Source organism: Desmodus rotundus, chromosome 6, assembly GCF_022682495.2.
Source record: "Desmodus rotundus isolate HL8 chromosome 6, HLdesRot8A.1, whole genome shotgun sequence".
In the NCBI taxonomy this organism is placed as follows: domain Eukaryota; kingdom Metazoa; phylum Chordata; class Mammalia; order Chiroptera; family Phyllostomidae; genus Desmodus; species Desmodus rotundus.
In genome coordinates, this window is record NC_071392.1 from 21,462,407 (window position 1) to 22,615,839 (window position 1,153,433).

At 36.0% G+C, this 1,153,433-nt stretch overlaps 2 protein-coding genes and 1 long non-coding RNA gene across 8 annotated transcripts; all 3 read left to right on the top strand.

The window, feature by feature from the left end:
* Positions 1 to 43,443: 43,443 nt before the first annotated feature.
* Positions 43,444 to 575,953, top strand: DGKB (diacylglycerol kinase beta). 4 transcript variants are annotated; one of them, XM_053927066.1, is made up of 25 exons: positions 43,450 to 43,704; positions 108,960 to 109,036; positions 112,759 to 112,779; positions 123,165 to 123,318; positions 137,953 to 138,093; positions 148,281 to 148,330; positions 152,275 to 152,349; positions 155,375 to 155,494; positions 163,559 to 163,676; positions 166,014 to 166,102; positions 166,184 to 166,300; positions 173,788 to 173,886; positions 199,983 to 200,015; positions 206,481 to 206,597; positions 213,571 to 213,644; positions 218,140 to 218,214; positions 232,266 to 232,351; positions 234,829 to 234,918; positions 242,230 to 242,390; positions 318,422 to 318,486; positions 415,242 to 415,332; positions 424,059 to 424,254; positions 545,141 to 545,261; positions 545,999 to 546,059; positions 574,316 to 575,953. In XM_053927066.1, the coding sequence occupies exons 1-25, from the start codon at positions 43,635 to 43,637 to the stop codon at positions 574,421 to 574,423; spliced, it is 2,409 nt and encodes an 802-aa protein (XP_053783041.1). In that variant the 5' UTR covers positions 43,450 to 43,634; the 3' UTR covers positions 574,424 to 575,953. The 4 variants fall into 4 exon arrangements, with proteins under 4 accessions (XP_053783043.1, XP_053783041.1, XP_053783042.1 ...); XM_053927067.1 differs by lacking the exon at positions 199,983 to 200,015; XM_045185303.2 differs by lacking the exon at positions 112,759 to 112,779.
* A 114,212-nt stretch (positions 575,954 to 690,165) lies between these two features.
* On the top strand, positions 690,166 to 779,283 carry ETV1 (ETS variant transcription factor 1). 3 transcript variants are annotated; one of them, XM_053926666.2, is made up of 13 exons: positions 690,166 to 690,590; positions 690,994 to 691,152; positions 691,937 to 692,024; positions 693,383 to 693,430; positions 702,426 to 702,479; positions 737,112 to 737,241; positions 739,797 to 739,985; positions 743,898 to 744,145; positions 761,020 to 761,086; positions 762,794 to 762,864; positions 765,940 to 766,109; positions 771,427 to 771,528; positions 776,573 to 779,283. In XM_053926666.2, exons 2-13 carry the CDS (start codon positions 691,108 to 691,110, stop codon positions 776,792 to 776,794), a joined length of 1,434 nt encoding a protein of 477 aa, XP_053782641.1. In that variant the 5' UTR covers positions 690,166 to 690,590; positions 690,994 to 691,107; the 3' UTR covers positions 776,795 to 779,283. The 3 variants fall into 3 exon arrangements, with proteins under 3 accessions (XP_053782641.1, XP_053782642.1, XP_053782643.1); XM_053926667.2 differs by having other exon boundaries at positions 691,021 to 691,152; XM_053926668.2 differs by lacking the exons at positions 690,166 to 690,590; positions 690,994 to 691,152; positions 691,937 to 692,024; positions 693,383 to 693,430 and adding an exon at positions 693,645 to 693,955.
* Positions 779,284 to 940,759: 161,476 nt separating this feature from the next.
* Positions 940,760 to 956,338, top strand: LOC123478382 (uncharacterized). The gene is made up of 4 exons (XR_006653572.2): positions 940,760 to 940,980; positions 944,894 to 944,995; positions 954,969 to 955,067; positions 956,089 to 956,338. It is a non-coding gene; the product is annotated as an uncharacterized lncRNA (long non-coding RNA).
* Positions 956,339 to 1,153,433: the final 197,095 nt, after the last annotated feature.

Below are 1,153,433 nucleotides of genomic sequence, written 5' to 3' on the forward strand. Positions count from 1 at the left end.
ACCCTAGAGCACAGTTTACTGGTCTGTTGGCATTCAATTATCCATTTAAAAATTTTTGAGCACTTACTATACTTCAGAGTATTAGGTTCTGGGAAAAAAATTATGGTTAGAATGTGGCCCTGACCAGTTTTAGTCGTAAATTAGGGGTTGGAGGGTGCAGAAATTTAACACCATGGGCTATGTGCAGCGATAGAAATAGGTACATACAAGGTACATAAGAGGATGCTATGGAAAATGAAGAGAGTAGTAGACTTAAGAAATGAGCTACAGATAATTTAGGATTTGAATTGGGTCTGGAGGGAAAGGAATTTACCAAACAAAGACATTAAATTACTTACAGAGATAGGCCTAGAGATCATTATTCTTTTACCCTATTATGAAAACCAGTAGTCCTTTCCTCCATCCAAGTACAACTCTTGAATAAACAGATGGCTGTGTGACTAAAAAGATGAGAGCAGCAAACTGGGGAAGATATATATACATATATATATATAAACTTTGATGATACAGATAGTAATTGATTCCTTTGAAGTAGATAAGAATCTCTGGGAAAGAACAGAATGAAAAAGGAGATGATTTTAAGAACAAATCTTGATGAAATCTAATATTTTTAGAGTATATTGGAGTAGATGGATTGTAAACAAGGGAAATAAATTGCCTCAGAGGAGGAAAACGATAACAGAAATCTGTGTGTTTCAAAGACCAGGGAAAAGCATAAGACAACACAATCATCACTGCCAGATGCTGCTGAGAGATTAATTGAGATGAGGAATAAAATATACCCATAGGATTTCAACACAACGTCATCATTGGTGATCTTAGCTAAGGATGCATTAAGCTAAGGATGCTGTAGTGATTGGGGTGAGACCTAGATGAAAATGTGTTAAGAAGAGAGTAGGAGCTCAAGAAATGAAGAGAAAATAGTTTGTCATTGAAATAGTTTGGCTGGGAAGGTTTGAAATGGGGTAGAGTTGATTCTGGAGAATAATAGAAGTTTGAAGGAGTTTTAACTTTTCTAAGATGGATTTTTTCAGCATGTTTACACGATCTATGATTAGTTAACATAATTAGAATGATAGAAAAGAGCCACATCATGGATACTTCAGAATGTGGAATTGAATAGGATCAAAGACATACGAGGCATGAGTTGATTTTGACCAGAAGTAACATCTGTAAAGGAAGAGTGGAGGGGGGAAAGGAGCTATATGAATAGGTGTTCAGGTGTCGTAGTGCTAAACTGAGGATCTTTCTGGAATTCAAATTTTCTGTGTAGAATTTGAATAAAGTGGAGAAAATTTGAACTTTTGGACAAGTTTGGAGATGTTATGAAGCAGAGGCACCTGCTAGGATCTGGAGGATATTGGGGAGCCACTTGAGTGGACTTTAACAATGTACCTCAATGTGTGACTCCATTCAGCTGCTTGGGATATAACAGAAAACATAGAATTTATTCAAGATGTAGTGTTTTATTTTTCTTTGCCTTTTTAAATAGCATCACCTACCCCTTCAATGTCATCTGTCATCTTATTATTCCTTCAAATTTAGAAATTTGGATGACAATTTTTCTTATCTGCTGTCATAATTATAATTGGTTACAGTATATAGTTGACAAGGCAACTAATACCCCACGGAAATTGTACTCCTTTCCATGTTAGCCAGTAACTCCATTCTGAATCTTGGTGTGTCCTGAAACTTCTCACCTTTGAAGTCCTGAAGTGCAAAGCAGAAATCACTTGTTCTCTCTGCCTCCCGCCAGTCTCCAGTACCCTGAGGCCCCTTTTCTTCCAGGACGCTTTTCTCCTTCACCATCTCCTTATCCAGGCACCCAGGCAAGGAGAGCTAGAGTGCAATGTCACTTTTGCCAGAATCTCCATTTCTTTGTCCTCTTTTCCTTCCATTTCACATCTGGCAAAATCCTTACCATTTCTGAATTGAGCAACCTGGCTTTGCCTTTTTCCTTGGGGTACTGAATGCTATTGAAAATCACAAAACCATGAAAACTGGTGTCATAATAAATTTGTGATCTCCTGTCTCAGTCTGACCCTGGTATGTTTCTAAATACTCATGTTTTCTTTTCCTTTCCATTCTCCACCGTAGCTGTTCACAGAGCCTTGCCACATGCGCTTCATAATTCCTGAAGGAAAGAAAAACTTGAGTGTCTTTAACCTCTTCCTCTGTGTATCATTTATTTTTGGTATTGGTTTAACAAATTTAATTAAATGTGGGTTTTCATTAAAAAATGATTAATATCCAAAATTACTTCAACCCTACTCCCCACCCCCTCACCTTCTCTATACCTTTGCTTTTAGACAACACTTTATAACATGGACCCTTTTTATCTCTTTTAAGAATGTCTGTAGTCACTCTGTTCTCTTCCAATCTAATATTTCTTTCACTTAAGCTGTTTCAAATACCCTTTCTGTCCGCACTTCTTTCTCACCTTTCTTGTACTCCCATTTTGTCTTTTTTTAAAAAAAAATTTCCAGTGCTTAGAACAGTACCTGACAGAAAATAAATATCTAAAAGAAATCCTAAATAAATAAGTGAAATTTGAAAATGCCTCTTTTTTGATTGGGGAGTGATGAGTTGTCTCATACAGCACCTTTCTGGGTCAGAAATGCTATCCTTCAATCTACTCTGTTAGAGAGGTGAGTGGCCATCTCTCTCATTGTCTACAATACACTGTTTCTTACCTCTTCCCTGTCCATTTTCCAGTGTGCTCTGTGCTGATTCTGAACAAGTGCCTGTCTTTCAGCAGAGGTTTTCCCCTTTGTGCATAGTAGTAATAAATATGTATGCTCATTCTGGAGGTAATGTTCAACCTCTGAGTTGAGAGAATAAGTTTATTCTTAATTTGACCAAGTATACTAATTGGAACTGTATCTCTCCAATATCAGCAGCTTGAGTTAAATTGACGCATTTGTTTTATTTCTGACACATCCTATGAATTGATCATTGGCATTCAGGGGTGAAGCCGGATGTAAAGACGTGGAAGAATCAGGGTGATGCTCAGTATTGGACAGGAGCAAACATGTAGTGTGGACTTTGAGGGATTCTAGGAAGGAAGCAGAAAGCCAGGAGGTTGCACACGTGGGGAGAGTAGAAAATAATCCAGTCTGTTCCCCCCAGTGCTGTGTCACTTTCTCCGAGTCTCATTGAAAGGATGATGTGCCAGTGACAACACAAAGAAAATATTTTTCTCAACCACATCAAACAGTTATCAAAAGAAAAGTGAAACAAATGCTTATAGAAGGTTTCTCATGATTTTCACATGTAATTCATGAGTGGTTGGTCAGGTGCTTAGATTTTTGTTTTCCCATAGCTTTATCTTTCCTCCATTCTTCCCATATCAGCACATGTCAACTAATGAGACATATGAAAGCATTTTTAGAGGGAAAACATGATTTATACTAAACTTTAACTACAAGTGGACTCATCTGAGCTGGTTTACTAGCCTGCCCTGTAAGTGTGCTTTTCTTTCTCAGGAGTAGCTTCAGAAATCACAGAATGAGGTTGTTCCTGGAATAGCTTTTTCAAAAATTCGCAATACTTGTTGTCTATGTAATTTTACCTTAGTAATATAAAAAAGGTTAACTCTGACCTAGAAATAAAATACTCTGTCATTTTGCTGACAACACAGTGTAGTCTGTGCCCTCATTAATTTTATTTGTCATATTTTAAAAAGTACAGCCTCACAAGGAAATGAGAACTGTGGAGAGAGAAAGCTTTCAGGTTAGGACACTACTAGATTTTACAACTAGCTAATTCCAATAAGCAGATATATTTAATGCATGTGTTTGATTTTTTTCTCATTTTTATTGTTTTTAGACAGAACTGAAAGAAAATGATGTCTGCCTGTATGACATTTATTCCAGGCCAAAGAGTTAAAAAGATTGCAAGAATAATTTTCAGTATTGAGAAGAAGGTCAAGGTTCTTTCTGTTTTATATTGTCTAGAGTCCACTCAGTTCCACAGTTTTTGTTTTTGCAGGTCGGGGGTGGGATTTCATGTTCTTATTTTAGTAATCTCTTTCATTCACTATCTACTTCAGATTGCCAGGAGATTAAGACCAGCTATTGGTCAATTCCCGTGAAGACTTGTTCTTTCTTACAGGATGAGCAAAATATTGACCATCTTTACTACCTAAGGAAGGTTCGTTCCGTTAGCTGATAGTTCTGTTTCTTAAGCTGAGTACTTGACCTGAGAGATGAGTTTCTTCCTCTCTCATAACTTTGGGGGACTAGGGGTGATTTTCCAAGTGGTATGTGTGGTAAGCCATAGCCAAGCCAGCTGCACTGGAAATTTGATTAGCCTGGTGAAACACAAGAAATAGAACACAGAAGTATGTATCTTTGGTGCAGCAAGAATGTCACTGCAAGAAGAGGGCTGGCCCTTTAGTGCTGGCATGGCCCCTGCCCAGATGGATATAAAAGACTAGAACCCCACGTCTTGCCCTTGGTGCTGACTGGGAGGATTTCTCCCTTTGCATGGAACTCTGGTAGTATTGAACTTTGGCCAAGCCCTTGTGTGTGGAATGAAACAAAGCCTCAGGGACCATCTACTCAATTGTATTCTTAATTCTGTGTTTATTCTTTGCAAGGGTGATTTGCTAGTATAATTGTACATCAAAGTGGAAGTGAGTCACGGTGCTTATTCTTGCCAATGCTAGAACCTGAACTAACCTTTTGGTTCTGACCAGCTCAGAGTCAGGGATAAAAAAGATCTTTGTTGGACTGGTTCATCAATTTCCTGCCACTTCCTGAATAACATTAGCGCTTTCTGGCTCATGCAGTTCCATGGTGCTCCTCTTTATCATGCCCATATTGTCTTGTTAATGTTTTAAAAGTCATTAAGCTTAGAAAATTCTGGCAGGGAAGGGAACATCATAGTTACTAGGCCTTATTTACTTATACTTCCCAATTTCCATATTTAAATAAGAAGGCCCACACACTACCTATATCTAGGCAACTTTGACACTTCATAGCAATGATTTGCATTCTGAGCAGTGACCTATCCTCCTGACTTTTGCATGTCTGGCTCCCTATTCCCAAAATAGGGACGTGAAAAGGAAGCAGGCCAGCACGTTGGGAGTTAAGATACCCAAAGACGAGGGGTCTTTAGTGCAGGGCAGAGAGATACTAGAGTTCTGGTTTACAAAATAGTCCAGGAAACTTCAAAACTGGCATGTGAAATGAAGGGAAGCCAGGTGTTAGGAATCACATCTACTGAGTCACGCTTACTCTTTGGGCCTCCCACTAATTCTTTAGCCAAATATAATTTGCCATCATTATGTACCTATAATTAAATTAGCCTTAAATGCTATATCAGTGTCCATATTTATCAAACGCATTTACCTTCCGTCAGCCCTTGTGATCTTCAGCTTTACCAGCATTTGCGGTTTTTGATAGCTTCACTCATCGTTGAGACTAGTCTTCTCTGCCGTGTGTGAGACTGCACTACGATAACACTGATTTTACTCAAGCAGTCCAAAAGCATTTGATGACCACCATAGGCACGCAGAAAACAATGCTAATCAAACACATGAATAGCTTCCATCCCCAGTGGTTTTATAATTCAGTTAGAGTGATTGACATTAAGGATCTATTGTTTAATAAAGATATGTATTTTGAGCACCTACTTGGTGCCAGGTTCTGTGTAAAAATAGTACTTTAAAAAACTTACAATATCTTGGAGCAGATACAAAGTAACAATTACATGTTTATGTATGAGTTCCATGAAGAAAAGTCAGGGCAAAAGGATAGTAACAGAGTGGGTGTTATTTTAGATAACACTATTGTAGAATTATTTTTAAAATATGGCCCATTTTTCTGTGCGCATACTACATTTGCAATGCCTTCAAGACATCCAGGGGGTGCTGTGAAGTAGGCAGTTGATTACGTGAGACTGAAATTAAGGAAAGTAGTTGGAGAAGAAAAAAGTGAGAGTTGTGTATGTACCTGGAAACAGGAGAGATCACCTGGAAATTGGGTGTAGACAGAGAAGGAGTTTCAATGCTGAGCCGTGGGGCAAACCAGCATTTTGTGGGATAGAGAGAATGTGAAGAATCTGCAAAGGTAAGCGAAAAGGAGCACAGCAAGAAAAATCCAGGACAATGTTATTTCCGCGGATGCCAAGTAACAAAGTGTTTGAATAGGAAAGGGCAGTTCGGCTGTGTCGGGTACAATTGGGAGAGCCAGCCAGATGTCTTCAGAGTGGCTACAGGATTGGGAAAGATATGTCCTTTTGACCTTCAAAAGGTCAATTTCATTGAAGTGGTGGAGCAAATGTCAGACAGAAGCAGATTAAAGTATCAATTTCTGGTGTTAAAACAAATAAATAATAATACAAATAAATTGGAAATTGTACCTGAAATGAATGCTCCAAATATAATAGTATTTGACTTAGTTAAGTGGTTTGAAAGGCATATATGAAGTGATTATAAACTGAGGTCTGAAAGATGAGTTGGTATAACAAGATAATACAGAAGCAAAGGTAGCCCTGGCCAGGTAGCTCGGTTAGAGAATCATCCTGATAGGCCAAGGTTGTGGGTTTGAACCTGGGTCAGGGCACATACAATAATCAACCTGTTACCAGGAAGACCTGAGTCAGGGGCTTCCCCTCCTCTGTTCTTGCCTTGCTCACAAGAGAAGAATTCAGTTGAGAGACAGACACATATTGTGGAATAAGATAACGAGTTTATTTATGAAAACACAGGAGCACGAAGCTGCAAGCAGGCACCCAGCTAATCTGAGTGCCCTGCATAGAGAGGAGATAAAGTTGTTAGTAAATTTGTTCTATACACTTGAGCACCTCATTACAAGTGGGCACTCAGCTAATCTGAGTTTGGGGTTTAGGGGTTATATAATTTAGTAAGTTTCCAGGTTTTCTCCCTCTCCTCCCCTCTCCAGACCTTGGGATTAATACATTGTTTCAAAGGTTTTCTTTCCCAGCTAGTGGAGGCTATCCATACAGGACCTTAAAAGCTCCCCTCCTCCTGAATTATCAGAGTTTTGCTTGTGGTGTTCAGAATGCCTAGCAATCTTACCAGAGCCGGCTCAGGACTGCTGAATCAACAGGTGAGACACGTTGCCCCTTAGTTTCCAGCCTTCTGTTTTGAGTTTTTTATTATTCAATAGATTGCACTGGGCAGGGGCCCTGCTTTCTTTCCCCTCTGGCCTGGTTGCTCATTCCAGGTTCCTAGCTGCTACTTAAAAGAAAAATAAATGCATGAGTGGAACAGCAAGTTGATGTCTCTCTCCCCCTTTCCACTTCCCCTCTCCCTTCTTCTCTCTCTGAAGTCAATTTAAATATATATATATATATAATATAATATATATATATATATATATATATGAAGCAAAGGTAGAAAAGCACATAGACTTTATTGCAAGGCAAACTTGAAAACTGCGAGTTTGGAGTGGGTATGTGTGAGTTTAAAGAAAAGTCAGTCGGCACAAGGCTGTTTGTCTTGAACCTTAGAGCACTGGGCATAAGTGATGATTTAAGGGAGGTGGGGATATGTGGACATTATGTTTTAATGAGATAACTCTAACTTCCATGTGTATAGGATGAATTGTAGAGTTGGCTAGATGGAAGTTGGGGTACCCATTAGCAAGGGCGAGTGATTATTTTAGCCTGGACTACAGTAGGAACGATGTAAGTAGCGAAGAAGAGAAACATGAGTGATATTGATGAAGTAGAATTGATAGCGCAGATGACAGTGTGGCTAAAAGTGTATGAGGAAATGGGGCAGAAGTGTCAAGCCTGATCTCTAAGTGTCTGACATCACAGCTGTACAGAGGCCATGCCTGGGCCAGCGGAGAGAATCAGAACGGGATTGGTTTGCTGTTACTTTGGGGACCTTAATGAATTTAGATTAAATGTATTGAATTTCGGGGACTTTTGAGCCATTCTAATCAGCCTACTCGACTTTTCTGTCTAAACATCCACTCAATCCTGAAGAATATTGTGAAAACTGAGTTTATCTTCATCGCTCCAAACATTCTTCTTCCCATGATCCCAGACCCAGTCATCTTGAAATGTCCCCTCTTCCTAGTACCTCAGTTCCCATGTTAGCTGACTCAAATTTCATCTCCTAATCTTTCCTGTCTCTGTTGTCTCTCACCCTTTTACTCCTGCAAGGCAGTTTCCCTCTGAAATTTCACTTGACTGTGCTCTTAACTTGCTGTGTGGTCTCCTCATTTTCAGTCTATTGTTTGCTTGATACTTTTTGTAAAAAAGCCTTCAGTGTCAATTTTCCTTTATAAAAGCCTGATTGTTTTCCATGTCCTTACTCAAAATGATTCAGTATCTCCCCTTTTTCCTTCTAAATAAGCTATAGATTCACCTTGGCCTGGCACTCAGAAGAAAACAAAAAATCTGTAGATTTTCCTTAACTTGCCACACTGTATAACAAGGTGACCAGGAACTACCTGGTTTAAATTCTGATTAGTGCTTACTAGTTGTGTGATTTTAGTTGTTATTTAATCACTAGTTTCTATTTTATTTTTTAAAGATTTATTTATTTTTAGAGAGAAGGGAAGGAAGGGAAAAAAACATCGATTGTGAGAGAGATGCATTGATCATCCATCAGTTGCCTCTGGCACACCCCCAAGTGGGGACCTGGCACATAATCCAGGCATGTGCCTTGATGGGGAGTCGAACTGGGGACATTTTGGTTCACAGGCTGGCACTCAATCTCCTGAGCCACAGCAGCCAGGGCTTTTAAATGGGATTAATAATAGCAACTCATTTACATGGTTATTTTAAAGTCTTAATTGATAAAATTCAGTCCCTGACACAAAGCTAGCAGCACTCACTTAATGCAGGTTCTATTAACCTTTTGTTAGCCTTCTGCCACACCTCTCTGTGCATGCAGACACATTGAACCCTTTCATTTCTCTTGGGTACCAGTTTCTACTCCTTGACTTCTTCTAAGAGGCTTTCTCCCTCCTCTCTTGATAAACCCTCCCCATAACACACAACACAATTTCTTCCTGTGTAAATTCTTTCATCTCAGGAACCCATGTGATTCTCACTCTGTCCAGGAAACATTCATTTCCTCCCCAGCCCATCTTCTTCCTTAATCCCAGTGAACATATGTATGTTCCCAGTATGTATGTTCCCAGTGTGTTCCCAGTATATATGTGAACATGTATCTTGTCAGCTCCTTGTATATGGATACATTTGTAACTGTCTTAGGCTTACTGTGTGATGGTCCTTGAGTATAGGATATTAATTTATATAATGTCCATATTTCAATATTTGTGAACAAATGATTTATTTACGTAGGCAATTCTTTCAGTTACCTGTAGATATTCTCTTTTTCTTCCCACACAGACTAGTTTGGGTGCTACTCCCTGTGAAGATAACATCAAATTACCTGGACCAGATATTTTTCTTTAGGGACAGGAGCTTTCAAGCCAAAATATTCTAAACCAATCAAGGATAATGTGCTTTTCTGTGCTCTCAGGATTTCTAAGTTCATTGGATTAAGTCCTGGCAATAATGGCCCTGGTTTAATGTTCCAAAGTTACCATTTTCTGCCCCCCCCCAGGTATATACAATTTGAAGGAAGCAGTTTTAGGAGAGGTAGCCAAGCACCATCTTAATACTGTTCCACTCAGATCTTCAATAATTGTCTTATTTAAAACAAATTAGCATCAAAAGAGTGCATCCTGAATATCTTTTCTGTTTCCTGATTTCCTGTGGTCCGCGTTCTGCCGAGCAGTGGCCTTCGGTGTAGCATGAGCTGACGTTTTTTAGGATGCTCCAAAAGCATGAATCAGGGCTGATTCTCGTGGTGATAATTTACACAGCCAGAGATGAGGATTTAATTTTCCCCTCTGAAGGTTTCAGGGATGTTTTTGTCAGGTTGTGGAAAGTGAGCCTGAGGGGCAGAGATGAATTGAGAGCTGACTCAGAGAAGCCAGGCTGTCAGAGAACACATTTACCCCACGTTTGAGGAGCAGAGCAGAAACAGTATAGATCTTCTAAAAACCCATGTGAAAACTTTTTAAGGTGAGGGAGAAGGTCAGTATGACGTGCCTTTATATCCCTGTTATTTATACCTTATGGGCTGCCTTGGCATAGAGAATAATAGTCTGAAATTCATGATCATTCCAAGAAGAACATCTTTTCACCTGTAGTAATATAGTATTGAGGAAAACTCGATTATTAAATGGTTCTGTTTCAAAAATAGATACCGTGACATCAGGGAAATAATTACATGAAAAATATTCTCCCAGGTTTGTCTAAAGTAGAGGTCTACCTGTTTTTGTAAATAAAACGTTATTGCAGTATAGCTGAATGTATTTGTTTACGTGTTGCTGGTGGCTGCTTTTGCATTACGACAACAAAGTAGTTCCAACAGAAGTTTAAAATAGTCCTTATCTGGTCTTTGAAGGAAAAGTTTGTTGTCCCCTGGTCTAGAAGGAAATTCTGTCATAAAGGGACGTTTCCACTCTGTTTTCTATAATGACGTTAAGAAGCTAGCTCTGGTGGAGGGAAAGGGAGAAAAGGCATACAACTGTAATTGAATAACAATAAAATTTTTTTTAAAAAGTGAAAAGAAAAAGAAAGAAGCTAGCTCTAACTGTAATAGATGCAGAATTGTGATGGGAGTGTCTATTTATTAGTTGGTAGTCTTATTCTACTGATTCATTTGTTTTTTTGGATACAATTGGGTTTAGAATAGAGCTAAAAATGAAAAGAAAATAAATTACTATCTTCTTCCAACAAAGCATTTATGAGTGGCTATTTAGATATGTATCACAGAGTTACATATTGTTTGCACACCCCTGAGGCTATCTATGTGAGCAAGATGTTAATTAAACCTCTAGGTTCAGGTCCTCTCTCCTAGGAGGTTTCCAAAAAGTGGCTCTCCTCACAATTTCTTCAAAAGTATGAATGATCACAGCGGTTAATATAAAACTATATGGCTTTGAGTATGGACTCCTAGTAAAAATCTGGTAGATTCCTACTCTCTCTCCCCTACCCCATCCCTACCCAACCCCCATCAAACATCTGTATTTCTTTGTAAATATGTGTTTGTATTCTTCCATCCGAAATATTTATTTAAAAAACTAGAAAATTTGAATTTATTAAACATTTCATGTATCTCCATACCTTGTGTTCTAGTTAAACATTTGTTTGCTGTTCACTAGCACTCATTAATATTCATAAAACTAAATATTAGCAATTTGCCAGGTGCTAAAGGGGAGCAAGAAGGCATGGCTCCTAATGTCACCTTCATGTTTGGGGAGTTTAGACATTGAGTATCTTGTGAATAAATTATATGCACGCTTCTATTCTTACCTTTTTATCTGAGAGGAAAGGCACAAATCGTAAGGGTATGGCTCTATGAAATCTTCACAAGCTTACACACCCAGGTGATCAGCCCAGATCAAGTTACAAAGTATTTCTGGTAGTTCCCCTGGTGTCCCGTCCCCTCCTGATTGTTTCTATCCTTCAATCCAAACCACAGCCTGACTTCTAACCTCAGAGTTTCAAACCTGCAGTTTCTAACCACCTGGAGTCTCTGACATTTCTGAATCAGGAAATCTGCATTTCTGCCATCCTTTGAGAAATCAGTTCGGGCAATCCTGGGGTGTGCATTCTCCCAGGCAGCGATTTGCTGAAGCTGGACCAGCTGTTCCTTAAGGACAGTGTTAAAGAAATGAAGACATTAATTCACCAAAAGATACAAAAGTGATTAAAGTCATATGAGGAAATATTTGGGTTGTAGGATAGAAGTCCTTAAAATTTATTTTGACAAAAAAAAATCATTTAAAAGTTTCTCAGAGAAGAAGCATTGTCCTTTCAATCAGTTCTAAAATTTAACCTTTATTCATATTGCAGTGTAGCCTGAGCAATAGTAGACAGGAAGTAAAACAAAGTTACATAGCCCTAAAAATCAGAAAAACTGAAATGACACCTAGCAATCATTTTGTCTATTCTGAAATACAGACATGTGTTTTTGACTTATATTTCTGCATAGCCTCTGACCTCCTAGTATAATCTCTAGAAAACTGCAAGAATGTTCTTATAACAGTTTTAGTACATAAAAATTTGAAATACCTTTCTGGAAAAGGTATCTTAATTAAAATCAAAAGTGAGTGATTTGCTATAAGAAAATAGTTTTTATTGATATAATAGACAAAGGGTTAATTTCTTTGGTGTTCAAAGATGCACAAAAAGCAATTTAAGAAAGGTGACAGAGTCATAGAAATTTATAGAAGTGATCCTAATGGCCAAGCCTGTGAAAAAATAGGAAATCTCAATTGTCATAGAAATGAAATGTTGACCATAGCATCAGCAGCAGCAGCAGCAGCAATCCAAATTTTACCCACTAGATAAGAAAGCTTTAAAGCATTTAGTCACATTTAGTATGACAAGAATGTGAAAAAATTGCTCTCTTGTAAATAATCAGCAGTTCCATAAATTCTGTGGAATGTTTGGAAAATATTTTGCTGTAACTTATTTAAATTCAAATTTCCCATCCTTTTTGACCTAATAGCTTTGTTATTGTTTGCTTATTCAATAAAGTTAAGAGACTAGAATGTAAAGGCATATGGCTGGATGCTTCACTGCAGCATTACTTATTATAGCATCCAACTGCAAATAAGATCAAATAAACATCAGTATGGATGTAGTTGAGTAAATTATACTTTCTTACTTTATAATGCTCTTTCGCTATCATAAAGAATGAGTTAGAATTGATATTTTTAAAGTAAAAATAGTATGTTATAGAATGTATAGCATATGATCATGCCTTAAAAAATAAAAACAAGTAGTGGCAAAGCAGTATTCTTCATATATAATGAGTTGTAGAAGCAAAGTAAAGTTACACAGAAAGCTTTATCAGTGGTTAGATTAAGGTTAGGAGATCGGTATGAGGCTCCTAAAAACATTGTTAATTTTGACACTTTAACATTTTGTTTGAAATAACTTGACATTTATTACTATGCATGTCATGCTCCCCTTTTTATTATTTCATGTGTAACGCTGCCCCCATGCTCAAAATCCCAATAGGGAATAAGACGCAAGCCTGTTACCCGAACCTGTAAGACCCTGTGATTCACTTTTCTCCAATGTGATCTTGAGCAATTCTAGCACTTCTTAGCTGCATCTAAAACTATCTAATTTTCAGTTGATTTTGAAAAATTGCATTACTGAAATTGAGAACAGGCCGACAGTGACCAGAGGGGAGGGAATTTCAGGGGGGAAAAGGGTTAAGGGTTTGTAGGAACAGTTATAAAGGACACATGGACATTTCTTTCTTACCTTTACATCTTCCTGCTCTCTACCATTCCCTCTGGCCGGGAACACTGTTCCTAAACTTTGTTCGGCTGATTCAGTTTAAATGTCACTTTGATCCTTTAATAGAAATTATGTTCCCCATTGTGAATTCTCATAAGGGTTCTGAGGAATGTAGGTTTTATAAAAAAATATGTATTTATTTTTAGAGTAAGGGGAAGGAAGGAAGAAAGAGAAACATCAACCAGTTGTTTATATGCACCAGACTGAGCCCCAAACCCACAACTCAGGCATATGCCCTGACCGGGAATCGAACCAGCAACACTTTGTTTTGCAGGACGATGCCTAACTAACTGAGCCACACGGGTCAGGACTGAGTAATTTTTAAATAGAAACCAAATTGACATCTTATGAAACTTAGACTTTCTAATATGAAGACCTTGAGTTATGCTGTGCAAGGTGAACTAAACAAACATTCATCAAATACAATTAAAAAAAATTAGAATCCTATTATGAAAACAAAACAAGGACCACACATATGATTGTTATTTATTACTCATATTGACAGCATCTGGATTATTTCACTTAAAAAGAATTTCACCTATGTGGGGGGGGCTCTGCCCACAGGTCCCACCCCCCACCCCCCCATCTGCCACAGATGAGAATAAGTCATGATCTGCTTGGGGAGGAAAGGTGGCTGATCTCTCAAAGGAGAAGGGCTAAGAAGCTTTTCCTTAATGGGCTTTTATTGGGGTCAGTTTGCACAGGAATACAGGTAAAGCTCATCAGTCATTGTCAGGCAGTAAGGATCAAACAATAGATAACATACAAAGAACTCTGAGGGCTTATTCTGAGTCAGGGTCAGTTAGCTAAAGGGCTATGAAACTTTGGGAAACAAATTCATTTCATGCTTGGACCCTTATCAGAGAATTGAGGGCATTCTTAGCAAAGCAGGTTTCACAAGATTTTATGCATTCTTTCTTAGTCCTGATTGCCCCGGGGAATCTGCCCTTTCCAGCACAGGGCTGCACCACCCTCTGTCATTGTTTCAGGCTTAAGTCAGGCAGGGGAAGTAAGGCAGCCAAGAGATTAGGAAACTTCTTGCAGACAGAATGAGGACTCAGGCTCTGTCAAAGCCGGGGGGCGAGGGTCCATCACCCCCTTTTTCTATAGCCCCCCCAAGTCCTTCCCTGAGGAACTCTTCATGACCATGCCTGTCTTACGTCATCCCTCCCTTGAGGAATCTTACCCGTCATTGGCTAACTGGTCATGCAGTGGGGGCCAAGCAAGGTGAGGTAAAGTGGGCAGAGGTGGTGCCCCTGCCAGGGAGATAAGCTTTGTCTCCTTAGTGGCTTATGGTCCCAAGGTGTCTCACTCAGCCTTAGCCATGGTGGGGATTTACAGCTTCTGAAACCAGGCAGGGTGGTTCCCAACACAACCTGTCATACAAAAATTTTATATGGCAGGATTATTTCAACATAGGTTTAATTTACCATGGAGATGAGTGAGTGACCTTCTTGGAGTTTTCTTTCCAGCTATAGTGACTGTTACTACGGACATTTTTGTTGGATAAAAGGACTTTCCAGGTTTGTTTACTGACATAAATATTTGGGATCATAGACATATTCTTTGGGCTTCACAGCCCTAGATTATTTCAGATAGTAAAAGAAAGTTTGGCCACTTGGATTAGAACCTTCTAAAGACATAAACATTTAGCTAAAATGCAATTATTAATTTGAGAAGTTATGACAAGATCATGTATGAAATATCCAAATAACTTGGAAGAAGAGTTAAGTGTCTTATATTTAGGGTCCAACTCTCATCTGAAATAGCAGAAACAGTCTATCTCTGTCCAGTGGTATAGGTGACTGCATTCAATTAGCGGCTGCAAAGAGTGGGTGTTTACCGTATTAAATTGTCTCATTAGATAGATTTCGCTAGCTAACAAGACCAATCAGGCATCCAAATAGGGTGTCCTTCACCGCAGGTCACAAATATTTCAAAATACATTAATATAGATCATTTTTGTTTGTAATTCTTTGGAAAGATTTATATTACTTTGAACCCTGAGCCCTGAGCCCTTGTCTTGATACATAGTACTTCTTTAACAAAACAAATACATTAGAAATCTGTATGACATTTAGTTCTGTTGGGTGACATGAAGCCATGAATATATCATTTATTAATTTCAAATAAAAGTGTGGATTTTGAGCACTAAAATATAATGCTATAGCAGAGATTTTCAACCTTTTTCATCTCATTGCACATGTAAACTAATTACTAAATTTCTGTGGCAGACCAAACTATATCATATTTTTTTGCCAATCTGACAAAAAGGTATAATTTTGATTCATTCACACTGAATGGCCTTTGTTCTGTTGGCTGTAGTCATTTTTGTATTTGACAGTCTGAGGGGAAAGAGGTCAGTGCCCCTGACTAAATAGTCAGGTATTGCATGTTTTAAAAATGTTTGCGGCCCAGCAGTTAAATATTGTTGCTGTAGTGCTATAATATTTATTTGGGTGATGGTTTTTAAATAGGTGTTGCTGGCTTTTGGTACCTCATTGAATGTCCTGGAGCATCGTATGACCCTCAGCCCATACGCTAAAACATATGGAAGATACCTAATGAATTCAATGGAAAAGCAAATTCAAATGGTTTTTAAGGTACTTTGATAGATCACATGATATAAGTAATAAATATCTATCTGTGAAATTTTTATACCCAACCACATGTAGTTGATAAGGACTTTTCACCAACCTACAAATTATGCAGTATAGTCATATTCTACCCTAGTATGGAGAGTCTTAATGCCTCAATGCAGGAATGTTAAAGCAATTGAAAACCAGAAAGATAAAGCAATTGGTAAAAGTTTTATTCTACCTTACCATTTATGAGTGAACGTAAAATGAAGAAAAAGGTGGAAGTGTTAACATCCGGCTTATTATTGGCATGACATTTTTCTGGTTCGCTTGAATTATAGATTCATACGTGTAAATAGCAGACTTGAAGAATTTTTGTTAACACTTTATTTGTATGTGCGTAGTTCACTGTTAAAATATTATTGGCCTTTCCTCCTCTTATTGAGAAATCTCCAAGCCACCACAAGTTACACAAAATGGAAACTCTATTTTTACTCTTCTGTAAGAATTGTCACGATAGGAATTCTTTTTTGAACACATATCCATATAAACTGGGTGCTGGAGGTGCAAATGTCATAAAACAATAAAAATAATAATCAATCTCTCAAAGCAGGGATTTGACTTAATTCCCCTATATATGATTTTAGCCCCTAACAAATTAACATATTTTCAAAAGGTTCAAGGGCCTATTGTTTGTAGACTCTGCACTGAGCAAAGTTAATTATCTTTTGGGAAAAGTTTAATATTTAATGTTATCTCAGTAAATCAACATTTTGAAGCATCGCAACCTTGGTTTTCTGGAGAACATTGCAAAACAAAAGAAGTTATACACAAGTTACCACCACTGACAAAACAGCACAAGCTATGCACAAGGGTGAGAAATGCATTGCCAGCCATTGCCCGAAACAGAATTTTTCGAACACGTATTTCAGGAGGGATTGAACCAAAAAGAAAAACAAGAAATAAACTTATGGACACAGATAATAGTGTGGTGATTGCTGGTGGTTGAGGGGATAGGGGAGGTGGAGGAGGGTGAAGGGGGGATAAGTATTGATGGATGGAATCTTGACTTGGGGTGGCGAACACACAATACAGTGTACAGATGACATGTTATAGAATTGTGCCCCTGAAACCTGTACAATATTGTTAACCAGTGTCGCCCCAGTAAATTCAATAAACAGGAAATGAAAGAATTAGCCCAAAATATTGGATGAATTTCAGAATAATATTATAGAGAGTAAATCACATATGTGAATTCTCAGACACTTTAGTGGCAAAGTGCAGTACATATTTATGAAACTTCCCCTAGCATCCCAGCATGTTTTTTGAAAGATTTTTTAAATTTATTTTATTTTTAGAGAGAGGGGAAGGGAGGAAGAAAGAGAGGGAAAGAAATATCAATGTGTGGTGGCCTCTCACATGCTCTCTTTTGGGGGCCTGGCCCCCAACCCAGGCTTGTGCCCTGACTGGGAATCGAACCAGCGACCCTTTGGTTCACAGGCCAGCTCTCAATCCACTGAACCACACTAGCCAGCATATCCAAGCATTTTTATGTAAGAAAAAAAAAAAAAATTCTTAGTTGTTGTCATATAAATCCTATTATTTTACATGCAAGCCTAAAAATATTTACGTCTCCCTAATTATCTTCTCAACACTAAGCAAAGTGCTTGACATACAAAAAGCATAGAGACATTGAAATTGCAGACAGTAATTTTCCTTTTTGGCAAACGGAATTTGGTGGATGTGACTAATCTTAGCTAAACAACATACAGTATATAAGAAAACTAGTTTGAAATATGTGCTAACTTTTTATTTATGATTTGATTCAGTTGATTACAAATATTTACATTGAATGTATTAAAGTAGTGCTAGGCATGGAGGATTTTTAAAAAAGTATAAAATATAGAGTCTGGCTGGTTGAGGAGACATGTCTATGTCATTAAATGACAATGTAGAGATCATGTGATTCAGTTCAAATATTAGTTGTGCCGAAAAAATAAGTCCAAAAAGGCAGTTAAGTTATATGGAAATGAAGGCTTGCAACTTATGATAAAAACAACAATGTAGGGTTCCCTCTTGGCTCTCCTGACTGGTCCAGGCAAAGACATAGACGTGATAGTTATGAAGATCTTTTTATTTACTTACATGTATGATGCTTATGATTGCATTAGGAAAAATAACCTCTTTTTACCTTAATACTGGTACCTGGAGAGAAGAACATTACATGTACACAAACACACAAACACATACACCCCTAACATTTAACATGCATGCACATATTAATTCACATCAATTATAATTATCTTTTTTGACAATTATTGAGCGACAAAATCGATGGTGGTCTTGATAGTTTTGCCTTACTGAATTTTACAAATTAAGTAAATTTGAAAACAAGACATTATATAAACGTATAGTAGGCAAATCATTTTTTACTCTACAGAGCAGTGTAAGTTGATATATTTCAGTTATGTAGTGTTATCTGTGTGGCTTACTACAAAAAAACATGACGACTCCTAAAAAGTGAACGGTTAAAGTATTCCTCAGTTTTAAGCAATAAGCAGATACAAGAAGCAGAATTTCCCTTCTGAAATGAAAGGTATAGTCTTTGGCATTCAATAAAGACGTTTTTTAAAAATGGAAGGTCCTAGATGACAAATAGCTTTAGGGGAATGAAACTCAACTTTTCCAAGCCTTGTAGAGACAGCTTCCCTTCTTCCTACAAACTTCTTTTACATAATGTTGACCAAACTGTTGTAGTTAATTATCTTATTCTTTATATGCTGTGCGCAGCTTTGAGAGAAATTCACATTAAATCCATCACATCTGCTTAACTTCTTACTTGCACACCAAACTCCTTTTAGAAAATTGGTATTATTTGCTAACACAGAAGAAAAATCTGTATTTTCCTTAAGCTAACAAGATGAGAAAAGAGTGTGAGAAGGGAAGATATTGCAAAGATATTTTTCCTCCTACTTATTTTGGAAAAACAATTTGAAAATTTACATGCAGGAGACTGTGTGATCTAAACACTTTATATTGTATCTAATAGTAAATCTCCGTGGGGGGGTTACTTTTGAATAATGCCTTGAAGCTGAGGGTACAATGAATTTTGTTGCAGTTGTTAACTTGTTCTCAGTTATGGTAACAACTGGAAAAAAAGCAGTATTTCAGATGACTTTAATCTTTTGTAGCAATACTACCCCGCTTTTATCATATGTACGTAGACTATTATATACTAAAATTTAGTAGTATATGTTAAAGGTACTATAAAATAGCATAGCATTTTGTTTTTTTTAACACTAAGTCTATATAACGGCTTGTGTCACGGAGGAGAGAGCGCTGGAATAGGTTAGACTCTGTTGCTATAGCAAGCTCAACGGCATCGCATATTTCCTCATTACAATCTCATGGTGAGCTTTTTTAGATAAAAAAATTGGGATTCTCATACATTAAGCATATCATATCTATTAATATAAATAAGTGTAAATGGTGTGTTTATATTATTTACCTTAATGGGCTTAATTTGAAATGTGGAAAATATATTCCAGTGTTAAGCAATACCAACTAACTTGTCTCCAGAAACATTGGGTTGCGGTGCAGGCAGGTCTCGGGAAGCGATCACGAGTTCAGTTGTGGCTGAACCTCAGTGTGAGACACCGGCTGTGCCAGAGAAGTTCATTCAAGGAAAGAATGCTGCTATTAAAAAGCTTTTTAAATTACTACTGTATATTTGCATTTCATTCTTAATCATGACATTCTACTTTATTACTAGTTTCAGAGACAAATGAACAATTCCATATTTTTGTACTGTCTATACAGTAATTTACAAATAAATTACTTAATGTAAATGCCACTACTGAATTCCACGGATTATATTTGTTTTAAGCAAATGATTTTAAATAGTTTTCACTCAATTCAGAGATCTTTAGTAATCATGAATCTATAGTTTTGGACTGTAAGGGTCACTTTGACTAGAAATAGTGGGCCTCAAAATTCACTATGAGTTACTGTTGATGTGCATGTACATGTCATTGAAAAGCATGTCATTGCATTTGTGTGTGCATTTAAAGAATGTACACATAAGAAGTTAATTGGGACAGTTTATCTAGTATCTACCCTAAATCAGGAGCTGTGCTAGGCATTTGGAATGCAGTACAATATCAGACAAACACTATGAGCAGCTACTTCCTGTAAATTCTCTGATTTTGGAGCAGGTGAGACAAAGGTGTCATTCCAGGTGCCTACATTAATCAGCTGGTAGTATTTGACTGTAGTGTAGGGTAGAGACCCATTCTGTCTGCATCATCCACTGACGACTGGCTGTTTGAGTACTGGGGTGGGGAATGCTTAGTGGTTGTAGGTATATATTTGATACCTGCGTCATATATTTGTTAGTCCTGTTCTACCATTTTCTTATTTAGAACCAGCAGCTCATTGGAAAAATAGGTGCACTTTCCAGGCAGAAAAATAGGTGCACTTTCCAGTTTATTAATATAATGCAAAATATGAGTAGATTAATAGATGATAGGTTCTTACATTGAACTGCAGAAATGACTTGCGACGCTCCATTTCTCCTTGTTTATGAACTCATGTTTATTTTTAGATCAGTGAATCACCGATTTGCCCTTTGCTTCACAAAGAACGTCAGGAGGTTAATGTTCTTAAGAAAGCCAGTCCTTCTGGACAATAGCATTATTTTGGGCAAAGTGCCATATGGATGACTGAAATTTCAGCAAAAAGCATTAGAGAACACTTACATTTCAAACTTTTAAAGGTTGTTGAAGATAAAAGTACAAATACTATTGGGTAAACAGTAAAATTCATTTCATAATGATCAGCTGTCTGCCCCATGTCTCCCCATCCACAACACTAACATCATAAAGGAGTTAATATATTTACAAAATCTAAACAGTGCCGGTTAGTTAATCAAGTCTCCCTAAATGCTTGTTAATTATTTGATAGGAGAGTGGTCTGTCTGTTCTAAGCGTTTTTTTTTTCCCCCCTCCAGAAACATTGTTATGCAGGTCTTATAAGAAGCAACAGTCCTGGTCTCTCCCAGTCCAAATTCTAGACAATATTAGCACACCAAACATCTAGGCATGCTAATGTTACCAAAACCAGAAAATGTGTTTTATAAATAAGTGGTGAGGTATATGGGGCTGACCACAAGGATAGTAAGTCAGTAGGATGGATAGGATGGATCGTGATAGCTAGAGACACATTTTCTCAAGGAAGTCAGACTTCAGTCAGCCTTCACCAGGCTTTCTGTAACTAGAGAAAATACAAAGTGTTTTTCAAAGACAGTAGGGAAAGTATCCTGAGCAGAAGGCCAAGGTATTTTCTAAAGAATTATTAGCTCATTAATTGATGTGTTTATTTCATTTTACTCATTTATTCAATGTCAATGCAGAATTGAATGACCCGCTTGTGCACCTGCAGTGCAGGTTATAGGAAGCTACCAGGTAGGTTAACAAAGATGTGGAGCACCCTGGTCAAGGTGGCTCAGTAGGTTGGGGGTTGCCCCACAAAGCAAAAGGTCGCTGGTTCGATTCCCTGTCAGGGCACATGGCTGGGTTGCAGGTTGGGTCTCAGGTTGGGGAGTGTATGAGAGGCAACCAATGATGTTTCTCTTTCACATTGATGTTTCTCTTCCTCTTTTCTCCCTCTCTTCCCCCTCTCTCTAAAAATAAATAAATAAAATCTTTAAAAAATATGTGGAGAGAATTCTTCATTTAAGGTATCTGTAAGATACCTAGATGAACATCCCTAGTTAATATATGACACTGGGAGCTTGGATGTCAGGTGAAAGTTATGGGCTGAGATAAGCTTAGAAGGCTTTTCATTTGGGTATTAGTGGAATCTAAAGAGGTGAGTGAAATCACTGAGGAAAAACATGCCCCAAATACAGCTCTAGGTCAAGGTGTTAAATAAAGAAAAAAAATGATAAAGGAAATTAGAAAATAGTCTGAGAGGACTATTTTCTGAGAGGAGCATAGTTAAGAGAGAGTGTAAGTAAAACAATGTGTTGGACTACAACACATTATTTAATATGGTGCTCCAGATCATAAAGTGCATCTTCTGGTATATTAACCTTAGTAGTCAATCCCTGGTTTGTTTATTTTTGTGTCAGGATCCATTCAGACTGACTAAATAATGATAAATTGTTGTAAATGCAAAGCAGAATTAATTAAAAGTGTGAATATGTATTGTGTATATGATTGTTTCAAGTGATAAGTTAGGTGTAGAACAGAGAAATACCCATGCACAGTAAATGCTTTTATTTTTCTCTATTAAGGAACTATTTTTATATAATTCAATAAGAGTAAGCTTTTAGAAAAGCTTTTTGTTAAGATAAGAAAGATTGTATTTCTTTTTAGAAATAACGTGTTTCATTGTTTGATAATAGTTAATTTATTGAAGGCAAGGCAGTAATAATACAAGATGGCACTTGCACATTTTTCTAAAGATGGAAGGACTATTCCATTTTTGGAGGTGTGTATGCTCACTTACAAAGTTGCAATAAAATGCATTAGTAAAGCAAAAAAAGGAAACCTTTGTACCTTAAAATGCAGAGCGAATTATGGACCCAGTTAATCTTAAGGGTTTAATCCTGTCAAAATGCAATAGAGTCTCAAAGTCTCCACCGTGGACCCAGCGTGAAGTAGAAACCAGTGCTAAATTCTCAATCCAATGTCATTTTCCAACAATTACATAGGCTGTTTTTAGTTATTTGTTACTCATTTTGGTGCATAACATGCCTTTTTTTTCCTTGTATATAATAATCGCCTTGGCAAGATGCCATTGCACACGTCTGTGGGCTTTGTTATTTTAGTGATTGCCATCCCAAAGTAGGATTTATAACATTTAGTTAAGAAGAATTCTGACAATGTTTAGATTTCAATATCTAGAGGGACTGTCCTTGCAGTTTGCTAAAAATGTTCTATCTTTACCTCTGCGACAAACAATCATGAGGATTTCTTTTTTCAAATGTCTTCATGGAGCTGCTCTATGTAGTCATCTTCCCTGAGGAATTTGGGATTTATATTTATGCAAGGAAGCAAGGACCTAATAATTTACTAATACTGAGTGAGTGCCTAAATACACAACGGAGACAATGTTGGGCGCTTACGTGTTTCATTTTACAGCAGCCCCATGAAATAGGTACTGTTTTTTCATATTTATGAGAGGAAGTTCCCCGTGTTTCAACTTTTTGTTTCCTCTTTTATTGAATTTATCGGCGTGACACTGCTTAACAAAAATATACATTTTCAGGTGCATAATCCTGCAGCACCTCTTCTGTCGACTGTACTGTGTGTTCTCCCGCCCAGTCCCCTTTCGTCACCATTCATCCCCTTACACCCATGCACCCCTCCTCCGGCAGTCGCCACACTGTTGTCATTTGTCCCCTTGTAAAGAGAGGGAGTCTAGCAAATGGAGAATTAGAGAAACTAGAAGGGAGGTTGTTCATTAAAGGTAAAATGGTGGGAAGGGTTAAAGGAAGAAGGTGAGAAGGCGCATGAAGGGGAGCACAGCCTGAGCTACTGTGCATAGATAGTTCTGAAATGAGAACGCACAGAAAGGGGAGGAGTGGTGGGTGGGAGGGACAGCTGCGAGCGGGAGCCCTGATCAAGGGGCTGATCAAGGGGATGTTTTGCTTTGAAAAGTGTGTTCAGTTGCTCCTTCTGTTTTTCACCACAAAACCTTCCAGATAAGCCTCCCTATTGACAACCAGACTGACTGCAGGGAGGGTCTTGGTCTGATCAGACCCAGAATAAGGCCCAGTTACTCAGAGATTACATGTTAACGATGAAATAGAGAAACAAAGATGTTAATTCAGATTAAAGGTGGAATTCAATCCAGGTCTGAGGGATTCCAAATTTCATATTTTTGTTACTAAGTCACTTTTGCACGTAATCTGAAATCAACTACAAACCCAAGAGGAAACACTCCAAGAACACCATTGGGTCCTTTGCTGCGATACCCTAGTATACTGTTAAGGGTGTCTCAGTGGACAGCTGATTTGATTGTTTTGGCAGGTATCTCAGAATTCAGATGTCGGCCAGGGCATTAGTGCCTAGTTGTTCTTTCACACAAGTCCTAAGCAACAAATCCCTCCACTCTGCTGGTACGATTTATGAAGACAATTCTCAAAGGAGTAAACAGCGTAAGTTAGTTTCACATTCTATTAAAAGGAAAGAAGAAAATAAGCTTCATTCAAGATATATTAATTACATTTGCATTTAATAATTTATAAATATTTAGAGCTTTATTATTGCTTCTCACACTGTTAAGCAAATGAGCTTAAAAAATTAGTGTTCCAATTTCAGTAAATACCAAAGTCAGTTTTTAAATTTAAAGGGTAAATTAACAAGTGCCACCTCAGGAAAAGGAAATGAAACCTTCCAAGAATCTATTATTATAAAAACATGCAAATGAATAAAAATATGAGGCTTAATATATTTTCTATGCTGCATTTAAGAAATTAGTTGAGAAAGCACTTGAAACACAAAAAAATATATTGACAGTTCAAAAAAGCAGTTTAATTAGTGGGTATGTTCTAAAACATTACCTAGTAATGTATGTGACTGTTTTCAGGAACAGGGCTGCAATTTCAGATAATTAAATGACCTACGAAATAGTCACCAGTGTCATGAAAATATTACCCACCTAACACTCATTGTTTTGAAAAGTCTGTGCTTCTCTAAGTCAGGACTCTTCAGTTGGGGAAGTAGACTTTCTTCACCGCCACCTCCCGACCCTTCCATCGCTGTCTGTATTATTGTTTTCAGGTCTGTGCTTTTTTGCTTTCACAATTTGTGTCACCAGGAATGCCTTATTTTCAACCTTAACTCATGAAAACTGTAGTGATTCTAAGTGCTCTCTTGACATTTCACGTTCTCGTGACTTCATTTCGAATTATTCTGAGCCATACTGTGTTTTTTCCCATTCTCTTCCCTCCCATTCCAGTTTAGCTCAATCCTGGACCACTTGTCATCCGACACTTCTCTTTAAGTAGTTTCTTCTTTCTTGATACAGTTTCCTGGTCATGTGGCTGTTCACTGAAATCACCAAAATGATTGGTATTACGCCTTTGTTACAGCTTTGGCTATATGCCGCGTGTAATCAGGTATCCTTGCTGTGCATTTGAAGTGACATAACATGGGTGGGATAAATCTAATGCAGCAGTTGTGAGGTGTGTGTGTATGCATTCCAGGTGTTTGCATTTCGTCAGGAAAAAAGGTGAGGGGAAAAAGGAAAATACTTATTAACCAATAGGTAAATCCCACAATGAAAGGACCGAGGTCATTCTTGCATCAAGAAAATGTAGCAGTCATCTTCAGTGCTTTGTTAGGAGAAAAATGGAGAGGAGAATTTGTGAACTATTACAATAATAATTTTTTAAAACCCTAGAAAATGTCTTTTGTACCATTCTATTCTACTAGTTATCTCTTTCTCCACTCTTGGACAATTAAAAGAACCTTTGGTCCCTGTACTTCAGCTCTCCTTTAAATATATATATGTGTATATATATGTATATGTATATGTATATGTACACTTACATATATATATATTTTTAAAGGTGGGGAAGAGAGGGAGAGAAACACTGATTGGTTGCCTTTCCCTGGCCCCCCAAACTGGGACCCACCTGAAACCCAGGCATGTGCCCTGACTGGGAATCCAACAGGCAACCCTTCAGTTCGCAGGCTGGTACTCAATCCACTGAGCCGCACCAGTCAGGGATAGGCTTTCCTTTTCAATTGAAGCTTCCCTGTCTTCTTTCTGACACACTTATCTAGTCCGTTTCTGATTCCAAGTCAATATACAGGGTCCAGCATGAATAATGCCCCTTTATTATAGTTTTTATTATTATTATTTTAAATATTTTATTTATTTATTTTTAGAGAGGGGAAGGAAGGGAGAAAGAAAGGGAAAGAAACATCAATGTGTGGTTGCCTCTTGTGAACCCCCTACTGGGGACCTGGCCCACAGCCCAGTCATGTGCCCTGACTGGGAATTTAACTGGTGACCCCTTGGTTCTCAGGCCAGCATTCAATCCACTGAGCCATACGAGCCAGGGCAATACCAACCCTTTTTCATTAAAAAATCATAAGCATGTGATTCTGTAACATAACAATATCATACTCAAGCACACCATATGACATTTTAAGTGAAATATTCAAATTAAAACTATAAATTATTACACCCACATTATTACCCTACCAACCACACTCAAGCAGGCGTTGCTTCTGTCGAACCCTCTATATTTAATGAAGTCAGTAACAGTATATTATATTTTTACATGTGACCCAGGAATCCAGTGTCATTACCAAGACTAACCAGGAGACTGGACTCTGACCCTCTCTCCCCTTACCTTCCTCTTCCTGTGATACTCACATCTCTTGTCTAGATACCAACCTCTTTCTGCCCAGAATTTGGTTTCTGTTCCTGACATCCACCCATAACCCTTACTCTCAGCCTGAATCATTGGATTGCTGATCACAATGTTGCTGCTGCTTGGAAGGCCCTGTCTCAGAAACCTGGAATAGTGTGTACACCGTCTCTTTTTAGCTTTCCCTTATCTTCCCATGCGGAAGCACTCTTTACCTCTGTGCTTCCGAAGCCCTCTGTGTTCACCAAGATGCCTCCTATAAAGATGAATGTGTTTAAGTCTGCTTCTCCGAATACACTGAGAGATCTTTGAGATCCTCGGCCGCTGCCTACTCATGTTTTGTTTTGTTCCCCAGCACACTTGTCAACGATAACTTTGCTTTGACTGTCTGTACCTTAACTACCATGGCTCGTTTCTGTCAACAGCTGATGTACTTTGTCTCTGTATCTTGGTCCATTACTAAGATTCCTGTCCATATCTTGTGACTTTATGTCTTTCTAGTGGTTCTTTCTCTTTCCCATTATTCCTCGATCTGTTGCCGTTTTACACCACGACAACTTAATATTCCTCGCAGTGCTCTGCCACCTAAGGATAAAAAACATTTTCCCGGCCAAGTAATTACACTCCCTTCAGAGATGCCACCTCATTTAACAAATCTGCTGCACATGGCAGGATCTTAATCTAATGCAGACTTTGTTGTTTCCTTTTATATGTGTCTTCCATTGCCTTTACATATATTCCTATCTCTATACATACTTTCTATATTTGTTTTTCTCAGAGGAAATCTATTCATATGCTAAGATGAATATGAGAGAATATACTCCTGCTGGTTCTTTGATGTATATTACTGTTGGTCTTCAAAATCCTTTTAACTAGTCAGTTTTGAACATAAAGATCTGGTGTGAACAATCTGATGGGGAAAAGTAGACTCGAGAACATAAACATACTGAATTACTGGCCATTTTCGGTGTAGTAGCACATGACTGAGGCAATTGGAAACAAAAGGTGAACTCTAAAGCATGGTTGTGGCTATGTTTCTGAAGCGCTTGCTATAGGCTAATGTTAGCAAAACAATTTTACCTTCACAAGCTTCTCTTTCACCAGAATCTTGAATATTCATTCGCATTACATCAAAAAATACCGTCACTAGGTGACTAGAGTTGAAGCTTAATTACAGCTGAGAACTAGTATCCTTTGAGTATTAATTCTAAAAGTCACAGGTCAAGTAAGAAATTATCCATATAGCAGAGGATTTATTCACTTTGGGCACTTACGTTTTCATTTTCTAGACTTTCTCCTGAGATATTTAGAATTTCATGTACTGTTAAAAATGTATGATAAATTAGAAATTAAAAATTGGTACATTTAAACAGTAAAATTTAAAATCCCAACAACAAAAATATCATTATTAACTGCAGTAGGCTTAAAGCAATAGATTTATATGCAAAAACCTCATATATGCGAAAGGAAAAAAATAACCCAGTAGAAACCTGGTAAAAGGAAACAAACAGGCAGTGTGTTGGCAAGGATTTCTGAATGGCCGAAGGACACATGAGAATGTGCTCAGTGTCCTAGCGTGTGAACTATTCAAATGAAAACAAAAATAACGTGCTGTTGTATTTGCTTTCTATACCTCTTCAATAAATGTTTAAGAAAACCACAAATGTTGGAGCTTCAAACAACATTCATTTACTATCTTTAGTTTCTGTAGATTCAGCTGATGGCCTAGCTGAATTCTCTGCTCAGAGTCTCACAAGGCTGAAATCAAGGTGTCTGCCAGGCTTCCTTCTCATGTGGAGGTTGACTAGGGGAGCACCTATTTGCTTTTGAGCTACCTCAATTTGTTGGCAGAATTTATTTCTCTGAGGCTGTAGAATTCATACAAGCTTGCTTATTCAGAGGCTGGGGTTAGGGGTGGGGGGCTCAAGTCTCTGATTTCTACATTTTCTTTTAAAGTGCTGGATCACCTGTCTAGATCAAGTCCACCCAGGATGCTCTTCTTTTTGATGAATTTAAAGCCATTTTCTTTACCTGAAAATCCCCTTATCTTTGCCATATAACGTAATCTAATCAAAGAAGTGACCCTTGGTATTTGTTAAAAGAAAGTCACAGGTTCTACCCACATTCAAGGTGTGACTCATTGAGTTTCACCCTAGAGTGTGTCTCCCACACTCATCTTATGGGCAAAAGCTTGAGAATCTGACTAAAATAAGTCTCCTGTGGCAAAGAAGTTGGCAGCATATAATAAAGCATATGTACTCTCAAACCCAGCAATTCAATACATAGATGGATCCATGCCCAGCAGACATATGCAGAAGTGTTGATTGCATTATTATTTTTAATAATGAAGAATTATGTAAAACCTATGAATAGACTAGATGAATAAATTTGATATTTCATAAAAGGAATTCTTTTACTCCTCAGCAGTGATTATGAATGATTCAGAGTCACATATGGTAATCTGTGTACATCTGAAAAGGCTGGGTGAAAAATGCAAGGGGCAGAAAAATAGTCTGATACAACTTACACAGAGTTTTAAAACATATGAAAAAGCATTATACAGTGTTCATTTTACACATATATGCATATATACGACAAGCAGTGAAAGAATCAAGGGAACATAGAAATAACAAATAGCAGAGTTAACATCTGGGTTTTAAAAGGTGTGAGTTTGTGTGAGTGAAAACAATTACGTGCTTACCAATTGGAAAAAGATCAATTGCACATATACTTTACATTTGTATTTCTATGAGAATCTTTTTAAAAGAATAGCTTGAGATCCTTGAATTATGTTCCTCTGAGACAGTTTTCAAATATGGCATTTTTAATCTGTAACTTTTCAGCATTTAGAAATAAGCCTTGGAGGCTAATAAGGAAAAGTTTATAAATTGAAAGCTGTTCACTTAAGAGTTCCTTTATAATAAGTACCTTTAATGCTACCAGATTTTGGATAAAACTTATAGAAATATGTGCTTCAGAGAATCAAGTACACTATAAATTTAAGAAAATGTTAATTATTAGATTTCATATATTTCATCTAAACTAGTATATTGACAGTAAACACCGTTAGTATCACTATGAAAATGATACTTCTATATATTGTCTTCAGCATATTTTACATTAAATTTTATGTTTTTATTACTTTATGCCTTATTATCAGGATAAAAAATATCTTTTAAAGCACACATAAGCTGCTCGTCAAAAAAAAAGGGAAACATCAAAAGTCATAGTTAATCAATATCAAACGGTGTTAATATTTAGAAACAAAAATGAGAACAACAAATTAAATATGGAAAGAATCTGAGCTTTCTACAAACATTGTATTAAAATTGTTTTGTTTCATTTTGGTAAATATCCATGACTTTATTTAAAAAGCCTAATCACTTGTAACCTAGAAAGACAAAGCATGTGCATGCGTGTGTCTGTGTGGACGTGGATATGTATATACATGTGAGCACGTTAATTTGCATTGGGAGTCAGTTATGCCTGTTGGTCAGTGGAAATACAGATTTACGTAATCAAATTTCAGTTATTTTTCCTTTTCCAATATGTCATAGACAGATATTTGTAACAGATATCCAAGACTAAAATGAAATACCTTAGTGGAAGGGATATATATATTCTCCTATATTCTGTCTCTGAAAGAACCTGGAATAAGGGATCTGTTGGTTGAAAGTAATCTCCCTGGTGATTTAGGTTCTCCCTGGATTTCCAAGGGCTGCCAAACTTAGGCTATTCTAACCTGGGAGGTCTGAGGTGTGCTTATTTCTCCACTCATCTCCATACAGCTGCTGCTGTGTACCAATTGTTTTTTTTTGTTATTGTTGTTTCTTGTTTGTTGTTTAAAGGATTTATTTATTTACCCTGAGAGACAGGGGAAGAGAGAGAGAAAAAGGGAGAGACACATTGGTTGGTTGCCTCTCACACGCTTCCAGTTGGGGATCAGGCCCGCAATCCAGGCATATGCCCTGACAGGAAATCGAGCCGAGGACCTTGCAGTTTGCAGGCCAGCACTCCATCCACTGAGCCACACCAGCCAGGGCACTGATCATGTTTTGAAGTAGACCTGATTTATAATATTACAACCTTGTTTCACACACTGGATCCCTCTCAAAAAGAGTTATTTAATTTCAATACTTTTTTGAAGAAACCTATGTTAAAACCCTTGTAACAGGGTTCAGTTTGTCAGCGTTGCTGGTTATTTAAGGATGTTCTGCAAGCTCTCTTCAATGCGATTTCTCCATCATGCTTCCACCCAGCAATTATTCCAGTTCAAAATTTGATTCATTTTTTAATCTTTGGTTATAAAAATCTTCTAATGATTTTTTTCATTAGGCCAAGTAATGTGCATAGTAGACTAATTTCCTTAGTCAATTTATTCTTTTGTAATTCTTTAAATACATTTCGATGGGTTAAGAATTTTAAAAAAAGAAAAGAAAACCTTCTTTCTGTTCAGCCATGGACTGTAATAAACATGGACTGTGTGACAGGCACTAGGAGCCTTACACAATAGACTTAGTCTTTCCACGATTGTTTGTTATCATTTTGCCCGAGATATGAATAGGACATGAAGAAGTTAAATATTGTTTAAGTGATGGTCCTAGGATTGATAGAGCTCCAAAGTTACCTTACTAAAGTTGCATATTCTTAACTAACTTAAAGTTTATGGTTGAACTGCTTAGGTTTAACTGTGCGATTTGGACATAATCCCATAGGTAATAAAGAATTATTAAATGATGTCAGAGGTGGAAGTCACATATACAGATGGACCTTAGAGAGAGTACTTGATTAAAGTGCCAGTAATGGAATAAAAAGAGAGATTACTTCTAATGAGGGAGGGAAGATTATGGTAAAGGTACTTAATAATATAATGACCTGAAGAATGGAGCCGATGTATATTTTAATGGTAGAATGTCATGGAAAATTTAAACGAATCATGATTTTAAAGGTAAATTTGAAAGAAAAATTGTTATATTCCAAAGGCTTATAGAGTTTATCTCTAAAAGTTTTTGCAGTTTATGGTGAAAGCATCACCAATCTGATCTCTAGGTAATTAAAAGTTTAATATTTTATAAAGCAGGGAAAGGCAACATTTTATGTACAAATAAAAACAACAAAAGCGTAATCAAATGAGAAAATGTTTTTTAAAGAAAATGTTTTATTTGTTTATTTTTAGAGAGTGGGGAAGGGAGAGAGAAAGAGAGGTGAGAAAAATCCATGTGCGAGAGTAACATCGATTGGTTGCCTCACACACCCCCGCAGCTGGGGACCTGGCCCCCAACCCGGGCATGTGCCCCGAACAGGAATCAAACCGGTGACCTTTTGCTTTGCAAAACTATGCTCAACCCAATGAGCCATGCCAGTCAGGACTCATTGTGTTTTTAATGGTGTTTTTGGTGAACCATGATGTACATGGAAAGTTAAAGATAATGCTTTTTAGAAGAAAACAAGCCTATATATGGCAAAATATGTGTTTTTTAAAAAATTGCTGACATCTATCTCTGTGTCTGTAGATTAAATACAGCTCTCTGTTTTTGTACTGTGGACTTACTGAAAGCATTACTTGTTTCCCAGGGCAGACATCAAATTGCATTTGGTAAAAAGGTCCCCAGCGTACTTCAATAATGATTTTCCTTAGGCTGTTTTGTACTCTAACTTGGAGTTGAATAACACCATTAGAGTTGATTATTTTCTGAGGATTAAAGGTTTGAAAGCTATTAGTTCCTTACCAGCAGTCATTAATTTCCAGGAAGTACATGGGACTGAATTTATTATTTTTTTAATTAATAGAAGAACATTATAAGCACATGCATTCTCAATTCAACACAAAGCCTGGGTGTATTTTATCAGAGACCCTTCTGGAAAGGGATTAATGATTGGGTAATTATTTTTAGTGAATTTCTGCTTTTTTAAGGTGGGCATGGAAAAAAGTAAGGAGAAATTTATCAATTTAGAATAATCAACATTCTAGGAAATAAGTTTCTTTTGAAAAAGTCCCAGGTATTAGATAAAAACCATTCAGTTGCGTCTTAATCAGCATTCCTTTTTGAGGGTAGAAGAAAGGGGTTAACATTTATTCCTTTTTGTTTTCTCTTCTTTAGTTGGGATTATATTTATATTTGGAAAATCTTTATAAAAAACACAAACAGACCTTGTTTCCTGATAAAACATGACAACCAAAAAAGAAAAAAAAAAGGCTTAAAAATGAATCTTCTATTTGGGGGCACAAGATCTTTCTTTTTTTTCTATTGTTTTCTGCCAAGTTCTTACATTTATTCCGTGATTCTCAGCCTTTCAGCAATCCGGTGCTGTAAATCCAGTGGAAAACTTAGGTTAAATATGCATATTCAACTCCCAAACACTTTATTCCTCACTTGAGAGGGAAATGGAAAGTCGATAGCAATATTAACTTGACCTTAAAATGGAAGAGTGGTAAATGAAGATTAAACACACATACATATGCTTATTCGGCATATGAAAAACTATAATGATATTATTAAAATAATGATAATTTTGGTACTTTTCATGTGTTTGATATGGCCCTAAGCCACTGGTTCTGATGACCATTGCAGAACAAACCACCAAATACTTAGTGTTGTATAACAACCATGTAGATGGTCATGGACTCAGTAGGTCAGGTTTTACAGTGGATGTAATGTATTGGCTTATCTCCGTTCTGCTCTATCTGGGGTCTCATTAGGGAAGACATGCAGCTTGGAGAAAGGGACTACTAGACAGCTTGGGCTGGAATCATCTGAAGGCATCTTTCCTCACATATTTGGGAGTTGATACTGGTTGTTGCCTGGGACTTCAGCTGGGCTACTGACTGGTGCACCTATGCATGGCGTCGCCAAGTGGTCTCTTCACATGGGCTCCTTCAGGCTCTCTTAAAATAAATTCATTAGATTCACGCCCCAAGAAAGAAAGCAAGCCTAAGGTGTGTGATATTTTTGTGATCTAGTCACAGAAGTCACATAACATCACTTCTGCTGTCATCTGTTGGTGAAGGTTGTCACAAAGGTACCTGCCAGGTCAAGGGGAGGAAACATCATCTGTTGAAGGGGTTAAGTGGAGGTGTGGAAGGGTATGTGGGATGAGAGTTATTTTTGTGATCATTCTTGAAAAATAAAAGCTACCAGAGCACTTTACATTCATTATTTCATGTTGATAAAGGTTCTAAATCATACCTCATCACTATTTTTACCCAACTCTTCAATTTCTATTCCAAGAGTTGTTCTTTAAGCCATATGTAAAAAGAAAGAATTGAAAATTTACTTAATTTGCCTAAAAAGAATAAAATAATTCAAGTTCAAAACTATGTTTCCAAATGCAGACAGTGTAAAACGATATATATCCCTGTTTTGCATCACTAAAGATTTCCCTTCAATTTATTCTTTTAGATTTTTTTATGTGTCAGCAGAGTTCAAAAATATCACAATTATGAGTCTTGTATTAAGATACCCACATAAATCTTCTCAAAACTTTGTAGACTTCCAATCTATTTCCCTTATATCTATCGTGTATATACGTTCAGATTTAATAATGCAAATATATTTTAAATCCTTAGTTACAAAAGCAAGGAGAAAGCCTTTATTGAGAATATTTTCTGCACTGTACACATGTTACTTTGTTAATGCTAATACCCCTAGGAGGTGGGTGGTATTTCCCACTTTTCATGAGACAGGAATTAGAACTCATGAGTCACTTTACGTAGGGAAGACAGACAGCTCAGAACTTGAATGAGAATACAGATGCACCTGATTCAACAGTGGTAGGATAAGAATATGACTAGGGTCCTTTGATGCCTTGTCTATGAATCAATACTTTAAAATTAGGTGGTTATAGCCCTAAATTAATATATAGCAATATCCCTTTATATGTTCAAGTTTAATGATGCAAAATATCTTAAATCCTCAGTTACAAAAGTAAGAAGAAAGCCTTTAATGAGAATATTTTATGCACTGTACACATGTTATTTTCTTAAATGCTAATACCTCTAGGAGGTGGGTGGTATTTTCCACTTTTCATGAGACAGGAACTGAAACTCAGATAGGTTAAGTGATTCATTTTACCTAGGAAAGACAGCTCAGAACTCTGCTGTTTTAACTCTGCTGTTCTTACTGCATGCTTTTAGTGAGCTCACTTTACCACATCTGTATATAATTTTTCCACATCTTCTCCCTGTTACTTTCCCATCATTGCTTACCCAAACTGTCAGCTAATAACTGAGATTTATATTTGTATCATTGAGAAAACAGAAGCTATCAACCAGAAATCTTCCATTTTCTAAGCACCAAACCTAAAAAAACACTTGCATCCATACTCATTGAGAGGGTAAATTCTGGCCCTCCCATGTTCTGGACCTGTCCTTCTTTTAAAGTCTTTTTAAAGGTCTTTTTAATGTTCTTTTTAAGGACTTTAAAACACTAATCAGTATCTTTCTCTTCAGAAACTTGAACCATTCTCATTATAAACCCTTCTCTTCAATTTTAAAATGTGTTCCAGTGATTCCTACAAACAACAAAATTTTCTCTTTTTTCTTTTATCATTATTTTTTATCCTCACCCAAGGAAATTTTTTCATTGCTTTTCATTGCTTTTAGAGAGAGGAAGGGAGAGAGAAAAACATTGATGTGAGAGAGGAGCATCAGTTGTTTCCCTCCCATATGTGCCTGGACCAAGGATCATACCTGCCCAGATCGGGATTGATCCTACAACCTAGGTGTGTGCCCTGACCAGGAATCGAGCCCTCAACCTTTCATTGAAGGATGGTGCTCCGGCCAATTAAGCCACACCAGCTAGGGCAACAAAATTTTCTTGATTTCACATTTATCTCAATGTAGCTACAGTTAGTTCTCAACTGCTCCTCAGAATCACACTTCTCACAAAGTTGATGACATTTACAGTCTTCCCAAACACAGTTCTGTAATGCAGCCCATTCTGATTTGATTTGCTCAACCTCAGAGAAATTGTCACTCTAGGGTCCCTGGTGCCATCACGTCGATATTGGATGCTTCCATTTTCATCTCATTTAACTGCTCGGCAACTTTTGAAAAGTGCTTTATATCCTCCCTTTGAAGGATTCTTTTCTTCCTTTTCTGTTGTCTCTTTGATTCCACATTCTTCTAGGTTTTTTTTTTCTCCTTTTGTTTGGTTGGGTATTGTTTTGGGGGGGTCCTTTTCCACATATAATCTCTAATTGTGGGAACTCCTTGGAGCCTTGTCCTGGGCCCACTTTCTCACACTGTACTCCCCATGTGTACTTGATATTTCATATTTGCCCCTTTAGGTTCCCCCTTCATCCTCTTCGCATTTTGTTCTGGGTCTCATGAGGCTCTTTTACAGACCCCGCACCAATGGTCAGCTTTGCCCTGTGACTTTTGACTGGGTTTGGTCAATGTGAGGCACTGGAGGAGATTGGAGAGTTAGAAAGTTGGAGGATCACAAGGTCAGGGGAATTATTTCCCCACTTCCTACCCAGTTAAGTCAATTGAAAGAGGCTGTGCCCTGATATCTATGTCCATGGCTTCTATCAGGTGATTCTGTATGTATAGCCACTCTGGGGTTTCTTAGTTGCAACGGCCCTATTCCCTTCAGGCTTAGGGTCAATAAGTTCCCAACCTTTGCTGGACCAGAATAGTGTACCAGCTTCTGTTATTTTTTCTAAGCCCTGTGTACACTTCCTAAATAGTACTTTTATTTAATTTCTACTTACCTATTGTAAGTGCACCGTCTGTTTGCCGTGGGATCCTGAAACATGGGATTCTTCACCAGGAAACAAACACTGATATGGATATACAGTTAGGGATATAAAAGCATATAAGGAAATTACTCCTGTGAAAGATAAAAAGGAAGAAAAACTGATTGGGCAGAAAGAGTCTTCAAACAATGATACTCAAGATCTAATAGCTGGGAACAGAAAGGAGGTGGGGGAAGTAGGGTTGGTCGTGAATAGGTTCAGATTGCGATGTAGGTCTGACGAACTCTTAGCTAGTCCAATGGGGAGTTCTGGAGCAAATTTAGATTATTAAAGCAGCTCCTTCACTGGACAAAAATGGCATGGTCCTAGACATCCAATATCTTTAGTCATTGCTCCCTGACTGTGACCTTGGTTCAAAAGCTGATTGGATTCTGAAGACCATAAGAACGAAGCTAACTGCAGTCTCTGCTGCTAAACACAAGTTTTTTTCTTGAAGGCAGTGGTTAGCAGTGCAGCTATATAGTTGCCACATTAGGCAAATGTATGCCTTCCTATACCTTCAAATGGCATCTCTATCAGCCTACTCACAGTATCATACTGTTATCTCTCTATTTTAATCCTTAGGCTTATCTTACTATCTACCAATCCTTCCAATTTAGAGGTCTTCTCAGAAGGGAGGGAGAAAGAGAGGGAGAAGTACATTGATGTGTGAGAGAAACATTGATTGGTTGCCTCTTGCATGCCCCTAGCTGGGGATAGGACCTGGCCCACAACCCAGGCATGTGCCCTGACTGGGAATTGAGCCGGCGACTTTTGGTTTGTGGGATAATGCTCAACCCACTGAGCTACACCAGTCAGGGCACAAAAATTGATTTTTGTCTTGATCTCAATCCTAATATTATTCCAGTATTTGGAATTATTTAAACTCCATCCTTTTGTACCCTGCTCAAGCCCAAACCATAGGAGTCATTCTCGATCACCTCATCCTGCACACGCTATGTCCTGTCTATTATCAAAGCCCACCGCAAAGACACATCTTGCGTTTGGCCTTTTACCTCCATTTGTACTACCATCTCCACTACCCGCTCTCATCCAATACTCACTGAAACGGCCCCCTCACAGTCTGTCCTCCCACGTCCGTTCTTGTCCTTTCTGATGCACTGGTCAGAATGACCTTCTAAAATAGAAGTGTGGATCGTGTGTATCCCCTGCTCCAAGTACTTCAGTGGCTCCAGAATTAACTTATGATCCTTAATATGGCCTTAATATGATCCTTAATATGATCCAAATCCTTAATATGGCCCCCGAGAATCTTCATGTTATAGCTTTTACATGTTTTTCCAGTTTAATCTTGTGCCACTTCTCTTCTTGCTCACCAGGCTTCAGTCACCCTTCCCTTCTTTAGAGATCCTGTAGTATTTCTATTTTCTCTCTCTCATGTTCAGGATTCTGCTCACAATGTTCTTCTCACTCGAGTTTACAGCTGTTATTCAACTTTCATCATTTAGTTTAATTGAAATTTTATGAGTTGCTCTCTGAAACTCTTTTTTAAAAAAAGATTTTATTTATTTAACCCTGGCTGGTGTGGCTCAGTGGATTGAGTGCCGGCCTGTGAACAAAAGGGTTGCCAATTCAATTCCCAGTCAGGGCACATGCCTGGGTTGCAGGCTAGGTCCCCTGTTGGGGGCATTCGAGAGGCAACCACACACTGATGTTTCTCTCCCTCTTCCTCCCTCCCTTCCTCTCTCTGTAAAAATAAATAAAATAAAAAATAAAAAGACCCATCCTTTAAAAAAAATTTTTTTTTGTTTATTTTTAGAGGGGGGGAAGTGAGGGAGAAAAAAAGGGAGAGAAACATCAACATGTGGTTGCCTCTCACACAGCCCCTACTGGAGACCTGACCTGCAACCCAGACATGTGCCCTGACTGGGAATCCGAATAGTGACCCTTTGGTTTGCAGGCCGGTGCTCAGTCCACTAAGCCACACCAGCCTGGGCAGATTCTCTGAATTTCTTAATATACATTAAGCAAGGGCTCCTATTATACTCTCTTACAGGATTCCATTGCCTGTTTATTTTCTATATAACTTATTACAGTCCATAATTGTTTATTTGTGTAGTTGGTTTGTTTAATGTAAGATCTGCTTAAACAAGATCCAGGAGGTCAAATACCATATCTGTTTTACTTATACCTGTACCCCCAGCATCTGGCATAGTGCCCAGCATGCCATTGCGTCTTACTTTAGACCTGTTTTTTCATGGATAAATGAACAAATAATTATAAATCAAGTGATAGTGTCAATATCCCATTTAATTTTATCCTACTTTTCTTTCAGAAATTCTATGATTGATATTTTGTCCCTCTTCCTTTCTCACTCCTAAGATTTTTGCATTACTTACCTTATACTTTGGGGTTCATTACCCTTGAGACTCAGTAAATATTTTCAGTCCTCAAACTACCTAACATTTATGTTCAGTGTGCCTTAATGTATATTAACCTTATTCAGTGATTGGAGTCATGACATGCTTACTTTTAATAATTATTTAGAAACCCACACTTAATGTGACTAACAGATATGCTTTCAACATACCAGAGTCATTTATCAAGACACTGTCTGTGTCTTATTCATGGGGAGATTGATTTCCTTTCCTAATTATAGAGAATGTGTTTTAGCCAAAGTACAATAGGCTAAAGACCCTACTTTAACTCTTCCATCATAATTATTTTCTGTCACTAACCAAGCAAAGTAGCACAGCCAGTGACCAGATGAGAATGCCAGAACTACACTGCTTTCCAGCATCCGATCCTTCCTGGTACAAATTTTCTGTGCCCAAAGAAAGCTGCTTGGTGGGCAATAGGAAGTCTGTGAATGCACCATAGGGAATCCCAGCTGAATATTGTCATTCTCTTTCTACACACTTACAAAGGGGCAGAAACGATGAGAAACGCTGTCATCGTTCCCATCTCTCTCTGAGTCATGAAGAGTAGCTCTACCTCTTGCTTTAATGTTACACATGCAACATTTCTCTACACACAGACTTCTGATATGTCAGTTTAGCTAGTTTAAAAGATTTGGCTAGGAAAACCTTCTCCATCTGTACCCCAAGTGTGCGTGTGTGTATTTGGATACATGTTGCTTCACATAATGAGACTTGGAACTACCCAAATTGTGAGAAACTGAAGGCTTTCGCTGGAAGAAGGATGAGAGGATAGGTTTTATTCTAAGCATGTCAGTGGTAAAATAAACCAAATGAAAATCCAAAGAGAACTGCCCCGGCCAAGTAGCTTGGTTGGTTAGAGCATGGTCCTGATGCGCCAGGGTTGCGGGTTTGATCCCTGGTTAGGGCACACACCAGGATCAACCAATGAATGCATAGATAGGTGGGAAAACAAATCTATGTTTCTCTCTCTCCCTCTCTCTCTCAAATCAATAAATAAAACATAATTTACAATATCCAAAGAGAAGACCATGCTAGAGAAAATAAAGCTAAGTAATTATTTTAGATTGAAAAAATATTTTCAATATCTAAAAAGATAGTTTTGATGCTCGTATGTAATTGTTCTTTTTATAAATTGGTTAACTTACATCTTAAGGCATTCCTTGGGAATGATGCTTGTTTATATGGAGTTATAGTGAACAAAAAAGGAAATACTTACAAATAATGTGACGGAAAGTCTTTATATTTCAACTTTCTACCGCAAAGTATGACTGCTTTTGTTTATGTCCATTTAGTTTAAGGAAAAGGGTGTGGCCCCTAGGAAAAGTGAAACCCATGGTGACTTCTGTTTCTGATGCCTTCCTTTTTTTCTTTTTTAAGATTTTATTTATTTATTTTTAGAGAGAGGGGAAGGGAGGAAGAAAGAGAGGGAGAAAAAACATTGAAGTGAGAAACATCCGTAGGTGGCCTCTCATAGACGCCCGATCTGGAGACCAAACCCGCAACCCAGGCGTGTGCCCTGACCCGTCAGCTGAGCCACACTCGTCAGGGCTCTGATGCCTTCTTTTCGCACCATTTTCTTTCCTGATTTCAGGGGCTCCTTCCAACTCTCTCACTCTAGTTCTTCTTTACGAAAAAGAATATAAGTGAATTCATTCTACAAATATTTATTGACCAACTATTATATACCAACCAGTCTTCTAAGCACTTAGAAAATAGCAATGAAGAAACAGACAAAAATCTCTCCTTTGTTAGGACTTATATTTTAGCACATGTGAGAGGATGGTGATACAGAATATAATAAATACATCTAAATGATTATCAAGGGCAAGTGCAATAAATATTTTTAGTTGCTTTGTCCTTTTTGTGGAATTCCATCAGGACTAAAAATCCCTTACGCTGCCAGTAATTCTTGTGCAAAGAGACAAATACTGAATAATATAAATAAGTTAAATATTTGATAATATGAAATTATGTTCAAAACAACAAAAACATAAAGGAGAGATGATATATATGAGTTTACAACTTTAAATTTCCTGACCAGGTGAGACTTTGCTGGAAAACGGCATTCATGTAAAAATCTGAATTATGTTAAGTTATTTTAAATTTGAGTTTCTTTTACTTAAATTAACTGTAAAATGTTAATAAATGTCAGAGCTGCCCTGGCTGGTGTAGCTCAGAGGTTGAGTGCCAGCCTGCAAATCAAAGGGTCGCTGGTTCGATTCTCAGTCTAGGGCATGTGCCTGGGTTGTGGGCCAGGTCCCCAGTAGGTGGTATGCAAGAGGCAACCACACATTGATGTTTCTCTCCCTCTCTTTGTCCCTCCCTTCCCCTATCTCTAAAGATAACATAAATACAATCTTAAAAAAGTAAATTTCAGAGCTGGTGTAAAGCTATGACTAACTAATTAATTACTATTCTAATTTGTTGATTAACTTACTGTTGGTAATTTGTCAGGAGGCATCTGGAATCAACTTTGTTTATGACTGCTCCTGGCCTTCAAGGAATAAGCCACCTTAAAGCATGGAGAGAGCCAAGGGGGCAGGTAGCCATCACAACAATGTGAGAAAGAAAGAAAGTCCATGAAGTCATTGACATTTTTCCAAAGCGATCAGGCCTCTGGCCTGTTTTGTTGGGTTTTCACTGCTCCTTACTGCCTTCAGGATAATGCCCAAGCCTCTTTACTTTCCATTACTCCCCTTTCAAAAGATTGGCCTCTTGCTGGATTCTCCAAGAGGTGCATCTGTGTAAAATAAAACTTTATTTACAAAAAAAAGTTGTTGGCCAAATGTCTGCAGTCAGCTGTTTGCCTACCCCTGGTTTATTTTATGGAACTCTACCATTCTTAGCAAATGGCTTGCATTCTAAAAGTCATCTCAGTAGCACAAGGAACTGCTTCATTTGCCATCAACATGTCCATATTTCAGGTAGGAAGTTGGAGGAGAAGAAAAATGGTTAAAAGGGTTTCTCGCCAGCTGTTTACTCAAATAGAACTTTTCTATATTCCTCACTGAATCTCATTAGCCACTTCTCCATGCAAAGAACCTAAGGAATGTAGTTGTTAGGATGGACCTATTTTCATTCAATAACATTAGGGTTCTGTAACCAAGGAAGTTAGAAAGACTGGATAGTGGGTGGGCTTCTGGTTTCTGCCGTAAGTACCAGATTCCCATCCCTGAGAGTCCTTTTGTGAAGGTGGAATGCTCTAACATGCAGTTGCTGTTGGGAGGGTGCCGTGCATGCTGTAAACTCTTAATAAAGCCGACACATTGTTGGAATAAGCATTATTTTTCTTTTGTGTGTTTTGATCTTTGTTGTGTTTCCAGTGCCTAGAATGTTTTCTGGCATACCTTTTGGCTCAGTAACAACATTTGAATAAATAAATGAGCCGTCATTATCATCAGTTGAGATGTTTGTGTTGTAAGAAGCAGAAACTATCATTTATTAAAAGAATATCACTTGCTTCCAGAATTGACAAGATAGCTGGAGAGCCAGCCTCAGACAGGGACAGGTATCCAATTATTGCTGTAATTATTTAGCTACAACTATTTTTACTCTGCTCTTGAATCACTCCACTCAACATTTAAAGCTTCATGAGGCGAAGGCTAATGTGCCAAATGTGACTGAATCATCTGTCTCCCTTTGGATGGAGAGAACAGGACACCTTGTTTTATAGTCCCACCACAACTACATGTAACCAGTGAGAAGCAAAACATTAGGATGAAATCAATGTGAAGGATGAAGTCAGCAGGAAGATGCTAGGCAGAAGACATAAGGAAATGTCCATCACACATTCCTGTTTCTTTTTGTTTGCATTGCTTCCACAAATGCATGATTGTATGAAACAGTGTCCCCGTGGAGGGGAAGGAGGTCTAGCAATTTGGCCTGTGTGAGCACAACTGTGTCTTCATTTTTACCGATTAAATAGAAAACTATCACCTTGTAAAACCCTGCACAGATGACATCAACAAGAACAGTTGTCTAAGGTAAAGATGACAATGACAAGGACATGACAATGGGCTGGGCCTGATCATGGAGAACGGTAAAAAGATGGAGAGGAAAGGTCAGAGACGATGACCCCAAAAAGGGGCTGTGGATTTAGGTAATGATGCCTGAAGAAACTTTCTTCTAATCATACAATGGCGTAAACTCTCTTATTGTTTCTAAATACCTAATTTTCTATAACAATTATATTGCAGTCTGGATGATTGCTGAGCAATTGGTTATCATCTCGGATAAAAAGTTGAGCCCCCAAGGTTTTTCATGAGCCCCCAAGGTTTTTCACGTTGTTTTCCCTTATCAGTGCCCCACTGAATATGGATCTGTGACAACCCGGGGCTTTATTGTTAAGCATGAGTCACGACAGGATCATCGACTATCAAGCAAGTCTGTCATGCATTGGGAATTTGCTTTAATTTGGTAAATTTTATTGGGATTAAAAAAATTATAAAATAAAATTGTTCTCTCTATTTTATTGCTACAGACAAAATAGTTTATATGCTCCCCCAAATTTTGATTTGCTTGATTGTGAATATTTGTGCTGGTACTGGGCAACATTCCATGCCACTGCTGGAAGTGTTGTATGTTAGTGAGTTGTAAGTGCAGGGGAGCTATAGAGCTATGCAACCTCCTTTAACAACTTGGATCTAGAATTTTTTTATATTATGTTTATTTAGATATTAAAGAATTGATAAAATCAGATTGATAAAAGTGATACCCTTTCAACTCTTTAAATGTGGGGTTTATAAAGTCTAGCAAAACAACCTTTTTATGAATCTAGACTTAAATGTTTTTTATATCTTATAGCCTTAATCATATTTATTTCTATGAATTCACATGAGTAAATGTATATAAATGCCATGAAAGAGTGAACAAGTAATTAAAAATTGAGCATAATGCAACAAAGAAAAACTTTAAAATACATTATTTAAAGACTAAAAATCCTTACCATTGTATAACTTGTCCTTGCTTTCCTTTGAATAATAAAGCTAATCTCTTTACGTTTCTCTTTTCGCAGTGCTTTAACACGTTATTGACACCACAGACACAGAGCCACAGAGGTTTCATGTTGACAGACCGCATATTTTGAAAGCTTGAGGTATTTTATCATAAAACATGCCTGGTGGAAAATTTGAAGCATAGGACTCTGCCAAACACCTGGATAAAGAACTCCTCACCTGCTATGGTAGAGAACTCAACACCATCACCATGACAAACCAGGAAAAGTGGGCCCACCTGAGCCCCTCAGAATTTTCCCAACTTCAGAAATATGCTGAGTGTAAGTATTCATGTGAATAATATCATTTTACTTGGCATTTTACTTGTTTTGTGCTAAACAAGGTACGATAATTTACAGGAACAGGTTACAGATTATGATCAGTATCGGGGTAGATGTAGGCATGTCTTCTGTGTTAGTAGCAAGTCGGTCGACTGCTGACTACCCTTTTGGCATGAGGAGGAGTAAACTTAAATCAAACATCAACTCTAGAAGGAAAGGAACTAGGGTGCTAGGTGCAAAACTAAACTTGGAAACACTTTACCTGTAATAGAAGTGACACAAAGCATAAGACAGCCTGGGGGAATGGAGACTGGCAAGATGGGAGCCAAGAAGAAGAAGGAGAAGACAGTAGTAAGGAAGTAAAAGGAGAAAAATAAATGGTGTTATTCTTGAGTCAACAGGATCTGATTCATAGACATTGGGAGGGAAGGGAAATCGGAGATGTTTTTCCTGTTTCTCAGCCTAGTATTTCCAAAAGGACTGGGAGTAGGGAGTCATAGATACATTGTGGAGTTGGCTTTAGAGGTTGTAAAAAAAAAAAAGAAAAAGAAAAAAAAGAAGAGCTGCCAGGACCTTAGGACAACTTGTTTAGTGTGTGTATTTATAGAAAAGATAGACTGTGGTAATGCGCTTTATAGTGGCGTATTTTTAAATATTAAATTTCTTTATAGATACACAATAAGATTTTGTTTACAAGACATTTGTTTTTATCATAGATTTCCAGGAATATGTTTGTTTCATGAAATGAGTTTCAGCTATTTATACACACACACACACACACACACACACACACATATATATATATATGTATGTATGTATATAACAACTGGGTCAAGGTATTGAAGAGAAAAAAGGGAGCAACTAATAAATAGGAGGCACTGAAAGTTTTGGAAGATGATAGTCAAGAAGAAATAACCCATAGAGAACATAATAAAAATGGTGAGAGTAAAGGGAATAACATGCTACTAGGAGAATAAGATGTAAGAAATGGAAAGAGGAAAAACAATGGCTCATAATAATTAAAAAAGCAAAACCTGAAGTAGCTGGTGACGGTAAGGCACAGAGGAGTTATGGTCTGTAGAAGACAAGTGTTGGGAATAATGTAAATAACATGACGGAGAGGGAGAGAAAATGGTTAAACACAGAAGAGGGATTGGGAATAATAAATAAATGTGATGATAATAATGAATAATAACATATTTACATGCTACATATTATAAGTCAGGAATATTAATAAACAATGCACATTATTGAAAAATCCAAGCTTACAGGTTTTCTAGAGCTTTCCTAACTTGAAGGCTGCAGTACTCTGGGTGAGGGTTTAAGAATGCTGCTGAGTATTTACCAGGAAGTCACAAATCCATAAGAACGTGTGCACATTTTTTAGTCAATAATAATAAAAATACAATTACCATATGGAAGAGGTGGGTGTAATATTTAAAAAACACACACATATTTATTTATTTTTGGAGAGGGGGAGGGAGGGAGAAAGAGAGGGAGAGAAATATCAATGTGAGAGCGAATCATCCAACCATTATCTCTTGCATGTGCCCAGACAGGGGACTGACCCCACAACCCTGGCAACCCTTCAAGCTGTGGGACTACACCCAGCTGAGCCACACTGGACAGGGCGTGTGTCATAAATTTTTGACGTCAAAATGTGCTCCTCATACTCAAAAATTGTTTTGAACCACTGAAACTACAATTCATTCATTTATCACACAAAGAAAATTTAGTCCAGGATGGTTCAATTCTTGTCTATATCCTTATAATCAATAACTTCTAAATGGTCTACAAATGATTTACCTATGGTTTCCAATTTCTATATTCTCTTTGCATTATATCCAAAAATTAAGTAAGTATTTCTGACCATCTTCTTTTGGGGCCGTATTCTGCTTGATGTCTCAGGAAATGCAAATATGAACAGATACGGACCATGCCTTCAAGGAATTTACATTTTAATGAAGGCTAAAACTGATGGACTGTTATTTCTAGGAAGAATATTGTAAGGGCCACAAACAAATTTGGGGGTTCTCTGAGGCTTATGTATTCCATTTGAGATGGAGAAAGGGAAGTATTCATGGGAGAAGTAGGACTCGAGATAAATCTTGAAATATAGTTTTAAGATAAGTGAAGAAGAAAATGATACAGATGTAAAAGGATATTCAGCATATTTTTAAGGAAGAGAGATGAGCCACACCACAAATTGAAGGAGGATGTATATTTAAGATTGTAGAAATGACCTGGAATCAATAGAACACAATATTAAACTTGAGTTAGTCAGTAAGGAGGAATCGTAAGGTGTTAGGGGAAGAGTGACTTACACAATGTTGTACTTCAGAAAGTTTAATTGGAGAACTCTGAGAATAAATGGAAAGAGACTAGAGTTGGGCCAGTGGGCTATTGGAGTAAACTAAATAATGTGGATGGATGATGAGAAAAGACCAGAAAAGTAGAGGTTCAGATGAAAACTAACAGAGAACTTGGCAAATAATAAAATATGAGAATTGAGAGCTAAAGATGGATGGGGGATTTTAGTGACATAATCCCCCAAGTAAAGAGAACAATGAATTTGATTTAGGTTTGTTGAACTTGGCTTGATTATTTAAATATATTTCCCAGTGTTTAGGTGCTTATAGGAAAAAATCCTTGTATGAAACATGAATATAAAGTAGGTAAATTATTGCCATGACAGCTAAAATATCATTTATAACGGCTGTTAATTAAATATTTCAAATTTCCTTTGAATTGGTAAACAGAATTTAATACTAAAGCATGAAATATATCACAGGCTGCTATTTTTATTGAATATAAGGGGTATATTTAATTATGATGTAAGAAAGCTTGATTTAATAATCAGTTTTGTAAATGCCTAAGTAATAAAAACGATCATAAATGTAAAAGTTATAACATTGAAACAAAGATGAATGAAAATGCAATAAATTGGTAGCAAGAAGTAACATGGTAAGTGTAAGAACATTATTCAAATGGATTTTATGAGAAGATGAATTGATCGATTAACATTGAATGAAAATCATAGTGCTACTTCCGTAATCAGTTGACTTGCTATTTTTTTTTAAAATAAGAAAGACTACATAAAAAGTGTGAGACTTAATCCTCCGTGACAGCAATTTTCAATTACTGCACCACAAGAATTTTTAAAAACATGCAATACCTGACTATTAAGTCAGGGACACTGACCTTAAACTGTCAAATAAAAAAAATGACAACCACCAACGCAGCAATAGCCATCTGATGTGAGCGAGTCAAGATTATACCTACTTTTTCTAAGCTTGACCAAAAAATCGAATGTATTTTTTGGTGTACTGAAGAATTTCAGCAATAGGTTTGTGTGCCATGAGATGAAAATGGTTGAAAATTGCTGCTCTATGAAGTTTCCTGTGTAATTAAGAAGCAGAGACTATCATGATTAGAATGTATCCTCACGTCATAAATTTCCATTGTCAAAACGTAACTGGAAACACACTTATCATCCCGAAGACGATAAAAGTAGTGTCCTTCCCCTTGCTATTCAGCACCTATGATCTGTTTATCTGTGGTGTTTAAGGACCGGATTTTTCATGCTGCTGTGCAGTACTGGTGAAGTGGCCTCCGTCCATACTCTGTCATAAAAGTGGTCTGTCGGATGTGCTCTTTAGATGTCATTTTGTATCTCTTAATAAGAAATTGTTTACATGTATTAGATAATTAAGTTATGACATGTTATTGATTTAAGTATTCACTTGCAACATAGTAAGATTATTTCAAGTAAGTGTTGTGTATACTTTTAGGGGGTGCGGGGGGGTATGGAACTCTAGGTCAAGTTAAATGAGTTCATGGAACCCTTACCCCAGCAAAACTAAATTATTCAAGTTTAACCCAGCAAATACCATTTTCTCACATTATCTGATTTGGGATCTTCTCTACAATTGCCACGATATCCCCCAAGCATGCTGCTATAAGGAAGTGCCATAGACTGGGCTACTTAAATACACAACAGAAATTTATTTCTCACAGTTCTGGAGGCTGAAGTCTGGGATCAGGTGCCAGCATGGCTGGGTACTGATAAGGGCCTTCTTTGGGGTTGCAAGAGGTCAAGTTCTTTTTGTACCCTCACATGGTGGGAGGAGCAAAAGGGGGGCTGCGAGCTCTCTGGGAACTCCTAAAAGGGCACTGACCCAGTCACCGCATCCGAACTCCACCCTCATGACCTCTAATCCCAAAGACCCTCCTCACTGGGGGGCGGGTTTTAACATTTTCATTTAACATGTAGTGAACATTATACCCTGCGACTACAATTGATTCTCAACTTCTAGGCTGCTTTCATGATGAATTGGGGTACACAGAGTGATTTTGGCACAGCATTCCTTGTTAGGCAGCTGGCATATCAGACAGCTTGTGTCCAAATCCTGGGCCTCCCGTATTTTAGATTTCTGACTTTGGAAAAGTTACATCACATCTCTGTGTCCCATTTTTTGCACTTGTGAAATGGGGAAAACAATAAAAACGTCGAGTGTTGTAAGTATTAAATGACTTAATATCTGCCAAGTAATAAGAACATCGCCTGGCAAATTATTTGTGATGTAACCGTTCATTATTTTACTAGAGGGGGAAGTGAGTTCGTTATGTTGGCTGTTGGAACATATTGTTGATAGTCAAACAGAAAAGTGCCACATTTTGGAGTTTGGGTCGGTGTCTCATTTTCTGTTACAAGACTAGATTCTTTCCACAAGGTAGAAGCTGCTGCTGGTGCTGTTGGCAGCCTGGGTTCCGTGTCGTTCCCACAAATGGTGCAGACGGCTAACGTGGAGCCTGCTGTGGCTGCCGGCAGCATGCTGAGACCCTGCTCCCGTTTAGGCTTTCAGGCTGAGTCACTCCATGGGAAAGATGTCCACTGATATGTGGGAGAGGAGTATAATTTTCATTTCCACTCTGTATAGGAAGTCATCAAACCGTAGTGATAAGATAGCTCTCACTCCCATCATGTAGAGAATGGAGCTTATCACATTATCAATTTGTCAGTGCTCCCTGCTGTGGTTTTATGGCACAGTGAAGGGTTAAGAAACTCCAAATCTTTTCGTGGACTATTTTCTATGTGAAACCTACACAGTATTTCTAAACAATCCATTATCTGCCCACATATTGTTACTTAGGATTAGCTTTTTATCTGCTATATATAAAGTGTATTGTATAGCATGCAAATTATTTTTGAAAAATACTGTGCTGTTATGGAGGGAACACTTTCAAACGCTCATAAATTTCATACCGTTTGTAGCAGCTGGCATTGTACAGAGGTGCAAAATTATGATGAACTGTTATTTTCAATAAGGACCAGTGTGCCTAATTTTGGATGTATTATACATTTTTTTTTTCCATTGGAGAGAAGCATGCAGCCTGGCTTAGCAGAAACAGCACAGGCTTTGTGCGGAAACTAGTGTTTGACAATGTTGCACAGCAACCCTGCCTTCTACTCAGTAGTGGTGAGGTCTCGACAATGTTACATAAATGCCCTTGAGCCTCAGCTTTCTTACTGGGAAGAGCTCAAAGTATTGTAGGATTTAGTGAGACAGTAATCACCATCATAATAAATCAAAGACTTTTAGCACCATACTCTAAACAATATACAAGTATCATTTATTTCTCACAATAAGCCTTGGAGGGAGGCAAATGACTTCCTTCAGGCAGATTACCTGGCCCATTGCCATGGCAAAATAAGTGGTAACAAAGATAAAAACAGTAATTCATTTATGTTTCTTAATGAAGATCACAACATCATGCTTTCAAAATAGAGAAATCTGGAATTCGGGAGTCAGGTCCTTACGTCTCCCACAGAATAGCCGTCTCTCAAGAGTTTTCGCAAATAAGGCAAAGCAAAGGAGCAAAGCGGCTAACTATGGTTTTGGCCTCAAAATGTCTTTCTAATCTCTCATCCCGGTAGATTGGACCTGATTATTAACTTCAGCGATGCTCTGCCTAAAGGAGAGGCATGTTCCTGATTCTACCCACATGCACTCCTCCTGTGCCTGGAACTTCCCTCACGCTTCCTTTATGAAAACAGGGAAGGGGAAAGGGAGATGAGGAGAAAATCATGAAGCAACTATAATAAAAATATGGGAAAGTTCATTTCCATTTTCAGGAGACTTACTCTCTCAAGAAATCCCACCCTCTAGGGGGATGATCCCATTGTGTCTTTGAGAGATGTTTTGTGCCGATTCATACCAGATGGGACAAGGAGAGCAGAGGGAGAGAGGCTTGACCTCCTCCTGTGTGTGCACCTCCTTCAATGGATTTTTAGGTGTGTTTAGATTATTTGCTAGTCCTCTCTCTAATCTGTTGTGCAGGAATTGACTTTTCCTTTTGGCCCCTGCTCTGTGATACACTGATTCTATTTTGGGAGGCCATGCCACTTACTGATAATGACTCTCGTTGCACAGGGTCATTTGGTGTAGTGGCTGTGAACGCATTATTAGGTCAGATAGAACTGGGTGTGAGTTCTGGTGCTGCGCCGTGCACCTTCGCTTCCTCACCTGTGTCCTAGGGTGCAGTATCGATTAAGTGTGAAGATGCAGGCAAAGTGACCAGGGACCCATATATTATTGTTATGAGGAGGATGGTGATGGTGGTGGTGACCGAGGTAGTTTAATAGCAAATGAGGACTTTTCCCCCCGCCTCTGATTATACTACTGAGGTGAAATGTGTTGACTTTGCCCTGACACTTGGTCTGAATCTGGAATCTGCAACTCTATTTTAGGTAGTACGTGTCTCTCATTTCCGACCCTGTTTCTTCCGATTCACACTGATTAACTAAGCAGTTCCTGGCTCTGACCCAGATGTTATTTCTGGGATGTAAGTTGGCTGCATGATCTTTTTTGCCTCATCTTTGGCTGTGGTTTCTATTTGTTGTACTGCTTCAGACTGACTATTCCGTTGGTGGCTTCTCTGGGTCTACATATCCTAAATTTTTCAATACTAAGTCTTGCAATAGTAAAGAAAATAATAATTATGAATGTCTAAATTTTCATTATTTTAGTATCCTAAAGAGACCTAATTTTCAATGATTTTAAACATATATTTTTTTCATTGTTGGACACTTGGCACAAACACAATTTTATTAAGATTTGTGATTGAGCAAACTTGCATATTGAAGTTAGGATTCCTATGAAGTATTGGTTGAGGCGAGCAAAATTAGGCTATGGTTGAAAAATTCACAAAATCTCGGTGGCTTAACAACATAGACGTTTCTTGCTCATATTATATTTCCAAATCTGAGTCAGTAAATGGTTCAATTTTACATTATCCTCAGTCAAGTCCCAGACAGCTGGAGCAGTCATCAGCTTTAAACACTGGCAGACATTGTGGCAGTGAGAAACGGAGGGCTTGTGAATTGGGTGCTGGCTCTGAAGGCTTTTCTGCCTGGTAGTGAGTGATGTGCTTACGTTTCTTTGGCCCATGCGATCCACGTGACCACATCTAGCTTCCATGGAGTAGAGAAATGCATTCCTTCTGTCAGCTCAGTGTCAGGAGAGAAGTGAAATATTCGGTGAAAACTGCTAATGTGGCCAGTATCACACGAGTGAAATATAACCTGTCATTTACCTTGGAACATTAAGCAAGTCATCACAATCTCTTTAAGCTTCTGTTTCTTCATCTACAAAATGAGGATAACACTCCCTACTTATAAATAATAACTCTTGTTTTATCACTGATATGAGTAGGAGAAATTATAACAAGTTACCACTATACTCACACACATTGAATGATATTCTTTACTCAGTTATAGGTTAAAGGTTGTTATTCAGTGGACGATTCCTTCGTCCCCCCAGCCTGCATTGTAGCTGGAAGAGCCGCCCCCGCCCCCAGTATGCAGACTAGGGAAATGTGACTTTACTCATTGGTCATTACTTCACTAACAGTATTTAGCATCTTTTACTCTTAGGCATTGATTGGCTCTGGGTAGTACAGAAATGCATATTTTGATGCTTTTAATCAAAGGTCGTAGTCTATTGAGAGAAACAAACAAGGCAGCAAATGATAAAGCAATGAAATACATTCTGTGAATGTAATATATGCAAGAATGTTTTTTAATTGAGGTATAGTTGAAATAACATTGTATTAGTTTTAGGTGTCCAGCATAATAATTTAATGTTTCGTGAAATGATTAGCACAATAAATGTAGTTAACATTCATTACCACACAGTTACAGTTTGCGTGTGTGTGGAGAGAACTTTTATGACATTCTCTTAGCAACTTTCAAATATACGGTATAGTACTGTTAACTATAGTCACATTACCACATATTACATCCCCAGGACTCACTCATCTTAGAAGTGGAAGTTTGTACCTTTGGACCATCTTTATCCCATTTCGCCCCCCTTCTCCCGTACTCCTAACTGCAGCCGTGGGCAGCCACCAATCTGGGCTCCGCGTGTGCAACTTTTTAATTTCCCGTTCCACGTGTAGGTGAGGTCTTACAGTATTTGCCTTTGTCTTTCTGACTTACTTACTTAGCCTAATACATTCACGGTCCATCCAGGTTTTTTTAAATGGCAGGATGTCCTTTCTCATGGCTGGATACGTAAAGTGAACAGGGAAAAAGAGGGATTTTGTTCTTTCACCTCGGAGAAAAAGACATGTTTGTTATCAGGCAATAGGCAAATAACTTGTGCTGAAAGATTCTGAGCTTATGGCCCAATGTGATTTTTTTTGTTGTTGTTTTGGTTTTTGTTCAATTGTCTTAAGTTCCTCTCTAATGTCTATCTTCCTAGTGTCTTAGCTTTATCCTTTAGCAAGTTACATAAACTTCTAAACTTTAATTTTCTCAGCTGTGTAATTAAGAAAATAATAAAGCCCATCTCATTGCTTTGTACTGCTAACCACCGTACGTAAGTTAATTATTGCTTTCTTTGTTATTTTCCGTAGATTGTTCAGAGTTATCCTTCTATTTCTTTTATTTTTATGCAGTTCAATATCTCTGCTTCTCCTAAACACACATTTCTAATTTCATCATGTGCTGAATTTTACAGTTCACTCCTTTGGGACTATGTAAGAAATACCCTCCTGCTCTTGTGGCCCAATCTTCTTCTTTAACCTCTTAAATTACAGTTTATCTTCAAATCCTATAGCCTCTTTCAAAGCATTCCCAAGGCATCTCCAGGTGCAAGGCTGATTTCCTCATATCTAGAAATGTATTCTATAAGGAAGAACATTGCCACAACTGCAGTGGGTGTTAGATTTTATCCTACTCATCATGTAACAAGTTAGCTTGCTACACAGTCATGATGCTAGAGGTCATGGGTCAGAGATAAAGAACTTTACCGATCATGCCATAGCAAACTGCAAGTAGCTTGTTTTTACTGGCCACCCTACTTCAGTTCCCACCTGGTCCAGAGGGTCAGGTGACCTCTGCACAAGCAGTGGCTTAGGTTATTGGAGAGGAACCCCAAGTTTTGGGAACCGGAATCTTTTATAATGGATAGTGAACAAATGTCCATTTTGCTGAAGAAAGGCTTGCAATCTCCCTCTCTCTCCCATGGTGTTTCACTGTGAAAGCATTCTTGAAATGATAGACTGGAATAAAAATAGCCTGTATTGCTGCTTGTGAAGCCTGCAGAAACATGAGACATTGAGAATTGTTTCCCGATAAACAGAAGTTTATAATAGTTATTACCACCTTAATCAGCAGTCCAGAGGTTGAAGAAAATACGTGTTTTCCCAGCAGGATGCTCTTTAGTCCATATAAAGGTAGCCTCAGACTTGTGCCTGGAAGTCTCTTGTCTTGGTCTCTCGCCCCATTTCTTACCTTTTGACCTACCACTGGCCGTTCAAGCCTCCTATTTGTGCTCTATACTTTCAAGGTAGAAGGAGACTCACTTACTTTATTTTTATTCATGCAATGAAGATGAAAGAAAACTCATTTAGTTGCTGCTATTTTTGAGACTACTCATAAAAAAATAGGCTTAATTTTTAAATTTTATTCAAGGAAATACATCTCTTAAAACACAGACATTTACACACATACCTCTTGAAAGTAACAGTTACCGTGAACTTAATTTTCAGTGTTTTATTATAGAATAAACACAGAAGGAAGAATTTGGGAGAAGGGAACAAGCAGCCTCAATCCAGGCAGAGTACCTCCCATGCCCCGACCCCCGCCAAATGCTTTGAGAATTCCATGCAACTTAATGGATGGTGAGGATGCTGTTGGCTTTCTGTCCAATGTCATAAGTATCTTTGGAGCAGAATGTGTTGCTCTTTGAACTGCTAGAGCTACCAAATGATGGATGACTCCTGTACCTTTTTCATCTTAGTTTCTTACTAGGTTAGGATAATACATTGTCCCTTGAAACCTACTCCACCACTGAAGTCAGTGGGAAACCAAAGTTCTTATGTGAAAAAATCAAGAAAAGAGTAAAATGCTTTGACTTGGACAGGAAAGTCTCCCAGATGTTTACAAAATTCTGCCAAATAGTTTTGGTTTATAGTTTCCCTATGTATATCACAGATTAGTCATGGTATGTTTTTAAATTTCTGCCATATGAGAGTTTTTCTTTAGAAATTGGCTCTTAAAAGCTCTTTGTTGAAAGTTATTTAAGGAGGTAGTATGTAATGAAAAGCATCCCGCAGCATTTATGGAACAGGAGGTACATTCTGATTATTGCATCAATATAGTTTGATGTGACTACTGATACAGTCTATTACCGATATCAGATTAGGTGGTTATGACGGGAACAAAAATCAGTGAGTACAATTTTTTTTCAAACTTATGAGCCAGAATTATTCTAAATAACCCTTCTAGACCAGCACATTTTGCCTTTCACTTGTCTTATATTCACTTCACAAATGCCAGAATTAAAAAACAACATTTTAAACATTTTGGGCTCTTTTGGGTCAGAGAAAATGCACTCTAACGATCTTCAGCCTCTTCTCTCCTTCTTGCTGTCAGTGGCATAGGCATTGCTGTATGAATCTCGGGGAAGCCCTTCCGAAGCAGCAATAACTGCTCCACAGGCCATTTAGGAGGCACCACTGTATGGTGTCCTTTCATGTAATGATCATTTCTGCCATTTTCAAAGTCGCTTTCTGCTGAAGGCACCTTGCAAACCTCTTCCTTCTCCTTCTACTACTGGCTGCCATCATTGTTACATTCAGTTCTGTGTAAGTTTGCCTTTTGCCACCTTATCCCCCAGCATGATCCAAAGAGAATAGAGTTGAGAAGTAAAAAACAATACCATTAATTTAACAGTTTCTCAAATAATTCATCTTAAAGAAATAGATGTTCCTAAAATCATCACTGACCAAATTCCATGTGCCCTGTGATCACACATTGCTCCAGTACTCCCGAGTCCCCATTCCACATAAAGTAAGAGAACTCTTCCTCCCCCCTTGTGGCTTCCCTTTCATCCACTCTTTGAGATCCTTGAGCATCTGAAAATTGCAGTGTCAAAAAAAATTTATACTTTGTGTTTAGCTCCTTTTTACTATAGTCTGTAGGCTGAGGCATTTGGGAATGTTGTCATGATACGTTTAACTTTTATTTCACCATGCAGGTTGGCCAAAGGGCACATAGGGGAACAAATAAGATGCCAGTTGATGTCTCCTGGAAGAAATAAAGAATAGGTTCCTACCTGGAAAAAAACAGCAATTAAGACTACTTAACAACAGTAGTGTTGCAACAAAGTGCTGGGTCCATACGCACCGTTTCTCTGACCTCATTCTCTTCTGGCAACCTTGGAACTCCTCACTCCAGCCAGCACAGGAAGAGATCACTTTCAGATCCCAGAGACTTTTGTCCATAGTCTCTCAAGGAAATGTGGACAGTAACGCCCAGGGATGAACTCGCTAATAATGGTCCCCTGAGACTCTGTGCAGAATTCTTCTTCCTGTTCGTTCAGGCACTTTAGACTGCTTATACTTTTCTCAGGATATTGTAAGGTAGGAGCTGCAGCGGGTCTCTCTTGTATAGGCCAACTCAATCTAATAAAATGGTATTTTGTCCCAGCTCCAGGAAAGAAACATAATTTCCCAGCTTGCGCTGCACATTCGGGGTATCCCATCCCTTGCTCGTGTCACCACCTCTGCTCATCAACGTGGGGACTGAAGTTCTCATTTCAACTATGCAAAGTGTCCACCAACATCTCAGTGTTCAATCAGACATATCTTTTCAGTTGACATGTGATCCTTGACTCGTTAACTATTTCTTTTTTAAAAAGATTTTATTTATTTATTTTTTGAGAGAAGAGGGGGAGGGAGAAAGAAAGGGAGAGAAACACCAGTGTGAGAGAGATACATTGCTTGGTTGCCTCTCGAGTGCCCTCAACTAGAGACCTGGCTCACAACCCAGGCATGTGCCCTGACTGAGAATTGAACCAGCGACCTATTTGTTCATGGGCCAGCACTCAATCCACTGAGCCACACCAGCCAAGGCTATTTGTAATTTTTCCTGGTTCTCCATAACTGCTGTCTGATCCACTTACATTAACGAAAACCACAGGGATATGCAGATGTCTTGGGGAGACTGATGGCTGGCAGAGCTTGGCACTGGGCCATATATTAGAGTCTCAACTGGCTTTCTTTTCCTAAGTCCTCCTCTGTAGAATCCTTCTAAAAACTCTCTAGTGTATCACAAAATTGCATGTATTTTAACTTCTCTTGTTCAAGTGGTCAAGATCTCAGCATCACTCGCTATCCTGGCATTCCCTAACTTGATGGAGATTTGCTGTTTAAACTATTAATAGCATAGCACTCAGCACACGGAGATATTGCCACTTTCTCCAGGTTCTCTTCTATGAGGCACCTTGAAGATGGCATTCTAACCTCATACTTCACTTATATTCATAGTCCCATTTTGGTCATATACCTATGACTTCTTCAATATATAGTTCAAATTATCCTTCCTTAGAATTTACACAACAACCTTCATGGGTCTTTTTTCTCCATGAAGGATCCCCAACTTTCTTTATAAACATTGTATAATGAATAGGAATAAGTCATCCTATGGCAGGTTTCTTTACCCAGTATTTTCTGCAAGGAACTTCTTTGAGGAATCATCTTGATAATCGTACAGAATACAACTTGGTCCTATAGAAATAGCTTTGGAATAGAAATAGAATTTGCAAAGCATATGTTCCTTTTGCAGGTCTACTGCAGAGTCTAAGATGTCTCCTTGTCATGGATTCTCAGAATGCTCTACACCTCTCTGCTGTCAATTTGAAGGCCAGTGTAGAAGCTTCTGGAACTTTCTATGGTATTCTTGGATTTAGGCGTGGCAATTCCACAGGTCAAAAATCCTATGTAATGCTTCTCTAACTCTCCCCATGTAATTGCTCCATATAGAGTTTTAAAGGGTGATCATGTAGTCTCTGTTTCACAAAGAGCGGAGTGCTGTGAGTGCCTGATCTGAGACATGCCCAGGGTACAAATAATGGGCAAAGCACTTGTTCATTTTTCCCTCTGCCCTTTCTTCTCTTGTCTCCTTTCCATTGTGTTTTTGTAGCTCTTTGCAGTGTCTTGGCTGTTTCCCACCTGAGTCCAGCAAGGTCACAGCGGGCGAGACCATTATTTTGGTGTCCTGGGTAGTCAGGTTTGGCTATTATTCATGACTTCATCCCATGAGGGTAAGAGATGGCTCAGTGCAGACCGTGGGTCTATTTTAGAGTCTTAAAAGTAGCACACTTTTAAGGCAAGCCAAATGTTTGCAGGCTGATATTTATTATCACCCAGAGCATATCTGGGTGGCAAATATAGTATCTAACACTTACAAAGATTTTATGAGTTTATTATAGGTCACATTTCTCTAGATACCTATGCTTTACCTATGCTGACCTATGTAATCTCCATAGCATCCCTGTGAGGCCAGCAAATTTTATTATTATTGCCATTTTACAGATGAGGAAATTTAAGCTCAGGAAAGTTAAATAAGTTACCTAAGGTCATACAGATATTAAATTAGAGAGCCATGGTTCCAATCAGGTAGACTGTGTCTAGAATCCATTCAGGTAATCACTGCTACACTAACTCTTTATATCTCGTCTCTTGGGTGATCGTTAGCTTAAAAAGAAAGCACAAACAAGCAAAATTGCTCCTTCATGAGAATGAGACTAAAAAGGAAGAACATGAATAAAGGGACCAGGAAACTCCTTTGCACCATAAATTCAAATTACTCATAAAGGATAAAAATGTTTGCTATGATTAAGAAGACAACATAGAGAGTATATTAATTTTTTAGAAGCTGCCGGAGTGAGAAATGGATAATTTTTCAAGTGTTTTCAGTATATCCTTTAAAACAGCCTTGAGATAGTTCTGATGGGCAGGGAGTTTGGAGTCACTTTGAAAGTACTGAGGGACTCATACAAAAATAAACGATTATGGACAGAAGGTTTGATGAAGAGATAAAATGCCTCCCAGGCAGAGTCCATTGCAAAGCTTTAGTGGGAAGAAGCCTGATGAGGTCAGCCAAGCTGAGTAGCATTTAAAGGCTTGTCTCATTATTCTGCAAGTCTCACACTGCTGTGCTGGGTGAGTTCCTGAGCAGTGGAGTCAAAATCAAATAGGCTGCCTCAGGCAGCAGCAGTAGCAAGAAACGCTGAAGGTATAATCCAGAAAGTAGACAGAGGGAAGTTTGCCTTTGGAGAGTTAATGCAGCTGGCAAACATGCAATTGGTTGGTCAGAAAGCCTAAGATATGTCTGCATTTGTTTTCCTTCAGCCCTTCAACTCACAGTGTATCTTTTGTTGATATAATATAGAGGTAAGTGTTCAGCTATGTTTTTGTTTTCAATAGGTAGCAATTCGGTTATACTTTTGTTTTGAACAGAGAGTTAATTTTAAGGAAAGGGGAAATTGCCCAAGTCATTTGTTTAAATTATGAGTCTCTTAAAATGTATTTTAAGAGAGTGACAGCATTGCCTTGTTAGCCAGTAGCTGGCTGAACACGCTAGTCCATCTGAAGGACAATCTTGTTCTAGGAAGTAGCTCCTCGGTTCAGCCCATAGGGGGCACCACACATTTCACACAACCCAGAACACATACCGAACAGTAGCTACTAAAGGCCCTATAATATGTCTTCTTACCTTGCATGTGATTTTCTTTGTTTGCCTCCAATTTATACGGCCACAAACAAGCTGTTTCAATTGGACTTGTCAGTATGGAATGGGTCATTTAAAATGATCATCAAAAAGTCTGAAATGAGATGATTTTATAAGCAATAAAAGAGACCCCTAAATGATGTTTCATATAACTTTGTCAATTCAGTAATTTAAAAAATAATAAGTATAAATAAACTTAATGCAAAAAAGATATTTTGCTACTAATGTCCTTGTCCAAAATAAACAAGTTTGATTCATCTTCCTCTTTCCCTATTTCTTAATCTGTATCTTTCTCTTTATTCTGTTTCTCTCCTAGTTTGCTCTCTCAAGCCCTTTATTTCCTTTTATTATTGTGGAGAAGGGAGAAAATTTTCTCCTTTCCTCACTTAGTTTTGTTGGGTGGTCAAATAATTAAAATAACATAAGACAGAATAACAGAGGAAAAACTAGTTCAATACATATTTACAAGGAATCCACACAAATACATAAATTTACTTAAATTGTTAGTGAATTCAGATGAAAAGTAGATTAAAATTTCTATCTGTACTTAACATACTTAACATATTGAGGAGAAAAATATTATAGTTGAAGAAATTCCTGACTTCTGAGATTTAAAAAAAGAAATGTTCCTAGAAATACGGGTTTCATAATTAGAACTTCAAGTCTTTTATGTTGTGGTTTTGTGCTTGGAACAGTTGTGGAAGGATCTAACACTTTTATCTGTTATTTGGTGGTTTAGACTTATCCTTCCATAAGTTTGCCAGACTGCAATACTTGGGTCCATCTGCCTGTGTGCACCAGCTAAAAAGTGCACCAACAGGAGTTTGCAGTTTAGAAAAGAAAATAACTTAATATTGAATTGGCTGTTCTGGAGTATCAATAGTGGGTGGAGCGCTAATGTTCTAAAGACCCGACTTTCTGATGGCAAGTAGGTGTCAGATCACACAGGACAAAAATCACAAGCCAGTATGGGTTAGAGGTCCGGAGCTGTGAAGGAGGGTGATTGGTTGGAGGTATGGTAAGGGTAATAAATCATGTCTTCAGTCCTTGAGGGCAGCGCTGAGGTCTGCTCCGAGTCCTTCTGTCCGGTTTCACAGAAAAGGAGCTAGGCGATATCCTACTTTAGGGATCCGGAGCTGAAACGGAACTAGAATTCAAAGCTAAACATAGTCAAAGTCATAAGGCCCCTTGGACTGATAAGCCACCGACACCCTTGTTCATTGATCTCAAGGACTGCGCCCCTTCTGTAGTCATTCATCTACTTAATTCTTTACTCACAAGGGGAGCAGAATTTCCCACTGCAAAATGTGCCTTCTGGCAGAAGGAGGATCTTGAGCTGGTTATTATTATTATTTTTAAAATGCAGACACAAGAGAAGCTTTGAAAACAGACTAAGGGTTACCTTTTGTAGGAAACATACGTTTTTAAAGGAAATCTCCATTTGTAAGGGTGTCTGCCTCTCTGTAGAAGAGGGAGGAGGATGACTCAATCTGTGGAAACTCTTAGCACTGGGAAAGGCACCTAATAAATAAATCTGTATAATAACCCTGCCCTTGTTTACTGTGAGTTTCCCGGTAACCTCCCCAAACCAGGCTCCCGCAGCTCCCAACATCTTTCCTTTGTCTTTATCTGGGAACGATATTTAAGGTGTTGGCTTGGTCATTTGCAGTTACTCGATTTTCTGGACCAACTCCCATATATACAGGAAGTACACTGGGTGGGGCAAAAGTAGCTTTACAGGTATGAGTACACAAAACAGTTTATTCCTGTATTATTATTTATTAATTATTGTATTATTTCCCATACAAAAAAACTGTAAACCTACTTTTCCCCACCTTATACATATTGTTAAACTTCTGTTTGTTTTTCTGTAGTCAGCTGTCTTTTATTACAGGGAATCTTAGCCAAAAAACCCTAGAAAAGTAGAGGGAAAATAATTTTCCCTTGCCTACAACTCTATCTTGCTCTCAACCTACAGATGTTCTCTAGAATGCCTGATTCTTGAAGATCTCTCTGCTTCCTGTTCCATTCATCTACCTGGTTTCTGCTCTCAGCAATTTGGGAAACCATTAAAGTTTAGGTATTCATAGTCAATATTCATTGTTTATTTTGCCCGAACACTTTAAATTAATTGAATTAGATAATAAATTCTTTCTAAAACACTCATGTCTCTTGCTTGCAGATCCATAATTTCTACTTTCTTAGCCAATCTTTGGACTATCTGTCTCAACCGCCTTTGCAGACTCTTCTCCTGACTATTTCCTGCTTTATGTTCCCTTCTAAAACTCAACTTTCGCTTCCTTCGTGATCCTCTGTTCTAAGGCTTTAAATGCCGTGTATGTGACAATGACTTTCAAATGTATCTTTCTAACTCAATCCTCTCCTCTCAACTTCAGCTCTGAATGTGCGGCTGCCTAGTTGACATCTTCAATTGGATGTCTCATTGACATTTCACATTTAACAGATTCACAGCTGAATTCTCGACTCCCTTCTCCATCAAAATAAAAGAAGAAATAAAATACCACTCTGTCCCTTAGGTTATTGCAGTTTGAATTTTTGATATTACCATTTCATAACTTTGGAAGAAAATTTAAGACTCAATAATGGATGATCAGTGAATATGGATCTGATAACCATTGAAGTTTATGGTAAATAGGGAAAACGGCTCTAGTCTGTTAGAGAAAGGGTCATGATAGGGTGTTCAAGAGGCTTTGAGACAAAAATTAAGTTTTCAACTTCAAGATTTCATTCTTCCTAGTCATTGATATGTTGTTGATTTAGAGGTGAATAGACCTTTTTTTTCTGGTAAATTTCTAATAATTAAGTAACTATAGAGCAGAGACATAGACCTTCCTGGAATCTGGTTGAACAGGTTCACAAAGGTGACAGACAGCTTAACATATTTCCTGTTAATGTTGAGCTGGTTCTGAAAAGCCTCATCTGAGATTGTAACTATGGAAGTTGGGTCAAAAGTATCCAGCTGATTGGTTGGAGGTGCAGTACCCCAGTTCTCTAGGCTGATTTTATTAGAGCCAAACTTTGCTCCAGACTTTTCCAAGTTCTAGCTCTGAGATCAATCTCTGATGACCTGTTTTAACTAACTTTGTTAGAGTTTCTTGAATTAAATTCAATAGAAACATCATGTCAAGGAAGAAGCACTATCTTCCATAGCATTTTATACACAGCCCACTTCCGGCCAGCCATCCAAGGACCAACAGTAAGTTTATTAAGAACATTTCTTTTGGTACTTATCATTGTTAACTTAAAATAATCTGAAACTTTAACAAGCTTATTTAATATAAGATTTAGGTTAATTGAAAACCATAAATGATAAACACCATTTTTTATTATACACACACTTTAAAATTTTTTGAAATACTCTGAAATACCCAACCCAAGGGAATCTTTGCAAGTGTTGCAATATCAGGTGTTGCAGAACACCATTGCCAAGGTTGTGTGTGGGGTTTATTTTGGATTTCATCATTTACTGAACTAGACTATAGAAGTATTCAACGTTATATTGAAATGAAGTATGTTATAAGCAATTTGAAAAGGAATAAAAAGTGTCAAGGAGGAAAAAATTTTTCTCTACCATTCTAGGTTCTTCGGTCTGATCTACTAAAATGAACATAAGACAGATTGACAAGAGAAACCAAATTTAACTTGGTATATACAGGGACTCAATAAGAATAGGGGCACCCACAGGTGGTCAGGCAATTTGGGCATGCATGCGTTCTGAACCAAAGGGGAGGAGGAGGAGTCTGTGACTTTGGCAGAGAGGAAGGCAATTCACATGGAGATGGAAAGACAAATGTTTGGTAAACCGGTGTTTGCTAGGTAATTCAGTGACAAGGGTACAAAAGTCTTTGGTCTCCAGGCCCTCCCTGCTGAATTCCACCTACCACACCTAGCACGTGTTTTTTGTAATCTCTGGTAATAGTGCTTTTTCTGGACCAGGCTCTTGGTGTAAATTCTTTTAGGCAGTTAAGAGGGATGTAAAAAGCTCTCCCTGAGTCTTTTGTTTTTCAGATGTAAATGTCATGCCAAAAACATATTTCGGGGTAACAAAATCCTGTTCCCCTACAAAACACTACTATATGCCAATGTGATATAAAACAAGATTGCCTAAAAATGATTATAGTAAAGGAGTAGGATTTTCCATATGATGTTTTACAAATATGAATTTAACTTGGGTTTAGAAGTTTTCTTGTTGATCAAGAGTCTCTGTTGTTTATATGGTCAAGCATGCCTTAAAGAATAGAGAATCATTAAATGGTTGAAAATTTAATATTACTATGTAATTTCTACAGTGAACTGATATCAGACAATGTATTGAAAGAGTAAAACAAAAACAGAAACCCTTTAGTAACTTCTACCTTTTTTTCCTGCCTTCTTTTTCTTCATGAGTATTTCTCACCCACAAGATTCCAAAACAGTATATAGGGTGAAGGTGAGGTTGTTGTAAAGAACTCACTGAATATTTCAACTCATTTCCAACTTTTCAGAATTTATTACATTTATTGATTATACCATCCATTTGATTCTTCATTTACTTTTATGGCTTCGCCTAGTGTACTGAGTTCATTTACTTTGATAATACTTAAGGTATCCTGCACTGTGGTTAAGAACATGGGCGTAGAATTAAACTGCTTAGGTTTGAATGTCAACTCTTGCAAATTTACAAATTTGGGCAAGTTACTTCATCTCCGTTCCTCAGTTTTCTCACCTGTAAAATTTGAATGATTATAGTATATGTGTCATTAGGATGTAGTGCTAGTAATTATTATTTCCACTTACTGATTTATTTCAATGGAATACATATAACCTGAAGACAGGGCCTCTGTGTCCATGTATCTTTAGTATCATACATACTAGGTTCTCTGTGTTTATTAGAAAGATGAAAGACATCAGGAAAGATAAATTGAATACAAAAAGGGAATGAATCCTTGGCATCTGGAAATGATGGGACATAGGCTGAAGGAAACCAAGAAGAAGAGAAAGATGGACTGAGTTGTAGCCTAATGAAAAGAGCAAATAGCCTAAAAATTAGATGTAATCTATTCTTTTAATGTATAATTAATATTTGCTAGTTTATATTCATTTTCAAATCACAGAACTATGACTATTTTTGTAATAGATGCTTGTCTTTGTTTCTTGTACTTCCCCCAAATACCATCTTCTCTAGTTGTTTTCTTTTCCCCTCAAATATTCTTAATGTATAGATTTTGAGCATGCAGTAGTCCAAATACAGTTTCAGCAATAATTGATGTTATGTCTTTGTCAAAAATTCCCTTCTCACTTGCAAACTGGAAACTTCCACTGGACAGCTAAAAGGTGGATTTAGAATCCTGACTGATAAAATAATTTGACTAGAGGCATATGTCTCCTTTAGTTCTTTTTCTTCTCCGAAGAACTATTGCCTCTGCTTTTGTTTCCCTTATGTTATAGCTATTTTATAGTTCCTTTCTCCATGTCCTCTACTTAGCCCTCACCCAGCAGTTATCTGATGCTGGCAAGGTGGCAGGGGGCAGAGGGAAAGAGGTGCCCACAGGAGTCTAACAGGCTGTTTTTCCACACAGCTGGGGACACAGCGGGCCACCCTGCCTTCCCATTTATTGTTCTTCTTTTATTTGTGCAGGTTGGCATTCTCGTCATAGCCTTCTAGTTGCAGATTCTAGAACAGCATGCATTTGAGGGGGCAGAATTAAATGTTTGAACTAATAAAGAATAAAAATTAGACGACCTCTGCTTTAGCCATTTTTATTTATATTTCTGGAAAATACCTTTCAACTACTTTCAATAGTTCCTTGTAGGAGGATTGTGACAATGGCCTAATTTTCCTTGATATTTTTGGAACAAATGTGCTCAGTAGTTAAGCCTCCGCTACTACCCCCCCCCTTTCAAAGAGCCCGTGGAGGTTTAAGGCTCTTAAGAATTCATGTTCTAATATTCTGGAACATTGGTATTATCACAGTTTCCTAGCAGAAGTCACGATTTGTGTACCCAAGAGAAAATCTGGAGTTTTTCCCAGTTGGTATCTGGGTTGCTTTCTCTCATATTAGTACATAGTAGAAATTCAGAATTAGACTTGGCAAGATACATGAGACGCCTACTGATTTTTATTGTTACCAGAAGTGATTCTTGCGATCAGCATTGTACCATAATTTTGTGCTGTGCATGCACATGTACATTTGTATTATTGCATTTCACTGGGAGGTGCTAAAAATAGACTTGACTTTGTACTGTATCATTATTGTTAATATCTGTGGCAAGGATATGTGAGAAGACACTAAGTAGGCCATTGGTTTTGACAGTGTAATCTAAACATTGTGTCATGTGTGCTTATTTTAGATGAAAACATATTTTCCCCCTGGTAGGAAGGAAAGATGTATGTTCATTAAAATATATAACTCTGTTTCAAACTCTAAGAATAGGTAAATTACTGCAGAAACATATTATCCACCTCAAAAAAAATCAAAATCTTTGCAACTCAGAAATCCAATGTTTATTCAGTTTTTATTAGTGTTTATCATCTTCTTGATTATCTTTTAATCCCTTAGAAGCTTTTCTATTTGGTTTTTTGTTTAATTTTTTCTCTATATTCTGAGAATATAATATCTGACAAGATTTTATATTTTCAAACTAAACCCACATTTGTAACATGGGTTTTTTTTTGTAATTTAACTCTTATTCTGGTTTAACTAGACATCTATTACGATTGACAAATTAAAACTTGCAACAGTTAACAGGCTATAAGATACATCCTAAGTGGGGCAAATAACTTAAAATATCCCGATGGCATTTAGTCACATGTGTGTGGTAGATGCAGCCATAAACCAATATCATCAAAAGTGAAGGTCAAGATCCCTGAGAAAGATTATAATCAAATTAAATTAAATTGGAGATGAACTTCTAAAATACTCTTAGCCCTTAGTTATTTCCTGAAATCACAAAAATTAGAACTGGCTCTGAACTTTAGCAGGGATTTGAAATGAGGAAAATAAAAGGATAAACATTGATTCATATTATTAAAAAGAACATCTTACCAAAAGAAAGCTATCAAAAGTCTGTGGGTTTTTATGTATTAAGTGCATCCCATCAGTAGCAGCATAGGTTGTAAAGTCAAATTTCCTACCAGAAGTCTATCTCTGAACGACATTTGTGTAAATATGTTGGGTACCTAAAGGAAGTTGTTGCTAATTTCTGTGCATGTTGGTTCAGAGTTTTTGTCATTGTTGTTTTGCTTGCTTGCTTGTTTGTTTTTGCTATTACAATAAAAGCAATGGCAAAAAAATGTAAGTATCATCTTACAATAATATATATATATATATTTATATAAATGCAAAGCATTGTACTCTGGCCTTTGCTTGCATTACCGTATTTAATCTTTACATCAAACTTATGAGATAGTATTCTTTTTTAGACTTCTAAAACCATGCCTCGAAGAGGTGACCCAGCTATAACATGTAGTCAAATGGAACTTGGTTAGGTCTGATTCCATACACCATGTTCTTTACTCACTTGCTGTTCTCACAAGTGGCCATAATTCCTCTGTGTATAACAACTAGAGACTGAAAACAATGATCCATGATTGTTTCAGTAACTTCCAATCATTGATATGGATAAGAGCTCACAAAAACTTGGGGCAAAATGACAATCTGGTGAAGAAAGAAAAGGAACATAAAGATACTTCCCCACTAAGCATGTGAAGGGATTTTGTGGCTATCTTATACAGATACACAATATAAATATATATATATACATATATATATATGTATATATATATATTTAAATAAATAAATATATACTAATAGTCTGTAACTTAATGCCTTTGATATTTAAAATTTGCATCTTCTTTCTTAAGTTTAACCTGAGGTTACATTTTATTCATTCCCTGGTGCCCAACTAGTCTGGTACATGAATTTTATTTCACAATATGTTCTCAACAGCTTCCTTCCTTTTCATGATTGTATATAGTCTGCGATCTCATGACCCCTTTTTATGCGGTCAATCATGTAAGGTAGTAACTAAGGAGAGGAAGAGGGAGTGTCAGCTTCTCTGGGGGGTAGTTCTCTGGTTTGAAGTTCTCCATCCTGGAACACCAGAGCCAGGATATTGGGCCTCCAAGAGAACCACTCATAGAGGTCAGGTTGGCTAGTAGAAGAAAGCAAGACATGTCTGTCCTGTTGGGATCTTGGGTCAGGCAGCAGATGTGGTAATGCATGGCATACCTACCTAAGCAAGTAAAAACAATCTTGAGAAAGGCGTGGCTGGGAAAAGTGGCAGACGTGGGGCAACTGATACCTTATCTTTTGGCACGGCAAGGGCCTGTGAGTGCCACATGGTAAAATGGGTTATGAGAAGTGGCGAGCCTTCAGCTATTTCTGCCAGAGGGAGGCCTGCTGGTAAGGGGACCTTGGAGCAAGCACTTGAGTAGCTTGTGGTGAGGAAGAGAGACTGGGTGAGAGGCACCTTTCCAGTGGCCCAGAAATACACATTGAGACCCTGAATGAAGGCCTCTTACCTGCCCCCTGACACTGTGGCATTGGATGCCTGCCCCACAGGGAACAGTGAAAGCCTGCACTCTGAGTCAGCTATGCAGCCATGATCGAGATGGAAAGAAGAAAACAGCAAGGCAGCAAACAAGGAAAATAAAACACATTTTATCTCTTCTTTCCTCATTCCTTCATTTTCTGTTTATGTCCCTTTGTATTCATTGGAAGTTCATGGCATTTCATCATTCATAATGCTCTATTCATAATAATATAGAAAATAGGAAAATGAATAGGAAAGAAAAAATGGTAAATATGAAAATTTAAAAAATCTATAAAATACTGTAATTAGAATGCTAGAGGAAAAGAGCAGAAGAAATTAAACAATTACATTTAGAAGAAGCCTTTGGGAACAAAATAGAAAGCTAAGCCCACTGAGCAAAGGGGTTACCTAAATAGAGTTAACAAAATGAAACACCTACAACACTTACATAATAATTTTAAATTTGAAGGATAAAGAAAACATTTACAAGCACTTAAGAGAATCTCTAAAGGTAAGACAATTTGTTCCAGTTTCTGAATTTAGCTCTTCATAACCAATTTTCAGAAGAAAGTGAAGTTAGGTTAGTTAAAGGTTGAGTGAAAAATGACTTTAAATTTCAAATCCAGCCCTGCCTGGTGTGGCTCAGTGGATTGAGTGCTGGCCTGTGAACCAAAGTGTTGCTGGTTCAATTCCCAGTCAGGGCACAAGCATGAGTTGCAGGCCAGGTCCCTGGTGGGGGCTACATGAGAGACAACCACATGTTGATGTTTCTCTCCCTCTCTTTCCCTCTCCCTTTCCCCCTCTCTAAATATAGATAAAGTCTTTAAAAAATTCAAAGCAAAATTAAAAAACACAGAAAAAATTCAAACCCAACCACTTTTCCATTCATAAATGAGTACAACAGACACCAGTAACCAAACATTTACATAAGATTTTGTGACCTCAAAAATCACTGAGTTTTTATTAATAAAAATATTACTCAAAGAATTTCTTCCTTTAGAGAGTAATTTCAGTCTCTATAATAGAAATCCTGACTCACAGTGACTATAATGCATATATGTCTACATTTTTTCCAGTGTCATCTCTCTCCCTTACTGTTGTTTATTTATGTGATAGCTTGATGTTCCCAAGAGTGCTCCTGGTTGGGGAAGGTTGGAAAGTATGCTTGATGAGAGTATACTAAAATGAGACTAGTTCCTCTGTTGCACTTGAAGCAAAATGTGTATTTGCATTGTATACAATGGCTCATCTGTATTTCTCTTCCTTTCCTGTTAAGACTTGCTAAAGGAAATAGCTGGAAGTAAGGAACACAGAATGCATTAGAAACTCAGACAGCGAAGATCCTTGGAATACTTCTGACTTAATAAAATTATCACATGCTTCTCACAAGTCTTTGAACAGTAAATATGGCATTGAAAAAGTTAGAGAACAGTTGACTTTTGCTAGGAGCATCAGCTCTCAAGATTTCATGAGTTTTGTGTTCTTATTTTTAGACCATATTTTGTACATCACTGGGTTGGATTTTCTCCTTGGTTTGGATCATGGGTCCTCAAAACCATATTTACTAGAGGGGAAAAGACTACAATAGAATGTGTTTGGGGATTGGGGATGAAAAGAACTGGAGATAGGGGAAGCTCTTACTGATGCTGCAAAATTGCTCAGGTGCAATTTCACAAGGCTAAATTTAACCTACCCGAGCACATGTTATTTTAGTTGGTGAAACTGTATTGCTTTAAAAATGAGTTTTTAATACCCAGAATAGTTCACATGTGGGAGCTGAAGGAAGAACTAATAGAGTGAAGAGGATTGAAAGATTGAAGTATGTGACAAGAAAAATTCCAAGAAAAATATGAAACTGGGATAATTTATCTGGGACCCAGAACCTGTAACTTAGACAATTCTACAGATATTTTTAGTTTTAATAATTTAGTATGCTCACATTTCTACATGTAAAAGGATTTAGTATTAGAATGATTACCTTAGAAGAATATAGTGGATGAAAACTAGGAAATAAGGAGCAGGAAAAAATTAAAGTGCTCAGTGGAGTGAATTATCTGTCCTATTAGGAAGTAAGACTGTTATATATACCAGTACAAAAAGGAAATAATTACTTTATTTTATTTACTTCATTTTAATGTGAAAGAATATTCTACCACTATTTTAATGGAACAAAAATACAGGAAAGATAAGTAGTCCTTACATTCAGGGCAGGTAATGAAAATGAAAACCCATGACTCCGATCTTTGTACACTGATGCATGTTCACAGCAGCATTAGTTACAGTAGCCAAGAGGTAAAAGCAACCCAAGTGTCCATCAAAGGATGTATATATAAGCAAACTGTAGTTTATAGATAGAAAGAAATGTTAGCCTTAAAAAGGAAGTTCTTAACCCATGCTACTACTTGGATGAACCTTAAGACATTATGCTAAGTGAAACAAGCCAGTCTCAAAGGACAAGTATTACTGTATGAGTGCATTTATCTGAGGTCCCTGGAGTAGTCCATTTAATAGGGCCAGGGAGCAGAATGGTAGTTGCCAGGGGAAATGGTAATTGGTCAAGGGGGATGGGGAGCTGATATTTGATGGATATAATGTGTCAGTGGGATGAGTGGAAAAGTTCTGGAGATGGATGATGGTGATGGTTCCACAACGATGTAAATGTACTTAATGCCACAGAACTGTTCTCTTAAAAATGGCTTAAACGTGCCTTGACCAGTGTGGCTCAGTTGCTGGGGCATCATCCTGTAAAGCAAAGGGTCGCTGATTTGGTTCCCTGTCTGGACACGTGTCTGGGTTGTGTGTTCGGGCCATACTTGATGTGTATTTGAGAGTCAACTGATCGATGTTTCTCTCCCTGTCTTTGTCCCTCCCTTCTCTTCTCTCTAAAAATAAATAAATATAATCTTAAAAATGGTGAAAACAGTAAATAGTACCACAGTAAAAAAAAAAAAAATTGAAGGACCAATTTTAGAAACCATAGAGAAAGAATAAAAATGATCAACTCACAGAGTTCTGATTTTATGGTGTTTCAATCACTTACATAAGTGATTTTAATATTCTTTTACTCAAAAGTAGATATGATTTCTTTATTTTCCATTTCTACTATTACACATTATGGATAAATGAGAAAACTATTAAAAGGACTTCATATTTCCTGCTTCATAAGCAATGTTTAAAAGTATGTACTCTCCCTAATTTTATGTCCTAGTTATAATTGTTTATAATTAAACACTGAGAACAATTTAAATGTTCTTAAAATTGTCCTTATTTTAGGTTTTGAAGCACCATGACCTCACAAGGATTGTGTTGTCAGAGCTGAGAAATCTGATGCATTTCTATTAGATCTCTTCTAAACCTCCAGATTCACCTTTTACTTACACCATTACAACCAAATGCCATTTTAGATATCTTCACACTCATGGTACTCTGCTTGGTACCACTTAAAGTATTTAAAAGCATCACATTCTAGAACAACATTGTCTAACATGGTAGCCAGTAGCCACATGCGGCCATTGAGTCTGTGAGATGTGTCTACTCCATATCGGGATGGTCCATAAATATAAAATGAACAAAGACTTAGTAAGATATACATATTTATCAGTATTTAAAAAAATCAATTACACAATGCAATGTTAGTATTTTGAAAACATTGGATTACACAAAGTAAATTATTAAAATTAAATTTAGTTATTTCATTTTACTTTTATTAATGGAGATACTATGACTTTCTGTTGTTTTGTAGCACATATTTGCGGCTTGCATTATATTTAAATGACAGCAAGTACTATCCCAGAATGTTGTAACCTAAACACAGCTGAGCCTAACAAAGAGAATATAAATTGAGGATGGGATATATTCACTCAGGTTACAGATTAATGGCCAGTGGTGACCCGGCTTTACTAGAGTAGCAGAAACTATACCGTAACTCACGTGCTTTGCTCCCACATTACTGAAGTCTCTGGGGGGTGGCAACGTCATGCACATCAGCACTGACCTCATCTCGTCAATGGGATGTGACACCACAGCAGATGACTGTTTTTCTAATCCAGCATTCCAGTTCTTCATAATGATCTCCCCTGGGGCAGAGTACAAGGGAAATAATATTCACTCATCAATTCAAGATATTCAACACAGAATTATAGGCAAAATTATTCACCAATTAATTTACATTACTAATAACTAAAGTAATACAACTATGAAGATTAGTACTCATTTGTTCGTTCCTTTTAAGTTCAATATTTGAGTTGGGCACTTGTGATGGTAACTAAACACAAAGTGGTTAACAGGACATGATCTCTGTTCTCAAGGAAACATAGTAGATGATAGGGGAAAGCAGGAAATTATAATACGTGATCTGTGAGGTAAAACTTCTGCAGTTAGAGAAACTAGACTCTAATTGAATCCTGAGAGAGAGGAGGGTGGGTGGTGGGGAGAGAAACAGAAAGACAGAGAGAGACAGACAGACAGAGAAAGAGAGAGAAATGGAATGAATTTATGGACAACTGAAAGTTTCCAGGATGGTTTTAGCTTTAGGCAGAGCTACATGCCCTCAGGAATTTGTCTCCATGTCTCAGCTCTGACTTTTTTCCCCCAGGAGCTTCATTGTCCTTCCTTCTGGTCAGACTCCAGCAGTGATAGATGATTACCTTACTAGTAATAGCTGTTACTGTTTCACAGTATCCAGGGAAAACCCTTGAGCTGATGATACTTAATGGTGTCTCGGATTCCTTGCTCATCCATTGCACAAATACCTGGCTCTCATTGTCTGGGCTTAGATTATATTGTCATTCCTTTAGCCCTGGAATAGGGAGAACCTTTGAAAAACTGCGGTCAGAGAGGAGGAGTACAGTGAATACTTAAAGGACATTGGTGTGTTATCAGAAAACAGAGGGCAGCTTATGGATACCAAGTAGGCAAATATAACAGATACTCATTATGGAAAATAGGATGTGACAGTTGCAAGGTACTGTGGGAAAATTTGGGGGGGACACTATACACTGAAAAAGGAGATGCCATGTGAATTAAGAACATGAGCACAGTACCATATTTTAAAGTTTTCACTTTACCAACTATAGCAATACAGGTGCCATTCACATGTTTTTATAAAGCAGAGAACAATTATTAATTGCACATTTGTTTTCACTACCCCCTTGATTTGGAATGAGGCATTTACATAACTAGCAATAACAAACGAGGTACTGTGGCATGATCTTATCTGCATTTTAATTTACACATGTTCTAGACCCACATTATTTTCAGGAACTCCAGTGTAGGACCTATTACCATTTTATCAGTACATGAGCACAATGCTGGGCAAAAGCCCTTTATATATACATGAAATAATATTAGTGAAATTATCCAAATATAAATTGGGTGAAGAATATTATTTGATCTTTTGAACCTCACACTATAGCACTTTGAATTAAAGTTAGCTCTTCAAGAAAACTAAAAATAAGCTAGAGTTATAAAAAGAATGGAACCTAAAAGCTGCCATGCAAACGTATGAAACAGGAAGCAGGATACCACGCCATTTTGTAATGTAAATTTGTAGAAGCAATATTTCAGCTAGTTTTAGAGTGAAATAGGAAGAACTGTTAATGTCTTAGCTTATATAAAAATAATAATGAAGTTATTACATGAAAATAAAGAAGACTAAGTTTCAATAGATTGAAATGCTTTGAATTACCATAAACATAGATTCTAAAACATAAGTACAAGCATATGATGTATTTTAATTAAAAAGATGTGCTGACCTTTCACCCCCAGAAAAAAATCCCACTTGATCATGGTATATGATCTTTTTTTTTTAATCTTCTCCTGAGGACATTTTCTTCATTGGTTTGACAGAGGAGGAGGTGGTGGGTACAGGGGAGAAGGAGAGAAAAACATTGTTGTGAGAGAAACATCAGTTGGTTGCCTTCTGAATACGCCTCAGCTGGGGATTGAACCTACCTCCTAGGTATGTTCCCTGTCTGGTAATTGAACCTGCAACATTTAGGTTTATGGGACAAGGCTCCAGCAAACTGTGTCACACTGACCAGGGCAGTGCATGATCTTTTAAATGTATTACTGGGTCTGGTTTGCTAATATTTTGCTGAGGATTTTAGTATCTATTTTCATCAGGGATATTGGTCTATAATTTTCTTTCTTTGTAGTGTCTTTAAGTTAATGAATTAAGTTAATGCTGGCCTGTTAAAATGAGCTTGGAAATCATATCTTCTCTTGTCATTTTTTGTAATATTTGAGGATAGGTGTTTGTTGTTTTTTGAATGAATGTATGGTAAAATTCACCTGTGAAGCCATCTAGTCCAAGACTTTTGTTTCTTGGGATTTTTTTTTAATTAGTCCCATGAAACATGTTTTGTATTATGTTTATTGATTTGTGAGGTTGGTAAAATATTTGTAAATCAATAAATGTAATACATCCCATAAACAAAATGAAGAATAAAAATCACATGATCATATCAAGAGCTGCTGCAAAAGGCATTTGATAAAATTCAGCACCATTTATGATAACAACCCTCAGCAAAATGGGAATAGAGGGAACATACCTCAACATAATAAAAGCCATATATGACAAACCCACAGCCAACATCATACTTAATGGGTAAAAACTGGAATTATTTCCCTTAAGATCAGGAACGAGACACTCTTACTCAACATAGGATTGGAAGTTCTAGCCACAGCAACCCTACAAGAGCAAGAAATAAAAGGCATCCAAATTGGAAAAGAAGAAATAATGCTGTCAGTATTTGCAGATGACATGATACTGTATATAGAAAGCTTTAAAGACTCCACCACAAAACCTACTAGAACTGACAATTAATTCAGCAAAGTAGCAGGATACAAAAATAATATTCAGAGATCTGGCACTTTTATACACTAGTGATGAACAATCAGAAAGAGAAGCTAAGAAAACAATCCAATTTATTATTGCGACAAAATAAATATGGCACCTAGGAATACATTTAACCAATGAAGTAAAAGACCTGTCCTCAGAAAACTATAAGACACTGAAGAAAGAAATCGAGGAAGATACAAATAAGTGGTAGAACATACGGTGTTCATGGATTGGAAGTATCAACATCATTAAAATGTCCATACTACTATAGACTATACTTTCAGGGATCATTTCTATAGTTTGTTAAAATGTCCGTACTACCCAAAGCAATCTATAGTTCATTGCAATTCCTATTAAAATACCAATGGCATATCTCAGATAACTAGAAAAAATATTCTAAAACTGTATATGGGTCTACAAAAGTCCCTGAATTGCCACAGCAATCTTGAGGTAGAAGAACAACATTGGAGGACTTATGCTATCTGTTACCAAACTATACTACAGAGTGATAGTAATCAAAACAGCTTGGTACTGGCGTAAAAACAGACAAATAGATCAATGGAACAGAAGAGAGGGCACAGAAATGAACCCATGTCTATATGGTCAATTAATATTTGACAAAAAATAAAGGGAAAAACATACAATTGGATAAAGACAGTCTATTCAGTGGATGGTGCTTGGAAAATTGAACAGGTATATGCCCCCCACCCAAAGAAGAGAAAGAAACTAGATGACCTCCTTACACCATGCACAAGAATAAACTCCAAGTGGATTAAAGACTTAAATATGAGAATTGAAACTATAAGAATCCTGGAAGAAATCATATGAAGTAAAACCTTGGACGTTTCACGTAGCAACATTTTTTTTTTGACATACTGCCTTGGGCAAGAGAAACAAACAAACAAAACAAATAGAGGTGCATCAAACTAAAAAGTTTTTGCACAGCAAAGGAAACTATCAAAATAATAGAAAGACAACTCACTGAATGGGAGAATATATTCACTGATACATCTGATAAGGGCTTAATATCCAGAATTGATAAGTAACTTATAAAACTCAACAACAAAAACCCTAAACAATTCAATTAAGAAATGGGCAAAGGTCCTAAATAGATACTGCTCCAAAGAAGACATACAGATGGCCAATAGACATATAAAAAGATGCTCAATGTCACTAATCATCAGAGAAATGCAAATTAAAACCACAATGAGATATCATCCTAGAATAGCTATCATCAGTAAGTCAACAAACAAGTGCTGGCAAGAATGTGGAGAAAAGGGAACCCTAGTGCACTGTTGGTGGGAACGCAGACTGGTGCAGCCACTGTGGAAAGCAATATGAAGTTACCTCAAAATTTAAAAATATAACTGCCTTATGATGTTGGGATTCCACTTATGGCAATATATCCGAAGAAATCTGAAACATGAATTTGAAAGAATATATGCACCCCTATGTCACTGCAACATTATTTACAATAACCAAGATTATAAATTGGGAAGCAGTCCAGGTGCCCACCAGTAGATGAGTGGGGGAAAAAAAGATGTGGTACATTTACACAATGGAATACTACTGGCTGGAAAAGAGAAGGAAATTCTATCTTTTGTGACAACATGGATGTGTGTGGAGATTACTAAGCTAAGTGAAATTAGCCATTCAAGAAAGAAAAATACCATGATTACACTTACTTAAGAATCAAATGAACAAAATACACTAACAAGCAAAATAGAAATAGACTCATAGATACATAGAATGGACTGACATCTGTCAAAGGGGAGGGTTTTGGGAGGTTGGCTGAAAAAGGTGAGGGGAATAAGAAAAAACTCAGACACAGAGAGCATGGTGATTACCAGAAGGAAAGAGGGATGAGGAGGTAGAAGAGGGTAAGAGGAGAATGCACGGTGATGGAAGGAGACTTGACTTAGAGTGGTGAACACACAATGACATATGTAGATGATTTATTATAGAATTATACACCTGAATACTATATAATTTATTAATAAATTTAATAAAAAGGAAATAAAAGACCAGGGGCAGACATCTCTGCAAAAAGAGATATTAGAGAACAATGAAAAAAATAATCCAAAATGCCCAAGAAAATTAAGTGTAAAGTATAATTCTATAAATTGATAATAATTGGTTTAAGAGTGGAGGCAAATAAGATATGCAGTCTCAGATTTTAGCACAAAAACTTCCCTAAGTAAAAGAATTTTAAAAATTTATGAAAGAGAACTCAATGTAAAGAAACTATACAAGGAACAACATGATAATGCATTATTAAGAGGAGTAAATAAGAGTAAGTGATTTTTTTGTTTCAAAAGAAAGTAATAAAATTCTAGACAGTTGTTACATGGAAAGTGGGAGACATGTTCACTTGTGGCTAAAACATGCTAAGATTCTTTTGAAGTAATAGTAGCAACATTGACAGTTTTAGACATTATTAAAAAATATATTGATTATTTAGATTCAACATATAAACATGTTTAAACAGTGGTATCCATAGGTTTCAAAGATCATAGTAGGTGATAAAAAAATGTAAGTATACTAGAAGCCAGAAGGAACACTTAAATGAGTGAAGAAAAATCATGTTAGACAAAACACGCAGAGTGAGCTAGTAGAGCAGTATTAGATAACAGGATTAAAGCAAACACGTAAGGGTAAAGAGGGCTTCACCCTGGTATTGAGAGGCAACCAATGTAATAATGGATGTAATAATAACAATGTAATGCTAGATAGAATAATAATGATGTAATAATAATAGAAGAGAACAAATCCTTCTTCCTAAAATGTTTGCCTCAATACCACCTTCTTCAAGAGGCCTATATTTATTGTTCTGTTTAGATAACAACCTGTGTGCAACTGGCACACTCAGCCCTCCTTGTCTGCTGACTGGTTTTTAACACTATCACTGCCACAATCATTTTCCATTGTATTTACAGTTTACTTTTTATTTTATGAATGAAGGTAAATTATGGAAAACTTAGAAGAAACTGGAAACTTTTATGCAAATGTAAAAATAATCTCTTTATGTGCATATGGGCACATATATATGCAGCAGATGTATATAAAATCAGGATGGTTAAGATCCACTCCAGCTTTATGATTGTGGTTATTTGCAGGTGGGATTGAAAGTAATGTGCATACAGATTTTAATGAATGAATCTGTAAATTTAATGTTGATTTTTATAAATGAATGAAGAAAAATACATTTTTACATTAGCTAAATCTGTGTGGCAGATGCATGTGTTTATGATTTTATTTTCTAAACTTCTGCACAGTTGAACTATTTCTAATAGAATGATAATTTTACTCATCATAATTTGGTAAAATTTTAACATTTAATAAATAGTTATATTAAGAATAAGTACATATTTTTAAAATATTCAGGGAAATTCACAGAAATTAAAAATATTTTGCAAAATCTTCACAAAATAGGCAGAGAGAAGCCAAGTGCATAAATTGACCATACAAAGCTGGCTGGAACTTAATGTGTCTACCTACTTAAATGCTATAGCCTTTCATTCCTACCTGTTGCAGGGGACATTTGCAGAAAAATAATTGCATCTGTAAAATTAATAACCCAAGAGGAAGGCAAAAATGTATTTGAAAATTGATCCTTTAAAATGATGTGGCAGTTATCAGGGTGGCAGTGATTTCATCAATTGGATATTAAATTAAGTATAGAAATGATTAAAATGATCTTAATGGTCTTTAATTTGTAATACAATAGCAAACTCTTGATTTAAAAGAATCATAATTTAGTGGTGATATTGCAGGCTTTGATTGTAATCGTAACATACATGTAATACCAGAATTTCTCATGGAAATAGTTAATTTTATCATTTTTCATTTAAAATTAACTTATAAAAAGAAAATAAAATCAACATACACATACTTGTTGTAAAAACAGAGTCTGTACATCTCTCTGTTACGTCTTCATAAAAACTCTTAAGCATTAAGTACACAAAATATTTGAGTGACTTAGAAAGCTTATGGTCTTCCATGATTTCTCAAAGCTGAATATCCTAAAGAGGTTCAGAAACCCAGAGAGAGAAGGCGAAGCAGGCCAGTGCATCTGGGAAACAGAAAAGGGGAAATAGTATGTGAGTATCATAGGTCATATTTAGGGAGGAAGGGTAAGAATGTTTTCTTGGGACAATAGTGGTGAAATGCCATCACCAATGAGGCAGGAGAGGAATCCCTTCTAATAGTTCTGTCTTCTGAATCTAAGCAATTTCATGGAACATTTCTTGTAGAATGTATTTCCAATACCCCTTTGGCAGAATGACTATCATTACTTTTCTTAATGTTCACCATAATATTTATGTAGACTAACCAATGGATCTTTTTCCTCTATGAATTCAAGGAAGTTTTCCTAGCTTGTCTCCTATATTTTCACCTTCTTCTTTCCTCTAACATGTATATTATATTAAGTATGGTTGGTATGTGCAGTCTTTTTTAAAGAATTTTGCCCTGCCTGGTGTGGCTCAGTAGATTGAGCATAGCCCTGCAAACCAAAGTGTCACCTGTTCAATTCACAGTCAGGGCACATGCCTGGGTTGCAGGCCAGGTCCCCAGTAGGGGGCCCTTGAGAGGCAACCACACATTGATCTTTCTCTCCCTCTCTTTCTCCCTCCATTCCCCTCTGTAAAAATAAATAAATAAAATCTTTAAAAAAGAGAATTTCAGTTGATGATTTTGTATCAGATGACTTCTTGTTTTTGTGTATATTTCCACATACCTGTTTTTTTTTTTCAGTTTCTCCTTAATTAGAATGTTGGTGCTTCTGCTAAAAGAACATTTTTCTTTAGAGTTAATTTGTATATTCTTTTTTCTTGATTGAATTTTTCAACTAGTAATAGTGACATGCATAAAAAAATAAAACATGAAACATCAACACAGATATAATCACCATTTTGTAGTACGGCTAGAAGTTTGTGTTCTTCAACACAGAAATTCTGATATATGTCCATTTAACAAAACTCTCATCAACAATAAAAATAATGTAGGGTACATCTGAGTTTCATAAAATTCATTGCTGAGGATATTTATGATAGGTACAATGTCCATTTCGACTGACTGTTGATGTTAATTGAATCCTCCATTTACAAATTTAAACAGCTGATGACTGAAAAGATTTTGTTTTTTAAAGTAAAAAAAAATCTCAATTACAGTTAAATTCAGTAAAGTAGCAGGATGCAAAGTAAATATTCAGAAATCTATTGCATTTTTTTACACCAATAATGAACTATCAGAAAGGGAAACTAAAAAAAATCCCAGTTATAAGTTCATCCAAATATGTTTTGTATCCTCTTAATTGATAATTTCAAGAAATTTAGCTTACTGTGGAACTAATTTCCTATACAATTTATTTTTATAAGATATCTGACATATTTCCATGGGGGAAATTTCTCTAGTTGATTGAATCAAAAGTATTTAAATAAAAATTTATGAAGGGATTAATGATAATAATATAGATATTGCGCCTTTTCCTTAAAGCTGCCTACAAAAAAGATGGGATATAACTTTATTAAACAAACCAAAAACATTTAACTGTCGCATTTACAAAGTAACTTTCAAAAATTTACTCAACAGAGTTTTTTGATTTGTTTGTTTGGGTTAGTATTTACCTTTGGCTTGAGTCCACCAACTATTTTTATTGTAAATATTAAGATTTCTCAATCTACCAGTAGAAACATCAGAAAAACAGGTTGATTTTGCTAAACATATGAAATCCTTCCTTTAGTTCTGCCAATGATTGCCCAGCTACTTGAGACTTTCCCAGTACAAGTCCTTTGGGTGGTTCTAAGAGGTACTTTCTATGTCCTTTCTACTTCTACGATGAGAAAAATGCTTATAATGATTCTTAACGCTAATCAAACACTTTCTAAGTGCCAGGATCTTACATTCATTGTTTTATTTTTGCATTACACCCTTTGGAAATTGATGCTGTTATTGTTAGGAATAATTCAGTTGAAACTCAAGAGATATTAAATAATCTGCAGAGATCATGTAGCTAGCCAGCAAGAAAGCTGGTATTTAAACTTGGTATTGTTTGACCTGGGGCCCAAGTTTATGCCATCTGAGGTTTCATCTCAGCCTTCTGACCGCATTTCTTAAATGGAACAGTCAATTGTTGAGACTGTATGCTAGACACCCCTTAACCAACTACTGACAACTCTTCTGACTATTCAAGTATGTCGTTAACATTGTTCTTCTTAGTTATTTTGATGAGGTTAAACATGTGCATGATTTAAAGTTAAAGCCATTAGAATGGGAATGATCTGTAGTCTCAGCTCTGTAACAATGAGGGACTCTTCCCGTTCACCTCATTCCTCATCTCTGGTTCTCTGTTGGTCGTTCTTTTCATTAGTTTCTTATTTACCTTTCCTGTGTTTCTTTTCAAATGCAAGCAAAATCTAATACATATTATTATCCTTCTTTCTTATTAAACAAAATATCTCTAAGATATATAAATTCTAGTGCACTCTGCTCTTTTTACTTAAATTCTGGAACTATTTTCATAGTAGTATATAGAGACCCAGCTCATTGTTTCTTAAGAGCCTATATTGTATTCTTTATTACTTAATGAAATTTCTTTTCTAATAGTCCTCTGTCAACCAACATCAAAGCTAAATATGTTTGTTTTATTAATTGGGCACTATCCTTCTTTCAATCCAGGCAGTTATTAAATTCATCTCTTATACATATTTACATATATATATATTTACATACATATTATATACATATATACATATGTATACACATTACACATATGTATACATAGTGTACATATTTATATGAAGCCACTTCAAATAGATACCTCAAAGATATAACAAGGTGATTTAAAAACTGTAGTTATTGAAAAGCAAGAGGGTTAACTGATAAATTGGAAAATGGAATTATATAATGATAGATTTTAATGACAAAAAAAATTTCCCAAAATATAGCTTGGCCGTGAGGTTCAAAGAGACCTGGATTTGAAGTCTCCTCTGGATCCACACAAGTGGAAAGGTGTTTAGCACCTGTGGTCTTCCCTTAAACCTCCTTGGAAAAATGGGAAAAATAACATGTACCTTGGGAAATCAGTGTGAGGAGTAATTATGTAGTGAATGCAAATATGAAAAGTATGTGGCATACAGTGTCCACAATAATTATGTTCTCATTCTTCTCTATATTGTGTTGTTCATATTAATATTGTAATGATATGAGTATCATCTGGTTTTCCGTCTTCCTCACCTAGTCTTGTCAATGGATGGTTTAAGATGAAACTGCTTTCTTGGCATTTGTTAATGCGGTTTTCTTTTGGACTATTATGTAGTTTCTGTCTTCCTGTTGGGCCTCATTCTTTCACCGCCAAGCTCCCAATGATTTTATAAGCAGCATCTTAAGTGATCAAGGCCACCCACTGTTTTTAATCAGAGCTGCAGAACTGCATGTTGCTGAGAAAGCATTAGATGGGTCGCTACATGACAAAGCTGGATGCTAATTGGATATGGGGATTAGATTTGAGTGAATAAGCCAGAATACCGCCTCAATTTCTCATATTTGGTGACTGTTAAAACATTTTGCTCTGGGAAGGCAAAGGAAGGTAAATGATGGTGCAGCTATCAATCAGAATTCTGGCAAGGCTTCCAGCCTTTTGTAATCAAACCTATTCCTTAGAATAGTAATAACAATGCCACTCACCTACTTGGCTATTTTAAGTAGTACAGTACTGAAAGCTGTCAGAATATTCTTTAGACAATTTCAGCTGGCAAGGTGCCCTCTGATCTGTGATGCATCTTACTGTCTGTTTCTGATTGCTTTGGAACATTTGACAAAGCCATAGCCAACAAGACAGGTGTGCTCATATTTAATTTCTAAGGGAAAGCATTTGATGCTTTACGTTAACACAGAAAACAACCTGCACGAACCTTTGAGAAAAGCAGATTGAAGACTTAATTTTCAAGATGCACCAAATAGTTTTTCTATTTCTTTAAAATATATTTATGAATATCAGCAAAACACTGATTATGCTGCCTTAACTGTGTGTGCTTCCATTGTCTCTCTTCAGGACTGGTTTGCAACTTATTAGGCCCCGCAGTGTTATTCGGACACCCTCTTGCTCCCATAACCATCCCTGCAAAGGTCATCCTTTAAAACATACTGTTGGATTTTTTAAAAACTTGCATTAATATCTACTCTACTTGAGGTATAATGTTTTAAAAATCATATACTAATGTAGCATAGCATAACATAGTGTAAGGAATATAGCAAGTGACATACAGAAAACCTATAGTCAGTCTAATAGCTACTTTGCTGCTTCTACTATTTTTTCCATGAGGCTTTGGGAAAACTTTGGGTTCTCAGTCTCATTAAGTTTAAATCACAAGGATGGGATGAGCTACAGAGAAGAGTCGAAATGGAAATTAAAAGAGATAATATGTGAAAGCATCTGCAAAGGACTTTAGACATGTAGTAAAGTATTGTTTTAAATGCTTTAAAATTTTAATTTGCAATTTTCATCACACCAAAGAGCTCTTTGTAGCCTATATTAAGCCAATTCATTCCTATCCAACCAGCTCCAGGCAACCAATGATTTGATTTTGGTTATTACAGTTTTATGTCTTCAAGAATATCATAAAAATGGAGTCATAAAGTGAATTTGTAAATTTTGTTTTGCTGTTTCATGTTTTTTTCTGTTTTCTGTCTCCTTTCACATAGCACAGTGCTTTTGAATGCATCATTGATACATGTGTCAGTAGTTTGGATTTCTGGACTGTGAAACTAGGGTAAAAAAGGGAAATAAAAATCATAGAGATCAGAAATGTCACTGTTTGCAGATAGCCTAACAGTCTATGTTGAAAATCCCCAAGAATCTATAAAAATCATCCTCTTTGAATTATTAAAGGAGTATATAACGTTGTCAGGATCCAAGATAAGCAACCCAATGTCAATATATTCCTATATATTGGCAATGAGCACATAGACACTGAAATTTCAAATAATATCACTTATAATTTCTCAAAAATTTACTCATATAAATATCATAAAATGTGTACAACACTTTTCTGCTGAAAACTAAAAAAATATGCTGAAATAGATCAAGTAAAATCTAAATAAACAAATATGCTTATAGTATAGAAGATTCAACATAGAAAAAATGAAAATTCTCCATAAAGTAACAGAGATTTAACACAACTACTATCAAGACTCTAGTAAGATTTTATTAGCAGATAAAGACAAGGTCATTCTAAAATTTATGACAAAAGGTACAAGAATAGCCAAAACAATTTAGGAGACAAAAAGAATAATTTTGGAGAAATTAGCTTAATTTCTTGAAATTACTTAATTTCAAAACACTATTATATAGTCACAGTAATCGAGACTGTCAAATTTCCAGGACAGAGACGTAAGTCAGTGGAGTCATAGAGACCTCAGATATAAGCCCACAAAAGTACCCCACTTAATTTTTGACAGAAAGGGCAAAAGCTCAATGGAGCAAAGATAAGTTGTAAGCACATGATACTTGAGCAATAGGACATCCATTCAGTACAACAAACCAATAACCAAATGAGTCTAAATTTTACACTTTATAAAAATTAACTCAAAATGGATCACAGCATTGCATTTTAAACAGAAATCCATAAAATTTAGTACAGCAACATTTCAGAAAATCTTTGGGTTTGAGTGTTAGGCAAAGATTTCCTAGCCTTGATACCAAGAGCACAAACCATAAAAGGAAAATGAGATAAATTGGACCATCCAGACAAACTGTGGACCATAGACCTTCTTGGAAGGAAGAAAGGACAAGCTACACACTGGGAGGAGATGTGTGCCAAACAGAGATTCTATCTATCCATTCACTGTACAGAACCAAAATGTTTTACTTAAAAATAAGTTAAATGGTAAGGCAAGGAAATTAGGAAAGAAAGACTGAAACTATTTGCTAGAATTAGTGCTAGAATTGGTGAGAATTAGTGAGTTTGCTATTATTGCTCTGACTGATGTGCTCAGTGAGTTGGGCATCATCCCACAAAACAGAAATGCCGCTGGTTAGGTTCCCTGTTGGGGCACATGCCTGGGTTTTTGGCTCAGCTGGGGGTGTGGGAGAAGCAAATGATGGTGTTTCCCTCTCTTTCTCCCTCCCTTCCCTCTCTCTAAAAATAAATAAATAAAATCTTTAAAAAACCCCAGCCATTATCTATACTTTTTTTTTCAAATACCGATAGTAAACTACCTGGAAATTACTTTAAAAAGCCAGTTAGCTTTTACTAAATCTTTGAAGTGTCATATTTTTATATCATATGACTTTTTATATTCTATTTTTCTGAGATTATGAAAGTAATGATAAAATAAGTATCAACTACCAAGGGAAAAATGGAAATGCATAAATGGAAGTCACTCTAAATATTTAGCTGACTTTTTCTTACTCTTTTTTTTCCCATAGAAAGTGTACATTGTTACCTCCAACAGCCCTTGGGGATAGAGGGCGTGTCAGAACTTTAGTTTATGATAGCTGTGTTCAAGGAAAAGCATGAGACTTTCTTTTCCAGAAGTGTGTAGACTAGCCCTATTGGAAAGGCTTTTTAGCGATAAACCTACATTAAAGTATGTTGCTGTGGAATTCACAAGAAGTATAAAAAGTTCTCAAAGACCAAATAAGACAAAAGATGCTGAGAATGAAGGAATTAGGTTGCCCTGGAGAAAGGGCTAATATCAGGAAATTAAAGTGATCCTAAGAATAGAAATAATTGTAATAATTACTTGTGCACACTAAAAAAAATTAAAATCCTAATCAAAAGATACATATAATTTGGAAAGGAGGTGAACATGGTTAAAATATTTACTGCCTCTTTAGTGCTTAGATTTTATTAAAACTAGACTTTACTAGTATAAATATGTATAGACTGATCTATAGTTTAAACACTCAAAAAATAGATTTCAGAACACAATATGCAAAACAGTAGAGTATAAAAAAGAACATGGGTTGAGGGGAACATGAATGGGTGGTGATAATTGAAAACTGTACGGTATACTCTAATCTTATCGCATTGACTCTAAAAATGAGTTTTTAACACTAAAAAATGCAATTAATGCAATTTATAATAACAGAATCATGCTGGAAAAGAAACATGAAAAGTATTAAGAAAATTCAACCTATATTTATAGCTAAAAATTCTTTGTAAACCAAGAACATAAGAAATCATCAATTTGATGAAAAGTGTTTTACCGAAAAGTATAACACCTGTCATTTTCAATGACAAAACAGTACAAGTATTTCCTCTAAAATCTGCTACTCAGGGATGCCCTTTGTCACTACTTCTATTGGACATTGTAATGAAGGTTCTTGATAGTAAAAATAAGACAAGAAACAAAAGATATGATTGGAATAGAAAGAGCAAATTAAAATAGTCCATGGAGCATATGGTTGTTTGTTTGTTTGTTTGTTTATGTATTTATTTATAAATCAAGAGGCTAAGTTAGAAGCCCAAGAGAACTGGGAAACCCATCGTTACTTTTTCTGTATTTAATTTAGATCAGTTTTTATTGTGTTTTTTCCATTACCAGTTATCCCTCCTCACCCCCCCGCCATAATTACCACAGTGTTGTTCATGTCCATGAGTCCTTTTTCCTCTTCATTCAATCCCTCCACCTCCTAACCCCTATCCTCAGAGCTGTCAGCCTGCTCTCTATGAGTCTATTATGATTGATCTTATGAATATATTTTGAGAATTTTTAATTAATCAGTTGCTAGATGTCAGATAAATACAGGAAAAGTTCTATATTCCAAAACAACTAGAAAATGTAAAAATAAATTGTTCAAAATAGCAACAAATATATCCTCTACCTAAAAATAAATCTGGCAAACTATTTACAAAAACCTAATCAAGAAAGTTATAAAATATTGTGAAAATTTATTAAAGGTGACATAAATAAAAGGAACAACTTATTTGTTAATAACCAGATGATCTGTTTTGAAAAAAAATATCAATTCTGCACAAATTAAGCTATAAGCTGAGTTATACTAAAATAAAAAAGTATCTATATGTATCACTTTTAATGAGGTTTAAGAGAATGCTCCCTCATATAACAAGAAAATTCTACGAAGAAATAGGAATAAAGATAAGCAACACTTCTCTAAAACTAAAAGTATGATGCCAACATAAATAATGTTGAGTAATGTAATCTATATAGCTAAGTAAAATTTAAATATGACTGTAAATGATAGATCAATTTTGAACATTGGACAAAATAAATAATAGAGAGCTATAACATCTTACATTTATTTAGTAAATATCTTAGAAAGAATAAAGAAAGGCATTTGGGAATTTTGAAAAAAATCTAAAAAGAATTTAATGCTCAAAGTACTATGCAAACTAAAATATGACATGGTTTGAATAATGATTGAATATAAGGAAATGAGATATACTTGATGCTTGAACCATTATTTTTCAAATAACAGGATTAATGTAGGTTTATAGTCCTTCTCCTGGGGACCAGTCACACTATTTAGTTAAGAAATAAATTATACTATTATATGCCTATTGTTATAAATGTCACTAAGTAGTTTTGAAATTTTAGAATCAACAAATCGGCAAAATATTGAAGCGTGTTTGTTAAGGTGGGCAAAGGTGCTGAAACAGAGGAAACAAAATTCCTGAGATTTCTTTTTTTTTAAATTTTTATTGTTATTCAGTTATAGCTGTGTGCCTTTTCTCCCCATCCCTCCACCCCACCCCACCTGAACCCACCTCCCTCCCCCACCTCCACCCTCCCCCTTGATTTTGTCCATGTGTCCTTTATAGTAGTTCCTGTAATCCCCTCTCCTCACTGTCCCCTCCCACTCCCCCCTGACTATTGTTAGATTGTTCTTAACTTCAGTGTGTCTGGTTATATTTTGTTTCCTTTTTTCTTCTGTTGATTATTTTCCAGTTAAAGGTGAGATCATATGGTATTTGTCCCTCACCGTCTGGCTTATTTCACTTAGCATAATGCTTTCCAGTTCCATCCATGCTGTTGCAAAGGGTATAAGCTCCTTCTTTCTCTCTGCTGTGTAGAATTTCATTGTGTAAATATACCATAGTTTTTGGATCCACTCATTTGCTGATGGGCACTTCGGTTGCTTCCAGTACTTGGCTATTGTAAATTGTGCTGTATGGCTAAAGAAAACAGCATTAAAATACAAAGAGAACCAACAGTATGGGAAAACATATTTGCCAATGATTCCTGAGATTTCAAGAACAGAGAAGTTTGTATTTTTCCCAGGAAATAGTCAATCGGGGAATGTTCCAGTTGGGTGGATGGCTCTACATCCCAGGGTCCCTGATGGCCTCGTGGCCCTGCTGTTTCTTGCACTCCTGGCTGGTGGGTGCAGGTCCTGTTCATTTTCCAGCTGGTGAAAGCCGGGGAGAGAAAGAATGAAGGAGGCGCATTAAGTGTCTCAACTTAGAATTAACAAAGCTCACTTCCTTCCATCCCATGCCTTGTTTTTACATCTAAGTTGTTCACATGCCAAGCTACAGCATTAACTATAGAAGAAAAAGAATCTCTGTCTCACAGTACGAATGTGCAAGGAAAGGTGTAGTTAAGAAAAGTTGGAAAGAGGGTGGTGAAGTGTCAACAATGTTCCCATTCTCCAAAGAGAACAGAGAACCGACACTCGGAAGTCAAAGGATCAAGCATAGAGTTTTTAGTGAAATCTTTAGTATAAAATGTCAATCAGGAACACTAAAACTAGCAAAATAACCTGTATAATGTTTAATATCTCTCTGTGTTGGTGGAAGATATAGATATAACATATTTTTCTTCTTATATTTATATCAGGTGATATAAATAGATATTGTGATTCAAAACAGATCACTACACGCAGCAGGAATGGCTAAAATAGTCAATTCGGAGGTTTGTGGGAGCCTTTATTTTTATTTTTTTCATTTTTTTTGGTATTGGATGGATATTTTAATAATTACTTTAGTCATAGTACTCTGAAATGGTGGCTATAACCACAGTACTTTTATAATTTAAAGTAATGTTACACAGAACAACTAGTTCTCTTAGATGACAAATCTTTCAAAATTTCCCTTTGTTAATTTAGACACCTGGAATAAAAATATGAACACATGTTTTCTTCTTTCTACTAAGTAACTAGTATTTTATTAAAATTTACAAAAATGAACGCATACATTTAAAATGCATAGCTATCTATAACAGTGAAAGTTAAAATTCATCTCCTTCAATTCTCTTGGCTGAAGCCAAGAAATATAAAAAAAAATCAAGCTCTCTTAGCCGACTGAATATTTTGAGTTTGTACATGTTGCATGAGACCACAGTTTTTTCCTTACTTTCTGAAATCATCAAGCAACTTGAACAATAGTTCCATCTGCAAAACTTAGAGTAATTAATGCTGGAAAATAGATTTTTACTTTATTTTTATACAGTTCTCTGCAATGAGATCTAGTTAATAAACAGCTAGCAAACTCACTTAAAAATAGATTGTAGATTATGTTCCAGTTAAAGGTGAGATCATATGGTATTTGTCCCTCACCGCCTGGCTTATTTCACGTAGCAAAATGCTCTCCAGTTCCATCCATGCCATTGCAAAGGGTATAAGCTCCTTCTTTCTCTCTGCTGCGTAGAATTCCATTGTGTAAATGTACCATAGTTTTTGGATCCACTCATTTGCTGATGGGCACTTAGGCTGCAACATAATCAACAAAAGAAAAAAGCAAACAAAATATAACCAGAGACATTGAAATTAAGAACAATGTAACAATAGCCAGAGGGGAGTAGGGAGGGGATAGTGGGGAGAGGGGTCTATAGGAACTACTATAAAGGACACAAGGACAAAATCAAGGGGGAGGGTAGAGGTGGGGGGGAGGTGGGACTGGCTGGGGTGGGGTGGAGGGATGGGGAGAAAATGCAGACAATTGTAACTGAATAAAAAAATTAAATAAAAATAAATAAATAAATACAAATAAAAATAGATTGTAACATGGTCTTCATGCCACATAAAAATGACAATTTTATGCCAAGTACTTTATGCTAGGTGCTATAGGGGAAAAAACTAAGAAACTAAGTCACAGTTATTAGCTTAATGGAGCTTGAAGTATAGCATAAATAGAAAGTTTTATAACCGGAAAAGGCAGAGAAATTGCCCAATTTATCATCTTTATCTCCAGATAAGAAAAATTAGGCCCGAGGAATATGTTTGCCCTCTGAACCCTGTGCTCCTTCCCCTTGAAAGCACTGCTGTCTTTCCATCGCCTAATCCTGATATCCTTCATTGGCATGACGGTCAGTAATGGCTCTGCTCCAAGGCTAAAAACCAAAACAGAATTTACTAGTGATACCTATGTCGACTAGTGTATGCATCGGGATATGACATCTGAATTAATGTGGCATTTCACTTGAGCCTATGATTATTGTAGCTGGAATGCAAGTTGGTTTGCATCAAATATGAATTGTGTTCAGATTCTGTACACACTTTACACTTACACTGTTATTACACACTAAGTTGATTCAAAATTGCTAAAGAGAAAAATAGCATGATGTAAAAAAAGGTTAAGAATGTCTAGGAATTTTGTGCCCATTCATGCTGTCTTTTAGGAATTTATCCTAAGAACAGAAGCAAATATGTTCCAAAGAAATGGTACTCACACTCACACATCTCACAACTATTGGACTTTTAATATTAATATAAATTTACAGCAGTTTAAGTGCTCCAATATGAGAGACTAGTAAATGAAATTGTGGTACAGCCACACAAGGATACACTGACCAATATTAATGATAGTGAGATGTATCCTTATATTAACATAAAAATATTTAAAATATATTAAATGTAAAAGCAGCTGTAAAATGCCATGTAATCTTTATTCCCATTTCCATAATTTTCAATCCTAGTTTTATAAAGATGTATTTTAGACACATTGAAAACACTTCAGAAGGTAGCACTCCAATGGTAATAGTCATTTTCAAGTAAAGGAACTATCAATGGTTATATCTTTTTATATTTAAGTGCTTCCCGGTTTCCTTTTTTAATGGGTATTGTTAACACTATAATCATAAAATATACAATAATCTTGCTTTTGAACATTAAAATTACTTCCATCTGAACAGCCAGGGGACACACACCACCTAACAGGATGGCAATCTAGACAGTGAGGCCCAAGGCGTATAAAGCCATCTGTGATGGAAAGAAGGCTCAGGAGAAGGAGGAAAGACATTGGAGAATTCTAAGACAATAACAAATTATTTTGGAAAAATCTCATAAATTTGGATAAATTTGATGTCAGTTTTGCTTAGTTGGCCATCTGTCTTTATTAACGTGGACTTTCATTAAAAAACTAATTAATTTGAAGAAGATTGCTGCACATGACTACATAGATTTTTAAATTGAAGAAAAGGGTGATTGATACCCAATTATAATCTGATTAAAACTTAAATAACATTTGCAAAGGGCCAGTTGTTAAAAGCCATTAATCCGATAACCTCATTCAGAGAAACATTTAGGCAAAACCAGTATCAAAATAACAATGATGATAATATATGAATAAGAGGAAACATAAGATCTTTGACACTTTCCATTTACACGACCTCTTCTTGGCTTTTTTGTAATTTCAGATTTTAAGTAGAACAATTTCGAATCATCTTTATAACTTTATATGTGTTTGGATAATGTGCTTTACACAAAGCTCTTGCAGGGTAATAATCGGAAGTTTAATTTCTTGAATGTCTCTAATTTAAATGGCTTTTCTCCAGACCAACTTAAACTTTGGAAGAGATCATTTTCCCCACTCTTTCTCAGGTCTTTCTATCACAAAACAACGTCCAGATAATTTCTCCATGGCTTCTGAAACTTTTCTGCCCAGTCATTCCGACAGACTTTTAACTCATCCTTGTAATCCTTCCAATTCTGTAGGTGAGAGCAAATAACACCAATGCAAGTAAGGGCCCAAAACCAAACCAGACAGCTGGCTGCCACACATTCTAGTAATTCTAGCCAATTTACAAATGTCACACCATCGGAATAATGAGCTGATTGTCTGTTTTTTCCCCCTTTGCGGTGGACACTATAAAAACGTGTGAGGCTATATGTACTCATAAAAATGTAATTATCTAATATTAATATGCTTTTATCATGATATTTGACAGTTTGCAATACAAAAGAACTTTCCACAAATGTGAGCCAATACAATCATTTTTATTTATGGTCCCTTGACATCGCCTGGTGATCTCATCTTTGTCCACGGCAAAAGCCCCTCCGTAATCCTTTCCAGAACTTCGTGTAGGTAGTCTGATTACATTTTTCTGTGCCCCTCATTATTGATTACTCTATATTTTTTTATTGTAAACCTAAAGATAGGACCCCTTGTTCTGAGCAGCCGACATTGGGGATTATACTTTCAGATTATTTGGACCTTTCAATCTACTTGGTTAAACTTCCTTGCTGTTGTTAGCTTTTCTCACTTTTCTGGTCTCTTCTTTGTTACTGCCTTTGTTATTTAATTAGTTTGACTTAACTCACTTCCTGTATACATTCTATTTCTACTTAATAAGTGTAACACATGCATGTCTCTTTATCTGAATCTAATCCATTATTGAAAATGTATTGACTATTGATTTTTAATAGTGGATGCCTCTATGCCATTATCATTTAATATGGAAAACAAGAATGCATTTTCAACCTATGAAAATACCCATCCACTTATTTTCAAGTTATAATAAATACTGAAACATGGATACAAAACTCAGCAAAGACTTTTGCATAAAACAAAACACTAAAGTATTAATTATTCAATCATTTAACACTTGTTAAATGTTAGACTAGTTGTCTAACACTTTATGGGTTTATCAGTGAACATGTGTGCAGTACACAATGATACTGCTGTATAAAAATTAGATATAAATTACCTAAATCGTTAGGTATAAATCACCTTAGAAGTTTCCTCAATCTGAACCTTCTGTTCAAAAGTCGTATAAGAATTAAAGGAAGTAACAATTAGAGCAGAAACTTGAATTATGAACAATGTGTTAAAGATACAATGAATAAAAATAACTATTAAAACAAAGAAGCAAGGTGATTTTTAAAATCAAACTCTTGCATACTTCCTGATTAAAGTTTAGTGGTGAAAAGAGAGTTGGAAGATGTAGTGAAAACTGTTGCTTGCTGAAGGAGAAGGATGAGTAGGAAGCAGCTGGCGAAGGGGTGGGAGAGGGAAGATGTAAGGCCTGAGGTTTGGATGCGTTCAAGTACAAGGCCATGTCCAGTACATGGAACCAGTGGCCAGTTTTCTCCTGTCAGCTCTTTTGACTCTGGGAACAAACGTCTGTGAACTATCAACTGATGTCACAGAGAGCAGCAAAACTCAAATTCCACATCTGTTTCCATTCATTTGGTTCACACCAATGTAATTGGTGACAGTGAGAGAATATGTGATGCTCATATTCATGTCATCATCCCATACACTTGCCCAATTATTTTTACATGCATGATCTAATTTTTTAAAGATTTGCATCCAGTATTTATGCCTTTTCTTCTTCCAATCCACAGTCATAATTAAGTTGAACAAATTCCTTGCTGTAATTCCTCACTATTTGCATATGAACTATTCTCAAGCATTTTCACTGTCCACAGCAGGAAATCTGACCTTTTGACTGGATCTGAGACTGTGCTTGCCTCCATCTATTCATAAGAATTTTGGACATTTAGCAGAAAAGTATAAACAATGTCATTTTTTTCATACTTTACCATTAAGGCAGGAGATCTATTCTGCAGCACAGTTGACCAATTTGAGTATCTTCTTGCTATCGGAACCATTTATTTAATCCTTCATCAGAGCAAAGAAATCTGCATCAGTACCCCGCCTCAGATACATCACTAACCTTCTGTAATAACCTTGCAAGGTTGCCAGCACCCTTTTGTAATAACAGTGGTTTTGGAAGATGTAAAGATCACTTATACATTATCTCATAATCAATAACCCTGGAATAATGTCCCCAAGCAGCACATGCCCTAGAGATATCAAAAGAGCTATATTTGCCAAATGTTCCTTCTTCTTAAATTCTTCTTGGAACTTTGATGAAATGGGACAGAAGGCTTTTTGCCTGAACTTTGACCACCTTCTCATCATTTAGCCCCTACACTTTGAAATTCCTGCAGTATTGATGCTGAGGCCACGCCCTCCTTGGGCTGCTCCCAGGCAGTGACTAAGCATGGTGGTGGTGATAATTTCAGGTTACAATAAGCACACTCTGTGATGGTCAGCTTGGGCTCAGGAGCTCCTCATTGGCCTGGTGGAGACTTTCTCAGGGCAGCATCACGGCTGAGGCCCTGCTACCCAATCTTCCCCCTTCTTGTCCCCTTTCCCAAGGGTTAGACCCGCTTCACAGTCTGAAGGTTCTCCCTGCCTACACCTGTTCCCCTTTTAATCTTCAGAGATGTCTCTAGAAGTTCTTGTATGTGTTTCTCAGAGGACCTGATTCAACCTACTATTTAACAAAAAATACACTACAAAATTCCATTAAGATCCCGGAGATTTTCAGAGCAATGTCCTCATAGAAGTTTTGGTTGACATCATTTTAAAGTTTCTAACAAAAACTAGTGTGTAGTGTGCTGAATAGTACTCATCCCCCCCACATATGTCTGAGTCCTAACCTCTGAAACCTCTGAAGGTGACCTTACTTGGGAAAAGAGTCTTTGCAAATATAATTAAGGATCTCAAGAAGAGCTCCTAATGGATTTACGGTGGGCTGTAAGTGGAACATTCTTAGAAAAGACGAAGGGAAAGACACAAAGAGGAACAGGAGAGGGCACCATGTGACCACATAATCAGAGATTAACGTGGTTGGTGGACAAGACAAGGTGGTCAAAGATTTCTAACAGCCATAGAAACGAAGGAAGATGCATGAAATGGATCCTTCCTCAGAGCTTCCAAAAGGAACTACTCTTAAGAAAACTTTAATTTTTGGCCTCTCTCCTCTAGATTTACACAGGTGGCACACACAAGGCCCACAGGCCGAATCTGGCCCTCCACCTTGTTTTATCTGGCCCGGCACCTTGTTTCTACCTGGCGGCAGTGCCAAGCTCTCGCTTAACTGTTAAGAAGTAGTGACATTTATACAGTCCTAAAATTACATTCGGCCCTTTGGAGGCAACCTTCTGCTGATGTGGCCCTGGTGAAAATGAGTTTGACATCCTTGTTAGAACTACGAGAAAATAAATGTCTGTTGTGTTTAGCCACCAAAGTGGTGGTAATTTTTTACAAGTTTTGAGAAACTAATAAATGGTGTTATTTATCTTTGGGAGCATTTATTTTCCTGGATGTTTTTTTCCCTCTTCAAACATGACTGAGACTTTTCTCTGCAGTGGAAGCACGCTGATTGGTGGGTCCTCAGTTCACTGGAGAGGCTGGCGGGGCCTTTCTCACGGCGATCTTCTCATTCTTGATTTTTAAGTTCTGCAGTGTGCACAGTCCTTAAATCTCTGAAGCCATCTCAGGCTTGATTTATAACTAAACTTTGTTATTTGTTTCTTTTCTTTATATTTTCTTTTTTACACAAAATCCTCACGTTTAGTCATTTACTTCTTTTTTAGACCTTAAAAATATTTAAAGAATGTGGAACTACCTTTATCCTATTAGATGAATGGCTGACATATACAGCTAAGGTGTGAGAAATCCTCTCACTCAGAATGGCCAATATATTTATTTAGCATTTTAGCAGATTTTTTAAAAAATTGATAAATCATGGCAGTCTTCTGGAGGTTGTTATAGTGACTCTGCCAATGTGCTAATGTGGATTGTGAAAAAGGCCATTTCATGAAAACTCTGCCCTGGCCGGTGCAGCTCAGTGGATTGAGTGTGGGCCTGAGAACCAAAGGGTCGCTGGTCCGACTCCCAGTCAGGGCACGTGCCTGAGTTGCAGGCCAGGACCCCAGGAGGGGGAGTGCAAGAGGCAACCACACATTGATGTTTCTCTCCCCTCCCCTCTCTCTAAAAATAAATAAATAAAATCTGTAAAAATAAAACAGCATGAAGCAAGAGGGTCGAAGCGAGATGTAAACAACAACAAACCTCCCTGGACTCCCTCTGAGCACTTGCAGGGTGGGATGTGCAGAAGAACCAAGTCACAATGTCCCTGCACACAGTGTCCTTGTCACGTTGTAGGTGAAGTTCTTAGTTTAAAATGACCGATTGTGGCTTAAAGGGAACTTGATCAGAGCTGATTACTTATCACAATTAGCATAATTTTAAATGGATTTCTCATATAATACTGGCATTAATATTACTAGAGTTTCTAATATCACCAGGGGATTTGATATGTGAGAAACACATTATTTTATTTTGTTTTTAGCAATGTCCTCATCTGAAGACATTTTATCATTTAGAGAGCTAGGAAGGGAGAGAGGAAGAAACATTGATTTGAGAGAAAAGCATTGATTGGTTGCCTCATGTACACACCCAGGTTTGGGATCTTTGTGTCTGGACCACAGACTAATCCCTTAACCCAGGCACCTGCTCTGACCGGGAGTCGGAGCAGCCTTATATAGGACAACATTCCAATCAAACAAGCCACACCAGCCAGGGAAGAAAAACATATTTTTAATGCACTGAAATCTTTGCTTCTCTCTCTTTTTTTCATCTTATTTGGTAGTGGGATTACAAATTTCCAAGTTCCTCAAACTGAACCTTCTGTTCAAAAGTCAGATAAGAATTAAGGGAAGTAACAATTAGAGATGAGAACATTAGGAGGGGAATATTTAGGTGGTTGGGACTGAGTATCCTTCTAGGGTATCTTTAGCATTAATTACAGAGTGATGTGGCTGGAAGAGTCCTTAAGTCTTGTTTCTTCTAGTTTCCCCAGTATTAGAGGAGGAAAACGGGGGTCACTCTGACACTAGAGAGGGGCTTGCTACTAATATTCACAGTATTTATAGTGCTTTTAATAGTATGAGAGGATCATATAGGTCATCCAAGACCCATGGTCTGGAAGCAAATCTCTCAGCTACTTCTAATTCCATGTATAGTTATAACCCTCCTTTTCACATTGAAGCTTTTACAGTCTCCAGGGCATGGTAAAGATGAGTAGATACATAAAACCACAACATAAATATGGTACATTTCCCTGAGTTTGGCTTTGCATTTAAAACTTGGGGAACACATTTTGGGGTTTATGTTCTTTAAAATTTGAATGTGAGCAAATTACATTTTTTTTGAAATATAGATGCCAAAAAAATAAATAGATTTTGACTTTTCCAGATCTCCAAATATTGTGTTTGTTGGTAAATGTACAGAGAGCTGAAAATTTTATGGTCAGTAACTGATTGGAAACTTTGGTTATCTTGTATTGTCTTAAAACAGGATGTTATTAGCATCGTGACTAGAGAGTACACCATTGTTGCCAAGATGTCTGGTTTCTCGGTGTTTTTCAGCCCACATAAGAACTTTAAAAATGAATAACACGAAACTTTCATCTTCTGAACTAGTGTGGGTTTAAAATTTTTTAATAAGGTACAGATTCAAAATTGTAACTCATCGTTGCATTTAATTAAATACCTTTATTGAAAGGCATATTATGATGGTACTTAATTCTGTTGCCTATGAAAGTACACTTCCCATAACAAAAAATTGATCACTTAAATATAACTTTAATTTAAAACATTTTATCCTATATCCTGGTTGTTGGTAGTAGGAAGTTTGAAGCATCTAAGTGAAAATGCAAAAGAAATGAAGAAATTTGAGAATAACCTGAAATCAAGGTTATAAAAACAGTAACCCCAGACCTCCGTGTAAACCTGACAATGCAGACGATGGTAAGGGCCGAGCTGATGAACACTGATCATGTGTCAGGCACTCATCCCAGCAGAAGCACAAGAGGATATTTTTTATCCCCACTTACCAAGAGCAGTCGTCACCACAAGTAGTGAATGGTAGTTAAGCAGCACTCATCGATGTAAAAATCCAAATATCGAGTTGAAAACGGGCTCATTACTTTGGATATTTCACATGGTATTTTTGAAGAAAGTATTTGAACAATAGTGCATGAAATGATGATTTCTTGCAATTATATCTATTTTAAAATGTAGCCTGTCTTTCTGGGGGAAATAGAATGAATGCAATTTGTAAAAAAAGACCTAAAATCATTCTGAAATTGATAGAAAAAAATAGAGGATAAATGAGCATACTTTAAGCAAAGAATATGGGAAAATAAACACATAACTTCAACCTTACAAGTTGGAAAGTGTCATCAAAGGGCAGAAGGTCTCCAGAATTATCTTACTGTTATTATTCAACCTCTCTTAAATGAATCAGGCAAGTGCATGCTGGGAAGGTTACAGCATCATCAGACGGGAAGGGAGGAGCCCAGGCAGTGAAGTGGGGACACCAGACTTTCAGTGTCTCTCTAGAGAACTATGCTTTTGTTCACCAGTAATAATGATGGTTCCACCTATAGCTGAACTATTCAGGCTCCCTATTTTATCAGCTTCTGGCCAAGAAAGAAGGCTGAAAAGACAGTTATTAGACAGAATTTAATACATCCAAGAATAAGTAGCTACTTAACAGAATAGAGAGAAAAATGAAGGAAAAGGAAAAATAGAGAAGACCCTTAGAGGTATTGTAAACTGTTGAGAAACACTCAAAGCGACCTGAATTAAAAAATCTCTCTTTTTCACATCCCGTTATGGCTGGTACAGACAAGGTTCGCCTTTAAGTAGAGGGTGTGAAGCTCTAAAAGGCACAGAAATGTCAGAAACTGTCCTGTCTCAACCTGAAGAGGGTGACCAGCAAGGCACACAGTGGACTCTTCCTGAACTGGAGCAATAATGGAAAACTCCAATGCAGTCCCTCGTGAGAAGGCATTAAAATCGTCTCCTCACTTCCTTCCTTAACTTCCTTGCCCTTCCACTCCATTCCACCACCCTTAGATGGATAAGCCATAAACCTAGTTAATATCAACTTTCTGCCCGTTTTATAGCAGAGTGGCCTTCCGCGTGGCCTGGTTATCATACCACATTTCTCTTGTCCGTTCACTTTTGCTATCTCCTGGATGATTTTCATCAAGGCTTCCCAGTACTTGCCTCAAGTTTCCTCAAACCATGCCTTCTCCTCTTCTCTCAGTTGGTGGTCTTTATTTCTCTCTCATCTACTAAAGTAAAGTGGTCCCCACAGAACTTTACATTCACCAACTGGACATCTACATCCTCCCAGCTTGTAAACCCGTATACTCTGCCTTCTCCATTAGGTGAATTGCTTTTTTTCTTACTCACTTAAAGTTACCATTCTATGCTATGGTTTTTCCCTTCTTTTTCCACATGTTCAGTTTTGATCATTTTTATCAGCATGCTGTTTTCTTTTCCTTCTTCTTTAAAAAATTATCTTAAATCCACTTCCTGTAGTTCAGCTACTGCTCAAATCTTTGCTTCTGTTGGAGCCAGTCTATTTGAAGGAGTTGCCTATATTTGCTGCATTCCATTCCTCCCATCTTATTTGTTCTCAGTGCAAACTGCTTGGGCTTTTGTCCTGACCACTAAATTGAAATGGTTTTAAACGGGGACATGAATGACTTTCTTCTTATTAAATCCAATGATCAGGTTCTGCCTCTCATCTCACTTGATATTATGTGACACTTTGCTTTCATGACACATTGCTGCTCCTGCTCTTCTTGCTGGTTCACCAGATACTTACTTATTCTTAGTCTCCTTGCGGATTCCTCCTCTTTTCCTGACATTTGAACCTCCGAGTGCTCTAAGTCTCAGTTCTTGGTGTCTTTTCTAAAGTCCCTCTCCGTGTGATATCATACAGTTCTATGATATTACGTGGAGTGTGAACTTGGAGAGTGAACTTACAAATAACGCTCAAATTTAGTTCTTTAGCCCAGATCCTCTCCTGAATTCCACATTTATGTATAATTGCTTTCTCAGTGGCTAAATTTGGATGTCTAATGGATTTCTCAGATATGAAATGCCTAAAATGGTCAGTGAAACTCTCCATCCCAAACTTGCTCGGTCTGCACTGTTCCCTGCCCCTCTCTAACTGATCAAACATACAATTTTGGGGATCATTCTGGACACTTCACTTTGACAAACCATATTCAATTGTTGGGAAAGCCTTTGGCTCCACTTTCATAATAGTCCATCTTTCCTTACCACCACTAATATCTTTAGGCAAAGTAATCTGATCTCTAGACTAAATTAATGTAATGATTCCATAATTATTTCCCTGCTTTTACTCTTGTACAAGTTTATGTTAAATACAATAGTCAGAGTGCTCCTTTAAAAATGATTTAAAATAATGATAGATTCACAGGAAATTATTTTTTAAAAATCATGGCAAGGAGACCCTATGTATTAGTTACAGTTGTTTACATCTTATATAACCACAGTTTATAAAATACTTTTGAAACTAGAACATGGACATTAGTATAATTCACAGAACATTCAGATTTCATTCACTTTACATGAACAAAGTGCTTCTTTTAAAACATAATCAGATTCAAATTTTGCCCAAATATCACCTTTTTACAGAAGTGTCCTCTAAACTTGCTATTTAAAATTGCAAACTGTTCTGCAAGCTTATAATCCCCTTTACCTTGTGCTATTTTTTCATAGCAGTTGAAATCTTCTATTATACTACATTTATTTATTATGTTTACTTTCTGTTTTCCTGCACTAGACTACAAAATATATGAGCAAGAATATCTTGTTTTGTGCAATAATATATTCCAAGTGTGTGGAACAGTAGTTGTTCTAAACTCAATACATGCCACTGAAATATTTGAAATTTTGCTTTTTGTCTCTGTTTTGAAAGACCTGTTTATTCTCCTTAAAGGATACACAATTACACATTGATGAATGCAGTAATTAGTGCTCATGTGAGTTGAATGCTAGCATCCCTTCCCAGCTCCGTGTTCATGATGTCATACTGGAACCTGGAAATGGCCATGGTGGTAATGTTTACAACAGGCCAGTTAGCAAACTCTACAGGTGAATCCTGAGCACCTTCAACAGTTAAACCTTTACCAGCACACCACTGAATCACACCAGTCAATTTAATCACCACTTATAACTCTCCATTAAAATTATGTTTTCAGAATTAGTTTTTGGTTATTGTGTAGATGAGTAGCTCAAACACATGCCTATTTTCTTAAAATAATTTTCTACACAGTAAAATCTGATCTAAGTATCTTATGGGCTTCTAGCATAGTGTCCAGCTGGCCTAGGTCTGTTAGCAAAGTTATCTAATATTTTGTCTCCCCAAAGAACCACTCTTACAAATATGTTGCCCAAGATATTGGACTAGATGCACCATTGAAAAGTTAAATATAGGTAGATGAAGGGAAAAATAATAATAGCAAATGCAGGAAAGAACTCTAAGGAATGCTTGTTTAAGAAGACTATTAGCAAATAATGAATATCAAAAGGGAAAGGGAAATTTCATTCAGAGTCTCAAATCAACAGTTACTCTAGAATTAAATAGTTGTCATTCCAGATAAATAGAAACAGTTACTGCTGTGCGCATTTCTATACACATTTCTCTAAGATGTCATGCCCAGCATCGTTTCAAGTAGCACTGATCCCAAGAGCTTAGCAGGAACGTGCAGAGAGAAAGTTGCACTCAGAACATCTCCAGAGCTTTTTGCTTCATAGCTCTTCCAAGTCTAGCTGTGTCATTAGAATATTCTTTTTAGGATACTTAAAAGTCCAGGTTTATAGATTTCATTTAGCACATAAGCTGCTACAACATGACTCATTACTTTTTACAAGAGTTCTGTATTTCTTATTCAATCTCTCTGTACTTTTATTGTAATTCTCACACAAGTAGATATGAACTTCTGACTCTCAGTGACTAGTTCTCCAAATACCTTATTCAATAGTGCTGTGGGTGTTTCTTTTCAGCTGCTGACTACAATTTAAAGAGAACATCTTTTGTATCACTTGGGGAGTTGCAATAATAACAGTATCAATATCTGGGTCTTCTGGATTTCCAAAATACTGTATTTTTGCACTTGTGACATGAAGTCAAGATAAACTTTTGAATAAAATGTTCTCATAAGTTATGTTTCTGCATAAAGCCTCTTGAACAACAACCAGGAAAAAATATATATGTATATATACATACATACACACACATATATAGGAAAATATAGCAGGAAAGATTGCTTATTTACTCTCAGCTTCTTTGTGCATCTTTTAAAGGATCAGAGCAATGCCAAATTCAACCCTTGCTGCATGTAAGACCCTGTGAACAGCTTTTTAAAAACCCGTATGTCTGGATCCACTGTAGTCCAATGCCATGTTCAACATTGTGTTTCGTGCCTGGGCATGCATGTATTTTATTTTTTGATTTAATATTTATTGTATTCTTTTCTATTACCATTTAGTCCCCTTGTAACCCCTCCCCTGAGCAATCACACTGTTGTGCATGTCCATGAGTCATTTGTCCTTCTTGCTCAGTCTCTCCATCAACTAACCCCCACCCCCGCCACTAGCTGTCTGAACTAACAAGGAAAACGGGGACACACTCATAGATGGAGAGCTGGTGATGACATCCGTGTATTTTAAAAGCGAGCTGTATGATCCTAAGGTGGACCCAGGTTTGAGGACCCCTGGGCTAGACACAAAGCTGTCTGAGTCGGACAACAATAAAGCTCTTTTGCTGTTTTAAATCCTGTGTTGCTAAGGGGACCTTGAATGATCAAATTTAACTTTGTTCTCAATACTAATATGTTACATGCACATGCATGCTAGCTCACTATTTAGAGTAGGAAAGACTTCTCTTAAACAGCAAAAGCTATGCAACCCTATTTACTACAGGGTTCAAAAAGCCACTGCAAAGGTGCTTTGGGCTGCACACAGGAAAACATTATGGAGCTGCAAATATCCTTTGGGACAGGGGCGAACACTGCAGAGAAGCCTAGATTGTGAGGAGACTTTGGAAAGCACTGGGTTGAAAGAACCGAAAGATGGCTTTTCCATAGCCCTGTGTGAGTGTGAGACTGAAGGTGCTGGCAGGCAGAGCCTTCGCTTTTCCCTGGAAACCCATATGTCCTCACCGAAACAGGGCACTGTCAACTTTGGCAAACACAGGATGGCATTATTAACCTACGACCAGTTCTTTAAAAACGTGTTTTTTACACAGATGACAGAAGCATTGTATAAGTTGGATCGTCTTGGTGCTAACAGTGGAATGTGATCATCTTTTCGCCGCAGCTGTGACTATTATTTGGATAGTAAAACTATTGGCTTTGACATTAAAGTATGTTTACTTTGGAACAACCAAAAAATAAAAAGGTTTTGTCATGAGGCATAATGAGACCATGCTATTTGCAGAGTATTTTTTTGACTTCTCTTCAATAGTCCTGTCTTTTCTATATGCTTTCCCCTTATAATGCAACATACATAATTTTAATGATTATTGAAGATACATTCTTATAACTACATGAAGTATATATGCAAAATCTACATATATGTTAAAATTTTTCAGAAGAACAACACACACATATTCTAATCTTATTATCAAAAATAAATGTAATCCTGAACAAAAGTAAAATAAAATGCATTGAAAAAACTTTAATTTTAAAAATGTCCATGTGATTTGGGTTACATTTCTTGTATATGTAAAAGATATATTCTTCATCTGTTAAGTTTGTAAAAAGACATAGAATGTTTCTGTGTACTAGAGAAATAGGTAATAAAGCTCCCTGAACTACATTGGCAAAAGTCATGCAATCCAGAGTAGATGCCTTCACTGTAATGGAAGCTGCTATTGTTTTGTTTCGTTTTTTCCGAGGTAGAGAGAACAGGTTTGCGTCATGTGCAAGAGTTTGGATCACTAGTTCAAGCCCTTTTAGTTGTGTGATTTTGGAATAAGTAATGATTTCTTTGACTCTGATTTCTTAACGTGTTAGTGAATTGGAGATATAGTTTGATACAGTCATGAGGTGATTGTGAGTTTTCAGAGAAATAATAAGGGAAAACAGTTGCCAATATAAAGCACTATACATGTAAAGTTTTATCAATAGTGTTAACAGTATATGTAATGCATAAAGCAGATGTGGATTCTAAGAAAATTATTATGGGGAGTTCTATAGAGGGTACGTTGCTGTCTCCTGTCCTTGAAGGAGGTCCTGAGAGAGTCTGTCTACAAGGTGGCAGGTAAACTATGGCACACATCATACTTGAACTTCATTTGACATTGAAGGGAATCTTGGGCAAAAGAAACATCATGAAGCAAGAAAGGACTCTAAAATCATGGGATACTTGGTAATTGGATGGCTGGGCATTGAATTATAAATAAGGAAAGCATATAAAATAATTATTGGTTGGTAGTTTAGAGTCATATTCTGACACACTTATGATGCTGAGAACAGGGGTTTGTGCTTCAACCCAAAGACAACAGGAAACCGTTGAGTGACTGTCATGTGTGTGAAGTCATGTTTAGGATGGAGTGAATGAGCAGGGACTTGTTGGGCACCAGACACTTTGCAAGCCACAGTTGCGTGGTCCATATCATTATTCCAACTTCGAGTATTGGAAAGCTGAGCCACAAAGAGGTTAAAAATATGCCCAAGGACATTCGGCCAAGAACTCTGGAGCCAGGACTTAAATCCAAATCTGTCTGGCTTTAAATCTTTCCATTACTCCATGGGCCCTTTGTGATTAATCTGACAAGTGCATGCAGAGAGGCAGTCAAACCACAAAGGAAGCTCATTCAGGATGAAACAGACACCTACAAGGATATGAGGTGAACTAAAAGTGGTTCATATTTCATGTAGCATTTTTAGGACACATTAATTTGTTTGATTCTTCCATTTTCTAAACATTGCTAAATGCACTTGTTGATTTATTTTTATTTTAGAATTATGTTGGAGGAATTAAATTTTCTTTGAAAATCATGTAAAAAATCAGAACATTTCTAACTGTACATTCCTAGAATGTAGCACGTTTAACTCTCATGGCATTGTATATTCCGCGAGTCAGCCAGACGGGCGAGGATTCCCAGGAGAACAGATGCACTAGAGCAGGTGTGGGGAAGACAAGCTGTAAGAAGACCTACTCTATGGGTCCCCATGCACACATCTGTCCCAGCATGCAAAGGTGTTCGCCCAACAAAATCACTCCCACTTTTAGGCTCAGTCCCACCTTAGTTCTTGGATGATATTGATGATGATGGAAAAGACCATCTAAAATGACCCCATTCTCCCCAGGCAGGGGTTAGTTAGGGGACAGAGGGATGGAGCAAAAAGGAAAAAGGACTCATGGACAGCAGGGTGGTGACTGCCAGAGGGGGTGAGGAGAGTAATAAATGGTAATGGCAAAAATACAATAAAATATAAATTTAAGTAAACAGATGAATAAGACTACGGGAAAAAATTCTCCTTATTGTGGTTGTTATTATTAACTACTTCCTGGTAATACCAATGTACTAGTGAAAAAGCAACAGTTATATCCTGTGTTCTCCAAGTGCTCTGTCCTGTTAGCCAAGCCAAACATCAGTGTCTCTGGAATTAGCCCTGGTTTTCAGAATTGCCTCAAATCACAACCTTCCTTTGATTTCTAGGGGATCCAATATTTTGTGCTGAGCATCTGTACTGATCCATTATCCCAAGTATTCAGCTAGCAGCCCAGCACCTCAGTTGTCAGTCTTCTTGGTTGCCAAGCCTTTGTTCTGTTGCAGATATGTATTAACTGTGAATTGATCTCCCAGCTTACAGCTGCCTGGCTGGCTGGCTGCTTGCCTGGATTCCTCAGCCTTGGTCAGCCCAGAATCTGTCACTGTGCTCTTGTACTTGAAGCTCCAATGTTAGCTGAAATATGGCTGAGCCCGTGTCTTTCACTTGCCTACTATCTATTCACCCAGGCGGCATTTCCTTAGTATCTGTCTTGTAACAGAGGGTAGGTCGGATCTAGTCGTGCATTCTCTCTCCTCCCCTCTGCCCCATTGTTGTTGAGAACAGACGGGATTTAGAGTTGGCATAATCATCAAAATGACAGGAATATTTATGGTGATAGGTAATAAGAACAAACCCAGAAAAGCACCTGAGTTATAAAATAAATAAATGTGTGTTCTCCGATGAAGGTGGGTAGAACACAACGGAAAGATTTTCACAGTGTAGTACAATTGGGAAAGCTAAGCAGATTTTTAGACAGTTCACATACGGGGTTCTGTTTAAAGGTTATGGGGTCCAGGCAGGGTATGTGGGACTCCCTGTTGTTCTCCACCCAAATCCTCATCTACAGAATACTGGCCAGGCAAGATAAGATCTCAGCCTTAGAGAGAATAGGCCCCAGACAGGTGTTGGAGCAGGAACAGAACAGCAAGATAATGTTCTCCTTTCTAAACTGTACTGTGAAGGAGGGACTGGATTATGGGTAAACTTCAGATATCAACATATTAAAAATATGACGAGGTTGGAAAAAGAGCAAGATGAGTTGATAGTGATTCATCTTAATATGAATTAGAGCTCCTTATATTGTCTCACATCAAGATCAGCCTTGAGGCTCATTCAGTTCATAGAAGCGGCAGTCACGGATTTTGGTTCTTATTTATTAACTTATTCCAGGTAGTTACCCCAATAAGAATATTCTAATATAAATGACTAATGAACTACTAAAAATGACATGAATGACTTTTAGGGTTGTTATCTTCTCTGGGCATATATAAATGATTACTGAATGTGGTTTTGCTTATATGGAAACCTGAAATGAAAAGCCCATCTTTGAGTAGTTCTGTGGAAGGCCTGTGTGTAAGAAACCAAAATTTTTCTTCCCCTTTAATTCTGTCACGGGGCTAAAATATGCTTAAAATATGCATAGTCTAATGGGATATGTTATCCTAGAATTTATGTATCTGTATATGTGTATATCTCTGTAAGGTATATACAGAAAGGTCTACATCTATTTCCATAAACAAGAGGAAGTAAAAGGTATTCTGCTAACTTATACTAGTGCCTAACCATTCACAATGAATCCGGGTGTAGGGTGTTGGCTTCGTGTCTCTTTTAGATGTACAAGCCGGTCTTTAAAGTAATGCACATTTCTAAGACATATGTTGAAGCTATGACTGTCGTTTTTGTCATGTAGCAATACCTCTGATCCATTGGATCATAACATTTGTTATAGTTCTGTTGTTTCGGTTTTGGAATAAGTTTGAGTGCTGTGCAAAAAATTAAAATGTACCTTTTCTTCCCTAGGGCAACCTATAGTGTGCAGCCAGGGACATGGCATAATCTATTAACTCTGATCACAGTACTGAAAGTGCTGGCGAAATATGTGCTGAAAAAGAAATATATAGGGACCTGCACAGGTTTCAGGCATCTTGTAGCACACAAGTACACACACACACACCAGAAGATCTCAATAACACACACACAAACAAACAAGTTAATGTAAAAAATGTTCAAGACACTCCAACGAACATTTCTCCAAAGAAGATATGCAAATGACCACAAGCATCTGAAAAGATATTGAACATCCTTTGTCATTAGCAAATGACTGATCAAATGGAAATCAGAACCATTCATAACCACTAAGATGGCTCTAATAAAAAAGTAGCAAATAAATGTCCCCCAAACTGTTGAAAAATTGAAATCCCCATACATTGCTAGCAGGAATGTAAACTAGTATAGTTCTATGCAGATTTGTTTGGCAGTTCCTCAAATTGTTAAACATTGAGTTTCCATATGACACAGCAGTTGTCTTAGGTATATACCTAAGGGAACTGAAACATTTTTGCATGGAAATATACCTACTTGAATGTTCATAGCAGCACTATTCATAAAAGCCAAAATATGGAAACAAGTCACTGATGCCAACTGGTGAATAGGTGAATGAAAAGTGGTATATCCAGAAAATGAAATGTTTTTAACTATAAAAGGGATGGAATAATAATACATGCTACACACATGAACAGGAATCTCTTGCTTTTCAAAAGTTCTCTTTATGACACTTGGCTTTCGCAAAAGACCTACATTAGTACCTGCTTTCTCTAACCTAAAAAGAACATCCAAAGAGAATTTTTGCTTTTAAGAAATAGTAATTGCTTCTTCACTATTCAGCCAATTTGGTTTATGAAATGTGCTATAGGAACACTCTCCTTTCATACAGTGGGGGAAAGCGGAGCCTTGACGACATTGTACTAAGTGAAAGAAGCCAAATCACAAAGACAATGTACTGTATGATGTTGTGTATGTGACATGTTAAGACTATGGTTTTTATTGTGGGGTGATGGTTGCAAAGCCTGGTGAGCATACCAAAAAAATGTTGAACTGTATACTTTAAAATAGTTAAAGTGCACATTTGTGTTATATGAATTTTATTGCAGTAAAAAACACAGTCACACAAATAAAAAACCCTGTAGAATTTATATTATAAAGGAACACAATTGTACATTCTAAATGAAAGTACATATCACCAAATATAGGTAGGCATGATGTCCTCCAAGGCATCTAAGAGTAGATTTTCCAATATGGTGTTTGAAAAGTTTATTTGTAAATTAGATTTTTGGGACTGGGAAATGTATTATAGTGGTTCAAATATCATGGAATCGTGGGGAAAGGCCAGAAGGCTTACATTCAAATTCTAGGAAACAATTTGTATGCCCTGTTCCCTAATGGAAAACTAAGAATCTTCTGCTTAGTTTTTACATTTTAATTTCAAGCTTTTTTTAAATGTTATTCAACTATGATTGGGTTAGATGACTTATTTGTTAATTATTGTTTTCTTCTACCTTAAATGTATTATAATTCTGATATTGCTTGGTCAAAAAGTTATATTTTGATAATTATGAGAGAGCATTGTTTTAGTAGATTAAATAGATGTATTTATAATATAGTTATATATAATTTTAAAGTTTAATAACATTTATTCTTTTATGATGTTATTTCCCAACATTCTTTTGTCACTATTTTAATATGATGAAAGTCCTAAAATTTATTTTAAAATATTAGAAAAGTAATTTAAAGTACTTTTGGTAACACATCTAAATTTGTTTCTTAATTGAATTAAAATAAGCTTTAGTGTTGAGCTTCATGTATATTTAAAAAATTCTCCCTGAAAATGCCTACAAAATACTGAAATCTATAGCTTGCCTCTGGATGGATTCCCCACTGAAGTCTAGACACACATTTTATTTTTCTTGTTTATTCAGCAGGGTTTTTATTTAGTTAATGTAATATGTGAAAAGTGCATGGTATAAATGATAAAAATTTAATGAATACCTATGTTTTCTTTTTCTTTTAAACTAAACTTATTTTAGCCCTGATTGGTGTGGCCCCTGGGTTGGATGTCATCCCATAAACCAGAAGTTCACCAGTTAAATTCCTGGTCAGGGCATGCACCTGGGTTATGGGCCAGGTCCTAGGTTGGGGGCCAATGAGAGGCAACAGATCGATGTTTCTCTTGCACATTGTTGTTTTTCTCCCTGTCTTTCTCCTTTCCTTCCCCTCTCTCTAAAAATTTTATTAAAAAGGACTAAACTTATTTCATTCATCTAGATATTATGGTATCAAAATAAAATAAAAACATTTTACCTATTCATTTATTTGTTTGTCAATTCATATAATATTCAATCCATAGTCAGTGACTCCATTCTTGGCCAATACACTTGGGCAAAACATACTTTTTTCTGTTTTTCCTTTATGTGATTGCCTTTTCCAATTAAGTAGCCATTCAATAATGGTTAATAACACTTTATATGTCTACTTTAAAATTATTATCTATTGGTGATAACTTACATTTTAAGGGGTCTTTGTTTCACTACTAGGTTTCATAACCACACTAGACAAGTGTAACATTTGTGTGCTTTCTGTTTCTTACAGATTCTACAAAGAAATTAAAGGATGTTCTTGAAGAATTCCATGGTAATGGTGTGCTTGCAAAGTATAATCCTGAAGGGGTAAAACTTTTTTCTTTTTTAAATTTGATATTATTACTTGGAGGAGGGATATCTTAGTGAATAGTTCTTAAAAATATATATGCTGTGTACCATATACCATAATGTAAACAAAATGAAATTTCTAATAAAATGCTATACAGGGAGTTATATTAAATGTTGTACTTACTACCTTTTTAATCCAAAATTATTTTGCTAATGAAAATAATATTTTTATGGTCTGTGCATGAAAGAGTATATAGATCATCTAAAATACAGTTTTTGGTTCTTTTCCTGGAATCAGGAAACAGAATTAGATAGAAGAGGACAAAAAAAGTGCCTGATTCTTACTCTATGACCTAGAAATTTAAACCTCAAATGAACATTGATGTAGAACAGGGGAGTTACTCTTTTCAGGGAATTGTTCTCTTTCCTGGAAAAAGATTTTGTGATGGATATAACTGATCTATGACTTTAAAGAGCCAGCTTGGACAAAAAGAGTGGAAAATTTTCCTCCTATCTTGTTTTTACCTATTATCAGTTCCTGAAATTCTTTCCTTATTATAACTTCATGTCCTGTCTATTGCTTTTGAACACCATGCTTGAATGGATGCATTCCCTTCCTAATTGTTTGTTAAATAACCTTGCATTTAATGTTAGCTGAGAGATATTACATTTTAAATGTTTGATCATCATTTCTAAGTTCTTCTGTGGCTTCACCAAGTCATAGTTGGGTTTATGGGAGTTCAAACAGATTGAGCTTTGCAAAAGACTGTTTTTTCCTAGATGTATTATCTAGCTATCTAGATTTTATTTTGCTGATTAAAGTATGACTTGTTATTATTGTCATTGTGCTTTTGAATGTTAGGAAGAGCAGAGTTGTTGGTTACCCTTCAATCTGGTACTGCTCTGGGATTTATAGAATTTATATTTTAATCAAAACCCAATCTTTAAATTCCAATCATAAAACGTTCATATTGTTTTATAATTTTCTTTCAGTATTTCTTTAAAAAATTAGCTCTTTTGCATGCCTTATTTTCTTCTGTCTACATTCTGACACATTACTGTACTTTTTAAAACTGTTTAACCTAAGATTTCTTTTTTAAAACAATTGATACTTAGTGCCCACAAATTATGGGGAAATGAGGTAATTTTAAGCCACTCCTACTTTCCTATTTTTGGGAAAGAAGGAGACATCTGACATACATTTCCTCACATTGTTTCTTCCTAGAATCTATAGAGTAAGAGAAAAAATGTTGGCAGATAAAATTGTTGAACTGAAAAATCTAAAAGACAAAAAAGGGGAGAGGGAAAGTTAAAGATGTCAAATTTACTGAATTAATATCAGTCCTAAAAATGTCATTAATAACCAACCATATTTGAAAATACGCATATTATCTAATCTATATACAGAAGTAAAACTAGTTTTTTCTCTCTCTAAAGATAGCTTCTGGCTATAAATTCAGTTGAAATGTGATGTTATTTGCATAGTAGCCTTTTTTACTACAGTGATTTCCTATTTAAAGGACTCAGAAGACTTAGCTGTACTGATATTATATATTTAATGAGTATTATTAGTCACTGCTGGATTTATTGAAGTAATTGCTAGATTAATTATTAGACACACATATGATGTCAGCCTTTTCAATAATGTAACACCTCTTCATGAATGCATGGATCTGCTCTTGAAGTGCATTATTAAAATAATGAACAGTTAAAAAATAAGAAAGTTAGATCTCATTATAATCCAAAAATAATTCTAATTTAAGAGTGAAACCACTTTCTAATGTTAACACTAGTACGTATTTTTCCCTTTGGGAGAATAATTTAAAGTTTATATGACTTTTAAAACACTAATATGTATTTCACCAGGAAATAATTAGGAATATTCAATGTTGAAGAGGAAATCTTTAAGGCCTAAGGTTCTCTTTAGTACTTGACTCTGCCCAGTTTATAAAATATTACACTAATCATATGAAAGAATTCAGAAAGAATTTGTGAAGAATGCATACTGTCAATTCACATGAGAAGTTCTCTTTCTCTGTTGACTGGTCAAGTTGAGCTCAAAGTTGTTTGGCATAGACAATAATTAATGCTCAATTATACAAGAAAAATTAGAAAAGTGATTAATCTAGTTTGGCATTAGAATAAATAACTAGTCCTTTGTTTTCTAAAATGAACATGACTTTTATCATCTACATAAAATGTATTTATAGAGAGAGATTTGACTAAATGTCTCCAAAATAATTTTTTCCTTACAAAGTAAAACTGCTTATGTGTTAAATTTATTATTTTTATTTTCACTCACTTGAATTACTGTATTATAATTATATAAAAGATAATTATATGTAAAAGAATTATATGTAAAAACTTAATACAGTGAAAATATGGCCAGTTTATAACTATTTTAATAGAGAAGAAATATTAAATGTAATATATGAGTAATTTATCTATTTTAATTACTATCTTTTAAAGATTGATAATCATTCTTTGAAGTAATAAATGAAATAATAATGAAATAGAAAATCTAAGCAATTGCTTTGAAGACTAAGTGCAGAAGGTATTAAAAGGTATCGAGATTCCCAAATACAATTGTAGAGGTTTTAAGAAACTCATTGTAAGAAAAGGGAAATGACTTTCCCATAGTTAACTAGCTAAGTTTATGACAATAACCATATTAAAACCTAATTACCTGAAAATGTAATTTAAGACTGTTGCCCTTCCCTCTTCACTTCATTGATTAACCTGTAGAAGGAAAGGGAGGGCCTTGAGAGATGAGAAGGATAAGGGGGTATGGAAGGTTTCTCACATAAGCACTGTCATTGGGTGTGTGTGAAATAAGAGTACATTGAATGGCCATTTGGTATGTAATGAGTGGCGTTTTCCAGTGCACATAATTATTACTAAGTCAGGCCTATCAGTCTCCCCCTAATCTTATGTAAATAATATAATGTTAAGGGTATGTTTGCAGCTACTTAGTAGTAGCCAGGCAATCTTAGTGAAAATGTTTACAGTAAAACGGAGTCAGGACATAAATTAATTTATGAGAGCATTAGAATTTGATGCAGAGAAAACAAATTTGGCATTGAATGCATCTATTATCTATCTATCTATCTATCATTGCCCTCTATTTGAAATTTAATTTTAAATTGTTTCATTGATATCTAAAGTGATGGGAAGAAATGAAGTAGTATCATATGAATGAAAAGACATTGATCTTTAAAGGCATGGAGAGAGGCTAGGAATGTTATTGCAATAAAAGGAAACATTAAGAGTGGGGAATAAGCAATCATTAATATATTTTTACATGTGCTGTTATATTTCATAATCTTCTCTAGAAAGTTTTAATTATGCTCTATGTGTTATTCATTATATTTATCACATGGCCATTAGAACTATTTGCTTATTACATCAAACATTGATCCAGGTAGTGATTCTCAAACTTTAGCTTGCATCAGAATCACATGGAGGTCTCAGTTAGGCACAGATTTTCACCTGCGTGCTCAACCCTCCCCTTGGTTTCTGTGTTCTGGGTGTGGGGCTCAAAAATTTGTATTTCTATCAGTCTCCCAGTTGACTCTGGTGCTGCTGCTTAGGAACCACATTTTGAGACCCATGGATAAAGGGTATGTTTTAAAATCAATCTGTAATCTTGACCTATCAGTTAAATTATTAATGATAATGAGATAATAAATATAAATTATCTTACATTAATATATGTATTCTTTCTTTCCTTGCACGCACAGAAACAAGACATTCTTAACCAAGTAAGACATTTTCTTTTCTATTCATATTTATCTTTCTTTACTCTGATGTGAGCTATGCATTTCTCTTCTATGTCACTGAGCTGTACTTCTGTATCAATAATACTTAAATAATATGCAAGATTATCTATGATACTTAGAAAGTTATTATGTAATGATGTTTGTTAAATCAGAGTTTCAAATAGAGAAACTGATGCATCAAACCTGGGATCTAAAAGTGTCCAGAGTACAGGCTTTAATTTTGTAGATGTTTGAATTCAATTTTCTAATTTGGTTGAATATAACCAGGCTTTGATAAAATAATTTATTTAATGAAGACTTTATTAATTTATTAATGGGAGGTTTAAAAGTTACATTTAAGTATAATTGATAAGGATTTTTAAAATTTGGTTACTAGTGCTGTTAGATTCTGTGAGGAAAATATAACTAAAAACCTATTAATTTTTGCTCTTCTGGGAAAAAGAGCAACCTAGTTGTTGCTCTGCCACTCTCGTCTAGTAAAATCCATTTGGCAAAGCAAGTTTAAGGTCCATAGTTCAGTTGGGTATAGAGAATTACAATATATTTTTTTGAATTCTCTAAATGGATTTTTCTATCACACTAGGAATATATGTTACTAACATACATACATTGTCTCAAATCATCATATTGTGTCCTTGGACAATATTGGATATGTATGTATTAGCAGGTTCTTATTCACAAGGTTCCCTATAATTTTAATGACAACACCACCAAAATTGCATCTCAACCATGTTACGGTACAGTTGATTGCATCAGATGATCTTGGCTGATTTGGAGGTCTTACATATGACATTCTCCTAGAATAAGGCACTACTGAAATGGCAACTTGTTGGCTGTAATGACTTTCACTAGCCTCTTTCAGAGCATGGCCTTTCCTGATCTCATTCCTGAACTTTGTGCAAACCTACCAGCTCCCCCGAAGACGGACTATATGTATGAGCTTTATGGTATTGGGAAGCAACCCCTCAGGGTAACTAGCTGCTTTCATGAAGCAGGCTATTAAAGGGCATTCGCTGAGCATCTTAGTCCACAAACACACTTTTCTGCACAACTCGAACATCCACTAGAGTCAGAATGAAAATTGGTGTCAAAATTAGCTCTGTCTCTTTTTGGGGTCAGCCAGATGAATTTCTTTCTTATTTTCCTCCTTGCTCAGCCTTTGTTCCACATACAATGACTCAGTAGGCTGGCAATTCCAGCTACAGAGCAGAGAGAACATGAGAAGAGGAGGGAATCCAAAAGAGAATAGAGAATGAGGGCATGCATATTTGTCACTCTGTTTTCTTGACCTATCAGTATCCTGTGAGTGTAGGATTTCCTCTTTACATTTTCTGTCAGTATGTGATCCTTGGCTGAAAGCTGAGTTATGTTTTCATAATTCCCTGGGCTTCCCTTATCTTTGTACTTGGTGTTCTGTACTATAGTTTTGTTCGTGTATATAGCTTTTACATTCAGACAAGTAAGTTGCTTCAATCCCATAATAAGTAACCTGGGAATTCAGGACCTACATTTTATATAGCTGCTGCCTATTGTAATATCTTCAATGTCTTTAACAAGGATATTGACACTGATATAATTATTAGCAATAATATAAACACTCTTTTATTGTAAGCTGTAATTGTCCTTCCAGAACCAAAACAACCTTTCCCATTAAAGAAAGCATCTGGAAAGTATAACAGAAAATGGGGTCTTAAGAATCCAACTGAACTTACTTCAAGTTCCACATCTGCCACATATTAGCAGGTCTTGGATGAGTTACTTAGTCTTTCCTAGCCTCAGTTTGCTTACTTATAAAAAGAAGAGAGTGTCTGCCTTATTGATTTGTTAAAAGGGTTAAAATCTATGAAAAATAATTAACTTCATGTCTGACATATAGGTATTCCATTGATATTTAAAGACAGTGTCTCTTGGTCATACATTAGCGATCAACTTGATTTCATACAAAGGTTCTGTAGTATGTACGCAAGGTGAAAGTGAGAATATCTAAGATATACCCCCTTACAATCCTGTCACTTTGATTTTCTCAGAGTCTCACTTTTCTCAGCTGTAAAGTGAATATAACTCTGATGCCTTCCCCAACTCTAATTTCCTTCTGCAGTAAGGTTTGAGTGGAAGACATGACATGTGATTTGCTTCCCCGCCAAGCCTGACCACTCTCCAGAATGCTGTCCTGGTGGTAGAGTTATGGTGTCTGTCGTATTTGCTCCTCCTACCATACCTGCATAAATGCCAGCGTGATCAGTTAGCAAGGAATGGAGGTAGTGTTAGCCAGTGCTTCTGTTTCTCCTCCCTATTGCTATCAAAACAATTTCAGTCATCTTCCTCTTATCAAACCTACAACCGGATCACAGTTTTGAAAACACAACCAACAAATTGAGTAATCAGATGCCTACTACAATTCTGTTACTAACTTGATATTGACTGTGTACTAATTATTGTTGAAATACATGGTAGCTTTCATTTCAATATTCAACTTTGAGAAGATATTTATATAAATACATGAGATTAACTAGTTATATCATTAAACATATTAATTTGAATAGGTTCTTGCAGGTTTTTAATAATTGTACAGATAAACAAATCTCAACATTTATAAAAATACAGTATCTTTTATCTATGGAAACAGAATTTGAGAATGGGTCATCTATTACATTTTATGCTAAATCGAAAGCTTAAATTAATAATTTGACTGCCTCATGTGGCTAGGAAATATTGATAACAATTGATCTGTTTCTCCCCTAAACTTCTGTACTGAACGTAGAGAAATTTAAAAATAAGTATTTAAGGTAATGCTTCCAACTATTTTCTCTACAAATTAGTTTTACAAACAAGCTTAAATAATGCAGAAATAAATTAACTCCATAGTTTTAATAGTAACAGCCCACTTTGATATGTGGAATTTAAATACTCTATGTATAGTGTTCTTTGAGAAAATGTATTAAATAATTTATATAGGGGTTAAAATAGAGTTTAGAGAAAAAAGTGATGCTGGGATGTTCAGGTAATCTTTTTGCATTTTTTAAAGGCCAAGTACAACAAACACCCTATGTGTTTGCTACCCCTGGAGTTTATTTTTAGGGTTTGTCTATTGTTTTTGTTTGTGTATTTTCATTATCAGAAATAGCTGTTTTGAGTAGGGCAGTAAAAAGATACTAGGGGAAAATAAATTTAGAGATTTGGATAGAAAAATCTTAGAATGTCTAAGAGTTTTAAGGTTTTTTAATAGATAAAATAAATTAGAAATAATGTTTTTAAGATCAACAGGTTAAATTTTCCATTTAGAAAAATACGTGCAAAAGCAGTGTGAACAGTGGAGAAGTCGAAGAGCAGAGCAGGTACGAGTCAACAAAGCAGCACAGCGAGGCGAGGAGACCCGGGACAGCCTCGAGATTATAAAGGAGGCTGTGGCAGAGTTAGAACACATTTCCGATATATGTTTAAAAATAGTAAGTTCCACTTGGACTGTCAAAGGGTAGGAAAAGAACAATAGTCAACTCAGATTTTTAAAGACTCGGTAAATAAGTACATGATAATAGCATCACTTTTACTTATTTATTTATTATTTTCTAAAGGTTAATTTATATATGTGTGTATTTATATTTTTTTCATTTATTTTCCAATCACAGTTGACCTCCTATATTATACCGCAGGTGTACAACGTACTGATTAGATATTTACATGCCTTATAAAGTGATCATCACTTCTAGTTTTATACTTTACTATGTATCATTTTTTTCTGAAATGGCAAGATCATTGATAGTCTAGTTGATGCATTGATAGTGAGAAATCAAGGCAAACTGTGTCATGCTATGTGTGAATATTGGCAAACCTGTCCATAAAATTATACTTTGGTCATCTGTATTATAGTAAACTTTGAAGTTAGAATATTTATGTCCTAAGAGTTTTTAGACCTTGCCAATTTATTTAACTTTCTGATCCTCACTTATAAGCAGTGATGACAGCGTCTACTTAATAGGTTATTGTGAGGATTAGGTAGAGTGCGCATATAACAAAGTTAGCGTAGTTGCTAGAACACAGGAACCTCTGGTATTTTCACTACATGCAAGAGATACTTTAATCAAATGTCTAGTGTCCCCTTTCCAGTTAAGGATAGTAGAATGTATCACAGGCTATAAAGATTGTAAGGAGAGATGGGAAGCTGAGGAGGAGTTTGGCATAAAACAACCACCCATGAAAGATAAACGTACAGAAAGTGAGAAAAGCATTTGGAACAGCAAGAAGCGATTGGACTGCATCCCAAATGCATTTATTGCATCTGTAGTATCCATTGGATAATGTGTTTGGTCCTGTGGGAGAAACACAAATGGTCAGGGCGATCTTTGCTATCAGAGAGTGTCAAACTAATACATCTATTCCACAGACTGCTGACAGAATGCTTCAACTCAGGGAGTTCTTATGCCTCGGAAATAGGTTCCTTGACCCGGTTGTAAAATCTTAGTCCCTCACTCTTAACATGTTGACTGAGTATTTCCCGGTCTTCTGTGCCTTTTCAACTTGATGTTTTTCACAGTTCTAACCCTGAGATATGTGGGCCTTGATAGATTAAAAAGAACAGAGGTTGTGGGATAGCATATTATTTGAGATCCTTTCCAAGTTTTGGTTATTATTAGTTTTTTTTTGTTTTAGTCTGCTTCAATATTAAATATAAAGCCATACACTACTACACTTTAAAATAATCTCATTTGAGATTGTATTTATTCTATTATACAACTTCTTATCATCCCACCTAAATCAATTTTTTTCATGCTAGATTGCCTAAAAAGAGGTATTTGAACAAAATTTTATTTTTGCTATTTCAGAGTCCATACCTCAAATACATAATGAGGTGCTACAATGTAAAAGGCATGCTATTGAAACTGTGATGCAAAGTCATGTTGGACCTTGTGGTCCAGCAGAAGAGAAGATACAATTGTAAATTTGCCTGCACGCATATCTGCGTTAAGAGAGCTCCCTTTCGAACTTTTCTTTAAAGGTGAACATACAAGTAAGCAATGATTAAAAACTAACGTTATTCTGTATACATAGTTGTTCAAGAGACTCTTACGGGTTCTTTTTTTTGAGGAGAAAAATTACTTTAAATTACTTTAGAGTATAAGTATGTGTGTGCCTCAGTAAGCGCTCACACCTGTGCTAGTGACACCCCCGAACATAGTGAAGATAGTGTCCCACTAGAGTGGATTCCAACGGAAGTGCAAAACCTGGTTGGATACAGACCCTTGATTACAAGATATATTGAAAATCGTGGTAAACACATCACATTCTGCTTAAAGTTTTTCTAATCCATTAGTTGCATCTTGTAGTTACACACTAAAATAATTTGGACTAGCATTGTTTGTTATTCTTGCTATTTGCTGTCTTTTACTAAAAAATACACTTCTTTCTACTGAGTCTTAGTAAATGTGAGTCTTAGGTAAAGCTACAATGAATGGATTATGTGCCTCTGAGGTGGTAAGAATGTTTTCTCTTGCCAGAATTAATTTTAAAAATCCCAGGTGTCCACACTTTTCACTCTTTCTCTATAAAGGAAGTCTCTCCACAGCAGTTTTAGGGGACTATCAAGCAGCTCTCTGATATTTCAAGTAATGAATAATCAATTGTAGTACCTAATAAGCATAAGAAATGAGACATTTAAAATGCATCTTTTTGTGAAAAAGTATTTTAATACCAAAAATGTGCACTTGAAATCTCAGGAAGTTTGCTATGTTACATATTAATTTATATACTTTGGCTCCATGGCCTTTAAGTTTTTAAATTTAACATAATTAGTTAACTATATAAATTGTATAGCCACATTGAAGTGGAAAAGGTGAAAGAAAACCACTGGGTAAGTTAAGTTATTGCCTACCTCACTCGCTCAGAGATCTTTTTCCCAGTAGCTAACATAGTATGGTACACATAGTAGGCCCTCAATCAACACTTGTTGAAAAATGAGTTAAAGTCATTTCTTTGTTCATGGTGTTTGTTAGTTACTTAATCTATAATTGTTAAATGATTCCTTTTTGTCTTTTAAAGATCACTTACTAATTAATATGATCATACGACCATGATAGCACTCCTTGTATCAGACAAAAGATAGTCCATATTCAGTTTCCACATTTTCAGACAAACTTGTATTCATAGCTAATTAATAAGTATGTCAGATCATGTGATTTCCTGCTGCAAATGCTCCAATCACTGTTCCTCTCACTCTACCTTAAAGTCATGAGGTTGATGGGCTGACATCTTTCATGATCTGCCCCAGTCCACACGTCACCAAAGATCGTATCGTTAACCTTATCTCCCACTCCTCTAGATAATGTGTTTGGTCCTGTGGGAGAAACATAAATGATCAGGTACCTCCCTCCTCATTCACCCTCCTGCTCCTCCTCACTGCTTCCTGTGGAAATTCCTGTACGCAGGAGCACCTTCACACCTCTCACGGCATTTGTACCACCTGTTTTGTCTATCTGGAATGTTCTTTCTCCAAATATGTGCAAAGCTCTGTCTCATACCACCTTTACATCTTTATTCAAAGAACAAATTCTCACTTCCTGATCATCAGATTTAAAACTGCAAGCAGCCCCCTCTGGAATTTGTAAACCTTTGTCGTCTTTATTTTTTCCACAAAACTTAATGTCATCAGACATTGTACATTTAGCCGATGTATTTTGTTATTTTCTTGTTCCATTCATAAGAAGATAATCCCTCGATGGAAGGATTTTTACATATCCCAGTAACAGCTTGTCCCAATTCCTAGAGCAGAGTCCAGTGCAAAGCGGATGCACAGGTGCACAGAGAGCATGTGCTGAATATGAGAAAATCTTCATCCTGGAGCTGCCAAGATAAAGTAATGATAGAATGACGACATTTATTTTCATTCACTTTGAATCTACTTGGATGAGCACTAGTGGCATTTCTTTAGTATTAACAGGGATTTAACAACAAAGGATCCAGATGGTCAGATATACAATAATAATGAAAGGCATATAGAAGTGTGTTTTAAATTTGTGCCAAGTTGGCAGCAACATCTGAGCCGCTTCATCAGTCTGTATTCTTTACCGGTTCTCCATATCATCTCCCTAAATAGTCTGGATGCTCCTTAGGGGGGAAAATAAAGAATAGTTCCAAATTTTAAGCTTTGTTTGGTGTGTGTGTCTGTGAGCTTACAGCCAATTCAATCAAGTGTGCCCTGATGTTTTTTCATTAGTGTTTCCTTTGATACACGTTTAAATGATCTCATTCATTTAAACATCACCGTCTTCAATAACAAATTTTAATTCTGCTACATGACAGCAGTAAATACACATACTTCACTTTGAAAATGTTCTGCTAGGTCATGAGATAAAAAATATCTATAGATCGAGGACAGTATCTATCCACATACAGAAGTCGTTGACATTTTGGACAACATACGATTTTAGGAGAGATTTGAAAATCTTTTTACTGAGCGAAGAAGAATATGGGTTGACCAGGAAAGAATAATTCCTCAATTAGTAGGAAATACTGAAGCAGCTAATATTATTCGCTTTGAAGAAGTTTTGGTTTTGCAACGTTGTAAGTTGTGTGTAATGACAGGAAATATGAGAGGAAGGAAATTTGCTCCCTTCAGCACTGTAAAGATTTTGAAGGAAGAAGTTTACATCATCAGTAACACTTCAGAAATAAATAGAATTACATCATCGCATAGAAATCATTTATGAAATGAAGAAATTCATATTCCATTCTTATGTCTATAATAGGCTTTTATTTTTTAAAGTAAGACAATCTGTTTTTAAATTCTTGCTTTCTGAAAGCAGTAATTTGCCAATATTGTGTATTCAGAATAATTTTAGTAAATACTGCAGGCTTGATGTGGGAAGATACAGTGAATTTTCCAGTTTTCTTGAACAATATAGAGGAGGGCCAATTAAGATAATAAAAACCTCTATCTAACCATACACTAATGCTTTCTTTTATATATTCATTTTATTTATTTTATTTTTCATATTATGGGCCCAAAGGTGCATTAAATACCCTTTACATCAATTTACATTGATTTATTACATTCAGGCAACCCTGAATGGTTGATTTTATCTGCAGAAAACTAAGGCTCAGAGCTGTCAAAGAATTAAACTAAGAAGCTACTTTTTTGCTTGCTGAGCAAGGGAGAGCTGCAGCATGTGAGAACATTTAGAAAGGTTTCCTGGTAGCTGAGGAAAGTACTAGGAAGTAATGTGTTGCTTATTAAGAGAGGTGCCATACATGCCCACTATCATCAGCTCGAGAGCATTGGATCCAAGCATCGATGCAGGTAACCTGACTTCAAACCAACACATGGCTGACTACAAAAGACTTAGGGCATAGAAGGAATTGGAACTGTAAACATGTTGCTTCTAACCACCATGCCCGTGAATATGTTCATCATACAAACTTCCTATAACTTTGCAATAAAATGAACTCTTGGTTTCCCATGGGTCTTCATACATGTTGAGGGTTATGTTCCCTCTTACTGTTGGTCACTCGTCCATCTGAAAGTGGATTACTTCTCTTTCCATGGGCTACCTCTAAGCAACCCTATTAGTAATAATAAGGAACCCTATCAGTAATAATAGGTGCCCCTCCCCAACAGAATGTATTTGTAAGCAGCAGTCTGGAAATTGACTTCATCTGTGTATTTCAAAATGTTGGCTTCATTCATTCTGGCAAATTGCTTTTTGAAAATATTTCTGGTATATGAAGCTCTTATATTTTTATATTATTCATAGTTTTTAGTTATTTGGTCAGGCTGCTAGTAGAATTTACAAAAATGTATGGTAGTGATGATTTATTAAAAATGGAAGAAAATGAAGTCTTTTTACTACCACTACTATAAATGTCTGAAGTGCCCTTCTGAGGATGAATAATCAAAGCAGACTAAACTAACTAAAAATGCCATATTAATGTGTAGACAGTCTTAGAACCACGTAAACAAAGTGAAGATTCTGACTTTGTTTTTTATTGGCTTGAGATTGTATTAGGGACAAAATCATACATAGTATATATACTAAATTTGTGCATGTTCAAATGAAAAAAAGTTACTTTCTCTAATGATAGCCCTTATGTCATATTCCATTTAAGGTTTATTCAAACTAATATAATAAAATTGGTCATTCTCTATGACCTTACCTCAGTATTATTACATAGGAAAAATAGACTTCTCCTATCCAAAATACCAGTTTAAGGAATTACTTTTATTATCATCTGCCAGGAATTTGCACAAAAATTATGAGCATCAGTCTGCCCAATTTTATTCCTGCCTTATTTTTAGTTTCATTTCAGTTACATTAAATAGGCCAAGGAAAAAATGTCCTTCATGGGCTTCCCATGAGGCCTCTGGTCCTTGCACTCTCTTGATCTGGTAGAAGTGGCTTGTGTTCTTGCTTCATCTCTGTAGGTCTCCTTGTCTTTCCCACTGACCTACTGATGGGACCCAGCACAGCTTCCCTGCTCTTCAGTTCCATGGGGTTTACATCCCTTTCAAAGGAAACAGTTACTCGTTGTTGCCCCTGTGGTCACAGGGAGGGCTGGCTAAGCCTATTTGGTGCCGTTTACTTGCCTTTGCCCTCAGTTTCCCAGGCAGGAGTCAGATCTTGGCTCTTGGAGAAAGCAAGCTCTCTAGGTAGCTCCTGTGAAATTCTCTTACTGACTCGAGAAGAGAAGGTAGCTTCCGTCACCATTTCCCTAAGTAGGCATGGAGATTCTCAAGGCAGCCGTGGTTGTCTCCAAAAGAAATGTCTGCTCTTTTATAGCCCTCCAGTGAGTAACGGTGAGCAACGATCTTGAAATAGGTTTCTTGGAAAGCCTGCAATAGGAAGTATTAAAATTTCACTTTGGAATTTTGTATCTATTGACCTTGATGTCAGGGTGAAACTTTACTGTTAACAACTTTTTTCCTAGTCGTTGAAAACAATATTCACCATTATAGACAAAAAAAGAGATAAGAAAAATCCCCCCTTTTTTGGAGTGCTCAGGAACTTGCATTGGCGTGTTTGCTCTGTGGCCTGAGTTAATTTTGCAACAACTCTGTAAAATTGGGACGATTAATCCCAGTTTACAGAGGAGGAAACCAGGATTCATAGAGTAAATGTTTAAGGTTGTACAGACACTGTGGAAATGCCTGACGGAAAGTCCCTCCTCTTCCTGCTCCCCGGCCACAGGTAAGACATGCACATTTAATTTACACGCCAGTGTTAGTACCCCGGGACTGTCTGCTCTGGTTCTCAAATGGTTGGCTTCCTTTTGTAGATTTGGATGTCGAAATGAGGTCATTTCTATTACTAATGATTTTGAGCATAGCATAAAATCTTAACATTGTCTGAGTCTTAAAATATATATTTAATTTTTTTCAGACAATAGATTTTGAAGGGTTCAAGCTATTTATGAAGACATTCCTAGAAGCCGAGCTTCCCGATGATTTCACAGCACACCTTTTCATGTCGTTCAGCAACCGATTTCCTCATTCCAGTCCCAATGTCAAAAGTAAGCCTGCTCTGCTTTCAGGTGGTAAGTTTAATTATCTACTTTAACAGTTTATGTACAGTAAAAGAAAACTTTGAGGGGAAATCAGTATCAAGTTGTCTGTGACACAAGAAATGAGTTGCCTAAAAATTACCTTTGTTGCAGGATTTATACTTTCATACTAAGGTTGTGCAAAGTAGTTAAAATATCTCGGAAATAATAGCTAAGCTTTGAAAAAATATACTTTATATCACTTGTCATTCAATGTTGTAGAAGTCTTTGTTTAGGAAATAATTTTAAGAGATACTTTCATCAAATATGGAAAAGTTCTCTTTTAAATGATTGGATAATATACATATATATGTATATTTATACATACACATATATAAATGTAGTAACAAAACATTTATATCTAGAAAACATAATATTTAACATACATCTTACAAAGTACCAATATACTTTTCAATTGTTACACTTGTAATTTCAGATGAGTTGATTTTTCTCTTAGATAATTAATTTTGTCACCATAGGGATGAATTGTTCTATATTATGCATAGCTTTTCAGAGATGTGTAACACATTAATTCCATTTGCTAATTATGTCATTCTCCATCCAGTCAGGAAAACCAAAATCTCACCATATAACCCCAGAGCATGTGAAATAGGGAATTAGTTAAAACAGTGTTGGAGAGTTGAAAGAACGAAGTGGAACCCTGAGGAAATGCAGAAGCAGAACCACAAGCTGTCCCTAGGTTGGGGTAATAACAACCCACATGCTGGAAGAAAGGACCTCTGAGCTGGCATGCAAAGTTCTGAGCAGAGGGTGTGGTCTGGCAGGTCTTGCTTCCGACTTCCGTGGAAGGGATATGTTCTGGCTGGCTTTGGTAGCTCAGGAGCCGGCAGCCCTGGATGTCAGACCGCTTAGGAGCATCACCACAGTCTGTTCAGGGCCTTTAGTGGCATGGAAATAAGCAGACACCAGAGCCTATTGCTACTGGAAACAGTGCTGCAAGGGTGGAATGCTGGAGAGATCTAACAGCAAGTGCAGGTAGACCAGCAGGAACTAGCCTCTTCCCTTTCCTGCCTTCTAATCTCTGGAGTGCACCCTGTGAACCTAGCTGGTTTCTCACCATCGGCGGAGAAATGTAGTCTACTGCAGTGTTTCCCACACTCTGATCTTAGGGCTCTTTCCTGCCCTTAAAATTATCGAGAATCCCAAAGGGCGTTTATTTGTGAGGGTGATATCTATTGTTATTTACCACATTAAAGATGAGATGTTCTAAAAATAACCATGAGCAGCCCATTACATGCTAACAAAAATTACATATCTTTTTGAAAAGTGACTTAAAAATATTGAGGAGTGGCATTGGTTTACATTGTTGTGATATCTTTAATATTAGGCCTCATTGAAGACAAGGAAATAACCATACTTGCTTCTCTGTTGCCATATCATATGTAATATAGCCTCTTGGAAATGCCACTGTCCCTCATGAGAGAATGAGAGTGAGAAAAGCAAATGATACCTCAGAATCATCATTGAAATTATTTTGACCTTATAAACCCCATGAAAGGGGCCTAGGGAACCCCAAGGGAGCTGCTGAGCATCATAAAATAGAAGATGGAAGTGTAAGTAAGGGGACAAGGAGAAGTTGAATAGCTGGCACTAAATAAATGAAAATTTTAAAACCTAAATTTAAAAACCTATCATTAAAACATCGATGCTTCAGCCATACAGCGAACTGGGGCAAACTGACGAGGAGTCCACACTATTAAACCTTGTTGTGCTCTGTCCCCTTCTGTTAACAAAGTTCATCTATTTTTCCTAGAGCCATTTTGGTCCAAGCTTTTAAAAACAAGCATACACCTTCCACATAGTGTATTTTGATCCCTTCACCATATATAAAAATAATGTTTATCCTAGCCTACTCTTCAACTATGCAAACATAACACATTTTCAGTCTCTAAAATAATTCTTCTGGTATCACGAATTGAGAGACTCACACTTGCTGCTTTTCTCTGAGTCAGTTACATCTAGTCTGTCCTTGGAAGACAGTGCCAACGCCTTCCAGCATTCTGGGCTGGACATTTTTAAATGGGGCAATTGCTTACTTTGATCTGGAAATTAATATTTCCCACTTCTCCATTGCATGCTTTGAATGGATTTCTTGTACCTTAGACACAATGAAATAACAATGTTTCCCTTATTTAATCTTACATGAAGCAATGCTGTCCTTGGCTTTAAGAAAGGAGAAGGGGGAACATTTTTTAATATGTTGTCTTTCTGAGTAAATGTGTCAGACAGGATGGAGAGCATAAAGTCCTTAGGCAGTGTTGCCAGATAGTCGAATCTCAAGCCCTCTTTTGTGAAATAGCATATAGTTATTACTACACAGAAGATGGCAGATTTACAAGGAATAGAAATCAAATCAGGTCAGAAAAATGGAAAAAAATTAAGAAATAATAACTTGTACTTTATTTGGGGCATTCAGACCTACTTGAAAGGAATTGAAAGAGAGGCTGTGTAATCCTCATGCATCAGTAATGAACTAAGCTGTGATTCATTTTCTAACCTTGGCCTCCACCTTTAAAACGTAAGTGCAACGTGTCCATTGTGAGACTTTTCTAACCCTACACGCTGGGGGGTAGGGACCACAAGACAACAGTAAAGTTGTCAAGGCCTTGGTGTCCTTGATCGGAAGCTGAAAAACAAATGTCTTTCTATTCCTAGAACCTTGCTTTCCAATAATCTAAGTTGTCTACCCAAGATGTATTTCTGGCTGATGAAAATCACGAGTTACTTGTGAATAGAGAAGTGCTGTAAACTACTTTGTATATCCTCTCTTAGAGGTCACCATATTTTATTTGTGATGGCTATTCCTGACTATCTATCCACTGAACAGTCAGCTCTTCTCAATAAAAGGAAACCAGAATTTATTCTTTCTTTTCTATTTTTTAAAATAAAATGTTATTCTCATTCATGAATAAAAGTCAGTTATAGGAGATAGGTAAAATGAAAAATAGCTTTTATATAATAAAATTTAAAAATTGCAAATAGATGTTGGGAACCGCCCTGCCTGGTTTCAGAGGCTGTAACCCCCGTGGTTAAGGCTGAGTCAGAGTTGGGACCATAAGCCACTAAGGAGACAAAGCTTGTCTCCCTGGCAGGTGTGCCACCTTTGCCCACTTCACCCTTCTTGGCCCCAAGCTTGGCCAGTTAGCCAATGACGGGTAAGAATCCTCAAGGGAGGATCAACCTAAGACAGGTTCTGGTCACGGAAGAGGCCCGCAGGGAAGGACTCGGGGGGCTGTGGAAAAGGAGGGTGATGGACCTTCTCCTCTCGGCTTTGAAATAGCCTGAGTCCTCATTCTGTCTGCAAGAAGTCTCCTAATCTCTTGGCTGCCTTACTTCCCTTGCCTGACTTAAGCCTGAAGCAATAACAGAGGGCAGTGCAGTCCTGTGCTGGGAGGGGCGGATTCCCTGGGGAATCAGGCCTAAGAAAAATACATACATTCCTGTGAAACCTACTTAATTTGTACCCTCAGTTTAAGAGATAAGGGTCCAGACCTGGGATGAGTCTGGCGCCTAAAGTTTTATGGCCCTCTAACTAATTGGCTGTAACTCAGAATAAGCCCTCAGAGTTCTCTGTAAATCTTGTATTGTTTAACCCTTACTGGCTGACAATGATTGATGAGCTTTATCCGTATTCCTATGCTAATGAACCTAATAAAAGCCCCTGGAGAGAGAGGCTCTGGGCCCTTCTCCCCTTGAGAGAAAGGGCCACCCTTCCTCCCCAAGCAGATCATGTCTTGGTAGTCTTTTTCTTCATCCGTGGGGGAACCGGGGGGCTGCGTTAAAGCCCCCCGACATCTGGCACCCAAACAGGGACTTTCAGGACCTGCACGGACCAGAGGCTTCGAGCCACCACCGCCACGGCTTCATCCATGGCGGACCTGGGGGGCTGCGTTAAAGCCCCCCGACAAATAGATATAAAGTTTGTGTTTTATTGAACTTGTTTTTGGAAACATTATTGCAATATGACTGCTTCTTATCACCAATTTAAATTTATAAGATGATTACTTCTGCTTCCATGCTTAATTTCTAACTTTTTAAGTATTTTTATTTTTAGAGAGAGGGGAAGGGAGGGAGAAAGAGAGGGAGAAAAACATTGATGTATGAGAGAAATATCACTCAGCTGCCTCTTGCATACCCCCAAATGGAGACCTGGCCTGCAACCCAGACGTGTGCCCTAACCTGTGGAATCGAATTGGTGACCTTTCAGTTCACAGGCCATTACTCAGTCCACAGAGCCACACCAGCCAGGGCTGGACTTTTAATTTGTCAAGATATCCCTACTGCATTCTCTTTTCAACGTGGTCATAGCCTCTTCTTCATTGTAGCTCTTCCATAGCTTCACTGTAAATGCCAGGTCCCTGATCCCTCACCTCTTTGCTCGTCCAATGACCAACTTGTGATCATAACTTCATCCTTAAATTCTATCACTTGAACTGTTCTCTCTACAGGATTGTTCAAGCATGTGGAACCTTTGATTTTCTGAATGTGGCTCATAAACCTTTAGCTATGGATCAATATTATGATCTCATATTTCAGTTCCTACAACTTGACCACTGACAAAAACCAGAGGGGAATTTCAAAAATTTGCTGATTGTTGCCACCACAAGTTCCTAACACCCAGTATTAACATGTCTTAATACCTCTTCAGTTTTTTAAAAAATCTTTTGTAAAATGTATTTACTCTTGATATTTTCTGCTAGATCTAATAGGTAAAACTTTGCAAACCTTTTTTAGTGTACTCAAATCTCTCCTTCTCAACAGATGACATTTTTCCCTTCACATCATACAAAAATATTCACTAATGTAAAATACCTCAGTTGTTCCCTATCTAACCCAGGACTTTCTTCAGCTCACAGTGAATATATTCTAATTAGCTGTATTCCAGATGGACTCAAACAAGGTATGTCAGAAAGTGAAATAATTATATTCGATTCAACCTTGCTTCTAATCCTGTCTTCTCTCTTACTGATGGAAACCCAATTATCCATCAATTTTCAACCCTAAAAATCTTTGATTCTTCCTCCCTGCACTGCCTCGTGTTGAGTTAATTCCAAATGCTTTGTATTACTCGTGGTAACTACTTCTCAGACCTTCTGCCAGTGTCAGTTTGACTCACCATGGTCTGGGCTATAGTCGGCCACACTCGTCACCCCAGTGAGCCTGACTTCCCATCTGCAAAGTGTACTTTCTAACACGGAAGCCTGATTATATTACTCCTGGTTTTCCAAGTGTTAGGCCTTCACTGTCACCTCATGGAATGTGTTTTTGTTTTGTTTTGTTTTTTTAACTTTAATTTTCCAAGAAAATTTAAATCCTTGATACTTAAAGCCCATTTAAGCAGAATTGCTTTGGTGAAGGGAGGCAGTGCAGGAGAGATTTTGTAACAGGGATTCCTCGTCACTTAGCCTTCTCCCCACGTTTTGGGATACCTGTCCCTGAAGTACCCTTAATGAGCCCCCAGGGCCTGGGCAAAGCCATTAATTAAGAAGGGGATAGAATCTGAGTTCCACAGCATTAAGCACCATGCCATGCAGCTTGTAGACTCTGCCTACAGGCCAAAATTGTCTTTGTGCTCCACGCACTGTGGACTCTTCCCGTGTCCAATTGTTTGCTGACTTAAAAATGCTCCGCTTACTTGAGACTCTGTACTTTTTGCCCATATGTCACAGCAAAACCTAGCTTTTTCAAGCCCCAGATAATACTTCACTCTAATTCAATAGCACATGCTAGAAATGCAATAATCGATAAGATGGGTTACTTAGAGAGTGCAACCTTAAACCAGCCTGGAACCCTTGTAGAAGTCACCACATCTGCATCTCGTACACTAGCTGGTGCATCCTTGACCCTCTCCAGTTCTCACCTCTGCCAAACTGGCAAAAACTCTGGGTATTAACTACCTTCACTAAATCATTGTTCTTTTTGTATAGGATAGTAATTAATAGCAGTAATTGGTAACTTATTTTATCTAAGAACACAGTAATTAAAAGGGGGTGTAATATGATTTATTAACTGGTTCAGACACTCATACTATACATTTCTATTGAGCTCCATATTTTCAAAACATCGACTCTAAAATAGTGAATGTCCTTTATTATCCCTGGGACAGTGTGAAAGTTTTTGTTAAAGTTTCTGATTAGTTGCTTTATAGGGAAGAATGAGAGAAGATTTTCCTATCACCCTTTAAATGAGATCATGTAGTGAATTGACTGGTTTTGGATATAATTATTCATTTTATTAATTCATTAATTCATCCATCCATCCATCTCTTTTTTTAAAACACTTTTTGTGCCAGGAATTCCATAGGAAAGCTGAGGGTCTTTTAGAGTAAAGCAGAAAGACAGACGATTAGGTGGTCAAATGCATTATAGTGAAATAAATGCTGTGATCTCTTTATTAGGATCATATGACTGAGATTTTAGTCATCAATGAAAATTATCATGGTTAAGTAAAGGTAGGTGCGGGTGTGGGTGGGAGAGGAGGGGAAGGGAGTGCCAAGAACAGAAGGTACCTTGCACATTTCTATTCAAATATAAAGAACATTTCCCATCAACGAACAATACACAAACTGTGTAAGACATTTAGTATTTTTTCATTCAAAAATATTTATTGATAACTTAAGCTTGTCACACATGATTCAGATTGCTGGGGATATATCAGTGAGTGAAATAAAGCACTCTTACCCCATAGCGTTACATTCCAGTGGGGAGAGAAAGACTAATCAATAAGTAAAAATATTTAGCATGTCAGGTAGTAATGAGTGCTATCAGCAAAAATGATTCATATAGAAAGCATGGGTCAGAGCTGAGGGCGACTGGTTGAAACTGGAATAAGGGTCATATAGAGGTGGTCCCTGAGCAGATGGTAGTGATGACCTTGGGCATTTTGGAGACAATCGGTGGTGGGTTTCGGGGAGTAACCCTAGAAGAATCAGAATCCTCATGGCCTTAGAGGGTTGGAGGAAGGTAAGGGAGTGGGCACATTGAGAGATATGGTCTGTGCCTCAGGTCATCTGGACTGAGATAAGGTCAAGTGACTGGAGGAGAATAGCTGGAGAAGGGGCCAGGGAGGTCGCCAAGGCCATGTGACAAAGAGTTTGGTTTGTCATGCTAAGTTTGGAATTTTATCTAGAAGAAGTTGGAAAGCCATTATAAAGTTTTAAGCCAGAAAATAATCACATGGCCAGTAGTGTGATGGCTTCCATGATGGGAATTGAGGATGAAGGCATATATATCCAGAAGATACTTAGGATTGAGAAGAATAGCTGTCTCTGAAAAAGTTAGGGCGCCTTTTCTTTGGTCCCTTCACATTTGGTCCCATGCAGTGTGGCAATGCACTCTTGGTTTGTGCTGTGAGGCTGAAGTATCAGTGGTAGAATTCAGCATTTTTCATGTTTTCTCTACAACCAGAGAGTCACAACACCAAGCCCTTCTTTTGTGCAGAAAAGTAGAAACAATTCCTTTTTGTCCATATGGAAGTTAATCAAATTAAGAACAGAAAATTACCCAGTGAAAATGAGGTACTTCATCCTTTTGGAAATATTCTTTTGCCAAATGACTTTAGTGAATGTTCTTGCCAAAAGACACACTTCATTAATTGTGCTGAGAAGAAACCATTCCTCTTATCAGAGCTGTCTTGAGGTTATTAAAAATTGTGTGTGTGTTTGCGTGTGTGTACATTTTTATTGTAGGTAACTTTATGGGTCTTCTGTGTCTAATGAGCTACTTCAGTGTCCACAATGCAAAGAAGGGCAGACAAGGTCCTGAGAGACACGAAGTGTGCAGAATACAAGGCTTCTGTGACTGCCAGATAGGGAGGTTCTCAGCACACTGTAGGCATGAAAAGTAGTTTCACATTCAGTAATGTTGGTGTCCTTTTCCTGCTCATAATAATGATTCTATGTGGTCTGCACAGCTTACGTACCTCCATACAAATGCTCTAAAAATAAAAAGAAAAGAATTTCTATTCAGTGGCAAATTAGCATTTATTTATATCAACCATTGCATTTCTTATGCTCCTACAATACCAAATTGACACTTATAATTATTATTAGTAGTAGTTCAAAAATTTAGTTCCAATAAATCTTCTATTATGAAACCCTGAAAACCCTTCACTGAAACCAGAGAAAAACCCCACAATACCAAGTGCCAATTTTTGCTAAAATTACTGTCAGTAAAGGAAAAGTTGCCCCATAATCTCCCCTTTAATTATTAGATGGTTTGAACTTCATTATTCAGATTGATTTGTTATTCTTTCTGAATGTTTCAAATAAAAGTTTGGTGTTCAAATTTCTTATCTTTAGTTTTAGATCTACTCACCCAGGACAAAGATGGAGTTAAGCTACATCTTAATACTTGCATATTACACCATAGTGTTTTTTTAAGATTATTGTACTGTCCTGTTCACGAATACTTTTTACAGTTTTTGAGATCCTAATAAGGGCAAACACAATTTTCAGTACCTTGCAGAGTCCCAAAGCAATTATAACATTTTAAATTTGTGATATGCTCTAAAAATGCCCAGTAATGGCCAGAAAATATTGTGTTACTGAGCACTAACTTTGATTGGCTAGAATGAGAGCTCTGTGCAAATGGGACTTCTCTGCTGTGTTTGATGCTGTATCCCCAGTGCCTAAAACCTGGTTTTTCATGACTAACATTGAAGGTCCCTAATATTTATTTTGGTTCATGTTTATAAAGGGCATGCTAGTTATACACCTCTCAGAAAACACAGATAGCCATCAGAGAATTATTCTTAATCTCTAAGGTAAATATGTATGTATGTGTATGTGTGTTTATACACGGAAACGTGCATGCACACACACTTCTCCCAAACATGTATTATAATGGAAGCCTCAAGGAACGATGTGGATAGAAGAGGAACATTTAGAGCTCTCAGCCATGTCTAGGATTTCCAATTTTCCTTCCAAAAGTTTATGAAATAATCGGTATGTTCACTTTCAGTAGCCATGAAAACCAGGTCCTAAAACAAAAGGTCATTTACTGAGTAGACAGATTCCTTTGATTTATTTTTTCCTTTCTGGCCCCACGAAATTGTACCTACAGCACCAAATCCCAGTTTAGACTGCCTTTCGAATGTGCCTGCACCCCCTGTCTTTGCCCGTTTGGCTGGATGTGGAATGGAAATAGTAACTGCATCTCACTTACTTGATATTGGGACTCAGAACCATAATGTGTTAGGTACGTTGTAAGTGTTCAATGAATGCCAGCTACTCCATTATTCATTAAAAAGATTATTTCTCAATGTTTTAATTTTGTAGACATAGGATAAAGGTCAAGTTCAGTATACTCTTTTTTTCTAAGATGTCATACATTCTGAAAGAATACAGTAAAATTTCAGTAGTATTAGTGGGATTTCTTTATAATGTGGAAAAAATAGAAATGTTGGCGTTATGACCTCTTTTAATATGTGGTGGTTTTATTCCCACACTTAGGTATATTCAAGGAACTCAGTAATTCAAATAACTTGAATTCTTTAACTACAGACTGTGTATCACCTGCACTGCCCAGCATGGTAGCCGCTAGCCTAATTTACATTGAAGTAAAACAAAAATCAAATACCCCATTCACACCAGCCTCCTTTCACGTGCTTAGCAGTCACAGGCGGTTACCCTACACTGAACAGGACACATATATTACACTGCTGTAGGAGCAGAATATTCTACTGGAAAGGACTGATGTGGACAGATACTGTTTTAACTGCTTTTGAAAAGAGCCTAATGTTCAGAGTTAGATGACACATGTTCACCTCTCGGCTCCCCTGTTGCTACCACACCATCAGCTACTTACTTCCTAACTTTTCACCCTCCTGTCTATAAAACACACTGGGTCAAATAAAACCGCTATGTGCAGGTGTTGTTGACTCACAGCCAGAAGTGTTGTGATTGCTGTTCCTTCAGTAATAATGACTCAAGACAGGGCTCTCCAACCTTTGGCATCTCTGGGCCACACTGGAAGAAGAAGAGTTGTCTTGGGCCACACATTAAATACATTGCAACATGTAATCACAAAAACGTCTCATAATGTTTTAAGAGAATTTCTATTTTGTGTTGGACCACGTTCATAGCCATCCTGGGCCACACGTGGCCCGTGGGCCGTGGGTTGGACACCCCTGCTAGAACAGAGTTCTATCCACAGAGTTCTGTTCCTTATAGTTGCTTGTTTGGGGGTTTTTGCCAAACATGAATCACAGTATGTTCTTAGAGGGGTGTTGCTGACCTCAGCTTCTTGTCAGGCACTATATCCCAATGCCTGCCCTCTCTTTATGAGGGATCACAGTGGATTTTACATTCCTTGTTCATTTGCAACCTACTCTTATCTCATTTTGCTTCCGGTTTGCATAAAAACAAAAAATAAAAAAGTAATTATAATATTATATTAAGACCAACATAGTTGGAAGGACAACTCTAAAAATCATGAATTGTATAATAATACTAAACAACTGTTTTACTCTCGATTATCTGTGCTGCTCATCATGACTAGTAATATGCATATGGGAAGTAGGATTATAATTTGTGACAAATAACTTCATAAACTTGATAAATTTCTGCGGATTGAACCAGTATTTAAGAAAATGGAAAATTCAAATTGCCAGACTGTTTTATTGCCTTAGAAGTTTAGACATGTAATTTATGTTGTAAGTTTTGAATATTTCATTTTAGTAGATGAAGGAAAACTGGATAAGATGCTAGTGTTTTCATTATCTGAAATGCTAGTGTTTGAAAAGAAAACTGGAACAGAGGCAGTAATTGAACTGTACCCAAAACTTATTCACTAATAATTGAACCTTGAGACTGGAATTAAGAGTATCTCTTAGAAGAAATCTTTCCAGGTTATAGTTTCCAGAAATAGATTGTGTGGATTGGGATAAAACAAAACGCATGTGCTTGAAGGATATAATAGTAGGTAGTGTTCAAATGGACTACTTTTATAGTTAAACTTTGAAAAGAATAGAATGTTTATATGTATGAATGTTTATATATAAGTATATATTTTAGTGTATGTACTAAAATCATCATAAAAACAGAAAAAACTCAAAGCCCAAGATAATTTTTCTGAATAAAACATGCACTCTAAATACAATGCTTATTTTTTGCTTTCTTTAGTACTTTGTTGTACACTGCAAATACATGAAAATATGTATTCACATGTGGATATGTGGATGTAAATGGTGTGGGTATGTGTATACTTGCCTCGCTTTTGTTAAAAATGTTTAAAAGAGCATAACCTCATGCAGGTCAGAGAACATGCAAAGTGGGTGGCGGTCACTTGCATGATCTTCGGAGGTGAATATTGACCACTTGAGGCAAAAGAAACACGCTTTTTGTGCTGCCTGGCTTCGCGTTCAGTTCCAAATGGAAGGAGAGAGTTTCACCCACAACTGGAGGGGTTAAAATGGCGTTTGTTAATGGGGGGTGGATTTTTGAGCCTCTCCCCTTTGCTGCTGAAGAGGAGTGTAGGATCCATTTACCGTCTCACTGAAGAGCTCCAGGCAGGGAACCAGGCTTTCAATGTCTTGTTTGCTGTGTGTTGTTTCCTGTGTGTTCCAGAGAATCTTTAGCACAATCTGCTTAAAAGGAAAATGACTTTTCCTCAGGGCGCTGGAGTGTCAAAGACGTGGATAGGACATAAGTAGTGGAAACGACCTCCAGCCAGGTTTAGGGAATGGGAAGAAATGATAAATGGTAGAGTGGGGGGTGTAAAAAAACATTCTCTACGAAGACAGATTGAGACCCAGGGCATGCTTTTAGAAAATTCTGTGACAGTATTTAGAAACATCTTCACCACATAAGAGAAGGTGGGCTGCTCTTGGAGAGCGGGTGGGAGCAGGGCAAACCAGTGAGCTTTTTCATCTGTTCCGTGCCTCGAGATGCAGCACAGTCCAGAGCTACAAACCACTTGGTTGTACAGTAGTTGTGAAGAAGGTCCAAGACAGTGCATCTTTTTTCTTGATTGCACCCCATAATTCATTGCAAAAAGTATATATTTTACCTCTCAAATTTGGCTATAATTGGAGTTCACAAAGATTCGATTAGTTCTTCAGCTTGTATTTTTGTATAAGCTCATAATTTTGTTTATATACTTTTTAAAATGTAAAATTATGACAATTAAATACATAATGCAGCTTTTAGTTTACAGGATGTCATGAACAGAAAATGGGAAGTATTTACTCATTTCGTCAAAATGAATTTTAGTACAGGGACAGGTTTCTTCAAAAGGTTGGGGCTAAATGTAAATTATATATGTATGTTCATGTTCAATAGGTATATAAATTACATAGAGGAAAGGCAAACAGAAAAATCACGGAGTCCTCACCCTCCAATTGTTTATATTCAGTATTATGAAAGCTCATAATGGAATACCATGCACCTTCATTTTATAAGGACAAACAAATGCTTATCAAGTGTTCTAAATAAGTGAAACGTATAATACATTTGCCATTCTTTCAAATGGACATTGCGTGTTCCTTTTATTCTTTCTAGATTTATTCTGACTTTTTATATAAAAGATTTAAAACAAGCTGATTAAATCATGTCAGTACCATAAGGGGGAAGCTAGGAAGAGAGGATTAGCTCATCAGGCAGGGCGAGTTAGGTCATGGTTTATCCGACCATAATTCAAGGGCTCTGTTCTCCAAGGCTGGAAGTCATAGTCATGTCTATGGTCAGCACTGAATTGTCTTTTATCATAAGTAGAAACTGCTTGTTCCTGCAGCTGGCGAAGCTTTAGTTTGTCAATTAGAAATAGTAAGGTGATTTTTTTTTTAAGCTCAGGATTGTCTTCAACTCTTTGCCTTTTTTTTTTGGCTTATAAAATAACTATATTACTTTATATTGGATATACTGTGACACTTCTGTTAAGAAAGAAAATCAATTTCTTAAATATTCATATATATTTCAATAACTATAAAAAGAAGTAGAATAAATATAGACCATAGAGATGCTTTTGAAATAAATAAGACTTCAGTAAAGAAAATGAAGGAAAGATATAAAGCAGTATATTTCAAACTGTGGGTAGGGGTACATTAGTGGATAATGCATTCAATTTAGAGAGTCTTTGATAGAATTTTAAGGATGAAATAGAATAGAAGAAAAGAGAATAGGATACTGTAGAAAGGAAAATATTGGGTCAGTTATGAAAACTAATTAATGATGTGTGTGTTTGTATAAAAGGATCATCCTGGATAAAAGTGCATTTTTTTTTCTTCCTCTTACTATCGCCATTAAATAAACAATAGTCTTTAAACCGTTACTGTAGAGAAAAGAAGGATGGATTTCTAGCTCTGAATCCCTTGGAAATTAGTCCCTGTAAGCTTGTTTCTCACCTGTGAAAGGGGAGTCACAGTGTCTACTTTGCAGGGTTAGTTAAGTGAGAGGACACCTGTTAAAGCCCTCAGCATGTCCTGCTGCGTATCACCCATTCAGTAAGTGGTACCTTTTCTCAGCAATAGCATTGCCAATGATAAAACTAATGTGTAACTGTTAGTAATGCATTAAGTAATCTGCTGGCTATCTTGAGATGAATGGAGGATGCAATAGTCATTGGATCAGAGATATACATCAAAGGGAGTAGACTAGAGCAAGGGTGTGATCAGGTAGACACGCACTAAGGAATGGCCAGCTTGTAGAACTGTATTTGGTTGGGATCATTCCCTCTATTCAAGTGACTCCTGATTGATTAAGAACAGAGTAGCCATTCAGCCCTTCAGCAATCTCACCCAAACACCTGTGAGGTTGCCAGATACACCCCGAAGGGTAATTGGGGTTTACCTTCAGGTCTTATCGGGTACATGTGATCTGGTTTCAGAGGCTTCTGTGTAAGATGCAAGTAACCACTTATTGTGAACCAGCTTCAGTGTGGTTATCACCAGCCAGATAATCTGCAATCGTCAGCTGTTGTGAACGTTAACGTTCTCGACCCTTGTCTTGGAATGGGCACAGTGAATGGGTTTCAGAAATTAAGTGTGGACCGTACAAAAATAAACTTCAGTCGTGTGTTATTAGCTCTCTACTGGAGTGCCTGCCTTGTGTATCCAGATTTTTGTTTCTGTCCCTTTCTGTCTTGCTTATGGGCAGATTCCTTGATGGCAAAAAGGATGTCTTCTTCATGGTGCTGGCAAATGTTTGGCAAAGATGTTTTTAGGAATGAATGGGTCCTGAATAAATCATGTTGTCACAGACCCAAATTTCTTCTTCAGTTTTTCTTCTTTTTTTAATAAACAGCCAATTTTGTGTATCTTCCCAGCTGATTTATAGCTGTGGCTGCCTAAAGCAGAGACAAGTGGAATAGGGAAGTGGTTCCTGTTATGTTCAAATCTGCCTACCAACTCACCCTGTGCAAGAGGGCCCTGACCCTAAACCTCTGCATTAGGCAGCCAGAGCGGTCCTGTGTCATCGAATGCCAAGAAACTGCGTTGTTCACAACAGTGGTACAGGATGTCTGACTCCGCTGTACTGGGGCTCCGAGAGTTTGGTTATCCTATTGAAATATCCAGCTCTCTGCATGGTCTGTGCTTTAACTCCCTATTTGTTGTTTGAAAAAAGTGCTGTGAATGTTTTTCAGAATCTAAAGGCAAATATTTTCGTTTCAGGTCTGAGGATGAACAAAGGTGCCATCACGCCCCCTCGTACTTCCCCTGCAAATACGTGTTCCCCAGAAGTAATCCACCTGAAGGACATCGTCTGTTACCTGTCCCTCCTGGAAAGAGGACGACCTGAGGACAAACTGGAGTGTATGTGTCTCTTTGTTTAGTTTACTTGTCACAGTCGGGGGTTAGAAAGGGACGGAAAATTGATTGACTTAAAACTATGTCTACTATGATTATCTCAATTTTTGTTAAATAAAGGGATCTCGATGCATAATAAAAATTTCTGCAATTGAAAAAAACTGTGCTTTAATTCAGAAGAGCTTTATATTTCAGAATAAAAATTAGACATGAAAAAAAATCAAAGTATATTAATAATACTGATTGATTTCAGGCTATTTATCAAATTTAATTTATTATCCAGTGTTTCTTGAACAGGTTTGTCTAATAAATGACTTTTTAAAAAAATGTTGCTCAGCTTGGTAACAAGATGATGTTGGAAAGTATACTTTGAGTTATTTTGAAAAAGAAAACAAAATTTATTTCTAGGACATGAGGAGGTCTTTCTGTTAGTCAGCAAGAGGGTTCGCGTGACAGTACAAGACTTTCTCCCTTGGAAATCTTTCTTAAAAGCCTTAGCCCTAACACTTTCTCTTTTTTTAAAAAATAATCTATATTGCATTTTTTTTCATTACTATTTAGTCCCCTAGTGCCTCCCTCCCTCCAGCAATCACCACTATAGTTTACATCCATGAGTCCTTTTTCCACTTTCTTTGACAGGAACAAATGATTTCTTAAATGCCAAACATGAGTTTAATTTCTAGAAGCTGACTCTGGATATTATCAATAATTAAACAATAGCTACTGTTTGCTTCTTCTATGGCGTAGCAGGTATTTCCTAGAGAGGATTTCTGTCTAATTGAAAGGAAAAACAAATTGCTCTCACTTATAAAATATAGTCATTGAGCTCTCTCTGGTGGCAAACGGCCTCATTGCAATGCAAGAAAATGGTTTTTAAAACATTAACTCGGAAGCTGAGATGATCATTTACTTAGCAATCTATTCTGTCTCTGAAGCCCTTGCTGACTCTAGAACTGGTGGTTTGTTCAAAATCTGATTAACTTGATTATATTAGATATTATTAAAATGAATTTAAAAATTTGGCTACTGAAATCATAGTGAAGATAATGAATCCTGAATGTGAAATTTCTCAAGCCAATACATTGTCATGTCTCAGAATTATGATAAAGAAGTGTGTTTAATTAAACTTAATAGTAAACTCTTGGTGAAATTTTTCTTATTAGTAAAGAATTTTCTATAATATGATTATTTGAGTCACATCTGCTTATGAATAGGATATATTAACATTACTCTTTAAGTAAATATTTATCATTCTTAAATGTTGAATATTTGCATTTCAAGATTTATTTGTATTCCTAAGAACTTAACAGAAATCTCTCTTCTTCCAAAATAAATATTAATGTTCAGTGAATTTCTATTGAAGTTACAGCCAGAGAAAAAGTTTGCTCAGGTGTTATCAGCACCGTGTTAGTGATGATTTTAGAAATACAAAGACTTTTTTTTCCAGCTCTGAGACTGAATGAAGGCACCATCCTGCCTCCCCAATGTGGTCTTTGTGTTGCAGCTTCATTATTTTAGGTCAGTGAGAAGTATCTTTTTAAAGGCAGAATTCCTAAGAGGCGTGCTTTCAAGTTCTCAATTTTTGTCTAAGAATCAACCGTCTTTGTCCGCAATTACAGACAGAACGCTCACCCACAAGTCATTCAAAACCACTTGATGAATCAGGTCCAACCTGACCTCCTACTTACCTGCCTCAAGTGTTACCAACCCCCTTCCCTCTGTTCCATCTGTGTATTTTCGAGCTCTTTTTTAAGCTTTCACAAGATTTAGTTGTATTCCTTTTTTTTCTTAAACATTTCTTTAGACTCTTCTCATAGGCAGACTTGTTATGGTCTGGCACTATTACTGTGATTTTCACCAGAATCTTCAAAGTAAATGAATTACAACCTCAGAAGTACATTAAGGAATACCTGTGTTCCAGCTATCTCTTCTCTACTCTCCTCTACTTTGGAGGACCTTAACATAGCCCTTAATTACCTGGAACTTATATTTAGCTTTAAAGGCCAATGCCTGGCCCTTTCCTACATCAATTAAATCAGAATCCATTCCCCTCACCCACTTTCTTACAATGTTCAGTTCTATACATTTTAATCTTGCTACAGTTGCAGATTTATACATTTCTAACATTCATGCATTCTTTTATAATTACAGATTTAAAAAAATTAGTAAGACTTTAAAGAAATTAAATGGTTCTCAGCATAATAGATACTTATCTCCAAAATAGTTATGAGTTATTAAACACAATATAAACTAGTGGAAAGAAAAGAAGAAAAATAATTAAAATTAACACAGGAATAGATATGATGAAGCACCTACAATAATTAACTTCTGCAGGTCAGGGCTCAATGTGGGCCTTGATTTCCCTGATCACATGCGTCCTAGCTTTGACACTTCCTATCCGAGTGGCACGGGCATATTAAAAAACAAACAGACAAAAACAACACATTACACCTCAGTTTCCCCATCTGTAAAATTGCAATCAAAATGTCTCTCATATGTTTGCTGTGAGAATTAGATGAACTAATATTTGCTCACTTAAATTTCTTCACATATTTTAGTCTACGTAATTGTCTGTGAAGTGAAATAAAAGTTTAGAATTCTTATCTTGTAATCATTTCACTTTCTCCTGAATTTACCTGTGGCTTGTCGGCCTCCTGTCCCTTCAAATAGAGACTGACCCCATAACCCATGGGCCAGCCCCTCTTTCCTGCTTAGTTTCAGGCATGTGATATATTTGCTCCTATACTGAGGTTGCAGAGATTTATAAAACTATTTAAATATAATTCTATAGATTAACCTCAGCTGGTCTTCAGTGTTCCTCTGGTCATCAACTTCTTTTAGTTAAAAGTTAATTCAGATGCTTTGTTTTTTCAAACACCTCCCTGTTTAATCATCTTCTCACATATAAAGTTTAAATTCTTATGACTTCCTCTCATGTTACCTAAAATTTGTCAATGGTTAGATGTATTCTTTCCTATTTCTCTTCTGACTTGGGATAAGTGTTCTTCTGATAGCTCCCTACTGAGTAATGTACAAAATTAAACCCTTAACTTGGCATCCGTAAACTGATCTGGCTCCACAGTTCGACCCCACCCTAGCTCGGCAGGGTTGCATTCAGCTTTGACTTGCCCATGCAGCACGAATGGATTAATTTTTCAGTCATCAGACAGACCTTGAACCTTTCCACCTTCATGCCTTTGCTTACAAAGGGTATTTGTTGTGGGTGTTCATTCTCGGTATCCATCAGATCCAGGGCAGGCTCATATCGTGGTTCGTATTCCCCATGTCTGCACTGTATTTATGTGGCTCTCTCTACTTGTACCCTTCATGGTGTGTAAATTCCCACCCTAGCGACTACCATTTGTGTGTATGTGTGTCTGTGTGTTTGTGTGTTTGTATGTGCATGTGTATGTTTCAACAGATAGATGCTCAGAAATGATGGTTTAATGGAATTGTATCAAAGTGAATGGGTACATGAGAAGATGATGTAAATATTTACATCAAGATGAAAAAGTGATGTAAATATTTAAGGCATGAGAGAATACTACATTATTTATACTGAGACTTAAAAATATATGATATTTACATTTGGATGAGTGTTTATATATTGTCAATGACTTAACTATAATAACAATTCGGTTAGCTTACATTCACTGAAACTATATCACCAAAGAGAAAGCAATAGGAAAATAACCAGAAACTAGATAATTGGTATGAACTAATGAAGACTGTCCGGTATGTTAGTTAGTATTATGAGAAGTATTAATCTCAGAATTACCAAAATTTAACATTGAGGAGAACTTAAAGACCATCTAGTCAACTTCCCCATAATGTCAAAAACAAGTGCAGCGAGACTGGGTGTTAATTATACCAACAGTTTATCTAGCTGTGACCAAAACCCATGATTTCTGACGTACTGTGTAAGTTCTATTTTAATTTTGTTAATGAAAGCTTTGATTCATTATTTTTTATTATTTTCTCTCATGAAAAAAGAAGAAAATACTACTCCATTGCTTCATATATCACAAACTTCAACCAGCTAATTATTTCGCCTCTGCCCTTAAAGTTTAAGTAGATCTTGAAACATACAAAATGATAAAAAAAAATTGTGAATTAAAGAATTTCCAGTGAAAATGCTTTTTAAAGTATATATTTTCTAATATTTAATAATAAATTCCAAATTAATCTTTTCATGTCAATAACAAATGCAAATTATAAAAACCAGAGTATATTAAAATCATATTCAAGGAAAAAATTGATAGAAAGCTGCTAATCTTTGGAAGAGAAAAAATTCTAGAGATAAAGAATTACCCTTATATTGTATAATATGCCTTTGCTCTGATCTTTTAACCAAATTCATGTGTGGGCACATAATTGTTTCTATATAAAGTATAATTACATGAGCATAAAAATAGGAAAAAAGTGGGTTAAGTAGCTTGTAACTCTGTAACGTGTACTCACCTTAGGAAGCTATCATGTTGACAGACTAATTTTAATATTGGGCTTAAATTAGTTTTGCACCTAAAAATCTATATCCTTATCATGTTGGTTTTCAAAATAAGATCTATTTATTCAGTGATTCACTTGACTGTGGACCTAACTTTCCTTTTAAATATTAAGAAGAAATAGTCTTATTATAACGTTTGATGATATTAAGTTTATCAATATTATTGAAATAATAGTTTTAAAAGGGAAAGTTTCTCTATGCTTATTAAAACCGATCTTTATTTTCCATAATGTTAATAATTGCCTTTTTCCTTATATAGTTAATTTCTCTGTTTTTACGTAGCTAAGTAATTCCCAAATCCTCCCTCATGAACTTTTGTTTTGAAACCTGTGCTCTGTATCTGTTCTTTAATCAGGCGCAAGGTGTGACACATAGTATTTGAGGGTCTAACTTCCTTTCGTGAAGATTATCAAACAGATTTTCAGCTCACTGCCCTTTCTGTGCAAACCTGTGCCTCTTCTGCACTGCCAGCTGATGTGCATGTTGCTCAGGCTTAGTCAGTTTCCACTTTTATCCAGCATCTGAAATTTGGTTGTTCTTTTCTCCTTTCACACTCTTTGTGTTTGTGGATTTATGCCTCTTCAATGCCCATCTCTAGTGGCAATTCCATAGAGAACCAAGGGAAGTATGTGTATTCAAAACTTCCTATTTTTCTTGACCCCAGCACAATTTTAATTTAGGAAAGTAGACTTACTCTGAAAATTAAAATTCTAGAATTTTTCTCTCTTATCCAGAACCAAAGAAAACATTTATCCTTGATTTGGACTTGGTGAGCTTTAGAGTATTATGATACTTAGTGCTCTATATATATGTATACATTTTTATTATTGCTATTATTATTGATGAAAATGTAAAGTTCTCCAAGTTTTTTCCTTCATGAATTAGACAGGGTTCATAGACAGTGGTGACCCCCTATTAATGTGTTTAGAAAATAATTATGTAAAACACAGCAGGGCTTCTCCTTCAGACAGTAGTGAACTAAGCGTTCTTAGACCAGGTTTCTTCCTGGATACAAGTAGAAAATGTGGACACGAGCTTTTTTGTTTTTTTACATCTGAAAATTTTCAGGGAATTATCAGGACAAGTTAGGTTTATGGGTCAAATTTCTGGGAGAGAGGAGGTTGGCTTTTGCCACTGTTTTTATTTTATTTTATATGTTTTTAAAGATTCTATTTATTAATTTTAGAGAGGGGAAGGGAGGGACAAAGAGAGGGAGAGAAACAACAATGCGTGGTTGCCTCTCACACGCCCCCATCTGGAGACCTGGTCTGAAACCCAAGCGTGTGCCCTGACTGGGAATCTAAACGGCCACCCTTTGGTTCTCAGGCCAGCACTCAATCCACTGAGCATACCAGCCAGGGCACCATTTTTAAATTGTAAATTCTTACAATTACAACTGAGAGGCTGAACAACTGAGCAGTTTTGGTGGACTTGCCTTGGAGGGAAAGACTAAAATTCCAGATTTGTTTTAGTAGCTATATGGTGGTCTCTCTAATTGTGGTTTGAATTTTCATTTTCTTTATTTGATGATTTTGAACACTTTGTTATGATTGGTCATTCATATATCTTCCCTTTTTGAAGTATCTGGTCAATTTTTTTGCCTCTATCTTAATTAAGTTGTTGGTTATTTTATTACAGAGCTTTAGAATGTTTTCCTATATTCTGAAAACAAGTTCTTTGTCAGATATATGTGCTTCAAGTGTGTGGCTGGCTTATTTATTTTCTCATTTTTGGTGAACAGAAGTTTTAATTTTGATAAAGTTTAATTTACCTATTATTAATTTTTTTGTCATTGTTGGTTCATGTAAGATGGTTAAGGTTGTGAAGGTATTTTCCTATATTTTCTTCTAGAATCTTTGTAGTTTAGCTTTAATATTAAAATTAGAGTTTATTTTTTCAAAAGTTAAAGTTCAAAATCATTTGATATAATGTTTATGTTGAATGTGAAGAAAGAATCAGGGTTCTTTTTTATGAATATCTATCTAGTTGTTCCTTTGTCAACTTTTGAAAAGATTTTCTTTTTTTTTCCCATCATTTGCTAGTTTGCATTCTTACACTTACTTTTTTTTAAGTACAGTTTTCTGCCTTTTCCCCCCACCCCACCCCACCACCCCAGCCCTCCCTCCCCTGTTTCCACACCCCTTATTATTGTGCATGTGTCCTTCATAGTTGTTCCTGCAAACCCTCCACCCTTTCCCCCATAGGTGATGTAGGTGAAAAGATTTTCTTTCTCACTGAACTATGTCGGTATCTTGTTCCCCGTAGGTGTGTGGCTCTATATCTTGACTTTGTGTTCTTGCATTATTTTCTCTGTTTATCCCTTAGCCAGAACTTCATTGGCCTGACTACCCTTGGTTATTAGAAACTCTTGAACTCAGGAAATGCAAATCTTCCAAATTTGTTCTCCCTTTTTATGGTTGTTTTTGGCATCCTTAATCTTTCTTTATTTTGATATAAATTTTCAAATCAGCATCTGAATTTCTAAAACAAAGCTGTAGTTGAACAGAGTTAGAAATGGAGAATCTAGAAACTCACCCAAACTTGCATGGACACATTAAGGATGACAATGTTGGCGCAGCAGAGCAGGCAAAGATTCTTTTCCAGTACTACTACGTACATAATCGGATCTCCATATTGTTTCTTCTTCTACTGTAATGTATTGCCCCATTTTGTGTCTGGAAAACACTTACTTGGCAGTTCTGACAGTAGGTCTTATGTAAATTGCATCCAGACAGGGCAGAACCAGAATGGTAGGAGTCTAGAATAGCCTGGGATAGTCCAAGTCTCTCTGGAAAATGAGTGTATGAAAATTAGCTGACTGTCACTAGTAATCAGGGAAGTGGGCGTTAAAACCTCAGCGGCATACCGCTCACTGTGCTTCACCAGAATGTGTTAAACTAGGGTGGCAAACCCAGTGCTGGTGAGGGCGTAGAGCGACTCCAACTCTTATAGACTGCTGCTTAGAATCTAGTTCGGTCAAGTCACTTTGGAAATGTTTGGCAATGTTATTAAAGGTAAACACTTGCAAATCCTATGATCAAAACATTCCTTTTACTGATTTGTAAACAAAGGGCAAATGTTCACCTAAGCAGAAATGCTTTTTAGAAGAAGGTTTATATCAGAATTTTTTGAAATAACATCAGTATTACTAGAAATATCAAACTGGACACAACCTAAATAAAATGAATAAACTGTTATGCTTTTATACATTGGATTAATAGGTAGAAAAGAAAGTGAATGAGTTAGTGCTACACATAACAATAGAGATGAAGATCAGAAACATAATATTTAGTAAATGATGCTGAAATCAAAAGAATGCATATAAAATCCAAGATAGTGTTTAACTTTGTAAATGGATGGAGAAGTAACAGTGGGGGAGCAGAAGAGGATTTCTGCTGTTAGTAATATTCTATTCCTTGACCTGACTACCTAGATACATTGGTGTGTTTACTTTGATAGTTTATTAAATATATTTCTCTACAAGTTATACTTCAATGATACATTTATTTTTAAAACCAAACTTTATAGGATCATGGAGGGAGACAGTGAAACAGATTAGTTTTTAATTAAGTTTGCTTAATAAAGCATATTAATACTCTAAAAATGCTATTGAGGGACACATAGAATCATTAGGAGAAGCGAAAACTAGGTTTGGAGGCGACTTCTCTAGGAACAAGGACCACACTAACTATGCACTGGGGGGAAACCCATCGCTGCCTCCTGAGCTCAGACAGCGCCCCTTTCAATGACAGCACCCCTGACACATCCAGGACCCTGGGCGCTCTCTCTTTAGACACTGCTGCTGATGACCCCCATCACCAGAATGGGTTGAGCAGCTCCTTTTTTCCTGGGTTGCTAGCATCTGACCATCTGGGCCTGGGCTTCTGATTGGTAGAGCCTAGGTCACGTGTAAAGTCAACCTTCACTTCCAGCTAGTGAAGAGTATGTATCTGGTGTTTCAGCTGTGATTGTGGTTTGTATTTAAACTGTGGCTTTCAGAACACAGAAGTGTCAGATGCTGCCAAAGTGAATGACGGTTACCCACCAGTGCACCCCATTTGTGGGTTACGTCTTTGGGTTCACGTTTCCAACAAGGTTTGCCAGCACAGGGTTCCGTGTGTCTGAGCTGTATAAAGACATTTCCGTCAATAAGGATTACCAGAGCTACAAGTGTCTTTCTTTCTAAAGTATAGCGAGACTTTTCTAACTTCCCACCTTGGGCCTGGTAACTCACCCCTTCTCTGAGTGGTGTGAGAAATCTTGCCATTTGCGAAGATATTTTTACCATTTTCTGCTGTACTTGAAAATCTTGAAATGTTTAATATCCACGTGGTGCTGGGGGGGTTTCTTTCTGAATTTTATTCTCACGTAATGAGAGAACAATTGTCCTGGTTTGCAGATAAAGACATTTAGGTCTTTGAGCCAGCCTATTATTTCCCTTTATTCAGTCTGCGCACATTTCCCCCTTGCATTGTTACGTCTTTAAAGACTGCTTGCATTTAACCGTCCATAGAATATGACAGATTGGCAGCACTTTTTCCTTTTAGTGATGTGCAGACTAGTTTCGCATCCTATAAGTAATCGTACCTTAGAGTTGGTGAGCTGTAATCATGATTTTAGATACAAAAATAAAATGGTGTTGCAAATATATGATTAAGGTCTGTATAATTATGCCTCCTCGTGACCAGTGTCCTTATTTAATATTATAGACCTCAGACATCAAGATTCTCCCAGAAATTATGCAAAGCCAACACAAACCTTCCCTTCCAGCTGTCTGTTTTTACAGCTGTGTGATTCTTCCGTGTGTGTCTCAGTGTGGCGCCTGCAGCGGCTTCCGCAGTCCCCTGGTGGTGTGGGAATCACACAGGGCATCCTCAGGCCAGCCGTGGACCCTGCCTGCCACCCCGCTTCCCCGAGTTCACCGCCACAAAGCCAGCACTCTTCTTTCCCTTCCTTCGTTAGTTCAAAGAGTGGCTACCCCATAAAACAGCATCTCAGATTTAAATAAATATACATTATAGACATGGCAGTAACACATTTTATGTCTTGTCACCCTCCATCAGAAAAATCCCCTTATTCTGCACTAATCCTTCCTTTCCCACGGTACTGGGGGGGGGTCAATCAAAACCACGGCTTACGTTTGTGTCGTGACCTACGGCTCTTGATAGACACTTGTATGTATCACTGCACTTGACTTTCACAGCAAATGTGTGTCTTATGACAAAGTGACTGTTCTCATTTTACAGATAGTGGAAAGTGTTTTAGTAAGCTCTGTTAACTCATATAATAGTGCAGGGTAAATCCCAAATTATAATTCATTTCCAGTCCTCCAAATCAGCTGATTTTTATTACCTACTCCCATTTAATATTTATTCAGACTCTGAATGTCTAAATTCCTTTCCTTCTGTTATTTTTGAGTTTTCATTTAATAATCTTGTAATAAAGAATTTGAGCAAATAATAATGTTGTCTAGATACATAACAAAATTGATAGATACTATATCTGATTGCTGGTATTTTTATTAATTGATTAATTCAATTAACAAAATGTTCTCACAAATCAATTGCCTTGTGTATGGGTAGGACTTAGTGTTTGTTTTTATTAGAAGATATACTTTTGAAGAATATGCCTTATAAGCATTCATCTCACTAGCCTAATCTTTTTTCAATATATCTTTTATTTCTAGTTATGTTTCGCCTCTACGACACGGATGGGAATGGCTTCCTGGACAGCTCGGTAATTTTTTTCCTCAAATATTCTGTGAAAATTTTGGAGTAGTTTGTTCTGAAAAAATGCAATGAATAAATTTATAGCTATTATCATAGAAGACACACTTAATACAATTTTCATGCACTCACATAGCGTTTTTATCATCTGACTTTATGAAAAGGAGTAGTCTGAGGAAACTGTTAGGATTGCAATTGTTCTATTGAATAATTTTACCACATAAAAGTGACTTTTTATGCACTGGAAGGTAAAAAAGGCTCCAGCTTTATTTGAATAAAACATCAGAAAATTGAGAGGCATTGATCTAGAAAGCAAAAAAAAATAGTTGTTAGATTTGACACTATGGGAAATATTGAGAATACAAGCAGAATTTAAAGGAATTGTAGTCATTTTAATTATTTTATCATTTTCCCACTTTTAAGAAGTATTCTTAATTATTTATGCTGTATAATTATTTATAGCTAAATATATTTACAAGTTGCTTTGACAAACTTCCCTTTTTAAAATGTCTCACCCAATTTCAAATGCACATGCTTGCACATGCTATAGCTTTAGTTATAAAAAGCAATTGAAGGAAAACACCATATATGTATGATTTAACTGAAAGGAATGGTTACATGTTTATTTTATTTTTAACATGCAAATCACTATAGTTTTCAGAAGAGAAGTTACACTTCTAGTTCTTCTGCACAATTAGTGCCTCATAAGTATATCTGTCTCAGGTTCCATCCAATAATATACTTTATATTTGCTAATAATATAGTTTACATGTTACATTATTTCCTGTTCTGTAAAGGCAATGTTAAGAATAGAGGAGGGGGTGGAAGCTTGTAAAGGGGGGATAAATGATGATGGATGGAAACTTGGGGTGGTGAACACACAATACAGTGTACAGATGAAGTGCTATAGAATTGTACCCCTGAAACCTGTACAATTTTGTTAACCAGTGTCACCCCCATAAATTTAACTAAATATTAGTAAAAGAATATGGGTCAGATTATAGAACTTTTGGAGTGCACAGCTACCTCCAAAAAACCCAAATGTTTTGAAATATTTAATATTTATTAAAATAAACATCACTTCTGAAATGAGTTTCTCTCATCGTCTGGTGTCCCTCCCAATGCCAGACCTCAAACAGACTTGCACAGGCCAATGGGTGAAGTTGGAGACATACTTCTGTAACACCGAGTAGGATAATGGTACATTAGTTTCTCCAGAGAGCAATAAAAATACAAAGTTTCACTCTAGAAAATGAGCACCAATCTGAATTGCTGTTACAACTGTGGGATTTCTTATGTATAAGTCTCTATTTTCACATGCTATTACTTTTATGTGTCTAGTGTTCATTTTTTTATTTAGGAATATAAAGCTACATGAACCATTTGCTCCTTTTCTGGTGGCATTTCACAACTAGAAGTTTACACTTTTTTCTAGATATTTCAATATGGTTATTGTAGCACTTCTGACTGTACTAATGCAGATTATATTTTTACTTGATTTGTTTTATTTAATGTTTCATTTTCAATAAATTATAAGGATGTTTCTTTGCTAGACTTTGAGCCATGGGTTGGCAGCTGATTTGAAAATTTAATCAAATTCTTTTTTTGATCTCCATCTTTTTGTTAACATATAGTAAATTACTAGTAATATTTGTGACTATGTTTACAATATCAAAGAATGAGTTGGAGATAAACATGTTTGTTTATGATTAAACTAGTCTGTATGACTTTCCCCACAAGAATTACTGTCCCTGTATATTTCCTTCAATATGAGGATGAAATTGTACCTTCTGATATCATTGGTCTTAGAAATTTAAATGTATGGCATATCACATATTGAAGGCAAAAATAGAGGAAAATTGATATTTTGAAAAATGACTAGTATGTCTAATACTATTAATAAATGTTTACTAATCATTTGCAATATGGCAGACAAAATAAATGCTTTTTATATGGTATAATAGCATGTTTAATTTTTGTAGCAACTCTGCAAACTAGGTAATATTAGAACATTAAAAATAATATTTTTGCTGATAAAAAACTGAGCCTAAGAGAGGTTAAATTACTTAGCTAATGTTATACACCTATATAATAGTTTGCCAAAAATAGTTTCTATTTTAAAAATCATACCCAGGGACATTAACCATTCCAAACCATTAGGGCTTATATCAGCAAAAGTATTGTTGGCGAGAGATTAGTAATACACACACAACCTATGTTTGTGTGTTCCTAACACATGCTAACCTATGATTCCAAGGGATTTGTGTTTAAAAGTTTTCCTATCTATAATAAATAAACACACACATTTGCATTATTTCTGGGGCAACCTCTGTTATATAAATAACATTTTCCTGATTACATCTTTTCTGCAGAGAGGGATCCATGACCCCCCAATACAAAACCTCTCTACCATATTTCCATATTAATTCTATGAATATTAACCACATATGTTAGATGAGAGATTTGAATAGAATAATTGTTTATTGATATGTGAGGTCTGCCCAGGAAAAGTCCAGCCATTGTTAATATAACAGTAACAGTTTGCATGGCAAAGATGTAACCTGGCAGCCAAGGAGAGTATACTAGAATGTGCATGCGTGAACAATGATGACTTCACTGTACTAGTCAGTGGGGGCAGTAGACGCCTTTGAGTGAGCATGTGTACTGTGTGGCCGTCCCATTCAAAATGACTGAGCAAGCAGACCAATGGATCTGCTTCAGACTTTGCGTTAAGCTTGAATATTCCTCTGCAAAAACTACTCGGGTGATACAGAAGGCCACAGCTATGGGCAACTGGTGATTAGCAGCTTCATCACAATGATGTGCCTGCTCATGCATCACATCTTTTACAGAGTTTTTTGGTGAAACATCAGATCACCCAGGTGACTCAGACCCTCTACAGCCAAGATTTGGCACCCTGTGACTTCTGGCTTTTCCCCAAACTAAAATCACCTTTGAAGGTGAAGAGGTTTCAGACTGTCAATGAGATTCAGGAAAATACATCCAGGCAGCTGATGGAGATTTGAACTGTGTGAGGTCTCAAGATACCTGCTTTGAAGGGGACCAAGGCATCATTGTCCTATGTACAGTGTTTCTTGTATCTTGTATCTTCTTCAATAAATGTTTCTATTTTTCACATTACATGGTTGGATACCTTCTGGACAGACCTCATACATACAAGCTTATTCTTATATACTTATATTTTAAATTATCACACTATATAATACCAGTTTTAATTATGTCATTGACTACATTTAAATTAGTAGCACTTACAGAATATCTTTAGTGTTTTTTAGAGATGGGAATAAATTAAAACATTAAATAAATAGGTCTGAAAATGCTTTATTTTTTTAGCAAAGCCATATGTATTCCTCAAAGAGTTGACATTTGAGTAGAATAACGTGAGAATTCAAACTAAAATTCCATGCCCTCATAAAATAAACTCTACATGTGCTTAGCCTTCCAGTCTGGACCCCGACGGCTCCTCCAGCAGCGCACATTTTCCTAGTAAGTGGCACCAACAGTCAGAATACATTCTCATTTTTATCAGAATACAAATAAACCTCTTAGTTGCCCTCAGACACTTCCTTCCACACCTGATTTCAAGCCAAAAGGTCAGGATATTTATTCAGTGACTTAAAAATCACACCTTGTGAAAATATGCCTGCTTCTACTTTCATCAGACTCTCTTTTGGAGTTTCTTTGTTAATGATTTTCTGCTGGAAGAAACTCTTCTTTTGTATAGTGGCGCCGTCTCCTGGTGAAGGTACAAAATGAATTCACACTTTTTTAGGTATAGTTAATCAGACCTTTTAAAGAGATATTAATCATATAACTTTTAAGTTTGGGGGCAACATGTTGAACAAACAATACCTGCAAGTCAAAGTTAAAGACTTTACAAAGTCTTTGTATTGATTGTCCTTATCTTCCTTTCTCTCTCTCTTTCTGCTCCAGGAACTAGAAAACATCATTAGTCAGATGATGCATGTTGCCGAGTACCTTGAATGGGATGTCACTGAACTGAATCCAGTATGTACATCATGATTTAACTGTTGGCTAAATCTAGAAGGTGCCTTTCTCTTTTTGGAACCCTAATCCATTACCGTCATTTGATTTTTGTGATAACTCTAAGATATTATTTCTAAACAGTAGTCAAAATGGATCTTTAATAAGGAAGAGCATATGAAATTCTTAGCAGTGCCTTTTGCTTTCCTTCCTTATGGAAATCAATTTGAGCAGTGGTCGCATACCCGTGGAGATAAATAGTAGGAGCTGACCCACGCTGCCACTGTCCTGCCATGCCGTGCAAAAGTCAGGATCCATAGGTGCTCTTGAGCTCTGTGATTGTCCTTCGGTGAGAACTGGGAAAGTAGTTGTAAGAAGCAGAAGGTGATTAAGAAGATGGTGATAGTTCACTGTGCTCAGTGTATTGTGCTGTCGTTTGTGTGTGTGCTTTCTAATCCTCGCAACTCTCCGAGGTACACACTGCCGTTCCATTCATTGTACAGTGAAAGACTTGAGGTCCCAAAAGGTTAAAGTTACTTATCCAAGGTTCTGAAGCTAGTTAATCAAATCACTGAAAGAAATAGTATCTAATAATGCTTCTAAAGACATAAAAAACTACTTATTTTTCATAGGTTTATTCAAGTTACAAAATACATGATTAGAAACTGACTTTACCTACAAGTGATATTTTGGGGAGAGTTAATTAGTTTTACTTATATTTTTTCTTTTTGAAACTAGCAAATTGTACATGAGATAAGCAAATACAAATCAATTTCATTTAAATGGTTTATATTTTATTGGAATTCAAAAGCTTGATGTTCAAACGCCATTCCCATTTATGCAGTTAACAGCATGATGATGGCGTGATTATGGGAAAGGAGCGCTCTGATGGCATTTCCCTGGCTTCACAAGCTCTTGCCAGTGAACTACAATGAAGTCACACACAACGTCATGTACTAAAGCGGACACTGTTCTTACGGGGCCTGGCCTTTCAAGTTTTAACTGATTTTTTGGGGGGAATGTGGAAATGCACGTGCTGTGTCTAATGAGTTCAGATATCATGACAATGTTGTAGATTTTACATGGAATAATAAAGTTATGGTAACGTGTTTAATTTTAGGAATGCTGCTTGATTCATCCTAACACTATTTGCCCTGACATCAAGGGACATCTGATAAATTCTGTTGTCCATTTTGCTGATGTTAATCTAACACGACTTTCTCCATCCTACTTAGTACCTCAATACTTGTGAATACTCTTTATCTACCCATCGAGGCTCTTGTCCTCACTGGGGTGATGGAGGAAAGGAGGGTCCTTTTCCATTAGCTTTCAAAGCAGAAGTGGGCTCCACCACTTCCCAAAAAGAGATTCGTTGGGGTGGGGATGGATTTGAGAAAAGGTGATCCAGATGCTCTAAGGAAGGAAAGAATTGGTGGGTAGGCTAATTGTGATAAACACCTATTGGTACTCACAATAATAAACGAGATAGCATTATCTGTCTTGGTGGCACACACCCAGATAAGCCTGCTATTTCTGTGAGTAGTACAGGTACTAGAAAGTCAAGATAAAAGTCTTACCCTGTGCATTGCTGTTTGCTGTCACAGCAACAGCCTCATCCTCCTGCCCGGGGATTCAAAGGTGCTCTCGCTTTCAAACAAGTGTGTGCATTTCTTCCTGTTGTCAGAACCCTGGTGTGTGTGTGTGTGTGTGTGTGTGTGTGTGTGAATCAAGAGGACTGAAAATTTGAGGTTGATAGCAGGCAGTAGGGGAAGACTGAGATGTCCTTGGAAAGAATTAAAAAAAAAAATTACCGAAGCTATAACATTCGATTTATTAGGTACAGAATGAAAGCCTCAGCCATCTGAATTAAATGCTCTGTATTTTAGTTCACTTCCCATTTATTCATTTTGTACTAGTCTACCAGAGCCTTGATCTGATGCCATTTGTCAAATTGTAAATAATTTCCCCATGCTTCATTTTGAGAATAAGGAAATACTTAGTTTACTATCATTTTGTTTCCAAAAAATCTCTTTCTTTCCAATATCTGTTAGTTTCTTCTGAAGGAAAATAATCTGATTTTCATGTACCTTCTGAGGGAAGACACCAATAAATCAAGTTCAGGAATTTTAGGCAAACAACACTTCTATCAAACTTTTATTTTAATCCTCTGTGTGTTTCTTTTTCCAAATTGATGAAATTTCTGTATTAAAGGTGCTGAGTTACTCTTTTTTATTGGAACTCTGCCATATCTGCCATTGTGGTGCAGTTAGGTGGGAAGTACTTCGCCTCCCAGAGCCAATGGTGATATATTTGGAACTCGTATGTAATTTCTGCTAACATAACACTAACAACACCTATGTCACACTTACTGTGCTCTCATAGGCTAGATGCTCTTCAAAGATACTTAAATTAACATATTTAACCCTCACAACAAAACTTAGAATCAAATATTATTATTACTGCACTATACTCAAGGGTGGTAACCAACACAGACTGTGGACGACATTTTGGGACACTTTGCAAGTCATCTTTAGGAGAAGAAACTATTCAAAAATGACTTGGTTATTTAACTTCCTGGATCTCTTAAGTTCTGGTAGGCAATTAAAAACAATTTAATTCCCCCGCCTCTTACCACCTTGCAGAGAAGTATTTCAGCTCTTTGCCATGAAGTTAATTTGTTCAGACATTATCTGGCATATATTTGAATTTAAAAAGTAATCTAGAGAAAGCAATTAAAGGCCATTTTTACTCTTAAATTAAAGACACCTTCTTGTTTTAGCTATACCATTCAGTGATGACGTATTACGGAGTTAAGCCGTTATTTTTAAAAGAGGATCAGTGAAAGTAGTCAAGCTCTGGAAATCAGAACAAAGCCACTATACACTCAGTAATAAGATTACAGTTGGACAAAGTTACCTAGATACTTACCTCAACTCTCCACTTAGCAGCTTGTCACAGTCTGAACCAACCCAATGCACTGCTTCCTTGCATCCGATGAAGTGTGTGTTACTCATTTACTGCAAGGTTGCCCTCTGCTGCTCTGCTTCAGATCCTTCACGAAATGATGGAAGAAATCGACTACGATCACGACGGGACGGTCTCTCTGGAGGAGTGGATCCAAGGAGGAATGACAACGATCCCACTTCTCGTGCTCCTGGGCTTGGAAAACGTAAGCGTTGACAGAGGGCGGGTGCCTGGTCGTCGTCAGTGGGGCTCTCCACTGTACACTTTTTAAGTCGAGCTGGCCGTGTTCTACCAGTGAGCATGTAGTGAGTGCTGGACCTTTTAATGAGTATGCGCAGTACGATTTAACAGTAGCTGCTTGTGTAGCAGTACTTGTCATAACATACTCTTTCTTTTTTTCCTCTATTTGAAGCGTAATCTAGGTTAAAAAACATTAATGACTATCTCATTTATCTAAAGCAAGAAACCACAATATTATTGTATTCTGTGGTTTTTCAACCCATACCGTAGGTCCCCTCCCTATGAAGATATTCTTACTGATATTTAACTGATAAGTAATTCTTGGAGGAGCCAATTATATATGACAATGCGGTTAAGTAGACACAAACACACACATACACAGCTGTGTCTTACACTTGAGCAGATCAGCCAGACCTTTGCTCCAAGGTTGTCAAAAGTTTCCTAATATCAGTGCCTCCACTGGTAACGGAATACTGGTTTAGGGGAATGAAGTAGATCAACCCCAATTCAGAATGGGGTATGATAGTGCCTTTGAAAGCAAATCTTATTCCCCAGCCTTGATATGAATTTTAATAATAGTTAATTTAAAAACCCAAGCCAATACTAGATTTTTGTTCTTAGCATTAACAGGCAAACTTAAATTAGCAATAAAATGCATATTGCAAAATGTACAATTAGATTCAAGAACATTACTGAGAGTGCCACGATACATAAGTATTTAGAGATTGAGACACACGGACACGGTGTCCACTGCTTCCCTGCTGACCTTAGCACATTTCACACTTCCTATTCCCAGCCACGCCAGTTTCTCAGATTCAAGGCTGCGCCACAGTTATTCAGGAAACCAACAGGTGAAGTCAGTCTCAAGAACTCTTACAGGCTGTGTCCGTGAAGCCTGCGGCAGTACTTACAAATGCGTTTGTACACATTCACTCACGGGCTTGGGAACAGGTAAACGGGCTTCAGGACGGTAGCGTTTGTCTCTTTTGCATGAGGATCTTCAAATTCTTACACATTCAGATTAACCTTACCCTTCATGAGGTCCATGGGGTTTTAGACATGGTCAGGGAGGAAAAGAAAAATTACTAATGGATGATATATAGGTAATTACACTTAGAGTAGATAGTTTATTTAAACAGTAATAATAAGTATAAATCTTAGTAGATATTATTTCTGCAGTTTGAAAATTAACATTGCAATCTTTCCTTGTATATGATTTTATTTTACTATACATAACCTAGTTCTTTTTCTAATAAGTTATTATGTTTATCTGTATTATACATATTTGTTTAATTGTTTGATATGCCTTTTGACAGACATACATGAAACCAGACTTGGGAGAAAACAAAAAGAAAATTGATAGAATATTAACATTTTAAGGTTTAGGGTTTACGAATAGTAAAAATAGTTGTTCAATGACTAGTCAATAAGTTCTAATAATAATGGCTCCTGAGAGAAGGTTTTATATTTTTAAAGCTAAAATTTTGTTTGTCTCGGAAATGTATGGAAATTCTAACATAGAGAATGAGGTAAGATGCAGGAATGAGTAGATGAACCATCTGGTAGCTGGGGATTAGACAGGAAAGTGCATAAATGAAGACTAAGTCATCTGTATCTTAAATATCACAGGAAGATTTTGAAATGGTGTTTTTCTTTGAAAACTACTTTTTACAATATGATTTAAAATCATAGACATTTGTGAAGTTATGAAAATAGCATGGTTTAGTATAGTTCCTTATACGGCTTTAACTGACAATATTTTAACCAAGTAAATACCCCCTCAGTTTCTAGTGCAGGAGTAACTTTGTGCCACCTTTACGAATGACAGCTCTTTGCCATTAGTGCACACGAGGCTCATGACTTATCATTTATCTTATAATCATGTGACAAAGTCTATGGTTTATGTTTTTAGTAAAAAGCTAATGTTTTAGGTGCTTAGTAGGAGCAATCAATTCAGGGTTTTAAAGGTAAGTAACCTGATGTGCTCCAAAGCTGTGATCCCAGGGATGGACACTAGATGGCAGGACTGCATTGTTTAAAATTTGGAAGTCAACAACCAAGATTAGATTTTCCCTTGTACCAAAGAAGTCTAAGAGCAATATCCTTTTTCCTTTACTCAAAAATAAAAAAGCCAATAATATTTAAATTACCATTTAACAAAAAGTGTAAGCCATGTAATAATGATCACAAAACATAGTATCTATTAGAAACAGCTTTTTCATGGACAGGGTGTTTTCACAAAGCAGGAATGAGGCATTGACAACTGTGTGCTGAGGGCCTTTTTTTTTTTTTTTTTTTTTTGGTAATTGAGATTTATTTCCTTTTCTGTAGGCAGTTAATGTGTTATGTTATTACCTGTAGAGAATTTGATTCATAGTGTTATTTCCCTCCAGGCCACTCTTCCCCTCTCTCCCCCCACATACACTGTTGCTTATCAAATTGGAATTCTAGAAGCTTTAGGTTGCGTTCAGCCATTTATTGTGGGGCCAGTCTTGTTATGCTGTCCTATATATTCCTGTCTGTTGTCGATTAGGAGCTCGGGGAGTAGACACTAATTGACAGCGCATGTTAAATCCCAGAGTGTGTGTGAGAGTGGTGTGTGAGCCCGGCTGCGTGTTCCAGCCAAATTACACAGAGAAGAACGTGGTCCTGGGAGAGCAATCCAAGCTTCTAATATAAGGCAGAGCAGCTGTGATTTTATTGTAGCTTATCTTTCTCCATTAACGGAATTCTAAAAGCTACCCTGTTTAAAAAAATTAAAAATCTGTTTTAGTTCCAAAATTAGAAATGTAGTTTATCAGAACGTCTATATCAAATAACAGAAAGAGCCATTTCCTCTTTCTTGCATGACGTCTGTCAGACTCTAAGATACCCAATATGAAGCGGTACAGACTCTTACACCGATGGAAAATAGTGTCTTTGGGTGGTATATGAGATTTTGATTACCTGAGACTCATTCTTGCTTTGGTATTCATCTCATTGGAAACTTATTTTTTTAAATGTCTCAGTTTTGAATGACTTAAAAAAAAAATAACTCTACCTGGTGAAAACTGTGCCCCGGTAAGCAAACGTTGTAAAGGGCAGTTAGTACATAATTCAGGCTTGGTGGGCCACGGGTCTTTGTTGGGGCTGTCAGCTCTCCAGCGAAGAGCGAAATCAGTCCCAGGCACTAGGTGAACGGAGCAGCAGGGCTGTGCTCCAGGCAGACTTTACCCACAGAAATGGGCTGCTGGCTCGATCGCTCCCCGTGGGCCATAGTGCCCTGACCCCTGATTTATTCCATGTCTAATCTCTCATGTTACAAACACAAAGGTTTGTAATGTACTTTTAGTCGTTTAGGAGACAGACCTCTAACAACTTTTAGCTCAACTAGAAAACCCCAGCAAGACATGAGGACTAATGAAGAGAGAGCATAGTAACAGTGAACTTCATCAAATTGGTCTTCACCCTGGCTCTGTTATTAATTAACTAGCTCATTTTTTTTGCCTGTCAGTCTTTCTTTCTGGACATACAAAGTGTTAATCAAGAATATCCCTTTCCTTCTAATATTCTTTCAGCACAGATATTCCTTTTCCTAGAAAAACAAAATAAATAATAACGCTTAAGATCCTGGTATCTGTAGTCTTGGATCTTTACTAGCTTTTTCAAGGAAAATTCCTAAATTCATATTATTATATACAGAGGAATACACATTTAAGTAGAAGCCTCGCTTGAAATGATGCTATCTTGACTTCTTCGTTTTGAATTTTTGTGGCCACATCTGACCTGTATGATTTTAGAAGGGGATACATATTTTGATTTCACTGTATGTGCTCACAGAATCCTGGTCTTTAACCCTATAGGCAGTTCAAACTTGGCCATTGGGTGTGAAATGTTTCAGGACACATTTTTTATGCCTGACTCATTAGAGTAAAAATAATCATTTGGTTTGCCTCCCGATTGCTGATGAAATGTGATCCCTGATAAAATTTTTGAGTATGATGGAGAGTAGAAGATGACATATTCTTGATAGACTGAGCGATATTTGAAAAACTAATGTTCCCTACTTTATTTTGTAAGATTTAATTTGGTTGACTTGTTCTTCTGTTTATATATATGGCTTAGTCTAGAAAGGAGTTACCAAGCTGGATACACTCAACAGTTCTACTGTTTCAAGCTGGATACACTCAACAGTTCTTGAGATCCCGGATTAAAGCATTCACGGAGCATGACTGTTGAGTTTGCCTTTGAACCTCAAGAAAGGCAGGCTCTGAGCCTGACTTCTGAAAGCTGGAGATAAATGGTTGAATGCTGCTCCAGTCACAATTTTAAAACTTCTTTCTGCGTTATATTTTTGTCTAAACGGGGATTTTCTTTCATCTAGATAGAAAAGTAAGGTAATTTAGTGGTGCTTATTACTTAATGAGCTGGAGTTCATTTGTGACATCAGCTCTTCTATATGTTAGAACTGAAGTCAGTTGGAACGGAGATATGGCTTGCTGTGGGAGTAGAGGCATTTTGGCTGTGGGATCAGTGAAATTTCTCCTTGAGGTCTTTTGAAGACGTGATATTATTTATAATAGTCCTAGTTCAGTTGCACACGATATGTGATCTTGAGTGTAGGTATTCAGGGGAAAAAACTATAACTTTAGAAGTGTCACTATTGATAATGAAATAGGTTTCAAAAGTTCCAAAGGGCATTTTTCCCTTTGAAACCTCCTTTCGACATCTGGGGGGTTAAAAGGAGCGGAAGAAGAACCTGGAGCTTCTCTGTGGGAACTTGCCCAGGATTCATTAAACATTTCTCTATCATAAACACATGACTAAACTGCTTTATTATAAGATGCAATGTTTGCTAAATATCAGGAATATGTTTCTATGAAAAACCATGTGAACTTTTAAAAATGAAATATGCTAAACTTATAAACATCCTTCTAATATCTTTTGGGTAAAAAGGTGGAATGTTATACAACTCAACCTGATGATGTTAATAATATTTGCTGTTTATGTAACACCAGCCTTCTGAGGAGCTAAATTGACTTCACAGATATTATATAATGAAAGCTCACATCACGGCCCCAGAGAGGAAAGTGGGTACTTTCATTTTATTAGAGAGGAAAATAAGAAGAGGGATGACATGGCTTATCTACATTTTCAGAGGAGGCCAAGAATCAAGCTGTCTACATTTCCTCTGCATTTCTTTCTTATAAAAATGAATTCCTTTCTATGACAATAAATATTTATTTGCAACAGAAGTACTAATCGGAACACACTCAACTGGAGGATAGAGTATAGCAGGGGGGCAGATCCTTCTCCTCCCCCACCAAGTTTACGATCTAAATTAGACAAACAAGACAGGACATGAAAATACAGAGAGTTGGAGTAGAATTTGCACTGCTGAGAAGTAGCTGGCTCTTGGTTTCAATTTCTTCTCTTGAAGTCACATACATATTTCATCTTTTGCATATTTTGGCAATGTATCCGGCTAAGAGCTATAAAGCCATTTAATTTGTTTTTTGGTAAAGCCGTTTATGTCTGGGTAATGGATTCATACATCACTTGCAGCCTGTAACGTGGCTAAGTGTTCTGATTGACAGAACACCCACGCTCAGACTTGTTTATTTTTGATAAGGAAATGCCAGCTAACTTGGTCCATATGTACTCCTCAACAGGATGAGGCTTATTCACATGGAATGGCCAATCATTTAACAACAAAATGACAAGGATTATAAGAACACTGATACATATGAAAATTGGATTTTTCCATTCTCCTTTTCACTTAAAAATATTTTCTAAGCATTAAACTGTTTGTTTCATCAATATGTTTAAAAACAATTAACAACCTCATTACTTAAACTTTTCACATCAGGGTGTTTTATTCTTATTTGAAGGAATAGAAATTTAAAAATATAGACAGTTTGGAAAATACAGCAAAGTTAACAGTTATATAAAGCATTCTATTCATGTAATCAACATACTAAAATATTTATGACCAAAGCAAGTCAGAGCTGAATCCAGAAATGACTACAAAGCCCATTTCATAAGTTTTGGGAGAAAATTAAAACGCTTATGTCTTCTGAAGTCCTCTCCATGATACCTTCTGTGTTACTGCTTTTGTTGAGAACTTGTTACTCTTTTATCAGACATCTGAGCTTTTCAAGGACTGTGAAGGGTCTGAAATTTAGCCTACTTAGCAGTTAACAAGTTAACTTGCCAGTTTCACTCTGGATGCTGGCAGAGGACAGGAGACTCCTGGGTCAGAGACCAAGGACTTTTTAGCTCACAGCAAAGCAAGCAGGAGCTTCACGCCTGAGCCAGTTCTCTGGGCTCATGCAGTCTCAGAAGGATGGTACAGAGTGTGGCCCAAGTAATTCCCGTGCAGACCGTCAGAGCTTGGAACCCCTGGCTTAGGGAAACTCCTTTTTATACAATGTGAAGTAAACAGACCTGCTTAACCTTTGCTGAGGTGGGAAGGAAAGATTTATATTTTATTTTATCCACTCTCTGCTGTGGAGGGACACATGGCTCTATTGTCGAAAGCTGTTTGTTATTTAAACATCTTTGAAACGATAGCCTGGAAAGAAAGACTGCTTCTGCTTACAAAATGTGCAGAAATTTGAGACCCATGGAAAATTAGCTCCCAGGAAGCACTGCCACTAATGTTTCATATTATGATGCAAATTTGACATTTCTGGGTCTAATGTAAGAATTAGTTATTATGGATCTAGTCTGGTTCTACAAATCTGGAGAGTTATGTCTTGGCTGAGAATAAGAAATAGTGGTTCAGAAACACTGATGTTTTTTAATCGTGAGAAACGATGATCTGGACAAGTTTGTATTGTTCCACTCCAGGAGAATTAGTATTACAGTGTGGCCCCCAGCACATAACAGGTGCTCAAAAAGTCAGGGTGAATGCATTCTAAGAAATACGACCACTTGGCTAATTATGACCTATAATGGTTTTGACAGAAAACCAATAAATGATGTCTAAAATTAATTGAATTTGATGCAATCTGATGAATGATAGGTAAGGACTAGATGTTAACGTGAAAATAATGCTAACAAAAGTAATACTATGTAATAACTTCATTTAATACATTTATAAACTTCTCACGAGGAGTTTAGGACATTCATAATGTTGTTATTCCATTGTACTTTAATCTTGAACGGCGCACATGTGATTAAATACCTATTGGTGAAGTTGCTATTATGACATTATGTATAGTTTTCCTTAGAAGAATAAATAAACATTACAGTTGTTTTCCTAAAATGTAAATTCAAACAAGGTTTTATTGTGGCAAATAACTATGATTTGTATAAATATAGTAAGACAATTTTAATATTTTACCCCCTTTTGTTAGATTAAAATTATTCATTTTTTTAAAAGGAGAAAGCAAAATGATTATGTCATTTAGGTCTTTAAAAAAGTCTATTCTTTGAAATTTACTATTTGAGACCCATAGAAATGTATTAATATAAACTTTTAACATATAGGCAACTCTCAACTGAAGCCTTAGAATATCACCAATAACTGACCTTTTAGTATTATTCCTTGTTAGTACTATTCCTTGTTGTCCCATTCTTCAGCTTTCTTATGAGACTTAACCACCATCATAAAACTCGCACATTCCGACTACTTAGCAAGGGTTAACGTTTTCTTTCCAAGTTTTCATTTGTACGACTCTTCCCCTCATTTTCTCTTTCTTTATTCATTTATTGTTTATAGAATTGTGCTTAGGATAAAATACTCAAGGTCAGACACGTCCCTCAGTTTGGGCAGGTCGTTATGATGGTTCGGGACACGCTGTTGGACTGCTGACATTGGGCGAAAATTTGTGGGTTGCTATCGCCTCCGAGATTTGTTAGCAGGATCTCATTCCACTAAGAGCACATGTGTTTTTCTAGACTCTGTGGCGACCTTGGAGAAAGTCGGGGATGAAATAACAGATTGTCTTCAAATGCTTCAGTCCAGCTCTGAATTTTATTGGCACTTACATATTCCACTGTTTATTTCATTAAGTGCAATCTGTTTCTCTTACGTCCCGTGCAGAACGTGAAAGATGATGGACAGCATGTGTGGAGACTCAAGCACTTTAACAAACCTGCCTACTGCAATCTCTGCCTGAACATGCTGATCGGGGTGGGGAAGCAGGGCCTCTGCTGCTCCTGTGAGTATGTGTGTCCCTCCAGGAATCAGCACCTCCGGTGAGGACAGGCTGATGTTTATGGGACAGTCTTGTCTGTTGATGGAGACCCAGGAATGATCCTCGCCATTCCTATATCTGTGATTTATACTTCCCTGGGGTGCGTTTCTGAACAATTGGGTCTGTCTCTTTTTAACTTTCCTCAGTTTTGGAAAACCCTCACTTAGGAAAGAGTGAAGGACATTTTCCAGTCTGTTAGCCATTTTCTTTCCACTGTAGTTTAATTTATCATGTTCCCATTTCTATGGAGATTATTATAAAATTTTTACTAGTTTCTCTTTTTTATATCTAACTCATATTTATCTTATTTTTTTTTCCTTTCCAAGTTAGCCACCTTATTCACATGGACTTCCGATAATGAGTCAGTTCCTCAGGTCTTTTAGAAAACAGTTAATTGACTGTCAATTTGCATTCAAATTAAGAAATCAGAAGAAACACAAACTAGCCTTACACCATAGGCACATTATTTTTAATGCTGTTATGAAGAAACTCCCCCATGTGATTAATGGGTACGGGAGCCCGAAGCCTTGCCAGTTCACGAGTTGGGGCCGTTATTTTCCCTTCAGTACATTCATTTTCTCAATTTCCATTGTATTAAGTGCATGCTGTCCAGCAGAAGTTTCTAATAGTGTACTTCACAGTTCATTTATAAGTCTCCTACGTGTTTTTGAATCTATACCAGACATGCCTGAGACGTTTTTTCATCCCCTGATGCCCGTGGGAAAGCAGAGGGTATGTCCTATCCTCCTCACTCAAGCGTGAGGTTGTCTTGGTCCAGCAGTTTGTCCATCTGATCCCCTCTTCTGCTGTGGAACTGTCAGGTTTATTAAACACATCCCGTTCTGGTGTGTTTGTATTAAGTCTAATTTCTTACTTGGCTTCCATGCCATGCAGCATTTTCAGATACTGTTTTTAGGTAGCCACTTCTTGGAGTGTATTTGGGAACTGATTCCCTCTCAGATGTATTATTTGACTTTTAAAACCATGTTTCAGTGCCACCTTTCAGGATTTTAATAAAGTTACATGATATTTCCCCGTGCTGACTTTAGAGGGTAGTTTCTGGTGGTTTCATTTGAAGAGCTAGTTACAGTAGAACCTTCTCCGTGTACCAGGAAAGTACTTTGTTTTTAAAGTTCTAGTATTTTTAAGGAAAATAATTTTTCATGGTAGATTTTATTGATGGAAGCATAAGAAACATAATAACTCTTCAAAAGGTGAGATGTTACATAGACAGTGAGAATTTTTGCTCACAAATTGTAAGTGATTCGTGTGGCAAATGCGGTACCTTTACTGTTATTGTCAATATGGAAGAGAAGAAAAAGTATGTTTTCTTCCTTACTGTTATGAAAGGAAATTTGAAGTGTGGAAAATATGGAAAAATTTACTATATAAATATTATGTGGATATAGTACTTTTCATTCTAATCTTATGCAGTGGTTTAGTATTTGTTTTATTAGGAGGGCTACATGGTTGTTTCTGATTTAATTTTGTCTCTATATTTATGTATTTAGAACTCTTAATTTTGTTCTTTTATTAAAAGAACATCTGTATAGGACCCTAAGTCACTTCCAAAATCAAGCTACGCAATAAATAATTTGAATATGCCAATGAAATGTGTCACACTTTATATGTATACACACATGTATATGTATGTGTGTATGTAGATACGCATTGCATATAAACATAAATATTTGGACTGGTGTCTATGTATATATCACGTGTTGCCTGGCAAAAGTTGCTCCCTTTGGGAAACACTGCCATGAAGACAAATGAGGGAGGAACAGTTACTAAAGGCCTGGCGAGTATGATGAAATCTCTTCTCTGGAAATAGACTAATCAGCCATTTAAGGTTTAGATAAATCAATAGACAAAATGGCATAAACTCATGGTCTTTTATTCCCATGCCCGCCAGCTGCTCTCATGCCTATACTTTGTAAAATATGGATCTCTTTTTCTAGCAAATGACACCGAGCCATTTGGCAGTCATCAATTTGTCTTTAATATTTTTGTCATCTGGAAGTTATTGTGAAAAATTTGAGGGCGGTCTGATTTAATTAAGCATTTCCTGCTATGCCATGACAGAGGCGTCTTGGTTTTTCACATGCATAATATTTCCTGTGCTAATCGGTCTCTTGTATTCCATGGTGAAAACAGTCGACTTAGACTTTTTCTTGATGTGGCTGATTGGATTGATTAGGGAGCAGTGGACATGAAATGAGATTCTGTTAATGTCATTCTTTCCTATGAAACTGCACGCGGGCCCAGGATTAGCTCTGAATCTGTGCCCGCGTTTCCTTACAGTTTGCAAGTACACAGTGCACGAGCGCTGTGTGGCCAGAGCACCTCCTTCTTGCATCAAGACCTACGTGAAGTCCAAGAAGAACACTGACGTAAGTGCGTGGCCCTGCGGGCTTTCCGAGGGTGGCCTGTGAGGATGCCTCCTCTCACCGCCATGCTCTGCTCTGTCCTAGGTCATGCACCATTACTGGGTGGAAGGCAACTGCCCAACCAAGTGCGATAAGTGCCATAAAACCGTCAAATGTTACCAGGGCCTCACAGGACTGCATTGTGTTTGGTGTCACATCACAGTGAGTAACACTGGACAAGTCTCTAGAAATCTCTCACTTTGAAGACTGTGCATCTCACACTCTTTTTGTAAGAGTCCTACCCCTGCCAGACCACCCTGAATTCAGACCAAGCATAAAACCATGGAAGTTTCTGATTTCATTTGGCTTTCAAAGGGATAAGGGATGGAGTCATAGAATCCAAAATTTTAGAGCTAGTGACAACTTTAGACATGATACCATCTTATAATTTTCATCTGTGCTCCATGGAGCCTTAGGAGTTACCGGGAAGGTGACCAGCAATCAATCACAGCAAGGTTTGGGCAATGAGCATGGATACTGATTTAATAGAGTTCATCTCTTCCTCTACTCCCCAACCCTATTTTGGTAGAGTTTTTTTGTTTGTTTGTTTTGCAGATGTAAATTTATTTTAATCACAGAATCTCTGGGTGTAAAAAAGGTAGAAGAATGAATAGGGTGCAAAGACTTAATTATATAGTAAAGATACTAAGACCAAAGAAAACTAACCAAAATGACCTTGACCATAAGGCTAGGTAGAGGCAAGTGGGTTCACATTTAGTTCTTGATGCTTCTATGAACTCACTTGTCCTTTCTTTACATGTTGTTACTTTGTTCCTCCAGTCCAGTCATAAGTTGAGGGATAAGAACTAGAGAGCTAAACTCATTCTTGGCATTGGCAGTTGAAAAAAAAGAGGTAAATTGGTCTCTCTGGGGAAACTTTAGGACTCCATCTGGTTTGCATGATTGTTAAAGCCAACTCCAAATAACCTCTGGAATAAATGCAGTTGTTAGATGATACTTCCAGTGTTTCATGTTTAATTTCTGGAGATTAATTAGAATGCACATTTTCAAGAATAGGTATTTTTGACAACATAGTAATAAATCATTTAAGGATTGGGCTTTTTGCCGTTGCTGTTTTTTTCTCAACTGGTTTTTCTAGCTAGTGTTTGAATCCTCTTGTTATAAGACAAATTGCTCTTGCTTTTGTGGGGATAGAACCATAGAGAGCACTGTTCAAGTTAAGCAAATGAGTTTCTCTGTGGTGTCCTTCACCCTGCCTACCCCTCCCCCCAAGCTCACACACAGACACACAGGATAATGGGAAAAACAAACTGTGACTAGCATTTCAAAAATAAATGTAAGTACTTTTTAAAGTGAATACATTTTCTTCAATTGTTTTTAGGTATTAAATTGTATTTACATTTGAAATTTCCTCAATTATGAAAAACAGTTATTTTGTGAATCATTTAGTTATTACAATAAATTGTCTAACAATGATTTAAATTGCACATATGAATTACTCAAACATAATGAGTTCTCAGTTTTAAGAAAAGCATGACTATTTTATTTTAAGAAAATTCATACACATTAAATATAGTCATTTTTAGCTACATATCTATGATAATATATACTTTTTATTTCTGATATTTTAGGAGCCAGCTCCTCTTATTTTCCTTATATAGTGTATCTTTCACTAGTTCTATTTTCTGTACAAACTGAAATTAGAGACTATCAGAATTTATTTTTTCTTTGTGTTTCAAGTTATTTTCTCATTCTTCATAAATTTCAAATGTAATGTCTTAAATTATTATTTTTCTCTACTTTTTATTTCTTGAGAAAAATCCATGTGTTTTAAATGCATACTCAGCTTGAACACTCTAAAAATATTCATTGGTGCCTCTCCTAATATAAAAGCTTTTAGAATTTTATCTATTTGATTCCTCTCTTACTTTTCCCATTTAACCTTTATGAAGTATTGTATATGCTCCACTCTCTCCATTCTATGGAATCCACTGTCCTCAAAGTTACCATTACTAGTGGTCTCTTGCTGTTATAGCATCTTGAAATTATTTTTGTTTAATATTCTGCTTTGTTTTTTCTCAATTTCTTTATTCATGAGTTATACATTTATATTTGGTCTTGATCCTGGCCCTAATTTTGCAAGAAAGTAGGCCCTTCCTTTGAAAATAAAAAGAGATATACCTCAGAATAAGCTATATTTTAAAAATTATATGTATTTTTTAATGTTTAAATCAGTTCAGACAATAGGGCTTTCCATCTTGTTCTTAACTAAAGGTCTGTGTGTACAGGAAGGTGATTCTACTGTTCATTACAGAAGAACACAGTACAAACGGCAAATGTCCTTACATCCCCGAGTTCTGCTGGGGAAACGAGCCCACCATGGACACTGTAGTGTAAGGCGGAGTCAGAAAATAAATGGCTGTCCTCTTACTAAGTGGCCTCAGTGTCTGAGGCTCCCACCCCACCTCAAGCTTATTTGCTGTAAACCTTGATGTCTGGGGGTCCCATGGGTATTTGGTTCATGAAACAAGACGAGCAATAATAGAGTTCTCATATTGAAAAAAATGTATAGCCTTCTCAAAAGTAACTTTAGCTTCTGTGCACATTTTAAAAAAATTTAAGCAATTATAAGGACTCATTAATATATTGATTTTTTACCTAAGGTAAACAGAATAATTTACCTTTGACCACTTATGTATTTAGTATAATTTGTAGTTTCTTCTTTAATCACTGTATGAAAATGTTAGTATAAAGTTGACTTGCTCTTGACTGATGCTTTTAAACAAGCTAAATCTACTTCCTTATGTTCTTCTACTTTCCAAAAAGCGCTATTATTTTAGCAAAGGGCAAAGGGCTAACAGAAGTGAAATTGGTGGGATATGGAACCATCAATGTGAAGCTTTACATTATGTCCAGGAAGAGGCCTAGCTAAATGAAGTCCAGGAGGAATAGATTGCATGAGAGAAGCACAGAGGATGAAAGTGGACTTCATGTCAGGGTTTTCAAATGCTGTTACTTCCGTTTACATATTGCTTTTGGAATGGCCTTCATCTCAGAAGCCAGACTGAGCAGATTCTTAAGATGGTCTGTCTCCAACAACTAAGATGGTAGTTGTGTAGCCTGGGGCCAGCTGTGGAAAGGCTTTGGGCAGTTTTCTAATCTGTGAAATAGAGTTAATGCTACCTGTATTGTAGGATTGTTAATAATAATTAAATGAGTAGATGTGTCTAGGGCAGAACCTCATCCATAGTAAGTGCTCAGTAATTGACTATTGCCATTGCAGTGAAAGCTGGGTGAAATATTATGGGGGGGCCACAAAACCCAACTCCAGGCTCCCAGAGGGCCCTCCATGAATATCACTCATGCCTTTTCTCTTCACCTCCGGAGGGATCTGCAGTTGCCCAGTTGAAGGCAGAGCAGCATTTACATGTGCTGAAAACATCCAGAACCATGTGGTCCTGAATCTCACTAAATCCTAGACTAAGCTGAATGTTTTATAATTCACAAACAGCAACTATTCCAACTCTCTTTTCTATCAGCATGTACCATCATGCTTGTAGTCACTGAAAATAGAGTTAGAAGTCAATTCATTTTATTCTTGTCTTTCACCTTTATCTCTTATAGTCAACCTATCACCGAGACTTAAAATTTCCTCCTTAAAATAGATTTCTCAGATTTGAGTTTTCGTCCCCAGCCCAAGTGCAAGCTCTTAGCACCTCTTAACTAGATTAGATCAGAATCTCTTGGCTTGTCTCCCTAACAGAAGGTACTTTTCCTATAATTCAGGCTGCTATCCACCTCCAGAACCATCTTTGAAAAATACTAGTTTGTTATCATGTGCCACCTTCAGCAACCCATAATAGTTCTGTGATAATAAATGCAGCTCTCACCTTCTCCTACCCCGACCTGGTTTTCAGTTCCTCAAATATCAGACCGTTAGGCACATGGCTTATATAACGTTCCCCTCTACACACAGCCTCCTATGCAACTGTGCATGTTTGTTGACTTTCTCTTGGGGAGGCCATGCTCTCCCTCCCCCCACCTGCTACTTTGCTTACTGTATTCCCTTCAGTGCACCCACTTTGATTTTTACTAAACCTCAAGGACCAAATAAAATTCCATATCTTCCTTGAAATTTTCCTTGGCACTGGTATTTTTTCTGAATAACTTACATATATTTTTTAAATAACTTTCTCTTTCCTTCTTTCTTTCTTTCTTTCTTTCTTTCTTTCTTTCTTTCTTTCTTTCTTTCTCTCTCTCTCTCTCTCTCTGCCTCTCTCTCTCTCTCTCTTTTTCTTTCCTTCTTTCTTTCTGGAAGGGAGGGAGAAAGAGAGGGAGAGAAACAGTGATGTGAGAGAGAAACATGTATCTGTTGCCTCTTGTGTGAGCCCCACCAGGGAACCGAACCCACAACCCAGGCATGGGCCCTAACTGAGAATCAAACTGGTGACCTTTCAGTTTGTAGGATGACGCCCAACTAACTTAGCCACGCTAGCAAGGGCCCTTCTGTATTTTTAACCCACACAGAAAGGGAAGGCTGAGTTGCTCTCCAGAGGTTGTATGTCTGCGTATTGTAACATCAACTGCACTGCTAGTCTAGGGTCCGACCCAGCTTTGGTCCAATATCACATTTTTTCCAGTCACCCACAGTTCCTGAGGAAATGCTGAGTTTGCAGGAGGTCCTCAGTGAGTTCAGTTTACTGTCTGGTGTACTATCCTTCTTACTGTTATTGTGTATTTTACATGTGTGACTTAAATTCGTTTTTTTAAAAACTCCTGCAATCCTGTAACATAAAATCTGCTTCAGATATACTGGGTGAGTTCAGACAAATTCTTAAAGACATAAACCTACTTTAACACCCCTTTTTTTAAAAAAAGTCAGGACCTTAGGTTTCTTCATATTATAATATTTTGCCATCTTGTAGTTATAAAGATAGGCTCTTAGAACTGCAGTCTTTCTTCAGCAAATCTAACGAGCTAAGAACATAAAAACAGAAACATTGTAAGTTATAACAATGTTAACTATCTTCTAACCTTGAGGCGACCATTTTCCTGAGCTTTATAATTCAATCAGCTGGGCTAAATGTCTCTATTCCTTCTCCTGCTCACTTCTCCTGATCCTTCACATCCCACTGTTTATACCTGCTCATTTCTTCTCCGAGGGTGTTTCCTTGACTTTCTATTTAAAACATGTTGTGATTTGCTCCTGGTTGTAGTAAAATGTCATTCCTCAGGCAGGTCTCACCAGAGTAGGAGGGGGCGACATTTTACTTCAATTTAACAAAATAAACCTATATTACAGCTATGATTTATTTACTTTGGTATCATGTGGGGCTACTACTTTTGTGAAAATATTAAGCTGGAAGCAATAATGTTTAAAGGTTTTCATTGTCTTTCCAATAGAAAGGTTTATGCTTTACTAAATTCCGGAAATAATCCAGCACCCTGAAATTTCAAAATGTAAGAGACATAAGAATGTATAATCTAACAAATGTTCCTTTAACTTAGGTCATTTAGGGTTTTTTTTCTTTTCCCTGGAAACTTGACTTATTTCTCTTAATTTTCCCCTCAAAATTCTTAGGAACATTTGTTTTCTATTTTTTTCCTCCTTCATTCTTAGGTTCTACTGCTTCCTTCTCAGTACAATACCCCCAGTTTCCTTCTCACTTCCATTCAGTAAATACAGACACACACACACACACACTTTTTCTTTTCTTGAGACAGCTTTCTCCAATAAACATAGACCTGGCTCTAAATTAGGGGGCTTTAGAAGTTGCCGTAAACTCTGAGATTATTTCCAAGTGTTTGTTTCACTTCCAGGAAAGGCTGGTGTATACTTTATGTGTTTCCTAGATGTGGGACTGATTCCCTTAACATAGATGGGAAGTTTTATGCATAAAATAATGACCTGAGGACTTCTATGTCTTACTCTGAGAAAATGCAAAGATAACCGAACAACTGGACAACCTTTTTAAAGAGATAACAGTTCCTTTGCTCTGGGGCTCCACCGGCAATTTTATAGAAGAGGCAGGACCCATCCACGCTGTGGTTTGAAACCTGTCTGTCGCATGGCTATCTGCCCTCCGTGTCTGTCTCTCTGTCCAGATTTCTCTCTATAAAGAACCAGTCATTGGATTTGGGTGCAAACTAATTCCATGTAACTTCACCTGAACTTGAATGTATTTACAAATAAGCTCACATTTATGTGTACCAGGGGTGAGGACTTCAACGTATCTTTCGAGGGACCCAATTCAGCCCACAACACTTGGTAATCCGTTATCTCTGAATCGAAAGTCCAGGGCCATGACATATTCTAAGAAAAATGATTAAGTTCAGTAAGTTAATAATATAGTTAAACCAGTCACTAATTTTATTTTGAAGAAAATACGCAGTTGCCTTTGACAATTCAGAGTATTCATATAATTAGTTTTGTTTTTCATGTGGCTTCAACTGCTTCTTTATCTTCAACACCTCTTGATAAAGATCAATAGTCCCTTATTAAATGAAACCACCTTTTTAAAGGAGTTTACATGCCTATGACAAGCAGAGCTGCTAATTATGAATGAACATGTAAAAGTACTTGTATTTCATATAATGTACTCTAATGTGAATAGTTACGATACAAGTAGCCGTAACTCCAAGGCAGGGAGTTAGCATGGTGGGTGTTTTAGACTGAAGGACAACAAAAATGCCCCTGCAGTAGAGTTCTGTCTCCAACTATAAATCAACTCTCACTGGACTCCTCTCCTTGGTCGCTAACTAACTGTTACATAGGTAAGTTTGTTGTGAAGTTTAATGTAACCATGACTTAAATGGGGTGGCTTTTGGCTCACAACTGAAAAATGATATAGTTCCTTTTTTGTTTTGAACTAGAAGCTATTTTATTAACAAGGATAATTTTTCTAAAGCATTTAAACAACTGTAACTTTAGCATATCTGTATGATTCCAATACAAACTAATACCTCGATTTTTTAAAAAATCACCATTTAATATACTATATTATAACACCTCAATTTAAACTTTTGACCAACGTTGATAAAAATATTGGTTTAGGTTCATATATGTTGAAAAGTAAATAACACATTGTATGATTATGCACTAAAGTAATTTAGGGCTGATAAATACAATGTAAAGATACATTTTTATAATGATAATCATCTTATATTTATATCCTGCTCCTACTGAGATGAATCTCTGGTTACATTTACATATTGAATTACAAAGTTAAAACTAATGATGGGATCAATTATGCCCCATACTGAGCTGTGCACTTTGGAATGACTTTGAGAAAACAGGAGGGTCAAAAAGAAAAAAAAGCATCCACAGTGCACAGTGGTTTCAAGATTTTGCTAAGGAAAGACTGTAATGGACCATAATGTGTATTTGTTAAAGAAACCAGGCTTTTTTTTTTTTTTTTGCTGTAAAACCTAAAGTATATTTTTAGTATAAACATTTCTGAGAATTAGAAAATACATAGACTGGGTCACAAAAGTTGCTAAATGTTTTATTTAAGGTAGATATATAAGGGCAAATGTAATATGAATCGCTTTATGGTCCTCTTTGTTTGTTCTTCTAATTATTTTTATGTACCTTTAAGGTACTGGCTATCTCCGAGTTCAAATATAATCTGTCCTGTGTTTGCTCTTGTCAGGCAACATTTGATAGTGTCCTCTTTCTCCTTTCCTAGCTGCATAATAAATGTGCTTCTCATCTAAAACCCGAATGCGACTGCGGGCCCTTGAAGGACCATATTTTACCACCCACGACAATCTGTCCAGTGGTACTGGTGAGTTTCCCCTTCTCGTCCTCCTGCTGTACAACTTGGGGTTTCTATGACTAACTGGTAGACTACACCACTAAACGCTTCCAGAGCTAATTGTGCATTGATCAAGGCAGAGCTGCATGGATATAAAACACCTCATTACTTCGGAGGAGACACCTTTGCCCACCGTATTTCCTATTTCCTTCATGGTACACTAAACATTCAGTAAGGTGTGCTCTAACTGGAGCTGACTCAGGTTTTATCACTTAGTCATGCTGGACTTACCAGAAATTGTATAGGCAGAACTCCTCTACGTTTTACATGTTTTATAGATCTAGCTTCCCAGAATAATGAATTTATTCTTATGGGCAGTTTTGCTGGGGATGCACATTATATATCTGCAGTGGTGAGGTCTCTCATCTAGGTCAGAGGCTACCTAGATTGAAGACACCTTGCAGAAAGCTCTGCACTGCCATGAGGAGTATTTTATTTCTTATAGTGAACAATAAATTAAATTATCAGAAAAGTAATTACTTAATTCATTCAATACACAGGTGAAAAATACATAAGGAAGATAAGGTAACACTGAAAAGAATAAACCTTGGTAGAAAGAGAAGCAGATATTCAAAGATGTTCAGATATTCAAATGTATGTTCATAATACATTTCAAAATCCAAATTGTTTCTAAAATGAAACAGTTATTTTACAAAACAAACTATTTTATATCCATAATGCAGTTTTCAATTTTAAAAACAATATGAAAATTACATAGCTGGAACTTCAGTTGGATGTAATAAAAATACAACTAAGAAATATTAGACAAATACTTTTCTAAAGGTCAACTTAGAAATTAGTCAAATTACTCAATTTGCACCCACTTATGGTTCATTTTTTAATTACCTGTAAAATACTGGTTGCATTTTAAATGTCCTTATTTAAAAATTACTAAAAACACTTCATTTTCTCAAACTGCAAATATAGAAAGGAAAATACCTTCACATTGCTGAGGCTAGCAATAACTAATTCTAACTTTCCTTTCTTCATCTAAAATTTATTAGACATCCTATAGTAAATAAGATTAATTAAAATTAATGAGAGCCATGTAAAAACAGTTTTATTTTAGATGAATTTTGGTGTCATTTTTATGCTTCTACAGTATCTTCTTAAAGAGAAAGGACTTGCAGAAATTTTACATATTTTTATTTTTAAAAAAATTGAAGTCATTTTACTAGTTTAGATACATTCTCAAGCTTAGATTTTAACTCTGAGAGCTAAACCAATATGTCACTCTATCATCCCGTTTTCTTTGTAAGTTCTGCTCAGTTCTGCCAGACAGAGGTGAGACAGAGGACTACTTCTTTGGCCCACCTGTGTCAACTTCTGGTCACACAAAGTCAATCATGAGATGGATTCCTTTTGTTCTATTCTGTTCTGTTCTTTCTTTCTTTGCGCGAATCTTTCTGTCAATCTTGCCAACCCTTTTATTGCTTTTTTTAGACAATTTTGATTCTAAAGATTTGTTTTCAATCACTAAATCTTATCGTCATTTCAATCATGATATGTATCTCATTGTTTGCTATTTTTTAAATGTTCTTGGTACTACATACTCTGAAGTATTAGGCACTACTGGCCATCTCATTCTAAACCTTCTACCTTTCACTGACTTCCGTGGTGCCATACTCTCCTGGTCCTTCTTCCGTTTCTCAGATCTCTTCCTTTCAGTATCTCTCCTGGCTTTCATGCTTCAACCTGCCCTGTGCTGATACATCCCTGTGCATGCCACAGCTGTCCACGCTTACTTCTTCCTGCCTTTACCTCTTCCCAGCAGGATCCTGTTTATTTAGTTGATTCCTTACCCTATCAATTTCTATTTCTATTTATTTATATTTATATTTAGTTTATCCTCTTCTGAATCTCAAACGTGTAAAGTTGCAACCCATGTTGTTTTACATGGCCAATATATTAGTATTGCTTAATATAATCATAATAACTTATCTCCTGAGTACAGATACTACATCAGCTACTCTGCTAAAACATTCAGTCATTCATTTGATAAATATTTATTGAGAATTATAGATAATATTATCAATAAGGGAAATAGTAAAATTTAAATAAAATCTTTGTTTTCATAGAGTTTCACTCCACTAAGGTGAAATAGAAAGTAAACAATGCAGTAAGTAATTATTTAGTACCAAATTACATTAAAACGCTGGTTGTATTTTAAACATAAAGAAAAAAAGTAAAGCGAGGGAAGAAGAGAAGAAACGTTAGGGCTGTGATAGAAGATGTGGTCGACAAAGAGTCCATCAAGGAGACAGTTGAGTGGAGAGTTGAGAAATGTGAGGGAGTCACTCGTGGAAATCTGGGGAGAGAATTTCACAGATAGCAGATCCTCCCAGGAAAGACTAGGAAGGACACAGAGGTAAGAAAAACCTGACATATCTGAAGGGCATCAGGGAAATTAGGGCCTCCGTGGGCAGAGGAAGGAACAGTGGAGGAGAAAGTCAAAGATGTCATAAGATTTTTGTGTTCTGTAGAGAAATTTAGGCCATAGTAAAGTTATTAGCATTTACTCAGAATGAAGGTGGAAGTCATTAGAAGACTTTAACTTACATTGAAAATGAATAATCTACCTCCATGTTGAGGGAGCAGCAGTGGGGAAAATACGAGATTTCAGTTTTCTCAGAGCGATAGGACCTGGGCCATTGCTGAGGGCAAGGGTGGTATAAGGCAGGAAAGCTTGGAGAATTGGGAAGAAGGTACACAACACTCAGCTAGGAAAATGGGGGCAGAATGGACCAAGGAAATATCATTGATTGGTGGGGAGTAACGATAAGTCATTTGTTATTAATAATTATAAATTTAGAACAAGATCGGTAAGCTTAGATGAGCATATTTTTCATCATATACAGTTATATTTCTCCAATTACATTCCAGGTCCAGGAGCAGAATAAGCAGCCTTAACAGGCTGTGTTTCATCAAATATGATAAAAGGAGAGTGTATGCGTGAGAGTGATGTAGGAACTGACCGTGGAATTGAAACTGTGACATGAGGGAATTAGGACAGAAGAGTGAGGCACAGTAATGGATGTGAGGACCAATACATTGTACATTACAGTTGAATCAAAGATTGTTGGGATTAAGGTTATTGGTGTCAGATTAGGAGAGTGAGGTAGCCATTGACATTATGAAGGGTTTGCAGTTTTGATAATGATATGTATGAGTTTATTTAATCCTCACAGTGACATCATGAGATGAGTACTGTAACTATTCTCATTTCGCAAATGAGGAAACAGAGACACAGAGGTGTATATACATTTCCTGTGTCACGTGGCTATGAAGTAGCAACTCAGGATTGCAGCCCACCGAGCATCTCTCCAGAACCTGGGCACTGAGCTCACCAGGCTCACCCTTCATAGAACCTTAATATCTCAACTAGAAACTTAAGACTCATCATCACCTGCTTCATCTTCAATATCAAATTAGTCATTAGGCAGCCCACTTTAATTTTCTTAATTGTTTTTCCTTCAGCCCAAATGTAACTGCCTCATAGGCCACCCGCAGAAATTGTTCCCCAGGATTGTCCTCGAATCAGGCTTACTAAATTGCCTCCTTTCCATGGACCCCCCCATTCTGACTCCAAAAAGACAACAAAATATTTTTCTGCTTAAATACATTGATATGTTATAATGTTTTCAGTGATTTCTTATTCGAATTCCAAACTCTCTAGCATGTTAAACAAGGGTTTGACTAGATCAACCTACCGAATCCTAACATATCATCTTACGTACTAGGTATCAGGAATAATTTGAACTTCTTGTAATTCTCTAAGTACAGACGTTCTGTAAAGCCTTTGAGATTTTGTATATATGTTAGTAAATGAGCGTACACTTTGCTTTAAAAGTTGTTCTGCCTGGATAAGTAGAAATAAAAGGTTACTTTCTTATCATGAAATAGGTACATTGAATGTTAAACCCATTATCTGTTTAAATACTAATATTTTAAACAAATTAATAAAGTTGTTCTGTCCAGAAAATTGCTTAATCTACTCTATGGCCTCTGAGACTTTTCAATTTGTAAACTCTCAATAATATTCCAGGAATGATTCATACCTCATCACTGCTGTTATTTTTCATCTTTTGTTTAAAGAAAATTGTTAGTACACACAAATAATATAGCTTGTTTTGGTTTTTATTCTTTAATAACAGTTTTCTTCCTTAAAAATTATAAGTCCAGTTTCTCAAAGTAAAGTAGGTGAGGTTCAGACTCAGTTGTTGCAAAATATCATATCTGTTACATTAAAGATATAAAATATGGACTTAGGATATGTAGTTTTATTGAGGTTTTTCTTTTCCCTTGCTTTGATTCTGTGGTCAGGATTGGTTATTGGATGAGTGATATAAGCTCAGTATATATCCCAAATTCCTACCTGAGGCATCCTACTGATATGTACTACAAGGTCAAGCAGCCTTCTGGTATGTGAGAATATCTTTTCAGGTGTTATATATATTTTCAACATTTCTATAATATCTTTCTTAGCCTTTCCATCTCTCCCTAACACTTCTTATTAACTTTAAGTGAATAATTCAATAGTTATATGTTCAACTGATATGGAGATTATTAAAGTAAGCATCCTTTTTGCCTGATGATGTGCTTTTATAAGCATTCACTACAAATGGCTTCCACAGGCAGTGGCTCTTACTAGTGCCTGTTGCCATAGAAATGGACTAAAACCAACTACTCTGAAATTAAAATCAATATGTAATTATCAATGATTCCATACATCAGATATAATCACTGTTTTCTTGGATTGCAATTGGTATCTAGCATATTTTAAGGATACTGTCATAAAAATACATTGCTTAAAATTTATGTAGTGTAAGGGATTTTACCAAGACTTTTTATGACTTTTTTAATGTGTGTAGGAACTTATAATGCTTTCTTTGAAAAATTTTCTAGCAAAAATGTTTACAAGCACAGTCCAATGATGAAAGTGACTTCAGAACTGTATACAAATGTAAATTTCTTGGTCTTCCCTCATCCCACCTCCAAACAACTATAAAGTGAATCCACGGTATTCAGTTGGACTCTTCATAAGCAACTTAAATTCTATAAAAGGCCACTAACCCTTACCAATTGATTGTCAAAACAGATGTCCCCTCTTTCATCAACTTCATTTAAGAAGGCATGTTTTATTCTAGTTATAGATCACGTTTGGAAACCTGTCCCATGCTAATCAATGTGACAATACATATGGAGCATGGCCTGACTGGCATGCAATCCACTCACGCTTCATGATCTAAATTTTACCCCTAACACAAGGCAGACTCAAGTTGTTTTAGTTCCATACAGATTTGCTTTCGTTAAATTTGTACTTACCATTATGTCATTAACCTGCATTGAATGCTATTTTAGAAAATCACATGAAACACCCCATGGTAACAAAGAAATGTTGTTGGAGATGCCATCATTATCTAACATACCCCTTTTGGCTGTTTATCATGGTTAATTGTCTTTTGACCCTACAATTCTTATTACTGTCGTGTTTTATCTTCTATCCATAGAAAGCATAGAGTTAAATTTATACCCACAGTAGACTATGATGTTGGTATAAATGCTATTTACTTCTCTGTACTAATCTATAACTTTATTGCTATCCTATTCATAAATATTCCTTCACTATAATGGTCTCATTTAGCAGTTTAAAAGATAGCATATAAATGTTAGGTCACGGAAATCAGTGGAATTGGCTGAAGTCCCATTGATTCTTAGAATAATTTCATGGAGAAAGCTTTAAATTTGATCAGCTTCTATAGAATGATGGTATAGTCTTATATTCTTGCCAAGTTTTTTATATATATATATATATATATATATATATATATATACCTTTTATGATAAGGCAAACTGGGTATCCAGGAGTACATGCTTTTATAATGATTCTTCAGTTTGAAGGAGACTTTTATTCATTTTCTTCTGCCCCTACCAGTAAAAGAAGACTTGAGGCATCTCATGAGGAGTGGCATTTAAACTATGTTTGAACAGTAATATGAAGCAGATTATCATGAAAATCATTTTATTATATTTAGCCCCTTGTTAGTTTTCTCTATACATAAAAGGGTTTCTGTACATTATTATGTAAAAGCTAGGTTCTTGTTCTCTAAGCAAGGGGTTGATTTTTTATTTTAAATTTTTTATTTTATTTTCTTCATTTACAGCTGACATACAATATTATATTGGATTAATGTATACAGCATAGTTGTGTCATATATATACACACACATTTATACACAGACATACACACATATACATACACACATATATTATGTAGTTATCATCTAAAATCTAGTATCTATCTATTATCTACCTGACCATAAAAAGTTATTACAATATTATTGACTATATACCCTATGCTGTACTTTAAGGGGTTAATTATTTGGTCCTTTTTGATATCAGTATGTCTTATTAAAGCTCATAAATTAAAATATAGGACTATGTTTGATTACCTAATACTTTAGTTTTTATTATAGAAAAATATCCACTCTTTATATACTGTTATTCTATTTGAAAGTAATTTTAGAATCATTACTGATCATATATATATTACTTTTATATACAAAACCTCTAGTTTAGATTCTTTCTATTTTTTGTCTCTCTTCTCTCCTTCTTTCTTCTTTTCATTACCTTTTATTAAAGTCAATGGAGCTATCCTGGTTGGTGTGGCTCAGTTGGTTGGAGTGTCCTCCAGTAGACAAAAAGGTGGAGGGTTCAGTTCCTGGTCAGGGCATACACCTAAGTTGTTGGTTTGATCCCCAGTTGGGGTGCGTAGGACAAGGCAACCAATCAATGTTTCTCTCTCACATCAATGAATATTTCTCTCTGTCTCTCTGTGTCTCTGCCTCTGCCTCTGCCTCTCCTTCTCTCTCTGAGAGCAATGAAAAAATGCCCTTGGGTAAGGATAAAAAAATTAAATCAAAGTCAATGGGACTAAAAATTGAAATAGAACAGTTCTTTATTTTTTATAAACTAGATTCTGTTGGTGTACTAAATATTCACATACAGGGGCTCTACAGGAGAAACCACCTTAATTCATCCTGCAGCTAATTCAAAGAGTAAATGAAAACTCTATTGAAGAAATGATGTCTGAGCTAAGTCTTAGAGAATAAATAGGGATTTAGCTGTTAAATGCAGAGTGCGATCTACATAAATAGTCTCAGCATCAAAAGAGTAGGTTGGGAACTTGGGACCACAAAATGTTTGTTAAGAGTTCCCAGTACAGGTGATGTTTGGAGAGATAAACAAGACAAGGTCTGAGATTGTGAAAAATCTGGCCTGTCTTGTCAAGGAGTTGGGCTTATCCAATATGAATAGGAGAGTACATAATTAGGTTTGTGTTTTAGAAAGATGATTCTGCTAGCTATGTGATTTAAAATACATTTAAAGTAGGGAACAGGATGTATGACAGTGCGATTATAGGATTGAGATGTGAATAGTTAAAAGCCATTAACAGAGTGAGAAATTGAGGGAATCAGGAGAGAAGACTGTAGCAGCAAATAGGATATGAAGTTTGATTTTAGAGTAGGTTAGTTTCAGAGGATGCTCAGGTTCAGTGTACAGCCACATATCAGGATCACTGAACTGTGTGTAGAGAAGTTTCACTAGATGTTAGAGGGCAAGGGACTCAGGATAGTTGACTGTACATTCTCCTTAAAACAACCCAGGATAATCATAGGGTCTTGATGCAATACTTGCTGTATGACAGTAATGGATAATGTAGATAGGAGAACAATTAAATTTCATGAACCTCAAATGATAAGAGATTCTGCTGTGGGGCTGGAGAAATGTCAATTTTGATGGAAGGCCAAGAGATTCTCATAAAAACTGCAGGACCAATAATGGTTGAAACAATGAGCAACCTCTTTTCAGAAGTGTTATAGGGAAAGTGGCTGACTTAGAAAAGAAAATAATTTGTTTATTTTAAGCAAAGATTCCAGAGAGCCCATTGAAAAGTTTTCAAATGAGGTGAGGTATGAAAGATAATTGATGAGAAATAAGCATAGAGTAGTGAAAACCAAAAAGGATAGAGTCCTAGAACTTAAGCTTCTAACATGAACTGTGGATCTGTGGGCAAGTTGTTTCCTTCAAATCATTACAGAAAGGTGACCAATGACTTGTGTCCAGAACACAGAAAGAATTTATATAAATCAATAATAAGCAACCAAAAATCTAATTCAAATGGCCAAAAGACTTAAATAGGCATTTGAACAATATGAGGTCTGTCCATAAAATATTCAACCACATAGTATGAAAAATAGAGACATTTATTGAAGAAGATACAAGATACAAGGAACATTGTACATAGGACAGTGACACTTTGGTCCCCTTCAAAGTAGGCACCTCACACAGTTTTCCCAATCACCATCAGCTGCCCTGATGTATTTTCCTGAATCTCATCAATGGTCTGAAACCTCTTCACCTTCAAAGGTGACTTCAGTTTTGGGAAAAGCCAGAAGTTGCAGGGTGCCAAATCTGGGTTGTAGGTGGACTGAGTCACCTGGGTGATTTGAGGTTTCATCAAAAACCTCTGCATAAGACATGATACATGAACAGGTGTGTTGTTGAGATGAAGCTGCCAATCACCAGTTGCCCACAGCTGCAATCTTCTGAATCATCCAAATAGCCTCCACAGAGGAATGTTCAAGCTTAACGCAAAATGTGATGCAGATTCGTTGCTCTGCTTGCTCAGTCATTTTGAATGTGACAGCCACACAGTACTCATGCTCACTTAACAGTGTCTACCGCCCCCACTAATGCAGTAAAGTCATCATTGTTCATGAATGCGCATTCCAGTCCACTCTCCTTGCGTCCACGTTACATCGACGACGCACAAAGCATTCTCATTATATTAACAATGGCTGGACGTTCCCCAGACAGACCTTGTATATATCCATATACATATCACTGGTAAACATATTTGGACATGTGCTTACTATTATTACTCATCTGGAAAATGCATATTTAAATCTCAATAAATAACACTACACACCTGTCATAATGATTACGACAATTAAAAATCCTAAGCTTCAGAGAAGCTGTAAAGCAACTGGATTTTTCACACATGTGGGAGAGTAAATTGGTTCAACTGCAGTAGGACAATATTTGGCAGTATACTATCTGTATTAGATCCTGGGTTTTTTTTTTTTGCTAACATTGTGACATGAGGCAAACCGTTAATAATTTGTCCTCCTGAATGGAATTAGATAAATTAATGTATGAGTATGGTTTAGAAGTATACCTAGTAAATACTAAGTGCTCAGTTAATATCATCTAGTATTACTCTTATTTTAAGTATTATGTTGGAAATCAAGAAGTGAATTTTAATCTTACAAAATAACTTTAATAAAATTTATAAAAATAATATCAAATAACAAAAAATAGAAATCTGTAATCTGTTATATAAGGATGCTTATTGGTATATTAATAGAATCACTATTAAAAATTTCCTCTTGATTTTTAGGTGCACTTTTAAAATATTTTTGTAATTAAATTTATTATATCATGTGACTTCGTAGTTTTACACTTAAGCTAATATAATTAAATGTTTATTTCCATATAGTATGGAACATCAGTATTAGTGGCTGTATAATATCTCATGTGAAAATATCATAATTTAGTTCAAACAGTAGAAATATCTAGAACATTATTTTTTTATTATAAGTAGCATCTTTGTGAACATCTTTATGAAGAGTGGCTGCTCCTGGTTACTCTCTAATCAGCATTACAAAGCATCATTTCTCCAGCACTGTATTATTTTGCCCTACAGGTGAATCAGATGTCACAGTTTAGTTCTTTCAGTAGGGTAAATGCATTTTCCAATCAGGAACATAGTGATTGGACTGTTTTCTAGACCCAAAACTTAGTTTTAGAATAAACTATTAATTAGTTAAACATTTAAAAATTAACTGTTGGTAATTACTTTATCCCACTGTTAAACACACATAATATTATTAAAATGTGCAGTAAAAGTGATATTTGTTGACAGGAAGTGATGTGACATAAAGAAAGAACACGGCCATTCTGCCCCTTGGACTGATTGTGGGGTGTGCTTCCTGGAATATGCTCTCTTGTTATGATATCCTATATCACTTAAAATGAACCTTTATGAATGCCAAGAAGATAAATAGCAAGGCTTGTGGGCTCAGACAAAGAAAAACAAAACTATTTGGAAAAGAGCAATTTTGAACACGCTCTTTAGATTTAAATCAAATGGCTCCAGTTCTACCTCTGTTTTATCTCCGTTGTGACTCTGAACTTGTCTGCGTCATGGTGTTGCTGAAGCAGCAATCTCTTTATCTCTGCACATAAAGCCCTCAGAGCTGTATGGCTGTATTAAATTCTCTTCTGATCTTGCTTGCGCTTCCACAATGATAAGAATTCCACTAAAGTATGCACTGTGGATGTGGTGACTAAGGCTTAAATAGCAAGAGTATATTAAACCTTTTCTTAGAACATGCGTTTATCCAAGTCATTGCAACTCAGCAATGTCAAAAGGTCTGTTAGGGTCTGGAAGTTTACTATGCGTTTCTACCTCGCAGTCCAAGTGTTGTGGGCTCTTTCTGTTTTGTCACTCTTTTTTAAGTGGCAACAAATGACTGAGCACAGTGAAACGTCATCCAGTGAAAGGAGGGAGGGGTATATTGGTGTTCTCTGTGACTTGGAAGTTTGAACTTTGAGCTCTCGGTAACCTAATTTCTTATACTAGTTCAGAGTATCAGAGTCTGGTGGAAAGGTGTGCACGCTGGGATATGGATGTGACTTGCTGTGCTGCGCTTCAGTTTTTATTATCACCACTTCGGCTGCTTTCCCCTTCTTTTCCATTTACCTCTTTAACCCTTAACCAGTTACTGAAGTCATCAATTTTCTTGAAATTCTTTAATGTACCATGGATTTGTGCCTTGCAATTTTCTTTTTTGTCTAAAGAGTGGGATAAAGCACATTGGCAGTGCTCAATAAATGTTTCATCAATGTCATTTCTTAATATTCATTTAATTAATATTCATTATAGATCAATTCATAATTGTCATCTTAGTAATGATAGGAAAAAGGGAATCTCCTTTTTTCATATTTTGAAACTCTAACTCAGACTCAATTTTATGGTATTGTTCACAATGGAGAGCTGCATTGAATTTTTGTGTTTTCTAAAATGTGTAGAAATAAATTCCGTATGTTCCTTTTTTTCCCTAATGGTTTTCTGATTTAAATTCTAATACGAAACACATTAAGCACTAGAGAGCCTTCATGTACATAAACTTGAGCACACTTATTTTGGTGGGACACTTCTTCATGTACATATACTTTAAAGGGGCACAGGATAAGACCTGGGAAAAGGAGCCATCATCACCCAGTGATGATTCTATCATACCCTTGCGAGGTGAACCATTTATCGGTTACATTGTTTTAGGTAGACTCATTTTATTGCTTTCTGAATAAACCATCTTTATGTCAGCCTAGGTAGGCTCTGTTATGTGGACCGTATGTACTTATAAGTAGGGTCTAATCTAGAAAAAATTTTCTATGTTATGGCTAATTATATTTGTTTCTACCTAAATAAATATGATGGAGTTCTATTTTTAGAACTCTAAAATATTAATTTTAGTTTATTTTAAAATAAGACAGCAAAAAGTACTGCTAACAATTCGTATGATAATTTATGCCTAAAATATAGCTGTATCTAGAGCAAGTTATAATTTTTTCATGGAAAAACTTGTACCTTGTTGGTTTAGTCTGAGGTTAGAGAATATAAAAAAAGAAGTTGATACAATATGATAGAAAGTTCAAATAGTTTAAAATCATGAAAATCTAAAATATATAGCCAAAAATAAGCATTATTTGAAAGACAGACTAAAATATTCAAAAATCTAAAGTCTATGAAATAGATTCAAAGTAAACAAAGAATATTATATAGGTGTTTCATTCAAGAGAGGATATGGGTTTATGTTTTAATGAATTAAGTTATTCTATGACCTATTAACAATTATATTCAAGGCCATTTATATAAATATATAGTCAGCAGTAATAGAAAACATAATCATTTTGTGCCAAAATTGTTAGACTTAGAAATTCATGTCACAACAATCTAAAAAGCTGATAGAATTAATATGCAAATTTGTCCCTGAGTTTCTTCTTAGCATCAGGAAAAAGAGGGAAATGTAGGCTTGACAATAATTACAGCATAAAAACCATTTACTTACAGTAACACTTTTTATTGTTACTGCTGTTAATGAGATCTGAGATGAAATTCTTCCATATAAGATTGTGTTGGCTGGGGACTATGCCTTGACAGTAATGCTGTACTCAATGTGTTAGTGTTTCCAATGATTCTGGTATTGGTAGCAACTGTCAGTGCAGACTACTGGCTTCTGGCCAAAGTGCATATTAGAGTAAATAAGTGTACCTGTTGCCAAAATAAAATAGTAATATGGATAATTTTGCAATAAGAAAACAAACAAGCATAGTAGTTTAAAGTTAGGTGGATGTTATGCGTGAAGATTTATTGCATGGTGTAGAAGAAAATGTTAATAGCAATTGCTTTACATGATCAAGAATAGATGTCTACTTTACAATATACTGACTTAAAAGGTAAAACTAGAAGGTTTAGAAAAGATGAAGAGAAAAAGTAATACCTATCAAAAACTAAAATATGTCAGTATCTGCACAGGGAAAAAAAATCAACCTTGAGGACAATCGAATCAGAAACGTTCAAGAAAGGATTAAGGAAATCTGTCGTCAAAAGAAGAATTTCAACAAAGTGGAAAGAGATCATGCTGTCCCTAAACCAAAAAAAAAATAATTAAAACTAAAATATGAAGTCTAATTATAGGGAAGGAATCAAATTAAGCTAAAAAGACTATATTTTTTCAAATTTACTCATTTACTTAAGGTAATTTTCATGAAATATTTTTTGCTGGACACAATGATTCCAAAGTTTGCTGGGAAGAATAAATGTTACACAAACACATTACATATTCTGGATAGAAGAGTAATAAGACCTATTTTAACAAATCTTAAGCATATGTTTATTCAAGTTACAGTGATCAAAATAATGTAATAGTGTCTCTAGAAGATATAAAAAACTGGTAGAAAGTCTAAAACATTGAACTATATGTGACAATGTATTTAATGAAGGTTGCATATCCAACCTGCCAAGGGGCAGTGGGGAGTAGAAGTGTTGAGGTTATTGTATAATCATATGGAAAACTAAATAAAGATAAATTCTACTTTACACTCATTGCAAAACAAATCATCCATGGATTTAAAGGTTGAATTTGCTTCGTAGAATGCCCTTTTACCTTTTCCTGAAAAGAAAAAAGAAAATGTTGACAGACTTGAACAGTCAAAAATTTATTTAAAAAATGATAAAGATTAAAACTCACAATCAAGGTAAAAAGGCATTGTAACAAAAAACCCCATCTTGTCAAATTAATAAAATAATTTAAAAAAATTTTTATTGTTATTCAATTACAGTTGTATGCCTTTTCTCCCCATCCTTCCACCCCACCCCAGCCGAGCCTACCTCCCCCACCTCCACCCTCCCCCTTGGTTTTGTCCATGTGTCCTTTATAGTAGTTCCTGTAATCCCCTCTCCTCACTGTCCCCTCCCCACTCCCCCCTGCCCATTGTTAGATTGTTCTTAACTTCCATGTCTCTGTTATATTTTGTTTGCTTTTTTCTTCTGTTGATTATGTTCCAGTTAAAGGTGAGATCATATGCTATTTGTCCCTCACCATCTGGCTTATTTCACTTAGCATAATGCTCTCCAATTCCATCCATGCTGTTGCAAAGGGTATAAGCTCCTTCTTTCTCTCTGATGCATAGAATTCCATTGTGTAAATATACCATAGGTTTTTGATCCACTCATTTGCTTTGACCCAGCAATTCTGCTGCTGGTATTATACCCTAAGAACCCTGAAACACCAATCCAAAAGAACCTGTGCACCCCAATGTTCATAGCAGCACAATTTACAATAGTCAAGTACTAGAAGCAACCTAAGTGCCCATCAGCAAATGAGTGGATCAAAAAACTATGGTATATTTATACAATGGAATTCTATGCAGCAGAAATTAATTAAATAATTTATTAAATTTAAAAAGTTGAACCCTGTAAATAATCAACAAAGCAAATTAAAACAATGAGATACAGTTTTAAAATTCTTTTTGGTAAGTATTTTTAAAAAGCTACTACTCAGTGTTGTCAAGAATGTGCAAAACTGACGCTTCCCATTAAACATTGGTTAGACGGATTTGCTACAAACTGTGGTCAGGGAGCTCCCAAATACACGAACCTCTGTGTTGGTATTTCTACTCATGCCCTCTGTAGGAAGATTTGGGTTAGGGCAGGCAAAATATCCAGGTCTAATTTCAGTATAGTGGAAAGAAATGATCATTTCCATCTTCTAAATTTTAAATTTTAAGTGCAATAAAAATCAGGATCCCTTTACCACCAGACATTTAAGGATAAATTTTACTTTGCAGAGGTAACCTGTGGTTTTGACGATTCCAGATGAAGTAGGAGTGGTAGCGGTTGTAAAATATTTATATACCTGCTTTCCTCTGTTTTATTAGTCGCTAAAACTCATCTATTCTCAGCCTTTACTTGAAACCAAAGCAAAGTGATTCACACATAAATTTTGGTTTGTACAGTCATACCTCAGGCATATAGTGGGTTTGGCTCCAGACCACGGTGATAAAGGGAGTCACAGGCATACCTTGGGGATATTGTGGTTTTGGTTCCCTATTACTGTAATAAAGCAAGTAAGCAAAACCTAGTCTTTTCTCTATTGGAGGGCCTTGGCTTCCATTTGTCAAAAACATAACACCTGTAAAGCTCAATTAAGATTAGCACAATAAAATGAGGTCTGCTGTGTGTCAATTTTACGCATACATGCAATGAGGTTTGGCTCACTTCTTTGTTCCTCAGTTAAATCTGTGTGCCCTGTTTTTGTGGGATAAGTGTAGTTTAGTTCTGTTGAGACCACCATGCCCACTCCTTGCTGCCCAATGTGATGACAAAATCAGTCAATTCCCATTCTGTTGCCGATACCCATGGGAGCTTTGATGAACCCACTTGTACAAGGACGCCCAAGTCCCGGCAGAATGCAGCATGCCACCTGTGTTCAGTTGCTTATTTCCTTACTCCTGTGTCATCCCAACCACAAATATATTCAGACATCTTCATTTGGTTACCATTTCTTCAACATCCTTGAGTCATCTGCTACCCACATTCCACCAATTCCTTCTAGCATTTTTTGCCTCTCTTCCAACTAATTTTTGTCCTTTCATGACATTTGTCATAACCTGTAATAACACTATTGATATGCTAATTCACAAAGGAAAAACTCAAACAAGGTATAATCTAATATAATATGTTAGGTAGCACTTGAAAGCAGTAGGATTTGAGTCCAGTACTTGAACTTCTCATTTTTTTTTATCGTAGTTGTGTGTCTGCCCTAGAACCCAAACCAGAGAAAGAGCTGTTCTTCACCTGTGCAATGTTACTTTCTATATTTGTATGTGGATGTGACCTTTGTCTGCCTTTTATTGTAGCCATGGTCATAGGCAGGTGTGAGATATCCTCACTGTGTCCGATTCCCCTCCTCCTTCCTCCTCAACCCACATAATTCAAATTTCTGACTGTTCCATAGCGTAAAACTGCTGTTGCCATTGATCTTAAATCTAGTGGTACTTTCTGGTTGGATTCCCAAGGAGCAGAGCATGGACCAATGATTTAGTTGTGTGTCATTTATTAAAAAATCTTTAAGGGAGGGAGGAAACAGCAGAGGGAAAGTCATATTTTGAGCAATGAATTTTCATAGGGAGAATTTAAGCTTTGCTTTGAATCTTAGATATGCTGGGAAACAATCCTACCATAGGATTGATTGTTCTTCAATGCAAATGGCCTCGCTTTCCTAACCCATGTCTTGACTTAAGGCAAAAGGGTGGCTTTTTCTAACCCACATCAATCTTTCATTAGCTGTGGTCTTCTCCAGATAGGAGATTCCTTTAGGAGGCCCTGCTCCTAGGAGCAAAGAGTAATTCTTCAGAAAATGGGATGGCTGGGAGGTCTCAGCATTCAGCACTGAGAGCAGCTGGGAATAGGTGTTCTGGCCAGGAAATGGGTCAGCTTTGCGCCACCAACAGGATTACTAGATTCCCTTTGCAAGAAGGATCACTTTTGAATTCCCTCCAGCATTTGAGAGTACTTGGAGTGCTGCTCTGTTCTCATAAACTGTAACACTCATTGCCCTGTACTGTGGGCTCTGTTGGTTGGAACATCCTAATATACACCACAAGGTTGAAAGTTCAATTCCCCATCAGGGCACATATCTAGGTTGTGGGTTTGATTTCCATTTGGGGTGCCTATGGGTAGCAACTGATCAATGTTACTCTTTCACTTTTGATGTCTGTCTTTCTCTCTCTCTCTCTCTCTGTCTCTCCCCCCCATCCCTGATATCAATAAACATGTCCTTGGGTATGGATTTAAAAGTTTATATGTAACATTGGTCTAACATACTTCTACTATCTCTCTAGACACACTTTATACTGCTAAATTCCTCATTCTTTTATTCTGATATATATATGTATGCTTCCATTTTAAATTATGTTCTTATGTTATTATGCTCTCTGTAAGGGATCTCATCCAATTTCATGACTGAAACTACTGTTTTTGAATATGTCTGTGAAAGTCTGTTGTCCTTTACCCCTTTAAATCCAAATATTCATCTTCATGTTATAAATTTCCCCTTAGATGTCCCACAGAAGCCTCGAAGTCCACGTGCGAGGACATGAACTTCAGTTGTTTCTTGTGAAACTCTCCCCTATGCTCACTGAACAGCACCATCATCCTTCCTCATGCTCTCACTGAAAGGATTTAATCTCTTTATCTCTAGTGCCTAATTCAATTTGACGTGTACTAGATGCTCAGCAAATATTTACGGTATTAATGAATAACATTGTCAGCTCTTGTTAATTCCATCAGTTATCACTTTTTTCTGTGCTGAGAAGAAAAACATCAGACAGTAACAAATATCAAATAATGATTACAATGAATAAGTGACTGAGGTTTATTTTTTAACATTCAATCCCATGAAGTTGAATTTAATTGTAAGCTAATAAAAATCAGTTTAAAGTATGTGATGATGAAGTAACATTAGTGGATGTGAACTTATTATTGTGCTTAGTTTCTGGAGTGGCACTTGAAGTATTTTATAGTTATTGCTAAACTTTGAAAGACTAGTGATTGCAACATTGTTGTAGTTATATAAAGTATCCGATAGATGGTACTGTGAAATGCCTGATATTTCAAATAAGGTAGTAGAGAGCTTAGAGAGAGTATTTCAGAATTCCAAGTAGAATCAAGACATTTTTCCCTGGATATTAAATTATATATAAAATCTATTTTTTTTAAAAAACACAGCTTAAACAATGAAGCAGTCCATGTAAAAATATCATAAATGTTCACTCAGTGTTCAGAAAATGAAAATTGGTGTTTACTACTAAATGGAGCTTGAAAATTGTTTATATTCTATTAGTAAGATTTTATTGTTCTTTTTTGTGTCAGCTACCCTTAGTTTATATGACCTTTTAGTTAATGTTATTCAAATCATAGCATTTTCAGTTAGCAATTGTAGCTGCATGTCTTTGTTACATAATTATAGAAACTTTTCTGCTAAAAATTAAGCAAACCTGTGTGACATAATCTCCCTTCTCACTGAGCAAAAGTGGGTCCATTATTCCTTTCAACTTTTGGTCTAAATCAAGACCAGTCTGATGTCTGAGTAAAACATTATACAATTTTTGTAAATATAACAAACATATAAAACATAAACACTTTCCAAACATACAGAAATATATACTACCGAGTTAAAATTTCTTAGAAAAAAAAGCAACAGTTTAGGAATTGGTTACAGTTTGCTCCCAAAGAGCATGTGAGAACTGGCAGTTTGTAGATGGCCTCATTCATCTTAGCGCTCACTTGAAATTTCCCTTATAAAGTGGCGCATGTCTATTTGTGATTACCAGAAATAAGTTTTAGAAAAGCTATTAATAAAGCTAAAAACGTCAAGAATTATTTGATAACATAGGAAGCTTGAAAACTTGAAGTATCTTACTTGAAACATACATACAGCTTTTAAAATTTTTGCTACTGTTTATGATATTCTTGAAAAATGCTGAATATTCCTTTGTATTAGGATTATTTATTTATTAATTTATTCAGTAAACTTTTATTTTGTATAACAATATGCCACATACTAGACACACCGAGACAAACAGCTTTTAGAAAGTATTTTTGCATGAATTCACAGTGTCTTCTGGGATATGCATCCGATGTCCCTCAGCTGCTTTATACTTTTACTATTTTGTCCATGTTTTATGCAATCTGAGTGTGTGGCACATTATGCATCCTCTTTTAAAGAACATCTTATTGGTGCACATGAATGTTCTGCTTGAAGAAAAATGCTGTCAAAATAACTTGAGCTACCTTAAGTAATCGAGGCTATTTTCTTTATTTAAAACAATAATAATTAGTGCTTTGGTAAGTCTAGGCCATTCAGACCATTATCTCCTGACCCATATCGGAATACATAGGTCAAATTTGTAATAGCAAGGTGTGAAATGAACAACTAATTCCCTGGGGACTTTGAGTTAAAAGTGATTTCTGCCCACTGCTGTGTGATGATAACACCCCTTTGGATTCATCAGGAAATAGTGGGGCCTCTAAAAGCCCATGTGAATTCTTCAGATGTCACACACATTGTGTACTATGTTCCTTTCAAAACGATGATACACAACATTTCATTTACTCAGATTTGTTAAGTATACTGCATGTGTGTAACATTACATGATAAAGTTCCTACTTGAGCCCGATGGGTTTAAATATAAACTGTGCATGCAGTTCCAAAGTGATAGTCTCTTAATAGATGTCAGATACTTTTTATTGCTGCCCTCTTTTATTTCAGTAACATTTTAATTAATTCACACTGATTGAATAAATGTACATTGAGACTTGTTTCCTAATGAGGGCACATTTAGAGGAAAGGTTTTGCATCATTCTGATATCCTGTGGGTAATTATATTCTAATTATATGGTCGGGGGAAAAGTCTATAACACAGGACTGTTATTGTTCGTCAGACCCAATTAATTACATGCACATAATGAAAGTTCATGATAAGGTTGACTGGCAGTGAGTGTAAAATTTGAAGTCAATGGAATCTTAGCCTAATGTGAGTGCAGAATTTGACTTTAACCTGGTTAGAAAATGCTTTGGTGTGAGATCAGTGGATATTTAGAGGGGCACAGGATGAGAACAAATTTCATCATAACTTATTTGTTCTTTAGTTTAAGGTATTTTCCAAGATTGATGAAAAGGAAAACCTAACAGCCTAAAGACTTAAATATTATTATCAATATTCTTTCATTGCCTACAGTGATTTTCTGTCTTTTGGAAAGCAGCAGTACACTAACAATACAATTGACACGTTGCTAGAATGGGTTCTATTTGTGTTTCTTGAGGGCAAGTATAGCCCTAACAGCAAGTGTTGTTAATCTATTATATTAGGCTCTTTTTCCAGAGTGTTTTTTTTTAGATTTTAAACCACCCACTGTACTCAGACCTCTGTCCCAAACATTCACATATTCATTTTTATGTACACAGAATCATAAATAGGCATCTATTAATTATATGTAAAGTAAAAATGCTAAAGAATAATTTGAAAAAAATAATAAGCCATGTACATTTCAATTTGAAATGTACTTTAAAGATGGATGAATCTGATGTTTAAGAATTTTGCAATGTACATTAAACAAAAAACTCAAGCTGTGGTCTAAATATCAGCTCCGTCCCTTTTTTGCTCAACTTCATTGTTTTCTTTGCCGAGGTTTTGGAAAGGATGGTATTCAGGGTTGAAGACAATAGTAGGGAGGGCTTTCTTTTTCTTCTCTTCTTCTAAGCCATCTCTCCTCTTTTCCTCCATTGCTTTCTCTCTTTGGTCTCTTCTCTCCTGTCTTGCATCTTTCCTTTTTTAAAAAAAATATTTTATTCATTTATTTTTAGAGAGAGGGGGAGGGAGAAAGAGAGGGAGGTAAGCATGTGTGGTTGCCTCTCGCATGTCCCCTACCGGGGACTGGGCCTGCAATCCAGGCATGGGCCTTGACTGGGAATCGAACAGGAGATGCTTTGGTTAGCAGTCTGGCACTCAGTCCACTGAGCTACACTAGCCAGGGCACATCTTTCCTTCTTTATCTCTATTGTGATAGTCCTAGCATAGATATTTCACTTTAAAAAATGTCTGTTGGTTCCCATCTACTTAACAATAAAAAATCATTTCAGATGAAGAAAGTGCACTCTGTCCTTTCTTGTTGAGCTCTAAGCAGGCGGTGAAAACTAAGGATATCATTTAGGTTCTAAAATTAGTAAGTTACCATTTATTGAGAATTTAAATTTGCCAGACCTCCTTTTAATCCTAAAGGTAGGTGTAATTATGATATCCATGGTACACTTAAGGAAAGTGAAGCTTAGAGTTATTAAGAAATTTATCTAAAGTCACACAACATGCAAGTGGCAGAAGCAATATCTGCCTTGCCCAAAATCTCTTGTTCTAAACCTATTTTTAATGTTCATGCTGCAGTCCCCCAAAATTGGTTGAAATAAATTCAGGATTTAGGGGATCTAAATTTCAAAACCAGCATTTCAAAAAAGAATGGAACGAAAAACAATGGAGAAAAGTAGATTAGAATAGAAGTGAAGAGAGAGGAGAATAATAGAATATATATCACAGAGTGGGGCACACAGGGTACAAGTTCTTTGTGAAATTATTTTAGAAATGTGTAAATATACAAATATTCATATTGTAGATTAAAGCTAAAAAAAATCCTCAAAGAACCTTTCTTCAACCATACTGGCTTCTGATGATGTTATGAGACCTAACCAAGAAGGATAATATTTCTTAGGGTTTTATTTCACCAGCTAATCAGTAGGCAAGATAATAACAGCAATATTAGGCAGTTTTAGTTATTCTTGCCACTTGCTTTTATGTGCAAAAATCTATGTTTGAAATAACCTAGCTATCTTTATAAAAATATAGTTTAGCATTTTCACTGAAAACATTTGGTGCTCCCTAAGTGTCCAAATATCTATTGTGCTAGGTGTACTTTCCCGAAAGTTCAGGAAATTCCTTTCTGGACACAGACATGCACAGGTATTAAGGCATCTGTTCAGGAGGGAACCTCACACTCCCCTCGCTTCAATATCTCCTGACCAAAGCTCTGCAAATACACATAAATGATTACATTTACAGAAGTAAGAATAGAATATTTTTGTGAGTGATTACAAAGTTAGTTGAATCATCTTGGTAAAAATATTTTTACTATTAAATTTATGTTGATGTAAGAAGCTTAATTTGGCTCAGGTGAGAAGTGCTTAAGCAAAGGACCCTGTTTAAGATTATAACATGTCTATCTTCTAAACTTTTATTTTTGCTAGTTATATTTTATTAGATGTATCAAAGTGCCACTGGGAGAGAAAACAAACCCAGTTTATATTTTTTATACTTGACCTCCTTGTCATACATTGAAATGATCTTTGATTAAAGATGTTGATAAAGACCACAGTAGTATTAAAATTATTTCGATCTCACTTACGTTTGAAATTGGTACTGTGTTCATATGTGTGAGTGCGCACACCCATGGACCTGCAAAGTCATAAAAGGTTAAGCAAATTATGAAGCTTGAACGTGAGAATAAAATCCATGGCAACCAAAAACATGTTTAGTTTCTGTATCTGAGAGGTGTGGTCGATGCATTTTATCGTCATGGGTGAGGGAAGAACGACTTGAGCTCCGAAGCTGAGGCAGCAGCGTGCCATGTCAGGAAGACAATTAATTGTTCTCGTCCCAAACCTGCTTTTCTCCTGTCTCTCACTTCTACTTTGATGCCAGTGATACCGAATTGTATGTTAGGAAAATAAGCCGTTGAAAACAGTTTTATTTGGCCTCTTTAATTTGCCACTGCAGTAGAAGTTATTCTCAGTTCAATTAATCCATACTGATGTCCACGCCAGTTCTTTCAGGCAGAATGGATATATATCGAGGTTAGTACATACTTGGTTGTGTTTTAAAAATTATTTGGTTTCCAAATCACTTCAAAAATAGAGACATAGCTAAAAAAGAAATTTTGTTGTTGTTGTTGAATCTCCTGTTGTTTGAATTAAGTAAAGCCTGAGACAAAAAAAGCACTGTATTTGGATTCTGTCACTCACTGTATTTTCTTAGGCTAGTTAGCTAATCTTTCTGATTTTCAGCTTCCCACTCCGAGAAATGGAGTATGCATCCCAGTTTAGTGGAAGGATTACATGAAATAATAAACATGAAAGCAATATTTCAAAAATAGGAACATTCTTATATAGGTATGATATATAATTCTATTAATTTTACTTTAGTCTTGAAATAACTGATGGCCCTTTTAATGTGAGTAGTATTCTCTTATTATATTTTTAACTAAGTCCAAGCTTAATAATCTCTCCAGCAAAGATTTTTCTTTGTCCTATGACAATTTGGATTAAATTGTCAATTTAAAATGATTCCATTTTAGGAAATATGAAGACAAGAGATATCTCAATACTTTAGAATAATAGGTTTTTAAAAAATTCTTTGATATTAGGTTGAACTTAACAAGTGCCCTGAAGGCAAATGCATCCTTTAAACTAATTATCTGTACTGTGTATTCTATTTAATATTAAAATGATACTGATTAAATAAAATCAATCACATTCCTCTGTAGTCACACCTCACATATGATTAAATACAAATACACAGTTCCTGTATTAATTCTAATTAAAAATATATTACATTTAGAATTATACACTCATGATAATTTTAAAGAAACTAAAACATTTACTCTGCTCGTCCTGGATATTTGACAATTATATACAGGAGAATAAAAATGAAGTAGTATAATATCTGAATTTGTTTTCTAACAAGTTGCTTCTTTTTCATTTACACAGATATCATGGTTTACTCACTGTAACTCAGGGACAAGATGATGCTAGGCATGGTAATTTAATATACGCGCGTTGCCTATACATCTTAATTGTAAGTGAGCTCAAATACAGTCTCATCACCCTTATTCTTGGAGTGAATTTGTAGTGCTGCTCTCAGATGTCTGAGTGTTGCTAGGAACAATTCTCAATGCTGGTGGCTCTCTGTCTTACATATTTATGACTTCTAGCCCAGCTGAGGGCTCAGTTTTGTTTGATCCTGTTGTTCAGTCTTAGTCAACTGCTTTCCCATCCTCAGAGATGTAGTGACAAAATCTCGACTATTTCCTTACTTTCTTCATGTCACTTTCTCTCTACCAACCTCATTTGCTCTCAGTAGATAACCCGTATGCCCTCTGCTCTGAGAAGGAGGAAGCCTGCTAACACGAATATCTGTAAATTACAATTCCCTACACAAGTGCTAACAGAGTGCCTGCTAGGGTTCAGTTTCATCCTATAGTGTGTCGGGGGGATGCCTTCAAATGGGATTTTTATTATCTGACAAGATGTAGTCTTTGCTTTTCGTGGCATTGGGCTGCATGAATACTGTAAATCCCTAACCTATATTCATCAATTGTTTATATATATATGAATATATGTGTGCTTATATACACATATTTACAACAATATAGACATAATAAATATTTTATTAAGTTGAATCTTTGAAAGGCAAATTGTGGGTAGTATGACACTAAATCTCCAAATATTCTACCAGTCATTTTCTAAGATTAAAGAAAAATTTCTATGCAATTACAATATTATTATGACACTGTAGAATAGCAACAATGATTCCTGTTTATATTCAAATGCCCACAATTATCTTTAAAATGTCTTTGGTGGTTTTATGGAGGGATTGTTATAGAGGTGGTGTGGATAGAATCTATTTGAATTTTTTTTTAACTATTGTTGTTTAATTACAATTGTCTGCGTTTACCACCTATCACTTCTCCCCACCCCAGCCAAACCCACCTCCCTCCCTTGCTTCCACCCCTTCTTGGTTGTGTCCATGTATCCTTTATAGTTGTTCCTGAAAACCCTTCTCCCCTTCCCCCCATTATGCCCTCCCACCTACCCTCTGGTTAATGTCAGATTGTTCTTAGTTTCAATGTCCCTGGTTATATTTTGCTTGCTTTTTCTTTTGTTGATTAGGTTCCCATTAAAGGTAAGATTGCACTTGGTTGTTGTTCTGAAACTTGGACAACTATAATCTTTTTACTTGGCTTTTCATTGACTTGTTTTGTGAAGACTTATGCATAGTTAACATAAACTCTTTCTGAGGTAGAAGGGATCTGTGACTTCTGCTCTAGAGGCTGCCTGATGGGTGTCTCAGTTTGGTCACTTGAGAGTCTCTGGGTGTCCCTGGGACCATGACACCTAGATAGGTAAGGAATCATAGTATAGGTCACTTAACTCTGGATTTGAGGGAGAATAAACATTTATATATTATAATAGAGATTGAAATACATATTCATGTCTTAAAAGTGTTTATTCAGATCTGAGCTTCAACCAAAAGCTGAGAAAGATGAAGAAAAGTAGGATGACAAGAGGCTTTGAGGAGGCCAGAAGCCTAAATTGAAACTAGCACAAATATTTTCCCCACCACCCATTGCCTGAAGGGCTATGTAGGTGGACTTAGACTGAAAAAGTCAAGAATATTACTGAAATCTGAAAGCTTTCAATGAAAGTTCTTCTAAACCTTTTGTCAATTTATCTGAGAAACAACAGCAATTATTTCCACAGGGTTCTTCTGTAAATGGGATAGTATAATCAAGGTTATTTTAATAGGCTTCATTAATTCTTTTGACTAAAAATCTACACCTGACATTTATTTTTACTTATAAAAATATCTTCTAAACAAAGTTGTATCCCTGGACACCTTCATTTTTTTCTGGGGCCGTCCTAGACTTCTCTTCCTAGTGGTCCACTTTTGGGTGTGTGGATCCTTCTCACCCATCTCCATGCCAAGCATCTGTGAAGCTGTGTGAGGCCTCATTTACGTCAGAAGTGGCTATTTATTCTTTTTCTTCTTGCTGCCTTCCCAAACTTCTATCTGGTAAGGATGTCAGCTAAGACCTGTGTTCTCAGATGTCGCATACCCATCTTGGGGGTCCTCCCAGAATCCTCCTCACAAAGCCTGGTCCTGGGGAGGAAACTGGAATATACCCCCTCTCCTTCTTTTTTAAGGACACACAAATATCTAACAGCTCCTAGCTACTTATCCAATTTTCTTACTTTCCTTCCTCCCGCCCCCACCTTGGGAAACCTTTATCAGGTATTATGAGTGTTGAAAACTCTTCCAAATTTGTTCTAAGTCTCATAAGACACAGGATTTGGGAATTACCTTTCCAGTGTGACTCAGAAAAGGAGGAGTGGTGGGTTATTGAAGATACAGTCTCATGAAATCTAGCTTCAGTATATTTAACCTCATTTAAAAAATTTACTTTCAAGTAAAATCTTGCTTCTTATTTAGTTATATTTTTTATATTTTTGTTTTTTACTAATATTAATACATTTTTAGAGAATGACAAAATAAAATCAACACCATAAGCTATATCTACATTAAAAAGACACTGAGTATTTTTAGGAAGGAATGAGAGTTGGTATGGAAAATGGATAAATGGGCTGGGTAAACAGGTGACTTCAAAAATTAGTAAGGATTATCTATGAAAGATAATGGAACTTGGAGATGGGTTCATATTTCAAAATATAAGTGTAATATGTCAGTGTTGTTGTAGAGAAGTTTGCGCAGCTTGCCAAAGGTGTCGTTCAGTCTGTTGTGGGTGGATGAAATTGTATTTTGGATAAGCCATTCCGCATTACCGACTAACCAACTCTGCATTAGAGCATTCCTTACTTTGTGAAAAGATATTTATTCCATGAGTGAATGTAAGCAAAAAATTATGACAAGAAATGCATTGGATGTTTATTCATTTATTTCACAGGAGAACAGTGATATAAGAACCTTCACTGATATTTGTTTTCAGTTTGACCATTTTTTCAGCTTTAATATGAACTTCTCTTTTCCAACAGACTCTGCCCACTTCAGGAGGTTCAGTCCCTGAGGTGCGTAAGCAAAAAAGGTTTTCACAATTGCAATTATAGGTCATTATACATCGTGTGTGGTTATAAAGAACATTTTGGGTTGTCTTAGTGACCATTACCATTAATTTTAATATTTTATTTTTTCTCATGTCCTTAGGGATCTTTAGATTTTCATGATGGGATAGACTTGAAGCCTTTCCAACCTACATTTGTGACAAACTTTAGAAAAACAAGAAGTCACATGAAACAAAGTATATAGAGCTAAATAAAAGTCACTTTGCAAAGAGTTTTGACCAAGACCAGCATACAAGGATAGCATCATTTCCACTTGTCAAGTTAAAACATAAATACGTTAAACCTAAAACAGATCCTCTAAGCCACTAAAATATAGTTTTTGGTGATAGAGTGTTAAGAAACTCTTGCTCCTTTTCAAGTGTCCATCACTGTAAAAAACAGTACACCTGCATTAATTAATCATTCAGCATATGACGTCATATAGAAAGTCATGCCAATCAAATACGGTCACAGGATAAATGGCTTGTTTTGCAAATAAATGTAGACATTGTCATATTTTTCTTTTTAAAAAAAATTGAGAGAGAAAGATGGTGAGAAACATTGATTTGCTGTTCCACTTATTTATGTATTCTCTGGGTGATTCTTACATGTACCCTAGCCGAGGATCGAACCCACACCTTTGGCATACTGGGGTGATGCTCTAACCAACTGAGCCACCCAGGGAGGGCTCTCCATTTAATTTCAGTGAAGTATTAGCTTTACCATGCATTAATGAAGCAAAGCCTCCACAGTATTCTGTGACAAAATTCAATTGTTACTGTCTCTAAAGGATTATGCTCAAGTGGCATCATTTCCTTTCAGTGATCATTTGAATCTGCTTCTTATGAAAATTATTATTTATAATATGTGAATAACCATATAAGTATGAATTTATTTAGAGGATAAAATAATTCCACAAAAAAGGTGATTCCCCTTCAGGGCACATACTTGGGTTGCTGGCCAGGTCCCCAGTTGGGGGCCTGCAAGAGGCAACCAACCCATATTTCTTTCCCTCTCTTTCTCCCTCCCTTCCCTTCTCTCTGAAAATAAATAAATAAAATCTTTAAAAAATGTGTTGTTATCCTCTGACATCATTGTGTAAGTTTCTTTCCACTATATTTTTCCGGAATTTTTCTTCAGCCCATGTATAGGAATATAAACAAGTGTGTGAATATATACACGCGCAGAGACACACAGACAGAGACAGACCCGAATGTCCCGCCATCAGGAACAATTGCTTGCTGGTTAACTGAAAATGTGGTTAAAGTGTATGCAAGGAAACTTACAGAAAGATGTGTGCATACCTTAAACATTATACTCATAATATGTAAATGCATATTAATTGGCTACACTTTTGACAGGATAAAGGGCTTTTCTAAGAGGACGCAGCTACTATTTGGGAATAGCATATAGTTTTTCTTGCATTTAGCACCATTTTCTCACCCATAAATTTCGATTATCAGTTGTTTTAAAGTAAAACAAAAACACTCCTATTTGGTCTAAAGGTATTCGTATACCAATGAAAGCAATTGTTTCCAATTCCATTTACTTTTTTTTTTAAGCTTTTAATTTATCTTTTAGAGAGAGGGGAAAGGAGGGAGAGAAAGAGGGAGAGAGATATTGAGGATGTGCCAGACATACTTAGATGGGTTGCCTCTTGCACGCTCCCAACTGGGGACCTGGCCCACGACCCAGGCATGTGCCCTGACCGGGAATTGAACCCACAACCCTTCAGTTCATAGGCCAGTGCTCAATCCACTGAGCCACATCAGCCAGGACCCATTCAGTCGTTTTAAAGTATAACCAAAACTCAAGGATATCTGTGGAGCAATTTGTATTTAAAAACCTTTAATTTTTATTACTAATTCTCCATGCTTTTATAGTCAATTGTGTCCAAACCCAACTTGACCAGTCCTCCTACACACACATGCACACTCATGCACCTGATATTAGTCTCTCTTTCCAAAGCATGCAAGAAATTTAGAGAAATAACTAATTTTATACACATACACATTACCCAATGGCATGAGTAATAATTAACTTACCTGGTTACAAAAACAAGATAAATCCTACTTGGAACTGGCATGAACAGATCAGGTACTGCACAGAAATTACCAGGCCGATTATTTAACATAACACAAGGAAAGAAAGGATGAATGTGCACATACAAGAAAGCTGCCTCCTTGCTTCTGACCTCAGGCTTCCTGTGGCATTAGTTAGTATGGTTTTATAAAGGGAACGGAGCAGGAGTGAAGCTGAGGCACATACACATACACACAACTTAATAATGGCACTACCATCTGCCAGTAAGCAGCCCAAATTAAAGGGTTTTCTCGTGGGCCTTCAGGGCACCCATATTTAACTCCTTTAAAAGTTTACATTTACTTTAATGTATAGTATACTTTTTTAGCTTTAGTTTTATTGTTGACACTATTACAGATGTCCTCATTTTCCTCCCTCTGCCCACCTCCACCCGCCTCCTCCCACCCCATTTCCCTCTGGCTATCACCAAACTGTTGTCTGTGCCTATTAAGTATGCATATATGTTCTTTCAGCATCTTACTTGTTTTAAACTTAATGGTAAACTATAACAAATTTTTTATTTTAAAACTTACTGCCTTTACTGCCAATTTTATGCCAGTATTTCACATTTTTTCAATATATCATCACATGAGCCTTTCATTTTATAGATAAGTTCAAGGGTGAGTTAGAGATAGTACATCACTTGCCCAAAGACATAGAGTCTTTGCCATTTTTGAAATGAATGAGTTTCTCTGGGCAGAGAGATGTTCAATTCCCACAGAAAGGTCACAATTATCAAAGGTATAGTTTTGCAGCTGTCAATCAATTGGTTTCTCAGAGCTGATAACCTTATAAGTCCCAATGATGTGGTGACACTTTTACTTCAGGGAGATTTTTATATTAACAATATCCAAGTGTTACCTTGGGTCAAAATTCTAGAGTTTCTGGGAAATTCTTGTGGCCTAGCCCTGAGGACCAAAAGGGCTATGTCTTCATTCAGACAATTGGTGAAATAGCAGAGAAAGCAAGTGGCAGGATTCCTTTGAAAGATGCTGGTGGCCATGGAGCATCCCCCTCCCCTTCTTTGTGGCTTTGTACCAATGGTGGTGCTTTGATGCTGCCTGTATCTCATGCTGAGATTGGACAAAAAGAAGAAAACCCTGTGCTTGAGGTAATCATCACTTGCTGCTTGTAGTTTGTGAATGATCGATAACAGCAGGCTTAAGGTGTGTGGTAAACATCCCTTTTGTGAAAGCAGTTTTCAGCCATGTACAAATACTAAAAACATCTGAGAATCAGCATGATACAGAAACATATTTTTTAGAGCACATATTTAAAGTGAGGTCTTTTTATTTCATTTATTTCATCTTTCTGTGTTCTGTGAATGGTCTGTTCAGCTTTTCTTCTGCATTCATTATGGTGATTATTCTTTGGAATTGTAATACAATATATTCCTCAGTTAAAATCTGTTTGCTACTTGTGGAGTCCAAGGATCACCAGACATTGAATTCTATATTTAAAATGTCTGTCTAGCAAATACAAATGATTGATATTTGAAAATGCCTAAATATCAATAACTGTGTTTTATATTTTATAGTTATATGTTCTGTATTCTTTCATGGTTTTCTTAAAGTAGCTCTTTTCAGTGTTTGAATAATTTCTATTGATTAAAGCAATAATTTTCCAACTCTTTTTATATCTGGGATAATTTACCTGGCACAACAAAATTTTCTTAATTATAACAAATTTATTTTGTGATTTAGAGCCCAAACCTAAAAAAAAGTACTGAAGGTGAAGTTGTTCAAATACTCACCAACTTTATTTCATTTTTGAACTTTTAATACAAGCTGTGTGTTTTCATATGTACACACTGAGCATGGTCTTCACTTATTTAAATATGTTAATGTAACTAGTGCTATATATATATATATGTACATATGTATATATGCATATATGTATGCATTTGTAAATATAAAAACACTTTTCATAAAGGTAATATTAATGAACCCCCCTATGGTAGAACCAATTCATTTTATATTATTCCCAATAAATTTCATTTATTCAGCACATACTCTAATATAGGCACAATGTTAGGAGTTCATACATTTTTTATTAAACTTGAAACACTTAGAGAAATAGGTATTAATTACTGTCTTCACTTTGAGAAAGAATAAGTCTCTGAGGTTACATAATATTTAAGTAGCAGAGTTGGGATTCATTTCAGGATCTTTTATTCCAAACCTCATCCTATAATTCATTCTTTCTATGCAGTATACTCAGTTTTTATGGACAAAATTATAATGTGTAATCTTATAAAGAATGATTAATCTTTTAAAATGTTGATTTTTTAACAGAAATTATGTTTATCTGTAAATACATCATTTTCCAAAGAATTTGAATTTCAGAAATCCTATTGTACCATCTGTTTTCAGTCACATACACAAATATATATATATATAATATGTGTATATATGTATATATAATATGTACCCATTTTCAGCCACACCAATGTATATATATGTATATATGTATGTATGTGTGTGTGTATATTTATTTATTTATTTTTTGCACCTGAAACTGCAAATGGACTGTCCTGATTAACATTTATTTTGGTTCAAGAAGTTTTCTCATTCATCTCTCCCTGATATATTTTTAATAAGGTTTTACTTTTAAGTCCACTTAAAAATATTTTCCTAAATTACAGGGAGTTAAATTGTACTCTAAAAAGACAAATACAGAAACTAAGACACAATATCTGAATCAGTGATAAGAAAGTGGCACTGGAGCATTTAAGCACACATAGAAAATATTCCTAATTGATCAGGACAATTTTTCATACCCAGCCTAGACAAGGTCAAAACTAGTTCTCAAAATAATGCTCAAGGCACTTCCTCTTTTTGTTATTATAATGTTAAAATTTATATATTTCTCTATCCTTTCTCTTCTGAAGCTTTGATTAAAGTAGAGGAAGATCAGCATTAAACAAATTAAATACACATTTCAGGTTGTATTAAATTACATACACACAAAAGAAGGCCACAGTGAATAGACCAGAAACCTGAAGAAAGTGAGGAGCAGTCCCAAAGGACATACAAATGGGAGCTTTCCAGTAGAGTGCAGGGTGACTGGAAGAGCCCAAATGGACAGCATGATGTGATTAGGGCCCAATGAGGAGGGGGTGCCACTGGAAGGGAGTGAAGGGAGGAGTGTGGCTGCTGTTGTACAGAGAACTGAGTGTAGGGAGCCAAAGTTGGAACCAAAAGGACCAATTCAGTGACGGTTATATTAGTCAGTCAGATAACATAATGGTGGCTCATATCATATAATGATAGAGGTGGTGAGTTACTGTCTATAATACAATTTATTTTCAAGAGGGGTGGGCTGAAAATTAAAATAATTTTGGGTAATTTTGAGATTCATATGCATTTTAGATACTCATGTGGACTGACAGAAAGGGCATTTGTATGTGAAGGGTATTAAGGTTCAAGGGAGCAATCTGAACAGGAAGTATTTAGAAGTCTTCATCCTAGAACTGAAATTGAAAGCCTTGGATTAAATGAAGTCACTTAGGGTATGAGTGTGGTTGGTAAAGGTGAGAGGTACGTGGCAGAGGTTAAGTGTTAAAGACCATGAAGCTGAAGGGGGAACCAACAAAAGAGACCATGAGGGCACAGCTGGTGAAATAAGAAGAGAGCTAAGAGAAAGCTATGTCCTGGATGCCCAGTGCGGCAAACTTTCAAGAGGGAAGAAGACATTAGTTATGTCCAGTGCTGCTTAAAAGTTGAGATGAGGAAGACTGAGCAACAAGCGTGATGATGAGGTCATTGGTGATTTTAATATACGCTGGTTTGTGAATTAATGATGATAGCATTTATCAAGTGGAGTTGAAGAGAGAGAGAAGAGAACATAGAAACAGGGAGCAGACAATTATAACCAACTTTGTTTATTATGGGGAGCAAAGGGATTGGCTGGGATGGAATTCGAGGTTTAAGGTTCATGTCATTCTTGATAGTCACTTTATGGTAGCTTAAAGCTCCAACACGTATTCATTTTCAAGTGGCCTGTATATGTAAGCATTAATTTTAGGACTCTACCAAATATTTAATTTGTAATCTTATATTACTTATGCATTTTTATGAAAAATGAGCTTTAGTGATTCTGAATAACTTTTGATAGAGTCATAATTGGGCCCATAAGGAAAGTACAAGTTGGTTTTCTTTCACGCCCTTTCTTTAATGGATGTTTGGATTGTGCATCTCTCATGTGTATATAACGAACCAGTTGAAAGCAACAGCTTTCACATTAGTCATTAGTCAAATTAGGAATTTGGGCCCAAATTTGCCATGAGACTCTTTTAGTAAAACGATTCAACATTTTTATAAAAGTTTTTTGGGGTCTTTTTCCTTACAGGAAAGACAAACAACCGTGAAAAAGGAAAAGGGTGGCTCCCAGCAGCCAAACAAAGGGACCGACAAGAACAAAATGCAAAGAGCCAACTCAGTTACTATGGATGGGCAAGGACTGCAGGTATGGTTATTTTACATGTAAATTTTAGTAGCTTTCCTATTTATTACTCCTGTGCTCTTAGAGGGGGCATATGCCAAGGTGTCAACACATTTATTTAATGTGAAGAGTAGCTCAGCAGATTACTTCAGAAAAACCTTTATTACTTTATTAAGACATTAGTATTGTAGTTGATTGGCAGAGTGACATTCTGGTTAGATCAATCATTTATGAAGTTGTGTTCATTTAAATTCACATTGGAAAGGGGTCTGCCAATCCTGTGTTTGAAAATTATTATTACTTATCACTAAACACACATTTATTATTTATATATGTATTTTTTGTTCCCAAGTATATGTTCTTTATATTATTGTATACATTTGGAAGAGTCATTTTCATGGCAAAATATGTCTTCGGGAAGAATAAAATGAGCTCTACTTATGTGGATATTTTGGTTTCTAAATAAATAATAAAAATAACGAACTTATTATCATATTTATTTTCCAAAGTTTTAAGTCAAAATTGAAATCACAAAGATATTTCTAATATAAGTACAAAGAGGTAACTCAATATCATGTTTTTAGTACTTTAAAACCTTCTAAGTTACCCTCAGGGTCTCTGACCTCAGAAATAAGATAGTATCTTTCCATCCGATTTTTAGAATATTCTGTAGATTGAATTAAACACATTTTATTTTACCTCTGTTTCTCACTCCAATACGAAAACAGTCAATGAAGGCTTACTCTGTGAAACTGTGAAGGTATTATTTTTGTTTTCCTACCCACATGTTTCTCTCCACCGATTTTCGATTCCTCTCCTTAAGAATATGCTTCGAGTTGCATGTTCTCCAGGCAAACGTTCCAACCATCCACCCCACAAAGAGATTGTCACACACTTGCACTCAATGTACATTATATTATATCTTTCTGTTTCATTTATTATTTTATCTGTGATACTACAGAATGTATCTTTCATAGTCCATCATTTGAAAACACAGTTCAGAGCACACAGTAGTTGCCTAAATGCTAGTTTTTTTATTATTTTGAATCTCACTGAAAATGTAATAATTTAAAAAATATTGATATCCAAGTTATTGCTTTGTTTTAATCTAATAAAACATTGTAAATGGAAAATGAATTATGAATTAATAAATTCAAATAAAAAGGAAATTCTGAATGATAAAATTATTACATTGGAGAGAGAGTATGAAAGTTAATTATCATAAGAGGAAAACAGAATGTACACTTTGTGGAAGTCATCTGTGTGTTTAGAAATTTTATTTGAAGTCCCACATATAACATCTATTTAAAATTTGATAGCAAATAAAATGTAATTAATTGATCCTATAAAAACTGTGGTAGAAAAACATTTGTAAGTGTAGTATGTCAATTGAAAATATTTATTAATTTGTATCTTTACTCTGAGTTCTTGCAATAAAAATAGTGGCAGGGAAACTGAATTTTAAAATTTAAGTATGTTTCACACTTGGCTAGGCACTTACTTCTCAGTGTAAAAGGGAAACATGCTTTGTTTGTTAAATAGTTTATGCTAGGCACTATAATAATATTTTATGCATAGTAAGCAAATTTGCCCTATAAACATATGAGATAAATATTAGTTCTTAGTTATCCTCAATATTCATACGATAAATATCATCATTATTATTTATTATGTTCCAAATGAGCACGTCGGTGTTCAAAAGTAAAATTATTTTCAGGGCCTGGCAGTTAGTCATTGGCAAAGCTAAGGTTAGAATGAGGATCATCAGACTCAGAGTTTCTGCGTTTTACCTTTAAGGTGCACTATCTCCTTTGCCAAGAAATTTTAACAGGTATATAAATGCTAAATTTCTGACTACCTTTTTCATTTTATTTGCTTTTATATTGTTGCAGATTTAAAAATAAAAATCATGTATGTACTAGAATTATAAACTTTTTCCTCTCAGTTACTTAAGGTTTGAATAATCAGACCTCACTTTACTCAGACTTTAAAGCAAAATTAAACGTGCATGCATAGTATTTTAAACTGTGTCGTATATAAGTTGAATTTTCCTTTTTGTTTAAAAAAATTAAGAATATTCCACCTTATCCCAACTAAATCAACCACATTCAAAACAGTAGGTTATTAACCTTTTATGTGGGTGAGTTTCATCTCTCCCCCCACGGTAACTTTCGTGTTTTCTGTGGCGCATGAAAGTGTCAGGGAAAGTTGCCAGGGAGCAAAGGACAGACATCAGCTCTTACTGAACAGTGCTGAATAAACATCACTTCATGTGATCATCATCATTGTAACTTTGAATTTTAAATATTTGCTATATAATCACTGAAGTAGTCTGTTTCACCTCAGCAGAATGGAATGAAATATGATACACATAGGTGTTTACAGAATTTTGGAGAAAATATGTAAAAAGGTGAAAGATTAAATTCTTGTTTATCTTTTTCATGCAAAATGAAAAAATAACCAATTTTTGTTGTGGTAATTTTAAAATAATACAATTTTTTTTAGATCAGAAAGGTATAAAAAGCTGCCAGAAAATTAATTTTTGGAGTATTAAAATAAATATCATAAAAAAGCAGAGTTGCTTCCCAGTTTGCATATAACTCAGTGACAGAAGAGATCTACACTGCTTAAAGGAGACTATTAATCATAGTTAAGCACATTCATCTTACTTCTTTCCAGCTAACCAGCATAATGATCAGGATTATTATTTCTAATTAGAGGAAGTAATAGATCATGTATAACCTTAGGATGAGTCTCATTAATTAACCCGAGTCCTAGGGGACTTCAAATAGAGGTGGTTAGGCACTTTGTCTTTGTCATTGCTCACACCCTAGGTTTACACTTAACATATACGATCAGATGTAATTGAAGCTACGCTATCTTAGCATGAGGGAGATGTAAAAATACAGATGACTACCCACATGTGAACAAGTAAATAGAAAATGAGAGCAATTGTTTAAAATATGTTAAACTAAAGTTACTTTGTCCCTAGTTATTCTTTGAGAAAACTTTTCGAATAAAAGGATGACTTAAGAACCAAAAAGTCTAGTTTGCAATATTCTTAACACAAGGCAAAGAGGAATCTTTACACTGAAATACCTAAAAGTAAACCAATGTTTCCCCACCTCAACTGTTTCTCCCCATCCCTAGTCTTTGTTATTTGCAGTATTTCATTCTTACAATCGACAAGATAAACGACATCACATATGTGCTATACACAACTATACGGTGTATGTATAAAAATGAATCCCCTTTCTTTGGTGTGTGTGTGTGTGTGTGTGTGTGTGTGTCCATCATCATTTGTCCACTTCGGGCCCCTCAAACCTGTAGATTCTTTCATAATCAGTTCTCCATTGTCATTTTAGTTCCCTGGCTATGCCCAGAATTATTACTCTATACTTTGAGTATTGCAACAAGCTTTGAAGTGAGTCCTGTCTCCATACATCTAAAGTGCTAGCTTATAAGTGACATGGGAAAATTGAGATGAAAATGCAGTGTCAGAACAGAGCGGCGTAGCTGTCTGTATTTTATGTAAGATGGCCAGATGAGAAGTGGGAAGTCAGGGACACCTCAAAGATGCTTGACCTAGTCACTGAAAAGAAGAAGAAGGATCTGGGTGAAAGAGGTTTGAGGAGGAATTTCTGACGTTGTTTGATATTGAATGAAATGTCAAGTAGGCAGACAGATACGTGAATCTACAGTTTAGGGCAGCAGACAGATAAGAATTTGGATGTGAAAGGCATTTTAATGAAAATTAAAGCTGTCATTTAAAATGAGATCATTAAGGGAAATGGTATATGTAGAGAGGAAAGGTTGAACAGGGATTCAAAATCAGGCTGGCCCTAAAGTCATGTTCTTTAATATTTTCTATACGAAATTGCCTCTTTATGTGAGTAAGATTTCATCTGATTAGCTCTATTCTCTATAGAGAATAATCTAGTATGAACTCTCTCCTTCAGGAATGCCCTTCCCACCTAATTTATAATTATTCTTCGAGAGTTTTAAGTACCACACATGCTATGAAATCTTTCTTGAATACTGTACCCTGTTATTAATATTTTCTAGATTATACTATATTACTTTATCTTAATGTGTCTTCAAAGCTGTTTTGAGAAGCCCAGGGGTCTATAGAGATGCCTCAAGTCCAGTGGTGGGCGATGGGAGACTGAAAACAGGTTCAGGGTAATTTTTTACAATGTAAACACAGCAACTTAACTTTCACATGTTTTATATACTGTTCCACCATAAAATATTTCAAGGGATATATAAATATTTACTTCCAGTAACAAATAGTTTTAAAATAACCAGTTTTTATGTATTCACATTTGTGCCTTCCCCTATCAAACTCTTTAACAAAATGAATATGATATTTTAGGATGGCAGTAAATCAGTTTTCAAAATAACTGAGCTGTACATCTTATTTCAGAATTATTGAGCATAAAAGAAAAAGGGGGAGAAACCTCATGGACACAGACAACGGTGTGATTTCTAGGAAGAGGGGTTTGGGAAGGTAGAAGAGTGTGAAGGGCGGGTAAATGGTGATGGAAGGAGACTTGACTTGGGGTGGTAAAAACAAAATACAGTGTACAGATGATGAGTTGTAAAACTGTGCACCTGAAACCTGTATAATTTTGTTAACCAGTGTCGCCCCAATAAATTCAATAAAAAGAAAAAAAGATAAATATGTTAAAAAATTCTTAAAGAAAAAAAGAAATTATTGTATGAACATAAAATTCAAAAGTTTTCATTTTAAGAACTATTTGATGTAGTGGGTTCAAAACAGAATTAGTGAACTTGAATATAAATTTGATATACTAGTGCTATCTAATCCTGATTCCATTCAAGTTTCAACAATTGTCTTGACACTGGCTATTGTAACAAAAGAAGTCTAGAATCATGTTATTCTCATTTTTGGGGTTTTTTTTTAAATATGTTATTCTCATTTTGAAGTGTTATATTTACATAGGAAAATGTTGTTGTGAATTGGCAATGCTAATGTAAACCAAAGAGATGAAATATCATTTTGGCAACTTTGAAATTGTTCAGGAAAAAAAAGTTCTACAGTGTTTGCAACTTTTCCATATATTCGAAATTGCTTTTAAATATACAAATAAAAATATCAATCAAATAAAAAGATTATTTTTTATTTCCATAAAATGTTATTCAGGGAAATCAGATACACTGAGTTTCAGAATCTAAGAAAATGTTTGTATCTCTTTAATCTACTTAAATTCCTTTAAGTGTATGTGATTTGTAATACAATGCAAATTAGTTCCCTTTGACTCAATTCTGAATTGTAGAAGTTAGTTCTCACCTGATTTAGACAGCTCTGGAGAATAAGATCTGGAAACAGAGGTACTGAATATACTAATTGAAATATCACATCGAATAATACCTACATTTTTCCTTACCTCAGACTATTACGTTACAAAAGGATTAACATCATTTTGAAAATGATGATGCCCATGTTCAATAATGGGAATTACAATATAAGATGAAATGAAATATAGGAACTATTCATAGACTTTGATATCAAGTTTCTGTTGTTCTTCATTCAGGGATTGGAAATATTTACAAGTTTGGTGAAAGATAAAGTTTCTATGCTTACTTACATCTGTATCCAAATCTTTTCCCCTATGAATCTGTTTTTTTTTCCTTTTTTCCCCAAATCCATTACAGTTAGATTATGCAGATTTAAACAGGGAAATAGCCAAGAAGAAGGAACAAACAAAATATAACAGTGGTTCAGACAAGGTAACCATAATTTTTTCTCTCATGTAAATGAAGTACAGAAGTAGGATCTCCAGAAGAAGGGCTAGTAAGGTAGCTCCACATTTTCATCAGGACTAGTACTATCTTTTCCATCCTCCGTCTGTGCGTGTTCAAGGTCAGCTCAGATCACTGATGGATGCTGGTCCTCATGATATCAAATTCCATGCTGGTATCTTTAAAAAGATGACTAGAAGCTCTCACTCTTCATTTTTAAAGAACAATTCTTGAGTTTCTATAGGATACTTCTGTATTAATCAGCTTGGGCAGCTATAACAAAATACCATTGAGTGGGTGGCTTAAACAACAGACATTTGTTTCTCTCAGTTCAAGGTCAAGGTGCTGGCAAGTTAGGTTACCTTCTGCGATCTCCTTTGGATTATAGACATTTATTGAAGAAGATACCAGATATAAGAAACATTGTACATAGGGCAATGGCACCTCAGTCTCCTTCAAAGTGGGCACCTTGGGACCTCACACAGTTCTCCCAATCACTGTCAGCTGCCCCATCGTATTTTCCTGAATCTCATCCATGGTCTGCAATCTCTTCCCTTTCAAGGTGATTTTAGTTTGGGAAAAGCCAGAAGTTGCAGGGTGTCGAATCTGAGCTGTAAGGGTGCTGAGTCACTTGGGTGATTTGATGTTTTGCCAAAAACTCTGCACGAGACGTGATGTGTGAATGGGCGCATTGTCATATTGAAGCTGCCAATCACCAGTTGCCCATAGTTGTGGCCTTCTAAATCATCCGGATAGTTTCTGCAGAGGAATGTTCAAGCTTAACACAAAATTTGATGCAGATTCATTGCTCTACTCACTCAGTCATTTTGTGTGATGGCCACGCAGTACACATGCTCTCTCATTGGCGTCTACCATCCCCACTGACTAGTACAGTGAAGTCATCATTGTTCATGCATGTGCATTCCAGTCCACTCTCCTTGGCTGCCAGGGTACATCAATGTCACTCAAACTGTTCTTGTAACATTAACAATGGTTGGGCTTTTTCCAGACAGACCTTGACTTTTATACATACACACACACACACATACACACACACGTATATCCATGTTTAACAGAGTTACTATGTAGATCTATGTATGTAAATATCCACATTTAACAACAAAGAGCCATATTCTTGAATTTGCTAATTGGTATTTAAGGATGTAGAAATAACAAGGGGTCTTTGTCATATACATGAGTAACTTGTCTACATAACCACCTTTTCTTTTAGATCACTCCTGTTCCTGGTACCCATCCGCTTTTAGTTTTTGTAAACCCCAAAAGTGGTGGGAAGCAAGGAGAAAGGTATGTTTTTTTTCAAGTCATGTTTATTTTCTATGCCATATCTATGTGAAAAGATTCACTAAAATTGTGTATAACTACTTGCAAACATTATTTCTCATGGTTTACTAATTTTAATGTGAGATAAATAATGCTAGCATGTGTATATAATATATTGGTTTAATCTCTCCTTATTTTTATAATTGAAATTTCAGTATAATAATGCCCTTTTATAAACATTTTTATCATAAATCAGTTATTTGAGTTCTCTCTACCCTACCTATTATCCCTAGCCCTTATCAAAGTGCTTTGCCTACAGCATCCTCCATAAATAATGTTGAAATAAAATTGGTTCTCTAAATAGTCAACAGGGTGACTTCAGGTAAATCATTAACCAGCAATGAGGAATAGAATTAGAACATGATGCCTTATTTCCCAAAGAAAACAACACATTTAATTTGAGTAATAATGAGGCATTACCAGGCATCTCAATATTCTCATGGACAACATAAAATTTTCATTTTTAGAAGGAGTTCATGATGAAATCATAATATTTAATAAAAGTCTGAAAATCACATTGGAAAATAAATCTTACACCCTCCTAAAGAGGACAGTCATAAAGAAAATGTGGCTGTCCCTGCCTTCATCATTTCTAGAGGTCTTTCCTAGTCCTAACCAAAAATCAGCAATCAAATAGAAGCACGACCACAAACATCATGATAATAAACAAGAAATTAGCTTTTTGGTTTACCAATAATGTAGTTGAAATGTTTCCATGAATGAAATTTCTTTCTTACCATTTTAACTTCTAGCTGCATTTAAGTGAAATAAAGAATGTTCTTTATTTTTCAATTAAAAAGATAATATTTCTGATGAAAAGTTTTTCCCTTTTATCAGTATACAGTTGTATTTTAACTCTATTAAACATGACCAAAATTATTTTCAATAAGTAGTGGCTTCATAATTAAAAGTATTTATGATGCTTTATTAGAGATAGTTGCCTCACTTACAGAGATCAAAATAGTAATTAAATAATAATGCTAAAATTATTTCCCCCATTATAATTCATGGTCTGTCTGCTGTGTATATTATGTTTATCTTCATAAAACATGCATTCTTTAAAAAAATTCAGAAGTCTTAAATTGATGTTGAGAATTTGACACAAGTTGAGTCTCAAAATAAAATATAAAAAAAAGTATTTCAAAGGAACAAACCATTTCCCTAAAACTGAAATAACACTGATCATGTACAGTACCCTTCACTGAATATCTGCCTTTCCCTTTTCTTGTACATAAAAATTGTTTCTTTAAATTAAAAAAGTATAGATACAATATAGTAATGTAATTAAGGTAATTGAACTTAATAGGGGTATGGGAGGATATTTGAATGCTCCTCTACCCACAGTCACTTACGTTTTGTACTTTATACACTAACAGGGATCATTCAAATTCAAAAAAATGTAAATATGTTTTTAAAATGACCTATTTTGAATACATAGATAAGCATCTTTTATGAAAAAAGGTAGATTCTGTTCAGGGTTTTCTTTTCTTTTTTTTTTAAAGATTTTATTTATTTTTAGAGAAAGGGGAAGGGAAAGAGAAAGAGAGGGATAGAAACACCAATGTGTGGTTATGTCTCACATGTCCCCCAACTGGGGACCTGACCTGCAACCCAGCATGTGCCCTAGACTGGGAATCGAACTGGCGACTCTCTGAATTGCAGGCCCACATTCACTCCACTGAGCTATGCCAACCTGGGCAGGGTTTTCCTTCAAAATACTTCTGTTGTTTATTTTATTATGTTAGATAAGTAGAAAAAGGTCACAGAATTATATACTCATACAAAGTGCCCTGTACCCGTCAACAATTGAGAGAGTGCTCATGTATCATCATTCAGGTAATGCCTGTGTGAATTCAAAGTCCACTCTGTACGAGGAATCAAAGACCTAAACAAGTGCTGCGAGGAAGCAGGGAAGCAGGCTCATAGGCAGATATATTGCAATGCCACACGATAAATGCCAAGCTGGAAATGTTTTCATAACTATTTTATTTATTTAAAATGTTTTATTGTATTTTTCCCATTATCATTTAGTCCCTTATGCCTCCCTCCCCCCTGCAGTCACCCCACTGTTGTCCATGTCCATGAGTCCTTTTACCTTTTTGCTCAGTCCCTCCACCCCCTAACCTCCCTCAACCCCAGGTGTCATCCTGTTCCTTAGATATGAGTCTGTCTCTATTTTGTTGGTTAGTTCAGTTTGTTCATTAGATTCCACATATGTATGAAATCATATGGTACTGGTCTTTCTCTGATTGGCTTAGTTCACTTAGCAAAATGTTTTCCAGGTCCATCCATACTGTCAGAAAGGGTAAAACTTTCATCTTTTTTCAGCCAAGTCATGTTCCATTGTGTAAACGTCCCATAATTGTTTTATACACTCATCTATGGATGGACACTTGGGCTGCTTCTGTATCTCGGAGATTGTAAATAACGCTGTGATGAACATAGGGGTGTTTCTGTCCTTTCGAATTAGTGTTTTAGGTGCCCTCAGATATATTCTCAGAAGTGGAATTGCTGGGTCAAAAGACAGATCCATTTTTAATTTTTTGTGGTATCTCCATACTGCTTTTCACAGTGGCTGCACCAGTCTGCATTCCCACCAGCAATGCAAAAGGGTTCCCTCTCTCTACATCCCCTTAGCACTTGCTGTTTTTTGATTTAGTGATATAGCCATTCTAACAGGTGTGAGATATTTCATTGTGATTTTAATTTGCATTTCTGTGATGATTAGTGATGTCGAGCATCTTTCCATATGTGTGTTGGCCATCTGTATGTCCTCTTTGTCTATTTAGGTCATTTTTTAATTGGGTTGTCTGGTTTTTTGGCATTGAGTTTTATAAGTTCTTTATAAATTTTGGATATTAAGCCCTTATCAGATGTATTGGTGAATATGTTCTTCCATTCTGTGGGTTGTCTTTTTATTTTGTTGATGGTTTCCTTTGCTGTGCAAAATCTTTTTAGTTTGATGTAGTCTTTTTCTCTTGCCTGAGGAGATATATCTGATAAAATATTGTTATGAACTATGTCTGAGATTTTGCTCCTTATTTCTTAACACTGAAATAGCTTTAGAGAAGAACAAGCTTTTGAGTTGGTTCTGATATAAGTAAGTGTTTCCCAGGGAAAGAAGAAAGATTTGTGAAATGGTGTGTCGTATTTGTTGAGACCGGAAGATAATCACCGAGGTTAAAATTTAAGTGGAAGGAAGAGAAGATGAGACATATAAAATATTTTATATTACAAATAAATTGACTCTAACAGGAACTTCCCATCATGCTCACCACATCTCGATACTAAAGTAGCAGTATAGAAAAGGGCTAGATAGGCATGATTTTTATAGAACTGGTGAGAGAACATAAAACCTTAGATTAAAGCAGTGAAATGCCCTAGCTAGATGGACATTACTCAGAAGGCTTGTCCACAATCAGGGTCAGATGCTGCAAAAAGGAGAATGACTCTAGTGTCTTTCTTGATGTACTAGTTAATCTGATTAATCAAGATTTAGAATGTGAAATTTATTGTAGATATGGGAGTGGGGAGGATATAAACAGATATTACATAGTTAATTTAGACAGTTTCTATTAGTAAACATTATAGGAATGTGTTTGTAAAATACAGGGGTTTGGCAAAAGTAGGTTTACAGTTGTGAGTACACCAGTTTATTCTTGTATTATTATTTATTAATTTTGTATTCTCCATATGAACATCTTTGAACCCACTTTGGCCCATCCAAGGATATATATATATATAATCATATTTTACATGTGTATGAAATTAATGTAAAAAGTCTAAACATATTCTTTCACTTTTATTTTGTCTAAGGCTTCCAGCCCTGTAGGCTTTGTATGTGCTTGAAAAATTTCTGTTGCATTTGTTGTACAAAACTTGATTTCAGAAAAAAAAGTAAATTATTTAATATGTGGTATTGAAAGAGCTTAGCAGTTTCATGACCTGACTGATCAAGATGGTTGCTTGTGTGAAATAATTAGGCAGATGAGGTTATTTTCTCTGTTTGCATATGTACAAAGTGCACAATCTGATTTTGTATGTGGGATAGTTTTCAACTCTATTAGGTTGGTTCAATATGTTATAAATTTCACAAAGATCTGTTCAGAAAAGATATTTAAGTATGTATAATGATATTTTCAAATTATTTATTTGAAATCTAATTAGCTAAATAATATTTAAAAGCAGAATAATATTCTAAATGCATAATATGCTTATTTAGAAGGCAAATATCATTATTTCTCATTTATAAGCTATATTGCTTTTATAATAACTAGTAAGCCTCTTAAAGGAAACATTAGTTCCTATTAAGTTTTTATATTTCTAATATTATTAATGTAAAATGTATCAAACACATATAATTATAACCATATATATAATTAAAATATTAAGGGGTGCTATTTATTTTAAAATGTTCCTCTATCACTAAATTTTTTCTTCCATATTTTTATCTATCTAGAATTTACAGAAAATTCCAATATCTACTAAATCCTCGTCAGGTTTACAGTCTTGCTGTAAATGGACCAATGCCAGGGTAAGTCCAAGGACAATATTATTGCCATTAATTAACATTAATTAACTAAGCAAGCCTGACCTACCTAAAATAATGTTATTTGAGTATAGCAGGCAACAGAACATAGAATATGAACTACATGAGAGAAATCAATGCAGATGCTGTTTTTCAAAATAGCCTGTTTCAAGCAGATTTTCCTCTCTTGTAAAGTAATATTAATACAAATGCTGATAATAATAATTATACACACATATAAAACACACACTAGCTGGGTGCTTAAATTTTTAAACCATCTGTTTGAAAAATTAATCTCCTTGCTAAATATAGAATATAAATCTACAGAGTAAATAAAAGGCTAGTTAACAAAGAATCAGAATTATACTATGATTTTTTACTTACTGCTTACAAAATATAATGAGTATCAATTCTTATTGTTAATAGGTAAAGTGTAGTAAAAGTTTTTTAACATAAATTGTATACTTTTGATGTGACGAGAATGCACTGAAATAAACTGTCATTAATTTGCCTACTTAACTAATTAATATCTTCTTCCACTGACCTGTTCTTCTCTCCCTCAACATGAGAATAAACATTAGACCAGAAGAGTGGAGAGAAGCTCTGTAATCTTATAAAAGCTTCTTTTTTAAAAAAGTTAGTATGATTAAAATAAGTCTCCTAGGTTATGTTAGAAACTAGAAACCAAATATTGAAATTGTACTGTTTTAAATGCTCAGAATAAAATTTCTACCAGTGTATCTGTATTAAATAAATATAAGTAGAATTATTAGTACAGATCTCCATAGTTACATTCAACTTTCTTTCATTCCCTGCTACCTCCTGCCCAAGGCCAGTTTCCAAATACAGCGCAGTGATGTGTTCAAACTACTTGCTATAAAAGGCAGGCTTGCCACAGGAGTTTAGTTCAGAACAATGCCTTTGTCAACCTCCAGACTCCGGAGTCTAAAGGATCCTGATCAGATTACTGGGTAGGTGAGCCACACGTAGGAAACCCCTATTCAGTAAAAGCCAACCTAAAGTCAAGTCTTGATTTTAACACACAAGCTCAGGCAGGATGGCTCTTTTTCTTCTTTCTTAATAGTCTCTAAACTTAGAAGTAGGTCTCACTCTGCAGGATTAAGAAATTCTGCATTGAAAAGTTTAGCCCCTCCAAGACCTGAGTAGCTCCACCCAGAGTAAATCAATCCAGGGCGCAGCCTGGGTATCCTTGTTAAATGTGATGCCTACTGACTCTACTAATTACAGGCCTTATGACTTAACCTCTCTGTGCCTTTGTTTTGTTTGGTGTAAGAGAAAAATAGCTCTCTTATAGGCTAGTTAAGTTAAATGGGATAATGCCTATACATGGGGTAAAGGGGATAAAGCATATAAAAATGTGATTATCACATGATATGTCCTCAAAGTTATTTATTATCAGCACTATTTATAGCTGTTATTAATAATTACTAATAACATGACCACTTTCTAGGTTTATGTAAATATACTCCGATAACATTGGTTTTAGTCATTTCTCATTTTGTTTTGTACTTACTCTAATACATACTACATGTTTCCTTTCACTCTTTTAATTTTAGGCTTCCTATCATCCTCTAGTTTATTTTAATTTACTGAAAAAATGAAAGTATTATATATACTTGTAAAAATCCATGGACTTTTAGTATGGATTTTAATTAGAGGCTCTACCAATCTGCAGGGTTTCCCACTGCAAATTATTTGTATGTATACTCTCAGAACTTTTTCTATAAACATGACATGTATATATGTAATGTATATACATGTATAATGTACATATATATAACATATACATATGTTATATAGATAGATTTTTAATATTACTCACAGTACTTCTTTTACTACAGTCAAAAGCTTATGATAAATATTGAGTTCAGAACCTATCGATCAGTTTCGTTATTTTTAGAGCTGAACAATATTCCATAGTTTTGTTAGGTAATGCATTATCGATAAACATGAAGAATGCTTGCACTTTTAAATTACTTCCAACTATGCTAAGTTAATATCTAAATTTATGTATGTTTTTTAAAAGCACATATCAATATTTTCATTGAATAAATTAACATAGGTAGAATTGCTTGGTTGAGAATATTTTCATTTTTAACTGTGTAACTTTCTGCCAAAGTTCTATAAAAAGTGTATACTAAGTTACAATCCCAGCAGCAGGCTATAATGCTTATTTTCCATAATCTCCTTTAAATTGGCTATCTTTAGCATTTTCTATTTTTGTACAACATGACAGATGAAAACATATTCTTATCATTTTTATTTGCATATCTCTGATCATTTATAAAGTTGAATATGTTATTAATTATATTTACTTTTCTATAAACAACAGAAATGTATCCTGACTTATTATTCAAAATAAAGGTTACTGAAGAATTAGGAGGTTGCTGATAGAATTAATGAAAAAATGAATTGGTTGTGGTATACACATCAATCATAATTGCATCCAAAATACCCTTAATATTCTACTAATTAAAAACCTTAATTGTCAAGTTGTATGCATGAGCACATATGCACAAACAAATTATTCAGTTATTCTTCTAATGATTCTCCAGTTACCAGGAAAAAAGTAAGTCTCAAATCTTGGGTCACTAAATAACATAGTCCATAGAGTGTCTCTGGATAACTCACCTTCCACAGGTCTTTTCCAAATTACACCCTTCTCTTTCATTTAAAACTCTACCATTTAAGAAGCAGGAAAGTTTAAGGTAGTTTAACATAGAAATCTACAATTTGGCCTCATCTTTTCATAAAAAACATACTCAAATTTTTTGTCATAGGACAATTCAATCAAATTTTTAAAAACTTAAAAGTATATCAGGCAGTTAATTAATGAAATTTGTTATTATTCTAGATCTTACGTAGTTGCTGTGAGCTATCTTAAATTTGTTGTCAGAGTGATTTCTTATTATATAACTTACATAAACCTGAATTTCTATATATTTTTATTTATTTTACCTTATAGAGGGCCTAAAATTTTTAAATATCATACCCCAGCAAGTCAGTATTCACCCCTGCTCCTAGTTTATTGATCAGTGATTATGGGGAGGAAATTACCTCAACTTTCTTTGCTCCTAATCTTATGAATATGTTGATATTCAAACCCATTTTGACTTCCTTCCATAGTCTCTCAGTGGAGGAGGCATCTCTCCTCCCAAGTAAGATTTATTCGTCCTCTTCTCTGGGTCCCTCCCTGCTGCTCTTGTGTCTTTGAGACATCACTTGCTATGAACGCTCTCTCGTTTTACATCTTGACCTGTTGCTGTTTTACTGAGTTTTTATCTGTAGTATGTAAGCCCCCTTAATATACACTTTACTTTACTTGTATTAAGTGATTTGTATTAGTTTATGAAATCATGTATAATCATTAAAGTGTTATAATATTCACAAATTACAATAGAAATCGATAGAATTATTGTAAGAGTTCAAGCCCAAGGGGAATACAAACCAAGAATTCTCAGGTCATTATGGAATTAACAGAAAACGAGCAAATGTAAAACTGACAAAGCTCTCATTTTTAATTTGAAAACTCTATGCAAATGAGTTACCTTCTAAGATCTTTTTCTTCACTACTAGATTCTTAATAAATCAGGCTATTCTTCCACCTTTTATCTTCTTCAGTGTAGTTTAGGGTTTTGACTTTACATTTAGGGTGCTATTGTCACTAATGAACTTACAGGTGTCTTATGAAATAGTCTTGGCTGTTTTAGCCTTTCTTAAAGTCTTTTCTCCCTTGGACATTAGGAAATCAAAGTTTCCTGTCCTTAGGTGCTGCTTCTTATATATCTGGATATACTTTCTTTAGTGCATTCCTTTAATGTCACTTTTTCTTAGAATTTAATACTCAGAACCTTATTAATTTCATGTGCCTATGCTCCCTGAATTTTATGATAATAAAACCATAAATAGTTTGGTAGAGGAGAGGGAAAATGTGGAATGTAACAGCTTCATGGGGAGTCAGGTGTTTCCTCCATTTCCTGATGAGGAAACATGACCAGAGTGCTTCCGTGACTAGCTTTAGGTTTTAGTGTCAGGAAGGAGCAAATCTATGTCTGTTGTTTTCCAACACGGTTCTTTTAGCCTCTGTTGTATGGCCCCTCTTCCTATTCCATTTCATTATTTTGATCATCCAGTGTACATGGATGGCTTGTGACCATCTCCTTTCATTTCAGATTCCTCCCTGCAGCCCCACGTAAATTTATTTAACTATTGTCAACATTTCCATCCTAATGTTCCATTCGTATCTTAAATTTTTCATGTCTAGTACTAAACTCACTTTCTCATCCTTTCCCAAATTGTTCACTGACTTTTTTCTCTAATTTGATTAATGGAAATACCAGTCAGTTTTATATCCCTTCTTACAATACATTCTTTCACTCTGTCCAGTATTTCTCATCTAATCACTCTCTTAGTATTCTACTCCCCTCTTCTTATGTATTAACTCTTCACTCAATTTCTTCTCCTACCTGCCCTCCAATTCATTAGCAAATTAACCTTTACAGAAACTTCAAAATTCAACTCAGTATCTCCACTTTTATTAAGCCCACGCTGATATCCTTTGCTACCTCACTGGCATTAACTACCTTAAGGGGACATCCCACACTGAGTAGAACCCTGTGTGTTCTTGTCTGCCTTCTAAATTAAGCCACTGAGGTACTTGAAGGCACTACTCTTCCTCTTGTTTTGGAATCTCTGGAATCCAATGAAGTTTCTGGTACACAGTTGTTGATTTTCAATGCATATTAATTGATGTAAGTGATATACAATTTATAAAGTTAGATTTCTAGGTTCAGTTATCTCCCAATTTCCAAAAGTTTATTTTATACCACTTTGCTTTTAGAAAGACCTACATTAGTTACCTGGTTCACCAATTGAAACTCAAAGAGGACTTTCACTTTTACAAAAAATGCTATTAACAGACTAAGTTGGTAAATTTTTAGAAAGTGGAAACACTCTTTATTTTATGCCATTTCAGCTTATGAAAGGTTTTATTGGAACATGGGGGGAACCTGCATATGGATTTTCCATGAAATGGATATTTCTTAGGCATTTATAACTATTCTTTTGTATTTGATCCTGGTCAAAGTAACATTTTTTTTTTCCTTTTGGACTTCTTGAGTTATTCCCTAATCCATAAAACCTTCTTACCTCACATTCTAAAGTTAACTTGATGGAATTATCTAGGGCATATAAAGTAAAAACTTATCCTAATTTTTAATAATACAAGCATTCGGATGACAGAATAGATGTGCATAGATTTGCCAATCAGAGCCAAGCAAACCACTCACGTCTGCTGCTATATCGTAGGGGTTTATTTTAGACTGTGCTTTGGACCACAGACAATATCTCTATGCTTTTCAGTCGGATGTGTTACGAATGAGTTCTTCCAAGTTAACTTCTTTGAAAGATCAGGAAATCTGTGTAATTATAGTTAGATTAAATACTTTATCATATTTTTACTTAATTCTCTTCGAAACTGTAGGTCTGTTTTGCTGTGTGGTAGTTGTGTAACTTTCAACCTTCATAGAAATATTTTAATTATATATTTACATATATACATATATTAGTAGACATAGTGGATACATATACATTATACTTTGAGGGATAGAGGCATATGTATGTACATGACCATAAACCTGAATTCATATTTGCAGCACTAAATATGTAAATAGTATATGAAGTATATGTAAATACTGAGTTGATTTAAGTCCCTTCTAATCTAATGAAGAAAACTTTTACATTTATAAATGAGAGAAAATAACAAAAAAAAGAAAATTGTTTTCTTTAGTTACTTGGCTCTTAAATATTAATTTATATTCATATATATTTAAAACATCCTAAAAGGATTACTATTTTCCATGTACCAGAATAAATCAATATTTTCATTTAAAGGAAGATCTTTATATATAGAAGTATTTTATACTTCTATATTAATGAAATCATAAGTAGTTTCAATAAAAGATCAATGGTAGTTTATCTAATTATTACTTTGTTTTTATTCATTCCAAATGGTTTGAGAGAATTTAATATTCCTTTTATATGTTAATTTTCCAAAAATAATGTGCACCGGTTAAAAAAGGACCAGGTGTTTGAACCACCTTCCAGAACCTATTGTTTACTGACTTCTCCTTTCTCACTTGTATTACACTGGGGAGAGCATCAGAGTGGTTTAGTGAGATAGCAGCATAGGTCTCCCAGGAATAAGAATCCCGATTTTCTGTCTCTCATTTTCTCTGTCATTTCTCTCTGCCTCTCCCTCTCCCCTCTTCTCTTCTAAAATATGCATGTGCCTAGAAGATGTTTTTGAGATTTCTAGAGATAATGACATTAATGTTTCAATTATGTAGAGTTCTGTGAGATCTATTTTTTTTCGAATACTCTGAAAGTTATTTCTAGCTGTGATGGTAACAGCATTATATTGTACTACATGAAATGACCCCCTCTCCAAGTATAAACTCACCTTTCGTAAAAGATCCTCAAAAACTAGCTGAATTTGTTGAAACAGGTACATTTCCTAGTTTTCCTAAACTTTATGCTTTATTGGTAAAATAGAGGATACAAGATAGGAGATGGGAGGACATGGTTATAATTATTTTTGTTTTAAGCTGAAATGATGCAGGAGGCACGTGACAGTTGTTAAGTAATCACTTTGAAGCTGACGCTATCATATCCAAAGAAAAAGATGCTATCTAACCCCTCCCCATTTCATACTATATAGTACAGAGGAAAGACTTTTCATAACTGCTTCATGCATAACTTTTGCAAATTGACTATAGCAACTATAATCCATCAATGATACCAAGATATGTACAGATGCACTCTGGGTATTAGAAACAAGTGAAAGGGATTAAGCATTGGTTTTTTTAGAATATAAATATAGTTTCAAAAACAATAGCAATATCACAAACCAGAAAAGACAGCCTTATTTCAGTGAGGCAATTGTGAATCCACCTGATCTGTAACTGTGAGAATAATGTGTAATAGTGTACATGCATGTATGAATGTGAATTGAGCTGAATAATAAGAGACACTTATTCATGTTTCTGGCCCAGAATGCTTAAATAAGGCAAGCTCTTGCAGTAAACTTTTTTTTTCTAAAAAAAGAAGAAAAGGAAAAGGAGGAGATTTATTGATATACGATAAAGCCATTTATGATCCTTTAACTTGTGCTTCTTTAATACAAAGGAATATAAATATGCAAGATTAAATAACCATTCCTCTGCATTATTATGCTAACAATATTTGTCAATCTCACACTAGTTTCATTTAAGTATCGGCAAATGTAATTTTATAATGTGTATTGTATCATATGTATAATCTTTAATACCCATATAAGTATTTATTTTTCTATGTTCAATTTCATTTCTAAATAATGCATCCAAATTATTTATATATATAGCATATGTATGGCAGTAATTTTTATTTTCTTAAGATACAAAATTTGAGATTAGAACAAAAAGAAATTCCTACATATTGAACTTTAAGAAATCTGATTATAAGACACTTTCCAAGATTATGTAATCTGTACTGCAGTTTCTCTTCTTTCTTAAAATAGTTTTCATGTCATGCTTTTAAAAATACAATTGTCAGGAACAAATAAAGACTTCCTACATTTTCTTTACTTTTCTTTTTTTAATCCTCACCCAAGGACATTTTTGTCATTGCTTTTAGAGAGAAGGGGAAGGGTGTGGGGAGAGAAAGAGTGAGAGACAGGGGAATATTAATTGTTTGCCCTCTTGCATGTACCCAGACAAGGGATCAAACTCACAACTGGATATGTGCCCTGAGCAGGAATCGAACCCATGAACTTTTGGTCCACAAAATAACACTCCAACCAACTGAGCCACACTGGCCAGTGCTTTCCTACATTTTCTATAACAGTTTTATCTTAATACCTATTAAAAATGGAATGTAGGCTTCTGAATCTCAGATGAAATATCTTGATTGGCATTGTCACATCATTATATAATATCGCCATCCTTTATAATAGCATTGTAACATCACCATCCTTTTTTTTTTTTTTTTTCTGTAGGGTGTGCTATAGTGTTGCCTGTTGAACAAATATGATTAGGATGATTTCATTTATATGTGGAATCTCAATAACAAAATAAACTGATGAACAAAATAGAAACAAAGGCATAGACACGTGGAACAGACTGGCAGCTGTCGGAGGGGAGGGAGAAGGGGAGGAGTGGATGAAAGAAGGTGAAGGGCTCAGCCAAAGACCATATGTGCATGACCCACTGACACAGACAACAGTGTGGTGGTGGCCGGAGGGCAGGGAAGGCGGGCTGGATGGAGGCAGGCAGAGCCAGTAAAATGGGGACATCTGTAATAGTGTCAACAATAAAAAAATAAGGGAAAAATAGTGATAAAAAGCCTCTGACACAGAGCTACTAAACCCATGCATTAACATAGTATCTCTTCCAAATATAGCTGTTTTGAATAAATAGTAAATGCTCTAGAACCAGCAATGAAAAACTTAAAAAAAATCATTAATTCTCTTCGTAAAGTACTTTAAGTTTGTCTCAATAAAATTCCATGACAAGAGATAGGAAAAATAAATTCCTGACCATGTGTGATTACCTCATTGCAAAACATTTATACTTACTAATTCTGCAGTGAACCTGTCAAGTTGGCCTCTTTCCGAACACTCCTCACTCCCTCATCCTCAGCATCGTTAAGATTCTGTATGAAGTGGGAACCTTCTCTCTTCTGGTCTTTACAGCTTAACACGTGGCAAGTGAATGCCTACGGAGAGCCCAGCATTTTGGCTCTTACCAAGTATCAGGTTTGCTTGTTCTCAATCAGAGGCATTTTCCAGTGCACTTTTTGTCCCCAAGGTCGTAAGCAGGTCTCTCAGTAGTTCCCTGGCTGCAGTTTCAGATTGGAGGTAGGAGAACTCTCCTTACTGTCTGTCCATCAACGTGTGCTTTTTAGAAAGTTCTCTTTGTGACTATTTTGCCAGATCACTGGGGGTGGGGGAGTTGGGGACATGGAGGAGTAGCAATGTATAAAACATATATATTACTTTTAATAAAGAAAAATAATAGTTACTTTAATAATACAGGGTATGGCAAAAGGTGGTTTGTAGTTATTCATATAGAAAATAATACAAAACTTCACATATAATAATGCAAGAAAAAAGCTTTCGCATATTCATAATAGTAAATCTACTTTTGCCTCACCCTGTAATCTGTGAATGGTACTATGTAATTTATTTATGTGTATTTTTTACATGTGCATTGGGCTTAAATCAACCTAAAGAAGGAGGCTTTAATTGCATTTTAAAGCAAGGGAACTGATCCTTAGGATGATTAAATAACTTTCCAAGGCTACTTTTCAGTGACTGAATGAAATAAGGAATGAATCTCCAGGGAAAACAGCATGGAATGAGTGGGTTAAGAGGGTGAGATAGAGAGGTCAACTTTTCAACCCATTTAGCAATCAATTTACAGAGCATGAATTGACAGTCCCGTGGGGTTCATGTTTAGGGTAGGATGCTGCTGAAGGACCAGTGGTGAGAATTTTTAAAGAAAACAATTATGTATAAGAGATGAAACATCATCAAGTTATAGAACAACGGTGAGTCAAATGGATGGTCAGCTGTTCATCAGAAACAGTGAGCTCTATGACATCATTGGTGTATTTTTAAAAGATTTTTGAAGCTTCAATGACAAAATATTTGAAAACATAGGAGATAGCCAAATAGATGCAGAAATATAGCTGGCTAAAACTGATTTAAGAAGAATTAGGGAATAGAATTTTTTCAACAATTATTAAAGGAATTAAAACAAGAAATAAAAAAAGGAAATCAAAGACTCACCAGGATAGTTCAAATGCAAGTGCTACTATTTTAAGGAATTTTCAAATTTATACAAATGCTTCCCAAAATAGCAAATGAAGGCATGTGCTGTAATACAGTTTATGAGATAATAATTTTGATAAAAAATTAGAGATGGTATCAGGAAGGAAAATAGTGAGTCAATTGTATTCATGAAATTAGATGCAAAACTTCTAAGCAAATTTTCAAACCAAATCCAATTCCCTGTACACAATATTAATAAACAATGTCCAATTTAAGTATATAAAAGGATTATGAGGATGGCTTCATAATGCAGAATATATAACATTACTGATTAAATGCGATCAACCATATCAACATCTCAAAATATGCAGAAAAATATTTATATTGGGTCATAATAAAAATTACTATAACAAGAATGGAAAGAAACTTTCGTAACTTACAGAATGTGTCACTCAGAAAAGGAAAAGAAAATCCCTACCAAAAATATCACCCTAAACAGGGAAATTCTGGAAGTATTCAATTTAAATTCAGGAACGGGATATGAGGTTCTGTATGAACACATCTATTGAGCAATGTATTGGTGCTACAGCCAGCACAATACGAGGATAGAAATATAAACTATAAGAGTTAGAGACGGCTAATAGGGCCATGGTTATCGGCACATGGCCCAGTTTACGTAGAAACCCAGATGAGTTTATAAACGAAATATAGGCAATGCACAAAACAGGAGTGATACGTTCATTTAAAGCATGAAGTTATAAAAGTGAAATATATCTATATATATAAGCAGCAAAGCCATTAAAATCAGTAATTTAAAAAATACTAACACAAACTATAAAATAACCACGAATAAGTCTAATAAAATGTGTGCAAGACCTATATGTGAGAAATGAAAAACTTTATTGAAAATCATTAAAGAATATCTAAATAAATTGAACAGTCCTATACTCATGAAAAGATAAATTTAATTTACATTATATAGGTGTTATTTCTCCCAAAATTAATCTATAGGCTTAATGTACCTGCACTCAAAATTATGATTGATTTTACTTTTTATTTTGTGGAGTATGATAAGTTAATTTTAAAATGCATATAGACAAGCAAAGAAGGAATAATATCTTAGATTCTACATGGTCTATAAGACTAGACCTACTATGTAGCTATAGCAATTGTAAGATTGTGGTACTTGTGCAGAGATGGGCAAATTCATGAATAAAGTAGAATAGACAATCTGAAGGGAAGTGTACTTACATATGGAGATTTCACTCATGATGGAGCTTGCATGGTAGAAAGTTGAATTATCCACCAATGAAGAGATGGAGTAAAAATTTGTGCACAACATCATAAAGGAAGGAAGTGGAGAAAGCAAGAGAAGAGAAGGAAGAAAAAGTGAGCAGAGGGCAGGGGCTAAGAGAATAAAGGGATCCATACCTCACAATACCACAATAAAATTTTGTAAATATTTTTATATATATAGTATTTTATATAACATATGTAATGCAATATATATTATGTAATTTTATGTGATGGTATAGATAGGGATTATGGTTATTTTTATATATATTTGTATATCAGTATATGATAATATACTATATTTCCTATTTCATACCACCACACAGAATTTCTGTTAAAAGTAAAACCGAAGTTTTAGAAAAGAGTATATATGAATTTTTTCTGACCTTTGAGTAAACAGTTTTCTTACACACAAAACAGACTAAAGTGCTAGCCACTTACAAAAGTTGATAAATTTGAACATAATAAAACTAAATGTTCATTAAAATGCATATTAATTAAACATAACAAATCTTGCAACTTTTAGTAAATATTTCCAAAAATGGGTTACAATTAATAACAAATAAAGAATTTTTACAAACCAACAAGAAGAAAAGTTGAGAAAAACAGACAAAAGACATAAGCAGGGATTTCCCAAAAGAGGAAACACAGGGAATGAAGAGGGTCTTAGTGAAGAGAACGAATATTACACGTCAGGGAGTGTAAGGTCCGCCAGGTCTCAACTATGTGGCTGATGAACATGTGCATTGGTGCAGCGTCTTTGGGAAGCAAAAGTTGTGTGCAAGTAATTCTCCTCCGAAAGTAAGCCACTGCCCATGACGCTAGAAAACTTGGCCAATAATGCGGTTATTTTTAAGAACATAAAACTAACCATTCCAAATGTCTATTGGCGTGGATTAAATGTCATGGATTAAAAAAGCATGTTCACTTAATAACTGGCATTTAGCAGTAGAAATCAAATAATTTGAACTACTCATAGACAGAACATCTTCCACATGAATAGATTTTAGTAAAAACACTTAATGAAAAAAGCAAAATGTAATCAATATGTTGTTTATAGCATATGCATGATAACCCATAATTCAGAGAGAGCATAGAGGAAAATATGTTTTAGAAATGTTCTGTCCTTGGGGTATACAATTGGTGTTTATATTATACTTTATACAGGTGTTTATATTATACATAATATAATATACAGACACAAAGCAATTGGTAATAGACCAGAAGAAAATACTGCAACATATTTAACAAAAGTTAAATTATTCACAGTGTATTACATAAGGATATACATGAACATTTCATCTTCTAAATATTACTGGTTCTTATTACACTATTGGGTTTTAGTGAACTTTTATACATTTCTATTTTAGTTACGCACTATTTGTATTACTTTAACAAGATGTTTTTTTTATTAATGCTAATTTAAGTGAAAATATCACTCATAATATGTAAAGAGTTTGTGAAATAATGCAAGAGAACTAAATGGAAAAGGGGCAAGACTTTGCAGGTAAAGTTCACAGAAGAGGTTACACATCTATTAAACCTACAAAAAATGTACTCAATCCACTAGTAAACAGGGATGTGTGATTTTACAATAGTAGCAATAGCAACATGCTGTTTCCCACCATTAATGAAGAAATGTCATCAAGTTTTTATGTGTTGCAAGAAATGGGTACTTACATCTTCTACAATGGGGGCCATTTAAAGGGTAATATGGTGGTAGAGTGGAAAAGGTTAGTCTTCAACACATGTGCATTTTCATATAACTGTACTTGAAATAATGTTAAATACAGTATTTACTTTTTGTAATAATGAAACAGTAGAGATAGTTTAAAAATAAATAAAGAAAAATGATTTCAATCATGGAATATACAACCTATGTAATACACTCTCTTGCTATAAATCACGAGGCAACCCTGTTTGCTGACACAGAAGGACATCTTAGAAGCAATTTTTAACAAATAAGTTAACAGGATGTATAGCATAATTCCATTCATGTTAAAAATAAGTGTGTAAGAAAATGTATGTGTATGTTCATGTGCATATATAAATATACAGGGAAAACCTTGGCTAATTGCATATTATATATCATATCGTATCATATCATATCATATCATATCATATTAAATTTCCAGTGGCTATCTCTGGGGTAAAGGAGGTAAAGAGTTACATTCCAAACACTTCCGTCCTGTTTCAATTCTCTTACTGCAAGAAAACAGGCATGTGTGAGTGTATAACTGCCGGCGTTACTTGCCTTGGTGACTCCCCCAGAGTAGGCTGCGTTAACCTGCGCGCCGCCTGCAGAACAGCCGCAGCAGCGGGCATTGTTACCGCTGACCAGCAGCTAGGCTTGGGTGTTCCTGGTTACCAACCATGGCGGGCCAGGGCAACGGACAACAGGACGCTTGCCTCCTGTTTGCAGATTGTCAGTCAGAAGGCGCAAACACTGAAATAGTTGGCTACAAAATCATCCTGTTCAATTTCTCCCAGTAATTAAGAAGGCAGAATCCTCTCAAAGACATATTTATTGACAAAATAATCACACATTTATATAATTATTCAAAAGAGAATTTTGATCCATAAAAATTATGAAATGAAATACTGTAGCATATATGATTGGATTATGTGAACTCCAGGTCATATCTGGGTGAACATCATAATAAAATTATTGGAATTTATGAATTTTTTGAGTTGATAAAAGAAAAATAAAGAGTATATATTATAGAATCTAGTGTATATAATTAAAATGTTTAAGTTAAGACATGTTAATACTTTTAGTATTATAGTCTAGGTCAGAATTTAATATTTTCTCAATGAAATCATCAAGGTTTTATAGTTTTCACAAACTAAAAATACTTTTATTAGATGAAATTCAAAGAATATCAAACTAAAAATGTCCTAACTTGAAGGTATCAATCGTGTGCTTATTTTCCAGGTTAAACTTTTTCCGTGATGTTTCTGACTTCAGAGTGCTAGCCTGTGGAGGGGACGGAACCGTGGGGTGGATTTTGGACTGCATAGGTAATGAAGACACATATTTAACGTGGCTGGGGTGAGAGTGGCAACCTTAAATTCTGTCTATTTTATTTATTAGTAAATGCATTGATATGTTCGGATGTTACAGTGCTGTAACTGACATTCAGCATGTTTGCACACTATTTACTGGTTTAATTTATTCTATATCTAAAATTTTTAATTTACAGCATAATTTAAAGTATCTAGAATCCTTCTTTTCTCCTGTATTGCTCATGGAATTTGCTAAGTCCTCAGAGGTGTCTGTAGATCAGGCACCATTTGTTTCCTTGCAGAGGGAGCCCGAGAAGATGTCAGAGTTTGCTGTCGAGTCTGTCAGATAGATGTGCTTTAAGCGTGGAACCTGAGAACTTGCCCCTATGTGTATGTTCACGTCATCTCCCTCGATCATTATTATCGAAATTACAGCTAATTTTTATTTATCATGGACTATCTAACAGGCCTTGTGCTAAGATTTTGACCTCAATCCTCTTAACTGTCACAATGCTATAATATGGTTTTGATAAACCAGTTTTTGAGATGAGGAAATTAAGGCTTGAAGAAGTCAAAAACATGAACAAAGTTTTGTAGCTGTGAACGGACAGAACTGGGATTAGAACCCACACTTCAATCTTATTTTATATTGCTTCTCAGTTTAAATTTTAAAAACTTGATTTTCATAAGCAAACAAAACACGTATATGACTGAGGATAAAAGGTAGACATAAATTACAAGAAAATCTTGATATAATCAGAAAGATTGTTTTTTTTTTAAAGACAACTGTTAGAACTGATTACTGCACAGTAAAATAGATCATAACTTCACCTATATGGGGAGATAAATCCAATACAAATATTCACTTCTTATTTCTCATTTCAGTTACTGCATAACTAATTAGTTTTAAAAAAACAAGCCCTTTCACAAAAAGGGAGGAATTGACTCAAAATAAACTTTACTATCTATATGAATTGAAGGAAACTTTCATATAATCAATGCAGGTGAAAATGTTCTGTCTTTTCATATATGTTGAAATACTGAAATTAAAAATAAATACAAGCTGCCAGTACACTTTTGATAAACATCTAACTCTAATCTACTAACATTAAAACAAAAAGGCAGTAAAAATTGTGCTCTCTGGCCTCCTGGTAAAGGATGTAAATAGTGTTAATATGTCATACTTAAGGAGAAAACCAGAATTCAATAAGTATAAAAATTAAAGAGTTGCTTGTACACTCTCTGAGGACTTGTGAGAATTTCAGAGTGTAAACATCAGGATATTATTAGTTTGTTTTAACCCCCAAAATGTAAGCCTTGGCCCTCAGCTGTGGCACATCCCTAAATAATCAATTAGCTCTTTATTTTTATACACAAACATGTACTGACTTTGAGCATCTGAGAGAAAAAATAAAGTAATATTTGGTTGTGAGATTCATTCAAGACGTGGAAGGATTCAGTCAGCGGCAGAGACCTGCCCGGCTCTGAACTCAAGGCACTGTTTTATGTGACCGCGAATCTCACAGAAAACCCGCTGATCTCATGCTTAAATGTTTATTCTGACACGAAGGAGCACCGTGGGTGGAAACAATGCAAGGACATTGTTCGCACTTTACTAGCTTTTAGAATTCAACTGTTTAAAAAAGTATTTTATTCCTTAATGTAAAATGTATTTAGAGTTGATGTTGCAAAAGGACTTTATATAGGAACCTAACCCTACACTCTGGCTGTGCTCTTGTATGCGTATCCCTATGTTATATACACCTATATCCCTGAGAATTTTATTAAAGATTGAAATCTTTTATTAAATTGTTCAGTTATAACTGACATTCAGTAGTATTTTGTATTAGTTTTAGGTGTACAGCATAGCGGTTAGACATTTATATAATTTGTGAAGCGATCACCCCAATAGGTCTAGTATCCGCCTCCCACCATAAGTAGCAACTACAATATTGACTGTACTTCCTGTGCTGTATTTTACCCCCTGTGACTAGTCTGTAAGTGCCAATTTGTACTTCTTAATCCTTTAAACTTTTTCACCCAGCTCCCCAAAGCCCCTTCTCTCTGAGAGCTTCTAGTTTATTCTCTGTATCTATGAGTCTTCTTCTGTTTTGTTAGTTTACTTGGTTTATTAGGTTCCACATGTAAGTGAAATCATATGGTATTTGCTTTTTTCTGTCTGATTTATTTCAGTGGAGTTAAATCCAACTTAAACCACAATTTTTAAATGGGCTAGAATTGTTACAAGGCTTAACTTGTGCATGAGACTTGAATGTTCCTGTGACTTTGTCCATAATGTTATTTGTATTTTATAAATTGCTACAAATGCACAGAGATTAATCCTAATTTATAGTTGTGTATACCTATAAAATATAACTTTTTTCTTTATCAACATCTAGTAGAATGCTTTCATTTCATGCCAAACTATCATTTTTTACTGCTGTTCTATCTGTGATCAGAATTTTATTTTGTTTTACTTTTCATATTCACAGAAAAGGCTAATGTAGTCAAGCATCCTCCAGTTGCCATTCTGCCTCTTGGGACCGGTAATGATCTAGCAAGATGCCTGCGATGGGGAGGAGGTAAAACAGCTTTAACAAGAATGAAAATCCTAGTAAAATATAAACAGTACAGACCACACACCGCTCCATGAATCCAGCATTTATTTACAACTCCCATGTGATTTTACCAAATATAATTGCTGTCAGATATGTAGTTTATGATTTTGAACAATAATCTGGGTTAGAGAAACAAAGTGGACCAAGAGTTAGACAGTGAGTGTTGAGCTTTAAAGTGAGACTAACTATAGATGTCATGGGGCAGGCAGACTTCCAGACCTCTCTGATATCAGGGCTTCTCATGTGAGAGTGAGATTAACTCTAAAAGTAACATGAAGGTTTGTAATTTCTGAGTTGTGTGTTACAAGAACAATCTAAGGAAAAAATGTAAAGGCTAATGAATGACTTGTCTAGGAATGAACACACGTTTTAAAATTCACTTTACACCAAGCAGTGTGTTCTGCCCTTGGGATACAGAGTTAAGAGTCAAAAATAAAGGCTGTATTCAAAATAGTCTTAAATTCTAGTGGCACTTTGAGTCCTATGTAAATCATGAGGCCTCCTTCTAACAAGTACACAGATAACCAGCATAATGGAAGGCCTCATCATTGCAAGGACAAGATGACACAGTGAGAATTGTATGGGGAGATGACAGAACCATGTAGACCTAGCAGTGGACTTTATCGTGAAAGGGAACATCAACTTCACAAGACCAGAGAGAGGTAGCCACTTGACATATTCAAGGATATCAAAGTAAAATAGTGTGTATGGAATAGTGTGAATAAGGGGAGAATATTTCAAGTTGAGGTCTTAAAGTATTTTGAAGTGTCATTACTAGGCTATACCTGACTGAAGGTACCAAAGTAAACTAGATTTTGCCAAAGCAGGGAGAATTGGATCATAAGTATTTTTAGCAGCTAACCTCCCTTAGAGATGTTTGAAAAGTGTCTACTGAGACAGTGTGAATCAGAAGCCCCGGGGGATCTTGTTAAAAATACAGTGACCTGTCCTCACCTCAAATATGCTGAATAGAAATTTCTGGGGTCGAGAACTGGGCAGATGATTTTCTTTTTGAACAAGCTCTCTCAGTAACTGATATACAACAGAACTTGAGAGTCATTCCATGAGCGTCTGGCCAAAGGGGGAATCAAAGTTGTGGGCAGGTGTACGTGTACGTGACAGACAGAGTTGGGAACTGAAGTACAAACTTTGCTTATGATTTATTTTTCACTTTCCTTATGGACATAATTTAGTAAAATAATATAAAATACTACGGTAAGTCTCATAGAACCTAAATATAAATAGATTATAGATAGGTAGATAGAATGAACCATTGCTTATGAGATGATTGCATTCTGCCAGTGCTTATATATGTGTATTGATTACAAGGACATAAAGCATGTGTACGGCTTCTAGTTGTATTTCTCTGCAAAATATGTTTGATATTTAAAAATTAACAATTTCATTTTTGGTTCCAAACTAATAAAAGGCTTAAGTCTCAAAATCGATATATAAGTTCCATTTTTATGTGTTAATGCTTTTCTTATAAAGCTCTTTTAAAGATATTATCAGTGGCCAAAGACTCTTGAATTGCAGTGTACATCAGAGTATAGATCATGATAAACTCTCCGTGAGTTCCTGGCCTGTATCGGCACTGTTCTAGGTGCTATATATTGAGTGAGAAAATAAAGAAGTGGCTCCTACCCCTTGAGCCCACAGGCATAAGTCAATGAACAATGAAATGCGTAGTTACAAAATAAGGTCAAGGCTATGAAAGAAGCAAACAGAGTGTAGTTTTAGAGAAAAAACATGAGGGAAACTTTTTTTGCTGGATGTCCAGAAGGCATCTCTGATGAAGCAATATTTAAACTGGATTGAACATAGAAGGAGGGAGAAATAGCTTCTGCATTGAAAGGACCAAATGAAAGCTGATGTGCCCCTCGGGGCTGTCATGGAGAGGCTGACAGGTATGGATTGAGGGGAGTGATTAGTATGAGACTGAGGAGATAATCACTAGGCAGATAATGCAGGGGCTTGGTAGTTATGATAAAATTTTTATCTGATTGAACCTGAAGCACAAACCAAAACTTTGAAAGGGTAGCAAAAGCAGTGTGACACAGTCACATTTGTTTTCAAAAGTAGATTGAATAGAGGATGTAAAATTAACTGTTAAGAAAATGTGGAGAATTAATGGTTTTCCAAATGAGAAATGTATAGTTATCATAATTAAAGAATACAAAGATTGGACTAGGGTGGTGGTAATGCAAAAGAGACAACTAGACAAACTCCAATTACGTTTTCAGGATTGATGGATAGAGTTTGCCAGTGGGTTAAATAGGGGCTTCGGGGAAAATGAGGTATTAAAAAGGGCTGAAAGATGTCAACTTGAGCAAATAAAGAAATGGAAATGCCATTGGCTAGAGTTTACTAATAAAAAAAACATGCACTAGAGAGAGACTTTTTCTTGCCAGGGGTGTAATTGAGCAAGTTGCTTAATAACTGTGTACTTCAGATTTATCATCAGAATTTGAAGAAAATAACAGTACCTGGTTCCCAGGTTCTTACACTACACTATTTAATTTTATCTGTGTCTGTGCTTATTATTTTATGCAGTTATCATTATGCTAACATTTAGAAGAGAAAGGTATATTATTCAACCAGTAAACATTTGATTCTCTTAGGGTCAATGGAATTTATTGACTTGAAACTTTTTTCTCAATAATATATTTAACATCTTTGGAAATGTAATACTTGTAAGAACATAGGATATTCTATGGCATTTGAAAAATATGCAATTTACTTTCCCTTTGCAATTTTTATAGCAATAATTAGTCCAATGAAAATTTGAATATTATTGCAAAAAACAGTTTGTAAAGAGTAAGGGGGCAAGAGAGAGTTTCAGATGGATCATACTTAAAAATACTTGTTTTTGCTTTTCTTTACATGATTTTTATTTGTAAAAATTTCTCTGACTATTGAGATAGATTTGGGCATTATTATAACATATTGTTAAATAGAAAATAAATATTAATTATGATTTCACTTCATTTCTTAGCCTAGAGTGATTATAGGCTTTAAATAAAAATAAGGGAAGCAAAATAGCATTATTCTTTTCTGGAAGTAAGCGTTCACTTGCAATGTTAGCAAGTTTGTGTTTTTTTAAAATATGCTCTTCTTGAGTTCAGGAATCCTATTTTTAGTTATGGATCATTATTTAACAAGCCCAGGCATAGATTAATACAAAAAAGTAGGGTGTAGATGTATGTTAAATTTGGGACTACAGTTTGAAAATTTTTACCCTTGTGAATTAGTTCTGAAATATAGATCTGTTTCTCAAAATAGGTTTATTTACTGCGTATCTTTTCACATTTTTACTTACTTATAAGGCTGAATTCATGCTAGCAGTTTTCATACATAGCCATAAACATGTTGAGAACTAATATAGTTATAATGATTTTAAGTTGAGTGACCCTGGTAGAATCTATCTTTGGTAATTAATTTTCACTCAGTCCATTTCTATTATATTCCCTACTGGTCAGTTACTATTCACACATTTTTCTGGTGTTATGTTGAACTTTGTTGTAATTAACATAAAACGTACCCAAGGACAAACTCAATATTTTACCTAAATCATTATTATTTACTCATATTTCTGCTGTGTTTGTGTACATGTGTATATATATTTATGTGTATATTGTACTATACTTTCATAGTGTATTATACTGTATTATATTTATATATAAAATTATATTTGAAAACTATCATATATTTTCAGAAAAGTAGAGTTTAGAAAATAGGTGAATATATTTAACTGGTTATTATTTAATTCAATAGGGAATATATATATATATATACATATATATACACACACACATATATATATAGACATAATTTATTTGGAAGGCTATTATTTATTCTGTTTAAAAATAAAAAAATAAGAGAATAGATGTTGAACTATTAAGAAACATCTGAGATACTTCCAGACAAGATGGAGGCACAGATAGATATGCTTTGCTTCATCACACAACAAAAGGAAGAACAATAAACAATATAAATACAAAAAAACAACCAGAACTGCCGGAAAATCAAACTGTATGGAAGTTCTCCGACAACCAAGGAGTTATAGAAGAAACATGTGTCCACCTGGTAGGAGGGGCAGAGACAGGACCCAGGTCAGGGAGGATGCGTGGCAAGGTGGTGGCTGGCAGACCAGGTGGTCCCACATTCATGTTCCAAAAAACTGGGAGGAACAACTGGGGACTGAGACCAACCCAGCAACTCAGGGTTCCAGCACGGGGAAACCTCTGGCCTCAAACCTCAAACCTCTGGCTGTAAAACCTGTGGGAGTTGTAGTAGTAGCAGGAGATACTCCCAGTCTCACAGGAGAGTTCATTGAAGGGACCCATGTGTTCCTAGTAAATACACAGACCCACCCAACCAGGAATCAGCCCAAATCACTTGTGGGTAGCAGAGGAAGTGACTGAGAGCAGGGCAACAGCTGAGCAAATGACACTGTTCCTTCTCTGACCCCTCCCCCATGTACAGAGCCACACCACAGAAAAGAGGATTTCCCCCACCAGGCTAATACTGAAAGCCCCACTTCTTACAACCTAACAGGTGAGCCAAGACAAAGAAATATGGCCCAAATGAAAGAACAGATGAAAACCTCAGAAAAAGAACTGATCATTGAGGAGATAGCCAACCTATCAGATGCAGAGTTGAAAACACTGGTAATCAGGAAGCTCACAGAAGTGATCAAGTACAAATGCAAAATAAAGGAAGAAGTGATAGGTATACCAAGTGAAATAAAGAAAAATGCACAGGGAACCAACAGTGAAAAGAAGGGAACCAGGACTCAAATCAATGATTTGTATCAGAATGAAGAAAAACATTCAACTGGAACAGAATGAAGAAAAAGTAATTCAAAAAAATGAAGAGAGGCTCAGGAACCTCTGAAACAATGTTAAATGCTCCAACATGTGAGTCATAGGGGTTCCAAAGGGAGAAGAGGAAGTGCAAGAAATTGAAAACTTTTGAAAAAATAATGAAGGAAAACTTTCCCAATCTGGCAAAGGAACTAGGCATGCAAGTCCGAGAAGCTCAGAGAGTGCCAAAGAAGTTGGACCCGAGGAGGAACACACTATGACACATCATAATGAAAATGTCAAAGATTAAAGATAAGGAGAGAATCCTAAAAGCAGCAAGAGAAAAGGAGACAGTTACCTACAAAGGAGTTCCCATAAGACTATCGGCTCATTTCTCAATAGAAACTTTGCAGGCAAGAAGGGGCTGGAAAAAAGTATTCAAGTCATGAAAGACAAGGACCTACAACCTAGATTACTCTATCCAGAAAAGCTATCATTTAGAATGGAAGGGCAGATAAAGTGCTTCCCAGATAAGTTAAATTAAAGGAGTTCATCATCACCAAGTCCTTATTATATGAAATGTTAAAGAGACTTATCTAAGAAAAAGAAGATCCAAATTATAAACAGTAAAATGACAACAACTCACAACTATCAACAACTAAACCTAAAAAACAAAAACAAAAACAAACTAAGCAAACAACTAGAACAGAAACAGAATCACAGAAATGGAGATCACATGGAGGGTTATCAATGGGGATGTGGAGGGGGAGAGAGGGGGAAAAGGTACAGGGAATAATAAGCATAATTGGTAGGTACAAAATTGACAGGGGGAGGTTAAGAATAGTATAGGAAATAGAGAAGCCAAAGAAGTTACATGTACAACCCACGGGCATGAACTAAGTTGGGGGAATACTGGAGGAAAAGGGGTACAGGGTGGAGGGGAGATAAAGGGGAGGAAAAATGGGACAACTATGATATCATAATCAATAAAATATACTTAAAAAAGGAACATTTGAAGTATAAGTAACTTGAGTTATCATTGTATCATGGTTTAAACAGTTCAATGTTTTTCCATTGAATACAATTATATTTTATTATGTGGGTTCATAGTTTTTGAATTATGCTATAAATAATCTGATTTATTCATCATTAGAGAATTTTGGCATATTACTTTGCTTATTATGTGTTCTTTTAACCCAATTAGTTTTCCCAATGTTATGAGTGCTAACACATCTAATGAGACTCATAGCCTCTGGCATTTACTTGCTCAGCAAAAAATTATTAAAATGAAAGCACACAGAACAAAATTTATGAAAGTATTGTTCCAACTCAAAATATAATCTCAAGAATGTCTATCTGTATGTGTAGAATTATAGAAATATATTATTTAACTTAGTAAAATATTTGAAATTCTGACATTAGCATCATCAGTATTCTCATATGTTAAGATCTTTCTATTCTTATACCTCATGAACTAAGACATTTTATGTACTTTCTTATTTTTTTCTCATTTAATTCTCACAAAAAACCTAAATTTTAAAGAGAACTATTGCAGGGCATTAAAAGCAAGTGATTAAGAAAGTAGCACTTCCAGGATTAGGCTAAAGTTTAAGCTATAATTTTATATACCTGTAGATACTTTCAATAGAAAAAATAGTATTTGAAAAATATCTTTTCAGGCCATGTTGACTATTGGTAGTAGATTCATTAAAAAGTGGATTTACTGAGCACTGACTCTAGGGTAGACCTGGTAAAAAAAATTGTTGTAGTCAGAAAGATGCAAATAACTATATGGTGTACTAAGGTAGGGCTAGTGTTGAAAACTTTTGTGACACTGCATAGAATCCATTATTTTGAGAGGGCGTCTTCCTGAATTAAGTGCTACGAAGTATCCATATTGCAGAGGGAATTGACGCCAGCCAGCCAAAAGAAAGGGGATATCCTGGGTATGTAGAATAAGAGACGATGTGGCACCTAGTTTAAAAGAGAAGGACTTGCTATTTAAGTTGAAAGTAGGTGTGCATAACTAGGAGGAAAGGGTGAGGATAAGGGAGCTATGGAAGACACTAGTCTAGAATATTTCCGGGTTACTTACCTCAGCACCTGGGTGGAGGGTGTTGTCTTTCTGAGAGAGAGTTTACAGGAGAAAGATATGGAAGGAGATAGTTAACTTCATTTTGAGTATGTTGATATTACGTTTTCTGGGGGTATTCAGTGTAGATGTTCATTTGGCAGTTGGCTGCATTAAAAATTTTCACCACAGGAGAGAAATAAGAGTTGCAAATTAAAGCTAAAAATAAAATATTGGTATAAGTAAAATAAGAGTATAATTGATTCTACTTCTATTAGAATTGCTTTAAAAATGCATTACTTAACTGAAGAAAGATACACACTCAAACACAAGCTCAAACACGTAAATATAGCCTGTGAATTTTTTTCTCAAGATAATGTTGGTTTTTTTTTAAATTAGGTTATGAAGGTGAAAATCTGATGAAAATCCTAAAAGACATTGAAAACAGCACAGAAATCATGTTGGACAGGTGGATGTTTGAAGTCATCCCTAATGATAAAGACGAGAAGGGAGACCCAGTGCCTTACAGTATCATCAATAATTACTTTTCCATTGGCGTGGTAAGATTTTTCACTAAATGTGCTTTTTTTTTTTTTTTTTTTTTTACCAGTCCTGGATAATCACTGTCTGTACACTATGAAGATTGACTAATTATAAATAATTTATTTAATGTTAGTGTCAGCAAAACCCCTCCTCTAATGGGCAATAATAAAGCTGATGAATTTATTTAAAGTTAGAGTATGACAATAAAGTTTCATGTGTTAAAGAAAACTATAATTTTTGCAATTGGTTTGATCATTTGTATTATTAAAATATAGACTAGAATTATTTATAATAAGGGTTAGGTTATAAGTTTTAGAGTAGAAGCTAAAGTTCTACATTAGTGAAGATGTGAAAACAATGGATGAAATTTCACCTTAATTTCAGATATATATTATAGTAGCATCATAACCTACTATAGACATTATGTTTAAATTTATGGTTAAGTCCAAGTCAAAAAAAATGTTGCTACTATTCCCAAGTGTTTGGTAAGTTAAAAGGCTAACTTTTTATTTTGATTTCTTAAAAACCTTATACTGGAAATAAAATTTCATTTGGCTATTTAAATTTTAATCTTGAAGGAATATAAAAGTGATTACATATACATATATATGTGTACATACACATGTATGTGTATATGTGTTTATATGTATGGAACAATTATGAAGTCTAAAATATATACTGTTTATAGCATTACATTCCATTTAATAGGCAACTCGGTACTACCTGATGTCATATGCAGGCCCATGCACGCACACACACCACTAGGAGACTGTAAAAAGCATTGGTTGAGTTTATGAACTTAGGAGTGAAGCTACCTGGGTAAGAGAACTTTAGCAAATATTTTTATTCTGGGTGTCCATCATTTATCTGTATCACGATGCTTATTATTTTCTTTCTCATAATTGTACATAATGTGATTATACATTTTAAAAGACTCTAATGATGATTAATACAGGCTAAATATATAATCATTACTAATGCTGTAATGATTCTTATTATTTGTGAGAAGAATGTAATGCACCTTGATCCATAAAAGTCCTAATACTTATATTTGATATCAATATGAAAAAAATATTTTATCTGCATTATTGGCATATAATTTATAACATAATTCATCCATTTTAAGTAAACCTTTTATTTTTAATAAATCTATCCAATTTAGAGCATTTTTATCATGAAAACAAGAATTTTTATGCTTATTTACAGTCAATTCTGGTTCTTTTTCCCAGCTTGAAGCAATAGCCATTCTTTCTTCCTCTAAGATTTGCCTTATATGGATATTTATAGTGAAAAAATGTACAATATATCGACTTTTACATCTGGCATCTTTCACTTTATATTTTTGAGGTTCGCCGATACACATTCCTTTTTATTGCTGAGTACTGACCCATTGTATGGCAGTGTCACATATGGTTTATCCACTTACCAGCTGATGAGTATTTAAAATGTTTCCACTCTTTGGATATTATGAATAATGCCACTATTTGAGTCCTTTCAGTGAATGTTTTGCTTTGGTTATTGTACTTTTTTAAGTCCAGCATTTTCATTTGACTTTTTAAATAATTTCTCTATCTTTAGGGTATATTTTTTATTTGAGGAGTTGTTGTTATGTTTTCCTTTATTCTTTAAACTTGGGTTATTTTAGTTCTTTTAGTCTTTGTCTGGCAAGTCCAGTATTTGGAGACCATCAGAGAATTTGGTAGCATTTGGGACCCATGAGTGACATCATTTGTTCTTTCCAAAGGTCGTGCCATATTTTGCTGTTCCTCTGCATGTCTGACAATTTTTTTTTTGGAAGCTAGCAATTTTATGTTACATGCGGTATCATGCAACTCTGGATTGGGATCCTCCCTTTGAGGTTATAGTTGTCTGTGTGTTTGTTGAGGGACTGGCCTGCACCACTCATGTAGAGCCTTTCTCTCTTGTGGTGTATGGATACAGATGCCTCATTTGTGTGTGTTTTGTTGTTGTTTAATTTTTGTTTTTATGTTAATCCTCGCTTCCTAGGGATCAGTCCTGTCTCCACATGATTGACCAGAGTTTGTTTGCAAACCTAGAGCCAGTAAGTCTTTGTCACTTGGCCATTGGATCTGTGTGTTCATTAGGAAGCACATACAATCTTCAGGCATTTATTGACCTGATTCAGCTTTTGACATCCGCGAGCCCTTCTTTAGTCTCTTCTGTTCATGCCCAAGCCCTCTCATTTAGCCAAAGGTATGTAAACAACGAGGGCCCTCTTTCATCTTTCCCGAACATTTATGCTGCTATACGTGCATATGGTCTTCTAGACAACCAAGGATATGAGGGAATTTATCAAGGCCTATTATGGCTGTCTCATTCTGAGATCTCCTACTAAATTTCTGGCTAGTTGGCTGGTTAGTTGCTTGCTCTAATCAGTTTTGCAAACACAGGTGAGCTCTGACATTAATCTTCCTTGTTCATGGTCTGCAGGGATCATTACAGTTTTACATCACTGTCGGGGTCATGGAATTTTTCTTGCTCCCACTCTAAATCAAGTCAATTTCACTGAGTAATTTGTTATACAACTTCAGTTAATTTCCAAATTTCTGTTATGGTCCTCAAAAGAGGATAATTTCTCCCCCTTCACAAGAGGCGTTTGGCAATATATAGAAGTTGCACATTTGATTATCATGATGAAGAGGGGATCAGTAGTGGCAATTAATGAGTAGAGGGTAGGGAGCTACTAAATAATAGAACAAGCCCCCGACACACGAGAAAGAATTATACAGATCAACACGTCAATGGTGCTGCGGCTGGGAAACCCTGACATCCATAGACCCATATTAAATGGGAAAGTCAGCATGCTGAAAAGGAGAAACAGCAAAACCCCAAAGAAACGTGAAGGAAAGCTATACTAAAAATAAAACAGGAAATACAGCAAAGGATAGCAACAAAATTGAGAATGGCAGTGAAACCTAAAGCTGACTTATTGAAAAGAGTTAATCTGATGTTTTACAAAATGAATTTTATAAAAATATTGCACAGAGAATTGTAAGTAAATGATAAAGAGTAAAAAACAAAAACCCATAAACATAAAAAAGTAATATCTTAACTGAAAATAGATGAGGACTAAATGTGGGAGTGTAGCAAAGTTGAGAAAAATAAAATGAACTTAAATACTCAATACTCAATTATATCAATAAAAATAAATTAATTTATTTAAAAAACAACAAAAATTAAAAGTATACAGGAAAAATAAACAATATATAAGACCTACATATAGGAAATGTTAAACTTTTCTACAGAGACATAAAATATTAGAATAGATGGAGACATCTTCTAATTTTAAATGGGATAGTTTACTACAATATGCAAATTAATTTATACACTTAATCTATAATTAATCAAGATTAGAGATGACTTTTGTGACAAACTGGAAAAACCTACTCCAAAAACTATATGCTAAAATATATCAGTTGATTTTATTAAAGGAAAAGGAGAATTGTTTTACCAAATTAGAATGCTACCAGTGGAGAAAGAGAGAAACACAAATTGAAAGGACCCATGGACAAAGACAATGAGGGTGGGGAGGATTGAAGGGGGGAACTAGGGGTGGGTAGGGCAGGGGAGAGTAATGGGGGGAAATGGGACAACTGTGATTGAACAATACGAAAAAGAAAGAAACTCAGTATAGGAGTAACCTGGAAAGTAGGAGTGTTAGGAGAGAAGAGCATATTTCTCTGAAATCATCACCTGTGTCAGCCACAAAGGCTCAACACTGAAGGTCACAATCAGAGCAATAGACCTTATAGAAATTCCAAGCTTTGTCTGTCACTTAGGGAGGCCATCTTTAAATCAGCAACTTATACTCCTCTGACCTGGTCAGGGAATCCAAAAAAAAACCCCAGAAATAAAATGAATCATTTCTATCAAAACATTTCTGGACATATAAGAAGTAGTAGAGTTGGGGCCCTAAAAGAACAGGGAGAACATTTCAACATTTTGCTGTCAGCAGCCTGAGAAAGCTTCACATGGCACATAGATGGCACTTGAAATGGTCTCCAGGAATCCATTACCACCTTCTACAATATAGTCTCAAAGTTTGATGCTATCAGGAGGGTTTTTATTATTTCAACTATTGCCCTTCATATAGTGACTATGAGTGATTTACACTTTCTATAGAACCTTCAAAATTTTAGAAAACCTGCGATGGTCGGAGATGCAGAGATAAATGTCATCTTCATGTGTTGTGCACTATGATACACCCCTTGTATTGATCAGAGTCTGCTGACCGCTGGCACAAACAAACCCAATGCAGCGGTGGTGTGACAACTAGAGGTTAGTTCTTCCCTCACATGGCAGGACAGCCTGCGTTCTCACGGGGAGGGCTGCTCCATTGGACCAGTCAGTGACCCAGGATCCTTCCTTCTGTGGCTCCACCCTCCTCTAGTTTCACAGAACCCCCTCTATTCACAATCAGGTGACCAAAAGAGAGTGGAATATTAGGGTGGTTTCTTTTTAAACAAGTGAATGTATAGGCCATTGGCCATATCTTAATCAATTGGCTGGGAAAGGAATTCTATCTTCCCAGGAAGGAAAGGAAAATTGGTAAATAACTAGCAAGTTTCTGATAATTCCTTCTTTATAATACTTTTTTTCCCCAATTTTAGTCACAACAATCAGAAACGATCCTGAAATCATAATTAGCTCTGCAAATAGATTCTCTCACACAGCGGCTGTCCCTCAGTGAAAGCATATTTACTAGCAGCTACCGTGTGTGGCTCATAGTGTTTGAGGTCCATCGGGGAGGAGTGCAGGAGAAGCCTGTGCGATCGCGCAGCCCGCATTATAGTGAGGTGAGAGAATTGTCACAGTGCCTGAACAGCAGGACCTTAGAAATTAATTTTATAAACTGCTGTGTGCTGCCTTGCATTCTGACTTTGAACTTTAAAATAGCTATAATCTCCAAAATCCCAGGAAGAAAACTGTCTAACCACTGTATCACCATCACCTATACCACTAAGGTTTTCCCAATAGTTGATTATTCACTCATTTGTTTAATAAACACACAAAAATACTGAACACTTTGAAGAGATACATCACCTTATTATTAGAACTTGGAGTTTCATGGGAGAGAGAAGCATTAACAACATGCGCAAATTCAAATTTTTTGAAAATTTTGATAAATTATGTGAAAGAAAACAAAAGTTACCATGAGCTAGAATAAGAGACAACAGCTTCAGTTCTCATACTCAGGAATGGCCCGTGTAAAGAAGATGCATTTAAGAAAAACATCTAGGAAATACACATAAGTGAGCTGGATACCACAGGGATGGAGAGAACATGCCCAGCCGGTACAAAGCTCGAGGAGGAAAAAAGCTTGGTGTGTTCGAAGACTTGCTGGGTCAGTGTGTGTGGAACATAAAGGGAGAAGGTGGGAGTGAATGACAAAAAGGCAGTTGCTCAGGTGGCTGTTGCCATGTCTTAAAGAGGCTTGGAAGCCAAGGTGGGGTGCTTGTTTTTTAGGAAGCAATTGAATGTATCAATGATTATAGTCAAGAAATGAAGTGGTCCAATTTATGTGCAGTGGGAGTCCTTCTATCAGATATGATAGCTGGACATTAATTGAAGATAAAACATCTGTTGTGAAATATCACACATTCGACTTTGAATATTTTATTTTATCTTAAAACCTGTAACTATAATGGAATTGGCCAACCTTTGCTTTTAGGCCCAGCCAATGCCATTTCTCTGCATATGGGTCACTGACTGGGGTTCTACAAGTCTAGTGTAAATCACATTCCATCATAAGCCATCTCTGATTTCCATTTTTAGGTTCTTTTAAGTGGAATAAAAACTCAAAAGACACTTGTAAGCAACCTGAATATAAAATTCTCTTTTACAATAGTTTAAAAAAGTACTTTTATAATGATCTCTCTTCCATCTAATTCTATAGCAAAGAATGTATAATTCTATAGCAGTTTCAGCATTGCATTTATAGCAAATATTCCCAAATATTACTTGTTTCCACACAACACAAAGACTATTTCTGCAATCATATCTCTCCATTTATATATGTAATTAAGTTATATAACTATAATATACACTAAAAGCAGCCTAAACAGTGTGGGAAACAATAGAAATGATTCTAGGTAAGTGTAACCGCAAAATGTGAAAATACAAATGTGTAGGTTTACTACACGACAGTAGTTGAGAGATGCTGGAACTGAGTTTCAAGGCTGCTTCTGTATCCACAGTCTGGACATCAACGGGCCTCCTGCAAGGGTAGGATGGGCCTATCTCCCTCTGGTCCTGAGCAGGTAGGACCGCTCCTGGACCTTTGCTGAGACGGACTGGAGCCAGATTACAGGGCCACGTCGAAAGCCACAGCTGGAATGCACCTGAAGCAGCTCTCACCTCCTCCAGGCCTCAGTGACTGCCTTCAGTAGGACTCTGAGGCTCTCTTCAGAATTTTTCTGTAGGTGTACCCACTCCACACCTCTTGGGGTGTTTGTGTAGGGGAGGGAGTTCAGAGAAGTAATTAAGATTGTATTCCTTCTCTAGATCCTGCAAAGCCTGGCTGGGTGCCGATCGTTTCCTCAGTGTTTTGCCCAAGCTAGTGCCCGAAATGCTTACATTTGTGTGCCTGCCTCCACCCCTGCAGAGTTGAGTCTGCTACTGCACGTGCGCACGAGCTGTCAGCAAAGGGTTGCGTGCCCACTCAGGAGGGCATGCAGAGGCATGCACGGGGGAGGGGGGGCAGGTAGCAGGAGCCTGACATGGTGGGGAACCTCTTGGATCAGTTGGGGCAGGGTCCTAGGTGAGGCATCCCAAGCAGCTTGTGGGTGAACCTCCCGATGCAGTCGGTGGTGTGGTGCGCAGGATGCACCCCGCCTTCAAAGAGTGCGGAGCCTTAGTCCTGAGAGTCCCGACCTCCCCCAGCTGCTCCCAGTCTCTCCTAAACCTCACAGCTGTGTGCAAGCCGCCCACAGTATTCTGGCTGAGGCTAGAAAGAAGCTGCCTCTTTGGCACATCCTGCAAGGCGTGGGGAGCTAATCTCTCACTCAGTACACTCTGGTTCCCTTGCGCTGCGGAAATCTCAGGCTGAGAGGGTCGGTCCCTTTTGGCACTGAGCTGTGCCACCTTGGGGAAGGGGTGCTGCATGCAAAATGGAAGTGACCTCTTACCCTCTTCAGTGTTTTCCTCGGATATTTTTTGTTGTGCCTACTGTATCCTGGGACTTCTCTGCTGGACTCTGTCTCCCACAGATACTGTCATGGGTGAGTGGTTGTCAAAACCCATATTCTGTTGCAAGGGATTATGGCTGAAAACTCCTATTCCGTCATCTTGCTGGCGTCACTTTCCAAGAATATTTTATAACAAATAAATACACAGGTAGTAAGTTTGAAGATATAACCACAGGTATAGAAAATGTTTAAATAATTATGAGTGTATCATTTGCATCGTTGTGCTAATTAACTTTATCATGTAGAATAAACGGACTACTTTTTAATCCAAATATATATATATATATATATATATATATATATATATATATATATATATATATATATCTGACATTTGCCCAAGAGAAAGCTCGCAGTTCTCAAACTTGTGCCGTGTGTCACAATTACCTGAAGGGCTCGTTAAACTGCAGATCATTGATTCTCAGAGCCAAGCTTTCTACTTCAGTAGTTTGACATAGAGGCTAAAGATTCGGCATCCTAACAAGCTCCCAGGTGATCCCAGTATTGCTGCTATGGGATCACAGTTTGAGAAACCATATTCTAAGCATATAGCCAGAGAAGAAAAAGTAAAATTATAGGAATAGAATTATTAAAATGGTTGTCATTGACATGATTTTTCTCAGCACAATTAATTCTAATTTTGAAAATTATTGCACTATATAGATTAAAATGGAAAATCTTTCCATTCATTTTACATAGCTGGAAACCTCAGTAACAATACCTCATAAGCATTACTCAACAACAACAAAAAATACACATGTGAATGTAAATGAACAGGTGCAAACAATAAAATTAGCAAGTAAATTCAAATAATATAATTTGAAACCTCAGTTCTCCAATGTCTTGGTTCTTGAGCAATTCGGGTTTTGACCAAGTTGTTCATGGAAAAGATGTCTTGGTTGTCTGACGAAATTTCGAGCCTTGATTCTCTGCCCTACAGGCCTTCCGTTCTGATACTTGTGTGATCAGTAATGCATCTCTCAGGCAGCAAGGAGACTGGTTTTCAAACACACTGTGTTTTGTGGTTCAGTACGCCAGAACAAATTAAGTTCAAGAACCGAGGTTTCACAGCGTTTAAGTCCTCGTATCTATTGACCAAATAGAGTATATTTCAAAAACACCAAAGTGGGTCAATATTAGCATAATCCTTTAATTTAAATAAAAAGTAGATTTTTCATTTTTTATAATTAAAAATTAAAAATATGTAAAACATTTAAAATATCAAATCAGTAGTTAACAACAGAATAATACTGGCATGCTAGAGGCATTTCAAATAAAATGAGGAAGGATACAGGGTTTTTTATATAACCACCTCCGTTAACACTTTTAAAAGAGTGAGGTAATTTAAAAATAAAAATTTTAATGAGTCATATAAACATTTAAATGCTATAAGATTATTATATGAAGGTGATATGAACACATATAAACTAAAAATAAAACTATTAAATCAACATATAATGCCAAATTTGGCCCTGTCACTTTTAATTTTAATTTATAAAATTACCAGTTAATATGTTGACATGAATATAATTTAGTTAACAATATCAGAAAACTATAAATACCAAGGTTTATGTTCAATAAGAAATATACTCAGAGTCTATATGGAGGAAATAAAATTTTATGCCCTGTTATAAGATATGAATAAGTCATTTCATGTTTCTGTATTGAATATTTAATAGTATTAAAAGAATCAGTCTCCTCAAATTAATTTGTACATGTAGTCCATTTCTATTGAGAATTTTAATACAATTACTGGTAGTTGTTTTGATAAATGCTAATTTACAGTTGGACAAACAAGACTTTATAATTTTTTGAAGTAAGTAACATCTTGTAATGGTCGATTTCCGTGCCATGGTCACTAAAATACGGTGGCACAAAAGTAGATTAATAGAACAGATTATAAAATTAGACCAAAAGATACACTGCCAGAGAATTTAATATTTGCTAAATTTTAAAAGTGTCGGGTAAGGACAAAGCACATGATAAATTAGGTGACAGAATTGGTTACTTATTTGAGTTAAAACTTATATTTTCATTCACACTCATTTGAAAATAGATTAAAAATGCAAAATGAAGTAATCCAATTATAAGAGATTAGAAAAAAATGTAGAAGTGTATTGCTTAGGTAAGAGAAACCTGTCTGAAGCAAACAGGAAACCTAGAACCCATAAAGAAAAATAAGATTTTAATTACTTTTCAAAGTCTTTAATTTTTAAAAAAGTATGTTCAAACTCTAACAGTTAAAAGTCAAAGAAAATATTTTCAATACAAATAATAAACATGGAGTTAATGAACTAAAACATGGAATTCTTAATAATAAATAATATCTAATAGAAAAATAGACTAAGACTATGAGAAAGAATTATATGAATAGCCAGATGAAAAGATTTCTCATGTTATTAATTTACAAGGAAATGCAAAATTATGCAGTGGGATACCATTGTTTACTTTTTATTAAAAATAAAAAGACTGATATTATCTAATGTCAATATGTTTATACAAAAATTAATAATTGTGTGATGGACCCATTAATTAAAATATTCTTTGGGGGAATAATTGGATGGTATCTGTTAAAGTTTAAAATGTGAATATCCTTGGAGCCATGTGTCTCATTTCTAAGAATCAATTCTACATAAATAAATAATATAGGATCCTAAGCTGCACCAACTATATTTAATTATACACAGTTGGGAACAACCTACACCTAAATGTTTAACAATTTGAAAATGATATACAGCAGGAGAAGAGTTTCCAATACTATAATGTGAAATCACAAAGGCAAATTATCCATAAGTAAGCACTTTTTCTCTTTTCTGTGTGTGAGAGAAAGAAATTCAGGGGGGTGGGGAGGGAGAGAGAGAGGATGGGAAGAGAATGGAGATAACATAGAATCTATCTTGAAGTTATGGGGGTTGAGTTCAGAAATCCCAAAGCCCTTACAGTACCTACCACTAGTGCTTAATAAATGTTAGGATTATAATGGTGATAAAATACAATGGTTTCCCATAGCTCTGTCTCTGAGAAGGCATACAAGAGTCAGAAAATATATATACCAAAATACTAACAATATTAACTTACGATGTGCAGGAGTATGGAAAAGGAAATGAAACTCTCTCAATGTTAATACGAAAATGTTGTAGGATCATGGATAATCTTTTAAAAATTTCACAGGATTATTCAAATGTGTTTGAATACATTGAAACTTACTACTATGATGCTTAAATTCTCATTTAAATGTTAACTTTTAACCTGTGCTATATCCCTGCTTCTTATAAAATTGTTTTAATAATGAATTGAGAAATGATGTAGTTTTATCGGCTTAGATCACATTTTAAGTGGATAGACTATAATAATCTGTAGTTGCTGTGCTGTTGATTTTCTGTTTCATATATTCTTGTGTTTTTCCTTTTATTCATTCATATAACAATTTTATTTTGTTTATGTGAGTGGCCATTGTGTGCTGGACCCTCTTCTAAACAATGGAAATCAGTATTGAGTAATATAGACAGACAAAATTCCAGTTCTTAAGTGACATTTTCATGGGGGTAAGACATTAAAAATCAAGTGAATTTTAAATAACGATAAACATCCTGAAGGGAAAGATGTATGTAGGGGAGAGTAGTCTCCCCTTCTCCATGGTTTTGCTTTCCACGGTTGGAGTTACCCATTTTTCAAATGTGATTTCAAAATGTTAAGGGAGAAATTTCAGAAATTTACTTCTTAAAACACTTTCTCTTTGTGTGTGTGTATCTCTGCTTTGGGAAGTAGGCTTTATGTGTCCTCAGTCTCAGATTTCTGGTTTTGGAGAGCTGCCACTTTCCAAATTCATAACGATACTGATCCCGCTGTGTCACGTTTTTGTCCTTGTGGCTTTGAACTGAAGAGTCAATTTCTGGATAAAATGCTGATAGGAAGCTCACACATCTGGGCAAAATAGAATCTTCATCCATGATAGCTCCCTTCAAAAACTCACTTTTTACAACAGCACAGAAAGGAGAAAGTTTACATGCTCAGTATACAAAGGTGTAGTTCAAATTAATGACAGCTGTCTCATACAGGAAAATCCTGTCCCTTTAAACATTATTTTTCTTTTCTGTGACATAGTCACTGAAGTAACACATGCCCTAGTATAATATTGAGAGTATTTCATACACCATCAGGGGAGGAGGGGAGTTTTGGTACACAGAGCTCTTCCTACTGGAGGATCCAGTTAAACAAGTCAGCAAAATATCTTTTTATGGGCCTTTTACTAATATTTATAAATGGCAGTGTTGGATAACATCTTTAACTTTTTCTTGTGGTTTATGCTATATTTCTATTAGTATAAAAATCTAAAATACTGAGTTATCACAGTTATTGCCCTCATGCTGATTAGTATTTTAGTCTCAAAGGAGTCTGTTTACTAATTCATTCCACAAATACTCATTGAGTGCTGCTTCCAATTCCTGGGATCAGTACTCTGGTGGATAGAAGGATGAACACTACCAAAAAGTAATGTGAATTCCAGTATGTTGGAGTTGAAACAGCACTCTTTGCTGAATCTTTTCCTGAATGTGATGGGAAGAGGTACAAATGAGTAATGATTCAGGGAATTAATTTATTTCCTTTTAAACTGTTAGCATATTTATTTTGTTATTATAAAGTTGTTATAATAAGTTATCATAAAGTATATAATAAGTTATTGTAAAGGATATGTAATCCTCTAGGAATAGTTATAAGGAATTTTTAGGGCATATGCCAGCAACTAACTTTGTGTTGTGTAATTGGCATCAGAGTATAAAAAGCAAATACACAAACATCTCTATTACCTTTCAGTTTAATTTGTGGGAAAAAAATTTCAGACTCTTTTAGAGGCAGATTGTAGTAACAATAATAGTGTGACATAGTGTTTCAACTATAATGAATGTTAAAATAATGAAAGATTTAAGCAAACCCTTTTTGTACTAAGTGTAAGAGTTATCTTTGCAACTGAGAGTATGCATAATTATGCATAATTAACACCTATGAATTATCTTCCCCACTGCTAGGTCTTTGAGGCCGAATCTGAAAATCCCATGGATTATATTCATGGAAATGCTTCCACCAACATAAATTATGTCGGGCTTGCTGACATCAAATGATATGCAGCCACAGAATAGTGCTCATGTAAGACCATCTTTGCCCAATTCTGTTTTCTCTACCCAGAGTATTGATTTTGTAGCAGCTGTTAATCATCCCAGTAAGTTCCAATTTGGACACTCTTCAACACAGAAGTAAGCACTGTGAACAGAAACAAGCAAGGGAATAAGAATTTCAAAGGCTCCTGGAAAGGTCCTCCAGTTTTTGTAGAACATATCCAGAAACAAATTAGTATCACACGCTGTGTAAAAGCGAAAGCCAATGTGAAAATGAAAACCTCATCCACGTTAGCATTTCTGAAATTGGACCTGGGCCTTGCTCACTGTAGCGTTACTCTCCCAGTCTGGAAGAGCTCTGACAAAGACAAGTGGACTTCTAGTGCACCGTGTATATTAGCGCCCAAATGTCCCATCAAATAGATATTTGCATGGTTATGATTTAATATCCAGCCTTAGTCAGTCATGAAGAGCCTCTTATTCCACCAGTGTAGGAAAAATATGACTACTTAATTCTCATAACCATCAATTTCAAGTTATTGGAATAGTTACCAATAATTACCAGTAAGGATTCCTTCAGTCATCAGCCGCTTTTTACCTTACACATTTTCCTATGCCTTTACTAAAAATACAAAGGAAATATCTTAACTAGAAATTTAGTTATCCCGGACTAATTAAGAATGTAGAATTTTGGTTTTGGTTTGGCCCTTTAGGTCAAAAATATTGGGCTCTTAACATGATCAAAATCTCATTTTCTCTGGTTTGTCTACTTCATCTGTTTATTATAAATATTATATAAGCTTAAGCTACTACCTTTTTGTTACTTAAGTTTATTTTGGCCAGATTCTATTGGTTTAACTATAAATCTGTTATAAAACTGACAATAATTTTTATGTAATTCTATATGAGGAACAGTGGTTATACATTTGAGAAATTAAAAAAGATAATCAAAGAAAATCTAATTATCATCATAGAAAACATTGCTTTTTAAAAAATTTATTCTTTCTTGTATTTTTTCGTTACCATTTAGTCCCTTATACTCTGTTCCCCCAGCAATCACCACACTGTTGTCCATGTGCACGAGTCCTTTTTCCTTTTTGCTCAATCCCTCCATTTGCAACCTCATCCCGTTCCTCCCCCTCCCCAGGCCAACTATTGAAATGTATTTTTTTTCATTTTATAACAAGAAGAAATATATAATGACATTAATGCTATGGTGGTATAATATGTTCTTGGAAAGTTGACTTCTTTTTGTTGGAAGATATTCTTTCATAGAACATTTGCTTCTGAAATGGTTATTTATCTCAAGATTTATGTTTGAGTAAATTGCAAAAAAGATCACTAATCTCAAATACTTGACAATTTTGTCTCAAAGTTGTTTATTTTACATATGAAATTTTATTACAAATTTAATTCAAATCACTTTGTTATAATTATATACTGTTGTTTTGGGGGTTTTTTGACAAGGTCACATTATACCCTTGAAAATTAGTTTTAGAAAAGTGAGGAAGTGATTTATTCTTTACTAAATGATAAATAATTTATTTTTTAAGTATCAGAATATAATGGGTGTCTTCCAAAACAATCCCAAAATATAAAAACAAATAATGGTACAATAATTTAATTTCAGCACCAAAACTAAAACCCCAACTAGAAGAGTGTATCAGAAGGTTGAAACAAACTTTGTTCATATATCATTAGAGAGATTGTGAAAATTGCTCTTTCATTAAGCAGCTGATTGATATATTTTTAGTTTTTTCTTTTCAACCAGAGAAATATTTCATTTAAAAATAATATTCAGACTTAAATGTGGGGGAGCTCCACCCGCAGAGCCCCTCCCATCTGCCATGGATGAGAATAAGTCTACCAAGACATGATCTGCTTGGGGAGGAAAGGTGGCTGATCTCTCAAAGGAGAAAGGCCAAGAGCCTTTTCCTCAATGGGCTTTTATTGGGTTTAATTTGCATAGGAATACAGGTAAAGCTCATTAGTCATTGTCAGGCAGTAAGGATCAAACAATAGATAACATACAAAGAACACCGGGGGCTTATTCTGAGTCAGGGTCAGATAGCTAAAGGGCCATAAAACTTTGGGAAACAAACTCATTTCATGCACATACCTTTATCATTTAAATTGAGAGTATTCTTAGCAAAGCAGGTTTCACAGGATTTTATGCATTCTTTCTTAGGCCTTATCACCCTAGGGAACCCGCCCTTTCCAGCACAGAGCCACGCCCACCTCTGGCATTGTTTCAGGCTTCTGTTGGGCAGGGGAAGTAAGGCATCCAAGAGATTAGGAGACTTCTTGAAGACAGAATGAGGACTCAGGCTATGTCAAAGCCGAGGGGTGAGGGTCCACCACCCCCTTTTTCTGTAGCCCCCCCCCCACCGTGTCCTTCCCTGAGGGCACCTTAGTGATCTCGCCTGTCTTAGGTCATCCCTCCCTTGAGGAATCATACCCGTCATTGGCTAACCAGACATCCACCCTGGGGCCAAGCAGGTTGAAGTGAAAGAAGGCAGAGGCCATGCCTCTGCCAGGGAGATAAGCTTTGTCTCCTTAATGGCTTATGGTCACAAGGTCTTTTTACTCAGCCTTAGACATGGGGGGTTACAGTTTCTGAAACCAGGCAGGGTGGCTCCAACACTTAAATATATTTTTTTCTCTTGGGGGGGGGATGCAGACTTAATTATTTTTTGAATTATTTTTTCTACATTTTCTTTATCACCCAAGGAACAGTGTTTTGATTATTGACAAACAATTCTGATGTCTGAAGAAGATAAAATGCAGTAAATCATAATACTTCAGTCTATAAAATATTTCAGAAAAGAAGAAAATGAGGGGGAAAAAAACATGCACTTTAATGAGGGATATCTTTATTCCTAGGTAATTTAGAAGTCTAACACAACTATTTTTAGTTGCCACCACTGCATCATCCATTTGCTGAATGAATACAAACTGGCTCTGCTCTCTTTACTCTCCCATGCCACTTTTATAAAACTTCTCTGGCTCTTTTCATCCTTGATGTCCAAATGTACAAGTCCAGTAGCAGTGTCCTTCTCAATATTTTGCTGCACTTAACCTTCAGGTCCTTTTTTTTTCCCCCTTGAAATTCGTTTCTTACTTCCTTGGGCCTCCCTAAACCTATACCTTCTTGAGTGTTATAATTCTTCTCCATCTGCTTTGCTGGATCTGTGTCACCTTTAATGGGCTTTAATTAACAAGTTCATCTGCCCATTCATTGCTGCTGATGATCTGAATTGTTTTTCTCTTCTGCTCTTTCCTCTCCATGTCTACCTGGGTTGTTTCATTTCTTCTCATGGCCCAATTGTTGTCTGTGCAGATGAGAGCAGTCTCTATTTTCACCCATCTAGAGCTCTTCTTGTAGTTTCATGAACCCCTACACGGAATCAATGAATTCTATTGATTCTCTCTGATTATTCTCTAACTATCTTGTATTTTTCCTAGCCCCTACCAGCTCAGGCTCTCATCCCCTCTTATTTTTACTGTTGCAATATCTCCCATTGCTCTCTTTGTTGCTTAGATCCATGCTTCACCTAGCCAGCCATGCCTTTAGTGGTCACTGTTGCAAACAGCCTCACCTCCATTGGGGGAATTGCCTGTAGTTTCCAAAATGTTTTTTCTTGGTTCTGTTGGCTTTGCTCATGTTATCAACCCTGTCTGGATGGAACTGACCACTCTCCTCCCTCTCCTTTATTATCCCCCCCAAAACCCTCTCTTTTCTCATTTGTAAGTAATAAAGTTAGCTCCTGTCCATTTTTGAAACATTATGTCAAAGCTCTTCTTCCCTCAAACATCTTTCCTGAGCTCCAAGATTGGGTTTTCCACTCCTTTTTGGTATTGCATGTTATTTTTCACATATCTTTAACATTAATTGCATTCCCATGTTGTTTTACAGTCATCTTTTTTTCTTTTTCCTCCTGGAATCTGAGCTCCTTGGGATCGGGAATGTAAGTTATTCAAGGATACTTCCTTTTTGCACATATATTATCAAAGAGAAATTTTCAGTATATACTAAATAATCAGTTAGCAATAAATGAAGAAATGTTCTACTCTATTTCAAGCTACAGCAGAACCCTTTGTTTCTTTCTCTTGCTCATATTTAAGAACATTCTCATTGTTAGTGGAAAGCAAATAGTATACAATACCCATCAGAAGTGAAACAAAACTGTGCGTATGTGTGTGTACATGTATGTATGTGTATATAATGCTTTTGAGTATTTCTAACAATTACAGGTAATGAGATTATTAAAAAGCTGCCTGACATGCAAAAAGGAATTGATAATATGCAACACATTTTTATATACATTTATTTCAAAGCATGGGATCTCCTAAAGTATATATGTAATGTAGGAGAGAGGCCTTTGTCTGAATTGAGTGATTTTAGCAGAATTTTGATTTCCTTACAATCATTTAATTTTTGGGACATGAACTTTCCTAATGTTCCATAGCTAATTTAATCTTACCTGGGTTTAGCTGTCATATGTGCTTAATGGCTAAGCTTGTAAAATGTATCACAGCTAAGGAATTTTTTTAACATTAAAAAAAAAAAAACCCTACACTTTTGCCAAGAGCTATAATGCTGCAAGTGACAATGATAAATGAGAGTGTATTCCTGAAGATGTAATTAATCTGCAACAGGGTAGGAACAGCTCCTTAGGTAAATGAAACTGAATCAGCTCTGTAGTCTGTAATTAACTTACTACCATAATAGTCCAAGTGTAATATTATTCATTATATATGTACGTTATTATTTTCTCCATAGGAAAGTTGTAATTTGCTAAGTAATGATTAACAATTCATGTTAATATTTTAGTCACATTATCATAATATAATTGTCGTACATTTCATTTTATTCCATTTAACATTTCTGTTTGAAAAGCAAAAGTAAATGTGCATTCTTTTCATTGAATGTACAGAAATGAGTAATTTAATGAATAAAGTCTGATTTTGTTGCGATGAGATTAGTTCTTACTGCACTTGATGAAGCAGGTTTATTTTCAATTGTTTCAGATGGTAGAGTTGCTATGATAAATTTTAATGCAAAGAGAAGTATAACGTTCAATGTGCACTGAGTATCTATTAGTAAGAAAAATTCAAAGAAATAGAGAAATGGATTTTTAATCTTTGAAACTCATAATCAGATTTTTATTCCATGCTGATCATTCCTTTTTGAGCAGTGAGTCTATAGTAAGTTCAGACATTCAGTGATCACTATAGGTATTAGTTAACCAGGAAAGAGGTTGTTATATGCCAAATATGGTGTTTTTCTTTACAGATTCAAGAGTATTTGGGAAAAGTAGAAAAAGAAATGAGACTCAGCACAAAAAATCATGGTTTGTTTAGCATTGTTTGGAATTCACTTGACCAAATACTCCATGTATGTGAGTTTAAGCTAAAATGGAAATGTACTGACTTGCATTACTAACCCAGGAGTGTATCAGGCTTGATGCCGGTGTAGAGGCTCACCATCACCCCCAGTGCCGTCACACTACCCATTCTATCTCTTGGTTCAGTCAGTCTTTGACTTCTTCTATAGCTGGGTCCAAACAGTATAGTTTGTATTCAGTTTCACTCTCCACTGTTGGTTCTGCTTACCTCAGAATTGCCCCCATCAACTGGAAACAACTCGCTGCTTGAAATTCTAGATCCATAGTGGGAAGATGCAGTTTTAACTCACAATTCCAGCAGTAAACCAAGGGATATTATTTGACTGCAAAAATTTGCACATGCACTTGGGATAGGCCACATAAATTGCAGGACCTTGTACAACATGGAAATAAAGAGCCTCTTGTCTAAAAGTTATTAGAAATGTCAAGACTGTAGCAGTAGAAAATGAACCAATTGAAAAGCACTCCTGAGGGTGGAGGCCTCTTTGACTACACAAGTCCTGTGCCCTGAAGCTAGCCCTGCCGGGACTCATTCCTGAGGCAGTCACTGGGCCCTGAATTACTCTTATAGCACAGAATGGTAGTGTGGGTTGTGATGAGTTTATTTCTACTTGAGTCACATGGAATGTGGTTTCCCTTGTAAAGAGAGGTTCTATTATGAGAGAGAAGAAAGAGTGCTTGACAGGCAGAGCAAAAAAAAAAAGTTGCCTATCAGAAGTCATTTAAAAACTTGGGAAGTCACTTAAGTAATAAACTGAAAAATTAACTGAAGAAAAATTTAATTCAAATGGTTGGGTTCCATGAATATGCAAATAATTTTCCTTGGTGTATTACCTACCATAATCAATGATATTTCTTCTAAAGAAGCTTGCAGTGTAGCTGAGATTGGAGAAACTATGAAAAACGTTATTTTTGACTTGTTAATATTTTATAGATATAATTACTAAGTAAAAAGCAGAGTTATAAGTTAAATAAAAGTAATTTGTATAAATACCAAGATAGCTAGTTCAGGTGGTAAATAAATGGACCCTCAAAATCTTAGTACTCAAAAAAAAAAAGTTTGTTTCTCGTTAATGTTATGCATCTGTCACCATCCAGAAGAGACTGTATCACAGTTATACTAATTCAGGGACTCAGGCTGATGGAGCCTCCCCATCTGGAACAATTTTTAATGTGGCAAGGGGTTGGGGATATTAAAAGCTTTTACCCAAAATTGACACAAATCAGTTCTACTTAACATTTTAATACCAATGGGAGTTTGCATCCTCAGACAACTCCAGGGGGGCAGGAAAGTTCATTTTTATCAAATACCAATTAGAAAAACCACTGTACTGGGGGACATGTGCGATGATTGTCAGAATCAACACTCTTGGTTAGAAAATGTTCAATTAAAGTTCTATGTCACACCCAGGATATTCACACCCCGATCAAGTAGGTTAGCCCTATAGTCCCAGCCAACCACATCTGGAGAGGACAGGGTCCAAACTCTTCCTTCCTCATTCATGTCTCTTCTGGAGGAGGTGATGAAAGTAGCACTCAGTTCTGTAAGTGGCCGCTCTTGAGCTAGAGATCTAGACTTTAAAATAACAAAGTTTCTGCCTTCTTTTTCTCCCTGTATGTGATGATGGATTAAGAACAGGATAACCACAATGCATGCCCTTAGAAAGGGGAAGAATAGGAGTCTGCCAGCTGACTCCATTTTGCTATTAACCATTCTGAAATGCTACTGAGCATATACTGTAAGGCAGTGGTCCCCAACCTTTTTGATAACTGGTGCCGGTTCACTCATCTGCCCTCTATTTGCCTGCTGCTCACCTCCTGCTGTGCGGCCAGGTTCCTAACAAGCCACAGACCAGTACCCATCCATGGCCCTGGAGTTTGGGACCCTGTTGTAAGAGTTCCAGCTCTGGGAATGTGCAATGGAAGTGAATTAAGTTGTTCTTCTGCTTTACAGAGGCCCCGTTGTCCATTGTTTTCCATAGTTCCTTTGTTCTAGTCATTTTATTATCCTCTCTGACAATGTCTGATGTAGGCATTTGGCAATGTGTCTTCTTTAAGAGCTACTAAGTTTTCTCAGGGCATTGTCTGTTCATAGATTGTTGGGATCACCTCAGGTCTTGTAGACTCATTGTGTTTAGTCCATGCTTTGGATGATTATTTCAGCTACTTAGTTGGCTTGCTAACTGTTGGATTCCAGTCCACAACATGATTCCATACCTACATCTACAATTCCTCTTAATCCAGAAGAGTTTAATTGTATTTTCTTCAGTGGGAGACACTGACCCTTAATTTTTCCCTTGAACCATCTTTTGCAATTGAAAGAGTTCACTCTTTGCCACACACGTTAGCCTGACTTTTTCTCAGTGCATCTGAAACTTTCAGATTCCTTCAATGGGCATGAAGGCCATGACCTGAGTCGCATCCTTGCTGTGAGGCAGTTTAAGAAATTGAATGGTTTTAAGAATAGATATAACTTCACTTCTTTTTCCTTTTTACAAAAGTGGAGTGTTAATCTATATTTGTTCTCTAAAGCTATCTTAATTTTCTCTGTACTAGATGGGATGAAGAGAAGCTTCCTTTTCGAATCCTAATAAATTCTCTCTCTATATTATTTTATTTCTTATCACAAACTCTCCAGTTCTTGTCTGTGTTCAACCTCTTTCTTGTAATACCACCAATAGCAGCCAATGCACATTATTTACTCTTTTTTCTTTAACAATTTTTTAATGTATTTTTCCATTACTATTTATCACCCTTATATCCTCTTCTGCCTCCACCTACTCCTTCCCCCTGCAATATACTTACACTTTAACAAATATTTTCTCTTATAGCTCAAAATATTTAAGTACACCATCTGCTTGTTTCACCAGAGCACACCGTGGCTCATCACCTTTCCTGCTACCTCGGATAGCAGTTTCTTTCCCATGCACCATCCTAGGCCTACGTACTAAGCCAATATCTATGTTCTTCTTTTTAAAAATCATAACAACATTCTCTGGAATGTATCACCTTCTATAACAACATAAAAAAACATTACAAATCTTTCAAAAACAGTTTCAGTTTTTACTCATGCTCTGTGTTGCCAGGAGTCTTTGATCCATGTTGTCCTCCATGTAACCACACCCGAGTGTTGTTTGCACGACTTGGAAAGTCCATGGTGCTTTGGCAGCAGAGACATTAGAGGGAATCACACACTGACTCTTCAAGGCACTTGACTGACAGGTTCACTTCTTTTCCCCCTAAAAGCAAGTCTCAAGGCTACTCCTAATTTCTGCCAGTGTCCAGAAAGTGGAACATTGAAATATGGCAAAACAGCCATAATGACTACCCTAGCCTTGAGCATGGGGAGGAGTAGAAAAACAAAATTTTCTAAAAATCTGACAGAGAGCTGAAACTTTTAGCAGTAGCTGTAGGTTGGAAATGATGGTGATAGAAAAGATGAAATAATAGCAGGTATAAAGGAAATGGGAGAATTTTCAAAAGTTGAATTTTTTAAAAAAACACATATTTTGGCATTGACATGAAGAAGCATCTGACAGCAGAAATACAAGTGGGAGTGATTGAAAGGGAAAACTGACACTTGGGAGGAAGCCTAGAAAGCAGAGCAAGAGGAAAGAACTGACTTATAGGGGAAAAACCAGTGTGATAGGCCTGAAAAGCAAAAATAAATTTCTGTATAAAAAAAAAAAAACTCTACTAAGGAATTTAATAGCCTGTACTAGAAGAATTTTCCTGTCAAAAAACCAGAATTTGAATTTTTTATTGTTACTATTATTCAGGCCCCAGAATTTTTGACTACCTGTATAATCTATATAATAAATGTGACTGATTTAATATTGTTTCCTTTGACAAATAATAACCTAAATTCTTTTCCATTAGACACTAAATTTTGAAATGCATGTCAGAAATGTTAGAGACCCCAGAGAGTAAAAAATGTTATTGACATTTTTATATGCAAATATGAGTGAATTTCCAAATGTATGTTAATAATTTTAAAATTCCTCTTATTCACATTTTCTATTACTTTAATGATTCTGTATTTTAGATGTATTCACTTTGTTCCGTATACATATGAGGTCTGTCCAGAAAGTATCCAGCCACATGCTATGAAAAATAGAGGCATTTATGGAAGAAGATACAAGAAACATTGTACATAAGACAATAATGCCTCAGTCCCCTTCAAAGTAGGCAGCTTAGGACCTCACACATCTTTCCAGCCATCAGCTGCCCCATTGTATTTTTCTGAGTTTCATCTGAAATCTCTTACCTTTCAAAGGTGATTTTAGTTTTTGGAAAAGTGAGTCACAGGGCACCAAATCTGGGCTGTAGTGGGGCTGAGTCACCTGGGTGATTTGATGTTTCTCCAAAAAACTGCACAAGACGTGATGCATGAGTGGGTGTATTGTGATGAAGTGGCCAATCACCAGTTGCCTGTAGCTGTGGCCATTTTCATCATATTGCATCTCTCAACTGTAAATAATATTGAGGTAGCACTCCTTATTAATTGTTTGGCCTGGAGGGGTGTAGTCATGATGGACAACACCTTTCCAATTAAAAAACACAGTTAACATGGTCTTTATCTTGCTGTGACTTTGCTGTCCCTTCTTCGGGGATGGAGAACCAAATGACTTCCATTGGGAAGTCAAAATCAGACACAGTAGTCTTTGGAATACCCAGGTCAGCTTCTAGTTCTCGCACTGTCCGTTGCCAGTCTTGGTTGATTGCAGCCCATACATGTTTGACATCCTCAGGTGTTCTGCTTGTTGCAGGCCTTCCAGAATATGTATCTCTTTCAACAGATTCTTGACCATCTTTGAAGCATTTGTTTCACACTTTTATTTGCATTGCACTCGTTGCGTGTTTCCCAAAAGCCTTGTGAATCACCCGGATAGTTTCTGTGGAGGAATGTTCAAGCTTAATGCAAAATTTGATGCAGATTCGTTGGTCTACTTGCTCAGTCATTTTGTATGTGACAGCCACACAGCACACATGGTCACTCAACTGGTGTGTACCACCCCCACTGCCTAGTGCAGTGAAGTCATCATTGGTCACACATGCGCATTCCAGTCCACTCTCCTTGGCTGCCAGGTCACATCGATGTTGCACAAACCATTCTCTTTCTATTAACAATAGCTGTATTTTTTTCTGGACAGACTTTATATATTTTTTGATAATTAGGTTCAACTGTAATGATACCCACTGCTATTCTCCTAAACATTTATATATGCAAACTCATTAATTTTTTTTCAGTTTTATTAAATACAAATTGGCATATAACATTTCATTAGTTTAAGGTGTACAGTGTTGATTTGATACACACATATACCAAAACGATTACCACCATAGCATTAACTATACTTGCACGTGTCACATAATTACTCTCTCTTTTTTGTAATGATAACATCTGAGATCTATACTTTTAGCAACTTTTAATTACATATATATTGCATCATTATTAACTATAGACACAATGCTGTCTCTAAGATCCCCAGAATTCATTCATCTGATAGCTATAAGTTTGCTGTCTTTGACAAATATCTCCCAATTTTCCATACCTCCGGGCCGCTGGTAATGACTATGCTAGTCTCTGTTTCTATAACTTCACCTCTTTGTAGTCTACGTGTAAGTGATATCATACAATACTTTGCCTTGCTTTGACTTGTTTCACTTAGTTTTATACTCTCGAGGTCCCATCGTGTCCTCATACAAACAGCAGGGCGTCCTTATTTCTCATGACTCAATAATATCCTGTGAGATATGTCTATATACACCCCCCCCCACATACCACATCTTCTTTATCCATCCATCTGTAAATGGACGTTTAGGTTGTTTTGTATCTTACTTTTTAATGCTGCAATGAACATGGGACTGCACTTGTCTCTTCAAGATCCCATTTTTATGTCCTTTGAATATGTACCCAAAAGTGGGATTTCTTGATCATATAGTAGTTCTATTTCTAATTTCTTAGAAATCTCCATTTTGTTTTCTATAGTGTCTGCACTAATTTATATTTCTACCAACTACACATTTACAAATACATAATTATTATATTGTGTAGTTTTTCCATGACTTTAGTCAATTAATAGTTTCAGTGATGGCACCTAGCTCAGCTTGAAGTAACTGAAATAAAGAGAAATTTTTGTTTATTTTTATGACATGCAACATCTCAAGCTTTCTTCTGATGTTCTGCTCAAAGTTCCTAAATATACAAAGTGGGACCCCCCAAACCATGGGATTTATTTATAAAAATTGTGTATTTATTCTTACGTGTTTAAACTTTTGTGACCTTCAAATGGAGAAGTCCATTTGATGCAATGCACCTATCCAGACATTTTTTCCACTGCTCAACACAGTTTTTGAAGTCATTGATTTTGGTGTCTTTTTAGTGTTTCTGTCATTTTTTGTTTCACCTCTTACACATCAGCAAAACGTTTCTGTTTAAGGACTTTTTTCATCTGGGCATGAAAAAAAAAAGCCATTCAGGGTGAGATTGGGTACATACATGGGTGTGTGGGGCGTGAGGGTCATGTTATTTTTGGTAGAAAACTGGTGAACTCTCATTGCCAGCATGGGCAGGCATGCTTGTCAATCACCCATCATGAATGGGCAAACATGTTGAGTCTTCAGAAAAGTTCACTGAAGTCAAACATAGCCTCTCACAACACCACCATCTGGCACACTGATACAGATGGGTTCCTAGAACGCTCACCTACTGGGGGAAACCTGTACTACAAGGGGCCTGCCCTCCAGAAGATAATTCTGTGTTTGTTCTCTTTTTTTAGGTCCCCTTGAGTATGTGACTTTTACATACCTGTTATGTTATAATTGTAACTAGAGGGATATTTTTAATTACATAAAGATAATTTGAAATTTTATTATTAATGACCAAATTACAGAGAAAAATAAAAAGTATATCTCAAAACCTATATAATATCTTTAATAATACATGAAAAAATTTTAGTCAATGTAATTCATTTTTATCAAAATAAAATTATTTTTAAATGCATATGATATTCTAAACTTGTTTTTCTTTTTTAAATTTTATCAATATTTATTTACTTATTTTAATCTTTATTATATATTTTTATTACCATTTAGTCCCCTTACAGCCCCCTCCCCCCTGCAATCACCACACTGTTGTCCATGTCCATGAGTCCTTTTTCCTTTTTGCTCAGTCCCTCAACCCCTAACCTGCCCCTGCCCTCACTACCTATCACCTGTACTTTAAAAGTTTCCCTTCTATTCTCTTGAAATCCCTGAGGCTTATGTAGATGTCCAGAAAGGATCTGTGGGGCTTCCTGTCTAGCCCCACAGATTTTTTATAACCAATCTGTTCTTTCTGAGCTAGAAGTGTCTTCATTTTAACTTTATTGTCATAACAACGAGCTACTATTTATTGAGATTCTACTGTGAGGTGTATTTTGTACTAGTTGCTTTAAAAATGTTATGTCAACTAATTATCATCACATCACTGTGAACTGGGTGTTCTTGTGTTTTTGTCATTCCACTGATGGGAAAATGAGGTTCACACAGGTTAATTTTCCCATTTTCATTATCTTATGGAGGGTAATATCAAAATTCCGGGGTTTTTTCATACTTTCACCTAACTATATTATAATTAGTTATTTCCTTATAAATATTTATTTCATATGCTTTAGCATTGATAAAATGGAAATCTGTCCATCTTGGTGTATTTAGAAATTATTTTTATTTCTAATATTTTAAGACAATAAAACATGACATAGATTAGTAAGATGTTACAGCCCATAATGTATAACTGCTATAAATTTTTATCACAAAGTCCTTAAATGGTCCCATTACACTTATCCACTATTTTCAAAGCCATTACAGCAATGTGAGCTAAAACAAGTCTCTAGGGTCTCTGTAAACAGATTTGTGAGCGTTGTGGCAACAGAGATGGGGCATTTTCTTTGTGCACCAAAATACCCTGAAGTTCTCTTGCCACAGTGGTAGTCGAGCTGGCAATCTGCTGGGGGAGGGGAGGCATGGTTAAAGAATTAGAAAAATATTCCCATGCAGAACCGACCCCAGCACAGAACTCTGAAATTTTGTACTTGGACCACTGGTAGGCAGAAGTGTTGCATCCATGTTTGAATGTCTGAATCATTTGCCTCTGCAAAGAGAGAGGCAGCTACAGGTTGGTTCGGATGACCAAGGAAACTAGTGAAATGCAAAACCGGTAAAATTATACAGAAAATCTTTTTCTCCGGGATCACTTAAGGAGCATAGGACAATAAATTACCCAGGTGTTTTGTAGACAAAAGGATGAAGGATGATGAGGATGAAGTTAGGAAATGGAGAATCCAGGTAGTACAAACCATGTTACAGAAGAGTGACCAGTGTGGCACGACAGAGGCCCTTGTATGGGAGAAGCAGATGACCCTAAGGGTTCGAAAACACCAGCACGGTGCACCTTGAAAAAATGAATAAGGACTTTGGAGGTTAAGATGTAGTTTGTAAAGAACCATTGGAAGATTTTTGCAAAACAATCAACCCTTTGAAAGGAATGGTGTTTCAGGTAGAATAATCTGACTGCAGCCAAGAAAGTGTATTTAAAAATGGAGGGAGGGAGGGTAGCACAGTTTCTAGGGTGTAGATAGATGATATAATGAAATAGAATAGGATTACTAGGATAGGAATATTAGAATCAAAATGTACTAAGGACAAAATAACAATTAACATAATTTGGTAATATGAATAGAATTGTATTGAAGTTCACATGCCTATGAAAAATGTTATGATTTCAAAAAATTCTCTGATATATTGACATCATGCTAGAAATTGCAGTCCGCAGCACAGAAGAGAGGATGTGGGGGTAAAAACAGAGTAGACTGATGTCAAAGTGATTGCTGGGAAAATCCTTTAGACTGGAAAAGAAAGTAGGCTAACACTGAGTTAGAGAATAAATCATTTACCATCTTTGGGGAATATGAAAATGTTTAGATTATGTTGCTTCTGTATAGCTTTCTACAAATATCTATCAATCTATTGTTTCTTTTAAAAGACCTCCAAAACACAAATAGTTACTTGAAAACATGTGATTCTGTATTTGTGGGGGCATCTCTGTGATATTTTATTTTTTACTTGTTTATCCTCAGTGGGATCAGTATATACATTCCTGTGGCATTTTTCATGTTTAACAAGTAGCAGGACATACTGCCCACAGTACTGCTTTTCCCTTTGGGCTCTAAGGCATTACCACGTTTACATCCAGGTTAGTAGCACTTCTGTGTGCCTCACAGGCGAAGTGGTAGTATAACCCATCTATGTGAAAGAGTTTCATTTTCATTTTTATTAGCATAGAATCATGGTTATAATCATAGTGTTACAGCTGACATTTAATTGAGTTCTCTGCTCCCATGAGTGAAGGAATCTCACAGATATTTGAACAAGGAATCACTTTTTGTCCTAGTGTGTCAAGGAAAAATATTTTCAAAACAGGGAATAACACTTTAAATACGGTATTTCTGAAGGCACCAACCATGAACCACGGGTGGTTCTTTGTAGTTAGTCAAATGTCAACAGGCTGTCTGGTGGCTTTAGCAGAAAATACAGTGACATAGTGTTGTTCCCATACATTGCACAAATTACAAAAGTAAAGTTCATAGATACTCTATTATACTATTAATAATCCTTGCATTTGAAAGGTTATATCCATGGTAAAAAAGACAACAGCAATCAGTTAGTCTCAAAATATGTTTAGAAAACAGGCTAAATTTCCTCTCTCTTAATATGTTCAGATTTTTCCTGTTATTGCTTGTGTGTTTTAAATGTGCACTTGCCATTGTTACTGTTGAGTTTGAACCACAATTTAATTGAAATAAACCAAAGCCTTGAAACAAACCAAAGCCTTGAAATATAATGATAAAAATCAGTCATGAAGTTGTAACCCAATTTGTGAGCCATACTATATTATAAGTGCAGAAGGTAAAACTATATATTCCCAGAGGAGCAGATTAATAAGTGTGATGACTTTGTATAAGCAGGCAAAACAGAAAATGATATGATAGGAATTAGGAAGATAAAAATCTTTTAAAATTAGATTTTCTTGGGTTGGTGATTTTTTTACCTTACCCTAGAGCTTTATAGGTTAGATACGTCTGCCAATTTGGGGCATGAACTGCTTAATTTTCAAACAAAGCAAATTAACCTCTCTGGTAAACCATCTCAGTTATTTCAGAACAATCATACTGTTTACAAAATTGATTACTATTATTTTTGCCAATGGCAAGGAAGAGACCAGTGCTTCAAAGGCAACATTAAAGTCACATTTTCATAGTAAATATGTCACATGGTTTCTGAGAGTGTTATAACGACTGTAAATTTATCATAAATATTGTACCCGAAATTGATATATGAGAAAATTCGTTAACCAAATGATACTGTTGATTCTGGCATACTATCATTAGCGTGCACCTTGGGTGAGCAAGTAGAGGCTCTACATAATCTAACTTATATTTTACTTACGAAAAACCACTGATGTGATATAATTCCCACAAATACGTGGTCCATATATGAGGAATACAGGCTTGGTAACTCTTGTTCTGCTTATCACATGAAAATGTGTGCTCAGGAGATTAGTCAAAATTATTTTGCAGATTACTCTGTAGAATTAAAAAGGTATATTGAAATCAGTGTTGATAAGCCTGAGTACTGCGCCCTGACGTAGTTACCCCTGGAAGACAACCCATATACTGCAACTATTTAGTTAGTGGTCAGATATACACCCCTGGGTGTGAATTAAGTAATGAAGCAAATCAATAATAAGAGGGTGACCAAAGGACATGTACTCAGCAGAAACGTTTTTAGGATGCTGTTTGAGGAACTGGGTAGTAACTCTGGGGTTGGGCTTTTTATCACTGAATTACCATGGCTGTCAGGAAGACTATGAGTATTTGAAATTCAAAGTTACAATTAAAAAAATTCTTGCAGATAAAAGCTGTACCTAACTTGCTGAAGTTTTACATCTCAGCAATGTTTTTACATACCATAGAATTAACCCATTATAAGGATAAACTTCAATATTAGTAAAGTACGAATTATGCATCCCTCTAAATAGTGCAGCTTTAGAACACATCTGTCATCTCCCAAAGTTCCCTCGTGTTCTTTCCCTGTCAGCCCCTGCTCTTACTGCCAACATCAGGCAGCCAACAGACCTTTTCCATAGTTTTCATTTTCTTGCCCAATGCCACTGGCTACTTAACCATAGGCAGGTGTACTTTCCTTTTTCCCAGTCTTATAGAAAAGGCAGTTAATCTTTCAGCATTCATTTTGAAGTTAGATTTTCATGGGTGTTCTTTGTAGCGTTGGGGAAGTTTCTGTTTAAAGCTAGATTTGTTGGCGTTTTTTAATCATGATGAGTTTTATTGGATCTCATCACATGATTTTGTTGTATCTACTAAAAGGATCACATTTTAAAGACAACAGTGTTCCTCTGTGCACTGCTGTAACTGCGGCCCGTACATATTGTTTATTATATGCATTCATTTCAGAAAATTTCTAGTTCCCTTCATGATGTACTCTGATTAACAGGTATTTAGATTTGTGGTACTTATACAAATACTTGGGGATATGTCAGGGATTTTTACTTCCTGTGGTTGATTTCCAGTTTTATTTTGTTGTGGTTGAAGGACATCCTAGGAACGGTTACAGTACATTTAAGCTTAATTGATATCTTTTAATTTTCTGGTGGTCTTTCCTGGGTAATACTTCATGTGCATTTAAAATGAGTGTGTAGCTTCTGTTGCTGGATGGAGTGTTCAGGAAATACCAGTTTTGTCCATTTGGTTGATAGTGTTGTTTTAGTCATCTATGTTTTTACTAACTTTCTAATTGTTTTATCAAATATTTGTAGCAGGGTATATAAATCTAAAAATATAATCATTAAATTGTGTTTTTTCTTTCAATTTTGTTACTTTTTACTTTATGCATTTTGAAATCCATTGTTATGTTTATGCATTTATGATTCTATCTTTATTATATACTGGCATTAATATCAATTATAACATTTCTGTCTCTAATAATATTTCATATCTTGAAGTTTATTTCCTTATATCTCATTGTATCCACTCCAGCTCTCTAATGGTTACCATTTAATGGTATAGCTGTTTTTCATTGATTACTTTTATTCTATTTGTGTCTTTGAATCTAAATCTTCTTTCTTATAGACAGAATACATTGGATATTATTTTGTGTCCAGGATGACAATCTCTTTGATACAAGTAGTAATTCTTTCATGTTTCTGTAATTCTCGATATGGTTGTTTCAAACCTGCCATTTTGTCTGTATTATCTGAAGGTCTTATGAATTTTTATTTGTTTTATTTGCTTTTTTGGGGTGCTTAACAAATTGTTGTTCTGTGTTACTTTTTCCACTGCTTTTTAAATAATAGTTGAGGTATAATTTACATATTCTATACTTCAGGTTCATAATTCAATGGTGTCTTAATGTTTGTTTACAATTAATACCAACTCCCATCTTTAGTTGCAGACACTGATACAATTTCTGTCTTATCAATTTGTCTTTTCTAGAGATTTCATATGAATGGAATCATACAATGTGCAGTCTTGCATGAGTTTTTTCACTTACCATGTCGTTTCAAGTTCATTAATACTATAGCCTACATCAGTAGTTCATTTAAAAACAGTGTTAAATGATTTTCCACTTAATGACTACATAAAATATTTTTTTAAATTGTATTTATTCATTTTTAGACAGAGGGGGAGGGTGGGAGAAAGAGAGGAAGAGGAACATCAATGTGTGGTTGCCCCCCACATGGCCCCCACCAGGGACCTGGCCCACAACCCAGGCATGTGCCCTGACTGGGAATCAAATCAACGACCCTCTGGTTCACAGCATACGCTCAATCCACTGAGCTACACCGGCTGGGGCTACATAAAATACTTTATGTCCTTTCATTAATTGATGTGTATTTGGGTTATTCCCAGTTTGGACTGTTATAAACAATCTTGTATTCACATACATTTATTTGTGTCAACATACATCTTCATTTCTCTTGTATAGACTCCTAAGACTAGAATTGTTCCATTGTTTGGAAAGTATCTGTTTAACAATTGAAGAAACTGCAAAACTCATTTTCAAAGAGATTGTACCATTTTACATTCCCTTCAGCACGGTGTGAACATTTCCACTCCTCCACATTGTCACTAACTCTTGATGTAGTCTGTCTTTTTCATTATGTTCATTGTAGTAGGTCTGGACTAGTATCCCATTATAATTTTAATTTATATTTCCTTAATGACTAACCTTGGTGGTTATTGATTCTCATGCATATTAGCTATTGAGATATCTTCTTTGATGAAATATCTATTCAAATCTTTGGTCCATTAAAAAATTGTGTCTTTTGTCTTATTGTTGATTATGAGTTATTTATATATCTGGTTATATATTATCCTATTATCAGATGTAAATTTGCAAACATTTTCCTCCAGGCTGTTATTTGTCTTTTCTATTTGTTACTTTTTAAATGTACAATAGTTATAACTTCAATGAAGTCTATTTTATTAATTGGTTATAGATTATTTTTCTGGTGTTATATCTAAAAACCCTTTGTCCAACCCAAAGGTCAGAAGATTTTCTCCTACAGTGTCCTAGAAGCTCTATAGTTTTAACCCATCTATTTAGGAGTGGGATTCATTTGAATTAATTTGTGTGTGTGGTTTGAAAGGTCTAAGATCTTTTTTTATTTACACACTGATATCTAATGATCTCACTGCCATTTGCTAAAAATTCGATCCTCTTCCCCATTGAATTAATTTGATGTCTTTGTGAAAAATCAATTGACCATAAATGTAAGGATTTATTTTGGGACACTTAAATTTGTTCTTTTGGTCAACACACCTATGCTTATGACAATACCACACTCCAAATTATTATTGACATATATTAAGTTTTGAAATCATATGGTGTAAATCCTCCAAATTAGTTCCTCTTTTTCAGAATTGTTTTGACTATTCTGGGTCTGTTCTATTACCACATATATTATAGATCATCTTTTCAACTTCTCCAAAATATCCTGCTGGCATTTTGGTGTGGATTGTATTAAATCTGTAGGCAATTTCTGAATAATTGCTATCACGACAATACTTATTTTTTAATCCATGACCATAAAATGTCTCACTTTATATATAACTTCTTCAGTTTTCTCAGCAATGTTTTATAGTTTTCATTGTATGTCTTTCACTTTTTAAAATATATTTCTAATTATTTTAGTCTTGGAAATAATATAAAGAGTTTTATTGATGTTAATTTAAAATTGTTAATTCCTCATATATAGAAATACAACTGGTTTTCTAGATTGTTTCATGTCACTACAGGAAACTCATTGCTTAGTAAATTTTTTGTTGGGCTTGTTGGATTGGGATTTTCTATGTAACAGGATCAAGTTGCCTGTAAATAAAACATAGTTTTCCTTCCTTCTTTCTAATTTGGACATTTTAAATTTATTTTTGTTTTTCTTTATTGTTCTAGTTATAACTTCCATTGAAATGTTGAATGTAAGTGGTCAAAGTGGGTATTTCATTTGGTGTGACAATTTTTCACGATATAGACTCAAGTATATTTGGGAACAAGCTTCTCTTTATATGTGTGTGCCAATATAGAGAGATATAGAGATGTAGAGATAACTGTAAAATATCTGTGACAATATTTATTAATGAGATTAAACAGACTAAAATCACTTTCTTTTTACTCCATATGGTGTAACAGCTTTTTATATGTTTTGCTTTGGATTTAGATTATTTAGCTATATTATATACTTTCTTAAGTTACTTTATAGAGAAACCAGCCTAGATAAAATGAACTGAGAAACTTGGTTTGCGTCCATTTGTGAAATTTTCTGCTCGCTTGTTTATTTTATGACCAATGTCATTCTGTATGAGAGTGATGAATCAGTAGGGGGAAGGGAGACAAAGGAATGATTTAGTCTAATGGTAAATTACACAAATGCTTCCTGATGAGAATATTAAGAAGTCAGTTTGAACCACCTTTCTAAATCTTGTATGAAGGCCTACTTCTTACAAACTTAATATAATGGATAGTTTTCACGGGGAACACAATATTGTATGATAAACTCACTTAAAGTATCTTTCCATGTTTTATATATGCCGTTCACTTCTCAACTCTCACCCCTGCATAAATGAATTCAAATTGTAGTCTATGTGGAATAGGAAGTGATCCAGGGAGTGGGCAAGCCGAGATGAGTTATTATAAGTACAAAATGGCAAGCAATGTTACTTACTAATTCCTTTCCAAAGGCTGACCAAAGGCATTATTCAACAAACGATCTTTGTTTATTACCTCTAAATTTTATGCTTCATAAAACAGTGTACAGTAATTTATCCTAAAAAATAAAGATGTAAAGATTCACTTTTGAAAAAAACAATTGTAAATAATTTTTAGTTTCTATGCCAGAAAATATAGCCTTAATAAAATAGCATTTCTGTCTGAAGATGATTGACATTTTTATATAAGGTAGAGACTTTTAATGAGATCTCAATCAAAGGAAATAGTTCAGTAATGATACATGAATTAATCGATGCTGATCAACTACATCTACTCTAGTCCATTTTGAATTTCACTTTATGAGTAGCTGTTCAGGTCAAAAGATTAACAAGTTCATAAGTGACTACTAATAGCATTTCACTCAACTATGCATTTCTATTTAGCTAATTGTATAAGACAATATTACAAGTATTTCAGGTTGCAATTTATTGTAGTGTAGAATTCCTTGGAGAAGGAACATTGCGGGCAAAACAATATAAATCAAGGCTTAATCAAAATAAACCATGCTACAATACTTAAAAGTATATTGTTTTTCATGGAACTATGGGAGAAAATAGACAAACACTAATAATGACTACATTAAGATTACGTTGAAATAGACAACAAAACATTTTTAAAGTAACCAAGTTCTATTTTGATTGCTTTATCATTTCTCTATATGCTGTCAAATAACCCTTATCCCTTAGGTAAAGAATTTTTATCTATTTCTCAGTTATTTTTTTTTCATGGAGAGGGCTAATATTTAATTTTACTTAATTTTCAGAGCACCATGCCAACATGACATAGAAAATATCATTGTAATTACTTTGTGATGGGATCATTTTGATCTTTATTTGAGGAGTCATATTATTGTTTTCAATCACCTTACCAACAGAGAAATAGTCACTTAAATAGACTTTACAGATGATTAATTTTCAGCACTGTTGATCAACAACAACAAAAAAAATAGTTGATCTTCAGATTTTATAACAAACGTGTATAAACCATAGTCCCCCGTATCCTCCTTTCGGTGCCCAGCTTCACCAGTCCGCCATTTCTGTATTTGCTTAGGAGGTTTATACCTTCAGCCTACATCAGATGAACTTTTAGGAGGGAATATTTAATTATCCCCTTTCAAGCTTAAAGTACTAGAAGCTTTGAAAATAAATTTAAGTGAATGTCTTTAGTGTGTTTCAGCATCATTGTAAATAGTTATCCAGGCAGTTCTCACATCACATTAATTTCAGGACAAAGACTGGGAGGTTGTGTAAATGACTCCAACTTGGAATGCACCAGTTAGTAATGAAGTCAAGCTGCCCTCTTGGTCTGGATTCAGCCACTAATTCCAGTTCAGCTGATCACTTCCTGAATCCATTTCATTTTACCTTAGCATATTATTTCTACTTCTCAGGCATTCCATCTCAGTTATTCACCCTATCACAGCTTTTTAAGGAGTATGCAAGGAAAATTAGGAAGCTATTAAGAGATACAGTAGCACTTTTGTATTTTACAGTAAACCATAGCAATATTTATTTCTGATACTGATTACTTGTCTTGCAAAATATAGGTCCCCATTCATATTTTTGAATGAATTGTATAATATTTTTAGTTAATGTGTTTACATTCTATTAATATAATGCATTGATGATTTTTTCCTGTTATCCCTTCATAGAATGTGTTTTACAATATACTTCCCTGCAGTTATTGTTCAGAACCACAATACAAATACAATTTCTACAGATTACTACATAATTATACTTCAGGTTACCATGTAGTTCAATGACTAATCACCATGTTACTTGCAATTTTTATATCTTGTAAGCCTGCAGTTTAAAAGACAGAAATAATCAGATAATTAGTCTTTGATTACATAGTACTCACCCTGTTCTTAAATGTACTTAAATGGTCAATAATTACCATGTAATTACAGAGCAATTACTGCGGTGCATTCACACCACCATATGTAAGGCACTGTCAGTGATTTCATCCCCTCTGTTTAGGGATTTATGACTCAGGCAGAGAAAGGTCACTGCAGGCGGTACTGGGTGTAAACTGCCTGAGTGATCGGGGCCACTTGGTAAAGGTGAAAGCAATGCCTTGGAAAGGCCTAGCAAAAGCAGTTGGTGGTGACTACTGTTGACGATTTTTGGCCTGGCTAATAAATACAAAATATCCCCAGAAAGAGGACATCCTGAGTATAAACTTATTGTTGAAATTTTTTGAAGTTCCTTAAGCCAAGCCTTTTTCACTAAGGTATCTCTTTCACTTTACCCAAAGATGCCTCCCTCCCTCCCTCCCTTCCTTCCTTCCTTCCTTCTTCCTTCCTTCCTTTCTACCTTCCTTCCTTCTTTTCGCTACTAATAGACAATTTTAAATTATATAGTGCAAGGTTCACAAACTAAAAATTTCCATCTCACTTCAGTTTAGCAAGAAGTTTTAAGTGCCAGCACCTGGCATCTCAGCAGAAGATCATACTTAGCACATTTTCTTTTTATTGAGTTGCTGCATGGCAAGAATTGATAATTTCCAACTCTGAGAGTTGAAAAAGTGCTGCTTTGAAAAGAGTTTAAAATAGTTTTATTTTCCTAGTAAAGTATCTAATTCATTTAATTCTATAATGTTTTAATTTCTTCATGTTTACTTTCACTACAATTAGGTTTCATTAAAAGAAACTGGCTTTATCTGTGTTTCCAGGCAAAATATGTATCTTAATGCAAACAAACATATAACACTTTATGGTAACATTGTCCTACACTTTCTTTGAAACTTCCAAAATCATTTAGACATAGTTAAGCATATAAGAGAATATAAGAAAAAATTGAGTTGAAATTGATTTTAACTTTAATTCTCTCAGTGCATCCTTTAGTGCCAAAATTTGCAATGTTGCTAGTTTACCAGTAATTTACCTGTTTACTTTCACAATTTTTAAATTTTGTCTTACCCATGATAGGGATGCTAAAAGCTATGATCACTAAATTAAAATAATCTCAGTTTAAGCCTTCAATTATTTATTCAGGTTTTCTTTTATTCCCAATGCTTTTCTGTTTACAAGGGGCAATGTGAAGCAAAGGAGCTTTCTATGTGTTTGCAGAGATGAAATAAATGAACCCAGAGATCAATTCAAGCAAATTCAAGGTAGTTCAAGATCATCTTTGAACATAAAGGACACTTAGAATAAGATAAAAATCCTTGAAAACTAAATAAGTCATTTGACTACAGGGTCAGATCAAAGTAGATTTATAGTTGTGAGTATGCAAAACAGAGTTTATTCTTGTATTATTATCTATTAATTACTGTATTATTTCCATATGAGAACTGCAAAACCTACTTTTGCCCAGCCTGTGGAATACTAATTAAGCAACCATATTTAACATTATCATTTGTTTTTTTTAAAGGAGTTTGGGGAAAAATAGGTGAAACATTAAATAGGTAAAAAATAGTGTTTACTCACACCAAAGTGTGTGTGTGTGTGTGTACACCTCTTCATCTGACCAGTTTTGGTTTGCATGTATGAAGGTTTAAAACTCCTCTTTCTATGATGAATGAATACATATGAGGGAATTTCCAAGCAATTTGATGACAAATGCATGCCTTGCCATCCTACCGGTTCTCTGGCCTTTATAAGCAACTTGAGTTTTTAAAGAGCTGCTCATTGTGGTACTCTTAAAAGTCCTCACATTCAGCACATATTACTTGAAATTATTTAGTTTAAAAATGTTTTTTATTGAAAAGTTATTTCTTATAACAATGCTTCCCTCAAATCCATAATTTCTTTTTTGTTTGACTCTTCTCATTGTTTGAGTTACAACCTTTTGAGAGTGGTCAGAATTCAAAAGTAAAACTCACTTGATAGTGTCGGTTCTCAAAAGGGATAATTTTCCTTCTTTAGTGACACCTGGCAATGTCTGGAAATATTTTTGATTGTCACAACATGGTGGGGATGGTATTACTGGTTCTGTTAAGTAGAGACCAGGAATGTTGCTAGATATCCTATGACACACCGTCCAGCCTTCCACCTAATTGCACAGCCCAGATGCCGCAGTACAGAGATTGGAAAATTCCTCTTTGAAGGAATGAGTATACATTGACCTCAATAGTTTATATAAAATCATATGGCATTTTGGCAAAATATTTGTTTTTCCTCCAAATTATTTAAAATATACACAAATGAAAATAAAATATTTACATGTAATTGGTTTTGAAAATAATAGTACATAAAACAAAATAAAATTTAGTCTGCCTAACTTTTTGGAAATGAACACGCAATTTTCAACATGGGTAAAAAGCCATACTAAATCATTATTCTTAATGACTTAAATTTTTTTTCAAAAATTTCCTCTTTAATACTATTTTTTCTTGTTTTTTTTTTTTTTTTTTTTACTTCATAAGTTACCCATGGACCTAATTGTTATGATGCTAATTAATACAAGTTAATAAGTCCTGGGAAGTGTATTGAGATTGGTAGTTAAATTATTAAACAATAAAAACCACTAAAGTATTTTCCTTGTTGCACAAATAGAGCTGTTTCACTCTGCCTACTCATTATTTCTTTTGAATTGTCGGTGTCTCCACTCCCATAACGGCAATTGGATCATCACATTGTGCCTACTGTCAGCTCTGCTGTGACTCTTAATTTAAAGGCCACCAGACCAAGTCACTTAAGTGACCTGCCAAGGACATGCACCCAATCATTAGCCAAGTGAGAGAAAACTCCTTGTTGGGCACAATGATTTTTCCTCCGCTGCTTAATGGAGACAACTTGATAACACTTTTCAGGACATGGTATAAATGTAGCAAAAGAGTATAATTTTCAGAACAGTAGTTCTTGTTACCAGACGTGTCTTAACTTAAAACACTCAGAATGTCTTTTTCATCAGGGACTGCGGTCACATAGGCACCTCAGAGCTGCCCTGGAGCAAATGAGGTTTAGGATTATGTATAAAGAAGATTTATCTGGAGTGGGAGAATGTTACCAAGGTCAGGCCTACAGAATAGACAAAAGAAAATACCTATTTATCTTAGAAATGGTGGTTCTTTTTGTATTCATAGCAGAGCCTCCAAACCAGAGATTATAATTAAAAATAACAAAGTGGTACAAGGTAGCAATTGCAAAAAATATATAATTTTTTACTGTAGAAACCTTCAACCATTCCACAAAGTGGAGAGAAGGGTATAGTGAAGGTGAGGGTACTTATCACACAGCTTCAGTAAGTATCAACATCTTGCCAATATTCATTTTACCAATAAACATTTTTGTAAATGCCTCTAGCTGCTAAATACTCTTTACTATATAGCTACTCGGCTTTTATCATATCAATAAAATTAACAATAGTTCCTTAATATTTTCATAATTTCAATAGGAAAGAGATGGCACATTCAGGCTGGAATCATTTTTAATAGATTTTAATAAATGAACTATTTTGAAAAAGTAGGTAGGGTTTGGCAATAACATAAATAACAAGGGATAGGTCAGTAGCCCTGCTCGGATCTGGGGAAAGAGTGTAGCTCCTGCTGTTCCCTCTTTCCGACTTCAACAAGCAGAGCGGTGCTCAAACTCAGAGAAAGGAACTATACTCGATTCACCGGCAATAAATTTCCAAAACTTTGGATATTTTTGAAGTTTAAATTTAAACCACTAGAGTATCTCCTAAAAAACTTTTAGAACATGAAATATTTCTTGTAGTTTATGTATAACAATAAATATAAAAGTTTAGTTGATACCCTGTTTCTCAGCTCTCTCATTAAATAGACATTACACAAACATGTCTGAACTGGCTGGTGGGGAGCTACAGAACTACCTGTTTATTCACGCCTCCACCCAGTGCTGGGGAAAGCAGAGATGGGTGGTTATTAGCACTGGTCTGTATGACATACTGCAATAAAATAACATATTATTTAATTATTACAGCAACACAGTACAGAAGATAATGTAATCCTCATTAATCAAATGAGGAATCTAAAATGGAGAAAGACTAAATTCCACTAAATCACAGAGCTAGCAAGTGGTGGAATTAGAATTCAGACACTGATGTGTCTGATGACAAAAACTTAAGCTCTTTCTAGTATAATATGCAATGTTTGATAGGAAACATACTCAATAGTAGCTCAATACCTTATGAATTATCATTATTTACATAGACTTTGTATATAATAATTGTATTGGAGTAAGATGCCATGACAATTTTATTAATAGTCACATTATACTATAACAATATAAAAACATAAGTAGCCTTGATGTTAAGTATAATTGTAACATATTTTCAGACATCCTAGGCTTAGTATAAATAAGGCTATTGTGTAGGTTGACTGAACTATATGAAGGAAAAGTTCATAATATAAAAATAATATTGGGATTCTCTAAAGCAGTGTTTAGAGGAGAATTTAAAGATTTAAGTGTCTGTGTTGGAAAGGCCAGAAATAGAATAGTAAACTAAATCCAATCAAACAAAAAGGATCAAATAATAAATATTAGAGCAAACATTAATGAAACGTAAAATACAAAAGTAATAGATAAAATCAACCAATCAAAGATTTGTGCTCTGATAAGACAAACAAAACTGAAAAACCTTCTTAGACCAAGAAAATATGATGAAACATACAAATCACCAAAATTCAGAGTAATAATTACTAAAAATATAACCTCATAGAAGAAAACTGGTGAACGTCTTCCTGATTTGGGATAAGGCAAAATGTGCTTAGACACAATACTGAAAGCATGACCCATAAATTAGAAATTGATAAAGTGAACTCCAATAAGACTTAAATTGACTACTCTTCAGAAGACACCATTAGATAAAGAAAAGAGAAGCTAGAGTGGAAAAAATATTTGCAAATCATATTATCTGTTAAATGAGTTTTTCTGGATTTTATTAATAAATTTTATGAACAAAGAATAATAAAACAACCAAATTTTAAAAATGAACAAATGACTCAAACAGACATTTTACCAAAGAAGATATTTTTAAAATGTTAATAAGGGTACAAAGAACATCAACATTATTAATCATTAGGGAACACAAATTAAAATTATGACGCAATACCATTATAAACCCACTTGGAATGCTATAATCACAGGCCAGATGATAATAAATATTGGGGAAGATGGGAAAAACCTAGGATCCTTATTAATTGCTGGGAGTTACAGTGAAACAGCCACTTTAGAATACAATTTGGTTGGTAGTTTTCCAAAAAGTTAATTCCACACCTAGAAATATACTCAAGAGAAATAAAAATTTGTATCTGTGCAAATATTTGTACATATATTATACTTCAGTAACATTTAATAAATTAATGGAGGCTCATGATTCATTCCTTTTCATTAAAACGAAAGACCCAATATATAGGTCACTGGAGCAGAAGCAGCAGCTGCACCTGGGACTTTGTTGGGAATGCAATTTCTAAGACCCGACCCCAGACCCACTGAGTCAGAAACGCTAGGCAAGCAGTCTGATACCACCATCTGTGTGCTAACAGGCTTCGAGGGGATTCTGGTACATGCTTAAATTTGTCAGCCACATACCTTCAGATTTTGTATAGTAACATGGTTCTCTCTCTTTTTGAGAAAAAGCTTCTTGATCTTCAGTGTGACCCTAAACTACTTGAGTGCAAATTACAGGTTTTGGAAAGTCCATTAAATTTTTCAAGAGTGCGAGAAAGTATTTAAAAATATATTTTTTTATTGTTGACCCTATTATAGATGCCATCCATTTCTCCCCCATTTCCCCCCTCTGCCCAACCTCCCCACCCTGGGCCTTCACCACATTGTTGTCTGTGCCCATGGGCCATGCATACACGCATGTATGTCCTCTGGCTAATCTCTTCCAGTCCCCCTTACCCCCACCCGCCTGAGTTCTGTCAGTCTGTCCATGCGTCCATGCCTCTGATTGTATTTTGTTCATCAGTTTATTTTCATTAGATTTCACAAATGAGTGAGATCATGTGGTATTGCCTAAGAAAGTATTTTTTTTAAAGATAGTATCACTATGATAGTTCTGGGAAAGAGCGTGCAAAGTTTGATTTTATAGCCATATTTTTAATTAGTTCAGTGACCTTATTCAAATTATGTATTTATTTTTAACTTACTTTTCTGTTTCATGTGGGAATTCCAACAATAGTTTAACCATGCTGGAGCAATAGATTATTGTGCTTACTTGTGTTGTGAAACCGTTGTTTTCTTCTTATATTAAAAATAAAACAAAACAAAAACTAGTCATGTACACCAAAAGGTTGAGAGTTGGATTCCTGGTCAGGGTGCATGCCTAGGTCTCAGGTTTGATCCCCTGTCAGTGTGCATGAGGGAGACAACTGATCGATGTTTCTTTTTCACATCCGTGTCTCCTCCCCCGCGCTCTCTCTCTCTCTCTCAAATCAATAAACATGTCCTCCAGTGAGGATTTAAAAAAAATTCTAACTTATACCCCAGCAATTTGGAATGAGTGGTCTTCTTACATGGCTGTAATTTCACTTATTTATAATCCAAGTAGCTGTAGGAAAAATGGGCAGAGGTTATTCAAATAATTTAGTGACAAAGTCCTTATTTCCAGATTAAAGGCCATTAGTTGAGTGTACTGACCAGATTGTAGCAATGCTCTGTGAGTTCTTTGATACTAGGCACCTGAAATGGGGTGCTTATTTTTTCCCTCTCCCTCATTCATGCATTTTTGGAAGAAGTGCCTAAATTCTTTTTACAACCAGTTGATATGCAAGTTAATAGATAAATGAAAAGATAGTTTAATAAATTTTAATTATTAAATATATTATATTGTTTGAATCAGTTTCTGATTTCTTCATAGTAACAGGGGAGTGAAGTGTTTAGTCTATCAGGAACACCTAGGAGACAATCTGTCTCAAAACGACTTCCTTCTGTGTTGTGGGACTGTGGACACCAGCATCACTGATTGTATTATTTTCCTGGCAAATAATCTCATAATCTGTCATAACCAGTTTTTTTTAAAAAGATCTTGAGTAATTTTTCTGCAGTTGCTGATGGAATAGAAATAATGAACAATATGTCATGATAAGTTTTTCCATTTTAATTTTTATTTGGCTTTAATATTTCTTACTGACTTTCATAATACTTGAAACATGAGAATTGTTACTTAAGAAATACTGGGTTGGCTGAAAAGTTCACTGTTTTTTTTCTATAACACAGCTCTAGTAGCGCTTAGTTGTCTTTAAGTTCATTTGAAACAATTTTATTAGAGTGTATTGTGACAGCTGTCTTATCAGCATGCATTTAAAAAAAACATCAACATTGGTGAATTTTTGTGTAGCCATTTTAATAATAAAGATGGAAGAAAATATGCAAAATTTTCAGCGAATTGTGCTATATTATTTCAAGAAAGGTAAAAAACACAACTGAAAGGCAAATAAAGATTTGTACAGTGTATGGAGAAGGTGCTGGGACTGGTCAAATGTGTCAAAAGTGGTTTGTGAAGCTTCTTGCTGGAGATTTCTCACTGGACGATGTTCCATGGTCAGGTAGACCATGAAGCTAATAGCATTCAAATCAAGACATTAATTTTGAACAGTCAATGTTATAGCATGTGGGAGATGGCCAGGATACTCAAAATATCCAAATCAATAAAGTTATTGGTGAAAATGAAAAATGCCTTTTATTTTACAGAAAAAAATGTAATGGACTTTTTGGCCAACCCAATATTTATTGTTGAGGGGATGTCCCAGTGCTGAATGGGGGATCTTGAGATCACTAATTCCTTCATCTGTTTCTCTTTAAAATGGGAAATTAGTGGTACCTTTTTCATAAAGTTAGATAAAAATTGAAAACATTCATTTCGTTGCTATATTTGATACAGGATAAAGATTAAAAATATGTTCATGTGTTACAAAATAAGATCTCAATATGTGTTAATACCTTTGTGATTCTGATGAGCATCTGTTTGACTAATAATAAATATTTGATCACTTGCTTGTTTTATAATTATCTTATCAATCCTTAATAATTTTAACATACACATATTTAAGAAAAAAGATATTTTGAAGTTATAATCAAATACTATAGAGTGCAAGTAATAGTTGTAAAAGGCCACACATCATCTGAATAATGAAGTTGATAGCTCTAGTGCTCTACTTATATGTAGTTCTTAAGAAAGTCAAGTTAATATTCTATTTTTGAAAGCTTATTCTGAGGTGGGAATATGATGGTCATTTTCCATTTTTGAACTAAAATTTTTTAAAGTTTTGGAAAATAAGTTTTATTCATTGCTTTGTACATAGAGGGAGGTTAGTTACCTGCATGATTCAATGAGAAAATTGAAATTTGATTTATTATTTACATCATAATTTAAAAAGATATAGAAAGAGTTTCATGGGCCAGAACTATAAGAACCTTGTGCTTTAAACAGTACTACAAATACAATCAGTTCAGTTAATTAGTAGGAATTTTATAGGCATTTTATACATATTTAATATTTATCATATATTTCATGGACTTAAAGATTTTAATTTGCATTGAAAAAAATAGAACTTTAAAAAGCGATTCAGATTACTTTTCTGATAATTAATTGCTTAGAAATATCTGAAGACCAAAAGCAATACTATTATATTTTGGTATAAAATAGTAAGTAGAACATTTTAGGTACTAGCAACAAGTATAACAAATTATCTACATGGAAGATTTTATATCTCAAAAACCATCTATATGCTCATTTCAATTTCATTCTAATACCATTTCATTAAATGAAATATTATGCTAGGTCCTTGGGACTGTACAAAGATGAGAAACATATAGCTCTACCTGTACAACATTTATAGTCTAGTAAAATATTATACAGTTTACCCTTGAACGACCTGATTGTTAGGGCAGCCAAACCCCTACGTGTAGTCAAAAATACATGTGTGACTTCTGACTCCTCAAAAACTTAACTACTAGTAGCCTGCTGTTGACTAGAAGTCTGACCAGTAGCATAAATAGTACAGTAACACTTTTTGTATTTTATATGTAGCATATACATATCTTTACAATAAAGTAAGCTAAAAAACCCTAAAATGTTATTAAGAAAATCATAAGTAAGATAAAATACATTTAGAGTGTTTACTGAAAAATATCCACATGTAAGTGGACCTGCACAAACAAACCCGTGTTATTCAAGGGTCAACTGTAGTTAATTTGTATTTCAATATAAAATTTTGAAAACATTCCTAATAAAAAATTGACCTTCAACCATACCGCTTAACTTCACTAAGTGTACTGAAAAGATATTGTTTTAATAAAATCACTGTGTTTGTAAAATATGAAAATATAAGTACTAATTATCTAAGTCTTGATTGCTCCCAGAATTAGACTGAGTTTGACTATCTTTTAGCCAAGTGAATAAACTCTCAAATATCCTCCCCTCATTTGCTCATATATCTAATTCATTTTGATCTATTTACCTTTTTGTAAGAAAGTGGAAATTACATGACAAATTTGCATTTGATAAAACCAGAATAAGCTGTTGCCATAAGTATAATTGCTTTAAATAGATACACCCATATACTACATCCCATATAGATTTTTAAAAAACTTTTAGTTTTATTTTTAATTATGGGTAATACCCCCAAATGTAGTCAAACCTACTTAATACGTGTAGAAGATAGAATAATAAAGTATGGATTCTGTCTTAATCACTCTGCTCTATTAAATATTAAAGGGCTGTTATTAATAGCACTTTTATAATGGATGTCATTTTCTACCTTGAATGAAAACCTCATCTCCTTTCGTGTAGTCATTGCAGAAGTTCAATAATCTTTTCTCTTTGCAATCTTGTACCATAGAATTTTCTTTTGACTACATGTCATATCTTCTTTGTATCTGCCCCGTTTCTTGACTTGTAGTAAATGCTCAACAATTACTGAGGGAATGAATAAATGACCATGAGAGTGAATGAAGGATGGAATAAAAAGAGAATATGTGAATCGTCACAAAGCAGAATCTCTTTGTTTAGTTTAAGCGGGTTGTTTCACTTTGGGTGTGTGGACTTTTACTGTCAGGGAGATTTTATTTTGTGGCGTTTCAAAACTAATGATGTTATAATTTAGTTCTATAATAGACAGCTTCTTAATTACTTTTAGTAGGGGAAAATTGATGAAACTAAGTTTTTATCTTAATTATATTATGAAAGAAATAAAACCTATAGGTCTATACTAGCCTCTTTGTTTGGGGAATGGCGTGAAGACAGTCCCTAATAACCTGAGCTGTCTATAGGGATGTTTTAAGATAAATTAAAAGTAAATTGTAGACTGAGTTTTCAGGATGAGGCTTTAGAAGGAAAGTTCAAGTAAGCATTCTAATACTATTTCACGTCCAAGTTAAACTTTAAGGGTAAACCTATTTCTTAACATTTTAATATCATTTAAAAAATAGAATTGTGATAGACAAAACTTTATGATTTATCTTTGAATATACATTACTTATTAAATTCCTGCTTGGTAATCAAATAAAGTAAAATATTTGCATGTTGTAAGAAAATAAGGACAAAATGGACTTCTTAAACGCCAGTTGCTGTGGCAATGTTTGATGTTCTGGGATCATGATTATGTTATCCAAGAGGCGGGCATTCCACCTTCGGTAAACAAGATACACATGTAGCTGATGGACATGGAGTGACCAGGACCTAAAACTAAAGTGGTAGTGTGCTGTCTTATCCTAGAACTGACTAAACATTTGTATGCGCTCTCTCCTATGGAACTTAAGTAAATGACAGAAATGTAACAGGATTTAGCCACCCACAAAGGACAAGTTATTTCCATCATACTAGATTGAATCCCAAGCTTACATGTCAGTGGTTATATAAGACACACTCCCTTGAAAACTGAACATAACATTCCTACTTACAGCTTAAACTGTATATGTTATGTAAATGAACTAGTTCCACTCTGTAAAATGGCAGGTGATCTGATAACAATAGCACTGGCCTTGGGATCAAGAGACCTGGGTTAAATATATGACTCATTGAACCCTGGCTGGTGTGGCTCAGTGGTTGAGTGCCAGCCTGCAAATCAAAGGGTCACTGGTTGGAATCCCAGGCTAGGGCACATGCGGAGTTGCAGGCCAGGTCCTTAGTAGGGGGTAGGAGGCGGGCAAGAGGCAACCACACATTGATGTTTCTCTCCCTCTCTTTCTCCCGCCCTTCCCCTCTCTAAAAAAAATAATAAATAAAATCCTTATATATATATATATGACTCTGAGTCACTATGAACATTTTGAATAGATTTTCTGTGTTCCAAATTACTCTTCTAAGTGTTTTCAGCCTCAAAAATTTTACTGTCAACTTCTCTAACAGATGTTATTTCTAAAACCAATTTTGGAAGGAATTGTCCTTAGTAAAGCTTATGAGTAAGGTAAGAGATTCTGGGTTTTCTCATAAAAGATCCCTAATAAAAATATGTTCCTTTCAATAGGAACCTGCAGGAGATACAGTAGCTTAAGCTAAGTGACAGTGATTTAAGAAATTTCAGGCAAACTGCCGAAATAGCAGGTAAGGGTTTCGTAAGTGGGTGATCCATTCAAGGATCCTCAAATCTTGTACTGTCTATTTTATGTCCTTACAGACTAATCCTGAAAATAAATTTTACTAGTTTATAAAACCATACATTTTTGATCACACAGACAGATGGGTCAACGATGAATATTTAATAGAGCCACAATTTGAAACCTACAGTATAGAACAACCTTTGGTCCTAGTGTATACTTAATTGGTATTTGTCTTCTGTTTTCATTTTACAGTTTTTACGAATAAACCAAGATAAACTTTTTCCCCTTATTATAACTGTTCTATGAGAAATAATTTTTTTAAATGTGCTGCCTGATTGTCTTTTGAAGAGGCACCTGGGTAGAGACTAAAGACCAAACACAAGCCTTGTAGCTATCCTCAGCAGCCAAAGGTGGCTTAATTTTTTTAAATTAATCTGTCAGTGCTAGATCATTGTTGACAAATCTGTGTATCTGTAAGTATGTACTATAAGCTTAGGATGGACAAGTGTTTGGACCTCCATGTCTGGGAAATATGCCATCAATACCCACAGTTGATTCACATGTTTTTTCTGGCTCTTTCCCCTCATGCCATCTGTGTGTTTGGCATTGTGCCTTCTCGCAAGTTGGTCAGACCTGTGCCAACATAATGGAATGTCGATGGATGGTACATAGGATGCTGCAAAGTGTAACATTTTAAACAGGAAAACCTGCTTCAGGGGGCACCACATTGGTTCAACATATGGCCTTTCGTGGATACCTGAGGAGAAAGGGTGAACAAAGACATGGAATCCACAGATACTTCCAAATGGCAAAAAAAAAAAAAAAAAAAAAGAAAAAGAAAAAGAAAAAAACTAATAACACTGTGAAAACCTCTGTGCAAAGTACACAAATGAAATCACCCTCACACACCTTGTAGCTTGACATATTTACCATTAAGTCACGTGTGGATTACTCATGAAACTTTTGATTAGTGAGGATCATGAGGATTATTTACATGGCACATGTAATACTTCAGAAGCATTCCTGATGGTGTGCTCAGGGAAGTTAAGCAGTTCATTAAAACTGGCAATTTTCCTTGGAGAAAATATCAGCGATTGAATACTACTCTTAAGATTTGAGGGTCACAGAATGACATGCTGGGTTTTGTAATTGTTAAGAAAAGCATTGAAAAATAGATTGGTCTTAATGTATTATGTCAATAGGTGAGCTTTATATCGTTGTTTGAATTAAGCACACTATGCTGGGTCATGCTGCAACAGGTTATGTCTTGTTCCAGGGTCCAAAAGCTGTCCCTTAAATACTCCAGGCACCAGGCACTTGCAGCTAGTACCTCTGCCACATTTTCAGTACAGGACGATGTTCCCGTGACATCATCCAGCCTATAGGTGGAATGGGAAAGAAGGATAAAAAACAATCCTGGACATGTAACTAGTCATGGCTAGAAGTGACACCTACTACCTCCTCTTACAACCTACAGGCCGAGCTAGTCAATGGTCCGCCTTCTGGGAGATACGTCATTGAACAGACTATCAGGGAGTATCATCAGCAACCTGTGTTGTAGCGGAGAAAGTCAGCAGTAAGTTTTCTTGTTTTGTGCAGGAAATTCAAGGGAGTAATGATGTCCAATTTACCTACTTACAGAATCTTAGATTGTCAGGGACCCTTAGATTGTCAGAGTTACACATATGGCTTTCTAATCCTGAGACCCCAGGACTTACCTAGTACAGAGTGCACCCTCATTTTGCAAATGAATGAATGAATGAGGGCTAAACTTCTATTTTACTCATCAGATCAAAAGAGATTAAATGACTCCAACATTCCCAAGAGTTAGCTAGGTCTTCTGAGTCTTGGTGCAATTCTGTGCCACTTTAGGGCATATTGTCTAGCTTTTTGCATAAATGTTTTAAAGCTGGACAATTGTTCCCTTTAAGAAGTTTAAAAAATGATAAAGTACTTTTTGACTATAGGAGTCTGCCATTTTTGCCTCCAAGAAAATATACTTTACATGAAGATCTGGAATTTCTCTGAGCATGCTCTCTTGTGACAGGAGAACATCCTTTATGTGGGTGAGTTTACATTTATTGGTTTGCGGGACACCTAGAATTTAGTTCTTCTCTAGTAAGAGGATTCTGCCAAAATCCAGAGATTGTGGTTAGTCATAGTGTAGTGCACACTATGAACTAGCGAACATACACTTAATAATGCTGCAAGTCCTGCTTCGTAGCATTTATACTTGAGAATATCAGACAAGACCTACAGAAACATCTGGGCAACCTAATAGTGAAAGCATTTAAATCACAATACTGGTAGGGGAGGAAGGTTGTTCTGTCTTTAGAATCAGCAGTAAAGAGGCCTGGATATTAAATAAACTGAAGATCAAGCGAGGTGAGGGGATAGAAAATTTGTACAAGGACATTGTAAAGAAGCAAATAACCTGCCACTGCACTTTCTACTTCTACACCTTCTTGAGGGAGGTCTGCTAAGGTGTTTTAGAGGAGAAAGGGTCTACAGGATATGTTCTCAAAGGCTAAGGCAAGTAATTATACATATATACGGATAGGATGCAATTTTAAATTGATTTTTGGATGCAAAATTGGACAACGTGGACTAAACATTTTCAATGTCTTCACAAGGCAGTTTTTGAGATAAGGGGAGATGACAATGAGTGTGGGATGTAAGGTTAGGCAATCTTGAAACAAAGTGAAAGAAAAAAAATAATTCCATGAAATGAATGGGATATGAATGCAAGCAAATGGGACATTGTATCTGAGCTCTATGCCTTGACTGCACAAGGGGAAAAGGAGGAACAATGGACAGCTTTACGTAATGTGAAGGGTTGCTCTCTGCTTCTGACCTTTAGAGAGTAACGAATGTTGATTTTAGTGTTTGCTATCTTGAGGAATTGGAAAAGTTTTAGCATGTCTGAGGGATGATTATAGAATTAACTAGGTTAACTTGATCACATTTTACCAAATTATTTATGTTGAGAGAAATCCTTTAGTTTAGAGGGACATATTGACTCTTGTAGACAGAGTCAAGTATTGAAAATTACCCACTAAAATACCTGCAAGTAAGAGTCTCCAAAATAAAAAAATAATTTCATGTCAACTGTAAACTGTTTGTGGTAATCATGTCTTTTACTATTTGGTTTAGAGAAAAACAATACTTTTTTTGGTAATTTTTTGGGGGGTTTCAAATACTGACAGTTTGATGCATATGACTACTCGTTTTAGGACATTCATTCACTTTGAAAACTGTAAATGGAAGAGTGCTTAAATTTCACAGTGTATTTATTACTAATCACAAATCTCAAATGGATGAGTGATGGTCTGAATCACAAGGAAAGCTATAGGAAGAAAAGGCAACAAGTTCATTTCTAGATGCCTCTTAGCTGTAAACCTCTAGCCACTCTTCATTTGTCAATACTGAACTTTAATGAGTCCGGATAAGGAGCTAGTCAATGGATATCCGTTTAGCTAGTGATAATCTGAACTCCAGCTGATTGTCCTAGCAGCTGTGTGACTTCATTACCATTAGAAAGGCATGCAGCCAAGCCAGCTGGTACCCAAACAGGCTACTCAATACACAGAGCATATCTATTTGTTGGTTTACACATCAGAATTACACAAGGCTCCATGAAAAGTTTGGAGTGTAAAATAGAATCTGCATAAAGATTTAATTTAAAGGGCTTATCATTACTATGCCAAGTACAGCTAGTTAGTTTGTTTTGTTTCTGCTATGATATAGTATATTATGGTTGTTTTCAGTTCTTCCATAAATGCAGCCTACATGCAAAATTTGCATTTAGATACCAAACATAACTGCACATAATAATTTCCCAGTTAAGAAAACATCTTTTTGGTTGTGTTTGTTTTAGTGCTTACAACAGTGCATTTTCGTGTTTTTTTTTAAGGCAGCTTTCATAGAAAACAGTTTCCGGAACTTGTTAATAGCTAGTTTCCCTTCCATCTGTCCCCTCCTTTCTATCACCAGTGTCACGGTCTAGGTCAGGCCTGTGTTGCTCTCCTTTGCACTTTTGTAAAGGTTTTCTAACTGGACTTGGCCCTCTCGTCTCTCACTGTCTTACCTTAGCATTATAACTTGTCTTAAATCTCTTTGTTGCTATAGAAATATTTTGTGGTATAGTCTTTGGCCATCTGCCCAAGAAGCAACTGAAATACAGATTTTTGCCCCATTCAGACTGAGTAAGTCTAAGAGTTAGTTTTATCAATACTAACCTTTGAAAGCCACTCCCATGTAATAAGGATGTCATTGCTAAAAATCTAATTTTTACTTTAAATGTATTCCCATTTTAGTAAAACCATTAATGCTTTTACTTGAATAAAAATGAGTCAAAATATCCTTTATAAGTTCCAAATATGTGCATTGATCAGATAATATAAGTAATCCATGCAGTGTTATGGAAGAGCGAAGGCAGTTAAAAACCACGGTCTTCAGGACAGTGCGATAGGCAAGGATTGATTGGTTCCTGGAGAAGACAGTCACCCAAACATGGAGTGAATTTTAGGAAAGAATTTTATTGACCATGTCTTATCAAACAATTTTCTTTATAAGAACAATTAATACAAGTAGGTTCAGCCATAGGACTTGTACAGACGTCGAAGTACATAAGAAGATTTGTTTTGTTTTTGTGTTTTTGAGAAACTGAGCAGTAGAGAAATGACAGAGGGACAGACGGGCAGATGTTTCTAAAGCAAGGACTCACAATAGCATACCTGGTGGGGCAGAAGTAGGTTTACAGTTGTGAGTGCATGACCACGTTATTGTTGTATTATTATTGATTAAACATTGTATTTTCCAGGCAGACAACTGTGAAGCTGCTTTTCCCTACCCTTATAGTCACACACATTGCATGCTGGAGAGGCACAGAGTCACAGGGGAAAAAGACAAAAACATAAGTACGGGAGTGAGAGTAAAAAGTCAAAGAAGGACAGAACAAGGCTTTTCAATGTTAAGCTGTCTAGTGGTGCTTTAATTCCTGTAAGTAAACTGATTCTCGAAGGGAAGACTGCGGAGAGTTCAAGCTGAGGGTAGTAGAAAGCTCTTAGATGAAAGAGACAAGAAGTCTGGGAGTCAGAATACTGGGGAAGGTTTTTCAAAGACGGTAGGAATTGGGCTGGTCTTTGAATTATCAGGGCAAGCAACAAGAGAGATTTTGCAGTTGGGAGGCACTGTAATGGGAACCGTGGCATAGATTATATCTTATTTTCAATCACTAGGTATTGGCATTTTAGGTGGAATTATGAAACCCAAGATAATCTAAATCTGATTCCAAAATTTGTGATCTTTACATTTCTATCAACTACATTTAAGGCTCCAATATTTATAAATTATATTTTAGAACAAGAAAAAAAAAACTATTATCAAAAGTATTTGAGAATTAGAAATGAATACCAAAATGAGAGTAGGTGTGTTTGTCTTACTTGAGTTACCTATTTCTGTGTAACAAACTTATGCAGAATGTAATGCCTTAAAACAACCATTTTCCTTTGCTCACAGTTCTGTAGGGCAGAAATTCAGAAAGTGATGAGTGGTTGATTTATCTCTGATTCAGTGACATTATCTCTGGCAGCTGGGCCTGGAGGATCCGATTCCAGGATGCTTCTTCACCCACATTGTCTGGTACCTTAGTTTTGCTTGTCTTTTTTTTTTTTTTCCTCTCCAGGGTGAGGAGTTCTCTATTATCACAGAATGCAAGTCTTAGATTAGATGGGTTTCTTACAGGGAACCTGGCTCCCCCCAAAGCAAACATTTCAAAAGCAACTTTCCAGGAGACACAGGTGGAAGCTGCCAGGTCTGGAATGTAATTTTCACTGCATTTGGTTATTCAAGTCCAGTTTCAAGAAGATTAAAATAGACTGCGTCTCCGCCTGGGGTATGACGTATATAATGAGGCAAAGACAGAATTAGTGAGAACCACTATTGAGACAGCCTACAACATCCAACCTCTTGCCCCCTCCCACCACCAATTTATGGCCATTCCATAATATATACACAATCTCCCAAGACCCCAATAGACTTAACCCATTATATCATCAGCTCAAAGTCCAGAGCCTTATTATTTTAATTAGGTCCAAGTATAGATGAAGTCCCTAAGTCCACTTCCTCAGATACAGCTCCTTGACTGAACATGATTCTTCTTGAAGTAAAGACCTATTAAGTAAAGAAACACTTACTTGAATCCCATATGCACACCAAACATAAAATGGCATAGGGTAACGGCAATAGACACTCTGTTTCAAACGGTTGGAAGGTCCCAACTACACAGCAGTCAGTGGTTCATAGCAAATTCTGAAATCCATATTGCCAGTTTCTTGTCTAGTAGGACCCACTTCAGCTCTCTGGAGATGATCCTCTGAGCTCTTAGTTCTGCTATTTGAGCCCCCATTTTTTTTTCCAGAAAAAAGATAGTGCATGTTTTCTGTTAAACAGTTTTCTCAGCTTCCTTCCTTCCCAATGTAGGTTGGGGCTTCAAAAACATCTCATTCCGGATTGTCTCTGTCCCTTTCAGCCCAGCTGGAAGAGTTCCTCTAAAATATTGTGTGTGCTTGCTATGTGTCAGTTATAAACCCACTTCATTAGACAACAGCCATACCTGTATACCTCTTCCTGGTAGACTTTTCTCTAATTTGTGTTCCCTCAGAGGCTGCTATGGGACAATGCCCTGGAGATTCTTAAATGCCCTGTTGGGGGAAAGGTGGGGCCTTAAACGTTTTTGAGTTCTTAACCAAAGAATCTCGTCATAACCTTGTGATCGTAAGCCCGAGTCCGCTTGCTATTGGTGGTGCCTACATTTGTTCTTCTCTCTGAAGGTAATTTTTCAGAAATTTTTGATAGGAAGAACTGAGGATGATTAACCATTTTGTTTTCAAACACATCAAGTCCTGGCTCATTAACATTTTCTCTAAGTTTTGTTTTAAAACTTAATTTCTTTCTTATTTCTTCTTTCTCTCTCGTTTTATTATGAGCAGCTAGAAGATGGGAGTAGGCACTTTTCTATGTTTTGCCTATATTTTCTAGAATTTCTGCAACCATACCCATGAGTTTATTAGATACCATCACTATCTTTCATCTATCAATAACAAGATTGAACAATGTTGCTAAACATTTCACCAGTATCAGTAATTGTCCCCTTTTCTCCAAATTGTTCTCACTGTACTTCATATCTTCACCAATAAGACTCCCTGAAGTCCCTTGAGCTTCCACCCAACAGCAAGTCCCCAAAATAACCTTCCCCAGCCACCATGCTTGCAATACCATCAGGTTGCTTATGTTTAGGAGTAGCATATATCATTTACATTTTATTTTTACTATTGCCAATAATAGTAAAATATGAAAGGCAGAAGAGAGATTTTACAAGCTGTGTAGAAATTATACTAGATTTACTGCTTGTAGTTTATTTCCATTTAAGAAAGTTTTGATACCAACAAAAAACAAGAAATATTTTTAAATTATATTTTATTGTTTATGTTATTATAGTTGTCCCAAATTTTCCCTCTTTGTCCTTGTCTTTCCACTCCCCCTCCACTCCCTCAGGCAATCCCCACACTGTTGTCCATGTCTGTGGGTCAGGCATATACAGTGTCTGGCACAAGGAACGCCCCTTCTTTATTACAAAATGTTTTATTACAAAATCATAAGCATGTAATTCTGTAACATAACAGTATCACACTCAAACACACCATATGACATTTTAGGTGAAATGTTTAAATTAAAACTATAGATTATTACATCCATATTATTACCCTATCAACCATGCTCAAGCAGGCCTTACTTCTGCCAGACCCTGTATGTTCTTTGTCTTCTCTATTCCCCACGCCGTACTTTGTATTCTTGTGACAGTTCTGTAGCTACCAGTTAGTTACTTCTTAATCCCCTCACCTTTTTCACCCATCCACTCGACACCCCTCCCATCTGTCGACCATCAAAACGTTCTCTCTATGATTCTGTTTCTGTTCTGATTGTTTGTTTATTTTGTTTTTTAGATTTAATTGTTAATAGATATGTATTTTTTGTCATCTTATTGTTCACATTTTTGATCATCTTCTTCTTAAAGAACACCCTTTAACTGGTTTGGTAATGATGAACTCCTTCAGCTTTTTCTTGTCTGGGATGCTCTTTACCTGTCCTTTGATTCCAAATGAGAGCTTGCTGGGGAGAGGAAACTTGGTTGTAGGTCCTTCTTTTCATCAGTTTTCATCAGTTCCTCCCCATACATCTCTGCTGCCCTGGCACTGGAGCTCAGAGGCAGTGAGTCCGAGTAAGTCTGCATGAGGGTACAAGGAACATTTTAATCATGTCCACTTTTTATCTCAAACCCTGACTTCAGTGCCAAACATATATTGAATGTTTAATGTTAAATGAATTAAGTAAAAAAAAATGAGCAATCTTTATGCACAGAAAGATCAAATTACTTATTTGAAAAGCTAATAAATAAAATATGAAAATTATATGAACATTTTATTCAAGAAATTATATCTCAGGTATATTGTAGTGTAGGTCAATAAAGTTTTAAAGGGCAAAGATGTTAATTAAATTAAAAATACAAGAATAAGTGTTATTGTTTGGTTTCTAAGGGTTAACATTGCTTTGCAGCAAGTTAAAAGTCAGGGATATTTAAAAATATTTTCTATGGAGTACATACAAGGGGGAACAGAAAGATGTATGTAGTAAAATATTCCAAAAACCACAACAAATTTTTGACTAATACTTCACAAGGTTAAACATACTGTTGAGTTGTAGTCTTGATTTAACTTTCTGACCTTTGAGGTTCATGTTTGCAAGAAGCAATGCGTCCTCTTCTTACCATGGCCAGAGAGAAAGTCCTGGAATGAGCCCTGTGTCTGATCCACTACAGCAGCTTTTAAGCTTTTTGTTTTCAGTATGTGGAAAATATTTAAGTATCCTCCTATCCTTCATCTTACTACACTAGGCCACGCTTTGAGCAACTGCTGCCACTCACTTTCCAGAGGGAACGTGATCTCTTTATTGCTTGGCACGCGAGTTAGATTACGTGGTATTAAGGGCGTACCCCAAGAATCAGGAGGCACAGCTTTGGCACCAGATCACTGACTCTGCAAAGCATCCCGTATATGGGGTTTCTCTCGTTTGCTTGCTTCTAAAGGGCATTTTCAGACAAGATGATCTATGAGATTCTAAATTTATGGTTTTGTGATTATGTTTGTTTATCTCTAATTTGGGATGCCTTCATACTCATTTTTGGTAGTCAAAAAAATTGGAACCCCAAGACAGGACAGTCACACCAAAGTGAATCCTGTGGGAGTGGTATTGATCGTCAGTGAAAACTGATGTCTGTGTAGATGATGGTAGCATAAGCTCACTCGTCTTTTCTCCTGAAGATTTCCAAAGGAGCAAAACATACTGAAAAATAAAACTATATATATATATATATGGCTTATTATTACCCACATATACACATATTACATATGTATTCCACACTGAAAAATAAAACCATAATGTGGTTTTATTACATATGCATGTGTATACATATATTACATATACATTATATATATATACATTAATACATATATAAATACATATTTAATCAAATAAAGACTCGCTTCCCACCAAAGCTGGTAATTCTGTGCCTCAGACTACTTCTAGATGCCAACCCACGATAAATTAGTTATATTTCTGGGCATACCAGTAATAGGGCCGGAAGATAAATTTGAGTAAAAATATATTGGGGACATAATTTGCTGCATTTTACCCCTTCAGAAACCTGTGCAAAAGCTCTTCAGAACAGAATCACAGCTCTGTTTTTATAATGGGCCATCTCTAAGGAATATCACGTTCCTCCCCTAGTTCAAGAGCCTATGAGTACTCGACTGTCGATCAGATCAAATTGAGACTGTTCACCCTCCCATTTTCAACACTTTTTGTTTAGACATAGTGTCTTTTCTTCCTCTTCAAAACCCAGTTTTCTTCTAGCTCCATTCCCAAGTGATTCCTCCCTTTTCCTAGCAATTCTTATCTATTTCCCGCATGGGAACAATTAGTAAATTTAAGGTAAGTAAAGTAGTATATTACTACATAAAGTAATTAGTAGTTCTGACACTTTCAATCTGTTGCAATGAGTATTTTCTCAGTGTAAATCCCTATTAGTTTGGCCCTACTTTGTCCTTTCCAGCAAAAGCTGACAAGTGCTTATGGATAACCTCTTGGTGTCTCCTACAGAACAGTATGCATTCTGACGCAAAAAGAGCAACAAAATTGGCAATTCCCTAAAATGACTGTCAATAGATGTTTGTATGCCTTATCTTAAATCAAAAAGGATACCTACTTTTAATTTACAAGTCTTTTGGTCCACTCCTGGTTAGCACTAACATTTAGAAAGTTTCTTTAATTCTCTGAATCTCTGAGCTTGAATCTCTTAAAAGAATGTTCAAATTTTTAAAATTCCATGGCTTGTTAGTTCTGTTATGTTTCTTTTACATTTGCATTGCTATTATTTTATAATACTGTGTGTTAATTAAGTTGGCTATATTAATGTCCCCTTAGGGGAGCAATTTTTTAAAATGGAGCACTTAAGTTTGTGAGTATATTTTAATGAGACTTAAATTAAGCAAGGTAAGCATCTTTAACGAAAGCTATTAAGGAGAATATGTAAGGTGGCAAATTCGTCTCACTAAGACAATGTTTGTTTGCTAAGATACATTTAACAAATTAAGGAGGAGTAGATATAAATTACATACCTTTTGAAATGGAACATATATCTGAACTGAATTTAAGCCATTCAGAGAGAATAAAGAACGATTATTTCCTCATACATTTTAAAAGTGTAACAATATAAGTGAGACATAAAAATCTAAAATAAGTGTAAAGAGACGTTAAATACATTTAAATGCACAGCGAAACTTTTACTGTGAGTTTTAGAGGTATTAGAATGTCAGTTGTCCTTCCTCAAGGGACACCGCGCGATGTGCGGCATTTCTTTCAGTTTGGTGATATTGCAAGTGTAAGACACCAGCTGTCTCCTAGAGCACAGGGAGGCAATTGCACTGGGTTTGAATATCAGTTGAAACCTGATACTGGTTTTGCATTATTGCTCAACTCACCTAACATTGTTGCACCTCAGTTTGCTCAACTCTATGTAGAGTTATATCCAGCCTTCAATAACTTCAGTTAAGTTATAATTCTTCCAGGTGATACCGCTGAATTTCAGCCTTTGCTTACCAGCTCTGGGTCATTTGGTGTTTTCTGGACTATGTAACATAGGCTCTTTAATCTAAATTGTGCCTGGCTGGATGAGTACTGAGGAATATAGTGACACATTCTTTTAAATGCCCTGTTTGAAGAACCCAGAAGTACAGACTTGACCAAGGAAGACATTCTCTGTGATGTGGGCAATGGAGTTCAGAATTTGGTGTAATTTTCTGACAATTGTAGAAGCAAAAGATATTGCTTCTGCTGTTTTCAAGAATTTCAGTGTATGGTCCCTGCCTCTTCATCATTAATGCATCCCCAGTAAGAGTCAAAGAAAATAAGACAGGGTGGAAGAAATTTATAAATATGATGATTTTCCTAAGTGCAGGTCTATGTTTTATTTAATTTTGTCAACTTGGAACCTAGCAGATAGTAGGTGCTCAATAAATAGTTATTCAGAAAGTGATTTTAAAAGTCATTTTGATAAAAATGGGCATTTTGAACAAAGTATTATAATATATGCCACTTCACCGTTCCTTTCTTTTCTCATTCTTTTTCTTTTTTCTTGAATCACTGATGAAGTAAAAGAACCTTAAAATTCCAGGAACAAATCGTTTCAGGCAATTATTACGAGTTTGACCATATGGGCATCATTGCTGCAATCTCCATTTGAAGTCGAAAAACAAATTTTATGTGCACGTTTGAGAAAACATGGACTATTTATTTGTTAACAGTGAGGCAAAAAATGCTACTTCAATAAATTTTTAAAATGAAAGTCAGTAGGTTAAATATTAATTTGAATGTGCACAATAATGGGGACCTCTGCTATTTAAGGAAGTCGTTATTCCAATGTGCAGTCAACAAGCATATTGATTAGAATTAATTCACTACAAAAAAATCTCTAATCATTTTTAACTTAATTTCTTTTTCTCTCTATAACAGTAGCCCAAAGCTTTTCTCTCTCTCTCTCTTTTTTCTTTTGGTCAATTTAGCAACAAATTTGCAATTAATCATTTGCTGATTACAATGAATGGTCTGTCAATAATATGCAACTCACATTGCTAAAAGGGTTATACTGAGCTTCATTGTTTTCTTTTTGTCTTGGGAATGCTTTGTGTAGCTTTGTTTCCTAGAATGGAGTTTGAATAGTTGTTTTGAGGAACTGTATGCCAGTTTTAAAGAGACACTACAGGCTGCTCTGAGGGTATTAATGAAGATATGCCCTAACTTTCTTTTGGCATTACAATATTTGGACATCTGTTCTGACTCCTTATATGTGAAATAAAACTCATACCAGATAGTAGAATAAATGAAGGGTTTCATTATCTTAAATGTCATAACATTTGTTTGAATTATCATGTGTAGATTTTAAATGCTGAAATTGTCATCTTGGTTTTGTTTCATCTATTTTGCTGTCCTTTCAAAAGACTATAAGCCTGAAAAATTCTTTTTTTCCATTGCATTAATAATTTAAAAGAAATAATTTACAATTTTATGCAATAACAGTGAAATTGTTGTGGATGAGCTATATAGTCTGGTAATTTCTAAAAGCATAAATATTTTACTGAGAGAAACTTACCCTTTTAAAGCACAAAAGGTTTCTTGTTATAATGGCAGTGTATTTAGTGACAAATGGTGCATTTTTTAAAAGCCATTTGTTGACCATTATTCTAGCTCTCTTTGTGTGATGGTGTTATAGATTCTTAGGTACTCCCTTATTAAATTCTTTTCCATTGTGTGTATCAGAAAGGATTTGTCTCTGAATTCCATGGTGCAACTAATTAGTGGCAACTGCATTTAGAGACTCACAGGTCAACCTAAAATATAAAAGGAATGTATTTAGACTTTTCATTTAAACAACAAAAATAAATAATTTGATTGTGATAGATATCAATAATACTATCTAATATAACTTAAACTACCCCTTAATATCATTGCCTTTCTCAAAAGTTGTTTTGTTCGTGTGTTCGTTGTTACCAGTAAGGTAAAGGTAACTGTCGTGAAGCCACATCACTCAAACCCACTAGGCTTGCAAACACCACAGGTAGTACTAGATACTGACTGAGCATCTGTATTTTCATTTCCCATTAGGGCAAAAGAGTGGTGTATAATGTCACATGTATAAAACGATTTAACTAAGCCATAGAAGCAAAGTAGTACTTTACAAATGTATAATTTTGAATATCGTCGGTGCTTTCCCTTTTACTCACTTTGCATAGTTGATGTCACAAAGCCAATGATGTTTTGCCTAGCAAAACATTTCAATCCAAGGTGGCTCATAATATTTTGTTTGTGAGACTAAATTAATATGGTTGTAATTCTTAAGGGAAAGCCATTTTTATAAATGTTCTTATTTTAAAAAAGATATGAATCAAAGTTTAGATTAAATTTATATTCTTATAGTTGCAAAAACTGAGAATTTTTTTTTTTTTACTTTTTTGGGGTGGTGAGGTCCTCAATTAAAATAGTAAAAAATCCATCAAAAGTATTAAATATAAGTCTTTTCAAGCAGTTGGCATATTTGAGTTAGACATCTAAAATTTGCTCATTTTATAAAACACTAAATGAAAATATACTACCATTTAAATGGTAAATACTAAATGAGCTAAAACTCTAAACTGACGTAATAGAAAATATATTCTTTTAAGGAAAACTTCCATAAGACAATACACTTTAGTACAGTTGTCCTAAGCAAAGGAACTTTCTAATATTAGTTGAAGAACATTTTCATATGTTCTTCAACTAATATTAGGGCTTTTAAACATTAAAAGTCCTTAAAAGATTGAAAGTAGCATGTTGGTTCCAAAATAATATGGAATATTTTGTACATTTATGTATCTATATATTTCATTGGATTATGGCATTTGGTTAAGATCACATTTCTGTTAAATTTTTGATGTGTATATAGCCATTATATGTAATTCTGTAATTTTTTTTCTGTTCTTAGACTGAAAAATAATAGTTTTCTATGGGAGATTTTTTACAGTAAATCCAGAATTCTAGAAGGCTTAAATAGTATTAGTACCTATTGATTTATCAAGAGTTATCCTCTCTTCTTTTAAGTCTTCAAATAGCACTGGAAACCTAAAACTCCATTTTTAACCCATAATTTATTTAAATAAACATAAATGCACATTTATATTGTGCCTAACATAGAAGTATTTTGCTAAATCATTCACATAAAACTATTTTAATAGAAATAACAACATAGGCAAATATGCCTCTGAAAGAGTTTGCATAGATTAAGCATTCAAAATAAATGTACTGAAAATGGCTATGTCTATATTACTGATGTGAACAGGTTTATCTTTTGCAAAATTTGACTGGTTATTACAATTCATTATAACATATAGACAGTACAATTAAAATATTTTTATTATTTCAACTCTTCAAGTTTAGCTATTTTATTTCCATGTACCAGAAATATGTCATTTTATTATGATTTTTTAAATACTGAATGTGAAATATCCAAATGATTTAAACTTCTTAACATGTGCTACTTTTTAAGGTGACAATTGTATCTTAATTTTAAAGGTTCAATAATTACATGGGGTACTCAAAACAATTTTGTGTTTGTGAAATTATTTATAATGGCATAATTGATTTAAATATGTATTCATTGGAAATTGATGAATTATGGGAGTAGAAATATACCAAATATATTTAAATATTCGTAAATATTTGAACAGAGTCCTACAAACAGGTAAGTTTTGAATGGTGGTAGAACAGGCAGAAGATGGAAGGCCTTAAAAGCTAAGCCTCAGCTTTAGAGCTTTGGTGGCACCAAGTAATTACCACATTTAAATGAGTAATGGTACTTGGGATGAATTGTATTATTGTCTTATTATTAGAAGGAAAAACTACCTGGTGCACTCTCACAGTAGTTTATGCGGGGTGTGATCAAACCCGGGCAACAGCAAAGACATTCTCACCAGACCCGCAGGACCGGATGTTCACTATGTGTGTGGGAGAAAAGAGGAAAATCAGAAATAAATTGAACTCTGAACCCAGGTAGCTAGGAGTGGGAAATGGCACCAGCGAGGTAAATCATAGTGTTGAGAAGAGGACTCACTTTGGAGGAAAGGGTAAGACTGACTTTCAATTTTCAGCGGGACACCTGCACGGCAGTATGAAGCACGGGTTTGAAATGTGGGACTGAATACGAAGAGAGCGGTCCAGCTGCGTATGCTGAATGAGATTCCATCAGAATAGACGAAAGATCTAAAAGAGAGTGAAACCTGCTGCAGGGCTACTTTAAGACTAAGAGTTTGGAAGAAATGTTGGGCGGTCCTCAATGTTCTGGGGATCAAGAGAACAACCTTGACCAAAGAGCTTTGGTATTGAGTCATTTGGGGTCACTTTCTCATGCTGTGAGATTTTTAATAACTTTGATCTCGCATTAAAACTGTCAGTAAATTAGGCTCCAGCATCACTCAACAAAGGTCTTCAAACAAATACATGGTATATTTTTAAATGTTTATTTTGAAAAATTGTTGGACAAAACCAGTAATTATATCAAATATTTATATATTAAATTACTCTACTGAAGAAAAAATTTTTTTTAGTTTTTCTTAACTTAGGATCAGTATATTACATGCAACTTTCAAGTGAAGATTGTTTTTCATTGATTATTTTGGGTTGACAAAAAAATTTGTTTTTTGTTTTCTTTTGTAAGATGGCTCTAGCAGCGCTTAGCTTTCTTTAACTTCATTCAAAACAATTTTGTTAGATTGTATGATGACAGCTGTAATATCAGCATGCATTTTAAAATAAAACTTATCAGAATTGGTGAATTTTTGTAGAGCCATTTTAGTACTAAAGCCGCAAGAAAAGTAAACAGCATTTTGTGCTTTATTACTTCAAGAAAGGTAAAAATGCAACTGAAATGCACAAAGAGATGTGTGCAGTGTATGGAGAAATTACTGTGACTGACTGCACATGTCAAAAGTGTTTCGTGAAGTTTTGTGCTGGGGATTTCTTGCTGGCCCGTGCTCCATGGCCCGGTAGACCAGTTGAAGTTGATCAATGCCCAATTAATTAAGGCCGTATTCACCTGTTAACTATTTCATGAATAAGTACCTTCTCCATACATACTATTATCACTGTTCTAATTCAGCAGTTGTTTTCTATCTCCCCAATATTGAGCCCACCAAATAAATTATTTATACAGTATCCAAGTATTTGCTCCAAAGTGCAAATGAGATGCCCTATTTAAACCATTTCTGGTTTCTAGAATCAAGTCTCATCTCCCTCACGTGATTACAGGCCTACCTTTTCTAGACCCACTTGTGTGGAGTTAGAATAAAGAGCACGAGAGCACAACCCAAAAGAAGGCCAGCACTGAAGAGAAAAGTGGAGGAGTAACTTGCCAAGTAAACTGGGACAGGGTGGATTGGAAAGTAGGACAAAACAAAGAATTGGTCTGCTCTAAGTTAAGGCAAGAAAATATTGGGTGGGAGGGAGGAGACAGGGAAGAAAGGAAAGAAGGAAGAAAGGAAAAGAAATTGAGTAAAATTGCCAAGAGGTTAAAGATGTAATTTTATAATGGAGTGATAAATTTCACACCACACTGCCTTGGTATAGAGAGAGTTAGCAGTGGAAGCAAAGAGAGGAATCATAGTCCATAATTTTAAGTAGCGAAGTAGAAAGGCCGACTGCAGTGTGTCAGAATCAGAAGAAATGAAGTTAGACACTCTAGTCTGCATCTTTAAGGGGTCTGGGTGAGAGGTGGAGAGGAAAGTGCCAGGTGTGCAGGCACAGGAGGTTAAGGCACTTTTGTTTATGTTATTGATACCTAAGAAATTTTAATGTTCAAGGAAAACTGCCCATAGATAGAGAGAGGGTGAAGTACAGAAGAGGAAGGATATGCATTTCTGATGAATTGTGGTTCCAAAGAAACTGAGAAGGAACAGGATCCAAACACAGGTCTGGGGAATGGTTTTAGGAGGAAGGAAAGCCCTGTTATAACAGGGAGATGGTATGTTTGGAAACAGTTACACTCAGATGTTATGTTCGCTGGCAGGATGTTGGAAAAATCCATTGGTTCGTTTGTGGTGTGTGTGTGTGGTGGGAAAGTTCTTGTGTGTGCATGCACGTGCATAGTGTAGGGGAAGAAGGCAACTGCATAGGTGTGAAAAGAGTGAGAATGCCTAATATGTCCAAAAAGCCAAAGTCTGTGAACACTGTTGGCCAAGTACCATAGAGGGCTTGAGCACATTCCAAACCCAAATTAGAACCCAGTAAGATGCCGTCGATCATCAGCCAACCCTGGAAAGACATCAGATCCAGAACAACTGTGGAAAACGGTAGTTTCAGCTCAGGCAATTGGCTCACATATTTGTCACGAGGAGGTTTGATTAGCACTTGCAAAACCATAAAGTTATAAATACTTACATCTATTCTAAGGATAATCTTAGTTCTTTCTTCTAGGATATTTCATCATGAAAACCAAATGTTCACAGAAGAAAGTTTTCACAAAACAACAGTTTTAAATAATTCAAAATTATTTTAAAAATAAAAATAAAATGCCTGAACTACTTATAAAAAAATAAGCTCTGAAGTCCTATTTTGGAGTTAAATTTAAAGGATGACCCAATCTTCCATCAGTATTCATATTTCTCTTAAACACAACAACTATATTAATATTGTCAGTCCATCTTCAGTCTCTAGCACCTCTAACCTCTCCAGTTCCAACAGGTCTCACTTGTTTCTCTTCCTTTACGTTGCTCTATTGATCTTTCCTCCCCTTTGGTTGACACAGCCCCACGAGGCAAGGCCCAGATAAATAATATTCCCTTTCGGTAAGTAGCTCTCTGGGGTTGTAATTTTATTTCTATTCCATTTCATTTTATTATTTTGCTTTACTGTGGAAAGAACACTAACATGAAATCTTCCCTCTTTAGCAAATTTTAAGTGTGCAGTATGTTACCGACTCTAGGTATAATGTATAGAAGATCTCTAGAGTTTATTCATCTTGGTAGATTGAGCTTTTATGTCCTTGGATTAATAACACCCCATTTCCCCCTCTCCTAACCTCTGGCAATCACCATTCCACTCTTTGTTTCAGTGAATTTGGCTATTTTTGATAGTGCTTTTCTCTAGAAAATTGGCTGAAAGTTTATCTGAACTTTGCTTTTGCAGCACATAGGGGAGCGAAAGGAATTAAGTGGGTAAAGCGAGGAGGTAGAAGTCGGGAGTCCTTGTGTGTTAACAGTTTGTGTTCTATCACAAATATAGTTGTATCCTTTATGACATTTGAGGGTTATATATATCTTAATTATTTGCCACTATAATAAATTTTTGTAGAACACACAGTACTGAATCATGGATAATAACTTATGCTTAAGAAAGGCTTGTGAGTGATACTTTATTGTTTCAGATTTTATTACCCTGTTAATATGAACTTCTCAGGAGTTCATGACCGTGGGAGGCATTGATTAAAGAAATGCTTCTAATATTTATTACTTCTGTGCACCTGTGTAATCTGTATTACACTGATAAATATGATAACTGTATTTACTTATCTTCAAACAAGCCAAATAATGAGATACTTTCCCTTGCATAAAGACTAGTCCTTCACTTTTAGGTTGGAAAAATACAACCAACTATGTTAAATAATACTGAAGCAATATTTGACTTTTTTTTTTCATTATGGCTTTTCCTTCAGGGCTTTCAATTGAAGCTATCCTTTCTGCCCAGCCCGTAGCTCCCTCCGCACTCCCCACCCAAACTGCTACTTCCTCCAGTGCAGTCACTTCAACAGGCCGGGATGATGGCCCCTTTCTCTGCTGCTCCTAGGAAGGGCCTAGTAGTCTGTTTGCAGCCCCATTTGAGGATAGTAAAAGCAGACTAACAGGAGCAGCTTTTCCTTATAAGTTTAATTCTTTTAGATGCGAAATAGATCTTATTTTGTGTCTTACATTAGAAGCAAAGTGGTTTTATCTCTGAAGGGTTTTGCAAATTCACTTACCAATATTATTCATTCATGAGGATGATGTCATAACCCTTTAGCATCTTTAAAGTACAATTTTACTGATTTGGGACTTCTGTGGTCACTTTCTAGGATATTCTCTGTAGCATTCAGGCATGAGGTATTTTTGCTGGGGCATTTTGGCTTCATGTTCTTCTTTTATTTTATCTTTTTCTTTTTTTAAATTTTTTTGAGAGAGGGGCTGGGGGCGAAATAGTGGGAGAGAAACATCAGTGTGCCAGAGATACACCGATCAGTTGCCACTTGCACGCCTGTAACTGGGGACCCAGCCTGCAACCCACTCACGGGCCCTGACTGGGAATTGAACCAGTGACCTTTCAGTTCGCAAGCAGGCACTCAACCCCCTGGACTCATGTTCTTCTAATTTAAGTTAGATAAATTAGAAGTCTCTGATTATGGTCTCAATCTACTGACTTGCTGATTTTATTTTCTTTAAAGACTGTGATTACAGGATAGTAAATTTATATTTATTCTTGAGAATAAAGAATAAGCACAAATGTCATGTATTATTTAATAAGAACCAATCAACATCATTTTGTTTCCTAACATCACCTAGCAAACACACCCGTATTTAAATGAAACCTTCCATCGCAGTGTGAAGAGAATTGTGGACACAAGCAGCTTCTCCTGTTTTGCTGAATAATGTTAGTTGTTTTAGGAAACTTGGAATGCTAATGGCATTAACAGAAATTAATGTTAGAATACTTTATCAACAAGGATATCATCAAAATAAACACTGAGTGAAATATCCTCCCTGCTGGGCTAAATGAGGGAGGGGTCACAACCTGAGAGACAAAAGACTAGTCAGCTGCCCTTCTGGCGAATGGCATAACCTCAGGAAAATCCCTCAAATCAGCATATATAATTTTCCAAAATAAAAATATTATTATCTGCCCTCTTTCTGTCCAAAAAAGGGTCAAATATCTAAATTAGCAAAAATAATGAAGTCAAAATATGTAATTTTCCAGAGAAGCCTTTAGAAGTCTCACAGCTCTGTACAAATGAAGGGTTTTGAAATTTTAACCATAAAGTAAAATAATTGAATGAACTTTTTCTCAGATATCATAATTATGGAATTTGCAGACTCCTCTTTATGTTTTCAGAGGAATGAGATGCTGAGAAGTGGTCACCTATGTTTCAGTTAAGACTGTTTGGCTGCGTGGAGCAATAACAGTTACAAGTCAGGGGCTTCTTTTTCACTTAATAGGACGTCTGGTGGAAGTTCACAGGTAACGTGCTCATCAAGGTGTTTTTAAGGACCAGGGTTTTTTTTTTCCCCCTGTAGGTCTCAGCAGTGGCTTTTATCCTCATGTTTTCCAGTTACCTGTTATATCTCCCAGACATTACACCCGCATTCTTGCAAGTATGGTGGTGGTGGAAAGGAACATCTAGTTTACCATTCCTAGCTACAAAAGAACCCCGGGAATTTAGGATTTGTTTCTTTGTTTGTTTGTTTGCTTACTTGCTTATTGGCTCGGTAGATGGCTGCCCATATGAAATGAGAGTTCTGTTGGTTAAATGCGGAGGGACATAGATAGTAGGAAGGCAACAAGCAGCATCTAACACAATTTTACCCTATTAGAACTATCATACCTTCTATAGGTATACAGTCCTAGGAACAATATTCTGTAGTAAAAGAGGGTGAAATCTTCCGACGGGACTTTCCTGTGTGTACATGAAGAGGAGCAGCGAATGCAGGGAAGGAGAAGATGGGAGACAGGAGGGGAGAGGGGACAGGAGCAGGGCAATGCTCTTCAGTGGATTTCTCACCTACGATGGGATAAATAGAACTGATGGTGTCACTTTGCAATACCATATTGAAACCAACCAAACTATTAGTATCAATTACTTTTTAAATATAAACAAAATAGTCATATTTGGAAATCATTTCTGTGATAAAGCTAGAGTCGTTATAGCAACAATTCTTATGACCTTTCAAGAAAGTGGATTCCATGAATATAAACCACATATTCTGGTTTATGTTTTAATTACTCCAATTTGATGCCCTACACTGAGATATACACACTTACGAACCTTCAGTTTTTTCTCTACAGTATTTACGTGATCTATTTAAATGGGATAAACACTATAATTGCACTCTGTACCTGGTGTTTGGTGCATCATCGGCACTGTTGACATTTGTTGAATTTATGAATATTTTATAGAGAGCTTTCCTTTCATTGCTCTTTTTGTGAAAATTACTCTAGTTCTAGTTTTGCTTCTAATAAACACGTATCAACCTGCCCCAGTGTTATCCTCCGTGGGACCCACCCCCTGACCCCAGTCTCATAGGCAGGCTTATTTCCACCCTGACCTTTGATATGTACTCCCATTCCTTCTTAGAGACAGTACTTAGAAATTACTTTTTTTCTCAATCTCAGTTCTCCTCCTCCTTTGTATCCCTCTCCACCCTCACTCCCACCTACTCACTACTTCTTCCTCCTCCCCACCTCACTCCAGTTTACTGTTCGCACACATACCATGTTGGTCATTCCCAGCCCAGTTCAATCACTGGTGGTATCGAACCAAGTGTTGGCTTAGATTTATTTTGCAAATGCAATAATTATGCCTATTATGAGATAGGCATAATATCAAATTATGCCTCAATATCAAATTATTAGATATTTATGGGAATGTTATCACATTTCCACCACATTGATATTTAAAGGCGACAAGACTTTTGTTGCATATTTGCTGGAATTACACCTAAGCACTGAATACATTTGTAGCTTTTATCAGATTGAATGAATATTATAATGACCAAATTAACCTCAGACATGAATGTAACTGATGGATCTCACCTTTCTGCTAATGAAAAAAAGGATAGATTGATTGTTGAAAATATTAGATGTTAATAAAATGCTTAGGGTTTCCAGAAACTAAAACAGAGTTAAGTATTTAATTTACCGTGAAATAAACCATTGAAGATACATGATATTGACTTGATTTTTCTGAATTTGAAATCTCAGGCAAGTTTCAAGACAGTAATAAATACATATTTTAGAATTTAAGTTCATATACTTTATTTTTTCAAATTGGAGAGGAAAGCTGCAAACTATGGGAAGAATTTCACTACAAAGAGATCGAAAGTATTTAAAGAAGCACATTGGAACCCTACAATATTCAATAGATACTGGCAGAATTTTAAAAATATTCTAGGCCTGCAATCACCTTAGTTAACCTTTCTTGTAAACATTTTCTAGTCGGGTGATACTTAAGGAAGTGGATTGACTTTGTGGTAAGATGTCATCAATTTGTTCTGCAATATGTTACTCCTAGACTGGTAGATTTTATTTGCCTTGTACCTAACCAATGTAATAATAACAGTTTATGTTTTTGTTTACTGTCAGGACTTATGATAAGGGATAAAGGTCTTCATAAGAACGGTAGTGAATCAGTATTTACTTGAGAAGGTAGATAAGGACTATTTCCACTTTTCAAATGAGGAAACAGCAGCATAGTTATGGCGTGAGTATAGCAAGACTGAAGTTGTTTGTCAGATTGCAAAGCATGTGCTCTTAGTTACTACCCTGCCTGGCTATGAGCAAGCCTCTGCCTTCCTTGTTTCAGTAAATTGGTCCCTGTCTTGTGTCCTTATGGCTTAGCACCATGCGCAGTGTTCGATTCCTCACGGCCTGGATCCTGGCCTGCTTTCACTGACTCTGGTGCTCTAGGCCTAAATGTAAGCAGGGTGTTTACTTCTCCCTTGTCAGACATGGAGAGACTATCTTCCCTTCATATCCACAGGCACCCTCCCCTGTAGACCCGAACTGGGCATTCTCAAAGAGGTCTGAGTCTATCAGAAAACTCCGAAGGGGAATGTCTAGGCTTTTCTTTCCAGTCCTGCACTGTAATACCACAGTCGCTCTTGAGAAGTCAAGGTTTACATTAGAGTTCAGGCAAATTAAGTCAGTCTAGTGTTTCACCACTAGACTGATTTAATCACTGCATCACCAAAACGATGAACATTTGCATGTAAAATATTATTCTACAGTTGTTTTTTCAGTAAGAATTTTGACTTAAATATTCCTTTGCTACTTATGCTCGAACCTCTGTGTCTATATTATATGATTGCACACTCCTTTCTTTAGTTCTGACTTTAGGTGCTATAGAGAGCTCCTGGTCTATTGATTAACTTTTGTTAAAACTATTATGAATTGGGCTTTTATATATTAAAATGTAACTAAAATGTCCTTTGATCGTTTCTCATTAGGAATCAAAGTTAAATTGTAATACCAGTCATTATACCTCAATCACCTATTGTGTAGTCTGCATTGTTTATTTCATTTGAGATTTCTAGGCCTTCACACCTAGGAAATTTGAATTAAAAGAAGCACTTTAAGAGAAATTTAGTGTTTTTCATTCAGTAAAAACAAGTCATACATTTGCTAAGTAGAACAAAATTTGTGTTTAAGGGAGACTTTTGCCCTGGCTGCTGTGGCTCAGTGGATTGAGTGCTGGCCTCTGAACCAAAAGATTGCCGGTTCGATTCCTGGCCAGGACACATGCCTGGGTTGCCAGCCAGGTCCTGGTTGGGGGTGTATGGGAGGCAACCGACTGATGGTTCTCTCCCTCTCTACTTCTCTTCCTTCCTCTCTCTCTGAAAATAAATAAATAAAATAACACACAGTTGTGATAATAGTAAGTGTATAGTAAGTCTATCATTTTCTTTACAACTTTGTTCACAAAGCTTAAGGTTAATATGAAGAAACTTATAGAAGTTTTCTGGCAGTTCTAAAACCATATATTGTATTTAACAAAGATCAAGAGTGGGATTTATGATTTAGGTCCTCTTCTTGACACATCTGTCTAGACTGAGGTCAACTATTTTTTCCAGTAACATGAATTAGTCTTCTTGGTTTCTTGATGACTTCTGTATGAAATAAAGAAACAACAGGGATTTTTAATAAGATTATTAACAACTAAAATCTCATTTTACTACATAATTTTAGGTATGTGATTTCTGTTTGGAATTGAAACTCACACTAATTATTTGTACAGTTCATTATACTTTTACCGTAATCTCTTACAAGTTTAATAAATTTTTATTTGTAGGAGATGAAAATATAATATTTAAATCCCAGTATTTATCAGGAATAATATTTCTAAAAGCTTTGGTTTTTTGGAATAAAGTAGCAATCTAGGAAGCAGCTATAATGAAATGCTTAGCAATAGTTATAGTGATTAACTTGAAATCCATGTAAAATAATCCTGAAATTCAAATTCTAAGTTTCCATTTCTTTTCAAAATATGAAAAGGGCAATCAGTGAAACAGGAAGAAAATTCTAGGGACAGGCATGCTTTTACAGTAAGAAGTTAAGAGCTTGGCATGATAGAAAAGAAATACTGAATGAGAAATCCTAAGAAAAGTGAAATATACCATAAAATAGCAGCCTAGTCATTCAGTACAGAGCAAACAGCCCCACACTTTGAAGAAGGCAGTTGTCACTGTTCAAGGTCTGCGATGTTTAATAGGTTGGCCCCAGCCATTAACAGTCCTTAAAGGTGATGTTGTATATCAATTTTAATGAGACAAGGAATTAAATTAATCTATTAATTAAATTAAATCCATAGATTCAATAAAATACTCTTTATGCCAAATTAGTAAATTTAAATTTAAAATTTTAGTGTATTACATATAGTGGAAATATATTTATGTGGGATACATCATTCTTTGATAAAGCCAGACCATTTTGTGTGTATATTCTATAATCTCAAAATATAAATCTAACCTTACAGGTGCTTTGCAATAAGAATGGCAACTTCAGTTTCATTTTCTGAAATAATAACTCCATTTCAGGTGTTTTGCTTTTAAAATGAGAAAAATTATTATTTATTTCCAGGTACCAAGTAATAACTATTTTGTTTAAGAAATTCAAAATTTTATACATACATTTACATGTATGTACATGTTATACTTATTTAGTTATATTAATATTGCGGTGTTCATCTTGATTGTCAATTATTTGCCATGTATTTGGTGCCTGTGCTTCACAGACTTCTCTGTTCTTACACAAAGTTCGCCATCTCCTCTAAGGGTTAAATCGTAAGGACTGCAGTTCCTCATTCTGGATTGCTTCTGTTTACTTCTCTAGGTCTTCACTCTATTCTTGTTCATCTTGCTCTTTGCCTGGCAGTGTCTGATGTGGACATCACATTCCTTTAGCCCTCTTGCTTCTGATTGACTAGGCCGGTTGAAAACCCCAGCAGAAGATAGGAGGGTGGAGTAGGTTTAGGGTACTTACATTCCTGACATTCAATGGGAAGTCACTTGCAACTGGATGTCTTTTTTTTTCTTTCTCAAAGCCATTGTCTCAATGTTACTCTTTCCTTCTGGGTCTAGTAACTACTTCTTCACATTGTTCTGAAGGACTTAGGTGTAGTGACATATTCCATTTACTAGTCCTGGTATTCTGCATGATCCTATCTGCCTTCCCCCTAAAAAAATTTTTAGATAGTCTTTTCACGAGAATAAACCTTCTTCCATTTAGGATAATGCACATCCTCTGATTAGTCCGTCACCTGGTTTTTGCTGGGATGATGATGATGCACCTTCTCACTGTAAACATATCACATTACCAAGGGTTTCTTCATGAATGGCAGGGAAAGTAAGGAAATGGTAATGTCGGAACAGGCCTCACCTCACATGCAACCTCAAATCTTACTTCCCTCTTCAGCATGGCCACATAGAGAGGCACGGCTCTCTCCAACTTTACTGAATAATCAGAGACTGTAAAATTTGAGGGCAAAATTTAAACTGAATACAAGTTATAGCTTTTCAAGAGGAATTAATTTATAGCAATTTAATTTAAAGAAATTAAATAATTCACAAGAATTCTGATCATAGTGAAGGCACCTTTTGGCAAAAGTCCCCCTATTGGAAACTATGCTTTCGAATCTTTATCTACCATTCAGCAAATCTCATATCCTACCTCAGGAATCAGCTTTATTCTAACACCCGTAGTCTTGCATACAGTGGTGGAACAAGCATAGTACAACAAACAGTTCTATTCCCGAGGAAAGAAGTGCAAAGTAAAAAGGAGTTACCAATTCCAAGCAATATTAATCCTTAACTTGATCACATCTGTGCAAACTTTACCTGATACCAGGAAATAGGTTCTGATATCTTTAGAGACCACTATTCAGCCCACTAGAGATTACTTCATAAAAATTGCTGTTGTAACTTACATAGAGAGAGAAAACCTACATGGATCATAGAAAATACTATTTCCATAGTGTCATTTGCTTTCCCTCTTTGAATGAAAGCCATATTATTATACTAAAATAAATTTCAATCTCTATATCTTTATGTGTTACCTCTGAACCAGTAACAAACTATTTTATTTATTCTAGTTTGTAATACCTTTTCATATCTGGTTGCGCTAGAGACACCTTCCCTATTTATTTTACTTTTTTAAAAAATCTTGATTGCTATTCAGAAGATTTATATTTTTAGATGAAATTCAATATCATTTTTTCCAAGTTATTCTTGCTTTGAGTGCCCAGCCAAAATCTTTTGATATTGGGATTAGATCTGACTTGATACATAAATTTGGGCAATAGTGGAATATTTTATAATAGTGGGTTCCTATCTTTTAAAAATGTCTATTTTCCCACTTAATTATGTTTCCTCGTATGGTTCTTAGTAGGATCCAAAGTTTCCATCACATTAAGAACACTATCCCATTTGCTTACATAATACTCTCAAAATATCTTGTCCTCGATACTTTAAAGTGATATCAGTATCCCCTTCTAAAGATAACAAAGCTGTGACTCACAATAAATAATTTATTCAAAGTTACTAGTCTTAGAAGTGAAATCTGTCTGAATTCATAGTTTTTCCATTTTAGGGTATGGAAGTGATGGTGATTTAATTTCTGTTTTCTAAAATGTGCGATAGGGACAGGATGGGCAAAATTTATATAAAAGAAATCAATGACACTATTTTAGCTTTTTCTTATTTGGTCTCCTTTTAGAGAATCCAAATATGGCTGCTGGATAAGTTTCAGCATTTGAGAGTTCTCTTTCAAGCCCCTTGGGGTTATGCCAGAGGCAGGCCCCATGAGAATTTGGTCTGAATTCTCATCCAAATGAACACCTGCTGTCCTTGTTCCTTATCAATCCTGTAGTCAGCAATGCCAACTTTCTTTTTGTGGTGGAACCCATTCAACACAAGGAAAAGGCCCACCAGTGTTCCTCAGTAGTTTTTACTTTTTTTCCTCTATTAACTTCATGAGCCATTGCCCATGTTGGGGGTAGAGCTAATATTAAGTTTGTCTTTGGCTATTTGGTACTCTATGTTTCTTGGAGTTTGTTCAGTTATCATATCCAGTCTGCTTAAATGATATCCTTTCGAAACTCTCCGCTTCTCTCTCATTGTCCCTCTCTCCCTCTCTTTTCACCTCCTCCTCCTTCTTCTCTTTTTCTCATTCTTCTCCTGTTTCTCTCTCTCCTGTTTATCTTTTTATATTCCTTTGGAAAGGAAGAAATTTGTTATTGCAAAAATATATGCTTATAAAGCAAAATGTGCTACACAATCTATTTTTAAAAGTAACAGTTCTCTAAATTTGCAGGAACAAATAATTTAAGCAGAAGTAAACTCAGTGATAGTCTCCCTGTGGATAACCAATATTGATCATTTGTTCTTAGTACTTGATTCCATTTCTTTGCTTTTGCTTTACCGGACTGCTGGAGGTATGATTTTAATTATGAAGTATTCTAAATTGATTTGGAACCAGATTAAGGTGAAATTCAAAATAAATGATTTTGAAAAATTAATTAATGATCATGCTGCATAATGTATCATAAAAACCCTAGCTGAGATTGGTTTTCTGTAATTTTGTACCACAACAAGACTACTTCACATTCTAAAATACAATATATTTATGACTTATTACTGAGAATATTTTTCAAATGAACCCTGACCTGAGTTTTAGAACTTTTGGACCAATAAAAGTGAGCCATCTTGATATTCCTGCATCTTAGCAAACAAGGACATTGACCATGTATATATAACAAAGTTATATCTTAGGAAAGAAATAGAGGGTGTTTTGGTAACTTTTTAAATAATTTTTTTATATGTACATATCTATATCTTTGTATTCTTTTCACTTGTGGACTAGTTCAGTTACTCAACGTTACTCAGTTTTTAGAGGACAAAGTGTACAGAGAACCATTCCGTTTCTCTCACAGCTCTGTCTCGTAGGGAAAAGCAACCCTCCACCATCTGCAGTGGGCATTGGCCCCTCTCTTGTGCCTCGTGCTTTGTTATGCATGAATAAGCACATTAGCCTTTTCATTTCATTCATTAGACTTTTAATCCTTGATTAGTGTTTTCAAAATTCTCTCAGATGCACAGCTTCTTTATTGTCTTTGTGTTTGGTTTTTCTTTTTCATTTATCTCTACTCTGAAACAAAATTAACAGTTAATCACAACAATAGCGCCGTTTCTATTGAGATGACTGGTAAATATATTAGTTTCTCATTGGAGTGATTAATCATGTGTAGATGAAGAATGGGAAAATATCTCCTTCCTTGCAATAACAGGGGCTACTGTTTAAAGTCAGCAAGAACAGTTTGTGCTTGAAAAGCTTGAATCACAATGTTCCAGCAATCTCCCACATTCAGTGTGATTCTGTCTCATAGGGACTCTGAATGGGTTTCCTGAAAGGAAGAAACACCCATTAGGATTCAGAACTCACCCATTTGGGGTCTTAGAGCGTAGTTACACTTGTCACCAATTCTCCAAAAGTGAATTTTTCTGTTGTTGTTTTTTTTTTTTTCGTTAAGCAAGATAAGATACGTATGTCAGAGAGTTGCTGTGGAACAAACAATAATTACACATCCAAAACACTCTTAACAACTTTGAGGTCATGTGATATATTTGCCTTTACCAGATAGGCACCTTCTACTGTCTTTTAATCATAATTAATTTCAAAGGACTAGGAGCTTTTCTGCCTGGTCGTTCCTGCACCTAGATTATTCTTCCAGCTCTGGTATAACAGTATTTTCACCTACTTTTTATTTAACATTTATGTCCATATGCTCTATCTTAAAAGTACTTTGAGTGTGAGGCCCAAACCAGTCATTAAAGGAGATATATGAATGAAATAGAAATCAATTCTTAGAAGTAAATATGACAAGTGACCAAGGGTGAAGTGGTGACATAAATCATTCTTACACAGAATTTATGTGAATTGTACGTATTTGCTGAATTTCAGAACATCGTCTTGGCAATGATATTGTTAAGAAAAAGTTAATTTAAAAACATTATTCGCTAACATTTTTTGCTCTTTTAATCTTTTTTTCTACAAGCCAATAGGCTCATAAGCTGTCCTGTTTTTCTTTTCTGTTTCTCTCCTTAGGATGCCTCCATTGCACACAGATTCCACATCATGAGAGAAAAGCACCCAGAGAAGTTCAACAGTAGGTAAGATAACTTCAAATGATGAAATTGTAATTATGGTTCCTGTTGATAAATTATATCATAAAGAGCATCACTATATGGTATAAAATACTCATACTTCACATATTAACTGAATAAGGCTTGGTGTATACATAAAGAGAAAAATGTAAATAAATTCAGATTTTCCTCTTAGGTTTTAATGAGATTATACTGGGAAATATAATGTGGTCGCCTCTAGTCCATTGTCGTGTGCTGAAAGAAAGATTAAGATATACTGAAGTCTTTACATGGCGAAGTAGGAGAATTTGATCATCCCAAATACCAAAGAAAAACATGAGGTTCTGATTTGATAGTATTGAGGAACTGTATATAGCACAGATATCATATAAGGCCTCCAGTCATACTGTCTGTCCAATATCGGCCTCAACTAAATGAAAATAAACCAGAGAGATACCAATCCTCATGAAGTACTTTTAAATACTTTCTTCAAGGAAAAAAGCCTTGATGACCAAAATTAGTTTTGCCACTATAGCATATGTGAACATTTTTCCCTCCAAAATACAGACTTTGATACTTTTGCTGGTATTCAAGGAAATAAGGAAAGATTTGGCTTTGTGTGTTCCCCACTTCTAGAAGGAAATATGACTATTTCCTCCCTACTCCCCTGGAAAAAATGGGCCAAAGAAGTGAATCATCTTTTGCTTCAGATATACCCACTTCTACCATTAATTCCATGAAGTTACAAAATCATGTGTATATGATTTTGTATATATATGTATATATGTATATATATGTATATGTATACACACACGCACTTGTGTGTATGTATAAATGTTCAAACCGATGGATCCATGGCCTCTGTATTTGGCTAGATTTATATTGTGTCATGAATATTAGAGACCACTTATGAGGCAACTGCCTCTGAAAATTATTATGTTTATTTTAATATTGTCACGTACTAGTATGTTGACATAATTTTTTCCATAGAGATTCATAAAAATAAATATTGTTACATGTATTTTCAAAATTATTATAGACTTTCCTTAAATCTAAACTTTAGTGTACTACTTTATACAAGAATAATCATACTAGTTTCATGATTAGTAAGATCCTATCTGACTTTTTATTAAATGTATCTATTTAAGTGTTTTACAAAAACATATCAAAACTTGTTTCTAAGACCTACCTTAGGTTTTGCCTTGAGTTGCTTCTTACACTACAAATCATAAATCATGAAGTTATGATTTTCTTTTTTCTCATTACTCAGATAGCGTAAGTTTTGTTTGAAAGAAAATGCAAGTGTACGTATGTAGATGTGTACACACGGTCTTCAGAAGGATTAATAGAAATCTTATAACTCTGGTTCTTTTCAGAAAAGGGAATGAAGTGGTTGGTGGAGACTGAATTTTGTTCTATATTTTTGTGCGTGGTTTGAATTCTGTGCCGTGCATACTATAAAATTTAATTTGAAAGCACTCTAATTACAGATTTACACCTGTGATGTTTCTTTATATCTGGAAAAAAGAGACATTTCATTTTCCAAGATTTAATTTTATTTTATTAAACGCATATAAATAAATCAATGTAACTGCATTTATTTGACTTTACAGTAGATTTTAGCATTGAATAATACATTTTGAATGTCCTAGAAATGAACATGTTTATTAATGTACATAAAACCATATTATTGAATCAACTAGCCTATGCTTATTTAATGTCTTTCTATAAAGCATTCTTGTGTCAGTAATCATATTATAAAATAAGTTTCCAGCAAAAAAGTGCTGTTTGGAAAATTCAGCATGCAGCATACCCTTCAGGATTTTCACAATTTAATAGCCCATTAACAGCTTTAAGGAATTCACAGGGGAATAAAAGTTTAATGATGTTTAAGGCATTTTTGCTACAAACTTATTCAGCAAAGAGGGAGAAAGATGAGTGAGAGAGAGAGGGGAGAGGTGGAGGGAGGAAGGAGAATTAAAAGTATAGAGACATGTATCAATACATTTATGTGATTCTCAGAATTTGGACAACCGCATGTAAGAATGCCAAAGTTGAAGATCTTCCTTCATGTCAGAGGTTAATGTATTTTGTTCTCTATACTAATTTTAATTCTTCTTAATAATACAGACATTATTCACATATATCTACTTAATTTTATTATCAATTTCAGCACTACTTTATGTCATTCCTCATTGCCCAATATGCAGTTAGATGTCATTTACAACCCTGTGTTTGTACACACTAGTATGTTTATGAAATGTATAAAACTGTATCTTCTTTGTAAATGTGAGGCATGAGTAAACCTTGGTTATGTAGTTTAGAGGGGATATTGCATTTGGAACAGTAATAACATAGAAAATGCCTTCAGACTGACACAGGTCACCAGTTTCTGTGTCTATTCAAAGAATGCCAGATGTATAGTAGATGCCCGATGTATTATTGGCCAACAATATTTGAAGATAACAGTCAGCCCTAAAATTACATATATTACCAAGTTACTTAGACATATGCACTTTGACCTAAACTTTTGAAGAATAAGCCTTCACTCAGAATTAGAAGCATTCAGGTCATTCGCTAAACTGTAATGCAGGCTATTTAGGATATGGAAATATTCACACAAATTTCTCTGAGGAAGGCGTGCCAGACACGCTGCAGAAGCAGGTTCATACTTTCAGGGGCAGGTTTTCAGATTTCAGCATCGAGACAGATGTAACCATAGCACTCTTTTATATTTTCGAGAATTTGCAAATGGATTTTTTTAAGTAGTTCTAATAAGGCTGTTTCGGATCAGGTCTCTTGTCACAATAAATCATGTGCCATTAATATTATCCTCTAGCATGCTCACCTTGAAATTCATTTATATTTTAAAGAACATGATGTTTCTAACATTATCTTAAGGAAATTAATTACCAAAATGTATAGTTCTGCTATCTGTGCTTCTTATGACAGAAATGGAAGGAACTGGGGGAGATAATGATTTTTCTGGTGCTTAAGAGAGTGCTAGTTGAGAGGTGTATGTTGTATTCTTTTCGAAATTTCTATGTAAATCTAAGTTAATTGTTAAAAGGAATTATGGTGTTTAACTTCCTAAATTTTAAAATATTCTTCAATCAAACTGAATTTAAATAAATATTTTTGTTTTTAGATTCAAAACAAAATGATCATTAAAGAATTTAGCCCTCTATTCAAAACCCTTTAGTACATAATACTGGTTTTTAAATTATTTATAAAATTTGACTGTTAATGTATACCATTATTTTTTCACTCTTATAATACACATATATCACACTTTTCCTGGTTCTGTTTAGGTAGAGGAATTTAATTCTTGCTTTAAAAATATTGGTATTGATAATTGTATACCCATTAAAATATACACCTGTTAAAACAATAAGCATAAAGGCTAATAATAAAATACAAAACTTTTATTCCATGAGTAAAACCATGACAAAGGCTTTAAGTAATATGAAAAACATAACTAGCTATAAGAAAAGTGTGGGTGTCTGACAAAGATGTCTTAATACTGTGGTCAGAGCTTGTTTTCAAGGAACCAGTTCCAATTCTTAATACACAGTTCTAGCAACTGCTGATGACCAGCAGTACTCCGCGAAGACACTATTTCACTAAGTCCACACCAGTTATTTAAAAGTATTTGGTCTGTAATTCCCTGAATGAGACGACAATGCTTTTCCTAGCCACCCCCCACCCCTACCCTGGTTCAGAGGCATGTACGTGCCTCACTTTTGTGCTGACTTCTGCTTTTTGTGAAGAGGTATACAACTAAAAAACTGAAGTTGGTGTGGTTATTTAAATAAGGCAGTTTAACTCAAAATCAACAGAGTAGTTTGCTACCAGAGGTTAGAGGGTCTTGCTGAGAAGACCCTCTAATGTGTGAAGAGGCGAGATAAAACTAAGTTGATACAGTATACTGATCATTCGATACCAATGTATTAATAAAGCCTGATTTTAAAAGAACCCATGCTTTCCAAATTACCCAAGAAATTAATAGCATGCATTCATTGAGAAAATTTCCTATGCTTTAAAATCACACTCATTCTGTGGAGGCATTCTTGACTCTTCTGACAGCAGGCTTCGTGAGATCATGAAATGGGGCTGTGGCTGGGATTTCAGTATCTTCACAGTACATGGAACACAATTAACGCTCAATAGATAGTTACTAAATATATTCACCAAATTATTTATTATTGAGTGGTTTATCTGTCTTTCAATCAAGCTCCTAAAGATAAAATATTGCTTATCTGCTATTGGTTTGGTCAATTATTTACTCTCCAGGTATTTAATAAGGAACACGTTTTATATGATGGGCGTCTAGCTAGAACTGAATCTGCTGAAACCCTAAAGCATTTGAGGAAAATTGGGGGATATACAGAAAACTCAGAGAGTGATAGGTTTTGTAGAAAAGTATAAATTAATAGAAAAGTCGGTGTTGTAACATTCATAGCGAAGGATAATTTGGGGGCTCCCCAGTTAAGGTGACCATTGAGATCTATGGGATGGATGTTGAAGTGAGAGTTGCTTATATATTCTCTGCGTTAGCTGAAGAAGAAACATTTATTTCTAGTTTCTGTTTGCAAGATACTTACATTTTATTTGTATCGTTCCATGCAAATCTTCGAGATACTATTTTCCTCCTTGATTTTGCCTTTCTCTTCCTAGGATTTGTGTTTTTGCTTTACATGAATTTGCATATATTTTATGCAAAAATTTTATACACACAAAAACATATGCACACACTCACGCTCACTCCCTAGGATACCAAATAAAGAAACAAGATTTATGAAGTAACAATTGTTAATTCAGAGATTCCCACAAAATCACATCTGACTAATCCACAGCAGAGTATTTTCCCATAAGGAAGAGTAATAAACTGTAAAAAAGCAGTTTAAGAAAAAAAATCTACTCGTTATTACAGATTCTATGCCTACATGGAGATTTTCAGTAAATATTTATCAAATTAAACCACTACAGTAAATCATTTCTTATTCATTTAATGCTGAGAGCAAATATATACGTATAATTTACATCATATACAAATTTATGTGACTTTAAGTCATCCATATAAATTATTAATTTTAAGGGAAAACCAAAGATAAGCTTTGCCAGCAGTAAAAACTACTGTTTTTCTAGGAATCCCATCCCTAATTTACCAAGTGTTTCTGTGTTACAGTCATTGAAGCTCCTGTTTCCTTTGAGTTGGGCCTCCCCCCTGAGCTGCGGTGGTCTCTCCATAACAAGAACCAGCTGTGCCCTGGGGATGGGCGGGATCCACTCAACTAATTAGACAATGGACAGCCGACTTTGGGGAATGAGTCTGTGACATTGATCAGTGTCAATGACAAACATTTTTTCTTCCTTTGATGTTCAGACATAGTCCATAGGCTAGAATTTGGAATTGGTTAGCTTTTTTTGGCAGTTATATTTTTTTAGAATAGATAATGTTAATGCCATAGAAGTTAGTTAATTTGATATACAGTTTACATCCCTAATTTATAATGTCCAAATGCTTTAGAATTCATACTATCAATAATATAACAGAAGTGTTTTTTGTTCTTCTAGAATAAAGTCAATTGATTATTGGTAGAAATTATCCCTGGGAACAATTTTGAGGACCCTCATTATATCTCTTCATTATACGACATATTAAGTATCAATTTAGTCTATCTTGAACTCTTTCCAAAGAGGTTAATCACCTCATTATAAGGTAATTTTACCTAGAAGGTAATCCCCTGGCATGGCTAATTAGAATTAATTAGATGCTTGCCATTGCTTCTTGCTCCACCCAGGCATTAGTTGCTTATGGCTTTCTTTCTATGCCTGTGTTGAACATTATTTTCTTACTGAGCATAATTAATTCTAAAATATTAACCTTAAATGGATGACTCACTTTTTTAAAGGAAGGATTCCCTCACAAACATTTTTCTTCAAAGACAAAAGATAATATTCTCACACATGCACCATTTTCAAGTTTGCATTTTGTCTTGTGTGTCTCCATGACTGATGTTTTCACAACACCGGGAATTTCACTTAAGCAGCCCTCACCCTCCTATAGAAATGTTGGTATGTACCAGCACTAAAATAGGGTGAAAATATTTTATAGGTAAAATTTCTGAGGAGAGGTAGAAATTATAAAATCTTGACTTATATGAATTGTATTCTAATTTTTCAGAAGTCTCCTTCTCACTGAAGTTTCTAGCAAAAAAATGAAAAGAGTTTAATAGGAATGATATCACAGCCTACAATTATAATAAAGGCTGCTATTTACTTAGGAATGACTCATCCAAGTCATTAAGTTGTTTTTCATCACTCAGTGTTTGTTGTTTTTATCCTCAAAGTAAGTCTACTCTGTAACTATTGCTATTTTCATTTTACAGTGGTGGATACTGTCCACAGAACAATCCATCGTAGCAGGACCAAAGCTCATGCTTTTAAGTCATATGTGTGTGTGCACTCAGCACCAAACTGTGTTTCTAAAATATCTCCCTGTCTCTCCATGTTCTGCCCCTTTCCACGGCACTTACTCTCTTTGAGTTCTTGAGTCTTCACTTCTGTTGGAATTTCCGATTGCCTTCTTTTTACTTTATTTTCTGGATCCTCTACATCTGGTCATTTTAAAGTGGTCTTCATACTGGTCCCATTTCACTGACACCAGCTGTTGCCAACCACTGACACTGATCTTCAGAAAAATACTAGTCACCCATATATTCACCACGCTAGACCTGGGAGTAAGGGTGCCTACGATATGCTGAGAATTGGTGAGGGTGACAAAAGGCATGTGGTGTTTTATATACAGCCTTCTTTAGATAGATTATATAAATAACATAAAATACAGCTTTATCTCTACAGAAAGTGACTTTCACAACCCATCTCTGTGAATAAATTTTCTACACTTTCCCATTGTTCATTCATTCTGTTAAGCAAACCAATCTAATCTAGATTCTCTTTCTGCTTAAGTGCAAGGGCTCTCATTAAGGTCACAAAATTCTGGGCCACTAAGTTACATATAATCATATATATTATATATAATGTATATATGAAAACATATAAATACATATTTGGTATACAATAATTTTTTACTTTTACAGAAATTTAATTTGTCAGGTACTCTTTCTAAACTTGTCTTGGCCCACTAAACACACAATCTTAACTGCTTATACTAAATTTTGAGTTTTATTTGTTGCTTCATCTGCTGTGTGTTGCCATAAGTAGTTAGCTAGATATTAATAAAGAGAACAAAGGGAATTAGACATTGACTTTAATAAACTGCTTGCCTAGCCAGGAAGCTATAGGATTTACAGACTCACACACACACTCCAGGGAACTAAAGAGACTTAATCCTAAAAGCACAGGAAATGTCCCCAGGTTGGGGGTGGGCAGGGAAAGCTTGGCCATAGAGGCCTGCCAATCTGAGTAGGGTGTGTGGACCCATTAAAAGCTCACAGACCTTGGGGATTTCATTGGTTAGTTTTGAATTGGTTATTTTCTGGTTATAACCCCAGGGGGACAAAGAAGTGCTTTCTCTCTTGCTAGGTGACCACACTTATCTCGTTTGTCCATGTGGGAGTACAGGACCACTGGGTCCAGCAGCCACCCAGGGCCCACAGCAGATTGCATGGGCTTCAAAGGACTAAGCTTTAATATGAAGCAGAAATGCTGTGCACTGTCCTTTGTTTTGTCCTTGCTGGGGACACAGTTGGACTTTGTACATGGCAGGGCGGACAGAGATCGGATATTGGAAACTCAGTCAGATTTCCACCTGCATAGACTTAACGATAGCTCCACACCTGCCGTACGAGTCTGTGAAATGCTTTTTTCATGATCCCATCAAAGAGCCTGATTTCCACTGGCAGCATCACCCAGCCATCGTTGTTAGCAGTTCTCCGTTTTCTGAGATGGGCTTTTTACCTCCCTTTATCAAACCCATTAGTTTCTCAAATCCTGAATAATTTTTGAGGCCCTCCATGATCTGGCTCCTGGCATGACTTTGACATTTTTTTCTTTGCCCTCTGCTGTTTCTGCCCTTTCCTCCCTTTTAGATTGGCTGTTGCTCTTCACTGACGGACATCCTGAGGATAGTCTTCCCTCGTTCCCCCCAGCGAGCTTAAGCTCCCAAATCACCCCGTATTGCCTGTTGGAAAATTTTTAGAGGATTAGTAATTCAAAATATTGCTTGATGTGTTTGTAAATTCCTTGATGTGTTTTAACTATCTAGCCTTTTACCTTTCCAAACTATGTACTTCCATGCGGTAAGGAAGAGATCAAAATTCTCAGTTACTGAATTACCAAAGACTTGAAATTGATTTTAGAGACAAAAGTTTGAGGGTAGATTTGAAAATTTTATAGTTCTGGCTTGTGAGTATCAAGAGTAGAGGCCCGAAGGGCTCAGGGTTGAGATTTATGTTATAATCCTGATTCTGATATTACAGTCAGTAAAGGGATCTGCAATGATTTAAAACAATTTATTTAAAATGTGTGTATTTGTATTCATAATATTTTACTTTTTTAATTTCAGTATAGTTGATATATTATATTAGATTAGTTTCAGGTGTTCAGTATGGTGATTTGACTCTGTTGTATTTTATGCTGTGCTCACTCCTCAGATCCCAGTACTCATCTGTCCCCGTGTTAACTTACCACCAGATTATTGACCATATTGCCCTTCGTCTTTTCCACCCATCCCCTCACCCCCTCCCCTCCGGCAACCTTCCCTTTGGTCTCTGTTTCTATGAGTTTGTTTTGGTTGTTTTGGTTGTTCGTTTTACTTTTTTATGACTCCACATATGAATAAAACCATAGGTATTTGTATTTTTTATGTCACCTCAAGGGAGTTTGGCAATGAAGAGATAAGTGCTTAGTGAAGAAATCTGTGTTGGAATCGGTGGGGCACAGGAACGAACAACAAAATAACCATTGCACTAGGCCATGTAAACGTTAAAAATAAAGGTCCCACTGATGCTATTTTCAATGTTCTTTCTAGTGCTATTATTTCTTAATTTTATTTTTAAATGTGGTTATCAGACTTCCAAAATTTCAGCTTTATTTTTTAATAGAGTCTTTATTACATACCACACCCAACATTTTAAATATTCTTTATGGTGAATAAAGGATATTTTTGTTCATACAAACACATTTATGTGGCTTTTATTAAAGTCATAGGTATGAAGCCAGATGTTTATTTTGTTTGAAAAAGTTTTTTTTTTTAATTTGATTGATGGTTTTATTTCCAGCCATTTTTTTATCGTGATAACCTAAGAAAACAGCGCACCCCTTTATTTTTCTGTGTGCCCTTCATGGCATTAGTTGCATTCACGTTGCTGTGCAAACCACTCTCACCATCCACCTCCAGGACGTCTCTCCTTCCCAAACCAAGTCTCTGTGCCCATTAAATAGTATCTTCTCTGTCTCAACTCCTCTCCTCCCAGCCCCTGGCAACAGTCATTCTACTTTCTGTCTGTGAATTTGACTGCCCTGTGTACCTCATGAACATGGAACCATACAATATTTGGGCTTTGGTGCCTGGCTTCTTTCACTTAGCATAGTGTCATCTGGGTTAGTCCACGTCAGAAATTCCCTCCCTTCGAAGGTGGTATATGCATTCGCTATTCAATTGTATGTGTTTGCCACATTTCGTTCATTCATTCAGCCACTAATGGACACTTGGGTTGTTCTAACCTTCTGGCTGTGGTGCACCATGCTGCTATGAATACTGGTGTACAAATAGCTCTCCCAATCCTAAGCTAGTTTTTAAAGGTACTTTTACACTTACTGAAAATGAGCGTTAAAAGGAGTTAAAAACTATGTTAGAACAATTTTATTCTATAAGAGATATTAAATAAGGCCTACTGTACCTGTGTCTTCAAATAATTAAGTAAATGCATATTCTCTGAATTTCATTTTTCCCCCTGATCTCCTCTCTTCTCACCCCCCTTTCCTTTGGCCTAAAACAGAAAAAGAAATTTTTGGCCAACACTGATTTTCCTTTATAGTGTATGAGTCTCCATAATTTATTTTAGTACAGGAACCTCCATATTTTATTTTAGTATTTATTTGACTTGCTGTGTTACATGTCTTTGAAAGTTTTAAAAACTAGATTTCTGCTTTGCTCTTTTCAGTAACTCTTTCTAAATTCTGATAGGAAACTGAGTATAAGTATTTAAAGACCTTTATAAGTAATCATCAAATAGGAGATTTACCCTATAACCAAAATGTTTTATGTATATACTTCAAATATATATAATCTTAGGCAACTATTGACTCAAAGAAAATTAATCACTCTTCATTTTATGGCCTAATGTTCTCATATTATAAGACTACTCACATATCATTTATTCAGTAAAGAATTAAATATTTACACATTTATACTTTTTCATTATGAAAACCAAGTGATTAGGAGTAAAGTTTGAAAAATAAACCTCCTCAAGTCTAACACAAACACCTTTAACATTATATCATATTTCTATACCATTATTTTTAATGTGTGCCACAAGAAATATTTATTACAGGTCTAGAATATGAAAGTGCTTGGAAAATAAGTAAGGTTAATAATTAAATATCCTCCCTGCCCTTGAAAAGCTTGCAGGTCAGTGGGAAAGACAAACCAAAATAAAATGTGGTAAACACTCTCACTGGAGTTGAGTGCAGAATGGAGTGCAAAGTGCTGCCAGGAGGAAGTGTCTATTTTTGTCTGGCTTAGGGAGAGAAGTCATCCCCGCGAAGGTATTCTCATACCATGGCCACTGCTCACAGCATCCTCACCAAGTTCCTCCAGTGAAAGTTACAGTCCTGGCTTCTGCTCAGTACGACTTGGTGGGGCAACCACCCTGAGAGACAAAAGCCCAGGAAAATGTGTTCTCCTGCTGAGGGGTGGAGGCTCTGTGTCCACCTGGGAGCTTCTGGTACATAGGGAACGAAGGAAAATGCACGATAGGGTTCAATCAACAGTGTCTGTGAAAATCCTAGTGTATTGTGATAATGAGTTGGGCTTTTCATAGACTTTAGTTTCCTGAATTCATTTTCTCAGCTGTAGGAAGTTGCTTACATCGAACTTTCTATGTCCCTCATGTTCTATTGCACCTGTTTAACGACATAAAAATACTTACAGATACTATACGAAAAACGTGATGTGTAATAAAGCCCGTTTGCACAAACAATGCCACATTTATCTGCTTTGTAAGTTCAAATCTTTACGTGTTCATTTATCTCTAAGCAGGGCACATGCTATTTATGCCACCATTCTACTCTACTGGTAAGTTTATTACTCACTGCTATGACATAATTTGTTTTATTTGTACACATGGACATATTCAGGTCTGTACATGTATTTGTTATATACACTCATCTATTGTCATTTTTTTCTTATTGCATTTTTTTCTAATTTTTAAGGCATATTCAATTAGAAAGGTCAGTTGGAATTTTGATAATACCCTCTGTGGTACAGAAACACTCCTGCAGTCTAATGCATGTAATCTGTAAGTTTATGAATATGAAATGCATTTATATTCATACTCAATTACTTAAATGCTATTGGTTCTTTTTTACATTTTAAAATAGATATTTTAGCCTGTTTTGTATTTACATAATGATATAACTCATATTTAAATATGTCTAAACTAACTGAAACTTACTATATTACATGAAAGAAAGAATGCAAAGTCTAATGAAAAGTTTCTGTTGCCTTCTTTATATCTATTAACTTTGTCATTCTTTATCAGAAAGGTTACCACGTAACATAATTGCACAAGTTAGTAGCCATCTTATTTTCATGGTGAATTCTTCCTATCTAGCACCATAACAAATGTCATCACTAGTATTTCTTAAAGGCTGGACTATTCCAGACACTCTACCAAATGACTTTCCTGGATTGTTTTATATAACCCATGTACAACACTAGGAGATGGGTCCTATCCTTATCCCACTTTCTAAATTTCATATAACTGAATTAGAATTATAAATATCTTGCCCTAATGTACATGCTTAGCAAAATACTAACCATTTTGTCAAAATACAGTGAATTTAATATGCATTTACTAACCAAATATTTTTTATTTGGTTGTTGAGAGTAGAAGGTGGGTTTGATGCCATTCCAGCCTCTTAGAGTGTATAGATTATTTGGGGAAAGACACATATAAATATATAGTATTGTGAGATGAATGCAGAAATCAAAGTATCATAAAGAGGAATAAAAATGAGACACTAATTTTCTGTGGTAGTAGTGCTAGTGGGGCTTTCTAGAAAACATAATATTCAAGTGTGGTCCTACAGTTTGAATAGGTGCTTTGCAAGTGGGGCTCCGTGGTCAAAGAAGAAATATCATGTGTTGAGGCACAGTAACATAAAACATACCTGGGTGTGATGGGGAGGGTAGTTCCAGGTAGGTAGGTAGATAGTTGAAACATGAGAAGTGGGAGACTGACGGGGGGTCAGCTCATTCTACTCAAATCACAGAGAACTTGGCAGTCCATTTGAAATCTTGTACTTGATCCTTTAGGTAATATGAAATAATCATAGGGCTTTCCACAAGGACATAGGACTAAGGGAATGAATTTTTAGAAGAAAAAAAACTGTTACTGTTACCCAATGTGTTTATCGATATGGGTATGGATATGGATGCGAAGGAAGTGGTGAGTGAATGTGTGAATAAAGGCAGAATGGTAGCAATTCTAACCAAGAAGTGGTGTGTGGGATGAAGAGTATTGATTTGGTTCTGTGCTTATTGAATGTGAGGTATCAGTGAGATATCCATGTCAATTTCACAGACTTTAGATCATTTACTGGCCTGGAATTAGGTGGGATGTCTGGGATGGAGATGAGGAACCATTACAATCAAGGAGCCAATCTTGCTTCATCATCTGTAACCTGGAGCATTGGTAAAATCCAGAGTAGAGATAACTGAGTCATTTGACTGGGTTTGGGTAATTTGAGCTGTACTTGATATAGTCAATTGTAGTTATGATTTTTGAGGAAACTGACATAAAATCACTGGTGAATTATATTTTAATAATTATACTAACAGGTAAGTATGTTATTATTAATTACTAGTTTTGTCAGGCATTTATTTCAATTGTCTTGGTTTTTATTTACATTACTTTATCAGAAGCATTTATTATTTAGGCATAAATTCTTAAATTGTTTTTTTTTAGTTTTTAGGATAAGCAATTTAAGAGTATAACTTTATTGTGACTATCACAAAAATCATTTTGTAAGAATACCTAAAAGTCAGTTTAAAATCCAATCTCTTATATAAAGAAGGAAAAGCTATAGGGTATCTAGGCAAAGATTGAAAAGATTCTCAGTACAGTACTTTAAAGTAAAAGAATTTAGCCAGCAGAGGGCGCTGGCTCACATGCACTCAGTCACTGCGGAAATCCCTGTGATCAAGAAAACAAGAGTCCTTTCTTAATAAGCACACTGGCAAAGTAATATTTTTGCTGAATGTTGTCTTAGTGCCAGAACTTAGATATTTACACCAGTAGTCCTTCCCTTGTGGAAGTATGTATCTCTTTTAGTGAAGTATAATTTGAGTTATATTTGAATGCCAGCCAGCAGACCTGAGAATCTCTTGTAAAATGCCAAAATCTAATCAATCTATGGAAGAAGGTCAAAGGCCATCTGTGTATGTTAGTCCTGATGACTAAACTGATTATGTTTGATGAACAAGACCAGTTTTAATGTGACGTGCAAGGGACTTTACTTCCATCCAAGTGTTGATACTCTTTCTTAATTGTATCATTACTAGCTAAATAAATGCCAAGATTTCTTAAACAATTTTTAATTGGAACAGAGCATATTTTAAGAAGAAATTCTTATTTTAAAAAAAAATTCTTAGATAATTACCTTTAGAAATAGTAGCATTACTCCAGTTCAATATATATATATATATTATTTCATTTATGAGACTTTTTCCATATACCTCTTTGGTTTTAGAACTATTTAATGATCTTGCAAAAATATAATTTTATATACAAGTAATATTATATTTCTTATGAAAGCATTTAAATAAACCTCATATTTACAATTATTTATTTTTTTTACATTTTCTATATGGATAAGCAAATAAGGAAAACATTTATTTTAAAACATTCAAACTCTAATGTATGGAAATTATTGGCAACTGTATATTTTACATAATTCCTTATTTTTAATAATGCAAGCTCTTTTACACACACTTTTACTAGTATACCATAAATACTTGTTATTAAAACTGCATACTTTTTGAAGCTGTGTACAATGAAATATATAGTGTAGTGTCTGAAATCTGTTTACATTTAAAAGATGATATGAAACCTATTCACTTCTTATGTTTTAAAGAGGAGTTAATGTTGTCATTTCTACTTTATGATCCAGCACAGTGAAAGTGTAATAAACTGTTCAAAAACCTCTGGGAAGTAAATTTTGATGTAATAGTGTGAGTGAGTCCCATTTCTTTTCTTTATTTTATGAAGCTTTTAATAATCTTATTTGCCAAGATGATTATTTAATAAAGTGACAAACTGCCCCACTGATAGGGTACATTAATTTACCTCTAAAGCTGTTCCTTGTCCCTGATAAGAAGGTGATAATTAGGTTTTCAGATTAGAATAAAATAATCATGTCACTTATGTAGGTCCTTTATATAAACTTGAAACAATTAAAAGTTGTAAAATACTTTTTTCTGTGAACTTTCAGGTAAATACAACTAATACGCAACGTTAGTTGTAAGCTAGCGTGATTCTTTGGAAGGTTAACAATTGGAAAAATAATATAAGAATTGATTAACTTTTCGGGTAAGGCAATAGTATTATGCTTTGTAGAACATCTACCTAATTAAATAGCACTCATTCATATCCTGATTTAATTTCTTCCTTTGCCCATACAGAGTACAATTTAATCTTTGAAAAGTCACATAGAATCATTTTGTGCATTACAATATGTTAATAACCTCAATTTCTAATGTTGTTAAAGCTCAAATTATTGTTAGATACTACAAGTGATTACATTTCAGTTTTAGCATATTATACAAAATTGACTAGATATCCCATCGTAAGTGACCAAATACTATGTAATATTTGAATGTCAACAGTGAAAACACAATTTATTAAAACAAAACTAAGAGTTGTTTTTGTTCTTTTTTTAAGACTTTCATTGCCTCGGAGGTGATGATAGCACATTTTCCCAAAGTTCTAAAGCCCAGTCTTCTCCAGCTTTAAATAACCAAAGTTAATTTCCTCTTCTTAAAGTTTGCAGCGTATTAAAAACTTCCCTCAATCTATTTCCTGAACCCAAGCTGGAGAATGTTCAGTGCACATTCATTTGAAATACCTTTATGTTCTGACTCAATTACTTTTAATGGAGTGGAGAATGTTTGGTGTAGCTTTGAGTGCACAGCATGAAAGTTTGGGTTTTAGTTAGAAAACATATAAAATTAGTTCCTGTGGAAAGGTAATCTCTAGAGAAACATAGTAACCAGAAAGCCTTACTGAAGACTAGTAAGGGTACTGGAAATGTCATGGACTTTCTTTGCACATGTTAAACACAAGTTATGACATAACTGAAGTAATTGTAGAATATTTGCAAGGTAAAATTTAAAAAAAAGATTTTTGTTGATAATATGCAAAAATTTCACATCAGTTTTTATTCATTCTGCACTTATTTCTTTGAGGTAGCTTTTATACAGCTGTGAAAACCTAAGGCATTTTGTACAAAGCAATTTTGACAAATGTTCATAATTCTACACCAGTGAAATGCATTTTAATGTCTTTCTGAATGTTCCAAGCTCTCTAGCACATAAACAAGTAGTAAAACTCATATTGAAGTTATTTTTTTTTTATTTTTAAGTTCACCATTCAAATGATATAAGCAAGTTTTCCTGGTCCTCATTAAGAAATATCAAGAATTCTAAGCAGATTTTATATTAAAAATGCATTGATTATTTGGAAGTGTGAACCTGATACTGGGCTGTGTAGCTGGTTCAGGCAGGAGCAGTACCATGGCATCATACAAAGTGCACGAACTGTCTTTTCTCTGATAGAATCCTGATTCTGCGTCTGTGGTTCACCAGCTCGGAACACTTAGGTAAATTATTCAGAATTCAGCATACTTCATTTCATCAACTGTGACAACAGATTAGCAATTCCTGATTATTATTATTGTTACTAGGTTAAGTTAAATTGAATGATGCACATAATGTAGCTAATGTTCAGAATGGTTTTCCAGTCAACATCATGGTCAAGAAGAAAGTACAGGTTTGATAGGGACTAACAGAGATGTTGTAGAATTAAGTGGTTTCTTTACGTAGGGGAGCATTTGCACATTATACTTCCCTCCCAAAGGCAGGGAAAGATATAAATGCCTTCCGCAGTTGCATAACAGGATAGGTCAGGGTTTGGAAAACTATGGCACACGTGCCGATTCCAGTCCTCTGCTTGCTTTGTTTAAAACAAAAGCTTCACTGGAACACGGCCAAGCTCAGTATTTTTCCCGCTGCCTGTTGCTGTGTTTGAACCACAAGGGCAGAGCTGATCTGTGAGCCAGGCCGTGGGACCCACTTTGCCTAAAACATTTACTATGTGGCCCTTACAGAAAAAGTTTACCCTCCTCCATCGCAAGAGATGTCAAATTAGATCGATGAGAAAAAATGTTCAAAACAGTGTGGGTAGCTTTCAAACTATATGAAAAGAGTGGGAACCTCGAGTTCTAAGATATAAGGTCCTATGCAAGAGATGCAGTTGAGAAATGCAGTGGATGAGGAATTTAAATAAACTCCTAATCTTAAGTGGTATGTGAACTTTGAGTAATTGTGGAGAAACTGGTATTCCCTGCAAAATGTTATGTATTCTAGTTTAAATCCAGATCCACTACACAAGTAGTGAACTAAGACAATGCGTGAAATAGAGACTTTTGACAGACTGCCCTACGTCCGTGTCAGCTTCCCTTATTTGTCTGGTAGGAAAGGAAAGGCATGCTTGATCTTCAAACTGGCTGTAGTGTTGACAAGCTCACATTCTGGAACCTTACTGCTTGCATCCAAATCCAGGCTCTTTTGCTTACCAGCTAGGTGACTCTAAGTGTCAGCGGATTAGTCCTCTTTGTCCCCGAGTTTTCTCTTCTGTAAAAAAGCACAGTGATAGTTCCTACCCTATAGCATAAAGAGGAGTACCATATTTCACCATGTATAATACACTCCCATGTTTTTGGCTCAAAGTTTCAGGGAAAAATATCTTTCATTTTAATTAATTAATTATATTTAGATAGTCATTTTTGTATTATAAAGGAAATTTAGCATTCTTTTTTGAACATTATGGTGTAAGAAATTTTATGTAACAAATAATTTAAAAAACACAAGAATAGATACAAGTTATTTCAGGTACTACCCATGTATAATGCACATCCTTATTTTTCCCTCAAACATTTGGGCAAAAAAGGGTGCATTATACACAGCGAAATTTGGTATATGAGTTAATATTGGTAAAACTCAAAGAAAATGGCTTGGCATGTAGTAGTCCCTGTATGTGTACGGCACTGCTGCTTCCATTTCCATTCACATGCGTGTATGAAAGGGACCCAAAAAACCCTGGAATTATTTTTTGGAGGGTGAGCCCCTTGTACAGGCTTCTCTGGGTAGGTGAGTGTTCTAGGAACCCATCTGTACCAGTGTGCCAGCTGGTGCTGTTGTGTGAGTCTGTATTCGGCTTCAGTGAACTTTTCTGAGACTCTTTCAACACATGTGCCCATTTCCTAGTCAGTGATTTATCCCTCTGCCCCACCCCACCTATTCACCCGATCTCACCCCACGTGACGGGTTTTTTGTTGCTGTTGTTCCCCTGGAAGAAAAAAGCCCTCAAAGGGAAACGTTTTGCCATGTGAAAGAGCTGAAACAAAAACGAAAAGGCATCCAAATTGATAAGTTCAAAAACTGTTTTGAGCAGTTGAAAAAAACATCTTGATAGGTGTGTTGCATCAAATGGAGAGTACTTTGAAGGTGACTGAAGTTTAAATATGTAAGAACGAATACACAATTTTTATAAGTTTTTATACACAAATATATATAAATAAATTGTGGGTTTTTGGTCCCCCCTCATATTATTTATTATACTGGTGATAATTTTCATTGCATCCTGTGAATTTGGTCACAGTTAATCCTTCATTTTGTACTTTAGGGCTCTGATTTAAATTTACCTTCACGTAGGTATGTCTGGTTGGACGAATGGAAACATGCCTGAGAAGGTCAGGCAAGAAATTGTATTATAAAATGCTTTGCAAACAATAATTATCCAAATGTAAGATGCTATACAAGTATTTCTTTGGGGCCTTAATAAATTAAACGAAACACAAGTGCTTCTTACCAAAGGAGAAAGTGTGCAATTCTAGGGTCCCAGGTATTTTAAATTTCAAAACCAGTTTGTTTTTAAATATGCAGTTGAATAATTGAAGCCCATGTGGTCCACATGAGAATAAAGTCGTTAGCAGATCCTGGGTAGTTACCTGGTGTTTTGGTGTTCTAAGAAGAGTTTTGGCCCTCACTATTGTTTAAATAATGAAATACATATGCATATGGACTTTCCATTTAGAATTCGCTTTCATGTGCATCATTTTATTTGATCCTGCGTCGTGTAAGCACAGAGATGTACGCCATGCATGCTCTTTTCTTTTTGGCAGGAATTATTGCAAGCATATTGATGGTGATAATTAATATTTTCTAAACAGTCAAAAAACAGGTGTACCTTTCTGAATAAATCCAAATAAAATTTCAAAACAAACTTGTTCATTGACTGCAAAAAACGTTCAACAAATGAAGTAGAAATTGTCTTGAAAGCTTTTAGTTTAAGAATATTGTTATAAATATTATGTTACAATTTTCAAGATAAGAATCTTGTTTAATTCATCTTTGTATCCTCATTGTTTATCAGGTGCCTAACACACAGTAGGGCATACAATATACTTTAAATAATATAAATTTTAAACTTATTTTGTTATTTTTAACGACAGTTTTAATGATCCCTTTTGGTTTGTATCTAAAAGTTTGCAGGATAGAATTAATGGTAAGGGTAGAGAAATTAATTTTACATTAATTTTTGCAACTACCCAATTTTTCCTGCTATGTTTTTCCATTCACTGGCTTTGTCCCTCTTTTCCCCCTTCCCAGACGACTCTGGGGACAAAGGGCATATTGCATTTCCCATTAGCATAGGGGAAGCCTCTGTCTCTGCTCCAGTGTAGCAGGGGTCAGATGGTCACTGGGCATCTTCCACTGGTGCCCACCATGTGGCGGGCGTGTGACAAGTACCTGCCTTTGATGCCTGTGAACATCATTCTCATTCATGGCCTTCATTCTCAATGTCCCACACTCATCAACTACTTTTCCCAAATTAATGTCCCCTTCCAATTTCATCCTCTTGGCACTATTGAGTCCACATCGTAGAGGAAGTCTCATAATTTTAAAGTTCTTTTTTTCACATCAATAAGGTCTATGTGGCCCTGTAAAACCTTTTTGCAGATCTGTTTAACTGATCACCTTCTTTGGTCATTGCTACTTCACTGCCCTTGTGCCATGTAAGGCGCAGAAGTAGGAAAACACCATCGTTATTCCCAGTCACAGACGGGGTGTCCCAAGGCCAATTCTGGGATGCTTTGGTTGCCTGGTCCTACACAGATATTTTTCTTTTCCACTCTGAGGGGTTGGCCTGAAGAATAAAGGGGCCGATATTTAACATCTAATCTCTTGTCTCTCTATTTGCAACATTTTGACTCTCATGTTGCGACCCACCAACAGCAGGGCTTTGTCCTTTTTTTTTTTTTCTTTTTTTTTTTTTTGGCAAAAAGTCCCCATTGTATGTTCTTCTGTAGCTTCAGTGTATTAATTCTTCTGGTAACCTGTCACCTGATCTGTAAATCCTTGCTGTGGAAATACAAAGAAAGGCTCTTTATCTTTCAGCGAGGTCTGAGTTTTACAAAAGTCAAAAGTGCGCATCTTCAGCTTGTTACCTGGATGAAGCCAACCTGAAGAAGATACGTATGTTGCAAAATTAGTAGGGGAGTCAGAGGCACTCAGGATTTTGGTGTTAACCAGCATGACAATGCATTGATTTAGCATCTCAAAAATAAAAAGAAATATTCTCTGTTATATCTCTTTTGCATAATGATACAATGTGTTCTTGTCACATTAATTTTTTACTCCATAGAACAGTTTATCAAAAATATCACCAGATGAGAATTAGTTGTTGTTCCATAGAAAGTAATCTACAGTGAACTTTAAAAATCACAAGTCCACTAATTTGAAAGCAAGTTACTACATTGTTTACTTTCCATAGTATAGCATGTTCATAAAGTATCCAATTAGGTAGTTTCACTGAATATTCTCCCATGAGAGTCTGGCAGGAAACCCAAACCAGAATAACTAACTGGTTTGGCTAAACGTTGTGATCCAAGAGTCACACAGAAATTAAATGTTAATCCGTTTACTCTTCTGAAGTTGATATTTCCTTAATCTGTCATGAAAGTAAAGATTGCAAGAATATGCTGCTACATTAAGGGAATGTTGACGTTTGAGGCGAGGTTAAATTCCACTAGAAGATATTCAGAAAATATCTTGTCTTACGGATTTTTTAATGGTAAAATATGTTAGCAAAGCTCAAGAAAGTGGATGTAGATATTACAGGCAACTGAAAGTAGTAGGTGGTTATTGTAGCTGGAACGCCTCCCAGAGCAGATGGTTTTTGAGGAGTTTTTGAAGGAGAAGAGCAAGGTGGTCTGCCTGGCATATATTAATTGAGTGTCTGTTCCAAGTGTAGGGGGTGGCTAGGAGAATGTGTGATGTCTTGAGTGGGCGAATGATACAAACAGTCATAACTTCAAAATAACCTGGAATTTATATCTCAGAAATCTTACAGACAATTCACAAAGACACAGTTTGGTCTGCAAGGAATCAGTAAGATGCAAAGTTACACAAACAGAAAGTTAACACCATGTAAAATATAACTTAGCCAACGTGGCTAATCTTTGCACATTTAACACTCGGCTATTGCTCATCAACAAAAAATCATAATGTCCTAATTAGGAGAAACTATACCAAAACTACTTGTGAGTTTATGTTTTAAAAGAACTTATTGCATCAAGCATTTAAAATATAGAAATATTAACGTCTAATATTTATGTATTTGGCGTGCATAGATTCTGTGAGAAAGGATGTGGTTTAACTTATGTGGTCATTACATTCAGTTTTCTGTTTTTCACTTCTATGGACTCTTGAGTCTATCCCATCCATTCATTTCTTAGGGTACCATTCTGCTACAAATAACATTACCTCATACTCCTACTGCTGAAAATTTTCCTAATTGAATTCCTTTCTGTCTTTCCAGTGCTTTAAACACATTTGTATGTTGCTCTCAGATTAATTTTCTTAAAAATCGACTTTGCCCATCCACTCGAGAGTGTCGCATGTGAGCATACAGAATCTGGAAACAGACTTCCTACCTTTGGGTCCCAGCCCTGTGGCTTTCTAGTTGCGACCTTGGCCAGCTTATCTTCTCAGTTGCTTAGCTCTCCAAATATAAGATACTTGGAAAATAAAATCGCCTTCCTTAGAAACGTGTTAAGAATGAAGAGTAAATTAGTTATTATTAGCAAACTATTGTAAACAATGCCAGGCACATTGCACACATACTATACGTGTTTAACAAAGGTCACGATCATGCTTCAGAAACTTTAGATCTCACCGTTGCGTAACAGAAAGTTCAGAATTCTTGGTCAGGCATTCAAGGTCTTCTCCACCATCTGCCTCCCACTTTTCAGTTTTAACCAACCTTGTTTCCAGAGGCACGCATTCTACTCAGTCAGTGTTCCATCTCTTTTGTCCTTTCTTGCTTGCGTTTTTTTTTTTAACCTCTAGCTTTCCTCAAACGAGGATGCTCATCAACATTTCAACACCACACTCGCCTCCACCACCAAGTTATGTGTTAGATCGTACACAACTTTTGGAGGCCTTTAATCCTAGCTTCTGCACAATCTTTTCCTTTTTCTCCCTCCTCCTAAATATCATCCCCATCCAAATGACTCCACCAACACTAGTAGCCTAAGCCACTTGTATAACCACGTTATGTTGTTAAGTTTCTGTAACTTTCATAATATCTCTCCAACAAAATGGCTTAATCCTTAGAAAGCATAGCACCAGTGCACAACAGGAGCTCTACAAAAGTGTGGCCCATGAGCAGATAAATGAATGCACACATAAAGCTGTGTGTTCAAGAAAGGGATTGACCTAAGGAGTTTGAAAGTTCTAAAATTCTTGAGACTTGAACACCACTCTGTCAGGGTTTAGGTAGTTCCACTTTAGCCAAGAACCCTCTACAAATCAGACGCATAGTCTACAGCTGCTAGTGAATGCCCAGAATTACTGCTTCCTGAGATGGCCAAAGTAAGGAAATGTTCTAATATGCATAGGCGCATATTAACAGCTGATGGGTTCCAGCTGCCCAAGTACCAGTGGGTGTGCGGTGACAAAGGCAGCCAGCTGTGGGGGCTGGCCATTGCGTGATGATTAGCCTAGGGCTGTTGGCATATTGAAGAAGGATTCTCAGTGTTTCAAGTCTGAGATCTGGATAGATGGTAATTGTACCTTTAGTACCCAGTGACTGAGAAAATATAAAATGATACAAAATAACTATAAAATGCTGTAACATAAGCACATTTAATGATCTATTTCAAAAACCAATCTCTTTGAAAATTATCAGTGTATGTAAATACAAAATAGCATTGCTTTTGTTATTTTTCTACATATGTGAATTTATAGATCCACTGTAATATATTGAGGTACTATTCATGATCCAAATTTTGGAAGGTATTGCCATAGAGTGTGGCATTAATGAGGCCAAATTCATGAGCTTGTTTTAATGAGTCTCTGTGTGTCTTTGGACAGAACTCTTACCCAGAACCCTGGACCAGATATTGAGCAAATAGTTGAGCAAGCTGGATATCAGATAAATTCAAAGAGCTCACAGAACATGTGGCATAAGATGGATGTTTTATCATATTTTGCTGAATATTATTCCAGCACTTGTCAATGTTTAGTTGAATTGTTTTTAAATTGCCATTTTCGATAACAGTGAATTTCTGGCTGCTTGCCCTGTGTTGAGATACTATGTGGAGTGTGTGAAAGCTACCAAGGCAAGTTTCTGTTAAAGCTAGACCTCTTTACCCTATTGTATCACTCTTAAGGAGTTAATTGAGCAATTGATTAAAAAAAATTAAGTAAACCAATTTACCTAAGTTCTCAGGAAGGTTTATTAAGGATCTTAGAAGAGGATTTAAGGATGTGCAAACAACTGTCCTAGAAAAGAACACATTCTGTTTGAATAGAACATTAGTTAAGTAGCTGCTTTTCAAAACACAGAAAGTTTGTATGGCTCTTGGGTCTACCATTAACAGGATTCTCTCCATGCCTCTTAGAGTACAATTTGACTTCAAAGGGAATTCTTTCATGAAGTATGAGGAGACCCTATACATTGACTCAACAAGAGATTGCAAGAAGTGTTTGAAGAAAATTTTGGTTGTTATGTGCATAAAAGAGAGACTGAACTGCCAAGGAAGTAAATGAAACATGGCTTTTCCTCATGTTACAAATTATAGTGATTTAAATTACCTTGCAAGTAAAACATGCCTCTGAACAATTCAGTATAGACATCCTCTTCTGTGAGGATGTTGAATTTTAGGAAAATCCTACAGCAAAAATAGCTGAGTTTCACAGAATGCAGTACCAAAGTACTTGCATTTGGAAAAATAAATAGCATTAAAAGTTTTTGGAAAATAAATAACAAGGGTGGATTTACTGGAAAAATTCATACCAAACATTTTAAAATGCTGGGTAAATAAGTACGTGGGCATGGAAATATGAGCTATCAATGCATGATTATTTTGTAAGTTAGAGAGAATTCCTCAGTGTCCAGAAAGAGGGGAAGAAACCAAAGACTTTAGTTTAACTGAACGCAAAGCCGTCTTGGATATGTCTGCAGAATATCTGTTCCGCTGGGGTAATAAGACAATGTTATTAGTTTATTCAGTTTGGTGCTAGAGGGTTACCTGCATTACAAAACTAGACATTTGAAATGCTTTAAAATTAATGAGAATGGAAACGGGGGAAAACACTTCTCAAAAAAAAGGAATGACAGATTGTTCAGTCATAGTTCAGTCTAGTCACAAAATTGATACAATAAAAATTCATGTTGAAGTGAAAACTACGGAAAGAACCTCATGCAAGTTTGGGGCTAGAACTTCTACTCTCTTGACAGTCTGAAAAAATCCCAGATAAGAATTTATTTTAGAGTAATTCTGGGTTGATTTCACCTGTGCTTACCTAGCAGAACCCAAACCCAATTCTGCCTGGACACATTCTCGCAGGACCCACGACTTGTAGAATTCTCACCTGTAAAATCTGAACCAGCCCCAGTAAAAAGAAGCCACAGTTGAAAATTTAAAATTAGATGAGAATATAAGTTACTCTGGATTAGAGGTGGCACCAACAAAACAAACAGATTTACACCAAAATAAAAAATTGTAATATTAACATTAGCTGATATTAAATATTTTTAAAAGGTCAAGAATAAAAAATTCAAACCTTGAAAAAGCAGTGATCAGTTCAGACAACAAAATAAATCCAGTGTCAAACAATATAAAATATAATTATTAAAATTTGGAAAAATCCTCAATGCAGCATTAATGAACATAACAGAGTACAGCTGAAGAGTGTGTTAGTGGAATGGAAGATGAAAAAAGATTTTTAAAAAAGAAGAAAAGAAATGTTAAGGAGAGAAGCAGTGATTGGATTTTGTAAATAAATAATAAAATGAAGGTTGAAGAGCAATTAGAAATGATAGTGAATAAAAATTTTGCAGAATTAACAAAGAACATAAATTCTTAATCCAGGAACTATAATAAGGCCTATGTAGGACAATAATACATAAATATATAAAACTTCCAGATTAATCTCAGTAAAACTGGAGTATCAGAGAGAGAAGAGAAAAGAAGAAAACAGAACAGCAGAAGGAATGGAAAGAGAAGAAAGAAGGTCCTAATATACTGGAAATACAAAGCAAAGAATAACTATTTAAAAAATTAAAAAAAAAACCTTTAACAAACCTGATACGTAATGATGAAAATAGGGAGTATTTCTTTTTGATGGAGAAATGATATAAAAATGCTCACAATCATTACTTTTGTAGAACACTATACAGAAGTTATCACCAGATTATCAACAAATATGAAATAAAATTCATAATGATTGGAAAGGAAGTAACCAGAGGGCATTTATGTCATCACCATGCTTATATGGAAAACAATAACTAGTCTACACTCAAATTATGAGAAATAATGTAAGCTACCTGATATCTAATATATAGTTAAACTTGAAAAAGCAAAAGGAGCAGATCCTATATGCAAATATGTCAGAAAACACAGATCACTTTGAAATAGATATAACAAAGTTGCACAAAGCCTTCAACGACAAAAGATGCATTTATAGAAAACATTAAAGTAGAATTAAGTAAGGGAGAGAAAAACTTTATTTATTTGTAAGAAGACTAAGTATCATAAGTGTATCAGTTCTCTTCAATTTCTAATTCTGTTCACAATTTTAAAGTATTTTTTTAAAGGAACTGGACAAGCTTATCTTGAAAAATGTGTGATATAGATGGCAGTTTTCTAGTGACAATCAAGAGAAAGTAGGAGAGTTTACCTTATCAAATACCAATACTATAAAGGTATGATAATGTAAACGGTGATATTGGTGAAAATACAGAAAAATACCACTAGAAAGGAGTGCCTGGAAATGTGTCTATGTGCAAACATAGTATTGCAAGTCACAGAAGGGATTATTAAAACTTTTGTGAGATTAGTTATCCATTTGGAAGGAAAGATTCATTTGGATCTCTATTTTATACCATACACATACACAAAATAATTCTTACTGCACTGAAGATGTAAATGTAATAAACAAAATTTTACATTTTATTTAAAAAAAAGATTTCATAGTGAAATAAGGCAGTCAGAGAAAGACAAATATCATAAGATTCCACTCATATGTGGAATCTAAGGAATAAACTGAACCAACAAGCTCAATAGAGACAGACTCATAGAGAGCAGGATGACAGCTAGGGGTGGAGGGAAGGAAGGTGGGGGGCACTGAGCCAAAAGGAAAAAGGACTCATGGACATGGACAACAGTGTGGTGATTGTTTGGGAGGGGTGGTATAAGGGACTAAATGGTAATGGAAAAATACAAAAAAGTAATAATTAAAATAATAAAATATAAAAAATAAATAAAAATGATTTCATGAAAATTGGAATCTTCTTGTATATCAAACAACAGCAAAACAAAGGATAAACTGGCTCTAGGGAGAAGATAAGTATATTGTCTATAATTGAGAAAGGGTTGTTATTTAGTATATGAAAAGGACTTGTGGGATATAAAGAAGAAAGTGAGCCATTTTGTATTAAAATGAGGAAAAAAAGCAATTCTAAAAGAAAAGCTGAATGCTCAATAAAGACCATAAAAGCTATTCAACTTACTTCAAATAGAACAAAACAAATAAACTATCATGTCGCATCTACCAGAAAAATTAAAATTAAAAATCTGACAATATTGAGTGTTGTCATGCATGAGGATCCTGGCATGCATATCTTCAAAGAAACATTTTACCAATAGATCTAAATTTTATGGCATGAATATGCTAAAACCCAGCTCTTTCATTCCTAGGTATGTACTCTAGAGAAATTTTCATATACGTATACCATGAGATTTGTTTAAGAACATTAAACGCTATTGGCATTGTTTAAAATTGCAGAATGTACTGGAGTCAACCTACGATGCCATCAACAGTGGATCGGTAAACTGTAGTAGCAAATTCAATCTTGAAGCATATCTTTCAGCAGGGATAATGAAGGAATTTGATTTAAATCTGTTAACCTGAATATAACTCACAAACCCAAATGCTGGATTTGAAAAGAGCAAAGTGCAGAAAAACTACACGTCTCTAATAGCATTTTCATAAAGTTTTAAACTTGCAAAGCTTGTTATTCATTTTAGAGATACACACATATACGGAGGAAGCATAAGTGCGTGGAAATGGTATGTGTGACACTGAACAGAGGGACTCTCTGTGTGGGGGGGTGATGGGGGAGTGAATGAAGGGCATGTCATGAGAGCGACACTTACATTCAACTCCTTTGGCACGGGAATGGAACAGAGATCTTTTCTTGTATTTTTGTAGCTCAACGTAGCATAGCTATAATCTTCTGTAATGATACCTCAAAGGAAATAAAAATAGTTTGTTGCTTTTATTTTGAAATTCATCTTCAACATTCACAAATGTCATAAGAAGTCTCATTTTCTTATCTACTAAAATAGAGTATTGACAATATATTGGCTTATGTCACGAATGAGTGTGAAGAAAACAAACATAAAGAGGCAGTTTCAAGATAAGTACTTGTAATAAAAGCGAGCCTTCTTTACGGAAACTACAGCCCTTTCATGTTTGTTTGGTTATTTTCCTTAAATACTTTAATTAGAGAAGCCTTATCTGACTGTTTCCAATGGAATACGAGGGACTCTTGGCATAACCCTGGATTTAAAAACAAATTAATACTAATAATAAAGCTTTCCCCAGACTTTATAGCTTCTCCATTATGACTGGACTTGAAATGTTAAAAAGAAATCTTAGAAATTGCTAAACATTAGAAAGTATATCTAGTCACTGTATATATTTTTTCTTACTACTTAGATTTAAAAAATATGGAAGTGTATAGAGATAATTAGGTGATAGATATTTAATTGTATGTTCCTTTAAGGAATATATCGCTTGACTGAAACCTGTTCTTGCTGCCAACACTTAACTAAGATTGTGGGAAGGACATCTTGCTTCACTATGTCAGCTCTAATTTGAGACAAGATAATGCATTTAACTACGCTGTCATCTGTAATTCACGGCCACTTATAAGTGTAGTTCATTGAAATCTCACCCAAGCTCCAACCTCTGTCACTCCAGGAAGCAAGATTTGTTGCACTTTTCTTTCTGTTTTTATCTAAATTATTATGTTAACTGTATAGAGGGTTTGGACGATAAATTGTTCTCAAAACACATAATGAAAGTCGAACTTAACAATATCCCTTTAATAAAAGAGTTTGCATTTACTTCCTTTTTAGAACATGAGTACAAAAATAACAAAGTGTTTTTCATGTTTTCTCTACCAAGTCCTCCACCAAATGGCACATGTTTGATTCTGTATTTTTTTAAATGACCAGCTTTGCTCTCTTGACCTGCTAAAGTGACTCCATCCGCCCGCTAAGAAGCAGTGACAGCACAGAACCTGCTAACAAGGCTGGGAGCGGAGCCCTGTGTTGTTCATCCCGGTCCTTCCCCTGTTACACTAACACGTTGGATCAGCACTTTGTCAAGTTCGAATTAATTTGTGCTAGTATCCCTGAGTGTCTATTTGATTTAGATTCTTGCAGGCCCCTCCAAAAATAATATTGTTTGGAAACCTTGAAGCTTCCCAAACTTCAGGTTTGATAATAAGGCTTTGTCATCTGGGTAGTATGACATATTATTGAATTTTTGTCATATTGTAAACTTGCAATAAAAGATTTATTTTTTTTATAATTTCATCTTTCCTGTGCTGAGGGAGAAATACTAAATTTGGGTGTTATAGAGTAAGTGTTAAATTAACTTTTTAAAATCTCATGGCACGTTGTTGAAAATATTTTTGAACTCTCCAGAAATTACCTTAAAGACAGTTCTCTGTCATTAAAGATTCTTTTTAAAGATGCAAGTTAACAGAATTATAATACTTGAAAACATATTGAGGAGGTACACAGTGAAAATCGTAAATCAGTTAAATAAAGCTGGCACGTGCAATGACATTTGGGAAGTTAGAAATTTCTAATGAGAAAGTTTAAGGAATATGTTTAACATACTTTTAGGAGTGAAACATTTTCTATAAAATCTGAACTGCTCCTCACCTTAGACTAAATTTACTTTTCTAACCCAGGAGTCAATAAACTAATAAGTAAATGTGTAGGAAACTCAAAATAAGTATAAAAGCATGCATAGTTTTCTAATTACTAAAGGCATTTTATGCTAATTCTGCATTACTGAATACTGTTAAAATTGAATTTGTACGCTCGTGGACTTGGTTACTGGATTAGTCAACTCTGGCTTAATTTTTAATTGTAATCACTTTTCGTGGGTCTGGCATAAGGTATTTTATTTTCTGTTGTTGTTGTCATTGTTCCAGCTCCTTTATATATTTGAAAATGAAATGCATCTCCATAAATCATTCTCTTGGTTCCCAGAATAATGTTTTGTGCATTAAAACTAAAATTTATGGTTTGCTGAGGTTGCAATTCTTCACTGCAGAAATACACAAATAAGCAAAAAGAAAACCAAAAAGGAGAGAGGAGCCCAAATGCCAATTAAGTTCATTAAGGAAGGTAAAAGTAGTTGTCTTAATTAGTAAATACTATGAAAGCTTTTTAACAATGATATAGTTTTTAGCAGTTTACTTTCATAATTTTACTGAGGTTGATTAAAATATTTTCAAGTATGATGCTTATGTTTTGGGTTTCAATATTTTTAATAATATAATACTGTAAACTCAGTAAAACATTTCAGGTAAGGCTAGACTATCTTGAATGAATTTTATGATAGAAACAGGTACACAACTTGCAAATGAATCACTAGGAAGTCACTAAGAGTGAAATGAAAAATCAAAGGAATATCAACTAGCATTTAAATATCTAATTACTGCATTTAGTTTGGAAACAAAGCACTGTGTGTTTAGAAGGCAGGTGACCTCTGTGGCAGGAGGCCAGAGAGTGATCAGGGCTGTAGAAACCTGTCCCCAGGTAAAGAGCATGCCAGGACAACTGTGCAGGGAGCCAGAAATGCTTGTAAAGATAGAAAGCAAGATTCTCAGCCCTCAGCCATGGCCACAGGATGAGCAATAACCATCATGTTGGCAAATGAAGCCAAGTCTTCTAAGAGATAATTAGTTTGGTGAATTTAAAATTTAGCTTCTGTTTATTTAACAGTACTCTTTGCTCAAAGAGCTAAATATTCAGTACAGTTTTTAAAAATAGGAAATAAACATTGGCATTACAAATTAATTTTGTAAATTCTGTAATTTCTAAATTAATATGCTAATACATGTAATGGGAAAAATTAGACATTAATTATTTTTGAAATATCTGGACCCCAGAAAACAGTGAAGATTTGTATTGATCTCTCCTTTGATATTGTTCTAAATCATAATCTGTCAGAGAGTCCATTTGCCCTATATTACTAGCGAAGAACTGGGAAATTCAGTAAAATATCCATTATCCTTATGATCTTTCTTTGGGTGTTGACTCGAGTCCCTTCAATTCCTTGTGCTGGGTGTCCTTCCCTAGGATTGGTTCCTGGGCTTTAGCTTTCCTCATTCCTGCCAGGGGACACATCTGGAATGTGTCACCTGAGAAAGAAAAATGGCTCTTGAGCAGCTTAAAGAAAAAGGAGGAAGGATGGGGAAGAAAGGATGAAGTGAGGGAGATGGAGGCAATGAAATGAGGACTGGGTCAAGGCCAGAGAGATCAGAACTGGCGCCGAGGGTGGAGACAAATGGGAAGTACTCCACGGATTTCCTTCTTTTTGAGATTATAGTGAATGGATTGGCTTTTAGAGGTCAGTTTCTGTGTATAATTTCTTTTTACAATTACAGTTTACTTTCAGTATTATTTTTGCATTGGTGTCAGGTGTGCAACACAATCATTAGACAGTCATGTACTTTACAAAGTGTCCCCCCGATATTTCTAGTACCTACCTGTCACCATACATAGTTATTGCAATATCATTGACTATATTCCCTGTTTTTAATTACCGATTTGTACTTCTTAATCCCTTTACTTATTTCCCTCATTCCCCCAAGCCCTCTCCCTTCTGGCAAGTAATGGCAAATCAGGAAATCTAGCAGTAGAATTCAAGCCAAAGGCCATGAAGGGGAATTGAATGTCACTATTCAGATTGGTCAGAGCCGCAGACCAAACCTGGGGAGGTAGAAGGGCAACAGAATTCCGAATGAGAAACAGGAGGAGTTAGAAACAGTCTGGGAATCAATCTATTCCGAGCCTGCCCTGACAGAGCAAAGGCATTTGGGAAAGACCGCTATAGACAAGTGGTGGCGTTTGCAGGCCCTTTTTTTGCTGGAAGGTGGCGGCGGTACATGAGTGCGTGGCTCTAGGAAGGTAGTTTATGATGTCTACTTCTCATTACTTTCTGTTCTGAAAATCAGATCATTTCTTAATCAGAAGGGCAAAAAGGACCCTTTATTGGGGTGACAAGGCAATACTAAGTATAGACAGTCACAGAGAAATATTTCTGATTTGATGATAGCAAATTCTAGACTTAAAGGTGAGAAATCACTGGTTGTAAGCCAAGAACTGTACATGTATTGATGAAAGCATGTTAAATCCATTCTTATCAATAGAAGTAAAAATATGTGAATGTTAGGGAAAAAGATAACATTTATATTTCTGGGAAAGCACTTTTATTTTGCACTAAAGGAAATCTGGCCTATCCTTTCACAGCAAACTAATGTCAAGATATTGCAAAATAAACGTTTAGAAATCATGTAAATGTGCAAGTGAAGATCATAATAAAGATACTATCTTTTATACTATAGCTACCCTATGTATTCATGTAGCTTTCCCATAATTACATATGAATTTTTGCTTTAGTATAATGTTGATGAAAAATGTGATATCAATGTGTGCATTTTTTCTCAGTAATTAAACATTTAGTAATTTGGATATAACTTAATTATCAGATTAAGTGCAAACCTATTTAAAATATTACCAGAAAATTTTTGTTTAATACTTAATTACAGAAAAGCTTAACAATTAAGACCCTTAGAGAATTGTCTTAAATAAAGTAAGCACTTAATATTAGTTAATGATAATTTAAATGTGTAATAGGTAAGAGCTACCAGATTGTGCCTTTGGCTCGTGGTATGATGTCAGAGGTTTGTAGTAGCACAGTTTGAATTACTAAACATTTTCAGGAATACCTTATGATTAGGTTGATCCAATAAAATTGCTATTATTCAACTACTTTTTACTAGAAAAGCAGATGATTTCTGTTTCAAATGAATGTTAAAGTTTAAAATGGCACCACACTGTAAGCAGATAAAAAATGTGAGGTTTAAGGAACCACAAAAGGTGATGAAGGTGACGTGGTACAACAGATGCCAGGTGCCAGGTAAGTGGCCAGGAGAGCAGACACCAACTCCTGTGGGTAAGGGGGGAAAAGCAACCAGTCAGTAAAACAGAAGTCTGAGGACACGTATCAATAAAGCAGAAAACCAGGGGGTAGTGCAAGGGGAAAGAACATTTTATGCTGTGAGGTGATCAGAGAGCCAGGAAATCCTCCACAGCTAGGAAAGTCATGTCAACCAACAGATCAGAACCAGGAGGCAGGAGACCAGCCACAGGGAAATGATACTTCAGAAGATTACTCTCTGAAGTAGACATTTCTTCCTAGAAATGTCTAGGCAAAGGGGTAGACATGGGGGTAGACTTTTACATAAGTGTTATATATAGTTAGGAAATTAAAGCCAGTTATATATATAGCTGTGGCATGGTAAGAATAAAACTAGATGTTTTCCTCAAATTGTAACTTTATTGAAGCATGCAGTGTGCCAATAAAATACTCAGAAATGTGGAAGCATTATTATATTATAAAATTTGAGTTTCTTAATAGAGTTCCCTAGACAGTATACCCAACTATGACACAAATATTCAACTAATAAATCAGTTAATGTTATACTCATTTCAAGTATAGCCTAGTGGTGTCTTAGCATTGAATATAATAGACATTTACTGATTCAAAGTATTAGAAACTTGGCTTGGAGGCTTTATAAGTTATTAGTTATAGAAATATGAAATTTTAGATCTTAAAACTATAGATGTAGCTTTGATAATTTATTCTGAATAAGATTAAAGAAACCACAGTACATGGGAAACAGTCATGGATTTTGCTTCGGCCTATAATTGGAAAGATAAATTAACAAATTAGGATATATTTCATATCTAAATATGCAGCAATTTATTTTAATATTTCAGAAATATAGATATAAATTACATGAACCTCAAAAAATTAACCAAAATTTAACAAAAATATTAGTCGACCAAGACAAACATTACAATTTGAAATATATTTACGAACTAATGTGTAGTAGATTATAAAACCATATTTTGGCCCAAGTTTTACTTCACCTTTCTCAGGAAGTGTCATTGATGTGTGAAAGTAGAACACAACCATCATCCTGCCTGGGCCCAATATGGGTCAAAAAAAAAAAAAATAAAGGACTTTGCACACTTGAGCAGCAAGACAGTCTCCTGCAACCCAACAAAGTTCCTGTGAAAGAAGGGGAGTGTGGAGTCTAGAGAAGACAAAATAATGAGTAAAAAAATGATTTATCAAGTGAAAGCAGACAAATATGCTTTAAAACTACTAGGCTTGCACATATTTACCCAAAATAAATTTTCATATATACTCTAGAATCCATCAGAAAGTGTAAAGGGTGAAATTGAGACCAGGCTCTTTAAGATGTATCTTATAGGTGACTGCAAGGACTAAAGACATCCAAAAACATTCATAAATGAGTATTGTGTTAATGATGATCCAAAAATATTTTTTCCTCCCTCAAACTAGAATTATTTCCTTCCCAAGAGAATTGCCCTGGTAGTGATTCATTGAGGTTTCTGGCTACAGGTCTGTCCTGAGCTGAATCAGCAACTGTGAATATTAGATAAGGGCTTCACAATGCAACACAGAAACACACACGTACACACGCTCACACAAACAAATGTTTCCGTCCTCACAAGCATTCTCTGAGTCAGGAAAAGTCTCTGCAGTCCTGCCCTAGCACTCCCAACTCCTCAACATGGTTCAAAACTGCTCAACTTTTTAAGAGTAATAATGAAGAAAATGAATAAGTACAGACTATAAAATAACACAGGCAAATAAAAGGGAAAAAAAAAAAAGAAAGATGGAGGCTGAGAAAATCTGCCAGAAAAATATTGCCTTGAGCAGAAGGTAATCACAACTGTCTTATTATGAACCACCCGCTTCTTCACGTTCCCCAAAACCTAAGTGCAACAGATTAAAGGAAAAATTCAGTACCTCAGCCCTGGATGGTGTGGCTCAGTAGATTGGGCATTGGCTTGCAAACCAAAGGGTCACTGGTTCTATTCCCAGCCAGGGCGCATGCCTGAGTTGCTAGCCAGGTCCCCAATAGCGGGTGTGTGAGAGGCAACCACGCATTGATGTTTCTTTCCCTCTCTTTCTCCTTTCCTTCTTCTCTCTAAAAATAAATAAATGAAAAAAATTTAAAAAATTTCAATACTTCAGAATGTACAATGAGACTAAGATAAAACCTAAACCTGAAAGAAAAGGTAAAAAAGATGTGGAAGATAAATTTAAAACAATTGTAGAAATGAAAGCCACCACAGGAGCAGAACAAAAAGGCGCTGATGGAAAGAGTAAAGGATGCAGAGAATAGAAATTTACTTAATTTACTGATAAATTAAGTAAAGCAAATTGAAATAAAAGTGGAAATGAATACGTTTATAGAGAAAAAAATATATACATGAGGCAAAAACTGTTACAAAGCATTGAGCTTAGAATAGTATATAGTATATAATAGCATTAATTGATGACTATATGGTTGATTTCTTTTTGAACAAGTAAATAAACCTTTACAAAATTGATGTTCTGGAAGAAAACAACTGCACAAATACAAATATATATGTGTGTGTGTGTACGCACACACACACAAAGATATACTCCAGGAAAACTTTCAAGAAATGAACTAGACTTGAATTTACTGTTTTATAGGGCTGATGTGTTCAAAGACAGATTGCAATGAAATTTCTGACACAAAATCGTTTGATACCACATTAAGAGGATTTGAAATGGAGGTGAAAAATGAAACACAGGGAAAAAAATAAAGTAGAGTATGTGAGCAAAAAATTTCAAGTTGACTCCAAAGAAAAACTTTTCCAGTTGGCCTTGGGCTTCTCACAAACAGGATTATATTCTAGAAGGTAGAAGGAAAAGTTAACTACAAAACCCTTAAATATGTAAAGAGTGAACCCCAACATTTATAACCAACCAAAATGTAATTTGGATGCAAACATATCAATATTACAGATATTTTTAGCATGCAAAAAATTACTAGAGCAGCTACAATGAAAGAATGCAAGTTGCATACAAGTAATTTATTACAGACTAAGGATAAAAAGTTCTTACGAAATTTTTTAAACATTGTTTACAAACAAAATAAAAACAAATAGAAACTGCAAGGTTAACCGATTTCATTAATAAAGCAATAAAGTGATAAATATATATTTAATATATAAAATGGATTTATTATAACCTTAATTATGTTAGTTTTTCTTAGTTAAACTTTTATTTGAAATCATAAATAAAAGGTTTTGCATAGAGCAGGGGTGTCAAACTCATTTTCACCAGGGGCCACATCAGCCTCCTGGTTGCCTTCAAAGGGCCAAATGTAATTTCACCTCCTTAACTCTTAAGGAGTTGAAATTTATACAGCCCTAAAATTGTCTCGGCCCTTTGAAGGCAACCACAAGGATGATGTGGCCCTTGGTGAAAATGAGTTTGACAACCCTGGTCTGGAAGATACAAATTTAGCAAGCGAATTAAACAAGGTCCTAAAAGTTGAAGTAATATTATAGAGAGTTCAAGAACATTCAGATAAAGGGCTTTTGAGAAACTGGAACACTAAGCATCTTTGTCTTATGCAGGTGCATTTAATCAATCTTTATTTGAGAAGAATTGAATGTAGGACATCAAGATGCACATGAATGTGCATGATGATTTATAAGAACAGCTTTATCATTAGAAACAGCAAAGCGGCCGTCCATGTATTTTACCTTTGTCTTAGCATTTATATGAACGTATGGTCAGCTTTAACTTTCACATTGGAGAAATGTGAGCTATTCACACTGAACAGTCAACTAATATAAAATATTATAAAATTGAATGAAAGAGGAAACATGCAAGTTAATTAAAACTTGAACATATTAAATTCTTTAAAAAAGTAAAAATATAGAGATCAAGGAAATGGTGTAAATACTTTATGTTAGGAAAACTCTTAGATGAAATGTTTTAGTGAGGTGAGAATTAATATTTTGGGCTGTGTATCCTAACATTTTCCCCTGCAGATAGACTTGTTTTAAATCACTTGAAAAATAAGAGTTAAATTTTCACTTGTTAAGCATACGCCAACAATACTCCCAATGGATTTAGAGATATGACTGTCTTAGCAAATACAAATAAAGTTAAAGTTAAGGCTCTACAATAGCTTCCATGAGGGTCTGTAACCTGCTTCATAGTTTGTGTCTTTTCTACTTATAATCTTAGCAAGATGACTGGAATACTTCACTATTAAGAAATCATTTAAATCTGAGGCAAGGCTAAGTGATTGTGGAGTAAGGTTAAAGATCTGTTAGTCCAGTGATTTTTGTAAAGACGTTACTTTTTCTCTGTGCTCTGTAACTGTTGTGATGCAAGGCTTTATTTTTATTTTTTTCAAATACAGTCGATATTCAGTATTATTTTAGCTTCAGTTATACAGCATAGTGGTCAGATACTCATAAATCTTATGAAGGGATCCCCAATCATCTAGTACCCACTCGGCACCATATAGAGTCATTGCAATATTATTGACTGTATCCCCTATGCTGTACCTTATATCCCTGTGGCTATTCATAACTGTCATTTTGTATTTAATCACATCACCTTTATCTCCTAGTCCCCCAATCCCTACCATCTGGCAACCATCACTTTTTTCCCTTTATTTATGGGTCTGTTTCTGTTTTGTTTGTTGGTTTATTTTGTTTTTTAGTTTCCACATATAAGTAAAATCATATGGTATTTGTCTTTGTCTATCTGTATTATTTCACCTAGCATAATACCCTCTAGGTTCATCCATATGATTACAAATGGTAAGATTTCATTCTTTTTTATGGCTGAGTAATATTCCACTGCATATACATACCACTCTTCTTCACCTAGTCATCTACTGATGGACATTTAGGTTGCTTCCATATCTTGGTTATTATAAACAATACTACAGTGAACATAGGGATGCATATATCTTTTCAAATTAGTGTTTTGCTTTCCTTCAGATAAATACCCAGAAGTAGAATTGCTGGGTCATGCAGTAGTTCTATTTTTAATTTTTTGAGGAATCTCTATAAATATTTCCATCCTGGCTGCACCAACTTTCAATCCCACCAATAGTGAATGAGCATTACCTTTTCTCGACATATTTGCCAATGCTTATTTGTTGAGTTATTGATGATAGCCATTCTCACAGGTGTGGGGTAATATCTCACAGTGGTTTTAATTTGCATTTCTCTCATAATCAGTTGCCATTGAGTGTCTTTTTACATGTCTATTGACCATCTATATGTCTTCTTTGGAGAAATGTCTATTCAAACTCTCTGCCCATTTTTTTAATTGGAATTTTTTTTGATGTTAGTTGTGTTAGTTCTTCATAAATTTTAGCTATTAACCCCTTATCAAAATTATCATTGGCAAATATCTTTTCCCATTCTTTAGGTTGTCTTTCTGTTTTCTTTATCACTTACTTCCTTTGCTGTGAAAACCCTTTTTAGTTTGCTGTCTCATTTGTTTTATTTTTCTTTTGTTTCTCTTGTCCTAGCAGGTATATTAATAAAAATATTACTAATCTCAATGTCAAAATATGTACTGCCTATGTTTTCTTCTAGGAATTTTAGGGTTTCAGGTCTTATATTTAAGTCTTTAATCCATTTTGAGTTTATTCTTATATATGGTATAGTTTCATTTTTTGGACCCATCTGTCCAGTTTTCCTAACACCATCTTTTGAAGAGACTGTCTTTACCACACTGTATAATCTTGCCTTCTTTGTCATAGATTATTGACAAAATAGGCATGGGTTTATTTCTGGGCTCTCTACTTTGTTCCATTGGTCTATGTGTTTGTTTTTATGCTAGTACCATACTGTTTTGATTACTATAGCCTTGTAGTATAGTTTCATATTGGTAGCCCAATACCTCCAACTTTTTTTCTTTCTTAAGTCTGTTGTGGCTATTCAAGGTCTTTTGCAGCTCCATATAATTTTTGGATTATTTGTTCTAGTTCTTTGAGAAATACCATTGGTAATTTTTAAATTCTAAGCGGAGGATATGTTTATTGATTTTAGAGAGAGAGCAAAGGAGGGAAGGAGGGGGAGAGAGTGAGAGAGATATCAATGTGAGAGAGAAACATCAATTGGTTGCCTCCCATATGTGCACCCTGACTGGTGATCGAACCAACAACCTTTTGGTGTATGGGCTGACACTCCAACAAACCGAGACAGCTGGCCAGAGCCTTTGGTATTTTGGTAGGGATTGCATTGAACCTACAGATTGCTTTGGTTGTGTGGACATTATAATAATGTTAATTCTTTCTATCCATGAGCATGGTATATGCTCTCATTTATTTGAATCTTCAGATTTTTTTTTCAATGTCTTCATTCAAGGCTTTTCTTGTGCAATGAAGACACTCCATTCATGTATGCAGTGATTCAAAAAACATTTCTTGACCTCTGACTGCTTGCTAGACACACATGAATATTACTTGTTCACCAATGTTGACATTACAATAAACTTGCAGGGGTGTCCAACCTGTGACCCATGGGCCACATGTGGCCCAGGATGGCTATGAATGTGGCCCAACACAAAATTGTAAATTTACTTAAAACATTATGAGATTTTTTGTGATTACATGTCACAGTGTATTTAATGTGTGGCCCAACACAACTCTTCTTCTTCCAGTGTGGTATAGAGATGCCGAAAGTTTGGACACCTCTGCTAAAGCATTGCATTTCAATTTCAAATACCTCTCATGTAGATTGCATGTCTTAAGACCACTCACCTGAGTTTACAGATTTCTAAATCCAGGCTTACCCTTTAATGCAAAATTGCAAATTTCTATTTTCATGAACTTTTATTGCCAGTAGTAAACTGAACCCCCTTCTCTCATGTCTACAATTTGGATTAGATAATTTTTAAAATTCTATGTTGACTATGCATGAACTTAGCCTGAGGTGTAGTCCTTTTGAAGCAAATACTCCTTTTTCTATTAATTTGTATAAATAATAGCTATTGCCACAATAGTGGCTCAAATATGCATTTGAAGAAAGAACAGTTCAGGTTAGTTAGATAAAAGTCAAATTTCAGTAATCTTAAATTCTTATGGTATCTTTTAAACTATCTCAAAAAAGTTCAGATGAAAATGTGTGGTTGATATTTGTTCTGAGATGGCTTTGAGGGAAATGGAATAAAATTGTTACTAATGCTGACTTGAGATGATGTAAAATATCTCTTTTTTGTACATGCTGATGTGGGACTGCACTAATTAGGCTCAAAAGATACTTCAAACCTTTAATAAAAGTAAGATTATAAGATAATGACAATAAGGTACTACAGAATATCGTCACAAGATAACTTGTCTTTTTTCTCCTGCTGTTGGATAAACACTGAGACAAAGCTGTGATGTTTACTCAGAGCAGGAGACATTAATCTTGTGATTAATTTCTATTTCAGTGGCTTCATATTTAATACTGACTATCAGAGTATTGCTAGTAGTTGATTGGTTCTACGTAACAGATGTAGGCGTGTCAGAGTTAACTCTGTAAGTCTTTGGATACACTTGTGCTGTTTGTGTTAGATTATATTTGATTCCAGTATGTAAATGACACTTTTCACCCATGACATTTATTCAACTCAATCAAATATATAAAGGCTGATTTATATAGAAAGAAAATATGTGGTACAATTGATCTTTATCTTTCACTAAAAATGCAAACAATAGAAGGAAAATTTTGTTACGGCCTTAGTGCAATGGTACATTCAAATTATTCTAAAAGATTATGCTTGATATTATGATTAAAGGTACATTTAAAGGATTTCCTAGTTATTATTTTAGAGGAATTTTAATTAAATTGTCTAGTGTGGACATTGAAAATGAGAAGTTTAGCAGTTAGGTTGTTAAGAGGATAAGATATTAACAAAACACGAGGAAAAATCCATTAGAATCATAAATCTCAACTCTAAATTTCTGGAATATTGGTAATGTTCTATATCACATGTGTACTTTATTGTATTTCTATATCATTCAAATAATAGATTTGAAATAAACATTTACTTAATGAGACTTGGATAAGTGAGCAAAAATAAAGCTCAGAATACATGCGGAGTGAAAAAAAATCACCTCTTCCTTAAGCAGGCAGTGTGCTGCTCTGGGAGGGAAGGTCATCACCAGCTTCGACCAACCTGAGTTTGAATCCCTGTTCTGCCATTTACTTGCTCTGTGATCTTGGAAAATTATCTTTACCTCTGGACCCACACATTCCTGTGTGTAAAACTAGGAGAGTTCTGAAGACTAAATGGGATTAGGTAGTGGATAACGTAGGAGATCTGAAGAATCTGGAGATAAATATCTAATGTCTTGTTTGAATTTTAATAACTTATTTATGTTCTCCATCCTTCAGTGTGAATGAGAAAAAAATAAAGGCTACTTCTTGGAATTGTTTTGAAGATTATGAGGTAACACATGTCATACATTAAACAGAGCCCCTGGGATATTAATATAATAAAGCTTCGAGATAGAGAGTGTTGGAGCTAACTCTTTTGTATAAGTGAGGTCAGAGAAGGCTTTCTGGTAAATGACAGTTGAGCAGACACATAGAAAAAGGGATGGAGCGAAACTTGCAGAAACCTTGAGAAAGAGTACTTTTGAGCAAGGAGGAGAAATGGCATGAAGTCTCCAGGATCAAATCCAGGCTTGGTGTATTCAAGGCGAGGAACGTGGTAGGAGCAGAATGAGCAAAAGGAAAAATTGGGACGGGAGCGAGGACAGAAGAACAGAGGTCCCGGTCTCGTGTGGCTTCATAGACAGTGATGAGGATTAGGTATGAATGAGTGGTGGGGTTTGGAAAGTTATACAGAGGTAACTGATTTCTGCCTGGAAGACTGACTCTTAGGAATGAGGATTTAGGTACAAGACTGATAAAGAGAGTTTCTCAAGTTCAGGCAGTGAGTGGTATGGGCTGGACTGAGAGGAGACTGGTGAGTGAAGGGGATGGGGTGTGAAAGAGAAACAAATGATAAATTTGGGCCAGAAGAGTAGAGACACCATTTTTTAAGAGGAAAGGCGCATTGATGAAGAGAATGTCAAGAGTTTTATTTTCAAAATGTTTCCATGTATCAAAATCAAAAATGGAAGCAGATATAAATGTTAAATGTATGTGAGTGGTTTTAAAGTAATCATCATTGTGTGAAATGTCAATGATTTCAACTAACTTATTTTTTTTTAATTCTCCTTTCTGAATTTTAGCCTAACTTTACATGGAATTACAGTCTCATGAATTAAAAGAAGCAAAGCAATTGCTAAGCCTTTCAAAATATTTCCAAATCAATTTTATGAACTACTAAAGAGCAATTCCATGGTTATATAAAAAATTTATGCATAACTAGATTCATTAGCTTTTATATACTAATTATGGACCAGATGATATTTGAACACCAATTTGGTAAAGACTAAAAGTATAAGAGTTATGAAGCCATTTAAAACTTCCTAAATGTCAGATAATTTTATTAGTTTTCATGTAATTAATATTCCATTGCTGATTTCAAAAGGTAAATATCATTATTCTTTTTGACAGTTATTGTAAAGATATGCAACTTTTTTATCTTACATTTCATGCTGGAATACCGAAATATGTAGTAAATTTTACAACTAGTTTCTATGATGGTAAAAATAGTCTTACTTTGTTTTGTTTTGTTGAAAAGAAACAACATGGTATTATTCTATTATTTTATTTACTGGCTACTTATTGGGCTAACTTGCCATCTATTTAATTGGGTCAGCTGTACGGTTCCTATTGTTAGAATATTTAATTACCCAACCATAATGGTGTTCTTCTGGAATAAGGAGTTAGGCAGAGAATGGTCATTAAACATGGGCTTTGCACTCAGAATAAAATTTGAGTCCCAGTGCTACCAATGATTAGCTTTATAATATTTTATCAGTCATTTGTTTCTTAGAGCCTAGTTTTCTGATGAAAACATGCTTTAAGCTCATAGTTATTTGGGGAATTTAATGAGATAATGCAAATAAAGAACTTAACACTGTATCAGAGGTATAGAAATTACTCATTAAAGGGTACTTGCTGTTAGTACTTCTTGTATTGTTATTAGTAAATAATAATAATAACAATAATAGTAATAATTAGAATCTATTGATTCTATAAATTTTTTAATGATTAAACCCATGCATGAACACTACATGTCTTAATGGGGACAAATGTTCACAGTGAACATTTAAAATATTGTCTGAGAGAAATAGAATGTTAAGACTAAACTATCAAATAAAATTCAACAAAGGCATTTTCTTTTCAAGAGGGTCCTTTGATATTTAAAAAAATAAATCCTAGGATGTCATTGTTTTCCCTTGGTGATGTGTGTGAATAACTGGAAAAATTGGATGACCTTTTACCTGAATAAAATAAATGCTCGTGGGTTTCAAGCCTTCCTGATTCTATAGAAATCACCCAAAGACAACTTGCAGATTTCTTAAGTCTCTCTATTTCTTTAAGGTGATAGCAGACTGACTGCACACAATGTTAGCAACGGTACTTTTCAGCAGCATGTACACACAAACCCTTCCACAATACAAATACGGCTTCATCCCCACTGAAGGGGATTGGCCCTTCCCAGACTTTTGGATGCCGGGAGCAAATTCTGAAATACAGTGATACTCTGTTGACACTAGATTAATCATATTTAGAAATAGTTGAAAGGACAGCGAATTTAATTGTATTTATCCTTTTATGTTAATGCAACCGAAGAATATGATATGATTCGGCAAATTTATAAAGGAGATTCGTTTTCATAAGTGATTTTTAAAAACAGACACAATTATCAATATCTTTATATATGCATTCTATAAATACACTTACTATTTTCCCAGGAGGCTGCAATAGCTCTTTTTGATGCTCAGGAGTGCTCGAAGTAAATTTTTATGGCGCAGTTATAAACTCCTAAAAAAAAGATTTATAATGGAAACATGGTGAGACATTAGATATCAGCTCTGCAATGGGTACTCTGGAGTCCCATATTTGATTGAAAATAGTAACAGCAGCTAGAGTTTCTCCCAGAGGTATATTTTCTTTAGCTACATGTCTAAATATGTCTAATTACAGAACTGCTCTTTGTGCCTATTCAATGTGGATACTAAATGTCGTTTTCCATTACCACGACGTTCTTATTTTAGAGCTTTTAAAACGTACTCTACCCAATAAAATATCCGTGGAAATTATCATTTTAGATTGAGTGAAATGTTTTCCATTGATAAAGGTTGAAAGGTGAAATGTTTCCTTTTTAATAAAAAGTCCTAGGGGCAATTGACCCAAGACATAAAATAACTTATTTTAGAGTAAATATTATCAACTTTCTTTTTAAAAAATATTTTTATTGTTGTTCAGTTACAGATGTCCCCATTTCTACTTTATCTGACTGGAATAAAAATGAGTAATACCAACTGATATGTTAAATAATACTTTACAATTTACTAATAACTTTTAAAATAAATTATTTTATGTAAGCCTGGGCAAAATTCTGTGAGGTGCGTGTTACTTTTATCATTATCACTATCTATCTATCTACCTATGTATCAATTTATTTATCATCAGTATCTTTATCCACCTATTGATGTAAGTCATATATTTTTTTATGGTCAAACAGCTTGTAAATAGCAGATACAAGGCTTGACTATTTGAAATCTTTTGAGCATCAAAGTCTTTATTCTTTAGAGTTGCAATAATTTGTCCAAAATTCTATGGAACTTTCCAATGACTGAACAAATGAATTCTAAGAAATTATTTTTAAAATTAAAATAAACATAACATTTGTAAAGTATGAGCATTTTTTCCTCATCCACTAGATAAAATTTTATTTACTTAATATTTGAATTAAAATAAATGAGCATCCTAGCCGTGTATAATTGTAACTTAAATTCCAAGGTTAGGGTAAGTGAAACTGAATGCAGTACTCAGTGTCTTTAAGAACCCCAGGTAAACTGGGGCCTTGGAGTTTCTATCACGAATCAGCAGAAGATAAAGGGCAGTACAGTCCTTTCACATTCAAATCTACTGTGATGACTCACCTTTCAAATCAGAGCTACAGAGGGGAAAAGGAAAGATTCTGAAAGCTATATTGATATGAATGGGATGGTCACAAGAGCACCCAGACCTGTAGAAAATTTTCACAAAAATGTATTTGAGCCGGAGAGAATGCTGCAGGAAGCAAGATCTCAACAGACTGAACATGCTTCCTAGAATGACAGTTTCTTCCCTGCGTTTTGGAATAAGGAGGTGAACACTCACTGAGGGTCGGAGAAAGGAAGGTGGGGATTGAATTACAGGACAGTTAATGAGGTTACCTGTTCCCTTGAGTTATGCCTCCCGAGGTCTGAAAACCAGGATTACTTTGGCATTTCCAAGGTGTGTTAAACCTAGATGCCCAAGAACGATGGACAAAGATGAATATTTTATTAAAGAAGTTATGTGCCTGGGTCATGATAACCCACAGTGACCTGTCCATTTATGAATGCATGATTACATCACTGTGTGAGGCTACTTTCCATGGAACTGTTTTATTCAGCTGCAGGAAAGGAACCCCAAAGGCTGTTCACTGGTTTTATGGTAAGCAGAAGACATTTTACCGAGATTTTCTGTCATTTTCTAGAAGTTATCTTGGCAAGTGCATTGAAACAAATCTGAAAACCCTTCTGCAGATTAGCTTTAAAAGAATGAAGATCAGTGATAAAAGGATTTCTCACAAGACCCAAAATACAGTTTTCAGCCCAATCACAATGAAAATATTGTCAGCTAAATGTATCTTTAATATAGATTAGATACTATTTGATTTCCCCTCTGAAATTATTTTTAGAAATTTTATTTTTATTTAGCAAGTCTATAGAGTATGAACCCTTATTAAAAGCCAGTTTTCTGTGTCTAGAGCTGAACTTTAATTTTAGAAATATATTAAAACAAATAAACACATTGATGTTTGTCCCTTGAGTTTCAGGTTAGATATATTTGAAGTGTCAAATATATCTGCCAAGTAAAAGTGCTGGAGTAAAGGTTGACATTATTTAAGAAGTTGGATGGTCTTTTCCTTCCCTCCCCATGCCCCAAATACAGGATACAATGCCCATTTTTCTCTTTGTTCCGGACAAATGTATTTCTCTTTGACAACCCATCGGTGTAGGCTCTAGAACTTCAGAGGGAAAGGGATTTTAGAAAACACTTAATCTTTACTAAAACCAGCAGGGGAGCAGAGAACTGAAGTTTCTTCCCAAGGTCACATTGTGATTTATTGGACAAACTAAAATATAATAGCTGTTCCTATGATCCTAGCTCTTTTCCATGAGCTATGTGTATCCTTGAAATCAATGACATGCGTAGTAACTGTTAGAGTGTGACATCAGGATGCCTCCACAAAGGAAGAAAATCATCCGGTGAGTGATGCTTGAGGAGCAGAGTGCAGGAGGGCCCATTGAAGGCCTGGATTGCAACTCTAAAAAAGTTTTGAGTGAGTCACCAAGCAAAGATGTTAACTAAATTTACTTGGAGTTATAGGAATCAATTAATTGAAATTATCCTAGAAAAGATATGAGGCCAAGGGTAAGATTTTGGTTCTGATCCATAATATAAAAAAAAAAAAATTAAAGGTACATATATTTAAACAGTATATAGTTCTTGAAGTTGGGAAGCAACATTTAATAATAGAATGGGGTTCCTTATATCTTACAAATTTTCAGAAGTTATCCATAGTCTATTAAACATAGCTGAGAAGACAGACCACAGAAGTTCATTTATTTACATATAATGAAATCAAAGCCAAAGCCTATTTTAAAAATGCATGAGTATATTGACTCAGTTAATCATTGATTTACTTAGCCAATCCAGTTTTATATTCATGAGAAAATACAAATTCCAAAAAGGAATGTATATATTTACATGTAACCACCTTATATAACATGTTATATATTCATTATGTTTACTTTCAGAAATACCTGTTTTAACTTTTATGTTTATTCTCTACTGATACTCTATTATAGTTTGTTTTGTGTTTTTTTTTTGTTTTGGTTTAAACATAGATCAACATCAAAATAGCTATCTTATTCAGTGTATTTAAATCTTATGTAGTTGTTAAAAATTATGTGCATGAGATATAGAATTTTAATGGGTAAGTTGCACAGGGAATACTTTCAAATGACTAAACTTGTCAGAAATGTTAAGTGCCCTTCACTCATCCCTGAGGGTGGAAAATGTCATTTCACACCACTGCCAACCTATTTGGAATGAAGTCAAGGAATAGGGGGAGCTTTTATCCCCACTTACAACCGGACTTACAATAAACATTTCTGAGATTATGCTATGCAGATACTTAAGGTTAGATCAATTTTTTTCTTGCAGAATATCATTGCTTTTGGTAGCAGAAGTAAAAACAGTGTTGAAAGAGACTTACAGGTAATACAGGGAAATTCTTTAATGACATAAGAAACTAATGTTTGGATTCATTAAATTACTTTTCAAAGTTATCCCTCTTTGTTATTGGCAGAGACAAGAGCAAGCCCATGCACCTGATTTCTAGGGAACAGAGTTCTCAGCTGTACCATCTCTAGAACAGTGTGTATGTCACATAGTGTTAAATGGCCTGCTTAGTATCACAGGATTCTCTTCATCCCTCTCTTTTTTATCTCTCTTATTTTTAATTGTTATCTCTGACCTGTTCCATCCCACTCTCTTCCAGTGAGTTTTTACTTTCTAAGCTCTCGGCATTTGGAAAGGATACACATTAGCCCCTAATTCATCTTGTTAATGTAAGAAATGTCCAAACCTGTAGAGAATTTTTATGAGTTTATTTAACCAAAACCAGAATATGCCTGGAAGGAAGGTCTCAACAGACTGAAAAAAAAATGCTTCCCAGAATAAAAGTTTGCATGTTTTTTTGTTCTTTTTCCCCCTCCCATGCATTTGGAATTAAGGAGCTGAGGTAAGGTAGAGGAGGTGAAGGTGAGAGAAATCAAGGTGGGGATTGGATTACAGAATAGTTACCTAGACTATGTGCTCTCTTGAGAGTGGTTAGGCTTCTAAGGGGTCTGAAAAAGAGGCATTTCAAAGGTGTATTGACCTAGATGCATAAAAACAATAGACAAGACTTGCTTAAGGCAAAAATTAACTAAAGAAGTTATATGCCTGGGGCATGACTATCCACTTTAGCCTGCCCAGTTAGGAATTTATGACCAAATTACCCTGAGATGCTGCTTTCAGTTAGATTTGTTACAACACCCTTTTCCTCTACAATCTACTTCATCTTTTTATTGATATATATTGAAACTTCCCAGCTTTTACTAGAATCTATTTACTTTTTTTTTCTTAAATCACCTGTAAAAGATTATAACACTGTAAACTTAAAATATGTGCAATCTATGAAAAACTGTATGGGTATTGTTGAACACAAACAGTAGAATTATTTTGATATTGAATAAAAAGACATAATGTAGATTTAGCCTTTAACTTCTCAGGGCAAATCTTTACACTTAATGTGCTCAAATCTCTCCAATCAAAAAAAATTCTACTTTCATTTCCCTCATGCATATCCTTTTAGATAATACCCTTTATTGGCCTTCTTTGTAGCCAACCTACTGAAGATATTTTTTTTAATATTTGCTATTTGTACTATTCACATCTGATCTAATCTTGTCTACACATAGATGTTCTTGCTATAGGCACCAATAATCTGTATGTCACTTTCTTTAGTGAGACTCCTTTTAACCTTAGCTTACATGAATATCTTTATAATTGGATACTTAAAACTTTTTTTTTTCACTGAGCTTCTATGAGACCATCTACCTGGCCACTTTTTCTCTATCCTCCCCTTCAGCATTATTCTTCTTTATCTGGAATAGTGTAAGAATGGCCCTTTTACTGTTAACTTTATTGATCCTCTATGTAACTCCTAAATTTTCTATGAGATCCTAAACTCTTCTCAAGTTTAGGCTAATTTATCCAACTACCTCACTGGCATCTCCTTCTTCATATTTTGAAGGTCATTCAAGGTCATGGCATGCAAGACCAAATTTATGATTTTCCTCTTTAACCTTGATGCTCTTCCAGCATTTCCCGTTTCATGAATGGCAACACTCTCTCATTATGGTCCCTAAACTACCTCATTGGCTCCGTCTGGCTCAGTCATTTCCCTTCTGTGTCTGGTCCTATAGTGAGTATTTAAACGTTTAGTTTTTCATTCTCATAACCACATGAGTGAAATATTGTTTTACTCTGTACTCTCTATATCCAATCCATTAATATATCATTTCAGTTTTACCTCGTAAGTACCCCTTAGATCCGTCACTTCATTCCATTTCTCCCAACTCCTTACCAATTGATCTACACTCCTATAATATTTCCATTTGAATTTCTCAAATAAGTTCACAGTTCTCTTAGTTGACTTTTGCTCATCTTCAGTCTGTAGCCAGAGTGATGTTTTTCAAACAGATCTCTGATCATTTCACCTATGTGTCCACCACCTTAAATCTCCTTAAAAATTCCCTAAAACACTGCTACCCACCTGAGTTCCAGGCTCACTGAGCAATCTTTCCTCTACATTTTACTGTGTCTTCTGCTCATCCTTCAGATATCAGTTCAATTATTTTTTTTTAGTAGGAAATCTTGATTTAACTTCCCTTTAGAAGTTAACACCCCCATCAAATATTTTTCCATACATTTTCCCATTATTCCAGTTGCATTTAAAATCTACTTGTTAGACTATTCTAACAGTATCTGCTTCCCCAGTATGGTTTGCTGTACAAGATTGTGTTTTGTGTTTATCTTTTCTGAGAATGTTGTCACCACAATTTAGAGCGGTATCTACTTTAGAGCAGACATTTATTATATATTTTTAATAACTAGAATGTTTATAGACTTCTGGTCCTTACCTAAGTTTGCACATGTATGCCCATAATTATACATGCATACAGATCATATTCTCACATATTACCTAGACACGTGAATACCTGCCCTTGAACATATTCCCCATACAGACATGTAAACTATTTGTGATAATAAAGCACATAAATTATTACCATTTGATTTTCTTGTTATAGCAATATGACCTGTCTTCCTAAATAATTTTATCATTTTTTCTATAGTAGTGCTTCAATGGCCACATTTCATTCTGCTGTATAAATGTGACAAGATGTACTAAATCAATGCCCTTTTACTTTACTATTAGAGATGTACTTTGGTTAACATTGTTTTATACTAAGCTTTGCTTACATCTTTAATTAGTTCAAGAGAAAAATAAGAAGGTAGAGGAGAATGATGAGGTACTAGCAGTTTTTATTTGAAAAGCAACTATCATCTGTCAGAAAATGTGCTAAAATCTACAAGTGTACGGTCACCCTGTAAGGCAGTTATTGTGATCCCCATTATACAGAAAGGCAAGCTAAGACTTGTTGCACAAAGTTACTGGGGTTAAATTAAACAACGGGCAAGTGGCAGACCAACAATTTGAGTGCTGGACTGTATGATTACAATATGACTTATTAATAATAGACTATCCTCATTTTAAATCTCTTAATGCCTGAGATTTTATATTACTCTATACTTCATATTTCCATATCTATGCCTTCATCATCATCGTCGTCGTCATCATTATCATTGCTATTACTAGGGAAAATATTTAACCAAATAATGATACAGGAATTCATATTAATATGTTACTATATTTTGAATACAAGTTCCAGTAGATTTATAGTTTTCTGTGAGTCGTGTAGTCTGAATTGTTTTACCATTTTTATTGGTATAATTTTTTAATATAATTGAGTCATCAGAGCTCTTTCCATATTAAGGACATTAACTGTGTGCCCTCTATATTGGAAATATTTTCTACTTTTGTCAATCTTCTTTTAATTTTGTTTGTGGGGTGTTTAACTGTACTCGTGTGCATACTTTAATATTGTAGTATTTTAACTTTTGTATAACCAAATAATTCAAGGCCATAAGTTTTTACATATTTGAAATTTGACTTTTGAAAACATTTTAATGATGAGTAAAGGTTAAATAATTCTTGAAAGAAATGTGCTTAGAAATATAAATATGGTTTGTTATATAAGTGAATGCAGATGAAATCTATTTTAGATGTGTCTTGCTGAATAAAAATGTCTTAGAGATAGGAATAGCAAAAGGTTTTTAAAATAGAATGAATGTACACATAAGATGATTTTGGAGCAAAATGAATAGATAGTTACCCAGAACCATACTTTATAAAAATATATAGCTATATTATAAATTTTAAAATATGTTAAAAGCTTCTGCTGAAAGATTATTTTTACAAGAGTATATATATTTTTGATAAAAACAAGTATGGTGTGATGAAAAGGTCAGCAAAATGGATGAAAGAATATCTAAAAGATTTGAGTTTGGGTAGTTGCTTTGTTAATTATGGTAAGACAATGCTTTGTTAATCCAATAATTGTTGCTATAATAAATGAGAAAAATATGAAATTTTAGAAAATAAAAATGAAGACATCAATGAAATAGAAGAGCAAAAAATAAGTCAGAAATGGTCATTGTTGCATGAATTTGGAAGGTTATTAAATATACCTCCCAAACGTATTTTGCCTTCACCTCAATATAATAAATTATTCAAACATTTCCTGTGTCCTCATAAGCTTGGTGATGATAATGTGGTCAGTTTCACTCTCATATACCCTGTGAAAATGAATTCTTTGTCCTATAATCTTTCATGTCCTTCATTATAACTAAACCATACCAGACACATAGATACTACTAATCAGTATATAATTGTTTGTTTATTAATTTAAACATTTATTTGTTTCTGTACCAACTCCACCCAAGATAAAAACCCTGAGCACTTCCATCATAATAGACCTGTCCCTGAATGTCCCTGACACCCAGAGCTTACAGCTACTTCGTGCCAAGATAGCTGCTTCCACTGTTAGGCCCTCGGAGACCAGAACTGCAAATGAGTAACTGATCACTAGGCTCTAAAACAAGGAATTTTTTACTTTGTCAAGAACCATCATATTTTTTTCACAACTATTTCTTTTTTAAAAAAGGGTAACCTTTACGATTTGTTCTGCTTTGTCATACACAGCCATCTTTCTTTTTTAAGTTTATTTTTTTTAATTATTTTATTGTCGTTCAAGTACAGTGGTCTGCATTTACCCCCAACCACTCCCTGCCCACCCCTGTCATCCCCACATCCCTCCCCTGCTTCCATCCCCACTTGGTTTTGTCCGTGTGTCCTTTATAATTGTCCTGAAAACCCTTTCCTCCTACCCCCCACTATCCCCTCCCACTTCCCCTCTGGTTACTGTCAAATTGTTTTTAATTTCAATGTCTCTGGTTATATTTTGCTTGCTTGTTTGTTTTGTTGATTGGGTTCCACTTAAAGAGATTTGCCTTTTGACCTGGCAATTCCACTGCTGGGATTATATCCTAAGAACCCTGAAACACCAATCCAAAACAACCTATGCACCCAAATGTTCACAGCAGCACAATTTACAATAGCCAAGTGCTGGAAGCAACCTAAGTGCCCATCAGTAAATGAATAGATCAAAAAATTGTGGTACATTTACACAGTGGAATACTATGCAGCAGAAAGAAAGAAGGAGCTCCTAGGCTTTGCAACAGCATGGATAGAACTGGAAAGCATTGTGCTAAATGAAATAAGCCAGGTGGTGAGGGACAGCCATCTTTTTGAAAGTCTACCACATAAGGCCTAAAAGTGTGGTCTTGGCAAGGAGTACACCAACTCAGAGACCAAATCTTTTGTCTGAGTTCCTCATGTTTTATATCAGGGCAAGGCTGTATTTTTCTTTATATCCATAAAAAATACATTTCTGAAACCATCCCCTTTTCCTATGTAGTGGGGATTTTGCCCACAGTATTACAGGAGATAATCCTTAATGACCTGAGGAATCTTGTGCTAGTTCTGGGCTAACTTGCTCTGAGATCTATTCCTTATCCTTTGCTTTTTTTCTCCTGTTATATAGGGGGATGAATTTTTAGGGTATATTTGCCAGGCATTTATGTCATCTGCCATCCTATTTGGAGAGAGTAAATATGCGCTCTTTCTAAGTCAACTAGCATATTACACGAAGCATGTCTTTGGCCCAAAACCCACGCACTTGTGTCTGATGCGATAAAATGTATGGACTTTTCTAAAAACTACCTTTCTCAAAGGAATATTCTATTTCTGTTTGAGAAGGAAGCTTCATTCTGGTAGCTAAGGAATTGTAGTAATTAGATATAAAGAGCATAATTATTAGGCAAATTAAAAAGCTTAGACGAGTAGCAAAGGTCCTGATTTTAAGTGTCTTTATTCTGCCCAAGTCCACGATTCATATAGGGTCTGGTGGTTTCACTAGTAATCTTTATCAAAGAATATTTGAAAAGTGCAAGTCAGTGTGGTAGTGAGACAGATGGCAAGGCAGTCATATGTAAATAGTTTCCGAGGTCTTTCTGTGAGTAGTTTACTTCCTTACTGAAACCTAATGGATACTATGGGACACTAATTAGCATTCTCTGAGAGTTCTCCAAGAGGAGTGGCATTGGAGTTGATGTGAACTGGCAGAAAGCAGCATAAATTGATTTGATCACTAAAAGGCCTTGCATCTGGGGCTTTTTTTTTTAAAGTGGAAAATGGTTCCCCAATGAAAACATATATCATAGGAGAATGAGAGGAAGAGAAGATAAAGAAAATTGAATGTTTGTCACTGATCAATTATTCAGAATCAATTATGGTTTGCTAGGGAATGCATGCTGTGCCAAAGCCAAACCAAACTCAAGTAAGCATGAGAATTAATTACTTTCATGCTTGCATGAGGCTAAAGGAAGGAGGAGATGGTATCAACTGGCAGAAACTTACTGCTCTCTAGGAGCTGAAAATAATGATGATACAATGAGAGACCTACTCCAGAAGGTCGGGCATTTTGACATTAAGGGAGAAATTCTGAATTCAATTTATGAGAAGGATATGTAAATTTATATAATTTCTTCCTAAAAATACTTACTGTGTTAGGGTTCTTTAGAGAAAAAGAACCTATAGGGTAGATGTATATAAAAATATATGTACTACAAAATGTATATTATACAAATATATATAAAACATTACATTATCCATTATATGTGTACCTGTATGTGTATATATTTTTTTTTCTTTGCATGGAGAGAGAGAAATTTATTTTAAGGAGCTGGTTCATACAATTATATTTTGAGGGCTGCCACCACTGAAATTGACAGGGCAAGATGGCAGGCTAAAGCTGACGTTGCAGCTATGAGTACAAAAGCCAGAAACTCAGGATGGAATTTCTATGTTTCAGTCTGGACAGCAAAATTCCTTCCACTGCAGGGACCTCTGTCTCTTTTCTTAAAGGCCTTCAACTGATTGGATGAGGCCCACCCACTTTAATGGAGCATTATCTGCTTTATTCAAGGTCTACTGATTTAAATGTTCATTACATCTAAAAAATACCATCGTAGGATGCTGTTTAACTAGGCATCAGATCCTAGTTAAGTTAACATATAAAATTAACCATCACAGTTACTGTACCTACTTTTATAGCCTAGGTCTGTGCTGTGGATAATAAGCTTTCACAGTTTGATGACTACTTTTACATACCATCATAGTCAGAAATTTCATATTCTCACAACCATATTGCAAATTAAGCAGACATCAAATTTGACTCCAATGACACCACTAAGGACACAAAATAATTAAAATCATATAATTCTTAAAATTGTAGATTGAAGTCCACATCCAATGTAATAAAGAATTTTATTAGCAATCAATAAGAAAAAAAAATGGCCCTGGTCAGTGTGGCTCAGTTGGTTGGGTGTAGTGCCATGAACTAAAAGGTCGCCAGTTCAATTCCTGGTCAGGGCTCATGACTTGGTTGCAGGTCCAGTCCCCAGTAGGGTCTCGTGCAAGAGGAAACTAAGGGGTGTTTTTCACATTGATGTGTATCTCTTTCTCTTTCTCTTTCTCTTTCTCTTTCTCTTTCTCTTTCTCTCTCTCTCTCTCTCTCTCTCTCTCTCTCTCTCTCCCCATCCCCCCTCTCTCTAGAATCAATACAAGAAAAAATTTAAACAGAAAAAAATGTTAGTAAGAAAATATATTCTTGGAGTTGAAGTTATAATTAGCCATTAATGGAGTTGGGTAGGAGGGTCATGTCATCTTTGTCATTAAATTACAATTATTCTATGATTTGTAATTTATGAATTGTATTCTGTGAATGATAGTGTCTTTTCTTCTCTTTTGAAAAATAAGCATTAAAATCATGCAAGGAATGCAATAGATCTACCTCTCTCATGTAATCTATATCTAGATAGAAAAAGGGAGAGAGAATTAAAGTGAGAGTAGTAAATATCAGTTTCCACCAAAGAATCTGAAGTACCCCTTGCTTTGAGGGAGACAAAGTCTTTTACCCATACCTTAAAAGAAAAAGGGCAATGATTCATATTAGTTGAATAGGGTTTGTTTGTTTGTGTGTGTGCGTGTGTGTATGTGTATGTACAAATTATTTGGATTTTTTGACATATATTCTCCCCCAGTGGAATCACTCTTAATTCACAGATGACACACATAAGGGAATTAAAAAGCCAGTCGGTCTCCCCTGGTGAGGCAGTATTTCCCTTTTACTGCCATTGAGTGGAATTCTTTTGAGCAAAGAAAGATTGAAGAGTCTCTCTCTTTTCAGAGAGTGAATTGGTTAACTACAATGCTATAAAGGGACTATTGTATTAATTATTTGAAACATTTAAAAACTAGCCTAATGGAAGCATTTATGTTTGGAGTTAATGAAGCACTGATTCCCTTAACATACTTGAGTAAAGGGAAGAAAGATCTTTTGCCAATAAAAATCTCATCAGGTGACGGCCTTGACGGAACATCCTACTATTCCTGTCAGCCAGAGCTGTCATAAACAGACCACTGATGAGACAATGACAATAATTAACACTGTGCTAATGGGACATGGAGCCTCACAGTTATTTTTTCAGCTACAGTGAACTGAGTGAGTGCCAAGCAGTGCACATGGCTTAACATCATAACATGTTTCTCTTTTATTTACTGCGGCTATGTTGGCTCTCTTGTGTTAAAAATGACTGATAGGCTTTACTGAGCTCATGGATGGTAGATTTAAAAAAACTAGATGCTGGAAATCCAACAACTATGTTCACATTACCATTAACAGTTGACAGTGAAGAAAATGGCTTAATCTGGACTTCGGTTAGATAAGACTCTGGCAGTTTGGCTCCGCACAATGGAAGGCATTCTGGATTATGATAATAACTCTAGGGGAGAACATTCTTTTAAAAATCAGAAGCTTGAACCAAATGTTAAAGTAATCAGAGGCAATGGATTTGATTAGAGATGTTGTCACTGGCAGAATAAGGTTATTAAGTCAGGAGATTTGCTGGCTGCTTCTGCTGTAAGTGGCCATTTTGGTGGTAATTTTTGTGCGTTAGAGACATCACATGTAGTACAGGGCAGTGAATTGAGCTGGGAAGCAGTCAAAGTTAGCGTGGCACATTGGTTCTTTGAAACTCCCCCTTCACAATAAATCTCTAGACTCATCATTGCAGTCTAACCTGCTTATTCTCTGCTGCATTGTGAAGTGCATATTTAAGAGGTCTCTCCCTCTTGGCATTGTTACTTTTCAAAAAAGATATTTATGGAACACATGAATACTTCCTTAAGCCACATTTCAGGCTTAATAAACTTCATCTTACACAAGGGACAAACATGGTACGTCTAGACAGATTTTTTTTTTTTTTCATTTTAGCTTCCCTGCTTGAACTCAAATCAAAGGAAATAGCTGTATTACATAAAATGCATTCACTTGTGGAAATGGAAATGTTTTGATCTCTATTAAATACTGGAAATTTTAAAAAAAGTTTGAATGTACTCTGAAAAGTGAGATTATTTTTACCCTCCTGAATGACAAATCTTTCTGAACAGGCTTTCCAGCAATTAGTCTTGCTCTAATGCTATTTCTACACTGGCAAGATGAAGTCTGTTACTTGCCAGATCTCTGGAGAATATGGTGCTTTCTGTACAGGCACCAGTATTTGTCCAAATGCCAGAGTATATGCTTGTACTTGGCCAGTGCAGAAGCAGCAGAAGAGGCCTGAAATATTCTCATTTTGATTGGATTAGGTGGGTGATTTCTCTATGGAATCACTGCTTAACTTCTCTAAGAGTCACAAATTATTAAACATAATGCAAGGAAATTTGTGGGTTATTTTGACTATTTACTGAATATTGCATTGTTTGGCAATATTGAAAGTCAGAAGGAAGTAAAATCATGGCCCCGTCTCTAAGGGAGACCATAAAGGCTGTTTTCTTCTTAGAATCACAATTTAATAGAAGAGATTTATGTGGTACTTCAAAATGGATTCTTAGAAAACTATTTTTATACATACTTTAGTGTGTACACATGTTATTTTTTGATAGTCTGTCAAATACTTGTGTAAAACTTCCCTTAAAATACTTTGAAAAGAAATTCTATTTTTCTTGCCAGAATCCATGATGATTTTTATAATAATCTAAAAATTTTTGTTAATATTGTCTCCATGTAGCTCTCCTATCAAAAGGGAAAAAAACTGGCAGCTTTTAAATAATTCATTTTTATTAGGTTCAAAGCCTTCAGAATAGTCTGTTCCCTCTTCTGTCTCTTTATAAGAACTTCAAGAGAAAGGCCTTTTCAAAGAACACCCTGTTCAAGTAGATTTTCTTTGCCATCCTAGACACATAATTTGGATGTCACCTCATAGTCTGACTCAATTAAAGCATGATCAGATCTAAGTTTTCTTTTTTCTTGGGCCAAAATCAAACCTCACTTTTTTACGGAAGTAAATATATAGGACGATCATTGTACCTGGTAATCAATTTACTTTTTGTCTCAAACCTTAGTGCTTGGCTGTAGAGTTAGTTAAAGACATTAATGTGATTCAATATGGATTTGAAAAAGTACATTCCTTGTTTCTATTATAGAATGTTTTTTAGAATTGAAGGTACTAATCTTATATTCATAATAAAAACATAATTATCCTAAATTTAATATCAAATACATTAAATACTTTTGTCTCCTAGCATTTAGGTTCATGGCACTAAATAGAGCTACAGATCATAACTGAAGAACTGAGCACTCAGGTAGAGGTGGTAGTTTTATTTTACAAAGTTCCATATCCAAAAATGCTGTGGATATTAAATTATTCTTATTTATAGTAATAGATATTAATAGACTAAAGTGTTTTGACAATAGTCTCACTATGTTTTCAAAAGCTTGAGGCCGCTTTTGCTTTAGGAGTGCTAATGGGGATAACAATAGTAGTGTACTCATTGTGCCAGTGAGAAAATGAAGTGTAGAGAAGTTAAATGATTTATTCGGGTCCGTGTGTTTTATAATTTACAAAGAAAACTCATAGCTTCATGTCTCATAATTCTACATTTCTTACTGATTTCATCGTACCTTTCCTCATATCCATCAGGTGTAAATGTGAGTAGGATTCCCAGATTGCAGAATTTGTAAGCATATCTCATCTCAAGATGACTTGCTGAAGCTGTGCTCAAGTGGCCCCTCGATCTTCTTCCTTGGCCTCAGCCTAGGCCCACTACTAACAACCAACTTGAAAACCTTAATGACTTTCAAAATCATGGTCTTCTGCAGACCAGTACTTTGCTTCACTCTTGTTTCTGCGATGTTTTCAATCATAGACTCCGAGTTAGAATCTGAGCTCACATTCCTCATAGATGACTCCTGATAATAAATGTCAACCGCGGTTCACTTTGGTTCCGCTCCCATGATGTGTTTCTAACCACGATTCTGGCTACACCCTCATTCTAGCTCTCAGAGATAAATGACTACTAAATCCTTTCCTTCTTTAGAGGATATGCTCATTTGAGAAAACCAAAATGATAACACAAACAGAGTTCAAGATTTTGCCTTCACACATGCCAGTTAGTTTTCCTTTTTATAAAAGTACTTGTAGGCCCTGGCAGGTATGGCTCAGTGGATTGAGCACCGGCCTGTGAACCGGAAGGTTGCTGGTTCAATTCCTAGTCAGGGCACTGGGTTGTGGGCCAGGTCTCCCTTTGTGGCCATGTGAGAGGCAACTGATGACTGTATCTCTCTCACACATTGGTGTTTCTCTCCCTCCCCTCCCCTGTCTCTAAAAGTAAATAAACAAAATCTTTATAAAAAAGTACTTGTAGCTTTGCTTAACTATTTCTTTCCACACTGATAGTGTGAATTTTAAAGTCATAATAAGAATTTGTGCTCAAAGTAGTGATTGTCAGCTGCCCAGCCATTTCAATGAATTGTCTTTAGTACCATACACCAATCATACTGGTGCCCATGATAAGGTGTTTATTTTATTTTATTAATTACTCATTTTGTATTCACAGAGACATTTTAAAGGCCTCAGGTCATAGGAAATATAGGAGACTTTTTATTTGTTGGTAAATGTGGTCTGGCATAATGTTCCACAATGGATACTATAAAACTAGACATTTCTTTATTTTTCCCTTCTTTATTCTTTTCAACTAGTCATTATCATTGATCAAAATCATTCAAGAGAATGAGATCAAAGTAGATATTTAGGTAGTTGTAGTAGGTGAACATTTATGGTGACTATGTCACATTTTCTCCAATGCATAAAGCATTTTTTGAAGTGAAATTAATGTCTATATCAATGCTAAGTGTTTGGAGATTGCAATAAAATTTTGACTATCTGAAATTAGACTTCGTACACCCCTGTTTGTCTTGAAAGAACATAAACACAAAAACAAGGGTCACAATTCCTGGAATGCAAAGTCTAATTTTTAGTAACCCAGGGACAATTAATATATCTAAAAGAATAGAAGACCCAAAGATTACATTTGATATAAGAAAACAGCCAAATAACAAATTCTCTGATCATCTGACAAGAATAAAACCCCTTTTTCACATGAAACCTAAGAAATATTAGAGAAACCACATTAAGCAAAACATAGCCAAACAAATGTGAAAGTGTGTAATGAAAAGAGAGAACACACAGCAAAGAAGGGTCCATTGGACCATGGTGGTAATGGTGCAAGTCCACATTATCCAGTGACAGAAATGGTGAATGCAGCTGTAATGCTAAGACAATGAGTAATGAAGAGACCCAGTAAGAAAAGCATCTTTGCTGGTAGAAGGACACAGTGGTTCTGGACTCCAAAGCTTGTGGAAAATATAAATAGGAGTGTCACTACCTTAAAAGAAGAAAAGAAGCAAAGAGACAAGTAACCACACAACAGAATCTAAATAAACACTCACAGAATGTTTCCGAGGACTGCATAATGGAAAGGGGAAAAGGCAAGCATGCACTAATACTTCTCCATTCACAAGTAGTGTGCATACTAAACCACTATGCTCTGAGGGTTGCAAACATCCGCAGCTCAGTGCACTGGCCGTTTTTATCCACTTGTCAGTCCTGTACCAATAAAAACCACATGTATAATGCCAGCTGTTCGTGTGCCACAACGCAGCTATTAATGATAATGATGCAGCCTTCCATCATCAAGAAAGTTGAAATCATGTCAAGTCTACCTACATACAGGTTGCAAGAAAACATGTAACTGTACAAAATGTCCATGCCCCACTTTGTGTAAATAAATCACGGAACTATCTCAGAAAATTGAAAAGGTTCTGGTCCAGAATATGGGGTGAGACAAAAGTAGGTATACAGTTGTTCATATGGAAAATAATACAATAATTAATGAATACGACAAGAATAAACCCTGGGTTTTCTGTACTTGCACCTGTAAACCTACTTTTGCCTCACCCTGTATTTTATCCCTTCAGTATCCGTATGACATAATTTTTGCACTAAGGCTTGTAAATTAATTGATGTAAACTAAGGCATGTAAACTAAATGTAGGTGACCTTTCAACCCAGTTCAGAGTAGTGAATACTCCTTCCTCTGAATCAGGCAGATGTGAAGAAGAGGACAACGAATGCTGCCTCTTGCATTCAGTGAAGGATCTGTGTGTTTCTCTTCGGGCCCTGGTCTTTAGAGTTTCATTCCTCTTCCACTTGGTAGATATGTGCATAGCCAGGCAGCTTTGGCTTAGGAGAGCTGGGTGTGGATTGAAGCATATTGTCACTCCAGTCTGAGATGCAACCAGAAGCACTTTAAAACACAGTAGTTGTCATGTTCAAACATTTTTAAAATAAAATAACGATCCTGTTTAAATATGCTATCTGCTTTGAGCTACATGTCGTCAAGGTCGTTGAATAATTTGCTATTGGAAGAAGCCCCATCAACAAAGTTCTAAATAGCCTTTTGGTCAACAGGCAGCAAGAGCTGGGGTTCTTCCTGCTTTGGTTTGAGCCTGTACATCTTCTTACAGGCATTACATCCCAACATGTAAGTTTTAACTAATAATGCCTACAAATCCGTTATTAATTGGTTCTTATGATAGGCCAACATGCTCTTTTTCCTTATAATTTAGATAAATGGCCTAAAATGTCTGCTGTATGTAAGGTTTTCTTCATTCAATCACCACGCAAAGCTAAACTGTGTCCCTTGTTTTCTATAAGATATGTTATTGTATTTTCACCATGCCACTAATTGTTTTTTTTTTTCAAAACAAATAAATCTTCAGTAAAATGTAGAATGCTATTTGAGACTTCTCAGTTAACAGTTTGTCAGCAAACTAGACTTTGGGATTTGTCGTTTGTTTATATTTAGTTACTATATTTAAAATATATTATTTTCTAACCAGTAAATGTACTCTCTCATAAAAAAGAAGAAAATAGCATTTTTATAAACATGTAAGGTTGACCTGCTCTGCCATTCTCCAGTGACATAGTCACATAATTATAGTCCAGGAGAGCCAGCCTTAGCTCACATATTGATGATTCACACTAGGAAAACTTATATTGAAAGCAGTTCTTCAAATGCATATTTTATAACCAAGAAATTTTATGTTATTGAAGTGATATATGGAGGAGCCTATATCGCTTACACTGAAGTCATTTTATAGGGGAAAAATACACTTTCAGAAATTCAATAGTTTATGCTTGTGTGTTCAAGGATTTTACTTATCTTAAATTCACTGATATTTTATTATTAATTATATTTTATTATCAGTTAAATAATGTATGTCTTTCCTTCAGATAAATTAATGTAAATGATAAATTAATTGAACATAAAAATGACTTTAATAGACCCCAGAATCTAAAATATTGCATGTTTGGTACATGTGCATATTTATACATATGGTAAGGTATATATTTGTACACATGGTAGGATATTATTTGGATATGGTAGTTCTCTAAAATGTTTTCACTTATCCGGGTTTCACAATGCTAAACTTCTTTAAATCTCATCAACATATTATTTGAAGAGAAAAAATTCTAATAAAGTATTTTAACATTGCTATCTAGATCTTTGCATATAAAAAAGATACTTTGTTTTCTTACATTTATTACAGAAATAATGTGAAGATCATTTATCTACTGAAAATAAAAAGCATAGAAATAAAACTATAAAGCAACATTTTGTACCAAAATTTACTTTGAGTGACAAAAAGAATTTTCTAATGTATGCACAAGAAAAAGAGCAAAAGACAGGATAAGAATAAGATACTAGTGAAAATATTTTATTATTGTTTTCATTACCATAAATCAAAGACACTGTAAAATTTGCCTTCATGTTTGGAAGAACAAGCTTTTTATTGACTGTCTTTCATAATTAATAGCATTTACTCTTTAAATCAAATTAGTCCACTTTTCCTATTAAAGCCTTACTGTGGGATCATTTTTTAAAGCACAAAATGACCTTGACAAAAATGAAGGATCGATAATATGTTGATTAGGAGTCTATTTGCTCTAATAGCAAATGTTTCCTTCTCGTTAGTTCCTGTTGCAACACTCTCCGAGGTCGTAGTTCATTACTATCTCCTGGCTGTGGTATTTTCTACACGGAGAAAAAGTTGACCCTACTGAGCAAAACACTGATGGATTGACTAAGTCATATATATGGATTTTTCTTAATACTCCTTTAATCAGCTCATTTTTTTATTCAAGATGGTGTTACAGGATATCCATCAATTGGTCAGGAAGAGGAGAACAGTATGCTGTTGAAACTAGCATCCTCAGAAGTTCTGGAGTTAGACTTAATCAATGAGGGGTATGGGAGCCATGTTTTATGGCAGAAAAAGAAAAGCTTAATGTGACTGAGGTTTCAGAAAATCAAAATATAAGCACTAATGGGGAAATGGATAGCATTTGGAAAGTGTACACATTATAGCAAGCTATATGGGTGCTAATCATTCTGCATGTCGATAAATGAAGTTAGAGAGGGTTGTACAGAAGCCACTGGAATCTTTGCAGAATATAAGAAATTTTCTACGAAATGTGGTACTATTTATTACAGAGTAGTCTTCCTTCCACAGTAGCTTGAGCAATGGAAAACAAATGTTTAAGCCGCAGTACAACCAATAAACAGAGACCATTAATGACATAGTCTTTATCAATAATATATGTGGACTAGCTGGTCTAAGATAAATCTAGTTAAAAAAAAAAAGTTTGCTTGGCTAGCCAAGGGGAATAAAGGACAAATGAGGTGCAATTAAGCAGAGAACAATTTAGTATAATTCTAATAGCAAAGTCTTTAATGATGCTTTGGTACAGATGAATTTGATTTAGAGATATCTCCCAAGTTAAGTTGTGGAAACCCATCTCTTCAGTCACTTAAGTTTGGACAGGCCAAAGTTATTATGCTGAATGAGAAAATTGGAACCTCGGAGAGGGACTAAATGACCTAATTGATCTTCTTTGCCATTACTGATTTCTAGATACTACTATGAATTAAATGAAAAAAAAGGTCAATTTTTTGCTATTTAAGATAAAAGAAATGAACTGAACCTACAAGTACTTAGTTTTTTTTTTCATTCAGTATGCAGCTGTGCCTACAGTCTCCTCTCTTTTTGCCTGTGTAATCTGACTTACATTGTTCTCAGTCATATGCTTTAAAGTGGTGTTCACAACCTTCGTATTAAAAATCAGCTCGGAGAGTTTGCTTGCAGTGTTTCTAAAGCTAAATTGTGGACACAGAGTTTCTTGTCCTGGCTTAGAAACAAGCGTGTCATTGGGAGCTATAAAAGCATTAATTACTCTTGGCGGCTTTGTAAGCAACTGGTGGACCAATAAGGTAGTGAAATAAATGGTGAGGGGAAAGAAGAAAAGATAAAGGCCCAGAGATGTTGTATCAGCTAAATTGGCAATATAGATCTTTTATGATCTTTAGAAATTGATTCAATACCACGGAAAAGGGTGGCAGAGGGGAAGCAAATTTTTCTGGAAGGGCCAATTAGTAAATATTTAGATTTGTAGGCCAATATGCAAAATTAAGGTTATTCTATACATTATCATATAACAAGAAAAACAAATTTCCATACATTTTATTGATAACATTAAATATATAATATTGAGTGCTTATTTTTATAATACTTGATTACTAATGAGAAGAATGGATTTCTGATTTGAGAGAGTGTCATTTTACTTACCTCTGGTTCAAAGTTGGAGTTCCTTGTCATTAAAAGAGGCCTGTTTGGCTCTGGAAGCCATTGTTTGCCTAGCCTTTTCCTAACACACTTTGACCTTGGGTATAGCTACTTTTGTAGAAGTTTTGTCTCCTGTGGGGGAAACTGTTAGGGAAGTTATTTTGTTGTATAGAATAAAGGTTCTCTAATCTCTTAAATGTGACTGATCAAATACCCTTGAATTCTTACTCTACTCCTTGTAATCGCGTGTCAATGGAAGCACTTTTTTGCCAGGGGGATTACAAACTTCCAGTACGATTTGGCCAAAATCATTTATTTGCGACCCCTCTCCACTCCCTGCATGCAGACAGCGACACCAGATCGGCCTCACTCAGTGACTTCAATCTGACGGTGCTTCTCACTGCCCTGGTGAGACCTGAGTGATCCGCTGGTAATGGCCAGAGCTTTTGCTGCAGAGACAAAGTAATAGTGTTAGTTTATATTCATATACATTCATTTACTTACCAATTTATTTAGACCCTTATTTCCAATAATCATGCTTTAAATGCATGCTATGTTCCATTTCACTGGTAATTATTATGATGCAGAAATACGGGATGAGTGCCTTTCTTAGACTGACCATAGTGTCATGGTATAAACTGGACAGCAGAGTAAACTAGCCTGTTGCTGACTGTTTATTCGTGTCATCTAATAGTGACGCTTTCCAGGCAAAGGCTATAACCTTATAATTTAAGATGGTTTCGAGTGGCAAATTCAACTCTATTGATATAACACTATTCTCTATATAAATTGTGTTTTTCAAATATATCAGCATACAAATGCAGCAAATGAAAAATTAGAAGTTTTACATGTGTTAAAATTTTCAAATCAGACAATATCAAAAGCATATGGTAAAAATGTTTTACCAAACAAGAAATGGTCAGGTATTCTTTGCTTTTCTCTCAGGCTACTCATAAAATGTTCTTTTGGGAAATACCTGAATTTACATTACAAATGTACTAGGAGTTATTGCTCGTATGGAAGTTTTCAAATAATTTAAGTAAAACAATATTTTAACAAGGATATTAGAGTGTAATCAAATATGAAAAATCAGTTTTGTGAAAAAGTTCAGTTATTTGTGTGATTCTCATTTGTGCAATTAGTAGAGTCTAACAATATATGTTTCTTATGTTACCTTGAGAATATAGTTAGCATTTTGCAATCACTTCTAAAGAATTAGAAATATGAATTTCAAGTGTTCATAGATCATATTTGAAAAACAAAAATAACCCTGTTGCACTTAGTTTAAGTCATATCTTCTATCTTCCCTGGAACCTCGCCCCTCAGGGAGAATGGAGAATATGGAAGATCTGAGCTCTATAGAGATAGTTGGCTTGGCTTGCAAGCACCAAGCTCTGAGTCAGGCTGTGACCACAGACTTACTCAAACTGAAGCAAAAAAGAAAAAAGATAAAACTATACATTTCCACATAATTGATTTTTAATTGAAGTCTTAAAATAAATTAATGTGATACTTTTACTAAATTTATTATTTGAATCACAAAAATGCCTTTAATGAGCCAGTGGAGATAATAAATTGTCAAAATTAGTATATACTGGTTTTATGTCAATTATTTTTAATTTTAATTCTTCGTAATGACAGATTACCAAAAATTTAATTTTTCTCTAATTTAAGATCTAATTTGTTTGAAGCTGAAACAAACTTCCCAGAAATTGAAGAGTTGAGTGATTAAAGAAGGAAACAGCAAAAAATCCCTCCAAAGAACAATTCATTTTACCACTCTAAGTCAATATCACTTAATTAAATCACCTTTTTTCTTAAATGACTATATTTTGCAAACATATTCCATCTAAGTTTTGTTGTGGTATTTTACTTAATTATATTCCTCCTTTTCAATAATTTTGTGATAATTTTACTTAAATAAAATTATGGGAAAGATCTCAATGAAATGTAGGCCAAGTTACAATAAGAGACACCTGTGACTCTCAGATGCATGGAAAATAACCCAAATTTTTTCTCATTTGTTTTATCGTGGTTGTCATTTTGTTGAGGAAATGTCTGGTGAACTATAAATACCTACATTTGAAAGTTCCAAATAATCATAATTCATCTCTTTCTTTGTGTTTCTTATCAAAAAATCAATAAAATGTCATAAGAATTAAGCGTATAAAATAGTTCAAAGATAAATTATTCCTTCATCATAACTCCCTCATATTGAGCTGGGAAACATGGATGGTATGTAAAAGAGAGTATCAGTTCATCGAGTTGAAAAAGGCTAGTGAAAATTAATTCCTTCAGAGCATTATCTTTTCCCCAAGATTCTATTCTTCCAAGATCCTCAATAATTTTATTATCAAATTATTATAGCAACTTATTAAAGTGAAATGAGTAACAATGTGAGAGATTGCCATTTGCTAACATGGAGACATGGAAGCATTTTGGTTTGTAGCAGCAGAGACTAGCTTTTACTGCTTGGACTCACACCCATACTTAAACAGAAGTATTAGACAAGGATTAGGAGGGATAAAGAGTCATCCCGCAGCATGTAGCTTTATGAACATCCTAGTTTACTTAGAAGTGAGTAAGTAGCATTTCCTGTCTCGAAGCAGCAGTGATCTATGCCTCCTCACACTTAAGTGACTGCCTGTACCCCTGGTCGGGGTTTTTAGGTCATTTGCCAACCAGTACAACTGTGAATTGTAATGTCCCCCTCACTGTGTTGGAAGAATGGGGGTAGAATGGGACGGCCTCATCCTTTAACTATAACAAGGGCCGCTGATGGATGTGGTCCATTTAAATGTCCAACCGAGAGCTGGACTAGATAACGAACTTATTATTCCTCTCAGAGGATTATAGGTTAGTCCCGAAGGAGTGCAGTAAGCCAGAGCAAATCCATATCTACTGGCTAAACAATAGCCAGAAGGCTGACGAGAAATATTGATTTACTTTCTAGGCCATTTAGGCCTTAATGGCGGAGAAAAGCTGAAGTGCTGTTTACTTTTCTGCCAGAATCGACCAAACAACCAGTCCATTTTTTACAGGTTTTTGATTGATTTCGCTTAGAGGAATTAGAGGTGATTTATTTTTAAGCTGAAAGCAACTCGTAAATATCTTCAACGGCACAGGTTCCCTGAGAGGAAATGTTAAGTGCAAATACTTATGGAGGGAGACTTTGTTGCAGATCAATGGGAATAGGTATCAGGCCTCCCTGTGAGCAGTCAGATGTCAGACACCTTTCCAGAGCCCTGTCAGGGCCATCATCTCATCCCTTCAGCTCCTCTCCTTTTGAAAGCTCTCGAGTTCACCAAGCTTGAATAAATTTAATCGCCTGACTGAATTTCAGCCAGATGCACCCTGCTGATTTCAAAGGGTCCTAGATGGGACAACATAATGGTGTGCAAGGCTCATATGGAGCATTTTCGAAGTTTGATGGGTGAAAACAGTAATTTATCACACAAGTGGCAATTTTCCATGATTCCTCAATCCCATACACAGAAAATGTAGAACTCCCAACAAAGGAATGAAGCAGGCACACAAAAGCGGGCTCATCCCAAACGCTACCATGTTACTCTGGCTTTTAAAAAAAAGACATTGACGCTTACATTGGCGCTAGCGTTGAAAGATATGCTCCAACAATAACAACAAGAAATAATTTGTGATTTGCTGTTCAAGCTGGCAAGGTGTAAGGAGGCTGAAGTGAAAGAGGCCGTCCGTGTTTTAAATGATCTTTCCCAGAGTGCTTGGCTTCATGTTCAGAAGGAGTTAACAAAGGGGTAAAGGACAGCACTTGAAATTCTATATAAAAGCTCTCCACTGTGTTGGCAGGAGAGGGAGAAGGGAGTTCAAGAAGCTTCTGATTTCACCTCTGTGCTCTTTTCTCAGCTGTCCTCACCACATCCACATCTTGTACACTTTTTGAAATGGTGCTCTTTAAGAAAGTGGCCAGTGTTCTTTTCTCCACCTTCCTCAAAGAACGTTAAAAATATATAATATCAATTAAAATCAATGCTGAAATGTGGCATTCATCAACCTACTTATTCATAAACCTTTCAAAGATATACAGTCATCTTTCTTTCATAATATTTTCTCTTCCTGACAATAAAACCACAGTTACATATTATAGAAAATTTCAATAATGCATACAATTTTAAATACTAAAAAAATCACCCAAAAACTCTTCAACCTAGAATAAGCACTGTTGTCTTTACAATATTTTTCTTTATGGTCTTTTCCTTTTGGGCTCAGGTATTTGTGTAAATTTGCTTAATATTTAAAAAATCAGAACAACTGCATATCATTTTATGAGCATTTTACATAATCCTCAGAATAGACTCGTTCTTCAAATTGCAGTACCAATGTTTCCTAGCAGTATGGGCTTAAAAATGGCACTTCTCCACTTGACAATACTAACCTGTAAAATGGGAATAATACTAGATCACTTCACTCCTGCGATTTTTTTGAGAGGACAAAAACGTAAAAAAAAGGCGAAAAAGTACCGTAATAGGGATGATGATCAATCACTTGAATTTGTTGCTGAAAAATTGTTTTACATGACTCTTCCATGTATTTTACTTCCACAGTATACAACTTAGCTCCCTGCCTGCTTTCTGCCATGTCTATTCATTGTGTCAGAGGAACCAAAGAATAGATGAAGAGTCCTATTACATGGACCTTTAAAAAAGAATAAATGTAAAAATTAATTAATGTTAATACTCTCGTTGGTTTATTTTTTCCCCTCTTTTGTTCTTTAATTCTCATATCAACATGTTTGATGAGTTCGAGGAGGCCAGGCCTCCTGGGAGAAAAGCTGTACATGTGTGCGCTGATCAGCTTGAACGACCATGTTTGCTGGAGTTCACCAGAGGGATAGCTCGCTGTAGCTCTGCTGTAATTACTGTAGACCGAGGGCAGGGGTAATTTATGGGCTGACAATTTACACTTTCTTTCCCACTTATCTCTTGCCTTTCACTAAAATCTGTGCAACTATTTTAGCAACTGGCACATGGCTCTGTCATGGTTCCTGTGGCAAAGAAAAAAAAGAATTACCTTATCACCACAGAACTACCTAGATGAATGAGGTTACTTAATTAGAAGAGGATAATACTTGTTACAAAGTCACGTGTTAGGGCAAAGGTCAAAATCAGCCTAGGTTCCCTGAGTACAGAGGTGTGAGACATAAAATGACATAAGAATTAAGTGTATAAAATAGTTCGAAGACAAATTATTACTTCATTATGACTCCCTCATATTAAGCTGGGAAACATGGATGGCACTAAAAAGAGAATATCAGTTCATCAAGTTGAAAAGGCAAGTGAAAATTAATTCCTTCAAGGAATTATCTTTTCCCCAAGATTCTCTTCATTTTTCCTTTCATCCTGGGAATTTAAATGGAGATACTTGTGAGGAACAAGTATGAAGCTCAAAGAAATTTTTCTAAAAAATCATTTCTGAGTGAAATAGATCAGTGAAGAAAACAACAGCTGTTATCATGGAGCTGAACTGGATTTGAAAATGTTAGCTTAAAACAATGATTAAAAATGCAGTGCTGCCTCATGGCATTAGAAGCCCCAGTTCAGAGCGGAATTTCCCACATGCCGTGTGGGGCTGCCGTTGAAATAAATTAATAGTTACCATATTCAGACAAGTACAGATAAGTCCCGCAACCTTCGCTCTTGGAAATCCACATTCAGCATAATATTTTAAAAGCTTTGTGATGTTTTTATATCTTAGTTTTTACTAACCTCTCACCGAAATTCTTTCCCTCAATTTGAATGAAAACAAGCTCCAATAATATTAGCAGTAACTGAAACTTTGTCCTCAAAAAAATCATGTTTGCATATTATGAAATATTGTTTATATGCATTACTATTTCTAAATTATGGTAGTTATTAGATATACCAAGAGATCTTATTATTTAAGGAATTAATAAAAATACTTGCATTATTATGGCAGAAATTTATTTTTACATTTTGATCATTGTACTTCAGTAAAACTCATTTGCCCTTGAAACCTTATACGTTTTGTTTTATCTATGAAAACAGCATTATTTGGAGGAGGGTGGCTGTCAGAGCTCTGTCACACAAAAAGCCGTTTAAAAAAACTGTGTTATCGACAAGCTCACTTCACTCTGTCCTAGTAATCTCCAAACTTCTTTATTCAGTAATCCTTTTATTTTTCCCACTGATGATCACATTAGAATAACTCATCTAGGGAACATTGTTTAGAATATTCTGGCATCACCTTTGCCTCGCTGACCTACAGCATTTCCCCTAGAACTCTGTTTATAACTGGCTGCCTCAACAGAAAGGGTCAACATGCCCTGAGTTCACAGGGCCATTAATATCCTTGTACACAGCGCACTTCCAAGATGGTGATGTCTACGGCCATACCACTCTGAAAGCGCCCAATCTCGTCTGATCTTGGAAGCTCAGCAGGGTTGGTCAGGCCTGGTTAGTACTTGGATGGGAGACCAAGATGGTGATGTTATAAGTATCTGTCCCCCACTTCTTTTGGCCTTGGGATCCCTTTCTCTTTCAGAACAGGACTCAGGAGCTAGCATTGAGCAGGAAATAAGCGTGAGATATTGTGCCGGTCTATTTTAAGTGATTAATGGGAAGCTTTGAGCTACTATGTAAGTGCAGGTAAAAGTCATATTTTTGTTTAGAGAAAAAACAGTGAGAGAATATGGCAAAGCTTCTACCGCTGAGACAGAATACCACAAGACACGTCCCTTTTGAGAGAAATGATTGATTATTGGCAAACACCTCTTCAATCCTGGGGATTTCTCACTTTCCTTAGGTTTTCTTGGCGCTGTTTACATTTAAGGCCAGAGAGTTCTTTACGATGCACAGCCATCCTGCACATTGTAGTAGGATGCTTAGCAGCACCCCTGGCCTTAGCCAGTAGATGTCAGTGGCAGCTGCCTCCCCCAACCCCAGACCTGCCCCAGTTGTGACGATTGTGATGACTAAAAATTTCTCTCCAGATATTGGCAAATATCTGGTGGCAGGCAAAATGGCCTCCTCTTGAGAACCACTGGAGTAAATGTTTAGTTTATAAGAGGAAGACATTTGCCACTCTCTAGGAATGAATCAGTAAAAACTGATTAATCTGCTATACAATTAAATACTATAACTATAGAAAATATATTTTCCAGGAGAGTTCTGTTTTGATATACATTTTGATATATCAAAAATGTACTTGATATACATTTAAGTACTCTTTAAACCTTCTTCTAAATGTGAGGGAGATTCAATTTGTCTTGTATTTACTTTGTTATGCTTTATGCCAAGGATCAGCGAACGTTTTTCTATATTATTCCAAATACTCAATATTTTAGGCTTTGTGGGTCAAACTGTCTGACACAACTGCTTGATTCTGTCATAATAGACTTAAAGTGGCCACTGACAGACAATATATAGACAATTGAGAGTGACTGTGTCTCAATAAAACTTTATTTACACACATACAAACACAAAAGCCAACCAAATTTCACCAGCTATCTCTATTTGGCAGCCCTTGCCTTAAATACTATGTATTAATTTGAGGTCTAGAAAAAGGAAAGATGCTCTCTAAGAAATGCTATTTCATGTATTTGATATACATTTAAGTAATCTTTAAACCATACTAATATTCAAAATGCCATTGTCTCTTTTCTAAACATTTGTTTACATAAATTAATGTGTCAGCTTGGCCTGTCCCTCACAGATTTGTTAACATTTTGGTATCTTGTGCTTGAAATTAAGGTGGAGATGACGAAGTAGGCTGTTGCAGAAATGCCAGGCAGTGCATACCTCATCTTTAAAAGCCTCTCAGTCCATGATTAGTGGTGACCTAGACAGCCACGGAATGTAGTCAATCTTAGTTCTTCTAAACAAACTGTGTGCCTTATTAAAACACCAGTATGAATGCCAGTTAAGATGTCCTGTGTCAATAGGCTATGTCTAATGACACCATTCCATAGCCATGCTCCCCTCCGTCCACAGCGTTTGCATTCTAGGTATAAGTCAGGGTGATAATGGATTCAACTAAAAGACGACACTTCCTAGACGCTTCCAATTTCACGTGGCTGTGTGAGTTAGGTTATGGCCCATGAAGCACACAAAAGCAGTGTGTAGGACATCCCGGAAGGATGTTTAAGAAGTCGATTCAGGAAAGAGCCTCCTCTCACTCGCCTTTGCTTCCTCATTCTGCTCTGGCCCGTACGTTGACATGAGGGCTGGAGTAACAAAAGCCATGTTGAACTATGAGCATAGAAATCACACAGTGAGAATGGCAGCGCAGTAAAATACCCCCTGATGTAACTGAGAGCAGGAATCTGGGTCCCTGAGGATATTGAGAAACGGACACACAGGCCTGCATACCTCCTGAGGGCTTCTAAATGAAAAATAAACTCCTATCTCCTTTTGGCCAATGTGGTTTGGATTTTACATTTTATGCTGTAAAATCTAATGGCAATTGATTAGATCAGTCATGAGTTTGAATATAACTGTAATACTCATTTGATGATCATATGAAACCCTGACTTCAAGTATTGCTTCAGGAACGGGTATATCTTGGACAAACAACCACGGCATCAGTCCCAAAAGGAAAGAGGTGGGGGACAAGAAATTATACTTAGGGACCCCGTGTTCTCCTCAGATGTTATTCTCTAAGAGTGAGTCCAGCCATTTTAAGTAGAAACGATTCCTGGAAAAAAAAAAAAAAAGTGGTTCTGTTGAATCTTTTTTTTTTACTACAGATCTTCCTTTTCATTTCACTCCAAAAGAAAAGAAGGATGTTCTTGCTCAGGACGCTCAAAATAGTACCAAAATGGCAATCAAACAGGAATGAAGTTATTGAATTTCTTGCCTTACCAGCCCATTGTCCTCAAGGATCCCCTCTGGGCTCTCCCTCACCCTGTATTCTGCTGTCATGGCTCACTGAGCCGCTGCCAGGCCACCTGGCTGAGAGTCACCACCAATGGGCTGTTCAAAGACTCAGAGATGTCCCAGCAAGTCTTCCTTTCTCACCCAGACACCTTCTGTTTTTTCTTCTTGACAAATAGCTACGGGGAAAAGGTCATGACAATAAAAACTCGTAAGCTTTATGGTCCTTCACATTATAAACATTCCACTGAAATTCTCAATTTCTTAAGAGTTGCCTTTCTGGCTTTTAATACTCCCTTAGCACGTTTTCCTAACTGGTCATGCCTGTCAGTAGGATGTACAGAAATTACTCTTGGGAATAAGTCATCTGTGCCTTTTGTAGGGCCACCTATACTTTAAGTTTTATAAACTTGGGGATGTGTGTGTGAGTGCATGAGTGCATTTGTGTACACGATGCAAGTGTTGAAAAGATCACTGAAAATGGATGAGCAGAAATGCTGAAGGAAAGTGTACTTGAATCAATGAAGAGGCATGCTCCTCTCTATACACTGTATGTGCCTCGATGAATAACACTAGCGGGCAAAAATGCTCCTGTTTGAGTATCTGCACAAGTATTCCATTAATTATGGAAAATTATAGTTGACAGAAGCCGTACTTCCACTCCCATTTTCTAAGTTGCTCTCTCCTGCTGCATCCCCGTGCAGCCCCATGTTCTTAGCAGTATCATCCAGGCAGCTGCAGCCAGCCCGTCAGAGGTGAAATCTCAGATAAAAACTATCTGTAGTCCTAAGACTAAATTGTCTTGTAAAACTAAGATGGAGAAAAAAGATGCCTGAATGTGAACCCATGTGCTATGCATGCCTCAGGGCACAGGAAGAAACTACACTGACAAAATGAAAAGATCACATTTATTGCACAGAAGTGGTAGATCAATAACCAAAGCTATGCATTTTGGGGTTCTAGTTCACTTGAAGCACAGATGGAAACTGAAACTGTGGTAAACATCATCACTATCCTACTAAAACCAGTATTAGAGAAAGGTTTGTGATTAGGCCATGGCTAAAACTAGAGAGAAATTGGGGAGAACGCCTACTTCCTAGAGGCCAAAGGGAGGCGTCCCTGAGAACTGCATGTAACTCAAAGGGGAATCTCTCTTTTAGTTGTAAGGTCACTATTTCAACTCCTATAAGTTCCGTATCTTGGTATCTAACATGTTTATATGAATTACTCCTATCTCAAAGGGTTACTATCTGAATTAAATAAAATAGTACATGTAAAACCTTTTAAATAGTGTCCGATATAGAAGCCACTTGGTAAATCCTAGTCAATGAAGTTATTATCCTCAGAGCTGCAGCTGAGGTTTTCAGGACCTGGAACAAAGGTACAAGTGGAGGTCCACATACCGTATATGTACATATTTAAAGGTTTTAAATCAATCTATCCAACTTGCTTATTGATGTTAAATAAAATAGGCTCCATCTGATAAGTTTGGCACAACAACACAGAAGGCCAATTTCCAGCTCTTTGGAGTTTCTCACCTGGCGACGGCAGCACAGAGGGACTAGCCTCTGGCCCGAGCTCTCAGAGTGAACTTCTCCCACCACTAGTGTGGCCCTGCACTGTGTGGAGTTTCCCTTTCACCTGCAGGGCTCCCCAGTCTGCACATATCTTCTGCACAAGGCAGCTCCTTGTCCAACACTTGGGCCTAAGAAGCACATTCTGCTGAGGAAGGAGGACTTCCTGGGCTATAGAAGTGGGTATGGGTCTATCTGGGCAGAGATGAAATGAGGAATTGTTGTATTAAAAGTGATTGTTTAAAGTCAACTGAAGTCATTAAATAGCCAGACATTTGACATCAGTCAGGGCTCCCCCCACCCTCTTTCTTCTTCCTCTGAATCATCAAATTCCTCTAGTACAGGCAAGAAATGGAAACTGGGTAGAAAATAACCCCGTGATTTCTTTGAGGCACTTAATGATGGATTTCATCATAGAATTTCTTGTAGCAGGGGCGTGTGAACTGGAAAGTTGGTTCAACAAAAATGATTTTGTACATAGTTACAAATGATGGAAGAACTAGATACTCTTATTTAAAGAGGGTTTGAAAAAACAAACACTTGCTAAATTCAGCATAATGAGAAAAGAAAATGAACCAGAGAAATGAATTCCAATTACAAATAACAAATTTAGAAAATGAAGAGATCTAGTGTAATGGGAAAAGGCCTTAAAATGTGTATGTGGCATAACTGCCTACAGTACTCAAAAAATGTTGGTAAAAAGTTTTAAAAAATTATTATTTTTCAGATGACATTTTCCCAAATCTTATGAATTACATTATTTTTTTAAATTTAAATAGAAGAAGAGATTTTTAAAAATTATTGTTGTTCAACTACAGTTGCACCACCATTTTCCCCATTGCTCTCCCCTACCCCACCCCTCAAGACCCCCCACAGTCCATCCCCCGCCATTGTCCATGCCTATGAGTCCTCTATTCCTGTTCTCTGACTTGCCCCTTCCCCTTCTTTTCCCCATTATCTCCCTCCCTCCTTCCCTCTGGTCACTGTCAGTTTGTTCTTTATTTCCATGCCTCTGGTTCTATTTCCCTTGATCATTTGTTTTGTTGATTAGGTTCCACTCATAGGTGAGATCATATGGGATTTGTCATTCACTGCCTGGCTTATTTCACTTAGCATAATACTCTCCAGAATCCCTCACAAAATACCAAGGACATATTTCACAGATATAGAACAAATATTTCAAAATTTATATGGAACCATAAACGATCCTGAATAGCCTCAGCAATTTTGAGAAGAACAAAGTAAGAAGGATCATAATACCTGATATCAAACTGTATTACAAGTCCACTGTAACCCAAAGTCTGGTGCTGGTGGAAGAACAGACACATAGATAAATGGAACAGAATAGAGAGCCCAGAAATAACCCAAGTCTCTATGGTCAATTAATACCTGACAAAGGGGACACAAACATGCAATGGAGTAAAAATAGCCTCTTCAACAAATGGTGTTGGGAGATTTGAACAGCTACATTCAAGAAAAAAAAAATTGAAACTCGACCACCAACTTACACCATACACAAAAATAAACTCAAGATGGATAAAAGACTGAAATATAAATTGTGACACCATAAAAGTCCTAGATGAGAACACAGGCAGGAAAATTTCAGATATCCCATGCAGCAATATTTTAACTGATACATCCCCTAGGGCAAGGGACATAAAGGAAAGAATAAACAAATGGGACATACATTATTTTTAATCAAAATTTTCTACCTTCTAAATCATTTTGGTTAACACTTTTCTGCCTTACTAAAATGTGTAAATATTTATAGTGGACAAGAGCAAAAATAGATTGTTTTATTCTCTTCTTAATTCTGTTTGTGTAATCACCTAGTAAAAAGGAGGTCATAAGAAAATGAACAGGCAAATGCTTTCAAGTATACAGTTTATTTAAAATAATGGATTTTTGGTCCTTTTGAATTATTATTTTCAGTACATATCTTATCACATGCACTCACCTAAATCTATGAATGTTTTACATACAAAACTTGGGTCGAGAGTGGGGGGAGGTAGAAGAAAGTAAAGGAGGATAGACGGAGATGTAAGCAGACTTGACTTGGGGTGAAGAACACACTATACAATACACAGATGATATATTATGCAGTTGCACACTTGAAAGCTATATAATTTTATTAACCAGTATCACCCCCAATAAATTCACTAAAAATTAAAAACAAAACAAAATCATTGGTTCAGGCTTTTGATGTTAGTCTCTAAGGAAAATAGTCAATGTATCTATGATAATTATTAGATAATTTTCTTTCCTTTATAAAGACTAATTATATATCATTCTGTAGGGTGTATTTGCCTTTTTGAATTACTACAGATCCCCCTCTACTACATTTTTAAGTAAGATTTATATTTTGGAATAATCTTAAATTTGTAGAAAGTTTGCAAAATGGTATAGGTAATTTATCTATACCTTTTATAGTTTCCCCTAAAGTTAACATCCTAATAATGATGATACATTTGCCAAACTGAGAAGTGAACATCCAAAACTAAGACATTAACAATACTGTATTTTTTACTGTTTCCATGGGCAAATGGATCAGAATGCCATCCTTCTGCCTCTAGAAATAACTGAATTTCTGAAGAGAATCAGTATTCATAAAGAGGCCAACTTCAAAATTAGTAACGAGGAAAAGGGACCTTGTGAGCCTGGACTTAAATTCATCTGTCTTCCATTAGTTTCTGCTTTCAGTGGAAGCTTTCCTCCTGCACAGCCATACAGTACACACAGTTTTGGCCAGGCCATCCTGGGTGAAGTCGAAACTATCTAAAGAATGTCTGACTGGGTGACTCTGGGACACTTCAGCTGCACTGCAGGATCATAGGGAGCACTTACAAGGCTGGCAGATGCAAGAAATTCTCATTCTAAGAAATCCCTTTCCGAATTGGAAAGACAAAAACTGTAGGCCATCATCCAAGGTGCAGTCTGTGGAAGGGACATTATCGTACTGCCTACAAAGCCACTTCAGAAGGAACATCCCAAGCCCCTGGAGGTGAACAATTCTGCTCATAGCCGAGGGGAGCACAGCACCCCCACAACCACCCTCGCTCCCAGGGCAGCTGGGAACCGTATCTGTCTAGAAACCCCGGAAGAGACCAGGGATCCAGGAGAAAGGTCCAACCAATGCAAAGTGTATGATTACTTATGGGAGACAGTGTGCATTGTTATCAAAGATCACTTGGAGTCCCGGCTAGGTATACCATTTTAGTATACACTACTTTAATGCACAGCTTTTGGGGCTGCATTTGTTACCAAGTTTTAGGTACATATTACCAGTTCTTACTAAAATGACTGCAGACTTTCATACCTGCCCTAGAAAACTAAGAATGTTCACTGGGAAGTTTTACAATAGAAGACAAAAGCACGGCCTTGAAGAAAAGAAAGTCCACACTTTAAATGATAAAGCAAATCAAAAAAGTTTAACAAGACTACCATCGATGCAATTTTTCATTTTTCATTTTAAATTAAATCATGGGAATAAAACAATTTTCTTTTTTCTTTCTCTCTTAAGAGCTTAGTACATTATAATAGATATGACATTGAGTGATTACTAAATTAATGAAACCATTGTTAGAGTTCTCTACAAGTTTAGAGATAGATTTATAAAAGGTACATTTGGCTGGCTCACTGCTCAGGCCTCTTTTTATCTCTTTCAGTTTTGAAACAGCCTAATCAGGAAACAATTCCACACAAGGGGTCAAAGGATGAAATCCGCTGGGAAAGACCCCAGAATATCAGGACACAAAATAGGGTTCACAGTTGATGCAGCATCATGACTCGAACCTGCAAAACTTATATGTTCTAAATATTGGCTTCATTACAAAGGTCACATGTGGCTTTGTGCCATGGGTCTCCTGGAAAATTTTCCCATGGCTTTAGGGGCCAGGAAGGGGCCCTAAACTCTACGCCACCAGTAAAATTTCTCTTGCGAGTTTAGGCATTTGTAGAGAACATATATATGCTTCAAGGAACAAGATTATGCCCTAACTGGTGTGGCACAGTGGACTGGACATCCTTCTACAAACCAAAAGGTTGCCAGTTCAATTCCCAGTCAGGGCACATGCCTGGGTTGCAGGCCAGGGTCCCCGGTTGGGGGCATATGAGAAGCAACCAACTGATGTTTTTCTCTCACATCAATGTTTCTCTTCTTCTCACTCTCCTTCTCTTCCCCCCTCTCTAAAAATAAATAAATAAATTACCTTTTTTATAAAAAGGCACTAGATTACAATTTGAATGTTTGATCAACCTTTCATCAATCTGTCTGCTTATAAATCTCTGAGTGCTTCTTATCCACCTTAGAAAATTATTTAGCACAAAGCATTCATAAAATGGCTTTACATCAGTTTAGTATTCAAATGTTTCTGAAGGAGCAGGGCATGGGGAGGATAAGGTTTTATAAGGCTTTTATAATTCTATTCCTTCAAGTTGAGAGCATTGTAACAATGGTTTCATTAATTTGTGAATCATTCAATGTCATCTCTGCAATAAAGTACCGGACTTTTAATGGGCTTAGGGAGAGAGAAAAATTATTCTATGATTTAATTTAAAATGAAAAATTGCATAGTTAGTAACTTTGTTAATTTTTTTTTTTTTTGGATGGAGTTTGGTAAAATCTCCATGTCGTGTAAAGTTATTTTTGTGATGAGAGTATGCATGTTTTCATAATCTTTGTGGTGAGAATGATAGAAAATATTTAAAATATTGCATGATGGATTAGGTTAGTTATGAAATTAAAGAGTGTTTTGAGAAATATAAAAGGTTACCATGGTGGCTCGCTGCAGTTGACTTTGAAGATTACTTTCACCGACCTCTGATTTCAGCCACAGCTGTCTTGGGCGTTGTGCCCACTCGGACCCACCTCCAGCTGCCAGCCTTCTGCATTGCAGACTGCGTGTCCACCTGCTTTCTGCTTCAGGGCCTTGCTCTCTGGGCAGAGACAGACGAGAAAGGCAACAGAGAGCCACTTCTGTTCTCGTGTGTCTTGGATCTCTGCATAACATGTGTAGAGCCAGTATCTTTATCAGAAAACTAAAATGAAATCATTCTTGAAACAAGTTGGAGCCAAGATTTCAAACCAGGTCTCTTTGCTGTCTGCTCTGGTTCAAGTACTAAGACCCTCATGTTGAAGCTGGAAGTTTATTTATTCACTTATTCAACAAATATTTACAGAAAACTGGGCCACGAAATAAAATCCCTGGCCTGGAGCAACTTCTAGTCTTTGGGAGGGGGAGGCAATTGACAGGTAAACCACTAGCATATCACACGGCAGGCAGTTCCACAGAAGAAACGTGGGGCAGGGAATGACAGGCAAAGGTGGCATTTGAATAGATCCCTGAAATGCATGTGGCTATTAGGGAGAAGGAGATTCTGGGCAGAGGGAATGACAAGGTCTGCGCCTGGCCTGCGCAAAAACTGAGAAAGGAAACCAACCTGACCTGGAACTAATAATTCCCTCTGTCTCAGTTTTGTCTTTTGTAAAATTAAGGTAATGCCAGTAGCAAATTCATTCTGAGGGTTGAATGTGTCATTTAGGTAAGGCACATAGTATGTGTCCAATAAATGTTAGCTCTTATTATTATCACTCTTACAGTTTCACACATTCCACTCTCAAAGGAAACGTCAGCGAAGGTTTTGGGTTCAGCATATTGCTTATTTAGATGAAAATTAAGACTGTTACACTTTGTGGAAGGCTCCCCCAGCAAAGCTGTGGCTTTTCCTCAGCCTCACTCGCATTAACCACGCTCTGGTTCTGTTGTCCTTGCCTTGCTGTGTGACATGGGCCATGTATCAACACGCAAAAAGTATCTTTCGGGTGGAAGGGGGGACATTTTTAAAAACCTGTTTAGTCACAAAGGAAAGTATGGGATGCTTTATAACTAGAAAAACTGATTTAGTTTTGGTCATCCAGGGCTAAAAGTGAATAAGGATTTTTAGGTGAAGAATGAAAAAAACTAAACTTTTTAGGAAGAGTATCATAGGTAAAGTGTCTAAGGCAGTAGGTGGACAATTTGTCCCCTCCTGAGAGGACATGTAGCAATGTCTGGAGACATTTATGATTGTCGCAACGGAGAAGCGCTACTGGCATATGGGAAGTAGAGGCCAGGCACGCTGCTAATCCTGCAATGCACAGGACAATCCCCCACAACAAAGAATTGTCTGACCCTTAAATATCAATAGTGCTGGGACTGAGACATCCTGCTCTAAAGCAAGAAAGTGTTTTCATTTAAGAGTAAAAGGAGTCCCCTGTGACTAGCTTTTATCAGCACAGGGTTGTAAAGTCAGGATCTAGATCATATAGGGCTTTGTAGGTTTCATTAGATTGTATCCACAATTCAAACAAAGTCACTGAAGGATGATAATCGGGATGCGTGGGGTGGGCTGCGCAGTGAGGGCGTGCAGGACAATTGGTAAAGGGAAAGCTTGATTTACATGGGACAGGTTACTGTAACAGGAGTTTGAGCTGAGGTGCATTGCAAAGAAAGCTGCTATACTGAGCCCGTGGGCAGACTATGCATCTACCACACACAGGTATAACAGAGTCAACTGGTGGCGCCTGGAAGGTTTTTGAAGAGGGTTGCCCTGGAGGGAGATATGCTGTAGGTTCACTTCAGCCCTTCAGGTGGAGGAAGTGCCTGCTACCAACACCTAACCCAGAGCGGGAGAGGAGGTTAAGGAACGCATGCGGAGATCTTTGCACGTGTGCTCGCTTGGTGGGACGTAAGTATTACTCACATCTGAAAGGTAGCGGGCAGGGAGCTGACTGAACAGGCCAGGACAGCAGAGCCGAGGACTGCAGTTTGGAGGAGTATTGTGTTCTCTGAGCTTGCCAGGGCAAAACACGCAGCAGGAGGGCTGCTGAATGAGGCCCGTGAGTAGGGGAGGGGAGACCATGAGCTATTATAGATTTTTTTTTTTTAGATCCTTCGAGGACAAAGTGGCCTCAAGAGAAGGGAATTTAAGTTAGGTTAGCAGCCATCAGGAGATGTGGATGAGGTCAAAAGGGACCAGCTAGGATGGCAATGTTCTCAGCCAAGTCAGGAGGCTGGAGCTGAACTGTCTGCAATGTTGGGGGTGAAGGGGGAGGGCAGTGTAGGGTGGAATCTCTGAAGAATGAAAGAGAAAAGTAACTTGAAAAAGATGAAAAAACTAGAAAGTAGTAGTGGGAGTGTTCCACTGTGATATACATCAAGTAAGATCTTGCTCTCCTTACCTCTGCTCCTGCTCCAAATTGGGAGAGGCAGAGAACAAGGGTGGATGGAGCAGGAAGAGACGTCCCCGGTAAGACGTGACTGAACAGTGTGCCCTTTCCTCCCTTTTCTTCTCACACACTTTCATCTTGCATCAGCCATCGGCTAGGTAGGACAGGAAAGAAATTTCGGCTTTAAATTAGGTTAGGAGTTTTGATGAAATTAGCATTTTAATTAATGAACTGAAACTTTATTTTGAGCAAAGAACTAATTATCTCTTTAGAATAAATTTAAAGACAAATTTGAAAAATTATTTAGTTTGTAATAACATCATTTCAATCATTTTAATTCAATATAATAGTTACTGGTTCACAACTGATCAAAAATGGCTCCTTTTTCGAGAATAAAGCACCAATGCTTCAAAATATATCTTACGGCATGTTTTGAACATGATATGAAGTGTTATGCCAAGTCCAAAGCCAGGGTGATTGAAAAACTACAAACAATTTTTTTCCATCAAGTTACAAATATTTCCAGAAGCAGAGGAATGCTTTGTTTACTCTGTTCGGTCATGAATCCAAGTTGATTAACACAGCCACATACTTGAGCCTTGCCCTTTCGTGTGCAAGAAAGGAAGAGAATTCCAAAGAAGCTCACTCTGGCAATTATGTTCCAGCCTGACATGACCCACTGTGGTCGTTAGCATCTCATTTGTCAGAAGGAGCCACGAACATGGCCCCATTCTACCATAAGGGTCCCAAGAGTTGCATAGCTCCCAGAGGAGTAAAAGTGAAAATATTTGTCAAATATGTTGGTGCAATAATCAAGGCAAGTGGTGATAAGACTTGGATTAAAGTAGTAGAAATAGATACAGACAAAAACTAAATGGAAATACTTGAAGGATATACTTGAATAAGTCCTTTTAGACCCATAATTATTTAAAAATATGCTTTCTAAGAGAGTACATGAACACAATGTGATGGCATAAAGTAATAGTTAAATAAATATAAACATGATTTATATTTTGTACATTCTAAATTTTATAGGAAATGCCCTAGGAATCATAAAGATCTTTAATTCTTCCTACTATACACATTTCCCATAATGGTAAATATATCACAAAATGAGCAGAAGCGAAGTCATAAGGATGCCGATATTTGTGACTACATTGCTTTGGCATGTATTTTTTCAAATCATGCGCTACTTATTACCACAAATTATGATGTACTTCATTATATGCTATACACCAACTTTGTGTTCCTTCACATCTTGTTTTTAAAGAATTTCTATTATTTTTAACATTATATGGGACAAAATTAAGAAAATCTATCCCTTCCTAGAGTAAATCTCTGAAGGAAAAATTTGTTTAAACCTCCTATTTAGCTTTTACTAACATCTATCTTTACTAATAATTCATTATTTTAAAAATATGCCCAGTAACAATATTAGGTATTATAAAATCTCTTTTCAGCCCCTAGTGTTTGTGGAATTGTGACTAGATATGGAGTTGGCTTTGGGTACAATAATTTATATTATGAGACAAAGATATATATATATATACATATAAATACACATATATGTACCCACCTCATGCAATTCATAAATCTGTTTACAGACTAACTGGATGTAACATCTAGATTTCTTTTTAGTGCTTTTTAAATGTATTTTTATAAAAATGAGAGAAAAGTCTTTCTAGTACTGCAGTAGGATTTCTGCACATACTATAATAAGTGGAGAATGATGAAGCCAAGTTAAATGGGGATGCTGGCAAATCAGGTTGACTCAATAGAAATAGCATATATTATTTTTACCTGTGATTCCAGGACCTTGCTTTTGTGTTATTTGCAAATGGTTAAAAATGTAATAATTAATGATGGAGATAGACATGGTCTGTGTTTTACACTAGCATATAGAAGAAGGTCAGTTTTATGTCCAGTCCTCAGTCTTGAATCCTTTTTTTGAAATGCAGAATTTAAATTATACTGTAGGTTCTAGGCTGTCCCTTGTTCCTCTACTTCTGTCCTGGTTCATGATGTGGATGTCACCCCAATAGTTATTTGGTGAGGTATGAAGTTAAGGATTATGATGATATGATGAAATAGATAGAAAAAGTCTTAGAAAACACATAGTCACATTTATTGATTCTCAGAAGACTTAAATCTAATCCCATATCTGACACAAATTCTACCCAGTTTAAGTTTGGCTGCCTTATCCACTGGGTGGGTGTGGGGGGACAAAGGAAAGCTTCTACATTACTTTCTGCTCAAAAAGCGAGATTCCACGATCAATAGTGTTATTCTCATCAACTAGTCTGCAAATATGGAGCACTTATAAGTGGAAGGCACACTGAAGGACGCTTTAATGAGGCTGGCCTGGAGAGCGCCTACCCTCAAGATGCTGACTGTCTAGGAAGATCAGAATGTTTATTGCAAGTGACGAGCTTCAGAAGAAATATACATATTTGATGTTTACAGCCAGTGTCATAAAGTGCTATTAGGACTACCAAATATATTCAATTTTGTGGCACATTTGCAGATGGTGACCTTCTATATGATAATGGGCACATTTCCTTAGGAATTTCTATTTTTCTGAAGTCTGTTGCTCCACAACTTTTGGTTCTTGAGATTTATGCTCCTGTGAAGTCTGGGCCTGAGCTTCATTAGCACCTGATTTACCGCAAGTACAGATGGTTATTGGAAGTAAAAAGTCAGCCATTTCCTATGATTAAATCTCTCATGGGCTGCATCTCCCTCGAAGCTATTTCCTTACTATTGCATATGATTCATTCCCATGCAGAACAGTGATTATTATATGATTGTTAAATCTAAAGTGGAAAGGAAAGTAGATTATTAGAAAAAGTCTAGTAGCTTATTAATATATATTATGTGCTACAATGAAGTGATTTTACCAAAGTATTAGCAAGATGATAGATTTATAGATGATGAGAGAAAATTACTCTATTGTGATGATTGAATGTAACAAAAAGAATTCAGAATTTTCCTTTCTTTTTTTTTTCTTTTTTCTTGCCTTGTGTTAAGGGGTTATTGCCTAAAACAATGATCTACCCAAATGCCTCCTCACCCTGGTCACTTGCCAATACTTCTCAGCAATATTATTGTGACTCTAGTAGACGAAGGAAGGGAAGTCCAGGCGGGTTAATGGCCATATCTATATTTATTGAGCTAATCAGAAAGCAAGCCTTTGTTTCCAGCAGAAATATTTCACCAGTTTTATCCGATTGGAAATTATTGACTGATTTTTTCATTTGTCAATTATATGTGAGCAACAGAGGTTGAAAAATTTCATCACTCTTTCAGATTTTTGCACACTTTTTTTTTATTTTACATTGATGAATAAAGTTGACCACATAGTAGAGTGAGCCTGCGTACAACAGAAGGCTGTTGATTTGCTTGGTTATTACTATATTTAATTGCCCTATCATATTCCTTTTTGTCTATGTGAAAGTCTAATTGTTCAATTGAAAGACAAATACAACCACAATTACCAGACCTCTTGTCTCTCTAATTCGTTCCCATTATTAAATTTATTTAGGCTACTTAGTTTCAGCTCAGAGGGTTTGAATATGCAAGGAGTTTTAACAATGAAATTCAAGCCCTACTCTGCTGGTATTTTAGGAACATGTTTTGCTGCCATTTCCTGATGCTCATGCAGCAAATAATCACATCGAAAAGATAAAACACACACACAAATACAGATTCCTTATAAGCACTGCTACAAACAGTATTCATCCTAGGACATGTATGCTATTCAACTAAATATCTGGCCCTAGCCTACCAATAAGATCTTAAAATGAGCTAACGATTTCTCTATTCTAGGATCTTTGGCCTTCTCTCGATTGTTTTGAGTATCTGCTTTCCACCACGGGAGCCTTTGTGCTTACAGTCACCTGTGCCAGAAATGCGCTTCCCTCCCAGTAATTACTACCTTTCATGAACTATTTTTACTCTCTTTCTTCCACTTATTATCATAGCACTTTCATAATGTTAGTGTATTTGAAGAATTACTATGTTTTCTATTATACTGTAGGATAGAGATTATAGGCAGAGTTTATGGAAGCTCTTGCTGACTTTTGTAGATGTTGTGCTTAGCACTGTGTAAAATATAATACATTTTTGGTCTTTTTTTTCCGTTTATACATAGCACATCACTCCAGGAGTGAGTGGCTTAAAACAACAGCAGGTTATTATTTCTCATATTTCTGTGTACTGGCTGGGGAGCTCTTTGGCTGCAGGAAGCTGGTGGATGACCTGGAGACTGGGCTCCGCTAGGATACTGGATCTTCATCTTCATGTCATTTCCACTCTGGGATTCTTCACAACAGGCAGGACCAGGGCAATGCTCCAAGAGTGGGAGAGAGGCGTTTCAAGCCCCTTGAGGCCTAGACTCTGGAACTTGCACGTCACTTCTGCTATGTGCCATTGGCCAAACCGAGTCACCAAGGCTAATCCAGATTTTTGGGAGTGGAAAAAGGGATTTACCTCTGGAAAGGAGAGGTGGCGGAGTCCCACTGCATAGGGCCATGCATGTAGGATTGGGAAGAACTTGTGCCCATTAAATAAGGTGTCATTGTATTCAATAACACCTTAATTAATTATGAATAAACTTCTCCTTTAATTGTAAAGACTACCCTAAGAACTGGCTGAATTAAATGCCGTATGTTTTGCTTTATTGGTTTTGTGTTTTCTATATACACTGTGCTATAAAATGAGAGATGGAGAGAGTGATTCATTAATTCTAAGAGACAGTAGGTGATCTAAACTTATATTTAGATAAATAATGACTCTCAGCAATATGAGAGCAGGAACATTATCTCAGTCATTGATGAATTTTCAGCAACTAGAGCAGAGCTTGACACATAACAGGTGTTCAGTAAAAATTTGTGAATCAATAGCAAAAAGAATAGTCATTCCTTTCTTTGGTCTTCCCTTTCATGTTCCTAAAGCAATTGCTTTTTATCTTAATCTGTCAAATGATTAAGTTCTAAATTGTTAGGGAAATAGTAGAATGGGAAATAGCATTCCAATGGAGTTCCTGCTCACATATGTGATTCCATGAATCCATACTAATGAATTTTGACAAGATTAAATGACACAAAAATATAATATATAAGTAGAAATAATCTTATGATTATTTAATGAATGTTTGACCTCTCACAAAAAAAAATCCTCTGGAAGATATTGTGTTTTTTTATTGATAGATAAAAAAATGAAAATGAAATATTCTCCTAAATCTCTGTAATCTGTTCAGAATAGGAAGCATCTCTAAATGAGTCATTAACCTAAATAAGTGACTGAATATACAGTAATATGCAGGATGTGATGATGACTTTGACACTGTGTCTAGGTTCAGACTGGCATCCTGTTTTTATGGATGAGTAGATAACTTTGTTCTCTCTCAAATGAAAAATACAGATAACTTATTTAAATTCTGGAAACCATTGAAACATGTTGTTAACTATTTTAACATAGGAAAAAAGTGGTAGTTTGCTGATGGTGATGTAAATTGAAAATAGTTTTATCTTATAAAAAATATTTCCAACTGAAATTCTTCTTCACATATTATCTGCTTATGTGGGCATAATTTCAAACAAGAGAAAATAGTGTATGGGCTAGGCGTATTATAAAAATAAAACAGTAAAATACCAGAGAAGGAATATTTCCTTTACATCCATCTTAGAATGATCAAACATGCACTTGAATGTACCAGCACAATGAATAATCTCCAAACGATAATGCCTACCTCTGTCAATTAGTTTATACACAAGTCACCTGAATCTTTTATATAAATTATCGCATCTTGGCTGGAAAGAAACACAGATCATGATATTTCAGGGAGTCAGCTGCGTCCCTAAAGATGTATATCAGTGTCAACAGTGCAATCTAAATAATAATGGATTTACTGATTTATGTGTTAGACTATGTAATTCTTCAGTTTGATTAAAATATCAATATTTTCACTATAACTCAAGTAGTCTGATTCCTTCCCTTATCATTTTTGTACAAGATAATTAATGTTTTTGTAAAACCACTCCTCTACAGCATTGGAAAAAGGAGAACTGCCCCATTTTTTAGTCCTAGAATGAGAGAACTTTTAAGGTGAACAGCATTTTCAAAATGCAAAGTCTTGCTTCTTGTTACGGAATTGGAAAAGGACTGCTGATGTGTGAAGAAAAACAAAAGGTAAAACACTTAACTAATTTTGAGAGAATAGAAACAAGTTTTTGTAAGAATATTTTTTTAAGTTATGAAGCTGTGGTAGTCTTCGCAGAATATAGGTAAGGGAAATGATGTGTGAAAAAACTAGAGAGGTGTCATTTTTTCTATATTTTTAAAGTTGTACAAAATACAGCAACTAAAATTGGTAAAGAGAAATAGATTAGAATGTGGCAAGATATAATATGGTCTAATGATACATAATCATTGATTTAAAATCATTCTATGATACTGAAGATAGTAATAGGACAATCAGTTAACCTTTGAGTGCTGAAAGTAGATGTTCTTCTAAAATATTTTGTAATCTCTTTTTTTAATATGTTGAACTTCTATGTTGTATTTTGAAACTGCTTTGTCTAGTGATTTCAGAAGTCATTCATATTTTAATATTCAAAGCAAATGTCATTAAAACAGGGCTATTTATAATTGGGTTGACTCCTCATAGTTGCTAGACATACAGAGTTACCAATCGATTTATATTCTAATTGTAAACAGTTGTCCATGAGTCAGGACAGAAAATTAGAGCTATCTTTGTTATTAAGTCTAGTGAAACCACTATATTTAATTAACTTCCCTAAAACTAAGTACATGCTCCATAAATATCTGTTGAACTATATTAACATTAAAAAATGTTTGTATCCTTATACCTGTTGCTTAAATAGTTGATTAGCTTAGTACAATCAGTAGAAACAAGTAAATAGAACCAAATGGAAGGGTGGAAGGGGAGGAAGGAGGGAGGGAGGGAGGAACAGAGAGAGGGTGGAAGATACAGAGAGAACCAGGAAATTCAGTTGGTGATGGAAGAGAAGTGATGTAGCAAGTAATTCTTTCACTGTCTAGCTCAACATATTAAATTAGTGTTATTCAGCTAGTTGTTCCTGCTGTCTGCAAAGCCTATTTGAGCTTTCCAGCAGGCCTCCTAGTGGGCAATATCTTGAGTGTGTGGTCATAGTCCAAGCTACCCTCATTTTGGTAAGTGCAAAAACATAATCGTATCATGGCACCCAGAACAATCAGGCTCGCTCTTAGTTTCTCAAGTTTACCAAGAAACAAAATGTATATACCACTTAAAAACAGAGGGAAGGTGGTGGTATTTCCTTTCCGGGGATTAAAATACACAATTCCAGCAGTCAAGTCCTCATATTCATAATATCAAAATCCATGGAAAGTCAAATTAATTCCTAGATTGCTTGGTAACTCTGCAGTTAGAACAAAGGAATGCAGATACCCTGAGGAACTCTTGTTAGCTTGAGTCTTTGGAAAACCTGACCAAGTTTCTTCTTTAGGAAACCCTTCTAATCTATTTTATTGTGTACAATTTATACCATCCTGTTAATCTTCTTTTTAGCATTTATCACTATTAATATTAAATAATTTATTTTTCCAAACTAGAAATTGTTATACAAGCAGAGGCTTCTTCTGTCTTATGTACAGAAGTATCCCAATGCCCATTACAGTACCCAGCCTGAAGTAGGTGCTCAGAATGAACCCCTATGCCACCAGAGAAAAGAGCTGTGTAGCTTCCCCTGGAGTCCAGATTAGGTGAGGAGACATGCTAATGTCTGAATTTGTAGTTCCTCTTCTTTTAGTTTTCAAATATACTAAAGAAATGTATAAAGGAGATATTTACAAAGCCAAAGGGTTAGAATCATAGGTGTGAGGTGAGGATGGGTGAGGAAGAGGGGAGTGGTGGAGGGAAAATGGAGACAACTGTTCTTGAACAATAAATAAAATAAAATAAAATATATAAATATGCTAAAGACAGTTTTTATGTGGTGGACAGTTCTTACTCATGAATAAAATAATTCATTTAAATAAGCTGGAGCTTTCTTTTATATTGAGCCATATAAACTTAATTACACTTTCACTATTAATTTTGACTAGGTGCTACGTGTCCCTGTTTATATTTGCGAGAAATACTATACCTCACACATTTCTGCAGGAGATCTCAGTCCTCATGGTATATTTTATTAATTCAGAGCCACCCAGTGGCTCTTTCTAAGCTATTAAATATGGAGAAGGGAAGTCTATATAAACTTCACTGACTGTAATAAAAGCATTAGGTATAAATTGAGGGGCACTTGTAAAAGGCATTTTTTATGAGTTTTCCCCCCAAGATTATTTCAAATGTATAAATGTGAGAATAATTCTTAGAAAATTCCGGGGGATAGCAAGTCAGATGAGGACAGCACAGTCAGCGATCTTTGCCTATCTAGTCACGAGATAAGCACAGGGAATTCTGCAGAGCAGAAATTCTCCACCCTAACTCTTTTACTCCAGTCACTACCCTATTTCACTTCTAGAAAAATTGCATTGTATGATAAATATATCACCAAATTTAAATCTTCTAAATGTCTTATTGATGATAATGCATGTGAAAATTCTCTTATAAACTATAATGGGCTTGTCAGGGAGCTTTTGGCTGCAAGTAACAGAATACACAGAATAAATCATAAGCATTTATTTATAAATCTCCCGTGAGTAGGAATCCAGAGACCAGTTGTTTCAGAGCTGACTGATTAAGAAGTTCAACTCTGTCAGGATTTAAATCAACAGCCTTGCCTTTCCCGTCAGAGTGGTGGCAAGATGGCTAGTCCATCTCCAATTACGATGCCCTTCCTTGACAACATGCAACAACAGGAAAGGCGGGGCAAAGCTTTCACTTCATATGTGCCTCTTTATCAGAGGGAAAAATCTTTCCTAGAAGCCCACGGTGTACTTCTTTCGGTCTTAATCAGCTCTACACCACACTATCATCTTTAGTTGGCTAATTTCAGGAGGGCGGAATCAAAGCACAATTTAAAATAAAAAATATGAATGAAAGAGCCACCTTATCTGACTTGAAATATTTTCCTTATGGCTTAGAAAAAAGTTTCAAGTGATGCTGCATTCATTATTATATTTAATAAAAGACAGTATGGGGAAAAAAGCTAGAAATTTTTAAGTTATATTTTCCCACTTTGTATGTGATATGGGGATTGTGGCTTCCAAACCTCAGTGGGTTTCTGTGAGCATAACAATAGCAATCATTGCTATCCTAAACTTCACTTAATCTCCTTAACAGTTTTCTTTGGGAAACTTTTACGATTGTAAAATATTAATTTTCAGAGTAACTATCTAAGATAATTGAAAGATATTCAGTTTTAAACGTGCTTGGCCATTGTTTAAGTATTTTGTAAGTTTAGGTTTGCATTTTATGTAATTACTAATTCATGATTGCTCTTTGGGGGCTTGGTATGTATATAGACGCATTTAGTATGGGTTGTGCAGCGTGCCATCGTGACTGCATGTACTCTTTCCATTCTAACTGTCCCAATTATTTCTAATGTGCAATAACAAGTAGAAAAAAAAAGAACACTCAGGAAAAAATATAGTTCATTAGTTTCATGCTATCAACTTTTTATAAGCAAAATATACTGATATAACCGCATATTCTTTTTCTTTTTAAAGAGAATTGGAAAATACTTGAAAAAATATACTAAATTTTTTAACTTTGGGAGCATCCTTTTCATATATTGTGTTTATACAGGAGAAACTTTCTTTACTCTTATAAAAGTAATTCAGGTTAAAAATTGTATTTTTAGAATATCCATCTTTTTTCAGAAACTAAGATGGAGTATTATATGATTCTGTGTGAAGTTTCTATGACTTATTTCATTGTCTCCTGGGGACGTAAGAAGCATATCTTATGAATGAGCATTATATACAAGCATTTTTATATGTCATTAAAAAATTATATCTTGTTTGGAGACATGAAAAATGTTTGCTCTCTTTTGTGTGAATATAAAATATCCCCAGTGTAATAATTACTGCCATGTTTCTTTCTTATGAAATAATATTAACATAATTCTCTTGCTATGAGAAAAGTATAAATAGCTATTTAAAAATAAAATATGAGTTTGAAGGTTTCAATAAAATGTAGGTTTTGTAAAATTAATAATACAGAATTTGGGTTACTTCTGCCACTAGATTGTTATATGGATAGTAATTGCCATAAAACTGTAGTTTCAAATTTCTATAAGCAAATGCATAACTTTTATATACTTAAATACTTGATACTCTAATTTTTATAAATTGTAATAAAAGTTCCCATTTATGTTGATACCTCAAACTACAAACAATCTTTTTCATAATCACATATTGATGAATTTATAGTTACCAATCAAAGAAACAAAACTAAATTGCTGACTTTATTTAAGTATGGGCGTAGTTCTTTAAAAATGCCTGTTACTATAGTCCATGTAGATGGTGTTTAATTTATAGTGGACTTCAAGAGGTGAGAAACAACGTAAACTAAAGTGTCCCCACCTTTGCTCATGTGCTAACCTCTGGGTGTGGCACCCACAAGGCCCCACCTCCCTGCTGACTTGCCACCACCCCGGAGGTGCTTCCTCCTTGGGCTGCAGAGCTCATGCACTGGTGCAATCAAGTCCCACCCCGGCCCTGCCCTTTGATTACTGGTGTGTTTTTAACAGTAACACTGAAATACATTTAGGAATAAATGAGTAGCCCTCCAAATGATGTTTAGTGTAATGTCTCCTGGCAATGAAAAACACATAAAAACCGAGCTGATTCTGTGACATAAATGTACCACTTTAAACACTTAATCTATTGCTATAAGTCAACAATGCCTCATTTCTCATCACCAACATTGTTAGCTAAGTTTAAAACTCCGGTTCTGTTTCTAGGATATTCCATCAAATTGTGAGATTGAATTTCACTATGAAAGTAAAGTTACTGAGTTGTTAGAAACATTGTTCTCAGTGACAAAATGACGATGGTTGAAATACTTTCATAACGGGGGGGAGTGAAAGAGAGCTAATGAAAAAGATGAGATTTTTGAAACATCTTAATGAGTACAAAAAGTAATCATTTTAACCCTGGGTGGGCAGCTCAGTTGGTTGGAATGTTGTCCCATACACCAAAAGCTTTCGGGTTCCATCCCTGGTCAGGGCACATACCTAGGTTGTGGGTTCGATCCCTGGTTGGGTCACATGTGGGAGGCAGCCAATGGATGTTTGTCTCACATCGATGTTCCTCTCTCTCCCCACACCCCTATTCCTCTCTCTCTAAAATCAATAAAAATATATCCTTGGGTGAGGATTATAATATACATATATATATTCATTTTAAATCCATTTTCACTAAGTTACTTAAGACATTATGTTTTTCTGTCATTTCAAAAGCAAAGAGTAAAAAGGCCTTAATTTTCTCAAGTGATGAGCATGTTGTCTGTACAGTATTGATAGAATTGCTTACTTAGTTCAGGACGTTTGAAAATGGATTCAAGAGTCTAACAGAAGATTTTTTAGCTACACATGATAAGTGGCCTTTCTATATTATCACTAAATACGTAAAATAGTAAAAGAATCTCACCTATGAGAAAGTTGACCTTTAATTTAAGAGTAATTTCACTGAATTAAAACTTTGTGTTTATGGCTTTTGATCTTTCTCCTGTAAGATAAATGAGGCAATTTCACCCTCTTTGTATGTTGTATCTTCATAATGAGCTTCATATCTAATTAGGGTTTTTTTTTGTATTTTTAGGGAAATGCTCTACCAATTCATGTTTTATTTGTTTTGTTTTATGTTTGATGCATTAAAATTACTTAGCAGACAAAAGCTAAAACATAAAACATGTAAGCCAGGAAGAAAAGCCAGGAAAATACTTTGCTAGAAATTAAATCACTTATTTGAAAGTTCAGAACTTGGAGAACTGAATATTAACTAAATTTCAAAACAAGAATGATTTTTTACTTGAGCAAAAATCTCCAAATAGTTTATATTTCCCTGAGGATATGTAAAAGAAGCAAGAAAATGCCTGGTAAATATGAGTTAATTTATTCATTTTACCTGAACTTCTGATACACAAGCACTTTAAATATTAAACTGACATATGTAAACTTACAATTAAATTAATTGAAATAGGTTTTACTATGTCAATGACTTAAAATAGTAATAGTATGAAGAATTTTTTTGGTAGGACATTTGTCATCCTATCAGTCACAAAGAATACTGCCTATGAATACAATAACTAGACTTTGGTTTGAACATTTCACAGTAGTTTAAATGTCCTGCTTTCTTATTTTTAAAGTTCAAAGCTATATGTTTTCCCTGACAAATTTGAGTTTGAATTATTTAGATCATTTTCTAATGTGAGCCATAAAAATAAATAGCATACATGCTTAAATGTGTTTTTTTTTTTTTCCATTTCTACAACCTAAAGACCAGTAGGGTTGAAAAAAATAAAATTTAACAGCTTTTAATTTGTCATGTGGAATCTGATTCTATGTGCTTTTTATAACCTCTATATATTTACCTAAGTGAAGCATAAAATGGTTGTAATAATGGAGAATTTAAAGCAGCTTTTGCACATGAGCAGTAATGCTAACTAATATGGTGAATAAAAACTGAATGTAAATTCTCAGAATTTCTGTTTCTTGTGTTTTCTAAGGTGTATCTTGGTTAGCTGATATAACTCCTCATCATCCTCACTAAGCTATAGAGAACTTTGATGGATAGAATGGGAAAAATAGGGAGTAATTATTTATATATAATCAAAAGCCTCACATCTATATTTAATTTTTTAACTGCAATTCAATATATATTAGATCACAGAACCTGTCAAACTATAAGCTCATAGCCCTTCTTTTGCTGCAGTAGTGCTCAGGTGTGCCATGCGTGCTTCCAGAGACAACCTAGGAACGGCAGAATCAGTACAATCTGAAATCACCAGTTCCCGTTGATTCCACTTCATTTTGTCTCTTGATTTGAGCTTCTCTTCTTCATTTCCCTTGCCACTTGGTTTAGGCCTTTAATTATATCACATTTGTACTATTCCTACAACCACATTTCTGTCCACAATACCAGCTTTTCAACATTCCAGGCTACTTGTTCATTTCTGCTAGACTTATTTACCCATGTGACAAAGCTGGTCGTGTCACTCCACTGCTAATAAACTTTTGTCAGCATCCTAGTAATCAATCATTTCAAGTCCAAACCCCTGAATTTGGCCTACATGTTCTGAAGCACACTCTTGTTAGCTTGCAGTCAGCATTCTCTTAAGTTGTTGCATCCCTATAAACACCCAGACTTGTCTCGTCTTCTTCCCATGTGCCACCTTCTAATTATCTGTTAAAACATCACCTCTTCTAAAGCTCTCTGGACTCCCTAAGGCAAAAGTAGTTGATTCCTTGAAGTCTTTTCTCATAATATGTAGCTCATATTTCTTTTCAAGATTAAATTTTAAAATTATTTTATATGCCCATAATCTTATAACATTCTGAGTTCCTTGTAGATGAAGATCATTGCATTTATATTTGTATCTTTAGCACTAAATATAGTAGTGCGTGGAAGTGAATGCTCTCAGTAAACATTTGTTAAATTAATGAGTATATGAATAAATGAATTCAAAAAGCTCTGGATAATGGTCCAACAAAAAAGATGTTGTTTGGAAACTTGTTGAATATACAAAACAGTTCCAAACAGTCATGAAAAGTCTACTAATTATTAATCTAAGGTTGTTTTGAGACCACCTCATACAGACCAATATTTTCCTCTCAATATCCTGAATGATATAATTTTTCATCAGAATAATGAATCAGGGGGAAAATATTGTTAAAGTTACGTAACCTTAGCCAGTATAAAAACTTTTGAAAGTACATCTATAAAGTAGATACCTGCATTAACTTTAATGTACCCTCATACAGGTTTAGGCCCACTGATCCTGGTGTTAAATGTTTGCTCCAATTCTAGCTAACTACTGTGACCAATTCTTATGTATGTATGAAATCAGGCCATACCCCAGAGGAAACATTCACTAGAACAGAGTAAGGATCTGTGGAGCTAGACTCCAGTGCAGCCTGCGCCGGTGTTCAGATTGCTGGCCTGAATCTGTGATTGATACAAGAAGAGCTAATGAAAATTTTTCATTCAATTAACAAAACCTTGTGAGAGGCTAGATGTCATTAAATGCATCTAGATGAGATTACTTTTATAATTTTAATGTCATATCAGAGAACTCTGTTCAATATAGCATGATAATAAGCATATATTAGGTTCCTGTCATTTTCCATAACTAAATAGGTTTTAATTAAGTAGTAAGTTCCCTGCCAAATGTCTTTTTAATTGTTGAAATGTTTTACTTGTTAATGTGAAAGACATATAGCAATATTTATGTCAAAAGGAATAATTTGATGTGAGAGGTATATTTGAATATCATAATATAATTTCTGTTTATCTTGATGTATGAAAACATGTCTCATTTTACCTATTTCCTTCCAATTGAGGACATGATATCTTATTAGAATATGTATGATTAAAAACTGCATTTTTTTGTGAGAATGAATTTTTAAATCCAATGCTGAGTAATGAAAAAGTCTAGTCAACCTGTGCAAAATTATATTACATGATCATATATATAATTAACTGTCACAAAGAAATAAAGATGCTCAATGGGTTATGGGAAAAATAAATTTTGAACATCTTACTTCCATATTATATACTGAAGTATTTTAAACTATATTTTCTTTACAGCTTTTGTTATATTGATAAAATGTTAAATCCTTAGTTCTATGATATATGATAATTTTCCACTATATTCACATTAAAGAGGGCAATATCCTAATGAAATAATTAATAGTTATCCCCTAGAATACTGAATTTTACTTTATGGATAAATACAATTTTTAATATGCTTTCCAATAATGTCATTTTTTAAATGCATAGCCGTCTACAAAAACCTAGCATATTTAGCTTAGTTTTTCTTTTCTTCTTTTGTCCCCCATGAAAAGACAAGATTTTTTTTCTCTTTATGAGTGGCTGGTCTAAAATGAAGTTGTCCAAGAACAAGCTAAGAATAATAGGCAGTAAAATCATATATTAAGGTCTGAGCAACCAATATGTAGAAAAGTCATAGATATACTTGAATCTGTCAGATCAATACATTCCTGTAATTCCCTCAGGGGCAATCACACAATCTGACACCAGCATTTAAGCTTTGAAAATTATGTCACCATCTATTACACTGTGGATGGTACATGCCCTCAAACCTTTTGTATCACTTAAAACACCAGACAGGGCTACCCCGTTTAGAAAATCCTTTCTATTATTGATAATTGCTTAAGCTGCTTGTTCCTTTCCTTTTTCAGAATGAAGAACAAATTTTGGTATTTTGAGTTTGGCACATCTGAAACTTTCTCAGCCACCTGCAAGAAGCTACATGAATCTGTAGAAATAGAAGTAAGAAAAATGAATTCTCTTTTATAAAACTATAAAATGGCTTGAATTTGGTTATTAATATGTTTTTGGTAGTCCTATGGATGATGTTCTGAGCAATCCATATGGCTTTACCTGTGATTGTAAAATTTGATTGCTGTCACTCATTGGGAATCTAGCACTATGTGAAATGTTTGTATAAAGTTAAGTTTGAGCACGAGTTATTTTAATGCAATAGAAAAGAATGAGAGGTGGAATGCAACTTTAGAAATCAGTGGAGAATTTACTTGACACTGTGTGAATAGAAAAATCTAGGATAAAAGAAAGTGCTTGAAGAGAAGAGAAAGTTGCAAGATACATTAAAAACTTATTATTTTCAGGTCTCAATGTCTTATAACCTTTAAAACGCAGTTCACAAAAATTGTACTTACTTTCATGAATAAAGGTTAAAAAGTATACTTTTCCATTCCATTCCCATTCATTAACTAGATTTTCTCAGTTCCTGAGGTTGCCATTTCCCCATTACATTTATAGAAAGTGGAAAAGCCAAGGATAGAGAGCAAAGATAGCAAGAAAAGATATACTTTTAAAAGATTTGTAGCAAATAGGTCTACCAAAAAATATAGACACTGTAGAACTAAAAGTTTTGGAGGTGGGTTATAAGAGAAAATGACTTAGTTTTATTGAGAGACTTTAGAGGTTAAAGACTAGAAAAAGTTATATTTTGATAATTGGTAAAGACAAACCATAAGAACAGAACTGTGCAACAGAAACATCTCATGACTGATATGAACTGAGAAATACTGTCTATGGCACTTGTCATTTAAAAGATAAATGAAAAACTTGTCTTCTGAGATCTGAGTCATTAGTGGTATATATTCAAGTAATAAGTTTGGTAAACAAAAGCAGTTGTGAACACTGAAATCATACTGGCCTGGCTTGGCGCTTTATTACCCTGCCTTTCTAATTTACTGTAAATGATAATAACAGCAAGGGTGGTATTATTTCATAACCTAAGGTTTTTTTGGCCTTTTATTTCATCATGATTGGTGAATAAATTGAGGAATTAAAAGGAGAATTGGTGGTCACAGAATGGAAATTCTTTCATCACTTAATTAGATCATAACCCTTAAAAGGAATTTAATTTCAAAAGGTGAAGGATTTGTTTGGGCTCAACATTGACTTTCTTTAATTAATATTTATGAATATATCTGTGAATATGTATTACTTATATATATAGTCTTATATAATTATATTCTTTATATATGCATATATATTTATTAAATATACCTAAATCTCCCTTTCCCTTTTGAAATCTTATTTTTCTAAATCCTTTATATAGAGGACTTTGCAAACTTCTTACTCTGAGAATGTTCAAAGTCAATCTGCCAAAGAAAGCAAAAATGAAAAAAAAGTTGTGAGTATGGTTTCTAGTTAAATGTAGGGTAGATACTCTGAAACCTCCTGTACTTCTCCTTACTTTATCCTATCACTGAACACAGGCTGAAAAAAAAAATGATCAGGAGAGATACTCCATACATATGGAAAGGAAAACTCAATTTATGTATTCAATACAATCCTAATCAAAATGCCAGGATTATTTTGTAATACTGGCAACTGACTCTAAAGTGTGTATGGAGAATTAGAAGACCCAGAGTGATCAGCACCGTAGGAAAGGAGAGCAGGGCTGGAGGACTGATGCTGCTGAACATCAAGACTTACTACAAAGCTATAGGACTCAAACCAGTGTGATGTTGCTGAAGGAGCAAATAAATTAATGGAACAGAATAGAGATTCCAAACATAGACCCCCATAAGTACAGGTAACTGATCTTTGACAAAGAAGGAAAGATAATACAATAGAGCAAAAAAGAGCTTTTTATCAAATGGTTCTGAAACAAACTGAATATACACAGGTGAAAAAAAAATAGAATCTAAACAGAGCCTTTCACTCTTACCAAATATTAACTCAAAATGGATCACAAGACCTAAATGTGACATGCAAAATTATAAGACTTTTAGAAGATAACATAATAAAAAACCTAGATAGCCTTGGGTATGGTGATGCCTTTTTAGTGTATTTTTCATACACGCCAAAGGAATGAAAAATGATTGGTAAGTTTGACTTTGTTGAAGTTAGAAACTCTGCTCTGTGAGAAATAATGGCAAGAGAATGAGGAAACAATCCACAAATGGAGAGAAAATATTTTCAGAAGACATGTCTTATGAAGGACTCGGACCCAAAATATACAGAGAATTCTTAAAACCCAACAATCAATAAATAAATAACCCATTCAACAATGGGCCGAAGAGTTTAACAGCACCTCACCAAAAAAGATACACAGGTGGCAAGGAAATGTTATTACAATGCAAATTATAATAACAGCGATATCTCACTACCCACATATTAGAAAACTGAAACCATCAAATACAGATGAGAAGATATGGAACCACAGAAATTCTCATCATTTGCTGGTGGGAGTACAAAATGGTAGAGCTACTTTGGTAGACAATTTGGTACTTCCTTATGAAACTAAATATATTCTTATCATATGATCCATCAATCATGCTCCTTATAGTTGGAAACCAAAAGGACTTGCAATATTATGTCCATGCAAAAACCTGTATACAGATATTTGTTACCACTTAATTATATTTGCCACAACTTGGAAGCAAACGAGGTTCTTCAGTAGGTGAATGGATAAATCCATCACACAATTAAATATCCTATGTGTCACAAAGTAAAAAATACTCAAGGAAAATGGTTGTATCATATAACAAAACAAATTTGAATGAAAATCAACATGGAAAACATTGATTGTAAAATCAATGAACAACAAAATTAGTTATTTCCATAGAACAAAATTATTGTGCCTCACATCTTACAGAAAAACTATTTAGAATGGTCTCCCAAGAAATCTGAACAAGTAGAACTAAGTTGTTCTCCTCGGGGTGCTGTTTCTGTATTCCCCTCAAGTCTGACTACCAGCTGTGCACCTAGCGAGTTTTCTGGGAACCACTGCAGTGAGGTCCATAAATCAGAACCAGCGCTGCACACTCCCCATTTTATCGTTGCGTATCTTCACATACTGTTCTCATTTTAGGTATTTATCTCAGTTCTAAAATTCGCTGTGTGTGCATGCCTGTGTGTATGGATGGATGGTAATACAAAAATCTTCTTATCTACTTTTTATTTTTTTAATGAGTCCAGTCTATCATATTAGCAGAATATGCATTTCTGCCCTCAAAGTTACTTCATAATTAAATATAACAAAAACAGCTATTTGGAAATACAGTTATGTTTCATGTTGCTTCCTATTTGGTCTAAAATTATACTAACTGTGGTTTGAAAATATACACCAGAGAATAAAACCACTTCAGTACAAGAAAACCTCATGTAATGGGTGTATATATACTTTATAAGCAGCTTCTTCAAAACAAAACATCTGCATGGCCCTTCATTTCACATTTCTCTTTCATATGGAAAGCTTGTTCTAAGTGGGTGAATATTTGGAATGATATGAATATCATGGGATAATGGTTTATAATAATATAGCCAAGATTTATATATTATTAATTTTACCTTATGCTTGGTGCTAAGCAATGTACATACATTATTTGACTTAATCTCCCTCAAAATCTTATGAACTGGAGAGATTTTTTATCTCCATTGCAGAATTGAGGAGTTGAACATTTTCTTTGATAATTTAAGAGAAATAGGAATTGTATTGCTGCCAAAAGGTTTAAATCTAAGGAAACAAATAAACTGTAGATTTTATACATATACATATGTGTGTATATATAAAATGATAATGTATATGTAATATATATGGCAAGAAAGAGATGAATGAAGTTGAAATTTCAATTTTCAGAATTCCAGCTATCTTCTAACTCTGTTACAAGAGATAAATGGAAATAAAATGAAAAGCTTTAAAATTTCAATATAATACATTAAAAACAAATTTTGTATTAAACTATTTGGGACATGCATCTAATGGTCTCAGGTCAACATCTGTCATTGAAACTACGAAGTTCATGGATTTTTAATTTGCTCCACATACTAAGCAAATTTCATGAGAGAATAACATAGCCCATTCTCCAAAGTATTTCAGTCTTTTTTGTTTGTTTGTTTTTGGTTGTCAGTAAGGCTAGGAAGGATGGTAACTGTTAAGGCCAAGGCCAAGAATGTCCATCCCAAAATACTGAGATTTATCTGAAAGATTAAGTACTTCTATAAAACCTTAAATGATCTCAAGAATTAATAAATGACAATAAATGTGTCAGGTACACAAATAAATAAGCAAGTTTCGAAGGATAAGATTCTTATTGCTGCCCAGTAACCTGATGACACAGCTCTTACAGACAGTAGGGTCAAGTTTCTCAACTTAGTCTGTGTCCCACCTGTGTCAAAATCATCCTGGATGATGCCCTTTCAATGTGTGTTTAAGAGCCCTTCATCTAGTCTTAGCCATACCAAAACACTGTCTTGGGGTGGGGAAATGAAACTTTCGAAAGGACTTTTTGTGTGTGTGTTTTTAAACCACTTTGTTGAGGCATGGTTGTACATAATGTATACAATTTATGAGTTTGGAAATAAGCATATTACTATGAAACCCGCTTCACACCCCATGCCATCAATATGTCCATCAGCTCCAAAAGTTCTTCCTGTCCCATTTGTGTGTGTGTGTGAGAGAGAGAGAGAGAGAGAGAGAGAGAGAGAGAGAGAGAGAGAGAGAGAGAGGGAGAGAGAGGGAGAGGGAGAGAGAGAATACTTTAAAGATATACCCTCCCTTCTAAAGATTCTCAGGTTAATTTTTGCAATGAAATCCCAGAAACAGTGATGAAAAGATACAGTTGAACTTCAAAAAAGATGGTAATAGGAAACCAAAGTTGGCCTCATTAAGTTCAAAACAAAACAAAATAGCTTCTTATTCCAGAAAAGAACAAGAAATGTGGTGTGGGGGAGGCACAGCATTATCACTTCATTAAGATGACCACGTCATCGATTCTCTTAGTAGAGAGAGCGGGGAAGAAATGTGAGGTACAAGAGAAGGGACCAACCCAAAGCTGAGAGTTCTGTGCTTACCAGGAGTTATTTCCAATAAGATAACTATGGGTAAGAATTCTAATAATCCAGCAATAATTTCTAGCTGTCACAGAATCTACTAAAAAAGAAAAGTGTGCAACTAAACTGGACTTTCTGTTAATACTACGGTCAATCCTTGACATCTTGAATCAACAATATTACTGAAGTTACCCAACAGGCATGTTCTGAGCCCCTCTATCACGCTGTTTTTCTAGTAGATAAAAATTATAGAAAGTATTTTTAAAAAAGGTGGAGTTTAATAGTGGGAAAATATAGAGTACTTCAACCTTCAAATAATCAGAAGAGATATTGTTAAGCCATTTATGTATATGTGTCTAATTTATAGGTTTGCTGCTGTAGTTTTCAGCAAAAACATAATTTTGTCTTATAAATTCACTGTGAGTTGGCAGAGACTCTTCTAAAGGCATACTTAGATAAGTCATTTTACTCCACACCATTTTATACAATGAAGAAAGCAATATTCTTTTGTTTTATTGAGCACAATATGAATAATTTTTATCTGACCTCAGCATAAAATTAGACTCACTATGAGAAAGCCTGTTTAACAATTTATAGTTAATTTACCTCATCAAATTTATTATCCATATTTACAACTCCCCAGTGTTCTTCACATTTCTTGAAATGTCCTGTCAAATGATACTTAACTGAATCTAAAACACTGAATTCATATATAAAAGCTTGTCCTTAACACCTCTGTATAGTATGGTCCAGGGTACGTCTGCAAACCAAGATTAAAATGCATTGGCAAACAAATCTTTTCTTCTTCTAGGAAAATTTCTCAAAAATAACTTCTTCCCTATAAAACTAAGCAGATTGGACAGTGGCATCACAGCATCCCGCCTTGCCAATAGCTCCCCCTGTAATACATGTTAACGACCTTTTCCTACATCATAAAAATATTCAAGATTTATTGACTAACTGAGGCTGTTAGCTTTTAAGCTTTTATATTCTTTTCCTCCATAGATACCTTTTTAAAAATCATAAATCTGCAAAGCGGGTGAACATATTATCTGGCACAGTATTATAATGTGTTTACATTTCATAGCCCTCACCTCAGCCCCTATTTCCATGCCCTCCACCCGGGTGCACTCGACGACAACTGGTCTCCATCCCAATGAGCCCTGAAATTGTCCAGGCTAACGAAGGTAACAGGAAAGCAAACAGAGGAAGGGCATCTGGGGTCAAGGACTAGTGGAAACATCATTAATAAATAGCAAATTATGTAAGAACGTTGTTCTCCTCTCATAGAAACCTCAATGTTCTTCATCAGGCTTTCTTTCGGGGGCCTCCTTAAGGATGTTTTTTTCACTTTTCAGAGAGCTACTTCCTGTTTCCTTAAAACTACGTGTGACAGGATTCTGAAGATTGAAAACACGAGTAATAGTATACACTGATAGTTTTCAATTGTCACATGTAGATCCCCAGTTCAATTTTTTTAAGCCTATTTGCAGAGGAACAAAGGAATACTCCGTCTCTAATTCTGCAAGTAACTTGTCACAGTGGGGTTCTAAGGCCTAGTCAAATAATTGTCTTAGTGTACTACCTGCTGTGTTCAATATTGAGTGAAAATGGAAGCCAGGCCCCAACTCCAGTTTATTTTGCAATTCTTCTGTTATTTAAATGATTTTAGTCAGTTTGGGGGAAACCAGACCTTTATAAATTAACAGCAGGGAAATACCAAAGGTGTCAGATTGCATATTTATCATCTTTTTCGTGTAATACTTAAATATGTATTAAGGAGTGACTGACATAAATTAGGCAGATTTCAGAAGCCACAGGCCATGGCTTGTAGGGGACCCCCTTCTGCTTGACATTTCATCCTTGTCAAAGATCAAATTATTTTAATTTAGGCTGCAAATTATAAGGAATGAAGACTTCTTTGTGGGAATTCCCTGTGGTAATCTGACTTTTGTTGTTACTGCTGCTTGTCAGTGTGCAAAAGATATAATATGCATGCAAATAAGGTTAAAAAATATGTACTATCTAATTATCCAGCCAGTACATTCCACTTGAAGACGGTGGGAGGCCTGGCACACAGTGTGTGTTTGATTCATTGCGGCCTGCAGGGTATTTACACAAGATTACTTTTAATTATGAAATTAATATCTGTTTATCTAGAATATATAGCAGTAAGTGAGTATACACATGAGTAGAATTCTTTAGTAAAAAGAAATCATCTTCATTTAATACATGAAAAGGAAGGAAAAAATCACTTGTTTCTCGGAGGGAGAAATGGCATCCTCCAGACCTTGGTTTCACCCTCATTGAAACAAATTGAATGAAAACTTGGCACCTTCTCCAGAATTTGTTCCTAGCCCTGCCAAGTCGGCTCAAGATGTGATGCTTTATTTCACAGTTTTTATATTTTAGTGAACAAGATGCAGTTTAAGGTTCAGTATGATTAGGAAAATGTGGGGGGGTTTCTATTTGTTAGGTGTTCGTTTCTATCACTTTGGGCTGCCATTAGCTCTTTTAGGTTCAGAAATCATGGTTGTCATGAGAAAGAAAACGATGCAGTTACTACAGCGATTTTTCTGTAATAACACATGACACATATAACAATCTCACTGCAGACACCCTGCAAGTTATGAAATACATCGCCCTAACAAAATTCTTTGTAAAACAAACTGTCTCTCTTCTCCTATTGACTTACAACAGAACATTGGAGAACAATGTCTGAGATATATTTGTAATTACTAGCATTTGAGAACACTCAAAACAAACCAGCAACTCCAAAAATACAGTACAGTCTTGCCACTCTCCACACATGTCCATCAGTGGAAATGAACACAAAATTCAAAACATGTAAATAAAAAGTGGCCACTCTGAATCTCACAAAGTATAGTCTGTTAGCAAGTTTCATATTTTTTTCAGATGAACAAAAAACATCTGCCTGCTTAATGGTTTTTATTTTTTTATTTTTACCACAGCTATAGAGTGACGATGGGTTGGTGATTGTGTTTCCCGCTACCCTTGGCGTTTCCCTCCCTCAGCCTCCCTGATCCTCCATATTCATTTAGACAACTGTGCCTCTCATTGCCTTTAACGCAGTTACTTGGAACTTAATCTAGACCAAAAAATCATCCCTGGCCACTCTAATGCAATTCGGAGCTCTTGCAATTGCTGTTTTGTACTTTTTCTTTTTTCAACAGTCCCTTAAGCCACTTCTTTCTTTCCCCAAGAAGTGACACCATGAATTACGAATTTTGTTTTTTCATTTTCCCCTTATATTGCTTTGTAGTATGTTTTAAGTAGGAGGCAGTCATTTAGATTTTGACCTAAAATGTGACCATACTTCGCAGAACCAACCTATTTGTAACACAGTGGAAATTTATAATGTGCTATATATACAGATACTAACATGCCTCCCTCCCAAAGGTTTTCTGTAAACAAAGAGACACTGATGATTCAGCTTGATCAATTTTAAAGACTATGAATAATAACAGGCTAATGTGAGTGTCTGCTTTCTATTTATATTGACATTTAGGGTAACTATTTAAGTGTTCTTGAAAAGCTTATTTAGAAAAGAAAAGAGTACGGATTTTAAAGTCCTTTTTAAAAGATAAAGAAATGCAAAAGGGGAAGTTAAGAAAAGAGAGATAAAATATCTTACTGTGTGTGCTCTTTTCTTTTTTCCTGCTCAGTGTGATGGAGTACAGATAGATTTAATAAACATCTCACTGGAAGGAATTGCTATTTTGAATATACCAAGCATGCATGGTGGATCCAATCTTTGGGGAGAGTCTAAGAAAAGAAGAAGCCATCGCCGGATAGAGAAAAAAGGGGCCGACAAAAGGACCACGCTCACTGATGCCAAAGAGTTGAAGTTTGCAAGTCAAGGTAAGATTTCTAATATTATTTGTTAAGTTTCTCTTAATCTGCTTTCGAAGTCTCTGTTACAGTTAAAAAGTTTTCCATTGCACTGTAGTCTATATACTTATACAGTTGTATTTTTCATAATATCAGATATGCATGTGTGATTAAATTATACCTTAATAGATTCTACAATCATGTAGAGACTGGCTCTATTTCTCATGGATTTTTTTCTCCTTTGGATATATATCTTCCCACAGAAAACAAATACATGTGGCTATTCAGTGGAACATAATATAGTATCTATTGTACATTAAATCCTGGAATGTTATTGTCTGGGTCAGAATGTTTGAGTTGCTTTAACAAGGGCCTAATTAACACTTTTCTAAGGTTGTGTTACAAGATATTTTATTCTTTGCTTTGTCCAGTCAGGCTGTGACAATGAAGTATCTTATGTTAAGCTATTGTTCTACATTCCATATATAATACCATGTTTAAATATCCCACAATAAATCTTAGTTATCTGCTGCTATTGTTCTGAAATTTAATAACAACAATTAGGAAACTTGGGGAACAGAGGGCAAAGGACTAACAAAATATGGTAGAATAGCTGTGTCTCTGAATTTTCAACTCCTTTGTAACATATTTCACACTGGGACTTGGCAACCAACTTTTGTCGATGGATTTTATAAACAAAAATATCCAATTGACAGTATTCTGATCATTGATCATGCCAAAATGATTTATATGTATTATCCATAGTATTTCCTTACCTTCTGGAATCTACCTAATACCACTGATGACATTCAGATGTCTAAGAAAACAATTGGCTGAGCTCAGTGTAAAGACAAAATGTGAAGTTGTTATAGCCTTGTTATGGACCCAATAGAATAATGAGTATTTTTTTAAGTAAATAAAACGTGAGGATGGTTGGCAGGCTTGATGGTGAAAGAAAAGAGCTTTATGTTTTGATGTCTTCAGGTGTCTGATGGAAGCTTCAGTAGTAGCTAGAAACTTCTGTTATGTGGAATTCAGTGACTAGGAGGGTGACACAGATTGATGGAGAAAGTATTAGGTATCCTCCGGAGAGAAGTGTTTATTACAACCTTCCAATGATAGAAGTTTTTGATGCCCTTTAAATGGGTATGTAATCTTAAAGAGGTAAACCTTGAAAAGTAGTGGAATTTATTTGTTGAATACTTTCAGTGTTACTTCGTATCGGTTTCTGGTATTCAGCCTAGCTGGTAGACAATCATATAGTTTACGAAGCGTTCCCCCCTGTATTTCTAGCACCCACCTGGTGCATACATAGTCATTACAATGTGATTGACTCTCTTCCCTATGCTGTGCTTTATATCCCTGTGACTATTTTGTAAATGCCAATGCGTAGTTCTTAATTCCTTAATTTCTTTCATCCAGTCCCCCAAACACCCTCCCCGCTGGCAACTGTCAGGCCTCTCTCTGTGTTTATGAGTCTGTTTTACTTTTGCTTGTTCATTTATTTTATTCTTTAAATTCCACATATAAGTTAAATCATATGGTATTTGTTGTTTTCTCTGATTGACTTATTTCAAAAGCAGTATAATTTACTATAAGCAAGTTTATACAAAATTGATTAAAATGCTTTATACTCTGAATGAATGTGTGAAAACATGGAGAAAATATTTTTAAAGGAGAAATACATAGAAAAATGAGTAGGTATATGCATATGAATTTTAAAATGAAGGCAATTAGGAATATTTATTTCTAAAAGAGTTATTATTGCCAATATTGTATTTATATTTAAATATAAATTTCCAAGTAATAAAATTAGTCCAAGGACCATACTAAGATCAAAGTTAAAAAGCTCGGTTCTCTCCCTAGGTAAGCAATGAGTACATATATATTACATAGCAATTGTAAAAGTTTTAAATATTTCATATACTAATTTCCAAAATGATTTTTTTATGTGGTCACTACACACCAGTACTTGCTATGTCCTTTGCACCGTAGATATTACAGTTTCATACCTAAATCGATTCTCAATGCGCGACTGCCAACTGTTCAGTAGCCACTGAGCTATTGTAGTTCGAAGACTCATAGCAATGCTTTACCAAACCAGCGTGTGTACACCCCTATGCCACCACTGCAGACTGCCATTTATTGGCCTCACTCTTCCCTTCTGTAAGCTTCTTTCAAGACTATACATTTGGAGTAAAGGACACAATCAGCCAGAACTATTCCCATAGACTATCAGGGCTCATAACTTTATAGGAAAAAGTATCTCTTCCCATCTATCTTCTTGCTGTCTACTGCAGAACTATTAGGACCTAGTTTTCATAAACTTGGGAAAGGAGAAAGTGGAAAGCTATAGGGTTTATTACTAAAGAATACTTATTCTCAGCAGAAACATGGAGAAAAACAATAGATATTAGAGTTTTTGAAGGCCATGTGTGAGCAGCAACAGAAGCATGACTATAACTAATTTGAGTCCATATTTTTTGGTTGGATATAATTTGGAAATATATTCACATTCACACTCATCTAATTCAGTAGACTTATTTTAAAGATTTTTATTTATTTTTAGAGAGAGGGGAATGGAGGTAGAAAGAGAGGGAGAGAAACATCGATCAGTTGCCTCTCACACGCCCCCAACCAGGGACCAGGCCTGCAACTCAGGCATGTGCCCTGACTGGGAATCCAACTGGCAACCTTTTGGTTTGCAGGACAGTGCTCAGCCCACTTAGCCACACCAGTCAGGGCAATCGACATTTTCACAGTGGACTTGTCTTCTGTTGTTCTCTCTCTCTCTCTCTCTCTCTCCCCCCCTCTCTGGAAATACAAGTGAGTGTATTATATATTGACAGCAGGTATTTAAGCACAATTGTAAGGTAGGCGAGATAAGTTTCCAATGCTCTTTAGCTTAATAGTCAGTCTTTCCCATTTGTTTTAGTTGCCGAGTTCATCCTTGCTGCCCCCTCTTCTTAATTAAATCTAAGCCTCAGCAAGATGTCTAATAAATTTATTCACATTAATGTATAAATGACTGATTGCAGATGAAAGTAGAGGTATTTGCATTTTAAAAGAAATAAAGGCCTTCAGCTAAACCATTATTTTTCAAACTGTGTTCTATTGAGTTATAACTGCAATTCTTCAGAGGTCCTCTAAAATTCTTCAGAGGATCAAATTCATTACTGCCATATTTTGGATTAAGTAAAAACTAATAAAAACATCCTAAAGTATGTCCAATAAAATAATTTTTTTCATATTAATTCCTCTCAGATATTTAAATTGTGTTATCAGACAAAAAACAAGTTCCTCTCCTCTTGCTCCTTCTCTCCTTATTTTCAATTGATTGGTTAATAGATTCAAAAGATAGATTTATATATTCATCTGTATGTATACATATGCAGACATAAATTAGTAAGTAAATGTTATATTAACTGGAGAGTCTGTAGCTCTGCAATTGTCATTTAAAAATATATCTTTGCCTATTAAATGAGGATAATGAAACAAATGGGTACGTTGCATTACCACCACAGCACATGGGAATCACATGTAGTTAAAATCCCCACAAGCTTAGACACTTTTGTCACAAACAGCATAACAGTCAGTGGAAATGAAAACAAGTGACAATGCTAATATTTTTTTTTATTTTTTAAAAGATTTTATTTATTTATTTTGAAGAGAGGGGAAGAGAGGGCAAAAGAGAGGGAGAGAAACATGAATGTGTGGTTCCTTCTCACTCACTCTCCTCCGGGGACCTGGCCCACAACGCAACCCAGGCATGCACCCTGACTGGGAATCGAACTGGCAACCTTTTGGTTTGTAGGCCGTTTCTCAGTCTGCTGAGCCACACCAGCCAAGGCACAATGGTAATATTTTAAATGAAAACATTAATCAGTTTCTAAAAAATTGTTGCTCATAAAGAAATTGCATTGGTAAACTAGCTCCCAAAAATAACAGGCCTGTATGAGTACATTTTATCACAGATTTGTGATATAAACATGCTCAGAACTGCAATTTAAGGGCCAGCAATGAAATTGAAATAAATTTCAGCTAAGTATGCAAAAGAAAATAAATTTGACTACTTGAAACTTCAAGGGATCATCTGAATGAAATAGCAAGTACGATAACATCATATCATACACTTGTACTGAAAAAGTTAAACTGTATTAAAAAGACACCTTTTAGAAGGATTTTTTTTTTTTTTTACCAAGAAGTGAGGACCTCTTAAGATATGCGAGCAGTTTTTAGTTACTCAAATGGTTTTAATTCTGAAGATAACAACCCAACTATTCCACTTGCCAGTACCGAAACCAGAATATTCCAAATACTATACAACAAAAAACAAACAAACCACAAATCAGAGAGAACTGGGTGCCTGTGACACTGCCACCGTCTCCGTCAGAAAACCCCATTGTTTTCAATAGCAAGTTAAGCCTCCAAAATAGACTTTTACAAATAAAATTCCAATTTTCTTTTTTATTTACTGGTTTTTAAAATACTGCTTCGTTTGGGGGTGGGGGGAAAGGAGGTTAGCTGCTTTAAAAATTGGAAACCACTGAGCAAAAGTAATTACATTCAAGACATAGAGTTTCAAACATTTGCCAGAAGCTAAGGAGGTACTTTTGGGAGCAGCTGGACTTCCTGCTTAAAACCTCATTAACTGGGTGACTGTCTACCCCACCTATGGATACAGCCAGGTACTGGTAATACAAAAGTATATTTTTTAAAGGAATTAATATATAATGTCTCCATGACATTTTTAATAATGTAATTCCCATTTACCAATGCTAATTCTCTAATTTGGGCAGAATTTCCCAAAGTGCAGCATGCACTCCACTGATGGAAGATTAAGCAGTACAGAGATGAATAAAATTAAATAGTTTTCATATTTACCATTAGAGTTTTTTCCCTTATAGTAACGGGTGCTTTTTAAAAATGCATATAATCTAAATTGGATCTTTAAAATAAGTCTATGTAAGTAAAAATAGAGTAAAAACCAAAACTAAACAATAATACAGGAGGTACATGGATATGGCAGAAATTTAAGGTAGAACAAAAAATACTAAAGTGTGGGAAACTGAAGCAGGCTAATATTTCGGCTTCCACCACCTCGTATAATTTGTGTAGCCCTGATTTTGAATACTTAGTGTAAACTATATTTTTATTATTCATCATCTGGCATAAACTATGCTATGTACCCATTCCCCAAGGATAAGTTTTCCACATACACCTTAACTGGGCACGCCCCCACCCTACCTTATTTGATGTCTGTGCACTTTGCTAGTGAAGACTAAAACCCTGATTCTTTCTAGGAGCCAGAGGGGAAACACTCTGTATCTAATTGGTTGTCAAGGAATCTCTCTCCATCAAATGACTTCTTTAGTGTTATTTTTTTTTAAGTCTGAAGAAGTAGGGAAGAAATGTCAATTTAGGTCAAAGTGATTAAAGAGAGTAAATGAGTTGGTATCTGTGAAAGCATGGCGAAACTTGAATTCCTTTTGCCTCGGAAGATAAATAAGGCTATTGGCTCTGATATCGTATCTTTGGAATGGGGATGGTGAGGAGCCGAGGTGAATGTATGTGCTGTGTGTTGCCTGGATAGAGGTACAAAGAGTATTTAGTTAGATCCCAACCCTTTCTATTCCTTGTAGAAGTTATACTTACCTGAAACTCGTTGATAATGGACATTTGTCATCCATTTTTATAAATTGTTGAAGATATTACTGTGGGTTATTTAGGGTAATTTAGAAGTCAGTGTTTTAAGGTGTCTAAATATAACTGTGAAATTCATTTTAGAACTGTAGATGATGTATTTGGCATTCAAGGAACGGCAAGCAGAACAATTTCCAAACATTTAAATTCAGCGATTAAATCAGTTAAATTTAGAAACAAGAAAAGGATTTCATGCTGCATTATTATACCTGGATATTAAAATTATTGAAAAAAGATCATGGCATTTGAGATGTTACATTTCACAAAAATATATGAATGCACTACTACACTGATAAGTTCATTTATTGAAAATACGTAGATCTAACCCTTAGCTGTCTAGTAACCTTTAAGGAGATGTCTCAAGATGAGTTTATAATTGTATGTGTTTTACACTATCTCCCTTGAAGTTTTCCAGCAATGCGTAACACATATAATAGCACATATTTAATAAAGCTATGCAAATACAAATAGTTTTTTGCAATTGAAGATTACATCATATACCTGAATATGTTAATGTAGTGACTACTTTTTTACAACAGTCATGCTAAAGTTTATTAACAGTAATAAAAAGAATTTAGAGTATATAAAATAATATCTCTTATATGTAAAAATAGAAATGTATTTCAAAATATAAAATCATGTGTTCTTATCTTTGGCCTAGCTGTCCTATAAAATCAGATATACTATGAAGAAAAATTTATGATTTTTTTTTTGTTGTGATACTATAAAAACTTCATAGAAACTGTTAGCCCTCCTACAATTTTGGAAAGCAGAAACCATGAATTAAATAAATTATTATTACATTGTTGGTGGGAATGCAGACTGGTACAGCCACTGTGGAAAACAATATGGAGTTTACTCAAAAAAATAAATGGAACTACCTTTTGACCCAGCAATTCCACTACTGGGATTATACCCTAAGCATCCTGAAACACCAATTCAAAAAACCTATGCACCCCAATGTTCATAGCAGCATAATTTATAATAGCCAAGTGCTGGAAGCAACCTAAGTGACCATCAGTAAACAAGTGGATCAAAAAACTGTGGTACATTTACACAATGGAATATTACATAGCAGAAAGAAAGAAGGAGCTCCTACCCTTTGTGAAAGCATGGATGGATCTGGATAGCTTTATGCTAAGTGAAATAATGCAGGTGATGAATGACAAATACCATATGATCTTACATATAAGTGGAACCTAATCAACAAAACAAACAAGCAAGTAAAATATAACCAGAGACACTAAAATAAAGAACAAACTGACAATAACCAGAAGGGGGGTGCAGAGAGTGACAACAGGAGAAAGAAGGGGAAGGGTCATCAAGAAACATGTGTAAAGGACCCATGGACAAAGCCAAAGAGGGGGGTAGGCTTGAGTGTAAGATGTGGGGGGGCAGGGGAGAGTGGTGGGGAGAAAACGGGGACAACTGTAGTTTAACAACAATAACACAAAATTTTAAAAAGTGAATGGCTAAAATAAGGTCAGAGGAAAAAAGAACAATTAAAACACTAACATAATCTTTAGAATTTTCTTATATTGCTTATGGAGCTATATAAAATACTTTTTGTAGATAGCATTATTTCCCATTTTTGCCATGTTTTAACAGTCAAATTTTCAAAATCTGACATTCAGTAAAATTCCCAAAATAACATAATTTATGATATGCAGTATTGCAGAAATTCTTATACTAAAATTGATAAGGCCTCAAAATAATTTTGGGCATAATATAACAGATAAGTAATCATTTAAATGGGAAAATGGTATTTTATTATAATTCCATAAGTAAGATAATTGCTATTAAGGGCTTTTTCTTGAAAACAAGTTAAAATTAGAAAAATGGAGAAATTCCAAAGAATAGGTAGGTAAGAAGAGCAGAACCAGAAGCAACTTGATTTCACTGATGAATCTGGGAAAGCTTGAGAAAAATGAATTTTTAGTGGCAGTCACATATTGAAAAATATGTGATTTTGCAATCAATTTAATAGATGCAAGGGAAGAAGCAAAAGAATTTGTTTACTTGATGTTTTAAATTAAGGCTTAGCTATTATCCCCTCTGACATCTGAAAAAAAACCACCTTATTTTCAAAATGCTAATACTGTTTGGAGAACCTCTACATTTCTAGCTATTGATTTTAACTGTAACTTCAGAGAAGGATGAAAAATAAAAATGTTTTAATGGGTCACTTTCTCTACAATGTTGATGTCCAATATCAGCGATAAAACAACCATCTTATTTGTTTCTGTGACATTGTATCCAATCCCAAGTCTGTTTAAAATAATGGCAAGTCATCTACTCAGACTAAGACTGAATTATAAATTTAAGTAAATTTAAATTATGCAGTGGTGGGAATATAAAACATATTTTCAAGTTAAATAAATATTGGCTGGTTATACTAGCCTCAATTAATTAAATAACACTCCTAAAGCATACTTTGAAATATTAGTTGCATAAAGTTTCCAAATATAAGACCATGCATAGAAGTTCCATAAAGCCCTATAGTAATCTTGCCATTTGAGGGTAATGATTTGAAGCTCATGTAATAAATGTGTCCCAGGGAACTTAAACTAATGTTCATTATAATCAGAACATAAGATAACAAATCAGGGAGGATTTTTTTAAAAAATAGTAAATATTAAAGAACTATGAAAAACACATGAAATCAACTATATAAGTTGTTAAACATAAATCATAGTTTTATTTTTTCTATTGGTATTAAAAGCTATGTTTTCACCAAGACAGAAAATACTAAACAAGAAAAAGAATGACCTCAGTAAGAATTGAACTTCAATTATACCCTCTTGTGGAATGGCATTTTATTCAGAGATTTCAAGTTGCACCAGGACAGGTATTAGACTTTTATCTTGCCTCTATTTTTCAGGTAACCATAATGCATGTTATGAAACCACCACCATCTAGCACCTTGTTCTCCTTGCACACATTTTTCTAACTATCAGATGGTGCCAGAGGGTCCAGTAGTGAGCGAAGATAGGTCTTAAAAAAGTCAAACGCCACTATCTACTATATAAACTTTCTCTGAGCTGTATGACTTTGAGTTAACCAAGGCAGCTAAGCACTACAGTCCTATTGCAGTGAATGTTGTTTTCATGGTCTCTCTCTCTCTCTCTCTCTCTGTCTCTCTCTCTCTTTTTTGTTTTTGTTTTTGTATACATAGAGCTAGTTAACATATAAATGGTAGCTTCTTGGACAGTATCCAGCCAACTCTGTTTTTGTGGAGATCAATAGAGATTCATAAAGATCACCATTTTCTCCACACTGAATAATTATGTCCCTGACTTAATAAAAACATTCCTATGGCTCTTCCTTTGGTAAGCTGTGCATTTACAAACTCAGGGGTGGGGATGGGGGTGTTTTAGGAAGGGTCTATTGGCTGCTGTAAAGTACAGCTGTTAATCAGAATAAGCTAAAGATTGAGGCCGGAATGTGACAAGGTGACAGTCATTTGAAATAAGACTAAAAATCTCCATGGATAAACATGACTAATTTAAATAAGCCCTAGGGAGCTTTTTTGAGAAAGTTCAAATGCCTGATGAATGCCACACTGTTATTCTAATTATCCCATAATATGGTACAAAATAACAATCTCATTTCATCCTTTTATTTACAAAGCTGTTCCAATCATCATTATATTTTACCTGTTCAAGCTCTGAAATATCGTTCCTCGTTGAGAGACTCATTAAAAGAGAATAATTATATTGTATTTCACAGATTCACAGAAAGAAAATGTATCTTTCAACAATTTCATTTCCCTGAACAGTTGCTCATTTCAGGGTTGAAGACAGATCTATTAAATACCTTCTACCCTTTTTAAACATGTCAAAGCTAACCATTAATACTGAAATTAGTAATTTGGTTCTGATTAAATGAAAGAATCAGCTACTATTTGTAGAACTTAATTTCAGTGAATGAAACAAACATAACAATATTTTCAAAATATATTGAATAACAAAGTAAGGATCTTTTTATGCACAATGATTTAAATTAATGTCTCTTCTAATAGTTAAAGTCATTAGCATACTGACATTTTTCCCTATTGATGCTTGAAAATATGTACTTCTCCATCCAAAAAATTACATAAGGCATATTTTCTTACTGAATGTGTGACATTCAAATTTTCAGAGTATGTTGGTAGAAAAATAATCAGAGAAAATCAACCAATACCAAAGAACATTTCAGTTTTAGATTTATTGCAGGAAAGGTGTATGGGATTTGTGATTAAAAGTATTTTCAAAATTAAAAAGAGACATGTGCATAAAATGTGGCTTTGAAGAAAACAGGTCTAGCCCTCCGGCCTCTGCAAACCAAAAGGTCACAGGTTCATTTCTCAGTCACAGCACAGGCCTGGGTTGTGGGCCACCTCCCTGGTTGGGGGCTGCTAGAGGCAACTGATGTTTCTCTCCCACATCAATGTTTCTCTCCCTCTCCTTCGCCCTCCCTTCCCCTCTCTATAAAAATAAGTAAATATTTTTTTTAAAGAATAAAACAGGTCTAAGGCACATCGCCCCATATTTGAACAGGCTAGTGCTGTGAAATAAACTTTCCACGGTCATACGCAAGTAACACTTAAGCCTTGCGTCTCTCTTATAAGTCATTGAGCAATGATGAAATAAAATACTAATTGTTGATGGTTTTGCCAACTTTCTATACTTGACCGTAAGTACTTTCTTCCCTAAGAGCCCTTATATTCTAGTCTTTTCTTACATCACCATGGCCAACTCTCCAAGACTGAAGTGCCAGGACATCTAGCGAGCCTAGTGGGAAGCAGGAAGTCAACACATCTTTTACCCAGTATAAAATTATGAAAGATGTTATTTGATTTTTGAAAGACAGTAATTGTATCAAATTTAAATAGGAATTTTGAATGTGTTTAGAATATGAAAAGCTCTAATAAATAAAAAATAAATTAATCTGCATGTATCATTTTAAAAGTATGCAACTGCTTTTTGAGTTTAAGGTGAATCTGAGGTTTTGTACATTTTTTTTGTAGTTAGGCACTATTTTTAAATTCTTCATTAATATACAAGGTCTGGCAAAAGGAAGGCTTTCTTGAATGTGGTTGATAGGGTAATAATATGGGTGTAATAATTTATAGTTTTAATTTGAACATTTCACCCCAAATGGCATATAGTATGGTTAGGTGTGATATTGTTACGTTACAGAACTACATGCTTATGATTTTGCAGTTAAAGATTTTGTAATAAAAGAAGGGCATTACTTGTGCCAGGCCCCATATTTTCTCTCCCTTTTATAATGAAATCTATTTCTTTAAAGGGATCCTATAAGGTTTTTATTTTAATTGTTTTAATACAGACTACTTTGGATTTCCATTGCTCCCTCTTTTGTTTTCATTTTGCTGTTTGATTTTTCAAAGTGTTATATGTTACCTTTGTAAACATTACTTTTTATTGAAACATTTATACAAAAGTTGGCAATTACCAAGGAACTATAACAGTATTATTATTCTTGATGAAACAATGAATGTCCTGTTTATAATACATGCTGAAATTGAGCTTCCTTTGCTAGTCCAGGAAAATATTCAGTTATTCAAAATATTATCAACAAACAAGCATAACATAAATAGTTTATGCATTAAATTGAGTAATGTTTTTGTCTGTCATTCTGAACCTCTCTAGTAGACTTTAATAAGTCAGGATATGTAGGAGTGCACACTGAAATACCTTGATCCTGTCTGTGTAATGACAGATGTGTCTCTGAGTCTGTGCACACGTACATTGACTTCTTTAATGGGGAAGGGTTTATGATGGACACACAGGTATCAAATGACACGTGGAAGAAAAACATCCCTTGAATGTCCCATTATTTTGAAAGTACCTATTAGAATACCAGGAAAGCAAAGCTTTGCTTTAGTAGGAAGGAAAGGGGACTTTATTTTTAATAGCAGAACAGTGCGAGAGAATAGTGTTCTCTAAACTAAAAATCATTACCCCATTATCCCAAGAAAAAAGGATAGAAATAGGTAGGAGGAAGAGAGTTCCTTCTTTTCTGGCTTCCTTTGTTTCTCTATTACACGTCATCCTTCATGAACACTGCATTCTTGAAATTTCATCACTCTTCCTCCTCCAGACGAGGAGACCGGCACATTAACTGAACAACTCACTCTCTTGGTTGACCATTTTAGCATCTTTATACCTGCTGATAGATCAGAAGACAGTAGCTTCTGAAGGTCTGTAGGAAAATTTTGTTCCAATTCTGCATTGACCTTATGTGTGCAAGGTACTTATTTTTTCACTTTTAATTGAGTTAATAGTTGACATATAACATTATATAAGTTTAATGTGTACAAAGTGTTTATTTGATTCATTTATATATTGCAATGTGATTACCACCATCATGCTAGCTGACACCTCTATTATGTCACATAATTATCATTTTGTAATTGTGAGAACAATTACTATCTTGTGTCTTTGTAATTTTGAAGTTTATCATACAGTGGTGTTGTCTATATTATAGTGACTTTTCTTTCCTTTTTTTTGGTTTTATATCTTCCTATGAGGTGAATTATAAGTGACATATCTCACTTATAATTCACTTCATATTTCATGGAAGCTATCATATTTCATGGTCAAGAAAGAAAACAAGGAAATTAGTATCACACCAACTGTTTCTCACACAGAACTCTCGCGTCGATCCAGGCCATCTTCCCTGACTTTCTTTTCAAGCAAGCAGCCTCCGAGCAGCCTCTCTTGACATGGCCATTGAAGGCCAGTGAATTTCTTCCAAGCAGGCTTTAGTTTTCATTCTCTAGACTATACTTATGTGGCTCTCATACAGGATGGATCAAAACTAGGTTTACACTTGTTTGTATGGAAAATAAGACAATATTTAATAAATAATAATACAAAAACAAACTCTGCTCCACAAACAACTGTAGACCTACTTTTGCCCCACCCTGTACATTCTATGGTAAAAAGAAATGTGATCTCAGGCCAATTATTAGCTTGGCCACATCTGTTTTCTAACCTCTACAAATAGAGATAATTATTTCTGAATTTTTAACCTCACAGTCTAATTTCTACATCTCAACACATTTCGTTTTTTTTTTTAAGGAATGCATATATTCTTTTACTTCTTTTCTTTTGAAAATATTTTTTTATTTTATTAAATACTTTTGAATTTTGTTGTTGTTCAAGTACACTTTTCTGTCTTTTCCCCCCACCCCTTCCCACCACCCCAGCCATCCCCACCTCCCTCCCCTGTTTCCACCTCCCCTTGTTTTTGTCCATGTGTCCTTTATAGTTGTTCCTATAAACCTTTTACCTCCCCCCCATTATCCCCTCCCCTCTCCCCTTTGGTTACTGTCAGTTTGTTCTTAATTTCAATGTCTTTGGTTATATTTTACTTGCTTGTTTGTTTTGTTAATTAGGTTCCAGTTAAAGGTGAGATCATATGGTATTTGTGTTTTGATGTTTGGCTTATTTTACTTAGCATAATGCTCTCCAGTTCCATCCATGCTGTCACAAAGGGTAGGAGCTCCTTCTTTCTGTTGTGTAGAATTCTATTGTGTAAATGTACCACAGTTTTTTGATCCACTCATTTACTGATGGGCACTTAGGTTGCTTCCAGCACTTGTCTATTGTAAATTGGGCTGCTATGAACATTGGGGTGCATAGGTTGTTTTGGATTGGACATAAAGGAAAGAACAAACAAATGGGATCTCATCAAAATAAAAAGCTTCTGCACAGCTAAAGAAAACAGCATTAAAATGAAAAGAGAACCAACCATATGGAAAACATATTTGCCAATGATACCTCAGACAAGGGTTTGCTCTCCAAAGTATATAAAGAACTCACATGACTCCACTCTAAGAAGACAAGCAACCCAGTTAAAAAAATGGGCAAAGGACTTGAACAGGCACTTCTGCAAGGAGGACATACAGAGGGTCCAGAGACATATGAAAAGATGCTCAGCGTCACTAGCCATCAGAGAGATGCAAATTAAAACCACAATGAGATACCACTTCACATTGGTTTGAATGGCCATCATAAACAAAGCAACAAACAACAAGTGCTGGCGAGGCTGTGGAGAAAAGGGAACCCTAGTACATTGTTGGTGGGAATGCAGACTGGTACAGCCACTGTGGAAAACAGTATGGAATATCCTCAGAAAACTAAAAATAGAACTGCCTCTTGACCCAGCAATTCCACTGCTGGGATTATATCCTAAGAACGCTAAAACACCAATACATCTCAACACATTTCAAATAAACATATACTATAAAAATGTAACATGGTTTTATTATTATCCCATCAACCTAAAAATATGCACAAGGCCACGTAGAATATGTAAAGCGATCAGCCTTTTGGCTAAGATCAAGTGTAGAATATGTAAAGCACTTCCAACTTTGGGCCCACATTTGTAAGAGAGAAGGCAAAAATTAAGGCTCTATTCTCCAGCTCTGCAAACAATAATCTTCTAGGAATTCATTATGTCACCAGAGATTTGTAAAATGGGATCCATATTTCAGATTTTGAAAAAAAATCTATTCTGAAAACTATGTTATGATTAAGTAATAAGTTCTTAAGACTTGAAATCTTTAAGTGAAAACTGATGAGCAGTAAGATACTGACTACATTTTGATCGATGTTTGAATCAACACAGTTATTTATCTTCCCATCCCAAAAAGGGACAAAATCCCATTAGAATATGTGGACCAATAAAAATTGATTAAACTACAGTGGACTCCTTGTGTTGGAATGATTGAAATATTTCATTTATGCCAGCTAGCTTCTTCTATGGTAAATAATGGAAAATGCAGTGTTTGCTTTCTGTACTCCTTTTGGTTGCAGATCTTCCATCTCTCATGATCTTTCAAAGATTTTAAGACTGTGGTGGCCTCAGTACTGATGGCCTGGGAGCCACATAAGCCCGTGGCCCATCACCACCCCCTACAGGTTTTGCAACAGAGGTCAAGTTACCCCAGCAGCCAATTCAGAGAATACCTGCCGCTCTTAAATATATTTTTCTCTCTTCAGGGTACGTTACCTGTGATTCACAGACTTGCTTGTAAGAGCCATCTCTAAAGCAGATTGAACAGAAAAGTACAAGCCGCCTAACAAATGGATGACATTGTGAGATGCTGCCTGCTGGGGTGAAAATAAATTGTTTGGGGAGACAGGGGACAGGTTATGGGCCCTAGCTAGGCTGGGAAACTCTTCCAGCCAGTGCTCACTGGGAATGCATAGAAGTGGCAGTCACTGTCAACAAGATTTACAGCCGTTTAATATAGACTCAGTAAGAAAGAGAAGGTTGAAAGACTTCTATGATTTTATTTAAAGTTTAGTGCCTCCTGCCTCTGAACAAGTCTTTCTAGACAGCAGGGATGCAGTCTTATTGTAGGTCACTCACAATTCTCAGGAAAGCCTTCTGCATGGATTGCAGACTGCGAATTTTTATTTTAATGTTCTTGTATGTGTTGTTTGTTGCTGGTGGTGATGTTCATACTACTATTTTTAAATTAAAAAGAAAAATTCTCACAGAGTTAGAGGTGGGATATTGAGGTTCTCATAAAGTGTAGGAAGTATTATCACGGTTCATACCCTTTTGCAATCTGAGAATAAGTTTCAATGGTCTCAAATCTCCTTGTCTGCTCTCATGGACATTGCTAGGGTAGATTATGTATTTGAGAAATACATGTCCTTTTAAAGAGTGACTTTCTTTTGTTCTGTTTTCATTGTTGGTGGTATCACATCTTCAGTCTCGCATTATCTCGGTATAAGCCTTTCATATGTATATATAAAATATGCATATAACTTTTTTTCATGAATGATCAGTGTATGAACATTGAGGTATGTCTGGAAAATTTCCAGTCATTATTAATGTAACGAGAATGGTTTGCACAACATTAATTAACCTGGCAACCAAGGACAGAGGACTGGAATGTGTGTGCATGAACAATGATGACTTCACCGTACTAGTCACTGGGGGCTGTAGGCATCTTTGAGTGAGCATGTGTGCTGTGTGGCCCTCACATTCAAAATGACTGAGCAAGTAGAACAAGGAATCTGCATCAAGTGTTTGCATTAAGCTTGACCATTCCTCCATGGAAACTATTCAGAAGACTCACAAGGCTGTAGCTATTGGTAACTGGTGATTGGCAGCTTCATCACAACAATGCACCCACTGGTGCATCATGTCTCTTGCAGAGTTTTTTGGCAAAACATCAAATCACCCAGGTGACTAAGCACCCTACAGCCCAGATTTAGTGCGTTGTGACCTCTTGACCTCTTGCTTTTCCCAAAACTTACAATCACCTTTGAAAAGGAAGAGATTCCAGACCATCAATGAGATTCAGGAAAATACAATGGGGCAGCTGAGGGTGATTGAAAAAACTATGTGAAATCCCAAGGCACCTTCTTTGAAGGGGACTGAAGTGTCATTGCCCTATGTACAATGTTTCTAGTATCTTGTATCTTCTTCAATAAATGTCTCTATTTTTCATTTACATGTGTGGATACCTTCTGTACAGACCTCATATTATACTTTTATTAACCCTTGTTTTTTCAGCCTATTTTCTTGATTAACTGGTGGGTTCAGTCTTCATTAGAAATTGTGTAGGACAAACAAAACTTTAACGATTGAATGAAATGGGACTCAGCTCTTCAACTGAGCAATTGATTACTTTCATTTTTTTAAAAGATTTTATTTACTTACTTTTACAGAGAGGGAAATGGAGGTAGAAAGAGAGAGAGAGAAATATCGGTGTGCAAGAAATACTTCAATTGGTTGCCTCTCATAAGCCCCCAACTGGGGTCCTGGCCTGCAATCCAGACATGTGCCCTGACTGGGAATCCAATTGGGAATTCAGTTTGCAGGCTGGTGCTCAATCCACTGAGTCACACTGGCCAGGGCTGATTACTTTCATGTGAAATCTGTTCTTTCTAAGGCAAATAGGTAGAGTTTTTACGGCCATTTTACAATGTGCTATGTACATTTAATGGATAAATAACAAAGAACAATCATGCTAGGACCAAAAATATCAATGCAAACATACGTCTTCATTCAGTAGCTTAATATGTGCCCAGCCAATCGGATTTGTGACTGCTCTCCTCCCTCACTCTACTCAAGCCCAGTTGACCTTTTGATGCTAATCAAATAGATACCATCTCAAAGTCTTTTCACTGATATTCCCTCCACCTGGTATATTCTTCTCAGCTCTTAACATGGTTCCACATGGCTTCCTCCTTGCTTTGTTCTGGTCACTGTTAAAATATGTGCTCCTGGAGGAGACTTTCTTTGACCGTGTTCTAAAATATCATTTCATGACCTCTCATCCCCAATGCCCTGTCCCTCTGTGTGTTATCCCTTTTAAAAACCTGAAAGAACTCTAACATTTGTAGAGAAAAGTGAACACATCTATGTAACCACTCTCTCAGATCAAGAAATAAAACATTGCCAACACAACAGAAGCCCCCCCAAACACATACCCTACCCAATATCCTGACTTCTATTAAAAGGATAAACTGTGCTGGTTTTTGAAATTTTATATAAATAGAATTACATAGCATATATTCATTTATGCCTGTATTCTTTAATTGCACATTTTCATTACTCAATAGTATTCATTATGTTAGTATACAGGTTTTATTTTCCAGTGTGGAGCTATGGAACCTTAGTGTACAGGTCTTTTGATGCATATCTGTGTCTGTATGTGTGTATATGTATATATTTGGGGGGGTACGGAGAGAGGAATGAAAATTGCTGGGTCACAGGGTAAGTGTGAGTTCAGCTTTAGTACATACTGCTTCAAGTGGTTGTACCGATTAACACTTCGATCAGAAAATGAGGCTTCCAGTCGCTCCATGTCCTCAACAACACTTTCAGTGAGTCTTTTTAACTTTGCCAATCTAGTTTATTATGTTTTAATTATGCGTGTTACTGATGACTAATGAAGTGGAGCACCATTTTCTGTGACCAGCTTATTTGCATATCCTCCTTTGTGAAATGTCTTTCAGGCTCTCGCCTCTATGTTTATTGGATCTATCTACCCATCTACCTGTATTTGAAAGAACGAGAGTATTGTGTTTGTTCTATGGCTTGCCTCTTTATTAATGATATCTTTTGAAAATCAGAACATCTTAATTTTATTGAAGTCCAACTTACCAATTATTTGTTTCTGATTATTGTTTTTTTTTCATGGTTAGTTTTTTTTTTAAATCTTTCTTAACATCCATGTTATTTTTGAGAAACTTAATTCATTTAACTTTTAGATGAAATTGATTTTTGTGCATGCTTTAAGGGTGCATTTTAAATTCTGTATCACAGGAGAGTGCTCCCTTATCAACTAACTATTTTATCTAAATGTGTATTCTGTGACCTGTTGCCAAGGACCCTTAGGATCACTCTCCCAGCTTCTGCAGATCTTTCTGCAACTTAAAAATGGCTCCTCTCTTCTCTTAGCATCCCTGCTCTGTTTGTGCTAGTATTTGACCCTTAATATTTGTCTGGTTGTCGGGTACGTGATGGCAGCAAATCCTGTGAGAAGATAAGGGTTATTTATAGAAAATTTGCATCTTTTCAGGTTTCCACATGATCTTTTAGTGGGGGTATGAAGGATGCCATCTGGTAAAAAGAGGGATTGGGCCACTTCTACAGGCCCGAAGGGAACCCAGCAGATCGAAATTCTGCACCGCATCTATCCGGACATCCGTGTATCGCTATCACAGCTCTCGGCATCTGATCGTGGAATAGGAGACCGGACTTCTCTGAAGTTTGGTGCTTGTGCGATTAAGTGCCAGGCCTGGTCCTTTCCTCTCGTTGCACTCTGGAAGCAGAAGATTAGGGCTCCGAATCTTATAGAAGAAGCCCTCTGGCACTCACTTTTTGTCTGAAATTGGTGCTTAATCAGTGCAGTATTTGCTTTAACCCAGAGCCTTACCAATTTTTATGGAAGATCTTCTATGCGCTAGCCTCTGAAGATACATAGTGAACAAGAGAGACAATGCTTCTGCATCTAGCAGATTATTTCATTTAATTCCAACAATAATTCTGCAAAGGAAGCAATATTATAACCAATTTTCAAGCAGAAGAAATTCAGACCATTTATCTCAAATAGTAGAACAAAGTACTTAGACTGTTAGAGACCTACTTATAGGACTGAGAAGACTGTGTCCTACATTTTCAATTTATTCTAGAAACAAGACCTTATTCTACCCTGGCGCCGTCTCTGAAGATTTTCTTCTCTTAAACATCTCACAGGTTTAATAGTTCCCAGCTCCTTCTCTTACCCCTAATGTAACTCATACATTTCCACTTTATTTACCTTAAAGCTTGCAGTTTCATATTCGTTCCTAAATTTACCTGATAGCTTTTAACTATTGTTTAGTGTTTGTGGTCTTGTAACTAATTTTATATCCTCACCTAGTTAATCAACATGTTAAAGATGTTTATACCTCAATATTACTTTCTCTATGGTTCTAAGATTTGGCAAAGATATTCGTGATTAAAAGAAAAATTACATGTGCAATTTAGTTATCCTTTTGAACATATGTTTTTTTACCATTGAATAGTATGATAATATTGGAAATATTCTATAGGAAAATAATTTGTTTTTTAATTTAGTGAACATTTAAAAATAAATCTAAGAATAATAACATAGAAATGATTTATATCTAAATATATAGAATGGGGCAAAAGTAGGTTTACAGCTATATGTAAAACATAGTTTATTCTTGTATTATTTATTAATTATTGCAATATTCTCCATATGTTCAACCATAAACCTACTTTTGCTGTACCCTCTATTTATTAAATAATAAGAAATTACATTTATGTCAAAATTTAGGGAAATGGTTGAATTAATCATGATATAGTCATTTAAAATTATAGGGTGAAGTGTTATTTAGTTTTATTTATGCTTATGAATATATTTATGTATTGAAATGTAATTGATGTAATGCTGTATAAATTTAAAGTATACAACATATTGCTTTGATACATTTATAAATTGCAATATAATTGAATAATTTTAATAACATTTGAGAATGTTCATGATGTGGAATTAGAGGAAGAAAGCCTGGTATAAAATTACCTAAAGAGTATTATTATTTTATTTTTGCATATGCATATACATGAGGTATACAAAAATAGATTATCTAATTTTTTACATTTTTTTACTGAAATTTGTTAAAAGTAGTTTGTAGTACTCTTCACATCAGGAAAAGGTCCTATTTCAAAACTTTTCACTTAAAAAAATTACTGATATTTAGCCTAAAAATGCTAAGCCAGTAGGATCATTAGATAAATTTGTTGATACATATGAGCTGAAATTAAGGAAATTTCCATGTAATTTATGGATGTCAATATAGGAATATTTGAATGATTTAGAACAAAGATAATATCTTACATAAAATTTTGAGGAAGATATTATGATTTAAAAATAAATAAATTCAGTAATGCAATATGATATTCAGAGAAAAGCACAGTGGATATAGTTCATTAGCAACATGTAAATGAAACAAATTCCTTGCTTTAAATCCCTCACATTACTGTTATATTAACCACTGATATTGACTTTTTCTCCACAGATTAGCTGACCTATAAGTTGGCATTTAGTACTGTACATGGTAAAGATTTGTATTTTATTTGTACACATATAGGTAGAAGTCTTTAATCCTAAGAAAAGTTCCAGCTGTTCTTTTTTAATATGTATATATAGCAGCCAACTGTTCATGATTCATTTAGAACATCCTCTCGTCTTTAACCTTTTACTGTTATTTGACTATTCAATTAATATGCCCAGTCATATATTAGAAATATGTTAAAACTAGAATTAAATGTCTTAGATGAAAGCTTATAACAGCATATCATTTTCTATGGAAGACTTTAATTAATGAAAGTCTGAAAATATTAAATGACCATAAGCATTTTTTATATTAACATTCTCCTCTTTTAGATATTGAAAGAAGCTATGGTTTGAGATAGTGGTGATAGTTGGTAGGTATTAGATTCTGACTATAACCCTAACATCTAATAGAGTAATAGAGCATATTACTCTATTTTATTCATCCATTTTTCCACAATATTATTGTATTAATACTATGTGCCAAGCAATGTGGTAGATTTAAATAAAAGAAAGTGAAAAGAAAATGAATAATCACAATAAAGTATGGATGATGCTATGACTGGGAAGTGCTGGTGATATAGAATACATACTATGAGCACCAAATCTGGTTGAAGATATAGGGAAGTTAGAAAATACATGATATTAAGCTGAGACTTGAAGAAGGAAGATGAGTTAGGTGCACAAAGAGGAGAGAAATTTCATTTTATTCAAGGTTTCTAGTAGGGCAACAGGGTACATTTGAAGAGCCAAAGGCATCTCAGTATAAAATCACTATAGAATTAACTATTTATTTGCTTGATTACCATATTTTTTTCAGACTATAAGACACATGTTTCCCTCCAAATTTTGGGGGAAATGGGGTTGCATTATATAGTCCAAATGTAGCTTACCTGGCTCGCTGTTGGGGGGTGGGTGTGGTGGTGGAGCAGGGTCATATTTTTCTGCTTCAAATTTTTTTTTTCCTATTTTCCTCCTCTAAAACCTAGGTAGGTCTTATGGCCCGGTGCATCCTATAGTCTGAAAAATACAGTACTTAGCTTTTGTTTCTTTCTCTGCTACTGAACTATAAATACCATGAAGTCCGGGAACATACCTATTTTGTTTCCTCCTATATTTCCAGTATTGAGCTGGGCTCCTGGCACACAGATTTAGCCAAATGATTATTTATGAAAAAATTGGGGGAGGACAGGAAAGACATGAGGCTGAAGACTAACTCTGTGCACATCACAGGGATACATGAATGCTTACCTTCATAAAAATCAACCTTTTACAGTTGAGGAAAATGACTCATCTTTTAAAAGAGTGCCAAAACTCAAAACGTGGTTATATAGTAAAATAAGAGTAACAACTCACTTCTCTCCAAACCAGTGTGGTTTCCAAAATACATGATGACTCTAGAAAGAGAATCTGTAGGCCTGGTTCTGAGATACGGAGCCACAGGATCCAGGAAGATTTTCCTTCGGTTTTCTGCTCTCTCAGCTGAGCTATCCCAAAATTCAGAGAAAACATATCATGTGATAAAACCCCGAATATGAACCTAGTATAACAACTTAATAGCTAATGTTCTACCTGTGTCTATTTTATTGATATCAATATTGGCCAATAAAAACCAATCAATGTTTTTAAACCCCAGCCAAACTATTGGCAACATTAACAGCTCCTTCTTAGAAATCAAATATAGAATCTTTCATTTTTCCTATAACTCCTGTTTTTTTCCTAATATATTTTAATTCCTTTCTTGCTTGCATTATTTTAGTTTTGTGCTTTATTAAACCATTCGCTGATATCAGTCTGTTTAATTTCTTTTCCTTGCTTTACTGATAACATCAGTTTGCTCACACAAAGACACAGAGACTCACTGCTATTAGGATAACACTGAATGACTCCAAGTAAGCACATAGTTTCTCCAGTTTTAACTGCTTTAGAATGAATTTTTAAAACTGACTTGGGATTAGCAGCTCTAAGAAAAAAAGAAAGGAAGCAAACATATCACAGATTTCAGACCAACTAAATGAAGAAATCTCATCTTCAAAATTAAGTCCTAGAGTTAAACTGGGTCTCATTTATTCTCTTTAACCCTTAGAAGTTCATCTGTTTTTGCTGTCTACTACTCTTTTACAAAATGGCATTAATCATTTGGGTAAACATTTAAATATATACTACTTCAAAAACAAAGTCAGACTTGTGGCAATCTAGTCATCTTGTCTGTGAAGAACTGGTCAAGCGCCCTGACTGGTGTGGTTCAGTGGGTTGGGCATCATCCTGCAAGGTTGCCGATTCAATTCGTGGTCAGGGCAGATGTGAACCAGTTCCCTGTTGGGAGCGTGTAAGAGGCAACAAGTAGTTGTTTCTCTCCCTCACTTTTTCCCTTCCCCTCTCTCTAAAAATGAATAAAATTAAATTTAAATAGAAGAACTGGTCAAGCTATAGTAATTGCTACAGAAATTTCTACTTTCTAATCTTTGACTTATAAAATGAGAAACCTGAAATGACCATGGCGATTGCTGTTATGATTGGATCATTGGCAAATCAGAGCCTTGCAATTATAACCATGAAATCTGTTAGACCACGGCCAAGGAGACATTCTGGTCCCTGAAGCTGGTAGAAATTTTCATTTACGAGGAATCCCAAACCACTGGACCTATAAATAGATGCTGCTGTTGAACATGTTCAGGAAGTTTTGAATTTTAGCTTTTGAACCATAATTCTAAATGTGTATGTACATAACATGAGAGAGGTTGCTGTCTTTAAAATGAGCTCATTCTAATCAGTACTGTCTTATTCTCCCCAAGTTCAAATTCAAAGCTCACTACCAGTGATTAGACTTCTATTTGATATTATCAGAAGTGTGTAAGAAAAAAATACAGCTTAAGTAGATTTAGCTATAACTAGTAAATAATAATGGCTCACAAAAAATAAATGAGGTCAGAATCTCAAATGGTATTTTTTATGAGGAACATATGTACTTTGAATGAGTGAAAAGTCACAGAAAATGTAGTAATAAACTTCAAAACTAGAGGCTGCCTCTATGATTGAAATAGTTCTCTAAAATAACCAAAGCCAATCAATGTCAATAATATAAATTTCTTAGTATATATTATTAAGCTTTAAACAGGACTACCATGTCATAAATGGACAAATACCTGCTTTGTCAAGAAGTTGGAAATTCTAAAAAATTTTTGTTAAAAGTTCACATAAGACTGAAATAGACATTTTAATTTTCAGCTTAACAGTTAAAAATCAAATGACATTTATGAACGCTAAGCCCAGTCAGTACAGGACACTGGACTGACGATGAGTACTTACCAGGGGAAATGGCGGTGAACCAAGCTCTGAAGAGCAATGGAAGAGAAAACAATGTGCTTGGGTTCTGATGTGGAAAACTAAACCAGCAATTTCTTTTTCTGAAGCTCATCTCATTACCTGAGGCAGACGAGTAAATGTAAGTGAATGCTATGAGGCTTAGCCCAAAGTGGAACTGTGGAATGTTGTGTATTGTGACAAGAAAATCTGGGGATATGGCAGAAATCAAAATGCTCTTAATGGTGAGATAAAAACAATCTATAAACACCGCACTATAAAAATCAGCTGTCCTACATTAACTGAGTGTAATGATGCCAAATGTGGAACCCTGACAGCCTAGGCAGGTCTCAAAATATGAAAAACCCAAAATAAAAAGATAATTCATCTGAAAGGTAATTATTTTAACTTGAAGCAAATACATAAACCTTACCTTTAACACGGAGAATTACAGGTTGATATGTTATTTCTCAAAAAATATTTATAACCTCCTTCTTTGCTTGAGGTGAACATGTGTATGAAGTGCTGTGTGTACATATGTTTGTTCTATAGGAGGAAACTGTGTAGACTAGCAGATAAAAATAGAACAAGAGTGAAGAAGCCCAGTTTCCAATTGACAATCCACAGTTCATTAAAACATTCAGTTATCAGTGTAGGTGATAGCTTTCCCCCTCTAATACTTGACAGATTTTTCAATCGCATGTGACTTTCGTGGTGGCAGAAAGAAAAGTGCATGAAACTTTCAAGCAAAGTGCATTAAAATTCTGCAGCAAGCACCAGGCCACCAGCGCTGTGGAGGGCCCTGGGCCACATCACTCTTTGTAACTAAAGAAATGACTAAGTGTTTACCTGGAGCAAGCGCTCTAGTGTAAGTGGCAGTTGACCTTTGGAATTTCTGTTTCTCTTCTGGCTGGCTTTCTTTGATGCTTGTAAGTTAATAGAGTGCCGCCTTGGTTCTGGGATGTATTTGAACTTGCACACAAACACAGTGCAGCTGGATCAAGACCAGGTTGGTCTGAGCAAAGAAAATCAAACAGCAAAGACAAAAATTAAGTGGGAAAGTAAACCAATGTCCATATAGTAAATATAGCAGGTTAGTTATTTTATTTAATGAAGTAGAAGTAAGCAAAGTGTCAAAAGGAAAATAATCAGTAAGAAAACGTAGTTTCTCAATTCAAGATTAATATTCATTTATTATTGTGGAAGGGTGACCATGCTTTTATGTGAAACCTAAAAATGTTCCTAAAATAAAAGGCTCAGTTGCTTAGATTATCTTCCCAATACACCAAGGTTGTGGGTTCAATACCTTGTCAGTGCACATACAAGAATCAGTCTAAAAGCATGAGTAGGTGGAACAACAAATTGATGTTTCTACCCCACTCCCCTCCTTCCTCCTCTCTTCCTCTTTCTCTCTCTCCAAAAAATAATAAAAATTTAAAATAATTAAAAAATAGTATTAAAAGAACACATAGCTCACATGTATACAAATGTGTGAATGAAAATTACATTTGGTGATTTAGCACACAATGATCACCTGTGTAAACATCTCCCAAAAACAGAACCATTAGTGGCACCCAGAAAATTTCCTAACATCATTTCTTCAGCTGCAAGCTTCTACCTTCCATTATAGGAACCATTATTCTGCCTTGATTATAAATGCTTTCTTGATTTTGCATCTAATCTTAGCCCCTAAGAATGAATCCTTAAACATTGTAGTTAAATTTGTGTGTTAAAATAATTATTAGGTTTATTCTTTTCTATTTTTTACTCACTATTATGTTTGTGGAATTAGTTCATTTTGTTGTCTTTGGCTTTAGTTTGTTCAAATTTGTTGATCTATAGGGACAGAGAATCAAAACAGAACTTTAGTCCCTGTGACACTGCCTAATTCTGGTTGGCTCTTATTGTGAGAGTGCTGCCATTTGGGACACCAGTGTAAGACAAAGGGTGTTTACCAAGCCACCTACTTTGGTGGCCTCGAACTCAGTCCCATGAGTCTGAGAACATCACTCTTAACTCTATCAGTCACCCAATGAATGACAGCCCACAGGGCAAAAGTAGTTCACCTCCCAGGGGATCTTTGTCCTTAGTCCAATGGTGGTCCAGTTTCCTTACTTATTAGCTTTCTAGATCTTCAAATAAATGGATATGTACATACACACTTAAATACACATATCTGTGTACTTGTGTACGTATAAATATATAAGGTGTATAAGTATATATGTATGTGCTTCTATTTAACCTTGATGAGAGTGGATTAAAGTGCTAAGAGTTAAAGACAGGATGTAAATGAGATCAATACTGTTATTGCCTGCACAATATAGGAAGCTATCTTTGGGTATAATAGCTATGAAAAGAGAATTTTTTTCTTTCAGTAGAAATCTCAACACTTGCTAATTGTGAGGACTTGCAGGATGCAAAATATAGAGTTAAGGGAATTTTTAAGGGAAAATTATGTCTAGGATCAACTCTTCCTATTCCATTGTTACTAGGTATCTTAGTCGAATGTGATTATGTTCTTTGTTGTTATTGTGTAACATTTTATTTTAAAATATATTCTCAGATTTTAGGTTTTAGAAATATAGTTATGATGATATATATGTTAAAACAATTAAAATGGTAAATACCACAAATATGTCAATTAAAATATAATCTTTTATTTTTAAAATCTTGCCTATTAAAATCATGTGAAACACATACAAATATATTGCAGACTGCTGGTGTCATATGGAACTCTGATGCCTGATAGTGTAGGAAAGCTAAAATGCAATCCAATCTGCAGCTGGTTAGAAGTTTGCCTGAGGAAAGCCTGGCAGGCTCAAAACAGGTATCATCTCTGACTGATAAACCTTTATCTTAGGAATTTCTGTGCTGAGTGATTCGTTGAACTCCACAACCATTTGCTGCAGTTGAAATAATGTACTTCGAAGTTCATTGTTAATGATAGAAATGAGACTTTTCAAAACCAAGAAACTGAAAATGAATAGAGCTGTAGAGAAGATTTTTTTATGAATAATGTACTTGTTAAAACTGGATTCAGGCTGTCCTTAAAAAAAAATGATCTGTATAAGATTAAAATTAAGAATGGTAAGTAAAAAAAAAAGCAAAGGAGGATCTAAATTCATAAGGAATATTAAGAGACTTGTAGATTTAAATGAAAGTATTGAGAAATTGATAGAATAGTTAGCTTTATCAAGTAAGTTTGTAATTATTAACTACTAATAAAAATAACTGATCATTTTCACACAGGGATTTTAAATGTAGGGGAAGTGATATACTGGGTAATTATAACAGCATCACTGTATGAATCATATCATCGACCATCTAAGAACTAACGATGACCAGCAGAGAAAGAAGTGAAATAGAAGGAATGAAGTGCTATTGCACGGCAACACTGAAAACAGCGGTGACATCTAAAATGGGAAAAAGACATTTGTTGAGTTAATTTGTTAGGAAATATTTATATCACATGGGATTTGAATATGCTGGTGGACTTGGGAAACTACATCAGAGCTATTTTGTAATTATTGGTAGACTTCCTTCCACAATCATAAAAGTGTGATTACATATCCTTGTCTGTGCCTTTGGAAATGCAACTATAGTGACCACATGCCCTGCATGATAGAAGACTGTGTCATTTTCAAATATTTTGTTCTGGTGGTTCTCAATACAATGATTTTTTTATTTTTGGTGTTTTGTTTGTGTCTTGGCTCAATGATCTTCACAAAGAATATAGCACAAATTATTGACAGTAGTTCAATAGACACTAAGAGGATCAAATGTGGGTAACAAATTGTAGTTGTTGGTCTAAATGGAACACCTTAGCAGTGTGGTTAGCTTTATTTAAATTTCTGTATTTCAACAAATCTTGCTTTTCCTCCAAAACTCGTTTTAATATATTCTATAATTTATTCATTTACCCATTTAATACTGAGTACTTAAATGCATTGAAAACCATTTCAGAATATTGTGGTACATTGGTGAAATGACTTGTTACAAAAATGTAATTCTACATATTATAAAAGCTGTTCTCCTTAAGCATATTTTCCATTACTCTTCTCCCTGGAAACTATATATTGTAGACAGCCTGGAACTATCATGAAATATGCCTTTACTTCTTTACATGCTACTACTTACCTTTCCTCCAATACTCCACTTCCACAGCCACTCCTCCACTATCATTGCATAGATATGAAATACAGTTCTGAGGATCAGTATTATAGAAAATAACACAAAGGTCTGGAAACAAGGGAGAGGGAGGGTTGAAGATTAAAACACTTCGTAACTGGGAAGCTAGAACAGGCTCTAAGTTTTGAGAGAGTATTGAAAATAAACTATCCAAGAAAACCTCATCGAGGAAAAATAAATAAGTGAAGTTACAGGTCCCATAGCCAAGAACTCAGGTAGAAAATGGAGATATTAAGCATCTGAAGTACAAAGGCTTTAACCGACTCAGGTTAGGCAACTGTAGTAGGCTTTGGCAAATTATAATCCAAACACATTTGTAGTCCCTGAGGCTCCTTTAGAAATAAAAGGAAATAATATCTTTCATTTCATAATTATAAAAAAGAAAGCTAATAAGAAAAGCCTGGTTGAAAAACAACATTAATTTGGGACTGAATTTCCCAAATAAATGAAGTCACAGTGTGATGAGACAGTGATGGGGACATATTGCTAACCGAACGCCAAATAGGTGACCAAATAGCTCATTCAGTGTGGTACCTTTTTATAATGGAAAACCATATTTCATATTTGTATATTCATTCTTATAATCATTAGATATCTGTACAGAGCCTACTCTGTGCCAGGAAGTAGTCTACTGCTGAAGAAATAGTGGTGGTAGAGAGAAAAGATTTTCTCATGAAGCTCTTAGGAGGAAAAGGACAACAAAGAAAGAACTTTGATACCCATAAGCACATCCCCCTCCCCAACAACTAGTTATCTTTATTTAGAAAGATTTCTGGAAGCTCCTTTGTCTCTAGTTTAGGTCACTGATTTTCAACCAGTGTCCGCAAGAATTTTTAAAACATGTAATACCTGAGTATTTAGTCAGGGGCACTGACCTCTTTTCCCAAATAAAAAAATGACAACAGCAAATACAATAGCCATCCAGTGTGAATGGATTAAAATTATATCTTAATTTTTGTCAGATCAGCAAAAAACATATTTTTGGTTGCTGCAGAATTGTTATCTTTTATAACCTTAGGCTAAATAAACTTGCACTCCATCCTGATGTCCTTCTCACCTCTTATACTTCCCATTTGTGATATTCCAAAATTTCAAACCTTTTGATTTATTCATCAGGCACAGTATGGCACTCTCTACATCGCAGTGGCTATCACGGGGCTACCCAGAGGTTCTGCTGGCTTAATGCTATTACGGGTAATACATAGCTATCTTGGACATTCCAATGAATGCTTGAGAGTATAATAAACAGAATAATGCCTCCTCATTATTCTCCCTAAGATGCCCATATCCTAATCTTTGGAATCTGTGACTATATTGTTAGATAACAAGAGAGACCTAGGCTTGCACAAAAAATAAATAAATTAAAAAAATAAATTAAGGTTACTGTTCAGCTGACTTAAAGAGATTATCCTGGGGTACCTGGGTGGGCTCAGTGTAATCCCAAGGGTCCTTATAAACCGAAAGAGGGAGGTAGAAGAGAAAAAAAACAGAGAGATGATAGCCTGAAAAAGACTCAACCCAACATTGCAGACTTTGAAGGGGGCCATGAGCCAAACAATGCAGATGGTGTCTAGAAACTGGAAAAGACAAGGGAATGGATTCTCCCCTAGAGCCTCCAGAAAGGAAAACAGCCTGCCAACACTTTGATTTTAGCCCATTTGGGACCTTTGTTCTCCAGAACTGAAAGGTTAAAAAAAAAATTGTGTTGTTTTAAGTCACTAAGGTTGTGCTAATTTGTTCAGCAGTAGAAAACTAGTAAAAGGGAGGAGAATAGGAAACCCTGACTATACAGAGTCAGAGAGGCAACTTGTAAGGACTCAGCAAGAACAGCGTAAGGACTTTGAAATTTATGCAAAGTTCAGGAGGAAGGCATGGGGGGTTTCAAACTGGAGAGCTTCAACAAGTGAACTCAGTCTGCTCTGTGGAGGGTGAGTTGTGGGCATGGCTGGACAATAACACCTAGTCGAAGTATGCAGAAAGAAAAGAGAAGGGAGCCCAGGAAGAGATGAGGAATAGATATAAAAGAAAATACCAGAAGGCCAAACAATATGTTACCATTAGCTATTTTGGGGTGGTAACATGACAGATGATTTATATGTTTTTTTTTTCTTTTTTCCTTTCTGTTTTATAAGTTTCCTTATTGGGCACCTTTAATATGGTGAGTTTTTTTAAAAATAACAATAAATAGCATACCAGATGGAGAATACATCAGCTACAGGTATAAGATATTAGTTCCTATCCTATAAAGAAAGAAGACATTGGGTGACCCAACATATAATAAAACACAGAAACCATGGGAAGATTACAGGTTTACCTGTTTGCCTTCATCTTGGCAGGTACAAATAGAAGCTAGGCACTAAGATATTTTTATTATGCACCTGCAGACTCAGGTAAACTGTTTTTCTTGACATAATTTCTGAGCTTTTTAAAAAAATTTTATATGAGAGAATATATAAAAGAGCCTTTATTTCAAGACTATTCAATGATTGCTACTGATATAATGTATTATTAAACTGATAATGTACATATTCAAAAATAGAAATATCTCTAAAATGTTTAAAGAACATTTTTTTAAACATATGCTCAAAGAACATGTTAATAGGTACCAATGGAAGAAGGTTCCTTCCTTCCTTCCTCTCTCATCCTAAGATTAATTTACACACAGTCATTTGCGTTTTCTCTGTCTTTGATTTGTCTATGTGGAAAGCCAGAACACCAGACGACTCATTTTTGATCAGGCACTTCGAATCATGTAGAGATGGCCTAAAGTGAAACCAGTATTGATCAAAGCTCTGTGTATTTATCTTTTTTTTAAATGAAGTATTCAAAACCAGAACCTCTGACAGACATGATTTCAAAATCAGAAGCCTGTCATTTCATGACTTGAAATCAGAGAGCCGGTAAACAGAGGCGCTCTCTCAGTGCAGAAGGTTTCACTGTTCTTTTTGAGATGGCAGCATGCTTCCTCCATCAGTAGGACCACCCAGGATCTGAATTAGAATGAACCATTTAATAAAATGTACTCTCACCCGCTGGTTTAAAGATTGATACTTCCAAAGAGGGAATGGTAAAGATCTGTCTAAAAATTGGATTCCTATTTAGGGGTTCCAAAACACTGCTGAAATATGCCTTTTATTTTGCGGCAATTTATACAAAAAAAAACATAACCAGGTTTGACTTGTAGTCAATGCCAGCTATGAATATGAGCAAATAGAGTTCAGCTGATACAGAATGGGAGTATTGCTGCGACACTTTTCACAGTTTGAGTGCACTTAAAAACACTCAGGGAAAGGCAGCCCCACCGCATTCCACATTCCAAGTCAGTGCGGCTGGTGTGGCACCATTTTGCAAGGGAAGACCCAGCAGGAGCAAGAAAAGACAATATAAATGAATCTTGTCACATCCACCACCGAGAAGGACTCTTGACTTAAACATTATAATTGATATCTTCCAAAAGACACATTTATAAGTATTTCTTTAAAACCAAAAATATTAGATCAAAATGACTTTTCACAGACAGAACAAATAAGTTGTCATAATTCCCACTGCTTTCCATAGCCCTGATAAATATTACATTCGATCTTTAAAAGCAAGCCTTTGTCCCTCAGAGACTGTGCCTCTTTTGTGAAGAAATTGAAAAGAAGGTAAATAGTAGGTCCTGCTAACAATTTCCAGAAAGTGAAGTATCTGAAACTCTTGAGAATAGCTTTTGACTCTCTGTACCAATGTGCACTTTGTTATCTAAAATGACAACATGGTCCCCAGCTCGGAGAAGCAGAATGTTTAGGACAATTAGATATTTGTTGTCTACTTAGAGGTTTTGTGATTTTCACTACTGATGGCAAGATTTTCTGCTTACCTTGACTAATTTACCGGGATGTTTTCCTGATATTCATTACTTAAAAATCTATTACAAGTTTCTGAGAATCAAATTTTTTAATTGGGATTTTTGCTGGGTCCCATAAAAGTGATTGCACTGAAAAATTTTCTTATCACAAAAAATAGGCCTAGATCTTCAGGTCCCTAACTCCTTAAAAAACTGATTAGAGAATTCACTCTGAGGAAGATTGAAGATTCCTGAACAAAACTAAATCTGGGCTTACCAAGGAAGGGGACCAAATCTGAGAAGATATTTTAGGATTCGTTTCACTTCAAGTTTGTGGTTACTTGAAACTTAAGTTAAATGTTTTCCTATATCTGGGTCAGTAATAAAGAAATCTCTTGGGTTTACAAGTTAAGAAATTGCTTAATGTTTATACCCTATGCTTAACAATGAACAGCATTTGTCTACTTTTAGGTAGTGCAATATGTTGGCACTGTCTACCTAATATTTTAGGGGTGCCACAATGGACCTGTCGTCTGTGGTCATTTTGCTTGACTGTGAAGTCATGTTCCGTCCAAATGCCTAGTAATCCAATACCACTTTAGTCCCCAGTAGAAGGCAATTACTGTCTCTTACTCCTGAAAATGGTATTGCCTGATGCTATCTATAGCAAAGTCTACTATTGTTCACAAAGACTTTCACCTAATAGGAGAAAGGGTAGCATTTCCTCTTTTAACCTATTAACCTGTAGTGTGACATGAGACTCTCTTTGCCTAATAGCAGGTGAGCAGAAGCAGTGGTGTCTCCTCTGGGTAGAACCTTTTTTTTTTTTAAAGATTTTATTTGTTTATTTTTAGAGAGAGGGGAAGGGAGGGAGAAAGAGAGGAAGAGAAACATCAATGTATGGTTGTCTCTCAAGCACCCCCTACTGGGGACCTGGCCCACAACCCAGGAATGTGCCTTTACTGGGAATCGAATCAGCGACTCTTTGGTTCTTGAGCTGGCCCTCAGTCCACTGAGCAATACCAGCCAGGGCTCCTCTGGGCAGAACTTTAAGAGTAGTGCGTAGTTTTTGTGTCCCTTTCCCAACCCCCATTACAACAACTGGCAATGTTTCAATTAGATTGAAGGGAATAAGCAGCCAACTTACAACTTACTTGGCCATGTAGCATGAATAAAAAATGAAACTTTAAGTTCATAAGCCACCGAGACATTGTGTGTTTTGTGAAACATGTTAACCTAGCCATTCTTGACCAATATCAGATTCATCTCTCAAGGTTTGTAGGTTTTATGAAGCCAAAAGTGAAGTCTAAGAAGTCACCCTTATACTAAATGTTCAAGTTACAAAAGACTGACTAATGAACTCTTAACCAGCCAGTGTCTGAAATTCAAGTGTATGTCTTTTGCAGAGAGGGATAAGAGATATAATTTTCACTCTTCTGTTTCCAAAATTCCTTCTTGGAATGCAATGCTTTGAAAATCTGAGGTGTGCGGGGTAGGGCATACAGCTTTGAACCCAGAGCCGATGTTGGGCTGGGGGGTCAGGCTGGAACCTTACTTTCCTTCTGTGCCTATGAGCATAAGCCAGGAAGTGGTTCCAAATCCTCCACAAGGTGGTCCTTCGCTGGTTGTGATGTCTGCCAGACTTATGAAGGTGCTACATTCATTTGAATAGGGATTTGCTGTTTGATTTTATACATTTCTTGAATGTCAGTTAATGAGTTTTTATTTCAGGTTGGCCACCCTAGAGGAACAAACATAAAGAACAGGAAAATAAAGCATCATTTTCCTTAATAATAATTATATTAGATTTGCAAAGTTCTACTTCTTTTCAACAAGGCATTTGCTTAGAAAATACTAAATATGTGTTTCCCTAATCACACTGCCCTTATAGAATTGCAACAGAATTTTAGTGTCATATAAATGCATACTTACACAGATATATTATCCTTGTTCAGAAACTGCCTATATTTGTGAAACTTATTCAAATATGTTTGCTTCATATTTTAAGTACTTCACTCTTATTAAAAATCTTTGATGCATGTCTTCAATTAGAATCAAGGAACGTTGTGTTTGTCCAATTACTAATGTTCCCCTTCTCCCATGGAAAATATACTAAAAAAAATAGTTGCATTTTTAAAGCATGAGTCTCTGTTACAACATTCCAAAACAATTTTCAAAATATCTACAATAAATATTGAGTTTCATATTAAATTGATTAATTGCCTTCAAATCTATCATTGCTTGAAAGCCTGATTCTATAATAAACAATGTGTCTTGGGAAAATTAGGAGAAATCTGTTCTTAGATTCTAAAAACTATGCCAGAGAACAGCATGCCACAAACAATATTCCAAAACTCTGTCGCTGTCACATCCTTCTGTTTCACTGTATGTGCTAAGGACTCAGCCCAGTGCATGTGGATGCTCTCGCAAGCCTTACATTCAGGAGCAACAGTGCATATGGGCGTGGGCTGTTCTTTCTGGTAGCAGAACCAGACCGACCCACCACAACACACCAAGGAACCTCCCATTTGGATACGTCTGTCTGTGGGGAGGTTTCCAGCTGGTCTATTTGCTATACATTGGATGTTCTCCTGTAAACAATGAAAATATTGAGGGAATTGACCACGGTGTCTGACTAACAACTGAAGCATGACTTTGGCTACTTCACAAGGTCAAAATGGTGAAGACAAAAGAGAATAGAAAGAAGGGTGTGAGTGAGGTGGGTGGCTAAAAGGAAAATGTAGAACAGCAGAATGAAAGGTTGCAAGGATGAAAACAGGAGTGAGTAATGGCTGAAAGTACGAGGGCTACTTTGTTCCTGAGAATATCTAATTGGTCAGAAGTAAATGGCAGCAACCAGTGCAAGGATATGCATTAGTATTTAGGTGTAAATAGGAATTGCAGTCATTAACTTTTCATATCAGGAATTTAAATTCAGCATATGAACTCAATGCATGAAGTGTACCATAGGCATAGCACTAAAAATTACTATAAAATAAATACATCATCATCCTTTTCTCCCAGGTCATAGCAGTCTAGGGCTATAACAGTAAAAACTCAGGTATAGGCTTCATTGACAAAATGTCAAGAATTCCAACACTCTCAACTTCTTCCCAACCAGTGCACCAAGCTCAAGGTATGATTATTCACATGCTCTCAAACATAATCTTCTTGGCGCCAACAAACATCATCTTCTTGGTTCTATGTCTTCAATTTATGATTATAATAACACCATTATAAGAATCTTAAGAAACCCCTTGCAAAGAAACCTATTATTCCTGAAGTATCATAGTCTCTGCTGTCTCAGCTATTTCCTTCCTATTATATGCTCCCATGTATCCCAATAGGACCAAAGTAGGAATGAAGCAATGCCATGGGATACAATTACATCTATAATTCTCACCTTCCAGATATAGTTCACTGTAGCTTCTGTGAGGCCAGGATGCCTTTCTATGAAGTGAAAATTATTAAGGCACCTTTAAATCTAACTATGTTAATGAAATATTAAACATTTTGACACCAAGTTATAGAAGGTTCTACACTCACTTTGCTGTGTTCTAATCTCAGTACTCTAACTCGTAATTTAAAAAGATACTCCACCTAAAATCTTCAAATGAAGTTTAGAAGTGGTCAAAGTATTCCTGTTCAAGATTAATACCACATTAACCACAGAAACAGGTCATGTGTTTACTGTGCCTCAGTTTATTTACCTGTTTTGCGAAGCATGCAATAGAGGTAAGGAGGTGAATGAGTATTATTTAACAAAGCTTCATTGTACATGCAGTGGATGCTGAAGTGGTGACAGGGGCTTTTGAATAACTTAGAAGTTCCTACAAGTTTCCATGAAAAATTCTGGATATAAGGAAATTGGCATACACACCCTACTTCTTCAAGTTAAATCCAACCTTAACAGAAGACAAATACTAAAATGTAGAACTCAAGAAACCTTTAAAAAATCTTAAAATGACACATGAGAGAGGAGCCAATATAATCTTAGAACTGATAGCTTCTTTTTTTATTTTGTTAGATATAGTCAGCATACTCAAAAGCTAATTTTGATTCTGTATATTGGAATTTTCGACCCTGTAGGTTCTGAGAAATACATTCCACCATAATAAGAAATTAACAAATCTTTATTTAAATGGACAAAAATAATACATTTTAAAACATAGTCCTATAATTTTAATGCTGAAAGAGAAGATGGATATCACATGGTCCTACTTTCCCCTACCCCCCCATGCAAACCAAAAATAAACATATTTTTCAAATATCCATATGTGTACATATTGTTTTTTATGTGAAGATGTGACCAGTGAGGAAAGTAACATATGTCTATAAGTGGCTAATATATTGGTTGCAAGTGAAGAAAATTTTATGTTGTTCATGCCTTTTTGTCTATTGAAATATTTTTCTCACATTGTCTTAGGTTTTTGGCACATATTTTATATTAGACTAATAACTAAAGTGTTATATTATAATATGATTATGTATTTATAACTGCAGCTATTGAAACACAGTCTGGAATCTCAGAAATTATCCAGACATTTAATATTCACTTAATTTATGAATATTTCATATCCAGAAAGATCTGAAAAAAATGTGTTTTCAAACACACTTAAAAGACTACAAAAATGAGAATTTAGGGCAATGAAACATATGACTAAGTAAGTTGTAAGCAAACATTTCCATTCTATGAACATTTAACCATTTCCCAAATCAGATATCTTCCTCCTTCTTTTTGAAAACCATAAGAGTTTCTGCAGTCCAATTCCAAATTTTGGTTGCTCTCATATCCTTTTAGTGCAAGGCATTAGTGCTCATACAACACCTTCCCATCATCCTTTCACTTTTCAAAGTCTAGATGTTGTAAAGTTCACACTGTCGCCATGCTAACCTATGAAGCTCTGTTGTTTCTTTAGTTTGCCTAGTTACATGTACTATGCCCCTCAGATCTCCACATTTTCTTGAATAGATGGGAAGTGATACCAGACAACGCTGGGCAAAGATAGCTTACAGGTGTTGTGTGTTACATAAGATAGATTTTATGAAAGACTTCCCATAGTGGTTGAAGAGAATGCTCGGCTGTGCACGCACACTAATTATAAACAATGATTTCTGACTTTGCAAACTTTGTGGGTCAGTAGGCAAGAAGTCTCCAGCATATAATTGCTGTCAGCTTCTAATGGGAATTAAAAAAAAACAGCAAAAATCTATACTAGTCCATTGATGCATGCAATTTCTAGTGATACAGAAAAAGCAGTTCCAAGATACATCTCCTTTTAAAAAAATTTTTTTAAGCACAAAGAAAATGTAATATTTAAGTATTTGAAGATACTCCAGAAATGCTGGCTGCCATTAGGGCCCTTAAGGTCAAGGATTTCTCAAATATGCTAAATGTGAATTTGTCTCATAAATGTATTCTTTGTTTCTGTAAATTATTTATGTAACATCTTCCCACATATATCAATGTACCTTCCAAAAATATGTATCATTACTAACTAAACAAATAAGAGAGGATTTAATATCTTTCCTTTGGCACATATTAATATCCAACTGATAAAGCAATGTAAATTATCGGATGCAATTTTCTATAACCAGTGGTGAGCCCAGCCCAACTCATACATCATCCACAAAGTGGTCCGTGAGACTTTTGTGTGAAAATAACATCTTCTTGGTCTCTGCTAAACCATTGTATATTTATTTAATTTTAGCTCATTGTCCTTATTCATTTTGCTATACTTGGGATGCCTTCAAGCAAGATGGAGATAATGAGCAGCTTAAACATTCAGTAGAAAGGGCATCTTCTCTATGAGACATTTACTGCTACATTCTCCCCACCACCTTTCTCCATTAGCACTGTGTAGCCCCTGTATTTTGGCAGTGATTGTGGCACCATCAATCAATGACTTGCCTGCAGACAAGCTTGTAAGTGTCATGTCTAGTTCAACTTTGTAGCACCCATGCAATGGCAGTACATTTCAGGAGGTCAGTTAGGGCAGGGTGGACATACATAGTCAATTCAATAAAATGTGATTATTAGAAACTAAGATTAAATCAAGATTTATTGTATTTATTTTAGTTTTTATTCAATGTGAAACAAAAATGGTCTCCATAGATACAGTGTGAGAAAAAGTGTGGCTAAGTAATGTTTAGGAGTAGAGCTTTCCAATTTAGTTTTCAAAATAATAAACTTTTTAAAATTTTAAATATTCTATTTTTACCTGCAAAATGGAGGTTTTAATAGTACCTCCATCATTTAGTTGTTTTATTAACTGAGATAACCCATAAGAAAGATTTTAGCAACCTGACCACCATAATTCTCTAAATGTTAATAGTTATTATTGTATTTTACAATACTGAAAAACACCCCCAAAATTCATAATGCTATGATCTAGCATAATTCCTCTAATGATTTAGAGTGTAGTTTCCTGGAATGCTTTCAGTATTTACATGATATATGAGGTATGTCTAGAAAAAGTCCAGCCACTGTTAATATAATGAGAATAGTTTACATGACATTGATGTAATCTGGCAGCCAAAGACAGTGGACTGGAGTGTGCATGCTTGAACAATGATGACTTCACTGCACTTGTCAGTGGGGGCGGTAGGTGTCATTGAGTGAGCATATGTACTGTGTGGCCATTGCATTCAAAATAACAGAGCAAGTAGAACAACAAATCTATATCAAATGTTTTCATTAAGCTTGAACATTCCTCCATAAAAACTGTTAGGATGATTCAGAAGGCCACAGCTACAGGCAACTGGTGATTGGCAGCTTCATCACAACAATGAGCCCACTCATGCATCACATCTCCTGCAGAGTTTTTGGTGAAACATCAAATCACTCAGGTGACTCAGCTCCCCTAGAACCCAGATTTGGCACCCTGCGACTTCTGTCTTTTCTCAAAACTTAAAACACCTTTGAAAGGGAAGAGATTTCACACTGTCCGTGATATTCAGGAAAATACAACAGGGCAGCTGATGGCGATTGGGAGAACTGTGTGAGGTCCCTAGGTGCCCACTTTGAGGTAGACCGAGGTGTCACTGTCCTATGTACACTGTTTCTTATATCTTCTTCAAAAAAAAGTCTCTGGTTTTCATAGTACATGGCTGGATACCCTCTGGACAGACCTCGTATATGCGCCACAAAGTTGGAAGAGGACTGTGTATATAATACTGCAAAACTAAAATTTTTACTTAGAATATATCCTGGCTATTTACCTCATACCACGAGTGTAGTTTTTAAAAATAGGATTTCAGTGGTGTTTAATATTCTTATATGGATCTCCTGTAATTGATTTTACTTATGTTTTATTATGTCTTTATTATCTAAAAATGTTTAGAAATGAAGTAGAATGTCAAGAAAAATTTACCTATTAAACTGTGTTTGATGGGAGTGAAAAGGATGTGAGGAAATAATGTGGTTCTTCAACCAACAAGAGTGACAGCAGCTTTACATCCCTTTACTATAGGGAACAGGGAACTGGGTAGTGTCATTGATTGAAATAAGGTTTTTTCACCAAATAGTGAGGCCATAGTTCTTAGCAGGGACATATGACATGTAACTGTGCTGTTAAGAAACTATAACACTTCAAACATTAACATTCAGTAATATGAACTTCATACCATCTAATTTTTGAATTAAAAAAATGAACATAGTTTTGAATAGTATTAGGCCTAGCATTAAAGCATACTAGGCTAGCAACTAAAATTATGCATGAGATATCAGAAATTCTTGCATTTATTCTAAGAGAATAGAGAACTTACACTTGATGAATTATAACTTAGGTAAATATTCACCTGATGTAAAAGACATGATTAAATGACAACTTACGTTGTTACTGACCATTTGCATCATCCTAAAATTTGGTTAGCCTCACCGTCATTATGAACTACATTTGAAGATATGTTTCCAAACTTCTGGAATTCTTTTAATCTGCTACTGGCAGGGCATCACTGGAAATCAATCACATTTTGGATTTCTCAAGGGCCATTAAACATTTCTAGTGTATTTTGTTGAAGACACTGTTTGTTTTAGCCGTTTGTTGTTTTTTGTCAAATGTCTGAGGCCTGGGAGGCATGACCATTCCAGCAGAGACCCTGTGTGAGCAGAGACGGTGAAAATACCCGCACATGGATGCCATTCGACTCATTCTACACATGCTGCAATTAAGTGCTTACTAAATGTCACTTTCCTCTCTCTGAATGAAAACCAATTGGGGGGGGGAATGGGGAAAGGTTTTTGTAACCCTAATTTTGCTGAAGAAATAGGCTCGTAGTGAATTAAGATCAAGAACCTTGTGTTCTGTTGCTGGGGGGGAGGAATGCATATAATTAAGTATTAGTTTAACGAATTTCCACATGAAGGTGTTTTATTGACTGATAACCCTATGGCAGAGCGTGTGGTAGGAGTTGGGACTCTACAGATATACATGATATGGTTTCTGCATCAAGATTCGAGAAGAAACACATTTAAAAACAGAACAAAGCAAAGCTATGCTACAATCAAGTTAAGTATAATCAGAGTAATATTAACAAAAAGACTTAATTACTTCTGCCCAAAGGTGATAAAGGAATACTTCAGAGGCAGAGGTTGTATTTTAATTTGAATTTTAAACAATGAAGAAAAATTTAGTTAGGTCAATGGAGGACGTTCAAAGCAGAAGAACCTTCATTTGTAACACACACCTGTAGAAATAGTATAGAGTGAGAACTGTAAGTCTGATATTGATGAGCAAATTAACAGTTAATAAGGACAGTATAAAGGCAGGTAGTAGAGGGGAATCAGTCTATAAAGGATCTTCCCAGTTGCATATTAGAATTTTGGGTAACTAAGAATCATTTAAGTTTTTTGTAGAAAATGACTTGATATTAGCATTTGAATGAGAAAACTCTGGCCAGGTATATGAAAGTAGAATCATTTGTCAAGAGGAAAAGTAAGAGAAAATATGGAGGCTATTGCCAAACACAGAATTAATTATTGCATATCACCTATAGGAACCTCCTGAATACAATGCAAAAGTCCAAAGAACGTGAAGCAAGGAACTGGCACATTGTTTTGAGGAGCTATTGTGGAGCAAGCAGGGAGTTAGTTACCTTGTACCTCAAATCCTGGACTGAGCATAAACATCGTGATTCTCTCTTATTAGCCAAAGCCCCCCTCCAACATACATGGCTCATGCTCATTGGAACGGGACACAGCTATTTAAGTCTAGGGCATTCTTCCATAAAATAATAAAATATAAATATGCACCCAATAATTTAAATTCTCCTGAAAACATTCTTAAGTTAAAATTTTGAAATAAGTAATTCTATGTGCTAACACTGGTTATCTGTGGGTACGATCAAAAACTGCCAAATGCAGATACACACACATATTTGCCTCAATATGAACCGATGAGAATGAAATGGGAGGAAGGAAGGAAAGAGAAAAGAAAGGAAAGGAAAGAAAGAAGGGAGGAAGGGAGGAAGGAAAGAAAAAAGGAAAGAGAGGAAGAAAGAAGGAAAGAAAATTAAATTAGAACCACTTACTATCCCAACTGAGGGGTACCATGTCTGTTTAGATGCTTTTCAAAACAAGAAAAATGAGCTTAGCCAGTGGATATACCACAGCATTTGTATGTAGTCGTCATTCAATTAAAATCTGTTCTCTAAACCGTATTATATGAAGATCCACCGTTAAACTATGCTATCCAGAACAGTAGGGTCCTAAATAATTTCTAAACCCAGCACTCCAGCCCTGCTGTATTACACTATAGTGATAAAACAGAGAGCACATAGTGCTTGATATAATAAATATATTGGCTCTGGGTATAAAGCAGTCAACTGGAATCCATAAACTACATGTTCATATCAGTTTCATATCTCTACTGTGTTGTTACATGTGAAATGAGATTGTCAGACACATCCATCATCACATGTCCTATTGAGGAAAATCATGATCCTTCTTGTGAATTTAGAACTAATACTAAGACAAACATATTGGGTTACATTATCACATTTTCTGGTTCTGCTATACCAGATATCCTCACTATTTTCAGGAACATTCTTTCATTCACTATTCCATCAGCCCCTCAAGATAGGTTCCTTATTCTCAATGCTATAACTATAAAATTTATATCTTTCTTTCTCTTTTAAATCTTTGATTATTCAGAAGGGATTTGCAGTTGGAATATATCTTTCATTTAAGGATGCTAGAGCAACCTAAGTAAAATTTTTGCAAGATAAATAAAATTGTTAAGTAGCTAAAACTCCACAATGGGTACTACGAACATCTCCTGGCTCTTAAGGGATTTTTTTTTGTTGTTGTTAGATGGAGATAATAATGGGCAGAGAGAAAATGTTTTCAGTCATGGATGACATCTAGTTTAAACAATAAGCTAGAATGGCGAAAACGTAGTTAAAGAGGTTCTAATGATATGACAGATAAAGATGACCATTTTAGCCCTGGCCAGGTGGCTTGGTTGGTGGGACTGTCACCCCATACTCCAAAAGTTTGTGGGTTCAATTACCAGTCAGAGCACATACCTAGGTTACAGTTTTGATCACTAGTTGGGGTACAAATGGGAGGGAACTAATTGATATTTCTCTCTCTGTTCCTTTTTCTCTGTCTCAAAAATCAATTGTGTGTGTGTGTGTGTGTATAAAATAAAAGATAAGCACTGTACACTGCAATCAGCAAGTAATTGTGCGTAGCCTCCTCAAAGACATAGATCTCAACAGAGAAATGATCGAAAAATATGCTTTTCTAATCTAAATCTTTAATGTTATTTTATAGTTTATGATCATCCAAATTGATTTAGAAATCACATTCCTTTTTATCATATGAGATTTTTCTTCCACTTACAGCTTTATGAGTAAGTGCATGGTAATAATAATGCCTGTCATTTTAATAGAATTTTTCACAATTAAAAATCTTTAGTACTGAACAGATGCCTTGCCAACCTGATCGGGGTACTGAAAGGTTACTTTCACATATATCTCTTGTATTTCTTAAAGCTGACAACGAGTAATTTATCTAATTCTCCAAATAAAACATGCTATCATGTGTTGTTATAAGAGATAATATATAAAAGATAGGATTAATTACAAGTTATTTGGTTTTTAATCTCATTGCTAGCCCTTCAAACCAGATTAAATGAAGTCATATATGCACATATAATACTATATGCTTATTTACTTGTTTGAAATCAGAATATCAAGGAAAATAGAGGGCAAAAGACATGTAACTAAATACATTGCTAGCACACTGAACAAATGTGGTGGTATGAAGGATCTTTCAATAACTAACATTGGCAAGAGCTCAAGAAAACTTTTCTTTATCATCATTAGCAAAATGTTGGGACTTTGTTCTAAATGAGAAACAATATTGCTAGATTCTGGAATATCATAGTTTACTGCTAGTCCCACAATTCCCAAGTTCCTTAAGCACCAGCATCCTGGTGAAACCAATTTATTGGGAACTATTTTCTTTTTCCTTTAAAAGTCCCAACTAAAAGCTTTTTGTGTTGGGGCCTTTAAGCCAAGAATACCTTTGCTGTACTGCTCTGTTTCAAAGCACTCAGGCCATGTGCTCTGCCATTATTTTAGAATGGTAATGCTTTCCCTTTAAATGATGCTTCCTTTGCCCCTCAAAGGCACCATTGTCTGCGTAGGATCCTCAATTCGGTTGCTTTTAGCCCCTGATAAATTAGTAATGGAACAGAATAGGAGGCTTTGTGGCTTCTGTGCCCTGTTATCAAATTGCGGTTTGGTGCTAAAATGTATATACACCGCAGCCTCTGTAATGGCAGGTAACTGTTTGACTAATTGGATCAGACTCAATAGAATCACAGAGCTACAAGGATAGTCGAACTCTTTGGTTTGGTCATCTTATGATGACCTTTTTTCAAAGAAGACTACAACCTTGGAAATTAAAAAACTTGCACAAGGACATAAACACAGCAAACATCAGAGCTTGGACCATGGCATATTCTGTTTCTCTTATTGTCTCTCTTTGAACTGAATTTTTGATATTTATTAAGCATTAAAGAAAATGAATTTAAATTTGGCCACAAGGTTTTTTGAAAAAAGGTCTGAGACTCTTACAAAATATTTTTCAGTAATTCAAGGAAGCTTCTTTAAAATAAATTTGGGTATCAATTCCTAAATTATTGCTTACTCATGATAGAGCCTGTGTTCCTACAGGACTCTATTTTTTAAAACTTGTTTCTACAAGCTTTTCCCTTCAAAGCCGGTACCCATATTTTGTCTGTGAACATATTATCGGTTTTATAAAGTAATTAAGGAAGATATTATCTCTGGTACACCTAGTTCTACTCTGAACCTCAATAACTTTATGTTTAAACTCTCTGTTTCTTCAAATCATTTTCCATTTCATATTGTACTTAGTTGTGTGCATGGTTTATACCTCCTATTAATCACTAAAAGCTTTTGAAAGTAAGGAAACTTCTTAAGAAGCTTTCAAGTCCCCACAAGTTCTAGCATATGGCTTCACAGAAATAGGCCTTCAATATGTCTATTTAGTAAATTAAACCAAAAAAAAAAAAAGAATTTCGCTTTGACAGGTAAGAAAATGTACATGTAAAAAATATTTTCTCCAGGTCATATAGGAAATTATGAGAAGAGAAAGGACTAAAATGTTGTGTTCCTTTTAATCACCTATTTATTCAACATTGTACTGCTTGGGCAAGGACTTGGAATGCCTCTACCACCAACAACCCCTTTCTGAGAGAGGTAGTGTTTTGTGACTTCTGTGCCCTTGTCTGCCTCAGCCAGAACTGACCAGCTGAAACCATGGGTGGGACTCCCACCCAAACTATGTGGGACAGAACATAGACTGACCAGTGACTTAGAAGCTGAAAGTCCCGCTGTACAAGAGGGGTGGGAGGAACTCCAATAGGCCGAATGCCAGCAAAAGTTGTGAGGCAGTAGAAACCCCGAGTGAGCAGGGGGACCTGGGTACGGGGGATAAGTAGCACATACCCAGTTAACAGTGCAAATGTCACGAGATTCAGAGCACACAGTGCACGAGAAAAACAGTGAGTGTCCTGCAGCCGGAGCTGTGTTGCTTTTGACAGCTTTCCTTTTCTGTTTCTACTAATCTGTACGCATCTAGAAAATGAAACTCCTTTCCCATGAGGTAAATGGAGGAACATCCTTCTCTTGTAACAACACCAAAAGAAGCCTTATAATAAGTTTAGCGAAAGGCATAAGACTCCATGACCCCTGTTTTGGAAAGGTCGATATATTTCCACCTTTCCACAGGGCAGTATCTATTAATTCTTAATCTGATGTAGTACTATGGGACTTTTAGTGCAGGTAATTAAATATTTCTACCTACTTAAGGAAGTGTTAGAAAGTCTTATGTATGTAGATGATTTTAAGATTTATTTTGGATTAAAAACATGTCTTCTTTTGGGAGTGAAAACAAAATTTCCCTAATAAACAAAATAAAGAAGAAAAATGGATTGCATCTAAATCCATGAACTTCAGTCCCATGCCGGTTGTTTTCTGCTTTGTGCTATTTGCACCAATCAGCTAACATTTTGACCTGGATTGCTCCCATACTGCCAGAATCTGAAGTTGCATGTTGAGAGGATATGTTTGATCTTTGTGGGACTCAGAGGTGGAGTAGGAGAAATGGGGAACTCAGAGAAAGCCCCTGGAAAAAGATAGTCTTCAGAAATATGCTCGATGGTCCACAGCCATGAAGTGTGTGCTCGTTAGAATATCACCTCTAATTCAAGACCAAATAAACCCATGAGGTCGATTGTTGGTGAGTCTTTGAGCCATCCATTGGAGATTTTAAAATATGTCCAAAAGTCTTGGATATTGCTCTCATTCAGAGATGGAACCTAATTTCCCTCCCACACAGTGTGGGGTGGACTCAGTACCTTACTTTTAATAGAATAAAGAGCAAGGGCGGTATGTGATTGCAGAGAATAGGTCACGAAATGTCATAAAAGGCATTGCAACTTCCTCTTTTCTCTACAATGCCTCACTCTTTTGAGGGCATTCAAGTAACCATGTTTTGAGATCTGCATAAGGGGAAAATGAGGCCTCTGCCCACACCAAGGAGGAACCGAGGCCTCCAGCCCACAGCCACACCAGTGAGCTATCACAGAAGCCTCTCTGCCCCAGATGGGCCTTCAGATATTTAGTGACAACTTATCTGCAGCCTCACAAGAGACTCTACCCCCAAATCATGCCATGAAGCCACTCCCAAATTCCCGACCTACCAAAACTGATACCATAGATGCTGTTTTAAGCTGCTGAATTTAAGGTGATTTCTAACCATAATATGTGGCTAATACACTGCCTTTACATACTACAGAGACACTGTCGAAGTACAAGTTACTTCTTAATGTTCTAATATTCAAATTATTTTTCAATAACCCTTAAGCAATCAGAATTGAAACATAAAATAATTTCTTCTCAAAAATATTCCGTGTGTGTTCTAAATATGTGCTTTGTAGGGGTAAAATGGATTAAACTGTTTAACCAACAGAAGATGTACATACTTTTCTTAAAGGAAAAACAGACACTTCTTCAAAATTGATTAGTAATGCTAGGAATCTCCAAAGATATTGCATCCTCTAACATATTTTTTATTTGTTTTTGAAATTGTACTAGTTTTAGTTTTAAATTTTAAAAGAAACCAAAAGGAAGAGTTTCTTATATGTTTTTACATTGTTATTCTGAGAATCTGTGGGCACCTCTTCATGCTGAATTCTAAATCAATAACCTTGCATATGTGCGAAGTATCTCTGTGTATTTATATACATGTATATATATATGAATACTAAAATGCATATGTTGTTTTTCATTCCATTTTTGTTTTACTTATTTATTGCTATTATAGATTAATTTCTACCCAAAAGCAGCTGCCTGTGGGTGGTGGGTGAATTCACTGCTTATCTCACAGAATTTTTATAAGATGACTTATAAAGCACTTTATAATCTGGTGATGAGAGAGAAGTATTGGTGGGGGTTTATGCATGTGTTACTTTACTGCTTAAGATAGATGTTTAAAATCTAAAAGTCACATAGTTCCATTAAGTGGTTAGATCAGCAGGCTAGAAGCTTATCTCCAAAACAAATATAAAAATCAGGTGATGTGTGGCTGACAACTCTGATTTTTTTTTTAGCCCAGACTGAATAGTTTCAATCTTTCTCTATGCCTTGTGAGTCATTTTCTGATATTTCCATATTTGTCCTATGGTAGCCTAGTTAGTAGAATGATTCTGAAATAGTTTGATGAAAGTGAATCGCAAAATGAGTGTCAACCCAGAGAATCACACAGTTTATCTTATATGTGTTATATAATAAACCACACCAAACTTAGTGGCTTAAAACAGCAACCAATTATTAAAACTCATGGTTCTGTGAGTTACAGTTTGGTGAGTAATTCTTCTGCTCCACGTGGCGTGACTGGAGCACTTGCCGTGTTCAGCTAGGCACCCTCGCATGGAGGGCTGAAAGCGGGTCTGTTCTGGATCCAACTACTTCTCGGTGTAAATCCACGAGACAGGAGGTGGAAGCTGCCAGTCTCTCCTACAGGCTGGCCAAGAAATGGGCACATTATCACTTCTGCCATTGTCTTCTGGTTAAGACAGAACTTTCTAAGACTAGATAGGAAATGCATCAAAGAATTTGTGGCATCTTTAATCTGCCACCATGGAAGACACACAAAGACCCATACTTATACACAAATATGTCTTATATATCACCGATATCTCCAGAGGGAAACTGGAGATATTCGTCATCTATATTTCAAATGAAGTTGACTTTGAAATGTAAGGTAATGTTCATATGACAATGAAATTAAACAAAAAACTGGTTATACAGTAGCCTATTGTCTTTCTTAAGTATTAATGTGTTTTAATGCCAGTGGTGATCATTAAAGATCAAGGAAATTGATTAGACAATGATCATTTAAAATTATGAGGTTGAATGAAAATGAACAGTATTGTCCATTTAGTTAAACCAGTATATATTCTTTGTGTATTAAAAGGCAGCTGAACCATTAAAATAATCAGAGGGTAAAATTTTTTAAGGATATAAATCGATGCAGTGAAACATTGTCATTTTATTTTGAGACTTGTTGGATACATAATGGTGGATATATTTTGGTACATTGGTATTTAGAATCTCAGTAGAAATACCTAAAAGGTCATACACACAAAAGCCTCTTTACCTGTAGTAGCAAAATGACATCATCTCTAGCCTTTATAGCTGCAAACATTTCTTTCAAAGACAGCAATTTATGGATGCTCTTCTAAGAATTAGTCGATATATTAGCTTTCTTTAGAATATACAGCTGTAGCAGTAAGCCACATATATTTTATTGGGCCTTGCTCATTTTCTCTGAGTTCTAGGAGCTATGGATTTTTGAGATATTTGGCTGGAACTCAAAATGAAAAATCATTTTAAAAAATAGAAAAGCATTTCATTCTTTAAAAATGCTAAAAATATATGATGCAAAATGTTATAGTTTGGCTGTAATAGCAAAATTCTTAGAATCAATCAGTCAAAAATAACTGTGTTATTTAGGCTCAATTTGAAGGCACACAAACTAAAAACAGTATTTTAAAGCCATCTATAAGAGCCTGATGGCTTCTTTACACACTGATAGCTAGTAGCCTTGTATAAATAACAATTGCATGAGCACAGAGAATAGACCACTGTAGAAAAGGTTGCCTTTTACGTACTGCTAGCATGTACTCAATAGTATTTAACTACTTAGTCTGGACTAAGGGTAAGATGGCACTTCAACAGCACCCCAAACTCTCCTGTTTTACCATGATTTCCACCATATAATTCCCTCACAATAAAAGGAGGAAGCAAACTAAAATTCTCATAAATATCACAAATTGGGAGATGGTTTCATGTATATTTACTTTGCCAGAATGAAAATTGTATTTGAGAAAAAGTACAAAAGCCCTTGGCTTGATTATTTGTTTTTTTAGTCATTTATTCATTCAGAATATGATTAAAAATAGCCTATGTGTACCAGGTACTATTCTCAAGCCTGGGGATAAAGAGAAATAGCCATAGCTCTTGCCTTTAGAATACTGACAATCTAAGGGGAAAGACAGACAAAAGCCCAGTGATATTGTAGTTGGAAACCACAGTTACAGGGGCAGGGAAAGGGTACAAGGGACCCAGAGGCTGAGCATCTGACTCACTCTGGGAAAAGTGGGGACAGGTTTTTTAAAAGAAGGGCCAGATGGACATTTGGGAATCAGCTTGGCTAAGAAAGGCTGTGGAAGGCACAATAGAGAGAAAGGTATTAGAAAATATTCCTTTAGAAAATTTAGTTAGAAAAGAAATTTCTAACAAAACTAGTTAGAAAAGAAATTTAGACATTTCTACAGAAAAGTTAGAAATTTAGCAGATTAGATAAAATATATGTTAGTTGGGAGCAATTAGCACAGTATGGGGAGGGTGGCAGAAGAGTGTGGAGATAAAAGTGGTAAGATGAATAACATCTGAACTGACACTACTAAGAAAAATAAGTAAATAAATAAAAAGAGAGGGCAACACAGAGGAAAGCATTCCAAACACAGAGAGACACTCCTGAAGCCAAAAGTATATGCCAATCATTAGGATCAGGGAGGTAAGCAAAACCAGATCACAAAGCCCCTAGGATGAATAATTTTTTTAAAATCATGCTTAGTAGAATATCTTTGAGGATTTTTTTTAACCTGACAGGATCAGATTTGATTCTAGAAAATCTCTGACTTGGAAGAAACGAATTGGAGACAAAAAGAAGAATAGACCGTTGCAGAAATCTGAGTGAGGGGTCGAAAGCGAACTGTCTCCACAAAGTCCAGATTCTTCCCAGTCTCCATCACAACGCTGATGCCCACGTTCTTGGTTTCTGTTACAGCTGAACCTTACTTCTGGTAAAGTTTCTGTGTGTGTTAGCTATCGCCGTATGAAAAACCATCCCAAATTTTAGTGGCTTCAAACAACAATGACCATTTTTTCTCATGACTGTGCAATTACTGGGCTCACCCTGGCAGTGTTTCTACCCCAGTGACGCTGGCTGGGGCTGTGAGCATCGGGATGCCCAAATGGATGGCTGACACATCCCAGATGGCTCACTCACGCAGCTGCACCTACGCAGGGACACGTGACAGCTCCGCCTCTCTTTCCATGTAGTCTCAGAGACTCTCACTCACCACATGCACTCTCTAAAGACCACTCCAGGAGAATAGCTGTTTTTCTTACACAGTGGTTCAGGGTTCCAAAAAGTGAAAAAAAGAAAACAGTAACTACTTGGCTTTCTTAGGATTTAGGTCCTATTCATTGATGGTATCATCTACTCATAAAAGTTGAGCCCATCCAAACTCTACGTAAGACCCTTAATTAGGATCAGGACTTAGGAGCATCCTTTAGGATCCATGCTTGGAAAACAACCCAAGAGTATTTCTAGATGTCTCTCAACCAGGCTGCTGAGTTCTCTAGAGACAAATGTTTTCATTTATCTTTGAGTTTATTTAATGTAAAAACCAAGGCTAACTTGAAAGCATGTGGTACGACCATTTCAGACAGATTTCTTATAAAATGTGTAAACTAAAAAGTCATTTTTTCTTTGTGTGATATCTCACAATAAAGAATGTAATCATCATAATAGCACTGCCTGCCTTGTTGGCCTGCAAACTCACTCACAGTTTACTCAGGTATGTAGACAACATTTAGTTTATTTTATCAATAATTAATTGAGTCTGATTTACTACCATCTGCTGAATAGCAGGAAAGAAAAACAAAGTATAGTCTTATCTATTTTAAAATGTCCTTGTTAAGACAAGTAATGAATCTCTTTATACAGTGCTCAGTCATTCTAAGAAAAAACATGCAGCTCCTCAGAGTTCTAAGCCACCTGCCCCCTCCTCGGCTTTCTTCCAAGATGTCATCTCCATGTGTAATGGGAGGGTATGTCCCAATACATTTTTCCTTCACAATGGGAAGGGAAAGCGTAAGTTGTTGGATAAAGTGCCCTTTAGATGCCTTGGTTCCCAGGGCAGTAGCCCTGTCTAGACCATTGCTGCTCACCCCGTTGGCATTGTAAGCTGTAGTCAGATTTAGTTTATTATGGTTTGGCCCGCAGGAGCATCTTTGGCCAGAACTCTGAAACTGCCACCACATGAACACTCCCTACCAGGGTGTTTCACCTTTATCCACTTGACCTGTCCTTTGCTATAACCCTGTGGCAGGCCCCTGACTCTGAGTCCAGAAGTAGTCTACCAAGCCATTCTGCTAGGGACAGTGAGTACATCTGGGTTCCATCCATGCTAAAATAGGGGATTCAAAAAATTGGAACTTTCTATCCAGCACCATTAGACTATGGGGTTTCCTTTACTAGGCTGAAAATTAAACTGCTGTAGTATCATCCAGGGACCTTTTACTTCCCAGAGGACTCCCTCTGCCCTCACTACCCCTTCACCTAACCTAAGGCCAGCCAGGATAAATCCATGTTACGAATTATTCACCATACAAACTAGTATTTATCCCAGCTCTTCTATAATAAATATATAAAGTAGATTTACTCAGCATAATCTCATGCTCACAGTTCTTACCTTGTTTAATTAGGAAGATTGACATGGACAAATTTATTTCTGCTTTGTGTTCTTGAGGACATTTAATGTCAATTGCTTTTCCAAAAACAATACAGAATATAAGCTTTTGGAAAACTATGTGTCTAGGTGAAAGAGAACCAGACTAGCAGATAGGACTATTGAATGCTGGGATGTTAATTTCAAAAAAAAAGAGTATATATCACCAGGGTGTTGAGTGCAGAACGCAGTACACTGAAGATGTGTTATTGAACTGTACACTTGAAACTTGTATGTTTTCTTATTAACAGATGTCACCCCAACAAATTCAATAACAGATTTTTTAAATACCACAGAAGATTTTATCATTTTTAAAACATCAAAAATTATATTCTGTATTTTATTTCTCAGAATAAAGTACTACTATATAAAATATGTTTTGGATTTCTCTTAAGCCCATTTTAAGGAAGAAAGTCTTGTTCAATCTTATTTAATATTTGGTCCTATGTACAACACATATTAAATTGATTGGGGGTCAATTAAACCAAAGTATAATGTTTATTTTTATCCCCAATTTAGTGTATCAAGTTAATCTCTGAAAAGGCAAACGTATTAACTTCATTCTAGATGTTCTTGAATAGATACGTACAAAGCTTTTGTCCCTCATCCTTTACTGTAGGTTACATGTACCTAAAGTTTACAAAGGGAGAATGTTATATTTGCCCTGGAATAATTCATGCCAACACTTAGATATTTCTGCATAAAAATGGGGAAGAATGGTCTGGCTGGTATGGCTCAGTGGATTGAGCTCTGGACTGCAAACCAAAGGGTCACAGGTTCAATTCCCAGTCAGGGCACATGCTGGGTTACAGGCCATGTCCCCAGTATGAGGCACATAAGAGGCAACCACACACTGATGTTTCTCTTCCTCTCTTTCTCCCTCCCTCTCCCTCCCTCTAAAAATAAATAAATAAAATCTTTAAAAAAATTTTTTTAAATGTGGAAGAACTATCTATATTTTATTAAAACGGGTGCTTGAAAAGCAACATATCCAGCCTAAGCACTAGTTGTTTTATTTCTATGATGTCAAAATATTTATATTTTACTTTTGTTTATTTTTTTTTTACTGAAATGAAAAAAATTTGCCACTGCGACATTTGTCTGAATTATTTGGCGCTGGGCAACTCAACATATTGAAGAAGACAATGAAAACAATTGCCTGCATAATTTAAAGCAGTTAAAACACAGTGAAGAGCATCTAGCAGTTAGCCAGGATCTTTAGCTAATTTTCTTAAAGCCTGCGTGTGCAAATGCAGCCATTCTGAAGGGGCTTTGCCATTTGTTTAAGTTAATTTGATCAAGTAAGCCAGTGCCGACACTTCATGAATAAGGTCCCAGGCTTATGTTTTCAAATGGTGTTCTTGTCTTTTTGATTGCATCAAATGTATAATTGACAATATTACCCTTTCTACCGTGTAGACAAAAATCTTAATGAGCAATAAATGATCTCTTTTTGTGGGCTAAAGCAAGTTTTAATCATAACCTTACCCGAGTTAAATGTTAAAATTTTAGTTAGTAGCAAGGTTCATGCAAAATGAAATGTTACTGTAATTCCATGGTATTAACTGGCCACTCTTAGGCCAAAGTGTTGCTAAAATTAACTGAAAGGGCTTGGTCTCCTGACCTTTAATAAGCTGAAGTCTCACTCTTAATTATATTGGTTGAGTGTTCCTAACCTAAATGATGTCATAAGAAATAAAAGCTAGAGAAGCTGCCTCATTTTATTAGTAGTGAAAATGCCCATTGTGTTAATGATGAACACTGTCTGAGAGTTCTTACAAACTCTTGACTACCAAGAAAATTATGCCTCATCTAGCTGTGGGCCCCCTGGCTTGTGTCCCTGGATGATCACTGGCAAGGCTGAATTGTGAACTTGCTAACAGAAAAGAGTAACTGGAAAGCAATTTATTCCATGTTTTTTCTTAGTAAAATGATGACGGAAAACTGTTCACCTGGGAAAATTCAAATTTTTAAACATAATGCTGCTTATAAGGAGTACTAATGATATACTTTATGAATTTTAATTTGTTTGGAAGTCAGCAAGTGTACAGTCTATAAATGTAAACCATCTGTTGGCACCTCCAAAAAAACTGGATTTCAGTCCATCCCAACATGAATTATTTATTTTGATGGATTTCTTTCCTAAGCAAATTCAAGGTGTGTGTGTGCACGCATGCGCTTTAATCTGTTTTTAATCTGCAATAAAGTTTCAAAGTCAGGACATGCATAATTGCAAACCTAGAAGATAGAAGTGTGCAGTAATTTGAAGTGTGTTTATTTTATATAATAAGATAATTATAACATTAAGAAACACCATTTAACATTAGATGAAAGGTAAAAAGAGAAATGGAAGGAAATACAATGAAAAATGTCTGTAATTTTAATGTCTCAATGACAATATGAGAAATTCCTATTATTTACCAAAAGGAGAAATCCACAGGATCCACTAGCAATTTCACATGCTCCTTAATTATGACAATGACAATTGTAATAACCAATATATTTACTTCACTAGATGAATATCTATATTTTGAAATGCAAAAAAATCTCATTGAATTTAACTTAATAGACCTTGTTACTTTGCCACTATTGCATTTTTAAAGAATTCTTGTTGGTTAAAAAAAATCGTGTATGTCAAAGATTACTGGATATAGTTATACTTTGCTCTTTTGAGTTTGTATTTAACTTCTTTCTTTCCCTGGAAAATTTCATTAGGTAGGATGGAGACATCAATGCATATTAGTGAATCTATTAGTGAGTTTCTACTCTACTCCAGGTAAAAAAGACATAGGTGTACAAAGGGACTTTTTAGGCCATGTTCAATAGAGAATTGTGTGGCTTTTTTTTTTAATGTTGTGCTATAGGATAGTTACTGCAAACCTACTGAACACATTTCATAGACAAATACATCAGTCATGTACATTACAAATTAGAGGAGGACTTGAACCGGGCTTTAAGAATCAAAATTTTCCTGGTTTAAAATAAACGATTCTCAATAGTAATTTAAAAGCTGCAGATTTTCTTGAGGCTAGTCATTTTTTTTAGAGAGGTTGGCTCTATTTGAGCAACACATTTACCCCAGAGCTACAGTTTTTTGTTTTTTTTTTTTTTTTTTTTTAATTCCCTTCTGTGGTCATTATTCCATTTTGTAACATGGGCAAACTAAATCAACTGTGAAAAGTTTGTTCCTCTTTGCACCAAAGACCAAGGTCTTGCTGTACATAGACTTGATTGTGCTTGGGGGTATTTCCATAACACTTGTTGCCCTTGGAGAGCTGCAGCTGCAACTGCCATCTCTGGATTGTTCCCTCCCATCCCTTTCACCCTCCAGCAATTTTTGTTCTCTCCCATTCAGGCAAACTCGAACTGGTTAAATGTTCTTGGATTATGCAAGGAAGCTATAGGACAGTGGCAGAGAATGTCCTGTTGTATTTTACCCTAACCTCAGCTGTCCGTACATTTTATCTGCAGTCTTTGAAAATGTATCTTTATTTATTCCTCTAGGCAACAAATCCAAAATGTGTTTAATTCAGACTATTTATTCATTCTTGACTGTGTAAAAAATCTTAATGCACCAACAAAAAGAATCTGTATTCCATTTCTCATCCAAAAGACCTTCCCAAGCACAATTCTTCCTGCTCCTAACACACACAAAATCTTCTAATTCTGGGTGCCTGTTAAAAATTAAGTGCAACCTAATATATTGATACAAATGATATCACAAAATCCTATTGGTTTATAAAATTAGTGAATGGTGAATTGGATTTATATGAAGCCTTTTCATAGTTAAAAGGAAGATTTTTACTATTATGTATGTCAATTTTTTACTCATCACAGTCCTTTGGTTCACTTGGTTATCCTACTCAGAGATACTTCTAAATAATGAATTTCATTATTTTGTATTGACATCATTTAAAGTCAGTTTGCTAAGTTAATAAAAAATATCATTTCTATGTTTTTGTTAAAGGTGAAAATCCTGAGTACAGTTATAGCTCAGATAACTTAAAGCCTAAACCCAGTATGAGTCATTCTCGTTATAACTAGAAGAGACACATACAGAGATCTCAAGGAGAAGCCACTTGCTCCTGGCCCTTGCTCATCTTTCACTCACTCTTTTTTTCTTGATGCTTTTCATGATACCACTGTTTACCTTGTCCACTGTACCTTCGAGGTATATTTTACATCTATCCATTCCTTCTCTATCTTCACTGTGAATATTGTAGTGAATATTGTAATGAAACCATCATCCTCTCAAATGGCCTACTGCAATAACTTCCAATTTGTCTCCCAACATCCTCTCTGGCCATATTCCATCCACTATCACCACAAAAGCTAGATAACTCTTTTAAAACACAGAAAGCAGATTACTTTATTCTCCCAGTTAAAACATTTTTAATAAAATACAACAATGTTGCACTTCAAGTATCCACACATTTAGAAAATTTAAAACATCCACATTTAATTAAGAAAATGTTAGAATGGAGTTAAATATAAATTATTATAGATTAAGAACATCGGCTCAATTGGTATTTAACAGTAAAATTATATAGCTATAAGTACTAGGAATGAAGGAAGATTGAAAATTAATGAGCTGAGAAATCAACTCAGAATATTAGGGAAATAGAGTAAATGCAAAAATATAAAAGGAGATTTTAATTTAAAAGTTGTATTGTTATTCAATTACAATTGTACCCACTTTGCCCTCATTGCTTTCCCCTGCCCTCCCCATCCTCACCTCCCACATTCAATCCTCTACCTATTGACCTTGTCTGTGAGTCCTTTCTACATGTTTCTTGACTTGACCCTTCCTCTTTCGTTATCTCTCTCGCCCCTCCCCTCTAGTCACTATCAGATTGTTCTTTATTTCCATGTCTCTGGTTCTATTTTGCTTGTTTGTTTGTTTTGTTAAGTTACACTTATAGGTGAGATCATATGGTATTTATCTTTTACCACTTGGCTTACTTCACTTAGCATAATACTTTCCAGTTCCATCCATGTTGTCATGAAGGGTAGAAGCTCCTTCTTTCTTTCTGCTGAGTAGTATTCCATTGTATAAATGTACCAGAGTTTTTTGATCTACTCATTTACTGATGGGCTTTAGGCTGTTTCCAGCACTTGGCTATTGTAAATTGTGTTGCTATGGACATTGGGGTGCATATGTTTTTTTGAATTGGTGTTTCAGGATTCTTAGGGTACAATCCCTGCAGTCAAACTGCTGGGTCAAACAGCAGTTCCATTTTTAGTTTCTTTAGGAAATTCCACACTGTTTTCCACAGTGGCTGCACCAGTCTGCATTCCCACCAACAGTGCCCTAGGGTTCCCTTTACCCCCACATCCTCGCCAGCACTTGTTTGTTGATTTGTTTATGATGGCCATAAGAAAAAAGAAAAATACTAAATACATTTCTTTAGTTATTATGTGACACCTGACATGAAAGAAATCCCATGGCAAAGCATCATCAGGTCTGTGTATCTGTGTGTATGTGGTGTTTACCGAGACTTGCATCACTTGATGTGCATCTTTTACTTAGAAATCACTGGTCTTATGTTGAGTGTGTTGCCTTTTAATTTCAATAGGTTTGCGATACTACTCAATTTTATTATGCCTCATAAATATATAAAAGGGGAAATAATATAAGAGGGAAGAGCAAAATTGCTTTAATAGAAAATAAAGACTCAATAGATAAGCAACTTAAACTGATTCTTTGCAAGTCTGGTGGCATGGACAAAACTCTGCTAAGTTTTAAAAAGAATGATCAATAAGGAAGGAGGAGACTCACAATTAGAAAACATTGTGAAAACAAGATTGAAATAAGAGAATTTCTGGACCATAGATTTGTTCCACAAGCCTCAGAAAGGTCAAGAGGAGAGGACCTGAACTAACTGTACACAATGTCTCACACTGAGTAAGACCTGGGTGATCTTTGCTGGCTCAGGTTCAATGAGGTCGGACTACATGGTCAAAGCTTGAATGCAGTTTACAGTGAGTGAATGGCAGGTGAAGAAATAAACAAAAGGAAGTGCAATTAACTCTACTAAAAGCTTATCTGTGAAGGGAAAAGATGGGAGGACAGTACAAAAGATGAAAGGCTTTTTTTTTCCCCCACAAACTACAGTGAAGGAATCAATGAAGAGAGGTAAATGATAGGAGTAGGTACCCCTAGTATTACCTTGTGTGTGAAAGTCTTTGGCAAGGTCATGATGTTATCTTGTTTTTCACTCTTACCTTTGTAGCGACATAAAGCCTCAAAGTAACCCTAGATATATGCTTTCTGTTTTAGAGTTCTCTAAAAATATTTCAAGAAGTCTTTATACTTTTTTCTTCCCACTTAATTAGGGGCCAAGGGAGATGCTTTGAGTAGAATGAAAGGCCTTTAATTCAATTCTGTCTTGGTTTTTATCATCATAAAAGTATACACATATTGACTCTGCTGATTGCATTATGTGTAGTAGCAATAGGAGGGTGATTAATATTAAAATATTTTAATCATTAAAACACCTCTAATTAAATTATTTTATTTTTTCCCAAGGCCTAAAATGGGAATGTTTTCATTTCTCTTGCAACATTTACATGTCTTTTTTTTTGTTGTTGTTGTTGGACTCGATTAAATTCTTGATGCATTTTATGTTTTAAAATATATTTTTTAATTATTCTACTACAGTTCCAATTTTTCCCTCTTTGTCCCCCTCTACCCAGTACCCCCATTGCCTCCAGCAATCCCCCCTTAGTTCATGTCCATGGGTCATGCACATAAGTTCTTTGACTACTCCATTACCTATACTGTTCTTAACATCCCCCTGTCTATTTTGTACCTACCAATTTGTGCTTCTTAATCCTTGTGCCTTTTCCCACGTTCTCCCCCTTCTCCCTACCAGCTGATAACCCTCCAAATAGTCTCCATATCTATGATTCTGTTTCTGTTCGGGTTGTTTGCTTAGTTTGTTATTTGGATTCAGTTATTGATAGCTGTGAGTTTATTGCCATTTTCATGTTCATCATTTTTATATTCTTTTTCTTACATTTCCCTTTAGCATTTCATATAATAATGGCTTGGTGATGATGAACCCCTTTAGTTTTACCTTGTTTGTTAATCACTTTATCTGCCTTTCATTTCTAAATGATAGCTTTGCTAGAGAGAGTAATTAAGTTGTAGGTACTTGCTTTTCATCACTTTGAATACTTCTTGCCAGTACCTTCTAGCCTGCAAAGTTTCTTTTGAGAAATCAGCTGACAATTTTATCAGAACTCCTTTGTAGGTAACTGTCTGCCTTTCTCTTGCTGCTTTTCAGATTGTCTTTTTATCTTTAACTTTTGGCAGTTTAATGATGGTGTTTCCTGGTGTGGTCCTCTTTGGATCCATCTTGTTTGGGACTCTCTGTTCTTCCTTGACTTGTATGTCTATTTCCTTCACCAAATTAGGAAAGTTTTCTTTTATTATTTTTTGAATAAGTTTTCAATTTGTTGCTCTTCCACTTCGCCTCTGGCACCCCTTGATTTGGATGTTGGTACATTTAAAAGATGTCCCAGAGGTTCCTAAGCCTATCCTCATTTTTTGAATTCTTTATTCTTCCTGCTCTTCTGATTGAATGCTTTTTCCTTACTTGTGTTCTAAATCATTTCGGTTCTCAGCTTCATCCTCCCCACTATTAGTTCTTGTAAACTTTTCTTTATTTCACTTAATGCAACCTTCATTTCTGCCTGGATCATTTTTATGCTGTTGAAGTACCCAATGAGTTCCTGGAGCATCCTGAAAACCAGTGTTTTGAACTGTGCTTATCTCCACTTCATTTTGTTCTTTTTCTGGAGTTTTGTTTTGTTCTTTCATTTGGGCCATATTTCTTGTCTCCTCACTTTTGCAGCCTCCCTGTGTTTGTTTCTCTATGTGAGGTAGAGCTGCCTTGACTCCCTGTCTTAGTAGTGTGGCCTATTGTAGAAAAGGGCACCTGTGAAGTTCTATGGAGCAGAGCCTTAAGTAACTGCCAGGGCAGGGCAATCCCTGTCACTGCTCTGTTTCTGTGTGTGCAGAGGGCTCCTAGAGGGTACAGTACCATTGCCTGGCCTCTGGATTTTTGCCTGGGAGGAAGCTCTCTCAGCACTTGCACTTCATTGTCTCCCTGTGCACCACTGATTCCCTTCCAGCTGTTGCCCTGGTGCTGAATCACAGAGGGGGTGGGGCACATGAGTCCTAAGTCTATTGCAGGACCTTTAAGAGGAGCCTCTTGAGAATCCTGCACTTACCCAATCCATACTGGTTTTTACAGCCAGAATTTAAGGGGACCTATCTTCCTGGTGCTGGAACCCTGGACTAGGAGGTCTGGACTGGGGCTGGGATCCCTCACTCTCAAGGTATCCCTCCCATTTTTTATTCACCACACGTGGACGTGGGACTGCCCATTCTCATCTTGTTCCCATTTCTGTGCCTAACCGTTCCACTATGTGTCTCTATGTTTCTTCACACTCCCCGTGCCTCTCCACATCTCCACCCCTCCTACCCTTCTGGGTGAATGAGGCTTCTTTAAATCCTTGGTTGTTAGACTTCCATACAGCTAGATTTTCTGACAATTCTGGATGATATTTGTTTTGTAATCTAGTTGTGTTTTTTGCTATAATCGTGGGCTGAGGCGAGGCATGTTTACCTATACCTCCATCTTGACCAAAAGTCCTACATCTATGTTTCAATAAGACTTTTCAAGTCACTTGATTGCAAACAGTTTTTGGCCGGGCAAGGGGGAACAGTTTGAAGAGCAGGCGAATGTAATAGGGTTGATACCACACTTAGACTTCACATGGACCTCCACATTTTTCTTTTTTCCTTTTTTGTAACTCTCTTTTCTGCCATAACTCATTCTTTACATAAAAAAGTCTGAAAATTTTTTATGTTAAGTTAATATAATTAATTGAATGTGGGACATCCTCCAGCTTTTATTGGCTGCCTTACCAAGTAGAAGAGAAAAGCCCTGTTTATCCTGCTCAGTGCTAAAGACCATTATTCACTCTAGGGAGATCATCAGTGTCTCTGAATATGCAGAGGAGGAAGAATTCTTCATGAAGTCTTTTTGAAATGTAGTTAATAAAAGAGGGGGGCAGTTAGTTGGGTTTTATTTTTAATTTCTTATTTATTTTTAGGATAAACTTGATAAGATACTGCTGTGTTTGTCCTGGGGAAAGGGAGGGAAACAAAAAATAAACACATTTTGACATTTAAAAATGTTTTTAAATATCTATAAGTAGCTTAAAATAATAATAATTGAAACACATATTGTACTGGGAGAGAGAATATGGAGAAGCACAAGAGTGTCAAGAAGGCCCTAAAAAAGAACCTGAGGTCTGTTCTGAGATTCAGCTTCAGAGCCCAGGCAGGCACCATGCTTTCCATTCACATCTTGGTTCTCCCCCTATTAGTTCTGAAGCCTCTGAAAAGTTAGTCATCCCCTCTGTATTTCAGATTTTGTATATATAAAATGCAGTTGATGTTAACGTTGTTCTTCTTCTCCTCTCCCTTCCCTATCCCCTTCTTTTCCTCCTCATTCTCCTTCTTCCTCATGAATGAGATTGTTCTTGAATAAGGTTGTTCTTCTCTTTCTTCCTTTCATTCATTTGCATAAATGAAAATGAAACCCATGTGTTATTGAGTCTAAACAGCTTACTCTTAGGGAAGTGTTTGATAGTTATATTCAATAGTCCATAACTCAAGAACTATGTACCCATAATCCTCATGAGTTAAGCAGTCACACTTTGTTTTCTGAGTATAAACTATCATTTTTTAATGTTATCCTATTAAGGTAGTCATAATTGATGTGGGACAAGCATTAGTACTTAAACCCAAGGCACGTATCTGAGTGTATACTGTATTTGAGAGACAAATGGGCCACGGAAACAGCCTAACACAAGGATTCTGCCTAATGGAAGTGTCCACTTCAGAAGGTGACCAATTTACCCAAGAGGATCTTTTCCCTTGTGGGGGTTGAGAAAGAGGGGGGGTGGGGAGTAAAGGCAGGCAGAGGAGAGTAAGGGAAGTTGAGTCGTGAGTCTGGTAGAGTCAGACTGCATCCACAGAGTAGATGCACACTTCTGAGACAAGACAATGGAGGGGAGAGTCATTTACATTTCCAACTCCAAGCAGAAAAAGATTTTACCGATGGTTTTTAAAAATGTCATTCTCATCACAATATTTAATACTCTAATCCCACAGGAGGAAAAAAATGGTTGCCAGAGAGTCTCCAGACATAAAAAACATTAAGGATAGAGAAATAGGGAGCTGGAGCTGTATTAGTGGTTAATAATCAGTTATTAAGAATAGGTGGTAATAAGGACTCTCAGGGAAATGTTAAAAAATCCAGTGCTGACAGCCCAGAGGCCAGAGAGGTGGAGACCCAGGGGAGGAAACAGGCCCTAAACTCTGGGTACTGGTCTCTGCTCTACTTCCAGTTCCTTAGCTAAATAAATCATAATAATAAAACATAGAACTTGATTTCAGAAGCTCCTGGATACATTCTTTAGAATTATAATTTGTCGTACAGTTTTTAGTATGTCATATGCCTTTCTTAGCACGAAGATGGATGTAGGCATTTTCAACACAATCTGACAGGCAGTTTGTCACATTGGTTAAGAATGTGGCTTGCAGAACCTAGATGACCAGCTTCTGAATTCTGGCCCCTCCCTTTACCAGCTGTGTGATATTAGGCATGGTACTTAACGCATCTGGTCCTCATTCTTCTCACCTGTAAAATGGGATTAATTTTAAAATGCATAGCATAAAGTTATTGGCAAAATTAGATGCAAATCACTTAGAGCAGCATCTGGCAAATAATCACCACCCTAGAAATAGTAGCTATTATACTTAGGTTTAATTTTTCCTAATATACTGATATAAAAAAATCAGGCAGTGTGACATAGAGCCCTGGAATAAAAAAAAAAAAAAAAAGGAGGTGAGTAAGCCAGGTAAGCCAAGAAAATGGGAAATCCTAGAAGCAGGTGCTGGCCAAGGGGTGAGGAGCCTTCCAAGTGGCTTCTAACATTCAAACACTGGTTTTCACGGCAAGACTAATGATGTGATAGAAACAAGTGCCTCCAGCTATTTTAACTGAGAGACAAGTTTACCAACAAAAATTTTAATAATTTTACCCTCCATTTAACATGTCTTCTTGAAGAAAATGTGCTTCATGAAGAAAAAGTGCAAACAGATCTATTTGACAATTATATCTCACTGCAAGTAAGAACTGACATTCTGATTATAAACTGGCTTTTTATAGAGAAGGAAAGAAGATTTTTTTGAGGGACAGTTCTTAGCTGGTTTGCCATGGTGTGTGAGTCTGTGTGTGTGCATGTGTTTCCTTAGTATAAATAAATCTGAAAGCTAAATTAGTTTCAAATTTGGGGAGACTCCTCTATGACATCTCCATGAATCTTTATCTTCTTTACATTCAAAAATTACTCCATCTATGCCTCTTTCTCCATGAGAAATGAGATACACAAAGTAAAAGTAATAGAGTTGTGGAGTAATAAGAGTGGCTGATATTTAGCAAAAGTATACCACAAGAAATTATAAAACTAATGCATTTTGAGAAAATTGTTAACAAGAACAATGCTAGTGGGTAAACTTTTTTTACTCTTCTCTCCTTTAACTTTTTAGCATTCTTTTCATAATCCAAAGCCTGGGCCAAGTTCTATCTCCTCTTCATGTCTTCTCCAAACTTTCTCATTTTCCCAGAAGTCACTTATAGTAATAAGTACCTGAAAAGTAAATCAGTCTCTCCTCCACACACACATACTCTCACATACACACAAACTCTGACATTATACCTCCTGTGTATAAAAGAAAAATATCAGTAATAGAAATTTAGAGTAAGTCGTCTTTACTCCTTCACTTAATAAATAAAGTTAGGACATTTGAACAACATTAAATAGCAAAGATGGACAGAATTTGGTTATCAGGAATCCCCGTTTAGTTGCAAATATGGCCATGGCTATAAAAATACAAAGGCCAAATTCAGTGTCATTTTGAAGGAAGAATATCAAGAATGTCGACTAATTTGAGGAAGAGGCTACAGTCAAAGGTGATTGTGATTTCAGCTTTATTGGGAGAATAGTGGTGATATTAAGAAGGGAGGTTTTACTTATCAGCTAAGGCATATTTGGAAATAACCCAACTTGACTATTTTATCTTTGAATAAAGTATTGGAAAAGCAGTGTGCTTTGATATACCAATCAAAAGACATTCCTTGATATATTTGCTTTCAAAAGACATTCTTTGATATATTTGTTTTGGAAAATGAAATGCCATACCAGAGTCTAAAAACGTGGTTCCTGTTTTGAATAGTGTCTCAGGTAGACCAAATGTCGGTGTCAGCATATGACCTTGACTTTTAAAGGTAGAATATTTGAGTTAGTTAGTTGATACTGAAAGCTAATATATTAGCACCTATCTGCTTCTAGGAATTTTAAAATGTCCGAGTCCTGCTTGTGTCTCACCACCAATTTTCATCACTCACTCACCTTTGATTTGTTTGGCTCTCAAGGAAACTAGAAGTTCATTTCCGTTCACAGCAGCAACAGGCTTCCAGGCTTGGGAGTCACATTTGCACAATACTTTAAGTGCCAATTCTGTTGCCCACATTTTAATGGGCACTGGGCATGATTTTGGCAACATTATTTGTACAAGCTCAGAGCAATAAGCAAATTTCCCCTTAAGTCTTTTATTTCCATTTGTCTTTTTTTTCTATCTTTTTCTTTTTGTCTGAGAAAATGTAAATCATCTAAAAATAGCAGTAATGCTCATGGCCCTTCCCATTTATTTACACTGAATGTCTGACACTGTTTCTTTTCAATAAAAGATTATCCTACCACGGTAATTCTCTCCCACTATCATATGATCTTTCAATCGCTCATCTCCATACTGTCACCTCTATTAAGGAGTGTGCATATGCTTCCTATCTGCATAAAGTCCATATTATTTGCAGCATCTCAGGGACACCAGAAAGCTTCATATACTTTTTGAAAATAAGCTCCTATACATTTGGATGTCGTTCTTGTATATGTACCGCTGCTGACAACTTTGGTGAATTTGGAAGCACTAACATCATCTTCAGTTATTATTATTGACTTGGAAGTTAGAAAGGATATAGTTGACTTTAAGAATTATGACCTTTCTCTGAGGTCACCAATTAAATTTTATGACTTACCTTATGAAAAGCTGGAGTCAAAAAAAGGACAGAATAACTTTTTCTGCCTTCAGGTTGTAATATAATTTATGAACAACCGACAGGATTTGCTCAAAGTATTTCCACGATGTAAGATGTTGCTTTGAAAGGCCCGGGCAGCATTACTTGGATGAATTCTGACCTAGATTCCTAAAAGAAGCAAGCCTTGTGGCTTTCTGCTCCCTCTCAGACAAACAGTAATCTGATTCCCAAGCACAGAAAGCTGTCACGATTTGTGACCTTTACTGTGAGTGATAGAAGCTAAGCCAAAGTAGAGACAGAATTACCTCTTTCCTCAAGGAAAGTCACTCTTGAGGTCACTTTCAGGACAATGTGAGGACAGGTGCCCTACTGCTTCTTTGCCCTTTTAGGCCTTTCTCTGTGGCTGATTTATCCACCCTAGCATGTGCCCTGCTCCCGTAATTCAAAGAGAACTCATCCTACACTGGGTGAGATCAAGACTGGTAGGCACTGGAGACTGGTTTCTGTGAACAGAAATTATGTCAGCCTGAAGGCATGTCGGGGCTGACGGCATCAAATGAAATCTGCTTAGGTTTTCGCATGTAAGGGTCATCATCGGTCTGATAAATATAGACCAAAAAATGTTGATGTGCTCCCCGTTAGCCTCGTTATATAGATGTGTTGAAATACATAAATTGCTGCAGATCAGTGACTTAATGCAATTTGCTGTATTATCCCAATTAGTTATTTTACTTTCATTATTTCTAAAAATAATTTACTGCAAGGAACTTTATTTATGCTTTGTTATTTAATCTTTAATTTGAAGTGATTTTATATTTGTAAATTGTTTATTTGTTTATCATATTTTCACTGCACTTGTGTATTACATCCCCAACACTCTCATCTTTTCTGTTCTTAGGTACATAAATGATCTATTGAGGTATTTACACATTCTATGGAGTTCAGACAAATCACTTTTACTGCTTTGCTTTCCCACTTTTAGGTAAAGGGCAACTAGTTAAAACAAAGCATTTTCAAATTCAATGAAAATTTTAAAAATGTTGTGATTTTCACTATTTCTTATTAAGTGTGTAACTTGCTTAAAAGTCAGTTTATCTTAATCACAATTTTAAGCTATGCATAAGCACCATAAAATACTACTTATGTTATTTTCATAAGCTATGTGAGTTGGATTTAGGAACATAACCACATATTTAATTTTATTGTATTAGGATTTATATAGGATCCTTCTTCACGTGATCAAAGTACTTAGAGTTTTGATAAACTTTACAGAATTTTTAGTAGCCACAGAAGAAAATGCCAACATAAAAGTCTTAGAAGAAAATGTATGTTTGACCCACTAAGTGAAAATCAAAGTACCAATTGTTCTTATTAGATTTTATATTGTTTTATAATTATATTGTTATAATTATAATTATACAGTATCCCTAGAAGTTATTAATGGTATAGTTTTAATGATACTAATGAGTATTTACTTTCACTAGATGCCCATGGAGTTAGAAGAATGCTCCATGTATTTAATTACTGCCCTGAAAGACTAAAGTCCAAGTCAGAACAATTAAGTCACTCGGACCACTTTGTGATGGTGCTTTTCAGACTGAGCCAAAAAGAGAACAAAGGTCACATGCACATTCAGTCTGTATCTATGACCACAGCTACTTGAAAGAGACCTAGAGAGACCCTGCCAAAAAGGTTTGTGAAATGCCCAACTCACAGATGCTGCAGATTCAATAAGAAGCACATATAAAAATTTTCAGGGACCTCTGTCTGTGGCTCATTAAATATTTTTAATAGAATTAAATCTTCTGAACTGTAACCATTTACAGAAGATGTCACTTAGCTTATTAAGAGTTAATTACCCAGTGGCTGAACGACAACAAGGAAGAACAAGATGTCAGAGCACAGAGGCAGCTTGTCCTCGCTGCGTGCCTTCTCTCTTTGCAGGGTTATGAGTAAATAGGAGATCCAAATGGCAGAAGCCAAGCCCCTTCACCAAGTATCTTCCTTTGAGGAGGGAACGAAAGGTAAGGGGCACTTTCTGACATTTCTGGTTGAGGAGACTGAAAGAAGGAGGTAAATTATTTTTCCTTGTGAGTCGTTTTATGCCACAGCAACAGCTCAGATAATGATAAAGAAGCACACACGTAGGTTTCTTAGAAGAATCCTGGATGTTATGGGCCGAAATAAAATCATTTTGCCACTTATCACTCAGTGATAGCTTCACTAGTCCAAAGACAATGTTTTAGAATAATTCAGCAGTTGTCTAAATATTACTACTTCTTGATTATTTTGTCTATAATACAAATGGCTTGTTAAAATTCTTTGATTTTTCACAAATATTACATAGTTACCCTAGAAAACTTCTTTTAAATGGAACCTAGGTTTTGGAGGATGGCTTTGTTTTTCTTTTACAACAGTGGAATAGAGGATGTTAAAATAACCTAACAAGGAGAGTTAACAAAATCTCTTTAGCAGAAACATGTTTTCTGGTTAAGGGCAATGTATTGGCAAAGTGTAGTGAGGGAGGCTAGAGGACAAATATGTGCCTCTGCTGTACTATCTTCACCTGTTCCTTTCCATCAGCATTGTCAACAAAACTTACATATGGCGGTCGGTAAGGTTACACAATCAAGTTGTTTTTTAGTTCTATCTACATGTCAACATTTAAAACCAAAATGTGTTCCTTCAGGTTCTATAAATAGTGATATGGCAAAATTCATATATCTCTATAGATTTATCTTTAAACTCCAATCCCATATTGATCTTCAATCCCATAATATTCAGGCCAGCAGGAGGATGTTCTCATCTCCGATGACCCCAACTCAGCATTACTCTGGAAATCGTAACCTATCTTAATAGGCTTGATTGGAAGTTTTTGGCGTTTAATGAAAGAATTAGTGCAGCTATAAATCTGAGAAGTTCTTTAGGCTTCTGTGGAATAGTTTTTATCCCTCAGATAAAAATCCCCATGCTGTGTGTCATTTCAACATTTTAAACTCAACCATGACTGAATAGTACACAAGGACTTTAACATGATTTTGATTGCTCCTTTATTGTGCTTATCAAAAGTTAAGGAATCTTATTTTTTTGTGATTAATGGACCTTACATTTGAATGAATTACATCACAGTTGCCTTTGAATGGTTTTTATTTTTCATAGTCATGAAGACTTTGAACAACTGTACAAGAGTATAAATAAGGAAAGTAGCAATTATTCTTAATAATGTACAAACTATCTTATGTAAATATATGAATATTTTCAAAGAAATAAGGATAAGCATATTCTGAATATATAAGCTTATACAGTTGTCTTGCTTTTGATTCTTAGAATTGGTTTTATGTACCTTTATTTCTTTCTTTTTTGACTGAAAATAACCTAAGAATTACACTTTGGGCTCAGCTTAGCCTGCTGAATCAAATACTTGAGACATAATATCATTGGAGGAAACCGAATTGAGTATGCAGAATTGAAGTTTCCACTCTGGAGTGAATGGAAGAGCTTCAGAGAACTCATAAACCCTCTGAGACAGAAGACAGAATTTCTGTGCCCTGCGGTAATGGGCCTTAATTACAAATAGAGGTTTATTGGATTTAACAATAATTTAAAATCACACATAGGGATATGCTTATATAATCCAAGATTCCCAAGTTATATTTTACCCCTTAAACCCACAGGAGGTCTGAGGCAGCTATACATGGTGAGGATTCTTCTGGCCCACCCCAGGCTGGACGGATGTCAGGTTAATGTTGATTCCAATCTAGGCTCAGGGACTCGTTGACCTTTTGACCTGAGCACATCATTTACATAGTTACTTTTCTTTTTCGAATTCTTAAAATGATGATGCTAATTATCTACCTAGAAAGATCATAGGACATAATGAATGAGTAAACACATAATAAAATTATGAAGTGCTATATAAATGTAAGGAATTACTGTGACTGCATTGCTTGAGATTTTAGTATTAAAATGTAGAGTCTACACAAAATTGCACACGGCAGTCTGCCATGTAAAGATCAATCAGTAGTGAGTGTTTTACAAAACACTTTTTAAATTCCATTTTATCAAAATTTCAAATTTATCATACCTATGAGCTTTAAACTTTGCCAAATACATTTTAACATTTTTTTAAAACTTTTTGAAATCAGCAATAATGTTCCTAGAGCTATAAAAACATGATGTTCCAACTGCACTTTTTTTAATAAGCTTTGTACCCTTTTCTTGGTTTTATTGCCAAAACAACGCATGGAAACAAAAGATGCAGAAAAGATATGAAAGGAAGTAACGACTGCTGAGCAGTTATCCTGTAGATGAATAATAGACAAGTACATAAACAGATGCAAGCCTAACACGGATGCAAAATGAATGAGAGGAAACAAACAGCAAAAGCAGTTACGAAGTTAGGCGTTGGGAGTGGGCATTCATCTGCCTTGGAAGATGCTCCAGTGCTGACATTACAAAAATCCCTCTTCCACTGTCGTATAATCATTGCTTTATGTCTCTATCTCTCTCTGACAAGTTTAAAAAAAGAAATTAAACATGTTAAGATCTTAGGCAAAGAATGCTAACTTTCATAAGCTGTATTCCCGTGATACTTCAACAGGCATCTAAAAATTAATAACATGTACATACATAAAATATGTAGCATATTAACTAATATTTTCTTCAAAAAGTATCCAACTGTTACTTGTATGTATGTTCTTACAAGGAATTACCTGACTTGGTTAACTGAATTCACCTATTTGTATTTAATTTTTTATAAATGTGTAAAATTCTGATGTTATTCTGAGCAATAATACATATTTATCATTTACTGAATATGTACTATATAGACTTAATATAGATTTTCTCCTTTTCATCCCCTATGAGATCTTTAACAAGTTTAATAGTTTAAGAGTTGTTAAAGTTAGCCTATACTTACTTATGTATGACTTTCAAGCTTTATAATAAAAGATACAGATGCTATTCAATTTAAAAACTTTCAAGTAGGAATAAGGAGATCAAAGTGAAAGGCTAAAATGATAGAGTTGAGAATGAGGAAAAATTCTGTAAACTTCCATCATAATGTGATGAATCTAATTCCAAAAAAACACAGAGTTGTGTCATTGTAAAATTAAGTGATTTTGGGTGCTTTGGTACAGCCACACATCTGGGAGACATGCAGGCGTGGCTACACCACCCCCATCTTCTTGATCTCAATAGCGTCTGGCAAGCGGAGACAGTGGTCTAATATGGTTGAAGTATCATCAGGTTTGGTGCAGGTCTTCTGGCTCACTGGAACTTCCAGGCCTGTCACGGTGATGCCAAGAATGTTCCCGCGTGCCAGCCTAATCCAGGGACACTGGGCTGGGAAGCGTGGGGAGGACCCACCACAGCACAGACATCCAACATTGAGAATATGGTCTGAAACTGCTCTGGTCCCCGCAGAAGATAAAAATGTTCATGCTGTGTGCACTAGTGTGGGAATGATTATTTGCTATAAGCATTAGTGAATTTCATTCTTACTAAATCAGAAAATGTACTCCAAAAAGTTATTGTAGTTGAACCAAAAATTTAGCCCGAGAATTAGTGGAGACTGATGCAAAAACTAGTAGTTTTTGTTACTTCTTATATTCCATAAAAAGAAATTCATGGCTTTAAGAGAAACATTTCTGTCACCAACTTCTGAGAGATATTTATGGTATGGTTGTATTTAGAGGGAACACCAACTCATATAATAGACATGTTCAAAATGTGTTAACATGAAAATAACTTTGCTAGGTTTCAGTGACGTATATAAATAACAAAAGTGCAACTGTACTAGGGTCTACAGAATTCTTGATTATGTTTTCTGTTAAAAATATTAAATGAATAACATTCACTGAACACTGCAAAGATTACAAAGAAAACATATGCATGAAAGGGAAAAAATATTCTTAAATAGTTGAACTTAAAATAATAATTTTTAATATTTGTTGCCAAATTAATGATGCATTTTAATGGCTTGTTCCATATGTCAGATAATTGCATATTTGATTCCTCTATAGAAACTATTTTGTTGCTATTAAACCTGATTCTGATTTTTATTGAAAATATTTTGGATAAATTGCATAAATGCCCTGAATTAAAATTCAAATAGCATTAAAATTATCTTCAATAATTGTTGAGTGTTAGGAAAAATGAAGTATATGCATACATAGCATTTATACTTACTGAAGAAAATATATTCTTACACTAATGGCCATTTGGTTGATACACAGGCACATTAATGGATTGAACACCTTACATTAAAGAATAACTGTCTCATTTATTAGCATTTTCACAACCATCCACTTGAAGGGGATGAAAGGCAATATATAAACCAGAAAGTAATAAAAAAAATTTAGGAAAGCAGGGAGGGAAGGAAAGAAGGAGGGAGAAAAGGAGGGAGGAAGAAAGAATGCATGAGTAAATTGAGCATGCCATTCATTACCATGTTCTTTGTTCCAATGGAGTACATTTCAACTTTATTTTTATATTTTACATAAGTAGTGCATATACATATGCTGTATAAATATTTATAGGTACTATATATATTTAACAAGTTATTATGATTGATTAATGTAGAAAAGTATTAGGTAAGTGTAATTTATATTGTGGGGTATTACCTGTGGCTTTAAAATGAACCTTATTTGTGAGAAAAAAATAAATGGAAAAAGAATCTCAGAAAGATGTTACTCATATGTTATACTGATTACAATTTTAGTAAATACTCTACATTGATTTATTCTAGATTGATTGGTCTTCTGCCACACTGGCAAAATTTTAAGAAAAATTTTGGTTAATTATTACATTAAGACTTAGAAAGGAAAAAAAAAAAGAGGCCAGAAGGCAGGGAGGAGACAATATTAAATTGTGAACATATATATTATTTAATTTCTTTTTCTTTTTTTCTTCAGTGTCATTATGACAAATGATAAGTTCTGGAAGAAATTATTATTGAAAGGCTTTCTGGTTCCTCTTAGCTTTGCTAATATTTTCCCCAAATTTTGCCAGAAATAATAATATATCATTCCTTTTTTTTAATTGAATTGGATACTCTCCTCATTTTTCTAAGAAAATTGCTCAGCCTTCCCTGCTTATTTGGGAAGTGATAAGTTGCTTTTTCTGTTGATAATTACTTATTCTCATGCCTATTTCAAATTAAAGAATTATAATTCATTTTAAGTGGTAAATATGAAGTATCATGAGTTCTTTCAAATAATATTTATAATTTGAAATTTGTATAATTGCAAAATATGTACCTCACTTTTTAAATTCTATCTTTAAATCAGGATTAAAATACACATTTTGAAGTAATTTTTTACAAAAATTACCAAGTAAGTGAATAAGGTCATTTTTTATTTCATTTCAAAACTCAGTCTGAAACCGCAGTATCATATGTTGTGCGTGTGTTGTGTGCAATGTGTGAACATATATGGGTGCGCATGCAAGAGGCAAACACTGCTATTTATGCATGTCATTTGTATTGCCCCAAAATTTTATAGCCTCACATAATGGCCAAATTAGCTACAGGAAGCTAAACGTGAATATATTGTCTTTTAAGTATGAAGGATAGATTAGCTTTTTAGAGGAGAAATTAAAGCAGAGTTAAAGAAAATTAGTTGTCATTTTCAAATACACTTAACTAGTTGTTCTTTAGTTCACATATTTTCCAAATACACTTTAGCACTTAGATAGCATGCTGCAATGATTTTTAATTGTAAAAAGTTATTTATAAAATTACATAAACCAGGATTTTCCCAAAGAATAATGACCATATACTGGTCTTCCACTTCACCGTTGCTGAGGAAGCCTCTCATAAAACTGATGTCTACTTCTGTACCCTGAAATAGGGCTCCATTTCCGAAGCCCTTCTCTGTTGTACGGAATGACAGTTTAGTTTCTTAATATCAAATTCTCTTGCCTGTTCCAAGCAAAACAGATGGTTAAGATAATTATAATGGAAACGGCATGCTGAGAAAACTGTGGAGAGACCATTCCATTCTTTTTTCTTTCCTGTTTCCTCTGTCTAAATGCAGTAGATAAAGGTATGAGACAGTGACCAAAATATGCAAGTCAAAAAAAGTGAGTTGTGCTCTTGACTTTGAGGAGATTACCTGGGTGACTCAGATCAAGTCAGTTGACCTCTGTGGGTCTCAGTTTCCTCTTCTCCTTTCAGTGGTGCGTCTTTTACCTGGGTAGCCCACCACTGCCCTGGTAGAACCTCAGCATCCACCTGGGAAAAGCTTCCTGGAAGAAAAGAAGTCAGCGTGAGTGAGGAAAGAGGATTCCTTCAAAATCAAACCAAAGTTACTTTTTTGTTGACCAAAAGAATTTTTATGCAAAAAGCATTTCAAATGAGTTTAAAACAGAGAGGAGAAATGAATCTGAAATGCCTAACGTATGCTTTTTCAGCACTTTCTAGCAATTATGACAATTTAGGTGGTTATGTAAATTACACAATTCTTGTAAAATGACATAATTATGAAATGTTGGGGCAGAAACAGAAAAGGATTACTTTGCTTTAAAGTGAATGCTGCAATGATATAAGATTGGTAATACCACCCCCTTTATCACCTTTTCTAAATCCCTTGGGATTTTAACTGTTGTCAATGGAAAAGTGTCAATAGGAAGTAACTCTTCAAAGGCATAAATTGGATAAAATTTATCTAATTGGATAGGATGATATAGTATGAGTATACTTTGGACTGATTTTTATTGTTTGAATTCAGATGATCAAATCTGTTTGTGTAAACAATCCATTCATATGGAACTGTTCTTAAAAAAATATTATCTTTTTTCCTAGCAATTTATTTGGCATTTGGAGCACTTAAGTCACTGAGAAAAATATAATAGGTATTTCACTTAGCATTGTGTGGTTCGCGTTTTCCAGAAGAAGTGGAATATTTTATTGGGGAGGTTTTGCTAAGATAGGGTCCAGTGACTTAAGAACCATAAAAATCACACTTACTTTTGGAGAATAGTATTTGAAATTCATTTTTCTTTTAAATCTGTAGTTAATACATTGTCCTTCATTCGCCAGTTAGTTAGTTAACAATGATGAGGGTGTAACTCTATTTGTGAGAAGACATAGAGGATCTTGTTGTCTTTAATATTTATGTTGTGTGTTGAATGTTGTGCATTGAATTTCCCAAGATTCCCTGCTTTTTCTCTACATTGGATAGTTTCATCTCAAAGAGAGACAGAAAGACAACCAAGTAGGCAGGGCTTTATGATAAAGGTTGTTTGTTACTTGCCTGGAGAGGAGTATCATGAAGATGCCCTTGTTTTCAGGCATTCGGGGTGTCTTGCGCTGACCCCAAAATAGGTGCACTTTTCACCTAAGGTTCAGAGTTGACAATGCCCTTGCCTGTGCTTTGCTCAATGAGTTAAATTGTGATGTACGGGGGTTGACAAACAGGCTTTATTTTCAGTTTTTTTTCCCTTTCTGGGGGGTGTGAGTGTGGAGGTCTGTGAGAGGAGTAGACACTTCTCTCTCCATCTACCTGTGGATGTACCACTCACTCTCTCTGTTCTAGTCCCTGATTCTTGGTGTTTGGATAATTTTCAGCTGGGACTACCTGCCCTCCCCCTCACCTCCCAGAGCTTGTACTTCATAGTCTTAGATAATCATCATCAACTTTAAGTGATTTATAGAGGTGTATAGAATACAATGGGTATAAATGCATTCCTACTTGATAACCTCAACAATACAGTCACAGTACCTCTAAGAAAATAGTCATTACTGAGCAGTTTGGACTTTTGGTGAGAAAGGATTTTCTCTCATCACCCCTCTCATAGTTAGGAGAACAAAAGGATCAAGTAAGAGCCTTGATTTCACTAATTTTGCCACTCGGAGTAGTAAAAAATGAAGCCTGGGGCTCAAAGGGACATCAAAAAGACATCTCTGAGACTCATGAGAAAGAAGAAAGGGCATTGGCACGAATTCTTGCTTTACAAAATAGCAAACATGAGCATCCTCCCTTGCCTAATATAGGAAGCACAGAGAAAAAGAAAGACAGAAAGACTTTTACACTTCTTTTCACTCATTCACTTCAGATAGTCCCACTTGTTTTTAGCTAACCAGACTAGTGTGGAGAATTGTCTGAAAAAAATTATTTCCCCATGAGTTCCTTCCTATGTCTCTTTTCGTTTTTCTTTGCCTGCACATAGCTTAAGGCAAGCCTCTTTTTATACATAGGCTTGCATTGTCTTCAGGCCTTCATGTGCTCCGCTCTGTCTTCCAAATCTAGCCAAGACACCTCAAGAAATGACTCTTCCTTTTTGCAACTATAAAGGCAAAATATCAAGCATGGATAATAAGCTTGAGTGGCCTTTGTGTGGCAAGGACAAAATGCTGTTTTTAAGTGGCCAGCAGATCATTCCTGTTGCTGGATGTAGTCTAGCTCTTATAATTGTTGAAGCTTGGAAACCGACATCTTGAGGCTTGTAAAGCATTTTTGCTTTTAAGGTGGAGCCTGGAATTTGTCCTTCAAGCAGGCACACCCATGATTCTCGGAGTTGCCACTTTAGTGAACACTTTTTAGTCTTATAAGTACCTCTTCCTGGCTTTGAGAAAAACCTTGAACTCATCAGATAATTTACAGTAAATATTAAGTTTTCTATTTAGCAATGTGTTTCGAGTGCTTCCTTAGCAGGACTATGCCCTTAAAGAAGTTAGTCTTGTGCTTTTCAAGTTAGAAATTTGAGGAGGTTCTGTCTCAGTGTGTGCACGTGCCAGGTAGGGTGAGACGGAATCACACAGATTTTGAGAAGAAGCATTTGGTCTGCTTTAAAGTTTCTCTTGCCTTTGTCTCCACAGTCTGGATTACTCTATATAAAGGGGTAGGGATTTTCTCCTGAAGAAAATCCATGATCTCACTGCCCATCATCCCAAATTCAAATAAAAATATGTCAGCCCTGAATACCTGATGGGGATTAAATTGTTGAGGGTTTTTTTCTTTTTTTCTCTCTCTCTCAAATTTTCTCTGGACTTTGAAGGGAAGGACTGGTGAGTGATCTGTTTTCTACAGAAGACACACCATTCCTAAAACACCAAAGCACTGAAGGATTGAAAACAGAAAGAGGGATACATTATATCCAGTTTAACCTGTTATTTTTCCTTATTTAATTCTCTTCTCTGAAGTCTTGCATTCTGTCATATGGGAGGGGAATTTAAGGAAAGGCAAAAGGACACAGGAGCACAGCGATCTGAACAAGCCGGCCGGAGCGTGCTGGGGAGGATCGGGAGAAGAATCGGTCTACAGGAGAGAAGCAGTGCCAGACTTGTGTGCCACGACAGCACCCCTAGGAATTCTCGGAAGTCCTAACGGGAACTTTCAGTAAAACTCATCAACCTCTAGCAAATCCGTAGGGTGGGGCTTAGGCTAAATTGAACATTGTAGGACAGACTTGATAAATTTGGGATATATGAATAATATGTTGATATACTGCCAATGCTGTGTTTTTCTCAGAAATGTCAAAATTGGACATCAACTAGACTTTTATTTTCCTCTCTGAAAATTATGAACATAATTGTCTTCAATCACAATCACCATATAGTGAACCTTCAGGCATTAGGAGGGAATATAATGCAATAATTAGTTGTAAGCAATGTTTTTACTAGATAGAAGAAAATTACCTTCCATTGTACATGTGTGTGTACAAATACACGCATACATATGTATAATAGCAGACACATCAACGTATAAACACCTGAAATTTAATTTTACAGTATGCCCAACTATTTTTTACTGAAGTTCTTTCAGGAATTGCTAATATAATCAGTTCTTCAATGTAATAAATTACTTTAATATTGAGTAGTTTTATAGAATACAATAAAAAGTATAACATCACCTGAATAGCCATTAAAAAGTAGATTCTTGCTTTATCCAATTTGCCGACTAAAAATTAACAACAGAGACTCTGCACTTGTCCGCCAGGAAGATTGCAGTAATAATGAAGATACAAATAATTACATAGTAATTATTTAACTGCTGTGAATAAATGTATAGTAGTCCTGGCCAGTGTGGCTCAGCTGGTTGGGTGTCTTGACAGTTCGATTCTCCATCAGTGCCCATGACTGGGTTGCAGGTTGAGTCCCAGTTGGGATGCATGTGGAAGGCAGCCAATTGAAGTTTTTCTCTCTCATCAATGTTTCTCTCCCTCTCTTTCTCCCTCCCTTCTCCTCTCCCTAAAATCAAAAATAAAAATAAAGTTACAAAACAATAAAATTTACATTAGACCGGGTGTTCGGGATGTATCTCATTGGGTAGAGGGAGAAGAAAGACTGCCTGAGGTTAATCGGACTTGGTCGGAAATATGGAGAGGGTGGTTTCCCAGGCAGATGTAACAGCATGTGTGAGAGTTTCACAGAAGAGAGGAGGTTGGTTCTTTATTGAAACTAAAATAAGGGAAGTAAACATAAAAGAGAATAAGAAGAGATGAGATGAGGGTAATCTGCTGATTGTGCAAATTTCATCTGAGGTTTCACGTGTTGAAATCTTTTGAATCTGTGCTGCTGTCATAGAATGTGGCAAAGTTGTTAATGTTATATTATCTCTGGTTATACTGTTTTTTCCACTTGAAATAGTTCAGTTATTGCTCCATCTTATCCTGATGTCATTAACTTCCAATCCTTTTTCTTAATTTGTGAAGGATTTTTAAACTTACAGATTACCTCACATAATAATTCTCATGTAATGACTTTGTACCATAACAGCTTTTGAAAATATATACCTTTTTTCAGACAAGATTTCTCCCCCGCCAAATTACATTAAGTGACTAGACCATAAGAAGTATTATATTGACATTGCTGTTTTAAGCAAAAATACCTTCACCAATTTATGGGAAGCCATATTTTCTCATAAAATAAATCATATGAAATAAATTTGAATTGTACAAATCTGCCAAGTGAGAGATTAAAGAGGAAGCATCTTGTACAGCTCTTCAGTCCAATCGTCCTGTTTGAAGCAGTCTTGTGTGAAGCATTTGTTTTGTCCTGGCTCCTGGTCTATTACTTTATTTTTTTAAACCATTTCTAGAGCAGTTCTATGTTGACAGCAAAAGTGAAGGGATAATACACAGAATTCTCATGTCCTCTCTGGCTCCCACACATGCAGAACCTCTCCCATCATTAGCATCCCCCACCATATTGGTACATGTGACATAATTAGTGAACCTACACTGACCCATCATAATCACCCAAAGTCTGTACTTTACATTAGGTTTCATCTTGGTATTGTGTATTCTCTGTGTTTTGACGAATGTATAATGATGTATGTTCACCACTGTAGTATCACATGAAGCATTTTCATGGCCCTAAAAATACCCCGTACTCCATGTATTGGTCCCTCCCTCCCCTCCAACCTCTGACAACCACCGATCATTTTACTGTCTCCACAGTTTCACCTGTTCCAGAATGTCGTATTGTTGGAATCATATAGTATATAGCCTTTTCAGATTGGCTTCCTTCACTTAGGAATATGCATTTAAAGGCCCTGGCTGGTGTGGCTCAGTGGATTGAGCTCCAGCCTGCGAACCAAAGGAATATGCATTTAAGATTCCTCCATGTTTTTTCAAAGCTTGGTAGCTCATTTCTTTTTATCACTAAATAATATTCCATTGTCTGGATGTTTGTGTATCCATTCACCTACTGAAGGATCTAGGTTGCTTCCAAGTGTTGGCAATTATGAAAAGAGCAGCTATAATCATCCATGTGCAGGTTGTTGTGTTTACATAAGTGTTTAATTCCTTTGGGTTAATACCAAGGACCGTGATTGCTGGACCATATGAGAAGAGTATGTTTAGTTTTGTAGAAATTGCCAGACTATGTTCCAAAGAGGCTGTACTGCATTGTATTCCCACCAGCAATGTAGGACACTCCTTGTTGTTCCACATCTTTACCAGCATTTGGTGTTGTCTGTGTTGGCTTTTCGGCCATTCTAGTAGGGTTGTAGTGGTAGTTCATTGTTGTTTTACTTTGCGATTCTGAGGACATATGTTGTGAAACATCTTTTCATAGGCTTATTTGTTATCTGTATATCTTTTTTTAGTTAATGTCTTTGGCCCATTTTTAATGTTTTTTTTTTAAATTTTCTTATGTTGAGTTTTAAGAGTTGTTTTTACATTTGAAATGAGAGTCCTTTATCAGATGTGTCTCTTTCAATATTTTTTCTCTCAGTCTGTGGTTGTCTTCTAATTCTCTTCACATTTTCTTTTGCAGAGCAACAGTTTCTAATGTTAATGACGTCCTGCGTATTCATTATTTTTTTCATGGATCATGCCTTTAGTTTTGTCTAAAAAGGTATTACTGCCCTAGCCAGTGTGGCTAAGTTGGTTGGAGCATTGTCTCATAAACAAAATGGTGGTGAATTGGATTCCCAGTCAGGGCAAAAATCCAGGTTGCAGGTTCAATGCCTGATCAAGGTGCATATGAGGAGAAAACCAGTCAATGTTTCTCTCTCACATAGATGCCTCTCTCTCTCTCTCTCTCTCTCTCTCTCCCCCCCCCTCACCAAAGGCAATTAAAAAAATAAAAGTGTCCTTGGGTGAGACTATAAATAAATAAATAAATAGAAAAGCATCACCCTTCCCAAGGTCACCTAGGTTTTCTCCTATGTTATATTTTAGAAGTTTTATAGCTTTGTGTTTTACATTTGGGTGTATAAGTCATTTGGGATTAGTTTTTTTTGAAGAGTGTAAGGTCTCTGTCTAGATTCATTTTTCTAATATGTGGATGTCTTGTTGTTCCAGCGCCATTTGTTCATAAGCCTGTCTTTGCTCCATTGTATTTCCTTTGCACCTTTGTCAAAAGTCAGGTGACTATATTTATAAGGTGTACTTCTGGTCTCTCAGTTGTGTTTCACTGATTTTTTTTGTCTATTCTTTTACTAATATCATGCTGTCTTGGGTGCTATGGATTTACTCCTATTATTCTGCTCTTATTCCTATTATTTCTTTTCTCCTGCTTGCTTTGATTTAATTTGCTCTTCTTTTCCTAGCTTTTTAATGTGGAAACATATTATTGATATTTAGATTTTCTTTTGTAATACCTGAATTTGATGCTATAAATTTCCCTCTAAGCTCTGCTTTTGCTGAACACCACAAATTGTAAGTTGTGATTTCATTTCATTTAGTTCTTCTGGTCCCCTGTGTTATTTATAAGTGTAGTGTTTTAATCTTTATGTATTTGGAATTTTCCACTTATCTTTCTGTTATTGATTTTTAGTTTAATTCCATTATAACCTATAAGCAGATATTATATGATCAGTTTTTTATTTTTAAGCTGCATTTTATTGCCCCAAAGTTCTGTATTGATGAATGTTCCGTATAAGCTTGAGAAAAATGTGTATTCTGCTATTCAATGAAGTACTCTAGAGATGCCAGTTGTATCCAGTTGATTGACAAAACTGCTGAGTTTTACTATGTTCTTCATAGTCTTCAGCTATGATAGTGCATTCACCTATTTCTCATTGCAGTTTCTATCATTTTTTGCCTCATGTAGTTTTATGCTGTTTTTATGTGCATACATATTAAAATTTGTTATGTCTCCATGGAGAATTGATCCCTTTATCTTTATGTAATATACTTTTCTATCCTTGAAAACTTTTAGCTTTGAAGTCTACTCTGATATTAATATAGCTATATTGTCCTATGATTAGGTCTGTAGTCCAATGGGTAGTAGTGAGCCTATGCCTCTGGACTGTGAATTTTACAAGTATTTATGTTTTTTCTCCCTCCTTATGTGGGTGAGTTTGGCTTCAATGGGCTAGACCTGGGTAGTTTCCTTCCCCTCTGATGACACTATAGAAGGTTAGGCTATGATAAGTTTCCCCTAAAGGCAGGCCTTGTCTGAAAGAGCAGAAAACTGTGGTATATTTAAAAGTACTTCCTACCCTAACTGGTGTGGCTGAGTGGATTAAGTGCTGACCTGTGAGCCAAAGGTTCACCAGTTCCATTCCCAGTCAGGGCACATGCCTGGTTTATGGGCCAGGTCCTCAGTTGGAGGCACACAAGAGGCAACCACATGTTGATATTTCTCTCCCTCTCTTTCTCCCTCCCGTCCCCCCTCTCAAAAAATAAATAAATAAATAAAATCTTTTTAAAAGTGTTTCCTTTTTCCCTTCTCTTCCTAGGAGCCTGAGGGGTTTTTTTCTCAGATATTTACTGTGGAAATCTGGCCAAGCTCCTAGAGATAAATCTTCCAATATTGAGGGGACTGCCAATGACTGAATCCCCCTGGATTTTTAACTATCAGAGTTGTACACACTGAGCCTCCAGCAATTCATCAGTCACATACAGGTCAAGTGTCCTAACCTCAGTAGTGGTGCCCACAGCAACTTCTGCTTGTGAATTGACCCTCTGCCCTGTAAGCCTGGGCTCCCTATATTTACCTGTCTGTGTTTACAGTCTTGGAGGCCACAGGTCTCCTTCTTATGGTTCCAAGAGAAGTTGTTGATTTTTCAGTCTGTTCAGATTTTTTACTTGTAAGGACAGAGTTACGTGCAAACCCAAACTTCCCAACATCTGTGACTTTAACTTTAATTTTAATATGGGAAAATCATGAGCCCGTATGACTTAAAATATGTATATATAATGGGGAAAAATGGTACAGCGAGGATGAACCAACTCTCATATTTCCTCCACCAACTGTCTCTCACTATGAAGTTGTTACATATTTTGGCCATGAAAATGAAATTGCATTACATTGCATTTTATGTGCACACGATATTTATTTACTTTAGAATTATTTATTATACATAAATACTTTTATTCAATCCATATTATTATTATCTATATTGTTTTCTATATTATTAACTATATTATTTTCTAATAGTGAAAGTTATTGGGTTATCTTGGGTTGGGTGAATTACACCATAATTTATTCCAATACAATTACACTTTAAAAATTATTTAATAACTTTTCACTTAGACAAAGGCTTCTCAGGAATGAATGACAGTCACTGAAGTAAAATAACAATGGATGCATTTTGTAGTTAACTGATAAACAGTGTTCTCTAAAAATAATCCAAAGAATCTTCTCCTTGGTGGCTTAATTTTCTTGCATTTCATTATGGTGTGAATTTTACAGAATAAAAGAAATAAATGATATGTACAAAAATCATGTGCATTCATATATGTCATTATATATGTATTTCGCATATCAGAAATGATGAAAACGTTATAAACTAAGTGAAAAAATGTAGAATGATTAAAATTTGAGATCATCTTTAATAAAAATAATTAAATCTGCTGATTTTTATATAGAAGACAATTAAATTTATTTTGGGTTATGAGCAATATGTTCCACCCCTGATTTTTGAAATGTTTAACTTAAATTATACTTTCACAGACATGAACCTTAATTTTTTTCCTTTGTAAAATATAGAGATCAGACTAAAATGATCTCTAAAGTTTCAAATGTTCATTATTATATGTAAACATGAATGTGTGTATGAATATATATACATACAAGGTATGTCCAGAAAGTACCCAGGTATATATTATGAAAAAGAGACATTTATTGAAGAAGATGACAAGATACAAGAAACATTGTACACAGGACAATGATGCCTCAGTCCCCTTCAAAGTAGGCATCTTGGGACCTCACACAATTCTCCCAATCATCAGCAGCTTCCCCCACTGTATTTTCCTGAGTCTTATCAATGGTCTGGAATCTCTTCCCTTGCAAAGGTGATTTTAGTTTTGGGAAAAGTCAGAAAGTCACAGGGCACCAAATCAGGGCTGTAGGGGAGCTGAGTCACCTGGATGATTTGATGTTTTGCCAAAAACTCTGCATAAGATATGATGTATGAGTGGGTACATTGTCATAACAAAGCCACCGATCACCAGTTGCCCATAACTGTGGCCTTCTGAATCATCTGAATAATTTTTGTGGAAAAATGTTCAAGCTTAACACAAAGACTGATGCAGATTCATTGCTCTACTCAGTCATTTTGACAGCCACACAGTACACATGCTCACTCAAGGGCATCTACTGCCCCCACTGACTAGTACAGTGAGGCCATCAAGGTTCATCCATGTGCATTCCAGTGCACTCTCCTTGGCTGCCAGCTTACATGCATGTCACACAAACCATTCTCATTATATTAACAATGGTTGGTCTTCTTCATGACAGACATTATATAATCAGATTATATACAATGACATAATTTCCATAACATCTACTCATTTTCTTAATGAAATGTATATGGTCAAATTTATGTTTAATCAATTGCATATAATGGCAGAGGTTGTTCTTTCTTATGATTTCTGATTGCCCCAAAAGGCAAAATTATCTGCCCGTTTCACATTTGCTCACATCCACTGTGATGGACAAAGCCACTTTTCTCTGTGGGTAGCATTGTCTGCATGGCCATTGTTATGTTATGATGCACCCAGTGTGGTATTATATTGTGTGTTAATGCACTATCAACATAATCACATAGATGTTTTCAGACTACTCATACTACATGTAGTGTCTTTAAATTAGAGTCTTTGTTCTTACAAAAACAATTTTAGGTAAAACTCTGTATCACAAGAGACAAGCCATATCAGTCAGTTATAGTATCAAAATAACAGTGCGTGCATTTTCCACATTAATTTAGAGCACATTGCAATGGAAAGTGGCCTCTATGTGAAACTATGTCCAGCAATGACTCAGTCTTTGTCCTTCAGTGTTGTCAGCCTCTATTTCCTTCAAATTAAGGAAATAATCAATAACATGCATTGCAGCTATTTCTATTCTGTGGTCTACAAGGCAAACAGCATCAGCTGTAAAATAAAATAAAAATACATTACAAAGAATCTTGTCATCACTGGAATTAGTGAACCACAGAAGCTAATGAATGACATTATAACCTTTGTCTTCAAAGCCAGATATTCTCTGTGATGCTGAAATTGTTTTCTCTGAGCCTAAAGAATAAGAGTGGTTAGGCCACTCTGTATAGTAGCCAGTTCAGCATGAACACTGGTTTAATAAATGCTTAATTGATCATATTCTTGGCAGACACATCCTAACAACAACAAATGACCTTTGAAAAACTGTTTTATTTCATATTTTCCAGTGGCACACATAGTCACCCGGAATTCTGAAGACAGATGTGACTTTGTATGCAAGAGATGAAAGAGAGTAGATCAAACTTTAACAGAACCTCAAGTTTTAAGTGTCTCATTATTTTCCTTGCTTTTTTTGTTTTAATGTAATGATGAGTACATGTAATATAGACATTTGAGAAATGCATATATAACTATATACCTTTATTTCATGCTTTTAATATTTGCATTTTCCTTTTTTGTATAGTTCAGCGTAAAAGATTATATCAATAAACAAGATAACTGACTCTCTTTCTCCTCTGTGCTTCCATCTTTCTCTCCCTTCTTCTTGTGTAATTTTATCAAGATAGAACCGAATGAGCCTTAGTTATTCCATATAGGAAATGAAAATTTAGTTGATTCTTATTTCCTGGTAATTGACCTCAGAATTTTTTTTTTGTTACATTTATTGTGATTATTCTTTTTATTTGTTTGGCTAGCTTTGTATGGTGACTTTTTCATAGATTTCTCTTTTAGCTTGCACATTTGGGAATGTTTTGAAACTCAAACACTTAGGCACTATAATTGTTTGAGAAAAAATTTAAGAAAAGGACCTTTCCAAAGTATGAATATGGTTTAAGTGTCCAGTGCAGTGTGCATGAGGATTGGGCAACTATGTAGACCTCAGACCCTCCAGAGTGAGAGTTTTCTGGACAGAAGCTCATCAAGATTGTGAAGGAAGCACAGTAGGGGCCAGGTAGAATGGACCAAGACTTTGGCAACCTATATAGTCTAACCCTGGGCTTCTGACATATTATTGTAGGTGCGTAGATACACTAAATAGCCTTTTAGATCTCAGCTTTCTTGTCTTTAAAATGAAAAAAAATTAATGCCATGACCCATTAGCTACTATCTTTAAAGTTTATGATTCTAAATAAATATTAAAAGCAGCAGAAACTCCTCATCTGAGAAAAGTAATCACAGACATTGATTTTACTGCCATATTTTATTTTTCACATATGATTCATCCCATGTAGTATAAGTAAAACTACTCTTACTGCCTTTTGATAAATATTAGCTAATTATCCAGAAAATTTGTCCAACATAGATTTGGTGAACTATGTGATTCAGTTTGATATATATAATCATAAAAACATGTTCTGTATCATTAGCTCCATAAAGTCTCAATTTAAAAATCTTTCTTCAATAAATAGTCATTAGGCTAAAATTTAAATAAGAAATTACAGAATGCCAATTAAGATAGTTAAATGTATTATTTCTTTAATTTAAAACCCACCTTTTCATCAGTTTGGTTATAATTCACATTTCAAAGGTAAACAATGCACATGCCTTTGAAAAGTCTTAAAGTCAGAAAGAGAGAAAATATCTACTTTGCTATATAATCCTCTTAACATGCATATGCCAGATGGTGTTTCATATTGGGTCAGAAATGATGCAGGAATCTGGCTTTAAATCTAAGATTCTGGGGGAAAATGAGTAACTTGGGGTTACATATTTATAATAGCATTTTTCTCTGAAATTCAACCATTTGTAATAATTTTTGATATGTTTCTGTCTGTGCATATGGATTTATTTTTCTTATTTCATTTCTATTGTACCTTGTTGGGATTCTGCAAGGTTATTTATGATGTGATTAGACATTTTTCTCAATATTTGGAACCCTATAGCCAAGTAATAATTTGACCTTCAGATATTTCAAACTGAAACTTAGTAACTAGTCTAGGAACTATAAAATCAATGACTCATAGGGAGGGGAAATAAATAAAAATTCTATTAAGTATGAATTAGAATAATACTTTTCTAATTCACTTAAAATAAACTAATTATAAGATTTAATGACCTGGATTTTCTGCTAAAATAAAACATATATAAAATTCCTCTATATAACTATAGCACATTTCATTTTCATAAACCTGGCTGACTTTAGAGAATAAATTTAAGCCTTTGTATTGTAGAAAAGCAAAAATATATACTCTTACTTAATCTACTCATTTTTATTATTTTCTTTATTTCTCTCAATTCCTATTTTTAGATTGCAAGATGGTTTATGGCATTAAACTGATCCAAAATAATTTATCACAATATTGTACTGTTTACCTTCTTTTTAATGTCTATATACAATAACCATTTGGTTCTGTGGCCTTGACTGCATCCAATCTATAAAATAGAGAACATACTTTTAAGTAATACATATTGGCTGGATTATGTAAATCCAGCCCCCATCTCCCAGCCAAAAAATGAAAAAATAAAGGTTTCACTTTAGCATGATAGCACGCAGAACTCTGTGGACCCACTCCCTAGTAAAAATGGAAAAGATAGCTTTAAAAAATTAGAAGTCTCTGGAAATTGTTCTAAGGAAGGCAAACATGGGTCTTCTAATGCATAAATGAAGAAATATTTGAGGAAATCTGTGAAAACTACTGTGCCCTCCCCCATCAATTGAACACTCAGCTCCTAAAGTACAGATTTACTCAGAGAGAGTGTGTTATTTTCTCCACACCTAGCTCCACACCTGTAGCTCAGTGACTTTGCAATGGAAAACATCAGGCTGTAGAATGAAGAGCTCCCTATCTCTTGCCATAGAGACTGACATCACATGCAATAGAATGTACAGAATTTGAAGCCGAAGTATGTTCTCAAAAACTGTGGTTATGACGAAAGGCAATTGGGAGGAGATTGGTAGATATATTGGAGATTTAGGTTAAACTGTAAAATGGCTACTTTGCTGGGGGTAAAAGAAACAGGCAAATTAATTGTCCTCCTGTGGTTAGAACAAATCCCAAACACAGATTTCAGGAACTATCCCTTAAAACCGTCACAAAATTGTTGGATGACTCTGTCAAGCAATTTATGTTTGAGAATACTATTGAAATAAGAGCACAGTAGACCTGCAAGTAGTGGCCTTGGGTGTGGTAAAGGAAGGAGCCAGTAAAAGAGCCCTGAAAAACATGGGCATCATCCCAGGGTGACTGTGGGCATATCTAACACATCACTCTCTGAGGAGCAACATCAGAGGCTTCATGCTGAATGGGTTGGGAGCGGGGCTTGGCAATGGTGGTAGAATAAACTGTACTGAGAAAACTTCACTAAGCAAATAATAAGCCTCCAGGGTATGGGGGAGTACCCAGAGTTGCTAAAACATTACCTAAAATGACAGGTTCCAATAAAAAATAAAAATAAAAAATGAGAACTGCAGAGAAACAGGAAAGTATGATCCATACACAAGGGGGGGAAGGCAGCGGCAAAAAATGCTTGTGATTGCAAGCAGATGTGGCATTCAACAGACAAAACCTTCAAAGTAACCATTATAAATATGCTCAAAGAAGTAAAAAAAATCAGTAAAGAATTAAAGGGGGTTATAATGACAATATTGCATCATATAGACAATATCAAAACAGTACCAGTTAAGAGAGATTATTTTAAAAGCTTAAAAGCTGGGATTGAAAAGTATAGTAAATGAGGTGAAAATTCAGTATATTTGAACTGAATTAGTGCCTTGAAGTAGATTGATAAAGATTACACAATCTACCCTGACTGGTGTAGCTCAGTGGATTGAGCACTGGCCTGCTACCCAAAGGGTCACCAGTTCAGTTCCTAGTCAGGGCACCAGCCTGAGTTGCAGGCCAGGTCCTTGGTGGGGAGCACACTAGAGGAAACCACACATTGATGTTTCTCTCCCTCTCTTTCTCCTTCCATTCCCCTCTTTAAGATAAAAGATTATGTAATCTGAGAAATGAGGAAAATGAATAAAGAAAACTGCAATGTAGAGAAACACAGACGCTATCCAAGTGTAGCAACACACGCATAATGACAATACCAGAGGGAAAGGAGAGAGAGGAGCAAAAAACTCTTCATAAATGATGGCTGAAAACTCCCCAAATTTATTGCAAACATTAATCTACACACTCAGGAAACTCAACAAACTCTGAGTAGAATAAACAGAGAGATCCACAATCAGACGCATCACAGTAAAAGTGTTGAAAGTTATACTGGCCGGTGTGGCTCAGATGGTTGGACTGTTGTCCCATAAACTGAAAGGTCATTGGTTCAATTCTAGTTATGGCACCTGCCTAGGTTGTGGGTTTGGTCCCAGGTCAGTGTGCATCGGGGTGCATGAGTGTGCAGGAGTGTGCATAGGAGAGGCAACTGATCCATGTTTTCTCTCTCACGTTGATGTTTCTCTCTCTTTCTGTATCCCCGACTCTCTGAAAAATAAATAAATAAATAAAATCTTTTTTAAGGATGCTGAAAGTGAAAGACAAGGAAAAATATTGCAAGAAGAAAAAACACTCTAATTTATAAAGGCATACTTGTAAGAATGATAGATGACTCCCCATCAGAAACAACGGAGGCCAGAAGGGAGTGGGATGTACACTAAAAGTGCTCAAAAATAAGAATTGTATATTGAGCAAAACCATGTTTCACAAATGAAGGTAAAATAAACATGCTCCCAAACAAAACCAAAAATATGTGTTGCTAACAAAACCACTTTTAATAACATACTAAAGGAAAATCTTCAGGCTGAAAGCAAAGGACCCTAGACAGTAACTTGAATCCACATGAAAATAGGAAAGGCAATGTTAAAGATCATGACATAACTATAAAATATAGTACAGATGCATATTTATTTTCCCTTCTCTTTACTGATTTAAAAAGCTATCTTATATACATCATGTATTATTTGGCCTATCATAGATACATGATACATTTGATAATAGTGGTACAAAGGAGGTGAGTGAAATCAATGCTGTTTTGGCATAGAAATTGATTCCAAATAGATCCATAGGAAAAAATGAAGAGATCCAGAAATTATAAATAAGAAGGTTACTTAGCAAGACCTATGCTTATTATCTCTGCTTTTTTCTTTCAGCTTCTATCAAAGACATAAAATGATATAATAATTATAAATTCAATGTTTAAATGTTTTCAACATTTACAGATGCAGTAATTATTAAAATATCACCAAAGGACAGAAGGAGGAACAGAGTTATAGGAGTAACATTTCTATATCTGCCTGGAATCAAGGTAGTGTAAATCCAAAGCTGAGTCTTACAAGTTAAGATTTATATGATAGGCCTTAGAGCAAACACTGACATTGCTCAACAATTGCGGTAAAAAAAATTATTAAAGTAAAATGCTACACTAGAAATATTGACTTGCAAAAAAAAAAAGCAACAAAGAAGTAGAGAAATGATATGATACATACAGAAAACAAAGTAAAATGGTTGACATAAACCCAACTGTAAAAAAAAGTCATGAAATGTGAATACCTTAAATGACCCAATCAAAATGCAGAGCTTATCAGAACAGAACAAAATAATATCCAGCTAAATGCTATCAACAGAACACTAGTTTCAAAGATAAGGCTAGAGTGAAAGTAACAGAGATGGAGGGAGAAATAGGCAATTCAATAATAGTCAGAGACTTTTATATCGGTTTCTGTAACAATGGAACAAGAAAATAGAACACTGGCAAAAAATACGAATTTTTAACAATGTAAACCACTCTATAACATTTGTACAAACACCTATCCAACAAAGTTCTGTATAATACCTACACAGCACTCTATCCAACAACTGTAGAGTGGACTGTGCATTATTTTCAAGAGCACATGGAACACCTTCCAGGAGAGATCATAAACTCAGTCATAAAATAAACCTCAGTAAATTAAAAAAAACTAATAATACAACATTAGAAAGTACTAACAAAAACATTTTAAAAATTCACTATTAATTAAACCATACACCCCCAAATAACCATTGGGTCAAAGAGGAAATCAAAAAAATTGAGATGAATAAAAATAAAGATACAATATACCAAATTTATGGGATGTAGTGCTTAGAGAAAAATTATTAGCATTGAATGCATCCTTTTTGCAAAAAAGGAAAAATCTCAAATCAATAAGTTCTAAACTTCCATCTTAAGACAATGGAAAAAAAGAATAGGAAGTTAAACTTAAAGCAAGCAAAAGGAAGGGAAAAAGCAAATGTTAGACCAGACAGGAGTGAAATAGAAAATAGAAAAACAATAGAGAAAATAAATGAAACCGAAACCTGTCATTTTATATGGATAACAAAATTTTTAAATCTTGTCTAAATTGACCAGAAAAAATAGAATACTCAACTCACTAGATTTAGAAAGAAGGGATATTACTATTGATCTTCCAGGGGGAAAAAAGATGAAAGCAAATTATAGAGTCTATAGCCATACCACCTTGAATGCACCCGATCTTGTCTAATTTCAGAACCTAAGAAGGGTTGGGCCTGGTTAGTACCTGGATGGGGGAAAATTGTAGAAAGACTCAAACTACTGAAATTGACTCATAATGAAATACACAATCTGAATTAATAAATAAAGAAATTGAAGTAGTAATCAAAACCAACCTACAGAGAAAAATGCAAGTCTGAATGGCTTTAGTGGTAAATTCTATCCAACAGTTAATGAAGAATTAATGTCAGTTATTCATAAATTCTTCCCAAAATAATAGGAAGAAATACACCCTAACTCATTCTACAAAGGCAGTATTACCATGACACCAGAAACACTCAAAGGTGTAACAAGTAGAGAACAATACCTTTTATAACTATAGGTGCAAAAATTCTGAACAAACTACATAGCAAGCCAAATCCAGCAACATATAAAATGAATGATACACAATGATGAAGTGAATTTTATCCCAAGGATATGAGTTGGTTTAACATCTGAAAATCAATTAAAGCAAGACATCCTATCAATAAAATAAAACCCAAAAATCTCAACAGACACATGGAAAAAGCATTCAGCAAAGACCAATATCTTCTCATGAAGAAAATATACTCAACAAACTAGGATTTTAAAAGCTTGATAAAGGTTTTTAAAAGGACATCTATGAAAAGCCCACAGCTTATATCACACTTAATGGTGAAAGACTGAATGGTTTCCCCCTAAGATGAGAATAAGGCAATAATGTCCACTGTTACTATTTCTATTCAACATTCTACTGGAGGTTTACGCTAGGACAATTAAAGTAAATAAATAAAAATCATTCACATTGGAAAGGCAGTAAAAGTCTATTTTCATATAACATGGTCTTATACAGAGAAATACTAAATAATCTATTAAAATAGTATTAGAACTGATTGATGAGTTCATCATGCTTGTAAAAGATTAATATATAAATATTAATTGTATTTTACATACTTGTCAATAATCAAAAATGAAATTTAAATAAACAATCTCACTTAAAATAGCATAAGAAAATAAAATACTAGGAATAAATTTAACAAACAAAATGTAAAACTTTTACTCTGAGCACTGTAAAATATTGTTGATAGAAATTAAGGAAGATCTAAATAAATAAATAAACAATAAATAAACATCTCATGTTCATGAATTGGAAAACTTAAAATCATTCAGGTGGCAACATTCCCCAAATTAACTTACAGATTCAAGGTAATCACTATCAGAATCCCATCTGGTTTCTTTGTATAAATTGACAAGCTGATTCTAAATTTCATATGGAATTGTATCTGATCCAAGATGGTCAAAACAACCATGGAAAAGATAAACAAAGTTGGAATACTCACTTCCCAATTTTGAAAACTTATAGCAAAGTACTAACATTCAAGAGTACAGCCCTGAGATGGATCAGTGGAATGATCAGTGGAATGAATTGAGAGTCAAGAAGTAAACCCCTGTGTTTGTGGTCAACAGATTTTGACAAAGGCACCAAGATCATTTAATGGAGAAATAATCTTTTCAACAGACAGTGCTGGGACAATAGGACAGCCACACATAAAGAACCAATTTAGACCCTTAATTTTGGGATATAGTATCCCAAAATTCTAAAACTGTAAACTTATTAGAAGAAAATATGAGTAAATTTTGATTATCAATTCAGTAATGGATTCTTACATGTGGCATCAATAGCATGAGCCACAAAAGAAAAAATATATATAAGTAGATTTCATCAAAATTAAAAACTTGTACTTCACACGACAGTCAAAACAGTGAAAAATAACACAGAAATGAGGGAAAACAATTGTGAGTCTTTTATCTGACAAAGGACTTTAGCTACAATATATAAAGATGGACATCTCAATAACAAAAAGAAATAACCCAGTTCAAAAGTGCACAAAGGTTCTGAAAGGTATTTCTCTGAAGAAAATATACAAACTGCTAATAAGCACCTGCAAAGGTACTTGATGTCATTACTCACCAAGGAAATGCAAATCAGAACCACCAGCAAATGCCACTTCACAACCACTAGAAGAGCTAGAATCAGAAAGTCAGGTAGTAGTAAGTGTTGATGTGAATGTGGAGAAGTCATGACTCTTACACCTTCTGCTCGGTCTGTGAAATGGTGCTGCCTCTGTGCTAAACAGTCTGGCAGTTTCCCAGATGGTTAAACGCAGAGTCTACATATGACCCAGCAATTCCACTCCTAGGTAAATGTCCGAGAGGAATAAAAATATATGGCCACACGAAGGCTTGTACATTAATGTTTATAGTAACATTATTTAAAACAGCCAAAGGGTGTGAAGCAAACATCCATAAATGGGTGAACATATAAACAAAATGTAGTATGCTTAAATAATGGAATATTATTCAGCCATAAAAAATAAAGTATTAATAGCATGGTACAACATCCTTTATACTAAGTGAAAGAAGCAAGTCACAAAAGACCACATGTTATATGATCCCATTCATATGAAATGTCCAGAATAGGTTAATTTAGAGGTATGGGAAGTAGATGAGTAATTTCTGTGACAATAGGACTGAGGATTAGAGGACTGAGGAATAATTAGAGGACAGTATCTGAAGGACATAAGGGGATCTTTTAGAGGGAATGAAAATGTTCTGAAACGTACTGTGGTGATGGTGTACATATCTTTGCATATACTGAAAACACTGAATCTATACTTTAAATGAGTGAGCTATATGACATATGAATTATGTCTTGATAAAGCTGTAAAAAAGAATTCTTTGTCCCAGGAATGGTGGTTTAGCTTCTTCCTCAAACATTAACATAATATTTTAGACTCCAGAAAGTCTATAAATGGACAAAAGTATGATTAGCTTTCCCTTATCTTCCTTCCAGCCATCTCTTATTCATAATGGGCAAGAGCCACTTCCAAAGCAGATCAGGTCTTCATTTCCATTTGGCCTTTGGTCAATTCACAGCACAGAAAGAACTTTTGTTGGCAGGCATCTTAGACCACCAACAAATTCACCTATGAAGTTTAGCAAATACCATTGTGGTTTTTATTATTATTTTTATTAGGATGATATTTTTATTTAACTATTGAGTACTTTTGCAAGATGGTTTTAGCATTGAGCCACATAGAGTAATCCTGATTAAGATCCATGAGTCTTTTTAAAACTATGACCTTATAAGTATAACTTCAAGTGTCATGGCTAAGTTAGGCTACAGCTCAAATTTATTATCTATTTGGGAAACATTTCAAATTCTTTCTCCACTTCCTCTAAATAAACCAGTACATTTCTTTTTCTGTTTTCTATTTTGAACGCAATATTACAATACCTCATATTGGAAATAATTGTTCTTTTTGCTCAAATCCTTTTCGAAGACTGCAGTTTTATGAACACAGAGCTATGTCTGGCGGGCGAATGTGTGTTTATATGAATCTACCCTACTACATGAAACTTATTGTATTTCAAAGCCAAATGAAATTTAACATAGAAGTAAGTCCTAACAGGAAACAGATTAAACACTCAAGTTAGGATAACTTGAGAAGCATTTATTTACAAAGGGACTTATTGCAAAAGTAAGGGCAGGACCATGAGATCATATGCAATAGACTTGTTTCCACCTAGACCTCAATAAACGAAGAGAAGCGAAGGAAAGTGGTGGGGAAAGAGAATGGAGGGGCTTCACCTGCGTTGAGAGGAGTGTAACTTGCCCCCAAGGGCCATAACGACTTTTATACTGTAACTCGGGTTTGTAATAATATTTTAAACCAAGTTTATTACTGATGACAGAGCGATACACTAGTGTGGCCTTGTTAAGTCAGAACCAACACTCATTTGGGCATTGCTGAGATTTGAAAAATATTCACCCATATTTTGCTGTGTCATTTTATGTTTTGAAATACATTCCTTACTTCTAGCTTGTGACCAAATTTAAAAGCTAAAAAAAAATCAAAATCATGTCTCATTATTCTTTCTCATCATGACGTATTTTTCATTTCCTTCATAGTATTCATTACAATTTGCAATTTTGTGTCTTAGTTTTTGTTTTAAATCTCTTATCCTCATTGGACAGTAAACTCCAACAAGGTAAGAATGGTATCTACTTACTCAACCCTTTAAAGTCCTAGCATAAGGCTTGACACATGGTAAGAGCTTGGTAAATATTTGCCAGTGAATCTGTAACTCAATCTGCTTAAAGAAATAGTATACAGGCCATACGTACACAGTAGGACATATATAGAATAAAACAAACTTAACATTGTATAAACAAATATGTTTGAAAATGTTTTACTTTTGTGAATAAAGTGCATGCCTTTTGATACTTTTTCATATACATACGATTTCAGTGCATAGAGAAGTACCATTGTCAGAATCTTATCAGATAAAACCTCAAAATAAAAAATCATAATCATTGCTTGCAAATCCTAGATTCGCCATTAATTAATTAGGCCAGTTAGTTAACTCTGTCTCAGTTTCTTCATCTTTAAAATAAAGACAGTACTAGTACCCACCTTACGGGACTAGTGAGGATTAAATGAGAAAAAACATATAAAATAGCGGTACACTAACTGTACTTATTAAATGATCAGAGTATTAGTGATTATTATTTGTTATTTCTATCATCGTTTTTATTCTGTGCTCATCTGCATGCATCAACTGTTACAAAATTTGAGAGAAAGGGAATGTGCATATAAGACATGGAAGAGAAGAGGGAGAATGACTGTCATTCATGCTTACTGTGCAGCCCTGCACTTTTTGAGGTGCTTTTAATATATTAGCCCTGCTTTACCCTTGAGAAAAATGTGGCTCAAAAACTAATTTTCTCCCAGGTTTGTCATGAACTGCTTTGTCACACTTGCTTAGCCATACTACAGATTCCTTTCCTGTGGAATTGTTTCTATTTGCCCTGACTTGCAATATTCTTTTTGTTTTCCCTGAACCAAAAAAGTGCACATCATCCCTCGATCACTAAGTAAATGTTCACATTTCAAAGACACCACTCAAATGCTGCCCCCTGTTACGATCTTTGCTTTCATATTTTTGTCTCATCACGATGGGGGTAGATCCAGTCCTCCGTGTCACCGTGAACTTCCACAGTCCTAGCAGCACCCTGGCAGACAGATAGTGCTTATTACAGGTTGGGTGTGAGGAGAAGCAAAGGACTGGAAGAGGGAGGGAGACAAACAGGAGCCTAGACCGTGCTGTGTGACTCTGAGACCTGTGTCACAGCCAACAAAGCGTCCTCCCAACTCAGTGCTGTACTTCCTGAGCTTTTACTGATTTGAAGTTGGTTTAAGTGAAGACAAAGAAGCTGTTAGTGCACTTAATCCGCTCTTGGTATTTTCAGAATTGTGCTACGTTCCTATAGGTAGCCTTGGGCACTAACATTGAAATTTTATCATATGTTTTGTTACAATTATGTGATAGATACAAAAAGGCAGCTTTTTTTGACAAATATTTCTAACTAATGTGGTAAAATATGTTGGTTGCAGAAAAGCAAGAAATATAGAAAATGAAAGTATCTGTAATGAGAAATATGATGCAACTCATGATCCTAAAGTAACTTTCATGTAACATTTCCATATATTTTCTTCCTATACTCTTTCTTTTGTTTGTGTTCTCATGTACAACCGAAACACGTGGGTTTTTCAAAAGTTATTTTCAAAACATTAGCTCATAATGAATTTCTTTTAAAACAAGAGTTTGAAATGATACTGGAATTTGATTTCATAAATGACTGAGCATCCCCCAAAGAAGAGTATGCCATTTTCAAGAAAGTGAAACACCATGTTTACTATAGAAAATGCAGAAAAGACGGGCAGCAGACAGAGCTGGGGAGGCCCTGTGAAGGATCGGGAGTTTTCTCCTCAGGATAATCGGAAACACTCCATGTTTTTACACAGCGAAGTGATGTGATCGGATCTGCATCCGAGAGAGACTGAGTAGATGTGGGGCAACCAGCTAGGAAGCTATTTTCTGTTGTGTCAGAGATAAAGAAAAGTGAAAATATATGAGGAGTACTTGGGAAGGAGCAAATGGAGTGAGAGAGAGAGAGAAACATGTACAACCTCACTATACTAACAACCAGGGAATTGCAAACTAAAACAATGAGACATATTTTTTTCTATTTTATTAGAAATAAAAAAGAGAAGTCGTTGCTATCAATCATTGGCTATAAGTTGGGAAAGGTTGTATTTTCCGTATGTTCTTATAGTGAGAATATAAACTGTATGGCTATAGCCACTCTTTCACGAATGCTGGTGGAAGACACTATAACCTTGGCTAGGGATGAAGTATACTTTATTTCTCAATACAGTAACACTATCCAGGAAAGCATCCTTTTGCACTGAATCCCCAAGCCCAAATTCCTACAGGACGTTATAAAACGTGGCCAGATAGCATCCATCCATGCAATGGGTTTATATTGCAGGGGAAGAGATTTGAGCATAGGGAGGAATTATTACACTGTAGAATAACTACGCCTCCCTTTTTCTCTAAAGGGAAACATGTTCTATTCCAAGACTGTTGACTGTGCGTCCTTGACGTGATAGTGCAAACCAAGGACAGCCAAAGCCTTACTTGCCAGACATAGAGAAATGTGAAAAGTCTACGGAGTACCGTCCCTCAACACTACTTGGGAGTATAACCTGGCAGTCTTTTCAAACTATATTTATCAATCTTGAGAAACACTTATATAAGGGGCCTTGTTTTTCTGTTCTCCACTTTATTGTACTTCACAGACATTGCTTTTTTTTTTAACAAATTGATTAAAAGACCCTCTACCAAGAGAAAGACTGCTACTTGCTTTATTGCAGTGGTCTGGAACCAAACCTGCAGTATCTCTAGGTATGTTTGCATAAAGATACTCGTTACGTCATTATTGCAGAAAAGAGGAGAAAATCTACCATTAGAAAGAAAACAGTCTAACAGTGGGGTATTTAAACTATCGTATTTTGTGCATTAATTGAAGTGAGATGAATCTATGTACAGTTGACATTTGAACAGCACAGGGGTTAGGGACACCAGCCACCACACAGTGAAAAATTCACATATAACTTTTGACTCCCCCAAAACTTAACTACCCTTGGTACCCACAGAGGGTTGGTTCCATGGCCTCTCTCAGATACCAGAGTCCACGAATGCTCAAGTTCCCTCTACAAAATGGCATAGACCAGTGCCTACAGTCAGCCTCCACATCTGTGGGCTCCCAACCACAGACGGAAAACAGTGCAGGGAAAAAATGCCCATGTGTAAATAGACCATGCAGTCCAAACCTTTGTTGTTCAAGGGTCAAGTGCATACAGAACTAGTTCTCTAGGATATGTTTTTGTCTGGATAAACCAAATTTCAGAGTATGTTACCTTAAAAAACCCAGCCATATATTTGAAATTGAACTGTTACATATTAGTACATATAGGAAAAGACAAGAGATGTAGATGAATAAATTCATAATTTATTTTACTTACAAATAGATAAAGAAAAAGATGGACAAGGTTGGGGAGTGATGATGAAAGGACATCTTTGCCATATTGTTTTTTAAGTACATAGTTATTGATGACAGTTAATTTCTAAAATAAACTGGCAAGGCTTGGCAATTGATAGATTTGGGAAAGGAAAAAGACAGGTGTCAAAGATGACTTAAGTTATCTGGCTTAATTAATTGGGTGGATGATAATGAAATTTCGAAGGATTGAGAACTATAGAGAAGGGGTAGGTGTTTTGGGGGGAAATGGGAATGATGAGCTAACTTCAGAATTGTCAGTTTTAAAGTACTGTTGGATGAACAGTTTATTGTTAGGGCCTGAATTTTAGAAGTCTGGAGGTTAATGTGTATAAGTCAGCTGCCACTTTGGTGAACAAGAATTTCTAAAGAAAGAGTACAGTGGAATAGAGGACCCAAACAAAACCCTGCTGAATTCCACTTTTTAATTGTTAGAGGAAAGGGGGAGAAAAAGGAAAGTAGGAATAAGTGTCCAGAGAGATAGGGGCAGAAAATACAGTGAATGTCACAAAGCAGAGGCTAAGGAAAGAGACTTCATGAAGAAGCGGTGGTCACACATGTCAAATGCTACAGAAATATCTGTTAGGATGATCAAGTTTACTGCATGAAAGGACATGAGTTATGAAATTAATATGATGGATTTTAATGAAATGTTAAGGAGAGAAGCCAGATTTGAATGGCTTGAGAAATAGACAAGAGGGGATCAAGATAAGAAACTTGTAAAGATGTTTTGTCAAAAGAAGAAAGCCATGGTGAAGGTGTTCATTGTCAGAGAGCAGAGCCTCTACAGAGGTTTTGCTTTAAGAAGAGAATCCTGAACAGCTTGCAGTTTGGATGGCATGGATCTTATGGAGAGGAAGAGGGCATGAAAAATCAAGAAGATGTGAGGATATAAAGCAGGAGGTGAAGGGCTTGCTTTATAAAGCTAAAAAGCCCAGCAATCCATTGTACTGGGAAGCAGAAGCAAAGGGGAAAGGCTGGTGCTGGTTTGTGTAGGTTCTTAGAAGGGGCACTATTGAAGCTGGCAACTTCTGGCTTCCCTGCAACAGGTGGCATAGTCATTTGCTGTGGGTAAAGGAAGTTTGAAGAGAGGGACGTGATCTGTGTATAGAACAGGTTGCTGATTATATGAAGCTTTGTGTTACAGAGACTAGGGAATGGAGGATCTCCACCATCCTCTCCTACCACACCGATGGATTATGAAAATCAGATGTAGGTGGAGACTTTGGATCAGGCCAGTTCACATTAAAACTGTATTATGATTCTTGCAGCACTTTTAAAACTCTGCGATTTTCCTGGCAGTGAAATTTATAGACAGAATTTCAAACTGAAGAGTTAACCTTCTCCATGTTATGCACGTGGATATGGACCTAACTAAGTGGAAAGGACAAAGCAGCCATCTTTCTGGGGTGCTCTCTGCTAATCAGACTCAGAATTGGCTGGCTGCCCTTGGGCCTGAAAAGAATTCCCGTTTGCTTTTGTGTTGTGGAAGAGAATCAGGCATTTGCCCCCAGTAATGGAGGCACTGCTATTTCTCGCTTGGCCGTTGCGCCACCAGATGTATCATACAAATACTCTAATGGGTAGTGGTGGACTAGGAAGGCAGGAGATAATCTGATGCAGGCAGATGCTAGCAGTCAAGATTACTCAAACTGTATTGAAATTTCCTTTGCACCTGGCACTGGAGGTGTTAGCCATGCCAGTTCAATCCCCCCAACACAGATGTTCTTGTTGTACCACTTTGTATGTATAACATTTAGGTTTCTGTGTAGCTTTGCCACAGTACACATAAATACTGTAATCCAAAGATCACCCATTTATTAGTGCACCTGCATCTTCAACCAGATTTCTTTCATTCTTTTCCATGAATGCTCAACGTTTTTCTAAAAACGACATAGCCCCAGGGTGAACGACCTTTTGTATCTGCCAGATAGCTTAACAAAATGAGGAAGAAGAAGAAGATGATGATAAAAATAACAATATCAGATCCCCCTACAAAAAAATAACCTATTACTAATGCATGGAGGTAACTTGAACTATGTTGAAGCAAGAGATATTTATTAACTTCTGTTGTAAGCTTTTTAAATTTTTTTATTAGTGGAGAAGATAGATCATGTAAGTAGATTATTTTTCACAAAGTTATATTCTCCTTGTTTTCCTCAAATAGGATTTTGGTAGAGCTTACCTCTTAAGGAGCAGGTTTTTCCGTATGCGAACCTCTGAAGCCCCCTTTTTAAATTAATAGGAGTGGAGCTCTGTGCAGCTGAAGACCGGGTATGACCTTCTGAATATGGGATAAAAAAAACCTTGGGAGGGAGGCAAGATCATTACTCTAGAGAATAGCTTTGTGCAGTGGCTGCCCCACTGAAGTGGGGAAAGGGCATCAAAATGTTTTGATCTTGTTTTTATAGTTGCAGGCAGTGCCTGTATCTTTCCAAATACTAATTTTGAAATACATCTCTATGAAAAGGAATTTCAGTGCTACTTAATTTTGGTTTGGGGGAGATAGAACAGCCTTTCATTATTCATTTGAAACAAATAAATGTTTAAACATGAGCTACATTTTAAAAATTGATGAGTGGTGATGGTTTTCAAAGTTTTTTTTTTTTCATCAGTAGTAAGTTTCCCAGGTTTATTCTCAATGTCCTACTTTATTTCCCACTCTGCATATAGCCACAATTATATTCTGTTCTCCCACAGAGAAAAGAGAAACAATGTATGCCGTTATATCAATATTACTTCAGTTACTTTGCAATTCATTGCGTAGAATTAGAGGCTACCAAGAAGCCAGCTAATTAAGGATTGAGTGGAAAGAATAGAATCCAAAAGGAAGAATGAAGAAGCAAAGAGGATAAATGAAAGAATAAAACCTATCCATATCCAGGAGGCCGTGAATGTCCTTTTGTTTATTTTTGACAAGTCTTGGAGTGTGCTAGGGTAGGCCCGAACAAACACTAGCAGTGTATTCAGTGAATAGTTAGAGAATAAAGCTAGCTACAGAGGCTACCTAGTGTGTACTCTTAAATTCCAAAATGAAAGGCATGAAGCTAATACACAGAAAAATGAAGAAAGGAACCAATAAAAGGCAGTTTATTTAAATATCCTAAAATTAATGAAACTATTTTAATTTGGATCTCTTTTGTCCCATAAATAAATACTAGCATAGGTGTATATACAGGCATGAAGAAACATCAATCCAAAACTTAGAAGAAAGAGAGAAGGAGAATATGTACAAAGAGGGAGAAATCGGGGCTATCTGGCAATCCCTGGCATCCAGTAAAATGAATGGGGTCTATTTGAAGTAGAACTTGAACTCTCATTAACTCTTCCTGTCCCCTACTTCAAACATGAGGCTTAAATAGAATATACTTTATCCTAGACTACTTTTTGTTCTTTTTGAGGTTTTAGGTCTTCTAATACTGAACTTGTGCCGCAGCTCAAGAAACCAGAGAACTGGTACCCACTATTCCACTTCTCATTCTTAGAATACTTTTCTAGTTCAACAAAATGATTTTATTGTTTATGATATTACTGGCAACTACTGAATCCCTGTCCTGCACCAATCACTATGGTGAGTGTTTTAAATATGTTCTATCACTGGGCATTTGTATTTTATTTTACAGACAAAGGGACAGGTGCCTGCAAAGGATAAATATTTTTTTCAAGGTCACACAATTGAAAACTTAAATAGTAACAATCTGGACCCAGATTTCTATTATAAAACCTGCATGTTTAATCATTATAAAACTTCACTGATAATATCATGGCGTAAAGAGCCATTTTGACAGGTGTGAGGTGATGCTTCATTGTGGTTCTGATTTGCATTTTCAGGCGATTAGAGGTGTTGAGCACCTTTTCATATCCCTGTTGGTCATTGTGTGTCCTCTTTGGAGAAATGTCCATTTAAGTCCTTTGCCCATTTTTAAATCAGGTTTTGTTTTTGCTAATGATTTATAGGCATTCCTCATATTTTAGATACTAACTTATTATCAAATATATAGTTTACAAATATTTTCTCCCATTCCACTAACATTTAGTAAGCAGACAAAAAAGTAAGTAGATTTCACAGAAACCTGTAATTCTGTGGCTCTTGAATGATTGAAGGATCTGGCAACACTGAGACAACTTGTCCTTCTTGCAAATCTCCTTGTTTTTAGGAGAATTCGTGTCCTTTCCAATTCAACCAAGTATTTCCCGGAGTACTTCATTTCTGGTGCCAATAAAGTGGGGTTTTTTTTAAAGAAGAAAAAATTGACAGATTAAAATGTTAGCAACAATTAAAATTTTCACAACATAGTATCGTATAAGTCAAACAGTTTTGTGGACCCAATTCAGCCCTCTGCCAGCAATTTGTGACTTTTTCTCTCTGAAGGCATGATATACAATGTTTCAAAGGAAGAGAGGTTTGTAGGGGTAAGGACAGAGAAAGAAGAGGTTCTTCTGGGCCAGGCAGGGGAAGGGGTTACGGTGGGTGGGCCCCAAGAACAGTAGAAATACAGGTGTCTCCATGGAAGGGTCGTGAGGAAAAAGTGAGATCGTCAGGTGGAAGAGCTGGGTGGCACCCCAGGATGAGTCTTAGCAGGTTTCCTCAGCCCCCCCTGTGCCTGGCATCGGAATGCAAATTATAGATCATGAGGAACAGTGGCGGTGACACACAGAGATGAGGGGCTGCATTTAGATTTCCCTGGATTTTATTACAACCTTTAGAGAGGAAATCCGCTGAGATCTGATTTACTGATAGGTTGGTGTAATGGGATCATGGAGGCAAAATAACGTTGATTAACAAGAAACAAAACCATATTTTTGTTGAACACCTAATGATGTCAGTGTGTACACAGCACACACACATGGCTTATTCAAATGCTTGGAGTTTCTCTAAATAAAAGCACATTCCCTTATTTTAAAGGATTGCATATAAGTAACTAACAGAGATAAAGAACAGGAAATATTCATAGTACTACTATGAATATTTTCTCCTCTACTGAATCCACCTGGGCGTGCGTTCCCCTCCCATACCCATGCCCCTGTATTTAATATCGTTTTTTGTGTGAAATTGTTGACCTGTTGTTACAACAGGGTTCTTGGCAATTTCACAGTGTCCCCAAACACTCAAAAATCCTTTTTGGCCAGTTAACTAAAAACTCGAACCTTTTAGTTCTCATGGGCAAAGAGCCATCAAAGATTTTTATGAGATAATTTAGATCATATGAACTCTTCACCAAAGCATAAACCCTATGTTTTCTCATCAGCTTTTTATTTCTGAATTTAAAGAGGGGGGAAAGCTGGATCTCATAGAATGGATTGAAGTATGGTCAGTGTCTTAACCAGAGACCTCGGGCTAATCATTTTCTCCCTCATATCATATATGAGCACACTTAGAGGGTTCAGTGCACCAAGGATACTTGTAGACCTGTGTGGAAGACGTACAATATGTCAGAACAGCTAAAGCTCATGGTCACATCAGAGCTGAACATGCACTCGTATATCAGGCCACGGTGTACAACTGTCCATGTGTTTACATTTCAAATACTATAGCAGAGCATGTTGTAAACGCAATGTTGTCCTCATTTGAAAGTATGTGACTTAATCTATTCAGTGACTTCTTTGAATGTTAATTAGTTGAAAAAATAGAATGGGCAATATTTTTAAGTACAATTACATTAACTCATTTTCCTCCTATTTAGTTATATAGTCAGTGGGTGTCATTTCCAGTTTTATATGTTCCCAAATAGATGGCACTGGGAAGCTCAGTTACAATGACAGGAGGATAAATACCCTGCAGTTCCCTGGGGAAGGAGAAAATAGGAATGGCACTTACATATCTTTTATTGTGTTCTTTGACCAGAAGTTTCAGATTATCTAAATATTTCCGATGGTCAATTGACATACCAAGTTTTTCTCTGGCCCACCACCAGAGTCACAATAGTGTGCCCCATGGAAATAGAAGTGACGAAGTGCTTATGAAGCACTTTGATCTCGTCTGCTTCATCTGCATAAACCTCTTCACATTTCCCACAGACTGTTGATACCTTCTAGGGCCCCAGGGTACGTGGCTGTGTGTGTGTGGGGGGTGCTCTGTAAAGTGGGAAGGGATGCCATTCACTTCACTAACCTGTGAACCGTGGCCCTAGAGTCTCGGGGCATACAACCCAGACGACTGCCTGCCCTGTCCTCAATCAGGTGTAGTAACATTTACTATTGGAAGCTTCTCTTGTCATTCTTGTACCTTAGCTGGCCAACTTCTTTTTAAATGCTTTCATGCTAAATATTCTGTTTGAACCTTCACATGTTTGAATACTCAAACATATGAATGTTCTCTAAATAAGGGTGAAGATTTGCTGCCCTTTGAGTATATATTCATTGACAGAATGGAGTATTATAAGAATGAGGCAAAATCTAAATAAATATCTCTGTCTCTAAGGGCTCTTGTTGATTTTATAGTTTATTATTTTCTTCTTACTCTAATTTATTATTTGCTAATCCAATGATCAGCATGAGGGAAAATCTTGTGATTGTTTTGTGAATTATCTTTAACATGAGTACAGGAAAACTTCAGTGTATAGAAAGAATAAGAGTTCCCCCCTGCCCCCAGCTACTGTTCTTTTCGATACTGGCCCCCAAGCAGAGATTATTCGCACATCTGTTGGGGTTTTTTTCATGTTGCACACATTTGCACCTTTTTTTTTAAATGTTGACTGAATCATTTAATTGTAGAGGAGCGTTCATTTTAATGTAAATCTTACAGTATTACATGAGTGAATGTATGAAAATAGCTTGGAACAGTTTAAATTGGGCAGAACTCTGCTTTGATCATAATGTGCCTCTTCAGCATTAAAATAAACTTGCAACATATGCTGAAAAGCATGTGTAATAAGTAAGTGCCTCTTGCATGGTGACTTATCTGGGAAAGTAAATTATCATTTAATAGAATTCAAAATTCATAAAATACTTCTAACAACTAACAATGTTATGATACAATTAGCATCTTATAATAACACATAAGTACCTGGCTATTTCTGATTTAAAGAGAATTTTTAAATTGTATAAATGCTATAAGACTTTAATCATTTTCAGAAACATTCGAAAAGAAAACATTTAGTAGGCAGCTACACTATATTGCTACAGACTTCTAACTTATTGATGCTATTTACAAGGTATTAACGAATGTGACAAATTGATCTCAATCTTTAGAGCAGCCAATAAAAATAATGAAATTGTCAATACTTCTTTTAAAAATATTTTTATTTTATTTTTAATATTTATTGTTTCTTTAATATTTATTTATTATTGTTCAATTATAGTTATCCCTATTTTTCCCCAATTACTCTCCCCTGCCCTACCCACCTGCCACATCCCACATGCAGTCCTCCCCACCCCCACCCTGTTGACTTTGCCCTTGGGTCCTTTATACATGTTCCTTGACTTGACCTTTCCCCTTCTTTCGCCTATATCCCCCTCCCACCTCCCCTCTGATCTCTGTCAGTTTGTTCTTTAAAAAAAAATAAATATTTTTATTTCACTCCTTTTTTTCCCTTTTATCCCACTTTTTTTATTGATGTTCAAATACAGTTGTCTCCATTTTCCCACCATCATTTTCCCCTACCCTACCCATGCCCATCTCCCACCCTCAACCCCAGCCCCCCTTGGTTCCACCCATGGGTGCCCCATTCATGTTCATTTACATCCCTTTCCCTTCTTTCCCACATTATTTCCCTCTTCCCAACCCTCTGGTTACTGTCAGTTTGTTGTTAGTTTCAATGTCTCTGGCTATATTTTGCTTGCCAGGAGCTCCTTCTTTCTTTCTGCTGTGTAGTATTCCATTGTGTAAATTTACCATAGTTTATTGATCCACTCACTTACTGATGGGCACCTAGACTGCTTCCAGCACTTGGCTATTGTAAATTGTACTGCTGTGAACATTTGGGTGCATAGGTTCTTTTGAATTACTGTTTCAGAATTCTTAGGGTATAAACCCAGTAGTGGAATTGCCTTGGGTCAAAAGGCAATTCCATTTTTAGTTTCTTGAGGAAATTCCATACCGTTTTCCACAGTGGCCATGCCAGTCTGCATTCCCACCAGCAGTGCACTAGGGTTCCCTGTTCTCTGCATCCTCTCCAACATTTGGTGTTTGTTGATTTGTTTACAATGGCCATTCTGAGCATCCTTTCATATGTCTCTGGGCCCTCTGTATGTCTTCCTTGGAAAAGTGTCTATTCAGGTCCTTTACCCATTTTTTAATTGGATTTTTTATCTTCCTGGTATGGAGTCCTGTGAGTTCTTTATATATTTTGGAGATCAAACCCTTGTTTGAGATATCATTGGCAAATATGTTTTCCCATACAGTTGGTTCCCTTTTCATTTGTTAATGTTTTCTTTAGCCATGAAGAAGCTTTTTATTTTGATGAAGTCCCATTTGTTTATTCTTTCCTTTATATCCCTCACTCTAGGGGACATATTGGTAACATATTGCTGCATTGTCAGTTTGTTCTTTATTTCAATGGCTCTCTTTCTATTTTGCTTGCTTGTTTGTTTTGTTGATTAAGTTCCACTTATAGGTGAGGTCATATGGTATTTGTCTCTCACTGCCTGGCTTATTTCACTTAGGATAATGCTCTCCAGTTCCATTTATGCTGTCATGAAGGGAACAAATTAAAGGATCAATAAATCCAGGAGTTAGTTCTTTGAAAATATAAACAAAATTGACAAGTCTTTATCCAGACTCATCAAGAAAAAAAGAGAGAGGACCCAAATAAGTAAAATCACAAATGAAAGAGGAGAAATTACAAGTGATACCACAGAAATACAAAGGACTGTAAGAAATTACTACAAACAACTATATGCCAAAAGAATTGAAAATCTAGGTGAAATGGACAAATTGCCAGAAACATATAATATTCCAAAACTGAATCAAGAAGAAGCAGAAACCTTGAACAAACCAATAACAGCTAGTGAAATTGAAGCAGTAATCAAAAAACTCCAAGCACACAAAAGTCCTGTACCAGACGGTTTCACAGGAGAATTTTAAACATTTAAGGTGTTACCTTAAACATTTAAGGTAAATGTTTAAAAAACATTTAAGGAGGAGCTAGCCTGTATCCTCCTCAGACTATTCCAAAAAATCCAAGAAGAGGGAAGACTCCCATAAAAAAACTCTTTTTATGAGGCCAGCATCATCTTAATCCTAGAACCAGACAAAGACACAACAAAGAAAGAAAACTATAGGCCAATATCACTGATGAACATAGACACTAAAATCCCCAACAAAATATTGGCAAACCGCATCCAGCAATACATTAAAAAGATCATACACCATGACCAAGTGGGGTTCATCCCATGAATGCAAGGATGGTACAATATTCACAAATCGCTAAGCGTAATACATCACATAAACAAAAGGAAACAAAAAAATCACATGATCATATCAACAGATGCGGAAAAAGTGTTTGGTAAGGTACAGCACACACTTATGATAAAAGCACTCAGCAAAGTGGGAATAGAGGGAGCATTCCTCAACATAATAAAGTCCATATACAAGAGACCTACAGCCAACATCATACTCAATGGGCAAAAACTAAAATCTTTCAGGAATAAGACAAGGGTGTCCACTTTCACCGATATATCCAAATCATGATGAGACTGAGAAGACTTAATAATGACAAAGGAGTTTCCAACAAACAAAATGACTAAATAACAACAGTATTTGCCTTTGAAAATTACCTTGATTACATATTATTACTTATTGACAATTATCCAAGGAATCTTTCTATCAGCATCCTTGAGATGCAGGGAGGAGTTGGGATATTGCGAGCATAACTGGAGAGACTCGCTGGGTAACGGTGGGCACATAACTTATCTTCTCTGACTTCTTTTCCCCATCTGTAAAATTGTATCAGTAAAGAACGCTTTGGGTTGCAGGCTTAAAAAAAAACTATCTAACAATGGCTTAAGCATAGTTCTTATGTAGTACTATGAGTATATTAAATCATTAAAAAATGTGGGAAACTAAATGGAGCCAGATAAATATTAAAAAAACTTATTACATAAAAGACAATCCATCCATGTTTACTTTTAGTCAAAGGTAATACATTTGTCACTTTAAGAAATTTTCTCTGGAGTCATGAGACATTTTTTTCCAGCTAATACTCACCGTAAAACAAGTTCAAAGTTGAGTCTTTCTCTTCGAGACACTTTTATAAGACTATCAGGAAAGCTTCAGGTGTACCCAATACAGTACAGTATTGCCAATTCAATATATGCCTATTGATAATCTGTTCTGTGCCAGCTTGTGCATTTGGGAATCTAAAACAAAACAGAACGGCAAACTCCAAAGCAACACAATATATGTTTCTTACCCTTAAAGATTATACATTAATTTGAAAGAGATATTCATATCTACAGATAAGGTTTGTCCAATCTGTCCTCCATGTGGACTTGCAGAGAGCTTGATGTGATTGTGCCTATATCCGTGTATCCTAAACCAAACTCACCATGTTCTCTACCTTCCCACTTGCTCCTCCCCGATTTTCCTTATCTCAGTTAGTGACATTGCCATTGGCTTTTCTCACAAGCCTGACCCTGGGCATCACTGTGCCTCCTAACACTCCTCACCTCCCTGACATGTTACGTCATGATATGTCAGTTCTACCTCCTCAACAACTCTTCCTTTCATGCCCTGGGTCACAGTGTTACTTTAACTCCCTGTCAGTTCTTATCAGGATTACACCTGTGCTTCCCTAATTGATCCCTCTGCTTCTTAACTCATTTCCTTACAATCGGTCTTTCCCAGGACTCGCTAAATGTTCTTTCTAAAATGCAGTCTAATCACTTCTCTACTGAAGCTTGAAAATCTTAACTGGCCCCCAGTCAACTACAGGGAAAATCCAAACTCCTAAGCAAGGTTTCTAAGGCCTTTCATGACTTAGTCCTCATTTCCTAATTTGCCTTCAGTGTCATCAGTTACAGAAAGACTTTCCCTAAATCCCCCCCCATTCCAAGGCCCACCACTCCTAACCATCATACAGAGAATTAAACGCTTTCCATTTTCGGCAATATATGTTTTAAATGAGTGTCTATTGAAGCACTAATTATCCACTATGTTTTTTACAAGTCAGTTCTCTGAAGGGTGCTGACGTGGTTGAACTTGGGAACTGGAACTGCACTCACATCCGTCTCAGTCACCTTCCACAGCACCTGGCATATGCAGTTGGCCCTTCACTCCCAAGGGTTTCACATGTGCGGATTCAACCACTACGGATCAAAGATAGTCTTTAAAAACTCCAAACATTTGATTTCTGGAGAATACAGTATAATAACTATATACATAACATTTGATTGTATTAGGTTTTATATGCAAATACTAGGCCGTTTTCTATAAGGGACGCATTGTGGCACCTGAGTGGGTCCTGGAACCAGTGCCCTGCGGATACTGAGGGTGGATCGTATGGATTTACTGTGCATCGGTTTGATGTTTAATGTAACTTTGTTTTATGAAATAAATGGATAAATGAACAAATAAATGTTGTTAGGTAGTATTATAAAACAATATGTATGATATAGCAAGATAAACATGGAGATCAAATTTACACTAGGAAAATAAAAATTCTGGGATGGAACAAACTCAGATAATCAGAAATGCATAATAACTAGGTCAAAATGGGGACTACTCTGATCTGTACTGTAGGGGAAAATCAGGGTTGGACTGAAATCTTGACAGTGAGCATGCTCCACAATAAAGCGCTCTCATAGGGTCCATTAGGTAATGAGATGACCAAAGTGTGAAGTGATGAGTCATTTTTTAATAGCGTAGCCTTGCACCCTGGGGCCCACCCTATGTGAATCTTTGATTCTGTGATTGTTGCCTCAGAGGGTAGGTTGGCTGCCAAAAGGGTCATAAAGATACTGTATTTTTATAAAATGTAGCAGTGGGTTGGTGATGTAAGAGAAAGCACTACATAAGAGATGTTATTAAACTGAACCTTAAAGGGCTAACAGGGTTTAAGTAGGAAAGGAGGGAAAAGCGTTCATTTTATTGGGGTGCACACGGTGCCAATCAAGCATGATTAGGGAACAGAAGACAGTTTTGGACAAGATGTAAAAATTGACATTAGAAGAGTTTTGGAAATAAAATTAAGATTTTGGATAGCTGAATGCCGAACTTCTAGCCCATTAAGGAATACAAATCAATGACAGGTGTCACTGAAGGACAGTGACACCACCAAAGTACAAGGAGAATGGTGAATCTGCCAGTAGTAAGAACTGGAAGTCATGTCACTCGGGTCTCATTGAGTTGCAAGCGAAAGAACCCCAATTCAGCTGGTGAAACAAAACTAGACCATTTTTATTTTCCATGTTTAAATTTAAAATGTCTTCCGAAGATATAAAATGATATATTTGCTTATGTATCTGAAAAATCCATGACTGTTCAAGTGCTCAAGTGAATGATGAATAGTAATTAGAGTGGCTCCTCCCTGCGGTGGCAAGTTGCCCTGGGGGCTCCAGATTTATAGATTTATGCCCGGTTCTAACCCGACGTGAACGTGCACTTCCTTCTTTTGGTGCTTATATCCAGTCTCCGGTTATGTCTTGTTTACCACTATGTACTCAGCACCTAGCCTAACAACTGATACATGTGATTTTAATTTTTTTAATCTTTCTTTTGACATTTTTAACTTTCTGAGATTATAATAAACACGTGGTAAATAACAAATATCTTGTTTTGTAATGTTGCTATTCAGAAATCTCATGAAGTGTACACTTTGTCATCACTACTATTATTTCCGGTCATTAAGTGATAACCTACTGAACTCATTGTATTGATAGCGTAATAAGGAGCTTCCTTACGTGTGCTGTGACCAGTCCTGCTCTAGTGTGGTTTTGTTCTGCTTACCGGTTCAATCCCACTGAACCTCTCTTTCTACTGCACCTTGTACCTGGGACACCTGGGCATCATCTCGCCATCCCCCTTCCTTGGGGAAAGAAGGCCTCTCTGGGTCTTATTTTTGTCCTGAGGATCGCAATGACAGTGAGCCCAGGCCTGCCCCAAGAAGCCTGCAGAGTGCTGACCTACTTGCTCTGCCCACCTTGGGTTACATGGTGGAAATGCTCTTTGCTTTACCCTGTGGAAATTGAGGTTTGGCAGAATGACGTAAATGCTGTGGGTGATGAAATCTTGGGCCTCTGACTCCAAAGATTCACGTCTTCTGCCAGTCTCCCCCAAAACTGTGGAGGCTAACTTGTTAGCTTTCAAGAAAGGTAAAGTCTGCCTGTGCTTCACTTCTTGATAATGGTGTGAATTTCCATGAAATAAACATCCCTTCTCACCTAGGTCCCCCCTAGACCCCTGTTTGCTGATTCTTTCTAACTACCTTCGTTCCCTGACTTCAGAATCCTCTTCTTTTTATTGATGATCCATGAAAAACAGATTTTTTTAACTTGTAACTCAAACTAACATTTCTTTATAAATATGTTTAGTCCCAAATGCTCATTTTAAAAATTTGTTGAGGAAAAGGAAAGAACTGATGTGGAGTTCAACTCTAAGACTGTGCTGAAACTTTCAATGCCTTGACCTATCCCCACTCACTTCAAGCCCAAAGGTATGAATTTATCAGTTTCTTTCTCAAATAGTGGCTGTATGGCTGAGATGAACACTTCAAAGTGTGTGTAGGAACCAAAATGAGTTTCTCAACTTATTTTCCTTGGGCTTGTTGGTCTATTTCACACCTGATGACCTTAGTTAGGTTGCCTGTATCAGAGAAAAGTTGTGATTTCATTAGTAGCGTTTGCTCAATAATACCTCCTTTTCACCAGATGGATGTGTACCTGTGAACTTGCCAAACAGGAACACTTAGCAGGTGCTCTTTGAAATGCATTATCTCAGTTACACAACTGCTATTGCAGAAACAAACCTTTCTAATAGTATTTTTCCAATGACATTGATCATCATTCTGCATTTTTAGCAAAGAGAAAAAAATTAATAAGAAGGCTCTGCACAGGAACTTTAAACTATCTGGTAAAAGTGGCGATCAGTCCAAACACATTAAAATTCTATTTTCCTTTACAAGTGTTTGCTGGAGATGACCCCCACTGATCTTAAATATATTTCTGTATCTGTAACTGAATAGAGGTTTTCCGTACAGCATGTTCTAATGGCACTCTGGCCTTTAGCCAACTAGGCACTGAATAAGGCTATTTTTAAAATACAGAAACTGGGAACAGCTGCAGCAATCAAATTTGATAAAAACAGAGAGGAACTTTGCTTTTTTTTTTTTTTTTTACGGTTTGTCCAAGTTTAGACTTCTTTCATAGAACTGCTTTTGTTCTGTTGTATGAAGGGCTACAAGACCAATACAGTGAAGCCCTTTTAAACAAATAAGTTTTAAAAGAATACAACTAAATAGAATTATTTTTTCTTTGTATGGAGTATCAGTGCAAAAATATTACAAACTAGTTTTTAAAAGGATATATTTCTTATAAAAGGAGGTAGGAGAAGAATGAGTTGTATTAGTAAAATTTGTGCTATAAAAGAGGTTTGGCTTCCCCAACCCCCCAAATCAGCTTCTTGAAAAGAGAGACAAAATCCTCAGTTTCTCAGTGTTGGAAATCGGAAAGTTTGCATTGAACTCTTGTGTTCGCCACGGTTGTTAGGGACGAAGGTACTTTGAATGTTCCCTTTCTACTTTTCACATTACTATTACTCATGAATGTTCCTGTATTTTCTAAAAGCTGGATTAATATCAGTGCAGTCCTTTTAGAAAAAGATAAAATGACATGCGTTTTAAAATGTAAAGGAAAACTTTTTCACAGAGACCTTTTGTATTTATCTGAATCCCCTCAACATGTCTATATACAAGGGCTTATTCTTTATTTTTAAAAAATTCAAGCTCTTTGGAAACTTGTCAGGACATGATTAATAAGCATCAGAGGTGAATAGATACTGGATGTCTCCTGTGTAGCTGTAGGTTGCTAGCTCTCTCTTCTAAGTGATTTCATGTGTTGAATGGATATGGCCACTAACTTTGTAACTGACATGACAAAGGATATTGTATTTCTTGTAACTATTTAAAAATGGGATTAATTTTAAATCCCATCCAAATAAAACTACTTATGTCAACATTAATTCAATTTAGTAATCCAAAATGTAATATGATTCTTTTTCTGTAGCCATAAAATCATAAAATGAAATTATCTTACTGGAGAAGAAAGGAAAGAAGGGTGTATATATACAAGATAGAAGAATTCAGGTGTATACTAAGCTGTACTAACTTGTTAACGTGTAGTCTATTAGGTATGATGTTCCATCTGTCTACAGTGTATTTATAAGCTGGAAAAAATGAAAAACAGATTAAGCAGAATCCTCTCTGACTTGAATATTTTTTTTCCTAGAGGCACTGATGATTCAAGAGCCATGCATTTGAGGCAATGATGATACTGTGTTGTTAGTGCTTGAAACCATAACCATTCCTGTCTCGGTTCTTTCCCCCTGCCCTGTTTTCTGTTCATAGGGATCCTCAGTCCTTCCTTACAGAAAAACTCCTTAAACATACACACTGTTCTAACCAGAAGCTGTAGCATTCCTCGTTTGCAAAGCCTCAAACTCAGCAGGTTTTCCAGGGTTCTCTGGCAGGACCAATATTTCTGTATATAATTTTATATTTTACTGATACCACAAAGTTCTAAGTGATGGTTACTGGGATTTAATTCTATTTAGTAATGTAACCTCTTTTCTGAAGATATACTTACTGCCAGGAGAGTAAGATTTACTTCTGAACAGCAATGTGCTTTTATGCAAGTGGTCTGAGAAAGCACAAAGCCCCAATATAACAGAATCTCTCAATCTCTTGCTAGGAGCACAGTGTTTATCTGTTACTGAAATAAACTGGATGTAAAAACCAGATCTGTTGTACAGGGAAATGTTTTGTGTAAATTACTATTCTTTGTCATTATGTTGTCATTTTAATTTTTAGCACTAAGTATATAAGAAAGCTTAAATCCATTACTATGTTTTTTTTAATTTTATTGTTTTTCACATGTTTTTCATATTTCATTGAAACTAAGATAAGGGGACAGTAAAAAGTGCCATTATATTTCAAGAAAAGAGCTGGTTTTCACAGTGGTTCTGGAAAGTGAATGTGGAGATTACATAGTCATAAATTAAGTAATCTGGCCCCGCTCCCTAATAAACTGGATTTTCATTTGGGTGTTGTTGTTGGGTTTTTTTTTAATTGTTGAAACTGCTTAATTCTTGGGAGAAGAAGGGTGGGTGGTCTTCCTGGTGGCTTCACCCCTGTAGCAAGCATCTGTGGTAGGGAGCAGGCTGCTCCCCCAGAAACTATTCAGACCTTACTGACATCAGCCGTCATTCCCGAACATCGCTTTGTTTAGGAACGGTGCTAATATGAGGAGGCAAATGAAGTAGCTCAGTTTATGGAAAAGGGCAGAAGAGGCTTGGTGCTGTGGGAACATCCCTACGAACACTCATCGCTCATTCACACAGAAAACCAGCCACAGCCGTTAGTCCTTCCACAAAGCCTAAGGAGAGCAAACCAACACAAGAATCCAGAAGCAACAGTGTTCAGGTTCAGTGCTGGCTTGTGCTCCTAAACGCTCTGCTTACGTTTACTTCAACACGCACTGTCAGTTGCAGCAGTAGATTGCTGTGGGAAGCCGTTAAGCTGGTCCTTTATGAGCCTTGTGAGAAAAATGCTTATGGGTCTTGGGTTGTGTGTTCCCGGGGTGCAGATCACGTTCCAAGCACAGCACAACAGTGTGATTCGAAGGCCCCGAACCAGTTGGTCACAAGAAGGGAGGTTTTGGACAATATGCCACACTGTGATTTCTGGTCTTTACTTTTTGTGGATTCCTTTTGGGAAGCTCGGAATTTTAGAATGAAAATACATAGTTATAGTCAGCTCTAGCTGGTTGTTTTCAAAAACCAGATGGCTTTAAAAGAGATGATCAAATCCATTCTTTAAAAGTCATTTTTAAAAGCAGGCACGTGATTCCACTTTATATACATATTCTGGATATGTACTTAAACCTCTTATCTTTTAGATTTCAGGAAATGGGATATTTTACACTGCTACATTGTTCAAGTAACTTTAGTTAATCCATTTATGTACCAAACTCTGACCTTTTTAATTTTTCCATTTTAACCATTTGGGATGAAAATTTTTCCAAAAAGTATTTTGCTTTTCTTAGCCTTCTTATAGAGATTTTTCAGAGTATAATTCATATATGATCGCGGTAGTCATTGTAAATGAGGGTTGTGCACTCTATTTTAATTTGGTGACATCTGAAACTATTTAGTGGTAGGGTAATTAATGGTACCATTTCAGATTCCAGTTGCATGGATCTGGAGTCAAGTGTACCTAGTTGGAAAACCAGATTTCCAACTATATGTGAAGACTTGGATAAGTAACATAGTTTTCTCCTCAATAAAAAGAAGAGACTAATACCAGCCTTAAATGATTGTTATGAGTCTTAAATGGAAAAATGTCTATAAGTCCCTAACAGAGAGCTGCCCATAGACAGCAATAATATGTATACACATAATGCTTATATATGTATATATATATATATTTATATTTGCATGCCCTTTCCATTTTTATTGATATACCTACAATTGCACAATGTACTCCCGAAAGTGTTAAAAGTCTGCTTTAATGTTTGCATATGTATACAGTAAAACAAAGAATCCATAGCAATAAAATTTTGCTTTAACTCTCTCCACTCACCCCCTTTTCTAATTATCATTTTCTAATGTATGGAGGTCCAGGGAAACAGCTTTTTATACTTGTGAGAAATCATCTAAATCAATGGACAGTAAGTGGACATATTAAGGAAGAATCCCCAGAGCATTCACTCTGGTGGATGGATTTCATATATATACCTGGATTTTTAGAAGTTTACTCTGGATCCTTAATCCTGCTTCTAATAGTTGCTAGATAATGAGACATGACTGGAAGATGTACGGTCTACTCACACTCAGAAGACACAACTCCGTAGCTAGCTCTGTCTCACCCTGGCCAACTAAGGACTTACTAGATGCATTAATTTATAGTGACTACAAAGTGTTCCACCTGAGTCAAAGAGTGGACCCCAGGACATGGCTTCCAATTGTGTGGTGGGATTTTGCCGGACACCGGGCACAAAGGAGTGTGCCCTGCCCTGCCCCGCTTCCTCTCGCTTCAGGACACACTGTATTCTGTGCGATGCTGAAGTGCTACAACCCACATTGAGTCTGTGTTTGTAATGCATCCTTTTCTGTTCCCTCACATATGGCAGTCTGAGACAATTACATAATGAGACATAACACAGGGCATGACTGTCAAAAATGATGAGATTAAGCTGTGAATAAATGCTACCTACTCATTAGCTGTGCTGCTCCTGTGCTATTGAATCTATACCTCACCCCTGGCTTCCAGATTTTTTTGCACTCATACCCCCTGATGACCTGGGTAACAAAGTAATGAGGCAAGAACAACATTCAGCCAAAGATTTATGAAGTCAAAGGTAAATTAAATTCTAAGGGAGGGTTTTTGTGCCATAGTCCTTTTTTGGAAGTCTGGCAAAATCTACAGACTTCTCAGATGAATGTTTTAAAATTCATAAAAATATATACAGACTAAAAAAAAGCCAATTATATTGAGATGCTGTTAAAATTTTGATTTAGTTAAGTATGAGCTTCTTTATTAGTAAATTAACTTTAAAAAATCTCAGAAAATCCCTGGCCAGAGTGGCTCAGTTGTTTGGAGTATCATCCCATAAACTAAAACGTTGTGGGTTCAATTCCCAGTCAGGGTACACGCTTTGACTGCTGGTTCAGTCCTGGTCAGAGCATATGTGAGAGGCAACTGATTCATGTTTCTCTTAAATAAATCTTTCCCTCTTTCTCTCTCCCCCTCCCTTCACCCTCTAAAATCAATAAGCATGTCCTTGGGTGAGGGTTTAAAAAAAATTTAACAGAGGATCAATAAGTATTAAAATTTAAAAATGATAATATAAATAGCTTATTGAAAAACTGCAACAGCTATAATGTGAAAAGGCAACAACTTTTAACAGGTGTGCTGCGAGAACTTTTAAGACATGCAGGTCCTGACAATTTAGTCAGGAACACTGATGTCTTTTCCCTTAGATTGTCAAATAAGAAAATGACAGCAGCCAACACGATAGCCATCTGGTGTGAATGCTCTGTCTTGAACCATAAATATATAGGTCATACAATAGAGTTGCATCTTCTTGGTCATGTCTCATTATTAGGTTAAGTCTGGTTGGTTAATTCCTGGTAAGTGAAATTCTTTTGTACAAGTATAGGGACCTGATTTTTTAAAGTCACTTTGAAGCAAAAAGGGTGGGTAATTATTATTAGTACTAGTAGTGTAGTAGTAATAGTAGTAGTAGATCAATAAAAATTATACTTATAAAAAATAGAGCTGCAAAACATTTATTTTTGGTGTGCCGCAGAATTTAGTAATTAGTTGCGTGTGCCAGGAGATGAAAAGGGTTGAAAATTGCTATGATATAGAAATATCTGTCAGGGACAAAGTCACAGGTAAGTTTTTACTACACCTAGGATTTCTTTCCTAAATTTGTATTTGAAAACAGTGCTTATCTTCAATTACATCTTAGTGTAAATAAAGTTGTGGTTTTCTGCATTCAGAGTCACTGACCCTATGTTGAGAATCTTGCTCTAATATGACCCAATCTGAGTCATTTCCTAATGTTTCTTCCTTCTGAAACACCTATTCTTTTTTATTTTAAGTATGAAAATACCAAATTTGGCAGATTCTCTTGCCTTTCTTATCCCCATGAAGCTACTGGGAAACACACATTAACTCTTTCCAAAAAGTACTGTTTTTCCCTGAACCAAAGCAGTGTCTTCCTTGGGGCAGATGAACACTTCAGAATATCAAGATGTAGGATTTCTCGATGCTTGGTAGGGGACTCACTCAGTGGAGCTGACTCTCACCTGGATGTTCAGGTCTGGATGCAACGTCTGCCTCCCTACCCATAACTCTGCTTCTTTTTCTCACACTCAGGAAAGCCACCCGGGATGCAATGACTGAGCTTAATGCTGAACATTAAGCTGCTTTAGTTTAAACTAAACTTGGAAACTTGGCCATTTCATGATTAATAACTGCCTGATTGTGGAAAACTTCACAGGACATGAGTGTGCTGAGACTCTGTGGTTGAGGATACCTATTCTATGCAGAGATACATACACTGAGGAATTTGTTCTTTCGGGCCACTGGAATGCCAGGTAGCCATTAAGGTGGCCATACTAAAGTGACACCTCATTGGCCTGAAAGTATTAATCTTTCTCCTAAGCAGAGGTGGGCACTTTGTTCTCTAAAGGTCCAGCTAGTCAATATTTTATGCTTTCTGTGCTGTATGGTCCCTGTGGCAACTACTCTGCTATTGTAGTGTAAAAGCAGACATAGACAAGACCTAAAATGAGTAAGTGTGGCTGAGTTCCAATGAAAACTAATTTATGAACACTGAAATTTGAATTTTACATAATCTTCAGATGTTATAATATATTACTCTTTAAAAAATCTTTTTAACTCACAGGCTATACACAAATAGGCATTGGGCCGGACTGGGTCCATGGTCTATAGCTTGCTACTCCTACTCTCAACTATGAAATCAATAGCCAGGTAGCAAACTAATTAGGTACATTCATCTGGTTGGTTATGACATTGCAAGCAGTCCTGAACTTAAAATAAATTGTAGCTAGAATGTGGGGTGAGAAAGCCTTTGATGTTTTAGATGTAACCACATATAGAAACAGAGTTCAATTATATAGATAGAAACTATCTTAGTCTGACATCAACCAGGACCCTGATCTCAAAGACTATATGTAACGGGCACCAATTGTACACAGACATTGCAGACTGTTGTATTTTAGAAAGTGAAAGTGCAATGGGAGAAAAGTGCGGCACAAATTTAGAGCTTCTTTACGATTTTTTTCTGAACACCTAATTAAAAGGAATATGGTATTTATTTACCTTTACCAGAGTTAGTAAATATTTCACTTCTATGCAATTCTTTGTGTTAGCAAGAGCATGAGAGATTGAAAGCCTAGGTCTTCTAAATCCATAAGAATTATCTTCGTTAATGATTATTAATGGTAGGATTGAGTATCAGGGCATATTTTCTGGGATAAAAATCAGAGACAAATTAAAAGAAAGAAAAAAATTAGAAAGAGGGTGGTAGGCCACAGCAATATGGTGTGTGTGTAGACAATCCCCGTGATTCATTGAGATGTTACGGCTCACAGATTAACTTGTTGTGAAAAAGTCTTTCATTTCTTGTAGAATAGTTCCCATCAACCAGATCATTACAAAAATTAACATAACATTTCATCTACAGGGTCCAGCACAAATGCCCCTTTTTTATTACAAAATCTCTTACTACAAAATCATAAGCATGTAATTCTGTAACATCACAATATGACACTCAAGCACACCACATGACATTTTAGGTGAAATGTTCAAATTTAAACTATAAATTATTACACCCATATTACTACCCTACCAACCACACTCAAGCTGGCATTACTTCTGCTAGACCCTATATTTAAGAATCAGGCAGTGCAAAAATATAATACTATGAACTTCAGTGTTGTTGCTGTAGCGGTTGTTTTATAAATATCACCAGACACACATCTGGGGTTTTAGTGCTTGCCACAGTGTGGATTTCGGGTTGACATATCTAAGAAATACGTATATTAACACCCAGGTTCTATAGAGCCAAGCAAATTTTCGTGCCGGCTACAGCTGAAAGAATATGTTTCCATTCCTGTCCATCTGTTCTTGGCAACATAAATTTAAACTAGAAACACAGAATAAGTTTCATGAGAAATAAGTCTAAATAGAGTTTAAAACAGCAAGGTGAATGCTCTAAGTTATTATGACTTGTTAACATTTGCTTTTGTGGCTAGAAGGCTGTTTTTACTTAGAAAAATCTCATGCTGCAACTATACCTTAAAGTTTAAAAAAATAGATATTTTTATCGGTTTGCTTAGAAAAATACTTGGTCACACTTTCTATTTTAAGGGTTTATAGTAAATTTTCCAGTGACCATTAACCTAACAAACCTTGGGGTTGCAAAGTGCAATTGCCACACACGAACTACACTGAACAGGTGTCATCTACATCTCTGAACTTCATGCTAAAATGGATTTCTTAGTGGAGAATGAAGGTTTTCCATGCAAAATGGAGTCCATCTGAGACAGATTTGCTTTTTGTTTTTCTTCAAGTAGAACTTCAGCTATGACCAGCTATTATTACATGATTACTCTGTGTACTCATCATAGCTGCCCACTCTATGGCACAACCTCTAGCTTTTCCCACTACTAAAACAGTATTAAACTACTTATTTACATTTTAAAATTCATGGGAATATTAAAATAAAAGGACCGCATATGTGCACCCAGAATTTCGCCTCCAAATCAAGCATGCTGAGCTCAATGGTAAGCTGATGGTCTGTGTGTCAGTGCTAAGTTCCATGGGATTCTACTCATGGGAGTGCAGCCTTTGATTTCTGGCTGTGTAAAAAGTCCTTCCCAACCTCCCTTCCTGTGTAAGAAACATTTCTATTATTTTTGAAGTCTCTATTTTGATATGGCTGATTTCTCAAACATAGCAGAGTGGTTATGCATCAAAGTGTTTGGGTTCGAACTTTGACTCTTCAGGTGTGTGCATATGAATAAGTTAGTTAATTTCTTTAATTTTCAGGCTTCTCTGTCTATAAATGGGAATACTCTTATTTGTGTTAAAATCATTTCAGATGGAACAAATGAGATGATATATAAAAATGATTAGTCCTATGACAGGCACCTAGTAAACACACAACAAGCAATGCCTCTTCCTATTACCTCTTTATGCTGTCCTCTGTCAAAAAAAAAAAAAAAATGAGCCCTGGCTGGGTAGTTCAGTTGGTTAGAGCATTGTCCCAATACACCAAGGCTGCGAATTCAATCCCAGGTCAGGGCACATTCAAGGAGAAACCCATGAATGAATGAATGCATAAATAAATGGAACAACAAATCAATGTTTCTCTCTCTCTTTCTCTCTCTCTCTCAAATCACTAAGTTAAAAAAAATGATTTCACTGTGCTAATTATATAGTCTCCCCCCCAAATAGTATTTTCACAGCATATACTTTTCATTAAAAAAACATTTCAATAAATTAATATTGTTTCTTGAACTTCTGCACAAAGTTACCTATGACTCTGGACAAGACACTCAATGATTTAGAGACTCAGTCTTCTTATCTCTAAAATGCACACTTTAATTACATGATCTCTCAGGTCTTTTGCTGGAGTAATTTAACAAAATCATACTTGACAGCATATCCTCAAACTTTATTTATAGTGCTGAAATATGGATTTGCTGCCAAATGTCTGATGTGGGATGTATAAGTGTACCATATATACATATGAAATAACATTAAGTTTGTTGATGTTAAGAACTACTGGTACATTTTTTGGCATTATTTGGCTCCAAATCCATTCTTCCCATTTTGTTTTAGAATAAGCTGACAGCAAATCTTTTCCCACAGTACCTCATGGTTTAGTTAAACTGAGAGTTTCATAAATAGGCCATCTTTTCATTACTTTCAGTATCCAAGACAGAGAAGCTTTCTTTGTGATGCAGCTTTCATTGTCCAGCTCCATCATATCTGATGCCATTAACTTGTGCGCATGTGCCTGTGCACTGTAACTTACAGGGCTTCTGTTTCCTTCCAGATCTGAGCGATCAGCTGCTGGAGGTGGTTGGCCTGGAAGGAGCCATGGAGATGGGGCAGATATACACAGGACTAAAAAGCGCGGGGCGGCGGCTGGCACAATGCTCCTCTGTGGTCATCAGGTAGTTCTTTCTCTGTAGTTGAAAAAGGAGACTAACGTGGCATAACTACAAACTGCTTAATAGTTTGCCGGACACATTGTGCCATTTGTCTTATTTGTGCCTCAAGTTATCAATGATTAATATTGACATATTTCAAATACTGACAATGGGCAGATTTTACAAAGTTTTGGTTAGCTATTTGGTTAGCGTATCAGGTCCACTGAGATTAGATGCTCTCTCACTGAGACCATGGATACAATTCTAACACACAAATTTCATCCGCTCTGATCTGGGTCACCAGTTTAGTTTACTGAAGCATTGAAGTATCTGCTGGAAAAGTTACCCAATGAGAACACTGCTGATGCACTGTTAACTTAAATTCTTTCATGGACTAACGTGCCATCAAGCACTTTTTTTTCTAGGTTTGCAATGTGAGTTTGCATAAAAACAAGGAGCTGCTTCCTGCTATTGGAACTCTGATTTTTCCATTAAACATATACCCTACTTATTTTTTTTATATCAGAGTTTTTGTTTCTATCACCACATTTACCAGAAAGCTCTTAGCAGCCCTGTGATCAAGGTACCTTTCAGGGTATTCATTAATAAATGAGAGTTGAAGTCCTTTTTAAAATAGATAACTTTAGAGCCCAGCTATTGCCATGTTTGTATTTCCTGGTCCCGTCATCTGATATCTTACATGTGTAGTCTGTTAGGTAAACTATTTCAGTGTTGTACTTAAAGGAAGCATTTTCTTCCAGGACTAGCAAGTCATTGCCAATGCAGATCGACGGGGAACCCTGGATGCAGACCCCGTGCACAGTGAGTAGAGTAGTTGAGATTCAATGTCACTTTTGGTTTTGCTCATTAGGTGTTACACACTCCTATAATTAACCACATACTTCTGTAACTAAATAAGCATAATAGTTAAGCTTTGGACCTATCACCATGTACCATTTTTTTCTCTTATGTATGAGACGGAGCCAGTACATCCAGGTTTTATGCATTGTATGCCCTTGACAATGATTTAGCTTTGAAATGAATGTTTGTGTTAGCCTAAGTACAACCTTTACATACCACAGATCAATTACATACTCTGGAACTAAGAAACATTGACAAAGTTTCTCTTAACCTTTCTTGGACTTATTTCAGAACAGCTTATGAGAAAATTCTATATGAGGCCCTCAGACAAAAGTCTCCCATCTGTTCTTCTGCCTCCATTTGGGGATCTGTGAGCTTCCATCTCTAGAAAAATTCCCCCTATAGTTTTCTCCATAATGAGATACTATTCAAGTCAGGCATTTATACCCTTCAAAATTTCTATTTCCATTTGCATAGTGAATATTTTATTACATTTTAAAAATATGCTAGGCACTGCTGTTGGCACTAAGAATAGGAACATGATCGTGATCGATAATAAAACACTGGAAAATAAGCAATATACCATGATCAATAATGTAATTGTCTTACTTCTGATAATGGCAGTTTAAATAAATGTAAATGGACATATAAGAATAACTTCAGATCACAAGAATTAAGAAAACACAAGGCAAAATAATGAAGAGGACCTGGGTAGAGTATAGAGGATACCACTTTAGAGAGGTGGACCTGGAGGCCCCTTCTGAAGAATAGTCAAAGCCAGTGTGTTTAAAAAAAAAAACACCAAAAAACAGTAAGGAGGATGGTATGACCAAAGCTTCTAGAAGTAGGAGGACAGTGGTAAGAGGTAAAGTAAAAAGTTGGACAGGGTCAGGTCATGTAGAGAAATGGTGGTAAAGAGTTATCATCTGATTGTAAGTGTAATAGGAAGCGATTGAAGGCTTTGAGCATCATCTGATTGACGTGTTTAAAGTTCACCTTGGCTGCTACGTGGAGAATGGATTGTTCTGAATAGCAGCTGGGAGACAGGATCTATCAGAGTAGTCTGGGGCTAGGCAAAGATAGTGGCAGGGAAGTGGATGGATGCGAGCTAAATTCTGGAACTGAAACAGAAAGAATTTGCTAATGAGTTCCCTTGGGGTGAGGGATAAGGGATGAGAAAGGAGATGAATCAATGTTCGCTGTTACCTTAAGATTGGGTGTGAAACTGTTTAGAGAGTAACAGGGGAGGTCTTAAGATCAAATTAGTATCAGCACTGTGCGAAGTGCTGGTACTACATGCATTTTTAAATTGAGCTGTAATTGACATAGCACATTATATCAGTATTTTAAAATATTTACACAAACCCTAAATAATGGTTATCGCCAGTTTTCAGGTGGAGAAAATTGAGGCTTTGGAAGGTTGAATGACAAGGTCTTATATGCAGCATGTGTGGAACTTAAACCCAGGACTCTGATTAAAGCCCATTCTCTTAGCCACTAGTTTAAACAATGTTAGCCACAGATTCCAAACAGCACAGGTTAGCATATAAGAGGGAAGTTTTAATTGCACTTTTCCAGTGGTTTTACTCTAAAGCTATCAGTTCAGCCTTTTCTCTAGCGTGTACCTATGACTTTTTGTTGATTTCTGGTATATTCCTTTTACCTACTTGAACCTCAAGTATGTGAAATACATTAATTCTGTAATAACAGTGTAAAATAAACACATGTAAAAAAATTACTCTAGACTGGCTACTTGTTATGCCTTTTGCTATCCCTGTACACAGTTCCAAACACCCTTTTAAATATGCCCTGCTCCTCCCTTTGCCAGTATATATATGCTTACATCATCTTGTCTGTTGTTTATTTTCCCAGTGGCACTTTTTAAGTTCACATTCATACTCATGTGGAGTTGAAAGTGTTGTAGCTGTTGTTGTGGGTGGTGGTGGTGGTGGAGGTCTCTATGAATTGGTGGAGGTGCTGTCAGTGGTGGTGGTGATGATTAGGGTTATGGTGTTGGGATACCAGTGGTCATGGTTGTGATGGTGGAAATAGTGGTGAACCCTGGGGCTATGGTGGTGATGGGTGTTGTGATGGCGGTGGTGGTGGCAATGATGGGGTCATGATGAACTGGTGGAGGTGCTGTCAGTGTTGGCGGTGGTGATAGTTGCAGTGCTCGTGGTGATGGTGTTGTGGTACAGGGTGTTGGTGGCGGTGATCACAGCACTATGCTTGTCTTTCCTAAAAGGGTCACAAGAGAAGAAATGAAACACTATGAAACCAAACACCTTCCACTAGTACTTTATACTATTTTGGACTCTTCTCAGGGAGAAGAGGAATTTAGTTTTTGTGCTATGTTTTAAATCAGGGAGGATTAATGGCGATTATGATATCTACCATTTATTAAGCTTTGAGTTTGTGCCATGTACAGGTGAGACACTTGACCTATTTTGACACATTTAATTCTCACAAAAACGTATGATTGGCTTCATTTTGTGGATGAAGGAATGGAGGTAGACAAAGGCTAAATAGTTTGCTCAATTCCACACAGATAATAAGTGGCAGAGTAGAGACAGAAACATAGGCGGCCTGGCTCCACTGTCTACATTGTCTGTGGCTACTCCCCACCATGGATCTCAACCCGAAAAGGCCCCAGTGCGTCCCTGTGACACCACCCCTCGGAGTCTGACCTTCAGTACATCACACATGCTTCTTCCCAGCTTTTAAATGTCTATGTCTATTAAAAGCTACTTAATGTTGGAGGATAATTTTAGCTTATTTCACACAGTACTTGTAATGATACATTTGTTGTTTTCTTTCAGTTAGTAATTGGACATCCATTTTGCCTATTAATTATCATGATCTACACAATTGTTAAATTAATAATACATTCTACATAACTCATTTAATTTTCTCTCCTTGTAAATGCTTTTATTTACATAAAACATTTATTACAGCCTACAGTGGGCCGAGAGCTATATTAAACTATGGCTCATTATTGTGATTTCACGTTCTGGCATGCTCCACATTCCCTTGAGCCACATGGAGTTCTGAACTTTAAATCTCACTCAGCTGAAGGGAATGGTTAGTAGTCATAGCATTGGTATGGTTTAAGTCAAACGTGTTCTTTGCTTTGATTCAATGACACAGTGTTTCTCTTATAGAACAGAAGAATTGGTAAAATGTTAAAATTCTTTGCCAAATTTAAATATCCATAAACTGATCTTCAATTTATGTGGAAATTGCTCTGGATATAATTTTAGAGCACAGAAGACATTCTGTTTTTCTGTAAGTGGATGTATAAAATGGAAAGGCAGGTGATAAGCAGGTCTTTGATTCTTATAAAAATTAATACTTTAAAAAAATCAAAGTAATATAAGTTCTGGAGATAGAAGACAATGATGTTTGTACAGCAATGTGAATATACTTTATGCCAATGAACTGTATACTTAAATATAATTAAAATGGAAAATTGTATATTTCTTATTTCACCACACTAAAGTAATTGAAAAAAATCGACATAATATTTACTTACAAATTTCACCAATCTTGAGTTCAAATGTCAGGAAAAGCAAACACTAAAGAGCTTAAAATTAACTCTTCACATATATACATTGTAATTTTTATGACCTTTTAAATAATATCACATAAAATCATAAACAGAAATCTGTTAAGTATCCCTGTGTTGACAGTTTTTTAATAGCCACTGAGTTAAGGGAGAATGAATTTTGGCCATATAACTGTTACCCATCTTACTAAGTATATCATAACTAAAGAAACAATTAATTCTAGAAGATGTCATATTGAAATAGTTCGAGAAGTGCTTTTTTTTTCAGGCTGGACTCCAGAGCCTCACAGTTTTCCCCTGTCTGCTTCCCCCTCGGTCCCTCCCCCTGAGCACATCAAACATACTGACTCTGTTACCAATACGTTTCTACCATTGGAAGGGGGGGGCAGCTTTTGGAGGAGAGTCTGACAATAAGATACCATAGGTCAGAGACTAGGCCAGGTTTTGTATCTGCACATGCAGGCCTCCCGTTACCAATTTTGCAAGTCATGGGTGCCCAGTAAAGTTTTGTTAAGTGAGGAGTGACCATACTAAACTTCATTAAAAATGACTAAAATAGAGTCAACTACTTCCCTGCACCTCCTCCCCCCTACACCAAATACTGACTTCTTCTAACATTACAAAACTCCTCCTCCTTCCTTTACCAATTGAATTAGTTACTATTATGCATCCAGAGAGTCATCCTATACTTGCCCATACTTTCATATTAACTACCATGCCCACTTAATTGTATGACATATTTCTGAAGTCTTTTCCTTTTTTTCCATCCCTAATACCACTACCCTGAATTTGGCCATTTTATTGTATTTCTCTCTCATTTCCAGCAATAACCACATCAATTTTTCCGTATTTCCAATTTTTTTTCTATTTAAATCCACCTTTTACCTTTTGTCAGAATTGTCACTATAAAATACTAATCTCACCATGACACTCATCTACTTAAAATAATTTAATTTCTTTCTATCTGACAAAAATGTAATTCAGATTGAGTTTCTTGTTTCACCAATATTGTGTCTTCCTTCTTTTCATCTCTTCATGCAATTTCTTCCTGTCCAAATAAACTTTCCCTTTTATGTAGCTGAGTAACACAACTCATCTTTTAAGACTTGTTTTATGCTGCCCTTCCTTTATAACCTGAACATCATCATTTCTTCCACTCTCCCACCCTATCCCTGACCTCCATTAGTCTAAAAGTTCTGCCTCAGTACTTCATAGCTTTATCAAAGAACTAACTACCATATTTTGTTATGGGTGATGTGCAGTTTTTTGCCCAATTTTTTGAGGGAAAAATAAGGATGCACATTATACATGGGTAGGACCTGAAATACCTTGCAGCCATTCTTGTGTTATGTAATTATTTGTTACATAAAATTTCCTATGCCATAACATGTTCAAAAATAAATGTTAAAATTCCATTATAATACAAAAAAACAAGTATCTAAATATGAATAAATAAATAATTGAATTAAAAAAATTAAAATGATATTTTTCCTGAAAGTTTTGGCCAAAAATGTGGGTGCGCATTATACACAGCAAAATACAGTATATTACATTGACGTTATCATCTTACTGGGGTTCCACATGGTGGTGTAGGAAGACCCTGAACTCACCTCCTCCAACAGAAACACCAAATATACACCTATATGTATACAGTTCCTCTTAAGAACCACTGAAATTTGATCAAACAGTTTCTGCCAAATGAATAAGAGAGGGACCACATAGAGAAGAGTAGGCAATGTGGTAACCAAGGGAACATTATTCTGAAGGGGCAACCTGCTGTAGGGACTTCCAGGGTGCTAACCCAGAACTGCATATACCCACGATAGCTCTAGCCAGCTGACTAAAGAAACAGTACACACCTCTGTACAGAGGTAGCTCCAACACAAAGCCACTCCTTTAAAATAGGGAAAAGTAGCTCTTTCATCTGACTCATAGAAACAAACACAAGATGTCAAAACAAAATGAGGAGTTAGAGAAATATGTTTTAAATGAAAGAAAAAGAAAAAATGTAAAAAAAACTAATGAAGCAGAGATAATTAATTTTCCTGACAAAGAATAAAAAATAATGGTCATAAGTAAGATCGCCAAATTTAGGAGAAGAATAGAGAACACAGAACATTAAGAAAGAATTAGAAAAAAAGTATTTTAAAGTCTAATCAGAGCTGAAGATTACAGTAACTGTAATTAAAAATATGCTAGAGGGAAAAAGAACAGGTTATGTGATACAGAACAGGTTAATGACCCGGAAGAAAGAATAGGGGAAATCATCCAATCAGAACAGCAAAAAGAAAAATAGCGTAAAGAGCCTCTGGGATGACATTAAACATACAAACATTATATGGATATCAGAAGGAGAAAAAAAGAAAGGTGCAGAAAACTTATTTGAAGAAACAATGTCCAAAAACTTTCCTAACTTACTGAGGGTGGAAACAGACTTTCAGGTCCAGGAAACACAGAGTCCCACATAAAATGAACCCAAAGAGATCCACAACAAGACATATTATATTTAAAATGGCAAAAGTTAAAAATAAAGAGAATCTTGAAGACATCCAGAGGAAAATGACTAGTCATCTACAAGTGGATTCCTATGAGGCCATCGCTGATTCTCAGCAGAAACTTTTCTGGCCAGAAGGAAGTGGCAGGATATATTTAAAATGCTAAAAGAAAAGAAACTACAGTCTAGAATATGCAGCCCAGCAAAATCAGTCAGAATTGAAGGAAAGATGGTTTTCCAGAGAAGCAATAACTACAGTTCCCAGTTTTAAAAGAAATGCTAAAGGATCGTCTTTTAAGTCACAAAAAGAGGCTATAACCATAAATAAGAAAACATAAGAGAGAAAAAATCTCACTGGTAAAGGAAAATATATAGTAAAGGCAGTGGATCAGCGACTTATGAAAGCTGATATGAAGGTTAAAACACAAAAGTAGCAAAATCAACTCTAAGTACTATAACTAATTATAGAATATACCCTATATGTCACTTATATGTGGAATCTAAAAATCAAAGCAAATGAACAAAGAAAACACAGAAACATACTCATAGATACAAAGAACAAACTGATGTTTGCCAGAGGGGTGGACAAGTTAAAGGTGAATAAGAGGTGCAAACTTCCCATTACAAAATAAATAAGTCACAGGATGAAACTTATTTATTCATAAATAAATAAGCACAGGAAATGTAGTTAATAATAGTATAATAAATTTGTATGGTGACAGTTTCTAGACTTATCATGGTGATCACATAGTAAAGTATAAAGATGTCAAGTTACTCTATTGTACACCTGAAACTAATATAATATTGTATGTCAACTATACTTTAATAAAAATAAATTTTAAAAAGAACTTATCAACGTAGAGTCTAGCTTTCAGCAGCCATAAGCTCATGGAGCTCAAGCACCATTATTTGGGTTATCTTTATAACCCCAGAGCACACTGTGCCTCAAACATCATTAGGCTGCCATCACCAAATGCATTTTGCTTTTGTGGGTTTCTTAAATGTTTTTTTTGAAGAAGTATAACAATTTTAAGAAATGCTTTCTACTAAATCTTCTTTTACTGAATATAATGTAAGTTGGCTAGTTGTTCATTCATGTATCTTTTATATATAAATGCATGTAAAAGTTATTTTGAGTTATCTTTATTCATTATAAAGTCAAAGCATGGAATTTGAATGTATCAGAGAAAAAATACTTTCACAACCTTAAAAAGTTTGATCTTTATGTTTCCTGATGTGATGAGATAAACTTCTTTGGGCCTCTTCCCTCTGCAGTATCAGTTACAGGGTATGGCAAAAGTAGGTTTACAGTTGTGAGCACGTGAAAGGCAGAATTTATTCTTGTTATTATTTATTAAAATTATTGTATTATTTTTCATGCAAACAACTGTAAACCTATGTTTGTCCCACCCCGTATGTATTCATTCTATACGCTATATAGGCTGCATTCTGTTGATACTTTGAAATATTAATAGTCATATATTAATTATTACCTGTGACACTCTTATGAGAAGTAATGCCAAAGAGGTTGTAATGCAATATCACTCTGAGTGAGACAGAATTACTGAAATTTATATATGGTAGAAAACAGGAAGGAAGTAATGAACAGATCATAAGCTAAATGGTGAAACAACTACAGGTAAAATGTGAAGACTCATTGAAGTTTTAGCTGAAGTCAAGGCAACTTCTAGAAAATATTTACATGTGTTTTGCTTTTTTTATACCTTTTTTGGTATAATGCTTCCCAAGACCCTGAACCCATTTGTCCACTCTTAGCTTCCAGTGTTATATACCTGCTGATGAACCAATCCTTGGTTGACTTGCTGACTTACACTTGATATTTCAATGGCAGATACTTGATCACTTCCCACCAGTAGAGCACCTGCCTCCTGCTGTACCCATTTCCACTGTATGAGCCATTTTATAAGATGTTGCTTCTGATTTAAATGCCAGGTTCCTTCCTTGGCCCTAACATCTCTGGACCCAGACCCTGGTTACTTGCCCAGCCTTTGCTTGTACTCTCTCCTATGAAGGCTGGATCCTTTTCTTGTTGACTTAAGACACTGCCGTTATCTTGAGTTCCACTTCATTTTGACATTTGTTTGTGCAAAGAGAATATTTCTAGCACAACTTTAAAACGTAAACCCCTTAAAAGAGGAATAGGGTTCTGGGGCCTATTAAATTTTTATTTATATATTTTTATTGTTCTATAAAAAGTAATTATATATTTAAAGTATTAATCTTCAATCATTTGCTAAGTACAAATTAACCTAAGGACATTAAGACAGAAAATGAAAAAAAAGTATAAATTTAAATATTACCAGTCCCAGAAATTTAGTTTTAACCAAATAAAAGCTGATTGAATTTTCAAGACATTTGTATGTCCTGGAAATGTTTGCAGGAAACCATGGTAACAATGCCTAATGTTTATTGCATGTTTATTATGTGCCAGGTTCTATACATCATTTATTTAATCCTTACAACCAACCTAAGAGGTCAGTAAAGTTATTATAATCCCCATATCATAAAATTTCAAAAATAAATAAATGAAAACTGAAGCCAGGTAAGTCTAGCAACTTGCCCAAGGCCACTCAGTAAGAGGCTGGGGGCTTTAATGCCTTTTCTCTTAATTAAGATGCTTTTGCTGCCTCACTCAGTCACTCCTCAGGGCTTTAGTGTATCTCTAATATTAATCATCAGTTACAACTCTTATTTATAATTCAATTTTTAGACTTTTTATATATTTCTCTTTTTTTGGAGATATAAGATGATTTATTCAGGGTGTAGACATGTCAAAAAGGAAAAGGTAGGTTGATTGATTCCTATAGCAAGGTGTTATCAGGTGAGCAACTATTTTTTGGTTTTTCTTTTCAATTACAGTTTACATTAAATATTATTCTGTATTATTTTCAGATGTACAGCATAGTGGTTAGGCAATCATATATTTTACAGAGTGGTCCGCCCAATATTTCTAGTACCCACCTGGCCCCATACATATAGTTATAATATGACATTATAACTATACTCCCTATGCTGTAATTTACATCTCTGTGACTATTTTGTGACTACAAATTTGTATAGGTTAATCCCTTTACCTTTTTCACCCAGCCCCCCAACCCCACATCCCCTCTATGAATTGCCAGTCTGTTTTCTGGGTCTATAAGTCTATATGTATCTGTTTGATTATTTGTTTTATAGATTTCATGTGTAAGTTATATCATATGGTATTTGTCTTTGTCTGACTTATTTACTTAGCATGATACCCTCTAGGTACATCCATGCTGTCACAATAGGTAAGATTTCATTCTTTTTAATGGCCAAGTAGTATTCCACTGTGTATATGTGCCATAGCTTTTTTTCTCTCCACATTTTTATTGTTGTTCAAGTACAGTTGTCTCCATTTTCCCTTCACTACTACCCCCCACCCCAGCCACCCCCACTTCCCCTCCTTGATCCTACCCCCCTTTGGTTTTGTCCATGTGTCCTTTATACATGTTCCTGAAAACCCTTCCCCCTTTTCCCCCCATTAACCCCTCCCAACTCCCCTCTGGTTACTGTCAGTTTGTTCTTTATTTCAATGTCTCTGGTTATATTTTGCTTGCTTGTTTATTAAATGAATGGATCAAAAAACTATGGTACATTTACATGATGGAATACTATGTAGCAGAAAGAAAGAAGGAGCTCCTACCCTTCACAACAGCATGGATGGATCGGGAGAGCATTATGCTGAGTAAAATAAGCCAGGCAGTGAAAGATAAATACTATATGATCTCACCTATATGTACCACAGCTTTTTATCCACTAATATATTGATGGACACTTGGGTTGCTTTCATATTTTGGCTAGTGTAAATAATGCCATAACAAACATGGGGGCCATATATTCTTTCAAATTAGCATTTTGGATTTTTGCAGATATATTCCCAGGAGTGGAATACCTGGGTTATAAGGAAATTCCATTTTTAATTTTTTGAGGAACCTCCCACACTGTTTTTCATAGTGGCTGCACCAGTCTGCATTCCTACCAATATGCACAAGAATTTCCTTTTCTCCACATCCTCGCCAACACCCGTTTGTAATTTGTTGATGATAGTCATTCTGACAGGTAGGAGGTGATATCTCATTGTGGTTTTTATTTGCATTTCTCTGATGATTATTAATGATCAGAAGATCTGAATAGACACTTCTCCAAAAAAGAAACATTAGTGACCAAAAGAAAAATATTTTTCTTTTTTTCTTTTTTTTTTTTTTGCTTCCCAGCATAGTCAAAGCCTCCATCACATTACTACCCAAATTACTACTGAATAACGTGACTGTGATGATCTTACTCCCTGATGTCAAAATTCAATGCCTCCTCATTTCACACGGAATGAAGCTCAGAATCCTTGTTATGGCATGAAATTATCCCTCAAAGGCTGGCATCAGCCTGCTGTGGTATATAGAGACCACTTTCCAGAGGCTTTCTGCTCATACTTTTTAATTTTGTGCCTAAATATCCTATTCCCTATTTGGTGGTTCAGAAATAGACTCGTTCTTCTGGCCTCAAAGCCAGCTACAAGCAAATCTGTAGTTTTTCCAGCAATTGTCTAGGATAAATGGTTTGTATTTTTTTCATCTAGTCTTACCTGTAGTCTATTTTGTTATACTTATTTTTTCTTTACTCAGATTGCCTGAATTAATTATCATATCCTGTTAGGATATATGTATTTTTGTAAGTTGCTTCAAAAAAATCTTTCTGGAAGATGATGGAATTATAAATACATACATGCTAAAAAGAAAATAAAATCCCTTCCTTCAATGCCAAACTTAGCAGCAATTCCTCATGAAGGCTTTTTAACACCCCATCTTTCTGAAATATTTGCCTGACCCTTTGTACTCCTCACTCTCTGTTAATATTTTCTCAGTGTCATCCCAATGTATGGCCCTGTGTTTTGGCTATGTGTGTATGCATCCAGCTATTCATACTTAATTGTAAGCGTTTTAAGATTCTTCCTTAACTCCCCTTCATACCTCACATAGTGTCTTTTACATAATATGATTTCTGATGAGAAATCCATAGGCATTTAAAACATTTCCCCACAAATATGTAATGCATCATTTTTCTCAGGCTGCTTTCAATTTTTTCTTTGTCTTTAGTTTTTAGTCATTTGACTTTGATGAGTCTGGGCATGGATTTCTTTGAGCTTATTCTGTTTTAGTTCCTCTGATCTTCATGAATATAGTTGGTTTGTGTCTTGCCAAATTGTGAAGTTTTCAGACATCATTTCTTCAACTATTTATTTAAACACCACACTCTCCTTTCCTTCTAAAATTCTGATGATGTTTTAGATGCTTTGTGTATTATCTTATATGTCTCTGAGTCTCTGTTAATGTTTTTCCTGTTTGTTTTTTATGTTGTTCATACTGAATAATATTTTCATCTATCTTTAAGTCCTCTGCCTTTTTTCTCTCTCATCTCCATTCTGTTCTTGAGCCCATCCAGTCATATTTTTTATTTTAGTCACTGTACTTTTCAGTTGTAAAATTTCCAATTTGTTCCATTTTGTTTTTTTAATAGCCTCCATTTCTCAGCCAACAGGCTCTGTCAACTCATTTCAAGAGGATTTGCCATTACTTCTTGGGCATGGTTATAGTGGCTACTATAAAGTCCTTGTGTGATCATTTCAACATGGGTATCATCTCAGAAGTTGCATCATTGGCTATTTTTCCCCTTAGAAGTTTTCCAGATTTTCCTGGATCAGTGTTTGTTGAGAATTTTTGGATTTTATCCTGAATATATATATTTAAGTATATTTTATTGATTATGCTATTACAGTTGTCCCAATTTTTTTCTTCCCTTTACTCCCCCTATTCCCAGCACCCCTAGCCCTCCAGCATACCCCGCACCTTAGTGCATGTCCATTGGTTGTACATATAAGTTCTTTGGCTTCTCTGTTTCCTACACTATTCTTAACCTGCCCCCATCTATTTTATGTCTACCTATTATGCTCCCTATCCCCTGTACCTTTCCCCCCATTCTTCCCCACCTTCCCCACTGAATACCCTCCATGCAATCTCCATTTCTCTGATTCTGTTCCTGTTCTAGTTGTTTGCTTAGTTCTTGTTTTTGTTTTTTAGGTTCATCTGTTGATAGCTATGAGTTTGTTGTCATTTTACTGTTCATAGTTTTGATCTTCTTTTTTTTACATAAGTCCCTTTAACATTTCATGTAATAAGGGCTTGGTGATGATGAACCCCTTTAACTTGACCTTATCTGGGAAGCACTTTATTTGCCCCTCCATTCTAAATGATACAGTAATCTAGGTTGTAGATCCTTGCTTTTCATCACTTTCTATACTTCTTTCCAGCCCTTTCTTGCCTATAAGGTTTCTTTTGAGAAATATGCTGATAACCGTATGGGAACTCCTTTGTAGGTAACTATCTCCTTTTCTCTTGCTGCTTTTAAGATTCTCTCTTTATCTTTAATCTTGGGTAACTTAATTACGATATGCTTTGGTGTGTTCCTCCTTGGGTCCAATTTCTTTGGGACTCTCTGGACTTCCTGGATTTCCTGGAAGTCTATTTCCTTTGCCAGACTGGGGAAGTTTTCCTTCATTATTTGTTCAAATATGTTTTCAAATTCTTGCTCTTGTTCTTCTCTTTCTGGCACCCCTATGATTCAGATGTTGGAGAGCTTAAAGTTGTCTCAGAGCTTCCTAAACCTCTCCTCATTTTTTTAAATTCTTGTTTCTTCATTCTGTCCCAGTTGGATGTTTATTTCTTCCTTTTGTTCCTAATCATTGATTTGAGTCCCAGTTTCCTCTCCTTCACTGTTGGTTCCCTGTACATTTTGCTTTATTTAATTTTGTGTAACCTTCATTTCTTCCTTCATTTTGTGACCAATCTCAATCAATTCTGTGAACATCCCAATTACCAGTGTTTTGAATTCTTCATCAGACAGGTTGTCTATTTCCTTGTCGCTTAGCTTTTTCTGGAGTTTTGATCTGTTCTTTCATTTGGCCCATATTTCTTTGTCTTGGCACACCTATTAAGTTGTAAGGGGGCAGAGCCTTAGGTATTTGCCATGGTGGGGCAACCCTCTTTGCTGCGTTGTGGCTCTGTCTGTGGGGGAGGCATCAGAGAGGGAACAATGCTCACTTGCTCTTCTCTAGCCCCACTCTCCAACAAAGTCTCCTGAAAGACTGGGAGTTTCTCCTGCTGTTGCAACACCTGCAGTATTTTACAGCTAGCTTTGAGTCTTCAGTTTTCCGTTCAGCCAGCCCCCACCTTGCCTGCATGGTCCACCACCTTGCTGGGAGTCCTTCCCACTTGGCTGTCCATCTCCCATCTCTGCCCCACCTACCAGTCTGGATGAATGTTTCTTTAACTCCCTGGTTGTCAGAGTTCCCTGCAGTTTGATTTTCTGGCACTTCTGGTTTGAAAACAACTAATTGTTTTCAAATTGGTTGTTATCCTTCTTTTGGTTGTGTGAGGAAGCAATGCATTTCTACCTGTGCCTCCATCTTTGCCAGAACTCCTGGAAAAGCCCTGTATCTTGAATATATTAAATGTTATGTTAACTCTGAGTGTAGTTTAATTTTTGTGGGGAATTGCTGACTTGTTGTTGTTGTTTTAGCAGGTAACTGACCCAGTCTGGTTCAGATTACAAATTCTGATCTGCTTCCTATGAGTTGTGGTTCTAATGTCAGTTAAATTTTCAAAGCCTTTGCAATGTTATTCAGATTTATCCTACATATGCAAGATCCATAGCCCTATCTGGAACCTGAGTGGTGAACTAACCCTTGATTCAGTTCTCTAAATTGTCAGTATGCTTCTGCCAGTCATACATGCCAGGCTTAGAGATATACTAAGGAGATTATACACAACTTTATTGTTTTTAAGATTTTATTTATTTATTTTCAGAAAGAGGGGGAGGGAGAGAGAAAGAGAAGGAGAGAAACATCAATGTGTTCCTGCCTCTCACATGCCCCAACCAGGGACCTGCCCCACAATCCGGGCATGTGCCCCAATTGAGAATCAAACCAGGGACCCTTTGGCACTCAATCTGCTGAGCCACACCAGCCAGGGCTATACACAACTTTAGCAATAGCTTTCTTCTTATGCCTCGCTCCACTCCAGGATCTCCTTGAAGGTTTTACTTGTTTGATTTTTTTTGTTGTTGTTTTATTTTTGGTTTTGGTTTTTTGCCTCTCAGGGCTCTTATACTGCTCTTCTGGCTAGAAGTCTCAGGCCTTACTTTCCCTGCTCTGCCATTGGTGTCCTGATACAGCATCTGCCTCCAGGGCTGTCTAATAAGGGGAAAGAGAGGGAAAGTATCAGGTATTTACCCATGTTTTGGGGACCATTATCTCACTCGTCAGAGAGAAGGGCTTACCTCACTGCAGTTGTAGGCACCTGCTACTGCTATGGAATTTCCAGAAGAGTAGGAAAGGAGAAATAGGGGATAAATAAGACAAGATCTTTTTCCCACTCTCTCTGACCTATGGGGCCATAATTTTCTGCCCCTTTAGATAGAAAGATGGGGCTTTTCTTACAGCTCTCTATCTTTACTTGGTGTATAGTTCCAAGTTTGGGGGCTGCCTTTAAGTCCAGTATAAGAAATACGAGAGGGGGCAAAACAGGGATCTCAGCGCTGGTTCAGTGGCACTTCATGCTCTGGTTTCCTTCCCCAGTCTGCCTGCTGCCAGTTGCTCTTCAGCACCCGGCAATAGCTGCTCCATGTGCCGGGGTTGTAGTTGACTTCGGTGGGAGAGACAGGGTGGAGTGTGCTTACTTCTTTTTAACTGGAACTGAAATCGTCACCACTCTCCTTAGATTTTATTGTGTATAGGTGTTTCTGAGTTCTGCATGAATTGCCCCCTCCAGTTGGCATATTATTATTACCAGAACTGCTTACCTGCCAACTTTGAGACTTCACAGTATATTCCCCATTTTCATATCTCTTACAAAACTACTAAGTCTAAGAAATACCATAAAACTTGAATCTTAAATCTTATCCATTTTGATATAACTTCATTAATTTATTTTTCCATTCCTGTGTCCTCCATTTAAATAGCTGAGACAGCTTTTACCTTTTTGTTTTGTTTGAGTGAAAATAATTAACCTAAAAGGCATAGCTTTTCTACTCACCTATAAGGATAAAGTTCAGTTTTAGGTATTTTGCTAAACCAGTAATGATACGGTTGACCGCATGTGTCTGGTTTTTCGATCACTTTGTCTACAAGCAAACATATCTTAAGACTTAACAAATAAGTTATGTGATTATTTGGGAGACTTTTAGACTGTGGAGGTGACTTTGGATGAATGTCCAAGGTCATAAGGCAAAGAATTATGACATTGGAAGGGTTCCTAACTTGTTTTTCTACTCCCAAACAGCCAGGGCTTCATTAAGCTTGTTTTCCTTGTTAAGCTTGTTACAGATAAAAAGATCAGAGGAGGAAATACAATGACTCTGAAGCTTTCTGTAATGCACAGTATTGCATATAGGAGCACAGGTGTAAAACCAGCAGCCAGGCCAACGAGACTCCTTGGCACTTTAACTAGCAGATCGAACCACAGCCAACCCAGCATTGGACACTCCCCTTTGAGAAGCAAAATAAGTTGAGATGAGACTGCTTTGATTCCACTTTCAACCCACTTATTTAGTAGAATACCATGAAAATCCTTTCTACTTGAGAATACCATTGAAATGAATACCTCACATAATATTATATTAGAAACTACAGTGGGATTGGATGGATTGCTTTCTTTCATAGTTTATGTGCTTATATCCCTCTTGATTACTAAAGATACTATACAATTTTAAAGGAAAAGTGTGACTACACCTATGTTTCCTGACAAAAAGCTACCAAAACCTAAATACAAATAGTACGTAGGAAAATTTATGGATAGAATGGGGCAAATTTGAGAAGCAGGGAAACAGATGGAATTTGCTTATGTTTATGGTAGGTGGGCAGTCCTGTAGCTACTTCCTAAATCCATTGATCACAGACCTGAGAACTGAAAACAGATTAGAAATTACACAGCCTTGCCACTGTTTTATTATAGAATCTCAATCATTTTATGAAAGCTTTTATATATCAGCTTTATACAAAATTGCCAACTTTTCTAGCATTTTTGCAGAAATTTAATATAGTCTGAGGTTTAAAATATTTTTCACTCCTTGAAAGCAGTGCTGTATGGGATTTTCATAAGGAGGGGGGGTGGGAAACTGCTTAGGAAAATTGCTATGCCAAGCACATAGTAGCGCTGTGGAAGTTATCTGCAGGTTTACCTAACTGTTGAATCTCTGAAGACCCTTTCATTAAATCGATTAACTTTAAATAATATGAAATAATATTGAATGCACCAGGTTTATCTCCTGATAATTAGTCTTGCTTTGAAAATTTGATAGGAATATTATTTTCTTATTAAAAGTTACACAACCATTCTCACTGGCTTTGAACCATTTCAAGGATTCTTAAGCTGCTCTAATGGCTTACTTTAAAGGATAAAATAAATATGATAAAGGAATTAGTATTTTTGTGATGAAAGACAAAAAGTAACCAAAAACTTATCAGTTAGAAAATGCTTAACAAGGAGGTACAGATAGTGAATATTTTTCAGATGTGCATAGAAATTGCATTTTGCCTAATATTTAAATAGAGAATAAAGATAAATCTTAAGAAAGGAAATACCATCATTTGTTATTTAATGAGACTGGTCTTGATAGTTTGCAGAATAAAAAATTAACTAACAATCTTTTGCCATCTTGGCAGATGTTTGAATAAGCAGAGTGCTGTTCTGATGGGTATATTATTTTAAGGTGTGAGTGGTAGTGAGACTCCAAAGGCAGTTAAATAAAACATAAACTAAAAGCATCCTTTTACCTAAGACTTTATTGGTAAATGCTGTGCATAAATTTGCATTTCTAAAGCCTTTATTTTATTTTTTCAAAGACTGGCACTTGGGTGTTTAGTTGGGTGTTATTTTGTGTGTTCCCTGTTACTTATGCATTAATTAGTTTTGTTTACCTGTGCATAATTTCTCCTAATTTAACAACAGTTGTTGTTTTTGTAACTGACAATGCAATTTACTGCATGTATGCTTTCTGGCCCCCAAACAAGAATGTTAAGGTGTAAAGCACCAATCTTTTTCATTTCAGATTGTTACAGAAGGGATTGGTCATGACTAATTTCCAATTAATTTGCAGTAGGTACAGGGAACAAAACAATGGCACCCACTAATTAAAATTTAAAATATTCCAAAGTGTCATCTTTAGGTGTCTGTGGAATATATAATTTCCATTTGGGTTCATTGCTGGATCTGTAACACCCGTGAGCTTGACAGCTCTATTAATTTAAAGGCTCAGTAATACCTATTAGTACGAAACATGAAAAAAATACCATTAATCATTTATTTTAATTTTGCAGCTCTGTCATTTTCACAGTATGTTTTAAAATTATGATGACACCATAATGTGCACAAATCGACCTGGGTGATGGGGAAACGGATCACTCTCCTTAGGAGCGATAGTGAAGTACATTATTAGAGCTTAATTAATGCCAAACTGATTAGATTTGATTGCATTTTGCACAAAAAATATTTTAAAGAATTTTTCTTACCATATTATATTGAAAAAGTTAATTCAAACACCTTATGTTTACAGTTAGACTTACCTATTTAACGTTCTTCTCTTTAATACATTCTCTTTAAATACTGTAAAATGAACCTAAATTGTTCTTTTATTCATTTTGAAAATCAAGTTAATGTAGTCATTAGTTTTATTTAGAAAAGCTTGTTTAATTTCAGCTTAATTATAGTCTCTCATCTTCAAATCTTTGATAGGAACTCCTAACCCAAATTGAATGTAATATCCCAAAACACAAAAGGACAAAAAAGTGAAATGAAAAACATAGCAAGTACATAACACTTTATGTATTTATATTGATTTGATCCAGCACCATTACACATTCTAAAAGTGGTAAAATTGTATGCACTGAACAAAATTTTGTCATTAGTTTTCAAGAGGAGCAATGTTTTAAAAATATTTATGTCTAATTCAAAATGGAATATAGTCTTCTAGAATGGGAGTCTCCCACTCGTGGGCACCCTCAGGCTAATAATAGTAGATTTGCTTTCTTTCCTTCTAGAGCTGTTTGAGGTCGCTTTTCTGGAAATACAAACTATAGAATCCCAAGGCCTGTGACCGAATTTCTTCTCACAATTGCCTTTTAGTCGTACTTTATCTAGTTCATTTCATCAGATTTCGCATAATAAAATTAGAAAATATGCCTAACACATTCCATCTTCTCCTCAAAGAGCAACAACCTGTGTTGTTGAAAGTGTTAAAGAATAAGTCTTCTTACCACCCACAGAGAAAGGGGTTCGCTGTTTTCACAGAGGTATCCCCAGAGTGAGTTACCCATTTCAAACAAAAATTTGAATTAAAAATTTCTTAATAAAAATACACTGAAAATTTAATAACGTTCTGTTTTTAGTTCCTTGAATATTCAGAAAAGAGTTGCACTTGTTTCCTTTGAGGAGGAAACATTTTGAAGAATTTTACATATTACATTGTTTTATCCACATGACAGTTCCATCGGGTGAAAAAATAAATATCATTAGACACGATTTTCAAATCAATAAATAAAAATTAAGAAGAAAATACAACTATTTCATCCAAGCTAAGAATGTCAGATTCTTCATTTCTTCAACAAACATTGATTGAATTCCTTACCAATGGGCGTGCTGACATCTTGCCCTCCAGTGTTATAGTGGAAAGAAAACAAGAAAGACATGACCTCTGATCTCAGTGAAGTTATACATTACCCAGCGTCATACACATACGCGATTCCAGTAATGATATAAGTTCCGTGAACATAATGTTCCTTCTTCTGTGATACTGTGGCGCTGTGATTATATGGTACTATGGTACTATGACAGGGTGCAAGAAAGGAATTTGACCACCTCAAAGGAGGTCTAAGAAGACTTTCAAAGGAACTCAAAATAGACCCAAGAACTAAGGGATGAGGAGTATATAACTAAGCATAAGTGGAGGGAGACTGCCCTATGCAAAAGGAATAGCACGGGGAGGGAAGGAGCATAGTTGCATAAGGATGTGAAAGATGATGTGATAGGTATGGACCAGAAGGATAAGAGATGTGCGTTCAGGAAGGTGATTCAAGGGAGTCAGAACTATAGGGTCTGGAAGCTCACAGGAAGGATTTTCAGCTTTAGTTTAAGAGATACATCAAACTAAAGAGACTTTAAGCAGGAGAGTGATGTAATCAGGTTTGCATGGTGATGAAATCATTCTGGGTGGGAAATGGATTGTAAGGGAAGGCAAGAACCAGTTAAGAGCCTTTATTTATAAAACCCATCATTTTTACCATTTAATATATTTTAAAAAGTTATTCCCACTAAATGATTAATGAATAAATATAATGTACAGTCAATGATTTGATGGTTAAAGTGGACTAAATTTTCCTTGCTGGCAAGAACAGTCTTAAATTAAAATGAATTGAAGATGTATTATTTTTGTCAATCTGTTCAGGCTTTAGAGTGGTGGTAGTAGATAGAAAGACAAAAAGTCAAGAGATACTGAAAATATTTGAGGGATAAAATTGATAGATTGTTTATGGGAGGATTAGGAGAAGGTGCCAAGGATGATCCAGGTTTCTGGCTTGAACAATTGAATAAATGATGGAACAATTCCATGGAAGAGAAGACTCTGAAAAATATCTAGGTTATTTTCTCTCTACTCCAATAAAAAACAAGTAAATCATTCCCTGGTCAATGTCCTGGGCACACTGTTAGGAAAGTCAATTTTCATTATACCATGTGATGGCATTTTTTTTATGCGTAACATGTCAAAATGTTTATTGGATTACCATGAAATAGTGTAACATAGATAGGATGTCTAAGATCAGTGCTATGATGTTCCAAATAACCAAGTGTATAGGTGAGTCTAGCAATTGACTCGTTAAAGAAGTTTCTTTTCATAATATGTCAGTATGTGCTTATTGGTTCAAAAAATCCATTCTTTCTGTGGCTAGTACAGGTCCCACATGGATTTTTTTTCCTAGTCTTTGGGTAGAAGTGGAATCTGGCATGTGTCTGAAATGCTACCAGGTGCTTCTGGCCTCCTCGGAGAGAAGGCAGATGGCCATAATATGCCATCTCCCAGTGTCACCCAAGGAATCGTGAAAGCCTTGTTGTCTCAGACAGGAGAAGAGTTAGCAAAATGTGTTCTCCACTGGACTGAACATAATTACCCTAAATATAGCAGGCAGCATTCATTAAGCACATATATGGCATGTGGTCTCAGGTAGTACTTGCAATAGTCCTATAAAGTAGGGCATTGTTATTCCCTTTAGTAAACAGAGACCAAGGCTCAAAAATATGAAACACATTGGCTAGTGTCCAAGCCAGCAATCAAAGCTTTGCCTCAGGTTCATGATTTCAACCTTTTGATATCTAAAAAGACCTCATGGAAAAAACATGTGAATTATTACTCATTAAGAAAAGTAGAATCACAAGTAGTTAATATTATGAATATTCACTGATTATAGTCAAGGATAATTTTTTGTGTTATTTTGTTTTGTTCTGTTTTTGTGTTTATTTTTATTTTTGTTTTGTTTTGTTAGAAAGGCCCCACAAAAAGGAAAAACAATTACTAGGTTAAAGTTGTGAGTTAAGTTTCTCTGTAGAGACATGAACATTGTAAAAAGGGTTTTTTTAAGTGTTGACCTTCCCTGGCAACCAATTTACAGCCATAAAATATTTTGGGAGGGAGAACCAAATTTATATCTTTAAATAGATTTCAAATCTAGGTATGGATATTTTCCCTGCAAAGTGGCCAAATAGCCCATCACCTTTAGGAAAAAGTTTCACTTTTTCTCATTACCATACGCATTTCAAATTCCTGTGAATTTCGTCAGCAAGTAAACATCTCAAGCCCATATTTTAAAGATTTATTGTAAATTCTTCTCAATGATTTCTCTGGATTTGATGTTAGATCAAAGACTATACCATTAAACTTGGAAATTACTATCATTTCAGAAAATAATGGCTGGAATCATAAAGAAGCTGGCACAGAAATTTTAGAAAATTGTTATGTTTCATTGCTTTGCTTTTTGGCAGTTATGGACCTGGAAAATTTAGCATGCTCTTTATTCCCGCCGTCATATGGCTCAGCTATACGCGTGAATTCAAAATGGTTTCCATTATCGGAAGGAGACGATCTTATTCCAGGATCAGGCTAGGTAACTGTTAATGTTCCAGATAATTGCTAAATTAAACTCTCCCCACAGATATTGTATGGCATTTATTTTGCTCTGAAAACCCCATTCATTTTTAAGGTAGCTGAATAAATCCAATGATAATGAACTCTTAAAGAGATGAAGCGGGGAAGAAAATATTGGCTAGGTAACTGGGAGAATATTTAAAAGGCAAAATCCTACCTGCTGAGGTACTTTCTAAGAACTACAATATTATTAAGCCCGCCCTGGTGCAAAGCAATAAAGAGATTATGCATTTAAGTCAAATTTGATCAGTCGATGCATTGTCAAAACTGGGAAAGGTAGCATATATTCTTATGGAGAATTGTCATGGAGTGAATTCCGAATGGTGGCCTGCAGTGTAGCAAACATACACCACATGGAATTACTTGCACTTTCACCCATTTCTTAGCTATTGACCCATTACATTATAACTTTAAGTTAAAATTCATTTCTTCTACCAGATACCTCATAATTCTAGATGTGATTTTTAGTATTTGACTGTAATTACATCAGAGGTCTGCAAGTTGTGCCCTTTGGGGCAAATCTGAACAGCTGCCTGCTTTTGTATAGCCAAAGAGTTAAGTTTGTTTTTTTTTTTTTACATTTTAAATGGTTGAAAAATCAAAATGAAAATGTAAAAATTCAAATTTTAGTACCATACATAGTTTTCCTGGAACTCAGCCCCACCCACTCATTTACATATAGTCGATGGATACTTTATGCCACCGTGGCAAAGCTGAATGGCTACAGAGACTCTATAGCTCACAAAGCCTAAATATTTACATGTAGCCCTTTACAGAAAATGCTTGGCAACATCTGAATTACATGAACAACTGCTTAAACATCCCACAATATATAACTCTCAAATATGATGATCTCTAGATTTAGAAACAGTGTAAACAATTCAGTAACTTAATCACTTACATGCAGACCATTGTGACGGATTGAGGTACATCTAGCCTTGACACATGCAATTCGGTGGCTTCACCCTCATTAATAGGAGAGGACTAGGCCGCTCTGAAGATTGATTAGCAATGTTTATATGATGGCGCCTCTTTCTGGTTTTTCTCCTATTTCTCTGGCTGCTTGTGCTTAGATTCCTTCATGGGACATCATACCCCTGCCTCGCCCTTCACCATCAGTGTTCCTCAGTTACACAGTCTGACCTCCCATTGTTGATTCGCCCCAATGTCCTGCAGAAATCTCTTCTCAGTGGATGTCACTGTAAGCTTGTCACACCTAAATCTGTTTCAAGACTCTTCTCCCTTCTGAACACAAGGCCTAAATGTCTAAAAGACACTGAACATTTCCTTCAGCCTGTCACACTCAACACTGCGTTCAGCAACTTCCTGGCCTCTGCCCCTGCCAAAAATGCATCTTTCCATACAAATTATCGCCACGCACATAACAAACAAAGCTAAAAGCATGAAACTCATACTGGAATTTTGCCCTTTTCCAGTATTCCACACAGCCAATCAGCCAGTGCCATGTCCTGTATGTAGATGATGCCTCCCTGAGAACTCTCAAATCTGCCACTTCCATTACTGAAGTGCATTTTGCTGTGTTTCTGGATGCTGTTAACCTTCCAGCTGATCGCCTGCCTCTGGTATGGCGCCTGGAGTGATGTTGCCAAACCTCAGGTTCAATTATGTCCTGTCCTTTGACCACGATCTACGTGGCATTGCTTTGTGTCCATTGCATCCTGAGAATATCTCTGCAGCACAATGCACATCACATCGTACCATCGCACGTGTTACCGTCATTGGACCAAACTGTCCTTCAAAGCGGCTGTGGGTAGCATTTTGCATTTCTGCCAGCAGCGTCTGAGAGCATTCCTCTACATCCTTACCAGCCTTTGTTTTTGAATCCCTTTCTTAGCTCAATCACTGGTTTTGCTGGAGAATACCCTCCAAATAGTTTTAAAGGGCATGTAAAAGGTAAAAGCTCTCTAGATCCTTTTATGACTGAAAACGTCTTCATTATGGCTTTACATTTAATCAATAGATTGACTAAGTATAGAACTCTAGGATAAAATTAACTTTTCCTCTGGGGTTTGAAGGGGTTTTTCTGTATTCTTTTAGCACTAACGTATTTGAGAAGCCTGATGCCATGCTGAGTTTTATTTTTCTGTAAATGACCTGTTTTTCCTCTCAAAGGGCATTTAGAATCTTCTTCTTATCCCTGTGCTTTGAAACTTCAAAATAATATGTGATTTGAGGTGGGACAGACAGGGATCGAAGTTTGATTGGCAGAAAGGGAGGGAGTCTTCTCCAGGGCAACACTGGGCACGAAGGTACAGAGGTGGGAAACAAGGAGTGCTTGGGAGTCTGAGTCGGCTATGAAAGCCCCTTTTTTTTTTTTTTTGCAGTTACCAATCTGACTTGTGTAATGCAGAACCTGTGTAAGTTTTTGTCCCATATTGTAAATTACAGATGTTGACACCTACCTCTCAGGGGTTTTGAGAGAATAAAATTAGATCATATAAAATAAAATAATTGAAAAATTATTCTTTTGGAAGCAGGTATGACAGCTCCTTGAAATGAGAATAGCTCCCTCTCTGGTTTAGTCTTATTGGAATGCTTAGATAAGCCCTTCAGTAGGTAGATGTGATCTCCAGGGACTGGATGTTGAGCAGGGAGTTCAGATAACCTGAGGAAGAGAAACACTACCCTTCATAAAAGATGGTGGGAAACAAGGAGCTAGGAAAGAAAACGCCAAGGAGTTGGGCCAAATCCACCTGGAGCATGAGTCGGTGAAGGTCCTCCTCTTCCCTGACTTCAGTTGGCCTAAAGAAGGTCTTTGGAAACCACATAAATGTCTAGTGGGAATAGACACACTATTCACCATCTGGTATGAGGCATAAAGCCTCTCTTCTATGTCTTCTATGAAATTCAACACTCTTAGATAATAATACTTTTCTGGGAGTAGACTTCTGTTGAGCATCTCAAAGAAATGGATAAAACAGGTAGTATTCGAATCATATGTACAATACTTAGCATAATGGCCAGCACCCAGTAACAGCCGATTCTTTTTATTCATGTTATTATTCTTACAATTATGAGGTGGGACTGTCATACTACACACCCCTGGCAATGTAATAGAAACAGGAAAACTGCCTTATAATCCTAGATCTGCTTTATGTGTGTGCCTCTTTATCTCATACTGACTAATTTTAAAACTGAAACTGAAATCAAATGTTTTCTTGTTTCCATTTTTCAATGTGCTAAATCTTAATTTGAAATAGGAAGATGAAATTAGAAAGTGTCATGGGACAGAAGTCCCTCTCTTCTGCCTGTGTTACTTTCCAAGGGAGTAGTGACATGTGGAAGTGAAGAGTCTTTATATGAGGACACCATTCTATCACTGACAATATTTCTCTTGCATTTTTTCTAACCATTATTTTTCTGCCTTCAGGCAGCCATTCCAGCTCCAAGGAGCCCCATCATCATTGCTTGTTTGCCCACAATCTTCTCTCTTTTATAACCTCAGATTCTCTTCTGAACTCAATAGTCAAATATCAAGTTGCAAATATCCCTGAACTCAATAGTCAAATATCCTTGCTCATAGCTGGTGCTCAGTAAATATTTAGTGTATTGAGGAACAACCTAGAAGTAATTACTTAAATCTTAAAAGATGGAAGCACTCAAAGATAGCCTGGTGGTTGGTTCCAGTCTTCAGATTGCTGAAACAATGCATTCTGAATTCTTTGGAATCTGCTCCTTACTCATTGTTGTTTTTCTAGTAGATAGCAGGTTCTGGAAAAAAAATAAGTGTGAGGGACAAATACCATATGATCTTACCTTTAACTGGAACATAATCAACAAAAGAAAACAGCAAACAAAATATAACCAGAGACATTGAAGTTAAGAACAATCTAACAATAGCCAGAGGGGAGTGGGGAGGGGACAGTGGGGAGAGGAGTTTACAGGAGCTACTATAAAGGACACATGGACAAAATCAAGGGGGAGGGTGGAGGTGGGGAGGGAGGTGGGTTTGGCTGGGGTGGGGTGGAGGGATGGGGAGAAAATGCAGTCAACTGTAATTGAATAACAATAATTTTTTAAATAAATAATAAAAATACGTAAAAATACAAGAGTGTGGAATATATACAGTTATTCCAAGTCTGGCGAGGTTCTTTAATCAGGTTTACCCCGACCCGTGGGCAATCTGAACCTGAAGCTACACCTGAGTCTCTAGTGTTCTGAAGCCCACACCTGGACTTTCTGTGATTACGACAGCAACAGTTCACCTGGACTAGAATTATTCTCATCCTTAATGGAGATGTTTTTGCTTCTGTTCAAAAAGAAAGACATGCGATTTTGCAATGAAATGGCATATGCAGAAAGCCTGGATACAGCATAGGCATTTCGTGAATGCCGGTTTCCTCCAGGCTATTTCCCCCAACCAAGAGGAAAACACAGGCAATTGTTTCCCATTTCCATAAACACAGATAGGGGGAAAAGGTGTAGACTGAACTGTTTACAGAAATAACGTTAGATTAAAGGAAGAGTTGTGCCTTTTGACCATAGGACTGATTCAACAACAGAGAGGACGTGTTAGAGACAATTTTAAAAATAGGACTGGCCATTATCCTGCTTAGAAACTGAAACCTAGAACTCCCTGTTAGTCAGTGACATGGATTAAATGCCCCATTGTGTCAGGGGCACTGAATGAGATACTGTGCTATTTTCAAAGGCGTAACAACATGTGATTTCTTTTTAAAAAGTATTTCCAATATAAAGATAGCCATAATCAAACAAAATTGAAATACCTAAAAAAAAAATGCAAAGAGCAAACAAAATCTCACACACAGTAATTTGTGGCATTCCGGCTATTCTCTGTTACAAACTGATGCTAACCTTATATAAGCGACTACAATGACACCTCTCTTCCGTTGATAATAATGATCATATCTTCCAGCATGTGCTAATGCTACTGTAGCCTCTAAAGGACTTAGTCCAGCCCCTGGGACTCAGAAATGTGTTCCTTCTTACTGTAGCCACAGATGTTCTATTTGAAGCTAAAGTTAGTATATAAGTAATATATGAAAACTGCTTCCTCAGGTACTTATCTAAAAACATTATTTTGTATAAAAAAGATTCATGCTCATGTTCAACATAAAAAAAAATAGTGCCTTTCTGCTTAGCCCCCAGTTCAGCGTCTGTATCATCATTGCACGTGCTTGTCCTTCCCACTTCGCTACAGTGTCTGAGGGGCAGAGAGTGTGTGTTGTCTCTTTGTCAAAGTTCCTGGAACAGTGTTTAAAGCATGGTAGGGGCTCGATCAATTTTGTGAAATGAGTAAATGAGTGAATGATGTGCTGTTAGATACTTTATAAAGCTAAGATTCTGCGGAGGTTAAAATCAGCAGGATATGGGAGGGGGTAACCTAAAGCTGAATTATTAAGAGACCTGATAGAGATCTCCTTGCATCTACACATATATAGGTGCCTTCTGGTGTTTTAACCACATGGCCATCAATTCCCCAGTTCATAAGGTAAAAATAAAATAAAGTTAGATATCTGGAGAGTTAGGGGCTGGGTTAGCCTAGTAGCCTTTTACAGGTACAATTTATTTTACAGTTAATAGAAGAACACTGAATCTTCCTGGAATAACCTGATTCCAACAGAGTTAAATAAAGTTGTTCATTTTTTCAGCTTTTTGACATATTTCTGTCTTTCTAGACTGTGAAGTAAATCTCTATTTCCCAAAAGCCCCAGTGCCAATTTTAATGATCCTGTCCACGTGACATTCTTTTTTTTTTTCATTACTATTAGTGAATGACAAGTGAAGGATATTCATTTTAACTTGAAAATGTCAGGTATGCACTTTAAGAGATATATTTTTGCAGCTTTTAATGAGGTGGTGTTTCTTTTTGAAAGAAATACTCATCTCTGACGCTGGTGCTGTGCAGGTGACAACTGATATTTAATAAGCAATCGTTCTTGTATTAGTTTCTGATCTCTAAAGAAAATGTCTCAGATTGCTTTTGAGAAACTCTTAGCATCAGTAGCCCAAAGGCAAGATGTGACCTTTTTATTACATAATGATAATCATTTATTATCTTACAATGTATCTTAACGTCACAGACAAAATGCCACTTTGATAATTGCTTTCAATTAGCTTTGAGCAAAGCATATATTCACAAAATGTCTTCTCTAATTTAGACTTGAATTAGAGAAAATTGCAGACATAATCTACTTTAAGCTTCTCATTTAAGGTGATTCGCAGTTTTATATCCAAGAAATCAAAACGAGTAGCTTTAGAACAGTCTCTCCAAGTGTTTTAAGCAGGCTTTTCAATATTTGATTCTATTCTATTACCAATTAATTAACAAATTAAAAAGTAGCTCATCATTCCTGACCTTTTATGCATATTAACTTGTAACTTTCAATTCTAATGATTGTTTTGAAATTAAGCCTCGCCGTTCTTGTTGAAAGAGAGAAACAATCTGATTAGTTAAATAAATAAGGCTTGCTACCAAGTTCATCTCGATGTTTGGATGTAGCTGGGATTCTGAATACTATACTGTTGCATCCTTTCCTGTCTTAAATAAATGATACATAGCGAGTGGTCAATAAATTATATGAGATAATCATGTAACCTAAAGAGGAGTTTGGGAGTATTGCTACAACTGAGGTTAGAGGTAACAAGCAGGATGATTAAAATGTGATTTCAATTAGTTTTTACGTTTTGTTAATACCAAGCATTAGGATGTGGTTTAAATGCATGTGTTTATCTCTCTTAAGAATATTTTTGAAATAATAGAACTCAGAAACTGTATTTTTATACTTGTGGTGTTTCAGTAATTTATGGTCTATTATTAACCTAACAGGAATTCTCAGAAGTTGGTATTATATCTGAGATTACTCTCTTTCTCTCTTTTTTTTTCTTTAGATAAAAATTACACACAAGAACCAAGCCCCAATGCTGATGGGCCCTCCTCCCAAAACTGGGTTGTTCTGCTCTCTCGTCAAAAGAACAAGGAACATAAGCAAGGAATAATCGTGTGTTGTTTCCATTCTCAGATCTAATTAGCATATTTGGGCCATGGAACACTTACTCTGGAAATCTTCGAATCATTTCAAGTCTCCTCCTGCAAAATCATGGAATTCGTCTAACATTCATCTAACAGTTTTTGTTACTGAGTTAATGTAAAATTCATCTATTAGAAAATTTGTCTCAGTTTTTATAGACATCTGTGCATGAAGAAAGCAGAAGTTTACATGAAGTGATATTGCAAATTTTTGTTGCATGCATTCCCATAGATTTTTCTGTCTCCTACCCATTCCTCCTGCAATTTCCATTTCCTAACTGTGATAAAAAAAATGTAAACATAAAAAAAGATGTCATGGGGAATGTGATTCTCAGCGTCATGTCAGTTATTGGTAAACACTGATGAGCGATGCTACACGATCAAAACTGCAGGTTGCTTTACTTTTCCCTTTTAGGGTCAGTGTCTCACTAGTCCTTGGCCTGTGACTTGCAGAGAAACTTTCAACTGAGAGATTTTATTAAATAGTTGTATATGATACCTTGCTGTATCTAAGTAATTTTTCTTTAACTTCTTAAAGCTTCTGAGTGGAATTTAAAATATCAGGCATAAAATTTTCTTGTGCTGAAAAATAGAAAGTGGTTTTTATGTTGTTTAGTTTTGTTTTTAATTCCAGAAATAAGTGACATGTTACTTCGCAGTAAAGTGTGGTAATATGGCAAGCCTTATTCCTTTCTGCATGTAAATCTAGAAGATTATTCATAATCACACCAGTAACCAAATAGATGTTTTAAACTACGTGCCTAATAAACTGTGTTTCCCACCAAAGAGTCAGAAAAAGATGCGTGAGAGAAATGTTTTAATGCATAATTAATTGGGGAGAAAATTTATGGCTCTTACGATTAATTTTTTGATGACTAAAACTCTGGAAGAGAGTGAATTACCAATTAATTATAATTAAAATTCTCACCTTTCAGAGACAGGCCATACAACACAATCAAAGCTCAATATTACCATATTAACAGAGGTTAGATATAAAAAGCTGATTTCTTGCTCTTTTTTATTTTGGGTGTCTTTTATAAATATAAGTGTCTATAATTGGTAATGGATTAGTTCAGTACACTTAAGAAAGTGAATGATTGTATCAGCTCCTTTCTAATATAAATTGATACCTGTAACGATCCTGAGCTCATGGAAGCAAGTCATGCCCCCTCACCTCTTCCACTGCCATCTTTGTGACGTTTCAAATGTTCACCTGGAAATAACGGCCTCAATCCTTTTCTAAGATACTCCTGGCATGGTTGGATTCTCGGACTGTTTAAAGAAATTGTGGAATAGTTACTTTCTTATTGTTTCATTTATTCTGTGATACAAAATGAAATGCCTTTCTGAGCAACTTGGTATTGTTCATTCATATCGACCTGCATCTCATCATCGCATGTTTTATGTTTTCAAACATGCCACAAGGAAGACAAGTGTTTGAAATGCATGATTTATTAGTTTCCCCCTCCACTCTGCATTAAAGTACTAATGATTTATCAGTTCTGTTTTTTTATTGATTCATTCATCTTTGAATAACAAATAGCATTTAGTGATTCTGTTGAACACAATCCTGTGCATGGATTTATGGATTTCAAGTAAAATTGCTATAATTTTTGTTCTTTGCTTTGAAAACTCAACTGAATGCTGTTGTATCAAATAGGTACTCTCAAGAAATGTGCTATCAGGGAAGATTATGTATAAAGCATATTCTTTTAGTGTTCCAGGAACATTAAATGGTAAATATCAATCAACAATAAGTTTAATTGCTTTGAAAAGAAAAAACTTTTGAATAAAATTGAGACATAATTTAGCATTCCCAGGAAAATTATTATTATAATTATAAATGTAGTGCTGCAGTTGCTTTCCCTATTATAATTTTTTTAAATGGTATTTGGCAGAACAGTAATCGAGACCAAAAAAATTCAAAAGAATAACAAATACATTACGGGTATAATGCTATGTAACACACACATTTTTTATGTGTATCTATGGTTACAGTTAATAAATATTTTCACATAAACTGACAACATTTTCTACAATGGTCAGGCAGGCTTTGTGTCAAATACATATTCTGAAGCCACAAATTATCTCATGTTCAGTACAACATGCAATTACTTCTTGGCTACCTTTTAGAGAATATAGTTTGAAGGCAGCAACAGTTTGTGAATCATTCTTAACAATCTGAGTGGTGGAGAGCAGTTGAAAAGACAGTGAGATGAGGCAAATTAAACAACTGACCCAGAATGTTGCAGCAAGTGAAATAATGGGGCATGGCTTTACTTCAGTGTAGCTCATAACTGTAGTTATGAGTTATCAATAGTAGTAGTTACATTTTCAATCAAGCGGAGTCACTGGTATCAGTAATAAATGTTCAAATATCAATCAAATTTTACATCTTGCAACCATTTTCTGCAGATACTCACGTGCCTGTCCTTCAAGTACACTACTCCTGGGGTTTGGAAAGTAGTTTATAAAAACCTACCTGATGGTGTTGAAGTCAGAGAAAATATTCTTCCCATATTAATGCCAGCTTCAAGGGAAGAATATTTATTTTAAGAAAATTCCTAAACTGAAAGTTCTATGTTATATTAAAATATTGAATAATGAATGTTAGCTTTACAAAATAGAGGTTTTTCTTGTGTATGTGGGTGCGTGTTTACGTAGTTGAGTCAACCTCTTTTAAATATAGTAGACATAGTGATGTAAAGTTTTAAGTGGATGAAGTTCTTAGTAAAAATTATCACTGAGTTTATAAGGGTCAAAGGAAAAGGGAAAAAGAGATATTTTCTTTGCTAAGCATTGTTATACACTTAGTTGATAAACAGAGAGATTCCAAAATAAACCTCAAGTTCATGCTTCTAATAGGAATGATGTATTTATGTAGAACCAGGAATTTTAAAGGATGTATTTTTCCACTTGATGTATAAACCATGTGCATTTGATTAAAAAATTGCATGTCAGCTTATTAATGGAGGAGGAAGACATGTGGTAAGAGAAAAAATTAACATTTAATTTTTTAACAGATTATGTGATTATAACCAGTATAAAGCAAATGGCTCAAAAGTTTAGGGTAGTCTACTATAGGCAGAAATTTATTTTTTTATTTAATCTTTATTGTATTTTTTCCATTACTGTTTAGTACCTTATATACTCCTTATATACCTCCCCCCAGCAATCATCACACTGTTGTCCATGACCATGAGTCTCTTTTCTTTTTTGCTCAATCTCTCCACCCCCTAAACTACCCCTCCACTTAGCTGTCGTCCTGCTCTCCATCTATGAGTCTGTCCCCATTTTCCTTGTTAGTTTGCCCATTAGATCCCACATATGAGTGAAATCATATGGTATTTGTCTTTCTCTGACTGGCTTATTTCACTTTGCATAATGTTCTCCAGGGCCATCCATGCTGTTGCAAAGGGTAAATTTTTCTCCTTTTTTACAGCTAAGTAGTATTCCATTGTGTAAATGTCCCATAGCTGTTTTATCCACTCACACAAACAGGCCCAGCAGAGGGAGCCACACATAGGCAGAAATTTAAATCCAATGAGAATTAATGAATCACATACATGGTTCTGTATTTTGTTCATTTTTTTCACCTAGTTTTATGGTGATGGGAAGCAATTGCAATTTTCAAGAATCTGTTTTAAATCTCAGATTATATTCTACTTGGATGAGAAAAAACTTTTAAATGGCTCCGTTGATTTTTTTGTGTCAAAGTTAGTTTGCTATTTCGCTATTTATTGGTTACAGAAAGGAAAATGTACTTTTCATGGCATATATAATGACAAATAACTATTCAAATACACTACATGTATCCTGATATTTAAAATGATTGAGCCCTCCTAATATATGTTGAGGATGTAAAATATAAATAAATAAAACAAACAGAAACTTGCAAAAGAGCTTTTATTCTTTGAAAGGCAGAAATCACTCCTAAATCTCCCAATTAAATTGCATTCTATTTAAATAAAGTTTGGATAAACTCACATTGGTAGGATTCTATACACCCTTCTTGTGTTTGAAAACATGGTATTCACTTCATTATAGTATCTTATTTTCCCAGAAAGTGTTATATACATATATAGTATTCTGTTTTTTGAAATAAAAATGTTAACCACTCTAATCGGTGTCATTCCTTGCTGCCATTGTGGCCAGATCTTGTTCATAAATGAACTCTGCAAGCAGTTGAAAGGAAATCTACTCCAGTGAATATCCACCGGGAGTGCCAGGCCAGCAACCCGCCTTTTGTCGGGACGTTAGGAGTCCGAGTACGCCAGCACTGCATTCTGTGTTGTGAGGAGCCCGACCACGGCCACTCTCCTCTGTGGTGCTTTTGTCCCCACGTTGCTGCTGTGAACATTATTCCAGCAATTTCAGAGATTCCAGGAAAACAGTGAACCGGGTGATAGAATCTTGGGAACTGAAAGACTAGGGCAGGAATTGTGTGAGTACATGTGTAAAATTTTCTAGATGAAACTGATTTCTAATTTTACTTTGTGTAACAGACTTCAATAAATACCTCATGGGCACTGAGTTGGTACAAAGATATTTTACGAGGGGGCTCCAGCAATTAAAGGCTTTTTAAAAACGACATATCTCTCTAAAAGTCTTTCTCTGTATTAGAAGAGTTAAATAACTGAATGGCCATATTATGTGATGAAGTGAGGTAAGAACCAAGGTAAGCAAAATGTGATACGAAGATGGTTTGGTAGGAGGAATTCATAAATGTGTCTGGAAAAGATAAATCTGCAAATGGCCTTTCAGAGTAGTGAGAATTTTACATGGAGAGGTAGAATGAAGGATCCCCTGAATAAGAGAAGGTGAGTGAAGGCACAGAGATAGAAATCAAGTCCCCATGCTTCATTGCCTCATTTCATACAAAGATTAGAGTGTTTATAAATTAGGTGTTTGGGTGGTGGTGGTTCTTAAAAATATTAGGAAAAGAAGGAGCAAGAGAAGAGAAAGAAAAAAAAGAGAGAAACAGGGGAAAAGTGAAAAATGCAGGTAATCAGGGAAGGTGGGAGAAACAATAAAATCAAACACCAAAATTAGGATTAAGTGAGAATTAATTTCCATTCTGGAAGAGAAGGAAATATACATGTCCCAAGTATTTTACGTGTAAAGCCTCAAAGCAATATCTGGCCATGGTACATTTTCAGGGAGTTTTGATGTCATTTTTAAATAATGTTAAATAACTTTATAAACTCTCTGAAGCTCACAGAACACTAAAGTAATAGAGAATTTTAACTGTAAAACATGGCAATGCAAAATATAGAAAAAAATAGGTGTCAAAATGTACATATAAAATAATACATTTTAAAATTCAAAATAGAGTAGTAAAAACCCCCCAAAAGAAAAATAGAATACTCTAACACCTTACATCTGACATGGAGTCAGTAATGGGCACAAAAGTGTCTTTCTTACTCAATTCTTCTATCCAGCATCCATTCCTGAAGTCACTTGATCTCAGAAAAAAAATCACTGATTAAAATTTTGTTAATACTCACATTTTAGGGAGTTCATTGCATATTGTTGAAAAATTAGACAATATATTTGTGCTAAGAGAGGACTGCTCAGGTTGCATGTCTACAAATTTTCCTGCTATAGCCCATCTTCAGAATCCTACATCATCAAGTGGTACCCAGTCATCGGAAAGAACACTTCTGTTTCTTTCTTGCACTTCAAAGATTTGAAAGGGGGAGAAAATTTAAACACTACACAGCTCCACAAGTGTTCTTTTAACATTGTGTTGAAATATTGAAGACGACCCCATTGTTAAGCTCCCAACACATGTCCCACTTCCTAGTGAAAACCAGTGTGTAGAGATGCTGAAGCACAAAGGCTCTGAGACCAGACCTGAGTCCAACTACTTGATTGGCCACCTACTTGCTGTGAAACCTCAGGCAAGTTATTCAAGGGCTCTGTGCCTCCGCTTCTCAACTGTAAAATCAGAATGTGTGTTAAAAGAATTAAGGAATTCAGAGCAGTGTCTGGCACACACATACGTGTTAATAAAGGACAAAACATCCATGGTATAGCAGACCTTACTCTGTTCAGCAAAAATGGTTGACCAATGGTTGCTTTATCTATCAGAAAAATAATTGTCAACTTCAGGTTCAAAATGGCATGTCGGTGTATGTCCAGGTTATTTTCATAGTGTCACACTCTTCCAACCCAATTCTCCCATAAATTTATCTGGATAGTTGCAGATGTGCCAGAATAACCTCCTCTAAATCTGAGCAAACATTATAACACCACCAGAGAAGCTTGTAAGGGACAACTCCCAGGAGCAAAGTGATATAATGAGACATAGCCCCTGAATCCTTGGCCACTGCCCAAAGGCATAGTGTTCTTTAAATTTCATTAACTTCTTTTTGAAATTTTTTTAATTACAATTTATTTTTCATATAATTCAGTATTGGTTTCATTTATACAGCAGAGTGTTTAAGCAATCAATCATATACACTACAGTGTTCCTCCTGATATTTTCTGTAGCTACCTAACACTGTTCACAGCTTTGTTGGCTGTATTCCCTCTTCTGTACTTCACATCTCTGTGACTATTTTGTAACTGCCAATTTGTACTTCTTAATCTGTTCACCTCTTTCACCCAGTCCTCTAACTCCCCTCCCCTCTGGCAACCACAAGCCTGCTGTCTGTGTCTATGAGTCTGTTTCCGTTTTGTTTGTTCATTTATTTTGTTCTTTAGATTTCACATATAAGTGAAGTCATATGGTATTTGTCTTTCCCTGACTAACTTATTTCACTGAGCATAAAACCCTCTAGGTCTATCCATGCTGTCGCAAATGATTTTTTTAAAAATGGTGGTAGTGGGGGGTATGTGTGTGTGTAATGGAATATTACTTGGCCATTAAAAAGAAGGAAACCCATTAACTTATTTATTATATTCAATGTTATCCACATTTCATTGTCAACACTCAAATTCTGCACTGAATGCACATGTTCCCCCTGGCATCCATTCTGACCCATCTCTCTTCAGAGAACCTCAGGACCTATAAGAGTTGATTGGCGTTCATGGCTAAAGCCTCTTGTAATAAGCACCTTTGACTATTCTCCCCTCCCCCAGCCACTGAGGCTCAGGGCCTCCAGAGAACTCTCCTTGTTCGTACTGCACCATCTGGGTCTGGCAGGCACTAGAGGAGAGACACAGGGAGTAGAGCTGGTGTCTAGCAGTCTATTACACCTCCATGGCTGTCACACACTGGCACCTGTGCTCCTTGCCTCTGCCCAGGCACCAACAGAGGAGTCAGAAGACCTCACCCTACCAGCAAACATTCCCCCAGAATTGCCTTCTCAGGGTCAAAACTGCAGAATCTATGGACTTCATGGATCTTGGGCTCTAAGAAAGAAGGGGACAGACAGGCTGGCTGGAAAAACAGGTGGGTAATAATGAGAGGCATTCCATAGCTGGTTACCTGTGGTGTAAGCACAGATGCTATAAGCACGGGCCACGAGCAATGCAGAGGAGGCCTGTGGGCAATACGGAATTAGAAGTATAGCCTACTTTTCCATCCCTGTGAAGGACCACTCTATCCCAGTGATCGAGTTTGTTAAAACCCAGCAAAACCTTACCCATCACAGTCATTAGCAATGTTAACTTACTAATAAAAGTAGGAATCACTGCTTATATAGTGCTTGCTCTGTTTCATGCACAATTCTATAGATAAATGAATTCGTTTGACTACTATAATTATCAACACCACCCCAATTCACTCATTACAAAATTGAGACCAAGAGATGTTATTTAAAAGTTAACTCCAGGCTGTCATTGAGCCAGGGCAGTATCTGTGTGTCTGGAGAGGCTGAGTGTGGTGGTCAGCTGACTTCTACTCTCAGGAATGTAGAATGATGGCCCCCCAAAGCTGTCCACACTAACCTTTGGTACCTGTGACTGTGGTATGTTACATGGCAATGGAGAATTAAGGTTGCAGATAGATTAAGGATGCTAATTAGAAGACTATAAAGTAGAGAGAATATCCTGGATTATCCAGGTGGGCCCAATGTAACCTCAAGGATCCTTGAATGTGGAAGAGGGAGGCAGGAGGGTTGGTCAGACTAAAGAGAGATTTGAAAATGCGGCACAGCTGCCTTTGAAGATGGCTGAAGGGAGACACGGAGGCGCAGGACGTGGGGCCTCTAGGTGCTGCAAAAGGTGAGGAAACAAATTGTCCCCAGGAGGAACACGATATTTTGGTTTTAGCCTAGTGAAACCCGTTTTGGACTTCTGACCTGTGGCACTATGAGACATTGCTATTGTTCTAAGCCACTAAATGAGTAGTGATTTGTTATGGCAACAATAGGAAACTAATTCATGTAGATAGGAAGGTAGAATATCTGCATTCAGAGCTGTGGTTACACTCTGATGCCTTTTAAAATAGAGTAAAAGTTCTCTTGCTTAAACCTCAGCATATTTGAATTGCTTAATCTTAATTAAAATGAATTTAGTTTGCTCGAATCCAGTATACATATTCTCCCTTCGGACCCTAGTGTTGATAAATTGATGAGGGGAAGAAGTGGGGCAGGGGGGAAAGAGGGAGAGAGAGCTGTTATTTCCTAGTTCATCAGATTTTGATTGATATCACTTTAAGAAGGAAAAAAATGAAAAGAAAAATAAAAACATCTGTTGTGATAAAACCTATGTTATGGAAGACAGAGATCTCAATCATTTTTTTTCAGGTGATATATTTATTCCTGGTTTTAGTTATTTGGAAGTCTGTAAAATAATGCTTGTTTCCCTTTGTCCTGACACCTTCTACTTTCGTCTGTAGGGATAAGAAAATAATAAAAGATGACTGTACATGAGAGGTTTTGAGTGCTTCTTTTAAGTTAATTTTATTTGCCTGCCCATGTTTTTCTCCACATTCACTTCACAAGTTCAGCTGCAGCTGGATCAACAGCGGAACAGAGCCGGCCAGGGAAGCTGCCCCACCCATTGCCTCAGAGCCCTGCGTTGGCCTTGGGTTGCTGTCCCGATTTGAAGCTCTTGAACAAGAGTGTGCTTGGCAAATGCTAATGAATTTAAGCTCGTTTAGGTTTAACTTACTAGGTGTTTGGAAGGGAAAATCAAAGTACTTTGGAGATATTTTACAGTGTAAAGACTTTCTGGGCCTCTTATCTTGTTTATAGGTCACAATTTCTTCAGTCCAAGGAAGGTTTCAAGTTGGATGAAAACTTAGCACGTCTATAACTTGAGTCCTTTTCCTGTTGTTCGCTATTGTAACCGAGTTTCAGGTAGCTACCGGAGACTGTTGCCTTTCACATGTGGGAGAAATTAATCAATCAATTCAGTGTTTGGTATAGTTTATTGATAAGATTCTCTCTTTGACTAAACTCTACTCAGGCTCCTCTGAACTGTTTTTCAACTGAGCCTCAACATGTGGTCTTCCATGTTTCTCTCTGCCTAGTTCAATGTTATTAAGAATCCTGCTGAATCAATTTAGCCAGCATCCCCCGCCCTGCCTATCTGATCACCTTCAATATCTAATCAGGCTTCTCTTCCACCACCTCCTGAGTGCTGATTATCCCCACCCTCCTTCAGCAAGAATCCTCTCTGTAATTTTCCACCCACTGACCCCCATCTTGCTCTTTAGCTGTATTTAAGTTGAGCCCAGTCTTTATTCCACACTGCAAAATTCCATTGCAGTGGTCCCTATACTCTATCACAATAATCCCCCTTGGATAAAGTCTTCCTTATGCCATTGACTATTATTTTTTAACATTAGTTTTTGATGTTGTTTTACAGTTGTCTCCATTTTGCCACCACCATTTTCCCCTACCCTACCCACCCCCACCTCCCACCCTCAATCCTACCCTCCTTTGTCTTTGTCCATGAGTCCTTTCTACATGTTCCTTGACTTGACCCTTCCTCTTTTGTTCTCTCTCTCCCCTCCCCTCTGGTCACTGTCAGATTGTTCTTTATTTCCATGTCTCTGGTTCTATTTTGCTTGTTTGTTTGTTTTGTTGATTAGGTTACACTTATAGGTAAGATCATATGGTTTTTGCTTTCACTGCCTGGCTTGTTTCACTTAGCATAATGCTCTCCAGTTCCATCCTTGCTATCTCCAAGGGCAGGAGATCCATTTTTTTCTCTCTGCTGCATAGTATTCCATTACATAAATGTACCACAGTTTTTTGATCCACTCATTTACTGATGGGCACCTAGGTTGCTTCCAGCACTTGGCTATTGTAAATTGTGCTGCTATGAACATTGGGGTGCATAGGTTCTTTTGAATTGGTGTTTCAGGGTTCTTAGGGTATAATCCCAGCAATGGAATTGCTAGGTCAAGATGTTGTTTTTTAATAAGGGTAACAGTCGGAGAGAAGGCCACTGGGCAAGTGCACTTCTTATAAGTGGGCACAGAGAATGGTAAGAACTATGTGGCAACTAACAAACTCACACCTACCTGGTTTATAGGGGTCTGTGACCACCCAGGGCTAACAAATTGTTGCTAAATGAGAAAGTTACTGACATTGACATTTCTTCCAGTTTTCAAGACAACTGGAAAACTAAGATTTTTCTATAAAGTATTTTAATTTTAAAATGCTGTCTAACAAGCAAGAACACTTCTATAAATTTCATTTAGCCTGTGGGCTCTTAATTTCTTACCATGTTTCGTTTAGAAACTTTTTCTCTCTGTAAAGTGTCAATTCTGTAGTCAGAAGTACTATTTGTCTGATAATGATATGATTCACTACTGTCTTATCAGCTTCAATTTCTCTGGTAAGACGTAATAGTTAATGTGAATTGTTTCACCTGAGAGTAAATGTACCAAAACACTGATGAGACAAAAATGTTGCTTATCTCTTATTGATTCATAAATTTAGTACATGTTATTTGATGCCTATGGGGTCAGGAAGCATCAGTAAATAAAACAAAGTCCATTGTCTTCATGTGGGTTATAATATTCTAGTTGATATAACCATTAAACCATCTCTGTAAGCCATTAAAAATAGAAATAGTACCTAAAAGTTAAATTAAAAACTTTCATGAGGCTATTCTATACTTGGGAAACTTATAAGCAAGTCTTTTTATAGCAGAAGTAATCACTTTCATATTATAGTATTAAGTTTGGAATTTTTGTTTTCATTCTCTGCTCTCCATTTATTCTAATTTTCTTTATGAGATTTCATTGACTCTTACTTTTACTTTGAACTTTTACTACCACATACTGAAAGGAAATGAACAAAAGGTCAATGTGGTAGGTGATTTATTTATATTATATGTTGATGGACTTTTTTATTATGTGTCACAGAGCCAAAGAGTAGGGATTGAACATAGGCTTCACTCCCTCAAAGTACTTTCACTACCCCTGCAGGTGTGCCTCCTAAGGTGGGATAGGTAACAATCAGAGTATCTTCTTGGATCCCCACATTTACCTAAGAGTTGGGAAAAAAATCATGTATAAGCCAACACAATATATATGTTATATATATATATATATATATATATATATATATATATATATATATATATATATACACACACACACACACCTATATATAATCAAATATTAAAGTGAAACTTCAGGTTTACAATAGGCCACAAAGTATTTGCCCATCCTCCCAGGTTTATGCAATCAGAAAATTGGAAGATGCTTTAGGGAAAGCACTGCTCCACACTTTGAATATTTACCAATAGCCTGAATATCATTTCTAAGCTGCAGACCTGGGTCTAACTGCCTACTGGAATCTGCTTGGATGCTCCACTAGCAACACAAATTCAATGTGCCTGAAACTAGGCATATCCACATTCTCACACGACAACCTGCTCTCCTGTATGTTACTTGCTTTTCATGTAAGGAAGGATGACCCAGCCTTTTATAGCTAATCAGTTACCAAGTTTTTTCTAGTCAATTTATTTCATATCTTTTTGTTCATCTTCTCCTACCCCCACTGCTATTGTCTAATTTTGGGTTTTTATCTCTCATTCGCACTTTTTCAATAATAGCCTAACTGATCTATCTGCTCTGTTTGTTCTGCTTTCAACTGATCCTACCACATGGTAAGAAAATTTTCTAAAATGCAAATATATTATTAATATACTAATACTGCAAAATGACTAAATACTGACTAAGGTACATTATTAATTTTTCATATAAATATGAATGGCTTCAAGATTTTTGTGATAATGTCTTTACTCTCCTGCATTAAAATGAATTATTTTGAGTGAAGGAAGAAAGGACAAGAATGATAGAAATACACATCAACAATATCTTATCAAAACCACAGCATCGAGTTAGCTGTGTGGTAGTGATGTGTGGTCCTTAACCACCATTATAGAGAAAGGCGCTGAATAGTACTGACCTTGAAGGCTCCAGAACAACTCAGAGCTCTTCTAGTAATTCCAGGGCCACTGTCCTCCTACTTTCTTAACCCTATAATACCCTTGCAATCTTAGAGAACATGTGGATTTTCATATCTCATTGTTTGGTGAAGAATGTGTTCATTCAAAGCTTGCTTCATTTGTCTGGCCATTAAACAAGGTGTGACTTATAATGCTTTGGTGCAAGGAACAAGGGCTAAAATAGCAGTTAAAGCAGTTAGCATCTAGAAAGGTCTGCAGATGGGCTAAAAAATGTTCTCAAAATACTTATACATATTTGTAACTTTTTCTGTACTCTCTAGTAATTACATGCTGTGAGTACTCTTTTCGTATCCATGAAGAATTAGTTGGATATTTTAGATTACCTTAACATATGTAGTTCTAAACATCTGTCCTTTCTTTTAAAGATGTTATATTATAGATATGTTTTCTTCTTGTTCTCAGAATGTGTATCCTATCTTTTAGACATGTTTTAGAGAAAAACACTATTTTTGTCTGACTCATTTATTCACACACATACAGACACCCCATCCTACACAATTTGGCAAAATAAACTTCACTGAAGTTTAGAACAATCATATATAGCTTGTATTATTTTCAAGGTTTTAAAATCTTTATTATAGAAAGGAATTTAAAATATTATAGGGAAATGCTCATTGAATTGTTACTGTGTGTGTGTGTGTGTGTGTGTGTATAATGTAAGAAAACACATAGGCAAAGTAGAAGTTCCCCTTTATTCATGTAAAGGACTGGCAGTGACCCTCAGACAAACTGTCTTCTTGCTTAATAAATGCATAAATTAAGGTTTGTAAATGATCCTTTGATTTCAAATAACTTTTATATTTGCTGCTAAACATATAATACTAACATTTAAGAAAAGTGAAATTTGTGAATGATTAGGTCTTTCATCTTAAGCTGATTTCCGTCACCCTCCTAGTTTATAAGTGCTCCTAAACTAGACCACCCTGCTCCAGGCAGAGAAGGGCCAATGAAATTTGAAAATAGAAAACAAAAATGATACTCCCTGGAATTCAATGTTCTGTCAGTTTCTAGTTCATATGTTTTTTGAAAAGCATAATAACCTCTGATTTTTGTAACTACTTTTAAATTATTGGGATTTCTCTTTCATTTTAGAGCTATTTTAAATTTGACTTTTTCAAATATGAACATTTAAACAGATTATCTCATTTTAATTTTTAAATGATGCATTCCTTTTCTAAGTTTTTGGGAACATGGATTTCAAACATCTGAACATGATCCTCATTGTCTGGTATCTTTATCTGGACAAAAGTAGTACTTATTTTCTATCATATTTTTAATTTCTCTCAATTAGTCCCAGTAACACTTTAAATTAAAAAAAGTTAGAGGTTACAGAACCACTCATTAAATATATATGTTTTAGAGTCGTGTCTGTGCACCCTCAGTTCTTTGGCCACATTCTCACGGTCAACAAGAAATAGAACAGCCACATACTCCAGAACATATGTACTCCGTAATAGTTCAGATTGGAAAAAAAATACTGTGAGACATTTAAAATAAAAGAATTGTCATCAAATCTGAATTATCCAATAAAAAGTATGTGCATGATAGAATAGTTATTTCCAAAATATTTGGTTTTAGAGAACATTGTTTTATTTTAGAGGCAATTTGCATAATTGTGTTTTATTAGGCAAATATTAAAATTACTTTGCTTCTCCTGCAGAAACAAGGCCTGATGATAATAGGGATAATTGAGGAGTGGTGGTGACAAGAGTTGGCAAGTTTTTTCAGAATTTTAATGCATGTCTTGGATAAAATGCAAAACCCCAAATCGTATGGTAATTGAAATTTAAAATTGAAATAACTAAACATAACAATGAAAAACTGAATCATGAACACACATATTATTTATTGAGATATTATTTGTTATTTTAAAAGTTTAGATCCCAGATTCCTTCAAGGGTTTTGGTTTGGAAACATTGGTTAGGAAACAGTATAGCCAGGTATAACGTCATCTGGCTGCAGTGGTCTGAAAAAGGTGGCTAAGGTTGTGATACAGTTTGATTTTAGGTACAGAAGATCATACATTTTTCCCTTTATTTTAATTTTAAAAAAGTGTATTTATTTAAAAACTGATTTGAAGCCATTTTTACCAATAATACAGAGCTCCTTAGTTCACTTAAAAGAGTAAAACACTTCATATATTTTTTGAATATGCTCACTCACTTCTAGCTTTTCTCTACCAACCTCACATGGATTTTATTTTATTTATTTTTTTATTATTTTTTAAAATATTTTTATTTTTATTCAGTTACAAAAGAAAATGCAGACACATGGATTTTAAATGAAGGTAAAAAGACATCCACAAAGCTTTTCCTTCAGCCTTGGTTTTGTGTGCAAATAAAATGTCTTCTCTGTTACATCATTACCTATGCTTTCAATGGTCACTCACTCCCTATTTTTCTTCTGCTGATGGCTTCTGGACCACAAGCTCTCAGTGTATTAGCAGAGTCTTATGGCAGATGGAGAAAAATATGGGTGTGTGTTTAATCTTTGACCTTCTCCATCAACTCAGGATTCAAATATAATTCCATATTTATTTTTACAATTGATTGCTCATGATTTCACGTTTCCTGTTGGCACAGAAGCCGATTGACATCTTCTGATGCAGGTATCAATCAGCAGAACCCTGTAGTATAAGAAGAAGGGGTATGGGAGGAAGATGTAGAGAGAGACCAAAATCAATCTTTTTTTGTTTGTTTCTTGGAGTATATAATGCTTTTCTTTTAATTTGTCAATTACAGTTTACACTCAATATTTTGTATTAGTGTCAGGTGTACAGCATAGTGGTTAGACAAGTCACCTACTTCACAAAGTGTCCCCCCGATATTTCCGGTACCCACCTGGCAGCCAAACCAATCCTGACGCATGCGGTTGTGCCATTGTTCCTGCGGCCACAAGGTGACATCACTGAAAGTTGTCAACAAGCTGGGGGTGGTGCCCATGCTGGTTCAGACTCTTGAGGGTGTTAATAGGAGTAACCACACCCCAAGTATAGGTTCTAAAGTTACATTTCTCTTTCTTCATACGCCATGTCTGGCCATTTCCCCCACAAAACATAACACCCTTGCTGTGTTTGGGATCGGCTTTCTCCTTCGGGCCAGTGTTGTGCTCACAACTTCCCTTCCTTACTGCTCAGACCTATGTCTTAAGTTGAAACTCCAGCTTGAACTCTGCCTTCTCTCAAAGGTATTTCATTTTAGGAATCAGATTTCTTTCCCTGACAGTAATCCTTCTGAAAACATCCTCTTATACTCTTGTCTCTTTACGTTTAAATCTCAAGGGGTTGAGATTTCTGTGTCATCTCCCACACTTACACCAGTTGTATCTTTCTTATTACCTGTGACCAGTAAGGGAGAACAAGAACCTCAGAAAATAAGTCATGAGAAATTCACATGAGATACTTTTGCGGGTTTGCTGCCCTCAGCATCTCCCCTTCACATTCCGTAATTGATATGTTTACTTACCTGCAGCTCCCCTTGGAAGATACACACATACACTTGCCCCATCAAGTACCTTTAGAATCAGTATGTGTAAACGGCTCAGACCATGGTCTGCTGACAAGTTCAGCAGAGCTTGACTTCCTTCAGTGTTTCCCATCTTCTTTTGGGGTTCCCTTGTCAATGCCAACTACAAATGGTTGCATTGTACCAAAAAATGCTTGTTTCCCACTGAAACAGATCTGATTGTCTTGGGGATCAAGTAATTGGTAACGCCATCCATAATTACACCAAATATTTATGACTAGATTTTTTTTATAATTAGAAATGTAATTTTTACAAAGTGCTTTATTTGAGAAACTGACTTAGGTGGCAGAAAGCTCACCAGGTTTCCAGTCAGCCTGACCCAATTCCAAAATCCTGAGAAAAAGAAAATGAGAGAAGGCAAAAAAGGAACAGAAAAAATGTGCAGTGATGAGGAGAAAAGAAGTAAGCGCTGTGCTGGTGCTCTAGTTGTGACTGTGTTTGGACCCTGCTATTTGGAATCTGAAATGAAGGATGTGGGTTTTATACTGAAAGGGAGTTTGCCATGAACTGAGATGTATAAATAATGAATACTAGATTTTTTTAAGTATGTATAATGAAACCTTAAGGGGAATGCCAAGGAAAAGTATTGTGACTTCAACCTTTTTATGAAGCAAACCTGTTGATTATATAACAAACCAACCAAACTGAGTGGATGTCAGTGAAAGGGGTCGCTACCGAATTCAACATAAGGAAGCATCATCTGTAAGTGTCTCCTTCTGCGCCAAAGGAGGCTGGCCAGATCCTTGGGATTCAAGCTCCTGGTGTCTGAAGTGTAATTCAGGAGTAGAGACCAATTTAAATAAAGAAAAGAGAAACTCTTGAGAAATACTACAAGAAAATGCTTCAAGAATAAAAGTAACTATTTGCATATCATAAAGGAGATTGAGGTGCATTAAATGAAAGAGATAATTTAAGAGTTCAATTTTTCTGTAACTCCAACTGGGTTTGTAATACAAACAGTGTTATTATTATTTTTGAGGCAATAGCTTTCTCAAATTTATATGTATATATACACATATATATATACATATGCCTATATGTTGATTTACTTACATATGTAACAATTTATACATACACATAGATTTCCAACTTTCCAGTATTTGTGTATTAACTGCCCTGGTGATAATATGTTACATTTCACAGACACATCATATTAATTTACACTGAAATAAGACTATTTACCAAACATCCATCCGTTCTTTAAAAAAAATTTTTTTTCAGATTCCCGACAGCTTTCTACAATGTGCTTTAACATCACAACAGAAAGATTATTTTCCTTTTCCTTGTGAAGTTTTTTAGTCATTTGCTAATGGCCTGATTTACTTTTTCCATCAGGAATGTAACTATTCTTTGGGAAGTAATTCAGAATAAATATTAACCAGGTGTGGCTTTTGGTAACTCAAGTGTTAAAGTTAGCAAATACCACAATCTGCATCTGATTTCTATGCTTTTCCTGTTATTTACCAAGTGTCTCCTTTCGTGCCATAAATAATTTAGACTTCAAAGTGAAATATGCCGCTAAGTGCTAGAAAGCTCCAAATCACGTTTATTTCATTTGTTAATGTTTCCCTCAAATAACCAAAATCAGAGACCAGGCTACTTGTCCTCTACTTTTAAACAAAAGTCTTCTTATAAGTGGGTTTGCCAAGTGTAAGCTTTCTTCTGTCAAGGAGTGGAAGAATAAATCAAATAGCCAATGTGAATTGATTATATAAAACTTTTATATGTATTATTACTAGTGACAAAATACTATATATAGTGACAAAATAATACTTACTTTATACATTTCATATAGAAAAATCTATACCTAATGTGACAAAACAAAACAGAATGTGAAAATTCAATATTGATTAATTTGGAAAGGTTTTTCTTAATACCTATAATTTAACAGTAGCCTCTAAATGTAAGAGAGTTTAAATTTATACGTATTTGAGTCAACGTACACATAACCAACCTGCAACCCTTGAAAGAATAATATTACAATTTTAACTGAATACTTCTTACAAGAGTGTCTCATGAATAATTTTACATATTCACTTCAGCATGTTGTGGAAACGACACAGTAGATTCGTCACAGGAGTGGAAAACATTTTGCTACTTTATGGTAGTGGTTTCCTTATGCAGAAAAGGAGCCATTTCAAATGGTCTTCTGTTAGTTTTATTTTCAAACTTGAGACAGTGTTTGGAATGAAAAGAGATCTAACAGAAAATCTAGACCATACTCTCGTTTTAACAATTGACAAAGGAGAAGCTCAAAAGTTTTAAGTTGCCAAAGTTACAAAGGTGAATTACAGGAGTTCTGGAATTAAAATGCTGGCTGCGCCCTGGCCACTCTGCTTTGCTGCCTCATATGAAATAAAGTTTGTGAAATTCTAAAACTTTCAAAAATGTATACTACAGACAAGTTTAAGATATCACTAGCCAGGTGTCATTATGAAAAACAAACAGTATTTCAAAAAAGAATCTAACTTCTTGAAAGTAATTTAAATGTCTTATTCACTTGCAACCAAAATATGGAAAATTCTCCTGTTTCTCTTTGACTTTAGATTCGATTAGAAAGTAATCAAGAGTTTTTTTGTTTGGTTTTATTTTTAATGAGCTAGAACGTGTTTCTTTATTTATGTATATGGGTTCATATCTGCTTTTTTAAATCTTCTATACGTAGCAAGGGCAAGACAGCAGGTCCTTGAATAACATAATTTCATTCAACATCCTTTATTTTGTCCTTATAACATGGATTAGAAATAAATTGACTCTGGGCCCAGGGCCGCTCACTGTCTGTGTGCAGTGTTCACGCTCTCCTGTCTGCATGGGTTTTCTCCAGAGACTCTGGTTTCCTCCCACATCCCAAAGATGGGCACTGAGATGAACTGGCGTGACTCCATGGTTCCGGTCTGATTCAGTGAGTGTGGAATGAGTGGCCTTGGAATGGCGTTCCATAGAAGGGCATTCTATGAGGGTGGGTCCTGCCTGTGCCCTGCGCTGCTGGAGAGTCTTCAGCTACCTAAAACCCTGAATGAGAATCAGCCAGTTGGACAACAGTTATCTTACTTGTTTTTATACATCTTTCTTAAATTTATGCATAGCTCACATTTATTTCTATGTTTAAAATTAAAAGACTTTGTGGTTTTTATTTAAAAGTTTGGGGATATGCCCTGTGCAGTGTGGCTCAGGTGTTTGGGCATCATCCTGCAAACTGAAAGGTACCCAGATTGATTCCCAGTCAGGGCACATGCCTGGGTGGCAGTTTGCCCCCCATTTGGAGCTTGTAAGGAAGGCAACAGAGATTGATGTTTCTCTCTTACATCGATGTTCCTCTCTTTCTCCCTCTTTTCCCCTCTCTCTAAAGTAAAAACTAAAAGAATAAAAATTTGGTGATTTTTTTTTTGTGAACAGAAATATGCTGTAGGACCTTCACTGTTGTTTATATGAATTAGCTTATAGTAAAACTGACTTCATTATCTGTCATTTTGCTTAAGGTCACATTTCCAAGAACCTGTTGATGATGTTAAAAGACGACTTCCTGAACTTCCATTACTAAAGCTCTGTTGTCCGCTCATTTTTTAAATGTAGGTAATTTCTAATATTATAGGACCTTTGTCAGAATGGACTTCAATAATGCATCTAAGAAGTTAACATAGTACCTGGCAGATAATAAGAGTTTAAGAGACTGGTTTTTAATTAGTGTTTTAATGATTGGCTTTATTGAATGATCACTATCTCCTAATCTTATCTGGTTCAATTACTCTTTTATATGAAATATCTTTTCTTGTTCACTTCCATCAACTTTTTAGCTCCAACATCTCCCTAGTTAATGATGATAACTCCATTATTAAAGGGAAAAAGACTAACATAATATCTCTCAAACACCTGTAATAAGCCAAACACTGTCCTAGGTATTTCATATGTTATTCACTTTGATTCTCACAAGAATCATCTGAGGGAGACATTACAACCCTCCCCCTATGGTCTATGCTTGAACACTCAGTTCAAAGCAAGTGACTTAAACTCCATAGCAATATGGGAGAAGCTTAATTTAAATTTAGCTGTTTTTGCTTTAGAAGTCCATACATTTTCCAGTCTATTAGGTGACTTTGAAATCCAAAAGATCATTTAACTTTAAAACTAAAAAAGAAGACTTGCACTTACTCTTCTAGTAGAAAAACAAGTTTTGTTTAAGTCACATACAATTTAATCCCATCATGTCATCCTACATCAATGAACAAGAGACAGAATCTTTTTCAACAATAAATTATGAGATAGGACTTAGAGCTTTAGAGTTTCTGTCTGCTACACCTTCACATGCTTTTGTATTCGCTTTCCCCCAATCAAATGCCAGATGCAAATACTACAAACACACCACATACACACACACGAAATATTTACCTCATTTCCTGCTTGGCAGGCTAGAGCTTTCTTTCTATGACAAGAGTTAGACCTCACTGTGCGACGTGGCCAGATTTCCTATCAAGTCACTTTCAAGGATGACGCAGAATGCATTACAGCCTTCCTGACACCTCCTCAGGCCTTTTGTGAGGCCTACTCATACAGACCTAACTTTCAAACCCTGAAAATCAAGTCAAGAAAAAACGTCTTCACCTTTCACATGAGTGAGATGACTGTCTGCCTTCCTTTGGCAATATGGGCCAGGTAATATGCTAAGCACTTAATCTAAGAGTTCTGATAAGTGTCTGCAATAGATGCTGGTCCTCATCCCTTTGTCAAATGGGTAAACTCGGGGGGTGGGGGGGAGTGAAATACACAAAGAAATAAGAGAGGATCCAGGATTACAACCAATAGGGATGCTTCCACATTCTATCTTAAAATGTTTACTTTGGATAAGCAAACTCCTGAGCTGGTCTGAGGTGAGTCTAGAGTCATCACCTTGGAAAATAGAGAATCAGATCCTCACAACTGTGTGCATCAAAAATAGGAACCTGTGATACGACAGCATAATTTCCGTAAGACTGTTAGGTCCAGACAGTCTCCCTACCCCACGTCTTTCCAAGCACTAACGACACTCCATTCCCTGAAAGAAGTTGTTGCCATTTTTGTTCTCATTTATTAAATGCCCTCTCTTTTGAAACCATAGTGTTTATGTAAAACAAAAGGAATAAAAATCCCCACATACTTTACACCCTAGAATGTACCGTATACTGTCAGAAACTATCCACCTGATGATATAAAACCCTTTTTAAATTTTAGTTACGATGCATGCTGTTTGGAAAATTGTGGACTTGTTCTGTTAGCACTGGGATGGCTGTAAGGAAGGCAGCTGCTGGGGAGACTTGGCAGGTGTACAAGTGAAGTTAGGAATGTGCGTGTTTATCACTTAGAGGCTGCTGCACACCTACTGTTCTCCTCCCAAAGATAACAATTCCACGTTTTATAGGCAATTTTCTTTCCTTTTCTCTCCCAGAGGCTCGCCAAAATTCAGTAAGTTTATTTTAGTGAACACCACCTTACTGCACTCAGCATCCTTACCTAAGCAAAATTCCTTAAAATACAACAAGCAGGGGCATTACTGCAGAGTGAGCAGAGCCAATGAGATCAGGAGCCCGTCTCTTTCCCAATGAGCTCGTTGCTATTAATTTCTCCTGTCCTTCGAGAATGTTTGGGAAAGCAGGTTCACCAGGAGAGTGAAATAAATGTAAAAACAGACTCGGTAAAATATGTCTCCCCTTCCAAATCGCATCCTAAGTGAGGCAGTCCCACAGGACACAGCTGTGGCACATGCTCTGCGTGACGTTTCAGGGGATTAGGTGAGCAGGATCCTGCGGGAGCAAGTCAGTGTTTGGACACTGGTATCACACAGAAGCTGAACGTTTGCAGAAACACCTCAGTAAATACACATAATGCAACAGATTTCATTCTCAAGAAAACCACGACTTTCCCTCCTTGGAAATCTAGAGATAGCCTGTAATTGGAAAGAATATAGTAATAGGCCCCAAATGTTAAAAATAAATGATAATATTTAAAGACTTGCCCTATACCAAATTCTCTGATTGCTCCTACAATGCCCTAAGGGGGAAGGCTTTGTAGTCGACACAGTGGGGCATGTGGCCAGAGGAAGGCTTTAGGGGGGAAAAGTGAGATGAATAAAGGATTTCACTTGTTTGGTACCTCCTCACACTTCCCTTTTGAACCCAAGATCCTCCATTTCACTAGTTGTTTTACGATGAACTTCTAAATTTTTAGTGCCCTTTGTTTTCTAATCTAGACAATGAGAATCGGGGGAGAAAGTTGGACAACTGTAATTGAACAACAATAAAACAATAAGTAAATAAATAAATAAGAAAAATGAGAATCGTAGTAGCTTTTACATTGTAACAAAGTATTAAATGTAAAGAGCTGAGGATAATACCTGGCATACAGTAAGATCCAACAAAAAATGTTGGCTGTTATATTAATTTATGACTTTGGACAGCATTTCCTGTCTTCTGTATGTTCTCTCCCAAATGGAGCATGTAGTTGAGATAAGCACAGACCTGCTTCTCTGCCTTGGAAAAGATGTGCAGGACCAGGTGGAGTTTGGAGCCACAATGTGGGCGAGGCAACCAAGGCTGTGCAGACATGGTTTTGAAGGCCATAGGTACTATTTTTCCGCGGCCTAAATCTTCCACGCTTTCACATCTTGTAAGTATAGTCAGTCTTCAGATCTACGATCAGGAAAAAGAACAAGCTAGACTGGTCTGACTTAGTCTGAGCCTTAGTTAAAGTAGCAAAATAAATTTTCTTGTCTCACACAATGTCCAGCCTGCTTCACTGAGATGAAAGACCCCACAGAAGACTGGAGTTCTTTGCACCACTCTCTCATACATAATTCTCCTGTAAGCCTGCAACACAGGAAGCCCCTGGAAAACGGAGGTTTGGGATCCTTGTTATCAACTTAGTTAGAGACAGCACTTCAATATTTTTCTCTCTCCCCTACCCCACTTTCTTCTTTACTTTTCTATCCTTTGTCAGTCTATGGACCTATATACATTCAAATGATTATTTTCCCCCAAAGAGAGAATTTTATTGTTATCAAAACTTCTGGCCCTTTGCCCTGGTGAGTTGGCTTAATGCCATGCCGGATAAGGAAGCCATATGTACAAAGTTAGAATCCTACTAGTTACTATCTCTGAGGAATACTGTCTATTTCACTTAGGAACAGAAGCACACCTTTCAAAGGAGTGGGTTCTTCTCCTTAATAGCATTCATGCTGTTAAAACTAATAGAATATGGAAAATAAGAGAGCATTATTTCACTTAAAAACTTGTGATGCCCAAGTAAGAAAATGACATACTGATAGCACATGAATGTTGAAATGCAAAGAAGAAAATTTAATCAATGTAATATTTAAATTCCAGTGTTTGAAATTATAGTTTAAATGTTTCCATACTTAGATATTACTAATAATTGGATTTTCAAAACAAAGGAAATGCTCTAAACCAAAGATGAGGCAATAGTTGAAATAACTATATATTTATTTATTTGTTTGTTTGTTTATTTATTTATTTATTTATTTTAAAAGATTGAAAACATTTAAATCCCAAATGACCCCTTCTTGGCTTACATGGTAATGGCGGCATTACCAATAGGAGCAAGCATGTTAAGCATGAGATAGAAACTTCCCTTCTGTGCTACACACTTTCCTGACCTCGACAGCATTTCCCTGAGGAAGGCCATGAAGAACATGGTGCCGAAACAGCTTTTGCTCCTTATCCACCAAAAAATAGAGGAAGCTTTGAATAATTTGTCCAAGCTGTCAATTCACAGGCCCTAAAGTAGTCTTCCAATAGCAATGCCATAATAGGTGAAAGATCCCACTCCTTGCTTTTCCTTTGGGCTCAAACATTTGACCCCTGGTAAATATCCTAAGAGTAACCAAAACCCTTTAATGAAGGAGAAAATCAAAAGAAGATAAACCCTGGCTGGTGTGGCTCAGTGAGTTGAGCAACAACCTGTGAACCCAAGGGTTGCTGATTTGATTCCCAGTCAGAGCACATGCTTTGGTTGTGGGCTTTGGGGGTGCTCGAGAGACAACCACTGTGTCTCCCCCTCTCTTTCTCTCTCCCTTCCCTTCTCTCTAAAAATAAATAAGTAAAATCTTTAAAAAGAAGATAATGTAATAATCAATATAGATCTGTAAATATTATTTTGATTATTTTTCATCTTGACCATTAAATGGGTTTTAGTCTCCAGAAGTTTAATTCTTTAATTCAATGTATTTCCCACACTTCAGTTGATTTTCACATAAGTGTATTCCAAGGTGCAGCCATGTTACTTACTCAGACATATACAAAGTACAATATATAGCTTTGGCAGAACTTCCTGGGTAAACCACACTCTACTCCAAAGGTGATTTGTATCTGATTCAAGACAGTCAGATCACCAATACTCAGTTACAAGTGACAGAAGAAAGATGAACAGTGTTGAGGAACTGCTTTACATGGTTCTGTTTATTAGAGGTGATGATAGTTCAATTTGTAGTGATCACAGAGAAAGTGAGGAAAAAACCAGTCTGGGTTCTAGAGAGAAAAATCCCAGTAAAGCAACATGGGCAAGATGAGATGAGCACCCACAAGTGGCTTTTAAACTTGAACACAGACAAGAGCCGAGAAATATATTTGACTCCATGATTCAATAACACACATATATACACATACATACATGCATGCATGCACACAAAGACACACATATGAAGTAAATTGAAGTATGATTTTCATGAAATAACATTTGCCATTATTATTGGGTTGGCCAAAAAGTTTATTCAGTTTTTTATCTGTAAGGTGGCTCTAGTAGCACTTAGTTGTCTTTAACTTCATTCCAAACAATTTTGTTAAACTGTATTGTAACAGCTGTCATATCAGTGTGCATTTTAAAAAAATTCTTCAAAACTGTTTAATTTTTTGTGGTCATTTAATATTTTAAGATGGAAGAAAATATACATTTTGGCATATTATGCTTTGTTATTTCAAGAAATGTAAAAATGCACTGAAGCACACACACAAAAAAGATTTGTGCAGTGTACAGAGAAGGTGCTACGACTGATCAAATGTGTCAAAAGTGGTTTGCAAAGATTCACTCTGGAGATTTCTCACTGGACAATGCTCCGTGGTCAGGCAGAACAGTTGCAGGTGACAGCAATCAAACTGAGACATTAATTGAAAACAATCAATGTTATACCATATGGGAGATAGTCATACTCAAAATATTCAAATCAATAAAGTTATTAGTGAAAATTAAAAACGTGTCTTTAATTTTATGGAAAAAACATGTGGACTTTTTGGCCAACCCAACACTTGGGAAATATTCTGGCATTTTTAAAACCATCCTATCCTATGTCATCTCCCCTCACTCTATTCTATTCGGTTTCACAGGTGTTGGAACTGAATATTCAAATCAATAAAGTTATTAGTGAAAATTAAAAATGTGTCTTTAATTTTATGGAAAAAAAACATGTGGACTTTTTGGCCAACCCAACACTTGGGATATATTCTGGCATTTTAAAAACCATCCTATCCTATGTCATCTCCCCTCACTCTATTCTATTCGGTTTCACAGCTGTTGGGGCAACTCCTGAGCTCCAAATGTTATCTGTGTAGTCTTTGCTCTACATCCAGGTGATAGTGTTTGCTCAGCTGCATCAGGCATTTCTCTTGTTTTCTGCCCTGGTGCTTGTTGCCCACCTCTGCTTGGGACTGGACGAAAGCGTCATCAGCCGTTCTGAGAGGCATAAAACTAAAAGTGTGAGGTAGTTAACACATTTCTGGAGTAAACTTGACTATTAGGGAACAGGGAGTAAGTATAAAAAATACTCTTCCATTCTGTTCCTGAGTCACATGACTCATAACATTTCATAGTGGTACCAGTAGGATCTAGCCCCTGAGGCCCATGGAAATGACCAGAATAACACATCTGTGGGTTGGTTTTTTTCTTCTTTGTTTCACTATTCTCAATCCGCAGCTACTATTGGGGGGAATCGAAGTACAAATACACTAGGGTACATGTTCTCATCTCAACTTCTACTTTTTTATGGCGAGGGACTCAGGCTACGATTCTTGATTTTTAAAATGCTGGTCAGAGATTGATTTTGTGAATATTACTATTAGTTTGCCAAAACAGCAATCTCAGCCTTGAGAAAGAGGAGAACCCAAGTGAAAAGTGTGACTCCTAAGTGATGGTATAGGTGAAAAATTCTCATTAATTAGAACACCTTGTAAAACACTCATTGATGAAGTGTCTTCAAGAGGCCAAGTGTAACACGGCCAATAGGAGAGTGTTCTCTCTCTCTGTGGTATGTATGAATCCCACTTGCCGCTGCTTCCTTTGTGCATTTCTATGGAATTTAACAAATATTTATTGAGTTTCTACAGTCCTTAAGGGTGGAGGTGTCAGAAGAGAGCTGAAATATGTCTACATCTCTTAGTAATTAGAAGCTGGAAGTCATATGGGCACTGTTGATGCTTTCAAAGTTTTTGTTAGGGAAAATTAAAGGTTTGGAAGTAAAATAAATGAGAAATTAGAAATTATAGGTCTATAATGAGAGAAAAATTTAAATAAAATTTGATGGCTAGGGGGAAAAAAATCACAGAAAACAAAATAAATGAAACCAAAAACAGAGTAACCAGTGTAGAATTAACTGAGAAGATTGTCAGGAACACAAATTTTAGGACCAGGTTCTTATACAAACATATCTCAGAAGTGAGAAATAAGATAACATGAAAGTAACTGTGTACGTCCACACAGGTGTTGCTGGGTCTCCCTCATCACCAAGGAGGTTTACTGGCCGAGTGGATTTCCACTTCTGTCAATTACATAGTCATTATCTTTATAGTGTTACAGTCAATCTGAGGGTGAGTCCTTTTCTTTGGAGCTGTAGAAATTATTTCTATGTATCCTGAAAAGTCCTCTTCTGTCAGTTATAGGTGTTACAGATGAAGGAGTCTTACCTCATTAGTATTCCAAAAGAGTCCCAGTAGCATCTGACAAACTTATTTGCCAGGCTGAATTTAAGTCAGAGTAAATGACGACCCTAAAATAGGGCACTTTTTTAACTAGTTTTATCTCTTGTTGGTCAAAGGGAGCAAACATCCAGTTATAAGATCAGTAAGTTCAGATCCAAAATGTTTACTATTGGGCTCTTGACCAAAAAAAAAAAAAAAGGTTTTCTGAGTGCTTGTCTAGATGTTACCTGTTACTCATGTTGAAGGGGGCATTATTGGGTTAAATGTTGGATGAGCTTATTTTCAACTTCATATGAGACTTTAGAATTATGATTGTGTATGATTGCTTATTTTCATTGTTCAGTCTTGAGCCAATTGTTTTGCTAATTTTGTTCTTATTTGTTAACAAGTCACGACAAAATGAACTCCCTGAGAGTGATGAAATTCAGAATAATCAATCAGATTAAATTGGATCATGTGTTTTTCTTTCTCTGACCTTAAAATTATGTTATATATCTACAGGTTACTTGGGTTTCACCGTTATTTCTGCTCAAAAATCCACTTGAATGGATTAGAAAACAGTTGAACTGATAATGCTATGGCAACAGGACCTGTACGATAAGGGAATGCTTGCTGGATATTTAATGTTAAATTAATGAGAACAGTGCAGCCATGAATACCCTTGGAATGTGAGTTGATGAATACGGTCTTTTCACTGTTTTGCTCTTACACTGATCTGGCCAAACTTCCTGAAGAATTGAATGCTGAGGTATATTTAGAATGCAGGCAGGAAAGTATGAACTGGGAATTATTTTTTAAGTAAGCAGCTGAGGTAAAATAATTCTTTTACTACATTAGAAATGTCCATTTTTCCAGACCTCATATTCCTATCCATCCTCACAAATATACATATAATGCTTTTGCTACCAATGGGAGACCTGGTTCTCTTGAGAGCAGCTGTGGTAGCCAGTTTTCCAAATGGCCCCCGATCATCCTCAACTCCCGGTTTTCACGTGCTTGGGTTGTGTCCTTCCTCAATGAGTAGGGCTGGCTTGTGTTATCCACAGGATACTGCAGAAATGATGGAAGGTGGTGTCTAATGCTAGGTTATAAATGATTTGGGGAATTCCACCTTGCTCTCTTGGATCACTCACTGCAGGAGGGAGGCACCTGTTACTACATCAGATACTCAAACAGCCCTATGGGGCAATTGTGTGGCAAATAAGGCTCCTTGCCAAGAGCCAACAACGATTTGCCAGCTACATGGGAGAGCAACCTGAGAAGGAGGTTGCCCAACCCAATTAAACCTTCAGGTGATTGCAGACATGGTCACTGTAACCTTATACAAGGCTCCAAGCAGAACCACCCAATGGTGCAGCTCCCAAACCCATGAACACAGAACTGCAATAATAATAAATGCTTACCGTTCTAAGCCATTACGTTTTTGGATAAACTTTTATGTGCAGAAGATGACTAATATAGCAATAATACCCCATCTTAAACATTTGTGGAGCCCTGCCTCATTGAAAGAAGCTATCCACACTAAAGAGCCATTGGCATCTTGGGACAGAAGATCCCATCCCAAAGGTCATACAGCAAATTTGTGCAACACTGATGAAGGGCCATCTCTGGGTAAATCCAGCCCAGTCATGGTGCCTAGTTTACTGCCTGAAATGATGCAAATGGAAATGTTTGAAGTTGAGACACTGGAGAAGATACTATACTCATTTGAAGCCATGTGACATTGAACATGGCACATGTCTAAACTCCGTGTCTATAAAATTGAAGTGATTCTTTGCCCTTTTCATATGTTCTGAGGGTCAAATAAGACAACATATGTGATAATATGTTTGAAAATAGGGAAGGACTATGCCCACATCAGGGATTGTTAGGCCTTGGCACCTTGTTTAAAAGGTGAATGCTGGCTTCTGCTTCTTTGTTTATAAATGTTGATAAGATTGTCCATTTTTCTTGATCTCAAATACTGGACATATGGTAGCTCATAAAATTATCTTCTATACCTTGCTGCTTCCCACTATGTGGGTACCTGAACTTACTCAATCTCAGCTTTAAATCTAAAGCCACACAAAAGGCATGCATTCCTTTTCTGCACTAATTGTCCTCATGTTCCTCCCACTAACCTTTTTCACGCTGGCCTGCCACTGTGTGCAGTGTGGTAAGAACCTGTATCTACCACTCCCATCATCTCTGTGCCCTGTGCTATGAACACCCAACGTTAAACACTGGAATAAAAGGAACACACTTTTTTGTACATATCATTATGACTATGAAATAAATATAACATTTTACAATATTAATTTAACTCATTTATTACTTTGTGTAATACAATTAATATAAATATCACTAATTTATACTCTGCATCAGGCACTAGGTGCTAGAAATGAAACTGTGAACAAAGCAAAATTTCTACTTTCACCAGGATTTTATTTTATTAGTGAGCAAATGCAGGTCATAAATGAACTGTATAAAATACATAGCATATTAAGTGGTGCTGTTGAAGAAACCAAGGAGGGGAGGGATGACAGGGAGTATATGAAGAGTGCAATTTAAATAGAGTTGCCAAAAGTCTTTATGGGGAAAGTGACATTTGAGCAAATATCTGATGGAGGTAAACAGTGACATCTGGATGGTCAAAGGAAGAGCGCTGCCAGGAGAGGAAATAGCCAGAACAAAGGCCCTCGGGTGGAAGCATGTCTGATTGTTTAGGGATGAAAAAGGTGTTCACTGTGGCTGAGACAAAGTGAGAAGGGGTGGGGGGGGGTGGCTTGTAACAGATGAAGCCTGAGGTTTTAACAGGAGTCCGGATACTTCCGGAAAACTTGGCTTGTGCATGGAATGAGATGGGGAGCCACTGAGGAATCCTGAGGAGATGGTTGCTCTGGTATGATTTATGTTTTATAAGAACACTCTAACAGCTGTGATAGGAATAGAGTGAAGGGGCTCATGGCAGATGCTGTGTGCTTGGGGAGATTTCATCATTAATTCAAGTGAATGATGATGGAGGCTTGGCCGGGTGTGGTAAAAAGAGAGAGGGAAAGATGGTGAGAAATGGTTGTATTCTGGATATATTTTGAAGGTAGAGCCAAAAGGATTTACCGACAGATTGAATTAGGGTGTTAGAGAAAAAAAAATGATTCAGAGATTCTGACATGAGCAACTTGAAGGATGGAATTCCCTTTAAATGATGAAAAGGTTGCGTGGAAATTAGCTTTTGGAAGGTAGAACATAAAAAGTTCATTTTGTAACATGTTAACTCTAAGATGCCCTCTAAACCATTAGACGTCCGCGTGAAAATGTCAAGTAGGTAGTTACTTATTCCAGTTGAAAGTTGAGGGTTAAGATCTTTGCTGAAGAAGTTCCTTTAGAGTTTCTCAAGACTCAAATGATCTTTAAAGTTGAGATTTTATGAAAAGAACGTGTGGATTAAAAAGAGAAGAGGTCTAAAAATTGAGCCCTGGAACATTCCATTTGTAGAGTGAGGCAAGTAGAGGAGATATTGCAAAAAAGCTGGAGCATGAGCCACTTGTTCCTCAGGAGAAAAACCGCGACAGTGAGGGGTCCTGGAAGCCTAGTGAAGACAGTGTTTTGGGGGTGAGAGGCCCATTAACTCTGTCAAATGGCATTGATAGGCTGTATATGGGAACTAAGAATAGAAGCAATAAAGAGGCCCGAGATTGACCAGAGTAATTTCAGTGGAGTTGGAAGCATGAAAACCTGACTGTGGTGAGTGCAGCATAGAATAAAGAAAGAGAAATGAGAGAAATCTAGAGAGGACAACTAGTTTGGAGAAGTTTTTCTTTACAGCAATGGGAAAATCTGATGTAGTAACTGGGGACAGGAGAGAGATCCAGGAAGAATTGTCTTAAAGTGGGGAATACTACAGAATATATTGTATGTGTGAGAAAATCTCAGTAGAGAGGAAAGAAGCAATGTGGAGCAGGGGGCAAGATTCATGGAAGCAATGTGCCTGCGTGGTTAAGTGGGAGGGGTTGGTCATTGCTCAGAGTATAAATAGGTTACAGCAACATAGCTCTCAGGCCCAGGCATTTGTGGGTAGGTGTATTTGTTGGGGCTTTTTGAAATTCTTTTCTGATTGTTTCAATATTCTAAAAAAAAAAATAGCTTACTAGGTCATGGATTAAGAACATAAACAACATGAACATGAACATAGAGGAGTAGGTGTTGATGATTTGAGGAGAGAGAAGATGATTCGAAATAGTCATTAAGGAAAACAGGAAATAGACTAGATTGGGAAAATACAGTGTGAATTCTGAGCATCATTAAAACTCACTTGACATTTGTGCTCATATTTAAAGTGATGTGGTGTGTTTTTCTCCAACATATTCAGCTGCCCTGTCTGGGCAGGAGTGTAAAGAGTAACGAATTGGATGTAAACAGGATACACACAGGTTTTGCCAAGAAAGTAGAGCAAAGTGAGCGAAAGGCAGGGACACTATGAGTAGAGACCAGAGAGTGGTTATAATGACTAAACATGGCAATTAAGATGAGAAGAGTAGAAATATGAGGATGGGTGAGGGATAATAAAAGGTGTTAAGTCAATGGATTATAGACCTCATGAATTAAACAGATTGTGGGAGTTGGAATTTTACACCAAGAATATTGGAAAAATAGGATGTGATTGTTGGGAAGACAAGGGTGTTTATAAATGAAATTTGGAGGGACATCAGTTATTGGAAATGACAAGTTCTAGAGAGTGACCTTGAGAATGAGTGACTGGGAACACAGTCACTGAAGGTCAAAAAACTTTAGTCAGAAAAACTGAATGGATCATTTAAGTGGATATTGAAATTCTTCAGAATTATGGCAGGAGTAGTGGTAGAGAGAGTGACTGTGAACCAGGTACTAGAATTCTCAAAAAAAGAAAGTAACCAGAGAGCCAGATTACCAACTACACCAAGGAGGGATGCCAGGTAGGATAGTCTCATGGCACGGAAACGTAGGACTAAAAACTGGACGTTCTAACGGACTAAGGACCAGGAAGGAGGCCTATTGCTCCATCTGGGTGGGGGGCAGATCTGCAGTGTGTGAAGCAAATCTGAGCCACTTTGAGGTGACTCCAGGGGAAGCAGTGTTCCCAGGGAGGATGCAGATTGCAACTCACAGCAACAAAGTGAAGAAGGTGAGCAGTCTTGCTGTTGAGCAACTGGGTGGGACAATTAATTATTTTCATATTCCAAATGTTTAGGAACTTGATTATCCAAGAAAATAGGGGTAGAGGCAAACTGGTCGGTATACATGCAGGTGCTGCTGAACCAGAGCACAGTTCAATTGCATCAATGATTGACTGGGAACTGGAGACCCAGGTGTTGGGTCTGAGGGCACAGAGTCAGAACAGCCTCTGGGCTTTGTAAACCACATTTGCTTCTATAGCTCTATGGGGTGTTTATAATACTCATGTTCCCTTAGCCTGGTCCAATGGGATGTAAGAAAATGTTGTAAGACTTTGAGAATAAAATAGTTACTCTGGTATCAAATGTAAATTTGACAACTGATGAGAACATATCTAAAACAGCAAAATAATAATAAAGACTTGAGTTCTGGTGTTATTTCCCTCACTATTTGCCCAATCTCACTGGGCTTTGATTTTTTCTGTATATAAACTGAAAGGGTCAGACTGGATAAATCCTAAGATCCCAACTCGAAAATTCTAATGTTACAACCTATGGGCAAGGCAAATAATTTTAAAATTTAATGTAACTTCTCTTTATACTTAGTCTGCTTTAAGGTATTCAAAAATGTTATGTAGTTGAATATTGAAAATCTCAATAAATATTAAATAAACATTGTTCTAGAAGCAAATGAAAGGATGACATAAAATAAATGTCTGCTCCAAACAAAAAATTTTCCCAATTTCAGTCAAAGGACAGCATTTTCCTAGTTTTTGTCTCCCCTAACCATTTCTAAGATATTTAATAATTACCATTATAACCTATTTTCTATTAACAAACATACATATTAGAAGAGAATGACAAAAGAAATGATGGATGATATCAACAAAAATATAAGATTAAGGAAAATTTTAAAAAACTGAAATCAGTTCTACAAAAATTACAGTTGTAGGATTTTGTTCTTTTTCTACCACATGTGTCAGGTATGACATAAACAATTACTCTGCCCGGAGAGTCTACTCTGAGCTGGGGTTCTTGACACCTTTTATACTAAGATTCAGTGTTTCCTAGGCCTGCACTCGAATTACAGCTTTTGCAAACTGAGCCCACACTTGGTAACTCTCAACAAGGCAGGAATATAGCTTAGAGCGATGCAATTCAAACTGAGGTCAGAAGAGTAGCTGCCCATCTGCAAGTTGTTTCTTACTAGGCTGCAGAAGATAAAGACCTTAGTAGAAGGTACATGATGAGATAAGGAGCTTATCCCAGATGTAGATTATCTACATTGTAAGACACATTCAATCTCAGCTGAAATTTTTTTCCTCAGTAAGTGTTTTCCAAGGAGGGCAGCTGGCTGTTGGTTTCCATGCAGGACACTCATGGACCTCCTCACGGACAAGAACTTTGACTAGCACAGGCAAAGAGATTAAATGCAGAGGACCTCTCTACTTGCTACAATGTGAACAGGCTTAGTCATTCCAGGTTCTTCACATTCTAGCATAAATTAATTACAAATACAGATTAACTTCCCTGTAATATCCATGGTATTCACTGTTAAATTCCCAGTATCTGGCACAGAGGTGGCCTTCAATAAATGTCTGTCGAATGTCCCACTCCATCATTTGCAAAAGCCACCTTTAATATTAACTCCTATTTGTCTTCATTACATTTTTTTCTTTTGCAATTTAAGTGGAGAAATAGAGGAACCAAGTTTGTAGTAAAAGACATAAGAAAATTAAAATAAAATAGACATGTATCTCTATCATTAACTCAAAAGTAGATGCTAAAGAATAAAAATTTTATCATGACCAGGTATGAATTGTCTATTGCTGTTACTAGGACCTTCAATACTAGGTTGAATGAACACAGGGAGAGGATAAACATGCCTTGTCCCTTAGAGAAAATGGATTCAGCTCTTTACTATTGTATGTTATGTCAGCTGCAGCCTTCTCATGTGTGGCCTCTGTTACGGTGAGGTACGTTCCCTATATACACCATTTGTTAAGACCTTTTATCATGAAAGAATGCTGAACTTCATAAAATGCTTGTTCCACACCTATTTAGATCATTATATGCTTTTCAGCTTTCATTTTGTTTATACGGTGCATCACACTGATGTGTAGATGTTGAACCACACCTGCATCCCCACAACAAATCCCACTTGGTTGTAGCATATGACCCTTTTAATGTACTGTTTAATCCAATTCATTAATACTTTGTTTAGAATTTTTTCATCTACATTCATCAAGGACACTGGCCTTTATTTTCTTGAAGGTTACCCCAAAACTTTGTCTTAAAAGTTTAATACATAGTTTTCATCGCTTCCGGTATCTATTATGGCTCAGGAATTCAGGAGCAGCTTGAAGGAGCAGTTCTGGCTGGAGGTTTCTCATGATGTCATAGTCAGATGTTGGTCAAATCTGAAGTCATCTGAATTCTGGGCTGGGGCAGAACTATTTAATTCTAAGGTGGCTCACTTACATGGTTGGCCTGTGGGCACTGGCTGCTGTCAAGAGGCCTCAGCTGTCCACATAAACCTTGCACAGAGCTGCCTGAGTGTTCTCATCATAACTGGCTTCTGGTCACAATGAGCAACCGGCTTCCCCCAGAAAGAGCTAGGGCCAGCCAACTGCTCTCCTGTTCATGACCTACCCTTGATTTTCATCACATTCTGTTTCATTAAAAATGTAAGCACACATGCAAGGACAGGAAATTATGCTCCTCCTTTCAAAGAAAGGAATGTCAGTGAATTTGCAGAAATATTTTAAGATCACCAAAATATACAGGAGATTAAAGTTTTCCTTTTTTTTACCTAAAAACTTTATTCAATCTAATAACCGGTAAATTCACTAAACCTAATCGGTTTGCCTTCTTTCCTTCCTTTCTTGTTCCTCTTCCTCCTCTTCCTTAAAAAATCTGCTTTCTTGCTCAGTTGACCATCTCAGTTGTCTGCTTTGGAATCTAGTAGATGGAGCCTAAATATTTAATATGGCCTAAATATTTCTGCCAACGTCATCTTCGACGATGTAGAACTCAGTCTAAGTTTTCCAAGTGACAGTTCACTCATATTAGCATTTTCAGTTATTTTGAAATAAGTCATTAATGACAGCAGCTTAACCTTTTCATCCCAAGTCTTGTGACTGTGAGCATAAGATTCAGGTAAGTGAGTTTCTAGTGAATATGAAAAAGATAATAAGGTGGGGGGAATTTATGAAAACTTAAAGTGACAAGGTCATAGAGAGAACTTCATCACCAACATAGTTTAAGTCTGGATGCATGATGTGGTGAAAGAAATTGAATTGATAACTAGATAATGCACTGTAGACCTTTCAAATAGCAGGAGCAAAAGTCATTTTTCTTTTATTTCTTATTTATTTTAATTAATAATGCATGATGGTGATCTCAGCCGTTTGGCACAGCAAGGCCCAATTCTCTCGTTTTCCATCTGCAGTACAGAGACGCGACTCTGCTGTCAGTACAGGTCATGGCATTTGTTACACAATAAAAACCAAAATCATATGGAGTGTGGCTAACTTTTTGAACCTCTGTACAACAAAAGGATACATTTCTGTCTTATGCAAAGAGGTAATGTTATGTCATGTCTTTTTTGAGATTAGGGGATCAAGTAGTACAGTGGGCAGAGGTGAGGTGGAGGTAGTCATCCTCTGCATGTAACAGAGAGCAAAGAAAAGATATTACTTCAGAGGTTCAGAGAACATCATAGCCTCGCTGTGTTAAAGAAGTATATAATATCATCATTCCTTTATAACTACAATATGTATTATTAACATATTTCATATTTAATTTTTAGAAAATTGGATTTTGAAAGCTAAAAAAGTTAGCCAAGAGCAGCAAAACTTTTCAAACATATAAATATCATTGCTACTCTCGAGCTAGATTTATGGGATACTTTCCGTCTGAATTTCAGTGCACATGGATCAAAGGATGGCACTGAGAGAACTCCTTTGACAATGAAGATCAGAAACCTCAAAAATAAGGCTAATAGAGTAAGAAATAACAGAACTGTGCCATCCAGGAATGTCTGTGCTTAGTGTACATCCAGACAGCTGAGTAATTTTCCCATAGTTTAGTTAGAAAGTAGATATTATCATCCCAACTTGCCCTGGAAGAAATTTTACATGGAATTTTTAGGAATGTCAATTGCTGACACGCAATACAATTGTCCATATTTACTCTGTTCAATTTACAAAACCAGGAATTGCCTGTAAGTAGGAAAGCAGTGCTAACTATGTGTTTTAGCCAAGGACATCCTCATAGAAGACAGCTTAATGTAACACACTGCTTTGTGACTCAAAATAAATTACCACTGATAATTGACTTTTACACTCATCCTCCTTTTTAAGGATCTAGATGTTAAGAGGATTGTGGAGAAATAGAAAAGTTCACTCAGATGTTTCGAAAGAATAAAAAACTTGTAGTCTCTTTGAGCAGAGGGCTAAAACATACAATTGATAGGGAAGTATCACTGAGCTTAATTTTAAGCATTTGCCAGTAGGCAGATTTTAGATAGAGTAAAATTCTGTGGAAGAAAATAATACCTGAAACATGATAATTTACTCACCCAGAAAATTATTCTAGTGCAAAAACAATTTTCAATGTTTTAGATAATTCCTAAAACCCCAGGATCCAAATCCATTGCTTTTTTTCTTCCTCATTCTTTTCTTTAACATAGAAAAATGAAAAACCTAAGAATGGATGGCATAAGCAAGGCAAGAGTGCCCTACCTGAGCTTTGTCAGACTAGGTAAGAGCTGAGTCCATTGTTAACAGAAAATACTGCCATTGTTTTCTGTTTTGTTTTTCATAATGAGAACAGAACCAGATAATAAAAATGGAAGCTTTCCTTGATGAGTATAAGTTTCTAATTAAAATCTTTTCATGATTTGGCAAAATAAGGAAGCATGCTAGAACCTATTGATGCAGCAAAGTGAGCAAGAAATAGTTATGATGTAAAGTTTTGTACCATTTTAGGTGGGGCAGAGAACAGAGATGTTGTTTGATATTGTAGTTCAAGAAGTATGAAAGGAACCTTAGGGTGAAAGTCAACCTGAAAGCTTCTTTCTTTCATCTAAAAGACAGGTCAGACCCTACTATTTCCTCCCGCCCCTTTTTTTTCTTAGTATGAGAAGAGTATAGAAGACAGCAAAGTAAAGATGCAGGCAGACAAAGAGAGAGGACATTAGACTTTACAAAGGTAAAAGGAGAATTTTTAGCAGAGTGCGCGGTGACGGAGTGCATGGTATCACTAATTTCAGTAGAGTCCAGGGCAACTAGAACCATAGAAGTACAGGTGACAAGGTCTGAGCACTTGTAGAAATAACTGCCACGGGACATTGTCACTGAGAGCCACAACAGTGGATTGGCCAAAGGTGCATAACTAGAGGAAAAGACAAGAGGGATTCAGGCGAGATTGTCATCTACACAGATTCTTCCTTAAGATGTTGATTTCACCACAGTAAGAGATTGAAGGAATGAAAGGTTGTTTTTTTTTAAATTTTTTATTGCTCTTTCTTTACAGGATCAATAGTTATGTGTTTCAAGGATCCAATAAGGAGATATTTAGCCTCTGAGACAGCAATTCTGCACCATCTGGGTATGTGTATATGTGTGTGTGTGTAGGAAGTAGAGAGAAGTACATAGATGCTACTGAACTTGCACAGGTAGTGGACCTGAAAGGTGGCACTTTTAGTCTTCTCTAAGCTTAGGAAGAGAAGAGGGTTTTGTGGTGTTAGAGTAGCTCCTTCAGTGATGCTATTCGGTGCTGTTTGTACTCAGCAGGCCAGAAGGGAGGTGAAGGCATAATGCCCATGAACCCTAGGTCCTAAACCTGAGCCTTTGGCAAAGCAGCCATGTTTCTCCATGGCCGTGTCTGCCATGAGTGAGATTCATCTCTGAGCTCACTGCGTGACAGAAGGGAGTAGAGAGGTGCTGTCTGGTTGTGCATTGCAAGGAGAAACAGTGCACTGGGATTGACCATGGCTCAAGGAGCAAACCCTCCTGTGTTCTTAGCACCTTGAAAACCTCAGAGATCCTGTCGTAGAGTGACAGAGATTCAAACTTCTCATAACTGGGAATCTTAGTCAACCTTAGCTTGCGTTTGAATCATAATAAAATGCTGCTTCATGCTCCTCAGTGTTCAGGAGCAAATACCCACTACATATATAAACTATGCTTAGTATACTGTAAAAAAATTTCCTGAGGAATGGCATGGGTTTTGTTCACATTAAAACAATCTTTGGAGACTTCAAGTGGAGATACCAACTGAGGCTTCTCTTCTAAGGATAAAAAAAAAAAAAAACACCAAATGTGTGTGAACATATGCACATGCATGTATATGGGCATACATACATATATGTGTTTATACAGGGTTGGTCAAAAAGTTCATATCCTTTTTCCACAAAATAAAAGATGAATTTTTCATTTTCACCAATAATGTTATTGATTTGTATATTTTGAGTATGTCGGCTATCTCCCATGTGGTATAATGTTGATTGTTTTCAGTTAATGTCTCAATTTCATCATTATCAGTTTTATATAGTCTACCTGACCGTGGAGCATCCATCATCCAGCGAGAAGTCTCCAGCTCCAAACTTCGCAAACCACTTGTGACACATTTGATCATTCACATAATCTTCTCCATACACTGCACAAATTTTTGTGTGTGCGTGTGTGTGTTTCACTTGTGTTTTTACCTTTCTTGAAATAAAGCCTAATATGCTAAAAATGTTGTGTATTTTCTTCCATCTTCAATATTAAAATGGCTACACAAAAATTCAACAATTTTGATGTTGTCTTAATGCATGCTAATGTGACAACTGTCACAATACAACCTAACAAAGTTGTTTCAAATGAAGTTAAGGACAACTAAAGCACTACTAAAGCCATTCTGTAGGAAAAAAACAAACTTTTTGGCCAACCCAACATACACATGTATGAGAGGGGGGGAGACACAGAAAGACTGAGAGAAATACAATCACAGTCATTTATACAATCATAAATGATTGTTGCATATTTATACAATCATATTCAGATACCTACATATATGCAATAACCTTAAGGAAAATGAAAAAAAATCAGGATTGTGATGACATGGAGGAATTGGGAAGGAGGTACATCTGAGAGGGAAATGCAGAGGATTTGAAAGCTAATATTGACGTATTTCAGAGGCTTAGCATGTACATATGTGTTTATTAATAACCATTAAATTGTACATATATTAAGTATATATCTTTTGTACATGATTTCTTTTTTAACAAAAAATAGATGAGCAGAAATATGATTTATTATTCATACTCACTAAAATGCACAATTCATGAGGAATGCAAGATAGAGACTTGAGAAGGAAAAAGTGAAATTCTCTAGGGGAAGGGTGGAAGCATGGGAGGGAGGTGGGTTTGGATGGGGTGGCAGGAAGGGGTGGTGGCAGACAACTGTAATTGATCAACAATTAACTAATTTTTTTTAAAGTGAAACTTTATTTAAGTTGCAGATAAATGTGAGGTATCTATGGGCAGAGAGACATTTCTGGAGCTCACAATAGAAGTCCATGCTATAGATATAAGTTTGGAAATCTTCAGCATGTAATTGGTATTCAAGCCAGAGAATAAATGAGTATGGAGAAAAAGAAAATGGCTCAAGACTTTTCTCTGAAGAAAACTTTACTTTGGAAGTAAAGGAGAAAAATCTAACCAAGAGACAGCAAAATTGCTGCCAATGAATTAGAAGAAGTTTGTTTCAAGGAAGCCCAGAGTGGATATGCTTTCGAGAACAACCCAATGGACAATCTTAGTAAATTATGTTGCGAGGCCAACGAAGGCCAGTCACAGAAGTGTTTATTTTTGCACTAGGAGGTCACTGGAGGTTACAAGGGGTTGCACTTGCCTGGAGGAAAGAGGTGATAGAAGAAGTTTGGAAGGACTGAGATGTGAGTGGAGCATTGCAGTGGTGTTTACAGTCATGAAGACAAGGAAGCAGCCCAAATATCCATCAGTAGATGAGTGGATAAGACAACTGGGGGACATGTACACAATGGAATACTACTCAGCCATAAAAAAGAAATTTTTATCCTTTGCAACAGTATGGATGGACCTGGAGAACATTATGCTAAGTGAAATAAGCCAGTCAGAGAAAGACAAATACCATATGGTTTCATTCATATTTGGAATCTAATGAACAAACTGAACTAACAAGCAAAATAGAGACAGACTCAGAGATAGAGAGCAGATGGCAGCTAGTGGAGGGGTGTTTGGGGTCAGAGAGATCAAACAAAAAGCAAAAATCTCTCAGAGACATGGACAGCAGTGTGGTGATTATGGGGGGGCAGGGAGTGAGTGGAGTGGAAGAAGGTATAAGAGGGTTAAGTAGTAATGGGGAAAATACAATAAAAAAGAAACTATTAAAAAATAAAATAAATGGCTGGCTCATTACTTAAAAAAATAGAAAAAGGAAAGAAAAGAAATTCCTCACAAAAACTATCTGTTGTCTCTTCAGATATAACAAAACCCATGATAAAATTTATAAATAGTAGTCAAACAAGCAATAATAACCTAAATCATTAAACTGGGAAATAGTAAGAGTATGGGACTCTATAGCAAAGAGAAAGCACGGTATTGACCTCATTACTCCCCGTGATGACTAATTTCACTTGACTAGGCTAGGGAATACCCGGGGATTGGATAAAACATTATGTCTGGTGTGTCTGAGGGTGTTCCTCCTTTTGAATCAGTAGATTGAGTAATGAAGATCCACCTTCACTAACATGGATGGACATAACCTAATCCATTGAGAATAGAACTAAAAGGAACATGAGGAGAAAGTTATCTTCTTATAGTCACTCATGACTCAGGTTCTTTCCAAATGTGGCTTCACCATCTTCTGGGTCCTCCTAGTACTTTTCCATTGAGCCAGCAGACCAGGAAAGAGAAGGGTTGTGTGTAGATTTTTTTATGGGCTAGAAATGAAAGTGAGAGATGTCAATAACTTTTGTCTACATTTGATTGGCCAGAACTCAGGAACGTCGCTACATCTAACTGCAAAAGATGCCAGGAAATACAGTCAGCTTTTGTCAGTCCAGTTGAACAGGAAACAGTTTGGAGAGAAGCTTATCAGTTTCCATCTCAAGGTAATTGTATAAAATAATTTCAGATAGTGGGGAAGTCGGCCTATTTGAAATATAATATGATTGTTGGGCCACACTGAATAAAACTAAATAAATAAATAAATAATAATTTATTAATCAAAAAATGTATAGCAAAAACTCTTGGCTTTGTTGGGTGATTTTCTCCATAGTTACTCTGCAGTTCAGTTTAGACACAGAAAAGAGAGGTGGTCAGGCTCATCTAGACCTGCTCTTTTCCTAGGGGAGTAAAAGAGAGGGATAGTCCACCAACCAACTGGAAACATTTGCAAAAGAGAAATGTTAATTTTGGGCCATAGAAACAAGGCTGGGCTAAGAAGCAGATGGATATTGAGATGGGAATTGGAGTGAGCACAAAGGGGATCTTAGTGAGGTTGGATATACATAGCCATAAAATATGGTGGAAAAGCTATAAAATAATATTGCTTATCTTAGAAGGGATTGCTTAAATCTTTATTTTAAGTGATTTTGGTGGTAACAAGGTTTATGTACATATTATCACAAGAGGGAAAGGCAGCAAAAGAATGAATAAAAAATGTCATTAAAAAGGAGAACAGTAGAAATCTGAAAGGCTAGGGAGGAGAATTTGTACATATTAAAATTATAAAGAAAAATGACATGACTAGGAAGAAAAATATTAGCTATAAATTCTAGCCATCAATGAATGACCTTGGTGAAAAGAAGATTGTTAGATGACAGTCTGAATGAAAAGGATACAGTCATTTTTCCACAGAAATGAATCACAAAAAAAAAAAGGGTTGAGGTAAAAGGATTGTAAGTAATAGTGGAAAATGAGAAGTTCTAACTAGTACACCTATACACAGTGATGAGTGAGAAATGAAACAACCTCAAATTAAGAAAAGGAAAAGTTACTCCATTAGATATCTAGGTTTTGCTTAGGGCAAGGGGGAGAGAATTTTCCAAGAGCAGGTAGAATACTGGGACATTTTGATGACAGAATAGGTGATCTAGTCGTCGTTGTGGGAAGGCTTGTGAGGAAGGGTGTGTGGGTGCTAAGATCAGATGAGTGGGTATCAACAGTAGTGTGGAGATAGGACTAGAATGTAATAACTAACCTGGATGATCCAGCGTCCTGTGGTGAGTAAGATAAACAGAGATAGAAAGTACAGTAGAATTACAGGACTGCATGGGAGTCATACTCTTACTATTACTCTGGATTCTTCTACACTGTTCCTGGCATGAGTGGAGAACACAGAGGAAAATTTTTTAAATGAGACATGTGAGAATATTTGACGGGTAGAATATAGAATTATTGGTGATTGATTTTAAGAGGAAAGAGAAATAAAAAAGTATGGCTTCCTCATTTCTGATTTAAGCAATGGAATGGCTATTGGGATAATCATCAAATATAGGGAACATTACCTAAGAAGCATAGATATTATGGTCTGTTTTTGTTTTCGAAGGAGGGAATGGGTAAATTAGTCATTCCAATGGAGATGGAGATGTTGAGTTAAATATCTGCACAGTTCAGGAGAGAGGTCTGGGCTACAGACATAGAAGAACATCGTCACTATCAGGTTGGGTGGAAGGGAAGGCAAAAAAAGACTTAGAAGAAGCAGCCATAGAAATAAAGAAAAAGCAGACTTTTGTTATAAGAGTCATACAACACGAGGGAGAGATGAATCAGTAGGGTGAATAGATGCTGACAGATAAATAAGAAAGAGATTTAAAGTGTCAGTTGGTTTATATGACATGAGACACATGTAGTTCCTACTTTGGTAATTGTGTAGAAATTTCTGGAAGAAAGCCCTACTAGATTTTCTGGCTTTTTGAAAATCATTTTATTTTACTTGAATATGCCTTAATTTCACTACTATATGCATAACCTATTTTTTAAAAATTCTTTGTGTCAGGTATAGTAATTTAAATAACACTATTATCAGGCAATATATTTAAGTATAGTAATTTAAAAGGTCATATATTAGCCTCTACCAGTGCCATTTGTAGTAGAAATGCTAGTTCAATTTTTTGGAATATACTCTAAATACCAACCAATCATTTGTAAATTAAAATAATCCATTACAGATGATCACTGTATGGCACAGCTTCTCTGTAAAACATAGTGTCTATGAAAAATTTAGTAAAAAATGTTCTGTGTTAGTAATATAAACTTCCGTTTCCTAATAAACATTAATTATAATATAGAAAAAATTCCTTAAGTGATTATATTTTTTCCAAAGATGCAAAAGATGTACCATCACTGTAATGAAAATATAACTTATTAATTACCAGGAATTGAACTTTAAACTACTTGTGATCCAGTCAGGTCCTCAGATACTGGTTTACAATAATCAGTTTACCAAAGAGAAGTCAAAGCCGTAGGAAACCCTCTGGCAATTTAGGAAATGTGTCTCTCCAGTCCGCCAGCTCTATGAACCCTGCTTTTCTTTTCCAGACAAAAATCACAGCACAAAGGCATATTCATTACTTGCTCAGTAGTGTGATGACTTCTGGACACAACAAATTCAAAATCTGTTTTACAGTTGAGGGCTTGATGCCAAGCATGTATCTACTTTATCCCTTTCTCCCCACTTTTATGTTTTGAGGCAGCCTTAGATCCATAATACATGTATCCGCACTGCTGAGATGCAGTGCAGCAACCTGCTTGTGTGGGTACTAGCTCTTATCTAAGGCTGTCCAGTTTATTTTCAACTCCAGGACCTCAGAAATCTGCACTACCATAGTTCACACACACACATACATACATACATAATCATACAGTGTTGGGACGGCAGTGAGACAATGTAAAAATCAAAATTCACAACTGGTCGGCCATCCAAGAATTTACAAAGCTTCTTTGAGTTGTTTATTGGTTCAATGAATTCAGCTACAATAGAACTATGTGGGAGCGCTGAGTAGCACACTTCCTCAGATTTATTAACCAAAGTTGATAGCAATAAAAAAAGAAATGGCAACCTGTCATCTTTTTAAATGGGGGCGATCCTTTACATTTATCTTATAGAGCTAATTATTTTTAGAAATTAACACCAAAGGAAATATTTTTACCAGTATAGCTGATTAAAGATTGCTCTGAAAGATATGTTCCAATCCTAATTGATTAAATCAGCTTTATTAGTTTTAAAAATATTGTTCCAGGGAGCCAAAGCATAATAGGTAGATGAACATAACAGTTAGGAACAAGGCTGCTTGGCTTTGCACCTGGCTCTGCCATTGCAGGACTTTGCCGGTGTTACTTGGCCTCTCTGTGCCTCGGTTTCTTTATCTGTACAATGGGAATAATAATGTCTTTCACATATGCTTCAGTAAGAACTAAACTAATTAACATATGTAAAAATTCACATATGTAAAATGTTACATATATAAAAAAATTAGGACAAAGTCTGGCACGAATTAAACTCTAAATATTAACTGGAATAAATAGTAGCTAGAATAAAATCATTTTCTCTAATTTTCAAAAGGGCAGTGGCAATTCCTTTTAAATTTTGGCCGTTAATTGGCTGGGCAAAGTTCCACCATGGTCTGTTGCAAACTTCTGGCAAAGAAATTCCAGAGAATACAATTACAATCTGAGGAGTGTGACTTACACATGTATTCAATAAGCATGTATAAAGTGCCTATTGTGTGTCTGGTGACTCCTAGTTTCTAAAGTAGATAAAATGAGCAAGCCTGTCCTCAAAGACTGGTGTATCACACTGGCAAAGATGTGAGGAGATAGTCTTTGTTGACAAGTGATGGGTGCTCAGATGCATACCCATCCCATGGACTGCAGAGTGGAGAGCCTAGGGCAGAGAGCAGTCAGGTAGGTCCACTCAGGGGAGCAGGTCAAGGTCATAGAGTGGGGCAGATCAAAATAGATCCTGAACCCTGACTGAGAACCCTAGCCTATTTCATTGATGAAATGTCTGCTTTCAAGGAGTATGATACAAATTTCTGCCATTTAAAATGAAATTTACAATGGAACTTCATCTTGACCTCTCTCTTGTGATTTTAACTGGAGGTATGGGGTTCATAGCAGCTTTGGATGCCTTGTTCCTCTTTAATTCTCCCTAACAAAGTCACGGATGGATATAGAACATAAGTGATCTGCATGATCAAACCCACCATTCCCCCTTCTTATGTTTCTTCACAGATAAAATGCTACAGACATTATTCTCAAGGATGAAATGAGGAGGAGGAAAAGCTACAGAAATATTTGAATGTTGCCCTGGCTGGTGTGGCTCAGTGGACTGAGTGCAGTCCTGTGAACCAAAGGGTTGCCAGTTAGATTTCCAGTCAGGGCACATGCCTGGGTTGAGGGCCAGGTCCCCAACAGGGGGGCATGCTAGAGACAACCACACATTGATGTTTCTCTCCCTCTCTTTCTCCCTCCCTCCCCTTCTCTCTAAAAATAAATATTTTTTTAAAAAAGAAATATTTGAATGCCAATATGTATTTAAGTGGCATAAACAGATCAATGAATACTTATGCCTAGATGCCATAGGCAGTAGAGATATCATTTAACTTTTTCTGTATTTTAGGCAAATGTTCAAATCCTCTGTGTCATCAGGTTTGGCTTGCCAGTGACATCCCACTCACTCTGAGGACATGTGGCAGAGAGAAGTCAGTCTGCTGAAAGAGTAGCTGGATCCCAGTCTCTTACTCATCTCATGGCAGAAAAATCTCTTTAAAATTGTAGCGCTGCCAACATGTAAAGTGAGGAGCAGCTGACGTGACTGATAGTCATCTGCAGACTCTTTGGGACGTTGACGTTTCTTGTAGACAAAGAGCGTTATAGGAAACATGGCAGCTTAGAGTCAGGAGGGACACACCTGGATTTATCTATCCACCCATCTCGCCCCAAAGTTACAAGAGAAAGGATCCAAATGCTAAAGAGCAAGTGCCCTGAACAAAATCATACATCTACCTGGTACCAAAATCAAGCCTATAATCCAGAATTCTTGGACTCTAATCATTTTTATTTCATCTTTATTGTATTTTTCCAATACCATTTAGTCCCCTTATACTCCTTCCCCCAGCTGCCTAGTCATTTTTAATTTCCACTACATCCAAGAAAACTTCTTGAGAATTGTAAGTGAACTATAGTAGAGCCTTCATGTTGTGGTAAAGTGTTTTCTGAGAACTTCTCCAATTCCAGAATATAGTATGTATTTTGTTTTTTCAAATGCAATAGAGTACATATAGCTGAAAAATGCCAATAGCGCTTCAGATTTTAATGCATCTATAATATGGGACTATGGTTTATTTATGCAGCTATTAAGATAAATGTCTCCAAAAGCACATTTTCTTCTAACATTACATGTTTCACACTACAAGTTAATTGCTTTTTCAGATTTTACTAAAGTTTTATCTTTCACAATAAGAACAAATTTTGGACTATTTAGAACATTTGCTGAATCAGATTCACAAATCACTTTTTCTTGTCTTCGCTTATAACTTATGGTGGGATTGACAACTTCAAATTTCCAAGCCACCATGTAATTTGACAATCCATTTTTAATTTATCCAAAGTGTCATTTCTGGATAAAAACGTTAATACTTTTAATGACTCTCCACCACTAGCAGCTGGATTTCTTTCCAGAGTCATTTTTCATAAAGAAGCACAGTTTTGTAGCGCTTCACTAGAATTTTATATACTATAATGTGAGACGGAGCACAAAGACACAGTGAATTGTGAAAGCTCAGCGGTCATCTCACTCATTATTCCCACCCTCCAGCATTGTGCTGTGAGTTGCTCACAATGGCAACCAGCAAAATGACACATTGCTCTATAGTACAGATGTAAAAAATGTCTTGAAAATAATCTAGAGCAGTGTGTTAAACCTGGCATGTCAAGAGTACCCTATAATCTTACTATTTCCATCTACTAGCCTGCACCTCAGAGAGTTTCACAGGTGGACACTGAATTAGCATTATTTAATCACATAGTGTGTCCCTGTGTACCCTTTTAAATATATATGTGTGTGTGTGTGTGTGTACAATAGACATTTCAAGGCCTGCAAAGTGTTCTAAATAAAGCATAGCACATTACATAACAAAAGGCTTTCTTCTGCCCCTTGCAGCTGAAGAACTTTTAGCTTTTAGATAGATTGACTCTCTGAAAACCACTTCAGTGATATATTCAAAGTATTTTTTGAGTGATGATGCAATAAAATTTCAGCCAAATTCATTCTAAGAAAAGAGAACTTATTTCTATGATCACCTCCAACAATTTTTCTTTTGCAATTTTTCTCTCTGTTGTTAGGGCTTTAATCCTTTTCCGAAACAGGCTTTTTTTTCGTTTTTTCATCTCTAGGTTACAGGTCTTCTCTTCAGTTTCTTACACAATTGTCCCAGATTCATGCTGATCTTCAAGGTTCTTTCTTCTCCTTCTCACTGGTTGGTAGTGATCTCTTTGTACTGAAAATATTCCTCTGTCCGGTAGGCTCGTCCTCCTATGCTGCATCAATACAATTTTCCCTGTACTGGTGTTTTGAATTTCGGGTAATTTATGAATTCCGTAGTATGTAGATTAGATCATGTAAAATAGCTGTTCTTTGAGGTAACAAGTTATATGTAATCTTTTTAAATTCATAGGACTTAAGCTAAATCCTATAGTAAATGTAAGGTTATGAACCAATTGTAATTAAAAAATAATTGTTTCTTACAATTACCATTCATTCCATGTTTGCTCTAACATTTCATGTATGTTCAAAATGGAACTCACTTAGATGTAAATAAATAGTATCACCTTGAGTTTCACAGGGTATTACCCTTTAACTTGTGTTCCAGCATGATAGCTGTGCAATCACTTGCTGTTTATTCTAATAAAATGGAAAGCTTCCTTATGATTCCATAATGTTTCCAAATGCAGAATTTTAAAGGCTTCAGTTAAGCGAGAAAGAGTGACAGCAATTTTAAAAAGCATAATTTTCCCTTTAAATCACACTGGAAAAAAATGATTAACATCATATAAACCAAAACTTAAAAAAAACAAAACTATCTTATAGTTTGAAATCAGAGAAGAGTGGGAGGTTTATTTTTAAGAACTATGTTTGATTTAAGATTGAAATGTGTTATAATTAACATGTATTTCCTTGGTAATTTTTCAAAAATGAACTTATGGTATGTGATTTAAATTAGGCTAAACAGATTATTTTCTGGGGCATTTGCTAAAGTTTTCAGAAGTGAAGCTAGCATTTTGCAGATAGTATTATATTAGCCTGGAATTGTTACAGCCATCTCTCTAGTAGAGGGTAGTTACTTGAAAACTAAAAAAAACTATAAGAAAATGGAGTTTAGAAATGGTAGAGAGAGATTTTGTTTCAGCTTGCCTGATCACTTCTAGACATTACATTTTTGAAATTCAAGATATTTCATTTATTTCTTAGGCAAAAATATACACATGATTAAGACTTTATTTTATGAAAAATTAGCAACAAGAAATAGAAGGACAAAGATGTACAAGTAGAAAAAATAAGCTAAAAGAATGGGATATAATTCAAGAAATAAAAGAATTTAGGACATTTTCATAGTGATTTCAGAAACTACTGTAACTATAAAATTAAAAAGAAAAGATGGGATATAGAAAAAATCAATTATGAACAAGAAAGAGTTAAGATACCATTGCCAAAGTAAAAATTTACTAGAGTGAAATCATAGAATAAGTAGATGAAGACTAAATCATTATTATTGAATGTGAAGTCAAAGAAATTTTGAAAGAGCAAAACAAACAAAAAAATATAGATATCATGCTGAAAGACATAAAATTAAGAAACTTCAGCATCTCAATTGCAGAAGATTGCACAAGGAAGAAAAAAAGGAAGAAATTATATTTTAACGGAAGAAAGATTTAGGGAAAGACTAAGTAACAGTTCCCAAGCTGAAGACTTAAGTCTTAACATGAAAAGGAAATATCAAAGATAAAATTGAAATATAGGGAAAAACATGTAAACGAGGTCTATCTGGGAAAAGTCCAGCCATTGTTAATATAACGAGACCAGTTTGTATGACATTGATATGACCTGGCAGCCAAGGAGAGCATACTGAAATGTACATGCATGAACAATGATGACTTCACTATACTAGCCAGTGGGGGCAGTAGATGCTGTTGAGTGAGCATGTGTACTGTGTGGCCATTGCATTCAAAATGACTGAGCAAGTAGAGTAACAAATCTGCATCAAATTTTGCATTAAGCTTGATTGTTCTTCCACAGATACTATTCAGATGTCTGAAGGCTTTCAGGGATGCTGTAATGAGTTGAGTGTCTGTTGAAAGAGATCGACGTTCTGTAAGGCCTACAACAAACGGAACACCTGAGAATGTTGAACGTGTATGGGCTGCAATCAACAATGATCTGCACTGACAGTGCGAGAACTAGAAGCTGATCTGAGAATTACAAAAACTACTGTGTCTTGATGTGGTCACGGGCAAGCAGTGTCCACAGCGTTGTGGCTGAGATAAGACAAATTCACACTGGCTACTGAGTCCTGTGGAGGAAAAGGGATGGCACAGCCACTCTCTCAAGAGGAGAGTGCCCAGACCCTTGCCTTGACAGGCTTTTGTTGGCTTAGTTTGCATAGGAATACAGGACATATATGGAAGCTCATCAATCATTGTCAGGCAGTAATAATCAAATAGATGACATTCGAAGAGCTCTGAGGACTTATTCTGAGTCAGGGTCAGATAGCTAAAGGACCATAAAACTTTGGGGAAACAAATTCATTTCATGCTTGGACCCTTATCATTTAAGTTGAGGATATTAGCAAAGGAGGTTTCATAGGATTTTATGCATTTTTTCTTAGGTCTGATCACCCCAGGGAACCTGCCCTTTCCAGCACAGGGCTGCACCCACCTCCAGCATTGTTTCAGGCTTAGGTCGAACAGGGGAAGTCAGGCAGCCAAGAGATTAGGAGACTTCTTGCAGACAGAATGAGGACTTGGGCCATGTCAAGGCCGAGGGACGAGGGTCCATTACCCCCTTTCTCCATAGCCCCCCAAGTCCTTCTCTGAGGGCCCACTTGTGACCATGACTGTCTTAGGTCATCCCTCCCTGAGGAATCTTACCTGTCATTGGCTTACCAGTCATACACTGGGGGCCCGGCAGGGTGAAGTAAAGTGGGCAGAGGTGGTGCTCCTGCCAGGGAGATAAGCTTTGTCTCCTTAGTGACTTAGGGTCTCAAGGTCTCTGACTCAGCCTTAGCCATGGTTGGTTACAGTCTCTGAAACCAGGCAGGGCGTTTCCCAACAGTGTCTGAGATTCTGATGCGGGATCCTCAAATGAAACATGTCAGGGCAAAATTTACTCCGTGGCTTCTGCTGCCAGAGCAGAAGGAACATCAGGTTTCAGTTGCTAATGACTTGATTGAAACTGCTACCAATGAACCATATTTGGCACCCTTGGCTTTTCCCAAAACTAAAATCAACTTCGAAAGGGAAGAGATTTTAAACCTTCGATGAGATTCAGGAAAATACAACGGGGCAGCTGACGGCGATTCGAAAAAGGATTTTTCAGAGTGTTTTGAACAGAGGAAGAGATGCTGGGAGAGCTGTGTGAGGTTCCAAGACACCTACTTTGAAGGGGACTTTTGAAGCATCATTTTCCTAGGTACAATGTTGTTTGCATCTTATATCTTTGTCAATAAATGTCTATTTTTTCCTAGTGGCTGGCTGGATACTTTCTGGACAGACCTCGTAGATACTTACTGTTAAGGTTCAGAATAAAAAGGGCATAAAGATAAAAAGGAAGTTCTAAAGTCTCTTTAAAAATGAATAGCGTAAAATACCTTCAAAAAAAGGAAAAGAAAATTGACATCAGACATCTCCTTACAACCAGGAAGTCAGATTTAAAAAAATCTAAGCATATCGTAATCAAACTGTGGAAACCAAGGACAAACAGACAATCTGGAAAGAAGACAGAAAGGAAAGATATTGTTTACCTATACAGCTACAGGAAATGAATTCCATTAGATTTCCCTTCCAAAACCATTCTAGCAGGAAGGGTGTTGAAAGAAAAAGAAAGGGTGGGTCTGTGTAAGTTTGAGTGTTAGTCATATCTGGGTTTTGAATGACAGCTCAGCAGATCTCTGCTTCCTTGGCCCTGAAACACTGTGGGGGATTAATTTCAACCATCAGTAAGTTTTGAGCTTAGCTTTTTAACCTTCAAACCCTCAGAGGTTTAAAATAGGACAGGTGTCTTGAGGCAAAGAAGCAATCCCTCCAGAACTTTTGTTTCTTAAGTACCACAAAGCCATAGAATTGTTCCCTCTACCTTCAAAATGTTTCCAGTCCAGTCCCCAAGTTGCCACATCACCCCAGAAGTCAGCTTACATCCCAACATGTAAGCTGACCATGTATTTGAGATTCTTCAAGTATCAATCTATAATTTAAGACTGCACAGTTGTTAAAACCCTAGTATGTGCCCCGGTGGTATGCAGAATACTTTGAGTTTAGGGCAACTTTAACTTCAGGCTCAAGAGAAATGTTTGTCCCTTCTTTTAACTACCTGGAAGAACTTCCAGGTGGGGCCTTGCCCATACAGAAAGAGATTATCAAAGAGAACCTCTTCTGACCTATCTACCTTGCAGGACAAACTTCTGTTTCCTAAATGTCTGCTTTTACCCTGCAATAAACTTTTGATGCCCCAATGCACCTTATTCATCTGCAGCTCGGAATGTCCCGTGTACCTCCCTCCATCCCAGTTTCTGTCTCTGAACCTCTCATGTATGTGGGGTTCTTGTGTGCACAAGATTTAATTTGATTTTCTTTTATCAGTTTGCCTTCTGTTAATTTGATTATTTAGCCAACCAGAAAAGAACCACAGGAGGGAGGGGGAATTCTTTTCTTTTCCCCATACTCCCATTTGGGGTTCTCTACCTAAACCAGTCTTTTAAATATTTTAAATACATTTTACAGTATGGCTTCAATGCTAGAAGTATAGGTGTATTCTTCATTACCAAAATTAACACACATACACTAGGTGTAGATATTTAAAACTATTTCACAGATACTGGTATGTGATCAACAGCGCTTGGAGATCACAGTTTCTGAAAATGATCTTCTGGCACTGCTCCAAAAGCCACCCATGTTTGATTGCTTGACATATTCAGAAATCTACTCTAGATGAAATCAAGCTTTTCAATGGTTCTGGTTGAGAAATATTCATACATATGAAGAATCTGGTTTTTATAGGACATATGTATTGACAGACATTTGAAACTATCCTTAAATAAAGATAGAGCAATATTCTGTATTAGAGGAATTTTTTGAAAGAATGATAAACTATAGAGACACTTAAAAAAAGATAAGAATTAGGTTCTTTTTGCTGAGAATCATTTTACTTATTTAAACAAGTACAAACATTAAATTAAACATTAAATTCTTATTTTTGAATTTTTGATGTTCAAAACTAACAACCTAGGAAAAGGAAGACATTATGTATTTTGCTAGTCAAGTTAAATAAATTATCATGAACTTTACCTTTAATAAAATGAGCCTAAACTTGATGTTCTATTTCTTAGTGTATCTTCTACATATTTTCCAGATGTTCCAATCACCAAGATTTTTTTAACATTTGCTCTTTTAAGGTGGCTTCATATTTCTCAAACTTCAGTAGATTTTTTTTTTATCTCATCTTATTTTACTTTCTTGAAGTTATTCTGTGAGGCTTTATGTGCTGTCTGAAAAGTGTTCAGCTACCTCAACATCTGGAAGTAAAACTTTGCAATTAACAGGCACATTTTCATTACTGCAAGCCTGTTAGTTTGTGAACATCTTGTTCTTGCCTTTCTACTAGGTATGTTGAGAAACTGCACCATCTGGGTCTAATGAAACAGAAATGAAAACTGAGCATCAGTATACCATGGCATTGTTGCCCAAAGCAGTCTTGCATCTTATTTCATCTACGTATTTGTTTTACCTTTCTTGGGTTGAGTTTTACTCTCTATTTCTGAATTGCCACCAACACAAAATAAGTACCAAAAATGAAGACCTAGAGATGATGGGTTCTTTCCAGAGGCTAATATAAGCTAATTCATGAGAAGATTAGGACAATTTTTCCTAATTTTAAGTTTTATGGTCTTTGAAATAAACCAACTAAAGAACTGAAGAGACTACACAAAATCCTAAAGAATTACAGGAAAGCACCCAAAATTATCACATCCTTTAAATTAATATAAAAAAAATTCACAGATACATTTTGTGAAATGTGTTATTTTTGAAGAAAATATTAGTTGATGACCACAAATATAGCTTCAGTTTTAAGTATTTGTGTGTGTGTGTTCCTTAGAACTAGCTAGATAATTAGATATGTAGTAAGATAGCTGGTAAAAATATTTGTGGCATTCCTTAATACTTCATTTTCCTCAAAGCTATTTTGAAAATCCCCATATGTTCAATAAGCACTCTGCCAAAAATATTTTTTTAAATATGTTATAGTCAGTATTCGTTAACCAATATGGCACTAGGTATTCTAACTTGGGATAAACATCTCAAAACCATTCAGGCAATTGAACAGTCCTTCACTGAAATTGTAGGAACAAAAATAATAATCAATTACCCTAATTCCATCTTTGATGTCATGAAAATTGTATAAATAAATGGAAAGACATATCAGGTTTTTTTAATAACTACCATGGCAATTTCAATCATTTTGTATGAATATAGAACTGGATCTTTCCTTCTTATTTCTTAAAATCTAACAAAATTTTAGCAAATCTATCAGCATTCACTCATCTTAAAAGGAACTAGACTACATAATATAAAATTTACCCTCTTAACTATTTTTAAGTATACAGTTCCATAGTGTCAACTATATCTGAGTATTATGTAACAAATCTCTTAAAATTTTTCACCTCACAAAAACAAAACCCTGTACCCATTAAGCAATTCCCCATATTGTCTCGTCACCAGCCCCTGGCAACCACCATTCTACTTTCTGTTTTCATAATTTTAATCAATCTAGATATTTCTTATAAATGGAATCACACACTGTTGTCCTTTTGTAACTGGTTTATTTCACTCAGCATAGTATCCTCAAAATTCATTCATATTTTAACACGTGACAGAATGTCATTCTTTTTTTAAGGCTGAACAATATTCCATTATACAGAAATACCACGTTTTCTTTATTTGTTCACCTTTCAACGTACACTTGGGTGTCTTCCATTTCTTGGCTATCATGAATAACGCTTCAGTGAACACAGATGTGCAGACGCCTCTTTTAGATCCTGCTTTCAATTCTTTTGGAGATTATATCTATCTATCTATACATATATGTGTGTATGTGTGTGTATATATATATATGTATGTGTGTGTGGATATATATATAGACACACACATATATGTCCACACATGGGATTGCAGGTTCATGTGGTACTTCTATTTTTAATTGTTTTGAGAAACCTCTATACTAGTTTCCATACCTGTACCATTTTACAGTTCCACCAACTGTGCACAAGTATTCCAATTTTTCCACCTTCTTGTTATCACTTGTTATTGCTATTATTATTATTACTATTGATAGTGGTTCTAATAGTTATGAGGTGATATCTCATTTTGATTTTGATTTGCACTTCTCTGATGATTAAAGATACTGAGTTTCTTTTCATATGCTTGAGGGTCATTAGCATATCCTCTTTGGGAAAAGTGCCTGTTCAGGACCTTTGTCCATTTTTAAATTGGGTTATTTATTTTTGTTGCTATTGAGTGGCATCAATATCAGTTTTATCTTCAGTTTTATCAGCTTTACAGTATTATATTCTACTCACAAAAACAGGATAAAATATATGTTTATATTTAACATCATGAAAGATAGGACATGCAACAGTAAATCTTATATTATCATATCCAAGCATCTTTTTTTTTAAATCTTCACCATCACAATTAATGGCCACACAATATCCATTTATATTATTATGAACCCTCTGAATTCTACTTGGTAAACATTCCCCATAACTTGCTTTCTTTCATGGGTTGGGGAATAGATGCATCCTAGAATATGAGAATGAAAATGCATAACCATATTAATATTGGTTTATATAGTCACAGCTCTTACTTTATTCAGTTTGAGGACACTGACCATTCCTGAACGTGAGTTTATTTGGATGGCATGAGTGTAGACAGCTAACACGTATTAATATCATTTTAGCATTAGGACTATGTAGTCACAAAAGAATAGCTTCAAGTTACAGCTTTCTGTTGTTCTAAGAATACTTGCTTTTGCTTTAACTCCCAATTAAATATAACAGCCCCATATCCCCATAAATTAATTCTGTCACACCTTGGAGGAGTGTTAGCAGTTCTAGGCAGTACTATACACTGTGCTTTTTCATCCAATAGACCAAAAAGAGTCTCTCTTCAACCCCAAGCCATTTCATCCAATATTGGGCTATCTTACTGGATACTTGGCCAGGGAGTCTGAACTTCACATCTATTTTCTTCTTATATCGCAGACAACATTTTAAAAAAGCATTTTGCTCTTCAGCAGTGGCAACTCGTTAGAGCTTTTCTTTGTTCGTAATTGGTCTAAGCTCAGATAAATTCAGCACATGTCCCTCGAGGTTCTTATATCCTAGAAAGTTTGAAGAGAGATAGTTGTAAGCTCCTGAATTTCCTATAAAATTCAACCAAGCCTTAAGTGTATACAATGTACTACACTTGCCCCATGAATTGTATAAATATATGATTACTGAAACAAAAATTATAACATCATCTGATACTCTAGATAGTGATTTTTAAAATAAGGAAAGAAGTGTGTATATATATAAATATTAAATAATATAGAGGTCAGAGCAAAGAAAATTACTCTGGACAGAAGGATTGGGTATAATGATAAAAATATTAATCTACCATGAAGACATATGATCATAAATTTATAGGCACCAAACAACTAAGCCTCAAAATACATGAAGGAAAAACTAATAAAGTGAAAAGGAGAAATAGACAAATCCATTATAGTTGAGAAGTTCCACACTCTCTTTGCAGCAACTGATAGAACTACTGTACAAAAAATCCACAAGGATATAGATGAATTGAACAACAGAATGGACTAAGAGGATTAAATTTCCATATATAGAACACCCCATATATCAACAATGTAATACATATTTTTTTCAAGCATCCATGGAAAAGTCATAGACATGGGCCATATCCTAGGCAATAAAACAAACCTTAGTGAATTTAAAACAATTAAAATCATACAGAGTGTGTTCTCTGCCTGGAATGGGGTTTAACTAGAAATTAGTAACAGAATGACAACAGGAAAATCTCTACATATGTGAAAGTTAAACAACAAAATTCTGAAGTTCATAAATAAAAGAGAAAGATCTAAAGGAAATTATTTTTAAAATACATGGAACTGAATGAAAAAAAAGGTAATATAGCGAATATGTGGGATGCAGCTCTAATCATGTCAGAAAAAAACATATAGCACTGAATGCTCACATTAGAGATAAGGAAAGATCTCCAATCAGTCATCTAGGTTCCCACATTAAAAACCTAAAAATAAATAAATAAACCCAAATTAAATAGAAGAAAGTAAGTAATAAAGAGCAGAAATCAGCAAAATTTAAAAATAGGGAAAAAAGATAGGAGAACAGGAGAGCATTAAACAAAAGCTTGTTCTTCAAAAGAAATCAGTTAAAGTAACAAACCTCTCATAAGACTGACAACAATGAAAACAGAAAGAAACACATCACCGATATTAGGAATGAAACAGGACGTCACCACGAGCCCTGTAACCATTAAAATAATGAGTGTGAGCATGACAAACAACTTTAGGCTGGTACGTTTGACAACTTAGAAGAAACAGACCAAGTCTTAGCAAACTGCAAACTCTAATACCTAAACTGCACCAAGGTAAAACAGACCATCTGAGTAGTCCTATAAATATTTTAAAATTAAATCCATGTTTTGAAAGCTCCCAAAATGGAAATCTCTAGCTCCAGCTGGTTTCACTGAAGAATTTGATCAAACATTCAAAGAATTAACACCAATTTTACAAATTTTGCACTATTTTGGAAATAGAGAGGAAGGCCAGCTCCCAACTCATTTTATGATGCCAGCATTACCAAAATTTTACAGAGCAATCTCTTAAGAATTTATATACAAAAATTCTCAAAAACATGAGTGTGCCCAATCCAACAATGTATTAAAAGAATTATTTACCATGACCAAGTAGTGTTTATTCCAGCAATGCAAGACTAGTTTAATATTTGAATGTCAGTCATTATAATTCATTGTATCAATAGGTTAAAAAGAAATCGTATGATTATAACAATTGGCCTGGAAAAGAATTTAACAACATCCAACATGGATTTAAGATAAAAATTTTTAACAAACTAGAAATAAAGCATAATTACCTCTTTTGCTAGAGTTTATACAATTGCCTACAGCTAACATCATACTTAATGATGTAAAACTGGAACTCCCATCTTAAGATCAGGAAGAAGGCAAGAATATCTACTCTCCTCATTCATACTCAAGATATTACTGTAAACTTTTACTGCAGTAGCGCAAGAAAAAGAATTAGAAAGCATACATATAGGAAACGAAGAGATAAAACTACTTGCAGCAAAATGGCTACAACATTTCCAGAGTTCACATGAGCACACCCCACTGTCCAGAGCAAAAGAGAAACCTTTCCTTTCCCTTACATACCTTTGACTCTGAGTTGTGCAGTTGTGGCCGGGAGGATGTCTTGCACTGAGTGGTTTGGGCCTGGGTTACTGCTTTTTCCTGTACCATTTACTTTGGCAATGGTAGGGAAATGATTCTGATGAATGTGCGCCACTAGGTGTATTAGTGCCAACATGTTACTGTTGCCAGTGGGTAATTAACATGGGGCCAGAGGCAATGCAACTCTCCTCTTCACAGGTAATTCCAATCTGTGCAAACAGTACTTTCAGATGATAGGGAATGCCATAAAATATTCAACAGGTAATATGATACATATTGACTCTAGGTAGGACAGGTGATTTTTTAGGTTGAAAATCACCTGGTCACGTAAAGGGATCTTAAAGTAGATAAAGTTGGAGCTGAGGCCTGAATGACGAGATAGAACTGTTCTTGTGAAGTGCTTGTGGAAGAACAATCTAGGCAGACCATTATGGTCTGGTTGTTTATTTCAGTGTCCATGTCCTGTATGAATCTGTAAAGTTAACAACACCAGGGATCATGGTGGCAAATTCCCTGTTATACCCAGCAAGGCTTTGCAAAGGTTAGGTACTCAAATATTTCTGATTAGAGAATGAGGAGGAAGGTAATTTCCAGCATGAAGTCTTCTCACTGAAGTGCTTTGGAATTGTCTCTAAGAGAATAGAAAGGAGAAGAGCTGTTTTAGCCGGTGGGACAGGGGAACAAAGGCACAGCACATGTAAAAGAGAATGGGCGACATCAAGTGAAACAGATGGGATGTAATGTGGGGTTCAGCGAACAGGAGCCTAAATAAGTTAAATTGGTGCCAAGTGCAGAGAGTTTTAGAATCAAGATAGAATTTACCTCTGAGAGCCTACACAGTAGGGAGACATTGTTATTATTGAACAATAAAGTAGAATGATGATAAAGAATTGATGTAAAACTATACTGGAAGAAATAGGCTGATTAAATTGATAATTATGATCTTCAATTATAACTAATCATGTGTGTATAATAAAAACTAATGCTATTGAAAGGATATTAATAGCTCAGATTATATTCTAATATTATTATTGAATGACTATTATGAGTTAAATTCTATTGTAAGTACTTTATATGTACTTAAGTATTCCTCACATAAGGAACACTTTTGTTCCTTACAAAATAGGTCATATTTTGCCATTTTTAAGGCAGTAATCAAGGTACAGAGATATAAAATAGCCCAAGTTCACCCAGGTAATAAGATGTGGAGTTGAGGTAAACTGTACTCTTAACCAATACTCAATACTCAATACCTTTCATAGTCCTGCAGAAACAAAAGATTTTAGTATTTTTTAAAGAGCAGAAGTGGACAACAGCTGGACACATATAGAATATTTTACATTTAGCTCAACATCTCTGAGGAATAATTGAGCTCTTTATCCCAAATGTCATCTATTAGCTCTTGAGCTATATTCTCCAGGAAGTCAATTATAAAAAAACAAGGTGCAAGAACTTCTCGTTTCTGTATATGCAGAGTCTGGCACAAGTAAGGCCTACTTGAGTGTGGTTGGATGGGTAATAATAAGGGTGTAATAATTCATAGTTTTAATTTGAACATTTCACCTAAAAATGCCATATGGTGTGTTTGAGTGTGATATTGTTACATTACAAAATTACATGCTTATGATTTTGTAATAAAAGATTTTGTAATGAAAAAGGGGCATTATTTGTGCCAGACCCTGTATTTTCACTGTGTTCTTTTCACAAGTTCCTTTTTTATTTAGACTTGAATTAGATTATAATATTTTCTTCCAACTGTTTTTTTTTCTTTTTGCATTATTGTATTTTTTTTTTACTAAAAATCTGTAATGCTTATTCTTTGGAGAGGTTTCTTACAGACCTTCTTGTTTATTTCAATTTGTTGAACTCTAAATTTCTGAACACCTTTGATTTATACTCTAAAATATAACTCTACTTATAAATAATACTTTTAATTTAAGGAAAATGCTCACAAAAGTACTGTTCTCTGGTGTAAGAATACTTGCATTAGAAATGTATTACCCTATATGTTCATATTGCACATAGTTGAGCAATATTTGTGTACTCGATTCAGGAGAACTAATTTCTATGGTAACCCAAATGACTCTCCACTCCTCACCAAAAACACACAAGCCTTTATTCTTCCCACCTCAAGAGAGTAGAAATGTTGATCTCAGGTGAATGCTCTTTTAAGAATATTTCTTAAAGCATTTAAAAAGCTTTTTCTATTACTTTTAATTTTTTATTTATAATCTAACCCTATAATTCCCAACCATAAAAAAATAAATAATTCAGAAAGACATTTTTAATGTCTCTTTTCAGTCTCCCTCCCCAAAGTGTCAAGACCCAGCCATGATTTTCTTTGAAGTGGCGAATACTCAGGTACTAATTTTTGATGATCTTCAAATGCCATATTGATTGCACACTAATGTTTAATCGGCTTTTCTGAGCGCAAATGCTTTTTTTATGCTCTATGAGATGGTTTACCTGTAATTAAAGAGTCAGCTACACTGAAGATCATTGTAGTTTGCTCTCTCCAGTATTACTGCATGATTATTGATTGCTGGACTACTTTAATTCTCTCTCATTATTATAGACATCATTTAAAAACACTTATGTCAAAAATCCAGAAACCTATTGCATTATATCCATTTTCTTTTATTCTAATTCTATTCAATATTTTTATATCAGTGCTTATCAAAAAATTGTGCAGCAAATTTATAGCCTGTTAGTGGTAAAAATAATGACTAAGCACACTTAAATAGAGAATGAGTTGAGATATTATAAGAGCTTCATTTCTATTGTCCATTTTTTAAAGTTTTCTTTGCCAAACTGAAGCAACATCAATGATAGACTCATTGAAGAAATTTGGTGATACATATCTTAATGAAATCAATCATTAAATAACCACTGAAGATATTTAGTGGTATTTTTTTCTTAAATAAGAGAATTGACTTGCAGTAACAGAGCATATGGGTATATCAGGAAAATTACATTCTTTCTTGAAGGATGAATTAACCTGAATGACTAAAAATTCACTTGGGAAAACTCAGCTTATTTACTCTTTTTACATATCTTTGCTCTAGCTCATTGATTCATGACCTGAACAGAGTTAAAATAGAAATAAAGACACATTGAGCTTCTGAGTCAGTTATTCCATATAACTTTAACCTTAATTACATTGGTTTGCCCTTCTCCTGTGGTTATTAAATATTAAGGTATGCAAACTATTCCTGGTGCTATTGACAAATATGTCAAACCTTGTATTCATCAGAACTGTCCTAAGTGTTCTGCACCTTGGCAGGTGCAGTGAGGTCTAACCCTTGAGGTCAGGGTCATGAAATGTTGTGGGAGTCAAAGGGCAAGGGCAGAAGCATCTACATCTCAAAAGGAAAGCAAAATTACTGGGTGTGTGTGCTGTTTGAATTCAGCTCTTGTGATCACTAGAAGCAGACATTTTTTTCAAATTAGTCCAAGAGAAATGGAATTTGTTATAAATAGGTTGTATCCACCTGAGTTTTATTAGGATAAAGTCACATCAATTTCAACAAGAAAACTTTCATATAAATAATTATTAAAATAATGATAGGGGATCAACCATAAAGATGTAAAGAGAACTCTACAGGTTACCCAAGGCTGAAGGAAATTATGCAATGAAAGACAAGGTTGAAAGGAGGGATTTCAAGGCAGGCTTTAGATCTTGTTGGAGGTGTGGTTACAGCCCCCTGATAATTTTGCTTGGTTACTTAGGTCAGAGCTAGTCTACAGTGGCTAGGTAAGCAGGAACTAAGGTGGCAGCTAGCCAAGATTTCTAAAAGAGTATGTACAGGGCGGGGCTTTCACTGGAGAACTGGAGTCTGTGATGTCCATGTAAGGAGGGCCCATGGAAACAGAACTTCCAGGTGCACAAACAAACTGGGGCATGTGCTCAGAGGATGGGAGTACTCCTGCAAATCCTGGAATGCTTGGTGTTCACAGCAATGGCTATAGGAAACAGCTGTCCATGGCACGGGCTGGTGGGCAGGTCCACAGGGCGCAGCAGTGGATATTCCAGGAGAGAGGACCATGCAAGATTGTCACCAGGGGGCCCTGGCCACAAGGTCACCAAAGGACTACATGTTCTGTGGGCATAAGTGGGGCAGAGAGCCAGTGGGTGACCCTATATGCCAACCACTGACAGAACGTACAGCAGGAGCAAAAAATAAAATACAAAATAAAAGGCAGCACCCCTGAATGAGAAGTCATCTTCCTCCCTCAATGGCTTTCCTAGACTAGCTACTGACACAATCGAATGTGTATTCACTATAACAGAGAAATGCTTGTAGTTCAATCCATTACTTCAGAGCAAGTACTGAAGGGTGAATATGGAGCTAAGAGGCAATAAAGTGACAGTCAGCACAAATGTGAATGGAATAAAATGATAGCTGGTACTAGAAAATCATAAGGAATCAAGTATGCATTTAGGAAGCTGTTCCTCTCTTTCTGTTTCTCTCTCTCTCCTGACTGTAAGTCTTTCCTCAAGGCATCTCTCTTAAGTTTACCTTTTCTTCCTCATTCTTGGGTTCTTTCTTCATCATTTTAATATATATATATGACCGTCCTAGTCTCCTAACTGCTTCCTGCGTGAAACACTTAAGCTTCAACTTCTATCTCCCACAGGTGCATTCAATCAGGATGTAATGTCCCAAGTTCTTGAAAGAGGGATCTATTTAGCAAAGTCCATTATTTTGCACCAGGTATCATTAGGTGTGTAGATTGAGTGTCCTTGACACTATTCCTAGTCAAATTGGTTGTGTACCTGGGGATAGGGTCACCTGGTATAAAACCTGGCTCCCAGGGAAGGCTTTTCAGCAGCCACCATAGATGGTTCCCCTTTGTAAGGGGAGGGGCCATGGACTGAGAAACACAATAATTGATGTCTCTGTTAAAATATATACCGCAAAATTTTTCATAAGAAGCTGTCAACTATATCTAAGCAGTTTTATATTTTATCCCTTTTGATATTTTACAGATTTTATTGGTAAGATCCATCTTCCTAACTCATAAACCATTTTTGTTTTCACTGGATCACCTTTAGTTTTTTTCATAACTTCTCTTTTTGGTATGCCAGCATTGAAATGGAACTAAGAAACATAGTTTACAGTGGAATAATTCCATCCTGCTTTTTTTTTTGTCATACCTTTGTGCATTGATCAATATAATTACTGTTGTGAAAGAAGGAAACTCAAATCAGTTTAAATAAGAAAATGAAATTCATTATCTCATGTGTCTGAAAAAGACTGACTTCAATTATTGCTGAATTCCATTTGGTGGAACAATTTTATTTTTTGTTATTATTTTGCAAAGTTGAACATGACATTAACCCATGATCTAGCAATTCCATTTCTTAGTTTTCACTGTAGACACTTTTGTACATGTGTATATGTGTTATGAGATATATTGTTCATGAAAATTGTCCATTGTGGAAAACTAGAAAGAAAGAAAGTGTACATGAACAGGAGAATAAGTAAGTGAATGTTGATCTTCACTATATGAAAGATTATACAACAGAGAAAATAAATTAACTTCAGCTACACAAAATGATATGGGTGAAACTTAGAAACATTATGTTGAGTGGGAAAAAAAAACAAATTACAGTGTATATTTTCTAAAGCTTAAAAACAAGTAAAACTAAACACCATATTGTTTAAGAACATATACATATGTGGTAGAACTATTTTTTAAAAAGAAGTGAAGAAAGCCAGGGAATGGTGAATGTAAAACCTGGGATAGTGCTAACTTTTGATGCCATGGCACAGGCTCTGAACAGAGAAGAGAAAAACAGATAGATTCATGAGTAGTGGTAAATTCTAGTTGTTGAGTTGGGATTGGGGTTCATAATATTTGTTTCATTATTTGCTTTATTATCTTTCGTATATATTTTATATCTACTCTTTGTGAGTACTGAAACCAAATAATGTTTTTTTAAAAAAGAATTGTCCACATAATTTAGATACTAATTCAAATCAACAAAGACAAATGAGAATTAGAAAATTTTGGGGTTTTATTTTTATTTTTTAGATTTTATTTATTTTCAGAGAGAAGGGAAGGGAGGGAGAAAGAGAAGGAGAGAAACATTAATGTGTGGTTGCCTCTCATGCATCTCCCACTGAAGACCTGGCCTGCAACCCAGGCATGTGCCCTGACTGGGAATCGAACCATCAACCCTTTGGTTTACAGCCCGTACTCAACCCACTGAGCTACACCAGCCTAGGCAGGAAATGTTAATATCTGTATAAACATTGACTAACATTAAAGGAATATGGGGGGGACCCAAAAACTGGAATTTACTGATTAAAAAATTGTGTATTTATTCTTACATGTTTAAACTTCAGTCACCTTCAAAGTACTCTCCAACTGATACAATAAACCTATTGAGACATCTGTTTCCACTGCTCAAAACAAGCTTTGAACTAATGGATTTTGATGCCATTAGTGCTTTCACCATTTTTCATTTCACTTCTTGCAAAGTGGCAAAATGTTTCCTTTTGAAGAACTTTTTTCATAAGGGGAAACAAAAGAAAGTTGCTCGAGGTGAGATCTCGTGTGAACAGGGAGGGTAGGGTAAAGGGTCATGCCATTTGGGGTCAAAACTGCTGAACACTCAGCATTCAGGTACTCTCATAAATCACCCAGCATGAAATGGACAAATGCGTTGAGTCTTCAAAAAAAATTCACTGAAGTCTGGAGCAGCCTCTCATAACAACACCAGCTGGTACACTGATACAGACAGGTTCCTAGAACACTCACCTAGCAGGGAAACCTGGACTACAAGGGACCTGCCCTCCAGAAGGTAATTCCAGGTTTCTTGGGGGAGGTCTCCCCTGTTGTTTCTGTTTCAGGCATGTAGTGCTTCCTGGTTATATTTTTTAGAGTTCTCTTTTAGAGGTAATTGCTAAAATATTTACATTGAGTAAATAAATACTGAATAAATACTAATTGAGATTTCAATATAACCTGGAGGCTGAAGGGAGAGCGGGTGGGACTCTGGTGAAACAAGGTGGAACACATGTTGATCATTGTTGAAGTGGGTACTAGAAACGTGAAGATTTATCATATTACTCTCTACTTTGCTATAAGTTTGGAACTTTCATAGTAAAAAAAAAAAGAGCGCAAGGGAAAAGCAATTTCTTTCCAAACAAAATTTTAATTCAGTGACTTAACTCTTTGATTCCATTAAGTGAATCAGGTCAACTTAAAATTGCCAAAAATAATCTATTTCATGTCAATAGTCAATGCCCTCAAGGCCTACGAAATGTGTCCCATTGGCAAATCTTTTGTTACCTCGCCTTAATTTTGCCTTAATTTTGCCTGGCCTTAATGACCTGCCTCACCTATAGTTTATACTTACTCCAAAACCTCCAATGGCTCTTATATTTCTTTTACACCCTTTCTTTCACCCTCCTCCATCCAGGAAGATCCTATATACATGAGCACCAACTCTCCTAAGTATCTGCAACAACTAGCTAAAAAGTTGTTCATTTCTAATGCATATTCACCTTTTAAGACCCCTCATCTCCAACTACACTTTCCCCGTGTAGATTTGAATGACCTCCCTCCTAGTTGAAACACTTTTTCCCTTTGCATTTATAAGGCCATACCCATCTGAATTTCTCTCTAATTCACTGACCTCTCCTGCTTAGTATTCTTTACTGTTTCTCTTTTATTTGACTTCAAACTGTTTGAACCCACAGGGTTCTCTTCTGCCGTTTCATCTGCAAAGAAAATCTATCCTGTCCCATGTTTATTATCTAAATATTATTGACTCCAAATTCTCTATCTCCAGCTATAACCTTCCTTTCACCTCTCTCTCTCTCTCTCTTTCTCTGTCTCTCTTTCAATTCAGAAGCAGAACTTTTGATTATTCTCCCTATGTTAGTCACAGTTTGCTCAGGAAGATATTACACTCCAAGCATTTCATACAGGAGGTGACAGCTTAGTAAAATAGAGAATTATACAACTATTAGCAAGTCTGGGGAAGCCCCAGCTAGGAATGAAATCAGAATAAGCAGGAAACTCAGAAACTACTGTTAATAGTCTCAGCTACCTGGAACACTGAAGTGGGTGACTCTTAGAAAGATACCTGGAAGCCACTAGGGAAAATCCTTCATTTGCCTTCTCCAATGCCCATGTGGCTGCCTACAGCTCCCACCAAACAATAATGCCTCTTCTTGTTCATCTCCCAAATCTCACACCAGAGTCCCTCACTGGCAAGACTGAAACCAGTCTGGTGACAAGTGAGTTAGAGAAATGTAGATTGTTTTCAGTCATTGCAAAATAGGACAATTTAAAAGGGTGAAGAGGCTAAGACAATAATATTTAGATATAATTAAACTTTATATTCCCCATTCTTTCTAATTTGGTAAATAATATTACAATACATCTAGTTATTCAAACCAACTTCTAAGGTTTATCATTGATTTTCTATCTTGCCTATGTAACTCACACCCAATCCATGGGCAACTTCTACCAATTCAGTTCCTAAAACTATCCTAATTCCACCCCGCTTTTGCCACCCTTTCCTGACACCTTTCTTGTCTAGGCCTCCATCATTCTCACCTGGATGATTGCTGATCGCAACAGTGCAGTAATCTACTAGTTCGTGGCCCATCTTCCCAATTGTCTACCTACAACAAATGCAACCAGTGTGATCGTTAGGAATGTAAAGGAGATTATGCTACTGCTTTGGGTAAGAAGTTCTGTGATTTCCTGTCCCACCTAGAGCATAATCTAAATTCCTCGCTTTTAAGTTTCTGGTCTCTACACCAGCATTAAATATTCTCAGATTTACCAAGTTTACTTCACTGACCTACAGTGTTATGTACCCCTATAGTCACATGACTGGTATCACTTTGTCATTCACATTTCAGCTTAATACTCAGAGAGACTTTCTTTCCCAATCTAAAATTATACCTGGCACCTTATTTTAACTTTCTACATAGCACTTATTGCAGTCAGGTACTGTCTTCTTTTACTTGTTTATCACCCATCTTGTCCTCCAGCGTTAAGTATTATATAAGCAAGAACCTTGTCTATTCTGTTCACTACCATGGTAAAGTGTCTAAGACATCGTGTAGAGATAAAAATTGCTCAATAATATGTGTTGAATTACCGACTGGGAATCACCTCAGCATACATTTTAATGATTGTGATGTTTTTAAGACAAGTACAATGTTTCTTATGTCATTACATGTTACTAAATAATTCAGTCTTGAGGACATAATTCTTTCATGATACTAAGCAATCACATTTTGGTGAAAACCTCTACTAAAGAGTCCTTAAGATTTTTTTCCCTTGGTATAGCCCAATTTTTTGCGTAAGTACTGGTAAATATTTTCAACTAAGTGAATTAACCAAAAGTTATTATGCGGAGTGCATAAATGGAGATACTAGTATTTCTGTCATTTTCTAAAAGTAAAATGTGGGGGAAAAGTATATCCAAATTGCTACTGGTTTCCATTAATCCTTACATAGTTTAGCATTGCTAGCAAAGGGCATTGATCCAGAAATAGAGATTTGATTAAAAAGTCGCTGCAATATTATTTTGTCTTTAATTAAAAACTTCCATATGTTAAACATTGAAAAGGAGAAGAAGGAGGAAGAAGGAGGAAGAAGAAGGAGGAGTTAGTCCTCAGGAGAGCATTTTGTACTCTAAGACAGTGCCATTGTACCTACCAGATGGTGTTGTGGAGGAGTGTCTGAAATAAAGACAGCCAATTCGTAGACTGGCCAGTTACCTAAATTATAAAAAATATTCGCTAAAGAAGATTCTATCTCTTATGGTTTTCATGCAAGGAAGAGAAAGTAACTAGCAGAGGGAACTGAAGCTGAAAGTTCATGATATACAAAACAAGAAGTGGGGGTGTGAGGTAGGGAATGGACATGACTCTTTTCGAGCCAAAGGCATGAGAGAGTCAAAACTATTTAATATAGAATGGATGTATTGTCTGGAAGGTAGGTTAGCAGGGTGGGGGAAAAAAGAGTGAGACCAGCCCAGGTCTGCCCAATAAAGTTAAAAACTCTTACTGCCCAAATCCCTCGGAGTGATTTAAAATTACCTTGTAATAAACCACAAAATTTCTGTTTTCCTTGGTGTGTACTTATTGTCACTTCCTCATGACCTGGAGAAGCTTGGCTCAGTTTCCTTTCCTTATACCAATAGAAGACTAACTACACCGTTCATTCTTCTAATTTCCATGTGTATCTTGTCATTTAACCTTTTATTCAACAAATATTTTGTTAGCAATGGCTATGCATTAGGCACTTTTCTGAGTTTTAAGATAGGATGTTGAACAAAACAGACAAAAACAAATTCCTATTCTCCTCAAACTGACATTCAGAAAGGGAGACGAATACCATAAAGAAGATGAATAGGTGAAATAGGCCTCATATTATAGTAATATACAAAGAAGAAAGGAAATAAAACAAACAAGGATATGAAAAACCGAAGGAGAAAAAGGGTGCTGAATTTTATGTAGGGTGGCCAGGGAAGGTCACAGGGAGACAGTTTGCTTTTGAGTTAAGTCTTTAAGAAAATAAGAGCACCACTGTGAACACACTTGGAAAATTCTAGGCAGCGGGAAAACAAATACAGAGACCCAGAGTTGGGAAAGAATAACAGGTATGTTGAAAGAATAACAGAATAAACAAGGGGAAGAATTAGGGTAGAAGTAGGGATCATTCTGGTCACAGTGCTGGTAACGGACTACAAGTGCCTAAAGGAGGAGAAGGGAAGATGAGTTAAGAGGCTATTACTGTATTCGAGGTAGAAGCTGAATGGTTGCTCTAGACCAGGGCAGCTACAGTGGTGGTGTCAAGAAGCAATTAAATTATGCATTTATTTTGAAAATGTCACCGAAAAAAATTGCTTTTAGATGGATTTGGGGTGTGAGTGAAAGATGGGAGTTCACATTTGGGGCCTAAAATGGATTGACTGTAGGAAGAGCTGATGTAGGATTAGATAGAAAGCAGGTACTGCCGGGCTCAGTTTTAAGCTTAAGATATGTTAAATCTGAGATGCTTATTAGACTTCTAAGCAGAAATGTCAAACATCTATGTGTAAGACAGAGAGAGGTAGAATTCTGGGGAGGTTTCTGGAATGCTGGTATATAAATCTGATAGATTGTCAGAAAGGCAAATAAGTAGACAGATGGGCAGTTTATGAAGCCATGTGAAGATTCCCTATTTACAATCCAACATTTAGAGGCTGGTGCGATGAGAAGGAAAATAAGTGAGATGTGGCCATCAGAGAGGCAACGAGGAAAGCTAGCCCACAGTGATGTCCTGGAATCGCAGACAAGAAAGTGTTTCAAACACTAATCCCCACCGTAAGATGCTAATAAGTCACCCAATGAGGGGGAGATACAAAAAAAGATCAAATGCCGTTCAGAAAGCTTGAGGACATTCTCTCCTGAGAGTGTCTATTTTCTTTGTAGAAGAGAAAGCAAAGTCACCAGCTGAGAGCGAGGATGGAGATGAGGTGTTAGTCCTTCCCTCTAAATTTCCAATTATAATGGCTTTCACTCAGTAGGTCCTCCATATGTGTTGACTATGTAAATGACAAAAAATAAAAAGAGAGAGTAGATATGAGTCAGAGACCCCATTCTAGACCCTGCCCATATCATACCTTCATGATATCTACGGAATAATGGACAGTATTAATAAGTCATTTATTGCCTCCATTTTATAAGATTGCATTTTCTCCTTGGTAAATTTAGGGTAATAATAGCTACTAAGTGGAAAGAATAAAAGCCCTGATTGATAGGGCTTTTGAGGTAAAGTAGTTAGAAAATGGTAAGTTTTGAGTATTTAGCAACTTTGTTTCAAATATAATTTATGTAATTATAAGTTTATATAACTTCATGTTTTATTTTATTAAACTTGTTTTTGAAAATTTAACAGGAACTGAGAGAAGCTAGCTTTAGGACACCACTATATTTAATCCTGCATTTTAGTAAGGATGGAATAAAAAAGTATACGAGGGAGAGCTTAAGTTTGCTAAAAAGCTATACAAATGCCAAGTATTACCTTGAAGCATTTTAGAGGAAGAAAGAAAAGCAAAAGATATAGTTAATGTCCTATTTGTGTTGGAATTTACCGTATATCTTTAAACAGATAATGACTAACAAGTGAATGAACAATAAGTTAAATTTCCACTTAGGTGAGATAGAGAAAAGGCTTTCTGACCATAAAACGGGGAGAGACTTTAACCATGTCTACATTCAAGGTCTAAAAAGTTGGTCAATTTAATCTCTTTCTGTTGTGTAACATCACTGTTTAAATATGTTTTTCTCTTAGATGGAAGGACCAACTTAAAAACTTCTAAAACAATCCATTAAGTTATAAGTCAGTTATTTTTTAAATATAGGGTAGCTTTCAATATTAAAACTTTTTCTATTCGGTAATAAGACTCAGTAAGAAAGAGTTAACTACTAACTTCTCAAAAAGTGACATCTTTCTAATTGTGCACAGACAGTAACCCATGTTGGTGGACGCTTTACGTGGGTCATATTGTGGTTCCCATGTTGTTTACCAAAGTGGATAAATAAATGTAAGCTAGATGGTTACTTAAAACATGTCACTTTAGTTTCCTAATTTCTAAATATATTCACCCTATTTTTAAAAGGAAATATTTATTTCAAGTTTGACCTCCCATAAAATGTACTTTTAAAAAATCCCTGTGGAGAGATTAAAGGTTATGGTAACATCTATTTTGGTATATCATTTATGGTTAGAAGAGATGGTATCCACTGTGCCATAAACTTTTCAAGTAAGAGCACAGGGACCTTTTAAAATATCTCATCATCCCTCCTCAGCCCTTCACTCCACCGCACAAGTTCAAGAAAGATAAACGTAGAGAACAAGAAATGAGGACCTTGGGGTCACATTCATGTACAAATCAGAACAAATAAGCAAACCATTTAGTAGCAGAGTATGACTTTTCTAAAATAAATAATATTTATTAACCCTATTTTTAAAGCCATTTTTTAAATTAGCTTAGTAACTTCTTGATCCATCAATCACTTTTGTTATTAACGTTGGCACTTCTTTTTGTTCATCAATATGCTTCATCTTCAAACCAATCTGGTGATTTCTCACCGCCTAGAGAGCTTTTTCTTTTCAAACTGATTTGAGAGAGAGAGAGAAATCAGTTTGTTATTCTGTTTATTATATGTATTCTTGGGTTGATTCCTGTATTTGCCCTGACCAGGGATCAAACCCGCAACCTTGGTGTATCGGGACCATGATCAAACCAACTGAACTACCCAGCCAGGGCAAGAGAGCTTCTTTAAATGCAATGGTAATATACTGCACATTTTACCACCACTTAAAAAATGAAACTCAAGGAAACTAATAATTCCTCAGAAATTAAAAAAAAAATTTAGTTATCTCTCTCTAGAAGTAGAGATGCCCTTAAAAGTAGACATCAACAGAAATCATATTTGCAGTGCTCCACATCCAGTTCCAATTAAAGCTGTTTTTTAGATTTATAAAAGAAAAACTGGTTTTTATTATGGTTTTGTCACAAGGGCAATATTGTCCAGAAAATTTCTTAACAAAAATGTGCAAATAATGCAGATGTTGATGTTAAACATATAACATATGTAGCCATCACTAGATAATTTTCACACACAGAACTTGAAAGCCCATGTCAAGTTAATGGGAAGTCGTGCAGTTCTCTGGAAGGGAAATGTCTACACTCCAGACGCTGCCTGAGAGAGGCCATAACGCTTGCCTTTTCGGTGCACGGTCAGTTTTCAGGGTTATATTGGTACACCTCATTGAAAGCTAGTTACCTCACCACTTTGTAATGGATAAATTTATGTTTAATTTATATCCTTATCAATATTGCTTTTTTGTATAGACCGTATTGCACACTATTTTTATGATTTTAAGGAAATTTTTATTCCAATTCTTATTTTTGTTTTGCCCTTTAAATTGGTTTGACAGACAGTTCTTAGCAGATAATACTAATTTAATACAAATACAAATCTATCAGAGATTTTTAAATACTAATTTAATACAAATACAAATCTATCAGAGATTTTTAATATTTTTTTGTGCCATGCACCTTTTGGGTAGTCGACTAAAGACTAAGTTTTCAGAATGATGTTTTGAAAAACAAAGCATATAGGCTTATAAACATAACCAATTACAGTAAAATGTAGTTACTCAATAATGTGACCCTGTTAACCCTTTTAAATAACAGGATCTAGCAGTATGTAAAGGACCTACCACAGCAGCAATGAGTAGAAACAATAATCTGTGATGCCAGCAACAACTCTAATGTGGTTTAAAAATGTCTCTGATCTCTACCGGTGATGAAGTTATACGTAGTGTTGCCACTACTGTTGCCTACATTCATAATTGAAGAAAATGCTAAATTTCAGTTGGACGCTAATGAAAATAGATATTTTTTTCTCGCACAGGTTCACACAGACCTTGAAATCTAGGGGCCTTGGGCTTGGTCAGTATAATTTCAGCTGCTCAAGTCATGCAGGGTCCAAAGAGGAGGAGCGCTGAAAGAAGTGAGGGACAGTGCACTTAGAGTGATTTCTTCATCCATGTGTTCAGTTTTTAAAATAGTACTTACCCACCAGGCACAGAGCTAGCCACAGGGACACAGGAGTGAACATGAAAGTTGAAGTCATAATGCCCTCGGGATATTTACAGAATAATGGAGGACACCAGTGTCAATAAAGAGAAAGTCATACAAACAAGTGTTCAAATAGTCATACTGCTACAGAAGAATAGGGCCTGGTACTACTCTAATATGTGATGCAGACATTAACATAGGGTGGGAAGTAAAAAGAGCATTTTCTGAGAAAATGAGACAGAGCAGCTTTAGTTCATAGTTGAAACTGAAAGGAAGTCAAGGTCATCCCAGTGGTTTTTAAGGGATCCCTCATTTTGTCCTGGAAATTATAAAAATAGCTAATGTCTAAAACATTTAGTTCATGAAAATTTGTCTTTGGAATTTTAAGCTTATATGGTATTGAAAAAGCAATCCTTTCATTTTATCTAACCTTAAGTCACAATGAGAGCCAGGAGACCGGATAAGTTGAGAGAGAGGGATAGAGAAGGGGAGATAGTATGAGGGGGATGGGGAGAAAGAGGAAAAGAGAGAGATCAGTATTACTAATCTAATTACTAGAATAGTATAATAGGGTGATATAGTCCTCACACACACACAAAAGCATGAGGGCATTTTGGATGACTCAGAGCATTGATGAGATTCTACAATGGGTAACAGCTACAGAACTGGTGAAGCTTTACGAAGGAACAGTTACATCATCATCATCAAGACCAACTTTGGAGACACAAAGAAGTGTGTTCAATTTCCCTCTGCCAGCAGCTGTGTGAACTTTGAGAATTTACTCATCTCTTTCAGCAGCCATTTTATCTTCTTTAAATAGGTTAATATCCATTTGGCATAGGTCTTGTGAATATTAAATGAGATAATATATGGAATGTACTTTTATTAGCTCCTGGCAAGGTAGTAGGTGATCAATAAATGGTGACTGTGTTAATGCTATTGACTGATGATGGTGATGATGACAATGCAGTGTGATGGAGATGAATTTACCCACTGTGCTGGGCTGTGGGGAGCTCAAAATCATACATCCTAACTTCAAAAATTTTATCACCTCGCTGTTGATATAAGATATATGTTAAACAGCAATACAGATTGCATTGTGCTTTTGAAATATATGAAGAATGCAAATAAGGACTGGAGGAGATGAGGGGAGGTTCCTATTTCGCAATACATGAGAGTCTCAAGGAAAGATTCATCATCATAGATTGTAAGCTCTATCTCATACGCTGTATTCCTTTCCTAAGGTTTCTGTAAAAAATTGTCACAAACCGGGTGGCTTGAAAGAACAGTCCTGGAAGCTAGATGTCTGCAATCCAGTTATCAGCAGGATCATGCTCCCTCTGAAACACGTAGCAGAGTCTTTCCTTGCCTCTTCCTAGCTTCTGCAGTTTGCCAGCTATTTTTGGCATTCCTCCACTTACAGATGCATCACTCCCATCTCTGCCTCCTCTCACAGCCTCCCAAGTGTGCCTGTGTCTTCAGATGGCTATCTTTTTATAAGAACAGCGGTCATATTGGATTAGGGGCCCACTCTCCTAAGTCTGACCTGATCTTAAAAAATTACATATGCAAACTCCCATTTGCAAACAAAGCCTCAATCTGAGGTACTTCAACATACTGTTTTCCCCAGGGCAGAGGAGGTGGGGCATACAATTCAACCTGTAACATATCAATTCTGTTAATATAAGGATTTTTTTCCCTCACAGAACCATATGTTTAATTTTCAGATAAAAATCAATAGAATAGTCAGGATTCGCTTGGCTAAAAGTAACTGCACCCAACTTCAAAAGAAAAAGTTTTGGAAGGAAGCTCACAAAATTAGAGTTGCTGAATTGAAGAGCAGCTCTTGGACCCTTCCTAGCTGGTTCTCCCATTTGCTTCTCATCGGGTACCTACTATATATCTTCCCAGGCTTAGCCTAAGGAATACTTACCAGATGTGAGTACAGTACGAGATGTTCTAGGACCACAATCTCTAGTAAAGAATTAGAGACCCATCTCACATTCTTCAGCAGAAAATGTCTACAGCAGGCCTGAGTGACCCTCCTGGGGATCTGAACAAGTGCCTATGGCTGTTAGAAGGTGCAGTGATGGCCTAGCCAAGTCATAAGCTCAACTCTTTTGTTCAATGCAGTAAGGTCTCTTTCCAAAACGAAAGGGGAAATGTGTCTTGAGTAGATACAGTCGTTTTCTAAGACTGCCATAACAAAATACCACAGGCTTAAACACCTCACTTTTTTTTCTCAGAGATCCGCAAGCAGCAAGGCCCAGATCATGGTGCCATCCAGTTGGTTTCTCCTGAGGCCTCTCTCCTTCGCTTGTGAATGGCTGCATTCTCGTCTTCCCTCTCTGAGTGCTCACATCTATTCCAATCTGTTCTCCGCACAAGGGCATCAGTCATATTGGATTAGCACCCATCCACATAACCTCATTTATCACCGTTCTAACAGTCCTATCTCCAAACGCTGTCAACGTTCTGAGGTACTGAGGGTTAGCACTTAATGTAATGACTTTTGGGGGAACATAATTCCACCCATAAAAGTAGGTAAAGTCTGATAAGAGCCAACAAGCATTTGCCAAGTAACCAGTTTCTTACGTGACAGGTGCTCTGCTAGGTGAACTGTGTCATGGGATCCCTCCAAGAATCTTATAAGGCTGACACAATCATTGCCTGAAATTTTACATGCAAAATTAAAACTTAGAAGGGCTAATGCTTTGTCCAAAGTTGTACCTAAATGCTGAGATTCTAACCCAAGTGTATCTGGTTCCAAATTCTACATCCTCAACAACTATATTGTATTGTAATTACAGAAATTGTTTTGGATTTTTAGTTTGGGGTTTTGACCTGTATTTGTTTTATTTTTTGTAAAGGTGGTGAATGATGCTAAAACAAAGAACCAGAGGGGGCTGGGAGGCTGGGTGGAGTAGGTGAAGGGATTAAGCAAAACAAAACAAAAAAACCCCACCTTATGGACACAGTATGGTGATTATCAGGGGGAAAGGGTGTGGGGGGATACATGGTTATGAAAGGAGACTAGACCTTGGAGGGGGTTGGGTGGTGAACACACAGTGCAATACCCAGATGATGTGTTATAGAATTGTACACTTGACACCTGTATAATTTTACTAACCAACAAACCCCAATAAGTTCAATGAAAAGTTGTTTTTAAAGAGCACATTTAAATCCTGCAGTCTTTTGTATTACAGACTTTGGGGGGCCTTAGAGAAACTGTTAACAATTTTCAAATTGTCTCTTAACAATCTTGATTTATGGCTGTAAATGAGACAGATCATTCCAAGGGAAAATTGATAAAGTCATGTCTTAAGAAAACACCGAAAGTTTAAAGAATATGTTCAGAACATATACAGAATTGATGCTGTAAAGAACATTTATTTTAAATATAAACTTGTCTTGGCCTGTACATTTTTACTTGGAGAGCTGAATTAACTGTCAAAATGTACATAATCTTAGCCTTATACTCTAAAGGCCAAAACTCAGTATGTTGTATGTATTTCAGCTGAAGCATTTCTTAATTTGATACTTTGATTTTTCCAAACAAAGAACTATAGGGAACTTTTTTTTTTCAAAAGTAATTTTAGAATCTCATCGCAAAAATAAACTACACATTAATAATACACAATAATAAAAAAACATTAATTGTTGCTTTTCATAATGCATGTACACTAATCTTTAGGGGCACAGAAAAGTTTGTGGTTGACTATAATATCAAGTTGATTCTTTACAGAGAATAAAGGGGGAAAAAAGGGCCACGTTCACTGTTGATGCTCTATGCTCCAGATCAATAACCGAAACCTCACATAACGCAAGAATACCAAGCAATTCTATTTCATAACAGGCTGTGGAGAGTGACCACACTTTGCATTTCCTGACTTTGTGGTAGTTTGGGGCTTTCAGTGGCTCCATCAACATAAAGAAAATGAGAGTCTAGTGATCTTCACCTTCATAGTATTGCAAAAATACATGCAAAAACTAACAATCAGGAGGAAGCAGACAGATCTATATTGTAGTTCGAGTTTCAGACCATCTCCATCCGCACATACGCTTTCACATTTCAAAGTGCTTTAAACTTCTAAGTGTTATGTGGGCCAAACTATTAGCACTTGGAACCTATTCCTTCTCTAAAAATGAATGATGCTGCATCGTCTTTGAGCAGAGGGAAGGTCCTTTTGAATTCAGTTTGTTAAACTAACTTCACTGAGTTCATTTTATTGATGATCATAATTTAATATTATTAAACTAGTTTAACTTATTGAGGAAAATTAAGTTCAGAATTAAGAAGTTTATCACATTCTCAGTTTAACCTTTTGAGAGAATAAGATTCACATAGTCATAATATGCCTGATTCTTTTTTCAGCTTTATGGAGGTATATTTGAGAGATAAAATTATTGTATATTTAGTGTACAGCATGATGATTTCATATTCATATGCATCGTGAAAGGATCCCCACCATCAAATTAATGAACACATCTGTCACCTCACATAGTTAACTTTTTTTTTAACTTGGGAGAAGCCCTAAGTTCTTAGCAGATTTCAGTTACACAATAAAGCGTTATCAACCATAGTCACCACGTTATGCATCACATCCTTATGTCTAATTCATGTTAACACCGTTTTACCAGCCTCTCCCTGTGTCCCTGGCAGTTCTCATTCTACTCTCTATAAGTTGACTTTCTTGTTCTAGATTCCATATATAAGTAATACCATGTGGTATTGTCTTTGTCTGGCTTATTTTTTTAGCACAAGAACCTCAGTTTTATCCATGTTGTTACTAACAGTGGGTTTTTCTTCTTTTCTAACGGCTGACTAATATATCATATTTTCTTTATTAATTCATCTGTCAAGAGACACTTGGATTGTTTCCATATCTTGACTGAAATAAACGTGGGAAAACAACAAACATCTCTTTAAGATGTGATTGTATTTCCTTTGGTTATATACCCAGAAGTGGGATTGCTGGATCATGTGGTAGTTCTATTTTTAATTTCTTGAGGAACCTCTCTACTGTTTTCTGTAATGGCCGTATCGGTTTACATTCCCAGCAGTGTACGATGGTTCCCTTTTCTCCACATCCTCTCCAACACTCATTTGTTAGTTTGTTGATAATAGCCATTACAACAGTTGTGAGGCGATATCTCATGTGGTCTTGATTTGCTTTCCCTTGATGGTTAGTGATGTAAAACACCTTTTCATGTACCTTTTGGTCCTTTGTATTTCCTCTTTGGAAAAATATCTACTCAGGTCCTTTGTCCATTTTTGTAATTGAGTTATTTGGTTTTTTGCCATTGACTTCTATATATAAGACTCTTGTATATTTAAGATATTAATCACTTATCAGATATTTGGTTTGCAAATACATTCTTATTTTCTATAGCTTGCCTTTTCATTTTCTTGATGGTTTCCTTAGCTGTGCAGAAGCTTTTTATTTTGATATAGTCCCACTTGTTTGTTTCATTTTTGGTTGCCTTGGGTTTAGCTGTCACATTAAAAAATTCATTGTCGAGACCAATGTCAAGGAGCTTACCTGCAATTTTCTAGGAATTTTACAGTTTTAGGTCTTACATTTAAGTCTTTAATCAAACACTCTGAGTAGATTTTTGTGTATGGAGTAAGATAAGGGTCCAGTTTTACTCCTTTCAATGTGGCTATCCAGATTTTCCAACACTGTTTATCCAAGAGACTCCTTTCCACATTGCACATTCTTGGTTCTTTTGTGGAAAAGTGATTGACCATATATGCATGAACTTACATCTGGGCTCTATATTCCCCTCTATGGGCCTACCTTAGCTATGTGTTTTATGACAAGGCTACCCTATTTTGATTAGTATATCTTTGAATATACTTTGAATCAGAAAATGTAATGCTCCTGCTTTTTTCTTTCTCAAGATTGCTTTGGCTGTTTGGAATCTTCAGCGGTTCTTTACAATGTCTGATCATTCATAATATCCTAGTGATCTAAGATTCTGACTAACCCAAAGGAACTAGCAGGATTATATAATAAGTTATATACATGAATTAGGAGTTGATGTTGGAAAATTAGTAAGATATTAGTAAAAGAGTAAGACAGATGATATTTAATATTAAGATTAAAATGTTAACATACTGATATTTTATTAAAAAGAAACATAAGATAACTTATCTTTGATTTCTATTTTACTGATATAATGGCAAAGATGGCAAAAAAAAAATTCTGGAACAGCCCTGGCTGTACAAAAGTAATAGAATTGTTTTAAATACTAGCACACTGCATAGAACTGTATAAAGCATAAACCATTTCAAGCCTTTGAAATGATTATACTTGGTAATCCTGTGTCTGAGGCCTTACTAACAACAAAGCCCTTTAGGCACAAAACAAGAAAGAAAACTCTCTTTGGGGCTCTTCTATGTGCTCTCTGAATAAAACAGAGACTTTCTATCTCTTTGTTGCCCAAAATGTCTAGCTACATTTTCCTGACTCAAGAATAGAATATGAGCTTTGTTGCTAATGCAAGAAAAAACCAAAAGAGATTTCAATCCCCATTGATCAAACTTGACCAGTGGCAAACACTTTGAGGCCTATATAACCAAAGTGATGCATATGTCTTTTATAATATTTATTGGTGCTACATGTTATTATAGTGACATACACACAAATTTAGATATGTATTCCCAAGTTAACTTTTAGAATTTACTGAAATTTAATATGGCCCTAGCCATATTATATATGACCTTTAGTCTATACCAGACATAATCAGTAAAGAACATTGTTTCAGTCTGTTTTACCTTTACTTCATGATTCTGTCTCAGAAAGGTTTAAAACATGTTGAAGTGCCTGATGCACATAACCCTATATTATTTTGATTAACATGTTGGCAGTTTTACAAAATGTTTGTTTTTAATTACCAAAAGGAACCAATCCATATTAAAAATTAAATGGCTGCAGTTTTGAAAAACTCTGGCTGCTTATTAAGCTAGGGTTGGCCATAAAAACATTTTTGGCTTCCCTACAACAGAAGAAAGATTTATCTAAGCTACACTATTAAAAAATCCATTTAGACTGTCGACAAGTATGTCAAATATCAACTGAATATGATTTAAAGATTCAAGGCCATGGAAGAGAAATATTCCTTGGACTCTTGTAGAATCTACATGGTTTTAAAGAATCCAAGGAGAGGGACAGGCTGGCTCAAGGACTAGAGGGAGATAGTTACCTGGGTTGGTGGAGTTTGAGGGCTGGACAAACCTTCCCCCAAGTGCCTGTTTTCTGGGCCAGCCTGGTTATGACATCCACATCCCCCAATTCTGTTTTCTCTGTGTGCATTGCTGTTCAGATTCTAAGCCAGTTCACCTTCACCATTATGGTTTTATAGTCTCATTTTAAGTGTAGTTTGTACTGTAATTCCATTTCTCTTCCTTCCCCCGCCCCCAGGCCACTGTCCTTCTATCCAATACACAGGCATTGATCATTTGCTACAATTCCTAGTGAATAGCAAGTGATAAGCATTTGATGCATGTTATTAGGGAGCTGACAGCCTACTAGTCATCTGATAAAACTACTAAGGAAAGGCTAAACCATGAATAAATGTTTACAATGTCAGATTTTTAACATTTTTATTCCTAAATTTCTCCAAATACATTACTTAATCCTCACAGTCTCTTTTTTCATAGGTCAAAATTATTAGTCCTCATTCATACATAAGTAAAGTAACAGGCCTTGATTTTCAATCCAACTGCCATATCCATTAAATATTGGTAGCTATGTAATAACAAACATAAGTGTCTTAGAAATTATATTCTTTGACTTTTTAGTGAAATCGATACTACTTACTTCATTTTCTGTTAGACTACAGTATCATTTTAAGGAATCAAATTTACCTTTGGCAGTTATCCCACACCAAAACAAGAAAGAGGTAAACTCAAAAGAAAATCCAAGAATGTTGTGTGTATAGAAATAAAGCGCTGCAAATTTAGTATTTACCATATTCCCTTTGTCAAATTGAGAAATTTGACAAAGGGAATTTACTTAATTCCAGGTATTTACTTAATAACAGTGTCCAGTACTTTCTCCCCTAATGCAATACAACAATAAGAGTATGCTCAGTACACTGAATTATACTCAGCGTACCCTTCATGTTGGATGAGTAAACACCTCTTGCTACAGCTGCCAAGATCATGACAACCGGTGTCTTCTTTTCAGAGATGTTTTAATTCATAGTAAAGTACTTCAGCAATGGGAGCTCTCCTATATATCTTGCTACTTCCAGGGTCTTGTTCCAGAGGTAGCTGGAGATTCAAGTCAAGTGAGTCCAGAACATAGAATTTTGAACCCAAAGACATGGGAAAGGGAAATTTAGAGAGTTGAATTACATTAATGCCAATATTTGCTGAGCAGCACACGGCTGGTTATGGCTGAGGCCACTGAAGCTTCCATAATCACAAAACTTTTTACATATCAGTTGTTCAGCTCTTCTAGGAAATCGAAGATGTATTACATGATCTTGTCAATACATTGTCTTTTGTGTTTGAATTAACAAGAAGTCATTACTTTGAGAATGTAATGAAATAGTAGACTTTTCAAAGAGCTAACAGTGATCCGTTATTTCATTCAAAACTGCCTATAAAGATGAAGAAACTGAAGCAGGGAGGAAATAAGTACTTTGTCCAAATTTATGAAACAAATATGTATTTTAAATTAGCATTATCTCAGTTCAATGTGATGACATGAAATCTGGCATATTTCATCCTTTAAAGAATAGTATCCACAAGTTGACTTAATTCTTTATTTGATTGAACTGAAAAGTTGACCTCATATGACATGATCAACATGACTTCTGTGGACTTAAGTTGCTAAAAATAGCATTTGAAAATGGCAGTTGGTCATGGGTTTGAATATTCAATGATATAACCTGTGTTGAAAATTTGCCTTATTATTTCTGAAGTTCATCACACATAGTCCCTTATGTCTAATATTGACAAAATACCCAAGATAATCAATGAAAAAAGGCAAAGCATATCACAAATGTGATTATTCTATGAAAATAGAATAATCTATTTTTCTATTTATGTCTTGTTATGGCATCGAATGTCTCTGGTAAAAGGAGTTGTCTCCCATGAGAGGTGTAAGGAGCTAGGGGAAATGTGTACAAAAAGACTCACTTTTCTCTTTATTTCCTTTTGTAAATTTTGTAATACATGCGCATATTACTAAACCTTAAGAGAAATAAATCTCATGAAGAAAAATAAGTATGTGAATATAACTAAGAATATTGTAGCAAAATGACAAGAATAATGAGAGTAACTTGTATTAGTAACTGTTTAAATTTATAAAGCTACAATTAAATTAAAGCTACTATATAATTAAAACAAGACAAGACAAACTGATAACTAGCTAGGTAGAATGGGATAAAGAATCCAGAAATAAGTCCAGATAGAGATGGGAATTTAATATATTGTTTTCTTTTTTTTAAAAAAGATTTTATTAATTTGTTTATTTTTAAGAGAGGGGAAAGGAGAGAGAGAGAGAGGGAGAGAAGCATCGATGTCAAGAAAAACATTGATCGGTTGCTTCTTGCATGCCCCCAACCAGGGACCTGGCCCGCAACCTAAGCATGTGTCTGACTGGAAATTGAACCAGTGATGCTCAACCCACTTTGCCACACCAGTCAGGGCTAATACATGGCTTTCAAAAGAGAATGTAAAACATTGAAAACATTTACTATCCCTTGTTGGGACAATTAACTATCATTTTGGGGAAAAAAATAACACATAACAAAAGTAAATGCCAAGTAACTTAAAAACATGAGTAGCAACAACAGATAAATGACAAACATAATAGAAGAAAATGTGTGATAAAACTTTATTACCTTGGATGTATGGAACAGCTTCCTGTGAGAAACACAAAACTCAGAAATCACAAAATGACAGATCTAATGATAAAAATTAAACAACCTATATGATAAAACATACTAGAAATAAATTTATTTAAAAAGTAGATGAGCCCTGGCTGGTGTGGCTCAGTGGATTGAGCACTGGCCTGTGAATCAAAAGATTGCCAGTGTGATTCCCAGTCAGGGCACATCCTGGGTTACAGCCAGGTCAGGTACCCTGTGTGTTGGGGTGTGTGAGAGGCAACCACACATTGGTGTTCCTCTCACTCTCTTTCTCCCTCCCTTCTCCTCTGTCTAAAGATAAATAAATAAAATCTTTTTTAAAAAAGCAGATGAAAACTAAAGAACAGAAAAAATACTAAGAATATAAGCACACAAAATAAAATAAAGTGGAAATAGAAACAAAATGAAATAAAAAGCAAAGGTATAATGGAGGTTCAACTAAGAAAAATAAGAGTTTGTTGTTTGAAAAAAACTAATGAAATATACAATCTCCCAGTAAGACTGATGAAGAAAAAGAAGACATTTTGGAAACAGGAAGTAATCAGGGATATCATAAAGAATAAAAATGGTAAACAAATGTAGGGAAGTATCTTTATTAATATTAAAAATACACAAATAAGTCTGTTCATAAATAAACATTCTCCAAGCTATTAAAAATGAGATCAGTTTTTTCATTGGATTCCACATATGAGTGAAAAACATGGTATTGTCATTCTCTGACTGGCTTATTGCATTTAGCATAATGTTCTCCAGCTCCAACCGTACTGTTGCAAAGGGTAAAATTTTCTTTTTTTTAATAACCAAGTAGTATTCCACTGTGCAATTGTAAAAAACTAGAGACAGATTCATAAATGGAGAGCAGGCTGACAGCTTTGGGGTGAGGGGAGGAATGAGGAGATCAAGCAAAAAAGAAAAACGACTCATGGACCTGGACAACAGTGTGGTGATTATGGGAAGGAAGGGAGGTGGGTGGAGGTGAAAGAGAATATAAGAGAGATGAATAGTCATGGAAAAAATTTAATAAAAATAAATTTTTAAAAAATAAAACGAGATAAAACCATTTATGGTGATCTGGAATAATGTCAGTGATATAAAATTATCAAACTCAAAATATATGGCATGATGCTAGTTAATGAGAGAAATAAGAAAACAGTGGTGGGAGCTGGAAATTGCTGTAGACATTAATTAGTTCCCAGTGATTGTCTTTAAGGGTTGGGGTTAGAGGAAGAGTGTAGGGGATTTTCATTTTTTACTTGGCATATTCCTCCCAATTGTTGTGAAGATGGATAGTTGTTTACACGTAACGATATATAAAAACATGGGCAAACGAACAAAAATTAGTAACTTCTCCAATAAGTGAGAAGTATGCTTAGTGATTCTGAGGAATACACAATCAGTATTTGAAACATGGGTTGCTTAAGTGTTGGAAAAAATACGGATGTTAGGGGCTGGAGTTACTGAAATACTATCATTTTACTTTAATTCTTATATATTTTTTTCTGTCTTGATTGTTGGTTACTGAAGCAAATGCCAAAGCTAACAGCAGCCATGAGGGAAACTCCACTCAAAGAATACTTCAAGAACCTATTTTGATTTTCCAAAACCTGATAATGTAGGAAAAGAAATTAGACATAATTATATATGTTTATATGTATATATCAATTTTCTATAAATATATTTATATGTAACATATAGTACATATAACAAAAATAAATAATACATAAATAAAACTTAATGTATATATACAGTTTCATCTTACAGATTCATTTCAGTGGCTAAGGGGAAAGAGCACTGCATGGGTTACCTTGTCACAAAAGACTGCCGCACGAATCCAGAAGAATGTAAATTCCTTAGACAGACTGTCCAGTTCAGAGAATACAAAAATATTAGTATTGGGTATATTATGACATACGTGCACAATACTGGAAATTTCTCAAGGAAATATTCGCCAATTGTGCCCAGTAGGTGATTTCCAGGTAGGAAGACCCAGGCAGGGAGGCAAGCAGGTACACTGTGTGCTCATGGACTGGTAAGCAGGTACACTGTGTGCTCATGGACTGGTCTCCAGCAGAGCTACAGGACTAAGCTGAGGATTCTTCCCAAACCCCAGCAGTTCCCTCCTCCTTGCTTAGCCTGCCTCAGTAAGGTGGCATGCCCACATCCAAGGATAGCCAGTGTGGAATCTGATTGTGGAAAGAACCCCATTTCCAACCTGATTTGCTCCAAGTGTTTCCTGCTTGTTCTAAATTCATTCTCTTTTAGATTGACCTGGTATACCTGGAGGCTTCACGATTCCATTTGAAAATGCTTCCTTACAATTAATTGTCTATTGATAGTTTTGTGTTTATTCTTTTTGTGGTATTCTGTCTACTGAATTTATAATACAAATGCTATTACCATATAAGTAGGGTATCTACATTTTATAAAAATGTGGATAATAGCTGTCACCATTATCATACTAGAGTCAGTCCCAGTTAAAAGCTAAATAGAGAAGCAGGAGACACAAGAGTCTCCAGGAAATTGTCTACCTTGCTTAAGGGACCTAGAGTTTGTCTTTATCCTGCCACTAATGTGCAATTGAATTAGGTAATGCAACCTTCTCCTGGTTGTTTAGTCATATTTCTCTCTGAAGAGTCTGATATATAAACTCAGTTAAAAATGCAGGAGGTTGGAAAGGAACCATAGATTTCAAAGCCACAGCTGTAGTAATTTGTTCCCAGGAAAGATCTACTAGTTAGTAGGCTATTATAAATGGAACACTCTGAGGGACGGGAGCCATTTGAGCCTGAATAACTTTGAAACCAAGTAATAACTTCACAAATAGGAATTTCAGATGAAAAAAATTATGTATCAGAGAGGAATAAGGTGAAATAGATACTCTGAATACAATGCAGAATTCACACGCAGATTTGAATGCTGTGGTGACATACTATGTAACAACAGTGATTCTGATATTTGTTTTCTTTCCTCTTGTACTCTTCAGTTTGACACGGCTTCTTTTTTTCTGCCCTGGGGTTTCAGGATCACCCCAGCTTCTCTTTCTCCTCTCTTCTGCTCCTTTCCCTGTTTACTAACTTCCTGAGGTGAGTCATTTATTCATAGGCCACTCTCAAAAATAGTATCTAGTCCCTAAGACTCTCTTACACTCCCCGCAAACTGCAAAGACTCCTGCAGATCCGGCATTGGAAGAGAACAGAACAGCCATGTCGCCTCTGGTCATTCTGTACACAGATCGCTTCTGCCACATCCTAAACAAATGGTAGTTGGGAAAGGAAACTCAAGGAGAAAGGAGCTGGAGTGCTTCAGCTGGTTAATTGGGGCCCTCATACATTAATATGTAGTGTTTCCATGTTTTCTGTTTTTTCTCCCAGACTGTTGGATTCACAAGAGAAGTCTCCTTAGGCTTTATGCCTGGTGTTCTGGGAGCAAGGTAGGAGAGGAAGACAAGAGGATCTCAAATTCACTGTGCTGACTGTAACTTGATCTTCTTGCATTCTGTTCCATTCCTCACTGCAGCTCTTCCTTGGACTAGGTATCCCCAAGCCCTGGGCTTCTCAGACACAGTTTCTTTAGAGTCAACTTCCAGTCCTACTGGTTATGGAGGCATTGAAAGGATGCAGGGCTGTGGTAGAGTTGAAAATCTGGGGATTGGGAGGAAGGAACACATTTTATGTGCAAACTTACAGGGGTGTCCAACCGTTTGGCGTCTCTGGGCCACCCTGGAAGAAGAAGAATTGTCTTGGGCCACACATTAAGTACACAAACACTAACGAAAACTGATGAGCACAAAAAGGTTTTAATTGAATTTATAATTTTGTGCTGGGTCGCATTCTTAGCCATCCTGGGCTGCACATGGCCCATGGGCCACAGGTTGGACAACGCTGCCAATATTCCTATCTTAACTCCCATGCCTCCATCTTAATGTCCTTATTAATTTCCAGTGCCGAGTGTCCTTCAAGTTTTGTAGTTTGCAGTTTGGACTGTCATCGGCAGGCACCTCACACTTAGTCTCCTTCCACTAATCTAAGTGAGTTACCTTCACTTCTGCTTCCCATCCTTCAACCATAGACTAAGAATCCTGCCCCATCAAGTTCTTGCCTCCAGTTCTCTCAACCTTGTGAGTTTATACCTTTTTAAAGTCTTTTATTGGCATTTCTTTGGGATTCTCGAGAGGCAAAAATGAGCAATGAGACAAACAAATATGGGGGGGTCAAAGCTTTGGAAATATTTATGTATATATTAAAAAGCATATAATATTCTCTTTAAACTCAAATATTGTCTAGTTTTTCAGTTTTCTTCCCTAAAAAAATGATGCCAATGATAACACTAGGATAACTTTTTAAAAAGAGTGAGAAAGAAGTCGGAGAAAGATTAAGGTAAGTTTTATTTTTAAAAAGGTATGCCCACTCAGCAGGTCTATAGATATCACCTAGAAAAACTAGAACTCTCACACTTTGATGGTGATCTTTATTCCAGAACTGAGATATTTCTGAACTGAAATGTCACAGTAAGTATGTCATCATTGCGGGCCTACATCTGCAATCACTATGCTTTAGATCAGGGTCAACAAACTCTAGACCATGGACCAATTGCCAGATTTTGTATATAGAGTTTTATCAGAACACAGACACTTCCATTCATTCACATACTGTCTGCGGTTTCTTGGGTGCTACAAACTCTGTTAGTTACACCACAATTGAGTAGAGGCAAAAAAGCATTTACCATCTGGCCCTTTACATAAAATGTTTGCTGACACTTGCTTTAGGTGGCTAAGCCACAGGAATACAAGAGTTAGTGGCTATTTTGTTAAAAAATAAATAAGTGGAGAACCAGGTATGAAGAGTAGCAAATATTTTATCTTTATTTCTGATTTAAGTGAAAAATGATTATTAAATTTTGTTGCCTCATAAGTATAAAAGGCAAGTAAAAACAATGCCTCCTCCACAGATTATATCTGAAACATATTAAAGTCAAAATCTATTATAACAAAACTCTTTATATCATTAATCTAATTACGTAAGGAATCAAAGTATTTGGGAACCTGATTATATTCATTCACTTTAATCATGGTGGACTTAGCAATATTCAGGGAATAAAGGATACTTGAATTTGAGTCTTGTCTTGCTATTAACGTACTGTGTAGCCTTGGGCAAGTCCTAACCCCTCTAGATTTAAGTTTCTTGTCCATAAAGACAGGCGATCAAATTGCATGGTCTTGCATGGACTGTGATTCTGTATGGTTGTGAAAACAGTGCAGTTGACAGCTTTGTCCCTTGCACACGATGTTAGCAGGCTGTTCCACTGGTTTTAATATTTAAAAGAACAGTGTCAAGCACTAAAATGAAGAATACTGAAGCTGTGGCTATATTATTATCTCTGTACTTCTACACTTTATTTGGGTAGCCTTAGAAAAATCATTTATGCAATTTCATGCTCCAGTTTCCTTTTTACTAATGCAGCAATAATAGTGTTTGCGTCTTAGTATAACAAGATTACTATTTTGTTTTTGGAAAACCTATTTGGAAACACCCGGAAGAAAGGAGGTATGTAAATATTAAATTCTTGTTTTTAAGTTGATTTCAGGTTATTATAATATTTCAAAAAATACTGATTCTTGCCCTTTAAAATATTGCACATAGAATGCAAATTAAATGCTAAATTTTACATAGTCCTTACTCATGTGTGAAAAAATTAGATATTCTGCATCGTACACAACTCTCCTGAAACAATGTCACCATGTAATATCGCTGTTAGCTTTCCCAGCTGAGAAATGCCGTTTTCATGAATAGTGATAAGAAAGGAATTCGAATGGAATTTTACATTCTCATGCCTTGTTACATAAAATTGTCACTCAGGACTATAAATTTTATCCCTTTTATACCAAATATAAACTATCAATTTCAAATGTGTAGCATAGATTTAGATGCATTTCTTCCTATTTAGTTTTTATATGTCAGATAAACAATGTTAGGTAACGAGAACTCCAGATATGATTAGTTAGTATTAAATAGATTTAATCAAAACCATGGTTTCCTCCCTATTAATATATAATATTAAAAAACCTTACTATTTATGCACTATATAGCAGTTGGGAATGTTTGCCTTAGTAATCTAACTGAGAATATAATTTTTTACAGAATAGCAATTTTAAAAGGTCTGGACCTTTTGATAATATGGTAAAATTACTTCTTTTTAAATATTCTTTCTTAGTGTTTGATAACATATTAGTAATTATATTATTCAAATTTTATCTTGATATTTAAAAAGAAAGTATGTTAAGTGAGCTTAAATGTGGGAAATGGTAACCAAATGAAAAATATCCTAAATAAACATAGTATTCAGTCAACTTTTTAACAATCCATTTATCTGTGTATAATACCAGGGTGGACAAAAGTAGGTTTATAGTTGTGAGTGTGTGGAACACATTTTATTCTCATGTTATTATATATTCTTATATATATTTCCAACTATATGAACAACTGTTAACCTACCTTAGCCCACCCCTGTATAATGGTCAGAAAAATGTAAGTGCTGTTCATGAGGATCCTATCATTTTTTGCTGAGTTGAAATCAATTATTTAATAGTTATGAAGTGTCTATAAAGTTAACTGCTCTTTGTCTGAGGGAGTGTACCCCTAACAGCCAGCCTTGATAAGAAGCGACTAATGAAAGTGAAAGATCTGGTAGAACAAAGGCAGTTTATTTTATCAAAACGGAGTTATGAGTTATCTTTATACTATCTTTGTCCTTTAGACTTTCTCACTTCCTATCATTGGTCCATCAAAATGACTGAGGTATATGTTGTTTTACAGTCACAATTAAGGGAGATATCTCTGGTCTTGCTATTATAATTATGGTATATTTTATGCATATGCTCTCACACCAAGTTTTTACTTCATTTTAAAGAACTTTCAGGTTGTTTGTAGCTTTCCCTTCAAGTTCCTGTGAAGCTCACTCTGGTTAACTTTTACAGTAGTTTTGTTTGTCTCTTGGGTTTTTTTTAATGTTTAGCCTTAAAAGCTTTTTTGTTTTCCATCAGCACTTGTATTTTGCTTTGACTTTTTCATAATATTTCTCTTCTGATCATGCTCTGCATTGTAGCTACTACAACATGCATATCTTAACTAATGGACGAGATCTGGGATAATTGGGATTCCCTTCCACTTGATGGTAAAATTGTAACTGGTCAAGAGAATCCTTTTGTTCACAACACCAATTCAGTGTGACCCCTGAGATACTTTTCATCATGGGTGATGCTGTCAATTCATGGTAAACATTACATAGCCCACTCTCTGCAGCAACACCGAACATGCTACTGAATTCAGGACAACCATGGGTTCCTGTGAAGTTCATATGAGGTCACTTAAGATCTTACAGGGCATTATGATTATTTCTGCTCTCTAGATGAGACAGAAGGTTACTGGAAAGTTGTAGGGAGAGGAGTCATGACTTACATTTTATTATAAAAGGATTACTCTTGCTGCCACATGAGAATGGTTTTAGGGGAAGAAGGACATAAGCAAGAACATCTTAGTCCTTAGTTGTTTCAGGCTGCTATGACAAAATAGTATAGGCTGCTAGCTGGCTTATAAACAGCAAAAATGTATTGCTCACAGTTCTGGAGGCTGGAAGTCTAGGTCAGACTGCCGGCATTGTCAGGTTCTGGGGACTTATTTTAGGTTGCAGACTGCTTTCTTCTTGTTGCATCCTCACATGGTGGAAGGGGCATGGGAACTCTTGGGATCTCTTTTATAAGAGCATTAATTTCGTTCAGGAGGGCTCCCCCCTCATAACCCAAGGACCTTGTGAAGATCCCACCTCTTGATATCATCACACTGAGAATTAGGATTTGAACATATGAATTTGGGAGAAAAAAACAGTTCATAGCAACCAGTTAAGAGGCTATTGCTCTGCTCCAAGTGAGAAGATGGAAGCCTAAACTAGGAAAAAAAAAAGTGGAAGTGATAAGAAGTGGTCAGAATATGAAACATTTCAAAAAAGCCAAGAGGATATGCTAATGGAATAGCTATAAAGGTATGAGAAAGAAGGGGAAAAGTCAAGACCATTTCTAAAGCATATGGCAAGATGGATCTGCCATTATAGAAATGGGGAAAAGCTGCCTTGGCTGGTATGGCTCAGTGGTTGAATGCCTGCCTGGAAATCAAAGGGTCGCCAGTTCAATTCCCAGTCTAGGGCAGAAATGGGGAAAAGATATGAGACAAGTAGGTTTGCAGATGAGGAATATAAGGAGCTCAGTTTGAGACCTGTTCACTGAACATTCCATATAGACAGACATCAAGTGAAGTTTCAAGTCATCAATCAAATGTATGAGTCAGGAAATCATGGGAGAAGGCCCAGGTGCAAAAAAGAATTTGGGAATATTCAGAATACTTATGTATTTAAAGCCTCAGTATTGGATAAGCCCATCCGGAGCTTACGTATCAACAGAGAAGAGAAACAATCTAAGAACCAAACTGAGAAGCACCTCAAAATTTACAGATCAGGGAGTTGAGGAGGATCCCTAGGAAGGAACATGGAATGAAGATGACTGGAGAAGACTATAGGGAAATCAGAAGACCAGGAGAGCGTGGTATCCTGGAAGTCAAGAAAAAAAAGTGTGGCAACATGTTGTGTTTAAACACATCTGTCAAATGCTGCCGACAGGTCAAAAACAAGAGCTGGGAATGGACCATTAGTTTTAGCAACAAAGGGGTCATGTTGTTTGGTGACCTTGATAAGAGCATTCTGGTAGAGAGTTAGGGCAAGGTGATGAATGAATAGGTAAATGAAAAATTTTTAGTTGCTGTACAGAGAAGAGGAGGAAACGAGTGATAGCTTGAAGAGTAAGTGAGGTTGAGACAGACTCTTTTAAACAGGGGAAAATAGAAGTATTGTATGCTGTTAATTCATTGAAAGAATATAAATAGTTGTGCAAAAATGAAACAAAAGTTGGAAATAGAAATTCATCCCATAAAAAATGCACATAATTCCAAGGAAGAAACTAGTTTGTCATAATTATTTTTGAGCTAAAAAAAATTTTAAATGCTACCCAGGCTATTGAGTGAAAAAAAAAAAAAAAAGCACATAGGATGAGGGAGCGATAGAACTCTTTATTACAAGAGTCAATCTCTCTTTCTGTATTTTTAAATCTATTAATAAAAATATTTGTGACTTTTTACTGTTGAAAAACAAAATAAAATTATAGTTTATGATTTGGTATGTGCAACTGCTGTTATTTTTAATTATTTATCATCTTCATAATAGTGATGCAGCACTATGATACATTATTTTTTTTTCTCTCATCTCTAGCCAGTCTTACAGTCTCTGCTGTAAGAACCACCTGAGGAGTTGGTGAAAAGCAAAGATTCTCTACCCTTAATGTCCAGAAAATGATTTGGTAGGTTTGGGACGGTACCAAGGAATCCGGAATAGTGCCAATGCATTTTAATACACCTGTTCAGGTGAGACAGTCTGGACTATATGTTGAGAAACTATCTTAGTAAGGCTTTGAGATTGGGATGAGGTGTTGGGACAGACCTGCCATAATGCTGGGGCCAGATGAGAAGGTGGAAAATGTACTGATACTGGGAAAGGCTCCCAGGCTCTCCGAAGACGGGCGGCAACTGGATTCAAATATTAGCCTATTTTATGTTTTAATTATTGGTTTCTTTGATTCATTCCATGTCTCCTGTGACCACCAAAAAAAAAAATTGTCTTAGCTGCAATTAAAGAATTATTTATAGGTCTTTATTTTGGAGATTTGAATGCCTAAATGACTGGACAATATCTTCACCAATAGAAACTTAAAGCATTTATAACACTACCAATATTTTCTCTTGAGTAGTGTTATGTACCCAGTTCTCAAAGATTCAGAACAATTTATTGGATTCATGCTACCATATCTCTTACAAGTGGCTCCCCTTCTACCCTGTTCACTATAGGTTCTGTGCATTTTAACAGTCAGCTTACCAGAGAGCAATAAAGGAAAACTGCTCGCATGAAAACAAAATGCTCCCTATCGAAAATTCAGAATCCTTCGTGCTTTGTGTGTCTTCAGGGTAATAAAATATGTACAACAGGGAATAGATGGCCTTGGAAAAGTAATGTGATAAAGTGACAGGAATTTGCTGATTAGTCTTATACATTAATAAGAGGTAGATGATCCAAACTATACACAAATACCAGTAAATGAGCAACATTTAAGATGTGAGGAATTAACACTTAAGTGTGAATTTGTTAATCACTGCTAGGACTGAGGTGACAGAAAGACAAGGGGCTTATTGATAAACTCCTATTTGGGGCAAGGAACTGTGCTAGAAACTTAGAAGATTAGACACAGTGCCTGCTTCAGAGAGTCTGTAGTTTAAGTGTAGAAAGACAAATTCATAACTACTACTTCATTTGTTAAGTGCTATGATTGAGGAATACACATAGTACTCTGGGAGAATTGAGGAAGAGAATCCAGTTTAGACTAAGGTAAGCTGTGGGAATGTTTCCTGGGTATGGTCATCCTGGGTGCTTTATGAAAAGAGTTGTGTTCAAATGGAAGCAAAGTTGGGATGGAATTCTAGGCAGAGAGACATAATGTGCACAGGCATTGATGTGTGTAAAGGACTGGAGGCAGCCTGGGAAGTTGAAGATGTAGAGGAGGAAAGACAGAGGCAGATCAAAACGGGATCTCTTATACCAAATCAAGGAGTTTCAAGTTGATTCTGAAGGTCTTAAGAGGTCAATAAAGTCGTGGGCTATGCATCAAATCCACCTTCAACTGTACTAGGTTTAGAGAACACAGTGTTTACAACGGAGGCTTGAGTTAGGATTGAAAGTCAGGAAGATGCACATAGAATCCAATCCTCAGTCTGCTAATGAGAAAACTGATGCAACAGGTACTCAGAATTGCACAACTAAGTAAGAGGCAAAGCTAGAATTTGAATCCAGATACACTGGCTGCAGAGGTTTTGTACATGATCTCCACCTTATGATTAAGATACCTAGAATTTGAAACTCATAGTATGACATGTCCAAGCACCTGGCCACTGACTGACATATCAAAGAAAACTTAGTGCCTGCAGTATGATAAGTATCAGAAAACTTCCACTTGCCAGTTTGTTTGGTGGATTATGACTAAGCAAAGTTAAATTTGGAAAAGACCAGAGAGGATATTGTATGTTACGGTTTTAATAATCTTTTTAAATGTTCCCTCTAAGTTTGTCTGGTACCAAGATATTATCCAGCTCCCATGGCACAATGGATACAGTAGAGTTTATAGAATTTCATAAGGTTCTTCAAGTCCAATGGGCTCCTCTTCCTCTGTGTTACCCTGAGATACTAAGTGATCTTCACAACTCAGTGAATGAGTCCTGGTACCAAGAACTTGGGTTTCATCACTGCCGGACTGGTGTGGATAGCAACACTATCAGGGTAGCAGTGACACTGTAGCTTTTATGAGAGGGTATCTATTTTCTTAATCTTCCATCTGTTTCACTTTCCAGGGCAAAGGAAATGATGGACGTTTTTTATTCCATTTTTATATAGTTTAAGAGTATATTTATTTATTTTGTAGTATTTTTGAAATTAAAATTCAGAGAAGCAGAATTTTAAAAAGGGAAAATTAGTATTCTTAAAACCAAGAGATAAGCTCTATTAAACTTTCTATGTACATACAAGTTTTTAAATTTACATTTCTATGCACATGAAAATGTTGGCACATTGAATAAACACTCTAATCATAATGTTAAATAATTGTATAATATTCCATGGCATGGTTGTCTTATCAATTATCAAATAAACCCTCTACTGTGGATCATTTAGTCAATTCTAATTTCCCCTATTAAAAATACACTAAATTCCTATACATACATATACATATGTGACACTTGTCCTTTTTTCTGGCCTAACTTTGTAGCTATTAAATTGCTGGTCTCCGTGTGTGATTTAAAGCTTTTGATACATGTCACCAAAGTCCTTGTTCAAAATTTTCAACCAATTAATATTTACTGTCATGTTCTATTTTTGTCAAGTTTCATTAATAGAAAAATAGTTACCATATTGATTTAATTTTTATTTAATCTATTTTTTAATTTATTTATTTTGGTGTAAGGCATGAGCCTGGGAACTATTAATGTATGTTTATCTAAAGGAGTAGCCAATTAAGACAATACCAAATATTTGGTTCTATTTCCTTCTACTTCAAGCACTACTTCAGTATATTCTGAGTTATTATATATGTTAGATTGTATTTCTAGCTTGTCTCTTACATTAAAATTACTTACTTATTAGTTTGTTTGCTTGTACCTCAGTGTATAATATAAGATGCATTTTAAATTTCACCTCAAATGCTCTTCTTAAGAAAAAAATTTTGGACATATTCTTATAAGAAAAATCTAATTGGGATATTGGTTGGAATTGTGCTAAATTTATCGATTTACTTGGAATGGATCGACATCTTTGCAATATTGAGGATTCCCATCTGTTATCTTTTCATTTATGCAAACCAGTTATATAAAAAGATACTAATTTTCAATTGATTTTTATATAAGTTCTGTCCATTTTTTAAGGTTTATTACTAGATAGTTTATATTTTTAATTTTGAGTGGGGTATTCTCAAAGTACTTTTTTGGTTAAATGTAACATTATTATTGATTTAGATGAACTTATTTTATGTCCACTTTTGGTATTGATACATTGGTTTTAACCAGTTTCAATTGACTCTCTTTGGTGCTTCAATAAATAATCATATCCTAAGTAAAAAGTTTTTGCACTCTTCACAGTCTTCCATTTATGTAAACAGCAACTTGAGTCTCTCCTCTTTATCCAACAATCAAAAAGTTTATACTGAAGTGTAGACCAAAGGACACACGTGGAAGAGGACCTTGAAAGGATTATCTGATGTATCTCCCCTCAGAGCCAAATGTCTAGCACCTCCGATGAATCATACTTTTAAGGGAATTAAAGAAATTATGCAACTCTCATTTGATGTGTTTTTCAAGTATATATTCTTTATCATATATCAAACTTTCTGCTAATGGTACTAAATATGCTTTTTTTTTTCCTTATTCTTTAAGGGGTAATAAGTTCTTTAAGGATATAAGATATACAGCAAGATGTATTCAAATGGAAAGAAAAGCAAAGACATCAGTACCCAGCAGTGCCCTGCATATAATTTTGCATAGTGTCTGGGAAGTGGTCAATTCTGAATAACCTTTAAATAAAACCACCTCTAAAGGGCCTAGGAAAAATAGAAAAGCCTTATAAGTTGACTTATTAACTCTGAAATTAAAAGGCAATTTTTCTAACACTACCATCTTCACTTTCAGGAGCAAGGGAGAAAGGTCCCTGCATGAAAGAATGTCACAGATAAGAAAAGCAAAGAAAAACTCTTATCAGTTTAAAGTGTGGGCATGTGCTACCCCTACCTTTGGTCAGCCAACATCTTCAGAAACCAATAACAATGAACAGTTGTTGGGTTCAAAACTGGAAAATTACAACTGATGACATATCAATTGCTGCTCCAACTCTAGAAATAGTTTTTGTTCATTTCTCGGTAACTTTTAGGAGGGAAAAAACCTATTAATTGTTCCCTCTTTAGGTTTCCCTCTCAAAGTGGGGAGGATTAATGCCTGTACTGGGATAATCAAACTTTGAATATGACCCATAACATATTTAACTCATTTCCTTTTCTTAAAGAAACAAGCTATGAAGGCTTCCATTATCATAGGAATTGTAAATAAATGATTGGTCCTTCAGTTTAAAAAATATAGTAGCTTGAGCCAAGAGATAGTTAAGAAGAATAAATCTGACCTTCAGCATGTTTTATTATACAGACCATTCCTTTAGACAATTAATGCTTAGATTTTAAGATCATGAATTTATTTTAAGATGTCAGTTTTAAGACAGGGAAAAATGTTCAAGGCAATGATAATGTCCCACTTTAAAGTTCTTGTGATTCTACTTAAATTGTTATAATAACACATGGTGTAGACGTTTTCTATATTTATTTTAAAATTACTGCTATGTGCATATGTATTATACTTGGTAGGATGGGCATCTTCATATCTAGGGCATCCCACTGTGATGACTGATTATGTTCCAGCTGGTCTTTCTCTACTTAGGAATGAAATTTTTTACTGGCGTAAATTTAATCAGACAATCTTGTTAAATGTGGCACTGGTCCCAATTCGTTGAAAGTTTTGAAAAGAGAAAGTGAAGGAAGAAAGACAAAAGCAACAGTCTTTAATATCATGAACTTCTCCAATATGAGTTCTAAAATGAGACAGCCTTTGATTCATATTCTGAATTCATCACTTACAGGCTCTCTGACTTTCAAAGTGCTGTGGGACCCCTATCATTCTTGGTTTTCTGTAAGTAGGAGAAGAATATTAATGGCTGTCTTTTAAGCTTACATCGAAGGTGAAAGAAGATCCTATATGCATGCCTTTAGCCGAGTGTCTACATGGGAAGTAGGCAATTAATATTTCTGTCTATTTTTGCTGTTTTCCAACCCTAACCCTAATCATAACCTCAACCCAAATTCTGTCCTGAAAACTAAAGTTCACCCTAACTCTTATCTTAAACTATAGCTTATGCTGTTTCAAATCCAAAAATATTTCCCAGCCGGTGTGAAAGAATGCTTTGCAACCCCTGTATCATGATCATAGGAGGCACTTACTCAGTGCAAGTTCTGGGTCTCTCTCAGCACCAATTGTTTCAATAACTGTAGGCTTGAAGCCTAGACATCCATATTTTTCACAGGAACCCCAGGTGATTTTTATGCACATTAAAAATTTAAAAACATCACTTAAATACTTGAGTTTCATTTTTAAAGGCTCTTTTCTTATCATCTAGCAGCCAAGTCATTCCTCAGTAACTCCATCATTTTGTCTCATAAGTATGCTCTCTCTGTTGGAAAATGAATGCACACTGCAGGGGTTTGAATTTAAAGTGCCCACGCCCTCTCCCACCTACAGCAGCTGAGGCCCGTTCAAAACTGCTTCCGGCTTCTCCCGAGTCTTCCTCATCTCTTTCATCCCTGAGCAGTACCAGTAGGATCTTTCTAAAGCAGTCATTAGACACTCTTGTCTTCAAAATCTTTTAGTTTTTACTCATTCTCCACATGATAAATTCTACACTCCCGAACATAGAAATCAAAATCTTCAAAAAGAGGCCCCTAACTCTTTTTAGCCATATCTCCATTTTGCCCCTGACACAGTAAACTTCACTGAAAGAGCAAAATTCACCATTTCAAATAACTGGTTCTGCCCTGTTTCAATGTCCTTCCTTTAGTCAACACATGGATTTACATTTCTTCCTGTTGAAATCGTGTCCAAGACCCAGTCCGAAGGCCACTTCCTCCCCACAGCGTTTCCTAAGCTCTCCAGCTGGAAGAGATTACCTTTTTAAAGTCCACAGCAACACTTTTACAGCACTCGGATTTTCCCTTTTTATTATGACCCCTGTTAGGTTTTACTTTCTTGTGTAGTATCTCGCCTTCTTCATCCCTTTGGTGCTTGGTGTAAATTCTGGACTCAAGATGATTAATCTAAAGTAACCCCCACAGTAATAAATGATAGTAACATGCAAATTGTAATAATGATTTTCTAGAGACACTCGACTTATGAAATATTTCTTTTTTGGCCCCTGTAATTGCTCTTAGAATGCAAAGGTGTTCTTACTTCATTGGATGTGTTTGGGTCTTAGAAACCATCCATCCAACATTTGCACTACAGCTGAGAAAACCAAGAACCGCAGTGACTTGCCCAAATCATACTGTTAAGGATGACATAGGTCCAGAAGTATGTTGAACTCTTTCTCTGTCCAAATAATTTATATACTCATTTCTCACTTTTGGATAAGCATATTGTATAAGTGTATATAAATTTATTCTATTGCTTCAATAACCCTGTATAATCAGCAATCACACAGTAATGATCTACCTACAACATGTGTCTTTATAATTATTTTTATTATGTTTACATTTATATGTAATATTTAAAATATGAATATATGTCAACATATTTGTATAAATAGATATTCCTTTTAATAAGTGCAACTTGTAAGGAAGTAAGTGTAGATTAACCAATGTAGAATTTTAGTTTCTATATCTCTATAATAAAACTAGAAAAATATATATTCAATTTTGTGTTCACATTTGACAAAATATTTATGTGACCAATCTCTGCTAATTATTCTTTATCACTCATAGTTTCTCCAGTGGGAGAAATTACAATGATTTAATTCATGCTAGCAATTTAAATAAGTAAAACTATGTTTAAAAATATTAAAGGATTTGGATTTTATTTTCTATTTGTACAAAACAGAATACAGATGTGTAATTTTAACCTTCAATGATAAAATTCATTTAAAAAATTGCATAAGATCTGAATTTTTAACAATAACAATGGTTGACTGTGATGTCTATTGCCCAAAATTAGTTTCTGAAAAACTCTTCCTTAAAGAAAAAATCATGGAACATGTTTATATATGTAAACCACAGATTTTTTTACACATTTAAGTTGACTTCCATGTGAAAATGACATTGAACATACTATTCAACATTTATTAATTTTACCAACTTCTGCATCTCTAAGAGTTTGCCAGTAACTAGCACAGTTCGTGCAAAATATTATGTAACAACACTTCATTAGGTTATGTTATACAATCTTACTTCCAAAAGTTTACTACTTACAGCGACAGTTAATAAGATCTATAATGTGCATTTAGCTCTACTTATTGTTAATAATACTAGGAGGGTCAAATCTTTAAACTCTTTTCAAGCCCCTTATGTACAAGATGAAACAGTTTTAGAAAGCTCAAAATAAAAAGGAGAATTTAGGGCTTAACTGTTTCTTTGTTTTTCTTTCTTTATTGGAAAATGAATATACAACCAGTAATATTGTACAAATATCATCTGAGAGCCTGGGACTGAAAGTGCAAGATGAAGAGTTTGTTAAAGTGTATTATCGTAGTAAATTTAATAGTTCAATCCAGAATTATCTCTAACTCTGAGTTATTTTATATCTGTTTGCATTGGCTATCAAAATCCTTTGCCTACTTTGTGACCTTGTTTTTCTTTTGTCACATATAGTTTAATAACCACTGGTTCTCTCTCTTTTTTCCAAGAGTTCTGAAGAGGGTGACCCATCAGGTATGTTACTTGTCTACAGTTGCCATGGGTACAGAATATAGTTAAGAGAGATCCCATAAGAAAATCGGTACCCAAAACTGCCATCATTCAAGGAGAAACACAGTCATTTATTCTTATCTAAACATTTTGATTTTCTGCTGTTTCTATAAGGTGGGGTGGAGAGGTGGGAAGAATGTTCTAATTTGAAGTATCCTGTAATGAAAATAAGTTGTTTATTTATACATAATTACTCAATGTTTCATTGATTTTAACTCAGTTTCAGTTCTATATCATACAAGAGCTATGTGCAAATTACGCTGAAACTGTAGTCAACTTTGGCAATGTTGGTGCTTTAAAAAATATTTGGCTTCTATTGGAATTATTTATTCTTATTTGAGAAAAGTATTTTAATTTTTCTAATAAAAGAATGCTGGACTGGTAATTAATACTAACTTTGTGAAAGTCTGCGATGGTAAGAATGTGGATGTCCCACTCCGGTTCTTAATTGAACATCCTACCAAATGCAGAATGGCACCACATCAGTGCCTGGCTCCCCTCTGATAATAAATAGGGTATTCTAGTGAGAAAGGATTGTGCTTAGCCATTGTTTTTATATACCAACATTCACAGTGATGAAAATACAGAGTATACACATGAGAGCTTCAGCGTACAGCATGGGTCAGGATATTTACTGAGATGTTAATTTATGTTTTGTTTTCATTGCTATGGAAAGGTTAGAAAAACATGAGTTATTTTTACTTTGCCACCTGTATTTCACTCCCTTCCTCATTCCAAAAAGTAGTCAGAATTTGTGTTCCTTTTGTTACCTGCAGATACACATTCTTCCTACGCTTTTGTTTTTCAAGCCTCAGTTTATTGAGGGTTTGTGCTGGAGGCTGAAGAAAAAGGCAGAGGAGTGGAGGAAGGCAGGGGGGTGAGGGTGGGGGTAGTGGGGATAGGGGGAGATGCAGAGAGCATCAAAGTAGAGAAAGATGATTCTCTTAACTAAGGAGGGGATGAAGGGCTGCTAGACCCCTGATTAACGGGGACCCACGCCTTAGTCCTCACTGAAACTCCCAGAGTATGAAATAACCTGGGGAGGATGGTGGAGTACCTGGCTCTTGTAGGAAGGTTGATGTAGAGAGACTTGACAAAGATTCCTTTGACTGACACTACCTGTCTTCAGGAAGACTGGGCTTAGGTTTATTGAGCCTGTAATCAGAGTCATGCCTGGCTGAAGAAATGAGGCTTTCCCCACTTTCCGGTCATCCTGCAAAATTCTCAGAATTCTGTGTGGTCCTAGAGAGGCAAATGAAGGTTGTCCAAATGACTGAAGTTGGATCTCCTACTAGCCAAGCAAGAAGCGGCATGGGGTCAGATTCAATTGAATTTAATGACAAAAAAATATAATGTGACATTTCTTGCTTATATGTTTAGGACCTGAAAATTATAATGGCAGCAAGTATTGAGCAGTAAAAATTCTTTTGAAAATGATCCATAAACATAATTTTGAACAATTAAGTTAGAATTATTTCTTCTACTATAAACATCTTTGAATGTGAAGTTCAAACTATGTCAAATGTACATATATATTTTAAGATAGTGAAAATAGTATTACAGTGTGTTATAAGGTATCATTGTAGACAAAAATTCCACAGAAGTTTTTAGGACACAGAAAAAATTAAACTTCCCAAATTTGCTTTTATAAATCCAAGGGATGAAATTTTAAATTAAAAAAAGATATAGCATTCTTCCACCTTATTCATGTTCCTCCCTACACAGTTCAAAGGTTTGCCTCTATGAAGCCTAATTATTTCAAGAGACAGCCCAGTGAACTGGTCACCACTCAGGACAGTGGTGGGAAAACCCTCTACTGTGTGCCAGGTATCCTGACCCGAGGCCCCATTTCGGACCGACACTCTGTGCACTCGGTTAAATTGCTTAACCTCTCTGATTCTCAGTGGTATCATCTATAAATTAGAAAGACTCTATTAGGAGACTCCAAACCTTCAGCAACTTGAATTCTCCATTATAATAATAAATTTCCAAATACTTTACTTCCTGGGGCTTTAGCCAAGTATACCAAGAGCTGCCGTCTTCACTGCCGTTCACGTGTTTAGATGTCAGTTCGAAGAGTCACTATAATGATTTCCTTTTTTATCGTCTTTGGAGTCCATTTCAGTTACACAACAAAGTAGTAAGTCTCAATACTACTACATTATACTTACACCAATATTTGAACAATTTGTTTTATCCCCAAGATGTCTTCCAAATGGTTTAAGTTGTTTCAAAGAAAATTCACAAAGACTCACGTTAAAATTATTCAACAAGAATATGCTGCTGGCATTGATGCCAGCTACAAAGGATGAGATCTGAACGTGTTTTACCCAATGGCGGTGTCTTTGAAATAAGCATCATCTTTTAGTCTATACATTGTATTCAATTCCCTGAACACAAGGGATGTATGTTTGCCTTATTTATGATTTTCTTAAAGAAGCAGCTTTTTCTACAGGCATCTGTTAGACGTGTGCCCTCTGCTAACCACAGACCCAGAAAGAATATCAAAGTGTCAGCATGCCTTTGAATTTGAAGATCGGGAATGTTTGTGGAAAATTAATCCAATAATTGTACACTTACAGGGTGCATAGAAATTGTTTGCGCAATAGCCTTTATCAATGGGAATTGTCTGCAATATTTTAATGCGACTAAAACAAAGGCATTCTCTTGAATTTGGAATACTCAGATTTGTCCTCAGGATTTGAGGGCAGGAAAGAAAGAGGAAGGCAGTAATTCTGTTTTATAGTCAGGAAAACTGAAGTAGAGGCATCACTAACTGAGTTGCACAAAGTTATGGAGTACTGATGTTAAATCTAGAATGTAAGGAATCTTAAGCCAGTTATCTTTTCATTCGATAAAAACAGATCAAGTCAGATGGATCAACTCTCTCAGTAAAACTTTCTGCCTATATTTTATACTTACTGATGCGCAAGGATATTTAGCCAATAAAGCAAGATTATGGACACTTCTTAAGTAATAGTATAAATAAGTAACACAGATAATACTGTGGGAGAGGGGGGCAGGATATAGCCTGACTTATGAAGTGTCTATGAATTTTTTACATCTAAACACCAAAGAAATCATATATTTGGTTTTCTTAACCCACAGAAAATAAGCTAAACAGTTAAATTGTAGTAAAACCTTATATGAATAGACAAATAGGTCATAAATATTTTTCTCTCCCCCTGTCATCCTCAAAAGTGTGGGCAAATAGAAGTGCATAAGTAACAGTGATAAAATGTTGGTGCCTAGGAAATGTTCCCCTATGCCTTTAGTTCTGTGTGGTTAAATAATTCCAATGACATACAGCGAATTAACAGGAGAAAATTGAATTTTAATAGGCGAGCATGGGGAATTCACACAAGCATGAAAATTCCAAAGACAATGAGGTAAAACGAGGTACACATGTCATCTTGGACCAAGGAGGGGGAGGTAGGCAATACATGGGCAGATGAGAAGAAGCAAGCACCTGGAAAGCAGATCCCTGCAGGGTCTCCCAGAAACAGTGGGAGACAGGAACAGCTCTACCCCTGGATCCTCCCTGCCAGCCACACTTAATTCCCTTGTGCTGACGTGAACATGCCAAGGTTCGCCTCCTGAAGCAGGTTCTTCTATCTGAATTGCTTCAGGCAGGAAAGGCACACATAACAAAGTCAGGAGTTTGTCGGGCTTTAATTGTTTTCAGCTCTAATAATCTGTTCGAATAATCTAATAATCTGCATGTCAGGGAGACTCGTGGCCCCAGAGAAGCAGCTCCAGACTCCAATAAAAGGAGCCCAGCACTTTATAGGGCACAACACTTATATAGGACTTCCCGTGCATTTTGTCCCCAAATATTGTCTTTCTTTTCCTGAAAACATTAGTGACTGCTGTGCATTTCAGCATTCTTGGTTAGAATCAGTGATATATACAGTACCACCACCATCACCCACTCCTCCAAAAAGAAAAATCTGGCTCTTCATTACATTAATGAGGCCGGGTGAAATAATTTGTTTGATTTCAGTCCTATCCTTTGTGAAATTGATCGCTGGTACATTTTATTGTGTCTATAAACATCTTTCCCCTACGATTTTGAGTATGGGTTTTAGCATAAGTGATATTTGTATGAAAAGTTTCCAGAACTGGGAGAAATAAATTTCTGTTGTTTCTAAGCTACCTGATCTATAGTAATTTGTTACAGCAGCCTGAACAGACTAAGATACAAGTATCAAGCAAAGTGAACACCTACATACACCCATACATAGGGGTTCTGAACATCCACCCCAAGTTATGCCTTTGTGGTATGTAGCTTATTTTGAGCTAAAGACAATTGAGACCCTGTGAACCCAAGAGGAACTTCTCTCCCACACTTAACTATTTATTGATAGGTTAATTTAAGTTAGGAGCCTGACCTATGATAAGGGTTAGCACCAGAAATGACTTTTTACCTGTCTACATGGTCAGACAAAATAATAATTACAGAACGTGGGCTCTCTCCCTGCAGTTGCCTTCTGAAACTCCAGGGTGCCTTGCCTCATCCCTAACTCAGAATGTCATATGCACCTCAGTTTCCCTTTTTGATTCAAAATTTTCAAGCACGTGGGGTCTCTGACTTCCTTCTAAGTGTGGTGTTCCTATGACACCCCCTGACACCACACCCACTCCACCTTGCCTTTGTTGTTGTCTTTGTACTCTTACTTGGGAAAATAAAAGACCTATTAATTTTATGTTGACCCTTAAATAGTTTTTTTGTTTGTTTTGAGACACCTAAAAAGCTACTCAAGACCATCAAATCTCTAAAAAGGACATTCCCTTGTATTTTAAGTGAGAAGTGATTTCCCCATTTCCCTGGGTAGCCTCCCCCATCGAGGCTATAGATAAGATGCCTGACAGATAGGCTCAGGGCACCAACACCAGGGTGCAGGGTGGCGGCACAGTGGAATGAAAATGGGGACATGGCAGCGGGTGGGGCCTCCAGCAATGACTTCACATAGTATTACTTGATACCACCCACTTTTCTGCTGTCCTTATTGTAACCTTTTTTTTTAAGAGCATCTTTTATGTCCACATGGTCATATTGAATCAGTATAATTAACAGCCCTAATAGTAAACTGCCTCAAAATTGTTGTTTTGATTTTGCTTTAATAATTTTCAAAAATATTTCCCAACCTATAATCCATAGAGCTTTACTACTACAAAATGCTCTACCTGGGGGGAAAATCTTAGATGATCAAATATTTTTGGACTGTTTAGTGTTCTCTCAGTAATCCCCTCACTGTCCCTATCTCCAGGAGACACTAAACCACCTCCACCTAGATTTAATTGATTTCATTAACAGGGAATATTAGCACATTAAAGGCTCTGACAACTGCCAAAGAGTTATTCTTTTTATTTTGTTTTAAACTGATATGTGTTCAATTGAACTCGACATTTCTCCAACTGTCAAACCTACCCTGACATCTTTTTCTATTTCTTTTCCAGAAGCATCTATTAGTATTCCAAGACAATGCCCTTCCCTCAAGACCAAGTTTGGGAAACTCTGTTTTTCATTTTTGGTTTTAATTGTGCAACCACAGTTGTTCAGAGTACACATAGAAAGTGCTTAAAATCATACTTGAGCAATTAATTAGCAGTTATTCATGGTGCCGAGGGGCAGGGGAGTCAAATGCAGTGATGTCTGTGGCTGTCCGTCACTCTGTGACTTTGGAGAAAGGTGAATGCTTTGACTTTCATGAGTACCAGCTTCCCTGATGCTAGTACTGCTGTTGCAGCATTCTTCTAAAGACCCAGTCCCAGCACCCACACAGCGTATTACGTATCCAGCGCACAGCTTAGCAGAGAACTCCTACATTTTACAAGTAAACAGTTAAAAATTAACAGAAAATCTAATTTGTTCCCATCCAAGTTTTCATAAATTCCAAGGAAATGATCTGTGTTTACTCACCTTGGGTTTGTGGGCTCCCTGCGATTTCCATGACTACCGAAAAACAATTTTACATGAGTCTAATTGCAAAGCAGATCAATTTTTAGAGCAAATGTCCTTGAAAATGTCTCTTTAATTTCCATTTAATTTGAACAGATGCGTTTACAGTCTTTATTCATGCAAAACTTTCATTGACATCACTTAGTTCCAAACTAAATTAGGTAATGTCAATGATAAAAGCAGGATCGCTGAACAGACGAAAGAATACTGGGCTCATGTTGTTCCTGCACATTTTAAAAAGCTGAGAGAGAAGGAGTCGGTGGAGGAACAAAAATACAATGAAAACGTTGAAAGACAAGACCTTAAATGAAAGCATGAATGAAAAAAGTGGAACTTTCGGCCTTGTGATGGATGGTCTGAGACAGGATTTATAGAAAAGAGGAATACATTCCATCTTGCCTTGAACATACCTCTAGGTAACAGTATTCATTCAATGTGCAATTGGTGAATGCTTAGTTTGAGCCAAGTTTGGTTCTAGGCAGGCTTGTAAATAAAATAATGAACAAGGCCACCAGAATGTACTCTACATTCCTAGAGCTTATGTTTTATAGTTGGGAAAAGAGGAGGAAGGAGGGTCAGTAACTGATTAAAAACCAGGGGCATATATGCAAGCAAGAAAATTTTAAACAAGTTAAAACTTTTGATGAATATAAAACTGATTAACATGCTAGAGAGAGAGTTTGGGGGTGGTCCCAGAAGGCCCCTGTAAAGGGGTGTTTTTCTGTGATTATATCTCTCCTTGTAGTTTTTGCTTTTCATTATGTGGGGGTTACTACATTATCTGTGTATTCCAAATATAACATAATGCCTGATGCATTGTGATAATGAATGATGAATAAAGGATTTAATATGAGAAAATAATTTAAACTTCAGCAGAAGTTGAGTCATTATTAAACATATCCCAACCCTGAAGTATTAAATCCCTAAATGGTATCGTAACTTAACGTTCTGGATTTCCTGTGTCTTAGTCTGGTTTGGCTGCCGTAGTAAAATACCACAGACTGGGTGACTTATTCAACTGAAATTTATTAGTTCTGAAGACTGGAAGCTGAAGATCAGGGTGGCAGCGTGGTCATGTCCTGGTGAGAGCTCTCTTCTGGCTTGGCTTTTCCCTGTGTGTTCACAAGGCATGCATGATGGAGAGAGAAGGAGACAGACAGAGGAGGGGTTGGTGAGGGGACATCCCTTTTTTTTTTTCTTCTTCTTATAAGGCTGTTAAACCCATCATGAGGGCCTCACCCTTGAGACCCTAATCTAATCCTAATAGCCTCCCAAAGATGTCACCTCTCAACACAGTCACACTGGGGAGTAGGGGTTCCACATATGAATTCGGGGGACACAAACATTCAATCCATAGCACTTTGGTTTTAGCAGCTTTGAAAACAGGGTATGTTTAGTAATTCCTTCAATGGTTATCACTCGGCTATGTGTTGGAAATACATCCACTGATATAGTCCCTGTTCTCCTGAAGCCTCAGGTTGAATGGTGGAGGCCATTTTGCACAAATTAGAACAGCAAATTTGTGCCATATGTGATGGGCATTAAAAAAAAAAGTTCTTATATTCAGCCTCTAAGAGGGACCTTACTAATCTCAGCCTCCTGGTATTCACACCTTTGTCTATCACATTTTATTGGTCTTTGGGGCCAGTAGCATACAGCAGAATTGATGGTTTGCCACTTCCAAGGTTCAGTTGTAAAGCACTGTGGCCTCCATCCTGGGCTCGGTCCCTTTTGGATTATGTGCACTAAGAAGCCATGCCTTCAGTTGCCCTGTGGAGAAACCCATATGGTAAAAAAGCAGAGCAGTGTAACCCATGGTTACAAGGAACAGAGATAGCCAACCACCACATGAGTGAGCTTGGAGGCAGATGTCTCAGCTCCAGGTGACTGGAGCTCTAGTTCACAGCTTGACTAAAACCTCAAGAAAGACACCGAGCTAGAAACACCCAAGTTGCTCCTATGTTCTTGATTGACAGAAACTGTGAGATAATAGATGTGTGGAATGATTTAAGCCATTCCATCAGGTTGCTCACTGCAGATAGTTTGAGAAACAATGGTCTAGAGTATTCTTGATCAGTGATAGGATATTGAAGGCTTAATTGAGAATTGACAAGCTCTTATTAAGTATGGCTCTATGTGGTGGAAAATAAGAAGTGTAGTTAAGGCATTGATAACAAAATAGATGGGCTATTGATGCCTCTTCCTGCTGTAAGATTAAATTACCCTGAATCTAAGCACTGATGTCTCCCGTTACATCATGAATGATTCAAATAACAAGCTATTTACAATGAACGTCATGGCCTTTTTCTCTATTTCAACTGATAATGCTTATTATTTTAAAAATTCTGAGTAGATTTCAGTAGGAATGGGTGTGAGAATATGTGTGTGTGTATATAGGAAAGAATATCTTTGTTTTAACTCTAAATGCAAAGATTATTTTAGGTCTCATCCACACACATACCTGAAGTGATGGGGTTCTGCCTTCCTTTATTGACTCAGATGATGCCAGGTGTGTCAGACATAAAACTTTCCTAACAAAGGTAAGGCTCATTCATAAAGAACTTATTTTCTGGGAGGACATGTTGGTCCCAAATATATTCAACAAACCAATGCACATTGATTGATACTGTTATTATTTTTAAACTTTTACTTAGTTATTTTTTAGAGAGAGGGAAAGGGAGAGAGAAAGAGAAGGGGAGATACATCGACTGGTTGCCTCTTGCACGCCCCCAACTGGGACCAGGCCCCAACCCAGGCATGTGCCCTGACCAGGAATCCAACTGGGGACCTTCCAGTTTGTGGGATGATGCCCAATCCACTCAGCCACATTAGTCAAGGCTGAGCGTTGATATTATTTGACACAATAGAAACAGAGAGCAATTTTAATTTATAATATAAAAGTGAACGTAGAATAAAAACCTGAGTTTTATTTAGGATGTGTCACACAGATGCAAAGATTTGTAGCTTTCTTTGATGTGCTTACATGAAATGCCTGTAGTCAAATGGTTATTTTTAAACTTGAGAAGAATTTCAGGACAAAAGGAACATTTTAAATATAAAAGGGAACTCAGGAAGATCACAAGGACGTGAAATCACTATTACAAAGTTCAAAGACATATTGTTCTTCAAATACCAAAAAACTGGATTAAGTACCATTGGTGACCCTTATTCAGGGAAGACTCTCTAGCTTTTAAGGAAGTGATGGACGTGAGGCCATTTTTTGCCCCCTTTTCAGAAACTGCTTCATTATGGACCACCTCTGTTTTACTTCTTGAGACTAATTTATCTGGTGGGCATTCTCGCCAAACACCATTTTCTCTCTCCTTCAAGTACTATGCTGGGCATTTTTTTTAAGCTTTATGTATTTATTTTTTCTATTTTATTTTTTATTAAATTTATTGGGGTGACATTGATCAATAAGATTATATGGGTTTCAAGTGTAGATTTCTATTATACATGATTTGTATATTGTATTGTGTGCCCACCAGCCAAATTCAAATCATCTTCTGTCACTCTATATTTGGCCTACTTTCCCCTAGTGACTTTTTGAACTCAGTAAGGAAATATTAATATGCAAGAAAAGTTGGCTGATTTTGTCAGGCATCAAGTCAGCTGACCGCCAGTGACCAGGAAGAGGAGTCTTATGTGTCAGTCCCCTGCCTGAGCCGTGTTAACTATTGGTGACCAGGAACTGACTCCCACCTAGCTGGAAAGATAGAAATTGTTTCGGTCATGGTCAGGAAGTCAAGCTGATTGTTTCTAGGTGTTAAGGACAGTTCTAAAAGTCATCCAGAAGGTCATAGAGAAAAGTTTATGGCACAAGCCAATAGAGACTGACTCAGAGAGGAGAGATCTATTGCCATATGTTAGAGAAAAGCTGTAGGGGCCGGAAAGCTGACTTTTATGGAGTACCAACTCTGCCTTAGCACATTTATGCCTCAAGCAAGTTTGAAAAAAAAATTTCATTTCCATTATGCAGACGTAGAAACTGAGACTCATTGAGATGAAGTAATTGGACCATATTGGAGCCAGCATTCAAATCCATGACTATATGATGCCAAATCCTCTTTCCCCTAAACTCTTTTTTTTCCCTATGAGTGAGTTCAGCACAACCATTGACTATCAATAAGAAAATCAGGGAATTTATTTCATAAGAAATTTCAAAGGCATCTACTACAAAACCTTCATTCTATAAATTTTTAAAAAGGACATATTGGTAGTAGCTATGATTCTGGATTACATACTTCAAATATTTTTGCTCTTGGTTATATAAATATCACATCTTTAGCAATCATAAAGAATGTTTTCCTGTGTCAAAAAAATAGAAACAAATCTACCTATATGAGAAATATATTTAGCTCCGTGCAACTTTTAATTTTGTTTTTGACAATTTTAAGAGCAAACTTTTACCTTAAAGCCATTTGTATTTGGGTAATCAGCCCTTCTCAGGTGTCCAGTAAAATTTTTGTTTTCTGAACAGTCATTGCCTACAGCAATACTCAGTCAATATCAGAATTTGTTTGTATTTGTAGAGCAAGGCAGTTCAGGGGTATGCTGTCAGTTCACTGATTCACTCACCCTACAACAAGCTTTGAACAGTTTCAATAAGCCAGTGCCTAAGAGCGTTGTTAATGAAGGTTCTAAGGAGTGTATCCAATGAAGGACAATAACAAACACCGAGACAGAATTTAGAGCTATGGAAATATGCCAGCTTATAGAACCTACAAGAAGGAGTTCTCCCAGTTCTACTTTAGGGTTCAGAACTGGGGAAAACAAACTGTTTCCAGGAAGACCCCCCCCCCCCAGAGGAGCTACTTTGGGAAGCCAGCTTGAAAGTAATATTCCTCCCAATGTCTGATACACTTGAAAGGTTAACTTTATTGTTAGTGATTTAGATCATTCTAAATCAAGTTGTGTCCCAGGAGAATAAAATTGTATTTCTAAAATGTACTTTTAGAATCGCTTTTTGCCTTTAGCACTAATGTGTCTTTTACTTTTAAGGAAAGAACAGCAACCACACCTCCTACTGCAGTCTAGAAAACTACAAGAGTAGAGAATGGTGAACTCTGCTGATGTTTTACTGTTTATTTTAAAGTTACCAATGATGTGCCTTCAAATCTAAATAAATGCAAGGTCCTCTTTCTAAAGGAAAGTAAACGATTTATGTTTTGTTCCTTGAAAATATCAGCAGTTCTTACAAAACTAACTTCAATGTAAACTACTAATTTATCCCTTTATGGATTAAAAAATATGACTGTGATACTTGCATGTTGTAACACATCATTCCAAGTACTACAAGAAAAATGTAATTATCTTTTACTTCACATCTGCAATCAGACCTACTAAAAGGACATTTAATTAATAATTTAAAATGGGTATATACCATTTTTGGTGATAAAAATTAATATTTATAGGTAAATAGTATTTATAAAAAGAAAAAATATATAGGTATATATTATACATCTTCAGTGGGGGTAAGATTGCTCCAAGTATTGGAAACTGGTTCTTGGAGAGACAGATGTTAGATATTACAATGATTTGTGGCCCTCCAAAGAATTACAGGACATAAACAGACATATATGATATGTGTGGTATTAAAATTTCTGAGAGGAGGGTATTTATGAATAAAATGTGTCCAGAAAGTCTCGTTAGGGGCAATAGTGAAAAAGTGTTGAGAAACACTCACATATATGTACCTGTACAGATATCTGTATATGTGTATATATACATGCACCTTTACGTACACTATTTTTTGTTTTGAACAAGAACAGAACATGTGATACTCTATTCTGTCTCTTGCATTTTTCATTTAACATGCTATATCTCATGTCAGTTAGGGTGACACGAGCAAAAGCTTGCAGGGGTCAGGTGGGTAACATAAACAAGAAAAACAGAGATTGGGGAAGAGTGTAGACTGCGGCAAAATCGAGAGCCCATCTGTGCTCCTTCACAAGAGGCAGCAGAACTCAGCTTCAGGTGACAGTTGCCATGTGGGAATTTGGGTCCAGTGTCATCATATTCTCTGATTTCACAAGCAATACTGGAAATCTGTATTTTAAATGTTGACTATAAATTCCTCATAAGGTCAACATTATGTGGGGCCTACGGAACATGTCTGCATTAAGAAAACTTGCAGGCCTCATTTTGGACTTCTGGTAGAATTCCAGCCCAGGTTTTCTCAAAAAAGAGTCAGAGACTAACTACAACAAAATTCCCTGTAACAGAATTTCCATGTGATGTGCTTTCTGGGTCCTCGCTCAAGGGATCCACCCAGGAACCTGAATTTTTAACAAGGAGTATCTTACGTAATCTCAAGTTTGCAAACTAAGGACAGCCTACTTTTTAATAGTTACATTACCGTAATTAAATTCCAAAGTATAAATCATCAGATATTGTTAAAACCATTCCTTTATTGGTAAATATTGAGTTGTTTTCAAAATTTTCTCTATAAATAGTACTTATTTAATTAATGTCCTGATGCACATTGCTTTTATTTTTGTAGGATGGATTTCCCAAATCAGGATTATTGGGTCTCATTTTAGATATTGTACATTGCAGGGTCTATTAGATATTGTAAACTTACTTGGAAAGGTTGCAGAAAGTCCCAATCTAACTAACAAGCCGAATAATAAGTATGTAAGTGCTGGGCATTAAAAAATGTTTTTCCAACTTGATAGGATTAAAACGTTCTTTATTTTTTAAAATATGTATTGTCTTGACTTCTAGTTCAGCTCAGGATATTTTTTATGACCTGTTTGCATTTCCTCTACTTGGGGAGTGTGTGGATGTCCCCCAGTCTAGGATGGCAGGGCTGAGAGTAGAAGCAGACACCAAGCTGTTGTCAGTTTCCTTGTTACCAGTACCTTTGGCCTAAGCTCCACCTTCCTCTCAAATCCCTGCTTCACTTCCTTCAGGGAACCCATTAAAACCATTAATTATTTTTTACCATTCTGGCTGGACTCTAAGTTTTCCTTTGGAAATATATTCACCTGTCATTTCCTTTGCTCATTGGCTATTTAATAGTCTACCTTTTCCTTATCTATTTGGTGTAGTTCAGTGCCAACTAGGCCATAAACAATTTGCTTTATATAATATTTTTAAAAAAAACAGACTATGAAAGTCACTATTTTACTTAATAATTAATCCAATTTGAACAAATTTTATAATCTTATAAACCATTTAAAACAAGCAATGCTATTTTAGTTTTTTCCCTTTTATTCTGCTTTTAGAAATATGCTTTATGTAACAACATGCATTTTCAATATAATGCTATAATAAATTAACTGCAGAAAAGCCACTAACGAACATTATCTTACTTTATTAAAGAACAGCAAAGGAACTATAAAGATTTAAATAGCTTTACATGCAGGTTAAAAACTTTCCAAACTCAGAAATGGATTTTTTTTGGGGGGGGGGTGGCTTTCTCTCAAGAGCTCTTATTTCAAAGCCCAAATGGGATTTCAAAATACAAGTAAATAAATGTCAAAGCCTCTGGACCTCTGCTCTACCACTCTATGCCTGAAATCCTGCCAAAATGAAATTTTCCATTCAAGAAGGAATGACATTTACTAAGCTGATTTTTTAAAGACTCACTTTCAATAGTAGTGGAAACTGCGCAACTTTTGACGTCCCTCTCTGTGGATAGAACGGCCTCCTCTGTAGACATTTTTCACGATGTCAACATTTTCTAAAAAAAATAATTTTCAGCCCATCCAATGTGTTCAGCCAGTAGGTCTATTGGTTTTTCTCAGTGCAAGCATAGAAGATAAACAGCAACCAAACTACCAGCCAGTGTCTCATTAAGTGTGGCCACAAAAAGGACAGAGAACCGGCAGAAGGTGGGGGAGAGGGAGGGGCTCGATCCAAGAGTCCCCTTGTTAGACGGATACTTTTATCTCAAAATTTAATGCTCTTTTAACACAACTGCGCTGTAGAGACTGGCTGTCTGCTTACTCATAGAACACCATTATCTGTTACTGTTAAGATCAAATGGTTAAAGGCTGAGTTCATTTAAACTTAAAGGATCCAAAGGCGAATATGGAGCCCCTGCAATAGGTAGTAAAATTGGAGGATTAGTGGGCCTCTGCTGCTTGGCCAGTCCACCGCTAGTGGGGAGGACTTCTCTGAGGGGAACTCTGTGTGAGTGTGGATTTGGGAATTGAAAACTGAAACTGTCAGCCCGCGAACGTGCGCTCTTCCTAAAAGAAACTTTGCAAAGTTAACAAGGACCTGTGGGATGAATCAAAGGTAGAAATGAGAATTACAGAACGTTAAGTGGGAAAAATAGAAATTCATCTACAGTGGAACTGTTTGCACTTCCAAAACCAATGACGTGAAGCATGAAGCAAAAGTTACTAGTTTGTTCTTAAGGCTTTCTCCCCACTCTCTTTAATTCTCTTGCAGTTTTTCTCGTGTGCAGTGCACCCTGGAATTATCCCCCTGAGAGCTTTTCTTTAATTTCTAGCCCTCCCGCCCTCCAAATTGTTGCTCCCAGACCTAAGGCTCCTTTTTTCATCTTCTAGTATTCTGGGACAGGAGACAGAGAAGGCTGCAAGGCAGAAAAAAGTTTTGTGGTTTGGGAAACTTGGGCCTTTTTTGGTGTCATTTCCCCTGCCCCGCCACGCCCCCAAACACGTGACCAAGAGAGGCCGGAATTTTGTGAATGGAGCTGGAAGGTGGCTGCAGGGGCGGAAGAGGCTCCGCCCCTTTCCCTAAAGCCGCCCCAATCTCCTAGCGGAGCGCTGCAGGGTCAGCAATAAACAACAATGGGCTGGGCACGTACGGTACGTTATTGGCTGCGGACGAGAACCTCCCGGGTGGGGAAGGGGGGCGGAGTCGGAGGGGCGGCTAAGATGAAGCTCCGCCCCTTCCTGGTTACCCTGGATACCTGTCAGGCTCCAGCCCCTGAGAAGGTCTTTGGAAACTGTTGCTCAGATTACAGAGGCTGAGCTATCCCCGGAGTGCTGGGCGGCAGGACACCCTTGCTATTGGCTCTCCGCCTGGCTGCACCCTCAGAAAGTACCCGAAAGCCTCACTGCCCCAGCCTCGAGGCCCCGGCTGCGCCCGGAAGCCCTCTCTGGCTGAGGTTAAAGTGCAGTTCCCGCTCAAAGTGCGCGTAGGCGCGCATTAGCACCGGCTACTCTGATTTTACTAGTTTCAGGGAATGCTCGGTGTATGCCCTTGCTCTCCGTAATTATTACTGGGCGTTTCTCCAGTAATAAGTGTTTCTAAAATTTATGTAAAACTTTTGTTGTTTTTTTTTACATAGATCTTTCTTCTGGTTCCTGTAGAGTCTCGCTCACACTCCATTTTAATGTGTCTCCGTACCCTTCCATTTCAGGAAGGAAAGTTTCAAATAGAAATTGAGAACTGAAGCATGTTTCCCAATAGGCAGAACAGCTGCCGGAGACATGTCTTGGTCTGGGATCATAAGTGAATGTCAGCACTATTGAGTTCCTGGTCCCATCCCCGCGGCCTCCCGTGCCCTGTTGGGCTGCGGCTTCTCAAGTTCTGCAGCTCCGAGCCCCAGGGAGGGTGGGGGCAAGTGGCAACAGAGTTGCTGCCCTCACTTTTTAACGTCCCAGTCGTAGTCCTTGAAACCCGAGCCCCCTCACCGCTCGCCCCCCAACTCCGGGCAGTGGCTGCGTAAAAGCAGGGGAGGAAGTGAAAGCAGAAAGTACAGTAAGTGACACCCTCCGTCTCCGTGTATACACAACAAAAGCTCAGGAAATGTGCGCGTCCTTAGGATATCTGAGCCACCCCATCCCCTGCCTGCTCCGCCCCACCTCCACGGAGGACTGGAAGCGCCTTATCCCAGTGCACACTTGGGGGAAATTTGATTATTATACTTTTCTTTACCTAGACTGCGCCGTAGTCCTCCCAGTGCTCCCTCCCAACACAACCCTTCCTAACATGCAATTCCTCCTCTTTCCCCCGGTGCTTTCCCACGGATTCTTTATTTCACTGTCCCATGAATGATTTGGATCTTGTATTACTCGAGGAAGGCCATTAAAAACTGTTTTGGTAAACCATAATGATGGTTGGTGTGTGTTAAATAAAAAAAACGGCAAAAGAACTTGGGCCAAAAACTTAGTAGGAGCGAAGCTATGGTTAGGTGGGCTCCTTATCAGGTTAAAAGTGGGAGGTGGGGGTGGGGGGAGGCTGGCGTTCTTGAGGGGGGGAGGAGGCGGGGGAGTGAGGAAGCACGGGCTTAGATCGCCCTTCAGAGTATATACCTGAACCGAACAAAAGTGCTTTAGGAAATCAGCCCAAGAATGGACCAAAGACACCAGTAAGGAGAACTGGCGACTCAGTACACAGGGATGGATTCAGTGTCCCCGGGCATCTGAACAATAAGCAGCGGATTAGGAAGGCAGTCGGTTTCCTCCGTGGCGTTTCCAAGCTTTGGACCCTGCGCCAACCCGCCGATCACCAGCCTGGGCAGAGGGGCGCGGGAGATCCTGCAGAAGGGGCAGCAATCTGCCTGATTGACAGCCCGAAATCTGATCTTGTGAAAGAGACGCGGAGCCAATGGGAGGCAGCGATCCATCAGTTTGGATTGGAGGCCCCTGGAGGAGAAGTAGAGGAAAAACCACCGAATTGAGCTCTGTCAGAGGCGCTTTCGGCTTCCAAGGGGGAAGTGCTGGGCAATAATTAATGTTTTTATTAAATTTGGAGGGAATTTTTTGCAGCAGTTCGCCTAGCGTGGCCTTCAGGTGGGTCTTTCCAACAACTTTTTATGTCTCTCCAGATAATTGCATGGTTGTGGGTTGCAAAAACTATCCTTATGAAAGAGGTGTCTCCGTCTCTAGTCCCGTTAGGTGCAAAGCAAGTCTCGTTGATCGCCATTGCTAGTTTTGCACACGTTTGCGAATCAGAGCTGCCCGGGATACACCGACCTCGCAGGGAAACATCGAGAGTGTAAATAAATACATAGCCTCTAGTTCAGATTTTTGCTACTGCCGAAAATATGTAAATTGTGAACTCTCTGGGCTTTCTTTGGATCCAGGTGAAGGAGGCGGTGTAAGGGAGGGTTATTTTTGTGAATGGGACAGTCGGTGGGTAATTAGCTATGCAAATTAAAGAGCTTCATTCATGATTTTTTTTTTTTTTTTTTAGCCTAAAAGCCATCTTGTTCCCCTCTAGGTTGATAGAAGTCCAGATCCCGAGGAAATCTCCAGCTAAATGCTCAAAATATAAAACACTGAGCTGAGATTTGCGAAGAGCAGCAGAATGGATGGATTTTATGACCAGCAAGTGCCTTACATGGTCACCAATGTGAGTGATCAGTTCGAGAGTTGCTGTTTATAAACTTGACTGGGGGCGGGGGTGGATAAGGGAGGAGGTAAGGGGGTTGGGATTGCAGATACTTTATCTGCTTTGTTGCCACTGTAGGGCGACTCTGCTTCTAGAAGCTCAGTCTTCAAAATGAGCTTACCTTTCAGTGATTTGGATAAGGCACAGTTTTGTTTTTAAGACCCCCTTTTCTGATTAAAGGGCCCAAGATGAGTGGAAGAGGAGATGGAGGGCAGCAGCAGCTGCTGCACTCAAAGTTTTTGGCTGGGTTTGTCTGCCACATTGAAAAGAATGAAGTTGAGACAAATGCTGACACTTTTTGTTTACATGGGGTGTTTTTGTTCCCCCCCCCCTCATTTTCTCTTATATGTTTCATTTTACCACTCTTCTCTGCTTTTTTATTTTTTTGAGTGGGGAGTATCAGAATAAAATTCATTGTATTTTAACCTAGCTTTGATCCAGCCTAAAATCGACTTGAAGTGTAATTGCTTAATGTTGTTTTGACGCTGAGATACCATGAATATATGACTAATAAATAGTATGCTAGGATCGGCGCTGGGAAGCAACACTTCCTGGCTGTTGAATTCTCAGCATAAGCTTTCACTGTGAAATGAATGCAGAAAGTGAATTATTAGAATTGATACTATGGACTTTAATGTTTCTGTTTAGAGAGAGGATCCTATAGATGTATGTATGCATGTATTTTTTTGTGTGTGACTTTTGAGGTTTACATTCTTTTTAAAGGATTTTATCTTTCCCTTTGTAGAATCAGCGTGGGAGAAATTGTAACGACAGACCAACAAATGTCAGGAAAAGAAAATTCATTAACAGAGATCTGGCTCATGATTCAGAAGGTGAGGTTTGATTTTGGGCTGAATCCCCCCTCTTTATATTCCCCACTTTCATAAGGAACAGGAGCACTTCAATCTTAGCTTAAAAATAATAAACACTCAAATTTCTGTATTTAACTAAGACTTTTACTTGGAACAACTAACATAATGTGACAGTTTGCACTGGAGGATATTTTATGGCCCTGTCACAAAACTAATGAAAGAAGGAAGTAAAAAGTTAACAGTGACATCCTTCTTTTATGTTTAATACCCTCTTCCACATGGCATATAGCTGATCCAATACACTAAGGTGATAATTTTAAAATATCCAACACAGTGGGACAAACTAAGCAACTATGTATACTGCTAAAACAATGTAAATGATTATTTAATTTCCCATCCCCTTTACACAAAATCCACATACAGTTACCAAACTTTTCATGGATGATTTTGATGACTCCATGGTGAGGCCATAATACTGTTTTATAGGTCTTAAAGTGTTCACTGAATTAGAATTAAGGCCTAATTAATCATTTTAATACTTATTTGGAAAATTAGGTTACCAATTCTTTTTATGAACTGTTGGTAGGAAGTCAATACATTATAAATTATGCCAGCCGAAGCATTAATAATAAACTTAAGATACTTAGATTTAATCATCAAAGTTCAGCTGGCCATTTAGAGGAGGTATATTAAATTCCGAAACTTCCTCAAATCCTCATAATTATACAACACCTCCCTCCCTCCCCACTATGACAGAATACAAATATTGGGACTTGATAATAGACAGGTGCCAGGGAATTATCTACCTTTGATTTTTATAAACCTATTAATGTAGAAATTTTCCTCTAAAAACTTGTATTTAAAAGTTGTTCCTTTTATCTCTGTGGCATTGAACCTAAAAATATATATTACTTTGAGAATTATACCATTTGTTGTTATATCTTTTATATAAAGTTCAGAAGATATAAATAAAGTGTTTTTCAGTCTTTCTAATCTTTTTCCTACTAGTTTACAAGAGTTGAATATACTTAAGAAAGCTTTCTATAGCCATACCTTTACCTAAGCTTTTTTTGAATATTAGAGCACGTGTGTTATTTGCTGTCCCTGAGCTTATTTTTTAAGCTATTTGTTTAAAAAGAGGGGGAAAGAGACATGACTTTATTATTTAGTTTACTGAAAGAATTTCTTAAAGAAGTATTGCTAAATAACCATCAAAATGAGCAAGATTGTTGAAATATGTTATGAATTCTGCTTTCTATTTATATTGATTGCCTCCCCAAATAAAATTGATATCTGCCAAATCTTATGACAAACATTTCCATTGAATGAAACCTAAAGGTTTGCAAATGTTTTCTTTATGTCTTTTACTTGTTTTTTAGAACTCTTTCAAGATCTGAGTCAATTACAGGAAACATGGCTTGCAGAAGGTAAGGCAAAAAAGAAAAAAAGCTTTAAAAGGAGGGGGAAAAGCAACTCTAGAAGGGGGAGGAAAAGTCCTGAACTTGCTGTCTTAATGTTCAGCCCAATTAATTGAGCTCTAAAAGAGCCACCTCATGTGTCATGCATACATTAGAGCCTCTGATGAGTTTGTCTTTGGGGAATCTGGGGCTGCACTACCCAGTGTCATCACAAATTACCAGGAGAAATTGCTTCCAGCTCACAATCACATCTGCTTTTGGCAAGAACTAATGCACCAAGACTTCAAGTTCTAAGCCTCTGTTCAGATTTTAATTGCAATTGATCAGGTTTATATTATTGTACCTCGAGAGACCTCCTAGAGCCAGAACTCGGCTAGCTGTTTCCTTTAGTGCAGTGCATATCATTATTTGGTGTTCTGGTGGAGGACTTTTCTGATGGCAGAAATTAGTTTCTCTGGGTTCATCAGGACGGGATGCTTCAAGATTTAAGTGCAAGTGTCTTCTTTCCACCTTGTTCACAACACAGAACGATAGGTGTGTATCCATTACTTAGGAAATCTATGGCTTTAAAATAAATATTTGGGGGCTTTGAGGAATTTTTAAATGTTTTCTATTTGTTACTGTTATGTGATGTTTGTTGAAATTGACTTTTGCTATGATGTTACTTTTATTAGGATTCAGTTAATATAGCAAGGAGACATTTAAAGCCATTCCTTTTATTTTTGATTGCTTTTTTATAAAAATGTGTGTTGCAATTCATTGTACCTTTTATTGTGTAAACTTTATTTAATAGGAACAATGAAATATTGCTTCAGTAGAGCTTTATACAACTTGAGAAATGTCAAATGTTGGGGGACTTTTGTTGGTGTTCACAATTTGAATTTTTTCTTTTAGATTTGTCCTAATAAATGTGAAATATTTATTTTATCCTATGATATGTTTGATGGAAAACAAAGAAAATTATAGATATTTTAGCATTAAGTATAATTGTCTTTTTTTCTGCCTTTACATTATATGGGAAACATGCAGGTTTTGGAACAAATTTTTAAGACAGTTAAAAGAGGAGAGAGGTTCTCTTTAAATGGAAGCCAAGTGTTGCTGTTGTAATTTGGGGCTGGCTGCCGTGTTTTATCAGTGGTGTTGCTTGCAGTTGATCAAGTTGCTGTTAGCATGTAAAATAAGTTTCTTTGTTTTGCTGATATTCTAGTTCCCCAAAGAGCTTTTGCAATCTTTTTTTAAATCTTTTAAGTAAATTGGCTTTCCTAGTAGCCCTTCCAAAAGGGTGATTGTGTTTGTATGTTAATGAAAGGTAAGTATTAATAAAAATTTCAGTTATATTTAAAGGTCATTTTGCTTGTCTCTGTTAATGAAATGTATTGCAGTAGATTACTTATTATTGCAACATAAGCCATATATTTCAACGTAACTGTTTCAAGAAAAAAATTGCACAGAGGTTCTTGTATTAACTTTTTTCTTTCAGTTTGCAAAGTTGAAGGTTGTGAGACCATTACATGTATGAGGGAATTTATTTGCTTGTCCAAAATAACTTAAAATATCCACTTTAATTGTTCTGGAAGATTGGTTTGTTGTTTAAGATGCTTAAGTCTAATTGATTCCAAGTCAGTGCACTTGCTGGCAGATTTCGCATGTGCATAACAACTCTGTTCCTGGAATTTTAAAATGTGGAATCTGTGACAGACTCTTAACATTTTATAATCGATTTCAGTGCAGTGTTTCTTTTTTACTTTCAACTTCTTTTGTTTCTTGGTCACTCAGATAAGTAATTTGAATAATTTATCTGAGTTTATCTTTTCAAGCTGCACTGATTATTCTTAGTCATAATTATTCACATACCTGTAAATCAAATCTGAAGATTTGCTTCATGTTTATCAAATAAACGTAGAAGATGACTTATATTTGGAGGAACATGGACTTTGACTTAGAAAAGAATTCATAAGGTTAAGAAGTTCAGAAATCAATAGTCGGACTGATGTATGGAATACCAAGGTGGGCTACTGTTTATAAATTATGGATACCATTTCATTTCAGAATAATTTTTACATCTTTCAAAATAGTTTACATTAATTTATCCTATTAATAGCGAGGCGAGGCTTTTAAAATTTAAAAAAATAATTTACTGTCAGTAGACTGCATATTTATTTTTATTTTTAGCACTTATATATAATTATATTTGCTTTAGCATTTTAACTACTTAACATCTTGAATAATAGTAACTATGAAGAGATCTCAAAGTTACACTAGTTTATTCGTAGCAGCAATTGTCCATTTACATCCTTATGGGCATCCAGAAATTAAAACACTGCCAAATAGGCTGATAGGAACCGTTTACATATTTCTTTTCATAAGACTTTGTAGCCAAGAAACTGACCATGGAATTTTAAAGTATCTTGACCCTTTTAAAAAAGATCATTGGCAGTTAACCAAGTTTTTCCCCTAAGTTAGAGTCCCACTGGGAAATTAAACAGGTCCAAAAATCTTCCTGGACCTAGGGGTCAAGTTAGTTGTCCTGTGTCATATGAAAATCATGTTTAAAAAATTATCAAAGTCTCTACATACTTGGGAGATACATATCCTAGCATGTTTGTTTTCCTACAAGAATTTTATAAATTAGACCCAAAGTGCAACATATGGACTAGTCATAGGTAAATTATTATTGAGTAAGAAATGTGTTTTATGTCTAAGGGAAATTGGGATAAGGCAGGATGGGTGGGGTTGGAACCAGTTTTTCAATTCACTAAAGTTATCTCTAAAAATAGAATTTCATTCTCTCAAAAAGTTTATTTCCAGAGATGAAAAATATGTTTGTGAAGACTGTAACTTTATATTAGCATCACTTTCCAAGTACTAACACTGTGGTCTAAATATTTTAACATATATACCACAGTTTAAAATAATCACATTTCATTCTGAAATAAATGGAATAGGTAATGTTTTCAGTGACACAGTAGTAGATTAAAACATAGAGTATGCCTATTTCAAATTTTTCTCTATCTACTTCACATTGTAACTGTAACTATGTACAATTCTTTATTGATTCTTTGTCTTTTGAATTAGATTGCTACTGACAGAGGCAATTTCAATTATTTGATCCCATGAAATAATGAGTTCAAATATCAATCCTATCAATATCCTAGTGACGTCTTGGTCTTAACAACCTGTTTTCAAGAGTGCTTCAGCGAACGGTGCCCCAGAAATTCATAGTTAAAATGGACCCTTATGTGGGAGTGGGGGGGACAGAAAGAGAAGGATGTAAAACTGAGTTTTAAAAGGATTGCATTTTTCTGAACTTTGTTATTTAAGCTTACCTACCAATACAACTGAAAGAGAAATATGAAATTTCATGCGTGTGTAATGAAAATACATAACAACTTTTGAACATTATTTTTGCTGTTGGTCTAGATGTTCTTGAGATTCCCCTTTATCAGTAATATTCAGGAGAAACGTCAACAGGGATCTGATGCCGTCAGGATAAAATGATTTTCAATGGTGGTGTAAGTCAAGTTTCATGGTGCCACCATACTTGAGTCAAAGCTTTATCTCCAGGAACAAGCTTTCTACACCAAAGGTCCTTACCTCATGCAAATAAGACTGTATTTTTCTTTTGTTTTATGTGACCTTTAAATGATAAACAAGTTGAGTTAAACATAGAGATATATCTACTTTTAAAAGTAGGAATTCACTTCATTTCAGTGACTGATACTATTCATATTCAAAGTCATTTATAATGAAGTTTCTTAAATAAGAGGTTATACATATAGTCACCCAATAATATTCGGCAGTCATAATGTACTCATTTTTGTTTTTCAAAAATTATACTGTAACTTTTTTAAAAACATAAATTGGATGTACTCCTGAATGTTTTTGTTTTGTTTTGTTTTCATGTGATGCAGTTAGAAATAAAAGCTTTAAAGATGACATTATTTTTATCTGGTTTACATAAAAATGGACTTGAGAATTTAAGCATTAAATTACAGAAGCCTACACTATTTCTTAGAATTAAGCAAGAGTCTTTTTTTCTTTTTAGTGGGGGCTACTACCCTTCTTTGCGTTATATCAGGAAATACTCTAAAACGTGAAAGAATCTTGTTTGTACTTGATTAAAGTATAGCAGGTAGGGTAATGTATTTCATTTCTCAATATTCATTGGACATATATAAAAACCTTTCATCTGGGCTCTCCTTGCAAAATAGAAATTGGGTTTTTTTTACGAATAGAATTTGGATTTGCTGTAGCATATAGCTTTTCCAGAGGGCCGTAATAAGTGTTTATGAAATAATGCTAAGCTTTCCTAATTCACTTACTGACAATGTATAATTTCTTGGAATTTATAATATAACTTCATTCCATTTGACCTGTGTATAAATTTGTAATTAAGGTCGTCATCATCATCATCAGACCTCAGTAGCACTAGAGAAAATATTTGACTGGAAACAACAGCTCTCATCTACCCTTAAGTTTTTAAGTCACTACAGGTCAGTTTAGAGTTAGGAATTGAAGCTAGTTTGAGACTAAAGACAACTAAAACTGTTTTCTTTCTTTTCAAACATATGTAGAATGTCTTTATCAAGTACTAAAGATGTTTTTGTCATTGGACAAGAGTCCCCTTTATCTGTTTAAATACATTTATAATTATGCATTAATTAATGCTTATACATTGGTACAAGCATTCTAATGTTAAAATTGGATGTGGTATAAAAGCAGGCTTAGAGGCCTCATGATATTATTCCATGGCCTGAAGCTTCATTTTAGCATTTAACAAAATACTACTGTTCGAAGGTTGATTTGCTTGTTTTACTTTTACTTAAAATCTAAGCAACTTCAGACAAAGCTGTTTTTAACCCTTTGTTCAAAGTGAAAAGCTACAAAGTCAGCCGTAATCTGTTATAATCTTAGGATAGAGAAATTCGGAATAACAGGCAAAAAAAAAAAAGAAATTTTTTAATGGTTTTTCTCTTTCCTTCCGTCCTTTCCTCTTTTTTCTTTGCCTCTTTCCTCCCTTTTTGGTTTTGTACATTTAAGTTTCTGTGACAAGTTACCCTATGAAGTAGGATGGGTTAACTATAATAAATAGGTGGATTTCATTTTATAAACTTGTCATTTCTTCAAATGTATACCTTAACGGGTCTACACTCTATTTGAGATAGAGCAATAAAATTATGTTTATATTGCAAGTTCAAGTTGACTTGCTTTAGCTCTCTAGAAGGGTGTGACATGAAAAGATTGTGGTTGGGCCACATGGCTCATGCTGGACTGTGTTTTTGTGAATGGAGGCAGGACTCCAGTTCTGCCTGCTCGTCTGGAGGAATTGCTGAGGAGATCAGCTGTCTCATTCACGGGCAGAAAGAATGACTCATACATCTTCCGCCTTGTTTGGCTCCAGGTCATTGTTACAGTGGATAGAACTGGTTTTAATTAAATATTAACCCCTTTTATACTTGACATTTGTTTCATTTGTAGTTTTTCCACCTTCCCCCCCTCCTCGCTTTAAGAGAAAACCCAACAGGCGCCTTGTGTGTTTAAAAAAAAAAAAAAAGCTATGTTTTTCCTTGCCTGCAGCCAACCTATTTAAATGCTCAACTTCTCTTAAGTAATGATTATTATATTATTTAAAGGCAAACAATTTAAAAATTGCCCACCCCCCCTTCTCAGGGAGTGTTAAGAAAGTATATTAAAATTAAAACATGAGAGTTAGTAATTCTGTGACATCTGGGTCACGATTACAATTTTCTTAAGTTTCTTTATCATGATATGTGTTACTATGTAGTAAAGAGAGAGAGCGAGACCAACTTTGGATAATAATCTCGGTAAAGCAAATAGCTGAGAGTGCAGATGCTCCTTTTAAAGCCGAAGTCCTGAGACTTGATGGCAACTTGTCTATTAATGTGCAATGATCTGATAGAGCTGCTCCAGCTATTACCAATAAAATCTACATGCTTAATCTTCTTGAAAGCCTTTTATTGGTCTTTTGGTATATACTTCCCCCCCTTCTCCTTTCTTACTCTTCCTTTTCCTCTTTAATTACGGAGTGTGGGGAAGCATCTTCATCCTTCAAAGGTAGATTATTCCGAGCATAGTTTATAACAGATAGCTGTTGGAAAAAAAAATTTTTTTAGGTTGGCCTTTATTGTTAATTTTCCTCTTTGGAGTTGGTCTGACTTGTCACAAATTTTTAGGCAGCTATAGTTTGCTGCTTCACCAAATTCCTGTGAATTGAGGGGGAAAACAGAAATGTATGCTACGAGTGTGGCAATACTTTGTCATTTTTTCCTTGTTCAGATCCAACTTGTGTTTTTTGTTAGCTGCTTTCCTTTTACTCTCAACTTTAAATTAGAGGTAGACTTAAGTCTTTGTCTATTTAAGTAGCATGCTGCTTCATTTGGTCTATTCAGTTTCTGAAGATTAGCTTCTGTGAAAAATGTGAGTCATATGTTTTTGGTTAAAATTTTGTAATATGTTCAAGCATAAGTGTGAAGTATTTATTCAGTATGTTAAAGAGTTAGAACAGAAATAGCAATTTTTATTCTTTTTACAAATTGCTAGTATGCAGCTATTTTCTGTATATTTGTGAGGTATAACTTTCTAGTTTCTTCTGCTCCTAAAGTTTTTCTTTGCATACGTATCCCAACACAGACCACACAGCCATCTGAGAATCTTATGCCTTTCTTGAAGTGACACATGACGTGGGGGTGCAATTCTGTCTTATAGTAAGGGAAAAAAATCTGGCCTTTAGGACATTCATACTAGCGCATTTAGTTACAAATACACTTTTGTTACTCAGCAGCTATTTTAAACTATTCCTGTAAAGAGATATTACATTTTTATTAGGTTCTTGTAAATGTTGGCTTTTTAAAAGCATACTAATTGCTATGGCTGATAATTTTTGCATCTCAATAGTTATATCTGTTTAGCTGTTAATTTAGAAGGAAAACCAAAACATGTGGATATAATGGAAAAAATATGTAGGATTTGATTCTGTCTACCTGCTGTTATGTATTAAATAGACATTAAACACATTTTTTATAATTTTTGGTGTGGAGGCTTATTTTAAAGGGTACTCGTCCAGTTATAATTTATGAGTCTGAGAAAACTCAAGCTTACTACAGTGCAAGAACAATGTTTATAGCTAAAAGAATGCTAACGTACACATTTTACCTATTATATTTTTCCATGTCCAATATTACTCATTAGAAGTAAAGATATTAAACTTGCATTGTAATGATTGAAGTAGTTTTGTGTGTGTGTGTGAAATGGGAAAAAATGGGTATCTGGCATTGCCTGATACTTTATTTAGACTATTTTATTTAATCCTCACAAAAAATCTCTGTTATCACTATTAAACTGATGAATAAGTGGAGTTCAAAGAGGTTAAATAATGTTGCACAGCTTACATAGCTAGCAAGTAATAGAATTATGATTTAAAGTTTGTATGACTTTAGTTAGTTAGGTGTCAGATATTAGTAGAATACAAAGAGAAAACACTTCTTCAAATATAGGCGAAAGAAACCGGCATCAGTTATCATTTGGAAAAAGTTCTTAATTTGTTTGGTTTCATTTTGTGGTAGAGGATGGGGTTTGTCTTTAATAAGCTTAAATATTGGTGTACAGAAGAAACTTGTTAGAAAATGGATGTCAGATTGCATAGATTTTGATAATAGTCAAGATTATCATTGGTTTTGTTCTAAATAGTATAACATGAATTTTATTTAGCCAAATTATGTTTTTTTAAATATATTAAATAAGCTGATAAAAGAACCTTTACTTAGCTGTATGTTATAATCTTTTTTATTAGAATTTTTAAATACAGAATTTTTTAACATAGACTTTTCTTAACTCATTGAATTACCAACCCAAAACATTTTCAACAGAGATGGATTATTTTAATAAGCATTCCCCCATACAGAAAGACTCTTTTTAAGAAATTAATTGACACTTGTTTGAATATGACTTGATTGGATAAAAGTTTTTAGTATTCGATAATATTAGTAAAGTAATACCAACTAATCATATCACAGCTAAAATTAATTAGGAAAGTAACCTAACTTCTTTTTTATGTAGTTTGTATGTGTGCGAGTGTGCACATCTGTGTGCATGTGAAAACTTGTTTTTGTCACATTCTGTCAGTTTGGAACAGGGTATTTTGATGTCTAAATCAACCATCATGAAAATATTGTAGAAGTGAAAAAGTTTACTTGTGTTTTGATTGCTGCTGAATGCGTAGTCTTAGCTATTTAGTAATTTCTTCCCTTGCTAAAAATAGGGACGTTGTTTGATATTAGGGCTGATGAAATGGTGATTTCCTTTTGTTAATGCTAAATAGTCACCAGGAAAATATTTTGCATGAATGAATGGAGTTTATTTGTCTTGTTCTGATCATGGTCAATGAACTTTTTAACATTTTATACTATATGACCAAAATCAATGACAATAATTTGAGAAACTTTGTTGCTTATTTTGGCTAGATTTAGGGCAGACATTTTTAATTATGGTAGTCTAATTTGCAGTAGATGGAACATACCACAATCAGGCATTTCTATAAAGCAGAGGGCTGTGTGTGATAGCTGCACATTACATGAAAGAATGAATGTGGTTACTTTAAACGGGCTGCTTAAGCACTTGCGGTGGGTGAACTGGAATACCTTTTACTCCCAAAATACACCTTTTACTTGCAAAAAGAAACACTGCAGCTAATAGAAATTCTATAGCTTCTGATATTTGGCATGTGTCTCTTCTGTGTGGCAGGTGAAATTCAGAGGGACTGCCGCCATTATATTTCTGACATATGTGTTTTCTAGTTGACATCAATGATCCCTTCTATTTCCCCTCCCAAGTATCGCTGTGAATGCCATTTTAAATAGGAGCTCACTGGCAGATAATAATAGGTTTGATCTCAGCCTAAAAAGATCTGACATCAAAGATCTTACTTTGATATTCTTTATGTCTTGGCAGTTTTCCTCTTAAATTTTAACTTTTTTTCTTCCTCCAGCTCAGGTACCTGACAATGATGAGCAGTTCGTGCCAGACTACCAGGCTGAAAGTTGTAAGTATGGTTTGACTCATCTCTTCAGTTTTCCTCTTTCTTTATTCCTTCTTTCATTCTTTCCCTTTTATCTGCTTCCACTTGCAATGCCTGTTCTTACATTATGCTGATGCCTTTTTAGCTTACAGTCACGAGGTGACTTTATTTGTCTCGTTCTGACATCAGCAGAATCCCTGTGTGATCTGAGCGGAGCTCCAAATAGGAGCTCAGGAAAACTGAGTTGATTAAAAGTGGTCCCCTTCCCTGAGTTCGGGCAACCCCCTTGGAGAAGAAGCAGGGGGAGATTGAAGAATGTGTAAGTGGTGACTTCCGGTTTTCCAGTGTGCTCACAAGGAGAAGTCTGCATGCTGATGGGAGGCAGTCAGTAGTCAAAATCTGTATGAGATGATTATTGTGTAGCTTATAAAAATTGTAGGCCAAACATTCATTGGCCTATTGTATTTTTATTTATTTATTTATTTTTTTGTAGTCATGAACTTTTACCCGCTTTGATTTAATTTTTAGCCTCCTTTTCTGTCCCTGGTTGCCTTAACAGAAATGGAAGCCAGCTTGGCTTTTCCTAGGTGCCCCCCCCCTCAACCCGCCCCCGCAGTGCTGCGGGGCCTGTCAGACTGCTGAGGGTGATTCCTGGGCACTCAGTCTCCCTCCTGTAATTGCAGAGTGAGCATTTGGCCTGTGCAGACAGGGTTGCCTCGGGGTTTACTTCCCATATTTATGCTTTGCCTTTCTGGGAGCTGACTGCAGCTACTGACCTGAAGGTGCAAACAGTAAAGAAAAGGGAATAAATGCCATCTCGATGCTGAAACTGACCTAATACGCTGTTGCTCTGTTAGCACCGTTTAAAGCTCTAACTTGTTTCATTTGACATTTTCATAGCAGGTGGTATCAACAGCAGCAAAGCAGGCTTAATACCTTACAACTTATCAAGCCCATATTTTCACACCTGATATCATAAATCTAATACAAATACCTATGTTACTTCAAGGAACAGACGTTTGGAAGCATTGTTTTTAAGCTTTTGTGTTTGGCGTCTTCAGTTTCCCAGGTGTCAAGAGTTGTAAGAGTTTCTTCCAGATTCTCTCCCATGTTAAATGTTTTAGTTCTGCTTCATTAAAAAACTTTTTTTCCTATTGTGGTAAAATGTACGTAACAGAAAATTTGTCATTTTAACTGCTTTTAAGTGTGCATTTCAGTGGCACTCACACTGTTACGCAAATATCAACACTACCCATCTCTAGAACTTTCCCATGATTCCATACTGAAACTCTGTACTTACTAAAAAACCCCTCCTCACTCTCTCCCTGCTCCCAGCCGCTGGTAACTGCTGTTCTGTCAGCTTGGATTTTGATATGAGAATAGTGTTGCTTGATTTCTGAATATAATTATTAAATATTCAATTTCAAGAAACCTATACAGCAATGATTTAGGCCTTAATGAGAGGCTCTTAGAAACTCCCAGAAGGGTGATAGCTAAGGATGATGGCTAGGCGATGCCTCCCCTTCATTAAAGTGTGGGAAGGGAATGGTCACATTTCCAACATTTCCTTTCCTGTGGGGTTCTGATTTCTTTCTGAAAAGCTAAACCTGTCATCTGTGTGGGAGAAGTCATCCCATGAGTCATTTTACATCTGAAGAAATTGGTAATGATTCCAACACTTTACCAACTGCCAGGGTAGAATTACTACCTTAAGGTAGTTTATTTTTTAATCCTTTTCTTAATTGACCTCTTTTAGTTATTTACTTTTAATTTTTTTATTATTGACTTTAGCGAGGGAAAAGAAGAGAGAGGGAGAAGGGGAACATCGATTTGTTGTTCCGCTTATTTACACATTCACTGATTGATTTCTGTATGTGTTCTAATCGGGGATCGAACCCACAACTTTGGTGCTTCGGGATGACGCTTCAACCTATTGAGCTATCTGCCCAGGGCTGATTACCTCTGTTTAATTTTTTTCTTATTTTTCACTATTTCGTCTCCTTGAACTCTTTCTTCTTGGACACAGTGGTGTGATGTTTTTTTTTTTTCCTTTCTCTTTTTGCTCCTTTGATTCCTCCCTCTCACTCCACTCGTCTTCCTTACATTTTCTTTCCCAGGGTTCTGTCCCAAAACCTTTCTTCCTATTTTACACGTGTTATATCTGCACAATCCCATTGAACTTTCTATGACGATGGAAAATATGTATCCTTACCATTCGATACAGTAGCCACTGGTCACATTGGTCATTGAGCACATGAAATATGGCTAATGGGACTGAAGATAGGAATTTTTTAATTTGTTTAATCAGCCCTGGCTGATGTGGCTCAGTGGATTGAGCGCTGGCCTGCTAACCAAAAGGTCACAGGTTCGATTCCCAGTCAGGGCATATGCCTAGTATGTGGTGCGTGAGAGGCAACCATGCATTGATAATTTCTCTCCCTCTCTCCCTGCGTTCTTCTCCTCTCTCTAAAAATAAGTAAGTAAAATATCTAACAAATTGTTGAATCATTGTAGCTTTATATGGACACATGTGGCTACACAGAGCTGTAGTGCAGTGGCCAGTGCAGCAACGTGAAGCTATGTCTCCTGCTTTGTGATCTCTAGCCAGGTCTCCACTCTGCCCTGTCACTGGACACCATCCCTGATCGACCACTGAGGTCTTGTGCGATTAGAAAAATGCAGCACCCCAGTCCTCAGCTGAGGTCGGCATCAAACAGAGTTTGCACAGCAACCCCAGTTCTCAGGGTGCTGCTCCCCAGGCTGTGCACTCAGCAAGGCCAATCTTGAAATCATTATTTTTCCTGACCAACATTGCTCTTACTTCCGTTGGCTTTCTGAGTCGATGGCATCACCATCCAAGTTGAAAACCTTCAATTTATCCTCGGTCCTTCCAGTCATTTACCCTTACCCTTAAATTGCTTACCAAGTTGTCTACATTTCAACATTATCTTGGTTTCATGGCCTTACTCATCTCTATTCACTGCCTGAGTTCACACCCACATTCTGCCTTGATGGAACGTGTGAATCAGTCTTTCAGTAGGCGCCCCTGCCTTCAATTTTCCCTCTTCCAGTCCCCTCTCTGTGGAGGCATTAACACACAGCGTCTGACCTTGTTAATTTTCTCCTGAAACTTCTTTCAGGACAAAGTCCTAATTCTTGAGCTCCATAGAACATTGTTCTATAACTTAAGCAGGGACTACTGTTTCAGTTTTAACTCCTGCCATCTCTGCACCCTGTCTCTCCTCCTCCTCTGAGTACGAGCCCTTCTAACCTTTCAGTTCTCCAAACAGAACGAACTCTGTTATGTCTCTGCCTCTGCACATGTTCATGTTGCTTTAACAGCTTTTACTTTTGTTTTGCAGTCTGGTGAACCTCCTTCATCTCTTTCAAATCTTTCTTGACCTCTTATCATCCCGCAGAGTTAGACCCTATAACATCTTGTCTCTTATACAACACAACATCTTGTTGTGTTTATTATATTATAATACTCTAGGTACAGGTCTTTCTTTGATAAGCCTGGGAGCTTCTTGAAGATTAGGAACATGTCATATTCAGTATGCCTTGCATGTTCTAGAAGCACAATAAGTACAATTGCCTCATAATTACAATTAGCTTCTTAGTGCTTATTTCCTCCCAGGTATTTTCCCAGTCCTAATTCCCTTCTTAAGGTAGAAACAGAGGAACACACCTTAAAGTCATAGAGAGTCTCATTCTGGAAAAACATGCTAAAACTGTGAATGTTTAACCAAACATTTTCAGAATGCTGAGATTTTATTTTACTTCAATTAGTGAATATTTATAGGTTAACAAATACAGCTCTGGGACTTGTGACTAAAACACCTAAAAATAAAGGAAACATAGACAAAGGCACAAAGGAATCTAAAATAGTGTAATAAAAAGAAAGTGGAGGGGTGCTTTATTTCAAGTTTTTACTGACATAAAGAACTATTGTTCAGATGATGGTGACCAGCTTTCATTCCGGACGGAAAAGAGGGAAATGGTTTAAAAAGAGGAATAGGATATATGGACAAGAGTATACGGAGGATTTCTGGGTGGAGAAGGTTATCCAATATTGGAACTGGAAGCTTATATTGTCTCGTCAATGCTCTGTACAAATGTTTGATTCTCGTCTGTCCCGGAATGTTGAGTGGGGCGGAGGGATCCTACCTCTAGGAACAGAAACTCCATTCCCCTGTGTGGCCTGTCTATAAATTCTATGGGGCTATCTTTTCAAACATGAACAATTAGATTTTCTTACATACTTCAATCAAATAAAGTGCTTCTGTTTTTGCTTTTATTGCTGTAGCCCTTTGGTAAATGTAGGTTTAGGAGAATGAACTGCAAAATTCTGCTCAAGGCTGGGTTATAGAACATACATTTGACTGTAACATAGATAAATATATGTAGAAGAGTAGAGAATTGAGCATTTAGACATTATGAAATTTCAGTTGGGTACTCTCTAAAATATTCCCAAGAGTTTTTGTTTTTTAGTTTAAAAATACGAGAGTTGGAAATCTAGAGTCTAAGGGTGCCCACTATAGCTTGCTCACCGTTGAAAGCTGCTGACTTTAACAGCACATACAGACACCTAAAAACAAATGAAAACAAGCAAGCTCCTTATGGTATATGAATGAAGGCTAAGAGAAACAATTATGTAGCTCCAACAGATTTTTTCTTAACAAACAAATCTTTTCAGATAGCAGACACTCTTGCTGGAAAATAAGAATTGCTTTAAAATATGTTTTATTCCAGTGGAATTAGAATGATCTCTCTTCAGAAAAGAAAATTTTAAAAGTATTTAGGACATAGGTGAGCCTTATTTTTTCCAAAGTAGATACACATTTATATACAAACTGAATTTTTTATATACAAACTGTATTTTTCTAAATCTTGTGTTTGAATTTGAATACACCAACAAGCTTATATTTTACGTGATACACTTTAAATTTAGTTATATGACTATTCTTTTTAAATCTACAGCCTCTCATTTCTTCGTTACAAAGTTAGTTGTTACTATTTTTCTCACTAGTTTGTATCCATTTGTTTCTATTAGTTCCTTTGGGTATTTGCAGCGATTCACGGAATCATAGATGTGAACACATTTGCTTGGTGCAACGTCCCAGGACAATCCCAGGGCTATAGCCAGGGTTCTGGGATTCAAGGGAACTCCTTCACTTGAATAATGCCACCAAAGAAATAATAACCTTGACTCTGGTATATTTATGGAATTAAATATAAACACATTTGCAAATTTCTGTTTTTCACTATACTTGTAGTACATTCCGAGTGACCCATCTGAAAATAATCCAGACAAATCGATGTGCAGGGACTCAGCTGTTTAAAGCCACTATTATGTGGGTGACCCTTTGTTCAAATAAATAAATCATTGCTATGCTTCATTTGCTTAAGCGTTTTTTTACAGAATAGTACTTTGGGTCTCTCTCTTTTCTTTTTTTAATAGGGAGGTGGGAAAAATAGGTTACTGTTACAAATCTGCTCCTTGAAAAACTGAAATCAGACAGTTCTACGCAGACCCTGTCTGAATAATTTCTTTTATACTAACACGACTTGCCCCAGAGAGGAAAGTTCCGTTTATGGTTTGTGTTTCTTAATTTTCTGCCTTTCTACTAAACTACCTTCCTGTACTCTGTTCCTTTCCACACATATGAGAACTTTTATAAAAGTTTACTTTTCAATGCTAATTTTGAAACCTTTCTTGCCTGGTTCAATTTTTTAATATGACTGGCTTAAAAGACTTCATCTTTTATTTCTCTGATTGTTTATAACAGAAGGTGAGTACACATTCGAAGAGGAATTCTATTTCTGGGATTTGAAAACATGAATTCGTCGCTGTGTTTTGTTTCCTTTTTTAAAAAAAAAATTGAGGAATATTTAAACATGTCAATGTAGACAGACTCATCCGTTCCAGGATGAATTGTCTCCTGCCTTCCTCATCTCAGATAGTATGCCTGAGATTTAATCAATAGTCGGCTTTTGAAGGTTCTTTCCTTTTGTATGTTTTCTTTATTGTCGTTTGTGGTTTGTTTGTTGCTTTGGTTTTTGTCTTTTGCTTTTTCCTTTTTTACAGTTTAAAGCAATATATTCACGGAGTCAGAAGAAAACCCACAAATAAGATCATTCCCCACGCCACACAGTCCTATTCTGTAGACACAGCCACTTCCTTCCCTATTTAATTGTCCACATACCACATTATAAATGTTTTATTCTACTACAACTTCTTGATGAATCAGTTTTTAGATTTTGTCTGTTACCCTGTTCAGGTAGAGAAGAATTTTGGATAAGGCTTACTTATTTTCCTGTAAGTAATCAGCTGTGCAGTGGGACATGAGTCCTGTAATCGTGCTCACACTTGAGTGTGAACAGGAGCCGTTTGGGAAGCTCGTCCAGTGCAGCTTCATGCTGATCCCACTCCTGTGAGAGTTTAACTTTCTGGGTCGGGCACTGGGCCCTTGAGTGTCTAAGGAGCCACCAGACGATTCTGACGATGGCCTTCCATGGAACACAGGTTCAATATTTTGCCTAGCCTGCCCATTTTCTCATTTGTAGAATAAAGGCGGCAGTGTGTCTTTTCGTTTGCAGTTAAGTTGTATGATAGATGCTGTTATTCTCACACATGCACATTTCCTTATGCAATAGGGAGACTTTCTGAAATTTTTCTGTAAGTAATATATTGTCATTGTTATTTAAATATACCAGGGAATTAAAAATGAAGTTGATGTAGAAATAGTTGCTTAATGTTTGCCACCTTTGCGAGAGTGTCTTTTGTTGTCCAGTTCCAAAAACTATTTTCCTGCATGTCTTGTCTTAGCTGATGCTGTGAGAAAGTCGCTGCAGTGTTGCTCTCTGTCCACCTACAATCAGTTCGAGTTTGGAAGGACACCTACCTAGTAAATCGGGAGCCTTGCCAATGCTGGTTAGAATCAAGCCCCGGGGGCCCCACCCTGTTCCAGGTGCATCCAGTAGGGGTGTGGGGGCCTCAGTTTGCTCTTTCGTGGGTGGCACATGTCTGCCCAGACCTGTCACCGAGTCCAGAGGCCACCTTTTCGGCAAAACAAACATCCTAGTGTAGTGCTTAATTGTTTCACAAGCAACATATTTTTTAAATCAAAATAGAAAACCCCAGTGGGGGAAAAAAAACGACATCTTGCAAGAAATTTTGTTTTAGATCACCTCCCAGGAATCCATCAAGTTCAACAGAAGAAACGAAGTCTAACATGTACACCTTGGCCAATGTCCGTTAACCTTTATTTACTTCCGACAAGGAAGTAGTCTCCGAGGTCCAGGACACAGTATGATTTCCCGTGACACTTTCCACACAGGGGGAAAAAAAGGAAGATAACCTCTAAATATGGCGAATTCTTGCTCAAATTGAAAAATGGACTTTAGAAGAAACATAATGGGCAACTAGAAATTACTATAAATTATAACATACTTATAGCTAGAAAATGACATCAATTTTAATGATGTCTCTTCTTGTAGATCCTGTCCAAATTTTAGTTTTACTTGTTCATTCTTCCTCAGGCAGATAGTTCAGATGTAACGTTGAAGTGAAAACCAAAAAAAAAAAAAAAAAAAAAAAACCAAACCCCCAAAAAACTGCAAAACAAACTCCCTGCAAAACTAGAGTTTATAGTTCCATATATAGCTGAAAGCTAAAATTATATATATATTTCAACCTAAGTTTTTAGTTTTTTCTTTCCTACTTTATTTACCCTCTTTAATTTTCCCTTTGGCAAAACAAATTATCCTACAAATTGACTTCAGAAACATGGTCAAAGGGAATATGTCAACAAATACTTTCCACTCACCCTGCCTATAATTAGTAACAAATTATTTTGAGGAAAGTGATCTGTGCCACTTTGGTTGAACTTTACTCGGTATTAAATAAGAGTGTTGTTACACAGTAACTGGACGTAGTCTAATAGGCAAGCTGTACTTGTTGGAAAATTAGGTAAGGAATGGAGGTGGAAAATTATTTGCAGAACCAAATATTCTTTGTTGTGGTGTTGTTTTACTCCATGCACATACTCTTATGTACAGTGATGAATAAAAAAGCAAACACAACATTTGTTAGTTTTTGCAAATAAAGCCAAAGCAGTCATGAAAATAAGTACCTTTGGGGGCCACCGTTTCATAGAGTATGTAAATTTCATGAAATGAGATGTACAGAAGAAAATATCTGAACTGAACTGACTCTTTATTCATAATGATATGTTTAGTGTTTTTTTCTTACCAGTTTTTATCTCACTCTTTCCCCCACTTTTTTCTTTTATAACATTGAAAATGTACTTGACATGCACCATACATATTTGCTTCTGTCTGCTATTGAATTTTCTCCTAATGAGAGTTTGTGCTGTGCCTCCCTAAGTAAAAATGGATGGTTTGATGTGGTGGTTTTTAAAAATCTAATGAATTCTATACCTCGACATTTACTACGTGCATTTGACATTAGCTGACAGCAATGTTAACTCAAGAAATCAGTTAATTTATCAGAGATTAAAAGTCCTGTTGATACAATATCTGATTAAACATTAAAAATAAGTCGATGTAATCATTTTGTATGCAATCTCATCTGAATGTTATTCAAATCGAAGGCTTAGCAAAGAAGTTCATTTTGCTATAACTGCCACATTGTTAAGCCATTCAGAGGTTTGTTTCAGTTACGCCTAGTTTTTGGCTTTCCAGTCCTGTTAGGAGTGACTTTTTTAGATCCTCCCAAAGAGGCTTGACCTGTGATTGTTCCTTTGTTTATGTCTTATTGTAGGGAAATCTAACATTCATATTTCTTTGTGCAAAACTGGAATGCTTCTTTTCTTACCAAAGCGAGTCATGTCCATTATCATTTTTATGATTTAAAATAGGAAAAATAAAGCTTAACGGTGTAACAATTCTTATTTTACTTCAGATGTTAATTTAGCCTATTTATTGATACCTATTTCTACAGTTGTACGTTAGATATTTTTGAGGATGCTAAATAAGTAGGTTTATAAGACTCATTTCTCAGCAAATACATTTTGAGCCGCTTATGTGCCATGCCGTGTCCAGGCACTGGTGATGCTGTGGTGGGCAAGTTAGAAAAACACCTGTGCTCTCATGAAACTTACCTTCTTCACTGGGAGCAACTGGTCGTCTCCTGCATCCCGTGTCAGGGGATGTGAAGTTGTACTGGGAGCAGATGTCTGCATAATCATTGTGTATTCAGATGCTGATCGATTACATTGTGAAGAACTCTTGCTTTTCTTAAGTTTCTGTTAATTTCCACAAAACGACAGGATGCCCAGAGGTGTGGCCCCCGGCAGTCCCAGTGCTTGGCTGTCAGTCAGTGTCTGTTCACAGCCCGCACCCTGAATGCCGGTGATGGGGGAGTCTTCTGGCCTTTCAAAAATTGTGTGCTGCAATAATAATTACATATACACAATACTGACCTACTCTACCTTTTAAGATTACACACATTCTTTAAGATTCAGGTCAGACGACATTACTCCTGGATTATTTTATTCAGAATTAATTATTTCGGTGTGCCTATAAATGCTTTACATACATCTCAATTTTTATACTATTTCAATTGGCTGGTGGAGGGTGCATCACGTCCTACTCATGCTTGTATAACCCACATGGTATTCAGTGAATATTGAATGAATAGCTTATTGGGGTTTTAGAATCTTTAAAAAAAACATAATCATGCACAGGAAGCTTAAGTTGTTTGAAATCTAATGCACATACTGCTTTTATTTTCCCATGTTTTTCTGAGGGGTAATAGAAAGCTGTTTGCATTTATGTGATATTAGAGCTAAGTATCAGTTATCAGATTAGGGCTCTCAAATATTATTTGAGATTTCACAGTGTATTTCTCAGTAATCTCTATTTAGCACAAATACCCTGAGATAACTTGGTATTGTTCTCATTTTATACAGAGAGAAATCTAGGACATAAAGCTATCAGATAACTAAGGGTTTGTCTGAAAAAAGAACTGGTTTGAGCTAATAGTTGGAGAACGGCAAAATGGGAGAACTTGGTATTGGGGAACTGTGCCGATTCTCATCTAGGCTGCATTGCTTGATTTCCCTGCCTCAAAGATTTTTATCTTACTTACCCAGAATTTGAGAGATTTATGACAACACTGTATAGTTTCAGGTTGTTTACGTGCGGTTTTTGACCTCAGAAATGTTTTAGATGTGGCCCATGGCCCTCGCTGTGGGAGAAGATCTGTTTGGGTGGTGAAGGCAGTTGTAGCAGCAGCCAAAGTATTAGTAGAGTACTATTTGCTCCTCAGAGAAGTAGTGTTCATGGAATTCCTCAAGGAGTAGTAAGTTTTCACAGAAATCCCAAAGCTGCAGAATGAAGAGACATTGTAGATTAATGATGTCAAAACTCTTATTTTAAAGATGAAGAAAGGAAATTCATAAAGGTTATTGGGCCGTCTCTGATTTTAAAAGAAAGGTTGTATGATCTTATTTGTCTGTTGGGGAAGATAGCAACTACGAACGATATGAACATAGACACTTTCAGTTATTAGTGACCTTTTATTTGTCAAACTCTCTGATTGTAACACTGGAATAAGAAATATATTTTTCAATCATTTTATTGTTTAAGTACCTTTAAACTCTGCTGCCTCACTAGCACAAATATATATTTGTTGGTTGAAGGAATGAAATCAGTTTGATATATCTTCTTTTTTTTAAAGTCTTTTTAAGAGATTTTTTAGAGAGAGGGGAAGGGAGGGAAAAAGAGAGGGAGAGAAACATTGATTTGTGAGCCGAAATATCAATCAGCTGCCTACGGGCCCCCAACTGTGGACCTGGCCTGCCACCCAAGCTGTACCTTGACTGGGAATTGAACCTATGACTTTCCTAGGCCACTGAGCCATACCTGCCAGGCAGTTTGATACATCTTTATGCCAGGCTTTTGTTTATCTACTTTACCAATTTTAGTGTATCTCTACATAATTCTTAATTCGCCATTATTTCAGTTTTTCACATTAAGTATGATCTAGTTTTATGAATCAGTACAAAATTCTGGATGAATTTTGATGAGACAGAAATGTATGTCCCCACTCCCATATTTTCACCTGAACTTTTCAATACTGACCTTTAGTCCTTAACCCTAAGCTGCTCTTAGATTTTCTTCCAGCCACAGAGTTGTCAGCCAAAGATCTGTCAAATGCTGTCAAGGCTACTGGACTTGGTTGAACGTGACTCATTCCTATCAAGATGTATGGATAATGTTGAAGTGAACTTTTTAATAGCATTAGCTTTTCCTTTGAAATGGCAGTCATGCTGTGAAATGAACTTTTACTGCTGTTTGAGGTTGTTTTTCTTAGTTCTTCTCCACACAACACCCTTATTATGTTGATTTGATTTGACTCTAGTCCTTGGCACTGGGGCTAGAATGTCAGGTGACGCAGCTGTCCCAGCTCATGGGTCTGCAGGGAAAGCCACGTAACTGGATGTCCTCGCTCTGGTTTTCTGGGTGTTTTTGCCTCCCTGAGTCTCTCCACATTCTTGTTTTCTTCTAGGATAATCAAACCCTGCTTTCCTTTCTGAAAGCTCTACTGCCATTCACTGTTTTATTATAGATTAAAGGCTGGTGCATTAGAAGGTTATCTGCTAATCAATAAATTTCAGTTATCCCATCTTGTGATAAAGCTGTTCCATTGATCAGAGTAGAAATTTAGGCCCCTAGCTTTTAAATGGCAGTTTCTGAAGGTTTGGATAATGTGCTTATGGAACGTATAGACCAACCCTCTAATGTCCATTGGGAGGTAGTCATATGAGTTTCTGTGTATCATGTCCACATAAGCAGGTCCACGTGTACAGATGGCTTCATCTGTTTTCCATTTAAAATAGTGATATCTTAACAGTTTTGTCAAATTCTAGTTGTCAGCAAACTTTTCTCTACTTAAAATCTTTTTTGTTAGGAATAATATTAAAAATACCTCCTAAGCCCTTAATGTAAAATTCCAATAATTGTAAACCTAATGAAATAGGCATAAATGCTGTGATTATGATATCAGAAATAAATTCTTATTTTCATATTAATTTTATAGTTAAATGGAAAATAGATTTAGAATCTGAAGATTTGGCATCTTTATTTTGGTAAAATGCAGCTTGCTCTTTTGGTTGCATTTCTACATTGGATTTTTTTCCCCCCATAATGCAAAAGAAGCTTAACTAACAAACATTCATAATGCCAGGCATTATGCTAGCTGAAAGGTAAAAACAATGTTAGTGGTAATACTGATCCCTTATGTTCATTTAGCAATTTAGAATTCGTAGTTCACTTTCACATCCCACACGTTGTTTGCTTCTCACAGAGGCCCTGGGATGCTGGCAGGGCAAGGAGACTCACACAGGTTTATAGCGATTCCCAAAGTCTCACAGGTAGTAAATGGTAGAACCAAGACCCGCTTGTTACATGTTCTGTTTGCATCCCAGCAAAATGTGCTAATGAGTCATTCATTGAAATGCCGAGATTATGCAAGTGAATAAAATACATTTAAGTATTTTTGTCACATGCTTGTACACATTAGTTTGTGTATGTGTATAATATAATAAATTATGGAAAATGGAAAGCCTCAAACATATCCCTTACTATTTATGGAGTTCTAATTTATAACATGTATACAAAACAACACATGGAGAGCAAGGGTGGAGTAGACAGCGCCCGACGAGCCCTATTACTCTGTGAAGACGTTATCCTCGTGCTTTGAAGTATAGAAGTGTGTACACATGAGCCTTCAGCATTCAGGAATCCTGAATGTTGGCTTAACAAGCTTATAATGCTCTCCAAAGACGATTTTTAAATTTTGATTTTGGACACTTTATCTTTGGCCAGTGTCTAATTTGGCCAGAAAGATTTGCCAGTATTATACTGAAATTAATTAAACATTGCTTTTGGCATTTTGTCTACTTTTTAAATACCTATTCATGTTATTTTATGGTATTAATGCTGCAGAAACTGAAGCCACTTAATATAAACATGATGTGATTCTTTCAGGGGACTGAATATAATGGATTGCATAAAGGCAAAGCATTAGACTTAGGACCGTTGAGTTCAAATGTCTGCTCTTTACTAGGTGTGTGACCTTGTATAAGCAAGTTAAGATCATCGTGCCTCAGTTGCCTCCTGCTTAAAAAAGGAGTAATGACGTTACCTCTACGGTGGTGATTTTCAACTGGTGCGCCACAAGAAGTTTTGCAATACCTGACTATTTAGTCAGGAGCACTGACCTCTTTTCCTTTATATTGTCAAATAAAGAAAGTGACAGCAGCCAACACAACAATAGCCATCCATTGTTAACACCTTGTCTTCAGCCATAAATATATAGGTCTTATAATAGAGCTGCATCTTATTGGTCATGCTGCATAATAAGATTGCGTCTGATTAATTCTTGGTATCAGAAATCTTTATATACAAGTATAGGCACCTGATTTTCTAAAAAAGTCACTTTGGAGCAAAAATCATGGCTAATTACTATTATTTATGCTTTTGGAAATCAATCAAAATTGTAACTTTTTTGTGGGGTTGGCAAAAAATACATTTTTTGCTGTGCTACAGAATTTTAGTGATTGGTTTATGTGTGTGCCATGACATGAAAAAGGTTGAAAATCGCTACATTAGGGTAACTTGGATATGTTTATGTGAAATATATATGTCTAGCACATAGGAAGCATTACACACAAGCTTTTACTCTGTCTTTATACAAATATATATGAAATATACATAATATATAATTCATATTATAAGGTATCATAAATGCATTCATTTGATCAGCTTAACTTTCGGTGTTATTTTTGTTTGTTTATCTTTGTCATGCTCAGAAATTTTATATGTTGGTATCAACTTACAGGCTACATCTACACATACTGTAAAATAGTTACAAGATAATTTGTCCTTTTACTGTTGCCCATGCTAGCCAGTTTGGTGCATACCTACAGTGATATGTCAGAAGACACTCAGAATTGTCATTTGTTTGAAGCAGCTGCCATTTTTTACAATAAGGACTCGTGAACAGAAAGGTGGGCTGGAAATATTTGGTATTTGAAGTACAGGCCTGGTTATGGAATCAGTTAACAGCTTATGTTTAAGATTACGGGTTATGAATTCTGGTTGATCAAGGGTACCCTAATTTGTTGGTCTAGCAAAATTGCCTGCATCTTCAATGTTTTTGTTGATTTTGAAGCTGATGTATTCATTGAAAGGCAAAAAAGTGTTGATTTTTCAATTAAGATGCAACCTTTACAATACAAAGCAATAATAATTATAGTGTTCACTCAGCCTGAAGAAAAAATTTCACTAGTTAAATAGCAATAATCAAGATGAGAAGTATATTAGAAGGGTGCTAATTTTATGATCATCTCTTATTTAAATAATAAAAATTAATCCACAGGACTTTGTTGTAACACTACTTGCAATGAAATTGTATTCAGCTTTAGATATGGCCTCTGGAAGCTCATTTAAAAGTAATTGGCTGCTTAAATTGTGAATGACCTAAGATCATCCTTATAAAATAGCTACTACTCCAGTGAATGAATTATTAGGCAGTGGCTGAGCTTCTACCAGACCAGATATGTTTGACCCAACAATGGGACTCTGCACGCTAAACTGAAGAAAAGTAGATTTTCACTGCACCTAAATCAACAACAACAACAAAAACTAGAATTACTAACATCAGAGAGTTGTTCAGCACTGAAGTAAAGATCTTAGAGTAGCTATAACCTTACAAAGCAACATGTCAGCTGTGGAGTCCCCTATGTCTAGGTTCAAATCTTAGTTCCCCAATTTATCATATTTGCAATCTTGGGCTAATGGTCTAACATCTTTAAGCCTTGCCAAAAAAAGGGGAAAGTAAATGGGTTGATGTAATGATTAAATGAGATATTTCATGTCAGGATTTTGGGACACAGGTTAGTATTTGACAACTCAGTAGCTTCATAGATGTAAGACTTTATCAATATCTACTTCATATGTGCTGGTTTGAGACTACAAGATTTTATAAGCTATAGTAACAGTTTCAGAACAGCAATGCCAATACTGCAGTTAAAAAGAATTCAAAATCTGATTGGCCTGGCAGTGAAAAGACTGGTTTACGATACCATTCCTGTTACCTACCACACGCTGGTAGTATGGCATCCCTAGACAGACGGATACATTGTTCTCCGTAAAGAAAATTCACCCTCTTTCCATTATGCGCCATTACCAACCCAGAAGGAGGAGAGTCCACAGCTATAGCAGCAGCTACATTACAAATTTGTGGAAGACCCTGTTCTTTCTGTAGTTCGTACAGATGTTGTCTGTGCACAGTGCTCTAAGTAGCTCCTTTAAAAGGGTATAAAGACTGCATTTATGACTACTAATTGGGGAAAAAATGGTTTGACAGACCAAACCATGTTCAAACCAAGGCTTAGAGTCATTTTATTTTAGGAATTGTATTAATTACTTGCATAATTATAATGTCAAGATAAATATAGACAAATATTTAAGTATTTATTGATGTAGGATAAAGTTTGCATGGAAAAGGAGGTAAGGAGAAAAAGATCCATGACCTCTGTCTTCAGACGGCTTATTGAGAAGGTTGAAAGAAGAGGGGCAAACCATGAGGAGATGGTTAAACTATAGAAGAGTGAGGACTTAAAAGGGCAGCCAAGATTACAGGATCAGGAGTCCTACTAGTTAGGCACCATGCCCCCGACCACTGCTTTTTAGCTGGGTGACCTTGGTGAATAACTTAATCTCCCCATACTTGCATTTTCTCAGCTTCCAAAGGGGCTCCCAATACTGAGGATGTCATAGATGTGGAACAAGGAAATAAGTCAGGGCACTCATAATTATTAACACCATTGCTACTATAATATTAACAATTACAGTATTTTATGACTACAACTTAAATTAATGTTACTTTATATATATATATATATATATGTCTTTTTTTTTAAATTCAGAGGCCAGTGTAGATTGGAATAGTTGAGAATGGCTCATGAAGAAAACGAGACATGACCTGGAACTCGAAGCCCAGACTCATGAAATAATTAGAAATGAAATGAACCTAGCGATGATCCCCCCTTAAAGGATAATAATAAGTAATACTCTCATAGTGTTCACTGTGTGCTAGGTACTCTTTTAAGCACTGTATATACACACCTTTATGTATCCAGTCTTCACAGTGGGAACTAATATATTCTTTTTGTCAGATGAGACAGTTGGGGCACCGAGTAGTTCGATGGATTGTTTCTGGTCACACAGTGGCCAAGCTGCAGACCTGAATCTGGAAGCCCCACTCTAGCCGCGATCCTACACTGTTTTAGACGGAGCTGCGTGCCGAAGATCAGGTGGGGGGGGGGGCAAAACAGTTTTGCCCAAGGCGACAAGGATTTAGTGCCCTTGTAAGGACAGACATGGGGCTTAATCTTTCTTGGTACCTACTTTTCACTGCCTCTGTGTTTACCACACCTCATTTGGCTTGTTAAGATTTGTGGGGCTTACCCCGTGATGACGCAAGGCTGGGAAGGTGAGCTGAATCCCCATTATTCAGTCCTCTGGAGTCGGACAGAGCGTGAGCATCTCCTGTCCACAGCTACAGGCGGTGTTTAGAGACGAAGGTGTGCGCGCGGGGTAGTGCTAGAGGTGAAGTTGAAAAGGTCAAAGTCAGTCAAATTTTGTGAGTTTGCAAAAGTCAATCAGATATATTTGGAGTTCATTTCTAAGAATAAATGCCCCCAGCCTGGAAATTTCTGAGTATGAAAAATTAGGTTTCCTGTTACTGAGGAAGAGACAGTGGAGAGAGAAAAAACCAAAGGGGCCTGATATAACTTGTGTAAAGGTGCCTTAGCATATAGGCACACTGTAATAAACCACATTTAAAACAGATACTTATAAATAATGCACATGTATCAGAAATCATAATTATGTCGGTGGATCTAATGTGGTAATTCAAAGAAATGTGCATTGGCTAAGAATTTATGCACACATTGTAAGGGAACAGGAGAATCAAGCTTTATCTGACTTAATGTTTATCCCTACACACCCCCTCAATTTACAAAGCTCCTATTAACTTCAAAGGGGCCAGAAGGGTCATGCAAACCAGGCCTATTATGTTTATGATCATACAGTTGTTTTGCAGGTGGCATCCATGTGTTTCTCCAAAGCTCATCCTTTCTATTTGCACACATGGAAGGAGAGCAAAGTACTCTTTCATCTTCATATTTTTCTACTTTCTTGGAACTGTCTGTTACAAAGGAGGTCTGTATAAATCTTGTTTGTTTAAGTGCTAATCTAAGCTGCTGAATGTATCAGCTGGCTACAGTATTTGACACTCCTAATAGTCACCTTACACCTGGAGTTACAGCAGATGCATTTGCAGAGCTCTGTGTTCTGAAGAATTAGATTATATTTTAGAGCATAAAATATAATGGAACTAGAAAAAAGAAATCCATTCTGCACCTGAGTTGCCTACGCTATGTTGCGTGGGTAAACTGTTAAGGGGCTTGAAAAACATGCTGTTGGCCATCATTGTGTATCAACCTCTTTGATCAAAAAGTTACAGAAAAATGATTACTCCCGTGTAATCTGTAAATTACAGCAGACATTATAATATCTGTGCATTCATATGGGCATACTATTCACACCCAAGAGTCTCAAGAGGTTAAGGTTAAATAGGTACTTTAGGTTGACCTAGCAGTAAATACACAGTTTTGGCAGGTTAAAAGAAAGAATGCATGGAGTGTTCAAATCTACCACCTCATTTAAGAGTAGAGAACAACTTCAGTATACCTTACATCCTAAGCTGTTTTCTCTTATCCTAAGTTTTTAAAACCCATAGGGATACATAATGCTAACATTTAAGTAACATTCATGTGAAAAAATAAATCAAATGAAGACTTTTTTTTCCCCAGTCAGTACAGCTATCTGTTATGAATAACATAAGGGCTTGCACTGTGCAAGGATTAGTATGATTTGATAGGTATTTTGATGTTACCACAAAATGCTCTGCCTAAGATAGAAGTAAAAAGATTTGTAATCTTCAAGTATTATTGCCTCCGTGCTGAAGTTTTCTATTTGCAGGAACACCTGTACGACACTGCTACCCAGTGATGCTCTCTATTTTATGTGTAATGTGGTAATCCAATTTCCCCTTATTTGCAGTTAGCGAGTCGAAGTAAAAAGATATACATTGGAGTGTTGCCATGACACTATTGCCATGGAGCCACGTTTAGTAACTGGTGAGAGGTCTCGGTTCCCATCAGACAGGGCCGGCCTGTCCTGAGGGTTGGAATGAACTTATTACGGGGCTTTCCCCTGCAATGTAGTTTCATGGGTGCACTTGTGAGACAAGGCAGTCGGAGGCTGTACAATAGGAAAAAAAAGAGAAAGAAACAGACATCCTTTGAGCTAGCTAGCAGCTAGGAAGTAGCCAATACATCAAAACCATAATGTGTAATAAAAATCTAAGGATAATTTTCTACACATTTAGAAACCCTTCTGGAATACTGTAAATAGGATGAAAATTGAGAAAAAAATTTTTAGGTTCCAAGTGTATCCAACTAATGGATAATTGCACCACACTTGATTTTTTATTTTCAGCTATTCTAACAATTATATATCTCTACATTATATCATCTAAGTCAAATATGATTGTAACTTCATTTGCATGCCTTAATATAATTTGGGCTGCAGGGTATAGAAATCACAGTTAGCTGGTTGCATATCCATGATTCAAGTACTTCTCAGTAGATGCTCACAGTAAAGATTGTGAATGTAGACAAGAGCAATTTCTTAAACGCCACATGAAACACTGTAATCTGACTTGGTTCAGACTTAATGTTTATCCCACTGTTATGTCAATGAAAAATTTTAAATGTGCCCCTATAGGAAAAAATGCATTTTAATCTAACATATTACCCATTAAAAAAAAAGAAGTTCATGTTTAAAGCAAACAATCTATTACAAATGAGTATGCTATGGAAATGTGATATGTATACACTGATCATTTACATTGGCTTCCTATAATACACCCAGTAAAATCGCTTCCTTATGTAATTTATCTTACATGGTAGCTCTTGACTGTTTTGTGGCCATGGTTAAGCCTATCCAAGGCTCTCTTGGCTGTTGTTCTTTGTCAGTGTTCAGTTTGTTTTCTTCTTGTTCTATTGGTGGAGGCTGGGCTTGTGCCAGAAGAGACTTTTTATATTTCCTTGTTCTGAAATCACTCTTGTGCTATCGATGTTTTTTCCTAAGTTTTAAATACTTATTTTAGAGAGAGAGAAAAACATCTGTTTGTTGTTGCACTTATTGATGCATTATTTGTTGGTTCTTGTGTGTGCCCTCACTGGGGATGGACTCCACACCCTTGGCGAATCCGGGACAATGCTCTAACCAACTGAGCTACCCGGCCAGTATTTACTGTTAAGAAGTGACAAAATGTTGAGTGCAGGCCTGAATCCCAGTTGGGGCACATGCCTGGGTTGCAGGCCAGGTCTCCAGTTGGGGGGAGTGGAAGAGGCTACCACACGTTGCTACTTCTCTCCCTCTCTTCCTCTCTTCCTATCCCCCCTCTAAAAAAAAAAATGACAAAATGGCTTGATTGGCATCTGGAGGTGTGCTCGTAAGATTGTAACAGTTTGGGAAGCAAACAGTATTTATACTTAGCTATGGGTCTGTTTAAGTAAGTCTCGTGGATTTTCATAAGGAATTTTGGCCAGTGTCAATATTATCTGCTGTATGAAAAATATGTTTCCACATAACAACCATGACTCTTTTTTTCTTCACAAAGGCTATTTTGGGATTAAAATTGTAGCACCCAAATCATAGGTTTTTTTGTTTGTTTTATTTTTCTTTCTCATTTATCTCCCTTTTCCTTTTGAGGGGATTTAAATCTGATAGAGTTAAATGAACATTTCCCTGCTAGGCAAATGTTTTTCTGTAAGAGCAGTGATTCCTCATGGAAACAGCTCTCCTGTACATTAAACTAAAGATTACAAGTCACTTATAAAGAAAAGCTTGAACTTTATTTTGGGGAAGAAATTACAAAATTTGGGGGCCAAGTTAGTAGTTCATTTAAATAGAATGCGTTTGCAGGATTTATCCTAGCTAGTATTAACAGGTGCAGCAATTGAGGCCAGGTGACAGACGATCTCCTTTTAAGAAGGTGTTTATTGTCAGGAAAATTTCAAAGTTCCCTTTGTAATTATTCTGTCTTTGTTATTTTGGCAGCGTGTAAAGTTTTATTGGCATTTACTGAGAGGTACTTTTTTTTTTTCTTGGCCTAGCCAGCTGGCTTTCTTTTTTTAGGCAAACTCTTTTAGCTCTTGTATTAAGAACATATTTTCAACTTTGGTTGTCTACCATTGGGATCTTTTTGGACAAGGAGCCAAGTGGCAATAATGTCTGAGTTAATCTTAATCATGTCGTTAATAGAGTGACCTCAGGATGCTACAGGTGTATTCAGCCATGTAAGTGTTGCTTCATGCTTATCCTAGGTATTATTTCAGTGCAAACGTGGTCAGTTTAAGACCATGAAAATTACAGGCTCTTTTCCCAGACAGCCTGGAAAAAAAAGCATTGTTGAAAATCTGAATCACAAGTCAGGATTCACTGACTTGAAAGAAAGTAGACTTTTTCAAGCAGTACTGAATCAAAACTCAAACATCCTTTTTAGGAGTAAATATTACAACCAGTGAGGGACAAACATCTGAAGAAATGGTTGTTAGACCTGTGAGTATGGTAGTAGGTCTGGCGTTTCAGTTGTCCTGGTGGTGATATCGACTGGAGGCCCTGTATCATTTCTCTTTCGTCTGGGCTTAAAGACTTTTCGAGATCATGCTGATGCATTCAGCTGAATTCTAAATTTCAAATTATACTGCTCTAGTTCTGAAGACCACAGGAGTAAATTCATTTAAGCAAGTATCTATATCACTACTTATTTCATTGTTTTAAAAACAGTACTGGAGAACATGGTTATACTTTATTTTATAAAAACTTTTTTATTTGCCTATTTGATCTTAGTGAGTAAACTTACGCATCATAGACACTGCTGGTCCTTTTAGCAATTATTTTTCCAAAGTGATGACAAGCATATTAGTAATTGGCAGTCTTATTTGGCAATGAAATATTTCAATTTTGTTTTTTATGTTACTGTGGACTATAGAGTGATTAATGCAAAACTTTAGGTTGGAGCCCCTGTGTGATTTAATAAAGAAGGAAAATGAAAGATCACATTTATCCTTTATTAAGTAAAATATCTTTAGATGCATTGATTCTTCTTTGTTGTCTATTATCTTCTTTTTTTGTATCAGTGAATTTGAAACAATATTTTTTACCGCTTTTTCCGTGACCCATTTGTTAGAGGTCTATACAGATAGGGCACAGAGGGTAGAACTGTGGGGTTTGTCCTGGAGAGTTGTAGGAGGCCGTAGAAGAAGCCGCCTTTCACATGTTCTGACTGTGGAGGGGACCTGTCTGCACACAGTAGCACGGACTGAGCGCCTTGGTGTCTGGGTAGCTGCAGGGCCCGCCCCGAGTAGCATTCCTCAGAAGTTCGTGCTGGACCGGGAAACGCCAGGTAGTGATGGGCTCTGCCAGCCCCTCCTCAGCTAGGAACAGTCATAGAAGCCTTTACTCAGCAGTCTTTTCCAAAGAGTGTTGTGCATTATTTGAAAGAAATTACAGAAGTACTTGGTAGAGAAATATTTATTTTTGTGACTTTATAGGGCAATAGAGAAAATTTATATTAAAGCATCCTGGCTCTGGCTGAGTGGCTAAGTAGGTCTGAACGTCATCTGGTACATCAAAATGTTGTGGGTTCGATTCTCAGTCAGGGCGCATAGCTAGGTTGTGGGTTTGGTCCCCGGTCAGGGCACATAGGGGAGGCATCCAATACATGTTTCTCTGTCACATCAGTGTTTTTCTCTCTCTCTCTCTCTCTCCCTCTCTCTCGTCAATAAGCGTATCCTCTGGTGAGAATTTTAAAAAATAATGAAGCAAAGTGGAGAAATTTCTGCACAAGAGGTGTTTTCCATAATCGTAAAAGTCACAATTGGATAATTTATTAAGCAGCACAGTTTTAGAGAGGTGAGGGTTTGGGTGGGCATCTTGATTCAGAACTTCATTTCAATCTATTAGGTCTGTTTCTCAGAGCTGCAGCTTGTTCGGGTTTTATTCCTGCCAGTTGGATGTGAAGTCCTGTATGTTTGGGCTCACTGTACAGAATTCGTTTCCAAAAAAATAGTGTCGTGCTGCTTTCCATCTACTGGACCAGTAGGGGTAGGAAGATCTGATTTGAAGCCAATGCAAAAATGCAAAACTGATTAGATTTGGATTGTTCATACATTGGGCCTTTCTTTCCCTGGTCTTAACCTTTTCCAGATGGAGGAACCAACTTCCTCCCAGGGCACCTTCTCCTGGCAACGAGACGGTGAAGACGAGGATCATTCAGTACCACTACCGCTCAAACACTGTGATGGCGGGGTGGGGCTTTGAATTTAGAGGAAGGGATCAACACATTCTGTCCTGGGTTCCTTTATTTTGCAGTTAATGGTTTCTTGTGATGCTTTTAAAATTAGGAAAATAACTCTTTTTGATTTTGCTTTTTGTTTTATTAATATGACATTACTTTCTGACATCAACTGGAAAGTAAGTGGTCCACGGAACACCTTTGAAAGCACCGAGTGTTTTTAATGTTAACCATAGCGCACGTGTCCCCTTCTGATGTGCATTCGTACCCTCCCTTCTTGAATATAGAAGATTGTACCCGGTTTTGCTTTTTCATGCTGAATGAGGCTTGTTGTTATGAATTTCAGTGACCACAGTTGGCTAAAATGCAGTAATGCCCTCAGTTACTGTTGAGATGTGTAGAGCTCTACATGGCCTTGTTATGCCCTCTGAATTCTTGTATCAGATTTTTCCATTTTTCTCTTCCCTGACATCAATAAGCAGGTACTTCCACAACCAGGTGGTAAATTTTAGAGACACAAGGAAAGAATGCTTAGTTGAATGTGTTCATTTTGTAGATTAGGGACAGAAGCTCAGAGAGGTTGCACTGTTTGTCCATGGTCACACAGCTCGTTAGGGATGAGGTAGTCGCCAGGTACAGATTAATTTACTCCCAGTCCAGTGCTCATTCTACCAGGCCACACTCCTTACTTTTCCCTCCCGTCAAGGTACCCTTCCCTACAGATTCTTCTCCCTGTGTAAATTCTTTGCTCTTAATTTGTAGTCGACAGACGTAAAGTGAAACTGGGAACAAGATGAAGTAGACAAAGCAGTGAACTAACAGCCTGATGGCTGGAAGTCCTGCTGCTAGCATAAACCGCTCTACTTCCTCGAGTCTCAGTTTATCTTCTGTGGAAGAAAGTGGTTGGACAAAAAATGGTGATAACTAACATTTGCTGAGTACATACCATGTACCAGGGATGGTTCTAAGTTCTCACGTAAATTACCTTATTTAATTCTCACACATGAGGAAGCTCTGTGTGAGAATGAAGCTTCTCTGGGTAAGCTTCACGTTGCACAGGGAGAAACTAAATCACATAGCGGTGACCTCCTTTACCAGAAGTCATTTAGCTAGTAAGTAGCAAAGCCAAGATTCAGTATCCATGATCCTTTTTACTCTTGGTTCTGGGTGATCTACGGGCTCTCCTTATCTGTAATGCCTGAAAATTCTGGGTTTGAGTAGTAACCAATAGCTAATATTATTGAGCACTTACTACACACTGCACAATAGCACCTTATTTAATCCTATCAGCAACTCCACGATGCAGGTGCTATTATCATCCTCATTTTATAGATGAAACTGAAACACAGGAAGTGGTTAAGCGTCTTGCCCAATTTTAACAGCTGGTAAGTGGAAGTAGGACTAGAAAGCAGGCAGATATAAGTGGCAGCTAGCTTTGTCACTATGCCTTACTGCCTGAGACTGAGTATCTGAGCCACAATGTAATGTGAATTTTAGAGTATTTAGTTTTGCTGACTAGAGGTGGGGTGTGTTACTGTGTGTGAGTGTGCCTGTGCGTGTGTGTACACATGCACATGCCATCCATATGTGGAAACACACTCACTAATGCTTTGTTAGCTGGGTTACATGAGGGGTAGAAAACACTTATTCCAGGCATAGAAGTGAATGGAGTGAATTTAGTGCCAGAGATAATGAGGAGTGAAGTGGTGGGGATAATGGGAACTGTGGCCAATAGGAAAATGCAGGTCCTGGGCAAAGGGGCATCTGATAATGGGCTCAGCCCACTGCTACCCTGCTTTTCAGTCCCGAAAATGGACTCAGTGTTGCTGGATATTGTTTTTTTCTAAAGAAGCCAGAAGTTTAGAATTTAAACCAGAAAAATGTTTTGAAGCTGATTTTTAAATTTTCATAAGTAATTAAAATTATTTGACACCACCCTGCGAACCATCAGAAACACTGGCAAACTCTGGTTTAGATAGTGGGGACTGGTGGGTAAGTGACCTTCAGATGCAGGAGAGTGAGCTGCACCTTGGCATCACTACAGTTTCTCAAGAGAAGCAAGGCCCAAACCTTGTTTTTCAGGTCCATTCTCTTCTATTAAGGTGGCATAATAGTACTTTGCAAAGTAAAGAAAGATGAATAATTAAGTGTAATGTTTTCTGTTTCTTTTTTAAAGCCCTCACATAGGTATTTGTTTATTGATTTTAGAGCAAGAGTGAGTTGGGCGTGGGGGAGAGAGAGAGTGGGAGAAAGAAACATCAATGTGTGAGAGAGAGAGAAACATTAATTGGTCGCCTCTCGTATGTGCCCTGACCAGGGATTGAACCTGCAGCCTTTGGGTGTACCGGACACTACTCCACCCAGCCAAGCCACCCAGCCATGACTTAGGTGTACTTTTAAGGAATAATGGTCTTGTGAGGCTGTAGCATAACCAGGAGGCTTTACTCTGTAGACTGTGAGGACTCCTGGCTTCTGATTGCAGCTGTGTCCTCAGCACTAATTTCCAAGTCTGTGGACACCTGATTCTGGACAGGGCTGTGCTGTAGGGTGCAGGATCACCTCATCCACATCCCCTGCCTCACGCAGGTGCGCCCCTGGCAAGACTTTTTGGGAGTCACTGCAATAGAATATGCAGTTGCTATTACTGATAGGAATTTGGTGTTGGAAAAAAATTGATATCCTCTTCTGAGAAATGTATGATTTCGCTGAGACTCAGTTTTGGTTTCCAAACTGCCCGGGATGTTCCTTACAGATGCTGAGTATTTACTTTCAGGAGGTGATGACTGTTTGCCTTCCTCTAATAAAAGTAGTTTCTCTTTTGCATCTTTTTACCCTTTGGGCTTCCGTTTTTGATTCCTTTAGTACAAAGGTTTCTGAGTACAAATACTAACTTAGTCCCTAAAACTTGTTCATGTCTAATGTCCTCTCCAGTTCAGAAATTCTGAGATTCATAACAAGGGGTGAGAATCTTCCTTACTTTGCCTTAGCGATTACTACTAAACAGCATATATGTGTTGCCAAGGGCAACCTAGGTATGGGATTTATCCCAACTGATAATAGTTCTTTAAAAACATTGTATCATCTATGTTATAACTGCTCTACTTAAAGAATATTATTTAAGAAAAAATAAATATCAAATTGCAGTACTATGGTCTAAATTTATCTGGAAAATATTATAGGTGCATGTATTTCCAGATGCTTCAAAAATAATGGAAAATCATGAAAACTTGCTTGAATCAGGGTCCCTGTCCTTAAATGTGTTTCAGTTTGCATTTTGATAGCAGTTTAGAAATGTTATCGCTTGTTTTGGCACAGACATAATTCACATCTTTCTTCAGGCACTGTAAACAAGAGAAATGGTTTAATGGCCCCATAAAGGCACTCTGCTGATAGCTGAGATTGGGCCCTTTGGTAATGGATGTTGGGTGTGTGTGTGTGAGTGGTGTGTGTGCACTGTGGGGGCAGGGAGGGCTTGGAAGAGGTAAATGTACTGGAAAAGAACCTTCGGGAGGCTCAAATAGATACAGCAGCAATGCATGCTGCTTTTCTGTATGTCTTGGAGGGTGATGTGACACCATTATCTTTATTTGTTACACAAGCCATCCCCTTTGCTTTTGGAATTTAACTGAGTACTAATTGAGGTCCTTGCTACCCATTTATCACTTGAAATTGAAGTGATATTAATTTAAAGTGAATGCTTTCAACTAGTGAGCATATTCCTAACTACATATATTTGTATAAAAAGGCTGCTTGCATTTTCCTGCCATGTTTCTGTCTGGTCTGAAATAATCTAATTTATGTATACCTTTTACTTTTTCACCATTTACTTTTTCACTCTTCTACAGAGATTTAAAAAAAAAATCACTGCTGTATCCAAGTGGAAAAAATTTTACAAGCACCTCAGTGTCCACAGAATGATTTGTTCTGACTTTCTCAGTTATATTTTGTAAACAGGTGTCAAAAATTCTCCATATTTTACATAACCATGGTGTCATTAATGCCTTGAAATCCTCAAAGCACACACATTTGTAGTGTTTTAGAGCCTCCGTATTGTGTCTTTTCCCATCATGTTGTTTGTGTATATTCCCATAAATTGGCTACCCAAGGCTGCACAGTAGGGTCTGAGGGTCAGAGTGAACAGTTAATACAGCAAAATTAAGTGTCTTTTGTTAACTAACTAAGCTGTACTCTATCCCTAGCAGGTGTCACTGTACCATCCCTCTACTTCAGTGTTTTCTTTCTCTTATTCTAGATCATAACCTAGGACTTCCTTCTGAAAAGGGCCAGATAATTAGTACTTTTTGGCTTTGCCGGACAGGGTTTCTGTCGCATATACCCCACTGGTACTCAAAGTAGCCCTAAGAATGTCCTTGACAAATGGGCCGGACGGTGTTACAATGAAACTTACTAAGAGATGTGGGGTGGGGGGAGGATTTGGCCCATGGGCTGTCATTTGCCAACCCTGTGCTAGAACACTGTACGGTAGATTTTTCTAAAACAGAATTTTTGAGCAGAGTGGAAATCGCAACATCAAAATTAGGAGACTGCCATCTTGGCTATTTTGCTTTAAAGAAGTACAGATTTCATTCAAGAAGTTCTGTTTAGAGAAGTAATTAAAAATGTGCTATGTTTCTGGTCCTTGGGTAATTGTTTTGTACTCACAGAAATTGCTACTCTATTTCAATTTTATGATAAGAGTTCAGAGGAAAGCAGAGTGAAAGGTCAGCCCCAAGACAACTTATCATTATATTTATTTACATCCACTGCCCACATATAGAAGGGGACCATCACTTGTGACCTTTCGGTTATCAGAGTCTCGGGAAAGTTTTAGATGCTGGATAGTAACATTTTTTTCCTTGGAATACAAGTGGTGTGAATTTTTGAATGCTTTTGGTCATGGTGATAAATTGGAAGAAGGCAGAATGCCTAAAAGCAGGCACAAATGCTCTGAGGAGTAGTTTTCATTTCGATGCAAGTGCTAAGACTATATTATTAAGGTCACGTATACAGAAATGTGCACCACATACACACAAAACAATCAAATGGAAAGAAGATTTGCCAGTATCTTTAGAAGAGAAAACTAAAAAGAAAAAGCACAAGCAAAGCTCTAATTGGACTTCTGTGGGCTCTTGATGGGAAGACCGTATCTTTTCATCTTCTCTCTCTAGCTCCATATTCAACAGCACCTGCCCCCGCCAGCACCTGGCGTAGTATCTGGGCCACTGCAAAGAAATGAAGTAATGATGAAATGAATGGATAAATACACATCTGATATAAAGTTATAGTGGTGAATGCATGAAAAAATTATGAGGATGTTTATTCAAAATAAATTTGAATCATATGCCGAAGGGTTCAAGAGGTTCAGCCAAAAGCTCAGGGCTCTAATTCTTAACCTATTATAAGTTAGTTCTAGGTCTTTAGTTTGATGATAAACTTAGCTTCTTTACGGTTTAAAAATGTTTGCAAGCCCTGGCTGGTGTGGCTCAGTGGACTGAGCACCAGCCTGCAAACCAAAGTGTCACCAGTTCGACTCCCACTCAGGGCACATGGCTGGGTTGTGGGCCAGGTCCCCAGTTGGGGGCACATAACAGGCAACCACACATTGATGTTTCTCTCCCTCTTTATCTCCCTCTCTTCCCCTCTCTCTAAAAATAAATACAATCTTAAAAAAATAAAATAGAAAATAAAATGTTTGCAAAGTGGGGAGATTAAAATGAATATCTGTCTTGTCTTTTTTAAAAAATGATTTTATTCATTTTTTTTAGAGAAAGTGGAAAGAGGGAGAAAGTGAGGGAGAGCTACATTGATACGTGAGAGAAACATCAACTGGTTGCCTCTTGCATGCACCAAACTGGGGGCCTGGCCTGCAACCCAGGCATGGGACCTGGCTGGGAATCGAACCAGTGACCTTTCAGTTCATAGGCCCATGTTCAATACACTGAGCCACAGCGGCCAGGGCTCCTTCTTGTCTTGAATGATGAGAATCAAATACAGTAGGTGAAGATTATTTGAAAACATTATGGTACTATATAAATTTGAGTTTTTTAATAAAAGTATTATAGCCAGTGCCTTCTATCACAAATTCCAAACTCAACCGCAATTCAATAAGTTGACACCTACAGTTAAACATATTATCTTTCTTAAATTTACAAGATGTCATCTTTACTAGAGAAATATAAGTCAAAACTGGATTCATAGACTTCATTGTTTATTCTTTGGACTAAACACAAACCAGTCAGTTATAACAAACATGGTCTGTTTTCAATTTAATGATTTAAAAACTGCTCCCATGTCCTGATTGTTTAGAAATTTAATCTGATATGAACAATTTTATTTTATTTTTAAAGGTTTTATTTGTTTGTTTATTTTTATAGAGAGGGGAAGGGAGGGGGAAAGGGAGAGAAACATTGATTTGTTGGTTGCCTCTCGTGCATGCCGGGACCAAGACTGAACTCGGAATTGAACCAGCAAACTTGCGCTTCACAAGAGGAAGCCTAACCAAGTCAACCACACCAGTCAGGACTGCTACGAGCAAAATTTAAAATACATTATCTTCATCTACCTTTTAGGTGTTTAAATGTGATTTATTATATATCTACCTCTACCAAAGATATGGTCATGCACCAGCTCTGCTGAGCTGGGAAAGCAAGGGCATATGTCTGCCTAGTGGAATGAGGACAGAACTTTGCCTCCCTTTTAAAATGTCAGCGGAAAGACAAAAAGGAAGCAAGAGGATGTCTCATAGTTCATAAATCCAAAAGCAAAACAATTACTAATTTAACGAATAGCATATGATAAATACAATAACCCTGAGTAAACTTTTAGAATTAAGAAGTGGTTAAGTATAGTTTGGAGGTGCATTTTTTAAAGTTCTGGTATTTTGAAGCTCTTAAATTTAACCATTAGAAGAACTCAGTCATCATTAGTCAGCCTTAAGATGTGGCTTTAAAAGTCAAGCCTCCAACAAAGAAAAAATGCAAGATGCATTTCTCCAGTGTTCTTTCCGCCTCTCCTCCAGGCCTGACTGTCCAGCGGAGTTGTGGGCCACGCAAGTTTGCATGGAAACATGTTCGAGGAACGCCCCGGGGAGACCGCAGATCTCCCAGATAAATTATCCGAACAGTCTGAAGTCAGGGATCGAGACATAATGTAATACCATTTTGAACCATCACTTCTTTGTAAATGAAATGAAGGAGTTAACTCACTTGATCTGATACACTTGAAGAAGGAAAGATTCACTTTAATTAAAACTACAAACAATGCAGATGCCGGTAGCTCTCTGTTCCAGACCCAGCAAGGGCCGTACAGTAGGCGAAATGAAATGTCTAGCAGCCTCGGCAGCAGGCTGGAGCCGTGTTCAGCGAAAGTAATTTAATTAGTGTTGATCATGACTCCAGATGATGGTGATTCGATAAGGAATAATTTAGTACTTAACAGCCTTTTACATGCACCAACTCCATGTGGGAAGGTAAAGCAAATTGCACAAAATGAGTGTGCTGCTTTCCCTTGTGCTGGTGCCAGTGAGCTGGAAAACTGCCTGTTAGCAGACGCGCCGACTCAGCCCCGTGATGAAACACCCAACACGTTCTCAGCTCAGCCCTCTCCGGTGGAAGTCTCTATACTACCCTTGTTTAAGAATAAATAAGTCACTTGTGTGACATAGAATCTCCAGGAAGCAGGAAAGTGAAAATGAAGAAAATACAGTAGCTTGTGGTTCTAGTGCAAAATGTTGAAGATCTTTAGGGTGGCTTCTCCTTGTTTTCCTCACACACAGCAATTAAAAAAAAAAAAAATCCTAGCCAACTCACCATCATTGGATTACTTATTTGGCTTATGACTAGAAAAATAAACTCACGGTTCCAAGGGCCTGTAATGATTAAGAGGCCCACACACGTTGAATGTGTTATAGAGGGTAGGGGAGCCCTCAACTTCAGGAAGTAGAAAACCTGTGAGAATTCTTGACTGTTGGCATCTAACGCAGAGGAAGACATTGTTAGTTTTGTTTTTAAGTCTTTCAAGTACTGGACCCATTTCACACGGGATCCAGGTGGGGCTAAGTGTCACAGTAGATTGGAAATTAACCCAGTTATGACCATCATAATCCAGTTATGAAATTTTCTAAGATACAGTATCTTGATGTACACCCCAGCCTTAGTGAATCAGAATTTTAGGGAGTGGTGTATTAGTTTGCTAGGGCTGCCATAGTATAGCACCACAAAGTGAATGGCTTAGAAAATAGACATTTATTGTCTCAGTTCTGGAGGCTAGAAGTCTGAGGTGAGGGTGTGACTAGGGTTCTGAGCCCTGGGAGAGAGAATGTAGCCTATACTTAGTTCATAGCTTCTGGCAGTTTGCTGGTCATCTTTTGGCATTTCTTGGCTTATAGAAGCATTGCTTTGATCCCTGCCTTCATCTTCACATGGCGTTCTCCTGTGAGAGTCTCTGTGTCCTAATTCCCCCTTTTTATAAGGACAGTAGTCATATTGGATTAGATCCCATCCTTTTGACTTCATCTTAATCAATCTTCCCAATGAAAGCATTTTGGAGGGGACACTGGTCAACCTATAACATGAGTTCTGGAAATCTTTGTTTATTCAAAAATTGCCTGGGGATTTAGATGTTTGGCCAGATTTGGGGATCCTGAGTTTAGGGATCAACTTGCCTCTGATAGCACTTTGGGAATCGTTTTGTCCTTTCTCCCAGAGTCAATTGAGGAAGCGCAGGAAGCACACCTGAGAGCTCTAGAGCTCTAGACAGACCGTGTGGCCACCGGGATGGATCACGCCTCCGCTTCTAGTGTGATAGCAGTGGGCATTGTGATGGGAGGTGACTGTCATGCTAGCAGCCATTCCTGATGGTGCCCCAAACCTGTCATTCCTCCCTCATCTGGAATTATTTATCCTGTGAAATTGAAGCACAATCTTAGGTGTCTGCTGAGACAGGAAGCCAGACATGTTAAAGTATCTTAATTTGTACCACAAAACATTGGTTGATGCCTCTCACATTTTTAAAAGCTTTTTGTTGAGATATACATTTATTATAATCCCAGGTGTACAGCTTGGTGAATTTTACAGGTGCATATATTCGAATAACCACCATGCGGAGCAAGATATAAAATATTTCCGGCACAGTAGTAGGTACTGGTGCCCTTTCTCAGTCATTAACATGCCCATCCACCAGCAGCAGGGCATTCTTTCACTCTCAATTAATTAGTTTGGTCTGATCTTGAAATTCATATACTACAGATGCTTTTGTGCTTGGCAATCTATGCTTCTGTGTGTAACAGGAATTTCTTCCTTGTTATTACTTTATATTTCATAGTATTTCATTGTATGAATGTGCCACAGTTTCTTCATCCATTACCTGCTAACGAACATTTGAGGTTTTGTAGTTTTTGCTATTACGAATAAAGCTGCTTCGAACATTCGTACATTTGCCTTTTGTTGAGCACATGCGGTCCTTTCTCTTGGGTATATACCTGAGTGTAATTATTAGACACAGGGTTGATTTCTGTTGAGCTTCAGTAGCTACTGCCAAAAGTTTTTTCAAAGTGTATCAATTTATAACCTCAGTAGCATTTATAAAAGTTTCTGTTGCTTTCTGTCTTCAATCTGGATGCCCATCTTTTGCAGTTCAGTCATTCTAGTATAGTGATAATCTCGTGTGGTGTTATTTGCATTTTCCTGATGAGTAAATGTGTTGAATACTTTTCATATATGTTTTGTTGTTGTTATTGTTCATTTCTTTGTTTTGCTATTTGGGTGTCTTTTATGAACTTCCTGTTTAGGTCTTTTGTCCATTTTTAATTTGGTTACTCGGTTTGTCTTATTTGTAGCATTGCTTACTATGTTGAATGTGAGTTCTTACCAGATTTTTCTATTGCAAACATCTTGCTGTCTGTGGCTACTTTGCAGTCCTTTAATAGTGTTTTTGATGAAGAGCAATTCCTAATTTCAGTAAAGCCTAATTTGTAGATTATTTTCTTTATGGTTGGTGCTTTATGTGTTCTGTTCACTAACCTTATTTTAATTCACGATCCCAAAGACTTTTGAAATATAGTATTAAAAATAGTTGAAAAACATTAAGAAAGCAACAAACGTATAGTTAACTGTTGCCTGTGCAATATTTGTCAGTCCGACAAGCAGTGTACATGTGCACACACGTACTACAGGGAGGGGGTTTTTGTATGCATACCACTTTAAATTCCTTTTTTTCCTGCTAATTTTAAAGACTTTTCATCATGCATATTTGGGACTTAGATAAAAGTAAAGAGAATAATATAACAAACTCCCGCCTACCCATCAACATTTTTCTAAGATGACCCATCCCCCATACATCATTTTATTTTTCTATCATTTTTTTTTCCTGGACAATTTTGAAGGAAAATCCTAGACATCTTGTTATTTTCTGTAAATATTTTATGAATCTGTAACTTTAAACCTTTTCTTTGATACAACTGCCATTCCATTACCACATCCAACAAAATTAACATTAATTTCTTAGTATCTAACACGCAGCCCACATTCAAATTTATCTGTTGCAAAGGTGTATTTTTCTAGTTGGTTGTCCAGATCAAAATCCTAGCAAGTCCTTCCTTATGTTATAATTGGTATTTGAGGTTCTTAAACCTCTTTCACCGGAATGGTTAATAAATTATAACTCTCTGACTTGGTAAAGCTAATGAACATGAGCACCCTTGACATAGGAAGTAACATGTAATTTCTCCTTTGTTTCTAGTCTCTGCTTTCAATATGTGTAGCAAACACGTGCTACGTCAAGAAAATACTTTGAAATAGACCACCCAGTGAAATTATTGTATTACTCTTTATTATGTTTCCCTTAGACAACTAATTTAGGTGAAATTTGTTTCTTTGACAAATTTATTTTCTGCGACGTTTCCGATGGGTCTGGAGTAACACGAACAATTCTGTCAAAATGATATACATGTACAAACAAATAGTATTTATTTTTCTATCGCTTGGTAGTTCTTGGTCTCAAATTCTTACATTGAAATTATATTTGACATTCAAACTAGTACAAGTTTATACTGCCATAATGTCATAATTAAGATTGAATGGTATCTAAAACAACACGGGGTTTTCTCCTGGCGGGTCTTTACAGAACACAGACTCAATCTTTCGTGGTTTAACTCCAGTGTTTATCGTGGTTAAAACCTTCGGAATATGTGTCCTCCTTTTGTTTATCCTGGTTAGTCATACATGGGCGTACGGTATGTGAAGATGAAGTCCATTCTCGTGTCTATTATTTCTGTATCATTTTACCAATTTTTCATTTAAACTAAAACTTCAATTATTCTGAAAGGACTGCTAAGAGATTTTTTTTTCAATTTCATAGTGAAGAATAAAAAATACATAGTGTTATTTATTTGTTTTTAAAGCTATGATTCCCTTCAAATATAGTTGTCTTTTAGCCTTCACATTTTATATGGCTTTTATATATTAAGAATTAATGACTATAAGTATAACCATATATTAAGTCATATGAGAAACCATGTGACTGAGAGTAATTGTTTTATGGTGGGTCACATGTAACAAATAACTGTCACGTATTTTTCATATTTCGTCCTCACAGTTGTGGTAAGTAGATAGGCAGGTGTTTTTATCTCTGTTTTATGGATAAGCATTGCCTTCTTAGCTGTTGAGATTTTTCTCCAAATTATCATCAGTTTCCAATGCGCCTGCACCTGGATTTTTTTCTCATAGTCCAGTTGTCATTCTATTCCTATTGATGGATTTGAGATGCTTTTCTTCCAGTAATGCTTAGAATTATGTTTCAGCCTTCAGTCATTTTTTTGGAATATTTTATATCCCAATTTTCAGTTAATTCCGTTGTATTTTTTTCTGTTATAATCATTGAAAATCTTTCTGAAATGTTTTCAAAACACACTTTCTGAGAACTGAGCTTCTATGATTAATATCAGCTAAGCAAATTACAAGTGATTCATTTCAAGTAATGAGGGTTCAAGCATGTATTTTGCTAAATCATAAACAGAAAAGGAAGATACAGTGATACTCCAGAATCTTTCCTTCCATGCTAGTCATGAAATGTGACTTTTCTTATGTAGGTAGGTTAATATGAATATTAGTGACATTTTAAACAAGAGAAGATTAATATACTTAATTTTTAGCTGCATTTCATCTTTTGTTTGTTTTGTTTTTTTCCTCTAGTGGCTTTTCATGGCCTACCACTGAAAATCAAGAAAGAACCCCACAGCCCATGTTCAGAGCTCGGCTCTGCCTGCAGTCAAGATCAGCCCTTTAAATTCAGCTATGGAGAAAAGTGCCTGTACAATGTCAGGTAAAGCAATCAGGTGTATGTAGAGGGCGGATCATGCTTCCTGAAACAAAGAGTCCAGAATCTAACTGAAAATCTCAGGACAAACTTTGTAAGAGTTATAGCTTCACCGTATAGCAAGCTAATTAGGTAATATCTTTAGAAGAACTCCAAAAACCCGTTTGCCAGTCAATCATACACTTTCCGAATGATTTTAAAGCAATAATTTTCATCCATATTATTGGTTGCCTTTCCACTGAGTGAAGCATCTGGATGTGAAAAGTGGGTCGTACTTGGTCTGAGCAGCTGTTGCAAGTTCTCATTAGAATGAATGCATTATGCACTTTAGATAGAGTTTGTAGGGAAAAATGAAACATTTGGCATGTCTCAGCAGTACATTAGTTATCTGACAGGCTTTGTAGATGATCTATAAATTGCGTTCATGGACAATCGCAATACAGTTAGAATTTTATAAGGCTTAGCAGAGGCTATTATCTATTAAAAAGCCAGTTATTCCTTCTGATGATAATAAAGGGTGGAGCAATAAAAGTACATTGTTCATTTGTTAGAAAATTTGATAACACATATGTTCATTAAAAACCCTTCTTAGTAAATTGCATTCTGCTACTTTTCATGTTGGACTCTAATTGTATAAGGAAGAAGTTGGCTCTGTATACTGAATAGTATTACTCTCAATTACAGTAGAAACTTAGTTCTTAAGAGGAGTTAGTTTGGAAGCTTAAAAAGTGATTGCAGATATTTGTAGTTTTATAAGTTATGTTGATTCAAGTTCATAATACATTGTGATCCAAATGGGTTTTATACTTTCTCATATGTTTACTACTTAATACAGAGTATAAGATTCAAGAAACTTAGAGCTGTGCAGTCTCTCAGCAGCTGGCCAATGCTTGCACATCCTATTACTATGTGTTCTTGAAAACTCAAACTTGTCTTTTTGTATCTCCTTTTCTGGGAGGTCACCAGAGCCTTGAAATTATGGGTCCATTCAATTAAAACTACAAAGGCCTCTTGTCAAAGCTAACTATTAAAGCATACTTGGTTTAGATTAAAAAAATATTGATCCGAGTTTCATTTTATAGTGTTTTTAGTTTTTATATTTCCTCCTTAAGAGTGTTATGTATTCACAGAATAATTACTTAACATTGAAGAAGGCTTAATTAATGAACCAAATAGATACAGAATTGTCATTGGATTTCAGCATTGATCAGCAGTGTGGCTATAAAATAGCCACTGCTTTATATGGCACAACTAATGTCCGTGCATTAACAGTAAAGGAATTGTCTAAAAATTTTGAGATGTTTTTCTGGGGACCAATAATTCCCCCGATGATATATGGATAAAATTCTGAATTCTCTTTCTCTATACAAACTATAAAGACAACATTTCATGGGGAAAAAAGTATTATCCTAGGGCAGAGGATGTATTTTTTTTCTTTTTACATGGGAATGAATCAGATGAATCACTTCATAGAAGTATATTCTCACTTAGAAATATTGGTAAACAAAAGAATAGAACCAAACATAATGAGCTCCATTAACTGTCCTTTAAGGCAGGAGTAGACTTACACAGCATATACTCTTTCACTTCTGTAAAGTATTTTTACATTGGATGTAATATAGATGGAGCAACAAAATAAATTATTACATAAGTCAATGCAAAAGAGAAATGTTTCTTTTTTAAAGGAAAAATAAATATTGATAAACTTTTTATTTTATAAGGAAATGCAATATTTTAACCTAGAATAGCATTTTCATTTGTGAATTTAAGTAAAATTTGTTTTTTGTAAAATATTGTTTAGATCACAAAAATTAGTTAAAGCACATTCTTGAAAGGTACATGTAGGGAGTCAGCTGAGATTCATGAAGAAGCTCACTCGTGCATTCCTCTGTGAGTGTGTATAAGTTAGTACAATTTACTCTGTGACAATAGGATTTTGTTCTTAAGAACATTATTTTGTACATATGCTCCAAGAAAGTTTAAATATATCAGGGAGTTTTATTTGCCTCATTAACCTGTATTATCCTATGTGAGGAAGTTAATGCCAAGCACCATTTATTATACATACAAAATGAAAATAGAGCAAAAGCATTGCCTTCTTAAAATTCCACCACTAATAAAGTCAAGCCAGGTATGGTCTCCATCTTATTATACTGATGTTCTTGTTCTAAAATCTAATGTAATATGAATTATAATATGAGAGAATTTAATGATGTAGAAAAGATCTCTGAAACTTGCTCGAGGAGACATATCAAGAATAGACGGAAGTCCGGCCACCACTTTTATAGACGGTGCTTCTCTTAGACTGAGTTGTTTGTATGCATATTAAAAATATATGTTTTGTATCTGCTCTTACCAACTTATTGATTTTATCCTATTTCTCTTTAAGTGTGTGGCACTTTTGAAGATTACATGTTCTAGAATTTCAAACACCAAAGACATAAAATTTTAACTTACGACTTAAGCCTAAATATTTTTTTGTTTCCTTAGGTTGGAATATTTTTTTTAATTGTCGCAAAGAAACAAATATTCTCTCTCTCTCTCTTTTGTTCCTTGGGTAGTGCCTATGATCAGAAGCCACAAGTGGGAATGAGGCCCTCCAACCCCCCAACCCCTTCCAGCACTCCTGTGTCCCCGCTACATCATGCGTCTCCAAACTCAACTCACACTCCGAAACCTGACCACGCCTTCCCAGCCCACCTCCCTCCATCACAGCCCATGCAAGACAGCAGATACCCCATGGACCACAGGTATACTGCAAATACTGGTTTTTGTAAATAAAGAAGTTTTTGTTATTCTTGGAAGAAATTCTATTACCAATTCCTGAGACCTATAGTAGATTTAAGGTGAGCATATTAATTTTGCACATCCGGGCAAAATATTTTTAGAAAGAGCTTGCTCTATCTGTAGTTATAAATTGTGGAGAAGGTCATTTATAAATGGTCATTTTATATACATTAAAATTTGTTGCTAAAGTGGAAAATTAATCTGTATACTGACATTTGAACATTTTTCTTTCACTTTGCCTGAATTAAATTGCTTCACTTACACTTTAAATCAGATCATCCCGTTTTTTATGAGCATATGTGTATACTTGTTCTATGAAGTTAGAAGACTAATTTTAGTAGGTGGCTTATGGAATTAGGTTTTTTACCTTAGAGTGAATGGCATAGCTATACACAATGTTGCAGAATAGAACATATTTGATTAAATCCATTTTCCATCCTTTCCATGTGATGAATATTTAATGCCAATAGATGCATGGCCCTGGACATGAGAATATAAAGTTAAAAGAGATAGAAACCAAATTATTATTACTTACAAAGAAGCAAGGCAGAAACCAGAGCATGGTGCTAGGAGGAATGCTGTGGTGAGTGATTCTTGATTCCCAGAGATGAGTAATTTATTTTTAAATAAAATACTGGGATACTTTTAGAGGTCTTAATGATCTGACTTAACACCCAGGTTGATTATATATGGCCTTCTTCCTTCCCCTTCTGTGTTGTACTTATATAGAGCCAGTGGGGCGCCAGTAAATGTCGAACAACAGGCTCTGTGGGAGAAAATCCAGGAGACCCAATCCGTATACCTCTGATGAGTCTGTGACATAACTGTTCTCCCCATGGCTGATTTTAAGCTATCAGTGTGGCAACCTTGAATGTGGAATTGGAAAGAGATGTGCAGTAGCACCAAATTCTATAGTGTTTTCTACCGTATAGATACTATAGTTGTAACTTCAGAGCATAATTAATAGTCAGGTATAATATAATAATTAGAAAGCTACGAGTTTTGAGTAGTAATAGCCTTTGTTCTTAATAGAGTTTTTTTAAATGATAACTTTATATAATTTACTTCTTATTGGTTGTCTTTAACAATGGACTCACAGAATTTCTGAAAATTTAGCAAAAAGCCAGGGCAAACTGGCTCTGACAAACCATTATAAAAACAACTCAGCCAAAGGCATCGTATAGGTCAGCAGAGGGAACCAGAAGAGGGGCCACTGGCAACTTGCTGAAAATAAGGGGATACTCAGATCTGCTCTTTGTAGGTTATTTAATGCAACTTCAGGATCTCAAATCTGGTAAAGCTGTTTTGGTGTGAAGGGATAAGATGAAGGCATTCTTTCCAGTGTGGAAACTAAGCTGTATCTTTTCTACCTTTGTTTCCATCAAGGATGGACTTGAGACCGTGTCAGTGTGCACATCTGTATAAACAGTTTTGTAAACACAGATGAAAGAAATCTCATTGCAGGGTGGGCCATTTAAACACATTCGCATTGTGCAGGGCTAAAAGGGGAAAAGAGTGAAAAGAAGAATCCAGTTTTATGTTGCCCACTTCTGGTGATTTCCCAGAGTGCTGGACACCTGAGGCTCTTGCTCTCCAGCGAGTGCCAGGATTCTAGATTGTATGGTTGGCTCTCTGTGCAGAATCGTTATCGCTTCTGGAAGGTGACTGGGGAACAAGCAGTGCGCCTGGTTTTGGGTGACCTAACTTGACATGCTGTGGCCAAATCCATTTTAGTTTCTCTACTTGAAGTCAAATATCTGAGACTGAGGACAGCCGGTCCGGAACTGTAAGAGGGAAGCTCAAGGTCTTTTCCCATTGCCCCCCTGTTGTGTTTTGAGGACAGTACCAGCTGGCCATTCCTAGGAAAATCTCTGCGGCCTTATGTTTCTGAGGAGGATTTCTTGGAGGGCTCTAGCCAACAAATGACAGTCCCTCAGTTATAAATGGCAAATTTGCTCTGGGAACAGATCCTTTCCCCTCCAGCCCCCTCCAGCCTGGGCACCCCACCTCACTCTGGGAAGGCTGTGTGGCCAACCAGGCTGCACCCTGCCTTCCTTTCCTGAGCCTCATTCTGCTCTGCAGTCCAGCCCATTGGCACTTGTTTCTGCACCCGTGGTGAAGGAGCCCAGTCTCTTTTTCTCAACGTTTCCCACCCCTCCTAGGCTGTTTTTTTCCTTACCCAAGAGTCATCAGCATGCTGTCCTTCCCTATTAATGCTCTCCCGGGAGCTTCTTGAGTCACTTTCTCTTTATAGTAGGTCAGCGACTCATAAGAATGGCAACAAAAACTTGTAGTTTACTGTGAAGCGTGTGTGTTTAATATATATCGTGGCCCTCAGAAAGGACCAACTGGAATCAGGTTGATTCCTAAAAACAAAGGCTTGATGCCTTACCAAGATTTTAATACAAGTACTCCTTTTAAGGCTTCACAAGTGAGCTGGTTTCTTATTTTAACTTCCAGTTACAATTTTCTGATTCACTCCTTGACAGTTCTTAATGATAATTTCTGTTTCTTTTTTTGGCTAATGAAATATGCAAGGGAAGGGAAATGAATGCAGTGCCAGTCAGCCTAGCTGTTCTTGCAATATTGGAGTTTCTCGTTTATTGTCGGCAGGTGTAGGTGGAATTCCAGTAGTTTCCAGGGCAGCCAGGGAGGCTAGAGTTAAATCACTGGGTGGAGTGTTCTTAGAAAATGCTAAAGCAGCTACTTTACAATTCTTTAGCTTTTACCTTATTTTCATTTAATGTTACCAAAATTAAATGTTAACTTTCCAAATTAACGTCTCTGGAATGCTTTTAGTAGGGTGAGGGGGTTGGGGAAGAAGGGAGTTAATAGGCTTCTATTTGCTCATAGTAATGTTGAATAGGTTATTTTTAAGCACTCCTGGGCATTTTTAGAGCACTTTTAAATCTTTAATTAATCCACATCTTTGTGGTGGGTCAATGGTATTATGGATGAGAAACACAGAACCGAACGATTATGTGATTAGCCAATCATTACTGGGCATAACTAAGGAGGAAGGAGCAGAGACTCACTCTCAACCTTCTGCTAAGAAGGCCTCAGAACTTCCTTACGACCTAACAGCACAACCTGTCTTAAATCTATGCACGATGCTGTGTTAGTTCCACCTTTGGAGCTCTGCAGTATCTTTTGTGCTTATTTTTATCAACCTGAGATTCAGTAGGAAGCTATTGGAAACCAATGTGTTGTATGTTACTGTTGGACAGTGAAGAGATGGTCTTTTAAAAACCAGCTTGGAAAAAAAAAAAAACCCAGCTTGGATGAGTCTCTATATTCTCTAATTTTATTTATCACTGGAATATAATGTTATTTAGGACATTGTTGGAGATTTAAGAGCCCTGCCTGTTCTTCTCTTGCTTCCTCAGTAATTTATTAGGTAGGGTTTTTTTGTTTGTTTGTTTGTTGTGGATTAGTTTGGTGCAGAATTAAACGATAGAAAATGTCGTCTGAGATAACATTCTTTCATTTTTTTCCTAGTATATAATTATTTGAGACCCTCTTAATATGGGACTTTGGTAAATGATTCAACTGATTTTTAATTGAGCACTTTTACTGTAACATTTCCTCAAAATAGTGTATCATTCTCCTAGCACTTCTCAAATCACACCTTTAATTTATTGTATCATATAAAAATGATGCTACAAGGGACTAATTAGAAGGGGATCACCTGCCATATTATGATTAAAAAGCACAGCGCTACTGACCCAGGAAGGAGAAATCTAGCCTTCATTACAGATTTACACTTTGAGTCAGTTGGGTTATCATGTTGATTAAACAGTTAAAACATTGTACCAGTATTTCAAAGAGCATTCCTTGTTATTGTTTTATTTGAAACTTGTTCTCTTATTTCCCAGATTTCGCCGCCAGCTTTCTGAACCCTGTAACTCCTTTCCTCCTTTGCCGACAATGCCAAGGGAAGGACGTCCCATGTACCAACGGCAGATGTCTGAGCCCAACATCCCCTTCCCACCTCAAGGCTTTAAGCAGGAGTACCACGACCCAGTGTATGAACACAACACCATGGTTGGTGGTGCGCCCAATCAAAGCTTCCCCCCTCCTCTGATGATTAAACAGGAGCCCAGAGATTTTGCATATGATTCAGGTAGGCCTATGTTTTAAGTCATATTTAAGACATCTTTTCACTGGTTTGTCACTTTGTTTAGTGGTGGCATCAGACTCAGTGGCTCCTGACGTTTTTTGTTTAGGTGGAATCTTTCTGATATTATCCCTTCTTTGAATCTTTCTGTATACGTGAAGGGCGGGGTATTTTGCCATGAGCTGATGGTTAAAATAGTGTCTAGATATGGAGCCAGTCCAAAGAAGAGTACAATCTGTAATATTAGACACACTCTCATCCCCAAAGAGTAAGTAACCTTGTCATTCTTTTCCGAATTCTGGGCTATTTTTTTTTCTATTTTTGAATACAGCACTTATTTAATAAGTGTTTACAGAAGGTAGTGTTCTTCTGTCCTGGGTCACTTATTGCTTATAACTATTTGTTTTTTCATTGTTGGTGGCAAGATTCCAAGAGTCCAGAATTAAAGATTCTTACCAGGAGTGGAATATAGAACTACGATTTATGGTTTAATCATAGAGTTTAGCTTCAGTGTTATTGAAGCAAAAAGGCCTCACAGAGTAGTATATCAAGATAGAGAACGGATTTTCCTAAAAGGAAGGAGCATTTAAATCTTTTGCAGATGTTACCACCAAATTTGACCTTCAGACCTTAGAAGAATTACTTAATTCATTTGTGCTTAGTTTCTCCTGTTACAATCTCAAAATCAGGACATCTGCTTTTCACACATCTCAGGAAAAAAACATTGAAGAATAAAATAAAAGCTAATGCTTATAAGATGGGCATCATGTATTTGCAAAATATTATTAACATGGTACCTGAGGTCAGTAGATGGTTGTGGACTTGGAAATGTTTTAAAACAATGTAATTTCCTTTTGTTTGATTGCAAAGTTGTGGATGTTCCTTATGAAGGAAATACTGCTTCTCTAGGAATAACTGTTGAGTTTTTCTATCAGTTCTACTTGAGGAAAGAAACTTGTCTCTGGGTCTTGAGTTTCCAGCTTGCACACAATTACTTGCTTTGTTATAAATTGCCCTTAAAAGGGCGGCAAGAGGGAGCCCTATGCTGAGATCTCCCTCTGGCCTCTGGCCACGCTTCCTCATTCGGCAAGAAATTCAAAAGAAGAGCTGCCCATTCAGAGTCCATGCCTCCACTTCTGGGTGGTGTGCCAGCTACCCGAGACCCATGCATTCTCTGTCCACCCAGCCCTCCCAGGTCCCGTTTTCTTAAGGCAGTGCACATTGTTCCTGTGTGTGTACCCCTAGGACTAAGGAAGTGGCCAAGGGACATCTGTCTTGCAGCCTTTCAAGGTCACACAGATTCACACGGAATTTGGGCAAGTAGAAGAAAATTCGTGGAGCCATCAGGATTTCTGACATGCCTTCATTCTGGGGTGGGCCGATCCACGCACGCTGTGTGTTGCCCCGTGTGTTGCTGTGGGGAAGTCCTGACTCCCATGTATACTAAGTGCACACAGCCAGCAGGGCGCCAATACTAACCTTCAGGTTATATGACAGAGCTTCCTTCTACACATGCAGGCCCCTTCTCAAGGCCACACACACACACTGCCAAGCGTCCCTCGCCCGGAATTCCGGGTGAGGGAGCCTGACTGACTTCATTTTCCCTGCAGCATGTTTGTAGGAGGATGAGGATGGAGCTTGGGGTGCAGCTCACTTGCATGCTTACATGTGAGGTTCCATGGTGTTTGATGCACCATGTGGGCTTGAGGGATAGGAAGAGAGGCAAGAAGTGGGGTGAGCTGGGATTTGAAGTCTTGGAAGCTGGCTCCACACCATCTTATGTCAGGGCTAATCCTAGAAATTTCTCAAGTTCTAGGTTTGACCTGGTTTTTCAGGTTGTTATGCTGATATATTAAAAAAAATTATGAGAGAACATTTATTTTATTTTTCTATGTGCCCATTTTTTACTTATTGTTTTTATTGTATTTTTTCATTACCATTTAATCCCTTTATTCCCCCACCCCCTGCAATTACCTCACTGGTGTCCACGTCCGTGAGTCCTTTTTTCTTTTTTGCTCAGTCCCTCCGTCCCCTTTCTTCCTTCCTTCCTTTCTTCCTCACCCTTAGCTTTCATGTTGCTATCCATACGTCTGTCTCTATTTTGCTCGTTAGTTCAGTTTGTTCATTAAATTCCACATAAGAGTGAAATCATGTGGTGTTTATCTTTCTCTGACTGGCTTATTTCACTTAGTGTAATGTTCTCCAGGTCCATCCATACTGTTGCAAAGGGTAAAACTTTCTTTCTTTCTTTCTTTTTTTTTAATGGATGAGTAGTATTCCAGTGTGTAAATGCCCTATAGTTATTTTATCCACTCATCTACTGATGGATATTTGGGCTGCTTCCATATCTTGGTGATTGTAAATAATGCTGCAATGAACATAGGGGTGCTTACTTATCAGTTTGTTTATAATTTAAAAAAATTAAACATATGGTTGAGGGCCTTTATTTGAATCGCCCTAAACCCTATAATTTGGAGGATATCTGAAAATGTTCTGTAGTGGGTTCAGTTTAGAACCTTTTATAATTGTCCACGATTTACATCCATAATTGAGAACCTTACAACACAATGGACTTTATTATAGGGAGGATTTATTTTTCTCTGTAAATCTCAAATACTGTTAACTGATGTTGTGTTTATTCTCCAAATGACATTTTAATTTTCTGCCTAGTTTTTTTAATTCACCATAATTCCAATAATCTTTACATGGAAATCATAAAATATTTCAGGTAATTGGTTCAAAAGCACTTGAAGAGCATAGCATTTAAAAAGTATCTTTGTGTGTTGTAGAAATGGTTTTATATGTTTAATCCCAACAAGATTAATATTGAAACCATTTTCTTGATTTTGTGGAGGTTATACATAAAATCTTCTCATTTATACTATGTATGAAGTTATAAGTAACATGGTGTTGAGGGTGTGTGATGTTTCTTGAGAAGATGTGAACCAAATAAGGAAGCAATTTAAATAATCCAGTGAGGACAAAAATAGGAACTGGTGCTATGAGATTTAATATCATTATTTATGGGCCATAAATGATATGAACTTCAGAGTCAGAAACACCCTCAAAATCACAGATTCAGTCACTTAAACCTAAAAAGCACAGTCCATGTCTCAGCTCAGGCTATTACACTAAAATACCATTGACTGGGACCATGGACTGAGAAGCTTAAAAAACAGACATCTATTTCCAGCAGTTCTGCGGGCCAGTAAGTCCAAAGTCAAGGTAATAGCAGATTCAGTTCCTGGTGAAACCCCTCTTCCTGGCTTGCAGATGGACACTTTCTCACTGTGTCCTCACATGGAGGAGAGATGGGGGGAGTGAGCTCTGGTCTCTCTTTCTCTTCTTGTAAGAACACTAATCCCACCATGGGTACCCCACCCTCATTAGCTAACCTAACCCTAATTATTTGCAAAGGCTACACCTCAAAATACAGTCACATTTAGGCAGTATGGCTTCCACAATGAATCTTGGAGGACACAATCACGCAGTCCATAACAGCCCAGTATCCTATTTTAAAGATATATAAGCTTGTCTCCTGTAAGTGTAATATAGACCCTGTAAATGACATTCAAAATACTTGTTTAATATTTGGGTAGCAGTTAATTTATGTTACTTTCTACCCTCTAAAATGCATTTCAAATTGCTAAAGTTGTACAATACCTTTGATTTATTTCAATATTGCCAGTAGGACACAGTTCTGTTTTGATTTAATAGTTGCCCAGTAAAGTTGTATTTTCTGAATATGGTCTAAAAGAACTGTAGCAACAGTGTAACCAGGGTCTATGAAAAATTAATCAGTGGATATCAATGTATTTTACTGGCCACTAAATTGCTGCAACTAAGTTGACATATCTGTATATGTCATATATTGTGGTCAATAAGTATGATCTTCAGATATTTTGCTTTGTTGTCATTAGTTCTTTTATCCTTGCTGAGAGCACATTACATGACCCTTATTGGAAATCTAACATATTTATCACTGAATCATTGATTTCTTAGTTCACTTATTGATGGTGAATAAATCACACATTAGAGAATATTTTATGTGATTTAAAAACAATGTAAAAATGTTTTAAGTCAGTTTACTCAGCATCTATGATCAAAGGCTATCCTTTCAGTAGGCCTCTAGAACTCTTCATTGCTTAATCAGTATAACGTAAATGTTGTGAAAATAAAAGGAGCTTTATAAGTGAAAAGGCTGCATGATTATACTTCTAATAAAGTGTGACATTAATTATGACATGGGAAATGGAAGGTCTATTAGTTGTAATTATAATTACAGGAATGCAATTTTAACTGCAGAATATTTAAGCTAAAAATGCAAAATATTAATAGAGTAGAAGTTTTTATTCAGGAAAAAAGAAAAAAACTCAGATTAGAAGATACTGAGGAGATAAATTGATATTAGGGCTGGTTGGTGAACCAGTACAATGTAATCATGATATTTTGTTAAATTCTAAATAGTTTGATTATATGTTCTATTGTTTCCCCTCCATTAATCTCTAGCCTAATCATGCTGCACAAAGCAACATACAAGTATATTGTCCGTTGGCTGTTTTTCCCTGAATCCTATGTGATTGTTTCTTTCTTCCCTGAAGACCAACTGACTACAAAGAAGGGGTTGAATATGTGTTGAGTGCTTCATTTGGGGAGCCTGTACAGTATCCATTTTCATAGAATCATAGTTATTTTCCCATTTTCATGCCTGCCTATGGGTTTTTGCCAGTTCAGAATGCCCAATGAGGCAGCTATGTCAAATATTGATAACAGTTTGTTAGAGTTGTGTTAGTTGATTGGTTGTTTTTGTGTTTATTTATTTTTTCTTTTGTTAGCTTGGGAAAGTATTTTTAAGGGGTGGCATGGTGGGCAAATGAAACTGAAGTCTCATGACTGGGAGGCATCTTTTAAAATAGTTAAAGTAATAATTTAAGAGCAGGGATGAAGACTGGGAAGGAGAACTTTCAGAGACATGGAGAAGGTTGCTGAAATGAGAAAATCGGGGAAAGCGCATAGCTTGAGCTTCCATTGTGGGGGAGGAGGAAGAAGGAGCAGGGATGTGGAAAGGTGACATCTTTCCAGAATAAAATGTTTCTGTATTTTTGAAGTGTGTTTACGGGGCCACTCCTGTCGGTACTGATGAGATGTTCTTTTACTCTATGGACATATACCATTTATGCGGGGACAAATGTTGTTAGCACTGTTTTACACTGGAAAATTGACACAGACTGTTGTTTCATAGAATTATTAACTTTTAAACTCATGAACTCTTGGAAGTTCCCTAGTTTATATCCCTTTTCCTGGTCCCTGTTGAACAGATACTATGTCCCAGGCTCATCCGAATTAACTTAGCATCTGTGGAACAGCCGAAACCAGAACCACGGTTTTCTTATTCTTAGTTTAGTGTGCTGTTCACAGGCTCTCTTTCTATGTAATTGTCCAAAATAAAGTACTTTAATCCATAATTAGTTACATATATTATTGATCCTTTTCTCCAACTTTTGGACTAAATATTTTTCTATGGTTTTGAAAAGCTCTGCGTTATCCAGGGCAATTAAAAGTATCTGTAATATAACCGAAGGTGTGCTTCTCCTGGTCTACGTGTGTACTTCACATTCCACGGCCTTCAAATTGACTCTGCCAGGTGCTCACTGATGTAAGATAGGGAAATATTGGACCTGAAATGATATTTAGACTTAAAATACATTCTATTTTTTTAAAAAATATACCATACACAAGAGTTGAGGTTATCTTCCAGAGAATGTTGAATAATTAGAAGGAAAATGGCAAATTAATGGCCCATCCAGATCTTACATTCTCTGATTAAATGAACTTTGAGTTTGTGTGAGCCTTCTTATTGGACTTCACTCTTTGTGAAAACTTCTGATACAGCTTGATGGCTTAAAATTTAAATGGAACAGTCCTTTTCAAACTTTTGTCAGTGAATCCATTTTTCACCAGAAAGCTTAAGAGGGGCTGCGATATATACAAGAGGAAAAAAAAGTTTACTTTTGGAAGAATAAGATGGGCCTTTTTTATGTTCCATTTTTATTTTATTTTACTTTTTAAAAAATATTTTATTGATTTGTTTTCAGTGAGGGGAAAGGCAGGAGAAGGAGAGGGAGAGAAATATCAATGTGTGGCTGCCTTTCACACACCCCCTACTGGGGACCTGGCCCACAAGCCAGGCATGTGCCCTGACTGGGAATCGAAGCGGCAACCCTTTGGTTTGCAAGCCCACACTCAATCCACTGAGCCACACTAGCCAGGGCTTTATCCTCCATTTTTAAATTCATTTATTCTTCACCCATGTCACCCCTCCATGTTTGCCAGGTACTTCTTCATCACCTTGAGACTTTGATGAAGGCCAATAGACAAAGCTTTAAATTTTAAGGACAATTATCTGTCCTAAGAGAAATATAGGCAGAGAAATGATGAAATAAATACTGAAAAAATATTTTCCTCATGTTGAATATGTTAAAACTTGGAATACATTTAACTTTTCATTTGTCAGAGCTGACCAGTTTATCTGGTACTCACAGAGGCACAAGCTGACACTTTAGTCAAGAGAGTAAAATAGCAGTGGCTTTCTGAAATTGCAAGACAGGACATTTTTATGTTGTAAGTGTGATTCTGTGTTTTCCTGTGTTGGTGGGTACTCATTTTAGTCATATAGTAGGGAAAGTAGGGAAGCAATTTCGTATGTTGCTTCTAGTAAGCATTGTTTGGGGGTCCCCTTGTAGGTTCTATAATACGGTTCTAAAGTGAAAGTTTCAGGATGTAATCAGTGGATAACAGAGCAAGAAGAACATAAGTATTTTTTGCAGCCACATAGAAGTATAAATAAATAGTGCTTTGTGTGTTGGGGGTTCGGGCCTCAATGAACTGACTCAACTGGCACAAAATTGAAACAAACAAAACTGAGAAAGCTCCAATCGCCCAGTAGTTTATCTCTAAGCTATTATTACAATGTGTGCTACTGTTACTATAATAATACCTCAGAAATTCTGTCATCACTGTATATTATGTTTAAAAATGATTTCTTATTTATTTATAAGAAGAGGTATATTGTGGGGAAATTGAACTCATACATATTTCCTAATAAATTATCTTACATCCTCTCTGAACAATTGAGTTCCACAGAACTAATCAACCAGAAGTATTGTTGAAGAAACAAGGAATGCACTGATTACCAAAGGAAACTATTGAAAATGGCTCCTTAAAGTCAGATGGAACAAGGGGAGTAGAAGTAAAGGCTACCGATATTTATTTTTAATGTCCAGGCCTGCCATACACCAGCAGCTTGTCCTCTTCAAAATGGAAGAGTTTAATATTTAAAAATATGAAATATAGCACTTGAAAACATTCTGCCTTATCTCATCATTTGCATTGACATATCTTTGAACCACCTTAGAAAGTAACCCCTAAAAGAATGCTGAAGTTTTTCTAAGTTTTGAAAAAAGAGTGTTATTTAGGAATTCCTAAGTCGCTGTATGTTCGCCGCTCACTGGGCTTGCTCTGCTCCGTATTTTCTCTGGGTGCCAGATTATAGGGTTCTTGGTCATCTTCCCACCTGGCTGTGTCAAGTATTTTAATTTTGAACTGTAAAATATGGTAGTAACTTTATCCTCTGCCATTTTACTTACCAGATATTAGAAATTGGAAGATAAATAATAAATTGTAATAACAGCATTGTAGACAATGCATCACAGGTGTAAAGCCCAAAACACAGGCGTTTTTCCTGTTTCTCTTCATTCCTTTTTCCATAGGCATGGTAAAGATCTCATGCAAAATAGTTTAGAGATCTATACTAGGATTGTTGATCGTCACTGTTCCCCCATACGGCTTCAGGTCGCTGGAAGAGAAACGTTTTCTTGCCTCTGTAGTCAAGGATCAAGTTACAGATGGCTGATAAAACTTATTATATGTTAAACAGTATTCGGTATGGGACTGACTCTTCACAAATCATTGCCGTAATTGCTCAGAAATAGCTTTCTTTCCGCCTCAAAACTATTTTTAAGTTTGATCGTGTTTAGTAATTTCTAGGACAGTGACAGTTTTGTTTCCGTGAACTGTGGCTTTTTCTTCCTAATCCATAACACTCCCTAACGCGGAGCCGCGGCCCAGTCCCATTCACTGAGCATCATTTGCTTATGGCCACATTTTCTCCTGAAATGTGGCAGGTCACTTTTTTTCCTCCTCTCCTAACGTTAAAACTACTGCTCTGAGAAATTCAAGTGGATAATCGCTTGGGAATTTAAAGGAAGGACCTATTGATCCTTCAGAAAATGTTAACATCTTATCTGTTTTTCTACCATCTAAAGCTAATTTTCTTTTACTCAGTGATTTGTGGATTAGTAGATCACTTAATCTCTGATTTTTAGATGCTTCAATTGTGAAAAGTGACAGTGATGTCTTCCTAATTGATTTTATTATTATAATGGAGGCCATGGATTGACCTTCTAATTTAACTTTGTTTTTTTATTGCTTAGTGTATCTCAGGGTTTTCCTCATTCATTTGTGAGTTAAAATAGCAAATCTCCCCAAACAGCACCCTGGTCCACTATATCCGTTTTTCTAAGAAATACTTAAATATGCTCTAAATCTACAGTTACAGTAAGTGGCACTGGCTAGTGATTTGATTTGAGAATTGAGACTACGGTCTGGATTTACTCTTTATGCATTAACACAGGTCAAATGGACAGGGACTGCATTTAAGTCAGTAATGGAAGGCTAAAGGCTGTCTTAAACCAATCACATCAGTTTTACCCATGACGGATTGATCCCTAGGGGCAGAGCCCTGTAAGCATTTCTCTTACATGAATGGACTCTATAGAGCCTGGAGTTTCATTCATAAAATGGAGACTGAAAGGAAACACACACACTCACTCACTCTCCTTCTCTGGAATGTTCATTTATACAGAGCTGAAGGGTGTAGTGTTCCATCAGCTGCTGCTTTTGCCAGTTGACTGGAAGTAATGATTAATGCTCATTGGTCCTGCCTGCATGTAACCTGACACTATTATGGCCTTGCAGTGTTCCTAATGTATAGTGAATGAGAAGACAACATTCTCAAATCAGAAACATAAACAGGAACTGGTGGGTCTGAATTCCATTCAGATATGTCATTTCAGCCACTCAGTGTTTGTCTAACTTGGATTTTACAGGCAGGAAAGGGGGAAGGGAGGCCTAATCTGCTTGTGAGTTGTACTAGCTTGAAAAGGGGGAATTAGAAAGGAGAGGGGAGCGTACTTTTATAGTATGAGAATGTAGTTTCTTTTCAAAGAAAACCACCAGGATGCTTAGGCCCAGAACTGCTGATTGCCAGTGGGTGCAGTGAACATACAACTGGTTTTATATGTGTGCCTAAGGTCTGAAATTAAATAGGACAGTTTGAAGGTGCATATATGGATCTTTCCCTGCCTGTGTGTATGTTCCATGAATGTGAACAGGAGTGGGGAGGTAAATAGTATTTTTCAAAAGAATATATTTTAGATTTAGAGTAGTGTTACAAAATTTTTTACACTTGAAGAATTTCTCTACTTAATTGAGTTAGCTATTTAGTAGTTTAGAGAAAAAGGGAGACTTTTTAGTTAATAAAATATTGTAACCTTACACATGAAAAACTTGATAGAAACCTTTACCAAGGAGCTTTTGTCAGAGTAACTAGATGACTACTGTTTTAATCATGTGTTTGCGTGACTTTTCTAGTTAATTGTTTTTAATTCTCGAAAATTTTGCAAAGATATATATTGAAAGATGCATGTGAAAACAGAACAAAACTGAAAGATTGACACACGTGTTATTTTGATTTACTTACTATTCTTTTAAATTTAGAAAAGTGTCTCTGAATGATCCATCCTGATGATCCTTTTCGGCGTGTGGCCGGCACTGTTCACTGGCTATCCTCGTATTTTTGTTTTTCTTAGCATTAGAAAATAAAACCACCCACTTTGCGTGACACTGGCAATTTGATACTGAACCCCAGGCCTGATGTCGGCTTGCTATGTCATATCGAGCATATTTTGTTACCTCTTTTGTCCTCATTTTCCTTGTTTATAAAATGGACTAAATAATTCTCATACTTTTCTGATTTTTGTAAGGATTAAATATGATTATGTTTGTAAACTTACTAATATAATATTTGGGACAGAGTCAGTAATAAAGGATCTCTGTTGCAATTTTAGAGATATCCTCAAAGACTTCTAGTCCTGAATAAGATGCCTTTATTACATCTAATATTTACAAATACATTTTGGGGGCTAGTGGAGATAAGACAAAAGAAGAGATATAATCTTAACATTAAAACAATCACTGTGCGTGCAAGACAAAGGAGAGTGTAGTATTGTAGTATTATGTTGCTCTGATAGTGAAACAGCATTGTTCATGTACAAAGCAAGTAGAATAAGCCATCTGAATATTGGGTTAATCAAGGAGAGATGAAAGTGAGAGGACAGAGCAGTCCACGATGTATGTATTTCAAAACATGTAGATTCTAGAAGGTGAGCGTTTCAATATTAAGGCTCACCATTAAAACCCTCTCCTCTTCCGAATTTTTTGTGGCCTGTTCTGGCAGCTGATGTCATCTTTCCTCGTATTTTCTTTTAAACTTCTGTTAACTCTTGGAGTACACCAATATCTCGTAAATAGTCAGAGTTACAATCGTGTTTATGTTTCCTATCCCTTGAAAATTATTTTTAACTCTAACTTAACAAAACCTTCACAGGCTTGTAAAACTTGTAAAATTGTGAGCCTGTTAGATCATAGAAACTAATCCAGTTTGAATCTGTTTGTCATTTGTATAGGATAATCCCCACATGCTTATGAGAAGTTTGCGGTTTTATAAGTAAAATTCTACACTGTTATTTCATATTATGTGGTCTGTAAGTTTTAACAGTGTCTGAATGGAGATAACTGCATAATTTTTTTTAAGATGTTGCCAACACTATTCTAGGCACATAAAGACTACCGTAGTTCTCTTCTTCCAGTTCTGTCAACGGTAGGTTCAGTACATGTGAGCTGTGGTGGAAGAGATACCACCGCAGGTTTTATATATTCACCATTTACTAAAAATTCTAATGAGAAAGATCCCATCTGAGTGGGAGTAAGGCAATACTAAATTCATCACTCTCCTAAGATCACAGCCAAGCCCAACTGTCTGACTTGTGCCTATAAGATACTATTTTCACATAAAGCTTTTGTGACCGACAACAAAGAGGCCTTATAAAATTTGACTATTTTGATGTCACACTTTCTTCATTTCTCAAGTGAATCCAGACATACTAATCCTGGGCCTTATTTTTAGAGTTACTTACTTTTAGGTTCGAGCTATAATAGAGGGATCACATGGGTGTAAAAAACTACCTCCCAATAGCATCCTTTTCAGGAAACACAAAATGAAGTCTTCTCACTTAGCTACACGAACCCTATTCGTGTGACAAGTGGAAAAGCAGAGTAAAAGGATGCTGTGCCAGGATGTCTGTGAATGCATTTGCATTTAAACGTATCTCCATAAAGCTCATGTTATTTATGCATCTAGAAACCCTTTGGGTTTTAAACATGAAACTGTGAGAGTGCCAGGGAATGAGAAAAACAAACAAAACTAAAGTATAAAGTGTAACAAATAAGGCTTTGACAATTTGTGTCATAATGCTCATCTTGAATGAGATTGGTGTCATCATTAATTACTTCTTGATACAACTCAATATTTCTTTAGGTAAGAGATACATGCTTTTGAAAAACTTGTTAAAGCTCCTGTATATACATCGAAATATACACACACATATGCACACATGAACATACACTCATTTTTTTCACCAAGTACCCGATAATTTGAGATATGTGTCAACACACACATTTTGGCTCTGGGCATTTAACGTGTGAAGTTTTTCTCTACCATCAATGTACAATACACAAGTTAGGTGGACTTGATTTCATCACATCGCCTGCTTGAAGAGTTGATCAATTGTATATTCCATCTATCTTTGCATTTCACATACATATGCAAGCAAAATCTCATTAAAATGCATTATACTTATTCCTATTTTGCTGGGATTTCTCATTTATTCTTACAAACTTAAGTTATCACACTGATTATTACTGCAGAAATGGAACCAGACACATCAAATGAAAAGGGGTGTTTTCCCCCCTGTGTTCAGAGTTTAGAATCTGAAACATATCCAGGTTTGTATATTCTTTGATAATAAGCAATTTCAACACATTATAGGGATATCTCAAATGGCTGTGACAAATATTTCCTCTCTGATCTGGCCTGATTGGCTCCTAGAAACTTCAGGCAAACCGTGCCCTGAAGGGAAACCTTCGCTCTGTACTACTGGGCCGCAAACAAGCAAGTCGGAGCAGTGCCCAACACTATTTATATGTGCAAATTCAGAACTACACTGTGTGGTCAAACGCTTGGTGAAGCTTCCCAAATCGGTATTATGTTTCCCTACACAGCTGTAAAATGCAAGTTAAGAGACGAAGAAACAGACTTTTTAGTTTTGTACCTGCACATCTTAACGAGAATTTTCACAATGTTAGTACAGATGAAGACTAATCAAATCAGGCTGTTTGGCGTGTTAGTTTACGATTCTTCTTAACTTCCCCTACACTGCCTAGTGCATTCAAACGACAGCAGTGTTTGTCTGCTTTGCATGTTGGCAGCACATTAGATCAGCTTTCATCGTTGTAAACTCATCTGTGACAAATTATCGGCCGTTCAGTTTCTGCAAGCTGACTCGGCCCAGTACTAATGCCGTGTTGTGGAACTTTTTGATCTCTAAGTTTCAAATAATTTAAAAAATCCTCTGTCTTAAATTAAATTTGCATAATTCAATTTACAGATTGAGTTTAAAACTTTTAAACCGAAGTTATTTACAACAGTACCCAATATCAAGAGGTAATGCTGTACTTGACCACTCTATCTAGGAGTCTGTCTCTGTTTTGCTTGTTCAGTTTGTTCATTAGATCCCACATATGAGTGAAATCATATAGTATTTGTCTTTCTCTGAAAAACAAGAAAAAAGAGAAAGAACTCATGGACATGGTCAATAGTGTAGTGTTTGCCGGGGTGAGGGGGTTGGGTGGAGGTGGAAGAGGGTATAGGAGGATAATGAAAAAAGCAATAAAAATATTTTAAAAAGACGTAGTGCTGTAAAATGAATCTCAAAATTTATACCTCCTAAAATTAATATGTAATGGAGATTTTCACTTAAACCTTGTAAATAAATTTATAATCAATTTAAAATCAATATATTTAAATATCATGTTAGTAGATAGGTTGATGAAGACTGTTACAGACTAAGTACACTAATGAGTAACAAATCAACTGTAGATATGTGAATTAAGCACAGCAAATCAAGGTATAAAAATAATTTTGATGTGTAACCATGTCTAGGTTCAAGGACTGTGGTTCCCTTAGTTTAAATACTTGTGAGGTTCACTTAAAAATAGATGTTTTATTAGTAATAGGTACCGTGTATTGAATCCTTATCATTAGCAGGTTTGGGTGAAATGTTGCCCAAAACTTACCCCATATGGACCTCCCACCAACCCTTTGAAGGGTATCACTGTTATTCCCATTTTACAGATGTGGAAGTTGAGAGTTAGAGATGCTAAATAACTAACAGAATGTCATACTATCCTGAAAAAATGTCAGAACTGAGATTCAAAACCAGGTCTGTTAGATGACAAGGTACACGTTTAGTAATCACTGTATTATACTAATGAGCCTAAGAGTATAATCTTCGGACAATGTAAAAATGCAGGGGTCCTAACATTTGTGAACGGGTTACACTACAGCTCACTGCCGTTGCTGAATTTTGTGAGTTTCGTTCCACAGGAAAATACAAGCGAATACATATGCAGTGCCTGCCTTCCCTGCCACAAGGCAATTGCCTTTGAAGTCGCCGCTCAGCTAGTTGGGATCTTAGAAGAGCATTTAGCAAAAGTTAAAATGTAATGCCAAACTTCATTGGCTGGATTTTTTATTAGATAAGGTAGAAATGAAAGCAGCAGGCAATTTAATTAGCAGTAATTTTTCTGGGCAAGTCATTACTTTGATGAACTTCAGAGCAATGTTTATGGCTCCTAATTAACCATGTTAGTCACTTGATTGAATAATCACTTTGGAAATGTTTCTACAATTTGATTAGAGTCTGACCTACTCTGACAGTCATAAATTAACTGATATCACTTTAGGGTAACATGACTGTAGTTACTTTAGGGGAGTAAAGTCCTCTTAGCCATAACTTCAGGCTTCTCTGGACCATATTAAAGACACCTATTTTAAAGATAGACTGATTTCAACAGTGTTAGCCAAGTGTCTCAACTTTAAGAGCTATATGTTAGTTTTATTTATCTAGGGTATAATAAATAGTATTAAGAATTGGCAAAAGCATAATTATATTCTCATGAATTTTTTCCCCAAATTGCTATTCATTGTTCTTTTTTGTTTGTTTGGGTTCTTTTTAAAAATTCGATCACAAGTTGGGCCTTTGGAAATGTATTAGAGGTTTTGGCTTTACCCTTATTTATAAGTCATTAATTTATTATATTTTAAATAGGATACTTTAAATATTATAGGTGAATAAATATTACAGAGTTAAGTACAACAGAGTCAAGAAAGCAGCCAATTATATGAGTATCAATGAAATTATGGATCAAATTTTATCTGATATTCAATGTCTAGTTTTGCAGGATTATGCTTATTTGGTATTATGTAGAGCACATTTATAAGATGTTCCTTCAACTTTGAATAGTGTTTTTTTCCTGAAATGCTTGTGTTTTTTTCTCTTTCCCTCTGTTCTCCTCCTGTGGGGAGGGAAGACTACATTTAGTCACACACTTACATATAATAGAGTTTAGCCTATATGTTTTCCTCTGGTTGCCTGCAGAGCCAGCCAGCTGTTTTTGCAGCCACACTCCAGCTGGGTAGCGTCAGTAAAAGTATTTTGTGGTGGGGTGTCAACATTGGTACGACAAAATGCTTGCCTCTAAGCAGCTGCTGAGCTGATGGCAGAGTCTCTAACACTGTCCCTTCCAGACCCAGCTGCTTCGAGGGACTTTGTGACTGGCAGTAAATCAAAATAACATTAAAAATTACATCGAAGTACCATTGGTTAAAAAGTTGGGATAAAATATATTGCTATTTAGTAACCCAGAAGATAAACTACATTGCCACACTATTGTAAGTCTGATATCAGGAAACAGGGTTAATTAACTCTGCCTTTTTTAGGGTCAGAATTGCATACTACGTAACACTTTCTATAAAGAAGGTGTGGTGTAATACAATGTTTGATAAGTTTTTATGGTGGATTGTGCAAAATTTTTTTTTGACTAAAACCACATTTGCTAAACTTTTTTTCCTCTGGAAAAAAAAATGCCTTGTAATTTGGTTGACATTCATCAACACACAAATTTAAAACTAAATGAGATAGACTTTAAAAATGGAACATTCCAAACCAGTGAAGGATGACCCTTGGGCCAAATGGTGCTAATTATCCAATAGCATGAAAGTCCTTGGATGGATAGTTAAAAGGAGAGGAGGGTCTTTAGATTCCCATTCATCTAAATGCTCTTTATTACTTGTTAGGCCATGTGCTCACTACACTGGCAGAAAAGAGGACGTATTCTTATATTGAATAGCTCACTTGCCATGCATATTTTATAAACTTATTTTTCATATGTTGTCGAAAACAACTTCAGTGGTACCTACCGAAGATAGAATTAACTCCATCACAGGTATCTGTACCTTCCTATAGAAGCTGTATGTTATGTGCAGCATTGGGCTCAGGTTTGTGGGACCTAAAACTTACAAAATTTGGGGTACCTTCTTAAAGGAAAAGAAAATGGAACTGCATATACAGAAATTAGTAGGTTTCACAGCTCAGAAGAGACAGACTCTCGAAAGTACAGAGTCCCAAAGTTTAAAACTTCATCGGTTTCACCTGAATCCACCTCTGATTATGTAAGTGAACTTTTAGATTCAGAAGCAAAGAACTTGTTACTCTAATAGAGTTTAGGTAACATCTGACCCAACCCTTTATTTTACAGAAAGAGCAACACAAAATAGCGTGCCTAAAGTATATAGTTTGATTAGCAGTAAATGAAGGACTTGTATTTTAATCTGTCTCATAATCCATATTTCTTTCCTTTTCTCCATGTCTAAGCTGCTACACATATTAAATACACAGCTATCAGTATGACTCAAGTTTAACCATTAACCAAGTTTATTTTCTCAGTAATGAGTTAACCCTGTCACGTAGGTAACGCCTTACTCTTCGATAGTAATGACGTTTGCTATGAAATTTGGGGGTTTCAGCTTTCTAAGCCTTCTCAGTTTTGAACATGACCTGTGAGTTTAACAAAATGAAAAGCCAGTCATGCTTTTATCTGGGTTGGAAAAAAATAGCAGTAACCCTAAAGGACTGGAGTAATTTTAAAAGACTTAGCAATTTTCATCTTTTGATAGTAATTTCTATCCAGTGGTCATGAAATAAGCTAGGAATTAGTTTCTGTTGATTTTTGCCACGGGATAATACACATTTAGTCCACAAGTGGTCGGAAACGTATTTTGACTCATGACGGGTTTTCAAGGACAGCATCATATTCATGTGGGACCACAGGTGGAGCCAGCCTGTAGCAAGATTCATGTGATGCAACTTCGAATTCCCAAACCTGCTCAAGAGAATCAGCTCAACACCCTTCCCTTTCTTGTGTGGGGGGCCCTGCCTGCAATGTTCACTGGGCTGGCGCGTTCCCCTCATGGAGACTCTGTGTCCTTTTCTGTCACCTTCTTATCTGCACTCTGTCTGCGGATGACAGCCTGTTTTCAGCTGCAGACCTCTCTGTGACCAACCTTGTTTCTCCTCTTTCAGAAGTGCCTAGCTGCCACTCCATTTACATGCGGCAAGAAGGCTTCCTGGCTCATCCCAGCAGAACAGAAGTTAAGTTTTCCATTATTGAATTTTTTGGTAAATATGTGTTAAAACCATCAGACATCCCAAGGAGGCAGTCAATCATTATATTTTATGAGAAAAATAACTTATGTTCCCATAACCATTATTTTTTAAAATTTTACCTTTTTAAAGTAAAATGAAGATTTTTCAGGTCAGAATATCATGTATTTGGTTAGCATGAGTCATGTGCACATAAATAACTGAAAAGTGGATTTCTGTGTTCCTTTTTTTTTATGCCAATAACCACATCCTTTTTAAATAGAACATGTGCTTTATAGATTACCCCACGTTTACTGCTCTCTGTTGAAATCTATAATCAAGGAATTTTCAGGTTTGCTTTACAGACCTAAGTCAGTAGATTTAAATATACAGGGGTGGGCAAAACTAGGTTTGTAGTTCATATGGAGACAATACAAATAAATAATACAATAATTAATAAATAATGCAGGAATAAACTCTATATTTCATGTACTCACAACTGTAAAGCTACTTTTACCTACCCCTCTATTTGCTTTAAAACATCCTGGATCTTACATTTTTGGATGATAGTAAAATAGAAATTCACGTAAGAGGACTGGAGAGGGGATTTTTATCGTAGATGTGTTTATGGTAAGCATGGTGGGAAAGCTTTGATCCAAGGGACTTTAACACGGGCAAAGAAAAGAATATAAATGATTTTTATCTGGATATCATCCACATTAAATATTTCTGGAAATTAGTACATGGTTCTTGATGTGAACAGTGCATGTATTTTCAGTGAGATGACCTAGATGCACCCTTTTAGGGTTGGTCTAATATTGGTTGTTTTGTATAAATGATATCAATAGAAGTAAATCCTGTGTTTAAAAGATAGTATAATGAGGTCGTAAATCCAAAATACTTGAGCCCAAAAAGTCTGCACAAGTGCAATGCAGTTACTGTTGCTACTGTTGTTAATATTATGTACCCTCAATAAACACCAGTACATTTGTGACTGTGAAATAAAATTGTGATTGTGAAATTTCTCCCTGGTGATTAAAGACAACAATTAAATAAAGGTCCACAGTCAAGGATATTTGGAGGAGAAAATGATTGTGTGATGCCGTCAGTTTATTTTGCACTTTATTCTGTGGACTTATGGCAAAAAAAGGAAAGTTATTTTTATTTTTATTTTTTTTTACTACCTTGGCTCTTGACAATGAAAACATGAGGAGACTAGCTTAGATATTTCTCCAAGGAAGTAAAGGCTTAAACTGAATCTGTTCCAGTTTCCCAGGGCAATAATGCAAGGGAAATATCAGCAAATCACTTGGATTCCCTCTCATCTCATGGAATCACAAAAAACTTGGAAGGAAACAGGAAAGGAGGTGATATGTTCTAAATTCTAGGTTTGCCGGGCTGTGAGCTCTGTGCTTGGGTTAGTAGTAATTTTAATAGCCAACTCTCATGTGTCACTGTATGTTAGGGACTATTCTAAACTTTTATATATTAAGTCATTTAATCCTCACAACATACCTACAAGGTAGATGGTTTATTGTTATTCCCACTTTATAGATGAGGAAACTGAGGCACAGGAGTTAAATGACATGTCCAAGGTCACAGAGCTGGAAAATGGCAGTTATTTTCTACCTCAATTTTTGTGTTAATCATTCCATTTTAAACGGTCGGTGAGCTTCATTTCAATTGTGATTAAAAGTATCTCATCTTCTCCCACAGGCTGTATGTTTGAAAAGGGTCCCAGGCAGTTTTATGATGACACCTGTGTTGTCCCAGAGAAATTCGATGGTAGGTTTTTCACTGTGTTTGAAGGGGTTGTGATTTTTGTGGTGGGAGTGGAGAGATCACTCTGGCCTCTCTAGAAAACAGTCAACATTCCTGTTTAAAGATTTATATGCACGTCATTTATGATGCACTCAACTCTTTCTAAACTTTACCTTTTATAAATTCTCTTTCCTTCCTCCATTAAAAAGCTTTTTCTTCTGTCCCCTAAGAGATCTCATTTTTAGAGATATCACTAGAGTGTCTTTCTTGTTGAGCTTTGTGTAGTGTAAGAGGGGGCTTTCCATTGCCCCATTGAGCTCGTGTAGCTTGTTGTTCGAGATTTATTGAAAGCTGATCCCATAATTAACAAAGCAGAACAGAAAGCATGCTACTGTGGATGCACAGATGACTAATGCGGCCTCTTTCCTCTTACTGTTCATGAAAAGATGCATTATGGAACGCGGGACCAACATAGCTGCCCATTTGGTTAGTGACTGTTAGTCCTTTTTTTTTTTTTTTTTTTTTTTCTGGGAAGATGTTCTTTACCAATGTGGCATTATTGTGGAATTGTTTGAAAGGAAGTTGGGAAACTATTACCTTTTTATTGTCACTCCCTGTTGCAGTGATAGAAAGGGGTGTTAGAATCTTCTTTTCTTGAAAAGGGTGGCAGAAGTCGGCATGTAGAGGAAGCTTGGGTAAAAACTGAACAGTTAATTGATTTAGTGGTTCTTCAGAATGGCCTCCATATTTCCTGCTTTGATTGTTTAACAGGAAACGAACGGAGCCGGGGCCTTCTGATTAGCCCAAGGCACAAACTTTGGGGATCATGGTCGTAATGACTTTGTGGCTCTCAGAAGTTTTTAATTGTCGTTATTTAAACAGCAAAGTCATGTTCACGTTGCTTCTCAATCTCCAATTAGTGGCTTGTAGACTCCTCTGTTCTCCAGGGTTTTGCTAGTCTTATGCTTCTCAGAAGGGATGCTAAGTCTTGGGAAGATCTGTTTCCTTGGCCTTCCTTTAAGTTGCTAAATTCATTCAAGGTCATAGGGTTAACACTCTAATAGGGGACTTTCTGTAGCTTTATTTTACAATAGATGTTAGTTTTCAGCTTCGAGTCTCAGAGGCATGATCTGTGTTATTTTTAACCGTTAGAAGAGCATCACAATTCTTAAAATACAACCTTTTCTCCTGAGACAAAACATAAAGCCTACACTTCTTGGAATGACCTTTATAGTTTCATTCAGTACTAGTGAGCTTAACATCTGAAAAAATCTTGGTAATCAGTATGGGCATATAAGGAAGAAAAATAGCTCAAAACTATAGACTTACAGGATTATGCTATAATCTTATAGGCCAATGTTATATTAATGTTAAGGGCCATTAACTTTCTTGAGTATTCCCTTTGACTTTAAATATTATTCAATTTTATACTAAGAAAACATTTTTTTGGAAGATAGTATGAGTATATATTTTACAGGGAATAGAGAACAAGAACAAAGAATAACAAAAGGTTGTATTTTCATTGTACAAGGCCAGGACAGTCAGTTACATTTACAGGCAGAAGCAATCTAGATATTATAAGATTTGACAGGGTTTCACTCTGTCTGCATAACTGCTCAAATTTTCACAATTGTCCCCTGCCCCCATGAAAAAATTTGTAGATCTTAGAAGGAAAAACAGTTAAATAACACTGTCATTGAAATCAATATGAAGAAACACTTCTGTATTATCTAGCTTAGACCAAAACAACATGATCTGTAGCAGCTACTGACAATAATTTTACTTTGGTTTAGGTTTTTAAAGTGTTGTTCTTTCCATAATTATTTTAAGGATGTATCTCTGCTTGCTGACCAAAGGAAAGATTTTTTAAAAGCTTGTGATTTGGTCTGTTTTATTGGTCTGTTTTATAATTCACACTTAGTGTGCATAGATGAGCTTGAAGATATTGTTTCTGAATTGTTGATTTAGTGGAGAAGACAAATTCATGCATTAACAATGATATACTGATGGGGCCTGCAATGTAACCAATTCCACACATTTTAAAGAAAGTATGCAGGAGATACAAGTAAATAGTCAGTGGTCTTGAACTGAGTTTTTGTTTGCTTGTTTGTTTGTTTATTTGTTTTTGATTTTGTTTTTTGGTAAAGCTGAGATAACTGACCAGATTTATACCAGAAGCATTTCAACAGTAACATGTTTATTGCTGTAATTTCTTTCACTGATTATTACACTATATATGAATGTCAAATAAATGCAAAAAATCTATTGCTTGGAGACAACTGCACTTGAACAGCAATTAAAAAAATACAAAAACATATAAATTTACCAGAAGCTCTGGTGTTTATATTTTTTTAATTGGGCTTTTAGTAAAAGTGTAGCAAGTTATATTCAAGTGAGTGAAACACAAGAAATTTTAAAAAATGCAAGAGAATTTTCATTTGCTGCCAGCTGCAAAAATGGTAGTGCCAGTACGAAGGTGGGAGGAAAGATGGTACGGTGGTGATCCACAGGCCCTGAACTGCCCCTGAGATTTCCCTAATTTGTATAAAGTGAGGGTTACTTAACTCAGAGTTGAAGATGCTATTAAATTTGCTTTAACATATTTGCCTTAAACTAGGCAAGTTTTTCATGTGTAGGTCAATGAGATACTCACAAATTGTAGTTAGCAGAAGTTAATTTCTACAAAGAAAATGCCTAGAGCTTAAAATGGATTCCTCTATCTTCAATGTTGCTCAGAACAGCAAGTAATGATATTAACAGTAACAGCAGAGAAGGGTGATTAGGTGCTATGGTTTTTGAAGAAATCATTGAAAAAATAGCAATATAAATTTTGTTTAAGTAAATGACATTCATGGGTTTATTCTGCACCTATATGCATTTCTTTTGCCCCTTATGTGTTATATATAATTGTGTGTAAGTCTGAATAGATTTCTGGGTTTTATTCAACCCCCTAAGTGTTTTAAATCCATATCTAGTGGTAACATTTTTCATAGAAACCCTTACAGCACTTGTGGTTTAACCATTCAACATTGGTTTAGTGTAAATTTATGTAAATATTATATTGCTAATAATAGAAACTTAATTTTTTTTTTAATTTAGGAGACATCAAACAAGAGCCAGGAATGTATCGGGAAGGACCCACGTACCAGCGGCGGGGATCACTTCAGCTGTGGCAGTTTTTGGTAGCTCTTCTGGACGACCCCTCAAATTCTCATTTCATTGCCTGGACTGGGCGAGGCATGGAATTTAAACTGATTGAGCCTGAAGAGGTGGGTTTAGTAGATTTGGGTAAGGAAAATCAGATATGTCATAATATTAAAAAAAAATGTGATTAATATGCCAAATATGTGGCTTTTTAAATTTTAAAACTTCAGGGATAATCTCCAAATTTTGAAGGTGGGTGGATGGGGGGAAGCGTGTGTACATTTAAAATAAAGTGAGTATATTGCATGCTTTTTCCAGTTCAATACCGTCCTTCAGAACTGATGTTGGAAATCCACAGAGCGTCATTAGTGTAAGCCTTTATTCAGGAACACAAGGCTTGGGACGTCTCTGAAGGAGCATCTAAGTTTGGGGTGTGTGATGGCCTTTAAGGGATAGCGGGAACATCTGTGAGGTTTGTTTCAACTAGTTTTGGGTATGGAGGAATTGTTCTTGCAAATTGGCAATCATTATTTGGACAATCTTGATTTTATTAAGGGGTTAGAAGGTAATATTTGGAGACCAAAGTGTCTATAATAGGGGCTGGGGACAAACAGCCGTGGGGGATAAAGCCAAGCAAGGGCCACAGTGGGAAACGTCCACTCCTTAACTTTCTCTTAGGAGACACAGGTTTGGTAGGAACATTGTTTCCCTTTGCTTGTTGGTGACCTTTGTGTTAAGTCAGCTGGGTGGTGCACACTTCATTGGAAGGTAGGGATGAAGCTTGAAACTCACCGTAATGCATAAGAAATGAACAAAGTGAGAGGACTCTGGAGAGAGGTAATACCGGTAAACGGAACACACATTCGACTAACTGTTCAACTATCCCCGCCCCCACCTATCACCCACTGCCATACAGATGGAGTACTTTCCTTAAGAACCCAGTTCTTCCTTTTTTCCCTGGACTAGTTTTAGGCTTAAGGCTTCTGTTGCTAGCATTTTGGACCCAATACAGAATGGTGACTGTTATATGAAATGTTCTTTTCTTTATTAGAGGTGCTTTCTCTGCTACCATTAAAATTGACTTTGGTTTACATTAGCCAAGAAAGCAGCGAAAGACTTGCAGCTAACATACCTATTTATGACTGATCATATTGACTAGATCCTAAACACCTCAGGAAGGTCAAAAAATTCAGTAAGATATCCAGCTGGTTTGAGTCTAAAGTGATTAGTTTCGTATGGACTGGACGTCTACAATGGAAGCTAATGGGCCTTAGGATACCATGTATTCAGTCACAATGAGACAATGTGTTTGAATGTGAGAACTAGAAGATAAGTTCACATTGCTTATTAAGATTTAGAAGACTGATTCAAATGTGTACTAAGAGCATAATGAAACAGCGGAGCGGGTTAGCACAATTGATCCTCCCAGTGATAACTAGCGGCGCTGGAGGGTTAGCTTAGCAACATTACGCCTGCCCCACACCAAGCACACGCATACGCATACGGAGGGCTCGATATCAGAATTTGAAAGGATTGCTCATCTAGCATGGGCTAAATGTTTGGGCGTCTGAATTTCGTACTGTGGCTAAAGTTTAATTTGTCAAAGGAAATTAGTTTTTATGTAGATGTAATTAAATGATGTAAGTGTAAAAACTGTTAAATGTGAAGCGTTAACAAACTGAGACTAGGAACATTTAACATAAAGTAATTTAAAAGCCCTTTAACATGATGGGAACATGTGCTCTTTACCTCATAAAAGGTTAATAATCATTGTGAGAGATGGTTCATACTACAACCGAGTATATTCAATAGAAACTTGTACCAAACAGTTATATATTTCCCCCCATGTGTGCTTAAAATAAAGTTGAGTAGAAACAGATTTTTAAATTTTTTCCTATGTATTTGTTAATTTAGGGGGAAATGTTGAAATATGTCAGTAATTATTAATCCATTCAGAAGAGTAAAACTTCTTTTTTTTAATATTTTAAAATTTTTATGTATTTATTTTTAGAGAGAGGGGAAAGGAGGGAGAGAAACATCAATCTGTGGACTGGGCCCGCAACCCGGGCATGTGTCCTGACGGGGAATCTAACCTTTCATTTCGCAGGCAGGCACTCAGTCCACTGAGCCACACCAGGCAGGGCCAGAAGAGCAAAACTTCTTATGCATGTGATTAACTTATTTATACAGCAGCTGTTGACTTTTTGCATCAGGTTTAATCAAGTAAAAGACTTGACCAGAAGACCATTAAGTTCCATCAAATTCTGAATTTATGTGATTTTTCTTTTTCTATGCAAGGAGGAAATAAAATTCCATCTGGTCCGTACAACAAACCAGCGTTTAAACACCTTGTCTGTAGCAGACTCACAGGGTGTAGACGGCTGGGGATGCCAAGGCAGCGCACCATTTCCAAACATTAACCGCCTGAATGGCAGCTGTGCGGTGAGCGCTCAGTGTGTCCCCAGGCCTTTGTTAAACGCGTGACATCCCTCTGATTGCTGCCTTTGTTCACTGTCGCCATTGCTTCCATCAGGCCATGGTTTTGCTCTTTATGTTTACCACCCTCAGAGAGAGTTTGTGACATTCTGCAGCCCGGTGGCCTGTGTGCACCCGCTCCCTCTAGTGGGCAGCGGATTCTGGGGAGTCTGAGTCAGCACACTCTTGAGCAGTGGCTGTTGGGATTACTCACGGGTTCCATTTCTTTACATTTCTTCTTGCAGTTTGAAACGATGCCGAGTGAGACTGCAGACCTGCACTGACTATCTGCTCAGTGTGTTTGGAAAACTCCAGTGAGCACATTATCCTCACCATCTCCCTTCTTGAGATAGTTGCTATAATAAAACGTTATTTTTGAATTAGTCATGGATCCTAGCATAGTAGAGCATCTCTAGGACCTGGAGGAGACATTTTTGATGATATTCAAACTTACTGAGGTGGAAGAGGCACCAAGAAGTCTGAGAGTAACGCCCTGATTGTGGTTTCCATTACTGAGTGTCGAACACGATTTTTAGAAATAAATTGAATAATACTGGAACTATTACATTTTCCTATTTAATTCAGTTGACAATAAGAGTGAAGGCCATCATCTTTTCACTCTCCTCACTAACAGCCGACACTCTCATTCGAAAGGAGTTTTATAAAGAAGTCAGTGCCATTATTGCTACCTTCGCACCTACTCCACGCTGAAATGTTGTCGTGGCTTTTAGTGGTGTTGGGTGGGTCCTATGTCAGGGATGAAGGGTCTCTCTTCGCTGGTGGGTGGTCCAAGCTATCCTGCAAATGATTTATTGTGGCAAGAGCACTTCAAGATGGGCTCTACCCTCTTAACAGATTTTTAAAATAAGAATTATTTTAAGCTTTTTAAAAGATGTATTTATTTTTAGAGAGAGGGGAAGGGAGGGAGAAAATCATCGATGTGAGAGAGAACATGAGTTGGTTGTTCTCAAATGCAACCCAACCAGGGGGCCGAACCTGCAACCCAGGCACGCGCCCTGACCAGGAATGGAACTTGAGACCTTTCGCTTTGCGGAATGATGCCCAACTAACTGAGCCACACAGTCAGGGCTCTTAGCAGATTTTTATTTGTACAGAACAGTGCTGTTAACTGTAGGCACTCTGTAGTGCAGCCGATTTCTAGAACTTACCTTGTATAACTTCTCTGTCTCTCGTAGGCATATCGGTATGTCTCATTTCCCTCAACTTGATACGAATGCAGCACTGAAAGAGCTCTAAAAATATATTTTATTGTTTTTAAAATGTTCACAAATACGTGCAGTGCTGACACTTAACTAGCACCCTAAAAGTTATACTCTGATTTTAGTATTTAAAAAATCATCTTTCTCTCCCAGAGACTTCCACAATGTTCTCTTAAAATTTGTTGCAAATATTTTATTTTCTATGTGCCTCCTGGTGAGTTTCTAGGAAGCAATCATTTTTATACAAATGAGTATCCAGAAATTGTTGTTTAATTTAAGGAGATATTAGTACTTTATTTTCACCTGCCCTCCAGGTTTGCATGCTGTGGAGTTGCCTCACCTATTAAAGGTTTAATGATGGCCATTGTTAAGTTCTTAAAAGCTATTTTATTCAGAAAGCATTGCTTTCAGTTCTTATTGCCGCCTTCCCATTTCACTATCGCTGAGATCATTTACATGGAAATAAAGTTTATCTTTGGAAAATTAGGATGTACCGGCCATGGTGACTGTCTGCTTGGATGTATATAGTCCCGTGCCTGCTAAACCACATTTCAGTGCCCTTACAGAAAGTGTACTGACACGCGTGACTAGATTCCATCGTATCTCCTTTCAGCGAATACAAATTAGTAAGAGAGAAAATAGCACGGATCAGTATTTTTACAAGAAAAAACAAATGCTGGAGAAGGGTTATTGCTAATAAAGTGCAGAGACGGAACGATCTCTCTAAAAAGTATTGTGTCTTAGTGTATGCGGCATAGCGACAACTTGGGATCTCATGGACACGAAAGAAAACACTAACCCTTTTACATAATGCTCTCTTGGGGTTGGCCAGGTCTGAGTGGCAGCTGCAGTTTCTGCTCAGACTAATAAAAAAAGGGGAAATTAATGAGAACGTGACTTTAGCCACAATGTTCTGTTCAATGCTTTAGTTAGTTCAGGCTAGTGGTGGGGTGGGGGATGCCCCAACATGGAGGAACAGGGTTTTCTTAAAGCTCCATTGAAGACTCTCTCTTTGCCAGATAAGTTGCTGCTCCAAAGCCGCATTATAAAGAGCTCTGATGATTTTTCAGCAAACAACAAAGTGGACATTCTGCTTTAGAGATTCATATACATGGTGACCTTTTCCACTTCCTTCTTATTTTTAGTGGCCAATCACTGTTTGCTAAATGAATGTTTAATTCTCCAGTTGGGTATTTATTGGCTACAATTTTATTTTGATGCCGCTTGAGGCAGTAAAAATTGTTTGCAGTCCAAATTATTAATTTATATACTGTTTCCTCTGCTGTATACACAATGCCACTTGTTCACTCTTTTTTTTTTTTTTTTTAGTATCGAGTTGGACATCTTTTTTTCTTTGTTTTATCATAACCCAAAAAACACCTCACAAAGAGGTCACCAAGCTGTTCTTAATCTATAGTTTTTAATTTGAACACTAAGAAGAAAAAAATCTACAGTTTTTCTCAGAATGGGAAACTTGCCTCATTTTGGTGAATTGCAGCCTGTTCATTCCAGTCGTAAATACATTCCCATATTTCCATTTAATTTTGTATCCAAAACAATGGTGACAAAGAATTCTATTGTGATGTTTTAACCAGGACACAGGAAATTCACATTAGGGTGGCTCTTGCCTCTTTGATTTGGCTGTGTTTTGGAGGGGTTGGAAGTAATTAATGAATTAGCTATTCTTTATGAACTATTTTGATGAGCTAATATTTAACACCACAATGTAATTCTGTTTTGGTGGCAGGTGGCTCGGCGTTGGGGCATTCAGAAAAACAGGCCAGCTATGAACTATGATAAACTTAGCCGTTCACTCCGCTATTATTATGAGAAAGGTATCATGCAAAAGGTGAGCAGCTAATACAGCATTAGAATTCATTGAAATGTTGCACATAAATCTGCCTGTTATACTTGAAAAGCCACATATTATTGCATTGCTGAAGCAAGGTTTTCAATCACTTTAACATATGCATGGTTCTTGGTTTGGTACCTTTCTATTTACAAATTTATGGGCATCATAGACAAATATGTAGTAATATCATATACAAGTTATAGACTTACTGGGAGTTCCTGTTTCACTGTGTTTGCTAAAAAAAGGTTGTTTCTGTACTAATATTATCTGTATAGATCCCCAGAAGTTGTCCATCTTCATCTATATTCTCAAGAATTACATAATTTTGAAATGCTCCTGCTTTTAGTTTCTAATACCAACTGGATTCTTACTTTTTATTCCTTATTCTGATTCTTAAAGCATTCAGAACATTTCTTCTTCTCATTCCAAAAAACTTATTTTTCTTGCCTGAAATTTTGTTTGCTTTCATTACCAGCCAGCTTAATATTCTAAATCACGTATTAAGTATTTGATCTCATTTTATTGGTAGAATGAAATTAAATTTATATTTTATTTCAAATGAGCTTCCCTTAATATTTGAAAGCAGCTTTTTAAAAAAGAATGAGAGAAAACAAATGAGTTACATTTAGAACATACTCCAAAATTTTTGAGGAAGGAAATGAATATATAAAGATAAAACACTTGGACATTTGTTATTATTACATTTCATCCTCGCATGTATATTCAATTTAACTGTCTTGACTAAGTTTACCATTTACCCAATGTTTTCACTGCAGTTTTATTATGCACTCTTTGGGAGGATATAAACATAGTTATACATTACAAATTGTGGCCATAATTTCATTTCACCATAATGCCAAGCAAAACTAGACCAGTTGCTACATGAAACTTACTAGAACAGAGGGCAACAGCGTCATTGGGTTTCCTGGACCAAAGGGAATCAGTGCTCCAGAGTTTGCCAACTTAGCAGTTAAAATGTCCAAAACCCTTAAAAGATAAGGCTAAATTAGATTCACAATTGCTTCCTATGTCCCTGAATCTCACCTTCAAAATACATAACCATTTCCTACCTGCTCCTTCGGTCTTCTCCATCTTCTCCATCTCAACCATGGGGTCATTTTTAATTCCTGACGTTCATGCACCACTCCCATTTGCAGCCAAATCCTTTCAGATACATTGCATTCCTTTCTTTTTCATCACCCTCGTCCCAGTTTGGGCACATCAGGTGGGCTGCACAGTAGGTGCCCAGCCAGTGCCCTGGGCAGCGTTGCTCGGCAGTGAAAGAAAATGCAGTCATGTTCTGGGTTTGTAGGTGGCTTCTCATTGGATCACCTTTTCGAGCTGATAGCTAGCTTCTCCTACTAAATGGTGTGTTCTTACCTCAAATTTACTACAAGTTTTAAATGAAAATTAATGATTTGAGACACCTGCATTGTACCTGGCACAACAAAATTTGTCAACAAATGGTAGCTCTGAATGCATCTCATGCCAGAAGCCAGTGTAAGCCAACAGGTATTTACTTGGCTTTTGTATCTTGCTTCTTATGCCCCTTATTAAAATGGGCACTCACAAAGAGCCAAAACGTATTATGGGATCTCCAATCATACCTCGGCTTTTAGACACAGTATTCGCAGGCTGTCACGCCTGCTCTTAAATATTGTCAAAGGTGTTTAAATTTATACTTCTTATTCCAGGTTCATATTTATTTATCCCATTATCTCATATCCTATTTGTTTACCTCTTATTTTAATAAATTACTAAGGCAAGATGCTATCAAATAATCAAATAATAGCATAGATGTTGAAATGCAGGTAAAAATGTTGCTCCTCACATTTTTTCCATTTTAGGATGTAGTTGCCAGAGTAGACTTCATTCACCCGCTACTATAGGACAGCAAGATGCTGTACGTGACATACCTTTTCAGGTGTTGCTGTTTAATGTGTTGTAAGAAAGGGTGGGTTGTTTAACGGAACATGTACAAGGTGAAGTCTACTTGTGACTAGCACAATCAAGGCTTTTTACAGTTCTTAGGGACACATACTCACTCTTCCTGCGCGTGTTGAACAGTTCTAATTGAGGCTGTTCTCACATGACTCCTTCATTGCTGCACTCATTGTTCCCACTTTCTAGAATGTCTTGCCTTCTCGTCTGTGCCTGTTAGCATATGTACCATTCAAATGGTTCAGTAAGTTCTACTGTAGTTCATTCAGAGGGGCATTATGCTGTTCTTTTTTTTAAAACACTGCGATGCAGAATTATATATTTCAGTATGTAGGAAATGTTTATGTGACCGAACTTGTTGCAACTTAAAAATTATGTGTGCATGACGTATATATAAAAAATGAAAGATTAGAAAGTAAAATAAAAATAAAGTAGACATAAACATGTAAAGATACTGATTGTCCGTAATTATGAAAGACGTAATAAACAGTGGAGTAATGTTTATTATATCCCATTGAGAGTGTATTTCTATTTCAAAAGTTAGAAATACCTAGAAAAGTAGACTTAAATGTTTTAACAATGGTTATGTTTGAATGATATAATGATGGGTCATTATTTATTTTGGATTCATCTGTAATTTTTAATTTTCCTCCAGTATCCCTGTGTTACTTCTAAAATTTTGATAGTTAACGAGATAAATACCTAGTCTTTCAAAGCACACTGCATAAGATACCTCCTGTTTATTCTGATTCATCTCTCCTGCAAAATTCATGTTTTATCTATCTCAGCATTACAGTGTGGGTATAATTGTATTACTAATAACAGAATGTGTTAACTCCCCTGCACTGATTATCAGCCCTTGTGAACTCTGCAGCATTTAACATCGTCTAATAAACGGAGTAATAGCCCTGAAAATGTTTATTCCGAGGAAAACTAGAAGGAGCAGTGAGTCAAGGCAAAGTTCTTAATAGATTTTATAATCTAGATTGCACGTTATACACTTAATTCCCCACACCGACTTATCAAATCATTTCTACTTATAACCAATCAAAACAGGCTGAACAAAGAAGCTCTAGATGACAAAAGCAAGTACCTTTTTCTCCACAGCCCCAACAAAAGAAAGCAGGTTACTAAATGTTCTGAGATATGCAAGATATTTATTTTTTTTTCTCGGAATGCTCTCAACAAAGAAAAAAGTGAAAACTAGTATTAGTATCTTAGTTTTGTTTCTGATATTGCCTATTTTTATTTGTGTGGTAATTTTACCATTTCACCTTTATGAACTTAATTTCCTTTTTATAAAGGACCAAAGTGAATAAATTTATGCCAGGCTTCTCTGATTTTCCATTCAGTGTACCAGAGACTTCTGTCTCAAACTTACCACCAGTTTTCTCCATTTCACACACACACACACACACACACACACAGGAAACTGAGGGCAGTCTAAGAAATATATCCAGTCCGGGCCAGGCAGCTCAGGTGGTTAGAGTGAAGTCCCAATTTGCCCAGGTTGTGGGTTCAATCTCCTGTCAGGGAACAAACAAGAAGCAATCAATGAATGCATAAGTAAGTGGAACAACAAAAGGATGTTTCTCTCTCTCCCTCTCTCTCTCTCTCTTACTAAAATCAATATAAAAAATTTTTTAAGAAATATATCCAAATTCATACAAATTGTGCACTGCTTTCAAACCTAAGAATATTCAGAATTTTAGGATTCTCTGCACTGTTTCCTCTTCCAGGGTAAACAAATCCAAGACAAAAAAAAAAATCTCTGTGAGTCCAGAGGAGCAGTTCCCTTTGGTAGCTGTTTCTTTCCAAATATACACAGATAGTTCATCGACTACGAACTCACCACTGCCCCATAACACAAAGCAACTAACTAGCAGTGCCCGTTTGATGCTTAGGAACCCAGAGGCGATTAATTTTCACCTTCCTAAAGTTAACGAATTATAGATATACCCAAAAAGTTACTCTCCAAGTTAATATATAGAATTATATTGATCTTTACTCCACCCCCTACTCTGGTTTTGAGAGAGCCTCAGTGTGCTTTATTAATGGTGATAGGAGGTGGGGAACTATATTTGTTTCACTCAATTGTTTATAATTTCCTTATAGAAGCATCACTCTTCAAAATTTAAGATTGGGACATGTCATTCCCTACAAATTATGCTACTCCATTATTTCAAGCAGCTGTCACATTTATTTTTCTCATTTCCTCCTTGTGCACTGTGTACTTTAAATTCCTTTCCCTTTTTTACACCTCTTACTTCAATCTGACACTTTACACACATCCTTAACTTCTGTCTAATGCATCTCGCCTTCATTTTTAAAAGTGATGTACCCAGGATAATGCAGTCCTCTTGATCCATCTTTCATTTAAATAAGGCTATGTATCTTTTTTTCCTCCTTTGATAAGAATACACAGTAGGGGGGAAAAACCCAGTTCACCCTGTGAATCAGTGAATCACTAGTCTAGTCTTAAGAGGAACACAACATTTTTCTTTGCAGGTTTGGAAGTTTAGGTTTTCTATGGTTCCACAAATATAATATTAAGAGGGGACGCTATACCTTAAAGGTCCAGTTATGTTTTAAGTGGAAATATTACTTTTTAAAACAGAAAAAAGAAACTTTCAGTGTGAGATGCCTACATGAAATCGTTGATTTTTCCCCCACAAATAACAATGTAAATTTACCTTTATATTAAAACAAGCTAACTGCTCAGCTTTCTAGCTACATCTGGAATGAATATAAATACTATTCAGGGGCAATATTTTGCAATTTATTTCACAAAGGAAAATCTTTTTTTTCCTGTTATGTGTACTAATTCTTGGTGGCTTTTTCTTCTGTTACCCATCATTTCTGAGGTATTAAACCATGTTTCTGTTCTTTTCTTTCCCTGTCCTTCATCATCTGGGGTAGTGGAGATGTATGTGGTGTGTGTATTGGGGGGTAATTGACAAAGGACATTGTATTAGTGTCCGTTATGCAACATAAGGATTCGATATTTGTAAATATTACGAAATGATCCCCACAGGAAATGTGGTAAATCTCCAGTAGGACGTACTTAAGGCCGGGCTTTTCTCTTCCATGTTGTCGTCAGGTGGCGGGGGAGAGATACGTCTACAAGTTCGTATGCGATCCAGAAGCGCTCTTCTCCATGGCCTTTCCGGATAATCAGCGCCCACTGCTGAAGACGGACATGGAGCGCCACATCAACGAGGAGGACACGGTGCCCCTGTCTCACTTCGACGAGAGCATGGCCTACATGCCGGAAGGGGGCTGCTGCAACCCCCACCCCTACAGCGAAGGCTACGTGTACTAACGCAGTGACAGTCGAGCAGGGCCTCTGCGCTTTCCCTCTGCAGGGGAGCTGCAGAGAATCTGGATTCCCTTCGATCTTTGTTTGATTTTTGTTGTTTGTATTTTATTTTTAAATAATAATACACAAAAAGGGGCTTTTCCTGTTGCATTATTCTATGGTCTGCCATGGACTGCGCACTTTATTTGTGGGTGGGTGGGAGGAACCTAAACACTTATTCCGTGTAACAGGAAGGTAACGGGTGAATGGGTGGGGGCGGGGGGAGTGGGGGATTACTTTTTACTTCGGCTTGGGATGGGGTCCTAGAGGTTTTAAGTATGATGAAGCTATATCATGTTTATTTGATTTCATAACAACATAAGAAAATGTTCATTTTGTCCGCATATCTATGGTACAGTTAATTCACCGTTGTGTAAATATCCACTTGGAGACTATTTGCCTTGGGCATCTTCCCTATCATTTCTGCGTCTCTGCAAGGTGTACAAAAAAAAGTTTATAAATGTCAGTTTAAATGTTAGAAATTACTGTTTTTGCACCTCTTGTAGAAAGGTATTTAGAGATTGTATTTGCTGGGTTTTGTTCTGTTTTGCTTTATGTATGACTCACAGAGGATGACCATAAATGGGTAATTCTCTCTGAAGTTCAGTAATCACCGTGACTGTAAATGAGGGGCACATTTTTGGACTCTGGCTCCAAACTGAGTCACAGGCCAGTAGCATTACATGTATCTGGTGCCGCCTTGCTATTTAGACACAAATCATACTGTTGTTTCCATATTTTGAAGCCCATTTCTGTTAAATAATGATACATCATGGTCCTTGAGATCTTCATTCACATGTTAAATCTGGGATCACCATGATGCAAAAAATATCTGTCTTTTCACTTCTTTCAGTACATAAAAATGTTATTTAATCAGTAAGAATTAACTGTACTAAATCACATATTATGCTGTTCTAGGTACAGCAAGCACTCCTTAAGAAAAATATCCAGTACACTAAATAGGTACTATAGTAATTTTTAGAGATGGTACCCATTGATATGCATCTAAATCTTTTACTGCTGTGTTATGTTGATAACATATAAATATTAGATAATGCTAATGCTTCTGCTGCTGTCTTTTCTGTAATATTCTCTTTCATGCTGAATTTACTATGACCATTTATAAGCAATGCAGTTAACTACACATAGCATTTCAGGACAAAATAGATGACTCAAACCATTTATTGCTTAAGAACTAGCTTATGCCATGCTATGCTCTAAGCAGCTTTTATGCACATTGACAAATGAAGAGTAAGCTTCAGCTTGCTAAGGGAAACTGTGGAAACTTTTGTAACTTTTGGTGACATAGAAAATTATTTACAAATTGTCAAAGTATATGAGGCAGTTGCTGTATGACGTAGTGCTGGCACTGAGATTATCTGTCCCTCATCTTGTTTTGGAGACTCGTGTAAATGTGATTGGATTGTTTGAAAGAAGATTTAAAGTTGCAAAGGGTTTTGTTTTGTTTTTGTTTTGCATTTGGAGAAAATATTTAAAGCAGGATATGTTGTACCATTCACCTGGAAAAAAAAAAAACACAAGTAAATGGTTTTATAGTATCTCTAAATAGCTTGCTAAATGAGTCAAGCAGGAAATGTGAATTTTGTTCAATCCACCAATATCCCCAAAGGAATGACATTTTTTAAAGAGTATATATCAAAATGTTAAAAATATATATATCCTACACAAATTCAAAATCAACCTCAGAAAGCATTTCACTGAGCACAGGACAGATCCTTGAAAGATCCATCTCCTGGCTGCCCATTTTCCCACACATCCCTAACCCGAACAGCTATTGGCAAACCCACGTACCACAATCAGGAGTATTTACATTTAATCCTACAAAAAAATCCTAATTCAATATATATGTATGTAACCTGTCATTTCAATAATTATTCCACACATGCATTATACATCATTAGGCCCGTTGTGGGCTAAGAAGTATGCCTTAAAAATCTGAACTTTTATCCCCTTCACTTTGTTCATGTGGCCATTTACCAAAAACGAATTTTAAAATATTCAGCTAAAGTTTACTGGAAAGAGAATTGATGTATTTGAAGAAATTGAAAGTGGGTCTTTACAATATGATCTAAATGAAGTGTATTGAGGATTCTGTTTCTTTTTATTTTCTCTCTTTCCTTTCTTTCTTTTTAAAAATTCTCTTGTTTGCCAGTGGGGAAGAATTGGGCTATGAGTTATCTTAAGAAATCAAAGGAAGAATTGGTTTCACTTATATAATATTTAAGGACAAACTACATATTTTTCTGTTTAAGGTAGTGACTCACTGAATAAAATAATTGGCCGACATTAAGAATATTTCCAATACAGAAGGGTTTAAAACATTGCATTATAAACTTGGGAAATGTATATAAATTTTTTTAAGTTCTGTTTCATTCTTCTTTTTGTTTGGTTGTGTTTTTATTTTCAGATAGATTAATAAATCTGGCAGCTGATTTCTGCAAGATTCTTGTGTTCTGAATTTCTAACTGAATTGGCTACTCCTACATAGAAATCCATTAATAATGTAACATTATTCCCTTCAACTTGGTAAAAGTCACTAAAAGAAATATTTCCCTTAGTATTTTCTTCCTTTTATTGATGACATGCTAGTACCCAGCAGACTAATTCCAACAAAGAACGTTAAATCCCATATAGCTAGTGAAAAATAATTTTTCTTACATTATGTCTATTAAAAGTGCTTAAAAATAAAAATCCACAAGACTAACAGTGCAGAGCAATGTTCTCAAATAATAGAAGGATCTTGGAGGTCATTTAATTAAACGTTTTTATGGATCGTACAGGCATACCTCGTTTTATTGCGCTTCGCTTTATTGTGCTTCCCAGGTGTTGCACTTTTTACAAACTGAAGGCAAGACCCTCCACCAGCAAAAAGATTACGCCTTGCTTTATTGAGATACTGGCTTTATTACAGTGGCCTGGAATGGAACCTGCAATATCTCTGAGGTATGCCTGTATTAGTTTCCTGTAGATGCTGTAACAAATCACCACAAATTCATTAGCTTAAAGCAACACAAATTTATCCTCATAGTTCTGGAGATCAGAAGTCCAAAGAGAGTCTAAAAGGGCTAACATCAAGATGTCTGCTGGGCTTGTTTCTTCTGCAGGCTCCAGGGGCCAACCCCATTCTATCATCTTCCACATTCAGAGGCTGACAGCGGCTCCTGGTTCCTGGCTTTTGGCTCCATCACTTCAATCTCTTCTTTTTAAAAAAAATTATTAAATTTGTTGGGGCAACATTGGTTAATAAAATTACATAGGTTTCAGGTGTACACAGCTGTAACACATCATCTGTATGTTGTATTGTGTGTTCTCAGTCTCATTCTGTGGCCACACTTCCCTTTCTCCCCTACTGCATTCAAATCGTCCTCTGCCTCCCTCTTATAAGGACACTTGTGATTACATTTGGGGTCCACCCAGATAATCCCAGGTGATCTCCCCATGATCTTTAAATTAATCACATCTTCAAAGTCCCTTTTGCCAGATAAGTTATCATTCACACATTCCCATGGTCATGAGATGGGTATGGGGGGGGAGGGGGCTGCTGTTACTCATCCTACCACACAGCTGAAAGGAGACACTGTATAGTACAAACGCTGACTGACTTGTTTATAGACAGATGTGTTCTAGTGAATGAACTATGATTAGAAATTATTGAAGAACATTTTTGTTTACCATTGAGATAGTCTCACTTGTTCTGCTAAATGGTACCAAAAGCCTTCTATTTAAAGCTCACCTGTTCCATCAAAGTAACATCTATCTGGTAATTGCATCAAGCTGTTGGATTATTTAATTCCCCTTTCTGTAAACATGTAACAAAAGGAGGATAAAAAGGTGTGATCATTACAGAGTAGTAGCACAGTAAATTATGTTGTCCAAGCCAGGTATTTTTAAAAATACATTTCTTTTGGTGCTAGTATGAGTTGTTACTATGCAATCTTAATATCAGCAACTGATTTCTATTAGGTATGAATAATGTATAGAATATCTTTGTTACTAAAAAGAACAATTCTGAAATATGAGTCAACTTATCTTTATATGACACGGAAAGAAACCTATTACCCAACATTATAGCATTTGGCTGGATCATAGGAGTTATAAAGGAGCCACTTGGTCTATCAGGCAGCATTTTCAGAGCTGATAATAACATAATATTATAGAGGAAACCATGTGAGTGTTTCTTACTTGGTATCTTGAAAGAGAAAACCTAAAACTGAAAAATAAGTGAGTTTGAGCTATTTTCCAGTTACACTTTAATATGAGAAAGGGGAAAAATAGTTATTTTAAAAACCATAGAAATTGGATAAAAATAATAGAAAAAGTTCAAGAAGGCAAATGGACATATTGAACAATTGTGATAAGAAGTGCATAAAAGCTAAGTTTCTGTAAGGCATTAGTGTTAGACATGACACTGAAGAATCTGGCCCATTTTACTCAGAATGCAACTAGTACTTTTAGGACTTGACATTTTTTTAAAAAAGTAAACATGATTTAGAAAGATTTATTTAGGAAAATCAGTTTATGGAAAAATACAGTTTAAGAAGAGAGACTTTGATTAGAGTAGTGAATGCCTTTATAGAAATATTGATAATTTTAGAATGTTCAATTAAAAGTATATATAGAACACCTATGGTTTTTTAATTGATATGCAAGGTAGGGTTTTTTTTGCATATAGGCTCTAATAGTTTTATTTACTTCCATTCTGAAATTATATTTATGTTTCTATGGGAAAGATTTTTAATTCACTTGGATGTATTAAGATTATACTTATGGTTTGAGAAAACATGCTATGAAATTTATGTAATTATAGCAAAATAAATATGCTCAAAATTTAAATCTAAAATAAAAGCCCAGAAATGGAAAATACTGGACTATCGTGATCACTCTGGGAGATGGCACATCTTAAAAACGATAAATGTACTCTAAATTTTTGACTAGCTTCTAATCATCTGAAACATCTCAATCATTTAATTTATGATCAAAGCACTCGGGTAATGTCTTTACTCCTATCCTTTCCCAGGTATTATTCTCTCATAACAAGTCCCAGGATACCTGATAAAGCTTTTTCTAGTTCTATGTTCTAATCCCTTTAAATACTTTTTAAAAAATCCCTTCAGTAAATATATCAGGAAGAAGTTTTAGTAAATGAGCTATCTAAATTATTTCAGTGCATCCCATCTGCCCACCACCGTGACATATGGTCGTGTCCCTATCACTTGAATGGCGTCTGAGAAGCTGAGGAGAATGGCAAACCTAACATCATTGTGTCGAGGTCACCTGATCAAGGGCAAACTCATAAACCCTACTTTTTTGTATAAGTGACCTAGCTACTTTCTTGTTTTAGATTCTTAATGAGTTAAAAATGTATGTAACAATGGCTCACATTTTGTTTACAGTCTTACTTAAAATTTATTTCTTTAACCATTTTGAATAGTCTTTATAGAAAAATATAGAAAAGAAATGAAGTACTATTTAAACAACACCAAAATTAAGCCATGGTACATATCTGTGTATGTGGTTTTGTATTTTAAGTCTTTAAGAATTTTGAAATCAAAGTGATTGAAGTACCACTTTGTTTTTCTCTTGGAGAGGGATGACAGTTTATGATCCCCTAAAAGACCGATGTCCTGATCAAATTCTTCGGAAAGAGGTAAACACCGCCCTTCTGCCTTATGCTATTGGACGTGACTTCCAAAAGTTGCAGATTTCCCAGAGAACTTTCAGAGCATAGTAGATTCAAAGTCCACCATTCAGAAGAGGCAACAAATGGATTTTTAAAGTAGAACTGAAAGCGCAGAAAGTATTTTATAAGGAAATTTAATTTTTTTAAATTGTCACATTACTGCAAAGGAGATTGTGACATCTTATAAACCATTTTATTTTCTGTATAGCCAGGAAAACTACTTGTTGAATGTAAATGTAATTGGCAGAAGAAAAATAGAGGGTGGGGAATAGGAAGAAAAATGATAATACAAGTAGCACTGCTATTATTTTTTTAAATCCTCACCTGAGAATATGGTCCTGGATTTGAAAGAAAGATTGAGAGAGAGAGAAACAAAAACATCGATGTGAGAGAGAAACAGTGATCCATTGCCTCCAGTAGAGGCCCTGACCAGGCATCGAACCTGCGACCTTTGGTGTGTGCTTCAACCAGCTGAGCCATCTGGTCACGGTGTGGCCCTGCTTTTTAAACTGCACAATCTGTCTTGTTTTTAACACTACAAAATATTTTACATTGTCATTGACAATATTCTTAAATATTAACTTTTTAAATGTTTTCTATTTAAAAATGTATATAACTTGTCATTTTTATCATTTTAAGTGTACAGTTCAGTGCCATTAATGACATCCACAGTGCTGTGCAACCATGGTCACTGCTTCTAACACATTTAGATTCTTTTATTCTTAAAGAATTGTTAAAAATACTACAGGAGATACTTTGGTTTATTAGAATTAGAAATGTAAAAAATCCAACTTTATGCTTTCTAATAATTCACATTACTTGTGGTTTCTTTATTAATGGTTGGCCTTGATTTTATAGTGTAGTGTACTAGTTTTATTTAAGAAAAATAGCTCTGGCTGGTGTACCTCAGTGGATTGAGCGTCGGCAGCGAACCAAAGGGTCACCAGTTTTATTCCCAGTCAGGGCACGTGCCTGGGTTGCGGGTCCCCAGTGGTGGCCACATGAGAGGAAACCACACATTGATGTTTCTCTCCCTCTCTGTCTCCCTCCCTTCCCCCCTCTCTAAAAAAATAAATAAATAAAATCTTAAGAAAAAAAAGGAAAATAAATATGTATAAACACTGTTTCTACAAAACCCCAATGATTGTTGGAAGGAAAAAAGCTCATTTTGGTAGCTACCTTATTGGATGTTTTAAAAATAATTCAATTATTCACTAACAAATAGAAAGAGCCCTTTAAAACAAGCTATGTGAAACAGTGAAGTGACCTGTGTTCCTGTTTCTTTAGTTTCCTTAGTTTGAGGAATTTGGTTAAGGAATCATAAGGACACAAACATACCAACGCTATACTTCAACTCTTTAAGACAGTGGTAATCTCATATAACATTTATGGAAAAAAATTCCAAACAGAAACATGCTAGATTTAATAACAATATTTAATTCACATGAAATTAGGCTATCAAACTAAGCTGGGCAACTCTCCACCATGCCCACACCGTATTTTTAATCTAAGAACTATGAACTTCCTATTCCTAAATTAAAACAAACCAAACATTATTTCATGACTTTTCGAATCTCATAGGTTCCTTTCCAAGTCTATTCCTTGAAATACGGTACTTAGTCACGTACAGATTAACGTGCCTTTTTTAGAGTCATTCACTTATGGGCTACACTTTTGGTTTATTATTGCAAAGGCAGCATCTGAAGAGGTAAGTTTCTATTATTTACTTTTTTTTCAAATACAAAATACCAGGCTCAGGTGTGATACGTTCCAAATTTGTTGTTCACTTTTTACTTAATTTTTCTCATGAAGAGCTTGTTTTGAAGGTTTAAATAGGAGATGTTACAAATAACCCATAAATTTGTCATTTTGATTATTCTACATGCTTACCTCTGAAAACCAGTATCAAGAAAATGATGAGCTAGATTTAACTGAAAAAGAAAAAGCTTCTTCCCCAGAATTTTCTGTTTATTTTCACAAAAATTTGTGATTATGTAGAAACCCTTAAGGCAGTGTTCCTGAAACTAAAACAGGGAGAAATATGAAACTAAATATTTGGATAATTTAGATCCAAAGAAGAAATACACTGCACACTGATTTATTAAATAACTCGTATTAGAACAGACTTTGGATTATTCATTTCAATTTGTTTTATGTTGGAAAATCCATTGATTTAATCCTTCAGAATTCTCATATATGAGTCTTCTACAAACCGGTATTAAATACTGCTTTAAAAATCAGTTGATTATGTATGTTCTGCGTCCAAATGACTCTCTCACCCCAACAGGTAGACTAACACATACTTAGAGAACTATATAATGTGGTAAAACAATTAGGCTGCAGTAACTCATCATTTGGTACATAGACTAGGCAAAAGGAGAGTGATAAAGTGTACTATAGACAGGGGAAGCCGGGATACTTTTATTCAAATATAATAATTGTTTAATTTCAAGATGTACTACAAAGTAAATCATTTACTTAATCACCAAATATAAGTCCATGTGGTCCACAATACAGGAGGATGTTGAAAATTTTGCTAAACATCAAGGCAGGGCCGACTGCTGAGTCAGTAACTTCTGGACTCAGTGAAAACATTGATCGAGCACCCACTTGCTGTGCATGTGTCCTGGGATGGCTCATTGTGTTAGTGTCAGATGGCTCCAAGCAACAATAACCAAGAGGTTTTCAAAGCCAAGGGCCCCGTTTTGGAGATTCTATAGCTACCATTGGTAACACACCCTAGCAATGGACCTCCTGTCCCCAACCTGCTTATGATATTCAAAAAGGGCAATAGAGAGTACAGCATCTTTCTCAGTTATTCTAGTCCTTGGCCCATTCTATCCAACAGTCCACTGCAGTGACTTGTAAAGCAGGAAGCTCCTAAGTGGATACTTACCTAAGTATCCCAATTTGCATGGGACAATACACCTATGTTGTCCCTGCATTTTATTAACAGTGCTCAATTTTACTGTCAAAGTTTGGAAAACAAATTTACTCTTTACCTGTACCCTAACTCAGAAAGCCTGGTTAAAATGCTCTCCTCAGTTTGCCTCGAACGACGGCCTTTAGAGGTTGAAACGTCATAGCTTCCTTTCAGAACAGATATCCCAGACAGGGAAACTTTCCTAGACCTGATAAAATTAGCCTGTTCCCCATTCTTCTATACCCGCGGTGGCCCACGATAGTTGTCCTAAATTTCACTTTTTGTATTCCTGTATCTTATATTTTATCAGTCAAGGAATGGTGGAGGTTTGTAAGAATAAGAGACGTAGGCTTTTATCTGGGTTTTTGTGAAGCTCAAGTGGGTAGATTTTAAGGTTTATGAACTTTAGATATGTCCTCATGAAATTGAACACACCATGACTCTAATTGTCTTTAATGGAAAAGGAGCTTACTACAAGGATAGTGAGTAGATCATAAAGCTTTCAGGCCTCCTCCTCCGTTTATTTATTTGGCCTTCTTTTCCTCATGTCTCTTTGCATCCTCTTCCCTTTGCATCTGCCTCTGCACCCAGTTCCTCTTTTCAGAGGGACACCAGTCATACTGGATGAAGGCTTACTCTGTGACCTCCTGGTAACTTACCTCCGTAAAGACCCCCCCTCGCAGTACGGGCGCATTCTGAGCTGCTGCAGTTAAGACTCCCAGATATTTTGTGGGCGAGGACACAACTCATAACAGGAACACAGATTATGATCAAGTGAAAGTGAAATAATCCATTCAAATGAAATGTCTCGTCCATTACATGTGAGATTCAGATTTAAGAGATAAATTACAACTATATCTTCATTATGTTACATAACTAATATGGAGACATTGTACATAAATAACAAAGGAATTGCCTTATGTTCTCAATAGAGATGTTTGAAATAAATTTTATTCTCATAGTCTTCTTGTCCACCAATGAACACTTTTCCTAAAAAGGTGTCATAGGAAAATAGAAGTAAGAGGATTACTCCCATAAATTTAATGAAAATCTAAATTAAAAAATGTAGGGGTAATAAATGGGGAAAACAAATAATATAAAAGCAGGAAAGAGGAAAATGGTACTGTAATAAAACTAGTGTGTTCTTTCCGTTCTCTGGTTTTTAGTACCTAGACACTAGCTATGTGCCAGAAAAAAAAAATCTATAAACAAAAACACTATAGAGTTTTCCGAGCTAAAATGAGAAGTTACATGAGAAAATTTGCATTGAGCACTACTTATCATTTAAGCACCATTGAGCAATAAGCAGCGTGGGTTTACACAGAACAAATCATGCCAAACAAATCTGATTGCTTTTTTTTTATTGAATTACAAGATTAGTGGATGAATGCAATGCAGGAGATATAATACATTTGGATCTTAGCAAAACATTTGATACAGCATCTCCTGAACTCTACAATGAATTCAAATCATCAGGAATATTAACACCGGGGTGAGGAATAGAAATTAAATGAAGGACTGCAAAGAAAAAGAAGTAATAATCAACTGTATATAGCAGCTTGGGAACACATCATTATAAGGTGCTACAGTGATCACAGGGTTTATTCAGCACATACTAACATTCACGCAGCTTTCTCAGAGTTGGAAGAAATAGAATAAAGTATTCTGAATGCACCCCATGATTCCAGACATTATATACAATCCTTTCAGATTTAGAGGAAGGAGAAAATAGATCTGGCCTCAAACATTTCTGATGCTTTTTCAAATAGTTACTTATATCACTGGATCATTGAATTCACTTAATGCTCTTAGGTTCTGTCATCATGCTGTTATTTGATCTTTTTCTGTGTTTCAGAACAAGCCAGTTCTTTAAGTCACCCAGTCTGTCTGGCTTCACACTAAAAGATGCACAAAGAAGATGCCACAAGCTCTCTTAGTGGCCTGACTTTTGAGTTCAGGAAACTTGAATTCCACTGTGGTGTGTGGACTTCATGTTAGATAGTGCCCTCAAGGTGCAACTTAATTAAATAAATAGGAAGGAGTAGAGGCATTCCAGTGAATTTCACAGTTGAAACTGAATTGGGGGGTTCTGCTAAAAGCAGTGAGTCCAGGAAAATTATAGCTGTGCCCTGGCACACCTGAGAAATACGTAGATTGAATGAAAAGCACAAGAGTACCTTGGAAGGGAGGAAAACAATCAGCAGTAATGCCACAGGATGCAACAAGGTGACAGAGACAGACAACCACGACTTGCATGAGTTTACAATGTCAGGTGTCACCCAAGAGACATAGCAGAATGTTTGATCTATTAGATGAGGTCGAAAGAGATTCATCAGTTTCTGAATATACTGCTTAAGTCCCTTCTGGAAGACTGCATTCTCTTTGGAAACATCCTCTTTTATTTTTTAGAATAATGAAAAGGTACAGAGAGAAATCAAAGCAGAGTAACAGGGAAGGATTATGAAGTGGCGGGTTCGGCTCATGATGGAAGACCTAAACATGTACAGTGTTACTAAAAGGGTAAGACTGTAAAGTTAGCCTGCGGATGTACAACATCTGTTAAGGTAGGAAGCAAAAGAGAATACTTTCTGAAGGGCAGAAAAAACATTTAACTGGAAAAACTGAGAATGAATAAAACCATATCCACATTAGTAAAAATTAAAATCCTGGAAGGGGGAGACTGTACATCTGAGAATGAGTCTTCAGATTTCACCCTTTGATTAAAGAATTGACTTAAAATATGCCGTAAAATTAGAATTGTGATGGCTTTCTGAACAAGCGTTTGCCAAGAATGTAAGAATAATCTTGACAGAAATATCCTGTTTGAATAAAAAATCAAATCCCAATATACACTTTTTATATATCCATTATAAATATAACTGTTAAATCTGCATGTTCTTTCTCTCTCTCTTCTTGTTTTCCTTTTCTTGAGATATAACTAACCTGCATGTCTTCAAATGGCTTATGTGGGCCAGTGTCTCTCTACCAGAGCAGCGAGCATTTAGGCCAGAAAATTCTTCATTGTTGTTTTTTAAAGATTTTATTTATTCTTAGAGAGAGGAAGGAAGGGAGAAAAACATCAATGTGTGGTTGCCTCTAGCACACCCCATACTGGGGACCTGGCCTGCAACCCAGGCATGAGCCCTGACTGGGAATTGAACCAGGGACCCTGTGGCTTGCAGGCCAGCACTCAGTCCAAATGAGCCACACCAGGCAGGATGAGGCTAGACAATTCTTGAACAAGACTCTCTTGTGTGTGTATAGCATCTGTAACCCCCAGTCACTATATGCCAGTAGATCTTCCCGGATGTATAACAGCTAACAGCCTCCCCCCCACCCCGACATTTCTAAATGCTCCTAAGGGTACCCCCTACCTCAGTAAAGCTTTAAAAAATGTATAAATTCACTCACCATAGCCATCTCAATAGTTAAGGTTTCCATATTCAGGCTTATTGTCATACCTGCTTGAAAATTCTAAGATGCCTATGGTTGTTCAGGAGTCCAATGTTATGAGAGCCTTGTATCAGGATATACAAAACTGTGCTGAGTGGCTTACAGAATAAAGGTTTATTTCTTCCTCTCTCTACATATCTACCATGGACCAGCTGCACTCCTGTTTCAGACTGCCCTCTGATGGTATAATCTCCAGCCAGAACATCGACGGTCATGTGGCATAGGGGGAAGAATGTGGTATCCATCTATCTGCTGGCTCTGGGAGCTGCTCTGAAGTTACACCAGGACTTTTGCTCATTGTCAGTGGCCAAGCATGTCAACCAGCCATGAGAGTTCCAGGGAGTGGGCATATATAATCTTTCTGCAGGGAGGGGCATTTTTAAAAGATTTCATTTATTTATTTTTAGAGAGAGGGGAAGGGAGGGAGAAAGAGAGGGAAAGAAACATCTGATGTGAAAGAGAAATATCTATTGGTTGCCTCTCACATGCCCTAACTGGAGACCTAGTCTGCAACCCCCAGGCATGTGTTCTGACAGAGAATCAAACCAGTGACCTTTCAGTTTGCAGAATGATGCCCAACCCACTGAGCCACACCAAGCAGGGCAGGAAGGGGCATTTAATATGAATAAACAAAGTGCCTTTGGAATTTATTATTATTATTTTTTTAAATCCTAAGGATATGTTTACTGATTGAGAGAGAGAGAGAGAGAGAGAGAGAGAGAGACTGATGTAAGAGAGAAACATCAATTGGTCATGTCCCATAGGTGCCCCGACCAGGGATCAAACCTGCAACCTGATATGTGCCCTGACTGGGGATGGAACAAGCAACCTAGGCATGTGCCCTGACCAGCAATTGAACCTGAAACCTTTTGGTGTACAGGAGGACACCTCAACCAAGTGAGCCACCCAGCCAAGGCTCTGCCTTTGGAATTTAATAGTCTTTGAATTTCAAGGAAAATAATATTGAAATTTATTATAAAATTACCAATAGTGGAAATGATCCCTGTAAGGAAGTTGTGATCACTACCTTGACATTCATAATTTAAAAATTTAGGAAAACATGGAACAGAAGTGTTCTGCACGTGGCCATACAGAGTTCCCTGGAAAGGAGAGGGTCAAAGTTACAACACCAGAACTGGTCTCCTGACTTCCCTATTACTGGCACTGAATCTTTGTTTTGTTGTGTTTATAAAACATGCGATGCTTACTTATATACTGCTCTAGGTCTGGAGATGACAAAAATTAAGACACCAGGTTCTTTTCTTGAAGGACTCAGTCTGATATGCAAGAAAGACAGATCACTGACCATAATTCAGTGTGTGAAATTTTGTCTTATAAATATCTAATAAGTATTTGAGTACAGTTATGAGAGCAGTTAATCTTGCTTGAATGTGGATGTGGAGACATCTTTATAGATAAAATAATATATGACCCATGCATATAAATTTGGTGGGAAATTGGAGGCAGATAATCGGGACTGGTCAGTGAGAGGAAGAGAGAATGACAATCTGGGACTGTCAGGGTCTTCTGGGAAACTTTCTTAACCTGCGCACTCCATCCCCCTGACACAGTGACAACAGGTAAAAGTGGGAGGCATGCTCTTTCTGATCAAGCTTCCAAGATGATTCTAAGGTGCTCTCAACTGTGAGAACACTGCCACTGCACATTTTGTTCTACTACAGCTGGGTTCCTTAACAGTACAGTCTCTTGGGGTATGTTTTGAAATAAAAATTCTTGAGATTCAGATTTAGACAGCCTGCCATAGGGTCCAGGAACCCTAATCTTGTATCATTCTGCTACAGGTGATTCACTGGCCTCACTTTTGTGCAATGGAAGATAGGGGGAATTACACCTGGGGTTGAGGTTACTGAGAGAGGCTAGAACTAGAGTTTGACATTCTTCCAGGACAAGATGAGACCAGGGGAGCCTGGTAATTTGAGGACTCCTATTCATGCATTAAAATTTAAAGAGCTGTAAACCAAAAGAAAAAAAAAGTCAATTTTACCATTTGCTAATTTAATTCATAAAGAGGCTCAAATGATTTCTTAATATAAAGCAAGTTTTAGAAACTCAGCTTTTGGCTAAGGTGAGTCATCAAAGACTATTAAGCAAAAGTGTAACGAGTGATATTTTTGTTTAAAAAATGTCCTTTTATAGATGTGTATAGGATATACCAGGGCTATCGAGTGGAGACAAGCTGATCAATTAGGATGCAATTAGTTGAGGCAAGAGATGGATGAGGACTGTAATTAGACCCAGGAGCCTCATTTTCTAGGAATTGTGAGTTCCTCGGGGAAGAGCCTAGGAGAAGGGCCCTGCGTTTATGGCCCTTCTTGTCTCCCACCCAATATCATGGTCTTCTTTCTGTGTTAAAAGCACAAGGAAATTGGAGAAGAGTTATTATCTTCCCATCTGTTCTCAAGGATCTTAAAATCTGATATTCCTGAATGACAGAAAGAAAGAAACCGAGAAAGGGTGAGTGGGAAGGTTCTGAGTGCAGGCTTGGTCTGGTATGAGAACAGAGGTATGCTAGTGTGGGCTGGCCGCTTGTCAACACATTGCCAATGATGCTGGGGAGGTCAATATACCCAGCTCTGAAACAAGCTGACTAAAGGGCCTTTTAAATTTATCCCAATTATCAGCTCAGTAGTAGCATCTGGGCTCTAGAGACTAGAGTAGATGAACAGTTTAGAGAAGAGACTAGAGTAGATGAACAGTTCTGTTTAAACAGTTATTCAGTGTTGTACTTTATTGTACAATACTATATGGGTTTGAAGATTGACGATTCGAGACGTTCCTTAATTATTTACCCATCATGATCCATCAAATCACTCCAACAGAAAATTCCAGAGTTGAGGTTTTAGGGATTCCAGGGGATTCCAGATTGAGGAAAATGGCCGTTTATGTATTATTGAGAAGAATGCCTTTGAATATATTTGAATATACAATGTGTATACACAATGAGGTCTGTCCAGAAAGTATCAATCCATGGCACTATGAAAAATAGAGACATTTATTGAAGAAGGTGCAAGAAAGATCATACATAAGAAAGACTCTTCGAAGTAGGTAACTTGGGATCTCACATAGTTCTCCCAGAATCTCTTCCACTGTTCAAAAATCTCTGCAAAATCCTTTGCTGGAATAACCATCAGCTACCCCATCATATTACCCTGAAGCTCATCGATGGTCTGAAATCTCTTCCCTTTCAAAGGTGATTTTAGTTTTGGGAAGAGCCAGAAGTCACAGGGTGCCAAATCCGGATTGTAGGGGGGCTGAGTCACGTGGGTGATTCACTGTTTTGCCAAAAATCTCTGCACTGGACATGATGCATAAGAGGGTGGGTGGTTACCATGAAGCTGCCAATTACCAGTTGCCCACAGCTGTGGCTGTTTTCACCGTATTACATCTCTCAACCAATGAGGAACATTGATACAGTACTCCTTATTAATTGTTTGGCCTGGAGGGGTGTACTTGTGATGGACAACACCTTTTAACAAAAAAACCACAGTTACCACTGTCTTGGTCTTGCTGTGACTTTGATGCACCTTCTTCAGGTGTGGAGAACCAGATGACTCCCATTGGGATGACTGGGCCTTCATTTCTGGATCATAGCTGTAGTCCCAGAATTCATCTTTGGTTATCACCTTCTTCAGGAAATCTTGTTCACTGGTAATGGTTTGAATCAAGTCATGAGCAACTGCAGCACAATATCCCTTCTGCTCTGGTAGCAGAAGCTAAGGAACAAATTTTGCCACAACACATTTCAGGCCAAGATCCTGTGTCGGAATCTCAGGCACAGTAATTTTTGGAATCCTAGATCAGCTTCTAGTTCTCACACTATCAATCGCTGATCTTTGTTGATTGAAGCCTGTACACGTTCAACATTCTCGGGTGATCTGCTTGTTGCAGACCTCCTAGAACATGATTCTCGACCATCTTTGAAGTGTTTGTGAAACACTTTGATTTGTGCTGCATTCATTGCATCATCCTGAAAGTCTTCTGAATCATCCAAATAGTTTCCACGGAGGCATGTTCAAACCTAATGCAAAATTTGATGCAGATTTGTTGCTCTACTCACTCAGTCATTTTGAATGAAAGTGCCATGTGACAAGCACAGAGGCTGAATTAGGGACAATCAAGTGGTCATAAGGAAGCTATTATTAAAAATAAATAGTATTACAACAGGTCTTAATATAGAAAACACTTTGTCAAGACAGATTTTGGCTCCAAAAAACAGAAAAGACTTTGGAATTTCATGTATTTTGTCTACAGTTTCCATTAAGAACATTTCTAGTTTTTGCTGTAGTCTCTGCTTTCTTTTTGACTCCAGAGTTAAGAAATCTATTTGATCCCAAATTTTGCTACCTAACTGAGGAGTGATTCTAGAACAATTATTTATAAGTTGATATATTGACCTGGACAACTTTCTGAGGTCTTCAGTACTACTGTACACAGTGATTTTAAAAAGTTAGATAATACTTAATTGTCTAGATGTTCTATGGGCTATTTAACCAGTTTTCTTATTTGGGTATTTAGTTGCTTCTAGGTTTTTGTGTATTTGTTTTGCATTATTATAAATTCCAGCTAAATTTTTCTTTGTAGTTTTATCTTACAAGGTTTGTTTTATTGTTGTCATTAAATTCTTAGGAGTGAAAGCATTGGGTCACAGAATATGCTGTTGTGTCCTTATTTTTACTTTTGCTGAAGTTTGATCAACCAGCAGAAAATCATGTCAAGGTCATTTTAGGGAAAATAACAAAGCCATATTCCTGAACAAAAGGTAACCATGCAAAAACAAATCAATGAGGTTTCGTCAGTTAAGGTTAATGACTGAAAGTTCAGGGTGTTTTATTGAATATTAGCACAGTTGACTCACTGCTAGCTACAGGAAGATGTAAATATACTCTGAATGTAGGAGGAACACAGATGGACCTTGGGATATTGTCTCCTTTCTGCTTCTGAAGAAAAAAAAGTTTCTTAGGAAGAATAATATCTCATGTCCATAGAATTTCAAAGTACTTGCAAAACTGAGTATATTGTTGGCATCAGAAGGGGAGAAGCCCAGGGGCATAGCTATTGTATAGTAGGGGTAAAGGAGGGATACCCACTGTACGTTTGAATCTCAGGAGGCAACACAGAGAATGAAAGAGAGAAAGAAATAAGAGGGGAACAAGTCAAAGGGACACAGGGGGACACAGTCTGCTACGGCGCACAGGTACAGAAGGTATAGGATCAAAATGAGTATGGAAACAAAAAGAGAGGAACCTAAATATCCAAGTTTGGAAGACTGGTTAAGTACATTGAAGCAATTGAAAACAATTGAATATAAACTGTACATCATATAATAGTATCATATAAGTGTTAAATTTTCTAATTTTGATGCTTGTGCTAAAATATATAAAAGAATGCCCTTTTACTTAGGAAATGAGTGCTGAGAAGGGTAAAGTATACTGCAACATGCTTGGAAACACAAGCACACACACAATGACAAAAAAATTGAATGTTAACAGTGAATTTTGGTAAAGAAAATAAGGGAGTTCTTTATACTCTTATGGAAAACTTAAGGAACATTTGATTATATTTCCAAATAAAAAGGTAAAAGAGAAAAATTAGAACACTTTATTCCCTTGGCTAAAGTTTTTTTAAAGATGAATTTGTGACCCAAAATGGACCAATCAAAACCCTTGTTGTAAATTTTCTATTATGATCCTGCATCAAAGACGCTCTTTGGATTCCCAGTACTGGAAAATGGAAGTTCATACCTTTTATGCAGTCATGTGAAACATTTGTGTTTGTCAAACTCCTCTCTTGCTACAGGATTAGACACTTGGCCCATCTTCCCTTTCTCAATGTTTAATTCAGGGTTTATTATGATACCAAAGTGAAGTCAGTACTCCCCAAATCTTTACATCATGCTCTACTATGAATAACTAACTGGGTCTTGCCTTTGGAATTTCAATGCTAGAATAACATAAATTTAGAATTGCGTTGGTCCATATTCCTAAGTTTCAAAAAGACAATTTATTTTCAGCAGAAGATAATGAGATCAAACATAGAATTAAGCAGAACTGAGCTAGGGAAAAAAATTGCAAAAAAATCAATAAGGTATTTTTAACTCCCTTGGTCCAGTGATATCTGAGCCTGGAAGATCCAAGCACAGGCATCCATGTTATCATAAATTATAAGAAGCCAATAAATCCCCTTCACTTTTAGCTTAAATTAATTTATATTCTATAGTTGCTGGGTTGGATATCCTGTGTTTGTCAAGTTGGTTAGTAATGTTGTTTAACTCTTCTATACTCTTAATGATTTATTTGCTTGTCCTATCAGTTACAGAGAGAGACGTTTGAAAGTCTTTCAATATAATTATGAAACTGTTTCTCCTTGTAGCTCTGTGGAATTTTCACAATTTATTTTGAGGCTATGTTATGATTGTCTACAAATTTAGAATTTTGTTTTCCAAATGGTTTTACCTTTTATCATTGTGAAATATCTTTTTGATCTTTTCATGACGTATCTTAGATTCTGCTTTGTCTGATCTCAATGTCATTTCAAAACTTTCTCTTATTGCTCAATGGTTCTTTTATCACTTTTATTGTTAACTTGTTTGAATTTTAATGTAGAAATTATGTCCCTCACAAGCAGCCCTTGAGTTTAGTTTTTAAAAGTGTTTTAATATTCATCTTACAATTTTATTTCATTTACATTTAATGAATTTAGTTGCATATATGTTTAAATCTACTATCTTACAATTTGTTCTCTATTTTTTCTACCTGTTCTATGTATCTTTTTTTCATCTAAGTCTTTTTTGTTTGTGTTTAATTAGCAAATCCACAATCATCACCTTGTTACACATTCTTATACTATTTTTCCCATTACCACATTTGTTGACATATTAACATCTACCCCAGAGATTACACCACTCAATTTTGATTGATTAAAGTCAAATAAAAATTAGGACTTTTACCATTTTCCAGACAGTACATTGACCTTACAACCATACACACACACATGCACGCACAAACTTAAAACACTGTATTTCTTTTATACAGTCAATATCTATTTAGGTTTGCCTATCGCTTTCCAAATATATTGCTCTTCCAATTATTTTCCCTTCATCTCTATGCTTCCCTCTTGTATGGATTTCATCTGCCTGAAGAACTTCTTTAGACTTTATTAAGACAATGGACAATGGGACTATTTGATCAGAGGTGAACACGGCTCTCTTCTGGAGATGCAGATCAGGGATACCTCACAGCTGCATCTCTTTCACTCCATCTGAAAACCTGGCAGCAGTACTCCACGTGGCTGGTGGAGCAAACACTCTCCTAGAGGGCTCCCGCTTTGTCTCTGCAGCGCTCTGCTGTCTCTAAAGGTCGGCCTCACTTCCTAACACTACCTGTCAAACTTCCAGATCTTTATTTTGGATTCACAGACTGAGAACCACATTGTTTTCTGTCTGGCATTCTACTTGACTTCTCTGTGGCCAAAACAGCCTCACAGAGAGAAAAGATTACCCAGAGATTAATCTGGTTAAACTCAAACTCATGAGGTTGGAAGTTTCAGTATATGCTACTCATTAGCTGATACATATCAAACAAAATTAACCCTCTAAATAATGCATACTTCCAACACCAGGTAAATTGCAAAATATCTTTATTTCTGTTTTATGCTCAATCAGTGCATATAATTTTCTATGAAAATACTGAATTATGTTGCTGATTTTTATAATATCAAGACCATTTAACATTTTTTGACATTAAATTTCAAATCTGTTAACATATACATACTCTAGCTAAATATAAAAAGTTACCGACAATCGTTCAATGGGTTTTGTCTGCACTATTCAGCAGTAACATTCCTTTGAGTGAAAAAGCACTTCATGTTCTCAGCATAAAATCCTTTGTTATTGCGAATGTGCTTCCCCCATCTGAACAGCCTGAACTGAGTTTTCTTTTGAGTTTTGTACCTACTTCAAAGATTGTTAGCAACCAGGTAAAGCTTTATGAAAATACATGGAGGTTGTAAGTGCTGCAAAAATGTCATTTTTCTACTCTTGATATATGTCTATAAATGACAAATGATTTTTGATTTGTTGGTAGAAAAATGCACAAAAAGTACCAAGACCTGACTGACATCTCAACTCATACATCTCTTACATTTAGCAGGAAAATATCACAAATATGTACTTTTTAACTAGGCTTCTTAAGCCTAGTTAAAAAGTACATATTTGATGTATGGTGTCCCTCTTCCCACGGTCTCTCCATTTTTATTCTCTGACTAGTCTCATGAGTATGTCTTTTACCAATGCTGACTCTCTCCCAAATACTTTGAAATAAAAACAAGTAAAATGATACTTTATAAAGCACTGCACTAAAAAAAATCAAAAACTGTCCTTTTAATGAGTTGATCCAGTGAAATAAAACAAATGCAACTTGGAGCAAAATATATAATTTTCTATCTTAGTCCATGAGAGAGATGAAAAACAGCTACCTTTTACCTAATCAAAAGCTTAAATCTGTTCACGTTCTTTACAGCCCAGCATTGTACTATTGTATATTGATTGTGCCGACAGGCACCTCCTTGTGGAGAACAATTGATTTTTCTTTGTTAGCAAAGCGATTTTAATAGTCTTTCTACAGGCTGTCATGTTTCAGGACCCCAGAAGCCAGATGCACCTGTTACCAGAACTTAGTGATCAATCGCTCAACCCACAGCAAATGTGCTTGTCTGCTGCGCTAAAACCCCTCCACAGCAATTACTCAGAAGGTGACTTTAACTTGTTTTGATAAATAGGCTGCCTGAGTGTCTCAGGTGGGTTATCTTAAGTATTTCTACCTCTGAGCCTGACATTAGGTGTTTTTTGTTAAATTGCCATTAAGGAGCACAGTTTTAAGGAGCGCAGTTACAAGCACAGAGCTTTGCTGTTTAAGGTAACTTTAATAGCTTCATGCCAAACTTCCTTGCCAAAGAAACCAGCCCAAAGTAAAGGTCATTGCTTTGAAGAGTGAGTGATGATAATAACTCTGTTTGCATTGCCCTTGATATTTGAAAATGGCTCTTCTGGCTAACTGCGTGGTGTGACTGAGAAGTCAAAGGTAGGACCTACAGCTTTATTCGGCACTTCCTCTCTGTTCTCCCTGACCAGTAGTGACCACTGTTTCCTTAGTGTTACACAAAGTGTCTCCCTCTCTCTGTTTTGTTTTGTTTTGTTTTTTTACTGTTAAAGACTCTGGCCCCCAAAATGTTTCTCTGAGTGTGTGGAAGCCTCTATGTGAACTAGAGTTATGCTAAATTCTTTGAAAACTTCTTGCAAGTCTTTAAAATGTGTCAGCACGTTAAGCTTGCTGTCATCCTACACAAGAGTGTTATTAGCTACCGTAATTTAGAAAGTTGCACATACTATCTTTACTTTCAGTCAAATCTTTCAAGGTAGGAAATACTGGTCATGTATTGCAAATGAGGGAATTTGAGAGAAATCTGCAAAAAGTTAACATTATTAGGTCACATACCAACCTCAATGACACAGTCAGTATTTGAACCTCATTTTTCTTTGGGAGGTCTACCACATGTCCGGCAGCATGGGGATAAAGTAGCAACTTGAGAGAAACACAATCCTTGATTTCAAGAATCCAAGAAATTTGCCATCATGTGGGCAGAGGGAATTGTTACGAAGGGCTCAACCTGCGAAACATTCCCTCAGCCTGGAGGTAGGAGAATGTTTGCGAGATAAGAGTTTTGTTTAAGGCCTGGGAACACAAATGAGGTTGGTGTGGGTGTCATTGTGTCTCTGCTTCAAATTTGTAGGTTAAAGTCCCCAAGTACCTCACAATATGACCTTATTTGGAAATAGGTTGTTTGCAGATTGTAGCCAAGTTAAGATGAGGTCATTAGGGTGGGCCCCAATTGGAATATGATTGGTGTCTTTATAAAAAGGGAAACTTGAGACACAGGAGACGCAGGGGGAATACCATGTGAGAACTGGATTTATGCTGCTGCAGCCAAGGATGCTTAAAATTGCCAGCAAACCAGCTCAAACAGGTTGTCCCTTAAAGCCCTTGGGAGGAACCAAACCATTCAAATACAGGCACGCCTGGTTTAATTGCACTTTATCTCTTACTTGTTAATAAAGGCAACAACGTCCACCAGCAAAACATTCATTGACTTAGTTTTTTGCGATACTAGCTTTATTACCGTGGTCTGGAACCCAACCCACAATATCTCTGAGGTATGTCCTTAGATTTTTGAAAATTTGCTAACCTTGATTTCAGATGTCTAGCCTCCAGAAAGAACTGAGATGATACTCTTGTTTAAGCCACTTGGGCTGTGGTACTTTGTTATGGTAGTCCCGGCAAACTCATACAAGGGTTTTGACAAGAACAGTGGTGAAAAGGGAAAGATTGTTTTGGTTTGGTTTTAGGTGAGGGAAAAAGCAAAACAAAACTGGAAGATGAGGAGGTATCTGGAGTGTGAGGAAGCAGGGAGGCCCCCAGTACTTTTTGAATGAGCAGCAGAGCGGCAGTTTCAGAATTGTGCTTTAATATAATTTCACATTGAAAGTAGGAATGCTGACAAAGGACAGATTTAGCATGCCCTGGAAGTGTTTGCAAGTGAAAGTCATCAAGAAAGACAAGGATGCTTGATTTGAGATGAGGATTTAAGACTGAACTTCCTTTCACGATATAACCAACTCCGACCCTTATCTTTGTAGGAGAGGGAAGAAGTATCAGTCGTTCTGCCCAAGGGGTTCGATGCGATATGTTAGATCAATGGAAGGAAAACATTCTAGAAATGCCTTTCTCTCTCCCCCTGTTCAGGTCTTACGTAGCTAGAATGAAGCCTAGATGGCAAATCAGCAGACTAGGATTTAAGAGTCAGCTCCTCAATAAACTCTGCAACCAGTTCAGTAGATTTCTCCACATTTCTTGATTGATTGATTGATTTTTTTTAAACGACAATAGTGGATGTAGTCATGTTCCTTTCAGCTCTAGTAAAGAGTCTCTTTAAGGAATGGGATGAGTTTACTTTTCTTTTAGTTGTCTTCTGTCTCATCTTGTATTTCTTTCTCAGCCTGTATGCTGTATTAACACAAACATTTGAATAACATTGAACTCTTAAAATGTGCCCACTCAATGCTAATCCTCTAATCATTCAGTGTTTAAAGAAGTTAGGTGGTGTCCACAGAGACATAGATGCTGTATGAATAAAGAAAGGTGTTGAATCACATCTGCATACGGGCAGTAGGAACGGCAAATGGTGCAAAAAAAAAAAAAAGAAAGAAAGAAAGAAAGGTCACGGATTTAAGGCAACAAAATTAAGTTCAGAAACCAAGGGAAATTCCAGTAACATAAATAGAAGTTAGCCTAGAAGTAAAAGGGAGAGAGGAGATGGGCCACACTGCAGGCGGAGGAAAAGACCAGGGGAAATGTCAGCCAGCAGCATGCAGATGATGAACAGGTGTAGCCGAAGCGGTGCAAAAATTAATGATTTATTGTGGAAAATTCACATCAAGGGTCTGTTTCTAGCTTTGCTACCAAGGGGACTAAGCTCAGTCAGTGAAACAAATCAGTGCTGATTACGAACATCTAGCAGTTTTACAGGGGTTGAGAGAACAGGAGGAGAAAGAGGTGACGTGGGCGTAAATGCTGTGTTTTCACGACTGAACCAATCATTCGCCACGGCCGTTAAAAGGAGTCAGGGGTCAGCAAACTGCATCCTGTGGGCCACATCGGGCTGACTCCTGTTTTGGGAAGTAAGCTTTAACTGGAACACAGCCATGCCCCTGTGTATACACGTCGTTCTGGCTGCCTTTGCATTGCAATGGCAATGTAGTGTCGTGGAGACCCTTAAGCCCCCGAAACTGAAAATACTATCGGATCTCTTACAGAAAAAGATCCCAATCTCTTCTTTAGAGGGATTTTAACATGAATTTTAGAAAATTCTCAGCTTGGGTTAAAACATATTTTTCCCCTCTGTGGTCTTGGACTAGATGTCATAGTTCGAACTTCAGTTTTCCTTATGAACCAAATGGGCATAAAAATAATCCTTCTCTGCTAGGGTAGTTGCTGGGACTCACTACATATGTGAAGCACCATGGTCCCCTTTTCACATCTATCTATGCTACTGCGTTCCTTCCCCGGTGAGACCTTCCAGGGACTATCGCTGTTTCTGTCTTCTCTGCCGACACTTAACCAGATACATTGTGACCCCAGGCACCACAGAGTTCCTCCAGTTTCCAGAGCTTCCAAGACACTTGCAGCAGTTTAGGATACAATGTCTCGTACCACTACTCTGATTTAAAAGGCGTTAGAGGCATACCAAAACAGTAAACAATACAAGCTTTGCTCCACAGTTTAATAGTTTTCAGTGCAATTGTCCTTTTGGTTTTAACTCCGAATCCTCTTTTTCCATTAGGACTCAGAATAAAAATCTGTGGTGCTGAGCCACTGACAAATGACTCAGATTCCCTTTTCCCTTTTGAAAATAAACTTGAAGTGTGGAATCGAGTTGGCCACCGATAGATTTCTAGTCCCTTGGGATGAGCTCTCGCCCTGGAGGCTTCTCAGTTCTCCACGCATATCATCTTCTTAGTTGCTCTTCACTGTTTTTACTGCCATTACCAGACCCTCTGAAATGAACTCCAGTGGACAATACAGCTAAGGCTAAAGAGGGTGAGTCCTCGGCCCTACCTTTACTATGTTAACCTTTACAGTATTCAAAACAGGGGCTCCTGAATATATTTAAAAAGAGTTGATGTACTTTAACATCAATTGCTAATAGTTACTATAAGACATTCACTCTATGAATGGACTATATGCCAGGCACTGAGCTAATCAGTGCATTATTTTAATTCTCAGAAATTTCCGAGGTATTATCATTATTCCTCTTTTACATGTGAAAAAAACTAAGTCTTTGTAGGAATGTTAAGTAATTCCCTGGGGTGACAGTGAGAGGTGGAACAAGGCCTTAAAATCATAGCCCTCCCATTCCAAAGGCCGTGCTTTTGAGTATCACCCTGCATTACTTCTGAGTATCAGCGGTGGTGATGGGTTTGAATGTTGTCTCACAAAAAGATAGGTTGAGATTCTAACTTCCATTACCACAGAATGGGACAGTATTTGCAACTAGGGTTGTTGCCGATGTAATTTATTTAGATGAGGTTCTAATGAGGTCGGGTGGTCCCTTAATCCAATATCCTTGGTGTCCTGTTAAGAGAGAGACACACACAGGGAGAACCTTGTGTGACAAAGAAGGCAGAGAGCAAGATGAGGAATGCCGAAGGCTGCAAGCAAACCCCTAGACACTGGAAAGAGCCAACGAAGGGCTTCCCTACAGGTTTCAGAGGAAGCACGGTCCTGCCAACACCTTGATTTTTGGACTTCTAGCCTTCATCATTGGGAGACAATACGTTTTTATTGTTTTAAGCCACCTAGTTTGTGGGACTTTGTTTTGGCAACCCTAGGAAATTAATACAGTGATAGAGATGGGGAAACTCTAAGGAAAAAGATATCGTGACACCATGAATAGAGAACCTCAACTGTAATATAGCCTAAGAGGGACAAGTGACTCTAAAACCTTCTAAGTAGGAAGAAAAGGGGAAGAAGAGACCAAAAAATAAATTAAGAAAACAATATGGTTATGAAGTGATATCTCTGATGACATCTGATTTCAAAAGGACATTCATGAGGAATGAAAGCAGGGATGTAAAACTAAAGGAAATGAATATAGATCACTACAGATAATTCATCATTAACAAGGTTAACATTTGGGAGTTTGGCGGTGGTGGCCTGGGAGGAGGTAGTTACATATAACTGAACACCAAAACTAAATACAGATGGAATCTAAAGTAAACTTTTTAGAGTTAGGATGACATCCAAATGTGTCATTCTAGAAGTGGTATCCAAAGAAGAAAATAAACTGGAGTGATAGTTTAAATCTACAACCATAAACTGCCTGATGGAAAATAGCTAACATTGCTCTCTGTTGAAATGGTCTGTTATTGTTGCCTGTCTTCTCTCAGCTGAACTCTTTTTCCAGTATTGGAAAACAGCCTTAGCGTGTTCCTACTCTGCAATAGACTCCAGCCAATCACTGTTGGTTTCCACGTGGTTCCAAGTAACAGACACCTTCTAATATGTGGATGCTCTCAATGTTTCATAAAAATGTTAATCTACTCAAGAACATATATTTTTTGTTTTTTACCCTAGTTAATTTTTAAGAAATGGTCAATCTACCTATGAAAATTAGAGCTGTGCTTGCAAGAAGTTTGTAAAATACCAGGTGGGCAAATGCTTTACATCTAAAGCCTTGGTCCTTTTTTCTCTTTGCTTTGTAGCTGCTTGGCTTTCCCTTCCTCCCACCTTGTTTACCTGACCGTTCCTGCTCTTCCTTTAAGGAGCAGTGTAAGAACCACTTCCTCGGACAAGCCTTCCCAAACCACCTGTCCCTTAGCCCATGTTACTAACCTCTCCCGTGTGCTAATAGCACACCTTTCAAATATTATTTATTATCTCTGACTGGTGTGGTTCTGTGGATTGAACAGCAGCTTGTGAACCAGAAGTTTGCATGTTCGATTCCTGGTCAGGGCACATGTCTGGGTTGTGGGCCAAGGGGGTGTTCGAGGCAACTGATTGGTTTATTTCCCTCTCTTACTCCCTCCCTTCCCCTCTCTCTAAAAATAAATAAATAAAATCTTTAAAAATATACTATTTATTGCATTATCTGGCATATTTGTGTGCTTACCCGTCAAATGCAAGCCCCTTGAGGTCTGGGCTATGTCTTATTAATATTTCTACACACAATATCTAGAACAGGGTTTGGCATGTAGTAGTCACTCCGAAGAATGAATGAAATAAGAAATGTAATCTGAGAAAAACATATTAGGAAATAAGCAAAAGAACTTATGAATTAACAGCAGATCTCAAGATGGTCAAGGATAGGTTCAGGACTCAGACAGACAGAACATCAGCGAGAAGGCAGAAACGCTACATACCTGCTGTCCCCCCCTTGTGTTTACAGGAGAGTCCTCTTCACAATGGAGCTAAGATCATGGTTGAGGGGATTTGAAATTGAAGATCGGTGATGTGGCCTAAAAGACATTAGCCTGTTTTCAGTGAATACAAGTCTCTAACATAGAGGAAGGACATTGTAAGATTTTTATATATAAAAAAAGTCATTCTCATTCATTAAGTTATTCGGATTCTTTTTCCCAATGTTGACCACGAGTCCCTTCCCAACTCTTACATTGTTGTTACTGCTAAGTTGCTCCCTGCATGCCTTCAGATTGGAGTTTATCTTCCTTAGCCAGCCTTCAGTGGCCTCTCTAAACTCATCCTAACCATTATTCCAGCATTGTTTCCCATCATCCGAAAAATCCTTATTTCATTGTATTCTTTGGAGTAGATTTAATTCATTAAGTGTATCATTAAATATAATTTGATTGTTTTATTTTTGAATGAATATTTGGTAATGTTGGCTGCTACCTGCCAACGAAGCACCCAGGCCTCCTTGATATTTCCGGGAGCCCTCTGGAAGATTCTTCCTATTTTGTAGTTCTAGCAAAGTCTCTAGTTCTGCCCAAGAAGCTGCTCTTCTGGTAAAAAAGGGCCTATTGAGTGGTGTCAATCACAGTTTGAATTGGGGGGACTTCTCTAGGTTATAGCTTACCCCAAATCTTGGGTGGATCAGAAACACATTTATCTCCTCCATCACTGTCAGCCTCCTGTTGTTTATTTTGTACCACCCACGTGGCACTTACACAATCTCATCTAAACCTCCTGACCTCCCAAAGACCCCACCTCCAAATGCCATCACATTAGGGATTAGGCCTTCAACATATGAATTTTGAGGGGACATAATTGAGTCCATAGCAGTTGAGATACGGGTGGAAGAATGTCAGAGTTTCCTGAGAACTGCATCACCTCCAAGCAGGGTTCTTGAGAAGCACCCAGTTCGTGCTTTAGGTTGATGCTGAGTATAGCAGTTTCTCTGACCTTAGCTCTCCAGCACACCCAATGATTTTATAAGCCTCTAATTTCCCCTGTTGAAAGGCTTCACACTTAGAATGCAGAGAGTAGCTTTTGTTTTTATTAACTGAACTCTGGTGGACACACTAACCTTTAATAATTTAGAATTAGAAAGCTTTATTGGAGTAGTTCTCGTGACTCTAAAACTTATTTTATCCTCGCTTCCAGAGAACTAACCCCTCTTCTTATACCTCATCTCTTCAATTAAGCAGTTTGTCACCTGCATTTGCTGCTAGGTAAGACAATCAAAATAGATTTAACCTTGAAAACATTTGGCACTTTGGCTGGTTAACATGTGTTAGCTTTGCAAGCACAGAATGAGACTTAGTTATTGTGCTTTATGCTATGGACCTACTTGCATAGTTTCTACGCTACAGTCAGCACCACATTTCCCAGCCTGAGATATGTTAGTGACAGAATGAAGAACATGGGATCTGTAGATGTATTAAAGTGAGGTGGTTGGAACACTGAAGGGAGAGGGGATGGGCTTTGTTCTTCAACCAACACACGGCATTTCCAGTACTGCACTCTGCATCCTGCCTGGTGTTGTGAGAGCATCCTTCATGGGTCTCTTGCATTCCTGCATGGCTTGTACTTCCTTGATATGCCAATAAGGAAAGGTGCTGACTGCTCCTTATGGGAGCTATTTCTTGGGGTTGTGTTTACAGAGATCTGCTCCAGGAGGCAAGCTAATGTATCCATCATGACTGGCAGGAGGCTTGCTTACTGCTTACTATGAAAGTGGTCCATTCCCACATCTCAGTGTCTCTTGGCTGTAACAATCTACTGAGCATGCAGGTGCCTGGCTGGGCCCTTTGCATCACACCTTGGACTTGGAAGGGAGGCAGTAGGAAATGACACAAACATGTTGATGCTCATGCTTCTTACTGCTCTATGCATGATCAATAAAGTCCTTTGTCTCTAAACCAGGAGTCTCCTATCTTCTGCCAGCCTTGGTGGAGCATAAACAGGCTAATTTACTACTTTTAAGTAGGATAAAATTAAATTCTGGACCTGACAGCTGGACACACAATATACATCCTCAAGAGGGGCATACATATCCATGCCTTTCTTCTGCTCTGTGATGAGCTTCTTGAGACAGAAATTTCAGTTTTATTTCATCCACTTTTGTAGCCCCATAGCTCTCTATATTTTGCAATGATTTAGTACTCATTAAATAGTTACTGAATAAATTAATGAAAGATATGAATACATATGCTGTCATAACTTCCAAATATTCACTAAAATACTTCAGGACCTTTGTAGAAACATGGATAATATGCTTTTTTCCTGGAATTCTGATTAGTATGATTTAAAAAAAAAGATTTTATTTTATTTATTTTTAGAGAGAGGGAAAAGGAGGGAGAAAAAGAGGGAGAGAAACACCAATCAGTTGCCTGTCATATGCACCCACTCCAGGGACCAAATTCATAATTCAGGCATGTGCTCTGACTGGGAATCTAACTGGCAATGTTTTGCTTTGTGGGACAATTCCAGCCAACCCAGCCACACCAGTCAGGGTAGTAGGAATTAAAAAATATATTATTTATTTTTAGACAGAGGAGGAGCAAGGAAGAGAGGGAGAGAAACATCAATATGTGATTGCCTCTCATGCGCCCCGTACTGGGGACCTGGCCTGCAACCTGAGTATGTGCCTTGACTGGGAATTGAACTAGCAACCCTTTGGTTCGCGGGCCGGTGCCCAATCCACTGAACCACATCAGCCTGGGCTGAATTCTTTTTTTTTTTTTTTCAATTTTTAAATTATTTTATCATTGTTCAATTATTTTTTTTTTAATTGTGAGGATTAAATACACCAGTCTGTGAAGTGACTCATATATTGTAGGGTCTCAAAATTAGATTCTTCTAGTTTCATTGAGATATAATTGACATACAGCACTAAGTGTAAGGTATACAGCATCATGGTTTGCCATATATGTATAGAGGGGTGGGCAAAAGGAGGTTTACAATTGTGAGTACGCAAAACACAGTTTATTCTTATGTTACTATTTATTACAAAAGGCATAAACCTACTTTTGCCCATATACATATATATATATATATATATATATATATATACACATACATATATATATATGCGTGTGTGTGTATACTATATAAGTGATAACCACAAGTTTAGTTAACATGATCATCTCATATAGATATCAAGAAAGAAAAATGTTTTTCCCTGTGATGACAACTCTTTAGGATTTACTCTCTTAATAACTTTTAAATATACCATAGAACTGTGAACTGTAGTCATCATGTTGTACTTTACATCGCTAGTGCTTACTTTTCTTATAACTGGAAGTTTGTACCTTTGACCACCTTTGTCCAATTCCACCTCCCTCCCTTATCCCAACTATAAATCTGATCTTTTTTGAGTCCACATATAAGTGATATCATATAGTACTTGTCTTTTTCTGTATGGCTTTTTTCACTTAGTATAATGCCCCCAGGATACATCCATCTTATAGCAAACGGCAGAATTTTCCTATTTTTTATGGCTGAGTAATATTCCATCCTATGTGTGGCATATATGATGTGATATATACAAATGTACATACACAAATGTATGTGACAACTTGTTCATTCATACACTGATGAGTACATTCACACTCAGGTGGTTTCCATGTCTTGGCTGCTGTGAATATCGCTGCTATGAACGTGGGGGTGCAGGTATCTCTTTCACATAGTGTTTTCATTTTTCTTTAGCTTTATTCCCAGAAGTGGCTTTACTAGATCATATGGTTGTTTTCTGTTTTAAATTTTTTGAGGAGCCTCCATATTGCTACCCATAGTGGCTGTACCAATTTATAATTCCAAAAATAGTTCATGCAGTTTCCCTTTTCTCCACATTCTTGCCAGCATTTGCTAACTCTTGTCTTTTTGATAATGGCCATTTTAACAGGTGTGAGGTGGTACCTCACTGTGGTTTGATTTGCATTTCCCTAATGATCAGTGATGTGCAACATCTTTTCATAATCTATTGACCACTCATATATCTTTATATATATTCATATGTAAAATGTATAAAATTTAAAATTAATATTCAGGTCCTTTGCATATTTAAAAAACTGAACTGTTTATTGTTCTGATATTGAATTGTTGTGATATTGAGTTCTTTTTATATTTTGAATATTAACCCTTATCAGATATGGGGTTAGCAAATACCTTCTCCCATTACATAGGTTGTCCTTTTATTTTTCTGATTTTCTTTTTGTAGTGCAAAGCTTTTCAGCTTGATGTCGTCCCACTTGTTGATTTTTGCTTTTGTTGCTTGTGCTTTAGGTGCCAAGGCAAACGTTAAAGAGCTATATTGTTATGTTTTCTTCTAGGAATTTTATGGTTTAAAGTCTTTCATTTAAGCCTTTAATGTATTTTGTGTTAATATTTGTGAGTGATGTAAGGTAGGGATTCAATTTAATTCTTTCACGTGTGAGTATCTAACTTTCATAGCATGATTTATTGATAAGAATGGCGTTTCTCCATTGAGTTTTTGGCTCCCTTATCAAATATCATTTGACCACATATAATGGGTTTATTTCTGGGCTCTTCCAACCATTAATTTATATAAAAAATGAATCATAAGCAGCTTCTGTTCTCTGAATTATTTTTCTCATATTAAGACTTTCAACTTAGTCTTGGCTATGTAGCTCATTTGGTTACAATGGCATCCTGAAATGCCAAGGTTGCAGGTTTGATCCCTAGTCAGGGCACATATAAGAATCAACCAATGATGCATAAATAAGTGGTACAACAGATCACTCAATCTTTCTCTCCCCCACTCTCTCCCCCCTTCCCCTCCCTCTCTAAAATCAATCAATAAAAAAATAATAAGAGTTTCAACTTAACAATGCTCAAAAATTGTTGCAGTTTTCTTAAAAAATCCTGCCTGTCCTAGCTAAATCTGTGTGGAATGACATTAGGCATTTATAAGATGAATTCAAGGAATTCATAAAGTAAATATATCATCACTACATCACTAGCAGTTGCTATTTGCAGAGAAACTTGTCATCTTGAATGACATGGCACATTTTCTGTCTCTTTTCTGTACTATCACCTCTTGGAGTACAACTTCCTTTCACTTTGTAATTAATGCGTCTTACACCAACTGTGAGGTTAGTGAGTTTTCAGGTTAATAATGTTTTTCAAGACAGCCCAAAGACCTCCTGTCGTTTTCCTTAGACATTCAGCAATTAAGTATCACTGGAAGCTTTTTGGTGCCCTCTCAAGCCTAATCGCTACCCAGTCTCTGGCCCACAGCTCTGTGTTAGGAGGGCTGGCAGTAGTAGGCCATCAAAGCAAGCAAGTGGGTAAGAGTGAAGTGAAATGGGCCACGGTGATGGGGTTTACCAGCCTTTAAGTAAGAGCTTAGCTCTTCAGTTTTGGAATGGCAGAACGTACTTTGGTTTTAATTTTCTAATTTGTGGTTCTAAATGCCTCAAGATTTAGTCAAGGATTAAGCCTGTGGTTTAACTTCCTTTTTCCTGGGGGTGTAAACTGTTTGAGTCTAGCCATCAGCCCATATCCCTGCAAATGAACATATTTGCATTTTTCATGTGTGTGAGCCCAGTAAATGTAGATTGCTTCCAGCTCACTGACACAGCACCAGTGTGCTTTCCATTTCGTTACCAAATAATAAAAACCTCAAACAGAGCACTGTCTTTGGGTTTAACAGGAAGCATGACTCACACCTCTAACCGCAAAAGAAGGGAAAGAGCAGTGATGCACTTAACTGGTATAAAATGCTTCTTAGCATCAACTTTGTAGCATACATTAGAAACAGTGGGCTTCCCAACACCACCTTCCCCTGTGAGCATGGTTAAGGGCCGAAGGGCACTCTTACCTCACTCAATAAGGGAATGTGTGAAATAGCACACACACACCTTATTTTACTGGCCCCAGCACAAGGATTTACTAATTATGCGGGTCCTAGTCTGCATCTCTACTTGTAGGTCAGGATTATTTATTGTTTTTGAAATGCAAGGAAAAAAAAAAAAGAAATCAACTCACATTGGCTTAAACAGTAAAGGCAATATTTTGGTTCACATCTGGGTTAGCTAACGTCAGGCAATTCTGGAGGCTTGCGCTCCACATTTCTTTAATTCTTCTGTTTGTTTTTGCTTGTTGGGCCTTGATAAGACAATGGCTGCAGTAATGTCAGGGTGCACATCTCTGGCTATTGGATCCGGAACAGGAGTGTTAATTATCTTTAGCCAAGTATTGAATAAAAATACTAGGTTTTACTGATTGGACAGAAGTAGGTCACATGCCTAAATCGAACCCAATCATCAATCACTGTGCACAATGCTGGGACTCAGGCCTGGACCCCTCCTATCCTGAACCTGTGCAAGAATGAAGGCATCTCAGTGACTGGACTAGGCTGCTTCACCACCTCCCCTCACCCTTCAGAGCTAAGAGTGTCACTGCCAATGTCACTGGCACTGCAGAGCACAAGGCGTGGCACTGACCTGGTGCTCACAGGGAGCAACTCCACAGTGCTCACAGGAGTGTGGGCCCAAGCCTTGGCCTGAGATCGAGGTGATGTATGTTGGACACTTAGTTTTAGCCCAATTATCTTTGTGATTTTGCCAAATCCCCTGATCTGCTCCCTGCATTGTATTTTAATTCATTTTACAGAAGATGTTTTCTACACCAGTACTCCTGGGCTTTTGGTTTCTCTGTGTGTGTGTGTGTGTGTGTGTGTGTGTGTTTAAAACACTTGAATCTAGTTTGTGCAACTTCATTCCAACACCAAAAATAATTCAGTCACTTTAAATGCCATATGGGATAAATAAATGTTTCAAAACAAATCAAACCTAATTCCCTGTAAAAATCATCAGCATTGGTTACTCTGATTAAATATGTAAGGCCAGCAAAGGCCAAGGCTTTTGGCAATTCTATAAAGGAGAAATGAAAGGAATTAGAACGCAGGACTAAAGTCACTTTGTGAATTAGAAAGTGATGGCAGAATTGTTATTTTTAAAACTCCCCAGAATAAAAAAAATGTGGTCTTGCAGCTGAAACTTGGCTGGGGATCACAGCCTGGCAGGCCAAGCAAGGGCACATGTACTGTATATTTGAGCAAATGGATCGTCCAGTCTCCAGCTTACATTAGCACACATTGAAAATAACCCAAACGGGAGGAAAATCTTACCACCCAGCTCAATTCAATTCAAGGGACAAATATTGATTCAGCAAGCACTCTGTCCCAGGCTTAGCATTAAGAAATAATAAAGAGGAGGAAGAGATTGAGTCTGCCATCAAGGAGCTTACTATATTAAAGAAATGAGGTAATCATCTAACATTAAAAAATAATTTTACAATGCAAGCCCTATTTTAGGAGAGAGTGATTGTATTTCAGGGTTCATTGGTATATGTTATGTATAATCTATGTCAGATAGTGTGTCTGGGGAATTATATTCTAAAAACAAACAAACAAAAATTAAAAGCATGCTGTGAGTTAAATGTTATAGTTTTCTTTTAATTGACTGATAAAATAATAAAACAAAGGAAGGACAGATTTTCCCAAGTAGCAGGGCAAACAGACAACCTGAGGCTTTCTATGACTCTCAGGGGCATCTGCTCCCCCACACCACGTGGCCTTCCTGGGGACCTTTACCAGGTTAGTAGTTGGAACATCTTGGTTGAACATCGGAGTCAGAAGTGAAGGAAAAGTAAGGTCTTCATCTCCAGGGAGGTGTCTATTGTGGACTCACTCTCTGACCAGATTTCAACATCTAAGATCTGTGAGAATATACACATGTATCTATTCTCACAGATCTTTATATATCCAAAAAGAAAATACAAAAAACCCTAAAGAATAAATAAATATATATAGTATACACATAAAGATATACTACATAAGTACATAATAAATACAACACATGTATTTACTCTTTAGATTTTTTTGTATGATACTTCGTTTCTTCTGTACCACCTTGTGACCTTGGCCGAATTTAGGCACATGTGGGGTTGAGGTAAGATTCAGTTTGGTCAGTTTTCCGTATGTCAGTGATCTCCAAATTTTTTATTGTAAAACCCATCAGAAATACTTTTGAATATGAACATCATATATATACATATATATTTGAAGTTATCACTCCTATTCTGTAAATATAGGTATAGCTCAGCTTACATGTAATTAAAAAATCAGTAACAATAATAATAACAGTTACAACAGTAAGTGCTATCATTTATTGATCAAGGAACTTTCTTCCAAATAATTCTTTGTGCTTTTTGTAAATTAACTTATATATCCTCTGAAGCACCCCTATACAATAGGCGCTTTATTAACCCTTTCTCATTATTGAGGAAATCCGGGTATAAATACACGTTTCAGCTGTCTGTACCCAGACTCCATGGATCATCTGGCCCTCAGGAGCTCCCCTCAGTAAGTGTCAACAGGGACCGGGTGTGGCTGGGACACGCTTTGCCTTGGCTGAATATCCTGAGGAATATTAGAGGTGCTTGAATGTGTGTGTGTGCATTTGAGATCGGCAAGAGTCATTGAACTCTGCTTCTTGCCTTTGATTTTTCCACGATTTTTTCTCCCCAGTTCTGGGTCAATGCAAGAAATGACCAAGCCCAGAGAAAATGTTTATGAGTTTATCTGAGCCAAACTGAAGGCAGTTGCTCGGGAGCAAGATCTCTGATGCTTTGGAGAATGACACTTTTATAGTTTTGTTAATACATTTGGAATTAAGAAGGGGACCTTGAGGAAGATTGCCTAAAACTTGCAGAAAACAAGGTGAGGACTGGATTACAGGATAATTAATGAGATTAGTTGCTCTCTTGTGGGTAGTTACTCTTAAAATTAGGGTTTCAAAGGTCTGTTAACCTAGGTGTGCAGAAACAATAGACAGGGCTTGCTTCAGGCAAAGGTAAACCTTTTACTAAAGACATTGTATGCCTAGGACCTGCTTACCTACCATACCTGCCCACGTAGGAATTTATGACCAGATCACCCTGTGAGGTTACATTTGTTAGATTTATTACAGTGTCCTTTTGTTGTCCACACCTGTGGTTAAACAAGTAACGTTTCTGGACCTTTATTTTCTCTTGAATAAACTTTACTTTTATCTACTCTGATTGGGCAACCCTTATGTCATTTTCCTCAGGTATTTTTCAAAATAACATTTTTTCAAGTTATAAATCTGTGACCTTCCTAATTTAGAAAATTTGGAGATAAAGAAAATATGATTTAAAAAATCATTCATGCATATGGCCCCAATGAAAGAAAACATTTTTAACATTTGGTATATATTCCTTACTAGTTCCAGGGTATTACTCTGGGCTCTAGACAAGTTTAGTTCTTCAGTAAAGGCCTCCTTCCCACTCCCACCCCTAATTAATCAGCACATTTTTTCTTTATATGTGGTAATTTAGTTTACTCTTTGACAGCTTTAGATATGGTAATTAAGCCAGATTTTATTTAATACTACTCTACATAAGAGGAAATTTCCAGCCCTTTGCAAAAAAATTTCTCATAATTTCCTTTGAAAGCCAACATATTTATGAGAATGTGTTGCAATAAATCCCTTTCATTCATATCTTCTAAATTAAAACTACATTGTGTTTTGAAGTCTTTGAAAGTTATAAAAACAGTTATTATTTCACCCATTCCACTGTTCAAAGATGCCTGCCTACAAGAAAGAGAAACCAGTTATGTAAATATTTAAGTAGAATAAAATGCACTAATGCTCTTGCAAAAGTATGCAGGACCCCAGTACCGGGATTAATATTGACCACCAAGATGGAGGGACCACCAAGAGAGGATCCCTAGGTCAAATATGCAATGAGCTGTGTCCAGAAAGTATCCAGCCATGTGCTATGAAAAATAGACATTTAGTGAAGAAGATACAAGAAACATTGTACATAGGATGATGACACCTCAGTTCCCTTCAAAGTTACGACCTTCTTGAGGAAATATGGTTCATTGGCAGCTGCTTGAATCAAGTCATGAGCAACTGCAGCACGATGATCCTTTGCTCTGGTAGCAGAAGCCAAGGAAAAGATTTTGCCACAAAGCATTTCATGCCAGGGTCCTGAGGCAGAATCTCGGACACAGTAGTTTTTGGAATCCCCAGATCAGCTTCCAGTTCTCGCACTGTCAGTTGCTGATCTTTGTTAATTGCAGCCCACACACGTTCAACATTCTCAGGTGTTCTGTTTGTTGCAGGCCTTCCAGAACGTGGCTCACTTTCAACAGATTCTTGGCCATCTTTGAAGCATCCGTGCCACACGTTTATTTACATTGCACTCGTTGCATCATTCCCCAAAGCCTTCTGAGTGATCTGAATAGTTTCCACAGAGGAACGTTCAAGCTTAACGCAATATTTGATGCAGATTCATTGCTCTACCCACTCAGTCATTATGAATGGAAGGACCTCACAGTACACATGCTCACTCAACAGCATCTACTGCACCCACTGACTAGTACAGTGAAGTCATCATTGTTCCCACATGTGCATTGCAGTCCACTCTCCTTGGCTGCCAGGTTATATCGATGTTGTGCAAGCTATTCTGATTATATTAACAATGGCTGGACTTTTTCTGGACAGACCTTGTCATATGTGAAATACATCTTCTGATGTTTGTAAATGACAAGACTACCACAAGTTTAGTACCGGGGTGCCTAGCTGGTGGCTATTTGGGAATAGAGTGAGACAGAGGAAAGCAGAGAGGGAGACTAGTGAAAATCTGACTATGTGGAGTCCCGAATTGCACATAAAGGATGTAAGATTTTAAATGTAGGCACCATCAGACAATGCTGGATGTAAATCCTAAATTTATTAATTTATTTGCCTATAGTTTCTTTTTCTGGAATAATAATTATAGGTAACTTTATTTCCTAGAGTTACACAGCTAATGGATTGCACAGTCAGATTAAATCTACACATGCTCACCTCAGAGACTATATACCTGGCAAGTCCACCATAATAACTCTCTAAATGGTGGAGGAGAGTGGGTGTAAAATCAGGGCCATGAGGTCTGCAGACGGAATGCTTAGATCGGCTCTTCTCTAAACACTTCTGCGGAATTCTTGGGGTGATGGGAATGGTCCCTGAGATTCTTTCAGGAAGTTTGCAAAGTCAAAAATTTTTTTTTAAATAACAGTAGTAGGATTATTCACTTATTGTCGCAGCATTGATGATTTCATTCATGGTGCAAAAACAATGGTGGTTAAACTTCTGGTTAAAGTCCTTGGCATCAAACAGTACTAGTAGTCATTGCATTCTTTACCACCATTCATGCACAGAGGGGGGAACCATAAAATCAATCTTACTTAATCTGCCTCTGAGTTCATAGCTATTTACTATCCTGTGTGAAGAAATGAGAAGTGCTCATAAGGAATCTAGTGGATATCAAGATATGATAGCTATTTTAAAAGCATGCGTGTGATTGTTTCCATTGTAAGTTTTCATCTTTTTCAGGAGCACTGGTTTTAATGAAAAGAATTTTAGACAGACAAAAACTGTGACCATTCAGACTTGGCTGGTAGACAGATTTTTTTTTTTAAATGAAGAAAGTGAGCCTATTGCTTAAAAAAAAAACCCAAAAAACTAACAGTGTTTGTTGCCAGGGGTAAAATTTAAGTGTTGAAGAGATAATTGTAACTTTGGAAAATTTGTGTCCATCACTTTCCAATATTTAAAGACTTTTCTGATGAGATTGGTGGTGATATTGATGGATATGATTTTTAAAATATTATATAATAAACTGGCTCACTATTTGGAAGAATCCATAATTCAATAAGTTATTAATATCCAAATGGCCAATGCATGATATTATATGATAACAGATACATTCAATGGAGTTTAATGTAGCAGTAATTATAGAAAATTTATTGATATGATTTCAGTTATTACATTGTAACTAATTTTAAGGAACTACTACTTGAGTTTTGCTATGATGTTGAAGAAGATATTTACAATTATGTGCAAAGGTTAATAATATACTCCTCCATTTTTTAAGAGTGATAGCATGAAGAAGTGTGTTCTTCATTTACTTCAACCCAAACAGCAAAACATATCGAATTGAATGAAGGTGCAGATATGAGACTCCAGTTGTCTTTTCTTAAGCCAGACATTAAAGAGACTCACAAATATTTGAAACAACAGCACTAAGTTATTAAAGTATAGTTATATTTCATAAAATGTTAGATATTTATAAAAGAATAAAAAGTTTTATAAGAAAATATGCTCTGGCTAGTGCAGCTCAGTTTGTTGGGTGGATATTGTCCTGGAAAGTGAAAGGTCACCAGTTTGCCCCCAGTCAGAGCACATGCCTGAGCTGTGTGCTCAGTCTCTCGTTGGGGCGCGTAGGAGAGGAAAATAAGTAAGAAAATTTGCAGCTCTAGGAATAACAATAAAGATCCAGGGAAGGGTTCTGCTAAAAGAGAAGACAAAATCTAGAGGAAGTCTTGACTGACTCCATGGAAATATAGGAAGAGGATAGATTTTGAGGTGAATGCCAACTTTCTGAATGTGATGACTCTAGAAGTTACATTTTATGTAACTTTAAAAGTTACGTGAATTTTGCATTTTATTATGATAAGGAGGACAGGGGGAATAGATGTGGAAGCTGTGGAAGGGTAAATGATTATTTTGGTTTCACACAAGTTGATTTGGAACTTACAGAGGATGTACATTTAATGACCTTGATTTGGATGTGGAAAATATGAGTCAACTCCTAGGGGAGATGATGGGGCAAGGAATGTGAGCTTGGGAGCTATTGGAAACTCCATGTATAAGCTTAAAAGATGGGCAAAATGAACTAGGGAAAACATGTATAAAGATAAAAGAAGAAAAGTCAGAACCAGTCCATCACTCTCAGGACAGGTGGGGTAAGACAAACATAAAAATAATACAAGAAATACATTACCAGAGAGTTACAAAGAGAGGAGAAGGTTTTGGAGGGTGTGTGATGAAGCTTTTGAAGAGTCTAAATGCTGCAGAAACGAAGTTAGAGAAAACTAAAGAGAGCCCATCAGTGTAGGCCAGCAGTCCTCCCATGAAAGTCTAAGCCCGTGGTTCTCAAACTGGAGCAGACATCAGAGCCGTGAGATCAAAATGTGGATCCTGCTGTTACCACTATTCTTTAAGAAACTTGACTTTGAAGATGGGTAGGGTAGATGCTGCTTAAGATGAAGGACATTGGGAGAAATATTTGAAACTAAAATAAAGAAAATAGTAATGATTTGAATTTGTCTATAACTGGTATTCAAGTAGGAAAAAGTGGTTAATGATTCAGGAACTTGTAGAAATGGTGTCTAGAATAGAAGTTTAGAAATTACCATTGAATGATAATGTTGGATTAAAAAAATGGCTCAGTAGGGGCTCTTATATATCATAAGTGCTCTAGCAGATGTTATTTCATTATCATGGTTTACATTTTTAATAATCCTATTGGATAGATAGGAGAAGAGATCTTTTTCTAAGATCTATGAAAAGGATGGGGAATATCTTATCTATAGTTAGGTTAATTGGTACAAGGTTTGCTTTTAAAATAAATGATTGAAATTCAGAAAAAAGTGTTGGAATGAACCAGTGGAGAAGGGACTAACTATGACTTAAGAGTAGTCAGCCTCTAAGATGTCCCTCAGTAATCTCCATCTTCTGGTACTTATTCCCTTCGGTAATTTCCTTCATTTGCATATGAGCAGGTCCTAGTGACTTGCTTCTAATGAATGTCCCAGAAGTGATGAGGTAATACCTCCAAGATCAGGCTGTGAAAACACAGGGGCTCCCATTTAGTGCCTTCTCTCTTGCTCTCTCTCACATTGATTGTCCAATGAGAGGAAGAAACCAGCAATCGGCTTTACTGACTTAAACCTCTACCAGAACATAGTGCTGGCTTTCTCGATAATGTAAAAAAGAAGAAAATGTCAGTTACCAGATTGTGAAATTACATTTTGAATAAACAAACCTAAGTTCTGAGGCACATAGGCTTTTACATTCACTGCCTTAAGTATATCTGCTATTGTGCTATTTACCTTTAGGATCATAAGAAACTGGTGAAATCTACCTGCTTGCCGCTTTTTATATCCTACCAATAAAGACAATTCAGAGTGAATTTATGGTGAAGATATATTCAGGATATTTTTCACAGCTTTGAATCAGTTAATCTGATGAATTACAACTATGTATCTGTCCCCTTCTTAATGCAAACCCAGATAAGATACTCTTCTAAGTTTGAAGACAACTGCTTTTTAATCCATAAGCAGATTTTCCCCTCAACTTTTAATTGAGCTTTAGATATAAACAGCTTAACGTATCTTTTCATCTATCTCTCCATCCATCACTTGTTCAACAGATATTAGTTATTGAAGGTCTACTGAATTCAAATGTACTTGACGTGGGCAGGTCCTCCTTTGTAGTCATCTCTCTAACACCACCACCCTAAAAGAAGAAAAAAAGAGGTTCTTTCAGTAAAGTGTGTATCTCAATATTATGCATCAAATATTATTTAACCTCTGGTTACTGGAAAATTCCCATCAGAAATAAACATCAGTGAACTTTTTCCCTTTTCCTTTTTCTGCCCTCTTTCCCTCCCCCAGGCCCTCTCTCCACCCTTACTTTTTCCTTTCTTCAGAAAAATACATGCATCCTTGAGAAATACATGTATAATAATGGGTTTAATTTGCACATCTGCATGTGTGAATGTGTGTGGACATGTGATTCCTCTTCTGTTTTTAGACCTGCCAAACACCAGCAAATACTAAAAGTCACATTACCTGTGTGTTCCTGAATTAAATAATCATAGGAAAGTAAAGATAGATAGGTACTTTCAAGCAAATGAAAAAAAATTATATTCAAATGCTGGTAGCATTGAAAATAACATTCATATAAGTTGTTTGCACAAGAAAATACATTGAACAAAAGTACATTTTGAATCCATTGAATCAAAACAACCAGAGGAACTAATTTGTTAATCTGATTTTAATTTCTTCCATCAGTTCTTGAGGGATGAAAATATATGGAAAAATCAAGCTTTTTGGTAACCATAGTGGTTGATTTTAATAGGGGAAAAATGGGTATTTCATATTTAATATTTGAAAAAAGTGGCTTCATAGTAAATAGACTTACAAGGGGCCTCAATGAGAATGGATAATAATGGTAATTATTTTAGATTGTATGTGAAATTTAGGGTAAATGATGCTAAAAGCATGCTAAAATACCTAGTCTCTCCTCTTACAACAAAATGATCACAGTAGTTCTTACCATCAAAGCAGATGGCTCTAATGATTTTCGAAGCCATCGTTAGTTCATTTGCAAACAACAGAGATCAGTTGGCAAATGTACACTGAGAATGGGATGGTACTGTTTAAATGCTCCCAAAGTTTGTTTTGCCTTATCATTCCTGGAAAATGGTATTTGCCTAAGTTAAATTATTTGTGTGAACCATCCCTGTGACCGTGCTGCAGGGGTAATAAATTACCTGTAAAGTGAAATGAACATCACCTGGCTGCTGTGGCTTTGGTAGTGCAATTGACCTCATGGAATAAGTGAGCTCATCCATGTTCCTTAACGTAAAATTTTATGATGGAAACATTATGGCTTTTCCTATTTTGAGAATATGTTTACTTGAATATATTTAATACATCCTCCACAAGACACAAATGTAGAATATATAATATCAATAAATTCTGAATTATGTATTCTTTAATATCATTAATAAAACATATGAATAGTTTAAATATCAAATAAGAGATTGTGGAAAATTTCCAGCACTTGACATTCAGGAGAAAGCCAAATAAGCCAATTTTTCAAGGCTTTCGCAACACAACTAAGACATTTGCATACATTGATGGAGCAATCTTTTTTGGAGTTGTTTGTGAGCTGTGATTTTAACCAGAGAATTAGTCATAAACAAAATACATATTTCTACTTGTTTGGTAATACAGCAGTCTGCTCAACGTGGAACTGAGTTTTTGAAACTGTTATCCTTATGAAACTTTGGATTATTTTTATCAATATCTTTATGGCCTCGAGTTAGAAGGTGATTAGAGATTTTAATCTTGTCCATATTGTACATTGCAGACATATCTGAGGGAAAATATTCTTCCCCAGAACAAGCATTTATCACCTATTGACGTGAGCAATGTTTCCAATTAGGCCGCACAAGCCTTGTTTTCTTTCTTAACTGATCGTGCTTGAGTTAAAATGTTTCATGATTCGTGATTGATGGTTTGCCAGATAAACCATTTAAAAGGTAGCAAGGATAGACAAAGGTGCTGGGATGCCTCTGACGATAATAAATAACATGAGACACGTGTTAAGAAAACTGTGAAATTAGATATTGAAGGGCACTGGTGCTTGGGGTAGTAGCTGCTTTGATTCAAGCTGGAATTGTAACTAGAATAAAGTTGTCTTCAGAATGACTCCCACCTAGGAAAGTTCCAGGTGGTACTGGTGATGGCCTGCCGTCTATTTTGTCACGTTGCTCTCACCCAAATATTGTTCAACCAACTGTCACCCCCCTGTAGTTTAATCATCCCTTTGAAGCGAAACATGTCCGTGGCCTGAAGTTCTAGATAAACTGAACATGTAATAGTTAATAATATTGGCTTTGATTTTAATTTCTTCATTTGTTTAAGAGTAAAGCATATAAAGTAAAATGTCCTCTCACAGCATGTATGCCACAGCTGGATACATCTGCATAGCTTAACTGCATGGACCAGCCTTGTGGCACTTCGGTGTCCATACCTGCTTTCAGAAATATGTTTTAATTTCATTGCTGATCTCTCTTCTCTGAAGAAGAGGCTCTGTGCAAAGTAAAATATTATTTTACTGGTTAAGTTCACAAAAAGCTTTTCCTAACAATGTGGATTCCTTCAGCAAAAATATCTAAGTATTTCAAGATAAATCATAGAAAACAAGTGTTTCTACCTGTGAATTTTGAAAAGTAGTATTAGTCATCAAATAGTAATATGGAAGTAATAGTTTAAATACAGGAAACAGTCTTTACTTCACTGTTTTGCTGATACCTATAGTTTCACCTTGGGTGAGTTGTACTATAAGAAATCTCCCTGCATGTTAAATAACTTAGCAGGAGAATATATTTTCTGAGCTTGTTTTCTAACTTTTATGGTTAATGCATTTATTCAAAAATATATATCAAACATTTTGTCGGTGCCAAGCATTGTTCTAGGTGATGGGAAGAAAATGTGGAACAAGACAACACCCTGCCGAAATGTAACTCAATCTGTTTTGGTCCACAGCATTTTATGCCATCATTTAACTCATGAAGGTGTGTAGGGATTTTGTGTTTTGTCAAATCCTTTAATTAAGTAGCATAGCAAGTGAGGCAATGGATGCTGCATGTGCCCAATACTCATTGGTTTAAAGCCAAGACTGCCAGACAGAGTGTGATGTAAAGAAATTCTATGCTTTACAAGGAACACATATAAAGTACCCAAAGACAATGACAACATAGGGCCACCAGGGATGGGGCAAGGATTGAATGTGGGAGGCAGGGGTGGGTAAGGCGAGGGAGAGTAATGGGGTAGAAATAGGGACACCTGTGATTGAACAACAGTAAAAAAATGCTGAAAAATGTGATATCATACTTCATCTAAAGAGTAAACATGACCCTACAGAGAGAGAAAACAAGGAAAATGTTTAAAAGAGCAAAAGATTTCAATATCAGTGTAATATCATGTTGTGATACTGAAGCAGTGTTTTTAAATCTTGACTGTAACACCCATAGTGAAAATTGTAGTGGGTACCTTGGAGGTAATAGCTAGGGAACCTGGGCCCTTGGAATTAAGGATTCCCTTTGCGAATGAAATTAGAGTTGATCTTCATGAAACAATGGAGATCAGTCAGCTACAGGAATCACTGAACTGAAGTAATCAGCGGTGACTGAAGAGTCGACACCCAACAACCACTTTCCAGAGCTAGATTATTGGGTGACTGCCTTAGCATGGCTGAAGCCACCGCAGACTCAATTTTGTTTGACTTTGTTAAAAAAAAGAAAAGAAAAGAAAAAGAAAGATGTTATTATAAGAGAACATAAAAAAAGAGTGGCAGCAAAAATATATCTAGTAGTTTAGAATTTCCTCATTTTGGCCTAAACACACCATCCTATTCCTTTTTTCTTGCTTACTGAGGAGTGGCCTGATTACTAATTTAACTTTGATACCCACGTTCAGACAGTCTACGACCACAACTTGATTGCACCCTTAATGGATAGACTCTAATTTCTTTACAGGCTGGTTTAACATAAATTGTGAATCGGGCCAGATGTAAGACAGGGAGTTGTGGCCTTTGGTCAAACAGGAGAAATTATGGCTTGTTTAGATAAGCATCAGACAGGCCATTTCTGTGGGCCACATTCAGTTTATACTTTCTGCTGGATGCTTGCAGTGAAACAGTAATTCGAGAGTCACAATAGTTAAAGGAGACTGTAAGATTTACCTCCTGTTTCTTTATAAGTGAAGACAAATATAGCTGATGATTATGGTATATAAGGGTGCATGTATATATCTAATTATATACATGCATATGTGAATTTATACATACACATATATACATATATTTATATCTATATATATCTACACATGTCTACATATAAGTGGATATGAGTATATATGTATGTGTGAGTACATATATATGTGTATATATATAGATATATTTTTATATGTTTTTTGGGTAACAACTTAAAAACAGGATCATAATTCATTCCATTGTTGTCAAGATGATATCTTATTTCATGTCTGAATTTTGCTCAAATCAGTTGCTTAAGATAGTTCCTCAAATAGGGAATTTTGTGTTTGCCAACTTGTTCAGGAGATCATGTGTACATTAAAGGCAACAAAATATTTTCAGGTAATTTGTGATTTCATTTCAAAAACACCTCAGTTCTGAGAGCCCATTGATAAAAATGGGATTTGCATAGTCTTTAGGTCAAGCACATTTCCACAAAGCAGCCCTGAGCAGGGATTCTAGGGAGCAAGATGTGTCTTTAGTAATTGCTAGAGGTATTAATCATGTGACTGACTCATATTGCCCTGCCATCATCCTCCCTTGTACAGGAGCAAAGAGTTGGGGTGGGATGGAGGCCACCCTGATCCCACCCGGCCTACAAGTGTGCCTTGATTGATCCCATCATGAAAATTTCCTCCCTCTCCTCCCTCCTGCCACACTGATTTTTTCAGAGAGCTCTGTCTTAAGTCTAGCTTCCAAAGATACTCCTGTGTCAATTAAATTGGTTTAGGAATGGGTGGTCTGGGACAACAAAACATGGATGTCGATTAGTGCCTGGGGAAGCGATTGACTACAGCTTGCAATTTCTGTCTTTCTGGATGGTATGGTTTGAGGCTATGGATTTTGGAACTGTGGCAGTTATTTAGTCATAGACAGAAAGAATAAAGCTGACACTAAGGAAGTCACTGCAGAAATAGACAAAAGGGAAGTGTCTTAATATCCTTGAGCTGCTGAGTCAACCCAAAAATCTGAAGCCCTGTCTACTACCTCTGCATCCTTCCCATATATAAATCAATAGATTCTTTCTTGCTTAAGTCAGTTTGATTTTGACTATCTACTTCTTATAATATATAGTTCTTAGGTGAGAACTAGTTTCTAGATGTGGTGTGGTCCTTTTCTCCCTCTTTTATACTTAAACGCAGATTGCTTTGCAATCATGGAGCCTATGTCCAAATACTCTTTCTAGCATCCAGTTTTGTTGAAGGATGGTAATCCTTGCTCTTTGCCATCATCTTACCATCGTAGAACAGTGACTAAGGGATGACATGTTTAGTTGGGTAAAGAAGTGAACATAATTATTATTTGTCAAGTATACATCAATAAAGCTAAAATTAAAAATAAAAATGAACATGATAAAATACTTCCATCTGTGGGAAGTGGGTTATAAAATACACTAAAACAGTACAAGTAACCTCAGTATACCAGTAATTTACACTGAAGTCTGGCTGAAAAGCATCCACAGAGCTACACTGTCGTAAACACACAGATTCCCTCCAACACAAACGACTTTTGTCTCACCTTGAATCGAAACTATTAATTCCCCATTTCTTTGTGATTCTTTGAACTATATCATTCTCATTATGGGAGAAGGCATGAAGAACGGGCAGCAAGTCTCTGCATGAAGAGCTGTGAAACTCATTCCTGAGCAACAGCTATCAAAACAGCAATCAACTCTTTATCTAACCCGGTGCCCACAAAAATGATGCAAAAGTACAAAACCCAGGGAAAACTTGGAGAAAAATCTAAAACAGGCCTGGAGGACATGTGCCTTCCGACTTAGCCTGGTGGGAGACGGGGCAGAGGCGTGCGTCTGGCGCAAGGACACCAGTGATAGTTTTAGCGGGGTAATTGAGCCCGAGTCTTCGTGTCTGGTGCCAGGAGTGCAGCTGGCATCGTGAAGGAAATCTACTCTGATGAAGTAGGATGGGAGATACGGTGCCGTTTAACACAGAGAGGTCTTGGTTTGCAGTTTGCTCTCCGGAATGCGTGCTATGTGGCACCAGCATGCTGTCTGGCACCCGAATGTTGGCTTCCTATTTAAAGCAGCCCTTTGTGTTTGTGTCCCTGTAAACAGGGCATTTTAGTGAGAAAAGCCAGAGCAACTAGAGTGAAATGGGAGCTTAAGAAAGGCAATGGGATCATACAGCTGATGTTTCATTGACTAATATGTGAAAAATCTTATATGTGATAAACAGCTTAAGTTGAAACACATTACAAATAACATTCTGCTGTTTGGAAAACTGCAGTAGGGCCTCCTATCTCACTGTGCACCACAGTGGCTCTTGGGGAACCGGGGTCTCTGGCCAGCTTGTGAGATTGTTCTGTGTTTTTCTACGCTGGGTTCTCCCTTAGCACATTCTCACAACCGTTTCAGGTATGGAAGAGAACTCTGTGTTAATGTGCCCAAAGTGGAGTTTTAAAGGTCCTTGTAGAATGTTTACAAGCCCAGGAAGTACACTGGAACAGTGAAGACAAACAAGGGAAAGAAGAGTTAGGGTTTAGAAGTACAAGCTAATCACTCCGTGGACGTAGCCTGCCTTTAAATAGAAAAGACATTTAAATTATCCTTCTAAGGATTACACTTCTTTGTAGATTATACTTTTACAGCTTTTTGTTCTTATTTTAGAAAATCTATTCCCTTGGGATGAATTCTTGTTCTTAGACATTTTCTTTCCTTTTATCACAGTTGTTTTCAACAGGCTCATTTTAGAAGTTAATTTTGATGAAGAATGCCTTATTTTAGGAACCCTGGAGCTACCTCCAGTTACTAAGAAGATGGCAATTCAAATTTGGTGATTTATTTATTAAAAAATAATCACTATTTTTAATAACTCAAAAAGCTGTAAAAGTATGATCTTTTTTCTAAAATATATTGAAGAGCATGTTTTATTGGTGGCAATGCCTGGCCCTGAAAGAGCAAGACTGGAGAGGAATAAATAAGAGAATAAAAAAGCTGAATTTAAGGACATAATCAGCTGATAGTACAAAGTGTAGTGGTGAGGAAAAGTAATACTTTTCCATTCATAGATCTTATATTAAAAGAAAAAACATTTAGACCTCTGAGCTTCATGCAACACCTTTGAATTAGGCACTATCAGTATTACTACTTTGGCTTCACAGACTGGAAACTAGACAGTATTGGAACAAGGTTAATTATTTATGGCCAGAAAATACTAAACACATATTTAGGTGCTCTTACTATATGACATGCACTATGCACCATTAACATGTGAGATTTGATCCCAGTGGCAAACTTCTGAAATAAAGTGATTTACTCCAATAAAAAAAAAATGTTTCTTGTTTGCACTGCATGTCCAACATGGGTTAGTGGGGATGATTTGCAACTATTCAGGGATCCACGCCGATGGAGTTTACAGGAGCTTTGGCAATCACCAAATTAGAGAGAGGGAACAGAGAAACTGTCTGCTGGCTGTTTTAATCCCTCCAGGTTTACTGATATATAACTGCCCTTTGACATTCTCTAAGATTAACGTGCACTAAACGTGAACATCGTGATGATTTGCTACATGCATATATTACATAATGTTTACCATGATAAGGTTAGTTAACATTTTCACTCGTAATTTTTTCTGTTATGGTAAGAATATTTAAGATCTTATCTCACAGCGACCTTCAAATATACAATAGTGTTAACTATGGTCACCATGCTATGTACTAGATTCTAGGATTTTGTAGTAACTGAAAGCTTGTACCCTTTGACCAACATCTCTATACTCCCCCCACCCACAGCTCTTGGTAACCATAATTTCACTCTTTCTATGAGGTCAACTAATTTTACATCCCACACATAAATGAAATCATGTGTCTTTCTCTTTCTGACTTATTTCGCTTAGCATAATGCCCTCAAGGTCCATTCGTGCTTTTGCAGAAGACAGGGATTCTTTTTAAAAAAAATATCTGAATAATATTTCATTGTATACATATATAACATTTTCTTTGTCCATTCACTTGTCAATGGGAAGTCAGATTTTCTCCATTACTTGGCTATTGTGAATAATGCTGAAATGAACATGGGGGTGTAGATACCTCTTCAAGAGTGATTTTGTTTCCTTTGGTTATATACCCAGAGGTGGAATTACAAGATCATATGGTAGTTCTATTTCCTGAGATGCTTTCATTCAGTTTTCCAATTTACACTCCCACTAAAAGTATACCATGTTTCCCTTTTCTCCATATCTTCACCAGCATTTAACTTTTATCTTTTTTATAATAGCCATTCTGACAGATGTGAGGTGATATCTCATTGTGATTGTTAATTTGCATTTCCCTGATGCTTAGTGATGTGACCACCTTTTAATGTACCTGTTGGCCACTTGTATGTCTTCTTTACTAAAATGCCTATTCAAGTCCTTTGTCCATTATTAAATCAAACTATTTAATTATTTTTTGCTACTGAATTGTATGTGTTCTTTATATATTTTGAATAGTTACCTCTTATTAGGTATATGGCTTGCAATTATTTTCTACTAATTATAGGCTGTGTTTCTAAGTCATTGATTGTTTCTTTTGCTGTGCAGAAGCCTTTTAATTTGATGCAGTCCCAGTTGTGATTTTGCTTTTGTTGCTAATACTTTTGTTGCCATATACAAAAAAATCATTGTCAAGACTAATGTCTAAGTGATTCAACCCTATGTTTTCTAGAAGTTTTATGGTTTCAGATCACTTTTTAAGTCCTAAATCCATTTTGAGTCAGTCTATATATGTGATGTAAATAGGGGTCCAATTTCATTCTTTTGATGTGAATATCCAGTTTTTCCAACACCATTTACTGAAGAGAGCATTCTTTTCCCACCAAACATCCTTGGCTCCCTTTCCAAATTTGGTTGACTGTATGTATGTGAGTTTATTTTTTGGCTTTCAATTTTGTTCCTTTGGTCTATGAGTTTGTTTTTATACTGGTATCAGTTTGTTTTGATCACTGTAGCTTTGTACTATAGTTTGAAATCAGGGAGTGTGATACCTCCAGTTTCATTCTTTCTCAAGACTGCTTTGGCTACTTGGGGTCTCCTGTGGTTCCATTTCAATTTTAGGTTTTTTTCTTTATTTTTGTGAAAAATGCATTGCAATTTTGATTGGGATTGTATTGAATCTATGAATGGCTTTGGGTAGTATAAGGATTTTAACAATATTAAATCTTCTGACCCATGAACATGGGATATGTTTCCATTTATTTGTATCTTCTTCAGTGTCTCTCATCAATGTCTTACAATTTTTAGTATATAGATCATTCACTTTCTTGGTTAAACTTTATCCCTATTTTATTGATTTGATGCTATTGTGAATGGAATTTTTTTTTCTGTTTGAATCATCAAAGCCACAGGATTCATGAAGTTTTAACTAGAAAGATCTAAACTTTTCCAAAGTGAGCATTTCTCAAACCTTTTACTTAAAAAAAAAAAAATGTCTCTTCAGTGGGATGTGTAATTCCACATAGTCTGCAGGGCTCTAATATTTAAAATAATGTTCAGTGACATATAGTAAATATATTTTAATAACCATATATATATCAAACCATATATATAGCTTTGGGTTACTACATTATCCCCAAATATAAAATATTTTAATGCCAACTTAAGAAGAGAAATAATGTTTAAAAATATAAATTTTAACCTTTCAATGAAAAGTTTTAAATTGATATTTCATTTTAATTATCATATATTACTGAAAAATAAATTTAAAAATCTAACATTGTATCATATTTGCTTATATGAATATCAAAACATATATTTTTATTTTTTAAAGATTTTATTTATTTATTTTTTAGAGAGAGGGGAAGGGAAGGAGGAAGAGGGAGAGAAGTATCAGTGTGTGGTTGCCTCTTGCATGCCCCCTACTGGGGACCTGTCCCGCAACCCAGGCATGCACCCTACCTGGGAATCAAACTAGCAACCCTATGGTTCACAGGCCAGCACTCAATTCACTGAGCCACACCAGCCAGGACTTAAAACATACATTTTTAGAATGCATGTTACAATATGAGAAAAACGACCCCATTGTAATCAGATGTGTACAATTTTTTACTAAAAATAATTAACTAACTTGGTTTTATAATTTTATATATATATATATACATATATATTTTTTTTTCTAACTGGATAGCTAGGAGAGACAGTTCAAGCCATTATTTCAAAAGTCTGTAAATAGCATTATATGTAGTATAATTTTTATTTCCCATAATTCTAAACCACATTTAATAATTATTAGATTAGTTTGTGCTTTTCAAATTGTTTTTTGAAGTACCAAACATGCACAAGAATTTTGACCTGATGAAGAAAAAACTGAACAAAATTTGCAGAATTATATCATGCTCCTAGTTTCCTTATTGCATTTCAACATCAGTGTTCCATGTGCTTCCTGCTGTTAAGAAGTGATCAATTATGGATACAATTTAAACAATATTTAACTGAGAATTTAAAAAAGCAATGGGCTGTTTAAAACTAGTGTACAAGGTAGGATCACCAACTGAGTCAGAAGCTGAGTGACTGAATTATGAGCCAGCACATCTGGCCTCTGCTGAGCACCAAATATTCTCACTTGTGGAAGGTCTTACACTATTTCTTTTTAAAGATAACATTTCTCAAGAAATTATTTTTTCTGATTCAAATAATAGAAATTGCAATAGGGACCAATATTATGTCTAATTATCACAACCTGTTAGACCTGGGAACCAGTCAGTGTTGGGGAAAGACTATTCATCCAAATTCTTCAGTTTCCCCATGAGAAAACTGAGGCCCAAAGAGTAATGTCTTTGTCAGCTGTTTAAAAGTAGACATTTAGCATAAAAAGCAACTCATAGATATTTGTTTTGTATTATTAATATTAATGCTATTAATAGTGTTTCTTCATTATCTAATATTATTGGTATTAGTATTACATGTTTGTTTCATATCATCTCTATTATTGTTGTTAAATTGGGATAATAAAGAAAATTCAGTTCCTCTCCTTAAGATAATGAGATTATTATTATTATCAAAGTTATAGCAAAATTGAAATTAAAGGGTAAATCTCTAGAATTTTTTATTAATGAAGATTGGACTATTTATTTTTTGCTGTGATAATGTGCTAGGTTTTATGCATAGCCTTGGAATCCCAATTATTTGACTGATTTGTGCCATCCCATATTTTTAAAAAATCTTAAGAATTTCTGGCATTCATTTTTCAAAAACATTAGTAATCTGGACTCAAAAGCTGATTTTGAAGTGTAACAGTGTGAAATAAGAAATGAGATAATTATTAGTGACCTTTGTGACTACTCCATCCTTTGCACATAGAAGATCCCAGATTTGGAGAAAAAAGTTCATTTTTTATTGTGGTTTTGATTTGTTTTGTACTGTGTATCAGCCAATGTGCAACAGAAAAATAGAAATCACAAAGTATTTTTAAAAAGAGGGAATTAAATATACAGAATGGGTCACACAGTTGATGGACAAGCTCAGAAGCCAAATAGGGGGGTGTTAGGAAAACTGGGTAGCACCAGCAGGAGACTACCACTGTCCTCTGAATGCTGGGTCGGGGGATGTGGAATTCAGAAACCGTGGCGGGACTGCTGGGTGCCTGTGGAGCTGTGCAGGAGACATAGCCGGTACTGAAGATGCCATTCAGGGCAGTGTGAGAAGGACAGAAGTAACTGGGCTTTTTATTTTCCTTCTGCCCTCCAGTCTCCCATTATGTACTTGGTGAATGATCTTGATCAAGATCAGAGAGAAGCAACATTTGTTTTCTCTGCCCAGTCTACTCTCTCCCACATTGGGAAAGGTGGTCAGTGATACTGTGCAGCAATAAGGAGGGTTCATGGAGCTCTGATTTCTTTTCTTTTGTAATAGACAGTGGAGACAGTGTTAATTACTTCTTGTTCAGAGATTACAATATACTTTCTGCAAAACTTTTAAACATATTTTGTCATAATTTTTATTTGAAGATATGCCTTCCTCAATAGGTTGTGGCCTCTTTTTTTTTTTTTCCTAATTCTCATCAGAGGACATTTTTTCATTGCTCTTACAGAAAGTGGATGGGAGAGAGGAAGGCAAAGAGAGAAACATTGATGCGATTGAGAAGGAAGCATCAGTTGGTTGCTTCCTGTACACACCCAGGCTGGGAATCAAACCTGCACTGTTAGTTATGGGACAGTGCTCCAAACAGCTGAGCTACACTGGCCAGGGCAGGCTGTGATCTTCTTGAGGACAGAAACCATCTTTTCATTTGCAATGGCTACAGTCATCTTGTATATACCAGAGGGAGGTATGGAAAATTAACCCTCCAGCTCCCATAATTAAATGATGCCTGAATGACAAAAGCTAGAAATAGATTAAATGTCCATGGCAGCAATACCTGTGCCTCATAGGTACAAACTTTAAGATTCTCCACCTCCTTGAAGTGTTTTGCTAAGTCACTGCTTTCTTTCTATGTAAGGAGCCCACTGTGTTCCTTAGTAAACTCTAACCTCTACATCTGAAGATAGGCACTAAAGAGAAAAATCTCTGAGCTATGATCAGACAACACACACACACACACACACAAACTTTCCCCTTTATTGCTAATTTTAGTTAATTGGGTTTGATGTTGTTATCTGAACATTGGTAACTGCCTGCTCAGTTACTATTGCTTAAGAAAGAAAAGGCCAACATTGCCCACATCCCTGTATGATTTGTGAGTCATGGCCGCTACTAGCCATTCCTAGATTATAAGCCAAAGAATACTGAGCTTTCTTCCCTGCCTCGGTGTCAGGAAACATTTGTAAAGCATTAAGAACAAAGGAAACTTCTAAGCTGCTCTGTCTTTGCTGGCTTGCCTGGCTATGACAGGTAGAAGGCTGACATTGAGGTGATTGTTGAAGTATGTGTTCTGTTGACTCTGGCTCCTGATTTGGAAGAGCTACAATCACCTTCATATCCTATTTCCAACAAAAGCATCCGAAGTGAGCTCTGTAAGTGAACATTGGACCATATAGTTTTTCTGCTCTGTTTACTTTTTCCACAAATGTTTATTCAGTGCCCGCCCTTGACCTATGTTATATGTTAAGAATACAAAGGTGAAAAAAAGAAATGCCTTGTATCTGGTCCTCAAGAAACAGAGGGACTTCAGAGTGCTGTGGAAATTAAAATACTACAGCAAGCATTTAAATGGGCAATGTGTAAACCATTCTAATAGGGATGTACATAAAAGGTATACTAGAAGAGTTGATAAAGAGTTCAAACAGGAGGTTGTGTTTGAGCCGATGGGATGAGGAACCTGTTCTAGGAAGAGAAGATTTATAAATCTCTTTGGATACGTGAGAGAGTATAAGGTTTTCAAAGAGCTACAATTACTGCTTTTATTGGATAAGGGGTAGAAGAGGAATTTGAGGAACTGAGACTGAAGGGGTCAGCTGAAGCAAGGATGAAGTTCCGGATGTGCAGCTAAGGAGTTGACATTTTTACCTTGTAACTTGTGAGATGCCATTGAAGATTTTTGAGCTAGGCAAAAAGATTTCAAAGATGTTTCTGTTTAATAGTGAAAGGAATGGTTAAAAGTAGAGGTGAGGTTTAAAACTGGATATCTAATGAGAAATAAAATTTTAAAAAATCCATGAGGAGTCTTTCACTTGAAACTCACTAAACAGATATTATTTTAAGAGTAAGCCAGCATGCAACTGGTCACTGGGCATACACAGAGGGAAAACATGGTCAGGGCCCCTGCCTTTGAGGCATCCCAGTTCACGGAGGGTGAAATACAGTACTATAAGGGCAAGAGCAGAGCTGGAGAAAAATCAGTTAATCTTCTCTGTAGAAGATTGAAGGTGGATGAACTGAACTTTGAGAAAATAGCATGTGGAAAGATAGAGACATCTGGGGTGCTGTTATGATTTGAAATGTGCCTCTTCTCACCCCAATTAATTTGTTGAAATCCTAACCTGCAGTAACCTCAAAATGTGCTCTTATTCGGAAATAGTTAGAATGAGGTCATACTGGACTAGGGTGCACATCTAATCCAACATGATTGGCATCCTTATAAAAAGGAGGACTTTAGACACGTGTGCACAGGGAGAATGCCATATGAGCATGAAGGCAGAGGTCGAGGTAATGTGTCTAGAAGCCAAGGGACAACCAAAGATTGGCAACAAAACACCTGCAGCTGGCAGAGAGGCATGGAATAGATTCTTCCTCTCAGGCTTTGATAGGAGCCAACCCTTCTAACACTTTGATTTGAGACTTCTGGCCTCCAGAACTGTGGCAGAATAACTTTCAGGGTGGCTTAAACAACCCAGTCTGTGGTACTTTGTTACAGCAGCCCCAGGAAACTAATACAGATGCTTCTGAGGTTCCCAGTTTGAGCAATTTTATTTCATAGTAAGAAATGTGAACTTGATTTTGTCCCATTATGTGTCATTGTTGCAAAAGAACCTCCTCTTTTTTCTTCCTTGAGTTCTGAGATTGTTGCTTTCATTAGGGAACTTTTATTATTCTTATCAATTTATCTGAAGTTTAAAAAGGACAGAATCATGATTTCTGGCATCAACATAGTTCCAGTTTCAGATGCTCTTGGTTTACTATCGTCCAGCACTGAACCACTTGCAGGGCTCTCCTAAGAATCTGGAAAAAAAACATTACGAAAATCCCTCCAGATGGTTCTTTGGGCTGGGCCACACAGTTCTGGAATGAATGAAAATAAAGTATATTCCCTACTAATATAGTTATAGGAACTACCTACATATATAATCTGCCAAGCAACTTGATGGTTTATTGCTTTATAATACTTTAAATGCCACCTTTTTAAAAAAACCCACCAGAGCCTGTTAGCACTTTTGCTTGATCTTTGCAGAATACCATGAAAATAATAATAAACTTCTAGGTAGAATAAACAATCTGCCTGTGACAATTGCCCGAGTGCCTTCTGGCAAGTCTAGTCCTTTCTGCTCACTTTAAAATTGCAAAGTGCAAATTGCTTTGCAGTAGTAATATATTCTGGTCAAAGTGAGGGGAAAAGTATGAGTTTCACTTAAAAGTTGAGGTTAGTGATTGAATCATCTGAACTTCATCAGTGGCTTTGTGAAATTGGTTTTTTTGTAAGGAAGCCGTTTTTGCCTATGAATCAGATTTTAAACTATTATTGTCTTCTATTACTCTTCGATAAAAAATAGAAGTGGGAGAATTTATGGTGACTCGTAATTTATGGTCACATTTTAGAGGACACATTTGCTCAGAATATAATATGGCTTAATTACTGTTGCCCTTTTCATTCAGAATGTCACATGTCCCCAAAGCAAGCAGTGTGCTGGCCTTGATCTAGTATATAAACATGAAGCACTTCCTACTAAAGTGAAGGATGAACAGAAATTGGCCCTTTGTGAGAATGTCCTCGCGGAGAAGTAATTTCAAAGGAATCCAGAATTATAATGTGGACATTCACCACCTTCCGAGCCCAAATTCTCCTACCTTGCTTAGTTTTTCTTTCTACTTCCATTCTCTTAGATGCCATTTCTATTAAGTAGCAATATTATCTGCCTCCTAATGTTGGTATCTCTCCATCATTCAAATTTTATTTTCTTATCATCAAGGGTACATTAAGCATAGAGTCAGAGGCTTGGAGAAATTACAACATAGTACCTGTTAGCAGAGGCATAACACAGACCATAATCTCTGGCAAAAATAACCAGATGTGATGTTGGGGTTATTTTCTTTCTGATGATACTTGAAAATCTGCCCAATCACTTTTGCCTTATCATAATAATAATACATGTTCACCTTGTGTTTGGTTCTTGATCCACTCTAACATGGCTCCCAATTGTTCCTAATTGCTAACTGACATCTTTCCTACTGTTTATTTTTTGATCCTCTCTGTTATCTTTGCCATTATTGATCCTTCTATAGCCATTATGGAGCCTGTTCTTTTGGCTTTATTGATTAGGCATTGTCCTGGGCCTTCTCTCTTTCTGACTACTGCTTTTTTGTCTTCTGTTAATCTCCTCTTTCCCCTCAGTTTCTTATGCTCATTGGAGGATCTCATCTATTCACATGGTTTTATCTTCCAAACTGAAACATGTAGTTCAAACGTCTCCCTAGACTTACATATCCCTCAGTCTAGTGGGCACCACTAAATGACTGTCCCATAGAAAACTGACCTGTAATATGTCCAAAGGCATTTTTGCCTTTCTCTACCAAATTTCTCTATCCATCCCACATTTTCTAGATCTATTGGTGAAATTATAGCCAGGAAACATAGATAGAAACTTGTAAGTAGCTTACTCCTCCTCCTACCCACCACGTATGTATAATTAATTAAAGAATACTTCTGATTTTTAAATCTAAGTCTATCCTCTCTAATCCATCCTTATGACCAACGCCTTGGTTCACATCCTCATTATCTTTCATCTGGCTGCTCACTCTTTATTAGAGTCTTAATTGTCTCCTTTCTCCATTCTTATACCAATCAAATCCATCTTTATCCCAGCTACTGGATGATCCGTCAGAAATACAGATTTAAATATATAACACTCTCTGCTTAGACTTTCAATTTCTTTTTAAAATTGATTTGAGAGAGAGACAGAGATAGAGACAAAGACAAGGGAGTGATACAGAAAGAAAGAGAAACATCGATTTGTTGTTCTACTTATTTATTCATTCACTTGTTGCTTTTTTTTCTTTATAGAAGAGCTGTATTAAAATATAATTCACATACCATAAAATCCACCATTCTGAAGTGGTTTTAAATGTACTCACATAGTTGTGCAACCACCACTCTGATGTGATTCCAGAACGTGTTCATCCCTCATAAAGAAACCCGTACCCATCAGCAGTTACTCTCCATTCCTCCCAACTGCCAAGCCCCTAGCAACTACTAATTTAATTTGTTCCTTTACTAACTTGCCTACTCTGGACATTTCATATAACTAACATGTGTTGCTTCTTGTATGTGCCCTGACTGGTGATCTGACCCACAACCTTGGCGTATTGGGATGATGCTCTAACTAACTGAGCTACTCAGCCAGTGCAAGACTTTCAATTTCTTCTTATAATTTAGGAGATGTATCTCAAGCTACTTAATTCAGGACAAAAGCTCTCTCATTTCGTCCTTGCCTACACCTCCAGGCACACCTCTAGCTACCCACTGTCTTGCACTTGTGTTGCACTTGCACTTGTTTTAGCAAGGCCCAACTGCCTGCATTATTGCAGACACTAGTTAGTTCCTCAGCTCTGTGTCTTTGCTTTTAGTATCAAAAAGATGCTCTCCTTTTCCACCCTTGACCTAGCTAATTCTAAGATTAGCTCACTTAGGTGTCACTTTCTTCCAGAAGCCTTTCATTGCAAACTATCTCCCATTCCCTACAGGACATAGCAAGTATTCAGTAAATGTTTGTTGAGTGAATCATTTTACTTCGTTTTGTTGATCTAAGTGTAGACAATCCAAAAACATACCAACATAATGTTAGAACTGCTAATACTAATATTTTTCAGGTCAATGGGAAATTGGTCTCCTTGCATTGATTTAGTCCATGTGGGGATACGAAGGGGGAAACAGCTCTTTTCTTGGAATAATTTTTTTTCCAAATGTTGATAATTAGCCCCTCTTTATAGTGTGAGAAGTTAGCTTTCTGTGCTATTATTTGAGTAATACAAAATATGTGTTCCTTTATTCCTAAAGGTACAAATTAAATATACATATTTGTTTAAATTTGGAGAATCAAAGTCTAAATTGTTGCTAAAAGCTGTAATCAACATTGTTTGTTCCTTAGTTTTGCTGGGGAGTTTAATAGCATTTTTAGTGGGCTCAGTCTTGAGATGGAACTAAAATGTGACATTGAAATACTGTATAAAGTCATGGAGACACCCAAAACTTACCATTTATCTCTAATTACATTGATAGGTTCAGCAGTTTATTTTCTGGCTATAGAAGACAGTATCTATGGGGCATTTGAGTATTGATTTACTTTGTTTAAAAGTTTGCTCAGTGGATTATGATTCTTTTAAGAAGAAAAGCAAACATCTTTGTAGATTCTCTGCCCATTTCATCAAGGATAGTGATGCTGAAGAAATTATCTTGGATTTGTTTCTGCCATTTTAATTAGGTCAGTGAGTTAAAAAAGTCAAATCATTGTCTCTTAAAAGATGTTAAAAATATTCCTTTTTCCCTATTTTATTATGAAATATTTGATACATTAAAGAATACAAGTAATGTATATATGCCAATCATGGAGCCTATTATCAAAGCGATCATCCATGACAAGTTGATTCTTATTGGCAAAACATCTGCTTTAGCACCCGTCCAAATTTCACAGAGGCAGTCCAGAGAGCCACTTAGATTTTTACTGGACCTGCTGAAAAGGCTCCAAGAGAGCAACAGGGAGGTCCCCCATATCTTTAAAGATCTTTGATGTTCTTGCTACCTAACACGAGGGAGTGCTGACCTGGCAGAGGGAAATGCATGTACTGCAAATGATTCAATTATTTTTTAATGTTTTTGTCCTCATGTATACAAGGTTTTCTGTAAGATAAAATTATCCTCAATAACTCCAACTAGCCACCCATCTGTCCATCACTGTCTTCTTCGTCTAGAAGAAAAATGACTTTTGGGTTGAGGGGAGGCTGGATCATCAACACAGAAGGTAGTATTCTCAGGATCAGTGCAGTATGGGAGAAGGGTGGTAAAAAAAAGGTGCCCCTGTGTCTCACAGTCATCCCTCCAGCTAATACTGATTTACTGCTGATTTAAAACATAAAACAGGGAAAGCGCTGAGTGATGCAGAGTGGCAGATGGTGGGATTGTATTGGAACCAGATTGTTCATGCCCAATCTCATGCCCTTGTGCATTTCAGCTGCTATTTTTCATTTGTTATAAAAATGCCATTATCTTGACCAGTAATGCAGTTTCTCAGATATTTGGAAATCTTTAAAGACTTGTTTTTTTGGAGAGCCTGTGCTGGACCACCACCGACTGTGTCTTGTGTGCATTGTATTAGGCTAATGTAGGGTGGAGGTAGCAAATTGACTTTGATAACGGATTTTCAAGTGTGCTCTTTGTGGATGAAATGCTGTTTCACTTATTATGATTTTTTTCAGGCTGTAATTTATTTGTAAATGGCTTGACTGCACTTTAATGCCACTCTGCCTATGGGGGTGAGTCTGGTGTTACAACCAGTTACAGATATAAAGAGGTTAGGAATACATCCTCACGTGATATTTTTCTAAAACCTAAAACTATTTTTTTGTTGTGACAGCTTCACAGGAAAAATTATTCAATAAGATTTAACAGGATAAGGGTAGGAAGGCTACAAATTAGCATATACTTGCCATAAGGCATTGTGTGTCTCTATATACACACACACATACATTATATAAGAAATTCAGAAGCTGACATTCAGGCATGAAGAATCCATCTTTATATATTTTTGCTAATGCTGATTTGAACTGCTAGTGGTCGTGGGTTGGGAAACAAGAGAAACAATATCACTGCCAAATGACAAGGGATTTATTCCCAGGGGAACTACCTTCTTTCTAAAAGATAGTGAGTCCAATGTATAGGATACTCATGTGATAGGAGTTTCCACGGACTTTGCTTTGGTGACACTGTGTGTGCATGTGCAGAGTATAAGAAGGAATGATGTTCTAGAACAGGGCTCAGCAAACTTTCTCTGTACAGTGATGGTAAATAACTCAGGCTTTGTGGACTGTAAGTTTTCTGTTGTAATTGCTCATCTCTGCTAACGTGCAAAAGCAGCCAGAGACAATAAACAAATGCATGAGCATAGCTTTGTTCCAATAAAACTTTATTTAAAAAACACAGGCAGTGGGCCAAATTTGGTGCACAGGTCATAGTTTGCCAACTCCTTTTCTAGGTTAAGTGGACAAGGGCTTTGTAGATGCTTGCACTACTGAGCTTGCTCTCTTTTTAAAAAAAAAAAAGTAGTGAGGATACCTTAGCCCATGTAATTCAAGTTATTCTGTCCTTCTCCATTGAATTCATCCCTTTTCCATTGAATTGGTAAAGTTTCAAATTTAACACACTTGTCACTTGTCACTAGCATCCTCCACTGTTGTTCCTTAAAGGTGACTTGAATTTAAGACATATCTAGAAGTACATGAGAACAATCTTTTTGTGTTGACAGCAATCCGGTAATGAAAGTCCTTTGGAGAGAGAGTTATTGTCTTGGGGTAAGGGTTTAAGATGGAGGTTGATAGTATTTTCAAATATTAGCCTTCAAGGGCTGGACGTTTTATTTTCCGAGTAGGTGGACTGCTTGCACTCTCTGTATTTTGCATTTTTTTTCTTTTAATTTCTTGCTCTCCTCCCCTCTTCCCTCTCCACTTACTATGTCATACTGGGCTACTGGTTGCTGAGGGGCTGTGTCACCTTCTGTAATGTTGCTTGATCTTGGATTTCCTGTGAAGCACAATGAATCTTACATTAGACTCTTCTGAGTCAGGTGGTGCACCATCTGTTCCCAGGCCTGGAAAACAGGAGTAACAGAGAGCAGCAGCTACCCTAGTTTTCAGTAGAATATTCATATTCACACAGTGACAGAAAGAGAGAGAGAGAGACATTCTAATTTTAGATAGGGTCATGCTTTATTTTTCTCACAATCACCTAATCAATTTGACATACAATCTTGATTTAAATCACTTGACATCTTGGTACACTCACAGAGTGGGACAGGTTTGAACCTATTTGTGTTTGTTTTTCGGGGGTGATGTTAGATTTAAGTGGTTAGGAATGGTTGTGCGATTGTACATAATAGCTGCATTGCGTGATGCTGCCCCTAATACATGAGAGCAGCTGGCAAACCTGGATATTGAAGCTGATAGCAGGTAGCACAGAACAAATTGAAAGAATAGAGGCAACTAGAGATCTCCTGGCTGCCAGCTTGTGATAGCATTTAAAAGCCTGAACTACCCTTCTGTTAAGAAAATGAGAAACCCATTTACCACACAGCTTTAAGCCCTGAGCTAAATAATTAACTAAAGATAAAGCTCTTTTAACTATACATTGCTCTGGTAGTAATGTATTCAAGTTAAAAGCAGATTGCTTTTATCAGATGCACATCAGTTTAAAGTCACAGTATATACTAAAGTTGCTAAGACAACTGTCTATAATGCATTAAAAGTCCACACCTATTAAGGTCATGGATACCCACAAAATGCCATAGTAACTTTCCTAAATAACACATAGGCTACAGAAATAAAAATAAAGGGCATTTTAAGAAACTACTAAAAGAGATCATTGATCTTGGACCTTTTTTACATTTTACCAGGTATTTCTGAGAGCTGGTACTCACTAGGAATATAACACACTGCTCCTCCCACATCCTGCTAAGAGTGAGGAACCTATAAAATACATGAGACAGAAAGCTACACAGGAGAACTCTCCAAACAGCTGGCCATTCCTCTCAAAAGCTCGGGAACCACCAAGGAGTAGAAAGTTCTACTGTGTTCAGTTGCTGGAGGTTCTTCCTGTCAGCATACCTGGTAATATAATTTAATGCAAAACTCAACAGCTTCAGTTCCTATCTAAAAAGGGCATTGGGCTATGGGGGCTTATCCGATCACAGGAGGTTACTGCAGGGTGGATGTAGATAAATTAGCGTCTGGTTATCAGAAATAATTTTGCAGGTTTTTTGGCTTTAAGAAGATATATTTTGAGGCAAAATTTGGACTGTGTCAGGCAATGAGAAGTGAAGATATGATGATGATGTCATATTAGGGAAAAATGGCATGAAGTGGTTAGTACAGTGCTGTTCTCTTTTTGAAACGATATTTTTTAGTAGCACATATCACAGCTTTACCATATTTTCTACTTTATTTGATCATAACAACCATTAATGTAGAGGCAGTCCCAGCCCAGCAAAAAATAAATCGATAATGAGATCAGCTCTGCTTCTGGAACACCACATGTAATCTTGACACATCTATAATCACCTTTAAGAAGCACAGAAACCCAGAGAAACCCAGAACAACAACTCACTGTTGCTATACACAGCAGGTTGCTTATTTTCAGAAGCAGAAGTTTAGTATGGAAACTTTTAAAATCCGTTCTGCTTGCATTAAGAGTATTTTTAGACTTCCAAAATTCATGTTGCAATTTTAAATGATTTGAAAAAAATCTGAGCCCTTTCATTTCCACCCATTCACTAATATGTGATCCTTCCAAGGGACTTCTGAACTGAAGGCCTTTGACTTCCCTCTATGGAGCCTTTATGTCAAAATCTCTGTGGTTCTTGGACCAGAGAATTTTTCACAACATTAAAATAAAAATAGGCATTCTAACCTTTGATCTGCACCCTGGTCTACACAGCTGTGTTGTTCAAGACTCCAAGATCCACATTGCCAATTGGGGCAGCCTGTCAGGCTGCGCCAAGAGATTCCAGGGAATGCAGTGCGGATTTCTCTTTCTGGCTTCACTCCTGTTTCTATTTACTGGAGAGTAGTGGAATTCAAGAACTTCAAAATGTACACAAGTCTCACAGAGGTTGTGTGTGTACATTCGAAAATGAGGAACTGAAGCCCTTATCCGAGCTGATCAAATAGTGAGAGCACTGTGACCTCAGAATTCATCCCCTGACACAGCTCAGGATTTCCTTCCCTTTTTTTTTTTTTTTTGTCTCTAGTGGTTTTCCAAATTCCCTTTAATCTGTTCTGGAGTTGCAATGAGGAATTTGCTGTACAGTCCTCATGACGAGCACACTGCCCGACTAGCACCTACCTAGCACACGGCGCTTCTGGGGCCCCTCCCCAGTGCTGAGTTTGCTGTGAGTGCCCTTGCACTGCTCTGTTGAGTCATGTCCGCATTGATAGTAGATCACCAGACTTTGTCCTCCTGTGAAATATTGTATCTTCAGTTTTTTTAATGTATTCTTCTAGGGACTTATTGCTATTACATTTGATTTACTTAATTTGGATAATTTCACATTTAGAACAGCTGGACTAACTCTACACAACAGGTGGAACAAAGCTCTATGCTTCCTGGTCAGTAGCTCCACCTGTCGATGCCTCTGTCTCTCTGTACTCATAACCCCATCCTGTCTTTATGACCGCTTGATGCAGTTTGTGTTCTGTGGCTCACTATTTCAATAACTCTCAAGCCAGTGGCCTAAACTCTCTTGCACCTTTGCCTTTTTCATTTCATCCAGCCAAATCATCAAGTGGGGTTGAGGTTAACGGACCCACATCTGTGCTGGTACTGGGTAGTACAGCATAGCTACAGAAAATAATACAATGCCCTGGCCAGTGTGGCTCAGTTGGTTGGAGCATTGTTCCATAGCCAAAAGGTCATGGGTTCAATTCCTGGTCAGGACACGTACTTAGGTTGTGGGTTCAATCCCTGGTCCAGGTGCATATGGGAGGCAACCAGTCAATGTTTCCCTCTTAGATCGATGTTTCTCTTTCTTTCCCTTCCTCACTCTCTAAAAGCAATGAAAAAATATCCTTGGGTGATGATGATAATAATAATAATAATAATAATAATAATAATAATAATAAATAAAAGATAGCAGACTGGTATAGTATTTTTTTTCTGGCTGATATGACAGTTTTATTCCACAAAGACCTCAGGAACCAAGGTTTTTTTCCCAGTTCTCTGTTACACTGGTATAGTATTGTTATAACTCATTATATTCCTTTTATTTTAAGATTTTATTTATTTATTTTTAGAAAGAGGGGAAGGGAGGGAAGAGAGTGAGAAACATCAGTGCGAGAGAAAAACATCAATCAGTTGCCTCTCAGGTATGCCCTGACCAGTGACCCAACCCACAACCCAGGTAGGTGCCCTGACTAGGAATCAAACTGGTGACCCTTCCCTTTGCTGGATGATGCCCAAACAACTGAGCCACACTGGCCAGGGCCCTCATTATCCTCTTTATGACAGCCATCCATCAACATGTCCTGTCAGTTTAACATGGCAATTATCTCTTGATTTCACTTATACTTCTTCATGCGCACTACCGCTATTGTAGTTCCAACCATTTTTATTTCCTTTCAGACTCCTACAATTAGCACCTGACTGATATTCCAAGGCCTTACCATCTCTTATTCTTTTTCTGCCAAAGATATTTTAGCAATCCATATCTGATTAAGTGCCTTTCTTATAACACTTGAAAGCTGCCCATTGCTTTTAGGATTTAACCCACCATTTTAAACAAGGCCTTCGATTCTGCACACAGTCTGTTGCCTGTTTGCCTCTCTGCACTCTACTGGTACCATATTCTTTGGGTACCTGGTGACCTCTTTCACTACCTCAACTGTTTTTGGTCCTTTATTTTTCCAAGGTAAATACCATACAATCTTCCAAAATAAACTTGGATATCATTTAAAAAAAAAGTGTGGCCCTCCTGCCACCCTTACTCTGCTTCATAGCCCTCACCCAGTGACTAACCAGGATTGCAAAAAGGGTTCCTCCTTTCCTCAATGGGAGACCAACTTAGGGGTGCAGCTCATGCTCCACGAATTCCCTCCCGGTCAGTCTTGAGCTAGTCCCCAGCTGAGACCACCTTCTTGCTTAGCTTTTTTCCATGTTTCTCCTGCTTCGCTTACTCCAGTTTCCCTGAGAGCACTCCCTCAATAAGTCTTGTGGACAAGAATCCTGATCTTGGGCTCTGTTTCTAGGGAACTCAACATAAGACTCTATATTTTATCTTAACCTGTATTTGTGTACTTGTGTCTTTGATTATTGTTTGTCTTTGCCGCTAAATCATAATAAGCTCTTGAGGACAGGGATCATATGTGTTTTGCCCTCCATTGTATATACAGTACCCGGCAGAGGATCAGGCACGTAGGTAATGGATGTTCAATAATTGTTTAATGAATGTTAAATGAATCTAAGAGCCGTTATCCTGCCTCAGTGAGGCACGAGGTTGCACTGTAGATTTCTGACCATTTCTGGCCATGTGGAATACTTTTAGGTATAGCAATGCCCACTCCAAGAAGGAAATAGAGTCAGACGTCACATGTTAATGCTTTGATCTTTTCACGTCTGTACCCTGTCCACCTGCATGGACATACTGAATAATATGATTTTCTCCTATCTTGGCTGACTACTTCTTGTTTATGGCCAATGCCTCTGCTGTGGCTAAATGCAAGCCATTTGCCCTTTTTCATTGCCAGTCCACAACACAAACATGGTCTCCAGACACGGATGTGTATGGAATGTTTCATATCCCTTGGAAAAAGGAGGTAATAGAGATCACTAGAAACGTGTATTTCTATGAAAAGTTTCTCTTGCCTTGGTCATTTGGGTTTTTTTCTACATTTTTTAATTTCTTTTAATGTTCACTCTTTCAAATTTATAAAAATTGCATGTGAGCATTCTTTCTATTAAACTTTTCATAAAATACTGAATAATTACGACTCAAGATTCTCTGTAATGCTGATTATAACAATTTCTCAGATTTGACACTGAGCTTTTGAAAACAGAATTTTGTGTTTTCCTTAAACTGTATTCCTTGAATAATTATTAAATTCCTTAAATTTAATTTTCACTGCAACTCTCTATACATAAAGGTGAGAGCATTCAGTTTAAACTTTGGCAATATAAACAAACAAATTTCAGTAAGGACTTTTCTGAAGTAACAGATAAAGAAGTGTGACAGGAGCCTCATATATTTTTTCTTTTGGGTAGAGCTCCTGTGCCACTGTTTATAGTTTCCCTGGTAGAGTTTCTATTTTACTACTGTAATTACTCACTAGATCTAACAGTTGGGCTTTGATTGAGGGAAGAGTTATCAGAGGTCACAATCTGGTACATGGTGAGAACAATTTATATGAGAAAAAGTTTATAAAGTTTATATGAGAAATACCTGCTCTTTGATATATCTTCAAGGTTGGTCATGAGTTTGATTATGCCATTGAAAACAGAAATAAAGTTTTTAAAGGACCAGGTAATTGAGCCATAAAATTAAGTAAGTGTTAGACACAAAAGCCTATATGTTAAACTCAACCAATGCCTCACCTCATGTAAGTCACTTTTTAAGGTTAATTATACATGGTTTGGGAAGGCAGATTTCATCCTCAGTCATTGAAAAGAAGGAAAACACCCCTTCACTGGATCTGGTTTTTGAGGCTCCTAACTGCAGTTATCCTTATGTTATAAATACCACAGTGTGATCATTGATCTTTACTCTGCCCTTGCTCACGTCACAATCAATTAGCAGCCAACGGTGGAAGCTGTTTATTTCAGAAAAAATGGTCTCACGAATTCCTGGATTTTAATTATTAAAAAGTGGTTAGAACTGGCATAAATTTCCACCTTCCTGGTATTATTTGAAACTACTTTTACACAATTAAATATATATTGTTAGAAGAAAAAAGTAAATAGAAAAATAGAAGTATTAAGGCAAATTGATGTTTATTATTAAACATATCTAAAAGCTACAATTGATTCAGCTTCCACTTTGAACAATTCTTAACTAAAATGTGATTGAGTGGTTATTAAGTGAGTGAAAATCTTAAAAATAACCTCAATGAGTGGTTGATGGTTATAATGGGTATTTGTCTTATGTAAAAGGAGGAATAACCAACAAAACTGACTTTGCCTGTTGGGAGTACAATATAGTGAATATAGTCATAGAATTTTATATCTAAGAATGAGCCACAGGAAGTGTCAAACCTAAGTTTTGTTTTTGTTTTGTTTTTAATCCTCATCAGAGGATATGTTAAAAGATGAATGGAGGGAAGGAGGGAGAGAAAGAGAGAGATTGGTTATCTCCAATCTGCACCCCAATGTGGGGATCAAACCCATAACCCAGGCATGTGCCATGACCAGGAATCAAACCCACAAGCTTTTGGGGTACAGAAAAATGCTGCAACCAACTGAGCCACAGGGCCAGGGCTAAAATCTAAGTTTTAATTAACGAGATCTTGAGTAAGCGAGGAGAATCTCTATTGTAGAAAAGTAACAAAACTTCTTTCATACAGGTTGTGCTACATGTGTTGTTATAGCTAGTTTTTTTTTTTAAACAAAATCTGTACTTAAAATGCTTACATGTGTTGGTAAATATATAAGCTCTTCACTAGGGGCCCATAAGACTATAGACTTGTCCTACTCATGTTTTGTAATTCATGTTTCTTTTTTCCATTTTGTGGTAAAATTTTATTTGCATTGCTTTTCTATGTATTTTCTAAATGTTATTTTGCATTGGTATTTGTTTTAAAATATTTCATTATATTATTTAAAAAAATAATTTGTTGTAGTTCATATCTAATTAGTTCACAACTTTGAACTGTTAAACCTGAGGTTTAGAGATACAGTCATACAACATGACTTTCAAAAACAATTAAGCATAGCTAACTTAGAAGAGCCCTATAAATTTGAAGGAAAATCAAAAAGAATTTTTTGAATGTAGGAAGAATTAATTTTATTTATTTATTTTATTTTTGTTCTTTTTTATTGAAAAGAAAGAATTGATTTAAGTTAGCACCGTTTTTACAAATAATTTTTATTAATTGACTCTTTTCTTTTTTCTCTAAGAAATCAAAACAAAACAGATGGTTCCTAAGCAAAATATACTACTTAACTATATTCCTTATTATATTGACTACCCCATTTTATATTCCAAAAGGATTTTTTCATTGCTATAAAAAATAAAGAGTTTTTAAATTTCATATAGAATATTGTAGAAAGTGAGTTAACATTATGGGAAATCCATATATTTTTATACATTTTCAAAGTCAGTTTCTCAATGCTGAAAAAAATTATGAAGGAGAAATACTGTTCTCAAACACATGAATCCATCTGGAAAAATGTCCAGAACTATTGTATAACATGCATGGTAGGTAATGTGCTCTGATATGAGTTTCCTGGGTCATCATGCTCATCAAAGATGGCTAATTCCTCTCTTCCAGCATTCCTAGGAATATCTTAAATATAAGGAACATTTACCATACAGTATCTTAATGGAAAATTTCCCTTGTTTCCTTTCTTTCATGGCGTTTCTGGGACTGCTGCATTTCCCCATGGTATATCCTTTATTATAACTGAGACACAATGACTAGTTTGTTCAATGTCTTCAAATACAAGAAAGAGCTGTCTTGAAACACTTGATTTTTAGGTAGTTTGAATTAATACCTTTGGGGAAGAAAATATGATTTAAATATATAACATTCCATTTTACTCTGATACACTCAAAAGGTTTTGGTAAATAATGAACAGTCTATTGCTTTTTGATTCATACATTGGGCTTTTTGTGATATTGCACAAATTATCGAAAATAAAAAAAATGCTTAGCAATTATGTTTATTTTTGGAATATATTTGTTTTACATTGATCTGTCAAACTGTTATGGCTTACAGTATTCAATTGATCAACAGATGCTTATTGATCACTGTGGAGGTGCTTTGTGATTGGAGAAACAAACAGAAAGAAAGCAGTGCCTGATTGCTGGCAGCTTGCATCCTGATCAGGAGACAAAGCTAGCATTGATGAAATAGAAACAGAACAATTTGCTCATGGGGGAGATATGTTCTGACTTAGTCAGAACAAGCTTTAAGCAAGAGGGAAATTTGAGCCAGTCCTTGTGAGTAAATTGCATTTATGTAGGTAGATAGGAAAGAGGGAAGTATTCCATGTGGGATGGAGCAAGAATATGGAATTAAAGAGAATTCTGCATACAGGCAGATTAGTCAGAAGGACAAACAGACAATCACCCTGGGTACCTATCTGTAAGTGAAGCTGAAAGAACACAGATGAGGAAAAATAACTTTGAAATATAACATGGTAGAGAAAGATATGCATTCTAGAATTTCTTTTGGAGAGAATGGATACTCTGTGTTCTTGGGAGAATACGTTCATAAGAACTGAAGTCACTCTAAATGATGAATAAATTCCATTCTGTGGAGGAGAGATTTGGTAAACATCAGTTGTGGGGGTGGTACTGTAAGTCTGAGAAAGAGCTGAGTTGCTTGGGACAATAGAGGGCAGTCTTTTGCCTACCCTCTCTCAAATTGCATTGGGCTTATGCTCTAAATGAAAGTCAAATCCTATTCTTTTAAAAAGTTAGTAAATTGCTAACATGATTGGGGTAACCACAACATACCTAGCCATCTTTTATTCTTTATGCTATTCTGGATGGAGGTGAAAGGCCTCCATTGTAGAAGACCAGGACTAGTTAGTAAGAGAGAATGAGTGGATATGGTAGAACTTAAAAGCCAGCAGGAGGAATTGTTGGGACATGTAATAAGAGTTGATGGTAGGCCCTTGAGAAAAACAATAGAGCAGTGGTTTGAAAGAAATTGGAGAGAGAGATTGCCAAAAGAGAGGACAGATGTCATGACCTTGGGTCTAAACTAAGTAAATAATTTAGGTTTCAGATGATAATGCTTTGATAATAATACTATCATAATAAAATGGAAGTGATAAATGCAAAAAAAATTAAGTGAAAAACTAATAGGCCTTAGAGGCAGCCTGCTTACAGATAAAGAATTGAAGAGGATTTTCCTTGTTTTTGATTAAAATGATTCACAGAATTAAGGGGTTGGTGAGAAGATGATGTTTGACTATGAATACATGGAAATTAAGATTAAAAAGGGGATTCCATTGTGTCATTTTTTAAGTCTAATATCAGTTAATTCCATGTAATACTTCTATAGTCTAAAAATTATATAATTTAGAGAAAGTCACATTTTAAAATATGAAAAAATGGTTGTAGATAATTCCCAGATAAACTGAACATGAAGTAATAGATTTGTAAATTAGATTGTTTTTATTTTTAATTTCTATTTTGATGAAAACAATAAATTTTACATGGTTATCAAAAGAGTTAAAATCTTGACAGGTATTGCCTTACTGTATTAATTATAATTCTATCACATTTCTGTCAAGTTACTACCTCTGGTACCCTGAAATTTCACTTGGCTTTCAGGCCTTCAGGGCACTCACTCTCTCAGAGGACATAATCGAGAGTTGTTCTGTCTTTGTCAGTTTAATTATTAGGCCCAGCCAGGGACCTAAGGGGGTCAAGGAAAACTTTTCCTCTCCTATACAAACCAAGCGTGTATTAGAGGAAAAGGCCCAGAAACTCCCCCTGCTTCAATTCTATTTGACACCACTCCTGCTATACCCCAGGAAAAGAATGATACTGTTGTGTTAGTCTTTTTACATTTTGATTTAAGCTCAAATGAAATTTCACAAATATTCAAATATATTTGTTCCCTCCCTTTTATTTTTAATGTAATCATTGGGTAAAATTGTAAAACAACCTTTGCCACTTAATCAAATCCAAATATATTGCATTATAAATTCAACCTAAGCAATTATCAATTGAACCTAATTATCAATTGAACCTAAGCAATTATTTTAAATAGTGAAAGAAACCAAAACATGGCACTCAAATGAAGCCACTTTGATGTATTGGTTGTATTGAATTAATAACCAACATGATTATGAAAGCAGCGTTCTTTTTCTTCCCAAAAGCAGAAGGTACAATTTCCATGTGAAAGGTACCCTCCCTCATTTGGAAGGAAGGAAGTTAGTCTTATCATCAGAGATGGGGAAATTGGAGCTGAGATATTTGTACAAACAAATTTTGTTAAACTGATCTTTATATTTATTACTACTTACTTCTTCACCATTTACTACCCCTACCCCAAACCCACTTTTTTTCTCATCAATTTTCCACAAATTTTGTGTTTGTCTGAAAGATATAAAGCTTCCTGTTCTGGTCATATATTTGGGTCTTCATTCTTTTGTGAAGGCTCCCATGTACGTGAAAGTTTTTTTTTTTTTAATTGTATGCTTTTCTCTTGTTTGTCTTCTGTCAGTTTAATTCAAAGGGCTATCCAGAGACCCAAAGAGTCTAGAGAATTTTTCCTCCCCTATAATAGCTTTCTGATATTTAGAAAATGAAATGTATCAGAATGTGGTCAAGCTATTCACCCTGTGATGACTGTCTTGTTTGTGTCTCCATTTTTTCAACTGGGAAGGAATATGGAATAAGTAAAAATATACTGTAAATAAATGTATATATCTATACCTGGGTAATAAATCCTCAAAAGAATATTTGCTTGTTCAAAGGGTGAGTCTTTTGAACTTAGTAGACTTCCAAACAGTTGGGGAGGTTTACAATCTTACCCACAGAAGAAGTGCCTACTTCCACATGTGGTCTATTGTGTATGTGTGTGTGTGTGTGTGTGTCTGCAAATTTAATGTGCCCAGAATAGTATCTCACTGAATTTCCCTGCTGACTACAATAAGCAAACTTTCATATTCATTGGCCATTTGCCATTTCTCTTCTGCGAATGCCTGCTCAAATTCCGTGTTTATTTTTCTGTTGGGTGGTTTGTTTTCTCTTCATCTTATCATGAAGATTATTATTTTTTTCATATGTGTTGCAACAATTTTCTCCTAGTCTATTTTAATATTTATATCTTTTAAAAATAAATTTCTTTAACATTGTCAAGTATATAATATTTTTCTTTTCCAGTTTTGAATTTCTGGCCTTGTAAAAGTTTACCACCACCTGAAGTTTACAAGAATATTTTCCCAAAATTTCTTTATTTTTAAATTAACTCTTTTTTGGTAAAGCCCTTACAGTTTATTTCATCTAGAATATGTTACTAAATATTGTGAACAAATGACCTATGTGAAAAATTTCCAAGGCTTCCAGCCAAGATGGAAGCATAGGTAGGTACACTTTGCCTCCTCGCACAAACAAAAGAAGGATAACAACCAACTTAAAAACAAAAAACAACCAGACTGCCAGAAAATTGAACTGTATGGAAGCCCAACAATGAAGGAGTTAAAGAAGAAACATTCATTCAAACCATTCAGACCTGTAGGAGGGGGGTGGAGATGGGCAGCTACATGCTGAGGATGCAGAACAAAGTGGTGGCTGGCAGACTAGCCAGGTGAGGTGGTGGCTGGTGGGCCAGGAGGCCCCACATTCCCATGTGGATAAACTGGGAGGTATAACTGGGGAGCAAGACAGCATGAGGAAATAAAGCCTCAAAACCTCTGGCTGTAAAAACTGGTGGAGGTTGCAGTGGCTACAGAAACTCCCAATCTTACAGAAGAGTCCCTTGGAGGGGCCCACAGGATTCTAGAACATACACAAGCCCACCTACCTGGGAATCAGTGCCAGGGCTGCACCTGAAAGAGCACAGTCCACTTGTGGGACGAAAGGGAAATGACTGAAAGTGGGGCAACAGATGAGCAAGCGGTATCATTCCCTCTCTGACCCCTCTCCCACACACAACACGACAACACAGTGAAGTGGGTTGCCCTGCCCTGGTGAATACTTAGGCTCCACACCTTACAATGTAATGGGTGAGCTGGGACCAAAAAATGGCCCAAATGAAAGAACAGATCAAAACTCCAGAAAAAGAACTAAGCAACAAGGAGATAGCCAACTCATCAGATACAGAATTCAAAATACTGGTAATCAGGATGCTCCCAGAAATGATTGAGTAAGGATACAAAGTAAAGGAAGAAGCAAACACTATACAAGGTGAAATAAAGAAAAATATACGTGGAACCAACAGTGAAGGGAAGGAAACATGGACTCAAATTAATGATTTGGAATAGAATGATGAAACCAGAATTTTAAAAAAAATGAGGAGAGGCTGAGGAACCTCTGGGACAACTTTAAACATTCCAATATCGGAATCATAGGAGTGTCAGAAGGTGAAGAGGAAGAATAAGAAATTGAAAACTTATTTGAAAAATAATGGAGAACTTCCCCAATCTGGCAAATGAAATAGACTTCTTTTTTTTAAATCTTTAAAAAAAATTTTTTTATTGTTATTCAATTACAGTTGTGTGCCTTTTCTCCCCATCCCTCCTCCAAAAACTATGGTATATTTACACAATGGAATTCTACGCAGCAGAGAGAAAGAAGGAGCTTATACCCTTTGCAACAGCATGGATGAAATAGACTACTGGGAAGTCCAGGAAGCTCAGAGAGTCCCAAAGAAGTTGGATCCAAGGAAGCACACAACAAGGCACATCATAATTACATTACCCAAGATTAAAGATAAGGAGAGAATCTTAAAAGCAGCAAGAGAAAAGATGATAGGTACCTACGAAGGAGTTCCCATAAGACTATCAGCTGATTTTTCAATAGAAATTTTCAGGAAAGAAGGGGTTGGAGAGAAGTATTCAAAGTCATTAAAAGCAAGGACCTACAACCTAGATTACTCTATTCAGCAAAGCTATCATTTAGAATGGAAGGGCAGATAAAGTGCTTCCCAGATAAGGTCAAGTTAAAGGATTTCATTATCACAAAGCCCTTATGATATGAAATGTTAAAGGGACTTATTTAAGAAAAAGAAGGTCAAAACTATGAACAGTAAAGTGACAACAAACTCATAACTATAAATAACTGAACATAAAAAAAACAAACAAACTAAGCAAACAACTAGAACAGGAACAGAATCACAGAAATGGAGATCACGTGGAGGGTTATCAGTGGAGCGGGGGAAAGGGGAGGATGGGGAAAAAGATACAGGGAATAAGAAGCATAATTGGTAGGTACAAAATAGACAGGGGGAGGTTAAGAATAGTGTAGGAAATGGAGAAGCCCAAGAACTTACATGTACGACCCAAGGACATGAACTAAAGGGAGAAGGGAGATGTGGGCGGAGGGTTCAGGGTGGAAGGGGATAATAGGAGGAAAAAATGGGACAACTCTGATAGCATAATCAATAAAATATAGTTAAAAAAAGAAGTGATGTATGTGGTTTATTTTGGGGTAAATAGCTAATGAACAATAATATAGCAAATTAAAGATCTTTTTTGATACAGTTAAAAATGCCATATTTAGAATTTATTAACCTCCCAAATACAATTAAATCCATTTCTAGAATCTCTAGTTCATTTACTAGTTTAGTGTTTATTCTTGGGTCAATTTCATGCAGCTTTGAATGGAGTTTGAATAATCTTAACCATATGTAGAGTTTATGACCTCTCATTTTTTCCAACACTTTTAAAGCAACTTTTACCAATGTATTTGTTGATAAGAAATTTAAAATCAATTTTTAAAATCTGTTCTCCCCACCAAATTTTCTAAGAATTTTGATTAAAAGTGCATTAAATTTATATAATAATTAGAAAAGAACACATTTTTAATTACTCTGAGTGTTCCCACCCAATTTCTTTTACATAATATTATAGAAGTTTCTAGATGTATTGTATCTACCTTATTAAATTAAGTCCTAAAGATTTTACAATTTTGGTTGTGAGATACAAAACCATTAATGGCCACAGATTAATAGAATTAGGAATAACCTGTAAATCAAGGTGACTTCAGTATTTGATTATCTGCATCCACAGAACTTTATTATTCCTGGAATTTTTTGCCCAGGATAATAAAATTAAATATAACAGTGTCACTTGTTTCAGAATCTTTCAGGAATTTAATTTATCCAAAGAAAAGATGACTCAACTTGTTCTCATCAGAGAAAACAGCCCACTTTTCAGATAAATTAGTTGCTTATTTGGGCTTGACTCTTTAAGGCTTGCTTTGAACCCCTCATTTTGCTGTGTCCTTCACTTCTAAATTATTAAGTCATGACCTTTGTTCAATCACAATCGGGCCCTCTACCCTGGGTGGAAAGGTCTACCTTAAAGCAAATTCACCACACTTTATAAGTAATCCTCCTTTAATTTTCTCCTGCCATAATTTTGCTGAGTCTGTTGAGGTGGTAGCCTCCCTTAACACAAAACAATTAATTTGGCTTTGCTTGATAAACAGATTATTTTGATGGTCTGTTCAACAAGTTGGTTGTCAGCAATTAATATTTTGATTTCCTTCTTGTTATTTTTAACTGCCCAGTAAAATTATAAAGAAAAAAACTACTGAGTTTTGCAAATTTTTTCAGCTTTAGGGCAAATAACTCTTGTTAAGTATAAATTTTTTTAGAAGAAACTTTTAAATTTTCCAAAACCAATCATATAATCAGAAAATAAAAATATTGGTTTCTCCCAATTTTCTATATTTATGCTTCTTTTGAAAAAAGTTTTCCTCTCTAATGTATTAAAAGAAACTGGAATGAATATGGTGATAGTGGTCATCTTATATATTTCAGATTTTCTTTATACTGTCTATTATTTCATAGGTCAATAAATATTTGACATTAAATTTTATAAGTATTTTTTGTAGCCTCTTCCTCTAGTACTGTTTTTCATAGAAGTTTTGTTAGAAATGGTTGATGAATTTTAGCAAATGTGTTTTGGCATGTATTAATATAATTTTATGAGTTTTGCTTTTTTTCTTATAATGTTAATCATTTTTCACTGTTTAATAATCTGTGCTTTACTAGAATTATTATGCAGTGATGTGTTTGATTTACCTTTTAAATACTTTAATAGTTTTATATGTTGCATTTTTGAAATTGCAAATATATGACTTCTTTTGACCTAAAATGATAATTTTACATCGTTCAATTTAAATAGCAAGTGTGCAGTAACTATTAGATATAATTAGTCCCTTCTCTGCCTTTCACTTTGAATTGCTGATGGTCTGATGTTAATATAACCACTCTTTTTTTTGTTTGTTTGTAATTCTACGATATGCTCATTCCTTTGTTTTCAACTTGTCTTTGATATTTTGTTTTCTGTGTATCTTCTGCAAATGGCATGTCTGTTCCAGTTCCTTATTTTATTCAATATGATTCAATTTGCCTTTGTATAAATTCGATCCTTTATGTGTATTGTGCTTAATGATATCTTTAAATATTTTCATATTTATGTTAATTATTGAATGCATTTTTCTTTTTGCCCAGTTCTAATTTTTTTAATGCTGACTTGTCTCTTTCTTTTCCTATTTTGCTGTCTACTATAAATTGAACATAGTATTGCATTTTTCATTGTATTTCTGCTTACATTCCCATTGTAACCACCTATGTTAACACACAGATTGGGCAAAGTGGGCTTACCGTTGTGAGCATGTGAAACACAGAATTTATTCTTGTACTATTATTTGTTATTTTTATATTATTTTCCATATGAACAACTGCAAACCGACTTTTGCCCTACACTGTAATTACTGTTCTACTGTAATAGAACATGTCACATGAATGTGTAGAACATTTCACAAAACCGATTTCCCCAAATCTCTACTAAAGAAGAGGCTTGCAATCCATTTAACTCCCCAACTCCTGAGTGTTAGTAGTTTGGAATTTTTATTTCTGAATTTAGTAGTTCTATATTTTGGGCATCATTACTTAATACTTTTATTATAATTGCTAGTCATATAAGTTTGACTATATATATGTATATACATATACACACACACATATGCATATATGTAATCAGTTACTGAATGTTATTTACCCATATTTTGTTAATTGTGTTCTCAGTAAATTGTCATTTGGCAGGGGCACACTTAGTATTGCCCTCAGAGTACAAGTGTGTGTGTGTGCCTACAGGAGACAGTATACACATTATTTTCTGCATATCAGGAAAGGACTTCCTTTTGTTTTCATGGCAGCTGCACATGACACACTGGGTAAAAGGAACTGCTGTGGGTACTGGTGGTAATCTGTAGGGGGGGAATAAATGCTCCCTGGTCATACGATTAGCTGTCACCGTGTTAGAGACCCCATCCCCTCAGCTCTGAATTTCATCAGGGCTTCTAAGCTTTTTCCTCTCTCCTTAGGTTAGACAGAATGGCTACAATGGTCTGGAGTTGGGTATTTTCCTTCTCCCACCTGGAAGGCAGAAGGAGTTGCTTTGGGACAGTCCCTTTCCCCAGGACAAGTGGGCTCTGACTATACCCCAGCATGCTAGGATCTGGTTGACTAGCTTCCTCTATGCACAGGCCTTGTTAAGAAAACAGTGTCTTCCGGCCTACTCAAAAATGGTTTCTTTCTTTTTTTTTTTTAATTTTTATTGTTATTCAATTACAGTTGTATGCCTTTTCTCCCCATCCCTCCACCCCACCCCAGCTGAACCCACCTCCCTCCCCCACCTCCACCCACCCCCTTGATTTCTTTTTTACGCCCTGGCCAGATGCAGGAGGGGAGCCTTATCTGCTGTCTACTCTGGGAACCCAGTCAGCAGCCAGAGGCAGGTATCACACGGTTGTGCCCCCGCCCCATGAAAGTATCCTCCCACCCAGCATTTTTAACCCTCAATTTCATCTTCTCCTTCCCTGCCGGCGCTGGTTCTTGGGGTGGTTTCCACCCACGAGCCTCCGCTCCTGCAGCCATGATGTCCTGCATTTGTTTCTCTGTCTTGCCAATTGTGGGGGAAGAGGTTTGGCCTGTGACCTCCCGTCTCATACTCATACAGGAAAAGCTGTTGATTTTTCAGTCTGTTCAGCTTTTTACTTATTGTTAGGACAGAATGGCATCTTCCAAAATCTTTATTTGTGGGACAGGAAACCAGAAGTCCTTTTGCTTTCAGATAATAATTACTTATTTGCTAAGAGTAGAATTTTGAAATCACACTTCTATCCTCAAAACAGATTATAAATGATATATTTTGCTATCTAGAGTTGGAGATTAGAAATTTGTTTCTAGTGTGATTATCCTTTCTTTGTCTCAGTGATTTCTTTCTGTCTCAAAGCTCATAAAATTTTGTCTTTATCTTTGGAGTACAGTTATTTTATCAATTGCATCTAGATGTGTTTTTTTTTTATTTATCATAACTGACATTTAGAGTTTTGCTTTCTAATTGAGAGCTTGAGTTGTAACTCAACTAAGCTGAGGTCTTTTATTAAAGACCATCCTTGCATTAAATAACATATTTTAATCATATACAAACATATTTTATATGTCTGTGTACACATGACTTGAAATCACAATTTTCCCTATCCCCCCCTTTTTTGGCTTGTTTTATGAATAAAATATTAGCGATTCAATAGTGAATCTCTGAACTCACTAAGTTCTCTGGTCATGTTTTCTTCTCTCCTTTTTCAGAGGTAATCATAATCTTCAATTTGCGGTTTGTCATTCCTATGCAGATTTTGTCTATATAAAAATGTATAAATACAGGGTGGGGCAAAAGGAGGTTTACAGTTTTGAGTACACAAAACACAGGGTTTATTTTTTATTATTATTTATCACTGTATTATTTTCTATAGAGCAACTTTATGGTTTATAAAATTATGAACATAACATCATAGTGCATTTCTAATCCATGTATTTGCTTTTTTTCACGTAATGTTAGGTTTTTCAGATTTATTCATATTGATTCATGTGTTTCTATTTAATTCATTTCAACTTAATATTCAACTACATGAATAAACAATAATTTAAAAATGGGTTATTTCTATTTTTTATAATTCTGAAATGCGCATTTTTGTACATATCTTCTTATATACATGTTTTAAGTGGGTGTTTCTGTGTTGCTTTTCACATCCTTTGACTATGTTTTCTATTAGGTAATTAACTCTTTCACATAGTCAGTATCTTTATGGTGTCTCCATTGGTGGTTTGTAAATTTTCATTGCCTGCTCATAGCTACAAGAAACCTCAGCACAGGACAGACCCTATGACTTCCTTGCTTGTGGCCGTCTTGGAGCACCTTCTGCAGAGGGGTCAGGCAGGAAAAGCTGTGAGTGTTCTACTGGGGAACAGGGAGATGTTCCTCTTGGTTTAGGTCTCTGTGGAACCAAGCATAGAGAAAGGGCGCATTTTCATCAATGGGCCACAGATGACTCCGTTTATGAGTGTACCTTTTTCTAGATTTCTTTTAATAGATGAATAATAGGACACCCTCAAAGGAAAGCAAAGATATCCTCTTCCCTACCCTAGTATATGCAATGAAATCTCTCAGTGGCCTTAACCCTAAGCTCTGTTGATAATATTGATTCTCTCTCAGACATTCCCAGCAATAAAACACCTAACTGTGCTCTTACCATCCAGGTTAATGTATTTATTAAGCCTCTTTAACAAGGAGTTGAGGGGTGGACGAGGGACCCAGGAATTTTACGTTCAGGCTGCCATTTTCCCAGAATTTTCTTTGCATTCTAGATACTGATTTTTAACTTCTTAAGAAGTAAATATGTATTAAAGATGCTTAGAAATATATTATCTCATCATGTTCAAGCTCATTATCTTCCTTCCTCTGACTTTAGCTTTTCCAATTTGCAGTAATGAGATGGAAATTAATCCCAACCTAGCCATCTTTGTTTTTTCTTACTTTTTCCCCATTAGAAGGTTTGAATTTTAATAAGGTTGCCATACTTGACACAATTGTGCTTCTTATTCACCTGTCGATCCCTGTTAGCTCTAGTAACATTTTATTCCATTGCTTGGAAAATTCAAAATGAAGCATTCCAAGGAGGTGTTTCCTAAGATGAGGAACCAAGTGTAGTACAGATTAGACTCTAGTTCAGTGCCTCTCCAACTTTGTTATGCATAAGAATTACCAGAATTATCTAAAACACGTAGTTCTATGCATACCACCATGAAAGATTGTGACTTTGGAAGATTAAGAAATTTGTAATTTTTAATGAATATTCTAAGAATTTTGATATAGGTTCTCTGTAGACTAAAGTTTGAGAATCACTGTTTTAGGGGATAGCACTGGATTTTTTTTATGGAAGAATTTAAAAGAATTTCCTAAAAGAAAAATCCTGAGTGATGCCAACATTCTCCATCGAGTTTTGTATATAGGCATTCTAAATTTGGGAATCAATGTATATATGTATCGAATACATTCTACAGCTACTCACATTAGTATAAAAAATAGATTTGTTTCTACAAGATCTTCATGTAACATCAGTTGTCTTATGCATATGGTCTGCATTGTTTACTCATGCACTTATTCATTGGTTGCCTTGGAATTTCCTTGGACTTGCTCATTGATAACAGAATGAGAGGTAGTGCAGTGGTGTAGAAACATTTCTCATGTCTATTGTTTCCCTTCAGTTTGGAAACCTTGATTCTTTTGCAAAACCCTATTCCCTTAAGAGTCCCCAAGGGGAAAAGGGGAATCCCTGGCCATATAAATTTGGCAAACACTATATTTTATTTTGCCTCTACAGGTTCACCTTGCATATTAGCATGTTCAAGGCTCTGAGAAGTCCTATAGTAGAATATGTGATCCTTGGTGTTAATGTTGATAATGAACATCATACTTTGGTTCTAACCTATTGACTTAAAATATGTTAGAAAACTTTTCAAATTTAATGAGTCCCTCAGTGAATTAAAATGAGTTTTGGTGATGGGATGGCAAAATAGTATATAAACTCTATAGGCTCAGATTTTGCCTTATTTTTCTTTGTTCCCTCAGTGTTCAGCTCAGTATTTAGTACATAGTAATGAAGTTAAAACTTTTTTCTCAATAACCATTTGCTGAATGAATAAATATATTACACTCGTGTGGTAGATGTACCACTACATTGGGAAGACTGTAAAGTCCATAGGTGACAGAAAGAAATCAGCAGGACTTAACTCTGTGACATGGAATTCTCCAGTGGTGGCTTGCTTGAACACTTCTGTGGATGGAAGTTATGCTATTTTGAAAATGTCTTTTTACACTAAGGAAAGTGATCTTCATGGTATAATACAGTGAAGAATTCATGCAAAAATAGTTTTTTATATATGTTTATCATTGGGATTGTTTACCACTGGGAAACCATTAACAGCCTGGTGTCAAAGATTGAAATCTTGCAAATATTTAAAGAGTAGGATAATTCTGAACTAAGGGATTGATGTGTGAGCATGACATTATCTCCTGGCAAGTGTTCATATGGATTAATGAACAGTCACTTTGTGAATGCTTAGAAAATTAATACGGGGATCATAGGATAAATTTTTTAGGAACTAATGCCAGACCAGAGTCATTTCCTTTTTAGACAATGTTTATTGGACTACAAAATCTGCGGAATGTTCTACCATAGCCATATAGCTTGATTTTGGAAAGAAGAAGGCATTTGACAGTTTTTTGTGTTTATATTTGAAGACAAGATGAAAGCATGACAATGGGAAGAGCAGGACTTGTTAGCAACCTTACAGAGATGTAGGAATCTGAGCATTGGAATATGAAGTTTCTAAAATCTTCATTTCGAATAACCTTGTAGCTATTTACTATTTCTACAGTTAAACCTCAATGTCCTCCATTTCTGCCTCCTCTTTCTCCACCTCCCTCTTTGTTCCCTCTTCCAGCTCCTTCTAAATTCTCCTAGGAACACTCCCATGTCATCCTGTTTGGAATTACCTCCCTTCAGATCTTCCCAAGTAGTTCACATCTGTTAAATATGGAATGGGAAGAATTTGATTCACTCTTTGATATATTGGAAAGTAGAGCCTTTCAAAGGCATGATAGGACAGTTTCTGTACTTCTGTGGGCAGGGGGAAAGAGCTTCATTCACAGTTCATTCAACTAGCCAGAAAAAAAGTAAAACACTTTATGGGGTTATTTATGATATTTGGCCATTAAATAAGTTGAGCTAGAGTAAATATATAAAAATGTATCGCATACCAATTTTCACAGATATGTTTGCACACAGAATTCTATTCTCTTGCCTTCTATGAGCAGAGTTCATTACACAAATGTGAGTTCTAGTTGAAGATAGCTTCATCTACCGGAAAGTTGGAGGTTCCTGGTGTGGGAGTTCTATTCTTATATTACTATGCATCGGAATTGAACTTCTGTTTCTAATCTTTCATATTTTTTATTGTAACCTTGGGAAAATTTAATTTCTTGTTCTTTTAAGAAAGATACATTGTATCATTTAAAAAAGATAGCTAGCAATCACTATAACTAAAATCAAAATGAACACTGAATTCACTCTTGCCTTTTTCTGTCACTTCTCAGGAAGCGTTTGACCTTGCCCTGTGACATCCTGGTCAGAATTAGGTCGCTTTCTATGTGGTTGTATTGACACTGTAGCTAGCTTTTCTTTAGTCCGCAGTAGTTTTCGCGTACCTCGAGGCAGCATAGCACACTGGTTAGACTCATACTGGTAACCCATTTAGTGTCATACCTCATCTGTGTCACTTTCTATTTATTTTATTCCTCAGTTTTGTTTTTTTTTTTCATCTTGAAGTACCTAGCACCCCACCTACACTTCAGGACTGAAGTGCTTGTTCTCCAGCTGCTGAGGGAGTTGGAGCTGATGACTCACAGCTGAGAGCCTCACCCAAGGCCTCAACCCTTCCTAGGGTTAGCCTACATCCAGTGATAGGCTACTGAAGAGTTGTGAACGCTTGGCTTCATTTTGCCCAAATCTGAACACCTCTGCAGGGCCACCCCAGCTCCTGAGCTCCCTGGGAAAATGGCTGACACCTGTGTGTGGCTGCACGACAGCCCAACTCTGGCATCTGTGCAGCCTTGCTTCTGGCCCCTCCATATAGGTGTCAGGCCTGAGGCACATATCCCTATGATCTTCCTGAGTTCTAGTCTCTGTCCCAGGGAATCTGATCTGTGACCATGCAGACCTCAGAGGGATGGTCATGAGGTTTCAGGAAAAATAATTTCTGAGTAACTGTTGGCTATTAATATCATTTTCTGTAAAGTGGTGCTCAGCCATACTTTCAGTCCAAATGCTTGCACAGTTGCGGTGGGGTGACAAATCCTGGAATCAGGCTGGTGAGGTTTAAAATCTGCCTCCCTCCCTTATTGTCCGTGTAACAAGTTGCTCGATTTTTCCTGTCTCCAGTATTTTCATTTGGAAATGAGTAAAGATGGCTGGTCTCACATCATGAGATTATTTTATGGCTTAAATAAGATAACTACATGTAAAAGGTTGATTAACAGTGCCTGGATCCTAGTGAGTTCCATGAATGTTAACTATTATTATAACTGATAAGATCATTATTGTCCACCTAACCCCAAATGATAAGATGTCTTTTTCATAGTACTTGCTTCAGAACACTTAGTTCAAGGCCATCATCAACATCAGCAACTAATGTAGGTAGATTATTCCTGATTTAAAATAAAATTCCACCAGGACAGATGTGACTAAGCAGGAAAAAAATCCCTGAGAATTTGATAAAAAGAGAATTAGTTGTAAGTCATTACTTAATCCACACACTTCTAAGATTTAAAAAAAAAAACACTCACTTGTTAATTTTAAGCAAGTAATATAACCTCATTCTTATAATCTTGTCTTTAACAGAATTAGTGGAGTGGATAGGTCAGGCAAGGTGAGTCAGAGTGGGTTAAGGACAGAACAGTAAACTGGGGAGGGAAAGGGGAAACAGAACAAACTGGGTTTGCCAAAAGTCCATTTAGTTTTTTTCTGTAAAATAAAAACACACATTTTTAATTTTTACCAATAACTATTTAGATATTCTGAGTATGTCAGCTATCTCCCACTATTGGCTTCTAGTGGGTAGAGGCCAGGGGTGCTGCTAAACATCTTCCATTGCATGAGACAGCCCCACAGCAAGGAATTATTTGGCCAAAATGTCAATACCAAGATACAAACCACCTTTGACATGTTCGATCAGTCACAGCACCTTCTCCATACACTGCACACATCTTTTTTTATGTGTTTCAGTTGCATTTTTACCTTTCTTGAAATAATAAAGCATAATATGCCAAAAAATGTTGTGTATTTTCTTTCATCTTCAATAGTAAAATGACTGCACACAAATTCACCAATTTTGATGTTTTTTTAAAATGCATACTGATATGACAGCTGTCACCATACAATCCAGCAAAATTGTTTTGATTGAAGTTAAAGACAACTAAGTGCTATTAGAGCCATCGTATAGAAAAAAAAAAAGAACTTTTGGCCAACTCAATAGAACTAGAAGATGTGGCTTCTTAAGCTGACTCTCAGACATGTGTCTTTGCTATTTATGTAAAATAATATATGATATATAATATATGATTCAAATATACAATATACCACATGTACTTATGTTATATGGTATCTAGATAATATATATACTTATAGATGAGTATATAAATAACTATATACTTTAATAAACTTTTTTGGAATAATTTTTAATTCACAGAAAAATTACAGAGAACAGTTTTCATCTCCTCTTTACCCTGCTTTTCCCAACATTAACATAAGCATGGTTCATTTGTCAAAACTTAAAAAATTAACCCTGCCACATTACTAATAACTAAACTGGAGCTATTCATATTTCATATGTTTTCCCACTAATGCCTTTTTTGTGTTCCGAAACCCTGTCAAGCATAACAGCAATGCATTTAGTCATCATGTCACCTTACTCTCCCCAGGTCTGTGGCAGCTTCTCAGTCTCCGTATTTTTCATGCATTGGATATTTTGGGTACTCCTTAAGTATTTGCTGGAATGACCCAACGTTTGGGTTTATCTGATGTCTTTTCATGATTCTGCTGGGGTTATCTCTTTGTTAGGGTGATGTATTAGTTTCTTATTTCTGCTGTCACAAATTAGCACCAACTTAGTGTCTTATAACACAAACTTACTTTCTGATAGTTCTGTAGGTTAGAAATACACTATAACTGGGCTGACGTCAAGGTGTGGGCAGGGCTGCATTCCTCTCTGGAGACTTTAGAAGAGAGTCTGGCCTTGTTCAATCTCTAGAGGCTGCTATGCTCCTTGGCTTGTGTCCCTCCGTCTTCAAAGCCAGCATCTCCACAGCTTCTAATCTCTCTCTGACTCGTACCTGCTGCTTCCCCCTTTCTCTGTTAAGGACCCTTATGATTACATTGGCTCACTTTAATTAGTCCAGGATAATTTACCTATTTTAACATCAGTTGATTAGCAACCCTAATTCCCCTTTGCCACAGGTTTTAATGAATAGGATGTGAATATCTTTTTTGAGGGTGGGGAAGCATTGGTCTGGCAACTACAGGTAGTATCTGTAAGGTTGCTCTACTACGAAGTTACTATGCTTCTCATATGTTTTTGACTCTCAGTCTCCTTGTCTGTGGGAATGAGATGATAGCCTTGTCAGACGGCTCAGTATTAAATGACCACATGTAGTAAATGTGGCACCTGGTCTCCAAATTAGTGAAACTTCATTCATCGGATTCCAAGCTGAATCCAATTAAGTTTCTCTACCGTCTTTCTCCAAGGCAGGAATGTGATTATTCTTACTTGTGAGATAAATTAAGAAAGATTTGCCTCAGTTTCATTAAGTTTGAAATGTGTGAAGAAGTCTTTACTGGTACCAGAGAGGAGCATACTGTGTAAAATACATCTAACATGTAGCAAGTTCCTTATTAACAATTCTGAAGTAGTGAAGGGGCTTAAATGTGACTCTTAAAAGTTTACTCTCGCTCTGTCTTTGAGGGTTTCTGGCAAGCTTTTTCAAAATGTTTTTTGAATTGATCAGTGTGACAACTTGTTTGTAAATTTGTCATTCATTGCATATTCATTTATCCTGTGTAGGGAAATGGGTATGATAACTTTTAATAAGGACTGTTTGATAAAGATGCATCTTCGGTAAACCAGATGTGGAATTTACCATGACACAGGAGTTTCCTTAACAAGGAACAAGGGCTATTTGTTTTTATATATCATTTTACTATTACTAGATAGTTATGTTGGAACATATTTCATCTGAGAGTTTCTGCAGAGTGGAAGAAAGGGAACAATCTAGAGTACTCATTAGCCCCGACCATGTAAGCAAACACTATTGACTTGTTGGTTTGCAAAATGAATAGAGCTCATTTACAATATTCAAACTACTTTAGAGGGTGGGCAATTCAATACTGTGATGGCCTAGCATTGGGGTAAAATTTCTATTCTTTCTATTGGATTACATTAAAAACTCTGAATACTAAAAGCTATGTATATAGAATGCCTGAATGAACGGACTGAATTAAAAGAAAGGGGAGAAGGAATGGATTTTTGCTTGCCTTAAACACACAGTGGCAATGAGACTTAGAGATCTGTAAAAATGGTACCTCAGTCCTGCTATTTTATAACTTTAGGTTGGCTTCCTCTTTCAAAAAGGTACATGCATGGAGCAGGACCTACCTACTTATAGGTGATGATGATTGTTGCTTAATAAATATTTGTTGATTAAATTAAAAAGTATCAAACTACAGATGCTAAGCCACTTGTTAGTTCATGAGGGGCTAGCCCTTGGGGACTTCAGAAGCTGTTGTTGTCCTCCAAATTAAGTCTCAGGAAGTTGTAGGAGGCAAAACCCTGAGTCAGGGGGATGGAGAAGGGAGTTTGGGTTCCTTATCTCTGACTCCCACTTACAAGAACTTGAATAAACCACCTTAACTTCTCTGGATCTTGGCTTAAAAATACCCAATGCCGTTGGACAAAATTAATGATATTCACCTCTTTATAAAAATGTATTTTCAGGTGGGCCTTTTTTGAAATGAAACTTTCCTGAAATAGTATTCCTATATTTAACACAAGTGATCCAGTAGAAGCCGAGCAGAATGTTGGCCTCTCTTTCAAGATAAACTTTGAAGCTGTTTCTAAAAATTCAGGGCACCCACAAAACAGGTTTTAAATCACTGACACTAAATTCTACCAACAGCACTTTCAGCTTCAGAATTTGATCTCCTGTCATCAAGGCCAGTATGCCTTGACCACAGGGTTGTGACACTCTGCCGTGTCAGTCGTGTTGTTTGTTGGTCATATTTTTCAGCCAAGGAAACTCTGGCTGATGAATCAAATTACGATCTTGGTGGGTTAATGCAATGTATCAGTTTTCACCAGCGATCCCAAAACAACAGACATTTATTATTTCTCATGTGTGGGTCAGCTAGGCAGATAGTCTAGTCTGGAGCGGAATGGCTGGTTTCTGCAGTGAGGCGGATGCCCACGCCAAAGTCAAGGACCTCTGTGAAGAGGATGAGTCGAAAGTCCAACCATTATCAGCAGCACTGCTTCCACATCATTAGAAGGCAACTGTCGTTAATCAGGTCTCTGTTTTAATGTAGGGGTTCACAGCTTCTCTAGCAGTCTTTCTTCTTTTTATTCCTCTTCTGTCTTTTGCTCTTCTCTTTATGCCCTTTTATCCTCCACTCATCACAGTTGCAGAAACTTGGCCAGGAAATAAATGACCTAGCCTTCCACTAAGAATATATCAATTGTATTGTTTTGAATAATCATAGGGCTCTATTTTAAGAAGAATGGAATTCAAAAAAAAAAACAATTTTAATAAGAGAAAGTAAAAATCAGATTCACTGTTCCTAAACATGGAATCTAATCCTGGAGGTAGGAATGATTATCATTTTCCAATAAAATCCAGAAAAATAATAATATTTTTATTGAGATATAACTGACATGTAACAGTAAGTTAAGATGTAGAGTGCATTGATTTGATACATTTATCTATTGCAATATGATTATGACATTATTATTATTCTTGAGAACAATTAAGATCTAGCAACTTTGAAATTTATAGCATGGTATTATCGAGTATAGTCAATATGTGCATTAGGTATCCAGAATTTATATGTGCAATAGATTTCCAGAACTTATTTACCAGTTGCAAGTTTATACCCTAAATATTTCCCCAATTCTTGCACTTTAGCCTCTAGGAACCCCCATTTCACTTTCTATGAGTTTGACATTTTGAAATTCTGCACAGGAGTAATAGCATTATTTTCTTCATTTGACATTTCTCGCAGCATAATGCCCCCAGGTCCACCATGTCCTTCCTCATGGCGGGATATTCCTCTGTGTGTGTGTGTGTGTGTGTGTGTGTGTGTGTGTGTGTGTGTATGTATATATGTACACCACATTTTCTTTATCCATTGCCAGGTGCTTAGGTTGTTTCCACAGCTTGGCTATTGTGAATAATGATGCAGTGTACATGGAAGTGCAAATATCTTTCCAATATTCAGTTTGCATTTTCTTTGTATATTTACTCAGAAGTGGGACTACTGGATCATATGGCAATTGTATTTTTAATTCCTTGAGGAACCTCCCTACCCTTTTCCATAGTGGCTGCACCTAATTGCATTCCCACAACAGTGCTCAAGGGTTCCCTTTTCTCCACATCCTTGCCAGCATTTGTCATCTCTTGTCTTTTTGATGATAGCCATTTTAATAGATGTGAGGTGATGGATATTTCATTGTGGTTTTGATATTGTTAACTTTATTTATCTTTTCAAAATACTAGTTCTTAGTTTTGTTGAGTTTTTTGTTTGTTTTACTGGTATCCTAATTTCTAGTCCGATCTTTGTTTTTTTCCTTCCTTTTGCTCACTTCAGGCTTAGTTTGTTCTTCTTAGCTCTTTGAAGATTTAAAGTTAGGTTGTTTATTTGAGACATTTTCTGTTTCTTAAAGTAAGCATTTATTGCTTTAAACTTCTCTAAGAATTGCTTTTTTGCAGCATCCCATAATTTTTGTGTGTTGTTTCCATTTTCATTTGTCTTGAGATGATTTTTTCCCCTTTTGATTTCTTCTTTGATCTGTTGGTTGTTTAGTTTATACAAGCTTGTAAATTTTCCAACTTTCCTCCTGTTGATTTCTAGTTTTATAACATTATGGTCAGAATGATGCTTGGTATGATTCAGTCACCTTGCATTTGCTAAGAATTGTGTTGTGGCATATCATACGATCTGTTCTGGAGAATATTCCATGTGTACTTAAGAAAAATGTGTGTTCTATTGCCGTTGGATATAATTTTTTGTAAGTGTTAAGTCAGTCTCGTCTAATGTGTAGTTTAAATCTGGTGATTTTTTGCCTGGATGTCTATCCACGGCTGGAAATAGATTACTGAAGTCTCCTATTAATTGTATTATTCTCTATTTCTCCCTGAGAAATGTTAGTGTTAGCTTAACATAGCGAGGTGCTCCGATGCTGGGTGCGTATGTATTTATGACTTGATAAATTGTTATATTACTTGATAAATTGACCCATTTTATTATTATATAATGACTCCCTTGTTTATTATTACCATTTTTGGCTTAAAGTCTATTTTGTCTGATATAAGCATAGATACCCCTGCTTTGGGGGGTTTTCACTTGCACGAAATATCTATTTTCACTCCTTCATTTGTCTGTGTGTGTATATATCTTTAAAGCTTTAGTGAATCTCTTGTAGGCACTATATAATCGAATCTCTTTTTAAAACTTTATCCAACCACCCTGTGCTTTTTGATGGTGAATTCAGTCTATTTACATTTAATTGTCGATATGTAAGGATTTACTAATGCCATCTTATAATTGCTTTCTAACTATTTTGTATTTCCACTGTTTCTTTTTTCCTGTCTTTGTGAACTGGTGATTTTCTGTAGTGGTATGGTCTAATTCCCCATCTTTATTCTTTGTGAATCAACTATAGGCTTTTGCTTTGTGGTTACTGGGAAGGTTACATAAACCATCTAATAGATAACAACTTAACCTTGATCTCATAAAAAAGCTCTACCTGTCTATTGTATACATGACTTTCCTCGCTCTGTTTGAGTTCTAAGACAGGAAAAAAATAAAATAAAAGCATGTTGTTGCTGTTTTATTACATATTAAAAATGGATACAGCAAAAGTACCATGTTATGACTTATTAAATGATAAATTCTAGTTTCAGAAATCCAGAAAAAATATTCTGAAAGCATGTTTTCCCCATTTACTGAAAGAAAAATCCAAAGCCAAGGTCAAAAATGCTAGTGATAGACAAAAATGCATGGGCTTGTTTGATAGCCTTAATTAGTGATCTTGTAATTGGGTATCATGTCAGTTGTCATGTAGCTGGCAGCATTCACTGAGAACATATCTAAATCCCCATTCTTTTACTCCTTCTCAAACATTGTCATTTATTTGGGTGACAATTCATGCATAATATAATAGCCCTGGGGTGCAATTAATTTTAGCAGTTGCACAACTTAGTAAGAAGAAAAAGCATCAGTAGTATCACATGTGCCTCGAAGGTCAGATGATGCCACAATTTACACCTTTGTTGCGAGACATGAAAATTAGCAATTTACATAAATATATTGATTAATATGTGGATAGTTTAGCCAGATGTACTAATGAAGCTAATCATATTTTACCAGCTGTAAGCATTCTTTCTATCTTCTACAATGAGACATAGTAAAATTATTTTTTAAATGTAAAATTTGAAATCAATGTTGAGTTAATAATAATTGATAGACATGATGTATATACCAAGAAAAATAAGGTGGGACCCTGCTCTAGAAAGTTAAAGATATATTTATTTGATACCACCCATATTACTTCAGTGATATACGTGTGTATTTCCTGTCTCTTTCATGTGTCTCATGCGCCTCCCATTCTTTACACAGTGGCTGCCACTGCCTGTGCCAGGGTCTTTGACATCTTCCTATTGGCTATTGCCATAATCTCACATGTGGACACATGTCTGTTCATTGTTCAAATACTGCCAGAGGGACCTCTCTTGAGTCACATGTTTGATTCTTGACCTTCTGTTTAAGGTGATACTAATCATTAAGTTGTTAATTTACACTGGTGGGTTACTTAATTTCTCTTACTCTTATCAGCTAGGAATGTCTCCTTGGTGAGTAGACTGCACCAAGTTTTTAAATAGTATTATTGGGGATATTAATAACTACCATCTGTTATGCACTCAGTCTATCCTAATCATTGGTGAAAGAGCTTTATGGGTACTATCTCATTTAATCTTCTCTTAATTCTCTCAGAAGTTACTATAATTACCATTTCCGTGTTATAGGTGAAGAATTGGTGGTATGGAGAGCTGTATTATTTTGCCAGAGACTAGAACTTTAAAAAGTAATGGAGATGGGATTTGTGCTTATGAACTGGATCAAAAGCTTAGTTGTTTTTTTTTTTTTTTTTTTTTTTTTTTTTTACTGAGTATGAAGGAAGGAGGGCAAGTAATGGAAAAATCCAGAAGCCACTATCTTATGCCTTGTTCTCTGTAAACACATGTAACACAGGACATTTGTGGACTAAGTCCTGCTTTGGTGATTGGCTAATTTAGAAAATTTGTATTTTCTTGCTTAACCAGAGTGTGTTTATTTTTCAGTGTTAGTTGAAAACTGAAGGGCATTATCTGATAAAAATCAACATAAATAAGTATAGGCCCCTCTGCAGGCCAAGTGAATGACACATATAATTTAAGGGCTAGTGTTAGTCACCGTTGTGGACTGTGACAGAGATGTTACATGCATCATTTAACTTCTCTAAGTAAACAGATACTGTCGCTCATGTTTTTTTCTTTTTCAAGGTTGTCTGTAAAAATACTGGCTTTGAACATTGAAATCTTAAGCTAAAGTGAATAGATATGGAAAGATTTTTTAAAAAAATAGATTGTCAACTTGTATTCCATAGTTAACCATTTATAAGTTAGCATTAGTTTTCCCATTGTTGACCTTGCTAATTGAAAGTCACATGTGTTTCTTAGGTAATGTGTTTGGATTACATTTATTCTTTTCATTTGATCTGTCCTGTGGTGGTGGCAAATAAAACATCTGGCTGTTTAGAAGGGAAATGGAAGAGATTAAAATTGCACAACTTCTGCTGATGAGGCAAAACTGTCAGAGTTGGACTATTTCAGGGGGGATATGGCAATGTCCCTTGTATTAGCTGTTATATTGTGTTACTGTTCTGGAAAGGGAGTGGAAGGGAAGAGATGGAGAGAGGACAGGGAAAAGAGAATAGTGAAAGTGGAATAGAACTGTTGATGATGAGTAGAATGTGAAGAAGTAGTGACACTTTTGAATGTTAGTCTTTCTGAGCACTAATTTAAGTGCTATAGAGTGTACAGGTTATACAGCTAAAATCTGGTCTCAAACAATGGAAGACAGGTTTGAGGTCTTAACTATAATATTTCCTAATTTCTAATAGATGAGCTAGGAGTTCAGTATGTGTGATGGCATTTAATTCTTATACCTACCCTTCAAGTTTATTGCCATTATATAAATGAGAAAACTAAAAAAACTTAAAAAGCCTCAAGGATTTAAAAAATTAGATAACTTGCTCAATTTGTTATAACTATGTATTTTCAAGGCCAAAAATATGATTCCAAAGTTTTATCAAAGCCACATTTTATACTATCACTAGCAAGAATGCTCAAAGACTTTATTTTAGATCATCTATTCTATGGAAGTCCTGATTCCACAGATATGGCGTGGGAATCAACCCATCTACCATGTCCTAGTTAGTTCAATTCTGGCAACTGTCTTTGGCTTTTAAATCTTTTACCATTGACTACTGCCTATGTCTAGATTACTAGGAAACTTAGAAACAAAATAAAACAAAACAAAATAAAAATCCAAGAGCAAAATACCTCTTATGTAGGCCTGAATTATTTAGAAATTTTGGTTTAGTCATTAAGTAGCCAACACAAATATTGGAGATAAAAATATAATTTTTCTTTGTACTTTATTTTAATAATTGTGGGTTATTTTATCACCCAATTACAAATATTAAACTATTTATTGTCTTTGCTCTTTTATTTGTAATTGTTTGGTTGATTCCATTAGAAAATACAGAAAGGTCATATTCATTCTTTCATTTAACCATGTTATAAGTAGTAAACATATTTCATTTTAGCCTTATAGAATCTATCAACAATAAAGCAGGCTACACATTGGACCGCAGTTACTGAGGTTGAACTGTCAACAGATCCCAGGTGTGTTTCATATCAGCATATACAGCATGTGACGTTTCTGAAGCATTATGCACATTGGAAGACACTTTTACTTACATGTAATACATATTTTTTCTAACTAGCTTCAGAAGTCCTCAAGCAATAAACATGCCCCTATAAAGAACACTAAAGGTGAAATATTAACAAGGGAGATAGTGATTATGGAATCAAACACTTAAGTAAACAGTGAGAGCATTATGTACTCATTCAAGCACTTGGATAATGCCCTTCACAGTTTTCACAGTGGTACCTATGATAGTTGCTTTACAGGGATGCTAGGTAAGCACAAACAGTTGAGTAATGGGGAAAAATATAGCATTGCCTGTGAATTAAAATTAGTTTCAACATTTCCTGGTAATTTTTAAAATTTTTGTTTTTTCTCATTGTCTCTCTGAATGTGCACATAATATTTTGTTTGCATGTTAGATTTTTGTAGGTTATTTCAAACACCAATATATTAGTCAACAAACTTCTTTTCATTGTACATTAAGTAAAGTGATAATGATGTGTTTAACTCCATGTGTTCTAGAGTCAAAATGTCTGTGTTGAATCCGAGCACCACAGGTTAATAGATGTGTAATGTGGGGTCATTCACCTCAGTGTCTTCATTTATGGCCCAGTCTGTAGATTGGAATAATGACGGTAGTTACCCAAAAGGGTTGTTGTGAGGATTATATTAGTATTTGTAAAATATATATTACCTACTCAATAAATATGAGCTTTAATAATTATTATACAGCCTGAAGAATAATGTTTTACTTTTCTGAACACTGTGGAACCAAGAGAATAAAAATTGGGCCAAATTTGAAAATTATACATTATAAAATATATTGTATTCAATGTCTTAATTATACATAATAGGAAATATGTTAAACATGATTTTAAATTATATGAAATTAGCATAATACTAATCAAAACTTTGACAAATACCTGATTACTATTGCAAACTTAAACAGCCTGCAGAGAAAATCAAAATTTAAAGGGGAGGAGCAGGATTTGGAGGAAGAGGAGGGTGAGGGAGTGCCTTGATAATTGAGCCTTGAAAAATATTAAAGTTACTCTTGTTTTTAGATCATGAATATTGTCAACCCGCAAATTGCTCTGGGGTGGGGGAAGATTATGCTAATCCTGGGTGAGTGATAAGATCCACAGCAAAGTCTAGCATTGTGTTAAGCACAGAAAGAAGATGAAGGGATCAGCCAAAGATCATATGTGCATAACCCATAGACACAGACAACAGTGTGTGATGGCCAGAGGGCTTGGGTGGCGGTGGGCAAAGGGTTGGGGGATGGGGCATGGGGGATATCTGTAATAGTGTCAACAATAAAAATAACGTTAAAAAAAGAAAAGGTTAGCCTTGGCTGGTGTGGCTCAGTTGGTTTCAGCATTGTCCAGTGAACTGAAGGGTGGCGGGTTTGATCCGCAGTCAGGGTACATACCTAGGCTGTGAGTTTGGTCTGCAGTTGGAGCATGTATGGGAGCCCCTGATGGATGTTTTTGTTTGTTTGTTTTGTTTTGTTTTGTTTTGTTTTTTTGCATCAATGTTTCTCTCTCTCTCTCTTTCTCCCCTGCCCCCACCCTTCCCTTTCCCTCTCCCTCCCTCTTTCTCCTCCTCCCCCTTCCCTCTCTCTGGAATCAATAAATATATCCTCAAATGACAATTAAAGAAAAATGTATTAAATGATTAAATTTGCTACAAAGGGGATGGGACAAAAAAAAAAAAAACAACTACTCAGACTATGAGCAGATGGACAGAGTTTGAAATGTGGGTATCTTTAACATTCTCTGGGTGTCCTACAAGGCATGTTAAACACAAAAGGAAAGATTTTCAGAACACTTGAACCTAGAAGATGTAGAGTTAACCAAATGTCTGCAATTGTGCTTACACTGTTTGGGTACAAGTGAAAATGGTGTATATCTTTTGTTTAAGAAAAACAGGCTAAGTCAATGGAAGATTTATGCAAAGCAGAAAGAGCATCCATGTACTTCAAAACTAATGCTGTATGCTATCAGTGTAGCAGTCTGCTTTTCTATTGGTTATGATATTATTGTGAAAATGAGATATAAATTGGGATACTATTGTCTCTCAAATCTAACTCTCCTACCTAGTTTTCAAAGCTTCCTACCAAAGCATCCACTTCATTTTAGCCAACTGACATTTTTATCTTCCTTCTGTCTTCATGGTTTCACCCCACTAGAATCTAATGCCTCTCTTTTTTCCTTTCCAGCGGGCAGAGGGCAGTCATTGGCTTGGGCTCCAGGGTCAGACAGCCTGGGTTTGAATAGTGACTCTCTATTTGTTACTTAGATAACCTTGGACGTGTTACACAGCTTTCTGGGATGCAGTTTTCTCACCTTTAAATGGAGGTAATAGATCTTGCTTTATAGGGTTGTTGTTGGGATTATATGAATACATACATGAAACATGTATAAAAGTATGCTTAGATCAAAGTTAAATCCCCCCTCTATATATGTATATATCCCAACACATCTTTCTGAGGCCCACCAAAAATGTTTTTTTTTTGATCCAGAGGTTTGTATTGAGACTTACAATTCATTGAATTGGGGAGTTTGAACAAGCTGCTTTTGTGGGGCTGTGTGCTTCCCCTTGTTTGGAGAATGAAGCCCTTGCCCAGAGGTTCTTGACAAGTAGGAAGCCCTCAGGAGCACTGTCAGTCATTAGTAGCCACTGTTGTAATTCCAAGGAGACTGACAGAAATTCTGGTAAAAGTCTTCCGTTTTCTGCAAGACACTTTGCCTGCATCTGTGTGTGTGTGTGTGTGTGTGTGTGTGAATGATTTTTTTTTTTTTTTTTAGCATCTCTCACATGTGCCAGGAAAACTTCTGGGATCATTTCTGTGCTCTCCCTTGCCACAGTGCTTACATATGAACTTTATGAATTTCCCATTGTTTTCTTACTTTTAGATTTTTAGGCTTCTGAGGGGAGAGTCAACTATTTTAGGTATAATTTTATTTTCCTTTTTCACCATTTGAGAGAGGGTTGAGCACATAATTGCAGTTCCGTAAAGACTGTCTGTACAAAATACATCAAAATGTATACTCGCATTGCAAAAATATGTTCTCCCCAATAACATTACTGATATTGTAATTTAAACAGAAACACATCTGTTTGTACTTTTAATGTTTAATTAATATTATATTTCTTTTTGCTAATTATTATTAGATTTTAGGACAAAATTAGGTGGTCTTAAAATTAATGGTGATGACTGATTTCTTGTTAAACCACATAAAGATAAATATACTAACTTTACAGGCCATTAAACATCATCTAGTTACTTTTTCTTCTCTATAAATGTTCAGAATCATTAAAAATAAATTATTTGGGGAAACTGGTGAAATTATAAGGAAGCCTGAAGTTTAACTAATAATAATGCCCCGATGTTGTTTTCTTGGTTTTGATAAGTGAATCATGACAATAATATTCTAACAGGCAAAACTGAAGGCTGAGATGAGAGATATATAAGCTTTCTGTATTATCATTGCGACTTTTCTATATATCTACAATTATTCTCAAACAAAAAGTCTATTTAAAAAAAATAAGTAAGGAAAAAATCATTTATTGGTTAGTGTTAAAAGTGAAAAACTAGAAATAAGCTGTTTAAAAATATTATTTAAAAATCACAAATTTTAGTGGCATATTAATGAAATATTAAGCACTCATTAAAAATGTCATTGTTAAAAATGAGCTAAATGCAGAATTCTTCTGATAGTATATTAAGTAAAAAATATATAAATAACAGGATATTTGCAGTGAGACATAATAACAAACGCTAATACAGAAAAGTGGTCATGCAAGGACAACAGGATTCTGACTTGTTCCTTTGTCATGTTTTTCTAGATTTCTATAACTTTTCCCCAGCTAATCAGCAAAAGCGAAAGAGAAGCTCTAAATAACTTAGTTTATCTGCCAGGATGTGAATTAAGACACATTAAAAGAAACAAAGTATTTGACCATGACTCCCAAAATAGGATAACAGTTTTTATCAAACAATTTAGTAGGTGTTTTTTCTTAAATATATTCCTCCTTCAGCCAATACCTTATCCTTTAGTCTTGGATACTGAATTTGCTTCATTTTTCTTAATTGAAAATTCTTTTAGCTTCCAAATGGCGCCTCATACAAAGTTGTCTACTTTTACCTGTATTCTGGTGAATGCTCTGAAAGCCCTGCTCGAAAGCTGTTCTCTGGGCGCCATCACATAGGAAGAGTTGGAGACAGAGTGACCTGTGTCTCTCTGCCCTTAAAAGGGCAGTGGAATCAGTGGCATGCAGTGGTTCTGGGATCGACCTGGAGAAAGCAGTCAGGCCTTCACTCTCTCCCGGAGCCTGTGCGTTCTGGCATTGTTACCAGTAGCAGTTGGGGGTTTATCTGGAGCCTGACTTCTGTCGCCACTCTCTCCAGACTCCTACAGATCTCTTTCTGTATCCACAGATTCTACCTTAAATTCAGCTTCGTATTTGGGTGGTGCAATCTGAAAATTTCCCTTTCCTATTCCATTTTGATTAATATAGAATAGGAAGATGTTATATAACAGCATTTAAACAAATATGAAGATTATTATGGATTATTGATAATCTGCTACATATAGATAAATACTGATGGATATATAATTTTCTTTATTATATATTTAAAAATGCTTTTGAGTACTTGGAACATAAATGCTACTTCAAAATAAAAACAATATCATTGAAATTAACTTTTCATTGCCAAAACTCTTTTATAGCTTTGAGGCTCCTAGTTGGAAATGCTTTAGTAGTAAAAAAGGGGATATGTCTGTGATATATGTATGTATAACTATGAGGAAATTCTTAACTGAAAGAGGTATGTAATACTTTAGTTCCTTGGGGCCAAAGGAAAATGTATATTAGAAGTAAAGACAGAACCCATTGGACAATTTTCATCACCAAACAATAGGCGAGACCTGTCCTTGGAAATCATGGTGATAGGTTGCTTCTTCCTTGGAGGTATTCCACCTTTAAACACGAAATGAGGTATGTTGAATCCCCCTTTTGTTTTAGTGCATAGGTATAACTTGGACCAGATTCAGAAAATAGAAATCATTCCAGAAGCCCCTTTCAATGGAGACAATCTTTGATAGGAACTCACCAGTTAAAAAGGGTGTGTGTGAAGGGATCCTTGGAAGATTTTCAACTTTTGATGAGATAGCTCCTTGGATGATTTTCAAGACCTGGAGGGGTCCGTAATGAAGAATCATGCTGCTTCCATTAGTGTATTTTTGCTCTTCGTGTTTGCAGACAAAGCTGAGAATCTGTCCAATTTCTTCTTTGGCTAAGGTAGTCTTTATTTTAATAGAAAGGCTAGTCAACTTGGCACATTTGCAAATGAGAAGAGCAAATGAAAGCAAGTAACATTTAGATAATTCTCACAGCCAATGGGATATAACATTGTGTTTGCAACAGCTGCACTTTTTTTCCCATAGTAGTTTACCAAAAGGAATAATACATTTGGAAAATTGTGAAAAAATTATGTTTTGTTTTATAGCTGTTAATCAGGTGGTTTTATGGTTCATGTTGTGAAAGAAATTTAGTTGGAATATGTGTATTTAAAAAAGACTGTGATGCCCTTATGTAGTTTATATAACTTAATATATCACTTCTTAAAGGTCTGCAATATATTTAATTACTAATTAGGTTGATGGGAAAGGTAAGTTTTGGGAGTTTCATCAACATTCTTTGATTCACTCATAATTTAACAACCAAAGAATCTCCATTGTATTTTAATATCAAATATTATTTTGCCTTAAACCTATAGAGGTAGTATTATACCATGCACCAGGTGTATTTATTATAACTGTTTGAATAGAACACTATATTACTAGCATATGGTGAATTTGTTTTACCCAAACTTTGTTACTATGATTGTAATAAGCAATATTCCTTCTCATTAAAACAAAAACAATAAGATAGAAAAATCTTACAGAAATAAAAAGAAAAAAAGTCACAACATATAAGGCTGTATGACATGATTATTGGCATAAAATTACAATGCTCCTTGATATTCTGTGACTCCATGTCTCTAATAGGCTTTAATTTACTGTAATGCTTAAAAGTATGTATTTATCTTATTAACAATGATTGGGAAATGGATGTGAATTAATGACCTTAAAATAATTTACTGAAACTAGTTATTTTTAATACCTAATGAAATGTAATATACTAGTTAGTGGCATAACAGGTCTTGTAGAAGAAGTGAATATTGATATGAGCAGTGCAAGTTTTAAGATGAAATTGTGTTCAGGACTAATTAAAAAATATTGTGTCTGTAATTGATATTAGCTCCCAAGTTCCCATTATCACAGGCAACCAGACCTTTCCTCCTTGCAGCATGCCCAGAATTAAAATCCATTGCACACAAACGACTAAGTCTGATATCAGAGAGAGATTGTTTGGGTAGGTGTTATGAAGTCATAAATTCAAGGGAGACGAAGAACCTACAATACAAAGGCTCAACATTTTCATTATTTCAGGAATGTCTTCTTTTGTTTCAGGCTTTTATTTATTAAAGATGACAGAACATGACATTATTATCTTCAAATTGACAGGCAGAAATGTGTAATACTTTGAAAACGCATAAATGAATAAATGACTGAATAGCCTTTAAACAATAAAATAATACACTGTTGATGGATAGAGTGGAAAGATAATGTTAGCATTTTTCTAAGTCATCCAAGACATGGTTCAAGGGGTTAGGTTTTTTTATACACTAAGATTTCTAGCAATTGAAAATCCTTAATTTTTTAAAATTACAGTTTGCTTTCCATATTATTTTCTATTGGTTTCAGGTGTACAGCATAGTGGTTAGATAATAATATACTTCACAAAGTGTTTCCTCAGTATTCCCAGTAGGACTCTCTCTTGTACTCCAGTCAAAGCCAGAGAATCTGTGAACAGTGTCTTGAATACTACAGTTGGTGAATATGCTTGAACGAGAGGGCGAGTCCTATACTGTGTGTTCAGTTAGGACTGTGAATCCAACTCTGCTCTGTAGTAAAGTTCTAGTGATACCCTTTAATTCCCACCTTAAGATGGTTTTCTATAGGTTCCAAAAACAGGGGGAAATATTTCAAAATAATTTGATTATAAAGAATCTCTGGGGTTCTATTTAACAAAAATTATATGCTGACTTCCACAAAATGGTTTTCCTGTTTAGGTAAGCCACTCAGTCGAAAATTTAAATGGGCCATAATAGCCTTTTTGCTGCTTAAAATTTCCCCACAATGGCTCCTGTCCTACTTTTCCCAGGGTAATGTAAATTCTTAGATTCAAAAGCCAAAAAAACAAGCAAAAAAAAATTGTGTGGCTTTAGAAGTTATTGTCGTAAATAATCTGGCTCTGAGGTGGAGTGGAAGCGGAATGTTCCTCTCGCCAGTGGCACAGACGGACAATTCTGGATGAGATTCTGCCCCCTTGTAGTGGAATGTGATGTACATTTTGATTCCCTGGCATGCCCACGCTAACACCCATCTGTTAAGATGGCATTGTTCCTTTAAAAAAATTTAAAAAATGGTTTGTTAGGTTCCAGAAGTCCTAGGTGTCTGGCAAATATATACATTTCTAAAGGTATTTTCCAGAATTAAAAAAAAAAAATCAGGGAGTTGAGCTTAGGATGTTTTCTCCTAGAGGATAGTTTCACTGGTAGGCCATTGCAGAGAGTTTTATCACTAATATATAGTTTTAGGTGTAAATATTCTTTATTATGTTTGACATTGGGGAATTTACATGTGGAAAAATTTCATTGAGATTTGGAACTAATATTATCTCGTACATAAATAATCCTCATTCATTGCAGCTATTGTCTTTCATGGATATTTATATTTGTTATTCATGTTATTTTTATCAGTTCTAACCGGTATCCCACAGATGGTTTGTTAGAGAGGAGAACGTCACTAGGACTGTTGTGACCAATTCAGAGATGGAAACCCATACCTTATAAACTTGACAGAATAGCATTGATAGCTGGAGGTGAAAAAGCCCAGAAATGGCTTAAGTTAGAGTCGAATGATGGAAATCCTATGGTGCTCTGGAGCCCACAGGGGGTGATTGGATAATGTGGCTACTGAAAAGAAGATATCCCGTTGCTTAGCTACAGGATTCTGGGTGGCAGCTCTTTTCCCTCTCACATTTCCTGGTGTTTTGTTTTTGTAAATGTAGTTTCTTGTAAATGAGAGTATCTGCATGCAGATGTCCACATTGCAATTGTTTTGATTTGTAAAATGAAGCAATATTAGAGGAAGAAAAAAAACTGGGAGATGTAAAATTTGGAGGGGAAGCTTCTCTTTCTGCTTCGCTGTTTAAGTAGATTAAAACTAATATAAAACATTGTAGACACTTGTGGTTTAGGTATATATTTTGTGAGGTACAGCATTTTATGTTATAGCACTACAATCAAATATTTTTTACCTCTTTAAGAATAACGGCTGTATACTGAAAACACAAACACTTGTTGCATATACATGTATCAAAAAACACTGCCATCCCATCTACTTGATCTGTTTCAAATATTTTATATATATATTCATGCATATATTTGTATATTTTACCTTTGACCACATTTGAGTTAAATTCTTTGTTTTTTAAACTTTTAATGCTAGTTTCTATATTAAATTCTTTAGAACTAAGGTAAAATAGAGGTTCCAAATAATATTCTATAATTAACATACCATATTCTGCAAAAATCATCATCACAATTTCATTACATAATATGTTTATTTTGTAGTAGGAAAAGATTATTGAGTTGTTGGAGTTAAAATAACACAGGACTTTTTTATACATTTCCATGGAAAAGGTATTTAGTTATTTTTAGAAACATATTGGTAAGAAAGTTGTGAAGTCAATTCCAAAGTTTATAAAATGTAAAATTCCATAAAGTTAGTAAGGAAGGGTCAAAAGTATGATTTGATTCTTGTATCTTTTTGATTTATTTTGGGACAGAAGAAGGCCCTAATGCCTGTGTAAATATATGTATATTTCTGTTGATTATGTATGGCTCTGGATAAAGATACTAAAACACCAGGGAAAGAAACTCATGGTTAAAAATGCCAAGGAAGCTTTGCATGATAGATCTGAACTATGCAATGAAGATGTAGTTACTTCTCTGTAAAACCACAAAATGTGAACTTCATAATTTGATTTGGCTATTAAAAATTTTTAAATTAAAAAAACCCCTAAAACAAAAAATAAAACCCAAACTTAAATTACAAGTAGTAATTAGTCATTTCATGAGCAGTAGAACTTAGTGTGAATATGAGAAAGGATGAAACAAATTGAGGAACAGGAAAGAAACTTGAAATTGGCATCTTGACATCACCAGTGTTCCAACTTGATGTAAGATGCTGGTTCTATGTGTCTTTGTTGCATGCATCTTTGAAACCAAAGAAAGTAAGAAAACTTCTTTGCAAATAAAGAAAAGTAATTTTGAGTGAGATTAAATTGTGAAAGAAAAGGACAATAGTTAAGAGATTAATTTGACATTGCTGGGGAATAACCTAAGTATGGTATGATAAAGGCCCCCTTTTAAATGAAATAATAAGCAAACATTTTCAGTAAGAAAGTTATATATATGTATATATGTATATTTGTGGGTATATATGTAAACATGTGTATGTATATAGTAGGGAATCTGGGCAATGTGGGTAACTAAAAAGAATAATACAGACATTTAACATTGACTCTTCATCCATAAATAAACATTATTAAGATTTATTCTTTTTTAAAAATTTCATTTTTTAAATTACAGTTTACATTCAACATTATTTTCTATTAGTTTCAGATGTATAACATAGTGGTTAGACAATGATACACTTTACAAAGTGTTTTCCTAGTACCTACCTGGCACCATCAATAATTATTACAAAATTACTGAAGATTTTCCCTATGCTATACTTCACTTTCCCCATGACTATTTCGTAACCACCAATTTGTATTTCTTAATCTCTTCACCTTTTTCATCCAGTTCACCAAACCCTCTGGCAACCATCAGTCTGTTCTGTGAATCTATGAGTCTGTTGCAATTTTGATTGTTCATGTATTTTGTTCTTTAGATTCCACATATAAGTGAAATCCTATGGTATTTGCCTTTCTCTGACTGACTTATTTCACTTAGTGTAATACCCTCTAGGTCCATCCATGCTGTCATGAATTATTGAGATTTCATCCTTTCCATGGTTTAGTAATATTCTATTGTACATTTGTACCACCACTATTTTATCCACTTGTCTGCTGAGGAGCACTGGAGTTGCTTCCATGTGTTGGCCATTGTAGATAATGCTTCAGTGAACATAGGGTTGTGCATATATTTTGGAATTAGTGTTTGGGATTTATTGGGTATATACTCAGAAGTGGAATCTGTAGGTCATAGGCACTTTCCTTTCTAAATTTTTGAGGAACTTCCATACTGTTCTCTATAGTGGCTGCACCCATCTGCATTCCTACCAACAGTGCACAAGGGTTCCCTATTCTCCTCATCCTCACCAACACTTGTTTGTGGATTTATTGATGATAGCCATTGTGATAGGTGTGAGTTGATATCTCATTGTGATTTTAATTTGCATTTTTATGATGATTACCAACATTGAACATCTTTTCATGTATCTATTGTCCACCTGTATGTCCTCTTTGGAGAAGTGTCTTTCAGGTTCTCTGCACGTTGTTTAATTGGATTCTTTTGGTGTTGAGTTGTATGAATCCTTTATAAATTTTGGATATTAAGCCATTATCAGATGTGTCATTGCTGGATATCTCCTTCCATTAACTAGGTTGTCTCTTCATTTTGTTGGTTTCCCTTGCTGTGGAAAATGTTTTTAGTTTGATGTACTCCCATTTGTTTATTTATTTCTTTTGTTCCCCTTGCCCAAGAAGATATATCAGGAAAAATACTGCTAAGAGAAATGTCAGAAATATAACTGCTTATGTTTTCTTTTAGGAGTTTTATGGTTTCAAGTCACACAGTTAAGTCTTTAATCCATTTTGAGTTTATTGTTGGGTATGGTGTAAGAAAGTGATCTAGTTTCTTCCTTCCTATTTCTTCTGTTGCTTTTCCTTTTAATTCTTTTGCAGGTATCTGTTTAATTTTCCCAACACCATTTACTGAATGGGCTGTCTTTACCTTGCTGTATATTTTTGCCTCCTTTTTCATAGATTATTGACCATATAGACAAGGGGCTCTTTCTGAGCTCTCTAGTCTGTTCCATTGCTCTACATGTCTGTTCTTATGCCAGTACCATGATGTTTTTATTACCATGGCCTTGTATTATAGTTTGAGATCAGGTGGTGTGATACTCCAATATTGCTTTTCTTTCTCAGTATCGCCATGGCTCTTCACGGTTCCATGGAGCCTTGGAGGTTTCAAGGAGCCAAGGTTTCCAAACCTTGGAAGCCAAGGTTTCAAGGAGCCATTACCATGGCTCTTCTTTTGTGGCTCCATGTAAATTTTTGGATTATGTCTTCTAGTTCTGTGAAATACACCATAGCTATTTTGATAGGAGTTATGTTGAATCTATAGATTGCTTTGGGTAGTATGGATATTTTAATGATGTTAATTCTTGCTATGTAAGAGCACAGTATATGATTCCATTTATTTGTATCTTCTTCAATTACTTTCTTTAGTGTCTTATAATTTTCTGAGTACAGGTCTTTTATCTCCTTGGTTAAATTTATTTCTTGGTATTTTATTTATTGTTTTGATGTACTTGTGAATGGGATTGTTTTCTTAGTTTCCATTTGTAATCATTTCGTATTGGTGTATAAATATGCAACTGATTTTTGAATATTTATTATGTATTTTCTTTATTTCTTCTAGTCTTTACTTTCCCTTTAATGTACATTCTCATAAAACTTATATGTATAACATTTTGCTTTTCACTTAACATACTTAAGTATTTATCTTGCCATTTAATATTCTAATATATTAATAAGTCTAAATATCCTACTTAAGAATGTCAATTATTTCTACCTAATTAAATCCAATGATAATAGAAATATACATATTCTCAGTATCTTGAAACTTTTTTCACTTTTTGCATTTAATGTTATGATTATCTAGTTCTATGAAGGCAGTGACAACAGAATCTATAGTTTATTAAAAAATAGCTTTGAAATTTGCTGCGTGGAATCTATCGGATGCAGAGTTCAAAACACTGGTTATAATGATGCTTAAAGAACAGCCCTGGCTGGTATAGCTCAGTGGATTGAGTGCGGGCTGCAAACCTAAGTGTTGCCGGTTTGATTCCCAGTCAGGGCACACGCCTGGGGTGTGGAGCAGGTCCCCAGTAGGGAGTGTGTGAGAGGCAACCACACATTGATATTTATCTTGCTCTCTTTCTCCCTCCCTCCCCTCTCTCTAAAGATAAATAAATAAAATGTTAAAAAAAAAAAAAAACTTTGGGAGGACTTCAACAGTACAAAAAACAGGACAAAAGAGATCAATCAGAAACATAGGATACACTAATTGAAATAAAGAACAATTTACAGGGAAACAACAGTAGAGGGGGTGAAGCCAAGAATCAAATCAATGATTTGGAACATAGGAAGCAAAAAACAAGCAATCAGAACAACAAAAAGAAAAAAGAATACAAAAAAATGAGGATAGTGTAAGCAGCCTTTGGGAAAACTTTAGCTTTCCAACATTCACACCATGAGGCGCCAGAAGGAAAAGAGAAAGAGCAAGAAATAGGAAATCTATTTGAAAAAATAATGAAAGAAAATTTCCCTAATTTGGTGAAGGAAATAGACATGCAAATCTAGGAAGCACAGAGAGTCCCAAATAAGATGGATGCAAAGAGACCCACTCTGAGACACATCATAATTAAATACCAAAGGCAAAGATAAAGAGACAATCTTAAAAGCATTGAGAAAAAAAAGTTAGTTACCTACAGGGGAGTTCCCATAAGACTGCCAGCTGATTTCTCAAAAGAAACTTAGCAAGTTAGAAGACAATGGCAACAAATATTCGAAGTCATGAAAAGCAGTGTCCTACAGCCAAGATTACTCTACCCAGAAAGCTATCATTTAGAATTGCATGAGCTTCCTGGACAAGAAAAAAAAAAAACACTAAAAAAGTTCTTCATCACCAAACCGTTATTATGTGAACTGTTAAAGGGGCTTATTTAAGAAAAAGAATATCAAAACTATGAATAATAAAATGGCAATACATAACATCTATCAACAATTGAATCTAAAAAACAAAAACTAAGCAAACAAGAAGAACAGAGACAGAATCATAGCTATGGAGAAAATTTTGATGGTTGCTAGATGGGAGGAGGATGTTGGGGAAAGGGTAAAGAGGTGAGGGGATTAGGATGTACAAATAGGTAGTTCCAGAATTGCCATGTGGATGTAAAGTACAGTATAGGAAATGGAGTAGCCAAAGAACTTATATGCATGGCCCATGGACATGAACTATGGTGGGGGGATTGCCTGAGGGAGTAGGGGGTGCTGGGTGGAGTGCGGCAAAGGGGAAAATATCAGGATAATTGTAATGGCATGATCAATAAAATATAATTTAAAAAAGAAGTAAAGAAACCTTAAAATGTAGTGTATTAAAACTTGGGTATTATTTTCAAATGTTATAAACATTCTTACTTAATGCAGACTTCTTTTTCATATAACTTGACTTGGGAAATTTGCATAACTAATGGAAGACAGCCTATAACACAGCTTCCTATACACTAGGTATTTCTAGAACTATCTTTGGGCCTATTTATGCTGAGTATTATTTATAAATTATTATTGCTCTTTTCTCTTTCTAGCCCACCATTACACTGTAGGTGCAGTTACAGTTGCCTGTATACCCACTGCATGTCATCTGTATATCTTAGGGAAAGCACCCAACCTGGTGTGGTGATGACAGATGTTTCCCAGTTACTTCCTCCAAACAGGAATATGAGGTACAAGGTTCCTTCTGGGGTGTCTTTGTGGAAAAAATCAAGGTCTTTATTTTATCTTTGAGTTGTATTAATACCATCAAAAGTATTGCAAACACAGAAATCAACAATAATTACTACAGTATGAATTGTAATACAGTTTTCATCAATAGGCTAAAAAACATTATACTTTTTAAGTTTAAAAAAATTTTGAAACACGTATTTGCAAATTGCATTTACATGAGTAATAATTCCGTAGGATTTTAGTATCAGAAGAGATCATTGCTTATGCAAGAGATTTTACTTTGGAATCACCCATTATGTGTCATATTTTTTAAATGATTAAAGAGAGTAAACTTATGGAATTACACATATAAATGAGAATCTCTTAATTGAACTCTTCTCTTTGTAGGTTATAATTACTATAAGTCAAAACATAATAAAGCTTTGTAGAAAAAAATCATTAAGGTGAGATTTAAAGAGTGAAGGCCAAGTAGCCTCTGTGTTGAGAAGAGGATAGTTTTTAAGTTTTCTGGTTCCCACGATAGAGAGCTTTTAGCAGGTTATGAAGGCGGGGCCATGAACACACACTATCAGTCTCTGTCTCTTTCTGTTTTCTCATGGGATTTAAAAGTTATTATTCTTACAAGATATACATATTGTAATCCCTAGAACTTTTCCATCCTTTTAAAATTCCAAATATAAACTTTCATTAACACCTTGGATCTTTTTAAAGTAAAAAAATATTCATCATTATAACAAGCTGCTTTTCCCATATTTTACAGATGAAGATTAAGACATATTGAGGTGTCTGGTCTACGGTAGACCAGACAGTTTCAGTAGACAATAGCATTCTGGTCCCAATGTGTTTCTACCTTGCCTTTCACAGTAGCACACAACAAATTAAGAGGTTTCAGACAACATGGAAAAGTTCTCTCCAAATCCAGACAGCTGGTCTGAATAACTTATTCACTTTTTATTTAAGCAACTTGCTTTCGTTTTTTTCTCATTTATTGTTTCTATTTTAAAAACGACAACACCCCATGTCCACATTGAGAAACACAAATCCGAATTCTGTGGCAGAGGGAAATGTGGCATGACATAAATACGTGTTTGTATGTAACAAATGAGAAGGCATTAAATGTTAATAAACCAAAGGGTAAAACTAAGTGTCTATAGAGAGAACCAACACTACCATACTATTCCGGACACTCATACAATGAAAGGACTACCTGCTTGTTTGCTGCTTCAGCTCAAGGCTGGATTTTTTACATTTCTTTCTATTTTAAACAAATAAGGTGACAAAAAGTAAAAGATGCAGTGATGTTAAGATACATGCTTTTTTCTTAGTTTGCTCAGAAAATACATTTTATAGCTATACCCATGACAAGCTGGGAAGGCCCTCAGACCGCATGTTGAATATAGCTCCCCTGAGCATCTGCTGGTTTTATGTCTCTGTTGCAGTGGACTTAAGTCTAGTGTTAGGACAGACTACCCTACTCAAGTGAATCATTCTGCCTCCCTCACTATGATTTCAAGTGGATACTTCCTTCTTCACTTTCCCTCTGAAAACATTTGATGCAGAGTTGGATGCATAAAGAATAGCAACAAGGCTGCTTTTTAATGAACTCGGAGCTCTTTCTATGTATACAATGTGGGCAAAACATGAGATCTTTTCCTTTAAGACTCATAATTTGCCTAAAAGTCACTTGCCTTTCCAGAGCATTAGCATCCTTGCAGAAATAGGTGTTTAGGCATTTGTAATGATGGCTTTGAAGGCTGCCACTCATGAGGTGGAGATATTCTTACAAACACTTTTTTCTACGCTCTTTCACGCCACTGCCCCAAGTTTTATAGTATCATAGCTTGCACATATCAGGGTATGCAGTGTAACTGAGGTAACGTAGGATGGTGGTGGGAGGGAGCACAGGCTTTGGATCAGACCATCTTGATACGAATCTCAGAACTGGGACTTGTTAGCCATGGGATCTCAGGTGAGTTAGTTACCCTCTCTAAGCTCCAGTTTTGTCTTCAACAAAATGGGATAATAGTGCTTAACACATAGAGTCAAATGAAATAAAATGTATGGATTTCTTGACCTAGTACCTGGCACAGAGTAAGCACATAATAAATTTTATTTTACTAAGATATTTTCTGGAGAAATGAAACTTCACCTCCCTTAAAAACTCTCATATTAGAACTTCATAAGTAGCTTTCTCCCAGTTTAAGATTCAAATTTAGGTTGCTCTAGACAATATATTCCCTTTCTCTTTTGTCCCTGTCTTTCTGCATTTATATACTTATATATACATATATACAAATAACTTATCTATCTATCTCTCCATTCAGCCATGATCCATCTACTATTTTCTTTAGCTTGCTAGAGAAAATTCCACGACTTCACAGAACTTGGATTTATAAGACTGTTAAAAGAACCATGGTAATAATATTGGGGTAAGGAGAGAGAAAAAGAGATTGGTGAAAAATCAACCTATCATAATCACAACAATGGAGTGTGGTAATGAAAGTTGTATACGAAACATATTACTCTGTCTTTTTCCTGGGAAGCTTTACTTTTTCTGTGAGAACTTAATGTCATCCTGGAAAATATTCTTCCTCAGCCTCCCTTGGTAATGTATTCCCTTGTTGCACGTATAATAAAGGTACAATAGTTTAACAAAACAAAGAGTGACTTGCCACTGCCAGCTCTCAGTTATTTGTGTTCACCTGTGACATTTACAAGTGAAGACACACAGAGCCTTCTTTTGTTTCCTGGATAATCGCTCAGGTGTTGAAGACGTTGATTCAATTTTAAATGGCATGATTTTCTCAAGCCGTGGAAAAGTAATTGATGGATTTTTCTTCTTTTCCCAGAGCTCAAATATACACACTGCAAAGTCATGTCTAACTGTTTAATTTTCAGGACTGAAAATACTGGATTTAGAGCTTAGGTTTTAGTTTAGGTTTATTCTTAGTATTCAACCCTGTCTAAACTTTCACAGGCAAATCGGAAATGAAACACAATTGAAACTAAACCAAGCTTTTTTTTTTCCACCTGCAAAGGGACCTTAATATTTCATTTTGTGTTTTCAGACTGAACCTGATGAAACGTGGTGTTATAGAGATTCCTTTTGTCAATTATTCCCTGTATGGCCTCTAAACTGATCTGTGCATTCGATGTGAAGCTTCATTAAGGATCAAACCAGTAGTCTTTAAAAAGTACAGGGTTTTGGTGATAGACAGATGGTGGCTTTCATGATGTCAGGAAGTGTCAGATATTATGGTTGGCTGCGGAATGGTGGCTACTATCCAAACAGATTGGGAAACAGACAGAAAGAGCAAGAACACCATTTGTTTTATTTAGATACATTGTGAACAGAAGGAAGCAAGACAGAGCATACTTTTACACATCTTTTTTCCACTCCTTGTGAAAACAGTTTAGGATTTGTTATGTTATATTAGCCCTTTCATTATGCAAAAACATGTGAAAGCCATCTCAGAAATGCTGGTAAAAGAATTTATCTCATTGTGATTTTCTATGAAGTTTGTTTATTTTTATTTTTAGGGAATATGATTTAAAAAAAACCCTCAGTTTCCTCTCATTGGAAATATAGTACTAAATACTCGATGTAGAACTGATATGAGACCTTTGCCGTGCTGTACCTTTGAGAGAGTATGGAGTATTAACTTAATAACTCAAATGAAGAACTGACTCAGAGAATTTTAGTCCTTCTAGTGAAGGTGCTTCTGGAAGAACTATAGACCTATTTCTGTAAGGATTTAATTCAAATCGGCAGCCAGAGGGCAGTATCGGCTCCAGGCAAATATGCTGTGCCCTTCCAGTTACAGGATTAAAGCTAAGGATCCATCTAGCTCTACACCTAAGTATAAGGCCCTGCAGTATATCAGGGGAGGGTCTTCTTGGTCTCAATCTAAAAGAACATGGAAGTTTGCTAGCATATTCAACAGATGAAATGCTTTTGAACTTCCTTTTTCTGCAACTTACCTATATTCATCTGTTACCATAATCTTCAATGACTCCATCCTGGGGGAGGTAAAAAAAAATACATTTTGGCATTTTTGATGGATTAGAGATCTAACAGCATAATCTGCTCTATGTTACGTCCCCAAATCATGGTGAATGAACTGGAAACTTGGTCCCTAATGTAACCCCTCATATATTTGAATATGAGGGACCATACTAAAATCATAAATAACTGAGGAAGGACACGTTACCAAAGAAACCACTCATCTTGGGTTGTACAGAATCCAAGGATTTGGGACCTGGAAGAGCTCTGAAGGGCCGTTCTAGACCAGTGGGCTTCACACTGTGCTTCACAAAGCCCCGGAGCTTCACAGAGGTGCTTTAGGGGCTGTTGTGGAGGGAGGGATGTGGGGAGTTAGTGAGAAGTCAGGACTCCCGTTCTACTGTCTCTACTTCATCTGAACAGCTGGGTAAATGAGAAGCCTTTCCAGCCTAGGGACAAACAGAGGCTGGAATTTTGGCTGAAGGGACAAACATTCCTTTAATAGAAAAGTGTAAAGCATTTGGCTTGGGCTGAGAGTTAGGGATGATTGCATTTTAATTGCTCTAAGCTCCAACAGGAGTCAAATTCCAGAGAGAGGTATGGGGTAACTATGGTAAAGTAGGTGGACCCCATTCGCCTACCCCCCTTTCCTTCCTCATAACCTGCTATAATTTGAGTTCTGATGTGACCAAAATACCCAGAGGCTTTAAAGAAGTATTAGGAGGTTCTGAAAATAATAAGAAATCTTAGCCACCATCTCAGGATTGCTCCTACCATACCCCCACCCCCACCAAAAAACCAAAACAAAACAAAACCAAAAACAAAAGAACCAATAACACTGCACAAGCAGTAGTTTAGCCAACAATGTCCAAAGCATTAGAGGCACCTGTTTTGAAAGTGAGCAAACCCACAGCAGCATAAGAGTTACTGTGAATTCTTTTTTTAAATTAGATTTATTGGGGTGACAACATTGGTTGATAAGATTATATAGGTTTTATGTGTACATTTCTATGATGCATCATCTGTATGCCCATCACCCAAAGTCAAGTCTTCTTCTGTCGCCATATATCTAACCCCCTTCACCCTTTACTACCCTCAAGCCCCCTTCCTTCTAGTAACCACCACTAAGCTGTTGTCTGTGTCTGAGTTTTTTTCTTTTTTGTTTGTTTGTTGCTTTCAATTTCATATCCCACAGGTGATTAAAATCATATGGTTCTTTACTGGGTCATGTTGAAATCACAATGTACATGATGAATAATGATTCATAGTTGTTAGTCATCTGTTCATTAAAATGAAATAAAAACTCTCAGATGCTTTCTTTCACTTGTTGAGACAAGCACACAGGAGAGAAAATCCCGAGACAACTACCCGACAGAAAGCTCATCCGTGGATTGTGGGTAGGGACTAGAGTAGATAGAACAGAAAGGTAATACAGACCCTTCATGCTAAAGGCACCTCTGACTCAAGAGACAGTGAATTTCATACACCTTCTACAAAGTTTTGGTTTATGCAAAAATTTGGTTTAAATTTTGTCACCTGGTATAAAGTTAACTTTTGTTCTATCTTGGAAAAAATCTAAACCATGTGACAGGTTAATATTATATTTCTCCAGAGCATGATTTTAATATCAGCTCTGGTTAGGACTCATCAACTGTTGGAAGAACACTTGTCTGGAGAAATGCAACGTTTGGATATTTGATGAAGCTATTCATTTATATCATGGAATTAATATCTGGAGTCACCTTAAATCTCACTTGGACTTTCCAAGGTGGTACACATTGTGTGTTACCAGAAGGGAAAGCATTTGATATGTCATTTATTGCTCAAATGTTATTTCATTATTAAGTTCCAAACAACTACATGGAGAGTTACATGTCAATTAAAATACCACTGTTCAACAGTTCAACTTAGAAAGGAAGTTGGGGCTTTTAAAAAATGTAGTTTTCTGTGAAGTTTTTTTTTTTTTAATAGAATGTGATTTGTAAAAAAAGAAATCTCTTGGACATACTGAATGCTTGAAAGAGAGTAACCTCATTTTAAGTTTGCAAAAAAATCAGGGCTTTGTGGTTTTTTTTTTTTCCTGATGGACATGAAGAAAAAAAGTGGACAGAATTACTTGCCCAAGTTCATTGGTGTTAGATTCATGGGTTAAGCTCAGTGCTGTTAACTTCTGACCTAGATAATTTTGTCAAGATCACATGGGTAATTTAGTTACCATCTCAACTTCAATAACTGTGTATCCACATGCACTGGTTTAAAACAACAGTTTAAAACATGTGGTCTGGAATCGCATGCCTACCTCATAGTGGCATGAAACCATTTAGCTGCACATTTTATATGTATAAGTATGTATACATATGTATAAAATGTGCATCTATATTATAGATAGTATACTTGTTTTATTTATATACATTCTATGTATATATTATACTATAATATGTAATATATGTTATTCTTGTTTTATTTTTATGACACCAGCCACTTCTTGAAGTCCTTTTCACTTCAAACTTAGAATTTGTTCCTTTTCCGGGAAAAAGGGAGAATTATAGGTGCTGACTGTTTCATTTTTGGATTCTCCCACTGTCTGATGTGGAGAGCTGAACCATGGTAAAATTGAGAAGGAAAAAGAAACTGAAACATTAAGGTAATATGCAGAGATAACATGTGAACTCTACCAGGGGGAAAGAAAAAAAAAAAAACTACATTCTTGCCTTACAAAACAAGCCCAAATTGACATATTTACTCATTTCCTTATAGTCTATTTCAGTGCTTGACCTAAGAGTTTTATTTAATTTAGTTATATCATATACAATTTAAAATCCTATTTTATATTGAAATTTTAACAGTATCCTTGAGTTACTCGATTAGTGTTGATTTTTACGCTCTTCATTGTAATTTCTCCAATATTTGATTTTCCCATGATTTTACATTTCTTTTATAGACAGACAAATGTGTTTAAAGTAAGGAAGATAAGAAAGTCAGTATGATAGCCCTTTCCTAGGTAGGCTTGAGAGTAGGAAGATAAGAACACATGAGACTGTTTGGGACGGAGACTCTTAATAGGAAGATGGGGAGAATGATGTTCAAATTGTAACCTGCCTGTGATTAAGAACTAAAGTGATGTCAGTAGTAACCCTCTTCCTTGTCTGCCTTTGAGTTGGCTCCCTTCCTAGACACCCACAAAATGACTCTATTTCTAGAATAACTCATATTCCTATCATTGAATTGGATCAACACAGATTAACTTGTAGACAGGAAGAGAACAGGCTTACTAATTGTGCTCATTTCACGTACTCAACTCCTGGATCCTGGAGGTGAAGTCTATTTCATCTAAAGGACACAGCTGAGAATGGAATGAAGAGTTTACCCAAATCAGAGTTCAGGTAGATTTGCCATAAGAAGAGGGAGTGGGATGCTGGGACCAAAACAAGCAAATTCCTCCGGGGCTTTTATGACAATGCACTCCCCATAATGTTTCTCTGCCTCATCTACAAACCTCTTCATGCGTCTTTTCTTGTGCATACTCAGTTTGCATCACTCAATGGCTTCACTCCTTAGGTGACATCTTACCTTTTCTTTTTTCTTTTCTTTCTCTCTCTCTCCTTCGCCCTTTCTCCCCTCCCCTCATCCCTTCCCCCTCTCTCCCTCCTCTCTCTTTCTTCCTTTCTTTTTAAATATATTTTTACTGTATTTATACCATTAGCATTTAGTCCCCTTATACCTCCCTCCTCCCGCAATCACCACACTGTTGTCCATGTCCATAAGTCCTTTTTTGCTCAATTCCTTCACCCCCTAACTTCCCTGCCCCCCAACCCACAGCTGTCATCCAGCTCTCTATCTATAAGTCTTTCTCTATTTTGCTTGTTAGTTCAGTTTGTTCATTAGATTCCACATATGAATGAAATCATATGGTATTTGTCTTTCTTCTTGAGTCTTCTCACTATACCCCTTAGGGAATTTGAGTACTGAAATCAGCACATATATTTGTTGATACTTACAAAGTCTTAATTCCTATCCCAGCTTTCTCTCGTAAGAATGAGGCCTTCATTCACGTCTGCATATCTATCAGACTGTTTGAATGTCTTACCCAAAACTTCTCAATCCCATAGTGAAAGTCTTATTTACCCTACAAACCTGAAAAATTTTCCCCACTTTTTCTTAGGGAATATCACCTCCTCTCCCATTCTTTTGTGTCCAGTCAATTTTAAGTTCTCTTCCTCATTATTCTTTAATAATATCAATGTCTCTCTCTCCTGCCACTCTCATCTTGCCTGCATCGCAGAACTGGTTTTCCAGCAGACTCAGCTGAGTGCTACCTTGACCCACCCTTCCCTCCTGCCAAAGTTAACTTCCTATAATCAGATCAGGTCAATTCCTTACTCCTCACCCACAAATGAGTTATCCATTGCTTTCAAGGTGAGAGTTATTAATGCCATTTACAAAGGACCCTATTGCTCTAGTCTCCCCTTAGTTCTCTAGCATCATCTCTCATGACCAGACCCTGAATTAGTGGGCCAAACACAGAAACTTGCAGTGGCTTCAATGTACTGTTTTTTCTTTCATCCTCTCCAAGCATCTGCATACATTATCACCTCTCCCTGGCAGAGCCATCTTTTAGCCTGATTATTTTCTATTTCAAGGTCATTTCCTATGGATGAGCTTTTCCAGTCATCTGCCACATGTACTTCAAGGACTGGGTTATATGCTCCCCCTAACTCCCCACCCATTGTAGAGTTTTTCACTCCGTTTTGAAATTCCTTTCTCACTTGACTCTCTGGTCCCCTGGACTAAAAATTTTTTGAGGATAGGGACCATGCCTTAGTCTCAGTTGTGTTTCTAGCCCCTAAGACACTGTGTAGTGCTTGTTTCCCAAAATAATGTTTGAGTGCATGAAAGCAATTCTTTCCACCCCAAATAACACTCACAGCCACAGGAAAGTGTAGTTTCTTAAGTTCATATAATCAGTGTCTTAATATGAATATGGCTATAGGCAAGTATTTTAGCTTTGTAATAACCTGACTAGGCTATTACATTTCTCTGCAGATTTGGGGGGCAAAGTCAATCAGGGTGGTCCTGCTGAAGAAGATTGTGTTCCTTTATCTCCAGGAGTTTATTGGTATCAAATGAGATACTTAAAAAAAACTATATAGGATCAGTTCAATAATGAGAGATTGATTAGTTTCCATCTCTGAAGGGAGCTGATAGCCTAACATGAGGGCAGAAATCATTACCTTCAGTTGGTCATTAATCCCTATGAAATATCCTTTCCTACAGTAGTAATTGCTCTTATAAATTGAAAAGTGGAAATGTATTTATGCAAGGCTGAACATTTCTGTTTTCTGCCATTTCAGTTGTATGTACAAAGTATTTCTAGAGACTTAATGTTCTATACTTAGGCTTCTCAGATTGCTTAATACATGTTTCCACACTCAGCTCATATAGTGGATAAGATTTTCTCCTTCATCACTTCTCACCCTCTGATCAAAGCAACAATCAAAACCCATTTCATGTGAATGCTGTTCTGAAGATCATTTCTACATTTTTCCAAAAGCCAATCTGCCTTATTACAGCAAACTTGCTTTACATTTCTGGTTTCCCATTTATATATCATGGGGATTCCTTATAACAGGATTCTTTATTCTTATGGAGGCAAAGCTACATAGTGTGGGGAAAGACCTCATATTTTAAACCAAGCATCCACCTGCTAGTCTGAAGAATGTTTTGTTTACTTGTTTTAAAGCTGTCATTTTAATTTTTTTTGAATTTTTCTATTACAGTTGACACACAGAATTATGTTAGTTGCAGGTGTACAACATAGTGATTAGACATTTACCTAACTTACAAAGTATACACCCCATAAGAGTAGTACACATCCAACCCATCACAATTATAATATCATTGACTACACTTCCTATGCTGTACTTTATATTCCTGTGATTAAATTTATAACTGGGTGATTTGTACAGCTTAATCCCTTCATCTTTTTTTTTTTTACCTCTATTCCCTTGCTCAAATCTGGCAGTCATCAATTTATTCTCTGTATCTATGAGTTTGTTTTGTTTGTTCATTTGTTTTTTATATTCCATATATAAGTGAAATCATATGGTATTTGTCTTTCTCTATCTGACTTATTTCATTCACATATATCCTTTAGGTCCATCCACGTTGTTGTAAAGGGCAAGATTTCGTTCTTTTTATGGCCGAGTAATATTTTATTGTATATATGTACCACACCTCTATCCTTTGTACTGTCAGTGGATACTTAGGTTGCATCCATATCTTGACTATTGTAAATAATGCCGCAGTAAACACAGGGGCGCTTATATCTTTTTGAATTAGTGTTTTGTATTCTTCTGATAAATACCAAGAAGTGGAACTACTACATTATATGGGAATTCTATTTTTAATTATTAGAGGAAACTCCAACTGCTTTCCATAGGGCCTGCACCAATTTACAATCCCACTAACAGTGCATGAGGGCTCCCTTTAATCCACATCGTCGCCAGCCCTTGCTGTTTGTTGATATATTGATGATGGCCATTCTGACAGGTGTAAGGCAATATCTCATTGTGGCTCTAATTTGCATTTCCCTGATGATTTGTGATATTGAGCATCTTTTCATATGTCTATCTGCCCTCTGTATGTCCTCGTTGGAAAAATGCTTATTCAGGCACTTTGCCCTTTTTTTTTTTTTTCTAAAAACACATTGTTTTTTATTTATAAAAACAATGTAATGGTGATTTACATAAATGAATATATATAATGGAATTAACAGGTGCATGTTTAAGGGACTTTCCTAGAATTGATGACTTAAATTATTAGCGTTTCCACAGACATATCAGGGTTTTTTTTGTGTGTGATGGTGAATAACTGAAGGTCATATATTTTAACTTATGTTTGTGGCCAGTTAGACTCTCACATCTGACTTCACTGTGGTCAGTAGCAAACATCGGTGACACAGCTGGCTACGTTCTGTGCCAGAGAAAACTTACTCTGTGGCTGATGGACTGGATGATCAACTTGGTCACATTTGCAATAATTCTGTGCAACTGAGCCAACATTCCTAGTTTATAGAAAGTGGGTAACGTGGTATTCTGTGGACAAGGCCCAGTCTTTCTGTGGAAGTAGCCTCCATTCCACAGGACAGTGCATTTCCTACAGGTGTCTTTCTCTGCCTTCACATTTACTTAAGTAGAGCAGTGAAAAGACCTGGTGAATCTGGCATAGAGACAAACATTGTCACAGGAAAGCAAGGTAAACCCTGTTAATCTCTGTTTTAGATTTTGTGTGCTATTGTACATGGGTGGGATACACAGATTTCTAGATATTCCTGCTTTGAGAATTATTAAAATGTTTGAATTTAAATTGTACAGACATACTTTTGGTCATTGACATTGTCACCAAGCCAACTCACCTGATATATGTCTCCTTGTCCATCAAGACAGCTGTGATGACATGACTCAGTCACTCAGTATTGCTAATTTTACACCCAAATCACCTGCTGTGCTAATCTTTTTCCTTTATGTTTTTCTTACATATGGTTTCCAGTTGGTTTAGTAAATGTACTGAATGTAATAATTTTCTTTCTATGTAATAATTCTAAATTTTTATAATTTTTTAATTCTCACCCCAGGACATGCTCATTGATTTTAGAGAGAGGGAAAGGGAAGGAGAAAAGAAGGGGAGAAACATCAATGTGAGAGAGAAGCATCAAATGGTTACCTCTTGTTCATGCCCCGAATTTGGACCAAACCCACAACTCAGACATGTGCCCTGACCTGGGATTGAACCCGCAACCCTTCAATTTATAGGATGACACTCCACACAGCTGAGCCACACTGGCCAGGGCAGATTTTTATAATCTTAAAAGAGCTGCTGGAGTAACCCTGTACATTTTTAGAAAATGTCAGTAATGATGATAAGAATGAGCAGTTGAAATAATACCAGGTATGGAGTCAGTCAGCCTGGGTTTGACTCTTGGCTGCCCCGGAGTTTGGTACTGGATTTAGTACAGTGATCTGATTATTCCAGGACTCAGTTTCTCAGAAATATTAGGAACAGCCTCAAAGGCGTAGAATGAGTATGAAGTCTGTGTGAGTCTTTATCACGGTGTTTGGTTCCTGGTAGTTGGACAAGAAATAAATGTTTTTAAATTAATAATTAAAGTAATACCTAAATGAAAGAAACCAGGTGCTATTTTAAAATACCCAAGCAGGAGTTCCGGCCAAGATAGATGTATAGGTAGAGACCCTTTGCTTCCTCGCACAACTAAAAGGAGGATAACAACCAGTCTGAAATCAATAAACAACCAAAAGCACCAGAAAATCAAACTGCATGGAACTCCAACAACAAAGGAATTAAAGAAAAAAATCAATGAGAACAACCAGCCCGGTAACAGCACAGTGCAGCAAGGAGGGTTGCCCTGCCCGGGTGAATAACTAAAGCCCTTCCCCCTTACAACCTATCAGCTGCGCCAAGACAAAGAAATATGGCCCAAATGAAAGAACAGAATAAAGCCTCAGAAAGAGAGCTAAGCGAGGAGAAGATCGCCAACCTATCTGATGGAGAATTTAAAGCCCTGGTAATCAAAATGTTCACAGATCTGATTGAGCTTGGTGGAAAAATGAAAAAAATAAATGAAGGATACCCAAAGTGAAATAAAGCAGAATGTCCAGGGAACCAACAGTGACAGGAAGGAAACCAGGACTCAAAGCAACGATTTGGAACAAATGAAAAAAAAAATACCCATCAAAATGAAGAAACTAGAATTCAAAAAGTGAAGAGACTCTTACAAACCTCTGGAACAACCTGAAAAGTTCCAATATGTAAATTATAGGGGTGCCAGAAGGTGAAGAAGAGGAAGACCAAGAAATTGAAAACTTATTTGAACAAATAATGAAGGAAAACTTTACCAATCTGGTGAAGGAAATAGACTTCCAGGAAGTCCAGGAGGCCCAGAGTCCCAAAGAAGCTGGACCCAAGGAGGAGCACACCAAGGCACATCATCATTAAGTTACCCAAGATTAAATATAAAGAGAGAATACTAAAAAAAGCAAGAGGAAAGGAGAGAGTTACCTACAAGGGAGTTCCCATTAGACTATCAGCTGATTTCTCAAAAGAAACCCTGCAGGCAAGAAAGGGGCTGGAAAGAAGTATTTGAAGTCATGAAAGGTAAGGACCTACCTCTAAGATTACTCTATCCAGCAAAGCTTTCATTTAGAATGGAAGGGCAGATAAAGTGCTTCTCAGATAAGGTCAAGTTAAAGGAGTTCATCATCACCAAGCCATTATTATATGAAATGTTAAAGAGATTTATCTAAGAAAAAGAAGATAAAAATATGAACAGTAAAAATGACAACAAACTCACAACTATCAACAAATGAACCTAAAAGAAAAGAAAAACAATGAAAACAAAAACTAAGCAAACAACTAGAACAGGAACAGAATCAGAAAAATGGATATCACACAAAGGGATTTCAGTGGGGAGGGGGAAGGAAGGAATAGGGGGGGAAGGTACAGGGAAGAATAGGCATGAGTAGTAGGCATAAGGTAGACGGGGAAAGATAAAAAATAGTATGGGAAACAGAGGACTCAAAGAACATATGTATATCCCATGCACGTGGACTAAGTGGGGGGGATGGTGGAGGGCTGGGGGGGAGCAGGGCAGATGGGGGATAGAGGGGGAAAAATTGGGAAAACTAATAGCATAATCAATAAAAAAATTTTTAAAAAGACCCAAGCAAAAACTGTACTGAAGATTGAACTATATTTTAAGTTCATATAAATTAATCTGAAGTTAGGAGTTATAGAGAGTCGAGTTTCAAATTAATAGCAAGCTACACTGAATTCAAGAGGTTTTACCCCACCTCTCTTCCCAGGTTGATGTTTGCCTTAGTAAGTTTTTGTATCACATCAAGGAAAGAATTAGAATTTTAAATACACTTGATGAGTTGGGAAAATAAACTGTCAGAATAGGCTGAATTTTTCACAATTTTTTATGGAGAGACTGATTTAAGAAAAAAAGATTGGAGATTATGGAAGTCTTTCTGTAAGTTAGCAGTATAATTACAATGGCTTTGAAATACTATGAGGGGTATTGTGAAAAGGTAGACTGCAAAAGGAGAATTTATGGGGATTTGTATTCATAAAGTTACCAGTTCAGTCACCACTTTTATGTATGAATTGTTTAATAACTTTTGAGAACCCAAATGTGTCAGATACAGAGCTACGTTCTGGGAATACAAAAGCCTAGACAGAACTAGTTTCTTGCCCTCACAGAGCTATGATTCAATGAAAAATGTAGCTATTAAAAATACTGTACATCCCTGACTGGGTGGCTTAGTTGGTTGGAACATTTTCCCGTACACCCAAAGTTTTCAGGTTCAACTCCCGGTCAGAGCACATGCCTAGGTTGTGGGTTTGATCCAGGGTCGGGGCACATATGGGAGGCAACTGATCGATGTTTCTATTTCACATTGATGTTTTTCTTGCTCTCTCTCTTCCTCTCTCTCTAAAATCAATAAAACATGTCCATGGGTGAGGATTAAAAAAACATTTTAGTAATCTTTATGACAGGAAAATAGTAAAAGAACTAACAGCATAAGAGACCAAAGACTCAAGAGAAAGTTCTCTATAATTTGACACCTCAAGAAATGGTAGGCATTGGAAATACTAGGGAGTGTGCACAGGTTTATGTACATGTGTGTGCAGGTGATGTGAATGTGGAGGGGGAGAGAGAGAGAGAAGGGTTACATGGATGGAGAGAGTAAACTTAGTCAGAGGCCTGGAGATGGGGATGACAGAGTATGTCTGTGGTCTGTAGGGGAGAGGGAGAGAGTTGGTTGTGTGGGGGTGGGGTGGCTGGGGAGGAGATCAGGCCAGAAAGTAATCAGAGGCAGACCTTGGACATCTTTTAAGCCTTCAAAAGTATTAATGGTATTTGTTAAGGAAAAGGCACTAAATAATTTTAAGCAGGGAAATATGTAAGAAGGTCAGATTATTTTTGTTGTAGTTGTTAAACTCAGTTTTGATAACTTTATGCTTTGCTAAAGTAATATCTACTTTGTGACCACATAAAGAACAAATGGAATGGAACACATAGAAAAGATAAAAACTCAGCATTGAAAATTAACAAGTTTTAAATAGATTAAAAAATATGTAACATGAAGAAAAGGCCAGAATATTCTAGGACAGTACTTGTAGAGGACTAGTTTCTTTCTTTGTTTTTTCAGTTTGTCGTAGACTGAGACTTTTGCAATGAAATGCAATACAGATGAATTACTTAGAAAATAAAAACATACATATACAATATGAGCCTCAATTTTTATTATTAGATTCAACAGACATAAAATTGCATTTCCATAAATATAATCAGAACAAGCATAACATAGGGAGAAAGGAAGGATGTAGAGAGGCATGGAACTAAAAAAAAAGAATTCTAAGTTTTTTGCCTATACAGCTTTATTTTTATCAAGGAATATTTAAAAATTTTAATCTGTGGATACAAAATGGCTTTGGTGTCATTTCCCCAAGAATATTACAGTGAGATATTTTTAAAGGCGCTAATGACTAGTGACTGACTTTTATTATTTTCTAGAACATTGTGTTAGAGTGGCCATGTTGAACTGTCTACTCTAAATCAGTTTACAGAAACAGTGCATTCTGAGAACCACAGCATGTAAAAAGGGTGGCTGAACTGTTTAGTTAATGCTTGCTTTTAATACGTTAGCCCATAGAAAGCAGGCAAGTGGTTTTTCAAATAAGCAGCTAACTGTATATATGGAGGCCAATGGAAATTAAAACATTAATTAAATATAAATATAGACCAACAATAAAATTTATTAATTTGAAGAAAAAATTCTTTTTCCTTAGGCATTAATTCATTTGCCTGTTAATTCAAACTAGCGTTATTGAGCACGTATTATGAGACTGACTGTGCTGAGAGCTAGGATTACAGAAACTATGATCCCCAGTGTGGAAATTGCTTATCATCCAGGAAACAGTAGACAAAATTTGAAGTGACTGCATTCTGCTGGATGAGCCATCGACGAAGCAGTTTTTACGATGAAAGTTCTGTTTCAGGAAAGTTACACTGTCTCACATCCTCTACCAGGACTTGCAGTCATTGTTGTGGGAGGAGAGAGGATCTGCAATATAAAATGACCAACATATGTATTTTAGGATTTAATCTAACTTCCCAGGCTTATGTAATTTCCACCAGCCAGTATTCTTAAATGGGCCTTCCTGCTTTTGCTACGCTTCTTTTCCCATTGGGACTATTCCCTATTATTAGAATCTAATAATGATCAACTTGTGGTCAACTAGTAATAACTATAATGTTAAAAAATATGATTTATTGATTATGGGTAGTCGCTAACATTTTTATTTAATCCATTCACTGACTTGAGAGATATGTCCATTTTACAGATAATGAAATTAAGGTAGTTTGCCTAAGATATACAACAGTTATGTGGCCATGTGAGAACAAGCAGAGACAATTCTGCTGCCGCATTCTGCAGCATTAGTCCATCACTGTGATTTTTCTTCCCTGATGTCCAAATCTTTTGATTGGTGCCTGTTTCCCACCCTTTTACCTTCAAGGAGCAACACAAACCCGGGAATTTTGCAGGTCTTTATCTCTGTGTTGGCTGCTTCTCCACAAACAATGAGTCGGTTACATTGTCGTAGAACCGATAAACTAGGTTTTTCTAAATCTGAGAGTGTATTTGTTAACATTATAATCCATTTCAATACTCAAGTATTAGAGAAAAAGACTTTTAAAAACTGTAAAGCCGTACTTTGCTTAATACCATAAATTTGGACGAATACTTGCATTCTCTACCTTGTATTTGGCAAGCCTTGGGCATTTTAAATTAATGAATTTCTCAGCCACTTAGACAGAAGATTTAAGACAAAGTTTACTCTCAAGATGTAACTTGAGATTGAGTTATACCCCTGTTTTATTATTCCTAATGGCACTGAGTCAATCCACAGATATTTCATCCTGCAATTTTCTGTTATGAAAATGCATAATGTTAATCACTGTAATACTTTATAATCTGACCATAAACCAATGTTTATAGTCAGTTAATCATTGTATTACTTTGCTTTAGGTAATTTGGTACATTACCATAATGTAGCAATCTACTTAATATAAATTTTAAAGTGAACACAATAAAAGTTGTATAGCATTAATGTATTATTCATTCTAACCTGAAATTTTGAAATACAACTGAAGTTTGGACAGAGTTCAGATGTTCTACGACTTTGGCTTCCTATCTTTGTGGGGAAAGAGTGCGACTTAATGAAGGGCAGAGAAGTAAACTCTTACTCTACCTCTGATTATTGATGCATCCTTTGCGCAGCTTCCTGCAGGCAAGAATAGCTTGGGGTATCTGCAACTTCTCATGTTTAAAAGACTGAGCTCCAGTTAAGGGAAATCCACCCCCAGTTAAAAACGAAAAACAACCAGTAGGTTTGGGGGTAGCTGGCACTAATTTCAATAAAGTAAGGTAGTGCTTCTGTAATAAAGGACTTCAAGAAATTTTTTATGAACACTTCAAAAATTAAGACAGGGCTTTCAAAGACATTAGAATGGGACATCTATTTTAAAAACAAACGTTTATTGAGTGGCAACTATGTCCCAGGCATAGTGCTAAGTCTTGTGTTTTACATCATTATTTTTAATCCTCATCATAGGCCTATGATGAAGATTGCATTCTCGGAATGTAAAACTTGCAAATCATCTAATGATGCCAAGCTGTGATGTTAGTTTGGATTCTTATAAAGCACTAAAGAAATCTGTATAAACGTGGACCTTTCCCTCTATTCCTTGTATGATGAGGAAGAATATGGATACTGTGGACATATTAACGCCTCCAAGCTACCAAAATCTCAGCATAACGACAGGGCAAGAGCAGGTCTATAGCTGCTAAGAAAATAAAATAATTAATAAATAATAATATAAGAATAAACTCTGCATCTTACATGCTCACAACTGTAAACCTACCTTTGCCCCACTCCGTATATTATGAAATGTTTACTACAATAAAGATTAGTTAACACTTGCATCAGTCAGTCACACAATTACTTTTTTTTTTTTTTAACATGGGTGGTAAGAACATTTAAGATCTACTCTCTTAGCAACTTTCAAGTACAGATACTCCCCAAATTACGATGAGGTTATGTCCTGACAAACCCATAATAAATTGAAAATATGATTTGAAAATGCACTGAATATACCTAATCTACTGACAATCATGGCTTCGCTAAGCCTACCCTAAGTGTGCTCAGAACACTTGTGTTATTGGGACAGGACACCGTTGTAAGTGGACAGGCACCTGCAGTTGCATTCCTGTTCTTCTCTCCAGAAGCAGGAGACACAGATGAGCATTTTATAGAAATGATGGGTTTTCAGTGAAAACGCAAAACGCAACATCCAAACAAACGCTGGCGACACAGTGCCCTTCAGAGTATCGGTTTTTTAGCCTCGTGTTGGGCGCCTGATTGGAAGCTGTGGCTCACCACCTCTGCCCAGCATTGTGAGGGTATCATACCTTGATTCACTAGCCTGGGGAAAGAACAAAACTCAGAATTAGGACTCTGGTTTCTATTAAATGTATATTGCTTTTGCACCATCGTATAGTCAAATATTGTTAAGTCAGATCATTTTAAGTTGAGTACTGTGAGTATATGATAAAATATTGTGAACTATAATCACCATATGATCCATGATATTTCCCAGAACTATTCATTTTATAACTGGAAGTTTGTACCTTTTTACCAACATCCCATTTCCCTACCCCTACCCTCCACCCCTGGCAAGCACCGGCCTGTTCTCTGTTTCTATGAGCTTGGCTTTTTTAGATTCCTCATATAGGTGAGACCAAAGTATTTGTCATTCTCTGACTTATTTCACTTAGCCTAATCCCTCAAATTTTATTCATGTTGTTGCAACTGGTAAGACTGTTATGGCTGAGGAATATTCCATTCTCTGTGTGTGTGGGGGGGTATCTATCACATGTGACAATTTGTGTAAATGTGGCATGTATAACATATATAATAATAAATAATAAGTAGCATAATATATACAGGTTGGGGCAAATTAGGTTTACAGCTGTTTGTATGGAAAAATAATATAATAAATAACAATACAAGAATAAACTATTTTGCATACTCACAACTGTAAACCTGCTTTTGACCCACCCTGTATTTGAGGTGTCCACACAGTTGAGACTAGACAGCAGATTCAAAAATTACAGAGAGTATTGTAATTAGTGAGAAAAAGCTGCATATAGGTAGCTTCCGGTCACCTCCAATGTGGATGAGTATCGGTTAAGGAGTTTCTACCCATCAGTCTCAATTTTAACAAGACTTCACTAACGTTCACCAAAGAAAATATTGGTGTGTATAAGAAAATTATCTGGGAATTCCTCCATGTGGCTGCAGTCATGTGACTCACTTGCATTTAGAAAAATATTTTCAGTATCTTCAAGTAATTGAGTCCTTTTAGGATTATTATTCCAGTAGAAACATTTAGAATTTTATTTTTAGGTATCTTTGTTCTATCTATCATGTGAATTATATTTTTAAAATTTGAAAAAAGAATCTGTGTCTTATACCTTTTTATTGATTTTTAATCTCTTCCAGAGTATGTTGAATATTGGAAAATAAGGCATATTAATTTGATTAAATGAAACTTTATTTTCAGTATCTGTTACAAAATAAACATTTCTCTCATGACTGCTTGGACTTAGAGATAAAGGCATAAAATAGCTTAAGCGATGGGGAGACATGGTAGGGGAGCTAGTCCACTGTTTGCTAAATGTGCTGCATGCTTGAATCATTGGGTGGTCTTTAAAACATTTCAACACCAAGGCCACACCCCGGACAATTAAATGATAATCTAGCAGGTGCGTGAGGAGTGAGACACAGGTATCATCAGTACGTTTTCAAGTTTCCCAGTGACTGCAATGAGCAAAATGTTTGGGAACCACTGAACTATTTTATCACATTGAATGGGCATCACTTCCAAACTTGGTTTTACTCTGTTTAAAATAAATCCCTCTCAAATTAAGTATTTTAAGGTAATAGTCTTGTCCAAATATATACATAACAAAGATTGAGTAGAGGTTATATAATGCACTGTGTATGAATGAATGTCATGGAACTGGATTATGAGACCGTAAAATTTCTCTCACCATATTTTAGAAAACAGAAGACCAATAGGACTATTCAGAGAAATATGATAAGCTTAAATAAGATTCACTAGAAAGAATAGTCACAATAGAATACTTAGTATGTATACATGTATACAACATTTAGTATGTTTGCAATAGTGAAAATACAATGTTATAATTCACTGTATTTTCTTTTACCTATTAATTTTGATGGCCAGTGCCTTCAGAAGAAGCTTATTGCGATTAGTCAGAAAAAGAAAAATTGGTACATAAGAAATCAAACTTTTTTTCCTCTTTGTTATGTTTTTTCAGTGCTTAGTTAACAAAAGTATATATAGACTTAATAGTGGAATTAATAATATCTATAACCACAGAAACACCTGTGCATTATTGAGCATCTATTTTAGGTTATGTTTGTAGGTATTTTCCATTCTTGAAATTGACTTTGATATCCCCCTCTTGTATTGAAAAGGAAATGAATGTTTAGAGAAATTAACCAACTGGCATAAGTGTCCGTGGCAAAGCTGGGACACTTGGCTAGACTGGTCCAACTTGAAAGCATATGCTTTTTGGCTTATTTTATCCTGTGTCTCTAGTCACAATAACTAAATTTGTTATGACTTTATCCAAATTCACTGCTCCTTTCAGTATGTCTGCCACTTCTCTGGAGACTGTGAGGACAGAGTTCAAAGAAGAGGGACTTCCTGGCCTGAATGTGGCCATGTCAAAATCTGGAAGGGGCGTGTAAGTGTGTGTGTATGGTTTTAAGTGTGCAGACTTTGAGTCTGGCTTTACATATATAAGGGTGAGATAAAAACAAAAACTCCATGCTGGTAGGGATTACAACTGTTGAGCCTGTGGAAATTGGCTCGTGCTCGTGTTTGCTGCCACCAGTCTGGAGCCTTGTGTCACACTTCCCTGCCATATGCAGGCACATTGGCTCCTTTCCTAGGGAGATTGTTTATTTGAAATCACACTCGGAAGACGCTATTGGCTAAACAGTGGTTATCCCTGTTTTCTGCCATACAGAATCTAATATTTTATAATTGCCATGCAATTCTCATGGCTTCTTGGGTTCAAGTGACAAAAATCCAACTCACACTAGCTCAAGCCAAAACAACAAAAACAAAACTGAACAAACCCCCCCTGCAGATTTATGGGAAGGATTCTGGGGTAGCTCAGACACTGAAGGAATTTCTGTAAGAATGACATTGCTTTGGGGCCCTTAGGAACAGAAAAGCCGTCTCCTCTAGGCTTTCTGCTCGTCTTTATTTTCTGCACTTCCACCAGTGGTCCCCTCATTCTCTGCTATTTCTCCAAGTACCGAGGAATGTACATGCATGGATGACGCTGGCAAAGGGCCCAGGGCTGAGAACACTCTCACGCCCATATCATCCCAGTTTAGGGGTCTGACAGGGAAGAGCACTCACCATCCTTATTTCCACACCAAAGGTAAAAAATTCCAGCAAATATGTCTGTTTGTCCTGACTTGGGCCCCCTGCTCTGATCTGGAGGTGTCACTGTGGCCAGGCCTGGGCTACATGTCCAATCCCCAGTGTACTAGGACTGACACCCTCCCTCAACCCCGGACATGGAGTAGGGGGAGAGCTGAGCCCACCTGGAAGGGGAAGAGTTGGTTGCCCAGGAGGCAGAAGAAAGGGCACCTGATGAACTGCAACAACAGGTGAGAGTGTCACAGCCATCCTTTGACTTTTTTGTCTTAATTTACTTCTCACGTCACTTGGTAGATAAGTAACAGAGTTGTTATGAGGTTGGTGCCTTGACTACTGAATCCAAGGTGATTGAGCACATAGTTACATTGTTGAAAACAGAGGAAAGCTACCCGTGGTGAGGTGTCTTGCTCTCATTTTGATTTTGAATGATAAAAGGATAGAAATTGTAGTTGGACTTGAGGTCACGCCAAGGCCACTCACTTGTTACTTCTCTGAGCCCCCTATGCTTCATTAGTTAAATGGGAGAATAATAGTGCCTGTGAGGTAGTATTTTACATGGATTCAATGAAATCATTTAAAAAAGCTTTTAGTCAAAAACTGCCATCTAGTAAATAATCATGTTAATAGTCAAAACAATTAACCAAGTTTAATTATAAAAAATGAACTCTATAGTTTAACTATAAGGAAGTAATCAGAGTAAAATTGTTAAGTATTAGTATATGGCCTTGTTTTCTATGTGTGAACACATGCTTATATAATAGGTGTGTGTATTTATGTATTCAGTATACTAGTTTAGAAGGTCGAAGAGCTTATTTTAAATCTGTATGAACAAGGTTTATGGAATTTCAATGACTGCTGCTAACGTCAGCTTTGTTTTGATGTGTTCCATATCGCTGGCCAGAATTTGAACCTTTCTAGATTTTACATTGAAATTTTTCCTTTTTAAATTTTATTCCACATCTGTACCTATTTATGGAATCCTGAACCTAGTTTCTAAATCTTCCCCTTTATGAAGAATATTCTATAAAATTCAATTATTTTGTTTTAAAAAGTATGAAAATCCACATATTATAAAGCTTTTCAGAATATATTTGTGTTTTTCTAGGCATACAAAATTTAAAGCTCTTATCTTAAATAGGTAAAAATAGTCCATTTGATATTTATGAAAACTGGGTGATACGTCCAGTGAAAATGGAATATTTTACAAGTTTGTTTCATGTTCAGAACCCATTTAACTAGGTGTATGGGAGTGGAGAATTAGTGCCTTTATTAAAAGGCTTCTATTAAAAAAAGCCACCAAATTTCAAAATAGAACATTTTATTTTGCAATAGACACAAGATTGTTTTTATTTTTAAGAAAAGAAATGTAATTGTTGGCCACCAGATGTCTCCCACATTTTTAAAAATTCAGCAGGAAGAGTGGGAATTCTATTCAAAATAAATATAGGTTTAAAAGGAATACAGTTGAATAAAGAGAGTGACACAAACTTTAAGTCACAAGCACAGGAAATAATTGAAATCCCATAATTTTCGGAAATTCCTCCTTCCTAAAATGTGTGTGAAGTATCTACGAACAGCATAACACAATACCTCTCAGGTTTTTACTCCTGTCTTTGAGAATATCATGCTATTGGTATTTCAAGATGGAAGAATAAATATTGCATAGGCAAAACTGCTCAAAATGTCATATGACAGAATGGTTTTAGTGTTTTTATACTACTATGATTTAAGTAACACAAATGTCATGTCTCATAGTTAATATAAGGAAAAATCCATAGACTTCTGTGCTTATAATTTTTTTCCCTGACACTGTGTTATTGACATGAATTATTCTTTAATACACCATCTCTTTATATATTCCATGGGACATTTACCAATAATTGTCCCATTACAAATCAAGGTTCTCCATAAAACCAAAATAATTTTGACCTGTGTCAACAATGGGGTTAGTTCTTGATGTGGGATGCATTATGCATCACAGCCAAACTGCCCACATTGCTGGTATCACAGACAATGTTTTAGAGGATGTTTTATACAAGTTTTAATATGTAAGCTATTAAGATAAAAGAGCCTGCACTTGTCACTCTGACGGGTTTTTTAAAGGCTGAGCTGCCCCATTTGTCTTTCATCAAAAGCTCTAGTGCTGTTTTGTGATGCGTAGTCACTGAGCCGTTCAGTTTTCAGAGTGCACAATTCTATTTTGAGAATTTTTGTTGTCAATAAAAAAGGCATATGCTTCAATGAGTCATCTTAACAGAGTGAACTCCCAAGAAGGAGCTGACCTGTCCTTCTGCCTGCCTGCCACTGAATTTCCCTACCTTTTCTTGTTAGCACAAAGCTTGCCCCTGTGCCTCCAACCACAGAGAAGCCAGAAATGTGGAGATAAGGTCTCTTTAGCCCATATGGTTTTATTTGTGTTCTGCTGGCACAGTTATAGTCATACAGTAACCAACATAAATTTTTAGTTTTATTATCACCTCTAAAAAGAGACAGAAATGTGAAAATTGAAGCCAGAAGGTTTGTATCACAGGATTAATTAGGCAAGGCCAACTGGAGTCTCACTCCTCCTGGCAGCGAGTGCCTCAAGAAGGTGCCTGCCTTCAATTATGGAGCGCATAAAGCAATTAAAAACCCTGTTTCTTTTTCCTGAGGTGTTACTTGTTACTTGATAAATCTCTTTTTTAAAATTCTCTGGGGATCTGAACTGGCTTGAGGTGCAATCTACCAGGGTAGATATTCATGAAAAATTGATTTAGCTCTAGCCTAAGTGCAATAGGTTTAAAATAAACCTGAAAGGAATGAACAGTGTGTTTCTTGGCTGACATTTTATTGGCCATTTTTTTAATGCACAAAAGACTAGATAATTAAGAATCAAGACATTATGGACCTCCACCAGGAGATATGAATCGAACTGGTCAGCTATCCCAGGCATTGTATCCTCAGTCACGCTGCACACTTGATTAACCTTTTCCACAGGGTGATTTGTACATTTCTATGGACAACAATGTGGTGTGCATGAGTCAGAGTCAAGTGCATGCTTCCCAGAACCCACATCCCCTTTCTGATAGAGAATTGGCTCTATATGGAATTATGTCTTTCTCCCTGATTTATATTCTAGTCCAGTGAGATTTGAAACTTAGACCTGTTTTTTTTATTATTTCTCCAAAAGGAATTTTTCTAATCTTTTCATTGTGATTTTTGAAAATTACACTAATATTCTAATTGTAGAACCAACTGTAAGTATTCAGAATGAAGCTTGAATTGTTTTCTATACAGCTCGTTTTGCGGACCGGGATTTATAACTAGTCTGTGAATCAGCTAGCTAACCCCTTCCTCTGAAACATAAATAATTAAAAATATGCAATAAGTACAGAGTATAACTGGTACAAAGAATAGTGCTCTATCAAGACGTATGGGCTTGAGCTTCATCAGTGATCTCATACTTCCAGTTGAAAAGAGAAGCAAAATATATTTTTTAAATCAATAGGCTGAAAACCATGATTATAAATACAGGAATGATACTTTCATTTAAAAAGCATATTATGTACGATTTAATAAGACAGCAAAGGCAGTAATAGACTTTGGTCTATGTTATTTTCTATGGTTTGTGTTTCTGAATTTAAATTGTAAATTTATTTAAGGAAGTTAATTAAAATACAAATATTTTATCTCCTTTCTACTTTCTCTTTCTTCCTCTTAAGTTTGAATATAAGTTTTAGGCAAATTATTTAAAAAGACTAAAAAGATTATTTAATAAAAAAGACTATTTAATAAATTCCAAGATAATAAAATATTCTAACTGGTGATTATAATCATAAAAATCTTACAAGCATTATTAAAGGTAAATTTTGATATAATATGACCTTTAAAATCTAGATTGTAATTGCTAGAAATCTAACAAATTCTATTGAACTTAATACTTATGTTATGAACGATCTATCTATGTATCTATCTAATTTCTACTTCTTATGAAAAAATGATACTTTTTTCATTACAGGCCAGGCTTGACACAATATATTTTCCCTTGTTTTTGTGGTGATTTAATGGGCTTAAATGTTTACTTAGAATAAAATGCCAGATTGCGTTATCTTGGGAAACTTGAGAATGTGACAATTTATTTACTCTTTTATTTTAGGCCTGGTTTAAGATTTCAGCAATAGGTACCAGAATAGACACGTGTTCTATTTTCCATTGGTCTTGATAACATTAACTACTTTGTGTTTTAAGTGAAGCATCCTGAAATATGCAGTGTTTGACATGATAATTATATTTCTTTTGGGACATTGGCCATGGGAGGGTCTTTGGGATATAACTAAATGCGAGTCTAAGATCATTTCATGATCTCTTGTCCTCTCCTTTGAGCTTCCTACTATGTTTGTTGCTTTCCTTAAAGTTCCCCAATGTGGTAGATCGAATCACCTCCTGGTATATAAGTCTTTATATAATCCCCAGCCCTTGAATGTGGGTGGGACCTGTTAACATAAGGGGCTTCTCTGGAGTGAGTTATTAGATTATGTGTTATGGCAAAGGTGAAGGGATTTTGCAGATGCAATTAAGCTTACTAGGCACTTGATTTAAGTTAATCAAAAGGGAGATGATTCTGGATAGGCCTGATCTAATTAGGTGAACCCTCTAAAGGAGGAACTTGGGTCAGAGACTTGAAGCAGCAGAAATATAGCCCCGCTCTACTCCTGCTAGCCCTGAAGAAGCCAGTGTGAGCCCTACAGCTATAAGAAAATGAACTATGTCAACAGCCACATAATCTTGAAATACGATCCTGAGCTTCAGACATGACCCAAGCCTTAGTCCACACTTGATTTCAGCCTTAGGAGACTCGGAGTAGTAAACCAGGCTAGTTATCCTTGACCTCTGACCCATAGAAATTGGGATATAATCAAGTTTGTTAGCTAGTAATGGATAACTAAAACACTGCTATTCATGTCATAGACACCCATTTCCCAAATTTTACTCAGGATATTAATGCTGAAGTATATAAACTGGTGTTACAGATTACACTGGGTAACTGAACAAATATTTGCTGACTTGCTACAAACTGTTAATTAGGTTTCTTAAAGCTTTAGTCTTCTAATATGGACTGTGAACCTCTAAGAACTATCATAAGTGGTATGTCTGAAACTTCTCAGTAACTGTTTTCCCCCTCATTGGCAACTTAAGAAAGTAGGGTTCTAAAGAATCTCCATTAGGAAAGGAACTTTAGGAAAGGAAATTCATCATCCTAATTTAAAAATCTGTTACCCCAGCCCTCCTCTCTAATCTAGGGATCTGCGACTAGGCCTGATTGAATAAATTAATTCAAGTTTTAATTTTAATGGTATTAGAACAATATGATGGACATTCTGGAGTGCTTTTACTTTAATAAAACATTGAAAAAATAGGGCTTTGACCAGAAGAAGTGTATCTTTGTTAATCGAGTTTCATAAATTCCAAAACAATTACCCCATCCACTGTAGAACTGTTAAAATTCATAATTATAAAGAAAATTGAAATATAGAATCTGGTTGGATCCTGGCTAAAGCCCAATATTGATTAACCTTTAGCCTACAACACTTGGTATACTTAAGGTAGTTGCCCACATATGATGAAACACACAGGTCATAGACTTTGTGCCCAAGATTTTAGGCATGACGTTTCCTTAAAATGAAATGGCTGGGAAGTAAGAGTTGTTGCCAGGGAAGCTTTTCCTTCTCAGTAGCAGCAGAGCCATATTTCAAACTCACCTGCCTCTTACCTAATAAGGTTCCCATGGTAAAGTTCCTTATCTCCTTACACTTGCTTGTTTCTACTGGATTTTTTGAAATCATTGCCACAGAATCAATGTGAAGAATTTCTATATCCTTTCCTCCTTTTTTGTTGCCTCTGAAAACTAGCATATAAGTCTAAATGTTTGGAAAAATAAAATTAATGGAAGCGGGTGCCATTAATGATGTTTAACTGAATTAATTTAAATGGTGTGTCTTTATTTTACTCTCCCTTATTTTCTTTAGTCTAGACCTTTAAGTAGCCATTATATTAGACTCAAATATAGAAATCTGAGTCAGTTTGTTTCCAAGTACCTTAGTGTCTTGTTTGTCATTTGCCTGAGAAAGGTAGATGGTTAGAATATTCTAGAAAGCTTATTGTAAACTGAGAATACTGGGAGATTTTATCAATATTTAAAGGCATTGCTCAAGTTCAGACCCATCTAAAAGATCAAGTTGTGCAAAAAAGTCAGTGTCTTGGACACTCTCTTTTCATTTAAATCCTTAATGACCTGGCATTGTTCTCATACATAACAATAGTAATTCTCTCCATTCCCTGAAAACCATAATGGATTGGAAGATCAATTTATGTCTACCTGCCTATGGTATGGTTTTATTGTTACAAACCAAAGGTTGTTTCATAAATAATGAAAAAGAAATTAGACTTTCTGATAATTTTACACAAAATTTCTCAAATCTGGCCCCACTGATGTTTGAGCCAATAATTTTTTCTCATAGGGGGCTGCCCTGTCTATTGGAGGGCATTTAGCAATATCCCTGGTCTCTACCTACTTATATGGCAGTCTCTATTCTTCCAGATGTTACAGTGTCTTCAGTCATTGCCAAGTGTCCCATGGGAAGTAAAAACCCTCCCAGCTGAGAACCACTGTCTAATTATGCATCTTCTATAATTTGGCAATCGACTGGCTTCATTTTCATTTGGCAGCATTTGGTTAATAGATTTTGAAGCTTTTCTCTCATTATGAGTGATTTGATGCATTTTTGTTTGTTGTGTTTGATCCATGTTAACAATTAGGACACAAATGTAAAATCTTTAACCTATTGAAGTATAGCAATGTGGTACATATTTTTTGATGCACGTATTTTAACTTTGAAAGCACTTAAAATTATTGTCAAAATACTGAGGATACTTATCGAGTGTGGTAACTGGTAGCAGTTGAGCTGGCACAAAAGCATATTTTGGAGACTCACGGAGCATTTTCATAAGAAAATGTCCTGATTTGCTCTACTTGGCTAGAAGTTAATGAGTGGACTTTTGATTTGATTGCTTGAAAGAGTTACTCTGCCTGTGTTCCCTTTGCTTGCTATTCTTCAACTGCAGCAGGTGGGATTGAGCAGGTGTTGTTTATGTATTAAAAAAAATTCTGCTCGGGTTTGTGCTTTTGCCTCATAAGACTATCTTAGAAATAGATTATCTCATATGCTCTATTTGCTGGTCAGAGGATTTTACTTATCTCATTCTTTGTGGTCTCCTGAAAATCAAAATGTCAAGTTCTGGAAGAGGGAAGAGAACAGGCTGAAAATCCTCTATTTTGCTAACTTTTTTTATAAGACTAACTTAAAGGAGAAAATGGGTTGGCAAAATAAAAAAATTCTGACCAAGGGAAGTGGAAACTAGGCAGTCACAATGGGAAGGATAAACAAAGAAACAAAAAGTTGGCTGGTGGCCTGACTCAAGCAAGTTCAAGCACACTGATTTTCTTAAGCTGCAAGGAATTGCAAGGATCGTGAGAGAATGGATCTTTTTTCTTTCAGGAGTTTTCTGGAAAATCACCTTCATCTTAAAAAATGACATCCTGAAAATTGCCTTCATCCTGAAAAATGACATCCTGAAAAATGGTCTTTAGTGTACCATAACTTTCACTTCATATCCTCGAAGTACTTCCCCTAAGGTCCCTCCTCTCAGTACCATTGTATCTGGATCAGGAGGCTGCTTGCATCAAAGCACATGCTGAGTCAGGAAGCTCTCTCTAACCACCTTAATTTAGTGTTGATACCAAGTCACTAGTCTAGAACCTTTTCTTCTTTATAAGCTCTTCTAGTGCCATTTTTTTGGCAACTTCTTGAACTTAATTGAATACAGCAACTACCAGTATCAGACATGCTTTCGCTCCTTGAAATACCCAGATAAAGAACCAGGGTACAAGCCATCTGCTTCCTTTTCTATACATGTATAAATTCATGGACCAACAGACATACATTTGGGAAGGGCAATATCTAACTTTAGCCACAATCTACCTTAAAAGCCCAGCAAGCAAAACTTTTGTATACTTTCTTTCATACCAGTAAGTAGATATCGCTCACACTGTTGAATATGTCTCCAGAAGTTCTTCCCAAAGTAACCATTGGTCTCCTCAAAGGGTAAATTTCACTGTTCACCTTAGAAGGGATCATTTGCCTAAAATTAAAAAGGTAGTTTTTTGAGCTATAAAATCTTAAGATTAAATCTCCAGCATAGATTCCATTCCTTGCATTTTAGCAAGGTCATTTTGACATGTCAGTAAATAATTTCCTTTGGATTTGTGATAGAGCTAAATTATTACAAAGGCTGCTTTGTAGCAAATGTTATTTTGAGGTTACTGTGTATATAAACAATGCACATAGATAGTGCCTAAATGGATGTTCTGTGGTTTGAGGATCCTTTCTGGAAAGAGTAAAATATTACTCACATTTTGTTCTTCCCCTAACTTTTATACTTTTTTCCTTCTTACCAGCATTAAAGGTAATTTATATCTTCCAGATCTCTCTTTCCCCCATACACACATGCACACACATACACAGCTCCTTCTCAGCTTCTTCCCGTCATCTTTTCTGACTCTTCAACAGAATCTGTTTCTCTCCACTTCTTTACTGTTCATTCTTCAATTACCTCTACCTCTAACAATCTGGCTTCTTCCGTCAGTGTGCAAATCTATTTTTTGCTAAGTCCACCTTTGACTTCCATGTCATTAAATGTAACAAGCAATTATCAGCTGTATCTTATTTGATCTCTCATTAGCTCTCACCCCCAGAGCCCCTCTCTCTTGCACTGGCTTACAGGTCACTGATTTTCTTCTACCTTTATGAACATATTTCACAGACTTTGTTCCTGGCTTCTGTTCTTGTCAAGCAATTTTGGAATCCCCAGGATTCTTTCCTAAGACTCTATTCTTTCATGTCACATACTAAGTCTCATCCATTCTCATATGGTGTCATTACCTCCCAACACAGAAGACTCTCGCTTCAGTTATTTATTGCTTCATAACAAACCACTCCAACATTTAGTGGCTTGCAACAGCAACTGTTTTTATTACTTCCCACTAGCCTTGGTGCTGACTGGGCTAAGCTGCCTTGCTTTCTTACTCTACATGACACCAGATTTGGCTGCATCATCTGTGGGCCCCCGAGTGCAGGACAGCCAGGACGGCCTGTTCACATGACTGGCATTGGATGCTGGCTGGTGGCTTGGAGTTCATCTGGGAATGTCAGCTGAAACACCAACATGTGTCCTATGCCCCCGACGTGTGCTTTCTAAGAGATAGCCCACGTGTTCAGCTGAGTAGCTTTCTCAGGCATTGTCATGCTTGCTGGCAGTTGGGGGTCTCAAAGGCCTCTTTTAATTCTGAATGATCACTGTTCCTTTCAGTACAAGCTGGTGTAACCCTGTAGAAACTTTGTGGGCTTCGTGAATATGAAAATACAGTCCATTCTAATAGAGAGAAGAGACAGACTTTTTTTTTTTTAAAGTCCTTCTCCACCTTGGACTGAGCATTTAAAACCTGTCTCTAGAAGAAAGTTTCAAAGAGGGACACCCTTAAATCCTTCTCAGTTCTTAATCAAGGTTTTTGTAGGTGCACAATTGAGATTGAGATTCTGGAAGTGTATTTTTACTGGCAGTGTCTTGGATTGTCTTGTGGAACAAACCAATTTGGAAGATCCTTTTAATAATAATAGCTAATGTTCAGTTGTTTACAATTTATTTATTTGGGGGTGGGGCACACATGGCAAGATTTGACATAGGCAACCGATCTTAATGTGAGTGACCTGCTGAAGACAGATCTCTTGCTTAGAAAAAAAAAAAAAGTACAGGATTAGAATAATTCTATTTCTATAGGTACATTTTTCAGAGAATATAGTAAGGCATTTTATTTGGAGTTTTTGCTCTAGAGGCACCCTCCCACAAACTACCCATCTCTAGTAACAAATCAATGGATGAAGTTTAAAGTAGCTCATAATTTCCTAAAGTATGAAGCAGCATTTTTTAATTTCTTCACATCAGCTCTTTGGAAAGGATATAATTAAGTAAAATGATTTGCTATTTCTTCAGTTGCTAGATCAATTATTAATTTCAACTACAGCTATATTTTTATGACAATTACCATAGAAAGATTTGCAAATAACATAATATTATCTTTTACTTGATCAAAATTCAATGTGCAAAGTGTTGACAAAATAAGCTTAAGAAATATGACATCACTAATCACATTTCATAGCACTGAGATTCTAAGTGCTTTTAATCAACTAAGCAACATCAAAGCAAAAGTAAGCAGGTTAAATAAAAATTAGAATACATTTCATGTAAAGAACTTTTGAAGTTACAAACAATTTGAGCCTACAAGGAAGGAAAGGGAGGAAAAATACATATTGAAAGCTACTGTGATGCTTGGTTTTAGAGTAATCTAATCTATTTTCCTTTATATTAACACTGGAATTCTATGAACAATTTTATACAATTTATCTCATGTCTAATATTCTTCCTGTATATAATCATTGATTTTAAGCTCTTCTTCCTTTAAAACTTAAACTTTTTAATGAATGGTTTTGCGGTGATCAGTAGTTTGGTGAGTAGCACTGAGGTGCAAGAGCTGACTTCTGTTCAGATCCGATTGTGAATATCTCTTCCCAATATTTTGTACAATACATAGGCCATGGTAGGAGTATTAACAGCACAGAAATGAGCAGACACTGCAAATAAGGGTTCCCTGTCTTCCCAGAGAGCTGATTGAATACATTTATCAGCGTTGGAACAGTTAATTGGTAAAGGCATACTTTGTAAATAAAAGTCAAGTACAATAACTTTGTTATGCTTAGAGGCCTTCACTGAAAGTAAATTCAACTTGAATCAAGTTTATAACAAGAAATTGGTTCAACCTCTTCATTCAATGATAGGAAGAAACAAACAAGTTAAAAAACAAAGTCACTATTCAAATGATGGAAAGACTCGTTCTCTAAATTTTAAAAATATTTTCTCAATTTTTTTCTTTGGAAACTCTATATTTCCTCCCCTGTCAATGCAAATAATTCCATATTTCAAAGTTTCTAGATGAGATAGTATGAATCCACTAACTGCCATAATGTAGGAATGGGATTTTAGGCTAATTTACAATCTTAAATATTTAGCTGAATATAGAAGCAATTTCCCATCAAAACTATCCAGTACTAAACTGTGTATGCTTTGTTCAAGCAATCACTTGAAATTATTCTTAAATCAAACGTTTTATGTACTAATAGCAATTATATTTATCAGCTCTATGGCTAGGTGTATTCTTCATTTTGTGTGTTCTGTGTCAGGGCTCATGTGAGCTCATTTCTTTGTGTGCACATATGTTTTTGTATGTGTCTGGTTCAGCTAAGAGATTTTGCCCCAGGGGTAGCCTTTTATACTATATTGATTCTACCACTCTACGTTCTCTATTCCTGATAAATTGGTGAACATATTAACATATCCATGCCAAATGGCCAGAGGTAAATACCCAACAGAAAATGCATAGTCTTGTGTGCTGATTAGATCTTTCCTTTTGATGCATGCTTATAAAAAACAATTACTTTAACATATTAGCCTAGTATAAAGTTTAACAACTTAATACTATATAGTATTGTCTAATGTGAACACTAGACAATACTAAAATATTGTAAATTTTTATTTAGCTGTAACTGAAGTGTACTGTTACGTAATTTAAAGCATACAACCTGTTGATTTCATATATTTCTGGTATTTCAGTATGATTACCACTCTGTCACGTCCCATGGTTTTCATTTCTCTCCGCAGCGGAAACAATTTAGGTCTGCTCTCTCAGCAATTGTGGAGTTTACAATAACACGTGGTCGTCTATGATCACTGTGCTGTGTGCCGCCCCTCCCAAACCGGCCTTTCACTGGCTGCAAGTTTGTTCCTTTAAGCACCATCTCCCCGATCCCTCATGCCCCCATCTCCTCATAACCATTATTCTATTTTGTTCTCACACACTTGGCTTTTTTACATTCCACATAAAAGTGACATTATATGGTATGTCTTTGTCTGACTACCTCACTTAGCATAATGCCCTCAGGTTCTATCCATGTAAACAGCAAGATATCCTTTCTCATGGCTAAATAATTCATTTTATGTATATATACACATAACATATTCTTTATCCATTCACTTGTTGATAACCAGAGATTGTTTTTATATCTGGCTTTTGTGACTAATGCTGTAAAGAACATATGAGTGCATATATATCATTTTGAAATAATGATTTCATTTGCTTTGGATATTTACACCCAGGAATGAGACTGTTGGATCATATGGTAGTTCTGTTTTTAATTTTTTGAGGAACTTCCATACTGTTTTCCATAATAGCTGCACCAATTTACAATTTCTCTAACAAACGGTGCACGAAAGTTCCATTGTCTCCACATCCTCACCAACGCTTGTTATCTCTTATGTTCTTGATGGACAGCTATTCTAGCAGACACGAGGTGATACACTGAGGTTTTAACTTGAATTTCCCTGATGATAAGTGTTGTTGAACACTTTTCAATATACCTGTTGGCCTAATGGATAACTTCTTTGGAAAAATGTCAGTTTAGTTTCTCTGCTCAATTTTTATTGGATTTTTTTGTTATTGTATATAAGTTCTTTATGTATTTTGGATGTTAATCTTTTATCTGATATATGGTTTGAAAATATTTTCTACCATCCACAGGTTGCCATTTCATTTTTTAAAGTGTTTCTTTTGCTGTACAGGAGCTTTACTGTTTGATGTAGTCCCACTTATTGATTTTTGCTTTTGTTACTTGAGCTTTTGTTGTCAGATCTAAAAAGTCATTGCCAAGACCACTGTGTCAAGGAACTTTTCCCTACAATTTCCTCTAGGAGAGTTAGTATAGCAGGTTTTATATTTAAGTCTCTAATCCACTGAGAGTTTATTTTTGTTGGAGGTGTAAAATAGGGGTCAAATTTCATTTTTTCTGCACATGGTCACCCAGTTTCCTCAACGTTATTTGTTGAAGAGATTACTTGGGTGTTCTTGGATCCTTGGTCAAATATTAGTTGACTCTAAATGTGGGAGTTTGTTTCTGTGATCTCTATTCTGCTGCATTTATCTTTATGCCTGTTTTATGCCTGGATAACATGGTTTTAATTATTATAGCTTTTTGGGATAGTTTGAAATCAGAAAGTGTGATGCCTCTGGCTTTGTTGGTCTTTATCAGAGTTACTTTGGCTATTCAGTTATTTTGTGTGTGGTTGCATACAATTTTTTTGTGAAAAATGCCAATAGGATTTTGATAAGGATTTTGTTGAATCTCTAGATGACTTTGGTTGATATGGACATTTTAACTATATTAATTCTTCCAATTCATAAGGTTTTAGAGGTTTCATTTTACAAATCTTTCACTTCCTTAGTTAAATTCATTCCAAGTATTTTATTGAATTGGATGCTATTGTCAAAATAATATTTTGAGGTAATGTTCCTTCTTTTTATTGTATTTTTGAATGTTACATTTGTATTTTTTGCATTTTTTATTGTTGTTCAAGTACAGCTGTCTCCATTTTCACCTCACCATGCCCCCCCCGACTGCACCACTGGTCCCTGCCTCCCACCCTTGAACTTATTCCTTCTAATACCCACTTTTTTCAAGGTTTTTAGTATGCAACAATGTTGAATTTTGTCAAATGTTTTTTCTGTGGGTATTTAGAAGATTATATAACTTTTTCCAGGCTTATTGAGATATAATTGCTGTAGAGCAGTGTATAAGATTAGGATATATGTAGCATAATAAAATGACTTAAATATATCATGAAATAATTTCCTCAATGAGTTTACTTAACATCCATCATCTTATATAGATACAAATACACATACATTTTTTCCTTGTGATGAGAACACTTAGGATGCACTATTTTAACAACTTTCATGCATATCATAAAGTCAAGCAGTGTTATCTATAGCCATCACATTGTATGTTACACCCCTAGTTCTTATAACTGGAAGAGTATGCCTTATGATTACATTCATCCAATTCGCCCTCCACAAGCCCCACCCCTCGCAACAACACCTATGATCTTCTTCTATGAATTTTTTTTCTTTTGAGATTCTACATATAGGAAAGATAATATTTTGTTCTGACTTTCTTTGGCATAATGCTCACCCATGTTTGTTGTGCAAGTGTCAGGATTTTCTAATTTTTTATGGATAAATTATATATATATATATATATATATATATATATAATCTCACAACTTCTTCATTCATTCATGTTGATAGACACTTAGATTGTTTCCATGTGTTGGCAATTATAAATATTGCTGCTATGAACATGGGGGTACAGATCTCTCTTCAACGTACTGTTTTTGTTTTCTTCAAACATAGTCCCAGAAGGGGAATTGCAGGATCATATTGCAATTCTTTTAATTTTGGGAGGAACCCTCATACTGTTTTCTATAGTGGTTGAACCAATTTGCAATCCTGCCAACAGCACACTAGGGTTCCTTTTCCCCATATTCTCACCATCATTTGTTATCTTTGGCCTATCTGATGCTAGTCACTCTGACTGGTGTGAGGAGATATATCATTGTGGATTTAATTTGCATTTCAGTGATGATTAGTGATGTTGAGCACCTTTTCATATACCCTTTGACCATTCTGATATCTTTGTGAAAATGTCTTTTCAAGTCCTTTGCTAATTTTTCATTTTTTTTTTGCTATCAAGTTGTATGTGTTCCCTGTATATTTTGGATATGAACTTATCACATGTATGATTTGAAAACATTTTATCTTATTCCATAGGTTGCCTTTACATTTTGTTGTTTCTTTTGCTGTACAGAAGGTTTTATTTTTAATTTTTTTATCTTCACCCAAGGACATTTTTTCCCCTTGCTTTTAGAAAGGAGGAGAGATGGAGAGAGGGAAGCATGGAGAGAGAGAGAGAGAGAGAGAGAGAGAGAGAGAGAGAGAGAGGGAGAGAGAGAGTTTCAGAGAAACATCAATGTGTGAGAGAAAGATATATTGCCTCTTGTATATATCCCAACTGGGGACTGAACCTGCAACCTAGATATGTGCCCTGACCAGGAATTGGACCCATGAGCGTTTGGTTTACAGGACAATGCTCCAACCAACTAAGCCACACAGGCCAGGGCTATACAGAATATTGTTAGTTTGATGTAGTCCCACATGTTTATTTTTGATTTTCTGTTGCTTTGGTTTAGTTGTTATATCCAAAAAAATCATTGCCAAGACCCATGGCAAAGAGTTTTACTGATGTCCCTTGTAGGGATTTTATGGTTTTACATCTTATATTTAAGCTTTTAAATAATTTTGAGTTATTTTTTGTGAGTGGTGTAAGATAGATTCTATTTTCATTCCTTTACATGTGAATATTCAATTTTCCCAGCACCGTTTGTTGAAGAGACTGTCTGTTCTCTACTGAGTATTCTTGGCTCCATTGTGAAATATTAGTTAACTTTATGTGCTTGGGTTTATTGACAGCCCAATATTTTTGGACTCTCAATTCTGTTCTGTTGGGCTATGTGTCTGTGTTTAGGCTAGTATAATAGTGTTTTGATTACTATAACTTGACAAAATGGATAATAGCTTGGAACAGAAGGTGTGATGCCTCCTGCTATGTTCTTTATTACCAGGATTGCTTTTGTTATTCAGGATCTTTTGTGGTTCCATGTAAATTTTAGGATTTTTTTGTACTTTGTAAGAACTGTTTTTGGAATTTTTGATAAAGATTGCATTGTGTATAGATAGCTTTGTTTAGTGCAGATACTTTAACAATATTAGTTCTTCCAATTCATGAACATTGGTTATCTTTCCATTTATTTGTCTTTGCATTTTCTTTCATTAGTGTCTGTTTTCAGAGTAGAGATCTTTCACAGCCTTGACAAAATTTGTTCCTAATTTTTTTTATTGTTTCTTGATGCTGTTGTAAGTGAGTTTATTTATTTATTTATCAGATGTTTTGTTGTTAGTGTATAGAATTGCTACTGCTTTTATATGTTAATTTTGTATCTGGTAACTTTATTGAATTTGTTGATTAGATCCTAATTTTTGTGGTGGTGTCTTTAGGATTTTCCACATATAAAATCATGTCATCTGTAAATTAAGACAATTTTACTTCTTCCTTTCTAGTTATTTTTTTTAAGAGTTAAAATTTTTTTAATTTTGTAGATTAGGAAACAACAATCAGAGAAAATAAATCATACACTAATTGCTGAAAAATTGTACTAGAATTCATTTTTCTTGCCAGGACTTCCAGTGGTATTTTGAACAGAAGTAGTAAAATTGGGCACCCTTGTCTTGTTCCTCATCTTAGAGAAAAAGCTTTCTATCTTTCACCATTAAGTATTATGATTGCTGTGGGTTTGTCATACACGGCCTTTATTATGTTGAGGTATGTTTCCTGTGCACTTAATTTGGTACAAGTTTATCATGAACAGATCTTAAATTTTGTCACATTCTTTCCCCATATCTATTGAGATAATATAGCACAATACTATGTAAAAGAAAAAACATAATCATTAATTGATTTGTGTATGTTGAACCACCCTTGCATCCCAGGGCTATTTCTCACTTGACCATGGAGTATCATTCTTTTAATGTACTGCTGAATTCAGTTTGCCAGAATTTTATTGAATGTATTTTTGATCTCTGTTTTTCAGGGATATACACACCTACAGTGTCCTCTGTGGCTTTGGTATCAGGGTAATGCTGGTCTCATAAAATGTTTGTAAGTGTTCCTTCTTTGATTTTTGGGAAGAGTTTGAGAAAGATTCATTTATTCATATTTTACATGTTTTCTAAAATTTACCAGTGAAACCCTCCGGTCCTGGACTTTTCCTCACTGGGAGATTTCTGATTGCTGATTCAATCTCTGTGCTATTGATTGCTCTGCTCAGATTGTCTATTTTTTTTTCCTGAATCAATCTTCATAGCTTGCTTGTTTCTAGAAATTTATCTTTGTCTTCCAGGTTGTCCAGTTTATTAACATGTAGTTGTTCATAGTAGTATCTTATGAGCTTTTGTAAATCTGTGTTATCAGTTATTATGCCTCATTTTCATTTATAATTTTGTTGATTTGGGTCTTCTCTCTGTTATTCTTAATTAGTATAAAAACAGGTTTATCAATTTTGATTTTCATTTTAGAGAAGTAACTCAGTTTTCTTAATCTTTTCTATTTTTCTGTTCTCTCTATAATCTATTTCTCTCTATAATCTAATCTTTTCTATTTTTCTGTTCTCTCTATAATCTATTTCTCTCTCTAATCTATTTCTACTTTTTAAAAATTTCTTCTCTGTGCTAACTTTGGGCTCAGTTATTCCTTTTTTAGTTCCTTAAGGTATAGAGTTAGGATGTTTATTTGAAATCTTTCTTCTTAATGTAAGCATTTATTGCTATGAACTTTCCTCTTAGAACTGCTTTTGCTGCATCCCATAGGTTTGGTTTGTTGTGTTTCTAATTTTGTTTGTCTTAAGATACGTTGGTTGTGAAGAAGAGTGTAGCTTAATTTCAATGTATTTGTGAATATTCCAGCTTTCCTCCTGCTATTGATTCCAACTTTCATATCATTGTGGTGAAAAGATGCTTGACATGATTTCAATATTTTTGAATTTGCTAAGAATTATTTTTTTGCCCTAACATATGGTCTATCCTAGAATACGTTCCATGTGCACTCAAGAATAATGTGTATTCTGCTGTTGTCTGGTAGAACATTCTGTGTCTTTAGGCCTGTTTTATCTGTAATGTTTTTCAAATCTCCTCCTTCATTATTGATTCTTGGTCTGGATGATCTGTCCATTGTTGGAAGTGGGTTATTAAAGTTCCCGAATGTTATTGTTTTGCTGTTTATTTCTCCTTTCAGCTCTGCTTTTGCTTTATATACTAAGGTATCCAATATCAACTGTACAAATATTTACAGTTGTTATATCTTCTTCATGAAGTGACTCCTTTATTTTTATACAATGAGCTTTTTAAATTTTTATAGTTATTTTTATTTTTTATAGAGAATTTTATGAAATTATTTGAGCCAATATGATGACATATGTCAGGGGACAAGACGTCAAATGCTATTTAGAATAACAGTTTGCACTTTCTTTTATGTATTTGAGAATAAGGAGGGAAATTAAGGAAGATTACATGAAGGTGAGAGAAAGCAAGGTGGGGATTGGATTGGCATTATGTGCTCTCCTTTCTCCCCTTTTTACCTTTTAAAAAAAATTATTATATATTGGCTTTGGGTGTACAAGTTAGTGGTTAGAAAATCATGTACTTTCCATAGTGTCCCCCTTGATATTTCCAGGACTCCAACTGGTACCACACATAGTTGTCACAGTGTTACTTACTATATTGCCCATGATTTATTCACTTTTCCATGACTATGTTGTAGCTATGAATTGGTACTTCTTAGTTGCTTCACCTCTTTCACCCAGTGCCCCCCCCCATCCCCTCCCCACTGGCAACCACCAGTTTCTCTCTGTATCAGCCTGCCAGTTTCAGTTTTGTCTGTTCTTTAGATTCTGCGTATAAGTGAAATTATATGGTATTTGTCTTTCTCTGACTTATTTCACCGAGCATAATACCATCTAGGTCCATCCATGTTATCACAATGGTAAGTTTTTATTCTTTTTTAGGGTCGAGTAATATTCCATTGTAACTATGCACCACAGCTTTTTATCCACTTGTCTATTGATAGGCACTTGGGTTGCTTCCATAGTTTGGTTATTTCTTTTTACCTTTTTAAATTTAAAGGCTATTTTGTCAGATATAAATGAAGCTACCTCTGCTTTATTTTTGGATACCAGTTGCTTAAACTACTTTTTTCTGTCCCTTTATTTTCAGTCTATGAGGGTCTTTAAGGCTAAAGTGAGTTTTTTGGTAGGCCCCATATCATTTAATTGTGTTTTTTATCCATTTATCCATTGTCTTTTGATTGGACAATTTAATCAATTTTTGTTTAAAGTAATTATTGATAAGCAAGGACTATTGTCATTTTGTTAACTGTGTTCTGGCTGTTTTATATATAGGTCTGTTTTCCCTCATTTCTTATCCTACTGTTATTTGTATGTACTGATTCTATTTGTGCGTGTTATCAGTATGCTTGGCCTTGTTTACTATGTTCTTTGTGTAGTTAGTTACGAGAGGGTCTTTCCTTGTAAGTATTGTGAGTCTTACAGAAAATACTGTAAAATCATAACACCCTATTTTACACTGGTAGTTCAATAACATTCCTAAACTTTACACTTTTACTTCTCCATTCCTTGCATTTTGGGTGATTGGAATTAGTGTATATATTTTTATAATGTGTAACCAATAAAAGATTATTGTAGTTATGGTTATTTTTACTATGGTTGTTTAACTTTTACACTAGACTTATAAGTGAATTATGCATCACCATTGTCATTTTACAGATTCTAACTTTTTCTATTTACCATTACCAGTAAGTTTTATGCTATCCTCTTATGTTCTTATGATTGTAATTAGTGTCTTTTTAATTCCACCTAAAGAAGCCCCTTTAGCATTCCTTAGAAGACAGGTTTTCTGATGATGATTTCCCTCAGCTTTTTTGTTTTGTTTTGTTTTGTTGTTCAGGAAAGTTTTTAACTCTCCCTTATTTCTGAAGACCAGCTTTGCTGGGTATAGAATTCTCAGTTAACAGTTTTTCTTTCAGTCTTTTAAATATATCATTCAATTCTCTCCTGGCCTGAAAAATTTCAGTTGAGATATCTGCTTATAGTCTTATGGAGGTTCCCTTGTTTGTAAATTCTATCTTTTCTCTTGCTACTTTTAAAATGCTTTCTATGTCTTGGATATAGACACATTAATTATAATGTGTTTCAGTATAGCTCTTTTATGATTCAACTATTTGGGGTCCTTTTGGCTGCATAGATTTGAATGTCCATTTCTATCCTCCCCACACTGGAAAGTTTTCATCAAGTATTGCTTTAAATATACTTTCTGTCCCTTTATCTTTCTCTTCCTATGAAATTCCATAATGTGGATATTGTTTCATTTGATTATGTCCCATCAGTCCTATTGGCTTTCTTCACTCTTTTCCCTTCTCTTATTTCTCTCCGCTACTCTAACTAGGTTATTTCAAGTATTCTGTCATTCAGGGCACTGATTCTTTCTTCCTCATGGCTGAGTCTGTGTTTAAAACTCTCCATTAAATTTTTCATTTTGGTATTGCATTTTTTAGCTCTAGGAATACTTTTTGTGTGGGGCCCTTTTTGTTTGATAGTTTGTATTTCTTTGTTGATATTTTGTTTGCTTTTCATGTATTGTTTTCCTAATTTTGTCTTTCTGTCTGTATGTTCTTGTAGTTCACCAATCTTCTTTAAGATACTTATTCTGATTCTTGGCTGACAGTATATACTTCTGCATTTCTTCAGGATCAGTTATTGGATCTTTATTAGTTTCCTTTGGTAGTGTAACATTTACCTTACTTTTTGTATTTCTTTATTCTTCACATTGGTATCTATACATTTGGGTGAGTAGACTTCTCTTCCAGGTTTGATTTGTCAGAGGCAGTCCTTCACAGATCAGCTCAGATTGGGTTACTAGTCATGTCTACTTGTAAGGTCCTTGAGCAGGTGAGACTTGCCATCTGGGTGTAGCAAGTCCAAGGTCTCAGACTAGTGGAGGTGTAGGAGGCTGAGAACAGTTGGCTGGATTGCTAGCTTGGTTTCCTGCCCAACTCAGGCTGTATAATGGGCTCCATGGTTTCATGGGTTCTCTAACTTGGCTTCTTACATAGTCAGGATTGGATACTGTACTCACCAGTAGGTGGGGCTATGGATTAACTGCTATGCCTGGGAATAACAGAGGAATATTTACATATGACACTGACTTTTCTCTGTGGGTGATCAGTTGTGTTTATTAGATCTGATCAAGCATTGTTGGGTTACGCAGCTTAAAGGGGCTGCCTTTCTAGTCAGAGAGGTCCAAGGGTATGTTCATTCTAGTAATGTGGTGTATCACATTTATTTATATGCATATGCCAAATCATCCTTGCCTTTCAGGGATAAGTCACATTTGTTCAAAGTGCGTAATCCTTTTATTTTGTTGACATTTTTACATGTATATTTATCAGTGATACTGGTATATAGCTTTCTTAGTGTTCTTATTGGGCTTTGATACCAGAGTAATCTTGACCTTGTGAAATGAATTAGGGAGAACTCTGTTTTGCAATTTTTTTTAAGAGTTTGAAAAGTGTTGGCATTAATTACATAAAGTTTTGGTAGAATTTGCCAGTGAAACCATCTGGTCCTTGTGTTTTCTGTATTGGGGAGTTTTTGTTACTGATTCAATCCCCTTGTCTTTTATTGATTTGTTCACATTTTCTTCTTCTCAAGACTTTCCAGGTTGCCCATTTCTGGGAATTTATCCAGAATTTATATGGGAATTTATTGTCATATAATTGTTCATAATGGTCTCTTGTAATTGCTTGAATTTCTGTAGTGTCAGTTGTAATGTCTCCTTCATTTTAGAATTTTATTTATTTATTTGACTGTATGATTATGCTGACATGTAGAATCTAAAGAACAAAATAAATGAACAAGACTGACACAGAAGGAAAATTCATGGTTGTCAGAGGCACGGGGATTTGGGGGATGGGGGATTGAGAAGATGGGTGAAAAAGGTGGAGGAATTAAGAAGTACAAATTGGCAGTTACAGAATACAGACAGGGATGTAAAGTACAGGATAGGGAATATAGTCAATAGTATTGTAGTAACTATGTATGGTGTCAGATGGGTACTAGATTTATTGGGGTGATCACTTAGTAAGTTGTATAATGTCCAATTACTGTGTTGTACACCTGAAACTGGTATAATTTTGTATGTCAACTGTAATTGAAAAATAACTTATTTAAAATGAAATGTAAGAAAATGCACAAAAATACAAAAGATAATCAATTGATTTAACCATAAAAATTTATAGATAAATATTTGGCTTATTTCTGAGCATGATGGACTTTCTTAGCCTAGAAAGCATTGGAGAATTTATAAAATATCAACAAATTGATTACATTAAAATCACCATTGCTAAAGATAGCTAATTGAGAAAGAATATTCACATAGATATAACATATAGTGGTTATATTTAAAATACAGTTTGCTTGTGCAAATTGACAGAGCAACCTAAGGCCCCAGTAGAAAAAAATGACAGGTATCATTTTAGTCTCTCAGTATCCTTGGAGTGAGAATGATGTAAAAAGTACAGGTTACTTAATATACTGGAAATTTATGTAGGATTCCTGGGAACGGGAAGTGAAAGGGAAAATTTGTACTTGGTTTGTATCTCACAATCAACTTAACTAGAATAGAAGGATGACTTTAGGGCAATTACAAAAATTTTTCAGTTAGAGAAGAAAGACTCTTTTCTCTGCATAAAAACCAACTTGATTAAATGGTTTGGTAACACTGGATGCATTGAAGAAGCTGACTTGTGGGAGTACATTTTGGAGAAGATTTGTAACATAACTACATAAAAAGTGGATGTTTAAAAATTATTTGAGTGTTTTTTTTTCTTGGTGAGCCTACCTGAAGATTTGTCAATTTTGTCTATCTTTTTTAGAAAATATCTCTCATATTTTGATATATTTATGCTTTTTAAAAAGTTCTCCCCCAAGGACATTCTTATTGATTTTAGAGAAAGGGGTAGGAAGGAAGAAAGACAGAGTAAAGGAGAGGAACATCCATTGGTTGTCTCTCCTACACATCCCGACCAGGACCTAATCTACAACCTGGGCATGTGCCCTGACCAGGAATTGAAACTACAACCTTTCAGTTTACAAGATGACACTCCATCTGGGTCACACAGGCCAGGGCAAAGTTTTGTTCATATTTTACTATTTTTTTCTCACTTTTTCCCCCCATTCTGATTTTTATTATTTCTTTCCTCCTGCTAACTTTGGGCTAGTTTGATCTTTTTTCTACCTCCTTGAAGTGTAATGTTGGGTTGCTTATTTGAGCTCTGTTTTCTTAATATATGCATTTGTTACTATACACTTCCCTGTAAGAACTGTTTTTCCTGCATTGCATAAGTTTTGGTATGTTGTGCTTTAATTTTCATTAGTTTTGAGATTTTTTTGATATTTCTTGACTTCTTTTTTGACCACTTGGTTACTCAGGAGTGATTTGTTTAATTTCCACATATTTGTAGATTTTTCAGCATTCCTCTTCTTGTTTATATCCAGTTTCATACCAGTGTGGCTGAAAAAATATTTGGTGTGATTTCACCGTTCTTAAATTTTTCTAAGACCTGTTTCCTATCATCTGGTTAATTCTGGAAAATGTTCTACATGTACTTCAAAAGAATGTGTATTCTCTTTCTATTGGGTGGGATGTTCTATAAAAGCATGTTGATCCATGTAGTCCAATATTCAAGTCCAAAGTTTCCTTTTTGATTTTCTGCCTGACTATCTATTGCTGAAAGAGGGGTGCTGAAGTTGTCTGCTATTATTGTATTGGAATGTATTTCTCCCTTCAGATATGTTGTTATTTGCTTAATATATTTAGGTACTCTGAAATAGATCCACATATATTTATGATTGCTATATATTCTTGATGATTGACTTATCATTTTATATTGAACTTTGTTTCTCATTAGTTTTAATTTAAACTTTATTTTATCAATATAAGTATATGTATCTCCAAAATTTTCTGGTTTTTACTTTAATGGGCTATTTTTTTCCATTTCTTCTCTCTGACTGTATGTCTGTACTTAAAGATGAAGTGAAACTGTTACAGGCAGCGTATAGTTGGTCCTTTTTTAACAAAAATTCATTCAGACACTGTGTCTTTTAATTGGTGAATTAATTCATTTGTAAGTCCTTACATAGAATTATTATTGCTTTGTAAGGACTTATAAATGCCATCTTATTGATTTTTTTTAAATATTTCCATTGTTTATTTTTATCTATATTTCTGCTCCTTTAGAAATTGGTGATTTCTCTGATGGTATGTTTTGTTCCTCCCCTCATTTTGATGCATTTACTCTAGATTTTTGTTTTTTTAATTACCATGAGGCTTACATAGGACTTCTCATAGATAAAATTGTCCATTTTAAGCAGATAACAGCTTTACTTTGATATCTACAAAACTTTATTTTACTTTCCAATGTTTTATATTTTTGATATTATTTATATTTTTATGTTGTATATTTATTTTAAAATAATGGTAACTACAATAGCTTTGGATAGTGCTTTCCATTGACTTTGGTACTAAAGGTAAGGGTTAATATACCATAATATAGAATTATTAGTTTTCTAAGGCTTACTATATAGTACCTGTACCAGAGTGTTACTTACTTTTTCATGTTTTTATGATGCTGATTAGTGTCTTTCATTTCAACTTGAAGAGAGATCTAGTGATGATAAACTTCCCCAGCATTTGTTTGTCTGGAAAAGTCTTTACTTCTCCTTCATATCTGAAAAATAACTTTGCCTCATAGTTTATTCTTGACTGGAATTTTATTTAATACTTTGAATGTATACATATTCTTTCTCATCTAGTCTTTACGGTTTTTGTTGAGATACCCCATTAGAGCCTATTGGGGATTTGTTTGTAAGTTACAATCTTTTTCTCAGCTGCTTCTAGATAAATTATCTATGATGACTAGATCTTTGAAAATTCTATGTTTATTTTTGATAATGACAGTGTCATTATAATGTGTCTTGGAGAAGGTCTTTTTGCATTGATGGGGTAAACTATTAGCTTCATGAACTCAGATGTCTAAGTCCCTCCACAGATTTGGGTAGTGATCAGGTATTTTTAAAAACTGTCTGCCCCCTTCTCTCTCTTTCCTCTTTCTGGACTTTCAATTATTCTAATTGTACATTTGATGCTATTTCATAGACTATATGGGCTGTCTTTGATTATTTTCATTTTTTTCCTGCTCACTAGATTATTTCAAAGTTTCTATCCTCTGATCATTGATTCTATCTTGTGTTTGTTCTATTCTGCTTTAGATTCTCTGTATTGCATTTTAAAACCATGATTATTGAATTATTAAACTCCAGAATTTATTTTTTTAAATTTCTCTCTGTCTCTTGAATTTCTCATTTTGCTCATGGTTTTCCAGATTTCATTGTCCTGTTTTCTTGTAGAGCATTAAGTTTCCTCAAAACAGTTATTTGAGTTATCAGCTAAATCACAAAACTGCATGCTTTTGAATTTGGTTACTGGAGCAGTCTTGCCAGCTTTTGGTGGTGACACATTTCCTTGGTTTTTCATGTTCCTTAGCATCTTGCATTGTTGCCTTTACATTTAAAATAGCAAACTTGTCAAATTGTTACTTGTCTTCTAGTGGGAAATATATTTTTATTTGTCTTATGTCTTTTACTTTCTTTAACCTTATATGGACATACCTGTTACTTGTATGTTACTGTTTGTGGCACAACTTAAATTTTTATGTCTTCCCTGGTTCTTACAATTCACCAATCTAGCTACTGGAAATGTTTCTCTCTCTCTCTCTCTCTCTCTCTCAGAAGATGGCTCTATAGCTCAAGTTTATGGTTTCTTCCTTGCATAGACCCTGGACCTGTGAATGACCTAACTTCTTGCCAACCAGAGCTTGCTGTCTCTTATAGCAGCAACTGCAAGCACACATGAAGAACTGGCTACAGAGTGAGAGAGATGTGGGTTTAGTACTTGAGGCACTAAGAGGTCAAAGATCTGGTATGGAAGTCCTTGGGTATGGTAGTGACATATTCTCATGGTGTACTTTCTGCTTAGCTCAGTCAGTAGGAGTTATGTCCCTTTAATGCTCCTTGATATTCTCATCTGCCTTTTCCCAGATCTTCTCCCTCCTCTTAGTTTACGGAACTCCTGCCTCAACACTGAATGCTCCTGGAGAGCATCTGCCTTCTCCAGCCGAACCTGGTACCTCTGCATTGACTGTGCATTCACCCAGCACTTTCCTTTTTCCTTGTGGGAGAGGTTACCACTTCCTGATTGGTCAGCCCTGAGAAGTGTTGCTTTAGGGGGAGGGGTGGCACTGGTAAATTTCCTCTGACCATCTCTGCTCTGTCCAAATTTATGCATGTGTTTTTTTCTTTTTCCTTCACCAGTGTGTGCTTCCTCTTTGAAAAAGCTGGATTTCTATTTCGCTCTTGTCCGTGGTTTTCTGTACAGGTTAGCAGTTTCCGGGGGGGGGGGGTGGTTGGGGCACATTTGCTGCTCTGCTTATTCCACAGCCCATACCGTGGTCCTCTGCCTACTCCCAGATACACAGGATGGCAGGACTCTTCCCGAGCCCCTTGGTGTATGGTGCTGGATCTGACAACTCCCACACAGGTGTTTTTATGGATGTCTATTTCTTTGTCGAGATAGGGTGAAATAATGGAGAAATATTCTGTGCCACATAATGCTGACCCTGTGTTCAAAATATTACTGATGTTACAAGTTTTCAGACAAGAGGTATTCACCATGTAGAATTCTAAATATAAAATCATTAATGGAAGTGCAAATTGGTGGACATTTATATGTAAATAACTCAAAATATATGGATAGTATAGAAATTTACTCTTTAAAATATCAGCTGTTCATATAATTTTTATGTATAAAATGTTTTTAAACATTGAGATAAAAACATGGAGGCAAGTTAAATATCTGAAAGTGAAATTAATTAAATTTAGCAGATTTATATGATGGAAAAGTTATGGAGCTATTTTTTAAGTGAAAGAAATATAGAGTGGCTTTAGAATTTAGACTTTGGAGATAGGCCTAGGTTTGAATTCCGTTATCACCTGAGGCCTAGGTTTGAATTCCGTTATCACCTGATGCTTTGACTTTCAGCGAGTAAGTTTAACACTCTAAGCCTCAGATGCCTCAACTATAAAAGAGATTGTTTATTTGAATAAATTATAAAGTATACACCAGATTTTGAATAGTGCTTCTCATGTGATAAACATTCCATGAATGTAAGGCATTATAATTACTAAAACATATAAGTAAGAGCCACTTAATATCATGGAAAATATAAAAGGTTATAAAATCATAGGTATAGCAGGAATCAAATACTGTACCCATTACTTTATTTAATAGTGTACACATATGCTTTATTTTGAATATGTACACATATGCTTTATTTTGAATATGTAGTATTTAAATGTTTCTATAGGATAAAAATATAGAACATTTGTAAAAATACAGGGTCCGACACAAATAATGCCCCTTATTCATACAAAATCATAAGCATGTAATTCTGTAACATCACAATATCACACTCAAGCACACCATATGACATTTCAGGTGAAATGTTCAAATTAAAACTATGTTATTACACTCATATTATTACCCTACCAGCCACATTCAAACAGGCCTTAATTCTTCCTGACCCTGTATTATTAGGATAATTAATTTTTCTGCATATACTTTACTTCCTACCCTTTCAGCAGTGAATATGTATTATTAATAAAAAATAGAAATCGCAAGAAAATAATTTTACAATGCATAAATTTTTTGGTAGATTTCCCAGAGAAAAGTTATGTTGGATACACAAGGAAAAAAAACTTAGTGGTTAATAAGAACTTGAAAATATACACAACTTTTTTGTCAAATAAATTCTTAAGATGTGAAATTTAAGATCCTCTAAATCATAAAAACTACAAAAAATCTCTTTGATATGTTAAACAGGTTTTCGCTTGGCTAAATTATAAATACTGTTTGCAACATATCGTACACAGCCCTTTTCTATTTATAAAAATTTATCTCTTTTTAAACAAATTCTTGTCATGCTCACCCTTCCAAACTGCACGGTTGGAGGAAGGCATGACCTGAGATAAGTGAGAAAGCTCATTGCGTGTCCTCGAACGACTCCCAAGCCTGCGCATGCGCAATTCGCTGACTGTAGTTAGATTTGCTTTCATCCAGAGTGATGATTAGACTTCAGATAAAAATTTCATAGATCTTCAAGGACAGTAATTTCCTTCAAGTTAACATGTAAGCTAGAAAACACCATCTCCTCTGTGCATTTTAAGTTTGAAAAATTAGAAAAGGGTTCCTGAAGAGTATTCAGAATTATTTTTTTTTAATGATAGAGGAACAGTTTTATTGTGACAACTATTATAATTCATTGAGTCATTGAAATTTGTTGTTGGGAACAAAATGAGGAAATGGGACCAGAGAATCTGAAGGGTTTTCTGTATGTAGTATCATGTCATCTGAAAATATTGACAGTTTTACTTCTTTCCAATTTAGATGCCTTTTATTTTCTTATTGCTCTGGCTAGGACTTCCAATATTGCATTGAATAAAAGTGGTGAAAGTGGGCATCTCTTTCGTATTCCTGTTCTTAAGAAAATTCTTTGTTTTCACTGTTTGTATGTTAACTGTGGGCTTGTCATGGGCTTGTCATATATGAACTTTATTATGTTGAGGTATGATCCCTGTATTCCCACTTTGCCATGAGTTCTTTTAAATCATAAATGGGTGTTGGATTTTGTCCAATGAATGCTTTTCCTGCATCTGTTGATGTGATCATATGAGTTTTATCCTTTATTTTTTTATGTGATATATCATGTTTATTTTTTTATGTGATATATCATGTTAATTGATTGCAGATATTGAACTAACATTGCATCCCAGGAATAAAGCCCACTTGATTGTGAGATTTGATCTTTTTAATATATGGATAAATTTAGTTTTCTAATCTTTTGTTGGGGATTTTTATCTATGCTTATCAGAGATATTGGCCTGTAATTTCCTTAGTTGGTAATGTCTTTGTGTGGTTTCGGTATCAGTGAAATGCTGGCAAGGTCGAATGAGTTTGGAAGCTTTCATTCTTCTTCAATTCTTTGGAAAAGCTTGAGAATAGACATTAAGTCTTCTTTAAATGTTTAGTATAATTCATCTGTGAAGCCATCTGGTTCATGAGTTTTGTTTGTTGGGAGTTTTTTTAAATTACTGCTTCATTTATTTTTTTGCTAATAATTGGTGTGTTCAGATTTTCTGTTTCTTCCATGTTTAGCCTTGAAAGGTTATGTGTTTCTTAGAATTTATCCATTGTTCCCAATATTTTGGCATATAATATATAAAAATAGGAAAATTATTTCTAACTGTACTGCCCAGTTTAAAAAAAGATACTCATGTTTATTCATCTTGAAATAGTTATATAGTACTATATAGCACTATAAATATACTTAAAAAACTATAAAGTATATTATATGTCTTTGTATAAGTATTGACATACTTTTTTATCTACACTTCTCAAGTACCAGGATTTTATTTTATTTATTTATTTATTTAAAAATATTTGTGTATTTTTAGAGAGTGGAGAAATATCGATTGGTTGCCTCTTACAGGTGCCCCTAACAGGGGAGCAGGCTTGCAACCCAGGCATGTGCCCTGCTCTGGAATCAAACTGGCAACCTACCCTTTACGAGATGATGCTCATTCGACTGAGTCATGCTGGGCAGGGCAAGTATCGATATCCTTAATATACAATATATGTAGACATATACACATAACAGATAAATTATAAGCATTTAATAATTATGGTATTATATTTTCCTCATTTGGAAATGCCTTTTTAATCATTGCTATTGCTTTTTAAAGTGTTTTTTAAAAATATTTTATTTTTAGACAGAGGAGAAGGAAGAGAGCAAGAGAGGGAGAGAAATATCAATGTGTGGTTGCCTGTCACGGGCCCTCCACCCAGAACCTGTCCTGCAACCCAGGCATGTGCCCTGACTGGGAATTGAACTGGTGACCCTTTGGTTTGCAGGCCAGAGCTCAATCCACTGAGCCACACCAGCCAGGGCTATCATTGCTATTGTTTCTAAATTTTCCACTTTTTTCCTAAATAATGCAATCCATCTACATATTTTAAATTTTACACATATTTTGTTATTTAATTTTTAGAGATTTTGGCATTTCTGTATTTCCTAGATAATGAAATTATTACTACGTCCAATAGTCTATTTTCTAACCACTTGGTTCTAGCACTAGGAATTCATGAGGGCCAACTCTTAAAACAACAAATACGACATTAAAAGGTAGAGAGCAATGCTATTTTAATGACTATGAATATATTCTCTATCTTATTTTAGTCCATACTTTGGCCTTCAGATAAAATAAAACCTATAGACACACATACACATCTATTGGGACACAGCCACGCCCTTCAGCTATTGTCTGTGGCTGCTGGTGCCCTAGCACAGCTGAGCCCCAGACTCGATGCTGGTAAAACCTAAATTATTTGTTTCCTGAATCTTTATGGAAAAAGATGATTGATCCTTGGCTTAAATGGCATATACTTATGGTTATACATTAATTTTATTGCTTAATACAATATGTACTTGTGTGTACATAGGTATAATACCAATGTGATTGCAACTTATTATTGTTTGGGTGAGGCTAAATTTATTTAAGAATAAAGTGTGAGTTGAAAACAAATAATGGTATAGATGATGCATAGATTTTCTAATTATGAATAAAATTAAACTGAGAAACCTGTTTTGAGGATAAATATTCTGCAGTGTAAACTTTCTTGATTTCTTAATTTCAAAGGTTGGCAGCAGGCAGTGGTAAAACCATAGAATGATGATTTAAAGAATGATGTTTGTCTATGGCCACAGAAAATCTGAGGGTTAAACTGTCCATTCTGGATACATCCATACTAGACACTAGAAAAATCACTAGAATACACACATATAAAGACAGAAGGATACACATAGGTAAAACAATCACTCAGTGTATTTGCCCATAACACAGAAAACTTCTGCATGAGAAACTGTTTTTCCTTGCTACACAATTTCGGCATTAGATATTTTTATCACTATCCTTTGTAGAATTTCAGCTCTATTCTATAGGCAATATAACATTTTAAAGATGTTTCTTGATGAAAACAGAGCTCCCAAATGAAGATATTTTCTCTCAATAAAAAGTGGAAAGTAAAATATATTAAAGTTCTGCTTAAACTAAATCTATATTAGGCTAGTTAAGATCATGACTGACCTCAGATATAAAAGTCCAGGAAGAATTAGAAGTTAAAATTATTTAAAACTCATGACTATGCTATGTGTCAATGGAAGAAGGACATCTGTGGAATGGTCTCCTTATTTTTAGTTTATAAAATGATTTTATTCCATCATTTGTGGCTTCTTGAAAACACTACATTAGTATTAATGACTTACAACAGAAATTTGAAATCTGTTGTTATTATGTTTTCATTTGTCACATGATGGTCTCAGGGCAGGGATCTCTAAGGTTAAAGGACCTACTTTATTAGGTGGGGTCTATTCAGATCCATGTAACTAGGAAAACTAGTACACTAATTTTCTAATTCAGTGTTGTATAAATTTGAGGGCCTGGGAGTGGCAGAGTATAGATGTAAAACTGTTAACTTAAATTATGGTGCTTTCTATGCTCATAGTCCCTTCTCTAGATGTGTTGGTATGACTAAGGGCCTCTGTTGATGGTAATAAGAAAGGATAACTCCACCAGATAATTGTGAAACAACGTGGGCCAGGGCACTGAGAGAATGAGCATTTAATGTGAGTGGAATGATGGGTTGGTTACCAGGGATGGCATATGAGGTAGTAAAAATGGCGGTTGAATGAGGTCTCTTTTATGAAATGTAATAGCTATTGTAGATAATAAATTAATGAAATGTAGGCTTATTTTTGGAAACTGAAGTAACAGCTACAGAGGGCAGTTTAATCAAAAGAATGAGAGTTGAGTGTGCTTGTGAAGGATTTTGATACCATGTTATTTATAATGTATCATACTTTTTATGTCTAAATAAGTAAAATATAATCTTTACTTTGTAAAAAAAAAAAAAGGCTGAGTCAGACTTAAAGATGAATTTTATCCCACAAAGGCATTAAAAATCACTCAAATGCATCAGTAAAAAAAAAAGAGGTATACAGGGATATCTTCAGTTCAATTAAGTTGGCCTTCGAACACCGTATATTGTTGTATGTATCATGATCCTTTAGGATTACTAGGAATGAGGAAAGGGACCTAATTGCTTCAGCGTCTAACACAGCCTGGCATAAGGGAGTACTCAGAACATTTGTTGAATAGATGCATTAGGAAGCACACATTTTCTTTGCCTTCATTTCCTTCCTTTGAGGCTTTTTAAAAAGAAAACCAGTTTTTCTAGATCTCAAAGTTTATTATGAGCAAGTTAGTTAATGCCTTTTCAAAGATTCTTTGGAAACACAGGGTGAGAGTTCATGGAACATTAACGTCTAAGCTCTTTGGAAAAAAGAATTATAGACAGGGATGCTAAAGACAAAGTCACAAGAAGTTTGACCTACAAAATTATAATGTGAGGTTAGACTGATACAGTCACATTATTCTATTCCTCCCCAACTGGTTCAGCCCTCTCTGTGCTTCCAGGTTGCCAGAGCAAATACATCCTTGACCAAAATTGAAATGTTTCATCTACTAGTTTAAAGGCTGTTGAAAAAATAACGACTTTGCTTTTAGCAGCCAACGCTCTCCTCTGCAATACTCTGCTGATTCACAAAGCTGTCTGAGAAATTCATGGTGTCGCTGCAATCTCAGCCTGAATGAGGATAAAGTGCCCATTTGGAGATCAGAAAATTTACTTTATTGGCTAAAGGGCTACTCCCCTTTGATATAAAGAAAGGCATTAGAAAATCTATTAAGGGTGAATTATATTCTGCAGCCACCATCTTTTCTTGTTACAATTAGTATTTCATTTTAATTGTGCTGCTGTATAATTTCTTATGAAAAGATAGTTGGTGTGAACTCTGAACAAGATTTTTTTTTTTACAATGGACTTTGTCCATGGAATACTTTCCTGCTCTTCCCTGAATTATAAAGAGTGCTACAGGATTTTCTTTTTTACTTTATGTGGTTAAAGAAGGCAATATTTTAAGTGTTTTCCCCTTATATCTACTTTCATGGTTGTAGAAGGAAAATGGACGCATGCATCTTTTTCAGTCAAGGTGTATTTTGTAATGCCTAGCGAATTAGAGTCTCGCTGTCTCTCATTTGTGATACCATTTCGTATAGTGGACATAAGAAAGTGTTCATAGCTTCCTTTTATAAAAAGACAGTTTCTCCTCTTAGAAGAAATAACAACTCATGTACTTCTTAAGGATCTCGTCTATTTTTTTCCTTTCTTTACCTATTAGACATTTGTAATAACTATTCTACATAGCATCCCCAATTCCTCACCACTTCTTGATTCAGTGAGAATTATTTAACACTTATTATATGATAGGTATGTAGGATTTTTTAAAGCTATGCTGGTTTATGAATAAAACATTCTCTGTCCTAACAAGCTCAGAGTATTTTAGGAAAGACAGGCATATATGCTATTAACTTATGCTCAAAGAGTTTCGGGAGTGATTTCTTCTCATGAAGATCAGGGAAAGCTTTGCTGAAGCTGTAAGATTTCGAAGTAACCCTTGAGGGGGAGGGCATTTTGGGCTTAGTTAGCACAGGCTTGGTGTCATTAAAAAGCACGGACAGTCTGTGGCCAAAGAGTGGAGAAATTGATGAGACTGAAAATACATGTTGGACCCAGGCTATTGAGAGCTGAATGAATAATTAAATTAGTAGGTTTTATTTATTAAGCAGTGGGGAGTCACTGAAGGTTTTTGAAAAGAGGAGTTAAAAGGTCTGACTTAAAGTTTAGGAAAGTAACTCATGGCTATGGAGAGGACAGGTGGGAAAGTCGAAGGCAGAAACTATGGAAGGAATGCTACTTAGACATGTCAGTAGGAGAAAACTGGATGTCTTGTTTTGAATTGCTTCCTTTATATAGAAGTATTTTTATTAACTCAATGCTATTTTATAACCACTGTCCTAAAGGTTGGATGAGAGCAACTTTTTTCAATCATTAGACCTTTGTAATCTGGAGTCTTGTTACGGAATCAATCGTGTTCCTTCAAAATTTATATGTTGAACCCTCAATGTAACTATATTTGAAAATAGGTCCTTTAAGGAGGTAATTAAGGTTAAATGAGGGCCTAAAGGGGGGGCCCTAGTCCAGTAGGACTGGTCTCCATACAAGGACAAGAAGATATATCAGAGAATTTTTTTTTTCTGTGAGCACTCAAAGAACATGTGAGGAGGTAGAGACAGGTAGCTGTCTACATGTCAGGAAGAGAGGTCTCATCAGAAACAAAACTCGATGAAACCTTGACATTGGACTTCCAGCCTCTATAACCGTGACAAAATAAGTTTAAGCTGTGTAAGATGTGCACTCTGTGGTGTTTTCTTATGGTAGCCAGCACAGACTCATACACGCCTAGAGTAAAAGCTGCCTGTGGTATTTTCTTATGGTAGCCAGCACAGACTCATACACGCCTAGAGTAAAAGCTTCCTGTCTTCAAGTTTCATACTGCTTCTTTTTCTTGCTTTCGGGAGATGGTTCTCTGAAGCCAAGGCAAGAGAAACCAAGGAGCATCCATTAGAATGTTCCTTCTCTCAAGTTTCCATGGCAATGGAGAGGGATAAGATTGGAGATAAAAGAAAGATAACATCCCTTATTTCATTGTACTTCTTACTCTTTCCTCATGATTATTCCGCTGGAAACAACTTCTTCAATACAAAGGAACACCTTCAAACCTGTCGGCGAGGTGAGCAATTTTCCATCATGGACCTGCCCTCAGGTAGGTTTGGTGGCTGTCTCCCTAATGGTTCTCTTTCTCTTTTATATCCTGGATGCCACCTCACTTTTCATCTGATTTTTTTTCTTATTAACAACTTGTAACTACATATATTCTAAGGTTTTGTCTGTGGTTTCTGCCCCTTTTTATGCTAGCAGCAATAATTGTTCCTAAGATTTCTTTTAAAATTATTTTGTTTTATAACTGAAATTTATAACTGTACACTCCAGTACCCTCACATTTCATGTACACAAATGCCCTCTGTATATTTCAAGGTAAATGTCTTCACAGGAATATAATTAATTTATGTAGGTTTGTGTAGTTGACAAAGCACCTTCTTCTATACCATCTACCTGGTGGGGCAAAAGTAGGTTTATGGTTGTGAGTAAACAAAACACAGTTTATTCCTGTATTACTATTTATTGATGACTTTATTATTTCCCAAATGAACAACTGTAAACCCACTTTCGCCCCACACCGTGTGTGTGTTTTCCCTGTATCAGTGCCGTCAGGCGTGCAGTATTAATTCTATTTTACGTTTAGGGTGCTGACTCTCAAAAACATTAATTTTTCAAGTCATGAAATAAGTCGGGTAAGCAAAGAATATTCAGATGTCAACCATACAGATATTTGAATGTTCCCAACTGTTCAAAACCCTCTGTAATGGAACTTTGAGTGTTACTGTTACTTACAATCGGCCTCTCTTTCTCAAATTTCTTAGTTAACACCACCATTGACCAAACACATCGTCCTTAAAGTTGACTCTCAATTTAAAAACTATATGAAATTTCCTACAGAGTTGTTAATCATTCCACATGCCCAGGTCATTGGAAAGAACAAACAAGAGAATGAGCCTGAAGAAACATGGGTTATTGTATCCATATTCAGTAAAAAATATCCTATTTTCAAGCTACATTATTATCACACAAAATAAGAATAATACTGGTAATATCCCTCACGTTATTATTGGTCTTTGTGCCAATTAAACGTAGGCTTAAACACAAGGTACAAAATATTGTAAGTTAATACATTGCCTTATGCTGTCTTAAAATTTAGGAAGTAATACTGGTGACTAGTGACAATAATATAAGGAAGACTAAACATGTCTTAATGAAAGTAAATGTTTATTCTGGTCTGGAAACCATTCCTTATTTGATCATCTTTGGAAAATATAAAATGTCAGAGTCATTATTTTTTATTAACTGGATCTGGCATGGGCATAAATAGTAAATTGAACTATTTATTTTTGGTGGTAGGCATTAAGAAAAAATTAGGCTGAAAACATATTAAGGCTTAAAGTATATCACATATAAGTTCTTATAGGTAAGTGAAATCAATTTTTAGTAAAACTTTTATTATAAATCAATATCTAAGATGATTTTGGTAAAATACAAATAACCTGTCATCACACAAGGAATCGTTTGTGTGTCTGGCTCATCACAATTTTAATTGTAAATCTCAGGAAATGCAGAATATGACAATTAAGTTAGGAAGTGCTCAATGGATTGCAGAGTAGTAAATTTTATTAAATTTCTTCATAAAATAACATTGACAAATAATCTAATACAGAGCTGTTTGTGCATCTCTAGGTATTACTGAAGGGGCAGACAGGCAGCTCCAAATTCACTCAGAAGAGGAGCTTTGGTTTGTTCTCAGTAATTTCCATGTTCTGTGGTATGATTTTAAAATTTATTTGGTTCTTTCCACAAGGAAGTGGGGATTTAAAAAAGCAACATATCTAATATTGCTTTTAAAGTATGATTTTAGTGCAGTCTAAATCCATGTAAACACCATTAGCTTCTTAATAATGAACTATAAAGTAAATTTATTTTGTAAGTACTGATAGAAAAATACAGGAATAATTTGATATATGATATAAACTGGAAGATTTGGGGAAAAATAAGTAAATTTCTTAGAATTTGTCTCCTGATATTTGCTTTATGATAACTACATCAAATGCAATTTTCATATGAGTGAAGAGTGTCCAAGGAAAGCGATGTTCAACCCTGCCCTTGCTAATAACAGGTTTATTATATGTTAGATTAAAGATTTCAGTTCATTCATAAGTATTTTATGCCATCACATTTGTAAACATTTACCAATGTCTACTTAAGTAAACTAAACCAAAAATGCTTCTACATTCTCTGTAAAATAACCTCTATCGCTCTTATCAGATAACCCTAAAGTAGGAAAAATCATTTGACATGGTTCCTCTAATGCTAAGAAAACAATAATGCACTGATTTTTTTTTTAAAACTTAACTCGCCTCTGCCACACTCTGGGTCATCTATCACCGCTTTTAGAATGCTGTGGCGCTTACTTACTACACACGCCTAGAAGCTGGAAAGAGTAAATGCAAATCCAAAACATCGTTACCAATCTTCCATTCGTATCAGACTCATTAGTTTCTCTTAACATTTAAATGGGCACAGATATGATAATACGTACGTATTTTCCCACAGAAAGTATATAAGATATGATCGTAACATTTGGATCACTATCCTAATTACCCCAAACTTAAAATACACTTGAATCTTTCAATTCACCTTAAAAGTGAAAACAACTTAAAAGTGAAAACAACTAAGTGTCGTGAGTGTGCTGCTCAGGATTTCAGTAGTTGTCCCCAATTCTAACAGTCACTGGAGCACTTATTTCCTGGGAAGCTCTGTAGTTCCATGAGTGGAGGCATTGCTATCTAGAGATAGTAAACACTGTCATGGACTGAACTCAGGGCATCTAGAGATGTCCTCAGTAAAGTGTCTAGAAATTTCAGTGGATTAGAAAGATTAGATTACCGTTGAGTCAAGAATGGGATTTGTTAACTGAAGATCAGTTTCTATATAATTATTAGCATTTTTGCAGTGCAAAAACTAAGAACCGTGGAGTCAGATTTGGGTTTTAATTGCAGCATTGCCTTTTATTAACTATATTCTCACCAGCAAGTCACTCAGAACTCTGTTGCCTTATCAGTACGTGTGTGCAAATACCAACTTATTGCTCTAGGTTGATCATATATGTGAAGTATCTGACTTTGGTATCTGGGTAATGTTTATATTACACTATACACTAAAACATATTTTTGAAAGATGTGCTTTCAGTAAAATTTTAGTTCACTAGTTCCTTTAAATAAATAACTTTCCAAAGTTTAATGATTTTTTCAAAAAGTTATTCTCTTCATTCACTTTATGATGATGTTTTTAAATTCTTTTGGGGGGGGTCATGGGTGAACTTAAAGAGTATAGTCTGTTTAAGAATAATCCCATTTACCTTTCTCATGGGGGTATAGAGACGGTATCCAGATTTCAGAACATGACCCTCAGGACCAAAGTGCTATCAATTTTAGTGCCAAGGGGTGGGGGGGTGCCTGAAACCCAGACTCTGGAATTTGTCAGATTATTTTCCTGATGCCCAGTTCTTAACCACTCCCAACTCAGTTTCCCTAACTCTATAAGGGTATTTACCATCCTTTTAGGCAGGATATAAAGATTAATTAGTTAGGATTGCAAAGTGCTTTAACCATAAAATGCTATATGAGACAATAGGATAAGTATCAATAATATCCTGTTAGGAGTGCATAGACAGCCATGTAAGGTAACTAAGAAAAATAAATTGCAGTGCTTGGTATAAAATTGAAAATCACTAATGGAATGAAAGTTTGTTCATACTGGGAGCAGTGTTGCATCATGTATAATGTAACACCAGGTCATTTTCAATAGTTTTAATTGCCATGATCAACTGATCCTTAGAGCTGTTCCTGACAAGCTCTTGAACGGCCCTAATGTGCATACAACAGTGCCAGAGACCAGCATTATCCTCTCCTGAACATTAAACGGTATCGACCCCCTTCACTGGGCCCATCACTCAACAGACTCCTTAAAGTAATTCATGACACAATTAACATTAATTAACTTTACAGAGCCCCCTCCAAACTCTGCCACTGGAAGACTTCAGACACTGAAGAAAGTAAAGAGCAACTAACAAAAAATTATGAATCTTCTTCTGAGAGCCATCAATTAGGGTAAGTAAAAGATTCCTAAATTTTTATAACCCTCATTTATTATTTGCCACTCCTGATGAAGTTTATCCTGCACAAAGATATCTTTAAAACCACTCAGTACTAAAAGAACCATCCATCTCTGTGCTTCATAGCTACTTTAAGACTGAGAGCGGCAGCTTCCAAATTAGTGTCAGAGGAAACCAGAGTCACAAGTGATTACTGGGTCCTATGGAAATGAAAACCAAATACTTCTCCAGGTGCGCAAAGAAAGAACTTGGCCTTGTCCTCTCATCTCTATTTGTACATGGAGATACAGGAATTATATTGCTGCTCTGAGTTCCAAGTGATTCACACAAGCCTTCTCTAGAATATCAACAATAACCAGACTCTACCATGTATAATGCATGGCTTTTTTACATGTATTGTCCATTTAACCATCACAGTAAGTCTATAAAATAAATATTTCAGTAATTTTAGTTGAACTTGCTACCAATATGTTTGATTTTATTCCAACTCACTGAAAGTAATCCACCTCGAATGTTTTTTTAAACCTGAACCTATATACTTTTTGTCATACAGGTAGCAAAGTGGAACATTCATGTTATATAAAGCATGGATACAGGTACATCTGGAGGGAGGTTGACTACAGTGTAGCACAGAGCACTAACTCTCAAAGAGAAAACAAGTTTGTTTGTTTTCTCCTAGATAACTACTGGCATGGAAAAGGGCTAGAAAGAACTGGTATATGTATCTAATAAGTTTAAATTTACTGTCACAGTCACCAGGTAGCTCAAAGGTGTCCTGGAAGAGGTCTTGTTCCTCTTAGATTTAGACGTCTGAAAAATGGCAGCCTATTATTCTGTATATCCCAGTCATACTCTACCAAGCACAGTATTGCTATGGGGCTACACGCACATCTTTGGATTCTAGATCCTTTCATTTTTAGTATCCTTTGAAACCGAAAGTGCTCATGATTTTAAATTAATTTGTGACTATGGCTTTAGAATTTATTTTTTCCCTCTTTCTCTACTCATAGATCTAGATCATGGGTGTCAAACTTATTTTCTCCAGGGGCCACGATTGCCTTCAAAGGGCTGAGTGTAATTTGGGACTGTATAAATGTAACGACTCCTTAACTAGGGGCAAGGAGCTCGGCGCTGCCACCGGATAGAAACAAGTGCCGGGTGGGATAAAAGTAGGTGGAGGGTCAGATTGGGCCCGTAGGCCTCGTGTTTGCCACCTGTGCTCTAGATTCTCCCCTGGAAAATCAGGAACACCTGAGGCAGCAAACACACTAGCCCAGACCTGACTAATGGTCACGAGCCTGCACCTCTGGCAGGCTAGAAATATCTGGACCTAAGTTATGTTTCATCTCCTGAGATCTACAGTGGAATGCCCCCTTGGTTACTTTTCCATGGAACCAATCAGAGGGACACAAGAAAAGACCTCAGTGCTGTCCTCAAAACCTAAAGAAATGACTCATTACCCTTAGCTCACCTCTGACCAGTCAGCTCCCTACAGGACCCAGAATCCCTAACACAGTGCCTTGTGATTTTTGCCCCATATAATCTGTAACCTACACGCCCTCCGGGAGTCAGGTATTGTAGAGCATTTATTCACCTATTCTCCGGCTTTGTGTCACTCCTGGAATAAATTCTTTCCTTCCTTTACTGCAAATTCCCACTCATGCATTTATTTGGGCCGGTGTATGCAGGCATAAAGGACTCAATTATTGGGGTTTGATAACACTTTAACAGGATTATGCAAGAACAAACTTTCTTCATTATCTTTTGGGGTCTGCCTGAAAAAAAATGGTATCAAGTCCATAGTGATTTTCAAAGAAATTAAAGATTTAAAAATATATCTTTTTAGTTTCATGCATATCTATTGTAAGATTCTTTTTCTACAAAAGTAATTTTAGCCTGTCTGTTACAGCAAAGTTTTTTTAATAAAGTTTAAATATGGTACATGAACAACTCCAAAAATTATTCTAGTTGTCATAGAACACAGTAGAAAGCAAAACAGCAGATAACAAAAAACTTAGAAAATAAAACAGAAACTAAACTATGCACCAAATACATAAAAATGCAACATATTCCAAAAATATTTCTGGGTTGGTGACTTTGTGTTGACTTTTGAAGAAAGAATGTGGCTTATACAGTGTTACTTGCTCTCCTCTATGCATTAGATACTCACATTGTTATTTTGAATATTTTCTTTCCTAATAACAGAATTCTTAATCCTGTTTAAGCGCTTGCCAATGCATAAAAGCAATAAATAGTAGGACCTATTGGCTGAAGGTAGGAATCTGAACTCTTACATTAGGAATTCTAATTTTTTAAATGTTTGTTTCTTATCCCAGACAACTGGGGCAGGATATAGCCAATTTTTTTTTTCATGAAGATTTAAACAATTCAGATTTTATAACCCTTGATCTATCTTAAATTTTGTGATGCCAATTATTTATGTTTTCATCTAACACACAATAATTTGTCTGAAGCTGTGTCGGGAAGGAGGCATAAGTGATGACTAAGACTCAGCCTCTTTTGAGAAATCCACATGTCAACAATAGTTACATAACACAGAGTGGTAACTACAGTGATAGCAACGTGAATGGAATATGGTGATTACATAGTAACTTGAGATCCCTTAACTCCGCCCAGGGTGGACAGAGAAAGCTTTCCATTGGAGTTGTCTTACAGTTTGGAAGGCAGTTGGGTAAAGACAGATGGCCTGTTGGAGTTTCTCTGGCTCCAGGAATAAGGGGATCGTAAGAATACTTGAGAACTGATATTCTTCTAAGTAATTTGTTTTTTCAGTTTTCAAATAGTACTGGTAATCATGGCTAGCTCCAACAATACAGTAAGAAATTATACTTCCAAAGAATATTTGCTTCCCTTCAGACTAGAGAACGGCTGCATGTCTGGGAATTTATGAATCAGGGCCAATCATTGCCCCTCCTTCTGTCATTACCTCCCAAACCAGGGACATGGGAGTTCTCAGTGTTATCCATCCTGGGCAGCTAATGCACACACGCTTGGGCAGCCTCTGTTCTCTCCCTTCCCGGTGTTGTAATGGATGAGGAACCAAGCCATACTTCCCCTTTAAACTTCTAAGAGTGGGCATCATCTATGCATTTATTCATCGCTCATGCTTCAGTGGTGATATAGAAGACGTGAAAACAAAATGACTCACCTTAAGACACTCATGCCTAGTGGAACAGACAGACACTTAAAGAGATAATAATGCATTAAAAATATCTCTTGGTACAGACATTTACAAAGGGCTGCAGGATTTTCGAAAGCTTCTTTGAAGAGAGAATATTCTACTCGTGTCTTTAAAGACAGGCAGATGTTAACAACGAAAAACGGGAAGAAAATTTTAGGCATACAAAGCAGCCGATGGGGGAAAAAAAGCCAGAGATATTAAAATTCACAGTTCTTTCAGAAAACTTGGATTATAATGTACATAGAAAAGAGTTTTATGGTGGAAGATTAAGTTGTAACATCACCTGCAATTAAATTTTGAAGGCTCTTTTATGCCATCATAAAAGTATAGGACTTTATTTGAGGGCAATGAAGAGTGAAGATATTTTAAACTAGGAAGTTATAATGTCAGGTATCTTTTACGTTTTTTGTCCTGGAAGTCCGTGGATGTGGGGTGGCAAGCCAGTGTGGAGTCCATTGCCCTGGAGCTTTGAAAGTTGTAAAATTCTAAGCAAGCATTAGGCCTTGCAGTTTCCCACTCCACAGGAAAGGAACCTGGAAGTCCATCATCCGAACAAGCAACAAGACAGACTGAAAAATCAGTAACTCTTGTCATGTCCATAAGAAAGGGAAAGACACAAGGCACCTTGCTGTTCCCAAAGTTAGAGAGACAAACACTAGGAGTTGTGGCTTATGGAACAGAGGCTCCCAAGTGGAAACCTTGCTGGTGACCGGTGCCAGTTAAGAAAACCTGGCCTGTATGTGATGAATTGCGGGATGCTCAGTGCAGACAAGTTTGAGAGTGAAAACTCACAGGGATGCAATCATGGGGGGGGCGGCTTTTGATAGTCAGATTTACCCTCCAGGAGCTCAACCTATTCCCCCAGTAGATATCAGAGATAAATTCTCTGATGCTTCTAGGAGGGCAAGGGGAAAATGAATCATACAAAATACACCAGATTACTCTCTTCTTTTTGATGAGGCCTGCCCTCCCAAGAAACTACAGTATTTTTGGACTATAAGATGCACCCCCCGAATTTGGGAGGAACATGGGGGTGTGTCTTATCGTCCGAATGTAGCTTGCCTGGCTCACTGGGGGAGAGGGGCGGTAGTGGAGCAGGGTTTTTTTTTTTTTTTTCTCCTCTAGAACCTAGGTGTGTCTTATGGTCCAGTGCATCTTATAGTCCAAAAATATGGTAGTGATTCAGAGCCTAATTTGCTGGGGTATTTTCAGTCCCTAGCAGACCTGGAAGAAGGGAGATACCCAGTTGCAGCCCACTCGAGCTATCCTATCCCACCTCAGGTTGTAGAAAGTAATTGAAAATTGTGACGTTCATTTCCCATGGCACAGGATCACCGAAAGACTAAGCACTAATCATAGGCCTGTAGAACACTGCCTTTCCCTTCCTACCTTACCAAAACATTACAGAAGTCCTGGTTATAGCAGTTCTGTTTCCCCCATTACATCATGTCTGTCTATCATGAAAAATTACTAGGCATGCTAAAAGGCAAAAAATAAAATTGGAAGAGACAGAACAAGTGTGAGTACAAGACCAGTAATTTAAAACAACTACTATTACTATGCTAAGGCATTACTATGCTAATGGATAAAGTAGACAGCATTCAAAAACAGATGGACAATTTAAGCAGAGAGCTAAAAATTCTAGCGGGGAGGAATGAATGTGGGAGTTGAGGGTGGATAGGGTGAAGGAGAGTAATAGTGGGGCAATGGGGACCACTGTAACTAAACAACAATAAAAAAAGAAAAGAAAGAATTATCAAGAAAAGCTGATGAACAAAACCACTGTAACAGAAATACAAAAATGCCTTTGATGGGCTTATTGATAGAGAGCTTGCCTAAAACTTTCTGAGCTTGCCTAAAACTTTCTGAGCTTGAAGATCAATAAAAATCTCCAAAATTGAAAAAACAACAGAAAAAACATGGAATAAAACAGAACCGAATATCTGAGGACTGTGGGATAACTACAAAAGGTATACCACACATGGAAAGAGAATCCAGATGGAGAAGAGAAAGGAAAACAGTTGCGACAGTAACTGAAAACTTCTACAAGTTAATGTTGAGACACAAATCGGCAGCACAGAGAATACTGAGCAGGACCATTCACACACAAATATCCCGCATTCTCACTAACCTAGGAATTAGGAAACCAAAGATAAGAAATCCTGAAGAAGTCAGTATTGGTGGGGGAGCACATTACCTATCAAGGGAAAAAGGTAAGAGTTGTATCCAGCCTCTCCGCAGAGTCCATATTAAGCAACAAGAGTGGACTGAAATACATAAAGTGTTCAGAGGAAAAAAAATCCACCCATAATTCTGTACCCTGAAAGATCTGCACACCTAAAACTACAAGACAATGAAAGAAACTGAAAAATACCCCAGAAAATGGAAATATATCCCATGCACAAGAATTGGAAGATTTAATATTGTTAAAATGTCCATATTACCCAAGGTATTCTACACATTCAATGCAATTCCTATTAAGATTCCAATGGCATTTTGTCCCGTAACTAGAATAAACAATCCTAAATTTTGTATAGCATCACAAAGGACACTGATTAAGAAAATCAACCTTGAGAAAGAAGCAAGAGGCTTCACATTCCCTGATTACAAAGCTGTAGTATTCAAAACAGTATAATATTAGCATAAAAGCTGATGCATAAATCAATGGGACATAATAGAGACCTTAAAATATCTGAAAATCTCTCTCACCTTATAAGGACACCAGTTATGTAATTAGGGCTCACTCTAATCCAGTATGACACGATTTTAAATTGATTACATCTGCAAAGACCCTATTTCCAAAGATGGTTGAATTCACAGATACTGCGGTTTAGGATTTCAACATATTTGGTATTTGGGGGGTAAACAACAAAAAATTCTACCAAATACAGATGCCAAGGCTTTTGAGGTAGTCCTTGAGCCAAAGGCAGCAGTTGAAGTCCTGGGCCTCCCAAGGACAGCTCTGCCTTCCTGTCCCTACTGCGCTCAGTCACTGGCAGTGAACTGCCCATGGGAATGCTGACCTCTGTGCCAGCCCGTTGATGAATTTCAGCCCGCAGCAGCTGGGCTCTTGATCAGTCATCCTCATGGTTGCCACAGGTAGATTTTTGTAGATTTGTGTATTTCTGAGCATCTACAATAGATTGTCAGGAAAAGTCAGAAACTTCATTTTCAAGAAGTTTCTTTTAAGGTTTCTGCAAATCTAGTTGGTGCCTCAATTGGCAGGTGCAAGTTAATTATGTGGGTACTTAATTGCTAATTTCCTATGCAAAGCGATATTTGAACTTTTAGTTCTCAATTGAACATGCATCAAAATGGGGTTTTAACTGCTCAAAGACACTGCAGCATTTCTAAGTGTATTTTCGTTTCTCTATATTAGCTTGCTCCGATACTGTCGATATGGTCTCTTGTTTGGAAGAATAACACTAGTAATACCATTTGATAGATGAATATGTTAAAAAGAGCTGTTCTTATTTTTGTAAAACTGAACTTCTAGACAGGCTCAAAAATATGTTTACTTCTTTAAAAAATAATGTCTATTATATAAAAATTTCCAAACTGATAATTAGAAAGTGGCCATTAAAATCACATCTAAAAATTATCTCATGTTCACATATGAGAGAGGACCCCTAAAAAAAAGGGAATTACCTTCTGGAAGGTGGGCCCCTTATGGTACAGGCTTCCCCAACTGGTGAGTTTTCTAGGAACCCGTCTGTATCAGTGTAGCAACTGGTTGTGTTGTGAGAGGCTGTGTACGGTTTCAGTGATTTTTTTTTTGAACTCTTTCAACATGTTTCATGATGGGTGACTTACCAGCACACCTGCCCACACCATGCTGAGTGTTCAGCAGTTTTTGACCCCTGAATGGCATGACCCTGGTGCCCCACCCTTCTACTCAACTGATCCCAGCAGGGTTTTTTTTTTTTCCTTGGATGAACAAAGTCCTCAAAGGGAAACATTTTACAGATGATGGAAAATGGTGAAGAGGTGAAACAAAATAGCAGAAACACTAAAAGCCACCAAACTCAGTAAGTTCAAAACTGTTTTGAGCAGTGGAAAAAAGTCTTATAGGTGTATTACATCAAATGGAGAGTACTTTGAAGGTGAGTGAAGTTTAAATGCGTAAGAATAAATAAATACTGTTTTGGGGGGGACCCCCTCATATATGTAAACTGTTAAATCTGTCTTGACAGAAAGTATGCATATATGTGGAATTTCTTCATTTATATATAAATGGGGGTCAAAACACATTTTGTTTTGGACCTGGTAGGCAAAATTCGACGGTAGTCCTCAAAATTTGTGTCAGCAGTACACATACCTCTCAGTTATTCAATCAAATCCTAATCCATCTACTGCTGTGAAAGGATTTGCAGATGTAATTAAGGTCTGAAATTAGCTGACCTTAAAATAGAAGTTTATCATAATATTTTCAGCCCCGTAAATCTGAATCTAGAGGTCAGCCATGGAGGAATTTAAAGATTGAAAGCATGAGAAGGCTTTGACAGACCATCGCTGGCCAGAGGTTGGAGGCGGTACCTTAAAGAATCCAAGAAGGTCCCCCACTTTTCAGCTGACGGATAACAGAGAAACAAGGGACTCTACTACTGTCACAAGGCACTGATTTGGGCTATCAATTAAAACAAGTTTGGAAGTAAATATTTCCCTAGAATTTGCAGCAAACACTTTGATATCAGACATGATAACTTTAAGCAGAGAATCCAGTCATGCTATGCCAGACTTTTGACCCACAGAACTGTGGCGATAAAACTGGATGCTGTTTTAAGTTGCTAAAACTACAATAATAATAATAGAAAACAGAAACAGCATTTTAGTTTTTAATTTGATAATATAGCGTTTGTGTTTTTTTAACCTTACTTCATATAACTTTGTTATGTTACCATTATGTTTTCATACAATCTTTTATAAGGTTCAATGAGGTTTGCTGTTATGATCAGTTTCTTTAAGTGAAATTATTGGGTATGAGTATATGCATTAAAATTTAAAGATTTTCTATTCAAATTTCAACCACATGAAAAAAAATGTTCTCACAGTTTATATCTCTATTGGAAGAATTTGAACATGTTCATTTCTGTTTTTTACTTGTCAACAGTGTGACAATGTTTTTTCCAATCTTATAGCTGAAAAACAGTGTTTTCTTTGGCTTACATTTCTTTGATTGTTAAAGATATATTTCACACATATATTATCTATTTCTTATATTGTATCTTACTGATTCATTTCAGCTGTTCATTTCTGTACTTGTGTGATTAATTTAAGTGTATCTGTAAAGTGGTTTATCCCTTCAGAGTAATATTTGCCTTTTCTCTATCACATGGGCTGGAAATATCCAGTGTGTAATTTGCCTTTGACATTTTTCGGGTATTTCCTCTTAAATCATGGGAACATTTTAAACAATTTCTAGTTGGGAACATTTTAAACAATTTCTAGTTGGAAAAATTATATTAATTTTCTTTCTATATAAAGTTTCTAAATAAAGTTTTTACTTTTGGAGTTCTTCCTACTTATGATTTAACTTTTACTACCTGATAATATATCTCAATATCTTAATGTACTTAATAAAACCAACTGCAGAGGAAAATAGATGTGTATGTAAGAGTTAACATAACTATTATGTCCCTTCTGACAGTGTAATGGGATACAGAGTGGGGGGCCCCCAAAATAGCAGAGCATATTCGCCACAAACCTAAACTGGGGGGAAGGGAGGAGTGGATGATATGGCATTTAAGATACTTTACATAACAATGGCAAGTTAATAGCAGTGCTGCTGCCCCAGGTAAAAGGTGTTCGTGATCTTAAGAGTGTGTAGTGACTTATGACGTAGCCAGGGGAGTCGGATGCCCCTGTGTCACAGGGCCCTCTTGCCCTAATAAAGATGGCAGCTGAAAGAAGGTAAAAGATACAGGGAAACTGGCAAAAGTAGCACATCACAGGAGGGGCTGGATATGAAGTCACATAGAAAGTTCCAGGCCGAGCATTTAAAATAAGGGTGGGCTGAGAAGGAGGAAGCATTCATGCAGTTTGAAAGGGTGTAGAGAAGGGGTGAGGTCTGCCATGATGGCTGGTTTGGAAGGTGATGACATGAGGTTTGGAGTCAGAGCACTTCTGGAGTAAGAAGAAGGAGGCCTGCTGGGAAGCTGGCATGGAGAAGATGGCAGCAGAGCTGGTAGAGCTGTGCAGGGGCCTGCCCAGCCACCCGGACTCCTGAGAGATGCTTGGGGCTGACCTGTGATGGGGAATGCCGATCTTCAGCCATCTGCTTCCCTGAAGGACAGTACCTCTGACTGGCATATTCTGAAACTGGCCTGATTTGGCAAAGGGAGACAGGACTATGTGGTATTTTAAAGGGAGTGGAACTTAAGGGCAGAAATCTGTCATCATTCTAAGTCTGTATAACCCTTAAATACACAACCCCTTTCCTTTTTCACCAAACTCTTGCATTGGGAGTCACGCTTCTTGGAGGCAGGCAATGGAACCCCACAGCTGTTCTAGAATAGCATGGGCGGGGTTCTGTAAAAACAGGAGATAATTATTTTTAAACTGATAAGTGTTTCCATTTTTATAATCTTGTTATGCACGCAAGAGTAACTTTGGGGTTGCTGAAAGTCCTTTTTGTTCTTTTAAGACAGCATTTTTATTGTAGAAGCAAACTAGTTGACTGACAGGGCTTCATACAGCATCAAGAAATGTTTTAGAAATATGTGTTCTTTTTCTCTTTACCTGAGGACATGTTTTAATTGCCTTTTAGAGAAACAAGAAGGGGGAAAGAGAAACATGATTTAAGACAGAAGCATCTATTGGTTGCCTCCTATTCACAACCAGACAGGGGACCGAACCTGCAATCTAGGTATGTGTCCTGCCCAGGAATGGAAACTGCAACCTCTCAGTTACAGGACAACACTCTAACCAACTGAGCCACAGCAGCCAGGGCTAGAAATATGCATTTAACATTAAATTAGCTTGCTGTGCAAAATGCAATGATTGCCAGTTTCTCTTTTGATGCCCTCTTCCAAAATAACTATTCGAGTCCGGTAATACATAAAAAAGGTAAAATATCACAACAAATCAGGTCTATTTTAGAAATGTAAGGTTTAACATCTGGAAGGATAAGTATACCTCATTACACTTGCAGAACTAAGAGGGGACAAATGTACATTAAATATAAACATATAATTATTTGATAAAGTTTGCCTCCCATTTATGATTAAAATTTTTAGCTAGCTAGGAAAAGAAGGGAATCATTTAATTTGAAAAATACATATCTACAAAATTCCTGTAGAAACCACCAAATTTAGTAGTTACATTAAAAATAATAAAAAACCACCTCTCAAACTGGGAACAGTACCAAGAGGCCCTCTCCTGTCACTTGCATTCAGCACTGTGCTGGTGATCATGGCTAGTTCTAGGTAAGAGCTATGAAGAGGGATGGGGAGGAACAACCATAATCATCATCATTCACAGATGAGTGTGACTATGTGAGTAAAAAGTTCCAAATAATCTATATACAAATTATGAAAACTAAAAGCAAATTTAACAGATAAATATAAATCATTTTATATTTATATTCCAGCTATCAATGGGTAGACTATAAATTTCAAAAATAACATTTATAATAGTATTTATAATAAAATTTGGGAGGTCTATAAGAGCCCTATAAAACATATGGAGAGAAATTAAAGATTATATAAACATATCAGAATACATCATTTTCATGGATTACCAGCTCAGTATTGAAAAGATGTCAATATGCACTTTACAAATGAATCCCTAGATTCAACATAATCATGGCGACATTTTTATAAGGTTTTTGTTTTGAAGTTATCAAGGTGATTCTAAAATTTGGAATTTATATTTGTCATTTTTTACAGAAATAGAAGCCACAAATAAAATCATGAAGAAGAAGAAGAAAAGTGGAGGGTATATACTGTCAGCTATTAAAGCTCATACAAAGCTACAGTGATGAAGAAATGAGGTCCAGCACAAAATTCAACAAGTAATCAACGAATCAGAAGTGGATCTAATCTTAAATTATCTCTTGATTGAGAACAAAGAGAGAGAAAAGATTGTCTGTTTAATAAATGCTGCTGTATCATTTGGATAAGCATATGCCAGAAAAGAAATCCTAATTCCTACCCCACACCATTAACTAAAATCAGTCTCAGATGGAAATGTAAAGTTAAAAGGTAAAATATTAGGGATTTTAGAAAAACAACATATGCTATCAGAAACAGCATGAAACATAAAGAAAAAATGACAATTTAGACTATGATAAAATAACAAACTTTGTTTACTACAACACTATTAGAAGAGTGAGACAATGTGTCACAGAGTCTGACAACTCTGGGGAAGATATCTGTGATACATGTAGCTGATAACTCATACAAAGAAAACAAAAAACTCTTATAAATCAATGAAAAAGGAATAAATGCATTGGATTGTGCCTATTCAGATTTAAAAGACTTGAATATCATTCCATAAAGGACAATATCCAAGTGACTAATAAACATGGTAAGATGCCTGAATTTCATTTGTCATCTGGGCAATGCATATAAATAATAATTAAAGTGCATCTATCTGAGCATCTATCTGAACAATACAAATAAGTTTGTATTATTTTTATTTTTAAAAAAATTTAATTGTATTTTCTCCATTACCATTTAGTGCACTTATACCCTCCTCCCCCTGCAATCACCACACTGTTGTCCATGAGTCCTTTTTCCTTTTTGGCTCCATCCCTCTATCACCTAACCTCCTCCCTTTAGCTGTTATCCTGCTCTCCGTCTACGAGTCTGTCTCTATTTTGTTTGTTAGTTTAGTTTGTTCATGGAACAAATACATTTTTAGAGTTAAAAAAATTTATTGTTATTGATCCAAACAGAAGAATTGCCACTTCTAGAATTCACTGCTATGCTTTCTAAACACATTTTGTTAATTTTCAAGGTTGGTTTACATGTTATAGCTTCCCAAATTCATGGCAATAACTTTGTTGTAAGACATTGTTAAAAAAGATCTAATTTGGGGGTATGGGTGTTAAATGTCAGTGATAATCCTGGTTTATTCCCTATTGTCATTGTGTCAATGATAAGTAATATAGTCACTCTATTTAGAACACTTTTTCCATAATTAGTATGTAATTTCTGATTCTTGATTTTTATAGGACATGCAAATGCTTGCCTTAATGTATTGTATTCTGTTGTTCTCAATAAAAAGGTAGTTCTCCAATAAAACAAAATTTACTACACTTAGATATAGTTATAAATGTATCAGAATGGGTAAATCTTAAAAGCCAGAAAAATACCATACTTCTTGGTGAGGGTATGGAGTAATCAGCACTTTTCATATACTGCTAAATGGAGTTTAAAGTGGTACAGCTATTTGGACAATAGATTCACAGTGTTTGTAAAACCAAGCATATACAACCCCATGACTCAGTAATTTTGATCCTAATAATATAACCAAAGAACAGCACTATTGGCTATAACCAAAAGCTAGAACAATTCACAAGTTCATCAGAAGTAGGGTGAATATATTGTGGTACATGAAAATGATGAAATATTATACAGCAAAGAAATGTCACAAAGGTAATGCTTAGTGACAAAAGTCAGAGACCAAAAAGTGACTATATAAATCTGTGTACAGTCAAAAATAGTAAAAGATTAATAAAAATGGGCAAACTAATAAATATTGTTAAAAGTCAAGATAGTGATCACCAACTCTGGGAGGGGAGGGGGCATGAGGTATATTCCTAGGTGCTGCTAATATTATATTTCTATTTTTTAAGTTACTTTATTGTTGTTCAATTAGAGTTGTCTGCATTTTCTCCCCACCACTGCCCCCCACCCCAGACAAGCCCACCTCCCTCCCTTGCTTCCACCCTCCCAATATTATATTTCTTGATAAAGGTTTCCAGATATGTTTCCTTGGTGAATATTCACTGAGGTACACCTTTTTTTGTATTCCTCAATAGAAAATATTTTTAAAAATTAGGTTTTCATCTCTAAGATGGCAGTGGAGTAGGTAGAAGCTACACTGACCTCCTTTCATGGCCAAACCGGAATTACAACTAAATTACAGAAAAATCATTCTGAATAACCAACTGAACACTAGCTGGAGAGAAAGTAGTCTCATAACCAAGGACTTATGGAAGAAACAACATCACCACGACATGACTGGTAGGGAGTGCAGGGGCACGATAGTGCTGGCTGGGCTTCAATGGGTGGCAGCTGAGTTACTGGAGGGCATATTTCAGCAGCCAGAGGGTTCTCCCTGAGAAATGTGGGGTCTAAACCCCAGCTGGCCTCCCCAGCCTAGAGCACCATAACTGGGAAAGGAACACAAATAATATCTGGTTATGAAAAGCATTGGGGTTTCTGTCTGCCAAGGAGAGCCAGCTAGAGATGTGTTGGCCTCTTAAGAGGCCAACACACAAAATTTCATGTATAGCCACTTACCCTGGGCTGTATCAGAGAGAGGACAAAGTGAACTAGAGATGCTTGAGGAGAGTCTGGAGTTGGTGACTCTGGGGAGAGAGCTGAAGACACAGCCACAGCATACCTGTGCTGAGTCATTCCCCGTACTGCAAGGCTATCTTTCTCCAGCAGAGCACTCCCCTCTGAGCAACATCAGCTGGGTGAAGCAATAGCCCCACCCACAGAAATCACGCTTGCCCCACAATGTGGAGCTTAAGCCAGACTATGGAGTACAGTTAGAGGCTATTTCAGTGAATAAGCCTAACAGCAAAGGTGGATCTCTGGGAACTCTAAGACTATAGCTGACCCTCTCCCGGGCTTGGTGCTGGTAAAAGCTGGCCTTGGTCTCCAGCCTGGTTATTTCTGAACACACCCAGGCCCATAAGAGGGTTAGTGTTAGAAAGAATGAAATATTTGAAATAAACAATACACAGGAAAAAATAAACAGATTAGATGAAACAGAGAATTGAATCAAAGATTTAGAAGATATTGTAGGAAAAAACACACAAGCAGAACAGCAAAACTAAAACAGAATTTTAAAAAATGAAGACAGCTTAAGAAACCTTTGGGACAATATGAAGCATGACAACATCTGCATCATGGGAATACTAGAAGGAGAGGAGAGTGAGCAAAGGATAGATAACCTTTTTGAAGAAATAATAGCTGGAAACTTCCCTAACCTGGTAAAGGAAAAAGACACATAAATTCAGGAAGCTCAGAGAGTCCAAAACAAGTTGGACCCAAAAAGGCCTACACCAAGACACATCATAATTAAAATGGCAAGGCTTAAAGACAAGGAGACAATATAAAAATCCACAAGAGAAAAGCAGGAAGTTACCTACAAGGGAGCTCCCACTAGGCTGTCAGAAGATTCCTCACTAGAAACATTTCAGGCCAGAAGGAATTGGCTTGAAATATCCAAGGTGATGAAAAGTAAGGACCTACAACCAAGACTACTTAAACCAGTAGGGTTGGTTTAAAATAGAAGGAGATATAAATAGCTTCCCAGACAAGAAAAAAAAAAAGGGTTTGTTAACACCAAACAAATATTGCAAAAATATTAAAAGACTTGCTTGGAGAAGAAGAAGAGGAGGAGGAGGAAGAAGAAACAGAGGAAAATAGGTAAAATGGCAATAAATATGTATCTATCAATAATCACTTTTAATGTATAGCTTAAATGTTCCAATCAAAAGACATAGGGTAGCTGAATGTATGAAAAACAAGCCCCATATAAATGCTGGTTCCAAGAGACCCACCTCAGAATAAAAGATACACACAGACTAAATGTAGAGGAATGGAAAAAGATATTTCATGCATATAGAAAAGGAAAAAAAGCTGGGTAGCAATATTTATATCTGAGAAAATAGACTTTAAAACCAAGGGTATAATTAATAAGAGACAGAGAAGCGCACTACATAATGATTAAGCAAACAATCCAACAAGAGGATATAATCCTAGTAAACACTTATGTACCCAACATATGAGCACCTAAACATGTGAAACATCTTGATGGACATAAAGGGAGAGACTGACAGAAATACAGTCATAGTTGGGGATTTTAACATCTCATTGACTTGAATGGACTGATGTTCCAGACAGAAGATCAACAAGGAGAAAGCAGCCTTAAAGAACACACTAAATCAAATGGATTTAATTGATATCTTCAGAGCCATTCATCCCAAAGTAGCAGAATATACATTCTACTCAAGTGCACATGGAACATTTTCTAAGATAGGCCACAAATAGGACACAAAACAATTCTCAAGAAATGTAAGATTGAAATCATATCAAGCATCTTCTCTGACCATAATGGTATGAATCTAAAAATCAATCACAAAAAGAAAACTGAAAAATACACAAAGGCATGGGAATTAAAACAGCATGTTATTAAACAATGAATGGGTCAACAAGATCAAGGAAGAAATCAAGCTATATTTGCTTGGCCAAAAAGTTCCTATGGCTTTTCTTAAAAAAAATAAAATACCTAGGAATAAATTTAACCATGGTTGTAACAGACTTATACTTAGAAAATTAAAAGATACTGAAGAAGGAAATTAAAGAAGATACAAGTAAGTGGAAGCACATACTGTGTTCATGGGTAGGGAGAATTAATATCATTAAAATGTTTATACTACCAAAAGCAATGTATAGATTCATTGCAATTCCTATAAGATACCAATGCTGTATTTCACAGAACTAAAAAAATATATCAAAAATTCATGTGGAACCACAAAAGGCCCCAAATAGCAATAACTTTCTTGAGAAAAAACAACAAAGCTTGAAGAATCACATTACCCAATATCAGACTATAATTCTAAGGCCATAATCATCAAAATAGCATGGTACTGGCAAAAAAAAAAAATAGACACATAGATCAATGGAATAGACTAGAGAGCCCAGAAATAAACCCATATCTTTATAGTCAATTAATATTGACAGAGGAAACAAGAACATACAATGGGCTAAAGATAATTTATTCAACTGTCCTTATGGGAAAATTGGACAGATATGTGCAGAAAAATGAAACTAGACCACCTCCCTACAACACATGTAAGAATAAGTTCAAAATGGATTGAAGACTTAAATGTTAGGCCCCCAAGCCATAAACATCCTAAAGAAAACATAGGCAGTAATCTTGGAAATTGCTCATAGCATATTTTTTTCTGATATATCTCCTCATGCAAGGGAAACCAAAGAAAAAATAAACTAATGGCACTACATCAAATTAAAAAAAATTGACACAACAAAGGAAACCATCAACAAAATAGAAAGACAACCCACTGAATTGGAGAACATATTTGCCAATACATCTGATAAGGGGTTAATATCCAAAATGTATAAATAACTTATAAAACTCAACACCAAAAAGACAAACAATCTAATTAAAAGATGGACAAAGGACCTGAATGGGCATTTCTCCAAAGAGGATATACAGATGGCCAATAGACACATGAAAAGATGCTCAGCATCACTAATTATCAGAGAAATGCAAATTAAATCCACAATGAGATATCACCTAACACCTGTCAGAATGGCTATCATCAGTTAATCAACAAATCAGTGCTGGTGAGGATGTGGAGAAAGGGGAATCCTTTTGCACTGTTGGTGGGAATGCAGATGGGTGCAGCCACTGTGGAAAGCAGTATGCAGTTACCTCAAAAAATCAGAAATGGAAATGCCTTATGACCCAGCTATTCTACTTCTGGGAATTTACCCAAAGAAACCCCAAACACTAATTTGAAAGCACATAAGCACCCCTATGTTCACTGCAGCATTATTTACAATCACAAGGGTCTGGAAGCAGCCCAAGTGTCCATCAGTAGATGAGTGGTAAAACAACTATGGTACATATACACAATGGAACACTACTTGGCCATAAAAAAGAAGAAAATTTTACCCTTTGAACAGCATGGATGGACCTGGAGAACATTATGCTAAGTGAAATAAGCCAGTCAGAGCAAGACAAATACCATATGATTTCACTCATATGTGGAATCTAATGAACAAATTTAACTAAGAAGTAAAATCAAGACAGACTCATAGAGAGCAGGCTGAGAGTTGTGGAAGGGGTGTGGGGTGGACAGATCATGCAACAAGGAAACAGGACTCATGGTCAATAGTGTGGTGATTGCAGGGGGTGGAGGGATACAAGGGGGACAAATGATAATGGAAAAAAAATACAATAAAATACTACAAAAATGTGGTTCTCAAGTAAATTAGTCCAAGGAAGATAGTGTCATAATAATATACTATATGCTTCAGATATGATTTGCATAGGCATAATAAAAGGAATTTTCAACATTTATTCAAGAAAATATTCTAAATGTACTGAGCGTATGGCAAGGTGGGGACTTTTGTAGTGTATTTGTGTGTGTGTTGGGAGTGGTGGTGATTAGCACAGTGGCCTTGACACTGGAATATTCAACCCTGTGGGTACACTGACACTCACCATCCTTATAGGACACCCCAGGGATGCCTAGAAATGGGTAACATTTTAGAGTAAGTGAAATCCTGACGTGATGCACTCGGCAGCATGATCCATTTAACATACCTGGTCTGCGGGGGCTTACAAAACCACTGAGTTGTTTTTGGTTATATATCAATCAAGTAGGTACTTTTGTTTTTAAACTACTAATTAAATTTAAAGACACTTGGAATACTCTATAAGATTTATGTTTATTTATAAACTAATGGAATGGAAAACCTAGAAGGAAATATGGAATTTTTTTGGAAGAGCTTGGATTATGAGAATTGGCTTCTAGCTCCAGTTTTGTTAGAGGTGAGTCCAACTTATCTACATGTCAAGGGACTGAATTCCAATTAGTTGATCTGTGGGTTAATTCCAGGGCTATTGTGCTGTGACAGATACAGAGAACATTATTTAGCAAGGAAAACGAGTTTTAACAGAGGCTTATATTTAAGAATTCACTGTGGGAGATAATGCCAAAATAATTAACACTCGTTTGAGTGATTATAATGTGCAAATTATATAGGAAAGACTATTTACCTGACATATAATATTACTTCAAGATAAATAGATTTATAATTCTAATTTGATTGACAGTTTTAAAGCCAAACTAAAAGATAATATAATGGAACTATCCTATTTTTTAAAATTTAATCTTTATTGTATTTTTTCCATTACCATTTAATCCCCTTAAAATAATGTCCTCCCCTCAGCAATCACCACACTGTTATCCATGTCCAATCCATGAGTCCTTTTTCCTTTTTGTTCAATCTTTCTTACCTCCCCTCCCCCATTAGCTATCATCCCACTCTCCATCTTCAGTCTCTTCCCATTTTCCTTGTTAGTTCAATTTGTTCATTAGATTCCACATGTGAGCAAAATCACACAGTATTTGTCTTCCTCTGACTGGCTTATTTCACTGATCATAATGTTCTCCAGGTCCATCCATACTGTCACAAATGGTAAAATTTTCTTATTTTTTATGGCCAAGAAGTATTTCCTTATGTAAATGTCCCATAGTTGTTTTCTATATTTACATGTAATCTGCTCCTTGTAATGCAGCCTAAAAATAGAATGCCATAAGGTAAAATTCCAACTATGCATGTATACTTATGAATTTTCAGAAGGAGCAAAACTTCAAAAACTTGTGAATTATATCAGAAAATGAAGTATTATCCATGCTATTTGTTTAATATTTATTGCTTTGTTGCAGAAATGGTTTAAGGTTTATATTAAGAAAGTCAAATATAGTAAAGGGACTAAATGTGAATTGGGGAAAGTTTATCTCATGTGTCATTTATATGATTTTTTTATTCAGAATTTCACATACATTTTAAAATTAAATAAAGAGGGTTTTCATTTTTCATGAACACCATATTAAGATATTATCAGAAAGCCTTAGAGGTTGATGGCAACAAATATTATCCAGCATGTTAAGAGTATATATTTATACTTTGGAACCCAATTTTTTCTTATTTTTATACTCAGACAGAATACTGAGATGGATAGAATTTTTTTTGTTTTTGCTTTATAATTGCTAGTCTTATGCTATAATTCCTTTTGCGTAATGCTTTTATAGACACATACATGAGATGCCACGGTGGATTAAATGTGCGACATCAGGGTAGGAGAGGTTGGGGCTGGTTGGGGCTCCCTATCTGCATGCGTGTCTCTATGGTATTCCTGCTCAATCTCTCAAATAGTTTGTTTTAACTAGGGAGGCCTTTCCTATACCACATTCTAATCATTACTTTATTTAAAACATTTGAAATATGCAAGTCTCCAATACACTACCCCTACCCAGTGCGTTTGGTGATGCTGCCCTCTACCTGGCATAAGGGGCATTTGGCCAAAGGCTCTGTCAGTCGACCCACTGCACTGTCCTGGCCCCAAGGGACTGGACAGAGCTCAATCACACACAGGTCATCCCGGGCCTGTGGAGCATTATGAAATAGGCATTTTCCCTTTCACAGTGGAGATGGATCTGGGAAGCTGTGAGGGGCCGCTGTAACCATCACAGTACCGTGAGAAATAGAGAAAAGGCGAAATTAAACCACTGATAGACACAGAGCCCGGTGGCCGCTTTTCAAGTTCTTCTAAGCCACACATGAAGCCAGGCCTGTTCTGGGTTTTTTCAGCCTGTAAGCGAATGAATTCCCATTTTACATAAGCATCCTAGGGAGGGTTTTCTTCCATTTTTGGAAGAAAATACCTGATTTTAATATAACATCATTCTTCTCTCCATTAATTAACTATTCATTAATAAATGCTTATCGAATGTTTGCTATGTTAAAGGGACTATTCTAATTTCTCGAACTATTCAGTGACCAAAAGAGACAAAGTACCATATCCTCGTGGAATTTATAGTATAGTGGGGCAGGCAGGAAATAAATAATAAACATGATACTTAGTAAATATTATAACACAATAAAAAGTAGAAAGTGTCATGGCAAAAGGGAAACTGAGGAAAAGAGGATTAGGAATGCTGGGTGACAGTGGAGGCTGACTAGTCAACAGGGAATTGTGTAGGACAGCCAATGGAATTTTTTTTTTCTTATTTGAAGGTGGTTTTAAAAATAATGTCTATAAATAATTTCCTTGTATTTTATTTCTAAAGCCATTCCCCAAACACTGCCTAGCTTTTTTTATTCCCATGTTTTTCTGGTCATTCTACTTATGGCCTTCTAGGAAGGGTACCTGGGATAAGTCACCTTTTTGCAGTCCACAGAGAGGAGGTACTGATCTTTGCTAGAGAAGATCATGTGGCATCACTATCTTCATGGAGATATATTGCAGTATTCTGCCTGCTCAGACTGTGGGGTCTGGAACAGCAGCTCCAGGGACCTAGGCTGTGACCTCAGAGTGCCTTTCTCTAGCCTCGATGCTTTTCTGTTGCATCAAACTGCAGGCTTCAGGTAGGTTAATAGTGTTATTGGCTCACAGCCATTTGCTGGCTCTCCCTGAAACTCCCTGAAACCCTGAGTCATAACTCACAGCAAAGAAGGCAGAGAAGATGGCACTGATGCTCTTAGGACCTGTTGATTTGATAGTTCAAAGGGGCTAGCTAACATAGTGAAGTGTGTGTGTGTGTGTGTGTGTGTGTGTGTGTGTGTGTTGGGGGGGCATGGTTAACAGCCTTGTGGTGACTTTGACCAATGAGAAACCAGTAATGGGATTGTGTCCTGAATAAATACTGCCCTATTCCCTTCCTAACAGAATGTTCTGAGACACAGCTTTTCCACGCCACCTCATCGCTTTATGTTGCTTTACCTTATTGTCCCTTTCCTCCATCCTCATGTTCCTGAGGTTGCAGCTTCCCAGTAAAATGTTAGCATGGCACTTTTGCCTCAGACTCAGTTTTTTGGGGAACTTCGGCTAGCACGCTATTGCCTATGAGGCCTGTCCAGAAAGTATTCAGTGATGTACTGTGAAAAATAGAGAAATGTATCAAGATACAAGAAACACTGTACATAGAGCAATGACGCCTCAGTCCCCTTCAAAGTAGGCGCCTTGGGACCTCACACAGTTCTCCCAGAACCATTAGCAACTGCAGCCCAGTGTTCTTTCTGTTCTGGTAGCAGAAGCCAAGGAACAAATTTTGTCATGCCACATGTCATGCCAAGATCCTGTGTCAAAAGCTCGGCACAATAGTTCTTGGAATCTCCAGATGAGCTTCTAGTTCTTGCACATCAGTGGCCCATCTTTGTTGATTGCAGCCTGTACATGTTCAACATTCTTAGGTGTTCTGTTTGTTGCAGGCCTTCCAGAATGTGGATCACTTTCCACACATTCTCACCCAATTTTGAAGCATTTGTGCCACACGTTTATTTGCATTGCAGTCATTGCATCATCCCTGAAAGCCTTCTGAATCATCCAAATAGTTTCCACAGAGGAACATTCAAGCTTAATGCAAAATTTGATGCATGGATGGAACTGGAGAGCATTATGCTAAGTGAAATAAGCCAGGCAGTGAGGGACAAATACCATATGATCTCACCTTTAACTGGAACATAATCAACACAAGAAAAAAGCAAACAAAATATAACCGGAGACATTGAAGTTAAGAACAATCTAACAATAGCCAGAGGGGAGTGGGGAGGGGACAATGGGGAGAGGGATTTTCAGGAACTACTATAAAGGACCTGTGGACAAAATCAAGGGGGAAGGTGGAGGCAGGGGAGGGAGGTGGGTTTGGCTGGGGTGGGGTGGAGGGGTGGGGAGAAAATGCAGATAACTGTAATTGAATAACAATAAAAATTTAAAAAATGCAAATAAAAAATTGATACAGATTCCTTGCTCTATTTGTTCAGTTAGTTTGAATGCGACAGCCTCTTACATTATAGAGAACAGAACAATCCCATTCAAAATGTCTCTTTAATTTCTATAACTCATGTTTTGCAGTTTTAAGCACTTTCACATCTACAAACGAGTGATAACTTTGGAAGGTAAGATTTCCTAAGTACAAAATATTTTTTCGGAAGTGTGGCTCTTCACAAAGAATGTAAGGAAACAAGCCTAATGTCAACAGCGTTACTCTTTTCCCCATATTTTGGACATTCCAACTTCAATGTTCCAGAAACTAAAGGTGGTTATTGAATTAGGTTTTTGATACTGTCATGGAAAAGTCATGGTATTTTGGAAATCATATTCATTTTATCACATATAGCAGATTGGCCAAGGTGCTTCTGCAGTGTGGGTCCCATGGAGTGAGGAAATGCAGAGGGACCAAGAAATATTCAGAGATGAGGGGTCCAGGTAGCTAACATTAGTAAATAGTAGAAAATGAGTTATAAAAACAATAAGGGCCCAAAAGTAAGGGACAAATAAACCAAAAACCCTACTTCAATGTCATGGAATTTAAGAGCCTTAAAGACGTATGTGAAATTGTCATTGAGCAAGAAAGCAGGGCGTGGTAAGAGCAAACACAGGAAACTGGGTTAGCTGCTTTCATGAGCTAGACTAGATCCTTCAGAGATGACAGTTATATCTATAGCCAAGGAACAGCCTTCCTTATATTTATGTGTAAGTTATTATCAATTCTAAAATTTTCTTCAGTGTATAATATATATGCAACTCATAGTTCTAGATGTTTTTTATACCTATAGTTGAGGTATTTTTAAACCTCAAACTTATTTTCAACACTTCCCCATCTTTCCCACTGTGTCTTCATTTTCTGAATTTTAAAAATCATCTGTATTCTATAGTTTTATGCATACAGTATAGGAAGATGGTGGTGATGGAGCTTCAATTAAGCATACAGTTGCTCCTAGGATTTAGTCTAATGTTGTCAGTAAGTGATGGTGTCATCTGAGAATAAATTTTCTTGCATTTCTGGTTAACTTTGCTAATGAATTGTTTGAGGCTACAAAAAATTAGCGACTCCATGGGACCTTGAGAAAAATACTTTTGGCCTATGTAGCTGACTAATTAAGCTATGACAATCAGTAGGTTATTATCCAGAGACTAAAAGTCAGTTTGTAGTCACCACAAAAACACTTTCTTCTTGTCACACAACAGTTGTCAGTTAACATGGCCCCATGCGCTTAGGGATATTCTAAAGAAGTAGACTATTAGAGTGAGAACTCAAATTGGTTTTATTAAATGTAGGAATTATTGAGCATTTCAAGTTGAACTTGAGGGTTTTTTTTTTTTGTGACTTTGGGCTCAGAATAATGACTTTCCCTTTTTTCAAGAACAATATTTTAATAGCTCATTAAAAAAACAATTTCCAAAGTCTATTTCAAAAGCTATTTGAATCAGCACCTCAAGTAGCTCTTTCAAAATACACTGTGATGAATAAAATATGATTGACAATTAGTTACATGTAGACTAAATTTTCCTCATAATACATACAGAATTAAAATTTCAGAGTAAAATAAAAAGGAAAGCAAACTATGTTTATTCTATCCTCTTTAGCATTCATGTCAAGATTCAGACTATATCCGAAGCGTTCTTGGTTTATATCTTTAAAATTTGTGCAGTGAAGAAATTGCTTCATGGAGTGGGTCATTGAGATGAGAAATCTGCAAGCAGCTGAGACTTGGTTGGAAAGTTTTTTACCAAGTACTCAACAGAGTTCAATGACTTTGATTTCAAATGACATATCACTTATCCAAACTGAACTTAATTTTCTAAGAAAAATTCCTTTGGCCTTGAAAAAAAAATCCTGAAACCCGAGGGAGACTTTCACACTGAGAAGGAATGCATGATGATATGGAAATTTGAATGATTAGAAATTAAAGAAAAATTAACTTAGTTTCTTTCTTTACTTTTCTGCTCCTGTATTCTTTAGACCCCATTGCTATTTTGGGTGACATTAGAATCAAAGGAGCAATATTTAAGGAAGGATGTTACTGTAGTGATAACATACTACAAAAAAGCCTTGGCAACAATCTGAGACACAGCAGGGGAGCTGCAAGAGAGCTATTTATGTAATGTTTAAAATTACACTAAATTAAAAAAAAATTCCCTGCTGGCCTTCAAGCTTTGTATAGTATGGTGTGGTATACCTGTTTAGAGTATTAGATTCCGACAATTTATGACACAGAATGGAGCACATGTTGACAAATAATGTTTACTTATGGAGAGTGTTTTCGGACATTCTGATGTAATTCAGCATCTAATGGCATTTTTCATTGGTTTCTAGTCCAAACATAGAGAACTATTACATGGAAATTATATATTTAAATAATAATCCAAATAATAGACTTCTTGAAAACATCAGCAAGGATAACTAAATTAAACAGTCAGGCAGGTGCATGTACTCTTGTGCTACATTTAATGTCCTAGGTCATTACTATAAAGCAAACCTGGATTTTTACATTATTATGTAAAAATTAAACCATATTAGAACTAAATAAAAAAAGAATGTTATTATGTACCTTCTTCGCATTCTCTTATGTTGTGATAGCTTTACTGAGATATTATTTACATACCACACAGTTCACCTATTTCAAGTGTAGAATTAAATAATTTTTAGTATATTTATGATAGTCACCATGACCAATTTTAGTGTCTTTTTATTACCTTAAAAAGTAACCCCATACCCTTTAACTATCATTTCTTATCCTATGCCCCATCCACCAGCTGTAAGCAACCTACTTTATGTACCTATGGATTTCCCTATCTTGAACATCCATATGAATTAATAATGTAATATGCATTCATTAGCTGGCTTTTTTTCACATAATGTAATGTTTTCAAGGTTCATCATATTGTTGCATGTATCAGTACTTTATTTCTTTTTATAACTGAATAATACTTCTTTTTAAAACATTTTTTCTCTTGTTCTTTTTTATATTTTATTGATTACGCTATTACAGTGGTCCCATTTTTTCTCCCCTTTCTCCCCCTTCAACCTGTACCCCCTATCCTCCAGCATTCTCCCCCCACTTAGTTCATGTCCATGGGTTGTACACATAAGTTATGTGCCTTCTCCATTTCCTACACTATTCTTAACCTCCCCCTGTCATTTTATGCTTACCAATTATGCTTCTTATTCCTCGTACCTTTTCCCCCATTCTCCCCCTCACTCTCCTCTCCCCCCCCACCCCGACTAATAACCCTCCATGTGATCTCCATTTCTGTGATTCTGTTCCTGTTCTAGTTATTTGCTTAGTTATTGTTTTTGTTTTTTAGGTTCAGTTGTTGATAGTTGTGTGTTGTCATTTCACTGTTCATAGGTTTTGATCTTGTTTTTCTTAGATAAGACCCTTTAACATTTCATATAATAAGGGCTTTGTGATGATGAACTTCTTTAATTTGACCTTATCTGGGAAGCACTTTATCTGCCCTTCCATTCTAAATGATAGCTCTGCTGGATAGAGTAATTTTGGATATAAGTCCTTGCCTTTCATGACTTTGAATACTTCTTTCCAGCCCATTCTTGCCTGTGAGGTTTCTTTTGAGAAATCAGCTGATAGTTTTTTGGCCACTCCTTTGTAGGTAACTGTCCCCTTTCCTCGTTTTTTGGCCACTTCTTTGTAGGTAACTGTCTCCTTTCCTCTTTCTGCTTTTATGATTCTCTCATCTTTAATCTTGGATAACTTAATTATGATGTGCTTTGGTGTGGTTCTCCTTGGGCCCAATTTCTTTGGGACTCTCTGGGCTTCCTGGACTTCCTGGAAGTCTATTTCCTTTGCTAGATTGGTGAAGTTTTCCTTCATTATTTGTTTAAATAAGTTTTCAATTTTGTTCTTCCTCTTCTCCTTCTGGCAACCCTATGATTCATATGTTGGAGCATTTAAAGTTGTCCTGAAGGTTCCTAAGCCTCTCCTCACTTTTTTAAATCCTTGTTTCTTCATTCTGTTCTGGTTGGATGTTTATTCCTTCCTTCTGCTCCAAATTGTTGATTTGAGTCTCAGTTTCCTTCCCTTCACTGTTGGTTCTCTGTATATTTTCCTTTATTTCACTTTGTATAGCCTTCATTTCTACCTACATTTTGCAACCAAGCTCAATCATTCCTGAGAACATCCTGATTACCAGTGTTTTGAACTCTGCATCTGACAGTTTGGCTATCTCTTCATCACTTAGTTCTTTTTCTGGAGTTTTGATTTGTTCTTTCATTTGGACCATATTTCTTTGTCTCAGCATGCCTGTTACATTGTAAGGGGTGGAGCCTTAAGTATTCACCAGGGTGGGCAACCCACTTCTGTGTTGTGGTGCTGTGGGGGATGGGTCAGAGAGGGAACAATGCTGCTTGCTCAGCTCTTACCCAACTTTCAGTCACTTCCCTCTTATTCTCAGGTGGGTGGGTTTGTGTATATTCTAGGAACCCGGGGGCCTCTCCAATGGACACTCCTGTGAGACTGAGAGTTTCTCCCACCCTTGCCACCCCACAGGTTTTACAGCCAGAAGTTTCAAGTCTTATTTCCCTGTGCTGGCACCATGGGTTTGTGGTCTGTCTCACTCCCCAGTTGTTCCTTTCAGCTTCTCCATGTGGGAATGTGGGAGTGCCCCATACACCATCTCATCTGTGAAGTCCACCGTCTTGCCACAGGTCCCGTCTGTCTGTCTGTCTGCCCGTCTCCACCCCTCCTACAGTTCTGGATGAATGCTTCTTTATCTCCTTGGTTGTCAGAGTTCCATGTAGTTTGATTTTCTGGAAGTTCTTGTTGTTTTTTGAGACCACAGCATCAGCAGAAATTTGAAACAGAGGATATGAAAACTCAAAGAAAGCTTTAAACAGACAGTGAAATTGACCTTTAAATGGGGTCTAGTGGAGGAGGGAGTGGTATGATTTTCCACTTGTCTTATTATATTTTGTATTTCTTTAGGACTCATATTTTGTGTTATTTATTGGAAATAAGGTACTAACGTTGTTATCCTTCTTTTGGTTGTGTGAGGAAGTGAAGCATTTCTATCTATGCCTCCATCTTGCCCGGAACTCTCAATATTATTTCATTTTATGGATATTGCATTTTGTTTGTCCTTTTATCAGGTGATGGACATTTGAGTATATTTCCCTAGACCTAGTATTATGAATGGTGCAACTTACAAAATTAGTATACACATTTCTGTGTGGGTATATGTCTTAACTTCTGTAGGGTCTCACTCTTTTTTTTTTTTTTTTAAGCCATAAGTTTTGTGAGAAGAGACACTCTCTTATTCTACCTGAAGCTTTTAAGCATGAGAACAAAAAAAGTGTTGTATTACATAAATATCCTATCAGGAGGCTTATTATCAACAGGTCGATATCTCACCCTTATTTGCTCACGTTTCAAGGTATTTTTATTACCAGCTCCCCACTCGCTATAGTTGTGTAGAATTTCCAAAGATGAGTTCTAATTCACTTAGTGAAAGCTCTCTATCCTTTCTTTCTATGGGATTCATATCTCATCCTTTCTAAAAGACTCTCAAGACATGGATAACGGAAAAGTACTTTAAAAATTACAGTTTTGACACTAAAGGTATTTAGGTCTCTATAAGTAAATCCCAGTAGCTTTTGCATTTTAGTATTGAGAAGCTCAGTATAGAAGAGAAAGTTGCTCATGGAATGTTTTTTTGGTAGCATCTAATATCCAGTTCAAATCATAGTTAGCTACGTTTTTTATTTAATTTTCTGGACAGCTATATCATAATGTTTGGGTATGAACCACAGTTTTAAAGATTTTTGGTAATAAATGTTAGATGTTTAGGTTTCATTAAAGTGTAAATTCTTAGTTTAAATTTAAGACCAAAATTTGGCCCTTAATGTATAATTGGTATTTACTTAACATACTCAAAGTTGTAATTTGGATCCTTGTTGGAGGAAGATAATTTTAAATATAACTGGTGGGAGACCACAGCATCAGCAGAAATTTGAAACAGAGGATACGAAAACTCAAAGAAAGCTTTAAACCGACAGAGAGATTGAACTTTAATGGGGTCTAGTGGAGGAGGGAGTGGTGTGTGTGAGTCTCCACTTGTTTTATTTTATTTTGTATTTTTCAGGACTTATATTTTGTGTTATTTATTGGAAACAAGGCACTAAATGTTCTTTTTTCAATGTTCTTGTACCAATAAAGCAGTCATAATAGTATAAAAAAGCAATCATGTCTCATAAAATAGAATTATTATCCTTGAAAAACTGAGCAAACAATTGTATTTTAAAGATGTTTTTTGTACATTTTGTGTCCTTGAGTAGATATTTTTCCAGCCCTACTTGCTTAATTTTCCACAGAATGATTATATATTACATATAAAACAATGTATTTAAGTATATAATATATAACAACTACGTATGTCTTAAGTGTTTCTGTTAAATTAACATATCACCTAATTTTTCATGCCCACTTCCCAGAATTATGTTTTTGATTTTTAATAGTAAAGCAGAGTGGTAAACAGGATGGAATAGTAGTGTATTTTCAGAATCTTCTGCAACAGAAACAATACAAACTTCTCCTGTATAAAATATATTAATTCATTTTGGAAACAAATGTTGGTTGTAGTTCCATACAGACACACACATACACACACGATTGTAAATATATCTTAATGAAAACTCAATTTATAATTACATGGGATAGAGAAAATTAAATTCGCAAATCATCCAATAAACTATTACTTCACAAACTCAACTCAGATATGGTAGAGTAAGACTAACCTACATAATTCTACGTTCTTGGTAATATTTACGTATGTTATCTATCTGTTGAGATAACTGTGTACACACATATATACACACTTCTCCACAGTAAATCACATTTAATTTTGGCAACCATCCTATTTTTCCATTTCACAGATTTTGAATGTGAATCAAAACCCTTCAGATAAGAATGCTAGAATTGAATGGATTGTGAGGATGCTTGCAAGCACTCAGTAAAGTTACTAAAATCATGCACTTGAATTGGGCAAGTTTTATATGTGTAAAATATACCTAGAGACTGCTTTAAGAATCAAATTAGAAAAAATTATAACATCTTACACTTATGTTCTGTTTGCCACTTACCAGGAACCATGGTAAATACTCTTCATGGTTTGTCTTATTAATTATTCATATTACAGGAAACAAAACTTTGATCTTTTTCCTTCCTTGGAGCTGGTGCACATCAGCACTCTGATTTTTCTTTATTACTTTAAATTGTATTATTTCATTAGTTTTGTATCATACGATGAAAGCAAGACTTCCTAGGATAGTATGATGAACTTTAGAGAATCACAAATCCGGGGTTGAATCGCTAACATGTGTTAAACCTTGAGACAAGGGGTCCTCATCTGTGAAACAGGACTGCAAATAACTGTCTGGCAGATACGCTGCAAGGCTCAGTAAACAGTCAGAATTACTAACAGCAGTGGGGATCGTGGTGGGTGCTCATTCATACTTAATAACGATAACAATAGTTTCGAATGTATTCGCACTATCCTTTTTGTGTCCATAGGAATGTGTGTATGTTTCTGTGTGCTTAAGTGAGAATACTTGATTTGAAACTTCAGGTTATTCTTGAAAAATGGGATTTTAATTTCTAAAATTTTTCTTGAGTTGTGCTATGAATAGTGTTTTGGTGTTGATTTTTTGTTTTTTAACACTGATGCATCTCTAAGGGAAGACTAATACAAAAAGTTTTTCACATTTGAAATTCTGTATGTGCTATAGAAGTACATGCTTGGAAATAGAAATAGAGATGCTGGATAGATGAATAAACACATTCTCTCAGGTTATGCAGAAAGAGAAAAGGAAGACACACTTTCTAACAAGGGGACAGACTGACTCTAATGTGTTGGGAATGACAGAGAACACGTTCCGCTCTTTTTTGTAGGGTGAGTTCATCTGCCAGTTCCCATTTGTTCACTTACTAAATAATATACTGTGTCTATAAAGAGGTTATCAACAGAAAGGTAGAACGAATGAGGTGAAAGTCACTGGCCTACTTGAGTTGTCTGATATGATGTGATATGAAGTTGCATGAAATGGTGAAGTGATGCAGGAAGGGAAGATTCTGAAGCCATGTCAACCTTCAGAAGGGCACATACTTCCCTCATTTACAGAGAATGAGAAATTGGAGGAGTAACCTGTTACTGAATGTATTTCAGGGTCATATGACCAATGAATTTTACAGCTCTTTTATATAAATTCCAGCGAGAATAACTATTAACAACTTGGGGAAAGAAAAAACATTTTAATTATTTTATTGAACATTTAGTTATGTAGCACTTACTATACAACTGGTACTGTTTCAAGTTGTTCATGTGGATTAATTTATTAAATTGAATAAACTCTATGTAGGAAATAATAATATAACTCCTACAAAGAAACTGAGTAACTGAGAGGCTAAGAAATGTGTCCAAGTTTACACATCTGGTAAGTGAAGGGGCAATGCTTCTTACCCAGAGAGGCCAGTGCCAGAGTCTGGTTCTTACCCCCGAGGCTATGCTGATGGCATTGGATTTTATCACCAGAACTACCAGAGGCAGCAAATGCTCTGGAAAAACTGGGGTCAGTTGGTATCATTACTTTCACTAAATCTCATGGGCCTGAACTTTGCCTTACGAAAGAAGAGAGTAGTGTAACATATTCTCATCATACATTGTTTGAGGCTTTTGACAATGACACTAAAAATTGCTTTGAAAGGTTGACCCAAAGATTCATTTTGATGACAGTCTATTTAAATATTTAAACTAAAACATCTTGGCTTGGATTAGAATGGGAACAAAGAATTCTGAAAAACAGATTTTGAGGCCTTTTATAGGAGGGAAATAGAGGATTTAGCCACAGATGGAATTGCAGGAAGGACTATTCATTTTGCTTTTCCTATGTCACCAGCTAACATCGCACCTGAGAATTTTACCGACATCCTCAACATATTTCACCACTAGAATCTCATTAGATCATTCCTAGGTCATTACTAGACTCTCAAGTCCTTAAAAATGCATTTGCCTATTTTCTCAACTCTACCAATTTTAACTTATTGCTACCTCTTTGGGAACAGAAAGATTTGTGTGATTGAGTCAAGGGGTTAATTTCCTGATGCTTCAGTTCCCTTTAATGGAAGTAGAGTATGGATCTTGATATGCTTCACAAAGCATTGGTTTATTTCCATTAAAATCACAATTAAATTTCCATATTTAATTCATACAAGTAATCAATTCATTGGTTGATCTAATATCAATCTACTGATAATGGGGGAAAAAGCTAGAACTAAACTGAAAGAAAATCAATTTGAAACTGATCGCTGGAGATAGGTTTATGTTTCTTATTACTTTTCCTGGGAAATTTTTATTATTAGAAATAGAGTTTCAAATTTATGGAAAAAAATCTTACAAAATACAATCAAAGAAATGTGGTAAAATATGTGACCAATGAAATAACCTGCTCTTTCCTAAAATACTTCACCAATTTTGAATGCATCAACACTATTTAATCTAGTATCATGTATTTGGCTGATAAATATATTAAAACTTCTACAAATTTAATAAAGTAAAATATACATCATATTCTGAATGTTACTTTATAATCCAATTCACCAGCTATGTATATTGTTTCTCCATGCATCTAAGGATCTCTGAACCCTCCTAATCAATGCCCTTTTAGTTTCTTTAAAACTTTTTATTTTCCCAGTATTAATTTCCAATCTACAGGCCTATAATTTTACTAAGGAAAGGCAATGAGCAAATACAATAGCATTATTTTTTGTCTAATATCTGCTATCACCTTTTTGGTGTTTTAATCCTAAAAGAAGGAGGTAAGTATGGAAACAATGGGTAACTACAGGTAGTATTTGCAAAATCATTCATTGAAATCCTTGATGTTTATTGAGTATATTTGCACCACTTTACTAAAAACTCAGCAAGCATTTTTTCAACCCATGTTGAACAGTTATTGTGCAGGACACTGGGGTTAAGAGGAAAAGAAGACCCACTGTCAAGGTAGTACCAGTCTGCTACGATAAAAGGGTGATGCCTTTCTTTTTGTGTTGATACTGGTATGCAATTTGTTGTGGTAAAACAAAACCAGTTCTCTACATGGAAAACCTGAATAAGTTTGTTCCTAAGCTACTTTATACACTTTTGTCCACTAACACAGAGGTCCCCAACCTTTCTGGCACCAAGGACCAGTTTCACCGAAGACAACATAAAAAACTGTGGTGTGGGGGCCGTTAGACAGGAGGCGGAGCTCAGGCAGTAATGGGAAAGAAGTTTTGCTCATGAACTCTGCAGCTCTTCTCCTGCTGGGTGGCTGATTCCTAACAGACCATGGACTGGTACCCACCTGCAGTCCAGGGGGTTGGGGAGCCCTGCTCTAAGATGATAGCTCAGCTTTAGGACAGAAATATAAGAAGTCAATTTCAGATACTTTTTCTCTTCTTAACGTGACATATCACAAGCTGTACTAGAGCTGAGGTTATTTGCAAAGTAAACTACAGGAGTTTTTATTACACATGTATTCAAGGCTACTGTTTATCAACTCAAAGCCAAAGAAATTAAACAATGTATAATATTATTAAATTTTTATTTCACGGGCTAAGAAATTGATTAACATGTGGTCACACTATCAATACTTCAGTCTTAGCATATTTTATTTTATATGACATCCATAAACTAAATCCCTCTTCGCATACTACAACTTTATAGTTCCAAATATCAGAACCCTTTCATTTCATTAGACAGATAATTACTTTTCTATGCAGTCGACATTAAAATCAGAAAGTATACTTTGAAAAATCTTTCCCTATTTCTTTGAATGCTATTGATAAAGGAAATGCTGTGACCTGCCATTTCAATACTTAAATGAGGTTTCTATACATTATAAAGTACCAGGTAATTGTATAACAGTTTATTTTTAGAACTCTTTATAAAAAAATCTAATTATTTAGATGTCAATTCTGATCATATTAATGTTGTTCTCTCCCAAACAGGATTATAAGCTTGTGTAAAACAGAGACTATATTCAACTCTTATTCCCCATTGAGAAAAATATAAGGCCAAGAATAGAACCGCTATTAGCTGTCTTGAGCAACAATCAAATTGACTATTATTTTTTCTTTGAAAATGACCTGCTTCTCCTAAAGTGTTTGGGTCGTAGCAGCCTTGTTTCTTTGATAGTACAATTACCTCTAGCTACAATCGATGGGTCCAGAGAAGGTAGTATAAACCAAAGTGGGCTAATCAGCATCCTTCTCAAGGACATTTGTTGGGATAAATAAAGGCTCAGCCTCTTTTTAGACCACAGGAATGGTTGTACAAAACTCAGGCCATCATGAGACCATTCACAGCAGCCCAGTGACTTTGTATATTGATTAGCTGATTTTTTATCTTGGGAATCAGAAAGAAAATAGAACTTGTATAGAAAGAAAGAAAAGAAAGATTCCAAATGTTCTAAAACTGGAGTTATTTTCCCTCATGAGTTACTAATTTTTAAAAATTATATTAAAAATGAAAATAGGTTTATTTTTCAATTATAACTATAATAAAAAGCATACCATTTTCTAATATAAATGTGTCTTATAAAAATCCACCTAACACAAAAAAAGCATAAATTATTAAAAAATGTTGAAAACCACCTGTAACCATACCATACTGAAATACCATGTATATATTTCTCCTAACACACATATTTTAAATAAAAGTGGCATTGTGTACTGCATGGTTTTTGTGTAAGTTGACTTTTTTCCTTTATACTACTAAGAGAGCATAATTTTTAGACCAGCAAATATAAAGCTTCATCATTGTTTTAATGCCTAAAATAATATTTCATTATGCAGATGATAGGGTAATATATTTCTTAAACCCTAATTCTGAATATTCAAATAGCTCTCAAAATTTTTAAAGATTATTTTTTGAGCATTTTGAGGTTTACAACAAACTTGAGAGGGAGGTACAGAGATTTCCAATAGACCACCTTCCCAACATATATGTAGATTCTCCATTATCAAGTCACTCACTGGAATGGTACATTTTTTTTTGTCAAGGATGAATCTACATTGATACATCAAAATCAACTAAAATAGTTTACCTGGCATTGTATATTCTATACATAATGATATATATCCATCATACAAATATCAGAGTCGTTTTACTGCTCCAAAAATCCTCTGTACTCTGCTTAATAGTCCTCCCCTCTCCTTCCAGGACAACCACTGATCTTTTTATCAGTGGTTGCTATAGTTTTGCCTTTTCTAAAATGTCTTATCGTTGGAATCATACAGTTTAGCCTTTTCACATTGACTTCTTTCACTTAGTAATATGCATTCAGGTTTCCTTCATATATTTTCATGGCTTGACAGCTCATTTCTTTTTAGCATTCCATTGTTTGAAGGTATATCACTGTGTTTATCCATTCCTTTACGGAAGGGCATCTTAGCTGCTTCCAAGTTTTTGCAATTATGAATAAAGCTGCGAGACACCTGTGTGTGCACATGTTTGCGTGGGTGTAAATTTGAAATTCTTTGGGTAGAATTTTCTTTTGAAATAAGTAATGCTCAAAATCAAGTTCATACACTCAATTTTTTACATTGATTTTTACTCTTGATTTTAAGAATAGAAGCTGGAACAACTATTCAGAGAATAGTGTTGGCCCTATAATCTCTATTTGTCGGAGTCAGAGTAAGCATGCAGGAGGTATTCTATAACTTGCCATGTTTGGGTTTAATTTTAGAAAAACTCATATTTGCCACAGTGATTTACTTTAAGCATTTGAATCTCTTGATCTTCCAGATATTTTATATCTTCTTTTCTTCTTTTGAACTTGGTTTCTAAGTATATGTGTCATAGCTCCTTGAACTGAGAGGGAAATCTAACTTAGAAAATTGATTTCCATTTGGTTTATTGAAAGACCAGATAGAAATTAATGAGAAATTGTCAAAGCCTTTTGACTTTCAATGGACGGAACCTCTCAAAATATTGTGTTTACTTACTAAAACTCTGCTAGGTATTTTAGGAAGAGGGTGCTCTGATGATATTTGTCTGGAGTGACTTCCTGTTTACTCTGTCACAGTAATATCCGAGCCAGTCAGACCGCAGTGAGAAAACATCACAGGCTGTGCGATCTAACAGCTTCTCCCACATTTTCATACTCTTGCCAACAGTGAGATGGAGGCCACGTTTACCACTCAGCGCTTGAGTCGTGACACAGCGTACAACACGGGCATCGGACTGGCCATCTGAGCTTTTTTCATGTAAGATGCAATGACCTTTTCCTTGTTGCTATTTAATCATATTGAGTATGCTGGGAAGTCTGGTTTTTGTCCACCTGAGTTGCCTTTCCTTTCCCTGCACTTTTTATTGTTCTCTTAAAAAATAATGTTATGGTAGATAGTTGGTCATGTATCATAAAATAACTAAATTTACCTAGTGAAAATTGCAACCACTCAGAACAAAATTACCATGTTGGCTGAGAAAATATGGCCCTCAGGGCTACAAAAAAATACATATTTTATAAAGGTTTGAGTTTATGAACTTTTTTGACTGCCAAAAGTGAAACTGTAGGTTTATGTATGTTGATGAAAGCTATCTGAATGTATATTATTTTACATCACTTCATAGAGTTTTGCAAGAAGGCTAGATATTTATTAGTTAGGATTTTAGACAAACTCCTGCTCTTATCACCAACCTTTAAAAAGCTTTTACCTTCAGTATTAAAACCATCTAGCCCCCATGCTAATGTACAGCTGCCACAAAGAGGCATAAGAAACTTTCTATTAGTATTTTACTCTCTGGAAAAAATCTGACCAATATATCCTTTTTTGAGGGAAGGTTTTCATAGAAAGGGAATCCAGGCCATGAGGACCCTGAGCTCCCATCAAGGGAAAGATGGCAATAAATTGGAGGCAGGGCTTGGGGTGTGAACTGGAGAAAGAGAAAAATGGAAGAAAGTTTCTAAAGAAAAGTAAATGTACTTGTTTTATTTACCCTTTCACGGAAACAGACTCTGAGACAAAGATTCATGTGGAAAGCAGTAACTTGTGAGGCACTGGAAGGAAATTGAGGAGAGAGGAAATAGAAGGTATACCTTAGGGTAGCAGAGGCTGAGACTAAAACTTCCTGCAAGGTACTGTATTTGAGAACTAATCATCAGTAACAGGAGTGAAGAAGAATAGAAGTGAAACAGGAAAGGCAGCAAGAACACAGGAATTGATTATTAAGGTGGATGAATAACTGGGGCTTAATATCCCAGGACCTTTGGAGGAGACTTCTCAGATGCAATTCAGAACTGTCCCTGTGTCCATGTCAGAAAACAAAAGGAAAAGCATCAATCCATTTACCTACAATACACAACATGGTGTGGGGGGAAATAAATCTCAGTTTTGGAGTCAAAGGGACCTGGGTTTATATCTTGGTACTGCCTGCCTTCTAGCTATGTTAATAGTTAAAAAACAAACAAGAAACCTCCCTGAGAGTTTTAGCTTATACATGTAAAATAGGGGATAGTACTACACATTTTTTTCCTAGTAAAAACCCAGATAATTGCCTCGGAGTTTCCAATGATGATTTTTGCCTAAAAATAGCAAAAATAATTCATTTTGAGATTCAAACTTTTCTCTTGTGATTCAGTTATTGATCATAACTATTAAGTTTATTACTGTTTTAATCTTATATTTTTTAGATGGAAGCAGGAATATAAAGGAAACCATTGAAAAATGAACTAAATAATTATATTTCATTAATTGTTGTTGTTGGAAATGGATTTATGAAACTTTTGCATTTTCTCCATGTATACTGATTGGCAAATATAAGCTTAAATAGAATTTTATTAATTCTTTAAATATACTTGAGTGAATTAATTTTTGAAAGAGCCAAATGTAGTATTAAATATAGATAAATTAATGCATTTATGGATTTTATAAAGAAAATATAGCTAAGAGACCACGCACTTGGAGATTGGCTCTACAATATGCTTTTCATTTATTCCTGATGTCTGCATTCAAGATAAATGAAACCATGTGACTTTTCAGCAGGCTCCTCAGAGCCTGTGAATCATGATGAGTCACTTTGTATGAGCTTGCGAAACGCTTTCCACTTCCTGGGATATAGAACATAAAAATGGCCCGAACTATAACATGTGTACAGCCTTGATATAGACCTAAGAAGTCAGAAATCAACTTTGATATTTAAGCAACATAGATATTTAATAACTAAATTATAATGACACAAACTTTCAGCAACAGAGTTCTTTAAATTGCAATTCTCCTAACCTGGTTCTTTTAAATATGAAGGATTTCAGTTAAATGCAAATAGATGTTCATCTATTTTATAAGAACTTAATAGCAAAGGAGGGAGAGTGAGAACAAAATTCTGTGACTGTTAAGTCTTGGACATAATTATTGCCTTTTCCTCAGGCCTTCCTAAGGAGGAAAAGTCTACTCCCAAAGGGCATATCCCCTTCACTCCACTGTCTCACTTACTGGGGAGATTTTGTAGTATCACAAAGACCTTTCCTCCTGGGGGAAAGCAGCTGTTCTGGGTGCTCGCCAGCTGAAGTGATGGTCTAATAAAATCTGTCAACGCAAGAAACGCACCACACCCTAATACTCATGTTGTGGCTGCTTTCTCTTTTCCCTGTCAGCATACCCCCTGGGACACTGACATACAGAAGGCCAAGAAGGGTGACATATGTGTGAGCACACGGCACTGCCCTCCTGGGATAACGTATATGAACGCATGTGGCACTGCCTCTTACTTGTCGGCAAACACAGGAAGAACCTTGCCACGGCTACCTTGTTGATTTTCCACGTGGTTCCAAGTTATCCCTGCAAGTGGATGACTTGCATTCACTTACCTCCAAAATTCTATCTAGATATAAAGAAATATCTTGGCTATACACAATTCAGTAGATAGCCGACCAAATATATGTGTTCCTAAAGAAGTGGATGACTGCGAAATACATGCATACATGTATAAATACATGTACAAATGACCACTTGTATCTCCTGAACTCCTAGTATGTGTCTCAAGAGTACTGCACTGTTACAGTTCTGGGTTTTAGGCAGTTTAGAAATTACCACCGGGCCCAAAGCGGGAGTCGACATATGGCTCGCACCGTTGGTTTTCCCTTTCTGAGCATCACATTCTGCCCTGCCTTTTGTGTAGTCTGAAAGATTGGGAACTTCCCAGTGTCCTGGATAATCACAGCAGGGAACGTTTTACCCCCCATGACCTGGAGGTTAAGTCCCATTTTGACTTTTTAAAACCTGCTTGCTCAACCAGTGTCTCCCCAATAAATTCAATAAAAATGAAAAAAGAAAAAAGGGATGAGTGCATAACACTGGCCATAATAAATGAATAAATGAGTGAATGAATAAATAAATAAATTGCTTTCTCAAAAGAACAGATCAATTAGGATGTCTTTTAATATACTTTCTTAACCTAGCACTACTAAAACATCTTAATAATTTTTGAGATCTTTATAGATGTTTCACAATGGGGACTTTGACCAAGTTCATTTGGGAAATCCTGGATTAAAAGCAGATCTTAAACAATTTTAACAATTAATTATATTTGCAATATAAATATCCAAAGTGAGCTTGGCCCATGCATTATTTTCACAACTATTTAACCAGGGAACGTTATCTATATGTTGGGAAATCTCTCGGTGTTAGTATTTGGTAGACATAACATGTAACATGTATGGTGCCTGCTGTGTGGTGTGGCAAAGAGGAAGACTCCTCAGATTTGAAGATGTGACTTCAGGAATTAGAAATTTATCTGAGCATATGTATTACAATCTCTTTAAACTTTTATTGCTCTTCTAACTAGAGCCCTTCCAGTGATCAATTGTGCTTTGATTTTCTTCTTTGTTCTTGGATATGCCACTTTTTGTGCATCAGAGTCATAGTCTTCTGTACTCTTCCCCCACCGCTTCTTCCTGCCTCTCTAATCTATTTTATTAAATTGAATGGGCAAACCCATTCATTTCTGAACTCCCTGACTTTATCTCTCTGCAAGGTTGCAGACTATTTTGATTAAGCCTGCTGTTTGAACTGTTTTCTTTTTCTACTCATTCTCATTTGTGTTGAGCAATTAAATGCCACATGCTTTTCTTTGACCCGAAGATGTTATCTTTCATTTGATGCATTCAAGTATCAGGCATCTTAAATACTACTTAGACATACACATAGGACAGGGAATTGACAGCTCACTCTATCCTCAGTGGCCTTTCCATATCGTCTGACACAGGACTGCGAAAATACTGTATCTACCAGAATATTGTCTCACATTTGTATTCATTTATTCTTGCCCCAGAGCTAACTCAGTTGACTCAAAATGGCTTAGTGTCTCTTTAACATACAACTATATCCTTTTTAGTAGCCATTTCATTTTTAAATAATACTTAAGTGGTCTTTATCCTTAGCCTTCTGACTGGTATAACTGCAAATGCGAGCCAGAGAATATCACAGTTTTTTTCTGGCAAGCTCTTCTTGAAATAAATCACAAGTGGCTGCACATCTAAAGCTCACATGGTGTTCTTTTGTTGCTCGTGTCTGAATAACCATGCAACACGCTATTCCCAAGGTATGTCTAATCACACTTCCAAAACACACACATGTAGTTCTTACTGACTTTGCTTTTGAATTTGATTCTCCTAATGCAATTGTTCTTTACTGGATTGTCCCTGAGCTCAATTACCAGCCATATTGAGTTTGTCTTGGGCACACCTGGCCTCTTCTGTTCACCTGTTCTAGTTCCCCTATTGTGGCAGAGAGCCTTCTCTCTCTCTGTGTGTTCACTCTTTGCTCCTCATTATCCTTCATAATCTGCTCCCTAGAAAGTGGCCCTCCTGCCATTCATAAAAAAGTGATATTTGATTCCATGTATTATACATGCTGGGGCTCTTGCATCTAAAGCACCGTTTCTAGTTTTACAACAAATGGTTTTCCATGCTATAGGAATTGTAGCACAAGTGGAATTAGTGTTGGAAAAGTGGTGCAAAGGTAGGGCTTCTGAAGACCCTGATAAACACATCATTGCTTGAGCGGTATTTTGGCCTGATTCCAAGGAATTTGTTGATCTGTCCATGAAACGCCTGAGAAGATATCTTCTTTCCATTTCACATCTCTTTTTCTATTCACTGTGACAATGCCAAAATTCTAGCTAAAACACTTTTTTTAAAAAAAGGAAATAAGCAACTGTTAAGAGCACAGTTTCTGGAACCACCTGACCTGAGTTTCTGCGGTGACTTTACTCTTTACCGGAAGCATATTCTTTAGCAAGCCACTTAACTCTCCTACACTGTAGTTTCCTCGTCCAAAAAAGGACAACTTATTTGAGTGAGATACCCCGTAGAGTTTTCTCAGGATTTAATGAGATAATCATGTGAAACAGCACAATACCAGACAATAAATGCTTAACAAATCATAGTTATTATTGTTATTCACTCATTCATATACTGATGCCAACAATTTCTTCTATTTTCTTTTGAAACATGAATTCCAATAGGGAAGGGAGACCACATTGGAGAGTCTATGATTGCCGAGCCACTGTGCTGTATGTCTGAAACTAATAAAAAATAATACTGAATGTAAACTGTAACTGAAAAATAAAGAAAAGAAGATAAAGGAATTCCAAGTTTTCAACTAACACTGAGTAGGCCTCGATTAATTTCTATCACTGAGAAAAATCAGAACTATTTTTCCTCTGCATTTTCTTTTTTACTTTATGATGCTGTTGGTTCCGTGTTTATTGATAACCCGACGTGTGTGTTCAGCTTGTGGGCTAGTCACAATAAGGATGTGATTTCAAGGGCACCAGGGAATCTCATACGGAAGTCATTGTCTCCCAACCAGAAAATTGACATGTGAAAAGATTATACTAACTGATGCACAGATTTGTAAAAGTTTTAGGTTGTTAAGAAACTTCCAAATCCTTGAGAAATGTCAACTCTAGAGGCAAAAAGGGACTCCATTTACTGGCATTTGCTATCTCTGGTGTGTCTGATCTATACCTAGGAAACCGATGGCATATTTCCAGTTCCATATTATCTCTGGCATGATATATATGTTTTTTGCCTAAGGCTTATCAATGTATGTTTTTGAGTCTTGGGAAAGAGGTCATATTCATTATTACTAATTTTTCCCTGTTGGAGAGAAGCCGGGGATGAGCCAGAAATATCAAAATCTGGCTTATGCAATTTAGAATACTAATAACAAAGAAGGCCAACTTTATAATTTGCCTCAAACCTTTTCTATTTAAGGTCTTTTTCTTTCTCTCTTATTTCTTACCTCCATGATATCTACCTTGCTCCCCAAACACATATCCCATATCATGACATAAGACGATAATTTATTTTTATATGACTTTTGTTTGTTTTGGTTCTGATATATTTTTTTACTTAATCCCCTCCCTACCCCCAACCCCTTTCATGAAAGTCACCATATCTTTTGTTTCTTTGGCTGAGGTTGTTGGTGTGGGATGGGGCTTGGGATGAGAATACTTGTTTGTATGTTGTTTTGTGAATGAGGGTATATGGGTAAGGCGAGAGTGTTTTTCACAGAATTTATAGGACATTTGCCTCTTAGGAGCTACTCTTAATATTGATTTATTAAGGACTGGGCATATGCTCTATCCTCCAGAAAGCTGTGATGACTGCCATTAAACACAAGTGCTATTGGGTTGCAATATGACTATTCTTACATAATCCCCAAATGTTATGTAAACTTGAGTGAGTGTTATTCTGTCCAGCATGTGGAATGCAATAACACATTAGATACAGACAACCTCAGTAAAGCACTGGGGACTTGATTATAGGGCATCCTGTTATATATAAGGTACTTCTCCCTTTAGAAGAGAAATAAGAGGGGGTGACAGGTTTTTCTTACTAAATTAAGAAATGTGAACATTTAATATCTTCACATTTGTTTATGGATAAGTATACAGACATTGTGCAAGTGAATATTATGAACATATAATTGTAGTTTTTATAATTCTAAAATAAACTTCTAAAATGTATAACAATTTTAGGTAAAAATAAGCAAGCTAAACTCTAAACAACTAAATTCTCTCCATTTACTGGCATTGCTACCCTTAAATATTACAAATTACATTAGGATATAATGTAGTGTAGCATTGCATAGCTTTATGCATAGGTGTCTTTTAAAACTAAATTTTATTATTGACTAAGAAATACATTGTGCTTTACCTGAAATGTATTTCAATTTTAAGTTTTAGTTTTTCAATTATTCTTAATGAGTTTAAATGTATGCAAACATATATAATGTATAATTATATATCAATAATACAGTTATATTAATTATAATACTCATATTGAAATTAATGTCCATTTATAATATATATTAAAAGGTATTTAAACAAATTATACAGAAGTATCAAATAAAGGTATAATTTAATGTTGCTTTGGAGCCAACAAATGGATTTTGAGATGGTAACATATGTAGCTGAAGATATATTGAATAAATGAAATGTAAAAAATGAGACCAATGGTACTAATAACAATATCATCAACTAAATTCTTATTTAAGAAACCTTCTGAAACACAAATGAACTTAGCTATACATGATAAATATACAGTTTTCTCTACCCTTTACAATACCCAGGGTAAATTACCTATTGAAACCTTCCAGGGAAGAAGCAGAATTGTTAAGAATAAAGGATTATATAAATTAAAAAGAGTTTGGGTAAGTTGAATAAGATTTCACACATTGAATAAAATAGTTCTGAGTCATACAAGTACCATGTTTTGTTAAATGGGCAGAAGTGGAAACTAACTGAATGAATATGTGAAAAATGAAGTTGTAATGTGGTGAGCAAGCATTTCCTGATGTCCAGTGATTACAAATGGACAGGGGCCCGGTGGCATCATCACATGAAGCATCAGAGACTGTATTACCTGGGCCAAATGATGTCTTGTTTAGGAATATTTTGATGGAGTAATAATATTTTATGCTGTTATCATTCCTGACTAATTACATTTTTAGCAGGAGATTTTAAGCATAAAAGTCGCTAAAAGAATACGGAAGCAAACCTCTTTTCTTTTTCAGGTAGATAGCATTTGATAACAGGAAACAATGATAGGATATTGTAAACATTTTCTTTTGCCTACCTTTGTATTTCAGTAGTTCAATATAACCACATTTCTCCAAAGACTCATTATGTTATTGAAAGGTAATGGTGGGAACCAACTTAAGAACATGTAAAATGCAAGACTTTTTAATCAATGAGAAGCTATTAATTTAACCAACCCTTCCTGTAATAATATTGAGACAGACTGTCTGCCTGTTTTTACATTATAGCTAGCTTTGCAATCTGTGTAGAATTTAATGGGGTGTGTAATTTTTGTGAACTTATTGATTCTGAGAGATTCAAAGATTTTAATGCTACTGAACTTTAGTATTGTTACCTTTCATTTATCTTGTATAAAGACAATAATATTTTAGTGCCAGTTGTTGATCTCTTTGTACTGCTCTTTACATTAGCTACTTTTCTCTAAATGTACTTGGGCAATGTCTTCGGATGAATAGACAATTTAGTCTGCCCCTCTCCCTATTGAAAATTTTCCATACTGTATATTCAGGTATTTCATAGGTTTAATTAATTTCTCCTTTTGAGTTGCATCATCTAGAATTCCTGGATTTGTGTACAGACCCATTATGTCTTTTTTTTATTGTTGTTCAAGAACAGTTGTCTCCATTTTCCCTCCCTGATCTCCCCCACCCCACCCATCTTCAATCTTAACCCCCTTTGGCTTTGTCCATGTGTCCTTTGTACATGTCCCTTGACTACTGTTCCCATTTTTTAAAGAAAGAACCACTCTTGAAGACAGAGCTGTTATCCCTTGACAGTTAAGGGAGATTCTGAGTCATTTAAGAAAGCTTGCATTTCACTAGAACAAAGCTAATCTATTCTCTATTACTTCTGGCAGTCTAAGCCTTCTGATATAGAATATTTTAATAAATTATATAAAAAATATCACGTGTAATTTGAAAATATGCTTTATAATACACACTGTGATTAACCACAGCACACTATTAATGGGTATTTGTCCGGCACAAACCAGAGAATGGTGGGAGAGTTTGCTTTAGTTTACAGTGAATTAGTTGAATTATATGAGGATGACATCTATATTTGCATATGGATAACATTCAAGCTTCATACTTTCATAAAATTACCCAATGAAGGGATGCTCAAATTCTAGCTCCTAGGCTTCTGAGAACTGAACTTGGTGGCTGCAGTACACAGTTCATTGCCAGGTTAACCCTGAAAATCCTGAAAGGGAAGTGATCCTGCTGGTAACTGAAGCAGAGACCAGAACAAATCTGCTTTTATTTCGTTTTGATATAGAGAAATTCTGGGTAAATTTTCATTTTTAAGAAAAACAAATTAAGGTAGAGGAAAGGTTATTCCCTTGCTTAAAAGATTTAAAGACATTTGGTTTAGTAAATACCGAAACCTACTTTAATTCCTTAGGGAGCTATTAAAACTAGAATAATTAGTCCAGAATTGAAACTCTGATGTAGATCACCAGCAAACTTGGTGGGCAAGTTGGTGGCTTTAGCATTTGTTTCCTGCTTGTAAACAGACAACCCCTCTATCCCTTATTGATTCAATATGACCAGTAGCATTTGGGGTAGAACCTTTGTCTAAGGCATTTTAAAAGTCAGAGTAAATTGCATCTGCTCATACCTCTTTGTGTGTCCAATTGTACAATTTTCCAGTATCACTTAGTTATAGTTTCCACACTGAAATTAGACTGTCTGTTTTCTGAAAAGAGCATTCTGTCATCTTTCTCATCATTATTTTACTCTGCTAGGTGACCATTACAAAGGATATCTTTCATTGCCCAGGTTCCTTTTGGGAATGGATAGGATAGGATTCACAGTGGCTACTCAGATTTCTCAGATATTTTGTCAAATTGTCTCAAAATGTTACCCTTGTTTTAATGATGTAAAGAAAAGGTGGATATATAAAGGATCTATAAATTCAGAGGCAGAAAAGTTTATTTCCATTTTTGGGAAATCATGGAATGCTTAATGGAGGAAGTACTTGTTACCCCAAATGGATTATTTTCATTTATAGCAGTGACTCGCAATATTTAACATGTATCAAATCCCTAAAGGGCTTGTTAAAACACAGATTTTTGCCCTCTACCCACAGAAATTTTTATTCAGTAGGCTTGGGGTAGGATCTGGGAATATGCTTTCCTACCAGGTCCCCAGGTGATGCTGATGCTGCTCACCTGGCTACCACACTCTGGGAACCATTAGTATAGAGCTGGACAATAAAGTCAATCAGACTAAGCTATCTACCTCTAATTTTGGGGGAAACCTTAACTTCAACATTTCCAAATGGTCCCCTAATTCATTTCCACCTATCTCCTTTATCATATTCAAACAACAGAATATTTATTTTGAATTCCCTTAAAATCTGACATTAGTTCGTTTTTCTTGCTTTTCAACTTACTCTAATATTTTCATTATTTATTTTTCTAATTGCAGTTTTTATTACTTGTTCCATTGTAATCTATTCACCAGTTTCTGTTTTTAATGATAGGATCCTAGATGCAAGGCTAAAAACAATGACGACAAATCACTTTCATTTCCTGGTATGGCACGCCTACACTTAAAATGGATGTTTCTGATGACAACAGTAATATAGATTTCTCTTAGCCTTTTTTCCTCAGAAAGCAGAGCCAGAAGCAAAAGAAACAGTGCTGCTCTTTCATTTTGGAATGCAGTCCGTGGGGCAGAAACCAGGGGGTCAGAGTGTGGCCCAGAAGGAGGGCGAGCCAGTCAGATGTGTTCTCAACTTGCCAGCACTTGGGTATCAAACACGAATTGCTCAGTCTCCTGGGGTTGTCTCATGAGACACCTAATAAATGACTGCTCTTTAGAGCAGTCCATCAAGAAGAGGAAAAGAATATGTTCACCAGCTCCTTTCTCCCACGGGTCAAAGGTGAGCCCCACAAGGCATCAAATTCCCCTGCACTTCCTAATTGTGCACATGGGAACACTACAGGTTTGATGTCCCATGACTCATTGTCAACAGGGAAGGAAACCCCAAGGTTTTTGCCGGCAAAAAGGTGCTCAGTGGTCTTGTAGAAAACAGGATATTCCTAGTGCCTGGGACAGGTACAGATGGCCAAATGCCCAAGAGCGAGCTGAGGCCAAAAGAATCTAGTGTTTCATAACATACGATACAGTACTCCTTGTGGAACGTCATCTTCCGTGTTCCTTCTGCCATTTTATGACAATGCCAACGTTTTTCTGCTTCTGAGATTCATTATTGCCCTGACTTCTAGGAAACTAATCTCTTTAGATTCTGCTTTTATCTGTTGGTGACTCCTTATCCATATTTTAAGCAGGTATCTTTTATGTGGGTACTACCACTTAAATATTGTTTGGAGTTCTATCCTTGACCATCTTGTCTTCTCACTTTTACTTGCTATTAAAGATCTTAGCTACTCACACCTCCAACGGCCATCTACACGTGCAATGTCTGAAATGTGTCTCATGCTCAGGTCACTCTACCGAGCTGCGGACCCGTGAACCTAAGGGCACACTCTCCATTCCTGCCTGGATGTTTTATAGGAATTCAACATCTTCAAGGTTGAATAATTTCTCTTCCTTCCCAGAATATCTGTCTCGCCTGTGTTTTAAACATACCATTAGCCTTCACCTTCAATATCCAACCTTCATGGAGAAAGGATGATTTAAAAAAAAAATCTACCTAGCTCTCTCCATGCCCTTTACTACTATGAGTATGTGGGTCCTCCCTAGCTGGGGTTACTACCGTAGATTTTGAGTTGGATGACACCCTCCTAAACTTCCTCTTTGCTCTAGTGCTTAACATTCTTTAATTGTTTCCCGTACCCCTCAGGATGAAAAGCAAACAACCTGCCATTTCTTTACATGATTTGTTCATTTGCTTCCTTCTTCAGTTCAAGCATTCACTACTGCCAGAGAGTACTCTCGAGCTGTAGTTGAACTATGTTCTGGTTCCTGAATCTACCACTCTCTGACTGACCTTTTAAGTCTTTTCATTTCTTTTGCATGAACCAACATTATGTTACTTTTCTGGCTCGTGTTTGTAGATTCTCTAAGATTCAGCTTTTCCACGGGGTCCCATCTTAACAGTCCTACTTTCAACTCAGACTTGTTATGCTTCTTGTATTTGTTTTGCTTTGTTGTTGTTGTTATTATTATTATTATTTACTATTCAGTTGCTCTGAGCCTACTCTAATCACATAATACAAATAGACAATCTGCATTCTAATCTGATATTTTCTCATGCACTTGCTTATTTAAATGGTGACTTTTATTTTAAAACATGTTTTTAAAATATTGATTTGAGAGAAAGAGGGGGAGGGAGAGACACAGAGGAGGAGGGAGAGACAGAGAGGAATATTGATTTGTTGCTCTACTTATTTATTCATTCATTGGTTGCTTCTTCTGTGTGTCTTATTTGGGGATTGGACCCACAAACCAACTGAGTTACCCAGTGAGGGCAAACTGAGGCTTTCTTGAGGGCTGCAACTTCCTTGAATAGATCCTAATCCATATTAAGTATCCACCACATGTTTGAATATGTTATCAATAATAATATTTACTGATGACATAATTTGCTACATATGCTAGATGAGTCCTCTTGTCCCCTTTTTGGCTGAACAAAAACCTGAGGTTCAGAGAGGATAAAAGAATTGCCCAAAGTCAAGTGGCCCATTAGTGACAAAGCCAGATTCAACTGCAAGCATGTCTGATTTCAGAATGTCTGTCTTTACCGTGAAGTTACATTGAAAGTGCAAGGATTTGAATTCTAACTCTGCCTTGACAGATTAAGGCTTTTACTTGACCTCCTTTAAAAACTGAGTCAGTCTGCCAAAAAGGGAAGCTAATACATGTAGTGACTTTTTCATTTATTTTGTTTTTATAATGATTTTATTTATTTATTTTTAGAGAGGGGAAGACAGGGAGAAAGAGAGGGAGAGAAACATCAATGTTTGATTGCTTCTCACACATCCCCTACTGGGGACCTGGCTCACAACCCAGACATGTGCCCTGACTGGGAATCGAACCAGCAACCCTTTGGTTTGCAGTCCAGCACTCAATCCACTGAGCTACTCCAGCCAGGGCAACTTTCTTAATAAAATGAGCAAATATACCATACCAGCATAGGGTCTATAACAAATGTATTATTACTCTTATTGTACTTATTTACTTAAATTTTAGCAGTCCAAGCATGGGGAGTATAAAATATAGGTACTTGGTATATTATGAATGGATTTAAAAGCCCATAGTTCATCAGAATTTAATAAACCAGAAACCCTCTACTTTGCTAACAATATAGTAAATAAAACATTCATATTATGAAATACCATTCACAACAGAGACATTTTATTTCAAATTTATAGGAAATTACTGTGGAGAAATAATGCTAAGTAGAGACTTCTCAAAGGCCATGAATCCCTTTTTTGTAACTTTATACTTATAGATGAACCAACAAAAGCAAAATTATGTTACATTTACCTGAGTTGAACACCAGGGGTCCAGTAGAATAACATTTCACGCTGAAACCCGGAGGAAAAGCACCTAAGGCAGGCTTGCACTTTTTGGCAGGCTTGTTAGTCTTTATTCTTGCTGTATTTTGCATATATATGTATATATGTGTACACACACACACACACACACACATCATCCAACAATATATAAGTCAAACATTTAACAAGCCTAATTTTCCTTCTGATTTAATAGGGTTCAATAAATGGAAACTAAGCAGTCAGAATAATGAAAAGAGGACATAATATATCTCATTCTGTTTGTGTCCTTTCTATGTTCTTTTGTCCTTTGATTGCACTGGTGGATAATATTATTTTGTTCCCAAGGAAATATGTCCCTTTGATTAGGTTGTAGACATTCTCTCATTTGTCACTGTTCTATCAAGCTATGCCATGTAACAGCAGGAACTCTTGATTATTTAATTGCTTGTAAGAACTCATTAAATTTGACTATCAATCATGGGACATATGGTAAATATCACCCAATGGCGTGAGAGGTTGCAGCAATAATCTGTCACTAGGGTGAACCCTTTTACAGCAATACAGACTTTGGCTTAGCTGACAGATCATGATTATTTTTAATTGATATTGATTTACAACTCAGGGCTCACTAGTAGCCTTAATCCACACTTTGAGGTTAATAATATAAGCATTTATAATTTTATTAGAAACGTACTCAAATGAATCTTTTCTGCTTTGTACCTGATTTTATTCTGTAATAATTGAATTTATTCTTTTACAAACAGTACATAATACATTTTAACATCTATTATTTTTCTGTTGATAGAATTTAAATGATACTTCTTAATACATAGAGCCTACAAAGTCAATATCAAAACTTGGTTATAATCACTTGTGGGGAAACGGCATCTGTAAAGATTATTTCTGAAGTGGTCCTTTTCAAATAAGAGAAAATCAAAACAGCTATTTTGCTAGTAGCAAAATGGTAAAGTTTAAAACTAGTATAGCTTTTGTTGAGTGGACATAATTTTTTTAAATGTGTATTTACAGTCAGGTTCAGAAGCCTCTTGCCCTCCACTGTATACAAGATGTGGATGTACGGTTGCCTGAAGGAATTCAATGCAGAGCTACGTGTGAAATACAGTTCTATCTCATTAGTTTGTTTCTTAGAAAACCAGGCGTCTAATGGTTATCTAAATCAGGTGCACTTAGAGGTGGAACAACAACAACAAAAAAAAAAACAACCATGCCCTGATTTTCCTTTTCAGATAGATCAGTAAGCATTGAAGCCATTAGAAAAACCCCAATTCTAGCAGCCTTTAGAATTATCTACCAAAAAGAAAGGTTTGTATGTGAACCTCCTAAACACCTCCCTCAACAAATCTCTCCTGTTGCCCTGTAAGTTGCAGGACAGTTTGTGCGGTCCCCAGGTCCCTCTGGAGGAGTGGAGAGATGAGAAGTTTCACTCTTCCTCTGAGCAAACATGTGGGGGTGAATTTCAGAAGGCTGACACTCATTTCTGTTTTGAAATATCTTTGGAGACGCAGGATTGAAAGGTTCATAAAATCACAGGCCGCATGAGGGTAATCACACAACAGTACTTCCACTTCTCTGCATTGGAACGGCGCTGCTTACCTAGGTGGGTTTGAATCGAATTGTGGGACTAGGTTTCGTAAGAACAGAAGCACCACAGGGCAAGAGTTTGGTCAGACTACTTCACTCACAGTGTTTGGAATAAATATACAGTAGGTGATCAATAAATGTTTGTACCATGAATGAATGAATGAGTCAGTGAGTAAGTGACTGACTACCATACCAATGCGCTTCTACCTCCAAGTGTTTCCTTGGGAGGAGAATGCTCATTTTGCTTTTTAAAATTTCTGCAGTAATAAAACTATTGAGTATTTTGCTTTACATTACGTTAACTTTTTATAAACAGTGTCCCATTTAATCATGTAACCAGTTAATATTGACAGGATGATTATGTGTGCTAAGCACTGTAGTAAGCACTTTACCTGTTATCTCATGTAATATCATTGTAACCACATATGCATAGGTACAGTTATTATTCTTATTTTACAGGAAAAGAAACCATGGTTTAATTTGGTTAAGCAACTTCCTCGAACAGATACAACAAGTAAGTGACAGAGTCCAGATAGTTTGGAAACCAAGTGTGCCTGGCTCAAGTTTTCACTCATAATTTAATGTTGAGAGTTGGCAAATATGGGGCCCTTGTACTGCTACTCTATCCTTCCATGGTTTTGCTAATAGGTTACAGCACATGTCCTTGAATCCTTCTCGACATAGGGCTCCACATAGGACTGTCCCTTCGGTGTGGGAGCAAAACCATTTTGTCATCCATGTGTTGTTCTTAACCACTAACAACACATGCGCAACTACGTTTACAAGTCAGCTCTTCATAGAAACAAAGCGACTACAAATTGAATATGAGGTGCAAAAATAGTGAATCAGGATATTATGTGCAAGAATGTGAATGCTCGGATTTCTTCCCTTTTTTCTGTAACGTTGGAGATCCCGAATACCTGCAACAGATAAGGACCGTGTCTCAACTCACACCAGCTAAGGGTCGAGCCTAAAGAAAAGTTTTCAACCCTGAAAGCTCACTCAATCTTACTGTTTGTTTGTGAGGTGTGACTAAAAACATCTAAAAGACTTATTCCCTTCCCTTTCTCCGAGTGCTGGGAAGGGCACTAGGATTCCCCGTCCTGGGGGCAAACTCCTGACTTACGCTTTTTTCCTTCATATTAATCTGCATATGACCGCATCAACTGCACTAGAAGATTTAATGCCATCTATCAATCAGCCTCGGTCTGGCATTGAAAAGGGCTCCTCCTGGCACTTTGATTGTCACCATAATATCACTTATATTTACAGTTTGTACCTTATATTCCTGCCACCCCAGCAGACTCTGAACTCCCTAAGGGTAGATATTTTAAAAAAGCTATGCCATATAAGTTGCATCTTATAATTTCTAATGCTCTTCATTGAATGAATGGAGTAGAGAGTCAGCCTGGTGTATGCCTATATTTTAGGACACTCTGCAACCTCTTTTTATTTCATTCTCTAATTGTCAGTTTACATGCTTAATCTTCCTCCTTTGTCTTTAGATCACCCATGACACATATATTAAACAGGCGAGAGCAAATGTTTATTAAATTGAGTAAATCCTCTTTCCCTATCATTGACTCAAATAGCGAATCCGTCAAACTTTTGGATGTGTTACCTAAGTCGATTATGCATGCTCGTTGCCCATAATTCCCAGATACACCTTCTTGTTGACTGTTTAGAAGTATTATGTATATAAAATTAAAAGCACTTGAATTATTAGAATAAATGATATGCTCACTAGAACTAAGTAGTAGACCCTACTAAATCTATATGGGTTTTCTCTACTTGAAATAAATTTACAGTTTCCAGAATCGAGAAACCAACACTGCTGTGTGGAACCAGCAAAAATGACAGAGAATACGGGGTCCTGTATTCAGGGCACAGGCACTCTGTGATGCAGTTGTCTTTGTATGATTAATTTAGACATTTTCACTAATAGATTCAAAGATAATTGCCAGATAAACAGCTGTGCTATCCCTATAACAGGAGAGGAAATGAGTAAGGGATATTAAATAAGGAAAAATGTCGCTCAGGTGCATTAATCTGGAAAAGGAGCTCATTGTAAGATGTTCTGTCTTCCTTGGTATTTGGGTTTGAAAATTGGAGTATTAAAGCATAAAACATGATAGGGCATCATGAGAAGGAATAATCTCTTTACGAGACCAAGTGATTATTATAATGAGATTATTTATGGGTGAAAGAGTCTTGCTATTTCATTACTCAATCTTTCAATAAAACCTACAGTATACCTAAGAGGAAATGTTTAAGATCATTTTTACAAAAGTGCATAAGTCCCAAGACAAAAACACCATGTTTCAGAGAATATTAGGAATATTTAAAAATCATAGTAAGTTTTTTTTTATTTTAACTCTTTTTTTACTTGCAGATAGGAGTATGAGTGAATGTCCAAGAATAAGGTACTGAAACCATCAATGATTTCAAAATAATTTATTTGCCAATGTAATTGTTTATCTTTTTAAATCAAACTTCTAGAAACTACATACCCTATTTGTAAAACTGGAAGAGGCAAGCAGTCGGTATCATTAAGTTTACTAAATTTGATTTGATGCCAAATGTAAATAGACAATTGAATTCAGTAGTTGCCTTAATAGGTTAAGTAATATCTTAGATGCTTTTGTAACATTTGTATAAAACTGTTTTCCTGTTCTATTTGCTTGCTTCATTTTTCATGAGTACAGTGAGCCACTGTACTTAAAAATATTTTTGCACATGTAAACTATTAACTTGAGCCTTTATAGACTTAGTATATTGATGGAAACTGCATTATACTAATTTTATGACTTTCAGATAGGTCAGTGCCAGTGAGGTCAGCTCAAGAGTAATGAATGCCATTTTAAAATACCAAGAGGAACGGTTATTTTCATACTCTTCTTGCTGTGGAAAAGTACCAAAGAGGCTGTGAGATTGTGCCACAAAGTACAGAAACTCTTCCAAGAAGTAAGTGCATAAACTTGGCTGTGCAAGTGTACAGAAAAACCCATTAAACTCCATTAAAAATACCCAAACCGAAGACAGAAGTTTAAAAAAGGATTGATCAGTTGCATCCATGACAGCAATAGATTGTCCATTTATTAATTAAAAGTACATTTTATATATTGTGCTGTGATAAATAGTTTGGCTGTATAGGTTAATTCCCTCAGATCTGTACTGAGGGCTATTAGCATTGATAAATTATGCACTATGACATTTAACATTTCTGATAGACGGTCTGAAGGAGTGCTGTACCTGCAACTTTGCTTCTGGTATTCACACAGCAGTTTACTCTGTCTATAGTGAACTGTGAGGAATTCCTAATTCGAGTGGGACTATACCTCAAACAAGCAAGTGCTTTTGTGGCTGTGTATTATACTTCTACAACCAGAATGAAGTCTCCTGGAGCATAACTATCTCCAGAGTATTTCTGCCATATATAAACATTGTTGGGTGTCATGGGGATAATGAATTGAATGTTCCAACATATGAAATATAAAATATGCATAATAAGGAAATATATTTCTATAAATACTATAGTAGTATATATCACAAACTTATTTTTATACATTACCATAAAAATATTATACATTTTTTCTTTTTTCCACTTCATTCAGTCTAGTCTTTTTTTTAAATCATCTTTTCTATTAACTTTTTTAAATGTTTAAAAACTTTTCTCTGCTAGGTAAAGTTTTAAAAACCTATAAATATTTATTTTTAAGGACCTGCTTAAAACACTTGCATGCAGAAATGGTTCATTTGGGAAAAGTGGAACACAGAGCAAAGTAAAATTTTTTAAAAAATTACCTAAACAAAAATACTAATAGGCAAAGACTGAAAATCATATTACATATATGTAAAACATTTTTTAATTATAAAAGGACCTTCATTTGTAATCTACTAACTATCCCATAAAACACAAAGGACAAAGTTTATGTCTTCATTGAATTTATTGGACGAGTTAGACTTCAGGAGTTTAAATAGTTTGCCAATACTCATAGGTGGGCAACAAGTTACTCAACTCCTGTGTATGGCCCTTCTGATTACAATACAGTGTCTTTTTATTTTTTTATTCAAGGGTACACCACAAAAATTGAACGGTAACTCGCAGGTATTGAGTGTTAAGTAACGTCAGAAAGAACTTTATATATCCTCTTTTATTTAATATCACAAAAAACAGGCTAATTCCATTAACTACTATATGAATCATTCCACCCCAATTGCAAACCCAATAATGAAAACCTGAAACAGTGGCTCTCAGCCATGGCTACCCAACAGGCCACCTATGGACTCTCTAAACTGCAAAAGTGTGGGATACAGGCTTATGGCCAAGACAGGGAAACAGGGACACAATTCAGGTTCCTACATAAAAATATATATTATATCTTTATGTATAATATATAAAAATATATATAATATATATTCCATATATATATGGAATAGGACCAAAAATCTTTAAAAAAAAATTGTTTTCAGGATATCAGACTGGAGTCAACTATGGAAACTGATCCTTGAATGAAAGGAAACAAATGAGTTGGGCCCACAATAACCCCAGTTTACTGTCACAAAAGAGTTTCCTGGCAAAGAGAAAAGACCCAGGCTAAATCTGATTGTTGGACTCTTTGTGAGTTGATGTATTGCTGCTGGGAGTCCAGCAAAAGTGGCTCAAGTTCATAGAACAGAGCACCAGAGAGAGAGAGAGAACTGTGCACAGGCAGAATCCCAGAGATTTGTAGAAAGCCTGCTTGGTTATTAAGCAGATTACTCAGAGCAAGCATGTGAGAAAAATACCCAAGGCTGGGTCAAGAATTACCCAAAGGGTTAATGGAAATAATATCAGGAATTTACCCAGCGCTGGGAATCATGCCTACTCCCACCAGTCAAACTAAAAGAAAAATCATAATTTAATGGAGTGTTGGACATGTTACCAAAAGATTCCTTTAGTTTTGGGAAATAAATAGCCATGGATTAACGCTTTGATCCTACCTTAAAAAACAAACAAACAAAAAACACCCTTAAAACCAAGTCATTAAGTATCAAATGCTTTCCAAGTAACTTAACTATGTTCAAGAAACTGGGTAAAGAATACTTATAGAAATTTAAAACTATCTGGCAATCAGCAAGGTAAAACTTACTATGGCTGGTATATGATTAAAAAACCAAGAGTCATTCAAAGAAGAAAATGTGACCTCTAATGAGAAGGAATTCTGATAGAAACTATCTAAAATGAAACAGAGGAACACATGAAGCCATCATTGAGCTGTAGATAGTTTTGAGTGGCTTAATATACATGTACTTGGAGGCCCTGAAATGTAGGAGAAAGAGAGGTGACAAAAATATTTTAAGAGCTATAGCTCAAATTTTTCCAATTTTGATAAAACTTATAAACACAGAGATCCAAAATGTGACCCCCAGCCACAAGAAACATGAAAAGATGTACACTACAACAAATCAAACTTCACAAAGACACTTTATAGAGAAAAACCATAAAAGTATCCAGAGAAACAAGAAACGTTAGATAGAAAGGGAAGAAAATATTCTCATCAAAACATTGTAAGTAAAAAGACAGCGAAGCAACAGTTATAAAGTACTAAAAACAAACAAAAAAAGTCCTGTGAATCTGCAATTTGTTATCCAGCAATATCTTTACAAACAAAGGTAAAAGAATTTTCAGACATACAAAAGCCGAAAGAATGCATAGACAGTAGGAATGTATTAGGGGAAATATTAAAGGATGCTATTCAAGCAGCAAGAAAACAGACATATAGATCAGTAAAAGGAATGAGGAACATCAAAAAGTGGTAATTACCTAGGAAAATATATCATACTTAAATCTCATCGGTTGATAATTTTAAAACAAAAATAATGAGAATGTGGTGTGGATTTTATAACTTAAATAGACATAAAATGTGTGACAAGTTACTACAAAGTGTAGGAGGAAAGAAGAGGAAAAATAATATTTTAAGATGCTATATCATACAAGAAATGGTGTAAGACCACTTGAAGGTAGAATATGATAAAGTAAAGATGTTTACTATGATCCTAAGATAACTACCAAAACAGAACTATAGCCAATAAATAAGTGAAGGGGGAAAAAAGCTTAAAAAATAAATTCCGAACAAACCAGAGAAAGAGGAAAGAAACAGAAGAAATAACTGATAGGTGAAACCAATATAAAGCAAATATTGAGATGACAGAATCAACACTAACAATGTCAAAAATTCACAAAATTAAAAACTAGAACTTGCCAGATTGAATGAAAAAGCAATACCTAAGTATGTGATGCATAAAAGACAAAGAGGCTAAAAGTAAAATGGTGGAAAAACAAATGCCAAGCTAACCCTAATATAAAGAAAGCTAAAATGACAATATCAAGGCCATTTCAGGGAAAAGATTATTACCAGGAACAAACGATCATTTCATATTGATAAAGTTTCAATTAATCAAAGTGGCAAAAAAAATCCTAAGTGTTTACACATCTAACAAACATCCTTTAAAATACTTCAAACAAAAATACAATAGACAAATTCTCAATTTGTCTATCTGATAATTTGATAGAATTATAATAAATTCTCAATTATACTTTGAGAATCAATCTCTTTCCAAAAATAGAAGACAAAAAATTTAGTGAGAATATAAAAGACTTAAACCACACCATCAACCAATTTGACTGGATGGTATGTGCAGAACAGCCTCCCCCAAACCTGCAGCACACAGATTTCCGCCACAGGCACAGACAATTTGCCACGTACCATGATGAGCTGTATTTTAAGCCATAAAACAAGTCTCATATTTCAAAACAATCAAGCCATACAAAGCAGGTCCTTTAGTCACGGTGGAATTAAATTAGAAATGAAAACCAGAACCATACGTGGCAAGTCCCAAATATCGGAAACTAAACACACTTTTAAATAGCCTATAATTTAAAGAGGAAAATAAGAAGTAAAATTAGAAAGCATTTGTAAGTAAACATAAATGAAATTGTAACATAAAAATGTGTGAGATGTAGGTACAGCAACACTTAGAGAGAAATTTAAAGCACTTAATGCCAATATTAGAAAGAAGGTGGATCTCTAATAAACCCAGTTTCCAACTTTAAAAACTAAAAAAGCCTAACAAAGCAAAAACAAAAACAATAACAAAAACAAATCAAAGAGAGCAAAGAAAATAATAAATATTAAAGCAAACATTAATGAAATAGAAAGCAGAAAAATAATAAAAATCAATCAAACTGAATGTTGGTCCTTTGGGAAGATCAATAAAATTCATAAACCTCTAGCTAAATGGTTGAGGGAAAAAATGGAAAGGAGATGTAAGCTAACCAATATCAGAAACGAGACAGGTTATGATACCATGACAGATTCTACAGATACAAAAAAGATAAGAAAAATATGATGAATGACTTTATGTCAATAAAATTCTACAACTTAGACCAAATAGATAAGTTCCTTGAAAGACAACTACTATAGCTTACATAACGTGAAAGAGATAGCCTAAGTAGCCTTCCAACTATTACAGACATTGTATTTATGGTTGAAAACCTTTCCACAAAGACAACTCCTGGACCAGATGGCTTAACTGATAAATTTTACCAAATATTTAAAAAAGAAATAATACTAAATTTGTACAAAATCTTCCAGAAAACTAAAAAAGAAGAAATTATTTACTAACTCATTCTATGAGGTGAGCATTACCCTGATATAAGAACCAGAAAAAGACATTACCAAAAAAAAAAAAAAAACCCAAATAGAAAACAAAAAACACACAGAGACAAATAACCTTCTGAAAATAGACATAATAACTCTGCACCAAATTTTAACCAAATCCAACATCACATAAAATGAATAATACATCATGGCCAACTGAGTTTTACATCAGGAATTCAAAGTTGATTTAACATTCAAGAATTAATATGATTTATATAAATAAACAGAAAAAAATCACCCCAATAAATACAAATGCCATCAATGGATGAATGAATAAACACATTGTGTTATATCCATACAATGGAATACTAGTCAGAAATAAAATGAATAAACTCTTGATGCACAATAAATATTAAAATAAACACACTGAGTTAAAGAAAGCTTGCCAAAAGAAAATGCATACTGTGTGATTTCATTTACATAAACTTCTGGAAAATGCAAACCTATTGATAGTAACAGAATGTAGATTGGTGGCCCCCAAGGGAAAGGTTAGGAAAGAGGGAGATAGGAGATTTGGGATGAACTAGAAGGAATTGGTTATTAATGGGCACATGAAACTTTGGGGGGTGATAAATATACTCATAATTTTATTCTGGTGATAGTTTTATGGCTGTACACACGTCAAACCTTATCAAGTTGTATATTTTAAATATGTGCAGTCTATTATACATTGATTATATCTCATTAAAGCTGTTTAAAACAAACAAACAAGCTACAGAACCTCCGAGTTCATCTGACTCGCAGTCTCCGTCTCCAGAGTGAAGGCCTGCCTGTCTGTGTCAGTCCTGCTGGCTGACTGAAGGTAGTTTTTGCACTTGGCCCAGTATTCTCTCTTTCCCCAATTTCCAAAACTTGTATCTGATTCTGGGAGATGGGAAATTCTACAAATACAATGTTGAGGGAAACAAGCTAGACACAAGTGATATGTAAGATATTGTTCCATTTTAAAGAAAATTTAGAAACTAGCGAAATTAACAATAATGTTCAAACTTGACATAGTGTTTGCTTTTGGGTAGGAAAGAGGGATAGTGATGTGGGGGGCAAAATGGTCTGCGGATGTGTTTATCAGTGTTCTGTATATGTACTGAGTAGTGGTTATATGAATGTACTCACTTTATAATTCATTTAACTTCATGCTTAATGATGTGGTGTTTTACTAAAAACAAACACAAAATTTTTAGAAGGCAGGTAAAATTAGTCAAGTATAATTACAAGAATTACTTAGCGAGGGATCTAACTATAACAGGGCCCTCATGTTTTTAAATCAAATTTAATGCAGGTTAAAATATAGCAATGAATAATCAGTTCCTATGTTATATTGCAATTCATATTATTGGTAGATGTTGCCTAGAGTTATAGAGTTCTGTTTGTGAAAAAAGTTATAATTTGACAGAAAATGTATCAGTTGCTATGATCCAGTTAGCTATGCCTATGAGTTGGTTGCTATCTACACCTGGAAATAGAGTTTTAATTTTCTGTTAATAACTCACTTGACATATAGGCCAAGCATCTTGCAAAATGAAAACCTATAGAGATTATGGGCCTTTGTTTTTTCCATGATTACTATGATATCTAAATAATAGCTTTATCTTTGGCATGCATTATTTTTATATAAACAACCATGTTCTATCCTTCTCTGTCTTCCTTGTCTATTTAGTTTCAGTTCTACTAACCTCTAGGAAGTCTAAAATATCAAAAAAGGTCTATTAGAAAATTATTTATTTTTTATTTTCTGCATTTTTTATTGTTGTTCAAGTACAGTTGTCTCAGTTTCTCCCCCACCACTTTCCCCTACCCCACTGACCCCCACCTCCCACCCTCAATCCTTTCCCTGTTTGGCTTTTTCATGGGTCCTTTACATATGTTCCTTGATGACCCTTCCCCTTCTTTTCTCCATTATTGCCCTCCCCCAAAATACAACCCATAATTTTGGAATTTGTCTGGTGATGTACTGGTGCTATGCTAGCTAAGTGAGGAATGTTTATTCCCAGCCTGGGTGAAGTGCTTCTCACCTCAGTCCCTGTTCTTTTTGTTGGTCTTTAATTGTGTTTCACATACTGCTCTGAAGTTGGAACAATATGCTGAGCACCTTCCCTACCTGTATCTCACCTCAACCGTGGCCGCAGTCAACACCAACACAGACACTACACTGTGGTTGAACTTGAGACTATTGGGGGGTTTTTTGGCTTAAAAATAGACATTTATTTCTCAGTTTTGGAAGCTGGGGAGACCAGGACCGAGGTCCTGGCTAATATTCAGAGAAGGATTACTCTTTCTCTTCTTCCTTTATTTTTTAAAATTTTGCTTGAATCTTTTTTTTATTATATTTTTTAAAATTACCTTTTAGTCCTCTTATACCCAGCTCCCCCCAGCAATCACCACACTGTTGTCCATGTCCATGAGTCCTTTTTCCTCAATCCCTCCACCCTCTACTATCTCCCTTTTAGCTGTCATTTTACTCTCCATCTGTGATATCATTTTTGAAGATTTTTTGTCTCCTTTGCACATCCTTATTTTATTAATTATTCAGTGTGGTAGACTGGAGCAACATCTAGCTGCATTTTAGTGACTTGACCTCTTACAACTTCACTCTTATCAATTTTAAAATGTGGATTATAATATCAATTTCATAAGATGATTTTTAAGGAATATATGTAGTAACATATACAAATTGCATAATACATTATTTGGCAACTAATAGGTACCTCGGAAAGTTTAGAACTTCTGAAAGTGTGGGGAGGCATAGAAGAGAGGAGGGAAAAAAGACAGGGATGTGGGAATAGTAACAGAAAATATAAAATTAATAATATAAATTATAAACAAATAATTAATAAAAATAATATACTGTTCCAGGAGTTCAGCAATTAGTCTTTTAAAAGGGGATTTTTTTGGTGCACCCATTTATAATATCCAGAACATAACATTTAAAATAGGCATGTGAGTGCTTCTTGTCATGTTATAAAATTTTTCCTAAGATTATTTAAAAATGTTTCTCAAATATTTTTAAAATTGTAGGCTATGTTTTAATGTGCCTAATAGAAAAATATCATTAAAATTGTTATGTTGATAGAGGCAAACAAGGTAAGTAATAAGCAGAACTTATAGTAGTAGTACTTTATTATTATACATCTAAATTATATTTGCCAAAAGCTATAGGCATCAAAGGAGAAGAGAACAAAGGCGGAGGAAGTGGAGAAGGAGAATAAGTAGAGGGGGGAGGAAGAGGAAATCTAACAACAGGGAATGGACTGACAGATCTCAGAGGGGAGGGGAGGGGGACTGAAAGAGAGTAGTCAGTGAACATATATGCATAGCCCATGGACACAGACATGGTGAAGGTGGTGGGGGCTGGGTGGAGGGGGCAAAGAAGGGGAAAATGGGGGACATCTGTATTTCTATCAACAATAAAAAAGTCAGGGTGAAGGTGGCATTCCAGCTTGCATAACAGAAGGAAGTTCTAAAAATCCTGATTTGTTTGCTCCTCGTTTTTTTTTTTCACAAATGGTTTTCTTTTATGTTAATAAGTGGGCACATTAATTCTATTTGATTTCTATACAATGTTCAATAAGAAATTACTTTGATAACCAGAAAGATTTGTCTGCCTATTTCTTTGTTCTCTTAAGACTTTTGCCATGTATTATTGTTTGATATGCTTATGTTGGAGAATTTTTTTCTTCTGTTTAGGTTTTATAAAGAAGTTACCAAAACATTCATCACATCTCTCCTCCCCTCCAGTTTCAGTATTTATTATGTGAAAAATCATAGAGCCTTATGGATTCTATTTTTAGATCAAAAGTTGGCTGACAAACCATGAACCTCAGTAACTGATAAGCAGTAAGTAGACTTGATTCTCCAGTTTCTTAATATTTGACTTTGTTGTATTGGTTTAGATAAGGTAAAATAAATTTGCTATAGAGGCAAATAGTCACAAGTAGAGTACTCATAAGAAGTGTGCATTTGTTTGTTAAAAATGAATGTTAAAAGTTTTTCCACTTTTGAAACTGAAAGGCTATTTTAAAAGTAAAGAACAAAAAAGATAACAGAGCTGTTTAACAGCTAAAATGAGCACGGACTTACATCTTTCATGTATCCTTCCCAAAAGGCAATATAAAGCTGCATGTAGAGATCAGATCTTTAAATGGCAAGATGCTGATGAAAATACAGGATTTGTTCCTATTATATTATAAAATTTACATCAAATTTAAAACAAGTATCTGAAATTTTAGTCAAGAACACACAGATAAAGTAATAATTCTAAGATAAAAATGGTAGGGATACACTTTATGGTAAGTGTTGTCTTCCAACGTAGTACGATTCACCATGTCTGAGAAGTACCTTCTTTTTATTTATTTTTAGAAAGAGGGGAAGGGAGGGAGGAAGAGAAACAACAATAGGTTGCCTCTTGTGTGTTCTCCCCAACTAGGAACGTGGCCCGCAACCCAGGCATGTGTCCTGACCAGAAATCAAACTGGCAACATTTGGGTTGGCTGGATGATGCCCAACCCACTGAGCCTCATCAATCAGGGCTGAGAAATATCTTAAAAGTGATGTTTAAAATGTGTTACTGGTCTACTAAAACCAGTTTTATATATAACATTTTTATCCTACGTCTTTTACTGAATTATAATGAGCTTTGGAAAGTAAGGCTGTAAGACTATTCAACACTGCTGTTCTACCAAATATTAGTCAGAATATAGCATAGGGTTTTGCAGAAATTAAGTATGATTCTCTAAGAGTCTGTTTATAAGAAAAAACAATCACAATCAGGATTTGGACTTTAATAACCCATCTTTTTAAATCTTGTTAAAATTCAATGAAAAAAGCATGGAAAAAGTACAGCACGTGAGTAAAGTCTCACTCTGTCACTTTTGAACCATGTGAACTTGAACCTAAGGTCCTCCACCTCTAACATGGGATTAACATTATCAATCATTTAAGATTGTTCTACAGAGTAAAAGAGGTAACATAAAATGCCTAATTAGACATTTGAATGATAGAAATTCAGAAATCTGTCTTTCCCCTTATAAATAATTTCCCCAAAACTAGTTTCTGGCATATACAGTTTCTTCCTAAAATCCTGGCATAAAAATTCTCCATGGCAGATTTCAGCTTGTGCATGGATTCTAAGGGTACAGATATCAGCAGCTAACTACCACTGAGTCAGAAGGGAGTGCGATTCAAAAAGAGCTGGACAGAGTTGAGAGAGAGAGAGACACACACACAGACAGAGACAGAGAGAGAGAGAGAGAATGAGAATTAGCCTTAGAGTGAATATTAGGACAAAGACCCCAATAAAAAGGACACTAAGAGCTAGCATGTTTTTAGTATGCATTATGAGCAACTGAAATAAATATTAGAGTTTCATTTGGCACATTTTTGGCACCATTTCTCTATATACTATCTCTAATGGGTACAGGGCATGGCCCTATTAGAATAGCACAAAATGTTTTCATAGAAGTGGGATGAAACTCAAGTAGGTTTTGAGTGTGGGTGAGAAGGATGTTGTCAGACAAGAAACAAAACAAGGAATTTACTTTCTGTGAACTCATCAAGGGATTAAAAATAGATAAACTTTTATCTTTAAATTCACACTTAGTTATTTTTGTTCATTTCATGTTTTCTTATTAGGTATAATGTCACTTAAAATGGCATTACTACTTTTGATCAAGGTAATAGACATGTGAAGCAAACCAGATATAATTCTAATATTCCATAACTAATGTTTTAAATTGTATTATTTTAACATAATTAGTTTTATTTACATCTGGTAATATGAGATAAATGAAGGTTTTTCACAGTATCGTGAACTAGCATTACTTGATTAAATCAATTTTTGTTAGTCTAAATTGAGTAATATTTAGAACTCAGTATGTGCAATTTTTATTGCTTATTAAGTATCTGTTTTGCACTGTTTTGTCAAGATCTTGACATTTAATTCCCTATTAAAGAAACAGTAGCTTGTTAATGTCTTTAGGAACCATCCTTAGAATTGTAATATCGACAGTAAATTTAACTAAGATATACTGTTTTACTCTAGGGTCTGCTGTGATTAACAAAAAGAGTAGCCCTGATTGGTGTGGCTCAGTTGCTTGGGTGTTTTCCTGCAAAGCAAAAAAATCACTGGTCTGATTCCTGTTTCGGGCACATGCCTGGGTTTTGGGATTGGTCCCTGGTCAGGGTGTGTACAAGAGGCAACCAATCAGTGTTTCTCTCCCTCTCTTTCTCCCCCCCATCCTTACTGTCTAAAAATGAGTAAAATCTTTAAAAAGGAGTAATAACCAAACCCCAAATCTTAAATCTGTTACACAATAATTTGTTGAGAAAGAAAATCTGAAGGAAAGGAAAAGAAGGGGAATAAAAGGTGTGTTTTGGTTGCCCCATTGGTCTACAGTTGGGGGGTTCTACAGAAAGGGAGGTAGCAGTTTACACAAAACCTCACACCTCCCAGGGATTCCAGGGATATTCTGTCAACTGAACCAAAAAGGACATAGGCTCTGAAATTAAATAAAATGTTTAATCAAAAAGCAGCAAACTGTTATGGTAGTTGAGGGGGAAAAAGTGTTGTTTTAAAACACACATTATATAACTGAAACTTAGAAAGACAGAATGAAAAAAGAGAAGAAAATTTAACTGTAGATTTTGTGGGTTAATGTGGTCACTAAAGCTTATGGATGGACTTTTAGCCTTCATCAACCCTGGAGGACACATTTTGAAGAGTCTCTAGCAAAGAAGTATGGCTTTAAAAAACTCACATAATGCTTCATGTTAAAGCATGAAGGTTCAATACAAATATTAAAAGTCAGCATTATCTCCCAGTTTATGTTAGTGAATAATTAGTCAACAATGTATTCTAAGGAGCTTAGATTATTTAGACCTGTTCTTTCTCTTAGTCTTAAGTTATCACATGGGTAAACCTACTTCACCTTCTTATCAAAACTTTAGCAACTATACTAACTATACTTTATTGACTACACCCCATCATCTCTATTTACATCCCTCTACTGGATCGCCATTGGATTAACCTAAGAAAGCTATTCAGTTTTCTTAAGATCATGCATCAGAATGCATTAAATCAAAGTGAATTTTATCTCATTTCTTGATTGACCAAATTGCTAGCATTTTTGAAATTCCAGAGAGAATTTTGTTCAAAAATCTTTAAGTTTTACAGTGAAGAATGTAGTTTGTCAGTGCATAGTATTAGCAACCACATTGAACTAGGAGCTCTGCTCTCTCAGCAGAAAAACTATTTCTCTTTCCTTTCAGTACACTTCATGGAAGATCAGCTAGAATTTCTGAGGTCCTGCGGCTATAAGCACATGATAAGCAGCTTGCTGGTTTCTATTTTTTTAAATCAATATTATCTCAATTTATGAATAGTTTAAGAAAATAAATTTCCAAGTGTGACCTGATCCACTTTCTTGAAAAAAATTTATTGCAAATTCTATGAGTCACTAAGGGTAAGGAAACTGACATCTATTCGTCTTAGTTTTGAAACAGTGAGGGGGGACTTTTAAGCAAATCCTAATTCTTTAGACTGCATTAAGTCCCCATAACGTCTGGCTGTAAAAACCAGTGGGGGGGTGGAGCAGTGGAAGAGATTGAGGGTTTCTCAGGAGTCTCTTCCTAAAAGGCCTGCCACAGACTTAGGACTTATGCAGACTCACTCCCTCTGGGCTTCAGCATCAGGCCAGCAGCTATAAGGGCATCAGTGACATACAAGAGAAATTAAAGTGTCTGGCATCAGGGCAAGTGCTGGGGGACAGCTTCCTCCTGGACAAAACTCCAGAGGCCAGGCAATAGCAGGTCCCATTTTGAGCCCTCCCCTCAAAAGAGCCAAAGAGTGGTGACACCATATCGGAGACTCCATCAACCTGTTTCACAGGGGATGCCCTGCCCTGGAGATTACCTAAGGCTCTGCCCCATCCAATTTACCAGTTCTCTATTCTGCAACAGGCCATGCTACTAAGACAGGGAATCAAATCAGCTCTACCTAACACACAGAAGCAAACACAGAGAGCCTGCCAAAATGAGGAGACAAAGAAATATGGCCCAAACGAAAAAATAGAACAAACCTCTAGAAAAAGAACCAAACAAAATGAAGATATGCAATCTATTAGATGCAGAGTTCAAAACACAGATTATTAGGCTGCTCAAGGAATTCAGTAGTTACTTCAATGGCATAAAAAAGACCCAGGCAGCAGTGAAGTTTACATAAGTGAAATAAAGAAAAAAATTATAGGGAACCAACAGTAGAGTGGATGAAACCAAGATCAAAGATTTGGAACATAAAAAAGAAAAAAAAAATTCAGTCAGAACTGCAAGAAGAAAAAAGAATTGAAAAAAAAAAAAGTGTAGGCTAAGGAGCCTCTGGGACAACTTCTAATGTACCAACATTCAAATCATAGGGGTACCAGAAAGAGAAGAGAAAGAATAAGAAATTAAAAACTTATTTGAAAAAAAATAATGAAAGAAAGCTTCTGTAATTTGGTGAATGAAATAGACATTCAAGTCCAGGAAGCACAGAGAATCCCAAACAAGATAGATGCAAAGAAGACCACACCAACAAATTATAATTAAAATGCCAAAGGTTAAAGATAAAGAGAGAGTCTTAAAAGCAGCAAGAAAACAGCAGAGAGTTACCTACAAAGGAGTTCCCATAAGACTGTCAGCTGATTTCTCAAAAGAAATTTTGCAGGCAAGAAGGGACTGGCAAGAAGTATTCAAAGTGATGACAAGCACGGACCTATGATGTAGACTACCCCATCCAGCAAAGCTATCATTTAGAATGGAAGGACAGATAAAGTGCTTCCCAGATAAGGTCAAGTTAAAGGAGTTCATCATCACCAAGCCATTACTATATGAAATGTTAAGGGACTTATGTAGAAAAAAAGATCAAAACTATGAGTATTAAAAAATCACAACTATCAACAATTGAATCTGAAAAACAAACTAATAAAACAAGCAGAACAGAAACAGAATCATAGATATGGAGATTGTTTAGAGGGTTATCAATTGGGAGGGGGAAAGGAGAGATTCGGGCAAAAGGTGCAGGGATTAAGAAGCATGACCTAGTAGGTACAGGATAGACAAGGGCACGTAAGAACAATGTAGGTAATGGAGTAGCCATAGAACTTATATTTGGGGTCCAGGGACATGAACTAAGGGTGGTGGAATGAGGGAGGGAATGAGGGGTACCCAGTTAAGGGGAGCAAATGGGAAAAATTGGGACAACTATAATAGTATAATCAATAAAATATATTTTAAAAAAGGAGGACAGAGCAAATGCTTGAGTCTCTCCTTTTATTCACCAATTTTCAAAGTCAGATATTGGTTTAATAAATGACTCAAGGGGGTCCCACAAGTTACTCTGAATTTCTCTTGTTTTTCTCAGGAAAAAAAATAAATTTAAACAGGATGTTTCAGCACAGAAAGCATAAAACTGCCTGATATATGCAAGGCATATCTTTAATGATGTTTAAAAAGGAGCTAAACATCTCCCTGGGAATTCTTAAAACATTTATCTTTTAGGCAGTTATTTAGCTTCACAAGTCTTTGTTGTTTAACAAGCTGGAGAAAATAGGTCAGCTAATGTTATATTAATCAGTAAATTAATATTTCAATTTGATTTTCTTTCTAGTTAAAATGCTTGCAGCTTTTCTTTCTTCCCCCCTCTACTTGAGAACTGATGTTAAGTGGTATCATTACCATATTGCACCTCGGGGTTGTGAGATAACAGGGTCCAGTGATACCTCTATTGTTAGAAGAGTGGGAGGTTTGTCGTGCCACTCACACATTTGAAATGACACTCCATGGCCCCTTTGCAGCAAAGGGTCTTAGAGCTGAGTCATAGGATTTTCCAAATTGTGGTTCTCAATTTATATTCTAAAATCATACCTTTCAAATCTGAGTAGAAAGTAAGTTTTGCTTAGTCGAAATCCTGTCTTCACTCAAGGAAAAAATATTACTCAAACTACTATGGTCAATATAAAACACGGTCTTTTGATTCTGTCTCTAGTTTTTTGTATTAGCTAAGTCAATGGAGAGTTAGATCCAAAGGCCTGTTCTTTGCAAGTGAATAAAGATCTATCAAAGTTTCACAGTAGAAATTTAATGTAGGTTAATCATTCTTATTTTCAGTTTCTCAAAAAAAACCCTATCCTTTTTTTATTTGCATTTTTTAGCACATACTGAGTCCTAGGTGAGCATATCTACAAAGTTTTTTACATAAAATATAACATAACCTAATTGTAGAAAACTGCACTCCAGTTAGAAAAATATATGATTAATTAGCTTAAATTAGTACCAAATGCATTATTTTCAATTTGTTCCTTTCTGTTCCATGGTTCTCTGGTTTAGTATCAGGGAGAAAATTAACAATGTGGAAAAGCCACATGTATTTCTTAGAGAATTAAACAAGTTTATAATCTAAAATTAGGTATACTTATTTACCATTCGTGAATATGTTACAGTCATAATATTTTTAACATTATTATTGCTGTTGTTTATGTCATTAGCATAGACAAATGTTGGAAGTCACATGTATAGAAAATGAACTAAAACTCATGTGAAATGAATATGTTGAGATATTTTGTTTAATCTGATTAAGTTTTCCAGGACACCTTGCTTTTGATAGGGAAGTTTTGAATGAAAGGAGAAAGTAAATATGAGTATAAGAAGTCAAAGATTATTACTTTAAAAAAGGCATAGAAGTATAGATTCATATACATTGGCCAAAAATAACTATACCAGGGAGAGGATAGAGAAAGTAATTGAGATTTATAAACCATAAACTATGGGTCATGCCCTCTGCTAGGTACTTAATATGTATAGTAATAGTAATAATAATAATAATAATTATAACACCTAATATTTACTAAATGCTTAATATGAGATACTACTTAAGTGTTTTACATGTTAGCTCATTTAATTATCAAAATCCTGTAGAGGAAGTACTGCTTATTACCCCATTACACAAATAAGTAAACCGAAGGAAAGAGGATAAATAACCTGTCTAAAGTCTTCACAAGGGTAAAGAGTAGCTGAGATGAGACTCAAGCTCCTGTAGAGAACTCAGAATTTGTAGAGATAGACTTGTAAACAGATACCTGTAATAAATCAAAAAAAACCAAATCCTGATTATATACTGGAATGTTTTTAAACAACTCGCATGTTACATCATTTAGTCCTTGTAACAGCCCAAAGAGCAAGTAACAGCTTACTCCCCTTCCCAGATGAGGTAACAGGAGGAAAAAAAGGTCAAGTAAGTAACCTGCCTAGGAATACATAGGATTGAGGTGCTGAAACGGGAGTAACTCAGTGCTCTGGTACCAGACCTCACTGTTTACCACCAAGATACGTTGCCTGTCAAAGGAGTGCTCGGTCCCTATGGGACCAAAATGTTCGATAGTGAAATATGGGAATGTAGGGAGTGAAAGTGAACCATGCCGGCTGCTCAATTTTTTGATTACATAAACATATATTTCTAGTAACTGAGATATGTGTATGTGAAGTCTAAGGTATCTGCTTTCCATTTCATTATATCTTGGGGGATAATTAAGAATTATGTGGTTGTTTGATAATCATGAAATCAGAGTAAATCCAGTTAGATATAATTAAGGGATATTTCATCCAAGCTATGGATGAACAGGTGAAAAATCTATAGATGGACAATGTCAATTTATCCACCACAATAGTTTTCAAAGTGTCTGTGTGTTGACATAGAATTTTCGCTTTAAGATAAGGATTCAGCAAAGTGTTTTCTGCCAAGTTAAGCGTATGTTCCCTGACCATTCATTCTCTACCACCAGTAAATGGCTTAAGGCCTAGCATAAGGTAGGCGCTCCACAACTATTCCTTGAATTTATTCCCATATTATCACTCTTTTGTTATCCTATCTTTAAATTTCCAGGTTCTATTTAGTCTTGCCTCACCCTATTGCTCTTTAATGTAGTAACATATTAAAATAGCACTTTGCCTTCTAGACACTATCACTTGTGGAGGAAGTGCTCCCCACACTTTCGAAAGCATGTTAATGAATTCTCTTTCAGCGTTTGGTTTTCCCGTCTACTAAGTATTCATTCTTTTAAATTTATGCGTTAAAAAGTAACCTATCCATTGGGCAGCCAGAGTTTTACTACTCCCTAGAGAACCAAAGAAGACAATAGCAATGAGATTTAGGGACTAACAAAGAAGTTGAGAAGGTGGCGTGGGGAGTTGACAAAAGGAGAGGAAGTCAACGTGAGGCCTGACTGGAGGCAGTGAGCAGGTCTTTGCCTTCAGAAGAGAAATGGGAGTGAACCAGAGAACAAGCGGTTCTAGAAGTTTTAGGGCGTGCCATTGTCTTGGGCTTGCAAAGGACTTTAGAAGCATTGTTCATATGTCTACTGCCTAGCTGATGTATTATGAATATGCAAATAATGATGTATCTAAGGAGTTAATGATTAAATAAGAACTGCAGGGTGGAACAAGGGAGAAAGTTCATCACAATTAGGCAGAAATATTTAGAGGCATAGAGAAGCAGAGAAGAATGAGGCAGCATTTGACTCAGAGAGAATGCCCACATCGCCAAGAGTCGAACAGCATACTGCACTCGTCCTAGACTGAGATGCAGTCCATTGGGTACTCACCAACTTAGTTTGTGGTTCGTAATCTGAGGTTACATGATGTCATGGGTGACCTGGCTGAAACATAAATGGGAACTGATTTCCCAAGATTAACTCCAGGTCAAGAGTTTAGTTTCATCTCCTGGGTTCCCAAAGTTCTTTTTAGGTCAAAGGAACACATGTTTGTAAATGTGACACAGAGTCAGGCTATGCTTGGCAGGTCCTTGCACCCCTCCAATGAGAAAATTTATCTTTCACTCTGTTTGAATTCAAAGCAAAGTGAAATTTAAACGGTGCAAAATAAAAAGGGCCCTTCCAGCTGTGCAGTGATGGGAGATGACCGCTGCAGAGAACTATACGCCATAGCTCAGTCTGTGCATGATAAGAAACATGAACTGAATCCCTTAATGTATCTGAGTGCAAGGGAGTTAATAAGAAAGATAAAGGTTCTATTGAAGATTGTGAACTCTGAGTAATCTAAAAATATTATTTGGAAACTTACATTTTGATATGATAATTTTTGTTCTCAAAAAACAAAAAAGGTACTGTTGTGATTGCCATTTAAAAAATAATATTTATTAAAGTTGATACTAAAATCCCCTATTTCCTGACTCTGGATCACCCTTTGAATAATATAAAGAATAATATCATTGTAGTTTCATTTGCGGTCTACAAAAGCGTTTGACTCACTAAGGTTGAATGTCAGGTAATTTCATTTAATGTTCACTTTTAAAAGAGAAAAGAAGGAGAAAGATTTAGATGAAAAGTAGAGTGTATGACCTTAGAAATGTATTTATAAGGTCTGACTGCAGCAGCCAAAAATAATAACCATTGAACCTAGTGAATAATTTAAGGCCAATGAGCTAACAGTGATCTTTGCAATGGGATATTAATACGTAAATATTTTAGTCAGCTTTTTCACACTAGCATAAAAATGCCTTGTATTTTATCTACAGTCTCATTCTAGGTGAAATTTCTGAGAGATTCTATGTTCTCACAGATGTCTTTATATACATTCACACTTTAAAATTAAATGACTTTAATACCCAAACATATTCAAGAAGAAAAAAATTATATTTTCTAAAATATGCAGCAATGAGGCCTAAAGCCATGTCTCATTTTACACACTGGGACAGTGCTACCAGAGCATCTGGTTTTTATCGGGTCTATTTGCTATGACTGAAGATTAGAACCATTTGGGTTTTTCTAAATCAATACTTAGCCTTAAAGAACTATTATTAAATGTTCAACAGATACAAATATCTGAGTCTGCAAAATGTATTTGCTTTTCACATATCTATAATATAGAGATAAATATCCATATCTAAACTAAACTATGTTTTTAATCCCTTTGTGTTTCTCTGATATTCGTGAAGCAAAGAAATGGTTGTGGTTCTCAGCCCAAAGATTTATTTTTGTCAATGTTTTTTGCTTGTTGCTTTAAAAAGAAGGGATATGAGCTAGAATTTTAAGATGGGCTTTTGTCACTTGAGAGAATCAGGGAAACTGGAAAGGACAAGACTAGGTCTTGATCGAGGGGCTTAAATTCTGGCCCTGCTCAGCCACAAATTGAACAAGTCACATCATCTGTCTCAATTCATTTTTCTCACCTTAGATGCAAAGATTTCTCTGGTTAATTGATAAGGTCCCCCAGGTTGTGATCATAAGTAAATAAACCATAACAATAACTGAGTCCCCCAAAATACTGTAGGAAAATGGAATCTTATAAAATATAATCATATTTCAATGGCTATTTAGAAACAATTTGAGAGTTAACACTCTGCAGGTTCCTCTTCTGCAATTTTTTGTCTCTTTGTAGACTATGGGTTTTCATAAGCTAGAATTGTGGGCATATGAAATTGCAACTGTCTTTATATAAATCCATAATAAGTAAATTTAAGACTGTCCCAAACTCATATAAAAGAAAAATTTGTAATTGGTTTAGAATTTTCACAATTGAATTTGTTTCTCCATATCCACCTAAATTCTTGGATAAAATAGAGTGTAGGCACTGGCACAGGAGGCACCTGCTGGTGTCTTGTATACTTGGGATCTAACCCAACCAGAACTGTGCAGGCTATCTGCACTGGTTGTCTACCGACTAGTCATTAGGTCCTCGGTGGTCACCACTACCTCTGTCCTCACGTCCAACAGCTTTCTCTCTCTTCCCTAATGATTCCTCTCTCAGAGCCACAGGAAATGTCTTGAATATTCTATAAAGCTTTTGGGTAGCTGCAAGAAATTAGGAGAACTCTTTCAACCCACCCATGAGAAGGCGTATTCCCCCCCATCAACCGTATAGCCATTGTATGAAATCTGGGTGTCCTCCAAACTCTGCAAGGCTGATCATATCCCTCAACTTGCTCTGGGAGTCAAGGTGCAGTTCATTCTTTTCGGGACTATCAAATATCTGAGGATTCCATTTCCCATCCTGTTTGAAAACGGAAGCCTGGAGGTGAGAGCTAGTTAGACGTAACTTATCAAGGTCCTACAGTGTATAAGTTTTATCCTCCCCCTCAAATAGTTCTTTCTCTTTCAAAGCTGGAACATTTACCTCTTTTCTGGTTAGTTCAGCTCTCCATCTACTCTGTTTTCAATCTCTTTTTCTGGTTTTCGGTCTTAGCCATTTGAAGCTAAACACGCACACACACACACACACACACACATGACTAGTCTCTTATAATCAAAGCTTTTCCTCTCAAAACTGTAGTATCTTCCTTAAATTTAAAGATTATTTTTTAATCCAAAAATCAAATCAACTTCCAGCTTCTCTCTGGGTGTTTGTCTTTCCCATTGGCAGTGCAGAATGCTGAGTCACTGGAGCAGTCTGTGATAACCCCTGTGCCATACTTGTGCAATTCATAAAAAGGTATCACCTATGGGTGGATGCAATAGAAACCACACATTTATCTGGGAGGATTTATTTTTCCTCTGGATACAGTGCTTGGCAATGGGACAATGCCTTTTAATAGAGAAGAACTTTCCCTTCCTCCAAGTCAGTGTGGCCCCATGAGAGGCTACATGGTTTGGTGAGCAGAACGTGGACCGGATTCCACGTCCCGCAGGTTCCTGAGTTGGATGCCCTTGTGTAGGGCCCCACAAAGAAACATAAACTGCATTTTGAGGGAAAAAGCGTAAGGCAGAAAGTATTTCCAGAAATACTTCAGAAATTTATCTCACCAGCTATATTTTTCAAAGCAAGGTAAACTTGTTACTGTAGTTCCAAGAAATAACATAATCCAGTGATTGTGCATAAGTAAGAAAGGTAAACAATGTCAATTAAAACACACACACAAATAAACAAAACTATGATTTTAATCAATGACCTAAAAATAGGGAAATGTATACAAATCCTATATCATCAATTGCTTGCATGCATTAGACAAGCGTAGTAAATTTTAAAATGGTGGAAAATATTATTTTTCTCATCCTCTTCTGTTATATCCCATTGTTTAAAGTATTCTTTTGGCTTTATTTGATCTCACTAGCCAAAAACCATTGGTCAATGTTCGCTAGGTAAGCAAAACACTTTTTCATTATCTTTTAGTATGTGTGGTGTTAATAACTTGCATATGTACATCATAAAGAATGCATATAACATGATTAAGTAAGAAATTCTGAAGGTAGACACAAGCAATATTTATAACTCAGTATAAAGTTATGTATACCTCATAAATATATCACAAACTCTATCTTACTTTCCTAATGTACAGTTTTAAAAATGAAAAATGGGCCTCAGATATGCTCTTTGAGAATGTGCTATTAGGACAAATACTTAAACCAATATGTAGATCAAAATAATTCATATAGGATTGTCTTTTATTGATTATTAATCCACTTTATTTGAACAGTCCTGACTAAGATCAAAATCACTTTGCAACAATGGCTGTAAAGCGGATGAAGTAGTGGCCCCGGCGTACTGCCCTACTTCAAAAGCATGTTTGAAGAGTGAAAGCAAATCAATAATAATTATATAAACCAAATTGTATTATCTTTTCTTATGAATACTGTAATTGGAAAAAATGTGTAGATAGAAGGCTTTTTTTTAAGGTCACAATAGTCTATTAACTAATTTTTTTCAAAGTATATTATTCTACTAAGATTCAGAAGCCAACTCCAATATTTAATGAGAGGAGAGCTGTAGAAACAAAGCAAAAGACACAAAAATTAAATAAAAATGGGAAGTTTAAAAAATTATTTTGCAATTGTTCTACTAACTTTTTTCAATAGTATAGAGGTAATAAAATATGTATTTTAAACAGGACATTAATTATAGGATATAAGTATAGGTCCATCAGCATGTGAAGCTATTGAAGACATAATAACTCAAGACAGTGGATTAGTATCGTTTAACCTTGAAAATTTCTAAACCATCTATTTCTACATCCTTACTAGCATTGATTGCAATCAGTTGAATCAGTAGTTTATGTTCATTTCCTTTCATTTGCTATTATTTTACACAGGGGAATATTTGCATTTGCATTGTATTCCTAAGTAAAACCCAATTCAAAATTCATACCTGCTTTAATGTAATGCACTAGTAGAATTTAGTACTTCCTTCAATAAGTCATCCTTTTCATAGGAACATTGACTATGAAAGGATCTTTCTTTAACAGTAATCCAAGCATTATTATTTTAAAAGATTAATAGTTAAGCAAGGGAATTAAAAATAAAACCTGGCAGTTTAAAAAATTACACTGTTTCTTGCTTAAATATTAATCTCCAGGTGTGTAAAAAAGGGGAAATACAAAAACTACAGATTAAGAAGTGCATTAAGGTATTCATTAAAAAGCATTTAGCGGACAACCTGAATCCCAAACACAAAACCACTCAGTACGTCTAGTCTCAGTGCCCAGTCTAATGCAGTGCTGTGGACAGGACTGAGGTGCTAAGGAGGAAGTGTTTGCACCACATGCTGAGCAAAGGAAAGCATCTAGCCTTCACTTGCGTTCACTTAGTGCCTTCCAGAACACAGGTGTTTGCTGCTCTAATCAACTGTGTTAGTATATTATTGTCTATATTTTTACTGTAACATATCTAATGAAAGTATCATTTTTGTTTCTACAGAAATATGATTAAATGTTTTCTGGCTATTTAAAACACATTTATTATTTCAGGTTTCTGAAGCCAGATTTTTGTTTTTAGTGCCAAAGAGCCTATCAGAAAGACATTGAAAAAAAAGTACTAGGTTCTACTCAGGGAAAATTGTTACTTTTGTGTGTATATATTCTGTAACTGAAAATAAATAAATTCTTATTATATAATTTATAACACTATAATGTTCAACTTATATTTTTGAATTAAACTGGTCCGTACAAAAAAATATTCCATAGTATTTTTCTATCCTTTTTTTATTTTGTTTTGGTCCTCCACATTAGTACAGAAAATTAACCTTGTAAGTCTTTAAATTTACACTTAACTGTTTTGCCTTGCTTACTTTGAACATAGCTGTCTGCTCTAATCAAGGGATAACTTGGTAAGACAAACTGGCAAGGGTAGGCCATCTTAAAGTCCATCTAGTTTAATGACTCCTCCCAGGTTTCATCCCCAGGAAACTAACCTTCTCAAGCCACGCCTCTGCCTCCGCTGGAACCCCATCAGTAGGAGGAGACTCACGACACCAGCTTCTGAAGCAGTTGGCCCCTACTTCGAACATTCCTCGTCATGAGTGCCTGTGTTTTTTTATACTGAACAATAATGTCTTCCTGAAACTTCTAGGCAATGATTCTTCTTCTTTGACTTGGAACCACAAAGAACGAACTTAATCTCTTTTTTAGATAGCATAGCTTTAGGTATTTAAAAACAACTTTTACATCTTCTCTAAATCTTTTCTTCATAAAACTACTCCCAGTTCTTTCAAACTTTCCTCATATAAAATAGTTTTTAAAATTTGCTTCATCATCCACTCTGTCACATTGTTATTTTCTGTGCTTGCTCTACTTTATCTATGTTTGTTTCTAAATGTGTTACCAAAAATATATAAACGGGGTTTTGTAGGTGTGCATTATCAACTATAATACCAGCTTCATTTTCTAGTTGTTCCATTGAACTTAATACCATTGTTAAATTATAATAGGGCTTTCTGATGTCCTCTCATTCAGTTGGGTTACTGTGATCTTCTAAACATCCCTCCTCTATGGTTGTCATAACTCAGTCATTTTTGTCATACCTGACTTAAAGTGCCTTGTATTTAGAAAGCTGAAACATGGTTTTTCTGGGGCAGTTATTGTTCATTAGGAATGAGTTTGCACTTTCCATTTAAACATTCCTAGTAAATACCATCTTCATAGCCTAAGGTACACGTTGATTTAAAATTAAGTTTAAGATATACCTAAAGACAGCTCAGCTAAAGAAGGGCTGAATAGCTGAAAAGCACTTGTGAATATTTCTTCTCAAACTTTGTCAATTCAATTTCAGAAAGACCACGGGCAGGGTAATACTCCTACAACACAAAACTAGGCAGTTTGGTATTTTCTTTGATTATAGGTAAAAGAATTTTAATTCAGTTTCTTTATAGGATTTTATTTTTGCTATTTACACAAATGTGAATATCAACAAACTTATACCCACTAAAAAAATAGACACCATATGGTATGGCCAGTAAAATCAGCCCAGAGCGAAGTTAAATGATCCCACCCCTGTAGGGAGAGAAAAAAAGTCATACTTCCCAATGAGTGAGAGAGTATGTTTGGCTAAGGTTATAGGAGAGTCGTGGGTGAAGGCATTGAGAAGAGGATGAGCAAGCAGTTTTCCTCAGTAGTGAAAGCAAGCTGACTAAATGTGGCTCACAGGTGTAGGTAAAATAATTGTCATAGATTTGGTGCTTTCATAGAAGTTCAAGGTGGCTGCTAGATTGAAGAAGGACAGAGCATTGCCTGGGGACTCTGGTTCTGTTCATCATGGGGTCCAGTAATAAAACATAAGCTGAACTAACTTCATTCTGGTCTCTGGGTAATGTGAGATGTCACTTTTAGGCAGAATTAAAAATATCTCTTTTTGTTTTAACAGGCCAAATTGAGTTCTTTCTGCTACTTCAACAATCTGATTGCTTTTTCAATTTCTAAAAAAACTTTTTTTCTACTTTCGGGGGAAAGCTTATCCTTGTTCCCTTTCTCATAGAGGTGAAAGTTTCCAATGCCATAATTTCCCAGAGGCCTCTCTGTTCCAGTTTCAAATGAAGTCTGGAGCCACTAATGTTGCCACTAAAGAATGTTTCAGATAATTGATGGTCAAATGTATAAAATTATATTTTCTGCTTTATATGTCTTTAGTGAAAAGTAAGCAATGTAAATTTTTATCTTAAGAACTAGTAAAGGATAAGGATGATGTTGGCTTCATAAAATGAGTTTGGGAGTCTTCCATCTTCTTGAATTTTTTGAAATAATCAGAGAGAAAGAAGGAGCTTATACCCTTTGCAACAGCATGGATGGAACCGGAGAGCATTATGCTAAGTGAAATAAGCCACGCAGTGAGGGACAAATACCATATGATCTCACCTTTAACTGGAACATAATCAACAAGAGAAAAAAGCAAACAAAATATAACCAGAGACATTGAAGTTAAGAACAATCTAACAATAGCCAGAGGGGACGGGGGAGGGGATAGTGGGGAGAGGGGTTTTCAGGAACTACTATAAAGGACACATGGACAAAACCAAGGGGGAATGTGGAAGCAGGGGAGGGGGTGGGTTTGGCTGGGGTGGGGTAGAGGGGTGGGGAGAAAATTCAGACAACTGTAATTGAACAACAATAAAATAATTAAAAAATTGAAAAAAAAAGAACTAGTCAAGGAAGAGCTCTTACATGTCTATTTTGAATAACAGATAGATAACCAATACCTCAGTGTGCTCTTCCTGGGCAGCACGTACTTGTCCATGTATTTACTCAACACGTAAACCATTACTTTATCAACAATGCTCACCCTAACTTATTGGAATGATTTTTTTTCTTTATGCATGGACCTAGAGGGTATTATGGTAAGTAAAATCACTCAGTAAGAGAAAAACAAATACCATATGATTTCACTCATATCAAATCTAAAGAACAAAATGAATGGACGAAAGAGAAACAGACTCATAGGTATAGAGAGTAGACTGATGGCTGCCAGAAGGGAGGGGTGTTGGGGGGCTTGGTGCAAAAAGGTGAAGGGATTGAGAAGTACAGATCGGTAGTTACAAAGTAGTCATAGGAAATATAGTCAATAATATTATAACAACTGTGTAAAGTGCCAGTTGGGTACTGGAAATATCAGTAAACAATCATCTAACCACTATGCTGTACAGCTGAAAGTAATACAAAACATTGAATGTAAACTGTAACTGAAAGATTTTTTAAAAAGAAAATGTGACAATTGGTATGATTTTTTTGACCACTATGTTTTCCACAGGTACAGAAATTTCCCTTATATCTAGCATTGTAGAAGAGCAACTAGCACACAAAAAGGATGAGATACATGCATACATGTCTGAAATGGAATAGCTCAAGAGAAACTACATAATATTTCAAAGATGTCCAAATTTATAGTTCATTATTATCCTTAGTATTGAAAGGTATTTCCACATTTTTCTCATAAAATAAGGACCAGAGTGAACAATGTCCCATCTTGTTTACCCCCCTTGATACACTTTCCAACTTCTTTCGAACAATGTGAATGACTCAAATATTTGTATGTGAGCTCAAATCATGCCCTTTTCTGGCAAAAAAAACAAACAAACAACAAAAAAAACCACAATTCTTTTTGCTTCCTATTTATTCTACTTCCTCTTTTCTGTTCTCAGAGGAATTACTGGTTTTCTTCTGTAATAAGACCAAATAATAATCCTCAATTATTGTTGAAAAGACTTTTAAAAACATAATTAAATTATTTTATTCTAGGGGAGGTATGAGGATGGTAGATAGGAGCATTTTAAAATCGTTATAAAAATGTAAATCTATAAAAATTTAAATCCCATATCCCATTCTGGAGATGGCATTGATATATAGGGTAGACAGATTAACTTCCCTTTCCTACACATAGGTACTGTAGCATTTAAATAGAACAATGAGTATCTGTAGCACTGCTACAAATCCTATGAAAAGAGAACATGGTGCAGGCTACTCCTTCTTGCTACTAGAATGCATCAAAAATTCTTTAAAATGATTTTAGTAACACAAAAAAAGATAAACAGTAAAACCTTAAAACAAATGTGTACATTAAATGACCAGTGGTGGGACTAAATTTAATGTGGGATTGTCTTGTAGAAGAGCACTGGGAGCCATTTTTTTAATGAGTTACATGCCAGGAAATAAAATCTTGTGTCTGATTATCACATCTCTCTACAAGTTGGTTAATTACCCATCTTTTGCATTTATTCTTATCTTTTAAGTCAGTAAATTTACCAAATTATTTTTCTAATATTTGAATACCTTGAGGGATGATGTCCTAAATGCTGCAGATAATCTTGAATTTCTTAGTAATCTGAAAAACTTACATTAAGAAATTATCTTTTTTAAAACTCTAATCCAGTTTCTCCAATGGACTAATATAAGTTCTTGAGCATTTGAACATTGAAGAATTGAGACCATTTCTTCAGTGGTGTTCTCCTCCACACCCTTAAAACATTCCCGGTCTCACTCAGTCTCACTCAGAGGAGAATCCTGTAAATCAGTGCTGTTTGATTGTTTTGAGAGGGGCTAGTGATTTTCAAATTCTTTCTTTTTTTTATCCAAATGAGAACACACATTACAACTTTAATACAAAGTTGTGAAAGGCCAAGGTAAAATTAGGCGTTTTAGGATAATGGAAGTGTCTCTCGTCCTTGTTTTTATGATTGCAAATAAATGTTTTATACTGTGTTAAACTTCATAAATGATGTAGTTCTGAAAAATAAAAATTTGTATTATACTATATGGAAATAAACTCGTTCAAAAAAAGATGGATGACTCAATCAAAAGTTATTTCTGTTCCCTCTTAAAATTTCTTCAGTTGTAGTACTGTAACACGGACCATTTTTAAACTGGGCTCGCAGACTCAGATGACATATGATCGCCGCCAGCTGCATCAAGAGGCAGTCTGGGTAAAAATAAGTTATTTGACCAGAACAGAACAAAGCTGAAAATCTTCTGACACCTGATCCCTTCAGCAGCTGTGGAAATCTATTGAAATGGTTCTCCTTCTAATGCATTTGTCAGAATGCTAATTGGAAAAATGACTTCATGTCATGAGTCATATGGTCACCTCTGTGGACCTCATTAGAGTTAAATGAGCACACTCAAGTCTAGTGCAATCATTCAGATGCAGCCATGTGTTGGTAAAGAAGATCTTTTAGTAATCAGGCTCCTGGCCAGTTGCAAACATTGTCAAGTAAAGAAATGTTGGAAAAAATCACATTTAGAATAGAGATGTTTAATGGTAGATGCAGATACCAGGCATTATAGCTTCCTGAGTGTTCCAAAATATGCAAAGATTTTCAACCATAAGAAGTTCAAACAAGTTAAACCAAAGAAATTTAGCTAAATTTTAGGCTAAAAAATGCACCTTCAAAGCACTCTGGTGCAAAGAGAAATACAAAATTAACTAAGCTTAGGCCTTAGGAGCTCACAATTTAGAAAAGCAACCACTTATATAAGTAACTTTAATTAAAGGAAAGCTATAAAAGTATTTAATAATAATGTAGCAGTTAAGTTTCTAGAGGAAAGTATGGAAATAAGATATCAATTATAATTGTATTAAGTGAAATAAGGAGAGGATGGAGGAATTAGGGAGCTTCTTGGGATGGGCAAAATTTGAAGTAGGAATGCTAGGGTGGGGATAGATTCTGAAGGCATATGTGGACATACAACTAAGAAGAAAGTCATTGTGGAGGCCTTCAAAGCAACAGATACTGCCTGGGAAAACACAGAACTGATGGAGAACAGAGCATAGACAATTGCAAGCATGGGTTTGAAGTAGTAGGATTTGGTGCTGGTAAGGCCAGATGGGAGGACAGTCTTTGACTGTCAGTCAAGAGACCATCAGGACAAATCTATATATGAGAATCAACAAAACGAACAAGCAAGCAAAATATAACCAAAGACACTGAAATTGAGAACAGGCTGACAGTGACCAGAGGGGAGAAGGGAGGGGATTATAGGGGAAAAGGGTGAAGGGTTTGCAGGAACCATTATAAAGGACACATGGACAATAACAAGGGAACGGGGTGGAAACAGGGGAGGGAGGTGGGGAGGGTTGGGGGGGGAAGGCAGAAAACTGTACTTGAACAACAATAAAAAAATGTTTAAATAATAAAGATAAAAAAAGACTTAACAAATGAGGATGAATTGTCTTTAACAGTATAGATCACATTCTTAGTGTTTAAAAAGTAATTTAAAAATTATTATGTAAAATGACGCTTGTAATCTCTTTACAGGTTTACACATTCATGATGAAAAAGTACTGAATCATTAAATCAATTAAATATTTTGTTAGCCTTCTTGCCATCTAAAAGAAAAATTGCTCATCTAAACTTTATTTCTTATGGTTGACTTCCTATGAAATACAGCATACCACAAAAGACCCAAAATTCTAGTGGTAACTGATATTTCTATTAAATATACAATACAAGTGAATGAACGTATACTGAAAGATTATTACAGTCAAGAACTTAGGCATTATGGAAGTAACAATAGTGTGGTGAGGAATAACTGGTCTACCCTATGGTCTAAGTCCAGCCTCCTTACTGCTGATAGGACTGGTCCTACCTGGTATTTTGGAGAATGGAGCTGCCATCTGTTTCTAAAACTTATGGTTCACAACAACAGCCTCAAAGTCAGTAAGTCCTAGAATGTGCTATCTCTTTATTCTGACTTCTTGGCCTTTTTCTGGAATACTGGTCATGTCTCTTAGTTTGAGGGCAATTGTACATATGTTAGATCTTCTTACTATTTTTCTAGATTGTTTCCTGTACTTTTCATACTGTTCTGCTATGCTAAATTAAGAGAGAATTTTCATTTCGCATATCCTATTGTTCACTAGTTTTTCCCTTCAGATCTCCAAGTCAGATCTCTGTTGTAACCATCTTAGCTCAGTTCTTCATTTCAATGTTAATTCTGGAATGTTAATTTTTCAAATGTGCTAGGCTATTTTTTTTAAAAATAGTTTTTAGTTCTCTGATAAAATTATAATCTTACTCTTTATTTCCTTGCATATTTTAAGTATAGCTCTTTAAGATCTTTGACTGATTACTCCAATCTTGAAATCATATAGGCCAGTGGTTTTTATTTTTTTTATTAGTTGATGTTCATGTTTACTTGTCTTCTGGTGTATATATTCTTTCTTTATTATAGCATTGTTATGTAAACTTTCAGCATAATGTTAATAGATTTTTACACTGAGTACTCACAGATACCACCTATATTGTACCATTAGGATTTGAATATGTCATATTTTAAAAATTGTGTGTATTACCTTAGTATTATTGAGTTACAAAAAGAGAATAAAATCCTTATATCAAAGATAAAAATATTTTTCTTTTATATCCTTATCAGTTTTTAGTCATTTCTTGGTTAAATAAAATGTTAATGGCTTGTAAATTGAAATTTATTAATTTAGTTTGGAACCAAATATGTAACATTTAACTTAAAACAACTGACACTTATTTAACTGTATTTATAGAGCCCACTGTGTAATAATTTTATTTTTTGGTAGTTCCTGAGGACACATTGTCTGAGAGACAAATATGATCTTTATTTTCTTGGAGTTCCTCAGTTTATTGTGGCCTGGCAGACATTCATCAATATATCACATTGACAGGCTTATAAATTAAAAAGTGTTCTGAAAATAAAAGGGCATGATTACTTATAAATTTGATTATGAAATCAGGAAATCTAAGTTATAAAAGTTTTTAGACTCTTAGTTCAATTTTTTATTTGGCATTTCCATAGTATGAAAAGAACAATCACTTAGATCAAATGTATGCTGGAGTTACCTAGTACTAGCTCCCAAGTACTAGCTCCGAAGATGAAATTGTGTATATCTCTTCGCAATTATGCACAATAGTAGCAGTAGCTTAAAATTATCTGTGGTACTGTTATTTACACCATGAATACTGGAAAACTGCTAAAATGGGGGGGGTTGTTTGTTTGTTTTTTAACAGAATTGGTTGTCTCCCTCACACACACACACACACACACACACACACTCTCTCTCTCTCTCTCTCTCTCTCTCTCTCTCTCTCTCTGATTACATTCTTTCTACAAAAGAAAATATATGTCCACTAACAATGAAAAGCAACTATTTAAAAAGATTTTCACAAAGTAAAATTAACCCCAAGTACCTTCCAGCTGAAGGACATGATTGAACTAATTAGTTTAGCAAGATCCACAAATGGATTAAGCAAGTAATAAAGCTATAGCTCCCAATCTGAAGTATTTAAATGCTTAACTTGACATAAAAATATTCCCACCATCTAAATGACAATAATTTTCATTTTTATAGTTGATCAGGTGCAATAAAGTATTTTAAGCTTTAAAATTAGCATATTGGACTTCCAGCCAAGGTAGAGGTGTAAGTAGATATGCTTCACTTCTTTGCACAACCAAAAGGACAACCACTAACTTAAAAATGACAAACAGCCAGAACAGCCAGAAAATCAAACTGTATGGAAGTCTGACAAACAGACAACCAATGTTAAAGAAGAAACATTCATCCGGACTGGTAGGAGAGGCAGAGACGGGAAGCCTGGGCAGAAAGGACATGTGGCAAGGCAGAGGCTACCCGGAGGAACAACTGGGGAGTGAGACAGATCATGCAACCCAGGATCCCAGCACAGGGAAATAAAACCTAAACACCACTGACTGTAAAAACCTGTGGGGGTTGTGGCAGCAGTGGGAGAAACTCTCAGACTCACAGGAGAGTTCATTGCAGGGACCCATGGGGCCCTGGAACATACACAAACCCATCCACCTGGGAATCAGCACCAGAAAGGCACAATTCATTTCTGAGTAGCAGCGGAAGTGATTGAAAGTGGGGCAAGAGCCAAGCAAGTGGCATTTTTCCCCTCTCTGACCCTTCCCCCACATACAGTACAACAATGCAGTGACATGGGTTGCCCTGCCCTGGTGAATGCCTAAGGCTCCACCCCTAGTATGTAACCGGTACACCAAAAAGAAGGAAATATGTCTCAAGTGAAAGAATAGATCAAAACTCCAGAAAAAGAACTAAGTGATGAGGAGATAGACAACCTATCAGATGCAGAGTTCAAAATGCTGGTAATTAGGATGCTCACAGGAAGGATTGAGTAAGGATGCAAAATAAAGGAAGAAGTGAAGGCTATTCAAAGTGAATTAAAGCAAAATGTACAGGGAATTAACAAGGAAGGAAACCAAGACTCAAATCAATGATTTCGATCAAAAGGAAGAAATAAACATCCAATCGGAACAGAATGTAGAACAAGAATTCAAAAGAATGAGGTGAGGCTTAGGAACCTCTAGGACAACTTTAAATGTTCCAACATTTCGATCTTAGGGGTACCAGAAGGAGAACAGGAAGAGCAAGAAATTGAAAACTTATTTGGAAAAATAATGAAGGAAAACTTATCCAATCTGGTGAAGGGAATAGAATACAAGTCTAGGAATCTCAGAGAGTCCCAAAGAAGTTGGATCCACAGAAGAACACATCACAAAACATCATAATTGAATCAACTAAGTAATCTCTGGATTACTTATCACACATAATACAATGTAAATGCTGTGTAAATTGTTGCTATACTGTATTGTTTAGGAAATAATGATGAGAAAAAGAGTCTGCACAAGGTCAGTACAGACACAACAATCATAGGCCAAACTACTTAGTACATGTCAGCAACATAACATTACCTCAATATTTTCCATTCGCCATTGGTGGAATCCACAGATGTAGAACCTATGGATATAGAGGGCTATGCATGTATATGTATAAATATTTAATATTTTCTATACATGCAAATATGTGTACATGCACAGATGTATATATATATGTGCGTGTATGTCCATATAAATATATATTATGCATTATATATCTATACTTGGATATTTCTGAAATCCAGATACATCAATAATTTGTGTGTTCATTTATTATAATTTTTTTTCTAGACAGATGTTACTAAACTGTCACATGTTAACGGTGCTTTAAAAATGAGGGAAATGTGTTAAATCTACTCTCTTTAATATTTAATAACCTTCAACTTATTTTATCAACACAAAAACAAAATTATGAATTATTTGTATTTAAATTCCAAATATATTAGATTTTTATTTTTCTAATATATCTAGATATTTAAGAATATTAAAAAAAGATTCTTTTGTTGTTTGGTTCATACTTATCTGGAGAAATACTTTGATGTTTTAAATGCGAAAACTGTGTACCTTACAATCAATAAGATGAGGTTGAACTTTCAAGAAATTGTCTCAAATAGGAAACACTTATTAAAACTATTTTTATGAACATTCCATGTTGAGGAATGAGTGTTATAACTATGATGAAAAGTTAATTAATTTGATCTCTTAATAATTTTATGTAAAAATAAGTAAAACTTCAAAGCTGTGTGTTTTATCTTTATTTATTAAAAGCACTCAGTACATGGATTTCCTTCTGTGACCTTGATGCTAATAAAGGAGAGAACAATTACATGACTGACAAGTACTAGAACAGACCTGGGACAGTAAAGGACTGTGAGTTTCTGAATATCCACCCTGAGCTTTTGGGCTGGTACTGGAGGTATTCATGCTTTAATGTGGTCCCTCAAAGTCCCCTTAGATCATAAGCTGTCACCATACAGCACAGAAACCATTACATCAAAGTTTATAAACACTTTAATAAATAATTGGTCATATTAAAGTATTTTTTTAAATAATTATATTTAACACACAGACTGAAGAGGTAGTGCTATCAAACTAGGATATATAATTTTTCTAACTGTTGGGGGCTCTGCCCGCAGAAGTCCCTCCAGCCACCACAGATGAGAATAAGTCTACTAAGACATGATCTGCTTGGGGAGGAAAGGCTGACCAGTCTCTCAGAGGAGAAAGGTGTCAAGCCTCTCTCTCAATGGGCTTTTATTGACTTTAGCTTGCATAGGGATGCATATCAAAGGAAGGAGGTATGGTTTACAGATACATTTCTGGGATCATGGGGGCCTTTTGAGTCAGGGTCTGGTAGACAGGGTGATGTCAATTGGCCTTAAAACCTTGGGAAACAAACTTATTTTGTGCTTGGACCCTTAACATTTAAATTGAGGGCATTCTTAACAAAGCAGGTTTCACAGGGCTTTATGCATTCTTTTTTAGGCCTGATTGCCCCCCGCTCTGGGAACTGCCGGTTCCAGCAGAGGGCTGCACCCAACTTCGTCACTGTTTCAGGCTTGAATCAGGCAGGGGAAGTAAGGCAGCTAAAATATTAGACTTTTTACAGATAGAATGAGGACTCAGGCTATGATAAAGCTGAGGGGTGAGGGTCCTTTGTCCCTCCCTCCACACTCTCCTAAGTCCTTCCCTATTGGACCCTTTGATACTATACCTGTCTTAGGTTGGTCCTTCCTTGAGGAATCTTACTCATCATTGACTATCCAGCCATCCTCCAGGGGCCAAGCAGGGTAAAGTAAAGGGGACAGAGGATGCATCCTGCCAGGAGGATAAGTTTTGTCTCCTTAGTGGCTTATGGTCCCAAAGTCCCTTAGCCATGGGGCCTTTTTGCCTTTTGGCAGGGCTATAGGTTCTGAAACCAGGCAGGATGGTTCCCAAAACCTAATCCCTTTATAACATGACAAGAGAGAACATAATCAATATTTTATATTGTGAATTATAATTTACACAGTTCATAATATCAAATTCAAAAAGAGAAAAAATCCCTTAAAAGTTTTTAAATAGTTCATCTTAAAGAATGAATTATCTACATTGTGTTTACTCAGTATTATGACCATATGCAGTTCAAGGAACAGAGAGAAAAAAGGGAAATCATTTTCCAAAATATTTAGATGAGAATGTGGCACTCTGTCTATTGTCTGATTCCTGTTGGCTGTACAAAGAATTTTTTTTGACACATGACCTTCCTCACATATTCTTAAGAATCAAAATGTTCTTCATTACCTTAAGAACTAGGTAGTTTCTTTTGATTTGTTTCTGTTTTTATTTTATCTGTGCTTACAAATGATAATAAAGCTGGCCCAATATATCAACTTTCATTAAAATATTTCCATCAGAAAACTAACACCATGTAGTGACTGCACTTTTATTTTGTCAATTTTATACATTCAGAACTTTGAGAAAGTGCCACAGCCCTACATTAATATGTGAAATCTCTTGAGTACACTTAGCTATTAAACCAAAATTTCAATTCGGTGGATTGACTTAAATGGTAAGAGTGATAAACCAATTACCACAGAATAGCTTTTACTAGGTCAAATGGTTGTGCCATTTTGAATGAGAAGGCAAATCATTGACTTTCTAAAGTACTGACCAAACCGCAGTTTTTTGCACTGGGAATAAAAGGTAAGAAGGACAAATGTAGGTAGAAGGGGGAGGCATATGAGATCTCTTGGTGGAGGAAAATCCAAAAATGCAAAGTACAACAGTGAGTTGTATATATCGCACTGTTGGTAATACCTGCAATTTCATAAACCTAGGTTTAAAGGTGATAATTACGTAAAACACATAGCTCAGTGCTTGGAGCACAGCGGGTGCCACAGCCTCAATGAATGTGCATGCTTCTGGTTGCATCTAGAGCAAATCACGTAAAAACCTGATTTTTTTTTTCACATTTTTTAAATTGTTGCTCAAGGACAGTTGCCTCCATTTTCCCCTCACCACTCCTCTCCACCCCAGCCATGCCCACTTCCCGCCTTTTTTCCTATCCCCCTTTGGCTTTGTCCATGTATCCTTTATACGTGTTCCTGATAACTCTTCCCCATCTCTCCCCCCATTAAAAGTCCCCTTTCCTCCCTGAGCCCACTTCAACCACTCAAACACCAACCATTAGATTCATTCATTATCTTTGGGGATGGGGGGTAGGCAAAGTCAGAGTTCAAATGTGCTGCTCCAGAAAAAGCAACTTTGCAAACATTATTCATAATGACTCGTTTCACCAGTTAGGCATCTGCAGCCTGAAGAAATGACAGAGAGGCTTCAGTACAGAGATTCTATAAGTCTGTGAGGTTCACTCTGTGCATAAGGCATTTTCTAAAGTTATTGTCTTTGTAAAATCCAAAAGTCATTCTCAAATGGCAGTAGCAGCTCTGCATATGTATGAATTGTATAAAATCTAAGTGGGACAGAAGGCAGAAAAAGAGAGAAATTAGTGGGGGAAAGAAGGAAGGAGAAGGGGGAGAAACTGGAAGAAGGCTTGACAATGAAACAGCTGAACAACGATACGTATGGGGCCAGACTTAACTCAAAGGAAAGCATGCTGGGTATGGGAACATGTAACAAAGGTGAAAACTAATACAGATAGACAGATATTGGCAGATTTTCTCTTCTCCTCTCTCTCCTTTCTCTCTCTTCCTCTTTTTTTTTCTTTGAAAGTTTGCTTTGTATTATACAACTTTTTGGAATTTCTGCTCCAGAGACTTCAAAATGTTTGTAGTTTTTGTCAGGGGAACTGGAACCTGATTTGTGATTTTTTTTTTCATGGTTGCCATGTGATGATAAGCCTTGTGATAGAGTCGTAAGTCAGAGGTTTGATTTGCAATACTTAGGTAACTCCTGGACCAAACAAGCAAAAGTTACAGAATTGCAATAAGAAGAGAAAGAATATGAAAACCTTAATTAAGTACTGGATTAAAACAGTTTTCCTTCTTCGGGAAACCATACTCAAGAAGGAAGCATGAAGGAAGCAAACAGTATATTCTTTCACAAGAACACTTGAATTTAAGGAAATTAGAAAAACAAGTCTTATGAGGAAAACAAATCCCTATAGGTGCTAAAAAACAAAGCTATGCTAGAATTGTAATGCGTGTTGCTGTGACTAATGCTAAACCTAATGTGCCAAAATCTAAACCACTGTATTTTGCCATTATGAGTATAATTGCTTTTAAATAAATAATAACAAGGCTAGCAAAAGTCAACCAAGTTTTTTAGCATTATTTTTTGTTTACTTTGTTGGGATTCTTAGGTTTTATACAATTAGTATAACACTTTTGAAGTTGTGACTGTTTTAAAAAGGAAACCTTATTTTGTAATTTTATGTCTTTTATACTTAAAATTATATTAATCTAGTAGCTATATAAAATTTTGGACAAAATGAATTGAAAAAATGATCCAGTTATTCTTTATATTTTCCCATTGTAAAACTGGTATAGACAAGTGATATGATTTCTAATTTTTTTAAAAAAATGTGGTGAAAAATTAGCAACATTTTTAGTTTATTCACATGTGTTCAAGTATAATGTGTGAATTTATGTCTAATATTATACATATGTATTTCATTTGTGCATGTACCTTGTACCTTCCCTTTTAAATATAATCCAAAAAGGCTATGCTGCATATTTGTTAAAATCCTTAAGGCAAATAATTTAGTCTCTTACACACAGATGGTACTCAAATACTGGTTCACATAGTATAGGTAAGTTTTACTTGCAATACTCTACATCAAAAGGAATTTTTTATCTAATAATAGAATAATAGAGTCTGTTTTTACAAATGCAAGTTCTGCTTTCAATGTTAAATTCACAGTGAAATAAATTCATCAAAAATCCTAAATTTCAAAATTTAATTATCAGTCAAAACTTGTTTGGAACATCAACATTACTTTTAATATATCGTGAACAGTACTTATAATGTTTCTGTACAGCGCATTATAGATGTGTCTCTCACAGTGCATCATCTACCGCACGAATTGATCGATGAAAGTGGCTTCACTGCTTTATATATCAATAAAACTTGACTTTGGTTTAGACATTCTAGAACTGTGAACTTTGATGCAATTTTATTTTTTGGTTCAATTAAACCATTTGCCTATATTCCCTCATGTGATATTAACCACTGTTGTGCATCATTCCAAGTGCATTTTCATATGGCTATCATTCTAGTCAATTTATCTTATCCCCTAGACAAGAATTAAATATTTATCCACTTAATATTTCTGTTAACTTGCATTCTCAGAAAGGGTATGTAAGGTTATAGCAATGCCTACCTGTTTCTCAGAAATCTCTCATAAACTCTTCCCAGTATTATGCAATAAGCATTAAACATAACAATTTGTTTTGCTTATTTAATGTCGATAAAGTCCTCTCATTTGAAAACTTCCTCACAATGTTTCTGAATATTACAGTTTATGATAATAAGTTTGTGATATTAATATATTTTATAGCTGTTTTTATATTTTATTATAGTTTAATGTGATGCATTCAAACAAATGTATTCTCATTTTATGTTACTCAAGTTGCTCAAGTATTAAAATATTTCATGTAATTAAATGTACCTTTTAAGATGGGATTAATCATGCATGCATGGAATTCTACGCAGCAGAGAGAAAGAAGGAGTCTTATACCGTTTGCAATGGCATGGGTGGAACTGGAGAGCATTATGCTAAAGTGAAATAAGCCAGGCAGTGAGGGACAAATAGCATATGATCACACCTTTAACTGGAACATAATCAACAAAAGAAAAAAGCAAACAAAATATAACCAGAGACATTGAAAATATATTTCTGATTTTAAAAATTGTAACATATGTCTTACTAAAAACTGAAGATTAATCAAACAAACTTTTTGTGATGCTTACTGTCTTATGATCAGATAGCCAACTTAAATTCAACAAGGATAATTACTGACCAAATCCATGAAGTACTGCAGAGCCAAAGTCTAGATGAATCTTTGCCTGGAAAGTCATATCTCAAGATACAGTCTTGATATTTTAGGAATCCTTGTTTAAAGTCTAAGTCAACTTGACTTTGAAATTCAAACAAATCTGAGTACATATTGAAGGTCAGTATGAAGGTCTCTCCCAAGAGAATTAGCCTCTTAATTAATGGGGAATTGCTAATTTCAAGGATAAACATTCACCATTGGTGGGCAGGAGCAATTATTATTATTGCAAAGTGTTTACTATTCAGAGTGTCCCAAACTTAAACTGCCATTGACTTCTAATAAAAATGTCTCCCATAAACAGAGAGACAAAATAAGCTCTTACACTAAAATTCAAGGAGGCTAAATTTCTCAAATTGGCCATAAGTACTAAAAACATTATATAAGTATGTGCTTGGTGGGGTTGAAAAGTCCAAGAAGCATCTAATGTAGCTTTTTGGAGTTCAAAAGTTTGTACGTGGAAAGTATTAGTTTCATATTAAAATGTTATCCATTAGGAAATAAAATAAACACTCGCATAGACTTTAAAGGTAAAACAGAGTGTAAAGCCATCTTAGGTATGTCACTTGCCTCTGCTTGCAAGGAAGTGTTAATGAAAAATTTGAGGAGCAATGGTCCAGATTAAAAATATTAAACAGCTAACTATGCAGCCCATGGGAGCAAAGGCTATATTGCTTATTGAGGTCTGATGCAAATTCACTAAGACAATGAATAAATTGAGACGGGGGTGCTTTCAGCTATATCTGAGGAGAAAGTGGGCAATTTCCTTGTTTCTGTATTCCGAATATGTGGCTTTCATAGCCATACTGTGAATATACAGGACTCTATCTTGGAAAAGAAAGCAAAAGCAAAGAAAAATTAACATATAGTATCTTGGAGTACTAGTTCACAAACACACACAAATGGCACATGGAAATGAGCGGCTGAAAATTGAGGGGTTGGAGGTGAGAAGCTAAATGAAAAGAACTCACACGACTCCACTCCAGGAAGACAAACAACCCAATTAAAAAATGGGCAAAGGACTTGAACAGACACTTCTCCAAGGAAGACATACAGAGGGCCCAGAGACATATGAAAAGATGCTCAGCATCACTAACCGTCAGAGAGATGCAAATTAAAACCACAATGAGGTATCATCTCACACCAGTCAGAGTGGCCAACATAAACAAATCCACAAACAAATGTTGGAGAGGATGCGGAGAAAAGGGAACCCTAGTGCACTGTTGGTGGGAATGCAGACTGGTGAGGCCACTGTGGAAAACAATATGGAATTTCCTCAGAAAACTAAAAATGGAACTGCCCTTTGACCCAGCAATTCCGCTGATGGGATTATACCCTAAGAACACTGAAACACCAATCCGAAAGAACCTGTGCACCCCAATGTTCATAGCAGCACAATTTATAATAGCCAAGTACTGGAAGGAACCTAAGTGCCCATCAGCAAACGAGTGGATCCAAAAACTATGGTATATTTACACAATGGAATTCTACGCAGCAGAGAGAAAGAAGGAGCTTATACCCTTTGCAACAGCATGGATGAAACTGGAGAGCATTATGCTAAGTGAAATAAGCCAGGAAGTGAGGGACAAATACCATATGATCTCACCTTTAACTGGAACATAAGCAATAGAAGAAAAAAGCAAACAAAATATAACCAGAGACATTGAAGTTAAGAACAATCTAACAATAGCCAGGGCGGGGGGTGGGGGGGTGGCAGGGACAGTGGGAAGAGGGGATTACAGGAATTACTATAAAGGACACATGGACAAAACCAAGGGGGAGAGTGGAGGTGGGAGAGGGAGGTGGGTTCACCTGGGGTGGGGTGGAGGGATGGGGAGAAAAGGCATACAACTGTAATTGAATAACAATAAAAATTTAAAATAAAATTTAAAAAAAAGAGAAGCTAAACAACTCTAACTGTTAACTGCTTCACGGTACTTCGTTTCCTGTAAAGTTATTTTATTACATTATCAGAAACTATGTGCAAATTTTATATGAAAAGCATTCCCTCTTCATTATAGAGTGTAATCTGCAGAACTGAATCTCTATTATTTGCTTTCCTATCCAATTTTTTTATTTATTTGAAACCAGTGGCAGGCACCTCTCATGGGCCAGCTGTCAGGACAGAGAACACATACATAACCAGAAGGACTAGCCCTTGAATTCAACAAGTTTACAGCAAGGGTGGAAACCATTAGCCAGAGAAAAATAATACAATTACAATTGTTTCAGAAGGATATATTCATAACTGAGAAGAATCTACAAGTACACTTAAATTTCATTCTCCTGGCTGGCTTCAGTGATGGAAACATCTGGAAGGGCCCAAGAATAGCTTTTAGAAGAGATAACCAATCATGTATTGAAGAGAAGGATGCACAGTTGATTAAGCATATTTCGTTTCCTGGTGTGGGGAAATGTGAGGCTGTGCCACTGCTAATGCCATTGGGTTGCTCAAATCTCTGTCCTGAGTTACTTTATCACTGATACAGACCGCTGGTTGAAACCACGGCTTACAACCTAATCTGATTAAAATTTAACGGAGAAGTTAAAAGATTTGGATTTGACATCAAGTTCACTGTGGAATTACCTTTTGATATTTGGAAAACATTTAAAACTCTTTTTGGTTCTCAGTTTTCCAATTTCTGTATGATTAGATAATTTTTGGTAACTCCTAAGGCTGAAATTCCATAGTTATTTTAATCTAATTTCTGTCAAGATTAAACTACAAGCCTAGTTTTTAAAAGGTTCAGTAGTAGAGAACCAACCTATCTGATGAGAGCATCTTAACTATTCCTGAATTAAATATGCTCTAGTACAGAACTCTTTGAAAAGAAGCCTAGAGATAAGGGGCAGTCTGAGCTGTTCAAATTATAATAATCATGAAAGTAACTTATTATTTACTAAGAGAACTGGATCTTAAACTTTAATGGGCACTGGAATCACCTAGTAGTTTGTTTAACTTAATTTATTGGAGTAACATTTAGTAATAAGATTATATAAGTTTCAAGTGTACAATTCTGTATCATATGTATATTTCATTGTGTGCTCACCACCCAGTGTCTAGTCTCTTTCCATCACTGTATATTAGATCCTCTACACATTAAAACTCCCCACCCCTTACCCTCTGGTAGCCACCATGCTGTTACCCATGTCTATGGATTTTTTTGTTTGTTGATTTGTTGCTTTCTGTTTTACATTCCACACATTAGTGAAATCAAACAGTTCTTGTCCTATTCCATCTGACTTATTTCACTTATTTCACTTGAGTGTGACAATCTCAAGATCCATCTATTTAGTATTTTTTCCAAATAGTGTTTAATACTACCATTAGAAGTTTCCTGAAACACAGATTGCTGAGCCTGATCCCAGAATTTGTGGTTCAGTGGCTTTGGGATGGGTTCCAGACTGATAACTAACAAGTTGCTAGGGTATAGTTAATGATAATGGTCTAGGAGCCTCACTTTAAGAACCACTGACTAAGAGTATTATTGCTAGATACTTGACTTACTCTGCACAGTTAAAAGACACAATTTTAACAATATTATTTTTTCTTTTTTTAAAGATTTTAATTATTTTTACAGAGATGGGAAAGGTGGGAGAAAGAGAGGGAGAGAAACATCAATGTGTGGTTGCCTCTTGTGCACCCCCTACTGGGGATCTGGCCCACAACGCAGGCATGTGCCCTGACTGGGAATCAAATCTGTGACCCTTCAGTTCACAGGTTGGCACTCAATCCACTAAGCCATACCAGTCAGGGTGATATTTTTTTCTATATATGTGTTTTACACCTATACATATATGCATATAGCTATACTATATACATGTATACCTATATATTAGTTTTAATATTTATATTCAGCTGCTTAAAGTTTAACTGCTATGCCCAATTCTATAAATAACATACCCTCAGTTAATGCTTGTTGTTAATAAAAAGTTTCTAAATGTAAGATTCATAAGGCATGCTTGTAGACAATGTCATGATACTGTCATAATATGCTGCTCTGTGAGTAAAGAGAACATCAGTTCTTAATTTTCATTCTTATGTTACTTTCTAAATATAACTGACCACCTGAAAATGTAAGAATTTTTACAGGAGATGAATGTATCTATATGTGATTGTCCTTCATAGTTTTTATAAGTAAATGTAAACCATGTAAATGTATAGGTAACTTGCTTTGCCCCATAAATGTCTCCCTAAACATTGTGTGCACATGAATTTTACCTAATATAAAACATTTAAGTGCAATAATCAAGAAAACAGGATTATGCTAAAGCTGTTGTGAATCTTTTGTAGCAGGAAATTTCTCTTTAAAACTGGCTTTGTATACTATAATTTTCCTTAAAGTGGAGTATTTTTATATATCTACTAAGGCAAATCTCACAAACGTTTGATAGCTTTGATGGAATTGGATGTTTTATATTATTAAAACCTGAGCTTGTATGGCCTAGTAGGAAAAAAAAATAGGAGGATGAGAAAATTTAAATATTCATATTGATATCTCTGACTTTGTAAATTTTATATTTTATAAATCCATCGATCTCTAAATGACTTAACTTTTTAAGGTAACATTGAAATAAATAATTTTCAAAATGAGTTATGCATAATCATTCTCTTGATGAACTATTTAGTAGCTCCTAAATTTTGTACAGAGATTTTGTAAAAGCGAGCACTCATGGATTGGGTTATTGCCATACCAAAGTTTAATAAATTTACAGTTTTACATGTTAAATGCCCAATGTTAATTGTTTGTAACTTTTCCAAAGCACTGGTTATACAAAAATTATTATGCTTTCAGTCTTTGTATGTGTGTGTATCTCATATATGGAGTAGGTATACCCAGGCATTTACATAATTACATAAATAAACAAAAAGAGAAAAACAGAAAAACATTTGAAAATCTTTCTAAGAAGTCTGTTTACACTGTAATATAAAACAATATATCAGAAGTACCTTCTACCTTCATACTTTTCTTACATTTGTACATTTCTCTTATTTCATATCAGCAGCTCTGATTTATTCACTTAAAATTTTTATGTTATTTCATTTTTTGTTGCTTGTTTATTATCAGCTTATATTTTTGGAAAAAATTTCTTCGCATTTTTTTTAATTGATGAGATTTCATCCTGGTTTGTGAAAGAGAACCAGCTGTTTTCTTGAAAGATAATTTTCTGAAGCTGGTGTGTACCATAATTACACTGCGATTACATAGCAATATCCATAAAAGCAGATGAGGGTTCTATGTGTTATTTTACCCCATTAGAAGTTGCAAAAATGATAGATGCAGTCTATCTTAGTTTGACTATTGCCCTCTATTGGCAAATTCAAGTTCTGGTACAATCTAAAAGATAACAGCAGTAAAAACAGAGATGATTTTATTTTTATTTTGTTTTTAAAACAATAGTAACATTTTGGGTCATAAGGTAACACCATTAAAAGTTTCAAAAACTCTTTTTACAGTTAAAATTTAAAAACACCCTTTTAAAACCTAGTTATTTAAAAAATAAATCACCAACCTAGTAATATCTGATTTGGGACTTTGTTCCAGCACCAGATTACCGAGCACTAATCTTTTCTCCCTCATTCAAAATCTACTTGAATCATACCCCTCTTTTCAGCAAAAATCCGTTGGATCTTTTCCTTGTTCCCAGCATGTATCCTCTTCTCCGAGGCAATTCTCTCTAAGGAGATTTTTAAGTCTTTTACCATTTCCAAAAATCAGCTGTTAATCTTACCTTTAATATCTCAGTGATTTAAAAACAAACTTCAAAATTTAGTCACAGGTAGAAGAAAAATTCATTTCTAATATATTGCTGAGAAGCGTTTTTATTTTATGCCAGATGATATCTTACATATTATGAGTGAGAAGGAAGATGTGAGAAAACCAGCTTTTAAAAATTTGGCTGCAATTACTTCACATGTTGTAACCTTCAGTGTGAGTTCTATGGTGGGAAAGGTGCACATGTGCAAATAAACACTATTTTTCACATGCCTTTGTCTCTGATTGGCAGCTGGGGAATATAGTATTTTAATAATATTTATTTTGGCAGAAGTGGCAGGAAGTCATCTAGTTTTGTGGCCAGCTAGGCAACCAGAGAAAAACAAATATTCTGAGTTCTTTTGACCTTCTAGGAATCAGAACTTTTGACAGATTTTACTATTTTTAAAAGTAAAATTTTTCTCTAAATTTCACTTGTACCACTTATACCAGATAGTATCTACTCACACAATATTCTTAATGTTGTTGTTGCCTGTGCAGAAAACAGATAAATTTAGCTGCAAAGTTTCCGGACTGATGTCAGATTTAGGAGTTGAGAATTAAAATTAGTTCATCTTTTTGCCAACACTAACACCGATCCTGGAGCTCTAAGATGGTGACAGCTTAGAAAACCACTGGGGAAGGTATCTGTACGAGAGCTCAGATCCATTTAACAACTTTGGCTTAGCATGATCCCACCTCTGTTGCCTCTGCCTTTGCCTAATTAATAACAGCATTGCCTTTTTGAGAAGATATATCACACAAAACACATTCCAAGCAGAACCCATTGGTTTACATAAAAGAAAAAAAATTATGTGCCTGTGATGGCTTGTCTTCTTTCTTGTTCGACTTTTTTCCAAATGCCTGTTTGCACCTACACAGCGTTTTTTAAGTGAAACATAACTGCATAATTGACAGGCTCTCTTCCTTTCTAGCGCTTTCAGTCACTGACTGTGAACCACTGTTGATTAGTCTTTCGCAGTTGACAAAACTGCGCAGGTTACACATTCAGAGAACCTTCCCGGTTGTCATGACGAGCACCTGGTAATGTACAGAATTGGTGTCTTCATTATTTAACCTGTTAGTAGAGACAAAAACTCTCTTTGTCTGGTTTTCATTTCTTGATTAGCTTATTTTCTTAATGCTAATGTTCCTGAACCATATTTCAAGTATTTTACTGATCCCGGATCAATGTTCCTCCGCATATATTGAGGTTCCGCTTAACCAAAGAAATTTCCTTGCAAAATATATAATTATTTATTTATTCATTAAACAAATATGTATTGAGTACTTACTATGGAAGAGGAACAATTATACATGTTATATGTGTGTGTGTGAGTGTGTGTGTGTGTGTGTGTATATATATCCCCCCATAATAAAAATCCCTACCCCTATGGTGTTTACTGTCTACTGGAGGATGTCAAGAAAATAAACAATTGAGTATTTACTGTGTCAAGTGGTACTAGCTCTAAGGAAAAATAAAGCCAAGTATATTCTTTAGGGTTCAGGAAGGAAAGCAGAACTTCCATGAATGTAGAATCAAGGGGCTTATTATAGAAACTTAATTTGTAATGATTGATATTACACAGTTGTGGAAGCTGATATAGAATCTATTCAAGGCCATCTGGTCCTGGGCCTGACGTCTCCATTTGTCTGCAGTACTATCTAGTAGTTGGGGAGAATATCCGGATATGAGGCAGAGGAACGCAAAACAAATTGGAATCCAGATGACATTGGAACCCATAAGAACATACTAGAACCCAAAAAGTTTGTCTATCAGTACATCCAACCTTGATTACACGCAGAAGGAGGTGGCACTCTCTCCTATGGGACTGTACACCTACCTGGCCCAGGACTCGGAGAAGCCAAAGGTGATGATTATTGGGTAGAGGGTAGGGGAACTATTCATAGGTCTGTGGTCCAGCTTTCTGCTGCAGGCACACAGGATCGACCAGGACAATATGCACAGGTGCAATAGTATTGGCACCTCGCAGAGACTTTACAGGTGTAAAGGCCACTGATTCAATTCCCCCTTTCAAATCTCACAATTTCCCTTAGAACTAACCCTAACCTGGAGTCACACAGCCAAGGGACTTCTGGGAGGCACAGTATCAGTTTAGCTATATCAACAGGGTGCAAAACTCATGCAGGTGGTAATGTCAAGTAGACCATTGGGTTTATGAGTGTGGATTTCAGCAGAACTGCCTGGCTAGATGTATTAATGGCAGCTGTCTTTAGTATAAAGATGCCATTGAAAGCTGTAAGACTGGTTGAGATCATCTGGAGTTAAGACTGAGGGAAAAAGATGAGCCGTGGATGACATTCCAATGTATAGAGGTCAGGGATCTATATTGAGGACTTGAATTGGTAAAGATTCAAAATAACTGAATAGGTAAGATGAGAACTAAAGAATCTCCAGAAACAATAGAAAAATATCTCTCAAAATGAAGGGAGAAAGAGCACTCTTTCAACTGCTGATGACAGGTTAAGTAAAGTGGGGCTGGAACCCATGGCACAATGTGTTGGCTGCTGGTGACCTTGCAGAAGCTCTTTCTGCATATGGCTAATCTGACTAAATTAGGTTCGAGAGAGAATAGGAAGAATTATAATGGAAACAAGGTGTACAATCAACTATTTTTTAAACATTTTATTTATTTATTTTTAAAGAGGGGGGACAGAAAGAAAGGAAGAGAAATATCAATGTGTGGTTGCCTCTCACGTGGCCCCCACTGGGGACCTGACCTGCAACCCAGGCATGTGCCCTGACTTGGAATTGAACCTGAAACCCTTTGGTTCGAAGCCCATGCTCAATACACTGAGCTATGCCAGCCAGGCACAATCAACTATTTTGAGGAATTATGTTCCTCAGAACAGAGGAATGAACAACAAAGAGAGAGAGACATGGGACCAAATTTTTGTCTGTCTGTCTGTTTTAAGGTTGGTTGGGTTGTATAATGTGACAGCATATTTATATGCCGATGAGAATGCCCCAATACAGAGAAAACCACTGATGAAGCAGGAGAGATGAAGACAATTTTACTGGCAGTATTACCTATTCTGAAGGGACATCCCCCTCCCCATCCCCTGTCCAATCTGCAGTACTGAGAAAACCACATTTATGTAAAAACAAAGTAAATTTATTCCATGTCAGTATTATTTTCAATTTTGAGCTTACCAGGGAGATATTAGGAGAGGCCAAGCACACAGGAGAGTGCAAGTCAGAAAGAGAAAGTATGAGGAAGAGAGAAGTTTAACTGATGAGGTACTGGGAAATTGGTCATAAAAGGAACCCTTGTGGGAATAAAGCTGTTTTACTGAGGAAGAGCCAACTGGGAAAACAAAGAAAACTTTGGTATACATGAACATGCATACCCAGAGCACGAGGCAACCAAAATAGTGTTAAAAACTGGTGGCAGGGTAGTAACTGGCAATCGGTTGAAACTCTCCTACAAGGCACCTCAACTTGCTAAGGTACCACTCCAGAACATGTATATCAAGGGAGAAGCTGAGTCACCGATGCATCCCTGCCCCATAATTCTGTCATTAATTTATTTTATATGTATACATAAAATATATAAATGTGTGTATAAATTTACCTTATATTTATTTATATATTGCATATTACCATACGAGTTCAGGGGTTCCCCCACCTTTCCCCTGGACTATTATTGTGCTAGAACCCTAAGCTGTTTTTCCCAGTCACCTTCAACTGCTCATGGGATTTCCCAAGTTTGCTTTTGGGAGCACCATTCTCATTTGACCATCAATCTGCTTGAAAAAAAAAATATTTTAAAGATCCAGAAATCTTTATCTACAGCAAGATCAACAAACTTTTTTCTTAAAGGGTCAGTTAAAGATTTGGGGCGTGTGGGCCACACAGTCTGTCACTCCTCCTCAGCCTGCAGGCACAGCAGCGGCCCGGACCCACAGACACGAAAGGTCTCTGTGTTTCAACGGAAGCGTCATTGTAAAGGAGGAGGCCAACCCACAGATGTGAGTCTAACCCGTAAACTCCAACCTGTAGAATAAAAATCCAGACAACAGCTTCTTATTAAGACTTTGTCTTTAGTCCTCAATTTACCTTTTCGACCTTCTCATGATACTACATCATGAAACAATACACAACCAGGGAGGAAAATGCCATTTTGACTACTTGATGCATTCTGTCCCAGACTCCGAAGCAGATCAGTAAATGTGTTTACTGCTACATAAACTGTGTGAGTATATAATGATAAACTAGTGAACATGGAAATGATACAACATTTATCACTCATATTCTCAGGATATTAATACTGCCAACGAAAAATGATATTTCAATATATAAACATCATACTCCTGATGAAAAATATACTTATTCTTGACACTTTGAATTCATAATCAAGTGGAATAATTAATGTCCTCTTTAGTTGTACATGTGTGTTGTGTGCATGCATATTGTGGTGTCAAACGATATGGTTTATTAGAGAAAGTGACGATTTTGTAATTACAGAGATCTGAGTTAGAATCTTAAGTCTATCACTCTAGGTATTTGTGATCTTGGCTGAGTTATTAATCATCATTAATTTTGGTATTCTCCTCTGTGAAATGGTGTTTGAAAGTTTATATAATTAATATATTTATTCACATGGTTTATTATTTACATACTGCATGTTATATAATAAATGTGCAAATAAATATATTAATTTAAATCGTTATGCTATAGGCATGCATGTAGGTATATAATATATATTTTCTTTAAAAACTGATATAAAAAACTTATTTCACTGCACTTAATGATGCCATGATTATACCAAGTATGAGTAATAATGTTGCAGTCCTTCAAATATCTCTCTGGGTGTTCAAAGACAAATCTTTTCTCTCTATGAAACTTCTAAATCAGTTGTTCCCATTGCTATTATTCTATTGATCGGAGTTATTAACACAAGCTGCCAAAACTTGCAAATGCCATAATCTCAGTGACGTTAAACAACCAGTGAAATTCTAAGCACAGCTTTCCAGCTTTACTCCCATCGGGGTCCAGGATGCCTCATTTGCAGCCCTACCATCTTACGATCCTTCACTTTCAATCACATGCGTGCACAGGAAAGGGAGCATGGGGGGAAGTACCAGGTTGTGAATTGTGTTAGCCTTGCTGTGGCACATCATTCCCCCTCACACGCCCAAAACTCAGTCACAAAGCACCAAAATTATTTGTAGACAGAGTGGGAAATGTAGTCTCCATATGCCCAGGAAGAAGGAGAGTAAAGTGCACTTAGAATTTTATTTCCAAAGTGATACTTAAGTTGAGGATAATATTTGTAAAAGTAGGGAAGATCCATTACAACATAGTAGATAGTAATGTAAAATATATGAAATAAGTATGTGAAATTTTGGGAAGTTTTATGATCTTGAAGATAATTTCTGTGAGCAATGATTTCTCAAATAGTTCAAGCAGAAAAAACAAAACATTGAGATAAAAACATTTTCCTTAAAACCTGTAACATAGAACTAACACAAATATACCTAGAAATGATTCTCCTTTATTGGTAAATGGATAAATTCTGTTGAAAGGCTCCATGGGTCCTCATAGGTCTTTTGTGTATCCTTGTACTTAATCAGGCTTTAATATAAATTATTTGTCTCAGACATCCTTGATCTATTTCTATGCCTAATACCATGGAGTTTAGGTTATTTGTCCTTTAGTCCTTGAGAAAGTATACATATTGTCAGCTGGTTCTGTCATCTCTTTCTACCCTCAGAACACAACCTGTGGTCTAACTTTCCTTGCAAAATTAACTGAAGGCATCTCTAGAAGTATACAGGATCCAAGTTCAATGCTACGCACAAACACCCAATTTGTACATCACTTATTTATTTAATAGAGACATGTCTTATTACATTTTACTTTATTGTGCTTTACATATTTTTAAAAAATAAATTGAAGGCAAGACCATCTACCAGCAAAAAGATCACAACTCACTTTTCTAAGATGGTCTGGAACCAAACCCACAATATATCAAAGGTACACCTGTGAGCTCTAACGGATGGAAGCAGCTTCCATCCAATCACATACTCCTGAGGAAACATGATCATCAAGGCATAAGCAACTGACAAGGTCTGAGTCATCGTCCTCAGAGCTGTGGTGATCCACACCCATTCGGCATCATCTCTCATGACCCTTCACATCCTGAGTGGGGAATGATGGGGCATTTGGAAACTGAGACTGAGAATCAAAAGATTTTGCCTGCGCTGTCAATGTTCACGGTGATTTGCCTAGCCCGTATATATATAAAATATCTAAGTAAGCACCGTAGTAAGTAAAGTCTGCTGAGTCTTACAACTTTGAACACAACATTACCGACTCTGGTGGACACAAAAACCAATCAATAAGAAACTGGTATGTCAGATAGTAGCAAACGCCAAAAAGAATGAATAAACTAAGAAAGGGGATATGGAAGGTCACAGGAGGCAGCAAACTTGTAGATGGGGTAAACCACAAAAGACTAGCAAAAGGGACCTGAAAACATTAAGGGCCCAAACTATGGAAAACTCGGGGAAAATTTTCTTCTGGAAAAACTCAACAGAAAGTACAAAGGCCCTCAGGTCAGGGAGGCGCATGTCTTTGCTGTTTTGTTTTGTTTTGTTCCTTTCCCAATTGAGTCAGCAGATAATTCCTCAAACCACTGACTTTTGTTTGTTTGTTTGCTTAGGAAACTATAGTAGCATTCAAGGAAAACCCCATGACTTAACTCATTGTAGCTTTTTAATTTGACGCAATGCATATGTCACAGATTCTCATTTCTGAAAATATAGGACATGGTTATGCCTAAACTTTGAAAGCTTTTACATTACTTCCAATACAGTCCTATAAGCAATATTCACAAATCATTCATTATGAAGCAATTATTTTTCCTTTAAAAGTAGAATCATAGTCATCCATAAAATAACATTTTTAAGCTTCTTTTGGTCCACTTGTTGTTATTCATCAAGTAAGGAAATTAAAAATGTGAAGGTGTGAGAAAAAGTACTGACTCTAGAGACTTTTTGCCCAGGAGACAATGGACACTGGAGTGAGTCTTAGGCATTTGTGTGACCCAGATCTGTGGGTCACACAAACATGTCTTTGGAGCGCTCTTTCCCCCTCGCTTCTGACCCTGCTCAGTGATGTATGTAACAAAACCCAGGAAAAAGAAAGATAAAGGAAATTCACTCAGTAATAACACATTTCATTGAGAATAATTAAATTTCATTTGTCTTTGACTGGCTTCCATTAGGTCTGTGCTGGTACCATTATTTTAGTTTCCTACCAATGCTATAACAAGTTGTCACAAACTAAGTCTTTTAGAACAAGACAAAATTAATATCTTACTGTTTCAAAGATCAGAAGGCTGAAATGAGATTCGCTGGGCAAAAATCCAGGTTTCTTGGGCAGCATTCCGGCCTGGAGGCTCCAGGGGAGGATCTCTTTTCTGCCTTTTCCTCTTTTTAGAGGCTGCCTGTATTCCTTGGCTCGCCCCTCCATTTCTGTCCCGTCAGAGCTGGCGAGATCACACCAAGTCCTCTTCATGCTGCTATTTGTCTGGCTTTCTCCCTCTCGCCTGTGTCTGGTATTTTTATAAAGGCCCTGTGATTATGTTGACCCTCCACCTGGGTAATCCAGGCTACTTTCTTCATCTCCAGGTCAGTTGATTAAGGACATTAATTCCACCTGTAATGGTAATTCCTCGTTGTTAATACAGTCACAGGTTCCAGAGACCAGAATGTGGACATATTTCAGGAGCCATTCTCCTGTTGGCCATAGACAACTTGATTCAAGTAGTACTTGTGAAAATATAACGAAAAGCTTGACCTTGCAGTCTGATAGGTATATGACTTTGCTCTGAAAGACTGGGATCCGTTTCTTTCGTTACAGATTTTTCCTAGTCAATCCACTTGGTGTTTCTTAGCTAATGTTTTCCTTCTTCCTAAGGCAGTGTTATGACCTTCATGTAGGCACTCCTCAAAGTTGTATTTAATTTTTTCCTATACACTTCCTTCTTTCAAAGAGACTGCATACTTTTTAGCAGTAAAAGAGCCGCTAGTTTGTTGATTCTAACTGAATTGCTCGATCATGACACGTGGGTGCTGAGCCCACGGCTTTGGCTCCCACTTAATCAACACATTAAATCTCAGCACGTTTAATGTCACGTGGTCACACTAAAACGTTTTACAGAAATTTTAGGAACAAATTCCTCTGACTCCCCACATCCTGTATTATTTTTTCTGGAATGCTAGGAAACTATGACTATTTTAATTGGCCCTGGGAATACTCTTCCCCAAATGACACCTAAGAAAAATAAAAGATCTTAGTGGACCTAAAGAAAGCATAAAATATTAAATTATGTATACCACCTAAAAATATAAAAACACCTAAGCTGTGTGTGAGTTTGATTTTTACAGTGTCATTATTTGTATAGCAAAAGATATATCACAGAAAACTATCATGCTTTGAAGATGCTCTTGTTTTGCTTTCTTAAACATAAAAGTCATTTTGGTATATTCATCCCATCCTATGCTGACCTCATGCCTATAAGAATTCGCTGAAAATCAAGTAGCATTTAAAGGGCAAAGGGGGAGGATAGAAATCAATATCTGTCTTAAATGTAAATCATCAAAGAGATTCCATTCAAGTGATAAGAAAGGAGAAGGTGAAGGACTCAGTTATATTTAATCATCTGTTTTAAATAAGCAGTGATTTGTGATGCAACGTGAAAACCTGACTTTCAATACTTTGAGAAGAGATGAAAGCAAGACATCTGGGTAAAGGCTATTGATTTTTCAACTGCTAAATAATTTTATTTTTAGTTAATATGCTGCCAAAGTGAGCACAACTGTGAAACAATTTTAAACTGAACAAATTTCTTTTACTTAACACAATTTTCAAATATTTCCTCAGATTTATTTCAAATTACTCAGCAGATAGTACTCTGCATGAATTTCTCAAAAAACTCCATCTGTGGATTTTGTAACACAAACATAATAAAATAAAGTGTATTACTGTATAGTGTTCTATACTGGTCAATCACAGTATTTAGTACAATCATTTTTATTAATAACTTTAGAGGCCTCGTGATATTAATGTTTAAGTGTTTTATAGTTGAGAAGCTTAAAACATCTTAAAAGGGACTTAAAGAAAATGAAATTAGTCAGTAGACATTTTGGGTGTTTTCTTTGGGTTCTTAATAGGTATTAGAACCCTGCTTTCAAAGATGAACTCAGCTTGAACTGTTGTTTCATCAGTTACCCATTCAACGTGCATTTTTGCCACATTTTATGTCGATGCTGAGAAAAAGAAGGGAGTTCTCACTCTTAAATTTCAGAGTTCACTGGGGAAAGAAACTCATGTAGACAAAAGATAAGAATCTTCCAAATGAGGTAATGGAAGGGAAAGCACAGATAGAAAGCAACTCAGAGTAGCAAATGGTAACGTTTTAGATCTACCCAGCTCAAGTTAAAAACACAACAAAAGTTATATTAGGAATTTGCTCCTCCTGCACCTCAAAAAAAAAAGCTATACCCTATGAATCTGGCAGAGAGCTATATTTTGCATCCATAATTTAGAAAAGACCAGCACAACATGGTCTAAATGTATGGCTGGTGAATACTTTCTAAATCTGTGTTAATTTGATCAGGTACATTCTAGCTGATCACATTGAGTGCTACACATACATGAAACAAAATAATTCCAAAATTATTTTTATACTATCATTTTCTCACACATCTTGATAATCAAACTATCTTTTTAAAACGTGTCATGAAGTATAATTTTGCATAGGAAAGTTGTCTATGGGGATGTGAATTAGCATGAGCCTCAGGCCCCAAACAAAAGGTCAAAATCACATAAAACCAGTCAACTGGTAAAATGATGTGTTCTTAATGGGATAGTAATATGGGGCTTAAAGGAAGAAGGGACTGGTTGTTAAGGATAACCATAAAAGCTAAAAACTACAAATTTTATAAACCAAGTTTTTTTGTTGTTGTTGTTATTCTTTAGGCTTGTACATTGGAGGAGACTACAGGCTTAAGCTAGGCCTTTGGGAGAACATTGTGCACCCTTAAAATGCTTTCAGTTTTGCTCCAAAGCCATCGGGTATAGATGCAGGTTGTGCACTATACAACCTTAGGGGCCTCATTCACACTGTGAGTGACTCACTTCATAGGATCCTTTTCCCAAACACAGCAGTAAAATTTCTCAAACGTATTACTGCTGTATTTCAACAGATGGAGTAGTGTCTTGAGGAAAAGATGTCTCTTTTTATTTTGCACACAGACCCCCCCAGGTTATTCTTCAAAGAAATCTCATAGCATTCGAATAAATGCTGGAGGAAAATTTTCCTTTTATTTATTTTTGCTTTGATGTCAAATAAACACTTGAAAAACAGATTGGAAAATAAGGTGGACAGTTCAGGCTTAACAAGCACATATATCAGAAAAGAGGTTGTCTGAGGATGAAGGGAAATATAGACATTAAAATGCCTCCATTTTTTAATGTGGCATTCACAGAAGAATAATCAGGGGAATTTTTAAAAAGGAACAAAATAAAGAATCAAAATATATGTACTGGGCAAAAATGTTGCCTAACCTGCTATAAAAGGACAATTCAGGGTTTTCTTAAGTCCTATTAAATTTTATTCTTGAAAATGCTCAAAAGCTAAAAAAAATAGAGAGGTATTGAAGTAAACAATACCATGGTTATTTGCATATATATGTATATATGTGTTTTTTATCATATATATGTGAAGCACTACATAATGCATCCATTTCAGTAATTAAAAAAATAAAATAATATACATTATATGTTATATTTTAGGCTTGGTAAAGTTCCACAACAAAGAAACCTTTCATAAACCCAGTACTCCTGATATTATTTTGCTTTACAATATTTTTTCTTCCAAGATTCATCTATTTACATCCTGTGAAAGGGATAATGTGTGAAATTTGTGTTTTCATGATATTCTAAATATAATTAGATTAAGAGGTATCTTACCTTTTCCCCCCTTATATTGTTCACATTTTTAAAAAATATTTAAGACTAAAGAGATGTAGGGAATATAATTAGGGGAAAAAACTGACTTGAGAGATGAAAAGAAACCTGTATTTTATTTTAACATTCTGGACCCTTGGCCATGGTTGCCTTTAGAGGCTGCATTAAAGAACTTCCACTTAATTAACTGACACTGCTGATCTGAATTAATGACAAGATCCCTAGCACCTGTTTTCAGCTTTCTCCAGGGAACCAGTTGAATGGAGAAGGCAGATTGAGAGAGTCTCAGTGGAGCAAATGAATCCAGGAGTTAACGTAGAGGCTAATTTCTACTGTAAGACCTTCATTAGTCATCTGTTGAACATCAGTTATTGAGTTGGGAATATTTCTTTAGCAAGAGGTTAAAATGCCTTTCTTTAAATAAATCTGCTCAGATGTGCATGATTTAAGATTCCCTTTGACAAGAACACTTAAGATTTCAGATACTTCAGTCATATCAAATAGCAATGAAAAAAAAGTGAATGCCAGAGGATTTTGCCCTCAAAAATTCCATTGTGCAAAAATTAACTAAGAGGAAATCAGTTTTGCTTAACACTTATTTCCAGACTATTAATATGACAGAGCCCAAACTCTGACACTGCCTCCCTTTTATCCTTTCTAATTAATTCCACGGATGGAAGGGACATACTCCCTCCTCTCACAGACATCTAATTCTTTCATAGCCAAAGGACTAATTCTTTACTCACTTGGCAGAACTGAAAATAAGTACAGATTAAAAAAAATACTTCAATTGCTTTCTGTAAGAAGAAAAAAAGTCTTGACTACATCTTAATTGCAAGGGTGAGATAATGAGAGAGACAGAAATGCCGTACGTCCTTGGGAGCTACCAATGAGTGAGAGTTACTGCATTTGTTTCCATAACGCGGCAATCTTTTCTGAACCAGTGCTTCTTGGCAAAAATAGTTACTAAAAAAGAAATAATTAGATGTGAACTTTTTAGGAGCCAATATAGTTTTAGCTGTTTAAAGACAATTTGCCTTTATTATGCATTTAAAAATTTTCTTTATAACTATTAAATTGTCCATGGATAACTTCCCATTTATAATAGTATAGGAGTAGAGAGAATGTTAAAAAGTTAATAAAATATCAGTAAACATATGGACTTTATAAAATAAGATAATTTATAGCAATTTTAGATAATAGGGGAAATAACTCATACCAGTACTTTTCTTAATTTTGAGAATGCTTTTAATATTGTTTGTGTGGTATATTGCATTTATTGATTTGCATATATTGTACCATCCTTGCATCCCTGGGGTGAATCTCACTTGATCATGCATGGTGGATGATCTTTTTACTGTACTGCTGGATGTGGTTTGCCAATATTTTCTTGAGGATTTTAGCATCTATTTGCATCAGCAATATTGACCTGTAGTTTTGTTTCTTTGTTGTATCTTTATCTGGTTTTGGAATTAGGATAATACTAGCATCATAAAAAGTTTAGGAGTTCTCCCTATTCTTGGATTTTTTGGAATAGTTTGAGAAGAACCGGGGTTAGTTCTTCTCTAAATGTTTGGTAAAATTCTCCTGTGAATCCATCTGGCTCAGTGCTTTTGTGTGCCGGGAGGTTTTTGATTACTCCTTCAATTTCACTAGTTGATATTGGTCTATTCAGTCTTTCTGTTTCTTATTGACTTAGTTTTAGAGGATTACCTTTCTAAAAATTTGTCCATTTTGCCCAGGTTTTCAAATTTCTTGGCATATAGTTGTTCGTAGTAATTTCTTATGATCCTTTGCATTTCTGTGGTATCCCTTGTAATTTCACCTCTTTCATTTCTGATTTTATTTATTTGGGTCATCTCTCTTTTTTTCTTGATGAGTCTGGTTAAACATTTGTAGATTTTGTATATCTTTCAAAGGACCAGCTCCTGGGTATATTGATCTAGAAAATTTCAGATATCCCACACAGCAATATTTTCACCTATACATCCCCTAGGGCAAGGGATATAAAGAAAAGAATAAACAAATGGAACTACATCAAACTAAAAAGCTTCTGCACAGCTAAAGAAAACATCAACAAAATGGAAAGGGAACCAACCATATGGGAAAACATATTTGCCAATGATAACTTGGAGAAGGGTTTCATGTCCATAATATATAAGTAACTCACACAACTCCACTCCAGGAAAAGAAGCAATGCAATTAAAAAATGGGCGAAGGACCTGAACAGACATTTCTCCAAGGAGGACATACAGAGGGCCCATAGACACATGAAACAATGGTCAACATTACTAACCATTAGAGAGATGCAAATTAAAACCACAATGAGATACCCCTTCACACTGGTCAGAATAGCCATCATTAATAAATCAACAAACAACAAGTGTTGGCGAAGTTGTGGAGAAAAGGGAACCCTGGTACGCTGTTGGTGGGAATGCAGACTGGTGAAGCCACTGTGGAAAACAGTGTGGAATTGCCTCAAAAATAATAAAGATGGAACTGCCTTTTGATCCAATGATCCCACTGATGGGACTATACCCTAAGAATCCTGAATTACCAATTCAAAAGAACCTATGCTCCCCAATGTACAGAGCAGCATTATTTACAATAGCTAAGTGCTGAAAACAGCCTAAGTGCCCATCAGTAAATAAATGGATCAAAAAACTATGGTATAATTACACAATGGAATACTACACAGCAGGAAAAAAGAAGAAACTCCTATCCTTCATGACAGCATGGATGGAAATGGAGAGCATTATGCTAGGTGAAATAAGCCAGGCAGTGAAAGACAAATACCATATGATCTCACCTCTAACTGGAACCTAATCAACAACAACAACAAAAATGAGCAAAATAGAACCAGAGACTTGGAAATAAAGAACAAACTGACACGGACCAGAGGGGAGGGGGGAGGGGGATAACTGGGGAAAGAAGGGGCAAGCAAAGGAACAGGAAGAGAGGGCTCATGGGAATGGACAATGGGGAGGGATTGACTGTGAGAGTGTGGGGGATTGGGTAGAAGTGAGCAATTGGGGAAAAAGGCAGGCCAACTGTAACTGAACAATAATAAATTTTTTTAAAAAAGAAGCAAGGGAACGAAAATGCAAAGAATGCTAGAATGACATTAAAATCTTGTAGTAAAACTGAAAAAAAAGATTGTAATAGTGAAGTAATTTTTAAATAAATATCATAGATATTATATTATAGATTAATAAATCATTCCTAACAAAAAAAACTGGTATCTGCATATAATTTAGCTTATATCATATTGCTGAGTTGCTTATTGTTAGCCAGAGAAATTTAAAAAAAAAAACTTTTCTCTTCTCATGTAAAATAACAGACAGAAAAAGTCATGGCCTAAAAATAAAGCAGTGAATGCAGAAGCTTCTAAGATTGTTCATTTCTCCTTGGGGCCTGTGCAATACCCATCTGCAGCCTGATTAGTGGGGTGAAGGAAGAACAGGGCTAAACTAGAAATTCTAAGAATAAGCTGTGGACCTGAAAGTATATGAGAAAAGTTCACTTTAGTGAGACTTCATGGTCCCTGGCAAAAGTAAGTATAAATGTGCTCTGTAAGAAAGCTATCTCCAATGTGCGTACTCAGGACTTTTACTGATAAAAATAAAATCACCAAGCAATCAAGGAAAAATAACATTAATGAGACTATGCAAAAACCAAATAATATTTAATTTGAATATTTAAAATTTAAATTAAAATTTAGTCACTCCTTTGAAATGAGGATTTGAAGTGGCTGATTCAGAATATAAAATAATTATATGTAATATGCTTAAAATCACAAACAGGAGTAAATTCTATAATAAAGTAAAGGCAAATTTGAAAAAAATAACTAACTGGAAATATTGAAAATAATTATATTACTTTGGTTGAGGAGGTGTCAATGAATAGATTGAACAGCATTTAGACACAGGTGAAGAGAGAATAAGTTATCAGGAAGATAGAGCAGAAGAGATCTAGAAGGCAGTACAGAGAAACACCTCAAAGGAAAATAGAAGAGTTTACAAATATGTGAAGTTGTCATATATATCTAATCAGGGCACCAAAAGCAGAGAATAGAAAAAATAAAGAAATAAATTTGAGAGAAAATAATAATTTTCTAGAGTTTTTGAAAGATAAAAATCCATATACAGGGAAAGTAGAATAAAAAATGAAATCCACACTGGACAAAATTTAGTAAAACTATAATATGTTAATGTACAGAAAAGATTTTAGGAAGAGATAAAAGACCTATCAATTTTAAAGGAGCTATGTATAAATAAACAACACACTTTTAAAGAGTAGCTAGTAGCCAGTGGAATAATGAGTGTCATTATGAGAAAAATCACTGTCAACCTAAAATTGTGAATCCAACAAAACATTTTTAAAAAGGATAAAATAAACAAATGTTCACATGAACACAAAACTGATAACTTATCACCAACAACAGAAATAAGGAATTTTTTAAGAATGTTCTCTAAGCTGATGTAAATTAATTTTAGGAAAAAAAGAACTTAGATTAAAGATAAAATGATGAGTAAAGACATGTCTATAGCCCTAACCAGTGTGGCTCAGCTGGTTGGGCATCATCCTGGAAAGCAAAAGTTCTGTGGTTTGATTCCCAGTCAGGGCACATGCCTGGGCTGCAGTTAGTTTCAGGTTCAGGTGTGTGCAGGAGGCAGCCAATCAATGTTTCTCTCCTTCCCTTTCCCTCTCTTTAAAAAAAAAAAAAAAAAATGCGCATAAGTCTATAGCCCTGGCTGGGTGGCTCCATTGGTTGTAGCATTGTTCCAAAAACCGAAGGGTTGCAGGTTTGATCCCCAGTTAGGGCACATACTTAGGTTGCAAGTTCAGTCCCCAGTCGGGGTGCGTGCAGGAGACAACCTGATCTATGTTTCTCTCTCCAGTGATGCTCTCGCTCGCTCTCTCTCTTTTTTCCTCTCTCTGTAAAAATAAATAAAAGTATATCCTTGCATGAGGATTAAAAAGAAAAAAACACATAAGTCTATAAATCTAAACATATAATAACTGGATAAAATAATAATAATGTTTTCTGATATATAGTTTTACAATTGAAGACAGACATATTAGACAAACATAGTATGTAGATTGGGAGGCAGGGTGATGCTACTAACATATTTTAAGGTACTTGAATTGTTTGATATGGGGTCTATAATATTAACTTAGGCCCTTTTAATGTAGATTTGATTAAATTCAAGGTTAACCAATTATTAAAATGATACAAGTAGGGTGTATAAATCTAAGAAGAGTATATGTGTATGAAACCATTAAATTAAAAAGAAAATTAACTCCAAGAGGGAATAAAACAAAAAAATCATAGAAATCAGTGAAATAGAAATAAAAATATATAATGACAAAGATAAGTCTAAGTAGCCAATAAATTATAATTAGTGGAAATTTGCTAAAGAATTACATTTCAGGATAATTAAAGAACCCCAGGCAGTAAAAGTACTAGTTTACAGAGTAATAAATATATAAAGCTAATAAATATGCTAATAAAAATGCCCAAATAACACCATAACACCAGGCAGATTATTTTCTTATTGCAAGAGGAAAAATTTAATTTCATGTAAAGAGATTAGTCTATGAATAACCTAACCGGTGAGTATCTAGTGTTGGGACAAAGAACATTTATGCTTCCTGATATGATGTAATTGAAAGTTTTAAACATTAGCTATGCCAAATTTCTGTCAAAATGGTTCTACTTAAATCTAAATCTAGAGATGTTATCTCTAACATCTAGATTTTAGGGAAGGTTCATATACTAGAAATTCTGTTATGAGTTGAGGTTACAGTATTGAGTCCAAAATCTGTGTTCAAGGTCAGCACACTGGAACTCGGCTAGGATTTCTGTTACAGTCTTGAGGCAGAATTCCTTGTTATTCAGAGAACTGTAGCCTTTGCTCTTGAGGCAACTGATTGGATGTGGCCCATCCACTATATGGATGGAGGATAACCTGCTTTGCTTTAGTATAAGTCGACTACTAGTAAATGTTAATCACATTTAAAGAAAGCCTTTACAAGAGGAGATCCAAGATGGCAGAAGAGTAAGTGGAAGCTACACTAACCTCGTCCCATGCCCAGTCTAGAATTATAACTAAACTGTAGAGAAATCATCCTGAATTGCCAACTGAACGCTAGCTGGAGAGAAGCCCTATAACCATGGACAGGCAGAAGAAACCACTTCACCATGGGACTGGTAGGGAATGTGGAGGAGGCATGAGAGAGCTGGCTGGGGTCCCACAGGAGGCAGCTGAAGTTCCAGAGGGATATTTTAGTAGTTGGGGGTGTTCCCCCTGAGAAGTGTGCGGTCTGAACCTCAAGCTGGTCTCCCCAGCCTAGGCACCAGAGCCAGAAAGGAACGCAGATAATATCCAGCTGTGAAAAGCAGCAGGGCTTCTGTCTGCCAGGGAGAGATGGCTAGAGACACAGAGAGCCTCATAAAGGGCCAACACACAAAATTTTCTTTGCAGTCACATATCTTGGGCTCCAGTAGATGGAGGGCAGAGTGACCTAGAGACACCTGAGGAGAGTCTGGGGTTGGTGGCTCTGGGGAGAGAACTGAAGGAACAACCACCAGGATCCCTGTGCTGAGCCATTCCCCATAGTGCAGAAGCCATATTTCTTAGGCAGAGCAATATCCACCAAGTGGCATCAGCCTGAGGGGATGTAATAGCCCTGCCATCAGGAATAACTCTGCCCTACCCTGTGGTTGTTAAGCTGAGCTGCTGATCACAGCTAAAGGCTATGTCACTGATTAGTTTAACAACTAAGGCAAAAATACACAGAAGCAGATAAAATGGGAAAGCAAAGAAACAGACCCCAAATGAAATAACAAGAGAATTCTTCAGAAGAACTAGATGGAATGAAGGCAAGTAATTTTTCAGATAGAGAATTTTGAGCAAGGATTATAAGGATACTCAACAGCATGAAAAAAGATATAGAACCATAAAAAAGGACCAATCAGAAATAAAGAATGCAATACCCAAAATAAACAATACACTGGTAGAATTAAAGAGTAGGTTAAGTGAAGCAGAGATCAAATCAATGATATAGAAGACAAGGTAGGAAAAAAAATCATGCAGTGGAGCAAAAATAAAAAAATAATTTTAAAAAATGAGGAGAGCTTAAGAAACATTTTGGACAATATGAAGCATAACAACATCCACATCATGGGAATATCAGAAGGAGAAGAGAGCAAGCAAGAGAATTCCCTAATCTCGTGAAGGAAACATACACACAATTCAAGAAACTCACAGAGTCCTAAACAAGTTGGACCCAAAGAGGCCTACACTGAGACACATCATAATTAAAATGACAAGGCTTAAAGACAAGGAGGAAATCTTAAAAGCTGCAAGGGAAAAGCAGGTAGTTACCTACAAGGGAGCACCAATTAGACTGTCATCTGATTTCTCAACAGAAACATTTTAGAACAGACATAATTGGCATGAAATATTCAAGGTGTTGAAAAGCAAGGACCTACAACCAACACTGCTTTATCCAGTAAGGCTATCATTTCAAATCGAAGGAGAAATAAGGAGCTTCCCAGACAAGAAAAAGCTAAAGGAGTTTTTTAATGCTAAAACCAGTACTGCAACAAATGTTAAAGGGCTTGCGAGGAGGAGTAGGGGGAAGAGGGGGAGGAGGAGGGGGAGGAGGAGAAGAAGAAAAAGAAGAAGAAGAGGAAGAAGAAGAAGAAGAAGAAGAAGAAGAAGAAGAAGAAGAAGAAGAAGAAGAAGAAACAACAGAGGAAAATAGTCTAACAATAACATGTCACTAAATATATATCTAACAATAGTCACCTTAAATGTAAATGGCTTAAGTGCTCTAACAAAAAGACATGGGGTAACTGAATTGATAAGAAAACAAAACCCATATGTATGCTGCCTCCAGTTCCAGGGGGTTTGGGGAAGGCCTGCCGTCAGGGCAAAGTATAGAGAATAGTCACAGATGAAACTCGCGTTTACCTCTCTCTTCTACCTGTTCATATATCAAACTAGGTGTGACAGGATGTTAAAATGGGACTCTTTAAGTTTCAGTTTTGTTGAACTCCCAAGAACAGGCAGCAATGACCTCTTCGTCGCATAGCAAGGTGCTAGATAGCCACGCGATAATGGTAAAACAAGTACCCAAAAATCAGTTTCATGTCTGTTAACTCACTCTTATAAAAGATTTAAAAGGTGCTCGTTGGCCCTCCCAAGGGTATATTTAAGAGAGTTGATGGCTGCTGTAACAGCTTCTCAATGACCTTGAATGTGTTAGAAGCCACAGATGGTCCAGGGTAGAGAGGAGCAAATGATGTAAAAGAAAGGGAGACTAACTGCACATTCATTCTCCCATTGTTGGGCTGGCTTGGGGAAGCAAGAATTTATACATCTGAGGAAATTTAGGGTTTTTAATTGTTATTCCATAGTGTGCAGGCATGCATGAGTGCGCACATGTGTGGTATGAAGTAATAAGGATTTGTCTTTATGTCTCAGGATGATTAGCAAAGTCTTATTAGCTTTTATACAAATAATGGGTAGACAGAAACCTTGAAGTTATGTTTCAACAAGCAGTTGTTGGAGGTGGTGTGGAAAAGTGAAGTTTCTTTCTGATGACATCTTCTGAACCTTTGTATTCAATGCAATGGTTATGAATACTTAACATGTCCAAAGCAGAGTTCTTGAACCTGCCTACCTGCATCCTTAAATCTTTTTTATCTTTTAGCCTCTCCCATTAATATGCTTGATTAAATTAATCAGGCCAAAAAGTTAAGTGTATAATTCCACTCCTCATTTTCACCAGGAAGTTGTGGTCTCTATCTGCAACATATGATTGGATTCATTACTTCTTACCACCTGCCTGTGCCACTGCTGCCCTATTCTGAGGCCTCTTAATACTGTCAAACTGCTGAACTAGCCTCCTCATTGGGTTTCCTTTTTCAACTGTTAGAGTCTGCTTTCTTTAGATTAGCCCAAGTTGCCTGTTAAAGCACAAAGCATATCACTCTTACTTATATGCGCATAGCAAGTGAAATTCTCCATAAAATTCTCCAATGCTGTTTTATCTTACTTAAGTAAATCCCAAACTTTTTTCTAAGACTTACAACCGTCTACATGATCTTTGTCCCTCCCTGTGATCTCATTTCTAATTCTGCCCCTTCATAGCCACTTACTAGCCACACTGGCCTCCCTGCTGTTCTTTACATAGATCAAACCCATTCCTCCCTCAGGCCCTTTCCATGTGCTGGTTTTCTCTGCCAGGATTTGTTTTTCCCAGATATTTTAATTGTTGGCTGCTATTCTTTATTTATTCATAACTGTGCTCAAATGTCATCTGCCTAAAGGGAGCTTATTCTAGTTTCACTTTATCCACTTAAACAGTGTTCTCTTCCTAGCACTTGTCATTCTCTCAAGTGTGATTTCTTAACAATGTAGACACTTGCTTATAATCTCTCTTTCACACTAGAATGCAAGTTTTGAGAAGGCAGGAACTGACTCACTCAGTGTCCAGAGTAATTCATAGTTTAGAGCAGATAGTCAAAAAATAGGTTTTTTTAAAAAATAAAAGGTATGATTAAAAATAGTGATTTTTTTTTATTTCCTCACCAGAGGACATTTTTTTCATTGCTTCCTGAGAGGGACAGAGAGAGAATGAGGGGGAAAGAGAGAGAGAGAGAAACACTGATGTGAGAGAGAAATATCAATTGGTTGCCTTCTCATATACACCCCGACTGGGGATTGAACCCATAACCTGGGTATGTGCCCTGATCTGAAAACAAAGTTGCAACATTTCAGTCTACAAGTTGACATTTCGAACAACTGAGTTAAACTGGCCAGGGTAGTAGTGACTTCTGAAGTTACAAATTGGATCAAATTAGAATTTTTGCATAGCTGTGGAAATATTAACATGACATTCTACTATAACTATATGTAAATGAATTTTCATATAGTGCATGCTTAGTTTTTACAAAAAATTACAGCTAAGTTATTCAGTAACAAAGAAAGGAATAGTGGAGGCATATAGCTATAAAATGTCACAAAGACCAACAAATTTATTCTCTGCCTAAGGCAAAAGAGAGGCTCATTGGTAATTACAATCCTGCCTTTCTAAAATGTCTTTTAGACTTGCCAAGTATCTGAAATTAAAACTTTATATCCCTGTGCAAAACAATCATATTGAGACAGACAGAGGCTCACTGTTTCTCTTAAAAAGGCGTCCTTGAAAAGAAAAAAAAAAAAGGTTGGCAGACCTAGATGTCCTAGAACACCTTGACAATTAAGTCCGTCAAAGCTGAGAATACAGAGAAAGTTGACTAATTTAGCAAGACACCACTTTTCCTGGAAAGTTCAGGTGTGGTCACAGTAAGAATCCCAGCAAATTCCCTGAGAACATATTTTTCATCTTGAATGGCTCCATCATCTATTGGCTGAGAGAAGGGAGATAAAGAGATAAGAAATTAAATATTCTAGATAAAAGATCATGGTTCAGCTATATTTGTAAGAACTATAGTTGAACTGGGAAGTAATTTCCTATTTTTAGATTATAAAAAGTGAACACATCTGATCAAGGGAATAATTTCAAATTCTGGCACACCAAACACACTTTGTGAAGTATAAACTTTCCATGTTATAGCCCCAGAGATATACAATATATAGACTGGAGAGACTGACCCCATTGTTACAATACATGGCTAAAACTCAGATTCTAGCTTACTTATGCATGCTTATTTTAGTTTACCACATATCTATTGAGAATCTACTGTTCTAGGCATTGAGAATTGGGGGGGGGGGAGGGCTGTAAGTAATGCCATATCCTTACTCTGAGGGGCTCTTTCAAAAGGAATTATTTAATACAATGCAGTAAGTACCAAAACAAAGTCTTCAGATGCACCTCTAATGGATGGTGCTCTGTAATGTGGGCTCACAAAGACATCTGGAAAGAGTGCATGTAGGAGGAAATGGACAAAGCTAGAGTCAAACCTGATATCCCAAAGCAAAACATTAGTTTTGAGGCATAACTCAGCAAAGAAGGAAAATGATGTGTCAGGAAGTGGAGGTAGCATGATTAGAGCTCCTGGTGTCAAATGCGTGATGCCCAGGACTTAAAAGCCTCCATGTTGCTGGAGGCCATTGCATTTCAGATGTGATTAGTGGGAGAAATGGAGTTATAGTAGATCCTCCACTTTGGAAATCTGGTACCCATTCACTCATACCACTATGTCCTAGCCCATAGTCATAGACCAAGTTGCACAGAAGTACAGATTCTTAACCTTAGAGCAAAAGGAATAGAAGGAATGCCCTGTCGTGGCTGGTAAAACAGGCAACAGCTGCGAGGGAGGGGCCGCGATTCAAAGGCATGACTGCCTGCCACTATTCTATTGGTTACTCTCAGTTGAGTTCCTCTCAGATGAAGTCCACAGATTGCACAGGTTTTTTAAGATAGTATTTCCACAAAATTCTATACTGGCTAATAGGAGCTCTGCTGTCTTCCTTACCAGATGATTAAACTCAGTGAAAGTAGAGAATGTGGGTACTTTGACCACCATTGTATAACCAATAACTACAATACTTATGGCACTGGGCTATTAGTTATTGAATGAATGGGTGATTTAAAGACTTTCTACATTAAGTTAGTTTATAGTTGAAGAAAAAATAGGAGATAGTGTGTTACATGGCAAAATAAACCATCAGTAAATCCTGGAAGTGAGAGACAAAAACTTATTGAGGGAACGGTAAGATCATTATAGTTCTAGTATGTTTGAACATTTTAGGAAAAGAAAATCTATTTGAAATAGACACTATGGAAAAAAGAGGAGAAGATAATAGGGAACAGAGACATTTCCTTGGTGCTGCTGTGCCTGGGTGGAGGACTCATGGGGGTATCGAGCACTGGGATGGACTAACCTTCGGAGATGTATGACTTTTTCCACAACAGGCGGCTGGAGGAGAGAGTTATTTTCACAAATAGTTACACATGTTCTAATAATATTTACATTTTAAAATTCTAAAAAGAGATTATTAGAAGCATTTAAGTTTTAAAATATAATTATAATATATGTTTTAGATTAGTTGAATTAAAAAGTACCCCAGTGGGAAAAGAAATATACTTATTTATATATGATTTATTTAAAATAAATGTTTAGAAGTGAGAAGTTTATGACTGAAGTCAGAAATGTCCTTGTACTTTATTTATTTTTAATCTATGGCTTTATTCCTTGGAATAAAAGGTTTATATCTTTTCAAAAAAAAAAGGAAATACTGTTGTATAAGGTAGATACACCTAATGTCTTTTTGGATATAATTATTCTGGTGCAAAAGTTAAAAATACTAATTTTATATGCTGTGAAAACAAACATAATAATAGTAAAGATGTACATGAGACTTCTATGTCTTTTTCTTAATGTGATTGTACTTGTACTTAGATAGTTTTAAAGAAAGTTCTCCTGTGGCTTACTCATATTGTAAGATTTAATAGTGGATTAATCATTTGCACTCCAGGGGAAGATGGCTTGATCAATATCAGAAATATAGTCTCTTCTAGGGCAATGTTTTGATAAGTACACTTTGAATAAACCTCTTTTATGAACTGAGTCATATTTCTTAAAACATTAAGCCAATAAGCATTAGATTTGGTTTGGAATAAGAGTGATCTCAGAATCACATCTGACCAGCCTAACCCAAAGTGTGCCCATCTATTCATCCATATCTATGCAATAAGCCCATCTAATGCATTATTAACACAGGCTGAAAATAATAATGGACCAAGAATTAATTTTTTATGTGCAATATGAATCCTTGATCTTGAACCTCTGAAGAAGCAAATACGAGTAATTTTGTCTACGCCAGCCAAGAGTTTGGAGGCAAACTAATAATTTCAAACAATATAATATAATTCAAACAATTTACTGGTGGAGTCAAATTATTAAAATGGTTTAGAACAGTGACTTTTGCAGTTACAATAAATTGGACAATAAGCCCAAAGGAATCATCACATTGACATTGGCTTGCTCTTTGCTCATGAGTAGTTTTCTATATTGTGCTTTATTGCAGTGATTTTCAACCTTTTGCATCTCATGGCACGTGTGAACTAATTACTAAAACTCTGCAGCACAGCAAAAATATATTTTTTACCGATCTAACAAAAAATAGGTGTAATTTTGATTCATTCACACCAGACAGCTATTGTTGTGTTGGCTGTTGTCATTTTTTAAAATTTGACAATCTAAGGGAAGAGAAGCCAGTGCCCTGACTACAGAGTCAGGTATTGCATCTTTTAAAATTTTTTGCAGCACACTGGTTGAAAATCACTGATCTATTGTAGCATATCTTTCCAATACAGAGTTTATTTCCCAAAGTTCTTCAAGGAGGCAAAAAAGATGTTAGAAGGAATCTCAAAAGTTTTCAACTAGATAATTGTCTGCTATCTTGAAATCACATTTTGACAAAAACTAATTGTTGGTGTATTCGAGTATTTTGCAAACCCTTTTCTCCATTCTTTAGCCATAAAGAACACGTGTGACGTAGGGGGGAGGTCTTGAAACACAGTCAGTTCTTGCTTTGTATATTGAACTATCTGCATTCCCAGCCCAGAAAAATACACATGCGTACACACGGAAAACTAATTCCCGTGCGCACGCACGCGCGCGCACGTGTGTGTGATTTTTAAGGAGCACACACAGCTCTTTCTAAACACAAACATTTGAGTTTTTCCTACGTGGCACGAAAGACCGTCAGGTCCATGAAGGCAAGGCTTTGTCTTAACTGCACCATAAGTTTCTTCTCAGTGCCCCACAGAGTGACCCAGTGACACGGGTCTTTACCAGGACTTGATTAACGCAATTGCGTATTTCTTCAATTGGATGCTAAAAAATACCCCTGAAAATCAAAGAATTACATTGATTTTGTTGTTGTTTGAGTTTGAACTAGTGTATGTAATCCTAATAACCTTTTTGGAGGAGTTCAGTCATCTTAGAAGAGTCATACAAAATTTTTCTAAAATGCATTTTGACAGTGGGTAGCAGTGAGTGTGAAAGTCACTTATGTACACTGTGCAGTTTATTTTTAAGTATTATACTTGATGCAATCTTTATGTTTTCAATTACAGTTTACATTCAATATTATTTTGTATTAGTTTTAGATGTACAGCATGGCGGTTAGACAGTCGTACTGGACAGAGTGAACCATTTACATGCACATGCTATTTTGGAGAGTGCCTTGATACTTAATTTGAAAGTAGCTTTATTACTTCTAGCTGTGTGATCTTAGGCAAGCTACCATTTAACCATTTAGAATCTCAGTTTCCACATTTATAAAATGTGGAGACTAATTATTAGTGCCCATTATTTTTGAATTGTGAGGGAGAGGTAATACATGCCATGCACTTTGCTCCATTTTCAATAATAGAATAGTTGTTCTTTGCAGTTGATTATACACCAGCCTTCTCTTTCCTCTGTGGTGGCAGGGTTCCTCTGCTGACTCAGGACACAGATTTTCATCAAATCAGGCAGTGAGTCTTATGTTAAGTAAAATATGTCATCTAATCTTTGTCCTAATTTTCACTTCTATGGTTATTAGTGAAAGTATTTTACTTACTTTTTAACGTGTTTGTGTATGCATTTATTTCAAATTATTATTGTTTCCATGACCTTATTTTTCAGTAGTAAATTTCTATGATTTACAGCACATTTCTTTATGTTAATGATATTGAAAAGCTGACTGCTGCCTGTTTTTAAGACTACTTTCCTCTTCTCATTGCTTTTACACCCATTCAAAAATTTTTACTGTGAAAATATGAGTATATTTTTGTATCCCAATCTATTTTCTTAAAAAATGTCTACCTTTATTGTCATACTTGGAAAGACACTCTCTAACCTAACCCAGCATATTTAAGTCTTCCATATTTTCTTCTAGTGAGTTTATTATTTCCTTTTTAATATTTAAATTCTTACCCAACTAAATACTTTTTGTTCAAATATGATTCTAAAAGTGTTTTTAAAATTGTCATTTTTAATACCATATTAAAATTATAATTTTCCACGAATTTGAAAGACCAAATTCTCCTATAATAAAATATTTAAATTACCTTCCATCTGATTTGGTACTTTTAAATTTTATTCTTTGACCTATCTATGCCTATTCCAGGTATATGCCATTTTCACTTTGGCTATTGAATATGCTCCTTCTCAATTTTATTTTTCAAAATTGATTTGATCTTTTATTACAATTTTTCTCCAAATAAATTGTAATGTTATTCCAATACATTTTAGTAAAATATGTTGATAATCTTTGCTAGCATTACAATATACTCACAGATTTACTTAAACTTTTAAAGAAATCTTTTTATAATATCACCTCAGAGGACAGGATTGGTCAGGTTTCTCTATAAACCTATTTTACAAGTAGGACATTGGTTCTTAATTGTAAATAACTTTGGAATACTTTTCCTTAAGGAAGGATATATATTTTCATCTCATGTATATCACTGAACATGTTTATTAATAATCCTCAATGTTGGATTTAGTAAATTTTGTTCCCAAAAGGAAATGTTACAAAGCAAAACCCTCTACTATTTTTTGAGAAGTATAACTGTTTATATATCTGTAAAAAGAAAGTTAAATTAATAAAATAAATAAATGACTTTTAAATGCTTTAAGAAAATAGTCAATCAATTCACAAATAGCATTTAAAATGTGTCTCCTGGGATTTTTTTCCAATATTGAAAATTTGAATTGTTTTTCTAGGAAAACGTGTGCTAAGAGCCATAAATACATGCTGGTTAAGACGTACCCTCCAGAATGAATCTGGGTCTAGCTTTTTGGCTCTGATTGGTATCAATGATGTACCCAGTCAGTGATACTAATATTAATGAAAACCTCCCATTATTTGCTAATCATGAGATCATATAAGCAGATAAAACATGAGCATTTATTCAAAGGAAGGTCATAATACAAACAATTCACTGATGATTTTACCATAGAATAAACATAGTCTTTTACTCATTGACTCCCATCATCACTCTATAGAAACACAAAAATGGGCGTGGCTTGTCCACACATAAGTTTCACAACTTCTGAACTATGCATACTTTTTCTGATTATCAGAATAATTGATGAATTGGTATTCCCCAAAGAGCTAAATCACTGCATCCATGAAACCACCTGCTCTTTATGGAATGTTTTCAACTGTTTGGTCATTAAATTTGTCAGACACAGTTTTGTTCTCACCTTCATTTGCATGGAAGTAATTTCTTAAAGTAAAAAATTGATATTAAATAAAAATAAAGTTTGGGGATCTATATATCATTCTGCTGCAAAATGCTTTTCAAACCTCGCCCTTGGAGATGAATTTAGAAGTAGATATAACCAATGTCAGTGTTTTAACCAATTCTAAGTTCTCGGTTTTATAGCTGCTTTAAAAGCTTCTATAAATTGGTTTTGTTACTATAGATTTCGAATTCACAAACCACTAAGTTCCACTATAGTGAACGTGTATTATCACTTCATAAAACTCATTCAGCTTCATCATTCCAGTAAAGATATGACAAGGCTGTTTATCAGTAGGTAATAAGACAGATAATTTAACTGTACAAGCTCTAATTGGTCTAATTCACTAACTGACCTCTCACCACTTGATTCACTAGTACAATTGAGCTCTGATAAAGCCTTTAATTGTAAATTGCACACAGCTGTGAGCTGCTTCTCACGCTGGCACAAAAACACTATCATCGACTGTTTCATCTCTGCGACCTGCTAATTTGGAGCATATGTAACAGTTTTTAATGCTGAAGGCTTGACATACCACAAACAGCAGATGTTGCAGCTGCCCCTGAGATGCTTTATTTAATTCAATTACGTCTTTTGGAGATATGTAAAAAAGCTAGGCAAGATGAGAGAGGGCAGGAGAATGTTAAAAATGGAGCCCCTGGTTGAGGCCCAGGTGGCTCGATAGGCAAATGATTGGGTGAATGTCTAAATGATCTTTTTAATTGAGTAGACTGACGGCTAATCAGGGTCATGAAGTGTTATCACACTGATGAGCTGAGTGGAGCCCTGGGCTGCTCTGCAATTAATGCTGCTTTTGTGAAAGGAGAAAAAAGAAAGATAATGTATACCATCTGGCAATTGTTTATGATAAAAGCAGCAGTTTGCTGCAAATTCAAGTTAAATGCTATTCATAACATTATTTTTGCTGCTGCTGAGGGCAAGGACAAGAAGCCCAGGCCTTTGTCTGACTTCTCATTCTCCTTCTCAACCAAAACATTCATTTTCTTCCACATGTGTTATTATTAATTACTTGGCTGCTCACTAATGTATGGCCTGAATGATTCCCTGTTTGATATGCCAATAAAAAGCCCAGAATATACTTCTTGGAATCCACTTCTACTTTCATGCCAATGTATCCGATTACAATAAAACAAAGAAACGGTTAAAGTCACAGCCAAAAACCAGAGAAAACAAGTCAGTTTTTCTTTTGTCCTTAAAATCGGACTCTTTGGCACCTCTGGGATTAAAAAGGGCAGGGGGTGGAGTTTTTAACAACAGAGACAAAATGTGGAAAACAATTTTTTTTTCTTCCAGCCTCAGGATCAGCATTTGAAAACTTTAAGCTGATAGAGATATTCAAAAACTGTACGATATTTTCACTCTTTATCCCTTAAGATGTGTGAGACCATCATCCAAAATGATATAAGGGTAAACTTAAAATGTTGATTCCACTGTTAGCATAAGAGGTGTACACGAGTCTCTCAGACACAACCATGCAAAGAAATAGATGTGGTTTTCATCTTGAGTCATGGACAAAACCAAAAACTGAATAAGCAAAAAGAGAGACTTCTCATAAAAGTGTTAAAAAGCTCAACTTTACTTAGGAAAGGGAAAAAATGTGCCATTATTTTCAATCATATAAAGACAAGCATTTTGTGTCATTCTTTCTTCAAGTTACCAAAGCACATAGGGGCACACCTATTCAGGAGTATAAAGTGAGAAAATACGACAGCCTAAAACCAGGGGATTAACGTTAGAGTGGTAAAGTGGACTTTGAATTCTAAGACATGCATATTCTGTAGCCAGGTTACATGATTTTGAACTTCTTGGTGGCTTTAGATGCAGTTTAGGTGAATGTTGGCCTTAACTGTTATCTACAATACTGGTATAAAGGGCAATGCTTGACCCAGAACCTTCATTCACAAAGACAAAAGCATCACCTCGTATAATTTGTCAGGCATTTTGGAAGCTTACCACATTCTGGGCCCTGTGCTAGGCACTGGGGGATTCAACGATCATAAGTACACAGAAACTCTTCAAAACAGTTTAAAGTCTGGTGAAGGAGACAGATTCATAAGCGGAATTAACCATGGGGTGTCAGGAGCGAGTACAGTGTCGTGACTTCCAGATGGAAAACCTACCCCTGATCTCATAAAAGGTGTGGGTGGCTCTTAGGGAAACCTTTCCAGAGAAACAGCATCAAGTTGAGAGATAAAATGTTGTTAGATTCTATAGGAGGGCTTCCCTTCCCCTCTGAAGAAGTGAGAAGTTGGAAAAAGACAGTTGTTATAAAATAAGTATAACATGTGATGTGGCAGAAAGGTCCTTCTGGGACAAGCCCTAGAGAGACTCCATGTATATTGCTGAATAAATACATGAATTAATTTAATTAATTTATATGTCTGTAATGGGCATGAGACATTCCCAAGAAGTGTTTCTACCCACAGTCCTCATCTGGGGGTGCGAAGACTCATCTCCCGAAATGATGACAAAGAAGAATAGTAATGAACATAATTACTCTGCAATACAGGTTGATTACAGGGATGCGTGAGTTAATTGTGTGTCGCTGTCAATGTGGCCGCCTCAAATAAATCATGACCTCTTTAAAAGCAGGAATGATATTTCCATTCCTTCGGCGGTTTCTAAAATGACTTCTGGAGAGAACGTTAGGGTTGTAGACACGCAATGAACACCTGCACAAGTTCACAGAGAACTTAGCTGAGGGAAGAGCAGACCGCCGTGTGGCCATGTAAAAGTGTCAGTTTGCATCGAAGGAAGCATTTTTATTTGATAATATTGATGGAGAGGGAAAGGGAAGAGTACAGTGAAAAACAAATCATAAAATTGTCCTAAAGTTACTTGAGTCAAATCGGATCTATCATTTTAATGGAACATTTTCAGAAGAAGAATGTTTCTCCAGCTGAAATCGAACAACAGTGACAATAAGGAAACACACAGGCACACACATATGTACACTAAAAAAATTTAAAAAGTCATTTTGGTTTGAAGGAAACAAAATACATATATTTTGTATATAGAGGCAAATGAAGTTAAATACAGTTCTCTTCCCAGGAAAGCATGCTAAACAGGACCTGACTACTCATAAAAGAGTCAGCTGATAAATCTCCAATGCTTCTTATACACCAGGACTGGAAAGAAAAAGAACTCAAGTAAAGGATGTCAGGATCAGAAGTCCATTCCAGTGTATGGGCTGAAGAAAGGCTAGTTTAGTTTGAGTTTTCCTAGAGAAAATATTAATTCTAACAATAACTAGCAAGTAACAGGCCCTAATTTTTTGGCATGGATTGTGCTAACTGCTTCATATACATTGTCCAATTTGATCTTCACAGCGGCCTGTCAGATGGCTGTTGTTGTTCTTATATTCTGTGTGCAGAAGCAGGGTCCCAGGCATAGATCCCTGGGTCCCCTCAGCCACATTTATAGTTACTAAGGAAGGGAGACAGGATTTAAGCCACCTTCTGACTCCAAAAACCCATACCTTCAACGATATTCTTTGCCTCTTTCTCAGGGAAAGTTTAGGAACATGAACATCATCCTTGAGGTGAAACCTGTTTTTGTTTACCTCCTATTGGTCTAAACATTTTGTGAATATTTAAGGGTATATTTCACAATGTTCTTTAATTACAACTTTTAGTAACAAATCTAGGCTAACCACAAAATATTTATTTTGTTTGTTTTTTAAATTTATTTATTTATTTTTATTCAGTTACAATTGTAATATATTTTAAAAATTTCAATTCATTTTCTAAATTTTTAAAACATATTTTATTTATTTATTTTTAAACAGGGGAAGGGAGGGAGAAAGGGAGAGAAACATGAATGTGTGGTTGCCTTTTGCATGCCCCCTACTGGGGACCTGGCCCGTAACCCAGGCATGTGCCCTGACTGGGAATCAAACCAGCGACCCTTTTGTTCACAGGCTGGTGCTCAATTCACTGAGCCACACCAGCCAGGGCAATATTTATATATTTAATATAAAAAATAGTCTTTCTCGGGCTCCAATACTTCCAACACAAGGAAAATCAAAGACTGTCTGGTCAAAGAGTCCAAACTCACCAGTGGTTTGAAAAGGTATGTTGTTGTTTTTTTTCTTTAATCTTCTGTCAAACTAAAGGAATAATTGTTCTTGCATGGACAAAATCAAATGATTTTTAGTCTACATTTTTATACTATCATGCATTTATTAAATGTCTATTATAGACTAGGTCAGTGATTTTCAACCAGTGTGCCACAAGAATTTTTAAAACATGCAGCACCTGACTATTTAGTCAGGGACACTGACCTGTTTTCCCTTAGATGGTCAATTAAAAAAAAAAAAAGCCAATTGCTAACATAACAATAGTCGTTGGGTGTGAATGAATCAAAATTGTAACTTTTGGGGGGTCGGATTGGCAAAACATATTTTTTTTGGTGTTCCACAGAATTTTGGTAATTAGTTTATATGAACCTTGAGATGAAAAGGGTTGAAAATCACTGGAATAAGTACAGAGAGTTCAGGTAAGTAAATGAAGCTTCCCCCTCTCCTATTCTAAAGGGGTTTCTGGTGTAGTTTAGGAGACAGCCACCTGAAGTAACAATGACAGAGCTAACCAATATCTCCTGCCTACACTCATTTGAAAATCTGTGGGAGATGTGATTGTCACATAAGCTCTTGCGTTTCCAGCAACGTGTCTCAGCACCGCTCAAGGAAATGTCAGAATTGTGCTCAAAGTGAGCATCTAGGATTGAAGGGCATGGGCAGAAAGAGGGGGCCGCTGGGGAAGAGTCCCAGAATAGCAGCCAGAAGCAAACAAGAGGCCAGTTCAAGGAAGCCTGTATGGGAAAAGTACATGAAAACAGATTTCATAAACCTTGTCACTCAACCAGGTGATAGAAAGAGGGTGGAAAAGGAAAGACAGAATTTACACAACATTTTAATGTTATAGTTCACTGCAGAACATTGACGGGGAGCACAATACTGAATGCTACAGTGGTAAGTCACACTGACAATGGGGACTCTATGAGGAAGTCATCTAAGTTGGGACCCAGTGACAGAAAGAGTCTTCCTACCCTCATATTAACTTTTTGACATTACTGATCTTGACCAATAGTGCTGACAGTCAATAGGTACATTATGTTCACATACAACAGGGTCCCTCCCCCACCCCTCCTTGCTAACTTTCTCACAGATTTAACGTGATTCTTACAGACTTAATTTTGCTCAGAAAATATATTGTGGGATCAAGACTCCACACCGGTGGGGTTGTATTAACAATCCAGGAATTAGGTGGTTGGTTTTAGCCTATGAGCTATACAGAGCCCCTTGAGCCTGGGGCAGAAGAAGAAAAAGAGACCACACTCATGTGAGCAAAACTTCGAAGGGAAGATGGGCTTTGGGTTGACCTTTGAAGGCTAAGAGCACAGTGGGGGAATGTAAAGGGGCTTGACACACTCTTGTCTAAGGTCATGCTAGCTCTACTGTATATTCTGAGTGACCTTGGACTGGTCATCAAACCTCTTTTGTCTCAATTTCCTGGTTAATAAAGCAGGAAAAAAAAGGACCTACCTCATAAAGTTGTTTCAAGGATTAACGTGCTGAGACGTTAAGGCTCTTGTAAACATTTAATAAAGGTTAGTGATTGTTTTTATACTTTTCAGGAATAACATGATAAAAAGAGGCTAGTGGATGGGGCACGAATAACACGTGTAAGATAATGTAGAATGAGAATGTGATCCATGAAACGCAGAAAAGGAGACCAGACAGACTACTGAAGAGACTATATTGAGACTGTTAAGAAAAGTACGCATATTGAGATTATGTCCTAGAGTAATTTAAAAGTCCTAAAAATGCCCATAAGTACTACGAAGTCATTGTCACCTCTTAAGTGGGACAGCAACATGGAGAGAAATGGAGCTCATAAATTCATACAATATGTCCTGTGAGCTTATTTTGCATAAGTATTTGGAGCCCAGTAGAAGAAGCTAGTTGGATGCGTAGGAAAATTAGGAGTTTGGGAGCTTATGGCTACACAGCTGTTGGCTAAGTGGGAATTGATCTTAAACCCCTAAACCTCTTAAATATCTCCTAAGTGGATTCTTCTTAAGTGTGTTTCTCCTAAATGTCTTTCTTCCAAAGAAATAGGTATTCAATAAATTGCCCTAGGTGTCCACAAATCTAGAATGTTATAGAGTTTGCCCCAAGTGTGATGGCAGAAATAATGATTATATATTGTAGGATGCCTGCCAACAATGAACTGGAATATAACAAGGACACAGGAGTGAAGATAATGGAGAAAAAAATAAGGATTAACCTTGGGTACACTTAGTTGGGAGGTACAGGGTGTAAGAGTATTGGTCAGAAAGGAAGAAAAAACAGAGGTACACACTTTGACAGAAAAAAAAGGAATAAAACTTTATTTTTAATATTGAAGTTAAGATTAGTAGTCAAATGCAACAAATCAAAGAAGATATAAACTGAAAGATCATCTCATTTGGAAAAAAAATGGAGGAAATTGTTGAGTTTTCAGGGAACAATTGAAACCATGAAAGATATCAACACAGGGTAATAAGAGTGATTTGTGACATTGTTCAGAGACTACCTCTTTCAATAACTTCCCTCTTCCTGCCACAGTTCTTAGAAAGACCTGGGTGTCCTTCTTTATTTTGTCCTGTCTCTCAACTCTCCCACTTATGGCCAAGAAACTAGACTGTAAAATCCTGAGACCAGGGGCTGTTATTTTTCATTATACCTGGTACGTACACTAGACACTAAACCTGTTTAATAAATTGACCCAAAGGAAATCTTAACTTGAACAAAAATACTTGCATAATATTCAATATGCCATTTATCATTGTGCAGATGACTGACTATTATTCATTTAAATCATGGGAAACTTGCCAACTTGCAACAGTAAAAATTGTATTTTGAGTATATAGTCTAAATACCTACTATAATTGTATGGAATACAAATGTGAACAGTATGTTTTCCAGGTGTTGAAAAACTAGAGACAGAGTTCTTCTCCAGAGGCCCACACAGCTAAGAATCTGGGTATAACTTTCGACTTCCCCAAGCTTAACTAGTAAGAGTCTAATGTTGATCAAACACTGTTGGGAACCGCCCTGCCTGGTTTCAGAGGCTGTAACCCCCTCATGGTTAAGGCTGAGTCAGAGTTGGGACCATAAACCACGAAGGAGACAAAGCTTGTCTCCCTGGCAGGTGTACCACCTCTGCCCACTTCACCCTGCTTGGCCCTGAGCTTGGCCCGTTAGCCAATGACGGGTAAGATTCCTCAAGGGACGATCAACCTAAGACAGTCATGGTCACGGAAGAGGCCTGTAGGGAAGAACTCGGGGGGCTGTGGAAAAAGGGGGTGATGGACCCTCGCCCCTCGGCTTTGAAATAGCCTGAGTCCTCATTCTGTCTGCAAGAAGTCTCCTAATCTCTTGGCTGCCTTACTTCCCTTGCCTGACTTAAGCCTGAAGCAATAACAGAGGGCAGGGCAGTCCTGTGCTGGGAGGGGCGGATTCCCTGGGGAATCAGGCCTAACAAAAATACATACATTCCTGTGAAACCTACTTAATTTGTACCCTCAGTTTAAGAGATAAGGGTCCAGACCTGAGATGAGTCTGGTGCCTAAAGTTTTATGGCCCTCTAACTAATTAGCTGTAACTCAGAATAAGCCCTCAAAGTTCTCTGTAAATCATGTATTGTTTAACCCTTACTGCCTGACAATGATTGATGAGCTTTATCCGTATTCCTGTGCGAATGAACCTAATAAAAGCCCCTGGAGAGAGAGGCTCTGGGCCCTTCCCCTTTGAGAGAAGAGGCCACCTTTCCTCCCCAAGCAGATCATGTCTTGGTAGTCTTTCTCTTCATCCGTGGCAGACCGGGGGGCTGCGTTAAAGCCCCCCGACAAAACACCTTACAAATAGCAAAAGCAGCCAACTAACCTCTATTTTGCATGTTAAATGTATTATGTGCTATATTCTTATAACAAAGTAATCTAGAGGAAAGTAAATATTATTAAGGAAATCATAGGGAAGAAAAAAAATGCATTTATAGTATTTTTGGGGAAAAAAATCTGCTTGGAAGTGGACCTGCGCAGTTCAATATCATGTTGTTCAAGGGTCAACTGTGTATGCATATATCACTGTATCTATATATTATATACACATATGTGTAGAGATAGAGAGATAGTGCAGAAGACAGAGAGAGACAGAGACTGACACACATACATACAATAGAGAGACAAAAGGAGATGTAGAGAGAGAGGGAAAGGGGGGAAAGTGAGAGCAGAGAGAGAGATTTCAAGCATTTAAAAAGTAGGATGACAGAATGTACATATAATTCCACTTATTTAGCTGTCACCATCTGACAGTCAATCTACAAATGCCTCACAGAAGTAATTTTATGTATGTGTCATAATGAAACCCTGAAGTGTTATTTTTTATACATGAGAAAACTCAGAGAGTGTAAGTTAATTTTCTAAAGTCACGTGTTCAGTTCCATATCCATTTCTCTGAATCAGGTTTATCTGACTCAACCCGTATGCAAATGATAGCACATCCTTTTCCATTAGTTGCAAACATTTTAATTTGCTCCCTTCTGGAAGAGATCCCAAGTAGCATAAGTCACCAAATGTTGATGTGGTTGTTACATGACTTTAGGGAACAGAGTGGTATCACAGACATGGTTTATGTCAATTACAAGAAAGGTGCAAAGAACAACATATCAATCTTAGAGGTGCAGCCACTGAACACGTGGCCTATTGATATGCTAAACCCTGCCAGTCACCTAACAGATTTGGCTGACCTAATATATTCATAATCCCAAAGTATCTCTGACGCTTTCATTAACAAGAAAATAAAAGAAGTCTAAATTAACCCAATCTAAATTAACCTATTTTTGGCTAGAAGACTTATTTAGCAATAAACATATTTTGAGTTCTCTGAATAACAAGTATATTTTTAAAAGTCCTTGAGAAACTAACCAAAATACTAGGTCTCTCATCTTACACTTATTTCCTTGAATCCAAATCTCATAAACTTTCCTTTCAATAATTTTAATGAATAGTCTGTATCAGCGCTAACATAATAAAGTGGAAATCATTCTCACCATTTTTTTTATAGTAAGGATAACAATCCATCATTTCATTACGCTATTAGGGCAACAAAATGTGATGATATTTCAAAATGACATCAGAAAGACTGTGCTAATTATCAATTTATTGCCTCTCAGCTCCAAATGCACCCTTTTTGCCTGTTTGGTGAAAGTGGATTTGGGCCTTTTTAATACTTTTTTTTTTTTTTTAATTCCTCGCCAGCCGCACCATGCTGCCTTCACCAGTAGAGTGCGATGGAGAGACACTGTAAGAGGAAAGGGTATTCTTTCCCGTTGGGTGTACTCACTAGGAAGTTTTTGACTTTTCCAGCACCGCCCTCTTAAGTGTGAGTGGGTTCTCCAGCATCAGGTCCCAGCAGCTTCCCTAGCACCCAGCTCCTGGACTACATGTAGGCCAGCAATAGTCGGGTTCCAGAAGTTCGCTGGTTCCCCTCCTTCCCAAGGGTTTGTTGCTGGGCGTCTCTGGTTAAGACATCTCCCAGTGAACACTGATCCCCTGGAGGGCCGCTCCCCTGTGTGTTCCAGAGGGCGTATTTCCACCAAGTCCTGTTAGTGTGGTACCACAGAGACCTCTCTGGCACCGATGAGCCATCTCCTTGTCCTCTGCAGAAAGGTCTTTTTGTCAGCCCTGGGACATGGAACAGAAGTGCATCTTTCTGGGCATAATGTCTGCTTCTTATAATCAGTTCTTCCTGTGTTCCTTAGATTCCCACCCCCCTACTTCTTATTTGCCAACCTCTCCTTCCTCCAATCCCCTGTACAGTCAATGATGCTTTACATTAAACTTTTGCTTTTCAAATTACTGGGTAGATTTTTATGTCCCGATTGGACTCGTACAAGTACAGAGACAAATACATTCTTTTATAAAAAGAGGATTGTCAATGTGGTTTTAAATTTCCCTCCTATATAAGAGAATGCAGATTATGTGCTATTATAGGTCATAGTCATGCTTTCATTAACTCATCAAATACATGTTGTGTACATTCTAAATGCTACAGATAAAAAGATAACAATACTGTACTGCAGCCCTGGCCAGTGTGGCTCAGTTGGTTGGAGCATTGTCCCATAGAAAGGTTATTTATAAATTTGATTCCCGGTCAGGGCACATACCTAGGTTTCAGGTTCAATTCCTACTCTGACCACAGGCATCTGCGACCCCCCGGTCTGGGTGCAGATCCCCAGTCTGGGTGCAGATCCCTGGTCTGGGAGTGCACGGGAGGCAATCAATTGATGCTTCTCTCTCACATCAGTGTTTTTTCTCTCTCCCCCTTCCTCTCTCTCTAAAAGCAATGGAAATAAAATTCATCAGGTGAGGATAAAAAACAAATTAAAAAACAAACAAACAAACTGTACTCCAAATCTCAAAGAAGGATATAGGTCTTCCCAAAATAACAATGAGGTATTGTGATAACACTACAGAAAAGGCATGTAAATTGTTATGCAACTCAGTGGTTTAAGTTTTATAACTGGCTTGTTGAAGCAAATCACCTACAGGACACAGAATATGGTGTGGAGGAGTGGGAAGCGCTGAAGTTGGTAACCAAACATCTGGGTTCTAACTCTGCACTGTGTGAACGTAGGTAAGTGTTATTATTCTCTTGGCTCCTTGCTAATTCAGTGGGGAATGATGTATTGAGAAGACTAAATTCAATATGATGTCATAATACATAGAAATCACCTACCACAGTGTCTGGCTGACAACTGAATAGATGTTAAAAAAGCACGCCATTCCCTGTTCACGTTACAAATTTGTGAGAATCAAACTAAAAAATAATGACAATAAAATATTTCAAGCCCCTTGTGTAATATAAAGTACTATATGAAGGAAAAGAGCAGTTACTCCATATTTAACATCAAGTGAAATGAAGTTAGCCCAAGAGCAGGGGCAGGACAAGTGTAGAGGGCAGATGGCAGCAAGAAACCTGGTAGCCGTGACATGAGAAGTTGTGTTATGACATAAACCAGGCTAGAGAGAATTGGTTCAAAGGCACACTTGAAGTACAGCTTCAAAGTCAGGGAAGAGATGTGAGTGGCTAGGAAAAACAGCCGCAGCAGAGAGCTTAACCTGGCATTTGGCACTCAGCGCTGGGTGGCTGAGAATAAGGGCTCTGAAGAGAACATGAGGCAGAGGTATAAATAGTGCCAGGCTCTGCCAAAATCAGCTGCAGCTGCAAACCCATGTGCGCTGTGTGGAGAAGCGCAGGTTCACGTGCGCTGGCTATGACCGTCGCTAGTTCTGCCCTGAGCGTGCATCAAGGGACCATACACATGCTTCTTATTACACACCAATGACATTATTTACAGTGATTCTTAAAATGGTTTAATTTAATATTGAAAATTTTGGATGAAACATGACCATTGAACTTCATTGTTTTGGGAGAATCAAGAAATGTATTGCCTGTTTAAATAAATTTGACGTTTAACCTTGTTTTTCTACTTTTGAGAAAAATATGAACATAATTTGTAGATGAGCTAGTTACTCACATATACACATGAATGTTATGTACATAACATACATATATTGGTTGAGTATAATCAAATGCTCCTTATTTGTATGCATGTGTGTGTTTAAACAAAATAGAAGTTACCTTGGAAATAAAACATAAATACAAAGATAATAAATGATTTTCACATTAGGTAAGCCTCATTTTCATGAAAAATATAATTTTCTACTATTTACGAAGAAGCAATAGAATATAGATAAATTTCCTGAATAATTTAAGGTAGGATTCTTTTAAGGTTAACTAAATTAGGTTCTTACATATTCACTTCTTTCTTTAATATCTAACACTAAAACCACCCTCTCAAATGTCACTGAAGAATTTCTAATCAACATACTAAACATCTTGTTTCCCCTCATCCCTATAAAACTCCTGTTACATTTAATATTCTTAATATCCACCATCCATTCTCCACCCCTTCCTCCAACTCTTTTTGACTTATGGTGCCCCTAGACACAGTGGCTAAAACAAAGCTTCCACCCCAGTCAATGGTGGGTCCAATTCTAGAGCCAAAAGAATAAGGGGAAAAAAGCAAGTGAGGTAGGGAATGCAGGAGAGCAAAACCAGGAACTGTTTTACCAGGCTGACCACAGCCTCACGTGTTAACAGCAGGGTACTCGGCCATAGCAGATGTTTCTGTGCAGAACTTACAGGACCTCTTCATCTTATAGCAGTCCATCAGTGAAGAGGAAGAGACATCGAGGAGTGCTATTCTATTTCTTTCCTCTTATTTGTAAACATTTTCCCACGGGGATATTAAATTGCATTTAATACATTTCTGGCTTATATTGCTATGCTCTTCCTAAGAAACTCTACACCTCAACTGTGCTGTGATTCACCTGAGTCCAGACACGGTGGAGGAAACTTTCACGAGTCCAGGGGAGCCTGGACCTGTTCCAGTTCCCTTCGTGATGGTTGGGGTGAGGCTATACCACTGGCCAGCCCTCACCATGGGGGAGGCTCAAACTGTGGGTGATATTTGGAAAAGAGGCAATAATAGTGGCCGCTGGGAACTCTCCATTTTGCAAGGAGCCTACGACCTAGACGTAAGGGAATCTGGTAACTGGGGCAAGGGAGGAGAAAGCTTTATAAATTTGGTCCAGTTCAGAAGTCTATTCTGCATATACTTTTTCTCTAAAATAACCTCATCCACTTTTAAGGTATTAAGTATCATGTCTATACAGAAATAAAACAAATAACAAGAAGAACAACAATAACTATCAAACCATTGATGCAGAGTGCTTACTTCTTACATTCTTAGATGGTAAGAAAGCTAGTTGGTTCTCTGGCATCTTCTAAGAGCAGTAATTCCGTTTATTAGGTCTCCATCCTTGTGACTTAATCACCTTTCAAAAACCCTACCTCTAAATACCATGACATTGGTATTAGGGTTTCAATGCATGAATTCTGGGGGGACATAGACATTTAGCCCATTGCCTCCATCTTCATGGACAGGACAACTCAATGTCAAAAACATGCTAATTCTCAATCTTTAAATGTGTGGCAGATTAAAAATGGCCACCTATTCATTGATGCTATTTCTATGGAGAAGGGAGGACTATGTTCTCTTACTTTAAATCTGGGTCAGTCTTGCGACTTCTCGAACTGATCAAGTGTGGTGGAAGAGACCCTAGGGCAGCTTCTGGGCCCCGGTTTTAAAAAACTCATAGTTTCCACTGCTTTTCTCTTGGAATCCGCTGTCTAGATGTCCTGATCTACCGTGCAAGTTCTATTACCTGTAACCTCTCTCCTGTGGAAGTCCCGTGCAGGCACTTTTGTTAACAGCAATAGCTAAGTCCAGCCTTTCTGCAACCCCACCCTGATGACAGACATTGGCGTGAAGCCATCTTGGGCCCTCCCGACAGCTGATCTCCATAAGCTGAACAAAGCCATGTGGAACAGAAAAACCAATTGAGTCCTGCTTACATCTCTGGCCCACAAAATGGTGAGCTATATAGTAAGTGGATATTTTAAGCATCTAAGTTTTAGAATAAACCCTAAATAATTAGGTTAATATTTAATAGAGAATTGAACCAGATTCCATACAACCGACATAAAAATTGCAATGAAGTTTTTTTTTTGTCATGAAACTTGACATGTTGATTATAGAAAGTATATTCAGAAATAAAGGACCAAAAATAAAAAGTGACCTTTCTGAAGAAGAATCAAGTGGGGCTTACTTGCTTTATGGCTTATCGAGGTTCAGCTTATCAAGACAGTGTGGTATTGACTCAGAGATAGATATATCCTTGAGAATAAGGAGTCTAGGAAACACCACACACACACACTCACACCTCGATCTAAACTGAAGCTGTAGCCCTGGCTGGTGTAGCTCAGTGGATTGAGCATGGGCTGTGAATCAAAAGGTCACTGGTTCGATTCCCAGTCAGGGCACATGCTGGGGTTGCTGGGCAGGTCCCCAGTGGGGTCCACGTGAAAGACAACTGCACATTGATGTTTCTCTCCCTCTCTTTCTCCCTCCCTTCCCCTCTCTCTAAAAATAAATAAAATCTAAAAAAATAAAATGAAGCTATAGTTGTTACAATATATGATGTAGTACAAATGGCTCTCTGTAAATAAAAATAAGTAAAAATTATTTTAGTACCAGATGTCATAAAAAGGGTGAAATTAGAAGCCACAGAGTAAAAACTATTTGCAACACATGTAATCAAACAAAGGATTAATAGGGTATTCAAATAATTCCTGTATAAAACTTTAAAGAAGACAACCAATTAAAAATGGGCAAAAGAAATATATGGGAATTTAATTTAAAAAGGAAACACTACTGATCTATAAACCTATGAAAAGGTGTTTGACTCCATTAATCATAAAGGAAATGCCACTGAAACTACAATTTGGGAACATTTTATACAAGTTTGCCAAGTTTGGCTAATGCAAGCCCAGGAACCCAGAAACCTCACTGGCTTGCTTTCATCAGCTGAACCAACTGAGGCCATGAACCCATGACAATTGGCTAAACTGAAGGACCTGCCTACAGACTGATGCTGGAGCTCCAAGCTCAGCCACAGGTATTTTATTTGGCAAACAACCTAGGACCCTATTACCTTAGTACCCTATTAACAACATGCATCCGAATCAGGCTGTATGGTTTAATGCCTATTTCCAAAAGAACCCCTCTCATCACCCATCTAGGCAAAACATAGAACTATTGGGAGCTTTTAGATTTGGCTACCCTTAATTAGGGCATTAGTTGTGCATGTTGGCTTCTGGTACTTCAATCTAATAATGGCATCATCACTAATGTAGGCATTACCTGTGTCAGATGTGTATTGAAGGCCCAATATTACCTTCAAATTCCACAAGCCCTATAATAACAGAGACACAAAAACATAGCCTACATCTACTCAAATGTACATCCACTTGGGAAGGATACCTCAGTCCCCCCCTGTAAGATAACACTGCCCCTGTCCAAGACCTTGCTGTTGTAGATGACTTCATTCCTGCATCACAGATGCCTGATACCACCACCCCAGCAATGCACAGGGGCTGTTTTTCCTAAGGCACTGACAAATTGGACATAGGCCATTTATTGCTTCCTTTCCTTTGATGTTAGGGATTCTGTTATATATTCTGCCTTGCTGTTCACTTAGCCCATGATCCAGGTATGATCCTTGCTCTCTGCCAGAACGTACACTCTAATATTCCTTGCCTAAAAGGAAATCTTGTAGAGCGTATTACTATCTGTGCCATTCTAAAAATTAATGAAGATTATTGCTTTCCCCAGAAGGCAACCGCCTCATATTGGTCCAGGTCTTGAGCCCGTGGAGACAGGAACTTCCACTCCCCAGTGCCTTCTACTCTCCTCACGAAACATGATTGCCTCCCGTGTCTCTGACAATGGCCATTGCAACCACCCCTTCAGCTTGGTTATAAACAAAACCCACTAACCTTTGTATAAGCTTTACTGAACTGGTAGTTCATACACTCCATCGATGTAACTGCAGGGCCTGCAAACTTCACCCAAGGAATATAATAAGATATTGTCATAAAAATAAGTCATACTTTTAATACACTTTACAACTCAACCATGATATTTTTAGAGACCCTCAGCATTTCCCATTTGTTTTCATGGATAATGTCATATAAACACAGAATTTGATTATGAGACCAGCTTACAAATATTCTTATACTTGCTTTTCTCCCTTTTACTCTCATAATAAAATAATTTTCTATGATGTTTAGGGCCATTTAAAAATCTTCTCTACCTTTTGAACCATGCAAATACCTTAAATAATGAAATTCAGAACTGACGTCAAGACAGCAAGGGTCAATTGTAATGCAGCTTGCCGGTGTTTTTGCAACGCTGTCATGACCCAGTGTGGGTGCCCTGGCCAGAGACCAGGCAGGTCCCTTTCTTGAGCAGCTGATTAGGTTCACACACCTATCACTTCCCAGTCTCACCCAGCTGCCTCAGGGCCAAGAGCCAGACAACTAGAGACACTCCCTATGCCCCAGAGCCTGAAAATCTATTCAAATTAGCCACTTACAAGGAGCCCCTTGCCCTACCTAAGCTGCCCACTATGGCTCTGTCTCCTCAGACAGACTCAGTTTCATCTACGTTCAGTCCATGCCCACCAGAAAGAAAGAATACCTTAGCCTGGCCAGTGCAGCTCAGTGGATTGAGTGCAGGCCTGTGAAGCAAAGGGTCACTGGTTCGATTCCCAGTCAGGGCACATACCTGGGTTGCAGGCCAGGTCCCCATTAGGGGACACATGACAGGCAACCACACGTTGATGTTTCTCTCTCTCTCTTCCTCTCTCCTTTCCCTTCTCTCTAAAAGAAATAAATAAAATATTTTTTTAAAAAAGAAGAAAGGATACCTTAGTAAAACTACACAAAACTGCCACCTCTTTCACTTATACCACTTACCAGTTTTTTGTCTTTTTTTTTTTTTTTTTTTAGATGAGGCTTTGGCTGAGGCCAATGGCCTAAAAGATGATTTCCTCCAGAGCCTCAGAAATGGGAAAGAATTACCTGGCTTGGATACATCTGAACTGTTCTAAACACTCCTAGTGTCTGATGAGAGATTGGCTCCAGGAGTGTGGAGGGGGCAGGGGCAGGATAGGAGGTAGAGGTGGGAGGTAGGAAAAAACAAACAAACAGTATGGCATCTGTCTTCTTCCTTGATGTCTGTTTTTCTTTTTTTTATTTCTCAGCTATTTTTTTTGTAATTTTTTCCACTACCTTTTATCCCCCTAATATGCTCCTCTATCTCCATCCACACCCTCCCCACCCCACAGTACAAAAGCATTCCCCTTTCTGCACATCCTCGCCAGCACTTATTGTTCATTGATTTATTGATGATGGCCATTCTGACAGGTGTGAGATGATATCTCATTGTGGTTTTAATTTACATCTCTCTGATGATTAGTGACACTGAACATTTCATATGTCTATTGGCCACCTGTACGTCCTCTTTGGAGAGGTGTCTATTCAGGTCCATTGCCCATTTTTTAATTGGGCTGTTTGTTTTTTGGTGTTGACTTTCATAAGCTCTTTATAAATTTTGGGTACTAACCCCTTATCAGATATATCGGCAAGTATGTTATCTAATCAGTGGGTTGTCTTTTCATTTTGTTGATGTTTCCTTTGCTGTGCAAAAACTTTTTAGTTTGGTGTAGTCCCATTTGTTTATTTTTTTCTTTTGTTTCCCTTGTGCTGATTGCGGGGGGAAGGGAATATAAAGAGACTAAATGGTAATGGGAAAATATAATAAAAAATATATAAACAGATATAGAAAAAAGAGAGAAAAGAAATGTAAATAGAACTGTAATTCATGGAATTAATGTGTTTCTCCTGTTAGCTAAAATTTAACTACCAACCTCACTGTCATCCTTCCTTCCTCATTCCCTCTTCTAAGTTTATGTATGGCCAATCTTACCTAATTTTGTAATGAGGATCACATAGCAAGTTATAATTACACAATGGCAATGAAACATTCAAAAAATTAAATACACTGCATGAAATCTCAGAAAACAGTCACATGGACAAAAATCACACCGCTCAAATGAATAGGTGTGGAAATCCTCCACAGCAGGGTGATAGCATAAAATGCTAAATAATTAAATACATTAAATAAATGTAAAAACCAGGTTTGTTAAAGTATTAGCAGATCATCACAAGTATTAGCACCAAGTTCTCAAAGATATCCATTCAAGAGTCTGAGGTTCAGTGCTACAGTTAATCTCTTGTATCCTTTATTCCAAATATTAAACACATCGTGAACTTAGTTTAAAACTCTACAACGTGTCATAGGATAATTCGTACTAGATTCCTGGAAACAAGTTGAATTTGTCCACTTATGTATATAAAATATGTCATAGTGAAAATAACCACCTAAGAATCCCCGCTTATCTCTGAGGTTTGTGGTTGCGTCAAGGGTTCATGTGACGGTCTCTGTCTCCTGTAACTCACTGGGGATTGTGTTAAAATGCGTTCCCAGAGAAAATGCTTTCATAACCAGATGTTCCCTGTAAATTTGCAAATAAAACAGTTCATATGATACGCAATAACATTAACTTTCAAATTTAACTGCTTAATATTTCTTAGTTCAAAATGAAAATATAAGACTAGAGAATAGACTAAATTTATCGGCAGTATCTCAGTGAAAGAGTCCTCACTTGTACCTTGAATTCATTGGTCTTTTGTAAATTGGATAGTGATTATATTATAAGCTTCTCCATGAACAGAAAATTATTTCTAATCAAATCATTTGCAAATATTTATAACCAGTAGCTCTGATTGAAAATAACATTGTGAGTTTTAGAGTACAAATCTGTAGAATTATGATTATTGAGGGAAAAAATCTCATAATGCATATTAGTCTTGTCTGTGAAGTCTCTAGTTACTATACACACACACACACACATATATTTCACTGTGAGTACTGTAGTATAGAGAAATATGTAAAAAGGGAAATGTCTTCCTTCTTAACAAACTGATTCTGGAAGGATTTATTTTTTGCCCTTGAATATAGAATGACTTAGAAAAATTTGATTCTTCTTAGGAAAAAAATGATTAAAGAAAAATGTGTCAATGGTACTTCACATCTGAGCTATATTGCATTCCCACTGTTAAAAAACAATACCAATTTACTGCCTTTGATTTACAAAGCACATAAATAAATGTTGCCTCATTTACTTTTAAGTCAGAGAATGAAATAGTCTGAGCAGTTCAGATTATTGTTATTTTTTATAGGAGAGCAAACTGAGATTAAAATATTAAAATGTAGCCCTGGCTGGTGTAGCTCAGTGAATTGAACTTGGGCCTGTAAAGTAAGGGGTCGCCAGTTCAATTCCCAATAAGGGCACATGCCTGGGTTTGGGACCAGGTCCCCTCTAGGGGGCATGCGAGAGGCAACCACACAGTGATGTTTCTCTCCCTCCTTTCTCCCTTACCCTCTCTCTAAAAATAAATAAATAAATACATATAAAGAAAAAGATATTAAGATGTAAAGTAAAAAACTGCCTTTTGACTCAGTAACTCCACTGCTAGGAATATACCCTAAAAATCTTAAAACACCAATTCAAAAGAACTTGTGCACCCCTATGTTCATAGCAGCACTATTTACAATAGCCAAGTGCTGGAAACAGTGTAAGTGCCCATTAGTAGATGAGTAGATGAAAAAACTCTGGTACAATTACACAATGGAATACTATGCAGCAGAAAGAAAGGTGGAACTCCTGCCTTTTGCAACAGCATGGATGGAACTGGAGAATATTATGCTAAGTGAAATGAACCATGTGGTGAAAGACAAATACCATACGATGTCACTTATAAGAGGAATCTAATGAGCAAAACAACCTAATGAGCAAAATAGAACCAGAGACAAAGAAAGATAGAACAAACTGACAGTGGCCAGAGGGAAAGGGGGAAGGGGACAATGGTGAAAAAATGGAGAAGGGACTAGTGAAAGAACGTGTATGAATGACCCAGGGGCACAGACAATGGTATGGGGATTGACTGGGAGTGGGGAGGGGTGGGCTGGGTGGAAGAAGGTAAAGGGGGAAAAATTGGGAAAACTGTAATAAAATAACAATTTTAAAAAGATGGTAAAATGTATAAAAGATCACAAACCTCATCTATGATCGAACCAAGAATATAATTTTAGTTTTATGAACTCCAATTTTACCCCTCTTGTCCTCTCTGCCACCTTGTCTTGGAACTCTGTCTGTGACACCATCAAAATATCTGTATGTGTATGTCTGTCTTGGTCTCTGTCTCCCTTTCTTTCTGTAGAGTCATGCTTAATATATTTGGGAAAATGTGAGTAGTTACGGTATCAGATATGTACACACATATATATCTTTATATTCTTTACTTAATATATTTGGACAAAACGTGAGTAAATCTTCAAAAATTCTTCACGTGCACTTCTCTAGGATTGGGATATAAGACGGTGACAGGACTCACAGAGGTCTAGAGAGGCTAACTGAGTCACTCAGAGTCCCACTGCCGTAGCAATACCAGCATCTGAACACGATTTCTGACCCCCACCTGATGCCCTTTCTCTTTTCTGCTCACTTTGTGTTTTCCAATGTCACAACACACTGGTATTAGGTTCATTAATTTTCTCTAAGTTCTTCATTTTTATGGCCTTTCTACAGTATGGCTGGAATTAGTATATTCATTTTATATAATCACATTGAGAAAAGTAAACCACACGAAACACCTCCGTTTCAGTGTAAAATACGGAGGTCCTGCACGTTAATATCAGCTGCAGAATGAACAATAGTTCTCTTGGAAAAGAACTGAAGGGTCTGTTAGTTATTACAACAGTGACCTCTGAAGTAAATATTCTTAGTAAGTTACTCTTATAATTATGCTGTGTATGTAATGATCAACCCCCAAATCTGTAGGCTTTATTAATTGTCATTAATATTTATGGCACCTGGGGCTTAATTGATCTAGGATGATCTCAACTGGGCAGCTGTTGATGATTAATAGGCACGATCGAGTGGCTCTTTTCCAACGTGCTTCTCATTGTCTTCATACCAGCTCTCTACCTGAGGGGTGTTCCGCTTACGGTGGTCGCAGAGGTGAAAGAGAACAGGCCTAACTGCACTAGTTTAAGTCTCCATGAGCTTCACATCTGTTAAATACATTGGACAAAGAAGTCACGTGGCCAGGCCCAAAGTCAAGAGGCTAGAATGGATACTCTGTGAAATGGTAGGTCCCTTCACAACTACACGACACAAAGGGATGAATATATAGCCCTATTACCAGGGATGGAGTGCCGAGTTGGAACACTAACGCACTCTTCCATACACATGAGGTAGGCCAACGTTAAGGTGTAAATCACTGAGTGCTTATCACTGATTTTTTCCCCTCTACTCTGAGAGCTATTTTTCTCCTCAGCCAAAGAAAACCAAGTTTCCTATGAGACCTTTCAGAGCTCACATGAAATGAACTCAGCTTAACACATTAATTCTAGATTCCAGATTTCAACCGAGCTCCTGGATTCGCCGGCCAGAGAGTGCACAGTTCACATATATAAAAGGCTGCTAGCTCGCAATTTCTCCTTTCTGGCAAAGTTTGATTTCAGCAATGTCAGTTTTGTAGGCTGCTTCTGCAAACCCGCAGGCACTTTACCTATTAAGGTCCACGGCAGTGCGCCTGTTAGCCTCTGTGGGAGCTGAATTCCCCTGTGGCACTGAGAAGAGAAAAATCGCACAGCACCAGTTGAACAGGAAAGAAGGACCGTGTTCAAGATTGGCGCAATAGAGAAGGGTGACTGAATCCAACTTATCATCTTCAATAATTACTTTTCAAAGGGTTGGATTCCTTGAGAAAAGACATTTCTGTGATATAAACTTGGGTTAAGAGGCTATGAGAAGATTTACATTTCAAAGTGGCAGAGAAAGAATGTAAAGCTACAAGGTGTCTAAAGCAAACGCTCTCAGAAAAGGGAGGTTGGGGCCGTGAGTGAAGAAACCTATCTAAAGTTTACTCAAGTGAATCGGACCCTTAAGGCTCTCTGCCACACTGGGGTTTGACAAGAACAGAGAGAGGACTGAAAATCTGAACCAGAATATGACAAGTCAGAGGCTGGGAATCTAAGTATTTTAAATTCACTGCATCTGTTGTCTTTGTAGAGAATATATAATGATGCCGTACTTTAGAGCAGTTATCTAAATAAATATAAATACAGTTTTAACTTAAGTCAGCCTTTTGATTAATTTTTAAATTCATGTCCTGAAAGCAAACTAGTTGCCTAAAAAATAAATAGAAGTACACATTTCAACTCCTGGGATTTGGGAGTTCAAAGATTATTATGCTTCATCTCCATGTGTGAGTACCTGGAAAAAAAATAAGGCAAGTTATGTAAGACAGATAGGAGGAAGTAGTAAGACTTTGGGAGGGGTGGCTTATTTCTGCAGACAATGGGGCTTCCTGACACTAAAACCACAATGTAGAAGGAGTTACCTACCAGTCCTGCATAGACTTTGCACCACAGGGGCAGGGATGTCCCCATAAGACCAGTGGCATGAAGTAGAGTAAAATGTGTGCCCTCCAGGTAAAGAGCAGAGGAAAAAGAGCTAGGCTAATCAAGCGTGTTTCTTTCCAAACTAGCCAATCACTCATCCTACCCCTGTGGAGATGGAAATAAGGAGTTAGAGAGAGACCTGGGAGATTAAACAAGAAGAATTTGCTCCGGGTGGAGGGAACTATGAATGGAGGAAAAGAAGTGCTGGCTGCCCTCACTTGACTCTCAACCAAACACTAATTGGATCTTTTTTCTGGACTTTATGTAATCGGAATGGGTTGTGACTTATATGCTTAGCTGCTCATCATCAGAAAACTATTCAAGAAATATATGTCAAGTATACTTCATTAGTTGTCCCCTCTTATTCATTTTCCTTTCCAAGAGAGAAATTAGGTTTAATTTTAACCTAAGCAATTCTTAATAAGGAAGATAAACCTGCTGAAGGAAATACACTGAGTTCAAAGTTGAATAGAAAGTTCATTAATTTTACTGTTTTCACTTGCTGTTCTATAACTATCTTGTTCTTATTTCTGTGGATAATTTAGGATGGACACTGCCGATAGTTGAAATATTTCATTATTAAATGAGAATAAGCATAGATAAGTCCTTGGGTAAATTAAAAATAAATAACCTGGAGTTTTCTCAGATCACCAACAGAAATACTGGGATGTGATGATAGATAGCTTGAGGAATATTATGGTTATAATTTAGGTCTTGTAACACTTCGGTAAACTAGAAATAAAAAAGTGATTTTCACTCAGGTATGATATTTCTTATGTAGTGAGAAAGACAGCCATACAGTAATATTTAGGACCAAGTCTGGGCATTTAGGAAATCTACACCAACTATAAAAGTTTTCAAGGAGAAGGAAATAAAAGTTAAGTAGGCTTTCAGACAGAGTCAAGAACAATCGCACTGTTCTTGGTATATAATCCATCATTAGTTTAATGACACTAGAGAAAATGAATACCCAAAACCTATCAGAAAGAGTGTTGTCTATATGAGAATAGGTAAGTGCAATTGAAGTAAAAACAGAGGGTTCAGGGAGAGTAAGGAGGCACTGTTGAAAACAACATGGCCTCTGAGAATCTGTAGAGTGTTAGAAGAGATGGAGCTTGGAGCTCAAAATTATTTCTAAAGTTATATATTGATTCAGTAATGGGTATCTGGATATATATCTATGTCCATATTTATTTTATAACTACATTTATAAAAGTTTATATTGTAGTTATAAGTAATGTAGTTATAAGTACAGATATATTTATCTATCAGCCAGGGCTCAGCCAGGGCTCACCTGGTTTATTTCATCCAGAGTTTAAGTGGCGCTATTTAATTGCAAACACATTGCATGATTAGTCAAAACTGTGAGTGTGTGCCCTAAGATGCAGATGTCTTCTGGCTGGAGCTCCTGGGTATTGGCATTCTGACCATTTCTGCTGCTTGCTATTAATGTGAAGGGCTACCGTGGAGTTGTATATTTCCATTAACCAGACTGAGACAATTCAACAAACCATGTTCAAGTTTTCTATTCTGCAGTTTTTTCCTATAACATTACAATAACTTTGTAAGATGACAGATGGATCGTGGACTTTATGGTGATCACTTTGTAAAGTATAAATATGAAATCTCACTATATTGTACACAGTAAACTAAGATAACATTGTATATCTACTATACTTTAAAGAGAACTTTACATTTCAGAATAAAAATTAGACACAAGACATAGATATATGTAGAAAATATCACTTTCTTATAGAGAATAGATTTTTTGGAGTTAAATATGTAAAATAAAATTTTAAAAAGGGAAAGGTCAAGTCAAGGAACATGTATAAAGAACCAATGGACAAGGACAATGTGGGGATTGAATGTGGGAGAAGGGGAGGGAAGGGAGAGGGAGGGGAAAATGGTGACAACTGTAATAGAACTACAATAAAAATAAATAAATAAATAAATAAATAAATAAAAAGAACCAGCCAAAACATCACTGACAATGTATGGCCCATTAGTAATGTAAAATCAGGTATTTCCAAAGCCTTTTTCATATCCTGTGGAAGGTGATATCTTAACAAACAACAGAACAATGTTAATTGACTTGGCTGGAAAGTACACTCTAGAGGACATCTTGATGTTTGAAAAATTACCATGATTTTTCTGTTACTACTGACTCCTCTGTACTGGAACTTTGAAACTGTTCTTCCCACCTAGAAATGTAAAAGGTGCTTTTGAAGATTAAAGAAAAAGAAATCAATACCTGATAGGCCAAAAGCAAGGGATTTTCACTATTATATGAGAATGTGCTGGTTGACTAGATATAACAATAATCTTTTATAATTGTGTATATCTTTGCAGTTTTAAGATGTTATTAATTAAAATTATGTAATTTAATTTGAAGTATTATGTTGTATTATCATACAACCAATCTAATAAGATAAGCAATGATTTTATTATTAGTGATACTTGACCAAAAAGTTTCATTAAGTTAAAGTGACTTATACAAAGATACAAAATTCATCATTAATAGAACTTATACCTTAAAAACTTAGGCCTCCCAGTTTCTTATTGTTCATATGCTCTTGTTTTTTAAGCTACCCAATCATCTTTCATTTACCAGAAATTTGTTGCATATTTACAATGAATCTCAATATACTTCAATGTTTTTGGAGAGTCAGACAACATACCCTTCTTATTTTTATAGAAATCATAATTTATTTAGGGATTGATATTAAAAGAGTATGAACATCTGGCATAATTGGCATAAAAATAGAGAAGTACACCAGTAAAAGTTTTGGTTTAAGGGAGAAAGTAATGGCTTCTGTAAGGTCAGAATAAGGAGATTTCTCAGAGGGAAGGGACTGAAGGGGTTTTGAAGGATGGGTAGGTGTTTCCTTTATGAAGTAAAGCAGCAGGGACTTTGTATTTACAACCTTCAGCGTGGGCTTATGGAGCAGCTTCAGGCCTGCAGAACCCAAAGTGAATGTCTGGCTGGCTGGACAATCAAGAAGGGGCTGGTAAAGAAGGGCCACCTATTTTTAGAAATTATTTAGAAAGCAATATGCTTGAAGGCTTTCAGATATAGAGATCATTGAGGTCACAGAGCCCAATTTCTGTATCTTACCCATGAGAAACTCTAAACTTCTGGAAAAGAAAAAAAAAAACTGCCTAGATTGAACCACTTAGAAAAGTGACACACTGACCCACTGAGCAGGGATGGGTTTACCCTAGCCTGAAAATCAGGCCTTTGGGGATCAATGGGCAGGCATGTTTCCAAGGACAGGAGGACACATTAGATGAAGAAGTCAATGTACAATACGTGGGGAAGTTTAAAAAAACCCTGTTGATTTTGAATTCTTGACTCTTAGGGAGACAACTGTACTATTCTGCCTCTAGCTAAGTGGATTCTGCTATTCCACAGAGGGCCAGTATATTAACATTTTCTGTATTTACACTAAAGTGATCGGGTAGCAACAATTTAAAAGAATACACTTCAGTGCCAAATTGAAAAAAATTCAAAAATTAACTCATGACTTAAAACTATTCAATTTCTAATCATCCTCTAATGCCTTCAAGGGCAATTCCGTTGCTAGGAATTCTCAAGATGCCATTATTATCATCATGCTGAATTATTTACAAACGTGTATCAAAGCACCAGATTAAATTGCTTTGGTCTTATGCATAATTCCTCTGATCTTTGGCAATCATTACTTATTTACAGCTTCCATAATTTTTCCCCTTTGCAAATAAAAAACAAAGTTTCTTAACCATAGCTAAAAGGCACTATTTTACTTTTAGAGTAAAAATCTGTCTCTAATATAATAAAGTTAAAATGAAAAACTATAGTCTTTAAGATTTAGAAGCAAGATTTTCTGTAAAAAGCAGATTATCTAAACAGTTTCTTTCCCTGAAGGAGATATTCATAATATTTATCGTAAAATATAAATATTAGGTTTCTTGCTTCATGTGAACTATTTGTAGGTATAGTAAATATAATTCTTCTAAAATAAGACTAGGATAATAGCAACAGTTAATGTTTACATTTATCAAAACAATGTGAAGATTACTTCAAGAAAATGTTCAGAAATTAAATAAAAATTACCCATGTGACTTGAAAAAAATATTCAACATGTGATTTTGAACTGAAGTTGGCTTTAGTTTCATACTGTGGCTTTCAACAGAACAAGTCTATGTTTAATTCAAACCTGGGATTGCGTAAATTTGTTCAAGAAAAATTGAAACTGAATGTTCAGGTTTACACATTGATATGCAGCCACCATTTTGTCTTTAACTTAGAACTGTCTGCTACAAACCCGGCGACATCAGGCAACACCTTGGATTAATAATAATAAATTGGGGTTTTTTTTGTTTTGTATGTGTGATTTATTGTTGTTGCTAAAGAAAGTCTTTATAAGATTAAATTCAAAGAAAAGAATTAAATAAAAATGTAAATGACAACTATAATTCGGAATTTTTTACTTAAACAGAACACCAGATTTCTCAGGATATAATTAGTCCCAGAAATTAAATGTTTTTAATATCTGATTATTTTTGTAATGTGTGTGATTTTTAGACCAGCAGGATACCATTTACAATAGCATATTTTACTAATAACTGACTGAAATCGACATTTGAATATTTGGTGAAATGTTGTAGTTTTCAGTACAGATAATTAACAACAAATAAGCAATAAACTATGAATCAGAGGTCTAAAAATGCTCTGTATAGTGTGAAATGAGAGCTATGTTGTAGTCTTTTCTATTCAGCCCTTCTTCCTTGACTGGGTGGAAGACACACAGCTTGGAGGAAAGGGCAGTCAGGTGGAAAGAACCAAATTTAAGTCCATCTTTCCATTTACTTAGTAGCTGCATTTCAGGTCATTGGATGGACTCTCTGAGTACATTTCTTCATCTGTAACTTGGAGACTACTACTGCTATTAATAGCTAGCATCCTCTGGGTGCATACAATTATTAGGTCCATTATAAAGTGAATAAGTGAGTCACAGAATGAATGTTCACACCAGCTTTCATACTAAGAAAGAGCATGTGCTCCTAGACACTACCAAGTACTGACATCCTGACCGAGCTCTTACCTTGCACTTGGTTGTTTATATACTTTAAGGGCTTTGGTGAATTATAAAGGGTTTGGTAAATTAAAAAGCACATCCCCAATGTGTCATGGATTATCTACTATTTTTCTAAATGACAAGATCATTTTGTTTATAACAATCTATATTTGGAGGGGAATATCTGAGTAAAGTCTTGAGTCCAGTTAATTATAGTGTGTCAGTGCCATTTGCTTAATGTGATGTATGCAATGTCACTGTTAGGAGAAGCTGGAAGCATACATAGAGCTTCTCTTCATTGTTCCTTTGCGCCTTGTGAGTTTATAATTATTTCAAAATAAAACATTTGAAAGAGTATCTGTTTTTCAGAGGGTCTGTAGAAAAGTACACAGGATATTCTATTGCCATACAGGAAGAAAATATGAGGACCTTTATTTTTATTATTTTTCTTTACCAGCTAAGAATAGGTTGCTTATTCTGAGTCTCAGTTTTTTAAGTTATTAAAATAAGAAAGATGATAATAGTCCTACTTTCTATGAAATTTATGTGAAAAGACTTGTATTTTGTGCCAACATATAAACTTTAGTAAATGTTAGCTTGTTTCTCCCTCTGTTTAAGAAAATTAAGTTTTATATATATATATTCGTATCACTTTCAGTATGAGAAGTTGTCAGAGAAACTAGAGGTAATTAGAAAGAATTGTGTCCATACAACATCTTAGAAATTTATTAAAATTTCCAGATACCATGAAATTCCTGCTTTGGGTAAATCGTTATTCTTGGCCTGAGTTACATTGCCATTAAGTAGTCCTGAGTTTAAATGAAAGATCATTATATTTTAAAAAAAATCTTGCCAAATTTCTTTCCTTTTTTTCTTTTTTGGTTTTTAAATGTTATTATCTTCAAAATTGCTGAAACAGATCAGGTAGCATGTCAAATTCTAAAAGAGCTGAACTCTGTAATATGAATTGTATTTATCTATGGGACATGTACGCAATGGAATACTACTTGGCTGTAAAAAGAGAAAGGAAGAAAGAGGAAGGAAGAAAGGAAAGAAGGAAGGAAGGAAGGGAGGGAGGGAGGGAGGGCAGGAGGGAGGGAAAGAAAGAAAGAAAAGGAAGGAAGAAAAGAAAAAAGTTTACCCTTTGCAGCAGTATGGATGGACCTGTAGAACATTATGCTAAATAAAATAAGCCAGTCAGAGAAAGATAAATACCATATAATTTCACTCACATGTGGAATCTAATGAACAAACTAAAATAACAAGGAAAATGGGGACAGACTCATGGAGAGCAGGATGACAGGTAGTGTGGGGTGGGGTTAAGGGGTGGACGGACTGAGCAAAAGGAAAAAGGACTCATGGACATGGACGATAGTGTGGTGATTGCTGGGAAGAGGGGGTATAAGGGACCAAATGGTAACAGAAAAAATACAAGAAAGACTTTCAAAATGTATTTATATAATCACTCATGTTGACTAAGCACTGACAAGTTGTTCTTCCAGGATGATGAAGATAAAACTAGTGATCATAATATTTTCCAAAGTTTGAATTCAGTATTTCTACCTCCCCCTCATTTACCTTAATTGACAATATTTTAGTTGCATTTGTGGAATTAGGTACCAAAACCATTTCTGATGAAAAATTTTCAATCAATAGTACAGCTTTGGTGGAGAAAGCGTTAGACTTTCTTAATGTTTGTGTTCTCATAAAAATTTACATGTGTTCTTTTTTATTCCCAAGCAACCTCAGAGTAAATTTGGGGCCACATGAGCATTTCTGACCAATGAAGAGTGAACAGAAGAGATGTCTGTCACTTCTGGGTCCGCTAGGAGCCCTGCGCTTCATTCTCCAGGTTCTTCTGTGGCTTCATGGTTCCGGAGGACATGGCTACTAGCGGAAGGACCAGCTCCCAATATGACACATCAGCTCAGAACACATTAAGCCACTAAAACTTTAGAGTTTGCTTGTGGCAGCTGGCTACCCTGAGTTAAACAGTGGCTTGACTGTTGTGAAATTTACATTTTTGAGAAGTTAGCAAATTTTATGAGCCAATTAAAGACTGGTTTTAGTTCCTTTCAGAGACTGTAGTAAATTGTATGTTAAGTCATGCTTTTGTCAAAATGAAAATATTTTTAAGTTAAGGATGGAATGAAAACTAAAATATTTTTTAAATGTATCCTTAATTGGCAGTAAGGATGATGTCATTTAAAACTCACCTGCACATACAGCCCGTACTCAGGGGCTGCTAAAGTTCTCCAAATTGCCCAAAGTGAGGACAGCTTTTCACAAAAAAGAGGAGTTCTGGATATTTTAGTTATTTTCCACAGAAAGAAAATTATCTTCTTAACATGAATCTAGATCTAAGGGTGTTTGTTCTATGATAGCTGTATTTTTAAATAATAAGTAAGTGTAAAAAGTTGTCTTTACTGCATATGCAATATTATTAGTAGTTTTCTGAAGTGACCACTGAAGTTGGGTGAAATAATTTTCACTAGTTAAACAAAAAAAATTATAGGTATAGTGGTATATTGTACTTGAAGATTAAAAAATAGAATCTTTTTCCTCCATTATTTTTTAAAAAATATTGCTTCTAGGTGAAAACAGCAACAATTCTCATACTCAAAAATCTACCCCAGGAAGGAAAAGTTTTAAGCTCAAAGACATGAGTGAAAATTGCCCCTTTAGGCAACTAAGCAAAAAATTATTTTTCTCTATAGAAATATGCAGTATATCTTTAAAGTTTATAAATCTGAAACTCATCAGGTAATTGAATAGATAACTTTTCTCCACACATGCTAAAAATTATCTTAGTATTTAAGTCAATTGCTGTGAATGATAGCTACTGAAATACTAGTTAATTCTTTTGTAGTTCAGGTTGGCATCAAAATACAGGTGAAAAACAAATCCTTGTCAAAAGGGAAAGTTCAGGAAAGTCTCTAGAAAATCATCTGAATTTAGATACATTCTCTTTCCGAAATCTGCCTAGCTCTCCTAGGTAAACATTCTGAGACTTTTGTAAATAACCAAGGAGCCTCTGATGCTCCAAAGCAATCAGAACCTCATTCCAAATAAAGCAGATTTTCATAGAGAACAGCAAAATTAAAGATAATCTCAGGATACATGCTTTGAAACCATAGCTTCTTTATAATTGAATAGCAGTGGTTGGGCCATTTTAAAATTATTTATTACTTATTTAGATTCTAAAGTAGTAAAAATAAACAAGCAATATATATTTTGATTGAAGAAAGCATGAGATGTCGTCTTTTTTCACCTTGAAGCAAATTTAACAGAGAGAAATGTGGAATGTGATTTTTAAGATTACATCTCTTGCTAAAATTTAATACTAAATTATGTATCTATATCTATTTTTATTTACAATAGAGCATCAAATACTCGAATATTTGACCATCTAATAATATTTTAGCTATAAGTCTCAATTTCAAGTAACAGAAAGTAACATGGACTAACTTAAGCAAAAGGAACGTATTAGGAGGGTGCTGGTGGCTCACAAACCAACTGAACCCCAAGCTAAAAAATGGTCAGAACACCAGGGACATCTGGAAGCTCAGTCAGCATGAACCACAACAATGAGCTCATAGAACAAAACACTTGGTAAGAACCCTCTGCACGTGAAGACTGACACCAGGTTGAAAGACAGCTGTTTATTTTGCCTTTGCATCACTGCCCTAATTACGGTCAAATTGCCCAGCTGGTTGACCTCATGGCATGCTCTGCTCTCGGGATGAACTGATACTCCTATTGGTTTGGTGTGCACATGTGTGCATGCATGTGTGAGAGAGACAGAGACAGCAAGACAAGAGAGAAGATTTATTCCACACATTCCACTCCCTTGACTCTGTAACATTCTAAAAAACTCTTTACACATTGATTTCTAAAAGTCACCCTGTTCAGTGCAATACAAAAATAAATCACGCTAACAGATAGCATCACAGTTTTCTGTGTCTGTATTATTCTTCAAGTTTAGATAACTATTCCCACAGCAGTGACACCCTGGGCATCTAATATTATTGTACAGTAAATTGGACATGTCTTTTTCTATCTTAGCTAATAGAAAATACACAACAAATTTTAGACGTATGGAATAAGCTTATCAATGCCAAAGAGAAGCCTTGACAAACAGATGGATATAATTTCTAATTCTTAAGAGATAATTTTCCTATCAATATTATACAAAGTCAACAGTGCTGCATTGGGAGGCATTCCCAAATTTTTAAATATCAGCTTGAATAAGACCCTCCCCCCCATTCATTTATAGGATGGTTCATTGTTTGTCTAAATTTCACATTACACAAATATTTTCTCTGGTTTTAATGCCATATTTGTCTATTAACACCTTTCCTTAGACCATCTATTGTTAATTAGAATATTCATTTATTGATCAAACAGCTTTATTAGTGACTCAGAACTGAAACTCTTTTCTTAGAATAATATTGAGTTAATCAATAAGTAATATGCAAATTGACAAGAGATAGCCTGTCTTAGCAAAGACCTGATAATGGGGGGCATCCCTGACTCTGTTTTATTATCATACCACCTGTACTGGGCAACTTCCTCAAAGAAGTTGGTTTCTGCTACCACTATTTTTCTGAAGTCTCCGAATTCCATCATCAAAGCCACATCTTCCCAGGATTTGAAACTAACTCTCCCAATAGTCTCCTGTCCATTCTCCAGGTTCTTTTAAAGTCAATCAATCAAAAAGAGAATTCATCTATTCCTTTCCTAATTTAAAGTTTTTCTTAATGTATTTTTATATTGGTAAGTAACATTATTGAATAATATACATTTATTTTTCCACAGCATAGAATTTTGGAAGTTATCTAGGAATCTTTCTTTTCATTCCTATTTAACTTACATATTTCCAATTTATCAAATCCAACTAATTTTAACTTTTAAATACTTTTCAAATCTCTCTTTTTCAAACATATTTTTTGGCTAGAGTTAATCTTTAATAACTCATTGGGAGAAGTTATTTTTCTCTCTCGAAGTCCACAAGTGTCCTTTGCATTAAAGGACAACTTAGAATTTTTTTAAAGGATATATAAAATCTGTCCTCTATCTAAAGTCATAACTTGTCTCCTTCAATGTACTTGCATCGATTGGACATGACAGGCTTAGATCAGCATTCACCATCTACCTGTGTCTTCTTTCTTCTAACACTGGCTGTTGAGTTCCATGAATCTTATCCAACCAAACGTCATTAGGGACAATCACAGTATGTAAATAAACTTTCACAACAGAATAATACCACTCTCAAAAGCGTAATAATTATAAAAATGTATTGAATTCTTACTAACTAAATACTAGACAGCGATTTGCATGTAACATGTCCTTTATACCCACTAGAATATTTATCATCTGGCCATTATTACTGATGACTTTTTTGCCTATATTTGACTTACCCAGCATTTAGCACAGTTGATCATAACCTCCTTCTTGAAATATTTTTTCTCATTTGCCATCCAGACACCACTGTATGTTCATATCCTCTCTCTCTCTCTAGTTTCTTCTTGATATGCTAAGCTACATTCTTATCTGCTTATCACTTTCACATTTGCTATTCATTCTTCCAAATGTCTGCATAGCTTCCTGCTTTACTACTTTAGGTCCCTACTCAAGTACCACCTTATCAGAACAGTTTTCCATGCCTCCCAATGACATAAAAAGCTCATAAGCACCTTTTGCCACCTTTTTTCTTTCATATGCCATGTCTGTTAGAATACATATCTCTTGCCTACAGTACTTAGCACTTTATGATGTGTTGTACATTTCTCTTTCTTTATTGTCTGTATAGTCCTGCCCCATGACCATTACTACAACTGAAGATCCACGGAGCTCAAAGATTTAGACTTTTCTGTTCACTGCTCTGTCTGCTAAATTAAGAACAGCATCTGACACATCGAGAGTGATTGTGGTGAGTACTTTTACTGTCCAATGAGAGGCAATCTATTCTTCTTTCGTCATATGTGGGATACGCTCTTCCCTAGTACTCTGAAGTTAGGGGTGGACATATCATATGCTTCGTCAGAGAGTTGCGAGTGAAAATTCTGTCCATTACTCTTAGGTGGCTGCATTTCATTGTTGACTTTTCCCTCTTCAGCCCCTTTTTCCTCCTTGTGTGAAGATCTTGGAAGCTCATGTTCATGTGGAGGTGCCAAAAGTTTGAGGCAGCCTGGAATGCTGAGTGTACACATGGAGGACAGCTGTTCTGGACAGCTGCCCAAACCCAGAGTGGATTTGCAGGACAGGAAAGTAAACGTGTGGTGTGCAGCCACTGAGAGTTGGGGAGCGCATGACCACAGCATAACCCACCCTATCTTGACGGGTGTAATAAGCAATAAATGTGTGTTGAATAAATGAAGAAATGATTCTATTTCATAGAGGTGAAAGCAGAGTCACGATGAAGGTGTGTTATTAGCACAGGGTGGTCGAAGGCAACCCAGAGTCAAAGCCAGGCCACATATATTTAAAACACGCAACAATCATTTTAACTGAGAGAGATAAACTATTTATTTTAAAGTTACTTGTCATGTAAATCAGCGACAAAGAGATCATAGGCCAGTAATTGACTTAAACAATGAGGACACAGACATACTATAGGAAAAATACCTGGCTTCCCCAAGCTTTTTCTTCAGATTCTTAAGTCATTTTAAAGTAAATGTCTAGGATTCTATTATCTTAGTGCCCTAAAGTGTAGTTCAGTATCAAGAGGTCCAGTTTAATACAAATGGCTCTGTCTTTACAGGTCAATGCAAGACTCATAAGACAGTACTTCTGTGTTTCATGTACTTGCTTTATTTTTTTAATGAAATGTATTCTACACAATTGTTTCTTATAGAAGGATTTGATAATTCTTACCTGACATTAATTCTAGGGAAAGTTTCCGTGTACAAACAAAAATGTTTCCTCATGGGAGAAAGTAAAAATTAAATAAGGTAATCATGTCTCTAACTACCTTAACTTTCAGCTCCTGGAGCCAAATTTAGTATTTAATTACAGACCAGAGAGCTCTTCACCCTTTAATAAATTGTGTTGGGAAACTTGGAAAGCCACATTTAAAAGAATGAAACTAGACTGCTACTTGACATCATATGCAAAAGTTAACTCAAAATGGACTGAAGACTGGGACACAAGACCTGAAATAATAAAATATGTAGAAGAAAACACAGGTACAGAACTTATGCACCTGGTTTCAGAGGGGTGTTTTGAACTTGACCACAAAGGAAAAGGAAGTAAAATAAAAATAAATGGGACTACATCGATCTAAAAAGCTCTGCACAGCAAAAGAAACCATCAACAAATCAAAAGGGACAATATCCAAAATATACAAAGAACACATACGGCTCAACAACAAAAAATCCAATTAAAAAATGGGCAGAGGACCAAAACAGACACTTTCCCCAAGAAAACATACAGATATATAAAAAATATATTCAACTTCACTAGCTATCAGAAAAACGTAAATCAAAGCCACAACGAGAAACCATCTCACACCTGCCAGAGTGGCTATTGTCAACAAGTCAAGTAAAACCAAATGTTAGAGAAGTTGTGAAGAAAAAGTAACCCTCATTAGGTTGGCGGGGATGCAAATTGCTGCAGCCACATACGTGAGAAAGAGTGTGGAGGCTCCTCAAAATATTATGAACAGAGCTACCATATGACCCAGCAATTGCTGTTCTGGGAATCTACTGTAAAAATTTGAAAACATTTATTTGTGTATATATACATACATATATATATATGTGTGTGTGTATATATATAATACATACACACATATATATATATTCCTATGTTTATTGCAGTATTAATGGTGCCCAAGACATGGAAACAACCATAAAAAATGATGAAATATTGCCATTTGCAACAACATGGATGGATTTTGAGAGTATCATGCTAAGTGAAATAAGTTAGAAGGAAAAAGGTAAGAAGAACCATGTTATTTAACTCATACATGGGATATACGTTAGAACAGAAAGACACAAACAAAACCCAAAGAAGTCATAGACACAGACAACAATATGGTGGTTACCAGCAGGAAAGGCGGGGGTGGGAGGCTGAAGAGAGTAAAGAGGATCATATGTATGGGGACGGAAGTAAACTAGACTCTGGTTGGTGAGCCTACAATGCAATAGAGATTATGTATTATAAAGTTGAAAACCTGAAACTTACATGTTATTAACCAATGTTACCCCAATAAATTTGATTAAAAAAAAAAGAAGGAAGTCTGTTGGTAGTATTTACTTCTTTATTTATTTTACATTCTAGTAGCCTCTCTCTCTCTCTCCCACTCCCTCATTCTCTAAAAAATTTCTAATCAACTTCCTTTAAATCACATTCAACTTATGTTGTAAGTTCTTACAGGTCTATTTCAAAATTAATAGGATGTTTATTTGAAATAAATTAAAAATTCAAAGTGAATAAATAGGAAAATGGTCAATTAAGATTTTATTAGTGAATTCTAGAAAAATTCAATTAATCAACATTGTAACTTTTTGTAAAATTAAAAATGTTCATTATGAAAATTTGGACAAGTGAATAGAAGAATAAATTGCCAATATCTTATAATCCAATGGTAAAAACTATTATAATATGGTATCTTTCAAGTTTTTCCTGCTATCCATACCATTTTAATGTTTTTATTTGTAATACATTGTATTTGCCTTCCTTTAAATTACTAGAGAATCATTGAAGACCATGAAAAAAGGAAGAAAAGTAATACCTAAATGCCACCAGGCTGTTCAATATCACTCTACTATATGGCATTTTTAAGACTTTTAAACTATCTCTTTCTACTCTCATTTTAACAGGGTTTGATCCTTTGAAAAAGCATGAGGAAGATAATTTCATTGCAGGCTTTTACAATTTAATTGCCATTGATTTCTCATCATGTTGATTTTTACCAACTTCAGAATTTATTAGCCTATTTGGCATTAAAACATAGCATTGTAATATTTCTATTACGCAAGCTTTTCTTAAATATTTGACCATTTTATTATTATAAAATACTCTGTCTAAATATATAATTTTATAACATTGATTCAATAATATAGTAAACATTCTAAGTCCTAGGCTTCTGTTCTATTTATTTATAAATGTAGAAAAAACTTTATTTTTACACATGCAGAAAATATACAGATGTTTTACAGTATGACTCAAGACTTATGCATTAGGGTGTCAAAATGCCCATTTCATCTTTATTCCACCTTTGTTGTAACCAAATCCATTTTTATATTTGTCCAATAATCACTGCCAGTCCTTTGTTAAAACTTCTCAGTCATCTCATTATTGAATTAACCCGTTGATAGATTCCTCCAAAATACTCACACACACAATATCCTTTGAAATTAACATGTTCATCAGTTGTGTGTGTGTGTGTATTTGATCATTGAGTGACAGCTTGGGTACAAAAACTTGAGATTACATTTCATTATCTTATAAATATTGCTTCACTTTCTTCTTGGTTTTAATGTTGTAGATATGTTTAATGTAAAATTAATTTTCTACTTTTATAAGAGCCACTGGAACAGTTTTTCTTTGAAACCTAATTTAGTGAGATATTTTTCAAGTTGACTAGGCCAATTTTCTCAAGTATAAAGTATAGTCTTCTTATATTTAGATTTGCTTATTTAGAAATATAAATCTCCTTTTTCGGGAAAAAATTAATTTTATAGTTAATAAGTCATTTTTCCTCTCTTTTCTCCTTTTACTTTCCTCTTTCTTTTGTTTTGACTTTCTTAACTTTATCTAGTTTGATTTTCTACATGTCTTAACTATCTCTTATTCTAAAATATTCATTATATTCTATATTATACAATTTGTCTATATTTTAGTTTCTTTTCAAAGATTTGTACTTTCACATTTTCTTATTACTTGTATATCTGTTTGCTTTTCATTTACATTTTTATTTATTATTATAAAAATATAATTATAACATATGTTTATGTTATATTATAATATATTCTTATAGATTATATTAATAATTATAATAATATATAATTATAATAATATTAAAATAATTTCCTTTATAGGTTTTTTATGTATGTAATTGTTAGTCAATTTATTTTAATTTATGTTGAAATAGGAAGAGATAAATAATGTGCTCAAGATATAACATCTCAAGGCGGTATGGTTTCAAAACTTGAACAATCTCAAATATTAAACGATATATAAATCTCTCTCTTTGTCTCTCTCTTTTCACCTTCCTGGGACTTTCCCATGATCACATAAAGAAGCTCTTTTATGTGATCACAACAACCTCTGGAAGATGAGAAATCATGTGGAGGAACTGAAATGGCCAGATGAATAGCCCAGTGATGAGCCAGGCATGTGCACGTGGCACAATACAGGACACGCCAGCTGAAGCTGACATTACAACGGACCCAACCTGCATGACTAAGGTCAGTGAGCCTTATGATACACAGAGCAGATATCCCAGTTAGGTCCTATCCAAACTGCTACTCCACAGAATTATGAACATATCAATGATTATTGATGTAAGACAATAATATTTTTAAATCCTTGCCTGCTGGAGGACATACTTATTGATTTTAGAGATAAGAGAAGGGAGGGTTACACAGAGCAAGAGAAACATCGATGTTAAAGAGAAACATCGATCTTGCACACACCCCAACCTGGGGACTGAACCCACAACCTAGGTATGTGCCCTGACCGGGAACTGAACCAGTGACCTTTTAGTTTACAGAACATTGCTCCAAACAACTGAACCTCACACGCCAGGGCTAAGCCAATAAGGTTTAGTGTAGTTTAACATACAGCAAAAGAAACTGTTACAATATACATTCATATTTGCCAGGAGAAAGATGAGGAGATATGCACATCAAATTTTACAGTGGTTAACTAAAGGAAGAAAAAATTGTTTTATCCATATATAAAAAAGGAAATTATTGGGGGAATAAGTAGCGGGAAAGGGCAGACAACTGTACTTGAACAACAATAAAATTTAAAAAATGGAAAAAATGGAAATTATTAATGTGTTTTTAAAACTAGTATGTCAGCAGAGAATGCTTATGGGCCATTTTTGCTCCTTTCTCAATTTGAAAAGTGCTCAAATAGTGGGACCCTCTATTCGCCACCTATTTACTTATTCTGCCCAGGGGAGGTGTCTGGAATATTACCTCAAGAATAAATGGGTTTGGGAAAAGAGAATAAATATTCTTTCATTGTATATGAAAATAAGAAACTTTAGAGACTATTATCAATTAATGGTTAACAAGATTTCTGCTTTTTTTTGTAGGGATTATAACACCATACTGGAGTGCAGGAGTCTAAGAAAAATTAAAGTGAAAGTTATTGAGAGTCATTTAAAAAAGAATAAATGGGTCTGATCAGCTGAGAATTTCCATTTCCCATCTTTGAAGTTAGCTGACTTGCAGAAGCAGCCCCTGTGCAATCCACATACAGGGTGGGGGTGGGGGTGCGGATTCTGCCCCTATGAATAACAGAGAGCAAGCAGGGAGGCCTGCTGTGACCACGCTCCCGGGACTAGGCAAGCAGGTTTGTCCCATACAGCAGTGCAGTATAGAAAAGGCACATTCCCCCCAAGTAATAAAATGACAATTCTGCCCTGGCCAGGTGGCTCAGTTGGTTAGACTCATCCTGATAAGTCAAGGTTGCAGGTTTGATCCCCAGTCAGGGAACACACAAGAATGAACCCATCCATGTAAGTGGAACAACGAATCAATGTGGTTTTTATTCTCCAAAAATCAATCAATAATTTTTTTTTAAAATAGTGATTATTTGGTCTGTATTGCAATATTGCATTGTTTTTAATTGGTTTAGAAATATGCATTATTCTGTTATAGTTGACTATAAAATAACATAATAAAATGAAAATTGGAGAGTTTGCAAATATATTCCATGATAGGTTAATGCCCTTTTTATATAAATTAGCAGTATCCTGGTAGGCAAAATAGCATGATATTTTATAAAGTGGACTTTTCAAATATACCTAAGCAGGTCTTCATTCAGTTATTCTCTGAAATTTTCAGTGGTTGGAACAAACATCTAAGGTGATTCTTTTACTCACATTTTTTGTACATCTGAAGAATTTAATACTTAAAAAGGAGGAGTAGATGAAATAAGTGTTTGTCCAATTCAGTTGTATTCTTAGCTCCTCTGGAAACCACACAGATTAGCTACCGAGAGTGATTTAAGTGGAATTGATCTTTCATATCGGTCACATAACCTTTTGACTTTGGTTACTATATAAGGCTGAAGACTTTCTTAAAATATTTTTGTATCATCACATTTCCTTTATTTTAGAAAACAATGCTGTTTCAAGCCAAGCTAAGTGGAGATACTGGAGTTTACAGAAGCATTCTATACCGTGCCCTTTAAGTCACCTGAAGAGCGCTCAAAGCACCTTTTACTGCTTAATCCAATTACGAAACCTTGAATTTCACTTCTTTCCCAAGAGAGAAATATACAATACAATAGCATTACTATGAAATAGCCAATCTCTCCATAAACTCAGATGTAATGTAGAACAAATTCTGTCCCCTGGTATGTATCTGTATTCTATAAAAGGTGACATAGCCATCAGCAACGTTTTTTCTAATTGCCACTGGGTGACTCAGTGTAACCAGAATAGCAGTGACTGAATTTAGAAAAACGTCTCAAGTCTTTTAATAGGGTTACCCAGTTTAGAAAGTAATGCAATCATCTACTGTATTCAAGCCAGGTAGCTATTTAGCCTATCTTGAAATAAGCACATCTAAAAAACTAAATACTTCGACATGAAGTCAGAGTTAGGGAACACCGACTGTTTGACCCTGTAATGACCAGCTCCAAAGTATCAGACTTTAAGAGACAGAGTAACTTAAAATAGAACCAGAGAGCAGCCATCTGGATACCAATGCAGCACAATGTAGAGTTAGAATCTTCCCAGGCAGCAGGAGACACACCTGCAAGCTGAAAGATTGCTGTGCTGGGCTATTGCAACACCTTGCAAAGTCTAGCACAAACCCCTCATGCACTACCCATGCTCACAATGAAATTTGGATTTAGGAAAGTAATAAGGCAAGCATATTGGTGGTATGTCGTTCACTTGGAGGCAAATATTCACTTAGGGTAATTAGCTTGAATAGTGAGATTTTAATCATTTCATTCTCAACATAAATATTTGGCTAATCGATATGAAAGGTATTTATTTTCTCTATACTTGGCTTTGCTTCCCAGCATTAGTACTGTGTGACAGATGGCTGATGTCATCTCTGCTTGCAAGAACTCTGTTGGCAATATTAGCATGGCATATTTCTGGGGACTTGAGATATGCTATGAGATGATGAAAAATAAAAAGGTTCAAAAGGGAATTCCCCAAAGCAAATATATTTATATGATCTGATCCTCTATCTTACTGATTCATCGTAAAGATAAATATAATACATATATTCATATATATTCCATTTAATCAATGTTTTATTTAAATGTATTCTGAAAAATAGTAACTGTACTATTCAGCACACTTTTGGAACACTGGTAGTTAATACCATAAGCCGGTTGGCTGTTTCTGTGTTCTTTGCCCTCCCTCACCTTTGTTTGGATGTGCAGGTAGAACGTTCTCAGTGGTAAGTTCTTGTACTCTCACAAAGACCACCAAGAGTCATGCGGGAGAAAGCGGACTTGATGGAGTTAGCTGTGTCAAAGGTTGACCTTCTGAAGTTCTCAACTGACGTGTCTGAAATGACTTTTCCTACGTGGTCCTATGTTCTGGAATTTGTTGTTGCTGACAGGGGTCTTATTATCCCCTCTCCCTCACGCTGACTGCAGCCACTAAGTGGCTTTTGTCAAAACCTTGGTTGAGAAAAAGAGGAAGAATATGGGGTTAAATTGGGGTTCCTGGTGGGCAGACTAGGGAGCAGGTAATGACAGAGGAAGATTTTTCTAAATGGGAGAATGAGCCTTTAAATATGAAAGCATTTACTGTGTTTCAAGCAGTCCTCTGGACATTACAAATGTTAACCTCTTCATTACTGCTCTGAACAAGTCAATGAGGTGAGAGCTAACAGTGTTTCTGTGAGAAAACTGTGGTGCAGGACCCTTTCATAACTTGCTCAAGGTCTCAGCTCCTGGTGGAGCTGGTTTTCAAACTAAGGCCATTTGGCTTCAGGATTTGTGCTCCAGCTACTACACTGGACACAAGAAAGCGAGGACTCCATCCCTGCACTGAAGAGCAGAGGAGTAATTGTCATCATGTGACTTCCGTCAACCAAGACTTACGTACATATTTCGTTTAAAACCTTATGGGAGAGTAAGACCTCCTTGAAGAAAGGAATTGTGTTTTATTATGTCTGTTTTATTCAATACAGTACAATATGCTATGTTAAATTAAATTAAATACATGATCCTATCAGTATGGAAGAGATTTTACAGGTCTAAAGGAAAATTCAAAATATTTTTATAATATTCAAGAATGTATAGGAGAATGTGAAAAGCAAAAATAGCAGGACAATAATTCCTTTTATAATGTGACAATTTCTCATAAGGAATTGCTGTTCCATTGAATGTACTTACCTTGCTTTACAACTGGAGCCTGTTCATACCATTAGCAGTATTTTTGATGGGACTATTAATTCAAAGAAACCTGCAAAGTTTCCCAAATTTAAGATTAGATTGCTACGAGAATTCCTTTCCTGAAGACCTTTATAATAAGAACAGGATCAACACGTATTTCCCTTTTTTGGGGAAACCTCAGGACTATTCCATTTGTTGATTTACTTAATTTCCCCTAAAAATCTCCTAAATAAAATATTCATAGTACTCATTAAAGGAGAAATAGGATAATTTTCTAAGATTTGATGTTCCCAACTACTGAAAACTAATGACAATTGCTTAATAATATAAACATATGATCAAAATATTCACATAAAAACATACCATTCTCAGTTGTCATAGGAGCTTATTAAAATTTTAAGTCTCACATTAAAAGCCAATAAGAATGATATAGATATACACTTTTGTACATTCTATAGTCGGAAATATTACAGGTGCTAACACTATATTAAAGCGAGGTATTCATTCAACAGATGTAACATAAATGTGGTTAATACCTTGAGACAGTTGCATTTGTCTCTCAGATTTAGAGCTCTTTGTGTACCAGAGAAACACACGTTTAAAAGACAATCATGACATTTATAGGACAAGGTTTTATTTTCTAGTTTTTTTTTTTTAATAGGGAGTAAGGTGAAATTGTCACATGTGACACTCTTAAGGAAAGTTTTGTTTTGATCTATCATCTGAAATACATCATCTCAGCAAATTGTAACTAACCAGGGATACTTAGGAGTAGCTATGTCGGCTTTGACCATCATGCTAGTGAATTCGAAGCAGGTCAGGCTTAGGATGGCCGCAGAAGCATGACACGCATCACCCACACTCACTGCGCGTTGCAGACAGCCTCGACCACTGCAGCTGAGACATGGAGACTGACAGGCAAACTCTGCAACCAGTTTCATACCGCTGTGTGTTCCTGCTCTGAGTATGATTAAATAATCATAAGAACTTCTCTAAGGGCTAATCTGCTATCTTTTCCAGATTTTCACCTTGGGGACATATTGTCCCTTGTCACTGAAACCTCGGGGACAGAAGGGTACGCCACAGGGTGGCACAGCAGGAAGCTGAGACACTGATGAAACAGTGTTCAGTTAATGAAGGCATGGCCCATGGCCTCCGCTGCTCTGCCATATGTTTGAAGAAATGCTAATGACTGCAATTCAAATACCTTTTTCTTCTTAACTATATGTAAATGTGTTTATAAATGCTCTCTTATAAATATACGATCACATTTTTAAAAGCCAAGTGCTAATGTTGCTTTCAACATCTATAATACACAATAATTAAAACTCAAGCAATTCTGCTTAATTATACCTTATGGGAAACTATACAGTAATTTATAGAAATTAAGCAGAAAAACAAAGATCAACAGAAATAAAACAGCAGTTGAACGACTGAATAATAAATCACTTTGATCATTAATTTACAACAGCAAAATCATTGTAAGTAAAACACTTCGATTCTAATTCTTTAACAGCTGACTTGTGACAGAGAAGGTGTTAGAAATTTGGGTATTCCTCGTAAGAGCACAGCTTGAAGTGATGGAGACATTGTCTACACTACTCATTTTCATGCTGCTTCTCGAAAATCAAGTAGCAATTTTTGGTTGAAAACTTTTGATTTTCTAGTTCTCATCTGAGATGACTCTCCCCCTTTTCTGCCACTAGCCCTAACTTTGCAGATGATTAGTAACTAGAAATCGGTCCCTTTTATGACTGACTCATTCTTTAGCGACCCATTCTCCTTAAGGGCTCTTTGTTGAGAACACCCAGGGGTGCCCAGTTTGGGATGTTTTGTACATTATACATTTTAAAAACTACTCAAACATCTCACTAGATTAAATCTATGAAAATTCAGCTAACTACATTCTCATGCATAAAAATGGCACATTCTCACATTCAAAAATGCACCCTCTTAATACTCAAAACGCTTTATTTTTGCATTAAAATTATTGTTAATTAATAAGATCAATACATGTATGTAGGTATTAATAGAAAAAATAAAAATCCTAAGTTTGAATAGCTCTTATTTTTAAATGTTTCAGGAGAAAGAAATACTACCACTTGTTTAATGTCCAAAACAAAATTTTTTGTTTAAATTCTTTTTACTGCATCTCTGCCTTCTCTTTTGTTAATAGATGTATTTTTTAAAAATGTTTGTGTAATTAATTATTTTATTTTCTTTAATAGCTGCTGAATTTCTACCTTTCTTAGAACTTCTCCACACAGAAGGTTATAAAAATATGACTTTGTTTTACTGCAAACCTTTGTAGTTCTCATTTTGATATTTATAGGTTTAATATATTAGGAATTTTTCAAAACATATGATGAGAGGTAGTGATCTAATGTTTTATTCTTTTAAATAGATAGACAATTTTTTAACATCATTTATCCTAAATCACTAGATTTACTTGTAAATATAATTATATATTAAATCCCCATGTACTTCTATCTGCTTCTGAATTGTCTATTCTGTTTCTTTCATCTATTTGTTATTTCTTTGTTAATGTATTTAACTTTTAACTTCAGAAGCTTTATGATATATTTTAATAAACATCAGGACAAGTCTCTTATTCTTTATTCTTCCTCTCTTTTCTCCCAAGAGCTCCTTGACATTTCTCCCATAGAAATTACAGAATTTTTGCATTCTGGCCCAAGTCTACCTTACCCCACAATACCATATTTGATTCACAATGAGAATAGATGTAGTACTATGAATCAGAAAAATATAGTAATCACCCTGAATTTAAGATCTGTCTAAAAGCTGTAGAGTTACAGACAAGAATGCATCTCTCTGCATCTCCAAATGCTGTTTTCCCATATCCATTCACCCTGCTTTCAGCTGAGAGGTAACCACTACTTTGACCTTCCTCTTTATCATTCCATTTATTTAGTGTATAATATACATAATGATACATAACCACTTGGGGTATATTTAAAATTGTGTCATAATTTATTAGTCTTCTTGGGTTTATTATTTTCTATCAATATTATGTGTCTATAACTCTTTGTGACTGCATTCAGATAGAGTTTATTCATTGATGCCACTGTATATCATTTCATTGTGGGAATGTAGCTCAGTTCATTTTTCCGTTCTTTTTGGTGTGTATTTGAGATACTTTTAATGACTTTTTTTATTATGACCAGTAAAGCTAGGAACATTGTGTACACATTCTGTAAGGTACAAATGCAATTTCTCTAAGGTACAATATTCTCAAATCTACAAGTGGATCTGCTAAATCATCATGCAGATAAATGTCCAATTTCAAGAAATAATGCTATATTGTTTTCTAAAGTGTTTGTGCCAAACATCCATGTAAGTCTCTTCTGTGTGTTAGGTGTGTTTGTGTAAATTTTGGCTTTTTCCCTGTAATGCTTTAATTGGAATATATATTACATGATTTCCATTTTATTCTACAAAGTCTACTTTTCAGAAATTTTGTTCCAGCTCACTTAAAAAATCTTTAACCACTACAGTGACTATATCAAAATGACCTTGAACAGATTATTTTATAGCTGTAAACTGTTTTTTTTCCTTTGGAAAAATGGGAAAATGATACAGCGTAATTTATTTAACTGTTACTAATATAAAATGAGAGGGAGAGTTCAAAAAAGTTCTTAGCACACAGTCTGAAATATAGAAAATGCTCAGTAAAAGCCTAGTGTTTATTGTTGTTGTTGTTACGTGCTGAAAAAAATCTCTGGGCCTATTTCCTTCAATAATTTGACAGAAGTATCTCATTGGTATAAATTTAGTTGATTATCTGAACAATTTGGAAGGCAAAAGATTAACATACATAATTTTTATATTAACCTAGACAATTATACAACCTATTCTCTACTGATGAATATTTAAAAATCAATTACCTATATATTTTAGCTAGACATGCTAAACCACAAGATATGCCTGTAATATTTTTTTTTCTGAATGCTTCAGAACTATATTGACAGATTTGGTTAAGTTTCCCAATCCCTCTAAAAGTCTGTTTTCTTACTACACAAAGAAATGTACCTGGTCAGGAGGACAAGAACATCACTGAAAATGTTTTAATAATAAGAATGGAGATGGGAGATAAGCACCTAATGCACGGTAAAAACCAAAAGACAAAAATTAAACAACTTCCTCCGTGCAGGCTAAAGAATGAGTGATGAGAAGCCACGAGACTGATGTGGTAGATCTAGAAAGTGAAGGTCAGTGGTGCTTCTCCAAATGGGTTTGGCCACGAAGATACCAAGATGTATTTGAAAACACGTTGATGCATTTTTATCCCTCCCTAGGAATATCACATATGGATATTTCCTCCGTATCGGCTCTGCTTTGCTTTAGCCATGTACTAAGGGATTCTAGTGACATAGGGTTGCCCAGTGCTTTCTCCAGCAAGGGCCTTTTAGTAAAGAAGTGTCATATGGTCAAGATGAACACTGACAAAAGGGCAAATTCTTCTCCTTTCTTCATTGAAGATGATTACAGGGTGGACTGCATTCAAAGGCATAATGAATTTGAATGCAAATTCACTTCCCAGACAAGAATCACAGGAAAGAAATATAAACATGATCAGTGATAGAACTGGACATTGTTTACTGGTAAATCATTTGCATAATGTTTGCATATGAATATATTACTCATGAGCATGTACTTTTCTTATATTACTTTTCTTAATGAATTTGATTTGGTTTTTTAACAAAAAGGAGTAATGTCTCTGTTTCTACTTCTGTCTCGTGCTGTTCCGGGTTATAATAGACTTTGTCAATCCGGGCTGCTTCTTATGGCCACTTAGAGATGGAAAGATGGTACATTTGTCCTGGGGTTTGTGTAAGTGGCTCAATGATGGAAAGCATATGGAAATGCTTCCAAATAATGTGTAATAGTAGGTTTAGGGAGTGAAGGCTATCTAGGGGTTTGATAACTTACTTGGGAAAAATTGATGATTAGGAAAGTGGGAAGTTTAAGGGGAGAAAAATGAAAAATTCATGTATGTGACTCAGAAACTTAACACCTTGTCCTGGGACCTTAGGGAAAGTCTGTGATTTTCTTTTAGAGAATAGCTATCTTCCTTTTGGTTCATTTTCTGCCTGGTGAACCACACTAGTAATCTTTTCACCATGAAATCAAACATGTGAATATTTCAGCACAGACGTTGAATAAAGCAGAGGTATTGGTAGCAGGGTGGTTTCTGTGTCCTAGAGGGTAGACTTACATAAGACCTTCCAACTGCAGTGAAAATGAGTCAAACTTAGAGCTGGGAAGAACGCTACCATCTTCCCACCTGAATCCCTCTCCTCCCCAGTGACCTGGTTCTTTTAACTTTTGGGCTGCTTTCCAGATACAATCCTTTCTCCAGCAGTTAGGAAAACCTCAGCCTCTTCCACCACATGATAATTGAAAGCCCTCCACAATCTGGGGTAGGGAAAATTTGAAGTCTAGTGTGGAAGCAGTCTCGGGTTGTTTTTCTTCACAAATACGGACAACAGTGTGGTAATTTACAGTGTGGGGTGGGTGGGATGGGCAGGGGAGAGCAAAGGGAAAAATTGGGACAACTATAATAGAATAACAATAAAAAAGATTTAATAAAAAAAATAAACAAAAAAATCTGCCAAAAACATGAAACGGAAATCTCTGGCTCAAAGGTAAACCCTGCCAAATGTCTTTCTGAAGCCCAAACAGGAAATGATAAACTACCCTGATATTAACTATTGGAGTGCCTGAGAATGAAGGCTTGAAACCCACATTCATATGGCTAAGGGGGTGGGGGAGAAAGACGCCTCAATTTTACTCAGCTGTGTAAAAATTGGGCCTTCCCTTTAAATAAAAAATTGACTTGAGTCTTTCATTCTAATTAATTGTGAACTCAATTCTTTGATGAAATGAGAAATGCAAATGAAACAGGAGTATTTCTTTTATAGGTGTTTGGTCTATTTTTGTAACTAAACTAAGTCTATGCATTTTTCATGATTTTCTAATGATATTTATTTATATTTGAAACCTACTAATAGTTTAACACAGTTTTCTATGAAATGTGTAATTCAAGAAAATAATATAAAAACAGGTAAATATTTTTCATGAGTATCATTTTAAAACTATGTTTAAAAAGTAGGAGATTAAGGCACTATTCTGTAAAATGTGAGGTCTGAGAAGAGAATAAATTCCCAGGAGTTTGAACTTTGTATCTGGTTTTAAAAATGCTGGTTTTAAATGGGGTGGGTAAAAAGAGGTTTTCAGTTGTGAGTATGCAAAAACAGTTTATTCTTGTGTTATTATTTATTAACTATTGTATCATTTTCCATACCAATAAATGTAAACCTACTTTTGCTAACCCTGTGTATATGAATAATAATAACAAAACACAAATTAGCAACATGTATTTTTAATAAATGCATAGGCCAAACACATGAATTGTTTTGTCAAAAAATTACTTTTATAAGAATATGCATTTATAAGAATATCAATACAATGAATATGTATTGATATGTAGAATATTTTTATTTCTCTAAAATCATAAATGAGGTAACAATATAGCAATGTACTCTAAACTAGGTAGGCCAAATATTTTAATAGGTTATATATCAGACTTGAACTCAAAAACTTCAAATGCTGCAGAATAGGCCAACTATTAAGGTTGATTCCATTTTTTCTTTCATGTGTTACTGTTTCTATTTTTATAGCATTTCAGATATATTTCAACATACTTATATCTTAACACAGAGTGGCAGTACATAGGCCTGATACGTCAAACCATGGGTCATGTTGGGGAAAGGTAATAATCAATTAGCCTAACTGATCGATAAAAATAGTTGATTTTCAATTAAGTTTTAAGGCAATACTCTAAGGCTTTATATTAGACACACTGAATGTCCATATATAATAAAACATTCAGTTAGGGAATTCTTCCACTATTCTTCTTAGAATGACAGTAACGAGATACAGGCAAACTATCCCTGAGCTGGAAACAAGAGAGTTAAGATACAGAGACATTCAGGCTGATGGTAAATGGCATAAACCAGATTAAATCCAAGTCACTGTTGACTAGCACGGGTGTAACTTGTAGTGTTCCTTACTCACTAGAGACTTGACTTTTCATTTCAAACAATGTGTACAAATGTTGCTAAATTTAGTCCAGTTAATGACTAATATCATTAAAGCTGTAAGAAAACCTAGAAAGTGTGTCAGTCTCTTAGTGTAGCAAATATTATGAAAGTTAATTTTAACTGATTATCATTTTCTATTGCTGTGCTTTACTTCTGTCATTTATTAATTTGGAAATATCAATGATAAAAGACAAATATAAGTTGTAATACCTTAAAAGTCTTAGCAAAAAACATAGGTAGTAAAATTTCAGATCTCCCATGTAATATTTTTGCCCATACATCTCGTAGGGCAGGGGAAATAAAGGAAAAAAATAAATGGGGCTATATCAAATTAAAAAGTTTCTGCATGACTAAAGAAACTATCATCAAAATGAAAAGGGAAGTGACTATACGGGAGAACATATTTGCCAACGATACATAGGACAAAGGTTGGTTCTTCAAAATACATAAAGAACTCAAACAACACAACCTCAGGAAGACAATCCAATTAAAAACTAGACAAAGGACCTGAATAGACACTTCTGCAAGGAGGACATGCAGATGACCCACAGACATGAAAAGATGCTGAGAATATACCCTAAGAAACCTGAAACACCAATTCAAAAGAACTTACGCATCCCTACGTTCATAGCAGTGCTATTTCCAATAGCCAAGTGCTGGAAACAGCCTAAGTGTCCATAGGTAGATGAACGGATTAAAAAACTGTGGCACATTAACACAATAGAATACTATGCAGCAGAAAGAAAGAAGGAATTCCTGCCTTTTGCAACAGCATGCATGGAACTGAAAAATATTATGCAAAGTGAGATAAAGCTAGTTGGCAAAAGACAAATCCATATGATCTCACTTAAAAGAGGAATCTAATGACCAAAATAAACTAACAAGCAAAACAAAACCAGAGACATGGAAACATGGAACAGGCTGAGAGCTGCCAGACAGGAGGGGAAGGGATGGTGGAAAGAGGGGAAAGAATTAATCAAAGAACATGTATGAATGACCCACAGATGTGAACAACAGTGTGGAGAATGACTGTGGGAGTGGGGAGGGGTGGGCTGCATGGACAAGGGCAAAGGGGAGGGGGAAATTGGGAAAACTGTAATAAAAATAATAAATTTTAAAAAGATAGTAAGATGTATAAAAGGTCACACACCTCATCTGTGATCAAACCAAGGATATAATTTTATTTTTATAAACTGTAATCAAATAAGAATAAAAAACTAGTTGATTCTTAGTTTTTGCATCATTAAAATTTTGTAATTGAAAAACAAAAATACCAAACTCCTAATATCTTATTCTTGGTTGATAGCCAGTATTGCTGTTTCCCATTTTTGATGCATTATGAGAGGTTTTGGTTTTATTTACCAGGAGGTTCTTTTCTTCTTTCCAACTTTATTGTAAAGTATGGCCATTAGTTGGGAAGCACACTACCATCATTCTCTGTATATGCAGTTATTTTAAATTGCTTATACAGTAGAAATGAACCTTGTATGATGAAAATATAACAATGGCTTTCTATAATTGACACTAATTTTCATCATCATAATTTTCATATGGCTGAAATGGACTTTCAGTAAACTTAGAGGTCTTCCACTTCTCTCCCAATGGACACTGTGAGGTCGATGAAAAGTAACTTAATGCCGTGCTCCTGAGCGGTGGGGTGGGGAGTGTCTGGCCTATGTCTGTCCTATGACTGCTGGCCCTGGTCAAAACCTCTGCTCCAGTCCGGGATCCACACAGAAGTCCAAATTACTTCAGCCTTTATACACTTTTAGATCTAAGCCTCGCTCAGTTCGTGCCTACTTCTTATCCGAGTCAAATGGACAGCTTCGTGTGTGGTGCTGCGTTGATGGGGGCTGAGTCCTGCAGCATGCAGGCCACATGGTATTCAAGTCATAGGCATGACTTCACTGTTCACATGCCCTGTTTAGGACATGGGCGAACTCTGTGAGCCTGTCTCGGGCCCGTCCATCTGCATACACCAGGTAACCTCTGCTACTCTGGTGTCCTGGCCATTTTCTGGGCTTTCCTTAGAAAATTAGAGTGCAAATAATTTCGCCATGAAGATCTATTCCTACTTTGTTTTGTTTGTTTGTTTGTCTCATATGCCTATTGTAGCATAGATAGGATCCAAGCCCATATTTGTTCATAGATTTATTTTTTCTATATTAAAAATATTTTTTTCTCCAGCCATTCTGATCAGGTTTTATCTAGGGTGGTGTCTAAGTCACCCTGTATTCCCATTATTTTGAATAGTATCTGGGGTCTAGGCTATTAACAATTAAAAGCACGTGCGCCCTTCTAAGCTCTACCAGTCTTTCAGTGACACAGTGTGTATCTCTTGGTTCAGCTTCTTAAATAGAAAAATCATGAAGCAGTAATAAGGGGCAAAAGAGTTAATGTTTTGACATTCTACCCTTCCTCATCCACATTCACTAGCTATTCTACAATGAGGGAAAAGAAGTTTAGGCAAGTTGGATATAGCACTTTAGTGACCATTTAAGCAATTGCACACAAAATAAAATGGCTAATATTGGTTTTCTGAATTTGTGGGCTGTTATACATTATTCAACACACCTCATGACTGATATTTATAGTTCAGGTGTCCTAAATGCTAGGATTTGGCAAGAACTTGTGAAAACACTATGTAAGATTTTTTGGGGGGGAAGTATTTATTAAGGAAATGTATGTCTTAGTATAATCACCTTAAGAAGGAATATATTCATATGGACTCCTGTGTTCATTGAAGCATTATGTACCACAGTCAAGCTCTGCAAGCAACCCAGGTGCCCATCAATAGACAGGTGAATAAAAAAGAAGTGGCATACGTACACAATGGGATATTACTTGGCCATAAAAAGAATGAACTCTTAACCTTTTGCAAAGCATGGATGGACCCAAAGGGTCTTAGGCTAAGTGAAAGATGTCAGTCAGTGAAAGACAAATACCATGCGATTTTACTTATATGTGGGATCTAAAGAACAAAATAAACAAACAAAAAAATTCAAAGACTTGTAGACTCAGAGAGCAAACTGGCTGTTGCCAGAGGGGAGAGTATGTTGGGGCACTGGGTGAAAGATGTGAAGGGATTAAGATGGAAAAGTTGGAAGTTACAAAATAGTCACGGAGATGTAAGATGTATTATCGACTGCATAGGAAATACAGTCAATAATATTGTGATAACTATGTTCCAGTTGGGATCCTAGACATGTTGAGGGGAACGCTACGTAAAGTATATGATTGTCTAACAACTAAATTGCTCACCTAAAACCAGTACAAACTAAAATTGAAAAAGTAACATATTCATAGGACATGAACCATTTAGTTAATGTGAATTTACTAGCAATAATTTTTAACCAATAACAATGAGTGATATATTATTTAATAATTAGCTATAATATGCTGACTAATCTAACCAATCTGTGTTCACCATCTCACTAATCCCAAAATGAGAATAAGTAGAGTGACCCCCTGTTTCGTGCGATTGGGAAAGTCCTAGTTTTTGCCTGTTGTACTGTGAAATCACTTATTGTCTCCTTTACTGCTGGAAAAAAAACAAAAAACCTGTTTTGAAGTAGAAATTATTCAGTGACCTACTTACAAGGGATTATATCTGCTTTACTTTTTCCTGTGTATATCATGAGTAGCTTAAGAGGTTTAAAACTTTCTCTTAGAGGAAATATATTATTTGTTACAAGTAATGATTCAGGTATTTAACATTCTCTAATCCTCCTAAATACTAAGAAACAGTCCTTCTACTCCGTAAAAATAGGTCCAACCATTGAAGAGAATGAAGACATTTTGGTGAAAGAGGAATTTTGACATTAGTCATTTTGGCTGACAGTAACCTTTACATTCACCAAACTTAAATACAGTATTTTCAAGATCACTTTTTTGCTTGCATGTTCTTTAGCACTTAACAACATAGAAACCAATTGCTTAGCCCATTTGCCAAAATAATAGCTCTTGGTAACTTTAAATTAGAGGAAGAACAATTTTTAATCTGACTTTTTTAAAACTCAGCACCAACTTCATTCATATAAATTAAATCTCATGTAACTTCTCTCAGGTATCCTACATGAGGAATAAGATTTTAGTTCCAACCATCCTTCTCCTTTTTTGTTGTCTGTGCCATATAAAGGGTGCTCAAGAGTCTGACAACATGCCATATTTGTTGAATTGATCTTGTGTTTGAACTGGGAATTTTACTTAAGCCCAGTTGTGGAACCTCGATATTTACATGCATCTTTGAACATGCATTTAGGACTGTTATTACAGTATTGCCCTAAGAATTACGATGGTCAGAAATTTTCTTCTGATAGTCCCTTATCTGTATTTTTAAACAATATTTGTATAGCTTTAAACAATTATTTACATACATATCCATATTATATGGATAGCAACTATTCATTTAGGAAAAGGGAGCAACTATGTTCTCATATGGCCCTAATCATACAAATTAGTCTTAGGAAACACCAGAACATATTGGCTAATCATTATAAAAAGGAAAAACAAACATTAAATAAAAAATAAAACTTTTATCAAAGCTATAAATATCACATTTAGAAAAATAAATCCTAGTATACAGATGAAATATACTAAAACTTACTCAACAAGTTCTTACTGAATTCTGGAATTTTATCAGAGAACTAATTACAACACCTCAACAGACTAAAGAGACTCTTTAGTCACACAGAAAAATTAGGTCACGCAAGATTCTTCTTTTTGTAAAAGTGGTGGCCTGTATTAAAAAAATAATACAAATCAAGCAGCTCAGTTTTAAAAGAATTTTTATTACTGTCTAAAATTCTAAATACAGAGTATACAAACTGTCTTTCGATAAATAGCATAAAATATCTGCCCTTTGAGTAGCTACTGTTTACTCCAGGCCTGGTTGGTATGTTTAGTGTCAGTAGAAACACACTAAAGCAATTTTTCCTAGCGTGTGGGATTTCTGCAATTATGACACTTGAAAATATAATTCAGGAACAGAGAATATTAACATATCATAAAAGTTCTTTAATTTTTTTCCAAGAAAGGACATTTAAAAAAACAAATAAAACAAACAAAAAACAAAATTGTGATATGCTATCACCAAAATACAAGAAAAAAGAAATTTTAATGTGAATTATTTAGGTAACAGTCTCAAAGTAAATATCATCTTACATTAAACAAACTACATCTATGAGGAAGTGCTAATTGTCTCTTTTTTCCAAAGGATGTAGACCATTGAAAATATTATCACCAAAACAGAAGTCTTTCACCGGTTTTGGAAAACCATTAGACCAAGAGATATGATAGTCATTGTTCAAAATTCTCAGATAGTTTTCTTTCTAATAAACCTCATCACCAGGGAACAATGCATATGAATATATTGCTCTGGCCAGCTATATAATCATATTAACCAAACTTACCTTTAATTATTCATCTTTTATTGTTGAATAGAGGATCTTGTATGTTATATAAAATTACTATCAAGTATATTTCCTACTATGGTGGTCAACATTCTTTAAATTTTATCGTATCATATTTTTTCTCAGGGTTAGGAAATAATGAAATGGAATATATTTTTTCTCATAAGGCAAATATCATTTTGAGCCTTTATTTTTACAAAGCTTAAAATTAATTTCTTTACAAGTTGACAACTTTCCTAGGTTTGATTTTGAGGTGCTTTTATTTTCTTTACCTTAGGTACTTAGTAATAATTTTTCTCTTTTTAAGAGTTTGATACATATTTAATAATAAGGTGGTCTGAAATCATTTTTGGAAGGATAAGGAAGGTCAATAGATACTTAGCATGGTTTTGATTAGAAGTTAAGTGCCCTGTATGTTGAGAATGTGTCCTCTGAGTGAGGGATTTGCAATTAGATTTCTGATGTAACTTGAGCCCTTAGGTTAGTGTTGTCTCCTTGCATGTTTGTTGTGGGTAAATCTCACACTATTAAGTGTGTTAAGCCATTAAGTGTAAATTTTATTCACCTTCTAATGGTAAAAGATGCTTTGATGAATTCTTGTTATTTAAAAATGAGAAACCAAACTAGGAAGCTTAGTATTGAGCCTTTAATTCATACTTTTTTTTTTTTTTTTTTTTTTTTTTTTTTTTTTTTTTTTTGTCAAACCTTATCATTCTTTAAAGGCTCTTTCCTGGGATTAGGAAAAAGTCACAAATTTTTCTAGACAGATGAGACTCAAGATTTGCACAGATACTTCCCCTAACCCTCACATGTCTCTAATATCTACCTATATAATGTGCCATAAAGATCTCCTCCACCCTTGCTTTTGTGTTTGTTTATTGGGTTTGTATTACTGGTGGTGTTGCTATGGGTGCGTTCTGCCTCATGAGATTCTGAAGTCCCCAACTAACAACACAAGATATTGGTAAGAAGAATGACAGGTGAATAGTCAACTATCTTCTTACCCCTTTCAAGTGTTGTTTAAATTCTTATGACAACACTATCTCCGTCTTGCTCTCAAGATGTAGCGATGGAGTGGAACCTGAAGCATGTTGTCTCTGGAAATCCTACTTCATTCTAATTTGAATCAGACTCTTTTGGGAACTTAAAGCATCCTTCAGTTTTGAGGTTTCTGTTCTATGCAGAAGTCTAACATTTGCTGAGTTCTACTTTAAGTTCTTGCATATTTCTCAGTCTTATCCTGGAGCAAAAGGTAGTGGAGTCAAATACGGATAGTGACAGTGAGTGGCGCGCTTTATATTCAACAGCTTGCTTCTCTACTACCTGAGAGTCCAATTGTCTCAGGAAAAGAAAATATTCATTACAATATTTTTTCTTTCGTTTTTATCTTTTGTGGTTCTTCAATTTATCTGATTTAAAGGCATTTTCCTGACACAATTCCTAAGAGTCATTGCTAAAACATAGTTCATTTTATTATAGAAACAGAGTAAGCTAATTATTTCCTGAGAACTTGCTATAATTTTAAGGCCTATGCACAAGATGTTAACTAATCACACAGCTCCCAGATATTTGTAACATGCAGTGTGACTCTGAGGTCTCATTTAAATGAGTGCTAGGCATGACTTGTGATGTGTTGTTTCTGGTGCTGCATGGGAGAAAAAGCGGTGCATTATGCAAGGTTAAATTCACAATATTTGACATGTCTTGTTTCAGATAGAACAGAAGTGTTCCATACTACACCCCTGTCTAACAATCCACAGCATTTTCTGTGAAACAATATCTTTAGTTTTAAAACATTTGTGAAATAGAAAGCTAGAAAGGAATTGCCAATTGCAAATATGATGCAAATTAATGCAAACTAGCATGAGTTAATATACATGTGTTAAGATAAAAATCCTTTTAAAATCATATTTTAAGATGATCCCAGGAATGTGAATGGGGAAACTTGTGGTCTATTTTTTGACTTGTGTTGAAGTCAATGTCATTGCTGCTAGTAATATGAAATGTGTTAGAATCAGAGTTGTTCAGCATTGTCAGAATAAAAGGAAAAATGTTCAGATCTGGCACATTTGATTTGCAAATCTATTAACTGGGCATCGTTATTTCAAGGTTTACTTTTTAATTCACAAATTTCTCTAAAAAGATGTCTGCGTTCCCTATGTTTATTTAGTCACTATGTATTCATTCTTTAATGCTTTGCAGTCTCACATAGCCTACCCAGCTATTGAATATACTCTTCTCAAAGTCATATACCCTTCTAATTCGCAAAGACAAGGACGAATGAATCTTTTGCCATTATCCTCCCAAGTCTATCTGAAGTTTGACATGGGTACTTTATTTTCATTGAAAGCTTCTCTTCTCAAAATATATCATAATATCTCATTTCTCTACTTACATCTGAGACTATTTTTCACATACTCTATATTTTTACAAGTTATATTAGATGTTCTCAAATATTTTTTCTTACAACTTTCCATTCATCCTCCTCATCAATAGTTTCCTTTTGCTAATTTTATGATCTCTTCCAATGTCCCCTTATGTTTTATAACTTTAGTAGCATTTTCTACATATTAATTTGTATTACATTTATTTGTGCACATTTATTTCCTCTCTGAGATTTCACATACACAACAAAGTTGTGGGTCTATTATTAATAGGAAAAAGTCATATGTGTATAGGGGTTTTTAATTTTTTGAAATGTGTTTACATTCCACTTCTCTTTAGAAGGCAAGTCCACCAGCTTTTTTATCCCCCACCCCTTTCTTTTGGATCCAAAACATGAGCTTGCATTTAACACTTGTTCAAAATCTACCTGTGGGAAGAGTAAGGGAAAAAAAGCTCTTGATTTCAGAGTTCCTTTAAGGTTCTTTGTGTTGGGTTTATCATACCCCCAGAAATATATATATATATTTTAATATTCAATGTTCTTTAATTATATTTTATTGTTTATGCCATTACAATTGCTCCAATTTCCCCCCTTTGTCCCCTCCCTATAGTTTTTAATATGTTTCTTATTTAAAATTTTCAGGTCATATTCACTTTAAAAAAATAAGGAAAATGACAGAAACACCTTCCTTCTTTTAAATGTTTGGAAATGGAGGATATATGAAGTCATGCTAGGTGTGACTGTCATTAGGTACCCCATTTCTTATAACAAGCAAGGACTCTTGAGAATTTCAGTTATTGAAAATAATACAAACACAACACAAAACAGAAAGGCCCTTCCCTAACCGTGCCTACAATTCTGTTCTTTCCCACCACATTCAACTGAGACTTTCCCCTGTTCTAGGCTTCAGAATTGCAGGGCTTCCCATGGTACTTCTTCTTCTTTGTGCTAACTCTGTCCACATTTACTCATTGAAGCAGCTCCTCCTATTCTATTTCTTTCTGATTCTCACCCAATTGAGCTATATTCTGCCAAGAAAAACACACAAAAATTGGCTCTTTTTATAATTTTTAAATGTTTTCAGAGACTTGGCTGACACCCAAACCCCATGAACTGTCTCTGGGCCTTGGCCATTTCCTTAAACAATGCCCCAAAGCCCTTCCACCTAAGACGCAGCAAAAGGCTTCAGTTGAAAAGAAAGGAAAGACAATCAATGTGCCATGAGATGCTCAACTTAACAGGCCAGTAACGTGAATCAAAGGTCAAACCATGTGGGAAATATCCTTCAATTTGACAGTGAAAATGGAATCAATATTTTAACAAATTGGTTCAACTGTTAAAAAAGCATAAGTTAACCAGATGTGCATCTGTTTACCTTCAGTTCCTAGCGATTCTCATACTCTGGGGGGTGGGGGGTAGTTTCATATCAACATCTTGGCTTATACTAAAGCAGTAGCACTGTTTCTGGAGAGGAGCTTATCATCCTCCCAGAAGAAAAGTCATTAAGACTCATTTTGATTGAGAAAGAAAGCCTAATCTAAGAACCAGGATTAAAGCAGCACAGTGGCATAAACATCAGTCAATGTTTAAATATTTTAAAAATAAGTAGTATAAACCTGGAATATGTATATTCCCAGGGATATACAGTATTGTGCCGAGGCATATATAGACCCACAGCGTAAATGTGGGATGTATCCTTGGAGTGTCAGAAAATGAAATTTATTGGTAAGTTAACTGGGAATGATTAAAATACTATTTCATATTAAAAGTAGCATAGATATGATGACCACAGTGGATTAGTGAAATCCCACCAACAAATGCCATATTCTTATCCTTGTGTTTGGGCACCAGGTAAATAAATTATCACCCTGTTTTCAATTTAGACATAATAAATAAGTAATAAAATCAAAGTTCTCTCCATGGCTGAGCCAGCCCTGTGTCAATTCATAATAAACTAACTCTGCGTTCTATGCTATTTTTTTTTATTTCTCTATTTAAAAATGTGGTGAACATGACCTCAAACTATAGTTACTCTTAAGAAATGAGAATCTGGACACGACCAGACCTCTGAGCATTTGGTGTGACCTCCATCGATACCATTGGGAATGTCCATCTTGGCATCTCTGCCTATCCCTCTGGAGCGACCAGTCAGCTCTCGGGGCTCGTTTGACTGTGATGAAAATGAAGTGGGGGAACTCTGTCATTATTACAATTCTGGAGATCTGCCCCGAGTCTTCTTCCTCGGAGGGCTGAGTCCACGGATGAGGATCACCCACACTGTGGCACACTGGAGACTAAGAGGGGCGTTACTAACTGTGTGGGGACAACAGGAGTGTCCTGCGGAAACGGGGCCCAAATGTCACCAGGGCGAAAAGGAGACTCGTTTGAGGAGGATTAAAATCTGGGTTAATCTCACACACTGATTTTGAATATTTTTTGAGACAATGTACATTCAAATAGAAGAGCCTGCTCCTCCTCACTATGTCCATCACCAAAGGATGTACCAGAAAATGCCATAGGTACATCAGGTTTAACACAGAGCACACGATCTCAAAAGTATTTAATGGAAATTTCCAGGACACATTAGTTTTACTTTCCAAGATTATAAGGTTGCTATTTTACTCCCCTTGACCATAGCAGTTGCTTAATGTTGAGTTTAGAAGACACTTAAAAACTTCTAGGAGACAGAGGGTGACTCCTCTTCCATTTAGCCCCTGGACTAAATATCTCCCTAATGTATTGTAGTTTTTGCCTAATTGTAAAGCGGGAAAGGGAAACTGATCATTTGATTTAATTTCCTTGTTATTTGGTTAAAACACAATAGGTAAGTAATGAAAGTTCCTTTCAGATACCCTAATGGGAACATTTCTACAAAAGTCAATTTTCACATATTGGTGTTATGTATATGTATATATAGTAATTTTTCTGTGTGTGTATATATGCATATATTTATGTTAAAATACATATATATGTATATAACAAAATATCTGAAGCTAACATGGAGGTTAGTCTCAGCACAGCTGCTTTACAGCGAGAATGTATTTTTGGGCAGAAGTACCACATATAACTAATTGACAATGTGTTTTTCCATTTGATACATATACATTTCAAAATTCTCTTATTTCTTCTCAGCACTGTAGAATCATGTGCCACTTAACAATGAGGCTCTGTTCTGAGAAATATGTCATGAGGTGCTTTTGTTGTGAATATCGTAACGTGAACGTACACACACCTAGAAGACAGTATAACCTATGATGGTACTTTTACATGCTATACTTTTATACCACAGGCAGTGCAGTAGGCTTGTCGACACCAGCATCACAAGCATGCAAGTGATATGCTGCACTATGATGCTACAATGGCTTTGAGGTCACTAAGCAACGAGATTTTTCAGCTTCATTGCAGCCTTGGGAGACAACCATTGTATATATATGTGCTCTATTGTTGACCAAAGCATCATTATCTAGTGTATGACTGAATACTACCTTTTGTTATAAACTTTGAATTTAATAATTTTTGGACTAAAATTTACTACTTCATATTGATTAAAAAATTATTGAGTCGAGTATAAGAAATACTCTTTAAAATAAATTTAAATAATTTTCAAGAAAATTAAAATTTGAAGAGAAATATGAGTACAAATTTTGTGTCAGTACAAATATTTTAAAAGCGTACATCTATGGTCTCAGGAAAATTCCAACAGGGGACTTATATTAAATAAGTGTCTTGTGACTTACCTTTTCTAATTTCGGTTTCTTCACCTGTGACATTGGATTAAACATTTGGACCTGAGGATGCAGAGGGGATGGTACAGCTCTATTGTCATTATTTCACATCTAATCTCTAGTGGTCCCCTTGTAGCAGTGTCAGTGGCCCTGAAGAAACAGAATTTGGATAGATGCAATTTTGTTATTGTAAGAAGATTAAGGGTTTGGAGCATTCAAATGGGCTCCTTTCTTCATGTAATTCCCTCTGCATTGGTCACCTTTCTCCCCCTCCTCCCAAGGTAACTGTGGCTTCTCCTTAAGGTTGGTGGTGCATTGCTGCATGTGGGAAGCATGCTCTGGTGGTATGGAAGGTGCCAAATTAATTTCAATGTATTTCTGTAGCATTGCATGTATACTTCTAGCACATTATAGCTGATGTACATTTTTATCGCATTTAGCATACAGTAGTGTTTTGATTGAGCTTTGCAATTAGAATTGGAACTTTACTTTCCAATGGCAAGATTCTCAATTCTGTCACTGAAGTGCTAATGCCTTACTTCTGGTCCCCATTCCATCACTCCCAATATTCACTGAGCTCCTTCCATGCAAGGCACTATTCTGGGCTCACCGCCACACTAAATCCAAGGCACAGGCTGAATCTTTGCTCTAGGTGAAAAAGTAAAATGTAACTATTTATAACAATAAGGATAAAACCGTCACATCACTACCCTAGTAGGAAGTGCCAGCCCCAGTGTTCTGATACTGCCTCTAATGTAATCTGGGAGTTCTCCAGCAAGCAGTACTCATACATGCTCCCAAAAGCTACGTGTTATTTTTTTCTTTTGTCACTGTACACATTCTTATTCTCTCTGTTTCTCTTCTCTCTCTTTCTCTTTCTTTCTCTCTGAAATAGAATTGTCTTCCCTCTAAATTAGAATCACGCCTTCCAGAGAAATCATAAACATGACAGAATTAAATGCAGGGTAAATAGAGGTTGTTAACTGCAGCTATACGCCAAAAATATCATGATGGGAGATGTCTGCCAAAAGCAAGTATTTAAAATGAAAAGGGGAAAAAAAACACTGGGATCAGAGTAAAATGATTAAAAAGTTAAATGTCCAAATGCTATTTTATAAATATAATAAATGCATAAAGAACAATACATACAGATTAAGATTTGTGAAGTGACTTTTCCACAGCTTTTATTATTTGCCAAACATTCTAGACTGATTCTGCTTGCAGGGAACCATGTATGTGTCTATGATAATTTGAAAAATACAGTTTCTCAGGTTCAAAAAATATTTATCAATATTATGACATACTTACTCTAGAAAATTTATAAAATTCAGAAAAATACAGCAGAGAAAATAAAGCCCATTTTCTGACCACCCAAAGGCAATTACTGTTCACATTTTTGTGAATTAAATCCATTCATTATTTTTAATTATTTTCAATGAAATGTATTGTCTTATAATATTCTTACATACTTATATTCTGACCAAAGTCATATTTTTATTATTGTTATATTATTTTAATCATACAGAGGTTAAATATTAACTATGCTTAACAGAAAGCTCAGAGGGCATAGAAAAAATTAAAAGCTTTCTCTCACCTCCATTTATTGCTAAAATATATCTGGATAATAGTTTTACTTTTCCCAATTGAATAAAATCATTTTTGATTGGCAGCTTTTTAGGAGACTACAGTAAATCTCCATGTAAATAAGTCTTATTGATGGAAAAGTGAAAAATTTGTTTTTGGTTACTCTACGATTTTAGACTATTTCAATTTAGAATTAAAGTGCATAGTTTGAAAACTGTAAAATACCAAGCACTCACAGGACTTCACAGGGTCTGAGACCTCCGGGAACAAAAGGGGAAGGTTGATAACGCCCTGACAATGTTTCTTCACCTAAACCCTCTTCTCTTTGTCATGTGAGTTAAAGTGGATGATGAATATTAAAATGAAACATCTCAGAGGGTACTTGGGATGGTATTTCAATATGGGAATTTATATAATCTTTGTGAAACCTCTGAGAAGGCCTTAGCCTGAAATATTCCAGAATCCTGTAGCATGGTAAATAGACTGTCCTGTGATTCTGATGAACAAGGTCTTGGTTTTCATTTTAGCCAGGGATGTGCGGATAACTAGGGTCCACTCCTTATTCTACTGGGTATGGCATAGAGCCTTTCAGACTAGCAATAAGGTATTTGGGAGGTTACTGACTTCCACTTCATTGGTCTTATTTCCCAGATAATCTTGTTCACTTCTGGCTAGTCTACCAATTTGTTGTTTGTTCTATCCTTATTTTCAATGTCAGCTAGCTGTGACATTGGACTTCTCTGTTTGTTTGCCATGGAGATCACTACTATTTCTGACAACACCCAGGGATATAGGTTTTCTCCATGTTGGGCTCAAAGCTATTTCAGCCCCCTCCAAAACGGATGTCTAGTTTTCATGTCTTGCCCCGTGATAGTTGGGGGGATCTTGTTGCACCCAGCAAAGCTAGAGTGAATAGGAGAAAACTGGGGCAGCCCCGTGCTAACATCCCATTGTCATTATAAAAAACTGAGTAGATGTTCTTAAAGAAGTGCTTCTCGGCTTGTTCTATAGTTGATCAATATCTAGAATCTTGAAATTGTTGTTTGTGACATTTTATTTGATTGTTGCCTTTTAGAGGGAGGATTTGCTGAGTTCTTTCTTCCACCCCTGTAGAAGTTCTGTCTTTTGTTCCCTTTTATAAGACCCTGTTTAGTGATCATCTAGCTGTGTGGCTAGCTGCGTCAACCGTCAAGGTTCAACTGATTTGAGAACGCATTCCCTTGGTCATCTGAAATGGCATTTATTGAAGGAAACTCATGAAAACAGAAACAGGAGCAGATATAGGTCCCCTGTTACTCATTGAATTATGTGTAGAGCTAGCTGTATGTTAGAGTCCAGGAGTGAGACCTTAAAAGTATTGCAAAAGGGTTTTTTGGGGTTGTTTTTCATTTGCTTACTTTTAAAAGTTAGTTCCTTTTGAATAGGTTCTGGAAAAAGAATTACTGGATTAATGGCAATGAAAAATTTTGGTATCCTGATAAATTATATTATATTGAATTGAAAAGGAATTTTATACTTTCTTCTTCCTATCAGCAAATTATGGAAGTGTTTATTCTAATAGACATAGGCCATTTGAGACTGATACAAAGGGGAAGGCATTTGATACATGTGATATACACTAAAGGGTAACTTTTTAATTTACTTTCATTTCATCTGTAGTAACAGTGAAGACTTTCTTCATATTTTTCACTAGTTATATTTTTATTCTATCAATGTTCTATTTATGTCTTTTATCAATTTAATAATTATTTTTGCCAATTTGACTTCATACCAAATAAGTCCTCAATACATTCACTGCTTAATTTTCTATACTTAGAAAAATTGGGTTAGACTAATAAGTTCCTATTATACATTAATTATAACATTAAATCATATTTTAACATGTATAAAAGTAATAAGATACTTGAACATATAAGTGCTTAAATTTAAGAACTTAAATGTTACTTAAATTAATTTAAGTATAAATCAGTGCATAGTAACCCATTGCTCTATTTGTGACAATGACACAATGAGGAGAAATGGATAGATGGAATATACGTTTCATTATATGGTAATTAGATTTTGGAAGAGGTTAATTTATGAAGTAGGTTGTATATCTTTAAGATATCTTTAAAACCTGTTTTATTTTGTTTGGGTTTTTTTTTTTGGTTTATTTGCTTATCTAACCACTAATATAGCATTTTTACTCTTGTGGGAACTTATGTATAAAATAACACATGTTTAGAAATATTCTTTTAAAAATTATTGTCAATTGTAGCTAAATTTTTAATTGTACAAAAATATTTTCTGTTACTATTTTAATATCACCTGATTTCATTATCTTGGCTTCCAGTAAGACTTTACACATATGTCACTAACCTATGAGTCTTAGATTTTTTTCTTTTCTGCTATTATTTGTTTCTCATTATTTATAAATAGGTATAGTCTGCTTCTAAAATAAATACATCAGACATAACTTTTATGCCTACACATTTTTCCAGCATGTTTATCCATATGATTTTTGTAACTTTGAGAATATTTTCTACAAATATAATCATTTTTCTTGAATGCTGACATGGACATCTGCTTCCCCCGAGAATCAGAAGGCCAAGAAAGTCTTTGGCTGGGCATTCACCACCCCTACTGACTTTCGATGGCATATCTAAAACTCATCCAAAACCAGAATTTAGCTCGTAAAGAAACAAAACAACAAAGAAGATTTAGATTTTTACACTTGTGGATTCATTTTATTATTTTTATCTTTTATAAATTTATGAACACTGGAAAGGAAGAAACTATAAAAACATGTAAATGGTTATTTTTTAACTTATGATTAATTTCTTCTTGTTTTAGTGACATTTCTACTCAATGGTCTCCTGATCCTGAAGTCATAATTTATATTTATTTATTATAATATTTACTCTGTTTTAATTTGAGTACAAAATGAATATAGTAATATATCTTTACATGGCTTCCTTGATTACTCTTTTTCCTAGGTTTATTATCCTCATTTTGAATTTCTTATGTTTTTTAGACATTATGTTAAAATGCCACTCATATTTATAGAAACAATTTGGTAAGTTTTTAAAAAAATTATTTGTGTTTTAGTTGCTTTCTTTCTTCCTTCCTTTGTTGCCCTCCCTCCCTCCTTTTCTTATTCTGGGTTTCCAAACATACTTCCTAATCTAAGTATTTAAATGAGGTATCACCCTCCATAGGAATTCTGACATTTCGAATAATACATTTCTTAGCCGAAACAGCTTCACAAACACAAAAAATAAATAAAAGATCTTGTGTCCATGTTGTTCATCTACTTGTGTGTAGACTGGCACTCCCATGTTACAAACTAGATGCATTCTAATCATCTGTTTTTAAGATGGCATATGAAACTCAAAGCCTCACTCTTCTCTAGACTTAAATTCCCGGGACAAGCTAAATGCCGAAATAAGCTAAATACACTTCGGGAACAGAATTGATTCTAGCTGTCCATGGCCATTTTTCCTATTTCTACTTTTATGTCTTTATTATATAACTTATTTCTCTGCTGCTACATTTTCTTTTGGGAAGAAAGGTTAGTTGCTACTGTGTAGGATGGGCCTCTCCATTCTTTCCTGGTTCTTGTCTCCATGGATGGTTTCATATTTGCTCTCATACATGCTTTCTCTGGATAGTTTTGTCTTCTGTATTTGTTTGACTTGTGGATTTTTTTCCCCCCGTAGGGCCTGTTTCACAAGGAGACACATTAACTTTGTAAAAGCTTAAACTTGCTGAAAAAAATCATACCTAGTGTACATATGGGGATTCACAAAGTGTGTAATGAGAAAATATGCCTTGGAAAAGGAAGCAAGAGAATGTTTTCGGAGATTGGGATCTAGGATTAAAGGATTAAGAAGTCTTACTCTTTCTCAGAATGCCGGACAATTGGCCAGGCCTTACTTGGGATGAACCAAGAACCTTAAACCAAAGATTATGTTAGAGTCTGCAAATCAGGTAGGGGCCATTGTCATTGTAACACTGGACTGGGACAATAGGCATTTCAGCATCAGTTAGTGATAACTGACCGCCAGAGGGCCTGCCCAATTTTCAGTACTGCAGAATATCCTGAGACTTTAGGCCTAAGGGAAGCCTTGGTGGAAATTGAGTTACTTTCTTTGCCAGCATCTGAGGATGCTGTACATGTCACAAACCCAAAAGAACACCATGGCTAATAGAACAAGGCTTTACTAATAGTCATTTATTTCTGACATCTTACAGTATATGTGAAGTTAAAAGAATAAGAAAGTGCTTGGTAAACTGGATTAACAGTGCTAAACAAAAACAAATAATTTTTTTTCCCACTGAAATGGATTGTTTCACCATTTGATCTTTGTCTAATATGGTACCTAGCCACATGTAGCTACTAAGTTCTTAAAATGTGGCTAGTATGCTTAAGAAATTAAATCTTAAATATTTTTAAGTTTTTACTAATTAAAATTTCAAAAGCCACATGTAGCTTGTGGCTACCATATTGAGCAGCCCAGTAAGGCTCATTGGTGAATTCTTGACCTCGGATAAGATGAATATAGATTTTGTCATGTCCTTTTCTTTTTCATACCAGGTAACCACTCACCCTAACTCTTTTTATTTTCTTTTCCTCCAGTAGGTTATTAAAAGTGCCAACAATTACAAAAGCACTTTTCTATCAATCAATAGTTCTTTAAAATGCCTTTTCAAATTTGAGACCCCCTTTTCTCCAAATTAAAAATAGTCAAACCAATATCGTCCTAATGTAAACTTAGACTTAATTAGTATCTTCTTCTGAAGGAGAGAAAGAAGAGATGGATGCAGAGACTGAAGTGAATCAGCCAAGGGCAATGGGAAGACAGTGATGATGTGGTCACATTTGAGGAGGATCCTCTTATTCCTTCCTCCTCATCACCTCAACTGTGCGCCTGCCTGCGCTCTCTTTCTTTCTCTATGTTATGTCTCATACATTGATGGGAAAGTAAGTCCACCTACATTTTTCTGCCATTGTCACTGCATGTGTGGCTTTGGACAGTTCATTCTATCTTTGAGGCCTGTTACAGGGAGAAGCCTGCAGGCATTCAAACTCACAATAAAACAACACCATCCATAAGGAAGCATATAAATGGAAAAAAATGTGTGGATAAAAAACGGTCTTTAGAAAACATCCTGTCAATGGGCATGAAGTTTACTACCCTAGAAATAGGTAAAGACTAGGTCCCATTTCTTTCAGCTTTTAATTGAGTGAATTTTGTGTTTTATGATATTATTAGACTTACACTATTCCAAGTAATGCTAGATAACAAGGTGACATTTTTTTCTAAAAAATCATTAATTATCTTGAAATTGAGCTATGTTTTCTAAATAATTAGGAGAGTGACCAGACCAGGAATCTGGAAGGGAATGGCCTATTTGATCTTGACTTAAAATACAGTCAAAGACTATTACAAATAACACAACTATGTTCCTATTCATGCATTGCATAGGCAAAGTTTAATTCTTATCAGAAAAAAAATGTTACAGTAAAAAAAGTTATGTAGTCGTCAACTCCATTGGTAAAAAGTACTTTTATATAGATTCCCACATAAAATTATGTACCTTGAAAATTAAGTAGGAAACTTAGTACGTATATATGAAAGGGAGCCCCCTCTACCTTCAAGCTCACTATGAGTATGAGTGGACTTAGGTTAAGAATGTGTCAGTCTTATTATTGGGTCACAAATATTTTAGCACATTTTATATGGCATCTACAAATTCTCTCTTTAGATTTTTCACTTAAATCAGTCTGTTTTTGAGCTTTCTGATTACTTTGACCTTTTAAAAATGATCTTTCTAAATAAGTTGGTTTGAATTTTTCTGCATATAATAAATAATACTGATTATTAAAATTAAAGCCAGATTGAAACCACATATATTCTCTAAAGAATACAATGAAGACGTAAAAAGAAATTTGTGCTAGTTTTGCATCACACTTCAAAGTGCAAAATCTACAGCCCAAGTGTGTAAGTGCTTAGTTAACATGAAAAAGACATTCAGTTTGCAGGTGGAAGACCTGAACAGAAAACGTGTCCCAACTGATGACACTGCTTTGTGCCAGAAAGCATTGAGCCTATACAAAGACTTTTGTAAGGGAACCCCTGAAACAAATGACTACCAGCCATTAACTGCCAAATAAGGAATGGTTGCACGGATTCGGGAATGGGTTTGACATTTCATCATCTCACATCATCACAAGGAGAAGAAATGAGAGTTAGTACAATAAGCTATTATGAGAGAAAGACCACATTCATATAACGTGTGTTACAGCATAAGAATTCTATTTTGTTATGCTATTGCTGCTAATTTTTTACTGTGCCTAATTTATAAATTAAACCTTTAATAGGTATGTGTGTATAGAAAAAACCCAGCATATACAGGTTTGGGTTCTATCTATGGTTTCAGGCATCAGCTAGGGCTCTTGGGACGTATTGTGCTCAGATAAGAGGAACTACCATACAGATCATCTCCTGAAATCTGCAAAATAATACTATGCTGTTTACTGCTTTAAAAGCTTATAATCACTTAGCTTCTTTTTCAGAAATGTTCGAGATTTTGTCAACTCAATGATTCCCCTTATCATTTAAATTAGGCCAGTTTTAGGAGTTCTTTTTAAAACAAATGCATTAAATTTCAAGAGTGTTTTCCCAGCTTTCTATAGATTCTTTGATAAAGTGAAAGAAGCAAGTGAAAATGTATTTGCACAAAATCAGGCAAACAAATGAATTTTAATTTGTCAGATATGGTTGACTTTCTAGATTGTAGCAATTATTATGATGGCTGTTGGAATCAGAATTCTGAAACCCTGAAGATCTCATATAGATTTCAGATACATTGGCTCAATCAGGACTGTTCTTATCTAAACAGCTGTATGTAGATGCTGCACAACAGTATCTTTGTAGTTTTTTTCTTCCAACACGGCTGAAGTCTCCATTTACACTGAACAAATTATCCTGAGCAGCAGGTAGGAAGTAGTCAGCAAGTTAAAGCTGGAAATAGGTCTATTTTCATTATGTGTTGGAAAGGGCCAGGAGACATGACGTTTGTCCAGCCTGGCAAGGTAGAACTCTATTAAGAGAAAAAACAAAACACAAACCAAAAAACAAAACGTAAAAATACACAAACACTGTTGAGCTGTTGTCTTGCTGAGAACACAAGATAAAGGGAAATTTGACAGAGTACAGACTTTATGCCGTAAACATTTTTGTTATCGCACATGATGACAAATAACTTAAAGATAAATTCCTAAGTACTGCCTTTTAGGGAAGATTTTCTTTTCTCTTCTTTCAACAATAATTTCAATTTCATTTTCTCTTAAGGGCTTACTAAATTACACTTTTATGAGTATAGAGAGAAAAAAAGCAGTGGACTAATAAAAAAGATCCAAAGTAAATTTGAAAAAGAGCACTGAAAAAAGATGGGTAGAGAGTTAATGCTATTTCTGATTAAAGTAAAAAATATAAAAATAGGATTATGAGGCTGACTTGACACTCACCCACATTTTGCTGATGTCTTCCTGAGATTTTCTGAATAACAAGGTAGGTTATTCTCAGCCTGCTCCACTGTGAGAACCCTACAAGCATACTTCTCTCCATCATGATAAAAAGCACACAAATTCTTTTACCACAAAAATATGATTAGAAGAGTTAACTCATCATATTTAGACATGGACTATAATTTTAAAAGGACCACTTTATAGGAATTTTTCTATATAAGTTATAGAATCTTTATTGAAATTAAAGTGAGAAGAAACCATCAATACTCATTTTATTTTGGGTGAGTATATATTCTTAGTTCATCCAGGAGGATTCGTGTTTCCTTACAATAGCAGTGTTAATTGGTACATAATTATGCTTCATCTAATCCCAGTATCATGCTTTAATATTTTCATGGTGGACCCACAGAGACTCTGTGATTACATTATATAACTTAATGGCAGATTAATTTTCTGTATTAAGATTTAACACAAAGGAAATTCAAGTTTGTAGCGGAGAGAATTCTCTGGAAGCTACCCAGTATCGGGTGGTGGTGAGTACCCAATAATAATTTGACAATGACAATCTATTGAAACATACTATTGATTAAAGAGCATTATTTAGGATAACCAATCCCATATAAAATTGCTAACATTGCTAAATCAATCATGATTTTTTTAACTGGCTCTGGTAGTGGTAGTAGTGGGAAATGAAATATTTGGATACAGGGAAATCAAAACTATATTTTTCTACTTTGATAACTTATAATTATTTATACTTATAATAATTGATATAACTTTGCTTTTTTTAATCTGATTGGTACAATGTGAAATGTCCTCATTGTTTTGTTTTAAACTTGCAAAATTTCTTATTATTCCAGTCAACATATCCCAATGTTTATATATTGGGAAGAACACAGCTAATACAATTTCCTTATAAAAACTAATTAGTTTTATTTTTTATTGCTTACAATTTCTATGTGAAGTTATTATCTGGATGCTATATCTTTCTTTTCCTTCCAATAAACATAAAATATTTTTTGTGATTCTCTTTTAATGTTCATAGCTGACATTTAGAGGTAATTTAAAATTTTATTTCATCATACTTTCAAAAAGTATTTTAAATTTATATTTTTCTTCTTAGCCTCTAAGTTTTATTATTTTAGAAATAAGTGCTCTCCAGTTCTATCCATGCCATTGCAAAGGGTATAAGCTCCTTCTTTCTCTCTGCAACTGGAGAGCATTATGCTAAGTGAAATAAGCCAGGCGGTGAGGGACAAATACCATATGATCTCACCTTTAACTGGAACATAATCAACAAAAGAAAAAAAGCAAACAAAATATAACCAGAGACATTGAAATTAAGAACAATGTAACAATAGCCAGATGGGAGTGGGGAGGGGGTAGTGGGGAGAGGGGTCTATAGGAGCTACTATAAAGGACAAAGGACAAAATCAAGGGGGAGGATAGAGGTGGGGGAGGGAGAGTTCAGCTGGGGTGGGGTGGAGGGATGGGGAGAAAATGCAGACAATTGTAACTGAATAAAAAAATTAAATTAAATTAAATTTAAAAAAAGAAGTGCTCTATAATTTTCTTTTCATAAAACATTTTATATAAATACTCAATCATAAATAAATGAGTAAAAAATGATATGTATGCTCAATAAATTTTCACAATAAGAGCACATTTCAATCACCACAAAGATCAAGAAATAAAATATTGTATAAATTCCTATAGATCATAGGTCTACCAATGTAAATATACATTTCTAAACACGGTTTAGTTTTATATGTATGTTTGCACTTGTATGCATGGTAGCTGACAATATATATTTTTGTGAACTTGGCTTCTTTCATGCAACAGTTTTAAAATATCTATGGTTTTAATGTAACTATAATTTGTTTACTTGAGTTGCTTCACTGTATTTGTTAAATGAAGACAAATGCTTTATCTATTATGCCAGAATGGACAATGAAATAGTTCCCAGTATTTGATTTATGTGAATAATGATGCGCTAGGCATTTTTGTTTTGGGTACAGGGTGTATGCAGTTCTGTTATTTTTACCTAGAAATTTGCTGGGTCATAGAGAATGCATATATTCATCTCAATATATAAGACCAAAAGAGTTTTTTAGGGTAGATGTGCCAGTTTGTACTCTGACCATTAAAATAGAACAGCTGTGTTTGTGCTAGATCATTTGTTAATATATGATATTGCTAGTCTATTAATTTAACTGTTCCATTGGTTATGTTGTCACATTTCATTGTAGCCTTCATCCTTCATCAAAGACCTTTTCATATGGCTTTTTGCAAATAATATTTCCAAGATTTAAAAAAAATTGTATATATTGGGATGACATTGGTTAATAAAATTATATAGGTTTCTCCAGGTCTATCCATGCTGTCACAAAGGGTAAAATTTTCTTCTTTTTTACAGCTGAGTAGTATTCCACTGTGTATATGTACCACAGTTGTTTTATCCACTCTTCTACTGATGGACACTTGGGCTGCTTCTACATATTGGTGATTGTAAATAATGCTGCAGTGAATATAGCAGTGCTTGTGTTCTTTTGAATTAGTGTTTTGGGTCCCTTCAGATATATTCCCAGAATTGGGACTGCTGGGTTTAAAGGTAGGTACATTTTTAATTTTTTGAGGTATCTCCATACTGCTTTTCACAGTAGCTATACATATGTCCATTCTCACCAGCAGTATACAAGTGTTCCCCTTTCTTCACATCCTTACCAGCACTTGTTGTTTGTTGATTTTTTGATGATAGCCATTCTGACAGGTGTAAGATGGCATCTCATTGTGGTTTTAATTTGCATTTCTCTGATGATTAGTGACATTAAGCATCTTTTTGTATGTCTATTGGCCATCTGTATGTCCTCTTTGGAGAAGTATCTATTCAGTTCCTTTGCCCATTTTTTAATTGGATTGTTTACAAAGTGAAATAAGTCAGTCAGAGAAAGACAAATACCATATGATTTCACTCATATGTGGAATCTAATGAACAAACTGCACTAATCAAGAAAATGGGGCAGACTCAGATGGAGAGCAGGATGACAGCTATGGGGCTGGTTAGGAGGTGGAGGGATTGAGCAAAAAGGAAAAAAGGACTCACAGACATGGACAACAGTATAGTGATTGTAGGGGGAGGAGGTATTAGGGGGATAAATGGTAATGGGAAAATTACAATAAAAATTAAAAGTAATCATATAGGTTTCAAGTATATAATTCTATAATACAACATCTGTATATTGTATTGTGTGTTACACACAAAGTCACAGCTCCTTCTGCATGTGTTTGTTGTCCATATTGGTGTCCCGCTTTGTGAAGTGCCTGATTAAGTTCTTTTCCATTTCTCTATTGGCTAATCTTTTCCTTATTAATGCATAGATGATCTTTATATATTCTTGGTAGAAATACTTTTGGGGGTATATGTCTTGAGAATATGATCACTCTATCTGCTGTTTGCCTTTTCATTATTTTAATGGTGTCTTGTGAATAATAATTTCTGATGTTAATAAAATAATATATAATCATTACATTTAGTATTTTGAATGTTATGTTTTGAACATTACAAAAACTTGTAAAGATTTTTCTTATCTCTTCAAGAGGTTTACTCTTTCATGGTAAAGTCTTTCACTCTACCATGAATAGTCTTACTAGAATTAACTTTCTATGATATGAAGAAAATAGCATGTTTCTTATTTTCCATATGAATGACCAAAGTAACCTATATTGAAAAATACTATCATTTCCCTACTAATCTGAAATACCACCTTTGTGATAAATCTGATGCAGATCAACACTGAAATGCAATCATTGGTTGCTACATTTTACCTTCTTAAAGAAAGAAAACAATTCTGTAGTAGGTTTTAAGCACAGCTATCTCAAGCTATTCCTTCTATTCCTTGATAAAAATTTGTCTTTCTTCCCAAAGTACTATGTAATTCAGTAAGGGTGCAGTCCTTGCACACTGGATGCCAGAGACTGACTAGCAGCAGTGCTTTAGATTTGGTAGGAAGGTGTGTGGGTAGAAATGTGTGAACCAACCTGGAGAATAGCCATGTGCACATTTTCTAACTGTAGTCAAGATCACCAGCATCACATACTCTCATTAGCACCAAGCTTTATGAAATTTATTTATACATTATAAAAATGTAGAATCAAATATAAATAGACTGGAATAAACATCTGTGATTACTGAAATCAACATATTTCCTCTATTAAATATGCTTTCTCTAAGGAACATCCTCCTACAGAGCAAGAAAATTATTCCAAATTCCCCTTAGGTTTGCATATGAAGAAATAATCTCTGTCGTTTCTGAAAGATGCTTGAATGTCTACCAAAAATAGTGTTTGTTTAAAAAAATAAATAAAAAGTAATGTTTCCAAGAAATATCAGTGTTCTTTTTTGAAATTCATTATCATATTATAGCTACTTTTAATTAACTTTATCAAATAATATAAGCAGAAATGTCTGGAGGCAATATATCACTTATTCATTAACGTTTAGTGTTCATTTGCTACAGGGCTTGCTTAGTTTCAGGCCTTTGGTTAGGTACCATACTTTACTTTGCTTTCACTCTCACCTTCCAAAAGTGTGCAGGCTTGTGTGATGCTTAAAAACACTGGACCTAGAGCTCATGGCAACCTGTACTTTCAAAACAGTACAGAATGAAGACAAATGAATCACATGGAGTATTACATAATTTTTCTTTCTGTTTTTCTTCTGAAAGTTTTCTGATAATACTAATACTTTGACCAGATTTCAATTATTCAAAATACAGTTTTCCTCCCTCAACTGACAGAACATCATTATACATGGGGACTCAGAGGACAAGAGGTCCTGTACAGCATGACTGGAAAATACTGTTTCAGAGTCTGTATTTACGAAAGATATGCATTTTACAGATTAAGTTGAGACCGATATTTTCCTCCACAATCCCCTTCTCTGGGAGGTAATAACTTTTCTGAATCTGTCTTTATCTAGTGATTTTTAGAAACATTTTATATATAAGCATATTTCAAAAAATATATAATTCTGTACTGCCATTCTACAGTTTTAATTCAATATGCACAACAGATAAGATTTAATCATGCTGATCTATGCTGACCTACTGCTTTTATTTTACTGCTATATCACAATTTATCCATCCTCCTATTGATAAATATTTATTTAAGTTGTTTTAAAATGTTTGATAAGAAACAGTATGGAAAGAAGTGTTTTGTTACATGTCACCTTGTTCTTATTTGAAGGATTTTATCTAGTTTATGTACCTGAAAGTGGAAATTCTGAGTGTGGGGTGTGAATATCTTGAATTTGATTTGCTATTGAAAGATTACTTTAAAAATTGATATAATAATTTATTATCTCACTATGAGGGTATAAGAGTGTTTATTACCCTGCATGCTCAACAACATATAATGTATTTTTAAAGGTTATGTTTTATGGGCATGTCTCCATTGTTGGATATCTGTCCACAGGTTTACTGGGGATTTATTTTCTCCTCTGAGTTTATTGATAGTATATTTTGTCCATGTATCTGTTGGATGATTAGTTTCTTTTCTTTGTGGTTCTTTTATATTTAAGATATTAATCATTTTACCATTATATGTTTTGCAAATATCTTCTAAAATTCTTTTTAATGCTAATTTGTGGTAATTGCAACTTCAATATAATCAAATATATTGATATGTTTTCCCTTCATATGATGCCATTGGAAATACTTCATATTTTCTTCTCAAAGATTAGAGCATTTTTATTTTCATTTAAATTAGTCTCTGTATATGCTCTAAAAGAGTGATCCAGTTTCAATGTTTGTTTCCATAGGAACAGCCAGGTGCCCTAATGGCATTCATTTTACAGTAAGTCTTTCCCGCTTCGTTTGTAACACTCACTGCCTCCGAGTGTGATTGAGTTTCCAAATATGCGTGGGGCTGATTGTAGATTTCATTTCTGGTCTATTTGTCTGCCCATATGTCGATGTCACAATGTCTTAATCACTCTGCCTTAAAACATATTTTGATATTTGGAAGAGTAACTTTTCCCATCTTGTTTTCTTTCTTCAAAATAATTAAATTTTTTTCTATAGTAAATTTTTGACCTGCTATTTTAAGTTTGTTACATCTTTTAATAGGGCTCTATTATTAATTACATATAGTTCCTATCATAGAACATGTAAAAAATGATATCAATATCTCTCTCTGTATATAGACATAAAACTGTTATATATTACATGTAAGTATGTAATACATTGTGTATTAAATATAAATGTATATATATATTGCAACTACTATGTAGTATACGCCATTATTTTGTATTCTATATTATATATTACTGTTATTATTAGGTCCATAGTCATTTATTAAACAACTTGACTTCTTCTATCATCTAGTTGGATATCACTTATCATGGAATGCTATTGATTTTTGTACATTATGTTTACATCATTGTGATATTATCAGTTGAAAGAAACCTGTCAAAATTTCAGACTTTGTATGCAGACAGTCACATCTTTGGCAGATATTCTGTTATTATGCTATGGTTTGCCAGCTGCAAATCCCCCCTTCCACACTTGGCTGTGTGCTCCTGGAGGAGGAACTCTGAAAACCCCATTTTCCCGTTCACCTGACTCCCTACTTGGCTCCGCCAATACAGAGTGTTAGAGCCCGGGTAAGGAGCGCAGGGAGAAGGGCTATGCTCCTTTGTAGCTGCTTCCTCTTCCCATTTTCTACGCTTCCTTTGGTTTGTCTATCAGCACTTCATCCCGCTGCAGCAGCTCTTCCATCAGCGACAGCTGTTAGTTTCCATTTGCGGGTTTCCAACACTTTCGGATCCCCCTTCAGGGGCCTTTATGGGGCAGGGCCTCTCCTCTGAGGTCAGAGGAAAGCAGTAGCCTCTGAGCGGAGCATTTCTAAATACGGGTTTAAGATGTGCTCTTCAAGTGATTGCTTGTTCATTTGAATGGACATAAATCAAACCATTATTTTAATCAAGTGTGTAGAAATAACAGCCAACTGTATTGTTTTCCCTTCCCCTCTCCTAAAACTAAGCAACAAAATTTTGGTTCATACATAAAATTTGGCTTCTGAAGAAACTAAGGTTGTTAGACTCATTCGGTCTTCACTTGATACAAAATTAATTATCCTGCTAATGAAGTGTGGTCCAATCTCTTAACCAAACAATTTTGCTAAATATGTGTTGAATCTTTAATGTTCTCCATTGTCAAGGCCACAGATAATGCTTTATTTCTCTTCTTGGCAATCTTTTCATTTCAACTTCCCCATGCCCATGTCGTTCGCCATGTATAAACTACCACTGTATTGCTGGCTTCTCAAATTTAGAGTGTGAGAAGATCTCTAGTTTATAATACTTTGTTTAACTGAGTCTATCAGGGTCACATGGCTTAATAAAACCGTACAGATTTCTCTCATACATTTGAAGCTTTGCCTTAGCCTCAAATTGCTAAATTTAAAAAACTAATTCTTTATTAGCTAAAACTAACTTTATTTCTTTGTTCCTCCTGTCCCAATAGTGGTGTTTCCATATGTCTAAATATACCACATGTACATATTGGCTTCAGAAACCTTAATAAGACCTATATTTGCCGGATAGGTGGTCATGATAAAATCTGCCATCTAGATGGAATTGTTTCTTTGCTTCAATTGTCTTAAAAATTTTGAAATTGTTTAAACAATGTTATCATTGTCTTGTATTGAAACTGCATTCTCATAAATACTCAGATATTCCTCAACCAGCACATATCTGTGATGACTCCTTTCAGATATATTCCATATAACCCAGAGTAACAGTTTAAACTGAGATCTGGGAGATTTTGATTTGTAAGAATATATATTTCATTTTAAAGAAAAGATTCAATACCAAAGTTTAGACCTCTTAATTTTGTCTCATCTTAATTTTTATTCTTTAACTTAATTTTGTTTTATTATAGTATTTTGCTTTTCTGTCTGCAGTATAAAATAATACATCAGTAAATAAAATTGTAAAAGTAGAAAAGGCATAAAAATAATTTGTAATAACATTAATCAGTGCTTTAATATATCTAGTATATCCAATTATTCTTAGTTCCTTTTTCTACGCCTCCATTGTACAAGGTATAGATGCCCAAACTAGCTGCATGCTGGAAGTCTGTGAGAACTTCAGACACAGGCTTTATTAGAGAAAGATGTAAACACAACCGTCAAAACCACAGAAAGTTGCCCTCTCCCTTTTCTCACAACTTTTTATGTTATGAAGGTAAAAGAAAATGCAATTAGGGTAATCCACTAAAAGCTTTATTTGCCACCTGCCATTCTCCAAATGCCTGCTGATAAAAGTGAGTTTTTAACTTGCAGATTTTCCTTGATAGACTGGAATTAGGAAAGTTTTCCTCTAAAGTGAGTGCTGCAGCTGCCACATGGGGATAAATATAGAATCAATCAAATCAAAGTTTGGCAATATGGAAGTAAAAGATGCATTTGATCTGTCCCAACGATTTGTTATTTGCATAGAAATAAAATCATTAACTCATTTGTTTTTTAAATTTCCCAAAGCTTAATTACAGTTACTTGTTATATGACCTGATTGTCTCTCACGCTGGCTAGGAGAGCAGACTTAACCGAGTTGTTCTTATGATTCTGAGCACTAGTGGGTGGGTTTGCTTTCCAGGCTATATAAACCCAGGTTGTAATGGGACAGGGATGTATCATACTATTTCCTGGGCTAGAATATACGAGTCACATGGTTTTAGCATGACCCCAGACAGGGTCATGAAAACTCATGTTACAATGAGCAGAACTATCTTAATCTTTCAGCAGCTACAGTGTGTAAGCTATAGTTTGCTTTTGATCTAAAGTGTCTCTTTTAGTCTTTCTATTGGGGCGAAATTATACAAGGATGCTGTCACAGAAATGGATTCTGCTGCCTTATAAACCTCCATGCTTTGGAGCCTGTCAAAATTAAGAAACCACCTCTAAAAGGCAAGTTGTATGAAGGTATATGTAGCAATTATTTGTCATTACTCTTGACGTTTCTAGATATCATGACTAATCCCAAGGCTTCTAGGGGGAAGATGCTCTGGGTTGATGAGAGCCAAGAATATTAAGTGCAGATGTTAAATTGGATACAGATGATGTTAGTTTTCAATGGGACCAGACCTAGTGACTCAGGGTTATTTGGGTACTTGGCTATCTTCCCTGCTATTTCTCAGAAGACACTGCTGCTTCCTCACCAAGCTGATCACTCTTTCAGGAAGTAACTGTCCCCATACCTCGTGTGTGCATCACCCTCTCCATCCGACATCTCCTACTTCCAGCTCAAAACAAGTGAATGACGAGGAAAACTTGACATTTTATCTTGACATCAGTTCAAAATTAAATATTTTCTAAATGAACACATGATGCCACTTTTCAATTACTTTTTTAAACCAGGCAACTAAATGACCACAGTGTGGAAGTGCTGTGTTGTTGCTTTTGCTTCATTTTATTTCCTGGCTCGCTGAGACTGTTTGCTTCCTCAATTTAAGTTATGTGAGTAAAACTCCAAGTTCATTCTCTCAAAGAAAGCAGAGACAGGGAAGTAAGGAAATAGAATGGGGGTTAGAAAATGGGGGAGCAGCAAGTAAATGGAAAAGAAAGAAGAAAAATACAGGAGTGTGCTCAGATGACCAGTAGTTTCCTTGGGAGTCAACTCTGCTGAGAAGATAATGTGCCCTCTCACCAGGAAAGGAAACAATATATTTTCTGATTCTACAAGAAATGGCACGAGACCTCGAAAAGTACTAATTTCTAGTGGCATCTATCCTGAGATTTGAAACTTGCTTTATAAAGTTCAAGACCTAAAATTGTGTGTAGTTGATCAGTAATTCACTTCATTTCACAAACCCACTCTGCAGTGATGACCCTGGGATTCAGGCTTCTCTTCAAGCAGAGACTTTGACACATGGATTACATTTTAGAACCGATAACTCGTTAATCTTCTCAATGACCACATTCAGTTAAACATTATTGTCCCACATTATAGGTAAAGTGATTGAGGGGAGTTTTTGACTTGCTTAAGGTCAAACTGAAATCGGAGTCAGAAGTGGATGAGGTATGAATATAATTCCGTGACCCTAAACCCTAACTCACGATATTACTTGGAAAATGTCAACATTTTTACTTCTAAATTCTTTTTTTACCTCCCTCAAAACTTGCTCTTATTACATAATTATAGCTCAAATGTCATCTTGCCATTTTAATAAACTATTAAGGAAATTTCCACTAGAGACTTCCTCTTCAATACTAAACATTATTGCAAAGTAAAGTAGCATTTTTCTCTAGGAGTTATACATTTTAAAATAGCAGCTACAAGAAATATGAGATTTTATACTTAAAACATATGGAAATCAGCTTAACTGCATCCTGTTCTTAAAACTGTTGAGTAGGTGCTGAGAATTTTTGTATGGAAAGATACTAGGATAAATGTGAAGTATGACAGAGAAACAGTGGTGGAGAATTGGGAAAAGAAAAAAAACACGATACCATGAGTTTCTTTCAAACCTTAAAAAAAACTGTGTAAAAGTTTCTCTCACTGATGAAATGAGCTCTTTACATATAAATTATATTGTAATAGCAGAGCTCCTGGGTGGAAAAGAGTTCCTTCTCCTGCTGGCAAAAATTAAAATAATCACAGATGGCTAATGATCAAAAATACTGAGTGACAGCTCTGAAGTATAAAACAGAGAGAAGGTTCTCAGAGGAGTGTTGCCAGGGTTTCTTAAGTCAACACTCGAAGTTGGTTTATGCATACCACAAAGCATTTCCCCACTGGATATTCATATATAGAAAGCTTGTGTTCTGGTTTAAAAGGTACCATGTAAAATCTTCGCGCTCCTTCAAAAAAATTAGTAGAAATCCTTGTCTTTATTATTATGTTAGTATTTTGGAGTAAAATGTAAGGATTCGCTATGGAAAAGGAGTACATAATACTACCTAAAATAGTATGAAAAACTTGTACAATTCAGGCACTGAGAATAGAGTCTCTTGACCTGGCTGGTGTCATCAGCGGGTTGAGCACCAGCCTGAGAACCAAAAGTTCGCAGGTTTGAGTCCCAGTCAAGGCACCTGTCTGAGCTGTGAGCCAAGTATGTGGTTGGGGGCATGTGGGAGACAGCCGATTGATTTTGTCTCCCTCTCTTTCTCCCTCCCTTGCCCTTTCTCTAAAAAATAAATAACATCTTCAAAAAAACAGAATGCAGCCTCTTATTTTAAGATATAGGTAGAAAATTGGGATCTCCCCAGAAGAATCAGCTTTCTTTATTAAAATTCCAAACAATGTTACTAATAGTTAACTAATAGTTTTGGAAGACTTACGTATCTCATACTTTTTAAAGCATGTTACTTATTTACCTCATTTAATTCTAATCAATAGCCCTGGGAAATACAGCACATTCTGGAAACCAAGTACAGAAAATGTCTAAAAATGTGGCCAAGGTCACACCACAGCTGGCGAGCAGTAAAACTTGCTTAAACGAGTTTCTAAACAAAGTCTTTAATCCTAATGCAGCTATTGCATTAATCATGCTATTGGGGTATGAATTCAAGAACCTTCATGACGAGACCAACAACAAAATGTTACACACTATATCACTTTTAAAAGACTTAAAAAACCATTTGCTATCACAATCACCCAATAAAACATATGTGGCATTACTATATGTAATAATGATTGAACTATGACTTGAGTTTATTTGTCTCCATTTATTCACTTACTAATTTGTGAAATCCAAAGATGACTAATATAGTAAATGCCTGTTGAGATTTAAGTTTTACAGATATAAATACATACAATACTTTCCCTGCCTTTTTCATGTTTGTATTCTATAGAGACATGTATGCTCTGAATATATAATAGATACATTCATGCATGTGGATGATTCATATGTGTGTGCCAAGGGCTATAGGTGAAGAGAGTAATTATTTTTTTCCTGGTCACAGTTATCAAAGAAGGCATCCCATTTGGCAAAGACAAGGTAACAACATTACATATAGGACAAGGTTTTGAGGGATGGGGGGACTCTGCCAGGCAGGAGAAAGTTGAAAAATGATTATCATGGTGCTGGCACAGCTCAGCACATGGCAACATGCTTATTGAATTAATAATCCTATGTCTTCAATATCTGACTTGGTAAATTATAATCATAATAGACAAATTCCTTGGGAAATACAGTCACATTGTTGACACAACACATGTATGGAATATCATAAGCAAGAACCATTTCAAATGTAATTTTTTAAAAGGACCTTTGCAAACCTGTGGGTGGCAAGAACAGAATATTTTAGAACAAAACCTTACTGTTCTTAGCGCTGGCTGAAAGAAACACCAGTTAGTAACCATTTAAATGGTTGCTTTCTGGGTATCTCTGCCAGAATTGCTTATAATGTGTGATTTCTTCATTTGGATGTTACTTACTCCGACTAAAACATTTCCAAGTCAGCTCACTGTACTTCACAAGACACTGAAATGAGTAAAAGTATTAACAGCATGCCTGAGGCAACAGAAACTTTGAGGTTAATTTCCATTTCTTCAAGTATATTTGATGAATGATGTGACAAAGGAACCCTAATTAAGGTTGAAATCCTGAATACTAAGTAAATGAGAAGTGCCACTACATTCATCTTCCACAGTGATAATGCTGCCACTTCTGCTTCTCTTTAGCCTAGCCCTTGACTTTTTGGGAAACCTTTTCCTGGGTACTTTTTTTTCTCTATCACTTTTGCTGAGAGGAGATCACGAGTATCTTACCTGGTTTTAGTTAAGTGAATATCTAAAGTCTGTCTTTCTTTGTTCTATTTCTTCTCACATACTCTTTTTATATCAGAAGCAAACATTTTATTTTATATTTCATTTCAAAAATGGTATTATCTTTTATATGGCAATTGCTGCTTGTCCTCACATTATAATATCTAAAGGCCAGAATATAAGATGAACCTTTAACTTCTAAAAAATAAAAAGTGAAGCAGTTAGGATTCTCTCAATAAAATGAGCTATTTAATAATGCCATTTCATTGTTACAATTATTATTACTCTTATGATGATGATGATGATGAGTTAACTAGAAAGGGTGCAAATTGTTTCATCTCGCACTAGCTGGGGAACCTTAGCAAGTTACTTCAAATCGGTGTAACTCTAGTATCTTGATTCAGAATCACTGCTGTCAATCATGGAAGTAAACTACTGGCCATAGTGTTTTGGTTGAATTGTGTTCATTTTATTTTGAATATTTTCATCAAAATAGAGATTGTCCTCTGAGATAATTTAGTCTACAGAAATCGAAACTAATATTCACAAAACAACAAATGGGAGTGTTTGTACCGTCTATTGCAGGGACTCCTTCCAGGATAGCTTCAGGACTCTCTGGTAAGGCTGGGGATTTGGCAGGGAGCCGTGGGGTGCAGACTGAAACTCCCTAGCAGCTGCCAAGCAACTTTACTTGGGGACTCTCCTCTGCCTCTCAGCACTTCCTGTAGCCTTTACTTTTGATTGAATTGCGGCACTTTCCCAGTTTAGGATTACAGTCCTGGGTTACAATTTAGAACGGTCATCAGGAACTAAGGTGCCTTCTGGTTTGTAGGATATTACACAGCTCTGTCTGGTGTAATGGGGTGAGAGCTTCTACCCTGAGAGACAGCTTTTTGGGGGTGAATTTTGGCTGATTGGTTGACCTATGGCTACAAAGAAAATGATTTTTATTGTAACACTGCTTGGCTTCTGTATAATCCAGACTCAGGAGAGCACTGACCACTGAACAGGTCTTTAAGTCACTCTACTATACCGCAATAAAAGTTGTTTTGTCAAATATCAGGGGAATGCAATGAAATACCTTATCTACAGGCTTTATGACTTTCCATAATAAAGATGCAAGATCAGAAAGAAATAGATTAATGGTCCAGAGAAAAGGGAATTTGCCTGTGGCAGAGAGAAGATGCTCAGAAGAGAGATACCAGGAAGGTAAGGATGTTTTGGCTGCTGCAAGCAGGGTCAGGGTTCCCACAGCCCACCCCCCCGCCCGCCCTAGGGGATCTTCTTCCTTATTCTATGGAGGGACCTGGAGGAGACGACCCTGAATTGGTCCAGAACCCATTAGGGAACCAAATCCAGTGGAGGACAATCCCCTACCAGGCCAGGGCAATACCCTTTGTGAAGCTTTCCAGTGAGAACAGGGCTACAGGGCCATCCCACTGGATATTATGGTCCATTCTCCATTTTCTACATTGGATCTGTTAAACTACAAAAACACAAATCCTTCTTATAGGGATGATCCTAGTAAAATGACTGACTTAGTTACAACAATTTTTGCCACCCACCATGCCAAATGGGCAGACATACTAGCCTTACTGAATATTTTGCTTGCAGGGGATGAGTGGAGGTTGGTATTGGATAAGGCAAATGAAGAGGTTTGAAGACTGCACCAAGAAAATGCAGATGGGGCTTCCATCCCTACTAAGGCAATATTGTAACTGAACCCGTTGGAAGCCTAATGAGCATAGCCTTCCTCTCTTAGAGCATTATAAGATGTGCATCCTTGAGGGACTGAAGAAAGAAGTCCTTAAGCAGAAAATCTAAATATGGTACAGGCAGTATAACAAAAGCCCACAGAAGACACTTCTGAGTTTCTTGAAAGAATTTATCGGGCCTATAGAAAATATACTGAT

Coding starts and splice junctions, on each gene's coding strand:
- DGKB (XM_053927066.1), top strand. CDS start 43,635: ATGACAAACCAGGAAAAGTGGGCCCACCTGAGCCCCTCAGAATTTTCC. Junction 112,780..123,164: donor AACAAGACATTCTTAACCAA/GTAAGACATTTT, acceptor AATTTTTTTCAG/ACAATAGATTTTGAAGGGTT. Junction 218,215..232,265: donor GTAAATGGACCAATGCCAGG/GTAAGTCCAAGG, acceptor CTTATTTTCCAG/GTTAAACTTTTTCCGTGATG.
- ETV1 (XM_053926666.2), top strand. CDS start 691,108: ATGGATGGATTTTATGACCAGCAAGTGCCTTACATGGTCACCAAT. Junction 692,025..693,382: donor TCTGGCTCATGATTCAGAAG/GTGAGGTTTGAT, acceptor CTTGTTTTTTAG/AACTCTTTCAAGATCTGAGT. Junction 739,986..743,897: donor AGATACCCCATGGACCACAG/GTATACTGCAAA, acceptor CTTATTTCCCAG/ATTTCGCCGCCAGCTTTCTG.